The sequence below is a fragment of the Fringilla coelebs genome (genome assembly GCF_963513975.1).
Source record: "Fringilla coelebs genome assembly, chromosome: 8".
NCBI lineage: Eukaryota > Metazoa > Chordata > Aves > Passeriformes > Fringillidae > Fringilla > Fringilla coelebs.
In genome coordinates, this window is record NC_140066.1 from 24,110,784 (window position 1) to 25,244,858 (window position 1,134,075).

Here is a 1,134,075-nt window from a genome sequence, read left to right on the forward strand (position 1 = left end):
TTTCCTGACCTCCTCCTCCTCTCCCCATCCCACAAAAAAAACCACATATCTCCTGCCATTGCTCTGTAACAACTCCCAAGAGTACAGGGATGAATACTGAAAAGCACAAATTTCCCCCAGCCAAGAGGATGAAAAAGAAATTAGTTATTTCCAGTTAGTGTCCCCATTTTGAGCAGAGTCTACAAAATTGTTGCCACCTTACAAAGCTTTGGTAAAGACTATTTTTTTAAAAAAACCCAAAACTTCAAGGACTTCTTAAAGTAAAATGTTAAAATAGAATGTTTTTATTCAGGCAAGGTTTGTCTTCATCACTCTGGTGTCAGTCCCACACACTTATTCAGCATCCTGGTAGCTGGAGATAGTGCGTGGGAGAAGATCATGACAAAGCAGTTTCATATTTTTCCTTGTCACTTCTATCTCTTTATTGCCAATTTAAGGTCATGCTTGGTTTGAGGTCTTTTCAGTAAACCTCATCCAGAAGACTCCCAAGTACTTCTTGGGGAGGTGGGAAAGCAGTACAAAAAGCCACACAACACAGTAACTTTGATCCTCCACCACCAGTACTGATCCTTAGGACAGAGGCACATGGCTGCCTTCCTAAATAGGATGCTTTCTCTTAGCCAGACATGCCTGGCAGCAACACAGGAATTCAAGGAAAATGCAATAGCTCATTAAAAGCTGGGCCTTTTCAGGCCTTAGTTTTTATCTAGAGGACCAGATTCCCATACTAATGCTGCTAAATAATGGAAAAACTTGAATTTTGAACACAGACCCCCTCACCCCCTAAACATAAAAGAGCACCACATTTTGCTACACCCTCCAAGAGAAAGCCAACCCATACTGCCCCAGCAAAGTAATCCAAGAAGTGTTAAATACTTGTTACTGCATCACACCCAGTTCAAGTTACCAGCAGACAGCAGTGATTAACAGCAATACAAATCAATGCTGTAGAGAATAAGCCTCCACACATCACTAACCCAGTCTGAGGAACTCCCCCAGCAGTGCTGGGGCTCTGACCCTGTTTCCCCTCACCCCCCTTCACTGTCCAAGCCAACTGGAAGAATACCACAAGCACAGCTGATCTAAGAGCTCCATGAACAATCCCTTCAGCTCAGCCAAGGGGGAGAATTTAACTTCTGAAGCCAGAAGACACCAGTCTCATCCTGCTGTTACTAGTGCACCATGAAGAAAAGAGCTCCAGCTGGCATGGGTAACTCTGGAAATAGCAACTAATGCGTATTACAGTCAGTCACCCCTTATAGAGGCCCTTTGAAGAGGGAATAGATCCATTTCAGCTATTCAAAGCAACATTCCCAGAAAGCACTGAAGTCTAGTGTGGGTCTGGCACTTGTTTCTGAGGTCTGTGCAAAGCCCAGACTCTGTATGAAACCAAAACACCAGGAAAAGGCCAAGTCATTGCAGAGCAAGTCTTTACTTGACAGCCGTTATCCAAAAACCACCTCCCTCCATAACTCTGCTCAAATAGCAGTCAAATGCAACTCCCTGGTGACAGAGAGGTTTGGAGCAGCCACTCCTACTCTGACTGCAGCTGCTGTGTAACACAGCAGCTCTGGAACAGCTGTGCCACCAAGAATAAAACATGATGAGTGTTACCATAGGGTGACTGGATCAGCAGGCAAGGCTCTAGAAAACATCCCTCCCTGCTGCCAAGGTGATCCTGACACTCTCACTTATTCAGCCTCTCCCTGGGCATGCATCTGCTGCACCAGAGTATACATTTTGGATATACTCCACAGCTTCTCTTTTTCTGACACATTCTCCTTTCAGCTTAGCCTAACTTCTGTGCTTTTAAAGCTTCTACCACCACCATTCTCATCTTCCCAGTAACCACTGCAGGCACCCTTTACATCAGATGTCTTCCTCACCTGAGGTTCAAATCTGTGTCCCATGTCTCAGTGTCCCAGCCACCATGTTATTTCTCATTTAAACCCTTTCCCAAATGCAGTTGTGTATCTAGACAATACGCTTTTTCTTTAGTTGAATGTATTTTAATGTGTATTTCATAGCATTCAGTCCTAAGGGTCACCTCCATGCTAAAACACAGCCTGCACAGACCTGCTCCTCCTCTCACTCAAGAGTTACATCTGATACCCATCATCCCCATCCACAGATGTTCTTCAAAGAAAAGATCTCAGTACCAGTTAGCTCAAGCTTCCAAATTAGGAGGTCCTGGTTGAGCCCCCAGCTGTGACTTCTGCCCAGCTATTCCCCTTCATATTACAGTGTTGAGGGAACAGACTCAGGGTACTAATTATATCAAGCACACCAATAAGTCAACTAAACAGCCAATAATCTCATTAATGCACCAGTAGCATCTCATGGCTATTTATATCACTTTGCACACAGCTATGAAGCTACTAATCAAGTCTTACAAACCACACATGATGCTGTTGAGTCACCCTTCCCTCCCACACCACTTAGCACTAGGATGCACATCTACCCCACTTTGCTCTGCCCTCCCACAACAATTCTTTCCAGCATAGACCTGATGTAGAGTCCAGCAGGTTGTTCAAGGAGCATCACTTCAGCATTCCTGTGAGCTTGGGTCCTCAGGCTTCACTATCATCCAGACACCTGCAATCCTTCAGTCAGCTGATCTCACCTTTGTCTCATTTTATACATTATTCTCTAATTTCAGGATCCACTTTCTGCCACATTCATGCTTCCTTTACCTCAGTCTCCTCCCAAACAGCCAATCCACCCAGATTTTCTTCCTCAGTTTTGCCACATCCATAATTAAGCCTGACAATTCCGATATCGTTACCTTGGTAATCTCAGCCTTATATGGTATGACTGATATGGTGCAGGTGGCCTTGAAAGGTTTTACCCTGCAAGAGCTGCTTCAGACACTCCATAATTATTTGGTTCCTCCTGGTTATATATTGTTTACTTTGCACACACCAAGACAAATCATTGAATTCCAGCCCTAATTCCCATGCCCAGCTCCAGTTACCTACCAGCACTGTCTTATCTTCCACAAACACAGTTTGCATAACAGAGCAACATGTTTTGTACTTCCACAGCATCCTACTCTCACAGCTGCTTGATTACAAGTCTTTGTCCTTGAAGTGCTCTTGGGAGAGTCTCCTGATATCCTGCAAAGGAGTTAATGGACAACACAGCCTGGTTCTCCAGAGGGAGGTTGTGCCCACAGTGGGTTTCCTCTGTTGACAAGCATCAGTGTCACAGAAAACTATTTGCATTTTAACTCTTTCTTCTTTAAATAGATCCTATTTAGATCTTAGATCCTATTCCCACATATCCTGCATTGAGGATGGATATGCAGAAGTACAGAAGGCATAGTCTCATGCACTTAGCCTACATCTTCCCAGAGTGCAACACCCTGAATAGTAGGACAGGGCAGGAAAGATTATCCAATCTTTGGGGCTGTATTACATACAACATACCCCTCTGGCATATAAGCGGGGGGGGTTCTGTTACAACAGCAACACACACTGCATTTCTAGTGTAAGTTCAAACATCTGAGCTAGAACTACCCATGGGAATACTGCTCTTATTGCATCCCCAAGGCAGACAGCTGCAGCATCTGCTGGTCTACAACATTGTTATAACTTTAAAAAAAAAGCAACCAACTACCTTCTGTTAGGGTCTTTAGACAATACAGAACATAGCTCACGAATAACATTATTGATTTTTTAAAATAGGAATCAAAAGAAAATCTTGTGTTTCTAGGAATACAATCACTCAAAGGCTTTTCTGGTTCATTTTTTCCAACTTAAAGTGTTTAAAGCCTCTCATCACACAGCAATAATGACTTACATTAGTATCTTTCACAAGCAGGTGGTGCTAAGAATATTACAGAGTAGAGCACTGGCAGGAGTCAATACTACAGCCAAGTTATGATATTGTACATAGACTAGCACCCACATGATCAAACAGCAGATGTGAAAATGGCACCACCTGCAAAAGGATTTGTGTTTTTAAGAAGCCAGGCAAAATACAGAACATCTCAGTCATACACTGCTCTACTACTGCAAACATTAAAGGTAGCATACAACTGCAGAAACATTGCAAAACAGCCCAGTCTATAAGTGCAGAACACAGAGGGAGATTTGCTTGTCATATGTGTACTCACAGGTGAAGAAAAGACAAGCAGGAGAATGCCTTCACTAGACCAAGGAAGGGTAGGATACACAACCTGATCCTAAGAAAGCAGGTTACTTTCCACAGGCTCTTTTTCACAGCAATACTTTAGGGACACACAGAGAGTGAGGAGATGCCCTAAGATACTGCATTAGGCCTAATGGAAGTTTCTCCTGTGGTAACCAAAACAGCAAAACTTGCCTGAACTTGCCCTTATACCTTAAGATGGCAACAGGAGGCTCATTCCTTCAGCAATTACATTGCATGCTCAAACAGAGAACAAGGATACAGGACACAGGTAAAGAAGCAGCTAAAATCAGCACATAAAGCCAGCACAGAAAAACCTGAAAAGCACTCACCAAAACTTCAGGTTCTTTCTCAAGTCAGCAAGACTTAAAGAACTGTAACCTTTAAAGCAACAGATTAACTAACACAGAAAATAACCCTCCCCCCATTAAACACTACAAAAATAAAGCCTTCCCTTAGTGTTACTCCCCCCAAGCTTTTTACTCAGCCACCACTAAGCTGGTATTTGTACTCACAGCTCCTCCAGATCATGATTAAGTAAGAAGCCATATCAGTGGCTCCCATCAGCACTACCTTATTGTAAGCACCTGCACTATGGGGGACCTTTACAGACAGAAATCTCCACTGGAGTTTTAAATGGGTGACTCCTTCTGCAAGGTCAGCTCATCATCACCCAGCACAGCAGCAGTAGTGCAGCTCCTTTGGGATGCTTACTGATTCCATGATCTTAGAGGTCTTTTCCAAACTAAATGATTCTTTGATTAGTGCCTTATGCCTTACTCTGCTGCAGGTGATTGCAATAGCTGAAGCTAAATACCTACAAATCACTCTTTAATTACAAACAATTAGTTGTCTGGCTTCTAGGAATTTATAAAAATGACCTGCTGAAGAAGCTACTAGTAAGTCTAATGTGCAAAACCATTGGTTAGTAATAGGGTGCAATAATACCTTTCTGTGCAAGGCAATTGGCTTTTGCCTCAATTTTTTGTGGTGAAATTTCCCTTGGTGAAATTTGAAAACAGCTTAATGGAAGCAACTGTTGCAGTGAGAGACCATAGGTGATAAATATGCTCTACATAGGAGTTGCTTCTTTGAGAGAAAGGGCCACAGAGAGATCTTAAATGATAATGGACAATAATAGTCCCTATTTTCTGAAATACACAGGATGAATGGAAATTAATTGTGGGAGAGAAATGTAAGACTCTGGTTACTAAGACCACAGACAGGATATTTGCTGGATTACTGCCCCACCTTCCCAAGCAGCCATGTATATATTTTTGTTCCCAGTAAATCATTCTGCAGCTTGGCACATGCTCTTTGGAGAAGAGGAGGCTCAGGGGGAACCTCACTGCTCTTTACAAACCCTGACAGCAGGTTTTGTTGGGGTGGAGGCCAGTCTCTTCTACCGTGCCTACAGTGAGAGAGACAGAGGAAATGACCTCAAGCTGGGACAGTGGAGATTCAGATTAAATGCTACATTTTTTTTGTTTGAGTGATCAGGCATTGGAATTGGTTGCACAGGTGGTGGAGTTGCCATCCCTGGAGGTTTTGCAGTGGCCTCTGGAAATGTCACTGGGTGATTCTACGATTCCCTGTCTCCAAGCGCTGGCGTCCCGGCCAGGCCGCGTTTCCATGGCGACGGGCGGACTGACCATAGAGGTGGCGCCACACCAGAGAGGCTCGCGCGGCTGGGGGCGGGGATATGCAAATAAGGGAGCAGAGTGCCCTCACACGCGATGGCTGCTGGGATGTGCTGGCGGCTTCACTTGCCAGGACGCAAAATGGCCGCAGGGCGGGGCTGGGGGCGTGTATGCGCGGCTGCGCCGTGCGACGGCGGAGCGGTGGGGGAGCGCCGGTACCGGACGCAGGTAGGAGGCGCCGAGGCGGGCGTCTTTCCCGCCTCATCAGTGGTCCCGGTCTGTCTCTGTACCTGTAGTGTGGTAGGGTGGCAGACCCCTCGTTCGCTTAGTAAGGTGCTTCGGGTGGGGTGGGAGAGACACTACCCCCCGGGGGGGCGCCTCTGCGGAGTTGGGAGGACTCCCCCTTCCCTGCAGTGGTAGAGCCCTGGTGGATACTTCCCTCTGTTATCGTGGATGATCCCACTTTGGACCGGGGGGTGCCGTTCCTCCCTGGTCTCTGCCCGTGGGCAGGGGGCTCAGTGCTGGAGGCGGTGGGGTCTGCCTCCCGGCAAGGAGAGGCGGCTCTGGCACTGTCCTGCTCTCCCGGAGTGTGCCGCGGGTCTCTGGTGTCCCTGTTACGCCTTCCCTTCACCTGGCAGGCTTGAGCCCACCAGGGAAGGATGGCAGCGCCTCTGCCTGGCCACCCCTTCCTCTGCCAGGGTTGCCAGGCCTCCCCTTAGCGTGGAGAGCCCCTGCGGATGGGGCGCAGGGATGGCAGCGCTTTGGGCATGTCCAAAGTCGCGGTGCGCCCATGTCCAGCCTGACTCGGCAGGCATCGCCTGGCTCCCTGTGCTCCTGTCCCGCACAGGAGGCCAGCGGCTGCAGTCGGTGACCCAGTCAGTGGCGTGTGGCCTTGTGGCTGCAGCTGGGGCCCTGCGGAGGGACAGTGGCCTTGGGAGGTTGCAAAGGTGAAGAGATTCCCTGTTCCCGGGAAGCTGTGTAGCAGAAACTCTTGGTGGCTGCACCTGGCAGAGTGGTGAAAGTTGCTTCTCGCCTGAAATTTCCTGTTAAATCTTAACAAAAACAGGCAGAATGTGTGCAGTAATCCCTTCTTATAGCTCCTTTGAAGTAAATCTTGGGGTTTGTTTTCAATGATGATTTCAAATTTACTTCTAGTTTTGTAATTTGAGGCCAGAGTTACCTGGCATTGGTTCCCATCCTTGTGCTGTGAGGTCCCTTGCAGGATTAGAGCTTATATTGGCAGCAAATGATTAGGAACAAGTTTTTTAATACATCTAACACACTTCCTTTACACTGTAAAACAATGAGTTCTTTAGACAGGGGATATTGTTAAGGTAAAAGCCTTGCCAAGTTCCAAGGCTATGAGATCTGCGCTGTTACCTCTATATTGACAAACCTTGTGTTCTTATTAGGGAATGAGATCTGATTGAACAAGATTGCTCAGTTGGAGCACAGCTCCATGGAAGCTACCAGCTGGTTCAAGGTTTTAATTGTCTGTGTGGCAGTTGTGTTTGCGTGTATGAACTCAGCAGGGGTGATGGAAGCACATGATTGCTTATAATAGGAAGGGTATTACTTAACCTCATGATGCACAGTCATCAATGATTGTTGAATTGGTAAACAGTACTGGGAAACACCCTCATAACCTCTTTCAGTCATGTTTCCATGCCTGATCCAGGTGGTTTCAAAGTTTTCATTTCTTCACCATCAGACACAAAGCTGCTGGGAGCCTGCTTTGGGATGTTTGTTCATGTTTCACACAGGACTGTGTTTAATGTTCCCTCAAGAGTCCTTGTTACTAAGGGATTATCTGAGGGTGTTAGGAGGGTTTCAGGAGAAGTATGGAGTGGAGAAACTGAGAGCCTTGGAGTTATATTAATCTCTAAGGCTGCATCAAAAGGGTGCACAATATCAGAGTTTTGTCAGAGGAGCCTGAATTTTGTGAAGTGTATCTAGGAAGGAGATTTCCTGGGACAGAAATTGGATTTTGAGAGGTAATTTTTTGTTTAAGTGGAGACTCTTGGTTTCATTCATTCACATAGCTCTGTGGGGGGATTTCTTGTTTTACTGACAGAGTTCTGCCAGAATCCAGGTAGCTTTGTGGGGTGAGGACCCTCTGAGATGTCTTGTATTGTGGAGGTGTCCTGGGGTGCCATATGTGGGAGGGAAGGAGTGTGCAGAACATGGTCTGTGCTCCCAAAATGGGCTCGTTACTGATAACTCTGACCAGACAGAGACATCCATGACTGTCACTTGCAGGCTCTGGGAGGAGTTGATGTGCCCAGCACCAGGTGTTTTGCTGGGATGGGTCACAGAACATCAGCTCTTCCACAGGTGCAGCTCCAGCCCAGCTGCCCTGTGAGTGCGGCCAGACCCCCAGCAGCTGGGTCCTCTCTGGTTGTGACAAATGTCTACAAATAGGGTTTTCTCTCAGGTGGTTTTTCCAGCTGCTGGGTGGATTTATTGTGTGGCAGTTGCAGATGTACAGAGCTGGCTTAGTAAGCCTCTCAAAACCCAGAATATGCAGCAGAGGCAGTGTAGTGGCAGCTCGAGCAAGCACAGACATATCCTGAAGTATTATTTGGGATTCCAGCCTGCATTACCCGCACAGGAGAGAATGAACACAAGAGCCATCCTGATACTGTAGTCAGGTCTGCAGGTGGCTGTTTCAGGTTGCTGAGTGGCAACTTCAGCACATAAAAATCATCTGGCCCTGCTTAAAAGGCTGGCTTGAGCCAAGATTCACATGTATGGCTCTGCTGCTGGCTCAGTACAAGTGGCTTCAGCTGTGGAAGGCCGGAGCTCAGCCTTGTTGTAAGGCCAAAGCATTGCCGAATCACCACGGGACACGAGGACTGGTGCATCCAGCTGTGAGCTGGCTAGGAACTTAGAGCACATGTGTGAGCCCCAAGCTGTGGTGTGTTCCAGACACAGCTGTATGCCAGCACTGTCAGACAAAAGCAGTGCTTTCCTGGTAGCCAGTATTCCAACATCCTCCTCAGGAAGATAAGATCTGTGGACGTCACTGGCAGGAGCCAGATGTCAAATGCGGAGGAGGAAGTTTCTCAAATAAAGACTCATTGCTTTTTAATTTATGAGCTTGTTGCTTTATGACTGTGTTAGAGGTTCAGCATGAATGAATGATGGCTATTCCCTCCTGCAGCTTCTTTTCCTATTCCTTCTTACAGCCTCATGTTGAAAAGTTCTGACATACTCCATGAATAATTCTCCATCCCAAGGAAAAGGTTATGAAAATACCAGTGTGGCAGTAACAGTGCTTTGGGTGTAGAAGTGAGATCTGCTTTTTACAGACAACTGTGATTTGTTTCTTTTTAACTGCACATTTGCAGATGAGAGGGGAAAAAATATCTATCGAATGACCTAATGACTATCCTAGCAAAAGTGACATCACTTGCAAATATCAGCTGGCTGGAGAGGTTGCACATCTGTGAGGGAGTGATGAGGGAGCAGAAAGAAAGGAAGTGGAACTTCACCCTCTTTGAACAGTGCTGTAGCATTTATATGACAAAATGAGGTGTCTCTGGAAATTTCAACAGCTGTGGTTTGTGCAACATGTGCTCATTGAAGAACTTTTTGGATTGGGACAGCATGAAGTGCAGCACTGAGACCAGGTCTTGAGCAGGCTCTGCTTTCACACAGGTTTTGGATAGCAAAGGCAAGCCCAGGATAAGACAGTACTCTTGGGCCCATGGTGTGACTTTTGGGGAGGGTGCTGTGCAGGGCCAGGACTTGTACTCAATGTTCCTTGTAGATCCTTTCCAATGCAGCATATCCTGTTATTCTGTGATTTTCTATGGTTGAGTCCTGGACATTGCAATTCTAGTTATGTTCAATAGTAAAGGTTTGTAAAAAAAGGTAGTTTTCAGCTAATTTGGACTCTTTTAAACTAGAAAATAGAGGACAATGTAATCAATGCATTTTGTAACACTTAAAAGGTCTTTCGATAATTTTTTAAAATTAATTTTGTCTTCTATAGCCTTAAAATGACCATTTTCATATTTGTAATTTCAATAAAGTTTATAAAAGGCTTTCTGAATTCACTAGAGAGAATCCAATATTTTCTACTAGTGAACAGATGTAAAGCAACCATAAAACTCTAAATAACTCTAAACTCTAGTAGGTCACGCTCTTAGTCTGTCTCTCCCCATATCCTGCCCCATGGTGGCAGCAGGAGATGCTGTTTAGGGGGAGAGCACAGGAGTCTGGGCACCATTTATGGCCTTTCCACTTGTCCACCCCCAGCCTGCACCGCTGACTTGGGGCAGACCCAAGGAAATTTCCCGGCCTTGTTCCCTTTAATAGCTGTTTGTGTGCAGCTGTTTTCTGTGAATTTGTTTAATCCTTTGAAGCTGCTGGCCAGCTCTCTAATATCCTTTGTTAGTGAATGTCAGGTGTTTACTAACTGCCAGGTAAAGAAATATTTTTGTGTGCTTTAAGCTGACTTCCTGTTAGTTACAGTGAGTGTTTCCAGTTCTTGTGTCCTGACAATTCCATGAAGGTGCCCAGCACACTGAAGTCTTCATCTGCTCTTCTGTCAGTCCTCCACAGAAGACTTTTGGTGAGAGACAGAGGACTTTCCTCTGGGACAGAGGACTTACCTCTTGCCTTAACTCTCCCTTCTTCTTAACCTTTGTCTTTACACATTGTGACTCCTTTCCAATTCTTGACCATACAAAATGAAATTTCCCCTTGAGTCTTGTCTGTCTTTAATTACGTCCGTAAAGGTTCATTGTCTGGCTGAATTCTCTTCCAAGCAGTGTCTTCCTTTTTGCTGGCCATGCGTTTTGGCCTGGCAGGGATGCAGAATGGTGTCTGAGCTCCACAAGGGCTCTGCAGTTGTATCCAGTTGAGGTCTAGTGCTTTGGCTGGAAGTGGAACCGAGGTGCAGTTTCAATCTAGTGATGTAATTGATTGGAACAAATGCTGTTCCTGCTCCTTCTGAACTAGTTATGAGGAATTCCTTGGCCTAGGCAGAGCAGATGGTTATTTTTGCTTTTCTAATCTTGCCTGGAAGTGGTCAGACTCATGGCTTCAGGGAAATGCTTAATGGGACTGTCCTTTCATCAGGTTTCATACCCAGACGTTTATTCTTCTGCTTGATTTCCTGCTTGGACTTGCTGCAGCTGGTGTTGCAAGCCCAAGAGGATGGTGTGGTGCGTAGGTTCCTATTTCTTATGTGTTCAGTCTTATTCCACATTGCAAAGCCCCCATGATGTATCTGAGTTGGGTGAATGCAGACCCTGGAGGGCTGAAACAGAAGTGGCGCACAGCCCTTTATCTTGCATTTGACAGTGTCAAGATAACAACCTTTTTGTCACCCTTCATGTGAGTGCTGTGAACAGGGCATGATGGCATGGACTGGAGAAGCTGACTTGTACTGATTTAAGAAACTCTTATGTCTCACATAAGTGCCTTGTGTTTTGCCTTGTGTCTGTAGCAACTGGTGTGTGAGAGAGAGCTCAGCCTGAAAAGCACAAGAGAACATTTCTGGCCCCAGCTCCTGGCCACAAGCTCCAGTTAGTGCAGGTGTCAGGAGTCCTTCTCTCACATTCAGCCCATTGTGAACTTACAGCGACTTGTTCTCGTCTAAGGCTGCTGTGTCCATGTGTTTTATTTCTGTATATATTGCCGTCCAGCCAAAGCATCTTTATTTCAGACTATAGTCCTAAGACTTAGGCCACTCCAAGACAAGCTGAACAACTGCTAAGGCACTTCTGGTTACTTTTATTGCATGATGGCAGCATGCCTGCTGCAGTTGTGTTTTGGTCGTGTCTCTTCATGCCACAAAGCAGCAGCACTGTTCACCATAAATAACTCCTGTCTGAGCCAGCCCAGGTGCAGTAAGCTGTGACTGCCTGGGGAAAGCATTGTGCACATGTGAGGTTACATCACAGCTCTTGTCATTTTTATTTGGATAAAAATTTGCATGAGTACCTAAAAATACCAATGACTAGGTGTGTTTTCTGAAGGCTGCTTTGTTGTTTGCAGCTATCTAGCTTGATTCTTCCTCTGACCTTGTCTTTAAAGAGCTGGATTAATTGTCTGCTTGCTGGATAACAAAGAACATTACAGGGTAAAGGACAGGGCAGGCTGCTCAGGAGGAGGCAGCCATACCCCCAGGAGCCCACAGCCTGCTTCAGCGTAATGAAACAGCTTTAGTGTAGCAGACAGCTTCTAGTCTCTTAAATCCCCTCCAATCCACTTTGTAGCAGCTCCTCAAAACAATACAAATTCTGACTGCTGCATACGAATATTTACCAATTAACTTGATTCACCTTTTACTTTATTAAAGAAAATGAATCTGTTTTCATTTTATGTTATTTATTTTTTTTCTCTCCTGCAGGAACAACAATGGATTGGCCCCAACAACAATGTAGTAGGTGTTGGGAGAAGACATCTCACCTGAAATGGAGGTGATCGAAGGAGCTGAACACTGACTGCACCAACATGGGGCTGCGACTGCTGGCTTGTCTTTTCCATTTGCCCACTGCAGTGATCTATGGGTCTCTGTCGCTCTTTGTTTCCATTTTGCACAACGTGTTCCTCCTGTACTACGTGGACACCTTTGTCTCTGTTTACAAGATTGATAAACTGTCCTTTTGGATAGGAGAGGTTAGTATTTTTCCATTGGCTTATGCGCTCTTTAAGTAGGAAACTCTGAAATCTAGACTGCTCCTTGCTAGAAATGTGAAAATTGTTAGTTATAACAGCAGTGTTCCCTTTTGGAGAGGGAGCAAGGGAGCCTTCCAAATGCTAACTTGGGCTTTTCAGTTTTTCCCACTTACGTAAAAATAGAACAAGCTGAGACAGAAGATGCAGAAACTTTGTTCTTAAGACTGCCTTTCCTCTGGGGATGTTGGGGTGTTTCACAAGCAGTGAAAACCACTGGCCTTACTGCCAGTTGCCCCAGACAGGGGCATCATAGAGTGGTGATGGGGCAGGGAAGGTGTGCTGGGACTGTTCCTGCTGATGGCTTACCATGCCAGCTCAGCACTGCTTGCTTTGGTGACAGAAAGGATCTGTCCTGTGGTTTGTTTCACTGTCCTGTTTTCTTTCCTAGACAGTATTTCTGATCTGGAACAGCCTCAATGACCCTCTGTTTGGCTGGCTGAGTGACCGAGTATTCCTTAGCACACAGCAGTAAGTGAAGTTCTGCTTTCAGAAGAGTCTGGGAAGTTGTTTAGTCTCTGGGGAAGATGATGTCAAATTGGCAGCTTTAAAATCATGGCGTGGGAATGGTTTACTGGGCATGGAACTCTTAAATACCTCCTTTTCATGACATCTTTGAAGTTCAGTGCTCATAAATGTTGTTTCAGTACTTGCCTTTTTAGAGAAAGTCACACACACTTATTGGGTAGATGTGGCCCTAACCCTTAATAGTCACGAGTGGTGCAGAACCTAAAATATGGGCATCTAAAATCTCAAGCCCCTGCTATACGAGCAAGCCTGTTAATGGGGTGTTAGAGAGTGTCTGTACATGGTTTGGGAGGCACAAGGGGGAAGAGTACAGTTATTTCCACATGGAATGCCTCAGACCAGTTGTTCCCAAACTCTATAGGATGGAAGGCAAGACAGCTCTGTATTGTTGCCCATTAGCATTTCTCATGTATTTATGTCAACATTTTAAGGAAAATAGTGGTGTGGTTTCCTGCAATTAGTAAAAACTCATGAAAATCATTTACATTGCACAAAGTGCAGACAGTACTGCACTGTCAGGGAGAGAAATGCTCTGGAGAAAAAAAAATCCCTTTTTGGCCTTCTTAAACCCATATTTTCAGCATATTCACTATTAGCTGAGAAGATATCTGATGTGGGTGGTTGTTACTTGAACAAAAGCTGTATTTGTGTCTGTGCCACTTACATGACTTCCTTAAAGAGGAAGAATATGTGATCATGCAGGGTTTTGTCCAGGTACATAAAATATTTTTTTTTCTTCTGTTGCAGGGCAGGAGCAGAGATTTCGTCCCCTGAAGTAGTTCTGAAGAGGCTCAGAGCACTAAGCCACAATGGCCCCCTGTTTGCCATTTCTTTCCTGGCTTTCTGGGTTTCCTGGGCTCATCCTGGTTTGCAGTTCCTCCTTTGCCTTTGCATGTATGACAGCTTTCTCACCATGGTTGACCTCCATCACAACGCCTTGCTTGCAGACCTGGCTGTTTCAGCAAAAGACAGGACTAGCCTCAACTTCTACTGCTCCCTCTTCAGTGCCATAGGCTCCCTGTCTGTCTTCATGTCCTACGCAGTGTGGAACAAGGAGGACTTCTTTTCCTTTCGCATATTTTGCGTCCTGCTGGCCGTCTGCTCCATTGTTGGTTTCACCCTGTCCACACAGCTGCTCCGCCAGCGGTTTCAGGCTGATGGGAAAGCGAAATGGGACCAGGAATCAACCCTGAAAGAGTAAGGGTCACGAATTCTCAGCAGAGACAAAGGCCTGACATAGATCTGCAGCATATAAATGTGTGAGAAGATCCAGAATGAGGCAAAATTTGTTAATTATCTCTCATTCTTGTCTATTGATACAGTTTTCAGGATCAGCTGTCACACTGGCTCCTCTGAAAATAGAACAAAACTGTCTTGTGTCAGCCCTAGTCCAAACTGGAGGCAGAGGCCTAACCTGCTATATGTCCATCCAGTGTTTGGAACATGAAATGAGTTCATGTCTAGAGCACCCAGTGAGGCTTGTGAGTGGTAAAAGAAGCAGCTTATGATAGCATTCATGCTTGAGCATGAGACCACATTGCTGCCCATGCCCTACAGAATTAGATGAGTGAATGTCTCTCCCTGTCACTCACTTCAGCTGCCTGATAGTAGATGGGCTGTTGGTAGGCCAGACCAAGCTGATTTTCCCTGTTCAGCTCCTTCCTCAGGTTGCCTCACTTGTCATCTCTTGTTATGAGCTGCCAGCATTATGCTGTAGTAGCAGCAGATCCTGATGAGATCTGCCAGATGAGCTAACTGCAGGGACCCGGAAGAGGAACATATGTATATTGGAATGGCTGATAAGAGGAGAATGCATTTCTGGACAGAAAGGTGAATTTTATATTAAGAAGTCAGATGTTATTTGGGAGACCTGTTTTGATTGGTCCAGGAATATGAAAGGTCAGGATGGAAGCTGAGAAGAGGCAGCTCTGCATTTACATGGGGAGAGCTAGGGACTCCGTCTTGGTGTGAGGGATTTATGGTTGCTTTTTATCCCTCCTTTTCCTTTAGGCTGTACATTGAGAAAGTCTCTGTCCCCCAGGAGAAGAGGATCACCCTGGCAGAGTATCTCCAGCAGCTCTCCCGGCATCGCAACTTCCTCTGGTTTGTCTGCATGAATCTTGTCCAGGTAGGTGCAGAAGTGACACACTGCGATTCAGAGGATGAGTGCTGGCTCTGGCTCTTTGAGATGGATGATTCAGCAGTATGTAAGTTCCTGAGGAAGGATAGAGATGTTCCCAGCACCCACTTGCTCTTGGAGCCTCCTGCACATGCTGGCTGATTCAGCAGCTGGTAGCCACTCTCCCTGCTTGTGACCGAGGATACTTCCTGAGCAAGCTGTGGGGTGCCCCTTCCTCTCTGCAGCCTCGGCTGGGTTATGGGGGCTGACTGAGCTCTGTGCAGCCCATATGAGGTGCAGAAGCACAGGGCCTCACTCACAGAGGGGATGAGTTTAGGAGTGCTGTTTGCTGGCATGGCTGTCAGCACAGTCTCCCTTTCCATTTTCCTGAGGCTCATACCACAGTTCTCGCTGTCCAGCTGGATCCATCTCTCAGCTGGCTTTTACCATTTCTGTTCTTCTTCCTCTTTGGTGATGACTACCAAATGCCGGCAGCCTGCCCAGCTTTGTGTGCTGCAGTCATGGCTCCCTGAGGATCCCTCAGTTTCCCTCAGGCAGATGCTGGTCTGCGTCTTTGTGTTCGAGCCTCGCTGCCTTACTGATGCCTCCTGCCAGCTGCTTCCTCCCTCCTGTCATGCCACTGTCTCCCCCAGCCTCATGGTCACTGTTCTCACCTGCTGGCCCTGTCTGCCCTAGCAGCACTGTGCTGTGCAGCTGGGCAGTGGGGCTGACTTGGGCACAAAGTGGGCCTAGATGATGGCATTGCAGCTCTGTAATCTCAGCCAGCAGTGTCAGAAATGTCACAGCCAAGGTCTTGCTCTGCTGAAGTACTCCAGGCCTATCCTGCATGATCCTTTGGCATGGGGCTCCTAGGACAACAGAACCCAGAGGGCTGTTAGCTTTTTCTGTTCTTTCTCACTGCTGCTCCTGCTGACCAGCTTGTCTGCATGCTGCCTTCACAGGTTTTTCACTGCCATTTTAATAGCAACTTCTTCCCTCTGTTCCTGGAGCACCTGCTGTCAGACCAGATCTCTGTCTCTACTGGATCCTTCCTGCTTGGTGAGTTTCAGGCGGGACTGGAGGGAGCAGGCGAGTTACACAGGACCTGGCCCAAGTCTGGGTTTGCTCTTCCCAAGCTCCATCTGGGGTGTTCTCACATGCAGGACTCTGGGCTGTAAGATTCACACATGCACGCACCCCACGTTTCCCTGGGACCTCTGAATTGTCCTTTCTGGGCACAGAAGTAACTTGAAGCCTTTTCTATTAAGGACAAGCCTGGTGTGCTGGACACCAGACTCCAGAGTGGTATTACTCTGAGCACTAGGGGCTGCAAAATGCAGTGTTCCCAGGATGCAGCAGAGAACACAGCCTTAAATTTTATCCCTTTCCTTCTGCAGCATACAGACCATTTCCAAGCTACCACAGATAAGTGGGCATTGGTCCTAGAGTTGCTCTGGGAGGGTTCTGTGCAAGCCAGGTCTGGTCAGGCAATCCTGTCTCTCTCATTTCTACTCCAGGGCTGAGTTGTGGCCTCTGCATGACACTGGGCAAGTCTTTTCTTCCTTTCTGTCCATGAGGTTGATGGAAGAAGGTCTCCCTCTGTAGGAAAGTGTGTGCTGTGCCACAAAGCTATGGAATAAATCTGCTGCAGCCTTCTGTGTGGAGGAGCTGCTCTGTATTGTCCGGCTGGCAATAGCCAACCTGCTGTCTCTCTTGGTATCATGTCTGGGGGCATGGTGGAAAGTGAAACTCCATCAAGCTGTTTCTGCATCTGTCTCTGCTCAGGTGTTTCCTACATTGCCCCCCATCTCAACAACCTCTACTTCCTGTCGCTCTGCCGCCGCTGTGGGGTTTACGCTGTGGTGCGAGGACTCTTCTTTCTGAAGCTGGTTCTGAGTGTTGTCATGTTCCTGGCAGGACCTGATCAGGTGTATCTGCTCTGCATCTTCATTGCCAGGTAGGCAAGCACTTCCCCTGCCCTCTGCTTCCTGTGAAGCAAAATGCATTGTCCCTGTTTTAAGAAGAGTAGTGGAAGGCAGGGAAGGCAGGATCATACATAAGCCATGTTTTTTCCAGCTCTGACAGTACATGGGACAGGTCACTGCAGAATCCACAGGCTGCCCTGCTGCAGAGTGAGGCAGGCACTGATGTTCAGGAGGTCACAGACCAGCAGGACTGGTGGCAGCTTGCACCTGCATTTGCCAGCTGCTGAGAGCTTCTCTCTTCTGCAGCCCTCAGTGTGTGCTACAGCTGCCTGTGAGCCACAGGCCCAGTGTGTCCTGTCTCCAGGCCTGTCTGTGTGGCAGGTCAAGACTGATCTGAGGTGCAGGGTACAAAGTCTTACTGATAGTGGTGTTCCTCTTCTGTAACTAGGGTGCCTGAAATTCTTATTTCAAGTGTGGGGAAACCTTTTCCACCCTTGCCATTTTTTTAAATCTATCACATTTTTCCTGTCATTTGATAGCCCTATTCAGTGCTTTGTCTGTTGTTCTGCAGCAACCGTGTGTTCACAGAAGGGACCTGTAAGTTACTCAACCTGGTGGTCACTGATTTGGTGGATGAGGATCTAGTCCTGAACCGCAGGAAGCAGGCAGCCTCAGCCCTGCTCTTTGGGATGGTGGCTCTGGTCACCAAACCGGGCCAGACCTTCGCCCCTCTGATTGGCACTTGGCTGCTCTGTGCATACACAGGTAAGGACGCTCCTGGGGAAAGCAGTGGAGTAGAACAGGGCAGAGTTCAGTGTCTGGCACCTTGTGCTGTGCCCTGCGTGGGTGCAGAGGGCTCTTCAGTTGCTAACCTGTGCCTGGACTCTGCATCTCCATGGCTGGTCACTCAAAGAGAATGGACAAAGATCCATCCCCCACAGTTCCATTCTCACAAAACTCTTCTTTGACACCAGGCTACGACATCTTCCAGCGCAACCCCCTGAACAATGTGGTGAGTGCCCAGCCGAAGCTGGAGTCTGCCGCGGCCTTGGAGCCAACTCTTCGCCAGGGCTGCTTTTACCTCCTCGTCTTTGTGCCCATCGCGTGCGCCCTGCTGCAGCTCCTCAGCTGGTCACAGTTCAGCCTGCATGGGAAGCGGCTGCAGGCGGTGAAGGCTCAGCGGCAGAGCTTGACACAAGGCCAAGCACCAGAGATCAAAACAATTTAAGGGTGCCTGAGCCCCCATGATGCTGCTGGTTCCAGGCTGTTGCTGGAGGGCAGGTGAAGGGCAGGGATGGTGGGCTGAGAGAGCCTGATGTTCATGGTTCAGCTGTGAAATGCTGTGATGCCAATGTTTGTTCATTCCAGGTCGTCATCACTGGGGAAGGCAGAGAGGTTCAGCATGTGAGGGGCCTGAGATAGATTGCTTGATCTCAGGAGCAAGAACATTTTATCCCAGCCTGTCCCAGGAAGCAGAGAGAGCTGCTCATTCCAGCAAAGGGGTGCTGGGTTGCAGGTGCTAGAAACAGACACATCCACAAGGCACTTCTCTGTGCTGGACATGGCTCTTAGGAGCCACAGCCTCTGCAGCTGAGCAGGAGGAGACTGCACAGGGAGTCCTTCTTCACTAGAGCCTTTCACTCTTGTGGAGTGGGGGGCTTCTGAGGGACCAAGTGACCAAGGGAATGATTGTCAAACAGGAGCAGGGATGACAGGACCTTGAAGGCCTTTCCTGGTAACTGGTAGAATCCTCCCACTTGCAGTGCTGTGGTTCTTGGACCAAATCCACTCTTAAGCATTTGTTCACAGGACAATATGCTGCACAGCCAGGAGCTGGGTTTATGCTGAGGTTCCCTTCTCTGTGGCCTTGTAGAGGAAGTTGTTGCTGGCCTGGAAAAGGTGCTGGGCTCGAACTGAGTTCAGAGCCTTGAGCTGTATCATTTCACTGGGCGGCCCATTGCATGTGTTTATTCCTCATTTCCCCTCCACAGCCCCTACTACTCAGTGCTGTCATGCACCTGCACCGTGAGCCCCCTCCTGTTCTGGGCAAGGTCAGGGAACCAACCCCTAACCCAGCTGCTGGAAGTGCCTCCCTGCCCAGGGCAATCCCAGGTGACCCAGGAAGGCAGCCTGGTGCCCTCCCCTCTTGCAGGAGAGCACAGCCTGAAGGAGACACCAGGTCTTGCTTTTGTGCCTTCGATTCCTCGTTGGAGCCTGTCTGACACAGTACTGGGCAGTCACAGGGTTGGGATTTTACCCCTCTGGGGAGGGGCAGACACCTCAGCTCCTCTGTGCTAGACACAGTGCCTGAGTTAGATCATCTCACCTGCTGAGAGCAGGTCAGAGAGCTGCTGAGAGCTGCTGAGCCAGGGACCCAAGGAGAGCAGGTGCTTTGGTCTCCTTGGTTTTGGCTGAGAGCAGATGGACAGGTAATCACCAAAAGGAGCCCTGAGGCAAGGGAGTGAAGACTCAATCCCTGTGATGTGTTTGGGAGTAGGCAGAAGGGATGTGCCAAAACCTGTGCCTGCCTGCTGCGGGGGGGGGGGGGTGGTTGGCAGGCAGTGTTTGAAGCTGTTGCACATTGAGGGATATTTTTAGTTTAGTCCCAGGTTCCCTCTGGGGTCTCAGCCCACCAGCCTGCCATCTTGCCTCAGGACATGGCTGCCTTCTGTCTTGGACCAAGACATTCCTGCCATGAGGCTGCTGTAGTTCTTACTGGTTCAATCATAAGTTATTTGTGTAAGTTCTAACCAAGTTTGAGACTGATTCTCCATTTCATAAATTAAAGATGATTTTTTTTCTGAATTGCTTGATGATTTTCTTCTAGCCAGTGGCTCTAGCCTGGCTGGGTGGATGTGGTGCTGTGGGGACACAGCTGTGGCTGGGTGGAGACAAGGGGACAGCTCCTTCTCCACAAAACTGCACTGAGGCTTGGCTGTTTCTGCAGGGGGCAGAGAGGCTCACCTGCCTTTGAAGGGAGTCATCACTTACCCCTGCTGCTTTGGAAGGGCCCAGAGTTAGGTCTGTCCTGTTTCTATACCAGTAGGTTCTGGGGACAAAATGGGACAGTCATAGCACTGGGCACTGTGCCAGCTTCCCTGTGAGAATAACTACTCACTGCTCTCTCTGCAAACACCTGGGCTGGCACCAGCTCTCTCACAACAGCAGTGGCATCTCCCTTTCTCAGCCCAGGCTGCCCTTTTCCAGCCTTTCACCTTTCACAAGACTCAGGAATAACACATGTAAAGGAGAGTAGATGTGGACACCACAGCTCCAGCCCAGGAATGCAGTCCTGGACCAAAGATGATGTTTCCTTGCAGTCTGGCCAGTAACAATTCTGTACAGGCAAGAGAACACGAGTTATCACCTTAAAATTGCAAATGTGGGCAGAGGAGGCCAGGAGGCTTGAGTGTTGTATATGAATGACTTTATTTAAGTATGCTGGGCACCACCAGGCAACATGGTTTGGACAGTGTGCGAGGGAACAGTCAGGCAGACCAAACAAATGCTAGATTGGAGACAGCACCATCCTGCCCAGTCACTGCAGGTTACAAAATGGAGCACTGCTGCTGCAAGGCCAGCGGAGGGGCTGGGGGGATGGATAGCACTGCCTGGGGCACACAGTAATGGAACAGAGAGGAATTTGCTGGAATTCCTCTCTGTGTGCTGCATCAAACCAGCAAGAACACAACCAGTTTCCCAGCAGAAGGCTGAGCATTGATGGCTCTTTACTGACAGGTTCTTGCTTAAAAAACAGTCTGCTCCGATGGGCGAGGGGAACAAACAGCCTAGCCTCAGCTGGGAGAGACGACCCTACCCACCTGCCTACAGCCTCTCCAAACCCAGGGGTGAGCCCCAAGAATGTGTTTCCTGCAGTGGCAACTGGCTGCTGCTTACATTTGTCTCACCTGGGGCAGTGCACTGGCCTTTCCCTCACCTCTGTGGCAATCCTCCAGCTCTTACCCCATCTCTGCACCTGAGAGTGACCCAAAGGTGATGTGTGGCAAAGAACAGAAAAGAGAAACAGGGAGGAACTGCCACCAAGTCCAGCTCCATTGCTACTGCCATGTTCTGCAGAAAACTAATGGGAAAAAAAGAGAGGACCGAATAATGCACAAGTAAAACTGGAACAGTGGCATGCCCCAACACAAGCAGGTCTGCAGGCTGCCCAGGGCTGTTAGAGCAGTACAAACAAAGCAGCCACCAGGTGAGCAGAAAGGCACTGCAGTGCAGCGGAACACAGCCAGCAGGACAACGTCCTGCTCACACACGTGCCACTCACACCGGCCTCCCAGCGCTTTGCTGTCCTCTCCCCTGGTGCATTCCCAGCGACCAGCGAGTCCCCGCAGAGCAGGGACGGGGGGTGGTGCAGGGCTGGCCTTTCTGCTAAGCATGGGTGCTGTGCGCAGTGCGAACATCGAGCAGCGGGCAGCTGGGCAACAGGTGTTCAAAGAAGACCCAAAGCGTAATTCCCAGGTGCTGTGGTCAGTATTTGAGAGATCCTCAGACATTTCAATAAATAAAACAATTCTTACATTACAATGCACCTTCCCAATTATTATTTTGCCCCAGAATGGATAAAGTACACAAGAGTTATGCCTGGCTGTGAATACATGCTCCCTTTGCCCTGACATGGCAGGAAGGAGGGAAACAGCCTCAACTCTTACAAAGAACACGAGAAGTCAGCACTGTAAATCTTGGCAGGTTGAGGGGGAACACACAAGTGCCTTCACGCCCATTCCGGGGTACTTGCTTCCAGAGGAGAAAAGGTATTTAAAACAAGGTACGAGAGAATAACCGTCTAGTACAATGATAGCTGATTAGATTTGCTTTGTTCTACTCCATGCAATACAAACTAAGTCCTATCGCCAACTTCTCCAGCTGTGGTGCAGACCCCACATCAGGCTAAGAAGTTACACACTCATACAAACACTCATACACCAAAACAGTGGGGGCAAATGGACTTGACTGTTGAGAATGTGCTTTCTCTTAATAAAAAATATATTAAAAACAACTTCAAAAACTTACTGATGGTGAAGACACCGCTGAAGAAGGAAGTAGCTATGGGGCCTCAGCTATGTGTTTCCAGACAATCCAGGCATTGCAGTCAGGCTGACTAAAGCCTGCACGAGCAGTCTGCAGTGGTTGGCTCCCTTCTGGCTTGCCAGGCAGTTTCTATAAGCTGTTCCCTTTGTTTTTGCTTACTTGTTTTACAATGACAGATGTGACTGTGATACAGAAAATAAGGGACTGAAATGAAAAAGGAATGGGCCATTCTGGAGAAACATAGATTGGTATTTTCTCCTTTCCATTAAAAAAAACAAAACAAAACAAAACAAAAAAGAAGTTAGTAGTACTAATACAACCCTCCTGCTGCTGTCGTCTTTGCTCAGTGACATCGGGGCATGCTGGCGCACACACACACACACAGGCAGCTCTCAGACACTCGGACTCAGAAAAGCGAGTTTAAGTGAGTCTTCGGAGGAGACTGAGGACAGGTCCCAGGGCTAGAAGGTTTTTCGGTGGATGGCACGAGCTCCATCTTCTTCATATTCCTTTTTCGAAACCCACATTTTCTTAAAGGTGTCCAGAGAGGCCAGGATAGAGCCACTACAGAGAGACAGGCATGTTACAGGTTAAAGGAAAATGCTGGGGACACTCTCATAGTATCTCTGCAGAGATGGGCTGTTTCTATTGTGACACTTCCCCATGACAGTAAGGTGCCTAGGCTCAGTTACACATGACAGACACATTCTCTGGACAGTCACTCCCTCTCCCACTATCCTCAAATGTGCCAGTGCTACAGAGCCTGACACCACCTGCCCCCTTCCCACATGACTTGGTGACTGCTGCTTCAAGAACACACCAAGCATTGCCCAGCTGAGCAATACAACCCCTCTGACACACAGCACCAGCTGGGATAACAGCATGAGAGCTACTGGGCTGTGCCTCCCCAGCCCAATCCCACAGCAAAATGTGTTGCTGTGCAGCACATACATACCCAATCCACGTGGAATACAATCTCTCCTGAGGAGCCGATATCTGGAAGAAAGAGAGAATCAGTCTGTACCTTCCCAAGCTCCAGTCTGCTCCTCCTAGCACACTGCCCACACTTCAGCTAGCACCTGACACAGATGTGACCTCCCAACAAAAAGACACCTGGCAGTCCCCCCAAAATAGCCACTCTGGTCCAGAATCCTGGACAGGGGTCATGTCAGAGGAGCCACCTTCTCAGTGATTAAACCAAACTGATTTTCATCACAACAGCAAATGCTGTTGGGCATGTGAGTGTCTCAGGAAAGGCATTTCTGATTTGAAGTAAATGGCAGCTGCAGTCTGAGCGAGGTTCTTTCAAAGAAACAGACCAACACACTTGGTAAGTGACAAACACAAAAGAGATGGCTCTTACCCTTATTTTGACGTCCTTAGGAGCTAGTTTCTTCACTTCGCTCAACAGCCTGTCACCAAAGCCTACACAAGACAGAAAACGTGTAGTGTGAGCACCTCAGCAAAATCCCAAGTCCCATCCACTAACAATGTGGACATGGCCTGTGCAGTCCTATTCAAATACCCCATTCCACATCTTACACAGAGTCCAGTCTGGGGAGGCACAGAACACGGACAATAACATAACAGGACTTTCTCTCACTGAGAGCTTAAACACTGGCCCATGGGCTCTATTCCTCAGCAGCAACCTGAGTCAAGCAAACAAGGTTTTTAGCTAGAACCTCCTCCTTCCCAAAGGCATTTCTCCTGTGTCCAGCCCATTTGTACAGGGGGTTGAATGGGAAGACTGGATCTATTTGGAGATGTCAACCAGTGGATAACAGACTGATGGGTTCTGGCAGAGACTATCTTTAGGTCAGTGAGTACCAACTGAGCCCTGAGGGGATGGGTTGAAACCTTTCTGCACACACATAGCTGACACTCGTGCAGGACTAGAACCCTTGAACTCTCACATATCAGAGACCTAAAAAAACCTTAGAAGATGGAAGAGTCCTTTTTGGTATCTATTTCTCAGATATTGTGAGCTACAGCAGCAGGAATAAACACAGCAATTCAGATCTTCCACAGGCATTGACTGGAGGAAAACAGTAAAAGCCCTCCAAGCCCAGAAAGTGATGTACAAGGGCAGGTGTCCTGCATACCCAGCAGGATATGACGAGGACTCAGAAAATTAGGAAGTAAATGCCCAGATAGAGCAGAATTTACACAGCCCTCACCCCAGAGGACAAACTGGGTGATCTGGGTTATCTTCCCAGTTTCACATGAGAAAGAAGCAAGAGATCAGGTATGTCACAGCACACTGAAAGAGGAGAGGCAGGAACCTTTGAAAAGTGTGGAGCCTCCAGACAGCACAATGTTGGAGAACAGCGTTCGCCTCAGATCCATGTCTGACTTTTGAATGGCAAAAACGAGCACTTCATGAAGTCCTTCACATTCCTCCCCTATCAGGTCCGGCCGGAACAGGAGCTCTGGGGCTCGGAAACGGGCAGGGCCAATCTGCAAGAGCAGAAATTAGGACACAGGGAAGAGAACAGTGCGGCTTTCTTCACTACTTACAGATGGGCCTGCCTTTCTTAGGTGAAGCTTCAGAGTAATGAAACTTCCTGAACATTCATGCTGCATCACTAGATCCCACGTGAATGCCAGTCTGGACTACAACTCCTTCAAAGGGCACCATTTCCAATTTGCAGATGAAAGAGATGAAGAAACTTGCTCAGCCCCATATGGCAGGTCTGCCATAAAGGGAGTAAATCCAGCCCCGGTACTGGAGGTGAAACCTGTATTTCCTCTCTTTCAACCATTCTATAGTAGGCTCAGTATTCTAAGGAGTATTCCTAACTCTTCAAGTCAACTGTTAATGCACAGGAGACAATTCTAGGCAGGACAAAAGGCACTGTATATAAAACCACTGATGGATTTAGTGAACTGACACCTACTCACACTCCATACCTGATCTGCATAAAGTTTGTTAGATCAGAGCCTGCTCTCAAACTGCTCAGAGTCCCCATTGTTATACTGTATCCTTACCCAGGACTTCTAGCAGAAGTTGTGAGGTCTCTAGTAGAGTTTTCTTTCCTTAAAAATTCTAGTGCCCAGTCAACAGCCTAGGATGAGTTATGGTCTTTTTAAATTATCCCCTCCCACCTAACACCACACGAAATTTCCCATCACTGAGGAGCTTTTCTGGAAACCCTGTGTCTCACATGAGGAATTCTCTAAGAGTGGTCCTTACAAACCTCAATAGTGCTTCCATCTGGCAGGTAGTACTGAGCCTTCTCAGTCTCCAGAGTCTCATCCTTCTGGGGGTTTATTGACAGGTAGCAGGCACGCTGGAGAGGAAACAGAGTCAGGGAGAGGGAAATGAGATGGGTAAACCCAAATGCCTCTGATGTTTTTCTCACTAATGATTAAAATGCATGTATCCCTTTTGGCTGATTTTAACAGTATTATGTGCTGGAGAAAAGACCTTTAAGGCTCACAGCAGGTAAACTACCTTGCAACATCCCACTTGTGATCCCTAGCTGCCATGGATTTTACTCCATGAAGGGAAAAAAACACTACTGAAAGCTATCATCAGACCCTGAAAAACTGCAGCACAGGTAAGTGCAAAACTAATTCTGAACCACCAGCCCATCTTCACCTCCATGTTAACAACAGGGATTAATGTGATTTTGACTATAACTCTCTCAGAATATGGGACAGCTGAGGTTGCAAATGACCTCTTGCAAATGATCTTGTCCATGCAGGGCCCCTAAAGCAGGCTGTCTAGGACCACGTCCAGGTGATATTACCACGGACAGAGACTCCACAACCCTCTAGACAAAGTGTGCCAGCACTTGGTCACCCTCACGCTAAAGAAAGTTTATGTTCAGGCAGAGCCTCCTGTGCTTCAGTTTGTGCATCTTGTCTTGTCACTGGACGCCACTGAAATGAGTCTGGCTCTGTTTTCTCTGCACCCTCCCTTCAGACATTTATATACATCAACGAGACTCTCCCCAAACATTTCTTGTGGCTCAATAGTTCAAGCTCTCCCTGCCTTTCCACATGTAAGAGTCCTTTAGTGGCCCTGGACTCCCTCACGTAGATAATGGATTTCGGTGCAGAGCTAAGTAGGCTGGAACTTCCCACCAGATTTCACAAGCCACAACTTCCTTTGAGAAGAAATCCCCTCTTGGACAAACACAGAAACAAGGCAGGCCATCACCTCCTTGATGGTCTTGACAATCTCAAACTCAGAGGTTGTGTGGAAGTCATAGCCTTCCTTCCGGAGATAGAGACGCAGGAAGCGGGAGACATCCCGGCCAGCGATGTCGATCCGCATGATGGAGTGAGGCATGGCAAAGCCTTCATAGATGGGAACTGCGTGGGTGACGCCATCCCCAGAGTCCAGCACCACTCCTGTGGTCCTGCCGGTCGCGTAGCTACCAAAGGGACAAAGGCTCAAGTCAGAACAAGCAACTCAAAGCGAGCTCAGGCAAGCAGCACATCCACACTCAACTCAGGAAGCAAAGATTTCACCTAAAACAGGGCCTAAAAAACCCTCAGAATGCAAGTTCTGTTAGCAATTCAGCAAATTTCCTGTAAACTCTTTATTACACAAATTGAGTTTCAGTTCTTGCATGAAAAGGGGGGGGAAGAAATCAGTGAGGTCTTCCATGATTTTTCTGTCGAATAGATTTCATGGCAACATTCCACAAACACAAACCAAAGACAAAAGACACTTACAGGCTAAGGACAGCTTGCATGGAGATGAATAGTGCTGGCACATTGAAGGTCTCAAAAAACACCTCAGCAGCACGCTCTCTGTTCTTGCGTGGGTTTAGGGGTGCTTCTGTCAGCAGTACAGGATGCTGGAAAAGAGAAGAAGGAGCTGCGCTGCAGTAACCAGGAGGCAGTAGGGGTGTGTTCCTAAATGTTTCTGCTTATTTATTCATTTTAGGAACCACTGGTGCAAGAGGGCAGGTACAAGGAGTAATTTCAGCTGAGATGTATTAGATTGAATAATCTCTATTAGGTTGAAAGGCCAGCAGGGTTCTGGTCTAGTTATGAAGAAGTGCTAGGAAATGTACTCTGTGAGTAACTTTGACCCATGAAGGACAAGTAGGATGACTCTCAGTAAGAAAAAATCAGCCAGATTAGCCAAAATACACACCCTAAGACAGGGTGAAGGCATATGGTCTTTTAGCACAGGCAGACAGAAATATTTCTACTCCACAACTTAGATTGCTCTCAGACATTTAAAAATTTTTTGTTCTGATCCTTCCAGACCACAGGACTGTGGTTTTCTCCTTCCTCACTTCAACTCATGCCACTGCTGAGTGGATATGCCTGATGTGCAGGCAGAACAGGAAAAGTCAGAAACACTTGGCCTAGAGTAGAATCATTAGAGAGAGTGTGAATAGCAAATGTGAAAGGCAGATTTTCAGTTAGGCCAGACCATCAGATCTGGAGAAGAATTCTGCTTGGATACTTCTTGTTTAGTATCTCTTGAGAGGTGAAAGAACCTAATTTAGCAACAGACACACATTCAGAAAGAAGGCCAAAGGAAAAGTCCCAAATCTTTCCAAGTTCCAATGCTCCTGGTGTTACACATGCACTGAATGACGCCTGTGCCTTTACATAACGTGGTCTCTCACCTCTTCTGAGAAAGTCTGGAGCTGGTCTTTAGAATACACGTACTGCCAGATGCGCTCCATGTCATTCCAGTCCTTCACTATGCCATGCTCCATTGGGTATCGGATCGCAAGAAGACCTCTGTGCTCCTGAGCAAACAGGAAAAACAACAGCGCATCAGAGCTTCCAAAAATCACACTTCTGAGCACTGTGACTGTGACTTACTGTCAGACTCACCTACAGTTCTGAATCCACTAAAAGATAACTTATCTATAGCATACAGGGCAAAATCTGAACATTCATCACAAACATCTCTCCCAGAGAAGCCAAGACTAGACAAGGCCTTTTCATACCAAGTAGGAATGTCGACATCTGACATTTGCAGAGCATATTCCATCATAACACTTTTAAAGTCAACAAAAAGACACCTATCATATGGTATCTCTGTACTACCAGATCAGCCATGATATAAAACATAATAGGATATTACTGGGGAATGCAGTTTGAAGGGCTCACAAGAAATGTGACCACACAACTGACTACATGCTGACAGAAGCAGGACTATGGAGAGAAGCTTCCTACCCACGGCAGGGAGATATACAGCAATTGAGTAGGGTCCATTTCTAAAGTTCCCAGTCAAAAGTATGTAGCCATATGGAGCTAGAAGTAGCCAAAAAAGAAAAGAGAGATATCGAAGACCTTGGGAGCTAGGTCTGTGTCAGCAGATTGGCACAAGAATTTCATTAAGCTTCACATTCCACCTTGGACACACATGCAAGTGACAATCTGCTCTACTCTTTGGACCTACACAATACCAAAGAACCACAGCCCAGCTGCCACATCCCCCCCTTACAGCAGCACACTGAGATATATGGACAAGTGCAATGTACAGGTGTTCTTACCTCTGCCTTTGGACCAATGAAAATGTCCCCTTCTAAAGCACCAGCCATAACACGAACGTGCTTTGGTCTGCCCACACTAGAACAGAGACGAGAGAGTAAATGCTTCTACAAAGAGCTCCGATGCATCCAAGAATTGCATACTTTGTGTTTCTTTCTGTCCTAACCAGAACTTTCTCAGTGGGTGAGTCTGGGGACGCTACCAGGTGCAGACAGACCCAGGTTTGCTCTGAGCTAATCTCAGAAATCAGAGGTAAAGGGGACAGATTGTAGACAGTTCTGAACTGGCTGGAATTAAACCAGCTGAGTCTGGCCATATTTTCAATGATTATTCAGGACTCACCTGCTTCAACAGTGCCTGGGATGAACATGACTAGACTAAGCAATTGTCTGAGGTGCTGGATCCACATGTGCTGCCTGACCTCAGGCAGACTTCTCAGATTAGACATTTGTGTCCCATAACCCACCAGCCCATAAGAACATACTGCTCAGAACACAAAACTACTCACTAAAAACCTACCACGGTGAACATAAAATCCGGTGACTATTCAGAGTTCCTGCTCCAGCAGTCTTCATCCTGGCAAAACTCTTAGAAAACTTACAAAAAAGCCTGGCAGGAATCAAGACATCATACCACGCACCAATAAAAATACAGAGGTCTTCACACTTCTTATGCCAAATTTTACTTTTTCCAGGTCCTTTTCCTCATGTGTGTAGATTAAAGGATCCTACAGCTTTGGTTGTGTGTTGAGCCTGACAAAGTGATGTCATCTTGTGTATCCCCAAAAACATTAAAATATTTAACAGCAGAGCTTTCATGTCCCTGATGTTTCTTTGCAGCAGGCAGAAAAGAATAACTCATTTTTCCAGTCATAAAACTGGGCAATTCTTCCCCTCTATATATCAAAGAATTGGTACACAGTACTAAGAATTTATCAAGACCAGCAGAATACTTACTAGTTAGGAAAGCAGTATTTTGGTATTTGATCGCCCGCAAAACCTGCTTTAATCACACCCGAGCCCTGTGGAAGCAACAGAAAAATATGTGAGCTTATCACTCATTCCATCATCTTCACAAGTTCTAGAGGAGTAGCAAAGTACATCAGGACTGCCAGATCCTCTCCTTTCTACTATGAATAAAGCTTCCAAGGGACTGACTCTCCAGGCTGCTTGAGGATGGGGAAGTGCCAGCTCGGCTGTTGGAGGGAGTGACTGGCACCCTCTCTGGCAGTGACACATCTCACAGGGCACAACCATCCCATGCACCCTGGTACTGCTCTGCACACACCTGAACACCCTGTATAGATGAGTATTTTTCTAGCCAGGGTTACATGAGGGGTGCAGGAAGCTGAATCCACACTTCACAGGTGTCTATCAATATTAGATAACCTTTGGGGGGAGGAGAACACTCCAGAAAGCCCAGCAAGAACAACTGAACACTGTCAGCTTCAGGAGGCACTGAAAGAAAGAAGGCTACAGGCCTCTCAGAAGATTTGGAAAAGGGAAGGCCAGATAAAGTCAGAGAAGGAAGTAGCAAAGAATTGTGAGAAACAGACTGGAGAAGAAATTGGGAAAAGATGATCAGATAGTGGATGAACTAGCTAACGCTAAGGAGGCAGCAGTGTGGTCTGAAAAGACACTGGAAACTAACCTAGACTGTGGTTGGGAAACGACAAAGGTGCCGGTTACACTGCAAGGGGAAAGGCTGGGGGCAGGAAGAACAGCTGACGGGATAGAGCTTGTTCAGAAGAGTCAAAGAAGAGATGAGAGATGTCAGTCAGGAAGGCACAGATCCAAGAGCCTTCTGCAACATTCAGAGCAGCAAACACAGGGTGGGTAAAACCAGCCACAGCAAGGCCCTGGCAGGGAGTAAGTGCTGGGCATCTGGCCCCACAGCTCTCATTCCCTGTCCGGAAGCATCCAGGGAACGCCATCATCAACTTGGATCTGTGCTGACTCCTTCCCCTCCTCCATTTCCTCTCCCTGCACAAGGGAATGACATCTTGAAACAACAAGCAGCTTGCAGGAACACCCAAGTTTTGCTAAGGAGCGGATTTTCATAGGATCTCCACAGATAAGCCATTTCACTGGTAATCCCAGCCTACCAATGGCGTAAGCTCTTCTGCAGAAAGAGGAGCAGTTCTGCTTGCCCCATGGTGGGAGCAAAGTGTGTTGGGAGCTAGCACTGAAAGCTGTGACCTGTGAAGTGCCTGTTCACTCTCAAGGGCTCTGCAGTAAGAATGCTCTGGTTTGGAGGCCAAAAAGATATTTTGGCTATCCCACTGCATTTTAAAATGAGTAGCAACACAGCTTCTCCATAGCTTTCCACTTCTCACCACCTCTGCATGGGTCAGCATCACCACTTTTGCTTTGAGGCTGGGACCAGATGAGTTGCTCAGGGCTCTGACAAGCCCTGGCTGCAGTGGTTTCTGATGCTGCCTTGCCAGTGCCAGAGGTTACCAGCCAGAGCAGGCTCAGCAGAAAGGAATGTGGGGTGGCCCCAGCCTCTCCCGTTCACAGTCCAGCGCTTTACTGCCAAGCTACTTCCATCAGCAGCTTCAGCGGGGATGTCAGGCTCTGCATAGAATGTGTGCACTCTGCCACCAGAGCTAGGATACTCCTGCCTCTAAATCACCAGAGTCAGATTTGCCAGGACACATATGTAGGAGAGGAGTGTCAGGAATACTCTGCAAACCAGACACAGCTACTTATAAAGCATATGAAAGGCACATTGCTTGAATCCTTGTCTCCTGATAAACACCTGCAGCCAGGCTGGCTCCAGGAGCACACCCAAGCTGCCAACTGTGCAGGACTAACTACTTCCTTTCCACATGAGGGACTCAGTTCCAGTTGCATCCCAAGGTCTGCACTAACTGCTATCAGTGTGACAAAGTCGTGGGTGAAGTGTTAAAAAGACTTCGCTTGAGACAGACTCTCTTCTGTTTATTCCCTTCCAAGAGAAACAAAGAACAAACCAAAACCACTATTTTGGTTTTTCTTATCATAGTTTCTAATCAACTCTCTGCCTGGGAAAGAATACCATCCTGTGGCAAGTCTTGCAGAAAAATATTTGAATGAAATGGAGTAACATAATGTAACCACATTAGAATATTGCACTTAGTGAATATTTTGTTCAGGATTATAAAGGATCTTGTTGCTAGCACATTCTGCTATGGGGAACTGGTTTCAGGAGAACAATGATGCTCCTATTTTAACTTAGAGATTAAAACTTCCTTATGTCAGGCCAAAAATTGCCCAGTGTGTCTTGGTGAGATTCCCAGCAAGTTATGTATTTTAAGATTTACATACTGAAGTTCAAAGTTAACCAAATGTGTTGGGAGTTCAGAACTCCAGCTTGGAGTCAAAGACAAATGACGGCTTTGAATATGCTGGTGGGATGGGGCTTCAACACAATTGTGCTTCCAAGTGCCTGGGAATAAACCAAGAACAGCTGTTTGATATCTCCCCACTACAAAGACCTGACTGCACTTTCTGACCTATTCAATTTTTCTTGAAAACATTTTACTTCTTTGAAGATATGTGCACACTGAGTAAATCTGTTTATTATAGACCAATTTGAGATTCCTATGCAATGAGAGGAAAATGTTTACATTTTGAAATAACTCTGATTCAGAAGGTTTAAAGACCTATTTTTTCATCTTTGTTTCAAATGAGCAAAAACACATGCATCTTCTCTTCTGTTACAAACTCTGATTTATTAAAAGTTTAAAACAATTGAAAAATTTATAGACTTCCACCAGTAACTATCCTGGCTGGGTTTTCATTGCATTTTATCTGGCAGCGTTTTTGGTTTTTTTTTTTTTTTTTCATTTAAATCAGAGCAAAAGAATAAAAGAAGAAAAACTACATGTAAAATGTAAAGGTCAAGGAAAATAAATTCATTAAAAATTCTTGCGAGTGTCTTGAAGGAACTGAACATACCTCATCCCGGAACATACTTCATCTACTAGCTCTGTAGCCCATTGGTTATGGATAAATCCATCTTGATGCATTTAGGACTCAAATTTAAATGGAAATCACCAATCAATCTTCCATATAGCACCTTCTATGGAGAATGCACATTTCATATTGTTGTAAAACTGTTTTATTTGATACAGAATTCATAAGATCAAGAACAAACCAAAGACACAACAGCCCTTGCTGACAGCCCAACTGCATAAAATGCCACCACTTAGACTACAAGGCAAACAAGAGATAATTCCATGTTCCATGGAGGTCAAGAAATTTGCACTGACTTAGGCCACAGGTGGACTACTGACATGGGCATTACATTCAGAGGGGCTCCCAGACTGTTCAGAGAGAGCTTGCTGGAGTGCAGATGGAAATACAACTCTTAAAAATTAGACAATGGAGAGTATAAAGTTGTGCTGAGGTACAGCTCCAACCTCCTACTGTACATTACAAAGCTCTCCCTGCTGAAAACACACACCTAAGAGCAATGTGCTGTAAGAGAAAAAAACCCTCCCTGTTAATTTTTTAGCTACAGAACTTCATGTCCTTTTGGAACACACTGAAATTCTAGAGCAGGGCTGGGACTGGAGGGGTCTGGCTCTCACCAACTCAGTATCTCACTTCCCCCTTCCCACACACAGGCATGTGAGACAAGATAACATTCAGCCTTCAAAAGGTGCCTGCAGTTCTCTGCAGAAAAGCAGTAATGGAACAGCAGTGGGAAGAGCGGTACCTGCTCTGTGCAGCTCCAGTTCCCATCCTGCCTGAACTCCAAAGAGCAGCAAAAATGCAGTGTCACCACGAGTCTCCTTGGCCCACAGCCTGCCAGCGTTCCAGGCAGATGCTACAACAACTGCTCCATTCTACTTCTTGTACAGGGAGGGGAAGGGGGGAAGCTCGTTTATTGGAGAGGCAAGAACAAGAATTAGCTTTTATAAGACCAGCTGATAAAATGAAAAAAGACACAGAATCAGCTGCTGGCACATGAGCCCTTCTTCAGGTCTGAGGCAGAGACAGCAATCATTGCACATGCTGAAATTAAATATAGGCTGCTACTACATTAATAGCTCAACAAAGTGATCCTCACATTGCCAGAACACCTAGAAGTAACTTTAATGTTTAGCTAATCACTCAACAACCCAGCAGGATCAGTGCTGATACAGGCATTCCTAAAAACAATCAAACTAATGCACTTTTTAACATCTTCAATAACAACGATACATGTTTTTCTCAACATAGTCAATTTTACTGCTTACTCTCATTTTCTATTAGATGCTTTCCTTCAATGTCTAACCCAAATCCTTCTGCTCTAAGATTCAAGGGAAATAAACAAAGCCAAAACTGTATCAGAGAGCTCAAGCTGTAGAGAGGAATTTGGGATCCATAATAAAGAAAAAGTCAGAAGAATAACCACCTTTATCTGAGAAGACCTACAGTTATTCATCTTATGGAGAGTTAAAGCAATAGGCTGAGAAGTGCCAGGCCAGGAAACCAAATTCATATGGCAAAAAAATTCTAGAGAAATTAAGCGTGTGGAAGAAGAATGGAGCACAGAATTGACCCTTCAAAACAACAGAATCTCAATCACTGGCGATAGAGGTCAGAAGGGAGGAGCACGGGTTTGTGACTCAGTACACTGAAGGAGGCGCCGTCCAAGACATGCCCTCCCATTCCTTCCTGGATGGTCCTTCCTCCTGGGAGGGCAGCATGGATGGGGCAAATCATAAGTGGACGCAGAAGCACCTCAAAGAGGCATGGAATCACTGTCATTCATCTCCCACAGAGCTATTACACAGACAGACTGAAGGTCTGCTTTGTGCTAATGAGCAGCATCAGCACATTGGAGCAGCCATCTGCAACACCACACTACGCTGATGCAACCCTGGGCACAGATCCGTCAGCAGTGGCATTCCGAGGCATGGGAATCTATGCCTTGGGAACGGCACTGCCCTTTTGTGACCACTGTGCTGGATGTGCTGGAGGAGGGGGAGTACAAGAGGTCAAGGCTTCTCTCTCGCTGGGCTGTCAGGGGTGCCTGGCTGGAGAGCTCCATGTCCTGCATGGGCCCAGGGAAGCGCCAGCATCCCCAGAGCTTGCCGGGGGTGCATCCACGACCTGCCAGGAGCACGCTGGAACCCTGGCCAAGGCCTGCCCCACAGCATGCTGGGAGTGCGGCCATGGCCTGGCCCAGCACCCCCATTGTCCCCCCGGCACAAAGAGGGGTGGGGCGGGACCGGGGAAGCCCCGCCTGACTGACAGCGCCAGCTGCCAATGAGCGCAGGGGCTCTGGCGACAGTCCCGCCCCACTCCAGCAGGTAGCAGCGGGCTATCCCGCTGACTGACAGCTGTCTCAGCCAATGGGGGCGCGCCGCCCGTCCCAACCAGCGGCAGCTCGGCGGCGGCCGGGGCTGCGCCCCCCAGCGCGGGGCACGGGCCCCGCTGCGGGTGACTGCCAGTCGCCCCAGCCAATCGCGACTCGCCGACGCGCAGGGGCCCCGCCCCCCGAGGACGCCGTATGGCGCCGAGAGAGGACTGGAGGCGGCGGCCAACCCGGCCGAGGTGGAGGGGGGGGGGGCGGCGGCGGGCGGGGCGCGGCCGCCCCGATGACAAAGGGATTGCGGGCCCTCCCCGCTCCCGGGACGCGCGGCCGCTCTCACTCACGTTGTCTATCACGACGGGCTGGTTCGCTATCACATCGTAGGACTCCATGGCGAGGACCCGCCGCAGCCGCCCGTGAGGGAGCAACAGCCCAGCCCTCGGCGGCGCATGCGCGGAGCGGCGACGCGGCGCCGCCTGGGTGATGTATTCCTGCCGCCGCGGCGCCTGCCGGGATCTATAGTCCGACGCTGCGCAGAGTCAAGCGGGGAGGAGCGCCGGGAGCGGGGCATGCCGGGAGCTGTAGGCCGGCGCCGGGAGTGAGCCATGCTGGGAACTGTAGGCCGGCGTAGGAGCGGGGCGTGCTGGGAGGCGGAGTGCGGAAAAAAGGAATTCTGCGGACACATCCACGGTCGGGACACCGATGGATGTTGCGGTGCAGGAGATAGCTGGGTGCTTCCACCAGAAACGCTGCATCGCAACTGGCTGGCTTATGCTTAATAGATTTCCCCTTGCCTAATTCTTTCTAATAGGAAAGGAGAAAAAGGTGATTCCATCAACTTCTGTAGTGGGGATCTATGACTAAGGAAAGCGTTTTATTGTCCCATAATTTCACGTGATCATCTTTACGAACTACTGGTCATAACACATCTGTTCCCTCCATGAAATACCAGTTTCTCTCAATTTTTGAGACATGAGAGCCACGCAAGACGTGTCAGTATAAAGAATGCACATCATGAACATTTCAATATTGAACAATGGACACATTGTCATTTTCCATTGACTAAGTATTCTAAAAGCACTTGGAATAATCAATGCCTGAAACTCTGGGTCTTGAAATTAATTAAAATGGACTTCCATGCCAGTGAGCACACCTGAAGGCTTGATTCACCTGTCTTGTCTCACATTTCTCCTGCAGACATGGACTTCTCTTCTGAAGTTCCTGCCTTTAGCCCCAGTAGATAAGTTTCATCACAGATGTTTACCTTTAGCAACCTTCCCCATTTACCTAGTCTACAAGAGGGAGTTTTTGTACAACAGGATTGAGGGGTTTAAATTAAGGCCAGTGTTGTATCACTTCAGTGAATGCCAGGAGACACTCATTATGGGTGTATGGAGCCAACACAGCCTTTCATACATACTCTGTTACATTCACCTTCTCAGCTCACTGTAGCTGACTACTCGGGCAGATGTCACAAAAAGTAGTATCACAGTAACAGGACAAGTGAAATATTTTTCACTGTGGGAAGTAAGGACACCAACTGCTCACCTCCTTTATCAGGGGATTGTCACTTGGTGTCAGCGTGTCAGCTTCTTGACCATGTGTATTCTCCCAAATGGTGTATTGAATGTTTTTAGAATAAACTCTCACCTATTTAAATGAGAAATGCGAGCATGAGCGCCCACCCTCTCCGCTGAGCACTCTATAGCTCATTTTTTTCTATTTGCTGATTAACAAGCAGGACCCTGCTCTAGCAAAGGTGTGTAGGACTATCGTGCACACACCATCCACACGTACATACCTGGATTTCCATGGCCACAGTTGTAGTTGCGGCTCAGGAATGAGCCAGACCGTCAGTGTGCTTCGTGCACAAGTCACAGCCCGCGATCAGAGAGCCCCCAAGCTTCACCCATTGGCAGCTTCCAGCTGCCTGCAAGGGCCCTACAGACACAGAGATGGCACGGGGAGAGTAGAGGTGCCTTGAGCATTGGAGGAGGTGTAAAGGCAGCAGTAAGAACCCCGCTGTGTCCCCAGGCCTGCCCGGCTGCGGAAGCTCCCGCTACCCCCGGGACCCGCTCCGCGTTCCCGCCACCGCCTCGCGCGGCCATCGCCCCGCCCATCGCGGGGCCCCGCGTCGCCGCTAGGGGGCGCGTCCGCAACGTAGCGAGGGGCGGGGGCAGAGGCGCGGCCGCCCTCCGGGCCGCGAGCTTCCATTGGTCAGGCCGTCCTGTCACTCACGCCGCCCTTGCTGCGAGGCCCCACCCCTCCGCGCGGAGCCCCGCGCAGGGCCGCCATTGGCGGAGCTGGTCTGTCACTCACGCCGCCCGGGAGTAGGCCCCGCCCCTCCACCCGCGGCCCCACGCAGCCGCTTGGGCCGGGTCGGGCCGGGCCGGGAGCGCCTGGCGGGAGCGGAGCGGGTTCGGCACCATCTGGGACGGGCCGGGACCAGCCGCCTCCGGGACATGGAGGGCGTGCGGCCGGGCGGGGGGCCCCCCGCGGGCGGGCCGGGGTCCGGCTCGGGGTCCGGGTCTGGGTCCTTCCCGTCGCTGTTCCCGCCGGGTCTGCACGGTATCTACGGCGAGTGCCGCCGCCTCTACCCCGACCAGCCCAACCCGCTCCAGGTCACCGCCATCCTCAAGTACTGGTGAGGCGGCCTGGATGGGGCCGGGGTCTTGCGTGGAGCTGGGGGGAGCCGTGGGGCCGGCGCCTTGTGTGGGATAGGAGGGTTTAGGAGGAGGAGTGGGAGTGGGAGAGGTTTGGGAGAAGCACTGGGGCTGGGGACGTTGTACGGGTAGGCTGAAGGGGCTGGGGAGGGTTGCAACAAGGGGAGAGGGACTGGGGGTTGTTTTAAGGGTGAGATGCAAGAGTTTTGGGGGCATGCAGCAGGTCGGGGGATGGAGGGATTGGGGGTGCAGTCGGCTGCCTAGGCCGTGTGTTTGGAGGGGGCTCCTGGGGAGAATGTGCTGGCAATAGGAGAAGGGACTAGAGAGGTGTGCGCTGAGACAGGGGAGTGTATTGGGGTTTCTGGGGTGATTTGGAGGGTCCCTGAGTGAGCGGGTGCTGATGAAGGCCCGAGCTGGGGCAGATCTTAGGAAAAGGGAGTGCGTGTTACTCAGTGGAGGTGTTCCCACTGAGGGTGAGGGTCTGGAGTTTCCCCCTGGACAGGAGGCACGAGCTCTGTCTCCTGGCCAGGAGCCTGGGGTTCGAGTGTGGCGGCACTGACCCGAGCGAAGCCGCTGTTGCAGCCTGCAGGCCGGACACATGCCATGTGTACCCATAAAGCCCACGGGACAGTGCCAGCTTCTCTTGGCCTTACGTAGCCATGTGTTATCACAGACTGTGGATCTGCTGTTCAGTGTCTCTGCTGACACAGTGTCTGACACCAGGAACAGCAGTTGTTTATGTGGGAGAGTGGCATGAAGGAAGTTCTTGGATGTTTAGCTATCAAGATAAGTGTCTAGCATCTAATCCCTTGTGAAGAGGAGTTCCTTTTGCTTTTTGCTATCGCTTAGCTGCTCAGACGCCCCTTCTGGGTCTAAGGAACATGATCAAGTCACCCCTGAAAGTTTGCTTTTCATGACATTGGCCAGTCCCTACCCCAGCACTTGAAAAAAACTAATAAATGCTCAACTTCTTTATTTACAGCTCATTTCAACCTGTATGTCTTTATCCAATTAGAGTCCTGAGCAACAGCAGAATAACATCCTCACTGTGTGGTGTTCTGACAGACAAAGCTGTTGCTGTTGATGTCCACAGAAGTGTAGTTTTTTAAGTGATTCTAGCAAGAAGTTTGTCTGTTCGCCTTTATTGCCTAGGGGAGTATTGTATTAAAATGACACAGTGAGCTGAGATAAGATTTTGCAAATCTGAGACCTCAAAATATAAATAATTTTAGTCATCAGTACACATCAGTACTTTGGTGGTGGTCTGATCAGTCTGTTTTCACTCCTATGTCTAATCTTAGATACTCATGAAGCGTTTCCAGTCACGTTAGCACTTCTTTTCTATCAACAGCTTAAAGCATACTGCCTCTATTGGCATAGGATTTTTGGAGTTTCAGAGAAATTTAGGTCTATAGTGAAGAGTGGCAAAGACCCTTGTTTGGGAAAAAACCTTGTTGCTTAAGGTATTGATTAGGGTTTTGCTGCAGTTGGACCTCAAACACTAAAATGGTTACTGCTGGCAGTGACGGCAGGTTGCAAGTAAGAAGTAATGTGAAGGCCTGTTTATCCTGGCGTTTTCCACTTAGTGGTTCCTCTGTTAGCTTAGCCAGCAGTGAGAGCTGAGAGCTTCTGTTGTAGAGGTGAGCTTCCTACTGCTGTCCTGTGCAGGAAATGCTTGTGTGAGGTAAAGCCTCCATGGACGCCACAAGTTCTTTTTCCCCTGTTGTTGGGTGAAACTTGGAGCTTGGTTTTGTTAAGTCTGGTAGAACGCCTCCTGCCACAACACTCTCAGCTAGTCTGTACTACTGTGCCTGGGCTGCCAGCTATTAGCTGGTTTAGATTAGAAGAGGAAATGGCTGAATGAAGTTCTCTGCCTTAGGAGAAATGTTGTAACTCTAATCAGCTTTTAATTATATGTATCAGTTTCTGTATGGTTAACAGCGATTTGTTTTTTTTGTTCAGGGAGCTGAAGTTGTAGTCTTTGGCTTGCAGATCAGAGCAGATCCTAACTGTGTAACGTTGGAGAATCTGCAGAACTCCATGCTTGTTGCATAAAGGGACTTAGCCATGTGGATTATTCAATGGAACTAGTCTTTTAAAATGCTATTTGCATAGCTTAGGATCCAATCAGAACTTCTTGAAAGAGTTTCTGTCTGTGTTTGTGAAGGCCATGCACCAAGATGGAGTTTGTCTGTTGATATCCAGTATCCACTTTTATTATAAAATATGATTGACTATCTCAAATTGAAATATCTTGTTGCATGGAGTTGCTGGTGAAAAAATCAATTTTGTTCTTTTTTTGGTGATAGGTTTTGAAATAAGCATAATTTGGGCTCGACTACTGGGTTTTTATCACCTGTCTTAAATTTGGGCTATACTCTCAAAAACCTGTGCAGTGAGCTGTGGTCTGTGGCCTTTTGGGAATCACAGGGTTCTTCTGAAGGGTTGTCAGAAGGTAGCTGTGAAAAGCAATCCTATTGTCAGCTGCTGGGAAGTGACTACAAACAACACACTAAGGACTTTTCAGGGTGAATGAATTAGGAGTTTTCCAATGTCTTTCCATTGTGGGTCCCTTTCCTTTGGCGTTTCTCCTTCCACACAAACTTCAGAGCGCTCTTAACATCAGTGAAAAGAAGGCTCTGGTGCAGATGCAAATACAGGGTTTCCCCTGAGGCGGCCCTTCCTGCTCCTGAATGAACTCCATGAATAGAGAATGTAACAAATTTGTACTGTACCTCTGGCTTTGAAGTTGGGCTCTTCCTAATAAAATCCTCCAACGCTTCCAGTTCTTTGTGTGAGTGCATGTACTGATATGTAGATTGTGATACAAGGTCGAACCCTGCCTCGGCGGCCGTGGGCGGGAGGAGGATGTACCTCAGCAGTGCCGACAGAGAGCAGTGAAACCTGCCACCGAAACTGGATAAATATCTATGCTGACTAACCTTTGGTGAGCGTTATTGCCATGGCTGTGTTACTGTGTGCTGCAGGTAGCTGGCTTAAAGCTCGTGCTGGATGCTTGTGCAGTTGCAGTGGTTTTGGGATAGGTGTATGCCTTGGATATGTGTTTTTCAAAATTTAATTAGTCACTGCTGCAGGCTTTTGGTCTACATTTCTTCCAAGCCTACTACATTTCTCAGAGAGTAAAAATGATGTGACTGGATCATTGAGCAACATGTGAACCAGTTGGTAGTGAAGTCTGGGCAGGACTGAGCTCAGCTCCTCCAGGCCATCTGGTGCCACATTGCTGTGGCCACCTTTTGGTGGTCTGGTGCTGCAGGTCTCCAGAAAAGTTTGGCCTTTGTAGACAAACACAGGATTGCTGGCAGGAGTGAGGGAGAGGTGTCTGGCTTGCCTGAGGCTGTCCTAGGCAGGACTTGCCATCGGCATCAGACCTGACAATTATGTTTGAGTAGCCCTAGGGAAAAGCGTGTGCTCATGGAATAGTCCCTGTCCTGAAAAGGGCAGTATAGAGGTTTCTCTAATGTATTGTCAGTGTCAGAGTGCCTGTGTCAGCAGTGTTCCAGCATTGATTGTTTGGCTTCTAAAGTGTTATTAAACCCAGTTTGGAAGCAGGTTTTCTTTATGTAGGAGATGCTGCTTGCTTAGCAGTGTTCCCATCATTGCAAAGCCCACACAAATGCTCTGACCACTGACTAACCTCTCACGCTGGTCAGTGCATGAACCTCCCTCACTCCAGATCCTCCCAGTCCAGTAATAATTGTGTGTGGCTGCTGCTGGTCACTGCCACTCCTCAAGGGCGAGTGACCATCCTGGCTGGAATTGCTTCCATCTGACTGCTTCCATCATAGATCCCTGGAGGGCTGAGCACTGGCCAGGACATAGGTGCTGTGCTCTGAACAGAGCCACCTGGATGGGTGTTTCTGGTAGAGACCTCAGCCTCCAGTGTGACCTGATGCCAGTGAAAGGGAACAGGTGAGAAAAGGGTGTCAGAGGGGACTTGTTTTTTCCTGAGTGTTTCAAACTATCGCTAGACTTTGAAAACAGGTTTTTTCAGGTGTCTGCTGAAGATCAGACTCAGCTCCATCCTGGGATCTGATACACTCTCCCTGTGTTTGCTCACCACTTTGCCTTTTATGCCATGAAGATGCCACTTGTCATATGAGGAGGCTGCATTGTTCTGATGTAGCCTTTGACAATGGACACCTGTGCCACTACTGGGGGGGAGCTGCTCATGCCCTCTGTCCTGCCCCAGTATCCTGGACTGTATCCTTGACTGACCTGCTGGAGAAGCTGCAACTGGTCTCAGTCACAACGATGGCCTTATATGACTTAGGAGAGGGAAGCTGTCCTACCTGAAGTTAGTCTTGTTAGACAACTGCTCTGTTTTTTTGCCAGCAGCAGTAGGAGCAAGGCAGCACAGCACACCTCTGTAGAGGCCTTTAGTACACCGAGCTGATAAGCTGTTTTGTAAAGACTTGATAAGGTTGGGCAACAGGAGGAGGGCAGAGAATATAAAACAGTGTCTCACTGTCACTAGGGCTGGATCCCTCTGTCCAGCCACGGAGACTGGGTATCATGATACACAAACCGTCAGGACAAGTGAAGGAACCATAGCCATGCCCTGCAACCTGCAGATGATTGTGTCAGGGTCTAACCAGACAATAGACATGAGAGGAATTGATGTGTAGAATCATTTGTTCCAGTGAATGGGGTCGTGTGAGTTTGGATTTTCTTTTTTGGAGCAGCTGGGAGTTTTAGTTGAAGACACAGTGTGTTGTAGGCACAAAGTGGTTAAACAGCTGCTCAAGTGTGCCAAAACTGCTTGTGGTAGGTGTTTTGTGATTGACAGGTCAAACAGCAAAACAGTCCAGCATGTTCCTTCCTTCAGCAGGGAGTTGTCCTGTCTTTGCTCAGACAGAGGTGACGCGAGTGGCAGGAGGATGTGCTCTGCTCTCTGCTGGCACACAGCCTCAATTCCCTGTGCCCTGTAGCAGGAAGGGTGGCTGCAGGCTTTGGTGGTTGCTGTGTAGCATAACCTGCCTATGCTGCATTAACTTTTGAGTTATGTTCTTTTAAGGAAGCCATTCTAATGCTGATGCAGAGGGTACAGTGGTGCATTTGACTCATTCTTGGTTAATGCAAATGGTGTATTTTTAGAAGTTTTGCTGCTAGTTTTACTGAATCAATGTTTTTCTCCTCCACTGTTTGAACTATTTTGTCTGTGTTCAGAAGTATGGATTACTCTCCTCAAACTTAGTAATTTCAAAATCTGCTTGGAATAGCTTCACTTTTTTTGAGGTATGTGCCTCTGGACTGAATTAAGAGTTTGCAATGCAGATACAGCCATTGCTCTTTTACTAGTACAGTTTTTCAATTTTCTTTGTGTTTTGTGGAAGCTTTAATATGATTTTCCAGAGGTTTTTATGCTTTAACATTAAAAACATTTTTAGCATATTGCACACGTGTACTTTGTCTTCCTGTGCTCAAAGCTTTCTGGACTTAACCTAACCTTTCTCCTCAATCTTTTTTTTTTTTTTTTTGAGGTAATTTGAATGTTCTAATTTTTGTTTTAAACCAGGTCTTTGTAGAACCTCTTCTAGCACCTGGGGAGACTTACCCTTTGCCTTGAGTGAGCTAACTTACGTAAGAATATTTCTGTTTTTCATGCAGGCTGGGAGGACCTGACCCTCTGGACTATGTTAGCATGTACAGAAACCTGGGAAACCCAGCACTGAATGTTCCTGAGCACTGGCACTACGTCAGCTTTGGGTTAAGTGATTTGTATGGAGACAACAGAGTACATGAGTAAGTGTCATTTAGGTTCTGTAGCTGTGTGTTGAGTTTTGTGTTGCATTTTGGGGGTGTAAAACCCTGTCCTGCTGCTCATAATATTTGAACAGCTGGTTTTCTGTTGAGAACACCCTAGCCCTGGTCTCAAAAAAGATGACGTATGCTTGTTCTTGTATGTAGAAGACATTCTATGTTCCCCTCTGCAGGCTTTGAATGCAGTATATTTCCTTTCAGTGTTGAGTGGGTTTTTGTTTAAATTTTTTTTAACTTGTTGGGAAATTTTCTTTTAACTGTCTGTCTTGTTGTGTTTTTCACACTCTGTAATCTGTTATGGTCATACACTTTACATGCAGAGGGAGAGGTCAGGATTTAAATGCCTTCCTCTGGAAAACTGCTGTAAGGGCATTTTTGCTGTTGCTGGCACAGCAGTGTTACTGTCAGCAGACTGCCACTCCAGTGGCTGCTGTATAAAGTGCCAATTTGTGTAACAGAAGCCTAAAACTCTTAATTGTTTGACTGTCTTTTCTCCAGTAATTAAATTATTATCTTAGGTTGTTGGTATGAATGGTTTTTAGCAGGAACTTTGGATTAGACCAAGCAGGCAGCTTGAGCTAACCGTATTCTTGTCTTTCATTAGCTGACCTTACTCCTTAACTCCAGTTCAAGTGAGTAGCAGTAGCCAGGCCATCATGATTTTGGGGCTGTGAACATGGTCTTTTAACCAGCCAGAAATGGCAAAATGTTTCTGCTGTCGCTGTTTACTGAAACTATCTTTGCACTGTGTTATAGTTGCTGGATAAATGTCCTTGATGAATTGTGCAGCAAAGGTTCCAGTTTGTTCACACAAGCTTTCCTCCTTTTGTTTGTCTTGGTTAAGATTCAGCCACCAAGTTTTTTTCCATCAAAGTGCTTCTCTTGCAACAGCAGCAGTTGGGCAGTTTCTTTAACTTTACCCATTCCTCAAGGCAGTTTCTCCTGGTTTTTTTCTCCTTGTGTTTGTGATTACAGAACTGTTTTTCAGAGAACAAGTTTGGAGTTTATACAGGACCCTAATGTCACAGAGATCTGCCTGGGACGTTTAAGCAACCATTAACAATAAACCCCAATCGATAGTTGCAGGGGCAGAGGAAAAGTAAGGCAAGTGAAAGAAATTAAGTTTAAGGTTTCCTTCCCTCCCAAGAGATCTTAGTGTGAACATGTAGGTATTTACATGGTGCTTTTGTCCATAGATCAGGTGTGTGTTCCTTTCTGGCTGGAACAACATTATCAGCTCCACAGCACTGTCCTTGTGTCACTTGCCCTGAGATGTTCAGCTGTCTGCAGTCTGTCACCTTTAAATTGGCCTCATTCTTGCAGCTACAAAGCTTAATAGTATTTGTCTTCTCGAGTAGGTTGGTTCTACTTTGTGTCCAAAAGCCTTAATGTACAATTATGCATGTGGTAGAGCTGTCAAGAACTACACATCTCCTAAACACTGAGCCTGAAGTTACCAGATGGTATTTGAGCACTGTAGACTGGCTGAGAGAAGATTTTCAAAGGAGCTGAGCACTCACCAGCAGTTTTCACTCCCAAGAGCAATTGCTGTTTGGTAAAACTGCTCTGGAAATTTGATGGCTGTGGGAATTGCACGTCACCAGCCCAGCCCTGGGTGCACACTGTAGGATGTGGTGGATTTTCCTATGTACTCAGGAGGTTCTTGTTCTCTGACAGGGAATTTAATAAAACTTTGTTTAAGAAAATGTCTCTTTTTGGCTTGAAGGGCTTTGGGATTCTGCTGTCCCAGGTAAAGTGTACTGTAGAATGGTTGGCAGAAGCATGGGGTTGCAGGGCAGTTGTTTAAATCTTTGGTATATTTCCTTTAAAACCAGTGTGGCACTCTGTTCAATTGCCCCGGCCTTCAGAGACAGGAAAGGGTTTGTATTTTTTTTTGTTTCCCAGCTGTCTACAAAGAGTGCAGAGCTGGATCTGCTTGTGACAATCAGCAAGGTTCCTACAACAGGGATGTGCTTCCATAGCCTTGCTGTCCTTCATACTTTAGAAAGGAAAAGACAGAATGCTGCCAAAGATCTTGTTAATTGACCAGTTTGGGTAACGTGTAGCTTACTTCGTGTAGACCTCTCAGGGTAATACAGTACAGTCTAGAACAATTATAATGCAGTATGAAATGAAAAGGACTTTTTGATTTTTTTGAGTGAACTAACACTGAATTGGAGGCCCCGTATTTTTATTTATAATGGAATAGCAAACAGATGTAGCAAATAATGTGAAAATGTTGACTTTAATTTATATTTTTAATAAGAACCTGAAAAGTCTGAAGTAGAGCTCTCCCGGTGCCTTCTTGTTGACAGATTTATTTTCAGTTAAAGCAGCACTGTTTCCTGCTCTGCTTACGTATCAGCTATACCCTGCTTACAGGACCCAGTCTGGTTTTAAGAATCTGTAGAATAAGATGGAAGAAATCTAAGAATTTCAAACAAGGAAACCTTTTTTGTTTAAAACGCCTCAGTGTTTCATGGTATAATGGCAACCATGACACCAGCTGTGCTGGGCTGATAGCTCTAAAAATCCTAAATCATGATGTCATGACAGCATTAGGGAACCACAGGCCTTTCAGTGGGATTTCATGCCAAGCTGCTTGCATGGAAATAAGTCTCTCCAGTTGAGCATGTTGCACAACTTGAGTGGCAGCAGAAATCCTTCCAGTATGTTTTTGCAAGTTATACTCCATTTTTAGCTTTTCCTATCTTCTTTCTAATCAAAACAAATGTGTGACTTCTTGAATCTATTCAGCAGGATTAAAGTAGGGCCTTTTTTTTCAGACTGTTCTTGCATTCTGAAGAGATTCTGCATTGCAGTGGTGAGTGTGTGCGGCCTGCTGGCAGGAAGCATGTGGCCAGTGCAGTTGGGGGAGAGGAGATGCTGAGTCCTGCACTCTTCTGCACCCCTTGCTGGCCGCAGCTGCCCGCAGCAATGCCAGCAGCAAGGAACATGTCCCTTTGTGTCTGCACAATGCCAGCACCTCAGCTGGCAGTTGCAGGCTTGCGCTCTGATGCCAGGCCATCAGTGAGGTCAAGGGACAGATCATTCCTGCAGTTTACAAACATTATGGTGGCTTCTTCCTCGGTGGAGAACAGGTGCACAAGGAAGGCAGCATCAGCAGGTGTAGCTGGACTCGGACTCCATCCGTGGCAATGCCAGCTTCATCTGACTCCCTCAGGAGTCTCTGACCTGGGAGGCAATGGGCAGAACCTGATGCATAGGAAGTTCCACCTGCAGATGAGGAAGAACCTAATTACTGTGTGGGTGACCATGCACTGGAACAGATTGTCCAGAGAGGCTGTGGAGATACTAAAGAACCGTCTGGACACAATCCTGTGCCATGTGCTCTGGGATTACCCTGCACGAGTAGGAAGGTTGGACCAGTTCACAGTTGTGCCACAGTGTTTGCCAGCCCCAGATTGTGCAGGCACAGGTTTGCAGGGCTGTCCAGGGACTAAGAAGGAAAATGTGTTTTTCCCAGACTGGCTTCTGACTTCAGTTTGCCTTAAGGCCAAGGTTTGAATCTCCACTTAACTGTTCTGTAGTTTGAGTGTTCATTCTTTTTCCTAGCACTTTAAAGAAGTGGGTGGAAAGTGAAAACCATGATGCAGTAGAATTCCTAAACACCTTGAATAGTTTTATTTGTAATTCAGGGTTGTAATTCAGAGCTGAAATAGAAAGTAAGGCTTAAATTATGGATAGATTGAGATAAGATTTTTATTTGTGGTCTTCCCACATCCCACAACGTGACATGCCAACTGTGTTTTGATGTTTACTACATCAGTTTCATACTGACAAGGGTGGTGGGGTTTGGGGTTTCTTGGTTTTGTTTTTTTTCCTGGCCCCTAGCCAGGAGCCGAAGTGCAGCATCCATTTGCATAAAACCGGAGAGATTACAGCTGCCTTCATCTCTATTACAGATGCAGGCTACCACCCGCTGAGACAACAGGTTCCAACTTGCTGTGGTCCTTTTGATTTGTGCTGCTTTCCATTTGGATCAGGAGGGAGCAGTGCATGCTGGGATAACGTGTTGTCTCTGTGGGTGGTGCCTCCCTATTAAAGGTGAGGGTAAGCATGAGCCTTTCAAGATCTTCAGTCCAGCTTGTGTTCTGCTTGCTTGTATAGATCCTCTGAATGACCTTAACTTGTAAAAGGGCAAGGATGCTTGTTAGAGTTGGGAGGAAGAAAAAGGAGCGCAAAAGTGGATCAGGTAACCAATACAAGGCTTGCAGAGGGGTGGATGTTTTCTGGAAGGCTTTTTCTGAGTATAAAAGGAGTTTGAAAAGAGTATTTAGAAAATAGCCTGGAAGTTGGAACGAGTGCTCTCTCTCTTTTGAGTGCATGCTAGCTTCTCCTTTGAACCTGCATGAATGTAGGATGGAGTGGTGCTGACAGCTATCACTTTAGTGGCCTCTTAGTTCTGTAGCCTTTCATAAATTTAAAAGCTCACTGCCCTCAGCTTGCCAGCCTTTAGCCTTAAATTTTGCTATTTAATGGGTCCCTAAGTGCTTTATAAACCACATGCCTAAAGCACTGCTGAAATACTACGCCAAACTCCAAAGTAACTAAATGCTTTTAAAATAGTGGAGAGTGACTCTGCCCCTCTTTGTTTTCATGATAAAACAGAGGTCCTTTTGGAAGATGGTAAATTAGAGAGAGGTGGTAGATCCATATTTCAGATAAGATTTGTAAAGTTCAGCATGTCTACCTTGAGAGATTGCTGGAGGTGGAGCATTCGCCCCAGCTATAGGGAATTACCTGGAAGAGGGTATCAGTGAGCATCAGTTCAGGAAAGCAGTACAAGAGGTAGGATTTGGAGGAGAGAGGGTTCAAGGTGGGCGCCATACTCTGGACTTCCTTTTTCTTCCCAGGTCTTGTTTGCCTATCAAAGACTGACCCCAAATGTAATGCTTTTTTTTTTCCATTTGGTCTTCTGTCTGAGGCAGAGGGGAGAGAGGAAGATTCATGGCAGAGTGCGAAGGGAGAGGCCATAGAATTAGGGAGTTCTGTAACAAAAAAAAAAGTGTTTTCTTTCAGTGATAGTTTATTTGAGAATCTGTCAGAGTAAGAAATAGTAGTTTATCTGCACAGCACAATAAAATCTGTCTTTTAATGAAATTTGTTTGTGAATAGATTTTTTTCATACCTATAAAGATGTGAGTTAGAATGAGCTTTTCTTAAAATTAAGGTACTTTTAACAAGTTTCACCTGTGTGGATTCTCTGGAAATACAGGTGTGCTTCTACTAAAACTTGCTTACTGGGAGTACCTGTAGGTCCTTCTCTTCTGTCTGGCTATTTGTTTTTGCATATTTTGCAGAAATGTGACATTTTTGGGACAACTCTTGCTCTGAAGGACTGGATTGATTTTGACCAATGAGTTGAGACATTTTAAAGAATCATATGCACAAGTGTGATCATGTAGGGTTCAATTCTCTATTTCCCAGACAAAAAAAAAACAACCCCAAAACACCTAGCTAAACCATCATGCCTATTTATGTGTCCCACTGAGGGTGTCCCTCCAGTGACTGCCATGCACCAGATCCCTCTAAGGCTTGTGTTTCACTGCTGGAGGCAGACCTCCCCTGAAGCTATGGTCACCGCAGGGAAATCTGGTTTTCCCTCCTCCAAAGCAGAGTGCACTTGGCTTCCAAATGTCGCTTGCTGGAGGTAGTTAGTACCCTTAATGAAATGGAAGATGTGGGCCACCTATGGAGAGCAGCCTGCTTTGTGCTGTGGTCTATCTGTGTTTATGTGCAGGGGCTGTGGGACGAGACCACTCTTTAACTGTGCTACATTTGGAGTGGTTTTTTGAAGCATTGAAGAAAATGTATTTAACGTTTACAGCACAGTAGTTGAATTTACAAGGACTGTTTTCAATAAAAAAAAAGGGAAAAAGGTTGGAAGAAGGTTTAGGGCTGAGCATTGAAGGCAAACACCACTTCCTGTTTGGTTGTGGGTCTGCTCTCCAATGCTGCATCCTGTTAGGATAAGCCTTTTGCTGCCTTGCAGGGAAGGGGCATAGTGCTCAAACTGGATGATTTTATGGTTTTTGTTTTGCCAACAGAATTTCCACATTTATGATCTTGGCACATTGGAGGAGAGTTGATCTGAGACATGGCTTCCTTACTCTATCTCCAAGCTGGGTTAGCGGTGGATGATGTGGGCAGAGTTTTCAGGCTCTGTTCTCCCAGTGAGTTCAGCCTGCTAGGAGGAGAAGTGACTGGGGATCAAAACTGGGTCTTCTAGTGAAAGATTGCTTTATGTGATAAAGATCTGTTTATGATGTTTTAAAATCAAGAATTAAAAAACAGTCAGCTTTTTTTTTCAGTGAGACACGAAGGTAAAAGTATTTTTGAGCGGTGCAGCCATTCCAGCTGTGAGATAATTGACATTTTCTAATCAATTTGCTGCCTGGAATAGAGATACTAACAAAATAAAGGTTTGAAGAAATAGATCCGAATGCTGTTATTTATACCTAATCCCCTTTGTTTTTTCCTCAATGTGTTTTTAGTGTTGGGAACATGCCTTCTTGACTAGTACTAGAATAGTGCATGTTTCTTAATGAGTCTGTGGCTACAATTGGTAACAACAAATTACCACTGATAATAAAGTTACCAGTTTTATGTGAAATTTGAGCCATTGGTGTTTCTCTCTTCTGTGCTTCGTGGTGATGACCTAACTCAGCTGCCTCTCTACTGTCTTCTCAATTTTGAATCAAGGCCCAATAGGCAGTGACACCAGGCTAACAAAAGAGGGCTGCAAATCTTGGTGGTCTCCCATTCAGATGGTATTGCCTTCCTTGGACAAAGGGGTGAGTAGGGCTCCTGAGTGCCACTCTGCCTCTAGGGATGGTAAACAAGGAACGGATCACTGGTGGGAGGTATTTTTTCATCACTTGACAAAGCTGGGTAGATGGGATACCACCTGACAAAGGGCTGAGGTTTAAAGGAAGATTTTGCAAGGGCTCTTGAGAACAAAAAGAAAAAAAAATAGGCCAGAAAACTGTTTTTTTCAAGATGTAAACAGGGTGGGCGGAGGTGAAGGGGGACTTGGCCATTCTTGGGGAGCTCTGATTTAAGCTCAGAGGATACAGACAAGGGAAGGAGGGAAGAGTGCACAGATGGCTCATTGTTTTGTCTAGCTCAGCATTCTTGTACTGCTGAAGTGAAGGGCAATTGTTTTAAAATCCTTTTTGCAAAAAGTGCTCTTTGCTTTCCAGCTATCCCTGGTCCCTGAGATGCAAACTGTAAACCAGAGGGACTGGTCTTAAATGCCCATTTGTTTTGGAGGGTCAGTCCAAGGGGCCCTGGGCAGTTGCTGGGTGGCAAGGCATTGCTTCTATAAAGGAATGGGGGAGAAATGAGTACTCCTGGGAAAAATGCACTGCAGCATTTGGGGAGGAGGCGAGAACAAAAGGATGCACACAGAGGAGCTGATGCAGACCAGTGTCTGGCTTGGGGGCCTTTACCAAAGCTATGAAACGTAGCATGAAACTGGCACATACCTTACCTGCAGTGAAGTCTGATGTACAGTATAGTTTTCTTAAAGTATTTCACTCTTTTTTTTGTATCAAATAATTCATTAGTGTAAAGAAATACTGCCACTTCTATACTGTTATTCTTTCTACTGCTCCAGTTGCACTGGCACCGCTCCTTCCCCTCCTCGCCTGTAAATTGTTGTGGCCTTTCTGGAGCAGGGGCCTTCTTTGGCATAGTCGACAAAAATAAACCATAAAAGCAGCTGTTGTTATGAATAAGGCTCAACAGGGGAATTTTACCAGTAGAACTACAGCAATATAATTATACTGGTACACTAGTTACAGTAAATTTCCTCATGAAGACAAGCCTTAAGTTGACATTTCCTAGCTAAGTTGAATCCATATGTATAACCTTATTACACAAAAATAATATGTCTCTGGGCCTTTAATTCCTTTTTTACCCAGAAGAGTAACATTAAGCAGAAAAGCAAAGTATTTAGTGTTCAGACATACATGGGGGATTTTCTCTAACAGAATGGTTGTGATGAGCTGTATGCTGACCTCTGTGTTTTTCACTGGGCAGGTTATTCCTCCAAAAGTGGTCAGGAACACGAGGAGGGTGTTCCTGCTTGCTGCACTCAAATGTAAGCAGTACTAAAATATGCTGTAAGTTGACATCTCTCTCCTTTGCTCCTGTTTGAAAGACAAGCTGAGCCATTTTGCAGTTCCCATAACTGAAGTGGTTTGACTGAGAAGCAAAACTGTTTTGCCACTATTAAAATTTTTAGGGATAAGCCTGGAGCCACTGGAAGGATGGTGAGGGAATGACGCTTTCTTTCCTCCTTTGTTTGATTTTTAAGAGGCAAAGATTTATTTTATTCTTTTGGACATTGTCTTACAACAAATAGGGTTCATGTAACATTCACAAGCCCTAGAAGTTTCAAGTGCTTCAAAGGAAAGATAGTCTTGCAGGAGAAGCTTAACACTTAAAGGCAGATTTAAAAATATCTGTAGTAGACTTTTCATTACAGATGTCTCATGTTTCCCTTTTGGGAGTTTTTCACCAGCAGTCCAGTGCTTTCTTTTCTATGGAATTACAGCTCAAGCTCCAAGGACCTTTCTCTGCCTGCTTAATTGATTAAGATCTCTCATGGTGCTCATCAGTATATTTTTAAGTCCACCCTTTGCAATGAAATGAGACTACGTAACAGCTCACCAGGGAAGGCAGAATTGTCTGGGTTTCTATAGCTGATGAAGTGAAAGATCAGGGATCGAATTCGAGATCCATCAGGATCGGAGAGACATAGGTGGGTTTAGGTTGGAAGGGACCTTAAAGATCTTCTAGCTCCAATCCCCACTAGACCAGCTTCCTCAAAGCCCCATCCAGCCTTGCCTGGAACACTTCCAGGAATGGGGCATCCACAGCTCTGCTGGACAACCCTGTGCCAGTGCTTCATCACCCTCACAGTAAAGAATTTCTTCCTAATATCTAATCTAAACCTACTTTCTGTCAGTTTAAAGGTATTCCCCCTCGTCCTGTCACTTTGTGCCATTGTCAAAAGTCTTTCTGTAGCTCTCTGGCCCTTTGGATACTGGAAATTCCTCTAAGGTCTTCCTAGAGCCTTGTCTTTTCCAGGTTGAACAGGCCCAACTCTCTTGGCCTGTCCCCAGTCCTCTGAGCATCTTCATGGCCATCCTCAGGACCCGCTGCAACAGATCCATGTTATTTTTAGGACAGGAGTCCCAGAGCTGGATGCAGCAGTCCAGGTGGGATCTCACAAGAGCAGAGTAGAAGAGCAGAACCACTTCCCTCAACCTGCTGGCCACACCTCTGGGGTTGCAGCCCAGGATTCAGTTGGCTTCCTGGGCTGCAGGCACACCTTGCTGGTTCACACTGAGCATTTTGCCAACCAGCAGTGTGTGAGTGCCTACAGCCTCTTTGCAGGCTTTTGGAGTTCAGGCTCCTAAAAGCTCCTGAATACCTTTTATGCCCCGAGTTAATTTATTGCACAGCTGAGAACTTAATTGTATGAGAGTCCTAAAAGTGTACTCAAGGATATGCTGAAGTTTGCTTCTTGCATGATTTTTCTTAAGGTATGTTCTTTAGCCAGCAGGAAAGTAATGGGAGACACCGGTGTTTATATTCTATGTAAGGTATTGGAGTCCTGATCCTTGCTTGAGACCTTTAGGCAATGCTGAAAAATACTAACTGTAGCTGTCAGTGGCTTTGAGGTTTTTTTCATATGCTTTCCACCCTCCCATACTGCTTTTGAAAGGCACTTTTGTTATGCGAATAGGTTCCTCCCGGCAGCTGCAGAACTTTCCACAGTAGGAGCTAGGAAGGAGCCAGCAGACACTGCAAGGAAAGCCGGTGCCCTTTTCCCGGCTGCTCACCAAACACAACAATACTGCCCTTCCCAGCCACGCTGGCTCAAACCAGCCCTTTGCTAATGTTCTCTTGCCTGGTGAGGTTGCAGCTGAGCCTTTAGGTGAAGTTGTGGAGATGTATTACCATTCTCTGTCTATCAGAGCGAAGGATTCAGATCCGATAGGAAGCGGGATCCATGTGCAGATGGAAGTTTGTCTTCTCTATTGCACTGTGTTGTGCAGTGACTGTGTGCTTTTTGGCAAAATCACCTCCAGCTCAGGCCAAATGAGAGCACTGTTCTTCTGGGCCTTGTAGAAGTGAAGGATGAGTAGTTCTGAAGTGCAGCATAAATAGGCAGCTTAAGTGAAATGTTACAGATCTTAATAAGTTTTCTTTTTCATTAGTGCCTTCACTCTTGTTCTGTGAATGCAATCACAGTAAATCCTTATTGTACTCCTAGCTTTTCTTTCCAGATCCTTTCAGTGGGCATTAAGATGATGCAAGTCTGCTGCAACTTCCCAGGCTTTTGCAGTGAAACTGCACTTTCTTTGTCGAAGAAGCCCAGCCTCACTTGTGGTGGTGGTTCAGAAGATGCTCTCAACATCTCACCTGGGCTGGGACTGATTCTCCTGGCCATGAAGTGGAAAGCCAGAGTAGCTCTGTAAAGAAATGTGTGAGCCCTTGAGTTGAAACACATCAGTAGTCTAGTTACTTGATTACACAGAAATTCATTTATTTATTTTTAATAAGTTGCTTTGGAAATCATGAAGAGAAACTGGTTTGGTCTTGTCAGTTTAGTTATGACTGTAATGCGAGAGTAAACCATCACCTACTGGTATAGCTATATCCAGGCACCATAAAATAGAGAAAATAAAATGTAAACTGCCCTCACATGAACATCTTTTGCTGGAGTAGGGAGTGACGTATCCCATGCAACCTCCTGTTTCGTATTTGGTTGTTTTAGTCATTTCCCGTGTTCTGTATTTGTCCATACTGTGCAGAATATGGAGTTAATTTCCCAGCTTTTGTGACTTTGATAGATGGAGCATATAAGCATTTCCTATATGATGAGTGTGTCACATTACTCTTTGAAGCAGGGAACTATCATTATTTACATCTGAGAATCAAATCCCTAAGTAACTTGTTGAGGAGGATGAGAAGTTTGTAGCAGACAGGAGGTTCAAACTTAGGTTACCTGGATGCTGTTTGAGCACTTCCAGAATACTCTGAAATTTCCTGTTAGTAATGAGGCAGATCGATCCCTTTGGCACCAACAGGGCCTTTGCAGCCTTTTGCCCTTAATCTGCAAGCACTATCCCTACAGGTGTGACTCTATGTTGGCACTCTCCAGAACAAGACAATAATGCTTCCAAGCCTCTAGAGCTCAAAGGGATTAACCTCCAGCAGCTAAGCATGATCCTGTCCTCCTTTCAGATGCTGCTGCTTTCATGGCATGGGCTGCAGAGCCTCAAAGAAACAACACCTAGATTGCCTTAACTTGCAGCTCAGCACATTTAGGTGACCAGAAAACTGTTGGTGGTTTACTTTAACATACTAGGCTGGAGATAGCACGGTTCAGGAGCTGTTTCCTAGGTGGTTGGGCAGGAGCTGAGTATAGGAACCACTTCTGTCAAAATGAGTTTAACTTGCGTGTTTGTGAGTTATCAGCTGTGGGTCTTGCAAGCACAGTTCTGGGTACAGAGTATCAGTAGCAGAAGTTGTTGGCCATGATGATTTGTAGGATCACTTGGGTTGGAAGTGACCTCCAAAGTTTCCAGCTGATGCTTCCTCAGATGGCTGAGTTCCCTGGATCACATCCCTCGATCTTGATTCCAGAGTTTGATCACTATCTAGTGACACTATATAAAATAGTTGTGCCTGCAGAATTGCTAATAAGGTTGTCTTGACTCTGTAGGTTTAGAGGAAAAAACAATTTATCTGTTGTATCAACATTTGTTATTTACAGAGACAATTTTGTAAAAACAAAATCTAAACTGTGAGTACCCAGGTTTCAGGGACAAGATTGATTTTTAAAGAAGCTGAATAGTAAAATCTGTGAAATCAGTATTGTGTATGTGTGAGTGAAACTGTACCTTGTCTCCTCTTCCCCTCTGCCCTGTAACAACTCTTCCCTCATTGAATGGTAGCTCAGTGAAACACGATTCTGTTTTCATACTGGCCAGCACAAATCAATTCACAAATTGTTGCTCATCTCTATCTCAGTGTAAGCTTTCTAAGTGGATTCTACATGAGTATTTCAGAAAGCTGAGAAACTCCTCCAAATAACTGCAGAGTGAGTGCTCTGCATCTGTTTGGATTTAGATGTTGGAATAAATCTCTAAAAACAATTTAACTTTCTAGAAGAGTTTTCCATTTGGTTGATGGCTTACACATTTGATATGATGTACTGCAAGAGCAAGCTCTAAGCAGCAGCTGCCACAGACTGATATCTCTGAGCCCTGTGTCACTCACTTTCCAACTGATTTTACATGAACAGTAATCTTTGAGCATGTGTTGGTTTTATGTTTATATTTGCCCTGCTTATGCATGAAGTTTTTTCTTAAATCAAGCTACAAAGGAGTCCAGTAAGATTGTGTGTGCAAGTTTGGGGCGGCAGGAGCTCATGGAATTTCCTGCTAAGCACTCTGAAGAGATAACCATCTGACATCCAGATAACCACCCCTTGCTTCCCTCTAACGTCTGTATGTGAATGAATACTTTTTTAAATGTCAGGAGACAATCCAGGAGAATATGTGAGTAAGCAGGTAGGTTTTGGCTGAAATTACTCTTCTGGGTACTTTTTAAGCCTTTTATGTAGAGAGGTTGCTGTGCCTATTTTCTTATGGAATTGCTTCACAGGAATCTCCCAGCATGCTGTCGGGGTTCTCAGATGAGAGTTTTATACTGTTTGACAGCTGCACTAAAAACAACTGCTTCCTGTTAGGCAAGATACTGGAAGCACTAGGTAGGGTCCCTTTTTCTTTCTTTCTTTCTTTTTTTTCTTTTTCCCTTAAGCTCTGAAATCTGAGGGTCATTTGCTTATGGTGGGTAGAAATTGCACAATGCACCTGGAGCTTGAACTCAGAAGACAGACTGCATAATCTTGTTTAAGGCACATCAGCTCTTGCCTGACACCCTTCCCAGGAGATACAGATACTGAAGTGTTTAGCTCAGTGGCTGCTGAAGTCTTCTCCTTTGGTTTTGGACAGGAGACCACCCTTTGTGTTGCTTTTTAGTGAGCAGTAAAAAGGAAGTGATTTATGTCTCAGGTGATTCAAGTGATTCTCAGGGAGGACCTGTGAGGTCAATCAGTGGGTACCTTGATGCTTTTTGTGACACCAGTCCTCTGTGTTGCTAATAGTAGGCTCTTTGCTACATAATAGAAAAATCTTCTGGGACAGGTATTAGCTCTGCAGCCTTAAAACACTGTTGAGGGTTGGACTCCCAAGTGCTTTGTTCTCATCAGGCAGAGTGGTGGATTCTGCCTGTCACCTTGTTTTGACCATCTCCTCAAACTTTGAAAAGATCCCGAGATGCTGATCTGGAGTACTGAAAGCTATGGATTAGCAATTGTTCTGTTGAGGATTTTTTGGTGGTTGGGATGGGGATTGTGGGTTACAATTAAAATTGGTACTGATACAAATAACAGCAGCTATTTCTGATGTCACGTTTAGAAATGTAGGGATACTGTATTTCTGCAGCCTTCAAAATGGTATCAGAGTAGCTCACTGGCAGCAGAACAGGTAACTCTCTTTGTAAAAGATGTGGAAAGATGCAATTAAGAAGTTTAAGTAAAAGACGTCTTAAGTGGTTTCACAAAAGTAGTGTTGAAGCAGCTGAAAACTGAGTCTGAGGCAAGTCATTCCAGAGTGCTGTGACCTTGCTTCCCAGAAGAGAGTCGGTTTATCTCTGTGAAGCTGTTGGGAGTGCAGCTGTGACTTCTGAAAGTGCAGTCCTAACTATCCCCAAACAGCCTGAAAGGGCTTTCTTGTTGTTGTCAGGCTGAAATAATCATAGTGATTTCCCTATGTAAACTCCCGTTTCCAGGGATTGGTTCACCTAATATGTTTATATGCACATACTCTTAAACTCTCAAAAAAATAAACACCTAGTACACTCTGCTCCTTGTACAGAGCTGTGTAGCTTTCAAAAGCAGAATTGCAGAAATACTGCCATTTGCACTGCAGTGAAGCAAACCTTCCCTTCTTCCTTGCAAAAGTGAGAATGAAAATGCTTTGGCATATAGCTTTGATTTAAACTGAAAAGCCTCTGGTTTTCAGAGCTGCTTTTAAAGCAAAGGGCTACTTTGCCTTTTGATCCTCTTAAGCTCGGTTATTTGATGTGAAAAACGTCCTGGGTACTCTGCTGCAGAGGGGAGCAGCTTTTCAGTTCTCTGTGTGTGGCATCAGAAGAGGGCCTGGCAGAGCGTGGGGTGGTGGGGGGCTCAGGGGGGCCTGGTTGCACAGCTCTGTAAATAAAGGGGCCTCTATTTCTTTGGATTCTTTTGCTGGAACTAAATATCATGATCAGTGAAACTCTTACCTCATTAAAGGAACAAGGCAGGCTCCTCCAGCATATGCGCCGTGCTGCAGTGTGGTTTGTTCTGAGCTGATTTGCTGAACAGATAACGGGAGTTTTAACCTAAGAATGGCATGTAATGTATGACCTTGGCATTTGAAAGGTTTATTTTTGTTCTTTTGACAAAATAAGGTTTTAATATTAAATATGGGGTTGGATTTGACTTGGCAGATACCAGAGCCTCTATTACTGCTGTAGTCATAATATAAAACTATCTGATGTGTGCCAGTGAACATGCAGCAAGCCAAGAATTTTTCCATCAGTGTTTATTTTTCTGAAAACTTACCCAGTTGCTTTGCAGTTGGGTTGGGTAAAAAGGTGATATGCCCTTGTATTGGAGGGAGCAAAGGGTGGTGGGCGCAATATAATCCATGCAGACTCTTTATACTTAGCATCTTTAGTTTTGGGGCAAAATAGGGGTTCCCCCTCCCACTTTGTGTTTTAGAAGTGTTTAGAAGAAACTTTCACTCAAAACTCCAGGGCTCACCAGAACCAAGGCATAAAACAAACTATGTGAAATATTCAGATCTGTTAGTACAGAAATTTAATGCTGTACTGCAGCTTTCAGTTTGTGTAGCCGGGGCCATGCAGGGATACAAAATACTAATTCTGAGTCTTTCTCCCTGCACATGTTCCATCTCAGATCATCATCTTACTGTAAAGCTGAGGTGCTTTTGGACTGCTGTGCTGCAAGAATTTGACTGAAGAAATGACCTGTAGAGCACTTCAGAGCTGAGGTGCTGAACTAAGCTCCAAAGTCCGTGTTCGAAATTGGCTGTAGTTTGAATTGGTTACCTTCAGATTTAAGCCACTACCACCCTCCTCCTCACAAAAAAAGCCCCAAAAACAAAAACAACAAAAAAAACCCCACTACAACCCAAAAACAAACAAACCCAAAGAGAAAAAACCAAAACAACAAAAACACCCAACCAACCTAACCATGACCAGGAAAACCTACACAAAACTTATCATCTCATTCCTCACTTCCCTAGCTCTCAGAGAAACCAGCCCCAAATAATGCCAGGATCTAGTTTCTGTAAATCAAAGGCTGTAGTCAAAGTGTGTTGCCTCTGGCACAGTTGGCACAGGAGTTCTGTCAGGCTGACCTGCTGGGAATGCTTTCCACTGGAAAAGGGAGCAGGTTGGTGCAGGTACAGGTAGCAGAGAATGTGGGGAGGTCCATGGAAGAGTTCATGGCTTCCATGTGCTTTTGCAAGATTTCTTCCATCTGTGTATTGTTAGCCTTCCACCCAGGGTTTTTTTTGTGGAAATGAGGCTTGTCTGGTCTTTCTGTTCTGGAAATATTCTTAGGAGTTTTAGCTTGTTCATTGAGTGTGGCTGGATGACAGTGATTGATTTTCTAGAAATTTTCTGGAAGTTTGGGGGAACTTTGGAACTTATAGGAAGAAGCACAAGTTTGAAAACCTACAAGCCAGCAAGGTGTGGTGGGTATTTTGTCCAGCTTCTTGTCATCTTCCTAAGATAATGCTTAAGCATTTGAGACCTACTCTAAAAGGGGGCGACTGCCATGAGGACCAAGTACTTCCACATGAGGAGTATCTCTGTCCTTGTGAGAGATGATAAACCATTTGTTCTTTCTTCCATTGGCACATGTGTCTGCAGATCTTGGGTTTCTAACTGGGAAAAATCATTTCCCATGCTACTTGCCTCTCCACTAGCAGACTGATGCATCTTTATCACAAATTTTGAAGCTGGGGCCAATGCGAGCACTTGTAGTAAAAAGGATCTCTGTAAAAGAAGCCAAGCTGCGTAACTTGGCTATTGGGTAATAAAAGCAAAAGGCTTGGCAAAAATACTAATAAAATTACTATGCTAATTACATTCTGAATATTAATATTTCTTTCTATGAAAGACCTGTCTAAATTAAGCATAAAGTATTTCCAAAGTAATCATGAGTATTCAAAGCCACATATGTCACAATTTCCTCAAAACCAGATTACCAGGCTAAAATTAAACAGATCAAAGACTTTCACTTTATTGACTGTTACCTCAGAACAGCTGCACAGTGCAGGTGAATTACATGTTTTTAAATTTTCCTTGTATTTTCACCAACTTGTGACCATTAACTATGCAAAAATATTTTAAGTCTAATCTTTAAATTCAAATCTCTTAGATGCAAATAAAATTCTTCTGAGATTTAACTGTTAATTTGAGAATATAAGCTTTGTATGCTGCTGCATTTTCTGTGTTCTTTTGAAGATATGTCTTGAATCTTTGGGGATTTTTAAAAAATCTTATAATGGAAGTAGCTTAATGCTTGTTTCCTTACTTTTTTTTTTTTTTTTAAAGTAATTCTCTGTTTAAGAGTCACACTACCATATGAACAAATCCATTTAAGTTATGTTGCCTGTCAGCTTTACTGCTTTGTGACTACTGGTGTGTTGTGACCAGCAATGTTCTCCTAAATACAAGTGTTGCTTTAGATTTGATGGATACTCACCTAAACACTTCTGTTATTCAGTAATTTTCATATGGATCAATGTAAAGCATGTGTGGTCTTCTTTAAACAGTTATTTTTGGGAAGCAGAGATCCAAGAGGTTAAAAAAAAGCCCACTGAATTCTAGCTCATTTCATATTAGAAGTAAAGCTGTGTTGTTTCAGAACATGCCTTGAAAGGAGAAAATTCAATAGGGAGCCAAAAAATTTACTTACTTTCCAAAAAATTTAGCTGTGAAACATCAGCTCGAAGGCTTTTTGTTAACTTTGATCTTTCTTAAAACTGACCCATTCATAATGTGTTTCAGTTTCTGGTTTATGCTTTTTCCTGGAATCAGTTCTTGAAAATTACCTACTTTGAAGCATTTTTATTTCTCCCTTTAAGAAATATTTCTTTTTTCCTTTACTAACTGATATGTGAAACTAATAAAACACTAGTGGGATGCTGGTTGTCCAAGATACAACTTTGCATTTGTGAGGCTGCCACTGTCCTGTATCAGTCAGTTAGATAGATCCGCTCATGTGGTTACAGAACACAGGATCCACTGCACATCCAGATTCCACCCCCTGGATGGCTGCTTCTGTGAGGAGAACACTCCTCCTTTTTCCATGGTCCTAATCTTAAATCCTGCTCTGGTTACAAGAAGTGTGTAATGACTTTTTATTTTTCATTCCCTCCAGGTTTACAGGAACAGATGGACCGAGTGGTTTTGGGTTTGAGCTGACATTCCGGCTGAAGAGAGAGACGGGGGAGTCGGCACCACCCACCTGGCCAGCAGAGCTGATGCAAGGCTTGGCCAGATACGTCTTCCAGTCAGGTACCACAGGGTCAATACATGGCCTTGCTTTTTCCTGCTCTGCTTCTGAGGGCCACATCTGTTACAGGGTGTGACACTTGTCTCATCAGCACTCAGTCAGGTCTTGGGAATTGTCTTTGTGGGGGAACCCAAAATAGTGTGTTCCTTCCTCCAGCCCGGCCTGCAGGGACAAAACCAGTTGTTGTTCAGGTTACTGCAAATCCTAAGTATTGAAAAGCTCAAGTTACACAACAGTCACTAACTATAGGAAGCCTGCCCAGTGACTCTTTCCTGCAATTCCCAGAATTGCAGAATCACAGAATGAACTAGGTTGGAAAAGACCTTTGAGATCAAGTCCAACCTATGACCTAACACCTCCTCATTAACTAAACCATGGCACTGAGTGCCATGTCCAGTATCTTCTCTCAGCAAGAAAAACACATTTGCTTATCCTGAATGACTGAAGAACAGCCAGCTGCTAAGGTCTCACTTTTCAGCAGAACTTCCAAAAACATTGGAGCTCCATCACAGGCAAATTCCTTCCAGTGGTCCTGCAGCCAAGCAGTAGCAATGCGTATGGTGTTGTTGAGATGTGAAAATGTAAAAGTTGTAATGAATGCTAAGGCTGGGAGGGCCAAGGAATTCACAGTTGTGAATCATTACCACTGGTGGAGAATTGCCAGAAACCAGGGTACCTACAAACCATCCTCTTGCACTGTTCTTTCATAGTTTCATTTACATCAGTAGATTGAATGTTACTTTTAGTGCCAGCACATGAAAACCTGTGGAATGGCTGATGGCTAATGTACTTGAAAGGCACTTTCCAGCATCACAAGATCTGAATGAAAATATTTAAAGAACATTTTTTAACCTGATTTGAGGTCCTTTACAGGTAAAGTACCTTCTAAATCAATGATTATTGAATTTTAGCATTTGGTACCTGCTGAACTAGTTCATAAATTGCTCAGTAACTTCTGATTCTGCTGATGGTTTTCAGTCAGCTGGCTGACTCTCAAGGGGAAAAGGTCTGGGTAAGAACAGGATTGCTCTGCTAACATCTATAACGAATCTGAGGAAGTGCCAATCTTTTGGGTATTTTTCTAAATATTGGTGAGCATAGTTCAGTGGCAGCCCAGATTATTGCTTGTCTTTTTGTAACCTGCTGTGTAGCTGTCTTCCCCAGTTACCATCCAAAATTTATCTCATTTTTCTGTCTTGATTTTTACAACTGTTAAGCATCTAAATCTATGAGACTGTCGTTATGTTTTACATTGTTTGAGATTCCCATCCTGCCTAAATTGTATTGCCCAGCAGCTTTTTGCTACTGACCATGCAGTGATGAATTCATACTCACATTTTCTATGCAATGATTGCAGGATCTGAAGAATACATCTAAATCTAAAGTCTCCCTCTTAGATACAAAGTAATGTATGTGTTATGTGTAGACTTATACTAAATATCATACGTCCCATTTGAAACATTTTAAATTTCCTAGTCCGGGCCAGTTCTTGAAGCAGTTGCTTGTTGGCCACTGTCTTTTCCTGGGTGAGAGGAGGTCTGCAGAGTGAAATGGGATTTGGAAGGGTACTTAAGGGCAAACTTCTTGGTGACTAAGTTGGCAGTCAGGGCAGAGACTTCCCTTGTTTGGTTCCTGCAAAAATGCAGTCCCATCTTTTTGACCTCAAAACCAAAGAACTGTTCTTAGAATGAAAAGGGTGGTTGTGCCCATGCTTATCAGTCTGGCATGAACCACCCTCCAGTGTTATCTTCTGCTTATCCATGCTGCTTTTTAGTTTATATCCACCATGACTCTTTAAAGGCACACTGAAACTCGTCCATGCTGATGGATTGTAGCCTCTGGGTGTTTAGTTTTCAATTTGCCTTATGAAAAACAAGTGTATGAATCATAAATTCACTTCTTTCTTTGTGTAATTGGATATGAGCCAATACCATGCTTATCATACAATGGGCAAACCACATGCTGGGTTACCTTAGGAAAAGCATGAGCAGCAGATAGAGAGAAGTTATTACTTTTTTGGCATGGCACTGGGAAGGGCTTGCTTAAAATATTGTGTCCTGTTTTTGGCCTTTAAGGGATACTGAAAAACTGGAGAGTGTCCAAGGTGGTCAGGGTCCTAGGGCATGTGAGCCATGAGGAGGGCTGGAGGGAGCAGGGCCAGTTTAGCCTGGGAAGGGAATGTGTAGGGTGATTTAATTGGAGCCTACAGCTGTAGGGAGGGTAGTTGCAAGATTGTGGGGTCAAGCCCTAGATAGTACATCAAAGGGCTACAGCTCTGAATTGCTGTCTGGGAGGCCCTGGAAAAGCTTCAAGGAAAACTTGCTCACAAGGAGAGTGGGAAAGGACAGGGAATGGTTTATAAGAGAGGTGCTGGAACTCCATTCCTGGAAGGGTTCAGGACTTAGCTCAACAAAGCTAAGTTGGTCCTGATCTAGCATTGGGGATGGCTCCACTTCAAATAAGGAGGGTGGACAAGAGACCTGCAAAGCCTCTTAAAATATTACAGAAGTATTAGATTTTGGGTGTTTTTTTCCATGCTGCTTTATGCTCTTCAGCAAGCAGCTGTGTGTTGTCACTGACTGTTATCAACCATTCCTTGCCTTGTATAAAACAAATCTGTATGCTACTGCAAGAAGTGAAAAAGCTCTAGTTTTATTTTAGTACAAATTTGATTACCACGTCTCTTTTAGAATAGAATTTTCTCAGGCTAAAATTGTCTGGTTAATAATAGACATCACATTAATCCTGACAAGATGATGCATTTAAAAGTAAGACCTGCAATGGGGCCTATTTTATAATGTTTCTTCTTGATCTTTCAGGGCAATGCCAGTTGACCACAGATAGGTGCAGTAATTTTCTAATTTAGTCAAAGATCTCTCACTCCATTGTTCTGCAGAGTCTCCAATACTTCTGCTACATCTGACGTGTCCTCCTTTATGTTGTCGGACTCCCTTGGGCTGTCTTGTCTCAGAATGGCCGTGTACAGAGCAGTTCTCCCTTATGTTACTCCTGGGTAATCAGGCACCCAGTCCTCAGCAGTGTTACTTTCTTTTCTGCCTGGTAGAGTTTCCCCCAGTTTGACATTCTCACTCTGCAGAGCCAAGTGAGCTTCTGCCATTGTTTTTTCTTATTTTTTAGAGGACTTCTCTATTCAGATGTTGAAACTTTAAAACTGTGAAGTATTTAATGGGTTGGTTCTTCTGAAGCCCATTGGGCATGAATCAGGCTGTGGCATGAAGCATTGTTTTACATGATGAAAGGTTTCTTTTTGCTCAGGTTTTTTCTGACTGTAGTGCTTAGAGCATTTGTCAAATGAAATTCTGGTTGTTTAACTCTGGTGTATGTACTTTAATGTCATCCTCTTCAGTTGTTTAAAAAAAAAATAAAACTATGGTGTCTCTTTAATACTCTCCTTAAAAACATTTGATGAACCAAAACAACTGAAGTAAAACTTATGAATCCACTCTGAACAAGAAGCAAGAAAAAGAATAAAATTGGCAGAAACTTTTTGGATAGGCTCCAAGCACTTTCACATGTCAGAAAATTGTTTACTCTGAAAGCTGTACTAAGAGCTAAATTCTTATCTCTTGATAAAAGCCAACTTTTTAGTTATCATAGAGGTGTGCTGCTGAGTCCAGCTGAAGCTGGGGGAGAGTGAGGTGTAGTCATACTCCTGCTGAGCCTGAGCATTTTCAGGTGGTGACGACTGAGTTGAAAATTCACCAAACAGCTACTGCTGTCCTAAATATTATTCCTGTGTATTGCAATTGCAAAGCATGTCTCATTGCAAGTGATGTATTTTTCTAACAAATGCTTCTAGGCAAATGAATGTTGCGTTCCTTTGTTTCTCTCTCTCCTGCACTGTGGCAGTGCTTTAGAAAAGCAATCTTCTGCATTGAATTTCAGACCTCTTTCAGCCTTGGCTTCTCTGTTCACTGTAACAAGCACTTGGTGCTTTTGATTAAAGGGCAGTACTTACCCTCCTTCATCAACACCAAGCTTTCAAGTCTCAAAAAGTTTTATTTGTGGCTTTATCTGTTCTTAATTTTATCACTGTTTGACCATGACCACAAATTCCAACTTGGTTAGTTTTAAAAAATCCCTAAACCTTCAAACCTTGAAAATGAAACTTTGCACAATTCTGTGACCTTAGCTTGTCATGGTTCATGGGTGTACTGCAAATATCTCATGGTAGAACAAATTTATACTTCAATTCAAATGAAAAGGAAGAAACGCTCTTCCTGCAGAAAGCTTATCCAGAGCTTACTACAATTGTTAACTCTTTATGTACTACAGTATTAAATCCCTTAACCACTACAGAGGGACTGCAGTCTGTATTTTCCTGAAATTATTATTTCCTGCATTTTTTTTCTCTCTAGGATAAATTTATGTTGTTTTCAGGGATCTGTCTGATATGTGTGATGTAGCATGGGAACAAGTACATGTCTGTTTTGAGCTCTTGCTGCTTCCATGTTTTTAGCCTGAAAGGAAACAGCTGCAGCTGGCAGGTACAGGTTTGGAGAAATTGTCATGAAAACTCATGCATAGAGCCTGAAGATAATGATGTGGTATATGTCATGGTTATATTCTCCACAATGCACAAGCTGTACTGGGGAATGAGCCCAAAGTATGAAGAGCATGTCCATGAATTAGAAGCTTGCAGGTTGACTGAGCTTGATGACATTTACCCCAGATCATATCAGCATGAGCAGGCTGAGCCCCTGCTGGTTTAGGGGAGACAGGTAGCACCACAGGAGATTGGAAAATGGACATATGCTGTTCTTCACATCCCGTAAAAAAACCTGTATCAAAACCAAAACAATCTCTGAAAAAAAAACCCACAAAAAACACAAACAAAAACAACAAAAAAAGCCACCAAAAAATTTCTAATTGGTCAATCAGATTTCAGATCTTAAGAAACTGCTAAGAGAAACAAACCATCCAGAAGGCATCCACAGAATAATGGATGTTCCAGTATGGATTTATCAACAATAAATCAAAAGTAAGTTACAGGTACCGTAGGAAACAGTGAATGTTGGTTACCTTGATACTCCTGAGACTTTTTACATTGTCCCAACAAGTGCCTGAAGGAGCTAAGGAAGTGAGATCTTGGTAAAAGGTAAAGAAGAGGGCTACAATACTGCAGGTTGGATATTCAGACTCTGAGTAATTGTCAATGTGTAATCATCAACCACAAAAGATGGGTAGAGCTGGGAAGTACTGGTGTGCAGTAAGGGCAGGGAGGCACAACGGGTGCAAGGTCTTCTCCTGACACAAGAATAATCCAGTGCAATCAGATGGGGGAAAGCAGCGGTTCTGAAAGGAGTAGAAAACTATTTGGAGTTACTATTACCAATGACCAACACACTCTTCATGCTGAGAGATAGAAGTGAAATTATTCTGATGTACAAACAGAAGTGTTCTGTATATTGCATATAACTGGGTCCTACACTGCAAGGGAGAACATTGTATTTCATTTTGGGCAAAAAGCTTCAAGTCAGATGCATCCCAGTTGGAGGGAGACTGGAGGAGAGCAGTGAGAATGATCCAGAGGTCCCGAAAATATGGCCTGTGAAGGAATGATCATTTGTTTAGGCTAGGGAGGAGAAAATGGAAGATGTGAGAAGAGTCTTCAAATATGCAAAAGGTTGCTGTAAGGAATGAAGTAATAAATACATTTTTCATGTGCCTGCTGGGGATAGGAGAGACTAAAAATTCTGTATTTTAACTACTAAAATTTCTGTAAAATAGGCTTAGGGTTTGGCATTAGAAGAACTTCCAAATGGCAAGTGCAGTGACACATTTGGATAGTGGCAGATTCCCTATTGCTGCATATCTTTGAGAACAAGTCAAACTGTTCTTCATGAATATTTGTCAAGCAGAGTTTATCCTTCCTTTAGGCAAGGGCAGAGTAGGAGCCTTCTTAGTCTCATTTATTATAATAAATATGTCTTGAGTGATTAAGGGTTCTTTTCAGGTCTTCTAAATGTAATTTTTTTTTTATTCCATAAATACATAATTTATCTTTTCTCATAGTCTCCTGATGACTAGTGCACTGAAAGATACTTAAATGTGAGTTTGATGTCTCAACTAATTGAAAAGTTGAATTTTAATATTTGACTTTTGACTAGCCAGTAGTAGGAAGCTCTTTGCATCCTGGGTACTGCAAAATAGTAATAACAAAATGTGCAGGCAAAGAAAGCAAGGATGCAAGGTGCAATTTTTCAGTGGCAATTTAATGTAAATTTCAGCTGAGTACTTCAGAAGCAACTTATATGAGTTATTCCTTAGAAAACTTATTACTTCTGAAAAGTGGAATATATAGAACCAATTCCAGTAGGTGCATGACAAGTTATACATGTTGACAACAACATGTCAAAACAACAACCAAACTAACTATAGCTGGTTTGGTTTGTGGGTTTTTTCCCCACAAATACCTCTGCACTGTCATGGCGAAGGATCCCCTTTTCAGGAAAGAGATATTAAATATATTTGTTATTTCTGTGAAACCTGTAGGAGCTTAGTATCTGTGAGTTTCTGTCCTCTGTCATGATTCAAGTCCATGGGCCAGTTTCTCAAAGTCTGCCCTGGAAAGGAGGATGGGTCTGCTACGTGGAAGTGCTCAAGGCAGCACAGCTGCACAAGCCTTTGGCAGCCAGGCTGAAAAGCGTGCCCAAAATGAGGTACATGTAGCCTTCCTTAGTAATTTCTGACATGTCTTTCATCAGGTAGAAATTATTTTATGACAGCTTGTCTCTAGTTTAAAGAAGGACACACACAGTTCCTGCCACGTGCATGATGTCCCAGCCCATCAGTTTGGGGCCATAATGCCGTCTCGCTATGCCGCAGTTTCACCTTTGATTAAACAAGGGCTTGATTATGGAAGTTGTAAAGGCTGCAGCTGTAGATGCACTCTGCTTCTGCAGCAGTTTTCATGTGAATCAAGTTAGTTTAGTATGAGTCATGGAGGTTCTTTGTGTTTGATAGGCACTATAACTCTTACACTGAAAGTGGGGCTCAGTGGGATTAGGGGATCTGATGGGGGTCACAGACCTGCAGCCATTAGCCAGCAGGTACCTGGCACCTGCTGTCCTGCCATAACCACCAGGCCTCGGCTTCACATCTCCTGGGGTCCAGAAAGCTTTAGAGTAGTAGCCTCAGTGACTCTTTGCTTGCCAACATGTTTTCAAACATTCTTGACACAGGCCAGTTTCTGTGTGTAAAAAGGAAAAAACCAAACAAGCAACCAAACTCTAAAACTAAAACAAACTCCTTGCTTCCTTGAATACAAATGAAGCTTCTCTGGCTTGTTTGTAAAGCTTTTTATTTCTTCCCAGGAGGATGACTAAAGCCAAATAAAATGTGCCAGTAATTCATACACATTTTTCCCTGACTGTACCCTTATCTTTTTCTTCCCAACCCCAGGCCGATTTATTATTCTCTTCTGGTTGCTATGGCTCTGGAAAATATATATTTTTTTCTATCATCTGTTTATAATATTGACCTGTTTCCAGTGTAGAGCTGGCCTGTCTCCTCTCTAGTATTCCAGGATTTTAGATTAAAATTGTATGGAGATTAACTGTGTTTTTTAGCTCTACAAATAAGTATAAATCAACATCAATTTCAATTCAGCAGAACCTGTTATGCAGTGAACTGTGCTGTGTGAATGCTGAAATTGTAGCAAAGTAAATTGCTGTAGGTGAACAGGACACTCAACCAAGTGTGCAGGGGCTGCGTGCCTTTATTCTGCAAAGGGGTATGGAAACATTAAGTCACTGGTTCCAATTTAACCCAGGTTTGTCATGGCCAAAAGCTCTCATCATCTGATAGTTATTCAGCGGTCCATGAGAAATTGGTTGGGTTTTAGCCTAATTCCTCTTAGATGTTTCCCATAAAACAGGCTGTTCTGTGAGCAGCAGCTCAGATGGAGCCTGGGCCTTTGCATTTTTGTGCAGTGTCCTGCACTGCTGCAATAAATCCCCTTCTCCCCAAACTGCTGCCTTCGAGCTCACCTCCCCAGTACTTCCCATCCCTCCCCCATCTCCTAAGCCAGCCTTGTCACATCCCCTAGCTTCCAGCTGGGATGTACGTGCTGTGAGTGGTACCAAATGATGTGCTGGCTGACAAAACAAACCGGTTGCTGGCGTGCAGAGTGGTTGGCTGATGAGCTGGGCACGACAGGCAGCTGTCAAGCTCGTGCTTTGGTCCCTAACCTGTAGCTGGCTTCCTCTGGAGCTGGATGGCATTGCTGATGTTGTTGGCAACAGAATTGCCAGATGTAACTCTTGTAAATTGTGGTGAAAGGCGTTGCAGCAAAGTGCTTGCTGCAGACGGACCTGGCCCTTTTTACTCCCCGTTGTAGATCTGGGTTCCCTTAGTTAAATTAATGTGGGTCCCCTCTGCAGGCTTGCAAAGCTTAATATTAAGTCATTGTTATTTTTGGGACCTCCAGAGCCTGATGCTTTTATCATCACTTCTGAGGCAGGGATAGACCCAGCTCTCTTTTGTGGGTGGCTACAGAGGCACAAGCTTGCCAGTCCTTGGAAAGCAGCTTTGCAGTGGCCTTGGCCATGGCTGAGGTTTCCCTGGCTGTGAACTAGCATGCAGCTGGTGGCCTGTCCTTCCTCCCTTCATCAGAGTGGTGTCAGGTGTGGGTGGTACACTGGGAGAGGGCATAGAGCAGGGACACAGCCGCAAATGCCACCACGTGTGTGGTGTGCCTGTTCTTCCTGGCAGCACAAATGGAGTTGCATGGCCTTAGATTTTGTGGGATTACATTACTTTACTTCTCTTCCTGTTTCCAGCAGGAAGGGTGTTGCCCCTTTACAATACTGGAGGCACCCCAGTGCCAGACTCAGCCCTGCCCTTTGCCTTGGAGCACTGTCACTTCGTCAGCCACTGATGGGATAAGCTGGCCATTATTTTTGCTTATTTGTTATGGTTTTAGTGAGTAGCATCTTTCTGGCCTTTGTTTCTGACTTGCTAGGACCTTAGGCAACACTAGAGAAGCTCTTCCCCATATATTTAACTCAGCTGCAGTATAGAAAAGCCCCTGCAGCCCTTTGGCCAGGTTTGAGAAGTGCAGGATGATTTCCTAGGAACATGAGAGGAAGGGACCAGCACTACTGCTGAGTGACATTGCCTTTTGCTTCATTAGCACCGGTGCTCTGAAGCAGGGCTGGGCATGAGGCTCCTCCCAGTCAAAAGTGCAGGAGTAGGAAAACATGGCCAGAACCCCAGAAGTTTCCAAGGACACCTGCATTCTCATATTACTTGGAGGATGAAAAGTCTATGTCTTATGTTGTCATTAAGCTAGTTATATAATGTAAGTTAAAGTATTTTCTTCTCTACCTCTCTAATCTCCCACAGTTTGGGCTTTTTTCCTCTCCTGCAGTTTGTCTGGATTCGTGGTCACTTCCTGTGTCTTGCTGTGGAAGCTACTGTTGTCTCTCCAACTTTTAGTTCTTGGCTGGGAACAGGTCTCTGACCTTCTTCAGCCCCAAAGGATAGGTTCACACTAAGGCACAGAGAGACTTTGCCAGGAGCAAAGGCACAGAAAGCCTTTGTTGCATATAAAAGACTTTGTTGAAATAGAAGGAAAGCTGTCTTCCCCTAGACTGCTTTACTGATTACATAGTATTTCGAGGCAGTAAGTGAGGGATCTCAGTGCTGCCTGAAAGAGAAGGCTTGTTTGTAGCTGCTACTGCAATTTAGATAAAGTAGGTTTAGGCCCAGTTTGAGTTGGCGAGATTTCAACTGATGCTGTCCCTTTTAATTCTGTCAGCTCATGTCCTGTTCCTGCCTGGGAACTGATCTTGGCTTGTTGTTTTTCAGCTGTTCAGTACAGTTCATTCAGTTGGTTTATTTAAAAAAAAAAAAAAAGGAAAAGGAAAAAGAAAGGGGGTGGGAATTTGTCTTCTCTCTGTGTTTTACATCAGTCCATGTGCCCTGATGCTGCTCCCAAAGGGTCAGGGATGGAGAGAGCACCAAGGCTTGTAACTTTGATACATGGTTATACTTAGAAATGCACAAGTTATTTTAGCCTTCATATTGCAGGTGGGCTGCTATTGGGAGAGAGAGGGAGGGAAGAAGCTGGCACAGAGACCTGGAGGAAGCTGTGTGATGCATCTCTGTGCAGGGCTGCTGCAGCAGCCCAAGTGGCAGAGGGACAGCCAGCAGGCCCCACGCCCAGGGACGCCTGGACGCTGGCCCCGAGCAGGTGTTTATCCACAGTGGCTGCAGTTCAAGATCAGGACTGATCTGGCTGTTTTCTGCCCAAAGTGGAGGGGAGCCAAGCTCTCTGCAGGAAGCCTTTTCTTCCATCCTACCCAGAGCCTCCCCACTGTAGGAGAGTGAAGAGGAGCCCACATGTTAGAGACAGCAAGCTCTGTGAGGAAGAATATCTCTTAACGCTGGAATAAAGGAAGCAGGGGAGAAGCTGCACATGGTGAGCCCTGCCTTGGATAAAAGCTCTGTCCCCTGTACTGAAGGAGGAATGCAGGACAAAGGAAACAGCGCAGGGAAGGCAGAAAACTCCCCCTCCTGCTGGTGTGAGGTCCTTTGGCCTCTCAAATATAAGGTCTTTGTCCCACCCGGCCTTTCCTGGGAAACGGAAGCAACTGCTTTAGCAGTTAAAAGCTTCTGCAGAGAACAGTATTGCCTCCTCCCATGGAGGAGCTGAAAGCAACAACACAGAGGGATTGTTCTGCAGTTGCAAGAGCATCCTCTCTCACTGCCTGTGTGCAATTGTTTGGGATGCACAGAGGAGAGTTTGAAGGTTACACGTACTGAGTAGCCTTCTGAAAAGGACTGTGTTTTCCCTTGACAGCTGCCAAGCCCATGTTAGATGAAACTGCAGAGCAGAGTAACTGCAGATGAACTGCAGAGCTGGAAGTTGGGTTCACTGTTACATATCCACCTTCTTACACATTCTATTGAAGATCTGTGCAGCAAGTGGTGCTCAAACTGTGCTTTCTGACTAACCCACTCTGCCCGTGAGAGTGGCAGTGTGCAGAGCTCATTACAGACCATCTTCTGACAGCCTCAGAGCCAAAGATCCTTTGCAGCAGCCCGCTCAGCCAGGAGGCAGCAAATGGGCACAGCAGGGGAAGTGTTTTGTTCTTGGTGGGAAAGAGAAACTGGGAGAGTATATTCAGAGGTTGTGGGCAGCCCAGAACCTGAGGAAGTGGACTCTTGTGCTTTTTGATTTAAAATTAGGGGCTTAAAGGGGTCTTCTCAGAACATTTGGGATAGTGTTTCAAATGATGCTCCATAAACAGGCTGTCCATTTTGCATTTGAACCATAAATACAACTCTGGGAATGGAATAAGTGTGTTTTTCTTGCAGTGCGGTAATGGGTTGGTAGAGATCAATGGTAACTATTTTATGCAAGTATGTGTGAATGCAGAGTTTTTCTGTTTCCTGCCCTTTGGCCTCCTGCTTTGCCAAAGTAAAACAAAAGTTTGGCCTGTGCAAGCTTTAAATTCCTGAAAATTTAAGGGAAAATAATCAACCACTGAGAAAAATGACACGGTGCTTTCTTGAAGACCTCTGCCCTCTTGTCCATTACAAGTCCCAGAACTAATGCCTGAGTAATTAGAACCTTTTTCTGGAAGGGTTATAATGTGATAACTTTGTGGATGTTTTCTCACAGACCATCTCCCCTTTCTTGCAATTTCTTAAATGGTTTTGCTAAAACGGATACCCTGGTGCAGTCTAAGAGTCTGTCTGTCTGTCAGATGTCTGTGTTGTGAAGGCTATTCAAAGAAGCTGCTTGTATGTTCTTTGGGTTGTTCAGAGGCAGATCCTGCCTTTGCTCTTCCTTCAAGCTCCTTGAAAGCTCTTCAACAGATATGTCTTATAGATGCATATCTAGGGGAAGATCACAAGTGACTGTACAAGCTTACGGTGCTCATGGGTCCATCTAAGTATCCTCCCTTCTCAGTGGCCTGCACATGTGCAAGTGTGTAGGAGGTCCAACAAGGAAAAAAGTTTTTCTCACCTGCTGCAGTTCCCTCACTGAGGGCATTTAAAGGTTGCCAAATGCTGTGGGCACCAGTCTTTATTCAAGTTGCACCTGGCTGGGAAACATTCAGGTAACTGTAAAACATTCTGGCTTTCCTGTGCCAGAACGCAGGATAAAGTTTTTAAATGACAGGTAAGTATCTCTTCAGATTGGTCATGTGGGGCCACATGATGTGTAAATAAACTGTCATTAAATACCTGTTTTGAGCTGAGTCCTTATCTGGCAGGAGATCCTGCTGTATAACATCCTTTCTGGCTCCTTGGGCTCCACTCCATCCTGAGGCTATTCACTTTTTGAAACTGTTGAAGTTGTAACTACCATCCTTTAAAAGAGTGCTGCAAAATGTATCTCCTTCAGGTGAAGAATACAGAAAACTGGTAGCAGTGCTACTGGGCAGGGGTGGAAGGGTCTCTTGCCTGACCTGGAGCAAGCACATCACTCCTACTCCCTTATGGTTTCTGGAACAGGAGGATGGAGAAAGTAAAAGACTGGGGGAGGTGAAAACATCACAGCCCTGCAGTACCAAAGGGCAATGGGTCTGAGTGATGGGGTATAGAGGAGCAAGAGCTTGGAGGAGCCAACTTCTGTGGGACTGAGAAAGAGCAACTCACATCTGTGTTCATTTTCTTTTTCTGCCATACTCAACAGCTATGTCCTTTCATGCTCCCATACCTTCTTCCAGCTTCCCCTTTCTGGAGGAGGGAGCCATGCAGATAAATCTGCAGATGGGTGATAGCTGTGTTGTCACCAAGGCAGTGTGAGAGATGCATTTTCCATCATCCCACTGCCAATAATAGTGATGCCTCTAAGCACAACACAGATAAGTGAGGAATCACCTTGCCCTGCTGGTGATGTACCCTGGGTAGGTGTGAGAGGCTTTTCATTGGGCTTTCAGTTCAAAGACTTAAATGATCAAGTAAGTTTGTATGTGTTTCCATAAATTGTTTGGGCTCTTTTGTGAGGATTGTTAATTTTCCAGACTTAACACCCTGGAGCTGTGCAGTAATCATTTTTGTATTTTCAATCTGCAGAGCAATTTTTAAAAAATAAACTGCATCACTGCTTTCTGAAACTGTATTCAAACCTCAGAGGTCAAGCAGTCCTTACAGTACTGGTAATCTGGTTTTTTCCCTGCTATTTTTTTAAAGAACCTTTTATCTAGGCCCCTTGTTTCTGAAAGCCCAATTTGAATCCCTGCAGTGGAGGTATTGTTTAATTGTATTCCTGGGATTTAATTCTTCCTAAGGGATCTTCTCTATGCTGCATGTCTGCAGGAGGCAGCAGCACTGTGTGAATTTGCACCTCTTTGGAGTGCCAGGGCTGGGGCAGCTCCTGTTCCCAAGGCAGGAGATAAGGGGCAGTAAAATTGAACTGAAAAAGAAAAACAGGGAGGAAAAGCATTTTTTAAATATAGTGCAAATATATCACATCTTGGATTCTGCTAATTCCTTGTATATTCTTAAAACATGTTCATCTTGACTTAAAATTATAAACTAACTGGCAGTGAGCCCCACAGATTATATCCCAATTGTTTTTTCCCTTTACCAATCCATGTGTGCAGTTCTTTGCAGCTTAGGAAACTAAGCTTGAGACTGAATTTAGCATTCATTATCCTAGTTTAATGTGGCTGGCAAATGAGTCTAAATAAAACCTTTTTCTTTATACTCAGTTTTTAAAAATTTTTCATCCATATAATGAGTTGCAACAACAGTATTACTTTGAGATACTTAGGCACAAATTTCATCTTTAGCTTTTGTATCAATTTATTATGGCTAACATCTTTGCATGCATGCTTATATTTATTATTGAGCTAGTTAGAAATATATTAAGGAGGTCTAGTGAAAAATATAGCTATTACATTTCAGCATTGGACTCTGTGTTTGCCCTTGGTTTCTCTCAATTAATTCTAGCTGTTTGGTCTGCAAAATGGTACTGAAAAACAGCATCAAATCTTACTTGTGACAGATTGCCAGATTACTTTTTTTTTCAACAAAGCCAGACTGAATATTAAAAATGTGTTGGAGAAAATGCATTTATGTAATAAATTATACAGACCATACATGGGCTAATGGCAATGCAATAAATTACGTTGTTTCTGTAAGTATTGGATAAGCTGCATTCAATTTAAATGTCTGGCTGCATCACTGTCATGCTGGTCAGAAACTCACTGGGGGCCTTTTTAACATTCCTGCACCCATAAGTCATGGAGTTAAAATCCTTCTTTGCCCTCAAATACACAATTTCTCTGAGTTATGCAGGCTGACATCTGTGACTCGCTGCCTGAAGTTTAGCTGAGATCTCTGAGTCAGGTTTGTAACCATTAGAACAGCCAGTTTTCACACTGCTGAGCACTGTGGATAATGTAGATCTGGCTCTGTGAGGGATGTGGTCATCCTGTTTGTGTGCCAACATCCCCCATGCCACACACTGATGCAAATTTACTGGGGTGTTTTTTTTGTTGGATTTTTCTTTTATTTTTAGACCAAGGTAGCAGAGAATTGCCAAGCATTGTACGAGCATAGCTAAGCAGCATCACTGCTCCGAGGGCATGATCTAGGTAGCCCTGCTTTTGCAGGGGACAAGCAGGACTGTTTCTTTCAGCATCATCTTGCACATGTCCCCAAATGAAGTGACCATGTAATGATGGCCTGGCTTTTCCCAGAAACAGAAGGAACAGAAGAAACATGCTCTTGAAGGATATGAGTGGCTGTTTTGCCAACACCAGGCAAATGTAGTTAGCGTACTTAGGGCTTCTCCCACTGTGTGCTGTATCAGCTGTAACACACTGTCCAGGTGGATTTCTCTGGCTATTTACTCAGCCCCCTCTGTTGCTGATTTTAGCTGGCGGAGGAGGAGGAGGTGTCTTAGAAGAGATACAAAGGAATTATCAGGCTGCAAATCTGTTCTTCTAATATTAAAATTTATCTCAAAAATTATGTGGCAGGACCATATCAGAAGGGACAAGTTTCTGTCCTCTGGATTAACCAGAGTGGTGCAATTTGAACTGCCTTGGAGCCAGACAGGCTGGGGACAGGAGTCTGCATGGACTGGAGAAAGGCTTAAAGTTGCCTTGCTGTCATCTTGCTGGTGGAACAGCATCAGCTCTTTGTTTTCCTCCTTAAGTTGCCAATGCACATGCAAGAAAAGATACTCGCAGATGCCCAAAGACTGTTTGCCATCTGCTCTGGGTGCAGGGTAGCCAGCTCACTGGAGATGTTCCCTGACTCACTTTCAGCCTGGAGCTGTCTTTAGGATGTAGTTCTCTCTCAGCTCCTGGTACAGCTCTCAGTTTGCTGTCCTTTTCAATTTACTCCCTGTGGCAGTTAAGGGAGTAAGGACTTGGAGCAGGATCCCATATATGGAAAGCTGGCAGGTTTAAAAAAAGAATTGAAAATACAGTAGGAAGTAATCTGTAATTCTCTCTAGAGCTAGGTAACACCACTTGAGCATAGATTGCATGCATTATAATGTTTATGAAACATCCCAAGACCAAGAATATGACTTGGTTTTATTTCTTTAGGCATGAGCTATATTTAGTCTAATTAAAGGAGGGAGGAGAAATTCACTCCAAGAAAATACGTGAGCAAAGTTAGACAAAGAATATTTACTAGTCTACAGTGGAATGGTTCCCTCTGAGTTATTTCCCCAGTTCTCATTACAGAGCAGTTGGATAGTAAAGTTAGGAGAGATTGTGCTGCTGAATTATGACTGTAGCTGCATGAAGGAACCTCACCTGCTTTATGTGAGCTGTAAAAGAAAATTGATAATGACATTTTAAAGACTTCAAAATATTGGTGGCTTAACAGAGTGGTCTGGTATAACTGCTGCTTTTGCATAATAGAATAGTACAAGTGCTGGTCTGTGGCAGATTTAGAGACTTTTCATTTTTGTAGAGCTAGAGAGAGGCTTCAGATTTGCTATGATAAATTATGAACTAAAATAGTAAGTTTGAATTGAAATGTTTTAATAATTTCCTTGTTGAGTTCTTATGAAATCAATACCTCCCTATGAAGCAGTTGGATTTCATGGAATCAGAAATCCTCACCAGAAAGAAAGAAAAGAAAGAAAAGAGTTTTTTGTTTAAACATAAACTTGCAGGAAAAGAACCAGTTTCAAAATTGTGAGGATGAGTCACCTTGCTGTGCTAGGTTTAAGGCTTGTTAGTTAGTGCCCCTTCCAAGCAGGAAGGGTGCAAGAGTCCCAGAGGGTTCTGTGAGCAAGCCTGTGTATTTACAACACATCCCCTGCTCCCATGGTAACTGCTGAAGGATATGAATTTATCCTGGGTCAGATTGGGTGCCTTAGCTCATCCTGTCATGGAGGGAACATGAAGCCACCTCAGGTTTCCATGAGGCAGAAGTATTCAGCAGCAGTCAGCTTGTGCAGTAAATCAGAGACTTAGTTTACTCCTGAGGATTTGCTGATTTGTCCATAGGCTAAAATAATTTGGATTTAACTTTTTAATGTATTTTCTTTTAGTTCCTTTGCTTTTAATTTCTCCTGTTGATGGCTAGATAATTTCTGTGCTTTGCCACCTGTTATATGGATTTGACAATTACTTGGTCATGTCCTGGAACTTTTTCTGATGACTGTTGGTTTTGCTGTGGTCACCTAAGGAGAGGGGCTTATCCTGTTGTGGTGTTCTCATCCTTGTCCCTGCTTTGAAAACATGAGTGTGAAAGGTAGGAAGGGAGGATATCAGATACTCTCCCTGTTTTCAGCATGAGGCAATAGAAATTATTATCTAGCCCTTTGTTTATGTAATTTCTTAGTTTTTGTTGCCACAAGTTGCATAATTCAGGCTGCTCTCAGTGCTGCAATGGTCTCTGTACAAGAGCTGATCCTACATCCCACATGGGTGACAATGCAGCAAGTGGAAAGCTGGGTTTCTGGGTGTAATTCCAAATTTCTTGAACTCCCACAGGTTTTAATTTGGCTTCATTATTTGCAGAATTTTTTTGGTGTGATTTAATTGAGTAGTCAGTGTGAATTTTGTGGTGTTCGTGTGTATGCAAGGGAAAGGGAGATTTTCTAAGTGTTCAGTGTTCACATGGACATAAACAGGTGGGTTTCCAGCAGAGACATTTGCATTTGAAAACCTGCTCTAACCGGGCTGGGCTTTCCCAGGAGAAGCAGCACCAACAGTGAAACGCAGCGATCGATCAGCATAGAATTGTGTGAGCATTTGATGGGCAAAATGTTGTGGTATAAAGACAGGGCCCAAGAATAAGCTCTTTGTGGCTTTGTTTCATTCCTGAAAACTGTGACTGAGAGGCTTTTATCATTTTAAAAAAATTAATCAGCCACATTTTGTCTAACTTGGAAAATATCACAAGATATCCCTTACAACATTCTAAATGCTGTTTTTTTAATCAGATATTGATACTAAAGAAAAATATAATTTTCCTTTGTCTGCTTATATTTCCTTAACTCTAAAAGTAAAGTAATATTTGAACCAGTCCTTTCAGTCCCAGAGCTGGAAGCGTGTAATTTAGTGTACATAACGATAAACCCTTTGAAGCAGCTTGCATTCACTATGTTTTCTTTCTTTCCTAATTTTAACTAAGGAAAACATTCCCTTACTTATCACAGCACTTCTGTTACATGCCTCATTTTTCAGGCTAAGTTCGTTATGGTAGTTAGAGTTTATTTTAATTCTTAATCAAATGAGCTGTCCAGGAAATTCATCTGAAAAAACATATATAACAAATGTTCAAACCCACACCAATGGGGACACCCAGTGGAGACACACTGAGTTGCCCAACATTACAGCCAGGAGCAGGCCAGCAGCTCCTCATCTGGGAGAGGACTGCAAATATTTTTAACCACTGCAGTTCTGAGGGAGCTCTCATGAGTTTACCTGCCTGCTGCTGAGGGCTCCCTTGAAGCATGCTGCCTTTGCTGCCCTTGCACGAGTCCGTGCTTTTCATGGTGGCAATGAAAAAAGTCTCTTGGAGAAAAAAAAATCTGAAAGGCTTTTTTTACTAAAAATTGTCATTAAAGGGATTATTAATAATGAATTTGATCCTGATGTGCAATTATTGCAATGGAGTGTGCAATCACCCAGTTCCTTGGTGGTGCTGTTTAATGTGACAGGGAATGAGTTGTAATTCCTTGCAATTCAAAAAGCTTTTCTCTTGCTGTTGCTGACGCTGCCATGTTCATCTATTAGTCCTGTAGATATTTAAGGGGTGTCCTGTTGTGATGTGTTTGGAAGGTGATGTGGGAAGGTTAGGTGAAGATCCAGGATCATGGGGAGGGCACCTCTCTGAATTGGATCCTGCTCCTGTAGCATGGGAGATGCTCCAGTCTCGACAGACAGCAACTCAGATAACCACTGTTTTCCAGTCTGCACTGGAATTTCTAGTTCTCTTCCAGTGGGCAAAACCTCCTTTCCTGCTGTGTTCTAAGTGTGGCCTTGGGAGAGACCACAGCAAGGACAGCAGCCCAGACTGCCTTTATGGATGAGCTTGGTCACGGAGAGGGGCACTGGGCCTGCCACTGACTTTGGAAGCAGGCAGGCAGTACTCACTTCATCCCTGGAGCACTACACCTATCTCAGAGGGCAGAATGTGGATTCCAGGTTGTTTATTTGTACGTACAATAAAGCTCTGCTTGGACAAGCACAAGACCCAAGATAAAAGCAGTCAGCTAGGCAGCATTACCACACTTGCTCCAGGAACTGTATGCAAATGAAGTGTGCTTTAATTGCTGTGAACGTGGTCATGGTTGGTTGTTTTACTTCTAGTTCGCTCAGAAAGCAAGCATTAGCCTTTCCTGTGATGGGGCTGCATCAGACAGATGGGTTCTGGTGTGCCTTCTGGCATGCACTAGCTGTGGAACATGGGATTATCTGGGGTTTTGTCTTTCTAAGTAGGAGGGGAGGAAAAGAAAGGAATGCCTGCCTTGTTTTGATGCAGTCTGTTCTGACATAGAATGAAATTTATAGCCTATTGGTTTTCTCATTGTTTGGGAAAGAAGAAACATATTAATTCTAATTCTGCACCAGAGCCACCCAGACAACTGGGAGAGAGAGTGATTTTGACTTAGACTATCACAAGTTGGGCAGCAGAATTTTTATTAAATATAAATTATTTTATTAAATATAGCAGGCTAGTATTCATGTTTAATTCAAATTTGAGAACATTTTCTCTGTGGCAAATTAAGAGTGTGAATTGCTATGGCATTGGGCATCCAGTATGGCCTGCTGACTTTCTGTACCATCTCATAAAAGGAGACTAATAGTAAATGAGAGACAGGCTAATTTTATTTGCTAGTATTTCCTTTCCTATTAGGCTTAATATCAAAGTAGGACAGTGTTTTTTGCCACAGGACTCGAGTGGTCAATTTTGAAATGAGGGTTGAACTCAGATGACTCAATGAGACTCCATTCCTGTTTCAGGTGGTTCAGAGGGTCAGCAGAGCTGGCCAGGGACAGTCACTGTGAATAGTCACCAGTGACTGTCCCAGCCCAGGCCGGAGGTCCCTGCCTGGCAGCAGTCAGGAGCAGCTGCCAACAGAAGGAATGTTCTAGCAAACTTCACAGACTAAATATTTCTTGTTCCCTGTCCTTGCAGAAAACACCTTTTGCAGCGGTGACCATGTGTCGTGGCACAGCCCTTTGGACAACAGTGAGTCTCGAATCCAGCACATGTTGCTGACAGAAGACCCCCAGATGCAGCCGGTGCAGACTCCTTTTGGGGTGGTCACTTTCCTGCAGGTATGGCACAGCCTGCCACCTCCTGGGCATGGAGTGCAGCTAACATTGCTTTTAGCTGTCTAACTCAAATATTTATTATCATCTCTTCAGTTTCAAACATGAACATTGAAAAAAAAATGCTGAGAGAAACTGTTTTAAAAGCTAATGTAATGATAAATGAAACTTAATTCTATGGTAATATCAGTAAGTGATCCACTGGTTTGAATGCCAGGAAGAGAAGAGTTAGGAGCAGGACTTGGAGCTGTTTTAGCAGTACTTAATGGCAGAAATGTAGCTTGCAGTACTGACACAAAGATTCTTTAGAGACTGAGTTTGCCTGTATTGATCTACTGTTTAAGAAAGGGTCGGGTTTGCTTTGCAAAAGAAACACTAAAAAAATCCCATGTGATTTAACTCTGCTGTTCAGCATGGGGAGCTTCTGTGGCCAAACAGGTTTGCTTGCTTTCCCAAAGTCCTCCTCAGCAATGCTTCTCAGATAGGGGCTGCTTTGGATATTTTTAAATTGCATATTGGGTTAATAGCCTTAGTGGAAGAGTGGCATAGTTTATGACAACTGCTGATTTCTTCATGCTCCGTGGAAAAGCTTCCATCCTGTGGGAAAATGCAAGTGTCTGGATTTTACAATTTAAGCTTCTAGTTGCTCCCATTTGTTTTTGGCTGTAGTTGCAACATGTAAAAGGAAGTTCTGTTACCACAAACCTGCACAAGACAACTGCTCTGCAAGGCTTTTCTGAGGTGCCTAAATGTCTGTGTTTTATCAACAAAAACAAGGTGGGTGTGAGATTAATTAGTGCAAGGTGAGTTGCGGGACCTGGAAGGAGAGACAGAGGGCCAAGCTAAGCAGGATAATTCCTGGCCAACTCTCCAGCTAGTACTGTGTTAGTCCTCATCTCTTCTTTAGTGCCCAGCTGTCTTGAATCAAAGAACAGTCAGCTTGCTGCATCCTGAGGCCCTTGGCCTCTAATCTTCCACAACACATACAGTTGACTTGGTTTTCCCCTTTGTTTGATGCTTGTTGTTATGAATTTATTTTGACCCATGAGGATAAATGATTACAAAAAGCAAAGAATGAACACAAAATAATTTCCTGTTTAGAGTCTTGCTGTTTGTATGTAATTAGTGAGTGAAGGCCCAGGGAGGGGTGTCCTGAGGCAGGGGTGATTCAGGCTGTTTGATGGAGGAAGCCTGGAAGATGGGTGGGGATGAAGTGCACCTCCAAGGGCTGGGTCCTGACAAAGTGAGCTCTGCAAGGGGCAGGAGGGGAAGGGTGTGCAGAGCTGGGTGCGTGCTGACACGAGAGTTTTCCACATAGATCTCTATCAGTGCAGTTATGTGCCTACAGCAGAAGGCACATCCTTCACTTCTCCTTGCTGCTCTTCAGAGCTTAGTTTCCGGTTTTCCTCTTTTCTGATAAAACATCAGTTGAACAGATTTTGACAAAAAATTCAGTGTTGTTGGAAAAGACTTAAGAGTATTGAGGAAGAAAATAGAAGGCCATGGCAAAAAATATTTTTTATCTCAGGGCGAATCATTGTGCTGAAATGCACAAACCAGTGGTTGATAAAGCAGGAAGAAACTGCCTTCTGCTATCAGCTGAAGGGTGTTTCACCCCTTCATTTGAAGCAGCTGATCTCAGCTGCTGTTAGAGAGACATCTGGTATTGCTCAGTGTGGCAGCTTCTATCCTGAAAAGCAAACACATCCTGCATTATACAGGAAGGCAGAAGTCTGCAGTTGCCTGCAGTGACAAGTGGATTATGTGGTGTGTAAGCAGCTTTACTTTATGGTGCTGGGTAAGTTGTTACCAGTCAGCAAACTGAGTTGGTCAAGGATTTTTTGAGCACCAAAGCGATCCCATGTGGCAGCAAGTCCCTTGCCTGGTTGAGATTGCTTGTGCAGTATTGCATTTGCCCCTAGCAATCGGATGACAGAGCAGTGTTTGTATGTGCTCAAACCCGAACCTGTCTTGCTTTGTCCTATCTGTGTGGACTTGGTTGGAAAGTCAAGCAGACTAGTGTATAAACCCTGATTTGTCACCAGCTCCTCTTCATTGTTAAATTCACACACTCTTTACAAAATTAAATATTACATGACCAGGGCACTTCACATGGTAAGTGTAGAGAGAGAACAAGGTCTTGTGGGATCCCACTGTTGTCTCAGGCTCCATTTGTCCTGGCTTATCTGGTTAGATTAAAGAAATGGTGCTTCTCTGTATGTGCACTGTTTGATCCAGTCCCACATGACACATTTTCTCCACGGTTCTTTCATGGTTCCCACCCAGTTTAGCATGTCTGTTGTTGTTTATTACAGATTGTTGGGGTTTGCACTGAGGAACTGCATGCAGCTCAGCAGTGGAATGGTCAAGGGATTCTGGAACTGCTTCGGACTGTCCCAGTGTAAGTGGTCACATAACCCATACAGGGAAACATTTCTATAGAGAACAAGTCAGTTGTTTATTTTTATTAACAATCTTTTAACTTGCTGATGGAGCTTATTTAATCTGTGCTGTAGCAAGAGATGGGAATTCATTGCAAATCTGTTCTCACGCAGAGACACTTAGATGGCAAATTAATGCATGTGGAAGTCCACATGTTCAGGGTGAAGGAGAATGAGGTCTTGAAAGCTTAATTTCCTTCCTCTTATGCCTGCAGGGTTTTCTCATTGGTTCTTCCTGGGATAACTGTTACTGGTGACCTTGCTGTTTAGTTCAAAGAAAGGAAGGAGAGGGTCTGGCTTACAAAACTGTCTGGAAGTACTGTCTAAAAGTGAGAAAGTCACTCTCAATCTTGGCTCACTCTTGGTGGGCTAGTTTGCAGCAGGAGGAACATTCATGAAAGTGAAGTTCATTGTTTTGCCATGGGAGAAATAACAAAAATTTTGTTGGGTTTAGGAAGAGATGGGTTTTAAATGGTAAATGATATGCTGATGCTTTGTTTGCTGCCAGGGTGCAGCTAAATCTTTTTGGCTTGCAGGTATTTTGCTTAAACATTTTTAAATTCTGTGGAATTTATTGCCATGTGATTGTAACTCAAAAAGACTTACTTTTTAAAGCAAAATAGTTCTGAATATTTGTTTCTGGGCACAATAGTACACTCTCTAGTGCCACAATTGCCTTGAATTGATTGATTATTTGGAAGACTTTTTTAACTTGAACTTTTCCCTTTTAGGCACAAGTGCAGATAATGCCCTAGAGTACAGTGAATTTGCCCAGCTGCAAGCTTTGTTTCTGGGTCCCTGAGACAATAAACACTCCCTGCAGCTCCCTTAGCTCCCCTACGTCAATACAGATACAGCACCTCGCTCCTCAGTCTGTTCTCATGTTGGTTTTTGGTTTTTGTGCTGTGGTATAATCACCTTTCCAAGGAAAAAAAATGAGACCCAAATGTGCATGATTTGAAGACAAAGCTGCAAGCTACTAAGCCATTGATGTGGAACTGGGGTAAAAGTCTCTTGCATCCCAGTGAGGAACTGTGGCAGGTGACACCCCTGCAGTTAATAATTCACAACTTCCAAAGTGATGTGAAAAAACGAGTGGCTGTCCATGACCTGTAAAATATTAACTTTTTTTGCTCCCACTCTTAAGTGTTTTAGGAGACTAACACAAACTAGGCCAGAGGAGGGGGCTTTTGACTGCAATAACAAAGTATCTCATGAAAAAAATGAATTTTTTTATGGCAGTTCCAAAAGACTTCAGTTTTTACTTCAAATGAAAAGCGCTATCTAAGGCTGACTTCTGCAGTCTGGCTGCACTATGACCCAAAGTGAAGTCTCTGAGTATTTCATCTTCACAGTAATCTGTTTTCTATCACCTTTGTTGGGAAACACCTTGAGCCTTCCAACTTTTATTGCTAATGATAACAGAGATTTCCCTGAGCCATCTGAGTACTTGGCCATGAAGTACCAACTGAGCAAAATGTCTGTTGTGATAGTATTTATCAGAGCAATAAGCTCTTTGTGGTACTGAACGTGACTGCCAGTCTTGGTAAAAAGTGCAGTCCCACTGGGGCCCTGCTCTATTCTTAGATATGTAATAGAGGAATAAATCTTGACTCCATGCCTTGCCCATCTTTATTTCACTCAGGCTACACTGGACTTCTCAGTCCCAGTTCGTTTCCTGTAAGATTAAAACCCTTCTCAGTTGTGTGAGCAAGGGGGCCTGCACAGGGGATAACAGCCTGTGTCAGTCCTGACTGCTGTGCACGTCTGGGTGGTGCCAGACACTGAGCAGATTAGCTGCTAGGTCATGGAGGGCTTTTCTTATTTATTTATTTGGAAAATGTAAAGGGCAAATGCATGCTGTGGGATGTATACACCGCATAGAGGGGTTTCTAGGCTTATTTTAAACCCTTATCTTGTGCTTGCAGTACAGGTCCACTCTGAGGACCCTGCTGGAAAGTTCTAATTAAAGGGCTTGTTTGGTTCATTACCTGTCTTTCTTTGTAGAGCTGGAGGCCCCTGGCTGATAACAGACATGCGAAGGGGAGAGACCATATTTGAGATTGACCCACATCTGCAAGTATGTCTTTGGTTTATAAAATGTCAGGTCTCTTGTAGGAGCCAACTGTTATACAACAGTTCTAATATTTTCTGTAAAGGTGCTTGGATCTTCTCAATGTTTGTAATAATCCTGGAAAAGTCTTAGAAACTCTTTGCCCTCTTAGAGGTGGTTCAAGAGGGACATGTCCAGCCCCATGTGAATGGCAGCTCTAGGAAAAAAGATAGAGAAGGGAGATCAGGAAAATGGAATCTCCTATATGAGACAATTTGGTAAAATTTGGACTGGATATTTTAGAAAGGGGGAAGAAAGAAGATGAAAGACAGAATAATACAAGATTTAGGAATGGTACACCAGGAAATTCCTCCTTCCTTTTATGTGCAAGTGTAACATGTAGACATCTCAAAACCAACTAAGTACTATTTTTTCACAGCAAATGTGATAGTGCGGCTCATTCCTGTAGGAAATCACTTGAGGCCAAGTAGTTAGTGGGACTAAGAAATTATGGGAACCCAAAAGTACCACATGCAGTTTTTAATAAACCATGCAGGAAGAGATATTAAACCTTCTTCTTCAGAGTTCAATTTAATTTCTGAAATTTAAAGATGAGAATAGGATCTCTATGGAGATGTTACTGTACTATGGACTTCCCCTGAGCCATGTATTTGGGAGACAGTTCTGCAATCCTTTCAGCAGAGCTGGAGTACATGGTACTGGAGTACATGTGTCCCCAGCAAATCCAGTGTGGTGCTGGCCATGTTTCAGTGAATCACTGAGTATTTGCCTTTAACAGAGAACTTATGGCTCAGCCTGGTAGGGCACGTGCAAATGTGCATGTTTTGTACAAGCATTTGCTTATGGTCTGCATGTCTGTATCTGATTATTCTCAGTTGCATCACAGCATCTTTTACTTTGAAAGCTTAAGAACAAAACCAAATTCTACTTTTACTGGTTTTAAGGATTTGTTCATCTAGAATAACCCCAGTCTGAGAAACACAAAAAAATGTTCCACAAATGTCCCACAATGTGGGAGCTAATACAACTGAAAGTCCCATAAAGTTTTTAGACTTACCAGAACCTTGCCCTCTCCCCTCCTGGAGGTGTTTCTGTTGTCTACACACTGGTGATTCCTAATGATAACAAGGTTTTCTTCAATTTACTGTAAATGAAAAATAGCTCAGCTTACTGGAATCTGAGTCAGCCAAGGCAAGTTAAGGCAAATAAAAGAGTACCTCTGCCTCACCAGTGTGTCCTGCTGCTGAAAGCTGCTATGTCTGTGGTCCTTCCGGACTTCCTCACATGGAGCACATTCCTGTTTCTGTTCTCTCTTGCCCCAGCAGAAGTGCAGATGGGCAGGTGTGTGTGTGCACACCTCCCTCCTGCTCTGCTGCTGCAGCCCCCAGGGATTCATAGAGGAAAATCCACCCCTGAGTCCCACAAAGAGCCTCTGCTGAGTGCAGGGAGTAAGGCTGTGCCAGGCTGTCATGTGCCTTCTGCTCTAAGTAGTGGGGAAAGGATAAAGTGTCATTTTCTTGGTGTTGGTAGAGGGTGTGTGAGACCAGAAAGGCAGCAGTGGGAGAGAAGTGGAGGGGAGGGAGGGAACAGGCAGAGAAACTGGACAACTTTCTTGGGAGCCAGCAAGCATGTTGTCTGCCTGGGAAGCAGGCAGAGCTTGTTTGGAGGCTGCATTGTGTCTTGTGGGAATTGGTTGAGGCCTAAACTCAGCCCTGGCAGCAGCAGCTGTACTTTCTGTTCGGAGTTGCTGAGAATGGATCCCAACTAAGATGTCATCCCAGGATGTCGGCAATTAACACTGTGGCAACGCTGGCTGTTTTCTGTTCAGCCAGGCTTCCCTGTAGGCCATTCAGATTTCCCTGGCAGCACTGTCAAACAATTCCTGTCGGTCCCCAGCTCTGTGCTGATTCTCAGTGCTTTGCTTCTGTTTAGCAGATATCTCAGAAGAGAATAAAGCTGATTTGAATTTCCTGAGTTGTGGTTGCTGCTCTGCAGGTCACACTGCAGTGCTCTGGCTCGTTTAAAAAGGGATCAATGACTTAGAGCCTCAGAGCATCCCTCCCACATGCTGAGAGGAAAATGGGACAGAAATATCCTTTCTTTGAGGAAGGAAAGAGCTGAACCTCCTTTGCCCTGGGCTCCTCCAGCCTCCTGTTCATGCTGCCCTTTCAAGGAAGGAAGAACAGTTCCTCAGTCCAGGCAAATCTTTGCTGGCTAAAGGTGGGGTAGAACTGAGCATTGCCAGAGCTATGAGTCTACATCGATCGGGGTTTTTTTGACTTTTCCCCTTTTAACATCAATACTCGCAAACATTATGAAACAGGCGCGCAAATTAGGCTGCCTTAAGCCAGCTCGTTTCCATCAGCTCCCCTTGATCTCCAAGGGATGCCAACAGAGCAGCACTTCTTCCCCTGAGGAAGTGCTCTGCAAGCCAGCTGAGCTGCAGATGAGAGTCCTTCCCCCTCCCCGAGGCTCTGCACTGTGTCCGCAGGGTCTGGCTGGGAGTGGGGCCCTCGCTGCAGGGATGGGGGAGCAGATTCCACCAGAGCCTCGCAGCCCTCTGGCCTCTTCTTCTCCCTGCTCAAGAGCAGGTTTGGTGGCTCTCCCATGCTTCCCCAATGACTGGGATGAAAAATAACTTCGCTGACAAGTTACATCTCCCCACGCCAGCTCATTTGGGTCCTCACAGAGCACCATGGAGGGTTCCCAAAGGAGCCACGTGCTAAATCTCACTTAGAGCATTGTCTGCATATGTAGGAACGGATGTATTTTTTTTTTTTTCCCCACAACTTCTATTTCTGGGTGACACAACTAATTTTATGTTTAGGATAAAACAAAAGAAAATCACAGCAGATTTATTATTTCTCAGATTTTCCTATTACGTTTTCAAGAAGCCAGTTTCCCCTGACGCTGGAGGAAGATCCTAACAAGGGGAGAAAAACAGAAGAAAGGCAGTCTCTTGAATGCTTAAGTCTAAGTCAAGACTGCTCTGGTCCTGTAGTCAGCCACAGTCTCCTACCTCAATTTTGGGCCAAAGAGCGGGTTTTGGGAGGTGATCCAGATGAAAAAAAAAAAAAAGAGTTGGCTCAAGGGAAGGGATAGGACCACATGGAGGAGGGTGGGGCTGCAGTCATTGCAAATTACATCAATTTAAACCGCTGTGCAACCACACCCTGAATGCTTGTGTTTATCTTTGAGCTGCTCAAATCCTCTCTTGAATGGTCACAAGAACAGGCAATGCTCTTCCCGGGGTGCAGCATGCACAGCTGGGCAAGGGGAGGGATGTATATGGGTTTTAGTCTGGAAACTGTTTCCTGGGGACGGATTTTGAAAAGAGCAAAGTGTTCGCACAGTCTCTCATCTTCAGTGGCAATGCCAAACCAGAGGGTACTTACATGGATGGAGAGATCCTCTCCCACTGTGTATGACTGCACTCTGCTCTCTCCTGAAATCTTTGAAGTTTCTTGGGACTGCCTACGTTTTGGGGTGACACAGATCTATGCAGAGAGATGCAGATCTTGCTGGTGCCACTGAGCAGTACCAGAGGCAACACCCCTTCAGAAAAGGGGGAAGCGAGCCTGGCTGGTTCAGTGCCAGGGAAGAGGTGCCAGCCCTTGCTCGGTGTAGCACGGCCCCAAGTTTGTTCGGCTCAACATTACCCCCTTGTGGGTCATAGGTGGAAATTCAGATTGATGCCCATGTCCAAGAAGGTGGAACTTCCTGTAGGAGTTTTGGCTGTAGCTTAGGGCAGTCTTGCTGGCAACAGATACACATGTCCTTGAGAAAATGCCTGGTGCCTGAGAGCATCCAGCTGCTTATGATTGGTGTGTGACACCTTCTGAGACCCAAACACTGGTTACGTGCTTGGAAAGTCCAGCTTGCAAGGGAGGGACTTTGTTTACTTGCCAACAGAGAAAGCTATACAAAAGCTTTGACATTGGGAACAGACCTTGTCTCCTTGCACGTCCAAATTTGCATGTTTGTCCTTTATGGGGACACCCCAGCACATTGGAAAGCAGGGATTCTCTGGACAGTTTGCAGATGAAGAACCCATGTGAAGGATGAGTCTCTCCATGAGCTGTTCATTGTGGGACACTTTGGTAAGGTTGGAAAGAGAGCTTTAGTTATTCGGGGGCTTGTTATCATTGACATATAAGAGATCAACTGCCAAGATATGCTTCGTGTCCTAAATATTTCAAGTTGGTGTAAATCAGTGCTACCACTGAAAGAAGCAATCCTGCACACCCCAGGCCATTGGTCTGCACCTTTCTCTCTCCCTGCTTTGTGCTTGTCAGGGGCATGTAGTGAAGCAATGGGGACAGGGTGGGTTTTCATACCAGCTTGCTATGGAAAAGCTTTGTTTAGTTCAGAGTCACTTCCTGATTTGGCTCAATGTGCAGTTGCTGTTTGCTGACACAGCCAAGCACAGGGTCCAGAGAGTGGAAATTGTCCACAAAAGGGGATCTGCAGGAGCTGGTGAAGGTTGGCCTGCACCATGGTGGGCTCCAACTCAGGCTCAAGCCACGCTCAAAAAAAGTCTTGGTGTTTTGAATCTTTTCAAGCAGGAGAGAGTCGACAAAGGGATTGAGACAGATGGCTCAAACCTGAGTGGAGTGAGTGCCAAATGTGCCTGGGATGACCTGAGCCGGCCACCAGAGGATGATGAAGACAGCAGGAGCATTTGCATTGGGACCCAGCCTCGGCGGCTCTCTGGGAAAGGTAAGAGGTCCTGGACCAGGTCACTCTCATGGCCTTTCAGCTTCTGTTCTGCTGGGTCTGGGCAGTGCACTGAGCCATGCTGCATCCTCAAGTTCATAACCAACTTCACAGCCTTTGGGAGGCTTGCTGTGTCTCAGGGCAGTAAAATGGATTTTGGCCTCTTTGAAGAAGGCAGGAGAGAGGAAAAGAGTTCTTGGCAATATTTTGTCTAAACATTTCTTTCAGTTTTTAGGCAAATTGTAATCTGAATCTGCAAAGTTAAACTGAGCACCTGCTGAAACCAGGACTCTAAACACTCTAAACACCTGCAAGGTGAAGCAATTTCATTTTCCCAGGCTGTGTTTCCTTATTAACATTATCCCTGCTTGGGAAGCAAGTTGGACTGACGCTGCTCATTGCTGCAGCTGAACTCAAGGAATTCGTGCTAATACAGAAATCTAAAAAGAAGAATTTAAAAACTGTGGAGTTTCCCTTTGCAGTGAGATGCCTTCTCAGGGTAGAGATGTAATAGCCATTACACAGGCTTGAAATTATGCATATTACCTTTCAAATGGGTGAAGCAACATAAAATTTGAGGGCTTGAGATTTTCTGGAATTAACAATGGTTTCCACAGGAGTGGCATCTGTTCTTAAATCCATGGTAAAAATTATTAAATGGATACAGCCTGTCTTCTGGCTTCTGTGCAAGTATTTTGAACTGCACTGGATCTAAAAAGGCTGTTTTGCCTCAGCCTTGAAGTGAAAAGCCCAAGAGAGGTATACATGATGAAATCTGTATATTCTTCAAAAGATTTTTAAATAATTTGGGGTTTTTTTTCTCTACCTAATTCTCACATTTCTCAAAAATAGATGAGGAAACGTCTAAGAAAGGCAGGAAACCTTCCTGTTGAAAGTATTTGGCCAGTAGACTTTTCAGAAAAAGGCAGAAGTAAAAAGACTGCCTCTGAACTGCATAATTTGCGGCTTATTTTCAGATGTGAGCTTGAGGCTAAAGGTTGCCCTGCATAAAAATCCCTCCCTTTGTGGATCTTGTTGTAAATTAATCAACAGATTTCCAAAGCCAATTGCAAAAAACTTGGAAACCTTCATATATTCATTACAAGTTCCTGTTATGCCTAATGGGAAAAATGATTTCCAGTACAAAGGTTTGGATGTGTGAGGAGGTTGTATGAGAGTCAGAGAACCAACAAACACCTCATCTATGAAAATTTACAAAACTACTCAGAATTTCTTCATCAGGAGGACTCAGTACCAAAGATTCCAGCTCTCCTTGCCTGACATAACAATGAAGCCCAAACAGGGGAATTCAAGCTGACATTATAAGGTGAAATAACTCTCAAGGAAGTTCAGGAAAGTGCAGTTGAGTGTTACCCCATAACATTTCTACACTTCTTTCTGAAGGGGAAGAGTTTAGATGAAACACATTTGATATCTTCTTGTGTCTCTGTTGTTTCTGGGGATTCTAAATAATTTTTTTTAAATTCTCTTTGCAGATACAGAGCAAATCAGGGAGACTTTACGGAGAGGGCTTGAGATTAACAGCAAACCTGTCCTACCTCCAATCAATGCACAAAGACAGAATGGGTTGAACCTCGACCGAGCACCGTGAGTTCCACCCTGCACATTCACATGGTGGCAGAGGGAGGCTAAAGAGCTCAGCGTGGAAAACAAAGTTAGGGTTGGGTGGGAAAAGACTTGGCAAGGGGAGAGGAAAGCTGGCAGTGAGCACTTGCAAAGTGCAAAGATGGGTGGAAAAGAGTTATTGAGGTTGGATTAGTGGGCTAGTACTCAGGAGGGCAGCTTTCTAGACGGGTTTTGGATGAACCGTGCTAATGCAGAGTGGCTCTGACTGTTCTCTAGAACCTGCTGTTCATGGTCTTCAGTGTTTGAATTCAGACTGGAGTGATCCCTATAAAAAGTACTGTGCTGAAAAGTGCTATGATATCAGTAGAGATAGGTGGCATAGGTGACTGCTGATATTTTTTCCTGAGTATTTTGTTTTCAAGCTCATAATTACAAACCTTTCAGTGAAAATGTTGATTTTTTTTTTCTTTTTAAGTGACTTTGATCTTGCCTTGCTTAAACAGGTGGGTTCTGTCAGTAATTACAAGCCAATAACACCTGGGTCTCTAATAACAGTAGTCTGACAGGTGATTTAAGTGGGACTAGGGTGGCCCATAGATCTCTCTTGTAACTTCTGACTTAAGTGAATCTATTATTTCCACTTCTGTCTTTCCAGGCTTCTTCCCTTCCCCTCTTAGACTTCAGGTGCTAGTTCAGTGCCTTCCCATAAATTCTAATGTTTTCATCTAAATGATACAGAAAGACACACATCTTGGCTGCACTCTTTCTTCTTGGTATTTCCTTTGGTTTCCTAGTCTCTGATGAACATCTCTGCCTTCTGCTTTCAAAAGTAAAGATCAGCAGGAAATCAGCACTTCCCTGTAGTGCCAGGCAGGGACAGCATCCTGGTCTGTTTTAATTCCTGTTTCATTCTTGATTCAAACATATCATGAGAAAAATATTTCTTGTTGTTGTCCTTTCTTGTTCCACTTTGTGGATGACTTCCAATTTGCCGAATAAATGAATGTTTATGAGTTGCCTAATCCTTTGGGGGAAGTATTATGTATCAAATGCTGATTCTTTTTGCTGATATGTAATATGAGATATAGGTACTTATATTAAAAAAATCTCAGGTGACTTTATTATTGCTTTAGGAATAATCTTACTTTTGCCATATAGTAATTATATGGAGTCAAATTCTGATCTGACTCAGGTTTTGAGTAGTATTTCTCTGCCTGCAGGTTGGTCACATTGGACCATTGGTTGGTCCCACTGGCCCCACTGAAAAAAATATAAAATTATACCATTTGATTTGCACTAATCACACCCAGCCTTAGAGAGCTCAAAAGTACTGGGCAGGATTTCTCACAGATGCTGGGCTCCTGCATGCATCTGCTTGCCCAGTGTAACCTCTGAGTCCTCAGTGGTTGAGGGTGACCACAAACATTTTGAGTGCACATCAGGTCAAGGAGGCAGCTGATGGGTAAGCCTTAATGCTGGGAGGCAGTTGTTGCTTAGATAAGAGAGCTTTACGTTATTCAGGGTGAGATAAACAGAGATACATTTGAGACAGAGTGGTAAAAGGTTAGCAGAGGTCTAAGATGAAGCACACAAATATTTACCTGGATTTTTAACTGTTCTGAGACAGAGAAGGCAGGTCAAATTCAGAGCCTCACATATGTAACAGTGCTCTTTGTTGCAAATCTCTCTTACCTGCAGCAGCTGCACACTCACCCTGCCTGAAGCCTGAGTGGTAGGAATGGCTGGTTCCCAATATTTGCCTCCTAGGAGGTCAGTACATTTCTCTGATGTCTGTGGTTACCACCGGGGAAACTGATAGGTCACCTGTTTCTCCATAAGCACTTCAGTTAAGGAGAGACAGCTATCAGCTGTGTTACTGTGGTGATACTGTTGGAGGGATAGGGGAAATCTCAGCTTAAAACAGCAGTGTGTCCTAATGCTTTCTTCCTCCATCTTACTCGCTGCTTTGAGAAGAGTTTGGGAAAGGTCTTCTTCTCCTTGTGCAATTGTTTCTCTTCTCCATGTAGCAGATACGATGGGACTTGTTCAATGCATTGACCATACCAAAAGGGGTGGTTTGTGCTGGAAAACAGTGTTCATTTACAACCTCTGACTAACTAGTACTTAAATCAGACCTGATGGTTACTCTTACTGTGGCTAAAACTGATCAGTCAACACGTTTTCCAGAACAGTGTGGTATAGATGAAGCAGAAGAGGAAGAGCTTGTTATGTCTCTGCCTTCCTTAACACACTGTCTCAGCATGTCTCATGCATTTGAGCAAAATTGCTCAATGTGCAGTAAGTACAAGAGCGTGATACGGAGACTCTCATCTCCAGCTGCTGCACAGGAATGTAACTTAGGAGCTCAGCTTTTGCATGCAGTAATGTATCTACATCCATGTTCCCTCCAGGTACCTGCAGGGGTAAAGGCTGAGACACAAAGGGCACAAACCCAGTGCAGATATAACTCTTTCACTGGACATCTGAGCACCTCAGATGGAGGACATTTCTGTACATAGATCAAGTTCTTCTGGTGCAATCCTTGCTTGCATTGCTTGGGCCTGGTAGGGCTAGGACTCAGGTCTGTCCTTTGCTGTTAATCTTGTGTAATCAAAGGCAAGTAATTTAGCTATTGAGCTTCAGTTCTGAATCAATAAAATGGGACTAATAACAATGTCATCTTCTTGAGGCACCACATGGATAAATATGTTAATGATTATGAGGTGCAGGCTGATGGGAAGCAGGCTTGTGTGTAATCATATCCTGCACTGTACACAGCAAATCATAAAAAAATCAAACCTGTGGTTCTTTGCAAGGGTCCTGTGAATAACTAGTGCATTAGAAGTTCTTTAGGAACTTGACAGAAACACTCTCTTGGGGCATGGCAAACTGTTTCAAATCTGCTTTCCGTAAGGAGCGCTGCAGAACCCCAGGCTGTCAAATTTGCACCCAACTGACAGTAGGATGTTCAAGTCTGACACAGACTCTAAGGGCTTTGTGTAGAAGAGGAATGTGCTGTTTATTTATCATGGATTTGCAACCACCAACTGCTTTCCTAGTAGCTTTCTTTTCTTTCTTTTATCCTAACCCTACCACCCACACACAATAATCTATCAAGGTTTAAAGCAGACAACCTGTTCTGCATTCAGCATCACAAATAGCATCAGAAACACTCAAGCTTTTGAATATTTATTTGTATAAAATGTAGAGGATCCAGATTCTGTATAGATTTCCCAGTCTTTGTATAGTTACAGTTTTCAGTGCTTATGCAAAAACCTCATATTATTTGGTTGGAGATAGGGCTTGATTCAAGTGTTTTGGCTCCAGCAAAGCATATACTGACATGTTAAGCATGCATATTACCAGTTGTTCACTGTCCCAGAGTCCTAAAAAAAAGTTCCTTTGAGAAAAAGCTGGTTTCTGTCAAAACCCTGCTGGGCAGCTGTAGTACTTTGATTCATTAATGTTATTACTGTAGACTGTGTAGCCCTTTTTCTCCTAAGGATATGAATAAAAGCACACTTAAAGCTTAAAACTGCATCGGACATCTGTTTCTCAAAATTCTTGGCTCAGTTCATAAGCAGCCATTAAATCAGTTTGTACATATTAACAAAGGAACATGTGAATTAATCTTTGGAAACATGACTAATCATTTTGAACACAGGTAACCGAATACCCTCAATTACCACTTGGAGAAATAAGACGTGCATGAATACCAGTGTGTGTTTCAGTGGTGCATTATTTGTTTCTTAGGACCCATCAGCTTAGTAGGTGCTGCTGAGACGCACAGAAAGGCAAGGCTCCCAGTCTTCTGAATTGTGCAGATTGTCTCTTGTTGGATACAGAGAACTGTTACCCGTAGGGGATGTTTAAATGTCAGACTAAACACTGCTGCTGTCAAGCCCTCAGTGGGCTGGAAGCTCCAGATGTCAAAGTTCAGTGACACTTGTGGAGTCTTGCTTCGATCACTATTTAATTTCTTGATGTAATAATTTCTGGGGCCGAGTCTTTGGTTGTCCCTGGTAATTAGCTCTGTGCTCTCCTGTGTAGTAGGTGAGTAGTATCTCCATGTTACAGATTAGGACAGCAGAGTTGATTTGCCACAGTTGCAGTGAGAGCCTGCACTGGGATAGGGGAATTCTTGACCTTTTCCACCCCTCAAGGGCCCCCTTGATCATGCAGCATTGCTGAAATTGATGTTTTTCTGCCTCTTGGCTGACTCAGACTGTTCTACTGTGAGTTGAGGCATGGAGTAGAAACCTAGTGCTAGCACACTGCATTACTGCATGTGTTGAAGCTAAAATTATCTGTGATTGTTGCATTTCATTGTGCCAGAATTCAGGTGTGCCCACGCACACCCCAGTGTCTGAACATTAGCTTTGAGTGATAGAAAAGGGTCTCCAAAGTCTGTATTACTTTGATAAGGTTTTTCCATCATGTCTCTGCTGTTTATAACTCTCCCCCTTCTCAAGAAGGATCAAGTGGTGTGGTTCACATGCCTGAATCTCATATTTCTGTCTGGGATTTCCGAGGTAATTGTGCTGGTCCCTTATGTATGATGTCCCATTTGTCCAGGGACCCACAGAGACCTCAAGTCCCATCTGCATTCAATTTCTAGGCAGAAAGACAGTTTGAGTCTAGGGAAACCTGAACATATGGTAGCCCTGTAGCCATGTGCTAATTTCATCCAGCCCTGAACAGTTTCCAGCTGTGCAGGGAAATGAAGGCAGGTTCCTGGCAGAGTAGGGAACAACCCTCCGGCAGGTGGGGCTGGCAGGACTGTCCTGGCAGTGACCTGCTGGAGCTCTGCACTCTGAGCATCTCAGGAGGTTGCCTTCCCTCGTGGGAAGAGGGAGGAGTTGTGTCCCTCTAGAATTCCTCCTGGGATAACCCCAGACTATCACATGGTGTCCCTGGTTTGGAGCACATGAGTAATAGTGGCACTGCTTCCAGGGCTGGAGTCCACTGTTCCTGGAGTTCTTGGTAAATAGGGCACACGGATGGAGCAGCACTGGGTTAATGCACATTAACAAGCTCCATCTGAGCAGCGTTTCTGAGGTAGCTCTGACAGTAATACCAAAATGTAGGATTTGCTTGGAGGCGAGCCTGCACTTTGCTTCTCCCAGTTGCACTGGGTTTTCACTCTGCTTTACTTGGGCAGAGGGAAGCTGTTGTCTTTGTAGCTGGTTTCCTGTCTTCAGTTCTTGGAGGCAAACTTTACATAAAGAGGAGCATTTCAGCATTCTCTGAAGCTGTCTGGTTCTGGCTCGGCTTTCTGATTCTGCAACCACTAAGCAGTAAGTTTCCAATCCGGTCCTGCTTATTTAGGCATGCTCTCTCATCGAGTCGCCATTCAGTGGTGTCCTGGTTGAGTCAGGAATGCTGAATGGAGGGAGGCAGTATACTTTAGGGAGTGTCTCTCAGCATGAGGCTGAGTGCTGGGTGACAAGATTGCAAACTAGAAAAGTAAATGTCTGGAAAACCAGTGTCAGTAGAAGTGCAAAGCAGTCACCATGCTAATAATTTGCACTCCTGCATATTTTTCCCATCTAAGAATCCAAAAGTGCTTTGCAAACATTGACTTAATCCTTGCGACGTCCCTACGTGGAAAAATGTCTCGGTTTTACAGGCAGGGAACCTGAAGCATAAAAGAGTTGTTTGACTTCGCTCGTGAGTCTGCAGGGTGCCAGTGGCACAGCCTAAATCTCTCAATTCCACTTCAGCTGCAGGTCTTGGAACAGTCTGGCCCCTGCAAGCTCTGACAGTGGTTATTATGCAGCTTTCCAAAGGGATATGTGAGTGGCAAGAAGATTGTTGCTACTGGCATTGTCCTAGCAGCCCTTCCCTGCCAGGAAATGCACACAGAACATCGTCACCATCCTGTTTAACCAGGCTGAGGAGCACCCAAGTCTGAGCACTCAGAGTAGGCTTGTCTCAGTGTGACCACGGCAGGAGCTGTGTAACCATGTCCTCCCCAGTCCTGCACTTGCCTCTGTGCGTGCCTGATGGGTGCTGTAACTCTGTGTGCCAAGGTGCTTAGGGCTCTTTCCCACAGCTGCTGGTTTGCCCTTCAGGGGAAACTGTGGGAAAGAGACTGAAAGATTGTTGGCACTGAAGTGATCTTTGACCATATCTTCATGAGGGAGTGAGGAGGTTTGAAACAGCCACAGTTGGAAAGGGAAGAAGGGGGAGTGGAAGTAGGGGGCGGGAGGGGAAGAAAGGAAAAGTGGCCCGACCTTTCTCTCTCAGCTGTACGAGCCTGCACTGATGGTTTGCATTTGCTAACTCACAGTACTGAATTTTATATGGAAGGAGCAAGGAGCAATGACAGAAACTTACTTTAGTGAGGCAGTGGGCACCCACTCCTGGAAAGAGCCCCTGCCATGGCCAGCTTCCAACAGCATGTCCTTTGTGGTTTCAATACCTGGCAAGGTAGCTTGGAAATGCAGCAAAATTATGCTCCATATCAGCAACAGAGCTTGGAGGGGAACTGAAACTTCCTTCCTTGACAGATCCATGAGATCAAGCGCTCTGATCATAAAGCAAAGCGCAAATGCAAGAATAAATAAACCTTTCTTAATCCAATCAACCTGGTTATTCTTGAATCCCATAAAATAACTGCCAGTGGTTGCTTGAGGAGTTGCTATAAACATGACTTATAAGGAGGGGACATCCAAACTTTGTGCAACCTAGTGATTGCATTGGCGATTTTCCAGGATCCCCAGGGGCTGCTGCTAATTGGCATCAAATTAAGCAGGTTGCAGCCACCCTCATCTTTAATACAAAGAGAGGGCCCCCGGGAGGCTACAGGTTCCAGCGTGTGGCCTTCTCACATCAAGAAGGAACACAGCACACTGGGACATCGAGTCTCCTCAGGCCCTTTGCCCTTGTTGACAGATCTGGGGAAGCTACAGGCCACACTGGACACCTTTACAATGGCTTGATCGTGCTCTCTTTCTTAGAAAAAGAGAAAAAAAATCAAGTATGGCTTTGGTTAAATTCATGTTAATCAGCATTCATGAGACATAACAAAAAAACAACAAACATAATTTCCTCCCTCTTTCCTCCACCCAGAAGCAGACTACTGGTAGAAACTGAAGCTGGAAAAAATAGTTGAAAGTCAGCTAAAGTCACCTTGGTAACTGCAGCAATACACTTGCCCAGAACAGGAGACATCAAACCCAACTACAAACAGCTTTAAAGAAACAAAAAGAATGTAATCATCTAAAGAATTAATCTGACAACTGCCCACGTTTACACCTCCCACAAGCTCCCAATCAGAGGGAAATGCGCTTTAATCTCCTCCAACTCCCCTCCAGTTTCACAAAACACTAGATGTGCAGTCTTTAAACTGGGGCATTTCCGGCATGCTGCTTCCATTTAAATCTGCTGCCTTTCCTAATGCAGCAGCCCTGGCTTTTGCCGAGTTGTTTTTTCTGGACACTGAGAAACATGAATTTTTTTGTGGGGGTTGGACAAAGTATTAAATCTGGCATAGACAAAGTTTGCAACATTTTTTGTAATAGTCAGCTAGATCTTAGTCATAACAAGTAAAACTCCACTGACTCTTGCTGCTGATTTATTTGGTGATGGGGTGGAGGAAGCAAAGACTTAAGGGTAACTGACAGTCATAAAACCAGGGATGTTAGTGTTAGAAAGCAAACTTTTTCTGCATTTTTTTTTCTGAGTCTGAAAAGTACAAGCTGTGGATGTCAATGTGTGTTAGGATATGAGCTTTTTATTAATAACAGCCTAGAGGTCCTGCTGACCCTTCATCTGGGTGATCACCCTTTGGAAGGGCCAGCACAAGGATTTCCAGTCCCAAAGAGAGAATTTTAATAGGTCTTTCTCAGTCCCTGAATCGTGCGGCATTTTTCCGAGTCTGAAAATGATGGCACTGTGACCTCCTGATGTGTTATGTGCATTCCACTATATACAGTTCTGGTTTAGAAAGGTCTGCCTTAGACAGAAGGTTATTTGGCTTCTGCTATTGGAGTTTCACCCTTAATTTTAAATACCTGAAATTTGTGTGAGCTCCTCTGAAGGGAAACAAGAGGCACAGAGTATGAGCATTTTGGAAAGGATTAATCCTTTCATGTCATTCACAGAATTAACTACCATTTTGCTTCACCTTTTTGACAAAAGGGCTGGTTACTTATTAATGTGAAGTCATAATTATTGACAGCCGTAAAGTCATGACAGTTCCATTTGATAGTTATACATTAGTCAACATCTTCTCTTGAGCATGTAATGACAAACAGCATTTGCTGGTTTTAATAAGACTCAGAAAGCTTTGCCCCTTGCCTCCATAATTATTGTCATCATTCCTATTATTGCATTAACAACCGGAGGCTGTTCCCCCTCCGGACTGCAGTCCCATTGTGCTCGCAGCTGTACTGGCTAGTGTGGTGGAAACCTAAAAACCCACCTTCAGCTCAGAAGGATTTGGAGCCCAGGGTTGTGGGGAACTGTCCTGCAGCTCTCTGTCCTGCTGAAGCACAAATCTCACACCGTGGATTGCCTGTGAGGCTGTTCTGGGGTGTCCCCATGCCTGGCACGCTTAGGCAGGCCAGGTGAGCAGGGCACAGTCTCTCGTCTGTAGCAGTAACATTGCTGTAAAACTCCTGATCCACTCCACAGTGGATCAGGAAACTCTGGAACTGCATTTAGGAGCGCAAGTTTATGGCTTGCCTGAAAATCATGCGTTGCTAATGGCTGACCCTTTTCATAGGGGCTGATAAATGAATGATTGGAAGCTGTGGACCACAGGCTGACTTTCCCACAGCTCACTGTGTATATAAGATCTGATAAGGAAGTTGAGACAAAGCTTAGCTTAAGGTCAACTGATCATTAATCAACTGTAACTGCACTTCTCAGGTAATCAGCCTGAAAAATGCTGGCCTGCTCCACTCTTTGAAGACCCCACCTAGAAAGAGCTATAAAATGTTTGCTGAAGTAGATTAAACACAACTTTAAATGCCACACATAGACTACAAAGCATGTTGTGTCTTTGCTGCAGGGTTAACCCACTAAACTGACGCTCTGCTGATTGTCAGTCCATCAGCCCACCCTGTGCATAAGCTGTATCCTGATGTACCATGTCCCTGCTGGGTACATTACTACTTTTGTGTGTTGCTAAAGAAGAAAATAGGGCATGTTTTACAGTTTTTATCTTGCAGAGAGCTGAGCTGCTCTGATGTCTTTTTTCTGCGTATCTCTGACCTGGCCATGCACTGTATTTGCAGGTTGGACCATGAGATATCAGAGTTTAGCTGTTTCAGAGTGGGCACTCAGCAATGTGGGTGAAGGGCTCACGTGGGACTGGGTGCACCAGCAGAAGCAACAGGCTGATGTGCACTGGAATTCACACTGAACTGTGCTGCTATGTGTGTGGCTGGTGGGAGTAATTTTGGGACAGCTCTCAAAGGTAAAATCAAGTAAAGGTGTCATCTAGGTCAGCTCATGAGGGTGAAGCTGATTCTTTACAATCATTTCCAGATGTATACTAAAGACAGTTCAGCTTGGATGGAGGAAGAATCCAGGCTTGTTTTAACAGTGTTCTCAAATGGAGCCACAGCTTGATAGCCTTGTTTGGCTTTGGTCCTTGTGGCACAATGGAGGTACATTGCAACGTGGAATCTTAGTGCCCTCCTGCTTTCCCTGTCCCTCTCCTCTGGCAATTCTGTACTGTAGAAACTCTCTTAACAAACTCTTACCTCTATTAAATTCTTGTGGAATACCAGGTGACAAGAATATAAATCACTTATCAGACACTTCTCATCAGTCCATGTCATCTATTAAAGTCATAACCCATCCTGTCCTTTAGTCTTTGTTCCAGACTGTCAAGTAAGGGATCATGCTGGTGCTCTTTGAACATATTAAGTGTTTATGGTCAAGTATTTTGAGATAGATCGTTTTATTATCTAGAGGATTTGGTCTGGCAAAGTTCCTAATCATGTAACAATATAACCGTGTTGTAGCTTCAGAATATGCTGGTCTTGCAGAAATGAAGGAATAAGAAAGCAAAGTTACCATTGTCCTAAAGCAGCCCAACTTACAAGGGAGAAGAATCTGTGAATCTCCTACTTGTCACATCTTGTCACATGGAAACAGTCTTTTGGCTGTTGCACTTGATGCTGGTGGAACCGGGAGATTCTCAAAGCCTTTTGGTTGAACTGTGCACAAAAAGGCACAAAGGACTGGACTAGTGTTTCCTGCAGGCCACTGCCTGAAAAATCCTGAACATAAAGCAAAAGCAGGAGGAAGGACACACCTGGTAATTCTTCCAAAACATAGTGTTTGGAGTTTTGGAGACTTTAGTTTTGCTGCAGTTCTTTCCAGAAAATTAATTTTTCTTCTTATACTGGGAAGGGATGCACCATGTATATGCATCAGTTCAGATCCTAGGTTGTCAAATCAAGATGAAGAGCTGCATGCTGGGACTGGTAGTCTGAGTGAGGCTGTGTCTCTGCAGGAGTGGTGAAAACTCAGATGTGGCTTTGTCTTCATGACAGTTTTTTCCTGAATCCTTCCATATTTGCAATCAAAATAGCACAGAGTACTGGAATCCTGAATATGTGCATTTTGTCTGTTCTCTCAGAAGCCGTAAGGACAGTTTGGAAAGCGAGAGCTCAGCAGCCATCATTCCTCACGAGCTGATCCGCACGAGACAGCTGGAGAGCGTGCACCTGAAATTTAACCAGGAGTCCGGAGCGCTCATCCCCCTCTGTCTAAGGTGAGCGAAGCCATCCTCCTCCACAGCCTGTGTTAACATGCTGCTTTTGTCTTGTGGCATTGTTTCACCATACAGACATGCATGCAATGGGTCTGTAAAGGCCAGAGCTTAGATATTTTGCCAAAACACATTAAAAACAGATGATTCTTTGCATGATTCTGTGCTCATCGTGTTAAAATTGTTTCTCATTCTTTTTACATCCTCCAGTGTCTTTTGAGTGTTGAAGCAGGACAGGGTTAGTATAGGGGCTTTTTTATTAGTCTAATGCTAGCAACCCTGTGATAAAGAAGGGATGTCTTAACATACTCTGTCAAAGAAATCCCTTAAGTTATTCATTCAGACTTATGGACTCAGATAAGTGGTTGTGCAAAACCTGTTTGCAATCAGTTTATGCATACAAGTGTGGATTTTAGACAAATTATGTCACATGACTGAAGGAGTAACACATTGTGTGCATACTCTACACATTTTCTTTTGAAGATTCAGTCTGTGCATATCACTGGCTTCTAGTTTTCCATAATTTCAGCCAGCATTATTTTTAAAAATCCCTGTGCAAATGTTCTAGTATCTTAAGATAAAAATGAACTGTCGTGTCAAGACAAATGATTGTAGGTGATTGAGTTACTTTAGCTTAATGAGTTACATGTTGGTAGTATCAGAGTTATCAGCAGCAGGTGCACACTTGCCTGGGCCTGTTGAGAAACCAATGGAAAAGTTAATGCAAACATATTTTATTTTACATCACAAATGTGTGAACAGTCTGTCCTGATCAGTTAACTCATCTGACCAGCAGTAACTCACCAAGCAACTGTGACTCTGGTAGGCACTAAATATATTACCTGAAGCTTTCCCTCTTGCATGTTAGAAGCCATGAATGGGTGTCACAGATGCTCTGAGCCGAAATACAAAGCCATGATTTTCCCTTGCACTGAATGAAAAAAGGGAAGTAATACTGTAGATGGTCATGTAGATGGTCAAAACACTGTATGTGTGTTTTCTAGGCATTTGCTTAAGTAATATAGGTGACATTTATCAAACACCAGGACAATTGATTGCTAGGTATTGTCACAGAAATGAGCCTTCTTAGAAATGCGTCTTCACATTCCCACACAATGTGGAGTCTGGATTCTCTTCTGTAGTTTCCATCTTGCTGGAAAACTGTCAGTCCCCTGCCTTCACATACATCAGCATCTCATCGTGGGGATAGGCATGAAGTGAGATTTAGATGTATTCTAGCTCTGTAGCAAGGTCCTGAGATTGAAGGGGAAGATGAGGGGTAGCTCCCTGCCTCAGAAGGAGGCTCATCATCTGCTTTTTGGAGTCAATCATTCTTATATTCCTGAAAAATATATATTTGCTGCCTTCGAAATAGTTTCCCATGCTGATGGCAGAAACAATAGTTATGTATCTCCGTTGTTGTTTTGAATGCTGTGCACACCCTCTCAACTCATGCACATGTGTTTAATTCCCCAGGGGAAGGCTCTTACATGGACGGCACTTTACATATAAAAGTATTACAGGAGATACAGCAATCACATTTGTATCAACGGGAGTAGAAGGAGCCTTTGCTACAGAGGAGCACCCCTATGCAGCCCACGGACCTTGGTTACAAGTGAGAAAATCTGTCTCCTGATTTTCCCCTTTCCTCCTTTACTGTGACCTAAAAATTATCTTGCTAAGGGCTTATGTTGTTTAAAAGTGTAACAAACCTGTATTTTCTGCTGCAACATCTCTTATAGCTCATGGCTCTTGCACAATATTTTCAGTAATTATGGCCTCAAAAAATAATGGTGAAATGCTGCTATTTATATTAGTGGAACTTAAAAAGATAATTGACTGGAAAATTCAGACATCGTCTGTGAATACAGTAGTATCCATTTCCTGAAGTCGGTGAACACTTTGCAGGCTGTATTTATTCTTGATTTTTTCCAGAAAGGAATTTGGGGAGGCAGAGTGGAATGACCTAAACAAGAATGGAGCCAGGGCAGAAGAGCTAGAAAGCTGTGGGACTGTGATCCTGCAGAGCCAAGGTCTCAGTTTGATCATCCCTAACAGAAGAGCAGCACAGAGAGCAATGCCTTTCAGTTTTAGCTCTTTTCTATTGATTCTTTGATAAAAGCTTGTGGTTGCTTGAAGCACCCACACATTTTTGCACCCACATGTTCTTGGTGTCACAGATTTTCCCTGGAAAATCCCCGTCTGCTTGAAGTTGAGGGTCAGCCCTAGAGCAGTGATGCACTAATGATCTGACAGTGCAGCGCTGTTCTACCCTTGGATTTCTTTATGGTTATAAGCATATTGTGTAAAAAAATCTTGAGGGAATGTGTTAATGCAGAAAAGCCCATTTCTGAGGGACTATGTGTGCAGTACGTCTCTGCTTTTGCTGTAACTGTGGCATTTCTGCCTCCCCTTCTGTTTTGAAGACGGGGAATTGTTTCAGCATTGCAGTGTTGCAGTTAGCCTTCCAATGACTTGTTTTCAAGGCATTCTGCAGTCTGCATTCATATGTCTGGAGGACATCATACCTTGGAATCTGTATGACTTGCAAAGGAGCTGATCTCGGCCAGACCCATCTCGTGCAGGGATTTTCAAAGAGCTTGCTTTGATTGTTCTGACTGGAAAGTGCAATGCTCCTATAATGATTAACAGCAAAGAGTCAGGTTTAAGGGTGGGTCATTTGCTGTTGGTTCCTGTGCTTGCCAACACATGATACACAGGATCTTGTGACTGTGTTGACTCCAAACATGAGTGTTTGTTTGCATTTGCATCACATCTCAAAATATATTGATGTGTAGAGTAGTCAGGTAACCTCTAAACAGTGAAGAATGGCAATAATTATGTCACCATACAGACATGTTAACCCTTACGAACCTGGCTGTTTTCATGCCTCTTATTTTGGTGCTGAAAAACGTGTAAGATTTTTGGAGTAGGTGGGATGGAAAGGTGAAGAATTGCTGGCTCAGATGTTAGAGAGAAGGAGAAGCAAGTTCCCCCACTTGTCTCCTACATAAGGCCAATGTATTGGATCTTCTTGTCTGACATGACCAGCTCTGCTGCTGGCCCCTGCCCTGTCCTGTGTTGAGTACAAAGGAGGACAGGCTGAAAGGGGGAGGAAGGGAGGCTAAAAGCAGCCTGGGACAAGAGGAGTAGCACCCGGTTGTGAGATGTGTGAGTGTCTGAGACTCTTGGCTTAGTATGCAAGGGAAGACTTGATCCGGGCTTAGCCGTTCCTTGTGGTGTTGGGAGCCAGGGGAGGGGGAGGTTTATGTGGCTTTGCTTCAGAAGTAAAAGAAGTTGTGGTGCATAAAATTTCCAAGGAGGTGAGCTGTGTTTGGTTTAGTCCATTGCAGCCCAGGCTGGCTGAGTTGGCAAGCCCTGCTAAGCTTTCACAGCAAGGCCCAGAGAGGATTTTCTTCCTCCCTTGCTTGGGACTCCAGGCGCAGCAAGGAGTTCCAAGGAGAATTGGTGGCTGAAAGCACATTTCTGCGATGCAGGGGCATGTTGCAAAGACAAGTAAATGGAGGAACTGTGGAGAACAGGAGACATGGCAAGCTTTTCCTCCTGTGGACTTTTTCCCTATCTTAGGGTAGAAATAAGACCCTTAAAAATCCCGGCCTCAACTCTGCAGCAGCCAGAGACTGACTTCTCTTGAGTCTAAGCTTTGGTGCAGTGAGAGCCCAAACCTGCAGACTAAACACAGTACCTCCTGTTTACATCTCGTGGGCTGGAGTGGAGCGTGTCCAAGGTGCGACAGGCCGGAGAGCTGCTGTCTATCAGCCCCTGCTGCCCGGGCTGAGCAATGAGCTGAGAGTCACTGGGCTCTGGTGGAGGGTTAGCAGATGACAGGAGTTTGGCAGGTCCCAGCACCATTCCAACCAGACAGGTGTCCATATCACCACCACAGCTGGTACTCAGCGGGAACCATTTTAGCAATCTCAGCAAAAAAAGTAAGGAGTCATTAGACCAGAGAGATTGTACGCCCCATTTCTATCAACAGTCTTTCCAGGTCACGTTTGAGGCATGTTAGTAGGGGAAGCCTGTCCTGTTGCTGCCCATGCTCTGGGGATGATTAAATTATTTCATTCTCCAGAGCTGTCAAATTGGCACCTTTCCCAAGTACTTGGAATTTTTTTTTTTTTTTCATTTAAGTAACATTTAATTAGTTCTAAGAAGCTAAATTCTATTAAAGGTCTAAGCATGTTAGGCTGGTTTATTTCTGAACTCCTTCCACTATGTCATGTTTTGTTGAATAGGGAAATTGCTTTAACTCAGAAATGTACAAACATATTCAAGAAGTCCTCCTTGTTAACACTAGACTCCTGTTTATATGCTAGTTACTGTGGCAAAGTCTCTGATGTGTAACACTTGAATTAACATTACACATGATCAAAGGCTTCCGCGGTTCTTTCTTCCACTCCCCCTTCCTCCAGTGCTGTGACTGCAGAGCCCCCACACTGCCTCCTAAGCACCTCTCCTCTGCTTTCCAAGGGGTAGATGTTCCAGATGCACAGGGAAAGGCTGTGCAGGAGGTGTCTGGCTCATGCTGGAGGGTTAAGGATGCTGATCATGCAGACAGATTCCAACATAAACTGCCCCACAGTGACATTTGTATTTGTGGTGGAGCGTCCTTGGTCCAACATCTGAGCTGTGCCAAGTGTGCAATTCATCACAGATTGACCTTGTTTGTCTCTAAAACATTCCCAAAGCAAGGTGAGGTTGTGCGTGTGTTCTCTCTCCCTCCCTTACTTTTGTTCCGACAGATGATAGAGACGCTCTGTTGAAATGTGTTACTGATCAAGCCCGTCCCAATAAAGTTGCCTGAGCCTTTAATACATATTAATATTATCCTGGGGTAGTTTGTGTCAAAGCCTGTCAGCATGCATCATCCTTTGGGAATTACCATCATTAAGTCTCCAGTGATGGGAGTTAGGACATGCTTCTGCAAAGCTCCTCTGCTTTTATGTGGAGCTCTCTGCCCGTCTAGCACAAAGCAGGCTGTTCTCCCCTCCTGCCTTGCTCACCTGGACTGCTTACTCTCCCCAGAGGGGAGAAGGAGGTTTGTTTAACTCTACCTTTAGATAATTTCTGCTCCTGCTGCTTTAGGCAGTCATTGTTCTAGGCAAGAAGATGACATTCAAGCCTTTGATCGTGTGCAACGTGCATGTTACGCATCAGATACTACTGCAGACTCTGACATACAAGCCAATACAGTGTAGTAAAAACAAACCTATAGTTAAAGAATCCTCGTTAACTGTAAAATCTAGCACACAGAGTGTAAGAAATATCTCTGCACTTTAGCCTTGCTGCTGTTACACATGTGCATTTCAATGCAATATCTAATTGAAGAATCATACATATTTTTAACAGAGCGTGCTTGCCTCATTCACTGCAGAGATGCAGTATGTTTGGGGGATGAATCAGGAGCATGGAGTAAAGTAGACTCTTTCCTATAGGATTTTTTTTTTATTTGTCAAAATTGGAAAGTGTGTAATGAATGAGGCAGGTAATTGCAAAAAATCACAGTAGTCTTATAGTGAGGCCTGTTAAATGTCACCCTGGAAAACTGGGTCCTGGTCCTGCCTCTACTGCTCTTATTCCAGAGTCTTAAGCTAAAACGTTCTCACCTGGCAAGTGACTTTGTGTTCCTCATTTTCTGGATGGCCAGCTCAAGCCTGAAGTCTCATCTGTGTTCCCAGCAACCAGAGGATGTCAGGAGGAATTCCCTTGTGCTTACCTCTCTGCTACACAGAACTAAGTGTACTGGAAAACAGGGATCTGCAAGTCTTGAGATGGGCACTGAAAAGAAGTAGACATTCAGATTCAACTTTTTTTTTACTCATTTTCCTATGTCTGTTCAGAAGAACATTCTTCCAGTCATCCTGTGAAGAATGCAATGAATTCAGTGCTTGCCAGGCATTCTCCACAGATGAACAGCAGAGTCAATTCCAGGAAGAGATTAAAATTTAGTCTTGCAGGTCAGGAGAGAGAAAGGATTTCTTTGGGGCAGGGATTCATCCTGGGAGCTGTGTTCTAAGACCCATGTTCAGCTTCCTGCTCTTGCAGGTTTCCTCTGTGATTTTTAAGTCTCTACTTCCTTGAGCCTCCATCCCTCATCTGCTGTATTGAAGAGAGCACTTCCCTGCCTTGCAGAAATGTGAGGCCAAGCACGTCAGAGGCTGAGTGTGGTGGACAGTAAGATTAGGTACTTCCTGTGTTATCCATGCTGGCAGTAGCTGGATGGAGCATACTAAATAAAGGAGAAGAGAGTAGGAGAGAATGGGGAGACAAGTTGAATGATAATGAAAAGAAATGATGACTAATGCTGCATTCAGTGAGCAGAACCATCCTGAGGACTGAGCAGGGCAGAGGTCCTGCTGGAGAAAAACTGCAGGTGATCCTGTGATTACAGATTTGTTTCATGAGGGAGACATGTGCTGGCGCCAAATTAGCATGGCATCGTTTCTGTGCAGCAATTTCCAAAGTTTTGTATGCCCAATGTCACTCATCTCTAAATGCAGAGGGTATTTTTTCCAGGTAATTTACTTGGGTTTGGGACTAATTCTGTTAGGCAAGTGGAGGCTATGGATCACTGGCACTTGGCACCCCCTGATTCTCAGCACAATGTGAATGTCTCTGTGAGAGCTGACGAGCTCACAGCAGTGGTGGGGTGTTATCCTCTGGCACCAGGCACTGCTGGGGGACCCTCTTTGCTCGCCTCCCATGCTAGTAGGTTCCCAATGTCCATCTGACAGCATGTGGATGTTAAGGCTGTGGAAATGGGGTTCTCCAGGCTCCTTGCCCTTTGTTGTCCCCAGCTTTGGCATCTGATCTGCCCTTCATCCTGTTTTTCTCTGTCTCCGTCTTCCCCTCATCCTGGCCCGTCTCTGCTTTCCTCTCCTCCCCTTCATTCAAGATGGAAAATTCCTTCTCCTCCTCCTCCACATGGTCTGATTTCCAGCAGAAACACTGAGAGTGCTGGAGAGTTTCCCTGCCATTAGTCCTGATGTGCCTGGTGACATAGCAATCCCTCACCTCTCAGAGGAATGATTAGAGGAAAAATCACTCCTTAGCTACCTCTGCCCTATTTTGGGCCAGAGCTGCCTTGGGCTGGGATATGCTCAGTGAAGTAGGACTCTTCATTTCTCATAAAGGGTATGGGCAAACAGTACTTTCAGAGACTTCTGACTTAGCAAAGCATTTTCATGATCCGGAGAAAGACTTTCCCTTGTCCTTCAGAGCACTTGTTTGCTAATCTTCATCACCATCTTCAAAAGGGGTGGTTCTCGTGCCAACAAAATTATCATATGAGTTTGCTAGTACTGTCAAAATACACTTTTTCCAAAATACCTCTCTCAATTCCTTTCTCCCTAAAAACCTTAAAAAAAAAATTCAAAAACAAGGCATCCAGCATGGAAAAATAAGTTGAGGCTTAGGACAGCAAGGTCAAACCTTTCATAGAAAATGTTAAATGTGCCTGTAGGCAGGATAGGTACATGGAAGCCGTGGGAAGCATCCAGCATGCAGGAGCTATCAACATGTGCTATCTATGCTGGCAGTCACAGCAGAGAGGGGATTACTGTGAGCAGGGTCATGGGGGACGATCCATTCTTTTGGTTTGGCAACCTAAGTGAAAAATCTGGGAAAGAAGATCAGACTGAGCCCAATCTTTAAATATTTTCAGTTTTTCTTGCTGAAACAAAAGCCTTAAAGAGACCAAAAGCTGAAATAAAATCCTTTTATGTTGAATGAAACCAGAAATAAGAAATAAGAAAGTTTTCTTCAATAAAAACAGGAAAAAAATCTGGTTTTGCAGAATAGGGCTGGAGGTGTTAGAAATTTGCCTTCTCTAATCAATATTTAAGGGATATAATGCTTGCATAGGATATGAGAAACTCATACTTTATTTCTTTTCTTTAATTTGAACCCCTATTTCTACTTCTTTGCTTTTTGGGCACCACAGCTATAGGGTATTTTGGTTCTTCCTCAGCTCTTCCAATTGGAGTTGTTCCACATCATATAAAACACTGAATTAGTCACAGAGACAGAGTGCACAAGAGAATGACTTTGTTCCGGTAGAGTCAGGACATTCCCCTGGAAATGAGCACATCTGGTTCTTCTCTCTGCTCAACCACATGTTAAATCATTTATGCACATTGGCATAATGGCAGCAACAGAGGTTCAAAGCAACATTTGAAAGAGCTACTCTGATGCTGAAGATGCTCACTTGTAAGTGGTAGCTATGGGTCATGTCCTCTCTTGAAGACATAGGCTTGATTTTTGGTCTCCCCACACTTGAATCGATGTGTTATTCCTAGTGTGGTGAGTTTAGGAACACCCACAAGCTGGTTTGAGTTGTGCGCAACTATAGCCTGCTCTTCTGCAAAGCAGTTTTATGTGTCTACTCATGAAATTATTTTTCAGAATGTTTTGAGTGGCTTCCCCCAAATTCTTGAGCAGGTTTTAGAAATCTAAGCTAGCAGTTTTCCAGTAAGTTTATCATGTGCTCCAAACACTCCCCAAAATCTTACTGCATTATCCCTTTTTGTTTTTCTCCCTCACAGCTGAATGAGGCATTTCATCTAGAGTAGAAATGCACCGTTAGAACATGATGATCCTCCCAATGTCAACTCTCCTGCAGCATGTTCTCTAGTACTTTGTCCAGGCTAGTTTTGGATGAGTCAGGTTCTTTCATCCTTCTTAATCTGACTGACTGTCTATCCTGCCACCTAATACCCCTCCCTTGCCATTCAAAGGAGACTTTGATTTTGGCTACTTTGTGTAGGTTGTCTTCCACCCACTTAGTGCATTCCTTGAAATATCTGTTCTTCCTTTGCTTTTTCTCTCTGAAAGAATTGGATTTGCCTGTTGTCTTGGCTTCCTTGCCAGCCCTTTCCCCAGCTGAGCCAAATTTTATGTATTGAATCAAAGAAGCCTTGTCTGCACAATAGATCTCATCAGTCTGGGCTCTAAGGAGCTCAGGTCCTCGGGATCAACCTTGTGACCGAGAATGTCATGAAAAGATCCCACAAGGTCAAAATCTTTCAGTGTCATGCTGTATTTCCTCTTCTGGGATTGTAACATCATGGTGTTGAAGCAACAGGGTCCCTGAGGCATCTGTGAGTGGATGTTTCTCTTTTTCAAGGGAGGTTGTGAATCTCCTGCAAGAGCAGCCGTGGAATTTCCCATCAGAGGTGTTTGTTGCTGTACTGGTACCTTTGAGGCTGTAGTGAGAGCTGTGATGGATTCAGGCAGCAAGGTGGCCTTTTCAGACAGTGTCAGGGCTGGCCTGACATAGAACAAGGTGACAAGACCTCTGCACTGAACCACTTGCAGCATGAGCAAAGCAATGCAAAAAAGCCAGGTCAAGGAGAGAGCAGAGAGGTGGGCTGGGGGTTACATGTGGCACAACACAATCCCCCCATCAGGGGATTTTATTGGTGGAAATTTCGCTGGGAAAGGCTGACACAGTTTAACTTAACTTTTTGCTATGCTGACAACAAGAATTAAGCTGAAACATTTTCAGGGCAAAGGACTCATAAAAGTCACTGGATATTTGCAGATGTAACAGATGATTTGGCTTAGGATACAACTGTTCCACCTGTTCCAGGGATAGTACCCAATGGATGAACTGTTTCTTACAAGGGTTGGTGTGGTTTACATAGGGGTTTATTGCAATGTGTCCTCACCTTCTCTGGCTGGACATACAGGCCAGCTCTGTACTAAGTCCAGAACTAATAAAACATGGTTTCCTTTCTTTGACAAACCTGCTAGAAAGCAACTTGCAGTGTTTAATGCAAACAGAGCACTAGGGCAAAGTGTGTGATTGTTTGGTTTTTTCCTAGGTAGACAAGAAAATGGAGTATTATCAGTGAAAGCCTCTGCTTCAGTGTAGCTGGGCCATTTGTGTGCTTGTGTCTTACCCTGGGCAAAACATGTTTCCTTAAGTTGGGCAGAGGTGCAGCTTGATTCCTAGCTAAGCCTTTGAGAGTCTTCCTTGATCAAAGTCCTGCCAGCTGTGCCAGGCATTCAACATTGGTGTGACCTCTGTCCCCAGGAGCCTTTCCTGAGCTGAGGATGTCAATCCCTCATGGCAGTGTTGAACCCTGTAGTGAGAGATGGGTTGTTAACTGTGGGGTGGTACCTGTAAGCTGACTATAAAATCTTTAATGTTTTACTAAGCACCAGGTGCTTTCAAAGTCAGCCAAACCTCATCTGGTGCCCCATGATCTTGTGTACACTTTTAGATTTCATCCATTTTCATATGTCTGCAGCTGAGTACCTGTTACAAGTCATGATACAGATTTCTCAGCCAGATGTGAGTATGAAAGCTTCAGCACAGAAAGCTTCAACACAAACTCCTTCAGGTGACCCGTAGGTGAGCCCTGTGAATAAGAAGTAGATTTCAGCAGGCTCAGGTGAGACTTGCCACGAGAGGGAGACAGCATGTGTTCCCTGAGCACATCCACCTGAATGAGACAGCCTAGCCTGGTGTTCTGAACATGTCTGGACACTTGCAGCTGTTAGTGAAGCGGTGAGAACCCGAACTTTGTACTTCAGTTGTGTGGTAGGTACCTGTGATAGAAAACAGGGACTTATCTTCTGGCTGTTGTCATCTTCCAAGCATCTGTAGCATGACTCAGTGCCACACAACACAGAGCAAATGGAATCCAGATCTACTGGCAATGGTTTAGCACATGTCCAGGCCTCTCTAGGTCAGATCTGGGAGACCCTGGTGCGAGCAGGACTGTGCAGCACCCAAGGAGTTGTTTCAGGTACCTGCAGCTGGCTGGCAGGGCCATTCACTGTTCATACTGCAAACAGCCATTGCACAGGCTGAGCTGCACCCTGTGACCAGCTTTGGCAGGCTGGGTGTTTGCACAGGGCTGTGAAAACACAATGCTGTGAGACAGGGCTGCTACAGCACCCAGGACACCTGCTCAGGAGTGCTCCTTTGCTTCTTCAGCACCAGCTGAGAGATTTCATGGGAGAAGAGGCTTGTTCAGTGCACATGGGATGGCTTCGTTTGCCCTCCAGATTGTGTTGGCTTTTCCCATGGCTGCAGCACAACAGTGGGGCTCTGTTTTCCTTTGGGAAGGGAATAAGCTGCTTCATCATTGTGATCTCTGTGTAGTGTCCTGTTGATAAGATCAGTCAACAGCATCAGAGGAAAACTCAGATTCAGTTCTGAAGTATAAAGTGAGTGAGGCCTATTTGTTTAATTTGAGCTTCTAAGGTTTAAATCCCAGAGGAAATTAAATTAGGTGCCTAGAGCAATGGCAGTCTGTCATGTTTATTTGCTGGGAATGTCACCTTTAATATCATGCACGTACAACGTGTGTGTGTGTTAATGTAATGGGGTATCATACTGTGCAGGAGCTGGCATGCTACAAGAACTGGAAATGTGAAATATTGTGAGTGAGGGGCACTGAGATGGGACTGGATTTATTTTCAGCCTTGTCCATAAGACTCACTCACCAGCACAAAGGTGGTTTAGCTAATTGCAGGTGGGGATGGCAGCCTGATCTATATATGAGCACAGGCATTAGCGCTCTTGGGCCGTTTTGATTGGGCTACTTCTAACAGGAGAAATCTTGTCTAGACGTGAATCCAGGATGACAATACTTCTTGCTTCCAAGCCCTCTTAAGCAGTTGGTGTCCTGCTGGCACATGCCTTCCCCCTGCATGCTCCGGAGAACCTCAAGAGTGCCAGTTTCCTGTATTGTGGGACGTGGCTGCTTGTACATTTGGTTACACCTGCACTTTGGAGTCTCCCTTCTTCTCCTGGAAGGAAGGCAGGTCTCCCCAGAAGTGTGGGGTAGTAGCATTTGGTGTTGTTTTTTTTCTGACTTGGACTGTTAAGGACAGGCTCTGAGGCACACACTTATGTGTGTGAATGTCACTGCAGCAGTTTGTCACTGCAACCTGTGACACCTGCTGACCACCAAAGTTAACTGTCCCTGCAGGGCTTGCAGAAGGCGCTGTGATCTTTCCTCCCGTGCTGCACAGAGCAGGCTGCCATTGCTTTGAGCCCCCAAATGCAGCTGAGCTGAACTGTGGTCTCCTGTCTCGCTCCACTTGTCAGACCTTTCAGGGAGCCAGTTCAGCTCAATGCCTCAGTGGAATTTGTGCTTCTATTTCAGCAGGATTACCAAAATTCATGAGAGAGAGCAGTGAGCTGTAGACAGGCTCAGCCATCTTAAGGCATCATACCCCAATTTCAGTGCTAGGCACAGTGCTCCATGTGGGTTTGTCCCTAGCCAAGACCTGGCCTGTCCCCTCCTTCATTCTCTCCACCCTTTGCTGTTTACCCCTGCATACCCTGTCTTGTCTTCTTACAGCCTCAGAACTGCTGGCTGCCTTGCACACGTGGCTCCCGTTTCTCTCCTGCCTGTGGCACCTTGGGAGTGCCCAGGGGTCTTCCTGCTGTGCTTGACTTCTAGTCTCCCTGCCAAAGCTGCAGTTCCTCATTCCTGCTCTCTCACCCATCCCAACCTCTGGCATTTTTGCTCATCTGTGGATGGCTGAATATTCATTTCCTCCTGGCCTGATTGCTGTGAATACCAATTCCTCCTCCTTTTTCCGGCTGTTCTGTAGATTTTGATGTCTGCCAAATTGTTTTCATTCCCTCACCCCACTGCAGACTGCACCTCCGCAGAAAGCGATCCTCTCGGAGCAGAGCCCCAGCTCCCCACCCAGCCCTTCCTCCTGAGCTGAGTGATCAGATTGCCCTCCTGCCTCCAACAGGGACAGACTTCTCCCTCCTCCTCCTGCAAACAGTCAGCAAATGAGCGTCTCCAGTTCAAGAGGCAGAAGAGTTGCAGGCCCCTGCAAGGAGACTGCAGCAGTTTGCGGTGGCACTGCGTGTTTCAGTGCAATGTTCCTCAGCTTGCCAGTCTGCAGATTGGTGCCAGGTTGCAGAGTCCTGTCCAAAGCAGCAAGCTGCTGGCTCCAAGCTGAAGCAGAGCTTTTCAGGCTCAAGGTGTGATCAGAAAGGTCTGGTAAAGGTACCTGCATTCATGCTGCGCAGCTTGGTTATAAACTGTGGCCTGGAGCCTGCTGCAGGTTGAAGCTAAGTGAAGAGGGGAATATATTGGAGAGGGGAGGTTGTGGTTCCATCATCCCCAGGAAATCTGTGTGTAGTGGCAGCAGTGTGGCAATGTTGAGGGGAGAGGACTGCAGACACCTTGGAGTTGGATTTAGTGGTTTTTGGATCTCTTGTCTTGCCCAACAAAAGAAGAAAGAGAGACCGGAGTATTCCATTTCTCTTTCTGTCTAATAGTCCCACTTATGTGTTGCCAAAATGGAGCCCAGAGGCTTCCACTTGCCCATGGCATCCTGGCAGTCACTCGCTCTCCACTGGTGTTGCTGGCCTTAAGCAGCCAGTGGGTACAGGAGGTGGGCTTCCTGCAGGGAAGTGGGACAGCCTGGCTGCCCTTCTTCCAGATGTGAGGTGGAGAACAGTGCAACTGGCTGCTTAGCTCCACCGCTGTTTGGTGCTAGAACATTCCCTTTTCTGGAGCACAGGGCTCATGGCTGGGAAGAACAGGGAGAGGAAGGGTGAGAAAGGGGGCATGGGAATGGTGGGCTCTTCTGGATGGAAAATAATGCCAGAGAGGAGGAACGGGTGGGCCAGAGGAAGGAAAGGAGAAGCAGAGGGAAAGAAACAAACCTGTAGGCTAAAATGGAAATAATAATCCACTGGATGCTGCTGCAATCTAACTCCCAGGAATGCTGCTCCAAGGCCCCCTCACTGCGTGGGGATGTTTGCCTGGTCCTGCACGGCCGTCTCTGCTCCTGTGCCAAACCAGCTGTCCTGCCTGGAGCTCTGGCCTCTGCGGCTCTTGTGAAGAGGGCAGGATGTGTTTGCTTTTGCCTATCACATATTTTTTTAAATAGGGTGGGAGTTCCTCTGCTTGAATTCCCAGGGCTGATTTTCCCCCTGATGTCTCTGGTTTCTGTGACTTGGGGCACTCCATGAAGCTGGGGTTGTGGTCCTCATCCAGGACTTTTGACTTGACAGCAGCTGTTTTCTTGGACTGCTTCATGCTTGCCAGCCTGGCTCTGAGATGAGCCAAAAGCTTTCCCAGCACAGGCACGCAGGATGGGCATGTGCCATCACAATATGGGGGTGCCTTGCGTGGGCACCTCTGGGAGCACTTCCCATACCCAGCATCAGGTTCATGTGAACAATGTGCTGTACTGGGGTCAGGCCCTTCCCCATGCCCAGAGCACCAGCTCTGTATGGATCTCTGCCTCTTTCTATGCTGCTATTTCCTGATTAAGCTGTGAGCTTGACTTCAGTGGATCAGATAAAAGGGGCTGTCTCCCACTGCCTCTCCAACAGTTGTTATCTTGACCCTTTTTCCTCCTTCCCCACTCTTTCTGTCTAAAGCCGAGCCTCTAATTTTAGACCGAGGGAGATAATTGAGGGTCAAAAAAGATTGCTGTGTAATTTCAACATTTTTTTCAGTGGTTGGGGTGGAAGACAAAGTTAGGAGCTCCTTGCCCTCAAACCTTTGTATTGTGGTAAAGAAGGACATAGGGGAAGGAGTGAGTTGGTACAGTTTGCTCCGTGCAGAAGTCATGCTGTTCCTTGCAATTAGCTAAAACTAAGAGTGTAAAGCATAAAATACTGTATTTCCTTTGCAGATCCTATTGACCGAAGAGTTCGTAGAGAGAATGCTGGAAGATTTAGAAGATCTGAATTCTCCAGAGGAAGTAAGGCTGCATCATTCCTGTATCTTCCACGTACTGTCCCAGAGAGCTCAGCCCATCCTGCAGCTTGTCTTTGATCCTCCCCTCAGCCTGCAGGCTGCAGCCCTGCCCCATCCATAGACTTGAGGCCATGCTAAGCCTTCACATCTGCTATGAACTACTGAGGCACTGAGAGAAAGGATTGCAAGAAATACAAGACAGGGATAGGTATTAAGGGAGACTCTGTGTTTTGATTTCCATCAGTATTTTTTCCAGCATAGTATCTGAGCACCTCAAATGACAGCAGTGCAGCCCCTGGGCCATGGCCAGATTTCCTCCATGCCATGCATAGATATTGTCCTCACCAACAGCTCCTAGCACATCACCTTCCCTGCTTTCAGAAAGGTTGAAAGTGGTGGTAGCACATCTACTTTTGAACAATCTGTCGTATGGGCCTCCTTTAGTGGGTTTGGTAAGCAGGCAGGACTGTTTCACATCTGCTACTTGGCCTTCACTTGCTGGCCCTGCACAGTGTGTGAAGGACCATCACCAGTCTGGAAGCACTACAGCAACAGCCAGGGGGGCTTTATAAAGCTGGTACTAAACTTCCCACTGCCATGTGATCTCTTCCTGGGGAACATTTAACACCCCATCTCCCATGCATGCCATATAAATATTCTGCTTGACTTCAAAGATCAGTGGCAGAAATGACATGTAATATTTTTAATCCTATTTTTTACAGCTCCCTGCAGACTCTAAAGAAACTTTCCTTGGCTTGTAGAACAGCCCTCCCATCCCTTGCTCTGCTCCCCTCCCCCCAGGAAAATCTCAGGGCTCTAATTGTTTAATCCAGAGTTGACTTAATGCCAGGGTGTTCCTCACTGTGTGAGTGAGGGGAGCATGCTGCTGGCTGTGCAGTGACTTTCAGGCCAGCTTTTATCCAGTTAAACCTAATCCAAAGCTCATTTTTGCTAGTGGCATGGAAGCCCAGGAGCACTTTGGTTTGAAGGCTCTTTAGTGAAGGCTTTGGATAGCTCATGTTCCTTCACTGTCCATTGAGGCAAAGAGCATGGCAGCTCCTGGCACAGTGACAGGGTATTTGGTTCCCACTCACTGTGACTTTGCTGAATTAAAAAGTGAAAAACAAACAAATGCAAAGGATGACTTCTCCAAGAGGATTGCTTTGGAACCACTGCTGTTTATAAAAAGGAAAATACTTGAGATGAAATGTGAGCTTTCAGCATCCAGATTCCTCCAAGGATTTGTAACTTGCAGGATCCGGGTCGGGCCAACTGAAAGCATTCCTCAGCAGGCCTGACTGTTGCTGATGATGTTCATGTGGTAGAATGAAGCACTGTGAGGAGTCTTTCCTTTGCCACATAAAGAACCACCTGTGTTAAGGGAAATAATCTGTCTGAGTATCTTAACATGCTTTTCACATGTCCTAGACAGCAACTCAGATTTCCCTGGGCTGTACAGGGCCAGTAGATTACAGGGTGCAAGCTATACACAGGGCTTGAGTTTATAAAAAAACTTAAATAGGGCTTGAGCTGTTTGTTTCCTAGAGGATAAAAAAACAGGAGTTTGTGGTAGCCCCTATCCTGAAGAATCCTCCTGCTGTGCCCCCAGATCATGGATCAGACCACGAACCACCAGCATATTAAGGTCAATGGATACTAACTGCAGGTTACCCTCATGGGCAGCTGCAAATGGAGCAAGGTCAGGAGCAAATTCATGTTAGAGGCATCCTTGCTGTGGAGCAGGCAGCTGGAGGGGATCTCTTTTAGCAGGAACCTCGCACTGAGCCTGTGTTGGTGTCCATCAGAAACAGGGTGCTTACAGGGAAGAAGACAAGTAATTGGATAAAGACTGATGGTTTCCAATCGCTGTCCCCTTGTACCAGCTCTCTTATTCAGACAGCCCTGGGAAGCCTATGGTGCTGCTGGTCTGGATCTGAGGACTCTCCTAGGAGAGGACCACTGTATCCATAACCATTCTGTATTAGCCACCTCCAGGGCAGATTGTCACTGGTGGTGTTGGGTCCCCATGAGATTCCTCCCTGGGAGTCCCATCAGGGTGTCAGGGATTATCACAGGGCAAGGCAGTGCAACACTGGGTGCAGTACAGTTTTGAAAACAAAATGAGCCTGCAAACAGGCTTCCAGAGCTATCCCCCCCCACGTGTTTTGGGTCCTCAGGTTGGCCACTGGGATTGCATAAAATGCCTATGCAGAACTGGTTGCCATTCAGCTGTGGATGGGGCAGATTTGTGACCTAAGAGATTCCAGCCCACACCTTCACCCCCACCCCACAGCTGTGTTTGAGAGACCTGTGTGAATGCTTGGGCACTGGTCATGTGGTTATGAGAAGGGTTGGTGGTAAGGCTCCTTGCAACTCTGTCCCTGAATTGGTTGTGTTTGGGTTGATGTTGGGGTGACTTCCTAGCCCAAGCAGGGACATCAGAATGGGACCAGTGGACTTGCCTCGTTTGGGAAACATTGGCCACAGACAGTGCTGTGTAAACCAGACTGGGGCAAAAAAATCTCCCTTCTGTGTGCTTCAACCAGTGTTTGCAAAACAGCATGAGCAGCTGAGTGCCTGTGTGAGCACAAGGCATTGTAGGGCTCTGTGAAGCCTTTGTGCCAGAGGTGGGAAGAACTGCAGCAGGAATGCTGTGCAGGCACATTGGCTCTCCCCAGCCAGGGCAGCACAGTTTGCCTGTCACCAGAGAGCTCTGATGGCTCACCTGCATTCCACTCTGAACAGCAGGGGTTTGAAAGCTGCCTTCAGACTCCCTTTAAAGCAAATGTGGGCTCTGGGGGCTGGGCTGGGTGAAAGAAGAGGGACGTGGTTAGATAGGAGGGAAGACACTTCTGCTGCAAATCTTCTGAGAGGTTGGGAAGGGGAAATAGTGATGGGGGCAGAAACCCTCCAAAATTCATCTGACGAAATAAACAGCGCTTGGGCTGAAAGCTCAGAACTTTACTTTGGCAGCTGAGACAGGCCACATTATCTAATGTCCACTGCTGTCCAAAACATACTGATGGGGAAATGTTTTCTTAGTGGCCTCTTGTTTTAAAAAATAATAATAACATGGGGCTGCCTGCCTTTGCAACAATTTTGTTTTTTCTGTGCAGATTGTCGTGATATGCATTAACTGGTTCTCTTTACTGTCTTACAGTTTAAACTTCCAAAGGAGTACAGCTGGCCTGAAAAGAAACTGAAAGTTTCCATCTTGCCAGATGCCGTGTTCGACAACCCACTGCATTAGAGCTGAATTACACTATTCTAACAACTGGGAGAGCCAAGTTACTGTCCATTACCCAGTGACTCACAGGATAATTAATGCAGTAAAAACTCTGCCTGCAAATAAAAAGAGTTTGCTGCACAACCACTGCAAACAGAAGAGGAGCTACTCAGCACCAGCCCAGACCGAACTGAGCCCTTTCCTTTATCCTTCCCAAGGCTGAACTCTCTGGGAGCAGCCTGCGTATGTGTGAGTGCGAGTGAGAAATATTTAACTATGAAAATTAGTAGTAAGAATCCTTTCTCTCTCCTAGCTGCAGAACTCCCCTCTGCCTTAGCCCAGGGTGTAGACGCTCTGCACGCCTGTATTTACACATACATTTCTGCCAGGTGCGAGCCTATAATCCATGGATTAAATGTTCTTTACGTGACTCTGGAGTCCTTTTGTTAGCCAAACTTTTACTGACTGCAGAACTGTTCTTCCATGTGCTATTTTTTTTTTCTTTTTAGAAACAGAATGGTATTTCCCCTGTTTAAAGGAGGCCAAAAGCTCACATGCTTGAAGCTGAACAGATTTAAAGATGAACTTTCTAGTTCAGTCAAGAAAAACAAATCCAGATCCTCCCTGCCCTCAAATTAGGCATGTTTTAAGTGTTGGTCTTGGTGCTATTAGCTATGGTATCACTGCAAACAGAGGCAACTTTATTCTCGTGCATCCTGTCCTTGTGCCTGAACCCCAGGGAAGGTCACAACCTCTGGTTTTGCACAAGCAGGAGGAAGAAAGCTACCGGGGTGGGGGAGATCTCCTGTTTACAGTGTGTTTATCTTTAAAGAGATACTGTCAAGTATTTTTTCCTTGCTATTGTACAGAATTTGAGAAGCTAGAAAGGATCATTTGTTCACAGGGACAACTGCAGCAGCTCTGCAGGATCAGGGGGGCTACTTGAAAGCATATGAAGTGGAGATCTCTGCTGCCCTGGCACAGCAGAAAGGAGTCTCAGCCTCTATGAAGCCAACTATTCTCCCTGTTCCAGCAGGGTTGTGCCCTAGTGCAGCTCCATTTTCCCCTCTAGTCTCACTGTGGTGGCTCTTATTGCTGACCTTCCTCCTTTCAGATGGGTTTGAACTGTAAAGCATCAAAACCAGTTTGAAAAGGCACTCTCTAGATCCCTGTGGCTTCCTCCTTAGAGCAAAAGGAGTGTGCAGAGGAGCTGGCCTCTGCAGTGCCAGGTTGTGTCTCTGCATCAGCTGCTGGCCCTGTGGATACCTGCAGCAAACCACCTGGATACCTGCAGCAAACCTGCAGGTTCTACCCCCTGCTGCTGCTGCAGGGTGTTTCTGATGCATATTCCCCAGCCTTCCTCTGCCCATTGTCTTTTGGTGACAACTCTTCACTCCTTGTCAAGGGAGGTGCAGCTTTCCTTCCACCCCTTTCTGCCTGCAAGATAACTGGTGGTTTATGCGCACTTGCTGTGTGATCCTAATACAAGTATAACAAAAGCTTTTAACACTTAACTCCCCTGATCAAACAGCAAAGTCCAGGAGGCCTCACAGTACCCTGGGGTTGGTTTTCTGTTTGTTTTCTGATTTAATTTCTTCCCAGCACAGTCAGCTTTGATGTTTTCTGCATATATTTGAGGCTGGTTAATGTTGGTCAAGAAGCAGAGCTAGGAGCCACAAAGCTTTCCTTGGACTTGCTACAGAATTCCTCTGTGGCCTCAGGCAAGTCACTCAATGTCTCTCTGTGCAGAGAGGGTGACTATTGACTAGAGGGCTGTAGGACCTACCGAAGCATGCCAGGGTTTGCAGGGGAGGGCGTGCTTTGTGTACAAAGTAGTATTTGTATTATTATAATTGTTTTTATATTATAATTTAAGGCAGGCCAAATGCAGGGTCCAACACTGCTCTGCAGAACCTTCCTTTCTGCAAAGCTATGAAAGCAATTTACATGTAAATGAGTTTGTCATTTTGTCTGAACTCAGAGGATCATCTTAAAATCCTGCTGTGAAAGAACAAACTTTCAGATATCTGCATGTGCCAGCCAGAGTGATTTCTGTGCTGAGGCAGGCTGCATTCATCCATGGGATCTCTTGGCCAGTTTTCATTGTCCTGGTTAGCACTAAGCATCCCTTCTGCACTGTAGCTATATGTGCAAGGGACAGCGTGGGTGAGAAAGTGCCATGAAAACCTACCAGTCCAGCTTCAAAAACAATGTGCCCAAGTGTCCCACCACAAGATAATGGGCAAACAGATAATTGTGGCAGTGGGAAAAAGGCAAGGGCAGCAACTCCAATTTTGTCCCAAAGCCATCCAACAGTAGCCCATGGATGTTCTTGTACGAGCTTGCTGGGGGTGCCGCAGCAGAGCTGGCCTGTTGCCACGATGCTGGCTGCTCTTCCTTGTTTCCAGATGCTAGCTCTCATTAAAAGGAGCTTAAAATCCACATCTTGGTGGAGAAGGGACATTTGGAAGGTCAATTGTTGCTATTCCTGCAGAGATCAGCACGGGGCAGAGAGAAAGTCCATCAGACCCTCTCTGGGCTCTGACACACATCTGGAAAGCTTGGCACCTCCTGCCCTATGAACTCTTTGAGCCTTCATGGCGGGGATCTGGTGCTGTATGCAGGGAAAGCACCTCCTCCAAGCTGGCTTGTACTCCAGTTCTGCCTTTCTCATGCAAGTGTTTTCCTCAGTGTATTTACTCTCATCAGATGCTCTGGGCCGAGTTTCCATTGACTTCAGAGGGAACACGCTGAATGCATGTGATAATCCACCCAGTATCCTTGTGTGTGTGTGTGTATTTTTGTTCCATGTCATGTATTTATATATAGTTCCGTGTATTTGAGTTATGAACAGGTGGCATGCCAGAAATCTCTATTTCTGAGACACTTTCTCACAGATCTTTGCTGGTAGCCAGATAACAATTGAGGGGGAAAGGCTTGAAGGGAAGGAAGTGAAATCTTCCTATTTAGGTAAGGGGGGAAATATTAGACAAATAATTGCTAAAATAGAATTCTGTGTCTTATTGTTAGAGCAGCTATGAGAACCTGGTGAAAGTCAGCCCTTAAGCTCCCTGGTCATGTCGCTGCCTCTCAGCAACTTATCTAAGAGTAAGAAAGTTGCAGTTACTCTGTATCCTGAAAAGCTGGGCAGCCACAGGACATCCCCTCACCGTTCACATCAAGTTTGCAGCCGTGCCAAAGGCTTACTTACTGGCAAGTAGATGAGATGTGAAGTTTAGATACTTTCATCTTGGGGTGAGAGGACATGTCTGTGTGTGCGTGAAATGGAAAAGAAACCTTTGTATTTTAGTGAGCAAGTAGTTTGAAAGAGGGAAGTCATCAGTGCTAATAAATGCCACAGTGTTTTTCTAGCCCAAACCTGATGAGATGGTAGGACCGCTGGTGCTGATGTTTTCTCGATTGGGTAGAAGGCCTGAAGCAGGTGTGTATGGAACCAAAACCTGTGGGGCTTGTGTTGGCTAAAGACAGTGACCTGGATGGAAATGAAAGCAGTTTAGAAGCAGTGAGTACAGGATTTCTCTCTCTTGAAGAAATCTGGCAATGCAGGTCAATTCAGATATTTGGAAAGATGAAGAGCCTTGAAAATCCAGCATGTGACAGCAATTCTGAAACAGGAGAAGTCTTAAAAGCCAGGGCTACTCTCTCTCTCTCAATTTCTGATTAAAAACAGGACAAGGAATGCATAATTTCAGTATTAAAATATGTAGGGTGTGATCTGAGCAGTGCAGTCAGTCTTTAGCTGCTGTAACCATATTTTCTGTGGCTTAGATAGATGGTGCCAGCTGTGTCTAATTCTTTGAGGATGGTGTATATTGGTTTTACTCTACATGGAATTGCCAACGGTGATTTGAAATTATATTCTGAAGCTCTTCACTTTAAATATTCAGTTGCTCTTGGATGACTTTTGAAATTACACCATCAGGTCATCAAATGGTCTTGGGAGAAGTGAGGGTTGTGTTGTTTTTCTGGGACCAGTAGAAATATTTTTTTAAAAAACACAAAACACTTGAAAGCAATGCTTGGCTCTTCCCTCCTCCTAGGTTGGCATCCAGAGTCCATGTCTTGCTTTGCCAGCTTGTACCTGGCCAGTGCAGGGCAGCATCACATCAGGTGGGGAGAAAAGCTTCAGGCCAGAGGAAGTGTCCAGCTTTCCCCTAGCCCAGAGCATGGCCTCGTGCCTTCTTGCTCCACTGTATCAAGTCTTGGGCTTCAGGCCCTACTCCATCTGGGCCAGGTGAGGAAGGGTTCCAGCACCAGGAGAGCCCTTCCACCTCCCAGGGACTGGGTGACTGCCCTCCTGTGAGAGAACCCATTGTGCCTTAATTTTTCCTGTGAGTGAAGCTGCAATGGCAGGCGAATCATCGAGTAACCAAGAATTCCTTTCTGTGCATCTGTCCCTATTAATAAATGCCAGCCTGCACAGCAGCCAGAATGTATCCAAAGCAATCTCAAAATCCACATTTTCCTATGGGGTTCACCTCTTAAGATTTTAAAGCTGGGTTTAAGTCTCTTGACCTAACAAGCTCTATTTCAACCCACTATTTTTATAACATTTTTTTTCTGTTGTGCAGTGTCTGCTTGTTCTCTCTTCTTTCAAAAAAGCCCAACCCCTGTGTTTGACATGAGTCCAAAATTTCAAATGGAGAATAGGCCTGAGGTTGCTTAAATGTGTTTTAAATGTGGTCCCGTATCGACTTGTCTCTGAGGCAGTGATCCTGTCGTGTATCGTGCTTCACCACCTCTTCATTTCTACCGTGATTCTGTTTCCCCTAAAGTTGCTGACAGACCATAAAATCATCATAAGTGGCACATCAGTTCACAAACGTCATTTCTAGTCTGCTGTGAAGAGGCTGCCCTGTCCCTTTCCCTTGCTGGAAGACCACAGCATCATTCACCTGCTTGTGGAGCCCTGATAGCAGGAGAGGATCCTCAGCCCAGGAAGGGCTGCACGTGGCAGATGTGGCTGGCCAGGGCCTGGTTGTTTTTAAACTGTCCTGATGCTGTGCCTGCCCTCTTTAAAAAGAGGAAGAGAGAGAGAAACAAACCCAACCTCAAAAAGCCAGAAGAAAATTTCCTGCCCATTGTCATGTTTTGCAAACACTGTTCTTTTCTCTTGCCCTCTCCCTCCGCTCCCGACGAGGCTGGAGATGAAAATGGCTCCTTTGTTCCTTTCCCTGGGGCCCAACTGCAGCGAGAGCGCGGCTCCGGAAACTCTCCCGTGCACGAGAGCCAGGGTGGGAGGGCCCGAGCTGTCACCGTGTGCGGTAGGTCCCACATGAACACGGCTTGGTGACAATGCCCCGAGCAGGGTGGGAGCACAAGGGCTCCCTGGTGCTGGTGACGAGGCTCCTGGGCCGGTCTCTCTACAGAAGCAAGCAGGATGCAAAACACACAGGGGCTGAGGACGGGGAGGTGGGTGTGAGTGACCATGTTGTCCTGGTAGGGACTGATCACGGGCTGGGGGAGCTCTGGGCTTTTTTTTGGCTTTCCCCAAAGTGGGAATCTGCAGCCCTGTGGAAGCAGGCAGCATCCTGCTAGGGGCTTGTAGTGGTGCCCTGGCTCCTGCACTGGGATGCTCCTTGTACCCATCCAGCCCTGGAGTCCTGGTACTGTGAGTTTGGCCACGGTCATGCTCCAAACCCAAGTTTACTCTTTCAAATCCCTTCTCTTGTCCAGCCCAGGCTGGGCACACTAACTTTTCCCTTTTTTTAAAGGGATGGAGGTTTTGCCTCTCGCCGGGGACGCTACTTGTTCTCTGTGCTGAATGGGAGCAAAGGCAAGGTTCCCAGGGCAGGGGACACATGGGTAACTGGGACCACAGCAAACCCTGACCTCTGGGGTTGCCCTTGCAGCCCTGGGGTGAGCTTTTCTGTCCTTCAGCCAGGTACATGTGTGTGTGTTTGGGGGTGTGTGTGGGTGTGTGTGTGGTCTGCAGACGCAGGGGTCGTGTGGATGGAGGAGCCCCAGGACACTCCCAGCGGGGCTGGAAGGAGCCTGTGTTTCTGTGGCCGGTGTACCAGTACCTTGTAGATGGCCTTTCTTCCCTCTCCCCTCCTCCTTTTTTTTTATAAAAGACAACAAACAGAAAGCTAAACTAGCAGAGGTTTTTAAATATTTTATATTAGTTTCTAATGTAAATTCTTACATTGTTATTGCAGTGCTGGGTGTGTTTCGCCTGCACGTGACTTTTTGTAATATTTTTGTGAATCACTAAACATTTTTTTTTCCTCCCGTGTATTCTAAGTGCATTAAAGGTATTTGCAGAATTGTCAGTGTCCTTCTCTGCGGGCAACACGGTGGGACCGACTGTCTCCTGCTCAGCTCTGCGACTCCTTTGGCAGCTCCTTCTCCTCATTGACATCTTCTTTCCTGCTCCCAGGGAAGCGGAGTCTTTTGCCCAGACCTCTGGACTACAAGTGTGGGAGGGAAAGGGATCTTTTCTTCCCCTAAAACCCCAGCAAAATGACTGGTCCCAGGACCTGCCAGATTCAGCATCTTCCATGAGCATCTGCTGACAAAACCCCTTGAGTCAAGGCAGCCTGAGTGCCCTGACAGCCAGGGTTTTCCGTGCTCTTTGGACAAGCTGGAATAGGGAGTGCTTGCACGTGGGTCTAAGGATGCAGCCAGTTGGCTGAGAGATGGCAACCTCGTCCACCAGCACAGGAAGGAGGGAGCTGGGGTGAGTGTCAGGTCAGGTCCGTGTTCCTGTCCTCTGCCAAGTGCCTCCTGGCTTCAGTGGGATTTGTGGGGGTGTGGATGTGTGTGCAGAGACTGAATATGTTGGAGAAGAGACACAGCAAACACTTATGAAAAAATATTACTGAGCTAATGTTGCAATGATTTCCCAGTAACACAGAACGATTTTGCAGTAATCTTTTTACACTCCTCAGTAATAAATGCCTTTAAGGCCAAGGAGAAAGGGTGGAATATCTGGGCAAGGGGGGAAGGGAGATTGCAGTGCTCAGAGGAAGGATGACAGGGAAAGGAAAGGATGCATGGAGAGCCAAAATCCAGCTTCAGGCAGGTTTTGCACTTGCTCTTCACAGGTGTTATCTTAGCCCACCCTGCATCAAAAGGGGAGCAATCAGCAGAAAGGGTTTCTGCAAGGATTTCTTTTCCTTTGAAGTTTGGAGTGAAAGCCATCCTTTTCCTGAGACCTCTCCCACAGCTGCATTCAGACACAAACTGCCCCAGTCCCAATGCAAAGCAGTGAGATCTCCAAGCTCTGCCCAAGCAGAACAGCCCCTGCTGGACATGACAAAGAGAATATCACCTCAGCTTGGTAAGGTTTCACCATCTCACTTGATGGTCAGTGGGGTTCCTCAGTGAGGTTATTTAACCAGACAGGGGCCTGGGGGGAGAGAGGCCACCCACAACTGGTTCTTTGGCCCAAAAGCCCCTCATGCCTCTTACCTTCCCGGTTTTTGAAGCATACACCAGCACAGGGCTGCCCCTTTAGGACATCCCAGCAAGGACGGCAGAGCCAGACCAGCAAGGGACCCCACGTAGTGCTGGGAACCCTCACCGTCAGCCACTTAGTAAATTTAATTAATGAATTCCACTATCCACTTGTGCCTTTCCTGTGGTGGCCAGGCAGTACCCCCTTTGCAGCACTGCATCCCAGCTGATTCCTCTGTTCAGCCCCAAATCCGGAGGGGACCGTGGAGCTGTGGCACAGCGGGGTGCCCCTCTCCTGCTGGCACCCTTCCCCCCAAGGCCCACCACCAGCAGGGCTGTGCCCAGCCCAGGCAGCCTCACTGCTCTGCCTGCACCCCAGCCAAAAGCACCTTCGGGCAGTGAATTTAATTAAGGTTTCTGAAAAGCAGTGTCTGGGAGCCCCTCCTGGATCTGCGGCTCTGAACTTCATTAGGAGCGGTTTGTTGCTAATAATGCCGGCAGCTTCTCTAATTAATAATGGAAGGGCTGTGAGCAGATGCCAAGCCAGGAGAGGGAAGGATTTGTTTGTTTATTTCACTCCTCTCTTGGTGGTTTTTTTTCTGGAGTGTAGAGAGAGGGCTGGGGCTCATTTCCCATCTGAGAAGTGAATGGCAGTGCCTGGGAACGTCAGTGGGGAAGAGGGTGCACCTGTGAAGCTGAAGCGGGAGATGGAGTGGGAGATGGGCCCCCATGGCTGGAACAAGGCAGCACCCCCCACAGCAAGGGGCTCCTACTCCTGTGGTGCTCCCTGTCCACCCAGGACAGAACCAACATGACTGGACTTGGGCACCCGGGAACAGTTCTGACCCCCATCCCCCTCGCAAAGCATCACCCCCACAGCATGTCCCTTCCCATGGCACATCCCCATCCCATGGCATGTCCCCTAGCCCATGGCAGGATGGTGCAGACATGGGAAGGAAGTGTTCTGCATGCTTCAGCCCCCCGCCCCACAAGAATATGTCATACAACACCCAGAAATGTGTGCTCACAGGAGATCAGCACACCACATCCCTTCAGGTTTTTCTTTTCCCCCTCTTTTTCCATAATTTCTCTCCTGCTTGCTGTCTCTCCCAGCTGATGTTTGTGGCCCAGCTGGCCACAGCAGCACCTCGGTGCAGAGGAAAAGCTCCCGAAACGACCCAGTGCGTAGGACCCAACAGGTTCACACCCCGTATTCCTGGGGGCCGATGGCCAAGCCATGGCTGGAGAGGGTCCCAGAGCAGCCAGGCTTGGCCAGATCCTGCTGCCTCCCTCTGGCACAGGACAAGCACCCCCAACCCCACAGCCAAGCTTTGGGGACACCAGGGAACCAGCAGGCATCCTTGTCCTGTTGCTTGTCACATCCCTAGGTCTGGCATAGGAAACCAGGACCTGGCAGGAGCGGGAGGAGACTGTAGGGACACCCCCTGCATGCCCCAGTTCCCTGTCTAGGCACCCCACAGCCTGCCTAAAAGCTCCAGCTTCTCCAAACAGCTTTCAGAGCAACTGTTCCTGCTGTCAGGTAGGGTTCCACTGGGGGAAAAAATGACATTACCTTGCCCTGTCACCTCATCACTCACAAGAACTGAAGCAGTGTTTAGACAGGCCATAGCAGTCAGTCACAGTGGCCTTAGTGCAGGCTTTGTCCCCTCTGTCCCCTCCATGCCCCACTGCTCACCTGCCAAAGGGAAGCACTGCCTGCAGCTTCATTTCAGGCAGCAGTCATTGCCACACTGGCTTTCCAAGAAAGCGTACCTCACGTTTGGTTTTGTTTTTCCTAGGGGAGGAATATTTTTAACGCCCTTTCCCAGCATTCTGATTTCCTCAGACTTTCTACACTCCGGCCGCAAATCATAACCTGATGGAGGGCAGCGAGCAGGGCTATCCCGTGCTGGAGATGCTCCTGCTGCAGAAGATGGGGTACCCATTTTGGAAGGGCTGGACAGCAGGGAAGGAAGGAAAAAGCATGTTTAGATATTAAAAAATCTCCAAGAGTGTCCAAGACCAAGATGACCTGGGAGATCCAGCCTGCTGCCCAGGCTGGGATCATCCCTGTCTGCTTAATGCACAAATCCCTTCTCTGGCTGTTGAAAATACAGGAGCAAGCGTGGGGCCATGGCATCTCATATGTCCCACTTGCTTTTTGAACAGGAATATTCTCAGAAGCTTGCAGCAAAAGGGGAACATAAAGGCGAAGGGGCTCAGGAGTGGAGGGGCGGCTGGGCTGTGTGACGGGGAGCATCCCCAGGGGCACAGGGTGGTGTGGCAGCCTGCCCAGCCCCAGCACAGCCAGCTGAACAATGCTGCAAGGCGTTGGGAACACGCTCGGCACTGGGAATCCCAGTCCTTGCCTTAAAAGGAGATTTCAGGGAGTGATTTTATTGGAAAATTGTTTTCTGATTATTCAGCTTGTTGAAAGTTTCATTTCATTATTTGCAACATGGTGGGAGGGGGGCTTTGGCTGCACAGGAACAGCAATGGCCAAGGATGTTTCCGTGAGTTTCTAGTCCAAAAAAGCCCATTAAATCATCGTGTCTTACCTCCTGTGTTTGCAGACCAGAGAATTTCCCCCAATTCCCCTTGCACTGAGCCCAATAACTTGTGGTTTTGATTCAAGCGGGCGGCCCAGGACGACGTCCTGTCTCGGCTCGGTGACTTCAAGAGAGGAAGAATCTCCCACTGACTTCCCTTGGCTGTTTGTCCTGGTGGCCAAAAAAAATGCACCCCTGAGAGCAACACCCCACTGCCAACTTATTTCTGATGCAGCTGCATCCTGCTTGCCTGGAGCCTCTTTTGGATGAAGGGGGATGCCCAGAGCACCCCTCAGCTGGTGCAGGTGTGCCCTCCGAGCTGCACAGATTGACACAGAACAACTGCAGGATGCTCCCAGCCTGCCCTTAGCAAGCAGCTCAAGGGTTAATAAACTTCAAACAGATGTGACCAACGTGTCAAGACATGAGAAGTATGTGGTATGGATGTTTATAAGCACATCGACAGAAGGCATTCATAAAAGGTTATAAACTGTGGTAATAAGCAACCCATCAACTTGTTTGGACTCTAACACTTGATTAACCATTTATTAAAAGGTGCAGTAATCATTTATAAGCCATAAGTGGGACTGAACGTAAAGTATGACTCCTTTTATGTTAATAGATGCCTCAAGAATTCCCTCTCCCTTTCTGACATGTTTTGGGTGGTTAAAGGCTAACCCTGGCTGCCAGGTGCCACAGCCCCTCCTTAGTGGAGTGCATTAGCTGGATTTACTCCAGGAGCCTCCCACTCTCCTGACACCCGTGCAGGAAATGTGGGTGTCCCCACCACAGGTTTGTCAGGACCCCGGGGTTTTGTTGTGGAGGGTTCTCAGTTTGTTCTGGCCAGGCTCTGGGTGACCTCCACCAGCAGTCCCTCCCCTCAGAGACTGGCAGCAGGGAGGGATGGACAGGGAGGTGTTTGCTGCCAGCAGTGCCGGGGGCAGCTCAAGGTGGTGGGCAGCAAGGGAAGCCTGGCAGCTCCGCAGGGAGAGGAGGGCCATCAGGTGCAGGAAGAGCTCAGGCACTTCTCCCAGGCTTTCCTGCAGAGCCCAGCACGGGCCCTGCTGCCCACAGGTCCCCACAGGACCCCAAAGGAGGATCTGTGGGGGGACAGCGAGCACCAAGTGCTGAGCTGAGCAGAGTGGATCATGGGCAGGGAGACTTCAGAGGGGTTAAAACCACCTGCCTAAAGACTCTGGAGCCCTGGGGTGTCCAGGGGAAGGAGAGAGCACAGAGAGAGCTGGGAACCCCCTCCCTGCATTCCCCATGCAGGAGCCTGTTCAAGCCCCAGGCTGCCAACACACCAGGATGAGACAGAAATGCCTCCAACACAAAAGCAGTTTCATCCTTCTGTCAACAAGACCCTCCTTTTTTGTTTGCCATCACACTCCTACCCCCAGACAGGTCGTGTTTTCCTTCCTGGTGTCTTAACAAAACCTAAACCAATAATTGCTCCCATTACACAACCAGGAGTGACAGTTTATTAGCCATGCTTCCTGACCTAATTTATACCAGTGCTCTCCTGCTTTTCCCTTCGCTGTGGGCAAACAGACCTTTAGGCTTTCTGAGAGGAAGTTTAAACCCCAGTAGCAGTGAGTGCATGGGCTGCAGCTCTGGAGCAATCCTATGCTCTCACCTGCCTCAGTTTCCCCCAGCTGCATCAAACTGGAGCCCTGTGGCACCACTCAGCTTTGGGGCTTTAGGTTTGGGGTTGCACAGGGCATGGCAGCCTTGGATGCTCTGCCCTTCATGGAAAAGCCCAAGAGCTCCCTGGCAGATTTTTAGCAGGTGTGTCACACTGGGTCATTTGGCTGGAGCTGACTTGAATTGCAGGGAACATGCAGAAAATGAACAGGAAGGCTGAGAAACTGATGCGAAGATTGCAAAGATTACACCTTGTCCTGGGCAGGGACCACAGGGGCCTTCTGGTGGGAGAGTGGCTGAATGGAACTGCAGATGGGAATGGAGGTGGTGGGATTGTATCCTGCTCCCATCCTGTCTCCCATGATCATATTTGGGGCTGGCACCTTCATGTCCCAAGCTTGTTGCTGGGCTGGCAGCACTGAGGAGCTCCATCTTTCCCTCAGGGAAATGCCTCACTATGGTGTGGAATGCTGTGCCAGAGAAGGAAGGACCAGGGAAAGAGCTGGTGCAGAGGGAGTACCAGGCCACTGGTAGCACGGGCTCGAGGCAAAGGGCTGCTGCTTTCTGCCCTGGCCTTGGGGGCAGCGAGGGGCTGTGTGTGTCCCTGCACCCAGGGGATGGTGACACAGCAAAGCAAGAGCCCCGGGCCAGGAGGGTTTACATGGCCACTTGGGAGGCTGTAAATCCTGACCTCACCGCTACAACACAGATCAGGTGGGAAATGCCTCAAAAAAATGACTTTTCTACCTGTGGCACAGCCTGGGCTTTGGGGAGTGCCAGCCTGGATAGACTGTGGGAGCAGCCAGAGGGATTCACTGCCAGAATTGCCTTCCCTTTTCCCAACCTGTGGTGGGAGACTCACCACACTGGGGTCTGTCATCGATTGCTACCATCCTTTCCAGACCCCTTTTAAGATGAATGAGTTACTTTTAACCCCATCCAGTACATTTTTCAGAGTGCAGTGGTGAGAGTGCCCCAGAGTTCTGCTGAGGAAAAAGAAATGCCGGGCAAATTCCAGGGATGGCGGCTGCCCCGGATGCTCTCGCCAGCTATGCCCTGTTAAAGGCTGTCCACTGGCAGTCCGGCTCCGGCAGCACTTCTGCAACTGGCAGCAGAAGGTAAAATGAGACCAAGCTGCATTTTTTTCCCCTTGTCCACCCAGCAAACTATTACAGCTTTTCTGCCAGGTCCTGTCCCCTGGGTCTCAGGGGAAGGAGCCGCCCCAGGAGGGGGAAGAGCGGAGGAGCCTGTCTGGCCGCCAGTCTCCATCGTGCTCAGAAAAAAAGAATAACAGAAAATTGTGCTGGATTTTTTTGTTTGGTTGTTTTGGGGTTTTTTTTAATATATATGGAGGTTTTGTGGCTTTGACGCAGTTTCCTGAAAATCCTGCCTCATCCTGCCAGGGACTGAGCAAATGCACATCCCAGCCCTCGGCGTTGGGGAGAGAAGGAGGAGAAGCCAGGGAGGGAGAGAAGAAAGCCTTTGCCAAACTGGCCTGACCAGAATGTGACACAAGAGCAGGAAATGAGTCACGCCGGCAGGGCAGCTGCTCCCAGGCATTTGCATAGAAAGAAACCCCACCAAGCAGGGAACTACACCAGCCCTCGGCCCTCGTCCGGCTCCCCCTGCTCCAGCCCCGCAGCTGCCAGACCCGCTGCTGCACTCACCAGCACCCACCAGCACCCCGAGTTCAGCCAAGGTAGTGAGCCCTGGAGCATCATCCCAGCTCCACAGCTGGCTGGCTGTGCACTCCTGGATTTGGCCAGTCAACCTCAGATTGGGCTGTTACACTCCAGATTTGCTTGAACCAAAGCAGAGCTCCCCTCCAACACCCTGACATGCAGTCCCCTTGGCCAGCCCTCTATACCCACTTTGGCCCATGCTTTAGGCTCAGGGAGGAAGGGAGAAAGCCCAGCATTTTTGCCCCAAGAAGAGCCCCGGTTGCACACCCATTGCACAAGGGTAAGGCTCTCCCACGGGGCCTTACCATCCCTGCACCCAGCACACCATTCCAGACCTGCTCCCTGCTTCCAGTGTCACATGTGGGTGTCGCTGGATCCCAGTGCCTGGGGGGCTGGGAACCTGCTTTGTGTGCTGTGGGGACCAGGCTGCACACCCTGCTTCTGGTCCTTTTTTATTAATGTCAGAAACAGGAGGTTTCCCCTGCAGACACACTGCATACACACGTCATCTTCTCCCAAAATCTTTCGGGCTGTGAGGATGCCACAGCAGTCAGGTGACAGTGTGTGAGGGACAGGTGTGACTCCATGGGATGGCTGGGCACAAGTGGTGCACGCTGGTGGTGTGTCCTGGGCAGGGTCAGCAGGTGACCATGGGGACCTCTGCGTTGTGCCTCTTCCATGGGGCTGTTTTGCTCCTCCTCCACCCCAAACGGGAACAGGGGATAGCCATAGGCAGACAGATTTGGTGGTGGAAACGAGACTGTTGCCGCCCTGCAAGTTCCCTACATCCTTAAACCCAGCTTAAAACTTAAACATCAGTGAAAACCTTCAGTGTGTTAATCACATGGAAGAGGGTGGAGGGAGCTTTCTCCATTACACCTCACCAGCCTGACATGGAAGGGGACAGAAGAGGAGTGATGTTTTTTCTCTGATGGGTTAATTGAGTTATAAATGACCCAAGAAATACAGCACTTTGTATCACTTCCAGAGGGCTCGAAGCTTCTGGGGAAGGTGCAGGGCTGGGTGCCAGAGCCTTCAGGAGTGTTCCCAAGGGAGGGTGGTGGTAGACAGGGATGGTGTCACATTAACAGCCAACTGCTCTGTAAATCTCTGCAAACACCCTCCCTCTACCATCAGCTCAGCAGGGTCCCAAGCCCTAAACACCAAAATGAGTTTGGTACCTTGGCTGTGTGGAGCAGCCAAGTTCATCCCTGCTCCCATGGACATCATCTATACCAGCAATGTCACCTCAATGCCAGACACCAGTGACAAGTGCCTGAGCATCGTGGCTCTGCAGGGGGTACCTGCAGTCCAGCCAGTGCTCACTGAGGGCTCAGCAGAGATGCTGATACTTTACTGGGGAGACAAGGGGGCAGGAAGTGGTCATTCCAGAGCAGGACTAAGGGCTGCTGAAGGGAGACCTCTGGCAAAGGGGAATGATGCCCTGGCTGGGAAAACTGAGGCTTGGGGAAGGTTGAGGGATGAACACCAGGATTCAGCTACAAACCACCCCTGCAGCCCCTTGGCATGGTCTGGGACCCACACCAAGATCCTGGTGGAGGGGAGACTGAAGCACAGGCAGGCTTTCTGCAGCTTGCTCCTGCTGGTTTTCATCAGCCACCCAGCACTGTCAGGAAGGGCTTTGGGAGCTGTGTAGGCAGAGGGGGTCCTGTCTACGGCCAGTTCCTCCAGGTAGCTCCTGCTAGTTGTGGAAGGGCTGCAATGCCCAGCCTGGCTTTTGGGCTTCCCTTACCAAGGGAGTTTCTCTGGCATGGGCAGGGAGATGGCATCATCCAGATGTGGGTATGATGACAGAGTGCCAGTCCCAGGACAGAGGGATTCCCAGCCAGGAGTAGGGTGCATCTTTCAGATTGGCTAAGGCCCATCCCATCCACCTTCCTCTTTTAAGTACTGGTAAACACCAACAAGCTTCCCCAGCACGACCACAGTGGGAGTACACGGGGCCTGAGAAGCCCGTGCAGAAGAGCCCTGTGCTGGCTGGGGTGGGGATGGTGGCTGTCACTGGAGGCTGTCTGGTACTGTGTGTGTTTATAGAGAAGTGAGAGTCATGAATAGTTTTGCGCTGACTTTCCGAGGAGAGGTTTGCCTCCACACGGCCTCTGCCAGTCGACTGCGGTTCTGACACATCTCATGCTGCCCTGCCCAGCTCCCACCAGCCCTGGCTGCCGGCTGGCTTGTAAAACCCTGGAGGAGAGGTACAGCCCATGGGCTCCAAGGCCTGGCACAGGAATTACATGGCAAACCGCTCCCTTTTCAGGAATTGGCACTTGAGCCCCGGGAGGGCAGGAATGGAGGGGGGCGGCCGAGGGGTGACAAGGGGTGAGCCCCAGTCGAGCAGCAGAAGCCATCACTGTCTCCTTATCAGAGTGTCTCTAGCCAGGGCCTGCCTACGCACAGGGGGTTCCTGTAAAACACAGTGTGGAAAGACCTGGATAATCCCCATACTGGGAGTGGTGTGGAATGCTCATCTCTCTAGCAGGCTGCCCTGGGTGGTCCAAGGCACTGGGATAGAGGGTGCTATAGTAGACACTACTGAGTGGTGTCTTCAGACGTTTGAGGCCGCAGATGGGGAATTCCTGCTAAATCCCTCCCAGAGGCAAATTGCCATCAGAGAGCGTCACCCAAGGGTCAGCTTTGGGCCAAATCCCAAAGCTGCTGACTGGGCCTTTGCCCTCTTGTCACTCCACCACAAACCTGACTGTGGACCCTGAGCATTTTTTGATGTAAATACTTTGTTTTGAGCCCTTGACACTCTCGCCAGTGCGAAATGGATTTCCATTTCCAAAGCAACACGCTTTATTCCCAGCAGCTTGGCACATATGGCAGGGGTTAGATATACAGTGTCCCGCAAAACAGCTGCAGAAACATTTGGTGGGAGAGCTGTTAACAGAGACACCTCTGTGCCCCTAGCTCTGGCAGAAGGTGCTGGGGCTTCTGGTTTGGGAAAGACCCGAGGGGACAAACGGCTGTGGCTCTGCACAGGGAGGAAATGCACCTAAATGGTCCCGTGCAAAGTAACAGCGCATCTAGAAGCCAGTCAAGAGGGCACGGGAGGCTCTTGAGGGCACTTATCCCAGAATATTCTGAGTTGTAAGGGACCCACAAGGATCATCGAATCCAACTCTTGGCCTGCACAATACATCTTCAAGAATTAAACATCCTCAGTGTGCCTGAGTGTGTTTTCCAGATGCTTCTTGAACTCAGGGAGACTTGGGGAGTCTGTTCCAGTGTCCAACCAGAACCTTTTTCTAATGTCCAACCTCAACCTCGCCTGACACAACTTCAGGCCATTTCCTCGGGTCCTGTCGCTGGCTGCCAGAGAGAAGAGTTCAGTGCCTGCCCCTGCTGTTCCCCCCGCGAGGAAGCTGGATACGGTGGTTGGATGAGGACGGTGCCCAGCACCAGCTGTGACCCAGATGTGCACTGGTTCCAGGGCAATCAGCCTTTTTATGGACTGGCACCCTCAGCAGCGCGGGCCGCGTAGGGATGCTGGCGGCCGGGCAGGGTGGCCCTACGGCCGATGCAGCGGCCAGACGGGACATCCCAAGCCCGGCCTCCTCGAAGGCAGCGGCGGAGATCGGCGGCGGTCGGCGCCGGGCCCCACCGCGGGCCGTGTCCCCTTTACGGCGGCGGGGCCGCGGGGCGGGGCGGGGGCGGTGCCCGGTGACGCGCGGGGCGGTCCCGCGGGCGGGGGCGGGGCTGCTCCCGCCGCAGCACAGCGGCAGCTCCGAGGCGGCGACGGCGGCAGCGCCCGGCGAGACCCACCGGCACCGGCGCCTCCGCTCCGCCCCCCCACCCCAGCCGGCTCCCGAGCGGGGCGGGGCGCGCCCGTCCGCACCCCTTGCCCCGGTTGATCGATCCCCGCGGCCGCCGCCCCCATGGCCGCCCCGCCCGCCCCCCGCCGCCGCCCCGGCCCCCCGCGCCGGGGCTGAGCCCGAGGCGCCGCCCCCCCTTCCCCTTCCCGCTGCGGGGCTCCGCGCCCCCACCCGCCTCGCTCCGCGTTTCCCCCCCCCCCCTTCCTCCCCCGGCCGCGGCCGCCTCCCCGGGGGCGGCGGGAGGAAGCCGGGGCGTGGGGCTCCGGCGCCCAGGGCGACCCCAAGATGGCTGGAGGAGGCGGCGGGGGCGGGCGCGGGGGGCTGTGCTGAGCGGCCCCGCCGGGACGGGACGGCTCGGCTCGGCTCGGGCTCGTCTGGCCCCGCAGCCCCTCCGCAGAGCCTCGCTGGGCTGGCGAAGGAGGTGGCTCCCGGGAGCGGGGTTGTTCTGGTGACTTTATTTATAATTTCTTTTTTTAAATACCCTTTTTTCTTCTCTCTCTTTTTTTTTTTTTTTTTTTTATTTATTTCTCTTTTAATTTTATTTTTAACGCGCTCCCGGTCTCCGTTCTCAGCCGGGCAGCTCAAGATGGCTGAGAGCTGACTCGGCTTTCCCGGAACCGCTCGCTCCGGCCGGCTCCTCCCGGCTGTCCGCCGCCGCCTCGCCCCTTCCCGGCGGGGCCGCGCCGGGGAAGGCAGCGCTCCGCCGCCGGCTCGGGCGCCGTCCGTGCGCCCCGAAGCATTGTTACCGTCGGGGGCTTGCGACCCCCGGTCCGGCCATGAGAGCGGGCTAGGACGGACCCTCCGGGCGCCTTTTTCCCCCCAGCCCTGGTAGGAAGTGAGAGCAGGTTGATTTGGGTCCGCGGGGCTCAGAACCCCCCGTGGCAAAGCCCGTGTCCTCTCCCATCCCTCTCCGGGAGCGTTGGAGGAGCTGGGCGGGCTGTGCTGGGCTGGCGTTTGCTCTGAATGACCGAGCTCTCCCATTCAAGACCTCGCAATCTCGAAGCAGGCGAGAGAGCTTTTTTTTCTTCTCTTTTTTTTTTTTTTTTTTTTGTCCCCCACGTCTTGTCTTTTTTCCCCTCTTCCTTTTTTTCCCTGCTCCTCCTCCGATTTAGAAGCAAATCTCGGGGGCCGCAGAGAGAATTCGTTTTTCCGCCATCGTCATCGTCGCTATTATTATTATTTTTTTAATCTTCCTCCTTTTCCCGTTTTGGATCTTAACCCTTTGATCTGTTTCCTTTAAAAGACTCTGATTCCCAACTCCCATCAGGGGAGAGGGAGGAGAAATACAGGGAAGGGAAAAAAAAAAAGCCCGAGCGAGTCGCTGCCCTCAGCTGTCGGCCAGGTTTGGTGGGGGACAAAAGTCCCTTTAAAATATTGAATGTCAGTTGCAAACCTAAGAAAAGAAAAATCTGATCCGGAGCGCTAAATTTAGGAGCTTTATATGGAACTTGGACTCTGCTGCTGGATTTTGTATGGATTTTTTTCAACCCTTGGTAAGTTTCAGTTCACCTTCTGGGGTAAAAAGGAGCAAATGGCTTTTAGGGGTGGTTAGGACTTTGGGCTGTAAGTCCAACAGGATCATGTTGGGGGGTTTTTTGACCATTTGTGTCGCTTTTTAATGAAGCGATGGGGACGTTGCGTTTTCTTGCCGGGTATTCCTAGAGTGCTGCTCTGTGGCTTATTTTATCCCCGATTTTAAAATCTGCTGCGGTTTATTATTTATGGCGTGTGCTGCGGGGAGGGGGGAGCCTGTCTGTTCACCCTCAGCCTTCCCCTTTCAGGGAGGACAGACCCCGGCGTCCGCCCCTAGACCGCACTGAGCGACCGAAGCGGCTGGGGGGAAGCGTCGACAGAGCTGCCGGCAGAGATGGCCGAGAATTGGAAGAACTGCTTCGAAGAGGAGCTCATCTGCCCCATTTGCCTGCATGTCTTTGTGGAGCCGGTCCAGCTGCCCTGCAAGCACAACTTCTGCCGGGGCTGCATCGGGGAGGCGTGGGCCAAGGAGTCGGGCTTGGTGCGGTGCCCGGAGTGCAACCAGGCCTACAACCAGAAGCCCAACCTGGAGAAGAACCTGAAGCTCACCAACATCGTGGAGAAGTTCAACTCCCTCAACCTGGAGAAGCCCCCCTCAGTCCTGCACTGCGTCTTCTGCCGCCGCGGCCCGCCGCTGCCGGCCCAGAAGATCTGTTTGAGGTGCGAGGCTCCGTGCTGCCAGTCCCACGTCCAGACCCACCTGCAGCAGCCCTCCACGGCCCGGGGGCATCTGCTGGTGGAGGCGGAGGACGTGCGGGCCTGGAGCTGCCCCCAGCACAACGCCTACCGCCTGTACCACTGCGAGGCCGAGCAGGTGGCCGTCTGCCAGTTCTGCTGCTACTACAGCGGGGCCCACCAGGGACACTCGGTCTGCGACGTGGAGATCCGCCGCAATGAGATCCGGGTGAGTCCAACCAACACTTGGGATTGCCCAGCCTGGGGACCACCCAGCCACCTTCTTCCCTGCCATGTCTGTTCCCCTGTGTTTGTGTAGGACCTACACAAAATCCATCCTGGCGCTGCTGCTCCTTCCGCCCGGGGTCCCCCTGTGGCAGACATGTTGGGTGGCCTCCCAGCCAAGCAGTGACGGAGTCCGTGGGTGCCAGGGGGGCTCCCCAGGGAAGGTGTCTGTGTTGGGGGGGCCTTTGTAGCTGTTGAGCTGTGGGACCTACAGCCCCTTGCGTGTGCGCTCTGCAGGGAAGGGTTGCAGTCTTGGGCCCGGGGCGTTTGGAGGGGCCGTCTGCCAGGTTTGTGCTGGGCTATGCAGCTGTTTGGGGGAAGGCAGAAGAGCTGCCTGCAGCTGAGGTCAAGTCACCCCAAAATTGGGCTTCCTAAGAGGACAAAGCGGCTGCAGGAGCAGACCCTGTCCATTGTAAGGCCTGCGAATGTCAAACTGCCTGCTCTTCCCACTGCCTCCCACTGGGGCCGGTGGCCGCCATCCTCTTCCCCCCGGCAATGGAAGAGCTTCGTGTCAGAGACCCGTGACGTGTCAGAGACCCATGACGTCTCACTGCTGGGGATTCAGTCTTGGGGTTTGGCCAAATAATGTGATTTTTTATTAGGGGGCACAGGGCTGCCTCTCTCCCTAGAGCAGCTTGGGCTGTTGTGCTGGATTCGAGGGAAAGCGGGTCTGTATTTTGCTCTTGGCCAGGCCATCTGGCAGGAGCTTTCACCCCTGGCTCCCCACCCTCCAGTTCTGGCGGGCATTTACCACCCTGCGGCCAGCCCTGCCATGACCCTTCTAGCACCTTCCCCCTTTTCACAGTTGCCCCTCCGCTCCCCCTCCGACCCTTCGAAAGAGGCTCGGCGCTTGTCTGCCGAATAAATATTTAACAATGAATTGAATGGTGATTACTGTAAAATGGGGATGATTTCCTGTGTATTTTAATGTTGCCAAAATGAGTCACCATTTAGCAATAAAAAAAACCGAAGAAGTCATAAATAAAAATTGCAGTATAATTACTTTCCAATTGGATGGCCAGGCCTGGGAGTGGGGCGGGGGGGTGCAGCTCTGTGTAGAGAGGAGCCAGCCTGAGCTTACAGGAAGGTTATTTTCCTCTCCAGGTTTTCTGGGGGAAAACCAGGGACCTCCGCGGAGGTGCCAGCAGCTCCGCCACACACGCTGGAAGGGGAAAGACCCAGTCAGTCTTTTGGAGAAGCGCTTTTCTGCTTCTATTTATAGGGAGTCATTTTGGTTTCCCTCTGCCAGGGTGGGGAGCCACCTCGGGAGGGCTGTGCAGGGCTGGAATGGGGTTCTCATGTGCATCTCCCAAGAGCCTTAGCCAGGGACCGAAACTATTTTTCCAGGTCCTTTTCTGGGACACTTTGATCTCATTTATTCCCGCTCTTGCTGCATGTTTTTTTTGTTGTTGCTGCCGTTGTTATGGCTGGATGTTCGCCGCTTCTTGCGGATGCACACTGCTAATGACCTGGCAGAAATCTGCCACTGCCTAGGCTGGATTTTGGCCCTGGCTTGAAATTTTAGGATATGTGGCCAGACACCAAAAGTGTTAGACGGTTGTATCGTAGAGCCATGGAATTATTTTGTGACCTTGGCCAAATCCCTCGGTACCTCCATCGCCACGTTATCTTAATTTCCTTTCTCTGTGATGATAAGCTTGTCTCTTCCCGCTGGGCGCGTGGCTCGGTTGGGTGCACGGAGTCTGGGTCAGTGAAGGACAGCACCAAGCTGGGGGACGGTGTGCCCAAAGGATCCTCCCTATAGTTGAATCAGTTCTTCCATGAAGTGGCTGGAGTAGGGATGAGCCTCTGGGAAAAGCACCCAGCAGGTTGCCAGCCCTTGCTCCATGGCCATGGCTAGGTCTCCGGCTCAAAGCTGCCGGTTGCCAGCCAGCAAGGAAGGTGGCCTCGCCTCGTCGGTTCCCGAATTAGGGTGCATGAGCTCAGCTGGTGACGGCTTCCCGCCTGCGGGAGCCGGGCCGGGATTCCTGGCTGCTTGCTCACCCTGCAGCAGCGGTGAGCCGCGCTTGGAGCATCCCGAGAAAAGATGGACTGGGACTGGGGGGCAGATGAGTAACGCTGGGCTTGGGAGGTCCGGGGGAGGCCCCATTGTGAGAGGTTTGTTCCATGTGTGGCTTGTGTTCAGAAAGCCGTTAATTGAGAAATGAGTCAAAGTTGGGAGGATCGGAGCCCTGACCTTGGTGCAGGGGACTCGCAAGTGTGGGGGTTGCAACATCAACTTGCTGTGGAGGGGATGTCCCCCATGGCCCGGAGGAGGGACTGGAGCCTGCAAACATGCTCCCCATAAACTCTGCTTTTTTAGCATTTATTCCTCTGGCTGTGTTGCCAACCTGCCTCAAAGGGCACCTTACCCCTGGTTACAGACCAATTTGAAGGGGAAAAGGGGCTCAAAACTCCTTGGGGACAGCACCAGCACTTTGTCAGCTGAGCTGGAAGGTGGGGCAGGAGTGCTCTGGCTGGGTGAAGGAGGCTGGAGGTGGGTGTCTGCCAGAAGAAAGGGGGTGTCAGTGCAGGGTTTGCCTGAAGTGGAACATGTGCCTGGTGGGTTTGGGGGAAGGACCCCACTCAGCGTTAGGTGCTGTGCAAACCCGCAGAGCCCTGGCTCAGAATTAGTTGAACTCCACGGTGCAACTGTAATACAAACAGTAAATAAAATATGTGGTTAATCTTTCTTTCGTGGGCGTATAAAGCGCTTACCTCCCCTTCCCCCCGTGAGATGTTTTCTCCTTTGTTTCCTGTTTTTGTAGCGCTTAAAGAGGAGAGGGGGGGAAAGAAAAGCCCACGAGGCACCCTCTTTTCTTTTTTTTTCCTTTTTATTTTCTTTTTTTCTTTTTTTTTTTTCTTTCTTCTCATTTTGTTTGTTTCAAGGTCTCAGAATGAAACAGTTTTTCTTCCATCTTTGCCATTGCTGCCCTAGCCACGTGCCTCCTGCCTGTATGGGGAAGCCTCCTTCTAAGGCTGAAAAAGAAAGTTGCTCCAGTGCAAGGTTGATGTGTTGCTTTTTATTTTTTCTCCATCCAAAAAGGGGAAAAATACATTGCTGGGATTTGAGTATGGGTAAGAAGTCAGCAGTCAGAGAAAGCGACTCACTTGTGGAGTATTACTATGGTTGCCCTGTCTTTGTGTGGGACATGGTTGATTGAGGCCAGGTACATCTGAGCTTGCTCAGAGGTTTCCCGGCTGCTGGTCCTCAGCTAGAGGTGCCACCAGTGGAAAAGGTCTTGGGTAGACAGGCTCTGCTTCTGTTTTGTTTTGGGAGAAAGAGATCGATTTCTCCCTGTCCTAGCTTCCTAGAAATCTCTTCACATTCTGAAGATTTCTGGTGGCTTGGAACATTAAGTTGGAGAAAATGCATTGTGGTGCTGAGACCTGGAGGAAAACATTGGGAATCCTCCTGGAGGTGTGTGGGAACAGCATCCAGCACTGTCCATGGAGCAGTGCATGTTCAGCAAATCCAGGGGAAGCGGGACAGGGCTGCTGGCTCCATCTGCAGTTCAGTGGGTTTGGGCTTTCTTCTTTGGCGGCACCCCGTATTAGGCCAACTCATGTGCTTTCTAAATTATGAGAATGAGGAAAGGTGAGTGCTTGGTAGGAGGACAGGAAGAGATGGATCTCAAGTCTGTACAAGAAACTCTGATACTTTGCTAGCTTTGGCCACCACTAAGTCCCACATGGCGTCCCCATGCTGCCATCAGCGCCAGGAATGTTTTTCTGGGACCAGGGGAGTCCCACTGGTGGGGAAGCTTGGTTATCAGCTTCACTGCCAGGCTTCTGGCATGAGCTGCTCTAGGTTGTTTTACTCTGAAACAGGTTTGGTAACTTGTGATGGACTGGATTTTTACAGGCTTACTTATTTTCCAGATGACTTGTTTATGAGGAGCGCGGCACGCAGCTCACTGCAGGCATTGTGAGTACAAGTGCCCAAGTGCTTGAGTGCTAATTTAGCTCTCGTGGCTGTAGGTGGTGTGGCTGGTGCCTGGCAGGCGTTTGCTGTGGCACTCTTTGAGCATACCCAGTCCCCAGACAACTTTTGCAGCAGGCCCTACAAAGCAGGAGTTGTGCAGCTTCTCTCTGCACCTGCCATCTGAACTTCCACCAGCCCCCCAGAGCTGAACTGCCAGCCTAGCCCAAGGGTTAGGTCAGCCTAGCCCAGGTGTTTCCTTCCCTGGCTTTGCTTATGGCCTAATTCCTGCCCAGGAACGTGGTACTGTGCTCCTAAATGTGGCTGATCATTGTGCCCTGGGATGCTGTCAGTTGGTCACGCTGCCATGATGAGCACTGACTTCTTGGGCCTTGGGCAGTGGCAGAAATCCCAGCACCCACCTAGCCTGGCTTCCGAGCTCCATGCCACTCACCACATGGATCTGTCAGGCTTTGCTGCTTGGTGTTGTCAGGGGCAGCAGATTTCAGTTCAAGCCGTAGCAGCCTGAGCTGCCCTAGAGAGGTCTGGGGGGGCTGAGCTACTCTGCTGCAAACCCCTCTGGGTTTGCTGGCCAGGCAGCAGTGGGTATCCTGGCAGTCCCAGATCTTTGGCTGAACTGGAGCAGTCTCCTGCCTCCGCAGGGTTTGGATTAAGGGCTTTTCCCCACTGCTTTCCTGCTAAGCTTGAACATTTTTGTGCCCTTAGCCTGTCAGGTTGCCAGCGGTTGGTTGCTCCAGACCTGCAGCTGCAAGTCTTTTGTGTAGAGTCAATCCGAGAAGTGACAGCAGAGATGGAGAATGCTGGGAGGCATCCTGGTGGCTTGGGTGGGAGGGAGGAGACTTGTGTGGAGGGGACAGCCTTGATGAAGGAGTAGGACAGGGGCTGCTGTGGAGAATGCTCTCTTCCCATAGGGGACAATGCAGTGTGGATGGGAGCTGTACGAGGGTGAGGTGGAAAGAAGAGAGATGATGCAAGGTTCCTTGAGGTTCCTGAGCTGCTTGAGCTGCTTTGCAAGGAATAGCAACAACATGTAGCCCAGGCTTACAGCCCTGCTCACCAGACTGCCCTGGCCTACCTAGAGCTTTTCACCCTGAAGCCCTCCCTCAGCAGTGACTTTGAATGAGCCCCTGAGACAGAGGTGTCGTGGTCTGGTCTCTGAACCAGGAGGTCTAAGCCCAGCTTTGTGTGGTGATGAGGGCGTAATGAACTTAGCCCAGACCCTCGTTTAATCTAAATCTATCGTGTGATACTTACGTGAGCGTCATGTGTCTGCTGGCATGGAGGTGATCAGCGTGCCATTGTCCTGAGGCCCGTGAGCATGATGGAGAGGGAGAAGTAGGAGAGGCATGAACTGCAGTGGGACACGCTGGACTTGTCTCCACCCCTCAGCCTCGTGCCTCACACGAGGGAGTCTGGGTGAGCCCTTCAAGGAATGTGCAAGCCCCAGGACTGTCCTTCCCTTCTTCTCCCCTCCCCTTGCTCCAACAAAGCGCTGTTCTCAAGGTCTCCTGTGTGCTCATCCGGGCCTGGTCCCGCCAGAGGGGCATCCACAGCCTCTCTGCTGCTTTGGTCTTTGCCTCTGGAGCCAAGGAGTTGTCTCTGTCCCCATCTGAGCAGGAGGAGCAGAAGAGGCGCTGGCAAAGGGGTGGGAGGAGAAGGCAGATTTCCATGTCTCACAAAGGGCACAAGTGATCAGATTCGTGCAACTGCCCAAGAATAAAGAGGCTCTTACAGTGCTGGCTGCCCTGACCTCTCTCCTCTCTGCTCCAGAGGACAGCGTGTGACCACACAGGGATTTCTTAGCTGTACTTGGGAGGCGGGCAGTTTTCTGTCCCCAGATCTGTCTGCAGCTTGCTTTGCAGCATATTGGCCTATTTTTTGCTCGTTACCTATCTGTTTACTGGAAATCTTGGTACATGGTGATAATTTCTTCTTTTCTTCTCTTTAATTTCATGTAATTGTTTTGGGTTTTTTTTCAATCTGACACTGAAATGGGGCTGAGAGCAGCAGTGCTTCCAGAGCAGGGACAAAAGTAACCAGGAAACACAGGGCAAGAGAGGAGGGATCGACACCGAAACAATGAAATAGCCAAGCAAGGAAAGACTGAATGCTCAATAGCACAAGCCTTTGCAGAAATGCCTGGCTAGTGCAGCATTTTATAATCAGCTTCTGTGCAGGGCTGGCCTGCAACAGTAGTGTGATGGGGGAGGAATGCTTTGAATTAGCTGGATGCCAGAATTAATTCTGTCAGAATTCAAATGTACATGTATGTACAGATTTATAAATAAACACTTGGAGCAGGATTTTGCTTTGCCACAAAGGCTTTAGGGCAGAATCTGGTCTGGCCTGGCTTTTTTGCTTTAAAAAAGAAAATAAAATGCTGTGGATCTGGGCTAGGTTCTGGTGACTTTGTCAACTTCTTGCATTTATCAGCAGCCTGTAGGCTGAGGAGATGCTGGTTGGGTTGAAGTAAGGGGGATGGCACAGAGGACTCAGTGCTGCTGAGCTTGCTTGCAGTGATAGCCAATTTTCTGCAATGAGCCTCTGTTTACTGGGAGAGAGGGTGAGGAAGATGCTGGGGGACTGGTTGGGAGATGTGAAATTTGCAGGACCGGGGATGTCCTGCCCTTGCCTTTCCTCCACAGAAGGACAGAGGCAGCTACCCCTCCTTTTCCTGGGAGAACTACATCTAGCATACTTGGGAATGGGAGGAGGAGATGTCTGGTCCCTAATATGGAGGGAGGGGTGGTTATTCACAGGCATGAGACTCTGGATGCACGCAAAAGTTTTTACATATGTCCCCCAGATGAACTCAGGGAAGAGGTTCTCAGTCCTGGATCCTTTCTGATAAGGACAGCTTCAGCCTGTTCTCACCAGGGCCTCATGGTTGTCCCTCTTCTGTCTTGTGATTCTCTTGTGATGGTAACATGAGCAGAAGTTCTCAGCTCAGCGCAGTGCCCTGCACTCTGCAGCGGTGCTGTTGCACTCCAAGCACACTCCAAGTCATCTGTTTGCTGAGATGATGTACCAGAACTGTTTAAAAAAACCCAAAACATGAATTAATTTAATTCCTCTGTTTTTTCTCTTCCCCCTACCTTTCCTTTTTCAGTTTCTTGCTGTGTGGATGCTTTGATGGGGGGGGCTGTCTCTGGAGTGGGCTGGAAAGAGCCGAGCTGTGGATGGCTCCAGATGAGGCAGTTGGCAGGGAGTGATGTTCCGGATGGCTGTGTCTCTCTGAAATATGAGTAAACATTGTCAGAGCAGCCGACTGTATGATATGGGGCTTCGGGAGGGCTGATCTGCCTTTTCTTCCCTCTACTTATCTCTCCCTGTTCAGGATCCCCCATTTGCTCAGCATCACCCAGTTCTCCTCTCCCTGCCTGGGTGACCTGGAAGCTTCATCCTAGAGCTGTAGCTTTGGAGAAAGGGAAGGAAAATCCTGCATGTCCTAATGGAGGCACTGTTTTCCCTTGCCGTACGACAGCTTAATCTAAACCCTCATTTGAGCCAGTTATTGTGTGGCTTTTAAACCCCATCCCCTGGAAACTAGTCTCCCACCCCCTTCCCTCCCAGTCAATCCTGGTCGGTGGAGCCGAGCTCCAGGGTTTGGTGCTGGGCCACACGCAGACACGGATCGATCACACTGGGGGGTGGGTTGATATTTCTGTGGCAATGGTTTTTATTGCTGGTTGCGGTTGTTGGGTTGTTGGTAACTCGGGGGGGTGGCGTGCACTGTAATGGGCTTGTGCGTGTGGCAAGGGGAGAGAGAGGGTAATGTGATTGCGTCCTTCTGCTCATTATCCTCTTGCTGCAAGGGGGGGCCGCATCCCTCTCCCCCTCTGAATCCATGTGGAGCTGCCGCCTCTGCGGTGGGAGCAGGTTTTCCCTGCAGGTGAACTCCTCTGCGCTCAGACAAAGGGCTGGGGGTGCCGGTGCCTCCCTTTGTTCTTTTCCTGTCCTGGTGCACCCGCCTCTGACGGCAAAAAGCCCCTTGAAGCGTGCCTCTCAAATGGATGGAGCGGAATAAATGTGCTGCGAGGTCTCTGTCCCCCTCACAGACCCTTTGGGGACAGTGTGGGGGCGGGTGCTGCGCTCCCCCTTCCCTCTGGTATTGTGCTAGCCCTTAGTGATGGGGGTGGCCAGATCCAGAAGGGAATTTCTGCAGCTCTCCTGCCACAGCTGCACTGTTGTGACTGGGTGGCTGAGGCCTGTGAGCTCTGTTTTGGTCAGAGGTAGTTTGATTTTAGGGGGTGGGGACGGAGCCTGCCCCCATCAAGGGAATGAGAGCACATCTGGGGACTATTTTCCTGCCTCTGCCTGCTGGCATCCTGCACAATAGGGCATCTGGGCAGGGAACTGGAAATAGTCCCTGGTATGAAGACCACCCCTTTTCAAATGCAATTCCTGAGCATGTAAACCTAGCAGGTGAAGTCAAGGCCTGTCCTCCAGCTAAGGCATTTCTAGCTTTCTACTTAGAACAGGGAAGATAAAGATCATTTTAATCTCTGCAACAATCCAATGTCTGGATGGGGAAGTCAGGGTGTTATCCTAATTTAGAGGTAAGCAGAGGTGGGTAGACCTGCTAGGAGTCAGGAAGGCCCTGGCAGTGTGGGGAAGCGATCCTGGAGACTGGAGCTTTCTTTGCCAATGGTGGTACTTTGCAGGATATGGACCCTGCTAGCTGCCCCCATCCAGGCATTTCCTCCTCTGGTCCTCCCCATGGCTGGTTCCTGCTACAATCTATGAATGCACATGGTATTAATCTCCATTTACCAAAGTGCTTTTCAGCAATATGATAAATGATAACAAGGTGAAGAACAAAAGCTAAACCTTCCTCTCTCTGCATTAAAACTGCCCACTGGAGCCTTCCTTAGGAAATATTCCTCCTTCCCAAAACACAAGGCCTGGCTTTGCAGGAGAGAGAGACGGGAGGCATCTGAAAAGACAACCATCATGTACATGCTGGATCCAGGAACTGTTGACAAAGGCATTTGAGGAAAACCTTGTACTTCTCAAACAGTGGAGGCTGGGAGCATCTGTCAGTTTGGTGAGGGATGGAGGTATCCAGGGGAAAGGGAACCTGTCAGCCCATCTCTCTGGGTCTGGTGGAGGCAGCAGGCATTGATGTTTCGAAAGTCAAGCAAAAGTCACGAGCTGTCCCTGTGGCAGCTGTGCTGGCTGGCAGGTGAGGGGAAGCCACCACAAAGCCACGATAGCCACCTGGTTTTTCTGTGGGTACGATCTCACCAGGGAATGAGGAGCTACCGTTGTTGGTCCCTTCTGCTCTAGAAAATGGCAGTGGTCACAGCTAGAAATGGCTTCTCTGTTGTACACTGAGTGCTGGCGCTGCTCCCCCAGTCCCTGTGCAGTTCTCAGCACATCCCATAACATTTGTGTCTCCACTGCATCCTCTTTGAAAGAGGATAATGAAACTGAAAGGGGGAAGCAGGGCACTCTAGAGGCATCTTGGACTGCCAAGCTTGAGGAAGCAGTGCTGGTCTGCCAGAGACCTGAGGAGCTGGATTTTTGAGTCAGAAAATGAAATGCCAGGTAGGCAGAGAGTGAGACACCTTACGTGAGGACGGAAACCGAGTGTCAAATATGGCTCACGTGAATCAGCAGGACTGGAGTTGTGCAGAGCAGTTCCCCTGGCTCCCTGGGAGGATGGAGCTGACTGGGGTCTGAGCTGTCGAGCTCTGATGGCCGAGTCAAACCCAGAAGATAAATGATACTTCAGGGGCCTGAGATCAATAATGTCAAAGGCTGGTCCGTAATCGGGTGAGATTAAAAACCAATGACAGGCCTTCTCCTAGGAGCACAAGTCAGCACGTTGAAGGAGAGCAGCAGGGTTTGCTCCTTTACAGTTATTCCCTGGCGGTGCCCACATCCAAAATCCACCTTCCCTGGCTGCCCTCTGCAATATCAGTGATTTCCCTTTTCAATCAACATCGACCACATCCTGCAGGTCCCCTATGGCCGAGCCCTCTTCACTGGTCCCTGTGCAGCTGGTCCAGAGTGCTCCTGTCCTTGAGAGAGTGGCTGGGTTGGAGACAAAAACAATGTACTCTGGTGCTGGCCACCAGCCACTTTCAGTGCCTGGGGGGTGAGCTGGGACTGCAGGAGGTAGAGAAGGAGAGGAGATGCTGAAGCAGGAGGTTATATTGATGCTGTGGGTACCGTGATAGGCCATGTTTTGAAAGGTGCTTAGCTTTGGGGAGCATAATGGGGTGAGGAGTTTGGGAAATGAAGGCTGCTGATTATTCTTGCCTTTGGTCCTTAATATGTTATTTTTATCTGTATTTATCAATTAATGGGTGCCATGAGTATTTAGCCACCCATAAGCAGGAGACAGGTGGGGTGCACGCTTGTGCTGATTTTGAGGGTGCTGATGTTAGATCTTGTCATAGAAGTGTTTTTTCTCCTGGTTGGGTGCTAAGCAGGGAGCTGTGTCCCCTGGTTGGCAACAGCCACAGCCTGGCATCTAGAAAATGGAAGTGATTTATTTGCAGGAGCGAATTAAAATAAACTTGAGTCCCTTCTTTTCAGTGCATTCTTAAAGGGCTGTGCAGGGTGCAGGGCAGGGCCATGCTGTGGCTCCTGTGAAGGGCACTAGGAAATACGATGTTGCCTCTCTTTCCCGGGTGCAAGGGCAATTGAAGTAGAAGGGGCCATGTTGTCCCCTGCTGCTGCCCCTTTTGCACACACAAGGAGCTGTAGATGCTGTTTGCCTTTGCCCCAGGCTCCTCTTCTCCTTCCTTCCCACTCCCCCACCCCTTCCCCGCCAGGAAGCCTGGCCTTTGTGTGAAGTGATGCCTCCTGACATCAGCCGGGCGCACAATTTCCTCCGCAGCGGGGAGGGTGAGCGGGCAAGGAGAGGGGTGCCACGTTCCCCAGGATGTGATGTATGGTCTGCTCTTGCTGGAGCACAGGGTGACAGCACTCCCAGGGTGGCTGTGTGCCCATCTGGGATCCTGTGGGGAGGTGGCTGTCCCCAGCCTTACTGGTATGGTGATTCAGTGGAGCTTTGCCTGCTTGTGCTGTTCTGCCTGAAAACACCACGCCAGTGTGTTGCTTTTTGCTGCCTATGAGTCTGTTTGCTTCAGTGGCATCTTTATGGGACCCCTCGAGGGATGCATTGTTGGGCTTTATGTAGCTGAAGTGTGACCAGCACTGGATGCAGGGTCCTGCTCTGGGGTTGACATTTCAGTGCCATGGAGCAAAGGTGGAGGGGCTCAACAGCAAGGCAGGAGCAGGGCTGACGTCTCCTGCAGGCCAGGGCTGCACCAGAGCTCTGGGAGCATCCTGTAGTCCATGCAGACACGTCGCTTCAGAAAGGGCAGGTTCAAGATCAGTGGCTAGGGGATTTGTGGGGTGTGGGCTCTTGGCTTCTCCTTGAAAGGGGGCCAGTGCAACACATGGGAATTGGCCAAGTGCCTGCCAACAGGAAGCCACTGCTGGCACCTTGCCAGGAGTCTGGGGGCCTTGCATCACTTTAATTTAAGATGTGTTTGCTGGGGGATGGCATTTTGCTGCTGGCTGGCTGGAAACTACAGGTCCCAGCATGCTCCTTCACTTGTCACCCGGAGGGAGTGTGGTACCACAGGGTTTGTAGTCTCAGTGCTTGCCACTTTGGAGTTTTGCTGTAACTAGGAAGGGCTGTGATTCAGCATTGCTGGGCACATCTAGGCTGTAAGACATGGGACTGATCTCTGCCTCCTGTTTTCCTATCCTTCTGCCACCCACTTACTCAATGCAAGACCCAGTTGGCCTTTTTATGTCACCAGGCTGGAGAGGGGATCTGGTCTTATTCTTACTCATTTGCAACGTAAATATTTTGGTCCCGAATACGTTGCTGGGAGCTGGGTGTCACATTGAGGAGCATGATTCATTCATGCTGTTGCTGCTCGGAGCACAATGAGGCAGCCCTGGGACAGGTCCCAAAGATTTCCTGTGATCGTGGCTGGTGGGGAATTTGGGACGTCACGTTCGAGTAAGTCAGAGCGCTTTTTGCACAATTCCTGCAAGCCAGGAGTACCGTGCCATGCCTACTGTATTCGGGACTCGCCATCCCCAAAATGTGGTCATTTTGGGTGGCTTGCATTTCCAGAGGGAGAAATAATGAAGAGCAAGGCTGAGTTCCAGTTCTTGCCTTCTCCAGCTGCTGGTGTGCAGAAAAGGTTGCAGGGTGTAGGGCTTTGTGCCTGGTCCCAGCCAGCCTAAGAAATAAAGGTACAATGCAATGCAAGTTAAAAACCTACTTCATATCAAGGAGATTCAGGCAGAGTGTCTCCAGTGGGACCAGAGCATCCCTGTGTGTTTTAGAGGGACGTGGAACAACCTGAGGTGAGATGCTGGGCAGACGGGGCAGTGGAAGACGCCCGTCCATCCCACCCTTCCACTGGCAATGCTGTGCTGCCAGAAGGGACATTTCCTGTCCCACTTTGGTCACTGGCACAGGATGGGCTGCGCTGAACCCTCCACCCCAGGACTGGTTCCCTCCATCCCCCCATGTGTCACTTTGTCCTCCCCATGCCTTTGAGAGCCAGGTGTGGGCAGCACCCAGATTCGTTCTGGCATCCTTCGTTAGACACTGTTTGTTCATGCTGCATTTTTCTTTTTGCTGGCTTGTTTGGACACGCACTGGTACATTCACGGCACTCAGGCAGTAACGTGAGTCTCTTTCCCATTAGGAAAGGGGCCAGGATTTGGGGGGGCTGGGAGGGTGGCTTAAGCAGTAGTTTTTGAGATATTTCCTTCTGCTGCCACACCCTGCGTGAAAGAGCAATATCCGCGGCTTCAGCTGCTATCGCAAGGCTCTGAACGTCTCTCTTTTAATATAGATTGGTATCATTTTGCATTTTAAAGTAAAAACACGCTGCAAGCTGCAGACAGCTGTCGGTTGGCAGCTTTGTTTGAACATCTGGTATTGCTGGGCTGCTGTTCAGCGCGATCTAACTATGGGATTCATAAAGATTATAATCCGGGCTTTCAGATTCTCAACAGCCACCTCACCAAAAAAAAAAAAAAAAAATGGTAAGAGAAAAAATCCAGCAGAAAGGCAATGGAGGGTCCTTGGTGTTCAGCAGACTGTGGTCGTGGTCACTGGGGTGGATGGACTCGCTGTACCTTTCCTTGGCTGCCCACAGGTGTTGACAGGCTGCTTCCAGCCTGCAAAATGCCAGGCACTGGGGAGCTGTAGAAGTGTGAAGCCTTTTGCCCGCTTCTGTTTTTTCCAGCTTGTGTGCTGAATCTGGTCTCATACTCCTCTGGGTGGTGTCTGGCGCTGGTGAGCTGAAGCAGCAGATTCTGCTGTGGCTTTCAGTAGATGTTTCTAACAGTTGTCTGCCGCAGCAAGACTTGGTTTCTTTTTCTTTAAAGTAAATGATGGAGGAGCCAAGGCTCACAGTAAACATTTTGGCATGTCAAAACCTCATTTCCAAGAGAAATTGAGTCCGCTTTTCTTGAAGCAACTGAAAGGTTGAGATAGCCACCTCTGTAAGCCCCATCCATCCTTCTGTGAGTCAGGCACTTTCCTTGGCACCTTTGAGAATTAAGCGACCTCTAAGCCCCTAACGAGTTTTATAAATCTTGTTAGTTGATCTGCATTTTTGCAAAGCTCTTTGAATCCAGCCTATTGGTGCATAAGTCACCTTGACTTTCCTCAAGGCTTTGACTCCCAATTCACTTTTAGGCTCCATTTGTCAGTTGGAGGTGCACAAAAACGTCCCCCCTTATCTTTATTAGAGAAAAAAAAAAGCTGCCTGGAGAAATGTAGCTGCACTTTAGTTGGTGCAGGCCAGTAATAGACGTGCATATAAACCTGTTCTGTCCTTGTTTGTGTTGATTTAACTTACCAGTACAAATTAAAATAGCCTTGAGCGGTTGGAAGTTTAACTAGATCAGTTGGGAGGAAAAAAAATAAAATCATGGCCTTTAAATCAAAGGAGGGTTTTCTTTCTAGTGCTGCCTGAGTCTGGAGAGGTGCCTTGTGCAGCTCACCCCTTGTCTTTGGCTCACCAAATGAGACAGTGCTGGGGCACATGGCTGCTGGTCATTGCCAGTGGTCTCATGGCCAGGACGTGGGTACACATGGGTACTGCTGCTGCTGCTCTGCCCCTCAGAGGTATCTGAGCTCCCCAAAAACCTGTTTATGCTTCCAGATCCTCATGCCAGGCTCCCTCCAGAGCAGAAACTAGAAATCAGGGGGGGTGGGAAGCTAAAGAGGTTGTTTAGAGCTCAGGGCTTCCCATGGCAGGACTCAGCCTGGTGGGTGTGGAGTGGAGATCTTTGGGCAGGGGAGAGGCTGCTCAGCCTGCAATGGGAGCAAGGGTGGAAGAGGCTGGCTGTGTTTCACCCCTGCAGGGAGAAGGCTCTGAGATCACACAGGCCAGCTGGATCTTGAATCCAAGATGTTTATTTGGAAGGGGGAGTGAGGGTTTCTCAATTTTGCAGGGCTTGCAGATGGGGGTAGGTTTGCTGCCAAGCAATAGGATGGGTCTTTGCAGGATGGCTCCTTTATAAGGCAAGCCATTCCCCCAGCCACAGTTTGGGGACAACTGGCTGAGACCCAGAGATTTTGTCACATTGGGAAGATCTTGGAATTCAACAGAGCTAGACAAGACTGGGACAGCAGCAGATCAAGGCAGGATTGGGGGTGCTGCCAAAGCCTGTTGAATTTTTTATGGGGGTTATGGGAGGAGCAACTGAGAAATTATATGTCAAAGCAATAGGATTGGTATGAGGACTTTGTGATTCAGCTGAGTTTCAGCACTGAGTGATCTCCCTTTGCTGCCCAGACTGCCACCACTGGAGCTGGCAGAGCGCTTCTGAGAGCCAGCTGGGGGAGATGATCCCACCAAAGACAGACTGCTCTTTTTTTTTCTGGATGAATTTTTTATCTGTATCTGTGGTTGGGAAGGGGCAGATGTATGAAAACAGACATGAGGGAGAAAAGGATCGTAGGGCCCCCCTAATGTCCATATAAATTGATTGAAACATTTGAGAAACCACAAGCACAGAGTGTGCTGAAGGCAGAAAGGGCATGACTTATTACATGATCTTTCAGTCTCTGAAAAACTGTGAAATCTGGTGAATCCCACTCAATACAGTTACAGGCCCCAGATTTTATTTTCCTGGCATGGCGGGGATGAAGCGCAAGGCAACGCTGGTCGTGGGGAGCAGTTGTGCACCAGGTGTTGGTGTCAGTCTGAGCTCCCAAGTGGCTGGAAACAGTTGCTCAAGGCACTTGGGTCTGGGTGTCTGAAACTTTCTGGATGTCACAAACCCTGCACTTTCCCTGCAGTCTTCAGTGCTGGTGCTCCTGAGTTGGTTACTCAAAGGGCAGGGCAGGTTTGTGCCAGGGCCTGCAGCCAGAGCCCTGTGCTGGAGATGGCTCAGCAGCAGGGTGAATTTTGGCACTCATTTATAAGCAGCCCTAAACATGTACATTTCCCCCCTAAAACTGAAAGAGGTGGGGAAGGGAGTTCCTCCCCTGCATCCCTGTTGGCAAAGAAAATGCAGACCCTGTCCTTCATAAACACAGAGCTGAGCCCTGTGACTCTCCCTGGCCCTCCTCGCTCCCAGGCAAAGGTGGCCTGTGCTGTCCTCCCACCAAAAGCTGGCTGGGGTGGGCTGTGTTCACACCCAGGCCTGGCTGGGGATCTCTTCTCCCTCCCTGCCCAGCAGACAGAAAAGAAATTTCTTGAGTTCCTCACTGCCCTGAGAGCCTGGTCGTGCCTGCCACACCAGCCCCAGCCCTCAGAGGTAGCCTTTCCATCTTGCTCCTGCACCACCCAAATGCATCTGCTGTCCCTGTGGCATTGGGACACAGGGTGGGAGCATTTTCCCTGATGAGACGCTGTCTGTCCTGGCAGGTACAGGGCAGGAAGTGGCTCTACTGGCCAGGTCACTAGTGAGGCTTCCCGAGGCTCAGTTTTGAGACCAGTCTTGTTTAACACTAGGAAGGCTCTAGAGAGAGATCTGGACAGGCTGAATTGATGGGCCAAGGCCAGCTGTATGAGGTTCAGCAGAGTGAAGTGCTGGATCCTGCACTTGGATCACGACAACCCTACACAGTGCTACAGGCTGGGGGGCAGAGTGGCTGGAAAGCTGCCCAGCAGAAACGGACCTGGGGATCATGAGCCAGCAGATTCCCAGGTGGCCAAGAAGGCCAGTGGCATCATGGCTTGTGTAGCAGTACTGTGGCCCCCAGGACTAGGACTGTGATCACTCCCCTGTACTCAGCACAGTACCTCAAATTTCATGGTCAGTTTTGGACCCCTTACTACAGGAAAAATATTGAGATGCTGGAGCGACTCCAGAGAAGGGCAACAGAGTTGGTGAAGGGTCTGGAGCACAAGGGCTGTGAGGAGTGGCTGAGGGAGCTGGGGGTGTTTAGCCTGGAGAAAAGGAGGCTCAGGGGAGACCTTATCACTCTCTACAACTGCCTGAAAGGCAGGTGTAGCGAGGTAGGGGTGGGCCTCTTCTCCCAGACAAGTGACAGGATAAGGACAAGCCTCAAGCCATGCTAGGGAGGGTTTATGTTGGGCATCAGGAAGAATTTCTTCACTGGAAGGGAGGTTAAGCATTAGAATGGGCTGCCCAAGGAGGTTGTAGAGTCACCATCCCTGGAAGTGTTCAAGAAATGACTGGACCTGGCCATTAGTGCTAATAGTTTAGTTGACAAGGTGGTGTTTAGTCAAAGGTTGAACTCAAAGATCTTGGAGGTGTTTTCCAATCTTAATGATTTTATGATTCTATCACCAATGCTCATCTTTGTCCTGTGGAGCCAGCAGCATCAGTCATGACTTGCCTGGCTGCATGCTCGGCATGCAAACTGGCTTCTTGTCCTGGTATTTGTCTTCCTGGTGCATTTCCAGCCCCTTTTTCCTCTTCTGCACGTGTTATGAGTGAGTCTTGAGCCCCAGATCTGGCATAGGCAGTTTGCCCTGCTTTCACTGCCCCTAGTTGTGTTTTGCATGGAGGGAGCCTTTGTTTTGAAGGGTAAAACACCCATACTAGAATCACCTCATACCCAGTATGAGGAAAGCTCCTTCCTCCAGGACTTGCAGGGCTGCTGATAGAGAGGTGATGTGTCTCCAGCCACTGGCCTCATCTCTCTGCTCCTTAATCTTCCTTATCCTCCTTTTCCTCTCGAAGCAAATCTTCATGCCTACTCCAAGGACACTGACAGCAGTGGCAGCTGGGCCATGGCTTGAAGCTGGGGTCCAAAAACTATAGGTAGAGCCCCAGCCTCGTTCCCCCATTTGTGTGAGAGGCACACCATGAAGTAACTCCCACGGCTGCAGCGAGCAGGGGGATGCACAGAGGCCCAGGAAGGTGAATTAGCATTCTCAAGATCCTCCTGAAGGTTGCTTTCTGACAGACAATAGGTCCCCATTTCCTGACCTCCAGAAATCCAGCTGCTGGCCCCATGCAACACAATGCCTTGTATTTTCTCCTTGTTAACAAGTTCTTCCTTTCTGCTAGGTGTAAACAAGGGAAAGAGCTGTCCCAGGCTGCCGGCACCAGCACAGCCCTTTGGTGGCTCAGGATCTGCTCTGGTACAGGGACATGCAGAGAAATATGGTCTGCCATGGCTACTGTCCTGGGATGCTCCAGGAGCCAGGCCTGACCTGGTTCTGCTAAGCAGTTGTGAGTCATGGCTCCTGTGAGTCATGGCTGCTGTGTGCCAGTTGTGCTGCAGGGATGCCCTGTGCTGGGGTGGGCACAGGAGGTGGGACATGGGGCTGTGCCTGTGGGGTAGCCAGTGGAGATGGACATGGGTCTAAACCTGATGGTTTCGTCTCCAGGAAAGGCTCAGAGGCCAGGCAGCATCTCACAGGGTGATGTGGACAAGCAGGAGGCATCCTCGCCCACTCCAGCATGAGAGCAGTGTAGAGAGCTGCTGTTGCAAGAGGCACCTGTACATCCTCTCCCCCCAAGCTGGAGCTGATTGTTTGGCCTTCAGCCCTCTTCTACAAAGCACCAGCCCTCCTGGTGCTCAGGTGTCCCTCAGTGCTGGAAAGGGGGTCTCTCTGGTGCCTCTTCACTGCATGGCTGCTGCTTCCATCCCTTCCTAGCAAGGGCAGCTATTAATATCTCAGGCTGTTCCCCTCCCCTCTTCCTTCCCCTGTTGAGGATAAACCAGCCTGATCTGTGCACAGGGAGCACTGTGAGAAAAGCCAAAGCCTGGAGCACTGTGTGTGCTCTGGGCTGGCCAGGGGAGGCAAGACCTTGTGCTCTGGCCGGAGACCTTCCCTTCTGCCTGGTGCTTACTGTAAATGCGTGCAAGATGAAACCCCAACCAGAAAGCATTTCCTTCCTGCCTCTTTAAGTGGATCAGCCTCCTGCAAATGTTGTGAGGGCTGTGAGGAGTTTGAAAGAGCTGGTTTTGCCTAGATCTGGTCAGCAGGAGACCGCCAGCAGGGTGGGAGGAATGCTCCAGGGGTTTGGGCTGTGGCAGTGCATGGTGCATTATCTCATGATTTGAGATCCTGTTTTTGGGGGCAGTGGGGTGCTGTGTCCCAGATGTGCACAGTGTCAGGGTTCTGATGTGTTAGCAGGTGGGGTGACACTTTCAGGAGGGATGAAAATAGCTCATCACGTGGGTTTTTCTCAGAAAATGGTCCAGCTGACAGTGGAGCGGGGCTGGCGAGAGGGAAGCCTGTGTGTGGGAGGCCTGGGGAGGCGAAAGGTTGCACTCGCCTCCTTGGCCCAGGGCTTTTGGTGCATTAAAATTCAGTCACTGTGACTTCAGGCCCGTCTCCAGCAACGTGCTGGGACATGTGTCTCAATGGGGGCTCTTGATCCCGGTCCCTGGGCTGAGCTGCAGGTGTCTGGAGCCATTCCCGCTGCAGGCATCTGCCCTTTGCAGCTTCCTCGCTCCGGTTCCACCTTCCTCCTCCTCCTCCTCCTCACCCTTCCTGCCCCTCATGCTCCAAGCTGCTCCCTCCGTTCTTGCTTTCCGGTGACTGCAAACAATGTCCTTATTCACTCGGTGGCTGGGATTTGGCGGCGAGGGGAAGGCCTGGGCGCAGAGGAGGAGGAGGAAGGAGAGAGGCAGAGAAGTGAGTGTGCCTGTCCTGGGCCAGCTGTCCAGCTGTGGTTAAAGGTGCTCGGCTGGCTCTCTGCTCCCCCAGTTTCCTATTGGAATGAGGGCTGTGCATTCCTGTGGTTTGTCCACCTGCCCTGCTGTAGTAGCCTCCAAACCCAAAGACAGTTTCAGCAGAGTTTATTGGGAATTAGCATCCTGCAAGCGTCCCACAGGTCAGGGTGTGGGCACTCGGTTGCTCTTGCAAGGTGAATGGCCCTGAAGGATCAAGAGAAGCTGCATGGGCTCCATTTGCCCTGTGAACACAGTAAGGCTTTTCACTGCTCCAGCTCTTGTTTAAAACCACAGCAGCTCAGCAGGTCATGGGGCACCGCTCTGCCTCTGGTGAAGCTGCCAGGCTCCTTCCTGATCCTGCTGGGAATTGGGCAGGGGCTGGTGAGCACTCCAGCCCCCAGGGAAGGGATGCCAGAGGCTCTCCCCTGCCAGCTTTCCCTGAGAGGCACACAAGGGCCCTGACCAACCTCAGAGAACACAAAACCTTGGGGCATGTTGTAGGATTTTGCTGGCCCCAGAGCAATGGGCTTCTGGGGGCTGCAAAGAGGTGATGAGGGGAGCGCTGAGCCTCAGGCAGGGCAGGGCCATAATCCACAGTTAGTGTGGCTCAGCAGTGACCACAGGCTTAGCTCTGCCCTGTGGGAGAGGACAGTGTTGAGACCAGCCTAAGACAAGTCAGGGGAAATGCCATGCCCACAGATTGCTCCCTGCCTGGGAGGTCTTGGGTGGGTGTGAGCTCCCTCCTACACCCCAGTGCCCCCATTTACAGTGGAGGTTTTCCCAGCTGGTTGAGCTGGACCCATGTGTGTAACACATCTGAGGCTTGTGGTGCTGCAGCCATGCAGCAGCTCTCAGATGAGAAGCATAGGTGCCCGGTATCATCAGAGCTGTTAAACTTTTATTACTATCTTCCTGTCTTGTGGTTGCAGGCATTTAATGTTGCAGAAGTTCTTTGTTGGGACTGCCCTGTCCCAAGCAGACATATCCCTATGCCCTGCCTGGCAGGGTGGATGTGTCCCGTGCTGGGGCGGCCACTGGGAGCTGTGGTCAGTGCATAGTCTGCACCTTACTGCACCCCCTCTGACCAGGCAGTGCCCTAAGGTGCAGGCAGGGTGTGGTTTCCTCCCAGCAAGTGCTGTGGATAGCGATGGCCAGCAAGCCTTCCCCCAGCACAGTCCCATGGGTACCAGCTGGGTGCATCCCCCCTGCAATGAGACCTTGCAGTGTTTGCAGTGCTTCCTGCAGAGATGTCCCTCCAAGCAGTGTTTCAATCCCGGTGCATGACCTGGGTACCCCAAACCCATCTGACTTGCCACAATTGCTGCTCAGGAATCACTCTCCTCTGCCTGCACAGGAGGAGTGCACCCTCACTCCTGAAGGGAAGTGAATGATAGTGTCCCCTACTTTGTCCTTCCACCTTTGGTGGTCCAGCTCCTTTGCAGAGTTGATGCCCACGGCATGTTCGCAAGCTCTCTGTACGGGCTCAGCCCTTTTGTACCCACACTTCATTTTTCTCCATCAGGAGAGGGGAGATTATGTTCATCTCCTGCAGAATAAGCTGGTGTCCATGAACTAGTCCAGTCTCACTGGGGCCTACAGGGTCGTGGTGGACCAGCCACTTACCCCAGCCACCGATTCATTTATTAATTAATGAGATGAATTCACTCTCGGCTGGTGTTGGAATCAAAAGCATTTTTAGTATGCATTTTGCAAACTGGCGACGTGTCTCGGAAAAGACAAACTGGGATCAGAGTTGTGCACAGCCTGGGAAGGGTGCCTGGACGGAGGGAACCTCAGTTCTCCCAGCATCAAGGTCATGCATGAAATATGAGAAATTACCCTGAGAAATTCTGATCCTGGAGGAGGAGGAGTTCATGACTTCAGAAATGCCAGATTTGGGAGGGGATGGAAGGGGAAGGGATATATTTTTCTTTTCAAAATACCTAAGGAATTCAGCCTGTGCTGCATAGACAATGAGATTTTGCCCCTCAGTGCCAGAAGGGGTAGTTCATACCCTTGTGTCTTGTTAAGGTTTTGTTGCTGTGGGTGAAAAACCCTCCCATTCCACTGCAATCCCAGGCACGTACAGTTTTTAAATCACCCTAAAAAAAGAGTGGCTCAAATATGAGGTTTAAAGAAAGCGCTGCATGTCCTCTATTCTGTCTGATTTCTGTGGCTTTAGGTTGGATTTTGGTCACTTTTTCCAGCTGTGAGGTGATATTAAATTCACTTACATATATAAAAAGTTTTTTTTACATAAGTTTATATGTATATTTGTGATTTCACATAATTGCATGATTCCTGGAGTGGGGCAGTCTGAGGTTTGTTACAAAACACAAAGGTTGGCAGCTCTGCCACGGCAGCTGCAGGGCGATGGTACACGCATGTCCGGGCTGTTCGGTGCCTCTCTTGGGGGTGCCTCAGACCAGTGGGGCTGGCAGGGTGGCCTCTGCCTGCCTGGCATCTGCCAGTGATAGGAGACCCTGCTTTCCCCTGCTAGAGCATCCCAGCAGCATCAGGGGGAAGGGCAGTGGCTGCCTCGGGGATATCAGATACCTGATGGGTACGACGGAGTGGGATGGGGATTTGGCCTCTGTGCCCAGCAAGGGATCCTGTCCTGTGTTTTTTACCCACTCCCATCCCAGCTGGCAGACAGGGAAGTCAGGCTGAGGATGGGGCTGCTCCTGGGGGTCTGGCTAGACTTGGCTATTCTCCTGGTGGGCTGGTGCGGCGTGGGTCTGGTCTGGCTGTCTGTGCTGGAGATGGCAAGTCTGTGGCAGGGAGGGAGGGAGGTGTAGGGAAGGGCTCAGTGCAAAGCTTGCTGTGTCCTTTGGATGCCCAGCATGGGGCGTGAGCAGCTCAGCCTGCGCTGCACAACCTGCCCAACTCCCACATTCAGCTGGCCTCCTGCAAAAAGGGATGTTGGAAGGAATCTCTTTCCATGGATCCCAGGAGCAGGCTTGTTGCCTGCCACTTTCTCAATCCACCTACATGGGGCTGTTGTCTGTTTAGTGCAATACAGCAGTTGTCCATCTGCTCCACAGTTCTGCCTGGTGCTCGACCCAAAACCCTCTCTGAGCTCCTAGAGAAACCCCCAGCAGCTCCACACTCAGGCCTGGCTGCTGGCACAGGACCTAGGACACAGTTCCTGCCTGCCCCCTTGGTTCTCCAGGGTTCAAGCAAGTGGTGTTGCACTCACTCCCCAGAGCTCAGTTCCCACCGTGTTAAACCTGGGAGTGGACTGCAGCCTCCTGCTGCTGCAGCAGCACAAAAAACAATCATTTTACAATGAAAAAATGAGATTTTGAATATATGCCTCAAATCTTTCTCAGTGTGGATGCTTCCAGTGGTGCCCGTGGATGCTGCAGGGCTCTGTGTTTCTGTACACATGTGCAGCAAATGTCCCCCCATGAGCTGGGGGTCTGCGTTGCTGTGACTGCCCCTCAGCCCTGTTTCAGTGGATGTGCTGTCTGTGTGTCTGTCTGCATGGGCCTGGGTGGGTGCACACATGCATCCCGGGCATGCATGTGGAGTGTGCTGTGAGGGGGAAGCTGGGTTTTTTTAGCTCCGTGTTATTATTAGTGGTAAGAGCCCAGTGACAGTAAGGCTGGAGGTGCCTGAGACCTTAAGAAAAACAACAGGAGGGAGGAGGCTTCGCATTCCTGCTCCTGAATTGAGTCGGAGGTGACAGCCTTTCCCTGCAATGCAATTAATCCCAGCAGCGCCTCTGCCACCCTCCCCCTCCCGCCTCGTCCAGGAATTAATTACTTGATTATAAATTCCCGAGTGGCGGTTTATAATAGCAATAATCCCCTCGAAATTCATTCTTGCTGCCGGTTTCTTTCCATCTCGCCCCCGTCGTTGAGTCTCGAACGCCACATCTCCGTGCCGGCTGAAGCCCTTCTCCTCGCCCCGCTGGTGTCCTGGCTTTTCCACCCAGTAAACATGAAGGGTGAATATTTGGAGTTGATTTTGAGGGGTGTTTTGGGAAGCCCTGCTCCTGCTCACAGGGATGGAGCCCTTCTCTCATGGGCAGTGGGTTTCTCCAGGCTGGGAAGCATGCAGGAGCGAGGCACTCGTGCTGATAACTGGGGATAAGGTTTTGTCCCAGTTATTCGGTGGATGGCCCAGGCCCAGCCCCAAGGAGTGGGGCTGGGGGCTGGCAGTGTGGCGGGGGGAAGCTCTGTTCCTCCTCACTCTGTCCCTCCAGATTACGCTGACGCTGGCTCTGGGGCTTGTCAAGGAGGCGGGGAAGGGAGAAAGGATTTGGCGTGGCGTACGGGAGTGTGAGGGAGGTGGTGATGTCTCACAGGAGCCTGCTGGCGATGGGTGATGGGCCTCAAAATGGTACTGCCTTAGTGGTGGATGAGTCTCTCTGGGTCCCCCCACAGACCCCAGGGCTTGGCCCTGACCCAACCCCATTGACCAGGCTGCACAAAGTTACCTGAGGTGCTGCCCCCATCCAGGGGACCCAGCCCAGCCGATAACACGGCCCGGCACACGCAGCCCCTCTGCCATTCCTGCCATTGAAATAACCAAGTTTCCAGTTCCACAAGCTACGCGGGGGCTTTCAGCCTGGCAGTGGCATCCTGCTGGGAAAAAGCACCATCCCTCCTGAACCATGTGGGCAGAGCCAGTGTGGGCAGCACTGATATTCACTGGCACATGCGGCCGCTGGGCTCTGACGATGCTGCTTTCCCTCATCTCTGCAGAAGATGCTGATGAAGCAGCAGGACCGCCTGGAGGAGCGGGAGCAGGACATCGAGGAGCAACTCTACAAGCTGGAATCAGACAAGCGGCTGGTTGAGGTAAACAGTGCCTCACCCTGCCACGGCCAGTCCCAGGGACTGTCACCCTGTGGCACAATGGGGACAGGCTCGTGGGACACAGGGGCTAGGTGGGCTGGGAGAAAGGCAGGCATGCAGGGGAGGAGTAGCTGGACAGACTTCCAGCCTCCATTTCAGTGTCATCAGTCATCATTTTGGGAGAATGCAAAAAATGTTTGGGGCTGCTTTGTGGCCTCCTGGGCCCTGGGTTGAGTTGGGAGGTGAGGAACAAGATTGTCCTCAAATATCAGGTGGCACATCCTCAGTTCAGCACAGCCTTTCTCAGGAAGGGAGTGCCTGTGGTCCTTAAAGCGCCTCGGCATCCCAGAGCATGAAGGGAAAGGCTCTGGAAACTGAAGTGTCTCCAGCCTGGGGTGGGGCTGAGGATGAGGATGAAGATGGGAAAGGGTATGCAGATAGGGATGGGTGGGATTTTTCGGGGGAGCGCACTTCCATTGGTGGTGAAGCAGGTTGTTCCTTGGCATTGAGTCTCTTGAGCTGATCCCCACACAGACCCCAGGAAGTACAGGAATCTGCTGAACCAGTCAAACCTTCAGAGTGTCCCTGTTGGGTCTCTGACACATAGAAGTCCTTCCATGACGGAGCTGACAGCAGGGTTTGAGCTGTCTGGGTGTTGCAGGAGAGCAGAGCTGGGGTGCAGCTTTCAGGCTGCATTGTCCATTGCTGAGAAAGGACCCAAGTGTCCTGGGACAACCAGGAAGAGCTCAAAGGGCACAGAGGGCCTGACCCTGCTCCTCTCTCCAGGAGAAGGTGAACCAGCTGAAGGATGAGGTGCGCCTGCAGTACGAGAAGATGCACCAGATCTTGGATGAGGACTTGCGGAAGACCATGGAGATCCTGGACAAGGCCCAGGCCAAGTTCTGCAACGAGAACGCGGCCCAGGTTCTGCACCTCAATGAGCGCATGCAGGAGGCCAAGAAGCTCCTCAGCTCTGTCCAGGTCATGTTCGACAAAACTGAGGACATCAACTTCATGAAGGTAAGACAAGCTGCCCGTGCCAGGGTGGGATGGGGGCTGTGGAGAGGTTTGGTTGTGTGGGAAGAATTGGGTATGTGTGGGGTGTGGTGGGGAGCAGGATGGGGACATTAGCAGGGCTGGCTGATGTCTCCAGAGTGCTCAGCAGTGGAAGAAGTCAAGGAGAAGTGAGGCAGGCTCAGTGCTGGCCTCAAATGAGGAGGTGCCACAGCTGGAGATGGGGCTGGAGCGGCCCATGCAGGGGAAAGGGGCCTCAGTGCCCATGGTCAGACTGTCTCCTCCTGGGGGGCCATGGAAGCTGACACTGAAAGGGGGCATGGCCCCCATGGCAGGGATTGGCCTTACTGACCAGAGCTTCTCCTTCCACTTCTAGAACACCAAGTCTGTGAAAATCTTAATGGACAGGTAAGCGCAGCGGGACAGACGTGTTTGGGGAAAAGGGTGTGTTCGTGTCCACAGGGGTGGCAGCAGCACAATATCCAGAGGCAGACCAGGGCCAGGGATGCTACAGGGTTTGGGAGAGGCATGTGCCATGCTCAGCTTCCCTCTCTCTCTGGGAGGATGAAAAAATCCCCTCATGCAGCCATTGAATCAGGTCCTCCCTGTGGACCAGGGGAATCTCAGCGTTGTGCTTGTGGAAGAGCAGGGGATGGGACCAGCCGGGTTGGGGTGCAGGGCTCCATCTAGCTCCACTGGGCAGAGGCAGGGCAGGGAGTCAAAGGCAGCACTAGCAGAGCAGAGATGAGCTGGGATGGCCATGCCGTGGGGACACGGACTGCAGGAGGTGTGCCCTGGGGACATTCAAGCAAAAGTGGACAGGGAAGGTCCTGCCTGCCAGAGACAGCCAGCTCACTTCTGTCCTCTACCCTAGGGAGGGGGTTTGGCTCCAGGAGGGTGTGGGAGGAGGAGCTGTCCCTCTCCTGATTCTACCTTGTAATTCAGACTGCTCTGTCTGCCATCCCCAACAGGACTCAGAATTGTACAGGTGGCAGCCTGCCCCCACCCAAAATCGGCCACCTCAACTCCAAGCTCTTCCTGAACGAGATCGCCAAGAAGGAGAAGCAGCTGAGGAAGTTGCTGGAAGGTGGGTGAAACCTGAGGGGTGCAGGGGCATGGGACCTCACTCCCTCCTGTATCCAGAGCTGGCTGCCCTGCAGATCCCAGTACAAAAAGGCAGGGAGAGCTCTTTGGGGCAGGGACCCCTTGGAACCCCTCTGCAGTCAGCAGGGAGAGTCACAAAGCCAGTTCCTGACTCTCCCCAGGGCATTTTCCTTGTCTTGTGAAATGGCCGTGTTCTGGGGTTACACAAAACCCTGAAATACAAAGCTTTTGGGGGTTTGGCCATTGCCAGGAAAAGTCAGTGGAAAGATGGGGGTCAGCATGTGGGCAGGGATAGCCAGGGACTGGCATGGTCCCACAGCCCCCAGCCAATGCCTGGGAGCAAACCAGGTCCTGTGGAGGCTTCCCAGTCCCCTCCTTGGGGGATTGGTGTTTTTCCCTCCAGGCTGTCCCACTCTGCACCTGTTAGGGACTGTGTTCATGAGCTGTTTGCAGAGCAGTGCCTGGGGCTGCTCCGAGTCCGCTGCCAGGGGCCCAGAACTGAATGTGCAAGTCCACCTGCACAGGGCTGTGTGCATGGTTTGCCGCTGGTGGGGCGGGCTGGGGGGCCCTCTGCACACGTGGGGCTGGAATGTGGGTCTTGGGGCTGGAGCACCCTGGAGCTGTGCCACGCTGTGCTTAATACAATCCCCCTCTCCTCTTCTCATCCGCAGGTCCTCTGAGCACCCCCGTCCCCTTCCTGCAGAGCATCCCCATGTACCCCTGCACCGTCAGCAACTCCGGCGCGGAGAAGCGCAAGCACTCCACCGCCTTTCCCGAGGGCAGCTTCCTCGAGCCATCGTCCGGGACTGTGGCGAGCCAGTACATGAGCCAGGGCGCTTCGGCTGGCGAGGGGCAGTCCGCACAAGCCATGGTGCCTTGTAGCTCCACGCAGCACATAGTTGGACTTCCTAGCGGCCCGCAGCCGGTGCACTCGGGCTCCGTCTTCAACCCATCTCACTACCCCAACACCACGTCATCTCAGCAGTCCGTGCTCTCCCAGTACGGCGGGCGCAAAATCCTCGTCTGCTCCGTGGATAACTGTTACTGTTCCTCGGTGTCCAACCACAGCGGGCACCAGCCCTACCCGCGCTCGGGGCACTTCCCCTGGACAGTCTCGTCGCAGGAGTACTCCCACCCGCTGCCGCCTGCCCCCGCCGTGCCCCAGTCGCTCCCGGGACTTGCCGTGAGGGAATGGATTGACGCATCCCAGCAGCACGGGCGGCAGGATTTCTATAGGGTCTACGGCCAGCCATCGGCCAAACACTACGTCACCAGTTAACCGTCGCACTCTCCGGAGAGTCCCGCTCGATGATGTGTTCAGAGAGAAAAGTCTGGTTTGGTTTGGCTTTTCTTTTTTTTTTTTTCCCCCCCTTTTAAATCAAACCCGATTTTTTTCCCTGCCTCACACCCCTCCAGGATTTTGGGGAGGGTTGTTCTATCATATCTCCTCTTTTTTTTTTTTTTTTGATCCTTTAAAAATGAAATAATTTTTTTCATTTTGATGCCTTTTTTTAATTTAATTTTGGAAGTCCTTCCTGCCCCTCGCTGGGTAAACACGAGGGAGAAATTACCGAGAAGAAATTGATGGGGATTTCAGTCGGACATCTGGGTCTGTGCGTTGTGCTCTTCCTCGCTCCTCTCTGCCTTTGGAAAACTTCAGAAGGGACAATGGCACCTTCTCTCTTTCTATTTCTCTGAGTTCATTTTTTCTGGTTTGGTTCAGTTTTTCCCCTTTCCCCACCCCTTTCTTTCCCTTTTTAAAAAGAAAAAAAAAGAAAAAATCTATCATTGATTCAGTATGAAATGATACTTGTAGATTTTGGGTTTGTTACTTTTTTTTTTAAAGGCTGATTTTTTTTTTGTGTTACAAGGCCACTTCTCATGCATATTGGCATTTTTTTCCTTCTTTCAGAGATTTGTAAATACACAATGGCAGGAAATTTAATGCACAAAAAAAAAAGGGAAAAGAAACTTTACAAAAAACCACAAATAAATAAATAAAAAAAAAAATCTGTTCTAATTTTCAGGAGGGGAAGCGTGACCAAAACGCACTCCCCTCCTGCATATCGCTGATGCAACTTCCTGTAACAAGCACTTTGTATAAAAAAAAGTGGACTTCCTGCTATAAGGCACAGGTATTTATTCTGTAACCAATTTTAGACACACACACACACACACACATACACACACACACACGCAAAATATTCAAATAAATGTGATCACTTAGTGCAAATGCCTCGCTCTGCTGCAGCTCTTCCCCCGGGAACGCCAGCTCCGGCGGGAGGCTCCAACCTGCTTTGGGCAGGAAACGCTGCCCAGTCCCGACGATGGCAGGGGTTTTCCAGAGGGGCTGTTCGGGAGGGAGCAGCTCGGCCATGGGGCAGCAGTGGGTCCCAGATGCAGACAGGGTCCCCTCCAGTGCCCACGTCCTGTCCCAGCCCCGTGGGAAGGTGTGCTGGAGATGTGGCTGTCCACCAGCTCCCTCCCAGGCAGCGAGGATGTGAGTCAGGCTCGGAGCCGGCCAGGCCGCATCCTGCCCATGGGCTCCAGAACAATCCCCATTGTGGGATGGGGACTGGGCTGGGGACAGCAGCTTTCCTGACTCTGCCAGCATCCACCATTCCAGCCGTGCTGCTGCCCTGGCACCCGGCCCTTAAGCCTTCATCCCCACCTAAAGCCCAGCTGCCCCCTGGGGCTTTGTGGGTGCTGGCAGCACCCCGGGCTGGTTTGGGGACCCTCTGTGCTCAGCCAAGGCTGGGAAGGGCGAGGAGGAGCCTTTGTCCAGGACGTGCAGTGGGGCCCTGGGCTGGCCTGGCTGTGGCTGTGCAGGGGTGATCTTCGTCCGGGGAAAATGAGGCTGACTTCATAAAACAGAGCAGTGTCCTAGAGGCTGGAGGGGTTTTCCACTGCTCTCTTCAGGTTCAGCTTGCTTTATTTTTTCCTTGGTTGCAAAACACCCCTGGTTTAGTTCCAGTTTGAATTCCCCTTGTGCTACTTTAGTGGGAACTGGGAAGAGGAGAAAGTCTCAGTGAGCTAAAACAGGGGAACAGTGGGTTCAAGGGAGGGGGACCCTCTCTCTAACTCCTCCCATTCCATTACAACACAGATAGCAGCACAACCCTGGACAAGCTCCCAGGCAGTATTGGGCTGGGGAGCCAGGACCTCCTGCCGGTGTGTGTTCTTGTACACACAGGCTGCAGAGCCTGGCAGCTCGGCCCTGCTGTCCTGCTGGGTTCTTCTCAACCCTGCGCTGCTCGGGCTCTTCAGGAAACCCCCTGTCCATTGGGATATTTGGGGGTTTGCTTCTCAGTCAAAAGCAAAGCACTCCAGGGTGGCAGGAGGGAGCAGGATGCTCTCAACCTCCACAGGGATCCCATGATGTCTCCCCTTCATATTCACAGGGCTGGCTGCTGGGGGGTAAAGAGCCCCGGGGCGATGAGGATACAGGTGAGATGAGTGATGTCCCTCCCTGTGGAGGAGGGTCCCTGATGCACAGCCAGGGCCACCCCCCACCCCAGGGTAATCCCCAGCCACGGCCCCTATGCTTGGTGCCTCTAGGTTTGACTGCCCAGCTGTCCTCCTCATCATCCTCTTCCTCCTTGGCACAGCTGCCTCCTCCTATGATAGCAGCAGCAGCTGCCAGCCCAGGCATTAAAGCACCTGTCACCTACTAATGGGGGGACACAGGCACACACACCCCCCACGCTCCCCCCATGCAGGGTAACCCCCAAAGGTTAGGGCTCTCCCCACCATGGGCCACTCTCACCCCACACCTTCACTGGAGGGATCAGCCCCAAAAGAGTGGGTGCCCATGCAGAGCAGAGGGGCCAGAGCCCCTCTCTTTCCCCCCATCCAGGAAAAGTCCCCTGCTGAACTGGGTGCCTCAGCTTCCAGGACCACCAGTGCCATCAAGCCTCATGTGCTGCTGGTGGCAAGGAGGAAAGCAATGGCCTTGTGGGATCACCCCATGGAGCAGGAGGAGGAGTGTGTGCCCGTGGCTGTTGGGATATTGGTGTCCTGGGAGGGGAAGCGCTGAGGCTCGGGGGCACAGCGGGGTTTTATTGATGGATGGCTCTGTCTGGGGGGTGGGGAGAGCAGGGGGAGCAGAGGCACATCCATAAACAGCTCGAGTTGTGAATGGAAAGAGACGGATTAGGAGCCAGGTGAAAACATGTCACACGGCAGAAAGAAAAATGAGCAGCTGGGCGAGACCAAATTGGTGTCTGATGAAGGACATGGGGCCTGGTGGAAAAAGGATCCCGGAGCTGGCGGTGCTGCACGGGGGAGGCTGATGGGGAACAGCTGGAGCTGGACACGCACATCTGGTGGAGCAGGGCGGGGGGAGAGGCACTGGCTGGTGCCACCGGCCACCACGCTCAGGGCACGAGGCTGCGGCTCTGCCCTCGGATCGGCACGGCAAGAGGGGCTGATGCTTCGCTTTCAGGGTGATCCTGGGAAGGGGCCACAGCCCCATGGCCCAGCCCTCAGCAGGGATTTACCCGGTGGGGTTTAGGCTCTCCTGTGCCAAGGGGTGCCCAGGTGGAGGAGCCACTGCCTCTTCTTCCATTTGCATACATGTAAATAAGCAATCAACATAATGAGGGCAAATGCAAACCAGGCTTTCAGTTTTCAACCCAATCCTATTTTTAACCTTGGAGAAGGGTTTCAGCAGGAAGCTGCAGGCCCTGCCCTGGTAGCCATCAGCACGTCCAGCTGTGTGGGTGCTCACACTGATCCTCCACCCCAAAGCACCGCTGACCCCACGACCACCGCTGGGTCAGTGCCTGTTGTGCTCTCTTCCCGTTACCAAAGCAAACAGAAATCCCACATCTTTGTGGAAAGATGGACCACACAACCTCACACCCTGCCTCGCAGGAGCATTTTTGGGCAACTCTCCCACCCACTGAGCCCCAGGTCCCGCTTCCAGCCAGGGTGTGCACCCAGGAAAGCCCTCGCTGCCTTGGGAGAGAAAGCCCCATGCTTAAACATGAGGGTATATTTAGACAGTGTCAATTTAAGTTTGCACATCAACCTTATAAATATGAAAGCCCATCTCCACGAGATATTTAAGATACCTCATCACCCCTTGGAAAATATGCAGGAATATTAATTAGCCAGATTTGGGTATTATCTCATAATGAATAAATGAAGACACTCACTGCCTAACATGAACCACTGGTGTTTCATTGGGTTTTGTTTTTTTCTTCTAAGTGTGTTTCATTTTAACCCAGGCTAGCACAGGGGCTCAGAGGATGCAGCCATTCCAGGGCCAACCAAGGTGGGACACAGCAGACTACTCCTTACCTGAAGGGGTCCTAAAAGCTGTTTGTTTTATACTCCCTGATTTGGCCCCAGCTGGCTGCACTGCCTCTGGAGACAGAGGGACAGGGATAGGGTTGGAATCATGTCCCAGCTGCAGCAGCCCTGGGCCCAAGATGGAGGTGGAAAACACAGCCCCACTTCTCAAAAACTTGATTTTTTGCTTCTTCCCTTCCTGCCCTCAATCCTCGCCTCCTGCCCTCCTGCTCTGTTCCCCTGGCTGCTTCACTCCCTCCAGCTGGGCCAGGATGGGAACTTCCCAGTTGCTGTAGAAACCCAGATGAAGGACACACTTCAAACAAAAATGCCAAACAAGAAATGGCTTTGTGTGCGCCCGGATGGCCGCTTTTCCTTGCCAGGATGTTGTGGCTTTGAGGCCCTTCTTTGGGGCACCCTGTGTGGACAGGGAGGGCTGCAGGGACACGGGAGGCTCCCTTGAAGCCCCAAAAGTTTGTGCTAAGCAGTGAGCAGAGGCTGGGGGTCACTGGAGACTGCACTTCAAAGGCGTCCATCACCCATGGGATGCTGCACTGCAGTCACTGGGGTTTTGAGATTCCTGCCAGCTCTGGCAACATCTCCCCCTCTGGTCTTACAGCTAAGACACTCCTGGGACCCCAAGGGGCATCACCACCATGATTTGCAAGATTTTGGGGTGGTGGAGCAGTTTCCAACTGGCAGGAAGAGGCTCAGGGCTGAGAAGGGGACAGCCGGGCAAAGGATGAGGACACCAGCACAAGCCTCAAGGTTGAGGTTGCACGGCCTAGACGGTGGGCCAGGTGGCAGAGCCACGTCCTGTGGGCACGGGGATGCGGCATCAGAGGAGCTGGATGGGGATGGACCAGCCAGCAGGCGCTGTGGGCCGGGGCCGTGCTGGGCCCCCCCGGCGCGTGGCGGCTGGCGGGGCCGGGGCGGCGCGTGGGTGCGGGGCGCTGCCGGCTGCCGGAGCTGCCATTGTTTGCCTTCAATCAAGATGTTTCAGGCAGAATCAAAAGCACCAACTGGGGAAATCATCATCACAAAAAATCTTGCGCCTGCAAAATAGGTCAAGTAAGACTCCAAAGAGAGAGAGCGTCTGATCTGCATTGCAAGGAAGAATAGCAACAGCTGTGATCTCCAGTATATATGGATGGGCTGGGGGGGGATAAATATATATATCCATGCATATGTATAACCGCTTACAGCTGTTGGGCCGTATGTTCATTAGGGCCAACTGTTTTGGAGGCAGAGGGATCAGCGCTAATCGGGAAAGGGAGTTTATCATCACATTCAGAGGCAAAAGTGTCAGGAGCAACTGCAGCCCCCCCGCCTCGCAGCCCACACCAGCTGTGCCACGCTGAATGCACCCAATTCAGAGCCCCTCCCAACCCCCCGGGCTGTGAGAGCTGCAGCTCCTGCCCCAGCTCCAAAAGCAGCCGCCAGCCAGGCCCAGCTCTCTGCCCAGTCCCAGACCCAAGCACTGTCCCCAGGTGCAGAGAGGCTGCCACGCCCATCTCCCCATACCCCAGAGCAGCTCTCCCTGCCCCTGCCACCATCACAGGCCCTCACAGTAAGGCCTCTTCACTTATCCCTTCCTGGCTTTGGCCTCACAGGTGCCAGCTATAAAAATGAACCCAAAGTACATATAAATCCTCCTGTCTGACATCAGGGAGCGTGATGGAGCTGGGGCAGGACAGCTGGCTCAGCCACCCCAAGACGCTGGGCTTTGTCTTTGTCAGTTGGGACCCAGCTGTCTCAGGCTGGGGACAGCGCAGTGTCCCAGCCCACAGTGTCGCTCTCGGCAGGGGGGACCCGCTGTCCCCAACAGTGTCCCCCTTGGCACCCCAAGCTCCTGCCAGACAGAGAAGCATTAAAGCATGCAGGCCATGGCTCCCATCGGTAGCACAAATGTTGCAAAGCCAAGCAGCAAGAACAACTTCTATTTAAAAATATCTCTCATCCAGGTGACTTACTTGCAGGGCATTCCTGCCAGCTCCTAATGCAACTCAGACTTGGGGCCTAACCCACCTGCCAGTTCCTCTTCCTCCTGGGGTTATCTACTTGGGGCTGCATTTGGCTGGCTGACTGTGCCGCCCAGAGGGCTGCAGCTCAGAGGCAGGCGGTCATGGAACGTTGCAAGCAGAGAGGATCCTTTCAACCCTTCCTCTTCTGAATGTGATTTTTCTTTTCCTTTTCCCATTAAAAATGATACAGATACTCATCTTGGTCAGACAGCTACATAGGAAACGCAGAGGAGGCACCCCCCACCCCGCACTGTTTCTAGCAAGCCTTTGACAGCATCCCCCAGCACAGGCACAGCCTCACCACAGCTTTAGAAGTTTTGCTTCCAATCAGTGCTGGGAAGGGAAATAAGTGAACAGATTGCAATAAAAAATCCAACAAGCCCAAATTCAGCCAACTGAGCCTGAAGCTGCCATTTCGGCAGAAGCCAATCACGAGGCTGCGGTGAGAGCTTGTTTCCACTTAAACAAAACAAAATAAAATGAAAAAAGCTTCAGCCAGTGCCTGGGTGGGTGCCCAGGTGGGTGGGCTGGAGCACGGCTGTGGCCATCAGTCCAGCTGCCCCGCTCCAACGTGTCCCAGCAGAGCACGGCCGGGCTGGGGAATGCCAACGCGGCGAGAACACGGAGGCTGAAATATCCGGCTCTGCGGCCACAGACCACTTCTCTGCTCCGATAAAGGCAGGCGTCTGGGGGTGCGAGGCCATAAACAGGGAAATACTGGTCAAAGAGGAACAAAAATCTCAGTGTTTTTTTCTCCTGCAGGCTGCAGATTATTATTTTCTTTTTTTTCTCCTCCCCACACCCAATCCGCTCGGTTCCTTGTCCTTTCGGGAGCACTAAATTCATCATGTGGATGTAAAGCGGGGCTTGTGCGGGGAAGGGACCCGCGGCTCGCTCCAGCAGACGCACGCAAGGTCACACGCAGCCTCCCCATAAATTACCACATCCCACTGTAAACAGCAGCAGGAGAGGGGAAGCGCAGCCGATTCGGGGGCCGGGGGCCTCAGGGGCCGATACATAACATTGTGACAAGTCAAACACCTCTCAGGGTGTTCACTTGCCAGAGAAATATTTTTCACATCCAATCCATTAGGCAAACAAGATGAAAAAGTATTTCCTACTTCGCTGAAAAAATACCAGGATTGAGTATAAAGCGTGCCTTAAAAAAAAGAGAAACGAAGTTAAGTGTGACTATCTATAATGGTTTTTTTCCAGTGGCTCTGACAGCCTTCCAGGCATCCTGACTGTGACTGTGCAGGGAGGGACCTGATACTTTAAAGAGTTCTAACAGTTTCTTGCTTTTTGGCCCATCTGGGTGTTGCAGGAACAGTAATGAGTCAGATGAGCTGGAAAGCAACAGATTTGCTTTCCTCCCTCCTAACCCCCTCCCAACCCTATTTCACTGAACCAAACCTAAATGGCTTGCTGCTTTTCTTTTTCCCCTTCCCTTTTCCTGCCAGGTCAGTAGAGAACGTGTTTCATGACATGCTTTTTTTAACCTACAACACGATTTTTGAAAAAAGAAGATCCTCCCAGAGTTTCCCTTTCTCTCTGGCTGACTTCTCTGATAGTTTTGGAATACTGAAAGTCCCAAGGAAAAAGGCTTCTTCAACAGTTTTGAACACTTCTAGTACCAGGAACCATTTCTAGTGGGGTGACAGGAGCAATGGAAGAGCAGCCTTGCAACCTGACTGGAAGCTCCTTGGGAAGAGACAATCCTGGCAGAAGACGAACCTGCTGAAGAAAAAAGGATCACCCCCAAACACCAGTTGTCTTTCTACTAAATTTTAATTTATTTCCTTTTTTTTTTTTTTTTTGACAAAGACATCTAAATTATACACTGAGTAACAACATGACCAGATATTGCAAATATCCCTTTCTGGTGAAATACAAAAAAGGGAACATAAAAGAAAGAGCTTGCATGGACCTGGCCGGCCCAGGGAATGCAACAGCCGCCATCTTTTGCTTTTGGAGAAGAGTGAGCATGTTGGAGTGGGCTGGTCTCATCCCAGTACACTTCATAAAAAGAGTCTGGTGACCAGTTATAGTTTTGACAGAGAGAGAAGTCATTAATGTGCAAGAAACATCATAGGTACTGGGAAAATGGGAGAAGATTGCAAGAGGCTTTGGCAAGTGTTCTCCAAGGGCAGGAGAGACATTCTCCAGCGAAGCTGCAGTGGAGGACACGGCCACAGCTGGGGGAGGACATGAGTCCCCACACCCCACTCACGGTCAGAGCAGGGGCTTGGACTCAGGTTTTCTGACATGGCCTTGGAGAATTTCACTTCTCCGGCACCTCTCCCCTCCAGGGAAGGAATGGGGCAGGAGCAAGAGAGGCTTCTTTCATCTATCGCAAAGGTAGAACCAGATTTAATGATGTGAAAGTGAAGCACGGGAAGGGAATTAACCCCTGTGACAAACATCCCGAGGTCTGCCTGTCACTCGGAGCCTTTAAATCATGGCTGGGTTTCTTCCTACCACAGGGGCTCCGGCTCAGCCGTGAGTCACCACGGCGGGGTGGGGTTTAACGGGCTGTGTTACGCGGGAGGTCAGGAAACAGGAACACAACGGTCCCTCCTGGCTAAAAAATCCAGGAATTGATGCGACGTGTGGCAGAGCTCCACCCATACCAATGAGCCACTTGGTTCCCCCAGCCTCACTTGAAAGGAGGGCGAAGCTGACAGCGCTGGAAGGATGGAGCCCTGCGTGTGCCATACACCAGGGCGGGGCTGAAGGGCTGGCAGAGGGGCAGCGGCGGCATTGATCGGGGACAGGCGTTTCTGGCTGGCCCCAGACAGTTGTCTAGGTGGTTTTCAGCCAGGTGCTGCCCAGGGCAGAGAGCCCTGCAGAGGCCATAGCAGATGTAAATACATTCAGATAAGGAGCAGCAAGTGAACAGAACCTCAATTCTTATACATTTTCACCAGGTTGCACAGATAAACGTTTACAATACAATGAACATTTACAGCCATCATGTAGGATGATATACTCAAGACATGGTCATTTTAACCCCCACCTCCATCCTCCCAGCACAGCTCACTCTATCACCGTCTTCCTCTCTTACCACCTGGCATGGGAAAACCAAATTAACTACTGGGTTACAGGGGAAACTCTGGCAGGTACAGATGCAAACAACCGATATGTGTGGCTACAAGTAAACATAGTGAATGAGCCAGCAAATGTTTCTGGATCCTGAGTTCAATAAGGCAACTTTTCCTTCCCAACTAAAGTGATAGGAGAATTACTACATATTTATTTTACACACATTTCCAAGTTTAACCAACGTGAGACTTTAAAAAACCACATTACCCTCCTGGATTCTTTTCCGCCCCAGGAAGCCAACTGTGGCACTGGTGGGGTGTCACAGACTAAGTCTGCCACAGCTAAAAGAGTAGGGAGCAGGAAAGCACCAACTCAAGTCCCCTGCAAGTGTGAAAGATCAATGCCTGAGCTCCAAAGGGTCCTCTGCCCTGCCCTGCCTGGACCAGAGGAGAGATACCCGAGCATTTCCCTCTGCATCTGGTAAGCAATGTGGGCAAATACAAAGCTTGGGGACTATCTGTCACAAAGCTCTGCCACTCAGCCAGCACAAGCCTGCCCACAGGAAAGGGCTGTAATTCTTTACATTGCTTGCATCAGGCAAATGCATTATTTGCAAGGAAAAGGTGATGCTGGGATGAATTTCTCCTCCTTGGACTGACCCAGGAACATGCCATACTCAAATTTGCAGCGTTCCTGATAAGCCTGCGCAGCTGGGGAGTTACCCAGCAAGCTGCATTTAAATGAACATCTCATCTTATGACTCCTTACTCAATCCATGCAAAGCCGGAGCTGTGTCACTTTGTCATTAGCGATTGCTTAACAGCTCACTTGAGCCCGCTCTTCCCCCCCACCCCGCTCCCCAGTCGTCTGGTTTTTAAAGCAAGGCTCTGCTACTCTGGCATGCGTGTCCTGCCTCCCTGCTGGAGACAGATGCACTAGGAGGGTGCTGACTCACGGACACAGGCAGATTAAAGTTGGATTGCTAAAGCAGTTGCTGTCCCAGCTGTCCCTGTGCCCCCAGCCACAGCAAAGACAGCTGAACTACACACAGATCATCCCTGAACTGCTACTGTACATCCTGATGTATGGGGGGACCTGGAATGAGCCCCAGATGATTTTAATATGCCAAGCTGTAACACACAGACAGCCAGGGGCTGCTTCACGTACAGTGCAGATGTTTGTGCCGTGAGGTGGAGATGTCCAGGGGAAGAGAGGAAAAAAGAGCTGGGAGCTCCAGGGGTGTCAGCCGCCTGCCTGGGTCCATGAGTCAACTCGCTGACGCGTGGTAAAGCCACATGCTTTAGTACATGCAGCCTTCCCATCCTGCGCCACCGTCCGTCTCCAGGAGGTGGAAGGGGTAATGCAGTCCCCAGTCGTTCTCTGGCCTTTCGCAGGCAGGCAGCAAACAAAGCTGGCAAGCAGGGCAGTGGGATTATTTTACCATCTGTGCATTAGAAACTGGCCCAGGAGTCACCAAGCTTGCTTCACGCAGGACATGGCTACTTTGGCGTGCTAATCGCTCCCGCTCCCTTGTCAGTCTGAGGCTAGATTTGAACTGGGGAGGAGGAGGTGGAAATCACATTCTCTTTCCTATTTCAGCAACTGTGTCCTTTTAAAGGGAAGCTGGCCCGGGAAAGAATGAATGCTCGTTTTACAGAGCACTTCCCATCTGCTGTTCACCAGGATCCTCACCCTCCACCCGGGCAATCCACAGCCAGCACCAGGCTGGGGGACCTCAGGCATTGGACAGCCAGCCTGCTGTGGGGCAGTCCCCCAAGTCCCTGGAAGAGCCAGGCAAGGCATGCTGAGGTGGTGGGGTAGGAGAATACATTTTGCACATTTCAAAGAAGGAAACCTGGGACCTGATATCTCATTCTAGAAAGTAATCATGGACTTAATTGCATTTTCCTGCAGAGTTGCCTTAACATCAAGGGAAAATCAACAGGGATTGTTCAACATCAAGACTAATCTCACATATGGAACTTATTGAACGGAGGAACAACATTTTTGCTGGCTCAAGGTGAAATGCTGGGCTAAATTCTCCTTCAGCTGCGAGAAAAGCCCTAGGCACACTCATCCTGCATTATTCCAACTGTAAAGAGCTTCAATTATACACATATAACCCTTCTCTCCCTTCTACAGCGGTGTCGCAATGCAACAGTGCCTCGTTATCATCAAACTCCTCTTTTATGGCTATAGGAATATGTGGAAGTCTTCTACCCTTGTTACACAAATGACTCCTTAGCAGCTTTATTTTAAGAAACTACCCACAATTGGTAACACAACTGCATTTTATCTGTCACTGAGGGGAAGCTGTGACTGATGCCCAAGCGTGTCCTCAGCAACTGCGCCTATTAGGGCAGCTCCTATGCATCTAAGCCAGTACAGTAACTCACCACTCCCTCTGCTCCTCACGGAATCAGTCTTGCTTCTGCTTACAAACTTGCTTGCTAATCAGACATTTAATACTACTTATGCATAGGGAGGAAATATGTAATTCCTTTATTGGGATAAAAAAAATTATACTAAAGAGCAGGTCAAGTTCCAAATCCAGCAGTAGGTTTAAGCCAATGTTGCTCCCTTTTTTCTCTCTTTTTTTTTTTTCTTTTAACAGCTGTAGCTGTGCACAGATGGAAAAACATTTGGTCAGAAAGCAGCAAATTAGTGTTTTCAGGCTAGAATTCTGCTCCCACCGCTCCTCCATTTCCATGCAGCTCAGAACGCTTTACTTCTTCTTAGTACTGACATTTTTGCACACCCAGTTCATGCCGTCCTTCAGACAGAGAAAGGTAACGTTAGTCAAGCGACAGGAGGAGGAATCCCCCAAGCCCACCCCACCACCATTCTACAAGCATTATGTTCTGCCTCCTCATTGACCCCCTGCCTGCCCTTCTGTCCCCAAAACTACTGTGGGTTAAAAAAATAAGTGCTTCCTTGCTTGGTAGATGTTGTCACACAGAGGTTATTAAATCTTTCATCTGACCATAAAAAGTAGCATCATCTCATCACATCACTATGTGTAGGTCCTACGAGGAAGGATCACTTTGCACTCAAGCTATGTCAGTGGCAGATGAAGGGCCAGTTCCAGGTTCGCCTACAGATGATTTGTGTAATCTTGGGCAAGTCATCTTATCTTTGAGACTGGATTTTAGGATACTGTTTGTTATACAGTCAGCCCCCTGTTAAGAAAACAGGTCTAATTCTCTGTTCATCTGCAAGCTTTGAAATCCAGATCCATGAAAGTCACTGCAATAACCAGACCTGGACCCTGCTCCCTGTTCCTCAGGCCCCCACAGAAAATGGGCCCTCAGGGATCCCACAGGGGTTCAGTGAGAAGCTATGTGGTCATGTTTTAAGAGGCTGATATACTCCTTAAGGTATCTCTGTAAAAATGCGTGGGTGACCTCTCTGGCCAGTGCAAGCAGGATGGCAACACTTGTGCTGTGAATACCTGATTTGTGAGTTTATTGCTGAGATCCCAGAAGGGAATATGCTATTGAAAGCCAAAGCTTCATCTGCTCCTGTCACTTATCCGTCAGGAGATGTGCACAATGGAGTGCAAGATGCACAGTCTCCTCATATTTGTGTCCCATCAAATCCCTTACCTCTGTCCTGTCTACGAGGTATCTCTGTGGATAGGGAGGTTGAAGGCAAAAGGCAGGGTTTTGGGGATGAGAGAGGAGCAGCACATCTTTGTGTTTGGAAGTCAGGCAAATATCATTTCAGAGTTCAGAGTGGAGGGATTTCACTGTATTATGTTCAGTGGTCATTTTTGTATCATTACCACAACAACCTTAGTTAGACCCTCAGAAAGGTCAGAGGTTTTTGGCAAACATCACTGGTAGCCTCATGGTAGCAGTGTTGCTGTTTTCCTATTCCCTTGTTCCCAGACTGCCAAAAGGCTGCCGAGGGCCTCAGCTTCTCCAAGGACAGGTAGCCCAAGGCAGAGTACAGCAGGCCCTTTGGGTGAGCCAACACTCACTGCTGTGCCTCTATATTGTCCCTCAGCTACAAAGGTGGTGGTCATGTCAGAGGGGAGCTAAAGAGTTAAGAGAGAAGAGAGGGAGTCCTCAGGGCTTAATCAGAAGCAGAGAGGTTCTCACTTGAAAATACCAATTCACCTTGATAACTGCGCTATGTGACACTTCTTATCTGAAGGGGAGCAGCAACTTTGAAATCAGCCCTTGTTGCTGTGTTAAATAAAGAATAAGTGAGCCCAGTTTGTGCTGGGGTGCACATGAGGCCCTACACTAATAACACTTCTAACTCTAACCTTGGGGAGGGTTGGTGTCTCCAGTTTCATTTATTTATCTCCCCAGTAGAGATCAGTGTAAAACAAATTGTCTGAAATCCTCTGAGCAAATGGGAAAAGATGAGAGGTAGATTCATTTTAAGGCCCGGTAGCTTTGTGTCTTCCCCTTTCAATAACACTGATAACCTAGGTGTAAAACATGTAATGCCTTAAGCAATCAATAGCATGGTTTAAAGCTTATCACTTTAGAGAGAGAGGGAGCGAGTGATTCCCAGCATGAGGAATGCCAGGGCTTAACAATGGGGCTGGAAGGAGAGGTGTCAAGCCTTTGACTTGATTGTGTGCTTTAGAAATCTGCATGATTGCCTGCAAAGAGTAAAAATAAATAAATAACTAAAAATGCTCCCACAATGATTTCAGCTTCCCCTGCCTTGGAAGCAATAATCACATTTGCACACATCATGGCATACAAGGCAAGCAGAGCTCCTCATTCATTTTGAATGTAGGTTTATTTGCTGAACCAGAACAGCTGAGACAGCTTAAAGTAATAAATATCAGCTGACACCCTCTGCTATTCAGCACAGTAATCCCAGAAACAATACATCACTGCAAAACAACAAACACGCATCCTATCTTCTACCTAATCTGACCACAACCTGAATTCACAGTGATTAAAACACTGCCTGCTGCCATTGGGGAGCTGGGCAAGGAGAAAGGCAGACCATTGCAGCACCAGCACAGCGAGGGTCATAAAGGAGAGTTTATGATGGGATTTACCATGGCTGGGAGCCTGGCTGCATGAAGCATTTAACGAGGGCAAGAGAATGACATAGCAAAATGCAAGAGGAAAGGTGAACTCCAAACACGCTTGAAATACGTAAGTAGGTCACCAAACTTTTAAAGCAGGAATAGATTTTAAAAACTCTCTTCTGGCATGAGTTAATTGACAGGAAAAATCACATTTAATTGTAAATACCCCCTGCCTGACAGTGATAAAGGGAAAACTAACATGTTCAGCTGTATCAGAAAGTTGTATGTGAGATGCCTTCCTCAGCTACGTCTGCAGCTTCTGGTGCAACTTTTTTTTTTGAGGGGGGTTGTTGTTCTGTAGTGTCCCCAGATGCTTTGGAGAATACCAAGTGCAATGGAAAGCAAAAAAACCTAAAAGGTACATTTGCAGTTTTTCTACCTATGGTGTGAAGCAGGAGAGAGCATTGGTAAGATAAAGAAATCCAAGAAAGCTGCTACAAACACAAAGAGCTGCTTTGGGAAAGGCACATGAGAAGGAGGAAACAGTGCTTGAAAGAGTCAAGTCCTGAAGGAGTCAACTGTTGTCATCCTTTGTCCCTGCACACTCTGTCCCTATATCTGCATGTTTAAAAGATGGTTCTGTGAAGAAAGTATAATCCCTACAGTAACATTTAGATTTTGATAGATGTCCTCGTGCTGCTTTGTTGAGACACAGAAACACTGGCAGGTACTCTGAGGACTGAGGCGGATACAATATTAGTATTCCAGCCTCAAGCCAACCCTGGGAAAACTTAGCCAGGGAAAGATTTCAGATCTTTCAGCTTTGCCTCTCTTAGCTCCTTAACAAGCAGCTAGTAAACTTTACCAAAGCAAAGAGAGAGAACCCCAGGGAAGAGGATAACGCTCCTTGCAGAGAAATGCTGCTCACACAACCCCGCCTTGCTGCAGTCCCATCTGCTATTGTGCCAAGGGAGTTGTACTCCAACGCCCTTTGGGAAAGTACTGGTAGAGCCTTCCCTGGGAGAAATAAAAAGTCCTGCTTAAGATTAGCCCACTGCTTGCTTATTCTCTGCATTATCAGCTTTGCGGCTATGGGAGTGAAGTAATCTGACTTCAAACACAGCGAACAAGTCCTTTCCACCCCATAAAAAGCCTCGCGATTTCTGCTCCCCTGCAAGCCTGGGATCAGGCAAGGCCACAAACTTGTGACCCCTAATGTGACCTTAAGGACAGAAAAGCTTAATCCTTTCATGTAATCCTCTGTCTGCCATAACAAATTGGGTCAGGCAAGTGCAAAATTCTCAATCTCTAGCATTTTTGGTATGCATTATTTTAACTGTCACTTTCTTCTCCCTCTGCACAGCCAGGACTGTGCCTTCATTATCTGTCGTTTCCTTGCACCTCTAGTGATCATACAGGCTGGCTCTTACAGGCTCCTGCCAGTACATTATCCATTGGGTTTTGCTTGGGTGAAAGCTTATTTTCTTGTCCTCTGAGACTTTGTATCCCTGTAGACTCCCTCCTCAACCTACTTAAAAATCAGAAGACACTGCCCTGTAATCTGGAAACAGGGTTGCTTTTCCTCAACATGCACAGGGTCTGCCCGCCCCAGGAGAGCTGCAGCCATCAAAACTGGTTTTAAATCATATTTACAAATAGCTCCAGAACTTTGTTCAGATGTGGGAGATCCCCATCCAGCCTTTCCTGGCTAAGACTAAGCCTAAGCTCTGCAGATACCACCCTGGTATGTGGTATCCACCAAGGATGGTCCTGCTCTGAATCTTGCCCTTATGTCAGCACAGACATAACTTAGGTCTTAGGCTTCATTCTCAACTAGGTTGAAACAGCCAGGGAAGAGACAGGGGCTCAGCCTTTCCCACAATCCTTTGGGCCAGATGGGATCGGGCATAAATTGGAAAAGTTTAGTGGCTACTCTCAGTCTCACTGGCTTTTAATGGTATCCAGAGGGTCATTATGTTTGGGAGACTCTGGACACAATACGCTGCATCATCATTCTGGAGGACAGTTCCTCGGGGCAGGCTGAACTCCTGCTGCCTTGATTGGAGAATCTTGCTTCAGACAAGAAACAAGCTGCAGCAGACACATTGGTCCCAAGCCTTGAGTCATATTTAATATCACACCCTGGCCCCTAAATAACACCTCAGCAAGAGAGGAGGCAGCAAAGCAGAGGGGACCTGTTTGCTTTCACACCAACTCTGGCTGGCCAGGGTGGAATGTACACAGCTTTTGCACACCAAGGGCTACAATTTGAGATCTGGTCACAAATACCCCAAGAGAGCCTACATGGCACCAGAGAGTCACTGTAAGGCAATAGTTCCCTTATGTTCCTCTGCTGTCATCAGTAATCACCTCCCTCACTTGCTGAGGTCTCAGTGTAGGCGGGTCAGTACCCTGTTCCAGAAGCAGAGCCCAGATGGCTGTGGCAAGGAGAAAAGGCTTTCCTGCTTTTCAACTGGGGCTGAGGATAAGATCAGACCCAAGCAGACATTTTGCTTGAAAAAGCCTCAATGGCACCATGAAGTCTGATTAACAAGACACGTGCTGCCCACAGTTACAGTCGGGAGGTAATGAAGTCTTCAGCTGGCATAACAGGGGCTGCCAGCTGGCATCCAGAGACACTACATGGAGTTTCCAGTTAACCCAGTCACCTCTCTTCTGAGCCTTCTCAGGACACTGCTAGCCCCCTTTTCCAGAGTCCCTAATGGTTAATTTTAAAAGAGAAGCTGACTATATGGATTCCCCCCTTAATTAACAGTTTTATTAAATAACCCATTTCAAATAATAGTTAAAATCTCTAAATTTATATCATTCTATTAACCATAATCTAATCTCATTAACCTTGAAATCCCCAGTCTTAACTACCCAGTTCTATACACGATGGTGCTAGCTGCTAAACTAATTAAATGACCTTCAAACTATTTCTCCTACATGTAGCAGCATTATTTATCTTTGCCCATTGCTCTTCTTTCAAGCCATCACAAACATCTTCCCATATGAACTCTGTTCCTGCATGTGCTCAGTACAAGATATGCCACCACTCTTCCTTGCAAGATCTGTCAGTAATGTCTCCAATTCCACTGCAGCTAATCCATTCCCTCACCTGCTATGGTTGGTGTGCTCGTTCCTTGGCTTTCATTCTGAACACCTGATGCTTCCCCAACTCCATTTTGCTGCCACTCATTGTCATTTCTCAACAAAGTCCTTAAAGCAGTAACCTGAGATTTAATCATACATGGAGAGCTCCTGTTCTGAGCCTCTGGTACCTGTTGCCCTGGTGTACCACAATCCTGAAAAACATCTTTCCTAATCTCACTCTTTAAACAAGTTCTTTGATTCTCCTAAAGTTTGACCTCTCCTTAATGTCCCAAAACTGAAGACACCATTTTTTCCTAGGCTGATCTGGGTTTAGTTTAAAAGCCATCTCCCCAAACATTTTGTTCCATTTGCAAGGAAAAGGAGTGCTTGACATTCTTGCTGTCTGATTTGACAGAGCTGAAGTTATGGCTGAAGAGAAATGTAGGGGCTCTTCTTCTATAAGCTACAGAGAGTTTGCGACTTTCCTGACTTTTCTGTAATAATCATTTATGGAGTAAGTTGCAGTATTTAGGGCAATGAAACTGATAACAACAAAGTGGGATGTTATCTGGGCTGCATTTAAACTAATTTGTCTAGATAAGCACGATGAACAAAATACATAGGCCTGCAAATACTTTTATTTAGTTCTGGTCTTCTATTTTCTGGAAATGAATGCAGAACCAGATTTCATTTCCCTGGCAGAGGGTATTGGGCTGAGTATTTTGCCCTACTGGATGATTAGGGATGTGCTGTGCTTCACGGAGGAGACACAGCAAGAAGGTGCTGTCAGTGGAGAAGTGTGCAGCCCACTCTAGAGAGCCCACAAATCTGCCTGAGAAGGAAGCACATTTCAAAGCTGAAGAACAGAAAGTGACACTTTGTATCATTTACTTCTTCCATATCCACACACATCTCTGAATTTCATCTGTCTCTTTACTGCCCCTTTGCAGCTGGAGAGCTCCCTTGGACTTCCATAACTAGAGAAGGGCCTGAAGGAGGTAGGAAGGTGACAGATGTTTGCCTGAAACGCTGTCAACTGCAGCCTCATTTTCCTGGTCAGATTTCTTTGGACTGGAAATTTCAGAGCAGAGATTAGAGCCAAAGCCCTTTACAACACTGGCTACAACATAGCTGAATTTGTAGCTTAGCTAACTACAGGCCCCGTAGAGAACACCACCTACTACATTCAGGTCTAAAAATCAGGTTGAGAATTTAAAATCAGAACTGCTGTACTGATTCAGAGAATTTAAAATCAGAATTGCTGTACTGGGTCAGACCAATGGTTTCTCCAGGCCAGCACCTTCTTTCTGGATGCCAGGGGAAAGACCATGTAGGAACAGGATCTGCCTTACTCTGTTCTTTGCTCCCAGTTCATGGCCCAAGCTGTTCCTCAGTCAAAAGCTGTCTCCAGATCTTACTGGTCAGTGATTGCCTGCACCTCCCTTCTTCAGAAATTCATTTAAGTATTTTTCTGATACCTTTGGTCTCCCCAACATCCTGTGCCAATGAGATCCAGAATTTAATTATGCCACTTGCAAAGAAGCACTTATTTTCATTTCTTTTAAACCGTTTTCTGATTATTTCATTAGGAACGCTCTTCCTCTAGCAATGTAAAAATAGCATACAGTCTATCTGACATTTTTATACCTTATTTTATAAATCCTGAAGATGTTCCCACTCTCTGTCCTCTCTCTTATAAACTGCTTGTCCTAATTTATTTATTATCCCTGTATACAGATGCCACTCTGTGCTGCTGATCATTCCTGACAGGATCCTCAAATCTCTCCTAATTCTAAGCAGATATGCGGACTGTATTTTTTTCTGATTAGGCCAGTTAAGAACCTAGAAGAGGTTACCTAGAGAGGATATGGAATTTACATGCTTAGAGATACTTACAACTTGACTGGACAAGACTCAGCAACCTCCTCTAAACTCACAGCTATCCCTGCTTTAAACATGACGTTGGTCTGAAGATTGTCTGAAGACCCTTCTACCTAATTTTTTGTTGGACTTTATGATTCTACTATTACTACTAAAACATTTTTAAATGTGGCAGAGACAGAAATTGAGGTCATGTTCAAGATATGGGCTAACAATGACTTTAACCTGCTAGATAAGATGTTTCTTCTTTGCTTTCTTGTAATTGTCCAGTGTTTGAATTTTCCTCTTTGGCCTTTGATGAGCTCTGTTCCCAAGGATCTGCTTCTGAGTAATGGCAGCTAATTTTGAGTCCATTGTCATATAATTAGGATTGTTGTTTCTCATGTCCATTATTTTGCACTTGTCAACACTGAATTTCATCTGCCATTTTACAGCCCACTCAGCATGGAGAGCTGCTTCTGTGACTCTTCATACTCAGCTTGAGATCTCACTATCCTGAACTGCTCTGTAGCATCTGCAAATAAGGTTTTACTGAAGCTGCAGTGAAGATAAATGTCTTCACCATTCTGTTTCTTTAAATATCAGTGAAGGGAGTACTCAGATTTCGAGCTCTGCAAATACCTCATTAATTCAGGAAAACCTAAGAGTGAAATAAACAAACCTAGGTCCCATTTACATTACAAAGAGCTACTATACGGCAGGAACTGACTACAGCACAGGAGCCCAAGACACAACTATTACAGTTCAGCACAGGGACACATTGCAGGCCCCTAGGTGTGTTTCTGCTGCCCCACATGCTGACATTAGAAGTGGTTGTTGCTCTATGTGCAACTCTTGCATTTCTCTGGATCAGAAAAATTGATCAGTTTTTCTCCCTGGTGCCTGGGTTTAGTAAAATGCCAAATGACATCAGTAGCAAAGGTAAATCAGATTTCTAGAGTGCACACTCGTACCAGTCAAAGGGTTAATAGTAAAAGACAATTTGTTTTGTGAGAATGATTAACCTGACAGCAGTCTCTTTAAAAGAAATCAATGTCTTCATCTGGGCCAGCTAAGGGCTCCTGGGTGGGGAGGCAATTGCTCTCCCCTTTACCAGGGATGAAGAGACCCCAAGGGCCCCCACCTCTCCCTTCCCTTTGCACAGGACGCAAGACACGCACCACCCGCCTTTTGCACTGCAAGGCTTTGGCTGTGCTGACCCTCATCGGTGAGGCAGGTCCAGCCCCACCCTGCAGATCAACAATCTCTTACAGATGGCCTGCTGGCACAGCAAGCCTTCTGCAAAGCCTCACCTGTACTCCCTCTCCCGAAAGAGCTGAACAAGACTGGATCTGCCAGACTCTGTCCCGGATTGTGTGCAGGTTCAGTCCCTCGGCAATCTCCGAAGCAGGGGCAGCCGTCAGCAAATCCTGCTTGTTAGCGAATATGAGCACGGGGACTCCGCTAAGCTTTTCTTCATCCAAAAGCTCAGCCAGCTCCTGTATCATTTACAAGGGAGTGGGGTGGGGGGAAGATGGGGAGAGGGAAGGGAAGAAAACCTTCAACCACCAATGCTTGTCTCTAATTAGAAATATATTTAGGGCAAATGCTAGAAGAGTGTGTTCCAGTGAAACCTAGATCTTATTATAAGAGAGCAAAAATGCATACAATCATCTCTGCCCAAGGTTCAAAAGCTATTTCTTCCAATTACAGGTTAGAAAAATCTTAATTTTGGTCTGAAATTAGCAGTTGCCTTAAAGGCTACAACTCTGTGTTTTACCAGTCTCTGATCCCAGGAGACCAAAACTGATGAAACAGCAAAAAACAACATGTAAATTGATAGTATGAGGAATCTGTCTTAAGTCACTGCCTGACTGACCTGATTTGTACCTGAGCAACCATTGACACTGGCCCTCATATCTTTGCTAATCATGAGTTTCAAGGGGTTGTTCGAAGCCTTAATCACTGCAATTTAAATAGGAGAGGACTTCCCCCTCACCACCACCGCCCCCCAAAATGGAAATCTCCCTCCCAGAGGAAAGTGCTGATACTTTTGAAGGCATTGGTTAGCTGAAGACAAGCTAGATGAGCCTTAATAGCTGAATTTTGGCTCCATATGTACAGCACACATTGGATGGCATCTTTAAAAAAGGGTTTGTTCATTCAAAACTGGTTGACTCAAAAAGATTTTTTTAATAGCTCAAATCTGAATCTGCAGTGCATCAATGGTGGCAGAAATACTTCATGTCTAGGTTGTGCAATGGTCTCATGTGAAACCGGCACTCAGTCTCAAGTCACTTCCCTATGGGAACATATGACAAACTCAGCAGAACATGAACCTGTAGAGACTGCTGGCATTGCAGACAGACGAGTATAGGAGATTTTTGTGCCCTCTTTATTTAGCTGGAAAGGTCTCATGCTCTCAGATAACGTTCTAACATCTTTTATCCGCTGAATAGAAACTTCTGGATTAAACAAGTGCAGTCAAGGAGATGCTAAACTGCAGTGGAACTACAACTCCATCCCCCACAAGAGCAGTGTTTGGTTTGGAAGCCAGGATGAGAGGATGGAGTTATAAACAGAACTGGCTGGGAAATTTTCAACAAAATAGGTCTTTCATCTGACATGGCTGATTTATTGAAATCAAAAGTGTTTGCGGAAATATGAGGAGGGGTTTAGGTTGGCTCCGCCTGACTCAGGCAAGTGATCTAAGCTGCTGCTTCCTTTCCATCTCTTTTGCCCAATGAATATTTAATTACTGATATAAAATGAAATAGCTCCAGCAGAGGAAAGATTCCCTACCCCTAGAACTACCAACAGTTCTGCTGTTGGGGTGTGTCCATGGGACTTGAGAGGCAAAAAATCAAGTATCTCCTTCAAATCAGACAGAACAGAAGGCTTTAATCTACATCTCCCATTTCTGTGGGGAAGATTGCTAGCTATATTGGGACACTGTCACTTTCAGAATTTTACACAATGAAGTTTAAAAGTCTTATGTTTGTTCCAACCTAAAACAAAAAATGTTACAAAACATCAGAATTTGTAAAATGGAAATCTTATTTTCTAGCCAGTATTAGTTAGATAGTTCTTTGCTTTTTTACAATTACATCCAAAAAAACAATCAAGTCAATATGATTTCCATTTCAGTTTCGAAAATAAGAAAATAGGATTCCTCAGGGTCTTGGTTTGGCAAGGTTTAAAGGACTTAGAGAAATTTGTGCTTTTAGTATTAGGCTCCATTTGCTATTATTGTATAACTTTAATGAACACTGTTCTATTTAAACAGAATTAGGCTACCTATTTTCCTTGTTTCACATCTACCAAAATAATCTGTATTGATGTTGAAAGGCAAGTCTCTTGAAATGCAAATTTCCTTCATAAACAACAAAATCTTCTTCCTAAGTTTTGTGAGCAAGGGGCACTCAGAAGCACTGAGTTACTTCAAAGGAAGCTGGGCTTAAGTAACTTACCTGACCTGTTTCTTCAAACCTCTTCCTATCTGCACTGTCAATGACATAGATCTGAAAAAAGAAATGACAGGAAAAGTTACCCTTCCCAGAAGACACTCTTCCACAGTAGCATGTGCTTAAGTGAGTTGAACCTACTAATTACATTTTTGGGCAGGAAGATCCTTGCTATTATTTGCAGCAAATGTTGACAAAACTCCATGATGTTTTGAAAGGAGAGGAACCACCTCTTTTAATGCCGGGGGAGTGGACAACCATGTGGGTAGAATCAGAAAGGAGCTGGCAGCAGTACTGGTGATGCTGTCAACATCACCAGAGCATATATTACCTGAAGAGATCAGGCTGGCATTGTTTCAAACTTATTGTTACAAGCTGAAGCTGAGCATAGGAGGGCAAAACATGGGGAGCCGGACATGGCCTTTCACCCCAGCAAAGTGTACAAACACTGGCCTGGTGTGACTGTGCCATGCTGCTCTCTAGCATCATCTCCTCAATAAGCCACCAAGGCACAAAATGGCACTCAGGGGACATATGAATGTGTTGGGGACATTGAGTTTGTCTCCATCAGACAATCCTACTGTAGCATCTTGGAAAGGGTGGTTGGGTATGAGGGCTGGATTCAGCCTGCAAGACTCCATCTTCAGTTCCCATCTAAAAAAGTGGGGAACCTCAGTACAACATGCAGGCAAGAATAGACTGGTATCCCTTTTTCATTGCTTGATACCTGAAGGTTTTTGAAGGATGTTGGGATAGCAGACAGGGAGGGGACTGGTGACAAACACTGAGCATTTTGCTTCCAGTTGCTGCCATTCCCCATCAGTAGTGATTGAAGCTGCTAGCATGTCATCTGCATGCTCTTTGGAGGCTTACAGGGAGCAAGTGTCAGCCTGGTTTTCAGGGAATAGATGAGCACAGCACCCTGCCATCAAGATAAATGGCATCCTTGCAGGCAGTCTCAGCATAAGACTCCATGCTTCTAAGATAATTTTGATCAAATAGTAGGAGGAGGGAAGATCTTTAGCAGCAATATCTATTAAACTATAGGCACTCGCTTAATGAGCAGCATTTGAGTTGTTTGAAATGGGACCAAACACGCAGCAGGAAAATCTGTATGCGAGGCCCGAGGAGGTAACCCAGCAACCTCCCAGCCTCTCTGCAGAACACTTGGGGGCTGATGTGCACTGACAGAGGCTGGGGGACACGCGGCAGGGCTGGACGCAGCTGCGTGGGGATGCGTCAGCAGAGCACGCACCCGCTGCCACATGATGGGGACCAGCCCGTGGGCATGACACACAGGCCTGTCCCTGCAATGTGATCCCAAGCACGTGCACCAATACTGGATCAGCTACACACATCCTCCCCGCCCCTACCAAGCATCCACACCTATGCATCCCATTTAGGGTAGGACACACAGAGCAAAAGAAAGGAAGAAGCTGCAGGACTGGCAGTTGTGCTCTGGGGCGAGACTGGACTGTCACCTGTCCTCCCTCGGGACATCTCTGGGGGAGTCCACAACACATGAATGCAATGGTCGAGTGCTGCTTGTGTACTGAAAGGTGGCACCTTCCATATTACGGTGCTTCTCTAACTGGGAAGAAATGGCTCTGTGTCCCATCCAGCCAGGCTTTCTCCTGCACCGCTCAATCCTCACTAGGGAGCTGTTTTGCAAGATGAGAACTAGATACAACAGTGCTTGGGGCAAAAGCCACAAAAGCACAGCACAGAGAAAGCAAAGTATGTGCCGAGTGCCTACTTCCAAACCAGCAAACACTGTGCCAAATAGCTGCAGGTGCCTGTCTGAATATGCAATCAGCCAGATATCCACACCTTATTTGCCTGCGTTAAGCTTCCAAATATCACAGGTGTGTGATGCAAGACCAAGCTCTCATTCAAAGGCACCTGCATGGATTTGAATTTGTAATTACTTCCTGCTTTTTAATACTCTTTAGAGGGTCTTTTCTGTTTTATGCAATGCAGTTTAGGGGAAGAGAGATGCAGGGGGTCCTGGGAACTGTAGTGTATCTCATGCCCAACCTCTTTTTACGCCAAGGCCACACAAGAGCCTGTTTTTGCCTGTGGCACTTGGTAACATAGTTTACCAATTGGAACACCATGTTGGAGAATGGAGGTTTGAGAAAGAAATTCCTGTAAAGCTGGGTACCTCCTTTGAGAAACAAGCCAAAACACAACCTGGAATAAATGGGTTGGGCAGAAATTGCAAGTGGTGGGACTAGATGAAGAAATAGCATGAGGCATAAATTGGCTCAATTTATAAGTGCACAATCTGCACCAGGTTTGTCAGAGGGTAAAAATACTGGCTAAAACAGGGGTAAGGACTGGCAGAAGACAGAGCGAGCCGTCAGTATACATGTGATCCCAGTTTTGGTGTGTATGGCAATAGCAAAGCGCTCCCCCAACATGCCAACATGTCCCAGTTTGGGACTGGCTGTCAGCATGAAGTGCAGCTAGGGGAACTGAAGTCCATCGGTGCACCAGCTATTTCTCTGAATTCACAATGCTGCTTCCCCCAAACTGATTCTGCTTCTATCCACCCATTTTCTTAGTCATATGAAAAGAAGGGGTTTTTTTCTGTACATTGCTTTAACTGGGGTGAGAGAGGGGTAGGGAAAACAACTGCTTTCATCTCCTTCAGTCTTCAAATTCACCTTTATTTCTGCACCTCCCATGCAGCACACACTAGGAAAGGTGGAAGCCCACAGGCCAATGTAGTTTATTGTCTTTGCCAGCAATCCTCCAGATATTGTTTTGTGGTTGCACAGCCTCTGCATCCTGAGCACCTGCCACAGCAGGCAGAGATCCCAACGCTGCTGCTTTGCAGGGCTGACCTTGATTTGCACACTTACTGCTTCCCCACCACCCACACTGCTAGAACTTGGGCTCAGTGGGCATAGCCACCTCACAGCCACACCATCTCTGTCCTCAACAGCCACAGAGGAGCACAGTGTGTGTCCTGCTCGTTTCTCAAATCCAGATCATACCCCATGAAAAATCTCACAGTTCCTCTTTGCAAAAGCAATCAACTGGGTTTATGCAGTGGTGGCTGTCCTTGAACTTTAGATTCCAAATTAAGGCTCAAAAACAAAGATTGGCAAAAGAGAGTATCAAGGGTTTATTAGTCACATTTAAATAACAGCTTCATTTGGACAATGTTTTCTAAGCCTGCAGGCACAGCCAGACCTTTCAGCAACTGGACATGAGCCTTGGTGAACAGAGTCCTATTCCTAGTTGCACTGATCCTTCCGTGCACTGAAGCTCCTGACACATTACTATGTGTGTGACAGGAGGGAGGAATGGTGTCTTACTGAGAGAGCTTCCTTTCCCATGGGAGCCTGCAGACCCTGGTTTTCCTCTATTCCCACAGGTATTGCTGCTTGGGGCAGAGAGAGGCCTGTAGCCCCCAGTCTGCCTTCATCCTAGTATATCTGGCTGCATGCTAGAGGTGCTCTTTGAAACTAGCCAAGACAGCACCTGGAGGGTCCCAGGGCAATGTGCTCTGGTATGGAAAAACAAAGGTTCTGCACTGTAAATGTAACTGTGGTCATCTGTAGCTAATTGTAAGGTAATTACAGCTAAGTTGTTGAAACCATTAAAAGGCAGTCTTATGATTAAGGAGAAAAAGAAAAGACAAGGGGTCTCTCTGTGTCCCTCACTCAGAAGCTTTTCTATCTGATGCCAGACAGAGCATTTAATTCTTATGCCTCAGTTTCCCCACCTATAAAACAAGGGCACCATACTGACCTACCTCTACACATGATGCTTAAGTCCCTAATGCCCATGACAGGCCTTCAGAGTCTCCAGTGAAAGGAGCTATAGATGGGTAAAGTACACGTTATTAATGTTCTTTCATTTGAAAGAAACTGAGATGAGAGGAAAGGAACTGGCTATAAACAGCACCATCCTGTGAAAGTAAAAACATGCAACTGAATGATTTCTACAAACATAACTGTATTTTTCTTACTGCACTCAACCAATCTTGCCATTTAGCTCAGAATAACTCCTGTTACAATGGCAATGGTGTTGCTGAGGGCTGGGACATTACATTACTTGTTTCTGAATTTCTGGCTGAGTCCTTGGAAAGCCATTGCATGAACACAGCATTCAGCTGCAGCCAATACTCACAAGGATATCAGTGTTTTCAAAATAGTTCCTCCAGTATGGTCTGATCTTCCTCTGTCCGCCTATGTCCCATACGTTCAGTTTGAAGCCTTGTGACTGTACACTTTTGATGTTGAAGCCCTGGAAAGAGCAGAAACGAAGCCACATAGAGCATAAACCTGAATGGCTAGAGCATATTCGTAGTCAGACATTAACACCTTATATATCCCATGCCTGCAATGTGCATTGAGATGGGCTGGGCAGCCACAAAGATGGATCAGCTGTGGGACAGGCACCAGCAAAGCAGCCGCTAAACCATCAGTGTGTCAGTGTTCTTGGGTCAAGGGTTGATGCTGTCATGCCTATGGAGATGTATGATGCAGTTAGTGCCCTGAGAGAGCTCAGCAGGGTGGGTGCAGGAAGAGGTGGGAGAGCTGCAGATAAGGAGAAAACAAGGGCACTGTGAGAAGCAAGATTGAGCTTGTGAAAGCTGAGTAGACAGTCACAACTAATATGAAGCCAGAGGTCTCAGCTCAATTCGACACGACACAGCTAATGCTGGGCTTAAAAGAGCAACAGCTGCACGTCTGAAGGGTCCATTTCATCAATTAGAGCACCAACTGAAAGTGCATTCAAGTAGAAAAACAGGATGTGGTGTGGGCTGGCAACGCACTGCCACACCACCCAGGGGACCAAGGCTTGGAATTAGGGTGCCAGGGCTGGGAGCTTTGGGAGGCAGCTACAGGGTGGGGGGGAAGCATCTCCCATAGCTCTCTAGCAACCTCCTCTGGAGCAATGCTGCAGTGCTTCTGATGGGAGCCATCCCTCTCCTCCAACCCCAAAGCTCAACAAAAGGGCATGAGAGACATTAGAGAGGAGCACTGGTATATGCAGAACCCTTGGAGCTAGACAAGGGTTCGTCCAGTGCTGCAGCATCCACTCTACATGTCCCCTGTTTGGCAAGGACAACAGGAACAAAGTCTCATCCATGCAATCGTAGCATGACTCAAAAGCCTTCTGCAGAACTCCACAGCACTCATCCACTTTTGCACTACCTGACCAATGTGGCCTGAAGCTCTCTGGCTCCTTCAGGAAGCCTCCTCTTAGGCAGAAAAGACACAAACTTAATGGTGCACCAGGCTCCAGTTGCTCCCCCTTTTAGAATCATGAGCACTTCGTATAACATAGCAGGTGGAACCACAGTAACTGCCTCAAGAAGGAGAGGCCTTCCTCACCTGTGTTGGGGTGATGTGGCTGATGTCCTCTGATGCCAGCTGTTTCAGGAGTGTGGTCTTGCCTGCATTATCCAGTCCCAAGAGGAGGATTCTCACCTCCTGGTCTGGGGTGCTTTTTAGTTTGCGCAAGATTGATAGTAAACCCTAAATGCACAAGAGAGACCACACTGTTATTTCCCCACCCCAACTCTCATCCCCGACAATGTTATGCCCTCCTCCCCTGAAATGGATTCTGTCTGGTGGTGGGTTGCAAGACACCCTAAATACCTTTCTGCAGTCCCTATTCCCATTTCATTTCCTACTCCTCCCTTTGCCCCTATTTTCTTCCATCTCAGAGTACCAACAAGGTCTCAGCAGAAATGTCAGGCAGTGGGGTGCCCCACTGGCTGCACTGCTCTTGTCACACAGTTGTTTGGCATTCCCTATGCCAGGGAGACAGTGCCTATGCATACCCTGTGCAGAAGCTTGCAGACCACATCCTTGCAAGCTCTTCATTACCTTTATCAAAGGGAAAACCCCATTAATTTGATCTACCTCCTAGGTAACTGCAGGTTACAATGTACCTGACATTGGTTCTTATAGTAACTAACCTGATCATCTCAAACCCCGTTTATCTGTCTAAAACATGCTGAACCCATGGGGCATGTGCAGTTCTGATTCTCAGGATGTAGCACTTAACAACTACCTCAGATTACCACACATCCTCACTAAGAAAAGCACAGTGGATTCCAGTCATTACCCAGGCTCAGCTCTCTGAGCTGACAGTATCACTCAGGATTAGGAAACAGAATATGCAGGTCAGCTCATTTACAAACATGCACCTCTATAGCCGCACACCCAAGCTTTTGTCAGTGCCACCAGTTAGAGACCAGCACCTCTCTAAAATGGCTGGAAAAATATTCTGGATCCTGGCATGTAACCAAGAGATGCAAATCACCCCACTTCCACCTGCCCCTCACTGCCCAGCCCAGCCTACCCCACAGGAGAGGGACAGTTGCAGCTAAGGGCACAGGAGCAGGCTGCAACACCAGGAATGCCTCAGTGTCTCTGGCACTCTGCCACACTACTCTGCAGCCCCTGCATGTCAGGGACTCCTCCTCAGAGCCCAAGAAGCACACACCACACTCAGACCCTGCCTGTGGACACAGGTGCTCTTGCTACTAATTTGCCTGAGAAAATCCAGGCAACACATACAGCCCCTTCTGAAGACCTCAGCATTCCTGTTCCATCTCTCCCTTCTTGAAGCCCACTAAAATGAAGAGCCAGGAAGAAAGTTCAAATATCAGCAGAAACCTGAGCCCATGGGGCCCACATCTCAAGCCTTTTTGTTCTCCCAATAGCAAAATGCTTCTTGTCGACCTGCAAGGGTGTAATCAGTTAAATGTCTTGAAGTGCTTTGTTGCTATGAGGAACTAAACCCTCTAAATATTCCTGCTGAGAGCCAAGGACTATTTGAGCCCGAAGGTTGCTCCCGATCCCCTCCAGACCGTGGCAATCAGAAACTTGTCCTCAGGATAAAGAGCTGCACGTTGCAGTACAAGTGTCACCACTGCAACACATCCCCTGTCTCCAGCAGTGTCCTTCTGCCCACTCCCAAACTCAGCCATTCTGCAAATGCTGCTTCTGACTGCTCACCTCCCTGCTCCCAGGTGGGAGTGCTTTGGGAAGGACTTGGCACTACAGGTCGTGATGCTAAAGCTTTTAGTAACGCTCAGAGATTCAAATGCATGTGACATCTGATCCACCCCTGCAAGCATTTTCAATTTCAGAGTAATTTAATGGATTTCTGTTAAATTACCAGCTACAGCTCGAAAAACCTGTGCGATGTGTAAGAAACAGGGAGGAGAGAGGGAAGTTAGTAAAACTGGGTTTGAAAGGTATGTGTAGAAAGCTGCAGGATTGCCACTGTTGCTGTGCTTTTAAAAAGCACTATGGAAAGCTGAGGTTCAGAAATTCAGAGCTTGTGCAAGCAATAGCAAAACTGCAATCTTACTGCCCAATAAGCAGGCTCAAGGTATCACCTATTTTGTAGGTGATAGGCAGGTAAAAAACTGGGAATCCAGGCCCTGCTCAAGAGCTGAGGATTAAAAATGGGCTCTGCTTGGTAGAGGGTGCTATGCCTGCTCAGTACACGCACTGGCACAGACACAGTAAAGCCCCAAAACAGCTTTTAGTTGAAGTGTACAGGCCTGTAACACCATGTGCAGAGCCCTGTGGGCCAGATGCTCACAGCTGCCTCTCACCCACGGGCCCATGGCTAATGAATTTGAAGGGCTGTGTTCAGTGCAGCCAGTCACTGCAAGCCCTGCCAGCCCAACAGCTCATCTCCCTGGCCACAGTGCCCAGCCCATGTTCTGCCCTGATGATGGCCTGCACTTCCACATGTCTGAGGAAAAAGGAACAGCAGCAAAAATACCTCTAGTGGTTACTTGTTTATATGCATGTCCCAAGTGCCCTTGACATCATTAAAAAGCACAAGTTTTAACTGCATGACTAGCAACACATTTTCTTTTCACCTGCCGTCAAATTTACAGTTGTGTTTGTTGGCTTGTAAATCTGTGGATTTCAGCTCAGTGTGGACAGACTCCACAGGAGCAGGAACTCTAAAATTCACACATTCTCCTTCCTTTCTAGGGAAATACTGAATTTCCCATTCTTATAGGCCTGACCCAAAGCCAATGTTCATCAGCCAAAGCACTACTGCCGACTTTGGAGAGCTCTGAATCAGGCCCTATTATTTTAGTTTATTGCTCACAGTTAAAAAAAGAAGCTGTTGAAATGCTAATCCTATTCACAGCTCCACTTGCTAAGAGCAGAGCAGTGTATCCCAGAGCAGATCGGGATTAGGTGCCTTTATAGTTCAGAATTCAACTCCAAAATACTGAACGCAAGGAAATGTATTACAAAGTATTGCTTATCTACCACGGAGCAATTCTCAAGGGTCGGGAAGAGGAACAGTTGTAAATGTTAATAGAGCTTCTCCCATTGTAGATGGATGCTATTTCTGGGCTAGTATGACAGCCTATGAGAAAACGATCAGCATCGTTCCATATTCTACTCAAGTGACACTGCTGCATGGCTGATCACAGGATTATCGGGGGTAGCCAATAGAAGAGAAGATATATATAGAAATAAAAGTATTCTCTAAGGTATAAAGTAAGCTGATTTAAAAGGCTGGAAGACAAGCAAGGCAACATAGAGAAGTGGACTTTATTTCAGCAGCTGCCAGCACGGTCTGTATATACAACTTAAATCAAGAACCAAATAATAGTATTGGTTCCCATGACTGTTACTGTTTTGTAAATAGTATTTAAAATGTGAATCCAGCATTCTCCCTGTAGTTAGCAAAGATTTAAAAATAAAGAAAGCCATGTCCAGATGCATTTCTCATTTTTTTCTTTTTAATTTTTTTAAATTGATCTTGTGAGCACACTGGCTAGAAAGACAGAAGGCATTTCCTGACAGCTTAGTAGACTGGAAAAAATAACTCAGCAGAGTACCCTGCTGCATGCCACCACGATGTGGGACAAGAAGCCCCTGCTGTACATACACTGATGGACAAGCACTCCTCTGCTGGCAAACACAATGCTGAAACTGACGGGCTGAGGAGAGTCAGAAAGCAATGCCTTGTTATTGACGGGAGTTGTCAGGTAGAAAGCCATGAAATGGGAAGATCTGGTGCAAAGAGGATGCACAGAAACAACAGAGGAGGAGAAGATTTTTGAAGCAGGGCAGGTAAGAAATGTCTCATGCTGGGACTTAGCCAGTAGTGAGAAGGGAGGATTCTCAGGATGCCTGCATAGCAGCCAGGCCAGTGGCACTTGCTCACTCGAGTGTCCAGGGTGAGAAGCAGGACAAGTCTTGAGCAGGCCAGGGTAGATGTGAGCTGGCTGAGGAGCCAGAGAGACACCTCACAGGAGTGTGAGGGCAGCGTGTCAGCTGCACAAAACTAAGCAGACTGCGGCATCTGTAACAGAGAAGGGAACTGCAGATGCTGCTCAGATAATGAACAGCACAGCATGGCAGCGTGTGCAGCCTTTGGAGAAGGGCAGCCAGACAGAGCAACTCAAGGCTGGGCACAGTCAGCCAGCAACCGCTTCTTGGTCACCTCTGGGTTAAGCAAACTATGTCTTATATCAGATTGGCTTGTTTAAAAACATCTTTGTCCTTGGTGGAGAGGGTTTTCTTTACAAGCACCATGAGGAGACAGACTGATGGGGTCAGCAATGAGGAGACTGTATTTTCCAGACAGTGAGCGGGGACATACAATAAAGAAAAAGAGACTCCTGACAATTGCTATGAAATCAGAGTGGGGCATTAAATTCGAAGATGCAACTAAATGGGTAAGAGCACTCATAAACACATTGAGCATGAAAGCAAAGCTAACCATCTTATTAACATCCTTCAGAAAACAGGGATGTGCGGTTTTATGAAAGTATATCATTGCTAGGTTTAAAATACCCACCAAATTATCAAAGGACTTTCAATTATAGCTGCATGCAGTAATCCTATTCTCTCTCTCAAAAAAAAAAAATCCTACATATATAAAAATACAGTGACATTTATAGTCCTAGCTAAGGGTTTTGTGGGTTTATTCATGCTGTATATGGGTCTCTTGAACTAGTTGATGCATGTAACTACATCCTGTACCACAGAAGCCACTGAAAGGAAGATTCACTTTACAGGCCAAAGCAAAAATTGGTTTGGGACAAACAGAGCATTGAGATCATCTGTTTAAATATTATATCAGATTGGCAATATAAAGCCAGAATGGAAAGAATAATTCTCCCTTATACTAAGGGCTGGATACACGGGGCATGGATAAAAAAGTGTGGCCCACAAGCTGCTGCAAAGCACGGTTGATTCTTATTAGGAAAGAGAAGTAAATGTATTCTGTTTAACTTTATTAGCCACAAGGCTCAGATAATGAATTTAAAATAAAGCTACCCTCAGTCACTACCAATTGTTTATCCACTAGAGGTGAAGATTTAGGTAGAATCAATTCACTTCACCAAGATGCAATAGAGCCACAAAGCTCAGCAGGTCAGCCTGCCATTACGACCACATCTTCCCCATCTCTACACCCCTGCAGAGATACCCTCTTCCCCACTACTGCAACCACAAGTGACTTTATCCTCAAGACTCATCTCAGCCAAGCACATTTGCCATCAATATGACAACTCCTGACTCCCCACAGCTCCTCAGCACTGCTGAGGTCTATTCTCAAACTTCTGTGACTTTCCTACAACCGTGGGAGAAACTTCACAAAATATCCATAAAACCAGCCCATGATTCTTCTGCTAATTCCTTCTCTGCCACACCTACAATCCTTGATGAGGCTTAGGCAGCAAATGTGTCAAGCTCAAACCTGTCTTGGATTCTACTTATTTGTATCAGTTGGTTATCTCTCACCCCAGACAGACCATATTTCCATGTCACAGGAGCACCTTGGTGCTCTGCCGGCACTGCACCTAGCACAGCTTTGCACACCAATTTATTTATTTACTTTCTATTAAGCAATAATACATAATTTTTAAAGTGTAAGTTAAAGACAGAGGGTACACGTGATGATTTCAGAAAGTCACACAGGAGGAGGTGACATAGGGAAGGACGAGGGGCTTAGCTGAGCCAAATATCTTGCCTTGCACAGTGGATATATGAGGCTACATTTGTCATCCAGGGTGCAATCCTGCACACAGAGCTGGAGGAGGGGAGTCCTTCCTGACAACTGCACTGATTAGCTGGTGCCCTGAAGAATGACGTCTGATTACCTTTATCTTCGGCTGCAGAACTGCAAATGTCACTAATGGTCATAAAATCATCCAGTCTTTTTCAAAATACAACCGAAGTAAATTAATCTATTGAGCACAGTTTATTCAATACTTCTTACTCTGGCAAAACTCCCAAAAAATCATTTGCTTACTGCATGTCTCCACCATATGGTGTCATTCAATGCAGACTTTCTTTCCTGCATTGAAATCCAAAATTTAATGGAGTCGAGTCACCTACAGAGCTTTTCCAGCTCAAACCTACTAACGTAGTTTTCTGTCAAAGAGGTCACACAGCACTTTCCAGTTTGATACATAAACCAATACCAGCATGAATTGTCTTTTCATAATTAAAATCAAACTCCTCTGGTTTCAGCAGGTTTGAAAGAAGTATTTTGCCCTGTGCAGAGAAGAGCCAATGCCCAGCACTGGACAATGTCAGCAGTCTCTGTCTGGTTTCAGAACTTCAAAGTCTTGGCCAGTGCCTGGTACACTCTCCTATCTGCAGGTGATTTCTCATATCAACCTCTCAGCAATCAGTAAAATATGACATTGAACTGTACTGAAAACTAAAGTAGTGAGACACTAATAATACTTGAAAGCATTTTCAGTAGGGCCGTTTTAAGGAGAGCTTTACTGCCAAGGAAAAAAAGACAAAATAAAGAATTTCTAAGTATGAGGTACACCTAGAGCAGGCAAAACATAGATGCTGGTTTTCCTAGAAACATGAGCTCAAGACCAGGAGGAAGATGCCTGACTATGTATTTAGCTATGCTGTTATTTTATCCTCTTCACCAGATGTGCCTTATGTCAGCTAGGCACTCTGTGACTCAGTTTCCTCAACTATAAAACAGGGCCACACTTTGACAAATCTGGTTTTGACACAATGATGTCATCTTCAATCAATGGTTTTAGAAAAAACACTGGCCATCCTCTGGCCCCAGCATCTATCAATAACATACCACATCTCTTGGTAAAGATTGTTATTACAGTGACAATAGGAAGCATTACTGCGACGAAGAAGCCACAAGCTCTGCTTTATACAGCATTTCCTAAACCCTGGAAAGCAGCATATCCTTTCATGTAGCAGCCTCCCTTCGCCCTTGCCATGCGCCCACTGCAGATGCCGCTTTACGGTGCCAAAGACTTTCAGCTCTACACATCTCTCATGCTTTGCAGTTTTATGGCTCATCCTTCCCTCAGTGCTCCAACTACGACCTTCCACCACCCCTGCCTCACAGCTGTGAGAAATCCTAGTATGCTCTGTAGAAGAAGACACTGCCCCTCTGTACTTATTCACTTGGATGAACACTGAAATTATTTAAAGCTCAGCGTTAACCCTCTTATCACTGGAGTTGGAGCAAGCAGTTGTTGAGGGGACTTTTAGCGCTTCCCAGTGCCATTAGGACATGGCAGGAACATGCTCACAGGCAGCTACCATGGCTTAGATGACAAGCACTAAATTGTTACATCAAGCTTTCTGGATGATTTCTGACTGCTGACCCATACCCCCAGGCTGCCATAGCTGCTTTGGATGTATTTGCTGCTGTTTCAGAGTTTCTACCACAAACGATTATTCTGTTTTAATGAAAGTTGAGAATCTAGAGAGATAGTGCATTGCTCTCCAGTCCTCTGTCCAGTCTACCCAGCCCACCAGGCACCCCAAAGTGCCACCCACCCTGCCTGAGAGGCTATAATCCAAAAAACAACTCCAAGAAGTGGAAAATAGACAAAGAGGCAGTAAAATGTTGTTATCAAATAACACGAACACTGGCGAACACCCAGTCACCCCCTCCACACACAAAGCGCCTGGATAAGAGCAGCCAGATCCCAGACTACACCAGCTTATCAGGACATCATAAGGCAGAAGAGCAGATCTGGCAGCTGCAAGCCAAATGTGTCCCACAAAGCACTGCACTGCTGGAGGCAGCTGCCGTCATCTTTACAGCAGATGTCCATCTTGTGATGGCTTTGGTGCCTGGTGTGACATTCCCCATCACCAACTCATCTGAAATAGAGCAGATCCCACAGGCTTTATCTCAATCTTCTTCTCTGTGACCCAGCAGGTAGGGATGCAACCAGAATTAACCCAGTGAAGATGAGAAGCTGCCTTTGGTGCTCTTGCTTAGACCTCCTCCCATGCATGAATCCCTCTGCTTGCATGAATACAACTTATGTCCAGAGGGCTTCTGGACAAAATAAGGCTTTGCCCTTGGGAAAGCTCCTTCCCCATTGCTATTGCCTTCTGCTTGTGCTCTCTCTTCATGCAGCATCCTCATGAGTGGCTCTACATCCACAGCAGCTCTCTGTCACTACCCCTCACCCATAGTTCCAACCCCCCCTTCTGGTCCTCATTGCACTTTGCCAGAATCCCACTTGTCCCACCCCAATTACTTTGGCATCTAAACCCAAATTGTCTTCATCACCTGGATGACCCTGGTCCATCATCCAACCTTCCTCCAACCTCAATTTAGACTGCACTACACCCTCACCACCTCACCAGTCTCCCAGTATTGCCCTCCATCCAAGACACCCAGTTTTTCCTTTCAATCCCTGCTACTACCTCTCAAACAATTTATTTCTCTCTTCCAACACTTCTTTTCTTCCTGGGATCTTTCTTTCTCTCATCAACATCAAAATTCCACTTCCAGTCTTTCCCACAATTTATTCTTATTTCTTCTTTTGAACCCAGACTGTCCCTCATCTTGCCAGCCCATGGCAGAAAACCCCAGAGCACACAACATCCCAGCAAACTGTCCTAGCCAGCCAAACACTGACTGGGTTTTCCCACTGACTCACCAGACTGTCCATCCCACCCAACTGGCAGTTTTCTTTCAGCCCCTGAGCACTCTGTCCTGGACATCTCCGGACGCCTAACCCCCTCAGTCTCTCTCTGCCATGGATTGGTACACAACCCCTTCTCAGGCTGTATATCAAAAACTAGCCCTTCCACCTCAGCAAGTTCTCTTCTAGCTCTCTCAATTTCTATAGACAGGATCCAAGTCCCAGGGTGGCCTCCTCCCACCTTGGCTGGGTTGTCCAGTGCACCTTTAGAATCACAGCTGCTCCCAGACTCTCCACAGGCAATCTTTGAGCACTGCCTTCCATCCTTGCCAGGCTCTTCCATTGCTCCTTCCCTCCTCAGGCCACTGCCATCCTGGTCCCCAGCCCTCCCAAGCACCCACCCCTCTATCACACCTTGACTGAATCAAGTCCAGGCATGCTGATTCCAACCCAACAAAGACCCCCCCCCCATAGCATCCTCGAGCCTCCCAGCCCCTGTCTAGACCTGATTCAAAGATTCACAAAATCAATTAGATTGGAAAAGACCTCTGAGATCACGAAGTCCAACCTATGACCAAACACTTACATGTCAACTAGAACATGGCACCAAGTGCCATGTACAATCTCTCCAATCTTCCCCTAAACACTTCCAGGGATGGTGACTACACCAACTCCCTGGCCAGTCCTTTACAATGTCCAATCACTCTTTATGTGAAGAAATTCTTCCTAATGTCCAGTCTGAGCCTCCCCTAGCACAGCTCAAGGCTATTTCCTCCTGTCCTGTCACTTGGGTCAATTCTAGCAGGGAGAAGAGGCTGATCCTCACCTGCCTACAACCTCCTTTCAGGTAGCTAGAGAGTGATAAGGTCACCCCTGAGTTTCCTCCTCTTCAGACTACACAATCCCAGCTCCTTCAGCCATTCCTCACAGGACTTGTGCTCCAGGCCCTTCACCAGTTCTGTTGCCTTTTTTAGGACTCAACCCCCTTTTTTGTGTCCCCCATAACATCTGTGCGCTGCCAGAGCCCCAACCCCAGCGGGGGTCTTCCATGGCTGGAGGCCCCAAACTTGCCGTGTTCTCATTCCTTTGTATGGGTGCCTGAACCTGCCCAGCCCCAGGCCGCCATGCCTGACTGGACACCCCAGGTGGGCACTCAGACCCCAGGCCAGCCAGACTCCCTGGGTGGGTGTCACACAGTCACAGGATGGGTCAGGCTGCAAAGGACCACAGTCGGTCATCTGCTCCAACCTCCCGCCCAGGCAGGGTCATCCTTGAGCACATGGCACAGGATCGTGTCCAGATGGTTCTGGAATATCTCCAGCGAGGGAGACTCCACAAACTCTCTGAGCAAGCCGTTCCAGTTTGTGGTCACCCGCGCGGCAAAGTTCTTTCTCGTATTCAGGTGGAATTTCCTGTGCATGAGTTTCTGCCCGTTGCCTTTTATCCTACTGCCCGACAGCACCAAGCAGAGCCTGGCTCGGTCCCCCTGGTTCCATTGCCTTGGCACCCTCTCTCATGGCCCAAGGCCTGCCCGTGCCTGCCACGAGCCCGGCCGGGCCCGACAGACCCTCCGGCCCCCATCACCCCAAGCTCCGCGGGGGGATGATCCGCGGCCTCAGGCGCCCCCGGCCGCGCTGGCCCCGTCGCTCAGCCCGCCCCGCCAGCCGCGGCCCCGGCCCCGCTGCCCCCGCCCCGCTCACCATCCTCGGCGCGGCCCGGGGTTACCATGGGCAACTGCGTCACACCCACCCCGCGCGCCGACGTGCCCGCGCAGGGGGAGGGGCCACAAATGGCGCATGCGTACTAGGGCGGCTCTGCCGGGGGAGGTGGGCGCGGCCGCCCGGGGCTCTGTGATTGGCTGAGGGCGGCCACGCGTCGGAGCGCGGGGGCGGGTGAGCGACTCGCGAGCGGGAGCGGGGCCCGCAGCGCAGGTGGGGACACGTGGGGACGCGACGGGGCTGGGCTGGGGCGTGCCGGGCCGCGCCGAGCCGAGCCGAGCCCACATCATCCGTGATCGAGCCGCGCTGCAGGTGTGCCGGGGTTGTGCCATGCCGGGCCGAGTCTGGGGTGTGCCGAGCTGTGCTGTGCCTTACAGAGAAGGGCAAGGAAAGTGGTGAAGGGTCTGGAGCTCAAGTCTTATGAGGAGTGGCTGAGGGAGCTGGGAGCGTTTAACCTGGAGAAAAGGCTCAGGGAAAGCCATATCGCTGTCTTCAACTACCTTTGAAATGAGGCTGTAGCTAGGTGGGAGTGGGTCCCTTCTCCCAGGCAGTCAGTGACAGGACGAGAGGATATAGTGTGAAGCTGTGCCAGGGAAGGTTCAGGTTGGACATTAGTAAGCGTTTCTTTACAGAAGTTAGCCATGCTGTATTTGACGTGGTGGTGTTTGGTCATAGGTTGATCTCCGAAGTTTTTTTCTGCCTAATTCATTCTGTGATTCTCTGCTGTGAACCGTGGTGAAGCACCCCGTGGAGCATGCAGGGCAATGCCATGGCAGTGCAGAGCAGCATTAGAGGGATGGATGTGCAGGATGGTGCCGTGGGGGGCACAGCACAGTGTGGGGGTGCTGTGCTCTGCATACTTGGGGGCTGCAGAGTAGTGCCTCTGTAGGAGCACCTGCAGGGCAGCCTTGTGGAGGGTTGAGCTGGGCCCTACAGTGCTGTGCAGCACCATACCACCCCGAGGAGGGGGTGTGGGGTGCAGCACAAGTGGGGCGACCCCAGGCAAGCAGGGTGATGTGTGAAGCAGTGGCCTGACTGCAATGTTCTGCTGACAGCAGGAGTGCAGGGGCCTCCTGGGCTCAGGGCTGCTGAAAGTCCAATTGTCCTGTTAAATATAAACCTGCCATAGCTCTCACCCAGCTGACCGCTCCTGTGGCCGTGGCAGGCGTGCACTCAATGAGCAAGCAAGGCAGGATCTACTGAGTGGCCTTTTCCTCTGCCCAGACCTACGCCAAGATGGCCACAGTTTCCCTTAGCTTCAACATCGACTCCCCACGCTGGGACCAGAGCACCTTTGTGGGGCGCCTGAAGCACTTCCTCAACATCACCGACCCTCGGACAGTGCTGGTGCCAGAGGAGGAGCTGGACCAGGCCAAGGCCCTGGTGGAGGGCTGCAGGTGAGGGGCAGGGCTACGAATGGGGCAGGTGCTGTCCCCGTGTTCAGGGCCATCCCCACTACTGTGCAGTGTTGAAGGGGATGGAGGCAGGCATTCTCAAGCAGGTATGCTGTGATGTAACATCTGTTAGAGGTAGTTTTGGGGGGGTTTCCCAAGCTTCTCCCAGGAGCTTCAAGCTGTGACATGCATCCTTCTCAGGAGATGTTTCCTCTGCCTTTCATGTGGTGCCTGGAGCTCTGTGTCTCGGCAGTGCAGGGTGCTGGCGGGTCTGCGCAGCTTCCCCTGATGGGCTTTGGGTTTGCAGGGCCGGGCTGGTGCCACCAGGAAGCAGCCAGGAGCAGCTGCTCTATGCCAAGAAGCTGTACGACTCAGCCTTCCACCCTGACAGCGGTGAGAAGATGAACCTCATTGGCAGGATGTCCTTCCAGGTGCCAGGGGGCATGGCCATCACTGGCTGCATGCTCCAGTTCTATCGGTGAGCTCCTGGTACACCAGGTTGGGGACACAGCCCTGACAGCCCCCAGCCCCTCTCGAGGTCCCAGATGGCCAGAGCATGGCTAGCCTGTCTCCTCTGGGGCTGGGTGCCCAGGGCATGCCCTTGGCTGCTGTGCTTGCCTGTGGCCCGTGGTCGAGCCCAATGTCTCTGGGCTCTGTCCCCAGCACCCAGCCTGGTAGAAGCATCACAGATCCCCCTGGCATGGCTGAGAATGGTCTCAGCTCACCGTGAGCTCAGGTGAATTCTTCCCATAGCCTCTGTAATCCTGTAATCATTAATGCAACCACATCCTGCTTGGCTGCTGCTCTTGGTCTGTAGCTCATAGCAGTCTTTGGAACTGAGTACCATATGTGCCCCTAGGCCAGGCTGCTTCAGCATCCCCAGCCCCTGCTGACAGCTCCCTGCATTTCCCTTCTCCACCCCCCTGCATTCCAAAGCATGCTTCCTGTGTCCCTTCCTGCCCCACATCAGTTTCCCTGAGACACCAGTAGAAACCCAGGCACCCTCATTCCCCAGAGCCACTTCTGTCCCCATGGGTCCCCTCCTTGCTGCTTGCTTTGACAAAGGCTTATCTAAGCCCAGCAGAGGATGGCTGCCACCCTGCTGAGAGCTGTGTCTCCCACCCCTGGCCAAGTGCCTTGCTGGACTGGGCCCCTCCTTCCTATGCTCCCCAGGGCAACCAGAACTCCTGGGATCATTTCCCAGCTCTGCCACTGGCTTGTCACTTTGCCACAGTTCCTCAGTTTCCCTTTGGAGACACCATGATGAGTGGATTGCAGGCATCTTGGGTGTCTCCCTGCCAAGGCTGGCCACAGGCACAGGCCAGGTGTCCCTGACAGCCCTTGGGTGCTCTCCCATCCCTTCCCTCCACAGGACAGTGCCTGCAGTGGTTTTCTGGCAGTGGGTGAACCAGTCCTTCAATGCCTTCGTCAACTACACCAACCGCAACGCTGCTTCCCCCATCTCTCTGAGGTGAGCAGGCCCCACAGGATGGAGTGTGCCCATTTGATGCACCCCTGGATGTCCTGTAAAGATCCTCTATGCCATGTCTTGGGGACAGAAGGAACAGGGCTAAGTCAGAGTTGGTGATGCTATTGTCTCCCTTCTTTGAAATCGCTGTCCAGGCAAATCGGGGTGGCTTATGTCACGGCCACCAGTGCAGCCCTGGCCACTGCAGTGGGACTCAACCTCTACACCAAGGTATGCAGGTTAGGGCCAGGTGGGGCAGCTGGGCACATCCTGCTCTCCCATGCTGATGCCAACTTGTTTCCCACAGCGAGCCCCCCCCTTGGTGGCCCGCTGGGTCCCCTTTGCAGCTGTGGCTGCTGCCAACTGTGTCAATATCCCCATGATGCGGCAACAGTAAGTGTCACATGTGGCTGGGGCACTTGAGGGACCCAGCTCCCTCCAAAGGCAAGCTGGTGGCAGCCAGGCTCCTGGGCTGTCTGGCCTCCCTGCCTTGGATTCCCCTCCTGGGAGCTGGAGAGAGGTGAACTGGGGTCTGTGCGTTTGCAGTGCTATGTCTGTGGTGGAGGGTGCTGGGTGGGATGGCTCAGCCTCCACCTAGAGCAGGAGGGGGATTTTTGGCTGAGGATAGCTGCTCTGGAATCTGTGCTGGAAGATCCCTCAAACCCAAAGATCTCCTGCATGGCATGGGAGAACCCTAGTCCATGATATCCTGATGCTGAGACACCCCAGTTGGGGTCCCTTGTGGTGACCTGTGTCTGCTGTTCAGGGCTCCCCACAAGTCATGGCACAAGTAGCTCGGGTACTATGTGAGGGACTGTGCCCTGGCACAGCTGTGTATCCAGGCAGTGTCTGTCCCTAGCACGGCCAGGTCCTGCTCACAGCTGTGCCCTGAAGATGGCAGCATCGGCTGGGCTGGGGACCGTGGTGCCCCGGGGTGCTGGAGCCCCGTGCCCTGGGGGCATCCGGGGCTGCTGTGTATCGAGGACTCCCCTGGCACCCCCTCACCCCGTTGCTGTGTCCTTATGCTTTTCCGGCCATCCCATCCTCCACTCACGACTGCCTGTCCCCTTCAGGGAGATCATCAACGGGATCACAGTGACAGATGAGAACAACAACGAGCTCGGCCACTCCAGGGTGAGTCCGGGGATGGGGATGTGGATTGGGGCGCGGTGCTGCCGGGGCTCACCTGCTGGTTTTGCTTGCAGAGGGCAGCAGTGAAGGGCATCGCACAGGTTGTGCTCTCCAGGATCACCATGGCAGCACCGGGCATGAGTGAGTGCGGGTCACGAGGGTGTGCAGCTGAACTGGGGACTCTCCAGGACCCACCACCCTGCCCTCCCCTGCTTTAGTTTCCCTCATGAAAAAGAGGGAGGGCGGCCTTGCATCCCAGGGGGCATTTGCTCTTCTCATCCAGCCATTCCCATCAGATGTCCCCCAGCCCCCTCGATGCCAAACCACAGCCTGGAAGACAGGGGGCAGTTTGGCCCCATAAGGATGCTCTCGTGCTTTCTGGCCCTAGCCCCTCACCCTCCAGCCCGGCACCCCCTCTGCTTCTGAGACCCTTGACATGCTGCAAGCCGAGAAGGAGGGACAGGAGCATGAGGAGTACAGACCTTGCTGCCCGAGTGATGGATGTGTGGGGGTCTTGTGTCAGGTCCCTGCTGTCAGCAAACACCCAGTTGCCCCCAGCATAACTAGCTGCTTCCATGGCCTTCAGGTGGATGGTCCTGGTCCTGCTGGGACAGCCCTGCAGGCTGGCTAGCAGGATAGCTGTTCTGGCATCTGGGCTGACCTTTGCTCTCTGTGCCTAGTTATTTTGCCCATCATCATGGAGCGGCTGGAGAAATTCACCTTCATGCAGGTGAGTGCATGTTTCTCCTGCCGTGGGTTCTGTGGTGCTCCAGCCCATATCTGCTGCTGATATGCTGGGGATCAAATGGGGATTTGCAGAGCCTGGCTTGCTTTGCTCCCTACTTCAGTCCTTGATACACAAATGGCCTCTCAAGTGACATGGGGAGGCTGTGGGAGGGTGGCAGGGTTTGGTGCACACCAGAGGTGTTGGGCATTCAGTCCTACCGAGGGGACAAGTCTGCCCACCCTGTGAGTGGGTTGTGGTGAGGCAAGAGACTCAGTCCTGGCTCTTCTCTTGCAGCGGATCCGGGTTCTCCACGCGCCTCTGCAGGTGCTGCTCTGCGGCGGCTTGTAAGTATCTCACAGCTCAATCACCTGTGAGTGCTGGGAATATGGCTCCAGAGAGATGCTTGAGAAAATGCTTCTTTCCCAGAAGAAGTTGCAAAGCTGCTTACCTTTCAGCTTGGACTTTCCCCAGTTATCGGGAGTCATGGGGTGTGAGGCAGCACTTCTTGGGCTGAAATCCCTATGGCTGGAGGGCAAACAGGCTGGGATCCCCAAGACTAATGCTCTGCTCGGCTGGGATCCCCAAGACTAATGCTCTGCTCTTCTCTGTCCCACAGCCTCCTGTTCATGGTGCCAGCAGCCTGTGCCCTCTTCCCCCAGCGATGGTACCTCTTCCACTGCTTCCCCCTTCTGCATGGGATCTCGGGAGCCTTCCTCCTTCCCTAGTTCCTCTCTGCCCATCCCAGGAGAAGCAGGATGGGCACCTACCCTTCAACCCAAGGCAGTGCCTGCCTGCACACAGTGGTGCCCAGGGCAGCAGGAGAGCACGTGCCTCCCCTGCTCTGTGAGCTCTGTGCTGGGAGCAACAGGACACCCAGCTCCATGGGCAGCTCTCTGCCTTCCAGCACTGGGAGAGAGAGGTGGTGGGTCTTGCCATGAGCCTGCAAGATCCCAGGGACTGCAGAGGCCTCAAATGGCAATGGGAAGGGAGGGTGGTTTGAATGGTGGTTGGGGAGGAGGATCATGGCTCTTAGTGTGTATCTGCCTCTCCACAGCTCCCTTGCACTGGCTGACCTTGAGGTGGAGCTGCGTGACAGTATCATGGCCAAGCACGGGGACAAAGTGCCATACGTCTATTTTAACAAAGGACTGTGAATGGAGACTACCTCAGGAGCCATCACACCCCTCTGGCCTCCTGCCACCACCATTCCCACATCCCCTGAGCAGGGTCAGAGGCACAGTCCAGCCCAGATCTGCGCCCCCACCCAGCACCTTCTATGCAGCCTTCTTTCACTGTAGAATCAGGATCTGACTCTGTGTGTCCAGCTTGCAGCACTTTGGCTTGTCCTGACCCATGCCCATCTGCTGCTGGCCATGTCTCAGCCTTCCCATGTCCCTCTTGCCCTGAGGGATGCCTGTGCTTCCTGTGCCTTCCTTTGGCCCAGCCTGTTTGGGCCTCACTGGGTTTGGCCCCAAGAGGCATGAGGCTCTCTCCCTTGGCTCAGAGCACAGTTCTACCTCTAAAAGCAGATATCCTGCCATTGTACCAGCAACCAAACCACATTCCTGCCTTAAATCACCACAGTAGCCTCTTCCCAAGAGATGGATCATGTCTTAGCAGGTGTGAAGGGACCTGTTCCCTCTGCACCATGAGAGTGACCATCCCAAAGCCCAGAGACCAATGCTTGGACTGTGCATTCCTTGCTCTCAGGTTCTATTCACTCTGTGTTTGCCACAAGCCAGAAAAGAAATAGCAATTTATTTGTAATTTTTTTCATTTCTCTGAGCACTGCCACCCTTGTCCTACATCTCTGGTCCCCACAGTGAAACCATGAAACTGCAGCTTTAGGGAACAGTTGTCTCTGTGCCCCCTTTGACATGAGGAAGAAGACACAGAAATCATGGAATTGTTAGGGTTGGAAGGACCTCTGGAGGTCATCTATTCCAGCTCCCCTGCTGAGGCAGGGGCACTAGAGCAGGTTACACAGGAATGTATCCTGGTGAGTTTTGAGTATTTCCAGAGAGGGAGACTCCACAACCTGCCTGGGCAGCCTGTTCTACTGCTTTGCTATCCTCAGTGTAAAGAATTTCTTCCTCATGTTGAGGTGGAACTTCTTGTCGTTTAGTTTATGGCCATTGTTCCTTGTCCTGTTGCTGGGCACCACTGAAAAGAGCCCGGCACCATCCTCTTGGCACCCACCTTTGAGACATTTATATGCATAGATGAGATCCCCTCTCACTCTTTTTCCAGACTGAAGAGACCTGACTCTCACATTCTCTCCTCATAAGAGATGCTTCAAATCCCTCATCATCTTTGTGGCCCTCTACTGAATACTCTACAGTAGCTTCTCTCTTTCTTGTCACAGAGCTGTCAAGGTATTCACTCAGGCTCCAAATTCACTCAGTGCTGCTGCAAACAGCAGAGGAATGTTGAAAAATAAATGTGATTTTTAAAAACCATCTGTGGGTTGTGCTTTTGGCTGATCTCTGTTTTTGGTTCTCTGGACTGGGATGTGGGTCTCATGCTTGCCTTGGAAGGGAAAAGTGTGGGTTTTGTGACTGATCAAGCATCAGGGTGAGGGTGAGCAAAGGGGCCAGGAGAAGGAGGAAGAGTATAAGGCAGGGCATGAGCTCTGAAACCCTTGGGCATTCAATGGCAGCCTTCCCCAAGAGGTTCTTGGGGCTGCAAAGTCCCATAGCAAGTGACAAAGGTGATTGTGCTGTGCTCACAGTGATAGTCATCCTCTTCTGGGGCCTGGGAGGATAACACTGGGAGACCCTTCCTACACCCATGGGTGCTGTTTATCTTCATAGCCAGACAGGGTTCATGATGCCATGAGGCCTCTCCCACCCCAAAGGAGAGCAGCTTGAGTGTGCTGCAGCCTAGTTTGGGGGACAAAGGAGCCCAAGTCCTGGACTAAAGCCCCTGCTTTCAGTCATGGCTGCTCTGAGAGTCCCATGGCCTAGTGGATGATCCATGCTCCTCCCTCCAGTCAGGGATATGTGTCAGATCTGTAGGGCAGCAGCATTCTCACATCAGCCCTTGCCTGAGTGGAGACACATTACCCATTCTGCTCCTTCAGAGAGAGCAGCCAAACCCAAAAGGTACTTCTCAAAGTGCCAAGCTATGTCCACAGCCGGTTTGCGTCTGCCAAAGCAGCAACAGGCAAAGGATAACGTCTCCAACCACATGTAGCTACTCCTAGAAAGCTGTAAAAGAGCTCTGAAATAATTAACAGCAGAGCAGAAAGTAGGAAAACATGTTCAAACTTGTATGTCTGTTCCCTGAGCATTATTAGATCTCTTGTTAAAGCACAATTAAAGTACGAGATAAGCACATGAAATGAAACAGATGTCACTCCTGCAGGGAGTGGAGAGGAGCCATGAGGAGACTGCCCTCTGCTTTTCTTAAGCTCCTTAGCTGACGCTGCTCTTGTCCTCTGCCCAAACCAGCTGTGAGGGCTTTCAGAAAAGTACCTGTAGCAGTCTTTTGGGTCCAAAGTGCCTCTGGCATGCTTGGGAGCATGGCGATGTTTGTAAAATGATGTGCTGTAGCACCCAAAAACTGCCTTTTCCCTGTTCTTGCTGTTCACCCCTCCTGCCTTGGCAGTTTGGAGGGGTCCTGGCAGGGCAGGGAGCTCTTTGGGCAGTGATTCTGGGGCAGCAGCCACATGAAGCCAAACTTGGGACCATGGCAGCAAAGCCTCAGTTGTTTGGCCACTCATTTTTTCCTGCCCTCAGCCATTCTAGAGGGGCAACGGAGCACAGAGACCCCCTGAAGTGCTATTGCCATCTTGCATCAGCTCTTTCCCTGCCCTGGGGAGTGGGACGTGGTGCACTTTATTGCTTATGGACTGAGTAAGAGGTTTGCTCTGGGCTTATAGAATTGGCAAGCCATGCTCAAGACAGAGCTTCTCTCCCGCCTCCCTGAGCTTACAGCAGTGGATTCCCTCTTCAGATCAACATGGATTTATGCCAGCTGACAGTTCAGCTCAGCAGGGTTTCTAGGTTTCTAGGTTATAGCTGGAATCTCCCCCCAAGGATTCAAGTCATCTCAACATCAAGCTCACATCACTCTGGACATGGTCACTGCAGCCAGTGCCTGCCAGCCCTCCCCAAAACCACAGTAAGTCTGCAGCCTGCCTTGGTCACACTGGGGAGCAGAGGAAATGCTGCCAAGCTGTGGCCAGTCTGGCCTCCATTTCCCATTGCAACAGGAAGGAAACCTCATCGCAAAGAGTCAGAGCCAGACGAATCCCTGCTTGGGAAGAGCAGCAAGTGCTAATTGCTCTCCAACAATGAGTCACACCTGATCTGGGCTTGTCCTGTGCTCCTGTGAACTCCATGCCTTCTCCCTGCTGCGCCTCTAATTTCAGGGCTAGCTGGGAACAGGAATAAAGCTCCTTCGATAACTGTGTGTGGCGGAAATGTCAGTGTTCCAGCATGTTTACGACCTCACTTCAAACGGCAACCACACCAAAAATGTGACGTTGGTCTGCTGCAGAGCCTGAGCAGGGGCTGGGAGGCTGCTGGGCTCCCTCAAGGCTGGCAGTCCCAGCAGGAAGGGACTGTCTTCAGCCCCAAGGGCTGCGGGAGGCAGGGACCTGGCTGCCTCAGGAAGAGGAGCGAGCATGGTGAAGGTGTGATGGGTAAACGCCTGCTGGCCCACACTAGCAGCAGGCAAGAGAGCTGATCTGGATAGAAAAAAGCCAGGGCAGGAGATAAGTTGCTAAATAAATTACTTTTTCTGGCCTTTCTTAAAGCGTTATCTGAGCATCTGATGAACCTCATCATGCCAATCCAGCATGGAGGCTGCCTGGTACACTGGGAGCAGCAGTGCAGAAACCCTCTGACACTGCCCAGGAGCATGGGCTGTCCGTGCCGAGCTGTGAATCAATGCCAAGTGCTGGGAATGTGCACGATCACTGTGTGGGGACATGCTGGGACACAGCCGCAGGGGGATCCTCTTCTCCATGCTGCTTATGTCTGCCAGTGGTGCTGGCACCACCAGACTGCTGCCCACTGGACGCCCTGAGCCCAGTGCCATGCGGCTGCTGCCACCCCAGCGCCCTCTCCGTGTCGCCCTCCCCGGTGTGCCCCAGGGCCGGGCGGGCCGCTGGGGTTTGGGACAATGAGAGCGCACTGGGGAGGAGGCTGAGCAGGGCTCATGCTGAGCAGGAGTGACCAGCTGAATGGAGGACGAGTGCCTGGCGGCCACAGGGAGGCTGTGGGTCTGTCTGTGCATCTGTCTGTGTGTGTCTTTGTCTGCGTGTGTGTGTGTGCGCGCAGACCACGCACCCCTCTCCAGCCAGTTCCGCCACTCACTACATGGCGGCCCGAGCACGCCCGCAGGCTCCCTCCTCGCTGTGCCACACTCAAGATGGCAGCGCCCTGCGCGCAGACCCCGCCCCTCCCCGTTTTGCCATAAGCGACATCGCGCTGAATCAATGGCAAGCGGAAAGCGGCGCCGGCCGCCCAATAGAGGAGTGCCGAGGGCGGGTCCGGGCGCGGGGTGCCCCTGGGCTCCCGTCCCGGGCCGCAGTCGGGCCGGGGAGGCGGGAGCGGGGGGTGGGGGGCATGGCGAGGAGGCTCCGCGCCGCCATGGCCCTGCTGCTGCTCCAGGCCCTGCCCGAGGGGCTGCCCGCCGGGGCGGAGCCCGCCCAGGTAGGAAGGAGCCGCGCGGGGGGTCTGGGGTCGCGCCGTGCCGTGCCGGGGGCTGCGTGCCGGGGAAAAGGGGCGGCTGTGAGTGTGGGGGGCTGCGCCGGCCCTTGGGGCAGGGGCTCCGGCGGGGCTAGCCGGGTGTGCATGAGGTGCCAGGGGGAAGAGGCTTTTGGGGGCCCGCCTAAGGTTTGGGGAGCCCCGTGACTTGAGTGAAGCTGGAGGAGATGCAGAGCCCTGGCTTTGGGGGTTCCTCTGTACCGTGGGGACGGAGAGGTGGTGTAGGGATCCAGGCACGGGTGGCAATGCCGCTTGCAGGGGCATTGTGCGGCAGAGTGGCTGCAGGACGAAGGAGAAAGGTGTTTGACTGGACACCAAGGGAAAGGTGGCTGTAGTGAGGGCAGGAGGCTGGAGCTGGCAGGTGCGCAGGGGCCTGCGGGTGGAGGTGCAGGTGTATTTTAGAGGTGGTGACAGGGAGCAAGGTGACCTGTGAGGGGACAGGGCTGAAGGAGGTTTGGAGTGAGCTGGAGGGTGGCAATGGGGCAGAAGACGTGGGTCAGCAGGAAAGTGGGACTTGTGTAGTGCTGCCCAGGACAGGTGAGCTGGTCTTCCCGTGGCAGGAACAGTGGAGAAGGAGCTTCGGCACACACCTGTCGGCAGCGGGAAGGAAGAGGGAGCGTGTTACAGCTGGGATGAGGGGAACCAGGCCTTGTCTTTGTAGGCTCTGACCACCCGGTTACTATTTTTGTCATGCCTGGGAAGGGTTTTAATGAAGTTGGCTCCCTCTTTTTCATCTCTTTACTCTGTCTCCTGTCTATGCTACAATATGTACTGTTCGCATCTCCTGTGGAGGTCTTGAGTCCAGCAGTGTAGACACCTGTAACTTCTCCTTGATGTGTATGTTCAGTGATGCTCAGTGAGGACTGCACTCAGCCAAGCAACCTGTGCATGACCTGGATTTTATGGTTCATGGAGTCATTATGCCTTTTTCACCCTGTGGAGAGCATGGATGGAATATGATGACTTGTGGTTTGATACGGTGTCTTCTGTATAAAGTACAAATTGCAGTTTGCATTTGTTGAAGGTCAGAGATAGTGAGATGCTGATCTGTGACTGTAGGTCACAGGTGTCATGGGGTGCATTGTGCTTAATGTCAAAAGGATGCAGATGGATGTGTCCTTCTGCAAGGTGTCCACTAAAGCACTTCCCAATACTTCTGCAGGAGGAGGAGGTGAGGAGTTTGTCTATGATTACAGATGTTATGCCTCTTTTGAATTCTGTTCTTTTCAAGGTGTTGAGACCACCAGATCTACTTTAAAAGCTGTGTAATTCATTGTTCCTAGGGGCATTCCAAATTCCCTTCAGCCACACTGAGGCTAAGGCTTGGCTGTTCCTGCCCTAGAGATCCAGATGCAGGATTGTGTTGAGCTGTGTGTTTTTCACATTGTCTCAACTGCCTTTAATAGATGGAAGTCTTGGTGCTTGCTCCATTTCACCTGCAGGCTGAGGTACATAAACTAAACATAAACAAGCACATCTCAGAACCATTTTGCTCTCTGGTTGTTGTGGTACCCAGCTGTGAGCAGTGGTCAGGTGGTAGGATTATCTGTATGGTAGCTGTGAGTCTCTACAACTCTATACATGCTAATAAAAATGTCATACCTGCTTTGAAGAATGTGCAAGATGCTCCCTGCCTCAGACAGTTTATACATTAGTCAAACAAATAGGAAGTAGAAAAGGAGGAAAGAAAAAAGGAGGAGAGCATGGAAGCAATTGTGCATCTGGATTGCATGTGGAATAGTGGCATTTGTGACTTGTGGATATACTCTCTAGTCAGTACACCAGAAATAATCCTAAAATAATATGTCTTGAGTGGTACAATACATGAGAGTGGGGGAGAACAGCTTTGGCTGCCTACGTTTTCTTTAAGAGCACTTGGATAGGGATGCATCTTTTACTCATTTCCTTTCCATAGTCTGTCTATATAAAACTCTCACAGCTTTTTTTAGATCTTAAATGTATACTCTGTCTGTCAAAAGGCTGGTATTATCTCACTGCACTCTAGAGATTGACAGCTGCCCACTCAAAAACTACCATGGTAATGCAGGATCTTGAGAAATGAGCATGTAACAAAACTTCATCTGCTTTGGCGTTGCCTTAGAGCCTGATTTCATCAGAGCGAGCCGCTGAGTTCACGGAGAGACCTACAGTGGGGCAGTGCTGGATTAGGAAGATCTCTGCACCAAAGGTTCCTGTGTTTCTGCCTGAAACCCTGACAGCATTTGTATCTTGTCCTGTCCTGAGTGCTGTTGCCCTTGCTGCCTCTGGTGACTGCTGCCTACTTCCATATACCTTGCAGACATTTGCTATGTCCTGATTCTTCTGCTGTCAGGGAGAGCTTCTTGCTCAGGGTCTGTGTCCCCTTGCCTGGAAGAACTGTACCACAGACCTGGTGGTCTAAGGCTGGGCTGCAAGAAGTGTGTCCTTTAAATAATTCAGGAGGTGGAGCTGTACTGCCTAGCACTGAACAAACATTCAGGAGAACACACTGTGCTCTGCAGGAGTGTCTGATTTTTCAGGTTAAAATAAGCCCAGGCTGCCCATGATCGTCAAAGACCTTTCTTTTAACTAAGGTGGATCACAGAGAAAATGATGAGCTATTATATTATCTTCTATCCCAAGTCCAGGTTTGTCTGTCTCCACGACTATTCATTGCAGTTTCACTTGTAATCAGAGCATGAAACTTTGTTAACTTGAGTGGAAGCATTTATTAGTAGATTACAGGCAGAAGTATTCCAATTATGTTGTAATAAAATCAGGATAAACATCACAGGAGGAAGAAATCTAGCCATGTTCAGTAGCAGCTGTAGAAGTAGAGTCTTGGCAGCACACCTTAGCTATGTGCTTCTTCTCAGTTTATGGCAAAGGAAATAAGAAATTAATATATTTCAAAATGAAATTGATAAAATTTGTAATGAAAAACTTCAAACAGTAATAATTTTTCTATTGTAGTTTGTCTCTACAGGGCAGAATAAAGGTTATTTGACCGTCTCAACAATCTATCTGTCTGCTTCCCAGGCCTGCAATTTAATTATCACATAGTTTTCTCAACTGTTGTTGTCTTTAAAAGCAAGAGATTTAAGTGAATGTTAACTATGTGACAAGTCTGTGGAATCTTTAATAAGGTGGTTTTGAGCCAAAATCTGGCAGAAGCATGTTCGTAAAGACCGATTTAATCCCAAATTAAAGAGTTCGCTTGAAGTACTGTGACTTGAGGCATGATTCATCATATGTGACAAAGAGGACAGATCCTTGCTTTAAGGAACAACTGAGCACGACTGTCACTGTAGCTAACACCCCTGTAACACAGAGTTTCTGTGACCACAACTCTGATTGCACCAATGTGGCGTTACCATGCTTCATCCAAGGCTTTGGCTGGATTCGCACCCTTTCAGAGCATCACTTCAGGTAGTCTGTGAACTGAACAGCAAAGTTTCAATTCTCATGTAACAGGCTCCTCATCTGTAAGTTTAAAACAACGTTTTTGATTAAGGTGAAGGTAATTAGGTACAACTGCGCTTCTGTGTCTCCTGAAATGCATCAGGTTCCTTCAGGGGGAGAGCTGCTTGTGTAACCATAGGATGTATTTTGTCTGCCATATCTTTGTCTGAGACTTGTTTTTTTGGCTTGCTAATATCCACAATTTTGGCAGGAGGCAGCAGAGATCAAAGTACGTGATGCACTTGCTTAGAACAGGAACCTCTAAATAACTGCAGGCTGGGTTAAGGACTGCTCTTTCTGGGATGATAATACCACCGTGAACTCCGGTGTCTCATTTGTATAGCACGCTTTCCTGCTGATTAAATTTTGTTTGTGAGTTGCACTCATAATTACACAAAATGCTTTAAGACTTTCAACTTGCATCTCTGCAGCTGGGCAGCAGACGGAAAGCCAGGTCTGAAAATGTCCAGTGACTCCTGGGGAGGAGAGTGGCAGATTTCTTCAGAGAAGTCAAGACATCTTTGTGACTGGGACCTGTCATTGCCTTTCTGAGAATTTTCCTGCCCCCTGCAAATATTAGTTAAGAAAAATACAGCTAGTACCTGTTTAAGAATGAACTTGGGCAACTGTTGCAGAGTTGTGTGTGAGAAGGGAACTTGGAAGGTTTCATCTGCTAGAGTTGTTTTGCTATGGTTGGGGATTTTTCCATCCTCCCAGCCTGTTGGGCCATGTCAGCCACATCTGACTAGTGAGAGCATCCAGTACTGAGTGTCCCAGAGCAGTGGCCCTGCTGTATGAGGTGCTGCTCTGCTCTGAGGTCCTGCCCAAAGTGGTGATCTGCCATTGGCAGGGAGGCAGAGGATGGATGCGCTCAGTGTTTGGCCACATTTCAACAGCAGTTATTCAGACCTGGCTAAAACACCCACTGAACCCTCACTTTCATTCCCAGAAGTGCTGCTCCTCTAAGCATCTTCAACAGCTGCTTTTCTGCTGGCAAAAATGGAAACTTTGCTCTTTTATATGGCTCTGTCAGCCTGTATTAACGTGGTGTAATGTTGATGTTCACCTTCGTCTTTCTGTGATATTAGAAGGGCACTCTAATGTTGGTAATAGTTTGTGTTTCTTTATGATCCCCCATATGGCCATCCTCTGAGGTAATGGGCAATATATTTAATAAATGCAAACTGCCCATCTTTTTGCCTTTTTTTCCTTTTAAGTCACATTGGGAAGATTGGCAGGATTGAACAGACTTTTGCTTGTGGCAAAAAGCTATTGTTGGGCTAATGATCCTGTGGCCTACTTCTCCATGCAGTGCTGTCACTGATGTGCCCTGTGGTTGTGGCTGTGCCTATGCAAAGGTCTCCTTGTCAGGCATGTCCAGCAGTTTCAGTAATGCTGAGCTGCACGTGGCCTTTTGTTCTGTCTCCTAACAACATGTACTTGGTACCAGGTTTGGGGATATTCCTCTGGTCTGAGCTGCCCTGCTTTACAGGGTAAGCATTTGCCCTTTCTGGATAGCTGCATAGGAATCCTCTGAGCTTATTAATGCATATAACCAATGACTTTATGTCTCTTACACAGTCCTTTCTTGCATTTGTTTCAGAATGAAACAAATGAATCCACAACAAGCAGGCGAGCTGTGCTGCTGTTTTGGCAATGTAGGGGAAAGGAGTCAGCATGTCAGAGATCTTAGAAGCTGTCTCTGAGGCAGGGCTGGTGACAGTCCTGGAAGGGCCATTAGTCATGGTAAGGCAGAGATGCTCATTGCACGTTGCAGGACAGCCTCATTATGCCAAGTTTTGGTTTGTGCTTCTGAGTCAGAGGAAAAGACCTCAGGGTGATGGACGGTATTCTTGTATGAGTTCCTTGAGAGATGATGACAGGGAAGTTGGATCCCTCATTCCCCCTGCTGTCGTGTGTGATTGGAAGGCCCACAGCTAAGAAGAGATGTTTTGAGATGCCAACACCTGGGTGCTGTAGCAATGGAGCTGTGACAGGTGATTGTGCGGCTTGGCCTGTGAAGAGTGCACGTAACAAATGTACCTGAAATAACAGCTGGTTGGAGAGGACAGGCTTGCCAAGCAGGAATTACATGCCCTTACCTTGCTTGTTAAAAGAAGTGTGTTGGTGTGGCAGTCACAAATGAAGTTTTTTCCACGCTTTCAGCAGTAGATACTGTTTGACTGCAGAGGAAGGCTCAAGATGCTGCAGAGACCTGCTGTTTATCTGTTTGGACAAGGAAAAGCTTGATTCTTCTCTAATGATGTGATTATCATTGGGATCACCACCTCCAGTATTATTTTTAGATGATAGCTGTGGTGTGTGCAGTTGCTTTTGGAACTGCAACAGAGCAGTTCGCATGCAGGGGTTTGCTGGCTGCAAAGTGAGCTAGGTGATGGTGGCAGACTGATGCAGCAGGACAAACCATTTAATGCCAATGCAACCAATGCACCTTGGCATGCTCTGCCCTGAACAACACTGCAAATAGAAGGGAGTATTTTGTGTGAAGGCACCTTGTGGTGCTGCTTGTTTGCAGGCCTTCTCTGCTGAGCCAGTATCCATCCACCTGGCATCGCCCGAGGCTGGTCCAAACTGGTCAGAGAAAAAAAGGACATGAGGACTGGGTTGTGTAGGAGATTCAGATGCAGTTTTCTAACAGTTCCTTCTTCCCAAGCACTTTGATACTGGCATATTGTAAACCAAATCCAAACACTGACAGTGCACAGGAAGCTTACGAGGAAGTGACTGAGAGGAGATTCCCAGTGCAGATCCCGAGGGCACAGAGCTTTGGCCAGCAGCATTTTAAATGGCTTCTTGCTGACAGTGGGTTGCAGAGGTGTAGGTGGATATGGCAAGCAGCTGCCAGGACTGACAAGTTGCAGGGTGCTAGGTTTGGGGAATAAGAGACAACAGGGACCTTTCATTTTTTTGTAGAGGATTGAGACCTTGTGTTCCTGACTACAGTCTTTAGGACTAGCAGAGGAAAGAGTGAAACTCAAGAAAGAAAAGACCTGTTAGCAATAAAGAACAGGATTCTCTCTTCTTTCCTCTTTAATCTTCTCCATTACTATGAGGTGGAAATTTGTTACTTCTAATGGTGATGTGTTTTTATTTCATCTCTAGTTTTGGTGTGTGCAAGGCAGTAACAAAAATTTCAGAGGCAATTCGAGTGGAGGTCAGTGGGGTTTGTTTTTTTGTGTTTGGGTTTGGGGTTTTTTTTTGTGTTTTGGTTTGGGGTTTTTTGTTTGTTTTGTTGCTTGTGGGGATTTATTTTTGAGATCTGGGAGGGAACATGGGAAAATCAGAAACTAACCCTCTCTTGGCTCTACTTCAGGCTGAGGGAGCTTGTCAAGACACTGACATTTGTTAAACGTCCTGGAGAAGGGAGAGAGAGTGACTTGAGCAGGAAAATGGATTGTATTAATGAAAGAAGATAGTTCACAGAAGAAGGTGAGCTTTATGTAGTTATCAGTGTCCATCTCCCCATCCATTTTGAAGCTACTGACCAACTTGAATGAAATTTGATAGGTAGATACCTCAAAGATGTGTAAAATTTCAACAGAATTCCTGAAAACAGAGACACCTTAAAAAACTAAACAAGCAGGGAATCACTGAATGAGAAGCTACACTAGTGAGCTTATTAGCACTGGGAAATTTTTGAGTTGGGTTGACTGACATGCCCTGCCTTGTACCAGAGCCTCCATTGGAGCTCACAGTTTGTGAGCCTGCAAAGTCAGTCAGCCTTGTGGAAAACATTTATGGGAGGTCAGCTCCAGTGGTTACACAGCTACTTTTATTTTTCATTTTGTCTCCCGCTGGCTAAAGAGCAAATTGAAGGTGAAAAGGTTGATAAGCTGTAGCAGCAGCTATGAAGAGTGTGTTTTGCCAGGAATCTCACCAGCCATGCTGAGCTTTCCCTGTGTAAAAGGTGTCAAGTGTTCCTTTGGAAGCAGGAAAGACACTTGACCATTAATGACTTGCCTACGGACAGTGCAAAGGCTTTTTAGTGAGCAGAACTGATTCACTCTTTTCTCTCATGTCCAGCACAAAGATACGACCAGCAGGTCAAGTACTGTTGTCCACAAGAGACCTTTTTTTTAACTTATTGTGGAATCAGAGCTGATAATCAAGAAAGACAGTCTCAGATAATACTTCCAGTCAAACGATGTTTGGGATCCTCTTTAAATCCCGTGTGGTGGATGACTGCTGGCAGGAACCCGTGGAAACTGCATGTCTTCTGTCTCCAGCAGAAGATCAGGCCATCCTGTTGCATAAATTATCCCCTGTGACAGCCATCCCACTGATGGCGGGCAGAAAATCTGTCCCACAGAAGTAGCAGTCGGTAAAAACACATTTTAGAGCTGAGCTAAACAAGAACTTGGGGTGACTGGTGTGGAATGAAAGGGTTAAGTGGGGGCTGAGATCAGAATGAGCCAGGAGGTAAGGGAAGGGCTGGAGGAGGTGGTGGGCATAGTACAGGGGTGTTGTAAACGTTGAACCATACCTTTGAAGAAGGCAGTCTTCAAGGCTACAACACTGGGCTGACTTCATCCTGGGCTGACTTCATCACATCCTGTATATCAATTGTAACCGTAAAATTACCAAACTTGCCTCTCTTCTTGGGGGAAGGAAAGAATTTTCTTCAGTTATGATCTGAAAGACCTTTATTCTGCTTGGAATGCATGTAACTACCTGAATACATGTGAAAGTCATGACTCATGTCTGGGTCTCCTGTGTGATGAATTCCTCTTTTTCTTAGTGGTTGCCTCATTTGTTTGCAGGCTGCTTTAACAGTGAATGCCGAAGAGGAGGAGGAGGAGGGTTATGCCTGTGTTGAGTTGCCTTCAAATTACCTTGCCGTTTTTGACTTCTTTTTAGAAGATGCAAACTTCACAAACAGCTTGCATTTGACTCTCCAACCTCCTGTGATCTGCAGCTTTGATAAAACAGGCTTGCAGACATCTGTCATTGCTGATTGTCTCCATTTACTGACACTTATTGACTCCAACAGAGCCTATCTTAAATCGCTGTGTCAAAAATTAGAGCTCTTATTTCCCTCTACTTTTTTTCCTAGCTGTATTGTTTTCCTTTTGTCTCATTGTTTTGCTCATTTTTCCTACTCATCTCACTAGGAATTTTTGCATCTCACATGCCTGGTTATTAATATCACTCTCATGTTTGTGGCTCATTGTTTTTACTGAGTTTCTTGCTTTTCTGCTCTTTTTATCTCTACTTTCCAGAGTTTGTCTTCATACTAAACCAGTGGTTAGGCTGTCAAAACAAGAGTTAGGAGATTTTTCTCCTCAGACCTATTTTGTGCTCTTAGGCCCATCATTTGACTCCAAAGTCCAAGGATCATCCTGCCAAAGATGAATTCAGGAGTTCTGAAGCAATCATTTTCTCTTCTAAAACCTGCAGTCTGCTTTCTTTAGATGGACTAGCTAGAGAAGCAGTCCTCCTTTATTTTCAGCATGATATATATATATTTTGAGAAGCATTGTGCCAGGAAAACTTTAGTTTAAGGGCCAGACAAATCTGTTGTTGCCTTGTTTCACCTTTGCTGGCATGTAACTTCAGGCTGGTGTGAAATGTAAGGGCTTACTGTACTCCTGGTGTGGATGAGGCTCAGACTAATCTCCTTTTTTCACAGCCTTTAACGGAGCAGATAAACTTTGAGCAACACAAAGTGTGACAGTGATGGTTTCTTGTCTGTGTTATGTTGTCTAACAGTATGTAACCAAAACTCTTCTTGCTGTAATCCTACTCTAAAAGATTTTAGAAGTGCAACCAAAGGATTACGTGCATTCAGTGTGTCCTAATAAAACAGGACTAAATCTGTGTATGCAAGGCAGTGAACAGTTTGCTTCAGCTGGAAAATGCAGAAGTCTTCAGGGGAGGAGAGCAGCACTAGATGAGATGTTTACAGTGACTTGGCTGGGTGGTGTGGGCCATCTTGATCTTTTGGAACCAAACAAACAGAGGGTTTATTTGTGTCTGTGAAGCTGGGTACCTTGCATGAGTGTTATCTGTAGGCTGGCTGAGTGCTGCTGTTGATGTAGCCTTTATCATTACACAGAAAAAGTTAATTTTACAATTCTGGAAACCTTAAGTTCTAGTGGCACTTCACAAGCTGGGACAGACTCTGAAATGAATGACCCTAGATTTTGTTTATTTGTATTCTTTTGCTGAGAGCTCTTACTGTCAGTGGCTCTTCTCGCACAGGCACTGCCTGCCAACCATCCTTCTGAAGGCACTTTCCTTCCGGACAGGGTGCAAGGTAGAACTTGTTTACGATTTTAACTACTGTCTCTAATTAAAGAAATGGTCTTTAAACATACTTCTTTTATCTGGTTCAACCTAATAACCTCTTCATTTACAAGTCTTGCACTGCTTCTGTGTTGGTCAGCTTTTTCCCTATCCTGGCAGCAGGCATCTTGCATATGCTTCTTATGAGGGCTCTCAAGGGTGACGTGCCTTGCTAGCTTACTTAACCCAAAAGATAGTGGGGAAAAATAAAAAAATTTTGGGGGTTTAGCTTTAGCTTTGGGTTTTTTTAGAGTGAATCTATAAATATTATTTCAATTTTTTTTTAAATGCCCCAATGTACTCCCTTTGATGAAGAAGTAGTTTTGCAAGAACTCTTCAGTTGTGATCCTGGCTTACCACATGATATTAAGAAAGTAATGAAAGAAAGTCACATTTCTCATCTACAGTGGGGACATTAAAATGGCAAATGTACTATGAACTGTATTTTTTGTATCTAAATACTAGGGGATTGTATGGTACTGGCTGTATAAATAGTGTGTAATTTTCCTCTTCAGCTGGATGTCTGACTAAGTCTTCAGGTCTAAATGATTAATTGTTAACTAAGAAGCACTTGCTTTTTTCTGCAAGGTTTTGGTCCAAAGGTTTTTAATGCCCTCAGGTACTATGGTCAAACTTTACCTAATTGTTGAGATACAGTTTTATTGTTCTTGGCTTCTTCTGTACTGGAGTGGAGACTGTTCTTCTATTTATCTGGAAAGCATTACTGTAAATAATCAACATGTGAAGACACATGAGGATTGAGCTTTAGTGCCGCTCACAAATTGCATGTGCTCTGTTTGTGCATGGAAAACTATTCCTTCAAGTGAAAGCTTTTCCTTTTTTGCAGCTGAGTTAATTGGTTCTGTAGCAAAGTCAAAACATGGAGTTTCTTGTATCTTATTTCCCCCTGGAGATGACAGCACACAGAGATGGAGATTTGGAACCAAAGCAGCAGGTTCAGCGAGCAGAGCAATGGGAGCTGGCTGAAATGCAAATGCAGAATCTGAAAAGGGAGTGCAGAACCCAAACTGGCAGCACAAACTGTTTTTACAGCTGCATTTTGACTTCTGGATACTTCTTAGTACAGGGTAGTCTCTTTTCTAGGCTTTTGAACTGCATACCAAAATCTTCAGATGTCCATGAACCATGAGAGCCTGCCACAAGAGCATACCTTGGGAGTGAAAGGGAGAGGGAGCCTGGAGCAGGTTGCCAGCAGATCCTGATCCTTGTGGGATGCTCTTGGGCTGCACAGGCAGAGAAATGATTTCCAATTGCCCATGAGATGTCCTGGACGTCATCACGAAAGCTTGCCTTGCTTTCTTTGGCACCAGGAATTCAACTGCCCAGCTGCTGGGAAGGTTCAGACATCTGTGTTAAGTTCTTCACAAGATGAGATACCCAACCTTTCTGCAAAGAGTAAGATCATCTGATGGGTCTAAGGGGGACATTTTCTATGTACACTCTGAAATGACATCCTTAATTTCCAAACAAGCGTGTGTCTTGCACTCTTGCTATTTTACATTTCACCTTTCATTTGGTGATGAAATGAGCATTCTAGTTTAACTTGCTACTTCTTCAGTGCTAACCTGTCTTCTCCCCAGGTCTTTCGGATAATCCTTGTCCTTCCACAAAGAGGGAGCAGGCTATTTCTGCATGGGTGGTGGGTGTTCATTTTTGCATTTGTTGCTCTCATTAAAGTGAGAGCTTGCTCTGTTTGTATCAATAACACCTTTGATCCTCTTATATAATGGGAACACTGGGTGTCCTGCAGAAAACACCTCTTTAAAGTGCCTTGCAATGTTATGCTTCTACATCATGGTTAACAAAAGTTCATAAATCCATACTGGACTGGAGACCAAGTACAGTTCTCTGTACTGCATTCTGTAGCACACACAATTTATTCTCAGCTTGACCTCATGATTGACCTCATGGACTTGTGCCTGTGTAAGAAGCAGCTAAAATCAGTGGTCTGAGCACTAATCTGCAAGTTGCAGACAGTAGGTTATTTAGTGAGAATGCTCCACAAGTCTCTTGCTGCAGCATTTTCATTCAAAAAGGTCACTTCCATGAGTTCGTGCACAGCTGAATTTAATGTTCTTTCTCAGCAAGGCAGGCCACACTGGAGAGTGCATAATTATAATAAATACAACTTTGTTCTCAGCTGAAAAATCCATCTGAAATAAATTTTTCCAGCCCTTTCAAGAAATGCTTTTAGTAAGATAAATAAAAGCAATTCTTGCCGATTTCACATTCATTCAGCAGGAATGTTGGTGGGTGTAGGGTGCCTCCACTTAAGTCACTCATCACAGTGCCTTCTGGGCTCAGTCATATTCAATAGCTGGCTAAGGATAGCACTTGCAAATTGGGTTTCTCGCAAACCAATTAAACCCAAGTTCATTATTTCTTACTTGGTTTGAATCCTGGTTATTATTTTGAGTAAAATTGTTCTTAGCAACAAGTACAGAGAGTTCAGTTACACTCTCAACTCAGACAAACTTTAAACAATGCTTTGATAGGTGCATCTGGTTTTTGGGATATGCATGTGTTTATACAAGCTTTTGTGGCTTATTTTCTGGTTGGCACTTCTGTGTAGTCAAAGAAGATTTGTTTTCTTCTGTGTTCTGTTTCGCAACAGTGGAAATACTGAAAAAGTCTCAGCTAAATATGGAAGGAAAACTAGGGGTTGTTCTTTTCCTCCAAAACTTCTAAACAAGTACTTTTTAAAAATCCCCTCTTTGCTTGCATCTTTCAAGAGACTGAGCAGAGTGTGAAATGTCCTATCTTCTCTTTGTTTTGTTTTTTTTGTCCAGGTGTATAGCAAAGAGGCTCTGCTAGTTGATTGGGACACTGCTACTGGTGGCAGCTGAATTTTCTCACAGTTCTCCTGGGTTCATGTGCAGGTCTGGTTACCTTTGAGATTTCAGAGGAGCTTTGCAGGGTGGTCCTTAAATATCTTTTTGCTTTCCCTGCAGAGACTCTAGATAAGCAGTTTCCCAGCTCCTCCACTCAAAGCTACCGCAGTTTTTGGTTTAAGAACTCCCTGGTTCCCATTGTTCCTAGTATTGTACTGTTGGTTGTTGCTGCAGGGTCACTCTCCTGCAGGACTCTGCTGGGATCTGTGAGACTGCAAGGGAAAAAAGACTCACATGGCAGTGTCAGTTGTAAATGAAAGGTAGCACTGATTCTGCTCTTGCCCTGAATTTGGACAGCCCTGTGCCATACTGCTTGGCATGAGGAACTAGCTGCATGTAAGCTGTCTTGTCCTGTTTTCTTTTCACTTTGGAGAGAGGGAAGCATGGAGACCTTTCTAAAGGAAAGAAGCCTGATATCTAGGAAAGAAGAGACTGTTGACTGTGAAGGGAGAAAGCAGAGGGAGATGACTGAAATCTGAGTGCTCTGACTTCATTAAAGGCAAGTGATAGTCCTGGACCTGAAGATGTGGGGTGGAAACTCGTTTACTTTCATTCACCTTCTGTGTGCTAAATTAGATAGTCATCTCTCAATGGCTTGGTATCTCTTCAAGCCCCAGTGGATTTCCATTGACACCAGAGAATGATCAAAGGGGAAATATGCTCTCTCTTGCTAGACTGGACTCGTGCCTTATGGTCACATTCATTTAATACCAATTGGGAGCAGATTTAATTAGCACTTAGATCATGATGATCTGCCTTTTTTTTTTTTTCAAGGTATTATTTTTCTCTCCTTGCTTATCTACTTTATTCCACTGCCTTCCTTTTCCTGGTGCAAGTCTTTGTGTTCTCTATTTTATCTGATGAAACCATCAGGACTTGAATACTTGGTACTTGCTAATGAAGCTTGCTTAGCAGTGAGAAGGCATGGGAAGCTCACTTGAACTAATTGTTTTAGGATCTCTTCACGCACCCTGACCCTATGCACAGACGTAGTTTACTTTAGAAAGATTGTCTTAAGTTAGAAAATCAGCTCTTGCTCAAAGAGGAAAACACACATTGATCAAAACCTGAATTTCATATGGATTGTGTAAACATGTAATTTGGGTTAGATCCGGGCATTGGAAAATATGTAACGCTGTTGTCCAGGAAGTTCCAGTGCAAGAAACGTGGGGAACTTCAGAAAGTCACATTAACTCTCCTTGGGGAAGTGCCTCAGAAATCCTGACCTCTGCATTTCTGCCATGTGTGTGACGCTAGTGGAGATGATCACTTGAGCAGTTGCAACATTCTTGTATACATAAGTTTGAATGACATTATGAACTGTGGAAAGAATAAGGCTGTGCTTCCCAAATTGCCCCCCAGAGACTCTCCCTCTGGCCCTGCACATGAGCAATCACTTTATCGTCACAGCACTGTCTGCTTCTATCAATGCCATGTTTCCTATGGTCAAATCACAGAAACCTTTTTCTTGGGGTCTGTGCCCCTGAATTTTTAGGGGTGATGACTGTGGCTCTCGGACACCTCTGCTCTTTGCCAAGCCATCAGCCAGTGTGTAAGGTTTTGGCTGACACAGATATCCTGTTCCTGTCCCCAACTGCTAAAAGTTTCCTGTTGAAGATGTTAGTTTTACTCCTCTTTATCAGCCCTGACAAAAGTTGTTATTTAAGTGTTGCTCAATATTTTCAACATGATTTTGGGATGACTGCTAATTCCTTCAATGCCATGTTTTGTTTTAGAATTTCTAATCCCATTTTCTATGACTAAGTTCAGTTGCGTGGTTTCCCCAGAATGGATTAGGGTTTACTGCTATAGGTACGTCATCCTGCCTTTGAAGCTGCTTGCTCATGCTTTCCTTGGCAAGCTCTGGCAGATGTGCTTGGGAACAACAGAGATGGTATCTTTTTGAAGCTGTGAAAGGGTTAATTGGAAGCATGTTTATGAAATCAGGTTGCTCACCCTTACAAGCTTTTACTGTGATGTTTCAGAATGCTTTTGGAAGATTTATCACTCGCTTTTGTAATTTATATTACATTTTTATTTCCTTTCTTGAAGCTATTTTAATGCTATGTGTGATATTGTGAAAATTAGCTAGGATAAGTACCTTTTCTTGGCAAGTCCTTAATTGCACACCTCTTGGATGCCAACTGGAGAACCTGTCTTCTTGTGGCTGGCATGACAGTTTTGGCAGGTATTTTTGGGATGGCTGAAGGAGTGTAGAGCAGCTGAAGCACATCTGTAGTTCCAAAGCAAACCCAAGCAAAGGAATTTCATTCCCTGGCAGGCGGATCACTGTTTGTACTGATGATTCTTCTCAAGAGCCTTTTGTTCACACTTGTGGGTGAGTTTGCATATATGATGGGGAGAGGGGCTGATGGCTGTTCATGGGAGTATTATATTTCACCAGGGAGATCAAAAAATACTACTTTTGATTAGGAGATGGCTTTAAGAGATTCTTCAGTGAAGTGGAGCACCTGCACATATGCAGTACTTTTTGAAAAATGTTAAACAGCATCTATCCTCTGCTGGGAATTGTTAATTGTGCTTTTGGCTCTATCTGCTCGCTGGCACATGTACTATTGTGAAATTTTTACAACCAAACAAAATACCAGAGAATGGTTCTCTTCAAGATGAAGTGATAGCTGCCTTCAGCTGATGCCTCTTTGAAACCAGCTGAGGAGCCTGTGCTTGCCTCACTGGGACCTGCACCTACCTGCACTGCTGTAGCATCAGGATATTGATGCGAGGCTCCTGCATTGCAAAGAGCCTGGATAGTTCTGGTAGGGTAGATGCCATGATGCCAGGCTCTGCAGATGTACATGATGCAGTTGAACAGAATGTGAAAACCTTAATTCCATCTCAAAGTGGATCTATTTGCGCATTTCCACAAAAATGTGTCTTCGTTTTTAGTAAATTTCTAAAGCCATGACAGAGACTATTGGGACTTGCTGTGTTTGCCCCTGTCTAGTAGTGAATGCTGGCTTTTGGTACAAATTCATGTGTTGTGTACTTGTAATACGAGGATCTTCTAGAAATCCATCGGAATCAAGTGACTGTTACTTGTATGTTCTTGCTTGTTAAAATGGCACAAATGTAGAGTCTTACTTCTGAAGATTTCTTTTCTTCCCAAGGAAGTATCATCTCCTGGGATTTAAGTATTTGCTGATGCAAATCTCTGTGATCCCAGTTAAAAAACTACCGAGTGTCACATTGTTAGGTCACCAGTTCAAATCTAGTCCAAAGAGGTAATGGGCATTTTTATACCCCTAATGCCTTTCATCAGAATTTATGTTTACTTGCTTAAACCAAAACTGGAGCATCTGCTACTCAAAATTATGGTTCAAGTGGAAAATAAGCACTAGAAGCAGATCTTTCTATAGCAGAAAATCCTGTTTGACTTGTGTATCTGTATATGCTTGTAAGCACACATGGAGCTTTAGAAGGAATAAAGGTTGCAGAGAAATTGATGCATTTAGTCAGGTCTGGTATTTTTGGTATGCTTTTCTATGACTTTTAAATTGCAAGAGCTTTTGAGTAAAATATAGGAGGATACAGACTTTGAAGGCAAAGAGATTTTGAAATTGAAAATGCAATGGGAGAGTATTTTGAATGGCAACTGAAACACCTTTGGACAAAGTATTTCTGAAATTCTTCCAGGCAGCTGCTCTTCTAAAGAATGATGGTTGGTTGGTTGGTTGGTTGGTTGGTTGGTTGGTTGGTTGGTTGGTTGGTTGGTTGGCTTGCTTTCTTTCTTTCTTGTTTGTTGCTTCTACCATTCATGTCAGAATCCTTGTACAAAGCTGCACTGCTAAATCTGACCTCTAAATTCAGGTTTCTGGTCAAGAAGTGTGCACTTCAGTGTAGAGTAACATCTGGTACTTGTGATAACACATTAGACTGTGCCTTGCCCAAGCTGCAGAGAGCTTCAGGGGTTCAGTTCAGCCACACAGGCCTTTGGAGCTTCACAGTTCTTCTTTGTGTCCTCTTTGAATTGTTTTTCTGAAGTTGGGAAATCCTTGCAGTCTCTTTGAGATATGCTGTGATATGGAAAGCCTTGCTAATCCCTGCAGTCAGGGGCTGACCTCTTGTGTGCTGGGATCTGCCTGCAACCTCTTTCTTCCAGCCTTTTCCTGAATGTTTCCTGAGCACTCTCTGACTTGTTTCAGGGACCAGCTTGGCAATGTTCTCAGGAATCAATAGCTGGAGTCCTTCAAGAAAGAAGTTGAAGATGCTGAAGTATGAATTCTGATGTCCTGGTTGTTAGAATCTGTTAGCAGAGACATCAAGATGTGAAGAAGAGAGATGTGAAAGCTGGTACAAGTGTTCTTTTCTTTGTGCTCCTGAGTTGAGAAATTAAGATTTGAGCTGGCTTCCCCGCCCCAAAGGCTGTTGCATAGCTTCCCATGCATCTCATGCCATGGGAGATGACTGGTAACTTTTGTCAGTATTTTGAGGTATAAAAAGTGGGTTGTGAGGTGTGGAGACAGAAAAATTAGATATGTAATGGCATGGAAAAAAAAGTTGCCCATAGAACTTGAATCATTACTATGGCACTTTGTTATGAGGGCCCCAGTCCTGTTTTCATGTGTGGTTACTCTGTAAAGAGTCTTCAGTCAAGTGAAGGTCTGAGTTCTTGGCACTTTGGAAGAAATGATGAGATCATTCATTTTTAATCCCGATGCCACTTATTGCTACCATGTTGCTGGTTACCTCAGAAGCTGTTGGCAATGTATTTATGGCTTCCTTCTTAGAATGTCCAGTTACAATGAAATATGTCAGAAGCACTGAGTACATATTTCTGCATCATCTCTTTTGATGCTGATTTTATAAAGGCAGTATTGAAGTTCTGCATTAGCAAAGGAATACCAACCACTAAACTATTTCTGCCAGTATTTTAAATCTCTGATTACTTTTTGGCTTGTAACTGATATCAGCCAAAAATGATGCATGGCTAGGGATCTTTCTAAATTATCATTCATCTTTTTGCTGGAGACCAAAAGAGGAAAGTTACTGAAGTGGAAAGAAAACTTTTTTTAAGCTGAGTCATGAGAATATTGGCAAGTTGCAAGGGAAAATTTAAATCTGGTGTTTGTTCACTGTAGTTGACAATGAAATCCTCCTTTACAGGAAATTATTAGATTGAATTATGCTTTCAGTCTCCTTGATACTGTGGAAGAATAAAAGAAAATAGTTTTCTTGGTTTTAAAATTTATTTTTAATATAGATGTTTGGTATAGCACAGGGGTAAATGAAAGGAAGATGCTTCTTTTTACTGCCAGTTCTCCAAAGATTGACCCTAAAAAAACATGGTCATCATCAACAATTACTAATTTTCATAAACAGTATCATTTTGTATTTGTTTTCTCTTATTACCTGCAAATAACTAAATCACAGAATGTCCTCTTCTGAAACCTGTGAACTTCTAAGAATTCTCATTGTTTTCAGTATGTATACAAATATTACTACTGAACTAGTATGAAAAATATCAAATGAAAAATGAAATGTCAAATCTTTTGTGTAATGTAAAGTAATAGGTGTTCCCTATAAACATTAATGACTTAGTTTGTTTCTGATATAGTAAATTCTGTTCTTATTTTGCTAGTAGAAAAGGAAAGAATAGAAAACTGACTTTGCCAGACATGAAACCCAGTACAGTTTGAGAATGGATGACTAGTTATTTGGAATCCCAGTTATGTTTTGTATAGAGGCCATAATTTGTCTTACACAAGAAACCTGGCTAATGTAAAAAACCAAAAAGTGTTATGAGTCTTTTTGAAAATAGATGAAATAGACTGCAGAAGAACATATTTGTCAACGGGAGGTAAATATAAACTTAGGAGCAGTGCAGGCATCGAGTATAGCTGAGCACGACTGCAGAGAGTAAAGACAGAACCTCTTGCCACTTGCTTTTCAGGCCGTAAGTAGGACCAGAGAATACCTTTCATGAGGGTGGAGCAGGCTTTTCCATCCCCTTTGTGTGTGCAGTTTCTTCATGCAAGTCTTGGTGCCAGGCTTTCATGACACAGACTGGCGGGGCCACATGGAGTGAAGCTGCAGGTTGTCACCATCCCACAGCCACAGCTCTTGCACTCCTGGAGACAGAGGAGTGTTTAGGTATTAGTGGGATTTGATGTAGATTAAATAAAATATGAGAATTTCAAGGTGTCCCTGTGCAGATTTTTGTCACACTGCCAGATGTGCTTTACTGAACTGTTGCATGTAATGAACAACCTTTTGTGATTGCATTGATCAAGATAGCACCTTGGGCGTGTTCCTCATGCAAGGGGAAAAGTGAGGTCAGTGGGAATGAATGTTGTGCTGCAGCTTAGACTGGAAAAGAGATACTTTGGTGTCCTGGGAAGAATAAATCTTGGACTTCTGCTGTGGGGCATTCAGTCTAACATGTTCTGTGGCAGATGACTTTTCTGCATTCCTTGTTGGGCTGCCCTGCTTGTTCAAGTGATGACCAGCTCTGTACTTTGTCCTCTGCTTTTTCCTCTGGCAGGTAGTCCTTTCTCTTGTCCTGGTACATGTGCTCAGCCTTGCCTGCCATCCCCTTTTGGCTCAGAATTAGCTGCTATGTTGTTCCTTGTAGATGTAGTCACAGGTCCCACCCTTCAGAAAACTGGAAGCCTGGTTTTGAGTCACCTCCATAAGATTTTTGGATGTGATGCATAGCATGGAGAGCCATTTGGATGTTGGTTTTTCAGATATCTGGATATTGTGGTGGGAATGAAGGCAACCAGAAAAGCAACAGGCAGGAGAATCCTGTCAACTACATTTGCTGGTAGCCCTAGATGAACAAAACTGAGATGTTCTCTTAAGCCCTCCACCTTTCAGGTGAGATCTGCTTGTTTGTTTAATGAGTGAAAAATATTGTCTCAGAACATGTGCAAGTAGGATGGCTACATGTAGGACTCTCAAAAACTCAGGGAAGCTGATGTTGGCATGCTCATATTCTACACTGACACAGTGACAATCCTGGTAAATGGATGGCAAAACATAAAATCTATTGTTCTCTTGTTCTTCTCCATGGTTTAACTCTTCTTAGGATATTTATCTCTGATCAGAGGATATTAACAAAGTCTTTATCTTCTTGGTTTTACAAATTTGGCTTAAAAATTCTCTACTTGGCAAAACTTGGCAAACATTGCCTTAGTATGCAAACAGTGGGGATGGGATGGTGGAAATCACTTGGCTGTTGAAAAGCTGCATATGGGAAAGTCACATGGAGGTTTCAGTGTTTTATTTATAATTCTGCAAAGGCCTCTTCTTATTTGAAAAATAGGAGAGACCAGATAGTGGCTTCTGGAAAGCAAACAGCTAGATTCTTCCATGAGTATTTTTAACATAAATATTAACTTCACAGATTGTGACAGTATTTTCTCCTTGAATACTTGTTTTTAGTGTTCAAGATGTATAACTGGTAAAGTAACATTGTGAAGAAAACTGTAACTCCTGTAGCATCTGTTTTTTTAAATTCTAATTGTGAAGCCATAAGAGATGCTTTGTTTTCATTTAGCAAATACATACTGAGTTTCAGGAAGGTAACTTGATTTGCAATAAGCATACCCAGTGAGAGCCATATGCTTTTCATGTTTGTCTTTTATTGAAGGATTAGAGTATTTATTTCAAAATCTTTTTCAGATGAACACTAGTTTTAACATTACCATTAAGTAATATTTAAGTAAGAAAAAATCTTTTGCATTTTCAGATTTGGCTGTATATGTGAAGAGACATTTCCAAACACAAGTCCTTGGAAGGATTTTACTAGTTAATAATGTAACCATGAGTTTTATGTCAGCTTGATTCTGAGCAGTGTTTTGCTGATACCAGTATAAGTTAACTGTATTATGTGAAACTGCTTGTACAGAGCTAAAGGAGCAATAAAAGTGATCTGCCCAAGAGGCCTTAGCATTTTCCCTCTGCTCAGATTGCTGAACATGACTAAGTCTTTGCAGAATGACTTCTAAGGTTACACTTGGAGTCATTAGGTTATAAACAGTCCATAAAATGTTTTGCATACTTCATGTTAATATTCCTCAGAAGATCAAGATTCCCTTGGGAGAAATGAGAATATGCACCAAAAACATTCTCAGTCTTGAGGTTTATCCACAACTTCCTTGATCACTAAAGATCAACTGTCTCATGAAGACATTATTGCAGAACAAATTTTGATGCTGCTCTGAGTGTTTATATATTGGGGGAATATACTGGGTAGTGCCCTTTCATGTTTTTGCTGACTGGCTGAGTTGTAAATTACATTTGAAAGTCTTTCTGACTCTAATTTGGTAGATTTATATGAACCTTCATGTTCAAGAATGTTTTTGAGCCCCAGGCTGTGTTAGGAAAAAACATGGTAAAGTGTTCAGATCTTGACAGAATGTCTGAATTTGAATAGATAGAGGGTTTCTTTCATTTCTGCTCATTCTCAGTAAGGCTTAAAGGCATTGGGGGTGAGTTTTTGACCTTTCTTGAAGACTCCAGAGTCTATCTGAGAGATCTGACCCCCCCACTTTTTTTTTTTTTTTTGTCAAGAATAAATCTGTCTCTACAGTGAAAAAAGGGTTGTTCCCAAGTAAAGCTGGGTCTGTGGGAGGACTGTTGAACTTGGGAAAATGGTCTTGTCTTTTGTTCTGGCGTTAGCGTTGACTGCCGATACTGAATGCTTGGCATCTGCAGTGGTACAGCAGCAGCCTGTGCTCCTTGCCTGTGTGGTCAGCTGACCTGACCTAGGGCAACACTCTGAAATAAAACCTCCAGACCACCAACTTGTCCTTCAGAAACTAATCTTATTCCAGATTCCACTGTTACTTTGTGAAATACTGGGATTTATAGACCTGGCAGGATGGCTCTGGCAGAGCTATCACATTACCGCAAGATCTGGGCTCTCAGTCAAACCCCAGACTTGGTGGCATTTCTCATACCTAAGGACACAACTCACAAGGGATGTCCTTGGCATCTGCATGCATCGAAATTTCTTCCAGGTCATCTAAATGCAAGCAAAGAGTGGAGGACTTGAACAAGAACCTGGTGAGAACTGCTGTAAGCTGCAGGCACTCCCAAGCTAGCTGCAGTTTGGGGACTGTAGGAGCCACTGGTGCATCTTCCTCCTCTTGGGAGGTTTAGGAAGAAGCATTTTCCATGTGTGTGTTGAGTTTTTGGAGGCCTGGCTGTTCTGGGGTCGTTCAAAAGCTGTCTGCAGACAATTTGACAGCATCACTTCACACCAATGAGGAAGCAGCAGGGCTGTGTTTCCTCCAGCCTGCCTTGAAAAGGGAAGCAGAGAGGCTCAGCTGTGCAGAGCTACAGGGCTGTGGAGCACAGAACAGCTCAGAGACTTTCCTCTAACTGCACAGCTCAAGAATACACTAGCTGCATGTATGAGAATTCACCCTGGTCCAGTGTGCTTTGTCTGTCAACAAAGCTGCTTGATTTGTCTCTCTTATGGATCTGGTCTCCAGTCTGAATCCTTCAGGCATCTCTGAAGGTCTCTTTTGGTGCATGCCACTGGTTCTGCTGGCTTGCTTTGGCAGATAAAAGTTCCATTTCACTAATATGTTTTTACATTTACAAAAGACGGCTTTAGCTTTTTTGATTTTGCTTGGCTTTGAATTTCCCAAGAATTTTGGGACATTTTTGAAGGTCAGTTATTTTTCCTCGTGGTGACCTCAAGTCAGTGTGAGCTCAGACTGCAATAGACATTCTACTGTGTGTTGACACTTTTAAAAGATAAAGCCAAGCTGTCAGCTTATGCTGAATTCTTTCCAAAGATGGGGTATATGTGATAAAAGTTCTTAACATTTTTCTTTCTCATCCCAGGCCTGTATTTGAAAAGGATTCTGAAATTTATTATCATCTTCATTATATTTTGCTGATGTTAAAACCATCTACTAAAGCCATCTAAAACTGAAGGGACAGTAATGATTTTACTGATTTTATCATCCACCTTTGGTGTAAAAATTATATTGCAGCTAGTAAGGAACACACAAAGGCTTAGGAAAAGGTTCTGCAAAACAGTGTTAGATATAAAAAAAGAAAGGTTTTGATCTAAAATTTAATGAATGAAGTGAGTGTACAATAACTCAGTAACTGATACAGACTGAAAGTGTTTGCAGCTCTTTTGGTTCTGGAGGGAAGAGACCCCCAAACAGAAAGTGTACAAACTCCTAGTTGTAAATCTGCACATATGAAAAGAATTACTAAATGCATAGTGGGTCAGATTAAAGGGAAAAAATAAGAAAAAGTTAGAAAATGGTGAAGTGCTTCAGTCTCTATTGAAGTACTAGAATAAATCCCTGAAGGTTTTATAAGCATCTCTAAGGCAACAGGAAATGAGCAGTGTGGATTTATCAGGAACAACATCATGGGAGGAGGCTGATGAATTTTATTTGGTTAATTCAATGTATGTTTTACAGCCCAGCCTGAGTGAGGCAGCACATTGGTTATGGGATACTCAGTGAGGATCTGTGTTCAGGAGGGTCCATGAAGTGAGGAATATTTGCTGAGGAGTATCTGTGGTGGTGACTGGGATCCTGGAGGGGTTTGTTCTGCCTCTGTGCCAACAGTTTGGGAGACAAAGACAAAACATTTGAGATGCAGATGGAGGTTTGTGTGTGTTTTTTAAAACAGGAGAACAAGTTGAAAAAATAGCCTGAAGTCTATTTCACTTTTCCTCAAGTAAAAATGCAAAGTATTTAGCAATGGAAAAAGTAAAATAGTCTGGGATTTTAGACCAGAAATTGAATGCAGTTCTTTCAGTAAAAAACTACCAAATCTTCAACAGTGTAGAATTGTCCTATACAGGTGTTTTGTAATACTCCATGCTAGTAAGTGATATGCCCTATTTTGGATCCAATATTTTAAGATGGGTTTAAGTTTCAGACTGAGAAAACCAGTAAAACCCTGATTTAATCCTTGTAGTCTAGGAAATAAAGACTTCTTCTGTCTTGTGGAAGCAGCTTACAGAGGAATGGATCAATTTTCCAGGTTAGCTAAGCTAAGAAGATCCCTATGATCAGTTGTCTTGTTTTTAGTGGAGAAGAAAAAATTACTGCCTTATCTTGCACTAAGGCCTGAGTTAATGTTAATGGGAAAGAGCAACCTTGTGTTTAAAGGGCATCAAGCCCAGGAGTACATCCCCTGTTGAGGCAGTGGGTTCACTAGTGATTGCAGTTGCCTTAAGAATAGGTTAGAGAAATGTTGATGCTTTGGGTGCAGCCAGTCGTTCCCAGAGCAGTTTGACAGCCTGGTGCCTCTGGGTTGCCTCTTTGATTTTCAAACAGCCCTGACTTTTGAAGCCTGTGTTAAGAAACAAGTGGTGAAAGGAGGACAAGTCTGATGGTCAGTCTGTAATTAAATCTGTAACTAAATCCTGCTCACAAATGTTGCTGTCTGTCCCTAAGTTCTTTATGTATTTTTACCTGGAAGATGTTTTTTCAATGGTCTAATGACTTTACAAGGTGCAGGCTGGGTCTCTGAAATTAAATTGGTGGTTAGTTTTGTCACTTGTTGACAGGAAATGAGGGTTTGTGTCCTGGTATTCCAAAGGAGATGTTTAGAATGTCTACTCCCTAAACTACCCTCTTCAGGGAAAAATACTACTGTAGGAGCCTGTCATGTGTCAGAAGTGAGTGTTTCTAAAATCTGAAAATATTTCCTTGTCTTAGAGTTTCTTCATTCAACAGTCACCCACAGGGCAGTGAGCTTTCTGAGTGCTGAGAGTGATATATATTGTTCACCCTTTGAAGAAGAAAATATTTTGCTAGTTGGAGGTTTGGTGTTTTTCTGTTTTTTTTTACATTTACTGTTTTACTGTAGTCACTCTAAGTAGCACTAACTACTTTCCTGTAAAAAGGTAGAATGTCAAGCAAGTTTTGATCCATTTTGATTTTTTTAATACTGATTCATAGAGACCATTTGGATTATGCTGTGGGAGAATTCCAAAAGAAGCAATGTTTGCAGCAGTAAAAGGTCACTGGTTTTGTGATCTAGAGCACATGCATGTCTGGGAGCCAGGCCTGAGCAAGGAGAAAGCAAGTGCTTGATCTTCTCTCTTTTCCTGCAGCCTGCAGCCTTGCTATGGAGAAGTGCATGAAAGAACTAAAACCGTGTGGGTCATCTGGTCCTCCTTCTGCTCTGCACAGCCAGGGGAGTGTTCACTTTATCTTCCAGTGGAATAATAAGCATTACTGGAAAATATAGCAGTTTGGATGAGATAGTTCCCATAAGGGCAGGCTATGGCTATCAATGTTTCTTCCCAAAATAAAACTGAATTAAGTTTTTACTTACTGAACTCTCTGAAATAAGCTAATGCACACGTTGTGCACCTAAGGGGAAAACCCTACAGATAGCAGGAAGGAAGGTGAGTGAGACCACAGGGTGCTGGAGGGATCTGCCCTTGAAAGGGCAAAGCCTCCTGGCCAGCAGATTTGTCACTGAAATTTAGAAACTGGCTGTGATTCCAGGTGCCACCAGTGCCTTTAATGCTTCAGCAAAGTGCAAACTGCGTAATGCCAGGGCCGGTGCTGAAAGGCGACACCGGGACATCGCTTCCTCCCGCCGCCTGTTCCTTACATAACTTCGGGCTTCCCGGGGCGGCTCTGGCTGAGCGCAGCCGCCAGGAAATCCTCGGGCAGCCGGGGCAGCTCTGCTGGGCATAGAAAGAATAGCAATGAATTCATTCTGAGTCCAGTGGTTCTGGTACCTCAGGTGCTTTCCCTGTTCTGTGGGAAGGAGAAATGAAGCAGGATGGTGAAGGTGGTGATGGGATGCACTGGATTTTTTGCCTGGTATGCTTGGTTTGAACCAGCTTCGTCTGCGCCTGGAAAGCTCCATCTGTCAGCTCTGGATCATGTGCACCATGTTTTCTGAGGGCCCCCTCAAAACATCTTCTCTCTGTTGGCAGAGCAGCAAAGTGTGTGGCCTTTTGGGGGGCTTTTCTTGTTTTCTTGGTAAAGATGTCAGTCAAAACAGAAGCTGTACTGCAATAGGAGAGAGATTAGCCTTTAAGGTATTTTATATTTTATTCTCTTTCACAGATACCAGTGAACACAGCTTGAATCTGCCCTTAACCATACACAATGCTGATTTGTTCCTTGCTTTTGTTTACTCATTTTTTAATTCCAAGTACTTGGAGAGATCATAAGCAATGCAGTAATTCAAGTTAGAAAAGACAATCTTTTGTTTAAAATGAGGTTTTCTGGAGTGTTTTTTCTATAAAGTTGCATTTTAAAAAAAGTTTTTAGCACTGGAGTTTAAGACTGAATAGCTCTCATAGAGTTTTGTCTAGAGATTTAAAAGTGATGTCTTTAATACTGTTTTGCTGTGATCTTCTAAATGCTTGTGATATTGAGCTTTCTTAATAGTTAAACTTGTGATTTCCTTTCATTCTTCGTTTTGGTTGTATGAAGAAATGTGATCTTCAGTGCCCTTCATTTTGGAAGAGAAGTCTGTCTTTCTGCTAGTCAGACCACCACTCCATGTGGAGGGGCTTTCCTCATGCTTCTGCCAAACTCCGAGCCTCAGCCTGCTTGGGGCTGTAAGAATGAGTTTGTGTTTCTGCTAGATAACAGAAATCCTGTAAAACTCAGATACTGCCCAGCCCATTGGGTTAATTGAGAGACTTTTAATTTTGGGAATACCATATTGTGATACACGTGTATTTTCTAAGAGAAAGAAGATTCAGTTAAAGCAGTTGTTTGGAGTTTGAGTACTGCAAACACAGTCTGCTGCAAACCAGAATCTCTTTATCAGTGGAGATGCAGGTAGCATGGCAGGCCTGGAAGGAAGAGTCCAGGGATAGTAGGAAAGTTCTTGAGGGTGTACATAGCTAGTGAGCAATTTGAGGACATTTGCCTCAGCCTATGTGATATTGCTCTGCAGTGTAACATTACCAAACCAAAATATCCAGCAGTGTGCTCAAAAAGAGGTGGCTGATGATGTATTTTTTTTTTCTTTCTGAAGGATTTCTCAAAAATTCTGTTCCTCCAAAGAAGGGTTCAAGCTACGTAGAAGTGGTGTTGTGCTGAGAAATGTAATTCTCAGAACTTAATGAAAGAACCTCTTTCTTGTAAAACAAGCTGCAGAAAACAAGACTGCTGCGATTTAAGGGGAGCTTTTCTAAACTTCTTCAAGATGTAAACTTATGGTCAGGAAAGGCCAACAAACTTAAGAGAGATCTGACCAGACTAGATGCATAACAGATCCAGCAAAGTCTTACCTTATGACAAAGCTTTTTTAACCAGTTGTTTACCTCTTCTCAGGTGAACCAATGCATGGTTCCTGAAGCAAGATCTGAGTATCTTTGGGCTATCAGGTGCCCATTTGACACCACTGTTTCTGAGCAAGGTTTTAGATTTATAAGAAAAGCAGCAGAGGTTAACATCAAATTGCTTTGCAATTTGTAGGGATACCATCACTTAAAATCACAGGCATCTGCACGTGTGATTGCCTATCATGTCTGCTATCTGTTCCTATCTCTGTGGGTGTTTTCCATAACCAACATGCCTGTGCATCATGTGTGAGACTGGATTTTATCTGAATATTGGCTTTTCACACAGTGGCACTTTGTGAGAGTGAAAAGGGGCAAAGGGCAAATTAACTTGCTTGGATTTTATCTTCTTGCCCATGGAAATGCAATGCAATTTGGCTGATCCCTGACCTTCTTGTACTCTCCAGACTTCTGTAGTAGGTATATCTTGGTAAATCACATAGCCACCCATATCTTCAACAGATTGTCTGTTTTTGTGGTAGGTTCTTTATAAAGACATTTGCAGGCTCTGAGAGTTCGTGCCCTGCCTTATCTGCAGCAGGCTTTGGCCTGTGTAATTGGGCCCAGCAGCAGCAGCAGTGCTGCATCCCAGATAATTGCTTCATGTATAAAAGTATCCTTCTCTTCGAGGATCTCTGAGTTAAGACTGTCTGCTGTATAACTGCCTATTGACTTAGCCTATGGTGAAAAAGTCCATCTTCTAGGACCCAAGAACCTATTTAGAGCAGCGTTTTCCCATGGAATCTAGAGGCAATAGAAGAGTAAGGAAGATGAAAACCTTAAAGTCAAGTCTAGTCACCCCAGCACTAGTGTTGTTAGTTTTGGCAAATCCTGTCTCAACAGTAAAGCCAGCTGCCATTTTGGCATCAACACAGACAGACTTGGCATGATCCCTTCTGGCATCAAAAAAATGTTTCGTGGGAGCTGGCACCAAAGCTGTGAAACAAGGGTAAGTAAGGCCCAAGGGAAACGCCAAGCAGCCATGAGATGAGCACTAAAAATAGTGAGTTGCTGTCATTTGTAGAGAAATCAAATAGCACTTGTAAGAGTAGGGCATCCAAGTTCTCCATCAAGGTTGTGCTGGTAAGCGTCTCTGGGACAATGCATGTCTGTGATGATGTGACCAAAGGGCACACACAGGCTGTATTTTTGGTACCCACATGGTGCAAGACTCTAAAACTAGAACAGGCACTTACCGTCTTAATTCTGTGCTTAGGGGATCCTATTACTGTCTGCAGACTGTGCCTTCTTCCCTGTCTGGAGCAGATCGTCTCCTCTTGAGCCATTACCAAAGTCCTGTTTGCATACATGGGCATCAGGAAGACAAGAGCTGGAGTGCCAAAAAGCAAGGAGCCAAGCTGGTGTCCCTGTACCACCCCGGATACACTGTGGCAGTCTCTTCAAATATTTAACAGCTGAACTCTCCACTCCCTCCTCCTTCTCCCCCTCCCAGCAGGCTTAGAAGAAAGCTGAGTAGGCTTTACCATGACTTCATTACCCACTCCAGACTAAAAGTGAAGCCTGACATCTTCATTTGGGCATTTCAGGTGCCCAAAAACCTGGGAATGCTAAAGGGGCAGAATCAACGCAATCTTTTTTGAAGCACTTAGCATCACATCTCAATAGGGCACTTTCAAGACTTTAGTCCCTCTGTGCCTCAATTATGAAGGACTTTGAAGCTTTTTAACACCTCTGGGCTTGGATGGCAGGTGTGGGTGTTAGAGTGGTCACACAAAAGTAGACGGTTCACACAGACTTTAGCATTACAGTTGCATTGGTATGGCCACAGCTCTGTTGCTGTGAAGAAAAGCACACTGGACCTGTGTCTATCATTTTCTGCTCCATGGGGAAACAGCAGTGGGAACAATGTCACTGAGGGCTGGAAACATCAAGCTACACTTAGAAAAAACTATTTTGGTCTCAGAGAAGAGCCTGGACTTTTCATTGCTGCCACTCTCTCATCAGCTGAACAGCAGAGTGGGTAGGAGTGTCTGAACAGCCTGGATGTGGTTGCTTTTATCTCCTCTGTCAGATGGGTGTTGGAGAGGACTGCTCTTGGGTATGTCCTCCACAACCAGCCCTTGTCTGCTCCCTGCCCTTTCCTTGAGTGCCCTTAGGATAGCTTAATACAAAAGGCAGCTTCAAAGGAGGGATTGCTTGTTGTGCAAAAGTGCAAAGGGAAGTGCTTTACTGTTGGCATTTCTTCACCCACAAAGGAGCAGTGAAGAGGAGGACAAGCTCTCACTGAAATAGCAGATCATGGAGTGGGTAGTGGCTTCCTCTGTCATGCACACTACTTGAGTTCAGGGCTTACACATCACTTTTGGGTGGAGATGTGGCACATATTTGTACTTGCCTGCTTGGCTGGCAATTGCTGTTTGGGATTCAGATGGAATTGAGAGTCAGTTGGAATCAAGCATGAGCTGTTGCTGTTAGGGCTCTCAGTAACACAGAATATTTTCAAGTGCAGAGTCTCATCCTCCCTGATCAACGAGTTATTCAGAGAGAAAGACAGGTAACAGCAGTGAGGTTGAAATGCACTGTCTCTGCAAGAGTTTTTTGCACTTCTGAATCACTGAGCTGACAGAAGTGATGGTCTGTGGGGAAGAGGCACAGCTTCTTACCACTGCAAGCCCTTGTGCTTTATTGTACATTAAAATTTATTGATCCATCAGACTGGTTGCAGTGCTAACTCACACACCGGTTCCAACAGATATGGTGTCTTTTCCTGAAATTATTCTTTGCTTTCTCGAACAAAGATTAAGACAGTTAGGCCTGAAGAACAGTAAATGCAATGATTCCAGTGTGCTTGTTTTGTAGTTGAAGTGCATGCGAACTGGGGGACCCACTTTACCCCACTCCTAAATGATACAGTAACACTAGACAGAGTGAAAGGTTTGTTTTGGGCCACTTGTCCCCTGAGCAAAAGAGTAGATATTCTAGGTCCTGCAGGTACTGGGAGCTTACCAGCCTGACCTCTTCTTCTTGGTCCTCTGGAATTTGTTGATGGCATTCTTGGTAGGCAGTGCCAATGCTGTGTGTTACATGAACCCGGGACACCTGGCCCTCACACTGGAAAGTCATCATGTTCTTGTAGTGCTATCACTGGGGCGGGGAAGTTGCCCTTCACTCTTCAGGGATCTACAAATGCACAGGTGGGCAGACAGAAGTGGTTTGTTTGTTGGCAGATTTAGCATTGCATTGCTGTTCCAACACTGGTCATCTCCCAGTGTCTCATGCTCGTTTTGCTAGCAAACTAGTCCCTTTAGAATTTTTGCTGTCAAGGCAGATGGAGCTTGTTGTTCCTGGATATTGTCTTATTCTAGAGAAATAGAGATCTGCTTTTACACCTTTCTGAATGTTTCTTTCATTTTTCTATTCTTTATTCCCCAGACTATCCCCAGGATAGGGAAAGGTAAAGTCACCTTCGTTGAGGTCGCTTCTTTCACACTGTGTTTTGAGTGCGTGCCAGATTTATGAAGTCTCAGTCCTAGCACCCAGGGCTGCAGGCTGACTAACAAAAATGGTGCTCCAGAAACACTCCTCTTATCAACATGAAAATAACAGAGTGCACTGGGGAAAATAGAAGAATAATTGGATAAAATTGTTCCAACTTTATGGTCAACCTGTGTATGTAGCTACAGAACTGTGGTATTAAAGTTTAAACGGAGGATATTACACATCATCTGTATTTACTGAGGCTCAAAACCTCATTCTGCCTAAGACTCTAATAGTGGAGCAACTGAGAGCAGCCTCATGCTTCAAGCCTGACAGATTTAAGGTGCACAACATAAATTTTTGTTGCAATTGTGTTATCACAACTGGATCTCCTCAGGGTGTATCAAAATGAGTACTATACCTTACTTGGTTACCAGACCTGCTTGCATCTCCCATCAAACATGGAAAGCAACTCTGAAATGGCCCAAACAACTTCCATCATGTGTTTCACTTGAATGTTATATCTGAGGCCATGAGGCGCAGTGTGTTGGCCTGTGAAGGTACTGAGCAGCATCCTTTGCTGGACATCGTATTTGGGGCAGATGGCATGTTCTGGAGCAGTATTACAGACTGGTAATGTCTAGAGGCCTTTACTCCCTCTTTTCCAATAGAAACTTGCTCACCATTTTTCTGTGGTGGGATCCATGCTGATGTGCCAAAAAGGGATGGTTGGTAGCTGCCTAAACAAGCAGATTTTGAAAGTAATGTAGATCCCATAATCTGTCCTGACATTAGTCCTGACTTTTCAGAGCCCTCAAAAGAGTCATCTACTGAGGAAGTGTGTGAACAAACACACAAAACTTGGGTTTGTTTTGTCATTATATCTAGGATAGATGCACTCTTGTGTAGCCTTTGCAGATCTTAAATCCCAGGTTTGTATAAAGGCAGTGAACCCATGCTGAGCCTGCCTTAGAGCTGCTCTTGCTTTCATTAAAATAATTATTATTTCAGCTCTGGTTTCCCCCAAGCAGAGAGCAGTAGAAAATTAGAAGGGTTTTGGAAGTGGACAATGAGCAGCTGAAGGCTTTGGGATAAGATTTTACATTAAGAGGATAGGGAAGATTGATATCTTTTATAAGAAGATCGCTAACAGGTACAGAGTAATGAATGGGTGAGAAGATGGATGAGGACTTCTGTTCCCACCTGCTAATAATATGAAAGTCAAATTAGAAGGGGGTGAATTCATTCCTGATGAAAGAAACTATTTGTTCACAACCATTGTCTATGAAACTCACTGCCACCAGGCAGAGCTTTGGGGCAAGAATTTACGAACTTAAAAAAAGAGGAGGGGGTAAAAGGATATCAGTTGGTATATACAAAGCAATTGCAACAATTAGGAGAACCTAGTTGTTTTGCAGAGGTTCTCAGGGTGTTGATCAGTGTTTTATAAGGGCATGAGCTACCTTGTCCAGCTCTTTTTTTTTTTTTTTCTGTCCCTCCACAGGGTTTTTTCCCTAGTCGCCTATAGGAGAGTTGTGGAGCATGTTACTGGCCGCTGTCACTCAGGGACTGCAAGAGAGGCTGGCTGCTCCTGCTGCAGTCCAATGTGGTAATGCCTGCTTGCAAACCACCTTTTTTGTGTCAGTCTTTCCGGGATTGCTAAATTCACACATAAATTAGGATGCTTTTGCTTTTCTACCAAGTTACTGCTTTTGATAGTCCTTCACAACTTGTCTTAGATCTGGAATGATGCTTTGCCTTTTGAGTGTGTGCTGGGGAAGAGGCGGGTGGTTAAAGTTAGATTTCTTCTGACAGTAGGGATTTAGAAACTGCTGCATTAGCTCAGTCCTAGGATCTGCCTGGTCCAGAGCTCTGGATAGCAACAGCCAAAATCAGATGTTTCAAAGGCCAGTGCGAGGCCACAGAACTGATTACTAAAACAGAAAGCTGCCCTTTTATATCACTGGTGTTTGTCCATAGAATTGGAAAAGCAAAGGTTGAGAGTTAGTTTGATCCAAGAGCACAAAAGCTGGAAAATCCCATTGCCTGGCTGATGCTAGTTAACGCTGATGTTTTGTATCCTCCAGGAAATTGCTTCTTTGCTTGTTTTCTCTTAGGGAAATCAGGGATGTGCTTTCCCTTAAACAGCCTTTTCAGATGGTGCCTTGAAGCTGGTGTAAAAATAAGTAATGCTTGTGTGTAGTCTCAGAGCCCAGTTGTGGAGAGGACACACAGAGTGGGGTTCTCATTTGGGAAACCACTTTGGGCTGGACTGGGCTGGACTGAGAGGAGGCAGCAGTGGTGGTCACCGAGTGGTTCTGGCATGTGCAGAATGTGTGTTTTTTTCTGACACTGCTGAAAGCTGTCTAGCTGTTGGATGGCAAGGGGTGTCTGTTCTGTTTTGGTTTTTTTTTTTTAGTTTCCTCTTTAATTTTTTTTTCATGTTTCTAATTAGCATTTGCAAGAATTTTATGTGATTTCTCTCTCTCTCCTGAAGTATTGAAATTGCTAATAAAACTGCTACTAAAAAAGGCATTCAGTGAACTCACTATGCAAAAAAGTATATTCCTTTCCTTATCATCTATTTTAATTTGTTGGGCTCCAAAGCCAAAGAGGTCAAAAGGCAGGGGAGTTTGTCCTCTGTCAAATATCCATGGAGCTGCTGCTGGGGCATATGGGAGTGGCACTGGTGTCCCAGGCCCCCCCCTCCCCGACAGACGAGGACAGCTGCTGATTAAAGAGAAGCACAAAAAAAGAGGTTGCTGAACTTTCAAAGTGGAGGTAGAAAAGGAAGTTAAATTTAGATTACCTTCTGCAGTGTCATCTTCTGCACCACTGTGGAACTTGCTGTACTCCTTGCTTGGGGGAGGACAAACAAGACATGCCATCCTGGGCACCAGATGATAAATTTGTTTATAAGACTTAATTGCCCCTTGGCATGAAAATGTGAAATGAGCTCAAGTAGAATGAGAAACCTTTCGACAGGGCTAGTCAGATTTTCCTTGGGGAGAGGTGGATTTGAAACTCTTCCTATCACCTGTCTGATGCTGGAGGGGTCCAATCCTGATCCTTCTGAAATCAGGGAAGTTGTTGCTGTTTCTTTAGAGGGACAGCTGTTATCAGGGGCTGAGCGCTGAACCGTCCTATGAGTCAGAAAAAGTGGAACTGTGGTAGCAGGCAGAAGGTGGCAGGGAAGTGCTTTGGATCTGTGAAGACTACCCAGGTCCTCAGGATCTGGAGGAACCATGGTTGGTGGCATCTAGGACTCCAGTGCTGTCCAGCAGGCAGCATCAAACTTATCTTTCTCCTCAGAAATAGATGAACTGTCTATTTTGGCTTTGCAAGATTTAATCATCACTGCGCTGTTGGCTCATGACAACATTTTTAACAGACTGCCCTCCACTGCAGCATCCCCTTAGCAAGGAGGAGAGCACTTTTGCACTTCTGCTCCACCGGGGCTCCCTGACAGGTCCCGTTAGCAGCGACCTGCCTGGTGTCAGCCAGCAGCTCAGCAGTCCTAAGGTTCAGGGCTGCCTTTTGGTGTGGGGTTATCTTTTCTTTTGTGGGGGCACGGTGGGTTTTTTTTGTTTATGTTGGGGGTTTTGTGTATGTGTGTGTTTTTGCGTTGGGGGGTTGTTTTAGTTTTTTTGTTTGGGGTGGGTTTTTTTGTTTTGTTTTTTGGGGTTTTTTTTCAGAGCTGCCCGACCTGATGTCATTTCCCTCTTGCAAACACCCCGGCTGGGCTGCGTCTGAGATATGTCACAGGGAGTGGGAGGAGGAGGAGGGGGAGCCAGCGAGTGCGTGCAGTGTCCCAGGACCCTGTTTACTTAGCATTCCCAGCTGAGGAAGCCCTGGTTTAAATAGGATCGGAGGAGCGGGCTGCCCGCAGCAGATGAAGAAATGGTTGCTGTGGGGCTTTAAATTCCTGCCTTCCCATGTGCTGCCGTGGAGGATGAGCCTGCAGAATGCCTTTCCTCCTGGGTCTCAGACAGGTAACCAACCGGCTGAAGTGCGGTGGGAGCTGCTTGCTCAGGTGGAGGATGTGACCGATTCCTTTTATTTTTATTTCCCCCACCTCTAAGGATATGATTTCTGACTTTCCCAAAACGGAACTGTACAATCAGCACTTCCCCACCCGTGGCGTGTGATCGGAGAGCACGGTTGTGCGAGAGACGCTTTTTATTAGCAAGGAAGGAGCAAAACTGTGAGCCAGGGATAGAAACTTCCTTGTTGTTGTTGGAGGCTTTGAGCAGGGAGGCTCTTTGTGTCGTTGGGTTTTAGGGTGCTTTCCACAGTCCTTAAAATGGAATTGTGTTTGCATTTCTTAAAAACATGCCAAACTTTGAACTGTTTTCTTGTACAGGCGTTATTTTGTAAAACTGTGGATTTTTTTAAAAGAAAAAAAAATTAAAATCAGGAAAAAAAACCCAGAAAATACCCAGGAAGAGGTATGTACGTGTGTGCTTGTGTGTCTCATCTCTAACAAAAGGCACCAAATGGAAAATGGCAACATGCTGTGACCCACAGCTTGGTGATTTTTTAATTGTTTTGCAAGAGTTTGAGCTTGAACAAGAAACTTGGGATAATTTAATAGCTGGTAATATCGAGTGGAATGAGAAATGGTAGCAACTGCCCAGCTGCTCTCTGCTGGAGGAGGTGCCAACTATGTGTTCCTAGGCTGGGGAGAGCAAACCCTTTTTTTGGTTTGGGAGGCACGTCTGTAGGAGAATCTAACTGTAAACTCTTTCCAGCACTGCTGTGATCTGTAATCCACAATAAATAAATACTGAATTATATTAGAGTGCTGCTTGCAGTTTCTAATTTAGAATTAAGAAGTCGAGATTGGACCATAACATGCTTTAAACTACCTACTTTCAGTTGTTTATCAGCGCTAAAAGGCTTCGACGCGCTGCTGAGTAAACAGTGCTGTCTCTTTTTCCTTATCAGTTCAGTTTTGGTGAAACGCAGCTCTCTCCCCACCCCCACAACTCCCCATCCGAAAAGAGTTTTACATAAGAAACTACCTCTAGCACAATGACCTTCTGTGATTGGTGCAATAGCTATAAATAATAGTTCACTTGTTAGCACTCAGGGGAAAGAGACTTGCCTTAAAAACTAGGAACTGAACCAGAGGGGGAAATTCAGGCACAAAGGCTGAATGGCTTTAGGTAACTCAAATTGCAGTGAGATGTAGCTGCTTCAAATGCTGAGATTGTTTGAGACTCACTGATGTGTTTTTCTCTAAAGTTCCTCTTTTTAAATAATTCATTTTGTTTTAGAGATCTGTTCAGTGCAGCTGGGGTGCTGCATAAGGTGTAAAAGTAGAAGTTAGGTGTAATTTGGCTTCATTTGCTGGAACAGTGAACATCTGGTTGTCTCAGTGGATGGATGGTAGTTTTTTCTCTGCTGGTAACTTTTCAGCATCAGTAGAGGCATTTACAGGAAGCAGGAAGAAAAGGTGTTGCCTCAAGAACACAAGAGCAAAGTTGACTGTTTTTATCCACTGACAAAGGATATAGTGGGAAAGAGCTGCTCGAACTTTTCTTAGTTTTAATAATTTTTAGTTTTAAAAAAAAATAAATTTACATATTTGTGAGTGGGTCCTGCATGCAAATATAATTTAGAAATTTCTTTTTCCAAGGGTTATTACTGAACAGTGCTGTTTAATTGAAAGTAGGGGAGGAATTCAGGAACATCTCATCACCTCCATTGTGCCTTGGTTTTTACTTGGTACATTCAGATTGTAAACACTTGGCTGTCTGGGATGTCCTTTGTTGTTCTCACTCAACACAAGGGATGCTGATCCTGGGCTGCAGTCTCTGGGAACAGGTGCTGAGTGGGGCACCCTCCCATGAGCTGTGTGATCGGGATGGAAGGATCAGAACGAGACCTTTGGCTCCCCAGGACCTGCACCCCTTCCTTGCACCCCGGACTGCACTGAACAGCTGCTTTCCCTGGATCTGCCTCCATTTCTTCTGTGGGAGCCAGCAGCATTGTAACATTGCAGATGGACTGCCAAACACCTGGTAAAAGTAAGGTGTCTGGTTGATTTGGGGTTTTTTTTATTGTTGCAGTGGAATGATATTTAAATGCCTAAAAAGCTAGGTCAGCACTATCTGACATCAGTGCAATGTGGGTGTTTAAAGCTCCCATCCAAGGAAACATGATTGTAGGGGATCTCTGCTTTTAGTTTTGAGTATTTCCTCCTAAAGCTGGAGGTGGTAGCTTGAACACATTCACCTAGTTCACTGCAGAAATGAAAAGGAAAAAAAAAAAAGTAGTTGGATTCCGAACACTTTCAGTTTTAATTTTAACTACTTGAGGTTTTCAGCATGGTCTTCTGTTTGGTGGTTTAAACCAACAAAATGCAAGATGACCTCCTCAAAGCTGTAATTTCCTAGAAGTCTAGAAGTGTGTATCTTTAATGTGAGAAGGCTGAGGACTGCAGCTGGGAAACTTCTAGTAAGGGGTGAGGAAGTAAACATATGGTGCTTAAAACACTAATGTGTAGTTGTCAGAATCTGAAATTGAAACTTGCAGTAAACAAAAATTAAACCAGCTTTTATTGAAATATATCAAAGTGTCCATGATCTGTGAAAGAATAGTGTCCCTTTAAAGATAGTTGGAGTATTTCTCCAGGATAAATGGATGCAACAAATCAATTTGTTCCTCAGATAAAGGTTAATAAAACCTTGGAGGTTCTGCATGTACTGGGGGTGAGGATGGGTCTGCCGTGGCTGATTAATCATGGTGATCTAAATATAATTCTCCTGATGCTGGCATTAGTGAAGCAATAAATGTTGTGGATTAGAATTCCCATTTTGGAGATCTTTATTGTGCCTGAGACAGCTCAGAGGCATCATTCCTCCCCAACTTATTTTACTTCTAAAGTGTTTGCATATTTGCACTTACTACACTTTTTTCCCACATTCTGCAAAACTAAATTTGTGGTGGGTGACTTAAGAAGAAGCGTCCAGACTTGATTTATTTCCTGGCCTCAGCTGTCTGTCATAAGGCAGGCTTACAGGAATCTATCCCCTGTTGTGCTGGCAGGGCCTGGCACATGAGGTTCCAGTAACTCCCAGCAGTCAAAGCCACTTTCATCTGTGGCAGTCTTACGTGTTTTTGTTAAATTGGATCCACCAAAGGCATGGCACTTGCTCACATGGTGGATTTTTGTTTTTATGTTCCAAAGGACCCCCAGGTGTAACGTTTGTGAAGGCAGGAGATGTCTGGAGGCTTTGGTGCAGGCTCAGCCACACGGTGTCTGTGGGCACTGATGATCCAGGGTTCCCCAGCAGTTCTGCCTGTCCTTGCTGTGATCCCACCTGCTGTCCTTCTCCGAGAGGTTCTACTGAGTTTTTGTTTAAGATTAACTGCGATTAGGAACTGGGGGGCTGCCGGCAAACCAGGAATTGTAGTAAACCCCGTGGCAAGATTGGGCATTCCAGCCTAGTATTTTCAGTAGCAGTTTTAACTTACTACCACTTGAGTGCCTTATCAGACAGAGATCATTTTCTTTGGTAGTTCTGTGTTTGCATTCTCATGAGCTGTTGCTGATGCACTTCGCTAACCAACACTAGTGATAGTCTGATATTGTGAGATTGAGTAACAGCCAAGTGGGAACTAGTAAATAGTGGATATCAAATAGTTGTTTCTGACATGTTTAATATACTGACAACTTCCATTCTGTTAGTCAGAATGCTTAAAGAATATATATGGTTCAGATACTGACTGTGAGTTACTCGAAATACATACTTCAATGCATTTTTCTGAGGATAGTGTCACTTGCTTAAATCCATCCTGCTTGCTATGGGTGCGGCTGGGTACTGAGAGCAAGGGACCGCTGCCTGCGATTAATGAGATTAGTGAAATAACTAGGTCAGGATTTTGATTTGTTATTAAATAGATGCTTATTACCAAAGTCCCTATGAGAGCTGTGAAACCAGAAGGTCTGGAGTGGTCACACGTTGAGTCCAAGTCCTGTTAAAACCAGTCGTGTCTTGCCCTTCAGCAGATGCCATTTTGGCAGTCTCCCTTCATCCTGTTGCTGGGCTTTTCTCTGAGTCCCTCTGTATGCCTCTTATTCAGGCCTTTACTCACTCCTGTCACCCTGTTGTTATTCTCCATCTCTTCCTGTTAAAATAATAATTTGCTGCATTGTGCCTTGACAAATGCTGTAGTGAAATTTGGAGAAATGAGGGAATTAGAGTAGGTAAAAAAACCTGGGTATACTAGGAGACAGGAATGGCCTATAAACTGCTGTAAGTAAATGCAAGTCACATTTCCAAGTGTTTCCCAGGGTATTACCGAGGTTAGAATGAATGGATACTCTGCCAGTTTGAATGACACATTGAGGCCGTATAAAGGTGCTCATATTTAGGGTAATGGAATCTGGATTTCTTTGGAAAGAGGAGACAGAGCAAAAAGCTAAAATGATTATTAGATTTCGTGATACTGGCCACTGCTGGTTTTGGTTACCTGATTAATGTCAACTGAGGAGTCAACTTTTGTAGGTTGTTGGCTGCCAACTATGCACTTCTGAGTGTGGGCTGTGATGTTTGTTGCTGCAGTTGCACATATTAATTTTCAGCTTGGAAAAGAGCCATGCTAGCCTGGAATTTGCTCATCTTCATCTTTCTCCCTTCTGACTTAGCAACAGTATGTGCCCAGGTTTACTGCTGACTTTTGAGAGAAGAAAAGAGAGAAGTGCCTTGATCTTTTTATTGTGATGGAACTCCACTGTCAATCAGTTATTTCCCTTCATTTCCAATATTGGCTTCAGATGCAGTAAATCCTAACAGATTTATAGCTATTAAAGCCAACCATTTACTACTGAGAACCTTTACAAATGTAGGGTGAGGAGGTCTGTTGCATCTTTCCTTGCAGCTCAGTCAGACCTTCATGAATGCCTCTTGTCTTGATTGTGCCCCAGATTTTGACCTTTAATTTGTCACATAGACCTCCAGTAGAGGTCTAATACTTAACTGGAAGGTGAAGAGAATAATTGGCTTTTTTCCTTGGCACTGACTTTACTGTTTGCTGTGGCTTCAGATGTGACAACATACAGCACTGTTCTCTTATATCTACTGCTGCTGGATATTTTAAGGATTATTTGTAAAAGCACTTGACAGCAAAAGTGGACTACTGGCAGAGTTGCAGAGTTGCCAGTATGGTTGTGGGTTTATCACAAATGCCAAATATCAACAAGAAAATAAGTAAAAAAAAGAATCTTACTCACTGTTACTGTATAAAGTTTATGACATGTGAAAACTAGTCCAAAATGCCCCATCTTAATACGAAGAGACTCTCAAAATGCACCAGGTAAGGTCCTCCCGGCTCAAACAGTTTCACGACAAAGAGCCTGTACCACATATCACAGATTGTTTCTGTTGGACTGGACTGGGAGGGAACACAGGCTCCACATCTGCCGAGTGTTCTCCCAAATGCTCTGGCTTTTTGTGTGTCAGGGACTGAGCGATTCCATTTTCTCAGAGCAGCTCTTAGGATGGTACCGGGAGGCAGTGATGTAACATGCAGCCTAGGATACGTGCTGATTTACAGGACAAAGTGAATCTCCTGAAACTAGCTGGGAATCTCCTAGGCTTTGCAGGTGGGAGATAATGGATGGTGTGTTCTGGCTTCTTAGTTGTGAAGCAAGACTATTCTGCTCTAATGGAGCTGAATGCTCTTTGAGAGCAGACCCAAGTAGATCCTGCTTAGTAATCCTGCCTGGAGGCATCAGTTAGCTGAACAAAGGCTGGTGGGAAGGGATGTGCTTGCTTGCCTGGACAACAAGAAAACGGAGACTCTCCTTCAGCAGGGAAGCCTACTCCGGAATGTAATAGCCACTGGCTATTGGGAAGAAAGTGCTTTTGGAAAGAAACCCTCCCCCTTCCTTGTTTTCCTAAGGCTACCTTCAAAATATTCCAAAACCCTTCTGTAATAGTTCAATAAAAACTCCATGCTGGTAAGAATGACTAAAAATTACCATTACAAGTGCTGTTTGCAGTGGAAATTAAAAACAAAGGCAGGTCAATAAAATATGAGTGCTCCAACTTTGCTTCTATGAGAGTTTTTTCCACCTTTTTTTTTTTTCTTATCTATAAAATTACTCTTTCAGCCTTGTGCCTTGTCTGTGGCTCTTAGTGTGAAAAAGGGACTAGTACACTTTCATAGCACAAGCACTTAGGATATTGTTTCCAGGAGACATATAGACTCTAGATAACTGTATTGCTGATATATCTTAAGTAGTTAGTTTGGCAGCCTATCGCACAAAGAATGCATGGGAGAAGGAAGTAGAAATAATAAAATGCTGCTGGTATGAAAAGTGCAGCCTGAGATTTAAATAGAAAGTGAAGTCAAATCAGAGAGGTTGGAAGTAAGTAGAAATTTCCTAACAAAGAGTGTCATGGTCTCTGTCATGGCCAGGGTGGCTCTACATAACCTCTTCCTTGACTTGCAGAAAAGGAGCAAACTGTACAGTGGCTCAGCTTTTCACAGAAATGCGTCTTGACTTAAAAGAGGAAAGGAGACTGAAACACTTGTTCCAAAGGAGTCACCCGTAACATATCCCAAAACAATATTCTCTCTTTGCTAGAATCTTTCCCTTGTAGACTTCTATTTGTGAAGATCTGTTGCCTTTACCTTTTATGTCTTTCCCTGTGCCAGGCTGTGTAACCCAGTGTTAGGAGGTAGTAATGCTCTGAGCAGCAGTAGGACCATGTGACCTGCTGGGATCCTTTCCGAACCAAATTATTCCTTTATTCTGTGAAACTGTTGGAAACACGGGTGACAGTTCTGGGTCTGACATGTAGCCCTCAAGTCTGACGGCTCCATGTTCCCTAAAGCCTCTTGGTGGCAGGGCTGGCAGAAGGCTGCAGAAAGGCTCCAAAATAAGCTCCTAGGACTTTGAGGAGCTGGTGGTCAGCACTGCAAGGGCTTCAGAATCCCTGCTGTTCTCAACTGTGGGAGTGGAAAGCCAGCTGTGGGATTATTTGAAGGTACAAGCACATGTGCATGAGCAGGGAAGAGCATTTGTCTTGGTCAGTGTGTAAAGAAGCTCTGGACAGTAAGATTTAAACTCTGCTCTAGATGGGAAGCAGGATGTTGCCTGAGACTTGATCTCCAGGAAGAACCTGCAGAACACCATCCTAGCTGCTCAGGATCCTCTGTTGAGAATGTACTAACACATGGTGGCCAGCTGGGTTAACAAGGAGCAGCCCTGCACATAAGCATGTGTGGAAAAGTAATTTCAAATATAATGAGGTTGGCAAGAGGGACTCAGTAAGTTCAAATAAAAGGACAGTGTGATGAAAGTCTCTGAATTCAGGAGTGCTGCAAGTTTTTAAGTGGGAAAAGTATAGTTGAAGATGTTATGAGTTGCTAATGCCCAGAGACACAGATTTGTTCCTTATTGCGGCTCTTTGAAGCAGGCAGCACTGAATGGATGAAATTTTTGGGGAGTAAACCAGAAGTGGTCAAGGATGTATCAAGTGTGGAGATGCGGAGAAGATAATAAAATGGCACTGTGAGACTCTGGTTTTTCACCAGCTCCATGTGATTCATTTGCTGGTTCAGCAGGTCACATTGGTCTTCATGTGTCACAACCACAAACCTCAGCTAGTCATTCTCTAACTTGAGCATTATCAACAGGATTGCAATTTTGCAATGACATCTTAGTTTCTCAATTCTCTTCATATGAGAGCCAAAATCTGTGCTGTTCATCACTTACATTAGCTCTGCAAAGCCAAGAAAAATGAGGAAAAATGTAAATAAACTAATAATAACCAGATAATAGATGTGTCCTAGTTATAGTTCTTTTGCTGGCTAAAATTACTATTTTTGGAATGAATACCGTGCTTGAAGCAGAAAATCCTGTGCCACCTCAGCAAAGTCTCCTAATAGTTGCCACCAGTTAGAGATGGAAACACCTCCTTACCATATAGGCAAATGGTGTTTCTACTGTTGACACGCCAACATCTGAAGAACCAAATGTTTGCTTTAGCTGCCTGTAGTACTTGGACTGGTCTGTCCAGCAAAATGTTTGTCTCTTCCTGAAAAATAGAGGTAGGTACACCTCCAACTTGTTGCCTCTGTGGGTGAGTTTTAAAGGTGCTTTTTAGATCTTTTTGTGGAAATCATGATATCCATGGAAGGAGGGAAAGCTTCATTGTTTGCTGAATTGTGCCCTCGCGTGATCAAAACCCTTTCAAAAGTTGGTGTGACTTCTTAGGAGAAAAAAGCAGCATGGACCTTTCCTGTTGAGCCTCAGATGGTAGGAGGTTGTTCTGCTTTTAGAAATTATGTTGCTTCTGTAATTTGGATGCTTAGGTGAGAGACCTATGTTGGGGCAGCGTGGTTTCAACAAGGCTGTGTGGTGGTGAAGTGCTGGTTCTCCTCCAGATCCCCAAATACACTGAAAACTTAGTGCAGGACTCTTCTGCATTGAAGCTGCTGCCTCACATCACTTGTTTAATGAGGTGGTTCAGCATTTGAAATGCACTTGGTATTTTGCATGTGTGGTGGCTCCACAGAAGTTTGTGAAAAGTGTGGCCGTGGTGGACTCACATAAAAGAGAAGAACAGTGCTGTTCCACCAGTGCTGGGATCCACAAATGTGCATCCCTGTCACTTACTGGTGGGGTTTTGTTGGGCTTTAGTGGGTTGGTGTTTTCTTATTTGCTAGTTGGTACTTCCAAAACTATTTTTTTCAACACAGCTTTCAGTATAAGCCTACCCACATTTTCAACACAGCTTTCAGTATAAGCCTGCCCAAGTTTCCTTAAGATAAATTTCAAGTGAAGGAAAGTGAAAAAAAAATTTGTTACAGTGCTTTTAATTAATGTTAGAAACAATTTTTTTTTGTTTCTTAAATTCCATAGTGTTCTTTGAACTCCCAGGTTGCTCCAAAGCCTATTAGAGGATGTACAAACCACAGCTTGTAAAATGCTTTTGTTTTCTTGTGTTTTATACTTTTTCCCAGCCATGTTTTCAGACTAGCAGGAAAACATGGACTTCTGAGAAGTGGTGCACCATGTGGAGAACTGAGACCTCAGACCTCACAGCATAGACCTTTTCCATGTTAGGTGTCTTGAGGACCTGCTGGGTGATATGCTACAGCTGATTTGGCTCTGCTTCTGGACTACTTTCTATTCCAGGAAGAAGTTTTACAGGAATGCTGATCTTCCATAAAGCACATGGCTAATTATGAAGAAATCATTTTAGATAGGAATCTTGCAGGAACATACTGTAATTATCACTTCGATCTAAATGAATCCAAGCAGCCTTTTCTCAAATTATGATGTTCCCTTTATGAATGCTTTTCCTCCACTTGGCATTCAGCCCCAGTAATACAGTGATATTGTGTACAATGTGGAACAAATGTCATCTCTTCTTCTAAGAGAATGCCTGGCTCCAAAGATGTGGTAACTTTTAGTGGAAAAGGAGAGGGATAATGAGATAGCAGCACTGACTAGATGCTAAAAGAGTGTAACTCATGGGTTTGGAGATATGGGCATTTTCTTCTGATTGGTCTTTTGTTTTTTGGTGGTCCTTAGATGTCTTTTAACCTCCTTATGTATTTTAGAGTTTCCAAAGACCATAACTTGTACTTTTCAAATGCTCGCAGATCATCGAGTAAAACATTTACAAAAGATACTGACAAAGCATCTTAAAAGTGTGTCTGTTTAATTTTAGGACAAGGAAACCTGCATGGGTGTCAACAATCAAAGTTACATATGTGAAACGGGCCACTGTTGTGGACAATCCCAGTGTTGCAACTACTACTATGAACTCTGGTGTAAGTCCTTCCATTTTGTATGGCTTCCCTTCCTAATCTGCATGGCTCTTGTACCATACTACAGCTCTGGCTTGTGTCCCATGGGGTTTTGTATTCAGCCCTTGTTGTGCATTGCCATTGCATTTCACTGCAGCACGATCCAGAGCTGGTGTGATATGACAAGGAAATAGGGTTGTCACAGTGGGTGCTTTCTCAGGAGTAATGGGTCATCTTGCCACTGTTGTTTGCTCTCCTCACTGATTTGGGTACTCAAGGTGACATTATACAGGAGTAAGGAAACCAGCTTGAGGGAGAAATGCCGTACACACAACACTAGAGCTTAACACACTCAAACAGGGAATTAATTCAATGTCTTTTATCTATTGGTTTTGTTCTTTGCAAGCACAAGAAGTTTAAATCTGGTATATCTTTTTAAAGATGTCCTTTCAAGGAAGATGGCCAGTGTGCTTATTCTCTTCAGGACTGTTCAGAGTCCTTGTGTAGAGAGAGTCTTGGGTAAATCCTGTGGGTTTGCAGTGGGGGAATGTTGTACTGTGAGGATCACACATTGCCCACTGCAACCCTTCTTATCTCCTTTTTCCCAAAATGTGAGATTTAAAAATAGCAAAGTTTCCAGCAAATGTTTGAGTGACTGTACCTGCCTAGTCCCCTTAGATGGCAGCAGGCAGGTCAAAGCAGGTGGTCAGCAAAAGTTGATTAAGATATATGGAAAAATGGGAAGTTGAAAGCATAAGAAAGTGATAAATGCTGAATTTTAATGGGAAACTTAAGCTTGTTCAGTCTGATGGTATCTTCTTTCTCTAGGAGGAACACAAAAGGTTGAACATTGATGTTGTGCTGTTGTACTGCCCTGAGCCTAGGCTGGGAGGGCATCTCTGCTCCTGGAATTTGGAAATGTGGTGCCCTAAACACTGTGCCCCTACATTAGAGAGTGGAGATACTTTCTTACCACACCCAATGGCATCTTCTAGTTTTTATGCAACTATGAGTTCTACTTAATCCCTCTGTTGTGCCCACAGTTTCACTTTCTCAAAGTAGCTTGTGTGCGGAAATGTGTTATACATACAAAGACTGTCGCTTAACCTCGATCCAAGGACAGGAATAGCTGACACTTCATCCTTTAGTCTAGAAACATGCTTTTCCTTCTCAAATTAGCCATTGAAGTATGGGGGATGTGGTTATAAACTGAACAGGACTCTACAGTAAGCATCTTCAAGACACACTGTGCTCAGACTCCAGTGGCTGCTGTGTCAGTACTAATGGCAGGATTTTAATGTATTGCAGACTTTTACAGCAGACTTATTTTCCAAAATGTCCAAACAGTCCAAGAAAGAATTCAGGACAGGGAGCCGTGGGGCAGCTCCAGGGACCATAGCAGGCTGAGAAACAGACATGACTCTACTGGAGCCTTGGAGTGCCTGGATCAGATTGTAGCAGTCAGCAGCACAGGCAGGACAGATGGCAGGAATTCTTTCAGGCTAGAGGGGGATGCATGGACAGAGCAGAGTGGGGAAGGTCAAACCCAGTTTTGCATTTGTGTGGGTGGGAATCTAGAGGAAGATGCATGTGTGCAAAGGCTTACAGGCTCCTTAGCAAGCAAGATCTAAATTGAGCAGCAGTGTGGAGTGCAGCTGCACAGTGGAGCTGGTGGCACGGTCACTATGTTTCTCCCATGGACATCTTGAAAGAGAGGCTTAGTTGGATTGCATACAAACAGTCAAGCAATAGCCCTGTGCCATTTTAATGGGATGGTTCAGCTGTCTTTGTGCTCTCAGTATGGCACAGACTTTTATACTTGGCAGTGCCTGGCTGCATCATAAAAGTTCTTGGAAGACAAAACCAGATTTTGTTAGAAGGAGGCAGAATATTAAAGGCTTCTTTTTAGAGCAGACTCACAGGTCACAGTGAGATCATGGAATAAACATGTTGGTCACACACACTGCTGGATGGTTCCTCGGGGGAGATAGGTTTTTGTGTGTTCACATTCCTTCTGCCTCACAGGGAGCATTGTGTACCACACCAACATGTGGGGAGTAATTCAAAGATGAGACCTGTTTTCTCAGCTTTTTGCAAATTCAGGCAAACATCCAACACTGATATAAAATCAGTTAATGTTTTCAAAGCTTGCTTTGCCATTATCAATGGTAGGAAAAAAGTTTCCTTTGGATGGGAAGGAATCATAGAGGGAGCATGTCCTTTAAATGTAAACCCATATTCTAGGGCTTGTGAGCTTAGCTGCTGCTCAGGAGTTGTGGAGTGTCTTTGATGGGTATGTATGCTGAGGCACACTGAAGGCCTTCAAGGTGAAAAGTGCTGATAGTAAATGTAAGTAGTCTTAATATGAGCAGTGGAGAGCAACAGCTTTACATGCTTGGGAATAGATCAGCTTTTTAAAAGTTAATTATAACTTCTGGTTAATGAACAGTTAACATAGCAGCACCTTTAGGTATGCCTTCATGGTTGTTCTGTTTTGATTTTAACCAGCATATGCATGTACTGAAGTAGCTTTTCAGAAGCTTTTGCTTCTCTTGACCTTCTCAGACCACCAGTGTGTGTTTCAGAGTTTTGTGTCCCTGAAAATAGACCTTCTTGCTAGTCCTGTTGAATTAAATCCTGGATTTATCTACCACCACAGCTTTGTGGGAAGAAGAAGCAGAGGAGGGTGGCATTTGAAATGGAAAAGAAAACTGGTCGGTCTTTGCTGGACATGTGTTCTGAAACATGATCCTGTTTTGTGGTCACTTGGAATTTTTCCTGTAAAAAGGACCTTTTTCCCTGTTACAGAATTTGAGGGAAGTTTGTCTTTGAAAATGGTTGATCTCAGCAATTCTAGGCAGCAAGTGAGATTGTGGTAATTTTAAACCAGTCATTGAGGGTAGTGGAATAGGATGTAAAATCAAGGTATTATTTTGTTAAGGGGTGGAGTGGAGGAATGGAGAACATGATATGCCAAGCAGGTGGACAGCCTATGTTTAAAATTAGATAGCAGCCCAGTTCAGATTCCCCACCCACCTCTTATTAAAAAAAAAATAAAATAAAAACAGTGCTGTGTTGCCAAAAACTGAAACTATATTCAGATGTACAGATATAGGTCTAATAACTATCTGAAGGTCTAATTAGTTCTTAAGCTTGGTAGCTGGTAACCTGGTGAGGCAAAAGCTGCGTTGTCTTTTTATTTACTTGGAACATAATAATAAAAAATAAAATGGAAAAATGTACTTTACTCTTGTATTTCCTCACATAGGAAAAGATGTTTGAGTGGTGGATGAGCTGGGTCAGCATTTTGATTGAACAATTTAACTGGACTCCCCAGAGAACTCGTGGTCCCCAAGGGGGAGAATGGCAGCAGCCACTGGATTTTGCTTCCTAGCAGTTTTTATTCATGTCTCTATGATGTGGTTCTGATTTGCTGGAGTTTTCCAATGTTGGCCTTTTTCCAGGCCTGACAGGTGTCTTATTGCTTAGACATTCCAAAATACCACTTTTCAAAATACAGGAGAGAAGGTAATCGAGGAATGCAGTTCCTGTGTTTTGCAGGCTAAGAAGTAAGGCTCAGAGGTTCTGGATTTTCCCAGGTTAGAGAGTATAATGTGGACTGAACACTAAATCCAGGTCTGCTGACATCCATCCTTGTGTCTCTCCTTTGGAATCATTAAATGATTCCAGAAGCTCTAAACACAGCAAGCAAAGCTGTAGAAAGTATATTTCATTGTGTGGTTGGAAAAATAGTACACTATGCTTCAGGAATCATGGAGCATGGAAACAAGCTGCTGCTTACTACTTGCAAAAAGTTGTAGGGTTTAGAAGTTGGAGGATGTAGCTGGTCTTGGGTCATGTAGGTACTGTACAGCAGCCCAGCACTGGTAATGAGTGAGTGTTCATATGTTGCTTGTGCCTGTTTTGTTTCTTTGTCTTTTTTAGCAGTGATACTGAGCCCCTCTATTTTTGAAAAAAATGAAAGAAAAAAGATCTTGACTGTTTAGGTCCTAGTGGAAGGGTTGTACAGGAAAAAATGTTCTGTTTGCAAGCAGCACAGTCAATGTTTTTGCTGATTTTGAACATTCTGCTCATCTCTGCACGCTTCCCCTTGGAATCGCTAGACAGCTCTTTTCCCAAAAAGCACGCTGCCAGAAAATTCTGGCAAGGATCCGGTTAGTTGCTAAAACTAAAGCAACTGCTGTACCACGTACATATTCCAGGAGGTCAGCTTTATGATAGGAATTCATGTCCAAGAGTTTGCTGCAGTCTCCAAAACACTCAGTCAACCAGTGCAGCAGTCCCATGTTTTTGTCCTTACTCCATGTTGTCTTATCCCACATCCTTTTTCAAAGAAAGATTTTTGCTGTTCCTTGCCTTTCACCCAGCCTTCTACGTGGTTGTACTTGCTTCTCTTTCCTAGGTGTCTCAAACTTCCCCTTGGGCTGTTCCTCCTCAGCTGTGCTGTAGCAATAACCCTGCCATGACAAAGCCTCACCAACAGAATAGGGCAAACAACAGATGTCACAACCACACAGAAACTCCTTATAATAAATAGGGTCACCGAGGGAGTTATTTCCTGATTTACTTGGACTTCTTGTAGCCTAATCCAGACAGCCAAATCATCTTAAGTTTGTTTTGGTCTGGCTCAGTAAAACTCTCAGATCCAAAGCAGAAGGCAAGTTGTCTGGCATAGCTTGGCTATGCAGATACTGACTTTTACACTATGTGGCTGATTCCACCTGTGCTGTGCTAAACAGCCTGGAAAGGCAAGAGAACTTCCTAGCATTGTTTCACCCCCTGTCCTACATACCTCCAGCCCAGCTTGTCACCAAGTACCTAGATCTCTTGTTTCCAGGTGTTCAGGACATGGTCTCTGCTGGATGTTCCACTCTGGTCTTTGTTAGACTATTGTTCAACGTTCATTTTACCAACATAGATCTCTTGGGAGGGACTGGACTTAAAAATATGTCATCTGGAGCATGGGAGCAATTGCCCTTGGAAGGCTCTCTCCCTAGGAGAGAGGCATAAAAGCAGTGTCTGCAGATTTACTGCCTCACTTTGACTCTCATTGCACGATGGGCAAAGGATTTTTCTGAAACTTGTGTTTTTCCATCTTATCTCATTGCAGTGGGGGTACCATATATAGTGGGCACTATTCTGAAAACTAGAAACCAGTTGCAGTTAACATGTGTCTCCTTTTGTTACCAGTTTGGGAGCAAACAAGCAGGAGTTGGAGATGTCTTCAGCTTTTTTCTTTTGCCATTGTACTCTACAAATATTCAGTAACTTTTTCCTGCAGTGAGGTCAGGCTGGGACTGCAGTTCCAATGACTTAAACTAACATAAAACTGTCACTGAAAGTCACAGTCTTTCTCTTGCTGCAGCTGTGTTTGCCAAACGAGTTTCAACCTGCTCTGGTTCCCTTAAACCAGTTCAAACCACAGTTGCGCACAACTCTGTGCCGGCACAGGAAGAGGTGGAGGGAGCAGCAGGAGGTATGGTTGAGACAGGCAGGAGAGGATCACGTCATTCATTTATTCCTTCTTAAAATGTTCATGGCCCTATGGCCTGGATCCTTCATCTGGCATTCTTGAGCAGCAGTGTTGGCTCGTACAGGCTTGTGCCTGCAGTGGCAGGAGGTGATGTGACCCCTCTGCCAAAGGACACGATTAAACCCAAGCGCATCCAGGTTGTGGCATCAAGTAAATTTCTCTTCTCTTTTTTGATTATAGTGTTGGCCCTGTGGAAGACAATTTTTTTCCAGCCATGACTGACTGTGAGGCCACCATTTGGGACATTTCTTAGTCAATGAAATTGTCCCACTTCTCCTTCTGTTCAGAACCAGCTCTCATGGAGCCAAAGCTATTACCCAGATGCTTGTCGGGCAGACACAAAGGCACTTTGCAGTATGTTTTGGCTTGCTTTTAGGGGATTTCCTGCCAACAGAGCCATGGCATTTGCCCAAGTTTACCATGAACTTGAGGGCAAATTTCTCTGTTCATACCCTTGGAACGCTCCAGAAAACATTTTCCATTTTGCACAGTATAAAAGGAGCTTCCCTCAACGGCATTGCTGATGGCAACATCCCAGGCAGCAAATACAGTACAGCATCAAAGCAAACATTGCTCCCTCCTTTTTCATGAGGAAGGAGAGCTCTGGTTTTTTAATTATTAAACTGTTTTATTCTTACTTATTTTAAAGTTTGATCAAAACTATGGTTAGTGTCCTAGAAGGGGTTTTCTTGAAGCATTAAGCATGTTCTTTCGCAGCTGGTAGGAAACATCTCTGGTGTATGACCATGTGATGGGGCTCCCTTTCCCAAGAGTTCTGTAAATGTAGCAGCAGCCTTCTCTTTCTTCAGCATTTCCTCTGGTTCTGAGAGATGGCTTTCATGGGACCTAATTCCATTCCCAGGTGTTTTTGCAGCTTCCATTCTGACTTCCTGAGCTTCCTGCCCCTGTCAGGCTTACAGCTCTGAGCTTACAGATTGGTGCTGATTCTTTTACTTTCATTAAAAGTTTTGGTGCTCTGGCAGGGAAATCTTTTGGCAATAATCATCTCCTTGGCTGTGTCTGTTTCACCTTTGCTTCCATCACTATCCATCTGTAGGCATCACCAGTGAATCTAACAAAAAAATATAGCAGTGTTTCTCAAGACTCGGTTGTTTTTGGGCTGGAGAGTGTTGCAATTTCTGACTCTTCCATGAACCAAGAGCAAGACTGAAAGTGCTTTCAAGTCTAGTGGTCTCCTGGTGCCTGTTTCACTCCAGACTGGTACTTTATTTCTGCTCTGGCTGTCCATCAAAAGTTGTATTTCCAAAGTCACTGTTTGTTTTTTGTCTGTCATGTTGTCCTAAGATTGCCACAAGCTTTTGTTCCCAGTGGTCACTGCCAGGTGGCTGTGGAAAATACTCTCAAATCAGACATTTAATGGCAAATTTGGCTCAGAATGTGTCTCCCAATCATCATTCCTTTTCCAGTGAGTGCAGCAGTAGCTCAACACAGTGCTGGTGAAAAACAGCTCATATCCATTTGGGAAGAAAAAACATCTTGAAGAGCAAGAGGAAGGCGTTTGGCAACAGTGGAGGCTTCTGGGGACATTGAACACAACCAGAAGCTCAGTTTTACTTGACTTTTAGAGGCTTTTTGATACCAAACTTCAGTTGCCTCCATACATCTTCCCCATTTTCAGTACGGGGCAGAATTGGTACCTGTTTTTACCCTGAAGGAGGTGTTAGTGTGTGCTGCTGCTGTGCTTGGCCCCTGCGTTCCCTGCTCTTGTTGTGTTGTCTTTGGGTGATTTTGCAGTTCCCCTCCTGCCAAATGAGCTGCTGGCTGCACGGGCCAGTGGTCTGCTCGGCTTACCTCCCTGCTGCTGGTTTGAAGCCAAGCCTCACCAGGTGTACAAATGCACAGCTCAGTCATGAACATCTTCACTGTTCACTCCATACTTTTAGACATAATATTTACAATTGCACTTGGCCTTGGAGCATAGCTGTATTCCAAATAAATGACCATACTATATATTTTCTAGGCTTTTGCAATTTTCTGTTCTGCAGCCAAAACTGCAGCTGTGGCCAAACTCCTGGCAAGGAAGTGTTGTAGAGACTTTTATGGAGGCCCTGAACTCCCAGCATGGTACTGGGCTTGCAACCAGAGTTGCACCCAATCCTTCTGCCAGCGCCGGCACCTCTGCCCAAGTGACAACCAGGGAGCCCCTCATGTGCCTCAGCTCCCATGGGTGTCCCATGCTATTGCTTCCGATGCACTGGGGGCTTTCCAGCCCTGCGCTGCAGATGTGCTGTTGGGTGCCAGGGTGGGGACACAGCCATTAGAGAGGATGCCAGAAGCCAGGCCAGCAAATTACTCTGGTGGGCACATGCTGCTGATCTCCTGTGATCATGCAGGCAAGTCCTCCAGGCTTGTGCTGAGTCCTCCATCCAGGCTCATGCTGAGTCAGGGGTTGAGTAATTCCTAGAAGCTCTAGGAAGTGTCAGCAGTTAATGAAACCAGGCAATAATGTGGTATTAGTGGGTTCTTTTTCTGGAAGTTCTCATGAAAAACAGCAGATCTCATCTGCTCAGATTTGCGAGCACGCACAGACCCTTTGCAGGAGAACGAAGGTGTTGTTCCTGGCACCGAGGCCAAATTGCAATGCACTAAATTATGGTGTGTTTACTTAAATGCCACCTGCGGTTTCAGTAGGCTCCAACATTAATTTATCATCCTAAGCTGTTGTGTGTTGTTGCTGCGTGTTAACAGAATTGCCACACCTCTTCACTGGAATGTCTGAGCTTACTCTGACCCCTACTCTGACCTTGTGCATCGGTTTGTGTGCAAGGCATTTGGGACTTTTGTTTGGAATGGGTAGAGAAGTTTTCTAAAGAAATACTTTTTTAATCTTCTGGATGCAGGCTTGGGTGGGAGCAGTTATTCCCTGCAGAAATATTTGGCTGCTGCAGCTGAGATTGCTTAACAGTGGCAGATCTCCAGGACATCTTAACTAATTAAGTGCTGCTTGCTACCATTGTATCTAGACTCCTTGGGAAAGGACTTGATCAAATGTGTTAAAAAGCATCTGTTTTCATAACTGTAGCTAAAATCCCTGGATAGCTGGGTGTAATTTTCCATTGTTATTGAACTCATGATCATGGACTGCTCTTTGAAAATAAGGAGTACTTAGAAGATGAACTGCAGGCCTGCCTCAGTGCATGGTGGCATGCTGTGCCAATGACCTGGTTTTGATGAGTGTATTCTTGCTTCCTCAGCCAGCAAGAGCCAAGGGACCTTCTCTCAGCGAGAAATAAAGTGTATTTATTGGTGAGAGTCTTCAAACTGTGCGACAGATGAAGTATTGCAGTTGTGTACCAAGATTTTGGTAGTGATAGAGGCTACAGAGATTATTGCTAATGTTTGGCTTTTGAGTGAAGGGTGGACTGAATCAATCCTTTTAGTTTACATAAAAAGGCTTTTTTTAGAAACAGGAGGGTATTTGGAGGTCAGTGGCCACATTCTCATTTTGGTTTGGGAAGTGTAGAGAGCATCTTGAGTACTTTGTCCTTTGCTTCTCTGGAGTGAAGATCACAGGCTCTTCTCTGGTCAGTGTGGTACAGCTGAGCAGGCTGGCCAGAGAAATTACCCAGGAACCTTCATTTCCAGCCAAGAAAAAAAAAGGGGGTGGGGGAATATGTAACACCTTCATTTGATGGCAGGTTTTGATAAGTCTGTTGGTAAGGCAGGTCCCAGTTGATTAGGGAAATAGATTGCACAAGGCAGGAGAGAGATTTCAGTTTGCTGTGCCAAAATACATGAGGAATTTGGGTTACGACACAGGGAGGTGAAAGTCCCCACTCAAAACGCTCAGAGACACGATATGGCACATCCAGTTCCCCTACAAACAGCCCAGTGCAGGTCTCTGAGATGGATGATACAATTGTCCTTTGTCCTGAGCCAGAGCAATACTCCTTTCATTCTTTAAATTCCTAAACTGTTCACCTTTCCCCACCTAGCTCTTAGCAGAGAAAACACAGCAGACACAGCAGGGGATGCCGAAAACATCGAGGGATTGTAAAGGCATGACTAGAGATTTTTAGTGGAGAGAGAAGAGCAGTTTGATACCACAGGATAGACTGGCCAACCTGAAAATGGGCTGTGGCATTAGGGATCTCCATTTTGACTGCTTGGGAATAGTGAAGAGTGGCAGAGATGTTACAGAAAGAAAAACAGTGTTGTGATTTCTAGCGAGGAGTGACTGCCAAGCCTATGTGTTTCTAAAGGAAAAGTTCTCCCAGTGTCTTTAGATGCAAAAACTGAGGTTAAATAAGATAGAGCTTACAGACACTGGGGGTAGGTCAAGCTGCAGGCTGCAGTTGCAGGAAACAAAAGCCTAATCTGGAGTGAATGTTCCAGTTTTTTGAAGTGTGTCTCGGAAACATTTTGTAGTGCATGCAAGTGAGAAATTTGTGGAAAGGGAGAGTTATTCCACATGTTGGAGGGCATGGGTAAAATTCAGGAAGTGGTGTTTTAAAATTCCCTTTTAAGGAGCAGTGTACATACGGTACAGCAGTGCACGGAAACCAGCCATGACCACAAACAGAGCAGAAGTTAGGTTTCTTGAGGATTCAGAGAGGGAGACTAGTTTAATTTAATTTTGGATAATTTAAGACATTGAATGCAAAAATAAGTTTTAAAAATATTTTGAGACATTTATGAAAAAAGAGCATGTTTTTGTTAAACATAACAATGAAGGATTTGGGCTGGAAATTAAAGAGCAGCGCATACAAAAGCAAAACATAGTGCTTGGGGTTTTTCTCTTCTTCTGTGGTCAATCTGCAGAGTGTCTTTTGTGTCTTGATTGTTATTTTCAAACCAGAGTGACTGTGGGAGGCAAGCTCAATGCGATTCACAGCTCTGCTCATTTTTGGCTAGAAGAAATAGTAACCAAAGGGTAGTAGCAATGGAGGGGGGAGCCTTGTCTCCATATTTGGTTCTTCTCCAGGCTTGTACCTATTGAACATGATCCACATTCTACCAAAGTGCGTTCAGAGTTTTCCATTTCGGGCAAGGCTGCTGGAGTCACTGTGTCTCACACAGGCAGGAAGGTCAGTGTTGAAGCCTCCTGGCCTACACATATTTCTGCCTTCAGAGCAGTGCAGGTTCAGATCCAGGCTTTCAGATGATCTTCTCCATTGGCTTCTTGTGGTTTCCTGCATTTAGATGCAGCTCTCACACAATGGCTAACACTTACTCTCCTCTGCTGCAGGGTTTTGGCTGGTGTGGACCATCATCATCATCCTCAGCTGCTGCTGTGTTTGCCATCACCGCCGCACCAAGCACCGCCTGCAGGCGCAGCAGCGGCAGCACGAGATCAACCTGATCGCCTACCGGGAGGCCCATAACTACTCAGCCCTGCCCTTCTATTTCCGTACGTACTCACACTGCCCTGCCTGCAGACCTGGGGAGCCGGGCAGCAGCCAGGTTCCCGTGTTAGGTGGAGGGAGGGAGCAGCAGGTGGGCTCAGCAAGAGGCTGTGGGAGCTTTGCTGCCTAACCATGGCGTGCAGAGAGGACATGGTGGTGGATGCATTTGGAACCCCTTGAGTTTGGAGTTGAACCACACCAACTACAGCGCCTTCACACCCACCCCTGAGAATGTTGTGATTCCCTGGGTGTTTTTCTGCAAAGGTTCTTTACGATACCTCATTCAGGACTCCTGCTTTTCAGCCTGGACTTGCAGCTGGTGGGACTAAGTTGTGGGAAGTGGCTTCACAAAATTTGGTCACACAGACTGGGAGAAAGGGGAGTCTCAGCAGAGACTCTGCTGGCTCCCACCCTGTGCTGTGGTTCCCAGGCCACACTGCTGGTGAGCAGCCCTAGGACTTTGCATGAAGGAGCTGTTGCCCACAACTCAGGGAAAGCACAGTCACTTTGTGCTCTCCTTGTGTTCTGCTGTGCTGTGCTAGAACAGCAAGTCTCCTTTTGACTGGAGGTACCACAGCTGAGTTTCCTCTGACAGACTGCTGAATTGAATGTATGAACTTGCTTTTCTTGTTAAACTCTGGCAGTCACCTCAGAAATCATCCCCAGCAGCCTTTCCCTCCCCAGCCCCAGGGATATGCAATTGCACATGGAAAATTGCAGTGCTACCCTTAAATGTTTCCACTGTTTAAGTACATTCTGTCTATATAGACTATTTTGTTGCCTCTTAAGAAATAAACAGAATTTTTCATGGGTTTGAAAGGCTGTAAGTACAATAAGCCAAACTTTTTTGCCAATACTGCCAATTTATTCTGACTGCACCAGAAGAATTGAATCCAGCATTATAACAGCGACCAAAAGCCAGGATCTTCAAGCTCCTTGTAACTGCCCATGTCTCTTCATATTTGCATAATGCTTTGTGAGATGAAATCTTTGCTCTTGAAAGTGGAAATTTGGCTGAGAAGGCAGTGTTGGAGAGGGCTGGGAAGTTGTTCCCTCCAGCCAACACAGGCCATTCCCTAGTATGGTTTATGGGGCTGTATTGGGGTGCATGGTCCAGGGAAGTTTGCCTGGTAAGTATAGAGAGAGCCAGGAGATCAGGCTGCTGTTCCCAGTTGTATCCATCTCCTCCTATAGTGGTGCCTCCTCTGTCGTGTTTGCTGCTTCTCTAAAACATGACATGCCTCACCTGGGACAAGTTCTGGCACCCCTTTTGTAGAGCCTGTTGTGCTGTTCAGTAGGAAGTTGCTGGTAGGTGATAAATGCCATACTGACCTGTATTAGTGACTCGTTTCCTGAGATAAACTGCTCCTGAAATAACTTCTTCTCCTTGCCTCCCATTTCTAGGGTTTTTGCCAAACTATTTGCTACCTCCCTATGAGGAAGTGGTGAACCGACCGCCGACCCCCCCGCCCCCGTACAGTGCCTTACATCAGCAGTGTGTCCCAGCAGGCAGCAGTAGCACAATCCCGGACACGCCCAGGACCCTGCAGCCAGCGCAGAGCAGCTCTGCAGCACCCAGCAGCAATAACAGCAGTACTGACAGCACCGGGGCGCCCGGCCGCGGGGACCCCGAACCCTCCCCCGCCGTGCTGGGCGAGAGAGCCGTCGCCAAAATGCAAAGCGTCGAGTCCGGCAGCACCAGCACGGGAGCCGAGCTAGTGGAGAGGGCCGGTCCTGATAAGGATACGGAGTGCAAGGAGGAACTGCTGAAAGGTTACAGCTCTGAGAGCTTAGAGCAGAGCGGCGCCATTCCCGACGCCAAGGACAAGACCCCGGGCAGGCAGCGCCGTTTCACCGGCGACTCGGGCATAGAAGTCTGCGTATGCAACCGGGGCCATCACGACGACGACCTCAAGGAGTTTGACGGGCTCATCGATGACGCTCTGGACGGGCCCCTGGACTTCTGCGACAGCTGCAGCGGCCGTCCCCACGGGGACGAGGAGGAAGGGCTTTTCAGTGCCACGGAGGAGCAGCACCGCGAACACAGCCACCACCACCTGCCCCGGCAGCCGGTGTGTGTACTCTTGAACACAATAAATGAGCAGGACTCTCCAAACTCTTGTACCAATAACTCCCCCAGCTAAGGTGGCAGAGTGGAAGGGAGAATCGGGGGAAAAAAACAAATAGAAATGGAATAAGAGGATTAAAACTTTAACAGGAGGAAAAGGTGATACAACCTTCTTTTTTTTTTGTTTATTTTTCTTTTTCCCCTCCAATATAATGTGGGGACTAGACCTCGAAGGCCCAGCTTGTGGGGGACGGGTCACTCTGGGTTTTGTTAATCGTATCAGCCCTGCTCCGTGGAGCAGGGACTGATGTTTCTCAATGAGACCTTCTAAAGAATGGAATTTTTTGCAACGGTGATTTTGGTGATGGTTATTATGAGTTTGTTGGTTTTAGTTTTCCGAAACACTGCTTTATCTTGCAATCAGTAAAACTCAGCAAATCTCACCCTGGGAGGATACCAGATCACCATAAGGCTTCAACCTCCAGGTGTCTTCCCAGAAGCAAGCAGCTTCTGACAGTGCCAGCAGTCAGTAGCCCAAGAGTTCTGGTTTGGTATAGTGCTCTTGAGGCATTGGGGATTTCTTTTCATCTTTTTTCCTTTTTTTTTTTTTTTTTCTTTCCTGATGTTAAGTTTCCCTGAAGCTGGTGAATGCCCTAACACATCAGCCCTATAACCTCTGGTGCTTCAGTGTTTAATACAGCAGGTAGGAAGTTTCCCACTTGAAGCTGGTGACTGAAGGACCAGTTTCTTCTAGAAGGAGTGTTAGCCTACCTTAGGCAGTTTGAAAAGAAAGGGTTTGCAGAAATTTGCCTTTATGTGTCATTTTTAAACGCAAGTGTGTTCCTTCAATGCCTCCAAGAGCACAGTTAGCAGTAGAATCCAGGCAGCTGGGCTGCCTTCCAAGTACTGTGGTCTCCGAATGACCTTTTCCCGGTGTGCTGCAAAAGGGCTTGGCTTTATTTTTGTCCTTTTTTTGCACCCCGATAGCAGCACACTGGAGTTCAGATGACAAAAGAACAGGGCTCTCCTTGGCCAGCGTGCCTTCAAGCTTTAGCGATGCATGTTGAACAAATGGAGACGAGAGCTCCGTCCATTGCGAAAGGGATGATTTACCTTGTAGATGTGGAAGACCTGTGCAGTATTTTTTTTTTAATCCAAAAATTTGGTGCGATTCTAATGATGACCACTTAAAGAAATGAATGTCTGTTTTCTTTCTTTTCGGTTTTTTTTATGGTGGCAACTGGCTACTGTATAATGTCTGTGAGCGTGTGTGTGTGACTGCAATCCATGCATGCGAGTCCTACTGGTAATATGAAAACCTGCTGTAAGACTGCAAGAAAATTTACTGTAGCTTTGCTTTAATAAACAGTAGAGATTTTTGTTAGTAACAACCTGAAGGAAGAAAAAAAAAGAAAAAAAAAAAGGAAGAACTGAAACTAACATTCCCTAGAGTGCTCATGTGGAAGAGAGCACAGTTCAGACTATGTAATTTGTTCTTGGGATTTCTCCCCGTCCCTTTTATAATTATGGTCGTCCAGATCATTACTGTTATGGGGAAAAAAACATTGAAACCTGAACTTGGACATACTCAGATCTGATTGATTGAAAACCAAAATCAGTTTTAACTAAGGTGGAAACCAAAATATAATGCCTTTTCTGATAACTTGTCCATGTGTATGTGTATCATTTTGTGAGCTAAGAACAAAATCTGTCCTTAGTTTGTGGATTTGTTTTGTTATTCTACCTGGAGGTGTGTTGGCACTGGCTGGCTGCAATGCAAGGGAAGTGGTGCTTATGGCAGCATTTTACCTGCACATTTGAGGAGAGCACTCTTACCTTACAGGGTTTGGAAGAATCTCACTCTTTTGCCCATCACAGCCTTTCTCTTTCCTCAGAACAGCAGATAAGGACAGCTCTTCAGTTTGGTTCTTAGGGCGCTCTTAAAAATGAAGGACTTTGATTTGGATTCAAGAGACATCATTCCTGGATGTCTGGAGCCCGGAGACTTGGATGAGTGGTGACAGAGAGGCTGCACGTGCCCCAGAGCCTGGCTGCATGGGGGCTGGTCACTTCCAGTGGTGTACACTGACCACATGTATCTTTTGAGAAGATAATTAAAGATCCCCAGTGCCACCCCCAGGAATTCTGTACATATTGGCACCTGGTTTTGTTCCTTGCACCACAGAGGAAGCTAAAAAATTACATCAGTCTGTAAGGAATGGGGTTTACTGCTCAAAGTCCTGGGGATGGTCCTGTGCTAGTGGGGGACCCTTTGCCAACATTTATGTGGCATAAGGAATCTCCATATTTGCTTTCCAGCCATCCTACTAATGGCAAGGGAATCCTCTGGACATTGAGGTAAGTACCAGTAAGCCAAACTGATGTTTCTAATTTTAAAAAGTGAGGAAGAAGCAGTGGTGTGCCTCTTATAACTCCTGGAAGTTTTTTTGGCATTTAGAGACCATAAAGAAATAAATGGGGCACAAACCATGTCTCTTCAGCTCCCAAGTGCTTGAGGAGCAGGACTGTTAATTGCTTTCAGTGCTTTAGGATTTTAGACCCAGGGGCAGCTGGTATGGGGAGGAGTGGTGCAGGGCAGGATATGGGGCACGTGAGCTCCTTGGACATTACCCTGGCTGGTGCCTCTTTTGGCAGGCAAAGGACTCCCAAAGCTCCAGCTTTGGAGCTTTAGAAAGGTGCTTAACCCTCGTATGTATCCATGTGTAGGAAGCCAGTGTGGCCCAGAGAGCTCTTCTCCAAGTGCACACTGTGTAAAATTATGGAGGTGTGAAGGCATGGGCAGATGTGCATCTCCAGCCCTGGAGTACCAAACCCCACCCATTCCCAGCTGTAAGGGGTGTTTCATTGGGAGTCATGGATACATCATTTCCAAACTGAGTTGCAATCACACAGCAGGTTTTACAACAAATTAGTGCCAATCTAGTGTTTGGTGTTCTGCTTACAATGTGCTCTAGGTGTGCCTGCCAATACTCCTTGAAGTCTGTTTTTGCTGGAGTCCGTGGCCATGTGGAGCTGCTTACACAGAATGTTTTTGGCCACTGAAGCTGGCTCCAAGGGCAAGGACCCAGCCAGTGTTCTGGTGGGCTGGGGTTGTGTTGCCTGGGGACAGGTGAAGAGCACAGTGTGGTGGCTCAGCAAGATTGTTCCCCGGGCACAACGGGGGCTCCTGGGATCAGTGGGTACTGCAGCATCTCCTCGGTGTTCCCGAGGGACTTTTCAGCTCTGCAATGATGCAAACTTATCATCTGGGAGCACTGGTGTGATCTTCCTGCCATATATCATTGCATGTTTGTACAACCCTGTGGATGGGTGTTGGCTGAAGATGGAGGAGGAGGGAACTGTGTCTTGATGCTTGCTGGCAGCCTGCTCTCAGAGCTTTGCCTGCCTAACTAGAGGCTAAGGAAAGCCGAGGTGCAGTTAAGCCTCTGTGTTACACAGTCATCAAAAGCTTCCTGGGGCAGGAAGCCTGGAGAGAAGCAGAATGAGCTGCTCCACTGCCAGCATGAGGCTGTTCTGCCGAGCTGTGGGAGATTTGGGCTCCCTGGGCACCCCTCGCCAGTCGGGGATGTGAGTCAGTGGTTCTGAGTTCCTGCTCTGCGCAACCGGAGTTCCCCAGCCATATCTTCTCTGGTTCTCTGCATGCCCTGGCTGGGCTCATCCCAGCCTGACCCGCTCCCAGCAGAGTTTGGCAGGAGCTGGGGCACAGCCCAGGTCTATTAAATAAACTCCTTTGCTGTCCCGAGTGAGTGGTTCTCTCCGAAGGCTGCTGCTTCCTGGTCCCCCAACACCACCTGTGCAGCACATCCCAGGGAGGCTTTTGCTGCTGTTTTCTTTTTTTTTTTTCCTTTAGTTTATATAGGAAAATCCAGGCAGGGAGGGCACAGACAGGCAGCCCCTGGCTCAGGCAAGCCCCACAGCATCCCACAGTGGGCAGCCTGGGAAGGCCAGGATGAGTTGCCTCTTCGTCAGAGCTGGTTCCCCCCATCCTTGCAGCACAGATCTGTTTTTATCAGATGGGACGGGTGCCCGCTGCGGGGCCGTCGCGACGGTGGTGCAAGCACTGCAGTCTCTGTGCCGTGGGGGGAGGGTCACAGGCTGCCGGCTTCTTTCTCGATTTGTTTTTGACTGGCAAACAGCTGTGTCCTGAGGTCTGTGCTTACTCAGCTCTCCTGGCCCCACGCCCAGTGCAGAGCCCGCAGGTATTCCAAGCGTCTCCTGCTCCTCCTGGGCTGGCCGTCAGTCTCCGGCACAGTCCAGGGTCAGCCAGTGCCTGGTGCAAAGACAAGCCTCTCAAACTTGGAGGGCTTCTGAGCTGAGCCCTGGGGCGCAGCTGGGTCAGCCAAGCGCTGTGAGGGTGGCTGTGTCCCCCAAAATGAGTTTGTGCAGTGGAAAGGCTCAGGTTTGCTCTGCCCAGTGCCCTCTGCAAGCTGCACATCTGCTTCATGGTGTACCCAAGAAACAGTGTGGGAATGAAAAACCTTCATTCTTTCCATTGTCACCAGTTCCTCCCTCACAGACCCCCTTTGCCTCGGGGAGCTTGAGCCAATGGCCCAGGTGAAGCTTTCTTGTGGAGCCAGGGGTTTGGGTGCAGCAGCACAGCCCCAGAGCAGCTGTCAGGATAGAAATACCAGCCGGGTGATTCAGCAGTGCCTCTTCCCACTCCCAGAGCAGGGAGCAGCCAGGGGCTGTTTACCAGCTCACAAAGTGCCAGGCAGCTGGTTCTGGGCTCTGAATTTCCCCAGCAGCATCTTCTCCTGGTGGGGAGGAGGTGGGCTGGGTAGGGGGCAAGACACCTGAAGCAGGGCCCAGCTTGGGCTGCTGGGATTTGCAGCACGTGCTGGTCTCCCAGCCTAGGACAGCACATGCCTGCCCTGGCAAATGGGAAGGGTGGATTGCAAGAGGCTGTGGCTGGAGGCATTCTCCAGGTTAGAAACATCCCTGGTTCAAAGGTTCCCATTTCTGCCCCAAGGTGCATTTAACACTAGTGTGGGTGCATTGGCAAACAGCAAGGTGTCAGCCCCTTGTTGATTCTGGCAAGGAGGAAATCTTTTCCCTTTCCAAGAGCAAAATGAAATGCCTTGGCAAAGGGGTACAAATGTGCTGGAGGTCCTATTGATGCTCCTGGAGGCATCACACTGTTACAGGAGACTGGAGTGGAGCCTCCCTGCCAGTGTGTGCTGCCAGTGACGGGATTTGGGGCAGGAGAAGGACAAGGCTGGCATGGAGGTGCCAATCTCCAGGGAAGCCCAGGGCATCATGTTTAGCCAAGTTTTCTCGAAGCCCGTTCTGAGTCCCGTCCCCCTTCACCCATACAGTGTAGCAGAAGCAGAGGGATTGGAAACCCAGGGGCACCACCCCTGGTGTGATGGAAACAGGCAGGAAAGCAGGAGGGTATGTGGAGCTCAGCCCTTAGAAGCCATCAGATACTCTGTGCAGCAGCAGTGGGACTGGGCTCCTGCTGTGCTCCCTCTGCCCAGCTTCTGGTGGGTCAGCTGCTCAAATCAGCCCGAGGATTGCCCTTGGGACAGGTATGTGCATGGCAGTTCTTCTCCACCTCCTCCCTACCACCCTGAGCCCCCAGGAAAATGGACTGGGAGGAGGGAGGATGCTCCCAGTGCTGTGTCAGGCTGCAAATGCATTGCCTTCCTCATCACCCTCGTGCCACAGGCTGACAGGACCCATTTGGCATTGGATGCTGGTGTTGAAGGGGCTGCGTGAAAGCCGAGTGCTGGGGGTTTGAAAGAACTCATACACACTGAGCAGGAGGTCCAGTGGTGGGGAAGTTTATGTCTGTTTTCCTGCCTGCTGGCAAGAGAGAGGGCAGGGGGAAAATGAGGGGGCATGCAGGGCTGGGGTGTCACATTGTGCTGGGGCTCTGTGGGGCTTTCCCCTCTGCCTTGGCCGCTTTCCCTCCAGGGGCCCTGAGCCATAGCTGTGCAGCTATTTAGTTAAATATTAAGAGGTCAAGTAATAGAGAACCAGAAACCTAATTACACGCTGCCCTCCATGGCACAGTAGTTTTTGGCAAAAGCAAAGCAAACACGGCCCCTTGCGTTACGGGAAGGTTGTGCTGCTGCTGCTGCTGCTGCTGCTGGAGAAATGGCCAAAATCCAGCCAGACAGTGAGTGCTCAGGATAGTGAGCAGGCAGGAGCTGCCACGCTGCTGCAGAGAGGCCACAGCCTCCCAGCTGAGCCCAGTGCTCGCAGCAACTTGTGGGGCCACCACATATCTCACACTTAACCCTGTCCTCCATCTCCTGCCCAAAAAATACCTGCAGCCATGCTGTGTTGGGAATAGCTTTATCTGGATAACGCCCCATCCATGGGGCAGCCTCTGTGGTCCGACCCCCCAGCCCCCCTGCCTGGGATCCAGGGCTCCTCCCCATCATGAAGCCACTCTCCAGGCCTCCCTCAGCCTGGCCTTCACCTGAAACTTCTGCACCTGCAGCACGACACCAAACTTGCCCTCCAGTGAGGGCAGGGGCTGGTCCTCAGGGCACTCCAGTGTGAACCTCTGCAGTACCCAGGCCAGGAAGAGGAAGAGCTCCATCTTGGCCAGGACTTTTCCCAGGCAGACACGGATCCCAGCTCCAAAGGGGAGGTAGCTGGGTGAGGGCGAATGGATGTGCTGGCCCCGCTCATCCAGGAAGCGGCCTGCAAGGAGAGGGCACCACTGGCATCAGCAGGCTGACCCTTCTGCCTGAGACCCGCCCGAGCTCATCATGTGTGTCCCTCCTGGGAGCTGCAGGAGCAAGAGGTGTGAATGCCCTAGGCAGGAGCAGGATCCAACCTCCCAGCACCAAGCCTCTCCCAGGGCTCCACCTCTCCTGCTGCACCCACCCGGCCGTCCCCTGGTCCAGGAGGGGATGAGGATCACACAACCCACCAGGATTGAACTCCTCAGGCTTGTCCCACTCCTTCTCATCGTGGTGCACAGACCAGAGGTTGATGATGACCCTGGCACCCTTGGGGATGGAGTATTCCCCAATGCTGCAAAGCGGACACAGAGTGAGGCAGTCGCTCCCTCCCCACAGTCTCTGCCCATGACCTGGATGGGCCCCAGGGGGTCTCACCTGGTGTCAGCAAGGGACACGTGCGGGATGAGCAGGGGGGACACGGGCCGGATGCGCAGCACCTCACTGATGGTGGCCTCCAGGTAGGGCAGCAGTGGGCGGTCGCTGAGGTGGGGGTGACGCACCAGGCCGATCTTGTGGTCCATTTCCTCCTGGATCTTCCTCTGGATCTGGGAGGAAAGCAAAGACCATTGTGGGAGCCCAGGGAACAAGGTGCCCTGTGCACAGTGGAGTACATCCAGCATCATCAGCATATCCTGTCAGCTTGTGTGGGGCAGAAGTGCCCACAGCCTGATCCTGCTTATCTGCAGAGCCTGACTTCTCTTCTGGCACCTGCCTTCCCTGAAACTCCCCATGATGTCCCTGGTGCTGGGGGGAACCCAAGCCCGTGCTGTAGGGTGCAGACCCTACCTCAGGGTAGTGGAGCAGGTAGAGCACAGCCCATTTGAGCACAGTCGTGGTGGTCTCCACACCGGCCCCAAAGATGTCCCCCACCGTCATGAGGAGGTGGTCATCAGTCAGCTCCAGCCCTGGCTCCAGAGGGCTGCTGTTCCCAGCACTGAGCCTCACTTGCAGGAGGGCATCCATGAGGTCCTTCACAGTGTCTCCGCAGAAAGCTTCCTGCCGAGGGACATGCATGAGCCAGGCTGTCCTGGGCACAGTGCCCACACCCCAGCTCCAGCATCATCCTGTCCTAGCCCTGCTGGCACCTTGTGTTCAGTGAATTTCTGCTGGAGCAGCTGGTCCCGGACCTGGAGGCATTTCTTCAGCAGCGTGAGGTCCTTGTTGGGAAATATCTGAGAGAGAAAAGCACATTACAAGAGTCTGCAGCTCAGCCTAGTCCAGCCCCTGCAGGCCCCCAGGCAGTCACTCTATACCCACCAGTGTACTGGCTCACTGGGACAGGGATAGTGCCCAGCAGTGGGTCACTGGGACAGGGACGCTCCTAACTGAGTGGGGCTCCTACAGGACACATCCCAGCTCCTTCCTCTCATCTGAGGTGGGAGGAATGGGCAGTGCCCATGTTCCTGCTCACCTGGAGCCAGGGGAAGATGTCCACCAAGCTCTCCTTGGCCACGGTGTCCACAATACCCTGGCTGTACTCCAGCATGGCCTCGAACTCGGGGTCCCCACGGCGGTACGAGGAGTTGAAGCAGAGGGAGCAGACCACGTTGGTGACGGCCCGTGTGAGCTCGGGGGCCATGTCCAGGGCCGTGTCCTGCGCAGCGCTCAGCGTCTCGCACAGGGATGCAGCCTCCCGGCAGACTGGGGTGGAGGAGAGCCAGGCCAGGGGGTGATGAGGGAGTGATGATGAAGCCAAGGGGGTGAAAGGGGCAGCTGGGTCCCCTGCTCATACAGGGTGTGCAGCCTACAGAGGGCACCCCCCAGAGAGGGGTGGGCTCTGAGGGGCTGGGACGGGCAGAAGGGACAATGCTGGGTGCTGGGGAGGAGCAGAGAGAATGGAGATGTGCAAGGATGTCCTGGGTGGCATGGGGAGCTGGCTCCATGCCTCGGTCTCCCCATCTGTGAGCGAGGGGAACTAAAGTTCAGGGTAGAAAACACATGGAGAAGTATTGGTAAAGTACAGGGGATGTAAAGAGAGGGACACGGGCTGAGCCACTGTCCTTCCTTCATTCCCAGGGAATCAGGGCATTTAAGAAGTACAGCGGGGGAGGGAGCCAGAGCTGGGAGGGAGCCTGGGGCTGGAGGGAGGCACTTACTGATCCTCTCGAGGGCGAGCGAGCCCTCCCCGAACATGGAGAGGGCAGTGTGCACCAGCTTGCGCTGGAACTTCCAGAGGGGTCCGTAGCTGGCGAAGGCGATGTCCTTGCCCCCCCGCGACAGCAGGTCCGTGGTCACCTGAGGGACAAGCAGTCCCAGAGTCATCCTGCTGCAGGGCAGCTCCGCGAGGGAGGGATGATGATCTCACCCCATCCCAGAAATGGTGCGGGCGGCTAGAGGTTAATGCAGGCAGGCAAAACACAGGACATGAGGTTTGCTTTCTCCCTGCCAAGGACTGATAAAGAGATTCGGGGACGGATGCGAAGGTTAGGGCTCTAGGATGCCCAGGGAAGTCATGGGGCACAGGGAGCCTGGTAGTACCTGAACCCACATCCTCGTGCCCAGGGATGCAGCCAGCGGCAAGAAAAACAGGCACCCTTGGGATGGAGGATGACAGGGCTCGCCCTGGGGAGCAGGGTATGGAGCGGCCGCCCTGCCCCCGGCTTGCTGGAGGCAGGATGGGGAGGGGGCACGGACCCTGCTGCGTGCCAGTGCCTTCCTTGGGATCGTCCCCCTCCTCACCCCACGCCACAGTGGGAAAAGGTCCCCAGGACCTGCTGCCGACTCACGGTGCGGGGCCGTCCGGCGAAGTCTTTGCCCTTCTTCAGCAGCACCTCCCTGGCGTGCCGATAGCTGTTCACCACCACCACGTAGTGGGAGCCCATCCAGAGGGCGTACAGGCTGCCGTAGTGGCCCTGCAGGCGCCACAGCCGCAGGTGGAGCTGGGGGTGCCCGGCCAGCTGCAGCAGGCTCCCCACCAGCGGCAGGGCGGGCAGGCTCCGTGGGCGCCCCAGACCTGTCGCCGTGGCCATCGCCGGGGTGTCCCTGCGTCGCGCCAGGCGCCAGGTGCAGAGCAGGGCCAGGGCCAGCAGCAGGGCGCCCAGCAGCGCCATGGCGGGGCCGGCTGCGCGGCTGCGGCGCGCGGGGGGCCCTTATAGCGGCTGCGGGGTCGTCTCCTTGACTCTGAGGCGGGCTCGGCTCCTTATCGGGGGGACGAGGAGGGGGGAGCCGAGCGCTGGGCCCGCGGCCAGCTCTGCAGCTGTGGGCGCATGGCGGGGGGCGAGGGCAGCGGGGCCACGGCCGCCCTGGGTGGCCATGGGGGAGCCGCTTCCAGCGCGCTGGGGGCCAGGGATGCCCAGGGTCGGATCCGTCCTTGGGGTTCCATCCCCAGGGCCCTGTGGTGGGCCAGGGGTGTGGGGACAGCTCGAGGTCTGTCCTGGGTGCCGTGAGCACAGCTGGGGGGTCTGGCGGGGCACTGGAATCCATCCGCAGCCTCGACAGATCCGGGAGGGAATGGGCAGCACTAGAAATTTTGATAAGCGCGGAGCATCCCTCATCATCAGCTCTTGTCAATGCTGGGGAGACACGGATAGCACTGGACACTGCTGGGCAGCGCTCGGCAGTGCTGGTGAGCGCCGGTCAGCCTCTGGTACCATTGGTCAACCCTGGTCAATACAGGCAAGTACTGGCCAGGGCTGAGAAACCCTGGTCAGCGCTGGTCAGCCTTGATCTGTGCTTGTCAGTGCTGGGCAGCCTGTGGGTGTCCGTGCCCGAGGCGATGAGGTGTCCCGGGGGAGTCCTTTGGGAACTGAGGCCCCTCCCAGCAGTATCCCCGACAACCGCGGACTCTGCGCCTTCCCGAGCCTTCAGGCCCCCGGCGCTCGCCGTAGCGGCTCCCGGGGTAGGCGGGGCGGGGCGCGGGCGGGGTAAGATGGCGGCGGGGGGCGCGGCGGATGCCCAGGCGCGCTTTGGCCACTCGGTGAAGGGGCTCCTGACCGAGAAGGTGACGAGCTGTGGCACCGACGTGATCGCTCTCACTAAGCAGGTGCTGAAGGGCTCCCGTAGCGCCGAGGTGAGCGGCGGGTACCGGCCGGCGGCCGATTACAGGGCCGGAGAGGAGCTGGGAGCGGGGAGGGCGGCGCAATGCCTGCTGGGAGCTGTAGTCCGACGAGAGGACACATCCTTGTGTTCGGGCAGGGGCGGGGACGGGGACGGCGGGAGCGGAATGCGGGCACGGCTGGGCAGCGCCTCGGGACTCCGGCGGTGGCAGGCGGGAGGGTGACCGCCAGCTTTCCAGGGTGACAGGTGGGAGCGGTGCCTCAGGCGCTCCCGATGGATGTGCCGTCGCGGCGCTGCGGTGATCCCCGCACGGTGTCACCCCGAGTGTCACCCTGCCAGCCGTCACGGGGGCCTCGGGAAACGCAAAGCTGCAGCGTCTCAGTCTGGTCTGTACCTTTGTCTTGTAGCTCCTGGGTCAAGCTGCGAGAAACATGGTGATGCAAGAAGATGCCATCTTGCACTCGGAAGATGTAAGCTGTGTTCTTGTGTGGAGCAGCAGTGTTTCTAGGGACGGGAGGAGAGGAGGGTGGTAAGAACAGTTTGCAGCCGTGCTACCGGAGCCCTGGAATCAAATACATGACTTCAGGTAGCAGGGCTGGTGGCCAGAATAATTTTATGCTTCCTTAGACCCAGTGCTGCTGGACTCTTGGTGTCCTGCAGGCCAGCCAGCCCTTAAGCTGAGCCTTCTCTGACAGAAAGCTTGAGGGACTGTGGGCTGAAATAAAGCACTTATGTCTCTTGCCTGTCACTGGGAAAGGAGAAGGAAGTGTGCCACTGCTGACAGATTCCAGCGGGGGTGTTTTGCAGTCAGTGCAGCAACAGAGTGGTGGCTGTGCTGGAGGAACCCCTAGGGCATTAGGACAGCTGCACTGTGATTTCTGTAGGCATTCATTCTTTGTTTTGTTCTCCACAGAGTTTAAGAAAAATGGCCATAATAACTACTCATCTACAGTACCAGTAAGTAAGGGTCACCAGTAAGTAGGCGTTCTCTCTTGGGGGCTGAGTGGATCCCTCAGTCCTTCTCTGTTCTCCTTAAAGACTTTGCATGAAGCTGCCAGCTCAGACTGATCCCTCTTTTGCAGTTCTTCAAAGCTGAGCAGGCCTTGGAGCTGCAATTTTCCAGCCCTCTTCAGGCTGTTTTGGGGTGGGAGCTGAAATTTTTGTCTCCTGTGTGCCATGCACTGTGTCTCCCATGAGTGTGTATGATGCACCTGGGACTAAGAAGGAGAAGCCAGTGCTGCTTCTGTCCCCCAGAACTTAATCTAGAAACACCCTGGAGTTTTGGCCTCTTGAGCTCTTGTTTGACATAACATAAACTGTGACTAAGATTTTGTTTTTCTAATGCTCTTTTTGTCTTTCCTGTTCTCATATAGGCAAGAAGCAATTCAAAAGAAGTGAGTTCTGGGAGGACCTGGGGAACACGTGTGTGGGGGTAGAAAGGGGAAGGTGATGGAGTTGGATGGGGGAAAGCAGAATGGAGAGGTTTTTGCAGCTGCCTTTGAGGCAGATGCTGGCCCAGCAGGATAACATGTCAGTATTGTGAAGAGATGGGAATTTGAGTGAAGAGATGGGATTCATACCCAAGCTTCCTTTGATTCCTTCCTATCCGCTGATGTGATAGAGCATGTGAGGTCACTTGTGAGAGGAGGTGAGGGTGGTGAGGTTTCCTTTGTGGGGACACAAAGGGGGGTTGGGGGACCCCAGGGGTTCTCTTTGCTGTAGTGTCAGCTCTAGAGGTGTTCTGATGCCTTGGGCACAGGCAGCACAGCACAGTCTGGGAGCAGATCTCACCATGACTCTCCTCTTGCTTGGTGCCCAGCGTGGAGCGCTCGTCAAACCTTCAGGACCAGCTGAGTCACTTGCTGAAATGAAGAGCAGCCGAAGCTCGAGGAAATCTGGACCAGCACTGAGGGAGTGAAGTGTTCTCCACCTTCCAGCCCCTGGGGCTCAGAACTATGTCTGGATGATGCTGGATGTCAGCTGGGATATGTGCAGAGTCTGTGCTTCTGGGCACGTGGCCCCCTCTCGTGTGCCTGCATCCACACCTCTGCTCCAGAATGCTCACCTGCACACCTGCACCTGGCTGAAACAAACTTCCCTGAAACTTTGCTCTTCCCAATAATTCCTGTGTCTGCTTACTTCCTATGTAGCATGAAGTGCTCAGCCCACCCCAGCACCCTTGGCAACAAATGCAGGGTTGAGGCATGGCATTTAAATGCAGGTGCCTGGAGTTAGCCACTGGTCTGTATTTAGCCACAGAGGTGGCACAGAATGCAGTTTATTTAGGGCATTTTAATCAGCGTGAGCTGCAAGTGCCTGGGCAGGGGAGAGGTGCTTCAGTGTAGGCTGAGGTGCCAGTCCCAGCACAGAGTTTCTGAAACCAGGAACCTAAGCACACACATCTGCCAGTGGCCTAGCTGGATGTGGTTTGGCCATCATCCTTCTCAGAGGTTATCTTATTTTCCTCTCTGCCAGAGTTTGGAACATCATCCCTTTGCCAGCCCATATGTGCTGCATTCGGCCTTCAAGTGCATTCCTTCTCCTGGGCTGCTGCTCCAGCTTTTGATGAAGCAGCCTTGGCTGTGGTGTGTGTTTGTATCTGGTTGGGAAGGTATCCAAAGGCCCGTCTGGGAAGCAGGCAAGAGAGCATCAGGAGCTGGTGTGCTTAGTTCTACACTGCTCTGTTGAAAACTAGTGAGCTGTTCACATCCAGGACCAGCTATAAATACTGTGTCTTGTTTTTGGTAAGTCACTTATCTGGAGCACTTGGAGTGCACGGGAAGCACTTGTTTCCCTGAGTGTGCTTTTCACAAGCTGATAGGAGCAGGCAGGCTGAGAGCTGACACGGGCCTGCCACATTCCTGTTGGAATGCTGCTGGAGTCTGGCTCCTGTGTTGCAGAGCCTTCTCAGACTAGATTTCACCATCCCTGCCTGTATTTTTGCCTTGGGTGACATTCTGACCTCAGCTTTGCAGGTGCACTTTGGGAATGAGAGTTTTCCCTGCTACTCTCTTGCTGGGAATAAAAGCTGTCCTGTACACCACCAAACTGCAGCAGTCTGTCCTGGGTTCTGTTGCTAGCCGTCCCTGTGCACTAGGGAGACTTTGGGATGGTGGGTCTCTGCCCCCTAGGATCCCCCATTCTTCTTCAGCTCAGAGGGCTTTGCAGAGGCAGTGTGACCTTGCTGCAGGTGCCTTGTCCCTTCCAAAGTCCTGTCCTCTGCAGGGCGGAAGCCAGGCCGGGCAGCATGGGCTGCCGGGACAGCACAGGATACTGGGGAGGAGAGTGGGACAGCACGGGATACTGTGGCATTAAATTTGCGTCTCCCTGCCTTTGAGACAAGCAGGGACAGGGCTGCACTGTGGACATGCAGAGCTGTTGGGGAACAGGCAGCAGGGTAGGTTTTGGGGGTGTGGGTGTAGCAAGAACCGTGAATGACGGCAGTGTGCTCAGCACGGGAGCGGGGCCGGCAGCCTCGCCGTGCCCGTGTCCCGCGGGGCCGTGTGCCAGGAGCCTGGGCAGGCGGGAGCCGCTGCCAGGGCGGAAGCCAGGCCGGGCAGCGTGGGCTGCCGGGACAGCACAGGATACTGGGGAGGAGCGTGGGCTGGGCTGGGCAGAGGCTGGCTGGGGCTCTGCGGCTGGAGGCAGTAAGACAGCTCTGGGCCTCTGCCGGCGATGCTGGGACTGCCCTTGGGGCCAAGGGCTCTGCAAAGCAGGGGAGGGGGATTTACCCCACCGGGATGCTTTGGGGGCTAATCTCTCCAGGGCAGCTGGGACTGGATTTTTGGGGTGGAGGGATGTTGTCAGGTGCCTTCTGGAGCGTCCTATTAGACCGCAAGTTTGGGGGGATTCTCAGGGTTCTGCTGGGGGAGAGCAAAAAGTGCTGCGGAATCTGGGGAAAGAGGGGGATTCAGAATTCTTGGGAGGAGCTGGTGTGGTGCCTATCTCTGTGGTGTCAGCCACCAGCCCCACATTCCCGTTGCAGTGGCAACTCCCATCGGAGAGCAGATCCACCAGGAGGTGCAGGTGAGGAGTGGATGGGAGCTGGGAAGGGATGGGGCAGTTGGGTTGGGGTGCGTGCCTGGGCTGTGCTAGAGCCTCTGCTGCCATTAGAGGATTAAGCTTGTTTCTGGGCCCAGATGAAAATGCCAGGTGTGGGGGTTGGAGCAACCTGACATTTCCCTGCTCTTGTTCTTTGTACCCTTCTCAGCCAGGGAAATGGTGGCTGCAGCCTGCAACGTTACTGAAAATGGGAATTAAATTCCGTCCTGCACAAACCCATCAGTGTGTGTAAGCAAAGGGAGCTGGGGAGGATGAGGGCAAAGGGATGCCTGATCTTCCCGTAGTTTTTGGCTAGGTGGAAATGAGAGTGCCAGTGCCAGAGGACATGTGCACATGTACAGGCTGAGTGCAGGCATGCCCCCCATGTTTTAGAGCATAGGGAGCTACCAGGGCTCAGCTTGGCACAGTTTAGTGGCCTCTGTCCTTCCCATCTCAGGACTACTATGGCAAAGAACTGCAGAAGTCAGAGGACCTCAAAACCAATGCATGCATCACCTCAGCCAGGCCTGTTTCCAAGGTGGTGAGAAATGCTCTGGAGCGCGTCCATGAGGAGGTGGTGGCCAGGTAAACCCCAGGGTCTCTCCTCCACTGCCGCATCCCCATGGGCTGCAGCTCCTTCTTGGCCGTGCCATGGGGCACCTCCACCCAGCTCAGCTCAGCATCCCCCCAGGTACTACGGCTGCGGTCTGGTGATCCCTGAGTGCCTGACATCATGCCGGATTCTGGACCTGGGCAGCGGCAGCGGCAGAGACTGCTACCTCCTGAGCCAGCTGGTCGGAGAGCAGGGCCACGTCACCGGGATAGATATGACCGAGGGCCAAGTACGGCACGGATCTGGGGCTCCCCGTCATCCTTCCAGCAGCCCCCCACATCATTCCCTTCCTCCTGCCAGGTTGAGGTGGCAAAGAAGCACATTGCCTACCACACGGATAAGTTTGGCTATCAAAAGCCGAATGTGGAGTTCTTCCATGGTTACATGGAGAAGCTGGGTGATGCTGGACTGGCTGATGAGAGTTACGATATTGTCATGTAGGTGCCATGCAGGGCAGTCACCCCTAGTCCTGCTGCTTCCCAGGGCTGTGGGCTGGGTCTGCATCCCAAGGGGTCACTGCTTCAGAAGCACATGTTAGAAAAAGGGAAATCCTAAGCCAGAGTCTGGGCTAGAGTCTGGGAATATAAACTGCCCTTTTCATGGTCGTATTGGTGTTTCCAAATGCTGTATGAAGCAATGGGACACACAGCTACATGTGCAAGAAGGTGCAAATAAGCCTTGGTCTCCTCCCCCACAGCTCCAACTGCGTGATCAACCTTGCCCCTGACAAGAGGGCTGTGCTGCAGGAGGCCTTCCGTGTGCTGAAGGTGATGGTGGGCTCATTCCCATGGCAGAAAAGCAGGCTTGGGGTCGCCCTGTTGTTGAAGTGCCACTGAGAAGCAGCAAATGGGATCTGGCAAGGCGCAGATATGGGATGGGGTCAGGGGAGGGCATTTCTGTGGAGGGTCCCAAGCAGGACCCAAGGGGGTTCCCAATTCTCCTTGCCCCTTTTGTCTCTTTGCTTCTTGAGGCCTCCCTTCACTCCTTGTTGCCCTCCAGCCCGGGGGAGAGATGTACTTCAGTGATGTCTATGCCAGCCAGCGCCTGAGCGAGACCATCCGGAAGCACCGGGTGTTGTGGGGTGTGTAGGGCTGTGGGATGGGGGTGATGTGGCATAGGGGGACTGGACCTTTGCCTCCATCCCCCATGTCTGTGGTCTCGTACCAGGAGAATGCCTGGCAGGAGCCCTGTACTGGAGAGACCTGTACAGCATTGCGGAGGAGGTGGGGTTCAGCCCCCCATGCCTGGTCACCGCCAGCCCCATCACCATTGGCGACAAGGAGCTGGAGGGCATTGTCGGTGAGGATCCAGCCAGGGAGTGCCAGCTGTGGGGAGCTCTGCTGGGATCCCAGCCCAGGTGTTCAGTGCCCAAGCCACCAACCTCTCCCTTGTAGGTGACTGCTGCTTTGTTTCCGCGACTTACCGCCTGTTCAAGGTGCCGGGTGGCAGCCGGACCGGGCCAGGACAGGCCACCTACAATGGCGGCATTGTGGGTCACGAGCGAGAGCTGGTGTTTGATGCCAACTTCACCTTCAAGGTTTGGGGACACATGCTGGGGCTCTGTAGGGAAGACTTAAAGCTGATGAAGCTGCTACTCAGCAGCATCCTCTGTGATCTGGGGGGCAAGCTTTGGTGGAGGGGGAGCCAAGGGGCTGTGTAAGCCCAGGGGAGTGCAAATGTCCAGGAAAGGGAGGCAGAAGCATGCATTGCTTTGTGGTAAAGGTAGAAGAAGGACATCCATGGTGGCTTCCCAGAATGGTTTGAAGCCCGATGTTTGGGTTTTGTGGGTTTTTCTTCAGGTTTTGGGCCATGATGAGCTCCTGCTTTCACTCTCCCCATTATGTGACTGGGTGGCTGGAGTCCCCTGGGGCACATATCCAGGACCCCAGACCTGTGACCATTCCTCTGCCCCCAGGAAGGAGAGGTGGTGGACGTGGATGCTGAGATGGCTGCGATCTTGCAGAGCTCCAGGTTTGCGGAGAAGTTCCTGATCCGAGCTGGTGGAGCCAACGCTGCAGCACCGCAGGGCTGCTGTAGCAAAGGAGTGAAGGTTGGTAGAGGGCAGCTCTGTGGCTGGGTTAAGGAATTGGGACATGGGTGTCCCATGCCATCAGAGTTGCTGTGGGGGATCAGAAGGGCTGTCGCATGATACCAAGACACCTGACTCCTTCTGGATGGGCAGGAGCTTGTGGGACACCAGGAGTGGTGCCTGGTTCCTGAGTCAGGACAAACTGTGCCCCTACCCAAGCTGGAGCCCTCCAAAGGGGAATCTGCTCTAACCACCCCAGCATGTCCATGGGAGCTAGTGAGGCTGACCGCTGACTTCTCTGAGGTCTCCCAAGGGGAGTCATCCTTCCCCTGAGGGGATTGCTGTGCACAGTCTCCCCCAGGGAGATGATGGACCATCCCCACGGTTTCTTCCTGCCCATTGCTCTCCCAGCTGCTGATGGAAGAGCAGTTTGGCCCTGGCTGCCAACCCTGACCCTACAGCACAAAGCATTCTATCTGCTGGAAGCCTATCTCTTCTCCTTGGTGGTCCTTGCAGCCTGTAGATGGGCCAGGAGATAAAAGGGAGATAACACCCTGCAGCTGCGTATCCCTGAAATACAGCCTCATGCTTAGGAAGGAGAGATTTTCTCAGGACTCTGTCCAAGCAGGAGGCATTTCTCAGATAAAAGCAGAGCCATAGTCCCAGCTGGAGTGACTCAGAGGCTGCCCCCCATGAGAGTTAAGGAAGTGCCAAGTGCCACTTTCTCAGGTGCCTCTTGGTTCCCACTGGCCTGATCCTGCCCTGGGTTTTTCTCTGTCCTTCAGGAGAAGATCTGTGATCCCTTCCAGCTGCTGGAGCGGCTGAGAGCCCCAGGTCCTGCCAGCTGTTCTGGTGGCAGCTGTGGTCCCTCAGGGTGCTGCTGAGCGGCAAGTGGTGTCCCCACACCCCTGTTGAAAGTCAGTGGGGCAAGAGGACATGGCCCCAGTGACGTCTTCCACAGAGAGCAAATAAACATGTCTGAGCTCAAAGGTTGTGTGTTTTGTAGCTGCCACAGGGCCATGGGTGCTGTGCTTCCCTGGCAGGGCTGGTGGGGTGGGTTGTGCCTGGTTGCAGTGAGGACCTGTCCTGTGAGTCCCCTCACTGTGGGGCTGACAGTGGCTGTGTGGCTTGGGCACACAGGCAGGGACAGTCTCTGTCTCTCTTGCAGCCCTGCAGCCTGTTCCAGGAGATGGTTGCTCTCTCATTCCCTGTGCAGCACCACTGAGGTTTCTGTTTTTCCTGGACGCCATCTAGTTGGAAAACCCTGAGTCCCCTGCAGGCATCTCACCTGCAGAGCTTTGCAGGGAAATTCAGCAGTTCTGGAAAAGCAGAAACGCATCCAGCTGCATCCCAGAGCAGGCAAAGAGCAAGGTAGGAGGGCTTTTAGGGTGTGGTGGGAGGTGATGGACTGCATTCCTGCTGCCCAGCGTGAATCCCACAGGACCTGGCCCACAGAAGGTGCTTGGGAAAGGCCGGGGGCTGCTGAACAGCTAAACTTAGAAATAAGGGACCATTTCCACCCCTCCTCACACTGATTTTACAGGAGGGACCAAATTTCCTATCTCTGCCATTTAAGCATCATCTTGCTGTGGCATGGGGGAAGTTAAGAAGCAAAACCCAATAAAATTTGGGTTCAAAAAGAAGCCGGCCAATGCCAAGGATGTTCTGCCATAGCAGTAGCAGTGGCTGAGGAGGGTCCAGGTGTTCAGGACACCGGAAAGTGTTCTAAAATTGTGTGGAATGACCTTGGGAGGAAGGAGCTGTTTAATACACACACCGTACCCCCAGCCCTCTTCCTAGATTACTTACAAAGGCTTCATCCAAGTCCCCAAACAGCTCATCCTGGGAGGTTTGCAGCAATTAGCTCCTGCTATCAAAGACAGCCTTCCCAGTGGGAAGGGAAGAGCAGGTGGGGTGAGGGGGGAGTCCTACCTGCAAATCCCTTCATTAAAAAGACATGAGTCCCTGGCATGGCCTTTCAACTTGCCTGGGAAGGGCTGCATCCACAGCGAGATCCCTGCTCTGTGCATACAGAAAAAGGCCACAGCTCAAATGCCACTATATTTGCATTGCACTGTGTTTTTCCCAAATTCTCAGCATGTCAGGAAGGAAGCAGCTAAGAGAACTTAACTTTGATGTGGAGCATTAGAGGTCGTCACCAGGCTGCGGGTGAGGTGGTGTCCTCTTTTCTTGGCTTTATTTGTGCATGCACAGCCTTGGGGTTTTTAGCCCCAGTGTATGAAAAGAGGAGGTCCTGCAGCCCTATCCCTTGTGAGGAGCCCTGGCATAATCTGTCCAACACCCCAGTCTATATTTTGGTGACTGTAGTGATGGCCCAAATCCTGTTGTCCTATCGTGAAGCTCTGCAGCATTGGGGTCCTCCCTTGCAGGCAGAGAGGGTGTTGTGATGGCAGCAGCCAGAGGTTGTGATGGTCTGATTCACTCTGAGGGGAAAGGGAAGGGATTCCCGAGTCCCTGCTAACTCTGTGGTTAGCAGGGTGTCCTGTGGTTCAGGGACACCTGTCACCTCCTTAGGGGAGCAGAACTCCCTCAGGATAAGCTGAATGAGGTTTGGGACCAGGAAAGATTTGTGGCTACAGCTCCCAGAGGACTCTGCTCTTCTTCACATCTTATTGGGTTGCCCTGCACAATTTATTCTTCCATTTTCCAAGCACTTAAATAGCAGGGAGAGTGTTTTACCGCTTCAAAAGGGTGTCAGCTACCACAAGCCACCCTGGTTGCTCCCACGGCTGTTTGTTGCTGGCTCTCCAGGATGCTGAACTCTTTCCTGGCTCCTTCAAGTGATGGACATGGAGCGGTGATGCCCGGGCGTGGGGTGTGTGTTGCCCCAGCTGGGATTGCGGCACAGCAGCCGAGGCCTGGGACACAGCCGGGCTCCCAGGGCCGTGGGACATGGCGCAGGGAATTTGCATGTGGTTTCATGAATCGGGGCTCTCGGCCCTCCGTGCATCCATGAACTGAGGATGAGCAGGGCGGGACAGCTGGGGCGGCTTTGGATGTCCCCAACGGGAGCTCCAAACCCCGGCCCCGCTCACCCCACGCCGCGGCACGGGGCGGCGGAGCAGAGCAGAGGTGAGGGAGGAGGGCGACCCGGCCTATTCGGTATTTAATGGTTAATTCCGCTCTCAGGCGCGACACAACCGAGGAGATGTCGGGGCGGAGGGTGCCCGGGGGCCGCATTGTGACAGCTCGATTTCTTGACCGTCGCACGGTACTGCACCGGCGGCGGCTCGGGGCCGACTGGAAAACAGGCACAGCTGAGAGCCGTCTCCGCCGCAGTAGATCCCGGCGGGAGGCACCGGGGTGCGCCCCGTCGGGCCGGGCTTACGAGGCGCGGCGGGACCGCCAGGGGGCACTGCGCGACCGCCGACCGCTGCGGCGCGCGGACGCGGGGCGGCGCTCCCGGGCCACTGAAGGGGGCGAGCGGCGCGGTGGGGCCGAGGGGAGCGGCGGTCGCCGTGGGCCGGGCGGGAGCGGCGGGGGAAGCGGGATCGCCGGGGCCGTTCGGCCGCCCTGTGCCCGGCGCGGGCGCTCCCGGGGCCGCTTCTGCCGAGCGCAGCGCGCGCCGGCCGCACCGCGCCCCCATTGGTCGCGCCCCTCCTAGGGCTCCGCCCCCTTCGGCCCCGAGCGCCGCCGTCATTGGCCACGGCCGCACGGCCGGCCCCGCCCCCTCGCGCCCGGCGTACACACCGGAGTCACGCGCCCCCAGGGCTGGGGAGGGGGCGGGACACAGAGGAGGCGTGGCCTGGCGCTGATTGGCGAGCGGGCGGGCGCTGATTGGCGGCGCCCGGCAGAGGCCCCTCCCCCGAGCGGCGGGCGGGGCGGGGCGGGGCGGGCGCGGGTAGAGGCGGCGCTGGTCGGCCCGGCCCGGCAGTCGCCGCCCGTCGGGTCCCGCGGGCAGCTGAGCCCGTGCCTCGCCCGCCGCCGCCGCGCCCGCCGCCACCGCCGCCGCCGGGGACGCCGGGGCACGCCGCAGGCGCTGCGCGGTGATGCGGGGCCGCGGCGGCGCCGAGCCCTGACTAAAGATGGCCGCGCTGCCCGGTGGGAACATGGCGGGGGGCGGCCGGGGGGCGCGGGTGTTGCTCTTGCTGCTGCTCGGCGGCTGTCTGGGCCGGCGGCCCCCGGCCGCCGCCGCTGCCGCGCCGCCCGCCGCCGTCGTGCCCCCGCCGGCGGCGGAGGAGACGGTGATCATCGGCCTGCGGCTGGAGGACACGGACGACGTCTCCTTCATGGAGGGGGGCGCGCTGCGGGTGAGCGAACGGACGCGGGTGAAGCTGCGGGTCTACGGGCAGAACATCAACAACGAGACGTGGTCGCGCATCGCTTTCACGGAGCACGAGCGGCGGCGGGGCGGGCGGGCGGCGGCGGGGCCGGCGGGGCGCGGCGGTGGCGGGGGCGGCGGCGGGTCGGCGGGCAGCGGTGGGGCCCCGCAGCGCTGCGGCATCCGCACCTCGGACATCATCATTCTGCCGCACATCGTGCTCAACCGCCGCACCTCGGGCATCATCGAGATCGAGATCAAGCCCCTGCGCAAAACGGAGAAGAGCAAGTCCTACTACCTGTGCACCTCCGTCTCGGCCCCCGCCGCCGCCGCCCTGGGGCCCGGGGCTCCCGGAGGGCTGGCGGGTGCCGAGGGGCCGGCGGGACCCCCACCCTGGGGTGAGACCACTTGGATCTACCATGACGGCGAGGACACCAAGATGATCGTGGGCGAGGAGAAGAAGTTCCTGCTGCCCTTCTGGCTGCAGGTCATCTTCATCTCGCTCCTCCTGTGCCTCTCGGGCATGTTCAGTGGCCTCAACCTGGGCCTGATGGCCCTGGACCCCATGGAACTGCGCATCGTGCAGAACTGTGGCACGGACAAAGAGAAGAACTACGCCAAGCGCATCGAGCCTGTGCGGCGTCAGGGCAACTACCTGCTGTGCTCCCTCCTGCTGGGCAATGTCCTGGTGAACACCACCCTTACCATCCTGCTGGACGACATTGCCGGCTCTGGGCTGGTGGCCGTGGTGGTCTCCACCATCGGTATCGTCATCTTCGGCGAGATCGTGCCGCAGGCTATTTGCTCTCGGCACGGCCTGGCCGTGGGCGCCAACACCATCTTCCTCACCAAGTTTTTCATGATGATGACCTTCCCGGCCTCCTATCCCGTAAGCAAGTTGCTGGACTGTGTCCTGGGCCAGGAGATCGGCACGGTCTATAACCGTGAGAAGTTGTTGGAGATGCTGCGGGTCACCGACCCTTATAACGATCTAGTCAAGGAGGAGCTCAACATTATCCAAGGAGCCCTGGAACTGCGCACCAAGACTGTGGAGGACGTGATGACTCCCCTCCGAGACTGCTTTATGATCGCCGCCGAGGCTGTGCTCGACTTCAACACGATGTCCGAGATCATGGAGAGCGGTTACACCCGCATCCCTGTTTTCGAGGGTGACCGCTCCAACATCGTGGACTTGCTCTTCGTTAAGGACCTGGCTTTTGTGGACCCCGATGACTGCACGCCACTCAAGACCATCACCCGCTTCTACAACCACCCGCTGCACTTCGTCTTCAATGACACCAAGCTCGATGCCATGCTGGAGGAGTTCAAGAAAGGTGGGCTCGTGCCTGCGGCGGGGGCGCGGTGGGGAGGTGCTGCTCGGTGGTGCTCAGCATCCACCTGCTTGCAGCAAGGGAGCTCCCCAGCAGGGGCTCGGGTTCCTGCTCATGGGAAGGTGCTTTCTGGACTGTGAGTGACCAGTATTTAGACATCTGCCAGATCTGCTCGTTCCCTGGGCCAGAAAGCTGACCCATGGCTGGGATGTGCCCCCAGCCTTTTTTCCCCCACTGCACTGGGATGTGTGTGTGGGCATGGTGCCAAGCAAGGTTGTTTTCCTTCTTGCTTTTTCCACTCATCTGTCCGTTATAGTGAGAACCGCTGACGGGAATCCGCGCCCATTGCTTGGCTGTGTCTTCTCAGTGCTTTTTCAGCTGGCCTGACTGGGAGGAGTGGGTGGGCTGCTCGGTGCCTTTCAGGCTCAGCGCACACACGTGCTGAGATAAACAAGGCGTTTTAGCTCCATTCATAGGCTCAGCCAGCCGTGTTCCAGTTGCTTTGACTGACACTTTGATCTTGTAACTCCTGAATCATTTCAATGTCTTAAAATATATTCCAAAGCACCTGTTGGTGCTGCGCTTCAGAGTTACAGCTCTTTTTCTCCAGGCTACCCTCTGCTTCAGGACCACAGGCTCAGCAGAGATGTGACCCTTTCTAACTCTTTGGTGTAGCTTATGTATCAGTCGCATCAGGATGGGACTGAGGCTTTCCACCTTTCTCTTAAGTGTAGGTGGTGCTGACTTGACAAATGCAACTTAATTCTTGTTAGAAGGTCTTGCTTGTGAGTAAGGAAAAAACATCCTTGCTTATGAGTAAAGAAGAAACATCTTTTCATTTTCTTTTTAAAATCTGTTCCTCTCTGCAAGCCAAATAATAATGCTCTGTGGCCTGTGCAGGACAGAGCTTTTAAAGCAGTTGTTAAGTGAAATTTCAGACAGTTTGGATGTGTGGACTTCTGTGCTGGAAAAAGGCTATTTGGAGTGCCACCAGACTCCTGGGTTCGTACCCAGGGAGATCTGATCAAAGTACAATGGAGCAGCACAGTTCCTGGAGGATGATTTGCTTGAGAAGGGAAATCTAGTGGGGAATATTTGAGCTCACCTTTTATTAATTGCATAAATTACCTTGAAAAAAAACTTTGTTAATTGGTGAATGTTCTTTCCAGAGAAGTTTAAATTACAACTTAATTTTCAGTTGCTGTTTTGTCCACAGGCTAAGCTCTTGTGTCGTGGCATTGGATCTTCTTCATCCTGTTTAACTCAGTTGTGGGGGTTTGGAGGGTTACCTCATGTTTATTTCATCTTTGTGTATAGAAGATGAATGTACTCCTGCTTTTTTCTGACCAGTGCAGTGGTGGTTATCTTATCTCTTTCAGCCTGTGTGTAGAGATGGGAAAGTCTTACTTGGTTTTGGAGGTGTGGAAGGAGAGATGAGGGAGGGCCTCCCTTGGCTTTGGTTTCTACACTGCAGGATCTGCAGCTTGGATGTGGGAAACTCAATGATGTCACTTAACTGTTGGCTGGTTAAGGTGGATTTTGCTGCATGTGTGAGTGAAGGGCGCTTCTTTTTCCTCTCTGTCCCTGTCGTTCAGACTCCAGATAGCACAACAGGGTTCTTAGCCTGTAGTGAGACTTGTGAGTGTGTTCTAGTTCTGTATGCAGCAATGTGTCTGAAGAAATGCATGTTATGTTGGTAAGTTATGTTCCCAGGTCTGAAAGGATGGAATGCACTCCTGTGTGTTAGCACAGTCCTTTTATTTAACAGCTGGGAGAATGAGGTGAGCGCTTTAATCCTGCGAGAGTGGCTAAGCCAAATTCCTCCTTAGAGTTCCTGAAACTGGTGCTTAAAATAGGATTCTTAAAAATTCTCCTGGGTGGCTTGGAAGGTGCAGACTAGAGATCCCTTTCCCTGGTAGCCAGTCTCTTGCCTGTGCTAGGAAACATCCCAGTAGCACAAGTTGAGGATGGCTGTTAACGTGTGTGTTCCCTCCTGCCAATGCTGAGCCCTGGCATAGTCTCTGTAGTTGGGAATTAATTCAGGCTTGTTTGAGCATACTTAAATGTTTACTCCAGAGTCACTATGCTGGTTGGTCTGTATGGGCAAGCCCTGGGTTAGGATCTGCTTTGTCCTAACTGGTTTCTCTTTAAAAAGTGCAGATATAGTGGAAATAAGTGGCTTCCTTTGTGTCCTTTGAAATGAATGTAAATAACTGATAGCTGGCTTGATCTGGCATAGCACAGTGTCTTTTGCAAGAGCTCTTCCAACTTTCTTCTTCAGAGCAACCTTGCCAAATTCCCATGAGAATGTACAAATTAAGGGTGAGAATCAAATTGCGTGTTACTCTCCAGTAGAGTGTTAGAAATAAATAAGCTTACTGTTTTTAATCATTCCCTTCCCATCACACTGATCTTCTGCCACAGCCAGCTTGCTTCAAAACTCATAAGTGTGTCTTTTTTGATACCCAGGCCCCTGCTACCACTGTTGGGTGCAAAAGGCAGTTCATGTGATAGTGCTGCCAGGTAAAACTTTTAATTGATTTGAGGAGAGAGGATGGGGTTTTTTCTAAAAAGTTTGATAATTAGCTGGATAGGTGAGGTATTGAAACTCACATTTTGGGCAGAAGCAAAACCTTAACCTAAATGTGGAATGGAGGCTTACCAGGAGGTGGTTAAAATCCAAACACAGCAGGATATATGCATCCTTGTACTGTTGCAGAAGATGAAATGGGTAGTTCTGTAATTGTTCTAGTGCTTAGGCTGAACAGCTGGAGGATTTGGTGATGGGCCTATTGTTAACATTCTTTGACTATAATTGCAAAATAAGTATCTGTTTCACTTCCATGCTGTCAGGCAAGAAACTTAATTTTAAGAGAGCTTCAGCACATTCCCACCCCCTTGCTGGTCTAATCTCCTAAAGTGTGAATAAACATGATTCCTGAAGCAGTCCACAAACAAGCTTCTCCTCTAAAAAGCATGGTTTACTTGCAAATAAATAAATAATTAAGTAGCTTTTGAAATAGGTGCGATTTTATTGTTCTAAAAACAGACCTTAAACTTTTAGTAGAGCTGTCGAATCCACTTGTCTACAGGTTAAGCAGACCGAGTGCTTAACTTGAATTCAGTCATTCAAATTTAATATAAGGGAGTCTAAGGTACCTTTTGTACTGGCCTAGGAAAGGACCTGTCTGACTTTGCTCAGAGCCAAGAGGGATTTCATTTGAAATAGTTCACTCCCAGCTAATCTAATGTTGGCCATTGCAGTAAAGGGGAGTGAGGTGTTACCTGTTTCAGGATTGATTTGTGTTGTGGTTCCTAATCTGCAGCAGGCATTGAGTGAGCCACAGAATCATCTTTGGAAAGAAGCTGGTGAACTGTCTCCACTGATCTTTTTCTTGTCAATGTGTGTGTGTGTACCTGCTTTTTCTTTTTCTTTTTTTTCGCCCCTGTTTTCTGTTCCTTTTTGACAGTCTCTCTAGGTCTCTGCTTAAATGCTCTCTGGCACTTGCTCTTGGTGTTTTTCACAGGCAGATCTCTGCACGTGTGATCCTAAATCCAAAGCATTCTATTTCTAGCTCCATGTTTGCTGGAGCTACAAAAATTCAGCATGAAAACCTCATGTTGTAATACTAATATTTCAAGATTGGCCCACTTTCTGCAAGCCATTCTACAGCTGTCTTCCTGGTGGCCTGGATGGCTTTGGAGGGCAGCAGTTTCTCAGTTGGAGTTGTCCTTATCTGGGGACTTTGAGTCATATGTTTTGATCTTATTTATATCTGTTTCCACTGTTTTTTTATACTACAGATCAGAGCTTAATAACCTGTTGCAAAGAAGCCACAATAACTGTGCAGCAGCTCTGAGCTGTCATTTTCTTAATCACATGGCAGCCTTGAGAAAATTCCTACATTCCTTATTAAAATAATTGTCAACTGGACTTTAAAAGGTGTTTTTTTTTTTCCTGAAAACATTGTCAGATTCAGTTTGATGATACCTTCTTCAGGCTCTCTTGGTCTTGCATTGTCTGGTTTTAGTAGCATGTGTGTTTGGTGGTTGATTTAGAGTGGACATTGGGGAAAAAAAATTGTCCATTTCTTTTCTAGTTCCTCCTCCCCCTTGAAAGAAAACCAAGTCCCAGTAGCTTGAAACATAAACCTCTGACTTTTGAGTGCAGAGAAGAATACCTAGACCTACTTCTCTTTTGAGCACATCGATCCCCTTTTTGGAAGCAGGTAGGATAGCAAGTAATTCATAGCCCAGGGATCCAAAGTTCTGCATTACTGTTGTTGGTCTGAGGGTTTTTTTCTTTATTAGGTCACTTGGTCTGAGGGGCTTTTTTGTTATTAGGTCACTTATCTTTCTGGTGCAGCTCTAATCCAGGTTTGTAGGTGGCTTCTTTCCTGGTTCCTTTCAAGTTTTATGACCTGCTGAATCTGAGTCCAGTCTTCCTTTGAGTAACTTTGATGTAGTAGGTCTGAATGCTCACTTTCTAGTTTATCTAGCAGGTTGTCTGTCTCCTGGGCACTTTTTCTGTGTAACCCTGTGACTGCAGCATTACGAGAAACTGGAAGAAACTACAGAAATCCTTTCTGGGATTATGAAAGGCACGTAAAACTTCTTGGAAAACAATATCATTTTCAAGGCTGCTTAGCTATTAAAAGGCACCTCCTCTGATCCTTTTTGGGAAATTCATGTAACAGAGAGAGTGTTGAGGAGGTCCAGTGTGGAGACTTCTCTGTGTGAAGAGAGTAGGGGAGTGGTAGGCGGGAAGGAATTTGCCACCAAGAAACAGAAGTCTTAGCATGCTATGCCTGCAGATTTATTCCCTGAACAAAAATTGCATGTGGGGGTGGGGGTTGCCTCGTGACAAACTGTTCCTTGGCTGTCTGACAGCGCAGCACCCGCAGGTACTGCACTGCCAAGAGCTTTGCTGGCCTTGCAGAGCTCCTGGGGGATGCGTGCTCGTTCCACTGGAGAGCAGCGGATGTGGGTTACTGCAGGCAGCCCTCCTGCTGGTATGCTGAGGGAGAGGCTCCAAGGGGAATGTGTCAGGGAGCAGCTCCAGTTCCTCCTGGGCTCCCTACTGGGAACATTTTATAGGGACCAGGAGAAGAGAGGCTACTAGAAGAGCAGCTTTGGTGAGGAGCCTAGCTGAGGAGTCCTGCTGCTGCTGAGAGTAGGAAGAAACATGTTTCAGGTGGCTGGCAGGGAGAGGAGTAAGTGAATTAAATGGCTTGAGCAGTAGAGGTTTGAGTTTGATGCCTGTGTTGGATATGATTCTTTGATTGCTTTTTAACCAATTGTTGACAATTCTTGTCATTTGACAAACACAAGAAGTTGCCTTTTCCTCCCCTCAGCTGTTTGCTCTGTTAGCAAATGCTTTCCTGTGCTGAAGCTGATGGGAGTGAATTCCACCACAAGTGAACCATGCTCCTGTCTGCTTTCTCTGTGTCTGCAGAGGTTATCTGTAATAGGCACAGATGTAAACTTCGGGTCAGTCTGTGCAGCCAACAACATTTCACAGCCAGTTTTGGAGCAGGATAGACCCAAGAGGCAGAATATCAACTTCTGAGCGAATTCATTAGTGTAGGAAATGGATTGGGTACTTTAACCATCACAGTGTCCTTCCAGGTCTGAGATTTTTTTTTTGAGTTTTGTATTTTTCTCTGCTAACATGAGGTTCTGAGGAGCAGAACATTTTCTCAGTGAACTTCAGTTGACTCTGAGGGCATAAGAACAATAACAGCGAATCCTCTGCAGTAGGTAATTTCTGACAATGGCTGGGGCTGCTTAGAGAAAGTATCAGAAAAGAGCCAACTTATTTTGTTCCCCACGGAAGCTTACTGATCTCATCAGGCTGTGATTCAGGAAGTTCTGGGACTAAAGATACTGTCTTTATTAAATAGCCCTAGATTCTTATTTCTCTCTGTGAGCATGTCTAATCAACACTGAACCTTTGTCAGCTGTTGCCCAGTAACAAACAGCAGTAGTGGGTGTCTCCTGTCTGTAGCTGTGTAGTGCTAGTGGCAGAGAGAGCTGGGTCTAGAAGTACACTTCTGGTTGACAGTTCTGTATGAAGCCATCCAAAGGTAGGTTTTGTTTTGTCAGGCTATGGTATCACTCTAGCTGGTAATTTAGAGAATGAGGGTGTGACGCACCTCACGCTTCATATGTGTTATGTGCCCGAGTCTCCTCCCTGTTTTATTGAAGAAATCATTTTAGTGGGGGGAAGTATTGTGGGGCTTATTAGGCTGCTTGGAGCATCAGTGCCACTAGACTGTGATAAGATCTACTCATGTTCCTGCTGTTGTCTGGTGTCACATTTTGTCTTGCTCACTTGGAGGGCACACATCCTGGTGCATAGGAATTAAGATCTGGAGGATTCAAAGTCTCACTACTTCATCTCCTTTAATGTCATTTAATGTCTACTCAGTATTAAGAGTCCTAAGTCAGTCGTACAGCAGCTTAGTCAGGATCAAGTAGGATGAGAATGAAAGCAGTGGCCAAGCAGTGTTGAGTGAATCTATAGACCACCAAGCTGTGCTTTTTTCATTAATGCTTATCAAGAGCTCACTTTTGCATTTACTTATGTGCCTCTACAGAGCTGTGGTGCAATTGCCAGTCTAGGTAGACCAATGGCGCTTCTACTGTTGAGTCCCTTCCAATTTCACTAATGGGGCTTGTAAAACTAGCCCTCAACACAGAGTACTCTGAACCATACCCTGGTGAGTGCGACCTGGCACTCTTGTTAATTTGACAAGGTCCTGAATTACAGCCTACCAGCTACAAATAGGAGTGTAAATACTTGATGCTAATGAGCTTCTGCCCACAGCACATGTCTAACAGTCCATACCAGGTGGTTAATCCAGTCTGGCTCCTGCCAAGGTCACTGAGTCATTTCAGGACTATCAAGTGATGGGGTTTTGTTTCACTCTTCACCAATATATAATAATAGAAAACAAGATGCATAAATCTGTCATTAACCTTCTTCTGGAGGCATGCACCTTTTCCCTTGGCCAGGAAATCTGCATGGCCCAATAGCTGGTAGAATAAGCTATGCTGGGAATGAACTGGGGCTAAGTGTGATGATATACAAAACATATGTGAGAAGAGCATGTCTCCATTAACTCTTTCCCTTTTTTTGGTCCTCCTTTACTCAGAAGTGTTCTCTTCCCTGTTGATGGCTTTGTCTGTAGTAACTTGCCACTCTGAAGGGTCACAGGTAGGTGCCCTTGGTAATCTTTGAGCCACTGTTGTCGTGTTTTCTGTTAAAATTGTTTGGTAGCCTTCCAGAGTTTTGGTAGACAGACAGTTTTCACTGAAGTGAAGAATGGCTTCCAGGATTTTCCACACTTCCATGCTGTCTATGGGGCATCATATAGGTTGTTTGCCTTTGAGGATTGGGTTGTTGTAGTACACAACCTGTAATGCCAGAGGTGTTTCTTTGTCTGGGTTGGCTGGCATGTTGAAATTGGGATTCTTACATGAGTGTTTGTGGTTATTTTTGTGATTTAAAAACATTACTCAGACTTGCTCTTCTCCTACTGGTGATGATATCTGTTTGAAAGGACTAGTGAAAGAATACTAGAAAAACAACTTGTCTTGTAACCAGCTTGTCTTAAAATATCCAAGCCCTAGATTAAACAGAAACTTCAAAGCAAAGAAAGCCTGTGTGGTTGGGACTTACTTGTGTTTCTTTATATTGAAGCATTTCACTTATGAATTGTTTGGTATAATAATTTCAGTGTTTGTGAAACAACAGCCCTGCTCATCAAGGAATCCTATTTTGAAGGACAGAGTAAGTGTGATGCCTGTCATTCTGGGAGCTGTAACCTGATGATTGTGGAGGCCTCAGGAGTTTACAAGTTAACAGGACTCAGCTGCAGTTATTAATTAACCACACAAGAGCTTTGCTCCAGCCGAAGGCGCTGGGAGATGAATGCATTGAGCACAAAAGATCTGTATAGTTATGTTTCTGTAATGCTTTCTTTGGGATTACACCGTTCTTTTGCTGGCAGTCCCAAAAGGAGCTGCTCTTCAGATGAGAGTGGTGTGGTAACATTGCTCTCTGCAGGGTGAACTGTGCCCTCACACTGGGCTCCTACTTCCTCGAGGTTCTTTGCCAGAGCAGGTGTGAATGAAAGTTGGGGTTTTCTTTACAGCAAGTTTTTTTTTTTTTTTTTTAATGCTGGTAAAATCTCTTATAGTGATGTGACAGAGCCTTTTGTGACAGCTGATCTTTGTGGAGGTGAACAAGGCTTTATTTTCTCTGTTTGTCCATGGATGATGAGGGCAGCAAAAATGGTGGTTCTGCCTTGGTTGGATACTCAGCTGCCAGCAAACGATTTTAGGAAGGATCTTGCCATTTCTGGTTTTCTTCCAGGACTCCACCTCCAGCTTTCAGGAGATTGTCCTGCCTACCCTTTGCACTGGGGGGTTCAAAGTGCAGCCTGCAGGACCCCTTTCCATGCAGCAGTTATGTGAGGACAAGGACGATCAGTTGCCTGCTTTTATTGCTTGTGAATTGCTTGTCAGCAATTTCTAGATTCCTACAAATAGGAAGAAAACCTGCCAGTGTGAACTTGTTCTTGATAAAAATTTACAATCTGGCAGAGAAAGTAGGTGTGGCTGTGGGTTTTAGGCAAGCTACAGGCTTAGTTCTTCCTATCTTGCTTGGGACATCTTTCCATTGGAAGGAAGATCAGCTCTTACAGTTACAATTCCCATATACAGCAAGTGCAGACAGGGACCTTCAGCTAATATTAAAAGGCATCTAGTAAAGAGGCTTCAGTTCAATTTTTTACTCGTTTGAGTAGGCCAGAATTGTGAATTAGAGTTCCTTGGTAGCTCTAACTTGAACTTCATGGGACATCACTAAAATTTTGATTCAAGGTGGATAAATTAGTGTGATATATTTTGCTCTGTGAATTTGTGTGGGTTTTTTTCCCCCTGCTGTGTTACTGAGGTATTTGTACAGATAAAGGTTTTTTGTTTTCTGACTTTCAGCTTTTATTTAAATATCTTGATGCAGTGTGTGGGTATTGGGTGAGGAAGAATCTCTCAGAGTACCTTGAAGACTCACTGCTTTAGGTCTTCCTTTTCCTCCAGCAGAGTAGAGGAATAGGAGATACCTCACTGGAAGTTGGGCCAATGGACGTGTGAGTAGCTCACCACATGGACTACATGGTTGTAAAGGTTTGGGATTTATGCTGTTTTTCAGATGTGATCTGGTCTTGTTGTGTGCTGGTTCCCTACCCTCATGGGGAATAACTTTTATCTTCTTGTTGATGTTCTAATTTGCCTGGAGCCTTTTGGAGTGGTTAGGTTTGAAAACACTAATTTCAAAACAGTGAGTTTCAAGAACTTCACACTGTTCATGGGGAGTATTTTTTTTTCCTTCTCTTAGTGTTGTAGAATTGCTTATACTGTGTGGATGGGATTTCTCCTAGAGAAATCAAGATCCCTGTCCAGATTCTTATCTCTCTTAATAAAAATGCTGTACAGTGTACTTCAGACTCAGCCCTTTTAGTCAGCTGCTAAAGGTTTGAATGCTCACTTGCAAGAGGAATGGGAGACTGCCTTGTGTGTTGTGTAGAGGAAGGCCAGTTTCTAGTGTGTTTGTGTTTTCCTGTGACCCTTACAGGGATCACAGCATGCTTAAGGCTTTGATCCCAAATGATGGACCCAGCCTCTCCATCATAATCAGGACTGACAGTTTCCTAGGTCTTTGTTTGTTTGACAGAAGCCTAGAGGGGATTTGTGATCACTAGTACGAAGCTGCTTTACTAGTAGTGTGCTAATTTCATTCAGCTTGTGTTGTATTGTCTGAAGGCTCCCAAGGAGAACCTGGAAATGGAGAAGTTGCGGAGTTCACCCTGTAGGCAGTTGTGGTGGGGGGTGAAGCTTCCCAGCATGGGAATCACCTGAGGTTAGAGCTTGAGGAAGGCCGCTGTGGCAGTGAAAAAACTTAATTACCTACTGGATGCAGGCTCCAAAAACTACAGCAATCTGTTGCTTGATGCCAGTCATAGAGTTGAACCTGTGAATGCAGTTGGAGTGTGGTGCAGTCAATGAGCAAGCAAATAGAGTAGCTTTATTTTTTCCTGCTTTCTTCAATGCCCCTGGGTCAGGCTGGGGATGAAGGTTTCCCTGTGCTGTGTGATGCACCGTGGATGGGAATCCCAGTCTCTGCTCCTCCTCTCTGCATGGGAACACTTGCTGTGCATGGGATGAGAGGTCTACCAGGAGAGCTCTGATGTCAATGGCTCTATTCTATTAATGTTTTTTTTCTTTCCAGAGCAGCTGTTTTGAATTTTCCAGTCTTTGCTGTAATCTCTGAACAAGCCTTGTTTTATTACGAGAGAGACACTGCAGAAGCGTGTGGGGTAGAGTGAAGACATGCATACATTTTAGTGTTGAGGACATTTTCATTTCTGATTCCTGGCCTGGAAAGTGGGTTTAAACTTGTTGCTTGCTTGCTGTTTGAACATGGTCCAGTGGTAAGAGGCTTTAATACATTTCTTCTTTGCAAATCATCAACCTCACATCTTCCAGTAAAGGAAAGAATTTGGGAGTATAGCTTCCAAGAGTAATAGCCTCCTGAGCCCTATGCAACACACAGACTCCAACCAAAAAGTTCCAAGGAAAATATTCAGAAAGGGGGAAGTTGTCTAGCTGTAATTCCTGATGGTTTTATATTTAAATTATTTGGCTTTCCAGAGAGATCAGTACGTGCTTTTTTTTTCCCAGACAGACATGTAGCCATCCTGGAACTAATAAGTATGTGGACTGTCTTAATCCAAGCATGGGTTAGAGAAATTAAGAAAATGTCTGTTACCAGGTTTGTATTGATGATGATCTGTTGCTTGCCATTATTCCCACTACCTGATTGATCTCTACCTGGAAACACACTTAAAAGTGTTGGAAGCTGTTTCTGGGTTCCTTGTTTTCTACTTGAATCCACCTCTTGATCAATAGAAAGAGTTGAGTGCCTCGAGCAGTGCTTGAAAGGTTTAAGGGAGGATGCTGAGCAAAAGAGTCACCATGAAGAAGCTGGTAGACTTGGGGATTTTAGGGGTGTTTGGGTCTGTTTCCTTTGAAAATCACTGGGACAGCAGTGTCCTGTTTTTAGAGTGCTCATTTGAGAGGGAATGAAATTTTAAACTCCAAAGATTATTTTAAGAAATGAGATTATCTTAACCATCCTGTCCAGTGCTGCAGTTGGTAGTTGTGACAAGGAATGAATGTGTGCTGTGATTAAACATGTACTCTCACAGTTAGAGGCAGCATGTAGTTCCTGGGAGGAAAAACTCTTGCTGTGAACAATTCTCCTAACAAAAGGAATTCTCATCTCAGTGTTTTTTGTGACTTTGAGGATGACTGGGACATTAGGAAAGATAAGACCAGATGCAAAAGTTCATACAAATAGGAACAAACTTGTTTTGGGTTTGGTTGGTTTTTTTTTTTAAATCCTTGCAAAACTTGAGACTTAATTTTCCCATTCCTGTATTTTTTCCTTCAAAATGGAAAAATGAACCCACAGAAATCAAGGGCATACCTCCTTCAAGTGAGTTGAGAGCTGGGCAAGGATAAAGTGATGGTTTTATCTTTTGGACTTCCTAGCACTGTCCAAAGTTGTAGTTGATTGTGACGCCTTCTCCTTGTGCTTCAATTACTTTGCTGTAGAATGAGGACTCATTTTTATCCCTTTCCCTTATATCAACTCAATTGGTTTAGTGGGAGCCAGTATGTTTCAGCTTGTCTTCTGTAATTTAGGTTCTATAAATAGTAGTTTGGTTTAATGTTCATGTAATAGCTTCATTGCATGATGATTGAAACTTTCTTTAGACTGACAGCCCCTCCAGTGACTCAGATCTTGTTTCTCTTGCCCTGAGCTCCTTGGCTGTCAATGTCTCCAGTGTTTTCACTCTCCTTTTTCAGATCAATGTGTAGTTCTCCTGGCACTATTTGTTGGCAGCAGTGAGGAAAAACAGAAAGAGACTAGGTGATAGATGAGATGAGGCCATCCACTAGGCAGGTGTGTAGAGACAATTAAGGTGAATGTCCCATGGTTAGTGCTCTGCTCTCTGCAGCTTTATGGCTACTAAAATTGCTGCTGTAGAGGTAATTTTTGGGTTAATTGTTGGTTTCTTACCTCTTACTGACACAGTGTTTTGATTGGGTGTTTTTTCTTTACTGAGTCAGAGATGCCATTTATCCTGTGCTGCTTAACTTTTGCTTTCAGACAGTTTTAAACTAATGTCCAATTTAGGATTAATTATGTACTAAGTACTTGCCTGTTTTTCTGGGCTGAAAACCTAGTAGGCAAATCTTTAAGAGTCAACCTGTTAGTGCTTAAATTTCCAGAGTTGAGGGACATGCAGTGACTGTCCTTTTTTCTTGTTGGTGACAAGATGGTAACCCAAGTATGAATAAATATGTTGGCTTCCTCATGAACCAGAAAGTCTTGAGCCCTTAATCCTGGTGCCACTGGAAAGTTGTTCTTGTACCATGGACAGGTCAGTTATACTAGAGGGTAACACTGCACTCTTCCACCCACCCATTCCAAGGAATTTTCAGCAAGCTGGCTGGGAGGGGTGCAGTGGCACAGACCCAAGTCTGTTCTTGCTGCTGGTGAATCCTATTCACTTGAGATAAAAAGGATGGCTGAGTTGGACTCTTCCCTTTTTCCATATGGGGTGATGTGATGTGATGTGGGGAAGGTGCAGCCCACCAGGTTTTTTTCAACAATCAAGGGGGTGTGCAAGACTTCTCCTTGTGATGGTCCAACCCTGCCCTGGAGTGGTGCAGGCAGCACTCAGTGTGTCCTGCTTTTTCTGAGGGTGTTGACAGACTGTGCTCTGTCACTGCTCTGGTGGTTGCTCCCTGGGGTGGACTTGACTCTGTGACACAGAATTGGAAGAACCTGTGTCCTGATGATACCATGATCACTATGTCTGTTTATGCTTCCAGTAGTGACTGGTGTCTGATTAAAGTATCTGTTAGTGCAGAAGCTTGGTGTTGACTCATAATCCAGGCACCATTTTTCTGGCATGAAGAGATGTGCTGTGCTTGTGATCATAATGACCTGGCTCTTTGCTGTTTTCATTGACATAGGAGAAAGGAACAGGAGGGAGGAGCTGAGAATTTTCCTGCTTGTTCCATTCAGAAAATGGATGTGACTGGGGCAGTGAAGGTGTGATCCATTTTCTCATCCCTGTCCCAGGAGTTTGGCTTGTGCAGGGAAGGAGGAGACAGGGATTAATTCATTCTTCCTTTGACTCACTAAATGGAGAGGTGAGTGAATGGTAACCTTCAGTAAAGTGCGAATTCAGAAGTGTCATTGAAAAAGTTGCTACCAAAAGTAACAGAAGTAGATTTCTACGTTTAGATACAATTATTTTCCCCTAATTTTTAATCCCTTTGTGTTGGAACAGGGAGCTAAAGGGAATGATGGTGGGACTAGGTAGGGCAGCCTTTGCAGGCAAGGAGATGGGAGTGTTGCAACCTTTGAGTTGTTAACCTTTTGAAGTGGCATGGGGTAGATGTCTCATTACCCTCGCCTCAACACAGGCACGTTTTATCTGTGACATACCAAGCAAATTGCCTTTTGCCTCAGAGATGGTGCAGGGCTGTTAAACCTGTTTGGCTTCGAGGCAGTCATTCTGTGGATTCTCTTTATCTGCCCCTGTGAGGGTCAGGAGGCCTGCAGAGGCCACCCTGCTCTTCCAGGTCTGATGTCTGCTCTGCAGGACCAGCACTTAAGGCAAAAAGCTCCTGTGCTGGCTGAGAGCTTTTTTAGTAAGTGTTTTCAAAAATAGCAGTGGATGGTCCCTCCAGGGTCAGGTGAGGGAGCTGCAGTGCTTGGGGGAGATCTCCAGCCTCAGTTACACAAACTGGGGCTGCTTTGCCCAAGTAGGATGTTTGAAGATCTAATTAGAAAAATTGAGTGTTAAATTAGGTTTGCAGTTTGATTTTAAATTTAATGCTAAATTTTGGTAGCCAGTTGTCATCTGGTTTATTATTTCTGTATCAGAATAAGCTGTTTTTAACATAAATGGCTAACTGCATTAGTGTCAGTCAAAATGTTAACTTCAACATGAAGAAACAATTGATCTGCTTCATCATCACTGCCAAAATGCATCTGTGGGTGCATGTTTCTTGGTATGTCACATGTCTGTAGCAGGTGGCAATAATACTGAACAATGCTGTGAGCATTTCTGTTTGCTTTCTTTTTTTTCTCCCAGCCATTGCAAACTCCTGTGAGATAGCTGAGACAAGCCTGTATATAGGGGTGGTTGAGGAGAATCCAGAAGCCCTGGGAAGAGAGGGAAAGTAAGAAAACTGCAATTGTTCAGAGCATGGGAGAAGTTTAAAGCATATAATACAGAAAACAAAAACTATCCTAAAAAGAAGAGTAAAACCTACTGATGAGAGTAATCATTAGTGTCTGACCTCCCTCTGCTGCACTTGTCACAGCTAACACATTCCTGCATGCTGTTTGTGCTTGCCTGTGTTTTTGGCACATCTCTGTGATCCATTTAATGTTACCAAAACAGGTGCCACATAGACACAAGCAAAAGAGCTTTCTTCTTACTGTTCCACTAAAGGACTCATTGCTGAAGGGATGGTTCATGTAGCAGAGCAACTAAACTAAAAGCATGGAAACTTTCAGGGTTTCCACTGTTAACTCTTCCTTTTGGATATTTTCTCTGCTACGGACGCAACTTTTGACTGTGGGCATTTGGTCTGTTAGGAATTGACTTGTGCTAAGTTTAATGTATGTGAATCTCATAATGCAGGTGACTACTTGTTAGTGGAAGTTGAGCTAGATTTTAACCTGTACAGGGTTATTGACTTGATCTTTTAATCTGTCAGCTCATTCTTCACTCCTCTTCTCTGTTTGGATGTTGTAGTTTTGAGATGTTTTTGGAAAGAGTACTGGGAAAACTTGCAAACATTTTTCAAACAAAAGATGGTTTGTCTTCATGGCTGGGAGGGTTCATTTGGACACTTGCTCTGATTTTTTTTTTTTTTTTGTTTGGAAAACTGAAGTTCTTAGAAGTTAGATGGCCTTGGCTTTCTTTGTTCTTTCCTCTGTCTCAGACATCTGTATCTGCTCTCTCACCGAGCTCTTTATCTTACTTGGCTTTTCTGTGGATGCCTGGAGGCCTTGGCTCACATTCTCAAGAGTGTCCACTGGTTCAAGAAGCCATTGCTGCTATCAAATTACCTTGACAGCTGTTGTCCCATTTCATATTTGCCATCCCCTCCCCCTGGCTCCCTTGTGATTTTTGGCAGAAGCTGTGGCTATTGAGCAATAAAACTTGGATCTGAGAATCATGTTGCTGGTGGGAAAATGAGATGAGAGCATACTAGTTAATGCCTTGCAACTTGACTTCTTGCTGATGTATAATCAGTAGCATCTTTATTTGAAAACAAAACCTACCACTAGCTACTCTGTTTGTGGATTGAGCGGATGGTTCATTTACTGCTCATCTGGAGTTGAGCCATAGGTGCTGGTCTCTTAAAATAGCACACTCTATACCAAGATGTTTATGGCCAGACGAGCTCTTGATTTGGAGCCCTTGACAAGTGCTATGCCTAAGGACTGCAGAACTTGGATGTTTGTGTTAATGAAAGTAATTCATAAGGGCACATCATCTCCATCTCAGTTTTATCAATGATCCTGTGTGAAACCTGGAATAGAACTCCTGTGGTGCTATTTAGTACATATTACAGATGACCCTATATGGTCTTGCTTGGATTTTAATGAATAGAATATAGGTATAACATTAGTGGGTTCTCCTCTTGTGTGTGTTTGGGGATTTAATTGCCATTTTCAAAAATATAGCACAACACTTTTGACAATTGACAGAAATGGTGATGATCTTGGGGCCAACCATCATAAGAGAGCTGTCATCTCTGTAAACCTCTCCTTTCAAGATGTTTTGTGTTTAGTTTGTCAGTTGTTTGAAAAGTTGGCTGATGCATGGCATGCTTTAATCTCTACAGATCATTCCTCTTGCCCCTGTTGGAACATGTTAGCAACTAAATTTTGTGTAACATACTGGCAAAATTAGGAAGGAAGGAAGGAGCAGATCTTAATTGGAAAGATGACTGTCAGAAAACAATTAATGTATCCGGAACACTCAGTTAAGAGGAATGCATATAGCAAAAACATATGAAAAATTCTTTTGCTTGCAATGTGTTTGATTTACTTGCTGATAACATCAGTGTGAAATGTAAAGCTTGTAAAAGGCTGGATCAGACCAGCCTTAGTGCTTGTCTTACAGCTCCTAAATTGCTGTGCCAAAGTAGGAAGGCTCAACTCCTACTGGAACATGTGCTACCCTGTTTCGTTTGTGTCTGGGGAGAAGGGTACTTTATGCATGAGTGAAATCATGAGTTTGGAGTGGCTGTAGGTTTGAGGGCTGGGGCCTTGGTGCTCCATCATGGTCAGAGCCGGTGGATCGCGGCGCGTAGTATGGTCTCAGCATCTCGCGTGCTGTGGAGTCCTCTTGGGCCTGAAGAATGGCCGGGGTTGTTGTAGCTTCAGCTGTGAAGCTGGGAGAAAGCTCAGAAAGCAAGGGGTCAAAGATGTCCTAGACTTGGAAGATCGCAATTACGTCATATGCCCCCAGGAAAAGGAGCAGAAGTAGAATAGAGAATGGATTACACCTAGATGAAAAAAGCATGAAGCTGTAATGTTTGAGTTGCAGGGTGGGATGCACGGGTTTTCTGGTGACATGTGGGGAAATAACATTTTACTGACTACCCTTCCCCCCCCCGAGTGAAAACAAACACTCATAATGCCTCAGTTTGGTGCAAAATGTGATTTAAGCAGGGTTGTTTTTCTTTGGTTTTTTTTGGTTGGTTTGTTGTTTTGTTTTGTTTTTTTTTTTTAAGGAAAATGGTGGCAATTTATCCTCCCTGCCCCACATTCCTTGCTATCCTGGCATTTAGCATAGGTTTAAATAAGGTGCTCCTTGGCCTGATCTCCCCATGGAGATTTCAGAAAGTGCTGGAAGGCTTGAGCTTCCTGCGATCCCTGGCATGTCTTCCGTTACGCAGCTACGGTTATTGTAGCAGTAGGGGACTTGTTAGTTTTCCAAGTGCAGCTCCCAGCCAACGTGTCCGCTCTGCGGTGTGGACTCCTGCATGTTCAGTGTTAAAATACTTCTATAGCTTTCAGGCATCTTGCATTTCAAATATGGGTGGAGAAGCGAGTGTTGGCCTTTAAGGCAGGGGTTTCAAAGCTTTCTGATATCAAAGGCCATGTTGACAACTTGGCAAGCGCTTGTGGGCCTAAGTGTGTTAGATCTTTAGGATAGGAGCTGACTTGCTGCAGGCATTGGAAGGATGTTTTGCATTGTTTAAATGTATTGTCAGGTGTATTATGTCCTTTCTCTGCAGTGCGGCTGCCGAAATGTCTCCTCCTTTTGTGCTAGGCTCAGCTCACTTTCCCAGCAGCCAGGGAAGGGGTTAATTTGCTGTTGCAGTTCGCTCCAGCTTGTCTCTTGCTGTCCTGTATCTTCTCCCTAACACTGCTGCTGTGGGGAATCCCATCTCAGGAGCCCTCAGCTGTAGCAGCTCACGTGGTGGCTGGGGAGGCTGGAAGGGGCTGTTTGGGGAAAGCATTCAGCGGGCAGGTTACAGGGTGGGAGGGTGAATCTCAGCTCTGAGCCCTTTGCAGCCCTCTCCTGGGTGTGGGAAGCAGGTAGGGTCCTGCAAAGCTAGGAAGGCAGCTGGTTCTGGCAGGGCAGAGCTTGTCTATCCTGGTCAGGGTCTCAGAGGTCTTACCAGGTTACTTGCTGCTTGTTGACTGTTTGAAATACCAGCATGTGTCGCTTCCGCTCTGCTCTTGTGCTTTCCAGCCTCGCTGAACTGCAGCTCTGCCTCCTTGCGTTGGGTGCATTAGCTGCCTTGGTTTGCTGTGGGATTTGAGCATCTCTGGGTGCTAGACAGACTCTCTACCAGTGCTTAATGCACTGTGCTCCCATCGATAAGAAGCTTAATTTTCGCTTCCTCTGTAGGCAAGTGAAGTGCAGAGGACAGTGCAACAGCACAGTGCAGAAAGATAAATGCAGTGCACAGGGACGTACCAAAACTTTTCTTACCTCAGCCCTATTGCAGGCAGAGTAGCTTTGAGGTGTGGAGTGCAAGCAGGCTGATTGTTGGAGTCCTTGTCTGGCTCATGGACAGAGCCGTGTCCCGCACTGAGCTCTGGCCGCATGGCCGGCTGGAAGGAGCAAAGCTGGCACGGATGTTTCAGCTTTTAAATGCAGTCACAGGTTTCGGTCTGAGGTGGAAAAGTACTTTAAGAGCTACATTGTTTTGCATGAAAGACTAAACAACAAATCTGTAGCAGTGTGGAGGAGAAGCCAGTTTTCCTAACTCCTGGTCATGTGCTTTCACCACAAAGACCCCGTTTCTTCTTTTACTTAACTGCAGAATTCCATTAGATCAAAAGCTAGTTAAGGAAAATAGAGCCCCATGTGGTCCTGTGTGGTTACTTAGGCAAGTGCTATTTTTAGGAATCCCAATTGAGTAAGCCCTGGCTCTTAGTGCTGTTAAAATCCAGGGAAGTAAAATTAAAACTTCTGCCTTCATCTCAGCCGCATGTAGGCCACTAGGCCCCAGCCATCCGGGGCTTTTTCCCTCCCTTGGGCCTCCCCCAGCACATTCCCTGCCTTGCGGGGATTTTTGCCTTTCTCAGTGAGAGTTAATCAGTTCTTTGGGTGTGGGGGATTTGGAATAAGGCAGGTAGGAGTTGTTCCCAAGTTGTTCCCCTCGGTAATGAGCGCTTGCCCTCCAGTCCAAGGGTTCGGCCTAACTCTGCTCGGCTTCTCCTCCCTTCAGCTTTTGTGTCCCAGTTTCACTGATCTGCAGATGCTTCTCGCCCTTACCAAGAGCAGAGAGACCAGCTTCACAAAATGTGACTTGTTTGCAGTTCTTTCCTTGTGGTGCTGCTGAAGAATACTTTTTGCTCACAAAGTTTTGTACGCAGACCTGCTAGACTTGCCCGATAACATCTGGGATGGTGGACATTGACAACAGTAATACAGTTTGTTCTTGAATAAAAACATAAGAATACAGTTTATTTTCTGGAAACAGTTGTCTGATGGTGACCAGATACCTCTCCATGACTTCATGCCCCCAGCTTGCACATGCAGAGGTTTCATTGGTTATTTTTGTGAGTATTTCTCTGAGCAGAAGAGTAGCAGAGAGGTAAGGCAGAAAAAGAAGCTAAACGCTGAGGAAGCTTTGGGTGTGTGGCACCAGGAGAAGCCCGCTGGATCTTTTTGAACTGGCTGAAAACTGCAAGCAGTATACTGTGTTTGATTAATGCTGCTTGCACAAATTACTTTTCCATAATTTTCTTTATTTAAAAAATGTGAGGAAAACACTGTCGCAAATTTAAAGCCATTTTAATGAGCCTGGAGATTTAATTAAAGGACTTCATTCAGAAGTGAGAGTGCAAAGTGTTTTGAGTTGGAGAAGACCCTGTGTTGGCTGATAATTTTCTCCAGGATGCATGGTCTCTGTATGGAGAACCCTTTGTTTAAAAACAGCAAGAGCAACAAAAAAGGCTTCTGAAATCTTGTGTCAGAGCTGAATGCACTGCATTACTGGCCTGTATGGAGAAGACAGCGATATGTGAAAATGTGTGAAAAAATTGGGATCCTTTTAAATGCTGAGTGAGTAACTGCTGACCTTTTAAGCTTGATTGACATTAACTACTTGTTGATGTTTCATGTCAGGATGGGAAATTAGTCAGGGATGATATTTCTCTGTGTTGGTATAAATGCAGTTATGTGGGCAGGCAGCATTTTCATAATGCTTCAGTTTTTTCCATTTAGAGACCTGGCTTGAGTTTGGCCAGCAAGAGTGATTTTACTGATACAAATTGCATGTTCCCTTGGGAGCCCCAGGTATGTGTGATGTGTACAGAAGCCTCAGGTGGTTTGAACTGAAGCAATGCCCTAAAACAGCACCAGGAAAGTATTAGTCTCAGAATAGTGGTGGATCAAAACATCCTTGATTGTGCTTAGAGTATGGCGTGTACAGAGCTGCACTGCTGTGCCCTGGGTAGTATGGATGTGACTGTGTCAATAGATAAGGCTCAGGGATATTTAGCAGATATATAAAGAGCTGTTGGCTAAATTATTCCTTTTCCATGTGTGTCATCAGCTCTTTTCTATAGCTGTGGCAGTCAATCACTTCCACAGAGCGAGAGGGTCTTCAGATCAGCATGTGAAATCCTCACATGCAGAAGAGTGGTTCTAGTGACTTTTAGGAATTGTACTTGTGACCCCCTTTCATGCTGGGAGCCTCAAATCTGTTCCAGGACATCAGCTTCCCACTGTTTCCTTCATGTCCTGTAATGCTTATTATAATACTCTAATGTTTAAAATTGTTCTACCTAAACTTAGCTTTTTGCTGAGTATTTGTTCACAGAACCCTTAAAAGGAGGATGTGATTGACTGTTCCTCAGGGCTAGAGTTGTTTAATGTCTGGACAATTTGGGGGCTTTATGGCTTCCCATCAAAGAATGGAAAGACAAGTATATAATCCTCAATTCTTTGAAAATGTGGAATAGTTAAAGCTTAACTGCCCTTCAGATGGACTGGGGATCAGAAGCAGCATCAGTGTGTGAACTGCTGCAAAGATCAGCTGTATAAAGCTATGGGACTGTGAGCCAGGAATTTTCATCATAAAATATTGATTGCTTCCCTTGCAGAAAAGGAAATTGAGGTAATGTGTTGTTATACTGCAGAGTCTCCTTGCTACAGCTCAGCTAAAGAACAGACACTGCCACACCACAGAATGGAGCTAAGGGATGGGATGTCCTACAGTGACAGCCACTGAACCAACTGGCAAGATGTGACATCAAGTAAAGTGAACATGCATAACATTTCTCACTTTTGTCCTTGCAATTGGAGATGAAAACATGTGTTCTGATGTGTTCAGTCTGTCAAACAAACTAGTTTTGCAAATGTGCCTCTACCCCTGCCCCCAGCCTCACACTTTCTGGGTGGCACTGCAATGGATGACCTTGCTGGCTAGCCTGCAAGTCGGTTTTGTGGTGTGTTTTTCTTCCCTCCCCAGTGCTGTTTCCCTAATAGTATTTTCCAGTGATTTGATTTTTATTTTTCCTTAATTATTCTATGATATCCAAACCCTATATTTTGTGTGTTAACCTTGGGTCTGTTTTTACCTGAAAATCCTATTGGGAAATGGAATTATCTAGGTGTGCCTTGTAGGGTGTCTTTACTTTTAAGAAAGATCCTATTTTAAGGACTTGTCTCTTGCAACAGGCAAGTGAGAACTGCCTTTTCAGAGCAATTAAATCCCAATGGTGTTTTTAATTGTTTTCTTTTGGCAGAAGTTTGTTTTGGTTGGGTTTTTTGCCTTTTTTTTTTTTAAGAAACAGCTGTGGAGTATTAGCATGTTGTGTTTCAGAGCATGCAAAGCAGAATGAATGCAAAAGGTGACTGAATACAGATGTGTGGGAGCAGTGGTGTTCATTCTGGGTTGTATTTGACTCCAGCCAAAGCGAGTGGGGAGGGTTAGTCCCCAAAAAGTTGCCTTTAAATGGTTGATAGCTTGGCTAATCTTACCTTGCTGTTGTCCTGTGTTGCCCTGCTGCAGGAAGGGAGTGACTGTGCTGCTTCTGGGAGTTTCAGGGGTGTGAGAAGGTGTGCTGAAAAAGGGCTCTGCAAGAAGCTGGCAAAGAGCAGTTCAGCAGCAAGGGTTTACCTCTTCCACAGCCACCTATCAGGTAAAGCACCTGCAGGTCTTATTCCCCAGCAGCGGAAATAGTGAATATTAAGCAGAGAAGACCGTGTTGAGAATTACAACATTAAAAAAGATCACTGTGCTTTGCTGTGTGCAGGGAGAGCTGACTCACACCAACCTGTGTTACAGCTTTGGGGAGAGCAGTTGGAAAACTGTGTCACTTCAGCCCAAGAGAACTGTAAGAACAGAAGTGTGGCAATATATTAAAATTACATCAAAGGCTCTGGGAGATTTTAATGAGATCAGCCCCATATTTATTTTCATGGTTACGAACAGAAATAACTGAATCATGTCATGGAAATATTCTGGAATGAGGAGATGTAACAGCCAAGACTGCCTCTAAGCTGGTCAAAGGATTTGTTAACTCCAGGCAGGCTGCTTCACTTTAGGGTAGTGAGAACTAGCAGGCAGAGGATTTAGGCTGAAGAGAGACTTGTTCAAGGTTCCAAAATGTGAAAATCAGGTGAGCATGGCAGAGTGCTCTTTGCATCAGCAGCAGGGCTGTATCCCCTCTTTACCATTATTCTCTCTATTAGTCTGGACTTCCAGGATGGATGAATCCAGTGGGCTGGAGCTCATTTAGGGGGTGGTTGGGCCAGGCTGCTGCAGCAGTAGCTCACCTCAGTGGGACTCTACTGCTCCCAGGGCAGCTCTCAGCTCAGGTTTTCCTTTGTAGATAACCAAAGGTACTGCAGTGGGGTAGCACTGCCAGTTGTTTCAAGGCTTACATTTTCAAGGGTGCTTCGTATTGCCGCCCCCAGAGGGTGTCAGGGACCACTGCCAGCTTACCATCTTCTCCTGTCTGTCTTCCCCTGCTTTGGCTCTGGGCCTGTTGGTACTCTGTGCCTGTGGCACATTCAGGATGCTGCAGGATGTCTGTCACTGAGCTTTATGTGCATGTGTCAGCAAACCCTTCCTAATCGTTGGGTTTGAGAAGGTTTTGCACATCCCCTTGCTTTTCTCTGCTCTCTTGGGGCTGTGTATGCCACTGCTAGTGCTGCATGCACTCACTGTGTATTTGAGCAAGTAGGAACCAAAATGTTTTCTCCGGGCTCTGCTGAAGGAAGGAGATATTTTTTTCCAAATTGGCATGGGTTGTTTTTTTGGGTTTTTTAAAATTCACTTTGCCTAAAATGAAGGGAAATGTTACTTGCTGGTCTGAGGTTTGCTGGAGGCAGGGCTGCTACCTGTGTGGCTGTGATGGGGATGAACATACCTGCTCTGGCACTCGGCTCCAGCTGTAAGGTTACTCTGCAGCTTGTGGGAATTATCTTTGTACAGTATTTCAGCAGCAGCAAAGGCTTTAGGCGCTGGAGCTTGGGCCCTACCCTTGTAGTTTTGGGGAGATACATCAGCTCCCATTGGACTGGGGGGTGGATGCATCCCAGAAAGAGCAGGGAAGCCACAGAGAATCAGCAGTGAATACATTTGGCCATACATTTGCACCTCCCAAATTAGTGTTGACACACTGGTGGCGTGCAAAGATATAGATGTTAGGCTGGAGCAGTCTAGTCTTCCCATTTTTAAGCCAGGCTGGAGTATGAGAAATAGAGACCTTGTAAAGTGGAAACCACTTCTGTTTTCTGGGTGACTAAGCTAAGAAGCCTTCAGGAAGATTACTTCTTAGGAAGAATTTTTAAGGTCCTGTTTGGAGAAAAAAGAAGTTCAGTTCTTTCTCTAGTGTCATATTATTGCTGTTCCACTGAGTTTAGAGTTGAGCCTCCATGGTATCTGAAAAACTGTATCTCTTCAGTAGCTAATGATATTCTCAGAAGATTTACTTGGTTTTCCTGGCTCAGTGTGAAATGCTCTTCCTCTTGCCTTCAGCCATATAACATCAGCCATACTAGCATTATATTTTCTCCAGAGTGAACTATATCCTGAAACTCAGTAAAGGCATAGGAGAGTTGTATGTAGTGAAAAGTCCTTTATAAATAAATAGAGAAGTTGCATTTAAATAGTCCTTTGGAACTTTGATTTTTTTAGATGTCAAGAAGATGCATATAATTTAACGTAGGGGGGCAGGGGTCAACATAGCCTTTCAACAAGTAGATAGCCAAAGAGAATGCAAAAATTTGTGTTTAGCCTTGGTTAAGTCAATGGAGAAAGTCTAAATATTTTACTGTGTCCCCCCCCCCCTTTTTTTTAATCTTCTCTCTCTTTTGGGCAGATATCACCTCAGATAGGTGAATTCGGAAAGGAAAGCAAAAAATTTCTGTCTCTGAAGTAACTGCTCGTGGCATAATGCTCCTATTCTTCCAAAAGGCAAATTGCTTGGAAAACTTAGTCAACCAAATATTAAAAATCAGCATTATTCTATGATGCTTCATAGTGTAATCTTGATTGTCTGCATCCACCATAAACTTACGGTTCAGTCACTTTTAAGGTCTCAGTGGACTTAATCTTGTCTGTCTGATAGTGGTACTTCCCTTTCTTTGTGCATATGGCATGTTAGGAAGGCTTGATACAATTCTCTCATCTCTTTCTCATGCCAGAAGTGATACCTGGTGCTGGTCCTACTGTGCTTTGTGTTGCTAACGTTGTACACTGGATTATACCTTGCTGAGCTCTGTATTGCCTGGGGGAGGGCCTGTGATACCTGTCTGCTGCCTATGGTGAAGCATTTAGGCCAGTGTAAAAAGAACAAACCACAGACACTGCCAGAGAATGAGTAAATATGGGGAGAGAGGAAGGAAGCTTTTTGAAATGTGACTTGGCTCCAAGTGCTACTAATCTTTACGTACCCATTTCCTGTGGACTTTGAAGGGAGCTGTGCATCCTAAAGTAGGTTTGAAACCAGCATGTTTTTGTGGAGCAGTGTTAGCCCAGGTCCTGGTCTTGTACATAGCCACAGAAGAGAATTCCCTCTGGGGACTGGATTATCTTTCCTTTTCCTTCTTCAGATGCAGACACTGTTAGACATCCTAGTCTGACCCTGAAAGATTACTTTAATCTGCCTTATGTCCGAGAGGAGATGCTTTTCAATTCCAAAAATGCTTTAATTGCCTTCCATATTGCCCTTTTTTGGCTTAAATTGAACATTTAAACATATGACTGCAAAGATTGAGTCTTCGGGCTCTTTAAAGTAGAGCATGAAGGTTTTCTTCATGCTGAAAATGCTGTGTTACACTTTGATAGAGCATAATAAAATGTGACTGCCTGAGATGAGCAGTTGCTTCATTGTGCATGACAGAGCAAATCAATTTTCCTCCCATTGCTTTTCCTCTTGGGAGATAACATGCCAAAATAGTACCCTGTACTATGACTGTTCAGGGATAGACAAATTGTTCACTGAAGTTAGTGGGTTTTTTTCTTTCTATTTTTTTTCTCTCCTCCAATAATGGCTTAAATAATTTTGCCTTTGGAAGTCTTAGCATGAAATTTCAGATATCATAAAAATGTGTTGTGAGTTTATTCCTTCCCTAAAAGATTTTTTACTGGATTTTTTTCTCCTGTCATCTCAAATGTTTTCTTGAATTTGGGAATCAAATAGGAAGTGTGGCTTCTCTAAAAGGTTTAAGGTTGTGGAAAAGATCTGGCACAGCTACGTATGTTCTGTCTATAAAGAATATCTTCTGGAAAACACAGGTCTTCCTCATTTTCTGACTTTACAGGATTATACTGTGATATGGATTATTAAAAGTGGTGAACAGGTAAACATAATGTTCTTCAAGGAGAGAGAAATGAGATGCAAATCTTTTCAATCTGTCAATTTTTGCACTGTAGAAAGAGCAAGGCAATCTAACATGAGTCACTGGGAGCTGTAAACAGAGGTAATGTGAGTATGGAAGCCATCAGTGCAAACTGAAGGAAATGTGCTGGGCTTTGTGGATGTGCAGGGCTATGCAGAGCCAAGTGGTGACGTTTGTTTTTCTCTGTAGTCCAGTGTGCCAGGGAAGGTATCAGGTGTTCAGGAAGGGTTGAGTGCTTGGTACTTGGAAGGCTGGCTCTCAGTGAGGGGTTGATTTGAACAACCAAGATAGTGCCTGAAAAAGATGAGCCATAGGATGAAATCGGAGGAGTTCACTTGGTCACTGCTACAGCTACCTGCCTGTGGAACTCTGGTTGGCTGGGGTTTTGGGTGTTGTTTGTTTTGTTTTGGGTTTTTTTCTTCCCTTCCTAAAATAGCCCTGCTTCTGCTATGGAAAAAGGATGAAATAATAAATCTTCCTCACAAACAATTTCTTGCTTTTCCTTTGGTAGACAACAGTTTGACTGCAGCACAAAGTTAGGGAAATGTCCTGAAATTCTCAGGAAGGAAAAAAAAGGCATGATCAAGAATATTATTGAATAAAACTTTGAGTTATGAGAAGGTAAAACCTTAAATCTGACCGTTTGAGTAACTATTACATAGCTACACATAAAAGCTCCTATTTAGCAGTAACTTTTCTAGATGGCCAAAATGCCACTGTTTATGCCTGCAGATGTCAGATTTATAATAATGAAATTAGAACCAGATGTGTCACAGAGGTTGGTATCTTTAAAGTAACACATTCAAGGCTTTGTCTTGGATTCCTCTGTAAGGCATTTTGCACAATTGAAAGTGAAAATGGTGCATAGGAGATGATGGCCAAAGGGATCTTTTTTGATGTGTAGATCACTCTGGGTTTTGATGTGTGTTTGTAACAGATCTGCAGCTGAAGGCAGAGCCGCTAGTAGGCTGCAAGCACAAGAGAGACTAGTGGTTAAGATATGTTTAATCTGTGCTGGCTCTCTGGGCCTCTTAGGCTGCAGGATGCTGTTGACTCTCTGATGAAGCTGAATTTCAGAGTAATCTCAGAGGTTCTGTGAAGGCTTCAGCCTGAATGATGCATGCTTCACAAAGAAATTAAAACCTGGACTTCATGGACTAGAATCTGGTGTGTTACCATGATGCTGCATATTGTGGTATTATTAGATCTGCTGAAAAGGGGCAAAGTGAATCATGCAGGAGGTGGAGTTTGAAGTGTCTTGGTAAAAATTCTCTTGAACACTGTCTTGTTGTTCTTTTGGTAGTTGACTTGCTAAATGTGTTAAATGACAGCATTTCAGCCACACACTGGTTTTCCCAGATTGAGGTAAGGGGAGAGGCATCACTTGGTTTTCGTGGTGTATCAGGTTTCACACACACTCTTTAGATGAAAATGAAAACATGACTAAACATGGAAAGATGTTACAGAATGTGACATCTTTTTAGTGATGCCTTTGTGGCAAGAGCCGGTGGTGCAGCAAAGGACGTCTGCTACCTCCACAAAACCAAAAAACTGAAACATCAGTCAAGTGACTTATCTCAAAGCTTACTTAAAAAACTTCCACTTTGCCAGGTTATTGCCAAGTGTTTGAGACATCTGAAGCCAGCAAAACTGCTGGAATGGGCTATGGACTAATTAGTCCAAAGTGAAGGCAATGCATGAATGTGCATTGTGCAGTCTGGCTGATGGTGTTCTGGTCTCCCTTTGTGGTGTTTGGTCCTTGTAACCCAGCTGGAAGATTTCTGGTGGACAGAGATCCTAGTGTGGCTCCCTGTACCCTGCCTGGTCAGTTAGCTCATCAGTGTAATCTTTTAATGTTGCCTTCACCCGATGGGGACCAACACAGCATGAGGATAAAAGCTGCTCTCCATTTGTTTTATCTGTAGCCATTTATTAGAAACTGATGAAAGAAACAGACTGTGTTACAAGGCTGATTCATTCTTCTTCGTAATTCAGGCACCCTGAATACAGAAACACTGCTGCTCTCTAGCCAAGTAGAGCACACAGCTGAAACTCAGATAGCTGGGTTTGTTCACACAGTGTCTGAGGATTTATACTAATTATTTAGATGCTGTGTTTCTCGTTACTTGTAAACAAAAGCTCTTGCAGGCATTTTGAAAGTTCATACTTTATGTATTTGCATGCTTTAATCCTCCAAGTGGCTGGTGGTGTAACTGTGTGCTTAGAGCTTTGGGGTCTCTAAGTGACTTTTACCATTTATTGCAAATGACTTTTCCTAAATCAAAAGAATTTTGAGTAATAAGAGTCAGGGAGGAGATTAATACATTAATGCAATGTGATTTGCATCTTATTGAGATGTGTTGATAAGACTTCTGCTGAGCTCTCTGGTGTGTCAGGAAGGGATGGAGTATATGTCTTGCCCCACTAGTACTCCTTGTCTAAGAGTAGCAGTCATTATATTGAAAGTCTGCTTTGTGTGTGTCCACAGATCAGTCACAGTGAAGATAACTCCATCATGTGCTCTCTAATTACAGTGGTGCATTCAATATTTTCCATCCCTTCGTAGCCCTGTAGGGGGGGAAGTAGGCAGTCTGTCTGGACAATAAAGGAAACTCAGGCTTGGAAACTCAACATGGCATTATGTTCCTCTGAGGTTCATCTGCTTTCTGCTCTGACTTCTCTCTCACCATCTGCCTGCTGCCATTGCACCCTGGATTTACTTGATGAAAAGTATTTGTAGTAGAATGAGGCAGAAGTGTGAAATCACCTTCTGTGTCCCCATGAATGCCACTGAATTTCTGGGCTGTATTCTCTTCCTGCAGCCTCTCCGGCATGCAGAGACATTTTTCTGTTTCTTCAGGTATTTACCAGTGTGGGGCCCTCTGGACTTCTGAGTTCAACCAGTCTGGAAGGATGTTTTTACTTCTGAGTGTCAGAATTCTTCTGGAGTTGAAGTTAGAACTGTTGAAGTTAGATTGAGAGAGATCAGAGAATATCCTATGAGGATGCAGACACAATCTAGTCTGATAAAACATTATCTGAAAGAGACATGTTATCCTGGAGAGCCTATCTGTTTTTGCAGGCTAGAAAATGGGTGCAGCTACTGTAAATGTGAATTTTAAAGATAAATAACTAGACTTGATACTTTCATGGGTTATATGTTGGTTTTATTTCAGTTTCCTCACAGAGATACCCTTAACCTAGTGCTTCTTCCAGTTCTGGTCCCTTTATGGTTTCTTTAGATTGAGGATAGTCCCCCAAGCAACCAAACCATTACTCTGAGCAGTCATGGTCTCACTGCTGCTTCTTGACCAGAGCAGAAGCAAATACTGATCTCTGTTACACTAGCACACCACCTGCACAACACTCAGCAGTTCACAATACACCCTTGCAGCATCGCCTGCTTCTGCCAGATTGCTGAACCCTGTCAAAAGCTAGATGTGATCAATCCCATTGGGTAATTCCTACTGGAAGACTTTGAATCAGATGGAGGTTCTTCAAGATGCCTGAAGACATCTCTGCTTATATTTCCTCTAATTTTTTAAAGCAGCATTAAGAGGCTCTTGGAATATGATCCCTATCAAATTTAGTTCTGTGCCTGTAAGACTAGATAAGGGAACACAGAAACTGCGCAGTGTCATAGAATAGTTTGTGTTGGAATATTTGGTAACCAGTAATTTTGGTTAAAGATTATCTAGCCCAACCACTCTGTAATGAGCAGGGACGTCTCGTTACCTTTGTTTAGCTGTGCTGATACATCTTTGTAAGTATAGATTGAACTTTACTTTTCATAGCCATTAAGTCTGTCCTTGCTAAGGGCTTCATTGAGGTAGTCGGTGGTCTCAGACATCCATGTCTGCTCCTCCTAGAGCAGGGGTGCAGCCAGAGGGGACCATGGCCTGTAGAACCACTTGCTGGTTCAGGCAGAAATCCAACTCATTTGTTGTCCTTCAGGATACTTTCATAAAGGTGCTTTGCTGGGTAAGCAAAATGTTTTTCTGAATAGGCACATATCCAGTAAGCACCCAAAGGCACGATGCAGAGAATGCTGTGCTGTGGCCATCAGTCCTGGGGGTCAAGGATGCTCTTTGGGTGGGCACATTCACTGCTCTGAGCCTGCAGATTCAGCAGCTGCAGTGAATCCAAGTGGGCACTGTAATGTGGCAGGAAAACTAAGCACAAAACACAAACAAATCTTTTCTTGGGCTAGCATACAACAGCAATGTGATTTAAGGTGAAAAAGTGCCTTTTCCTCTCTGCTGTTATTTTGTCTGTTTGGTCTCAGTAGTGCAGAAGTCGACTGAGGATTAGAGAAACTGTACACCAATGATTCCTTCTTAGGCCAGTGAGGAGGAACTAAATCCTTCTAGGGTTTATGAGCAAAGCAGCAACACTTTGAGCAGTGTCCTCATCTTATTTCATGTTGGTGACTAGTGTTAAGTTTAGCTGGCCTGCCAGGGTGGATGGGAGATGTCACCTAGTGTACAATTTTGTGTCTCTGAGTTGACAACCCCATGGGAACTGGAGCTTGTTACAGCTCAGGAAGACTAATGGGAAGCTTTATTGGATGCTGTTGATGTCACTGAGAGGGCAGGGTCTCTTTCTTGGCAGGAAGCATGTGTTTGACCTTTCACAAAGCTGTGGTCTTCATGTTGGTGGTCATTAATTCCATTCCTTTTAAGGCAGTGGTGAGATTATCTTGATGTCTGAACCTTCCTTGGCTCCTGCTGGATCGCACTGACCTGGGTGTAGTCTGGAGCCTGTTAGTCTGACTGTAACTATCTTCTCCTGGCAGAACAGGAGACCTGGTGTCTGCTCTTGTATTGTTTGCTCTGGTCAGCTGTCTCTGTAGCTGTCAGGTTGTGTTGACACACCTTTCCTCTTCTCTTAGGTGATCCCCACAGACCAGTGTTGAGTAACCTTCTGCCCTGAGACTGCCTGACGCCATGGTACTGTCAATACCTGAAATTGAAAGAGGTGCATAAGCTAGGCCTGTCACTGAACTGTTCCCTCTGTTTTGTACAGGTGTGCCCTAAAATTCATCCTCTATAAACTCTGAAAACTCCTCTGTGTTAGATGTGCTGTATTCCTTGGTGTACTTGGCTAGTTGGCCATCTAGGGAGGCTTACTGTGCTTCTCCTGTCCTGTGCTGCAATGAGTCTTCCTTGGGCACAAATCAAGTGAGCTGTACATGGAGAGAAGATGGAAATTGGTTTAAAGCCTATTGTCAGGGAAAACCATTTTATCTTTTCCTCTGAGCCGTTGGCATTAAACTGTCCCTTTTCCAGCAGCAATGTCTGCACAGTTCTGCCATGATCCCTTTTCCCCCCAGCATGTGGACAAAATGAGAGGAGGTCAGGCCTCAGGGTTGGGTTGACAGAGGTGACAAAACCTGTCACCAAGACAAGCCTGTTTTGTTTAGATGACTTGCAACAGTCCCTTGAAATGACCGTGGTACTGTGGTACTGTGGTGTCCCTTGCTGTGAGGGGAATCTTTTTTTTTTTTTTCCCTGTTTGAAAGATTGTCTCTTGGTATTTGGAACTTTCCCAGCCCTTCAGTTTATTGTGTTCTGTGTATAATTATGTGATAACAGTATCAGTTAACACTGCTTCCTCAGAAATTGACCTCTGCAGGGTCTGAGTGAGGGTGAAAGTGCATTTTGCATTTTTTGCATCCTGTGTAGTGCAAGTAGCTTCTTGTATGACTTGAACAGCCAAGTGGCAAAGTGGCGGTTCAGAATACAGCTTGCCTCTTTCACAGCAACTGATGTGTGTAGGAAGTGTTTAGAAATTTGAACTTAAGGAAAAAGCTCCTGATGTGGAAAAAGGTACTTGCCCCTCTGTGATGGCAAACACTTGGCATCTTGTTCCTTTGGGGCAATGATTTTCTGACTAGAGAATCTCTGGTCATTGCTAGAAATTTTTGGTAACTATAAAATGGTGTAACACTGCAGGTGTCGTGGCTAGAATTAGGAAGCACTCCTATTAAATTGTTACTGTTCTGGAAAGCAGCTCAGCAATCTGCTTTGCAAATTCTGACCCTACTGACTCGACCATCCTTTTTCTGCGAGTTCAGAGCTGCTAACATAGATGCTGACTCTGAGTTCCACAGAGATTACTCGACCTGACTTCTATAAATCATCAGATAAAATTGATATAGTGGCTATAAATAAACACAAATACATTCTACTTTAAACAGGAATTCTGAGTTTGAATCCAATTGCTTATCTTGGAGCTTTTCCAATATCCTAGGTAAGTTCAAACATAAATGTTAATAAATATTGCAGGTATACATTGACTTTAATCCTGGGTACAAGATGCAATATGGAAGGGGGGAAAAAAGCAAGTTGCAGGAACTTGGAGGTTACTTAGAAGACAACTGCTTACTGGAGAGCTGGAAAATTACTGTGATATATAAATACAGCTTGGGTGCTGTAAGCTGCACGCGCTGAATTTGGGGCAGGTTAGTAGGGAACAATCATATGCTCAAGGGTTTTCATGAATTACATGTGCAGATAATAAACCCACCCATGGAAGTGATGGGCTTTAATCCTGCCCCCAGACTTGCACAGCCAGTCAGGCCTCTCCCAGGAATAAAAAAGGTGCTCTTGCTCTGCAGACTTCATCATCTTCAGCTAAAACTGTCTGAGGTGTCTCACTGCTCTAGGGTTTGTCGTCAGTCAACTCCCACTTTATTTTTAAAAAATGGCAAGTAACTAACTCACCTTTTCTCTTTAATTTGGAAACAAAGTGCACTGTGCCTTGTATGGCATGTAACCATGTGTCTTAATTTTTGGTGAGTATTGTTCACAATCAGGCCTTTTCCAAGCAGTTACTTTTTTCCTGTCAAAGCCACTGAACTCCATAGACAGCCTTCAAGCAGCTTGTCAACCACTGACTCTTCCTGTTATAAAATATGTTGACTAATGAAGCTAAGCTGAGGAAAAAGTAAACTCTAACTGAAATTAAGAATTCTACTGGAATTCTACTTAAGAATAACACAGGGTTTTTTTTTTCATTTGTCTTATTTGTGTTGTGTTATACCAGAACAGTATCAAATCCATAGCGATGTCACCAGTTTGCCAGACTTGATCATCTATGTCACATGATCTGCTGCAAGCAGAGCAAGAAGTCACTCAAAAGCAAAGCAGTCTTAAGTCATGACTTCTGCTTAGTATCTTTGATGTTAATGAATGAGTTCTTGTAATAGTTACATTAGAGTTCAAAATGGAAAAGGTCTGGCAGTCAGCTCTGCAGGTTAAGGATGCATCTCCTTAGCTTACAGCTTGACTATTGATAAGGAATGACCAGGGAAAACTGACCCTCTTTAACTATTTATTCCTGCTCTTTATCTTATAAGATTTCTTTGTGGCTTCACTCTGGACCTATTGCTCAGTGAAACACTGCCTGCAGGCTTGTGTTCTGTAGGAAGGTAGGGGAGGAGAAAAACCTGGTGTATTCCACTCTCTAAGACATTCTCCAGATGATTTAACAGCTTGTCTTCAGCAGCTTTTCCAAATTGCCCTGGTGCTTCAGTGGTAAGGTCAGTACTGAGGACGGGAGAAGTGCTGATGAACATTTTAAGATTTGCATCTATTCTAAGCCCTTTGGAATAAGGGAAGCTTCTCTCTGCCCAGTTTTCTGCTCTTGCAAACCCCTTGGAGGGCGTTATGTCAGTTATGCACATGTACTCATGTTCACAAGCAGGCTAGGGTGATGTTCATTGTCATACTCTGTTGGGGCAGCTTGCAAATTAACCCTGCTTTGATATCCACATCAAAAAGGAAGGCATTTTTCATGCCTTTCTGAACACAAGTACAGCAAAGCTCCTTGCCTTCTTTTTCAATAGGGCTGAAAATCTGCTGTGACAGAAGCCTGTCCCATAGCAAGGTTGTGTTGTGTTTCTGGCTCTTTTGGCCTCACTTACTTAAGAGTCTGGAGATGGTCTAAATTTTTGTCTGACTTGAAGGAACGATCAATACTGATAATGTTTGAGGATTGTGCACAAGAGGAATGAGTTGATGAATCTTCACCCTGATGCTTCTGGACTGATTTCACATCAGACATGTGGGTTCTGAATGCAGCTGGTGTGGGAGCTGTGTTAGAATGCTCTGTAGCCTTGCTGAAAAGGAGCTGTTAATTTTACACTTGTGAAATTTTCATGTGCCTGAGAAGTAAACACAACACTTCATTTTTAACTGGATAATGACCAATAGGCTTGTGTGGATATTAAATATTAAGCCTTACTCTGAAGGGAGCATAGCAATGCTGTGTCTTAAGCGAGAGTTACCACCTGCTCTTTTCCCTCCATTCCTACAAATTCCTCCTGTGGCAGAGAATTAGGTCTGGTCACAGCGTGTGGAGGCCTTTTAGTCATAACTAAAGTGCTGCAGTGGCAATTTCTGTTGTGGCTGTCCAAGCTTATGCTATTTTGACCACCCAACTCTCAGAACACTTACATGTGAATCCTCCAAAACACTTAGAGCAGTTCAGCTTCAGGAAGCAATTGCTATTGATTAAAAGAAAACAAACAAAGTCTGAATGCACTAGTGAACAAGATTAACTTTTTAAATGTCAGAAATGGTTATTCTTTCAAAGGGGGGGGGGAATTTATTAGAGTCAGTCAACTTACATTGTGCTTAAGGACCTATTTTTAAACAGAAATAACTACATGAATATTCACTACTCACATCTGGTCTGTTGTCCCTGTTTTATGCCCAAACATAGCAGCTTGTTCTTGTGAATTGCTTGAATCTTTCAAGAGCTATGGCTGACTTTTTTTTTTCCTGACTCCTTTTCTTCATCCACCAAACACTCAGCAGCAGCACCAAAGTACAAATCAGACCCCTCAAAGTGCTGCTGCTTTACAGCTTGGCAGCAGTCATACACAAACCAGCAGGAAAATAAAGATGACCTTTGAGATTTGATGCTAATAGAGCATTGTCCTGACCTTGTAATCCCAAATTTCAGAACAAATACCTCTAGTCAGCCTCATTGTTAATTGACACAATTGCTGCTGGTGTGATCTAGCAGTAATAATCATCTCATGATGGGTTGGAACATCTCTGCTACCCTCCCTGCTAATTGGGGCTGGGTGAGCAGAGCCTGTGCTGCTCAGCAGAGCGTGGCCGCCACTGACAGCCGCTCGTGGCTGATAAGAACCCTTCACTTCCCTTGGTACCAAAATTGCTTAAAGGCACAGCCCAAGGGCTAGATGGTCCTGACACTGCTGAATTTTCTCTTTGTAGATTGACTGCCTAGTAACATAAGCACAACAGCTATTACTGTCTGCAAACAGTGTGTTGAAACTTCTATCCATACTGGTTTTTGTAAACCAAATTATGTTCTAGTTATGTGTGCTGAGCTTCCAACAAGGCATGCCATGCATCTGCTTGGCTTATTGATCTCAATCACAGCCTGATGGGACTAGACTTCCCTAGTGTACAGGCAGCAGCTAGATTTGTGCCACATACCTGGGGGATGCAATTTCTAACTTTGTCTGATCCCTTATGGAGAAGTCTCAGGTCATTAGACAAAGTTCTACCTGGTTGCTGATTTTAGAGCCATGTTGGCACATCTATTTAAATCTAAAAGAGGAAAACTTACTTTACTATCTGCTGGGGCTGTAAAGAAACTTGAAGTGTGTGAGAGAAACTGAGGAAAAATGTCTGGAAGTCTTTGTTACACTTCTGGCACAGTAGCTGCATCTGGCCTTTCTGCTTTTGGAAAAAGAAATTTAAGAGTCCTTAAAAAAAAAAAATTGTGGCTCTCAGACCAGCTTGTTAGTTCTTCCTGGAAAAGGCAACATTTAGGTCCAGTATGTATGTTGCACAGCACCTCTTGGCTGGTGTATCGCACTAAGTGGTTTCTTTAGTTATTGTTTTGCACTGGGTGGTCTTGTTATTTTGCACTGAATAGCTCACATGGTTTGGTGTCCTGTTGCTGCTGCCAGCCTGACCACAGGCGATGCCTGTGCTGAAGCTCCCCAGTTTTCCATGAGACACCTGGCTGGGGGGATTTTGTGTTCTATTTTGTTTCATTTTTCCTGCTTTGGCTGTCTTCTCTCTTCATCTTCCTTTGTGTGTTGTATTGGGAGCAAGATATTTTATTTTTGATGGGAAAGGAAAGGGGAAGGGGCAGAACTGAGACTGGTTTATCAAAAAGTAGCCAGAGTGTCCAAGCTTTGCCATCATTGCAGTATTTGCTGTGCCTGGTTGCATTCCCACAGCTTAACTGAGACTGTGGAGCTTTTATTAGTAATTAGCTCGTTGTGGCTTTAGGGCTTTCAGACACGAGTAGTTGTTTTCATTGGGGGTATTAATTATGAATCACAAACCTGTAAACAGCTATAGCCAAGAATGTGCACGTTTGCAGATATGACTGTTTTGCTGTTCAGCCCTGGGTTAGCTCTGCACTGCCCTCATTGTTCTTGCAGAGAAGTGTATGGAAAACATGTTTTTAACCTCCTAGATGCTATTGAATTCCTGCATAGCAGTCTCTAGAACTGTGGGAAAAATGGCCTGCTCATTTGTTTTCTAAGCAATCTGATTTAAATATGATGGTTTGAATGGGTTGAAGCGAGGACTTTGAGAGCCCACTTCTCCAAAGGCCTTGGTTTAAGATCTTCTTATAAATACACTTAAAATTATGTGATTTTAATCTTCTGGGGGAGGAGGGAAAAAGAGAGTGTTTACCCTTGACAGCTTGGCATTTCTGATTCTGACTTTATTTCCAGCATCGTTTTCCTGATTTTCTGCAGGCAGTTCTTGACTAAGAAATCAAATTAAATGATCTATCAAACTTGATAGCAGATCTTCCTTTTCATTCAGTGTAGCTTAGTTCCTCCTCTTGATTGTGGGATGAACTTGCTCAGCACTCAAAAGAGGTAGGATCCACATATACCAGGAATCTTGGATGGTTCCTGTGGGTGGTCAGATCTAGAAAGACAGAGTGGATACCAGGGGCTGGAGTGAGAGTTCTAGTAGAGATGAAGACGTACCTGCATTTCTGCAGTGGAAATGTGACCCCACATGGTCAAAGACCATTTCTACTGCATCTCAAACAACCCAAGGCACAGTAACTGCTTCTTATAATGCTCTGGTCACTAATTATGAGGAAGCAAGAACTATTTCAATGCATGTTTGAGTTGTTGATGTCTGGCAAATACTGCTACTGTCCTGGGAAGAGCAGTACTGTCCTTTTCTAGCTCTTCTTTCATCATGAGAAAAGCTGCATCTTCCTCTGTTAGATCCAGCTTCAAGTGCAGTCCATGAGAAAGTCTGTACTAGATTTAGGTTTTGAGGGACACCGGAATTGGTGGTGCGAGGTTTGCACTTTTCCCAGCAGACTCCCTTCTCCCCTCCGCTTGGTCTTCTCTTGATTTTTGCTAAGAACTATCTAAGGAAAAAATCCCCAAACTAAAACACATCTGACCTTGACAAATTTTGTAGAGGTAAAAAAACCCTGATTCATAAGCTGGCTTTTGAGAAGTAATTTTCTTGGGTAGATTCTTGAGGTGCTTTCATTGCTGTTTATTTCCTTTCTTTAAATATATTTCATAGTGGAATTAGGAGGAGACACAATGTATGCTAGCTAATTTGAGGTTTATTGCAAAGTATTTCTCTGCTTTACATTTATGCAAAAGGCTAGGGTAAGGTGTTTTTATCTAGTTTTCTCTCCTCCCCTTCCAAGTCAAGAAACAGATGGCCTGACCTGTGTAACGCTTTAAGTGTTGGAATTGGCATCAGTGTCTTCTTAAGGATTATTTTTAAAAAAACAAAACCCAGGAAGCACAGTGTCTCTGCTCAGTGTGAAAGCTGGTCTGCACAAAAATAGCAGGCTCACAATATGTGACTGAGCTGATTCCCCTGACCTAAATAAGGAAAATGATTACCTGGTATTTGGAATGTGGCTTTGCTTCTAGCGTTTCCTCCTGCTGTCAGGCAGTGCTTGTATCTACCTTCTCTTCCCCTGCCCCTCAGCACACACTTCTCAGCAGTGTTGCTGCTTCAAACATCTCTGCATGCTTGGATGTACAAGTCTAAGTACATCTAAGTCCTGGCTATTATGGAATGGCAAGGTTTTTGTTGGAAGTGGGCCTGGTTTGATAGGTACACATGCCCCAGGAAGGAAACTGATAGTTGTTGATGATGGAAGGTAATCTAGGTATAGGGGGTCAACCACAATTTTTAATTAAGCCTAAAGATTTGTTTCCTTTTAAAGTTAATATTTCCTGAGTATAAAGGTAAGGTTATTGCTATTCTTAAACATAGGCAGTTGATTAATAGTTCTTCCCAATGTGATGGAGCCCAAGCCCAGCAGAGCATAGATTTGTATTGTTTTCTGGAATGAGTGTATTGATCTCCAGCAGGGATATTGTTGATGAGGAAGAAATTATCAAAACTGAAATCTGTTTAACACCTGTTAAGTTTTACTGGTGTTGTCTTTTCACTTAATGAGATTCTAGATTGGCTCTCAGAATCAAATCCAGCTTTCTCTGTGCAGGGTAGCTAAGGAGAATTTCTGTTATAAAATAGGCATCATTACTGTGGTGAAGAGAAAGGAGTTGATGATAACAGATCCTAAAACGGTGTACTCTGATAAAAAATGAAGATAATGAGTAAATCCTGGCGAAATATCTTGGGAGTGGTCCTTGTTTGCATTTGGGATTATGGTTCTTGGTAGTCTTTATGGATTATTGCTTATTGCTTTTATTGAGTGAAATTGCTGTCCCACTTCTAATTTTTACTGAATTTTTTAAACCTTGCTTCGCTATTGTTGTATGGAAATGTTTGACCTGAGTTGGCCAGTGACTAACCAGCAACATACATTTTGAACTTTCATTTGCAGTACACTATAAAAAGAGCAGGGAAATTCTGTGGGCTAATTTCTGCTAATAGTGAAATATCACCAATAGCCTATGAACTGAATTGCTGGGGGCTGGAGGAACATCCTTTGGAAGGCTGCTGACTGCTTGCTGTATGCTTCTGTTCCCTTGGCATCTGCTGTTGCCCCTGGGGAGAGGAGAGTTTCTTGGCTGGGGTGGTCTTTGATCACGCTTCTTACAGCTATTTCTACAGAAAACCTATCCAGCTCTGCTGAAGCTGTGGGCATAACTCTGTTCTGTTACTTGGTTTTAAAGTGATGCTCTGTGCTTGTTAAACAAGGCTTCAATGGCAGCGCAGGTGGAGAAGAGGGATGGTTTGCTCATTATTGCATTGCTGCCTTTCTCTGGGAGCGCATGGGAAGATTACTACTGGAGCAGTATTAGCTGCTTTCCTATCTTTCAGGATGAGTCTTTAGTCTCCTGTAACCACCATGCCCTGTTCTGAACAGAGCCTGTCACGTCGCTTCTCAGGTCCTGCAGGCATTGCCATCTGTGGACCGCTGTCTTGCTGCAGCTCCTTCATCTGTTGGCATTTCCTTAAACAAGGAGCTCTGTGGAAAAGTGTTCATTTCGTTACAGCCCCCTTTAAAAAAGGGATGTTTGGCACATTTCTAACCAAAGCCAAGCAGTTGTTGAACAGAGTGAAAGTTGTTTGATCTTGCTTCTGTTAAGATATGTGCTACCCTGAGCTGTTACACTAAGAGCAACACTGGCTTTTGTTTCGTGTGGCAGGCCTGCACAGGCAGCTCGCTAGGGATAAATAAATAACATGCTAATTGCAACAGAGCTCGACCCTGGGCAGAAGTGGAGCTGGCTGCCTTGTGTCACTGCGAGGGAAGAGTTTCCATATAGGCACTTACCCAGGGAGTTAATGAGCTGTGAACACACACCTACCCTGACTGCAGTTCACTGCTTGTGTCACCACAGCTCTGTCGCTCTTGTGTGCATCCCAACTTCCTCAGCTCTCTGATCTTTGGGATCACATCTCTGCCAGTATTCTGTTTATGTGACTATCTATGTGATTATACTTGTTTGCAAGAAACACAGATTTTGGTGTGACTTAAAGTCAATTGTAATAATTTTTTAGTTTATTTATGAGAAGTCCCTCTTAGGCAAGCAAACTTCTACCTGAGTTTCAGGCATTCTGTAGGTCTAATTTTGTCTCACTCACCTTAGGATAGTAAGTCTTGCTGAAACCTAAAATAACTTTGCTAAAGATACCTAATGAAGATGTTTATCTGCTATTTCAGTTCAGGCCTGGTGGTGGTGTTCATTCACAGTGATGTGTGATTGCAAATGTGGAGGAGGCTTTCAAATGATCATCAGATCTCTGGTTTTTCAAAGGCCTTTTTGTCCAGTTTTACAGACCGCGTTGCTGTGTGGTGTTTTGCATGGGAATTTCTGTCTTTGGGGGCATAAGGCTTTTGCATAGTTTTTGGGGTTTTTTTGCAAGTAGGTTAGTAATGAGAAGACACTTAGGGAGGCCAGGGAATAGATTCCCAGGGGAGCTAATATGTTCTAAGAAATCTTGTTCATGGGGCGCACTTTAATCTGTACTTTAATCTCATCAGGCATAGCTAGCAGGTCTGGTTTGGCAAAATTACCTATTCTGCCAAGGCTTTGAAGTCACTAATGTTTTTTTCCCCTTCTCTTAACAAACCCCATTACACTTTCCATAGTCTGCCTGTGTGTTTGGCCAGGCTGCAGTGCCAGTGGGAACAGGGAAATAAATCAGCAGGACCCAGAGTCATCTGGGATCCAGGAAAGCCATGACTGAAACCAAGAATGCTTAGGAAAAGATGAGGATTTTAAAAGCAAGTCCTTTATGAAGGATCACAGGGAGATAGAGCATTTTTTTTTCAGTGTCCCAAATTAAGTATATAATATGCTGAAATTGAGAGATCTTTCATTTTACAGTCAATGTCGGCTTTTCACTGAGTCTGTTGGAGCAGGCCAAGGATGAACCATGAAATTCTTTAGCAGGACAGGCTCAGCTTTACTTCTGTTTTGATGGAGAAATGGTTCTTGTGTGAAGGCTTTTGCTGTGGAAGTTCATAAAACTTCCCTGCTGGAAAAGAGCTAAGAGTGTCTCTGTGTAATTAGCCAAAACATTTTAATCCTCCTGCCAGACTACCTGCAGATAAGGCTTCGAGCAAAGTACGTGTTGAATTTCAGCTGGGAGTAGTTGTTTGGAAAAATTAAGAAGATAAAGCAAATATGATACATTGTTCTAATATACCAAAAACTTCGTCCCTTCCTCCTCTCCAGACCTTCAGTTTGACTCTCACTTACTGTTTGGGTTATGGTATGTTATTACAGAATTGCTGATTAATTCTCTAGTTGAATTTACACCGCTGTGACTCTTAAGTACTTCAATGGGAGCTACTGTTACCTCTCCAACAGAGGAAGGATTCTTTCCCCCCCAGCCCACCCAAATATTTGAGTTCATTTAGGAGGGTATCACAACAGTTCAAATTTCAGTGGGAAGGTGCAGTATTACAACAGTTTCTACCTAATTTCCATAGGAGCTACTTTCTAATGCTAATTTCACGCTTGATAAATACAGTCCCTTGTTGCCTAGGCAGCAAGTTACGGCACAAATGTTCATTACTGCACTACTGGTTAATGAGTCCCTAGTGTTCTGAAGAAATTAGAGCCAGAGTTAAGTGGGTTTACTCACTGCAATCTTAAGTCACCCCCAGCCTAGGAAACCAACCTGCAAAATGTTTCCAGGTAGACATGGTACCCGAGTGCAAGAGTGACTGGGTAAGCAGAAGAACTTTCAGCAGCCTTTGCTACAGCACCACCAGAGTAAATGCACACTTCTGCTTGGTTGTTCTTTGAAAGCTTGCTGGTTTACAAGGATGTCTTTGCTGTGAACAGCAAAGTATGTAAAATTCTACAACTGAGATATTTAGAAATTTGCTTCTTGTCAACATTTGTAGTCTTTCTTAGCGTTGTCTAGCTTGGCCAAGCGAGCTGACAGTCTCTAAGCTATTTCAGAGTCATGTTTTTGTGTGATGACCGAGCTTTGTGTCCTGTCATTCCCAAATTTACTGTAAAACAAATTAGGGCATATTTGATTTGATGTCTTGAGGAAACTGTAATATTTTCTGATATGAATGTGTCAAGGTAGCTTTTGCCAGTGGCTGGTTTTGCACCAAGTTCTCCATTTCCTTTTTTTATAGAAGGTTTCATTTGTAAAGATTTGTTCAAGTTGATTCAGTTCACATGTAATGAAGGCAAGAATTCCTTGGTGTTCAGTTGGTTGAGAGTGGGCTCTGCTTGTTGACCTTTTCTTTGGTGACTCAGCATGGAGAACTTAACACTTCCCTGCCAGGTAGAGACCATTGTTAACTTCTATCCCATTATTATTTTTCATTTAAAAGCTAATTTGCTCTTTTGCCTTCAATCCCTGTCATACACATTATTCCAACTGTTAAATAATATGAAAGCTTGTCTTTGACAGGCTGCACATGTCATCTTGCCTTGGGAAATCAAAGGGGAAGATTACATAACAGCTGACAGTGAATTTGGCTCCAGAATGTCATTAAACTAATGAACGTTGAGTTTTCTTTCCCAGCCACAATATTCTTGAGTTCAAAGCTAAAGTCTTTTAGTGTGTTACCTAGAGTGCATGTAGGTAAATTGCAAAACTTTAGGAGCATTCTGATCCTACACTCTAAACCTGAGCATAATCCTTGGTTTAAGAACTGGAAGTACAATCCAGACATAAGGGAGTTAGTTCTTCCTAAGTGAATTTAGAATAATTTAATTTTGATTTTTTTTTTCTATCTCTTAAGTTTCAGGTTCCTAGATTTGATGTGGGCTGGTGTTTGCTCTCTGAAGGACTCCCATACTGCCTATTTGAATGCAAGAAAACACTATTTCTCCTTATTTGTGCAAAGCTTTTAAAAAAAAATCTAGGAAGAGGAAAGGCCTGGTACAACCACTTACTTATTACATGCTTTTCAAAACTCATAAAGACCTTACAATGAAATTCTGCTGCTGGCATATGTGTATTAATTGAAGCACAAAGCTTTGGCCTAGAATTGCTAAATTCACCTTTTTATCATTGGAGATCCTTAATGCTTCTGTAAAGTGAGAAGGGAAACAATCACTTTCATTCACTTTAAAAGCATAGTTCTGTGTGAAGCAGCAGTTTACCACATCTTAGAACTTTTTCATTTATATTTATTAAAAGAGTATATTTGACTGCGCACAGTGCTGGCTTTGTGCTGGGGCTGCAACATCATAGCTCTGGTGTTTGTTTGCTGTGTTAGAAGCACTGTAACATCAATACAAGTAGAATGCATTTTTGTACCAAAAAAAAATTTCTTGCAGTGCTCTGTTGACTCTTCACATGTTTGAAAGTCTGCAGTGGGCAGGAATTTCCAAATCAAAAGAGGATATAATAGGATGCATGGGTGTGGACTGCTGTGTTCAGGATGCTGTTTGCTATAATGCTCTTGATTATTCCCACTTAAGAGAAGATGCTTGTTTAACCCATAAGCCATGTTGTATTTTTTGTTGCCATCTGTTAAGAAAGAGAATACTCACTGCATTTAGAGACAGTTTCTCTTTTTGAAACAAAATTGAGCTTCTGGTACTTAAAATGAGCCTGTTCTGAAGCAAGCCCCCTGCCTGATAGGAATAGTGATGGTGCCATGGAACAGGGCCATTAACCCACAAGTTTGAGTAGTCTCTAGTGTAAGAGATTTGGATCTTCATGTCTGTGCATTTCAACAACCCTCATATGAACTGAGTAACTTTGTTTGAAGTGGGGCCCTTGTTACTTAGCTCAGACTTCAGACTTTTCTTACACAGCAGGAAAGTCTATTTTGCAAACTAATTAGGATCCCAGGGCAGATGAGATGTTTGAAACTTGCAGACTTACATGTGTTCTGGCTAGTGCAGCCCAGACATCAAGGCAAATAATGGAAAGTACCAAATAAAATAGTGACATTGAGGATAACCAGATTCATTAAAAATAACTGGACATTTTAATATTTTGGCTTGGGTAAGAACCCTGATGCAAAAATGTAGCTTATATATGAGTCACAACTATTGTAAGAAGCTGTGTATTTTTTGATGATAGGGTAATTTTCATAAAAAATGTACCATTTTTTCTCTTGAAGTTGTGGTGAATTTTTCAGGGTTCCTGTAGCCATGCCTGTTTGTTGATCTCGTAGTACCTTCAAATTTGGATTGAGTTTCTTTCCACAGAACTTGTCCCCATTCCTGTTTCTCCATCAAGAAACTGTTGTTTTGTGCAGGATCAAGGCAAGTGACTAATGTTCTCTGAAAATCTGTTCAGATTCAGAATCTGCTTAAAATTAAGAGCAAAATAAGCAGCACATGCTCCTTTTGGATAACTTGGTGCTTGCAATCTTGTGCTTGTGCTGCAAAGGCAGAGTGGGTCAAGCTGGAAATTGGAATTACAAATGAAAAATATATGGTCCTATTTACACAGTATTTAAACCTGTAGTAAATCTTATTTGCTGTTCTGCTTGCTTTGTATGCATAGCCTACTCTGCTCAGTATTCAGAGGCATAAAGTGTATTAACATTTAATATGAAATACTTCAATCTGGACATAGTGTTCAAGGTGCTTGCTAAGTGTACAAAATGTTTTGTTAAATGTTCAGGGCCACTGAACAGGGAAAACTATTCCAAGTGTACTAAAGCAGTGTGGTAAGCTGTGATGGGCTCCTGTGCCCCCACCAGCACCAGGTAAGTGAGTCTGGGTGGCTGGATGAAGTTGGGTGAAGTCAAAGTCACATCTTTCCTTTGCTGAGCTGTTACCAGGTCACACTGTGTGTACAGTCATGCATCCCACTTCACCTTCTGTGCCTCCAGGCTTTCCAGAAGCAGCATCCTTGTATTTAGCAGCATTCAACAGACTTCTTTTCCTTGAATCCATTCAGTTTATTCTTTGAACTCATTTAACTTTATCTCCACAGTATCCTGGGACACTCTCATCCATGGCTTTAGTGTATGTGGCTGCCTACCTCCTTGATTGTTTTGACCTTGCTATCATGCTTTATTTTAAAAACATGAGAGGAATAGAAGTACATTTGGAAAAGCATTTAGGAAGGCAGGATTTGAAGGTAATCTAATGCTATCTTGGTTCAAGATAGGTTCAGCCTGCAGCTAGTACAGTGCCTGCTTCTTTAGACTTCTGTACTGGCCAGCTAGAATACCTTCTTAATCTGCTCTATTACCATCAGATGTGGGGAAAATATTATTTTAGAAAGAATTGGAAGCTGTGCTTTAAACAAATATCCAAATGTGGGTAGTTTCACTGTCTTAGGTAAATAGTGACCATCGTTGTCCTCATTCAGCCCGTGTGTAGTTACGTGATCGTCCTCGCCTTCTCTGGCTGAATTCCTGTTTACCTCCCCACTTACTAAATGAACATTTCTTTTCTGAAAAGAAGATAAGCAGTACCTCCCTTTCTATTTATTTCCTTCCCCTCTTTTTCTCTTGTCTTTTAATATCAGTGTTAGTTAATGGTGTACATTAATTTAAAAATTCTTCTCCCTGCTTAGTCATGTCTTTTCATTGTCTTCCTTGAGGACTTCGTGACTTGTCTTCAAAAATGCAGACCAGGGGCATAAGACCATAGTTGAAGGGAGTATGACACAACCTATAGCAAAGTTTAGCTGTGTATTGTTTGACAGAAGATGGGTTATTTTTATACCAGCAGTTACAGAGAGAGCTGAGCTGACTTTCCTTGGGCTAATCTTAAAAACCCAAAGTGCAGGAGATCCCTACGCTGAGATTTTCCTGACTGCCATGGGCCTGAAGCTATCACATCCTGTCTACTTGTGCTAATCTGCTGCTCTGTTTAGGCTAACAAGCTGCAGGGTCTTGCAGATCTGTCCTGGGTTGAGTTGTCACTGTGGCCTGTTTTCTGCTTTAGACATGCTCTTTGCATGTGCCTGATGGATACTTCAGTCCTATCCGGCATCTGCAGCTAGGAGTATGGTGTTGTAGGGCTTGTCTCTTGGCTGGAAGCAGATGGTGATGATAATTTCCTTTAGTCTCTTTCTCCCAAGACTTTGTGTCTTGGTGTAGTTTTCTGATGAACTTCAAAATGATGAAAAGTTTCATAATTTAGGGTTGTTTTCAGTCTCCAAAGGACCCTCTTCTACTTCCATCTTGTAGAGCTAGGAGTAAACTTTCTGTGGCTGTTATCAAGTTCATTTGTCTCTTGCTTTGCCTGGCACCATTCTACATTTTTTACGGTGATGCTTGGTTGCTTTGAAACCAGAGCAAGCTCTTGCTGACCATTTGTGCTGCGGTTTTGGGGTTTTTTTCCCCAAGGTACATTATAGTCATGGCAACTCAAATGATGTCTCATTTTTCTATCTAGAAATACTGCTCTGGTGAAAGTTGACACTGATTGTTTTATCTAGGTTTTCTGAAGAAAAACATTCTATCTGTTATGGATGTCAACTTTTTTTTTTAAATATACTATGCTCTTTGTGCTTTTATTGCTCACCTTCTCTAGTGTTGTCCCTAAGTGATGTGGGTGATCCCAGGGTACTTTGACCTCTCAGCAACCTTTGCCTTCTCTGTGGATTTTGAATGTGTTCTTTGTAGTAATTCTGCTGTCAGGATGTTATTTCATCCTCTGGCAGCTACTGCAACATTAAGTATGTAAACTTCTTTTAGTGTCAGAGGCACATGGGCACTGAAAGCAGAAAGGAGAGGTCTCAGGTGCATGTAAGGGAAAGGTGATGCTTGGCCTCTGCCTAAGCCAGGTTATGTTTCAGTAGGAAAACTTGCCTTGGACCAGATAAATTCTGTTATCTCTTGAGCTATTTCTGAGGCAGCATCAGACCACAGTACCTCTGCAGGTGCATGTTGTTTTCAGGCAATTGAGAGCTCCCCTGATTTGATGTGTGTACTTGTTCTGCTGCTGCTGGGTTCACTACCTGGCATCTGAGAGCCACTCTGGAGGGATTGATAAAGTCAAACCATCCGTGAGGGCACCTTTGTGTTTATCACAGCAGCAAGGGCTGGTTACCCTAGAATAAAGTTTTGTGCTGTAAAGGTACAGGATGCAGGGTATTGCCTGCCTTGACTCCTCAGGATGCAGTCTCAGTGGTCTGGGGAAAGGTCAGGAATATTTGACACCATAGCTACAAGGAGACTTTTTGGGAGCAGTGGTTTTCAAAATTAGGGATGATGGAGAGCCATGAAGATTGGTCATGTGAGAAAAGAGAGCAGACAAGTGAAGATGAGGACACTGCATTCAGTTAAAGTAGAAGAAAACAAGGAAACGTAAAGTAGAAGAAAACATGTGAATTGCTCAGCTGCTTTCTGTCTCTGTTTAGCTTCTCTCTCAGTCTCCTGTGACTGGGAGGAGAGAAGGTGCCAGGACAGCCTGATGCCTTGTATGGAGCTGTAAGGTGGTCTCACTTGTCTCATTCAGAGTCCAGTGATAGCTGGAGTGAGATGCACAGCAAGCCTCCTTCTCTTCTGTGCTCCAGTGCAGGGACTCCCAGGTCTGTGGTCTGTCTGGGCTAAGTGTGCAGTGCAGGGGCCACATTTCAGTGTCAGCAAACATCTGATCTCATTTTACACAAAGGGTCCTGTACATATAACCCAAGTAGGCTCTGAGCTTCCTCATGTGGCATCTAGCCTGCCTTCACTGTGCCTCTGATTTTGCAAGCATGAATTTTTGGTGATAATACTAGGTTTGAAAGATGTCTGGAGCAGACTCTCTTTAATGACTACTTTTGCAAAAAAATACAGGCTGGACTATGACCAACCTTCTCAATCTGGTCATTCCATTTCCTGAAGTAGGTTAGAAGTAGGCTGGGATGAATGTGTGCCTTGGCCAGTTCCTCCCCTCTTCTGCAGGGAGAAACTCTGTTTGAGGGGGAGGGCATGGGATTGCTGGAGCTGGTTAACTTCATGGGGGGAGGACCTGACCTCATTGCTATCTCATCATGGGAAAAAAAAGCTATAGCAAATTTAGTGACCTTCTAGAAGGAAATTGGATTTTTCTGTCTAGAACTGTGCTGGGGTTGTGGGTCTGCCTTGCTTCTGCAAAATAAGATCAGGATAACTAATGAACTTGAGCAGAAACCTGCCTGCACGAGTAGCAGCAGCACTTGCATTTTACTGTTAATATCAGATTGCTTTTTGCAGCTTTTCCCTTTCAGGGGTCTTGTTCCCATTTCTATTCTGCCTTCTACACCTTCTGTTTTTCTTTGCATTTTCTGTTCTCATACTCCTGACTTCCTCCTCTAAACATCTTGGTCTGGAATTACTTAAAAGGTTTTCGTGCTACAGTTTCCAAACTGCAAAATTAGGTTTATTCTCATTGTTATGAGTCCTCTATTTTATCAAATGCCACTTGTTTTTGTCATACAAAAACCAAATCACTGTTCTGTTAAAATGAAATGCTAGAGATAAGCAGCACAGATGGTGGCATAAGTCAGGTCTTGGACTAGCTGAATTTTAAATGTTACAGAGATAAAATTTGAAAAGTTTTCATAATAAATAAATAGAAATCCCACTCACCAGCGACTTATTGCATCTGATCAAATACTGCTGGTCAGAGAGTGAAAATGGTGAATATCCAAAGGACCTGCTGAAGTTGTGTGATCCATTCTGGCTGCTCTATCATCCTCTTTACTCTGGCCTGTTGGGTGCCAGATCTGGGCCCCGTGTCCTGTAGGGGAGACACTGCACTCTCTGGAGCTGCCATTTTACATGTGGGGAAAGATGTGCTGGAAGGACAGCTGAGGGTTTGTGTGTTTTACTGGCATTTTGCCTTCACAATATGCATTTAAATGAGTGCTTAGAAGTGCCCTGAAAAGGCATAGAGGACCATCAATGGCAGTTGCATGGGATGGATGTGGAGAGCATTGAAGGCTAGATCTGGTGAGTATTCTAATGAAACTGCCATCTTGAGCCTCCCTGGAATAAATATTTGATGTGAACACCACCTTAGACTTTAAGGTTACCAGTTTCCATTTCTCTGTGGTGTTGAGTGGCTGTCCTGTGACAGTCTCTGTAACCATTCAGCATGATAATTCCTAACTCTTTGGCTCGCTGTGTGCAAGAGTGAGTGTTTGAGAGGGTTCTCTGGTTGTGCCCAGGGCTGGATTTGACTGGAGGAGCAGCACGACCTGGTGCTTACACCCCTGTCAGGGGAAATAGGAGCATGAGCTGCAGGAGGAGGTGCTGAGGCAGAGACTTGAACTTCAGTCCTGCCATCCTCATGTCTGTGAACCTTGTCCCTAATTATGACCTGAAAACCATAGTGTGGAAAAGCTGTGTAATCAACCTTTTTGCCCTGGTCTATGCCTAATAGATTGAAGTTAAGGTAAATGGGAAACATCCAGAAAATGGGAAACAATCTCTGCAGCTGGGTTCTGACCCTGTCAGACATGCTTACACTCACTGTGGTTCTTTCTCAGAGCCTCCAGTTAGTCTAATATTGGAGGCTCCTTTAAGCCTTAAAATAAAATCTTCACTTAAGGGAAAAAGTTTGCATCTTAATTGCATTTTCTGATATATCTCAGCAATAAATATGTTAGAGACTGCTCTCCCAGTGTTCAGGGCACACAGCAGCCCCAAGCTGCCTCCTTCAGCCTGGGTGACTCATACAGAGAGGCCAATTCCCAAGATTTCAGTCTCTTGATGTCCTTAGAAAGCCCCTTAGGCCAGTGGCCACCCACGCAATCCAGTAGCCAAATGGAAATTGAATGCATTATGAAAAGATTCTGCTGTTGAAAGGCCAACAGCAGAACAAGGGTTTCTTGGAAACGTGTTTCATACCTGTTCCATTAGTAGCCTGTCTTTTTAGCCTTCTCAGGGCTTGGAAATTCAGGCCAAAAAAGGAACACACTGTTCCAAAAAAAAAATTAAGGAAATTGGACAATGCTGATTGCTGGTGTATGCTACTGTCTCTCTGCAGATCTTTTTGATCAGGTTAAAGAGGTAGGAATTTTTTTAATCAGCTTTATTTCTTTGTAAATCTTCAGATTTAATTCTTTTTCCTCTGCCAGTCTAATTGCAAAAATAGTAACAGCTATTTTGATGTATCCTGCATGATTATTCTCCTTCAGGTAGTGTGAGGCTCTCTGATATTTTGAAAATACTCTGAATGTTTATAATTGCAAAATTGAAGAAAATTCAGTACACAAAATGAATATGGAAATGGGTCCATAGTTTGATAACTGGTGGTTCATTTGAGAGGTAATGGAGAGCAGGCAGTTACCTACAGGAATTATGGGCTTGGGTAGAATCTAAAAAGATGCTAAACCTTTCCTGTTAGGAAAGGGTGGTGGCAGAGGAGTGATACGTGTTGGCATATGGAGCTTAGTGAAGTAATGTAGGGATTTTGATAAGGGCTGGAGGAACAGCCTGCAGGTGTTCTTGGTAGCTATTTTGGCTCATAACTTTTTGCTGGTTCACTGATCATGTAACCATTCACTCTTCTTCCCCATCTCAGAAACATACTCTGTTTGTAAAATATTTCTACATCCCTACATTGGTGCCTTCCTACTGTTTTTCATATTTTGGGGTTTGTCTTACCTGCCTACTGCAATGCCATAACACAGAATTACTCTGCACAGCTTGCTGCTCTAGGTGATACTTCTTCATTTCATTCTTTGATGGCTGCAGCAAATTTTTGTGAGTGCCATCCTGATTTGGCTTTTGCTCGTTTGTTTTGTTTTACCCTTTTTTTACAAGCAATTTTTAAATGTGTTCCTTACAGAATAATTGTTTTCACAGAATTATAGAATGCCCTAGGTTGGAAGAGACCTAAAGATCATCTAGTTCCTCTGCCTCTGTTATTGACAAGGATACTTTTCACTAGACCAGGTTGCTCAGAGCGCCATCCAGCCTTGAACACTTCCAGGAATGGGGCATCCACAGCTTCTCTGGGCAACCTGTTCCAGTGTCACCACCATCACAGCAAAGCCTTTTTTCCTAATGTCTAATCTAACCCTGCTGTCTTTGAGTTTGAAGCCATTTCCCCTTGTCCTGTTAGCCCAGGCCCTTGTAAATAGTTGCTCTCCATCTTTCTTTTGGGCACCCTTCAGGTCCTGGAAGGCTACAGTTAGGTCACCCTGAAGCCTTCTATTTTCCAGGCTGAACAATTCTAATTCTCTCAGGCTTTCCTCCTAGAAGAAGTGCTTCATGGCTCTGATCATCTCAGTAGCCTCCTCTAGAGGTGCTCTAACATGGCCCAAGTCCTTCCTGTGTTGGGACCCCAGAGCTGGATGCAGCACTGCAGGTGAGGTCTCACAGGAGCAAGTGGAGGGCAGAATCCCCTCTGTGGTGCTTTGCATGCAGCCCAGGACAGGGTTGGTTTCTGGGCTGAGTGCACATGGCTGGCTCACATCCAGCCCATGGCTGGCTCACCCACAGCACCCCCAAGTCCTTCTGGGCAGGGCTGCTCTCCATCTGCTCATGCCCCAGCCTGGAGTGATGCCAGGGCTTGCCCTGACTCAGGTGCAGCACCTTGCAGTTGATCTTATTAAACTTCCTGAGGTTGTCATGGGCCCAGTTGTCGAGCACGTCCCTGTGGATGGCATCCTGTTCTTCAGGTGTGTGAACTGCACCTCTCAGCTTGGTGTCATCTGCAGATTTGCTGAGGGTGCACTTGATCCCTTCATCTGTGCCATTAATGAAGATATTAAATAGTGATGGTAATAGCACAGTAGAGACACCACTTGCCACTGATGTCCATTGGGACTCTCAGCTGTTGATCACTGTCCTCTTTTGTAATGTTCCTTTATGGACAGTCTCCCCTCTCAATAGCAACCTGTTCTGGTTAGTTTTGACAGGTCAGAGGCAGAACCTTGCTGTTTTTCTGGTCAGTCTCCTGATAGGGTGAGGCTGTTTTCTAGTGAACAGCCCAGCTGGACACAGGCTCTGCAGGCAGGAATTAAAGGTGTTCGTTTAACAGTGTTAAAGATCACTTTCCTTTACTATCTCATACTGCTTCTGACTCTCGCATCTTTCAGGAGGAGGATGAAGCCCATTCTGCTCTGAAGGGCTAATGGGTTTGATCTGTGAATAGTAAATTCTGGGGATTAGTGGATGGGTTAAATCCCACTACTCAGCCCAATCACTGCTAATCTTATTACAGTGCTCAACTGATTAAAATCAGTGGTGATTCTAATGGGGATACAGCTTTACCTAACCCATTTGCAGGTCTTCATGAACACAGTTTTGGAAGCTGGCCTGTGCTGTGTGATTCACTTTGTTGCTCTGTACCTTACACAGTTGAACCTTTCAAGAACTTAGTGTGTAAGCATCACTAATAATAGTATTTAATTGACTGGAACAGTGCTTGGATTTTACCCTCCTACTTTCCTGTAATAAAATCCTTGTTAATCGGGAATATGTTCCCATGGTTTCTCTTGTATGTTTAAAATCCTTGAAAAAAAGAGGAAGTGAGTGTATTTTTAATGGGGGAGAAACTTGCTGGCTTGCCCAAAATCAGTGCATCTAGAAGATTAATACATTTAAATAGCAAGAGAAACACTGCCTGTGTTTACTCTCTCTTCTATTACTAATGACCCTGGGATATGACTGATCTGATTGGTGCCATGTCCATCAGGAGGAAGTCCCAGTGCAAAACAGTGCAGTGGATGTGACAGCCTGTTAGTGCTACCTGTGCCATCCTTAGTGGGGTGCAAATGTCCCTTGGATAGGCTGGAAGCTTTCAAGCACCTGTGTGGCCTTGAGGGTTTTCTTGGTTTTGTTACTTCTCCTGCAAGCCGTTGAATGCTGCTCAGTGAAGGTCTGTGCTCAGATAAACTGGCATTGGTGCACTGAGAAGACAGAAGAACATGGGTCTGGAGGAGACTTATGTGGGATCAGGGAAGCACAGAAAGATTTGGGTTGGAAGGGACCTTAAAGATCATTCCTTTCCAACCCCCTTGCCGTGGGCAGGGTCACCTTCCACTACACCAGGTTGCTTCTGGCCCCATTCAGCCTGGTCTTAAACACTTCCAGGGATAGGTTATCCATAACTTCTCTGGGCAGCCTGTTCCAGTGCCTGGCCACCCTCTGAGTAAAGAATTTCTTCCTAACATCTAAACTAAATCTCTACTCTTTTAAACCATTCCCCCTTATCCTGTCACTGTCTGCTTATGTGGAAAGCCTCCCTCTCCTTTTTTTATAGGCCCACTCTAAGTACTGGAAAGGCTCAATGAGGTGTCCCTGGAGCTTTCTATTCTCCATGCTGAACAACCCCAGTGATGATGAGTCAGCTGCAGAGTGGGGAGTTAGGATCCCCTGACTCCTGTGCTTCATTCCAATTGCTGAAGCATCCACTCATTTTCATTTGGTTCAAGGCTGGGTTCATACATGCAGTAACTTAAATGCTGTAGAGCTCATCTGTTTGGGAATTTTAACTGTGGCTGATATCCACCTCCCACTTAAATTCCAAAAAAGCTCATGGAATTACACATTCCAGTCTTTGTAGCCAGAGCTTGGTTTCCTGCAAGCTGCCTGGCTGCTGGGAACAGGGGTCTGTGTGCTACCCAGCCCTTCAGGAGTAGGAAAGGACTCAGGGAAGAGTCAGAGCTTCTCTGGGGTTGTGTAAAAATTAAATTCTCTGATTTTTAGGGACCATTACTTGTCATGCAGGAAAAAAAATTATATTTGCCAACAAAAGGGCCCTGAAAATCGCTCAAGGGTCAGTACCATATCTTAGTATTGGATATTGCTGTTGCAGTCGTATTCCTGGAATGCTCTGCCACCTTTTGGCCCCACTAAGACTCTTCATTTCAGTGTGGAGAGCTGAGGGTAACAGAGGAGATACTAAACACACTTTCAAGGTGGGTGAGACTAAAATAGAACTTTTTCTGCCCTTCCTTTTCACCCTGAGAAACCCAGCCCTCTTTGAGAGGTCAGACAGGTCAATGACTGCCATCAGCCTGTGTGTAGCTGTGCTTCATATCCCTTCTGCAGCAGAACTGAATGGGGCATGTTAGGATTTGGAGGGTTTTATAACCTTTAACTTGTCTCAGTTCAGATGGATGCTGAATCTTAACCAGTCACCGTGTGTGCCCAGCAGTTGTGTCCATGTGTGTGTGTATGCCCGTATGTTGTATGTGATCTTATATAGACACTAAAAGTGTTCACATGGAAGGTTAAACATTTCTTTGTGAAGTTAAAAATTAATTCAGTGCAAGAATTACTGCTGTCTTCCACCTCTGTATAGCCTAAACTCCCCAGGCCTTGAGGAACAAATAGCTTTCTTCTGGCTGATAAAGAAGAATCAGTTTTCCAGTGATATAACTAACTCATGCCTTGCTCTGTGCAGTGATAGTGTTGTGGAGAAACTGCTGGTGAAGCGAATTTTTGGGCACTGCAATCAAAATGATGATAGTCAGGTGTAAAAGTGACCCTTCCCATACAACTAAGTTGTCTTTGAACTTGGATTTCTCAATTCCAAGGAGACGTTTGTTGCAAGCCTTAGAGGAGGATCCTGGACAACTTCACTATTTCCCTTGTACCTTAGAAGATTATATTAATCAAAGGATTTGATGCCAGAACTCATTTTCTTGCCAACTGCTAATTGCTGGGCACTTTGGAGCAGTGATTGCAGGGAGCTGTTGCCCACTGGGGTTTCTCCATTGTTTCTCCCAGAAGTTGACGTAAAATTAACCAAGGGATTGAGAATGAGGGCAGCATACTTGGGAGAGAGGGGGGAATTATGCAAAAACCTGGCAGATTTTCTAGAGAAGAGGGATCAAACTAAGGAGCTTTACCAACACGAAGCAGTGTTGGGGTCACTGACCTCTGCCAAGATATATGCCAAGTCTGTGGCTGGCTGCCTGCCTGTGGTATTGTTCTGATGGATTTTTCTATATAAAGCACTTTTTCATTAAAGAATATTTGTATTGCATTCAGAGCAGACTGCATAAATATCTATTATTAAAAAAAATTGAAACTCAAATCTTTCCTGTTGTACTTAGTAGAATTTTTGAGTGTGATCCAACCTGTTCAAATAATGGTAGCTGTCTTAATGAGAGCTACACTCATTAAACAGTCTGTGTATCTTGCTGAAGTTTTAAAGTCATCAACTAAATTTGTAGAGGTCACTGGCTGAACACTCAGAAACAGAACTTGTTTGAAGTAGTAAAGCAAATTTTGGTGACCATGACATCATAGGGGAGGATATAAAGGAATACAGAGAGGCTGTTTTGATTTCTGAATTTTAATGACCAAATGAAATCAAGTTAGGAATTGAAAAAACAGGGTAAAAAAGTAAGAGAAGTCCATCCATTAATAAAAGAGTAGGATTGAGATGATGGCATCTGCTAGTTCCAAGAGCTGATTATCATACATTTCAGACAGGTTCACTTCCTTCCCTGCAGACAAAATCTCCTCTTTGATGCAACAGTTTTGAAATGTAAATCACATCCAGGTGAATTTAAACATTTAAAGGCTATTTATCTGATGTAGTTAAAACATGAATTATTAAAATAAGCATAAATACTGTCATCCTTTGCATGTAAATTCAAGTCTGGTTTTTTTCTAGTTTGATATAAATTTTTAGTTTAAAAACCCAAACACCTAGCACCATTTCATAACACAGGAAGAAATCAGGAGTAAGGTGTGCTTAAACCTGTTCATTCAACAGATGTTTTGTGTGATCACTGAACCATCTGGTTCAGGACACTGGGACAGAGGGGGATGGATGCTCAGCCTGGCTGTCCCTGTTGCTAAAATCTGAAACCACAGCCAGAGGTCTCCCAGTAATTTGGAAGATCCAGGGTGTTTGGATTTTTTTTTAACTTCCAGGCTGGAAGCAAATACTGTGCATGTATGGCAGAGAACCTGGTTTTCTGTTTGAACTGTCTGTGTTTCTTTAGTTTGAGGAGAATGGAGTTTTAGTTCCTGGGCTTCTTAATAGGAATTTTCATTCTAAGTTAGATACTTCTTTCTCCCTGTCTGAAGTTCCATCTGATTGTAGTGGCTGATACCTTGTGAGCTGGTGAAGCCAGACCCACTGCTTTATAGTCTCTGAATGCAGCTCTGAAATCCTGGCTTTAAAATGAAGCATCAGCCTCCAGCTGTAGCAGTTCACAAGGTATCTGCTAAAATCTTGATCTGCTCAAACTGTGAAGCCAAAGAGGAAGAAGATGCTGTGTAACATGTCCTTCCTTTAAGGACGGATGTGCTTTTCCATGACCTGAAGCACTTTAAATGATCCTGAAGGGCGCTGCTGCTTTTCTAAGTCTGTCCTCCATCTCTGAGGAGACCTCTCTAGACAATCTCTTCTGTTGTTTCTCTTTGCAGGGAGGACACAGATGGAAGCTGTGGTTCCAAACTGCTTCCTGCCTGCTTGCTGTGTTTTGGAGGAATGCTGGATTGTAGAGTATGGGATTACTGTGTGTGTGCCTTGGAGGAATATTTGTGCCCTGTTAATGCATGTTTACATCTTGCAGAGTGAGCTGCTAGCTTTTCTGGCTGTAGACATCCGTATTTCACCCTGGGGATATGCTACCTGGAAGACCCCAAACAAAAAAGCCACACTAATACTCTGAAATCTTTTCATCTGTTCAATCTCCTTTGGCTCTTGGCTTGCAAATTTGGGGATGTTGGGCATTAGAATAATGTGTTGGAACCAAAGCCTAAACTACTGTTATTCCACAGGAGATGTAGAACTTTCTCCTCACTGGGCATTGACCAGATGCTGCTGCCGTATGGGAGCCTGTAAGGACTGCATCTTTGCTCTTGTCTGTGGTTCCTGACTTGCCTGTAACAAGCCCATAAGCCTTTTTGGTTTTTTGCTGCCTCTCCATTCAAAATTGTTTTGTGCACAAAAAGAAATTAATTACCCAGAGGCACGAATATAAGTGTCCTTTAGTAATTTCCTTTCCTGGTGAGTCCAAAGCAACATGTCTGCAAGCTCAAGTCCTTTTCCTACTCCTTTTCCTGTGTGCTGTCAGACCCATAGCACTCTGCTTTGTCAGGGGTAAGAATGTGTAGAGGTCAGTCACTGCATCCCAGCTGAGGAGCAGGGGACTTCCAGCTCTGGGCACGCAGCTTCCTTAGGCACTCTAACAGCCTTTAGCAATCAGCTCATTAAACTCGGGGGGAGCAAGTACGTGGTGGGATTTTGACAGGTAAGACTGATGTAACAAAATTCACAAGTAAGTGCCCATTCCTGTGGTCAGTTGTGTATTTAACTGCTGAAAGGATAGCCTGTTAGCAGGAAAAAATGGGGTTTGGAATTGTAATATTTTTCCAAGTCTTTTTTGCGATGTGTATACTTCCTCCCCATTCTGGCTGATTCCACACTGGAATTCTTTTACTGAAAGCATTGGGGGTGTGGTGAGTGCTTATGTTGTCTCAAACATGTATCTGTACAGTAAGTCAGTACAGCTGTTGGGCAAAAATGGGCCCATGTTTATCTCTTAACTGTAATGAAACAAAGACTGGTAAATTAAAGGACTTTCCTGATTGAAGACAGCACAGAAAACCCTGCTGACAGAGACTGCTTAGGGCTGAAAGCCTGCCTTGAAGCACCAGATTAATTTCTCACTGATATCCCTGTTCAGGTGTTTTGGATATGCTGCAGAACTGATAACTCTGGTGAAGCTTAGTGATGAAAAATTTTTTTCCATTTAACAGAAAAATCTTATTTTCCAGGTTTCCCAGCAAATCTTGAACATTCCCCAGATCTATGAAAATGACAGATCCCATCAGTCGAATGAAAACATTAGCTAACAAAATCAGATTAAAGTTGATTTAAAACAGGACCCTGCAATTAGGAAATTCTTGTGAAGTTGTATGAACTTGTCATTGTAACATCCTCAGGCTACAAGCAGGGTTTGACAGCCCTGCTGGGACAGAATTTGAAGTTGTTAAGCTTTACTAAAACACTTGTTTTTCTGACAGCTCAACAAATCACATCCTTAAAAGGCAGCATGTAAAGATAGATATTGTGGACTCTCCATGTCTGATTGTTGTCTGCTGGGCACTGGTTTTTTGATCACCGGTTATATAATCCCTGTTTGAGGCTCGTTCTCCTCTAGGGATGGAAGGAAGTGAAGGTCACTGCTTCTCTATTCCAAGGTACCCTTTTGCTGCCAAGGAGACAAACTACTCATAGAGTAAAGCCACCTGTCAGTTGGGAAGTACTGCTAGGCTATTGTCCAGTGTCTTTCTCTAGATGGAATTAAAAGGATATCAAAGGAAAAGTCAGGAGATGCAAACATCTATTTTCATAAACCTATTGCTGCTGAATTTAGAATGTAGTCACCTATACGTACTCTTAACAGACATAGTGCCATTAATTTATTCCTCCTTTCAATATTAAGAGTTCTTACAAAGGAAATAAAAAGGCCAAGGTTAGTAATGACAAGTTCTTAATTCAAAAAAGGCATAAGAAAAGAAACCTCAGTGACGTAAAATTCTTTCAGAGCTGATGTAGAGCCCCCACTGTTAAAATGAAGGCCTTAATGCAGCTTTAACAGAGCAGAAAGCATTCTTTAATAGTGGTTTCAAGTAAGAAGATCAATGCCAAATGCATTATTGGACTTTATGAGCTGCTTGAATCTTTAAGGTGCTCTGGAAGGGAAAAGCATGATACAAGGTTAGTTAAGATTACCTTAGAAAGTGCTGCCTTGCTGAAATATGTTCTTTATGTTCCTCAGCCTCCCTTTAAAATTCATGGTGCTTTACATTCCAAGGTATGCAATGGCTTGGTTTGGGTTTCTTTTTATGGGCTGAGGGAAGGTGTGTTGAAAGTTACATCAGGATTTATTTTGGATGTCCCTACAAGGGTCTATCCTGCAGTGTCACCTTTTGGCACAGGAGGTCAGGGCTTGGGGCTGATGGGCACAGTCAGCATGCAAATAACGGCAGTGGGAATGGACGGGAGAGAGCACAGTTACAGCCCCAGTGAGCTCCCTCTGTCTGCCCTCTTCTGGGAAATCAGAATGCTGTTTTCAGTCTATTGTATGATGCAAGTCTCAAGCTTGGACTCAACAGATTCCAGCACCATCTGTTGTCAAGACACCTCTCAATGGCAAGAGTGAGACGAGAAACCTGCCCCAGTAGCCTGTATTTCTGTCAGCTTGGTTATACCAATATCACTGTCTGGAGGCTGTAAACTGAGTCTGGGAATAGAATTGGATTTTAAAAAATTATCCCCCTCTAATGGTTATTTTTGTGTTGTTCATTCCCCATGCCCCCCCACAGCCCCTGGTGCAGGAGCAGCAAGAGGACCATTGACATTCCTCTTGCCAGAAACGCTGATATGCAGAGCACTTCTGTCTCATTAAATGACATAGCCTCTGTTGATGCCTGTCACTCACTGCACAATCCTTCACTTCTGAGTTTTAAAGCACAAATCCTTGCTGTCACAGCTAGAGGATGAGGGGTGAAAGATAGAAGGAAACTCTTAGAGCTTCTGCAGTGATGCAGCCCTGTGGGAGGCAGTCAGGCTGTCAGTGTCTGTCACAGTGGGTCTTCTCTACTGGGTCACATCACCCTTAGGCATCTGGAAAGAGCTGGGTTGGTGCAGAAGGTGGTAGTGGCTCATGCTGTTCCCTGATCCAGGCTCCTGGAAGTGATGATTTCTTCATCATTAGCTCCTTTTCCTTAGATAACTTTCTCAGGGGGAGAACTGCAGTGTAAGAGTTACCTCAGAGGCAGTTGTGAAAGTGGCAGTGATGTGCTTAGGGAGGTGGAAGAAGCAGCAAGGACAGGGCACACAGGAGTATCAGATTTGTTACTCTCTGGTAACTAAATGGGGTGGGGAAGATGCTGTACCAGGGTATGATTCTGAGCACTGTAAAACCCCTGGCAGATAAGGAACTAAGGACTGCGCTGTTTAGAGCCAGTGATGGACAGAGTGTGCTAAGCCAGCTTCACAGAGCTTTTGTGAAGGCAAGATGGGTCTTACAAGCAACAAATTATCAGTAGTAAGCAGCAGCAAGATAAAAGAGATTGCTTATGTAGCTCTGTAACTAGTTAAAGCATCAGAGGTAAAGATGAAATGATTGGTTTTCTTAATGAAGAGGAGGTGTTAGTGCAGTTTCCTGTTTGTCTGAGCTGAGAATTTTAATCTTATCAAGTGCAGTAAAAACCAGAATCTGATAGGAGTGCAGAAGGACTTAGTGATGGTGAGTGTTGAATTGTAAGGGAAAACAGAGTCAGAAACAAATAAATGTGGGTTCTGAGTCAGTGATGTATTGGAGCTGAGAGTGTTGAAAGGTAGGTATGGCCTCTGGTGAGGGAGAATTGGTCTTGTAACACAGTAGGTACTTAGAGAAATCTTGGAAATGGCCCAGTTTCTGAGGAGAGTTTAGGCTTAAACCTGGGGTGGTGCTGCTATTCAGCAAATCCCAATGCCAATGGGGAGTAGAGGTGCCCATACTGAGTCTGTAGTCTGTGCACAGACACTGACAAGCACACAGGGAAAGTGAACCCTTTGAATAAACTGGTCTGCAAGCTTGGTATCTTCCCCAGGGTTTATTCAAGAAACTGCTCTCTGCAGCTTTGCATTCAGTTGTTAATTGCATGAGGTCATCCTCTACCCACTCAGGGCCACGAGAATGCACTTCCCATTAAAGAGACCCAGGTTTTTTAATATAAGCTGAAATAACAGGTTTGGGATTTGATAGTTTCTGAGAAGCACTGCAGGGGGAGGGGGGGGATACAGAGTGCTTCTAGCTCCATCAGTCCAAGGATGTTATTAATCTGTGGCTCTCAGGACAGCTGTAGCTGGTGATCTGCCTGCCTCCTTTGGATTACCAGTGTGAGTGAGGGGATGGAGAAATGAAGGAATTTTAAGGTTGCCTTGTTTAGCCTAGCTAAACAAAGGACAGAAATCAATATATTTGTCCTCTGTAATGAGTAAGGAGGCTAGACCTGAGAAAAGAGAAGAGCTGAGTAAGAAACAATATTAGAGCAAGAATGAGTTGGCCTAAAGTGGCTATGGATGTATTTCTGCTGGAGATGGGGGGAAGGTCCTTTCACCCTTACAGCAGTCAGCTCTGGAATGGCATGGCAATCCATCATGGGAACAAGATCACAGCAAGATGGTGTTTATAAAAGGGGCTGTAAAACAATTTGTCTATAGCAAATGCTGCATAACAACTCATCCAGTCCTGCTACTGTGTGAAAAGGTAAGATAAAAGTTGTAAATAAATTAGTGTTTAGACCAATGTTATCACCCTGGAAAATGGGGAGTAGAAAATTGTTTTTACTGAGGGGGTGAGCTGCATACCCAGTTAAACCTCCCAGACAAACACAACCTCATTAGAGCTATGCTTAGCTGCTTATTCATTTGTGGCATTTGTGATTAAATGCTTAGGAAGACAAGACTCATTTACTATTCCCTGGTGAGCATTTGGTTCAGGCATTATGATTTTGCTGGAAAAGGAGCTGTTGACCAACAGTGAATTTAGCTGTATTGTGAAAGAAAGAGCTGATCACAAGCAGTGGATAACAAGCTGACAGAAGAGGATAAGCTCCTATCACTCCTGCCAAGGAGGAGCTGGGAAATGTTCTCACTTCCTCCTCCTTTACTACCAGCTCATAAGCTCCTGGTTGGGAGCAAACTTACATCTTTAGCTGCAGCTCAGGATCCTGCCTAGGTGAATAGCCTGTCATGTCTAATTACTCTTTAAGAACTGGGCAAACTGAAGGTGATGAGACAGAACTATGCAGGGTAGCCTGCTGCTGTGAAGCATTCAATTACAATGACTCTTGGATTTTGATTGGAATGGATTTTTGCATTTTATAATATAAGTGTGGTGTTGCTTAATTAAGTGCAGCTGTTATTTGGCCTCTGGCCAGTGTTGCTAAGCCTCTTGAAAGAAGTGGTAGGCTGTGATGCTACTACCAGGAGGTCTATGGATGTAAGTTTAACTTCATAGCATGTCTTTAGATTTTTTGAAACTGAGCAGGGTTATTCCTGATCAAGAGTAATCTCAGAGCAGTGAAGGTAGCATGAGTATTCCCCCTCATTTTGCTCTGAGTACAGCATCACAAGTTTAGCCAGTGCTGATCTTGCAGACACAATGCTGATAGAATTCTTTTCTAGTGATTGAAACTGATGTTCTGATTGCAATTTGTAGGCATTCAGCTAATCCTGACCACATACTCTTCTCATTTTTATCATAATTTTCTTTTGAAGTTTCAGTAGATGATAATCTTATTTTCACTTCATAATCATGTGGTACACAGCCTAGACAGATACATTCAATAATCTTCTGCTTTTGATGTAGATATGGATAAAAATACTATCAGCAGGAGTATTTAAGTGCCTGTGATGCCCTGATATTCAACAAAGTAGGGATATCTCTAAGGGTCCCTCTACTTTCTGAATTTAATTTTTTTTTCAGGGTCTTGAACTCAACACTCAAAGGCCTTGACCGTAATTATTCTCTTTGGAAAGTTGCAGAAATTCTGTATGTGCGTCTAAGGGCAAAGTTTCACCCTTCACTAATGAGAACCAAAAAGAAAAGGATCTCAGTAGTTATGGTAGGCTGTGATGAAGTACTTATCAAGTCAATCCGTGCAGCTCAGAGGCAATAAAATTAAGAGGCAGCTGGTGAAATATGCTATAGATTGAATTTGCTGCTAATAATCATGAGCCTGTTTGAGCCAAGTGCTTTTTCCCTTCATGCATGCCTTGGGAAGTGCCAAACCAATGAGTTATTCTTCTTACCAAGAGCAAAGGGTAACATCTACTCCTGTATTTTCTAGTCAGTGTGTTTTTATTGGAAGGAAAACAGTTGCAGAGAAAGTAATAGAAATACCACATGACTGAGAAAAAGGGTTCTGCAGATTTTATTGCATTCATCCAATTACTGACATTGCAGCCCTGACTGTAAATCTTTGGTCACAAACTGGCTTCTTGTGAGGTTTCTCAGTTGCCTCCCATAGGAATTGCCAGACAAGGTCATAACCAAGGTCTGTTCAACCCACCATCCTGTCTTCCACGCTGGTAGGGACCAAATGCTTCAGGGACACGTGGAGTGAGGATTTCTATGTTTTAGGGCTCATTTTCCTACTAGATCCCTTCCTGGTCTACAGTAGAGAAGGTTGGATGTACAAAGCAGTGTGATCTCCCAATGTTTGATGCTGCTGATCCTCCTCAAAAGACCTTCTGGATGAGAAAGCAGGAACCTTGGAGGACACTCAGTTCCTCTTTGGTGACTCAGCACGGATCTAAGTTGTTTTCAGCTTGTTTTTCCGTGAAGGGGTATTTTGGATAGTGGTACAGTGCCATCTGTAGGGAAGTAGTTAAAGAAGCACAGAAAGACATAAACTGGACTGTGTAGGAATACAGATGGTGAAGGGCATGTCCAGCTGCTTCCCACTCTGCCACTGTACACTGTTTTACACACACACACCTGGACTGTAGTGGGAGTAAGCTGCACTTGTGCACCCATTAGGCTCAGTGCTGCTTGTTGGCCCCAGGATACCCCATGTGTGAAAGTCTGACAGCAAACCTTACCTAAACCAAAAAGTTATCAGAAGCTGAAGAGTTTATAAAGGGGGCTGAAAGTTCTAAGGTACCTGGAGTTTCAGTAACATCTTTTTGTGTAGATGATTTCAGTGAAATGCTGGTGTAGCAAAGATGTAACGCCTCTGCCTGTGTTCTGGTGTGAATTTAGCAAAAAGCACATAAATCCTCAGGGAAATGCATATATGTGCTTGGCATAGACTGGCAAAAAAACCAGGATTATGGCTTTAAATGTCCCTCACATGGCCATGCAGTACTGGTGGTACAGACTGTGACATCACCTCTGCAGCTGAGCCTGAGCACAGCCCACACATTCCTTTGATTCACTTTGCAGGTCTGTGCTGAGTGGGCACCTGAGGGCTGTTTCTAAGAATTTGGGGTATAATAACCCAGGGGAGAAAGTTTCCATTTGGTGCTGCTGGGACAAATATAGATGATGCTAAATAAAGAGGAATGCAGGCTGAGATCATCTGCAACATGGGAAATAAAAACTGCTTTGCAATCATGAGTGACAAATGGAGTTTCTCTTTCAAGAATATCAGCATCTCTGTCGAGAATATCAGCCATCTAAAGAACTTCTCTTCACCTTTCACCTCAAATATATACGTACATAGGAAGGTTAAGATGGTACTTCCCAGACAACATGCCTGATTTTTTTCATTTGCCCAGATGTCAGCTGTCTTTTCCAGTTTATTGTCTGTTTGTGTGAGGGTCTGAAAACACATGTCAGATATTACCCTTATATCTCACAGATTTGTTCTAGCAGGAATTATACAGCTTTTCAGGCAAGCCCTCCAGACTCCTGACTGGGAGCATATAGAGTGTTGGTGCAGAGACTGCCTGCCATTTGAAGAGTTCTGTTGGTCCTGGTGTGCAAAGCAGTGTGTTAAATGCTAAATGCCCTCATCGCTTTGAGAGAGGGCTCTTAACAAGGGCTTGCAAATGACCATTTCATTTGCAGTCTTTGTCATAGAGGGAATTTGTCATCTTAATTTGGGTGCTCTGTGTAGCTGTAAAGAGGCTGCAGAGTAGACTCTGTGGTCTGCAGCAGAACCAAGGCATTTCAGGCTGTGTGCCTGCCTGATTAAATGCAATTGCTCAGGGCCTTTCCCATGCTGAGGATGCAGTTAAGTACCTGGGCAGGTGCTGTTTGGACCTCAGGTTTCCTGGCTCTCCAATGTTTGACGTGTTGAAGAAGGCAGTGCTTCCCCCTTGCTTGGCTCCTGCACTCTGAACTCCAGACCCACACTGATCTGGCACATTTCATCATCACTGAATAACCTGTTCTTGTGCCTCACACTCCTGGAGAATTGGAGGTGGCTTTGGACAAGTTTCTTTCAGAGCTCATAAAGACTTTCTCCTGGATCCTGTGAGGTAGTTGAATGTTTGTTTTTCCAGACCTCTACAGGACCAGCTAAATGCAATAACTCTGCTTTTCCTTTTCAACTATCCTAAGGTCCCTGATAGTGGATTCTCCCAAGGGAGGAGTTTTGCACCTTGTGTATGTGCAGAATTGTGTTCTGAAGGGAGCAATTGGGTGAAATCCTCTCCCAAGGAGATGGGACGAAACATTAGTTCTTTGGATGGGAATGGGGGGCTCTTTCTGTTGACAGAAGTCTGCTTATGCTTTGATTCTGTTTCTTCAGGAGAAAGAGGAAAACTGTCAGCTTCCAGCAAAGTAAAAGGAATTTTCTAGCTATTCTTTTGATGCTTGAGATTACCCAAAAGTCACTTCTCTGACAAGGGTGCCTGTAATCTTGTTAATGCAAAACTCCATTTTAGTGAAATCTTGATGTTGAGGATATGCAAGCCATGCTGAATGATTTTGTCTTTCATCTTAGTTAAAAAACAGCTTAGAAATTCTAGTTTAAAGCATGGATGATTCTGTGTTTTAGCGACAAATCTCACAAAGTTAGGTCCAAACCCACAAGTAGATATTTGAGTAGACAGACTGTATTTTTTAAAAGCCAGCTTTCAAGTTATCTTGGGATCTGCATGGGAAAGGGGTTTTTCTTCTCCGTTACCGACTCAGACCTACCAATTTTCTCGTTGATGGGATGTTTTATAAATCAGTGCATTTTGCAAGAGAGGGTCAGGAAAGTGTCAGCTTAAGGTTTATGATGAAAACCCAGTGATGTCTTGGCTCTGGAGGGACTGCTGTTCCTTCACAGTGAGATTCCAGGAGTGCTGATTCCCTGGTGGTTCAGGGACGTAGGGCTTCAGCATCCCTCACCTGAGTATCAGCACGGGGGGGGGGCTGCAAAGGGAGGGTGCACAGGCAGATGTGGAGTCCTCTGTCTGGAAGGTCACTGGCTTCTTTTGGAAGGCTGCATGACCGCTGGGAGCAGAACGGCCGCGATGCCCCTGGAGACGGGGAAAAAAGCCGTGCGCCTTGACGCCAGCAGTGCAAGACGAAATGGCTGTGAATGGAACAACTCACTGGCAACATTTTCCATTTGCAGCTCCATGTTGAGGTAATTAGCCCAAATGAACTCAAACTGCTGGAAAACTGCAAGAGCAATGGAAAATAAAAAGGTCACTATGCATTGCAGGGGTTAAACAGCTGGACTTGAGTACCTGCAGCGCTCTCTGCATTAAAGGGAAAACTGCAGTCATTCAGTAGGTCTAATAACTCACAAAAGAACTTCTGAGATGCTTATAACTTTTGCTTGCCTCTCTTAATTTCATTGCTTGAATCAGAATTGTTTCTGCTTCTCCTCAAGTTTGCCTTTAGCTTCATGGTTGGTGAAAATTCGTCAGGGAGGAGTTCAGTGTACCACATAATTATGCGTGTTAGGGCCTGGTTTCAACAACCATGCCAAAAGTAACAAACAGCACAGTGGCCCCTCTTCAGCACCCTCTTCCCACCAGCCTCATGGCAAATAACTTCATTTTTTAACTAGCTTTAAATAGCTTAAAATATTTTTTAAAAAAGAAGACGTGTAAGTTGACATTTTCCATTCGTTTTTTGCTCAAAGTTTACTTCTTTAAAAGGCCAAAACGGTGAATTTTCGCTTTGAAATTTTGTTTTGGTGTAGTTAGAAATCTGGTATTTAGCACTGGTAAACTGAACAGGGGAGCTGGTGTAGATGGGTATGTCCTGGGTGTGTTTTTCTGCTATGAACTCTGTAGATTGTTTCCCATGGGGCGAGACTAAGCTCACAGGTATCAGTTGATGCTGTTGCTTTCTGAAACTAAGAAGAGGATTAGAGTAAAGAGGCTTTCAGTAACTGAGCATAATTGCACTAGAGCCCTTCATAGTAGAAATAGAAAACTGCTGATGAGAAGTTATGAGGGGATAGGAAGGGATATTGGATTTGGAAAGCCAGCTTACATGCACACATACTCTTGCTTAAAATCTGTTACTCTCTAACTCTACTAAAGGGAAAGTGTGAACATTTGTATTGTGTGACCTACTGTGCTGTTGCTCTCACACAGACTGGAGGCTTTGCTTTGCTATCTCTGTTTACCTGGGGGTGTGTTATTTTTAGAGAAGTGGAGCTAGCAAAGAGGGCTCCTGGTTTTGTCCATTGACAATTCTTTCCTTTGTTTAATTTCTGTTTCTGTTTTTTAATGCAGTCTAATTGTTTTTACCACGGCAGATGTGTTCTTTACCATTTACTACAGTTTTCAGCCTGAGTACTCAAGACACTAAAAGTGAAGAAGTGATCTACAAGCCCTCAAGTAGAGCCCTCCCTTCCTTTGTCTCCTCTCACCCCTCTTCAGTTCCCATTTGTTGCTAGGAGGTGGAGTTTGCACCTTGTCTGTGCCTTGGTTTTTTTTTCCCCCATGTGATAAGCTTGTGACAAGCAGTTCTGATCATTTCCAGTGAGGGATTATAAGGAGAGGAAATTCATATGCTGCTCAAATTCCTGGAAACATGGAGAAAAAAAAAATCAGGGGCTCTATCTACAATCCTATTAGAGACAAGTGAGCCATGACAGATTTCTCATCAGCTCTTGGGTGTTCTTACCGCCCCAACTGGAGATTGTTTCTCCCTGAGAATTTACCAGAAAAAGGGAGCCAGAGTCAATGGTGATGGTTTGAACTGTGTTTCCAAGGGACTCTGTCTCAATAGTGTGGGTTTTCTCTCAGAAGGTCTTGCTCTAAATTACTTCTGGCAGCTGCAGAAAGTCCTTAACATGCCCTAGCTGATCTTTCAGCTTGTTAGAAAACAAGGACTTGCATCTTACTGCGTGCAACAGAGCAATTGATAACTATCTCATACATGTCTGGTGCTCCCAGATACTAATATAATACAGAAAATTCTTGGTAATGGTTAATTGCAAGCTTACTACATGTTCTTCTTTGAAGGAACAGTAATAAAAATAATAGCATTCTATTCTGGTATGTGTAAAGAAAAGGCATCAATTTGGAATATGGTTAATTGTATTTGTATGTGTACTTCTACCCTTGGGTCCTCCTCATATTTTTGTGATTTAAATATCAAATTCCTATTTTTGTGTGTTCTTATGTCAGTCCCACCATGGCCACCCCAGTACTTTTCCAAACCTATTCTGGTGGTGAGTCAAAATGGTGATCTTTTTTTCTCAGATGATGCAGAACCCAAGACTTCTTCTGTTTTGATTTTTTCCCAACACTTTGAGAATTGTCATTTGTTGAGGTGGGGAAAAATGTTTTGTGTCTACTAACAAATAAAATGTGAGACTGAGTGAGTGAAAGTTCTTTTAGGACAACAGCTGAATCTTATACTGTCTTAGGCCTGATAAGAAAGCTTATCTCTGCACACTTGAGAAGCCCCAGCAGGTCCAGTGACTTCTCTTACCACACATTTGCATTGCTAAGGGGCTGTTCCATCGCTCTGTAAGCTAAACCACCAGCCTCTCTTGCAAGAGACCAACTCTTCTTGCAAGAGTTATCTGTACACCCCTGCCTTTGAGTTCATGCCCATAGTGATACAAGTTGGGATGGTGAGTGAGCAGTCCTGCAGGGCACATGCCACCCATGCAGACCCTTTACCCCATGAATCTGTATCTGGGCAGGGAGTGAGACATCTCCATTCAGGGACCTCCGTGTGCCTACAGTGCAGTGTAGCCTGCATTCAAACCTTCTCTGCCTAGGGAGCTGCAAAGAAAAATGTTGGAAAAACCAAAAAGCATCTTTCTGCATAATTTTGGGTAAGCTGTCTGGTAAAAATTACTTTCCCAGGTGGGATTTTCTAACATTTTCTGGTTTGTCTGGGTTTAGTGTATGTGCCAAATTTTGGCTACTCCAATATGGAGGGGAGAGTATTTGTGCCTGAGTCAGTGAAGTTTGATTTGTTTGGTTTGCTAACCTGGTGCTGCTACACAGGACTTGCTCTTCATAGAGCAAAGCTGAACAGAGGGATTAATGAGCTGGGAGGATCCCAGGGCTGGCCAGCCATCAGTGACACATTTGTAATTCCCTCTCTCTCTTGGCCTAAAAATCCTGGAATGGGCTATGACTCCATGTATGAGCAATGTCCAGGATATGCTGAAATGGGGTCCAAAGCAGAAGTCTTTTGTCTTTCATTTTAGACTACTGAGTTCCCTTCTGTGTTGTCCTTCTCAGAACTACCAAACCCTTACACTTGGGATGATGTTTGTCAAAACTTCCGTACATAATCCCTTCTTCTTGCATATCCAACTCTTCTGAGAGATTGTCCCTTATAGAATAGTTTGGCTTGGGACATTTAAAGGTCATCTAGTCCATGTGTCTAAAGAGCTCAGCAAGCACCAAATGTCCTGCCTGCCTAATGTCCTTCCTGCCAAGCAGTGATCTTGCACGGGAGTGGAGCAGGGACAGTTCACTGGAGAGCCCCCTGTACTGAGGCTTGGGCAGCTTTCAGTCCGGTACTCTGTGTGCTGGGGCCTTCTCCCATCAGGAGCCACAGGTCACATTCCTCCCCAGCTCTTACTCTAAAGCAGCGGGCTTTGGTTGCCAAATAAGTGTTTTCAGTCAAGAAGGAATGTTTTGTGGAGAGGATTTACCTGTTAGTGGATTAGGCTATCCCAGAGTCAGTGGCCTTGCCAGCTCCAAAGAACCTGCCCACTGCTGCCTGCTTTGAAAGCACTCTGTTGCCTCCCTTGGAACCATGCTCTGCAGGACTCTGCTGCTGGTGGGAAATTTCCTTGTTTCCCCAAAGTCTTGAGCAGGTAAGCCTAGGAGGGCTGTTGGTCAGGACTGCTGTTTTCAGGGATATTGTTATGTCTTCCAGATGGGAGGCCAGAGCCTAATTTCAACAAGACTTTACAGCACATTGTTGATTCTTAAGTTGTCCCAGGACCTCTGAATGACCAACTATCAATTAACTCTGACCTCCTGTGGTTTCAAAATCTGCATCCAAATGCTGTGGTTGGACTCTGTCTCAAACCCCTGACCACAGCTGCTATTTTTAAGCAGAGATGGAAGGCTGTGATCTTCTAGAACTCATTAGCTTTCCCCACTGCCGCTGTGCCCAGCTCCTTGCCCATCCATCAAAGACGTTGCTGTGTTAGCATGGGTGGCTCATCCTGTTCATTGCTGGTGTGGCACAGCGAGGCTGCAGCTTCAGATACCTGTGCTGCCTTTGTGCGGTGCTAAAGCCTCTCCAAGTGGGCTCATTGACTTAGGAAGCAACTTTCAAGCCCAAACTGCCAGGTCTTGGCATTCTCTTCCTTCACCGTGGCTTGCCCTTCCTCTTCTTTTCATGTTTTTGTTTTTCTTGGGGACATCCAGTGGTGTTTGACCCCCTCTGGGTCGGGGTAGAGCTCCAGGCGTTCCTGTAGCTCCTTGCTCAGCTGTCTGGCTGCCCACACCACGCTTGTTTTCCCATGGCAGCTGACCACCTGCTGATGTCCAGCTCAGCCTCTCCACTGCCCGATGGCTCGGCAGAAACCCCAGGGGCTTTAGCTCTCCTTACAAAGTGCTAACTCGATTATTGGACTTGGGATTAAAGTAAAGGCTCTGGGAACGCAGCACAGATCACAGTGTTAGTCCTCTGAGACGTGTGCCTAGCAGCAGGGGTGTGTTTCCTTTGGGTTTCATATTGGATTAGAAATACTTTCTTTTGGGGGCCAGATTGTCATTCTCAGACATCCCAGTCAGTCTTACTATCAGCCCCATGAAGACTAAATGTCTAAAGGAAGTGACAGAAATAGATACGTTTGTTTCCAAAACAAAACCTTTTGGTCCAGAGAAAAGATACCTGCCTCTTGGGAAAGAGGAGAAAGCTCCCATCTCTCCTACTTGTCTGAGCTCAAGGTCTCTTGTCCTTTGTCTTCGACTTGTTTCCCATTGCTTATCATTTACTAGAAAAACATTCCAGCATCTGTGCAATGCTAGACCACCAAAAAAGATGAAGAAGGGATGGATGCACTGCTGCTTCTCTATTTATAGGAAGAGAGAGATGAACCAAAAATGAGATGGGAAACTTCAAATCTTTAAATACTCTGGGAGAAATGGATGGAAAAAGGGCTGCTTTCATTGTTCACATGATCCAGAGACTTTCTTGTGAATAGCTTGGCGTAATGCCATGGGCAGCTCACTCATGACCAGGGGGTGTCTGTGTACAAACTCCCCTCTTGTTTTGATGTATCTTATTTGCTTCAGCGAGTAACTGCTACGGCAGTTGTACCTTCTTGTCCTAGTGTGTTCTTAACTTCCATCTTGGTGCTTTGTATGCTCATCCTCCAGAGTAACTCCCATACCACTGTTAGCACTTCTGATGATTTCACTTGTATTCATGCTCTTCTTTTTACACATTTTCATTCCAGTCACCATTTCATAATCCCTTAAACATTGAAGATAATCCCTGTCTCCTTTGAGAACAGCAGGCTTCTCTAAGACATCCTTTTCTCCTGTCAGATCAGTGAAATCTCTCTCAAGCTACTTTCCTGCTGTGTTTCCCTTTGCCATTTTTGAAACTATTTCCAGGAGCACCACAGTCTTCTCTCAGACCTCCTCTGCTAATCAAGTTTTACTAGCCCTGGTGTTTGGAAAAACACATCTGCTATATTTGATGGAGACGTTGCTGTAGTGTTTGCTTGCAGATCAGTAGTTATTCTAGATTAAAGATTTGGACCTCCTCCTCTCTGCTCTGCCATCAGAGCTTGGCTCAAACCTATTGCAAGGGAAGAAGGAACTGTTTTCAGTCTGGGCTTTTGAAAGGGTATGTCATGGCAAGGTGTTAAAGTGGGAGGTGTAAGGGTAGAGTGTTGCCTTGAATGCAGTGAGGAATTTAAGGCACATGGTGGAGGGTGGGAACCAAGGACTAGTCTTTGCAGGTGAGTGCAGGGTGGCCAAGAGCTTCCCATTTGTTCTTGTACCATTTTACATGTTTCACCCCTGCACATCTACAGCAGGATTCAATCTCAGCAGTGCTCTCTGCCACAAGCTCTTTAGCATTGGTCCTTTTGCTCATAAAATGTTTCCTAGCATTAGCTGCAAAGCCTTCCCTCAGATCTCATCTCTTGTGATCCTGGCAGGAAGCTGCCATTTCACAATGGCCACGCCACCAGGCCAACTTGCTGATATTTATATCTATTGGAATGGTACATGTGATGAAACACATCAGTGCTTGAAACAATCATATTCTCCCTGCCATCATCCTCCTGCTCCTTCCACCACTGCTTCCTTGCCCCCAGTGAGACTGGGGAATGCTGGCCTCTCTCCTTCTTGCATTACCATGGCTCCCATGTGGATTACTGTACAGGAGCGGGCAAATTACTAGGTACTCTAATGAGCTGGGGCAGAGATGGTGGTTTGAGCACTGATTCAAATGCTCCCACAGTGGAAATAACATGAATCTAATTTGCAATTCTCAGAGTTCCTCCCTTTCCTTCTCTTCCCCCTCTGATATTTTGTTTCTGTTGATAATTCTCTAAATGCTGCCTTTAACAAAACCACTGTCTCCAGTCCTTAATTTCAGCTTTCCTTAGAAATACACCCGTGTGGGATCCAGCGCTCAGTGTCCCTCTCAGGGCTGTGTTAGCTCTCCCTTTCTGCCCAGGGCTCTCTGGTGGCCAGCACTCTGTGCTCTCTCTGGCCTGCAGCTCTTCTGCTCTGCTGTTGAGTTCCATCATTTGACCGCTCTGTGTGGTGACTGGTCTCCATGCTCGTCATGTAACCTCAAGCTAAAGTCACTAGGAAAAATATCTTTATTGTGCAGGGACCTGTAACAATTTGATTTTGGGCTTTTATGTCTTGTTTATTGTATACTGTAAGGAAGATTGCTTAATATTTTCCAGAAAATTATGCGGTGTGGTGAATTTACTTTTTTTTAGCTTGCGTCCAAGGACTATTTCAGATGCCTCGATAAAAGGTATCTTAAAAACAATAAGCCTTTTGTCAGTAGAGAGCTCAGTATTACAGGGTTCTGCATTCTCACTGAGCGTTTTTAGCAGTCCATAAATTGAAAAAGGTTGAAGACCATTGTTGCAGTCAATTTGGCAAGTCTTTTCTTTGAGTTGTTGCACTGCATAAATACTTCACTGTCCTGCCAAGAGCTGTTGTTCTGCCAGACATGTCATCATCTCAATGAATAATAGATCTGAGCTCCTGATCACTTTTGGTCTTAAAAGAACTTGGCGTTCCTGTGAAGCTGGGTAGATGTGCAGATCCTGGTCCCAGGATTAGAACTATTCTTGTTCTGTGGTCACTACACTGATCTAGTCTTGCTCTAGGTTAGAGAGTGGTACCCTTGTCTTGTGCCCTGAATAGCTGAATCTGTTATGTAATTAATAATTCCCAGCCACCAGAAAGATGATAATGCTGTGAAGTGGTATAGAGATCTGTAAAATTCTGGTAAGAAAACCCTGACATGTTACTGTTTCAGTTGCACAATTGAGTTTATTCATCCTCAGTCCCATTGGCTTTTACAATTATTTGATGCAACAGCAGTTACAGAGGAAGAGAGGAGGCAACTTAGCATCAACAGCTTTTTGGTAAGAAGGGAATCCAGTTGTCATGGAAATAAGCAGGTGAGATGCCACCAGCCTTTAAAGATGGTAACAAATATTGTGATTTCTATAAAGCCATCTGCCACTCCTGTTACACACAGCTATTGCCTGAATCCCTCCACTAAGCTCCAGGAATATTGCTTTACATTAGTTTAATTTAGGAAAAAACCTTGATCTGCTAATTGCTCAGGTTATGCAAGTGGTTTTTTAATTGATGGCAGTTGTTGTGGAACTGCTACAAAAGTGTGTGGCCTTTATTGGTGAAAACTCTCCTTCTCATGAAAGCCAGGATTTTGTACTCATCAAGGAGGGCGTTCAAGCAGGGGGTTTGGGCTGTGTTAAAACAGGCTCCTGTGACAGTTTCAAGTAGTTAAGTGGATAGGATTGTGCTCGAGCAGATGTGAGGAGATGGGTTTGAGAATTGGGGTATTCTTCATCCATTTAACTAATTCCCCTGGGGGCATGGAAAAAGTATTTAGATTTTATCTCTTTAAAAATGTCTCTCATATTTTCTGCTGGTTTTGTTTCCCTCAGCTTAAACACTGAAATGGGTTAGTCAGTTTTAAATTCATCTTCTGGATAAATGCAAGATATGTGGTGTTGGGGACCCCTAACCATGGAGAAATAATTAGAGAGTAAAAGTCAAACCTTTCAGCCTTATGTCAGTAAGTCTCAAAGGACTTTAGTCACTTTCATGTAACTACCAAAGTACATTTTTTTCATACAGATGGGGTATTGCAGTGTGGAGCACTCTCAACAGGGCAACACTTGTGGTAGTCATTTGAAATGCTTTATCTTAGGGAAGCAGATGGTCTTCTGTTCCCCAGGAGATGAGCTTTGGAAGAGGACCCCAGGAAAACCTGTTTGTGCCTCTCTCATGGTTCATGACAGAATTTGTTGGAATGCAGGAGGGGGAAAAAAAAGGGAAAGAGTGAACTAGATGTCTCTTCAGTGAGAGCCTCTTGGACTTGTCTCCTCGTTTGTTTATTTTGTCGTGTATTTCTTGTGTCAGAGAAGTTCTCAAGGGAATTTACCATTCAGCATTTCATGCAGAGATTATCATAAATCCAAGAAGTTTTTTTCTGCTTTGTGTACTTTATGGCAAAGCTCCCTGGAACTTTAATTCTTTTTGTTGTTGTTGTTGTTGTGTTTGACTTCAGTTCCATGAACTAATATTAGTTATACAGTGAGGAGACATCTATATATAAACACAGAGTTTTGTATGTTTCCATATATACTCATGTTTCTATATATAAGCAAAATCCTTTCATAGGAATATTTAAAAATATGTGTCACATTTTGTTGTGTGTTTTATGGTGGGAAAGTGTAATCGGAAAAAATGCATTTAGATCTTGTGGGACAGTAAGGTAAAATAGCTACTTGTGTGAACTGGATCTTTTTTTAGATGCAGGCACTACAGAAATAGCCAAGTGATAGCCCCTCTGTGAACTCCAAATGCATTTCCTTTTGCCAGGCCTCACTGGTCTGTTTGTCTAACCCTTGTAAGGACAGGGATGCAGTGACTGTGGCCAGGCTCCTGGCTCCTGGAAGGACAGGGACCTTCACCAATGAACCTGCTGAGTGCTGAGATGCAGAGCAGATACACAGTCCACAATATTTAGACTAAATGTGTATTTGAGCTCCACTCAGAAACACATCATGTTTCAACTAAATTGTGCATGGTCTAAGGTGGGGTTTATATAATCATTTTTATTTATGGCTTTCTAGTAAATTCGTTTTGGTTTTGTTCTTTACTATTATGAAGGAATGACAACCTCTTCCTGCAAGTGGAAATTATAGCAACATTTTGAATTTATAGCAACATTTTGAAGTTTGCTGTCTTCTGTCATTTGGAGGCTGGCATAAGGTCTGCACTGCTACTGCTGTGAAGGAGGCTGCTTGGGGAGATAGGTGGAGGTCTTTTTGTCTGGTTGTTTTTATTTGGTTTGGTTGGGATTTTGTGTAGTTTATTTTTTATCAGTTGCTTGGGTTTTTTTTTTTCCTTACCTGCCTTAGTCCTCCATAGCTTTAAAAGTAATTGATCTCCAAAAGTCAGAAATACCATGTTTCTGTAAGTTTCATGAAAATGTGGTTTGTGGGTAAGAGAGATTTTTCCTATTGCTCCCTCTGAGGTAGAGAGGAGAGCTCAGCCCTGACCTGTTCTGTGCAGGCAACATCACCTGGCTCTGGTTGCATTTGTGGAGGGATCTTTCTTGAACAAACAGAAGATGCAGGAAGAGGCTCAAGAGTTGCAGACCCCAAGAAATGGTCTGGCTGGGAATCTTCAGTTTTCCAAACTCTCGTGCCCCAATCTGTGGGTATTCTCCTGTGAACCACATACAGTGACAGACATTGGTTCTGCTATTGTTAAAAGGCTAGATAAATACTGTTGTTTATACTATAGATTTAATTGCAAGTCCTCAGAGCCTAGTAGAGTGGTTTTCTGGTTGGGGTTTGTGCTGCTGTGGTGTACTTGGAATGTTTGGATTTGCAAGCAGTCAGGGAAAATAACAGAGAAGCATGTGCATTGTATGTTGCGTGACCTAGTTGTCCATGACTCTTCTAGCAGAAGTTTGAGCTGTTTTACTTTAGCGTTTATTGGGATGTAGAAGAATTCAGCCTAATCCTAGCTAAAAATAAACAAATGCAAGGCAGAAGTCACAGCAGTAGGACACTGTTTCTCTGAGGCCATTTCCATGGCCAGAGTGTTTTAGGCATGCTGATATTGCATTCTTAGTGTGGGTGTAGTTTTATGGACAAAACTGTACAGATTGCGTGAGTGTTAATTCACCCTCTGTCTTCACAAGGGATGCTAACCTGCCCTGTGCCAGTGGGTTCAACCATGGTCATTGGGGTTGTCTCCAGCCTAGTGGAGTTACACTTCACTGTAACTCTTGTGAGTGTTGCAGGAGTTGAGTGCATCACATGAATGGATTGAAGCTGTGTGTACCAGATGATTCAGACAGACACTTGTGAGCCTTTGCTGTCCTAAGATACCTGGATGCAATGCTATTACATGTTGTTAGTATAAGAGTGGAAGAGCTTAGACAGCTCTATCCAAGTATTTGGCTTAGGCAAAATCAAAGAAATGCTCTAACGCACACATTTACAAACAAAGGTGAACAGTCTTAAAAGGGCAGAAGAGATCTGTCCCTTGCCAGAGGAGATTAAATGACAAAGTGTTCTGCTTAGATCAATAACCCTATTCCCTATGAGACATTGTGCCACAAAGCTTGTTCTGTAGTAGAATTGTCAAACAGTCTCGGAAGTCAGGGATATTAAAGCTGGTATTTAGGTTATTTGTGAGCAAATACATTCAGATTAGGTTTTGATGGGGCTAAAATGACAAAGACTTCTGCAGAATAATAAAGAAAACAGGGCTATTTCTACTACATCTTCCCTGAGCTAAGCATCATGAGAGAAGTACTCTTCTCACAGAATTCCTGTTATGTCACTAAAACATTACAGCTCTTCACTTCATGTAAATATTTGACAAGGAGAATTTGAATAATATTGTCATGTAGGTGTGAGTCGCATGTCATCCTGTGTCATCAATACCCAGCAGCTGGAAAACTGTTGAGAAGTCCTGATTCAGTCTTCTGGAGCAAAAGAACTCTTCATCACAGCAAAACCAGCAAGTGGCAAGTTCACAAATTCAATCTCTTAAGACTCCTTTTTCTCCTTTTCATTTATCTCTAGTGTCTTCTTGCTCAGGGGCAAGGCTCTCACTTCACCTTTTTCCAGTTCTCTGCAGTGGCTGTTGCTGATGCAGCAGGGCTTTGCTGTATTTATCTGAGAGGTTTCCTTCTTCCTTCAAGAGCTCTGGACAACCTCAGCCTACCAGAGGGCTATGCAGGATGGCCCAAAAAATCCACTAATTAGATGGTTGTTCACAAATGGAAACTTTGAGAAGTTTTGGTATCAAGTAAGTAATTAAAAATATTAATAGCATAATTGCAATGGAGATTGATCTTTGAAGTTCCCATTTCTAAAACATGACCCAGTAGTACCATTTTTCAGAAAATTAATTTTGTCTTGTGGGCCTGAAAAGAGGATGTTGTATTACTAATTCACTGGAAAATCTTACATTTATGAGTAAGTGATAACTCCTAGGAACAAAGGCAGGCAATTTACACTTGTACTTGGAAAAGAATAAGAATGCATTCAAATGTACTATCAGAATTGTCACTCTTTCAAACAAGGCAGTTTTCTATAATCTTTCCTTTTCCTGGGGATGTTGAGTCAGCATTTGAACCAATTATTTTGGCTTCTTTGTGTGATGGGCTTTAAAAGTAACACAAGACCTACTTAAATCCTTAGCAAAGTGCAAAATTGGGGTTTTCCCCTTCTCTATATATTATTGTATTATTATTTTGCAAAAAACCTGCAGTTTGCAGGCTTTTCGATATCTGTGATGCCCAGTTCTGAAATCACAGGTGCTCTTCTGTCCTTCTGCTTTGGTGTCAGACAATTCCAGGATGTCTTTAGGTGGTTTAAATTACATCCCCCCTCCCCCATATCCACGACAGTTGCTGTGTACATGTTCTTGATGAAGAGGCATGGATCTGGATCCAGCTGTGATCTGTGTCATTAGCTAAAATTGCACCAAAGCAAAGTGAAAATGTGACCTATGAAAGTTTAAATCATTTGCTCCTGTGAAGTTCTTGGTTCTGTAACTTTGGGTGTGTCTTGGCTCTTCTCTACACTTAGGTGTGCCATACCTTTAGTTTTTAAAAGACTCATTTCCAGCCAGAGGATATTTCCCCTTCCTCTTGAATTTGCTGGCTGTGTAAAGCACAGTTTTGGGGCAGCTCTTCCTGCAATGCTACCCCCCCATGGGACCTGACCCAAACCAAAAGGCAGTGGGAGAAGGTGGCTGTGTTTCTTGTGCCTGCAGATTGCTGCAGTGTCCTTGGTGTTGTGCTGCATGGCTCAGGAGCTGCTCTGTAATGGCGCTGTGTGAATCCAGAGAAACAAATGTGCAGTGTCAGAGCTCACGTGGCCCCGGTCCTGCGCTTGTGCAGAGTCAAGGTCATGGCACTGGTTGTGTTCCAGGGGTGTGTTTATCCCACAGCTTCCAGTGCTGTGGCAGTGCACACACCTAAGTGCTCTTGGGCTTGTAGAGACCCAGCTGGATGAAGGTGGTGTCACCAATTCAGAAAGTTGACAGGGTAGCTTTTTGTTAATCTTCCTCTGGCTTCTGCCACAGTATAAATTTGAAAGCTTGAAAAATCTGATGGCGCCATCGACCAGGCTGGGTTTGGAGCTGCTGGAATTGCAAACTGCATGTGATATAAATGGCCTGAAGTAAAACAAGTCATTAAAACAGAATATTAATGAACTAAGATGCTGGTAACACAAGAACCCTTTTAAATTTATATCCGAAATAGTGAACTAAAAGTAAACTATAAGAGCTGATTATGATAATAATAATTTAAAAAAAGAGTATATCCAGCTCCCAATTCCTTTCAGGACCTACAGTCTCAAGATAGTGTTCTTCCTTTGCAGCTCATGCTGTTTGCTCTCAGCACAGTTTAAGTCCTTATGTAAGCATGCTGGCCTCAGCTAACCTTCTCCTAATGTCCAAACACGTTTCTGTTGTGCCTTCTAGTACTTTACCTTTGTCGGATTTGAAATCCCATGGTGTAGATGCCAAAATCTGGAAGCTCCCTGAATTAAACCCAGTCTGTTCTAGGAATTGAGGGAGGCAGGATTAAAGGACGGATTAGATCAGTAGGATTTTTGACTGCAGTGATACAGAACAAAGCTGTTGTTTCTGTTGGTGTTGTGTTTTGGTTACCTGAACATCAAAGTCATCATAGTTCATTGTTGTTTTGGATTGACGTCTATTTTTGTTGCTCATAGACATACATCTCTTGATGCTCTTGTGTTCATTTAGTGGACTAACTCTTGGCTTGTGGTAGCAGCCTGTTGGACTGGAGAAGACCATAAGGAGGTGACAGTTTCTCTCCTGAGCCCTTATAAAGGGCTCAAGAATTTGTCCCCCCTAGGGCAGGGAAGGCAAAGGAAGTTGGAGTGGGACATAGCAGCAATGCAAAGCTGCTGGAGGAGATGGTGAAGAGGCCATGGCAGACAGGGATTGCTGTGGATCCCAGGCTGTAGGGCACACCTCTCAAAGGATTCAGCATCCAGCCAGCAGCCAGGCCCCACCGATGCCGGAATCCAGGGCCTCTTCTCTCCATCTGCTGGGCTGAGGTCTGGGGAGGACCTGGAGCTGGAGCTCAGCAAACCCAAGGTTTTGCACTCCCTCTGCTGGCAGCACTTCTGCTGCCTGCTCTTCATCCCTGAAGGAATGCTGAAATCAGTGGGACAATCTTGAACAAACAGGGAAGTAATAAAATCAGTATGGCTCCTTTTTAGGGTGCTTGAACACTAAAAACATTTCTTGTTGATCATGCTGTGGAGGTGCGAGTCAGTGAGGAGATGCATTTCTTACACTTCTGTCCAAAAGGTCATTACTTGCCTTGGGAAGTGGAGGCATGGGGAAAATCACATCAGCATAAGTCACACTTCAGTATCTTTTCAATCCAATGTGGAAGACTTGAACCGTGACCAAGAATGACTTCAATATTCTGTTTGCTTGCCTTAAATTTTATCTGAACTTTTTTGTTCCGTGTCAGTCCAAGTAGTCCTAGGCCTCTCTCCAGATTCAGTATTTTCTCTTCTTGTTGCCACATCTTCTCTCAGCTTGAGTTTGCTGCACTTCTGAAGTGGTTCCTTAATTTTTTTTTCAACTTCCACCCTGTTTCTCATCTCAAGCCACCAGTGTCCTGGTGTCACAACCTTTTACTCTGGTTAGAGCCTCAGACAGGTGTCCAAAAATACTCTGGTTTTGGGAGAGATTTCTTTCTCAAGTATTAGGATTTCCTTATCTTCCTCTCCTATTTCAGATCCAGTGGATACTTCTCTAAGACAGAAAAATGCTTCCAGTTCTGGGAAGCAGCTTGTGTTTGTTCATTTACTAGGCTGAACTCAGAGTTCTGGCCAACACAGAGAGCAGCCAAGCTAGTGGTGTGCATTTTACACCCTCGTAGACCCTGGCTATTGTTAACCCCAGCCATATTCAGCAGAAATTCCCTACTGCAAAAGCACTGCCTGACTGGGAATGCTGTTCATGGCAAGGGAGTCTTTAGCAATGTTCTAGGAGTTTCTGAAACTCTTTCTCTCCACTTTTCAATTTCATTCCTGATGCCTGCCTACACCTTTTAATAGTGTTCCCTAAATATTCTCACAATTGATTCTTCCCTAAGATTTCTGCTTTGATAGCAGAGGTCTGAGGTGAAATTACCTTTTTTCCTTACACTCAAGTTATTTCTGGTCCCCACTAATTTCTTTTAGTGGTGTACCTATGGCGACTCCCCAGCTTTTGATCCGAGTTGGTTGCCAGGTTCGGTTCAGTTGCAGGTAAAGCTGCAGCTTTCTAGAGCTGTGCTCTCACATCTAGAAGCAGCAGCAAAGTAAATTAAGTTTGTCAGTGTGTGTCTCACCAAGGTCCTAGCAGAAGGGATTGAAGGGAAGGCAGCAGCAGTTGAGTTGGAGTGCCTACACTGACTGGTAGGCTGGTGTAGATGGAAAATGTTCGCTCATCACTTCTCTTCCATCTGCCACAGGGCACTGGAGAATTATTGAGTCCTTTCTAGGAGCTTTGTCCAGTCAAGTTTTCAAAGTTGCAAGTAACTGAGCTTCTGTCGTTTCCCTTGGGAAAGTATTCCTTACAAATACAATTCACTCTCAGGAAGTCATTCTGAAACTCTCCCTGATTTTTGCTTTTTTTGGTGTCCTCCCACTAAATGGACTTTAACACAAAGACTCTATTTAAAGTGCTACTTTTTTATTTTCCTGTGAAGGCTGCTGTGGTTTCTGGTTAATGTTTGTACGAGATTGAGCTCTGTGGTTTAAAGGAGAATCACTGTATTCCCAATGGTTGTGCTGATACTTTCACTCATTTCCTTTGAAGGTCTGGATGATTTTCATGTGGCTATATTAAATGAATGCTAGTTATCAGATTCCCTTCCCAAATATATATTAAAAATTATATGTTTTGCTGCTGAAAAGAGCACCATCTAAAAAGTCTAGTTTAAATCTACATTATGTTTTTACAGACGTTTTGGGTTTCTCTTGATTCTGTGAATGGTGTTGTGTTATGAACCCAAAGACAGTGGGCACCAGTTTGTGTGCGTGTGTTTGGAGAAAATACCAGTCTGATTGCCCCATTGAAAATAATCAAAGTGGAAAAGCAAATTTCTGCTAATAGATGGGAGATTTAATGTCCTTGAGCTGTCGTGCAGAAAAGAAATTTAGGAAAACACTTTTTAGTTTGATATAGTTGCTTGCAAGCCAGGGCTACTCCAGGGGGAGTTATTTTCAATGGATAAATTATACAACAAGTTATAAAATCGATTGTTTGGAATAATGTGTTGTTGAACCTGTGAATCTCAGTGACAGAACAGTGTTTACCTTTGTACAAATCAGTCGAAACAAAAACAGTCCCATACGTTTAAACAGGGAGAATTTTCAGAAGCATTGTTAGTTAGCAAATTCAAGGGCAGCTAAACACTGCATGGGATTTTTCTCCATGTCATTGGAGGCATATTAAACAGGCTATGGATTAATGTTCCAGGGCACTAACCCACAGCAAACAGACTCAGATTACTGGTTTTAACAAAAATGGAATAGCCTGATTCTTGTTTTACCACAAACTGACTTAACAAGAATCTTCTGTTTTATAAATGTTGAGCACAGCTTTGATTTTTCTTCTTAATTTTTTTTTTTTTTAGGGAAACCAGGAGCCTTTAGTAAGATCTGCTGCTTGCAGGAGGAAAATAACACCTATAAATCTTTGCAGTTACTGAGTTCCTAAACCTCCTTTGGCAGAAATTGAGGCATTTCAAGTTGCTTTCTCATAGTATAAGCTTATACACATCACTGCAGGTTGTAACTCACTGCTCAGAGCCCCTAAATTGCACCTTTGCTGTTGGATTACTCATTCCTGGGAACCTGTGTTGGCTTTAAAGCTATGGCAGCAGTAGTGTAATTTTCTGAAGCATAGTCTGGCTAGTAGTATCATTTTGTTACTACATTTGGTCACATACAAGGCCAGATTGTGGCATTCCAGATCAGTAAAACTTGCTGTCTTTATATATCCTTATGTACTGAAAGTTTTGCAGTTTTTTAAGAAATTTGGGAATAAAAATTCAGCAATGAACTTTGGCCTGGGATTTCGGTCAGACCTCCCTTCAAAATCTCTTAAAACCACTGGATAATTTAGGAAGGGACTTCTGGTCCAACCCCCTCTTTGGAGTGGCCACCTTTGAAGCTGGCTCAGGTCACTGAGTTTTGAATTCCTCCAAAGTTGGAGATTTCGCCGCCCCAGTGTTTGACCACCCTTGTGAGGAACAAGATTTCATTATTTAAAGAGAGTCTGCATGTTTGAAATTTGTGTTTATTGTCTCTTGTCCCATCAGTATCTAGCTCAAAGGACCCTAGTTTTGTGTTCTCTGTGCCTTCTATGAGGTACAGCAAGACTTTGAGGTGCTTTCTTTCAGCCTTTTCTCTGCAAGACTCCCACCAATGCAGTGCCCTCTGCTTTTCCTTGTGAGTCGTAGGCTCCAGCCCAGCCCTTCTTAGGATCCACCCACCAAAACTGTTTCAGTTTCCTGATGTCTTCGTTGTACTGGAGAACCCCAGACTGAGTGCCAGTGCTGCAGGTGCGGTTTCACAGGTGTCAGATAGAGAGGAATATCTGTTCCCTTCACCTGCCAGCTGCGCGTGTGTTGATGCGAGCACACGGTTCCTTTCCATGGCTGCAGGGATACGCTGCTGACTCCTGTAGTGTGTTCACCCAGCCAGCCAGTCCCCAGTGCCAGCACATGGGCTTGTTTTGTACCAGGTATATGACTTGCATTTGCGTTTATTGAACTCCACAATCTGTCTTTCTGTTTCTTTCGCATGTGTGTCTATGGGGAAGTGTCTATGTGAGAGTGGGATGGGTGCAGCTCCATCCAAATGGCAAAACTCTTTATGGAGTCTAGATCTTGTGGGTGGCCAGAGCAGATCTTGAAGAGATGTTTTCATCTCTGGTTTGAACTGCGTGACAGTATTCTCGAGGTCCTTGCTCTAGATGTATAAATGCCTCAGGATCAAAGGGAGAATTTTCCACCACTATGTATTTCCTAAGAAATTGTCGTGGTACAGTAAGAGAATGAGTATTTCAGGCATTTCTTTCTTCCAGTTCTGTTCCGTGTGGTCAGTAAATCACATGGACTCCCAGGAGCTCATTCTAGGTTCACTTACTCATGTGGATTTAACTAAGCATCTTCATGTTTCCTAATTAGCTTAATAAATTAATCAGAAGTTCTACAGAGCAAAATCTAAGCTGAACAGCAGAGTTTTAAGCAATGGGAAGAGACTGGATTTATGTTTACCAAAACTGCTCAGTGCTTTAGTTGCCTGTGAAGGTAACAGAGAGATTAACATTTGTCACAACTGGTGCCTTGGGCCATGTGCAGGTATCAGCCCCACACAGGCCCTTGGTGGTGTCACTGACTGTCACTGTACAGGGGGGAAACTGAGGCAGAAAGCAAACGGTGCCTGCCTGTGCCCACAGAGGAGCTGTGGGTCACACATCATTTCTGCCTTTATTGTCAGAACTGGCAGTTTTGCAGAGCTGCCCACTTGCTAAATCTCTTTGTATCAACATTTAAAGCAAGGGATTAAAGAAGCATTAATGTCATCTACAGAGAGTGGTTAGAGACTGTGGCCAGAAAATCAGTGAAGTACAGAACTTTCCATACACCTGTTCTCTCTGTGTGATTTGTGTTGTGCTCTCAAAGCCCTAGGAATATTATATGCAGTCCAGATTTTCACACCTGCTGGATGCTTACTTTATTCAGCTCCTTACTGGTTATGTACTGTAAGTCTTTAGCAATGGAAAATACAAGCTGAAACCGCTCTTTTTCAATTGAATAAAATAGTATGACAATTGTCAGTGGCCTGATAAAGTCTTTGGATAAAGCTGTAGCCAATTTCTGTTTCAAACACTGGGAGCAGTCATTATTTTACTTACAGGCCACTTTTACAGTTGAGCACATGCTGTGTTGTGCTCTTTTACAATGTATAAAGAGGTCTTTGCGCTCCTGGCTTTTCCTTTAGCCTTTTATGTCTTGATGACTTCCATACGTGCAGGGTATTTTGCAGTCTTCTGTGGTGGGAGGGCAGGCAGTCTGGGAATGCATCTTCATAATATCTCCGTCACCACCCCTGATGTGTGTTCCACTGTCTGGTGATTTCTTGCAAATTATTGGATCTGGGTCAAAATTATCTTGCAAAGACAGAAGAAATGTAACTTTCAGATCTGGTCTGTCTCATCAAATAATTTCATGAGCATTGGAGCCAATAGAAAGGAAGGAGAACACTTGGGAGAAAAAGGCAGCTTTTTAGGGGCAGCTTATTAGATTGGCTTAAATTCATCTGACCCCAGGTAAGTGTTGGGTTGATGAAAGCCTGGAACAGGAAAACTTAACAATCAGGAAGGAGGAAAGGTTGTTGTCACCACGTGTGTGGATAATTTATCTCTCCTCAGCAGATAAATTCTCTGTAACACGTAGTTTATTTAATGATGAGGGTAGAACTGAATATCAATGCTACCCCCCAAAATCCAGTGATGATGACAAGTTTCAATGGTCTTGATGCTTTGAGTGATAAGTAAAAAACCCTTAAAATTGGAGATTATGGCAAGGCCAGAAAAAAATTATTTCTAGCCTTCTTTTTCATCACAGAAAGTGCAAAATGCCCGATACCTCTCCATAACTCCTGTCTTACCAGCTCACTTTGCTTAAGAGAGCAGCAGCTGGTACAGATTTTGGTCACTCATCTCACGTTAGATGCTGTTGCTTGGATCAGAGTCCTGCAGCTGCTCAAATGGGGAGAACAGAACATGTTTTAGTGATGCTGAATTCTTGGTGGGGACCACTCTGGTGGGAAGGGCATCCAACTTGTTTTGTGCACAAAACTTGTGTACAACTTCCTATTGTATTCCAGCCCCTCAGGTCCTTCCCTCATCCCATTTTCATAAATCTCTGACGTTGCTTGTAGATGTGTTCAGGACTCCATTGTTAGAAAAACTGTTCTTTTCAAAATTTCAAATTTCATCACCTAGTTCAGCATTATCATAGGCAGTGCAGGAGTGGAGGAAAAGGCTGATGGTTTTTATCAAAGCTGAATATCAGTTCATAGCATTGTCTTTTGGTGTTTTTGTTTGGCTGGTTTGGTTTGTTTATTTAATTTAACCCACTTGAACAGACCTTATCACTTAATAATATGTGAGAACACATATCCTGAGGAATTAGCACCTGAATAAGCATGTGCTGATGAGCTGCTGTGGTCTGTGATAGAAATAGTTCTTGAAGGAGCCATGTCTTTTGACTTGAAAGCAAATATACTAATATCTGAGCAGGCACTGGAAAATAAATTAGAACATTTGTTTTGTCTGTGCAAGTTTTTTTTTTTTTGTGCTGCAGGTCTTATTTAACGTTGTTATGTTCAAAGGATATAATTGGAGTAATATATTATGGGGGAATTGCAGTAATAATAGTGCTCAAATCTTTCATGTTTTTTTGAAGTCACTTTAATGCTGTTCATTGAGCAGTAGAAAGAGCTGGAAGTCTTGCCAGGAATGCAGAGAAATAAAACCCGTAAAACCTGGCACAGTGAAAGACTTTCAGTACAATATGAATGTTGATACTTTAAAAATCACAAATCATCTTTCTATTAATTTGCTGTAGAATAAGGTCTCCTCAAGATAAGACTCAGCAGTGCTGTGTAGTTGGTATTTAAAGTATGTCCATCTGCATCTAAACGAGTAGCTCCAAGACAATCAGATTATGCAGTAGTTACTTTGGTGAGAATATCGCCTAAGTGGAATGGAAACTTCATTTTGAGTCTAATATTAGACCCTGCTTTGGAAAATTCCTTTTAAATGATCACAAGCTGGGAATAGCAAAAGAATTTAACTTTCGACAGACAGCATTCACCAAGAATTTGTTTTTAACTGCTTATGTTGGGTCCCTGGGAAAGCAGATGTGAAAAACTTACCAAAGTGAATTGACTTGACCTGATGCAATGTTTATATCAGTAGTTGATAAGTTTTCCTCCCTCGTCTAATTTGTTCAGGATATTTTCATTCTTTGAGCATGAGTAAGTCTGGGTTGGAATAGTTTGAATGCTTGTTAGTCTAATAATCTGAATCTTAAAACAGGCAGACATTATTGCCTATAAAGGGGTCTAAGCAAAGTTGAACTATTTTGGTTGTCTTCCACAGTTGGGGATAAGGATAATTTTTGAGACTGGCAAAGAAGAGTGTAAGACACTGTTTCTTACCTCCTCATAGTTCAGAAAGCATATTGCTGTCTGTGTACTTGTACTGCAAAATGCCGCTTACATTTGGTGGACCCTTTGCATGAATGCTATTATTTATGCAGCTTTACAAAGGACTGGTTTGCAATGGCAGCTGGAGAAACTGGCAACCAGAGGTATCAAGGCCAGTTTGAAGGGTCATGATGATGATATTCTTACCATCATCATTGCTACGGCAGTAAGGACTTTAAGAATTCACTGTGAATGATGCACGGCTCAGGAACCTTTAGAACTACTGTTAAATCTCTTCTTTGATTTTCTCTTTGTTCATCAGACAGTTGCTTTGAATATTTTAATTAATTAAATGCTAAATGACGTGTCATCACTCCATCTGGGGAATATGTAAATAAATTATTTTTGAGGAAGAGAGGGGAAAAAGAGGAGCTGATGGATGGGGCTGACTTCTCCCTAGCTCTATTCTGTCCCTGTGCTTCTGTGGTTTGGTCATTGTTGCTGTTTTTTCCAGGCTTGAGGAAAACATCCATGGGATCTCACTGCAAAGGAGGGCTCCAGCCTGGCCTTCCTCTGCCAATGCATGAGACAAGAAGCAGAACAACAAGATAATATGATGAATTCAATGCCAGGGTGACAGTTTTGCTGGGAAAGACATTAGAACAAGAATACTAATCTCTTTAGCTCTCCTTTAGGGCATAAGGTGGATTTATGTGATGCAGGAATGTGTATCTCAGAAATCAGATTATGATTTTAAGCATCTGTTAAACTTTGCTCCTTTTTTCATAAAGCCTGACACCCACCTTTTTGTCTTTTTATTTATACCTGTATGTCTCTAGTTCTGCTATAATTTCTGATCATTCAGAAGTTTCTAAAATTGCTGATCTGTCTCCTTGCAGGCAAGTCTCACCTGGCTATAGTGCAAAGAGTAAACAATGAAGGAGAAGGGGACCCTTTTTATGAAGTCCTGGGAATTGTCACTTTAGAAGATGTGATTGAAGAGATCATCAAGTCTGAAATTCTGGATGAAACAGATCTATACAGTGAGTAGAAATATTTGCAATTTGTTTATAGATGAGAAGAAAGACTCCCTCCAGTAGCAATTGTATATATAGCTGTGTTTTGAGAGATGATATGTTGCTAATTTAAAATCTCAGTAGTCAAATTGTTGCGGAAGTTTCCTTAACAAAATGACCTGCAGATCCCTCAGATGGTCAAAGTAATTTTTGGTTTTACAGCATGGGAACCTCACTCCTTTAGGCTTTGTTAATTCAGAAGCAGGACAAGTTTCTTTATTTGATCCTTTTACCAGGAAGATTTGCATCTGCAACAATGATCTCCCACATTTTCCCTATTGTCACTCTGCCTCAAGGGCCTGTGGTCCATGTACTACCATAGTTCAGCAAGAGGCAGGCAAATACCATACCTCAAGGAAGAGGAATGGAATCTCTTTAGAGTATCTGTCACTCATTGAGAGATCTTGAAAATGGAAAGTCTTCCTCAGGGCTGAAAACCAGCCTGTCCTAAATGCCTTCTGTTTTCATCTCTCAGCACAGCTCCTTCCTTCTTTGTGCTAATGTCTGTTGAGGGAGATGATGCTGCAGGTCAACCATTACCTGGAACTTGAGAGATCTGGACCCTTTTCTTTCCTAGATTAAAGCTTGGCCAGTTACCTAAAGTGTCTGCTTCTCCCCCCATCTGCACAATCTGGCCTGTGCATACAGGACTTCCTTTCAGTCATTCTTCATCTGTCTTATCTGTGCTTTGATCACTTGCTGGCAGATGCTGTTTTTTACTATGTGTTTTCTTGCAGCACAAGGATGTCTCCAGATTCTATTATAGTAGAAATAATAATTTTGAGTATCTTTAACAGCTGTCCTTTGCTTTCTTTCTCTCTCCTCACAGAAGGAATGTTTCTGCAGCATTTGTTCAGGCCAACCCAAGCATCTTCTATCCTCCCTCCAAGCCAAATGCCCAATGAGCACTTTATACTCTGGGATAGACTTGTTTTTGCCTGAAATGCTTTCTGTACCTAGTCAATATTTTATCAGTACCCAAATGATCATGTGAATCACAGTTGTGTTTCACCATGTGCTGAACAGTCTAATTACTGTGTAAATCACAGAAGTCCAGTTATGTTGATTTCTTTTCATATTTCACCAAAGAATTGTTGGGCTAATCAGTTACAACATTATGCTTTTGCAGGCTGAATACAAACTTCCTTTTGTACTCCAAAAAGATCCTATCTTCATCTGCCTTTGAGATATTTACATGCATGTATGAGGGAAACTGCTTATGCTTTCAATTTCCCCCTCTGCCTTGTTTGTTAAGAGAAAACACATAGATCATGCTGTGTTGTTCTTCAGGACAGAAAAAGCTTTGCCCATTAATAGGATGTTAGAGGGCAAGGAAATGAGAATTTAATTTTAATTGTACTACCTGAAGGCTTCCTATATTAATAAAATAGAGCTGGTGAACATTGAGTTCACTTGAAACTGTCATTCCTGGGATAATTTTTTACTATCAAAAATTCCTCATTCAGAACAGGAAGAAAACTTCCTAGGCTTCCTGAAGGATGCAGGAAATTTTAGAGGGTGACTCCTGCTAAGTACCATGAGGAATTTCTAATCTCTTTATGAAGCACTGGAGATCATTCCACTGTTTAGACTGAAGGATACTATAGCAGTAAGGGGTAGAGCAGAAATCTCAAGAAGCTGAGAGGATCACAGGAAATGTGAGAGGGTTTGGACTTGGGCAGCCAACCTCCAGTTGGTTTAGTGATGAGAACATGTATGAGAACATGAGTTTACTGAAAGTACTTTATTGTCCATTATATGTTAAGGCAGGTTATTTTTTGTGTTGATATCACAGTGTCGCTGTTAGTAACCCCACCTCTGATTCTGTTCATTATTATAGCAGTCTGGCTTGCTCAGCTCAGAGCAAGTCAGCTTGAAACCCTTGGACTGATTTGCTATGTACTAGGTGTTTACTTTAAAAAAGAGCTTTTGAAAAATTCTGGCAGCATTGTTACACTTTGTTCTGAAGTTTTAAAATTGTTTTGTTTTGCTTTGATGGAAACTTGAAATTTGATGAAATGGCTGACCTTGGCATTGGAGCTGTGCCTTTCTGTTGTTTCCATGAAAAAACATTTGAACTGTGTTAAGGTGGAAGCAATAGTATATTTACAGTTTCTGCTGAAAGCTGCTCTCACTGCTGAATTTCTGCAGGGATGGTTAGTCTTCATATGGTTCTATTGTGCTGTGGCTTGCTGAGATGCTGGTGGCTTGCAGAGATGCTGGGAGCAGGAAAAATTATTTAATATGTCTGACCCATCAAGATCTGGGTAGACTGAGTACTTCTGAGAATGAAACTTTGTACTGGGGATGCTGAAGGGGTGGAGAGGTGATGTTTCTGTCATGACACATTTCAGCCCATGTCGCGATGCAGAGCTGCCAGTGTGTTTGGCTCTTAGTACTGAAAAGTTGTAGCATTTTTTCAGGGTTGGCACCCTACAGGAATCTGTCCTGTGCTGCCATGGCTCTAGCCACGGTGGGAGAGCTCAACTTTCTCAGAGGCCCAAGGGAGAAAGCTGTATGTTCTGTTAGACTGCACAGACTGCTTATTCATGTTATCCATCAGGCATCAATGTTTAGGATTATTAGAAGAGATATCACAACCTGAATTTCATTTTGACCACTCATCCTCTGGAGTTCTCTACCTCAGCTCAGAGTTTATGGTCAGGCTTGTTGCCTAAGAAGGTGAAATCTAAATATTTCCAGAACCTACTGAAGATGTTTGCAGTATTTGTTGATTTCTCACCAGAACTTGTAGTGAGAGTATCCCTTGTGCATCTCATTGTTCATGTTGCAGAACCAAACAGCAGCTCAGCACTCTGTGAGCAGAGATCCCTTCAGCATGCCAAGATAACTTCAGTGCCCGCATCTCCATCTTGCTTACCGGAGAAAGGACAGACAGGAAATACCTGGTTCAGATTCCATTACGTTGGTCACAATCCAGTCCTTGGTTCTTCTGTCTTAAAAGAAGCTCAAAAGTTGTTTGGATAGCAAAGAACAATTTAAGACCATCCCTTGCAAAATAAGCCAAGATAATGCTAGTGCCAATAATGCTTAAGCCATGTGGCTCTGCTGTAACCATATAACATTTTTCTTGAGGGAAGATTTTTTGATAAGCTGCCAAGGGAAAAAAATAAGGGGAGTTGAAATTGCCATTCATTTGAGTTAGAGCCTGGGTCTCTTACCTTGATGATCGTTATGGACAGAAAGATTTAAGGCATCTTCCCATTGTGTGATGCTGGTCTTGTTTTCAGGTACCAGTAGTGCAGTGTGAAGCCTGCAGTGTTACAGCTCTTTAAAAGGAAACACACAGAGATGTTTCCCTGTCCCAGGGCAAACACTTGTACTTGTGACTTTTGCCTCCCTGAGGAGAGCAATGATGGAGCTCCTTGTGAGAAAACACCTCAGATACAGTGCTTTAAAAATAACATTCTCTGGGCTTTTCAGAAGAAAACTTTTCTATTCTTCTTATCTCTTACAAGAGGAAGGACCTAGTGAGAGCTTCTAGGCAACTTTTTTTGCTATTAATTTTCCATTGCTTTGGTATGCATCTTTCCTTTAACTGCAAGTACAGATAAGGTCTGTTTCAAACTATATTCCTAAGGCAGGGATTGTTTTTAGTCTGTAGCCACTCCCTTCAGTGGTTTCTATTCCTGCTTTTGGAAGAGAAACTGCAGTCCCTGATGTAGTCCAAGTCTTGTGTAAAGTACTACTAGGGTAAGAGGCTTCTGCTTTCAAAGATGAAAAAGGACATGGGTCATAATTGTTCTCCATGTGCCTGGGAACAAGTATCTCAAACTTTCTGATTTGCACTGTTCACAGAATACACTTGAGATATCTCAAATAGGCAAATTTCTGTCAGCACAGTATTGCTTTTGAGTCCGTGATAGTCCTGGATTGGAGTGGGGTGTAGTCCTGGAGCTTCCTGGGAAGCTGAGGATCTGGATGTACTCATGTCTAAAAGACTGGGTGACTTGGGAAGATCTAGAAGCCTGTAAATTATCAGTATTGTGCATTTCCAAGCCTCAAAATCAACCAGTTTCTGAGCCTTATGTAGTCTGTAGCGTTTATTGGACTTGTAAAAGGCTCCAAATCTCAGTGGCTTCCAGTGGCATCACTTTTAATCATCTTTGCATTATAACTCAAAATCTGAACAAGCATCTGGGACTAAGTACAGTTTCACAGTGTCAACTTCACCTGCAGTTCTTTCTGTGCCTGCCCAATCCTGTGCCATGAATCAACGTGCCAGAGCTGCCTGCAGTCCCTCAGAAGTCCAGTCATTTTACACCAACTGACTGAGGGGCTGATAGACAAGTAGCTGCAGTATTCTTAGGATCTTCCCTTTCAAAGGCCCTAGAACCTGAGCTTGTCTCATCTCTGAGGGGCTCACAGGAATTGCCTCAACACTTGGCTTTCCTGCACTCTGTGGAACTCAGAGCTGTCTGACAGCATTCTGCTGCTTATAGCCACTGCCACCCTCCAGGTGGTGTCACCAGAGAGGAGCAGCACTCTGCCATCTGAGCAGAGACCTCTTCTCCCTGGAACTGATGGATACCATACCCCAACATACCCATAGCTCTCTACTTACCTGGTTTCCTAAACATTTTGGGGTATCAGCTCAGAGGGTGGATGGTAATCCCTGCGTTGCTTGTGTCTCTTTTGTGTTGTTTTTCACAAATGGAGATTCCTCACCACAGAGCCTGTTTTAAGACACAGGAGTCCAGGAAGCCAGGATCAGTAGCAGGCAAAAAACCCATATCTGAATTTCTGAAGCTATTCTGTACTTTATTCTGGCTTCAGTGCTTGTAAAGTCGCCAGAGATTCCCACCTCCAGGCTGTACACCTTGCCAGCTTTTGCTGAAGTTTGGACAGGACGAAAGAAACTGCATATACCAGACATTGGGGATACTTTAGCCAAAGGCATGCAGATTTTGCCACAGCTGTGCAGAGTCACTGAAGCCAATGGTACAGCAAAAGAAATAAGTTATTGTCTATTTCCTCTGTGTACGTGCTGGGAATTTTCTAAGGAATGTATATGTAAAAAACAGCTATCCCAGCTATGCTTGTCAGATAACACCTTTTGATGTTCAGTAGTACTGAGCAGGACTTCTCCCCACCAGAAGTGTAACATGCAGATCTGCTCTGCAGTCAGGTGTTTGCAAGCAGAGCCTTTCCCCTGACCAGGGTGGCAGGGATGTGACAGAGGCTGGGATACCTGGCTGTGCAGGACAGGGCTCCATGGCTGCACAGCTCCTGATTGTCTGTGCTTTGGGCTGTGTGATGGTGAGCTGGGCTTTGCAGAGGGCTCTGCCTGCACCTCGTGCTCCGCTTGGCCACCCTGGCTGACCACGGCCGGCACGGTTCATGTTGGACCCCGTTCTAACAGAAACCGCTTCCTTCCTTTCTTCTCCCACCCTCCCTTCCCCAGCTGATAACAAGACGAAAAAGAAAGTAGCTCATCGGGACAGGAAGCAGGACTTCTCTGCCTTCAAGCAGACAGACAGCGAGATGAAGGTTAAAATATCACCGCAGCTCCTCCTGGCAATGCACCGGTTCCTGGCAACAGGCAAGTGCGGGTTATCTCCTTCTGCAATCCATCATGCCAGAGCCTCGAGGCAGTTTGTCAGCAAAGGCCGGTGAGGTGGGTGGGACAGTACAGGCGGGAAGGGAGGCTGGATTGTGGGGTGACAAATAATGCCACTGTTGTGTTTTTCTTTTTAAATTCTCTCCTCTCCTGTGTTCAGTGTCGGCATGAACCCTCTGAGACATATACCAGGGGTGGACCAGTAACTTTAAATTGGTCTGAAAGGTAAGGATGAATGCCAAGTGCCGCACTGCATGTCTAGAGTCCGTCAGATTAACGACTAGCAAGTACACCCCCATTAGGAAGAGCTCAGGGAACAAAGCAAAGAGGACTCGATACCACTGGCCAGCTGGCTGTAATTGCACTCTGGCGCCTTCTCCAGAAAGAGATGCTGGACTTTTTGCAGGAAGGTCTAAACCTGTTCCATGAGACTTTATGACTCCAAGTGAAAAACTCTCCTGACACATTTAATGCAGACTGCACAGGTGGTTGAACTGTACTCTTTAAAATGGATTTCTGTCGGGCTTGTGTGATCTCCGTTGATGACTTCAGAGGTTTCAGAGGACAGTTGTCTCCATCCCAGAACACCTTGATGTTTTAGCCCTTGGTGGGCAGTCTGGCAGAGAGACCAGGGCCTTGAATGGTTTCTTGCGGCTGGTATTGCTTTTCGTCGTAAACTTGGTCCTTTCACCTCAGAGATGAGGCCTTTAAACAGGAGAGCTTGTGGAAAAATGCCTTCCTATTGCTTGTGCTGTCTACCTTTGACATATAAAGACGTGCCACATGCAGGCCTTTCAGATGGTCATCTTTGCTGCCATGTTCAACATGCATTCATGGGTGGAAAATTATAAAGTTGCTTTGTCTGAAGTTTGCCAGCTCCACTTGGAAGTTAGTACTTCCCCTCCTCTAAGATGCAGTAACTGCCTGCCTAGATGCTCCTAGTCTGTCTTCATGCTTTATTTTGCCTCTGTGACTTGAAAGAAATATGTACATGATCAGTTATCACATCTCAGCTGAGGGGCAGTAATTCCTTAGACGGCTCGGACTCCTACGGCTCATGTGCGCATGAGCGTGTCCTTGGTGAAAGGAAGCAGTTCAACAGGAAGATGTGGATTTAACAGCAAGCAAGGCGTTGTTCATGTAGTGTACAAGACTCGGTGGAGTTCCATAAGCACCTGCTCAACAGACATAGTCTTACAGTGCTGCTTCTCTACTTGTTTTGTGGATGAAAGGATTGTGTAGCTTAAATACAGGTCTGTCGGTGAAGCCGCTGCTAAAAAAGATGAAAGCTACAGTTCTGGTTTCTCTGTTCTAAATTGAGAATAGTATCTTTAGCAGATGATGGGTTGTCAATGGTCCTGTTCTGAAATGAGGTGTTGAGAAAGTTGATCATTTTGCATGTGTAATTCTCGTCGTCCCTGGCTTACCTCTCCCACACAAGGATGAGCTTTCCTGCTTCAAACAGCTCCTGTTGGAAACACTGAAGATCAAGTGGATAGGGATTGTGTTCTGTGTGTCAGGCATTCATCCCACATGGCTTGAACTGACCTGTACTTTCTCACTTCGAGTAACTCTTCCCATATGAACCATGGCAGCCCCAGTTGTGTCTTATTTGTGTAGAGCATCTCTCTAGAGCAACTTTATAGGCCCCAAGCAGTAATTAATTAATTAATTAATTTTATTAAAATAAAGTGCAATGACTTCAGTAAAAATGCAGTGAACTTCAATAGCTTTTAGGGAAGGAAAAAACAAATACAGAGGTTCTCTGTGCCCCAACTTTAAAGCTTTTCCATTTATACAACTCCGTGACTCAGAACTCTCAAGAGGGGAAGACCATCTTTTTCTTTTCCCTTTCAGATGAAGACATGATTTTTGGTTGTTTTGAAAAATGCTTCAGTAATGGAAGTTGGGGTGTTACTGTGTTTTTTCCCCCCCTTTTACAAATCTAACAGTCTCAAAAGACAGGAAACCTGCAGTTCCATAATGGACCTCTCTGCATCTGTGTGTCTTTTATAGGCAAATGCTTATTAACGAGTATTGCTAACTTCTTGCCAGGCATATGAGGTGTAATGCCAAGTTGTATCTTGTGTTATAGAAGTAGAAGCATTTGGTCCATCCCAGATGTCAGAGAAGATCCTTCTCAGGCTGCTAAAACATCCCAACGTGATCCAGGAGCTGAAATACGATGAGAAGAACAAGAAAGCCCCAGAACACTACCTCTACCAGCGAAACAAGCCCGTCGACTACTTTGTTCTCATTTTACAGGTCAGACATGTGGTTGTGTAGAAATGTACAAAACCTTTTATCTCCTCATATATCCCCCCTCTATACTTCTTCCAGGTGTTGAAGTTTGTCTTCTTTCAAACATGGGAGGGGAACTATGGCTCCTGGGAACTGCTCCTGCCTCCTTTATGACCTTGCCAGCCTTGAAGAGCTCACTCAGCTGCTTTCATGCTCAGTTAAAACAGTTGTGAAGGATAGAAAACACTTCCCACTTTGTCATCTCCCAAAAGTTACTTATCCTTTCACTATCCCAAGGATAATTGGTGCAAAGGGATCCCCTTTGGCATTGCTTGGAAAATAAGGGTGCAGAAAATGCCACGTCATAGGAATTTTGCCAGCATACTTTATCTGTTGTGCCTTTTCCTTTTGCAAAAGGAGGCATGGGGGTTTGATGGTTTAGAGAAATGACATTTTTCTGTGCAGTTTTGAAGTCTGTACCTGAGGCGTAGTGAGAAGCACAAGTCTCAATGGGGGCCTTGTGCCATCTGAACTGATCTCACCTCCTGCTACAGCCCAGCAGAATGCAGACCCTAGGAATCCTCCCATCCACACCTTTATCCTGTCCTGAGATCCCTGCACTTGTGTAGCTTTTAGATTGGAGCCCTGGGTGGTGTGGGAGGACTGTTTTCTGTGTGTTCTGTACAGGATTGTTTCCAGTGCTGGCGTCTCCCAGGTTTTGTTACTAGTCAGGAATGGTTGAATGGCTTAGGTAAAGCTTTACACAGAAATTTACTTTCTATCTACCACCATTTAAACAGGAATAGTCCTTTCAGAGAGATTTTGCTGGAAAGGTTCTTCTCTGTCCTGCACAACTGAAAATCAGTTTTGGTTGTAAAAACACAGGCATTGTAGCTGAAATTTTAACACAGGGCTTGAAATCCTAACATGGCCTTTAAAATAGAAAAGGGGAGTGCACAAGTTTAAACACTCTGTGATAAACAGCTGTGAGAGCACTGGGATATTATATTGTGGATGCAACATCATTCTGATATGTAAAAAATTATTTTTCAAGAGTTTGAGGAGCCACTGGTAGCGCTTTAACTGCTCTTTCTTACATGCTGAATTGTTACAATCTGAAATATTCCAAAGGCAAGATAATCCTTCTGATGTAATGCTGCAAAGATGTAAATGGAGAACATGGGAATGAACAATCAGTTCTTCCTGTCCTATTTTGCAATCAATAAATATTTAGCAAACACAACATGCCAGGTCTATAATGCATTCGGAAAAGCGAGTGTTGCAGTAAATACTACAACAAAAATGGCAACAAGGTTGGTTCTGCCAGGATCAAGAGGGGATAAATACTCTGCTTTTGTTATTTAAATGGACTTGGACTTATTCTCTCACACTGAGGGACCCAGAATGCCTTCACAGTAAATGCATGCCAGTAAACAATTAAATGTATATTCTTCTTGTGTGTACCCAGTCTTTGCCTGGGTGACAGAATTGTACCTTTTGGAAGGCTTATAATAAAGAAATAAGCTACTTTTGTTTCACAGAGTGAAATTGGTTTTAAAAGGGATTTACATGAAGCTGTTGCTTGTGATAGCAGGAAAGTGGATTTGTGAGGGCACTCTTTTCCTGCTAGGCAGATTTTGTGTTTTTTCTCCTCTGGGACAGTTAGATAAACTGACTTGGTATTGAAGCTCATGCCGGTTGAGATCATTATCACCTTTCTCTGCCCTTGTCCAGTGCTGTAAATTTAAAGGCATGATTATTTATTTTAAGAGGGCCTTAATGAAATAAACACTTAGAAATAAATTCTACTTTTTGGCCTCATTTTCACCCAGTTGTGTTCAGATGAAGTTCAGTCTTCTTAGTACACCTGGGATGCACAGTCTGTCTTCCCTTCCCAGCTTAGCCAGAGGAAAAGCATTGCAGGTAATTATGTTGTTTGCCTGAAATTCCAAATTTTGTGTGGTTCAGCCTGAAAGCTGGATGAGATCTCTTCTGTCTGCAGTGGTGTGCTGTGAGTCTCAGTGCAGTAGGGATCGGTGAACATGAAAAACAGGCCCCGCTGAAAAGACAATGATTTTTGGCTACTTGTATACCAAAGTGACTGGCATGTTTTACAGCTATGTTTGATGTGGTGGGTTCTGTTCTGGAGTCCTGTGTAGGACATAATGTTATACATTCTGTTGAGCCCACATCAGAAACAGGTGTACTTGCATGGTAGCGTAGTTTTGTACAGCTTGAGAAGCACTGAGGGTCTTTTGTAGGCAAGACTCTTCAAAAGGGCAGGATCTTAAGGGTGCTGGGGTCTGTAAAACTGCTAGAAATTGAGAAGACCAAAGTAGCCCCAAGGCTGCTCCTTCAGCAATAAGGGCTTCATTTCCCATCAGTGTAGGCAGCCAGCCTCCTCACACATTATCTCCCATCTCCCTTCCTGTGTTTGTCTTAGTGGGAATTCTGTGTGGATGTGAGCTGTGCCCCAGAATGTCTAGGTGCTTCAAAATCCCAGATGATTGTGCTACTTTTAAGCTCGTTGTGCTACTGGGGGAGTATTTTTTCACTTTGCAGTAAAGGAAAACAGCCTGGCAACTTGGAGCGGAGCAATAGTACCAGCCAAAGCTGTGTAGTGATCCTGCTCCTCTGCAGAGCCTTCTGCTGGCCACAAGGCATCACAGACCAGGGTAGCTCAGGGCACAAATGCCTGTTGCCCTTTGGCCGCTGTTACAAACTGCAGGGACCGTGACACTGCTTAGGGCTGTCAGGCAGCGCAATCTTTCAGGGCTCAGGTCTGATCTTGTGCCTTGAGACCCATGGTCCCTTTTAATTGCAGCTCTCTCTCCTTTTCCTTAACAGGGGAAAGTGGAAGTGGAGGCTGGGAAAGAGGGGATGAAGTTTGAAGCTGGTGCTTTTTCCTACTATGGGGTGATGGCCCTCACAGCATCACCAGGTATGTCCTCTTATCTTCTGCTTCTGGAACAGTCTGAGCTCCTGCACAGTCCTGCCCTGCTGTGTCTGTGGGGCTGATGGGATTGGCACCTCCTTGCCAGCACAGCCTGCCTCAGGGTCCCTGGGGGGCCTGGCCAGTGGCGACACTGGCATTGACTCCAGGACCCATCAGCTTGGGTTTGCCAGCTCCCAGAGGATGTGAGTGTTGACTTTAGCAAGGGATGTGCTGGTACTGGTGGAAAGCTTTGCTCATGGCAGGGTAACAGCAGGGTAACAGGGAGTGAATTAACGGGAATAAATAATTAGTGGCAGAGGGACATCTAGTGGTGTGAGGAGCAACTGCCCGGTTAGCTTGGGATGGTTCTCTTACCAGTCTTGTGCCTAAAGCTGTCTGGAGAGAAAGGATGGAGCAGTACCAGAAAAGCAATTGCTCTTGTCAGCTTGTGTGGAAATGTACCTGAGAAATCAGTGAGGGGGAAGAGGTGGTGTCTGAGAGTGAGTGTGAGCCACCTACCAGCACACAAGGGGTAGCCACATGAGCCACCACCTCACTGCCACAGGCCAGGGAATTCTCATCTAATTCAACAATTATTTCAGCTACATTTCAGCATTTGGTGATGTATTTGCTTGCCAGCAGTGTCACCATGTAGGTCTTGCCCTCAGCTGGAAATGTTCAGCCCTGCTGGGTGAGCTGGGGCACTGGAGCTGGTGCTGGCCTTCTGCTGGCACAGAGCCACTTGTTCAGCTCCAGAGAGAGATGTTTCTCATGCTGAAATTGTGTCCTGTCACAGCAGGGTTTACATTCCACTTGAGAGGCAGCTTGTTTTAATTGTACACTCAGGAGTGCTCCTTTACATGTGTGTACCTGTGTGTATGTACACTATCAAATTGTGGTGGAACCGAGATGGTTTTGTGAGTTGTGAGTGTAACCTTGTTAGACTCTACAACCAGCAGCAGTTCTCTGGACCTCTGTGAGCTCACTTTTACAGACAAGACTAATTCCTTAATTATGTGCACTTTAATTTAGTCAGTAGCTTATACTTTTTGAGATTTGAGAGATTTTTAAAGCATGCAGAACACTGGTTGGATTTTATCTCAGTAATAGCAGCCATGTTGATGAGGAATTGTGAGACATGTACAACTGCATCATACCCTCAGCTTTTGCAGTATGGGCCAGGCATGGAGCCTGGGTGGTCAGGCATGGTCATGTCTACCAGGCTTACACTTGGAAATCACCTGTGGCATCTCTGTTTTGCCAGTGTTGTTCAGTTTGAATGTTTTCATGTGTTGTTGGGTTTTGGGTTGGTTTTTTTTTCTGTTCCTAACCCTCCCCGCAACCATTCCAGTTGCCCCAAGTCCTATCAGGTCAAATGGTGTCCTCTTTATATCCCCTGAAAACCATCTTTAATTTCCCCATGTGGCACTTAGGAATATGCACTCTTGTAAAGTTATCTTGGCCAATCTTGAAATTACCTTCAACTGGTTGGCTTTATTATTTTTTTTTTTTACCTGTAACAAATCCCTCATTTCGTTGCATTTGCCTCCAAGTTCAGGGAATTTGTTATGTGATGTCTTGTGGCATCCCGAGATTTCTGTTGAGATCAGTTCATAAAAATAAGTTCCTGTTGCTCTGTGTAGACAGGAAAGTTATGGGAAAGTATAAGTTACTGTGGAATGAAAGAAAACTCCTTTTTTTCTGTAGGCCCTAAATAAATTACACATGCTTGCTCTCCTCACCTGGAAGATTAAGGCACTAACACTGGAGTAAAACTCTAAAACCAAACAACAAAAAAACAAAATAACCCCACAAACAAAACCACAGAAAATAAACAAACAAAAAAACTAAGAAAAGAGTGAAGCTTTTTTTCTTTAACTGCAGCTGGGGAGGGATTTGCAGTAATGGTGAGCAGTACAGTACAGTACCCATCCCAACAGGGATGAACTTGCAGAATCACAGCCTTACATTATATTTTACTGGAAGCTTGAAGAACTCTGAAGTATCTTTTGGTTTTATTTTTGTTATTTGGCTCCCATAAGGAAGAGCACCCCTGAATGTTTTCTGGCTTATTTTAATCCTTCCCTTCCAAGCTGGAGTGGGCACAACTGCACCTTTTGAACTATTTCAAAACATGAGTGTACCCTGATGGACCGTTTGGTGCTGGATAGTCATTTAAAACAGCAAGTGAAAATTATTCACTGCACTCCAATTCCTTGGTCTTGTTTTTTGGTTCATTTCTAAATTTGATTGTGTTTCTTGGTTTTGCTTTTGTTTTAACCCTTTGCTTTTTCACAGTTGATTTGCACTTCTGGTTTTAGTTCGTCAGTTTGTCAGCTGGCTCCTTCCCCTGTCGAGTGTGGATAGCTGCCGCCTTTCTGGCCGTGATCTCATCCTTTTTCTCTCCCTCTTCTAGTTCCCTTGTCCCTGTCTCGTACCTTTGTTGTCAGCAGAACAGAGTTGTTAGCAGCAGGTTCTCCAGGTAAATCTGCATGCTTCTATTTTCACCATTCTTGTGACTGCCCTGATGCCATAAAAAGTCAGCTGCAGTCTGTATTTGTCTGACCCCTTTGCTCATTAGGGAGAAGTCCAGCACAGTGTTGTGCCTCACAGGTAGGTATCCTGAACTTTTGTTTATGGGGACTGGTCAATCATCAAAATGGGAAGAACTAAAAACACTTTTAAGAAAATGTGCTTGGTAATGTGTGCTTGTTCTTTTTTCTCGTACGGATGCTGGTGGAAAATTAGGAGGGGAGATTTTTTAGAAGAATGTATTCTCCCCCAAGCTGAGGCATAAAAAATTCTGAAGAGAATGCATTTGACAGAGGAGAATGAATGCTGCTAAACTGCCATAAAAGGAAAACTTATTTAATGAAAGTATTTTATATTCTCATATGGGTAAATTCTATGGTTTGTGTACAGTCTGGCCATGTCAATTCCTGGAAAGCTTTGAGCTTTCTCTCAGGGAGGTTAATGCCAGGGACCAGCACAGTGATCTGCCCAGTGGATGGATTTCAATGGAATGCACAAGAAGGTTGTGGGAGGACTTTCTGGTTCCTGTTGTGCTTTCCTTGCTGTATCACCAAGCTGACTGGCACAGAAATTCCTTTGGAGAGCAGAGACCAGCAAGGGAACAAAGTGGGCCAAAAAGAGCTCTGAGATGTGGCTGAGAAATTGTAAATTGAGAAGTATCAAGAACTGAGCTTAGCTGACACTGTATGCATGGAATGGTTGGGGAAAATGGGAACCCATCACGAAAGGCTGTAGGAAAGCAGAATCCTAAAATAGTTTGGGCCACAGTGAACATATGTCTTTCTTTTGAAGTTTTTTCCTTTTTTTTTCAATCTTTCCCCAGAACTAAAAGCAAACAAGATAATGATATGCATATTTAAGTGAAACATCTCTTAAACATTAATACATATCATGCATTTTATACACTTTCACCATCTGCTTCCTGCATTTCGCCCTCTTTCTTTAACTTTAGAAAATGTATTTCATCATTGGTTCCTAAATTATCTTCATGCACATTCTGAACAAACTACAGGTTGTTTCCTTGCAGAGGAGTTTTTTCCTGCCCTGGTAGTTTCCTGCTGGAAAACACCAGAGAAGGGGGAGAAATTTAATCTTTGATGGAAGTACCTTTAAGCTTGGCAACTTTGATTATCTTTCTTCACTTGGTTCTTTTGTTTTGCCAAGTCTTCTTTTTTTACTTTTATTTTTCCTTTTCCATTCTGCAAATAAAGGTGTACTTTGCCCAGGTTGTTTCCAGTATAACTCCCAAGCATAGTTTCATAGCTTTTCCCCAAGCATAGTTTTCATAGTTTTTAAATAAAAAAAGTTACAAAAAATGATCAAGGGAAAATAATAGTGTGAAGAATCTCCTTTGTAAGGAACTGATAGTGTAAGCCTGGTCAGTGTGGCAATGTGGTACCAGTTTTGATGAAACTCAAACCTTTTGTGGGGTGCTTATGAAAATAATCCTGTTGTTTAAACACAAATTCATAATACACTTGTACTGATGTCCATCTTGTGGCTTGTGCTCTTTATCCTCTGTGTAGAAAAGTGAGGAGTGTGGGAAAGCCCGGGTAGAGAAGCTGTAACATGGACCTGCTTGGTATTTGTCATCTGTTCTTTCTGTACCCTTTCCTCTTCATTATCTTTTCTTCTGTCTCCCTGAATGCAATCCAGAAATCATGTTGTTTCCCTCACATTTTTAGAAATCATACCTTTTTGTTCTGTCCTTTTGTCTCACCTCTCCCTTTTTTTTTTTTTTTTTTTGTTATAATGCTTTGCTGTGCTGCTCTTATATCCTTTGTTTATTAGTAATGTACTATAAGATCCCTGGTGGAAAGAAAAGGCAGATGCAAGTCACACTAGTGTAAAGTTGTTCCAGGTGGAATCCTTTATCCCAAACAGCAGCGATGCTGTTCTTGTCACACACAGCCAAATTTTGTGTGTACAGGTGGGAAGGAGGACAAATTCATCCAGCCTTCACAGTTCCTTGTTCTGCAGTGGGAATTCCAGCATCAAGCCCAGTGTGCAGGTGGAGTTTTGGCTCCTGGCAGCAGTTATTGCAGCCTGCTGTTGCTGTCAAGTTGGCAGGTTGGCACAGAGGAAAACCTTGCAAGGCTCTGAGTGCTTCCTCCTAAGCCTGCACTTGGTGTTGCCATAGGGACCTGCACTAATTCCATAGTGCAGAAATGGTGGGGAAATTATCAAGCTGTCAGTACCTGTATTTTTTTTAAATGGCCAAGAAAGACAACATCAGAAGGATTTTGAGTGGGAATAAGAATCAGGGCAATTCTGCATTCCAAAGTGTTAGGTATAGGAAAGGCTGGATTCAGAGATGTGGAACAGGCTGGGTGGCAGAGGTAGGGTTAAATTTAAGGGAGGTTTTTAGGTTTTTTTAAGAAATAAAATTATATGTAGAAAAGTCTTCAAAAAAGAATTTGAAAAGCTTGTTAAGGTTATTTTTGTTGATTTGCTCAAAGAGACTTTGTATCCTAAGATTATATGAAAATGATCTTTCAGCTTGAGAATGGGGATCATATAGTGAGTAGCATAGTTTACATCAAGTTTGAGTTTGGGCTGGCTGAATGAGTTTTAAGTGCATTAAAATTCAAAAATTCTCTGGTCCTAAAGATAGTTCTTTGATCAGTATGTACTGTGTGTGTGTGCCCAGGGAGCAGCCCTTCTGCAGGAGGGAGTCTCTCTTAGGATATATTTCTGTCCTCTTATCTTCTGGGTCACTGTGTGAGTGGAAGCCATGGATGCAGAATGTCTGTGGTGTCCCAAAAGCATGTTTGCTTTGGATAGACTGTGTCCAGTCACACTCACAGGGGACAGTTGCAAGGTCTTCAGGTGAAACCCTGCAGGACTTAAAGGCCAGTGGTGGAAAATGATGTCTGTAGTGTTCTCTTTTCCTGGACACAGATTTTTCTCTGTAGCGTGGACTATTTTGTCTGTGTCACTGGCTGGCATGGAGTTTGCTTTCCTTCACTGAGGTTTTGCCACTTCAAGCACTGAGAGGAAATGCTGAAGTAATTGTCATGTGCACTACACTCTGGTCCACTGAGGACTCTGTTACTCCTACTGAAAATGTCTGCTCCAGCTGAGGGAACAAGGCATATGTAGGTTTCAGATGAAATAAAAGGGGGTAAGGTTCAGCTGGGACTGATGAAAGTAACAATGATTAAGAAAACAAATACATTAAGCATGATCTGACTATCAAGAGCTCCTGTAAGGGAGCCGTGGGAAGTTACCTTTCTGTGGTAGTTTCTGCTCATCAGCTGAAGCACTGTGTTCTCAGGGCATGTCTGCTGCAGCATAAACAGCTACAGGTTTGTTTAGGGCATACTCAGTGATGCTGCCTACCAGCTCTGGACTGAAAATGTACCATTTTTCAGGATAATTTGGTTGTTTAGCCACATATCTAGTTATGAATGGATTAAGCATTTGCAGTTTATTTATGGTACATCACAATTTATCATGTCCCTTTGAAACTGGTGACTTTAAAAGTTTTCTACTTGATTTAAGAAATCTCTTGCTCTTGCCTGTTTCCTAGCTGAAAACAAGTCTCCACCTCGGCCCTGTGGCTTGAATCACTCAGACTCTTTAAACCGGAGCGATCGCATCGACGCCGTGACCCCGACGTTAGGGAGCAGCAACAACCAGCTGAACGCCTCCTTCCTCCAAGTGTATGTTCCAGACTACTCAGTGAAAGCCCTCACAGACATTCAGTTTGTCAAGGTAGGAAAAAAGCTAGAAAGACCCCGCTGGAAAGTTGGGCTTGGCTGGTAGGATGGAGAGCCTGGGGAAGGGAATTCCCTCTAAATTCTTCTGTGAGTAAATAGCATTATGAAAGCAGCTGTTTAAGGTTACTTTAAATGACTTTTTTTCCAATATCTGCTGTCCAGTGATTTGTCTTCACTGTTCTTCTCATTTGGACTTGTAAGTAGGCTGGTCACATAATTTTCTGGATTTCAGGTCCTTTGAGGAAATATTATAAAAATAACCTCTCTGCTTTTAGTCAAACCTATCCTCGTGAAGCTTTTGGACCCATCTGAAATGGAGACCCTTCATTATCAGACTGTCCTTTTCTAAAGGATGAGACATTTACTGTTGGTTGCAGTTTTTATTCACTTCTGATTTTGGTTTCAGTTTGGGGTTCTTGATCTTACTTTCCGACTTGCCATCCTTCTTCTGCTTGGAGAAGTCTTGGACATTTCTCTTTATCTTAACTTCACATGTATTAGGCTCATGTCTCATACTACCAGTGAGTTGCTGCATGAAATACAGCTCTGTTCCCCAGCATGGAGCATCCCACGCTGAAATGTGTGCGAGTCCTGTGGGAGAGGAAATCTAGCTGAGCTGGGGAACAGCTAATGCTGGCAGCAATTCCAGCCCAGCTAGGAGTCCAGGGAATCTGATGTCCCATGGCCAGAAGTTGACATTGATGCTTTTCTTAAATTAAGTGCATGTTCACAGTTTGTTTGTATGCAACTCAAGTGATTTGTGAACTTAACTCCTATTAGTTAATTCAATGTTAAGAATGGGGAATAGCGTAGACATAACTGGAATGCTAAACTGAGTATTCTGTAGCCAAATTTGAAAAGGAGAGTAAAGTCTTGCTGTCAAAACTTTGAGATGCAAGCATGCTGGTCAATGGTTCAATCCTTTAAGGATTATATCAGTAGATGTTTATCACTGGGCAGTTGATTCTCACTACAGATTTCAATGGCTACTCTGCTGTACAGAGCAGCTGCTCACCCTATGCTGGTTTATGTGAAGTCCTTCCAAATCTCACTGTGTTCACACTGAGGCTAATGAATGTTAAACTGTCCTGGTATCTCTGCAGACAGACTTGCACACCTCTTCTTGCATCACTCCGCTTTACACATAGGTCAGAGTACTCAACATTAGCGTTTTCACTGTGACACATGGTTCATTCATTCAATTAATACCTTGTAAAATCGGGGTTGTGACCTGCTCATGCATGTTTGGATTTTGCTTTTGGAGTTGTGACCTGGTCCATCTGACTCTGTCCATTTCCAGTCCCTTTCTTGTGTTGCTACTGAAATTTACAGTTTTCTAAAAGTCATTTCATCTCTTCCACCTTCCTGCCTGCCAAGATCACCCACTGCTGTGGGCTCATGGGGCTGCCAGTGCACATGCATCCTGCTGCCTGTCCTGGCTGAGAAAGTTGACCTGGCGGAGTTCACAGGGCTGGTTGTTTGTGGCTCCAGGAGGAATTCTGCCCTCCACATGCAGATGTATGGGGGCTATGGGCTTCCCTGTCCCTGGGGCACCGTGGGCAGTGACACTCTGTGCTCTAGGCCAGCTCTTGTCATCACTGCTCTGCTGAGCGCAGACAGCTCTTGCAGAGACCAGGGGAAAACTTCATGGGTTGCTAATTTGGACTCATCTCTATGGGCATCCTAGTGTTTCCTAGACTCAAATGTCCCTATGTATAAGGCTGTAGCTCCTGCTGTGTTTGCTGGCCTGGACAAGAGCAGTAATGCTTGTACTCTATACTTGTACTATAGAGCTGGCTTGGCTCTATAGGGACACTTAAAGCCTCACCAGGAGTTCACTGAAGTTGGCAGAAAGACTTCATTGATCTCTGGTTCTGGTCCTAAAGGTGTGCATGGTTGGAGGGAAATGGAGGTCTGATTTAAAAATCTCTGCATAGGAATAAATCCCTGCCTTTGAACAGCATGGTGATTGCACAGCACTGTTCTTCCACCCTCCCTGGAAATGTCACCATGCTGTGGGTGTTGAGCTGGGATGCTCTAGGCTTGCAAAGTGCAGGGATGTTTTATGGAAACAGGTAAAGAGGGGTTGAAATGTGGTGATCTGGTAAGGGAGGAAGCTTTATCTTCTCAGTGTGCTCCACAGGAGGCATAGAAGTGTGACTGACTTCTTTTGTTTCTTCCCTGTTCTTGGAGCAGATCTCAAGACAGCAGTACCAAAATGCCCTGATGGCATCCCGGATGGACAAAACACCTCAGTCCTCGGACAGTGAAAACACTAAAATCGAACTGACTCTTACGGAGCTGCACGATGGTTTGCCAGACGAGACAGCAAACCTGCTGAACGAACAGAACTGTGTGACTCACAACAAGCCCAACCACAGTATGCACAGTGAAGGAGCCATCTAGGAGCTGACTCCCCACAACCCACCCATCCCATCTCCTCAGCAGGACCAGCCCTCGCTCCTTCCTGCCTCGTCCCCGAGTGTGAACACCGTTAGTGTGTGCTTGCAACACTGCTGCATCCAGTGTTCTGAGACCAAAGACTTTTGCGTCCATTCTGGGAGCAGAAGAGGAAGAAACAGGAAGAAAGGAGCAAAGAGCAAGAGAGACTAAAGACCCAAACGTAATTTGGGAATGGTGAGCCACCCTTGAGAATGATGAGAATTCTTCTTGCAAAGTAGAATTATGTTTATTTTTTATCTGTACTTTTGATCTTTGTTGGGTTTTTCCTCCTCAAACACATATGGGGAAGTTTAAAAGCTCCTCCATTATTTTTTCAAGAGAGATCATGTTTTTAAGAAGTATTTTGCAGAGTTTTAAATTGTTTCTGTCCCTCATGAACCTCAAATGGGCTCTGTCATGGTTTTGTGAATTGGCTCCAATGTCCTTAGGCCTCTTCGCACCCCTCTGTGGTCCTTTTTGTTACCCTGTTGAAAAAGTTAGTAACTGGTACTTGTATGTTATTTGTGTCTTAAGAAGGAGCAAGCTTCAAGGAACCTCTGGCTTCAGCCACCTGGAGGACCAAGAGATGAGGATTATTACATTCTTGCAGTTAATTTTCAGGGAAGGAGTGGTTACTTTGGTATTTAATAATGTTTCAAATTTCAGAAGGTTTCTTTGTTAAACAGGCAAAAGCATTGTTACACTCACAGTTTTGTAACCTCCAAAACCTTTGTGTATGTTGAAGATGATACTGGGGGGAAGGAATTAATTAGCAAAACTGCAGTCACGTGAAATGAAAGCCAGGTGTGATATTCCATGGTGAAGTAACTGGGTGGTTTTTCATTGATGTTCCTGCCAATTGCATGGTGAAGTAATCTGTGAACCCTGAGACACCAAGTCTTTAAACACTCCCGTGCTGTAGCGGTGTGTGCACCATTACCTTGGCCAGAGCAGATGGTGCAGCCTTTGCTGAGTATCAGACATCTACATCGGTCCCTGTCCCCCCTGTAATCTCTAATATTAACACAGAAGATGCTGCTACAATTACAGCCAAAGTACATGCTCCAGGTGACAGTAAACCTCTGCCAGTGCAAGGATGGGCACTGCTGAGGAGCCAGAACCGTTCTCTCCTCTCCAAGAGCTGACAAAACTTTCCAGACGCGAGTGTATTGCACTTCAGGGATTCAGAGAGGTTCATTTCCAGGCTGTTCCCAGCCACCTTCATTCCTTTGAGTGGATTCAGTGCATTTCCTTCTCTCTTGCCCCTTTTAACAGCCATTGTAGGGATTACCAAGGTAGCAGAGCAGAGAGCCTCCCACCCAGCTGCCACCAGTGCAGGGCAACACCTGCCTTGGGCAGCAGAAACCAATTCATCCACCCCAAAAACCTGGATGCTGATTGGGTGCCAGCAAGAGGCAGCCTATGGCAGTTGTGCATCATTTCCACAGATGGAGTCTAAGTCCTCAAATAAATTAAAGAAGTCCCCCCCAGTCCTCTCCCTTTCCAATGCTGTCTCAAACAAAATGTGAACATTGGTATCTGGATTGATAAAGCAGGTTTTGTGGTTTCTCTGCTTCAAGACCCTGCTATGGCCCCTGGCTATGTAGCATTTCCCTTTCTTTACACTTGGATAATCTCTTTGGGGACATCCAAAGAAGCCCCCAGCCCCAAATGCAACTGCCAGAGCTCTCTGTGCCTGCAGACCCGCCCCGTCTCTCCTGCTCGCGGGCTGTGGAAGGCACTCGCTGCAAGTTCCCGTGGTCTGTCTGTGTGACTGGTGGCTGGAAAGGTGCAATATTCCATTGCAGGATCTCCCCGTGGGACTTGGAGTGTGTGGTGTCAGAGCCAGTTGGGTTTGCCTTTCTCCCTCCTCCTCCTCTCTCTTCCATCTTCACAAAGCAGCACTAATTTTTGCTGTCCACCCCGACGGCAGCCACCCATGAGGATGAAGTCCCTGCAAAGGGCATAGAAATTGCACAGTATCCAACTTGTGCACCCAGTGAGGAGGAAAGAGGCCCTCCAAAGCCTTGCTCTCACATGTAGCTTTTTGACTTTTCCCATCCAAATGTGTTTCGTTAGCCTCCATCCCACCCTTGCTCTGATGTGCACCAGCACTACTGAGAGCACATGGCTTGACAGCAGCATGGGCTGGCTTAAGCCTTGCGCCTTCCCAGAGAGCTGCCAATATTGCACCTTTCTCACAGAGCAAAATGTCCAGGCGTTACAGCGTTTGTCCTCGGTGAGGGACTCATCTCGCCAGTTTTTATCTAGTGTTGCTGAATGTAAAAGTTTGTTGGAAGTGTTTGACACGGTGGTGAACTTGAGATGCAGTATCCGTTTTGTCAAACCTGCCAAAGGAGGGAAGGCTCAAGTCAAGGCAGCTGTCTCCAGGATGAGGTTGCTCACTGGATCTGACTTCTGCTTCTTATGGCAGGTTAAGGATTTGTTTCAATGTCTGTTTCCCTTTTTAAAAAAAAAAGAAAAAAGAAAAAGGCAAAAAAAAAAAAAAGAAAAGCAGATTTTTCCAACCAAAGCCATGTGATCCCAAAGCAAATACCTCCTGCTTCTGCCCATGCTGCACTGTTCCAAAATTTGCAGGCAATTTTTTGCATGACTGTTTTTCATCATTTGTATAGATCAAGTAATGGAAAGTGAAGTAATTTCACTTAATTTCCATAAAAATAGTTGATTATAGATGCGTTTCATATGGAAAATACGTACCTGGCCCAGAGGGGTTAGGAGCTGCTACTACTAATTAGCTTGAAGAACAAAGCATGGTCCTCTCCCTGGAGGGGAAAAAATCCCGTCTCCCTGTTCTCAGGGTATTTACAGTTTTACTGTTTAACAAATGCGAGGGGTTCCCAGCCCTCCTGGTAGGAACCATCCCAGCAGGGGAGCCCCGTGCCCAGCTCAGGATCCCTCTGAGCGTTGGGACGGCGTTTGCCCGTGCCAGGGCTTGGCTCTCCTGGCTGCAGTGGAGATGCCACGGCATCCGCTCCGTGCCCTTGTGGGGTGCCCTGCCCGGGCAGATCTGCCCCCTCTGCCTTGCGGGGCGCACGGATGCCGTGCTGCAGTGCCACGAGGACACACGGCCCGTCACCACAGCGCAGGGCACCGGCTGGTGGCTTTGGGAATCCTTGGACTTGACCTCAGACCTTGGCCAGGCTTTGACTTGTAGAAAGGATACTGCATCTTCCTATGTCAACTCCTGCTGCTGCCTTTGTTCCCCTCGCCCGTCTGCCTCTGGGTGCAGGCAGCAGGGTGAATGATGGCCTGTTGGCCTGGGGAGGCTGGGAGGGCATCTAGCCATGGTTTCTACTGTCAATACAATTTTGCACAAGAGTTCTTTGAAGTGAGGTTTTCAACACTAATATCTTAAATGCACAACTGTGAATTATATCTTTTACACTCCTGTTGGTTGAATTTCCTTTAAATGAAATGAACCTGAATCTGTTGTAACTATGATTTATTTTTTTAAATTCTGTGTATTGCCAAATCTTTGTAAAGAGTGAAGGAATGTTCTTGCTTTCCAGTGAGAATCTTTCTCCAAATGAGACTGACTCTGGTGATGTGGAGATCATATGAAGCACATTAGTTCTGAGAGGAGAGGGGCTCAGTGGGGAGCAAACCAGCCTCAGCCACTCTGTGCCGCAAGCTCAGACCCTTTGGAGTTTACAAAGTGCTTGTTGTTTTATTCCCAGCTTGTCCACTCCCTGAAATCCCAGTGTGGCTGGAGACTGCTGCCCTGGAGGAGCTCTGGATGGGTTATCCCACAGTGGGATAAGGAAGGCTGGCAGGGTGTCTAGACTGGCTGGTGTGGCAGGAAAAGGTGCTTCCCTCATCCAGATGCACCAGGAGAGGAAGCTCCACAGGGCAGATCCCTCTGCTCACTACTTCTGCTTCAAACCTGTGTCATGTGTAGTTGCCTCTCATGGGTTTTTTTTTGCCCCTGAAGCTCCTGCTCCAGACTAAGCAGGAGTGGGATGATGGTTGAGACCTATACGGAGGCAGCTGGAGCTGGCTGCTGAAGGTGTGCAGTTCTTGGGCCAGTTGGAAGAAGGGTTAGCCACTCATTCACATTGTGCTTGCTTTTCTGTTCTTCCTCTCTTCTCCTGGACTCACTTCCTTTTTCCCCACTGGGGGCTTTTTTGTTTTTCTTCTTTTTTTTTTTTAAGTGCCTTTTTGAGTGGGTGGACCTGGCAAGAGCAGGAGTCTCAGGATATGGCCCTTTGCCCTCAGACCTGGAGAAAGCTCAGGGGTAGCAGGGCGAGTTGCCCCGATGGCTCACACACATCACCCATTGCTGCTTCTCAGCCTTCAGGGCCCAGCTTGCATGAGGATGAGATTTGGCACTGGTGGTGTCAGGCTTTGGTTCAAATCAGCTCAAAGAAAACCAAAGAGATAGCTTTGTGTGAGGGGCTGCTTGGGCAGCAGTGGTGCTTCCTGTGATCTCTGCAGAGCTCAGCCAAGGGGTGTGGGGGTGCCAGTGGCAAAGAGCAGCCCTTTCCTCCTCACGAGCATCCTGTGTAAGTATCCTGCGTGATGGAGAACACAGCCACATTGTCCAGGACCCCTTGGAACATGCATCTTCCTTGTGCAGAATTATGTTCTCTATAGAAATCATTCCCACATGAAAGATGTACCATATTTTATACAGTGTCTAATACACACATCTGTGGTTTTAAATCTAGTATCTGTGTACCAGTTTTCAAGTTATCCAGTGTCTGGATTACCAATAGAAAACTGGGGCTGGGAGTGGGGAAGGATGCTGCAGAATACCTCTTGTGGTGCTGACTTGAGGCTTCATCCCAGCATTGAGGGGTCCCCGTGTCCAGACTGTGCCCTATGCCAAGGCAAGAAACCTGGCTGTGGTGTGGTACAGCCCCAGATGTGCTGCCTGTCCCACCACCTGGCTCTACATAGACCCAAAGAAGTACCTGTTCCCTGGATACTGAGGGTTGGTTTGGCCCAGCAGTGAAATGATGAGCTTAACCAACACCATCAGGCATCTTCCCATGGCATGGATGGCAGAGCAGCCTTCATCTTAGCCAGCAGGGGGGACAGGCTCTGCACCACAGGCCAGGCTGGGCAGCCGCCCTCATCCCTGCATTTGGGCCATCAGCTGCAGGTCTCATGTTGGTGTGATGTCTGTCGTGATTCTGGCCTCACTCACTGCCACATGTGAGCAGCGCGGGGGACCTGGACATCCATGGCTTCATGCAGAGCCCCCTCAACAATCCTGCTTGGTGCCTTGCTCTTGTCCTGGAGCCTGGCTTCATGCTGGGTTGTGTTCCTCTGAGGCCAGTCTCAGGGCTGCACCCAGATGAGGAGATGTTGTTGCTATGGGTCCAAGGCGGTACAGTTGAGCTTTTCCATCTGCTGTGTGCACATTTTCCTGAGCTTCAGGGATGGGAAAAGATTGCTGGAAAGCTCTCTCCAGTCAGTGGCACAGTACAGGGGCAGATGGAGTTGTTTTGTAGGTTGGTAGCACTGAATTCAGTCAAAGTGATGTTTTCTTCTTGTTACCTGAGGTCAGACTTTTAGCAGTTCTTCATGTTGGAAATACGGTACTCAAAGCTGCTGGTCTTCTGTCTCCAGCTGAAAAACATCATTCTCCTCTCAGGTTTTGCCTTTGGGCTCTGTTTTCCTCTGAGCAGGGCTGATCACTAGGATCCTGCAGTGCTTGGTGCCCTGGCTGCTCTTGATCCTTCAGTGCAGATTTCTGGCCAAGGAAGTGCTTGGTGTTAGATCCTCCCCCAGAAGCAGAGGTTTGCCTGGACTCGGTACAAGTGGCCTGGAACCAGGCTAGAGTTTTTTCAGCTGTTGTGAGCCTGAAACATGCAAAGGCTGCAGGTGGCTCCAATGCTTCAGGAGTGGATTTGATTTCTTTGTTATCTTCTCCAGAAAGCAACGTGGCAGTTGGTTGGTAGCAGGATTTGTTGGGGAAGAAGGGCTTGTCCCAGCATTCGGTGCTTGGTGTAGCAGTCTGGCATCCCTTCTCAACTGTTTGCTGATCACAGAGCTTTATAATAGAAGATGGTGTTTTATCCACTGGGCATCACTGTTGAACCAAATGCTTCCAAATACAAGTGAAAAACTAGTTGGTGTCAGATGCCTTTAGGTGGAATGAAATGCATGTCCCAAAGATTGCTGTGGGAGAGTGAAGGTTCCTGATAAGCTCCTCTTCTCAGAAGTGACAGCCTGGCTGGGCCTAGATCAGCTCTAGTGTCATTCCTCCTTTAAAGTCTCAGCTCCAGTGGGCTGGGCTGGGCTGGCTGGGCTGGCAGGTTTCCACCCAGGGTGCAGGCTCTGTCCTTCTGCATTGTGCTGCCTTGGATTCAGCAGTGTGGCTGCTGTGACAGCTGTGTTCACAGCACAGCTGCTCCTCTGCTTCACTCGCCAGGCTTTCATTGAGTTTCAGGAAGGCGAGAAGGCAGCAGTCAGGAACGGGCCATGCTACAGCCATTCTGTCTTCATTTCTCACACTGAGGGTAGAGATGCTGCTCAAGGGACTCTGCCTTCCTCGGAGATCACATGGAATTTGGAGCATTGAGTCCCTCCAGGACCCCAGCGGCAGTGCTGCGGTCCCATTTGATCCATGTCCTCCTGAGCATAAGTGTGTCTTACCAATAGTCCAGAGTCAGGCCCTGCTGAGGGAGCTCAGAGCTCTTGGCATTTTTTTTCTCCAGCAGAGCCAGCCTTGACACCTGAATCACTGGGCAGGTGCCTGGATGCCAAACACAGTGAATCTGAAACCCCAAATACTTGATATGTGTTCCTGGAAGCCATGAGCAGCTGGTGCTCAGCAGCCAGAGGTCTCACACCAAACCTTTCTCCTTCCTGGCTGCCCTGAGCCCTGCCCTGGCTGCTGCTGCCTCGGCCTTGGTCCCCCCATTCCAGAGCATGGTGGCTCTCCCTTTGCAGTGCATTTTCATGGCTGTCTGATCCCACTCCAGCCAGCTCTTCCCTGTGTCTTATTTGCCATCGTGTGTGGTCTTTGCGAATTGTATCATATTGTACATGACTTCGGGTTTCCAGAGTTGTAGTGTTCTGACTACAGTATTTCCGTGTGTGTACATAAACCTGAATAAGCACAACTGAAATCCTGAATGAAGTGTATACGTTTCATATACTGATTGTCATACAAATTAATTTTATAATTATTCCAATTTTGTTGTAGATTTCCAATCTTTCCTATTTATTTTGTACCAGATTTATTTGTATATTTTGTGATTTTGTTTTAAAGCATTTTGTTTATTTCTATTCTTTTTAGATAAATGATGATTTTTTTTTTTCTGTTGAACATTCCAGTTTATGCATTTTTCCCTCCTCCATGCTCTCCCCTCATTTCCAAGGGACAGATTTTGGCATGTGGGTGGTGGGGCTGATGTCTGTGATCCTGTACCCAGATCTCTCCTACTGGCACACTTAACAGTCTTTAATCTCCACTTCAGCTGCCAAGAGCCGCAGAGAGGCTGGATCTCGTTCCCTTAGAGGCAGGTGTTGCTCTTCGCTTTGGTGGGTCTGTGCCTCAGGGCCAGAGGACTTACCTCAGTCCTCAAGCTGGGGAGGGCTGTGCTGGTGGCTTTGCTGGTCAGGGGCTGGCTGGGAAGCTGGTGGCAATGGCAAGCAGCTGACTTTTTGCAGTTCCCTCAAGGGTGAGGGTCTTTTTCTTTCAGTAATAAAAACCCCTTATTTACAACCTGCTCTCCGTAGGTGGTGTTTGTCTCTGAGCGCAGATGCCGTCTGTCTGTCAGATGCCGTCTGTCTGTCCGTGGCACGTTCCTGCCCACGGGCCGTGACCCGGGCTCTCCAGTGAGGGACCCAGGCAGGACAGCGGCTCCATGGGACGGGAGGAGTTCGGTGGAGTGAGTCTGTCCATCCCCCTGCACGTGGGTGCTGCTGCCTTCTCCCCTCGTGCTGGGGTTTGGGCAGTGTGGGCCTGCAGCAGCAGGGACGTTTCTGAGCAGGACAGCGAGCCTGTGCTCAGTCCCTTGCTCGCCATCCCTTCAGCTCACGCTGGTGGAGGAGCAGCCCCTGTCCTGTGTGTCACATATAGCCCTGCCACATGCCCATATTGTGCTTCTGGCATCCCTCAGCCCCCTCTCCTCCTCACGGCTGTTCCACCCAGCTGCTCCCCTGCCCCCAGCTTTGGTCGTGCTCAGCGCTTGAACTGCCAGACCCCGGGCTGGCAGAACGGGCAGCAGCTGCTCAGACCTTGTGGGGATTTTTGCTGCACTCAGTGAGTGTAGCCTCTGTCCCTGCTTCTGTGCTGCCTCTGGGCCTCCCTCACCATGACATATCAGCAGGACAGAGAGAGTGGCAGGTCCTTGAGGACTCCTGCTCCCCTGTGTGTGCCTGTCCCTGGCAACGGGTGGAGGGTGTGGGATGCTACAAGCACGATGGAAGTAGAAATAGTTTGGAGGCCAACTTCAGGCTGGCTCTGGTGGTAATGAGCAGCATGAAGGAGGAGCAGGATCGAGAGAGCCCAGGACTTCTGGAAGGGAAGGTATAAGAGGCCAGGTCCCTTCAGGGAGGTGGGATGGGTTTTGGCTGCTGGGTCCAGGCCGCTGTGGCAGCAGGGCAGGAGCAGTGCCCAAAGCTGTACCCAGGGCTCTGTGTCCTCAAGGCTCCAGCAGTACCTCCTGCCATGGCCAGGCTCTGCAGCCAGTGGCCCTCAGGGCTGGTCTCCTGGAGGGAAAGCACCCTTGTGCCAGGCCAGGGTGGAGTGGTGGCTCTGCAGTTACAGAATTTCTTTATCCACGTTTGCCATGCTGGGGCTTCAGGCCGGAGGTTGGAATGGCTGCTGCTCAGGGACTGGCACAGGGCTTTGCCCTCTCCATCGTGGTCAGGCATATCCTGATACAGAGTGCAGCTGGGCCTTGCTCTGCTGAGTGAGGGGTGGCTAAAGGAGGAGGATCTGGGAGCAGCTCTGGTGGCTGTGACCTGGTCAGAAGTGGCAGTGCCAAACGCACAATGTCTGAGGGCTGTGGCGAAGGGCAGTGAGCCCTGAGTTCTGTCTCTGGTAGGGTTTGGTTTGTGCAGCCCCTGGGAGCCCCCTCTGGCTCCACAGAGCAGGGGAGGTGGACGTGAGGTGGTGGGGAAAGTGGGAGAAACTAGAAATGAGGTCAGTGAGAGCTCGGGACAGGGGCTGAGGCCTGCTCCCCCCATGCTTGCCTTGCTTCCACCAGGATTTTGCTGCAGGAGACAATCTGCTGGTGGGCAAAAGCAAAGCATGTCTGTCCCTGGGCTGGGGCACAGGTTGCAGAGAGAGCAGCAGGAGCTTTCCCTGAGGCTCTGCAGGGTGATTGGAGACACAGGTGCTGCCAGGCCACCAGCTTCTGGGAAGTGGCAGCTGGTGCAGATCAGCCATGGGCAGCTGCCTGAGGGAGGTGTGGGCTGGCAGCTTGGGCTGTGACCGTGTCCCCAGTGCCAGCCAGGGCAAGAAGCTTCACCTGGCTGTTGGTCCATGGTTACCACAACTGCACGGTGGAGCCAGCACGGGATGGATAGGATGGTACAAGGCCAGGCAGTGCCTGTGCGTCTGGCAGGCTCTGCCCAACATTTTCCCACCATGAAGTGAGGGTCAAATACTTTCCATTGCTCCAGCCTCAAAGACTCTTCTCCCCATCTCAGTCAGAAATAGCCCTGGGCTGGGAGTGAGCTATTTGTGGTGACCGATTGGGAAGGAGGAATGCATAGAGCTCCCCAGACCTCCCTTTCTGCAGCCACATGCCTCCCCCAGCTGCTGAGCTAAAGCTTAAAAAATTCAAGTAGCTATACTTGGAGAAACAAAGTTTAAACATAGCAGAGCCCAGCATGGCCTTTGGTGAAAGGGCTCGAGAACAGCTCCCTGGAACCCTTCCTGCAACCAGCCTGACTGTGGGTACATGTTAGCTCCTCTCCAGACCCCAAAACTGAGGTGTCAGGGACCAGTGCTCTGGAGTTCTCAGCAATCTCTTAAGTGTCAGGTGTTGAGTGTTGGCCACCAGCTGTTGCCATTTAGTATTGCTTTTCTGTCTGGCACTTTGGGCCCTGGTCCTGAATATCCTTCTGTGGTGGTGCTGATAGGGGAACCTCCTCAGGTCTGGTTTGGTTGGCATGAGGAGTTTGTAGGGGAAGGTTGAGCTCAGCACTGCCCAAGGCTGCCTGTCTTAGCTGGGCACAGCCTGGTGTGGCTGTGTGGCAGCACTGGCCTTCTTTGAGTATTCTTATCTATTTAAGCAGGTTTGCAGCTCCTCATGAGCACAGGCTGTGCTGTGCCCTGCTGCCACCCTGGCCGTGTCTTGCAGGGGCAGAGGGGCAGGAAGTGGTCCTTGGTAATGTCTGTGGGAAACAGCCCTAGGCAGACACAGTGTTGGAGGTAGTGGCAGTGTAGGGATGTTCCCCTTCCCAACATGAAAAAGCCCCTCACTCTGTGTCCAAGACAAAATGTTTCTCTGCCCTCCCCACGCTTTACTGACTGATGCAAATGGTGATAACAGAGCCCCATGCCTCACCATTGCTTCCTGGGGCAATGTGAGGACCAGGCGTGCCCTTACATCAAGATCCACTGCCACTGCTCCTCAGTGCTTCACATAACTGATTCCCAAAGATGCTCTCACTGTTCCCCAGTCACCCACCCTGCTGGCACCCCACAGACCAGTCCTATCTCTTCCCACCAACTCCAGCACAGCTCTCATCACCTCAGCAACACCCCACAAAGCACATCACTAAGCATTTCTTAGAAACATCATCATTTATTGACTTGAACAACTGCCACTAGAGCAGCATTTTCCTGCTCAGATGTTGGTGTTGTGGTTTTTCTTTTTTTTATTTTCTACTAAGGTACTTTAAAATGAAAAAAATTAAATGAGTTTATGGTACTGAAACAACAGTCAAATTGATTACAAGAGGGCCCTCGTTGTAATCCCTTTGCAGCGAACGGCAGAGGCTGGAGTAAGGGAGGCTGCACCCATGACTCAGGAAAACCACAGGGCACTGCTGCCCAGCTCTGTGCCAGCTCTGTGCCTTCCCTGGGCTGGCTTTCAGGCACAAGGACTACATGCCCATCCCTGGGACACCCCCGGTCCCACACGGCAGCCGTCGCCCTCCTTGGCCAGGGACGCAGCCTTGCCCAGCACGGCCGGCCATGAGGCTCCGCGTGCTCTACACCAGACCAAAGACCAGGGCAGCTGCTGGACGGCCTGGAGCCTCCCACCCTGGGGCTGCCCCTGTGGCATGTGCTGTCTCCTAGCTTAGGGCAGGCCCATGTGGCCTGCAGCCCCCTGGCACAACAGGCCCTTTCACTCCAGATGGTGGCTGGGGTTGATTTTGGGATGCTTCACTTAAAGTTGAGAGGACAGAAAGGTCAGGAGGAACACAGAGTGACTAATGTAATGCTAAAGCAGCAGCTTCAAGCTCCTGGGTTAGTATTTACTGCTGAAACTGGAGGAGTTGAGAACAGAGTGTGCAGCTCAGCTGTTTGAGAAATGCCCTGGAAATTATGCACTGCATGCCAGTGGTAAGAGAGCCCGGAGACACTGGGAGGGGGTAACAAGCGCCTACAAGGTGAAATGCATATGGCAGCAGATGTGCAAGAGCTGGAATCTCACTGCCATCCATGATGGCTGGAGTCAAACAACTTACACAGAGAAACTTACACCAACAGAAGGTAAACTGAGTGCTGGAAGGCACAGCAACACCCTGGCTAACATGGGGAAGGGGATTATGTAACCCAGGAGCAGAGGGTTAAGGGCAGCAACCTAATGGGCAGCAGGATTTGGATAATTTTGTCTCCTGCAGGGCCCAGCACATCCCTTCTGTCTCCACAGAGAATGTAACAAATGCCAAAAACCGTTCACAGGACATTGTTCAATGAAAACCAAATTAAACACATCATGGGAAAGGGAGAAACATGCAGCATCCCAAAATGTAATGGGAGTAGCATGACAGCACAGGCGGGCAGTCCAATCTAAATGCACCACCCAGTTAGAATCCATCAGCTTTTTGAACCGTCTGCAAAACTGAAAACAAGGGTCTCCTCCTAATTAGTGTTAATTTGTTAGAAGTTTCCAAATACTTTCAAAATGTGCCTTTGCAAGAATCACACCCCCCAACCCATCACCCCAAGGGCCCCAACAACAGAATCCATTCCTGATCACTGCTAGAGTCATGGTTTATCTTCAGAAATACTTGGTTTCTTCCTTCTTATTCCTCTTCCTCCTCCTCTTCCTCCTCTTCCTCTTCCTCATCATCATCTTCATCGTGGCAATGTGTGATTTCCTGAGGTGCCTGGGGGAAGAGGTTGGGCGGTTTGATCTCGCTGATGGAACGGGTCAGTTGGTGCCGCTTGTAGTCGGAATCTTTGAAATCCACCGAGGTGCGATTGCGCGTGGCCATCGGCGACTCCTTCTCATTGATGTCGACGTGCGTGTGCTCTACCGTGGACTCATGTGGCATCTGCAGGTGGAACAGAGAGAGGAGGTGACAAGGGGTGTCCCAGCCCCAGGCTGCCTCCCTGAGACACATGAAGAGCAAACCCCGGAAGGCAACAATTTGGTCTACAGTGTGTCCAATGCCAGCAAACACTCCAAGGTGCTGTTGTGGAAGTGATCACGGACACAAGTGTGGGCGCCTTTGGGACCCCTGCCCACCTCCCTGGGACTGGAACTCACCAGAACGTGGGCGGCTCTGAAGAGGTAGCTGAAGGGGTAGTAGAGGAGGTTGATGAAGGAGGCTGCATAGAGGTCGGCGTAGCGCATCACCTGGCTGGCAAACAGCGTCTGCCGAGAGCCGCTGCGGAACAGGCTCCCCATCATCCCGTAGCACATATCCATGTCGTGGGTCACTTTCTGTGAGGAAAGGACAGGTGAGATCCTGGGCCAGGCAGGCAGTACCTCAGAGCCACAACACTGAGGGAGAGCACCTTGAGGGCTAGGGGCCACGTGAGACCTGCAAGGATCTCCAGCAAGGCTTTCTGTGCTTGTATCCCATGGCATCAGGACACAGCTGAGCCCCAGGTAACAGAAAGGAAGGTGGCAGCAGGCTCAGGGCCAGCACTGCCCTAGGCTGGCACCCCAGGGCTGGCTGAACCAGAGGCTACAGCCCCTCTGAGCCTGTGTGTGCCACTGCTGTGTGCTGCAGCAGTGAGCACCCTCAGCCAGTGCTGCTTGTGAGCATGCGGAAAAGGACCCTATTCCAGACCAGGCTGCCTTTCAGGAGAGCCAGTGACACCAGTGAGCTGAGACCAAGTGGCTTTGCCAAGCCTGCTGTGCCCACCCAAAGGCAGAGCAAAGCATTTCAGGACTGAGCAGTGGGGTTGGGTTGTTAAGCCCTTTGGGATCCAGAAGGATGAAAAGGGATTTTGATGATTGGTACCTTAATGCGTCTCTGGATGGAGCTGATGTCAGGGCGTTCATTGCTGCTACTGTCCAGATGCCTAGTTACAGGCGAGAAGGTAAATACATGGTGTGAAAAGTCTTTCAGAACCAGATGCTGTGGGATGGGGCTCGGGGGAGGGAGGCTGGTCTGGAGGGGAAGGTTTGTCTCGTGGGCAGAGCCCAGGCCTGAGTCAAGGCTCCGGCAGCAGTGCCGCTAACCCAACCCCAAGGTTTTGTCATTGCCGCTTGTTAGCTGGGAGAGGCAGCAGGAAAGTTGTCACTGTTTGAACACTCACTTGTACAGCTCGGCCAAGAAAATGTCCAGACTCTGCAGCTCTTCAAAAAGGGCTGGAAAATCCAGAAAAGAAAGGGGAAAAGGGTAAGTTTAAACTGTTGAAATGGAAAGTGCTGAAAGTGAATCCAGTCCCCTGCCCACTCCCTTCGCATGGTGGCAGAGGGACACTGGAGCAGGGACACGGAAGTATCTCACAGCCTCTGGGCAGAGAGAGGGGTCAATCATTCTGTGCCATGGGCAGAACTTTGCGCTTGGTTTCTGGTTGGCCCTTTTGTATTCAAGGCTGAACCTTTGCAGCTCTCACCAAAGCCTTCCAACCAGCCATGGGGCAATTTGCGTAACCCCCAGCCCTATTTACACACCAAAGGGCAAACCTGGGAGAAAAGCAGGAGCGCTGGAGGATGGGAAACACACAGCACTTTGGCGGCAGAGCAGCAGAGGGAGTGGGAGGATCGAGGAGGAAGCAGCTGGTGAATAGGGACTCCCTGCAGATGGGAGAGCAGTCAGGGCTCAGGCATTACAGGGAGAATAACCCAGGTCTTGTCAGGTATTTTTTAACATAGAAGCTACAGCTGCATATGTGAAGAGGGAGAGGAGGTTCTGGGGTTATTGATGAGGAACAACTCATCCCCGCCCAGCTGCAGCTTCTCCCATGGCCAAGGCAGCATTTGGCTGATTACACACAATAGCCTGAGAAAGAGCACAGGAAAGGCCTGGGACCCCAAGGCCAACCCACGGAGAGGCACCCCAGCTCCTGCCACCAGCATCCAGACCCAGTGAAAAGGGCCAAAAGGAGAAGTGGCAAGCCAGGGTGATCTCTCCCCTGCACCCCTAAGCCCTGGCGATCTCAGGGGTGCAGCATCAGACAAGCAAGAGCAAAGCCTGGCCAGGGGCTTGCCCGGCTCCTGACCGCTTTTGTCAGTCCAGACGTGCAGCTCCTGCGCCAGCTCGGGGATCACCAGGAAGGTCCGCCAGCCCTGGCGCTTCTTGGATTTCAGGATGTCTCCAAAGATATGGTCTCCAATGTACAAGATATCCTTCCCTTTGGCCCCCAGCAGGTCACAGACTGTGTCCGAAGAGCCTGAGAGAAGAATGGCATGGCTCAGAACAGTGAGCCAAAACAGCTGCTTGACCATCACTGCCCTGGACACTGCTCACCTGCCTGGGAGTTCACCCAGGAGCAGCTTTGCCTGTGCACACCCCTACATGAATGGCAGCAACAGAGGCCATGCTGCCTCCCCCACCATGTGAGAGTAATGGAGCCCTGGGCGTCACAGACAGCTCTGTATCCACCCACTGCCCTTCCCTGGCTCAGTGGAACCTTCCAAGCGTGTTCACACTGGTGGCAGCACCTTGAAGTACAGCTGGGGACACTACACTGGGCCAGCTGTAGCCACCCCTCCACCACAAGCCCTGCAGGCATTTCCCAGACCCTTCCTGGCAAGGAAGAAAAGGACATTTGAGGAGGAATGGGTCCATCTCTTCCCTTCACTTGTGCAGCTCTAAGCATGGAGAGCTTCTGGTGCAGTGTGCAGAGGGCACAAACAATGTGCTTTGGGAAGCACAGCCTTGCCTGGCACAAGTCCTCTCAGAGCTGGAGTGGCTGAAGGGCACATCAGAGCCACTCCACACAACAAGAAGGGCTCCTGCCTCACCTCCTGAGTACACTATGCCGTGCTGCAGCGGGCCAGTGTAAGTACCAATCTTCAGCTTCCCGGTGACCTGTGGAAGGAGGTGCTGTGTTAGTGCTGAACAGCTGATGGTCTGGATCTTTTCAATATTGGTACAATTGATATGTCACTCTTTGTCTGTCTCACTCCCAATCAGCCCAGAGGTGCCTTTCCTACTGTCACCTGCAGTATGTTAGGGAAGCCTTGAGGTGATGGGGTTGCTCAGGAATCACTTAGAGGTGACTCCAGCCCACAACCTCTAGGGTAGGTCCTGTCCAAACACTGCATTGCCCACTGTCACTGAGAGATGCATAGAGGAGGTGCAGGAGCCCTGCAGCCATGGAGAGACCTGGACTGGCCACTCACCGTGTCCACCTGCCGCAATACGGTGCCTTCCCCAAAGAAGAGGGGTTTTCGTGCATCCACCAGGATCAGGTCGAAGTAGGACTGCCATGGCCGATGGGCACTCCCAGGCTACAAAGGCAAAAACAAAGCCCAGAATCAGGAACAACATGAAAAAGTACACAGAGTTTAACTGGAGTGTTAGTTAGCCATAACCATAGTCATAGCCATAACCTTGTGACATTGTTGATCCATCAAAATCCCTTAGCTCATACCTCCTGTGGGACAATGCTGAGTTGCCAGCACCGTCTCCTAAAGCATTCCCCTTTTGCCACAAGCCCATCCCATCCCAGTCCTAGCAGTGCAGGCTGAGGCCATGGTGTGAGACAGGAGAACAGCCCTGAACATCCCTGTCAGGGCACAGCTGCCATGTAAAAAGATGCTGTAAATGACACCCTGTCACTGTTCCAGAAGGTGACATCCTGCACAGATCCAGACACATGCAACTCCACAGCTTCAGCTTACAAGGCCATGCTGGTGCTTTTGCCAAGACTGGGAAAATGCCTGGACTCCATTCCTCAGAGCATGGCTTTGAATCATAGCCCTGCCCAAAGGATACCAAGCCCTTTCTGCTCCATGTTTCTGTACTTTGTGAGATCAAGACCACAGCAAGGGGCTTCTTTAGCTATCAGGTGTGGTGAGTATCTGTGCTCTCGAAATTTCCCTCTTGGCTGCCCTTCTGCTTTTAAAGCAGTGTGAGAACACACCTTTTGAACATGAGATAGCCTCTCACTGGGAGACTATAATAAATTTGTATCATAAACCTATCTCCAAAAGTTGCAGGGCTGAGTCTTGCCCTCAGGAAAAAAAACAAACAAATGCATGACTAAAACTTCTGGAGTTACGATAATTAAGGCAAAATCAGCCATAAATGTTTCTGCTGTTTTATAAAGCTATTTCCTTCCCATCATGGCTTTTTTAAACAACATCTAAATCATTGTGCATGATTTCTAAGAAATCTGTCTACAAAATGCCACAGTTGAAATGTTTTATCACTGAAATAATGTTATCATTAACACAGATTATCATTTGAGACCGGATGATGCCCCTTTTCTCTTTGTTATATTGTATTTGCTTTGATCCCATTCAAACAGGACACAAAGCAGCAAATGTATTTTAACCAGATTAAAGCAACTAATCCCATGCAGCCGATGAAGCAGGATTAAAATGCTTTCCAGCTACACAGATAATTAGGCACATCAGTGTCTAGTGCAACTGCAGTCTAGAATCACATACCTTTGGTCCATGTGGAAAGTCGAACAAGTAAGTCATAATTTTCTAAAAGAGAGAAAGAAAGCATTTAAATGTGTGCTTTTAGACATGAATTCGTGTATTTTATAAAAGCATGCTTTCTGATTTTATCTTTTCAGATTACAGAACTTTATTTTTAGAAATTACACAGAAGTCAAAATGAATGGAGACAAAATGAATGGAACAGGACAATGATAGGAATCAAACCAGTAGTTTTTATAATCAAATAACACAGTGCCTCAGAAAACTGCACACTGCTTCACGCATATCTTGCTATGCTTTAAAATGCCATATAAATCATAGATTGGCAGTGTTGCAACATCCTGACATCCACCTGGAGTTGGAAGTAACTGTGTTTATTTCTCAGCTTAGCACACAGCCCTTTCTGGATCTCAGACCTCTCCAAGACCTTGGTTTGGTGATCTGTCTGTATTCAGACTATCTATCTCACTTGAAAGGAAAAGTCTGCATTTTAAAGGATGCTAAAATCCAAAACTGAGTATCACTTTCCCTTACAGCCTTTTAGTTGCTGAGGAACTGAGTGAAGCACAGAGGGACTTAGACCAGGCCTGTACTAGCTCAGTGCCAGAACCAGGATGACAAAAGGTGACTCAAGGCTTCATCTGCATCCTCCACTAACCCAACCTACATGTAACACACAATTCTCCACCAGAAGATGTCCCATCAAAACCCATCCAAATGACTGGCTGGTTTATGCTTATTCCATGAAATACCAGCCCAGCAATTCAAGCAGCACTTACGTCCGTGTATTTATAGTCGCTGTTTGTGACCAGAAACACCTTCCCCACTTCATTCATGCGGCTGAGCAGCAGTGGCAGCTTCCCCTGGAAGCCAAGGGGAACATCCAAGTCACACACCAAAGTTACATACATGCATCATGGGAAAAACACTCAACTATGATCCCACCAGACAAAAAAAAGGCAAATCAAACCATCGAGCAAGCAAACTCACGTGTTGTGCACTGGCCAGAGCCAGGAAAGCTGCTGGTCCATCCAGGTAACCCCTCCAGAGCACAGCCCAGGGGAGGAAGGCGAGGGGGAAGGGCTCAGCAGGGCTGCAGTGCCTTTGCCAACCACAGTGCCAGGCACCCTGTGCTGCTCCCACCGATCTGCTCCAGCTCCAAGTCCGTTCCCGAAATGGGCCCAGAGGCAGGTGAAATCTGAGCTCACGAGCCACAAGTTGGAACGCATTATAATTCCAACCTCAAATTAGGGAGAATTTATTCCTGGGGCTATTTTTATTGAATCTGAAATCTCAGTCCATTGCCAAAATAGCTGATTACCTCACTGAACACTTACCTAAGAATTCAGTAGGCGTGTAACTAGAAACAAGGTTAACTGCTTTAAAGTGATAATCTACCACAGAGCTCATCTAAACTAAAAAATACTTACTCTGTAAGTGGTCCTGAGAGGCCTTGCACACTGCAGAGATGGCAGGAGTAAGGGAACCACTGGAGCTTGCTCAATTAGATGTGCTGAACACACATTTTGGGGTTCTCAAGAGACTAGACACTGGTGAGTCTTTCAGGATCTGTCTCTCATGGCTAAGTGTAACTTTCTTGTCATGTGGCTAAAAAGATGCTCAACTGTTGCTTTTAAAAGAGAGGTTTGCTTGGGCAGAAAAACATGGGCAGGGAACACAGTTGCTTTCACCACTGAAAGAAACAACACGAGCTCTGCCAGTGTGTTCGCCTTGATAACATTTCCTCTGGCTTTTACATTTTATGTACAAAACTGTGCACATCAATACAAAATCATGTGGATCACTGGCTCAGAATAAAGGCTGCATCTGAACTTTCCACTTTGTCTTTGGTTATTACAATAGAAATCACAGCCTTATCGTTTTGTGATTTAGTAAAGCAAATCAGCATGTTTATTTCTTGCCTGCTTAGTCAGTACTGAATGTGACATAGCACAAGTAAAGGAACTTCACACTTACATCTTTCACCACGTACTTCTCCAGATTCTCAAGGGTCTTTTCCTTAAGCGATCCCTGAAATAGAAACAACGAACCCAGTGAGGTCATGGAAACTTATGATGTAAGAGACAACAAAGTAATGCCAACTTTCACACTTTAAAATGCTGTGAAAGTACAAACCAGGGCGAATCTGAACCAGTGACTCTAGAGATGAGAGGCTTTGAGTAGCAGGGACCATCACAAACTCTGTGATCCATCGATTCCCTCACCATGGTAAATAATCCACTTCAACAGCATTTTAACCCTTTCAGAAGGGAATACAATAGAAACAAACAAAAAATAGATTTGCCATACCAAACAAGACAGTAAACGACCTGTCTCCAACACTGACCATAATGCTTTAGTCAAAGGCCAACTCCAACATGTATCACACAACACTGCATAAGGAAAGAAAAATAGATTCCTGACTTCTGCATGGGTAAAAGGACCACCACAAGTACAACTGTGAGCAGAGCTCTACTGTGATGGTTCTCCATCCCACCCAACAGATTGCTTGAATGAGGGAGAACAAGAAAATCAGGACTTTAGCCATATGCTAATGCTCACAAAATTATATTCTAAATTTGTGCACAAGTGTGTGCAGAAGATGAAATGCTTTTCTCTAATTAGAGAACAGCTGATCTGTTTCTCTCTTTAATGCCAGTACTTTTTAGACAACATTGGATAGTGCCAATGTAAACAATTTACAGTAGAATATTGCTTTAATAATTAGGACAATGCACCAGTTGTGGACTTGAAGTGCAAACACCCTCATGGCATCACACTCTAAAACCCATGAATTACAGTACAAAAATTAAATCTGGCCACAATAAAAAAGAATAGGAATCCAAGTCAGATATGTTCCCATACTAGGAGGGCAGCTGAGATCTTGACTTACTCCCATACAATTGCAATCTATTATTTGCTCACTAGGCGGCAAAGCAGGGCCCTTGCCCAGAGCAGGCAGAGAACATCTGAGCTCAGGAGTTCCAAACCAGCCCCTCCAACCCAGTCACAACCACACACATCCCACGGAGTTCTTGCAGTCACCTTGTAATGAACCCAGTCAACAGCATCTCTGACATCCTGGAACATGCTCCTGAAGGACATGAAGAGGTCTCCATCCTTAAACCCTGTTTCACAGCTGTGGGGAGACAGAAGAGAGATTTTAGCAGTCAGTCACAGCAGGTAAGAAACACACCAAGGAGCGAGACAGTTCAAAATGCTGTTTGGAGCTTGTGTTTTCATCTTACCATCATGGTTTCTACTACTTTACTGCAGCTCAGGCTTGAAAGAAGGCTACAACCACAGTTTAACAGGACCAGGAATGTCTGTGACTCCACAGCAGTACCACAGCTTCCTGTGCCTGTAACTCTTACTTCTCACCCACATTACGAGAAGGTAAAAAGATTGCAGAATACTGCAAAAATGCCATTTGCAGCATTTAACAGGAATTGAATGGTACTGAGGAAATAAACAGTGGTGCTCCTTCTCCCTCTTTCCAGCACTGAAGAAGGGAGAGTCATGGAAATCAACTAAATGCAATGTTGCTGAGAGGAGGAACTGCTTCTACGTTGAACACTTAGAATTAACATTAGAAATGACAAGATACTCTGGAGGTATCTTTGAGACAGCATGACAGCTTGCATCAGAAGAAATCAAGAAGGATTACACAGAGCTGTATTTATTATGACAGCAATCATCATGCCTCTCCTGAGAAAAGGTACTTCACCTGATGGATTGCCAGCATAAACAGTTCCTCTGCTCCCAGGTGAAATCACATTAAATCTTTGCCTTCCACTCACGTACATGCAAAGATGACCCAACACATGAGGTGATGAGAGCACAGGAGCATTCACATCTGCCAGTTCAGACCACAGCTTGTTTTTATGCTTCTATGTTTTTGACAGCAAGGCTGCACAAACAGCCTTTTATACCACACTGAGCACTACACCTCTAAGTGTGCAATGTCCTTTATTACAACATGAAGCACTTGTGGTAACTGGCTGAGGAAATTCAGCCTTTCAGTTACCAGCTCAGATATGGCTCCAATGGACACGGGTTCAAAATGAACTGAATGGGGTCTGTAATCACCCTGGAAAAAGTGTGCAGTCCTAGATTTTGCCCCAAATACCAATGTCAGTCAGTATGTTGGTTCTGCTGTACCCCTGAAGGAAACCTTCATAACCAGCCTCTGCTGTAAACACAGATCAACTAAGCACCACAAAATTATAGGAGGCCCACCAAAACCACTTAGGTTTTGATATTAAGAGCAGCTCCATCTGTGCAGTATTGCTCTTGTAGAAAATAATCTCAACCTTCCTGTTCCATCATCATCTCAGAGTGGAGGGAATACGAACCTCGTGTACCGGTCACAGTTAGTAAAGAAATCCACCAGGCAAGCCAACAGGTAGGTCTCTGCAAGGAAACAGAGTGAGATTATAAGACAAGGATAACATCATACAGCCAGCCAACTTTAGCCCTTGTGCCCAAAGGAAGAAAATTCATGCAAAAAAACCCAAACAGAAAAGCAGAGTATGACATCAGCAAAGCTTTATTAGCTTAACAGGCACAGAAAGAGGCCTGTATTGGCTCACATTAGACTCACCTGGTAGATTGAATAACGTGTTCAAAATGTAAAACCTATCTGTGTCATCCCTCTGGATAAATTTATTTGGATATTGCTCCCGTGTTTCAGGCCTGAGAATAAATAAAGTGGAGAAGAGTGAAACCACAAAACATAAAGAAGATAAAAATGCTGACCTGCAAAATGGAGTTGTAGCAGGGTTCACTAACCAAAGTCTGCTGTGCTTTAATCAACACCCAGCTTCCCCACACGCACTGTTGGCAGAAGAGCAAAAGTGCATCCCGGGGTGTTCCCTGGGCCATGCTGACTCCAGCAGAGCCAGGACCAAGCCCTCATCACTGAGTCAGCAAACTGAGCCCACCCAGGGATACAGAGTAGTCCAGAGTCCACAGCTCGACCTTAAGCCCCATGCTGCTGGCTGGGAGGATGCTTTAAATCATCTCAACTTTCATTATTTGCTTATCTTAAACTCTCCCCCACTTTCCATGTGTTGCTCTCCACCCTCCCAGCAGCTCTCAGCCAGGGGTGTGCTGCAGGAGGCTTGTGTGGGGTCCTCTGAAATTCACCAGCAGGGCGGCAATGACTGAACTCATATCATTATTCTGGTCTCCCTAATTTCTGGAGCTACTGAAGATCACTTTAGGCTCAAAGAGGAACTTGAATGCACACATAAGGGCTTTTCTGGAGTCCTGATGCAAGGACTTAGAGGCCTGCAATGACAAGGTTTGTCACCCTGGGGTCCCTGAGCTTGCCTTGCCTTCCATTCATATACCCTTGCAGCAGGAATGTGGGATTGAGGATTTGCTGGGACACATCAGGAACACAGCACTGCAGTCTTTGCTTCCTAAGCACCTTCTCTGGGACAAGAGACACAAGCAGCCAGGGAAGGCTGCAGGAAATGGTGTGCAGTGCTCAGGTCTGACACCCTCAAAGGTCAGAAGCACGAAGGGGTAGAGCAAGATTGCTCCTACGCCAAACCAACTCAGGCCCTCAAACTTTCTTAGCAATGTCTGTGGAGCTGACAGTCCCATGGGGAACAGGTCCTCATACAATGGCTTTGTCTTGACTGACAAGCTGCTGACGTTAAACTGTGTCAGGACAGGTGAACAACCCCTGGATGATCCCAACAACTCTTCCACAGCACATGTTCCTTTATTCCCAGCTCACTACAGTTGTGCTTGCCATGGCACAGCCCTTTCCCTTGTAAACATCTGGGCTGTTGCTGTACCTGAGACCCTCAGTTCACCCACAGCTGATCCTGGAGCTGCAGGAACACCAACGCAGCCTCTGCTGTTAGTAGAGTCCCTGCAACTCCATATACAATGGGTGCCCTGAGGATCACTGACACAATAGAGTGTATTAAGACAAAAAGAACAGCCAAGAGTCTGCACTCACCCTCTGAGGAAATTAAAGCCATGTGCACACACTAGGAGATTCCCATAGGCATCAACTTTCAGCAGGTTTCCATAGTGGGTGTCAAACACCAGGCCTCTGTTAAGAAAGCAATTTAGGACATGAAAAGGCAAGTGCATTAAGGGGTGACCATTTTAACAGCTCCTAGAACAGCTCTAGAACACCTTTGCTCACTTGGCGTGGGGCATTAGAACAGAGCTGCTGTTCTGATGCAGATGGGATCCCGACTATCCCTTTCAGCTGGCAGCAGGTGAGCAACCAGAGCCCAGCATCACCAGGCAGCAGAGACACCTGGCCTGCTCCCCAAACCTGAGAGGCTCAGCTGTGCATCTGCCAGGGGAGCTGTGGGCCTCTTCCACAGGGTCACACACCTGACACCCCTGTCAGGCTGCAGGGAACAGTGAGGTGTGATAAAGGAATTTCTCTCTGCTTTTTCATGGCTCTGTCACAGACAAAGCCAGACGGGGCATGTAACCATGGCACATCCCTTTGATGTGCCCGGTTCTGACTCTGGCAAAACTCTGTCTCATTTATCTAGCAGCTTGCATCTGGCAAACACAGCCTTCCCACAGAGATATCCCTTCTGTCCCCTCCCTGGGATGAAGCTAGTGGATCTAATAGAGCTCTCATCACAGGTTTGTGAGGGCTATGCCTTGTAACAGGCAAGGGCACAGCCAGCAGCAACTCTTGGTGTAAAGCGTGCTGGGAGGAGGGAAGGAAGGAGGCTGCCAGACCGAAACTGGAACAATCCAACAGACCCTCTGGTCCAGTCTTTTGTGAAGAAACTCCAAAGGAGTCAAAGAAGCAAAATCCAGCAAAGGCACAAGTGGAAAGAACTTGAAGGTGCAGAGTTAGATCAAAAGCTTTATTCAAAACAATGTCCTTTTTATCTCTCCCACCAGAAGAGAAAATATAGGAATTTAGTAATTTTGCACCATTAACTTAGTGTAAAATTATAAAATCAAAAAGTTACTAAATCAAGTGTTTTTGACATTTGATTCATCTTGACAAGAAAACTTGATTGGTCCCACTTCTATTCTTGTTTACTGTCACCTTAATTTTCAGGATGTCTTAAGCACCACATTACTAATTAAAATCATTAAAGAAAAATGTTCTGAGACATCCCAGCAGCCTCTTGGACAGTAATGGCTCATCCTCCCCTTGATTCTGATTTCACTCCCAATCCAATTGTGTCTCTGCTGTCTTTGCTTTGAAGAGCTATTTTGGGCCCATGTTTTCAGTAGGTTTTTTTTTTTTTTTTGCACGCTCCCTCTTTGCTGGCAAAGGTCCATGTGTGCAAAGGCCCCCCACATACTGGATTAATCTTCTCCCTTCCCCATGATCTGTGGCCAGCCATAGGCTTCACATCCCCAACTGAAAGGCTGGCCTCACATGTTGCCTGTGAACTCACAGAACAAGCACTGGGGGCCTGGAGCAGGCAGGGTTGGTATCCATGAGTCATTTACCTGGTAGGGAATGCAGGATCATACACAAAATTGAGCAGCTCATGAGGGTATCCAATGGAAACTAATCTTTCTACGGTCAGGTCAAATCCAAGAGATTCGTATTCAGGGGATTTATACACTGTACCAAGATGAGATTTCAGTTAGAAAATTTGAAAACAGCCAGGGGATTAAACAAGAAGGCAATTAAAATACCCATTCTCCCTCCTCCACATACCCTTCCCTCCTTTGATGCCTCAGGTCCCCCAGCCCAGAGCGTGGTGGAATTAGCTCCTGCCCCAGGGCTGCAGTGAAGCAGAGCTGCAGTTTCAATTTCAGCAGCAGAGTGCACCAGATGAAATAGCCATCAGTTTATCATAGCTCTCTGCATCAGGAAAAATGTATTTCAAACAGCAGCTCCTCTCCCTGCAGTCCTGTTAGGCAGATGCATGAACACTCCCTGTTGTATCTGTTCCAACAGGGTTTTGGTTTGCTATGTTTTTGCAAAGCTGATAAAGAAACCAATAAATTGCAGGAGCACATGTATTGGAGGTTAGAAAGCCTGAAATTCATCGCTTCTCTGCTACTGTAACTGCTCTGGATACAATCCCAAAGTTCAGTATTGCTTCAGATTTCATATCAGGGGAATTAATGCTTGCTGCAAAGTAAGTTACCACAAAGGTAGAGCTGTCAAGTTAACATATGATTTGTTTGTTAATAACACCATATGGAACTGCAAAAAAATCTGTTCATTATTACCCTTGTGCATCAAAATGCTACTTTTTAAAGCAAGCTCACTGCTCTCACATGTCAGAGGAGATGCTCATCTGGGACATACACCTTCCCTTCAATCCTTACAAAAGAAATGGACTTGTTCAACTAAGTCATTCCTACCATTCAGCCTCTCTTCTTCCTGCAAATGACCTTCCCATGTGCTGAAAATGTTACTGTTTAATCAGATCATTAAATTACATCTAAAAGGCAATCAGGACAGATGGAAATCACAGGGTTTCTCTGGCAGTGTGTTTACGCTCGCTGCACGTCTGCATGAGCCCAGAAGATAAGGGGCTAATGTGCATGTTTCAAACACTGAGACAGCTGGATAGTCCTGAAGCTGACCAAGGATTGTTGGTAGTAACAGCCAGGGATTGTTGGTAATAACAAGTTGTGAGAAAGAACAGGATGTGGCTGGAGAAGGGGGCTATGTGGAGGTAAGGCCAGCACTTTTCTGGGGCAAATGTCCTTGTTCTGGCTCACAGAGATAAGCACAGCACAGCTCCAGTGCAGGAATGAGGTCGAGAAGTGGGCATGGACTGTATGGAGGAGATCAAGACCACCTGAGACCCTCCAACCCGTTTTCAGGAAGGTCTGGAAGAATGGAGTGCACATGGTAACTGATTTCCATAGAAAACAACAGCCCTGCTTTAAAGGTGGGGAAGACTTATCTCTAAACAGATACCCCCACAAAGCCCTGGGGTGTGTGTGCCCCAGGACGCTGAGCACCTCCTCAGTCCTGCTGCCAGGACTGGTGATCTCTTTTTCTCACTTTCTTCCTTTCTCTCTCTCTTCCCCTCTTCAATTCATCTCTTTCTTTCTTCCCTTTTACCCTACCCCTTCATCCAACCCCCACTGCTGTGTGCTTATACTAGAAGGCCAGGGATTAACATACCAATTCTCATGCCAAGTGTAATTTACTAATAAAACTTCATATGCTTCTGTGGATGCCCTGACCTTCATCGTTCCTCTCAACCACGAGCACCTACAAATCCTGGGTGCTCCCTTCCCCTTAGGACTGGGATACCATAATGTTCTGTCTGAAACTGGTCCTAAGATAAATAAATACAACCCTTGACTGCAATGAGGGTTACCATGGGTTCAATGGGTCCAACTGCCTCCAACACTTGAATATTTCAAATTTAGCTGAAAATGTGCAAGTTACACGGTAAACTCATTAGAGGACAGACTGCTTTTCCTGAGAGAGATCCAACACATCTGTGGGCTTCATGATATATATTAATACACATTGTCTATACATTGCCCAGCAATCACCAGCATATATATAGATATACTGTAGGATACAGAAGTTTAATCTGAGAGGAGAAAGAAAATATCTAAAATATTTTTTAAAAAATTTAAAAGGCAATGACTTTAGATGAAACAAGACTGTCAGAAGACTGAGATCACAGTACCCGTGACAGAGGGCTCCTGTTTCTTTTAATTACCTAAAAAGTACCAGAATCCCAAGAGTTAATTTTCCCCATTAAACTAAAAGCATTAAAAATGTAATAAGCAAACCTGTAATGGTCTTTAACAGATAACTAAAATCAATAAAGCAGTTATCAAAATCTCCAAGCAATATTATACCAATGGCAAACACCAACAACATGATACAACATTCAATGCACGTAGTCTTTTCTATCCTTTAGGAAAGGAAGGATTGATTGAGCTATAGATAAGAATAAGCAATCAAAAGGTACAGCTAATGAGGAAAGCAGTGACTGACAAGGCAATTCTGGGGAGTGAGCTAGAGTTGGAGGGAGCAATTGGCAGTTAAGTGATGAACAAAATTGTGAGAGTGACACCAGAGCATCATCTGGAACAAGGAATTCCTCTGATTCAGGACAGTAAAGGCACTTCCCAGGGAAAACTCTTGTAAGTACACCTGCACATATCCTCAGAATGTCAAAGCTCTGTAAAGCTCCCCGTTAAGTGAAACAGACTCCAATCCCCGCTCTGTCCATGAAGCTGCTGCACTCCTCCTTCTCAGCCCCCTGGGAAATGGACCATGCTACCAACTTAATTCATAATGCATCACTTCCAACAACACATTTCTCTGAGGAAGCCCTGGTCTTTCTGAAGTCACCAACCACAGTGATGCTGCCCAGACAGGAACCTGGGCAGGAGCACACTGGCATCTCCTCTGGACAAGCAGAAGTGGTTCATCCACAGCTCCAGCAGAGCCTTTCCAGGGAAATTGTAGGGCTTTCTGATGAGCAATCTGTGTGTCTTTTTAACACTCCACCAAGGAACAGCTGTGTGGGACACAAGGTCAGCTGCTCACAAAATACGCTTGCTCCATTTATTTCTTTCTGCATTTGCCTCTCCATCTTACAAAAATCACCACAGACCTCCTTTTCACTCTCTAAGGAAACAAGCTGAAGCACCATTAGGAAAAAGGCTGAAGAAGAGGTATCAGCCTCAGCCTTCATCATCCCAAGTCTCTGCTGAGGCAATACATTAATTAGGATTAATCTAAATATTTCTTTTGTGGGGACAGTTATGCCCCTTACCTCTCAAGCCCTAGATTTTGCTTCCTTGATGTTTCTTTGAATAACACAAAACTATTAGATCATTCATGCCTCAGATCCCATCTCTATTTTTCTACTACTCCACGATATCTGGGAAACAAGAGCCTTCTCCTTGACACATGAACTAAACAGAGACACAGGAAACTGGACTCCTGAAAGGACAATAAATGTTCTCTAGTTACCAGCACACTTACTGTTCCAGGTAAACTTTCCTTTAATTAGACACACAGCTGGGAAGAGACTGAGAGCTCCCTGAGGCCACCCTGACAGCACCCTACACCGCAGTGCTGGCTGCATCAACTGGAATGAGCCACAACCCCCTGACAATATTTGAGTAACTGGAGCTTCCTCTGGGCAAACAAACCATCCACCTCCTGAGATCAAGAAAGGACAGGCTGACATCACTGCAACTCTGGCAGCACATTTGGGGAAGATGCCCCAGTTACAGGTGTTACTCCATTATTTCAACACTGTTGAAATAACCAGCTCAGGGCTGGTTGCTCGCTCTTATGTCTTCAGGCAGCCATGAGGAAACAGAGTGGAGAGGACAGATCAATACTTTTTTCTGCAGCTGCACGATGAAAACATGGTTTTAAACTTTACTGGAATATCCCCTCCCTCAGACCTGGTTGCTGAATCCTGTTACCTCTGATGGAGAGAGTTTGTGTGTCGTGGCAACGTCATGAATTCAGCTATTTGCCACGCAGTCTCCTGTGCCCAGCTCGTTCACCCAGCTGAGAAGGGCACAGTCTTTGAGCATTCCCAGCTCTGGGACAGGGGAGGAGGCAGAGCCACAAACACAGCTTCACACCGTCCTTGCCCAACACACATGGGATGACAGTAAAACCAAAGCACGTGCTACGACTTATTCTGATTTCTTTTTCTTACTGCTTGATGGCCACGTCTCTGCCACAAAGCCAAGTCCTCAGCTCCAGAGGAATTGTTATTTTAATAGTCCTGTTCCAACACAGGCAGATGCTTCAGCAGTACAGGGCAATCAGCACCCAGTGCTCATGGATTATGAAATCAGGGTGGAAAGAAAACAACTAAAGGTTTTAAAAAAAACAGAAGCCAGTTGACAGCATTCCAGCTTCCCCTTAATACCATTACTTGGCTTAACAATACACCAATAAAAGGTAAAAAGCAGCACCCCAGTGAACACTGCAAGCCTTCAGGTCTGTGATGAGTGATCCCTGACTGACACAGGACGTGCTAGCAGGGAAGCTGGTCTGGAATGAGCAGGGGTTGTGCAGTAAGGTATGCAATTCTCATGCATTTGTGTGACTGTGTTTACCTTTGCTGCCAAGACACATACAGTTACAATTTTATAGCCTTCCTGAAAAGGAAAAAAAAATTAAGAAAAAGAAAAAAAAAAAAGCTCTCTACAGAGGCTCCAGCTTATGCAAAATGCTGCTGCCAGGATTTTAACTCACATGAGGCAGATGCAGATTCAGAGTGTCACTCCAGGCTTGACGGAGTTACACTGGGCTCCCCTGTTAAAGAAAAAAATCAGACTGATTTTAAAACTGCAACAGCTCTGTGCCATGTGGGACTGTGTCTGCTGGAGCTCTGTCCTCTGGCAAGCTCAGAAGCTGGCCTGGCAGTTATTCCAAATACACTTACAACTGATTTACAGAAGAGGCACAGTTGGTAATCGTGCATCCCACAGGCAAAATTCTGTCCTCATATCCACAAAGCAGTCTTAGATCATCAGCTCAGGGATAATTAGGAGGAAGAGGCTACAAGCACATTGCCCAGGTGGTACAAATCCTTCATGTTTCTCTCAGACACAGAGGATCTGGTTCAAGAAAAGGTCTTGTGCTCTTTTTGCTGCTTTGCCATTATGGTCCATTCCTCAGTCAGTGACAAATTACTCCTTTCAGGACACCCTTTCACACCATACAACACCTGTGTGTGTCAATGCAGGAGACTGGGGAGACTGAGTCAGGAGCTACTCTGGGAACCTGAGAAGAGAATTTTGCCCTACACCTTGAAGGTGCTCCCAGCAAGAGCCTCGCACACCGGGTCAGTCTGTGGGCATGTCTGCATGTGGTGCTGTCACAGGCACAGCACCACAGCACAACCAGCACCAAACCTGCACACAGAGCTGCACTGCTGGGCTCTCATGGGCAAGCACACACAGGGAGAAGCCAGGGAGACTTTGCAACTTACAGGTATGCACAGAGTCATCAAGAATTATCTTTGAGATCCAATTTGCACTAAATACAAAGCTGAACTGGTTGGAATGATGTTGCAAAAATGACCCACAAAAGTATGCAGACCTCCTGGAAGGCTTCTCTGAAAAGAAACGTTTAAGGCCTGTTTTGTTTCAAAATGAATAGCTGGGGAAGGCTGAAGTGCATGTGATGGCTCTGCTGTGGGGAGGAGAAAACCCTTTAGGGGCAGCCTGTATCTTCCCTTGTTGCTCCCACACGCAAAAATTCAGGCAAGGGGGCTTCTCATTGAAGATGTGACATGGTTTATTCCAGGGCTTGCCAACACTTCTTGCAAGGTACTCATGGATCTTGGGAGAGAAGCAGGAGTTGAAGTTAAAATAATGACCCCTTTCTGCACTGCTTCAGTCGTCTCCCATTTGTGAGATGTATTTGCTGTCTCAAACTGCACAGCTGCAAGCAGTCCTGCCAGCCATTTTATTTCCAGTCACTATGGATTTGGTGCTGGGAAAAGCCCTGAATTGGGAACAGTGACAACATACTGACTTTCCACACCACCGAGGCAGCTTTGAGGAAGCAGCTGCCCTTCACCAGAACCCTCATTTAGGAAGGGAAAAACAAGCTCAGGAGGTTGCTACAACAGAAGAGAGAGAGCAGCTCCTCCAGGCCTCTCCTCCAGGGAGGCAGAGCCAGGACCACTAAACGATGACCTGAAACACCATTTGTGCCTGCCTCTGGTTTTTCCCCATCTGTTGCTCTCTTATGATGCCCTACCACCTCCTGAAGGAGCTTCATCCCTTCCACCTGCCAATTCCTCACCCGCCTTTCCTTCCAGCTGGAAGGCAAGAGCAGCCCAGGGAGAGGTGCTTGTGATGCCCCCCAGAGCAAAGCCACACTGTCAGGGCATTGAGAGGAGCAGCTGCTTCCTGCAGGTGGTGCATCCCGGCTCTGATCCCTTGGGCACACACTGTCTCCAGCCCTTCCCCACACAGGTGCTGTCCTCCCCATGCTGCCTGTGCTGTTGACTTGCAGGTGTCCAGATAAGATCAGTATTTCTTAAACTAGAGGTGATGACCTCCTCCAAAAAGGTTGCAAAAAGCTTTAACAAATATTTAATCTTGAGAAATGCTACCTACTCTCTGGGTTCTCCAGAGGTCACACAAAGACAGATAAGCCAAAATGTAGACACATAATGCACAGGGTTTTGGCTTTTCTCTGAAGCACAGGAAATGCAGCCCAACTACTTTGTGTTAAGTCTTGAAGAAATGAAAGCAAAATAACTAAAACCAGTTTTTTTCAGTTGCTGCTTATTCTCCAGTGAGTAAGGCATGCAAATCAGGCAGTTAGGGACATACATGGGCAGGTGGAGAGCTGCCACGATCCAGATTTATACGTCTCAGGCACAACATGCATAATTAAGCTTGTACAAATACATTTCTGAAATTACACAAACCTGACTTACACAGCAGGATCAAAGAGTTGCTCTGAATTGCACCACAAATAAGTAATGTGTAGTGGGTTTGGTTCGCCAAGTATGCAAGTGTGTATTAGGAATAGATTTATATCAGTGGTGTACTGACAAAAACTCCTCAGTTAAAGCCTTGAGGACTGAGATCCCCTTCTACAAGCCCACTCCCTGCAACAGTACAAATATCTATGTGATCCTACTAGTCCCAGAACTCTCCATTCTGTCAGTATCTCCTCTACACATGGCTGCAAAGTCAGGCATTTGGTGTCCACTACACTGTGTCTGTGACAGTCACTCCTCCACAATATCAACACTACTGGCTATTTCACACAAGCTCCAAATACTCATTACTTGGCAAATCTGATCATCTAATCTGCAACTCCAGCTGGGAATCCAGAGGGAATCAGCCAGTGACCAGACCTGCAGGTGTTTGGGACACTGGACTTAATTAAAAACCAAACCCCACTGAAATAACAAAACCAATTAAATGTACATTTGAAGTGTTGGGCAAGTGTTGGGCTTTTAAGTGTTGGGCAAGCATTTCACATACTGCCATAGTATGAGGAAAGTCCATCTCAGCCGTAGGGCCAGGGGTGTCTGATGATCCCCAGCAGTAACCAGGTAGTGAGGAATGCTATCTGACCTGTACACACTGGCCCTCCTTTCAGGGTATCTTATCTTCAAAATTTGTTACAGAGCAATGCCACTTTTCATATACAAGTGGAAAGGAGGAGGATTTCTGCTCCAGCGTACTAATGACTTCAGCCTCTGTGTTACAGAGCCTTTTCTAATCAGGCAGGTATTGTCAGGCACTGTCACTGAAATGCAACAAAAGGGGAATGCTAAGGTTTCTCAAGCTATGCTGCTCTCCATGTTAAAATAATTCATTACTTACACAGGAAGGAATCTGAAATGTCATGTTTAAGTTTCACACCTGGGTGTTAACTACCCTCAGTTTTGACAGTGCAGCCAGACTGCTCAGCTCTGATGGGAGCCCAGACTCACGCTTGGCTTGCACAGCCTGGCAGGGTGCTGTCACTCTGCACTGGAAATAAAGCTGAGGATTTTCCTTCCCATGAGAACTACAAACCCTGCAGAGGTACCTGTACTGTGGGACCCTCTGTAGAAACACTCAGCTGGCTTGGCAATCCCAGAAACGGGGATAAGCACAGACCTCCAGATCCCCCTGCCTTGTCTCTTATTTCCAATAACACATCAAGTGTTACCCTCAGCTCCTGCCACAGCCACTGAAGGCATCTCACTTCACAGTATCCTCACTGGCCATGAAGGCAAAAACACTCCTATTTAAAGCTCTGGTGTGTCCAGCAGTGGTTTGGGTCATCTCTGCCCACATAAACATGTGCCCTGTATGCAGGCAATGAGCACCTTTGTGCTGTGCTGACCTGGGAGCTCAGTGCCTGTAAACAAACTGACACAGCGGTAAACGTGCCTGGCTGCAGCCACAAGAAATCCCAAATGAAATCCATGGGACAACTCACATGTTTCCAATTAGGAACGTGGTGAACTTCTGACTTGCCATTTGTTTATGAACTCGGCTGAACTGTGACCATAAAGGGTCTGTCTACAGTCAAAACGAGTTGAAAACCAATTAGGAACAGTCTCCAGTCCTCTTGTCTCCTGGGGTTTGATTTTAAGCACTAAACCATAAATAAAAATGCACTGTACTATGGAAAGCAGAATTGCAGCATTTCAGCCTATATTTAAATTGACTTTTCATAATACCAAACAAAATGGGTAGCAACATTGGTTTGTTTCTTTGAATTTTTTTTTTTTCAGTCTAAATAAGAAGAAACTGCTGCAAGATTGAGGATAATTTTCACTTACCCATAGAAACCTTTTCAAACACAGAAGTGACCTGGGCAGTAAGACAAAGCTTAGCTTTAAAGCACACTTCAATATTTAATGTGCCTTTTCTATTTCATTAAAAATTATGTGTCTGCAGTGATCAGCAAACAATACCTTGACAAAACCTCCAGGTGCATCCCAGAATACTTTTGTATGCTTAGCACACGAGCTGCTCTGCCCTGCACGAGCAGCCAGATCTTGCACAGCGCCTTTGTGCCCACAGATGTTTTTGACAGTAAATCTGATAACAGAAACTAAGGCAAGGCTCATTAATCATCAGAGGGTTGAATCCTTGGGATGTGAGCTCCAGTGGCTCCCTGGCCCCCTTTTGTGACCACACCAAACTCGAGGCTCTGGCTGGGAAGCAGAGCTCTCCTCCAGAGCAGCACCAGGGCTCTGCAGTCCCCGGCCGCAGCGACGCACCCACTGCAGCCTAAGAGCAGTGGAAAATTCCTTCCCTCTAACGCTCCTGCAAACATCCCCAAGTGCACAGCACAGCTTTCAGCTCTAAAGCCTCCAGCCTGGAACTGCATCAGCTGCCCTTCTCCCGCTCTGCATGCTAACAGGCTGTGTGAAGACAGGATTTGTTGTCGCTTCAAGGACTGACACAGCACTGTACGTGCAGCCCGGCTGTGAACGGCTGCGTCCACACTTCAGGTTGTTTCCAGCGCTGCCTTTCTGCTTGTATTAAAAACAAGTGTTGTCAAGTATCATCAGCTTTAACTCTTCCCAAAGCAGGCTTATTAGTGCTCTCATTGGTAAATTCCAGATATTTTTAGCTCTCTGCTGCTGCACTTTGTTTGCCTTCAGTGTAACAAAGATTTGGGCTGTTTGAATATGCCTCAGAGGCTGGCAGAGCAGAGCTTAGTGCTGGAAAGATTTCTTCTGCTGAATAAAAATGAATGGCTTGAGGTAAGAACAGCAGTACTGAGGTCACATTGTGCATGTTGAGAGAAGCAACACAGACAGACTCTGCATTTCAAGGAAACTTCAGTTTGTCTATATTTTAATAGTTGGTATAACTTTCCTTTGCACTGAATTAATATTTCAAAAATTACTACAGAGTCACCTCTTCTTTCACAGGAATTTTTTTGTTTCCCTGACACAAGAGAATGCTTTTTGTGCTTAACAAACGGCCTTCACAATTTACCTCTCAGATACAGCCCACTGTGAGTTATAATCCCATATTGGAAATATCCCTGCATTTCCATGGAAACAAACTACTTTGCCAAAATATGGGCTTAGTTCTTCAGTAAAGACTTATGAACAGGGAAGAAATAGTTGCTTGGGCTTCAGGTTCAAACATAATTTTCTATCATCTAGAAATAAGAAGCAAATTACTTAAAGGTCTAGAAGTCATTAATATAAAATATCTAAGGCATTTTTCAGGTTTATCAGCATCCAAACAGATTCAGCTTCTTATTTTTCTCCATATTCATTGAAGAGAGTGAGCCTCCAAAGCTACACATTTGTTTAACAGTGTGCACCTGGGCTTAGATGCAGCACAAGTGCCCGTGCTGGCAAGAAGCCACATACAGAAGTTTTTCTGTGGTGCTAAAATAAGGCATTCAGAAAGCAACGGCACACATGTGATCTCAGAGTTAAAGCCTTCTGTACTCTCAGCTTTGGTTCCTCCTACAGAGTAAGCTGTTGGAGTCATCACAAGGGTATTTGCAACTTAATAGTACTTCTGTTGTGGTATTAAGATTACTAGATAAGGGGGTCAATTAGATTGAAAAATGCCTCCCTATTTTCATCGAGCTTGCCTTGGTATACTAACAGCCTGCTGACCCAGCTTGGTGTTATCATCTTGTTTTTAAGAGCAAGAACACAGAATATAGCAGCTTTTGAAACTTTCCTTACACTGTGAAGACTCGTTCTTTCAGCAGCTTCTGTTTATCACTGTGATTCTTCAAGAATCCACAGACAGCAGATTAGCAGTTTGTCAGTCAGTGATTTACTGGGACAGAGCAAGCAACACATGCTCTCTCCACTCCTCCTTCCCAATGCCAGCATGTGAGATCCCACAGCTCCAGACCTCATTTGCTCATTACACAGCTTTAAATGGTCAGGCACTGAAAAGCAGCAACACAAAGAGAGCAGGGACAATAATCACTGCGCTGGTATTTGAAAAGACATCCAGCTCAAAGCATACTTGGAACAATTTGGCTTCTCCGTCTGCTTTTAGCTGTAAAACACCAATGGCTAACCCTGCCTCTGAAATCTGCAAAATCTGCACCTGTCAAACTGGCAATGTGCAAATGTGAAAAGGCAGACAGCAGATGTGCAACAGTCAGGGCATCTCCCAGTCCTGGCTAGGGGAGTTGGAAGGCTTCTCCTGCACATCTACCAACTCCCTTCTCCAGCCACTACATTATTCCTGTATGATACAAAGAACTGCGTTATCCAGCAAACTGGGAAAGAAGCAAAACTGCTTAGTATCTCCCCAAGAGAGCCTCAAAGCCTGTGGTCCTTACATCACAATGAAACTAAAGGCAAACCTTTAACCTAAGCAGGAGTGCCTCATTAGAACATTTGCATTAGAGCTCAGCACTAATAAACAGACAATGACAGCACCTGAACTGACATCCAGATACACTGGAGTTGTTTACAAGCTCAGTAGTTTAGGTATTCAGCTCAATCTTTCATGTATAAAACTCCCACATTTATGATTTGCTTTTCATTTGAGCAATCCAGAATTTTTTTTCATACAAGGTACAAATTCATGAGTCCCATTTCTCCTGAAAATTAAAACTGAAACACAGGAACCTGATAGACTCAGCTACAGTAAAAACAGTAGATGGACTGAAAAAGCAGCTCTCAATTCTGCTGTCACAGCTTCTCCCAGATCACACACAGCAACAATCCAATTCTATGTTCTGGCTGAGTGTATCTTTTCCAGGGTCAACAGGTAAAGGAAAGCATTTAAAAAATGAGATGAGGGTGTTGAAAAAATTTCCTCTTTCAAATTGCAAGGATGGCTTTGACACGAACACCTACCTGAGGAAAGGGCAAAACCTGTTTATGCATGTTGCACTTTGGATTGAGTTGGGAAAGACTAAAGCTGTCTTTCCCATATCTTTTCCCATGTGATGAGATGGGAAATGCTACAAGCTGAAAGCATAAGCAATTTTGCAATAAAATCTTTGCAGTGCACCAAACCTTGGCATTAAATTGGCAGTGTTTTCAGGACACAAGCTATATTGCAATCAGATTATGTTGCATTAATCACATTTGCACACAATAAACCAGTATTTTTCAAGCCTCATTTCCCCTCCTTTTTTATTGAAACCGTTTTCAGCAGCCATTGATAATTTCATTATCACTTTCTGGAGAACACAGAAGCAGCAATGAATTAAGCACAGGAAGAGCATTCCAAAAGCATCCTGTCTACTGATATTACCTCTTATCTACTTCAGAGATAGAAGATAAACTTTCAACAAGGCCATAACTGTTGGAGAAGAAGAGTAGTCACAGAGGAATCTTTTCAAGCACAATTGAGTTTGTAATTCTTACTATCCCCCTCCATCTGCCAAGGGCCCAGTGTGAAATTACAGCCAGTTTGGGAACCCCACTGCTTTAGCTCTGCTCCTGTCAAGGGACATCTATCCATCACCTCATTGTGCAGCCTGTCCCATTTAAGAGCTGGTAATGCCAAGGCCTCCTGCCTTGGATCCAGATCCAATAATTAAGTGTAGCTCATACTGAGTAGGAAGCAACCAAATAAAATGCTGTGTGAAACCAGTCTCTCTCTGCTGCATTTCCAATGGGTGTCACCAACTCCTCAGGCTCAGGGGAGCATCACAGTGAAGACTCTCCACTGACATACCTTTATTTTACTTTCTGCACTTAGCAGTAAACACAAAACAGAGAAGGCTGTGAATCTTTGGGATTGCATGCAACATTTTCCTTCACCAAAGCATGAGCAGTTTTGACAGCACTGGTGGAAACAGGCAGGCAGACCAGAATTGTTAGTGACTGTTGATCTTCTGGCTGGATGAATAAGCAGAGATGAATCACTCAGATAATAAATGAAACTACTATTTAGCAAACAAAAAATAACAGCAATAGGACCTTCAATCTCTCTAATTTAAACAGGAGTTGTTCAATAATTCTCAGTTCTGCCCTGACAGCAAATTCAGCCCTGGGTGTACCGCCGTGGCTTCCCAAGGAGCACTGCAGGGAACTGGCAGGGCCTCGCTCCCAGGCTGGCAGGCAGCAAGGTCAGAGGCAGGGAATGAAGGGCTGCATAACATCACAGAAACTTGTCTTAACCTCCACTAACAGCAAGGGCTGAAATAGCTGATGACTCCTGCTTGTGTCAACTGCTGCAAGACTTTAAACAGAAACTACTTAACTAAGCACACAAACCACAGTCAACCCCCTGCTGCCCTTCCTGCTCCTTCCACTTGCCTCCCAGTAACACCTAGCTTTAAAAAGCAATATTTTATGTACTAACTGTGATTCCCAAACAGACTGAATAGGAAGAGGACAGCCAGTTTCATACATAACACAGATTTCTGAGCCTCTAGTATTACTGTATCTAGAACATTAACCTAGGGACATTTGGGAGTTTCCATACACATAAGAGATCTTATTCACTCCATGAGAATACAACAGCAATCCTTTATGGGAAAACAAGAAATCTAAAACCTGTGAGAGTTATTTCAATTTGCTTTCATTTTATTTTCCCAGCAGTCAAAATTAATTCTAGATGCAATCACTGCAATTAAAAATTCAGCTATTTAAGGTCCATCATTTCTCAGACAAAAAAACTAAAACCTTTGGGCTCTTTTACACAAAAAGACTTTGTTTGTCCAACCCAACCATTAAGAGTATTTCTCAACCCTATGCAAGGAAAGAGACAAGCACAATCGGGGAAAAGAGGAGTTATTTACAAAAATTTGAAGTTTAACCTATTTTTGGCTTGAAAGAAAAACAAAACCACTGTGGAAATGCTGTATCAGATAGCCTTGAATTCTTTAAAATTCTGAGTTAAATGTTCTTTAATTTAATACTTCTAAGAAGTACTGCTCTATAAATTAACACATGAAATTGTAGTTTATGTGCAATGTAACATGATGATACTAAAACTGCTCTCAGCTGGCAAGCTGACATTCTCAGACACGCTGGTAGTAGAACACGATCACTGCAGCGTGTGCATGGTAGCTGTTACTACAGACTTCAAAATGCAAATGCCATGTCCCTACCAAAATTAGATTATTCTAGACAGAAAAGATGGTTATTGTAAGTAGATCTGTGTCCTTAAACTCATAAGGTACAGGAATAAAACTGTCTCAAGCTTCTAAAGTTCAAAACACATGAAATGATTCTGAGTTTTCTGGTACAGAACCATCTTCTAAGGAAGACTTTTGGTGCTACCAGTGGTCATTGATTTGGAAAGAAGAAAGAGACAAGACAGGAGTACTTCTTTACAAGACAGGTAATTCAATGTGTATCAAAATAATCATTCTTCTGAGATGGCCAATGTATGATTGTCATCGGTCTATTTCTGATGTGAAAGTACACAACAGAAGGGGATGTCACATACAGATTTTAGCAGGGTCAATGACTCTGCCTGCCTTAAGCTGTTGAATAGGAAGATTGTGCTTGGATAATTTAAAAAACTTTGCGGAAAAGTGATCTAGCAATGTCTGAAAGCACAAATGCAGAAAACTAGCAGAGGAGCTAATGACACTGGAGATGCTTCTGTTCTTTTCTTTGGCCTATTTACGTGTTTTGAATGGTCTCCAAAAGGCTTCTGCTCAGCATGAGCCATCTGGTATGCAGATACCATTTCCAGATGTTAAATTACACATAAACTGGCTTTTTACTTTTTTTTCTTTTTTTAATCAAGAGAAGTAGCATGTCCATGTGAAAGAGTGGGTAAAGGATGATGTGACTAATCAGAAAACACAATAGGGTCTCATGAATGCACTAACTATAGCATATTACTGTAATACTTCCCTTGTCCCACTTCTTCATTATAACTTCCAATTAATTTATTATAATTGTAATCATATTCTAACACTGCACTCTTTACAGCCCCTGCAGTGGATAAGTGTTTTTCTTGTATGCAAGCTATAGGTAGTGTGAGACAATAAAAGCCCACATGGAGAGGAAAGGATGACTCTGAGGCATAAGAAAATAAACAGGTAATTTCAAAGGTTAATTTTCAGTTTGAGTGGAAAACAGGGAAATAGTACTTACCACTCATAATGTTTTTCATCTGCAAAAGGCCTTCCAACCTAATGACATTCTCAGAACTCCTAGTGAAGTGATCTGCAACTATTACCTCTGTTGTACCATGGAAGAAGTCACAGGACAGCAGCTTACCCCAGAGGGGGCCAGATTTCCAGTTTTCTGCTCAGACCACCTCCCATTTCTTTTTCTGCCTCCCGCCCTGTCTCTCAACTCCCCCGAATGCACTGACTTTGCCTGCTCAACCAGAGAACTGTGATCTTCCAGCCTTGGAAGCCCCAGGTTTTTATGTCCCTGGTACTGCTTTAGGATGCTTGGAACATTCACATTTTTTCCTTTCATCAAATCAAGCATCATTTTGTGGACAACAACACATTTGCTATGTGTTTACAGGAAAAAGGAACATTTGTGTAAAATGAACAGTCAGATAAGTGAGGACAGTGCTGAAGCTGTCCTTCTGTCAGGATGGAAATTAGCAATAAACTTCATGCTCCACGCCAGCCCCACTGGGATCACCTGGGTCCTTGGGAAGTACCACCACTTCCTTTGCAAAAGCACAGAAGTTGTTTTTCTGTTACTGAAGTGAAACCCACAACTTTTATTCTTTTTTTTTTAAAGCATTTATTCTTGAACAACTGTTTTTCATGCACCCCTTAAAAGCACTGCCACAAGACTGTCACAGCTGGGAAACACAAACAGAAAGCATGTGCCTGCAGTGATATCCAGCACAGATTAACAATACACTTAATGACTTAAAAAGTGGCAAGAACTTTAAACATATGGATGAATAAAGTGGGTAAAAACCAAACCTTTTATATGTAACTACTTCCTTGTAGATAAAAGAACACAAGGAACTGATCTAAATATAAACTGCAATTACCTGCCACAGTCTCCAGAACTGCTCCTTGCAGTTGAACCATGAGCCTATGGAAACCTTCCTGCCCTTCACTTAGCCTCTGACCCCAGCTCTGACCCCCACACTGTCCCCAGGCACATCACTCATCTCTCATTCCTTCTCAGTACACAGTAACCAGATGACCATAGCTGACATACTGCATTAACCTATTATTAGGTGACCCTGACACTCTACCTCACATTTTCTCAGTTCATATACACAACAACTCTAAACTGAAATATTAGTGGTCATAGGAACTTTTTATCCATAACCTTGGAAGTAGTAATGAGAAAGAAGGTAGGATGGTACATGACATCCTCAGTTATGGCCTGTGTGATACTATAACCTGGGAAAGTGGAAGTGAGCTTTTTATCTCTTCCTTCCTTAAAATACACAACATGAAAGTCTGACCATGAAGAAAATGGTAGCTTTATTTCCTCTCATCAAAAGTCTCAGGGAACTTGCCTGTTGAAAGATGGAGAAGTCATGCAAACAATTTTATGAAACCAAAAGATCTTATGCAACCTCCCAAAGCTTATCTGTCACAAAGAATGGGCAAAGCTTTACGAATTAACTTGTTCAGCTGACACAAGGCACTGCCCCTGCCATGCCTCTTCTCAAAATCAGTCACTGATGTGGCTAACCCAGCAAGGGGGAAGAGGAAAACCTATTCAAAAATCACTCTCCCAGGACGAGGAGAACCTGCTGGCCAAAGGTGTAGCCTGCTATGTGCACCAAGGATGAAAGAAATCACCTTGTTATTCAAAGCCAAGCATGCACAAGGGGCATTGTCAAAATACAGTGGAATCTAAGGAAGCAGACTCATTAAGCTTTGGTTTTCTCGACACCCATAATCACTCAAAACTGTACCACAGCAACATGGCTTGTGACCAAAGACAGCTTGCAGATAACAAATGTAAGGGAAAGACCTAAAACGAAAGTGCAAGGAATAGTGAAAGATACATTTACTAGTAGAAGAAGCACCTATTAACTGGAGTAGCCCAATCAGCTTTTTGCTGGTTTTTGCTCAGCAAGAAGCAATATTCCAAACTAAGCCAGTCTTCAAAAAACTTAAGAAGATACTCACCAGCAAGTGTATAGTCCATATCAAAACCAAAGCACTTTATCTTTTCCATGGCTAAGCTTCTGTTTACAAAGACCCTGAAAAGAGAGAACAAATATCAGCAGAGGTACGAGCATTTTCAAAATACTCACATTTTAGAACAAACACATTCTGCCACTGTCAGGATGTTGGGCTTGCATAGGTCAAAATCGGCAAATATACCTGAAAACAGAGTCAAGTCTCATTTTTTGCGAGTCCTCCTGAAGCAAAGCCATGACTTTGCAGAATTATTCTAATTATGGGTACGCTGTCCAAAGACATACACGCATGCATGCACACACACACGGCCTTCCATGTGACCTGCAAAAATTCCTAAGAATACAAGTGCAAAATCTCCTGAAGCAGAATGCAGACCTCAAAGGACATGAAACTGGAAGCAGCAGATGCAAAGCAATATAATTTGCTTGATTAAAACGAATTATTAGTAAGAGATAAGAAGGAAAACAAAATAATTTCTGTGAATAAATTCACAGCATTTGCCTCCTATTTGGAACTATATCTGGAAATTCAAAGTAAACCCAAACAGATCTATTTTCACATTTTCACCAATACCATTAAAAACACATAATAAAGCTCTGAAAAAGAGTAACTGAGAAAAAAATTCATACACACAAGATATGCCATTTCTATTGTGAATTTTTTTTATTTATAACTCCTCTGAAACTTGCCAAGTGCTATTTTGTAAATTCGACTTTTACCATTAATGCTTGTTACAAAGAGACTCTGGGCTGAATGCTTCCAGGCCCTTTTAGATGACAGCATTAATACATTATATCCAATTTAGTTCAAGTAAGTAACAGGGTAAAGAAATAGGTCAGAGAATACAACAAAAGCTTTTCTTGCTTCCTGTTCCAACTACGACAGTAACTAAGCTGCTTATGTTTCCCCAGAACTTTAAAGCATAAAGCAGATCTGTAATTCAACAGGACTTCTTTCCACTGCCTTATCTGAACTTCAAAAATGAGAGTCAGAACTCGTCTGTGGGAGGGAAGCTGAGCTTTTCAACACCCATCTCAGACCGAACTCCCTGCGCTGCTCCAGCTGTGATGCCAAGACAAAATTCTCCCGTAGGAGAAAAGTCCCAGAGCCTTTGCTTGTACTCTGATTTCAGCATGTGAAAATTCTCCAAATATTTCCTAAGTGCCCTCGCCGCAGTAATTATCCTCTCAGGAGCGGCATCGGGGACAGCGAGACACAAAGGAGACGGCAAGTGAGAGCCGGGCACCGCACGTTCGGGAAGCCGGGGAGGATGGGGAGGATGGGGAGGATGGGGGAGCTGGGGGAGCTGGAAGGAGCTGGGGGAGGCTCTGCTCCGGGCAGGTGGCCGGCATAGGCAGCCCTGTCAATCGGCCGCAGCCGGGTTCTCGCAGCGAGCGGCTCAGCCCGCGGTGCTCTTACCTCATCTCTCACCGATGTGCTCCTTGCTCAGCTCGCAGCAGTCTGATTCAGCTACTTGTCTGAATCATATTACAGAATTCCTTTAAAGCTTCCCTGGTACCCGTGCAATTTTGCTTGGATCTGATTTGACTTCAGAAGATCATTATGCCTGAACCGAGCCTTAAAGCACTGTATATCTCCTTGGACAGCGTTCTAGAAAACACATCTGTGGCTAATTTAACCAGTCACTGGATATTGTTGTTTTTCCACACAAATCCACTTGGAATACTGTTTCTCTGGCAATAGTGTACTTTCCCTCTAACCTTGCACACTCTCTCTGGGAGTCACTTTCCTGGCAAAGTGCCTGCCTTTGACAATGGGGCTTGTCACCAAGGGGCCTTGGAGGTTATAGATGACGCTCTCTTCTAACAGATTTATGTATTATCTAAAGAAGACAAAGTGATAGGATGAACACTGGAAACTGGTAAAGAAATGCCTTTAGGAAATATGAGATGGGCTTGTAAGTCACTAAAATTCGCTCCTGAAATAGCTGGCTTTTGAGTAGGTGGAGCAAATTATCTGAATCTGCAATCTGAATCCCTGTTTGTCTTTTAACATCGAGACAGCTCTGATTTACAAGAGATCAAGGAGAAGCACTATTTAGTACTAAATACAGACTGAGACTTTGTATAATGCATATGATTACAGGGTGGTGGTGGTGCTGCTGCTGTCAGGAAGCATTATTTATTAGCTAATTCAAGCATAATTTCTGATCTCATGTTTGTGCAGCTTGTTTCTGAGAATGCAGAGCTTTAAGAAGGAATAACATAACTCCAGGAGATGCCAGCAACATTTTTTGTCTAACCTGAGTCCAGTTCAGCTGTTGCCTTTAGATTTAATCCCTGCAGCACAGTCTTCTGACTGTCTTTACAGGACAGAAGCAAGAAGGGAAATTTAAAGAAGATCACAAGATCATTTCAGAATTGCAACATTTGGTAAGTTTCCCAAATGAGGACAAAACCCACCAGTACTAAGACACAGCTGAATGCACTCACAAAAAGGGTAATATGACAGTGCCTGTGAAAGGCAGAAACAAGGGAGCTGTGACCCAAGAGAGCTGTTCCAGTCCAGCCTGCCTGTGTTTAGACGATGACGACACCAAACTGACCAAAAACCACGGAAAGATCACCAAACCTCTGACAGACTGTCATCCCTTCCTTTTGTAGTATTTAGAAACTGAACCCAAAACCAGCATACCTTGAGACTGAAGATCTGGAAAAGTTTTCTGAACAATAAAACAAATAACACCCATTTGTATATTTTTGTTCCAAAATAAGTCTTTTGGAAAATTACCACAGCAGCACCCTTTGGTAACAGCTGGTGAAGATGCCTCTTTCTCCACCAATTTGCACTTACTGCCTTTGACCTATAAACTGCACTGGCAGGGTCTAATCACAGCCCAGCCTGGCACATTTCAAGGCATCCTACCAACTGATCTGATGTGGTAATTACTTCACCCACCAGTGCTGGAGTGAGACAGAGCAAATATTAAAAAAAGCTAAAGAAGGTTATTACACAACATGTTCAGGACAGGAAATGAGAACACTTTAATCAATTTAAACCTGCGTATGCCTTGGCAGATTAAATGCAGACTAAAAAAAAAAAAAAAAAAAAAAAAAAAAGGGACCATTTTTACTTCTCTTGTGTAGGCCAAGATAGATGTTGGTTTATTTTGTAGGCACTCAGGACTTCAGTTTTAAATCCTGACAAAGAAATCTCCCATGCCCATGAACAGTGCTCCCCTAGGCACAAGGGAGTAACTATCTACTTAAAAATATTTACTCCCAGAAACGGACTGGCTTAATCTGGGGTTTTACTCAAAGTAGTAAATATCTGCAGCGTCCTAGAAACTAAAATTAAAAGCTGAGATTAAATCTCTAGCACAGTTTCTGGGAAGAGCCAGGTGATTCTCAGAAGCTGCAGACTTAGCCCATTCCAAAGCTGTTCTTAAATTCTAATTGAAGGTACACTCAGCCTGGCTACAAGAATACTGATCAAATCATAGGATCACAGAATGGCTTGGGGTCAGAAGGGACCTTGAAGATCATCACATTCCAAGCCCCTGCCGTGGGACACCTTCCACCAGATCAGGTTTCTCCAAGCCCCATTCAAGATGACATTGTGTCTGTTGGCTACAAAAAGGTAACATCTCCTCAGAACAAATGCTACAGAGAAATTACAAGAGTTGTTTTTAATGACTATGAAGCAAGACCAACCTGAGGGCCCTAAGAACTTCAACCACCTGAGGGAAGAGATCCTCTGGTCACGAAAGGAAAGGATGAAATAATATGTTTTTTTACAGCTCGTCCAGATGAACAAAAATCAAAGAAGGTTCCAGATTACAAACAGCAGAAATAACGTCAGAATAAGAGGAAAACTAAAATGATCTAACATTTTTAGGCAAGGAAGTTTTAATGCAGAATAATTTCTCCACTGGCCAGAATCAGGAGCAATCATACTCCCCCCTCCCCTGAATTTGTTTTTTTCCATTTAGAAAATAGTCACTTCAACTGGAAGCACTGAAGTTAAAATTTAAGCTGTTCTAAAAACTTCACAGCACTGGGCAGTAAGACAAAACAAACTGCAGGCACAGCACAAGAACAGCCTCTGCATTCCCTGTGCTGAGGCAGAGGTGAGTATTGCCTAACCCCAGCTCCCCACCTGTACGCACCCAGAGCATCTCCTGAAACAGGACACTGCCTTTCTCTTGCCTGCATCTTTTCCTCCTGATGGAAACCCAAGCTTTACATTTCTGCTCTGAGGAACATCCCTGCTCTGAGGAATATCCTGCATTTTGGGCTCCCTGTCAGTGTGGCTGGAGCAACACAAGGTGTGGAGCATGTAGGGAAGGCAGTTCCAGGGACCACATTCCAGCTCCATGGGCTCTCTGAGCACAGCTGGGACTGGGGAGCAGAACCTGGACTTGGGCTGGCTGAGCCTGGCACAGATCCCCACCTCTGGAAAAACAGACTTGAGGAGCTGTTTTAGGGAAACCTCAAAGCATGTTTCCTCTCTAATGAGTTCTTCCTCAAAGATTAAACCCTGCAGCTTGGCCACAGCAGAAGGCTCTCAATGACTACAGTATTTATTTTCTTTTTGAGCTCTATGGATTGTGCTGGGTAAGAGAAAAATGTGTTGTATTGAAGGAAGAAGGAACTGCTGAGCATGCAGCAGGGAAGCCACACAACCCTGATAGCCACAACTCTGCAATTCATGGTCCTTTATATTTTTACAGGAGAACTGATCTTGGTTTTGTTACTGTTCTTGTCAATCAATTCTGAAGCAGGAACCTAAATCCCAACTCTTCTCAAGTAACACTGGAGAGGAGCAAACACAGAGAGGGAGAAATGTTTTTATTTTATTTGTGCAAAACCTCTAAAGAATTGTATGCCCTGGATGAAATTTGCATGCATAACAGTCTTGTAGTTTGAGCAGCAAAATAAAATGCAGAACTTTACAATTAAGGAGGAACTTGGCACATGGCTCACAATTCCTCATAGCAAAGAAATGAAAATTAACAACGTGAGGCAAGGTTTCTGGAACAGAGCATTTCATAATAATTTTCCAAATGTGTCTAGAAATACCTTGCAGCAATTAGCATTTTTCTGGGCAGTGTGTTTCACTGGAAATTAAATATATACAAAGAAAGTTGCAACACTGCTGAGTGGAACAGCAAATACAGTGGAAGCTGGCTAAGCATGACCTACATGTGTGTTTAAAAAAGCCTGTGGTGGACAGTTGGGCTTGAGCCAACCACAAAACAGGGACCAACTAGCCAGAAGGCTCAGATTCCCTCTTACTCAGGGTTTAGGAACTTTGGTTAATCTTCACTTTATGGACAACTTCCAGTTTTTAATAAGCTAGAAGATTTAAAAAGAAATAATGGGAACTAAATGGATTAGCTTTTAATAGTCTCCCACGCCCAAGGTCCCCGTGGCCTCTTTAAAAAGGCGAATAATGAAATAAACATCCCTCTACTGTTATGACAACTCCGTGTTCTCAGTATGACCAGCTAGTCCCCAGATGTGCTCTGCCTGGGGACTTGTGTCACTGCTTGACATTGTAGTTCTGGTCTCAGGTGACTTCCACCAGCAGCAGCAAACTTCCCCATTGACCTTATTTATCTGGTAGAAAGCAAGTGAGCAATCTAAAGCAGATACTACCATATTATCCAAATGTCTCATTTTGGGTGTTTTGGCAGCTGCCTTAGAGAAGAAATAAACTGCTTTAAATTTTTAAAACCAATGAAATTGTTCTTCTGCTAAGTCCTGCCTCTTTAGGCAGGTATTGACCATTCCATATATTATTTTTTATCACACAATTTTGGCCTTATTTTTTTAATTCTAGATTTTTGGAGTTATATTTTATTCCTTCTTCAACCAAAGATGAACATTTGTAATCGCATTTAGAGATAGTATTTGGGCTTGAGATAACTTTAGGGGATGAAATAGCATCAGACAGGGGAAACAAAAGAAGAGCATAAAAATTTCCTGGCCACTTCTAGTAACATTTCCAACATCAAGCTCCACAATTTCACAAGTCTATCTGTCCTTGCACAGTTACAGTGACATTAAACTGGAAAATCCAGTAACGACTGGATTCAAAGCCTGATGAGGCTGTATCCAGAAACACAGCTATGAGTACTTCCCTCTGATTCTGCAAGAATCAGATGCAAAGAGAGAGCCTTGGCCATTTCTGTTTTCATTGTTTGGGTTTTCTTCCCGGGCAACAGCAAAGTGCCAAGAAGCTCACATATGTATTCCATCCCAAAATAACACTTGTCTGCTCCAAGAAACTATTAAAGCTAAGGATCACGGGACATTTACAATGTAATTTCTGTATTATTAATTTGGCAAGTGGTGTGCTTTTTTGTAAGCTCACCCACTCTACAGACTGGACACACTCCCTCTCCATCCTCCAGTGTCTAAAGCACTAAAACAAAACAGAAAGAGCCACAGGCTGCCCTCTGTCACACACAGGGCACCACACAGGTCGCAGGAGGACAGACCACGGCCAGCAGAGCCTCCAGAGCTACCCAGAACATGGGAACACCACACATGGCCTGTTCCATGCAAAAAGCACTTTCAGACTGCTAAAGATTTGTTCTGGTTTTCCACCTCAGTGGAAAACGATGGTGGAAAATGATCAGTGAACTGATAATTTTGAAGGGACTTTAAATATAACCACCTAACAGATGGACAGTTTCAAGTCTCACAGCCTTGTTTATACAACATATCCACCTGTTTGCAATCACTGATGATCCAGTAACAATTAAGTGAAGAAACAAGATTAGCAGTGAATAGCCCAGAGTCTACAAATTTGAACAAGCTGAAGTACATCTTTAATCCACGAAATCAAAACAACCATTTGGCAATCCTTTTGCTTTGTCATTATTAAAGCATACACTATTTTTTAATCCAGAATCTCAGTGTATAGTAACAGCTAAAATCACTAATATCACCATCATAAAGTGATCTGAAAGCAAACTGAAGTACAAAACTACGAAGCAACTTACTTAATACTCTATCAGCAGTCAGCAGGAGAATTAGGATTAGGAATCACGATGCCACACACCCTGCACTAGCCAGTAAACAAGAGAGCAAGAAAAATCCCAACAGTTAAAAAACAACAGAAACCCCACATTCAGGATGAGAAGTCTCAAATTATTCTGATGCAAAATGGTAGAAGCATCGCAAAGCCAGTCTGTTTAACAAAAAAAAGGCCATTTCAGCATTACTTCTTTCTTAAGCCAAAACCACAGATAAATAAATATAAGTGCAAATACCTGTTTCCTGGATCTTGGTAACTGTCAGTAACAAGAGTGGATGGAACACCAACTTTTTCCATTATTTGCTTTAACTAGATGGGGTTGCTATTTAAACCCTAAAGAGCTATGTGAGATAATCCAGAGGGTGCCTAGAAGTGCTCACTCCAAGTTAAAAAATAGACACTAGGGCAATTTGGTGGCTCAGAGTCAACCTAGTTCTTGCCTAATTACAATCACATTAAATGACAGTACTCCTCCAGAACAAGTGATCTAGTGATTATCCTCTACCCGGAAAAGTCAACAAGCAGCACACGAGGGAGGTGGCCTCACCACCACAAACACCAAGGAAAAGCCTCCCAAGAACTGCACATCCATTTTATTTCTGAATTAAAATCTGTGTTGCCAATACAGTAATGCAGTATCCTCTTACCAGTGACCTCTGCTAGAGAATGAGTAACATGCAGCTTGCATATTAATTCATCCTCAGACCTCACCTCCAACGGGCGCCAGCAGCGCTGTGTAACAAGGTCTGACAACAACACCAGCCAACCAAAAGCTTCCATTAAAGTTGTCAGAAATTCCCTGAAGATAAAACCCCACCACTTCTCCTCCCCAACAGATTTTTCTGATTCTATAGCTACAAAAATTTGATTCTGAACATTCTTGCCCATGGCACTCAGATATGATTACGATATAGTCATTATACTCTGAGTCAGAATGCACTACACCAGTTAAACCAGTCTCAACTGGGACTTCTGCCAACAATTATTATATGCTGAATATCCATCCATCAATTATGATACAATTAGAAGTGCAGCACCTGAAAAAACACATTCCAAGTAAGAATGACCACCATAAACTATGACTATTAGAGTGATATCTTCAGAGGTAATTTTTAAAAAGTTTTTTAAAAGTTTCATGGCCACAAGAACATTTATATATACTTTTTAAGGTAAACTATTTTGCTTTTGGAAGCTTTTCTCCTTATTTTGTCTGAATTAATTTACAATTCAAGCATATCAAATCTGGTGTACTTCATGAGAACAAGAATGTTAAATTGATTAGTCTAGGTATCTCCACCGGTATTTAAGCAAGCACAAAGCAAACAAACATTGAAACAAGTTTTATAAATTTCAGAAAACTAAACATTCCTAGCAGCATTTAGAAAATCTGCTGAATTTGAGCTCAACTAGGCTTTCAACACAGGTAACAAAAGCTAGTCCCACTTATTCTCATCTGTAAATGTGGTGTAGCAGCCAAGCTCCTCCAGCCTTTCAGACTGGGCCCATAAAATAACTTTAACCAGCTTTAAGGCAACAAAAACATAATAGGTTTCAATTCAATGTTCTTATTGGTTTTGTTACTAAGTCACTTTAGATTTATGTTTTCAATTCTATGTTTCCTTTAGCTGCTGGAGTAAGGGAAAAAAAAGAGACATAAAAAAAAGAAGAAAGAGAAAATAATCTTGACAAAGACACCATATATTTTCTATTTCTCTTTTTCATAAAATTTTCAGTGCTTTAGCAAAGAAGCAGAAGAGAGTCAGAGCATACCTGGACCTTAGTGAAACAAATTCACATCCTACAACTCATGGCTATGATCAGCATATGTATTCTGCATCTGAAGCATTAATAAAACACTAGAAAATATAACATCAAACACCAAGGGCAAATAACTTCAGTCATACTTTATCATGTTAAGTTTGCACTTTTAAAAGTAACATCACATCTGTTAACGCTACGACCATGAAAAGTACCAGAAATAGAAATCTGACAACACTGCCTCTGGAATGAGGTTGTTTCAGATTCTCACAATACTGGATTATCAAAATAACTCCCATGAAACTGGTATACCAAAGCCATTAATAGCACAGATTTATACTACAGTCTTGGCATCAGGTTCTCTCACTCTCTCCCATTCCCTCCTTCTCTCTCTCTTTGAAAGAGGATAGCAATTCCAAAACAAAAATGTGCCTCTCCTTAATATTGTGCCTCCCTAGTATTTCCAATGTTGTGCTTTCCATGAAAATCTGAGATGCTAGCAGCATTTCTGCTGGGTATGTTTTGCCTAAGACATTTATAGATGCTAAAAACAGGTACCTAAACTTTACCACAGACTAATTTTGGGCTACCAGATCCCAGCCCCTAGTGGGAAACCCTCCTTTATGTGACTGCACTCCCATCTTCCACAAGGAAATTCTTTCTGAAAGCAAGGATTTCTTACACGAGAAAGGGCAAACATGAGGAAGACTTGAATGTACGAGCTCTTAAAGACAAGCATGGCTTCCTTTGGATCCTGTACAACACTTAGCAAACTGTCAGCACTTAAACATAACAAATGTTAAGGAAATACTTTGGGAAAAAATATAGGCATGACTCTGACTTGACTTCCATCAATCTGAATCAGGAGTAACACAGCTGAAGTCTTAAATGAATTTATGACACAAAGGTAAACCTGTCAATGACTGCAACAAGGTGAAGATTTTTTTGACAGAGAATGGTATAAAATCCCTCTCTTCTTACATGCTATATATAGTTACATTCATTAAATGTAACTGTATCTGTCCATATCTGACAAACCAGCTGACAGAGAGATTCAAATAATGCCACCACTTAAGACATGTTGCTCAAACATATTCATTGGAAATTGGAAAGCTTCAGAAAGGCATCACAGGATCCATCACTTAGCCCTGGACACTGCAAATTGCACAACCTGGCCAATCATATGATGCACTAAGGCGTTTTTCTCAAATTAGATTCCATTTGGAGAATCAAAAGATATATAACACTTCCAAAACACATCCCCAGAAATACCACCAATGTGAATCACAAATGCAACGTGGCATTTAAGCATGAGGTTAAATGTTTCTGTTTCTACATCAGACATACATTTCCCCTTCTGCTGAATATCCTCTCATCATCACACTGTATGACTTCTCAAAATAACGAAGCTAAACTTTGAAGATTCACCTCCCACAAACAGAATACTGACAATTACTAGATACCGTTGTTTTTAACCCTGTAGCAGTCCAAACATCTGATAAGGATACAGACTTCATCCCACTTTTATGCTTTGTGCTTGGAACCTTGAGAGCTGCGGCCTAAATTCTTGGATCAGCCAAACCCCCAATGTGATTTTGTAAAAACATCCTGGTGCCTGCACTTTGATTCCCAAACTATAAACTAAGAGTGACAACATTCCTTTTATTTTGAACTCTGATGGTTTGAGGTACACCTAGCAGTGAAAAGGCTGGGCCCTTGCCTAGTGCTCCTGCACGCTCCTGTGGTCCCACAGTTAATCACACTAGGTGTAATTCTCAAATGATTTCTGACCCCATTGATTTCCTCCTTATTCATATTTGTGCATTCCAGTGTCTAAGGTTCTGCTCTCCCTGTGTGCACTGCAATAATTATTATAAAACCTCTGACACTGATTATTTATTGACTTGAAAGCTTCTATCCAGAATCTGACCTTGATGAATCTTTAGACTGCAATAAGAAGCATATCGTCTCTCACTCCAGAACGTGCGTCTCGACTTAGCGGTTTGCAAACTCCTGCAGGCCAATACTGCGCCATCTTCTAAGCTCTCCTCTACCAACTTGTACAAGGAAGGTAAGAACAACCTTCCTCTTTTATTAACAAGCAAAAAAAACCTGACGAAATGTGGGGTTTATGTTTAGTTGTGGAGCTCCACGGATGACTTACCGGTGATAGGCTTCCCGGCGGTACTTTTTCAGAGCGTGTCCATCCATGTTTGCAGGGAGATCTGCTGCATTCTGCAGTCGGTCGCTCCATGAGGTTGTCATCTTCAAATGCTTACTTATTTCTGAAAGAGACAGAAAAGAAAAGCTTGCTTAAGCTCAAGGTTTGTTTTGCCAGGCGCTTCACAAGACTTCCTGAGTGGCACGACCTGAGTATGCGGGTCAGGTAAGATGCTGCTCTTTGAGATGTGCAAACAGAAAGCTGGGAAGGCTGTTTCATATGGCTGCAAAGATGTTCCTATCTGTTGTGGTGAAAATGTCTTTACAAACAGAGACCTTGTTTTCAATGGTGAAAAGGGGTATTTTTTGATGCTAGAGTTACCAATATGCATTAGCTGTAGGTGATAGAAAGCCCTTAAGAGATGAGATAAATTCAGCAGTGTAAACCGTACAAGCCCCACTGGGACTGACCTTGCCACTTTTACCACAGAGTGAAAACAAAGAGCCTTGTCCCTGGCTATTTGATCTCCAAGCAAAGACAAAGCTTCAAACTGATGCTAAATTAGCAGAAACAATTGGAAGGAAAGTAGAAAGATGATCCTTTGTCCTCTGCAGGTCAGACACATTCAGGCAGAGCAAGAACACACTGCAAACCTGTAACATGAGCGATGCAAATATTCACCAGCAGATCTTCACAAACACGAGCACCCCTTCTCAAGTGCTGGCTGTCACCACCAAACCACAGACAGTCCTTCTCATCAGGAGGGCCCTGCCACGAGGAAATAGGGGCACCTTTCCCAGTTTTGTTATAAGTACACTGGGGCAATCCTGCTCGCCTACTCCTCCAGCCAGACACGTGCTGCTGCATTCCTTGGCACCAGGTGGGGTTGTGAAGCAGCCCCATGATGGGTCAGTTCATCTCACCAGTCCAAGTCCTCACCTATCAAAACCAACTGACCAAAAGTGAGGAAAGGCTGAGTAGTCCCAACTGGTCAGTTGAACCCAGGCTGAGCCCAGCTCAACCTGCCACAACACTGTCATTAGAGCTGGTGGGGAGAACAGGGTGGGAGACACAACCCACAGTGATACCAAATCAGATATTACATGAAACCACATTCTGGGGTAACCCACACAACTGCTGGACTGCAGGTCTTGGCTTGTTTGCTCTTCTTAAAAGAAACAAAAACACCCACAAACTACATGGGTAATGATATAGCAACTACATCTGGACACCTCTAAAATACGACTGCATTCATTTTACAGGAGGGAATTTAATGATTCCAGTGAAGCAGAGAGCAGAGCAAGTGCAGAAACCAGTGTGAGAACTCACAGCGCTCTCAGTGTCACATGCATGCTCCTCAAGGAAATGTGTACAATTTCCTAATTTTAAATTCTATTAAAGACCCAGTTCCAATTGTCACAGCACTTCTTAGTATATTTACCTACTATCTGCTGGTCATAAACATCAAACATCAAAGAGAGCAGACAGCTTGTTTGTAAAAAATACATTCCTCCTCCTCCAGCATTTTCCCAGTTACTATAACCAAGGTTTACAAATGCATCTTCTGCCACATCCTAAAGGTCACCAAATTCAGGCCCTGGCAGGCAGCCCAAGAGACTGCATGCCATTGCTGAGAGCTCTCCCCCTGAATTCCCTGCCACACACCCAGGAGAGGAGGTCACCACAGCAAGAGGGTCACGGGCCATTCCAGCCAGCCACAACTTCCACAACAGGGCATGCAGGGAGAATCAGCTTCCAAAATAGCCCCAGCCACAGCCACCAAGGGCTTTACAAGTAATTACCACTATCTATTTGAGCCGTGCCCACAGGCAGACAGAAGGCAGCGCAGCACACAGAAGTGAATGCCCCTCAAGCACTGACCTGTTCCCATTTCGCTGGGAAGGCAGGGCACTGCCTGCAGCAAGGCTCCTCAGGGACAGCAGGGCTGCTCAGGAGAGGAGCAGCGCTCCTGCAAGGGTCACAGACCCAGCCAAGGCATGCAGCAGAGGGAGTGATCTGCCAACACCCCCAGTCTGCAAACTACAGCAAGGGCTTGTGCTCTCTGAGGGTGGAAAAGCAGCTACTCCATGGACATTCCAGGATGGTCCAGATCATCACCACCTTGGTCTATTTTAAAGCTACTACCCTAGAGCTCTAGATTGGTCCAAGAGATGCACTCTTTGAAGGCCTCTAAAAGGCACATTAAAGAGCTCTGAAAAAGCTCTTGCATGGCTAGCCATAGGATTGTTGGGACAGTTCTGGGTCTAGGTCTTCCAAACAAGTCCAAATCCAAGCTTCCTGCTGTTTAGAAAGGGAACACCACTCTGCTTACCCAGCCAGACACATAGCAAGATTCAAAGATTTACACCCACAGACTACACCAGAGACATCATGTTCTGCCAGCCTCTTCCCATTTCTTCTGCTTCCATCACCACAACACTACATCAGATGCTGACACAGGTACTAGGCTAGGACTGCTTCCAGAGGCCATCCATGCCAGACAGCTGACAGGATACACTGACAGTATCCTACAAAATACCCTAAAATCCAGATGGCAGAAGAATTTTAGCAGGCTACCTTTATAATATCCATTCTAATACAAGGAATCAGTGATGCAGTTTGAGCTCCTATGTGATGAAACCCTCCTCTACAATATGAGAAACCAGACAGTATCATTTTATGTGTTGGGATTGAAAAAGCTGAGACTTGAGGAAACCAAAAAAATCTGGGTTTCCATAATTAAGCAGAGAAGGCCTGAATTATTTTAAGAATCCAGCAGTATTTTGCTGTAGATGCAATCAACAGAGTTTGCAGGCAGACAAGGTTTGTAGACAGAAACAGTATCTTTCATTAGACTAACTGGTATGGCTGGAAAAAATTGACAGGCTCTTGGGTACACAAGCTTTCAAGTTTTCAAATTCTAAAGGTTCTTCTAGCAAAAAATATTACCTCTACCCTCAGGCGGTGCCTTGATTTATTAAAATATTTTTCTAATGTTCACACAGCAATAAGTACCAAAAAAATAAGCTGAAGGTTTCTATTACACGTACTCAAAGGCAGGCTTACAGCTTAGCAGGCTCCACTGACACTGTGACAACAGCTTGCTGCCCTGAAACAAAACAGTGACAAGTGACAAAATATATTGTGAGGGACCTTCGCCATCCGAAAGTCTGACTCATGCAAAAAGCCTCACAGACTTCACTGAAATTGTTCTGTGCTGCAAAGGCATAAAAATCAGCCTGATTGCGTGGGTAAGAAACCTGGGACCTGGTCCCTGAATACAAACTCCCTCTTCCAAACAGAGAGAGAAAAATAAGAAGGACAGAATCCCTCCGTACACTTGCAAGCCACTGGAATAAACATCTAAGAGAGCAGACAGCCAGGCAGGATTCTCAACTCCAAGCAACTGAAATATGATGCATCTTTCTTTAGTTACAAATCTATTTTTGAAATCAATAATCTGTAAATAGCTTCACATAAAAATAGAAATCTTTACATAGATAAAGCCTGTCAGAACACATCCCCATAATTTATTGCAAACATGCTCCTTGCTTGTGCTGTCTTAATTAAGCATCTGATAGCATTTATGGTACAGGATTCCTTTTGAAAAGGTATTTAAATCTCAGCTGCAAAGCTTTGATACAGACCTGTTGCCCAGCACATATGCTTTGGTGTCCAAAAGAACTGAGATTTTTAGCATATATTTTGAATTAAGTCCATTTGTCAGATTTTAGATTATTTAAAGTATTACCCATAGTGTATTCCTTCAAGTAAACGACATATAAATTAAATAAAACGTTCCAAAGCATTTCCCTTCAAGTTTTACTATTACTTTTAAAATCTTTTTCAGGCAGCAAATAGTTAGGAATTTCTGCACCTGATAATATCCAACACGCTCATGCTAAGTGCACTGACTGCCTCTCTTCTATTTTCTGAGTTCATCTTGACGCTTGGATGACGCAGTGCCAAATCAGAGGCATACACACTAAAACACAGAGATGAACAAAACCCCGGTGACAATCCCACTGTTTCCAGGATATTCTCCGAGAGCTCATACAGCCCAAAACAAAAGCACCGCTAGCAGCAGCCAAGGTTGTAGCGTACTCACACTGACTCACCGTGCACTACATCTGCCTCTGCTCCACGTTCTGCCTCAAGAGCCATGAATAAATACCTTGGCAGCACAGCCCACGCACGGACGTGCACCGGGGAGAGCGAGCAGAGAGAAAATCACCACGCCCAGGGTGCTCTGCTCAGGAGCCCTGTGTCTAGCCGGAGCTGTGGGAGGACAGACGAGTCTTGTGACGCCCTTGCCAAGCCTGGAGCAGCTCCTGGCTCCCTGCTGCAGAGCTGCTCCGTCTCAAAGTGCCTTCTGGGGTCTCAGCAAGGGAGGAGCAAGCCATCCTGAAATCCTGAGGACTGCAAAAAGCAAAGGGAGCAGGAATAGGGCTGGTTTGTTCGTGACTCATGTCAAATTCCTGGTCTGGGTCATGGCAAAGCCTCACGAATAGGGCAGGGGAGGGGAAAAGTGATATTTTCTGCAGTTTAGGGGACTGTCCATGTAAGGGTGGTTAGGAAAAGCAAGTGATTCACTTTCTAGGAGCAGCCCACTCCCTCCACTGAGGGCAGAAGTAGCTTGCACCTTGATCAGGCCAGGCACTTGGGACAGCGAGCACTGCAGGAGGTGAAATCCACTCAGGTTAGCATCACACCTCCTGATCCTCTGGGATGGACAGTGAAAGGTGGCCAGGACTGTGTCATCCCCCTCAATGGCACCTCCCAGTGCCACTGTGCAAGCAGGGGCTGGGCAGGCTCCTGGCCTCTCCAGAAGAGCCATTCTCACACCTGCAATCCCAAAGCACTCCACCAGCTCCCACTCACATAATACATTTAGTCAGCTAGGGATAGCAAAGTCCAGTGAAGGTAATAACACAGAGCAAGTGGGAAGCAAATGCTGAAGCAGTAATTCCTCAGTCCCTGTGCAAAAAGTCAGTCTGAGTTCCTAGTGCTGTCAGGATGAATCACAGATACACTGCATGTTCCTAGCACAGTATACTTTTACACAAATTCAAATTTCAATACTTAGCATCACTGGCTGACACAGAGAGGTCAGCCTGTACTTCTGCATGACAGAAGCCACAGAGCAGCAGGCTTCTGATGGGCTCCAAGACACAAGGGTTACATGGATGCCAAATGATGCTCTGATTTTATTCTGAATTGCAGCCCTACACGCTAGCTGTTAGTTTACATAGCTCCTTCCCTCTCCCCCACAGCCCTGGGATGACAATTCAAACCACTCTTGTCTTTTACCGCCAACACTTCTGCCTGATGGCCAAAGGCAAACTGTTTCCAAAAGGTGTTTTTAATTAGCAATGCTTTTGGAAAACTACTGTGTCCATGAGTTGAGAGATAAGCAGCGATGCTTGTAAATTATCTAAATCAGAAAACTGACCTTTCCCCCCCTCCTTGTGCCTAAAGTTAAATTCTTCACTTGAAGATCTTCCACTTCTGTGTGGTTGCCTATCTGACAGCAAGGCTTCACATTCATTATGGCAGGATGGGCAAAACACATCCTTCATGTTAGAAAATTAAATTACTTCTAAGAGACACTTCAAAGTGTACTCTCACCTCATGGTAATTGAGGTTGGCTTTAAGCAGGATAATTCTGTATACTGATTACAGAGTATTAAAGAGGTAGAGAGCTGCTGTTAAGAACCTGTTGAGGTTAACCACAGATGTGTAGTGAGCTTACAGGTGGCACTGGTGGTATCCAAAGATCCACTGGATTACATTAGATTGATAACACTCTCCTTGCTGCATGGATCATACTAAACCTCCTAGCTCCAAGCCTACAATCTCTGACACTGGCTCTGACTCTTCCTACAGGAAGGGGTAGCAGTTATTCTTGGACACCACCACAGTGCTTACATCATGAAGCTGCTTTTTCAAGAGCGTGCTTTTGGTGAAATTGGTAAAGCATTCCCAGTTGTATGTTCATTTGACTGTGGTCTTACTGGTAGACAATGGTAACTCATGGACTACTCCTGAATGGGTAAGATATAAGAAAGGAGAATTCTACTCATCCCATTTATTATGGGATTTGATCTAATTTCAGGCTGAATTTTATCTGCTTTAAAGCCAGATGCTAAAGTAACATCTGTGTATCAAACACATTGTAAAATATATTTAACAAAACCCTGCCTATTTTACATGGATTTTTAAATCAGAATATTTCTACTGACAACAATACCCACAGAGAGGCTGTGCATTTCTTAGAGCTCCAGCAACACTCCAGGACCCCGATGCAGGACCCAGAAATACATCAATTTGGAGTTTCTTCTCGTGTCCATCCATTTCCATCCAAGGAGTTCCATTCTTTCAGGAATTCCAAGCAGCACTAGTTCATTAAAATATTTTAAGTATTATTTAATTATCATCATTGTTATGGATGGTTAGAATAGAATTTGGAAAACGATGAAATCTGCAGTGCAACTCTGAGGAGCAAACCTCAAATCTGACCCTTTCTGGGCACCATGAGACCATCCATTCTCCTCATCTATCTGCAAATTAGTTTAACGCCTTGAAACAGGAACTCCATTCTCCAGTGAGCCCAGAAGTGTATTTTCTACATTCCATATAGCTCGTGATTCTCACTATCTCTTCCAGAACCACCCTTTTGGATATTTCCAATTTACTGCTTTTTACACAAAGAGTTTGTTAGGGGTAATGCTATTTTTCCACTTCTCTAACTCTAGTGTGCCACGTTCTCCCAGCACTAGAAAAAAAAGAAGGCTCATACTTAAGGAATGCAAGACTTGGTCCAGAAGCACAAGAGCTACGCTACAGAGAAGAATTAGCAAACATGAGCTCTCAAAGAAATGCTGCAGCTGCAGGTCAAATATGATCCTTGGGTGTACAAGACTACCAAGCAGGACTCCATGTCTCTCTCTGTCACTGACACAAACTCTGCTGGAAAACTGTCTTCAGCCGGCTGTCCCCATTAAAAAAGGAATACACTGAAAGAGGAATAAAGCTGTGAGAGTAAGGCTGGAGTGGAAGGCTGCCAGTATACAAAGAGCAGCTCTGCAGGTGATTTGAAAATGGTCTAGAAGCATTTGCACACAGGCAAGCAGCCTGAATGTGGAGGGTTCTCAGTCTAGCAATAACAGAACAAGACCCCGTGACTGGAAGTTAAATAAATCAACCAACACAAAAATATTAACAGAGAGGAGAGCTAGCTATGAAACAACAAATTTCTGAAATCATCATCAGAGAGTCATCAGAGAGAGGGCTCTTAATGAAGTGTGTGGGTGTTTCAATCAGCCTTTTTTTTTTTTACAGAGTCAAGAATTAATGCAGAAAAGTCAAATTGTCTGAGCTATACAGCAGGTCAGTCAAACTGAGTATCATGCCTCAGAAGATTCTTCCTCACCTTATACCCCAATGCCTCAGTGGATATGAGGCTGAGGCACAACCAGTATTCAAAAGAAGCCTCCAGAGAGTGGTTTTACACAGACAGAAGGTGAATGGATAAACAAAGGCTCTTCTGAGCCAACACCAATGTAAACCAGGCATCCTGATGGCCCTGGGAAACTCTCCTCCTTGGGAAAAGGCCCTCAGCAGCCTGCAGCAACCTCTGCACAGAGGTTCCCAAACTGCTGTCCAACTGAGCACCTGCCAAAGGCAAGCATGGACCTGGCTACAAAGATGTTCTCACTGCCTTTTGTTTCCAGCTGTTAAATTCCAGCAAGAAACAAGTAACATAATTCAAATACTTCACTCACATTGTTTTTCCTATAAGCAATTGCTCTAGTTGCCCAGAGTCTTGGAAGATTAAAAATAAGAGATTAATTTGATCCCTTTGCTGTAATACAGCTCACCCTACAGAAACTATTCACAGTATTATTTCTTTTAAAATATTTATCAGAGTTCCCAAATATTTGATTTAGCTGAAAAATTGGGCAGTAAACTTTGATGCCAATGCCCACCACAACAGGAATTCAATATCTGAATAAATACTTTATTTGCTACACAGATGAAGCCTGACAGCATGCCAGCCAAGCTGTAGGTTAACATAAAGATCACAAAAGGCAGAAATGTCAGTGTGGAAGTATACACAGTGAGTTCTGCAAATCAGAAAGGGAAGTCAAGATTTTTTTTTTTTATTCCAACTCTTTTTTTTTTTACATCAGAACAATGTGCTGGCAAGAACAGACAAATGCAATACCTGGTACTCAGCAGACAGAGCACTGCTCCCCGTTCTCAAAGCAAACCGCCAGTTTCCCTTTCCTTGTCACCCCTAAGTAGCACCACTGATGTTCAGCCTGATCAAGGGTCTATTCCTAAGTCAGGACAGCTGAACACCGTGTGAGTCACAGCTCCCAAAGGGAAGAACAAGATGAGACATGCCCTCCCCAGAGAGAGAGCTGGGAAGCCACCCTGCCACATACCAATTTCAAACCTAGGAGCAACTGCCACTCTAACCTGCTATTAAGGATTATACAACAGTAGCTCTTCTGGCAGCAGATCAGAGTGCCCCAAAACAATGATGCTTTTCATTAGATTCCACTGCGTTTTGGGAAGCAAATGCAGATGTTACAGGCCTTTCCAGAAGGGTGGCAGCAACTGACAAAGTATTTGAGATGTACAACTGGGCTCAGTTGTACATCTCAACCATTCTGAGAGCATGCAACCAGGACAGCTTGGATAATGCAAACAGCCAGAAGTTCACTTAGGACATTTTTATCGTCTTTCCTTACTGACTGAGCTTACTGGCAAAAAAACCCTTGTCTCTGAATATCACATCCCTGCTTCATTAATATTTTAAGGGAAAAGCAAAGATACTGAAACTTCATTCTAGCTTTTTTCTAGTCTTGAAAAAGAAGAAGGATGATTTTTTCAGAGACACTTGAACCCTCTTCCATGCAGGACAGGTCCTCTCTACACATTTATGGGCTCCACAAACGGATGTGACAGCAGAATCAGCATCTGAACCATCTCTGCAGGCTGGAAATACGAATTCACATCTCCCTCCAGCCTCAGCAGAAAGGCTTCCCTGCTCAGCCCTGGTGAGGAGAGGCAACTGGCTGCTCAGCCTGAGTCCCAGGGCTCTAGACACAGCACTCGCCAAGGGACACGCTGCTGAGTAAAGTACTGGGGAACACTGGCTCCTCCTTCATTAAAAAAGGGATTGAAAATAAACACTGAGATCAACAGCTGAAAACGATCCAATAATTCTGAGAACTGCTCTGTTAAAACCAGTGAGAACTTTCTTTCCTTGCTAAGAGTCTTCTTTTCCAGAGCCATTCCCTTCTCCTCCCAGCATCTTTAAGGAAAAAGCTGACCAAAAGCTTATATACTAACTTGGTCTCTCTTCTTTTTGAGAACTTACCCAACAATAAGAGACAGATCTTTGACAAATAAACCCATCTTTCAAAAAACCAGATGACTATGGAACTACGCCAGACATAGAATAATGCCCAGCAATGCCATGGACCTCATACACAAAACTCAGCCAATTTTCAACTTGCTATTTGTTCACAAAACCCAAACCAAAATAATGAAAGTCCTGAGCTGTAAAGGGCACTGTGAAAATAAATACAGAGACAATTTAGCAAGGAGGATGCTGATTCTCTGCTATCCTAACACACAGGGCTCCAGACACATACTAGTCTAATACAGACTTCACGGGCTTTCTGCATTCATCATCCATATAATGGTTGCCCACCTCCCTTCCAAGAAGCCTTCCCTGAGGCTGACCCAGCCCTTCAGGTGAGCACAGCCTGTGTGCAGGCTCAGCTCATTGAAACCAACCCTGGGCTGGCTCTCATACTCTCCTGAAGTGCTCACAAAGGCCAGAAGTACAACTTCCTCCTGCTCTGTGTTCCTCCTAGTTCAGTACCTACAGGTACCCCTGCCCTGCCATCTGCACCATAAAAAAGTCCTCTTCCTCTCCAAATCAGAGGCTGGCTGGTACCCAGCACTCACCACGGAGATCACAAAGGCAAGTACCCACAGCCTACCCTGCACTCTGCTCTCAGCAGGCAGCAGCTCCCTGCTGATGTGAAACTAACCACACAGACCTCCCGACCGAGCAAGCACAAAGGTGGAACACTGGGGAAGCTGAGCACTGTACAGTGCTTTGAAGGGCTCTTGCTGTGTGAAGCTCCCCCCACCCCATAAGGAGAACAATTCATTACTTTTCTGACCCGTTTTTTTAATCAGAGGCAAATATAGTAATTATAGTCTGCCTGATTACAAATGAAATTACAAATCTGTCCTAAGGGCACAGTACTGTCCCCATCTAGATGCTATCAGCCCTCAAATCTCATTTAATCTTGACAGATGTGTAGTACTGAGGCACCACTACAGGAAACTCTACAAGTAAATTAATTTTACAAATACTTTCTTTGCAGTAAACACAAGCTCTTCCAAAAGACTGCTAATTTGTACAGCTTTTGTTAGGCATCCTATGTGACTAAATTCATCAGTAAAATAACTGGACATCTATGATGACTTTGAGCTCCTGCTAGGTTTCTGGCTTCTCTTTGATAACCTAACTGACTCAGCTTTATCAAGTGATTCCAAAGACCTACATTAAACCGTTTTCCAACTGAATCAACCTCTTTTCTTTGGAAACTTCTTACTATCTGTCCAAGCAAAACACAAGTTAATTTGGGGAAACAGTCACCTTTCCATGGGCCCTTCAGTTCCCTAGGTTTTAATACTAAATCAATCCTGCTTCCACAAGAGCCTGTTCCCTGGCAGGAACAGAGGAGGACAGAGTGTTGTCTCTGCATTTGTCCCAGCATAAGCAGTTCTCAGAAGGGACAAAATGAAGTGACAGATCTACTACATCAGCTGCAAACTGGAAGAAACCTGCCAGCCTGAAAGGTGAGAGAACGTTGACAAACAACTAACAAGGCATCATCAGCACATCCCTGTTATACCAAACCTGACCTGAGAGCTGCCAACACTGAACCTTTCCTCTGGACTTCTCTCTTCAGGGAATCTCAAGTACCTTGTTGATGTAGACTTGCAGATGCATTCAAGAGCTCAGTCTTGTCCTGCTGCAGATGAGCAAACAGCTGGGATTCCCTGGGGTTTGAGACACCTTTACAAACATCTGTCCCTAGCAGAGCAATATGAAAGCCCTGCTTCACCCAGGACTTCTTTTTCAGTGCGTTACCTGACCTAGTGTAGCCACTAGAAAAAAGAGCTGACCATACGCCCAGCCAGCACAAAGGCTCCTGGGCAGCCACAGAAATGCCTCCTCCTGATTGCTTTCAAATCAGCAAATGAAAAACTCCCAGCCTTGCTTTGAGCGTCACAACATGGGAACACAGTTCTCTCCATGTTCTAACCTTTCCAATATTTGTTCCTGACCCTACCAGTACACATTGATTTATGAGGCCTCACAGTGAGTTTTATTATTGTCTTTGTTAATATCTACTCTCTACATGTCTGTGAAGAAAAATGAGTGGTAGATGAGTAAAACACTGTTAGTTTTTCATCATCTGTTCCCTGTGATTGCTCAAGTTTAGCAAGCAGAGTATTTTGGCCTTGGCTCATAAAACTGGCAGTGCAATATTGAAAGAGAAGTTAAAACACATGTAAAACAAGAGGTTAAGAACCTACCTAATCTCTTATCACATGAAAAAAAAAAAAAAAGGAAAGGTTAGATTGCAAATGTGTTTTTTAACTAACTCTTAGAAAGGTTACAGTGTTATTATGATCAGATGTGAAAAAGTCCCCAAATTATTGAAGCCTATAGATGGGCACTCCATTTCAGATCACACAAAGTAAAACTCTTTCCAATTCTTTTTTTTAACAAAGGTAAGCAATGGGAAAATGCAGGATCCCCAAACACTGAAAGACTTAAGATAGGCTGTCTTGCTGACCTGCTCTTAAACATCACTGATGCACCAATTGATAACTGCAGCATGAAGCCGAAAATGAAATTTGACTCCTGCCTCAGTTTCCAAACCGCAGAACTAACAGATGATTTACCAGTCTGGCTTGCCTCTGTGCTAAGTTCCTTCTTCCAGCTTCACTCAGCCACTGGTATTCAGTGATGAGAAAGCTACAGGAACTGAACTGGAAGAGCAGTTTCAGGGTCAGTCTTGAGTTAACTGATGTTCAGAACACCTGCAATTTATGGTGAACTGATCAGTTTTTTTCTTTAGGGACCGAACTCATCCTGACCTAAAAGAACACGCTGAGAGTAACATGAGAGTAAGACTAGGAACTGAACAAGCAACAAAAAAGAAACAATTAATTATGTAGCTACTACGGGCATCTGTTCTTAAAAGCTCTCAGGGAATCCTGCACCGAGTGTCAGAAAGGACATGATTTAAGAGGACATTTGGGACCAAATTTTACAGCCCTTTCCTGTGATTTCAAAGGCCACATACATCTTTGCATAGTCTTGAAATGGAATTGCTTTGTAACAGCCAAAAAGATCAGAGAGAAACATTTGAAATACCTTTGCCAACATGTTTAGCTATTCCTTTGGGGGGAAAAAAGGTATCTTGGAGACAGAGAAAGCAAACAAAATCAACATTAAAAAATGATTTATTTTTGATTGCAACAGTTCTATTTACTGACTTCCAAAATTACCTATGCCTGCCCTTTGCTAGCACTTATTCTTAGATGTTGTTATTGGTAATTGCCGTGTTATGATTACAAAGCTCTGGCATAAACCTCAGGACCTCTTTGGGGTTTCTGAGAGCAGAATATTCACATGCTCTTCTCTGACCTCATGTTCCTAATTATTCACTGTGCATGCCTATATGTAACTCACCACCAACTGAATCAACCCAAACACCAGCAGATTTCAGCTAATCTGGAGAACTCTTTATGCTAAACCATCTTCAGTCTTCTGAATTTACCTTCCTTTCCAGGTGATTTTACAAACTGACTACAAAGTTTCCCTTGTTATACACCATGGCCAAACACACTGCATTTGATGCAAATGCCAAGAGGAGCACAGTCCGAGCAGTAAAGTATGAGCTGATTCCCATCCACAGCTAACATTCTCCAAAGGAGATAAGGAATACTGATTTCAGCAGCAAACACTGCCTGAACAGTGCAGCCAAACGCTTCCTCCTGAGCCCGATGGACGCAGCTGGGATGCAGCTGCTCCTACCACAGCAGTGCAGGCAGCAGCTGCTGCCAGGGAAAAGGCAGCAGCTCACACAAGAGGGGGACGACCCTCCCAGAAGGTCTCACAATCCAGACCTGGCCACCACAACTGCAAAAACTGGACCACCCCAGTTGGAAAATGTTTTGGGGAAGTGTACCTTCCCGGAAGGTTCAGTGAGAAGTTGCTCCCTGAAAAATCTAGCAAGAATGTGTCTTAAGAGTTTTATCTATTATGCCAATGTTAACATGGAGAACTACAAGGCCTGGGTCAAAGCCAGCTAATCCAAAGGCTCACTCTTAAATACACAGTGGAAAACCACTCTACCTCAGAGCTTCCTGCAGAAATATGTACAGGAACTTTCTGTTTTATCCCTTCCTCTGAACCAACTCCACCAAGCAAGGTTCAATAGTAATCCTGCAGTAAGCACACAAGCAAAATAGCAAGTCTTTGAAAACATCTGAAACATAGCTAGGAGCTGTGAATACTTTATAACTAAATTAAGCTAAGTTTGGACCACATAATGACTTCAAGGAGCTTTTGTTTTTAAATAAATCACTTGTGGTGAAAAGAGCTGGAATGGCAGTTATAGCAACAACCACAACCGCCTTCTTATTTACAGGCTGGGTACAACACAAGCTCCACTGGAGTACATTGTTCCTGCACATCTGTTTCTACTAACTTCACTTTGGAGACACCTTCCAATCTCAGAAGAATCACATCTCCTTGGACCTCCCTTTCTTCTTCCATCCACCTACAGAAGCTCTGCCCAAACATTTTTCAGTTTCAGAAGAGAAGCCAACAGGTTCCAGTCCCAGCATCATTTCTGTAGGTGTCTCATTACTGTGGCTCCTGCTCTCCACAGCTGATGGACTCACACCATTGCAGAACTTAAGTCACTTTGAGATGGTATGATGCACAGGGTAAGAACCCACTTGTTTTCTTCCTTGGTTGTTAAGAGAAGCATGCAGATGATCACAGTGGGGTCTCCAACCTCCCCAGTTTAGTCAGAATGGCGTCTCTAGTGAAACCACCAAAAAAGGGCTGACTGTGCTGGTAAATCCCACAGCAGGTATTCACGCCCAGAGGATAAGTTAAGATCACCAGCAAGCCACAAGTTTAAGCTCTGCCATGGTCTACCAGACTTGAAAAAGTGACAGGACTTAGAGTTCTGGCACACAGCCACTCACTGCTCCTATGTTTGGGGACCCAACTGTCCAGGAAATAACAGCAAATCTGCTTTTGACTTTATAGTATGGTGCATACACTGTTACACATTCAGGTAATAACAGACTGCCGTGTGAATTACTCAGGCTCCCTCCTCAATCTCATACTGCCATATAAAAAATGTATTTCTCCTAATATGGCTTCATACAGGCAGGTCTCCCCAGCACCTTTTTAGACCTGCAAACACATGCATGAGACTTAGTACCTACATTTATGTAGGCAGGTCAAGATTATCAACTGCTTAGACGGGCTACCTTAAACACCAACGCAATTTTTTCCAGATGTTGCTTAAGGTCTGTTTACCATACATAAAGTTCTACTTATTGTATATGCTGGATTCCCTCTGCAGTTCTGTCAAAGAAGCAGACTCATGTTACACATGTGATCTCTGTGTAGAGTGTACAGTCCCAGGTTTTAGGAACCATTCCAGTTAGCAAGTCATAATGATTAAAAAACAAAATACAGCTCATTGCTACAAGCATCATAATCATGACACAGTAATTTCTTTATTATCACAAAACAGACATTTTAAAATAGGAAATATTTATATCAATGTGCTCTTCAAAAATAATAAGACTCAGCACAGAATAGCCAACTCTTGAAGGCTCGGATTGTGGCCATTTCAAATAACAATTCAAATTATATTTGTGCTGCTGACACTATATAAACAAAATTTTAAAAGTAGATGCGGTACAGAAAATAAGTGAGGAATTCCCATGCACTGACTTGGAAACATCTCTTCCCAAGTACATCCCAAAGAGCCAGGCAAGGCTTCCCCTCCTGGGCACATTCTGTTCAGTTTTCTCTCCTATTTTTCTCACTGCTGAAGAAGCCACAGCTGTTTTCTATCAGGACGCCGAGTGTTTGTGGGCCACCCCAGGCAGGGACCTGAACAGCAGGCGCTGTGAGCTCATCCCAAGGCACATCCCTCGGCTGTGCCCTGCTGGGTACAGCACTGCCCTCAGTTTCCCCTGGTGGAGCCGGAGTGCCCTGCTCTCCTCATAGCTCTACACTGCATGGCACGGGAGTATTTCCTAACCTGGGGTGATCAGTTACTGAGGTGTTCTTTCCAAGGAGTGAAGACAAGGCACAGGCCTGCAGAACAGCGAGCCAGTTCCTATGACAACTTTCCACTGCAGCCTGGCTGGAGACCATTAATCCACCTTCCCCAGGCCAAGCAGCTTCTCCGTGGTAACGCTGCTTTGTGTAGGATTGTCACCAGTGCCCAAGCAATGGCAAATTCCACGGAACTGAACCACCACAGCACCACCTCCACAGCACTCCCGAATTCAAAATGCCCGCAAAACAACGGGTTCACTGAGTGTGACTGCAATTCTGCCTCTTGCCCAAGATTTTCAGGGAAGAGCTGTGGTCAGCCCTTCTTCCTGCACCTCCTCACAAGTCAGTATCTACAATTCCTACAGGATTCAAAGGCTGCAGAACCTCTCAGCTTGTCCTGGAGCACCAGACCTGCTCTGCAGCCAGCCTGCGCCATCCCCAGATAACAGCTCACACTGCAACAGCTCACTCATCCGCCTATCACTTTTCAACAAGCATTATTTTATTAAGCTGAACTGCAAGTAAGAGTTATGACGGGATTAAATAAAGCTATCTGTTTTTTCAATAAGCATAATTTAAACGCCGTATTCTAAGAGTTTGCTTCTCTTCTTCCAATGCAAAAATAATATACTTGTATATTTTTGAAGGAAATAAACTACTCCTTTCAGTGTTCCCCAAAAAGCACAATACCACAATGTTTACCAGTAAACACCAGACTAAGCTGCCTGTTAAAAAAAAAAAATCCCCTGAAAGTTAAAAAAAGTCTAGGATAAATATTTCTAGTGATCATAATAAGGGTCTATTAGCTTTCTCTTCAAGTTATATTAGGAATCAAACATGACAAGGAGTGACAGTTCTAGGGGGATATTATTATCATCATCGTTACGATGATTAAAAATTGCCTACAAACTGGAAATTTGCCTGGGAAAGTTTCAGCCTGTGTCTGATTTTTGCTAGCGTATATCCTAGAACCATCGTATAACACTACTGCTACCAGTGCAAATATACTAACAGGCTGCTAATTTCAAACCTCAGCTGAAAACATCTCTCCCATTCTTACAGCTTTTCTCCCCATTTCTCTCTGCAATTGTACTTGATTCAATGGAGCATTCTAAACGCAGTTTGGTGGTGCATTTGCCATACAATTTGTTTGAATGACGCTGTACAAAGTAAAGGTTGTATTGTGCTATATAATGCAACCACGTCTATGCTTGAACAAACCCCAACTGCTGTTAATCAAACCAGCAGGTTCCTGAACGATCTTTTGGACTCTGGACTAATGGCAATAGATTATTTTAAATAGCAGTTCCACTCTAAAATATGTTTAGGTTGACACGGGCTGACAGGGACAGTGGCAGAGTTCCTGAGCTAAGCTGATTGATTTACATGTAAAGCACTGGGGTTTTTGCTCAGTGCTGGAACTACAAATTCAGCACTTGAACCAAAGATCAAAATGCAGTTTTGCGTTTTCTTTGATTTTCTGTGAAACCATGAAGCCCCTGAAAGGACCTAAAATTCTTCATATTTTCAGTTCAATCACTAGTGACAAATGAGTATTTGGATGAATACATTTCAGCTGGTGACGATGTTACTCTAAACTGACAGGGAGACGTTTTTAAGTGACTACTTAGAGAGCATTTTGCAATCTCTGATGTTCAAACAATAAGTCTTATAGAGCTAAAAAAAATATATTTTAGAACATGAGTGATTATGGCTTGGGAGGAATGTTCTCAAGACCACGTCAAAGAGGAGCCTTAGGATCCAGCTTGGCAGCCTTTAGTAACACTAGCAAGGGAATAAACTTCAGTGTTTCATAATCTCAGTGGTTCCAGGAATTTTCAAAACTGCCTGTGCTACAAGAAGCAGTACTGTCGTATAAAGTCATCTGGTCTATCAGAGAACCAGTGTAGGTTTGTTTCCATCATACATTTTGCAACATTATTTTTGGCACGCAAGGAGGGATTAAAAAAAAAAAAAAAAAGAGTAAGCAAAATGTGAGGAAAGCAATCGTGCACTGGTTTGTTTTATTTATTTATTTACTTGGTGCCTCGCTCCTGGCTTTGGGTTATCAGCTCCAGCCTGACACAGCCGGACTGCCAAGAGCAACTCGAACGGAACGGAGCGGGAGCGGTGACAGCGAGCCCTCGCCCCGACACACGGCTCGGCTGCCCGGGACCGCGCCGCTCCCTCCGCGCCTCTCCCGGCCGGGCGGCCGCCGCCCCGGGGAGACCTGCGGGCGGGAAGGCGCCGCCGGGACCCTCCGGTCCACGTGGGGCGGAAGGAAAGCGGAAACGGAGGCACGGGGTGCCGGCCCCGGCCCTGCTCACACACACCGCGCCGGGGTCTCGGGCATCGGAGCGGGCACGGCATCGCCGCCCTGGCGCGGGCAGCTCGGGGGGCCGAGGCACGGCCGGGGGCTGCCCCCCCTGAGGCGGGACGGGGCAGCGGCGGCTGCCGGGGCAGAGCGGAGCGGCGGCGGGCGCTGGCCCGGGGGTCTCCCCGCGCCGCCCCGGTCCCGGCCGTGGGCTCGGCACCCCCCTCGCCGGGGCGCGCGCCCGAGGGAGGGGGCGCTGCCTCCCCCGCCACCCGCCCCAGCGGCCCCCGGCGCGCACCCGCCCCGCGCGCGCTCCCGTCCCGCGCGCGCTCCCCGCACCCGCCGCGCGCGCCCGCGGCCGCTCTCACCTCGCGCCGCGCTCGGGTGGAACTGCCCCGCACCAACTGCCGCAGCGCCCGCGCCGCCCGCACTGCGCAGGCGCCGCCCGCGCCACGCCCCGCCCCGCCCGCCGGCAGGGAGCGCGGGCAGTGTGCGAGCCCCGCGCCGGCCGCACAGGCCGCGGCCCAGGGAGCGTCGGCAAAGTGCCGCACCGGCAGCGAGGGTGAGGGGGAGTCCGGGCCCAACCCCGCGTGGGGACACACTGCGGGAGCTCCGCCTGCTCGCTCTGGAGAAGGGAGACTGGGAGGGGGTCTCGTCAATGCATAGAAATGTCTCCAAGACGGGTACCAAGAGGATGGTGCCGGGCTCTTTTCAGGGGTGCCCAGTGACAGGACAAGGAGCAATGGCTATAAACTAAACCACAGAAAGTTCCACCTCAGCGTGAGTCACAGAATCACAGAATGGATCAGGTTGGAAGGAACCACAGTGGATTGTCTGCTTCAACCTCCCACTCAAGCAGGGTTATCCTAGAGGATGTGGCACAGGATTGTGTCCAGATGGTTCTTGAACATCTCCGGTGAGGGAGACTCCTCATCCTCCTTGGGCAACCTGTAGCAGTGTGTGTTCACCCACACTGCACGGAAGTTCTTCCTCATGTTCAGGGGGAATTTTCTGAGCATCAGTCTCTGCCTCTTGCCTCCTGCCCTGTTGCCTGACACCACCGAGCAGAGGCTGGATCCATCACCTTGACACCCTCCCTTCAGATATTTGTACACGTTAATGAGGCCCTGTCTCAGTTGCCTCTTACGAGGCTGAGCAGGCCTCAGGCTTTCCTCATAAGAGGTGCTCCAGACCCATGACCTTCTCTGATGAGGGAAAACTTCATGCTGAGTGTGGCAGAGCACTGAACAGGCTGCTCAAGAGGTTATGGAGTCTCCATCCCTGAGGACATTCAAAACCCACCTGGACACATCCCTATGTCACATGGTCCGGGTGACCCTGCCTTGTCAGGGGAGTTGGATTGGAAGATCTCCAGAGGTCTGTTCCAACTCTAACAATTCTGTGATTCAGAGTGGCAACTCACAGAACAGCCACACAGCCCTTCCTCAGCAGCCTCCTCCAGGCCTGGCACCACTCCAGACAAAATCTCTGGGGCTGCACCCCTGGACCTGCTCCTCCCTGGCCTGCCTGAGCTCCCACAGTTCTGTGACCAGACTCGGTGTTGCTGCACCACATAATGCTCATTTTCAAAATCTGTTACGAGGCTACTTTGTGTTAGTTTGCCATACCTTGAGCTAGGAGCTTAAGGAAGCATGGGCTTCAGTATCAAATAAAACCCTAGTCACTCTACTTTGACATCAGCTCCCCATGCTGCACAATCTTCATTTAATTTTAAGCTCCACAATGGCTGAGAGAGCCAGAGCTTTGGTTAAAACAATGTGATTAATCATTGATAATTTGGGGAGTGTGTCTGCAGTGTGGACTGGGACAAGGCTGGGGTCAGTGTGTGCCCCATCTGCTGCCAGGAGGGTGGTGAGGAGGTCCCCAAGCAGCTGGGTTGGCAGGGGGTGATGGCTGGGGGCTTGGGGGACAGTGACCACAGCAACTGGCAGGAGTGTCCCATCCCAGTCTACTGTGAGCACATCCCTCATGCCTCCAGGCACGGCCACTTTGTTGGGCAGGCTGAGGGGATCGTTGTGCAGAGCAGAAACTGCCTCTGGTGCCCCCCAAGTTGTGCCACGCTGGGCCAGCACCACCACAAAAAGCTCAGAGCAAAACAATCCTCCCCAGCAAAACAAGCCTCGCCTTTTCTGGTTTTCCTGACCCTGGAGGGCTGGAAAAGGCTTCACATTGGGATTCTGGCCACCTCAGGTTGATCCCTGCCAGCGACAAGGGTGATGGCAGCCATCCATCTATCCCACCTCATCCAGGCCCACCCTGCTGTGCCAAGCCACTGGAACACTCATTCAATCTCCTTTCCCACTCCTCAGTGGTAGCCAGAGGCTGGGAATGTCTGCCTCACACTGGCAGCAGCTCTTCTGTCCCCACTGCCACGATGCTTCCTTTATCTCCCTAAGGACTCCCTCGGCTTTTCCTACTGCCCTCCACTCTGCTCTGGGTGATAAGGCTCTGCCACCACCCTCTGGCACAGGGACACGCAGCTGGGCAGGGTTTTGCTGACTTGGCCCATTGTACCTCTCCAGGCTCTGTCAGCCTTGATCCTTCCAAGGGGAAACACCCAACAGCAGCAGAACTATTAGTTCTGGCTGTAGCAAAGTCCATTTTTGGTGCCAAGCCTCTGGCAGGGAGGCATTGCTCACCAGGGAAGCTCAGCCGGCACTCCCCAATACCCTGGGACATCTCACAGCACCTGCATCGGGCCCCTGAGCAAGAGTTTTACTTGGAGATGCAGCCACCTGTATTTGTCATTTCCATGCATCCTCATGGCAGGGCCCCTCCTGAAATGTTTGTCTGCATGCCTTTCCAACACATAACCCCAGAAGACTCACTGAAGCCAACAAGGCTGACTAAAAATGTGAAATGGCTTTTCTGTGAAGGAATATGAAATAGACAAAAACCCTTCAGCCTAGGAGAAAGGCTGAAGTGGGGTAAGGCAGAGGTCTGCAAAATTCTGCACAGGGAGAAACCATATCCCAGCTCTTCCACTGTGTCCGACAAGCCAGGGACATGGAATGAAATTAGCTGGCAGCCACTCTGAAACACAAAAAAGGATGTTTTTTCATAGAGTGCATTATCAAACTGTGGATTACAGAGCACAATGCCATGCAGGACATGAACTTGCACTGATTAGATAAGGGCCAGTAAACAGAGATGTGACTGCTGTCTGGGGAGCCCCAGAGCTGCAGACAGATAGAACCAGAGAAGTGATACCAAAGAAGCATAAATCTCCCACTGTGAGAAACAAACTCCTGAGCTAGAGGGATCCAGTACCACCATTTTCCTATTTTTGTTAGTGTGTTTGTGTGTGTGCAGTTAAGCAAATGCATCCATCTTCCTTATGTGTGTGTTTACCACTTTCATGTTTTGTCCCTGATTTTGTTGCCCTGGCCCAGAGAGCTCTCCGTCCTGCAGGGGGCCAGACCCACCTGTGCCACAGGAGATCTGGCAGCAGCATCCTGGAAGACATTGGGATCTGCCTTTTTCCTTTTTCCCACTGCTGGCAAGCATTTCCCTCTTGTGAAGCTGCTGTGGTGAGGCTGGGTGGTGAAGCAGCTCCCCAGAGCTTTAGTTTCATGGGCTGTGCTGGCCAGGAGGTGCGTGTCCCACTGCCATGTGTGCACAGCTCAGAGTATGGCTTTTCCCTGTGACCCACAAGCCCAGGCAGATTGCAGCTCTGAAGATAACTGGTTTAATGAGCCTTGTCAGCCAGCAGATGCTGTGTGGAGAGTATCACAGAGCTTTAAGGAGTCCTCCTGCTGTCTCACATACAAGACTTGATTTTTGAAGTAACTGGGAGGTACGGAATGGTTCTGGGTAATTTAATCCCTAATAAAACCCATTGTTGTTCATTGGTGTACAATTCTTAGCTATGGGACTGCTTCTCTTTGGTTTCCTGCTTCTTTTCCAGCCTCATAAAGCTCCCCCTGATGTCATGTGTCTGTGTCGCAACAGTTACTCAAGTGTCAAGGTTTCCTGATGCTGAACACATGTCATGCACTGCCGTGCTTTTAGTTTTTGCCCACTTGTCCAGCTTGTCATCTTGTTTCAGATCTGACATGCCAGCATTCAGCTTTTCTCCAGCCTTGGAGTCACAGCCTTGTTCTGCAGGACAGCAGCATTCACTGTAACTTAGTGACTCTGATCCCTCTGATCTGCAGCCTCCTTCTGGGTGTGTAGAATGATTTCAGAACACCTCGATCCCTTTCCTGGAGACAAAGGGATTTGATCCCAGGGTCTTTCCCCATGGAAGTCAGCATTTCTACTACCTTGTAGTTCATGTGCTGGAGAAGACTGTGACACTCATAACTCAGCTGTTAGGGTACATATGTATGGCAGTGCTAAAACAGCATGAGTGAGGAAGCCAGGGCAAGCTGCACTTCACTTTTCCATGACAAAGAGAACCACAGAAGCCTCTATCATTAGCAATAAGCATCAGAGCAAAGTCATCAAAGCAATGCCACACACATAAGTAAGCAGGGCTGGAAACTTCTCAGTTCTGTGATGAGTTACTCGCAGTAGTAAACCCCTGACTTAGGACATTGTAATGCAGAGTAGGACACACTGAGGAAATGGTAAAAGACACTTGTGTGTGAGGAGTATGTGAAATACCTGGGGGAAAAAACAGACCAATAAGAGGATTTCTGCCCTGGCAGTGTGAGCCAGGCAGCCCACGCCAGGGCAAGCCCATGCCGGCAGCCCCACCTGTGCCAAGGCTCTCTGCCTGGGATGCTCTGCCATCAAAACGTGAGCTGCTTGGATGATGCAAGTGTGCAGCTCACACTGCAGCTGCACATCGAGCTACCTGCACTGAAGGTATTGCTCAACCACAGCAACAGCTCTTTTGGAAGTCACAGCTCTCTCCAATCCCAGCCTTGGCTTGTTTGTCATCCCTGCTCATTTGCTGGAACTCTCTCATGCTGTCCTCTGGTCACCTGTGAGGGCAAACAGGGATAAGTGGAGTAGAGGAACAGGGCACCAGTGCAGATTTCTGTGCCACAGAGATGTACAGCAGGGGACGGGATCCAAATATTTGCTATTTCTCCCATGTTTCTCACACTTAGATCAAAATTAATTTGTTCTTCCACCTCACAGCTATATTTTGTGTTGCTGCTCCCAGAAATCAGTCATACTTGGTCTTTTGAAGGTCCTGCACTGGGGTGCAGAGGCAGTCCACTTGGCCTGGAGGTGGGGTGTGCATGTTCCACCCCCGCTTCCTGTCAGGGATACAGCCTTGGGTACCCCCAGCAAACCCTAGCCAGTGGGAGGGCCCAGCCTGCTTGCATGGACAGTAGAGAAAGTGAAATGTTTTAGTTCCTGGCAAACAACCTGAAGGCAAAATCCTCCCTGTGTGTTGCCTGTGTTACATCTGGACTGACCATTATCAATCTTTGTCCTCCTCCAGGCATACCCCCAACTCTGCACCCTAACAGTCCCCATCCCCATCCCAAGGAGATCCCACACAGACATAGGCACCCTGGTCCTCACCAGAGAAGAGGGGCTGGAACCAACTCCCCCAGGACACCTTCAGCCCAGACACAGATACACAGCGCAGCTTCCCTTGAGCATTGGAGAGGGCATACCCCAGCAGGAGTGATTGGTGTGTGTATGTGTGTGTGCACGCGTGTCTGTCTTTTGTCTCTCTGGGTGCCTGCCTGACTCTCTCTCTCCACCTGCCCATTTCTGCCTGCTTCCTTCCGTCTCTCTTCCCTTCTGCCTCTCCTTGTCAGTGCATTTGTGTGTCTCTCTGAACGGCTGCTTGCCCCTTTGTCTCTCTGACTCTGAGCACGCAGACGTGAATGCACCTGACTCTTTTCTCATGCCTGTGCATCCGTCTCTTTGTGTGTGTGACCTCGTCCATATGCCTGTGTATGTTTGCATGCTCCTTCTGCGTCCGTGTGACCGTCTATTCCCCTCACACATCTCCCCCCACATCCATCCGTCCATCCGTCTATTGGTCCGTCCCGCCCTGTGCCCCGCCCGCTGCCACAGCCCTTCAGCACCGCGGCGCACGGACAGCTCCTGTCGCCTCCTGCCACGGCGGCACCGCGCTCCGCACCGCGCCGCACCGCACCGCACCGCACCGCGCCGCACCGCACCGCACCGCGCCCCCTCCCCGCCGGAGCGCTCCGCCCCGCGCCCCCTCCGCGCCGCGCTCCGCCCCGCCGTACATAAGCGCCGGCATCGCCGCCGGTGCCCCCACGCCGCCATGAGCTACAGCGCGGAGCCGGCGGCGCTGGCCGCCTCCTATCGCCACCTCTTCGCGGAGGCCCCGCGGCGCCCGGAGATGCTGGCGGGCCGGTGGGCGCGCCCGGGCGCGGAGCCGGAGGCGGTGCGGGAGCGCGGCGCGGAGCCGCGGCGGGCGCGGGGCAGCGAGAAGGAGCAGCTGCAGGGCCTCAACGAGCGCTTCTCCGGGTACATTGAGCGGGTGCGGGCGCTGGAGGAGCGGAACCGGGCGCTGGCGGCGGAGCTGGCGGCGCTGCGGCAGCGCTCGGACGAGCCGCGCCGGCTGGGGCAGCTGCTGGGCGGGGAGCTGCGCGCCCTGCGCGCCCGGCTGGAGGAGGCGCACGGCGAGCGGGCGCAGGCGGCGCTGGAGCGGGCGCGCCTGGCCGAGGAGACGCAGCGGCTGCGGGCGCGCTGCGAGGAGGAGGCGCGGAGCCGCGCCGAGGCGGAGCGGGCGCTGCGCTCCCGGCAGCAGGCGGCCGAGGCGGCCTCCCGCGCCAGCGCCGATCTGGAGCGGCGGGCGGAGGCGCTGCAGGAGGAGCTGGCGGCGCTGCGCAGCGCCCACGCCGAGCATCTCGCCGAGCTGGGCGCCGCGCTCCCGGCCGCGGCCCCGCCGCCGGCCCCGCGGCCCGACCTGGCCGCGGCGCTGCGGGAGCTGCGCGCTCAGTACGAGGCGCTGGCGGCCCGCAACCTGCAGGCGGCCGAGGACTGGTACCGCGCCCGCTGCGCCCGCCTGCACGAGCGGGCGGCCCGCAGCCAGGAGGCCGTGCGCGCCAGCCGCCGCGAGGCCGGCGAGTGCCGCCGCCAGCTCCAGGCGCGCCTGGTGGAGATGGAGAGCCTGCGCGGCGCTCACCAGTCCCTGGAGAGGCAGCTGCAGGAGCTGGAGGAGCGGCACAACGCCGAGGCCGCCGGCCTGCAGGTGAGCCGGGCGGCGCCGGGAACCGTCACTGTGCACTCCCCTGGCACCGGGCAGCGCCGGGCACTGGGCGGCACCGAGCCTCCTCCTCCCGCGCTATCCGCACCAGGTGGCACCTCCATCCCAGCAGCCACCCCCTGTAATGTGTAGCACCGGGAATCTCATCCCACGCAAACACCCGGCGCGCTGCCGCACCGGTACCCACGTCCCCGCACTCTCCCTCCCCCGGTCCTGTGCAGCGCTGAGCATCGCTGCGGCCTGCGAAGTGTCGCAGCGCAGCTCTGTCCCCTGCAGCAGCCCCTCCCGCAGTTCTGTGCAGCGCTGGACCCCCGGCCCCACGCGGCGCCCCCCCGCCCCACATCGCTCAGCATCATCTCCTGCGCTGTCCCGATCAGTGCCGCGCTACACAAACACCCCCAGCACAGAACGGCACCCGCCCCTCTTGCCTTGTGCAGCACCCACCCATGCAGGCAGTGCCCCTGCAGCGCTGCGCAGCACCAGGCATCCCTGCAGCCTTCCCACCACCCAGCATTGTGCTCCTCTGCCCCGCACACAGATCCTGCCCCACCACGGCATTGCCTGTTGCCTTCACCTTTTATCCAGAGACAAAACCCCATAGGGCAGATTTTGGGGAAGCAGGCCAGCACACCCCTTCCAACACTCTCTTCCCACAGGAGACATCCCGCACACGGTAGCACTGATTGGGGCATCGATCTGTCCCTGCTCTGTCCCTTAAGGATCAGGTCCAAAATTGCCTACACATTGTTGTGGACAATTCCTCGAAGCTGTCTGCCCAGGCTTGGCCCTTTGCCCTGTGGCCTAGCTTTTGGCACCTGCACTGCAGAAATTGGAGCTCTGCAAAGGTTAAGTCTGGACTTGCAGACAGATCTCAGCATTTTTTATGTCTGTGGAAAGACTCATGTGAGGCAGACACCGAGTACTCCATAGCTCTTATTCCATTACTGCAGTATTGCCACATTTTCTTGCTACAGGGAAATGTTCATGATTTATAATAAAATGAATCATGAGATTGTTCTATTATATGGCTGTTAAATGATCTGTGGTTTCTAAATCAAGCCATTTCCTTCTAAATACTGAAACAACTGCTTTAATCATACGTGGAGGGCCCAAGTAATGCCTCGTCATTTCCAAGGCCAAATTTTGCCAGGCACTCTAGAATTCTTGACTTAGTTCCAAGCTGCTTGCAAGCTTCCTGAATAGTTTAGGTGGTCTTCAACAATTTTTGTGGAAATAGGCAATATAAAATATTATCTATAGTGAAAACATTATAGACAGTAATCTTCTTAAATACTCTTGATGCCATGTGAAAGAGGGATCCTGGGAGCAGCCTATCAATTGGGGAAAAAAAATTAGGCAACTGGATTAAACAGCACCATAATTGAAATTGCTTTAGTGACAGCATGGCAGTGCTTTTCTCTATGACCCTCAGGATCTACTTTATGTGTACCAATACTTAAAAGTCCATTGAACGATGTGTGTGTGTGTGTATCAGCTAAGTCATTTCCTTGGCTGTAAACAGTGGAAAAGGTTGGAAGTGTGTCTTAAAAGAGAATATTCCTATTGTCTGAGCTTTTAAAATGATCCTGCTAAAGCAGAGGCATGTCTTTATAATTGTGGGCTGCCCAGTCAAATCTGAACCAACATGCAAGAGCTTTTTGTTAGGGGACAGGTTTGCAGTGGTGTGAGGAGGGGATTTTTATTCTACCAGCTGGCACAGCTGGGTTGTGGAAGAGAGGTGCAGATCAGGAACAAGGACAATCAGTTTTGAAAGAGCTTTTTGTTCATGTGGACCACAGGCAGAGGGAAGAGGGCGGGAGGCACAAAGAGTCAGAGCAGCAAGAGTGGATCTGTCCAGGGTGGGGTTCACCTCAAGTCAGTCCCTCCTGCCCTGGCTGGGCAATCTGTCTGCATCGGAGCAGAGGCTTTAACCTCTGCAGCAGCAGCAGCAGCAGCAGCAGCCATGTCCTGCGGCTTCTCAGTCAATGAACTGCCCCAATGAACTCCTCAGAGGCACAGCTTCTTGCAGATCTTTTGCTGTGGAAAATGGTCAGGGCAGCACAGGTCAAAGCAGAGACCACAAGGATGGCTCCTAAATATCCTGCAAGGCTGGCTGTGCCTAGCTAACCCAACTGTGACATGCTCTGTGCTGCATTCAGGATGAGCTGCTGCTCTGAGGGGCTCTGCTCAAACAGGGCCCACTCCATCAGGGTCAGCTCCCTGCTCCTTGGGCAGCCCCACATGGTTTGATTGTCTCTGCACTGTCCACAAGGAAGGTTAGGCAGGAGAGGAAGCTGGGGACATGATAGGAATGGGATGGGGACAGGCTGAGGATGATGTGGCAGGACAAAGATTGTTTGCTGGAACAGAGGATCTGGAAGCAATTGCAAAGTCCTGACTCTGGGAGGGGATGCAGGAGAGTGGAGGTTGGCAGTGGCCATTGTAGAGCTCTGTAGGCAGGGCTACATCATGGCTTAAGTACAAACTGCTGACTCATTCCTGTTCCAAATCACGATCCTCTGATGGCACAGTGGGGCAGCTGGCAGCAGGAAACCTGATTGGGAAGAGTCTTATGGGAGCAGGTTTCACTGCTTTCAAGCTGCTACTCAGATACCTAAATGAATGTGGGAAAAATACAGACTGCTTCTTTTCTGAGAAAAAAAAATAGAAGAAAGGATTAGTCTCCTTTGTTAGCAGGAATTCTGGCCTTGGATTCCTCCACATCACAGGTAGAACTGGTTATAAGGGACAAAAGGCAAGGCAAAGCTGACAGGAAGGATGCTAGAGGACATTGCTGTCCAGCGGAGCACCCTGGCTCTTGCAGGGCAGAACCCTGTCTCTGTAATCTCCCCAAATCCCTGCATTCAGAATCCTGCACTTTGAGGCTCTGAGGCATTTTCCCAGGGAGGTTCCGGGGTTCCCCCACCTGGAGGGGTCCCCTGGCAGCAGCACCTCTCCTTCCACCTCCTGGAAGCATGTCCCAACCCTTTTTAAGCCCTGCAGATGCAGACTGCAGCCTTTCTTCTCCACTACTGCAGTGCAGGGTGCTTTCACTTGTCTTGTGACCACTGCCTCTACTTTGAAGATGTTTAAGCCCAAAACTTCCCTCTGTAGCAGCCTGCCTTGTCCCCCACAGGACCGGGGGTCCCATCACCATGCACTATTTGCCCATCTCACAGACCCCACTGCAGACAGGAACTACATGAATCCATCAATGGCAAAGCCTTCCCCATTGCACACACTCACAAGCCAGGCCTGGTGCTCTGCCTGCTTCTTCACCCCTGCTAGCATCAGATTTCATGTCCCAAGCCCCTGGTGGGATGTGCCATCATGGATCAATTGCCCATTGCAACTTCCCTGTCTCTACAATGGGCAAAGCAGAGTGGGACTGTGGGAGTCCAAAACACAGGGCTGAGCACCCTTGCCTTTGCAGGACACCATTGGACAGCTGGAGGATGACCTGAGAAACACCAAAAATGAGATGGCTCGGCACCTGAGGGAGTACCAAGACCTGCTCAATGTCAAGATGGCCCTTGACATCGAGATAGCTGCCTACAGGTAAGGCTGCTCTGTTCCTGCTCTACCTGGGCTCTTCCCAAGCCCAATCCCCTGAACCCCATTAGGCTAGAGTATTTTCAAGGGCCCAGAAAATATTTGGGTACACACTCCAGGAGCACCTCAAGCATGTTCATCTCCCCCACCTGGATCTGCCATACTCTTGCCTGGGGAGCAGCCATGGCTCCGTGTCCTGCCTCGCTCTAGCAGCTGTGAACAACTTCCCTCAGCCATCCCAAAAGCAGTATTTTTTAATGGGGACAGTTGGGGTTGGAAACTTGTCTCTCTTGCAAAGTCAAAAGTAGATGCAAAAGGCTGTGCTTTGGGTATTTATTTTCCTGGTGTTTCTGGAGAAGAAAGAAGGGAGAAAGTTGCTCTCACGTACCCTATATTGCAAGTCTTCCAGAAATGGGTGACCAAAATATGATTTTGAATCAGTTTCATGGTGCAGTGTGATCTCTGGTGATGGCTTAGACTTGCCTGCAGGGCACAACTTGCTCTCAGGTTTTGCAGATGCTTCACATCCCCATGCTAACCTCTTCCCTTGTGATGTACTTGCAGGAAGCTGCTGGAGGGAGAGGAGACCCTCTTCAACATGGGAAGTGGCGGCCTTCCATCTCTCAATTCCCTCCCCAGCCCCACTTACTCCTTCCAGCCAAGGAGCTTTAGTTCCTCTACTCTGTCCTTCAAAGAGGAGGAGCAAGGAGAGGTTATTAAAGTGACCTCTAAAATATCATCCAGCAGGGCTGAGGTGATTGAGGGGACCATAACCTCTGTCAAGAAGAGAGGGAGGTTAAACCTGCATGGAGGAATCCTTGCCAATGCAAAAATGTAACCATCAGGACCCTGTTCACAAGCATTTGAGGGGGAACAGTCTCCACTCGGCCTTGAAATTGCTCCTCTGGGCACAAAGCCTCACTGGGCTCGCAGGAAGCCTCCCTTAAAAACACAAAACCCCCGGGGACACAAACCCAGGGATGGCTTCCTTGCAGGTCCTGCCACTCAGAGGCCGAGCTTGGCACATTGCTCCCTTTTAAATGGGGTGGGGGCACACAGGACAGGTAGCTAGAGATGCATGTTGGTCGTTGTGGTGGTGGCACATGGACTCGTAACACGCTCCCTCTCTCCTCCTGCGGCGGGCGAGGGGCAGCCAGCTAGGAAGGCTGCTGAGCCAGCTCTCCGGGGAGGGGAGGGAAACAACATGTTTACTGTAACTAGTTGCATCAATTATCCAGATCCATGTACAGCTAAACCCTTCCCCACTCCTCAAACTGTAGCCATCCACTTTTAACCCTAGAAGCACAGAAATAGCCATACTGGACTGTAACCGCACCTGACATCTGATCTCAGCCACGTATGTTTTGAACTATAAGGAATGTTACTTTTTCTTTGTAATGACAAATCTTGTTTTCTGACAGCACTAGTCCAACCAGGCATGTGGGGTTTGTAAGCAGCAGGCACAGGGCAGCGAACTGCTGCGCTGGAGGTGAAGGCAGCACCATGCTGTGGGGTGCAGCACCTCACATGGTATTGCTGTCTCCCAGACATAAGGGTCTGAGGGCCCCTGTTAGGCTGCACAGTCTTCACTTGAAAACCCTGTGCCTAGGTTAGCATCGTGCCCCAGCCAGCACTGGGAAGCTGCAGGACTCCTGAACACCAGCCCGCAAAGCATCCTCGTCTCCGCTCTAACTGTTCCAAGGTGTGCCAAATTCGATATAGGATTTAACAACCATAGGTTTCCTTCAATGCCTTAAATCGCCAGCGATCGCTTTTGCAAGAGCCGGAGACGCCGCGTGTTGTGTCAGTGCCCTGGCAGGGAGGGCTATCAGCGCCAGACCTCGCTGCCCTTGCGGTGCTGCCAGAGTAGTTCCTGGAACCAGCAAATTGTTTGCTCGCACTCTTTCCTCTTCTATTGTAAGGCACAAGTTAATAATTAAAAAAAGAAATAGTTGTGTGGATCAAACTGAGCTGTTTTGTTGTCTTTGCTGCTGCGTCATCTTGGGAACGCACGTCGGTGTCTGGCCCTGGGCTGGTCCAGTGCCCAGCAGTCCCTCTGCAAAGAACTTGGGGTTGGGGTGCAGCTGCCAACCCCTCCTGCTGGGGTTGCAGGGTAAGGCTGGACCCACCGGTGGCAGTGGGGCATGCCTGGGGCTCACACTTGGTGCCTGTCATGGTGGCCCTGCTGTGTAGAAAAGTTCCTGGCCAACTGGCTGAGGGATCAAGGTCTGCCATGGCTGAGTGCACCCTCATTTGCTCAGAAAACTGACTCTGAGGCTGTGATTTTCAGTCCCAAGGTACCTGTCCTTTCCTCTCCACAATGCCTGTGTGCTCGAGGGTTAGAAACAGCCTCGTGCTTTCCCTGCACAACTGAAGATAAAGTGAATTACACAAGAGCTGATGAAGAGCAGAGGGTGCACCCACCTCCCAAGCAAACCCAGTAGTCACAGGTGCTGTGACCAGCAGTGGTTTATATTTGGAGGATGCACACATTCTTCTTGAGATGTGCCTGTAGAGGGAAAAAAGCACAGGCAGCCTCCTGCTGGGTGGCCCTGCCAGAGCACACTGTCCTGTTGCCTTTTCATTCCTGCTTTGTTGCACCATGTCATGGTAATCTGCCCCAGAGCCCCAGAGCCCCAGGGACATAGTGTGACAGTCACAGGCTTCTCCAGCAGAGCTGCAGGCCAGGAGCAGCATGGCTACACCTTGACCCTGTCACACTGGTCACCTCGGGGACCATGGACAGGCTGCTCACTGTGGGGTGACAGGGCAGCCCTGCAGGTGGGTGAGGCAAGGGGCACTTCCAGAGGCAGGGGAGGGGCACCAGGGCATGGCTGGAGCAGTGCAGCTCACCAGCAGCCCCAGCAGAACAGCACAGAGAAACTTGGGGTGCCCAGGCAGAGCCTGGGGGAGCCAGCACCTGCAGAGTTAAGTCCAAGGCACTGGCACATAAAACAAGATCAAGAAATGTCCAAGTATGTCCTGTCTGAGCTGTCAGTTAGGAAATGCAAACACACAGTATTTCTCCCAGTCCATAGGGGGAATAAAAAGCAGATGTGACTGTACAGCTGATGAAATGTACTCTGAATCTCAAACACTCTCCAACACTGCTGCTTTCTGTCCCGTGAGGGTAAGCAGCCTGACCTGTCCTTTGTTCCCAGCACAATCCTCAGTCAGAATTCCTGCTTGCTCAGCTAGCTGGATGCTAATAATGAAGCTGGGAATTTTACTTTGGTGACATCAATGTGAAGGGGCTGCAGTGGTGGAGCAGGATGGAGGAGCTGCGGGAAGGACAAGAAACTATTTTGGAAAACGGCTGTAGAGCGAGGGCCAGCCCGGAGATTTCCTGCATTTCTGGAGCTCTGCAGCAGTTTGGTGCTGTCTCATGGTGTTAAACTCCAGAGGTGACAGAGGACAACAGGCAGAGAGGCCCATATCTACACTCTCCTTTTCTTTATGAGAAGAAAAATGACAGGAAAGAGGGACAGACCTGGCTGAATACGTTGCCAATGCTGACCTCTGACTATCACCATCCAGGCCTCCTTTTCCATTTCTATCTTCTTCAGAGTGCCTCCTTTTACCTGCCTGCTTATATGCACCAGAAGGCTTCGGGTGAAACCATAAGCTAGAGCAGGACAATAAATCCTGCTTTGTGGTCCCATTTTTCTGACTGGGTTAAACACCCAGGCTGACAGAGGGAAGGAGTGAGTCACACTGCAGATGTTGAAAGATTTATACCTCTATAAAACCTGGACCTCTTGGATAAAAGGCAGCTGTGGATACGAACTGCACCATCAGCTCAGGAAGCAGCAGAGCGCAGCTATTTCTCCATGATACTGCCTTTCCTTCATCTTTATGCTGGGGAGAACTTGAGCTTCCACACAGTGAGACAAATTCCCACCACTGGCCTGGGTGTTTGTTTTTTTCCCTGGATGCAGATGCTGGCCCATGCAGCAGAGGTGTAGAGCTCCTTGAAAACAGACAAAGCTGCTGCACACGGAGAAGTTTTGCTAATGACGCTTATCTAGATGCTGCAATTCATTAAAAAGTAAGCCAAAAAAAAAGCAGCCAAAGAAAAAAAAAACAACCCACAAACCCCAATTTTCCTTTGGCAGGAATGCAAACATCTCCTTTTCCAGACTGAGGAAGAATGCTGTCATTCAGCAAGAAGGAATCAATAAGCAATTCAGAGCAGAGTCTCTTCCGGCACCTTTGGCTGGGTCCAGCCAACTCTCTCTTTGCCAGCTCTTGGCACAGTCACCTCTTTAAGGAATAAAGAGCTTCCTCCTGCAGTGAGTGACCCACACAGAGCCCTAACACAGCAGCCAAACAGATGTTTCTGAATGATCAAATGTCCTCATCGCTGGGGTTTGACACTTGGAAGCAGAGTTTATGTCAAAATAGCACAAGCAGTGCCAGCTCATGCGTGCAAGACTTCAGAGGCCTGTGGGAATAAGGATCCCTTGGCAAATGCAGCACAACGTGCAAACAGGGCATGGCTTGGGGTGGGGAGGGAGAATTTTCATTGACCCTGGTCTGTTCCAGCACTTCCAGCTGAACCAAAGGGCTGCAGAGCTGGGGGGCCAGGGGGAAAGGACTCCTACAGATTGTGCAGGGGTCTTCATCCAGACCCCAGCTCAACCACAGGTGAGCCTGCAACTCTGTGACAAGCAATTACATCCTTGTTGAAGCAGACATTGTGCTGGCCAGAACAAAGCATAAATGAAGAAGGAACAGTGTCCATGCTAAACATCTGCTTAGACAGCAGAGAAATGCCCAGAAAATGCCAGAGTGCAATTCCAGAGCTTCAGGTACACAGTCACTTGCTGATGGCAGCAAAGCTCTTGAGGTGCTGTATCAGTTCCAAAACAATAGAGACCCAAAGTCCATTCCTACCACAGCAGGGTCACTCTGCTCCTTTGCCTGTGGATTGAGAGGCAGCTGCCTGCCTGCCTGCATGCCAGAGAGCACAAGGAGAAACAAGTTCTTGGCTCTCCAATGTCCAGAGCAGCCTTGTAAATGCTCTGACAGACACGTAGTCATTCCCTGAGACAATGCACATGCAGACCCAAGTGTGGTCTGCAAGAAAAAGCTGTTTGGAGATGCCATTTGGAAAAGCTGAGAGCAGACTGAAAAACATGGTTTGCACTGAGGCTCAGAACATCATTAAGTTTAAGTGAATTTTCAATGGAATTGCAAAAAAAAGAAAAAAGAAGCCCTAAGCCCCAGATATGACACCTCATTAGCAAATTCCTAGTCTACCAATGAGACCTGAGAGATGCATGAATAAGAATGCCTGAAGCAAGCCAAAATGATTCAGAAAGCCAAAACATTAAGGCTAGATTCTTAAGGAAGCAAGGATTATAGGATCATACTGTGACTCCATGTCCTCTTTACCCCCTACACCCTCCCCTGATCATTTCTTATGCTCATCAGCTTAACTTCAGCCACATTTGAGAGCACTGGAAGTCTCAAAGATACCAAAGCCCTCTCAGTTTCAGGCTCTCAGGTAGGCAGGTGACACATCCTCATGGACTGAGAGAAGCTGAGCTTCCCCTGCTGGACACCAGAAAATCCATTCAGAGGACAGAGGTTATGGATGCCTCAACACCAGGGGCTCCAAAGTAGCTCTCACAGGAACACACAATTTTTCTCAATCATTGCCAAGTCTCCCCCACCCACTTTTCTACTGTTCATGTTTCCTTTGGAAGAAAACAGACATTTTAATCTTCCATTTCCAAATATTTTGGACTATTTTACCACACAATTAGAAAATGCAAGTTCTCTTTTCCTCTTTGGGAAACATTTCTTTTGCAGACCACTGCTGTATTTGACACAAATGTACTGTTTAACATTAAATAGAAACCCAGTAAAGATGGGTGACGCTGCTCCAGCAAGAATTCTGCAGTTGCACGGCAGCCAATCAATACTGCATTTCTCCTCAGATGTGATTACCATTTCTCTCTCAAAAATAATAAAATTTGACCTGCCTAGTGATTAAACCTGTATCTATGGCAACATTCTGAAACCTCAGTCAATGTAAATATCCTTTGGCTCATTCAATAAGGGTCTCTTAAAGATGCCATGGTAAAATGTCATTTGTGTCCACCTTGCTTCTCTTTCTGCTGAACTAATTAGTGTTACAGAAGAACCACAAGGTAGAGAAACCAAATAAAAAGCAGAAGTGAAGAGAATGCACCATTTGCAACACTTCTTCATCTCTCAGATGGAGAATTATGACAGAGCAGATATTTATGACAGCTTAAAAGGCACATTTTAAAGAACCTAAACACTCAGGCTGGCCCTTGGTGCATTCTATTGAGTATATTAAAAGATTCATGGGGACAACATGACAATCTCTTTAAAAGCAAGGCATGCAATACATTAAAATCCTATATCTCTTAATAGTCTTTCTCTCAAGTGCTGGAATGAATCCCTCCACTCATTTGTATTGACCACAAATTTCATACTAGCGATATTCTACACTGATAAAAAGTAAAACCAGAAATGCCAGGGATGTAATTTTCCTACTGACTGTTAAAAATGTATTAATGTAAGTCATTGCACATAAATAATTAATGATTCCCTGAAAATAAATTCAACATGGACTAGTATTAGACAAGCTTGAATGGTTTTTCAATAAAACTCTTTGGTTGTTTCACATCTACAGAAAGAAGCTTTAAGAGCTCCCCTGGCTCATGCGTGCCACAGTCTGGTGGCAGTGCAGAGCCAGGCTGGGTGCACTGCTGTGTTCAGGACATAAATGACAGCTGTCCCTGGCCACTGCAGGTCCCCTCTGCTTGGAGGGCTCAGCTGCACGTTTCACCAGCCTCTTGAACCTTATCTTCTTCTTACACTGAACCTGAACACAAAGAAAACAGGCAGAATGTAACCAGTGTGACTCTGCTCACAACTTGATTGTAGCTTGATTCTACACTTATAAGAAATCTGGAAGCTAGGCTCATCATCTCCTCTTGCTGGGAATCAGCAGGTCTGTACAGAACTCAGAATTATGCTGCATTTATAAGCAATATTTAATAAGGATCTGTGTTAGCCATGATGCTGTTAAGAAGACAACGAGAAAGGAAAACCAGAATTATCGAGTAAAGAAACAATAGTGTCTGTAAAATAATGAATGAGTCCAAGCACACCTTCCCTCAGTCCCAGAGCACAAGGCTGGCTCATCTCCCATGAGGGCAGAGATGCCATCCCATAGACGGCCTGTTGTTCCAGATGCTCTTCTGTCATCAGGACCAAAAGGGGCTGGAGGCAAGCCAAGGTTAAAAGGAGACCAACAGAAATAAAACAGCAGCAGGAGAGCTGAAAGAAGATTGGCACATTTTAAAGCAAGCAGGCTGATTATGCAGGAAACCACAGAGCCTCAGCTCAGCCTTGGCAATAGCTAAAGGTCACCCTGCTGCACACGGATGTGCCCCAGGGGACCTGCAGCACTGGAGAGAAGGAACACAGCAGTGCCTTCAGGTGAAAGCAAGCAGGATGTTCAGCCAGGAAAACTCTGCTAAAAATACACTTTCTGAGGTGAGGAAGAAATAGAGAGAAGTGGACAAAAGGGAAATAACAGGTCACTAAGCATTCATATCAAAAATGCCACAGGCTACAGGCCTTCAATCCTCCTTGTTAAGCCACCAAAAGGGTGAAGAAGGGAGTGCTGGCCTTCAGCATTTTAGCTGGCATGTGATTTACCCTACAGGAAAATCCTTTGAAGATAACCAGGAGGCCCTTTTTTGGTTTTTTTTGAAAAGCAGAATTTGACACTGACATTAGTGCCAGTGTCAGCACAGCCCTCTTGGGACCCTGCAAGTCAAATGCATCCTAGAATGACATTAATTTGAATTAACTATCAGCTTCTATACAGCTGTTAACTCTGCTCATGAGCCCTTCTGTAGATGTGAAGTTCAAGCCAGGGTTAAGGGTGAATTTGCAATGTAAAATGTGACTATACTGATAATGATTTTTTAGCACAGAGCCATAAATTTGAAAGCAAAACCCTGAGTGATAATGGAAAAGGAAGGGACAATATTGAGTATATGAACCAGATGCCTTGATTCCAGTGGCAGAGAAAGATTCAGTTCACAAGGACTTGAGAACAGCCATAAACATAAGAGACAATAACTGAGAGGGGGCTTTCACAAAAAGATGTTCTTGTTGATGGAAAAAGGGTCCTTTAACTACACACAATTATTTCTCCTGTATTTCTGTGGAAAAATCATCTTGACTTCTTTACTGAGCTGTTTCTCACCGAAATCCTCATTAAAAGAAGAGTCCCAGAGATTTCATGTTACTCCAGCTAACAATACCACGCTTAGCTCCAGTGGAGACTCTGGTATTGAATTACTCTTCACCATTCAGCCTCTTGATTGAAATTTGTTATTCTAACAACCCCAGAGCACATTCAGCAGTTTCACTATCATCTGCTATAATTCTGAGGCTGACATAGGAAACGTGGCATAGAAACACAAGGGCTCCATTTTAAATTGGCTAAAATAAAGTTTATTTTACTGTTACAATATATAATCTTTTATTAACACAACTCACGAGGTGTTTACAAAATAATCTCATTTTCTGCTGCATTTTAAACACTACTTTTGTACAAACTTTAAAGGTAAAATAGGAGTTTTTAGCTAAAAAGGCTTTTTGTTACATATTTAGAAGCATCATGAGAGTTACTTCAAACAAAACTCTTTTTTCTTATGGTGCCACCTTCACAGACAACAATGTTTATTGTAAAGACCTGAGGGAGGATTCATGAAAGCTTTCTTTAGACAAAGGATGCCAGTCCTCTTTGGCTGACAGTGAACAAATGCATTTGAGCCCTTGCAGCCAGGAGGGCCAATGGAATTTGGGGGTGCTTTGGGAAGAGTGTGGCCAGCAGGTCAAGGGAAGTGATCCTACCCTTCTACCCAGCCCTGGCGAGGCCACATCTGGAGTGCTGTGCCCAGTTCTGGGATCCTCAGTGCAAGAAGGACAAGGAGCTCCAGGAGAGGGCCCAGCAGAGGCCACAAGGGCTTGTCCTGCTCCTTAGGGACACTTAAATGTCCCTCACTGCTCCTGGCAATGTCCCCTCCATGCCTGACTGGCTGCCAAGGGCTTCCAGGTCTGGATGGAGCTTGGGGCTGCTGCTCAGGTGTGTCCCAAGCTCCAAAACCTCTGCACAGCTCAATCAAACCCTCACCCCTGGACTTAGCTCAGTTGCTGCTGCTGCCTCATCAGCTGACTGAAAGAAAGAAAGGCTGCCCAAGGAAGGTGAGGAGTCTCCCTCTCTGGAGACATTCCAAACCCACCTGGACACGTTCCTGTGTCTCCTGCTCTGATAACCCTGCCTTGGCAGGGAGGTTGGACTGCGTGACCTCCAGAGGCCTGTCCAACCCTAACAATTCTATGGTTCTGTAACCTAAGTGCTCTGAAATGCCTTACAAAGCAATCTCTTCCTTTTCCCTGCACTGACTGTAGGGGAGGGAAGGAGCCTGGTGCCCACTGGAAGCTTTCATGAATCCCCACACTGATGACCCAGTATGCACCATGACCGTAACACCCAGAGCCCTCTGGTCCTTAATGCTGCACAAGACAACATGGAAATAATCTCAAACAGAAGAAAATCTGAAGTTGTCACCAGTTGTTACACTTGTCACCAAACCCAGTATTTTAACATGTTAAAATTAAAGTCACCTAATGTCCTCTGTGAATCTGGTAGTAACAGGCAGGTATTACATTATTTAACCCTGATCTCCACTACAATGCACTAAAACACCCTAGAAAGAGTGGGAAAAGTGACCATTTTCACAGCTGCTGGAGAGGTATGTGCTAAAGTGAATGGATTTATGCGTCTGACAGTCAAGACAAGTCAGTTGACAGATTTTACATGATAGCAGATTGACAGTGATGACCTTATATACAGCAAGCAGGTAGAAAGAGGTGCTACTTTTTTTTTTCCATGCATAGTTTAACCAGCTTACAGCCAGCTCATCTCCATTCAGACTAGAGATGCATGATCCACCATTTGGTATAAGCCAAACTACCAGCAAATATATTTCCAGTGCAAACAAAATTGTCTTTCTTCAAGAAAAACAACAAATTTAATGCTACTTCTCAAAAAACAATGCTTATGCTGCATTATTTTCTACCTATTTTGGTCTGCATTTCTGAAGTTTCCTTCCTCTCCCCAAATCACATCCAAAAACAGATGATCACAGTATATTTTTTTTTTAGGCAAATGACTGTCTCTTGCCCAAAACAAATTATACTGCTCATTGAAGATCATCCCTGAGAGCATGATTCTAGCTAGACACTTAGCCAGAGAAATCTCAGAGCCTAGAGGAAAAAAAGGCTGTTCACCCTGTGAAATCTTGTGGTTTTAGAAAGTAAAAAAAAAAATTAGCTACTTGGAGCACTTAATTTCCCTGAGCTGAGTGAAATTTGAAGACAGTAATCAGTAACATGAAGCATAGCAACATCTACAGCTGTACTTAGAGAAGCTGCATTTTTTACAGTGGTGAAGTCAGACGTTACATTACAAGCACACAGCAGTGAGTGGTGGCTCCTTTCACTCGCTTCCTGCCACAGGAAATGCGACGGCTTCTTTGGTGAGAAACAGCACCGAAGGAGCTCCATGACTTCAGATTCTTTTGCCTTCTGATATTCCAGACACCTTTAAGTTAGTGGAGACACCACCAAGCCATAGTGCAGTACAAGTAGACCATCCTAGAGAGAAGAGAGAGAAACTGTCTCATAGAAGCACTTTCCCTTCTCCCCAGGCATTTCTGTCCCCACCTGGTACAACTGCTGCATGGCAGGACCCCAGGTACAATCTCACCAGTTGATACTCTGTCCCTTCCATATGGAGAATGCAAGTTTTGAAGTATCAAGGCAAATAACTGCATTCCCCTCCCCTCTTTGAGATGGAAAAGTGTGGTAAAAAAAAAAAGGTAAAATCTGGTACTGCTTTTATAATAAAGTTATAATGGCATTATCATCATACAATAGGCTCTTGGTTACAAGTTGTGCTGATTTCCACATGGCATGAGGGAGCAGAAAAAAATGTAATCCATTAAGTAGTTCTAGAAAGTGCTGCCAAAAGTTGTAGCACAAGAGTCCAGGCTACTACTATATACATTTACTAAGTAATAAACACATTGGATTAAAAAACCTCCAAATGACAAACTATTCGTTTATTAACTCAAGTTTCTCCTCTTCCAAGACTGCTTGGCATAATAAAGAATCTCTTCACCTGTGAAACATGACACTTCTGAGCCATTAGTCTTACTTATGTCACTTAATTCACAGGCAGCTGCTGAAGGGCAGCACTTTGTCTGCTTCCACCACAGAGCCACTGGGAATCTGACATTGCATTACACCTACTTATATGGACAGACTTTAAAAAAAGTAATTTTTTGAAGAGAAAACTACATTGGTACCAACTGACATGTTAGAATTTTTACTATATTTTGCTTCAGATGTTTTTACCTGTTAAGACACAGGCTGTAAGATAATGTGTTAGTACCAACTCACTAACTTTTCTTCATCTTCCTACCCTGTTAATAACCAGGAACCCATTGCTAACTCCTGAAAGGATACAGGAGCTTTAACTGATTAGGTGATTAGCATAAATTGGGACAGCAGCATTGCAAGGCAGAACAGGTTCTAAGAGGTTACTCAGGAACCTCCTGGCACATGAAAACGTTGTTATACCTTCCCAAAGGTACTTACTCCTTGTGCCCACTAGTTCCTTCAAAAGAGAAAATAAGACACATTCAAAATTTTATTTTTGGAGAAAAATTGTGGTCAAAACCAGTTTTTCCTCTATTTTCCAGTTTCTTAAAGGAAATAAATACGTATACAAGAAGAAAATGCTACAATGTATTCTTTGATGAATAATTTTGAAATGGTACATTTGGCAGTAGGACATTTAAAGGAAATAGCCCTGTTAAACCCAGGCCCAAACCCACTGCAATTCCTTCTCTACAAAGAGAAGCTGAGAGTTACTCCAGTACTGGCACTTCTTACTCTGCAATTATTCACTTGCAAAGGATGATACATTTCTATCTATGTTCAGCTGCTTTCCCTAGATACTGTTATTTAAAGGAAGTCCAAACACAGAATGAGCTCTCACTGCCCATTACAAATCTCAAGGCTAACCCAGGCACAAAAGAAAAGCAAAGCTCTCCAGTGTCCTTTGACACACATTTGTGACCCTGACCTAAACAAATTGCAAAGCATCCCACCTGTTACACCCAACTATAAATTTTAGAGTGGCACTGACAGCCCAAAACATCAGAGCATACACCTCTTTTGATGTTCTAAGAGCAGCAGCAACAAAAAGTGCCCCACTTTCCAAATTCAACATTCCCATAGCAAAGAGTAAAACACTTCCATAGGAAATGTGTGTTAGAAGGTCACAGTAATTAAATTAGAGCACAGTTCTTCCTGCCTAGCTCAGGAGACCAAAAAAACAGCACAATAGCATTGGGTTACAAAAAGGTGAGAGCTACAAAGAGACCATTATAACCTGTCAAACCTCTGTGCTAAGGGCCAAGGACATCAAGGAAGCTACTCCTTTTAGCTTTTCCCATGTGTGAGCTCATTACATCCATCAGTGATGCAGAACTCTGAGAGGGCACAGTTTTAGACAAATGAAAATAACCAGCAGCTTGGGTCAGGTTGCATTTGTGCAGCAGAGGGGAGGAAGGTAATGCTGGGAAGAAGTTATACTCCCTTTTAGTCAATAACAAGCTTCCTTTCTCAGCTACCTGATCAAAATCATAATTACAGGCAGATCTCAATGCCTGGTGACAAAAGTCTCTGTAAGTGTCTTTGATCACTCCTTGCAGTAAAGTCCACAAGTTTTACACCGTTTAAAATATTAAAAGAGCAAAGTTGTTTCTTATTATATAAATTCTGTCAGTGAGTTTTTTAAGTTTTTGCCCTAAACAGAGCTAGAAATCCTACTTTCAGCTAATTAGGAAGATTTAATCAACCACCCAATTTCAGAAATGTCAAAATATCTTGACATCTACAAGATTAAATAAGATTTATTCCTGATTCTTTTTTAGCCTTCTATCAACTACCAGAAATGAACATGTTATTTGCTTACATTCAACCACTAAAATTAGTTGCCTATTTACTTAAATTAAAACAACCCAATAGGTTACTATGGGATCAGTGTCAGGAATCTTTATTTTATGATCACATCACATTTGGTCTTCCCACACTTGTTGAAAAGGCAGAAATGTATCCAGCAGAGATAAAATCCTGCTAGCTTGCACCCTCAGGAGACTTTAATTTACTCAGGCTCTAAGGCATGATTATACAGTGCTAGTCAGTAGGAATAAAAAAGAAAAAAAGAAATACAACACCCAAAATCTTCACAAACAAATCTTAAGAACCATTCGATGTAAGTAAAAGCCACTAAGAGCACCACAGTGATTGTGGTTCAGAACAATAAATCACATACATGTGATGCTGCAAATGCTACCAAAGAATGCACATTAATATATTTGCCAAAGAGAAACTTATCTGCATTTTTATAATCACTTTTCCCAGCAAAAAGAATAACTGCTGACATGAATGAACTTGTAAGTGAAAAATGTGACTCAGAATAGCAGCTATTTTTCTCCTCTAACAGTGGTTGTAGTCATCTAAATAAAAGAGCCCAATGTTTATTCCTTCAAATGACTTTCTGTTGCAGAAGTAGTTACTGAAGCTTTTTTCTTTGCATGAAGCATCTACAATGAACCTCAGAAACCTGTAAATGACAACAGCAGTATTGAACAGTGTCTCAGCATTCTGGTGAAGCTGTTAGGGACATTCCAAGCTCCAACACTGATTTGGAAAGGCTGGAAAGTTACAAAGGCACAAGATGCCCTTGGAGTTTAATGTAAAATTCATCAAATGTTCCTCTGTACTTGTAGTTTCACTGGCCAGGACAACTGTGCTCTTTACTGAATTTCAGATCCTGGTGAGAAACTAACAACCCTCACCATTTTAGACTTGACCCATTCGTTGGGATTTTTTTTCATGGCTAATTATCTAAAAATATTTTCTAAGGTTTTTTTAATCATAGAGATACATCCTCTTGATTTCTAAAAAAGTATTATGTTAGACTAAAAAACATGAAAATGTCACAATATGTCAATATCAAAAAAGAAGCAACATTACTACTGTAACTATTTGGCATCCTTAGAGATCTTCTAACAATTTGAAGAGAAAATAAAGGTGAACCTGGTCTTTCAAATTTCCTGTCCAAAGTGACTAAGAAAGAACAAGACTTCACAATAAGCCAAGATGCTTCTTTTCTATTTATTTGTCCAATAGAGAAGCCTTGAGAGAATTAACTGGTAGCATACTGATTTGGTAATAAATGAGATTTGAAACATCACTGGAGAATGCATCCCAAGGCACCTGCTCTCTTAGTGGAGCTGCTGACTGGTACTTTATCACCAAACATCAATCAGGCAGACCCAGTTCTGACAAGAAATGAAACTGCTGCAGTATTCCTTCAAGTGCTCCCCCAAGAGCATTTCTCATATATGAAAAGCTTTCGTGCTAAGCTCAAGTCTAAAACCATACATGTGACTATACCCCTGGACTGAGAAATGTATCATCCCCCTGCCATTTACTGAAGCTTTTAGTAGAGAGCACTTCCATCACTGTGTGCTGACTGCTGAATTTACTTGCAATGACTCATAGTGTCAGAAACAAACTGGTTGCCAGTGCCCACTTCCCCCCAGTTTCTACCCCCTGCTCCACAAACTGGATTAGGTTACATTTTCATTTCTTCTTTATGCTATTATAAACCAGCTAAGACATCAGGTGTGGAATTTATTCCCTTCAACTGCAGAAACAGCACAAGCCTCACAGATTTTAATGTTTGTCAATATTAACATAAGCCAAACACCTCTGCCCTGACTCTGGGACCCCTCCTAGTGATTCAAATCCAAGTGAAGCAAGGTCTAAGAGATCTCAAATTCAGCTTTTTACTTCCTGCCTCCAACACAGAAACCTTCCTGTAGCATAAGAGAGCTCAGCCAGAATTTTAAATGTAAATGTTTGTGCACGTGTGTGCACAAACAAGTGAGGAGAGCTGATTTTGCTACTATTTTAGCCCTTCTGCTATCTCCTAGGATTGCTTTCCAAATAAAATACCAATCTAATCCTATTTCTTCCTACTGTAGTAAATACTAATTTTTCACACTAAGTTCAGATTAAGATACAATTTACCATACATCACAATTTTACATCTCTGTCTAATGATGCACTTGACAGAGTACTCCATTGTTTCTGCTGTACTTCTAAAATGGTGTGGTCCTTTAAAAATGCTTTGAAAAGATTCACAAAGAATTTTTAAAAAATGCCTTCTTATTTGCAAAGCCAGCAACACTAAAGACAGCAAGTTATCAACAAGAAATAGCTGGCCATACACTCATGCTGTGACCAGAGGCAATACAATATGCATCAAGCACATTTACTGCATTCATTACCCTCTATCTGTGGTTTGTTTTTATAAGCAAGTTTATTCTCCTGACCCAGTCACAAGGATAGCCTTATTTGGGATTTGCCCTCTGATTTCCTGCAGAGATGCAATTGCCAGAGAGGAAAAACAAGGAATGTTAATTGAAAGAATGGCTGGTACATTTTATCATTTTAAAGTAGCAACTTGTTTTGGGGGGAAAAAGAACCCCAAAAAAACCCCAACACATACCCCTCATATCCAGAACATCACGAGACCAAGAAGAACGTGGTACACTTTGTCAACTCTACTTACAAGATAAAAATGATTTTGCATAAACTGGAGAGATTTTTCTTAGTGACTTCTTCAGACAAGCTGGTGCTACCCGAGGGCTTAAGAGAGGTCTTCTGTTTTGAAACAGAAAACCTGGAACCAAGCCCCAGCTGCCACATACCTGTACTGCACTCTCTCCTATGACCTGACGAATTTCCCTCAGTGTCTGGTAGTGCTCCAGCAGGTGATCACCACATATTATATCCACCTGTGAAAAAACATAAGCATGGTTAAGGCCAACTTGCCTTCGGAGTAGCAAAACAGTATCCAAGCCCTTTCAATTTCATTAGCAGATTTCAATGCTAGCATAGACACTAAAGCCATCTTAACCTCTGCTGTCCAAATGTATTTAGCATTCACAGCACTACTGCACTGCCCTAAAGCCTTTCATGGCCCTGACCTGGGTTCACTGCTGAACAGAGAGGACAGTTTATTGTTTCACTCAGTTTGGTGTGTCCACTGAAACAAGCTCTTTACTAATAGCTGTGATGAATTTAATGGGAATTTAGATCATGTATTAGAACAACCACACAAACATCTGCCATCATTCATCAGTTGCAAAAGAGTGAAACTTGTCTGTGCCACCAAAAAAAAGAGGCATTGACATCCTCCTTATCTCAGGGAGAAAACCCCTGACTATTTCCATTTAATACTGGGGAAGAAGTGCCTTAATAGAAAGGAGCATCTTGGTGCATGCCATTGTCAGCAGTTACATGGCAGTCCTCTTTCAGCATGCACTCAGTCAGTATTCCTGGGGTGCAGCTGCAGGGCATTCTCAGCAGTTCCATGCATTGTCCTCTACTGCAGCTGAACTCTGTCAGTGGTGCCTGCAATTCCATGGGAGGCACTTGTTTAGTAACTACCCACAAAATGAGTAATTTTGTGGAAAACACATACCTTAATCAGGTATTTTGAATTCTTTGCCTTGATTATTAAGAAAATAGGCTTCTCTATATAAAGTTACCATGTATTTGCAGTGTATAATGTAAACCCAGTCTCTAACATTCCAAATTAGAGCAGCTACCACAGCTCTGTTTTCCTCTCTCAACTGGAGCTTGCTTACATTTTTCTTATGAGCAATTTCTAGATAAGGAAATGAGAGTGCTCTCACCTATGAATTGACAAGAAATCACACTCTAAAGAAAACTTTTGATGCCACAGACAAGAATCTACCACAACCTGTATTTAGCTCCTATCAGCTCCTATCATAAGAGCATTGACAATGAGAAGTCCCACAGCTTTCTGCAAGGGAACTGCCAAGGCTCTGCCCCTGCAGCAGTGGGAGCACACTGCAATAGCATGACATACTGTCTTACACAGCTCCTTTCCACCACAGGATGTGCTCTGTGCTGCAGCTCTTCCACTCCCCCAGATTTATCTTCTTCTGCAGGCTGACCCACTACCTCTCTTGTTCTTCATGGAAAGATTTAGCAAGATTTGTGCTGGCAGACCACATTGTTCTGAAACTTGGGAATGCAAGAATTCTACTCCTCAGAGGTTCAAAAAGGACTCATTTACTGTACCACCTGTACTGTATGAGAATGATGCAGAATACTTTTTGTGTTTGATTCTTAATGTGCAGAAGATATAAACTGCTTAGTAGCACTTCTGCTTATAGCTTCCAGAAAGTAAAAATTTGTGTGGACATAATAGTAAATACTGATTAGCTGTTGATCCATATATACTTATATAGTTAACATCAACATTTGATGTATTTAACACAGTACTCGAAAAATGTATTTATTTTCCTTTTGGAAAACTGTCTGCAGTTCTTCCTGCTACCTTCCATGCATTTTTAACCTCTACAGTTATTACTGCAGGAAGACAAACATGACTGCTTTGCTTTCCAGACATATGAGTTTAATTACTTTTGCTTGTAAGCTTACTTCTACAATTTTTATAGCATAAGGCACTGAAAACTCAGTCTTGCTCCCAATGAAACATATCACATAAATATTTTATATATTCTACAGAAATAGAAAATCTAATCTGTTTGACCAATACAGGATGCAAACAGACAGTTGCAGCTGCTGACAGTCTCTCAGAATTAGAATGCTTGTTTGAAAGAACACTGTTGTACCTGCTGCTCCAGTTTCAAACAGCAATCATTAAAGAGCCAGTGTCTAATAATAAATTGAGACAAGTTTCTCACATTTACTGTATTACAGTTCTCTGAATACCAAATGCTTAATCTCCTAATTCCAGCACCAAAACCTGAAGTTCTGCCTGCTAATTGTTATGCTAGCATTCCTTCTATAAGGACAAGGGAATAAAACATACTATGAAAAAATAAATCTCAGGTCAGCACAAAAAATAAGTAGTGAAATGTGTCTCAGAGGAATCCTCGTGTCATACAGGAATTAATATGTTCCATTACAAAAGAGGTACCAGCACCACCAGTGCTATGAATTTACTAAAATTTCAAATTACTGGTAAAATTGAAGCCAACTACTGCTGATTGCCTGAGACAGCAGTAACTGCAGCTTGACATTTTGTTGAAAGGAAGCATGAAGGTGAATCTGCTGAATACTCAATCACTTCTGTTAAAATTCTTATTAAAGTAAAGTAGGTTTTCCATTATGCCATTTCTTTTCTTTTGGTGACATGTCTGCTATTAGAGCTATTTCTCTAAAAGCCACCATAACAGACAATTTTAAATTCATGCTAAGTAAGACAGATATAAAAATAGAAAAAGTTCATGCAAGGGACACCTCACATAAGACTCATCCTAAGGGAGAATGTGGCCCAGAAAGCAGTAGGCCTCAGTTGGTATAGGCTTCTATAGCAACTCATACTACCCAGGGAAGGACAAAGAAAAAACAAAGTTTTAGAGACTGACATGAGTATTTGAGCTAGTTATTTAAAAAGCTGTCAGATTTTCCATTTCCTCTAGCTGCTGTTTACTTTCCAGAGGCCCTGGATGCTTTTATTCCAGGGTCCAAGACTGGCAAAAAGAAACTGCATCAACAACTACACTGTGCATGAGCACAGAGTCCTTTCTCCCAGCCTCCCCCCAGACTGCAGTTCACACACTTTTAGGAATGCATATCTGCTAATAGAACATTTCTGTTCCATCAGCCACATTAATGAATTCCAAGCAGCTGAGCTGCAAGTCTTTCAGCAGCTTCTCTCATCCTTACAGAAGATAGCAGGAAGGAATTTTGCAGGAGAAGCTCAAAGGAAATCACACTCTAAAGAAAACTTCTGATGCCACAGACAAGAATCTACTGGGTTCCAAACACCACAACCTGTATTTAGCTCCTATCAGATGTTACCTACTTAGCTATTACTGGCAATTCCAGTTTCTAAAAAAAAGATTTGCACCCTCTCAAGAATATTCAAGTGAGCAAGAAAATTCAAGAGACACCTTGTAATTAGAAGTATACATAAACACATACAGAAAATTAGTCATTGTCCAAAGCACAGATTTCAAAACAAAGCATCAGAAAGAGGAAACTACAGTCTGCCAGCTCAAGTGGTAGATAAATATAAATGAAGCCTTAACCTTCAGATAAACTAGGGAATTTAAATCATAATCCATTTGCAAATGCAATTACAGAAGTCTGAAAGCAATTTGAATTCTCAGAAAAGGAAAAAGAGAACAAAGGCAGTAGCTTCAAAACTGCTTTTTAGACTTCTATATATACTGCCACAGACGAGCTAGATGGCTTATTTCACATTTTCATTAACCTAAATCCATTGCACTTGTGCAGGTCAGTGAAGAAGGGCAAGTATTAGCTCAAATTCCACACGACAAGATTAAGTTGGAGATGTCCCAGCAGAGCCAGGAGTTCAGGGGGTTGGGTAACATACCTTCTATCACTTGGTCACCAAATGAGCTCTAACAGGGAATGACTGAAAACATGCTCAAACATTACTTCTGCAGACTGTCAAACTCAGCTGATATTCAGTGGGAACTGACTGCACTCACGAAACAACCACACCTAGTGTCCTTACGGGAACGAAGCCAAAAATGCAATTGATATACTGAGGAGATAAAGGAGGAAACACTCTGTGTCTTCCTTACAGTCAAATCTTTTGAAGTCCCAGGTAAGACACAAGAAGTCAACACTGTTGCAATAAATTTTCTGTAGGTAAATGTAGTAAAAAGTACAGCAAATGTAGTGCATTTTAGCTTAGTATGGCTGAAACTTAAGTTTCTGAAAGAAACTTTCAAGCTTCCCATGGAAATCAAATTCTTGGAGTCCAGTTCCATACTAAACACACCAAACTCAAGACATTTTATATAAAAATCAATTATTTTTGGTAATGAAGAGAGCTGGAAAATAATACTAAAGAAGTAATCTTACAAGGAAGAACTGGTTGTCCAAAGTTAGTATCTATTTCTTTTTTAACATCCTTTGGGAAAGCTGACAGGAAATGAACCACTGCAGTCCTCAACACTTCCAAATTTCTAGAGCAAACTAAAAAAGCAGCAAAGAATCTTCTACATTTAAATTCTTTGCACATATGGCTTGTAACCTCGTTCTCTAAATTTTTCTGCTTGTGCTAATTCAGAATCAGGTTCTCCCTAATTTTGTTTTAGTTTATTATCCATCCTGGGAAGCTGGAGGAAGACATGATTCATTAGGCTTATTAATCCTCAATGACATATCTAACATCTCTTCCACTTTCTGCATGTTTACCAACAAACCATCAGCTTCAGCTCTGTGTACTACCATGAGAAGGTAACAGCTCAGTACATACACTCCTTTAATCTTAGTCCCCATATGACAAAGAAATGATCACTCAGGCTAGAAAGAAATACTTCCAGCTTCATTTCCTGAATTTCCAAATTTTTTAAAGATGAGCCTAGATATCAGGACAACAGTCATGACTTGGAGCATAAAAATCAACTGCAGGTTTCTAATGACCAAAAAAATACTTGCTGAAAAAAAAAACGGGAGCATATCATTCAAGATGAGAAAAAAAGGCAGCCAAGGCATCTGTTTGTAGAAAAAAGAATATTTATCATTTCCTCCAAACAGGCAGGGCTTGCACAGAAGAGACCAAGGATTAGAACCAGCCAATGATTGTGCCTTACACCTTACACAATGGCAAACTAGATACTAGCAGATAGGAGTGACTGGCTCAGCATCAAGCAACATCTCAAGAAGGGACACCTATGAAATCATCAGCTTTTGAGATTTAGTAACATTTAACCAAGGGGATTGTACCTGTCTGGCAAAGTCCAAGTAGGAAGTAACTAATGAGTGAAAAAATCTCAAGTTCTCTAACAGATGATCTGAAGATTTTAAAATCTGAAAGATACCCAGCACACAGACCCAGACTGATTTTGAAAGATGGACACCTGCAGTTTACAAGACAGATGCTCAGTGTTCCTGAAAATTGAGATTCTGATGTACTATTTAAGAAAATCCAAACAAACAAAACAATTCCTTTCCCTCAAATAAACAGCAAGTAAATAATGCAAGAAGTTTCTCCAGCCTCATTTTGAGGATACTTGTATTTGTTTAGACTATCAAGTCACCACTATGTAAAAGCTACAGACTCTCACTGAGAGGAAGCAGCAAATAAAAATACATTAATTCCTCTGCAGGATGAATAATTTATATTTGATTTGCTTTGTCACCACTGAAAAGGTAAGCAGTATGAATACTCATTACTAAGGCACACAGTCATGCAGTATTGTCCCACAGTTACTGCTGTATGAAAACAGCCCTAACTGCAAACCCAGTACTAAACTTATACTATTTACCTATTCACATCAGCATCAGCTTGATCTTCCAGGAACTGACAGCTTTAAGAATTATTTAAACACTACAGAACTCTTGCACTTTCCCAACTGAATGGCTGCTGAAATACACTGAAGAATTGGAAACTGGTTTTGACAAGCAGCTCCTCTCAAAATGGTTGAAAAATATGAAGCGAAATTCTTTTGTACACATCCATCCATAGTATAATTCTTTCTTAGCCCTTGTTTGCCTTCAGTTAAATTTTACTATTATTCACCTTGCAGCAGCTTGCATCGTGCCTTTGCATGCTCCCACATTCCCACTTTCCTGTCTAGTTTTACCTTTGAAACAGGAGAATGTCTTGGCTTTTAATTTCTTTGGCTGAAATTTTACAAGGCACTTTAGAAATTCTGTCCAGTTAGTACAATACTATGAAAATCTGAATAGGTTGCAAATGAGTTAGAAGAGTTGTTCCTTGCAGATCACAAAATCGCAAACAATTAATTTTTTAATCCTTACTGTATTAAAAACTCTAACATTACTTCTAGAATCTAATGAACAATGGAAATGTCTGTCCAAAGCACAGACAACTTTGTGACTGCTACAACAAGGATGTACCTGACAGGCAGGGTCTAGATCCATTTTTCTTCTGAGGAATTTCTCCACATGTCCAATTGTTGCCTCCCCGGAAACACGCACAAACTTCTTTTCCAAAGGCTGCACAGAATAAATAAAGATTTAAAGTTAAGTTAAAGGCAGGTTTTGGCACTAATCCCTCAGAAACTCCAAGCTCAAGTAGCAGCCCAGTAACAGGGAAACAGCTTACATTTTTGAACCCTTCTCTGATCTACCTGTAGATTACCTCACAGGGAACAGACTAAATATGTATTAAGACTCTAGATGCTGTTAAAACATTTAAAAATTAATAAGCAACTGATTATTTTAAAATGCTTTAATCAGTTCTATGTTCTGTGTGGCCCAAAAACCCCAGACAAGGCAGAAAGAAGGGCAAATATGAGACAGAAAGGGTAGAAGGGGATACTGAAGATGAAAAAAGATGATGAAAAAAAATACTGTGAAATTTGAGGATAAAAAGAAAAAAAAAAAGGCTGGGTAGGTGTGATGTTATACAACAATAGGTTTGAAATACACTGCAATACAAGATTGGTTATTATTATTCTGATGAAAGCTTCAGCTGCACTCAGTATAAGAAAACCAAACTAAATTAAATATACTCAGGCTATAATTATTCCTGAAGTAAACTGTAAGACAAAAATTTAATCATATTTGTACCTTAAAATTCCCTGTGCCTTCATTAGCTCTGAAAAAACAAAAGAATAAATAGTCAACATTGCTAAAATTGTAAGTTATTAATATCCTCAAGCTCTTTATTATAACAGTGACATTGATTTATGAGTCTTGCATATCCAACTTATTTTCTAAACTCAGGCTATTCCTTTCATTAAATTGCTATACATAAAACAATATTGGACTGAATTTATTTTATCTTTTTCTCCTACCATTTGTATTTCTGCTCAATTTTTCTTGTTAATTCAGCTATTTAGGATGTCAAGATTTCTCTACATAAAATGTGAAAAAACCCAATGTAGCCTAAAGCCATTTTTAAACACAACATAACACTAATTTTCATAGGAGTAGGTTGCAATATTGATGCTGCTTAAACCTCCATACTTCATGATCCTTGATATTTGGAACCTTAACAGTATCTAAGACAGAATGCACCCAACCACCTCAGGGGGTCCCTGGGCAAGATGTTGGCCTTCCAGACTGTTCATATGACAATATTAATGCTAATGCTATCTAGGAACTCAGGAAAGCAGCATGTGTTTCCCTGGAATGTGAAATACATACAAAGGTGGCAAATAACCAAATTTCCAGCTGGCTTCAGCCAAGGTTCATTGATTTGCACAGCCTGAGCATGTGATCTATCATTGATCACCTATCTCCTTCTTGTAGTGCAATGTGTAAATTTCTCAGTTAATTAAGGCCAATACACAACATTTCATTATTCTTGCATTGCATTAGCAAGTACGTACATATGAGAGAGGAAACAGTGCAGTGTTTTCATTGCATTGGAGAGGACAAAAAAATCAAATATTGCTATAAATCAGCTAACTACTTGCTATAGCAAGCAAATATAACACTTGTGCAGACCACATATTAATGTGGCACTTCAAGTTACTATGATTATCTCCACCTCCAACTACGTACCAGGTTGTCAGAGCTGAGTAAATCTGTCAGGAACTAAGAAACAAACATAAAAGCTTTTCCACTACAGCTGTCATTTTCTTTGATACAGTTCCACAGCCACCGGTGACCACATTATAATCCATAGAGACACAATGTAGAGAGTCAGACTTTCAAGGTAACAATTTCTTTTGGCTGGCCCAATCTATTCCAAGTTTTCTTTCTCCAAAATCCTGTATTAATCTCTCATTGCTAAGACAATGCCTTTGATTTTGACAATATAAATTATCAAAGGTTAAAAAAATCACTAAAATAAAATACAAACTAGATGGTGTTAAGCCATCATCTTTTTTTTTTGTTAGAAACCTTCAGTGCTTCCCTCCATATAAATAAAAAAAACCCCACAGTGGACAGTTCCACATGGTATAGATGGCATTTACACAGCATTACCTGCTTTGCTGCCAATGCTGGACATTTGAAATAAAACTACCAAAAAACCAAATATAACAGACAGATTGAAAAGTCATCTTGTTTCTCAGGCAGATACAAGTTTACTAGATTTGAGGTCTAAATTGACTTCTGCAAGTCAGGCATGAAGAAAATGAAAACTAAAATTAAGGCAGGTACATGGATTCACAATGTTAAAAAGCTTCTATTATCTGAAAGCCACTGAGTGCTTCCTGCGAGCACATCCAGCATGAACAGTGCTGCCACCCACAAGAATCAGGGACTGGAACAGACAGGGATTTCTCTGCTCAGTTTACTGAGACTGCACAACTTTGTTAAAAATAAAACACATCTACATTTTAAAACTATACTTCCTAGGAAGCTACTTTTATAGGAAGATACATCTTAAACATTTAATTATCTGCATCCTCTACCTGTGCATAACTGGCTGTCACTATCACACTGTAAGTTAAAACTGGCTCCCTGCTACTATTTGAGATGGAAGAAATGCACATTTAATGAATACTAAGAGGCAGCTAATGGTTCATCACATGCTAGCAGCACCCTCATGTCAGTCAGCTGCTCTTACACTTGCCCACAACTCACCCAATAAACTCCAGAAGTATGGAAATGTCAAGTTCTGGTGGGATCCGGAACACTGAGCCCAGAACTTTTCGGGGTCTTCCTCTGCTTGGTGGAACTGGCTGTGGGACAGCTAAAATATTCAAGTAGCCAAAATGCAAAGATAACTTGAAATAAAAGCAGCATAAGACACCAACATGCACTGAGCAAAACAGACTAGCTCACCAGGTAAAAAAGCCCATGCAATTCATCCTCTTTTTTTACTACTAAATCAGCTGTTCCTACATTCTATGCTGTGTATGTGATTCAGAATTTTAATAGCTTTCAGCACAGCACTCTCCAAAGAGCTTTGTTTGATAGGAAGACACAAAATAATTAGAATAATCCCTCACTGCTCAGCAGACTTTGAAGCTCTCCTTTCTACTCCTTTGTAATGTCTATTACTTATTAAGAGCCAGAAGATAACATTAATGCACATTTTATATATATTTCCTGATTGTAAGCAAAATATGTAGTTTAAAATAATTCAACCATGATCAGGGTTTAAGTGTTGACAATTCATCTATTTTTGTAATCTGAGATCTGTGGCAATTTATAACTTCCAAATAACTAAGAATCCCATATTTCCAGGAGTATTTCCATCTTCAATTGTGAACTAATATTTTAAAGAAAGCCCTTAAGAATAAATGATATGGTAAGTAATTTCTTAACAGTATTTCTTAAAGTGATTACAGCTCACCTGGTTTGGGCACTTCTAATCCTCTTTCTTTGTAGAAGTCATGCATTTGTTTTTTCTCTCCTGAAAAAAATGCACAATACAGGCTGAAATGTTTCAGATGCTGAGATTATCCATTCTCATTGACCAATTTTCAATGGTTAGAGCAGCAAGAACTTTCCAAGTTTCTACAGACCTTCACCATCACTAGTATTTCATGAGGTTGAGGTACTTAAGAAACCCAGACTAAAATTTGTTAGTAATAACTGGGAGAAAATCAGAGAAACTGGCCATAAACAATACTGAAATAGCTGCAAGAACTAGTATCCTTCTGGCTGTCATGCCTCGTGACATGACACAGTACTTTATAAACTGTTCACATAAAGTACTTTTTTTACTATTTTTGTATATACATATACACTATGTATATATTTCTATATAGACTATATTTGTATATACACATATATTTTTATATATACATGTATTTTTTACATATATGCTCATGGTATACAAAGCAATACTATCTATAGTCCATACATATCCACTGGATTGTATATTTCACTCAGCCCATCCAGGGGGACTGTGCAGGATCATTGGCTCTCAAAATTGAAGATAAATGAGATGAGACAGTAAACACATCTAAAATCAGACAAGAAAATATGGCAATGAGGAAAAGATAAAAGCATTTCAGAGAATCAGTCTTGGCATTTTTTTCTACTGAGCCAAGTGAACTTTTTACACAGAATGAGATGATACAATTCTAGTAAAGTAAGAGGAACAAACTGTGAAATATTATCTGCATGTTTATCTGGATACAGTGACAGCTGTGTTTAATGAGACAAGGTACACACCACTACCACAACAGCATTTAGCAGCCAGAAAGATGCCACAGTTGTCACAGTTAATTCATTACAATTTATAACCAAACATTACAAAACTATTTTGAAGAATCCAGAGTAGAAACAAGGCTTTAAACTACTCTTTTCCATTCTTTTCAATTTCTAGATAGTAATGTAACAGAGAAAGGGACTTACTTTCCTCGAGATTGACAACTAATTTATAGACTATATCTTGCAGTTGTCGGTCCAGTCTATGAAATAGGAAAAAAAAAAAAAAAAGAAGAGTCTGGTGCAAGACAAAATAGTTTTAGCAAACTGTAACAAAGATGCCAAATATAACATTGAAATGGGATGTACATGGAGTGATAGCACCACCCTTCATGAACAGCTCAAGAAACTAAAACTCAATTTTTAAAGTTAATAAATATACCATGCAAAAAAGACTTCATCTTAAAAGGAAATCAAACCAAATAGTTAAGCGTTTGTATCACCTGTAACAGTGAGCAAATGCATAAAAATACCCAGAGCAGGGGTAACAAACCCTAGAAATGGATATAAACTAGATAAAACAATAGAGTCTTTTTATATTAATTATTGTAGTAAATTCATATTAGTGAAGAACAAAATTGTTTCTTGTAACCATTCCTTTGTTTAAAACAGGAAAGCACTACAAGTCTGGAGAACACTTAAAATCAAGTAGAAAATTTATAAAAATGCGACAAACTTATTACCTGATATTATAGAGGGGCTGTGTCTGATGTACAACAATATTGCACTTTGGACATCTGTTGCTATAGTAGAAGTGCCTCACGATGCAGCTTTTACAAACTGTAAAGAAAAGAAACCCCACAGGAGTCACATGTCCATCACACAGTGCCATCTGTTCAGGCAGAAGGGGTAAATACACCAAGACTTGACATACAAAACTTGTCAGATACAAAATAAAGTCACTGAACACTCCTAGTCCAATGGATGCATGGCTGAGAGTTCAATGTGGATGTAGGACGTGAGTAGGGCTAAGGCAGGATATTGACTGCCAAAAAGCACCCTACAAACACTTTCAGTAGAAACAAGGTAAGAAATCTTAACTCTGCCACTTTCATGGTGTTCTACAAGTCCTTTAAAAACTTGGAAAAAATGCTGTTAAGTGGAAATACCTAGAATAAATAACCTGCTATGAGGTCAGCTCCCCATCTGCCTGAACAGAGGACACTTTTCCGTAACATTTACCAGGAGAGTTCCAAGACACCACCACAGCTGCATTTCCAACTCTATGTTGTCCTTAGTAACAGCTGTGCCTCTTTGTAAATTGCAAACTCTGCTGAATACTTTGTGCTACAGAACAAACTAGTGAGTGGTGCTCCAAAAAAAGGGGAAAAAAAAAGAGAGAGAGAAGGAAAGTTTTCCCTCTATGCAGTGTGAATGTTTGGGAGATCTAGTAAACCAGGATTCTGGGATTCAGGTATGAACATGGGTGTGGCTGAAAGAGTCAGCTTCACAGAAGGTGTTTTATTAGTTTGGAGAGAAAACAGTTCTTTAGCACTGGGAAAATTGCTGGCACTAGGATCCAGGGGGAAAAATAACAAGACAAGCACATTGAAATCAGTTATTTATTTCCCACCTGCTTCCATTCATCAGATTATGGACAAACTGTGCCATGGGTGCAGACCACTGTCTCTGTACCTGAACTGGTACTTCCACAGGCGCTTATGGGGTTTTGTGAATTTTCAAGCTCACATCAACAACAGCTCAGGAAACTTTCCAGCCCATTAAAAGCAGAGCCACTCAACTTTCTTTTCTCAGTTATACACTCAAATTCCCGGAGCCTACTTAAAAAGAATACTTAAGAAAATATATGCAGTAGCTCTGCTTTTGTCTTACTTGGGCCTTATCTTCTTCTACATCATCTCCCTTTGTAATATGGAAAGCTGACTTCATGATTGATTGATTTAATAACTTTCTGATGCTTAAAATACCCACAAATATATCTTGCTTAAGGAGCAGAATAAACACAACATATGTTCACTTTGAACAGAAAATTATTTTTTTGAACTCAGAACATTTCAACAGCTGAACTGGTTTGAATTTGCAACAAAACCCTTAGACAGACAATACTGACAGATACTTACAGGTGTGCAGACATTCAGTAATAGTTGTAGCATCAATAAAGTAACCTTTGCAGATGGAACACAGGATGTAGGGGGTCAACTCTGCGAGGTTTATCATACGCTGCAAACAAAAATTGGTGAGAGTTTGAATACACAGGTTAAGCCATGAAATTCCTCGATTGCAGCTTCCAAAATACCACAGCCTTAAAACCATGGGGAAAAAAATGGAATCAGTATGTTTTTCCTAACAGATCAGTTGCTTCTCAAGTAGAGCTCATTTTTTAAAGACTTTTACCTAGTTTTCTAAATTGAGCTTTGTGACAACAGTAATCCAATTTGTTTCATGAATCTTAGCTAAAAAGAAAGCTTTAAACAATCAATCATTTTGGAAAAGTCCTTTTGAATAAACTCTTTTAACAAAATATCACATAGCCAGCAAGCCTGAAGTGGATACAGGCGGCAAACAACATCATTATATGAAAATGCTCAGCAATGCTCAGCTGGAGTCCCAATTCAAGATATACAGAGAGTTTGTATGACAAGAGACAGTCATCTGTTTGTACACACACTTATGAATTATACAATACACATAGAAGCAAAGGCTGAAATTTCACTGCTTTGAATCCTGGTCATGAAGAACTTTTACCAGGAACGCACATAAGTAGCTCCACAACAGCTTTCCTGGCTGAATAACAGTGTTTCAAAAAAGAACAAATTTCTTCAATAGCGACTATCTGAGATGTGTCTGAGAGAGGTGACACATTAGATTCTTACGTTTCCTCTCGTCTCAAAGCCCGACTAAAGGGCTTTCTTTCCCTCAATAGCACCATTCATTTCGCCCACGTGCCACCGTCTACCACCCTCTCAGCCACGCCGAGAGTTTGTAAGGGCTTCACTTAAATGAGACAGATGAAGTGAACTCGGGTAATAATAAAATAAATATAGCAACAATAATAATAATTTTTAAAAGTAAAAATAATTAAAAGTCCATTATCACACGCGGGGCACGCCGGGAGCGGGGCCTGGCGTGCCCCGGGCACCCTCCCGCCCCTTTTACCTCCCGGTCGTCGTCCGAGTCGAGCTCCCCATCATCCGTGCCGAACCGAGCCCTGGTGTCGCCCTCCATCTCCTCCTCTTCCTCCTCCACCTCCTCTTCCTCGTCGTCTTCGTCGTCGTCGTCCTCATCGCCGCTGGACTCCGAGCGACCCCGCTCGAACTCGAAGGGGTGGGAGCGCGACCCCGAGCAGCTGGGGGCCCCCTCCATGTCCCGGTCCTCATCGGCCGGGCCCAGGCCCTGGCCCGCGCCCGCTCCATCCCCGCCCGACAGCGCCGGGACCCCGGATCCGGTGTCTCCCTCCATGTCCACGGACCGGGGCTGGCACGGGTCGGTCCACGGCCCGGGGCGCCTGCGTGGGAACGCCGCGGGGCACGCTGGGAGATGTAGTTCTAAAGAACGCGCGGCAGGGCTGCCGCACGTGCGCTGAGCCACAAGCGGTTTGTATTCATAACCTCACGTTTTGGGGTTTTTTCCCCCTCCCAAACGACTCGCCAATGAACGCTTAATTTTTCCCGAAAGACTCTCAATCACACACAATACCAGTTTCATTCAAAATAAGGTTTTAATTCTGTAATATAATTAAATTGCTTGGATTGGAAGGGACCTTAGAAATCAACTAGTTCCAACCGCCTGCCATGGGCAGGGACACCTAAAACTAAAACAAATTCCTCAAAGCCCCATCCAACCTGTTCCAGAACACTTCCAGGGCTGGAGCACCCACAGCTTCTCTGAGCAACCTGTGCCAGTGCCTCACCACTCTCACAGTTAAGAATTTCTTCCTAATATCTAATCCAAACCTGCTTTCTGAAGGTTTAAAGTCACTCTCCCTGGCCCTGTCACTACATGTCCTTGTCCAAGGTCCCTCTCTTGTAGCCCCTTAAGACACTGGAAGGTGCTGTAGCGTCTCCCTGGACTCTTTTTCTCCAGGCTGAACACCCCCAGTCCTCCCAGCCTTTCGACAAGTATCACCGAATCTCTGTTTAACAGACACGGTTAAAAAAGCAGAATTAGAAATATCTGGACAACTCAGCGGCCCAGACGTAATTACGTTAACTGGGCCCCCAGTCCCAAGGCCATCCCCGGTGCAGTGCAGGGAGCCCCGCGGTGCCCACAGGGACCCGTAGTGCCCACAGGGACCCGTAGTGCCCACAGGGCTCCGTCCCCTCACACCGGCCCCGCAGTGCCCATAGGGCCCCGTCCCCTCACACCGGCCCCGCAGTGCCCACAGGGCCCCGTCCCCTCACACCGGCCCCGCAGTGCCCACACAGCTCTGTCCCCTCACACCGGCCCCGCAGTGCCCATAGGGCCCCGTCCCCTCACACCGGCCCCGCAGTGCCCACACAGCTCTGTCCCCTCACACCGGCCCCGCAGTGCCCACACGGCCCCGTCGCCTCACACCGCCCCGGCGCCACCGCCCCTCACCGCGCCCCCGCTGCCACAAAGCGCTTCCGCCAGCGTCGCAAATCGAAGCCGCGCGTGCCTGTGGAGGCCGCGGCAGCGCTGCCCTTCCTTTGCCCTCACTGTCGCAAGGGCGGCCGCGCCTGGCGGCAGCCGTGCGCCACCGGCGAATGGAAGGCGGCGCAAGATGGCGGCGCTGCATGAGGAGCCGGCAGAGGTGGCGGCGGTGCAGCCGGACCCCGAGGCGGGGACGCCGCCGCCACCTCCCGCGGTGCCTCCCGCCGCCGCTCCCGCCGCCGCCCCGGCCGCCGCAGCGGAGGGAGAGGCGGCGGGAGCCGGTGGGGATGCGGCACCCCCAAAGCCCGCGGCGCCGGGCCCGGCCGCCTCCCCGGCGGCGTTGGACCGGCAGACGCTTGTGGCCGTACTGCAGTTCCTGCGGCGCAGCAACCTCCGCGAGTCCGAGGAGATCCTACGTCGCGAAGCCCGCCTGCTCGGTGACGACCTGGGTGCCGCCGCCCTCAGCCCGTCCAGCGCCGGGCTCCTGGGGGGCTCCGGCAGCGACGCGGACTCCGGCGAGGCGCTGCTCGGCCGGGGCACCAGCGCTGCCGCCGTCGCCATAGGAGGCAACGTCGCCACTGTCGCGACTTCCAGCCCCGGCGTGGCTGCAGTCGCCGCCGTGCCGCCGGGGAAAGGTGAGGCCCGCGGGACTGCGGGATCGGTCTCTCCTCTGGGCGGGAACCCCGGGAAGTGGGGAGCCCGTGTGCTGCTCGCGGCCTCGGGGCTTCTCTGTTATGCTGGGACACAAGGGTCGGTGTCAGGTTTTCGGTACCACCGAGAGTCTATCCCGGCATTCTGGGAGGTCCCTGGATGTCTCATTTCTCTATGCAATCCGTGGAGAAATCCGTCTCTCCTGGAGCAAGGGACCAAGGACGGGGTGTTTCTCGTATTTGTCAGGAGCACTGTGAAGCGAGAAGTGCTCCCTCTTGTATTTGTATCCCATCACAACTGATCGAGTAGCGGGAACAGGAAGGTTCCATTGTGGTTAGTGGGGATTGTCCCGGGTCTGGCCGCAGGGATGAGAACAGAGGTCTCATGTACAGGCTGCGTTTTGGTGAAGGAGCCATGGGATATTTGTTGGCGAGGCTTTTTGCATTTCTTATCGAGTTTGAGTACTTGAGATGTTCTTTGGATAATTAAATTCTAAGTGCTGTTAAGGTGTTCTGTGAGGCAGCTTTACTGAATAATGGAACTTCAGGAACTGCTACTCTGAGTTCCAGTGAGTGTACAGCATAAAGTCAGCTTGTTCATGACATCACCAGATATTATTATTATATAAAAGACCAAACAATGGAAGTGTGTAAAAACTTATATGTAGAACAGAACTGACAGAGTGTTACGTGTCCCTGCTCTGTGATGGTTGTGTGGTGGTCTTAGTGAATTGTTCACTTAGTCTACTTGCTTATTTACTGGAAGCAAAATAATTATAGTGGGTATGTCTTGCATTCTGCTCCTCGTTTAAGAGTTTATAGCCCTAGCAGTAAAATAACTCATTCTGGTGATGTTCGTGGTTTCTTCCTTTACACTTAAAATCCTGGCTGATTTAGGCACTAAGTGGGCAACAGTTGGCAGGGAAAGCCCAAAAAACTGCTGGAGAGAATTGGCTGCTGTACCAATGTGCTCTCACCTGTGTTTAGACTTGGTGCTGAATGGGCACAGGACGTGTTTTGCTCAGCTGACCAGGGGGTTGTGGCCACTGTTTGTTTGCTGGCTCTTGCAGACTGTCTGAGCAGCTGTTGTTGTTGGCTGGTGCTTTTGCAGTCGGAGGCGCGGTTGTTGTGGAGGACCAGCCGGACGTGAGCGCGGTGCTCTCGGCCTACAACCAGCAGGGGGACCCGACGCTGTACGAGGAGTACTACAGCGGCCTGAAACACTTCATCGAGTGCTCCCTGGACTGCCATCGGGCAGAGTTGTCTCAGCTCTTTTATCCTCTCTTTGTGCACATGTACTTGGAATTGGTCTACAATCAACATGAGAGTGAGGCAAAGTCTTTTTTTGAAAGGTAATTCATTTTCATTTGTACATTTGTGTTATTTTGTGTTTGCTACTTTGGCTAAATCTGTGAGCTATTTATATACCTATACATGCGTATGTATTATTCTTCTCTAAAGTTGAAGAGATTTGAAATCTTAAGTAACAGTGCCATGGGTTGTAGTAACTGTTCTTAAATTCTTTTCCAATCTCCCATTAGAAAGATGTGCAAACTAGTGAACTGTGCAGAGTTTGAACCACGTTAATGGTGTGCTGGTGGGCTCCTTGCTGCAGAAGTATCAATGAAGAGATTCTGCATCTTTAGGGAAAGATTGGGGGGTTAGTTTTTATCACTGGAAGATTGCACTGATATGCCAAAATAATGAATGCTATAAGTATTTGCTGATATCATAGGATGTACATTGAAATTCTTCAAATAAGCTTAAAGAAATTAATTTCTGGCTAATCTATAACTTTCTGTACTCTTACTATGTTTCACTTGTTTATCACTTGAGAAGAAAATAGAATTTAATTTGTTTCGTGGCTTCAGACCAATTTTGAAATACTTCAATCCAAAAGTATAACTTTGTTTCCCTTCAAATGGTTCTGTAAATAGTTAAAATGTCCCTTGCCACAACTATTTTATAACAAGTTGAGTGACTAACCTTTTACCATACCTTAAATTGTTTCAATAGATTTCATGGGGATCAGGAGTGCTATTACCAGGATGACCTGCGTGTATTGTCGAGCTTAACCAAGAAAGAGCACATGAAAGGTAACGAGACCATGCTGGACTTCAGAACAAGCAAGTTTGTGCTGCGCATTTCCCGTGACTCTTACCAACTCCTGAAGAGGCATCTTCAGGAAAAGCAGAACAATCAGATCTGGAACATTGTTCAGGAGCATCTTTACATTGATATCTTTGATGGAATGCCTCGCAGTAAACAACAGATAGATGCTATGGTTGGAAGCTTGGCCGGGGAGGCAAAACGAGAGGCTAATAAAGCAAAGGTAGGAGACAAAGATAGTTGTGCTTTTTACAAATCTCCCTGCTTTTTCTTAGTATAGATTGACAATCACAACTTGAGATCTTAAAAGACAGCAGTAGCAGAACAAAGGAAGAGAACTGTACAAACAGGTGCTGACAGGAGTAGAGAGATCAAGATGTATTGCTGTCAGGTGGACGAAACTGCTGAATCCTTTTGAGATACAATTGTTATTCAGCCCACTAAACTAAACTTTAACTAACTTATTAATTACTTTGAAGTTTTAAAATGGACACTTGACTATTTGGCTTCCTCTTTTGTACAACAGATAGTAATTTTGACTTGCTGCCAGTTGTAACTAGAAGAGTTGTGTGTGTAGTACCACAGTACTGTACAAATAAATGAGGCAGGGTGGGGATTGCACTTTAAGGAAGGACTAAGAGATGGTGGGAGAACTTACAGTTGTCCAGATCAAGTTACCCAGTTGGCTGGATAAACCAGAAGAAAATGTACTACATTCCTTATGGGCCAAGCAGTAATATATGCTGTAATATTAAACAGAGCAGCTTTAAAGGGGCAGCTCTATTGCTTGGACTACTACACTGAAAAGTTACGATTAAAAAATTTGGTTTTCAGTAAGAACAGCAATTACTTTTTTGTCTTGTGTGTTTTTTTTATTGGCTGGTAGGTTTTCTTCGGTTTATTGAAAGAACCGGAGTTTGATGTGCCTTTGGATGATGAAGATGAAGAAGGAGAAAATGAGGAAGGAAAGCCAAAGAAGAAAAAACCTAAAAAAGATAATGTAGGGTCAAAAAGTAAAAAACAGGACCCTAATGCTCCTCCCCAAAACAGGTACCAAGGAAATACTGTGTAGAGAAGTTTTTAAAATCCAGTCTTGTCATCTCTGTTCACATGGCATTTTTCTAATTTTGGCTATTTTGGCCGTACACAACTTTAGCTGTAAGACTTCTAAGGGAGGTCATGGAACCCTTGCCATATAGCCCTCTGTCATTGCCCATCAAGTTAACCTAGATTTCCCTTTGAATGAAATTTGATGAAATTTTACTTGTTTACCCACTAATCTTTTCAGGTCACACTCAATTGTTTATCTTGTTCCAGTACCTGTCTGAAATTCTGAAAGCTACTGGGTCTCTTTCTCATCAGTTAGTCTTCTACGTAGTCTTTCCTATTTTCTAATTCTTGTTTCTTATTTGAATGCTGAGGTATGAGGTTGCATGCAAAGGTTTCACTTTGTTGGGATTAACAGTAAGGAAGGTGTTTTTACTTTGTAAAACTGTGTGCTTCTTGTGTAGAATTCCTCTGCCAGAACTGAAAGACTCTGACAAGCTGGATAAAGTAATGAATATGAAGGAAGCTGCGAGGCGAGTGCGTCTTGGGCCAGAGTGCCTGCCCTCCATCTGTTTCTATACATTCCTTAATGCTTACCAGGTTGGTAAAAGAGTTTGAGTAATAGGGCTAAGGGGATCAAAATTATGAGCATCACTCTTGCTAAAGAAAAAAGACATAACAGTGTTGGCTAGAGTAATTGGAGTATTTGAATTAAACATTGCAAAGTTTATGTTGCAAAATGTTCAAAATTATCTTCAAAGACTCCTTAAACTATAAAATTTCCATGTTCCTTGGTTTTGCTTGGATTTTGCTATAATTCTTTCTTTAGCTTTTCCTGTCCTAAGTGTTTTCTACGGAACACAGTAGATTTTTTGCACGGGAGTACTGGAAAGCAATACTCTTTGTCAGCTCTGACTGTACTTCATACATACACCTTTTTTTTTAATGGGGCAAGAATTTGTGTGTGTTTATGTTTATCCTACAGTAATTCTCGCTATTTTTGTAAATGAGTCAAATCACCTTTTTAATAGTTTTTAGGATTTTGTAATATTTGCAATGTATCGTGAGAGATTCAGGCAGTATAACTGGATATTTTGTGTGTAGGGTCTGACTGCAGTGGATATTACAGATGACTCCAGCATGATTGTAGGAGGCTTTGCTGACTCTACTGTCAGAGTGTGGTCCGTAACTCCAAAAAAGCTACGTAGTGTGAAAACAGCTGCAGGTAATTAAGACAATAACACTTAATAGGAGCATACATAACTTGTGACATTTGTGTTCTGGATACTGTGCAAACATTTCTAAATCTTGATATTTAACTGAGATGATGTCACGATGACATTTATCTTTGAACTTCTGACAGTTATTCTGATACATAAACTTTGAAATCTTGCAGACCTCAGTCTCATTGACAAAGAATCAGATGATGTCTTGGAGAGGATCATGGATGAGAAAACAGCAAGTGAGTTGAAGATTTTATATGGTCACAGTGGACCTGTCTATGGCACCAGCTTCAGTCCCGATAGGTAAAAGTTTACAAGCTAACTAGTTTGCTTGTCTTCAGTTTTAATTGCATGCTCCTGAATGAGAACATATTCTTAATGCAGCTTTTCAGGTTAAAGCAATTCTTGCTCATGTAGCTCGTAAGAAACTCTGTAATGCTCATAAGGTTCAGTGTTGAGCTCTGTCAGCTATTATTGAAAGCAACTGTAGCAGCACTGTTTTGAAGATTTAGGACTTAGATGGCAAAACTACAGTTTTGCAAACTTTAGTTTAAGCTGGGTTTTAACGGGGTGATAGAGAGGAAAAGTAATGCAGCAGTGATATAACTTAGTGTGTTGCAAAACTTAAAGTCTCAGAAGCACATCATTGTACTTCAACTTCTTCATATTCTCTTGAGACTTTATTTTCAGAATGTATGGAATAGTATCTTTAAAATAAAAAAAAAATGAAATCTTTGCATAACGATGGGAGTCTGGACAGTGGAAAAGAGGTTTAAGTGTCTCAGGTTTTGCTTTTGCTTGTGTTTAGTCAGGAAACAGCCAGCACACAAACACAGCTGAGAAGTAAACATTTGTGTGGAACAAATATTGTATAAGTCTATAATTATAATTGAGAATGAGAGCATTATATGAATTCTCTTTCAGGGAATAATGAAATTTTGTTCAGAGTTGTAATAGAAGATCTTTTAGAAAAATAATACAGTGGCATTTAATGGCAGTTTACTAGCCATTATTTCCTGTAACTGGAATTCCTGAGTAAAGACCTCCTCTGTGGCGTTTTTTGGTTTTTTTCCCCCCTTAGTATTAAGTGCCATCAGAATTAATCATCAATGTAAAATCATGTCTTTTTTGCATAAGGGCCTAGGACTGGGTTCTGCCTGAATTAGTTATTGCTGCTTACTGCACTGAAATGCTGATTTATGGGTGACGTGCCAAACTGGTGCTGATGAGGGGACACTTCTGTCATGGATATTTCAGTGTTTATGCAATATTTATGCCCCTGTGTGAGTTTGATATGTTATATGCTATACTTTCTCCTGTGACAGGAACTATCTGTTGTCCTGTTCTGAGGATGGCACTGTGAGATTGTGGAGTCTCCAAACATTCACGTGTTTGGTGGGATATAAAGGACACAATTATCCAGTTTGGGATACACAGTTCTCTCCTTATGGTTATTACTTTGTGTCTGGGGGACATGACAGAGTGGCTCGGTAAGAAACTGCATGTGTTTTTTACTTGTCTGGGTCAGTTTGTGGTGGATCAACCCTGAAATTTGTTAGCTGATATATTCTTGCCTACTCTATTACTCAAAATTAATTTTATGTCAGTTAAAAAAATGAACAAATGTTAATGTGGTTTTACTATTTTTTTCAACACACTTTATATTATCTCATGGTTTTTCTGTCTTTTCCACACACATTAGTAATACCTGCTGACTAAAGAGATGATGTCCTCCTAAGTGACCCTCTCATTAGAAGTATTCTCCTCTAATTGTTGAACAGCTTGACAGAATATTCTTTATTTCTCCATTCTAAAGAGTGTATTTTTAAAAAAAACACCCTAATTCAATAAACTGACCCATAAGAAATCACTCCACAATTACTTTTTTTTTCTCATTGTGCAACCAATCATTGAATCATGGAACAGTCTGGGTTGGAAGGGACCTTTAAAGACCATCTAGTCCAACAGCCCTGCAATAAGCAGAGACATCTTAAACTAGATCAGGCTGCATAGAGCTCCTTCCAGCCTGACCTTGAATGTATCCAGGGATGGGACATCTCCCACCTCTCTGGACAACCTGTGTGTTTCACTACCCTCATTCCTAATACCTAGATTAAATCTACCTCCCTTTAGTTTAGAATCATTATCCCTTGTCCTGTTGCAATACGCCCTGATAAAAAGTCTGTCCCCATCTTTCTTCTAATCCCCCTTTAAGTACTGAAAGGCCGCAACAAGGTCTCCCTAGAGCCAACTCTTCTCCAGGCTAAACTGTTATCCTTTCCTCACTGCAGAGGTACTTGAGCCCTCAGAGCATTTTTGTGGCTTCCTCTATAGTTGCTCCAACAGACACAGAGACTGAACTTCTTTAGGGTTCTTTTATTAATACAGGTTTTCTTTTCAGTCTGTGGGCAACAGATCACTACCAGCCATTACGGATCTTTGCTGGCCATCTTGCAGATGTGACGTGTACCCGATTTCATCCAAACTCTAACTATATTGCTACAGGCTCAGCAGACAGGACTATAAGGCTCTGGGATGTTTTGAATGGGAATTGTGTAAGAATATTCACTGGACATAAGGTAAAGGCAGATCACTGACAATGCGGAAGTGATTTTATTTCTATGCTGAGATTCTAAATAGTTCTGTTCTGAACACAGCTTGATTGACTGAATGTGAGTAGACTTAATTAACTTGTTTTGCTGCCTCCTCATGTCTGTTTTAGGGACCAATTCATTCACTGGCATTTTCTCCTAATGGACGATTCCTGGCTACTGGAGCAACAGATGGAAGAGTTCTGCTGTGGGATATTGGACATGGCTTGATGGTTGGCGAATTGAAAGGGCACACAGACACTATCTATGCGCTCAGATTCAGTAGGGATGGGGAGATTTTAGCATCAGGTAAAATTCACCAGGAACAGTGAAGTGTCCATTGTATTCCATAATTCTAAAGAGGAATGATATAATTAGTTCCTTAAATTGAGAAAGACAAAGTAGAATCACTTGCTTAGCAAAAGCAGCAAGGACTAATAACTTTCACGTGTGCATTCAGTATGCTGTATGAAGCTTGTTATAGTCTTTTGCTTTCTGAGCTTTAATTTCTTAACTTGCTCCCCAGAACCAGTTTTTATATTCTATTTTATAACAAAATACTTTAAACTGTTTTTTTTTTTTCTTTTTAGGTTCAATGGATAACACAGTTCGTCTGTGGGATGCCGTGAAGGCATTTGAAGATTTGGAAACCGATGACTTTACTACAGCCACCGGACACATAAACTTGCCTGAAAACTCACAGGACTTGCTACTGGGCACATACATGACTAAATCAACCCCAGTTGTTCATCTCCATTTCACACGCAGGAACCTGCTGCTGGCTGCAGGAGCCTACAGCTCACAGTAGATCAGGAAGCTGAGACTGATTGTGCCAAGTCATTGCAGTAGTGACCTCAGGATGTGAGACGAGAGGGAATGTCTTGAACAGAAGGATCCCACGAGTCCATTGCAAGGAGTATGAAACTGTAATTTATGCAAGCAGCATTTCTCAGTTCTGCTGTTTCATATTTATCTGCAGTTTGAAAATGCTGGAGATTGACAAGACATTGTGGCTGTAAAAGAAGGAACTGTTCGTGGTGCTTTTGGTAACATGTACATATGAAATGAGCCATCTCTTCCCAGAGGTGGTACTGAGCTCTGCTGAAACTTGTGAAAAGTTAACAGCCTTTACATGTGTTCTCAGATTTTTTTTAAAGCACTTAATTTATGTATAACAAATGTTTCATCAAACACAAGCCTCAAACACAAGCAAAACTGTCCATTTTCAGGAAAGAAGAATGTAGTTTGATTCACTACAGCCTGGGCTGGGCAGCAGGCGTGGTGAGATCATAGCAGCAACCAGGGCATTGACGGAGTGGGCCCGGCAGCCCGATGCTTGTGGGGAACTGCCGCCAAGCTCCGTGCACAGTTTTTACGCAGCCAAGTACTAAGTCCTGAAAAGATTTCAAACTGGTGTTCTCTTTTGAGGTGTCAGAAACACAGATCTTGTTACTGTTTTCAAAGGTAGCCAGTGTTGTCAGTGTGATAAGCAACCAGAAGCGCAATGTGAACTTTATTTACTTTCATACTTTATTGTATGAGAAAATAAAAGGGGAACTGAGGCACAACTGAAATAATCACTATTAAGAAAGTGAACTTAAACCCTTTACTTTGTATTAGCTGTAAAAGAACATTAATAACCGGTATCCTTTCTGCATAAGGTTTAACATAAAAAAACCCAGTAAAATAAGCCAAGAAATTGAAACATTATAGCAGCAGGAAAGGATAAGTGTGTGGTCAGTTTGCTTTTGAAAGGCCAGCTTGTCTGCTGAGTGACAATTCCTATCCACAAAAAGATTGTACCCAGTGAGTCCTCCTGGACTACCAATAAAGCTGTGTTTTATTTTTAAAGAAGAGTAAAACATGCAGAACACTGGGAAGAACGTCTGTGTCTTTGAACCAAAACCACCACCACCAAAGGCCAGGTCCAGCGTGGCTTGGGTTGGTTTTTGTTGTTAATCTCTTACAAGATTTGTGCAGAGAAATCTGTTTTATGTTCCTCATTACTTCACAGTAAGGACCTGGACACTTGAACAATCTACTGGTTCTCCAGTGAAAATAAAAACAAGACTTGTCATTTCTAAGGTAAAGTAAATGGAGAACTACCTCCTGTTTCATCTCTTGTTTCCCCTAACAGAGTAAAGCTATACTACAGGCATTATACATCAAAATAAAGTGTGGAAAATTCACTAGGAAGCTCACCTAGACATTTTCTTCAAAGAAAAAAGGGTAAAACTTAATTTTTTATTTTTGTGTAATGATACCTCAGCAAAATTTCCTAGCTCTCAATATGACCAGTTAGATTTAAGTACAATTTTTGACAGCTTAAAGAAAACACTGCCACATTCTGCCTTTGTATTTTGTACAGTTTTTTACTTTTGATATCATAATAAATACTAAAACCACTTAGTTTGTGTCTATATGTTACAAGGAGATATTTACTTCCCTTCATGGCTGGAATGGAAGCAAGAGCAGTTTGTAACTGTGACAACTCCGCTAAGAGAAACAAAGTAATCAGGAATGTTTAAGTTGATGAGTAGCCATTCCATATAAATCTTGTTCTAAAGGAAGACTACAGGTTCTAGCTCCTGCCATTATTACACTGTAACAGCCACCATTCTTTAGTGGAGGAATTAAATACAGCTGAAGCCATCTATGGAAACAGGAGGGAAAGACAACCAGATTTGTTCAGCAGGCACAGCATGTACAAAAATGGCTTTAAGAAAAAATGAAGTAGGGAGAGCATCAAGACCCTGTAATTAATTTTTCCATTTTTCCAGCAATCATTCCTACCTCCTGCTGCCCTCAGTTTGGGAAGTAAACTATCTGTAAGCTTTAGCATGGTTCAGCCCCTGCTGCTGGCAGAAGTGTGGTACCATCACATTCCCACATCAGCACGACTGTGACATCTAAGGAAAGTACCAAGTGTTAACTGAGCTATAGAAAGACACTGTGGAGAATGCAATAGAGACATTTGAGTGTTGGGCAGGGAGGAGGCTGCACACACATATGTGTGTAGAACATCTCCTTTCACAAGAGACAGGAAAAGTAATCACCGGACTATTTGGGTCATTGTTTATGAATATGGAGAGTTACAGGAGCTTAACATTACTAGGTTAAGCCATTTTCCTTCTTCCCTCTGCAAGAGAAACCAGTAACAGATAAAGCTCAAATACCATAACTGGGTCAGCCTATTTTCAGAGGTTTTCCATCAAACCAAAGAGGTTTGGTACAAAATACAGACAACTAAGGGAGAAGATGCCACAGTTTCCATGTAAGCTGCTAGCTTGGAATGCAAAAAGTGGGAGCAACCAGATGGCTGCAAATCATGCAAGCTGTGACACGGATGAGCGGAGATGCTTGGATCAGCTCCAGGCCCTGTGCAGTGTAATGGCCCTGGGGTCCTTCCTAGGTTACTGCCCGGTGCTCAGAACACCTTAGGATGTGTTACAACAGCAGCAGAGTTAAGACAGTAATGACACAATCAGATGCTCCATCTCTGCTACAAGCAACTATTTGACAAAGGAGGAAAAATGAGAAGTACCACACTCTAGCTTTTTTGGATCATTTCATATTTCCAATAAAACAAGTAATTATTTATATTTTATTAGCCACAACAGGTCATCAGCCTGCATTACACTGACACAGATTGGTGGTTCAGACATGCCAGGAACCTGCCAAGAGAAGAAAGGTCAAACATAGCAATTCTTGCACGATGTTAACTGAACATCCCCCTGCCCCAAGCCCAAACTATTTTAGCTACAAGCAGCCAGATTTCAGCACGCCAAGGAAGAAGTGGCTGATGTTCCCTTAACACACAACATTTTATTATTCTTTTATACCCCTTTCTTCAGACGATGAGGACAGCCTATAGATTTTGCCAAAATGCCATTTTGGTGAAAATTTTTTATTTGAAAGTGACCCCAAAAATTCTTTATTTGAAAGTAACCCCAAAATTTCCTAACACTTGGTTGTTGCTGTACAAGACCCGTCACTTCTGCACAGGCCTTGAATAATCATGTGTGCAACATGCACAGTTCCATCATATGGTGCTCCTGTACTCTGTTCAAATGAAGGTCTTAACAGACTGCATTCATCTCTACTTTGAATTTTAATACAGTCAAGAAGTAAGTCCTTAAGTACTACTTCATTATTTCAATAACTTACAAAGCAAGTTATCACTATTTTACAGCAAAAGGGCAGACCAGAGGTACGTAATATTTGTAGGCAAAGCTCAATGTATCTTGCTGCAACATCCTTCTGTTCTTCCTTCCCTACTTTCTCTTCCTCCCTGCATCCCATCCCTAGTCCCATTTACCATGCCAGAAGAACAAGAACACTGTATCCCATACTTTCTGCACTCCCTTTAATAACCCACTTCATTCAGAATGCCCCTAAATAAATCAATGCTATAGATTATTTGAGGTTTAAAATGGTAAACAAGAAGTCCATGTGCCTGTGTTTCTGTCTCTCATTACACTGTATTATTGGCAACTAGTCCTCTGTCACTGCTTCCTGACCTGGCACTGGAGCATGTTGGAGGGACATCAGCCACTTACCTTTTACTTTTCTGTCACAGCAGGAGCTTGCTTCTTAGGCCTAAACTTGAAATACAGGACAAGGAGTGCAACACCTGTGTACGTTGCTATTACATACTGGAAAACAGAAAAGTTAAATTTAGTTTCGGTCTAAGCCCCAGAAAACGCTGTTATACAAGACTACAAAAAAAAAGTACTTAATACATACATTCCTCCTGCCTATGATGGTATAGGAATTGAAGTACTTCTGAAATCCAGTGAACTGGTGTTGAGATCCCGAGTCATGGCCAGCCATGGCTGCTTGTCCTAACAAACAGTACAGGACAGGGAATTAATTTAACGTCACTTGGACAGGACCAATAGGAAAAATCGAACTAATCTCCACACACATAATTCCATTGTCCGGTCCAAATCTGCTTTCAGGACATTTGACAACTAGGGGATACACATAAGAAGCAGGCACATCCAGAGCATTCTTTCTTGAGGTACCAAACAGGTGATGGGAGCAGATGAGCAAATAAAGGGTTCATTGCACAATAAAAGCAGAGTGGTTTTTTAACGTTTAGAGATATATTTTTCTGAAGAGGATGTCATGTTTAGGACAAACATTTGTTGCTTAGCTTCTGCCTCCCCCCAGGGGCACCCCACACCCGACACAGATGCCCAGCCCGGCAGACGCTGCAGCCCCGGTGCCCCCACAGCAGACACGCACTAAGACAGCTCCTATGTGTCAGCTAGCTCTTACCTCAGGCAATCCAGCAGCGGCATCTCTGGCGTATAACCAGAGTTAGCTGACTGTGCCATAGGTAAAAAGCTTAACGAAACAGCTCCTCTAAACTACTATACTACTCTAAACCACATACTATTGGCAGAGACTTGAGAAGCCAAGGTCATCTTTTCTCGTGCCTGACCGACGCAAATGCCTGGGCAAGAACCGAGGAGCCCTTCCGAGGAGGGGAAGGCGCCCCATGGAAACACGAGTTCTGTTTTCCGGGGGAGCCCGGTGCCCTTGCCCGATTACACCCGCGACCCCGCGCTCGCGTCGGGCCGGGGAACGGACGCAGCAGCGCCCGGGACTCGGAGGGAGCCACGCCGCGGCTGAAGGTCGCGGGTGCCCCGGCGCTGCAGAGAGCCACCGTCCCCCGCGGCAGGACCGGGACCCGACCCCGCCCGGGCCCCCCGCCGTACCTGGGCCGCCGCCGTCCCCGCCGCGCTCTGCCCTTCGCCTCCGCCCTCCCACAAGATGGCGGCCGCGGCCGTCGCGCGCAGCCCCCGGGCGCGCCGATTGGCTGCGGCCCCCGGGGCGCGGCCCGGCCCCGCCCCCTCCCCGCTGAGGCGCGGGGCGCCACTTCCGGCCGCCCTTTGCCCTCAGCCCCGTGTGCCGCTTCCGGCCGGCGCCGCGTGCGCCTCCCGCTGCCGTGCGCATCCCGATCCCGGCCCGGGAACGATCCCGATCCCCATCCCGGGAACCGTCCCCGGCCCGGGAACGATCCCGATCCCCATCCCGGGAACCGTCCCCGGCCCGGGAACGATCCCGATCCCGCGCTTCCCTCTGGCAGCGGCCCCGGGAGGTAAGATGCCAGCCCAGCCCGCTCGAGCGGTGCCGGCTCGGTTGCCGGCCCTGGGAGGTGTGTGTGCTCCTCAGCGAGCCCCGAGGTGAAGCGTGCCTTGACGGCTTTGGCTTTCTCATGTGCTTTCCATTTAAAGAAGTTTTGTATGTCTAACAGCTTGCCTGAAGTTTGACAACATAGGATTTCAGGGCTGTTTTTTGTAGTAGTACTGTTGGCTAATAATAAGCAACGGTGTAAGGAATAGTATAAACGCCTGAAGCAATAATAGTATATTACTTGCAACTACTTTTATTTATTGTTATTTATTAGTAGTAGTAAGAAGTGAATTGTGGCCTAATAAGCAAGGTGTTGTTTATTGATTGAAATAGTATGGTTAAACACCTATTTTATATACGTATACTTATGGCTTAGTCAAAGACGTAGCAAGTTATATTACTCATAAGTAATTAAATAATAGTGTTCAAAAAGTAATAATGCAGGCCAAGCTTATCTAGTGTTTTGCTCACAGCTTTCTCTTTGATGACTGAAGCTGGTAAATTCAGTCACTGAATATAATAAAGACTTGTTTAGGAAACATATGGTTAAAGCAGTTTTATGAATATATATGTGATGTATCTAAGTGCCTTAAAAATTAATACTGTCATACTTCAGTGGAACTGTGCAGTAGTAAAAAGTGTTATTGGATGTGCATATTTAGATAGACCATTGCAACGCTTCATTGTAGTCAAGTGTTAAATAAATCCACTTGGATGTGAGTTTCTGTTTTGTCACTGACTAACTAGAGCAGCCATTCAAAGTCTTTCTTATTTTGGGGATAGTTCACCCATGTCACCTCAGTATTTGTGAGGAACAAGGACAAAAACTGTATGTTTCATTTCTGCTTTGTCATTTGTCCCAGAGCAGTGCAATCATGGCATCCATGGAAGAAAACTTTCCTCGAGGGGGCATCCAGAAGAAACCTGCAGAGGGAAAAACACCCAAGCCAAAGTCAGAGCGGGACAATTTGTTTGATGTATGTTCTTTGCATGTTCTTGATTAACTTCTCAGAGCTCTTCCACTGTCAGAATTTGACTGCAGCCCTCTCTACCTGTTACTTCTACAGTAAACTAGAGAAGGGACTCCCAAAAATAGATGTCTGCTGGCATCCACCATCCTCCTGATCTCTGAAAGATCCCTGATACCTGTTACATCTTGAATATGATGACTGAGAAATTCAGTGAAAATTACTGATCAGGCTGTAGCTTTTAAACTTTGCACAAGCATCTTATCCCAGGTGCTGCATGGGGAGCAGCATGGTGTTACTGGATGCAGGCTAAGTTGATCTTTCTGTTAGTAGAGTGTGGTGCAGATCTCTTGCACCACTCTTTTCTGTTCCAAAGATTCAGCTTTATAAATGATCAGCCTCGATCAGCCTTATAAATGATTAGCCTCAGCCCAAAGGAGGTACTTTAGATGACTTGCATGTAGACAAACAACAGTTAGCAAGATGGTTCTCTTTTTTTGTCCAAATCAGTGTTTTATTCATGGCAGCAGAGTTCTGCCGTAGTGCAACGTTTGTTTCTTTATCTGCTTTTATTTTTTAACCTTCTGTGCTTGTAATCTGCTTTAGGTTCAACATGAAGAAAAATCCCAGAAAAGAAAAAGGAGCCAGAAGGATCAAGAAAAGCAGAAGAGGTTCAAGGCAGATAAAACTGTTAAAGCTGCTGTTAAAGACAATGTTATGAATATTGGACCACTCACAATTGAGGTTGGTGCATAAATGTTTGATTCTGTGTGCCTCTCTTTGCTGGACTACATAGAAACAGCATGCTGTTCCTCCCTAAGCTGCCAAATACATCTGTAATCCAGTACAAAACTTACCTGCTGATGCCCCTGTTATCACTGACTTGCCAAGACATCCATAGCATGCTATTTTTCCTGCTCTGCCAGGCACTCAGTGAGGGCATGCTGCTCCTTGGCTGTATCAAAGAGGTCAGTGACTACGAGCTCGCCATCAGTTTGCCCAACGGCCTCTCCGGATTTGTGCCGGTCACGCAGATCAGCGATGCCTACAGCAACCTGCTCACCAAGCAGGTGTCCCAGGGAGAAGTCCTGGAGGTGAGAGCTGGGACTGGGGCTGTGATTTGTGCTTGGAGCTACAGAGTGTTGTTAGTACCTCAGAACCAGCCCTGAGGTATTGCTTAGGAGTCTGACATAGACTAACCTTGATTTGGAACGGGATTTTCCGAGCAAACTTTGCAGTTTCCTGGTAACAGCTGACTGCTAGAAAAAAATGAAATTAAATAATAGTTGCCTTGTCTCTCTGGTGTCAGCGGTGCGTAAGTTTTCCCGAGGTGTTGCAGAATGCAGGATTAGCACTACTCCTTTGCTGGTAGTGTTTTTCCCTGCTGAAGGGGGAGGCTAGGTTAGGGTCACTGTTGGCTCTGTAGATGTTTCCTCAGCTGCAGTCTTCTGACTCCAACCCACACAGTGTTTTTAAGCAAAGCCTCTCAGCCTTACTGACATGACATAGTGTCATCCCTGCCTCTCTGCTGAGATCCTGGTGTTTGTGGTATTTCCTGCCTGTTCCTGAAGTGCTGACAGAGAAACAAGACTTTCTTAGGGGATTTTGTTTTCAAAATCTGCTTCAATAACAATTCTAGCCTTATGTTATTTAACATTGTAAAAATTGTATGTTTCTCTGTTGATCATGTTGCTGGGCAGGAGTTGAATTCGCTCCCAGACCTGTTTTCTCCAGGAACACTGGTCAGGTGCATCGTGACCAGCATTGAGAAAAGTGACGATGGGCGCCGCAGTGTCAAGTTATCAATTGACCCCAAGAAGGTCAACAAGGGCCTGAACTCTACAGCACTAGCAGCAGGCATGGTAAGTTTTCTGGGTCTGTCACAGCCTTTCTGGGCTCTTGAATTTCAGTTTGTCCTTACATGGGATCAGGGTAGAAAGTGGAGCTGCTCCCACCATGGAAGAGATCTGTGAGGAGAGTGTGGATTTAGTTCTTGTCTCCAAGTTGTCATTCATGAAATGAATTCACTTTATTCTGTTTCAATATGGCCAAGTTATTTAATGATTTCTTTCTGAGTAGGTTTCTTTGTTAATTTTTACAGAGTGTAATAGATAACACGGCTTGGAGAGGTGATTGGTTATTTGTTATGTGTTTTCAGCTGTATTATTGTATGCACCTGCTATTTTTGAGCATCACAATTCTTTTCTTGCTAGTTTATGTATATAGCTTTTCTTGCTCCTTATATAGCTAGATAAAGGTAGAGTTAAGTCCTCACTGCCAGGTGAGCTGTGTAATAAGAAAGAATGTAGTGTTCTTGCTACTGCTCTGAAAAGCTCAGTTCTCTGTCCATACAAAACAAGGGAGTACTTGGGTGGTGAATCTCTTACCATTTGTTCATTCTTTGAAGACCCAGCTGTTTCATTACATTACTGAGTTGCAGTGCTTTCCTCCCAACAGCTGCTCTCCGGCTCTGTATTGAGTGTGGAAGACCATGGCTACCTCATAGATATTGGTGTCACTGGAACTCATGCTTTTCTGCCTCTTCAGAAAGCCAAAAATTACATCAAAGCAGCCAAGAAAGGTAAGAAGTAGTGCAGGAGGATCTGATGGGTTAAAACAGAGGTGGAGAATGACAGGGATTAGTGTTTATTATATCTGTGGTTTAGTGCACCTTGGTGGGATTGGGTCAAGGTGGAGTCTTTGCAGATTGCTGCAAACAGCAGTTTTGTGGCTAGTCTGCAACAAGCCTTTTTGCTTCAGTGATCTGACAGACTGTGTTCCAAGCCCTGCCGGCAGTAAACTTAACGTAGATTGAGAGGGAACTCTGTAAAATCTTTGGAAAGAATGCGAGGAAATACTGAGTGTTCCTGCTAGGGGTTTAATGCTGTGACTTATCTTTGTAGGGCCTGACTTGAAAATAGGCCAGAACCTGAACTGCCTGGTTGTGGAAGTGAAGAATGAGGGCAGGGTGGTCTGTTTGTCCATTGACCGATCGGAGGTGGCTGCATCCATTGCCACAGAGCGACACAACTGGGCACTCTCTAATTTATTGCCAGGGCTGGTGGTGAAAGCTCGAGTGCAGAAGGTAAGCTCTGGTTTGGGTTTCTTTTGTTGGGTTGGTCTTTTGAGCGTTGTTGAAGGCAGGAGACAGGTGAAGCAGAGATGAGAGTTTATGCCCTGGAAAATTTCTGGTTGGTCTCAATTACTTAGCAGTAGCAAATGTAGTCTGCTAGACACTTCCCTCCACCTTTCACCTGAGGTCTGATCTCAGTTCTGGTTGTGATGCCCTGAGTATAATAAAGGCTTCAGACTGAAGCTGCTGATGGAGTTTGAAGCAGAACAGGATCCATTTTGTGTTTTCTGGTCTTTACTGCTAAAGTATTCAACAGGACAGCAGTAGTCTTCAGAATATGCACAACATTATCAAGAAATGGAGCTTGCTTTTCCAACAGAGTGTGCAAAGCAGAATTGTTAGCAGTTTTTCTGTCTCTTGTGATATGTTTGTTGATTAATACTGACAGTGCCATTTTTTGAAATGTGTGACTTGCTCTCTGTGCTGCATGAAAACTGAATGTGGAAATTTTTTTGGCATCTTTTCATTCCCCTTCCTAGGTGGCCCCACTTGGGATGAAACTGACTTTTCTGTCTTACTTCACTGGCATTGTGGATTTCATGCACATGGACCCAGAGAAATCCATGAGCTATTCTCCAGATCAAGTGGTAAGGAGAGTGGAGGATGCCTGGAGTTGTTATGTTGCTTACAACATCTCTTACCTTCTCCAACATTTCTGTGGAATTATCTCTGAAATGTTAAGGCTGATAGCTTCTTTCATATCTTTTACTTGAATTACTATTGTGGCTGCTTTTAAAGCTGTAAAGAACAAAGCCATTCCTGGAAGACTTATTTGGGAAGCCTGGAGATTTGCAAGGGATAGAAACATGACTTGTGTGGTCATGTTCCCCTCTCTGCATTCATATCTGCCTAGTCCATAAACAGACAAAAGTAAAAATCCCGCCTTGGTGAAGCTTTTAGAAGCAAGTGATGTCTTAGTAGCAATACTGGAAAATGCTTGCATGTGGACAGAGAGTTCAGGTACCAAGCAGAATGTCCATGAGCATGAGTGAGGTGCCTTTGTCCCCTTCTGTTCAATGAGCACGCTGTGTTGCAGGTGAAGGCCTGTGTGCTGTCTGTCCACCCCACGACGAGGGCGGTGCGGCTCACGCTGCGCCCGCCCTTCCTGCACGCCGGGGGAGCCCCGCGCCAGCTCCCCAGAGAGCGCATGGGGGCTGTGCTGGAGGAGGCCACGGTGAAAGCCTTCTACAAACAGTTTGGGGCCATCTTTGAGCTTGATGATGGCACTCTTGCATTTGCACGGGTAAGTGTCAGGCTGGCGAGGCAAGTGCTCCTATCTATCTTAGCCTGCTGGGAAAGGGGGCTAGGAGAGGGTTTTATTTTTTTGCCTTTATCCTCTTTGTGAGGCAATACAATAAAATTAAGATAGCATGGCAAGATATTTGTTAAATGATACGTCCCCTTGTTTGAATTTAAATATAGGAGGGTTGGGGAAGAGCTGGTGAAGCCTGCACAAAGAGAATGTTAGAGGAACAGATCTGTCAGATGCTACCACTTCAACCTAAGGCCCATATCATTGCTTTCACTTTCTAAACATTCACTTGTAATTCCTTTTTTTCTAGTTGAAGCATCTTTCAAAAACCAGAAAATCCTTTAAACCTGGGGCATTTAAGGAAGGCTGCAAACATAAATGTCGGATCATTGACTACAGCCTGATGGATGAGATGTGTATTGTATCTCTGAAGAAGTGAGTATGATAGAGTCTTCCAGAAAACTGGTTGAAGAATTAGAAAGGTGTTTGAGAGTGGAAAGTTACACTGCTTTGCTGGACTGGAACTTGCCATTTGAGGTTTTTGACTTGTATCTATGTTGTGGCACATCAGGCTGTCTGGTCATCCTGCACATATTCCCCATACTCTGTGGAATTGGGACACCATCAAGTACTGTTGGTGAGCTGAGGCACAAGGAGGCTAAATTAGTTCTGCCATGATTGTGTCAGAAGACCATGGCTCAGCAGGAAATCGAGCCTTGATCTTGCAGCTCATTTGTATTATCAAGTCCCTCTTAGTTCTTCCAACTGTGTGGCTTTAAGCAAAGCAGATAATGGGTTCTCCTTTCATGAGGCCATAACTGTGTGACTGTCACCTGGAATGGAGCCTGGTGAACTTCCCTGAACTTTACGTCCTAAGAGCTGTTTTGGGAGATTGGTCAGTTGAAGTAAAACACAGCTCTGGAGTTGTAGAACACTGGGGAATGTGTGGAATAATGGATATTTGGGACAAGTCAGAGATGGGACTGTCTTGTCTTATCCTGAGTTTCCTTTAAGATGACCGACTGGTCTCTTTGTGTCTCTTCTCTAGCCAGATTATTGAAGCACAGTTTCTGCAGTACCAGGACATCCACACGGGTGATGTGGTGCAGGTGAGCTTCTGAAGGACCTGAGCATGTTATACTTACAACAGTGATCTTGCCAGTGTGCACTCCTTCTGTTTAATATGTGTGTCCAACTTCTGATCCCGACTAGTGAGATGAAAATGAAAATAACCTTCTCTTGCAAGATTTGATTAATGGAATGCAATACTCTTCCCATTTTGTTAATGTTTTTATTCATGATGTGGCAAAGGCAATCAAATTTTATGTATGGTCAGTCTATTTGTTATCTATTTGTTGCCATAAGTACACTTTTAGAAAGACTTGAGCAAAGGAAATGAAAACCTGCCTTGCAGTCAAAGTAAAAGTTCATGGTTGAACAATCACAGTGAGCTGATGGGCAGAAAGTTACTCATTATGATTTTTATGTCTGAGTTGTGGTTGTATTGGATATGTCTCCAGAAACAATTCTAGTTTGCTGGCATCAGTAGGGATTTTGCAGAAGTAGTCAATGCTTAAAGAAAAGAAGCTGTACAACAACCTTATGAAGTATATAAAAGTTAATGGATCGGATCAGTTGGGTGGAATGTAGTTTGATATAAGATTACTTTTTTTTTAAATGGGAATAGATTTGGTGATTGTAGGTGTTGTAGTGTCTTGGCTGTTTCCTACCTGACCACAGTCTGCTTTTCATGCTGAATTTACCAATTTTTCCCCTGTTTTGGGTTTTAGGGCAAAGTGCTCTCTCTAAAACCCATTGGGATGCAGGTGAAAGTGGCTGATGGGATTAGAGGACTTGTGCCATCCCTCCATCTCTCTGATGTGATTCTGAAGCAGCCCGAGAAGAAGTTCAACATAGGAGATGAAGTCAAGTGTCGGGTGAGAGCTGCCAGACAGGGTCTTCAGCTGCTTTGCACTCTACTCTTCTGAGTATGTAGCAGCTGGATTGATCAGGCAAGGGCAGACATGCTTTTTGAACCTCTGTACTCCATTCTTGTAGGTGCTAGAGTGCAATCCTGGAGGAAAGAAGCTGATCCTTACTCTAAAGAAAAGTCTCGTCCAGTCAAAGCTTCCAGTCCTCTCAAATTATGATGATGCAAAACCAGGCCTGATCACACATGGCTTTGTAGTGTGTGCAAGGGAGTTTGGCTGCATTGTGAAGTTCTACAATGATGTCAAAGGTCTGGTACCCAAGAATGAGCTGGGCTCAGAACCCATATCTTGTCCAGATAAAGTCTTCTATGAAGGCCAGGTAATTAATGTACCTCCGCTGTGCCATGTGTTTTAATGTGAAAGAGAAATCTGCAGTTGGCTTCAGTGTGGATTTTCCTGAGGAACCAGCTACACCAGGAGATGTTTATGTCCTTTCACTTTATTACTTAGTTGTGCCCCATTTAAACAGGGTAGGCTGTTAAAAAGGCAGCTCTTCTTTGGGTATGTCTGACTTGCCTTTGTTTCTAGGTTCTCTCTGTTCTGCAGGAGAATACGGTCATGTGACTTGATTCTCAGTAGAAGTCTGGAGTTCAAGGCTGCTGTTTCTCCTAAGGAAGTTAAAACTCTTACTACAGAATCATAAAGATGATGTTTTCTGCCTCAGTGTTACTCTGGTTATCCTGTTGGTTTCAAATTACAGGCACTTTAGGAACTGTGTTATTCACAGTCCTGGTTTTTGTTGTGAGCAAAGTTACAGAGATCTCAGCCCTCTCATTTTTTCTGGTGCTTTTCTTTGTCTTTAATCCTGTTATTTTTTGGTTGGCTTAGGAGAAAGGTAATTTTCTAGTCAGAATTTCTGACAGCAGATCTGGAGATCTGGATTTTATTCTCAACTCTGCTACAGACCTGGTACATACTTTCACAAGATCATTTAATGATTATTTACTTCTATTTTCCCTCTGCATCATCAGAAGGACATTTGTCTGTGGTTGAACCTGTTCAGTTCTAGCCACTGACCTGCTATCCTCAGGTGTGAGAGAAAAGTGTGCTGTGTATGTATGTCCCTGTCTTTTGTAGGTAGTAGCAAACTGAGGAGGGTCAGCTGAACTTAACTTGTGTTTAATACTTTTTTTTTTGCTGCAGGTTCTTAAAGTAATGGTCTTAAAATGTGAGCCTCAGCAGGAAAGACTCTTATTGTCCTTCAGATTATCAAGCAAACCTGGCCCTGAGGACAAATGGAAATGTACTCCAAAGGAGAAACAGGAAATGAAATATCAAATAGGAGAGGTATTGAATTTAGTGGCTGATTCCTTTTTAGCCTTTTTCTACTCATTTTCCATATGATTTGGTATCACTTTGAATAATTTTGCTTCAAGAAAGCTTACAGTGACAGGAACTAGCATTAAATGTGCATTTCTTACTGTGTGGTTGACCTTCTGGATCAAAAATGGTAGCTCAGTTTTCGGAGGTCACGATAAATGAGTCCCAGGAAAGTCCCTCTGGAGGTACCAATTAATGCTCCTACTCCTAAGGTGGAATCCTCTTTTTTTATTTTCTGGATGCTGCTGATTTTTTTGCTCCAAAACCAGCTGCTTTTGCTCCCTGGAAAAGAAAAACTTTAGAGAAATGTATTGAAGTGTTTCTCTGTTTTTGCAATAAGGAGTTTCCAACTCCCTGCAGATATTGCTAATGCAGGAACAGGACAGTTCTAGTCTTGATGAAATTACTCCCTTCACCCTTCAAATGAAAAGTCACAACCCAGAGAATGTTTCCAGCTCTTTATTTCTCTGGGAGCTGAGAATTAGTTTTTATTTTACCTGCAGTGTTGGCATGCTTCTTAGCTCAGCCCTGTTGATGTGAGAGTTTTTCCTGTATAGCTGGGAGGCAATGTCAGATCCCCTGCAGCACATCACATCCCATCCCTTGTGCATCAAAAGAGATGAGTTCAAAAACACGTGCAATTTTATATCACTGTACTTGTTCTCTTTTCAGATAGTTGATGTGAAAATCTTGAAGAAGAAAGATAATGGGTTGGAAGTTTCCATCTTAGAAGATGAAGACAATGTGGTAGCCTGGATCCCCATGCTGCACCTCTCTGACTTTGTTGCTACCTCCAAGCTCCTGTGGCACTGTCTTCAAGAGGGAGATGTCCTGCCCAGAGTTATGTATCTAAGTGACAAGGGAGAGCACATTGTATCCTTTGCCACCTCAACCGGGCAAACAAAGTGCAGGGAAGGAGGTACCTCTCAGGATTCCAGAGTATCTGCAACAAACATATGATTACTGTAGTTAGTGTGAAGTGGAAGTGCCTGTCATGCTAATGATACTTTAAAGAGGCATTGTAACTTGTTCTAGAAGTGAGGCTCAGCTGGGGCTAGAATCTCTTCAGAACTAGGTTGTGAGCTGACTTGTTTTCCCAACCAGCTTCTGGGCTGTTCAACCTATCACAACCTTAGAAAAAAAATTGCTGTTTTGATATCAAAAATCTGAACTGAATTGTTAGGAAGTTGGTATTTCTGCTACTGTGAAGCATGTATCTTTGATGCTGAGCAGTTTAAGAGACATGAGTTGCTAAGTTTTTGTGTAGGGAGACTAAGACAGATATTGGAATTACAGCATTTAGCACTCCTGTACTCTCTAACTTGCAGAAAGTGCTTTAGCCCAATGGTTAGCGCACTGAGAGATTTGCTTGGCATTGTGTTGCTTTCATTCATCTGTTCCCATTTTTCTTAACTGGTTGTTCAGATCTTGAGTAGAAAGTCTGCAGTGATTTCTGCTGTACAGGAGGAGCAAGTTGTAAGAAGCTTCTCTGAAATCCAGCCTGGGATGCTGTTGACTGGTTATGTGAGGAATGTGATGCCCTTTGGAGTGTTTGTGGAGTTCCCTTTTGGTGTGACAGGACTGGCACCTAAAGTGGTAAGCAATGCCACTTCAGTAAGCAGCATGTGTGTGATGAGGCTGCTGAAAACATAGTTTTAGCAAAGGTACAGTAACAAGGAGGGAGCAGCTGGGCTGCAGGCCCTGCATTTGCACAGCTTCCTGCTGCAGGGTAAAAGGGTTTAGGTTTGCCTTTCAAATTACTTCCAAAATTAAATTAAGCACTTCATTCAAGTGAGCTTAAGCTTCAACAAGGATTTCATGTGACCTCAGTAATTAATTTTAATTGATGGGTTTTTCTTAGTCTTTGTTAATTTCTCTTACGCATTTACATGAAGTTGTAACTCAAACCCTGCTGAACAGCTCTGTGGGTGGTTGATCAGTATCAGCTGTGCACAGTATAACCTTGCCTCTGTTCTCTTTGCACAGAGCATGAGTGACAAGTTTGTGACAGACACCAAGGACCACTTTGTGGTGGGACAGACTGTGATTGCAAAGGTGATGAGCATTGATGAGGAGAAGCAGCGTGTGCTCCTCAATTTGAAGGTGTCTGAGTGCAGCTCAGGAGATTCTGCTGCAGAGAGCTTTGGCCTCCTGAATCAGTATTTCAAGGAGCTGAAAGAAATCAGGGACTTGCTGAGAAGAGGTAAAGATTGTAAATGTTCTGCTAAAGGGTGAAAAAAAGGTGCTCTAGAGGAAAAAGAAAAGAAAAACATTTAAGTGAAAGAAAGTTCAGTTTAATCAAAGACTTCACTTCCCAAAGTATCTTATTAGAAAAAGGATATGTGTGCAGTGTCTGCCATTGACAAGAGGCTTTTTGTAAGTACAGCTGGAACAAGCCGAAGAAATTGCTCTTTTCATTGAAGTCTCCTAAGCTTCTTGCATTGATTTTGGGTCAGGTGCTTGTGATAACCCAAACACAGTACTCATATGAGGGTGGGTACTCATATGAAGGTAAATAGATTTACCTACATGCATTATTGGTTCTCCAGCAGGGGTTTTCTCACATGCTGTTTTTCTAGTGTTTTTATCAAATCCTGACTTTGTCTTTTTAGATTCTTCCTATATCCAGTACTTTTTAATGTTTGTTTTCTGTAATTGTGAAGTGACAGCTATGTTTTGTACTTCTAGTGTTAATCTGTTTTGCTTTCACATTTTTCCATTTGCAATGCTGGGTTCCAGCATTCGTATAAGATGGGAAAATATTCTCTCTAAAATTATTAGGTCCTTAATGTCACAAAAGGGTTTCTGCTTTGATTAACTAAGAATTTACTTTGTAGTTCTACAGATTCATGAGCCTAGGCTTTGTTTTCCCTTATGAAGATGGATTAATGCTTCATGTGCCACTGAATAAATGCGAAAGCTTGTCTTGGTTTTATGAAGAAAGAACACAAGTAAAACTGATTTCCCACTTTTCTTCCCTTTATTTAGGAGAGCCCAGCATTTGTGAGTTGGTGCCTGGGAAGAGGGTGCATCTGGTTGTGCAGGATGTGAGGGAAGATGGCTCAGCACTGTTCAGTGGCAGCTCTGTCACAGGCTTGACTGTAACTGCCACCAGCTATCATTTGGGAGGTGAGGGTCTTTCCTTTGCTTGTGTTAGTTTTGTCTTATACTTTGAAACCTCTCCTAAAATGGATTCTGCTGATGAGGAACTAATAGGGAGAAGTCTGATTGGAGTAGGGATGGACTTGAAGAGTAGTTAAGTTTCCCAATGTCTTGCTGGCCCATTTGTGTGATTCAGAAAATATGATATAAACCTCCCTGTGCCTCTGTTAATTTTGTCTCATATTTTGGGCATATAGCTTGTGCTCAGAGATCCTTAGTTGAACCATATTGTATGGAGACAAGTATGAATACAAGCTCCAGCTTTCTTGGTTTTTCTTCTTCCTTTAGAAAGAGCATACTCCAAGGAATACCTATCTGAAATTGCTGTCAATTTTTCTTGAAAAATCAATGACTTTAAAACAGGACTGTAATTTTCCAATTAAAAAATTAAGGTGTCATATTTTGAAAAACCAAACATATATTTGCTGGAGTAATGAATAAACCAGTGAAAGATAAACCTCTGACTTTAGCAGAAGTAATAACCCCAGCACTTCTGTGTCAGAAGAGTTTCTTTTTTCTTTTCCTTTTTAACAGATAGACTGATGATAGTTTTGCACAAATGTTGGGAAAATCTTTTTTGTATTATCTTGACCTTGTTTTTAGTCAGCCTTTTCTTTATTATTTAAGAGTTGTGTCTACATAAAATCAGCTTAGTTCTTCCAAGAAAGATCATATCTTTTCCAAATACAAAGCTCTCTTTTTTTTCCTCATTGTCAGTAACGTTGGAAGAGTCTGCTCTTAAATAGACTTATTATATGTTTGGTACTAATTTGGTTCAGATACAATAATAATTAAGCAGTCTTTGGTCTTCAGGAATTAAACCTTTGTCATGTAGCACTATCACAGTTGCTCAGAATTCTTCATTGTCATCAGGACATAATCTTATTCTCATTTGTAGACAAAAATATTGCTCCTGGTGAGAAAAGGAAGGCATTGATTCTTCACGTGGATGCCCTCACATCTGAAGTGTTTGTTTCTCTTCGGGAAGAACTGTTAAAGCAAAGGCCCAAGCGAGTGAGTATGTGTTCCATTTTTGGGTTTGTGTGTTTCTGCTTGTCGGGCAAACTGTAGCTGATTAATAAATTCAAGGGGGGCTGTTTCCTCTTTTAGAGCTGTGGGAGGTGGAGTGGAGGGAATCCAAATCTCAGCAGGAGAAGTCACTCTATCTGTCCATTTCTGTCTAGCGGCTCCGAGAGAACTCGCAGCACTCTGTGGTGGTGCAGCACATCACGGAGCACTTTGCCATCGCGTCTCTGCCGGAAACAGGCCAGCTGGCAGCCGTGCCCATCGCCTGCCACCTCAACGACACCTTCCGCTTCGACTCGGAAAAACTGAGGGTGGGACAGACAATCTCTGCCACCTTAAAAACAGTGAAGGAGAACAAGCACGGAGTCTTGTTAGCAGTACAGGGCCCAGCCAAGAAGAATGTTTTTGTGAGGGTGCGGAATGAGTCAGAGACAGCGCTGGAGGAGATGCTTCCTGCTGTGAAACACTCGCTGTCCCCAGGGGATGTTGTTACCGGTACCGTCAAATCCGTCAAACCCACCCACGTCACTGTTGCTATTGATGACAAGCTGACAGGTTCAATCCATGCATCCCGCATTCTGGATGAAGTGCCCATAGGCTCTTTTCCAACTTCTACTCTGAAAGCCGGACAGAAAGTGACTGCTCGAGTCATTGGAGGCAGAGATGTGAATACTCACAGGTGGGAAAACATGTACATGGTTTTGCTTCTGGAGGAATGCAAAGGATGAAACAGTTTGTGTTTCAGTTCAGGTCATCTAGGACCTCTGTCAACAGATGCTGTTACAGCTGCCTTTGCTGTAGTTGAGGCCTGAGGAAATTGCTATTATATTCTATCCCACATCTAGCTTTCAGTAAATTAGCTTTCTACCTATGTTGCTGTATTTATCTTGAGTATAGATTGCAAGAAAAAAAGATGTCTAAACTCTTAAGAACCCATGGAAACCCTAAACACAGGACCCAGGGACTGAATTTGCTGGGGTATTTTGGTTACCTAAATTGCTACTGCAATAGTGATAGGAAGAACTGGAATTGGAAGGCTCTTCTAGTTTTAGAGGGCTTGCACCTGGGTTTTTTTTGCTAGTGCAGAGGCATTAAATGTGGGTGACTAGGGCCTGGGGAGAAACTTTGATCCTTTTCCTCTTCTTTAGGTGCCTGCCAATCACCCATCCACACTTCACACAATCAATTCCAGAGCTCAGCATTCGACCAAGGTAAGTGTTGGCCTCTCTGCTGTCTGCACATGTATTACAAACCTTGTATCTTTGGATGTTCCGTCCCTTGTACCTCTCATTCCTGAAGGAGCTGGCCATGAGCAAGGACTCCACATGTAGTGCACTGAGACAAGGCCTCTTACTCTCTCTTGTCCTATAGCTGTGTTAAATATCATAGTGCTCTCCTAACACGTGATTTCCTTTGAGTGTCCTTTTGGTTTCAGGTTCTGCCAATCTGGACTCTCTTGTGTCTATTCCTGTCAGTAAGATTTCCTCTTATGATCAGGGAAGATTCCTGGCAGAAAAAATGCAGCTGGGGAGGGGTGAAAGACTTTGTCACAGTAGTTCTACCTCACCACATTCCCCATGGTTTCTAACTTCCATCTTCATCTTTAGGACCAAAGCTGTTATGCTAATGTCCTCTCTCTTCTTTTGCAAACAGTGAAAAAGAAGGGGAATTCACAGCAATGCTGAATCTTAAAGAAGAAAGTTCCCTCAAGAAACTTGGACTCTACAATGTTGGACAGACAGTCACCTGTTTTGTAAAGAAGGTGTGGTCAGAGTCTTCTTAGGAAGTGTGCTGGGGGAGGCAGCAAGTGGTCATGACCTCGGGAGGCCTTAGCTCAGACCTAAATATTGAAGACTATGGTCCTCATTAACGGTGAGAGTGGCCTGTGGCAACTGCAGTGTCTCACATGGAAGGTAGAGGAAGGAAACAAAAGTTTTCAGTACTTGGTGGAGTCAGGCTGACTTGTCCTCTTTGATATGCCTGTTTGTTGCCAGCAGGCTCTAGTAAAAGGGCCTTGGAGTGTGCCACCAGCACACAGTACACTCACTGCTGGTCCCCTGTGTGCACTTGCCTGTGAACCACAGCAGTGTTGTGCTTGTAAGAAAAGAATACAAACCACCATTCTTGCTTGGTGCAGAAGCCAAGGCTGGGCTAGTTCTTTTTAGCCTTAAAAATAAGTGAAAAATTTCTGCCAGGGGAGGTTTTTCTTTCCCCCAAGGTCTCATGCTGTCTTCTCTGGTTATTTGTTGTCTTTTTAGTATAACATGCTCAAAAACTGGCTGGAGGTAGAAGTTGCCCCTGACATTCGAGGAAGAGTTCCTCACCTGCTGCTGTCTCTGAACACCAAGGTAAGGAGGCTGTTACTGGTGAGCTACACACACTTTTTTTCCATATGCTTGGCCACAAGTAATGGCTGCAGACACTTCTGATGTCCATGTGAGCTCATAACCCAGTACTCTGCCCTTTAGGCGTTGCTGCCCCTTGCTGACAAGCAAGTACTGTGCCTGCAGCTAGTTCCGCTCAGGATAGCATAGCCATTGAAGTAGCACTGAGCTATCAATGAACTGCACATCAAAGATGTTTATAGGAAGTGTAAAGGTTCATAGGGGAAACACTATCAGAGTTGTGCAAAGCTTCCTTTCTGGAAATAAGTGTAAACTTGTCTTTTATTTCAGGTCTTAAAACATCCAGAAAAGAGCTTTAAAAGTGGCCAGGCAATATCAGCTACAGTGACTGGAACAGATGCCACCGAAACAAGCCTCTGCTTGTCACTCACAGGTAATTCCCTTCTAATCTCAGATGTGAGGTGGTACATTTATCGACATTTGTCAGTTACTCTGGATATTGGAATTGTGCAACTAGGGGTTGCAGTTGTCTGGGCTACCAAGGCAAACACGGCTGTGAACAGAGATTGCATAGACTGTACCTTACCAAAAGTTTGTGGGTTTAATATGTGACTAGGCAACTAAAACGAGCTACACTAATTTACTTTCTCTTGCTTCATATTTTGAAGTATTATGAAGCCCTTTCCCTCCACCTTTTCCAGGAATTCAGTCACTGGAGCAGGATACAATCTCTGTAGGCATGGTAACAAAGTTGACTCCACATGTTGGCTTGACGGTTGCGCTGCCAGGTGGGAAGGCTGGCAAAGTCAGCCTCTTTCACCTGAATGATACTTACACGGAGGATCCTCTGGGGAACTTCAAAGTTGGCAAGATTGTCAGGTCAGTAATTGTCTTCCTTGTTCCTTCAAGCTGCAAGGCTTAGAAAATCCTCCTTCAGTGACAGGCTTTTCACTGCTATGAGGTAGTGCCAGACTATAAGGTCAGTCTGGGGTTAAGAAGTGATACTGACTTCCCTTGTAAATGTTTGTGTGAAAGTCTTGTATTTTTCATTTATGAGGAAGCCCCTTTTCAGCTGCCTTCATGGACTGTCTTTTTGAAAGTAACTACTCTGTTAACTAAGGTGCTGATGGAGCTAAGGGTAGCCAGGTATCCCAGCTTTGATGTGGTTCTGTGAGCTATTTGGCAATTGAGTTGTTTTTACATTTGCACAAGAAATTGCATTTCTCTGCTTCACATACTTTTTGGAAATGTTGGAGAGTGCAACAGGCCAAGTGATTTCAGATGTAACAATCTTTAACTCTTTTGTACTGGCAGTAGAGACTGAGTAAATCAAGTAGACATTTCAAAAGTCCTTTATCTAGTTTTATGAACTATTGTGTCATGCTGGTTTGTATTAGACAGAAAGTGCTTGAAGGAACAGAGTGTTTCTTCTTCTGCTACTGTGAATATTTCTTTTCTACCTGTGGCTTATTTCTGTTTTCTCCCCATCCCCTGCCATGCAGGTGTTACATCCTCTCCAATGAGAAAGGTAAAATCCAGTTGTCTCTCCGGCAGTCCCGGTATGTATCATCCCTCTAGTCTATTGATCTCCTACAAGGGAAAAAAATGATCATGAAATACATTTGTGATTTGTTTGGGAAGGTCAGTGAGTAGTGTTAAAAGAACAAGGAATGCATTTTTGTAAGGGGTGATACTTGTTCCTACTTCCTGTGAATCAGCAAACATTGAAGAGTCTGACGCTTAACATAAAGCTGCTCAAGTGGGTTCAGATTTAATTCTGTTTGTCGCAGTTTCTAGGCCTGCCTTATCTTTTTTGTTTGCTTCTTTAGGAAGAAAGTTCTACCACTGAATTTGCAATACAAACATGTTATGTTTCAATGTTCAGCTGTATTTTAACAGTTTTGATTAAATAATAGTCTTAGCCCAAAATGTCTCTTAAAACTGAGGCTTTTGCTTTGTCTTCCTTATGGAACAAAAGTGTGGAATTAAGTATCTTAGAAGTAAGTGGGGAAAGCACCGAGCAAATGCTGTGCAAAATTTCAGACAGCATTTTGCTCCTCATTTTCTTAGTGTCAGAGAAAGCCAGGCTGATGTGTTTGGCTCTGTTTGCAGCAGCATGTGTATTCCCTAATGCTAGGTAGAGCTTGGCAGAGATGCAGGTAGTCCATTAGTACATTTCAATAAACTGAAGGGTGTCTCTGATCCAATATGGTTTCCAGAGAGTACTAGCTGTTGTTAATACTGCTGGTGTATTTTTTGCTATCCAGAGCAGAATGTGAAGCAGATGAGTGCTTTAACTTCTAATCTCTCTTTTCTTTTAGGCTAAATCCAAAGATAAACAGCAAAGTGGAGGATATTGAAATAACAAGTATTAAGGATGTTAAAAAAGGCCAGCTAGTGAGAGGCTATGTCAAATCAATCACTCCATCAGGTGTATTCTTTGGGTGAGTAACCTGAAAAAATTATTCTGGCAAGTGATGTGTCTTGGAGAACTTATTTTGAGTGTACAATTGTGGAATCTTGTTTGGGGATGGTCTCTGGCATAATGTGAGGTTGCAAAACGAATTTACTTGTGGGAATCAAGATGTCATGGATACTGTGTTGAGCCTGTGAAATTAAAGTAGGGAAAATGAGTGAGACACTTAATAGAACTGATGGTGCCACAAATGCCCTTGATTTTTCTTTCCTCCTGCTGTAGAATACTTATTTTGGTTATCTTCCTCTTCTCAGATTGTCCACTTCTCTCCTGGGCCGAATCCTGTTCCAGAATGTTTCCCCATACTTTGTACAGAACCATTCCTTATATGAAAAGTACCTGCCTGAAGGAAAACTGCTCACTGCCAAAGTACTTAGGTAGGTCCAATGTTCTTTAAAAGAAACTATGAATTAGAAGAGAGGAGAGGATGGAAAGAGGGAGCATAAAAGACAGGAAGGTTTGAAAGAAGTTCAGATCGTTGCAATCATTGTAAATGCTCTGATTTTTTTCTTATTTTCGTATTTTAAATATTTTTTATTTTTCTTATTCTGTCTTGCTACTCACATGATGCACCACAGGGTAAATAGAAAAGAAAAACATATTGAGCTCTCTCTCCTGCCTGAGGACACTGGGATGCCAAGTGTCTTGCCTGAATCCCTAGGCCTACCTCAATATGGAGCAGAGGAAGAGAAAAGAGAGGCAGATGATGAGAAAAAAAGAGAAGAGCCTAAGCTGAAGAAAAAAAGGAGAAGAGGAAATGATGAAAGTGGTCAGGTATGGGTGTGATTGTGCAGGATATGCTAAAGGACATTGTTGGTTCAAATACTGAAGTGACTGGGAAGATCCCAGTCTCATGCCAGAAGGATGAGGCTGAGAAATTATACAGACTAGGAAAAAAAAGGTTAAATTGCATTGGAGATTACAGAAATCAAAAACTCTTCCTTTTGGGTGGGAGCTAACTGAGATAACAGCTCAGTTGTGTTTCCTGTCCCTTTGGTCTTTGCACCCCATGTAGGTGAGTGTGGCTTTATTCTTCACTGTCTGTTAGCTGAGAGAGCAGTGGGGGATGCAGTGCCAGGGTACTGCCCTCTCTCTGCTGCCAGGCTCTTCACTCTGCGATCAGAATTTCCTTTAAGATTGTTACAGTTGTTGCCCTCAACCATCCACTCATTTCCACTTGTTGCAGGAGGCAAAGCCAAAGAAGAGGAAGATCTGCTCAGCAGATGAAAATGACAGTGGAATTGAGGTGTATTACCGTGAGGAGGAAGAGGATGACCAGGAGGAAGAGGCAGCTAAAAAGAAATCTATGGTGAGAAGTTTGGAGGAGAACATGAGCCTGAAATTATCTTCTAGCCCTATTGAAATGTGTCAGTTTGACTTAAGGATAAGAAGTATTACTGCTGCAGATAGGAGTGACACAGGCTGGTGTTTGTGTCATCTGAAAATGGCTTGAAGTGGATGGAATTTAAATTACAGCAAAGCTGGTCACAGAATTAATGTTTTTACTGATAGGCAAATACAAGAAGTCAATAGTACTGAATATGGAGAGATGCCACAAGCAAAGAGCAGTTGTCTGATCCCAGTTAAAAAACTTAAAATTAAAACCCAGGGCATTTTCTGTCTTCCTCCGAACAGGTAAGGAAGCCTGGTGAAGCTCCCAGGCTGCAAGTTTCCATGGGCTTCACCTGGGATGAAGACAATGCAATGGATATACCTGTGCTGGATCAGGAGGAAGAGAGCTCAGAGAGCGAGGAGGATGTGCAGTCCAAGGTACTGTGTAATTGTATTGTCTGCACAGGAGACACCACACAGTGGATGTAATTTGATGTTTTGGTATTTGCATGTCTGTCTGCCCTGTAGCAAAGCCTTTTAATGCAAGGGAACATCTTTGGCAGCTGACACAGAACTTGTTCAGCTATTTTGAACACTGAGTTTATTAGCTGGTACCTCTGAAGCAGAGGAGAAAAGGCCCAATTTTAGCATGGTTGCATGAAAAACAGGTTTTCTCATGTTGACATGTTAAAAAAATAAGTATTCCGGGTCAAACAAATGTCTTCATGAGCACAAAACTTTTTAAATTAAATGTCAGCTCTGTTTCTTACTTTTCTGAGTGTCATAAATTTACAGAAAAACCTGGAGATGAAAAACTCTTCAAGTTATAGTCCTCTTAGTTAGCAAAACACCAAAAAGCACCAAAAAAGAATCTTCTTTTATGCTATAACCTTTAGAAGGGTTTTCCAGTGAGAGCAATTCAGCACAATCAGAAACAAGCTCATGAACTCCTTCCATGTTTGCTCTTCAGGATTTCCCTTGTCTCTCAAACTCACCTCTGTAAAGGTAATGCATGGCTGATGCTTTATTGCCCAAGGTAACAAGGCAGAGAGCTATGGCACTGTGAGTTCCAAATTTAGACCTGAGTCACCCTAGTGACCCAGCAACACACCCCAGTTGTGCACGGAGAGAAATTGTGTCGGATTTTTACTGAGCGAAGGAGGGTGATAATGAGTACTGGCCTGGAGGGCAAAGATGGAAGAATGAGAGGGAAGGGTAAAGTATGGATCCTTCTGCTGGGGTGCCAGACTAGCAAACTATTTGGTCCCTCAATGAATTTCATTTAAAAAAAAAGGAATTTCATGTACTGCTGCTCTTCTTTGAGGTGTGAGCTGTGTAAGAAGGGGTGGGGGGTGTGTATAATTTTTATCCTCTTTTAAACAGCTGGCCTCATCTCTTCCTGTGGAAACTGCTTAGCCTTGGACATACTGAGGTCTTGCTGTGCTTTAGCCTGGACCTTCCTATTCCCTCATGAAGTGCCTGCCCTTCCTCAGTCCTCCTGTTTTGCTCTTTCAGCTAAAGAAACGAACAAAGAAGGAGAAGGAGCTGGAGAAGCAGAAGAAGGAGAAGGAGCTTTGCAAAGTAGAAGCGGCTCTGATGGACCCGAACCGGCAGCCCCAGTCAGCAGATGACTTCGACCGCCTGGTGCTGGGCAGTCCCAACAGCTCCATCCTCTGGCTGCAGTACATGGCTTTCCACCTCCAGGCTACAGAGATTGAGAAGGCCAGAGCTGTGGCAGAGAGAGCACTTAAAACAATCAGTTTCAGGTAATAATGGAGCTCTGTTTTTCTATGCCCGAAAGAATAAATCATGATGAGGTAGTTGTGGTGGAAGAACACTGGTAGTTTCAGTGTGAGTCTGGTGTGTGGAGTGACAGAGTTGGTTTTAGTTAGCTCAGAAGGATTAAATGGTATAAACTGTCAGCTGGCCCTTTGAAGGTCTGGCCTGAGTCACCACCACTGACCTGCTGCAGGTCATGAGCTCAGGAGCTCCTGAAGGTGTCACTGAGTGCACAGACATTCTTCTGGGCAGTCAGAAGCGTTTGGAAGAGCATAATGCTGTCAGTGATGTCCTTGAATCAAAACATGAAACAAATGATGAAACTCCTGTTGTTTTTGCCATAGGGCTGTACCTTAAATCATCTCTACTGCATGGTTAAGTATATTGTGCTTTCTTGAGTCAACCTTCTGGTTTTTAGTTACAAACAACAATGATAAAGACTGTAGTGTGAATCACCTGCTGTACTCTATTTCAAAAATGGTGTTTCAAGGAGCAGTATGTCCTGTTTGTTGTCCTGGAGGCCTTTACAAGTCAGTGAGTCTGTGTAGGTTAGTTTGCAAAAACCTGGCGAAGACTGGCAAAAGGCTGAATATTCTTGTTGACATCTGCTTTAAGGGAAGAGCAGGAGAAGCTGAACGTCTGGGTAGCTCTGCTGAACTTGGAGAACATGTATGGTACTGAGGAGACACTGATGAAGGTCTTTGAGAGAGCAGTTCAATACAATGAGCCTCTGAAAGTCTTCCAGCATCTGTGTGACATCTACGCCAGTTCTGAGAAGTACAAGGTAAGACAGTGCAAGCAGATCCCTGGCATGTATCCCATTCAGGCATGCCAGTAAACTGTAAATGCTGGCTATGTAAGCTTCCAATGTCAGATGTTGGGCCTGTCCTGTTCTTAACTGGAATTAATTGTGATTGACAGTGGGCAAGGATGTATTGATGCTTGCTTTTATGTCATAAATGTTCAGAGACACCCAGACTAAGAGTCTTAAACCTACAGGACTTTGTTATGAATGTATGATCTAACCCAGCTCTGTCCTTCCAGCAAGCAGAAGAATTGTACCACACAATGCTGAAGCGTTTTCGTCAGGAGAAATCTGTGTGGCTGAAATACGCCTCTTTCCTCCTGAAGCAAGGCCAGGCTGAGGCTACACACAGGCTTCTGGAGCGTGCTCTCAAGGCTCTGCCCACTAAAGAACGTAAGCTCTCTGCCCCAGCCTTGTTGTAGACCTTAATGTAGACAGGGGATGGATGGGCTGCTCTCTGATACCTCTGCCTGTGACAGCATTTGTAATAAGTGAAAAGTGCAGCCAGCTGGCTCTCAGAGCGGGGAACTTTCAAACTGGATGTCACTGCTAAATGCACCTCTGCTAAAGGCACCAAAAAGAATTTGCTGTGATGCACAGAAGCAAATTTCCCAAATCAAAGGCAGCTTTGAGTTTTACAGCCCTCTAGAAAAGTTCACTTGGTCTAAGCTCAGGTTTCTGGGGCTGCCCATGGGTGCTGCATGATACATTATGAATATAGAAATAAACCTCTCTCCCCCGCAGAGAACTGAAATGGAAAGTGAACTGTGACCCTTCTGTCTCCCACTTTGATCCCACCTTAGTCCAGAACCTTTTTACAACAGAACCTTTTGTCTCTGGGTAGAGAGGGTGCTGTCTTTGTGCCTGCCTCCGTTCTGTGTAATTCTCTTTCCTGTTTGATCATGTGGAAGAGAGTTGCTGTGATACCCTAACATGTCATTACCTTTCCTAGATGTGGATGTGATTTCAAGGTTTGCACAGCTGGAGTTCCATTCTGGGGACACAGAACATGCCAAGGCCCTCTTTGAGAGCACCCTCAGCAGCTATCCCAAGAGGACAGACGTTTGGTCCATCTACATGGACATCATGATCAAGCATGGCAGCCAGAAGGAAATCCGGTGAGTTGTGGTGCAGCAGGCTGGGAAGGGGCAGAACACACCTGCAAAGAGCAGTGTGGGGTTGTACAGGGCTTCCCACAGCACAGCAAAAGGGATTTATTTTTTTTTTTCCCCCACAAAACTGGGGTATGTGGAAGTGCTTATCCTTGCTGGGACTGAGGAGACTCTAGAAAGTTCCATAGGGCAGAGGGGAACTGATTTGTAAGTTGTGGTCTGCATGACAGAAATTAGAGGCCTTGCACTGAGGTTCACCTGTCCCTCTGCAGGGATTGCCTTATATCTGAAGGGTGAGATCAATCTTGAATAATCAGTCTTTGTATCTTGTAACATAAAAATGGAAAAATATATTTTTTCCATTTCTTTTCCTGAGAGGTGAAAAAAGGAAGTAATTTTCCACATCCACTTAAAATCCAGTGTCTGGATCTTTTGTTTAAGTTGATCAGCAGCCTTAGTGTTCTGCAAGCAAGTAGAAGGCTTCTACATAGAGATTTTGGCCAATTGTCAGGAATCTCTTTCTTCCAGTACGAGCACTTTGCTGCAATTTCCCTTGAATGTTTCCCCGGACTTTCTGCTCTTTGTTAACAGACATGGTACAGGGCTTGTATTGAGTGCTGTCACAAACATGATTTGAATCACTTTGGTTTCTTGCAGAGACATCTTTGAGAGGGTCATACACCTGAGCTTGGCACCAAAGAAGATGAAATTCTTCTTCAAACGCTACTTGGATTATGAGAAGAAATTTGGTACAGCAGAAAGTGTCCTGGCTGTTAAAAGAGCAGCACTTGAGTATGTGGAGACCAAGAGTTCCCTTGCTGACACCTAAGTGTGGTGCAAGTGAAAGCAGAGAGACTTGGCTTTCCCTGCAGTGTGGGAACTGAGAAATGTGGAGTTCTGCCGTGACTGTCCATGGACAGTTTCTGGAGAGTATTGGTCTGTGACCAAACCAGCTTGGAAAGAACAAACAATCAAATGAAAAGATTAGATAAATGTTTGCAGCTTTGTCAAGAAGTAACAAATAGTCCTGGTCTGTTGAAGACATGTTTTTAAATATAGACTGTTTTATAATCAAAAGAAACATCAGCTGTACCTGTTTTACTTTCCTGGGGAAACGCTGCAGTTATGACATGCTGCTTTTAAGTACAGTAATGTCTTACAGTTTGATTTTTCTCACTGTTAAGATGGCAGAGAAGATTCTTTTGGATGAATTAACACTTCAAAAGATTTATCTCAGGTGCCTTTGTGCTCTAGAAATTGGCAGAGCAACACTGGATGGTGGCATAACTGAAGCTGGAAGGAACCTCTTGATGATGATCTTCAAGCTCCTGCTCAAATCAGGGGTGCAAGACTAGGTTGCTCAGGTTCACTCCCAGTTTGGTTTTGATTTCCCCAAGAATGGAGACTTCACAACCTCTCTGGGCAACCATCTGTTGTAACAAGTTGCTAGGGATTGATGACAGAAAAAACAGTGATTTTCAGTAGTCCTTGTCTCTTAAGAGAAATCACTGAAATCAAAAAAAAAAGTGTTTTTTCTGTCCTGAATAAAACATCTCAATGTAACCTTCTGCTTGGAAAAAGCCAGGTGTTTTGGATACTTGAAAAAGCTGTCACTGATGTCAGTGCCTTATGGTCCTTATCCTTAACAATTCTGTATTCCACTAACTTTCCACTGAGATGTGGATATGATCAGCCCAGTGTTTTACAGAGGAAGAACTCAAGGCAAGGGGAAAACAGGTATGCAAATAGATGTGATTATCCAGTATAGACCCTAGCTTTGAAATACCAATCTTGAAGAGTCTTAGTCTTACTCATTGTAGGTACTCTAAACTCAAATCCAGAGCTTTGCAGGGCCCAGCTCTTCTGTCTTTGTGAGTGCCCAGTGCTGGCAAGGCTGGATGATTCAGTATCTATTTCATTCCCAAGTCCTTTGGGATCCAGAAACAAGTCATTACACTTCTTGCCCCCAGGGAGAGCAGGGTGCTGTACTCAGATTTTGCTTAATGGTCTTGTAGTGGAGGAGGCTGATTACAACATCCAGTAGCAACTGCTGCCTTTTTTAAAGAACACAGCTTCAATGATGGTGGCTCTTTATTTTGGTTTAATTAGTTGCATAACAGAACATGTAAATAAGCATTGCAGTAGAAACCAAGATCCCTCTGAGGTATTGTTTCTGCTTCACTACTGGGACTATTATAGTGTCTGTAGTAGGCAGGAGAGCTGAAAGACCTGTGTGTAATTCTCTGTACTGGAGGAGCCTGGTTTGAACCCATCTTGCTGCTGGGAGCTGTGACCTGTGAGCTGTTCTATGATGGGATTATTGTTGGTCTTTGGAAGAACAGCAGGAGATGTGAGCTCAGGATCACACAGCTTGTGTGATCCTGCATGCAAGGAACATGGGTGGCTCCATTTCGCTCTTGCCATTTCAGTGAAAAATCTAACCTGGCTGCTTGTGCTTGTGTGTAAAACCATCTGGGTTAATGTTCCTCACCTCAGCATTGTCACTGGAGGACACTGGGTGACAGGAGCAGCAGGGATATATTCCTGAGGGTGCTGATGTGCCAGGAGAGGCAGAAACCTAGGGCTGTCTCATTGGAGACCATGCTCAGAGAGAGTGGCAGAGAGGAGAAAAACCAAACGTCTGCAATTGCAAACAAATTTCCGAGTGTAATGTCTTGCTCCCACTCCTCACTGACAGCTCTCTGCTCTAACATGCCTCTCCAACACGAGGGACGGAAAACAGGCAAGCTGGACAAGCCCCTAGCCCATCCCAGCTGGAAAGAGAGTGGATTTAATACAGGAGAGAAGGGATGTAAACAGAACAAAAGATGGTTTGTGCTCATGGTTTATTGTTAGGATAAAAATCCATTCTCAAGCATTACTTGTCTTCTTCCTTCAAAGGAGGGAAGGGGAAGAGAAGGAACCAGAGTGGAGGTAGTTCAAAGGAATAATTAGGACTATTGAGGAGAAAGGCAAGGGAAATAAAGGAAGTAAGAGGAACTCTGCTTTGTTTCAGCAAGTTACCTTGTGTCTGCTGGCTGTGTGGGGGCGGCGTGCGCATCTGCATGTTCGCACTCGAGGGCCAGCGAGAAGAAATGCAAATGAACTCCCTTTCATCTCAAGTTAATGCAATTTAATTTAACTTCCATCTGATTATTTCTGTGGATTCATTGATGATGAAGCTGAGAGGCAAGCCTTCCCACAAATGCAAAGCAAATCTGTGGAGAGGCTGAACAGGGATCCTGGGATGCCTCGCCCATTAAGCGGTGTTCCAGCCTCTTTATGTGAGGGAGTAGCCTGCAGCTCTTTCTTGCAAGACACCATACTTGTCAAAAGCTTTTTAAATAATTTTCTCTCCTTTGCTGCAATTGTGTATCCTGATATACAAGATTTGTGCTACTCACTGCAAGAATAACTAAAAAGCCATGTTACTAACTTGTAATATGTGGTAATGCCTTGAAACATTCTAGGACAATCTGGATAGGAGAGGATCCGAATCTTTAATAGAAAGAAAAAATAAGTTCCCAGTCCTTGAGTTCAAAGAGAATGTTAAATTATGCCTTTTATACCCCCCTGAAAAAAACTCAGAAGTCAATGAAAAATAACTCTCATTTAATAATTTATTTCAAATCTCCATGTGTGTAAGCCCCTCTGAGTTTTATGGGTTTGGGCTGTTTTTTGAACAGCTTAAGGCTTTTTGGTAAATGGCACAGTGTAAAAGGAAGTTGTATCTATAACAAAAGAGTTCAAGTAGGAAAACCAAACTTCTCTGTCATGCCAGCTCTTTAAACAGTGTACACAGGATCGACCCCTGGGAGAAAAGGGACTGCAGTGCCAGAGGAGCAGCCTTGAAGCCATAGTCACACAGTGTCATGGTGAGGGTAGTGATTTTACACCTTTCTGGTTTTGCTTTCCCAGAGTATGGCCAAGTCCATAAAAGAGATGTGCTCCAGGGGCCAATTAAGGCAGTGGAAAGAGTTTTAGAAAATTCAGTGGTAGATGTGTAGGGAGAGGGCTGCTCCCCCCATTCTGTTCCTGCTGTCCCCTTGTTGCTCCAGGGCTGCAGTCCCAGTGCAGCAGATGGGTGAATGTAATGTGCTCTTTGGGCTGTCAGCTTTCTCATCCCCTTCCCCTCTGACAAAGATGCTCCATTAATACAACAGACTAACTACAGTTACATGGTATATCCACTATATGTATGTTTATACATACATTTATGTAAAGCTAATTCTGGTTGAGGTCGTCCTGCAGCTTGTAACCCAAACAAAGGACTCTCATCTGATGGTTGGATGACAAATGCAATGAGATGCAGATAGTGCTGTGGGTACTGATTCCTCTCAGTCTCCATCTTGCTTGCTACCTTGCCTCAAAGCTGTTTTGCTGATGGTGCCTCCTCTGGATTTATAAACTCGTGGTGGTGACCATTTGGAGCAGAGGTGGCAGCAGCAGAGAAGTTTGGGCTCATTAGAGATTGACAGGCACTTTAGTAAGAACAAAAGGAGTCTGGTGTCTTACCAGGAATATTGGTGATTCCTCCTGCTTTAGTCTCTCAGTTATTTGGTGTGTGGCTATTACTGACCCATTCATTCCTGGATGCTATTGCATCCTCCTTGCCTCAGGAATTTATCCACTGCTTCCTTCTTTTACCTGCACTGTAAAGTCTGTGAAGTGCTCTGGGACCTGCCTGTGTAACAGGCATCACACATGTGTGTAAGAAGATATCAATGTCAATAAAACAAATAGGTATGAGATGGCTGGGGCTAACCCTGCTGTGGGGGAGACAAGTGGGACTGCAGGAATCACAGTGAGAAATGTGCCCATCTCTTGCTCCCCACGGCTTCTGCTGGTGTGTCAGGCAGGGCTGCACTGGCAGCCTGGAGGTAAGGGCTGCCTCTGCTCTTTGCTCCCCTGTGTCTCTGGGAGCAGCAGTGAGACTCTTGTCTCCGAGGGAGGGGTTCCCCAGCTCAGGGTATTGCTTATCAGTCTCTGCCTTGAGGCTGTTGATTCCTGTTTACCTGCTGATAGAAGTAATCCTGCCGGGAGGAATGTTCCCAGTGCATCCCTCAGCTGAGCACGGATACTGGAAGGCCTGCCAGGCAGTCAGGGGAAGCACTGCTGGTGCACATCTGTCTTAGGAAGCTAAAAACAGCAGTTCGTGGCCTTCTGGGGTCGGCCCGTTCCCTTCCACCCCTTTGGCCCATTTGTGGAGGCGGCTGTAGAGGGGGAAGCCTTTGTTCTCTCGGTAGATGTAGACACCTGTGATGGCATTCCACTGGGGGCTCGGCTGGACACCTTCCACCGGGAATTCCTGCACCAGCTCCTTCTCCTCCTTGTCCAGTGCCACAAAGCCAAAGAATTGTTTCACGTTCTTGGCTGCCAGGATCCTGGAGTGGACCTCGGCCGTGCGTCGGAAGAGCTTGTCCTCGTTGGAGCGGTACTGGGCCCAGTAGGCCTCCTGCCGGTAGCTCAGCGGCGAGCAGCAGTGCTTCAGGCACTTGGTGAGGAAAACCAGGACCGCAACGATGCCGATGAGCAGCCAGCCGAAGAGCTGGGAGGGAAGAGAGAGGCTGTGTTAGGACACGGCAAGGCGGTCTTACCCTCTCCCTGTGGCTTTCTCCCTGGTGTGCCTACCTGGGACTCGAATCTCAGCCTCCGGGTCACCTCGTCCCTGAACTTGGTGAGGTTTGCCGGGATGTCTCTGCAGGGGAACTTGGCCAGCACCTCGGCTCCGTACTCAGCCGGAAACTTGTCCAGGGAGGATGGCTTGACAAACTCGCTGAGGGCACAGATGTAAGCTTCCCCACGCAGCAGCGAGATGACCGACCAAGTGATGGGTGCCACGGATGCTCGGCCCATGATGGAGCCGAAGAGGAGGAAGGTGGCAGCAGCAGAGAAGTTCTTGGTGCCACGCTTGTGGCACTCGGCCACCAGGTTCCAGGTGTGATTGTTCCAGATGACACCAATGAGGAAGAGAGCCAGGGCCGGGACACCGATGGCAGCCAGCCCATAGATGTAGTTGCGGGCAGGGGAGCAGGGGCAGTGGAAGGCAACGACTGAGAAGAGCTCCTCGCTCCCCACCGTGCCCAGGGCCACCAAACCATTGAAAATCATCACGTCTTTGCTCTTGAAGAACAAGGAGAGGAAGCGGAAGTTCTCAGCGATGAGGGCGGCCATCTCGTCCGGGGGCTGAGAGGTGTGTGCTGCAGTGGGGGCTGTGCTGACTCAGCCCCCAGCACTGAGGAACACTCCAGTGGGGGATGAAATGGCCTGGTGCTAGCTGAGGTGCAAGGAGCTGTTCCAGGAGCAAGACACCTTCACTGATGTCCCTTCCTTCCACCTGGTGTCCCAGTCTCTGGAGCTGGTTGCTGATACCAGGGATACTTCAAAAGGGGCTGAAAAGGGACTTTGCCTAAGCAATATGTGAAACCTCAGCCATTTTAGTTTTGCACTAAGCCCTCCAAAAGCTTCACTACAGCAAAGATGACAGGTGGGACATACCTTTCTGTCCCTCCCAACTGAACGTTTGTCCTCTTTCCTTCTGTTTGGTCTTAGTCACCTCTCACAGAGGCAATTATTGTCAGCATCACTGGCAAACTCTTGATGATCACCCAAACCTGCAATGAAAGGAGGACACCATGTTACTGGGAAAACTGGACCAGAGCGCTGGCACTGGGATATGTCCCCAGCCCTGCAACTGACTCACACCAGCCCAGCCATATGTGGCACATGGGTGCTGGGGTTGTGCTGCTTTGAAGGTGTTCTGTGTGGCTTTTCCTCCTCTTTAGAGCTGATGAGTTAACACTTATGAATAGACACAGGTATGTGAGGAAGGTTGCAAGGGGTGCTGTGAGACATCCCAGCAGATTTGGGAGCACAGAAATGCGGCATGGGAGGCCCAGGCAGGAGAAGCCTTTGCTGAGGAGGGTGAAGGGATGCTTGGGGGTTGTTCATACCAGCAAGAGAAGGTGCTTTCTGGGAAAGCTTATCCTGATGTCCCAGGATGCAAACACCAAATGCTCATAGAGCCGGGGCAGCAATTATGTGTGAGTTTTGCTAGGATTAGGTGTGGCAGGATGATCTCCCATCCTGCAGCTGATTGACAAAATCGTATTTCCTGTTCTGGCCTGCAGTCCCAGCTCAGCTTCTTAATTACTGCCCTGAGATTGAGCCCCTCAACTTGCAGCCTCAGTGCCAGAGATGCTCTTTGGTGCCCTTTGCCTGTGTTATACCCCACCAACAGGGCTGCAGGCACCTGGGGCCAAGCAGGGAAAAGCATGTTCCCTGATTTTTTTAAGAGCAGGGGAATAACTGGGGATTGTATCCATGCTCTCTGCAGCAATGTCCATTCCCCCATCCCATCTGCAAGCTGGATTCAATTAATTTCTTAGCTGACTTTCCATCAGTCCTGCATCCCCACAGGGTTTCTCCTCAGGAAGCCTCAAGCACCTTGGAAGCTCTGGGAACCTCACCCTGACGAAACCCGCTGGCCTCAGAGGAACTGCTGTCACCAAGGTTTGCTGGAGACAGGAAGGACCTGGGCACCCAACCAGCCGTCTCTGGCAGCTTGCACAGTGCTGGAAGTACCAGCACACATCTGGGGCTACCTGGGAGCCACGGCCCACAGGCCTGCCCCAAAGTCTTACCTGGGCCACCCCAACTGCAGGGACAAGACTTCAGGGATAGTCAGGCAGAGGAGACAAAGATACTTTAATCCCTATGGTCTTTTGCACAAGGCTTGTTCTTACATTGTGCTTTAAATCACTACTCTGCCTCTGTTCATCTGTTGCCACAACAAATCCTGGTTTACTCCCTTTCTCCATGGGGCACGGGTGGGGAACAGGGACAGAAATTTTGCCTCTGTTCTTTGCTGTGTCTAATCCCTCTAAAGTCACGCTGTGATATTGCCGGTTCAAATGTAAACAGCCCTTAATGTCTTCCTGCAGCTTCCCCGTTTTCCATATGCAAAACTCCCTCTGCAAAGGAGACAGACCAGCCGAAAACTGCCACCACGTAATGGGGAGCCAGGCCTCCATCTCCATACTTGCCGGAACTCCACGTTTTCAGCCAGATGCCAAGCTCACAAACTTGCTCAAGTTCAAGCATCTGTTGTTAGTTACCCACAAACAGCCCTGATAAACATGGCCCTGTAACCTTCCTGACAGAGCCTGGCAAATGGCAAAGCAAAAATTCTGAGGAGCTGGCAAAGAGAAGTATTTGCCATTTAGAGGTTACCCTTCCTCTGCTTGGTAGTTATGGTCTGGGAGAGAGGGTTGAGTAGAAGGGGAGAAGTTGTTTGTAGCAGGTAAGTTTTTAAGAGCTTCTGTTTCTTTCCCCAAAATATATATGAAAGCAAGAAAAAAATTAAGTCACTTACTTGAAAAAGTTGTTGAAACCAGTTCTGGAGCCTTCTCAGCCCTTCCTGTGTTTTTTCGCTCAGGCTCTGGTCGTGGGGGGTTTCCAGCAGCACACAGGGCTGTGCCGGAGTTGGGATGCAGCCAAGACTGCTCTGATGGGCGAAGTTGAAGGTTTTGAAAGCAGCCTTAACAGTTTGCAAAGGCTTCCTTATTCAGTTTGAAACATGCTCTCTGCTGTTGGCTTTTGGGAAGAGGGAGGAGGTTGTTCTCAGGCTCTGAGCTTGGGTGGGGCAAAGAGCAGGCGCTTGGCTTCTGCTCTCTGCACAGCTGAGGTTGTGCCTTTAAGAATAAAAAAAAAAGGAAATGAAAAGCTGAGAGAATGAGTCACTGGAAAAAGCACATCGTGCTTTCTCAGACTCATGATGCAGATGTGCAGTGGCTGGCTGGGACGGCCGGGAGTTTGCCTGGAGAACGGCAGCGATGAGGCGCCTTGCAGGGGGGCAGAGGGGAAATGGTGAATCCCCCCAGCCTGGGGCTTGGGTGCAGCCCCCATCGTCCCCAGGGGATGCCGTGCAGCTGATGGAGCCACGCCAAGCAGGCAGGAACGGTGCAGGAGAAGCCCATGGTCCCACGAGGAGGGACAGAAACTTCTGTTTTAGCACACGGGAGCCGGCTAAGCCAGCAGGAAGGCGCCCGCCTGGGTGGACTTTTGGGGCATCACAAGCTCTGTGGGGTACCAGGTTCAACTTTCCCCCAGGAGGGACCAAGCAGGCTGGGGGCTGAACAGGGCTGGGGACTGTGTGTGCAGGGCTGGGCACAGCCTGATTTTTGGCGGGTGCGGTGCATTCCTGCCTGGCTCAATTTTTCTGCTCATTCTTTACCCTGCTTGAGCGATGCCTGCAAGGCAGCCGAGAGCGCCTCACTTTCTCTTTGCTCCCTCCTCTCCGCCGTCTGTCCCTCAGCTCCAGCTCCTGCCCAGCCTGTGGCAGAGGCCAGAGGCCCCCATCCTCCTTCCCCACCTTCCTTGCCGTCTTGTCCCTGGGGTTAAACTCAGCCCTCCTCAGAGAATGTCTTCAGCACAGGCAAATCTTCAGCAACACCCACGTTCCCCTCCTCCCCGAGCAAATGTAGGCTCAGCCAAGCGCCGGCAGTTCAGCCGACGGGAATTTTGGACCGTCTTCCTTCCTACCCCAGACCTGGGGTCCCCGGGCGGGTTTTTGCAGCTCCCAGTTGTCTGGGTGCGGTGCATCCTTCAGCACTCCCACACCCTGGGTGCTTGCCTGTGGCTGGCTCTCCTGCTGGCTTGGTGGGGGCCCTGGGGCTTGCTCCACGCTCAGAGCACTGCAGCAAAGTGGGATCAGCATGGGACCACAGCCTGGCTGAAATCCCAGGGCCTGTATTGAGCTTCCTGGGGAAGGCTCTCCTCCCAAAGGCAATGAGCAATGTTCCCAAATTCCAGCATAGACAGGAGAACCTGCCTGATCTATGAGGACTCTGCAACTGCTCAATTTGCTGCATGGCGGCAAAGCTCTAATCTTCAAAATCTTAGTTAAAAGTGCAAGAGTTTCTCATTGCAAATGCATCCAGTTATTTTGATACCTTAACGGCTGTGCCATGGAGCCCACCATCCCTCTGTGTTGCTCACCATCGTGGGGGACTCAGCATGCCTTTCTCAGTGAGCCACGAACAGCACAGAACTGCAAATAATAGGAGTGGAAACCACCTTTATCTTTTAATCTCCTTTGCTTTGTAAATCAGGTTTTGCGCCTATTAATTTCTGGGCAGGTGCATTAATTAAAGTTTGGGTGTGAAGATTAATGACAAAGCTATGTCATGCTCCTTTCTGCTGGGAGTTGGCCAGATTCAGCCTGCCCTTGACTATGAGCTTGCTAAGATGATCTCACAGCAGCCAGGAGAATTTCCTCATCACTTTGGTCCTTTGTTCTCTTCTCCCCAAAGCCTCTGTGGAGTTGCACACTGATAATTAAGGTTTATGCAAACGACAGTCACTTCAGTTACTCATAATAAGTTGTTTGAACAAGAACACCGCAGCAGAAATTTCAAGTGGATGAACATCTTGGAAGGGACGTGGCAGGGCTAAAACTCATCCCTCAAAAGGGGTTTGCCTTCTGCATATTTGTAATAAAATCAGGGCCACTGGGAAACACTCTTCTGGGCTGTGATTTCCATGGTCACCTCAAGGGCCTGAATTCTGTCATCTCTGTTTCTATGGAAGTGGGCAGCCACCTTGTATTGTGTAATGTTGGTGGTGACTTCTCCTTCAGGGGCCAGGGCTGGCTGCTGCTGGTGGCCATGCACTGGCAAAACTCTTCAACTCACACAGCCTCAGCACCTCTGGCTTGGCCTGGGGGCTCTTCCAGTCCTTTTCATTGCATCCAAGTAAAGAAACACCAACAGCTTTTGTAAATAGCTGTTATAAATCCTGGTGTTTGAGCACAGAGCTTGAATGGTAAACCTAAATTATTCATTGGGCTGCTTAAACAAATATCCAGGTTCGTTTTTAACAACAGTGTTTGTGTCAGGGAGAGATACAGGAAAAAATGTAAGAGTGAATCGTCCTGAGGCAGATTTGTGGCAGGGTGTTGGCCTGGCCCCCTCTCCATTCCCTGCTGCTGAATGCTAGCTGCTCTCCTTGTCTGGACACTTCCCTCAAGGAGCATCTCTGTGGAATCCTCATTTAATGGTGCCTGTAACACCAACCACGCTGTTTCTGTCACATGTAGTGCGATATGGGATGTCTCTTCACTAGCTCGTTGCTTTGGCCAAATTTATTTTAAGGCTTTTCTTGGCTTGGGAGCCGTGTATCTGTGGGGATGTAGTGTGTGGAGGGGTAATGTGATCTTTTAGGGTTTCACAACTTGGCAGCAGAAATGGGCACTCTCAGCTTGTTTCCCCACCAGGGGATTTTTAGTACTGCCTAAACCCACATGCTGAGCACGTCATGAAAGAGAGGAAGTTTTGCACATCTGGTAGTGTCTGTCTTGGCAACTGCCACAACACAAACCTAGTGCTCCGTGGTGCGGGACACACAGCACACCTGGTTGCCACACTGCACCCTTCAGCATCCTTGGGGCTTGTCCATCGTGGCCTTGCAAAGTTATCCTTCCTGGCACTCAACTTGTTACCTGAATCACTGATGCTGTAGATGTGAGGGCAGATGGGAGCACACTGAGCCCTTTGGGTGCTGGTTCCCCTGCAGCTGCTGTGCCCCCGGCCCTTGCCCATGCCCTGGCTTCTGCCCTCTCTGCAGCTCATCTCACAAAAAGGTGATTCTGCCCAGACCTGTGGGCCCTCACACCCAGCTGTAGTAGGCAGCTGTCTCTTTTCGGGGTGCAGAGGGGTGCGTGGGGAGCTGCCCTTCTCCTGCCCAGCCATTTCCAGTGGGTTGGGCAGGTGGGTGGAGGTGCAGTGGGGGCTTGCATCTGTGCCAGCTCTTCAGGGCCATGTTCATGGTGCCCTGGTCGGTGATGCCCAGGAGCTTCTCAGCAGCTTCTCCTGCATCAGCAGGGGCTTTCCTGGGCAGGTGGCAGCGAGCAGCCACCAGGTCTGTGCTCATGCCCTCAAAGAACTGCTGGATGCAGACCTTGGCAAAGCTCCTGGCGTGCTCCGCGCACGTCTCATCGAACAGCTTGCGCTCGGTGTCGATGTAGTGGGACCAGTATCTGCTCTTCAGGAAGGCAGCCTGGCTGAAGCACGGCCGAAGCGATCTGACCAAGAATGCCAGAGTGGTCATCAGCAGCACAAAGCACCAGCCCAGAGCCTGCAGGGATGAAGGGGAACCAGAGCTGTCACAGGCAGGCAGAGCACATGCCCAGCAGAACCAGCCAGCAGAACCCCCCTGGTCTGCAAACAAGCCTGACCCCACTTTGGGCTGGTTGACACTTGGCTGGGTTTACACTGCAAAACTGGACGAGGAGGCCCTATGAACCATTTGCACTGAAATTTTGTTCAGTGCATCTACATAGGCTGCACCTCTTGTTCTTGCCTTGTAGATCATCAGCAGGCACTGACCATAAATAACACCAGGGCTGAAACCTATGCCCAGCCCTTGGTCCTGCCTCTGATATGACAGTGCCTCACCTAGGTCTAGGATAGCCTGCATCCTCTGACTTGCAGTATTGCCCCAGATACTCCCTGGTTTATGCAGCTGTCTTAGCTCTTTTTCCAAGCTGAACTTAGTAACATCTACTGTGAGTGGGCAGCAGTGAAAGCTCCCCTGTTAATGGGGTCTGACAGGAAGGGTGAGATGAGGACAGAGCCAGAACCAGTCTGTCTTGTTCACCATCAGTCTTCGCTCAGGCTGCCTCCAGGCTGTGCTGGCAGAGCTCGTGATGTTCAACCTTCCTGGAAATGCAGCCCCCTAAAGGAGCACGTGGGGGGAGGTTCTATGTGGGACCTCCTGTTTTTCAGCTCCCGATGCTTTCCAGCTGGGGTATCCCCAGGAAAATCTGCTTTGTGTCTTTGGAGAAGTCCCTGTGGCTCCATTTCTCTTAAAGGGGATAATCATTCCTGTCTGCCCTAAGGAGGTAAGGCAGAAGGTCTGCTTATAAATGGGAGTGTATGAGTGACAGGTGTTCCAGGCCATCCTGTCTCCAGCATGGCCAGGAGCAGAGGGCTTGAGAGGAATTAAGCACAGGACAAATGGTTAGTGGAACATCTTCATTTGTCGTTCCCTGGGATGGCTAATAAACACACCCTGGCTGCTCCCATGCCCAGCAGAGACAAGTGGCAATAGATGGCTATCGGCCCGCTGCTTGCACATGTTGTAATAAGAAGCAAGAGCAACTGATGGGTTATTGGAGAGGGTGACAACCCACCAGCCACTGAGTAAGATCCATCTCAGCCCCTTCTGAGCTTGCTCTGAATGAATACATGCAGATGGTTTGGCTGTCACTGCTCTGCAGCCCTGGGCTGCCCAGGCAGGAGAGGGGGCCAGTTATCAGGATGACCTAGAGCTACAGCCGCTGTACCACACTGGAGGCATAACCCCACAGACCTGAGTCTGAACACCTTGTACCCCTGTGAAATCACCCATCTCTTCTGCTGCAGCTAGATTTCAACAAGGAGATTCTGTTGAGGGAAGAGCTCAGGCTGGCAGTGCCTAACCCCAACCCACCAGTGAGGGCACAGCCACGGTGCCTCTTACCTGTGAGATGCAGCGCAGGTACCTGACGGCCACTTCGTTGGCGATGAGCTGCTGCCCATTGTAGATCTCCTTGCAGGGGATTCGGGCGAGCACCCGCTGTACCTCCCCCTGGGAGAGGCGGGGGTGGCTGGCATTGCCCAGGGTCTCCACGGGCACCGAGGTGCAGAAGGCACAGGTGATGCACTTGCCGTCCAGCAGTGTCACCGCCAGCCAGACCACGGGGGCGATCATGGCCCGCTGTGCCATGGAGCAGAACATGTAGCGCAGCACGGCCGGGTCCTTCCCCCGCCGGCCCCGCGGCCGCCGCCACTCCTCTGCCAGCATGGAGATGTTGTTGTTCAGCACAAAACCCAGCAGGAACAAGATGAAGGGGGGCACCAGGAGGATGCCCAGTCCGTAGGCCAGGTTGTAGTGTGGCAGGCAAGGGCAGTTGAAATCAAAGGCTGAGTACATCTGGGTGCTGGCAAGGGCCATGATCCCACAGATGCCGTTCATGAAGGACTCCTGGTTGGACTGGAAAAACTGGAAGATCATCCGAAACTTGTCCATCTTCACTTAAATCCTTCCCCCACCAGGGTCCAAGCTGTGGACTCAGTCTATTTCATTCTTTCAGATTTCCTCTTCAAAGATGACATCACTAAGTTTCTGTGCAGTCTACTGTTTCATTCATGCACTCTTACAACCCCACTATTTAAAGTAGAAAATTAACATTTTTTTCCTGCTGATTTTGCCGCCTACAAAAGTTTAGAGTTTGCTTCCTGCTGCTCTTCTTTGGATCTGACACCTGGGTTATTTCTAGTTTGCAAAACCTGATTTCATTCTTCTCCACATCCCCATTTCCGCAGTCTCCCAGCCACCAGCTCTCTTTGCTGGAGGGTGCAGGTGTTACCATGGCTGTGTCCTCCCCAGAACACTTTGTGCCCTGGGTAGAGTTGGCTGATTGGCCTCTGTGAACCTGTTTGCAAATGCAGGGGGTGGGTGTTCCTCCCCAGGACTGAACAGGACACCCCACCTCTGCAGTGCTGGCACACATGGGAAAAATGGATTCCAGAGCTTCCCTCTTTCCTCTGTGTGTCTGCCTTGCCTCAGCAGCATCTGAGGCAAGTGTCTTGCAGGTCTGCCAGCCCCTACTTCTAGACCTGCTTCACTGGGAAATAACTCTTATTTTTTATTCTGCAGAGGGAAGGGAGAAGAAAAGAAAAGGCAGAGGAAGGAGAGGTAACAGTTAGGCAGGGCTTAGCTTCCACAGCACAAATTAAAAGAATGGATGGTGTTGATGGTGCTCTCCTGCATCTCAGTTCCCAGTTCACAAAGCAGTCTTGGTGCCCTCGGTTGCTCCCTCAAGCTGGCCAAAAGATGGGGGATTACTGGGACTACAAGTGGCTGTCAAACAGGTGGAGGCAGTTGCTCAGTTGTTCATGTCCAGGCACCTCCTGAGCTGATGTGAGGATCAACACACATCTGACTGGGCACTAGTGTGACTGCAGTGGTGGCTGTGGGACATGCCACCAAGGGAAGCTGTACACAGGTGGGTGGCACACGGAAGACACGGGAGGGGTACTTTCCCCCAAGGTTTTGCAGTGTGTCAGTGCTGAGCTAGGAAGCCAGACCAGGCTTTTTGACCATTAGTCAGTGCTGCAGGTTCTGAGTCTGCCCTGCACCAGTCCTGGGGCTCAGCTAATTATGCTGAGTTGACCCTGAGATGCCACCACAGAGGTGAGCACAGAGCACGTGGGTAATACCTGAGCAGTCTTAGCTCTGCCTGCTGTGGAGAGGCTAATTGCATGATCTCATCAAATGGGAAGAGATTTTGCTGCATGAATATAGATGAGGCCTATTGTATTTATTGCTACCTAAGAGCCCAGACTGGCTTCTCTATTCACCTGACAAGTGGCTTTTTGAAGGGCAGTTCACATCAAAGCCTGCGTGAATCAAGCCTGTAAAAAGCTGAGAGCTTTTTGATCTCCAGGAAAGCCCTGCCTTTTATTAAACATGAATTGAGTGTACAGCACCACAGTTCTCACTGAAGCCAGCAACAGTCAGTGGGAATCAAAAGAGAGCCCATAGAAGACATTCCCTGGGTCTTTCTTTCCACGTTGCCTTGTCAGGAAGGACTTTGTTTTCATGAGCTTCCCAACAGAAAGTTCACTCTAACTGACTTGCAAGGGAAGGCAGAGCTGATGATTCCTCCCAAATCCTAACTTATCTATGCTCTGGAAACCCTGTCCTGAAGGAGAAGGTACATGGCCATGTCCCACCCTGGACCCAGTCCTGCACCTGCACCAAGACAGACTCCAAGGTGTGGAGCTGAGGAGGGCTTTTCATGTCTCAATCAGTGTAATATATAGAAAGGAGGGATGTGAAAGCAGTAACAATTCCCATCAGGAGAGTTTAGGAAGTGACTGGGGAAGTTGTCTTTGCAGTCAGCTGTGCTGTTTCACAGGCTCTTGGCAGGTGAGGATCCCTAAGGGTGCCTGACATATCTGTAGGTCAGGCATCACAGCAGCCCTGAGAGACAGACAGATGCTAAAGTTTGTGAATGACCCTCTCTGCCCCAGCTTCCACAGGAGGGCACACACTCTTAATAGAGCTGGTGGGAAGAGACCTCTGGAGATTTTGTGGTCCACCCACCACTCTCTGCACAGAGCACGTTCAGGCTCACATATAGTTGGGATGTGAATATTTCCATAGATGGAGGTGCCATAGACTTTCTGGGCAAGCCTTTCCATCACCCTCAAAATCAAAGTTTTCTTCTGTGTAAGTGGATTTTTCCTGCATTTTGGGTTTATTGCCTCTTCCCCTGTCATGGGGTGCCAGATACCACTTTCCAAATGGAGAAGAGTTCTTGGGCTTTAGAAGGAAACACAGCACGAGACCTGGGGGAGGAGGCTGGGAGGAATGAACACCCACAGCCCCAGGCAACTGGAGCTACTCCATGAGCAGACCAGACTCTCCCAGCAGCACATGAACCTTTGAAGACCTTCAAAATCTATGGCAGCACCCTTAAACCATCCTGTTTGCTCCCTCCTGGTACAGATAACAAATCTGTTCCTCTTCCCCCTTTTAGCCTTTCATATTTTGTGGCCACAATGGGATGACTTAAAACCTGAGAACATGGAAAGCAGCATGCAAATTGAGCTGCAGACCTCAGCTTTGAGCATGATAGGAAAATACCCAATTTGACTAATATGGAATGGTGAGTCCAAACTGAGCTGCAGCCTCAGATTTGTGATGTCCTGTCTGACAAAAGTAAACCAGAGACACAATTCAAAGTGCAATGCTGATTTCAAAGAAGAGCTCAGAAGCTTCCTGCATCTAAAGAGCTCCTGGAGAAAAGACCACTGTGTCTTTCCCTACCAGCATGGGCCACAGCTGGCTCTGTGCACTCTCCTAGCATATCCAAGGGAGCTCAGGGATTCATCCAGATCTGATTTTGTCATGCAAATTAGAAAAGCTCTGCAGCCCATCCATCTGCAGCCTGCAGCTCCTGACTGGGCCTCAGTGGGCAAAGGGGTGCAGCTGCCCATGGGTGGGCTATGGAGTTATTTTGCCTCCCAGTGTTTTACCCAGTACCTCCTCATTCTCTGGCCTGTGCATGCAAACATCCTGGGCAGGAGGTGACCCACCTGCCAGCAGCTTGACAATTGGGGGATTAATATGAATTTTTATTTTGATCCCTTATTTTGGATTTAGTCCCAATGTGGTGGCAGGTTCCTCTGCCCCTATCCCACCCTCTTCCTTCCTCCTGGAAGCTCTGCTTGCCCCACCTATCCATACCCAAGGACATATTTCTTCTTCACTCCCACCTCCCCCCAGCCCCTCCACATTGCACCTCTCCCTCCAAGAGACAAAGTGGGCATCAGTGTGAGGTTCAGCCTGGAGGAATAGATGTGTCTGCTCCGGGTGAGTTTGCAATAAAGACTTTAATGCATCCAAGGAGCAATGCTGGACAGAAGTACCAGACAAACTGACACCATGTACAATGGGGGCTGGAAAAGGCAGGTGAGAAAGCAATTATCATCAAAGGCTCAGAGGTAAGGTTGCATTCAAACAGCTTTGAAACTATGGATGGAAATGCCCAAATAGGTGTTGCAAGGATGATCCTCTGGATAGGTCAGTTTATACTCAAATCTAGAGTGTTTAAAGTCTGTGTTCAGGCAGAGTCACTGTGTCCTTTCCATGGCTTAGCACCAGTGCCTACAGCAGCCACTGAACCCCAGCATAGCCCCGTGGTTGTGTTTTGCTAAGCCTCCCTCTCCTGTTCCTTCTGCAAGTCCAACGCAATCCAATCCTCACTCAGAAGTGTCTTCAATTAAAGTTATGCTGCTCCATGAATTTCAGTGTGTGGCCATATTTCATTTTAAAATGCATGGAAGTATTGATGGGTTGTGAGAGGAAGGCAGGACAGTTTGGCAGCTGGGCTGGGGACAGCCAGAGCTCTCAGCAGATGGGAAGACATAGGAGGTGGTTTTGCCTTTTTGAGTAAATATGTTGGTGTGGTACTAAGAGAGTTGCCCATTAAATAACTTCTGTGTCAGCTCTGATAACCCTTTGAACCAGGTTTCAATGGAGTGGGCAGGAGCTCCTCACACCTCTGTGTGTGTATGGTTTGTATGCAGCCAGATGCTCCTGCCCTGGTTAAATCCTTCCTCAAGGCAGAATGCTTTTATCACAGCTGTAAGAAGGTGCAAAGTCTTTGATATGATGAAAGTGCCCCAAGGGTCCTTGGCTGAGAAATGTCATTGACAGTGACTGCATCTGGGACCCTTGGACCCTCAGAACTAGCTGACTTTGGAGGTTTTTGCCAGGCAGGCCCTAGAGTGGAGCCTTTGAGGCTGCAGATTTGGAGGAAGGTATGAGCACCACTGTCACCTGCCTGCTGGTCCTTGCTTTGTGCAGAGGCTTGGCAATGCTCCTTCTGTCCCTGCAGGACAAATCCCCCTTTACACACTGCTGTGCTGGGGGAATTTGGAGTGGGTGCTGGCATTTTCTGCCTTGGGCAGAGGGGATCTCTCTCGCACCAGGGGATGCCTGTGATGTGCCTGGCTGACATCCAGGGGAGGTTTCTCATAGTACCAGGTTTTCAGAAGTTCATTCACCTGGTCATGATCTGTGATACCCTGGAGAAGACCTTCCCCTCCTTCAGCTCCCTCTCCCTCCTTAGGCAAGCTGAAGCTGTGCAGTTTGATCTCTTGCTGCATGCTTTCGAAGAAGTGGAGGATGCATTTGTGAGCAAAGAGCCGGCTGTGCTCACAGCAGGTTTCCTCAAAAATCTTTTGCTCAATGTCAATGTAGTTGCTCCAGTGACGTGCCTGCAGGAGGGTGGCCTGGCTGAAGCAAGGTCTGAGCCAGCGGGCAAGGAAAGCTGCTATGATCAGGATCAACAAAATGCTCCAGCCAAGTGCCTGTGTGATAAGAAAGAAGCAGTGAAACAGGAGCAAGTCAGACACGAGGACAGGCACAAGCTCTTTGCCTGCATCAGAGAGACAGGGAGTTTGTGTGGCTGAAGGGGAAACGTGATGCATCTGGACTCCTGGCTTTGATCTGTCCCTGTAGTCCAGCACCCCACACTGTACCCAGAGGGTTGGTATAATTTCCTCCCAGAGAATATGGGGTATTTATCTGTGCATGAATCATTCAGTAAGGATAACTGATTGCAAAATTGCCTGGAGCAGACAGGCATTTGCTATGAGCATAGGAGTACCCCAGGGAAAGGGGACATTAGTGCTCTCCATTGGCATTTCTTTATCTCCAGTGATCTTCATCTGCCACCTACACTAACTCCAGGGCCCAGGAGTCCCCACTGCAACATGAAGACAGCCCAGACTATGGGCAGCTCCCTTTGATAAGAAAGAAGAGCTTGTTTTCAATGACCTTCCATGAGTCCCAATGCCTGTGCCCTGTTCTATTGCTCCTGAGCAAGCTGTTTTCATCTGTCTAAACTTGCACTGTCCTTAAAACAGTGGGTCCTATCTGCAGGGTTGGCAGTTAGAAGGATCTTTTGACACCAAACAGGGCTTTGGGAGACACAACATCTTTTATTAATTGGGTTTAGAAGCTGCTGGTTCCTCTATTAAAACATTAATAATTTCTTTATTTTTCCCTGCCCGACTCAAGATTATCACTTAGGATAGCGATGTTTGGAGGCAAAAAGAAGCACAGAGCAGCCTTGCTCCCAGCCTGACCACAATGAAGGGATGGGAAATCAAGGAAGAGCAGGAGTAGAGCCACATGCCTGGTTCATCTCACCAACATGAGAGGCTCTGCCAGCAGGGACCCACCTGGGACCAGCAGCGCAGGTACCTGGACACTGCCTTGCGGGACGTGTTGTTTCTCATGAGCTCGTCATCCTTGCAGGGCACCTTGGCCAGCAGCTGCTGCACCTGCTCTGTGCTCACATTGGCAAAGCCCACAAACTTCTGGGGATCCATGGAGCCACTGAAAGCACAGATCAGGCATTTGCCATCCAGGAGGGTGACTATGATCCAGACGACAGGGGCAACCATGGCTCGCTGCATGATGGAGGAACACATGTACCTGGAGCAGCAGAGAGGTGAGTGGGTTAATGCTGGGAGCTTTCTCCCCTTCCAGAGCCCTGAGGGATGCAGGCTGTCCTGTGCCAAGCAGTCTTTCCAGACCCTGGGAACTGACTCCCAGGGCTGCCCTCAGCATTGCTCCCACTGATGCTTCTGCTCTGGGATGTCTTTGTTGGTTCTGCCTCTCAGTGAAACCTGCACTAGCACAAGGTAGTGCTCTGTGTGCTGCCTGCACTCAGTGCACAGTCCCCTCACCATGGGCTTGCCTTGACTGTACCCTTATGTCTCCCATGCACAGATCTTTGTCAGCTCTCCCTCCTCTTGCATATTCACACTTCCTTTTCTCATCGGTTTCAATCTGGAAAATCCCCTTTTTTCCTGCAGCCTTTCTTGCCTCTCTCTGAGCCAACCTGTGTACTGCATAAAACTTTACTTATAACAGATGGAATATTATTCTCCTCACCCTTCTGCCAGTACAAATTTGTAAAAACTCAGGTGAAGGGTGTGAGACCATGAGGCTTTTGATAAAGAATGACCGTGATGAAAATGCCACACCTTTGGCATAATTAAAAGGAAATGCCTGATGTTTTTTGCACATGGAAGCCCCAGAAGACACCCTGTGAGTGCATGACAGGGCAGCAGCAATGCAGTTTCCCAGGGTGGTGGCATAAGCCCAGGTATTGAGGCACTCTGCTCTCCTTAGCTGGGATGGAACGAGCCTGCCTTAATTTCTGCTGGATGTAAAGGCACTTCCCAGACCCCTGCCCCTCCAGGGTCATGGGGAGAGGTCTCAGGAGATGATTACAATATAATTAATCTACCAGGAGGATCAAAGCTATGGAGAAAGACTGCTAAACAGGAGGTGGGAAGAGGGATGCCACTGCCACTGCAAGCCCCACCTGATGACAGCTTGGTCCTTCTTCCTGTGCCCCGCTGGTCGCCTCCACTCCTCCAGCATCACCAGGGACTGCCTGTTGAGGATGAGACCGCACAGGAAGAGGATGATGGGGGGCACGAGCATGATCCCCAAGCCATATGCCATGTTGTACTGGGGCAGGCAGGGGCAGCTGAAGTCCAAGCTGGTGTACATCTTTACACTTGCCAGGGCCAAGAGCCCACAGATCCCGTTCATTACAGACTCCGAGCTGGATTGGAAGTACTGGAAGATCATCCGGAAACGGTCCATGGTGTTCTTTTGGCCAGGGGTGCTCCTCCTGAAATCCCTGGGCTGCCCAGAGGGGCCTGTCTCCCTCTGTCCTTCCTGCTGCTGCCACAGGGCAGGGGATGCAGCTCAGTTCCGAGTCAGCAGGAGGATGAGGATGGAAGAGAGCTGCTGTGGTAGGAGGAACACCCTGTACTGGGGCTTCCCCACTGGCACACAGCTCTCACAGGTCTGTCTCTTACCCAGCTCTTGCCTTCCAGGGCAGTTGGTAGCTTTTCTAGGTGAGCTGATGGATACAGCCTCCAGCAGCCTTTTCTATCACCTTGTTTTTCATTTCCAGGGCTGAGCCCCATGGCAAGCAGTCACAGCCTCCAGTAGTGCCTGGTCCCTCCCTCCAGGAGATGGTAACTCTCTATGGAGAGCCATTGGATGCCTGTGAGCTGCTCTCTGCTGATTGAAGCCTGTTGAGTGATTCACTGCCCAGGAGAAACCAGGTAAATCAAATGAGCTCACCTGTGCTCCTGCTACTGCCCACTTCTCTTTGCATGTCCCCAGCCCGTGTGGGGCAGGGGGGAAGGCAGGGAGCACACACCTGGCTCGGTGTGCTGCAAGCTCAGATTTCCCTATGAAAATGGGCTGAAAGGACCAAACCTCTAGTCAAGAGGATGTGAGACTCGGTAGTTTTCAAAGCCTGGAATAGCACCTGGGGGCAAAGGCTGCTCTTGGCTGTGCATCCTGTATATACTGGGATATTTGTACCACACTACATCCATGTCTCAGGCTCTTGCACTGGGGCACTTCTGGCTCCCCATCAGAGGGCACGACATCAGAGCAGCTGGTTCTTTTGTCCCATGGGACTGGGTTATCATCTTCATCATCTTTTTGTCTCAGAAGTTCATTTTACAGATAAATACAAGCCATTGCCACACAAGGAAGTTCTGAGTTTTTTTCCTGACATATTGAACATAATTTTCCTCTCCCCAGCTTTCCTCTGAAAACACTTTCAGATTTCTCCTCAGCTCAGGTTTCCAAATGCATTCAGGAAAGGGGGAGGGAAAAGGGTGTTACTTTTAACTATTTCATTAAAAAAGAGAGGAATTCTCTCCTCTCTGCCAGCACTGGGGTTTCTGCCCGTGCTGTCTCCCACTGGTTCCCTTGATGGGATCATGTTGAAAGGACCAGCAGGGAGGAGGTACCTGTAGCTGTTCACAGGCACACACAGATGAATCACAGATGAATGCCATCCCCTCCAGTCTGAACAGCAACTCACACAGTTACTTTAATGAAATACATTTGCTCCAACCATAATATTTGTGCTCTCCTTTACCTGTGAGCGAATTGCCTGTTAATGTTCATCCATCAGCAATAAAAAGCCCTGGCTAACCAGCTCATGTTTCCATTTTGCCATTATAGGACATCAGGACCCCTCCACATTGCTGTTATAGGGCACCATGACCCCTGGCTGAACTCCACAGTTGATTTTTAGCCAGGGTGCAGCCGGTCTTGGTTCTCAACTGCTTCAATACTCAGTGGGTTTCTCATTTAATGGCTCACATTTATGTGCTGACTCGGCTTCAGAAAGCGTTGTGCGCTCTCTGTAGAACAATTACTTTAGAAAAATCATTTTACCTTTTTAATTCTCCTGGGCAAAAGCACAGTAAAGGCTAAACAGTTCCTTACAGCTCAGGAAAATAAGATGTAAAAAGAATAGGAAACATCCTCTGGACAGGATGATCTACAAGGGAATTTTACTACTCCCAGGTGCCTCTAACCTGGATGTTAGAGGTCTAAAGGATGCCTCAGGGTAATCAATGTGCTCTGTTGTGATTGGGATGTCACCAGAGATTCAGAGCTGAGACATGGAGTTGTTGAACTGTAGAAGAAAGGGAATATTCCTGAACTTGCAGAGAAAGACACTCAGAGCTTCCTGGGGAAAGAGAGAAAGACCTGTTGAGGTTAGTAGATTGCTAGAGATGGACAAGGGTTCAAAATGTTTCTCAAAATTTATCACATTTGATTACTCAGTTCTTAGGGCAAAATGAAGAGCAAACAAGGAGTAAAATAATCAATCTCCTGCCTCCAGCAAGTGGACCTGCCCCTGTCCCCAGCAGTGTAGTCACCTTGCTGAGCCTGCTGTGTTACTGCCTGCAGCTCTCAAGGGCACCATCCTCAGAGGAAGGCAGCTGCTCCTTGATAGCAAATCTCCAAAACGATGCTGGGAGCCGTTTTTTCTCAGTGCATCTTTTGGAGGGCTGTGTTAAACAACCCTTTGCTTCTGCCTCAGCATTGCAGAACGCAGTGCAGAGGAAGGAGCCTCCCTGCCCTGCCCCTTTATGGCAGTAAAATACCAGCTGTAGGCTTTTAGCCTCAGGAGAGGGTGGTGGGTACAGGTGTGAGAAGTCCTTCTTGCTCTGGGGACAAGGATGATTTCATCACCAAAATTTGAATTGGTCATTTGAAATAGGGTAAGTTCAGCAGGAGGGTGTGGTTGGATTTGTGCCTGACTCTGTGGTCTGGGGCAGTGCTGATGCTGTGCAGGTGTGGCTGCTGGGGGTGTGCACACCCAGAGCAAGTCCTTATCCTTGAGCTTTGGTGGGCAGCAGTGCTGGTCACACTCCAGTCTCTCCTCTGCTGGGACTGGATCATCTTTCCCACAGGAAAGCCAGTGTCCAGGAGCAGACATTTCTGAAAGTTGCTCTGCAGGAAACTTTGCCAAGAGCACTTTTCCCAGCAGTAGGGAAGGACCCACAGGGCTCCTGCAGGAACATTCCTGGCCTGTGGCATGAGAGGTGATGGGTTACCTCACTGGGAGCCATTGGCAATTGTTTATAACTGACAAATTATTTAATTACCTAGATGGGAATTTTTTCTGTCCTGAATGTGTGCCTCAGGCAAAACATATTTAGAAAACTGTTACATGGGTTGGTCAACTGTTCCTTAGGTGATGTAAGGGCATTAAAAAAAACCAAAAACCATGCACACACACACACAAAGCACACAAAAAGAAAAAATTACTTATTTCACCCACCTAGAGGCGCTGTCCTGCTCTGATGGGTGCTGCAGTCAGGGTACCCCGAGCACCACAGGTCACTGAGCTTTCATCCTGCTCATTTTTGTGCCTCTGCTGATGGATGATAAATCAGGATGCAGAACTGACCCAGCACATTCACAGACTGCAGGACATGGCTATGAAATGAGTTTAGCTCTGAATGTGTCTTTTTTCCCAATGTCTTGGCTCATTGATTGCCACATGGGGATCCCACCTCCACAGGGTGTTTGGGTAAAACAAGCACTGTGTGGCCACAAGGAGCAGGTACCAAGCAGTGTGCTCCTTGCCTCAGTTTCCCTTTACAGTCTGGGTACTGGGAGGGTGAGAAAGGCACTGGTGAAATGTCACATCCCTGTGGTGTGGGAGCACCCCTGCTTGCCCAGGTCACCATGGGAGGACTGTGGTCCAGTCTCTGTTTTGGGCACCTCTCAGCTGCTGAACTGGAAAACCCCTTCCACCTGGCTGCATTTATTCAGAGGACAAGGGTTAGTGCTTTTTCAAGCCTCAGAGGAAATTTGTCACCTTGTGTTTGAGTGAAGCCATTGCCGCTGTAAATGGCCTTTCCCAGCAGCAGTGCCTGCAGACCGGTTTGTTGTTCCTCTGCAGCTCAGGTGAGCCTGTTCCAAACCCTTGGGCCCATAGGGAGACACTCTGAGAGCCTGTCTATACCTGGCCAGCAGGTTGCAACTGAGCTTTATCTTCTCTGGCCTTTTTGAAACAGTTTGGGGGCCCAGTCCTCCACTGAGGACAGCAGAGCAATATGATTGCCTTCTTTTTTCTCCAGATGTGGTGCAGGATTTTACTCCTCACTGCCTGGAAATCATTCAGCATCTTCAATTTATCACAACAGAAGTCAACTTCCATTTCAACTGCCCATGAAGATGGACATAGGCAGCATTTCCTCCTATGCAAAATTCTGATGGTCACTGGCAGCAGTGACAAATTACAGCTTTGTTGGCTCCATGGGGCAGGGACCACCTGAATTCTGGGATTCTGTGGGCATCTTTGCACAGCTGTGTACTCTGTCCAGGCTAAGTAAATAATAAGTAATGACCATTAAATGATTAATGAGATGCTAGCAAAAATAATGGCAGTATTGTAAAATATAATTTATCTTCACTAATGATGATCTCTGGAGATTAAATATTCCTGTGTTCTGCCTTGTAACTTCATTAAAGCACCAACATGCAGCTGACTGCCAGTGAGGAAATGTGTGGCTTAGTTATGTGTTGTTCTTCTTAAGAGCTCATTATATATTGCTGTCCTGGCCATTAGCACTTTGCTTTTTGGCTTACTTAGAAGCCTTATTTCCTGATCTCTGCATTACCCCAATCTTGACCTAATTCACACCACTTCTGACTGAGAGGGAGTTTTGTAAGGCCATTTATCTGCTTGGCTTGGAGCTGATGCTGAAGTGACACCATTTGAGATAGAGTCTCTTCTCAGCTAAGAGGGAATTAGGGAATAAGGTGGAGAATGAAGAAAACAGACTCATGTCTAAATATTGCAGCTCAGAGATTTTTCAGACCTTTTTTCTGATTTGCTAATGCCCACATATCTACTGATGTTTAGCTAGAGGTATTTTTATGTGTCTTGGTTTTTTTTTGTTGTTGTTCTTGTTTGTTTGTTTTGTTTTGTTGTTGTTTTGTTCTTTTTAGACACTCAAAATTAAGCTCCAGCCCTGAGGAATCCACAGTTTGCAGGATGAAAACCACTGATAACAAACTTTTCTTGAGAGATCAGTTTGTCTTCAGTTTGCAGAGATGTCGTAGAGGCTGTTTAGGTGTTTAAAAGGAAATGGAAGTTGAGTGACAAAAGCCATCTCAGTGCTGTGACTTTGGGTGCCTGCATTCGGCTTTAAGGCTGTCCCAGTCTTTGTCCAGTGACTGCTCTAGGAAGCAGACCACATCCTTCGGTAGCCTTAAAAGATTCATGGCTTTTCAGTCAAAATTTCTCTCTGTACTGTGTTATTAATTCCCCAAAACCCCCTAGGTAATTCATACCTAAGAACTGATGTCACAGGTCTTTTGTAAGGAGTGATCCTATATTTCTCTAAGTTGTGTGTCAGGAAGGGAAAAAATTGTAAAGATGGAAAGATGAAATTATAGGTAAATTTTTCTCTTTTTCTCTCAATTTATTTATTTATTTATTTATTTTTTACTCGAAGGAATAAGCACAGCTGACTGTGTTTTGCAGTCAGGCGTAGGGCTGTGAGGCATCATCCCAGTATCCCTGCTGTATCCTGGGGTGCAGGGGCTCTAAACTGGGGAGTGAAGGGTGCCTGCACGCAGGGGGATTAGAGCAGGGGGCAAGGAAGGAGGGGAGCAGAGCAAAGGCTCGGAACGGTGAGGAAACAGCTTTTCTTGGTGCCACAGAAAGCGACGCATCGGTGTTCGGCAGCGCTGGGGAAGAGCGAGCGGGTGTCCTTGTCCTCCGCTTGCAGAGGGACCCGCCACCGCAGAGCGGTGCTGCGGCTCCTCCGGCGCTGCCTCCCGTCCCTCCCCTGCCCTTCCCACGGCACTCAGAGGCAAGAGGGAGATTTTTCAGGAGTGCTGAGCATCCCTGGAAGTGGTGCCGGGGGGAGCAGCCCTGCCAGCGCTGCTGTGGTGCGCTCAGGGATCGGGGTCGGGACTCCCACAGCACCGATGTGATGCTGGAGGCTGGAGCACAGGTGTCCTTCAGGATGCTTGGGCTCATCTCCTGTATGTATCTCTACTACAAGTCTTTATGAAGTTTTGGCAGACATCAGGCATTTTCTGGGCTCAAAATGTGCTAGAGCAATCTTGAGCCTTTCTTATGTGCTGCAAATAAACTGCAGCAGGAACTGAGAGAGAAGGAATCCCACTGTCAGGGCTGGGTGGTGGGCAGGATCCACTCCTCTCTGCTGAAAACGATTGAATCATAAAATATTGCCCGTTGGAAGGGTCGTTGAGTGTGACTCCCTGCTCCTCACAGGATTATCTTAAATTAATCAGGCGTCTAAGAGCATCATCCTGATGCTTCTTGAACTCTGTCAGGCTTGGTGCCATGGCCACTTCTCTGAAGAGTGTATTCTGACTGACAACCCTCTTAGTGAAGAACTTTTTCCTTATGTCCACTCTGAACCTCCCTGAGATCTGCCTCTAGGTATAGCTGCAAATACAGAGGTATCCATAAAATAGAACTAGTTACTATGGGGATTTTTTTTTTTTTTTGTAGACCTTGAAAAATATTTGCAAAGGGGGAAAAGAATCACAACATTCAGAATGGAATCCATGAAGCAGAGTTTCCCAAGAAAAGCGAGGTATGCATGAAAGATGTCAAAAGCAAAACACTACAGGTATTTTCTTGTTGCAAGAAGACCCAGTCTCTCTCCACAGGTGTTAAAATTCATTGTCTTGGTATTCCTTGGTGCTCTGAGGTGGGAGCTTTATTCTATGTCTCATGTGAAGTGATGGCTAAAACCCCCTGCTCTGACAGAAGCACATATATCAATATTTAAATTGGTCAGGGTTTGGATTTGGATTTGCCTTAGGTTTCCTTCAGGCACCAGTGCTAATCTGAACTTGCCTCAGAGCGAGTCAAAGACAGAAAAAACTCAGCTCATTGCCTCATTTCTCTGCAAAGCTCCTCAAACCCGGCATCTCTTTCCCATCAGGAGCCGGCAGTCGCATCCTTGGACAGCAGCCGCGCCGGTCCCGGCGGGGCCGACCCAGCACGGAGCGCGGCCGCTCCTCACTCAGCCGGGTTAGCCCCGGCACGGAGCGCAGCCGCTCCTCACTGAGCCGGGTTAGCCCCGGCACGGAGCCGCAGTCGCTCCTCACTGAGCCGGGTTAGCCCCGGCACGGAGCGCAGCCGCTCCTCACTCAGCCGGGTTAGCCCCGGCACGGAGCGCGGCCGCTCCTCACTCAGCCGGGTTAGCCCCGGCATGGAGCCGCAGTCGCTCCTCACTGAGCCCCGATCGGGCAGCCCCAGCACGGAGCGCAGCCGCTCCTCACTCAGCCGGGTTAGCCCCGGCACGGAGCCGCAGCCGCTCCTCGGGCCCGCCCGGGCGCTGCCACCCGGCCCGGAGCCCGTGCGAGGAGCGCTGAGCGCCTCTGACAGCTCTCTACCCCTGGCTGCTGCTGCTTTTCCCATCGCCTTTTCCTCTAGACAGAAACCTCTCTTGTTCTGTGCACTCCTGTGGAGTGGGGGGGCTCAGCTGGAGTGCCGCCGGACTTTTAGGGGTTCATTCAAGAGTAGAGATAACAGGATTGTTTAGAAAGAGGACATCTTAATAATTCAGGCAAATATCAATGTTTTCTCTCAGAGCTCTTGTCCTTATTTAGTGCAAAGGAGCTTTCTCAAGTAGCTGGGGTTCAGGTAACAGCTTAAATATTATGGAAGTTGGTAGAGTTTGTTACCCACTGAATGTGTACACACACACACACACACACACACACACACACACACACACTGCTGTCTGGCCATTAGCTCCTCTGCAGAGTAATAGGTGACCTCCAGTTCTAAAAATCCATGTTCTGGTATAAAAATGCCATTTCATTTTCCTACTAATGAGAGGGCTACCTGACCTAAAGCACACATCCCTGAAGCATTTGAAGAAAGCTTCACAGTAGCTGCAATTCATCTTCCAGCAGAATTAGAGTCCTGCTTCACAAAATTGTCTTGTCATCTAGCTCTTATCTATATCTGTGCTTATAACCCACCTGTACATTGTTAATGTTCCTCTCTGTGTATATTTATGATATTTGTATGGTGTTGGGTGTCTCCAGAATGCTGTGAACACAAATGCAGTTATCTGCAGTTATTCTGACTTTCTCACAGGAAAATACCATCCTGACTTAACCTTCTTGGGGGGTCTCTCACCAGCAGCAGATATTCTCTGTGATGGCAAGAGACTTGTGGATGATCTCTGTGGCAGATTTCACTCATGCTTGACCATGCTAAATGGGAAATTACCAAATCATAGGAATCTCAGGATGTTTAGATTGAAGATACAGTTGTCCTTTCTCTGTTCAACTCTCATTTTATCTCTCTCACACATTCTGACTTTGGTACTTTTATTGAAGCTTAAAAGCTCAAGCTCTAACACCTTTTCAAAGGGAAGATTGGAGGAGGAGGTGTCTGCAGGTGGGTTTACTGCTGCATTGCTGGGCTCTGGCAGGTTCCTGTTCACTGCCTCCTGCTACAGAATCATGAGGAGTAATTAATGCATGCTCTTAAAAGAGGCAGTTCCAAAAGAGCAAAAAAAAAAAAAAAAACAACTTCCTCCAAAACAGCAGGTAATCTTATAGAAACTGTAGGGTAAACCCCACCAACCATTCCAGCTGCACCACCATCCCTACCACCCCAATCCACCCCCTGACAAGCTTTTGTAAAGGAGAAAAATGTGCCATCATCAGAGACAGATGGTTCATCACAAAAGTGACTCTGCCCTCTCTGTCCTGGGCCTCCTTGCAGAGCACAGAATCCCTTTTAAAGACAAGATTATGGGCTGCAATTTATAACTTTACTTAATACTAACAATCACGGACTCAGAAGAAATGGTCTTTTAAGGGACACTACAATTTTCCATATCCTCTGTTCCAAGCTAAATTCTTATGGTTGCACAGACAGTAATTACCTGCAGTGCCTTGTGTTCTGCAGAGGATAATCATCTTCTCATGCTGCCTTTGGTAACATCCCTAACTACTCCTGTCTTTCCAAAGCAAATAGCTACAATCACAGCATGTGGGATGATGGGATCCCGTGGTGCTGTGACAGCCACCCCTCTGCTCCTTGAGGTTTATGTGCTGTAACAGGGCTTTGGGTATGGGCCTTTTCCAAGAGCTGTGAACACCCCTGAACCGTGCTGTGTTAAGGTCTCCTGGGGAACTCAGTGTCTTGGCTTTGGTAGCACACACAGACTAAACATGCTGTTGTAAATTAATCCCTGTCCCTTCATCAAGATTTCTCGTGGCCAGACCCCCATGTTCCCCCTCATGTCTTCCCCTCCCTTCTTGTCTCTAAACCTCATCACATTTTCACTTTCATTTAGCAGAGTCCATCTCTGCAGAGTAACGTGCTGTAGTGACTCTGAGGGAAACATTTGGGATCCACATCAGAAACAACGATGGAGTGACAGCAGAGGTGAATGAGGAACTTCACAAGAGCGCTGATCCCTCCCTGGCTCGGTCTCAGCCAGACTCCTCAGCAGTTAAAGGCTCTCTTGCCACCAATTTCCCAGCCATGAAGCCTCACCTTCAGCCCAGCTCTGTGCCTTTGACCTGTTTCTGGTCTTGACCTGCCCTTCCCCAGCCATCTGGCCTTCCCAGCCTCATTGTCAAGAACCACCCTTCTGCTTAGGGGTAAATGATCTCTGAGTGATTGAAGACGATTTTGAGGGGAACCAAGCCAGCACCCAGTGGCTGCAAAGCAACCACCAAGTGGCTCCTCTGGCCCTGGGCACACACAGCACCTGGGTCTGACCTCACTCGGGTGTTTGCTGGCTCACAGCCTCAGCTCTCCACCTGGGGCAGCAGAGCAGGACAGCTAAGCCATGGAAATGTAAGGCAGGGATTGCATTTTGGGTTATTTCACACTATCACCTTCTCAGTCTCTGCCATGATCATTGTTTTATTGCCTGTGTGCTCTGTAGCTACAAGTGCACTCTGGAAGTAGACAGAAGCCTTGCAGATCCAGCTTTTGCTATTGAGTTCCTTCCTAAAATGAGGATAGATTCTGCCATAAATGTTTTTGACTACTGCAGAGATGGATACAGTGAAGAAAAGAACTGTAAGAATAAAAGCAAAAGGAAAAAAGAAAAAAAGCAAAAGCTTTGGCAATTGGCCTTAACTGCTATCAAGGCTGGAATTAGGGCCTTGACCTGTTCCATTTGTGCAGAAGAAGGAGGAATGATGGAACTACAACTCATAAGTATCTACTTTGCCTTTTGGAACAAACAGAAAAGTAAGAAACTCCACTGACATGGAACTTGCAACTCAGCAAATTCAGACTGGAAGTTGTAGGATTTTAACTGACAGTCATTAGAGTATTGCAAAAATTAGCCTAATTGTGTAATAGCTTTTCCTTTGTTTTCAGTCTTAAAGTTAAAGGGAAATTTGTTCCCTAAATGTCTTAGAGACATTGAAAATATTGTCAGTAATTCAGAGGCAGAGATGCAAAATTTCCTTTTGAATCCAGTAGCTATAACTCATGCAGAAGCTTTTAGAAGAGATTATAATGTCAGGAACATGTTGTCAGTAAATGAGAGCTGAAAATCTGTATCTGCTCATGAAGTGAATAATGATGGGTGCTGCTCAGTTACCAGGCTGTGACGCTGCCTGCAGGATTTTGGTGACAGCATGAACAATGTGAGTGGTGCTGTTTGAATTGGAGTATTTATTCATATGGAAAGGGAATATTTAGTCCTTGCATCCCCATTTATCAGAGCCCAGTGACAGTATCTGATTTCATATTGTGATCTGTTATGCAGACTGGAAATTCTGAGGAAAGAACAGATCTGTCAGCAAGATTATTCAAATAAGTGCTGTTGGGGACTTGTGCTCTCTCCTGTTCCTCCCTGCTTTAGTTGAGCATTTCAAGAGAACAGTTTTGATACTCATTCTAGCTGATCCTAGCTGTTAAACCAAAATTAAGGCTAATATTTGTCTGGGGGGTTAATCCTCACTGCTGGGACCAGATTGTATCCTTGGAAAAGGAAATAGTTGTGGCTGATTTGCTGAACGCAGCAGTTCATGACATACTCCTGGTGGGAAGCGCTCCTCATCATGATGCTCTTTAAATTGAGAGTCAGTGGAGCTTTACCAAACTTGACATTTCTGAGTTTGTGCTGGCTGGCTCCCATCATTTGCATCGAGGAGCAAAGAGGAATGTTGACTTCAGATGCTACCAGCAGGCTACAGATCCAGTGCCACCAGCAGGGCTCTGCAGAATGGGTAGAGAGAGCTTTTGCTGCAGTTTCCAGGTCATCTTTTGAGATTCAGCCGATTTCCTTTCAGCCAGCCTGGAACTCCCTGTGTGGACCAGGAGGGAATTGATGAGCAGTCTCAGCCTTTCTGGGGACCTCTGAGGGTGATGTTCAGCTCCAGGGACTGCACAGGGGCCTGACTGACCAGGATAAGAGCTTGTCAGGAGGACAGATCTGAACACACCCTACGGCCAGTTTAAGGCTGAGTCAGATGGGGGAAGACCATCTTGGCTGGCTCTTTGGTACTGCTTGTGTCATTCTGTGTGGTGGTGCTGGGTGTGTGCAGGCTCTGCAGACCGTGGAAGACTGGGAAATCAAAGCCCAGACTTTTCTTATTGCTTTAAGTTTATTTGGAGTTTGTAATCTTTGGCACCTGTGAAGATACACTGTTATCCTGGAACCACATGGAGAAAGGAAATACTGACCAAATACACCAAAGCTGTTGGATGCCTTTGATAATCTAACCCACCATTTAAGGTACTGAGGATGTCAAACACATTTAGAGATTCAGACTAACATCCTTAACATCCTTAATACACTTCTCCTTTCTCTAACTCATCACATTTAGTAAATATTTGGGTTTTTTCCCAATATTTCTCAAGCATGCTGACTTCTCAGCGTGATGTAAAGTTGGCTTGCAGTGACCCATTTAGAAATCTGGGCACCTCCACTGTTAATTTGCACAGTAAATTCAATTAAGAGCAAATATTTTGAGGCAGAAATAGGCTATGAGATTGACACTGGCATCTGTCATCAAAGTCTTGATATATCCCTCCTTTAACCCACAGCCATTCAGATCTGGAAAGAATGTAGGATCTTTTTTAGAAGGCAAGTATCCCTCAGAGCCTGTGTTCTGCTACAGTGGGCTGCCTGCTACCTCCTTAGCAATATCTACCATCTTGACAGAGATATGAAAGTGAGACTGAAAGGAAGGTCCATTGTCTAAGAAAAAGTTTCAAGGGAGAAATTCCCCAAAAGTTAAGTGAATAGGAACAAAAACCCTGCAACACTGGTCAGTCTATGAAGGTGGCAAACTCACTGTAAAGTGCTAGGAAGCAATTTCTGGCTCCTATAGCTGGAAATAGGGGTTCAGGGTGTCTGACAGCCAGTGAAACTCCAAAGGGAAGATCAAAGGCTTGACTATTAGCTGTGCTAAATTCCTGTTAGATTTCTCTTGTAGATCAAAGGACCCTTTAAATAGGGAGGAGCTGATTCCCCTGGAAATATCCTCTGCTCAGTACTGGCCTTTCTAGTAAGCCCCAGCTTAGTGGTGAGATTTAGGCCATGGGATGTGGCACAAATGTGGCCCTTGAAGGTTTCTGTTGTGGGAGGAAGCAGACTTGGTGCTGCTCTGAAATACAATTGGGGCTCAACAGGCTTCACTGAGTTTCCCAGTATGAGGAACACAATAGACTTGAATTAAAGAGGTACTTAAACCCTCCTCACAGAGGCATTGCAAGAGTGTAATTGTGCTTTCATGTCAGAGCTCAAAAAAAGTGCATGTGGAAGAAATTAATATTTTCTAACCACCTGTTTGTTCTCCCCTGGTTTTTTGGGTTTTTTCTCTTCTCATGATTGTCTTTGAGCACAGCTCAGAACACACACCTAAGCAGCACTTTGCAAAATGGCTGCTAAAATATGCAAAAGTTTCCTCTCAAGTGAATCCATTGCTGATGAATGGGGAAACTGCAAATGTAAAGGTCAGAAAATAAACAGAATTAATCTAAAGCATCAAGATGGCTGCACAAAGCATTTTCCCAGTCTGCACACTGTACAGCCATATGTCACAGAAGATGGACACTTCTTTCCTGTCCCACTCATGTAAAAGTATCTACATTTCTTATTTAAGAGGTAACATGGGATTTAGTTTTCTCAGGGAAAAAGCATGAAATTGGATGATCACTTGTCATGATGGCTTTTTTTTGACTGCTGTCTGAGACTGCGCATCTTATGAGGCTTTATATATTCAGATCTTTTTCCCTTCTTCACTTTAACCTATTATCTCTAGAAGTGTCTTTGAATACCCTTCTGGTTGCTGCTGTGAAATCTGTTGTCCTGTTAAACACACAGTTGTTCACCTGTGACTGAGAGTGGTCTCTTGTCATCCTGTCCTATTGTAACTCACAAGGCCAAATTTGCTTCTGTCTCATCTGAGTCTTACATCCAGTTTTCATAAGTTTCCAAGGTGACAGCAATGGGCTAAACCTTCCTGATGTAGTGGCTGCAGGGTATGTAATTTTTGTATGATGCATGCCACATCAAGAAGGCCTGTTTCATTCAGGCAGTTTAAAATACACAAGTTAGGGATTAGCCCAACAATTAGATGCAATTAATATCTCCCACATGATCTTTTCTCCCTGCAGCATGCAGATCTGTACATTTCATGGATAGATGTGTCTTTTTCTTCCACATCTGTTGAAGTTCTGATGCAAGTGCTCTCATCTGACCTTGCCCCCTTTGCAGTCTGAAAGCACCCCTATGTACCCAGCCTAGCAGTTGGTTATCTGCCTGATCATCCAGCATGTAGATCCTCCCCTCCAGCCTCTCACAAATCCTCCTCCACATCCTCTCTCTCTGGTCTCTCACACATGCCTGAGCTGAGCAGCTGCAGCTCATCCTTGCACCCAGCTCTCGGCTGGAGAATTGCTGGGTGGTTTGGTGACTTCTGTTCCATGAGAGATGTGGCTGTGCAGAGCCTTCTCCTTGTGTTTGTCCATAGTTACCATCACAATGTTAGCTGATACTAACTGCAGATGAAATTAATGCAGTGGCTGCATGGTCTCCATTGACTTCTAAGCATAAATTGCAGATTGGAAGTCAGGTGCCAAAGCACAAACTCAGAAAGTGGAGAGGAGTTTTAGGTCACTGTAAACTCATCCTGCTCTGCACCAGGTCCCACTACCTGGCAGGGCTGGTACCAAGGAATTGCATGTCTCTAATTAGCCAATTCAATTGATAACACTAACACACAAGGAAAGTCCTGACTTGCTGGTGTGAAAGCCCTGCAGTTTTGGCAAGCTGTTTCAATGCTCCCTGTTTGCTAGAGCACAGGAAAAAGGCAAAAACCCAGAATCAGTGTGATCTTGTTTTGTCTATCAAGGGCCCCTGTGATCACAGAGCATATTTCTCACCCTGCTCAACATTTTTTGCAGGAAGAGCTGACATAAGCTGGCAAGGACAGCAAGCAGCCCCTCCTTCTCACTCCTTCTCCCACCAATAAAAGCAGCAAATTCAAAGGCTCTTTGATAAAGTGAACCAAGGTACAATCACAACAACCCCTGGTGCTGTTTTGCATTTGTCCCCACGGTGTCAGCTGCAGGCTGCTGTGCCAGGCAAAGCAAAGCCCATCCCTCATGGTAGCTGAACATGTTGCTAAAGCAGGCCTGTAAGGCTTCCTCCTTCCACGGATGGAGCTGTGCTTTGGTCATCCAGGTTGAAAGGGGAGGTGGTTGAGCACAAATCCCACCAGCCATGTGGGGCATAGTTTAATATTCACACTGTGGCACCAAGGTTAAATTGGTGCCTGGTGTCTAAAGCTCAGGGTGGATTTGGTACCAGCAGAAAGCACATGGTCCTTTTGGGAACAGGGTGCCCACGAGGTGAGCTATCACACAAGGCACAGTTAGCAGCCTGCACTCACGTGTGAGTCTTGTCATTCACTGGATGACTGCACTGAAATCTCCTGTGCTATTACATGGATGTTCCCTATGCCTCCAGTCCAAAACTGGTGCCTTTCCTTTTTCAAGATCTCTTTTATACCATGGAAAGATGCCTCTTTCCATTATAATTTGCCTTGTATTCCTCTTTTCACCTCTTTCTGCCACATTAAACATGAAACTTCCCAGAAAAGTGACAGTCCTTTCTCAGGATCTCTTGCAATTCAAGGACAGGCAGAGAGAGAGATTAGAGAAAAGAAATGGAGAAAGAACAGGTTTCTTTTTCTTTTGTTGGTTGGAGACAATTAGGTTCAACAGGATGGAAGGTATTGTACGATGAGCAGGTGGAATTGCCCCTCTAAGGGCCATTCCAGTCTTGTGGCACAAATCACAGAATATTCTGAGTTGAAAGGGACCCACAAAGATCAACAAGTCCAATTCTTAAGTGAAGGGCCCATACAGGGATTGAACCCACAAGCTTGGTGCCATTAGCACCGTGCCCTAATTAACTGAGTTCACCTCAAGGTCATTCGTTCCCTTTTGGGTTCACTGAAATGAGCTTGCTGGAAATACAGGGTTCATGTTCACAAAGGATCTAAACAAAGATGTGACTCAGTCTCAGCCTCTGTCCCACCTCTGCTCTTGAGCTTCCTGCGTGTGGAAGCAGCTGGTGGAACAACGTGGGCCAGAGCAGGACCCAGTGCACCAGAAGAGCTGAGCAGGGGCTCATGTTTGAGCCAGCCTTCAACCCCACTCTGCCATGGCTTCACTCTGACTGGTGTGGCTGTTCCTTTCCACTTCTGAGAGAAGGAGAAAGGATGCAAAAAAAGTGCACATCTCTCCCAGAGTGCAATAAAAGCTTGGCAGGACAGTAATGATTCTTCACCCTGGCTCTGTAGATCATACATAGCAAAAGAAATTCTCACCTGGATGTAAGCAACATATTTTGGTTGAGATTCTCAATATTTCTTATAAAGTTTTGTTATTTAACCTCAGAATAAACCTTCCCCTTCTCTGGAAGTTAGATACTTGAGTGGTTTCAGAGAACAGGGGGTCGGTCTCTTGGCTCTCTGGTTGAGGAAATTGCAGCAGTAGCTGTTTTAAGAAAATCATATGTGGTCCTTGACCAGGAAGGGCTTTTCTTACATTTACTAAGAGGAGGGAAAATGGAGGATGGAGGCAGGTAGATAGATTGGCAAAATCACCTTTTGGAAGAAAAGTGAAAATTAAATTTTTGTTCTACAGAAGGAAGGACAAAGCCATTTTACAGCCATGACATAGCTAAATGGAAGATGCCCTCAGCATCCACTAAAACTCTAGATGAAGCATATAACCATGTCTTCAGAGCCTGTACTCCTCTTAAAAGACAAAGGTAATGTTTTGTCTATTTGCAAGAGACAACATCAGCTGTGGGTTGATTTTACTGTGGCACCAAATGAACAACTCCAGGTCCTGGGTTGTGGCTGTCACAGGAGAAATTCCTCTGTGGCCAAGGTGCTGCTGTGGAGAGGACAAGGGGAAATTCCCATCCTGTATAGCCATGGCTGCTTTTGTGGGGCGCCTGACTGGCCTGGGTGGCTCCAGGGTGGGCAGTGAGAAGAAGATCCACATGTCTGGTAGTGGACAGGTATGGTATGAACACAGCACCTTCTCTCTAAGGGCAACAAGATGAGCCACGTGGGCATGTCCTGGGCATGTAGGAGTAATCTCTGTCTGTGGCTCTGGAGCTGTACAGAGGGTCAGAGAGCTGCAGCCACACAGCACAGTCCCAGCTCACGTGGGATGTGTTTGTATCCCAGCAGCTTTCAGGGGACACATGTTCAGGCAGTGCCCCAGGCTGGTGCTTCACCAGCATGAGCTCCTGACCCTTCACAGATCTGCCAGTGAAATGTTTCCCTTTATCCCATCTCTACCCTCCCCTACTTCCCTGAGTTTGACTGGAACTTTTCACTGCTTTGAGCCCCTGGGTTGAGTAAAGTGGTGGCTGCAGGCACACACACAACTTACTGGGCAAGTCAGGGACCAGAAAGAGACCTGCTCACCCCTCTGACTGGCTGCCTACTTGTCCACTTGCCCTAGGACTGTGCAAGGAGCTGCTTGCCCATCTTCTTTGCCTTCCCGACTGTGGCTCTGACATGTTTGTATCCATGAGAATCCTAATTGCTTTAGGACAGCCGGTCTGCCTGGGTGAGCGTTCACGCATGATGCAGCTTCTTTGAAGCTCCTGGATTCCGGGCTTGGCCACAAATTTCCTCTCTGGAAGAAGGAGGCTGGGGAAGGGGGTTGAGGGCCAGCAGGTGTGAGGGAAGTCCCGAGTTGGCAGTGGAAGGGAATAAGGTCCCTGACCCTGCGTCTGCCCCTCGGCGTTTGTGTTCCTGGGCGCCCTTGTGCTGGGGGCTGGGGTCGGCGGGGGCTCCGCAGCGTGTCCCCACCTGTCGCGCCAGCGGTGGCACATCTGGGCGGGGCGGGGCGGCCCCCGGCGGAACAGCTGTGTCTCCATGGCGACGGGCGCGGCGGGGGGGCCGCGGTGCCGCCGCCCCGCCCCGCCGAGCTGAGCCGAGCGGAGCCGAGCGGAGCCGAGCCGAGCGGAGCCGAGCCGAGCCGAGCGGGGCGGGGGGCCCGGCGGGCGGCACCGCGGCTCTCGGCGCCCTCCGAGCCCGCGCTGCCCTCCGCCCGAGCCGCCACAGCTCCCGGGGACGGAGACCTCTCGCGGTGCCGCCCGGCCCGGCCCGGCTCGGATGCCGCCATGGGGAGCCGCTTCTCCAGCATCCCCGCGCTGCCCCGCGGCGGCCAGGGCCGCCTGCACCGCGCCCGCCACCACCGCCTCAAAGGTACGGCACCCCCGGCACCCCCGGCACCCCGAGCATCCCCCGGCTGGCGGGCACGCGCGGTATCCCCGGGCACCTGGAACAACCCGGAGCGGGATGGGTGCCCCGGATTCGCCGGCATCGGATGAGCGGCCGGCAGGACACAGATCCTGGGTACCGCAGGGAGCCCGGTGTGGCATTCGATCCCTGGTACACACAGCACCCACGCCGGGCAGGCACCCCGGACACCTGGGGGCAGGCTGCGCTCCCCGGGGTGGGGTGGCTCCGTGCCTGGCACCCCGAGCCCTCTGCGGTATGAGCCCCCTGCCCTGCTCGCAGCACTGCCACTTCTTCCCCGGCAGTGCCCCATGGGCGGCTGGTGAGTGCACGGCTCTTTCCAGGCAAAGGTACCTTAGGAAAGCAAAGGACAAAAATTTGGGGGAGTAAGAGCACTAAGAGTCCCCGAGTGCTTATTGGTGAATGAAGGCTTTGGTGCCTCTTCTGAGGGCTCCATGAATGTGTGTGTGCATGGGACTGTCAGTCCTGTTTGGAGGAGGGCAGGGAGTATTTGGGGTTCCTTGTCTCGCTGATGTGGCTATTCTGTTCCTCATAAGGGTGTCATCCCTTTTCCGAACTCCTGCGGAACTGTTGGCACCAAATGGGATGGGGGTAACTTCTGTAATGTGGACAGGAGAGCCTGCCAAAGGTCTCCTCTATCTCTGCTCTTTTTTACCCCCTTTTGCTGGAAGTTGGGAGGGTGGTAGCAGAAAATAGCCCATCGTTCATGAATGCAATCTTCTCGGGCAGCAATACACACACACTGTGTGTGTTCAGCACTGCTGGGTACCTCTTCTCTAAGGTCATTTTCACATCCAAAGGCACTTGATAATGGGGGTAGAGGATGTCACACATCTCTCTGTAAGCAGGGAATGAGGGAAGGTGCTGCTCTAACAGCCATTTCAGATTATAACTTGTTGCAGCTTCCTCTGTGTGTTGCAGAATTTGCAGCCACCAGCGTGGAAAATAGGAATCTGTTCACCCTCATTTTTTGCTGGGCTTTTGGATACTTTTTTTGGCATGGTCTAGAGGAGTGGAAATGGTTAATGATGAGCTGGGCAACTAGGATTGTAAGGATTTTCTGATACTTGCATTTTCTGATACTTGCATTATTCTTCTGCTGAATCTCTCAGCCCCCTTTGTCTGTACTCGGGTGATTTGGAGCAGTTGTGTGAACTGAGGGCGGTTTTCTCATGGCTGTTTCAGTGGCCATGCAAGGAGATGTTAGGAATGCTCATCGCTCTGTCACAGCTGAAGTCAGTGAGAAACTCAGCCCAAGAAATGGTGGTGCTTCAAGTCAGACTGGAAAGGAGGGGGATGCTGAATGCTAAACAGTGAACCATCATCCTCTATCAGTGCAAACATGAAGGCACACGCAATGCTGTCGTTGTTGGTATGCAATTGTAAACTGCCAGGGAGGATTTGTCTCTTTAAGAATCATGCTGTCAGCTGGAAGTCTTTCTGGAGCAACCTTAAGCAGATAAGAATTTATAAACTGAAGCCAGAAGGGACACTGCCACTTAATCCATTAACAGTGGCTTACGTGAGATTTGGAGGATGCTCTCTATGAATCACCTGATTTTGGGGGGTGGGGGTGGGGGGGTGGGAGCAGTGAGTTGTGTGTTAATGGCACTTTGTTTCTATATTTCTTCCTTTAGTTCACATTTTAATTCTTTTTCTACCTGTGCTGAGGCAGCAAACAGAAATATTCTCAAGATTCTAATGCAAGAGAGCATTGAAATAATTTTTATTTGGAATAAAGAGTGAGCAAGGCATTGCCTTTGTTGTAAAAACTAAGCAACTGCCAGGGACAATATGTGCCTTTTCTGTCTTTTTTGAAACCAGACTGCCTCAGGTCCTATTTAAATGCAGAATAAACAAGTCTGATTGCATTTGACAGGTTTCTGTAAAATGGACTCAAGGCATAGCAATGAAAGTATGAATGTCACACAGTTTTGTTACATATCTGCCATTTAACATTTTGTAAAGCATATTTTAGTTGAAGGTCCCCAGTTCTTCTTCCTTCAGTGTCTGACTTAGTGTTAGGGATACAGAACTTTATAAGTTGTCCACCATCTAATACTTTCTTACTCTGGGACAACCTCTTCCTGACCTGGTGTTGGGTGATTTGGACTCACTCTTCCTTGAGAATGATTGCATTGTTTCCTCAGGTGGTCTGCAGACTTTGAATTCAGTCCCTGTACCTTACAAGTTCATCTCACCCAAGTAAGAAGTAACATCTCTGCACATGGCAGAGCTGTCGCCCACTTGTGCTGGAAATTTTTATGTCTTTCTCTTAGTCCTGCTAAAAATGGTCACCTTTAGTTACATAAATCTTCTGAAGACCATGTGATACTTTTGGTGTTGAAGGCATACGACAGAAATCTCACGAAGACTGACACGGCTGGCAGAATATTTGCTTTGCTTTAGATGGTTGTGCAAAAGGAGGAAAGCACACAGCTTGATTCTCAGGCTTCAGCTGCAGTTTTAAAACCAGGTAACTGAAATAGGCAGGTCTTTATGGAGGTACCTGCAAGAGCAAAGCTGGAACCCCAGGCTGATGATTTTCAAGTTGCTTTTGAGTAAGGAAAATACTTACAGATCTATTATGTCCAGCTGTTTATAAAAGCACTTCTATAAAAGCACTTCACATAACTGTTCACTAGGAGCCACTAGACTTGGGCACTTTGGAATTCCCTGTTCCAGAGCAGTATGTCATATCTGCATGATGAATCCAGACTTTGGTGCCATAGTTGTGCCTACAGGCTCTGGCTGTTTTGGAGACAGTGAAAACTGAACTCCTCCAGGACTGCAGGTGATCTGATGCCACGGTCCTGATATGGCTGTTAACCTTGAGGTCCTGGCCAGTGATGGGAAGGAGGTTTTCACTTGGTGATATCATGATGGGGAGGTTGAGGTGAGATTATTTTCAGAATTCCTGTGAGTATTTCCCTTCCCATAACCCAGATGTAGTTTGTCAGGGGTGACAGAAGGTGATCCTTTGTGTATTTTCCTAATGCTGTGCAAAAGATTATGATTATCTGGTAACAATCTCCTTAAGGATGCAGCCAGATAAACTCCAGGAAATTTTTGCTGTCCACCCTCTCTGAAATATGGTTTGTGATAACTATCAAACAAGGTGTGTATGGCTGTTTGGAGGGGAGCCAAGTGGGAAAACTCCAGCTGTATCTAATCTGCTGAATTCTGAGATGAAAAAGATCAGCCTTTTCATCAGTGGCTCTGTGTACTGTTTATTTAGTTGTGTCAGAACTGTTCCAACCAAGGAGGCTTCTATTATTTCTCAAGAGATGGATCCTCAGTTCAACCCCTCTCCCTCCCCCACAGTTCTTCCAAGATAGTCTATTCAATCTCCTCTGTTAACTATTTTTTCTAATCCTGGTGTAGCTCATTAAGTTCCTCTCCTTGCCTAGTGTTACATCTTCCCAGTCTCTGCCTTTTGCATTCTTTCCTTAGGTACTGCTCAACCTTGCTGGAAGTGTTTAACTCTTCCTCCTGTGAGGTGTGGGCTGTGTGCCCTGTTTGGGCTGTGGTGTAGTTCCCAGATGTGCTGGGTCAGGATGCTAGAAATGAAGTTTTTCTAGCCCTTGGGTCAGAAGTGAGACACAGGACTTATATGCCATCTCCTGTGCTCCGTGGTCACGAAGCTCTTTATCCTCCCTTGTCTTGTGTCCTCAGCTTCAAGAAGGCTTAGCCATTGCTGTAGACAGCAGATCAATATTCCATTGTAAAAGCTAAGAACTGTTACTGTCTTCTCTCTTAATTCTCCCCCTCCAGCCTCCTACTCAGGTTTGGTACTCTTTCCTGAGCCCCTCTTGCCTTGAAGAGTGAGTGGCGGCAAGCAGGATTTCTTCCTGTTGATTTTCTCATAGGTGAATGCACCTATGATATTTTTGCAGAAGAATGCATGCACAGTACTACAGAAACAGCCCCAGCTGCCAGGGATCCTCTGTTCAGCAGTGCTGATTACTCATGGGCTCTTCTTTTTTATTTGTATTCCAGTGGCATCCGGAGGCTCCCATCAAGATCTTAGTCATGTTCTGCTGGGCGCTCCTATGGCTGCCTGTATTATTGCTCATTCATCCAGACAGCTTTTACTCATGGGTCTGGGGGATGTCTGTAGGATGATTTGGGGTTTATACCTTCAGAGTATCACATGAAGCACCTCAACAGAGCAGTTCCTTTCTTTTGCTGGGATGCCTGCAGGGAGGGTCAGCAGTGGCTTGCTGAAGGGTGTCACCGCCTCTCTGGCTGCAGCTCCCAGACTGGCAGCCTGCTGTGCAGCACTTGGGCAAGTAGGCAGAGGTTTTCCTGCTTTCCCTCACCCATGGAGGGTACCAGTCAGGATTACACAGTCTTGCCTTTCTGCAGTTGCTGTTCTAAACATTATATCCCACTGACACATAAACATGTCAGACTTTCCCCCATTTCCCTGGTGCTTTATGAGCTTCTGAAACACATGCAGAAGATAGCAATCTGGCTGGTGTAGGCATTTCAATAATTGTGTATTGTTGACAGACTGTCCTGCTGCCAGCTCCATTTTGTGCACTCACTAGATAGAACTAAGTGGGGGGTAAAGGTTATCAGCACTGATGGCCATAGGGCTTAGAAGTTGGGGTGCAGCAGAAGCATTTTTAAGCACCACAGGCAGTGCCTTGTGGGGATACCAACAGTGATACTGTGAGATAACCTCAGCTCCCATTGCTGTCATAATTGGTTCTTCTTTGAAGTATTATATTATTTTCTTCCAGCCTTACAGGGTCAGAAGTTTCATCATTCAAGGCTTTGAAGGATTCCTCCTGCTTCCTGCCCTTCTGCTTTTACTCTGTCCAGGGTATGCTTGTCTCCCTCTGACCTGTCTGGGTTGTGGGTATAAAGTTTTTCCTGCCTGAGGTTGTCAGGTTTGTATGACCTTCTCCCAAGCACTAGATTTTTTTCCCAAGCTACTGAACTTTGATTTATTGCATTTAAACTGCCTAAAATTGCTCAGTGTTCCAAACACAGCAATTTATTGATCTTACTTTTCCTTTCCTATTGTCTGTTTCATAAGTTGATGAAGCCTCTTGGTGAAACAGGTACTGCTGCAGCTTTTCACAAATTTCCCATGAAATCATGTGGTTGGTTTCTTGCCCATGGATGGTTCTCTATGTTTCTCAAGTGCAAGAAAGTCTACTTTTGAAAACCAAGAGGAACCAAAACATCAGTTGGATGATTGAGCTAAAAATATTTGTACCAGGCTCAGTAATTAAATAAAGCAAATTAAATACTAGAAATTGTAAGGGAAGCCAAACAGAGGAAAATAGAGGCCATTAATAGATTGTTGTGTAAATGTGTATATTATCTGTAGTTCTGGTTCTTCTCCTTCCAAAATCTCAGGAAAGATTCAGAAGAACTGAAAAGATTCAGACACGGGCAAGAAGGATGGTCATAAGTCTGGATTAATTTCATATAAGGAATGATTGAATAAACTAGGACTGTTGTCTCTGGAAAAAGGGACAACTAGAATGGAAATGACTTGCAAGTAAAGAATGGGCAGGGCTCCACTGTTCACTGTCTCTTCCAGTACAAGAATTAGGAGGACATAAAATGAACAAAAGGTGACTGTAGCCACCTGCAGTAGGTAGTTGCTCAGTTGAGCTCATTATTGGTGGATGCTATGGATGCCAAAATGTGTCCACTTTTAAGGGAGATTGGAAGAAGTCACGAAAGAGGAATCCTTTGAGGTTTGCAACAGACAAAGACCATTTGCCCTTCTCATTTTGGCTTCCCAGGGGCATCTTCCTAAGGCTACCTGTGTTTAGCTGATAAGGACAGTGCTAAAATGAGAACTTAAAACTTCAGTGAAAGGTGCAGCTGGGTTGCTCAGACATTGCAGTGGTAGATGGAGGCATAGAGCCGGCTCTGGGGCATCCCTGCCTGATTGTTTACAGGGTGGTTCATTGCCATGGCAGTGTCAAAGCCATACACAGAACATCCAGGCTTTATTTGGGAGGCAGAAGAGATTGGAACCAGGTCCCTGTACAAGCTTTCTTGGATGTGACTGTGTCTCCTGCACACTGTGACTCTGACAAATGCACTTGCTTTTTCATTTGTGGGCTCTTTTTGAGTAAGAGAAAGCAGGTTCTCTCTGCTCTCTGCTGGTTTCCTGATGACAGAAGCCTAAGTAGCCCCTGCTTCATTTTGTTTCCTAGACTGTTGAGATGGCAGGTTTTGTGGATATTCCATATCTGGGAAGATTTCTCATACAGCGGCGTGGAAGATTTCCGGTTTGGCAGCTGTTCTTACCTACTGCTGCTAGGATAATTGCAGGAACCAGCTACTTCTGCAGCACTGAAATTGTTGCCTGTGGCAAGTACATAAGTACATGTTGTTTTACTTACAGTGTGTACCTTCACAGGGGCTACTTATTTCAAGCTGGGGATCCATCCACACATGCTCTGACTTGGTCTGCCTTGAAAGTTTAGGACATCTGAGTGATCCAGTTCTGAGCTGTGTCAAGGAGTGGGCTCCACAATACTTGTGTTTCAGGATTGTCTTCATCTAGAAGTGGTTGATCTAAGATTAACCTTAATCACAGCAGTGTGCAGGTGCTCAGTGCTGTGCTGCAAACTGCCAAATCCCACAGCAGTTTCTCACTTGAATCACAGCACCATGCAGGTGGTCACATTTGTGCCACAAATACCAAAGTAGTTCTGGGGATGAGAACTGAATTTTCACTGAAAGTTAGGGTCTAACAGTGGTTAAAACTTTTGTTGTGAGTGTGACATATCCATGAGCTTAGGCTGCCTTTTTGGCCTGGCTAACCAGGGCATTGCTAAGCTGAGCAGCTGGAGAGGAGGGCAGACCCTTGGATACTTACCCATACTAAGATCTGGGCTGCTGCAAAACTGTGGTTTAAATTGAGGTGGGGATAGATTTTCATCTCCATTTGTTCATGGGGAGCTTGAGATGGTAAAAGTGTGTTGTTCGAAGATGCTAGTTCATGTTTACAATATTGGTTATTTGGCCTTTCAGTACTGGATTAAAATAGGATTTTGTTTTGAAATTATAGGGCAGAGGATGCCACGGTGGCATTATGTTTATACAATCCTCCATTAGTCCACCTCAGTTCAACGTTTTGCTGAAGCATAGGGAAGGAATCTCAGCTCTCAGAAAACTGTTAGGTTAAACTGTAGGGCTGCTTTATGCAAAATTTTGAAAAGTAAATATTTATAGTTCTTTGCCATCCTCGGAGATAAAATTCCATGGCAGGTTTTTCGGTTTCAAAAAACCCATTTGATGTAAACTTTTTTTAAAAAAACAACAAGATTTTAGTAAAAATTTATTCTAAAGTACAGACATTACTTGTGGAGTCTCCCTCCTCTATTGTTCCTTTGTATTTAGTATTTGAGTTTCACACTGGTAACACTGACACTTTGCAGATGTTCCTGCATGGGCGTAGGCATGGATTCCCTATTGACCTAATCTCATAATTTTTATATGACCACCACACATCCCAAATCTAGCACCAGTGCTTGGGAAGATCTGGTCATCAAAGCAGTGGCTGGGGTGCTGTGTAACTAACTGTCAGTAGCAAGCAGTGGGTTAGCAAAGAGGGAGCCTGGTTTCTGAAGAGACAAAGGACAGATAAGGCAAACAGATCTAGAAACAGCCAACTTACCATCCAGGTTCCATATTTTCATCAGAAGCTTAGTTCAAATCTCCTCCTTAGGTGGTATCTTTTAATTGTATTGGTATTATTCATGATTTCTTTGATTTGGGTAAATAGTGCCGTTGTGCTTCTAAATATCTGTCTTGCAAGATCATTTTTGTCTGTGATGAATGCCTATTTTTTATACTTAACAAGTATTTACTAGGCAGGAATAGAGGAGATGGTTTCCCACAGAAATACTGAGTCACTGTAGAAGACAGGACACAAATAACTGTAAATGGTGCAAACAGAATCTGTGTCTTACGTGAGTGAGTCACTTCAATAGATGTGATAGAAAATGGAAAAGACAAAATGTTCCTCACTAATTGATTATGTTCATCAAATACAGAGAGGAGAGAAGTAGTTGAAATTTACTTTCTTTATTAAAAATGCAGTAAAAACATAATGAAGGACCTAGGTTACCTCTGATGTTAGTACGGGATTTCTACATTCCTGCTCCTGTTTCTGTAGACCATTTAGTGTTCTTGTTTTAACGGTACGACCCCACAACAATCACATCCTTAACAAGCATGAGATAAAATAAAGGTGCAAAAAGTTCTCCCTAATTAAAAGCATGATTTTTTTTTTTTACAAGGTTTAGAGTTGAGATGCTAAGAGATAAGTACTGACAGCTGAGAGCTTTGCTCCTCTGCTTGAAATCTGCCTTACATTAGTTGTGGAAGAAAGCTCTTCCCATCTGCTGGGTGGAGATCATCTGGTGTTCTGTGCATTTTCTCTGGATAGCTGTTCTCAGGCCTTACAGGTTGTGTACTGGAGGGCTTAGCAGAGACATTAAAAAGTAGCTGCAGGTTTCAAGCAGAGAAGCCATGCAGGTGGGACCTGTAGCAGTGAATGCAGCGAGCTCTGGCTGCTCTTGCCCACACAGAGTGTGTTTGGTGGCTGAGCAGACACTGTCAGCCTCCTGTTGTCAGTCCAACATGAAGCCCAGGAGGAGAAATTACAGAGTGATGGGTGGGAGCACTGACTGAGGGTGAACTCCCAATTTGGAAATGTTAATGCTACATCCATTTTTAATAACCCCACTGCAAAAGCAAAAATGCTTTGCTGCAAATGAAGCTGGGACACAGGCAAGTAGCAGGCAAAATTAAAATTTTATACTTGTCCTGGTCTTACAATAAAGGTTTTGTGATACACATCCAGCAATGCTGCTATAAATAGGCTCGTTATCTAATCTTCCAGCTCAGTGTATGACAGAAGATTACAAGTAAGAAAACAGTTCAGTGTAGCTTTTAGCTGTTTTCCCACTGCTTCCCTTGCTCCTGCTGGAGCATTATTGCTGTGTCCCTTGTAATTCATAGGGAGACAACATTATTCAGAAGTACAGAATGTCACTAGGAGGAGGAGAGTTCAGAGAAAACCCAGAAGATTTATGACATAGTTTAGATAAGGCCATGGAGGAACTGACATGAGGAAAGTAATGACAATTCACAGTCCAGCAGCATTTCTGAGGGGGTGCTGAGAAGTTCTTCATGCCAGCTCCATCAGGTCAGATTCAGAGCAGAGCATGCTTTAATAAGGTGTTCTACACGCTTGATTGCAGAGGGAACCCTTTTGCTAATAAATAATCCAGACACACCAAGTTCTGTCCACATGGGTCTAGGACCTGATCCAAAACCAACAGAAAGTCCTTAGAAAATTTCACAGAGGCACAGCTAGCACAGAAAAAACCTTTTTTTCTTTTGATCTTATTTCTCATGGGAGAAGGAGGAGCTGGTTGGTAGACAGGGAGGTTCCTTTCCTCCCCTCTCTGTGCCTTGCTGGCAATGCAAATCCTCATTTCTGACCTTGCTTGGAGATTCCCCTGGCCTGTTTCAGATGGAGTACCTGAAGCCACTGGTGAGTGCTGGGTCCTGGGAAAGCTCCCCTGGAGCAGAGGCAGCTGAAAAGAACCTTCTGCAGCCTCTGTGTGTGGACGCACACCAACCCTTTCCCACAGAGGACTGAAGATCACTTTCAGAACTGCCATGGAGTTTTGCTGTGTGACCATAGAAGGAGGCGTGAGGGAGTGTGGCTGTTGTAGCTCTGGAGCCCCATGAAACTTGAGCCATCCTCCTTTTGTTCTGTGAGAGGAGTGAGGAATCCTTTGAGTGTTGTCCAGACCCCAGCACAGCTCACCTGCTGCAGGGTGTCCTGTCCTTGGAGGAAGCCTTCCACCAGCACTGTGCTGGCACCTGTCCAGCCACCCCAGTGGAGCGTGGTGGTGGGCACACACGTGTTCTACAGCCATGGCCAACTGCAGAAGTCTTCTTCTGTGCCTTCATCACACCTTCTCATGGAGGAGCTGAGGCAATGATAAAACTTGAGGAACTGAACCTCACCGCAGCTGTTGCAGCGAGGGAGGAAAGAGCTTGTGTCATCCCCTCATCCTGAATAGGCTGACCTGGAGCCTGATGCTGCTGGGAAATTCTTTACCAGTCCAGATTCTGGTATTCCATCTTAAATTCCCAGGCATTGGCAATTAGAAGCCCTGGCAGGTGAAATCTCTCTGGACATGGGTTTACTTGTGCCGGAGCCTGTTCAGCAGGAAGGAGTTACCTTCTCGTGATTAGATTCTGTAGGCAGATCAAATTTGCTGTTGGAACAGAGATTTTATATATAGTAAAATGCTCCCAGGTGTGCTTTTCAGTAGTGCTCCTGGGCTAAAGGAAGGATTTATTAATAAGAGGCACCCAAACCTTATTACACACTGCAGCAGAGCTGGAACAGGGTGCTTTTGCTCTGATTCAGGGAGCTGATTGAATTCAGTGACAGATGCCAAGTATTTGTGTCCTTGCCTGAGTTTATCTTTTAAATTTGAAAGTGTTAAAAGCAAGAGTTATTTTTGGAATAAACATATTAAATAGTGATGGAGAGCTCCATCTGGGTGTTGGTGGGATGGTATTTTATTGTTACATGTCTTTGGCCAAAATGTACTGCTCAGACCATCAGAACAGAAACCTGTGGGGGTAATGCATTGCTCTAGATTTGCATCAGAATTCTGGATCTCAGAGGGTCCAGTGACTTTGCTTGTAACATTGTTTAGTACCATGAAGAACACAGTAAAATGATATTTATTGTATATTTACAATAAATCCCATTGTCACACAATTGTAATATTTCCTGTAAAGTTCCAGACAGCTGTCCATATTTCTACATTAATGTGTCTGTGTGTGCTGGGGTGCTATTTGAATTTTATGGTTTTTATCATATTGACAAATGTCCAAACTCTAAAGAAGCTGTAAATTGCCTTGGAAACCATTGCCACCCCACCTCTTGGCTGCTCACTCTCCCTCCTACCAGTAGTCTTTTGAGCTTCTATATTTAATTTATTCTATAACATCACCTAAAATAGCCCCTGGCCTTTGTTTTTTGTTTATAGCTAGTCATTTAGAGTTTAAAATTATTTCTATTTTATTATCATCTCCGTAATGAGTATTTTACTGTTTTATTTAGGGCAAAACAAGTAATTATTGTTTAGCTGTTTAATCTTTCCATGGGCCATCTTGAAGCCCTTGAATGGTGACTCTTTACAGCTGAACCAAGACTCAGGGTGAGGATGAACAGCTGACCCATAAACTCCAGGCAAGTTGTCGCATTTCCAGTGCCTCTGAGCCATCTTGTGCCTCAAAAATTAATGCAACTTACAAATTGCCTTCTGCTGCTCTCCATCAAATGCTAAGATGCTGTAATTATTTATGACAGATAAAATCTCCTGATGCATTCAAATAAAAGCCAAACACATAGGGAAAACGTGTCCTGTGGAGGAAGGTTGCAGCATGAAAGATGGCTTGTTTTGACTGCAGGTCACATTGCGGGGCAAGCTTGAAATACGTGTAAGAGATGGAGAGCTAGATGTGTTAGATATTTAGGGGAAACTCCATTGCTGCTGTCATTGGACTATTTTCAGGTGTTTGGATGAGTGAATGACCCAAATATAGTTTAAGCCTGTGACTATTCCATTTTAATAGCAATGCAAATACGGTAGGTGAAGGCTAAGAGCGCTGCATCTAATTTAGCAGTGTTGCTTTAGCAACATCGCGCAGGATGCAAATAGTCTCCTTGGTAACACTTCCTAAGTGTCATTAGATAAGCCATGCTTATAAACACGGAAGCAGATCAGAAGGAGAGGCATGCTCTTGTGCTGTGCCTTTTTATAGCCCCAGACATCACAATTAGCAGGATGGCGAGAGGAGAGGGGAAAGCTGTCCTGGGGCTCGTAGCGCTTGTGAGCGTTTGTGTGCTGTGGTTTAGAAAGCCACACCAATGGTGATGGGGTTTTCTGACTTGGTTTAAATAAAAATCTTGAAATTAGGGTTTTAAATAAAGGGAGGTGGTTGTTCCTGCGCTGCCAGGTTGGCACAGACATACATGAAGTGTCCTCTCCAGCAGATGCAGATTGCAGATGTTAACACTTCTTCCCTCTAATGGCACATTTGAGTCTGGGTGAATTTTGAATCTACAGGTTGGGAAGGGGAGAGGAAAGGAGACCCCAGAGCTCAATGTGAGTGGGACTCTCCCATGCTCATCCTGGAAAGAATGTGGAGATTGAGGTGGTGGTGAAGGATCTGCCTCTGGGCTGGGGTTAAGTGCAGCAGCTGCTCCCCTTCTGGTGATCTTGCCCTGTTCCAGTGTCACTGCCAGTGGATTTCCTCTCCAGAACTAAATTTGGCTTTCTCTGTTGAATTCCAAAGACCCTTTCCCAGGGATCAGCAACAGAGTAGAGATGCAAGTGAGAAATGGGGGTTAATTAGTGCTCAAAACCAGGGCAGCTGTTTCTGCTGTTGGCATTGCCATATAGAAAAGACTCATGAATTGAGGCAGAATCCCACTGGTCAATGCCTGAGGAACTCATCCAAGGAATGTGAATGCCTGATGATGTCAACTGGAGCACATGAAAGACAGTGGAAGGAGCCAAGTCCACAAGAGCATCAAAACAGGTTTATTCTGGTTTGGGATGAAAGTCTGAAAGAGCAGATGGTTTATTTTATCATGAGCTTGACCCTGTGTTAGTAGAGGCGGATGACTGGTAGACTTTTGCATTGTTTTTTTGGAAATCCTCTGAACTCAAGCTAAGCTACGCCATTTTAGCAAAACCCTTCCTGATCTGTAACCTTCAGGTCCACCCACAAATCCGTTCACTGGAGACTGGCCAGTCCAAGCAACCTCTTCATTTCAGTGGTGTGTAGCACTTTGCAATTTAGATAACATGGCAGAAGACCTACTGCAATTTCCCCCATTCTAGTAGAAAAAGGAATTCAAATATCAGTAGTCTCTTTTTACAAGGAAAACTCAGAATAAGCAGAACAACCATCCCCCAAGCCTTTTTTTGCTCCCTAATCCTCTTGGAATTTATCCATCTTCATATCACTCGTGTCTCATGGTCTCTGTTGTAAATGTCAGTGCTGATTAATGAGACCTTGGCCCTCTGTAGCTGAGTAACAGTCCCAGATTTGTTTGTGGGACAGGTGCCCTTCCATCTCCCCAGGGGATGGCATTGGGGCTGTTAGCCCCACATGTGACAAGCTGCAAGAGGCAAGGTCTGAAACACCTCTCCACCTCTGTAGTGTCCAAAGGTTTTCCTTGGAGATCTCCCATTACACACGGAGCCTGGCTCTCTTCCTGGGGCTGATGTGAGTGCAGACCCCCACGGGGAGGCTGTGAGTCAGAAATCCTCCAGTCTCACCTTGCACACCTGAGGCTGGAGGGCTCTTGCCATTGTGCAGTTGCAAACTTCCTCAATCAGTGCTTCAATACAAGCAAGGCAGTTCAGGCTTTTCTGAGACTTTTTTTTTTTCATAGTGGGAATCAGGAGTTCCACACCTAGTTGTGGCTTCCTGACCCTAAAGGAAATCCCTTCTTTTCTCTCCTGGTCAGTGGATGCTGATGTTTTGCCATGCAGCCTTGATTAGGGTGGGGGAGCAGTGTGGGATCACACTGTGGCTCAGAGGAGGGATGCCCAGTCCCACTGGGGCAGTGACAGACATTGCTCCCCAGCTCCTGCCCTGCTCCTGTCCCCTGTGCAGGGGCTGCCCTGTGTCTGCCAGCCAGCCCCCCCAGACATCCACGGGGCCAGAGGGGCTCCTTGCCCACCTCCTGGCAATGGGGTGTCTGTAGATGAGGGCTGAAGTGTGTCCCCACAGCAGGATGGCTTCCCAGTGCCCACTCCAGCCAAGAGACTTCTCTCCAACCCTGTCCTGATCTCTGGCTCTTGCTTTGCTGCTGTTTCTGTGAAAATGCTCCTTTTCGATTTCCTTCACAAAAATTAGAGCACAACCAAGAATCCTTTGGCTTGTCAAAGCTCCCCCTTTGACACAGCAGTCCCTCATTCAGTATTCACCTCTGAGGACAGCTGACTTTTGCCCAATCTCTGCTTGCTCAGATAGGGGTGTTCTCTGTTGCTTGCTGGGCGCTTCCTCTGCAGCTGGGAGCTGCTTTCACAGCGTGCAGTGACCTGCCCTGTCTTGGACTGTCACCCTTCTCTGTTATTTTTATATTTTTAGTGGCCTTCCTTGTGCAATAACATTTTTTTTTTCTCATTTGATAAGCATTTTCTTAGCAGAATATTAATGCATATAATTAAGATAGTATTTGGCTCTTGAATCATCACACTGTTCATTCTGAAATTGTCTTAATTACACAGCTGCTCCTCTAGAATGAAGCTCTCTTTGTTTAAAAGCTTAAATATGGAAAAAGGGACAAAATTTCTTCCTCTAAGAAGAAAACCTCCATTTCACATTTCTGGCTATGTTGGAATCAGTGGCTTCTCTGTTTTAAGGAAGGGGATAAATCAAGGGAATAATAATGCCATTTTTTGTTTTAATCCTCTACTTGGAGTAAACCATAAACTACCTTAATTTATTTAGTTTTTTTTTCTTTTCTGCATTATTGAAGATAAAAAACTCAAGGATCTTGCATTCTTTGAGTTGGTTCACATGTGATTTCTCTGGTTTTCCATTCTCTGACATCTGGAAACTCAGGCATCTCTAAGAGCCAGATGAAATCTATCAGATAAGGCACCTACTTTTCACCAGTTTCCAGTTTGTGAAGCATAAACCTAGCTTTGACATGAGCCTTTTTTAACCTCTTAGTGTTACAATAACATGTTAAAAAATGCCTCAGACAAGTCTATGGAGTTACTTCAGCCTTCTGCAAGGCAGCTGAGAATTTATGTTCAATTTTCTGTCAATTCTTCTGCTTTAAACATTGCTGCTATAAACTATCAGCTTCTCCTGTGAGTACATTCGTGTTTGGAATGATGCAGTAAATCAGATTATAGCTGTCCTTTATTAACTCTGATGCACAAGATTTCAGCAGTGAAGGTTTGATTCAGAGAAAATGAATGAAGATAGTTAAAGTCAAATATAAATAGAGCTCACTAAAAAACAAACAAACCAGCCTTTGTTTCATTATGTGGCTCTTAATTGTACCGTGAGTGTAGAAGTAGCTCTCATTAAAGTCTCCTGGCAGCTGCCTTCTCTTCATCTCCTTCTCCCACAAACTCCTAGGATTTCCTGGGGACATGAACCTAATTGGCACCTTGGAATGGGACACAGAGGGACAAAGCAGACAAAAGAAGCCTGTGTGCATGTGCACCCCATAAAAAGAGCACAGCCTTGCCCAGCTGCACCTGTGCAGGCTGCCACCACTCACCTGCACCCAGGACCCCTTTTCCACACTCAGTCAGTGTGCAGCATCGTCCTCACCTGGCTGGGCTAAGCCAGAGCCCTCTGATTTCTGCTCCTCTGTGCCGTGCCCCAGCTGGGGTTGTGCTGAGGGTGCTGGTGCTGCTCTGGAGCCAGCTCCACGTTCCCCAGGTGCACAGCTGCAGTGGGAGCACAGCGTGGTGGGGTCAGCACCAAACCCCAGCTGCTGGGGGAAAGCAGCCCCTCCGTGGCCCCTTGAGCACCACAGCAAAGCCCAGCATTGCCTATAAAATGAAAATGAGCTCCTTGTTGCCGAGTGCAGTCAGTGGGGAGCTGCTGCCATTCCCTCAGCACAGACACGAGGAGAGCTCAGAGTCTGCCTTACACACCCGCCATCCCTGTGTGGGTGGGTTTGTTCATTTCTGGTGGGTTTTTAAGTACATATGTTTTGGGGGAAGAGAGAAAGTGAAAAAGCAGTGATGGAGTCAGAGCATGGAATAAACCCAGCTTTGGTAACGAATACAGTGTATAGCAGTCTGTGCTGAAGAAGGGAAGATTGCTGAATGGTACCCAGTGCTTCCAATTCAGTAATGTACCATCAACAATTACCTTTAAGGAAGCCTCAGCTATGGCCTTAATGAACAGGACATGCTGCCTTTCTAACATCCTGAGTGTGAAGTGAATGGGAAACTAGTCCTGGAAAGGCTACTGGACAGTGTTTGAAAGGAAGACCTGTGGTTCTGGAAAAAGAAGCTACTTTTCAAGCAGAGTTAAAAGATGTTTTCTTTTAAAAAGAGTCTATTAAAGACTCTGTGAGTCTCATGACTGCTCATGCAATAGCACAAGGGGGAGAGTAATACTCCTCTTGAAGGAATAAAACTGCAATATCTCTTGAGCAAATCTATTCCCACATGGACGAGCGAGCTCAAAAGCAAACAGCAGCATTCTGCTATTTACGATTGTACTCCTGGATCCCATGTGGAGCCTGCAAGGGCCCTGGCAGTATCAGTTGCACTTTTCTCATGGCTTCCCCCTGAAGTTCAATCCCACTGTTATCATAAACTCAGGCCCAGCATTACTAGCCCTGGGATCACGAGGTCACGAAGTCGTTGGTATTTTAAAGCAATGCAACAGCTCCTCCTGCTCCCTGCAAGCATAACTGGCATGATGCCTGAGTGCCCGGCACAAGGGCTCCCACAGCTCCAACTTTATGTGGAAAATCATTCCAAAGTTTTAATTAATTTTAATTCGTAATCACAGAGCAATTTGGTGTGTGCAGATGGAAATCAGTAGACAAGTGCTAGTATTTTTATGTATACATATGTTTTGCAAAAAGAGTTGCAGTTTACTCAGAACCTGGGCTGGACTGTGACTGTTTAATTACTGTTCACACAGAAGTCATTTGCAAAGTGTTAATTTCTGAAATCAATGCACTCCAGTCCAATAAATATTTAATGCTTCCATCTGCCGTTTCTTAAGCTAGTTACCAACCCTGCTGGATGAAGCCTGTGAAACAGTTATCTGCTGTTGACATAAAGAAGGGTTTTGAGATCCAGCTTTCATGGAACAAACCAAGTTTCCTGAGCCCAGTTTTGTTCTCTTGATTAGGTTAAATACAGGTATGGGCAACATTGCGTGTAGAGACGTGTTCATAGCAGGCAGACCAGTGTGTAATTACATCTTCATTTTATGAGGGAAAATACATAGAGTCTTCCCTAGTAAGGCTGTGACTGAAGGTCCTAAGTTTGAATGTTGGGAGGAATCTAGTTGGAGCATGCAGTATCTCTTCCACTGGGAATAGCCTGATAAAGGGAAGGACATGGTGGCCATCCCAAGGAGCAAGGAGGAGGTGAAGCCCCTCTCCCTGCCCAGACAGGAGGGAGCACACAGGAGGCAGTTGGGGGTCCCGTGGGTCATGGGGGATCTCAACCTCACTCTCTGCAAAACTGGATGTGGCAAAACCTGTCTGCTTCTGGCTGCATGACAGACTATTTAATTACTGATATTCATGGAGGATTTGGAGCTCTGTGGATGGGAATGCCCTGTGCCAATGCAAATGTCACTGCTCGTGGTGCAACACAGGGCCCTCAATGATTAGTTCTGTTTTACTGTTTTTCTAGCACAATTATGTTTAATTCATGTGTTGTTTCATCAAAGTGTCTGTCACTCAGGGCTTGGCCTCATCTTCTTCAATAGCTGGGTATAAAATTACAATGTGTTCCTCCAGTGAGACTATATTTCCAGAATATCATCACAGCTTTATGATGACACAGGGCTTTCTATTTAGCTGAACAGACACACTGAATCATAATTTTAAAAAATAAATATCTCTTGAGCCTGGATCATTAAACTTCTGCCATCTCACATACTGGGCTACTCTGAATCAGCATGACAAACAACCTGTGACTTAAACATTTCTTGTTGGGTCAGGGTACACCAGTAGTGTCATGGGCAGTTGCAAATTGCAAAGCACCAAACAAAATAAGACTGGTTTCTCAGGAGGTGTTCTTTCTTTGAGCCCTTCCCCAGCCTAGTGGCAGCTTCCAGGGGTTATTTGGAAAGTAGTGGACTTGTCTGAATGACCCTCGTGTCCCTGTGGTGCCTAAAGCTCCTGGAGGATCATTGCTGCCAGCACCAACTGCTTTAAATATCAGATCCCAAAGTGCCCATGTGGGCTGCTGTGGGATGGGTGGAAGCCTGTGCCTGTAAATATGAATCTGTAGTTTAGATAATGGTTTTAGTGATGCATTCAAATTATTGCCCAAAGCTATTCCTTCTTGTGCCCTTGCATGTGGAAAGACCAGCCCAGTCTAAGCCTAATGGGACCCTAATGAAATTGTTTCCTGTAGCTTTATGCTGTGCAGCTGGATGTAATAACTCCAGCTAATGCACCAGGGACGTGCAACAGCAAAGTTCTCATTGCCCTCGGTGAGGCTGCTGCAGTAGTGGATGGACGGCTGTGGGGATGGGTGGATGTGTCAATCAATCTATAATGAGACTTCTGGATTGAAAAATTTTGCTGGATTATGGAAGAAGCTTTTGAATTGCTACTGTGATGGGCTCCCCTTGTGTAACCAGGTACTACAGTCTCTTTTTGGCTTTCATGTGGGTGGTGATGTGCCAGAAAGGAAGGAAAAAAGAGAAGCATGGGAAATAGTGTTGGAAGCATGATTTGCAGTATTGTTTTGGTCCCTGTGTTTTATTTGAAGATGGCTTTTAAACCTTTTGGGGCAGGTGCTGAATGGTGCTCCATGGTTTGATTAACCAGCATCTAACCTCAGGAAATCCCCTACAGCTGTAAACAAATATGAAATTAAGTAATCTTTTGGCTAATGGCTGTTCCTCTACTGCCAGTAAAGTGGTATCCTGGGCAGTTTTCTTACTGCTTTTATCCAGTTTCCTGAGTGAGCCATGACCAGGTGAAGTGCAGGGGGACAGGAACCGCCTCTCTGTTTGTTACTCTGGATTTGGACATATGCATGGTGGTGGGGCACTCCCAAAGAGCATGAGGCACTTTGTGTCCCCATTATCTCCTTTGTAGCCATCTCTTCAGGAGAACAGAGTCTGAACACTGCAGAAATCTGCTTGGTAATGTGAGACAGCATGGTCTACTAGTCACAGCAGGGCTTAGTGGAGATAGATCCCTGTACTTGATGTTCCCATTTCTCCCATGAAGATACCAAGGCATTTCACCTCCCTGCGCCTCAAAATACCTCTATGTAGGGATAAAGGAAGGAGACACTCAGAGATGCATTGTTGTTGTTATGGTATAATTCTAACCAGAAACGAGCTGCAGGAAAGAACCAGCAGTTCCCAGTCCCTGCTGCTGTCATTTAGACCCACATTAGTGACTCAGTGTGAATTCAAAGGAGGTTGGAGGTGGTCAGTGCTGGGTTTGCTGTGGGCCCCCATTTTACAACTGGTAACCGCTCAAGAAAATCTTTTTCACTTAAAAAATAATTCATTTCCCCCCCACATATTATTTTGAAAAGTTAGTTTTCATTTGCATCCCTGAATGGACTTGCTGTGCCATGCTCATATCCTGAGAGAGGGAAGGGGCTGGATGGTCTGGCCAGGGAGGAAAGCCAAGGAAGGATTGTCTCATGTGGCTTTGCTGAAAGTTAAACTCCTTTGGGGGTGTTGTACTGAAGACTGAAGGCATGTCTGAACTCAGGGTGTGGGTTGTTATTTGACCAGCTTGTTGCCTTAATTTGATGAGCTTTTGAATGATTTAGAGAAGATTCTCCTCCTGCCGAGACCTCTTCTGCCCTTTGTGCAAGCAGGTTCCTCCTGGAGATGACAGCGTGTGCACTTATTTGCAGGGCAATCCTTTGCAGGTTCCTGAAGGCTGGATTCCCAGGGCTGTGATCTTCACATTTTTGTGAATGAACTATATCAGTGCATCAGGGATTCAGCAGGAGGAGCCAGCAAGGCAGCCAGCCATGTTGTAGTGCTTCCATCCATGTTTCTCCACCCCTGGAGCCTCTCTCCTGTCTTGCACAGACACCAGGCAAGGTGCTGGGTTTGTGGAGCAGTGAGATTCCTGCAAGACAGTACTTTGCCTCTTTATAATTTCACAGCAGAGGCCTGATTGTGCTGCCTCTGTGAGTTTCAATCTAGGAACTTGCTTCCCAAGGCCGTATTAGTATTCTGCAAAGCGAACAGGAGTGCTTTCTTCATTGAGCCAGCTCCAGGGACTAGTGTGGGTTGGCTATTGTAGGAAATAAAATGGCTGCTGAAAAAAAAATAAGCATTTTAAAAAACCACTTATGTTCTGCTTTGAATTATTTAGGTTCAAAAAATAAGTTGGTTTAAATGGGTGGGGGCTGGTTCAGGAAAGCAGAGTTGTGAGAGCCAGCAGCCCCCCAAGCCTGCAGGGTGAGATCCCTGCTTAGAACTTGACTCCTGTGGTTTCCTGCAGGGCAGCAGCACAGAAAGAACCTTGTAAAAGAGAGGAGGAAAGACAAGCTGGGGAGGAACAGCACTTCAATAATACTGCACTTTCTGGATATCAGAGTAATTCTATGATACAGGAATTTGATAGTACAAATCTGGCTGATAACCGTTTTGGTAAATAATAATAAAAGAGCTGTGACAGTTCAGCTCTAGCATGACTAATGTAGTGATTTTATATATCTTGAAGAGAAAAATACAGCAGCACAGAATGTTCCTTTCTGCTATTTGTCAGGTGTGCAGATGTCATTGGGGAACATTTGGGCCCGTGCGAAGGGACCAGCAAACACACACCTTTGGGTCTGTTTTAAGGTTGGTTAAAATACCCTGTTTCTATGTCCTGAACATCTGTGTTTGATGCATTTCAGCTCCTTCCCATCTTTAATGTGGGGATTGCCTCTCTAGCAGTCAGGGAGATGAGAGCCCAGGCAATCTGTTTCTCCTTTACTACAGTAATAGCATTTGCTACTGTTAAGAGACCTCTGCAGCCCTGGACAGCAGTAATGGTTAGTGTGGTTTTTTATCTAATGACTAAGAGAAGCTGGAGATAGGTGATAAACCTGGCTAAGCATCAAGTGCTCAATGACAGGGCTTGTCTCTGAGCAGGTGGGACATGGCAGGGTCATTACTGAGCCTTCCTGCACCTCCCCAGGCATACCTTATGGCATTGAAAGCTTGGAATTGTTTTGTTTTGGGTGGAGTTAATTGGAATGGGCTGCTGAGTTAATTGGAATTAAGTAGAATGGGGCAGCTGAGTTATTTCTTTCAATCTGCATGTTAATGCCACCTCACACTCTCCTTCCCTTTCCATCAGAGAGCAGAGGAGGCTGCCTGGTGCTGCCCCTGTGGCAGAGGTGGGTGTTGAAACTCTGAGACCTGGCTTCTCTCTCCTCAGTGCAGTAACTGCTGAGAAATGCTGCCTTCCACTTGCACATTTGATTTGCATTTGTCTTCCCTGGTTGCTGAGGTATCCCACCTCTTTTTTTTTCCTGGAGAGACACTGATGTTTTTATGTGACAAGCTCAGGAAAGGTCTGCCTTTAGCAACAAGGAGGTATTGGGAGCCCTGCTTTTAACTGCAAGTATGCAGTTTCTCATCCATACCCCTGATGAACTGCCAGCTGTATTTTCATTTAAATTATGCTTCTTAGGACAAAGACTACAACAGAAAGTCCAACTTGATTCTCATTTACTTGGATGAGAATGGGCTCTGGCTTTCAAAGTGTTAATAACCAGTGTTGTTGGAGTTTATCTTACAGCAAGCCAGGAGCCCCTCTAGGATTATGGTCCATGTGCTCTGGTGCAGTAAGAAATATACAGGCTGTGCCTTGGACAGTGTGTACTCTTTTAAAAATGGTCTCCTATAGATCTTTATTATTTGCCTGTCAGGCTTTTAGTGAGCTCTGTGTTTAAAGAGACAGCTTTAAGTGCCCAAAAGTTCAGCTTCATTATTCTTTCATTTTGGTTGTTGTATTTAAAGCAAAACTAAATTAATTAAAATAGCCACTTAAGTAAGGTAGCATTATTTCCAGCTTTCTAAGAAAGTGTTGGAAAGGAAAACTGCAAACCTTTGCTAGATTTGGCAGCTTCCTTGGAAACTCTATCCCCGTGTGAGAGTGCATTAAAAATAATGCTCTCTGGCAGCTCTTTTGGAGATTTAAGGTAGCAACCAGCTCTGTATCATGGATATCTTACATTAAATCAGAAATCACAGATATCTTAGACTTACTCCTCAAACTCATGGGGAGAAAAGCCCCTGGTCACACTTAATTTTAATGATGTTTCAGTAATGCATGTTCTTCCTTTTCCCCCCAGCACCACGATAAGGTTTGTGCTTTCAGAGGACAGCGCAGGATGAGCCTCACTGTGGCTCTCTGGTGGACAGTTCCCGTGGGTTACGTTTGCTCGGAGCTTCTCTGCTGATGCCTGCTGCTGTACTGCCTCTGCAGCTGGGGCTTCAGCCAAGTTTGTAAACAGAGATGAGGCTCAGCCTCTGAGTTTGGACCCAGCTCTTGAGTTTCCTCCTGAGGTGCCAACTGGCCAAGTGTTGGATACCAAGTGTGCCATCTCTGCTAATAAATCACATGGTCTCAGGTGATAAAAATGGGTTTCTAAATGTAGGATACCAAAGAAAGTGGTAGCTGCTATGCAGTGGGAAAATAGCATCCTGCCCCCCAGCTGTCAGTAGTTAGAGATGTGTGCTGTTGGAAAATATAATTTTTTTTTTTTCCTTCATGCTTCTTTCCCTTTTTGCATAGAGACTTTTCCATTCAATGCTTATCACAGTGCAAGAGTATTAGTAAACATAAGCTTGTTGATTGTTGGCATTCTGATGCTTGACTGGAGGGAAGATCTACAATTTAAAAGGGGATTGGAATAAGAAATCCCCAAGTGTAACCTATGCTTGGGAAATACAAATGGTTGCTGTTAGCCTGGAGGGTGTTGGGTTTTCTGTGGAGCAGGGAAATAAGATCCTTGAATGAGAACTGTATAATTGTACTGGAGCTTCGTGTCTGGGGTTGTGGCTCCTGCTCCTTTTCAGCGTGATGTGTGACCTGAAGAATTGCTTTGCTAAGGACATTGAGAGATGGTGAATTTACAGGTATCTTTACCTACAAGTTCTCTCTCTGATTCCCTTAAGCATAACAATCAATCACTTTGCCTCTGCTGCAGACTCTATTGTCTCTAATTTTTAACTCTTTGTTATCCTAACTAGCAATGATAATTATTCAATAGTAGCATCCTCTCAAAAAGAAAAAGAATTCCTTTGCCCACTTCACACAAAGGTTGTACATTAAGGAGAGCTGGATGTGTGACTCTGGAGAGGAGGATGAAGGCAAAAATATTGGCTTGACAAGGCTGTGCATGCAGTGATTCTGTGAAATGCACCATCTTCCCATCTTTATCCTCTTGGGATCTTCACAGGGCCTTAATATTGCTTCCTTTCTCTTGCCCAGACATCTTGCTTTGATTTCGGTATTTTCAGCTTGAACCCCTTTCTCTGTATCAATGGGGCACAGTAAATGTTTTGTGCAGCAGAACACACCATAACCTCCTGAAGAACGGCGCCGTGGTCTTTTCCCCTTGTGGTCCCACACGGCTCTATGTGCATGACGGTGTCAATGCCCTCTCTTCCCACCCTCTGTCACCCCAGTGCCTGGTGAAGAACAGCCCCTGTGAACTGGTGACTCACTGCAGAGCCTCTCAGCATTATAAAAACCCCCACAAAACCAACCTGCAACGTAATTGTTCTTTTCCACCAATTTTCTAATTTTCCTTCTAGGGCTCTGGCTTTGCTTGCAGGTGGCCAGCTGCAAGGGGCAGAACTGTCACGTTACTTTTGCTTCAGCAGCCTCTAGTGGGGAGAGTTAATGTGGCTACAGCAGGAGCAGGAGTCCTCCTGTGCTATCACTTTGCTGTCTTTGTAGACCACCCAGAGGAGCGATTTAGTGTCTGGAGTCTGAGATTAACTGTCCTTTAATCTGTGTTATAAGGGAAAGCTGATGAGTAGGAGAAAAGGCTATTTTTTTCCCCTCCAAGAGGCCAATATGTTTTTTTCCTTTGTATTTTAAATGTGTAGAAAATAAAGCTATCTAGAGGTGAATGAGTCACTTTCATGAGTCACCAATAGTGGGAAGAGGGGATTTAATATTTGCGAATCAGAACCAAAAAGTACAGTCTGTTCCCTGCTTGGTGTGAGAGAGAAAATAATGGACAATTTTGAAAAGCTGTTTTCTCCTGAAAAGAAGAATAAGGATGAGGTTTCAGACTCTTCAGCATCTTGGGGTAAATGGCTGCCACCCCTCCTGGTGCAGTGGTCCTGCTGGTCCCTTGTCTAACTGCAGCCAGAGGTACTTCTTATCTTGTGGCTTCTCCAAACCTCGGGAATTCTGCCCCACACTGCCAGTGTCTTTCTTGGTGTCACCTTGGGCATCCCTCTCCACTGCTTGTCACACAGTTTCTCCTTTATAGTATGAGACCTTTGCCAGTAACTTAAAATGTCTTTAGAGCCATCTTTGTGCCTTCAGCAGCCCCTTTTCTCCCCCAGAGAACACAGACTGGGCAAACACAGGCGGGTGCAGCAGGAGGGGAGGGTGAGCCAAGGTGGGAAATCGTGCCCTGGCCAGGCTGGGAACTCTCTCAAATGCCTGGTTGGTGGTGCCCAAGTGTGGAACCACCTGAATCTGACTCGCCTCTCCAAGGCTCGTAGGTCGTGACTCAGCCTAAGAGGAGGAGGAAGAGGAGGATGTGCGGGGCCTTCCTCCCGTGTCCGCCAGCTGTCACTGTTGCTGCACACACCCGGACGGCCGGTGCCTCCTGTCCGGCTGGGATTTACTGCTGCCCCAAAGCACCGAGCTTGTTTGGCTCACCCGGGGTGTGAGAGTGTTTATCCTCATCTTAACAGCCTGTTCCTAAAGCCACAACTTTATGGCCTACTAAAAGGCTCTGTGAGAGCTCCAGAGATAATTTTAGTCCATACACATTTTTCCCCACCTTGGTTGTAACAGTTTTAGATTTTTTTTTGGTGGGTTTTTTTTTTTTTTTTTAGGCATTGTTGCAGAATTAAACTCCCTCAAAGGGCTTCTCTGATTAAACAATGGTTTGTAAAACTGAGGGGGTTGGAAGCAATAGTAAATTAGGAGAAGTGGTCACAGCAGGATCTGTCAGGCTTTGGCAGCATGCACACACACAGAGATACCCACATATCTGTCTCTGTGTGTGTAGGCACTCAGCTCCTTCCACCTTGTATTCCATATGAATTTGCCTTGAGTTAATGAGAACTGCTTGTGCTTGTAAAGTGAAGAAGATGGATTTTACCTCCCCAGTGTGAAATGGCTCACAGATGGAAGTATGGAGGTGTTTGCTGAGGGCTATTCTAAATTTACTCTTAGAGGCAGTGAGCATCTCTTCAAGTATTGCACTCTCACCATCTGAGCTGAAAAACACAAAGTTTGATTGAGCAGGTGCAGACTGGACACCAGAAAGAATTTCTTTTCTCATGGGGTGGTCCAGCATTGGAACAGGCTGCCCATGGAGGTGGTGAATTGCCATCACTGGAACTGTTGGATTAGATGACAGTGGAGGTTTTCTCTAACCTTGATGATTCTATGAAATTAGCCTGATGTTCACTCTATGGTTTAAGAGCCCTTATACCAATATTGCAATCGGGTTTTGCTTGAGTTCAGACATCCCAGTACTTTACACTTGAAAGGACTGAGTGAGCATAGTGTTACTTGAAGTTACTATTGATGTACTTTGTGGAGATTATGCAGCAGCAAAATGCCCCATCACGTGTTTTTTTACCTGTAACCGTGTTTTGGGTTTGAGGTGCCAATACTTATTGAACCAGTTCTGCTGTGGGAGGCACAGATGTAAACTGGAAGTTGTACTGCCCCTCAGCAGTGCTGCTTTAGACTTGCAGCAAAGAGCAGCATCTAGCCTTCAAAATGTAATTCTGATAAAAGCAAGCACAATTTTCTCCATTTAGATTAGATGCTGCTTCATGCAAATGTAATCCAGAGGAGAAAGTGAGTTCCTGGCAGAGACAGATGGAAAATCCGGTCCCTGCATTGTTGTCACGTACTTGCTGCTGTCTCCTTTCAAACCTGTGTTTTCTTGTTGGCTGTCTCTCTTGAAGCTAAGCATTGAGAACAGCAAATTGATGGTTTTGAATAGTTTTCTTAATTCATGACCAGATAAAAAGGGGAGTAATCTGTGGGTGCATGTGTCTTTGCACAGCCAGACCTGCCTAGGACGTGTCCTGGGAAGGGCTGGGTTGAGCTTTAAATGGGTCTCTTGCATTCATGTTACTGCATCAGTCTGACCCCTCCTGTGCCAGGTGGCTGTTTGGCCAGAGGGAGAAAAGGCACCTTTCCCATCTGCATTTCTGCTTTTAATTTGGCAGTGCAGAGGCCTGGTTTGCTGCCAGGTGAGGAGCTGTGCTCGCAGCCGTGCCTGTGCCCTCCGCGCCGCTGTGTGTCTGAGCCATGGGCTGGGGGATAAAGAAGAAGCAATTTGTGATCAAAAAGGCTGTTTCTTTCTCTAATGAGGTATTCATACATGCAGTTCAAATAAACACAACCAGAAATGGGGTGTCCTGATGTGTGCTTTGAAAACATGGCTGGGCTTAGGGACGTGGAAGGAGGCTGATAAGGAGTTTGGTCTTTTCCAGCCTCTCTTGCTGCCTCTCCTGCCTGCAGCTCACTGCTGCTACTCAGTATTTCTCCAGACTATTTTTAATTGTTTTCTGCTGATGTGGTGACTTCTGTCTGGGTCTCGAGGGAGCAGCAGTAACACGGGTTGTGCTCCCTGCATAGCAGCAAGGGTGGAACGGATCCTTATCTGGGCTGCTGCCTTGCTTTTCTGCCTGCTGCAGCCCCAGTGATTCCCACTGGGGGGTGGGGAGCTGACAGCCCACCGTGCTGGGTTTTGGGAATAAAAAGGTTCCTCAATAGCTTAATTATGGGTCATATAATGTGTTAATGGAATTGATGGAACTTAGTCTTGATTTATGCAAGAGGAGCTGTGGATGGGTTTCCTCTAAGTTTTTTGTGAATGATGGGGTTTGTGCCCTTGTTGACTCGTAGGACCTTTCCTTGTTTCTCTTTTGCCTCTCTCCCTCTTAGTTTAGCTGCAAGCACTCTATTGAAATTCTGTTGCTGAATAAATGTCACATCCCGGGCAGTATTGTCTTTGTTTTCCATATTTCTTTGCCACGTTGAGGCTCATCGTGTTTATCAGGTTTGAATAAACAGCCTGTGGCTGTGCAGAGATGGGGAAAAGCAAAGGAAGGGTTAAGTAAGCAATACACAGATCCTGCCAGCTGGGATGTGAGCATATGTCCATGTGGCAGGCTGAGGTGAATTCAGTTTGCCTAGGCTGAACCTGAGTAAATAAGCTCTGCTGAGACATGGTGATATTAAGGTTGAGCTCAGTGTTGCACAAAAAGTGGTCATACAGATTCCTTGTGGATTAGTGGTCAGATAGAATAAGAATGCATCTGTTCAAGGAGTGCAGCCTAAAAATACTTTATTCAAGCCTTGCAGCACTAAATAACAGTCCTGATCGTTAGAAAGACAACTAAAACCACTTAAATAGCAAGAGGGAAATGAAATGACTGATTTACATTCATGACAGCAGTTCAAAGAATCTATGTGGTGCAAGTTTGCTGTAAAGCAGTGAAACTTCCCTTAATCTGACATTTAATAGATCAGCTTAAAAAAAATAACAACCTGACTGTCACCCTGGCAAAAATAATGGGGAAATACAGCAGAAAAACTGCTGTGGGGCCACACACTAAGCCACTAAGCCTGGTTCACATTGAGAGAATCTGGAGGGAGACGTGGTTGCACCAAAATGTGACTCGGGGCTCACACGTGTTTACTCCTCACTGAATCCATCCCAAAGACTCTTAAGAGAAAAGAGATAACCCTGTGCTGCCTTTGCTCTGCTGCGGTTTCCAAAAGAGGCCGCTGGCTGCAGGACTCCCCTTCATCTGCACTCTGGAAACAAACAATCAATTTTTCATTTTTAGTGGTTAATTCTGAAAATATGAAGGTCTGTTTAGTCTTGTCTCCCTAACATAAACCAGCCAGAACAAGGCAGCTTGAGGGGAGTTTGTAACAAGTTCCCTTATTTGGAATAACAGCCACTGGTGTAATGTGGCAGCTGTGGGATGTCCCCACCCTGGTGTGGCTTGAGGGGTCGGAATATTCTTGTGATGGATCACAGGGCTGTGTTGGGGGAGCTGTGGGGGCGGTGGACACATCTGAGGAAACACAGTGAGCCAGATTTGCTCCCAAGCTCTGCGTGTTACTTGCACCCAGTTTGTAGGAACAGGTTGTGATGTGAATGAGGTCTGGAAAGGTGAAATGTAGAAGAAAACAAAATTTGTGTTGAGCCCAAACTTTTTCATAGAACTTCCATGGCTATGGAAGTTCCTTTCTTCTATAGGGCATAATCCTCCAAAGTCTCCCGTGAAGAGCTGCTGTCCCCTGCCCGTCAGGCAGATGCTGCCCTAACAGGATCCTTGTGTCATGGCTGTGGACAGGCTGGAGCAGTGCCTGGGTGTCTCTGGATGTGCTCAGCACCTCCCTGTCACTGCCCTCCTTCTCCTCCTCCTCCTCTCCACAGCTGTTCTCACCCTGCTGCTCAGGAGGACTGATCCTGCAGAAAGGAGCCTGGAATCGCCCTTTTGGATGTTGGATTGTCCTTAATGAGCGCTTATTTTCTATAGGCTTCAGATTTCAGTAACTTGCTAATTGCATGAACTTATAAATCTTTCAAATGTGCAACTTTTTGTGGCCTGAAATGACACCCCTTTTTCCTTGGCAAAAGGGGAAATGAGTTCTCTGGGCTCCTGCTGAAGTTATGTTGGGAATTAGGGTTTGGTGAGCTGGGCTCTGCTCAAAATGTAAAATGTTCTCCATGTTTGAGGTCCGGTTGTTACTTACCTTTGACGGCAGCAGAAAAAAAAAATTAAGTGCATTTCATTTGGATATGGCTTTTAAGTTGCCTCTTATGCTGAACTATTAATTTACAGCCCTCTCTAATGCCATCTTTCTCCATTCAGTGGTGGTGCAAGAGTCCCTTCCCTTCCCTTCCCTTCCCTTCCCTTCCCTTCCCTTCCCTTCCCTTCCCTTCCCTTCCCTTCCCTTCCCTTCCCTTCCCTTCCCTTCCCTTCCCTTCCCTTCCCTTCCCTTCCCTTCCCTTCCCTTCCCTTCCCTTCCCTTCCCTTCCCTTCCCTTCCCTTCCCTTCCCTTCCCTTCCCTTCCCTTCCCTTCCCTTCCCTTCCCTTCCCTTCCCTTCCCTTCCCTTCCCTTCCCTTCCCTTCCCTTCCCTTCCCTTCCCTTCCCTTCCCTTCCCTTCCCTTCCCTTCCCTTCCCTTCCCTTCCCTTCCCTTCCCTTCCCTTCCCTTCCCTTCCCTCCTTCCCTTCCTCCTGTCTTCCACTGTTAAAATAACTTTATTTGTTGGAAATCCATTGCACACTTGTTCTATGGCAGATCCTAAGCACATTTAGGATATGATAGTACTTGGATATGCATTCATCACTGAAAGAGCCAATTTTATTTTTACTTGTTCAGTAAAGCATGAATGACAAGTTCAGATCCCAGACAAATTCTGTTTCCTCCCAAGATTTCTTTCAGTATAAATAAACTTGATTTTAATACAGCTGTCTAATAAATTTGCTCATGAATTTGGAAGGTAAACTTGCCTCTATAGGTAGGTATTTATCATTTTATAGTCTTCTAACCAAACTTCCATAAATGGTGTTTTAAGCACTGTCTAAATTATTTCCATGCCATCTCAAATGTTTCAGAGACTGTTTTCACATCCTAATGATGGTTTTCAGACAATGGCAATCTGCCTTGCCATGAAGAAACGTTTTCTTTCCACAGTTTTTTTTTAAAGTCGTTATAACAACTTGTATTCCTTCTCAAGGTGTTTTATAAAATCTCCTGCTAGTTCAGCAATCCACCCCTACTTAACAAAACATTTAAGTGTGTATTTGAATTATACCTGATACAAGAGAATCAATCTAAGTTCACATGTCAGGAGCAGGAAAAGATCCAGAAGGACCTACTCCTGTTCCATGAACTATACTAGAGGATGTCAGGACATTCCTGTGAGTGCTGCAGCTGCCTGTCCAGGGTTTTAGCCACACAGCCACTCCAAGATTTCTTCTAAGATGAATTAAGATGGAATTGGAGGAGCCAGAGCACATCTGATACACTCAGCGCTCTGTTCAGCATTTGTTAAATCAGTAAGTTTTGGAGGAACTGCTGCACTTAGCTCATGTTCTGTGCTTGAAGGATGGAGCAACGTGGGAGTTGTCCTGGCTCCAGGGACAGAGGCAGCGGGGTGCTTCTGAGAGCTCCTCAGTCCTGTTCATACTGCATCATCCCACACCATTTTTGAGCAGCCAAGCCCTTTGCTTTTGCTGCTTACTCAGATGGGTGGGATGGGCTTTTGTGCATTTGCTCTTTTTTCTTAATCTTTCCCTTATTAGCACTTGGTCTTAACTGACAGTCAGAACAACAAAATTTATTCTCCCATTCCACCCACCTTTTCCTTTAAAATTCCCTCTTCTAGAGTGAGCAATAGTTACAGATGCCTTCAAATTGCATTGCTCTCTCTGTAAGCAGAGTTGACATCTGGCATATTTTGGAGTTGCTTTGTTGGATCCTGATGGTTCCTGTGGATAGGCTCTGTGTCTGTCATACCTCAGCGGCAGAGAATCGATGGATCACTTCCTGCAGGGAAGAGGGGGAGAGCCCTTCCCCTGTGCTGGCTGGAGGGTTGATGCCCTCAGGGCTGGTTCTAGGGGAGTGGGAGGGTGCACACACTCTCACAAATACCTTGGTGTGACAATGCTGTTTGGAATCACAGGATCACCATAGGATGGATAAGCACAGATGGAAGAGACAAAGTACTGGTAGAGTTTAGGAATGAGTCAGTGTTTGGGTGAAGCCTTGTTTTGGTAGACTCAGATGTAGATGGACATGAAGCTCAAAATATGTTATCCAGATTTAAAGGTTTTATTTTCCTTTTTTTTTCTTCCATTCCGAGCTAGTGTAGTATGAAGCTCCAGAGTTTTGAGTGTGAGCCAGGTGTTTAAGCAGGTTTCATTTTTAAAAATTGGGAGATAATTTGCAGCATTTCCCCCATTTCTGTATAGTTGGAAAAAACCTCAAAAACTTCAAGCATGATGGTGTGGAAATCTTCTTTGTACAGCTTGAAATCCAAAGACAGCCAATGGCAGAGAAACTGGAGTCTGAACAATGGTTTTTAACACCAAGGTGGTGTCAGCTCCTTACTCCATGTAGCAATCACCTAACTAATTCCTGCTGTTGGGTTTAAGATCACATTTCCTGCCTCCCTTATTCCTAATTGGGGGCCTTAAAAATCATTAACAGAGGCTATTTTCACATCTTTCTGTTGAGGTGAAAAGTGTTGTTCTTAAATTAGAGGCTGGAGGATAGGCAGAGGGAGGTGTAATGATTTGTCAGGGATCATAGAGGAGGGTTAGTAGGGTCAGGAATTGATCCCAGATATCCTAAGATCTCACTTTTTTGCTGTGTTGGGGAAAGCAAATTTTCTGCACTTACTACAGGAACTGACAGAGGAAAAAAGTTTTTTTAAGCTACATTATAAACACAATTCCTTTTCAATAATATGTGTTCGTGCATATCCTCTGACGAACTGTGACTGCAATTTATTATGAAGGGCTGTAATTCTTGCACATCAGAGGGGGAGAAATGAAATATTTATCTTAATCTCTATAGCATATTCCATATTTTTCTTGCTTTTGGTTACATTTTTGTGAGGCAAATGATGAATTCCCTCGCCTATTAATAATTTATTGTTACTGGAACATAATAATGTAGGATGCAGTTCGTCCAGGAAAAAGCTTCAACAGGGAGTGAGTCACTGATGGTAATAAACTTCCGTTCCTCTCAATAGACCATAGGACTGTTTAGAAAAAATGTTTTTGCCATGATTCCTGAATTGCTTGTGCTCTGTGCAGCAGCTGGTAGAGATAAAACTGAACAGAGCTGGGCAGACTCCCTGTCTCCCCTCTATTACTATAGCATGTTTCTGAATCATACACAAAAAATGTTTTGGTATGTAAAAGTGACTTCAGAAAAGCAACTTGGGCTAGAAAACAGCCAGCAGTGAGCAAGGATGCATTCCCAGAGCGTGATCTCGAGTGTGATATCAACCATATCTGTGGTGCTCAGGGGGTTAGCAATGCATGGCTGTGCAGTGCTGAGCTCTCCAGCGTTACCCTTCTGTGTGAAGTGTTATCACCCAGGATCCCTGGGGCCTTCAGCAGGCAGATCTGAGCTGAATCTGATGGTGTTTCACGGCTGCTCGGGCTGGGGTGCAGCTTTGCATGGGACTGTCTGTAACCTCCATCTTGTTTGGTGTGCAAGATCTCAGTGGCAAAGGACTGGTCTCATGTTTGATGGAGCACATCAGGCGTGTTCCCTGCGCTGCTGGATCCAGGTCCTCAGGAGCAAGCGCCCCATTTGGGTCTAGGAGAGTAAAACATATTTCTGGCCATGATTTTTTGCTCTTCCCATGAAGAGGCAGTATGATTAGTGACCAGATAGATAATAAACACCTTTTGAGGATATTGGCTCTATTAAAAATGGCATTGGTGGCGTCAGGAAAGTCTTAAGCGTTCCCAGTCAGGGAATAGTTTATCTAGTGTGGGTGTTCAATACGTGGTGTGAAGGGTTAAATGCCTTTAACATAATTTCCAGCCTTCTTCCATCAGAGTCCTTTCAAGGCTCCTGGTCCTCCAAAATGCTATTGCATCCACAGGGGAGGGTGCATCGTGGTATTGCTTGCTGGGAGCTGTGTTGTTATCAAGTGCTGAGCATAGCCCCGTGGGGGACAGGCTCTGCACAGCTCATCAGGTGGTGTCTTTTGTGTCTGTGCACAAGCTGCCAGACATGTAAACATGATGGGCAAAGGTTCTGCCACCTAGGCCTGAGTGAAGGGAAGGAGCTGACGTAGCTGCCGTGTGAACTGCAGGGCTATGGCTGGACTGCCACTTTTGTAGCCCAGTGCTAATGGGAAGCTGTGTTGCATAAGCAGTAAATGAATCCAGCTTTGTCTAATAATGCTTGTATTTCTCATTTTCCAAATGGTGGCTTTAGTTGACAGATTTTGTGATTCTGTTACCTTCAGGACGTGTTTTCTTTGTAAAGAAAACTGGGTGACTTTGCAGCTGGGTGACTTTGGGTTCTGTGGTGTTATCTGTAACTCTGCCTCTTGCAGTGCTTATACAAGCTTTCCCCCCCTTTTTATCAGTACAGCATAAAGCCTTTTTTTTTTTTTGCAGGAGTTAATAAGATATTATGAACTAATACCTTTTGCTACCTCATCATTTTTATCATGTTTAACAGATTTCCAAATCTTCTTTCATTAGAAGCCTCAGTAGATTTCACAAATTTTCAGAATTGTTTGCCTTTGTGTTCCTCCCAAGTGCAGCACCACTTGTGCAGTGGTGCCCAGCAGCAGCAGCATGGTTGGGTGTGCAGTGTGCCCCAGGTGAACCCAGACAGGCTGTGCAGCTTCCTCACTGTCACCATCTCACCTACAGGGAAGCTGAAGGACCTGTCCTGATCAAACATCTTTGGGTTTTTATCTCCTCTGCCAAACTCTTTGAAACACTGCAACACATGAGGCTGATGAAGCCTCACAAAAAGAACCACTTCCATCCCACCTTCCACAACTGAAGCCTTTTCAGTTTCACATAAAGCTCCTAGCCTACTGTTAGGGATTTGAACATCTTGCAGATACCCACCCACCTGGCTTCCTGCTGTTTACTAGAAGACACAGTGTGTATACCAGCATCTCATGCAGGTCAAGGCACAGGCAGACTTCTTGCCTCTCATTCCAGAAGGTACCGTCCTAAATATTTGGTGCAGCCCAGTTGAGGCTCCATCATACCTATTGTGCTCTGCAGCTTCTAAAGTTTTCTCCATTAGTATGTGCAGGAAAGCAAGTTGCACATACAAAAAAAAAGAGGTATTTGCATTCACAAAATGGGTGTTCATGTGTTGCACTGCTTGTCCTCTCAAGTGCTTCCTCAGTTGTAGAAATACTTGATAGATTTCCACAAAACTGTGCTTTATTGATGAGATCCCCACAAACATGCAAATCCCACCCCCAGTGCAGAGTTGGCCATTCTGGCATTTTCTTTATTCGAACTCCAACTGCTGAAGAATTGGAGGTATTGAGTTTAGTGCTGTGCTGCTGCAAGGAGCCTTGTCGAGTCATTGGAGCAGATGGGGCTGATGTGGAGCTTGCAGAGGTGAGAGCAGAGCTGGAGCAGATTCTCCCTGAAGCTCCCAACACGAGCTCAGTGCAGTTCTGGGTGCTGCAGGGCAGTGATGTCCCTGCTGCTGCTCTCTGAAGTGGGTGTCACTTGGGAGCATGCACCTTCCACATGGCCCACCACACTGCCTGCTTTTCCTCTCTTCTTGTCACCTGGAGCAGGATGGACTGTGTGTGCTCTGTGGTGGTGCTCATAACCAGTTTTGTGGTCATTAAGATATTCTTCAGTGCTCACATTTGTCCATGAAACAGCCAGGAAGGAAAGGGCAGAAGGTAAAAGAAGATGGAACATACTTTTTTTGGCACCTGGATGGGTGCTAGATTGATGTGTGGGAAGCACTGTGCTGTGGGTACAGGGCATGCAGTGTGCAAGTGTGAACTGCAAGCGCAGGGATACCCTCTTCCCCTGGGTACATGCTGCACCCACAGGCAGTGTTGATGCAGGGTTATCACAGACTCCTGACCAGCTGTAGCAAGCTGGCAAAAAAACCCAAGAAATTTGGTGCCAGTTCTGGATAGTCTCATGAATCTTAAAAGCCTTGAAAGCTGTATGAATAATCTCTAAAGAAAATAAATGCAGAGTGCTGCAGGGAAGGATGGCTGGATGCTGGCTGTCTGCTGTCCCCAGGTCTTGCTGGCTTTTACATTCAGCTGACCTTGTAACCCAACAATAATCCCTGCTCCTATGAGATGTTCTCCTCCCCTGGTCCCTGCTGACCATACTCTGCAATGACTCAGTTTTCCATATTCATTTCTTTCCACCTCTATCAAATTTATTTTTCTTTAGTACTTGTTAAGATTTTTCAAATGGATGGGTTTCCTTTCCCCATGGAATTTATTTATTAGGGGTGCTTCCTTCAGAATGTACCAAATTTGTATCCTTGAAGTCTGCTTGCCCTCTGCTGTCTTCTGCCAGCTTTCCTATTGCCTCTTGTTTATTTATTAAGTCTTCCTAGTGATTGCATTTCCTAATTAGTGTGTTCTCTCATTTCACTTACTGTGCTGTGTCTCTCTTTGGGTGGTGTGTGACTGGATCTGCATCTGTCCATCAAGTGATCCTATGGATACCTTGACTGACTTCCTCCCAAACACAGAGTCATCTGTTCCATAGAGTCTAATTACTGGAATTATCCTGCATATCCTCGTGGTTTCTTCCTGTTAGCTCAGCTACTTATATCTGTTAATGGACTTGACTGATGGAATATGCACTGCTCTCAATCAGCTTTTAAAACAATTCCTGACTATTAGCTTATTTAATAATTCTATCAATTTCTTTTCACCCACTTCTCATATAATTTTGAATTTTAGAAGGTTTCATTTACTTTATGAAACAAGTCTCTTTTTGAGACTTTTTTTCTATAATTGTCACTTTCTGACATCTGGTAAAATATATCCATCATCACTCATATTTTTCCATTAATTCTCTTTCCCAGCTAATTTTGTTGTAATTGCTTTCCTTTTTGTGACTTGGGCCTTTTTCTCATATGTATTATTCTGTAATTACTGTTTTGAACCTACTATATTTCACATGCCAAATTCAGTCAAGTTGAGGAACTGGAGCACCTGGCTGCTGCTATTTTTATTCTTTAACTCCTGCTTGTGTGTGGAGATGAGATCTGGTGTGGCATTTCTCCCCTTACTGGAGACCTCAGGTGAACGCTCAAGGTGCAGCTCAGCTTCAGTTCAACCCTTGGGTCTCAGGAGGTGTGGGCAGGAGCTCTTCACTGCTGGCCTTGCTGGGTCAGGCCCTCACTGCTGTGGCTCTGTGTCCCCCAGGCACCCAGCCCCAGTGGGACACTCCTTGTTGTCCTTACTGGAATCTATCCTGCAAAAGTATTTGCTCTGTCTTCTCCCCACGAGGCTTCTCAAGGATCCAGGATCCTTGCTGTGGGTGTGAGGAGCCAAGCACTCACCTGGTGTTCTCCTTGCTGCTGTGCCAGGAGGGCAAAGAGCACAGTGCTGATCTTACAGCATCAGGGGAACTCACAAAGGGCCAGTGAGCTCCTTTATGTTCTGCCTCTTCTCCTGGAGAGTCTTAAAATGTTTGAGTTATTTGGTGAAGTAGCCTACTTGTCACAGTCTCTCTGTATTGATTATCCTTTGTGGGATAAATAGGATGCACTTAGGGCAGGCTCTTGGTGTGGTGATGCTTCTGAAATGAGTATTGCTAACAAACCTTCCCTTGGGGACAGATTCACCTCCATGAGGAGACAATCTCTAGTGTTTTACCACACTCAGTCCAGCAGACTGAGAGCTTGGACATCACCAGCTAGTCTGGTTCACTTGCTAGGAGGTAATTAGTTAAATAACAGGGTTTGTGTCCATGTCTGTCTTCAATCCCTTAACTGGATCAATGACTTGACCGAGCAGAGCAATTCCTAATTCCTTGATGAAACTTTACTGAGAGCCTGCACTCTCTGCAATCCAAGAGGCTGCTACTTTTTCATTAGTGGCTCTCCAGGAAGGCAGCTAAGAGCAGCCTTTAGAATTGGTGTCAAGAGTGATGTTAAAGGAATATTTTTCTTATTTGAGGTGAAGTAAGTCCTTTTAAAGACAATGAGTTGGCCAGAGGAGAAAAAAAAATCTCTCAATCAATCAGGTACCTGCAGGACCCCTCTGCCTACAGTATTTATCTTGCCCTGAGCAGCTGAGCTCTAAAGCAAAGATATGAGGTGTGTCTGCTGGAGACTTAAATTAGGTGGTTTTTTTGAGAAGATATATATATATTATATAATTGTTAGGTTTTTTTTGAGAAGAAATATATATGTATTGTATAATTGTTAGTTATATATTTTAAAAATATATATAACTAACAATTGTATCAAAAAGATGATCTGAAAAATGCCTCTGTGTGTAGTTTTTCTAGTAGCTTCATATCTGAGGCAGGCTTAAATTCATACAGTTGTTTGAAGGGAGTCACTGCATTTGAGTGAAATCTGCAGAAAGGTAAGTGCACTGTCTGACTTGGAAGCACTTTATCTACTGGAATCTCAAAACAGTCTTAAAGTTCAGGAGGGCATTTGGAATTGTCAGGTGTCAGGTGTGACTCGATGGAGACAACAGCACAATCCTGTTCTTGGACGGAAGAATCTGAGGGTGCAGATAAATATTAGTGCAGTGGGGGTCTGGGGGGAAAACTCATGAGAAATGATGTCATTCTGTTGTCAGAGAACAAATTTTTGTGCTCAGGGGAGCTGGCTGAAGCCCCCCAGCTGGACTGGGGGAGGCATTCCCCTCAGTGATGAGGGCTGAACTGGGATAACTTGTTCAGTTTTGGTCACATGCTTTGAGAAAGGCGTGGAAACACTTGATAGAGCCCAAAAGAGATGAACAAGAACCATAAGGCAGAGGGAGCTGTTTCTCATGAGAAAACATGAGAGGGCAGAGCAATCCCCAGTCCTTCAGCAGCAGGGAAGGGACAATTTCAGTGGGATATTTTAGTCAAATATTTTTAAAAAAGCTTGTGAAGGTGGAAGGGCAGGTAGGCACTGGGACTTGTTACTGCAAAAGAAACCAGTTTCACAGGAGGTTTTGTTATCAAGTCAGACCACACACACCAGCTCCAGTTTCTTACTTCACTTTGTGCCCTGTTCATGCTGCAGCTCACTCTGTCCCTGCTTCCTCACGTCCATCCCCGTGTGCTCTGTGCATCCAGGATGGTTGCACTGATGATCCTGGGCTGATCCTGGCAGAGGAAATCCATCACCAATCCCTGCAACAGCAGTGGCACCTCTGGGATGAGCAAGAGTACAGTGGTTAAACCCTGACCTGGTGGGACCACCTTGGGAGTGAAAGGGTGCTCAGTGCTGGGGAAGAGTGTTATGTTATAGGATTAGGGTTGATTTGCTTAGGGGTCAGATGGGCAATCCTGGATTTCTTTTAGGAAGCCATAGCTGAGATCTAAATTACAAGTTTAGTTATAAAATCTAAAAAGTGAATAAAAGCCATTCCTATTTGTAAAATCAATAAAAGCAATTTATAGGCACCTTGATAATCTTATCTCTTGCCAATAAAAAGGAGGAAAAATCAAGGTGGCTGGTCTGCATGTATCTTAGAGTTCAAAAAGCTAAGAGAAGTAGGCAGGTTTTAGGTCTTGCCTTAGGGAATTTGCTTTCCTTTCCTCTTCTGTTTAAATATACCAGTTTGGTACCAGTTTATACATCTGCAATCTGACACAACAAAGAATTTCCTGTCTCTGATATAGGAAATATACTGGGAACATCACTTGGGAAATTTAATGTTCTTTAACCTGCTTTAATGTTCTTTAAACTGCTAAATAATTGGTTACATTTTCACAAATTTTGAACACACCACAGTCCTCCTAAACCCCCTCTGCAGCCTCAGGAGTTTGACTGCTCAGTGATATCCAGCTTGCTGTGACTATCCAGCCTCTGAAAACCAGGCCTATTTGTTAATGTGCTCCGTGTGATGCTGCTTACTCTTGTGGGATGGCTGAGCTCTGACTGCCCTGATCTGGTGCTCACCCTCCGCCTGTGTGCCAGCCCCAGTTCTTCACAAGTGTCTGCATGCCATGGCAGGATGCTGCAATGGGAGAAGTTGTCAGGGCAGAGCAGAAAGGAGCTTTGTGAGAGCAGATAAGAACAACTTGCGCTGGAGCAGCAGATGTGGCTGTTGTTTTGTGCAAGTAGATGATTCCCTAATCCTCTTAAGGACAGCCTGGGCAAAATCCCCTTTGTGACATGAGGCACAGCTCTGGGCCAGGTGGCCCCGGCTTCTGTCGCTGCTCTGCTCAGAGGAATCTGCGGCTGCTGCACGCACAGCCTTGCTGCCAGGTGTGGGGCACAGCCCTGGGGACAGCCAGCACCAGGCTGCTGTGACACCTTTGGCCAAGTGCAGCCAGGCAGTCCTGGGGGCCTCGGGGGCTGTGGGTGTCACAGAGATGCTCTTTCTAGCAATCAGGTGTGTGAGAGGGTGGTAAAATATTCGGCCAAAATGAAAAGGGATGACTGTGAGGTGAGGGAGGAAGGGGATAGTATGGGAAAAGCTTAATGGTGAGGTGAGCTGGCACAGGGAATATCTTAGAGCTCCCTCTGCCTTTCTCCAGGGAAAGCTGCTCCTTTCACTGATGTGTCTGGCTGGTGTAGTTGCAAGGAAAGATTTTCCTCGTGGTTGGATTGTGCCCAGGGTGGTGAAGGAGAGTGAGCAGGAGGTGGAAGGGTGGTCTGACACCTGCTATAATTTCCCTGCTATGTCTCAGACTCTCTTTTCAACCTTGGACAAAATATTTCATCCCGGAACATGGAAGGGACTCCAACCATGGAACTCCAACAGTCTGAAGCAAGGACTTGAAAACATTGACATTTCTCCCACTTGCTTGATTTTCAGTGTACAAGTCAGTAGTGATATTCATTGTACAAGTCAGTAGTGGTCCTTTAGAAAGTGTTATTGTCTATTGATAAACCATTTTATGATTTCATGCTTAATGAGACATACCCTCATCAGAAGTCAAAACCTAAGCCCCATCCCATTGCTTTCTTTCTTGGTGCCCTCCAGTAGCTTCTGCCCTCCCACGTTTCTCTGCATCACACTCAGCTACCAAAATCTGCACCTTGCACTTGCCTCCCTCTTATTTGGTGCTATGGGGAGTGATGAGACCCAATATGAATGCCATATGCCACCTTTGTATTTTTAGCATTACTGTGGAGACAAATGGCTTTGAAATTGTTGTTTTCCTTTCAGTTTGGTGGACACCACTATTTTTGTCCTTGCTTTAACTAGCCAAAGAATTTTGGTAAGCCAAAATTCATCTTTGGAATGACACAAAATGTATTGTGGGGACACATTAAGGCTGTGAAGTTCTCTGGATTTTGGTGAAGATAATTTTGGAGGGCGCAGCTCTAAGGTTTTTAGTCGGGCAGATCTCCCGCTGACTCATCCAAGACTACCATGTTAAAGTCATCAAGAGGAGATTGTATCAAGAGGATCCAAGACTGTATGTGGTATGTTTCTGTAATACATTTTTTGTGTGTCCAAAGCAACTGGTATTAGCTTTTTTCCCGTGTTTTCTGAATTATTTTTGATTTCTTCACCACTCTTGCTCATCTGTTGTAAAAACACCCTTCCTGACATAAGAAAGGAGACAAAAATTTCTGGCCTTGCTTCCTTTGTAAGAGATGGTGATGGCAGTGTCTCAAGTTGCTGGTAGCAACAACTTCCTTGGGGGGAGAAGATAACAATTTGTCCAATAAAATTCAACATCCCTTCTGTGGTGACACGCAGCACCCTCACTTAGTCCTTGTAACTCCAGATTCAGTTTACATAGAGCTGGCACACTGCAGGCATTTCCAGGCTGGGAGGTGTTCAACATCTTGGTGTCAGTCAGCTACTGACTCTCTTCTACAGATTATATGAATAATGTGTAAAATGGAAGATGTGTCACTTCACAAAACAGTTTTCAGATAGAGGCTGTGATTTTCTTGCTCTTTTGTGAGTTTAAAGAAACTTTTTTTCATTTCAAAAGAGCTTCTTACTTAAGTTTCCTAACAGTCTGCTGAAATTCTGGTGTCAGCCATGGAAGCCCAATTCCATGGATCAGTCATGTAAGCAGGAAGAAGCTGTCCAGGATTTTTCTCTCTTCATATCTTTCCTCAATGAAATGTCTGTTTACAAAAAGAGACTACAAGAAGGAAAGGAGTCTGGGGCCTGAGCTTTCAGATGTTGAAACAAACACTTGACCTGAAATTTGGCCATTCTGGGACCTGCTCCTGGCTCAGCTCCTGCCTTTGAGGAGCTTCAGTCTTTGTGGTCTTGGGTGCATTTCATGAATAGGTAAAAAGATGATTAAGGGGAAAAAAAAAAAAAAAGCACTGTTTTCATTAAATTAGCTTTGTCAAGCTGTAAGGATGGAACTCTTGCAGCCTAACATACTTTTTTTGGCTTCAGTAGAGCTACTCTGCATTTCTGCTGGTACAGAGAAGATCTGAATCTGTCCTCTTGGCTGCTCCACTTCAGCAATTGATTCTAAATCAGCCTTGTTATCCAAACATGTAGAATTAAAGATTTGTTACTAATTATATAGCTGTAATTCCTGACTATTTTTCTTCCTAGTTTAGTCAAAATCCCTCTGACATTTAGCAGATTGACATTCTCTTAGCATCTCCACAACAATCTGTCCAGTTTGTTTAAGAAGACAACATTTTTGGAAGAAACTGCAGCATCTCTGCTGGAAACTCAAGTACCTGGCAAGAAACGCTTGAGATACTTGTTGAGCTGGCCAAGTTCTGCTGTTGTGCTTAGTGATGGGCAGTTGTGTGATCTCATGGGTCTGTGGCTGAATAGGGTTCACCTTTTGTTTTCTTCTAGAAGGCTCAGGAAAAAGCAGTGTGGGGTTACAGAGCCCTGCAAGAGCCCTTTTGGCCTGGGTGGTTCATTCCCTGCAGCGCTGCCTGCTCTCTGTGGTGAGAGGTGATTGATGCCAGCCTGACAGACACGTGGTCCTGCTCCCAGTGGGTTTGCACATTTCCTCATTCCCATGGGACAGTGACTGCCTGCCAGCCAGACATTGTCATCAGCACTCAGTGACTCTCTCACCCACCTCAGGGAAGATAGGAAGTGCTGGGTGATGGTGCCTGTTCCCATAGGTCTGGGGAAGCCTGGAGCGGGGGGAAGTTTCCATTTTAGCGTTGTCACTTTATATTTTAAGGGTCTACATAGTTAAGAACTAAACCTGTGCTAGGCTAAGGACACAGGATCTGTCCTCTCAAACCAAATAACTACTGAAAGGCAGTCATCACTCTGCAAATGAACACGGATGAAAATCACATTGTTTAAATAAACAATTTAACCCATGGTTGGGGGCTCCCAGCTCTACCTGGGGACTGTATTTTTTCAGCCACCTGGATTGTAATCTCTGCTGCTGTCCAACAGTGCTCCAAAAGCCCCCCAGCACTTTTCCTTCTAATACCTGAATAGCACTTAATTTTTACTTCCACCAGTTAGTGGTGATGTGATCTGTCAAAGAGCCTTAACAAATGTGCAAAAACACCTCGAAGTGGGTAAAATGTTTTTAAAGAGAATTTTTTTGTTTTCTGTTGTGGGCTGACACTCTTCCAGGTGTTTACACCCAATGCATTTCACATTTCACAGCGATCCTGCTGACCCCCACTGGTGCTCCTGCAGATCAAGATGGGAATGAGTACATGAATGTGTGCTGTGAGCAAGGCTTGGCTTTTTTTGGTTGTTAGGTCTTTATTGTAGTTTGGGTGACTGCAGATGTTGTTCCATCTTATTGGGCAGATCAGTTATCTTGCAGGATCAGCTGTGCTCATTGCAGGCAAAAGTGGATTGCAAGTCTATTTTTTTACATAATTAACTGCTGAGCAACAGTCACACTGACAGATCCTGAATTCCAGGTTAGGCACACTGAATATGCAGTATTTCTGCTATGGTCTTTTTTGGCCTTTAGTGAAACATACTGAGGACTTGTTCAAGCAATTGGTAACACCCAAGGGTTGCTTAGAGTTCAGCCTTTTAGCAGATACTTACCTTATCTGTACTTGTCCCGATTGGAAGATCACTGTTTATTTTCATTTTGAGCTCCATGATTTGGATAGCTTTTTACACATTGCTCATTATAAATTATACTTAGTGTGTTTCCATTTGGCCTGGATCCTTCTCTCTTTAAAAGCTTATTCCAGGATTTGTTCACTATCTCTGTTTCATATTCAAGTGTCCCTTTTATAACCTTGGTGAGAATTTACAAGTAATTTCAAGCCTGGTGTCCAGTTCCAGTTTGCATCCCCCTTTCATTTATGGCACAAGCACAGACTGCTGTAGGTACAGCAGGTAAAGCAGTGATGTTGAAAAGTGGTGGAAGACTTGGTTGCAGAGACAATTTACTGACAAGCTGGCCACTGCCTAAATTTCAGAATGACAGTGGAGAAAACATGGAAGCTGTGCTGAGCCAGAGCATCAGTGATATCACAGTAGCAATCAATAGCTCTCAACAAAATATTTACTGCTGGATCCACACTTGTCAAAACCTTGGGGTAAAAAAGGCTGAAACAGATAAAGAAGTCCTTTCCCTCTTGTCTGGGGCTTTTTGACTCCATCTAAAAGATAAATTCTTGCTTGATCTTGGTGAAGAGTGCATGTGACTTGATTAGGTGCTGCTCACTCTCCCTGTTGCTTTGCTGTCTAAGAGGCCATTTATTAAGTAGTACTCTGGCAGAAACTTACACTCTTTTATATAGTACTTGTCATTTGAAGATCTCCAAATCTGTCCAAAGTGGAGGAAATTTATAATCTTTATCTTGAGAATTTAGAAACTAGGGTCAGACAGACAGGGTCAGAAAACCATTGCCAGCACTGGAAATAGAACCCAGGTTTTTGTTGTAGTTTCTGATCTTAGTAAAAACTAGGTACCAAGTGGGGAAAGGAAAATGATTCTTCATTTCCTTCTGAACCTATCTTCTGTTGCAGTTCAGTTGCTAGGCTGCCATGGTCTCACATTTACCCATGCAAAATAACAAAAGAAAGGTGTTTGCAGAGTGTAACCCAAACCACTGCTTTGCATACAGGGGCAGGAAGGCACAGCTTGGGAGGGCAGGGCTGGGGGGTGTGGGCTAGTGCTGCCCTGTAATGCAGCCCCAGCTATGGAGCTGGATCCTAAATAATGGAGATGATTTACCTGAAATGATGGATGGAGCCTGGCAAAATGATGCCTTCGTCTTGCTTTGAGCCAAGATGTTGCTGAAATATAAATAGTTTAATAATGTCTTTTAGATACAAAGGCAGTGAACTTGCAAGAAGCAAATGGAAAATCATCACATGCTGCAGCATCCAGTGAACTTGCTATGCTTTCTTGCTTCCACAAGTCAGTCACACATACTGTTTCACTCACTGTTAGGAAGTAGAGAAGCCCTTTCAAACCTAATTTGCAATCAAGTAGAAGAAAAAATAGTTATTTGTGCAGAATAGCTTCAGAGATTGTATTCTGTGTGTGTCTGACTTGGAGAACATTGCTGCTGCTTTTAAAAACATCAGATACTGTCTTACTGCATGAGGTACTATCTCACTGGGAAAGACACTCTCCTAAATTCCAGCAGTCCACTGTTAGAGAAAAGGAAATTAATTTTTCATTCTTGTCTCTGATGTAGTCATCTCCTTTATGTGAATCACAATTCTCATTGCTAGAGAAGGCTGGAACAGAATGAACATTTCATTTGTACCTATGTTCCTAAATTGGTCCCCATCACTGCATTCAAACATCTGCTCCCTAGGGAAGACCATTTGCTTTAGTATTTTGATTTGGAAACTGTACTGACATAAATAGACAGCAACATCAGATTCAGCATCTTGAATGCACTTTCCAGCCTTTGCATATCTTCAGGCTATCTGCTAGGGACAAAATTTGAAAGTATTTCCAATGAATCCACTTAGATGCTAAGTCATTTAAATTCTCAGCCTTTTTAGCCATTGTTGTTGCCAGGCATTTGTATAATGGCACAAGGCAGTGTTCCCTGCCTCCCCCTCCACATTCACCCCAGCATGTGGTCTGGTGGGCTTGAGGACAGCAACTTAAATGGATCCCTTTGTTAAAATGGGCAAATCATCTCTGAAATGGAGAGTGCCTTGATCTGATTGGAGATGGTGGGTTCTGGTTTTATGGAATAATACAACAAAATGCTCTTATGTCACATTGAAATAAAAGGCAACTTTAAAAATCCTCAGGGGAGGAGTGTGTCCAGCCACTCTAAGAGCAGCCAGGAGTTTGAGAGAGCACACATCTCTTGCCTTTTCTCTGTGATAGCTCTGGGAATGTATTTTGCTAATTCTGAAATGGGAACTAATTGAATGCTGAAAGCCATTTTTACAAACTGCTGCTGAGATGAGGTGATTAAACTCCCCAAATTTCTGTTACTCTAAACCAAAGTGAAGATGTATGCTGTGCTTTTCCAAAAGATGTCCCAGCAGACTTGTGTTAAAGACAGCTTGTAGCAGGCTGGCCATGCTGTTGTGTTGTCTTTTCTGTTTTATAGCATGTAACCTAAAAATCTTTCTTTCAGGTTCTCTTGTTTCGGTTTGGTTTGTTTTTTTTTTTTAAGTTTGGGGTGGTTTTTTTTTCTGATGGATGTACAGGTATCTTGAGGGTTTTGAAGGACTCATTTAACATAAGAAAAGTTGCATTCTGCTTGACCAGTTTTTCTCTTGTATATTTATATCTAGTTTTTCTACTGCTGCTCTGCTTGTGTCAAGGTAGATGTAAGAAATAGTGAACAAATTTAGGATGATGCTAAACAGAAGTTGCATGTCTGGTGCTACAGCTGCATAATTTGACTTTGTTACTTCCAATCATGGAAGCATGCATATATATGTATTTGTAAGGCACTGGGTACCTTGGCCTCTTAAACTGTAAAACACTTAGCATTTCTGGGGTTTGACAAAACACATGGCTGCTTTCCTTTCTCACACATGTTCTTCTCAGCTGTATGAAAGTGTGAGAATGGTTTAGAGAAGGGATGAGCTCGGAGGATGGCCTAGGTCTATTCTAGCTGTAGAAAGAGGGCACGTGTTTTCCATTGGTGCTGTATCTCTCTGTTCTGTCCCTCTAACTCCTCATGACTCATTTGCCTCATAAAGCTCCTGGACTGAAGAGAGGCTCTGGGGCTCCCTGTGATTACTAATTCATCGAGCCCCGGCAGAGCGAAGCCGACGAGCACAGAGCAGACTGTGGTGTTGAGGAGTGCAACTCACACCCTGCACAATGCAGGCACTCAGCATTCCATTTAGTTTCCTTGTCTCCTGTTTTATATGACCCAGCAAACAGTGCTCTGCTCAACACTGGCAAAAGGGAGCTGCCTCTGAGAGAAGAGTGGCTGTGAAGGAGCAGCAAAGGCTGTGGCAGCTGTGCTGCCCCGCTGCCACCCCTTCTTGTGTTTGGGGGACAAAGCCCTTCTCTCCTTGTCTTTTCCTTGGCTCCCATTTGGATAGAGCAGTGGTAAGAATGACCTTGAACATCCCTGTGTTGTCCCCTGTCCCAAACCACAGATGGATGAGCAAAGACAAGTTTGGTGACCAGGAAGAAAACAGGCATATGGAGAGACTGTTCCACTTGGGAAGAGGAGTGAGGAATGACCGGTGAGATCCTGATCTCCACCCACAGCCTGTCAACAATCAGAGCAGGTTCTCTCCTGTATGAGATGTTTTGTTCTTAAGCCTCAAAGCAATAAAGTGCCTTAGTCATGTTTTGCCAACAGCTGATGGTATAAACACAGTGAAATGAGTGAGCTGCCATGTAAGAGGGTGCTGTGGACTTTATCCTCTGGACTGGGCATGGAGCAAACCCTGTTACACCTCTGGGTTTTTTCCAGATTTCATTGCTGTTGACAGTCAGTCATCCTCCAGAGTCCCTCTGGACACTGAAGATAACATGTGTCAACTAAAGTGTCTGAGTAGGTGACCTCTAGGAAAGGAGATTTTGCTTTTGATAATTTTTCACATCACAAGCAAGAAAAATCACACTTGAAATTGCTGCTTTGCTGGGAGCATGAGCAGAGGAGCCTATGATGGTGGTGGCTGCACAGAAGGTTATCCCTTGAAGATGGCCTGGGAACATGGGGAAAGATCACTGTGGGTGCAGTGGTACCATGGACTGGGTGCTCTGTGTGCAGTGAACAGTTTGAGTAGTCTCATTCCCAGTTCCTTGACTGACTTTGGTAAATCCATGGTTTTTATACGTGTGTTAGTTATCTAAAGTTTCTCTGCTCCTGGTTGAACAACTAATTGCTTCTGACCTGTTAATAATGAGTTTTCATTCAGTGCTCATTTCCCTGGCACAAGACAGAGCTCTTCATGGTAATGCCTCTTCCTAGTGGTTGGGTGATTGTAGCTGTTTGGTTTGAGAGGGGAAATACACTTTCTCCAAATATTTCTGCTAGCACAGTTTTGCTTGTCTGTGCATTAATCAGTGATGAACTCACACCTTATTTCTACATATGGTGGGTTCATGTTTGCTGTTAGTGTTTCAGACCACTGTGAATGTCTACGGGCTGGCTGAGGGAGGACTGTGATATTGTGATGATGTTGTAAGGCTTGGGCAATGAAGAAAGGCATTCATGCTGTTTGATTTTTGCATCTTTTAACTTTAAAATAGGTTTAAAACAGGTTTGGTTTTTTTTTATTTAATGATATAGTTCCTATTTGAATAGGGAGGAATAGCAAAAGATCTTGCTCCAGCAGGGAAGCTTCCTGTACACAAACAGTAACCAGAAAAGATGCTGAGCTCAAGCCCCGTGGCAATTGCAATGATTGCCATTTCTCTGGGGCTCATAATGAGCAACTTGCCAAATGTCACAGCTGGTCCATCACCAGTGATGGCCCATTAAAAAGTTCTTTGTTGCTTGGCTTTCATCCCTTGTGAGAAGAGGGTGGAGGAGAGGGCAGCTCTCAAGCGATGTGTCCCAGTTCTGTACCTCTGATGCTGGCTGCCTCTCATCACGGATCTGACCCTCAGCTGGTCAGGGGTGGCAGTCTGAGGTCCTCAAAGGACTTGGGGACTGACCCACCTGTGACATGACACCCCTGGCCCTTGGTGGCCTTGCTGGCATGTTTAGATGTCAGTATCCATCCAGCATTGCTCTTCCTCCTCTCCACACCTTGCCTGGTGTTGGAGCTCTCTGTCTCCATGGTGCCTCTTCATGTTACTCTTTGCTTATTTAAAAAGGGAGAAGAAAGCCAGGTGGTGTCAGGTTCCATTGTGTGTGCTGCTAATTCACCCTTTTACAGTCCTACTCTGTAATTTTCCCTGTGACTAAAGGGGAATCATTCCACCCAGTGCTCCAGTTTTTTTGTTATTCATTTCTAACAAGGTTTTTCAAGAGTGCAGAGAATAAGTGAAGAACCCCCATATTTTCTTCTTCAGAAGACAAAAAGAATGCCCATTTTATTCTTTTGATTAAAAAACATGAACACCTGACTTGTTAGGTAAAAAAACAGATGGTAGAAGCTTGAGGGGTAGTGTGCACACACAAAAACATCTGCTGCACAGATAGTATTTAGAAAATGATGATATCAGAGCCTATTGCATCCCACAGGCTGTAAATTGTGGAAATGTCCCCAAAAAACAGAGCTCCCAGAATAGGATGTAGCTCCAGCTTTGAGTGCCCTGAAATGCTTGGCCTGGCTCTAGTTGTGTTGTCTTGATAATGGTCTGCTGCTTACCCAAAGGGTAATTGTTTAGGGTTAGGTTCCTTACCCCATTCTTCTGCTGTCCCCCAGTGCAGGTCTGCTGCCTGCATGACTAATCCATCGAGTATGCCAGATGTGATAGTCCAAGTCCTGTTTCTCTGTTCTGCCTTGTTATCTTCATTATATGTTGTGTGCTCAGAGAGATATTAATTTCTGAATATCATGCTTTCCATAGTGACTGCTCAGGAGCCATATCATTATGGTCTTAAAGATACAAGGCCAGATGCTTTCATTTATACTGGATAAGCCTCTGAGGCTTATATGATCAGTTCCCAAACTATAATTTACAGAAATATTCTGCCTTGTGCATTCCAAGAAGTTTGAAGGCTATTTTGACAATAAATTACTTACAACAAATTTTATCCAAATTATCTTCTATGTTGTATTTAAATCTATTTTCCTCTCACATGTTCTTTTGCTTGGTGTCTTTATAGATTTAACATGACTATCCAAATGGAAAATCTCATCTTAAATATGAGTCAGCATAACCAGCTTTTACAAGCATGAGAACTCTCCAGATTATGACACCTTTGTACTGTGAAAATGAAAATTTAAAATTATATGCTGCCTATGGTTTATTATTTATCTATCTCATAGGCAATTAACTACAGCAATTTGTATGAATCTGACAAAGCAAATGTCAGATGTTGTTTCCATTTCTGCTTTTGTTTTGCTTCACTGGCAAAATTCTTACTGATTTCAGTAGTGGCAGATTAAGCCTTGCATATGTTTAATTTTCATAAGCCAGCAAAAATGTCTTTCCTCTTCATTGTGCCCATTTCCTTTAAATATTTCTGTGTGTCTTTACACAACTCTCCCACTCAAATTTCAACATCTTCCAAGTCTCCTTCCTTGGCTCAAGTTGTCTAAATCCCAACAAGTATTGACTCAGACTGGGGTCTTACCCAGCTAAGGGTCCATCCGTGCTGTGGGAGACAGACACCGCTTCTGTTTGCTAGAAGGTGAAATAAGGTATTGAATAAAGATGCTTTTCTGCATTGCCTGAGTTTTGAGCATGTTAGGTGTTTCACAGACCTGCAAAGCAGCAGATGGATAAATGGTGTCAGCAATATCGTGTAGGCTGTGAGGAAAAAAAGTAAGTTACTGAGCTTTAGGCTAGCATGAACAATATCCAGAAAGGGTGACCAGCAGGCAAACCCTGGTGTTTGAGCACCCAGGGACAGGGGGTTCCCTGTGCTCCCCAAGGGCAGCCAGTTCAAAGGGGAGTTGCTCAGGGGCACTGTGGTATGGGTCTTGTACATATTCTCTTAAAAAATAAACCTCTGCCTTAACAGCAGGTTTGAGGTTTGTCTTGAAGCAAAAACTAATGTCTGGGAAGATCACAAACTCCTAAGATGTGGACTTTCAATACACTTGAAGGTGTTAAAAAGAGCATCATCTGAAATAGCCTCGTGTCCATGCAGTGTACAGACCTGTGCTGCTAACAGGAAACATGCAGAGATATTTATCTTGTCATGCCCGTGTCTAATGTTCCTATCCTAATCTAGACAGAAAAAGATTTATACTTCTTAACTACCCTGCATTAATGAGAAACATTCTCTTCTGTCCTCTCACTGAAGCTGAAGGGCATATAGTCTCTGCAGTAGGGGTGAGACCACAGTCAGACCTGGAATGAGGTCTTGGAAGTGTCAGTGGACTCAGTTCACTGTGTGTGAGTTAGAAGTGTGGCCGAGTGCAATTTGATGAAGATCTGGTTGAAGTTGGGGAGCGCTGAGCATCAGTTGTCTGTGTTTTCTTTTTGGAGGTGAAAGCTGGGTTAGAGTCAAGTAGGGATTCCCCTGGGATGTGCAAGTGTCTCCTGTGGATAAGGATATGCTGCTGCCACCAAAAGTGGTGCTGGTACTGGCCCCTCAAGCTACACGACAAGAGGAGATGGGTGAAAATGTCCAGTTTAGAAAATCTGGTGAAGAATGTGGTGGCTGATCTGCTTTAGAGGCACAGGTGAGAGTTTGCTTTCAATAGAGCAGTGTGGGTGGATATTGGGTGAAAGCCTGGTTGAGGACTCTCAGCATTATGATGACTGTGGCTGCAGCTGTGCTGATAAAGCCATTGAAAGATGGGCATTTTGTCCATGTGGCTACATAAGGCTAAAGTGACAGAAATCATCATAGTTGGCACGAAGCTGCAAAAGTGAAAATGCTTTTGTGCAGCTAAAATGTCTCCAGGACATAAGAACAGCTGAGTTAAGATGACCTGATAGGGAGGGGAGAGACACTCTGTTTGGATTGGTGTTGTAAATGATGTAACTGCTGGTTTTTACTAGCCTGGGGTATGGCTCACAGGTCACCTTGAACAAGCAAATAGCTGCACAGAATAGCTTCGAGTTTTTGAGTCATTCTGTGGAACATACACTTTGGTCCTAATAAGCTGTGTTTATTAATCATTGAAACTCAACTTGATTCTAATCACTAACATTATTTTTAGCCCCTCATGCTGAACAGACTTCAGATGTATTTTATCTGCTCAAGAGACCAGTTGTGCTGGGGACAAATCCTGCCTATTATTAGGAATGTGTGTATTTAATAAAATATCTTGTTTATATCTAAGTTAAGCATTTTTTTTTTCTTAGATAGGTGTGATTTAATGTTTCTGTTTTAAGATGTTTTTCTCTGTCCCTGCAAAACCAAATAATAGTTTGGGAGACCAAGAGAAGGAAGGGTGGGAAGAAGCAGACATCTAAGTAAAACATATGTTGAATGGGAAGAAAATCAGTCATCCTGGGTTCTGGGCCTGTGATTATTTCCACATGCCTGGACCGTATCACTGTGCTGTGTGCCATTAATGTCATTAGATGCTTTATGCCAGAGTGGATTTTTTGTATGTGCTGGTGAGATTGCAGGAGTGGGACCTTGATGGGTAAATGTTGCCAGTGCCATGTGGGCACTGAGGGGGGGCTGCACCTTTCCAAACCCCCTTCCTGTGCTGTGTGTGTGGGCACGTGCCCAGGCAGCCCAGCAGCCCATGGAGTGCCAACGACTGCCTGGCTGGTTAAGGAGCCTCCAGGCAGGCAGCAAAGCTTGTCCTCAGCTCTTTTTAAGAAAAACTAACAAGAAAGCTGGCTAATCTAACCCCACCTTGTAAAAACTGATATTTTTAACTGGTGCTTGGGGCTGGGAGAAGGTTGAAAAGAAGCTTGATGTTCCTATTCAAAGGTGCCTGTGTGTCCAGAAGAAATACAAGCCCCTTATTTTTCTGAGGGCTGATTTGTGAGAATGCAAGGCCTTGGGATGCATTGCCATTCCCTTTGGTTCATGGCGAAAGGAAAAGAGATTTGCTTGCTCCTTCCAGATGAAAATACAGAGGAGTCTTCCAGGCCAGAAAACTACTTTTTTTTCCCCTTTTCTTTCCTTTTTTTGTTGTTATTTGAGCTTGCCAGATTGGTCTGCTCTCCACTCTCCAAGTGTGTGGGCGGCACAGAAGAGGTTGCAGAGACAAAGAATTGGGGGAGGGAGGAAGGAGGAGTGAAAAAGACCTTTGGATTGGAGGCATGGTGTATGGGAGGAAGAGGCACAATGGCAGGAGCAGTTGGGGCTGTTTTGGTTTGCGGGAGTTTGCGGCGGATCAGAAGGAGCTGTGGTAGGTCAGAGACGCTCAGTCTCGATGCTGCAGTGGTGAATACATTAGCATGGTTTAGATCCTGGGGATATGGACATTCTTCTGTGTTTGGTAATATGAGTCTCACGTCCTGCTCTGATCCCTTTTCCTGGAAATGGAGATGTGGGATGGAGAAGTGACTGGAGGGAAACATGACCATTGCTCTACTTAGTACAATATTTGCACTTTATGTTCATCTGCTTTGTGCTTTGATAAAGTAGCTATAAAACAAGTGGCATTTGGTGAAGGTAAAGCTGTGATCTTTTGTCTGATTAAAGACAGGACTGATTAAGTCCTGTTTTCCTGAGCTGAAGAACCAAAACACTTTTCTCATTCCAATAATAGCTGCCCCCAGTCTACTGCATCTGGCACCTTTCAGGATACTTCTGTGAGACTGACTTGGAGTCAAAATGTCTTTTAGTTTGAATAATAGAAGAAATAATATCAAGGGAGGAAGGCTAAATTTCAGGTAAAATGTGAAAGGCCACAAAGAGGTACAAAGCATCAGTATCTGGTGAGGGGGAAGTAGAAGACCAGAGAATGGTGAGTAAAAGATGAATAGAGGAAGTGGGAAGGGGCAACACCTGTAACAGGCATGACATGATTGGTTTGGTATTTACACCAGCAAGATTCCTCTCACCAGGGCTAAAAAAGTAGTACTTGAAGTACTTGACCTCCAGCTCCTTTGGTTCCCTGGAGACCAATGTGAAAGAGTTGTGAAAGCAGCTCTGCGCAGGAAAGTTCTGTGAGTAAGTCACATTTCCTCTGAGAGGGCCCTGTAGCAGGAGACAGGGCAGTTTTGGGCTGGAAGGGGCTACCTGAGGAGCCATTCCTGGATGAGGATCACTGAGTGTCCTCTGTGACCCAGAGCCTTTCAAAGCCCAGGCTATAACTTTCTGTGGGCACCAGCAGTGGGGGACATTCTCATGGACATGAGGTGTGAGCCTGCCTGCCCATCTTGGCAGCCCAAAAAGTTTCTTTTGGATCCTGCTGCCCTTCAGTGTCCTCTCTGGAGGACTTTCAGCAGGGTAATAAAAAGGTGTTTCTCTGCTGGGCTAATATTTACATCACAAACATACAGTGCCTTTGCTTGGTTACAAACATCCCTGCATGTAAGTGAGGGGCTTTTCTGGGAAAGGGTGGCACAGGAACAGAGAGGTTATTCACTCTTATCGTAGTATCTGCTAAGAAAAATCTTTAGCAACTGCATTTCTTTGGCAAGGGAACGTTATTTAGATTACAAAGTCAGGCTCCCAAAAGCTATCACGTGCTGGAGTGGAAGCTGTCTACCTGACCTTGGTGCTGGTGCTTTCTGATTACCTTATTTACCTCCTTGGTTCCACAGAGTCCAGCCTGTGCCCTTTCTAGAGGGCATTGAATGAAGATTGGTAGAATGAAGTAACCTGTTGCTTGAAAAGATCCTTTTTAAAATTTTTGAAAAAACTCAAAATGTGCTTCTTTAGCTCAGAGAGGCATCACCATTTTCTACAGTAATATTGTGAAAGTGAATGTGGTGTTTGCTCTGCACTCACATGTTAAAGCAAAAATGCCATAAAAATACTGTTGATTCCAGCTGGTAATTTAGTTTTTCAGTGCAGAATTTGGATATTGCCTGTGATAAAGTGTGAATGAGCTACTTATATAATACAAAAGTATGTATGTATTATACCAGTAATCCCTGTAACTTTGTGTGGACAGACATTACACTTGGGTTGCTAAAGTCTGCCATAGAACCTTATCATGTGATACTGTTCAGAGTTTCCAAATATTTAATAGCCACAGAACTGGGCTTGAAATAACACATTTCTCAGTCCTGCCATGTTGTCATTGTGCCGTACCTCCAGTTGAAGTAAAAAAATCTCTCATGAGATTAAAGAAAATATTTGCTTTACGATAGAAACTTTAGTTTTCTCTGTAGTTCTGAAAACATAAGTCAATTTAATTCAGGTGAGTGCTATAACTCAGCATTTCTCTGGTTTAAAAAATTACAGTGTTTCTTCTGGTGACGTGTTTTTATATTCATTTTCCATTTTATTTGGATAAGCCTAAGATTCTTCTGAATCTTGTTGTGCTTGAAGAGGGAATGTGAAATGGCAGTGAGAGGCAAAGCTATTAATTTAGCATGGAAATGAAGGTCAGAGCTGGAGGCATTTGAAGGCCTGGTTGGTGTCATGCACAGCATGATACTTGCCCTCAGGAATGGGCTTCTGGCAGATTGCAGGGGACCTTGCCCCAGACAGACACAGTTTTTCTGTATCATTTAAAAGCTCCTGGTTAGTGTTTTCTTGCCAGGCACATCTTATATTGAATTCTGTGATTTTTAGTCCTTGCTTCCTCTTAGTTTCCCACAGAGTTTTCTCAATGTATTATCCCAAAAGTATACAGGAAGAGGGAGCACTCTTGGCTTTTGGTGCAATAATTTCTTTCCTGACACCTTCATGCCCTGAGTCACTCTCGTTAAAGATAAACCCCCCATCCAGTGGGGGCTTGTGAGCATGTACATGCTGATGGAAAAATGTTGTGCAATTTGGCCTGAGGTCAGTTCAGTTGCTTTCCATAGAAATCCTTCTTCTTGCTCAGCTTTTTGTCCCTCTCCAACATTGCTGTTTCTCTCTTCCACTCCTGCAGGCAGGCAGGCAGGGAGGTTATGATGAAACACTGAGTGCTGGCAGCGTCAGGGTTAAGACTTGGACGTCCTGTGGCATCTTTGGTTTTACATAAACAGGGGTGGCAGCCCTTGAGCAGTGGCATGAGGCCTCTGGCTCTCCTTCACAACCTGGGCATCCATTGCAACACCTCCCTGATGTCTTTATTGCCCTGCCAGAGACAGCCTTTACCACTGTGCTGCTGCAGCTCCTGTCACTAAAGCAAACACAGCTGATGTCTCATTTAAGCTAAGTGCAAATGGGAGGTGGTTAGTCAGCCTAAAGATTTTTTCCTGTCCTTAAATTCCCCTTCCTGCTGTGCCTGCAGAGAATTGTATTGGGGTAATTGAGCCACCTGGGTTAGCAGTGGCAGTGCCGTAGTTTGTAGGTATGAGTCGTGATTTCGATTTTAAAAATTTAGGCCAGAATTTTGAATTTCCTTTGACTCACACTATGAGATTTGGCTTTCATCCAGAGCTGCAGCTTTAAAATAATGCTTAATAATGACATAACTCGTTATATTCCCAAATGGCTGCATAAACGTCAGCTAATCAGCATATTGCTTGCTGCAGCAGTATCTGTGTCTTTGCATTGCAGAAAAAGGATTGAAGGTGGAGAGACACCTTTTGTCTAAGTCACCTCCGTTGGTGGCAATAAATTAATTTTAAAAGAATGCATAGAAGGCAAGGTTTCCTAGCTGTTTCTTGTGCATGCTGGTGAGACATTTTTTCTTGGATGCTTTCCTGCTGAGAACATAATTTTTCCTCTGAAGTTACAATGGCAGAGGTTCCTGAAGGAAATCTGTTTTCTGTACAGGTGAAGCTTCCCCCTAGCAGCAGTCAGAGACTCATGCTGAAAAAAGACCTAAGAATGTGTTCCCATAAATTATCCCATCTTCCCAGATGAACTCCAGTAGCTGAGAGCTACTGCGTTGAGTGAAAAAGGGCAATTTCTAGTCAATCTGTTTGTTACCATAGAGTCAAGTGTAAGTGGTAATAGAGAAACTGATTGCAGCTTTTAAACCTTTTAAACCTTTTTAAAAGTCATTGAGAGAAGATTCCATGTGCCTGGTGAATATTAGATTGATTTCCAGAGTTCCCACCTTTTACCCATGCTGATATTCAAGGAAACTTCTCGGACTGTTTCTCTGCCTGCAGCATCGTTAAAGGAGATGTGATCCTCATCAAGAGAGGTTTTATTTCTTGTTTTGTCTCGATCACAAAGTGTAAACTCCAGTTCTCCATAGAGCCAAATCCAGTTCCAAAGGACTTCTAGCTGCATGAGACTTGCATGAACTGGATTTTCATTTTCTTGGCCTGGCCTGTGCAGAACTATGATCTTATCCCTGATCTCCCTGAGTTTTCCTCTCCTTGATCTCCCTGAGTTTTCATCTTTTTCTTCTTCTCTCTTTGTATCTTTGGTGTTTCCTCCTGTGCAAGACAGGTCTCTGCAGAGCTGGTTCTCCCTGCTGTGGTTCCCTGCAGGTATCTCTGCTGCTTTCCCTCAGTCAGGGTTGAATGAGCTGTTTGGCTCCATTGGGATGTCTTTTCCCAGACCATGATGGTTCTTTGGCATCCTCCTTGCTGACCTGCCAGCTTTCACACCAGGACACCAGGAAAGCAATGCAGATAGTCATAACCCTTCCTGGTCACCCTGCCTGGTACCCAGGGCTGGGGATTTTATCCTGGGAGGGCTGGGAGAGATGCCCCATTGCCTGCTCAAGGCTGCTTGGAAAGATCCAAGGTTTTACTAATACATGGCTTGATGTCCATGAATCTATTTTCAGAAGTGCTCTGCAGCCTCAGCATCCTACTCTTGTGGTTAATAAGTATATTTAGCAAGATCAGACACTGCCTCAAAATACTCCTGTTGCAGATTTCTCCTGGCTTGGACAGCAACACTGCTGCTTGGCCAGAGTTTGCTGGATGCAGTTCATGAATGGAAATGGATTTAGGGGCTGGGTTTTTGTTGGGTCCAACCAAGTACCTTTGTCAGTGATTTAGAAGGGTGTGCAAATGGTGATGTTATTGATTTTTATACTTGAGGCCAAAATGGGAGGCCTTATCCTTATTGACAAGGGCAGAGAAACAGCCCAAGGGGACCTGGAGTGTATTGACAGAGAGAACTGTGAAACAGGAACAGGGCAGTGGGAAGGATTTCCCTTTGTCCAGAGGAGAGCCTGAAACATGAAAGACTGTGTAGTAATTTGGAATAGATAAAGGTCTGAAATGGGCTTGGAGGTGGCCAGAAAAAATCAGCAGTAAGTTTCAGGGTGATGTGTCTGTGAAGGAAAGATTTGCCATATGGCAAATAATCCTCAAGGAATTATCACAGAACAGGGCAGACAGGCCATTCTACTGCTGTAGATGGCTCTGAGGGTCTGTGTCCCTCAGGAGCTGCTCCACGGCACTGGGGGAAGCTCAGGGGTGGGAGGGGATGCTGGATTCTTTTGGAAAAAAAACCCCAATTTTAAAATCAATTGAAATTGTTTATAATTTTCTGCCAAACAGGATGACTCATTCTGGCAGTCTGCCCTCTCCACCCTCCCCTTCAGACAAACAAACAAAGCCAATAAGTTGGAAAAAATAAAATAATAAGACATGATAGCAATTCACACTTTTCCTTTTGCTGTATTCAAAACAAAGGGCTTAATTTTAATTTTTTTTAAGGACATCATTTCAGAGCTGGATTGAATGACCATAACTTGAAAAAATGAGGTAAAAATAACTCTGAAAATAAAATGGTTCATTTTGAATTAAAGAAACATTTTGTTCAGTGAGACGCACAAAGCATTCATTTTTTGGCCAACATGAAACTATATTTTTTTTTCTAGCAATCTCTTGTTTGAGGCAGTGAACCAAGAAGTCAATTATTCACAGAGCTGTAGCAAGATTAAGGTAACGATGGAAAGCAGAGCTGAAATGAGAAACTGAGGGAGAAAACTTGGGATTGAATGTCCAAGTCAATCTTCATTCCCCCAAGTGAAACGTGGTATTCGATGGTGTAAATTTCCGGACCCTTTGCCTGAGAGGGTGAGGTGCCCCCCAGAAGATGAAAGCAGCAGTGTCCTTGTGGCATCTGTGGGTCCCCAGCAGCCAGGGAGCAGAGCAGGGTGCTGTGATGGGTTGGTGTGACCTGAGAGATGTCCTGCACCCACTGGGGGTACAGGGGCCACACCACGGTGCTCGGGGCACGTCGGCACCCCACTCGCTGCTGCTGTAAATGCAGCATCATCTGGGGAGGGGAAAAAAATAGAAGGAAAAAAGAGCAAGATTCTGCTTCTGCCAAGAAGCTGCCATGAGCTCTGCAGAGTGTGACTTTGGGCAGGGATGAGCAGAGTGCTGCCTGCGTGCTGCTCAGCTGAGGAAGAGCTGCTGCTTGGCTCTGGAGTCCGGGTGCGCGTCTCGGCTGGGCAGGTGGGAGCAGGGGTGAGCCGGCAGTGGTGACTGGATGGAGGGCTCGGGAGAGGCTCCTCTTGCAGGTTGAAAATGCTGGACACAGCTTTCCTCAAGCACGCAGCACTAGTGCAAACACCCTGACTATGCTTTTTGGCTTGGGCTTTTTTTGCACTGCTTTTTTTTTTTTTTTTTTTTTTTTTTTCCTTTTCTTTTTGTTGTTTTTCTTTTTTTTTTTTTCTTTTTTTTTCCTCCAGAAGTGCTGAGACCTCAGCACACAGACATCCTAAGCAAATAATCCTTACAACACAGGGAGGAGAAAATCTTATTTCCCTTTTTTTCCGGTGGCAGAGTGGAGACAGTGGGATGGCAGGATTTGCCCGACACCATGGTAAGAGTTGGGAGGCAGGGCTGCTCTCGCGGCTGCACAAGTTTGACTCCCGCTCCTTTGCAGAGAGGGGAGCGACTGCGGCGCAGCAAAGATGCATGAGCTGGTTTCCATCGAGCCAGCTGGGATCTGCCGGCGCTGGCTGTGGCAGCTCGGTGCCTGCTGTGTTAATTTACCCCCAGAGCAGTGGACAGGAGAGATGCAGGGAGAGGAGTGAGTGGGCAGGGGCGTGCGGTGCTGGAGAGGAGGAAACGAGTGAGCTCCTGCATGAACTGCGGGATGCAGGGAGCAACAGAGGGACCATCCCTGGCTGCGGTCCCCTGCGCAGCTCCTTGCACCGTTCTCGGCATCCCCCTGCTTTTTCTAACGCTGGCCATTATCCATCAGCAGAGGTAATGAGCTGGAGCGCAGGAAGCATTGTATCTGGGCTGAGCATGCGAGCCCCGCACAAAAGAGTTTACGGGGGGTAATGTTTTTATTATTTCAGTCTGTGGCGAGCCATTCTGCCTTTCGAGCGCTTCTTTATTAAACAATTAATAATTATTAATATTAATAAAACTATTAAATAATCAATAATTAACATGCAAAAGCCGTTCGAAGACTGGTGTGGTGATAAATTTTAACTTTTCTTTATCCCCGTTCTAATTTATTCCAGGGTTTTGCAGTGGGGAGCGAAAGTTTCAGATGACCAGAGTGGTTTGGTTTTATAAATGAGTTCTTAATTTTTGTTTTCTTTATTTTGCCCCGTGGAGCGAGAGGTGCTTCCCGCTTTGTTCTGAGCACTGCCGAGGCTCCGGGTACCGCCGGGTTGGAGCCCGGCCGGCAGCCCCGCACGGCGCCGGCAGCGCCGCTCGTGGGTGCCTTCGCCTGCCGCGCTCCGCGCTGCGCGTGGGGAGGGGGGGACACGCTCTATCGGTGAAATGCCGGCAGCTATTTCAGGAAGCGAAGTCTCCTCCTTCTTATGTAAATAAAGATGACAGCTCGGAGCGCCGGTGCCGCGGCGGGAGGCGCGGGTGTGGGCGGAGGCAGCCGGCGCGGGGCAGCCGGGTCCCGCGTGGGCCGGGGACTGCGGAGCGGAGCCGGAGCCGGAGCCGGGCGGGGGCTGCGCCGACATGGGCGGGCAGGTGACCAGAAACCTGCTCTACGGTAAGGAGCGACAGCCCCGCCGCCGCGGGAGGCGGCTGGCAAAGGTGCGGGGGGGATGCCGGGGATGCGGATTCCGCCCGGCTCTCCTCCCGGAGCATCCCGCTCCAGGAGCGGGGCTGGCCCGGGAGGGAGCCCGGGCTGGGGTGGGGCTTGTCAGGTTGAACACGGGGGTAAGGCGCAGATACCTGCCCGGGCAGCGCTGCCGGGCTTGCTGTGAGGCGTCAGGGCTGAAGGAGAAGTAACTGTGTCCGTGTGTATCCGTGTGCGCTGTGTGACAGCCCCGCCGAGAAACACCAGTCCCGATGCCAAGGTTACTGCCAGGCCGCTGAGAGGGCTCTCTGAGCAGTCACCTCATTTCTCCTTCCCACCAGCAGTTTCTCAGCTGAATTGCTAAGGTTTGGAATGGATGTCGGTGTGAATTGGCGGAGCTGAGGCTCCGAGCGCAGCCCTCTCCCCGGGTTTGTTGGGTGATGCGCGGCGGGGCGAGGGAGGAGCTGGAGAGGGAGCGGAGTGCCCTGCTTAGGCCAGCCTTGAACAGAACGGGAATCTATGGGCAGCGGGCAGGGTGAGACATGTCCCTGCCTGCACAAATCTCGTGCAATAAATACTTCTGTGGGAATATTGCAGTCCTTAGCATCGAACCTGTGTTTTGCTCTGAAATGCTCTGTGTGGGTTTGGATGTAGTAAGTGTGCTGCATGCTCAGTGGGGTGTGACTGGGGTTTTCAGAGACCCTTCCTTGTCACAACAACATGGGTATGGAAGGCACAGGTAAAGCACTGTGGAGCATCTCGTATCCTTGATTTGAATGGAGATACATGAGGTATATACATTTACATTGTGAATATTCATATTACAGCCCTGATTCTTCTCATATTTTCTACCAAGTCCAAACCCTATAGTTTAAGGAACAAATAGGCATAGTTAGGGAGTAAATGACTCTCCCCAAAGATATTTAGCAAGATGATAGAGATTTTTTATTTGTTCATTGTTTGTGTTCTGAAGTTTCTGTGGCCTGACCTTATTTCTTATTTAATCTCATGATATGCATGCAGTATGCAGAATAATTGCACTGCTGGGTCACCAAAAAAAAAAAAGAAAAAAAAAAAAAGAAAAAAACTCTGGCTGTCATCTTGTGATTGTAAGTGCCTTTTCCCCTCTGAAGCATTATTTGAATGAATTTTAAAAAAGTCAGTGAAAAAATAAAAAATATATATGTTTCCTGTGTGTGCTAGGGGATTGGCATTCCTGTTGGGGCCTTCTCCTGCCTGCAGCTGGCAGTGGACTGCACAGCAATCTTGCAACTTCTGCCTTTCAGCGATTCTCCTCCAGCAAGCATTCTTCTCTTTAATTTTTATTTGTTGGAAGATGGAGACTAATGAGGTGATGTGGGTAATTAACTCAAATTTTCCTCTTCAGAGGGGTTACAGGCTGTGTTATATACAGAGGTGATGCACTGCTTTGTTCAGCACAGTGATACTTGAAAAAAAATAGGGATTATATATTAAAAAAATCATGCTACAAATGCACATTTAACAAAAATAGACTACATCTGCACTTGTGGTTTGTCTGTGGCTACTGTTCCTCCAGTTCCATCTTTCTGTTGAATATTTGTGTTTCAGATGTGTCTCAAAATAGCTGAGGAAGGAGAACAGAATCTGTATCCATTTCTCATAAGATGAATTGAAAGTGAATGTAATGATACTGAAAGGAGTTGCATTGATAGCCTTAGGACTGACAATCTTTGTCTTAGATAGCACAGATAATTAATTAACCAGTGTCCTTCAGACATTCCTGGTGACCTCTCTGTGTGGCAAGGATGAGGTGGGATTTTTACAAGCACCTGTTCACTGAAAATTAGCTCAGGTGGGGAGATGCTGCTCATGCTCTGCTGAGCTGGTCCTGGGGAGACAGCAGGTTTTCCTGAGACTTGTGCCCAGAGCTGGGTGCTGGGTCCCTGCCTCTGCCTGGGCACACCCTGACCTTGTCAGGGTCATAAAAGTTAATTGAGATAAAAGCTCCTGCAGTGGCTCTTGAGGGAGGCACCCTGTCAAAAACACCATAAAATCAGGTTGTTTGTTTTAAAAACTGTGGGTGCCCTGATGTAAGAACAGAGGTTTGGCGTTGCCTGCCTGCCAGCTGAACATGAGCTGGCAGTGTGCCCAGACTAAAGGCATCCTGGCCTTCATCTGCAGTAGTGTGCCAGCAGGACCAGGGCAGGGATTGTCCCCCTGGACTGGGCACTGGCGAGGCTGCACCTCGAGTGCTGTGTCCAGTTCTGAGCCCCTCAGTCCAGGAAGGACATTGAGGTAATCAGGTGAGTCCAGAGAAGGGCCACAGAGCTGTTGAATGGTCTGAAGAGTTAATCATTTGAGGAGCAGCTAAGGGAGCTGGGGGTGTTAGCCTGGAAAAAGGAGGCTCAGGGGAGACCTTAACACTCTCTCTAACTGCCTGAAAGGAGGGTGTACTGAGGGGGGGTCAGCCTAATCTCCCTACCAGCAGGGGATAAGGACAAGAGGAGATGATCTCAAGTTGTGCCAGGAGAGGTTTTGATAGGATATTAGAAAAAATGTCTTCTTTGAAAGGGCAGTCAGGCATTGGAACAGGCTGCCCAGGGAAGAGGTGGAATCACTGGCCCTGGAAGTGTTCAGAAAGCATATAGGAGTGGTGCTTAGGGACATGATTTAGTGGTGGACTTGGCAGGGCTGGTTAGGAGTTGGTCTCAGTTATCTCAGAGATCTTTTCCAGTCTATGATTCTGTGATTCTAGGTTTACAGTAGTCAAGTACAACCACACACAGGCCGTCATGAGGAACACCTGGCATCATTTTCCCCCCTTTCACTCACAAGTATGCTCTCAAACAGCCAAGATACACAGCAATCCTGCTGGATAGAGGAGACTCAACATCCTTTGGCTCAGGAAAAGCCACGAGTGGGTGACACGTCATGCGTGGGGTTGCATGGCCATGGTGGTGGCACTGGATGTCCCTGGACCTGCACTGATGCTTGGCTCTGCTGTGTGAAGTCCTGCAGGCCAGTGCTGCTGATCCTATTTGAGCCATACTGTGAGGTACACACAGGCTCACGTGCACAGGCATCTCCCTGGGTGGAAATGATTCCCATTGCTAGGTGGCTGCAGAGCCATGCTCATCTGCCCTGAGGTGGAGATGGTGAGTGCTGAATGGGCCCTGAGTCACCTGAAGGAAAGTTTCCCACCTGATGGGACTGGCAGGAAAAACAGACTTTAGCTGGTGTCACTAAAGCTGCCTGGGCTTCCTAAGAGAGCTCCACTTCTGACTTCACTGCCCACTACCAAGCAAACCCCAATGGCTTGTACCATGACGAGCAGCACCTTTGTTTGTGGAAGGAGTCAGAAGGAGTCATCTGATGGCTTGAGATGTTGGGCCACGGGACTGTTCTCTGTGCAGTGCTGACACCCACTCAGGCAGTCCCCATCTGTGTCCCTTTGCCTGGCACTGTGACTGTCTCTGTTCCTCTTTCCCATTCCCTCTTGCTTTCCCACACCCTCTGCAGAAGTCCTTGGGGTGTTTTCCAGAGCAGTCTACGCAGCAAGAAGAAAAGTAAAAATAGGAGGTTCAAAGGTAACACAACCTTGATGGGCAGGATGTTTACTTACTATTTGACGTGTAATATCTCTATATGCAGTGCTTAACACTATTTTAAACAGGAAATGTTGATATGGTTCCTTGTGATTCACAGAAAGCTGGTTTCTACAAGAATGACTCTATACTACAGTATTCCTATAACAAAGTGAGGGTTTATTAAGTAATTATATTAAACTACATGCTAGCTAATCATGCTTGAAATAAATGTCTAATAGATGCATATGTCATAATACCTGAGTTCTCCTTATGTGTTTGGTACAACTTGCATCTGCTGCAGTAGTTTTTCATGCCTAGTATTCTTGATTTTAGGGGCCAAATCTATGAGATTCAGTCTAAGGGAAAAAAAATCCCCAAACACCTGGGTAATTTTGATGTCTCTTTCATTAAGAACCAAACTGACCCAAAGTGATGCTTTAACCAAGGAAGCTGCTGCCCTGTGTGGGAGAGGGGTTCAGTGTGGGTAGGCATGCAGAGGTTATGATGGCACATCTCTACAGAGGACCTTTGACTTGCTAGAGTGTACACTGTGGGTTAGTCCACGTGCAGGGGGTATGTGAGTCTGCACAGCTGCACATTTGCTCAAGAACTACCCTACTACCCCTGGTAATTATTAGTAAATCATTACTTGCAGGGCTTTGTTTCACTTTCACTTGAATTAGTCACGTTACTGGCATTTTTCAGAATTTTGCTGTGGAATCATTTTTACCAGGAGCAGGGGAAAAGGTATCTCATGTCACGTTTTTCAAACTGTAATTGTATGGCATCAATGTAATTGCAGAGAAGTCCCAAGTGAGACTGTGTCTGGTTTTGAGCCCGGGAGGTGGTGCTGATTGACAGGTGTGATTTGCAGTTGGAAGGGCTGAGTTTTCAGGCTGCTTGCAGAAGGTGCTCTGTAAGCTGTGAATACAATATAAATACAACCTCGTGTGTCTTTGTGTGGTGTATGCAAAGGATCACATAAAGGTTATGTATGACCAGATTTATATCTCCCATATGTAGGTCTGGAGAGCAATGCAGCCGCATTTGTGTGCTGCAGAATGGAAGAAGGAAGCAGGAATTAGGTTATAGCAGGACTTCATCCACACTGCATGGCAGTAGGCTTTTGGGTGGCTGTCTGCATTCATTTCTCATTTCATTGTGACCTCATTTTCCATGGACATTCCTTTCCTTCCTGGCTGGTCATTTATTCCTGTACAAAAGAGTGTGAAGCTCTCCCATGATCCTTCCCCCACATTTTGTTCTCCTGGAAAACAGTTTCCAGGTCTTGTTCACACATGTTGGTGGGAGATCTGGGACATTCAGGTGCTGTGTGGAAGCCTCAGCCCCCATGGCAGTGGCTGAAGAGCTTTGGGGAAGAGCAGAGGGTGGAGGGCATTTCCCCAGTGAAAAATGGCTATGGTGTGCGACTTCTTTCACTCTTACTTTGCACTGTAGAGCTCTGTTTTGCCTCTTTCTCTGAACTCCTTGTAGAGTGGTAATTGGTGTGTCTATCTGCACGTGCTGAAATCAGCCCCACGCTTTGTGTCTCGCTGTCTTCATTGCCTGCACTGCAATAACCATTCTAACTACCATCATTTATCCTTGCACTTAATATCACTAAACAGCATTGTTCTCTAACACACACATATATTCTAGTTTAATAATTTCCATCTTCTTACACCTAATTAAAACTTTGAGTATCCCAGAAAAAATAAGAAACAGCAACACCAAAAAAAACCCCAAACAAACCTACAACATCAGCTGCTAGTGAGATTTCTCTGCAAATTAATGTTGATTTATATTCTAATAATCTCTGAGTTATTGGCTAAATTTTGTGGTAACTTGCCATTTGATGGAGTGACTGGTGATGATATCAGACTCAATAAGGGATGAACATCTCCTCTATCTTTCAGAGAGTTGCTTGCTGAGGACTAATACAGGACTGAGGAGAAAAGGTTGTTTCTAAACCCCCTCTGCTTTCAGCAATTGCCATATAGCCCTGAAAGCAAAAGAGTCTGTGTGTATGAGGAATTCATCCTGTTCAGGGTTGGGTTAACTGGTGCAGAAGACCTTGGGCAGGGTGCCAAAAGAGTGTTGGCATTTGCTGAAAGTGGAACTTCCAGAGATTGTTTTGGTGTGTGCCTCTGACCACTGTGTCACCTGTCAGTGTCCCAAGGTGACCAATAACAGAGCATCACCATCTGCTGACAACACTTGTGACAGGAAGTGTAACATCTCTGTATGTGGAGATTTTATGGGTAACCACGTTTATTCTTGGAAACGGCTTTCTTTATGAAAGGCAAATGAGTTTTTCATTAACTGTGGCAGTTTTTAAATGTAGGGATCTTGCTCCAATGCTGAAAGCAAAGGTTGTTCCTGTTCTCATTTTGTCCTTTGCTTTCATGGCATTTTCTGATTAACTTTTCTGTCAGCTTTGATGCTCTGTTCCGGTGGGACCTTGGGACTGAATGTTGTTTGTCAGGTTTTGTTGTCTTATTTGTCTCCTCTTGGACAACTCCTTTCCCTCCTCTATGTGAATGCATTTTTAGCTCTGATCCTTCTTCACTTCTTCCTTACTTCTCTTGTTTTCTTCAGAATTATGGGTGCTATATTGATCTATCATTCCATTAGTTTAGAGGCAGCAGGTGTCTCTTCAGGAAGGTTTGTAGGGTCTACTGACATGTTCTAGGCAATCATTTGCATACATAATCAAAGCAAGCGCTCCCACAGCCTGAACATTCATATTGTTAGTAGTATAAGATAAATTTACCGAACAAATATGATTACCATTGCAGACATAAGCAGGAATTTAGAAGAGGTAATCTCTATACATATAATTTCCAAACTGATATGGCTGCTTTAGTTTCAGTAAAGAACTTTGCATTAATGATATCTGTATGTGCAGAGGGTTGCATCAAGAACAGTCTAAAAATTAACCCTAAAGGAAAAGGAGTTTCCTGTAAAGTGAAAGCAAACCAAGGGGTGGAATTAAAGTTTGCTCTCAGGAGTTGTCAGGGGTCAGTGATGCCACAGCAGGGTGCTGAGCTGTAGGAGTGTGGCTGTGAGCCACCAGCTTGGCAGAGCACGTGCCCATGGTTGGAGCACATGCTTCAGCCCTGAGCTTTGCTCTGGGGTTGATTCCTTTGACCGTGGTTGTCCTTTCATTTTTCTTCTTGTCTATTTACCTCTAAATCAATGTTTTACTTTGAAAATGTTTTTCTCTGAGTCCAAAATGAGTCAGAGCCACCTTCTCTGTAGCTCTTGTCCAGTTAGTCTCACCAGTATTTCTGTTCCTTGATGGTCTCTTGAAGGGACGCTGTAATTTGTTGGCATTAAAAATAACATTTCAGATGACTGCAGTTGATGGTGCTGAGGAAAGAAATCCTTTGGTTCATCTGACATTTACCATGGGCCTGATAGCTGAAAGGAGGTGGGCTCAGAGGGAGACACAATTGATTGGATGCATGAACTTACTTTCTTCATTAGACACATTGATAGCACTTCTGTTTTAAAGAGGGGAAATAGTAAAATGGTTGTATAATAAAAGCTATATACATTCATGACCATGATACAGTGTGCTCCTGGTTGCCTCTCCTCTAACAGCCAGCATCAGCAGAAATCTGAAGTTCTTTCCCTCTCCATCAAGTTAAAATAACTTTTTTTTCAGGAGAAACCTTTGTGTTAAACCAAACACAAAAGGATGATGAAAATCAGCTCCTTTTTATGGTTCAATTTACATAATTTTCTGCCTATACCAGTAAACACATCCTAATTCAGAGAGGGAACCTGGAGGGGTCAAGGAACACTCCTGTTCATGGTCTGACTTTGCCCCATCACGCTGTAGCTCACAGGGTGGTCCTGCACAGAGGCTGTGTGGGACAGGTCCATGCCAGGTGACCTTCCCAGGCTGGGTCAGCTCCCAGGGCTCAGCAACTTACTCACAGGAGACTTTGATGAGGTCTGGAAAACAGAAAAGGACCCAACACTTGTCTCAAAGAGGAAGGATGTGACTTTTCCATAAGGTTTGCCTGGACAGCAGAGGCCGATCTCATCTTTGACTACCCTAACAAGAAAGTTCCCACAAGTGACTTGCAGATGGCTCAGTGTGATTCTGAAAATGCTGGTTTGGTCTCACTTCTGGTAAAGTCTCTGGGTTACTTGCTGTGATTTCATGAACCTTTTTCAGGCTGACCCTGCCAGGTTTTCTCTGTGATGGGCCCTGCTGTGCAGCCACGCGGCGCCGTGTGGATGCAGCGCTGGAAGGTCTTGGCCAATAGACTTGTCAGTAAAAGCAGGACCTGCTGTGAGATACTGGGGTGGGGCTGAAATTATGTTTTTCAAGAAACTCTGAGGCTTGTGGCCTGGCTTAAGCAGAGCCCAAGCAGTGTCTCTTGAACCAGGGGGGAGTTTGAAGGAAACACGTGCCTGTGTTTGAGCTGCACTTTGGCGGGTCTGGCAGTTGGTTGTGGGTTTTTGGCTCGGATCCTGCAAGAGCCTGTTTGTCAGTTCCCTGCAGGGCTCCCTAGCAGCTGAGCCTTCAGCTTGCTTCATGAAGTTCAAGTGATTCTCAGGCTACTGTGAGTCCCAGATCTGTGTTATCAGCCAGGGGGAAGCTGTGCAGCCTTGAGAAAAGTGGATGGGTTTGATCCTGGGAGAGCTCTCTGCCTGTGGGAGAGGGGCTTTCTGCCTACAAAGCAGGGATGGGAAGGTGCTGTGCAGAGCCCCAAGGGAATGCTCTCCCCTGTTTGCAAGAGTAGAAGGGGATTTGAGCCATGGATCACATTGTGGCACACAAAGAAGCCATTTTAATTTCAGTCTCTGCTGGAGGCACCACATGGGAAAGAAAATGTGATTGGTATGAAAAGAAATGTTTACGTTTCTAGGAGCAGAGACCTCCCAAATAATTAGTATCACTTGACAAACTGCTGTTTAAAATGCAAGTGGTTTAAGTGCTGCAGCTCAACAGGCATTTGTCAGAGCTCTGGTGTAAATGTGGTCCCTGCTCTGGGTTGGTTCCTGCTGAAAAGTAAAGCAGATTTCCAGTAAACATCTTTTGCTTAAGGAAAATTTCTCCATGGTTTTATCTTTTCCTGGGTTGGACAACCTAAATGTTATGAACTGGACAAATGGCAGCTTGGTGGCAGGAGTGTTTGGGATATTGTTTTGGAATGAAAGAAATCCTGGATTTTATTTTTTGTTCATCAGACCAGGCTTTTGGTCAGAAGAAAGATAGAAATGTCTAATTTTCTTTAGCTTTTGGGAGGAGGAGGATAAAGGAAAGGCTTTTGGGTGAGAGTTTTGAAAGCCACAGCTTCATCTCTGATCTGCCTATCTGTAATATTCACTGACTCAACTAAAAGTTCTTTAAATAAAACCTTACTTTTCTCCAGGGCTGTTTGAAGACTAACTGAAGACATAAGGGTTGTTAAGAATTGCTATTTTTCAAAGGTTAAAAAATTGGCAGCTTATAAAGAGACTGAGATAAAAACCAAAAAGTTTAAAAAAAGGGTCTCTGGAAGATGGAAATATATGGGTGCCTATAATGTACTGAAGTATCCCAAATCAAAATGACTTCTTTCTTTGCACACAAAATAGAATCAGATTACCAATTATAAAATAGAGCTTTAAGAATCTAATTGCTTTTACAAAGGCATCACTGATGATATGAATTTCTTGAATCTTGCAAAAGGAGAATTGCTCAATTTATTTTCTCATTATCTTAAACTAGTTCAATGCCACCCTCTGTTTTCACCTCTGAAGGGTAAGAGACTATCATTTGTGGTGCCTTCTTGTTTTATGGTTCTGAGTGAAGCTATGTGCTTAGAAGGAACACAAGACTGGGAGTCCTGATGGGTGCTGGTCCCATACAGATATCACATGGAACTGGAGCTACAGCATGGTAGGAGTTGCTGTTCTTCTCTTAATCTCTCTGCACATCACTGGCTTTGCAAAATTGCCCAAAGAGATCTTGATCAAGAAGCGTGGCTGTGACAAGGTTCCTGGGCAAACCTGTCTCCTTTCTGCCCAGCCCAAGGCACTATTGCTTGAGCAAGGGTGGCTGATTCAAAATCTTGATATTGTGTCTCAGTATCTCAACACTTGGTTGCTGACTGAAAAATGATCTTACTCTCTTTGGCCTGTGCTATTCTGTGCATGGCTCCTAGCTGTCAGGCTTAGGTAGGAAAGTGGGAAGTGCTGTCTTTGGGATGCTACAAAGGATATTGCATCATGTTAGAAATGAATTCCTGAGAATGGAGATGCAGTGATTGCAGTTCCCTGCATCCTTCCTACGCAGGTGTGCCATGGCATTTATCAAACAAAAGATAAAACATCTAGGATATCTGTACCAATGGTAAAAAGGATAAAATTCAGAGAAATATCCTACAAATGTACTGCAGATAGGTTTGAGAGAGTGCTAAAGTCATTCATCAAGTTTGCAAGAGCTGACTGTGGCTCTCACAATGCTCTTCACCAGAGATCCTGGAACCTTAGCCATTTTGCTGGGAGATGTTTCTATCCTGTTAGTTGCAAAGTGGCCACCTGACCTCTCTTTACCCACTCATGAGTTATCCCACAGAGAAGTTTCTGCTCTGAACCCTCATACAGCAAAGCTGCTCCCTGGGGACTCCAGGCCATGCCTCATCCCAGGCTGATTGCAGCTTCGCTGACCAGCTTACACGCAGGTGCTTGGGGATTCACAAGCTCTTCAGCATTTGATAACTGGAATATTTTGAGATTTATTTGGCATATATATACATGGCAATGTACACTTTCCATCTTCTCTTAATGCTGTGCTTTGGGAAGTCCATACTTTAACCCTGTGGGCAGACTTTATCAGCTTTGTCTTTAGTGATGTGGCAGAAGCAGTAATTTTGTGATACCATGGCTGGTACTGCTGGCTCAGTTAGTGCAGAGTGGGGTGTGTCATACTGTGTGAGCAGCTGTAATAAAGTGTAGATATGAGCAAATTACCCTTAATAACTTCAGTATTCCAGAGATTTTGAAGTGTACCCTCTGGGGAAAAAAAAAATACAGATTGATGGTGGTTTGGGATTTGTGCAACTTCAGTTCGATAACAAATATTTTGTGTTTTTCCTCTGTGTAGTCTGTTTACAGCAGTAGGTTCAGATTTTGAATTGAGATCTGCTTTTGGGTGCAGAAAACTAATCAGGGAGATGCTTTATGGCCCAGAGGTCTGGATTTGCAGACTCCAGTTCAACAGCTGCATCTCCCTGTGCTGTCAGAAAGAGCATCTGTCAGGGATGCAGTGTGGTCCTTATTACATGATAATTTAGTGCTGTGGCTTAGAAAAACAGGAGCATTTATGTACTTAAAAAACAACCCCTGCAAACCCCTAAAAAAATTAAAGCTCCACTGATCTTAGCAGAAGAAATGCCCCCTATCTGAACATTGACTAAATGATGTTACACTTTTTTTAAGCTAAAAAAAGCAAGGAAAATGGATGGATGAGTTGGTCTCCACACTTAATTGCTCCTTGCTTTTCTGAAATAGTGTATGTATCTTTCCCCTGAGAGAATGAAGTCCCCTGAGCCCTTTAGGCTTGTTTCCAGTTCACACGTGATCCTCAAGGCACTCACACTATGAACGTGGCTTCATCAGGAACAATGCTCTGACTTGTGTGGCATCAAATTTCTTCCTCTTTTCACTCTTATCAATACATCAATATAGAAATATGCCCCCTCTGTGTGAATTGTGAAACTGTGTGTTGTTCCCATTCCAGGCTGGCTTGGTTTCCCAGCCCGTCTCTGTTCCTTCAGCTATTTAGAAAAGCAGTCAATTTTCATCTTCATGATGTTCCTCCTGTGTCACCTGCTGTACATTACCCAGCTTCAGTAGCTGGCAACTGGTCATCTGTGTCAGGAAAGGTCATGCAAGTAAACCTGCAGCAATGTAAAATTGATGAAAACTGAATTATTGGCAAGTTTTTTCCTGCTTGCTTACAAACTTGTGTTCCTCTTGTTCCTATTTATTTTCTCATATGCAGCCTGTAAACACTTCTGGGCGGGACCCATCTCCTCTTTCTGTCTTTGTGAGGTGGTGGCTGGCAGGGAGGATGACTTTTAAAGCAATGAAACAGGTCTGTGTGCTCTTGTCCTCAGGCAATAAGGATTCAACACCCTTGGTCTTCTACTGGCTGACCCAGGGCAGCAAATGCTAAGGAAAGCAAGTTCCTGTGTGGACTGCTCCATCAGCTGTTTGGAGCAAAACCTGAAGTGAGAACTTCGTGGGGCTGGCGTGGGAATTGCTGGGCAGGATGGTGGAACAGTGTTCACACTGGTTCTTTGAATAAGCACCAGAGATACTGCTTATTTTAGTTAAATAAACTGTAGCTTTATGGTCTGACTGGCTGGTGGAGCTTCATGTTTTAATTCAGTGGTCCAAGTTCAAGTTCTGGTCTGCTGAAGAAGCAGAGTTATTTACTGGTACAGGGTGTTGAAACTGGTGCAAGCGGTGTGCTGCGGAGCCAGAGGAGAGTGGGAAAGTCAGTAATTTAGATTCCACTTGTGACTGTGGTACAGAAAGTGCAGATTAATGAAGGAATGTGTGCATAGAGGGCCAAATTCTTGCGTAAAGGGAGAAATGTTGCCCTTTCTCCTGGTTTTGCCTGAGCAGTACTTATATTATTTGCCTGGAAAATAAAAATATTTTAATGGTGTAGCGGTTAACACTTCTAATGCTACTGGAGCCCTCCCTGGTCTGGGCAAAAGTTCTTGTTTATAAATTCTATTGTGCATTGAAGTTGCTGGAGAGCAGGGCTAGTGCCCTGCCCTGGGCTGGGAGCTTTACCTCTGGGCCCTTGTGCTGTCTCTGCCACTGGGAGTTTGGGAGGGTGGTGGTGGGAGTCAGGCATGGAGCTCTGTGCTTTCATCCCAGCAATGTCCCCAAAAAAATGCAATTTTGATGACAAGCTTTTGCCTCATTTAGTACCCAGTGCAAGTTACTTTGCAGGAATATGTTACAGATTAACTAGTGGTCTACCAAAATAAATCCATCTCTTTATAACTTTGTGAGATTCGAGAGCCTAGGTTAATCACAAGGGCCTGTTGTGCTTTAGGAGACAGGGAGTTGTTGTTTGGTTTTTTTTTTTTTTTTTAATAAGAAAATAAGAGGGTATGAAGCATGAGGAGAACAAACCAGAATAGTACAAGAGGTTGGGAAAAAAAAAGAAAGGAGTAAACCTAAGTGAGAGACAAATGCTGGATAAAGTGGGGCCACTGAAGGAAGGGGAAGACTTGAAAGAGAGACGTGGCTGAGAAACTTTAATACTTGTGACAAGGGAGGAGGAGGAAGAAGGAGGAAGGGATGGCAGAGAAAGCAGAGAGGAAGGTTGTCTGTTGTGTGAGTTTTCCTGAAGAAGAAATCAACAGAGAAAGAGAGAGTAGAAAGGAAGGATTTAAAAAAAAAAATGTGGCTCCTATAATCCTGAAATATTTAAGAGGATGTTAAATGTGGCCAAATAGTAAAAGTAATAGTAAATTTTGACCTGCCTGATAAGTTGCTAGCTCAAATAACCCGTTACTTTAAGGATTTATTTGCTGCCAAACAGGAAATAAAGCCAGTGGAATCAATGTCTTTTGGGTCTAGTCAGTGTGGAGCAAGACTAGAGTTTCAGGTAATTTTTCCTTTGTAAGCATTTTCATATTCCATTTCACAAGAACATAAACCCTACAAAACCCCCCTGCATAAACAGCAGCCAGGTGACCCTGAGTAGATCTATATTTAAAGAACCTCCCTTTAGGACTGCTTTTGGACTTCAAATTGAAAGGAAATCATTGACATTTGGGCAACTGGTGTGGATGGAGATAGTTTGGACTCTGTTCTGACTAACAGCAAAGAGAGCAGTGCAATTTTCTGATGCTGAAAAAGAGAGTTTTCAGTTGATCAGAAAGAAATTAAAATAGAAAAAAAAATTCATAGGAAAGACACCCTGGGTGACAGTATTTCCACTGCTACCGTCATGGGAAGGAAAAAGCAGTGACCTGAGTTTGGGGACATCAGCACATCAACATCAGATAATTTTGGCAAAAGATCACTGCACCTCACCAGTTTAAATATGGATAGGGTAAGGAGCTGGTTGTGGCAATCATGCTCTCAAGAGACCCTGCAAGGAAAAACAGCAGGGGATTTTCAGGAGGAAGGGTGTGAAACAAGAATGGTGTGAGCACTGTGTTTTAAAGCAAGACCACACACAAAATGACCCACCTTTACAGGATCTTGAAGTGACTCTAAATGGATGATTTACATTAGAAAAAAGGCACACTCCAAGGGTAATTGTCATGTATGATAGAAGAAAAACTGCCTTCTGAGAATCTGTAGAAATGTCATTACAAAATAAAACTTCATTATATTTGTTACTGAACACAATTTAAACTCTCCTGCTGGGTAAGAGGAGATGCTCTTCACTGCTCTACCGTTCATCCCAGTGCATGACTTTCTTGATTGGAGGTGGTCTCTGATCAGGGAGCTGTGCTAAACAGGACACTCGGGATGTGGAAGCATCCTCCAGCTGATCATCCACATAAGCATAATTCAGATCTGCTCCACAAATACCCTGTCTCTTTCCACTGGTGCAAAGAAAAGCATCCTATTGTATTGTAAATATGCAGTGGGAGTAGCCTGATGTGGGCCTAATTCAACATCTTGAGTCTAGGGGCACATCTTTGATTTTACACAGATACAACTCAAAGCAAATTCAAGGGCTTGAGTTCAGAACCACAGCTTCTCTAATTTTCTTTGCATGGCTTTGTCAGTAGGCTGCACCATTTCTACCAGCTCTGGGATTTTGGTTCTACAGATCCTTTTACTTGTCCCTACTGCTCTTACCTTTGCTTTCTCCTGCTCTCCATTGCTCCCACATCCTTTCTAATCCTGACAAATAAATGAAGTTTAACCTTGATAGGTTACCTCTGTTTCTGGTGAACTCTCAGTATTCAGACTTTCAAGCTATTACATTGTAGATGGAAAATGTGCCCAGGATAGACTTTCCATTAAACTGTATTTAAATTGGAAGAGAATGCTGGCACCTCAACAAGTATTCCAGAATTAGATCCCAAAATACTGAGGCTAGCTAATCTTTTGGAAGAACAAAAAACTCTTACTGATTTATATTTAGCAGGGGGAATGCATTTTAAAAACACAGCCTATATGAGGCCCCTTGAAGAAAACATCTTTTACATTGATTTGTAGTGCATGGAAATACTACACAGCCGTAAAATATTTTCACTTGAGCTCTGCTTTTATGTCTTTTTTTTTTTTTTTTTTTCAGTATGAACTGTCATGAACTCTCTGAGAGTGGTGCTCTGCTGCCTGTGGCTGTGCAGTGAGACAGGGCTGCCTGTGGGGCAGCAGCTTTGCTGCTCATCGTGGCCGTGCCCAGTGCTGCAGGAGGGGAAGGGGAGAAGCAGCAGGGCAGGCAGCACCACGGTGGGAACACCAGCCTGTGACTGGGAGGCTGTGGTTCAAGGTGGCTGCAGGTTTTGTACTGTGCCCTGGGACCTGTGTAGAGAGGGGTGAAGGGCTGCTGGCCCTCATCTCAGCAGCTCAGCTCCAAGCTGAATGTCTGCAATGGCTGCTTGGGCTTGGTTTGCATGATTGTAAGTTAGCAGGAATTCTGTAACGTTAATGAAAGCGTAACGTGTTCGATGCAGAGTTCTGATCTACACTAAGGAAATGATTAACTGGAGTTTCAGTAGATGTGAGGGGTCAATGGCTTATCCCAGCTGGGCAGTTTCTGGAAAAGGAGTTATGGCAAGAAGTGGGTTTGTTAATGCAGTGAGTCAGAAAAGCAAACACAACTTATAAATTATATGTAATCTTATGGCCAACAGTGTATCAGCTTATCTTGGAGGAGATAAGGATTATCAACGGACAGAGCATGGAAAGTTCTGGGTGTTTTTCTTCCGTATGTCCCACCATCTGCAGCACAGACGGATCAGCCATCACCTTGGGCAAGCTGTTTCTATTCCTCCTGAAGCATCAGATATTAGAAAAGGAGAAGATTAACAAACTGCACATTTACAGGAGGATGATAAACAGAATTTTCGAAACACCCCTAGACCATAAACCTAACTAGACTTAACTTGCTTTCTTTTGTTAGAAGACATATATATACTATTACATTTCTCTGCTGACAGAGCCTACCTGATCACAGCACAGCAAAGATGTTCTAAATCAAGAAAGAAATCTTAGATGCTTCCACAGCATGATTTTTTACTTTGATCTTCTCATTTCCAACCCACAACATCAACCTACAATAATGAGTTAGTCAGCTATAGTAAAAAAACGAAAGCTGCAGTGGCACCAAGATGCAAAGAGAATAAGGTCAGAAATGCCTCCCTACTGTCAAAAGCATAATTATTGCACATGCAAGTTGTTCCTGCCTGTGGATCAGAGGAGCTGCTGCAAGCTGCTGGAGGGAGGAGTGGCTGCTGCTGATGCAGGGATGACAGTTCCCTTTCCATGGATTTGTCTGGAGCCTGGGGGTGCAGCTCCCAAGGCAATTCCTCCTGCCCAGCAACTTCCAGCAGGGCTGCTCACCCCCTCTCTCCTTACCTGGCAGAAGGGAGCATATGGCTGCTTACTTATGCTCTGCTGTTCTTATGTGCTTAGTGGGCTTATGGTCCAGAGGGGCTCTGGGGGATTTGCACAGGAAGAGGGCAAGGAGGGACCTGGAAAGGATCTGCATCCATGGGAAATGGAGTGGTACCAGAGGTCCCTGTGGTGTGTCACAAGAGTAACTGAATTTTTGGGAATGACTGACAGACATTGAGTAAACAGTGTCTAATTAGGAACCAGGAGATGGTCAGTGATTACACAGCATTGTAACTGAAGATATAAAATTTAAAAATTCATTTATAAGGGGAAGAGATTTCTTCTCAACAGCCTTGTGTGCATAGAGAACTATATTCACACTGTTCTTCTTGGTATCATCTATTCTTCAACAAAGAAAAGGGCCTGATCAGCCTCGGTATTTTTTAAGTGCTTGCAGAGCCATCAGCTGGATTGCTCCTCCTGGAGATGGTGTGTGTGAGGATTTGCCTCCTCAGCTCAGTCCTGCACTGCTGTCCTCTCCTTCTGCCTCTCCTGCATTTTGAGGGTCTTCTTCACCTCCCTTCCCTCATCTGGCAGAGTCTTCTCTAGGCTCTGCACAGAGACATCTTCTCACGTCTCTGTAATTTCAACAACAAACATTAGTTCAGCCTTATCCTTCCTGTAGCCAATTAACAGATTCACTTCTCATCTGTAATACTTAAATCTACTTTGACCAGCCTAAACTTTTGCTCTGAGTATTTTGCCTTTAAAAAAAAAATTACAAACAACTCAGGCTTATTAAAACTGAAGCAGAGCTCTAATTCTGTCACCCCTCAGCTCCTTTCACCTACTCTTTTCAAGCTCTACAAAAGTTGCCATGCTCCTGACTCTTGCTGATAGTCAGAGCCTCAGCATTGTCTGCAAGCAAGCTTTTGTGAAGCCTCACATCCAGGTTCTGACCAGGGGCTCCTAAGCTGAGGAGCTCAGCTGTGTTGTAAAAAAGCCCCACTCCAGGTCGCTGCCTGGCACTCCTGCAGAGGTTGCTGTCTCTGTGCATCCTGTTGGACAGGACATGTCTCTGCTCCTCAGCTACAGCACTGCAAGAGATAGAGAGCCAATGCACATCCCAGCTGAGCAGAGAGACTGGGGAAATGCCAGTGTCTCTCTGAGCTCATCCTCCTAAATGCCCTCAAACACACCAGTATGAGTCTTGCAGATCTGCATCTATCCCATCTTTAGGACACAGCCTTTCTCCTTTCCTTTCTGTTCTGAAGCTTTGAAATCACCTCTTCTGCCCTTGACAAACAAAGTCTTGCTGTGCTTGTATTTATTACAAACTTCACCTGTTGCATCTATTTTCCTGCCCTTTGTCCTTACTGTCACCTTTTGCATCTATTCCATTAATTTAATTTTTCTTTCTGAAATGAAAATTCAGCTTCTTTACTTTGAGGGCTCCAAGCAAATTAACCACTCCCTTCCCACCACTTGTCAGTCAGGTTTGAAAGATGGATCCATTGCAGATCATCCTGCAAACAACTCCAGCTTCTGCTGCCCAAGTTTTATACTGGCTGGGGGGAGGCTTCTCACAGATGCTGTAAAACCACCCTTGTTGACTTTCATATCTCTTACTGTAAAGACAGCTTAGACAACTTTGCATTTCAGGTTCCAAAAAAAAAAAGGACTGGTATTCTCTCCATGCATGTGGTTTGTCTGCACCTGCCTCTTGTCTTGCAGTTTGCAATTTAAATGGAAAATCTTACCCTGCGCACGAACCTCCTCACTTGATACATCTTGTCACCTCTAAAATAGCACAGATGAAAATAAGTTATGCCTTGGCTTTGACTTCTTTTGGAGTCTTGGTTGGGAATGCTAGATCTGACCAGCTGGCTGAGATCCACTCGTAGATACTTCCCTAATTCACTTAAGTTTAACCCAAAATGCTCCTTAATTTGGATTTAGCACTCTACAATTAACCCTTTGCATTTCTAGCATTGAATACCCCCACACTTGCAAAGCTATAGTCTCCTCCTGTGGAGAATCAAAGCTTTGCTTTGGCTTCTGGGTCATCTTGCCATACAAACCTGAGTACTTCACTGTGGTGACAGCAATCTGACAGGGTCATTGTCATCCCACAGGCCCAGGGAGAGTTGGATATAGACTGGATATACATCATTACTTGCTCCCTCCAGAACAGCAAACATGTTTTTAAAGGCAGTGAAGATTTGCATTAATTTATGGTTCTCTTTCTTCTGTGCACATGCCCTGGGTCAGGCTGCATGTGAGAAAATAAGGTTTGCAACCCCTTTCAAGTTTCCACTGGTGTTAAGCTAATGTTTATTTTTAGTAAACTGTATTTCAAATTGTGCTTTTAAGAATCCTTTTGCGAAGCCTAGCACAACAATTTCAATATATTTTAGCTGAGCTTTTTATTAACAAATATAAAAGGGTATAAAGGATCAGTGTAACTAGTTATGCTGTACTTTACTGATAATTTTCAAAACTATGGATCCAGCTCAAGCAATGGTAAGGACTACAAGCATTCATCTCTGTTGGATTTTTTCTCCCTGTGCTGCTACTAACTCCCCAGCTTTGGGAAGGCTGTGTGGATGCTCCTTCAGGGGCAGGCCTTTTCTGCTGTGCTGTGTGGGTGTCCCTGTCCCCACACCCACACATGGTTTCCTCTTCTTGGTTCTCAAAATCCTTCCCTTTTAAGTGCTTATCCAGTAAGGCCACCTGCCAGATAAAGCCCCGTCAGCCTCTCTTGATAAGGTAATAACTCTGAAACTCTTCTCCATTCATAGTGCGGTGTTTGCCCTGCATGCTCCTTTCACTTTCCCTTGCCTGCAGCACAGGTACCTCTGTCCCCAGACCTCTCCCTCTCCCCAGGCAGACAAGGATATGTAATTTCCATTTGCTACTGCATGTCAGTCTTTGGGCTTGTTTATAAAGTCGTGTTTTCTGTTTCTTTCAATTCCGAATGATACTAATTTCACACACTTTTAGAAATGTAATACCTTGCAGTCAGTTTCCAATCTGAAATGATTTTTACAGTATTCTCATAAGTACTCAGTCTGAGGATGTGCTGTTGCAGCTTTGTGTAGCTACAAGCCAAGACTACCCAAAAGGCTGGAAGGAAGAGGGTCTGGACCTTTTATTGCAAAACCAAGAGTTATATTAGAGGTGCAAGCCTTATTTTACAGTAGCTATAGAAAGACATAGCAGTGAGCAATTAATTTGTGTGAAGAATATAGATAATTAGTTTCTATAGTTTGTGTGTTTGAAGAGTACTGTTTAGTCATGCATCTCTGCAGCACAAACTGGCACATTCTTAAGATCATGTTTGCTTTTGTAGCGTCCTTCAGTCTGTCACAGAATAGTCCTGTGTTCTATTGCTACTCTGATTCCAAATTTAGGAGTATTTCCTCCCAAACATGTGAGCATGATGCAGTGTGTATGTGCACACAAGGAAGAGGAAGCCAATGACTTGTGTTCAGTGGAGTGCTTGTTTTGAGCTGGAGCTGCTGCAGGCTCCCTGTAGAAAGGAAACGTGCCTGTCCATTCATTCAGGAACAAAGCTGCTGTCGTGGTGTGCTGATCTGCATCAAGTCTTGCTGTGGAGTCTGGAGTGGAGAAAATGTCATTTCTTCCATCCTTCACTGCCTTTCTCCCTCTTACCTTTCCTCACTGTAATCAGAGTGTGCTGGTCAATGCCTTCATTTCATGTCAGATCTCAGCTGAGGTCCTCATCAGTGGAGGAGAGAGGAGACTGGATGGGAGTTGGTGGAGAGATCCAGGTGTGTCACTGCTGAGTGGTGCTGGAGTATAAATCAGCAATGTGTGTGTCCGAGCTGGCACATGGCACAGGCGGATGGGGCACCCAGGCACATGGAGACAAAAATCAGTGGAGCTGCTGTTGCAAAGGAGGTGTGAGAGAAATGGTCAAGTTGTGTAAGAGTCCTCTGGAAGTGAAAGATTGTTCCCTAGGTGTGACAGCTTTGATACAGCAACTTCACAAGTGCTTTACTCCAGTTTTAGAACCAATTTTTGTGTTTTCTTCTGGTCTGTGGCCTCAAGATGGCCTGTGATTTCAGTGCTGAGGTGCAGTCCCAATCTCATGCTCTGTACTGTCAGATTGTCCAAACAGGAGTCTTCAGTATCCTTGCAGTTTTTTACTGCAGAATGTGCTCTAAAATCCCTTGCTGGTTTACAGTTTAAGGATTTGGCTACCTTTGTGTTGTTTTACCTATACTTTCTATGCAAAGTACCTCTGCTTTTTTTTTTTTAATTGAAAATTTCCATGTTACTGACAGTATATTTGAAGCCCTTTTTTCCCCTTTCTGCTTTCAGATTCCATTGGTGGGTCGTTTTCAACTTCCTCCCACCGATGCCACCACAAGCAGAAGCACTGTCTGCCCATCCCCCAGTGTGGAACTCTGTCCATCAGCCCTCTGCTTTTCCATCCTCACACAAAGGGGTCCCAGATCATCATGGACACAACACAGAAGGCAGTGAAGCGCCAGGCTAGCTTCTGCAATGCCATTACCTTCAGCAACAGGCCCATTGTTATTTATGAACAAGTCAGGCTTAAGGTGAGTAAATTATACCTTCCCTTTTTGCCATGGGATCTGCTGGGAGTCAATGCTGGGGTGTAGGGGGCTTTGGTGCTTGCAGCAGATCTTTAGCCCTTCCTTGAAAAGTGCAGTGGTCAGATCTTGGCCTCAAAGATCTGCAATCTTCATTGATACTTCTGCTTTGGCACTACAGCTCTTGGAGCCATAGGTACAGACTGCTGTGGAAACTGAGAACAAAAGGGAAATCCACCTTCCAAAACCACCTACACTGATGTTAGACAAGCACAACAGATTAAATTGAGGTCGCTTGGAAAGCCAGGAGATAAGAGGTCAAAAAGGACCTAGAAGTGAAGGTTCTTGTTCACATGCTTGGCAGGAAAAACAAAAGAGTTTGGAGGAAAGAAGGAAAGAATGAAAGGAGCAGTCAGTGTTGCTGTCTAAGAAAAGGACCTTTCTGGCAGTCTGCTGACTGCTTTGTTGAATCAGTCACCTGATAGCGTTAAGATCAGAGGAGAGAACATTGCAGGGATCACATTTTTCTCACTGGCACAGGCTGATTTCACTTTCTTTGTGTCTGTGGTGGCCTGGAGGATGGAGTTTGCACCCCTGGTACCAGGCCATGCTGCAGCTGGCATGGGAAATGCAACTCCTCTAAGACAGCCTGCCTCCATGAACACCAGGAGCTGCTTTCTGATGGAGAAACTCCTCCATGTCCTTAGGAACTGAAGCACTTTTCAGATCATCAGCATCTTAAGGAGCCTTGCAACTTCATCCACAGACACTTTCCAATCTTTATGCCCTCAGTTTTATGGGACAGTGTTTTTCTGTTCATAGCCAATTTCATGCCTTTATTGGCACAAAAAAGGTCATCTTTGGCCACTTTGTGGCACGCATGAATGATCTGACTGCAAATCCTTCATTTGTGCAGAAAGAGTTTTCCAGAAGGTTTGTCAGCATACAGATCCCCGATTTGAATGATCTTGCTGTTGCCCATTTCTAGAGGTCCTGGAGTGCTGGGTCCTACAGCAGCATTTCAGCATTCCCTGCCTCTTTCCTCACAGCCAGCAAAGGAGCATGGAATGAGGGACTTGGAAATGTATGGAGATTTCAGTGATTTCAGCCTCAGGCCCAGAGACAGAACATCCCCACTACAGGTTTGTTGTGCTTCCTGTGGAGCTCTTACTGCCTCTATCCAGGCTGGAAGCCCAGCAGGAATCTCTCACATTGCCTAATGAGACTTTTCCCATGTTGGCCAGCAGTTTGGACAAGCAACTGCGACAAATATCCTGGGAAGAGATGAAAGCAGCATTTCACTTTTGAAGACACCATCAAAGATTTGAGTGGATTTAGTGGTTTAGGCAAAGGTTCTGGGTTATTTCTTCCTCATTCTGAAACAAGGTAGCTATCTCTAGAAATTCACCCTTGTTTATCTGTGTATTTGGGGATTTTAGCTTACATAACGTATGTGAAGGATATACATGCAAATCTGCACAGGAGATTTATGAGCAGAGCTCCTGCTGACTCCAGTGGGAAGGTCTGATGGGAGTAATCAACAGGCTTTAGCAGAATTTACGCTCTAGGGAGGGATGAAATGTGAAAACATCCTTGCTTTTGTGCGGTAAGTCATCCTGTGACTGCCTCGCTCTTGTTTGTGCTTGTGGAAAGCAGCACCTTGGTCCTTCTTACCAGCCACAGGCTGCCCATGAGCCCAGTCACTCAGGTCCTGTGAAGTCTAAACTCCCTCTGGAAAACTGAGGGAAGAAGTAAGGAGATTTCATTCTGTTTATTAGCTATTGTGTCTCAGGTTTTAGTCTGACATTATTTTGCAGATCTGGGAATCTGGGAATATGGCTGTCAAGCAGCCTCAGAGGCAAATGCTCCAGTATGCTTTCTTCCATGTAATGTGGGGCATTGCTAGGAAGTATAGCTCTCAAAGATGGCATAAGGCAGTAAAGATCAGGAGCCTGAATCTGTAAAAGCAGCAATGGTTTAGCAGTTTGGATGTTGATTCTGAATTTTCCTCCCCTTCTGGTACCCAGTGACCTCCCAAACTTTTCTGCTAGCAATGGCTGCTGAAAAGAGAATTTGGTCCATCATTAACTGTTGCCTTTTTTAGCAAAACTGTGTGCCCTTTGTCCAGCTGTGTCTCATTCTTGGCAGGCTTTATTCTTGATTTTAATTTGGATATTAGTTTGCCTGTGGTCAGACTGTATTGAGAACTGTTTATAGGTGCTGATTAATACATGGAACATGTGCAGCCTCAATTACCATATGAATATTTACTTCATGCTGCCTGTGATTGCTGTGAAGTATTGGCAAGAGGCTGGATTGTACAAATGACAATGAGGCCCTATTTATCTTAGACCCAAAAGCTTTTAGGGCTTGCAGTAAATTTGCTGCAAAAAATAACCCATCTTCTTCTTGGAGTGTATTATGTTTCCTTGTTTTGTCATGTGCACACCCTGTTAACCCCACTTCTACTGGGGGCATACATGATGCCATCCCACCCTGGCCAGGTATATAAAATAGCAAATCTGCTTCAGTCCTTGTTAGTGTCATCCCGGTGTCCACCTGCAAGCAGGAGCTCCCCATGGTTCCTGGGACTGAGGTCAGTGCTCAAGTGTTTCATGTAAACAGTTCAGGTGCCTGGATGGACTGAGTAGGGATAAAAAGCAGCACTCCCTTAACCAAAAAATTGTCCATTGATAACATTTTTCTGAGCTCTGAGATATTTTCTCTGATACTTTAATTATAAAAGAGAAATCTCTAGGCTTTGAACAATGTCTTTGTTGTAAGATTATTGTGACCCCAAGGGCATATGTTCCAGATTTGTCTTGGAGAGGAATATGTAAAACAAAAACACTGTATTTACAAATTTGATTTGCAGGGAATTCAGAAGTCCAAAGAAAACGTCTTGTAGAATTCCTTGGTGAAAATTCTGTGCTTCCAAGCTGGGACATGTGGGGCTGCTGCCAGGCTTTTGAGAACAGTCCTGCAGTCCTGGGCAGTTCAGTCTCTGTCCTTGCCATTCATCCAACCAGCTCTGTGTGCCCTCTGGCAGGTGGTGCCTGTCCTTGTTTCTGCCCCTGCCCTGTGGCCAGCAGTGGAGTTGCTGGAGGCTGCCAAGGTGCTGATGGAAGATGACTGTCTCAAGTGCTCTTGTGTTTGCTGCAGTTCAAAGTGGGAACAGATACAGTGATTGTGGGTCAGCTGGCATGCAGGAACTGTCCTGGCCCCACGTCAAAGTTGGATCCAGCATCCTTAGATCTTTCATGTCATAGTCCTCATGCTGACAGGCTGAACCCCTTTGAGAGGAACAATTCCTAGCAGGTTCACACTCAGACAATAAAATGGAGAGGAATAACTTCACCAAGGACTTCATCTGAGGACCATACTAACTCTGAAACTTCCTTGCTTCCATGGGAAAAAAAAAAAGACCATGTAACTGGGTAGTGTTTTCAATGTGCTCCATGTGTCCAGGACCTGCTGCCTGCTCCCCACAGATCCCCTGCTGGCCAGGACTCAGTTCTTGTGAGTAGAAGCTGATGACTCTGGAGGTATCTGTGATCCTTTGTCCTGCTGTCTGTCAGGTGCAGAAGGATGGGTATAACACATGAAACATTCCAAAAACCACAGCAGATGTTCCTGACCCCTGACACACTGAGTAATTGCATACTGACAGGTTGGGGTGTAGTTATGCACAACATATTTCACAAAACACCGTTCACAGCTGGAATAAATAGGTTTTCCCAAGATAACATCTATTGTTGCTTCAAAACTTTGTATTTGACAAAGTCAAATACTGTATATTGTGCTTTCCCACGCACAAGTTCTCTGCTGCAAGGCTGTGATTTCAATTTGTCATCCAATATGACAAGTTAAATAAGGGAAAGACTGTCTTTTACTTGCCTGAGAAGCCCAGAAAACCCTGTGGAGATAAGTGTGATTCTGGAGCTTTTCTCTCAGGTCCGAGAGATGAGAGACCCCATCATCTGAGCACCATATGGGAAGAGCTCTGCAGAGATTAGAGGTCTTGTGCCCATTTTTGGCACATTTTGTGTGAGGGTTATTCTTAGACCAAAAGGAATTACCCTAGAAATAGAAATGAATCATCATGCAGCGGTAATTACATTTCACCTATCCACATAGATTTAATTTGATTTATTTGGTTTTAAATATGGGCATCGTATCCTAAGGGTGCAGCAGCAGTGCAGTGTGCGGCTGAAAAAGCTACAGCATTGTTTGGTGGCTAAAATGTTTCCTAAATCTGGTGGGGTTTTCTGCATGCTGGCCACCAGTGTTGGATGCATAAAGCCTGTGGTGTGTAAGTTGGTGTTCAAGTGGCTGTCAGTGCTGCTGTTGTCTTTGCAGATCACTAAAAAGCAGTGCTGCTGGAGCGGGGCTCTTCGGCTGGGCTTCACTTCCAAGGATCCATCGAGGATTAACCCTGACACTCTGCCAAAGTACGCCTGCCCTGACTTGGTTTCCCAAAGTGGGTTTTGGGCCAAGGCTCTGCCAGAAGAGTTTGCCAACGAGGGGAACATCATTGCCTTCTGGGTGGACAAGAAAGGACGGGTGTTCTACAGGGTGAATGATTCCCCTGCCATGCTCTTCTTCAGCGGCGTGAGGACGGCAGAGCCCCTCTGGGCCTTGATCGACGTCTACGGGCTCACCCGGGGCGTGCAGCTCTTAGGTGAGTGCCTGCCTCCAAGCACAGGGGGGATGCTAAGGCAGCCTGACACTGCCTGTCCCCTCTCTGTGCTGGGACAAGTACAGGGAAACAGCTGTCCTTCCTCCCCGGAGCATCTCAGGATCTCCGCCTGGGTCAGTGGGTGTTTGAAACTTAGCAGGTAAATATAACCTCAGTGGGAGGTGGGAACAGCTGCTGCAGTATAGCACTACAAGCCATCTCTGAGTAAGTGGATTTCTTTTCCGAGGTGTAGCTCTATCAGGGAATAGCCTGGAGTGTGTCATATACCTCGTAAGACTTTATTTTTATATCATCTTGTGCTTTCCCTGTGCCAGAGTGAGGAAGTGCATTTTATGTACTGTGGTTAAATCCTTCCTGGATGGCACTGTTACGATTTTCTGTCAGGTTTAATGGACAGATTTGAAACATGGCTGTCTTTCAAATTACCTGAGAGAACCTGTGGCTGGTTTTTCCAGGATGTTGCTTTCACAGAGAAGTTTGATTTGTCCTCTGGAGCCTGAAGGTTGGATATACAGTTGGGGTTGGAGGATGAGGAGTGCTGAGTGCCTGTGTCTTCTGCCATCCTCAGGTGAAATGAAGGTAGTTTGGCATTCATAAGGACTCAGTTCCAGATGTGCAGGCTGTCAAGGTTTGGGCTATTTGAGTTTATACATCTTAAAGAGCTGAAAGAAGGACTGAAGGGCAGCAAGGTTGCTGGGGGACCAGGAGTGTCAGCACACAGCCTTGGAGGTGGCTTTGCACTGTCACTGGGAGGCAAATTGCAGCACTTCTCCATGTAACAGTGGTTTCATGGGTCTTTTCACCATGGCAAAGGTTAGATGGTACATTCAGGAGCTGAAGTTCCTTCTGAAGATGGAATGATCTGAGGCTGAGAGAGATCCTAGCTTTTTCCTGCCATGCAGACTTTAATCTCTGTTAAAGTGACAGCTTCATGCTGTATATCAAAAATGGCAATTAAACTTCTTTCTGACAGTTCTACTTCCTTCCTGCATTCTGTGCTCAATTAAAAAATATGGTGGCAGGACTACTCATAGCAATCAACACAGCAAGGAAGAGGGATGTTCAGGAGATGAAGAAATGAGACTGACCTTGTTGCAAAAACTCCTGGCCTGAGATTGCACAAGGCAGAGGAATTGAAGAATTTCTCAGCAGCTTTTTCTTTTTTTAGGTGCAGAAAGATTTATCTTTTGTTGTGAATCAGCTTGAAACAGAGCCACTAAGCAACTGTTCATAGGCCAAGGTGGTGAAATTTGAATTGGGATGGAGAATTTAGGCAAATGTCACGCCAAGGATTCAGTTAGGAAGAGCTTAAAATGACTCCAAGTCCTACGGCTGTTCTTGTGAGATTTGGCTCCTCAGAACCACTCTGCCTGATTAATGAGGGTCCATAACTCTGGATTATGTTCCTTTCAAAATGCCCCAGAAACCATTTCCTATCCGTCATCTGCCCCTGCACTGTCCAATCATCTTCCACATCCCCTTTCACAAGGAAAATGTGACTTCTCCCAGCCACTGACTTACCTCTGGTCCAAGAGGCTCCAGACTCTTTGGTGAAGTCCCTGAATGAAGCAAGCAGCTTCTGAGTTTACACAGTTGGCATGGAGCTCAGATATGTATTTATAGCTTGTTCCAGCAGCCCTCAGCAGGCTTTGAGCCTGAAACTGTGCTGAAACGGCTTCCACCTGAGTCCTCTCCATCTCCATTCATTATTAAATAGCACTAAAAGTCAGAGGAGGGAAATCATCAGCTGTGTTGCCCCTGGATCCTATAGACATTCCTGTTACTATGCTCTGCATGCCTGCTGTAGTGTAGCAGACCACACATATAGCACAGGACAACTTGCCAAAAACTCCCAGGACTTGACAAATGAATTTCATAGCTTAGCTACAAACATATGGTCGAATTCAGCCTGGTATGGCATGCAGGGCATCTGATGGAGGCTGGGATGCTGGGGCGGTATGTAGAACAGAGGAGCCTAGCATTTCAGATTCCAGTTCAGTGATTTATTACCCCCTACCCCCAAACATATTCCTTATTCTTCAGTCTCACTATTTTCTCAATGCTTGTAGGGTTACAGGGTCAAACTGCATCTCTGCACAGTCTCCATTTGCTTTTATGTGTTAAGAATAAAAACTTTGCCATTTCTGGTGTCTTTCTGTTTATTGCAGAATTACTCCCTTCCCACTCCCAGTAATGTAACTTCAGTTCCAAAATGAGACTTGCCAGAGGAAAGACCTGCAGCAGTAAGTCTTGTGTCACTGCAAGATCCCAGCTCTGCAGGGAAATGGATGGTGTGCATTTATGTTCCCAGAAGTGACAGCATCCAAAACTGCACATTTTTATTTGCTTCTCTGCATTACTCTGGCAAATCACTTCCAGCCCAAATAAGGGACTCAGTAGAACAGGGTAATGACTAAGGCTGGTGACACTGTTCCTGACTTACAGATCTAATAAGGAAAGACTTGAACGAAGGGAGGCCCAAAGCCTGTGAGAGTTAAGTGACTTTCCAGAGCAAAAGGTGTCACCTGCCATCATCCTTGTTACCCAGCTCAGTCCCGCCTCTCTCTCTCTCTGCATCACAGGCATTGCACAACATTCTGGCATCACTGAAAACCAGCTGGTTTGTACCTTAATTTTCATTTCCTTCTGCTTATGTCTTTACTGACAGCATCAGCCTCACTGACAGTTACCCATGTGCCAGTAGTGCTGTCACTGCACAGGTGTGTGTGGCTGTCACAGATGTTCCTGGGTCTGCCTGCCCTTGCTGTGTGTTCAAAGGCAGAGCCCCTTAAGCAGCGTCTTTGCCAGCTGGATTTTGAAATGAACCAGGTGAAAAAGGCTTGCACAGTCCACTGCTCTGCAGACAAGGGGAGTTGGGGCTGAGCTGGGACCGTGGTTTGCTGTCACTGCTGGAGTGATTCAAAGCAGGGACTGGTTTAAATTCACCTTGAGGTGGCTTCAGCAATGAGGTTCACAGTGCTGGCAGTCACAGGGGAGAGGCTGCTCCTTGCTTTCCTCTACCCACATTACAGAGATGAAAAGGCTTCAATTCAGCCAGGAATCTGGTGTCCTCTGACCACAGGGTCTCAGCTGGGTTTCTTTTGCAGTGTAAGGGCCTGCACAGAGGGGTCTGGGGAATGGAGTGCATGCATGTGCTGTGTTTTAGGGCGTGAGTTTCAGTGTAGGTGCAGGCTTACATGACCTGTGAACATGCCCTTATACAGTGACTCTCCTGCTGACATGCTCAACTTGCAGGCAGGGTGGTTTACAGCTCGGCTTTCCTTTTTGGGCAGCTAGTTTTGCACAAGTGCACTTTTACATTCCAGAGTAATTTAAAGTAATATTTACTAAAAATGTGGCTTGTCCTTATGGTATCACTTCAACATACACACATGCTCATTCACACTTTTAAAAAGAGTCCGAGAAAAATGGAATATAAGCAATCTGCTGCCTTGCTGCTGTAATGGAGCATCAAAAAAAAAAAAAAAGAAAAAAGAAAAAGAAAAAAGAAAAAAGGCCCAGCTGTTTAAATTCTGGAGTCTTCAGAGCTGTGGAGGAAGGATGGCAGCTCATGAGGACCAAGTGGTGATGTTTCACACTAACCTGCTTCTTTCAAGCACTGGGCTTGAGCCTGGCATGTGCACTTTCCATGGATTCACAGCAAGGTTGGCAACTTCCCTCAGTCACGTGTGCAGTACAGCACGAGTGTTCCCAGCATTTTCCTTTACTTTTGGTGGGGGATCACAGGTTTTACTCTTCTATATGGTGCCTTTTTGAAAATCACAACATTTTTTTTTTCTTTTTGAAAGTTCCCCTGTTTTTTTGGGCAGTGACATTGCAGCATTGCAGAGTGGGTAAGATGGGAAAGGCCCTATGAAGATCATCTAGTCCCACCACCTACTGTCTTTTCTTGCAAAGCACAGTGCAGGTACTCCAAAAGCACAGAAAAATGGGGCTGCAAACCAGTTATGATTCCAGCATACCTCACTTATCCTGTGTTTCCAGTGAGGTAATGTGAGGCACAGTCTGCTCATTTTCCTTGGTCCCATTCTTTGCCAGTATGATCAGCAATCACACCCCTTTACTGTTTATTACTCTGTTCACACTCTTCTCCCATCCATCAGTATTTTCATTCATGCAGTATTTCAGAGTATTCTTGGTTTTTTACCAGCACAGGCTTTGAAAATCAAGGATAATTTTATTTAGATTGGCACACTGAGAGGCACCTGTTAAAAGCTAAGTCTCACCACATCTTGTAAATATGAAATATGTGAAAAACTAGTAAGACCTTGCAAGATTGGAGCATTTTAAATGCATGTGTATTGAATGTGCATATTAGATTTGCCTGAAGTAGAAACATATATAGTATAAATATGTATTGCAGTCATAAATATATGTTCAGATCCTGGGAGAATTAAATGGAAGTTCTGTATATTGTATTAGATATTTGAGAAATCTCTTATTTTTCCAGATCCTCTTCCTACCTTCTCACTGTTTGCAAAGTGTCAAAGTCAAAATGTGAACTGATCCTGAATGGAAATGTACCCATCTTATGCCTCAAGCTGGTGTCTCTTTGACAGGGAAGTTGCACATTTTTTAAGGAAAGAAAGAAATGTTTTTATTTCTTCATGCCTGTCAGTTCTTACATAGTTTGAATCTCTAGCTCCCGGCCACCTCTAGAAGAAACATTAAATAAGCCTAAAATGAGGTAGATTTATGGGCAAATTTCAGGTGTTAATGGTATAAGACTGTTGATAAATCTAATTTATTGCATGCATCTGCAGTTTTACTGTGTGGTTATTACTATTTTATTTTCCAAGTGCAAAGCTTATTTTCCATTGCCCATGGGAATCCATTTTGTTGCTATTCTGACACGTGCACATAAGCAGACTGATGTGCCAGGAGTGCTTTGCACTAAACAAAATTGGATAATCAGATATGACTGCAGTGTATTTTTATAGGGTATTGTTGAAAGTGGAAGCTATAAACAATTAATCCTTTTTGTGGAAGTCTGTGACTATCTGATGGAAAAGCATAATAAGTGCTTAAACAGAGTCCTGCTTAATGAAGGCAAGATACACAAGACCTGCAAACAGTCAGTTGTCCTTGTTTTTCCCCATCTCCTAAGGGGAGAGAGAATTTAAATTGCTCATAAAGTTTTATTGTCTGTAGCTGTTGTCTCTATGGCAGCTGCAGGAAGCCCTCTAACACAGCTGAAAATGTGAAAACAGTTTAATAAATAACTTATCTCTTGCCATTTTAATCAATCCCTGCTTTGCCTTAGCCCCTCTGGAGGGAAGTGTTTTTCCAGATGCAGTAGGCACCCAAAGCTAGCCCATGGAGCCAGGCAGCCTGAGGGTCTGTCTGTCCTCCAGGTGTGCCTGTCTAGGTCGTGATGATGAGCCTGCTGGACACAGCACTTTCAAGCAAGGCATATCTCTTCTTGGCTGTGTGAATGCAGTGGGGTTTTTGTTCTCTTTGTGTTTGTCTGCCAGCAGTGCAGACTCGGTGCCCACGGGCTGGGGAAGGCAGCGGCCGCCTGCCCTCGTGGTCAGCGCCGGCCGTTTGGGATGAGCAGCAAATGGCAAACACCAGGGAAGTCAGAACAGGCAGATGCCAAGTGGAATGAGGTCTCTGGGAGGTCAGCATTTCAGGCCTCACCGGCTCTGGGTGAGGTGTTGGGTTTCAGTCTCACAGAGGCTCTGCAGGTTGCTGGTCGGATAACCTGCTGCTTTCACCTGAAGCACCTTTGCTTCAGCAGGACCTCTTGGAGGGGAAGGCATTGCCACAGGTGCACAGAAAGGACAAAATCTGACACATGACGTGCTATAAGGCACTTTGTATCAACAAAATGTCCACATCAGTGTCAGGAGAGCTTGCAAGTGTTCCTGGTAGGAATAAATTTAAAAGGGATTAGTCTGGCTTTTATTTCTCTGACTGAGAAAATGACCAGTGGAAAAATACATTCTGTGCTGTAAAGTTTCTTTAGTTCTGGTGAGCTGAAATATTGTTCCTAACACAGTCAAGAAGGGCCACTTTACCCATAAAAAAAACAAGGAAATATGAAAACTCCGACAATTAGAAGTGGCGTTTATGTTGTGGGTATGTTATAGTTCAGATGCTGACACTGCAAAGATAGGCCCCTATGTTAAAAAAAAAAGTGGAGTCTTCACATTAAATATCTGTTGTGATGATTGATTTGGCTGTTGCTTTAAGGAGGTAGATGTTGCTGGTTTGCACTAAGAAGTTTAACTTGTCTTTGCTGTGTGCTGGAAGTGTGGAAAGTAGAGTCTGGAAACAGTGGTTCCAATTAAAAAGCTCTTGACTTTCTTTTACTTCTACTAAAGGTATAAACTACTTGAATAATAGTATGTATACTGAATTTATTACACAGCTATAGTTAGTTACAGACATTTCTAGCATGGACAGGGCCTTAGAGAATAATAATCCACCACTAATGGAGCAGTGTATTCTTTTGAGACAAGTTTCAAGGAATTCCATACGTTAGCAAAGGTTTCAGCTTTCTGATTTAAACCATTAGGGTATCTATGCTGCTCTTTTTAATGCACTCTATTAACTGATACTTAATGCCACATATAATTGCATTTTACTTAGTTTGTCTAATATAGTTCCTTTTTTGAAATCTGTAAGTAAGACTTTAAAAAAAAAGGGAGAGAGAATATGCTGGGAGAGGAAATTAATCTTTGCAGCTTTCTTAATACCTTTCTCAATACCTTTCTCAATTCAGCCAAATGGTTTAAACTGTTGAAACCTTGGGCTGTAATGCTGAAAGCTAATTCCTCTTCATTCATAAAGCTATAGCTTGACAGAAAGAGTGCATTTGGAGCTGGGGGTAAGTTTTGGATGTGAATTGAGTGGTCTGGTAAAAGTATAACAACTTATTGTGCTAATCTTGCAATTCCAGCTCTTGCAGCTGTTCCAGCTGTGGAGGCCCTTTCCCCTAAGCCTGTGTGACAGATGACAGCTAAACACTGCTAGTGTGATGAAACCAAACATTGTCTCTGTGCAGGATGCCTCTGCTGGCCTGAGATAGCACTTTGTCATTTCACTGTCTAATTGGCCTCACAGCTGCTGAATATGCAATTTACCATACAGAGGATGGGAATTGTTATCCCTGTAGGTGTCTGGGTTATTAAAAAAGTTTGACACCTTTAATAAAATAAAATTGGGTTTTCCGCCCATATCAGCAACAGAGCAAAAAATGAGGTTGCTGTGTAGTCCAGTCTCCTTCTTTTTTTTTTTTTCTTTTTTTCTTTTTTTTCCCCCAAGCTGCCTAAGCAGAACTGTTGTTATTGAACTCAGTCCTTACTGGTAGCCCAACTTTGCTCTCAATTTTGCCAGCCTAAACTTGTGGCTACCTGTGGAGTCACTCTGGGTTTACACTGTGAGCAGAGTCTAGCCCTGGGTTTTTGCTCACTCATCCCTTCTTTTTGGCCAAACACTGAGCAGCAGAAGCTCCTCCAGACCTTGTCTGGCTTGTCCTGAAGAAAACAAAACATTTTGACCGTGCCGATTTTTGAAGCTGTGCTGATTCAAGCAGAAGTTCTCCTTCACAGAATCATGGAGTGGTTTGGGTTTGAAGGGACCTTAAAGATCACCTAGCTCCAATCCCCCTGGATGCCATTCACTAGATCATGTTTAGTCCTGCTGAGCTATTAGTTCTTTTCTGAAGGTTTTCTCATTGTGTTGAATCCACTCCTGGTTTTGATGCAGATGTTGCACAGCTCTGTTTGTGATGCAGCTGATCCTGCAAGGTGCTGTGCTCAGTGGACTCCTCTCTCCAACTCAGACATTTAGGAGAATCTCAATCTTGCATTCTTCTGTGCTGCTCTCTTAATTGCTTGTTCATAAATATGTTCTTCTGACAATAATTTTTAGATGTTTCCCCTCTGTTGTGGATTTTGGTGGAAATACCATACCTTACTGACATGCACTAGGTAAGTGCTTCCTCCTGTTTTCTTGGAAATTATAGCAGGGTAGTGTTGGCAGAACTTTGTGAAATTTATACAAAGCATTCCATGTCTATTTGCTGGAACAGAATGTCCAGTCACAAGTTTTGATTCTCAGACATTATCATCATTTTGATCTTAAAGGCATTTACAAAATATTTTTTTTAAATTCCATTCCATCTGCTCATATTAGATTTAAAAATTAAAATTATTTGGGATTGGTAAATTTTTGGTCTATAGCTAGGGATAAAAGATTGATAAAACAGATTGCTAGCCACTGACTATGTGTTTAAGAAGATGAAAATCTCTTGTGATGCATCTGGCTACCAGTGTGACTGTTCACAGATGATTAATTCTCTTCAGGAAAAAAAAAAAAAGTTTAATTGCTCTATCTTTTTAAGAGGATAAAGACCACTCCAGGGAAAAAGCTTTTCAAATCCAATAATCCTATTCCCGTGCTGGTGCTGTGCCAATAAACAGTGCACCACTTGCAAGGAAAGATCTGAAGCTTCTAAAATCTTTAATGCAGAGTGTTCCCTCTTTGTCTGGCCAAGGCTGGAGGACCCCAGTGCCTCTGAGCCCCAAAGGTGTTCACTCGAGCCAGGAGACTGGTGACAATTTGTTCAATATGTTTCTGAAGGTATTTGCATTTCCTCCTCATTCTGCAGTGGTGTTTTCCTGGTTGATTTTCTTTGCTCTCTCTGGTGTCTGTAGGCAGCAGCCATCACTCTTCTGAGCCCTTCCCAGACATCAGCAATCTTGTGTGAAAGATCTTTTGGACAAAAACACTGGGCCTTTTGGGTTCTGCCCCTGCTTGTAGCCATTTCTATTCCAGATAAATCTGATTCAGTGTTTCCATACACTGGAATGTGTATGCTCATGTCAGAGGTGCACCTTGACACTGTCCACATTTGTCAAAATGCATTTTTATTGCTTCATTCCTGACATGGTAGAGTCTCAGGATCTTGTCTATAACACTCCCTGGCCAGGTGGAAATTGGCCTCATGATGGAGATCAAAGCTAGAGACAGCAGGAAAGAAAACTGAACTCATGAGAATTTCATTGTGGAGCTGCAGGGATGCACAATTTCAGCTCAGCCTAATTGTGCACTCAAGAGAAATACATAAATAATTTGGTTTTGAGCCATAATCACTATTATGACTATTTTAATGATATTTTCTAGTGCTTCAGTTTTGGGTGTGATACCTAGAAGATCAGTGCTGCACAAAACCAGACAAGATGTGAAAAGTAAAAGTAACAATCTGATGGTAAGGCAGAGGCTGCTCTGTGCTGGCAGGCTAAGGGATGAAAGCTGGTGGAGGGAAAATTCAGTGGGAAGTAGAATACTATATTTTTAAAGGTATTCCAGCTGGATAATTGGAACCCATTCTGAGGTGCTCAGAAAAGAAGACTGCATAGGCTGCAGGGCCCAAATTCAACAGGATGGTAAATTCCCCACCCACCTCCTGTATATGTAGTTATATGGTGTGCCAGAAACCAGGTATATGCTTGAATAAGTATGTTAATTCACATTCCTAAAGATAGCCATGTGCTTAAATGCTTTGCTGGATCCTTTTCTTTGCCATCTGCTTGTTACTGTGCAGGGCTTGCTAGGTCAAAACCTAGCAAGGTGGTCTGTGGTTAATCAGTAATCAATGGTTTTGCAGGGATTAGCCTCTGTGCTTAATGGTTTTTCTGGGCAGCAAAGACTCTTTTAGGAGGAGGAGGAGGAAGAGGAGAACATGAGTAGGAGAGGCTGAATGCACTGTTGAAGTTGGAGGGGAAGTAGAAAAGTTGCCTCTGGGCAGTGCTCGATTTTCTTGGAAAATGTGTCTGGCTTCTGTGCAGGAAGGATTAAGAATGGATCTAGAAGTCCAGGGTAGGGAAGAAGGAAAATGCAAACATGAACTGCTGTCTGAAAGCAGTGGCAAGACAGGTTTGGCAAAGAGACATCAGGTTATATTTATGGGGAAGGCAAGGACAGCCCCGTGACCGAGATACCATCCTTTTCTTGCCTGGTTCCTTCTCTGACACCAGTGGCTCATTTTGTCTTTGTGGTGGCAATTCATGAGCCATAGGCTTTGTTTTCCCTTTTTTTTTTTTTTTTTTTTTTTTCCCCTTTATCTGGACAGCCCAGGGTGTTAGATGTGTGTGAATTACTTTGTATGGGTCACCATGAATGTCTGGCATGTTCCCTGAAGATAAGTGAGCTCTTTTATCAGGTCAAGCACATACTACCAACAGTCTCTCTATCATAGGGATCATGAAGATACAGGGAAAACAACACTGGACTAAGAATCTGAGTCAGATTTGTTTCTTACATGCTGAATTAGATTGATGGCTCTTAGTTCTGCTCTTGATAACACCTATTCCTCTTCATGCAATGGTTCTTTCATCATATGATTAATTTATTATAGAAGTCTTTTTGCTAATAACAAATATTGACAGAACTAAGTATCAAAGGGTTTATTTGGATGAAGGTGAGCAGTCTGTAGGAGAAGAGATGAGAGATATTCATTTGTTTGTGCTTTGCAGTGGGGATTTCACACTCTTCCATCTGTGTCTGTGGAATTTGCTGCCAGATGAACTCCTGTCCATTGAGTTGGACTCCAGAATCTAATCTTGCACTTAGCAGCATCTCTTGATTGCTTGGCTGAGAAAAAACCCCAAGCAACCATCTCTAAAATATGTACTGAGTGCAGTTATTTTTCCAGCAGAGGGTTTAGTTACAATGGGCAACCTAGAAAATTAATTCAAATTAATAGCAAACGTGACTTTAAAAAGAACTATCTATGCTAACCTGAATAGTTGCTATGGGCAAGCATTTAGCACTGAAATAGCCTGATTCTGGTTTACCTACATTCAGAGTGAGATCAGCTGGCATCTAATTTACTTTTGGAGTTTTGTTGACAACCACAAACGTGAGGAAAATAAATAATCTTAACCTCTCTCTGAGACAGACATGGGGTGCATGGTGGCCACTGGAGAAGGCCAGGCAGCCATCTCCTATATCTTCAGCTGAAGGGTGAAAATCAGCAGTGACTGCAAGGAGATTCTCAGACTGTTCTGGGTAGACTTAAAGATAACTTTGCCATCACTCCTGGAGATGTGTCACTGATGGTTATTCTGTCATAAGTGTTGTCTGGGACATTTTTGCAGCCAGCAGTGCCAGATGTTTGCAACTGCTGTCCCCTCATCAGGATGTTCCTGTTAGCAGCTCTTTGACCAAGATATTATTTTATGGTATATTTAGTTCTTTGTTATCTTTCCTCACTGTCAGCCTATACAGAACAATAATCATGTTTTCTTCTTTACCACAGCCTCCACATCCTCCTGTCATTCTAAAAATGCTTCTGTGATGTTAAATCTTTTCCAGTTATGATGATGAGAATTAATTCATTCTGACACAGCCATGAAAATCTGATTCAATTCCTTTTTTTGGTATCTCAGTCACAGTCCTTGATCACAAATCAGCATGAGTCAGAATTGCCCAGGTTATTATTTCCTCAGAAAGGCTGATTGCAACCCCGTCTCCATATTTAATATCCTTTTTCTGACAGAGGTGGAGCAGAGCAGTGGAGGCTGCAGTAGTTTTGTCTGCAGACCTGTCTGTTGTTCTGGCATTTGACACCAGGTGGAAGAGGTGACACCAGAGGATATCCCACAGCAGTTTCAGTGTTGCACTTTCCCATCATTAGGGAGTTAAATCCATGGTGGTTCTACAGTGTAAAGAAGACTACAGAACCCATGAGGATTTATTACTCTGGAAATTAGGAAATCTTGGTTCACAGGTGGGGTTGGGACACAGTGGCTTTATCAGCATATGCCAGGACATGAGAATCAGGTAATGAGTTTTTAAAACTGTCCTATCTAAGCACTACTGTGCTTAGATCTTCTGCCAAAGCTGACTGCCCTGAGATATTCCACAGAGATGGGTTTGGAATCCTTTTGGAGTCAACTATTTAAATTAGTAGCTTATCTGAAGTTACTAAAAGTACATCAGAATGAAAAATAGGTAGGAAATACTCTCTCTGGGGCCCTTATAATTCATTTATTGTCTCCAATACATCTTTGATTCTCAATGTTCTGTATAGAGGCCAGGACTGCTTGGACAGCCTATTGAAGGGGTGGATTTTTGGTGGAATGCTGTCAGTCTGTTTTGTTGGGCTGGGCTGTGGCCAGGAGGGGTTTGGAGGCACGAGGAGGCTTCCCTTTCCTTATGCAGAGCTTCTGGCAGGAGGAAATCCTGCTTCCACTTGCCTTTGAACCCTCCTTGTTCTGAAGCTGTGCTGTCAGTGAGCAGGAGCTGCAAGGGCTGCAGGAAGGAGCAGGCAAGACCCCTGAGCTGGCCCTGTGGGGTTTGTCACTGCACAAATTCAATGTCCTGCTCGAGGGCTAAGGAAGCATTCCCATATTTCTATTGATGGCTGCAGTTTCCTTTTGTGTTTCTCTTGGGTTCTTCAAATAGGGCACTGGTAACTTTAATACCCGCTTGGGGTTTTTGTTTGCTTGGTTGTTTCCTAGCAAGTTGTATGATTTTTTTTTTTTTAACAAAAAGAAAAGAAAAATAATGCCCAGAGAGAGATAGGTCCAGTATTTTTATGAGGGAATAATATTTATCAGGAATTAATTGTGCAGGAGAAGCAACCAAGGCCTGCAGGAGAAAACCTTTACACACTGGTGTGAGTACATCAGATCAGTAACTAGTGGTTAGCAGGGAGGGACAAAAAGCCATCCTTAGTTTTAGTGGTAGAGGATCCAGCTCCTGATTCAGGCTCAGATTACTCATTTTCCTGAGACATATCACACAAGTGCCTTCATTTTGCAGGATGGAGATACTGCTTTTCTCCCTGACAGGGGACTGTGGGTTTCAACTCCTCTGAGCTTTTGGACTCCTCACAAGCTAAAGTGGGCAAGCCAAGTGCTGGTCTGACAGAAATGTCTCATTTTGGTTTGACTCTTGTGCCTTGTGAGTGTGTTTCTGGCAGAGACCTGGGATACCATTTTATAATTTGATTTTATATGGTGTTGCACATAGCAAAGGCTGTGCTGGACACAGTGGTTATTGAACTTAGGTGAGTGAATTCAGTTTCCCCTAAAATTTCCAAACAATTCTAGGCCTTATTGGTGAGGAGAATTATGATAAGATGCTGAGCAGAATGGGTGGCCTTTGTGAGGCTCATCCATTATTAATCAGCCATGTAATTTCCCTTAAGTGGCAAGGTGAGGTTGCTTCTGTTTTAGGTCCAGTTGCATCTTCATGCTAGGAGCAGAGATGAGACCCTCTTGTCTGCATTATTGTGAATTACCCATCTGGGAAATGAGGGTGCTGTAGGTTGGAGCTGCTGCCTGGGAGCTCGCTCGTGACACAGAGACACAATCAGATGCTGAATAAGCAAGAAATTAATTCCTCCTTCCCTTTCTCCTTTCCCCATAAGAGATGGGTTTGTTTTCACTGGAGCTTTGCCTGTGTAAAGGCTGCAGTGTGGAGCCAGTGTTTGCTGTCACACTTAACCTTTGGCATGTCAGAAAGCAGCTTAGGGTGGAAACCAAAAGCCTTCTCCTCTGATGGTGGTAGCTGGGCACCGAGAGGACCTGGGGGAGCCAGCTAGCCTAACCTGAAAGTACTGGAAAACAAACTCCTGACAGATGAGACAACTGTAGGACACTGATTTAGTACAACCTAATAGCTGAGCTTCACATGCCTTATAATGGAAAACAAATCAGTATACTCTTAGCTAAAAACAGAGTGATAGCATAATAAACATAACCCTGTTGAACTCCAGGAAGCATAAATCACTTATAAATCAAAAGAATTATTAAAAAAATACTTATGTTCACTGCTGAACTCTGATTTACAGTCTGAAAAATGCTCTGTTTTGCTTAAAGGCATTTCCCTTAATCGAAGTGTCTGCAATTAGAGGGAGTGGTAATGAGCCAGAAGGCAGCTGAGTGATGTTGCCTTTTGAGGATCTCTACAGCTGCCATTTTCATAGCATGAATAGCGATGCTTGGTGCTGTGGAGAAGCTCCCGTGGATCAGTGCTCCAGAAATTGGAAATGTTGTGTTTTGTAATACACCCCCACTCCCCTAAACCTACCGTGCTGCTGAATTCCATCCACTTAAAACAGAGCCTATGTTTAACAATAATTTAAATCATTATCCTGCCTGTCAGCTCAGAGTTAAGGGGCTATGCGACTGCGATTCTCTGTTTAGAAACCGCCTGGAATAATAACTTTCAGATGTCTCAAATATGCACCACTTATCTATAACATCTAAATACAAATGTCTCCCTGCTGAGCAAGCCCAACACTGTTTACCTATCGCGTCCAAACCATTCCAGAAGGTTTGCTTGGCGTGGAGCGGAAGGCCCTATATCCGCAGCTCCGACGGCGCTGTCAGTGTAGCGTTTTTCAACTCCTCCTCACCCTTAGGTGATCGCAAAGAAAGAAACAGCCGAAGGCTGGGAGTGACAAGTGAAGGATGTCCCTGCGTGTGCATCGCCCTTCCCCCGCCACGCTCCAAGGGTAAAAGTGCACCGGGAGGGAGGGAGGGAAGGAGGGAGGCAGCCCCGTGCTGCCGGGATGATGCTCTGGCCGCTGGCTCCCTGCCAGCTGCTGTGAGATGATCCAAATGCTGCATCCCCGGCCCCGGGCGCGCTGGGGCCGAGCACAGCCGAGCCGCTGTCGCCAGCTTGGGGGCCCCGGGCTCTTTCTCGGCGTGCAGACCTCGGCGGGACCTGTCAAGTCTCATTGAACATCAGGCCACGCAATTGGCTTTTGCCGTATGCTGCCCGCAGCCGCGGCGCGCCCCGCCGTGTGCCGCAGCTGGGCGGCCCCGCTGCCCGGGAGCTGCCGTGCGGGCACTCCGCGGCGATGGGCTGTGCTCGGGGGCTGCCCCAGCCGCTCTTGAGCAGGGAAAACTGAAAAATCCTTCCTTGCTTCACTATGTCTGACTTGTGGCTTAATATTCGGGGAACACTTAGGACTTTTGGGGGCTCTGCCGAAGGCATGGTGTGTCTCATGCCACCCACCTGGAAAGAGGGGAGCTCCATCCCCATGGCTGGCATTGGGTACCAAAGGCTTCTGCACAGTGCTCTGCAACCTAAGGAGAAACCTATGTGGTTTCCAAATTTCCTGATACGTCCCAGAGAGCCTCACACCGTGCTTGGGCTTTGTTTCCCTTGGGCACACAGGGCACCCTTAGCTGCTGTGCACTGTCCTGATGCAGCGAATGAAGGTTAAATCAGGAGAAGTGAGAAGCTTTTAATGCATCTTTGCATCATCTTTGGTCCCTAGGTGAAGAGTGAGTCACAGCTCTTGTTCATATATCAGGTCTATGATATCGACATTCTTTCTGGGGCTCTTATCCCTCCACTCTCAGTTAACTCCTACATTACTTGTGTCCAGCCCCTGCAGCACTGCTACTGGCCTCACAACAGCAGGTTTTTTGAAATGAGCCCTGAGGGGCCACAGTTCATACCAAATTGTTTTACATGGCTAAGGTTATGGAAGCAAGCTTTCCCCCCTTAACCTCCAGTGCTGCTGTCTCTGCAGTCAGGTTGGGCCCACAATAATGTTTTTAAGAATAGCTGCAATTAGTGAGGTGTGCAATGGCTGAGCTCAAAGCACAGTTTCTTCCTCCTTTTTCTTTTTTTTAATGCAGGATTCCTTGTAGGGATGTGGCTTGGAGAAGAATCCTTAATGGTTTGCTCCCAGCCTGCTTAGGAAACCAGACTGGTGAGGCCCAGTACCTGATGACTTCATGCAGCACAGCTGCCTCCATGTACATGGTATTCAGGCCAGTTTACTTGCTCGGAATGCCCAAACTGTGTTTCTGTTCTTCCTTCACCTCATGGATATTGTAAGTCAGATTCTTTGAGTTGTGGTTTCTCTGGACAGAAACACACACAGGCACGTGGCTTGGTGCCTGCTTGGCTTGCTGCAGCTGCCTGTCCCCACATATACAAGCATCAGGTAAGATGGGAATGAGAGCAGCATGCAGGATCCATGGGGTCTCCATCCACAAGTTGGTTCTTCTTGCCTGCTCAGCCACTCCTCAGCAGCTCCTCACTGATATTCCCATCATCACTCATGCCAGAGCTCCTGGAGCAAGTTAATACAGTAGAAAAATTTCATATATTTAATCCATTGCTCTTCTGTATATCTGTGCTGGTGGAGTGTGGCAGTGATGTCCTCTACACAGAACATCACATTTACCAGTTATTCTCTGTCTACAACTTTGCTATGGATGCAGAAAAATAATTTGCAGGCACTGGTGCTGCCTTTATGCTGTTTGTTGCTCTAAATTTGCTGGGGTGTTTGCTGCCCAGACAGAGAGAAGGCTGTGATAGCCATCCTGGCAGCTCAGATGTCTCCAGTGAGAGATGACCAGTGTGGTGTCTCTGCCCCAGCAGCACCCCGAGGTGACAGGGCAGAGTGACAGATGGCGTTGGGTGGCACGAGAAGCATTGCTGGCATGAGGGGCATAAACAGCGAGCCTGAGCCCACGTGGTCAGGTCCAATCAGTCTCTCCAAGGAGCCGGGGCTAGTTTCAGTTGTTGGGGGTGGGAATTGTTTGCTGTAAGCTAAAGGTTGAAAGCTGAATTGAATCTCAGCTCCTCCAAAACCCCCAGCGCTCTCTGATCTGGTGTTTTGATTACCTGAACGCATTTTAAATGCTAGCTCAAGCGTCAAGCCCTCGCATTTCCATTTAGCTGTTCAAGGGAAACAATTTTAATAGCTACCCAGCTATTCATCAGGATTAGGCCCTCCTGGAGTAATTTGGATAGCATGAAAGCTAAGTGCAGCGTGATCCAAGCTTAACTTGGAACATCCAGAGGCACCAAAAAACATTTGCTTCTGTAACTGAAGCGCACTCCTCAGCCCCCGCTCTTCATACCGCTGGCCATGTCCAGGACCAGAGGAGGAGGGGCTGGGGAACAGCCCTCCCTCCTGTTATTCCTGGCCCTGATAGAAACTGGGAGAAGCAGAAATATCAGCAGGAAGCATCCACTTTTGGAGCTCCCATCCACAAGTCAATGTGAGCGCAGAGGAGAGAAGGATCCCTGTGCTGGGGTGCATCCCCCTGCCCTGGCACTGTGGCACAGAGCACAGTGCTCTCCCAGGAGATCTCTGGAATTCCAGGGGAGCAGGAGCAGTTAATTTGTTCTTTATTTATTGCCCAAGTGTAGATAGCTAGTATATTGCTCTGCCAAGTGCTGAGGGAACAAATTCCTTGTTCCACATTGTATGGTTCTTGGAGTGACCCTTGCTGAGCTGCCAGTGCCCAGCCAGGCAGCCCTGAGCAGGGCTTCATGTTGGAGCTGAAGGTTTTGCTGGTGCCTTCAAGACTTGGGAATGCACATGGGTTTCCTCTCTCGTCCACATGTGCATGCATCAAGAAGTTTTGCTTACTCAATCTCCTGTGTGTAGTGGGAAAATGCTAGAAAATGTTCTTTAAAACAATTTTAAAATTTAAGTTGAACAGATTAGGGTTGTTTTTATGCTGTTCTGCTGACTGGCTTTTTTCCTATTCAGACTTCACCAAGATTTCTGTGAGAGGCTAAGGCACTCAAAAATATTTGAACATTTACTGGTTGTGGTGGTGAGGACCTGTCAAGGGTGACACTGGCTGCTTTCTGTGTAATCACTGAGATCTGAAAGTGGGAGCTGGAAATCCCTTGAGAATCTGGTCTCTTTAAGCACTTTGACCCTTTGGATTGGCTGTGGAGGCTCCTGGGACAGCAAAATTTATGTAAGACATTTTGCAGCATCATCTTTTTTTTCAGTTTTGGGAAGTGTTGAGGCTGGATGGAGTTCAGAGGGTGAAAGGAATGGTTCTGTTGCCTTTAAAAACTGCTGCTCCTTGTTCCTGGGGCTTGTTGGTTACTTTACAAGGGGAGGCAGGAGAGTATCTGCTTTCTGTCTGGTAAGACAGTGACTACTTTATTCATAGAATGGTCTGAATTAAGATAAATTACTGAATCTTGTAGAAATCATGATGGTGAGACAATTCCTTTGAACTAGCTGAAAATAATGGCTTTTTGAAGCTCTCTATAAATTTTTACAGGGCTTTCTCTTTATATATATGTATGTGTGTAAATGTAAAATCAAACAAACAAAATACTTGAAACACTGCACAAAGATTAGAAATCTTCCAGACTTTCACCACTTCCATAAAAAATAAGGGGAAAGTAATACATTAAATTATTTGCACTTTTTCAGTTGTCTAGATAGTGCTATAGTGAAATAACACAGTGCATCCAGCTGAAAAGGGAATTCACCTAGGACTGCAGATCACATGCAGAAGCAAGAAGGAATTGTTGAAAAGCTCCAGAGATTGGTGAGGGGAAGCTCTCCCCTCTTCACTGTCCACCTGGGCATTACATCTCAGAAGAGATGCTGCAGCTGAAAGGGACTGCTGAGTCCCTAAGAGCGAGGAGGAGGAGGTCAGCTGGGACCTTCAGCATCTACAGAAAATTAAAATAAGACAGGAGAATGGGCCTCATCTCTGCCTCTCTGAAAAACAGAGAATTACCATGTTGAAAATGAAGTAAGACTGTGAAGGAAGGAGTTTAGCTCTCATAGTTTATGTATTTAAAATACTTTGAGGATCTGAAAAAAGGAGAAGAGGGAATTTGTTGTTGTTTCTGTTGTCTTGGGACTGTTCTCCTGGTGCTGTGCTTTACAGTGTTGCACAACAAGCACAAGATGCAACTTCTGTGTAAGAGGAAGTGTGGTAAGTCTCTTGGACACTTCAATACCTCTTGATTCCTCCCCTTGGACATGCATTGGCATGTTCTTGTGGTTCTTTCCTTCTCCCCACCTCCCTAGGAAGAGAGATACCCAGCACTGCCAGGAAAGCATGGACGGAGATGGAGCCACACAGAAATATTTAGGCTCCCCTCTGTGTGGCTTTTAGAGCAGGAGCAAGTGTGAAGACAAATATCTTACAGACTGTTTCCTCCCTTCACCCTGCTCACCTTCAGGCATGGGATGAAGCATTTTCAACTGCACACATGCAATGCAAGGAGTAAAAATCAGAGCAGGACCTGCTGTGCTTGAATTTTAGGCATCCTAGAATTTTGTAGATCACAGCTACCCTGTTTATTTTTAAGATGTGCAGAAAAGTCAGCCCCATAACACTGTCTGCCAGCATGAAGTCCGTCACCTATTGCTAATTGAACTGCCAGGAGAACATTTAGGTGTGATCACAGCAGAGCCTCATGTGGGGAAGCACATTGGCAGTGTTGCAGTACAGGATGTAGATGCCCTTAATGAAGAAGCACTTAAAAGTTATGCCAAGTGTCTCCTCTGTCTGTCAGCATCCTCTTTCCTAAAGCAGGACAGTGCTTAGTGCTGTGTGTTTCTCTTTGGGGAGCCAGGAGATACCTCTGCTGAAAGCTGAGACTCAAGTCTGAGCATTTGAGCCATCAGACATGAAGTCTCTGATGATTTTCCTTAGCCACTGGATGGTGAAGACAAATTTGGCCCTTGTAGAAACTTCAAAGCAAAGAGCTGGCTGAGGAGGGAGAGCTGATCCCAGCACTTCCTCCAAAAGCAGGAACTGAGAGTCCCCTGCAGCCCTGGGAAGGCTCACGGTTCTGTTGAGAGCCTTTCATGCTCAGCCTCAGGAAGGCTGCTGAAACAGCAAGGGTGGGGTGGGTTGTGACTGTCACTCGTGGATTGTCACTGACTGTGCAGACTACAATGGGTTTATTTAAAATTTCATAGGCTGTGTTTTCCATTTAAAACTGCACAGATTTCCAGGAGAAGGTCGGCTGCTGGCCACCTGCTCCCCAGAGAAGTACTTAAAAGAGCTTTTTCTCCCTTTTAACACCTAAAGCCTTTCAAAATTTAGCAAGGCAAGTGTGAGATCTGGCACTGAGGGCTCCAGGACCTCACTCCCCCAGACACCAGAGGGTATTCACAGCATCTTAAGCTGTTTTCAGGAGGAGAAATCAAGTCACAGGTCACAGGGATTGAAAGACCTCCTGAAGGCTCTTTGGGGAGGACGAGGGGCAGGAATGGACACTGGGGAGGCTGGCTTTCTGCCCCTTAGTGCCAAGCACAATGCCATCATGCCCTGTTCACATGGCACAGGTGGTGACTGTGGGTGTGGGGAGAGACTAGTGGGAGGGGAGCTTTGGGCAGGGTGGGATCAGGAGGAGTGAGAGGCAGAGAATGGGGTGAGACAGAGGCAGGTGATTGTGGGTATGGAGTGCAGGGAACCTTTACAGCAAAAGCAGAAGTAGAAACCCCACCAAAAGTGCCATTACAGAAGACTCCTTTTGCTTATTTTGGAGAATCCATCTATTTTGTTAGAGCACCTTCATGGGACGACCTGCCCAGTGCTTGTGATCTGAAATCCTGTTGTCTAACATGTTTTCGGCTGTTAACATTTTCCAACCTATTGTGTAAATAGCTTCTATTTTAACATTTTGGCAAACTGCTTCCTGGGAAAAGCCTGATCCTTCCACCACTCCTCCAGGGTCCTATTGTCCGGGGTCTTATTTTTCCTTCCTGTTTCACATGAACGTGCAGAGCTTTGACAATTGCGCTTTGTAATCTTGAAATGTGAATGCTTTCCAAGTCTGGAAGGAGTCTCTCAGTTTTTGAGATTGACCTTTGATTTCCAGTGACAGCCAGAATGGATTTCTGCAATTTTTCATGTTGCCTAGGGCCTGACATTGACTAATAGGACTGGATATTCAGCAGGAATGTCAGGAAACCTTCGGTGATGAGATTTATTTAGGCTGTCCATGCATAGTTTCCAAACTGTAGGGCTAAGTTCCTGTTTGGGGTGAAGGGAGCAGTGTTACAACATGGGTGAACTTAGACCATTGCCCCTGCTTTCATTCCACACCCTTCCAGATCCGTCTGATCAACAGCAAGCAGTCTGTTCTGCTCCAACTACTACAATAAGGACATGCAAAATCACGTGGTTTTCTGTTGAAGACTAGCAGCAATTCCATTGCATTTGTCTTTTGTTTATCTTGCTTAAGAAAACAGCAGATTCTGCTTAGTTTTACTGAAAGAGTCCATTGCTGGCTGGAAATTACCATCTGTAAAAAAATAAAAAAGTAGCAAGATGTAGGTCAGTGTGCTTGGGAAAGGCTTCTGCAGAGCTTCTGCACTGACTTAATACGGGGATGTGTGTGGGAAACAACTCGCAGGAGCTAGGGCACATCTATAAAAGCAATTTTCCATTCTGGTTATGTCTTTCTGGCCCATTGGGGTTGTTACCAGCATGTGACCTGCTCCTTTTGCCCCTGGTCTTGGGAAGGCATCAGAGACCATCAGAACTCTGCTGCAGGCACAGATTCTTCAGGGCACCCCAGGGGTTGGCTGTGCCAAAGAACAGGAAGGGTGCCAAGCGCCCGTGCCACGCACGGTGGGGGACTCTGCATGGTCCAGATTTGTCTTGGTGCAGCTTCATCTTTTCCAACAGAGCAGATGGGGGCTGCAGGGGAGAGGAGAGGGACTCTACAGTTTGTCAGAGATCTCTGAGGCCATCTGCAAATGTAGAGAAATGGAATAACTAGACCCTCACACAGAGCTTGTCCACAGAGCACTGGTGATGATGACCTGGTTACACTGGGGTTCCTACTTTACAATTCTTCATTCAGCTCTCTAACTGTCCCTGAGTACAACCTCACATGACTAAAATAAAATTGATTTTTAAGAGTTGATTCATTCTTTCCTCTCTTCCATATCTAGGGTAGGGGCAGTGAATGAAACTTTTTTTTCCTCCTATTTGCCCATTCATGTTTTCATTTAACCAGTGCTGGTTGCATCCAGAGGAGAGTTTGATTTGTATTTTTATGTAAGTGAAGCAGTATGTGAAAACAGTCCTTTTTTGTGGTAAGTTTTGCAAAAAGACTACTACTATTTTTTACAACCCACAGGTTTTGATTTGACAGTATTGTTTTCAATACAGGATTGCTTTGAACCAGCCACTCACCCTCCTTTGTCCTTAAGCCACTGCAATGGATTTCGCAGGAGCTGAAAATCACATTTCCATCAGTTGGAATCCTCTCAGCAGCTGTTAGGGGCCCTAACATGGCTCTTCCTTTGCACAGCAGCCAGTGGGATGTGTCAGATATTTGTTTTCCCTTCTGTCCCCTTTATATTACCTGGCAGGCAGTGGTTGGGCTGCAGAATGCTGATCCAGGAGGGAAGGTGTGCTGACCTCCTTTCTTTCCAAGCTCTGGCTCTGGGCATCCTCCTAGCCTGGAGGGGATCCCCACCCCAGGAACCAGCCCTGGAGACTCTGCAGTCTCAGCAAGGAAGGTCCCTATAAAGGATTAGCAAGCATTTACTTGGATATTTAAATGTCCCTTTGGGCCCCTCGGATCAGAATCTGACCCTGGTTCAGGCAAAAGAAGAAACAAACATCTGCTTCTCCAGCATTCAAAGCAATGTGAGAATTTTAAACTGATTTCAAAATAAAGACATTAATTTGGGTATAACAAACAGTCACCAAAGAAAGATCCTCAGAGAAATTTAGCTGCTGAATCCTTGACCTCTAAAGGACCCCTAAATATAGTATTGTATGCAATGTGCCTCTTCTTGTGGGTGAGATATTAAGAGCTTATTTATTTATTAGAAAGTGGTTTACAATGTAAGTAAATTAGTGAGTTCCAAAGCCCTCTCTCAGCTGCCAGATGCTGGGAGGATGTTTATGACCACTGTAAATAATTTCATGGCTTAATACAAACACATTTTTAGAAATCAAGGGCTGATGACTGCGTGTTTATAGTGCAGCTGAAGATTTATCAATTCCTCCAGAGTATGAGAAAGAAAACAAACAGTACTTCAGATATTTTAAAAATTCATAAAAAAGAAAAACCCCAAAGGTATCCTTCATTCACGGTGCTGTGGGTTCAAGTCTGCATTGCCTTGGCTGAACTCTCCCAAGTCTCATCAAGTCAGTGAGATCAGGAAATGCTCAGCATCCTTCAAGACCCAGCCCATGCATTCTGGACACTGTGAAGGCTGGGGTTTCAACAGCACAGACAAGTCTTCCCTCCACTGCGCTTGCAGATCAGTTTGCTGCTGCTGAATGACCTTTCCCAAGGTCAGCTTTACATGACAGAAATCAGATCCTTCCCCGTCAGCAGAGCAGCAAGGTAGAGCAGCACAAGGGATTTGCTTTATGCTGTGGCTAAAAAGTAATAAGGACTGAGCAGCCCCTCTGGGTACCAGCAGAAGGGTGGCTCCAGAGGGAAACCTGCTTCCCAGATGTAAGGCATAGGATGAAAATGGGGCTGGAGGGAATTTCCTTTTCGAGGCATGTGTGCAGCGAGGAATTTGAAATCGGCAAGGTGACGTCAGAGCCTATGTGGGATGCTTGGTAGGATTTTTGTGAAAAGTCTCAGTGCCTTGGGGAGGGATGGGCAGAAATGAAGTATTACAGATGCTTCATTTGAGCTTTAAGTCTATTTTCAGCCTTTGTGTGGATGGCAGCGGAGAGCCTGAAAATATCAGCAGAAGCTGTGGGCTGCTCGTGTCATGGTGCCTTGTGGTAGCTGCACGTTCCCATGCTGTGCTCTCCATAGCAACATATTTTCAATGTAAAACCACAGAACCAGCTGAATAGTTATGAGCACTTACACTCCCATGTGCATGGGGAAAACTGATGATGCTGCTGAGCTGCTGCAAGGCAGAAATGGTCCTTGCTTTAAATTGCAGCTTGAGCTGTGCTTTCAGTCAAGGGATAAAATGAAGTTTGATGATGGGAAGTGCTTAGGCACATGAATTCACAGGTGCCTTGTTCTTTTTTGGGGAAAAGTGACCCTTTTTTAATTACCTAAGAAGTTCTGGGGGCAGGAGAGTGCCCTGGATCTACATCAGGGCAGAGTTAGATGGGTTGACACAGTGATGTTTGCCTGGGCTAATTGTGACAATTAACTAAGGACAATTAATTTAGGGCAAAAAGCTTTTTTGCAGTTTTGAGAAAGCAGTCAAGCCCAGTGTAGCAAAACCTCAGATCTGGCAGGCTGAGGTTTGGGTGCCCTTACTGCAGCGGTGTCAATTTTTTGCAGTGAACGTTGTCTGGCACCATGCTGATCCTTTTCCTTGATGGTGCTGGATTGCCCAGCCTTGAATTCAGCTGCTGGGGCTGCAGTATCCAGCAAAGCAGAGGTGGCTGTGCAGTGCAGGCAGGCAAGGCACTGCCATGGGCATGGCACTGGGATGGCCAGGGAGGTAAATGGATGGAGCCTGCAGGGCTCAGTGGCCAGTCCTGGCCATGCCTGGTTTCCTTGTTCCTTGAATCATCCCCCTCCTGCCAGTTTGGGACCAGCAATATGTGTGCTGGGAATGGCTTTGAGGTGTTTTGGCAGGTGCCACAGTGGCAGAGCGTACCCTGAGTGTGTGTGTGGCTGTTGTCAAAGGAGCTGCTCCCAGGCTCTGCCTCCAGCTGCCCACAGAGCAGGCATGCTCAGCAGGATGGCAGACAGGCACAGAGACAGTGACAGCATCTGACACGCCTTTGCTGAGTGGCTGGGAGTGCTGGGGAACAGGGCTGTTGACCTGGAAAACAAGCCAAGATTAAGAAATGTCAAATTTCTGAGGAGAAGAGGGTTTCCCAGAGGGCTGAGAGGTGGAGAAAGTAGACTTTGGAGGTTACTTTGGGCTGGCTCATTTCAAATGGACCATGAACCCTGACATAGCACTGGTGCCTCTGGAAAGTTCCACCCTGACACCCAGAGCTGAGACTCACCTCCCAGAATGGGGCGCTGGGGCACGGGCAACTGTTGACATCTGACAGAAATGCGGAGGTGGCTCTCCTCCTGGGGGCAGAGATGAAGGATGTTGTCTTCTAATCACAGCCTTTAGAGAGCTCCTGGCAGGGTTGATGTAGCAGTGGGCAGGGTGAGGCAGGCACAGGAGCCACAGTGTCCCTCTGACTTGCTCCCATCGGTGCTGCAGTTGTCTGTGCCCCAGCAAAGCCACTGTGTGAACAGCTTCTCCTATGGTTAAAGATTCTGGTAATCCCATACATGTTTTGTTTGTTGTAGATGTAAAAGTGAACCCAGCAGCTATCCTGTTATTTGTTTCCTTACTAAATTATGTTTGCTTCATGTTGCTCACAAATATGAATTTTCAAAGCGCTGCAAAACTCACTCAAGAAAGAATCGGCATTGCCTGAGCCTGTGCGACCACGGGCAACTGCAGCAGCTTTGACAGACCTGAGTGAAATGCTTCTGGCAGGACGAATCACTGAAATGCAGTGGGTAGCAAAGTTGTCATTTATCACTGTTCCTGCAGATTTGGGGCTGGTGGCAGCCCCTGCTCACGTCTGTGCAGACAGGGCAGTTTTTCTGCTGTGGCAGCTCTTCCAGCTGCGAGGCAGAGCTGATGTGGCAGAGCCTGCAGCTCGGGGTGACCCTCAGCTCTCCCCAGCAGGATGCAGCACCCCAGATGCACTGTGCTGGCTGTCAGCAAGCCAGCAGACAGACACTGTTTCTGTCCTCAGGGCTGTCACTGTCCCCCTGCTAGCAGCAGTGTATGGTGTGTGGGGTGTGGGGACAAGGCTGTAGTGAACTTGGAGTCTCTGTAACTCAGGTGTCTCTTTGCCTACTCCAGCAGTCCTGATGAGCCCCATGATTTCTCCATGCCAGTTTAGGGACTAGATGCTGTCCCCATTTTCCCCTAGATGCCAGGCCCCGTTGGAAATGGTTGGACTGCCAAAAGCAGCCCATTTTCCTTGTTGACAGCATGGAGCAGGACCTACACGTTCAGCACTGTAGCCTAGTGGAGGGAAGGATACTCAGCCAGGGGGGACTCCACAGCTCGTCAGAAGGGCTGCTAGCTCCAGGGTGAAGGGCTCAGCTTGGCCTGGAGAAGCTGTGGAACCCATCCTAGCCAGGGCTGAGCAGCTGCAATATAACAGACCAGCAGGATGTTTGCAGAAATGAGCAGGGATGCAGAGCCCTCTCAGTGTTTAATAGGAAGAATAAAGAGCTGGCAGGGCACATCTCAGCACCTCACCCTGACCCTCTTCCCTGTGTTTATTGTACCCTCTCACTGTGTTATGTCTAATAAGGGCCATAAACTCCCCTGGGATGGGACTTCCCATTTTTAACTGTCAGGCACAAGGCACACCTAAGCCACCTTATAAATAATCTTTTTGTGCAGAGGGAAACTTGACTCTGGAACAGAAGGGGGTGGCTATGGCAACCACTGTCTGGGTGCTCTGTGTCTTCTGTGGGCACAGGGCAAAGGGGCCTTGGCTTCTCCTGGGCTGGAGCAGAGTGTGCACAGCTTCCTGAGGCTCTTTCTGCACGTGGCTTCTTCCTGAGCATAAATCATCTCCGTGCCTTGTTGGGATTCCTTCTTTTTTTTTTCACCTTTTTTTTTTTTCCTTTTGCATACTTTGATATAAAAAAAGTTACAGGACAGAAATACAGCAAGTAGTAACCCTTTCTTCTCTGTTTTAGATAGCAGGAGAATTTGATCACTTCCTCTGCTTTTTTTTGCCTTTAGAAATGCTTTTACAGGTTTAGCCTTCCCAGGACCACACTATGGTGGGTAAGAATGGGCTTTGATGTGAATTATCCAGGCTCTTGCTCTGATCACTGGACGAAATCTGTGCTTGGAAACAAAGACATGTTCTGTGGAAGGTAGTTTTTAAACCTTACCCTGCACTCCTGGTTTGGGACTGCTGATATGCCTATGTGCACATCCTGTTGCCTTCAGTGGGATATAAATACTTGTTTGGAGGAAGTGTATGTTGCAGTGCTGTTGTGACCTGGAACATGCCTAAACACAAACAGAACTTTTCTGAATTGGTGCAGACAGCAGCAATTGTTCTATTTTAAAACAAGCTCATCAAACAGGGCCTTGATTTACTGTTTCCATGCACAGATGTGAGAGGGCATCCTGCAGACTCCACCAGTTCTGGAGCAGGAGTGAGGTGCATGGTGTGCAATGGCTGTACTGCCATTTTGTAAATCTGGAAAATGAGGCAGAAATTTTTTGAGAGCTCCTTCATGTTGATTTATGGGTGGAAGTTCTCCAAGAAAGAGATATTAAAATGAATTTAAACAAATAAAATATTCTGGACAAATAGCACTATGTGCATTCTTTCAGATATATATTTGTTGGATCTTTAGATGAGGAACCAGCTTGGAGGAGGAGAGATATCTATAAACTTAGTTAGTCATGGCTGAAAAATTGAAATACTTTTGGCAAACTCTAGCTATTTTCTTTCACTATTTTCAAAATTCTATATTTCAATGTTGAGTCTTGAAATAACATTTTAATCTTGAAAAAATCACTGGCAACCGTGATTTCTAAACAAGCCTCAGAAACCAACTGGAGAAGCTCTTGATCCAATATTCATTTGCTTTTATAAAAGGAAGCAAGATAAACTGAACACTGCTTCAGGTTAGCCTGAAATACTGTATCTTCACAATTTATTTAGTTTTTCTTCAGACAGACTATGGAATTTTATGTATTATTACTGCATTTCACAGGCTGCATCTTTAGTAGAAAATGTGCTTTTAGCCCTAAAAGGTAGGTGAGTTAGCAGCAAAATCCTTGTGATGTCCAGGCAGTTCAGACTGCAGCAAGCCTGGGCTCCTGGGATTCCTAAGGAATTGAGTTTTCCCCCAGTGGCATGAAATCAGTTCAATAAGCAATGGTGCTGGGTAAAATGCTGGCCCTGGGGACACCCTGCCAGGTAGGAGGTGGTTGCTGCTGGGCTGAGCTCTCCTCCAGCACTGTTTGCAAAGCCATCAGTGGTGGCAGGAGCCTGGCACTGGGAGATGTGGGGAGAAGCTGCAGAAGGAGCCAGCATCTCCATGGCTGCCCCAGGGCACAGGGGTGAGTGGAAGTGAGTGAAAAAGGAGAGATGCAGGAAGGGAGGATGATAAATGGGAAGGAGGCAGAAAGTGCTTGTTTTGAGAAAATTGCTGTCAGGTGATTCAGGGGGTGAGGGAATGTGTCTGATGCAGCTTGGAAATGGGCTGTGAGCACGGAGATGCTATGGAAACGTTTGCACAGGAACATAAGGTTTCAAATAGGCTTGTGGGAGGGCTCATAGCAATCTGTGGCAGAGCACATTGAGGTAAAGGTGTGGGGTTAACACTGCCTGCACTTGTGTTCTTACCTGAATAGGTGAAATAAGAGGGTCAAAATTCCTAGGAGGACAGGAGGATAAAAGGGATGATAGTGCCAGGAGTAAGCAACAGAGTCAGAGCTATGAAAAGAGAGCTCTAGAAAGTTATTAGACAATAAGAGCTTGCAATTATTGCCCTAATTTCCCATAAAGAAGGTTAAAAAAAACAAACTCATGGCTTTTCTACAGAGAAATTTACATTTTAAAGATCAGGAAACATAAGATAAAGTGGCAATTTACAGTCTCCTGGGAGAATTAAGTCTATTACAGGTAATTAAAACAAGTGAAAAAGGCTTTCCACCTATAGAAGTAGTCAAAGGAAATGGATGAGAAATGTGGGTCACCCTACAGATTAAAATAATATTGGGATGGTCCTAAAAGTGATGATTGTTTTGCTGTGGTTTCCAAGAGGGATAATAATAATTGATCATGGAGTCTAGAAGGCCTGGGGCATGGGGGTGAAAATCATTGATTGGGGTGGGAGTGAAGTTCAGAGAGTTCATGTGTGAGTCAGGGATGGATTTAGGGGTGAATAACAGGATCTAGGTTGTCTCCACAAAACCCAGGGCATGTGGTTTCTGTTCAAACCATATTTCTCTGACTTTAGGGGAGTTAGAAAACCCATGAACACAATAAAGGGAATCAGACTAGGAAGAGCCAATATCCAGAGGTGGCTGTGGCAGTGGATAGGCACATCTTCAACCTGAAGGATGTTTGTCAGTCTTCAAAACTGCTGGCTGGGGAGGATGAATTTACCCCAAATGAAAAGCCTAAATGAAACTCGAATGTGTTGTTTGTAACACAGATGTTGCTAATACCCTGCAGACTCTCTCTGAGCATCAGCTTTTGTGGAAAAGAAAACAAATGCAGAACTGTTACACACATATGGAAGTTTGTTCTCCATAACCTACTGTCAGACTCTTTCAGAACATTCATATTTTCTAAGGAGAACAGTAATTTATTTCAGTTTTATGAGGTGAGCTATGCTCTTTGTGCTGTTTCACATGTGCAAATCAATTTGACATGGTTACAGATGTTAGGCAGAATTGTATGAATATTTGTTATAAAGCAGACTGGTTCAGAGCACTTTGTTAGATAATAAACGCCCAAAACTACAATTTATTGATCCATGTATAAGACTGTATGCTTTCATTCCTTGGATATTATTGAAGAATATGAGGATGATCAGTTCAATTACTAAGCTGGCTGGGAACTGCAGTTGCTCACTTTGGCTTAAAAACAGCCACAATTCTCTAAAGCTCAGGGATTTTTATTTTCCCTTTCTGAATATTTCAGCTTGGAAACTGGCAGCACATGAGCTCACATCCTTTTAGAATCTGAATGATTTGTTTGTTTTTTCTGTTTTGTTTTGCTATGATATTTTGGTAAAACATTGACAACCCATGGCAAGAATTCTGTGATAGTCACAGCAAACAAAGGTCATATTTGTGTTCTTGGAAACCCAAGGGTTTTCCTGAGATTCATTTGGGAGGACACCCCCTGCCTGATGGTGTAAAAGCACCATTACCTCAAAGCAGGATTTGGTGCTAGATGGCCACAGGAAGCCACCAGATCTGCATAATGAATTTATCAAAGACCTAGCTGTTGGTAACAACTAAAGACTAGGTTTATTCTCTTCCATCCCATTTTTTATCACTTCTCCAAAACTGAGTCTTGTAAACCAAATAGTTTTAGTGCTCAATATCTCCCCAAATGCCTGTAAAGAAGTGCTGTTTTTTATCCAAGTAAATGCAAGCACAAAGCAAAGATGAGTCCAGGGAGATGAACGTAAGCACTGTTGATTTCCAGTCATTTCTGTTAAAGTGGAAGATGTTTGTAGCCTTGCAGTTGGTTCCACAGGATGAATGATCTGCTTTTCTTTTGTAAACCAGCTTTAAAATGTGGTGATAATTTTTAGTGTAAATAGGAATTATTTCTCCCACAGAAGAACTTTGGACTCTTTGTGACCCTTGGCTTGAGCTTTGACTTCTGCCCCTTGGTAATTGTAGAAATTCTCACCAATGCTTCCATCAATATTGGAAAAACCATCTGAGTATCTTGTTGGAAAGTTGATTAGGACTGTGTTGGTCACAGGCATGTGTTGGTCAGGTGATTTAAATTCCTGCCACTCCTGTAGTGAAAATGGCTGATATGAAATACCAGGTAATTCCCCTCCCAGGCTGCAGTGGGCAGGAAGCCAATATTTGCTTGTAGCAATTAACTCCTGCTTTTACCACCTTGATGCACATGAAAAGTGTGTTTGCTCTCCACTGACTGTGCAGTGATCCCAAATTGGTGTGTTGGGGAAGGAGAAATTCTGGAATACTGGTTTCCATCCACTACAGATCCCAGTATGGATGAGGTTTCCATCCTCATCCACTACTGGGATCTGTAGTGGATGAGGAATCCCAAGTAGGTTGACTTTTGAGGTGAGAAGAGCAACCTGCACACAGAAGCAGAGGAGCAGCAGATAGAGAATAATGCAAGAATAATGCATTGATGAAGAATTAGGAAATGAGAGGGTGTACCATGGAAAATGGAGTGGTTTTGTTGCGCACTGAGCTAAACCCTAAGGGGCTTCACTTACGAGTTCTGCCAGAGGAGCCATCTATCCCTCTGGACTGCTCAATCCATCCCACAGTTTCCAGTCTATAAAATAAGAACATTAATTCTTCCTGCCTGCCACTCACCTCTTATATGTCCTTTCTGTTTACGTGGTGAGGAGTGTCTTCAGCTGCAGAGCCTGGTAGCTGGGTTGTGATCTCAGATGCAGTTTGCCCCAGAGCAGATTTTACTGTCTCTTAAAGAGCAGCCTGGCATCTTCCATTAATAGCTGGTACAAGTGGTATTGTCTCTTGGCTGGAGTTTTGCAAAGAGAGGAGCCAGAGCAGTGAGAGCAAATGGGAGCACCTCCATTTGAAATGGGATATTTGTACTGTCAATGAAGTAGTGAAATGCACATAGCAAGATATTGTGTAAGTAGATTTTGACTGATGCCCTTGATTTGATGTGGGTGTTTTCAATAAGGAATGGTTGATCAGAGGCAATAACTCAGGCAGTTTGATTTCTCAGTTGTTCATAAAGAGAAATGTACTTTGTAAAAGTGAATTCCTAAGTATATGGCAAAAGAGGTTTTTAGTCTGAATCATTCCTTTGAGGGATTTTAAACATTTGCCTCCCACATGCTACAATAATGCTCTGAAAGTGGTTTCATTGTATGGTCCGAGAAGCTGCATTCTGGCGCCTGATGGTTTATGAGAAATAAACACAATGGAGTGGTCTGGGGTTATATAAATTCACCATTTAACAGCACAGGGAGTGAGGGGAGAACCTGTGTGCAGCATCAGAGCAGGAGGACCCGTCCAAGAGCGTGGGTCTCTGCAGCATTATGCTGAGTGTGGCAGATCCCAGTCTCCTCTCCAGACCTCACATGGAGAGTAAGAGTTTGCAGAAAAACAAATAGTTTTATAAGTATCTCCTCTCACATGGCCAGCAGGGAAAAGCACTTTAGACATGCTCTGTGAGTGGAGCTTTGCCTCTTAATGACTGTGAGCAGGGCCTCAGCATTCTTCACTTCTCAGTTTTTCTCCTGTGCTTATTTTAAGTAAGGATGATTTTTACTCTCCTGCTTGCATAGCTCCTCCTGCTACAACAAAGCAGTTAGGATGCACTTGGCAGAAACTGAGGGAGCCTAGAGCAAAGAATCCTGTGGTGATGAGGATGTCTTTATACCGTGAGTACAGCAGGCACCATGAAAATCTTCTTCCAGTTACCCATTAATTTGGCTGGATTTTGAACCCAGAATGGCCAGAATGGTCCTTCTCTTCCCAGACTCAGTCACAAATGCTTTTCTACTTCACACTAGAGGTGATGCTGTGGGCTGGATGCCATACACACATCAGGCAAGCTGGCAACCAAAGGAGTTTGAGAACAGGTATTACTCCCTGCCACCAGTTGCACTGATCTCCATCCTTACTTTAGGAGGGATAAACGAGAATATAAGTTGCTTCCATTTTACCATATTTTCAACCCTCAGTCACTTTAAAGTACATAATAAGTTGAGCTATAAACAACATACAGAAATTGTTTCTGGCCACTCTGCACTGTGGCATGGCAGCCCCTCAGCAGTGCACATCAGCTTGCCAGGACTGAGCCAGCAAGGGAGCAGTGAGTGCCACAGCACAACACAGGGCTGAGCTGAGATTGATAATGCACTGCCATGGTGGACAGTTTGGGCCTGGGAGCGACAGAAGGTTCCCAGAAACACAGGTTTATTTCTTGTCTTACAACTGGTTGCTTTCCTCAAGCAACTTGCCCTTGAGTGTGATGCTGTTTACAGCGTGGTACCTCTGCCTCATATTTCAAACACCTCTCTCTGCAACGTCAGAATCCTGCCAAATGGACTGTTTGGTGCATAATTCTGCTGCAGACCACAGAGGAGGTACTGCAAGGTTACAGGTGTTGGAAGGGCAGCTGTCCTCCCTGGGTAGCTCCTTGTGACAGGTAGAGCTGATGGTGGGAAGAAGGGCCTTCATCTGCACTCCTGAGTGGGAATGCAGCCACTCCAGGGTGGTGGGAATAATAGAGTATACATCCTTTTGCAGGTTTACTCAGAATATTCTTGCAGGGGCCTCCGACTTCAATGTGTCTTTTGGTGGCTTAGTACCCCCGAAGTTCCTTGGTCATGGAAATTATACCATGAGTACCAGTACTCACTGAAAATACCATTACCCAGTGAAGTGAAAGGATTAAGAGAAGAAAATTGCACTTGTGAAAAGTAAAGCAAAGAACGGAAGGAAGAAAACCCATGAGTTTTCACATGGAAAGGGAGGCATCATACCAATGAAATTCTGGCCTTGCCAATTTTTTACTCTTGGCTTAGTAGCTGGGGACAGAAATTTTCTCCAGATGCTAGGAATCCCTAGGCACTTCCTTGACTTCTCAGCATTTCTCTCTCCTGGGAGGGAGGGAGGATCATTAGAAACGGGCTATGTTCTTCAGGTTCTCACAGAATGGTCTGATTCCCCAAATTATAAGTTATTTTTTTGTAGTAGTAAGAGTCAAAGTTGGTTTATTTACACTAGGTGTTCCATAGCTCATTCTGGAGACCATTGCAAACCTCATACTCTGAAGAATTACAATTCATGGAGGTCACAGGATTGCACCAGTCTCAGGAAACTGATCAAGAGGAGGTCTGTGTCCCTTGAGCTGCAGTTAGACACAGACTGACTTTCCAGCCTGTGTGTGCATCCAGCTGAGTTTGCTCTGCTGTCTTAGATCCTTTACAGGTGTAGGAATACTGGCTGCTCATGACCTTGGAAAGTCAAGCCTTCAGGCAGTAATAGACAGTACTGAAAAAGAAAAAGAGGAGGGAAGTGATGATTTGACAGTCTGGCAGCAACACATTCCCTTTGGGCATGTGTGGGGCTGAGATGATCTGTACATGCTGGTGTATTCAATTTGCATGTATGTGATCTCTATATATTATAGAGATAATGTATGTACTCTACATATTAACATAACACATGTTTAAGGAAATAAATTATTTTGAGACGACATCATTTGGCACTAGCTCAAAAGAAAGGTGGTAGTGAAATACTTTTGATCTGAGCACAGTGGTTTCAGCTGCATTTATTTGCTCACCATCTCCTTGTAGAAGCTGTTTTAGAGTGTTACTGCAGTTGCATTGAGCCTGCACAAAGTGGGAAACTCTTCCATGCCCTCTGAGTGGGAGAATGGAAAGCTTTGAAACCTCTCGTATGAGGAAGATACTTGAAATTATTTTTCTGTGTAAGGAATCACCTGCTGAGAATCTAAATTTTGCAGATGAACCCCACTGAAGAGGAGAAGAAAACAGAAGGCAGCTGAACTGCTCAAGTGCCCTTCATTTCTACTTAGATAAATTAATTACTCCTCCTTACCTTTTTCTTAAACAAAGCTAGAAAAAAATACAAAGGCATTTGTAAAAATAGACATCCTTTAAATTCAGCATCTCAGATTCTCTAACTGAGGAGCAGAAAAATCTGTATTTAGTAGAAATCCTTTCCACTTTGGCTTTGTCTGTACTGCTACCAGAAACTGTAAGTCTCAAAATCCAGAAATAACATCGTAACTGCTCTGATGCAGAGCTCAGCAAAACCTCTCTGGAAAGCTACCTGGGCAGCCAGCTCCACTGAGCTGCCATGGTCAAGGCCAGCTTGCTGCTGGTGTTAATGCTTGCTCTGGTGGCTTGGGGACAGCTGTGGTCTTCACAAGTCCATCTATTCTCACCCAAGGAGATCTCTCATCAATTGTCTTTTCCCAAAGTAACACTGCCAGCTGTCTTATACAAGAAATTTTATGGCCTTGGATGTTTAATGAAGAGATGAATGATTTCTAAATTCTTCAGGCTGAAGCTGGGTGGTCCTTGGTAATGGGCTGTTGGAGCCATTTTGTATCTTGCAGTCTCGTCACATGAAGTCTTTCAGTCTTTTTGATGTGTCCCCCAGATTTGCCTCTGTAAACGTAAATGCTCCTGAACAAAGGAGTCTCTCTTTTGTAGGCATTAAAAATCACTTGTAAATGTTCTGCAGGGCTCAGGCTGTGTTATGGGGCCACTCCAGCGTGAAGAGCTTAAATCTGTATTAGGCATGACTAGTTTGGTCTGTGTTTAAAAAGTGAGAACTGAAGCTTTAAAGGAAGAAAACAACTAATTCCTGGGCATCTTCTTCTGAAAGAAAGTGGTCAAAGTCACTTCATTTGTTCCACATTTCACCAGATTTGTTCTTCCACAGCCCTTGGCCATCATCAGTTATTGTGGGTAAATGGCATTCCACATTTCTTCCAACCAACCTACTACCCCAAAAGATGAATCCCACTTTTGTTTTGATTTATATTCCATGGGATTTTTTTTTTCCTTTGGCTGAATATTTTGCAATGCAGGCCAGCATCTCTTAGAGACTCATCTCTAAATGTTCACAAACATACTTCAGAAGCCAGTGCTCTGCAATCCTTTCTTCCATGGTTATTTGCAAACATTAATGAACTAAGTGTCACAGTTGCTTCTATATGCTAGAGATGTCTTATTCCTTTGGTGGTCATGCATCTGAGGGATCTGAGCTACTGAGGGATTTAAATAAAACAGTTGGATATGTAGCCCTGGTTTTCTATCACTGCCATGTGTCTTGTCCGCAGAACTCCATCTCTCTTAACCTCTTTTCAGATGGAAAAAGATATTCTGTCCAGCAGCCAAAGGGAAATGCAAGCATCCTGGTGGAAAACAAGCTGTTTCAAAACCCTGGCTGCAAGCTACCCACACATCACAGTTGTCAGCCAGGCTGCACATGCATAGTTACAGGGAATAAAATAGAGAGGACCTTCTGTTCCTATTCAGAAAGGTCTCTATCCATTCACCTACACAAAAGAATTGTCATCAGCTGCCAGTATTAATTTGTTCTCCTATGTAGGTTTCCAGCTAAAGGAGGATAAAATAAGTCCAGTGATATCCAGCAGAAGCACTTGGAATGCAAATGCTAGCCCATTAATGTGACCCACTTCTAGATTACTTGGGGTAATTTCTGATCTTATTTATTCCTCCTTTTCTTCAATTAACTTCTGAGAGGCTGAAATATCAGCATGCAGAAAATCAAATACGAGAAACAAAGCCCATTTTTATTTTAGGACTCTGCTTCTCTTGTAATAGCAGTTTATTTAAAGAGGAGCCTGGAATAATCCAGTTTAAGCAAAGCAAAGAGCTCTACTGAAGCCAAACCTTGTGTGGGTGTGCTCTTGTCAGGACTCCCAGAAGTGGAGGACAGGAAAGGCTGTTAGTCAGACCACAGATATTGCAGGAGATGTTGGTTACTCAGTAGCTGGCATTATTCCTTGGCATACCAGTACAGAGCTACTACTCTGGTGTACTGGGAGAGAGTACATCCCACTGGGAAAATCCTCAGATAACCTGATGTCCTGCTCTCTGTTATCATAAAGAAAACCCCAAGGATATGTGGGTGGAAGAGGCGTCCACTGCAAGGTCCTAGCATGTGCTTTAGGGGCAACTTTGCCTCTTCCCCTTGCTCCACCTTGTGCTGTGTCTGCAGCACATCCCACGCTGGGGTCTGGTGTGTTGCTTTGTGTTGTGTGGGTTGGTGTCACCTCCTACTATTTGGACCTGGGCTCAAAGCCACAACAGACTTCAGTCCAGTTGGGTCCCAGCTTCTTACACCATTCCAGGAGTTTCCCACATACTCAATTTTCACACAAGTGAATGGTCTCCTCATGCTTCACAGAGGTCAGAAAGTTGGACATAAGAATCAATTTTTGCATTATCTCTGCTTTCTTTATAAATTTTTAATGAAGGTTTTTTTCTCACCATATTGTTCTTTAAAATTTCTAAGACAACAGCATAGCTAAGGATCTGTTAAATATAAGTAATTTTCAGCATTAAAGACAGGGGAGTATGTTCCTCAGAAAAATAATCAAATAAATTGATTAGTTCTTGAAGCAGCAGGTAATACTAACAAAGAAGATAAAATTCAATTTTGTTTTCACTGGTGGATTTGAATGTCTGAGCATCATCTTTCTTAGTGATATGTCTGTGGATTTGAATTTTAATTATTTGGGATGGAAATAATAAGTGATTGTATTGTATTTCTAAAACCCAGCATATTCTCAAATTCTGCGCTGTAAAATTCATGTCTATACTGCTCTGCAGTGAGAACCAGGACACTAATGATTAGTTATAGACAGAAATATTAATTAAATTTCATATGGTGATAAGTAATATAGACCTGAACGTAGCAGTTTCTTTAAAATAAAAAAATTGTAGCTAGATATTTATTTCATAAGTCTGTGAGAATTACTGTAGACAATAAAGAGGGCATGAAAACTTAGAGCCTGCATAGATATCGATTGGTGTGTTGAGGGTGTATTTCAGATATTTATCCTCTGCTTTCCGTCTCTGAGGAGAGCCTCCCTTGGGCAATTCTTGCCATTGATTTTGAGTCTGCCTGCTCAGAAGCTGGAAATGTTGTTGCTGGTGGGGAAAGTACAAGAACAGCAATTGATTGCAAATACATTTTATGATACTCTGCTCCCATATTTCAAAGGGGAAAATTTATTAATGGCGGCAGGTCTCGGAGTCTCCCTTTTAAACATATCGAGCAAACCCATATTTTTTCAAGCTCCCGGACATTTTTATTTTCTCTGAAAGTGACCCCTTTTTTGTTTTCTTTCTCCCACAGACAGTGAAATCATCCCTCCCGACTGCCTGCGGCCCCGCTCCTTCACAGCCATCCGCCGGCCCTCGCTGCGGCGGGACACGGAGGACACGCGCCTCTCGGTCAGCCTGTGCGACCTCAACCTGCAGGAGGACGCCTTCCACGTGACGGCCACCACCTGCCCCATCCCGCAGAACTCCCTCAACTCCCAGCACTCCCACCTCCTCCCGTCCCAGCTGGAGAGCGACCTCCGCTTCCACCTCCTCCGGGGACCCCACGTCAAAATCCTGGATGACCAGACCGTGGCCCGCCTGGAGCACGCCCGGGAGGAGAGGACTTTGGTGTTCACCAGCAGACCCCTTCGGATCAACGAAACCATTTTCGTCAAAATCAACAAGTCCAACGCCGTGCGCACAGGGACGCTCTCCTACGGGGTGACGTCCTGCGACCCCGGCACCCTGCGCCCCAGCGACCTCCCCTATAACCCCGAATCCCTGGTCGACCGAAAGGAGTTCTGGGCCATCTGCCGAGTGCTGGTGCCCCTCCAGAGCGGAGACATCCTGGGATTTATGGTGAATTCTGATGGTGAGCTGCACTTGAGCCACAACGGCTCCGGCGTTGGCATGCAGGTGTGCACGGACTGTTCCCAGCCCCTCTGGATGTTCTTCGTTTTACACGGCGCCATCATGCAAATTCGATTGCTGGGTATGTTGGACCCCTTTTTTCCAAGCCTTGTGCACAAGAAAGCAAAGTTACATCATGGGAGAGGGAGTGAATGGCTCCCTGCCTGCTCTAGGATGAGATACAAATTTTGGTTTTATAAAAAGAAAACAAAAATGCAAAGGCACAAATATAGCATATGGGTGTGAGTTACAAGACTTAACCTCCTTGCACTTCTGTAGCACCCTTCACGTGATGGTCTCAAAGATCTTTTCAGATAATGAATTAAGCCTCAGGGACCCCCATTAAAGTACAGATGAGTCATCACTGACCTAGAAGAAGCAAGGAGGGCAGAGGAGAGGTGGTATGGGCTGAGCTAATGTAAGGCATAGCCAGCAGGAGAAAAGAGATCTGATGCCCTTTTCTGTGTGTTAGATATCTGGGATGATGGACTCCCAAAAGAGGGGTGCCCTTGCTTTCCCCAGGCTTGTATGTGAGAGGCAAGCCAGCAAGCAGAGACGAAACACAGTGGTTCTCAGAGCATGGCATTGACCATCTCAACTGGAGAAAGGTTTCCTTGTCCTCCAGCCCTTTTTAAGGCAGTGTAGCTCACACAGGCTGATAGACCTCTGAAGAGCTGGCCTCTTGGTATTTTGCTGTTTTTTCAGCTCTTTTAGCTGACATACTTCATTGGAATGCTGCAAGTCACAGTTGGAAGGTGTGGAGGGAAAAGCTTTGAAATAACATTTCTCAGGATCAAATTTACTTTCTCGTGTGTGTGTATTAGACCAAGTATAGGATGTGTTCAATCATTAATTTGTACCATATTATGGTTCTGGTGGTATCAATGTCAGTAAAAGATGGATTCTGAGAACATGATGTAATTCCCAGTACCCCTCTAAATGAAGATTAAAAAATGCTCCTTTCTGTTTATACTGTTATATAACTTTAAATATACTTATATTCCATTTCAAATCCTCCTCATACCTAACAGCAAAAACAAACAAAAAAAGTGCAACAACCTGCCTCTCCCTCAAACTCAAGAGCCAACAAACTCCTCTTTTTTTAGGATTTATAGACTGTATTTGAAGATAAATTGTAAACACACACACATCTGTCTGCAGGGTCCAGTTCACCTTAATCACAGTATGAAATGCCTTGTATAATTTGTTTGAAATTGACCACAGGCCTCTGCCGTGAGTGTTTTGTGGCTGTTAAAGGCTCACAGAAGACAAATGTAATACTGCAATTTATTTCCAGGAGCCCAAGACTCAATCCTTGCTAATTCAGCCTGATTACATTTGATGTGGGTACTGTACATAATCCATGGTTTGCTCTGCTCTCCACTAGCATGTCATTGTGATAATGGTAGGTGAAGTCAAACAGAGCCCAGTAAAGCAGGAGATTAAATGCTCCTGTGGACGTTAGAAGGAAAACATACTTAGGTCATTGAGCTGCTGGTAAAACTAAATCATCAACCAGTGCTTCCTTTCATATGAGATCACTAATTCTGGCAGTTTGGCACAGAGCAAGGAGCCTGTTTGCAATGAGCTCTGAAACAGGGCAGCAAAGATGTTCTCCCCAGAGGGACAAAATCACATCCTCATACTGAATTTGACAGAGCATGGACATGAGCACAGACCTCCTGTGTAAACCTCCTGCTGTGCGTGCCCTGCAAATGTCCTCCCTGCTTGATCACAAGTTCAGCCCAGTTTTAGATAAATCTAGACTTGTATGCATGAAATGAAATGTGCAGAGTTGGAAAACCCCTCACTTCTTGTGTTGTGACCATGACAGGCTTTTCTAGCCTTGGTTGCTGGGAAAGAACCTGAAAATGGGCTCTTGTTCCTCAGTGAGATGTAAGAGAAAAAAGCTGGACTTGCTGACCTTGCCTCTCTCAAGGAGAGGGTAGGACCCTGCTGAGTGTACAACTTTATCCACATCAGCTTGGGCAGCAAGCTGTTATCTCCAAGTGAAACACTTTGGAATTAGAGTTTGCTTGTAATTTTTAACAGGTATTGAAATACAAATAGAGCTTTTCATACCCTTATTTCCAGTATAACAATGCTGGGAGCAGTGCAGTCCTAGTATCAGTACAACATGAATGTAGTGCAACTGCCCAGAGAAAAGCACTGATGCTGTCCCAACTGCATCTCTGCAACTGCAGTAATTACATGGATCAGCAATATCCTGACAGAAGGGAAAAAAACCATAATGAACTCCCAACTCTAACTATTGCAGTTTTATTAAGGAGGTGATGTGCACTGTTTGCACTGCAGTGGAACAGATTATGGTGCTTGCCATAATATGTGTCATTATCATATTAGAAAATGGAAGAAGAATGTAAAGTGTTCATCTTTCTAATGACATGCTCCATCTTCAGAATGCAAACAAGAGTAATTTTGTGAGATCTGTCTTTTGTATTTTGAGCTTTATATCACAGCAGAAGACATTTATAGTCATCTTTTTCTAGTTTAAATAGAAAAAGTGAAGTTACGGATCCTTGATAAAAATGAGACACAAATATTGCAAAAGGCATAATTGTACCAGACCTATCCTAAATAGCAGATGTCATTCTGTTTCTGGGGCACACCATTATGAGATTGACCAAAGTGACATTATACTGTGTTAAAGGAACATCAGCACTACAGCTGACTATAAAATGAAATTAAAGTTGCTGGGCTTGCTTCTTCTCCAGCTTATCAGTTTTGTTTGGAGAATGGACAGCCACTCTTGCACCTAGAAAAGGTTTGTTTTTGACTTGGAGAGCAAGATGACTCTGGGTATTGATCACTGGATACTGTACTTCATGACTGGACATTATTTATTTGGTCCTGATGCAGAGCAGGAGCAAGCTCAGGTCTCTGCTGGCTTGTGACTTTGCCATGGAAGCTGACATTTGCTGACTGCAGTTATTCCACAGTGCTGGAGATAACGTTTATTTCCTAATATCAGGGGAGACCATCTCTACCCAGGCTGGTGATCTTACAGGACTCAGAAGGAGAGGAGGGCAGTGAGGGGTTAGCTGAATAGTAAAGAATTCTGACTTCTGTTTTCCTCTTATCAATCTGGCATTGTATACTGGCAATATATTTGCTGTAAGAGAAATAAAACAGCTGAAAATAACGATGAGGTTGGAAACACTATTATTCTTCATGCCATCCCAGCAAAAGTAAAATAAATTAAACCCAAGCCCCACTGTAATGCAGTGAGAGGCCACAGCCATTTGTAGGGAAGGCAGAAGAAAGTCAATTTGTTTCAAAGAAAAGTTTAAAAGCCAACTTGACCACATGGAGGAGAGATAAATGAAAGAGAAGAGCAGTTAAATGGAGCAGATAATAGCATAAAAAATATCAAGCTGCTGGGAAATGGACACAAATTTAAATTAAACATAAATGAGGGTAATTAACTATGGGAACCAGCTATTGAGGAGGCAATAGATCTTTTTTGTCAGGGAAGCCCTTCTAAATATTTTATATGTTAAGTGCTGGTCTTAATTTAGTAATTCTGGGGATTATGCACATAAAAACAATCAAACAGAAACCCAGATCATGAGGCATATAGAAATGAAACAGTCTTTGTGTTTCCTTAAGGAATTTCATTAGTTGGGGTTGGGTTGATTTTTTCAGATATAATTCCTATATAGTCAACAAAACCAGCCTATTAAATTTGATTTACTGCTCTCAGCTTTTGCTGGTAAGCATTTCAGCTCACACACAGTTTTATTGACAGCTCTGAAAGGTTGAAATGAGCCAGTCTGTATACAATGGTCTGGTTTTGGTCAGGTTTTGGTGGTGTAATTCATTTATGAAGTTAAATTGATTGACCCCATAAGGTTTCAAAATGTATGACTCATGTCTGGAGAAGCTATCACAGCAATAAGTTTATATATTTATTGTTTGAGGATCCAAATGGTTGGGGATATTCTTTCATTTTCTTTTGTCTCAGAGTTGAATTGCTATCAAGTAAAACAACCTCCTAAATCTCCTTTTTTTTCTTTTTTTTTCTTTTTTTGGTGGTTTTGGTTTCCCTTGTGAATTTCATCCTTTCCAATAATATTGAAGTTTTCTTTTGAGCAATGAAATAACATGTTCCATCAACAGTCACACTAATGAAGCCAGGTTGCCAACTTATCTGTGTCCTTTCTTTCCATGCATTTCAATAACTCCAGCCCCACCAGAACAGCTGCACAATATAGCAGCTTTCTGGATGTCTCCTAATGCTGGCCAAGAGCCAGTCCTAGGCATGAAAAAAAACAACCCAAGAGGCAGCATTTGGTGTGGGTAAGTCTGAATTCACATCCATGCTGGATAAATGCAGTACCTGGGACACCTTCCCACCTCCTTTACCACAGACATGAGCTGGGGCTCCTGCTTAGCTGCCCATTGAAAAATATTTACACATCAGTTGTTGCTGAGGTTTGCATCCTTCTTGCAGACTTTCTTGAAATTGGACAATGTGCTCAAAACTGAGGGAGTGAAAGATCTGACATGGGACTTGCAGAAAAACCAGCTCTGTGTCCTGAGTTCCTTGGGATTTCTGACAACACCAGTGGGCAACCAACCAAATTGGAAATTAGTTCAGCAGAGTACCGTGGGACACAATTTGCTGGCAAAGGGCTCTTTAAATCAACAGTGAAATTTGATCTGAAGTGGCCTTGGTGCCAGTCTGAAGGACTGCCAGCTGCAGCCAGTCCCAGTTACAGGCAGGCTTATTCAGAGCCCATTATGACTCTTACTGGTGGTCAAACTTAGCAGTCCTGGTAGAGCTGCCCTTGTTGAAACAGCCTTTTTCCTGGAGCTGACTGAAAAGACCTGAAACTTCATGGATGAACAGAGTAGTGTCTTGCTTAGGTGTCAGAGAGCAATGGCTTACCAGAAGGAATTACTTTGTGTCCTTCTGTGATGTTCATCACACTGCCCTGTCTGGTTTTCCTTGACTTTTGCCCTATCCCAGGTGAGTGACCAGCTCACCACAGACCACTAATGATTCACAGGCCAGTGGAGACTGCCCTCTCCCTTCTAAACTGTATTTTTTCTCCATGTCCCAGAATCCTTTACTTAGTCTTGCTGATACTGTTCCTGCAACTACTGTCTCCAGTGTATCCCCATGGGAGACTTTCTCCTCTTTTCTCTTGTCTCTGCTGTGGCACTTGTCTGGCCTGATCCTCCTAAAAATCTGTAGGACTTCTTGGGAGATGATCCCATCTTACCTCATCTTTCCAGGCTTTTGTCCATTCCTGTGTAAATAAGATTTTTATCCTGTGGTTGATCCTTGACTGTCACAGGACTCCAGCATCCAATGGCAGAGATTCTGTCCTTTCTAAAAGGCTTCTCCTCTCTGGGTGCACTTAGATACTTAGTTTGCATGTGCAATTACTGCAGTGAGCACACAAAATATTTAAATTTGGTATTTGGCATGTGCAGTTGTTATACACACTGCCCATAGCACAGACTTTAGGTGAGTTTGTAGAAAAGTATCTCACACAGGTGAGAAGCATCCAGGATCTTGGTTCTCCAGCTCTGAGTTTAGAAATCTCTCCTGCTTGAGGGAAGATAGTTCTTGGCAGTAGCAAATCACACCCCCTCATCTCTGACCTCTGAGGGGGTCAGTACATTATCCATTTGGAATTTTGATCCTTCTCCACCTTGGTTCATTGCAGTGACATGGAAATTGTTGAGTTAAACACAGCATAGGAGAAGCGTGATAACTGCTTAGATATTGCTGCACAGAAATGCACATAATGAATCTCTTCCTTTAACAGACTTTCAATTAGATATGCCCCAGAGTTCCATCTCCCATGTTTTGATTTGAATGGAAAATGGCCTAATTTAAGCTGATTGGGATCTAACAGGCCCACATGTGTGTCATTTAACAGCCTGGAATTCCTGTGCACTGCAGGGTACAGGGTATTTTATGGTGTTAGAGACTGGGGGAAGGAGGAGAGTTAATATTCTCTGCCTCCTGGAAGGCAATGCACTTGTATTAATTGATGCCTCGTCATAAATACTCCTATCATGTATGGTTTGCTTTCATTCTAAGTACACATTACTGATGGTAAGTTGAAACAGCTGCAAAGAGAATACAACATCCTTAACTGCTTGATTCTAGCATGGCACAGAGCTCTCCATTCCCCTCTTGTTTTATATTCATTGTTCAGAGGAGAGTTAGCACAAAGGGAAGTTGCTGTGTGAGAGAGGACGAGTTATAACTTGGGCCTTGGAAAACTGGAGGAGTGGATGCCGTCAAATGCTTGACTTCCCTATGGTCAGTGCCACCAAAGTCAGTGTTAATACCTGCTCATGGCACCTCTGTACCACACACTGGAGATCACATCACACATGACACATAATTAGCCTGCACTTGCCACAGGTGGTCAGTGACATCAGCCTGTGCTCTGAGGTCTGAGCTGTATCCAGGTAAAGGCTGGGGAAAGCACATACACCTCCTCCAGCAACAGCCACAGGGCTCCCAAATGTCTTGTCCTCTGCTCATTGTCCTTGACAAGAGCAGGAACTATTATCATCATTAGTATAAGAAACAATTACTGGCTGCAGTGAGTAAGTGAGGTATAGATTTCCTTTATCTTATAACACCTTTGCCTTCTTACAGTAAATATACAGGATATGGGATTCCATACCAGCCTCTTTGCCTTGCAACTTGTCTGTGAGGACAGATAAAATCTGCCTATTCTTTGATCTAACTTGGTGTGAGTTATTCTGGCTACTGTGAGAATCACATAACAGATTAAACTCTTTCTTTTGATTCTTTGTCAGATCCCTTTGCATCCAGCAGTGCCCATGGAAATCCAGAGAGTGCTGGCCAAGAAAAGTTAAAGTATTTGTTTCCTGTATGCATCTACCACCCTATTTATACCCATCCCTCCTGGATAAGCACAGAGCTGGGAGATGCTGGGTTAGGCAGCAATTTTCCTTTTGCTCACAGAACTATCTTTGCTGTGGTCTCCTAAAAACCTTTGATTTGTTTTTCTTAAACAAGATGAAAGCACCAACTCTCATTTTTTTGTGGTTTCAGTTATTTAATCCAGGCTTCTTTTTTCACCTCTTCTTGATGTAATCATGTGCCTGGGTGCTTTGTTGCTCTAGAATTTCTCAGGTTGGGAGGTGGAGCTCCAACTCTATCACTCTTTCACTTCAGTTCAGCCATTCATTGCATGGTTTCCATGCCCTCAGGATTTTTCAGGATGTAAGTGCTGAGTGACCACTCAACTTCACCAGTCAGGATGAGACAGATACCCTGTAAGTTTGCTGTGTGCTCTTTGCTTCCAGGGAGCACACGGGGTTTGGGCTGTGAGAGCTGCTGAATCAAAAATGTCTGTGGCATTTGGAGCTCTCCAGTTTCCCCTGCTTAGCTGGAGTGTGCCTGTGACTGCAGGAGGGTAATGGATGTGCTGGTGCCCTGCTGCCCTTCTGGACACAGCAGACAGCAAGGCTCCAGTAAAGCCATAAAGTACACTCCTTTTCTGTTCCTCATGAAAGTCTGAACTGTTGTTCTCCATGTGGTTTGGATCTAACTTTTACTTCCTTAAACAGTGGTTGTCTGACGCCCATCTGCAAACACAGACCTTATGGTTTTGCATGCAAAATCTGCCAGGCTGCTTTTTGACCTATTTCCGGACATTTCTTTAGCATAATGCAAAATCCCTTATGTTTTCATGGGCCTGTGAAGGACAAAATGTGTTATTGTTCTATTCAGAACGGTTTTGAAGTCCTTCAGGAAATGCTTGAATGCAAAAAAGCCCATGGATCAGCAGCTGACGTGGGTCACCAGGTACTGATATACCTGAGAGGCAGAGATGAGCTGCAGCATAGAGGCTGGGCTCTGAGAGCATGGTTGACCAAAAACCATTGAGCCCAAGGGGAAGGAAGCTCTGGTTTCTGGCCAGGGCAGTATTGTTCCCATCACCGTGGGAACACAACAACTGGATGTGTAAATACATGTATTTTACAGCATTCAGAAATGATGGATGTGCTCACATCCTTCCCCAACATTATCGTTGATCTTTAACTACCACGTAACCAGGCAGCAACAGGTGCTTTGTTCTTTTGTTTTAGCACAATGGATTCAGGTGGCCCTGTTGGGCAAGACCTGAGTGGGGCTGGGGGACAGAGTAGTTCTCCTGCAGCCGTGATCACTAGACTGAAATGAGATGAGATGGCTTGAACTCCCTTAAACATATTGCAGCTAGACCTGAACAGCTGTACTAACCCTTTCCATTGTGTGCTGGAACCTCTGGGGCCTGTGGATGGATGGAACAACATTGAAAATCTGTGATTGCTATTGAAAATTACCTGATCTTTATTATCTGTCCTATTCATGCAGCAAATGTGTTACAAAAGAGAAGAGGCTGTCAATATGCTCAACATGAAACTCAGCATATGCGCAAGTTCCTATGTTGCAGAAGACTTTATTCTTCCCTAGAAACTATGGAAGGAGGCTCCTGTACTTCATCTTTTCGGAAAAATGTTTAGTTAAGCTTCTGGAATAGTTGTCAAGATGATTAGGGGTAAAGAAAGCCCATACAAATTTTGAAGATCATCAAACTATGTGAACTCTGACTTGTAGAGTAGTGGACATTCACTGACTGCATCCTGTACGCCAGGAAAAACACAGTTTAAGTGGGGTGGGTTCAAAGGGGGGAAAAAGGATGATTCTGGAGTGCAGACAACTGGTTCTGCATTATTGTTATAGAAATGTATGTTGAAATAATATTTTTATAAAATAACTGAGGGGGAGAGTTAATTGAAATCTGTAGTTTTAGGGAGCATTAACTGTATCTGGTCTTCTTACCATTGTAAGTCCTCCAGCAGTACAGCTCTCCCCAGAGAGCTGCCATTAGGAGAGATGCTTGGAAGCTGGGACAGCCTCAGGAGATACCCTGGAGAGTGGATTGCAGTGTTCTGGGAAATCACCCTGTTCACCACAATAGATACAGAGAATCAGAAGCATCTCTGACAGCTACAACTACTGTATTTTGGTCACAGGACATTTTATAAAAGGGTAATTATGGATTCAGATAGCTACTCTCATAAAAATTGTAAATGCTGTATGGGATCCCAAGAGACTACTTACTTCACCTTCCTGTCCTGAAAGAGCTCTAGTGATGGAGATGCCATGGCTCTCTGGGAAGTCTGATTGCTTTACAGCACTTCACTATCTACATAATGTCTAACCTTAGCACCTTAGGAGTCTGAACCCATGATTTCTTGTCTTACCCAGAACATTCAGAAGGAACAGATTGTTTCTTTACTTCATTCATCAGGCTGTGAAAAAATTTGCCATATAAAAATCATAAAATCATACAATATTTTAAGTCAGAAGGGACCCCATGGAATTGCCTAATCCAACCTCCTGCTCAAAGCAGGGCTAACTTCCAAGGTAGCACAGGACTTTGTCCAGTTGAGTTTTGAGTATTTCCAGGGACAAAGATACCACAGTGTCTCTCTCCAGCCTCCTTAATCAGCCTTACATGACCCTGAATTGGCTCAGTCTTTTTGTAACAGGATGGTATTCTTGGTTTATGATCATCTTGGTGACCTCCAGCAATTTCCAGCCTTTTTTCTGTAGTATGTCTGTATTTCAAATTGAATGGACTAATTCCCTGTCCTGTGTTTAGGTAGCTGATTATCTCTGTTTAAGTGCTGCATTTTGCATTTGATCACATTGAACACCACACCATTTATTTCTGATCCTATTTCCAGACTATTGAATTACAAACCTTATTGACTTTTGAATTACAAACCTTTAGCATACTAGCAGCCTTTCCTGGCATGATGTTGTATGTACATACCATGGTAAAGCTTTCTTCTGAAAACACGACATTCTCCTTTGGTGGTGGACAGAGAGATTCATTTACTTGCATCTCTCCCACAGCAGTGACAGAATTGTAGACAAAGCATCAATCTGCATTGGTCTTTGCTAATAATTGGACTTTGTAAAGATAAAACAGCAAATGGAAGTGATTCAAAATCTATTTAAGGGTGATTCCAGTGTGTTTAAGATCAAACATGAGACAAGTTAGCAGCAGAGACAATTGATCTGGGGGCTTTAGAGAGAGAAAGAATGTTTAAGTTGATTTACTTGGAATTATTTAGTTTTTTAAGTCATGGTTTGAAAGCTGGCTCTTGGTGGGAACTCTGTGCACACAATGAGCATGTTTGGCCTTGAGCTCATGTATCTGGTTTTAGTTAAGCCAGGCTGGCCACACTCATTCCACTCTGCTCATGATCTCATTCCATGCTCCTTGTCATGATATCTGCACACCATCCAGCAATATATTAAAGCATGAGTAACATGTCTTATGTTGATTATTCTGTCACCAAGGGAGAAATGTGTCTTGTCTGGTAGGGAACTCAGATTGTTTTAAACAAAGCTCCATACTGACGCTGGAGAAAAGTCAAGAGCTGCGCCTTGTATTAGGAGGAAGAATTGGCAAGGTGTCTGCTGGCCCTTGGGTAAGGCCATTGTGGGACTCAGACCAGCTACAACCAGAGAAAACCATGGCTCCTGCACTGCTGAGCTCTCCCTGCACTGTGGAAAGGCCATTTGCCTTGCTGCCAGCATGCTTCATCAGCTCATATGCTATGACACTTGGGGCACCTCCAAATTCTCCCATTAGCCCAGGAAGAGAAACACTCTTATTTTATTTTGCCATTAATGAAATGACCAGGTTGGTGTAAGAAATGCAATGTGCTGTGTGTCAGCTGAGTGGAAGAAATGCCTCCGGGCTGTAGGGAGGAGAGGGAAGGCTTGAAAAACTTGTTCAGCTGCTCAGTGTTCATATTTGTGTGTGCAGTGAACGAGCTGAACCCTGTGCCCTGCTGGGCCTGTGTTCAGTGTGTGTTACCACAGGGCAAGTTTTCTGCTTTGGTCATCTGTCAGACTGGAGGGGAAGGGCTCTTGCTAGTAGCTGTCATTAGAGGCAGCATCATTCTCTTTGCGTATTTACTGAGCTGAACTCCAGCCTCAGCTCCCATCTGTGTGATGAAGGAGGTACCTCTTTACAGTATCTCAAGTGTGAGAGCTCCAAAGCCCTTTATAGACTCTAATTTAACTTCAGCTTGTGCCTGGAAGCAAAGTGCTCCTTTATTTGGAGAGGGGTGAAACTGAGGGACTGATAGCTTAGGCTAATTGCTTCTTCTCTCATACACAGTCCTCAAAACAGATTTTGACTCAAACATGACCCCTTCCCAGTTCCTGTGTTCTGCTTTCACTCAGTCTTGTTCTGCTCAAAAGAGCAGGAGAATCTGTGTTTTTGCTGTTTTTCACAATCCACAGCTGGCATTTGCAGTCCCTGTCTCCCAGGTTTGGTCCCTGCAAATAGCAACTGAAGGACCTTTCTGGCACATGGGGTTTTCCTGACCTCCCACTGCTGCTTTTTCTCTGGAGAATAGCCTCCAACTCATTGAGGATTCTGTGGATCCAAACTCTCTGTGCCTCTGGCTCCTTATATGGTAACATGAAGAAGTCTGAGCATTTAGTTCTGATTTCGAGTTACCCTGGTTGTCTTCTCAGCTGGGGAACTAGAAACTTTAAAACCTTAGGTAAGCTGGTTCTTACCACCAGGAAACCATCCCCTTAGTTCAAGCATGTGTGTGCTGCTGTCTCACCACTGGCTTAGCAAAGACCAGGCTGCATTGGCAGCAATGAAAGTCCCCTACAAAACCTTTGCAGAATGGAGAGTTTTAAGCATTCCAGTTTTTTTTCCCTTCTGGAAGGGGCTTTAAGATCTGTGTTGATACAACAGCAGAAGAGACTGAGATGGAAGGAGGGTGCCAGACAGGCTGTGGGACAGAGGTGGCTTCTCTGGCAGTGAGCACATTAATACTGATGGTGGGCAGTGGGAGCAGGAGATAAAAATGGAGCTGGGGATTTCTAGAAGAGATTTGAAGAAGTTTTGCACTCTTGAGCCATCACATCTAGATATGCAAGTGGAGAAAACATTCCTGAATGAGCAAGAGGTGTCCTCGTTCATCCTAGATCCAAATGCATTTTGGTGACTTACCCCTTCCTCTGACAGAAGCCACCCAAGAAAGAGGCAGAGCAGTGAGCATAGCTAAGGTGTCCTGATTGCCAGATCCTCCTGTTTGTTTCTGAAAAGCCCTTGAGTGACTTTGCATGAATTTATTGGAGCCTGCAGTTGCGCAGTTTTGCACTTTTGACAAAGGGATGTGTTGTACGGGGGTCCAGCCCACCCTTCCGCAGGCTGTGTCCTCTACTGCTACAAGCCTGTGGCTGGCTCTAGTACTGGGGGCACATATGAGCATGAAACCACATGGGAAGGAACTGCACTAAATGATTTGAGACACATTTAAGGGCAGAAACAAAGGGTTATGGTAGCTGCGGGAGCTCCAGGCAATTTCAGGGGTTGTGGGAGTTTGATGTTTCTTCAGGATCAGCTGCTCACATTAAAACAAAGGCACTTGAGGATTCTTTTATCTCCTCCCTAGATTTCATGCTGATGAGACAAATCCTGACAAGCACTGAGAGCTGACACCCCTGCCACATACCCCCTGTGCCCTGTCAGCCTCAGGATTTAGAAGTAACCATGGGTCTGTTCTCTCACGGTGCAGGTTCCACCACCTTAGCGGAGCGGCTGGGACTGTCGGCACCGAGCTCGCCCTCCTCAACACCCAACTCCCCCACCGTCCTCTGCAGTGGTGTCTCTGGCCCCTTACTGTCTACGTGTGGCTCTGGCCCCCTCTGCAGCTCTATCAGTGGTAAGAATGGTGGGATCCCCTGCTGCCTTTCCTTTGCCTCCCTTCACAGTCACACACTTGTCTCCCACAATAAAACCACAATAATCAACAGATTATTATTATTATCCCGTCAGCTCCCCTGGGGAGGAAGGGAGAGCCTCTGCAAGGGCTATTTTCAGTCTGTTTTATGTGGAAGCCGCTTGGATGCCTAGACAGCAATATTTCTCTCACCCTTTTCATCGTGAAAGGTCCCAAGGGAAGCAGAGGATTTTCTGCTGCACGCATGGCCCTGTGACGCAGAGCTCCTTCTGGAGAGCTGTGTGGCACTGACACGTCTCACACTAGCCTGGACTGGAGCTAAAGGTCTGCCTACACCTCCCCTTTCTCCCTCCACACACCTTCAGTAAAACACAGTATTGCTATTTCTAAAGTGCCAATAAAGTACAGATATTTAGATAAATGCACATGCAGTAAAAAAGTGTAGGCTGCTCTGCAGCACTTTTAAAACTCCAGACACCTGCACAATCCCAAGGCATTGCTGGTGGGATATGTAACTTACCAAATCCTTGTTGCAAGGGAGCAGCTACCTCTTGGCTTGCTCCTTGTGGGCAGCAGACCCCAGTAGATGTTGCCTTCCTGCTGCCCTGAGCCTTGGCATGTGAACCAGGACTCGGTGAGTCGGACAGCAGGTCACAGGAAGGAACCCTGGTCCTGAAGCATGCATTTCTGCTGGGGCATGGTTCCTCCCCCTGTGGCTGCAGGTCAGAAATTACCTTGGGATGTCAGCAAGAGGAGTGACCGCGTTTGTTTTTTTTGTGTTGCAGGCACAGGTCCCAACTCTCCAAGCAGCTTGCCTGAGTCACCCATCTCCCCGTCCGTCTCAGGGCCCTGGGTAGATGAATGCACCATCTGCTATGAGAATGTGGTAGACACAGTCATTTACTCCTGTGGACACATGTGTCTCTGCTATTCATGTGGGCTGAAGCTCAAGAAGATGGCCAATGCCTGCTGCCCCATTTGCAGACGGGCCATCAAAGATATCATCAAAACATACCGCAGCACTTAGGGCAGCAGCAGATGCCGTGGTGGGGACTGGGCACGTGGGGAAGAGGCTGTGGAACAACACAGGCCTTGGTCTTTATTCATCACCCAGGAGATTCAAAACTCATCACCCACCACTACCCTGCCTCCTCTGCCATGGACAACAGATGAGATGAGCTTATATGCTGCTCTTCTACCCCCCAGACAAGCCCTGGGGCTGAACTCCAGTGTCAGGGAAGTTGCGATGGACTACTCTCCCTTGTGGATTTTAAACCTTATCTCAAAAAATGCCAGCTGGTGCAATCATCCCTTTTTACACCATGCACAGCAGAGGGGAGTCTCCACTCTTTAGCATAGACAGCAAGTGGTAAAAGGTTCAGTGCTACACATCTCCTTCCAGAGGCACCCTACAAGCAGAGACAGCTTAGCAGAAGAGAAGAAATGAGCAACGTGTTTCTGTGTACAACCAGCCTGACCACAGGAGGCTCCTTAGAAAGGATGGAGCAAGGCAAGCATTGACCCAGCAAGGGAGGAGCAGTGAGCACACTCACAGCAGAGAGGCTGGGGCCAGTGCAGAAAAGAATCCAAGACTGAAGCAACACCCACCCCATATCTCAGACAGAAGAGCAGACCCATGGCATCCCCTTGAGGGCCATCCTCAACTCCTCCATTGCCATTCTGTGACAGAGGCTTCACGGTGGTTTTTCACTGGCAACAGCTCTGCTCTGCTCCCTCCCAGCAGCGTCAGCCACCTCCTGTCACCACCCTGTCACATGAGGAGCGGCTCCCAAACCCCACCACCACCAGCCTGCGTGTGGTCTCCACGCAGCACGAGGGATTCAGCAGCATCTCTTCTCCCATGGGCCTGTGGGAGAGGGAGACATAACTCCCTCACCTTTCTCCCCCTGCCATCCAGACAGCACTTGTGAGGAGAAACCCCAGCCTCACGGGGGAAGAATGTATAAACCCACAGGTCTGTGGGTTACCTTTACTGGTGACTTTATCACTGTGCTTTAAGACAAAACCAGCCAGGTGGTACTCAGCCCTTCACAGCCACACCGGCAGGACACGGCTGTCCTTATGTGTTAGGAAGTAAGGAATGAGAGAAAAATAACTTGAGGGGTTCGGTTTGCTTTGGTTTATTTAAACAAATCTCCTTCTCTCCACTGCCCTCCCCAGCAGGGACAGTGGTGGCCCCCACAGTTCCCATGCAAACATCTGCTGCTCTGCCATGGCCACAGGTGTGACCCAGGGCTGCTGCTGGCCCTTGGGGCTGGGCTATGTGGCTTGGCAGCAGCAGGAGCTGTCTGCCTCCCTTCCCAACCCATCCTGCTGCCTTCCCGGGCTGCAGGGGAGGGAGGGACTGGGTCTGGGTCCTGAGGGGAGTCAGGGCTAGGGTGTCATGGCAGTGGAGTTTGCCCCCACCACACCACCCACCTGGCCAGACCAGGGAAGGCCATGGAGTCCCACCCTCCCTGCTGAGCTTTTCCTTGCACCCAGCATTTGGCCATTGATGGGAGAGGGGGGAACAGTGTGGTGAAGGGATGAGAGTATTTAATGCACACATGCACTTGCTGCAGGGGACATCATGTTCCCCCACCCCTCAGCAGCAGGTGGGTTTTCACCACCCACACTGGCAGAGGCTGATCCTAAAAACACCTGGAAAACACATCCTTGCTCTCTCTCTCAAGGAGATGCAAAAAGAGACTACTCACTGGGGAGCACACAGTAGAGCCTTTCTCTGGAGGTGCCACCATCACTGCGGCCTACCCGGGGCCTGCAGCTCGCCCGGCCTGCCCCGCAGGCAGCACTAACTCGAGTGCTGATACTCTGGCTGACAGGGATTTATGTCATTTCCTGGCATACCTCTGTGTACAACCCACACCCAGCCCCGTCCCAGCTGTCAGAAGCTCCAGAGCTCATGGCTCCCATTCCCAGATGGCCTCACTGAGGGGCAGGAGGAGGCTGGCTGGCACAACCTGGGGCAAGTCAGAGCAGCCCTGCAAGGAGCATGGCTGGTCCTCAGGCACACAGCCAGCTCCGACTGTGACCAGCACACACAGGGAGCTTTCTTCAGTAGTTGTACGAACTCCAGTGCAAAGATTTCAGAAAGGAGGAAGCCAAGGGGGAAGAAGGTGTTGATGAAATAGTGGATGTGGGGAAACGTGCAATAAGCAGCCTCCCGAGCCTTCACCACAGCGGTGGGACCAGTCCCACTCCATGCAGGGAAAGCCAAGCGGTAAATTTTATTTTTCAAGAAATCCCATCCATGGGTACCAGTGCAGTGGTGTAAATTCCCTTTTCACCTTTTGAATTGAGAGTGTTTTAATATATTAACTGTGTTTGTTTTACTGTGGACCAAACTCTAGGAGTTAAGAGAAGCTGAAAACTCCCCCAGCATCTGAGTTCAAAAATTGGGGTTCAGTCCTACCCTTGCACAGGCTGGCCTCCAGCTGTAAGCAGGGAGGAGAAAAAGGCTCTCTCCAGGGAGGAAAAAAAACCAGCAAAACCAGTAAAAATAACAAAAATCCTAATCTTTTGTTTTGTTTGATCGATGTAGGTTCCCATGTACCTCTGTGTTGTGTCATCTGCATTTCATTGCTTTACTTTAAGATGTTTTGTGTTCTGTTTAAAGACAAGAAAAACTCATTGTGAATAATTGGATAACTGTGATCGTGAATAAAGTTGATTTAGATATCCTACAGCAGCACGGGTGGCTGAGGATTTCCCACTTCATGAAAGCAGCAAAACACAATGGCCAGCACAGGGAGAGGCTGAGGGGAAAGCAAGGGTGGCATGAGAGCCTCTTGCTTAGTGGGAGCTGGGTGGAGAGATCTCCAGCTTTCCTTTAGTTCTGGAGGATGGGAGGGTGCTGGCAGGTGGATATCAGCATCCCCTTGGTGGACACCACACACACATAAGGAATAAAGGAAGGCACAGAATTAAATGCAAGAGCTAGCATCATTCCTGAAAGCTTAGGCCCCACACTCCTAAGCCTCTTCCTGCCCTCCCTAGAGAGAAGTCACAACTTCTTTACTCTCACTGCCTTGTTTACAGTCTCTTTTGTAACCACAATAAAACACCCTCCACCAGCACAAAGAACTTGGCTGTGAGGAAAGCCATGACACGCTGCTCAGCCTAGGAGGGGGCAGGTGGGGTGGCTGAAGAGGAGGCAGAGCATCATCCCAGCCCTGAATTGGGCAACATGCCGAGAAGGCCCACTGACAATCTGTGGTCTGGCCAAGCAAGAGGCTGAGGTAAGGTGCAGGTGCTTCCTGAGTATGTAGCAAGCGACACAAGGACCCAAAGGGAATTTGGATTCTCCAGAGGTCATGCCAGTTCCCTCAAAACCCAATCCTCTGCTGCAGGTGTCTGCTCAGGAGCACCCCTACAATACAACAAATGTGAGATTTTTCTCCTCATCTTGCTGTTGAACTATTCAGTAGATGAGATTATCTGGATCACACTCTTGTCATGGGACATATTTGAGGTGGCATCTCCCTCAGTGGGGCTGCTCCATCTGCCAAGGGCCTGGGACAGCCCAGGAGTGGTGTCCTCAGCCTCTCCAGTTGAAACCATTCTATTCTTAACAGTTCCTCAGTAGCCTGAAACATTCCAGGCTGGGTAAAGTGAAACCACCTCTCCAACCCGGCTTTCTCCAGCACCAGTCTGAGGAGATCCCAGCTGTCGGGACAAGGCAAGTCTGCACAGCTGCACACTGCCCTCCAAGAGCTGTTCCAGCTCCTGCTTTCCCGGGGACAGGAGGACCTCTAGTGGGTCTGGAAAGCCTCCTCATTCCCTCAGGAGGAAGGGACAGGGTTGCACAGCACAGAATGCCCTAGAAACTGGCAGCACTCACTTGCTGGATGTGCTGAGCCAAAGCACTGCCACAGATTAGGATGAGTAAAGTGCAAATGCTCTGGGCTGAACTCAGACCTCCTCCTTCCTTGGCACCAGCAAGAGGGACCATGGCACATGTGCCAGGTTTCCCCTCTGCCAGCCTCAGCCTGTGCAGCCCCTCATGCTGCCATGTGCGACAGCCCCAGTGAGCTTTGCATCCTCATCTGCTGAGCATCGCTGGAGTCACCCTGCCCTGCCTGCCCTCCCTCCCCACAGCCAAACCAGAGCTGTAATTTCGCCATTGCTCCCCAAGTATTCTCCACCACGACCAGCTGTGGTGCAGAACTGACCTTCCCCAGCCAGGGTACCCCAGCCCATCCCGTTGCTTCAGGCAGGGCTGCTCCTGGGGTGTCCCAGCTGCGGCACAGCCCGCGGTGGGCGAGAAGGAGGCGGAGGAAGATGAGAGGGAGGATGCTCCGAGAGTGGTCCAGGAGCTGCAGCGCTGGTCCAGCATCGCCACCTGGTGCCCGGTGCCCGGCCCGGAGCTCAGCCGCCGCTCCTGCCGAGATGGATTTTAACAAACACTGAAAATACACTCAAGTAAGACCAGAAAAAATCAGTCTTGAGTGCAGCACAATTCTGGTAGTGGTTCTCCATGAAAAACGGGCAAGGGGAGAGCAATTAACAGTGAATTACAGTGTACAAGGGGATTCATTAGTAAATAGTGATTGCATCAGACCAAAAAACCTATTCAAACTCTATAAAGGTTGGCTCACTGAGCACAAAGGGAAGAGGGGGCACAGTTTCCTGTCACACTTGGCACTACATTTGTGCCCAGGACTGTGTGCTGCATCAGATTCAATTCCTGGTATCCTTCAGAGAGCTGCGGTGCCCCAACTCCTTGGGCACCACTCACCTACATGCCAGCACACAGGAACACCTACAGTCAGGCTGGGAACTGAAGAGATACAAAACAACCTTGTTACCCCTCTGTGTTAAATCCCTTGTTAAAACCTCCTTACCCAATATATCCCCTAATCCGCTGCCTTTGGCATCCCCAAGAGATGTCCCTGCCTAAGGAGAGGGGATCCATTACCAGAAACTTCAGTTTTACCCATCTGCTGCTTTGCACAGCAATGACCTCCTACTTGTTGAGCTATTTGGGCCTCCAACCTTCAGAGACAGGTAAGAGGAGTCAGTAGTGCCAAGAAACCTTGCAGGATCAGACCTCAGTATCCCATGTTCAAGCACCACCTGCTCTGCAGACTGCACACAGGGCTTATCCTACCTCGCAGAGCAACTCTAATCACAGAACCAAGGAATCACTTTTGTAAAAGTATGCTTCTCTTCTTATTTTGAACCTATCCTTCTCAAAAAAACATCCTTCCCTGAGTACCGTAAACCTTAAGAACTTGTTCAATGCAGACTAAAGTTCTTCATGCTTGAGGGCTCAGGTGACTTTTCCATAAACTTTGTGGAATCGAAAAAATACAAAAATACAGCATACAGTAACAACTTTGGCCAGGGAACAAGACAAAGGTCCTGTATCCATTTAGCCTAAGATGAAATTTGCCATTGCATGAACAGACAAATTACAAGTTATTTTGGGAAAGATAAATTCAGTGGAATTCAAGTGGAATCAAAACAGTACTGAAAAAATTAGAAGAAAAACCCCAACAAAACAAACCAACTGGATCACAATTAAAAAGGTCAAAAATTTATTTTTCCATAGGGCATAAGAGGCATTGTAAACAAAATACCAACAAACAAACAAACAAATCACAAGTCAATTCTTACAGTCTGCAAGCATTTGAAGATAGAGTACCCTTTTCCCACCTCCCCCCAAACACTGCAAGCCTGCTCAAATGGTAACAGGCAACAATCCTGGGCCCTGAAGGTCCAGGGAGTTTTGCCATGTCCCAAGCTGGGACTAAATTTCTCATGTAAGAAGGACACTGCATCTGTTTTATCAAACACTTAAAAAAAAAAAAGTCCAACAAAATATAAATATTACAGATAAAGATCAGATTTAGCACCACCTTTGGTCCAAGCAATCAATGAACTGGGAGATGACAGGTACAGTTTGTTTAGCAAGTCCTTTCTGCCTGAGTCTTTGAAAGCATTAGAGGTTCATATTGCAAGAACTTGTAATTTCTCTGAGAAAACACTTCTCAAATTCTGGCAGTCCCTCACAACCTCCCAGGGTCCTGCACACAGGGAGGGGGGAGCATCCTGGCTGGGCAGCAGCACCCAGGTCAGCAAAGGTCACTCAGAGTGCTTGGCAGAGCCCTGTGGGACATGGCAAACACTGTGCCAAGGGTCAGGTCCTGCTGTGGCCCAGCAGAGCTCTGACTTCAGGCATGAAGCAGGAAGAGCAGTGACAGCATGCATCCTGAATTTCCCTTTCCACCAACATTTGCCAACCTGCAGCACCTGTGAGCTGCCAGGGTGGGTGATGGCAGATGCCTGGAAGGAGCTGAAGTTGCCTCAATGCAAGTTATTTCAGCATATCTGGAACATGCAAATCAGGAGTTCTTTTAGCAGTTGTAGTTAACTCCAAGGCCTTCTTAGGCTCCTCTTTTTCAACACACACATGCCCATCACGCACGGTTCTGAATTTTTGCAAAGAGGTGTCACTGACCAGCACTAGTGTATGCCAGGACACAATCACAAGGAACTGTGATAATCCTAGAAGAAAAATTAGGTTCATAAAGCACCTGGCCATATTTTATGTTTTTATAACTCCCTCTCCTATAAGTGTCCAGAACTCAAATTGTCTTTTCCTTTCCTGCAGGAGTTTTTGAGCAATCCTGATTAACCATTATTAAATACTGTTCAGTTCCAAAATAACAACAGCTCTAACAAATGCCTATAGAGAAATGCTGAGATCTAGTTTTAGGCACAGTAATCTGAAGTCTTTGTTCTGCATCTTCACATGTACAATTCCCCAAGACAGATGGTGTTTCTTATTCTCTGTTGAGAGACCCATGCCGAGTTTCCACCTTTACACACATGATTAAAGTTTCCCAAACAAGCACTTGTTTTTACTTCACTGCTTTAGAACACACTGCTCTAGGGGGAAAATCCCCAACCTCAATTACTTTACATTGTTTTGCAGTTCTCTGAGCAAGCAGTTAGTCATGGCACAGAGAGGAGAGCAGCTCCTCTGAGAGCATTCCCTGTCCCACACAGGGCACAGCCACGAGGACAGCTCTGAAACGGTTCTGGGCTGGGCACTGCAGTCAAGTAAGGTCTGCAAATCTGGATTAAGGGGGAGCTCATTTCCCCCACCACTGCCATATCCAGAGCAAATGAAAACATTGTACTATGATGATTTCATTAATTCTTGCTGGGATAAAGCCACACTTCTCTTGTTCCAGTCACAGAAACAGGCCTCCAGTACCGTATGTATCAGCTAAATCCTCACAGGTCCCAGCTGATTTGTGCTGAAGCCTGAGGGAAATTCCTAGAGAGTCATTTGGCAAAAAGGAGATCTGTATTTTCCTCACTGCTAATACATCTTTTGTGTTAGCCCACAGAAGAGCTGCTCATTTGTTAACTATTACTGTAATCCGCATCCAGTCTTTACAAATGTTTACACACAGACTCAGGGACTGGTCACAAAAAGATCTGTTTTGTGCCACTTCAGACGGACTGGGGCCTCTAATCCCTCATTAACAGTACTCTTGCCATCAATGGCAAAAGATGCTGTTAAGTGCAGAAAGTGTCACTTTTATGGATTTCAGTTTTACTGGGATGACTGAGAAGGCCAAATTTTTTAAATCATGCATAGGATTTCCTGTCCTAGGAAAACCTCTCATAGACTCAAGCACATCTGGACCCTTGGAGGAGTTGTTCTTTGTACAAACAGTTTTATCCAACTGGTCAGCATCTCAAGATCATTAAACAAAAGCTGAGCAATGCTTGAAGCTACAGTTATTATTTCTGTTCCTAGCTCACATTTGTTATGACATGTTGTGAATGTCAAGATACCTGCCACCTCTCTAAGAATTAATTAATGACCAAAAACTTTAACATCTACACAATCAACAATATTCACTCCACTGCCTTCAGTGGAGCTGGATCAGAGGCCACAACAAAATATGGTCCAAAGCTGTTACCACAAAAAAGGATTTCCCCAGACTCATTTTCTTTCTCTCTTAGCTTAACTTGCAACCCAAAACAAACTAAATGGTCTCCTGCCCATAAACTCTCTTAAAAAAAAAGGCAAACCAAAAACAAACAAACAAAAAAAGCTCTCAACTAACTCCTTCTCATATTGACTGCAACAGAAACCACACCAACTTCTAGACCTTTCCCGAAGCAGAACAGACAAACTGGTTCCCATATTAAAAACAATACAAACAAAAGACAAAAAAGTGTCACCAACTTGACCACACACACACTAAGACCAGCCACACATTTCTCTATCTCTGGTCTCCGACATACTCTCCCAAGATTCCAAGCTCCACCAGGTACATTCCCACCACCTAACCACTAAAAAACGGAGCTCTACACCAACACAGATATGACAACAGCATCTAGTTTTCAAGGTCACATGAAGAACACCAACCACCCAAGAAATCCACTGCAAAACTTCACCTAGACCAGGCCTAGATCCATAATTTTTTTTCTTTTTGGTCAACTTAAACTTTGGGACAGCAAACCCTCTAGGAGCTTCTAGTACAGACACGTGCCATTGCTCTGCTAATGCAGAGGAGAACAATAGCTCAAACAAATTTCACCAACATGTTTAACCTCCCAGTAACTCACTACCCACGGTTTGCAGAGATAATCTGGGCTAATAAACAGCTCTGGAAACAGCTACAGATGTACCAGGCATCTGAGCTGCTTTCAACACCCACCGGGAGTTACCCGCATCTGAACTTTAGCCTAAGCAGCAATCAATCAAGCTGCTGGCAGGACTTCTCCTGATATGATATTTGATATTGAGCCTTAAGTGAGGAGGCTCATCTACATGATCCTCCCTAAACACTGCTAGCAGAGTAATAAGCACTGTTGTCTGCAATTAAATCTGCACTAAAGGAACAGCAGTGATGTAATGTGCAAGTCAGCCAGACAGCAGAAATGCACTTACTCTGTACACTACTGACCCCACAACACTCACTTTGGGCCCTCAGTACCAAAAAGTCGTAGTAATGCTACACATGCTTTGCTTTTGCAGTACTCCAGGTTTGCGCTCATCACAAGTAATGAGCAAGACTTTTCAGCAAGAGTGTTCAGCATGACACAGAAAAATTACTCCTAGCAACTGGAAACAATTCTAACTTCCTCTTTCCATGAAAGTCCAAGACAGGAAGCAGTTAAGTCAGCCATTCACTGAAAAACTTCATTTTTAAAAAGGTTTCTTTTCTTTTTTATTTGTTCCAGCTTACTAATTGCTACAGGCTAAGCTCCAGTGACTGCACTATTCTTTTCTGTCCTGCTTCAAGGGGACAGAAACAAACTGAATTATTGTGTTCTGGGGGACCCAGAGTCAGGACAGAATTGAATGCCCCTCTAGGGGTTTTGTTTGTTTATTACTACTTCCCTAGTGACCCAGAAGCAGTTCAAGAACAAGCTCTCCAACCACGAAAGAACTGTTTGCACAGAGAATGCTGCCATGTTGCTTACCTTTCAGTCATCAAATACAGAGTCAATAACAGCTTTGATGGGGAACATCTGGAGAAATCTGAAATATTTACCTAAATATTAAATGTTATATTTAAAAAATTTTCTTACAGTGCCAAGTGATTCTCCCTTCCACCTGTTTTTCTTCTCCACCAGGTCAGGTACCACTGTAACCCAATAACCCTGAGCATCAGGGAAAGGTCACTAAAGCCAACATTTTTCCAGAAGCACTACTAGCACTGGGTTGGTCCTGCCAACATGGACAAGTCTAGAACAGCCATGCTTGCCCAGTCCACCAGCTGAACCTTGGTGTATGCAACCAGACACACAAACTGCCTCAACTGCAACAAGCAGATAACCTCTGTTTGTTTTCTGTTGGTGGATCGGTGGCTTCAGGGTACAGATTATCATAGTCTATTAGGGAGTGAAAAAAATCAACTTTTCTCAATAACAAAAAATCCTGTCACAGAGCAGTGATGTATTTAAACCATCTATACAGAGAAAGCACCTGCAGTGTCAGACCAAATAATTCATGGCCTTATTAGAAACATCTTTTTCCTCATATTTTATCTATCTCTCCCCCTGCCAATATAGTTACTTCTAATTTATTTTCTAATTTCTTTCCAAATGATCAACATAATTCCCATAATTTTAATTCAGTAACAAACAGGAGTCTCAACTCAGGACAGTAGTGGCTTATGCTGACAAAAACAGGTCTGTAAAACGCCAGTGTGAAGCTTTAAACCAAATTTATTTCTAAAAAAACCAAACACAAACAAAAAAAAATTGCACTCTCCAACTAAAAATCAACACTACCTTGATGCAAGAACAAATGAAGAACATAGTTGATGGGACCAGCCCAGCCCTGACAATATAAAATGGGGGAAACTAATTTGTTCTGACTATGCCAGCCATGTCCGCACGCAGTGCGGCGCAGCTTCCGCTCCAGGAATTGCTGCGGAGTCCCAGCCCTGATGCAAGGGGACCCAAGAGAAAAGATCTCCTCGTTCCACCCTTGGCACACCCTGCAAAACTGACACCCCAAAGTAGAGTTACAGGTGACGTTTTACAGACACCTGTGCTTTGCTCCAAATTGGGTCTAAGGTGGAGGAGGAAAAGCAGCAAGAGCAACCTACATCCCAACCCAAAGTCAGCTGACTGGGGGCTCCTGGATCCGGCCTTACGTACAGTACTTTATTTGAAAATTACAGACACACACAACAGACACGACTGCTGAGCAGCACAGAGGGAGAGAAAGAGCAGCACAAGCGCTGGGCAGCGTTAGCAGAGGCCATCAAACAGTTCAAGTGTGCGGACACATTCCCCATGCATCATCGCAGTGCTGGTCCCTGCTTCTAGCAAGCAACAAAGAGCAAATGAAAACAAAATAACTTAGACAAACACATGCTCTCAGACCATCCTACCGCTGCTGATGGCAGCTATCAAACACTGCACTGATACACAGCACTTCACTACGTGGCTAAATAGCATCTGAAGCTGACAGAGAAGGAGCAGCTGGTGACAGAAAAGCACCAGCAAATAGCAGCAAAGCTCCAGCTGGTTTTAAAGAGCTGCAAGGTCTGCAGCCCAGTGGATCATGGCAGAGCAGCACCAAGGCTAAGCAGCCCTGTGCACCCTTTGGAGGTGTAGGAACAGAGTGCATAGAGCTCGCTTGAGCTGAGAACGGTCCATGCTGAGCACCCACAAGGGTCTTCTGTCAGTGTAACTCTACTGATGCTCGTGGGCCTCTTGCCAGTTTAGACAAGAGCATGTGAAAGAATTAAGTTGGCTCCTCAAAACCAGATTTTCCTAATTGGTAAAGTATTAGAGGTTTTCCAAAATCACATGTTGATACTATTTCAGTACAGCTGCAGAATTCAGTTCTTCTGTTTGAATGCAAAGGTCTCTGGTAATATTAAGGCTTTTTGGCAAACTTAAGAACAGCAGGACAAAAATTAAGCAGAAAACTGAGGTACATCTCTCCAGAGTAATGAACTAGAGCCACAGGAGATGTACTTTCCAGAGCTCAGAGAGTCAAGTGCTCTGGCTTTCACATTTCTCTTGCACCTTACAAAAATAGTCCAGTTTTTCAAAGGTAGTAGATTTTGCTGCTACCTGTAAAGTCACATTATTTTTGACAGATGGAAGTTCTCCTTCCATTCAAATAGAATTTAATACAATACCTCTTTTGAAGAGCAAAGTTTCTGTCCAACTTTATTTAGGACCTGAGAGATCCACCTTTGCAAGCCAAGAAATATGAAATCAATATCCAAAACATCTGTGAAATTCTGCAGGTGAGAATTAACCCAGATAAAAGGGAGACTTTTTCATCTTAGGTTAACAATAAGGACAGAAAAGTAAGGACCTGTAAAATTTTTCCCATAGCTCTTGCAATAAATACAAGTAACAATGCAGTAGCCAAACTTGGGACTGCACCAGCAGAATAATTTTCCCTTCTAAAGCTACCACCAAATCTGAAGTGCAACAGAGGACGTAACCAGCAGAGACAAACCAGAAGACAGAATCATGCATGGATGACATACAGAGTGTTTCAAGCACAGCTCAGAAGTCTTGTATTGATAAGGATGTTAATGCACATTCTATACATAATCCTGGCAACATGCTGCATAATCCTTATGCTTCCACTAACAGGTGATACTTGTTTATGGAAAGCAGCCATTCCCAACCCAAGCCACCCCAGCTGTCAGTCTCTACCTACCCAAGGGTCCTGTTTTCATCCAGTTGCCCCCTCCCCTGAATTTCCCGTTCCCTAAGAGTGCATGAGAGAATTGCAAACATTTCACACTGCACGTTCCACTCCAAGTCCTGGATGAGGGGCCTGTTTATTCTATGAATATTGCACTTATCCACTCATTGGATTTGCTTTTTCTCAAGAATGCAGAATATTTGGGAAAAAATAGAAAAAATAATAGGATACAACACAGGAAAATATGAGTTATTAACAAGCTAGCTATGAAGATCTAAAATTAAATAGTACTAGTTCTATTCTGTTAATACTAGTAATATGAAAATAATGAATTGAATGCTTTATCAAATTCCCTTGTTTTTCATATAAGATAAAAGCAGTAACTTTCTTTTTAACTGAGGAAAGCAATGAATATATATTACAATAAAATATGATTCATTAAGATCTGAAAGTGATGAAAACAATTATATAATGCCTTCGTCAAACTTTATAGCATCATAATGGAAGGAGTCTTTGGGGTACACATCCACAAGGGACAAATGCATTTTTTAGCTATACCCATGCAGCTGTGAATTCCCATTTTGAAGAGTCTAGCTGCACGACAATTCCAATCTTTCCTTATTGTGTATTTGCTACTATTGAATTCATCAATTTAAAAACTTCCTGTTGCCACATCAGTTGAGTACCCCAACATGTGCCAAATCATCTCGTTTACCTTGAAAGGTGTGGCTTGCAAAGGACTGCTACATAGGACTACACTCACCCACTGCATGGGGTGACAGCTAAAACAATGAACGGGAATTGCCTCCCATGGGGAAGGACTCCTAACAAAATGCATGACTCTTGCTGTTATGAGAAGTGTTTTGAAAGGGGATTCAAGGGAAACCAGCAAATAAACTTTTCAGGCATTATATAAACCTCAATAACGAACTCAGAAGTGCTCATTATTATTAAAGTTGCAGTATACAGCAAGACACAATTTTCACATTCTTTAATTTTGTTCTCTGGCATTGGAGTTTGGAATTTCTGCTGGTCCAAATTCAAGACTTTTTGGAAAATACAGAGTGGGCGAGAGCAAGACAGCACAAGCAGCTGCCTCTCCCCCCAGAGGAGGGCCCCCTTCAGCTGCAAATGGCTTTGCTCAAGCCCTGCAGACTCTTTCTTTTAACAATCTGAAAGAGAAATTTAAACAGTACTATTGATTTCTGCATTGAGTGTTCACTGAGGTGTACATTACATTTAAATATTGCTCTTGATCCAGTGTCAGTTCTGACAAATTTAGTAAATAAAAGGCGACGTTAACATTTTTAGAAAAGAGCTAAAACACTTCCAGCACTACACTGCCCTCTGAGTACTCTGCCAGGTTTTCCTGCCCTGCAGACAGCTTTTTTGATGTAGCTTAAGGCCTTTCCCTCTGCTTCACAGCTAAGAGTGAAGGGCTTGCTATTTCAGGTATCAGTAGAACCGACCAAAATTAGCTGCTCGCCGATGGAAAAAAAAATTATTTTTCTGATATCTCTCAGCTGAAAGCATCAAAAAAAGAGAGAACATCTCAGTGAGAGATGCCATGACAATGGTAAGACAGAAGTGGGAAAAATTACATTAGGAGTATTCGTTTTAAAAGTGCCTTTTTAAACACAAGCAGCCAAAACAACTACCAAGTGAAGGGAAGCCCAAATGGAAGCTTTTCCACCAGGGTGGAAGCCAGCATGCCAAGTGGTTGCCAACAATAATTTCTGGCACCAAGTAGGCCCTCTGCACCCCATCCTTTTTGCTGGTACAGGTGAGGGCAGAGGGAGGTCACAAATGTGGCTCTGCAGCCCATCTGCAGGGTCTGGCCTCTCCTCAGGAGGATGTGAAGCCTTTGAGATGGGATAAAGCAGCAACTGAGCCGTGGAGCTGCTGTGTGAGAAAACCCTGGCAGTACTGCAGGCAGCCTCATGCTGTGCCACCCTGCCCTGCCTGGAGCACTGCAAACCACCTCCCTGCAAAAGCCAGAGCTGGAGAAGCAAGCCAGCAAGATGGAACAGGAGCTGTGGGACAGACAGACATCTGTCTCAGGCAGATCCTGAAGCCTCCTAACCTGAACCTCACTGAGAACTTGCTTCCACTGAGGCCAGCCCTGTGCAAGGCACATGGCAGCCAGGCACTGGAACTGTGCCAAAAACACCCGTGCCACCCCATACCCTGCAAGGACTCCTGCAGTTCAGAGGTGCCCAGGGCTTGGCTTTGCTGGATGCAAACGTGAGTATTTCCAGCAATCTCGGCTCTTCTGTCTCCTTGCTGCTCTTCCTCCTTAGATAGGGGATCATGTCAGACCATACCATACTCAGAATTCAGTGGCTCAATGCAGAAGATCTGGGAGCTGTGCTTTACATCCCCCCAAAGAGATGACCTAGTGGGAATGTCTTTAAACAACACTTTAGAATATTTTAAATAATAAGTTAATTCTTAATAAATATGTGCTTCAAGAAAATGATAATTATATACTGCACCTTTAAATAATGCACTTAGTTCTCTGCATTGGCTTCCATTTTGGTTTCTTTTATTGTTAAAGTGCATTAATTCAAAATAATGAACCACTTCCGCATCATTATTGTTAAAATAAATCATAACATTAATACAAATCACTAAGTCACTACTATTAGTACTGCAATCTAGCAGATAACTCTATGTATTGCTCTATTTAATACTGTCCAGCAGAAGAATATAATACTTCTATTATAATCTCACAACAGCTCCAGCAGTCTTATACGGCTGCTACCATATTAGTACACCTAAAAATGGGGAGAAGTATGAGAGACAGGGCCACAGTGTCTCACACTGACACACATCCAGTGAGGTGGAGCTAACTGGACATGCACTCACACATTGCATGGTGAGACATCAAGGTACAAAGAGGACCCCACAGTGAGATATGAGCTGTTGTGCAGTTACACCTCCTTCTCCTGCCACCACAATTTAAAGGGATCCCAAACAAACAGCCTCCCCTCCCCACCTGCAAGCAGAGAGCTGCTCAAACCACAGCACTGTTTGTAGCCTGTAGCTGTGGCACCTGGATGTTGTTTCAGCTACCGAAAGGACATCAGCCACATTAGCTGTAGGCAACTCTCTCAGTGTTATCATGGAAATTATTAAAACCCCCAAACCACACACATACACACACAAAGAGAAAAAAAAAAAAAGAAAATAAAATAAAAAAAGGAAAAAAAAGAGGGAAAAGACAAGAATAACATAAATTTCCTAATTTCTTTTTTTTTGGCAGTGAAACATCCCCAGTAATATATGGTCTTGTTGTGCTGTTTTACTCAGCCCCTTGATCCCAGCTACTTTGAAGCCTTTATAACCCTTAACTTCCAAGCCAAATCAGTATGAAACGCTGGTGGAAAAAAAGGACATGTAATGCTTTCTGTAAACCAGTAGTGAAATGGTTTTCTGTTCCCCCCCCCCCCACCCTCCCTTAGAACAGATTTACAATGCTGCCTATTATTTAAAGGAATCAGATATTGATCTTGAATTATTAACAATGCCATTTAAGAAAACCCCCAAGCATGACTTCCTTAAGCACAGTAGGGATTTAGTAAATGATGTTTACAGTACAAAGCTACCTCACAAATAACTCCATGTTCCTAGCCCCTTCCGATGGGTACCTCTTCCACTTCCCACACCACCCACACCGTGTGCCACATTTCAAAACATGAGTTACAAAAGGCAAACAGAACTGGAACTGGAAGAGGCAGCTTCCTGGTTAGATGCATTTTAGACCAAATTGCTTTGATATGAAATCTCTGAGACAGAGAAGCCCAGGTCCACTTTTCAGTACAAATGTACTCTTTGGATTCGAGTGGGAACAGAAACACGTATTTGGCTCCTACTTCAGTTTTAAGTCTTTTCTGGTAAAACTAGACACACACACAAAGAAAATACAGTAAACCCAGAATGCACAGAAAAGACAAAAACAAAACACAAAAGCAATTCCCCAAAAATATACAAATTATGTGCAGACTGAGTTTGATGGCTTTTTTTTTTTCCAACTCATTGTAAACACTGATGTTGCAGAAGGTTACAAATTTTTCTCATTAATATCTCAGTGGGCCCTGCCAGCAATCAGCACCCTTAGATTTGGACCAGAGGGCAAAACACGAATTAACACATCTGACAGCTTTGTCTTTAGTGTCTTAAGGGACTTTGTTGACTTGGATAACTTTAGAGAAACCTAACTCTGGGAAGAGAATCAACCAGTGTCACCTGGCAGGAGTCAGGCACAGAACCAAACATGAAGCCTACACAGTAACAGATGTGTTTAAGCAAGGGGTTTGTAGGTTTGTTTTTACAAGCACCAGTAGGCATCACTGCCCTTGAACACCTGAAATCCCAACTCAAAGAACAAGACAGAATGAAAGGAAACAAAAAGCCCCCAACCCACACCACCTGATGGCCTTTTCCGGTGAGTTAGCCGTAACAACACTGAAGTCAGAGACCAAAACTCTCCACAATGAAAAGGCTCCAAATCTGGACCTATCAACTGTTGAGTATAGTAAAAAAAAAAAAAAAAAAAAAAAAAAAAAAAGTGAACATCTCCAAACTATTAGAGTCCCTCTGTGTTTCAGAAACTTTCATTTGCTTCTCACTTTAAGTTGTGGAAAAGCATCCAAAATTCTTGGGTATTCCACGTATTGACAAAAATGAGGAGAAAGGGAGCCAAGATTGTAAAACAGTTTGGCACAGAACTCCCCAGGTAGATGCATGTGTATTTCTCTCACAAAAGGCACACATTTGGTTTCCTATCAATAATGGGAAGGATGGGATGTCATACCCTGTTACACATACAAGATTATTAACAACTTCACAAAAAGGCATTTGACTATGCTGCATCTTCCTCGTAGCTGCTTACAATATGTAAACCCCACAAACCTCTCCAGAACATGGCAGATTTGTCCTCATATAGACTCCTTTGTACAAACTGGAGCACAGGGAAACGTCTTTTTGTGTAGCAATTGTTTTTTCCACATGTACACAGCAGGAACAGTATAAATTAGGGAGGTTAAAGATATTGCAACATTAGTTCTTTTTCTCCAAATAATTTGAGGGCACCCAGCCTTTAAATGGCTTCACACCATTCATTATCTGGCAGTACCACCAGCCGTTCGGGTTCCTTTCGAGGACCTCCATGCAGACACCTTCCTGAAACCCCGCAGTCTCCTCATCCCCTTCATAGTCTGCAATGGAAACATAGATGTCCTTGAGATTGTTGTGGATGAACTGGGATTTCTCAATGGGCTTTGGCCTGACTGTGGACACAGGGATCCCATTCCTCTGCGTGGGGAGGTTGGAGGTGGTCTCAGAGCTCTCCGTGCCCAGGCGCTCCGGCTGCTTTCCCTTTGTGTCACCGGGCTGTGACCAGGCGTTGCTGAAGGAGGAATTCCGACGGACGGCCCTAAGTTGATCTGTGGCTGTCAAAGATTCATTCCTGCGCAAGGAGCACGACAGGTTGTTATCCTTTGGTGGTGGAGACACAAACACTGACTGCGGACGGACAGCAAGCTGCCTCACACCATTCCTCATTTTAACTGGCCCTGATGCTTTGGAAAAGCCACCAGGAGGTTTGCTTGGGATGGGTGGTGTAGCACGTTTGCTCTGGTTGATGGTGTTCAAAGCCTGAACCCTCTTCTCTATCTTCTCTAAACTGTTTGACTTGTTTTCATTTTTCCTGTTCCTGGCAAAAGAGGAATCAGTCTCTGCTGATGTAGTTTCTCGCTGGTTATCAGGGAGAGCCAAATAATGGGAAGGAGCCCAGCCTTCCATGTCTCCATACTTCAGGTACCACCATCCACTGGCTTGCTTTTCCAGCACTTCCACTTCTACTCCTGCTGGGAAGCAAATTTCAGAATCCTGTACCTTTTGGTATGAGTCAGTGGTCACATAGAAACATCTGGAGTCATTTTCTTGCTCAGTTTTGGCAGTATGGCTGGAGCAGAAGACGCCACGGGAAGGAGCTGTGATGAGATCAGCCGAGCTTCTCCGAACAGGGTCATCCTGGTTCTCAGAAGCAGTGCGTGGGGGGCTCGAAGACTCCTCACTTCTTGAACCTTTGAGTCCACCTCTGAGCTGCCCAGTTGGCCTCAACTGACGCCTTAAAGTGCTAATGTCCATCTTTTCTTGGCTCTGAGAGTCTGCCTTGTTCAGGAAGGGTTTGGGCCTAACGATTGGCTTTGCTCTGATGGAAGGACTCTGTCCGGGATCTTTCTTCATGCCTGTTCTTGGTACGCTACGTAAGCCGACATCTGAAGCTGATCTTGGTTTTGTCTCCTCACTCCTGGAATAGTGACATTTTCCAAGATCAGGCTGAATGTTTTTGTCTGTTTTGAGCTTCATGAGTGATGATTTTGGAGAGCTGGAAGATGGAGAATTCCTTCGGATCAAGGACAGAGAGGAGCTTTTCTGAGAATCAGAATCCCCACTAGATTCCTTGTTGGACAAAGCATCTTCCACATAACGCCTGAACCCCTCATTCTCATAGATGGTTTCTTCTTCATGAGCAACTTCTTCTGAAGACTCGCCTACTTTGAACTTAGCTTTCTGAAGTGATGACACAGGTGAGGGCTTGAGGGGCTGAAACAGTCGCTTTTCAGGAGTGCCTTCTTCATGGTGACTTTCACTCACTTCACACTCCGAGTCAAAGCCAAAGGCAGGTACATCATACTCAGGTTCTTCGTATTTCAGCTTGTGGGGCGAGTCCTGGGTATCTCCTGAAGAAACTGCTCCAGGAGTTGTTCCTTCTTCTGAGTCCTTTGGTTTACTGGGAGGTGCTGGGGGAGGAACCTTTGGGCGGGTTAAAGTACTGGTTCTTCTGTTCAAATTTGGTTTCTTTCTCTTGTCAATGTAAGATGCTGGAGCCCATCCTTCTTTCTCTCCAATCTGCACATACCACCAGCCCCCAGAATTCTTTTCAATAACCTAAGAGGTAACAAGGAACATGTTACTTAGAAAAAAATCTCAACTTACTGCTTCCCACTCCTTCCCTTCCAAGCCACTCCCATGCAGCAGACATATATTACAATTTTTCCAGATACACTGTTAAGGCTCACCTCTGCTTTTTGTCCTCCACGAAAGCTTATGCCATCAGAGATGCATGACTGGAATTCAGCAATGGTGTAATATTCCACTTCCACAGAGGGTGGCTCTGGTGGCTTGGGTAACTGAAAACCCTATGACAAATAGGATGCTTTGTTCATTTAAACCAAAGAAACAGTCAGCTAAACAGCAGTATGAAAAAAAAAAAATGCTTTTATTCACTAAGACTCTTCCTTCTTCCTGCACTATCTCCTAATGCTAATTGCCCAGTTCTCCTGAGCAGGAGCTGATGTATTGATATGGGCTAAAAGAGAAAAACCTTTCAACATATGCACTGTTCATGCCACCTTCACCAACTATTAAAACTGTAATAACCTTTACCTGAATAGCAAAAATGTTGCACTTGTGGGTGATGAAGGGTGAGCTGCCACTGCAGTCACACTAAGAGCAGCCCGTTTACACTCAGATTTTGTCCAGAAAGACTCAGCCCTGGATGACATGCCACAACTGCATAAAATTGCATTGCAACAGACCCCTAACAGATTCTGCCTGACATTAAATACATAATCTTAAAATGTAATCCCAATGAACGATTGCTCTGTATCTGCTGCTGGACTTTTTAAACAATCAGAATTAGTGAGTGATGTGAACTAATGGGCATCTCTTGCAGCAAGAAACAAGTATATCACAGACTCCCTACCTTTGGCCAGCTTAAGTGCTAGAAGGGAAGGACTTTACTGCTTGATCAAAACAATTCCAGCTCCTCCCCATAACAGAACCAGAACCTCTACTCAATCCCAACACAACCTTGGTAAAGGCTCTCTAAGAAGTGGGATGCTGCTATTTACAGCCATTCTGGCAACACAGAAGACTCCTCTAAAAGCTAAGTGCCTTTACATTAAGCTGCTACATTTTAGAATTTGCTACAATAATTTTTAAGGTGATAAATGGAAAAAGTGTCCTTTCAGGAATTTCAGTATTGAAAGCTTTTCAGATGAGCACAGTGTTCATCTGCAGGGCAGCTAGGTGAAGCTGCACAGACTATGCACTTCACTACTTAGGGTTCTGTGAAAGAACCATAGGTCAGAGCATCCACAGACAAACACAGGACGGACAAAGACACAAAATGATCCTGAGCCATCAATGGGAGAAGGGCAAATCACACACTGTGCTTTATTCTCCCGCTCCTCTATTTCTATGATACCCTTTCTGTAACTAACAGTTGATATTTCATCACGCACAGCATGTGGCATTTCACAGAGAATGCAGCTCTGCACCTTAGGAACCATGTCTAACAATGTTATAATTGGATGTTTCTGCACTATAAATGCTGAAATACAGCAGAAGCACAGCATAATAAAATGCCTTCAGATAATAGGATGGTTTGGATTAAAAGAAGATAATTAAAAACAGCAGATAGGCTCGGGGTTTCACATATAATATCACTGTTATTTTTAGCATGGGATTAAGTGTCATAGTCTTGCCAAAACAAAGTCTAATTGAAAATAATGCAAAGAAAAATAGGAAGAAAATGCTAATATGCTATTCATGTAGTTTGTTAAGAAGCATCTCTGGTGGCAGAAAAATTACAAGTCGCATACGGCTCATAAAGGGTACAGCAAAGATTAAACACTATGTATTGCCTAGATACACAAGCTATTAGCATGACTTTTTGTATAAATACACTACTGACTAGTAACTATTGAAGATGACAGTTCTAACCTCAAATTGGTACAAACTTCCAGGATTCTAGCTTTGGGGATAAGAAATCACAGGGGGTCTCATTCCTGGAGCACACATCCTTCCACAGGATTCTGAGCTGCTTCAAACATGCACAAGAGTGAAGCTAGAGTGAAGCTTAGCCACCTCAAAGGGGGCAGCAATGGAAGGAGGGGACACATTCCCAGTGGCTTAAGACAAAAACAGGTCAGAAATTTCGGTCTGGGCTAAAGACACCCAGAAGACATTTAAACCTTCTGAGTCAGCCAAACAAGTTTTAATGCACAGAACACAGCAGCTTTATCCTATTCTCCCTTCAGACCTGATTAGCTGGGGCAACATTCTGAATAACAGAAAACATGATTTATCATTAGGATGCCCTGAGGTCTGCTCAACACTTAAACAATGAAATGAACAGGCATGCAAATAAGGGATCCCTCCGACCTTGTAGAGCTGCACAAAGTCTCACAAAGCACCCAGACACCTACCCACTGCTAAGATAAACCATAAACCAATACACACCAGACTGGACTCTCTTCGTGGGGGTGGTCTTGTTCTTAGGTTTGGAGAACCTGAGCAGAAAAGGCAACAGGGAGAGTTTATTTCACTTCACAAATACTGCTGAACACATTTTTCAGCAGCTCTCTGCTGTTACACAGTTTGAGAATAGAAGTCAGTATTTGCAATATTTAAAGCATCTCTATGAAACAAGATAGGAAACTATGAGACTATATTAGAAATACCAAAGTAGCTTAGCTATTCATATCTGCTAAGCCAGCAAATTTAAGAGGAAATCACTGCCAGAAAGCAGTAGATTGTATTTTCTGCTGGAACTGACCAGCTCCAATGGAGAGTGGATAACAAAGGACTGACTAATACCTATTTTCCCCCCAGCAGCAGAAGTAATTCACTAAACACTCACACTGTCCTCTCTCCTACTATTTTGCCATTCCTTGCACAGAATAGCATCAGCATCTGCGTTTTGCAGATGAAGTGGTAAAAAACATTATAGCAACTTGCCCCCAGGAAAAGAGCAGAACAAATGCAAGAGATGACACAGGTGGTCTCCTCAACTTGAACATGCTATCACATCATCTACATTTCTGGAGTAGAAGGGCACATTTTAGAGTGCTCAAAAGGAAAAAAGTACTCTTAGGAAAAATTAACAAAGTAAAGACATGCAGGCTAAGATAAAGAACCATCAGTCAGCCCATGTATAAAGTGAAGTTAAATTTTATCACTACTACTGAAGGACCACGTTCTGGAGTCCCTACAGACATCTACAGGCTATGCAAAGGTCTGTTTGTGTGCACTTGGCTGTAAGGCCAGGACATGTGGGACCTTAGCTGACAGGCAATGCCAGCCCTGAAAGGCAGAGAACAGGAATTCACTGCAAGCCTGTGAAAACCCAGACTACTTTACTGCCTTACTTATTTGAGCTCTTTGTGGTGCTATCCTTGCTATGGCTGGGGATCCCTGGGCCAGTTTGGAAGCCTGCTTGTCTGAAGTCATCATAGCATTGCCATTAGAGTCATTGCACAGGATGGGCAAACTGATTTCCTTCTTGGTGATGTGAGTTTCTGCAGACTCGTTTTCTACTTGAGCTTCCTTGTCAGCAGACGATTTCTTGTTCAGCAGGTTACTGATCTCCATGATGTTTCCTATGATTTCCACTGGCCCAGTTAAGTTCTTTTTCCTAGATGGAAGATCATCTTTAGCCTTCTTCAGATATGAAGCTGGGGCCCAGCCTTCTTTGCCCAGATACCTGGAGAGGCAAAAGGAAACACCATCACATCAAACACAGCCTTCTCATGCATTTCAGGTAGAACAGCTAAAACAAAAGTGATGGATGAAAATGTCAAATAAAGTTTGCAGTTTTCAAACAAGATTTTGTAGTCTCTACTCATTTATTATCTATTGATTAGACATATCAAAGTCAGTTGAACCAGCAGTGAACTGTGTAGATGAAAGCCACTAATCATCCTAAGAAAGGAGCCTTTCTGGACAAGAAATAGTTACACACAAGGTAAAGAGCTTCACCAGTTTGTTTTACGCCTCCCCTAGACTAGTACTAGGCAAACCTAGTATTTTCCTACACAGCAAAAAAGCAAACTAGTAAGTAAAATATTTTTTAATAGTTTCAAAACTTCCTAGTGGCAACTCAAACTGAAAATGGGCTAAAATAAGGGTGTACAGCACCTTGTACAGAGAACCTGCACCTGCAGTTTAAGATCCTTGTGCAAACCTCCCTCCCTGAAACTATAAAGAACACTAGCCCTCCTTCCATAATCCCCAGCTCTGCATGAGCAGCTTTCTGCCATGGAGCATGTGGGACTCTTGAACTACTGCAGCTTCTTCTAGCACCACAAGATCAAGAAACAATTTGTCTGAGGAAAAATGGCTTTGATGGAGACTCATTTTCCTGAACAAGCTAGAGGCAATCTGAAGAAATAAACTGGGAAATGTGAACAGACACCTGAATCCAGTACATGTTCCTGAAACACCACCCTGAGCTGATCACGCTACACTTCAAACTGAGGTAATTCTTCTACAACGGGGCTTTAGGGAAGATTTATTTTTTGTAACTCCTGCCATTCCTAACACCTCAGCAGAGATTTCAGATTACAGTCAGACTCCAGGGAGGACCATGTGGATGAACTCTGCTTTCCCTAATGAAACCCTAACTTGCTACAGTGAGAGTCACTGAACATCTTCTCTCTACTCTCTCAAGATACCCAAAGCAGGCACTTGAACTGTAAGTGAGAAAGCAGGCATCATTAAAATCCTGGTGCTCAGGAAATACAAAGGTTAAAACAGTAGGACTCTAAGGTTCTTTATTGAAAAGGGAGCCTCATTAGACAGCAGAGGAAAGAGCTGGGGCAGATGGGATATGAGAATATAATTTCTGGCAGGTGAGCATCTTTGTCATGACAACACTTGGATTCTGAGGTTTCCAGTGAGAATTCTGCATCAAATCTCATTCTGGTCTCCCTCATGACATCCACACACTTGAGACAGGCTCTGGGACTTTACAGGGAGAACAGGAAAATGCAGATTTGATTCTCTAGACTTCTATATGATTCTTCCTGTACAAAAGCAAATACAATTCTAGCAATGACTACAAGCATCTTTCTGTCCAAAATCCTGCCTTTTCCTCCTCACCCACCTAGACTAGGCAGGATACTAGAGATTCTGCTTCTCCTTACATACTTGCCTTCTGTCACATATGAAGGGAAATATGTAAGATCTCTCCTGCTCAGGGAGTTTAGTGGCAAGTTTTTCCAATGATTCTGATGGCAAAGGAAAGCAGCTCAAGAGCTCTGAGCTTTCTGTGATGCATGGAGACTAAGAAGTAGCAACATGGTATTAACTTGATTTGACTTCAAAAAGATGCACAGCATCCACTGTGTGATGCTATGTCAAGAAGCAATTTGGATCTATTCAATCTTGTCCCTTTTGAGGCTTTTCTGCTAGGCCTCAAACCAAGCCAGAAAAGGAAATAAGGAAACACACGCCACAACTCCTCTTGTGTCAAGGCATCACCCAGTGCCATTTTCGAGCCCCGAAGAATTTTGGTTTCATTCCCTTTTGCAGCTGACAGCCCTTTTGCAGAGACCAATGCTCTCTGCAGCCTTTGCATCAAGGAAGTTTTTTTAAAGGACATTTTTGAGTTTATACTATGTGGAGGTGTAGAGGTCTCCATCTGTGAGTGGCCAATGCACTGAGCACTCCAGTTCCAAAGGTTTCTTTCAACAGAGCTTGATTGTGCAAAATCACCAAGAACAAACAGTTTGCATCCATCTTACTTTGTGGGAGACTTGACATGTTTAAGATCAGAAAGGCAGCCACAGGCAGGTTCTGCACTGGCCTGTTAGCTCTGCTGCAACATACCCTCAGCAGAGAGGCTGTTGGAGGCTACTTCTCCCTGTGCCAGCCAATTAACCCTGAAGTTAATGCTGAGCAGTACTTACCAGAAGCTATCCATCTATTTCTGCAATATCACAAATAAAAACTACTTATGTAAGTGAAATATTTTTTACCTTTGACCTTGAATTTGTTAATCTTTAAGCCCTTTGAAGAATAAGCTTGGAACATTCCTTGATCTTCCCCATTTTATAGGCGAAAGAACTAAAACAATTGGTAATCAATTTTGGCAAAGTCCTGAACCAGTAACAATTTTCATTTCACATCTTAAGAGTTGACTCACAAGTATCCTTCCTTCCTTTATATTCAGAACCTACTGCAGACATTTGAAACCCCATCCTAGATGCCTCTTCATTTCAGTGCTGCCAGCACCTCCCAGCTGTGCTTCATTCTCATGGGCTCAGAGCAACCACAAAATGAAGGACACAGAGGCAAATAAAAAAAGCTTTATGCAGCATATTGATACCAACTTGCCCTGCAGTCAGTCCACCTGGGCACCATAAGATTGAGTTTGTTGCTGCCTCCTGGAGGCAAAGTCAGATCTAAAGGAGGGATGCTAATGCCAGCTATAGGCACACTGGGAAGCACAGATCCACTGAACTCAATACAGCAGTAAGCAGGATCCCAGGACAGGGCCTTTCTTTCATTTCTCCCTAGTCCTAATTTTTTTTAAAGTCATAATGCATGTGGGGCAGCATAAAGACAGACACCAATATTGCCTCTAGCCTGTACAGCATTGAATTGGGAGGGTCTCAGAATTAGGTGCAGTGATTTGGTTCCTTCATGCGTCCAAAACCCTCCCTGTTTATATTACATGAAGGAAAAAACGGATTAAAACCATAGGAATGTTAAAAAAAGTCAGAAGTGCCTCTGTAAGTCTGAGAGTCACATCTGCTTTCCAGCTCCAGAGCACTGGAATTACTCCAGAGGGAAGCAAACTAGGGAAATAAAAAAAAAAAGTTAAAAAAAAAAGAAAAAAGAAAGAAAAGAAAAAGAAGGACAGGAAATGAGGATCAGCACATGGCCAAGAATTTGGAGAAATTACATATTTAAGGTGGAACAAGCTAATGTCTTTAAGGTGGATTTCATTTACAAACTACTGGATTTGTTTTTCTCTCTACACATTGAAGTGTGTTCAGTCTGTTACCCAGCCCAGGGTTCAACTGCATTCTCCTCCTGCTCCCTCTCCCCTCACACTCACAAGAGGAGAAGCAGTTGCTCCTTCAAAGGCACTCAAGACTCAGAGAAGCAAATTTCTGCAGGAAAGGAATCCTTCTCTGAGGGGTACCTAACAGCACTCAGGGCAGTTTACATGTAACAAACAGCACAACAAGCTGGAGATCAGCTACCCAGGCTGCAAAGGACCAGCTTGCAGGGACGGATCACATCATCAACATTTCTGGAAGTGTTGCCCATGGGAAAAAAAGCCCTGTTTCTAAGAGTTTAATCCTCCAGGAGGAAAGCAGCACAGTGCTCCAAAGCAGCAGAGAGGAGCACCCTTAACACCCCCTTTACTTGTCACACATACAGGGAGAACATAACATCTTCCAACAAGTAGAGGAGTTTCTCAAATCAAAATGCCTCTTCTAAAAAAGCAAGCACATGCTGCAAACCCCAGCCACCATGGGGTGGCTGGGGTATCCACTGTTCTTCCAGGATATTCCATGAATGGAGATGCCATGGAAAGCACTGCAGAAAGTGCCATCATGCTCCAGAAGGCACTCCTGGCATATAGAAAAATGTGTCTTTTTGGGTTGATTCTGTGTGAGAAAAAGGGGAAAAAAATTCAACTAATTGTAGGAGTGCTAATATGGCAAAGGGAAACCTAGAGTAGTAACCAGGCAACATTGCAGAAATTAAATAAAAAAATAAACTAGAGGTGTCTTGCAATGGTTCTCCCCTTAGAAAAACCTATGAGCTCTATTCCCTGATCTGAGACCTTGGATTCCACTTCTGTAGACAATTAACAGAGAAAAAAATGTGACCTGACCAAACCCAGGCATTTCTGAGCTCCTCCTATCGAGAGTGCCTCCCTGGCTCCACTGCTATCTTTATTAGCTTATTTGCTCCATGGGATCATTAGACAGAAAACTGATTTTTATTTCTTCTAAGTAAGGGAAATCAAGAAAAACAACAACACTGCTTCAGTCAGCATTTTCACAGTCCTCATCCATAGCCAATAAATCAAGCAGCATTCAAACAAAAGCAAGCTATAACTTGGGGAAAGAGGAAAAAAATCACTATAATTACATGTTGAATGGCAAAAGATGACTATATGAGATGTTCTGCACTGCTGAGAGATAAACCTCCATTTTAAGCTACATCTTGCATCACATCTTGTTTGAAGAGAAATGGGATGTCACAGCACTGAGAGGTTCACACACAGATACAAGACAACGGGCATAACCACAGAAGAGCACTAAAACCTAAATGCTGTGTGAACCTGCATGAAGAAATCTCTCATCAAGTGCTCATCCTGACACCCTACATCACTGAGACAATATCTAACCTCCCCATAAGCATTTACAAAGGAGATTCTTAAGTCAAAACTCTCTGCTAGGACCACTGTTCCAACTACATAACAAAATTTGATATACAATAACAACTTTATCTGCCCTTGGAATGCAGGCCCTCAACATTAGGAATATCCAGTGGAGACAGACAAAAATCAAAGCAAATTAGCTGAAACCATGGGTAAACTTGCACAAGGGCTGTAGCCAGCAAACTGATCTCATATCCCTGAAAGTAGCACTACCTGCCCCAAACAGCTCAAGAGATCACAATCAGCCTTTCAGCATTGCTATAAATAGATTTAAATAGGTTGCAGAATAACTCTTATACTGGAAACACATGAAAATTATATACAACAGAAAGCCTTGTTAGGTCTCACAGATCTTAACTCAGATATGGGCTTTTAACTTGAAGCAAGGAAAAAAACCTCTAAAACTGCAAGCTAAGGCATTTCCTCACTGGAATGGTCCACAGCCTTTGCAGACACTCTAGTGTTACTTTAGTCACCGTTCTATCGCCTCAGACTTTTCTTTACCTGTCTTCAAGAGGCATTATGAACAATTTGGGCTTCCCTGTCCAGCTACAGAAAGATTTAAATGCTAGCACTCAGTGAATGATCAGAAGAGCTCATTGTCACAGTTTCTGCAGGTTGCACAGCTCCTTTACCTGATGTACCACCATCCTTCCAGGTTCTTTTGGATGACCTCCACGGTGACCCCTTTTTCGAACCCAATCTCATCCTTCCCCTGGCTGGCGTACGGCTGGATGGTGACATATTTTTCTTCTGGTGAGGGGAGAAAAGGCAACATCAGTTAGGGTCAGGATCAGCCCAGCTGCTTTTCTGCACTGCTTGCTTTTAAACAGTTCTGCAGCGATTACGTGAAGCCATCACAAAGGCGGAGCCCTGCTCAGGGGCCCACTGGTTATTTATGCTGACGACATGACAGATAATCAGCCCCTTGCCACTACCCTGCTGCTGATAATCACAGAATTCCATGCCAATAATGACACAAAGTCCCCAGAGAGCTCCCCCCCTCTTCTTCCCACCTCCCTCCCCCCCTCCAAGTTCCTCGAGCGGGTAAGGGAGAGGATTTGAAGCTGGACTTCACTCCCGTACTGTAACTTGACAGAATCAACCCGGCTGCCAAATCAGCCGAGCATCACGGCGGGAGCTGCAGCCAGTTGGCTCTTTGCACACACACATGGCTGCACAGAGCATTGTGTTACTGAAACCCGAGCACTGCATCCCCAGAGGGACACATCTCCCAGCCCAGAGGGGCTGGCCCAGCACGCTGCTCTCCTTGCACCTCCCAAGCAGCACAGGTCTACAGCAACGAGCTTGAAACATGAAAAAAAAAGGTGACAGAAGAACAAAAAGAGTTCTGCACGTGACAGGAGGCGACACAGCATTGCATTCATAGGTTGTGAAGTGTTTTACAAACATACTTTTGCTAAATATGACTCCAGAGAAATGCACGTGTGACACTGGTGAAGGAGGGCCAGAACTGAGACACACACTTCAAAAGCATAGACTGGATTTCAAGTACGGTGTTGGAGCCAAAAACTTAGCATCCCTATTCACCTCCAGCATCTGTCCCCTTCCCAGCTGGGCAGAGGTTTTAAGCAGACTTGCTGAGAGCAAGCCAATAAGCAGAGCAGAACAGACACTTGTCAACATCTTCTTCCACCTACCCAGGAGTCATTTACTGCAGCATTCCCATTACACTCAAGGTCAACCTTTCCCTCTGGAGCTTAAAAAATGACACCAGTCATTGAAAACTTGAGCTACCATCCTTCCTGTGCAGCAGCAGACATGGGAAGGGTCACAAAACCCCTCTCCTCAACCCAGACTATGGTGCATGTGACAGTTTCTGTAGCTAGATTAAAGGCAGGGAAGGCAGCAATGAAGTGCACCCCAGCCACACTTCCTAGCACTTCCTACCAGCAGTCAAAACAAGGCAAGGAAAGAATAAATGGAGGGCTGTCAGTGCAGAGGAATGGGCAGGAAATGAAGTGAATCCAAAGCTCCTGATCACTGCAGAACAAAGGAGCCATGAAAAGGCTGCAGCAGCTTGAAGTGAGCACTCTTTAAGAGAGTAAAACAGATCCAAGCAGCTGTTTGGTTTTGTGGCTCAACTGCATTTTGTTGCTGGGTGAAGCATGGAAACTTTAATGAAAAATAAACCAAAGCCCTTACTGAGACAAAGTAAGAAATAATACCTCAGAAAAGGGAAAATAACGTTGACAGAGCATCTGATGGCAGCGAATTCAGCAAAGCTACATCTCTGGAGTCAAGTTCCCTTGACTGGTCACATTTGCATCCTTCTAATTCTGATGGGGCAAAATCTGTCAAACCTTTGCTACCAAGAGGAAAAGACTCTGCTGCTCTCCCCTAGGAGGGCTGCTTGACTGGCTTATCACTGGTAAGAAACTCCAGGGAGTTTGTAATTAGCACAATCAGCTTATGACACCTTCCCCACAGAAATACTCCACTACAACATGGGACCTGAAAAATGAAACCAGGCAAATGAAATCCCAGTTTCCAAGGAGGGAGAGTTTTCCTAGCTAGGTTTTTGCTCTGGGTGGTAGAACTGGACTAATTTTTCCTCCATTTTCAAGTCTGCTGCAGAAGGAGTTCCATGTCTGGTTTCCACTGCATGCAAAGCACTAAACTGAACTGCAGAAGACCCCTGGGCAGCTAGATCTTGTCCCTGTAGGGCCAAAGGAAAGTTCAGAGCTGCTCTGTCCAGATACACATTGTTTCAGACACTTCCAGGGATGTTTCTAGGACAGTAATACTGAGCTAAGCATATATTTGCTGAGTCTTGGAAGAAGGCCCTCTTTTTTCTTTCCCCCATACCAAAGCTGCTTTATAACCCAGGCTGTCAGAGGTCACCCTTGCCACTAGAACTCCCACAGAAATTACTGTGTTTATTCTATTTTTCCTCCACACAAACACCAGGCTCTGTTTCAGCTAAAGCCAGCCATTCAGCTCCTCTTGCTGGGCAGAGTGGTCCCACTCTTCAGGGATGTGGCTTCCCTTCTTCTGCAGATAACCATGCACAGGGTGCTCATTCCTAGCTTCCTACACAACTTTCCAAACTTGTGTGAGGAACTGAGACAGTGGTCACCCATCAACACCAACAGCACTGTTGGGATCACTCAGGAGAAACAGAAAGGCTCTTCTGAACTGCCACTGTCTCCTTCCATGAGCATCCATGAGGGCCCATGAGCACCCTCACTGCTTGCATCTTAAGTCCTGTGGCTGTCAACTCAAGACTACTGCTTTTTGAGAATAAAGCCCTTTAGGTGACTCCTCCCTATACAGAAGAAAAAGAAAAAAAAAAAAAAAGAGTGCATGGAAATAGGGAGGGAAGAGAGAGAAAAAGGATCTTTCATGAAGCAGGACAATCAAAAGTGTTAAAAATCATCTCTAGAAAAGAAGGTCCCACAATGTTTTTGTTTAGCAGCTCTATTTTTAAGCCTACAGATAAAATCCAGGAAGCCACCATTACAATTTCCCCTTGCAAAGTACTTTGACAGCAAAAATTACATTTCCAAGATTACACACATTTGGTTTCTGTCAATGCTGCAGGAGATACCACAAACATACATGAGGTTTGTAACTTAAACAAACTGGAGATATGGGCCCCCTTGTAATCAAAGTGTAAATTCTGTTTTGTTTCTCAAAGATTATCTCCAGCCGTTGGACACTTTGTATAAACCAAGATTTGCTGAAGGGAGCAGGGGAGCTCTCAGTAGATGTGTCACTGAAGAGGACTGATAATAGCATTCAACATATCAGATTATTATTCAAAAGTCTTTAGAAAAGATATTTGACACTTCATGACTGATATGTAAAGTTACTGTAAAGACTTAACTCAGATAAATGGTTTCATGAGAGAATCAGCAGAGAGTTAGACAGCAGAATGACACTGCTCTGAGTTACACTGACAAATCTGATATATCATGCTGTCTTCATTCAGCTTCTGTGACAGGCAATAGTATACAACAGAAGTCAGTGAACTATCCCAGACCCACCATTGAAATTATATGCCCAGATCTACACGGAACACAAAAGTGTATAATTTTGGTTCATTAAGTTTTGACTTCAGAATTTCCAGGGAAAAAAAAGACAAACAAAAGGATAATTCGTATTCCCCAGCTGCAGCTTCTGTTACATCAACCTCAGTGCTGAGGTCAAGTGGGCAGAATAAACTTTACTACATGCTACAAAGCACACACACCAGCTCAAAGGCTGCATTCAGAAACAATGGGATCAAAGTCCAACCCTCTTTGAGCTAAAAATGGCCAGAAGGCAGCTCTGTTCCTAGTGACATCCAGAGATCTATTAATTGCCAACTTCACTCCCATTCCTTTATCACTAATTTGCAGGCCAAATACACCTTTCCCAGCTGAGCTGAAGGATTTTGAGCCGCCCCAGTAAATCCAAACAAGGTATGCACGAAGAAGCAAAGCCCATTTGGCAAAGAGCTGCAACACACATCTGTCACATCACGCATTATCCAACTGCAACCTACTTAGGTCGGAAGGAAAGGATTACTGTGTGTCATTCTCTCTCCTCCCCAGACACAGACACTATTTAAAATACACTCAACCAGAATTTTTGCACTACTTCAACCACACAGCTCATCCCTTGCTGCTGTCGCTGTGCTCTGCCCAGCCCTCCCAGACCCAGTGGCAACCCAGTGCTCAGTCCACTACTTATTCCAAAGCCTCAATTCCCTACCAATGTACCTTTCTCTCCTTTCCTCCTTCCCAAAAGAAGGCAGGCTTTTATTTTGCTCTGCTTCTACCTAAAATCTTCTGAACAAACACAGTAGAGGACTGGGATCAAAATATAGGGACAGATCTTGGTGGATCATTTGGAAAACAGCATGGACAGCAGAGAACAGTACCTGCGTCCTCAGAACAGCCCACAGTACCACAGAGGGGTTTTTCTCCTAGCAACAAAGATTCTCCCCCAGAAAATGCAGCACAGGTAGGGCTGTCCAGCTGGAAGGTGTGCACATATACAGGACAAAGGATCTGACTGCACAGCGTCCTGCATGACAGCCACATACACTACATGGTCTATGCAGATGTACACAACAGACCTGGTACAAGGAAAACACAGGTGTTTGAGTGTTATGGATCACTTTTTCACAAGTTTTTAACATCTAAAGTCCTTCTGTAACCTCTAGAAGAGGACAAAAAAACAAAATGTAAAAAAAACCAAAAAACCCCACCAAAACAAGAACACAACCACTTTGTGTTCCTCCAGCAACACCATGGTGTTTTGCCAAGCTGAGGCCTCTTCAATACATAAACAGCAATAGCTCTAAAACGAAAAAGACACTTTAAAACTAGTTTTTGAACACAGAGCAGAGTCAAAACAACTCAAAACGAAACTTGATCAAAAACCTGGCTAGTTTATGCACGCCCATGTTTCTTGTCATACCTATTTTAACAGGAAGCCTAATGAAGTGCAACTTTTCACGTAAAAAGAATTTATAATACAGCTATTAAAACATATGATTTACAGCAGAGCAAGATGACCTGTAGCCACTTTGACAATGCTCATCATGTAGCAACAGGTCACCTCTGCAGTCACAGTGTAATGAGGACTGAAATACCTCTTCTGTCTTGCCCAGCCTATTCACTGGCTATGATACAACAAACTGGCTGCAGAAAAATGAGGGATGAGACATCTGACTTCTTAAATTTTAGGAGAACTTAATGTCAATGACAATTATTTTTGGATAATTGCAGACCTTGACAACTGTGCTTTTTTTTTTTTCCTTTTGTGTAGGATTGCAGTTGCACATGGTGAACAATTGGGTGCATTCCAACACATTCCCTTTAAACAGCCTATTTCTGAGTAAGTTTTCTTTTGTTTCACCTGATGTATTTCTTATTTCTGTCAAGTAGCAAAAGGGGAATCCCAGAAGAATTTTTAAGCATTGGTTATGGCATTTTCCATACCAAGTAACCTGCTAGGACACCTCTCCCAGAGGAAAAACCTCAGGACAGCTAAAATAAAGCTCCATTCCCTCCTGAAGAAATTGTACTGACTTGGCTGACAAAGCAAGACACTGAAGCTGACAGCCTGTGAGGGTCCTGGAATCCCATCTGCCAAACCAGAATTCATATTTTGCATCTGTGACTGAGTACATTGAAGTTATGAGGTGTCTTGAAATGGCAACTTGGTCCCTCCCCTGGCTGTCTGGATTTATACTTAATGTCAGCCCAAGGAAAGCAGAGTTGTAACTCTGTACAGCTCAAGTTGTAACACAGAGCTTCAGTAGCTCTTTCAAAATCTTTCTCATTCTATCTTCCCAGTTCTCTTGGCACTGATTATTTCAGATTCCTCCAAGTCTATCACTGAGGTGACAGACTTGCCCCGACATTTTCAAAGTTCTCCACCACTGCTGCTCCTCAGTGGCCCTTCAGTGACTCCTCTGCACAGCCACTACAGCCACCTCCTTTGCTGCCTGCTTTGCTCCCTTCCCAGCCTTTCAGCACACACTGCTCTTGCAGAAGGCTCTTGGCACAGCACTTCTCTGGCATTTCAACCAGACTTCTACCAAGTGCATTCCCAATTCAGTTGCTCCATCTCGAATTTTCAAGCCTGTGTGCTGCGCCATGCTTTAATGCCCTACTATACACTCTAACACATTCATGTGGATTTCCCACTCCTTCAAATTCTGTGATCTTTTCCCACTCAGCCTCATGCCTTTCATATGATGCCTTATCAACCTGAGCAGGCTCCTTCCTCGATGATATCAAATAACCTCAATCTCTCAAATCCTTCCTAAAAAAAGCCTTACCTACCCTGATTTCCTGCCTTCCCAAACAAGCTTAGTTTTGGTCCTTCTCTAAAAGCTTTTAAAAATACTGAAGAAGGATCATTTTACACTGTGAAAACCCCTTTGGTTGCAAGAAGATTCATGCCAAATTGCCACTTGCCCACGTTCCTTTGATGCACAGATCTCCTTCTCTTTGTTTAGGCTGTAAACTCTTTGGGACAGGAGCCTTGCCTTTAAGCAGCTAAAATACCACGCACGTTTCCAGCCCTGCACAATCACTCTCATCTTTCCCAGGCAAACAGCCAGCGCTCAGACATTTCTGCTTCCAAGTTCTGAGAGCCCCATTTCACATTCCTCTCCTTCACCTCTATTTTGTAAGTTTTCTCTTTTCTGCCTCCATTAATAAGAGTGAAAGTTATCAGCAGCACTTCAGGAGCCAACCAAATAAGGGAATCATTTCCTCTGCTCAGCTGGTGCTTGTACATGCCCCCAACTTTCTCTGATCCCCTCGTGGTTTGATATGCTGGTAGGGGTAAGGATAGGGGAGAACTGGGCTAGAAATTAGCCAATTAATGATTTCTCAGCAAAATGCAACAGCCCCAAACCTACATCTTCCAAACCACAGAAGAATTTTCTTTCAAAATACTTTCCCCTCTGTCAGCAGTCTGTGTTCACCCTCCCCCACTCCTCCGCTCCACCCCCCCTTTGTCAGACCTGCTTCTGGAAAAAGTCTCTCTGTTCCAGAAAGCAATGCATTAATTCAACATGGACTTTGTTCTACTTGCCTAAATATGCAGAGAGAGAATGACTGTCCACAGTTATCAAATGTGTTCATCTGCAGACAGAAGCTCTTCAGCCTTTGTCCCTCTTCCCTTCCCTGCTTTTTGTTTTAAATAATAGAAAACCTTGTGCCAACAGATAGAAAAGAACAATAATGACATTTCTTCTAAACAGCTTTGTATTGTGCACGCTCTTACTTCAACCAAGCAAGGACCAATAAGCATTTACTACTTTCCTTGGAGAACAGAGGAAAAGAAAACCCAACCAACCAACCAACCAACCATAAAAAACCCAACCAAAGGAGAGAACAAACTAAGTCTGAAGCTGCTCTGCACTGGTTTGATTTAGCACAGAAATGTCACTCAGAGTCTTCTGCTGTGATTGACAAACATTCATCACCATCAAGCACAAACAGGAAAGAGTGAAAACAAGGGGAGAAGTCTCATGGGGGGGTTGCCAAAGAGGGCAGAGCAGCTCTGGTGAGATGCAGGAAAGTGTAAGAGTGCACAGGTGCATCAGCCAGGCTGGATTACCAGTACTGACCAAGTGCTCCTTCCACACTACAAAACTGGCTGAAGAACCACCCACCTGGGCTAGGACGTGGGGTTCCAGTATCAAGACCAACTCAGGATGAGGTTTAAGTATCAAGACACTGGATTACACGGCTGCCTTCCCTCTACACACTACCTTTGCCCATGAAGCTCCCTCACTCCCTAAGACAGGCAAGCAGTGGGAAATTCTAACTTCAACTCTTTCAATGAATAGCTTACTCCTTGTGCTAGGAGCTACTCCCAAATAATTGGCTCATTTGGCAGAAATTCAGCCCATATGTCACTATATTGTTGGTATGAATAACTTTAAAGTGGTCTCCTGCATTGTAACAGCTCCAGTTGAAAGCCCTGGGCACCAAACCAAAGCAGCAATAACTTAGGTCAGATATCTGGCATAGAAGACAGGCATGTAACATCCCAATTGTACCAATCAAACTGTAAAAGCACAAATGACTTTTCATTAAATTAAGCCTGTAAATAATCCTAAGTTCCCTTCCAGGGGAAGTTCCAAATAGCTGCATGTGTAGAATTACTATTTAACCCTATACAAAACAGGAACTCTGCAGCTTGGAGGTCTACTGAGTGTCAAGTCTGAGGAAAACTACAAACTTTCAGGCTTCTCCTCACAACCCATATTTCTATTACTGGAATTTCAGAATGCATAGGAAAAAGTTTAGAAAATGTACCACATTTAACATTAAAAAACCCGCAAGCTTTGCAGCTACATAAGAAACACAAGCCAATGTAATCTCTTAGATCTGGGCACTCCACAGACCATTTTAAAGAGAAAAGTTCAGCAACAAAAGTCATCTGTTTCTCTTTGTAGAAACAGACTACAGCTGTTCCCGCTGCAGATTTTTTTTTCAGGTTTAAAAAAGGAGCACTACCATGATATTCAACAATTTGTCTTTCATGTTTCTTATTCACAGACCCAGTAACATTGCTTCCAAATATCTGGAGGTCAGAGATGCCTAGCCTCTTCAAATGGCTTTGGCAAGGTTAGAAATAAATAAGCCATATGCTAGTCCTAATAATTCTCCCCCATCAGGGACAGTCTAACAGGGAAGCAAACATGCTTCCCTTCTGCACTCTGGCTTTCTCAGTGTTTTTAATATTCAAGTCACTTTGAAAATTCTGCCCTTCAGAAGCAATGCTTAATTCCTTTGATTCTGGCCTTAAAGTGATTCTGTCACAAGCCTAACTGATAAAAATGCTTATTAGTGGTACCCAAGCATAAATACAAAGGGAGGCATCCTTTACAGCTCATTTTTAAACTCCAGTGAACTCCTGGAGGTAACCCTTCCAGCAGCAAGGACTATTTCAAGCAGAATATTGCTGGGTAGGAAGAATTTCAGCCAAAATGTTTAATTGAGTTTATTTCCAAGGAAGAGGCCAAGTGGGGAAGGGGAAGCTGTTCTGCTTGTGTTGAACAATTCTGGCAACCTCCTGTTTGAACAACTTGAGTTCTTCTGTGCTTTGGAGCAAGGACTTGAAGGTTGGCACGGGAGTGTGTGTGTACACTTCATGCATTCTGTCATTTCAGTGCAAATTCACCCAAATTTGGCCTTGTTAGAAGTCTTCTGGGCTGGGGTGGGAGGGGAAGATGGGAGAAAATCTCTCCTGACCTCATATAAACTGTGTTCTGTTAGAGAACAGCAGGCTGGACACCCAGAGAGACTCATACTTTCAACAACTGCAGTTTGGAAGGCGTAGATGTCTGTACAGGCTGCAGCTCTGCCAGATCATGAAGCCACTGTCTCCAACTTGTGCCCATTTATTCAAGTCACTTTCTTTATTTCCAATAAGCCTGCTCTTGTAAGGATTCCCTAACCTATAATTTCTGATGACAATGAACAGCTTATTTTTAGCCAGCCTGGCTAGCTGTGGCTGAAATACATTGGAGAGACCTTATAGGAGCAGCTCAGTCACAGAGGGTGCCCCAAACCTTGGATAAAATCTGTGCCAAGTCCAAGCGCCAAGATTCAGTTTGAGATAAAGCACATATTCTCCAACACCCTCAAAATCCCAGCCCTGCTTGGGCCTAATAGGGAAGAAACTGTAATGAAGCAAGAAAAAGGCAAAGATGCAAGGGATTAGGGCAGCCTGTACTGGGGAAGACTGCCAGAGAGGACCCTGCACTGGTCAGAGGGCAGGTCTGGAGAGGATCCACACATGGTGGCATCAGAATGCAAGAGGGAAAACCTCAGAATGCATCTTAGGTCCTTGAGTCTTACTGACTGCTAAGCTCCATAAAATATTAAGTCTGGTTATGCAGTCTTAATATTTTATGGAGCTTTGTTTGCAATATTGTACGAATATAAAAGAATGCATTTGTTTTCACCAGCAAATAAATTGTTTAGAAAACTGATTCCCATAAATTCTCCCAGTTGAATTGCCAGGAAGCATCTAGCAATTTGACAAAGCAAAGTCAGTAGCTCCCAAACAGCTGGGGCACAGAAATAAGCACACTTTTTCCCCATCTTAAGACAGCATGTGTACTCATGAGGATTTTTTGGGGCCTTCAGAGTGCATTTGGTGGCTGAGAAGCAAGACCTTGTCTTCTGAAGGTAGTTTCAATTTCTGCAGGGTCAAGCTATGGCAGGTAGAACACAGCTATTGTTGCTTTTGTTGCCTCAATAATACTCTAAAACAAAGTTAAAGGGCCACTGAAAAGCTGGGTGGGCTTGAGACAGGAGTCTGCACATAACATCATCATCAAATCCAGAAGGTAAATTTGTCACTTTAAAAGTACATTCCTTAATAGGAAAGGGCACCTTTCCATTAACTGGGAATCATCTCTTGGGCTTCCATTTGGATCCATTCCCTCAGTAAGGTTATCTGAAAGTTAAAGAGGTGCAAATGGTGCTTTGTCCCACCTTTCCTTTCCCAAGGGCAATGAACACATCGGGATGATTTTCCAAGTGGAGCAGGAGATAGACAGGGATACCTTTGGTCTGGGAAAGATGATTCACCTGCTCTTAAGAAATACTTTGCTTATAGGGCTCCTCAGACTTCACCCAAAGACAAGGTGCTCCCTCCTACCCTGCCATACTCACTGTTAGACCAGCAAAAGCTGAAAGAACACAAAACAAACCAAACCAACTAAAATGCTGCTACTGGTGGCATTTTAAATACCTAGGAATGATGCCAAAAACTCCCAAAAGGTCTCAAGACTCTCTTTAGTACCAAGCACTGCTAGCAAGGAAGAGAGGGGACTGCAACTGGAATTCCACACTACACACTTTCCCAGTGTGCACATATCTGACCACGGCTTTTTTGGCATTCAACTCATTTTAACAGCCCTGAAAGTATCATTTGTCCTTACTGAGGCAGGAAAGACTGAGCACAAAGATGCCCAAGTTAAAACACAACAGATGTGAGCTTCTCCAACAGCACAAAGTCAGACTGCAGAGCTACCCTTGGGTACCAGCCTCCAGCTCCTGGGGTGCCTAATCCTGGCTGTGAGCCACCCTCAAGCTGTCATGTACAAAATCCACATCTGAACTCTGGAGCTTTGGCCCCTCACTACCAAAGTGCCACAGATGCAGGTCCTGACACACAGCAGCTGAAGCTGCAGCGTGGCTTTTGGTGGCCCCTGAGTGGCTGGTGCCAGAGGAAGCTGTGAATTCACCTCGACTCTGCTGCCTGTTGACTATCCCGCCCAGCGTCCATCGTCGGTCCAGGCGCCTCAGGTGAGCCTTGCGTCGCTTAGAAACTAGTTTGGAACGTGGGTGGAAACAAAACAAAGGGGAAAAAAAAGAAGAAAAAAAAAAGTGATGGGAGGGTGAGGAATAAAAACAAAACATGGTATTTACAAGCACTGGTCTTGTTAGTGGGAATGGGTTAAGTGGGATGCAGATGTTTTGTTTTAGTTTATACAGTACAGTGGAACAAGCTAACTTCTTGAGCTTGAGCAATGTGAGCCATCCAGAACTGTCACAAATTGCCACTCTTACTATTGGCATTTCTTAAAAAGCAGTAATTATAATTTAAAAAAAAATAAAAAAATATACACACTCCAAAACAAACTGCACAACTAAAGGCAACTTGTCCAAGGAGAGTGCAGTGGCAGGACACATCATCATTGCCGTTGTATCTCCTAATTCAGGTGCATGACCTTTGGGGGAATTCAGTCTATTGTACATGACATTGAACCCAACAGGGCTCTAAACCTCTCTAAGAAAAATTATCACACTATAAACAAACCCACAGACTCTTATATAAGTTCCCTCATAACAGCAGCATTCAGGAACTGAACCCAAGTGAAAAGTGTCTGATGTGCTTGCAAGACATGACTTGCATTCATTGCCACAGCTGGTTCTCGTGATCAAAACTTCTAATATACAGATTACTATATCAGGAAAAAACTAACCTTGCAATTATTCAGCAGGCTCAAGAAGCTAGCAAGCCAGGACTGAGTGTTAGTTACACACTCAAACAATAACTTATGCTTAAAGTATAAACAAAGACAAGACACTTATGGAAATGGCACTGTGAGAGCAGCTGTACACAGAGGACACCACTTGTTTTCTGGAGCACATACTCTACTCAGATTCTTCTTTTGCCTGTACAGGTGTGAAAGACACTGGAACCATTAGACTGGCACAGAAACACAGCCAAACACTTTTCCATTCAAGGGCTTCCATCCCAATTTGGCAACTACTGCAAGGGTGCTAGGTGCTGCTGCAAAGCAATGACACATATTGCAAGGTAGTGATAGCTGAAGTGCAAACACAATCATTTTACCAGTGGTGCTGGGAAGCTGTTCATAAACTTTGATATCACATCATTAATAAAAATTCAATTCTGTATATGTGCACTTATTTAGGGATTATATCCTTATACTGGAGTAAGCACTGTTGTCTTCTAGAACTGTGTTCTGTTGGCAATCAGGCACAGCAAAATTATTTGATTGGGAAATCATTAGCTGGACAAGAAAAAAAAAAATTCACCAAAGAGTGGCTTTTGACTTTTCATCCTTTTTATCTGTCAGGGACTTGGACCAGACTTTTACATCCAGCCCACTCTCCTCAATTTCTCCCTTGCTGTAAGGTCCAAACCTTTCCACAGCACCCTAAGTGGAGGTGTGGTGAATGGTGTTGAACAGGTACATTATCTAGTCTCTGGTACTCTGTACTTCCCCTTTGATCCCACCCTGGTCAAAAATCAACCACAAATTTTCAGGTGAGCCAAATCTCAGGATTTTAGATAGCTGTGGTTTTGTCTCATGGAAATCAGTGATTGTCTTGGAAGCCCATGAGGGACAAAAGATGAGCAGATTTAACCTGGTGACTTTCCCCAGATCAACAGGACATGAGACTGCCAGTTACACACATGCTGCACAGGGACACAACACAGGACACCTTGCTGGACACACAGATTATAGCAGAGAGAGAAGCTCAGTTACAATAAGGCTGCCTGTGTTAGGAGGTTTCTATACAAGAAAGGAGGAAATTAAATGCTGGAGGTAAAGGCTTGCAGGGTGGAGAGGTGCAGAAGGGGTGAAACTGCCTCAAGGTGTCCATACAGAGCAGTCAGCCATCCAGGAACACTCCTAGAAAACTGTGGGTCCCACAGATCCACCACACTGCGTCCTCACAACACACAGCCATCCCCAGTGACAGCCCTTTTATAAAACAATGATGCTTCTGCATGAGCCAGGGTTTTTTCCTTAAAAATACTGAATGTTGTCATTTTGCCCAGACTTGGACTTGGTTGGTCATGTCACAGTCACTAGAAAGGCTGCTTATGAACAAGTATCCACACCTTTCCAGAGATTATTTTAACATGTTTACTTTATCAGCTCCTGTAGCTGTTAAATGTTTCTTTAGATGGCTTTCTGATTGTTTTCCACGCCTTGCAAGATGGGTTGGTCTAAACACAGGCCTGGGTAACAAACAGACTGCCTTCATCCAGACAAAAATATTGTGCAAGCTCAGAAGCTCAGGTGCAGGGAAGAAACATTTCTGTCTTTCTCAGAGAACAGACTACATAAAGGGATACATGAAAATATTACTGCTATATTAGCAGAGGCAGAATTATTAGCAAGATGTGTTCAGCACCCTGCTATCTTTACTGGGCCTGCCACAGCAGAGCAGACTTCAAGGTTTGCCTGGCTTGTGCACTTGTTCCAGGCCTGTTAAAATGGGGAGGGACAAGGGGCTGTTACACAAAGCTCCCTACATCAGTGTTTCTGTGCTTTCCAAGGTGGGGGAGCAGAGACTGCACAGCTGCAGGAAGTCAATGTCTGTTGGAGCCACTCTGAAACTTGTGTAAGCTCTAAATTGTGGGGCTAAGGCACTTAATCCACTAGAAGTGCCTTCCTCCTCAGTTACATCAGAGCCCCTTTCTCCTGCCTACCTGGAGAGAGCTGGCAAGTTTTCTAAGTACAGTCCCTTTGATATACATTTTTAAAGACAGTGAATCCAAGAAATTCTTTCTTCTCCTACGAAGTAATTACATGGAGAAAACCAGCCCAAGTAAAGAAGAACTGGAGGGGAAGTTACAAAGAATGTGGGAAGTCTCAGCTTAGATGGCTAATAACATAAACCAAAGTCACTAAAAAGCAAGCAAGCAAAATCTGGGGCACATGAAAGCGGCTGCAGAGGTTATGCAATTACATCTGTCACTGAGATGGAACTGAGCAGAAAGGGAAGGGCAGTCTCAGGTTTCAGCATATCTGCATTTGGAGTAAGGCAAGGAGCAGGACTGCTGACCACAGCTGAAGAGAGCAGTGTAATGGATTAAAAGGGACTGAGAGGAAGGAGAGAAGGAATATTTGATAGATTTGCCATTACCCAGAACAGACTGCTGGGTGGCAGCATCCCTGTGCAGAGTACACTCCAGAGGGAACATGAAAGAGGAGGAGAGCGGGAAATGAAAGCAGTTTAAGCTGTAAGGCTGTCAAGCACACACTGTATCCAAGAGTCAGGAGAAGGGAGGAGGCACAGACCAACAGACAAGGCATTCTTCAGTGCTTGCAGAGCAGAGCAGTAAAGTTCTGTTCTTTAATATCAGGGAAGCTTTACTCACTGCTTTCGCATCCACTGAGATGCTGCATCATACCAGACTGGTTCCTGGCCTACCACTCTACAGCCAGTCTGTCTCTAAAGCAGGATATGGGTAGACTTGAGCAGGGAAAAATGAGTTTCAGAGACCAAGACTTGAATAAGCCGCAGATGTCACCCTGGGAGCCCAGCACAGAGTCTGGCTCTGCCTGTGTGCTGTGTTAGTGGGCAGATGGTCACCCCAACACATCTCTAAGCCTCCTGCCTGTGCTAAGGAAAGGTCAGCTGAGTTTCCACATACATTTTACATAAGTTCATGTCAAGAGGACCTAGATTTAGCAACAGATTCACTAGAATGGAGCAAATCATAATAAAAGTGTCCTTTGTACACAGTTGCTACATGAGAAGCCCATTAAGATGTGGTTAGTCTTTCATAATGGAATTGAGGAACATGCAATGCTGAACTATTCCATTTCTGGAACCTGAATTAACCATCTTTAGTTAAAAAAAAAAAAAAAAGAAGAAAGCAGTGTGGCTAAATACATATACATGACAAATGGCATCTCACTTTTAACAGAATGAGACCATACCAAAAAAAAATTACCTTTCCACACAACCACAGACCATAGCAAACAGCAGTGAAACTATTTTCAAAGATTAATTTAAAGGAAATTAATGAGAAGCAACCATTAAATTTAAACCTCACTCCTTCCAATAGCCTGCAGCTCTATCATGCATCTCCTTCCAATTAGAAGCTCTCACTTGGGGGGAAAAAAGCATAAAGCAAGAGAATACCAGTTTTCTCTGGGTAAGAAGAAGCTTTCCATACCTTCCCCAAATTTGGATGTGTTGATGTCAGAATCATCTCTGGTTCCATTTTGGGATTCCAGGTATGTAGCAGGTACCCATCCCTGCTCCTCTGCTGTGCTCACAAACCACCAACCTGCAAAAAGAAGCAAAAGAAGTTTCTCAGTCAACATTTAGAGAAACAAGAAATATCAATTTATTTTAAGAAATTCAAAGTCCATCCATGACAACTTTGACTGAAATTCTCTAAGTCAGTTGCTCCAAGCTGGTCTTGCTAGAAGCACATCTACAGTACCAAAACATTTTGTATGTGTAAATATGTACACGTGCACAAATGTGAAACAGCACAAACACTGCCCAAATCCTAGTACAAATTATTACAAAAGGCAAGTGAGGGAAATAGCAAAGACATTCATAGAAGAGCACAGACTTCAGAACAGGATATAAAAGTGCTTCTAGAGCACTTGTAACCACAGCTGGTGCTTAACAAACATGACCTCAATTCAATACCCTGGGAAGCTGGAAAGTACTGCACAGAACAGAAATAAAGACAGAAAAGCCGACTGAAATCTGATTTCAGGCCATAAGCACCAGTTATTTGTCTTCCCACCTGAATAGCCAAGTTTCAACCAGTATATACAAAAAGGTATTCAGCAATATATATGGATATAACCTTTAGGTCATATCTGTGGATGGATGAATAAAATTATATGCATGCCAGTTTCAGATCAAATGCATTCCAACTGTAACTATCCTTTCCTCTTTTCTTGCTTGATTACATGGATTTATTGAATCCTCCAATGATTTTGACATAGACTCACTCACCCAAGAACTTGCTGATCTCAGATAAAAGCACAACTAGATTCTCCTCCATTCAGATAAGGTCTGGGTTAAGACAGGAAAATAAAAAGTCCAACAGGTAAGCAAACCACTTCTGCTGTTTTCTGTGATGCCCCAGTCTTCCCAGAAAACCTAAGCTGCTTTGTCAGGACCTTACAAACTATTGTCCATTACCACCCTGGCAGCTCCCCCAAAGGGAGATGGGAAAACAGCGATTTCTGTGCATGCATCTCAGAACAGTCTACACTTTGATGCCTGTCACAAACACAGCAAATTCACACAAGCTGCCTGTGAAGAGCAAAGGGGCCAGCCTGGGCTGGAAAGGGATGGGCACCAACACTAGTGAGCTGTGAGATGGCCACACATCCCTCCCACAGCTGGGATCCCACAGCCCAGAGGGAAGGGAAGGGGAGGGGAGGGGAGGGGAGGGGAGGGGAGGGGAGGGAAGGGAAGGGAAGGGAAGGGAAGGGAAGGGAAGGGAAGGGAAGGGAAGGGAAGGGAAGGGAAGGGAAGGGAAGGGAAGGGAAGGGAAGGGAAGGGAAGGGAAGGGAAGGGAAGGGAAGGGAAGGGAAGGGAAGGGAAGGGAAGGGAAGGGAAGGGAAGGGAAGGGAAGGGAAGGGAAGGGAAGGGAAGGGAAGGGAAGGGAAGGGAAGGGAAGGGAAGGGAAGGGAAGGGAAGGGAAGGGAAGGGGTCTGGGCTCTGCTGCCATGCCACATGCAACTGTCTGTAAGAGAAAAACCACCCTGCTGAAACAATGCTCAAGTGTTCGTGCTACAAGTCAGCCAAGTTCATTCCAAGCCCTGTCACGAAGGCTTTACCAGAGAACAGTAGCTACAAACCCTTGCTTTCCTCCCTGGGGCTTGTGGCTGGGAGACAATGTACCCCAAGCAGCAGCCCCTCACATGCCCCTGGGCAGCTCCTAGGCAGCTCTATTTATTTACTCTCCAAATTCAGACACAGATTTCCATCTTCTGGCCCAGCAGAGGTTTGGAAACTTTGCTTCACAAGGCTCATGGTTGGAAAGTTTAAATTTAGTTATTCTCCCTCAGCAGGAGGTGGATTCTCCTGCCACGAAGCCCACAGCAGCAAACATGCAGGATTTGCCAGACTGTTTCAAAAACATGTCTTCATGGTTGCTCCTTATTTCACCAGTAACATATCAACATGGGTAGCAAACACAGTTTAACATACACTTATAATTAGGCACAAAATGCGAGAAGCTGGCTTCCAGCTGATATTAATTAGACTGGAATAGTTTACCTAAACTCTTCCTCAGAAAGAAATTAAACACAAGCACAAAAAGGACTTGCCTACACTTAAAAATGTACATTTGGGCCAAATTCAAACCATGGTAAAACCATCTTTGGAGGGTTGTCTGGCACTTCCTTGACACCAGCCCCGTGCTAGCCCATTTCACAATACAGCTCCTCTGGTTTGGCTCAGTAGCCCCAGAGCCAAGTTCAGATCTTTTGTTTGGGACCATAGTGTAGCTGAGCCTCCATCCATCTAAACATGACTCAGGCTAAAGCTCCTAATCGCCACAGAACTCACAATGCTATAATTTCTTTCTAAAGATTTCCTTTATAAACTCTGCACAAGGGTAAAATATAATTGAGAAACCTCTGCAGCTACTGAGAAATCACAGCATTTGTCCAAGTTCAGGGAAAACTGGCCCCCCACTCTGAAATTCTCTTCCCCAATTTCAAGCTTGCTTCTCAGAAGGACAGAACAAAGGCTTTAATATAGCCCACTGAAATAGCATGTCAACAGAAAAATTTGTGTTTTGCTTCAACAGACTCAACAACTGAGAAGACTGAGCAGCTTCCAGCAACCCACTGGCAGCAGAGAAGTCACAAATGGGTGCTCACATGCAAGGTGTACAAAGTCTCAGAGTGGCCAAGAAACCACTGTTGAGACAGCACATCCTTTATGATAATGGGGATTATAATTACAAAATGATTATGGCACATCCAAGCCATAACCCTACAGAAAGGAAATTACAGCACAGTGCAAAAATTGACTCCCAGCAGAAAATGGCTGCAGGGCAGACAAGCTCCTCAACACAGCCTGTGCATGACAGCCACAAACTGCAGAACTCTGCCAGGCAGATCATGAAGTACTTGCTCTGCACCATCCCCTCAAGAGAAGCATTAGGGCAGCTGCCATGGGTACCACCATCCCTTCCCCCTGTCATCCTCAGGTTCATGGGTATTCATGGTTTGCAGACAAATTAGTCAGAATGGCTTTAGTTTGCACCATTACAGCCCAAACTTTTTGCAAAGAATCCCTTGTCCCGTCCCCTGCCATCCTTCCCAACCCAGAGCATCACAGAAAACTTGCTTTTGAAACACAGAACAAAACATTGCATTTATTTTGAGTTCTCCCTCTATGCTGGAGTTTAGCTTGACTTCACAATTCATTATTAAAACCATTCTGCAGCAACATCTGTGGGGAATTATGTAAAGTTATCTCTGTGCACTGCCAAGCCAGACTGAGGTTCACTCTTTCACTCACACCATCTGTAAAAATTAGGCAGTGCTTTAGAGCTTGAGTTAACCCTTACAGGTGCCCCTGGCTCTCAGGCACCAAAACAACTCTAACACTGATGTGACATGGATGTCTAGACTGAGACTCCCAAGCCCTGGTCTCTGATGAGGATTTAAAGGGAGTTTGAGCTTCACAGAGGCATAAAGGGGGCTGTAGCCACTGTGTCCAGACCAAGTTCAACTGGAGCTTTGCTGCATTACTCCAACTGCATTAACACTAACCCAAGAACAGAAATTTTTAAGGTAGGAGTGTAATTTTGTCCCCACATATGTTGCTGCTTTGGTTGGCATCTGTCAGCATCCCTAGGCTGCAACAGCCAAGATTCAGAGTCCACCTAGGCTCAGATAACTCCCAGGCATTTCACAAGTCACCAACAAACAGCCAGTTCCACTTGACAAGCATATAATGCACATGGCAAGTTGGTGATTGCAAAACTGATTGGTCACACTGGAGACTGACTAAATGACAAAAATACTTGGACTTTAAAAAATCATGTTCTTGCTCATAATTGCATTCCAAGTCCTCTTCCCAAAAGGCTTTCAGAAAAGCAAAGCAATTAAGCAAATGTTAGCCACAACATGCATCATGGGAAAATAGTGGAGCACAGTTAAAGGAGTATATTTTATGCCAGTTTTGCTCTTGTTTGCATGTATCCTTACCCATCCATACTTCAATGGATGATACACAGCAACAGGAGAACAAGCTATTCCCATTGAAGCCTGTCTGATCACAAGATGCTACAAAACACTTCAAATACATAAAACTGCAGGATCCTGCTGAACTCTGGTTTCTAATTCTCTCCTCAACCATTAATTTCACTGTAGACTTTGACTGTCATTTTATGAGCTTAACTAAAGTAAACAGGACTGATAGCACCACTGTAAAAGGGCATGACTATTTCTCCAGCATGAGTAGACTACACATTCTTCTAAACAAATACTTAAGTAACACTCCACCTCTCAAGAGTCTTGAAAAAATCCCACTCAAGCAGCAGTCTGGTACATTTGACACATGGTCTATGGGCTTCAGAGAGCTTTTCATTTTTAGGTCCTTCTGCCTTGGAACTCTCTCGAGAGGTTTTTTTGATCCAACAACATAAATTGCCCTACAAAGCAGTACTAAGTACAGCTAGGTCACTTCCAGAACAGTCACACAGACCTTTTCATACACATGGCCGATTACTTCCCTTTAGAGATATGATCTACTTCATTAAAAACAGCTAAGACAAGGGTGCTGCTGCACAGCTGAAGGCACTTGCTTTTCCCAGCCCTCCAAAGCCCTTGCCACACAGTACATATATATTTGATACACGTAGGGCAGTCTCAGTAATTGCCTCTGACAGACCTCTGATGAATATGCAGAAGCAGATGTATAAAGGCACCAGAAGCTGCTTTTACAAGAGGAATTTTCTGCAGTAAGCTTATTCTCACACCTGCTCCTGTGTCTGTGTGCTGTTAGACACTACCCTTGTCCATGCTGGCCCTGCCCTCTGTAAAAGGCTTTTTCAGTCCCACACACTTGGAAAAGGCAGAAGGTTGAAACCACTGAATTCATATGAAGGCCAGTCTCTAATTGCTGAGAGTTTTATTCTTACAATTCACAGAAGAGGCATCTTTCTTTGAAATATGGAGATGCATGCAAGAGGTCTTTGTAGCACAGAGCTGACTGCAGTTAAGGGTACAGCAGCCTGTGAATGACTCACTGCAAGGCAGACTAAGGCTGTCATCTTAGGATGAATTTTTAAAGCTGGTGAAATATTAAAGGCTGCTTTCACCTCAAAACACATAATGTTTCCCAGCCTGTGTGCACTGCAGTCTTCACTGCAGCCACCACCACTCAACCATGGAGCAATGTTTGTCTTGTTTTAGAGATGAAAGTGGGGCCCAAAGACACACCCCAGGAAGAAAGATATTTGTGGAAGACATCCTGCTCAAACACAATTAAGATCCACAGCACAGCTTCATAGCCTTTTATGTGCCACATATTTATGGGGGATAGATTAGGATTCCAAATCAACCACGTATTATGATCCTTCCAGCCAGTTCATGTCCTACAGCCACATGCTGGGAGTGTGGTTCACATGGGAAACCCTACTTCCAGTAGGAAGTGTTGCCACCCCAAATGTCTGTGCCTGATTGCTCTAACATTCAAGAGTGAAGGCTGTTACCTTGCAACGACTGTGTTTGCACTCTAGGTACAAAATCCTGCTTCAGGAACTCAGGAATAAAATTCAGCGCCTCAAGTTACTGCTTAACACCAAGAGGTTTTTTAATTTGCTGCTGAAATACCCCAAGAGCCCACAGTGCTGTGATAGGGCAGAGCTGTTGGCTTTTTTTTTTTCATGTAAGAGAAAAGTGAAAAAAGGATCACACCTGTCCCTCCTCCTTTCCTGGTAGCCTGGCATGGAAATTTGGAGATTCTACATGGGCTATGAAAGAAGGTCTTCTACTACAGTGGTAAAAAAATTAATGAAGAAATATAAACACAGAAACTCTGCCTTTTATTTTTAAAGAGCACTTCTTGTTTAAAGAAGACAATTAAGATTTAAAAGGTAATAAGCAAACATTTTGCTCCTGGTACCAATAACCCCAAGATCTGAAGGATATACCTCAGAAACCACGCACCTATTCAGTAGTGGTCACACAGCCACAAGGCTACAGTCTGCCCAGTCAGCTACCCTCAAATTTAAAACTGAGTCATAGTTTTAATATTTAGTGAAGAGAGTACACACTGAAGGAGGATGAGAGGCTGCACACTCCTGTGCCTTGTGTTCAACTAAAAATTTACAGGTGTCCCTACAAAAATGTACTAGAAACCTGACCTTAAGAGTATCACTCTGGAACCCTGACAACCCAATGCACACATGGACTGCCCTGGAAACACTCTTCTTTCCCTCCTTAGGGAGGGTCTGAAAGCTGAGTTATGTTCTCATCAGAGCACAGGCTGCAGCAGTTTTTGCTTAATTTGTTGATTGAAACAACACTTGAGAGCTTCCTGAGGAGAGGGTGATGAGGAGCAGGCAGGGGGAGGTGGAGACTTCTGGAAGGCTGAAATTTGTTGTTAACATTTTTTGGCTATTAACAGGACAGCATTCTGCCTTGTGGAGCTAAGAGCTGGAACAAAAGGCCAAGAGCTGAGACCACAGTTTGCTTTCTCCACCAATATTTGATAGTAACTGCAAATGCTTAGGGCTCAGAAGCAGCAAAGGGAATTGCAGTCCTTGCACTGCTTCAGGTGTTATTAAGCACAAAGAAAACAGAAGTGAATCCCAGAGTTTGGTTGCTGTAACATACTCTTCCTGCAGTGACTGGTTATTAAGGTAACTAGCTGGATTTGCTGCCCTAATCCTTCCAGTCTGTCTTCTTCCTACACTTCTACTGCCCATCTTGTGACATTTGCAGACAGAGAATTCTCAGCTGTGCTGTTAGTAAATCCCATTTCTGCATCTCCTGTGGCTGCAGAGCCAGCTGGCCTGGAGAGCCCACTGCATGTGAATGAACATGTACTAGTAAATGGTGCCACACAGGTTCTTCTGGACCCAAACCAGCTGACTAGGTGTGTACATAAGTGTTTGACACAGAGTCTCAAAGTGCATCACAGATTCTGGCTGAAATATCTGGCTTGCTCGAGTTGGTTTCACATCACACTATATGCATAAATACACATGTATCTATGTGGAAATTCACACCCTGACCTCTGCTCTCAAACACATATTATCCTTGTCTTCTGTTGGGATTGGAATTGTGTTTCCTAGTACTTTTGGAAAAAACAGAAGTGATCAGAACATGGGAAAAGTTCATGGGAAAAGAGAAAACTGGATAATATACAACTCAGCTCTAATACTTTATGAGTTACATCACTAGCAGAGACGATGGATATTCCGAGTATTAGAAAACTAGGAAATACCACAGTGCTGTATTTATTCAAATCTTATAAGCTAGTAGTCAACAAGCCTTCCAGAGGTGCACATTTGGCAAGATACTTATAGATTTATCTCTCATTAGAGTGACACACACTTCTTGTGTCTATGTGCACAGGGAGTTGTTCAAGTACAGCACACAGTTTATCTTTGTGTTCTGATAATACAAACTGATAGCTACAGAGTCCAAGTGCTGTATCTGCAGCTATTTGCTAGGGCCCAATTGTTACCCAGGGGCTTCCCCTCCCTGTTTAAAAAATGGCCTCAGATTTGTGTATTGACACAGCTGGAACGACACAATCTGCCAAACACGTTTTCTAGAATTGGCACGTACAGCCACAAAGCCATCACATAATCCAGTACAAATTACACATTGTGTTCTTAAAGCAAGGGAGTCAACACACTACCTACATTAACAAATATGGAAAAGTCTTTGACATTGCCTGTAAATCCCAGATCAAGTCCCACCACATTCCATGTCACCAGCTTCTCTTAAACTGTGAAGTACTCTGGTCTCCCCAGGACAGGAGAAGATGAAAGCATCATTTGCTAAGCCTGCTCATGTCCACCTCCAAAACACACCCAGCCAACATGCCCAGGGGGTTGGCCAGCATCCCCAGACCCCTCACTTCAGGGGATCCACAGAGGGATCAAGTCAGCCATTCTACAGGTGAGTCAGCACCCAAGAAGCTGGAAAAAAAAAAAATTTTTCCAAGGCTCAAACATCCTAATGCCTTCTAAAAATAAATTTTAAGTAATCTTTTCCTTCCTGCTTTACTTTCATGAACACCTAACAGTGAAACTGTCTGTGCAATGTCAGCTGCATTCCACATAGTCCAACACATCTGTGTATGTCCAACCTGCAGTACCAACTCAGGCATTACAGAAAATACCTGGGTACTGACCACAGATCTTCCTTTTTTTTTTTCATCTGATCCATTTGGATACCACATTTCCTGTCCGATCTCAAGTTCTGGTCACACTATACACCTATTTTCACCTTTTCCTGAATTCTTTTCTCTTAGGAAGTGACAGATTTACACTGATCCTTCAAAGATGAAAGTCTTTGTGATTTCAGTAGCCACAAGGCAGGGTGAGATTGTGGAGATCACACAGATTGAATAGCCAGTACAAAAAGTCCCACATTAAGTCTCTAGGGGCAACAAGTGGTACTGGAGGGACTCTTTCTTTCTTTCTTTCCTTCTTTCCTTTCCTAACATTTTGTTTACTTCAGCCAGTCCCAGAAGTTGAGCAGTGAGGATACTGTCTGCTGCTAACATATTCCAGTACAACCTTCCTGATCATGGGAAGTTCCTTCCTTCCTCCATGTTCAATTACAGTCCAGAACCATTAATTTTCTCCTCCAAAAGGACTTCTGTCCTATATTTCCTTTTGTACTGCTATTGTTACAAAGATGCTGCTCAAGTAGGAAAGTTAAGCAAAAAATCCACCTACCACCCTCCTTAAAGGCTGTCCCCCCCATCTCCTCTCCAGCAGCCCATCATTTAAAGGTTGAGATTTGTAGACTTGAGGTTTTAATGAACCTGCCAAATTGATGATGATGTCACCATGTTTACATAAATCAGTAATTTACAAAGGCTCCCAACCAAGTGGGTTTGGCTGGGGTGCAGAGAGAGGAGGATTGTAGCAGAGCAGCAGAAAAGGCAAAATATACAGAAATTTGATGGGCAAACCCAACCCATGGCAGAAAAATAATCCACTGCCTGCAGAAAGGCTAGGGCAGCATAGTCAGTGCCTGCAGCACATTTTCCAGAGCCATGAACAAGAGATTCCAGTAAAGGCATGCAAACAGATGGCTTTCCACCCCACGGGGCACTGAAAGCCAAGGGAGACTCTATTAGTCATGACCAGTTGTGGGGTTGTATTTTCTGTGGTCAGCCAACGGGGTGCAACCATCAAGCTCACAAGTAATTTCCTTTACATTCACAGGACTTAATCTTAAAGAAAACACATTTTGTGTCCAAGCTTTCTTTAGGGAAACATGAATAAACTTTCAAACAGGCCTCATAGTAATCTTGTCCAAAGATTACAAATTACTTCCTAGTGGTTTAAAAAGTTACAGACCCCTAACCCCAGCTGATAGGAAATGGCCTTCACAGGCAGCAAAAAATGGCCAATATTTACTTCCCATACAGATTGACAAAAGTTGCTCTTGTTTAAATTTCTTATTCTGAAGTCTGTAGAGAGTGTGGTGTCATTTGCTTACTGGGAATTCCTCATAATCACACAGAATCAAAATAAGGAGTCTGAGAATTAGGAACAAAACCTAGCAGAGTACAAAATAGCACTGCAGGTGCTAGAGTCAAAATCATACAGGAATTCCATATTTAATTTAAAAACACATTTGCTGCCTCTGAGGCACACTTCAATTATGTCAGGACAGAACAGAGCAATGAACAAGAGCTTGAAGCAATGAACAAAGGCTACAGAATATCCAGCAGAAATCTGAGGATAAAGCAATCAAACAGTGATATTGGTTCAGTCTGAAGCACAGCTGAGTCACCAGATTAAAAATGCTGGCTTTTACAAATAGCTTTTGTGGGATCCTTCTGAACCACGGTACTCCTGCTAAAGGAGCAGGGACACCTTGGTTTGCTGCAGCACTCAGATAACCATCTCACAAATGACCATTCCCATGTCCTGGCTGTTCCTTGAAGCTCTGCTGTCCAAACACAGCTTCTGTCCAGCTCTATTTATTAGCTAGATCTGGCGAGATGGCAGCCCAGATGCTGCGTTATCACAAACACTGATGTCAGCCACGTCCAGCGCTCTGCTCTCTCTCTCTGACGCCGCTTCACTGCCTTTCTCCTGAGCTCCATTCAAGCCGTGTCTCTGCAGTGACCCCGGGAGCTGAGGCTCACAGAGCTGCCTGCACAGGGCTGCAGGAAATGACAGCTTCGGAAACGAGCACCAGAGTGATGAATAGCTGGCAACAAGAGCAGCCAGGGCGTCAGGGCGCTGCCAACTCATAACCTACATGGTGCTCAGCAGGGACATACATGGGCAGGAGGGCCACCGACACGCCCCAGAAGGGATTACAAACCCAAAGCACTGTTTTCTGAAGGGTTTTTCCGGGCTCCTCTAAAATTTAGAAACTTAGACTTGTTACTATATTTTGTTCAGTGCAAAGCTGAACTAGTCTCATTTGGAGCAGATTATGGAAAAGTGGAAAAAAATTAAAAAAGGAGAAAAATATTTGCCTTTTATCTTCATTCATCACGAAGTCCCAGACAATGAGTAGAGCCTGTGCAGGTGAAACACAAGGAGGTATTGATCTTTAAGGAAGGGGTAACTGAGATCATCCATGCAGACTTTAAAAAAACAAGCAGGAATAACTGGGCTATCCGTGTCTGTCAGCTCCAATAAAAAGGTGCATCAGTGGCATAAGAAAAGAAGGCAAATATAGGAACATTACTGAAGCAAAAAGCTCAGGTAAGACAGCTTCCCCCCAGCTCAAAACCACTCCTGTATTGCAGAAAATACTCTCCATACAGCCAAGTAACTAAGCATTAATTTCTACTCATTCTGGCTTAGCCTCTAGATACAAAGGATACGCACTTGGCTCAACCACCTTTGCAGGAGATTTTTTCCACCACACGGCAGTAAGCACGTGATTTCCCTGCAGCTTCCTTGGTTGCCTCACCTTGGATCTTTATACTGATGTTTAGGCCTTGGTTGCTCCTTACAGACTGGAAAGGCAGGCTACACTCAGAGCAGAGAATCATTGTCCCAAGAAACCAGAAACACCTCACTGAGTGATCTTGCACTACAACATCAACAGGGATGTTTCTATCAACACTCTTCTGATGGAAAAAGGCCACGCTGTGGCAGCTTCAGATTGCTGGTCTGCCTCCAGGAAGATACAGTTAAGTGCACAATAAGTCAAAGTCCCAGTACATAAATATTTTCATTTTCTGACTCTCCTTTCTGTCTCCTGAAGCTTAAACAAAGCCAGAGCAGGCACTAAGCACAGATTTGCTGGCAGCAATCAGGGAAGTTGATCTTTTGATGCTAAATAAAGGTTAGCAAGGCAAATTAATGACGTGAGATACAGAAGAGCTGTCAATCTCCATACATTTCACGGAGCTGAGAAAAGACAAATAGATCATTGTGAGGCTTATTCCTTTCCATTAGGAATAAATCAACCATGAAACAAGGGCAAGAGTAATGCTGTCCTTGGGCAAAAAGCTGAGATTTGCAGACCCTCCATTCCAAACACACATGCATTACACAATACAGCACCATTTAAACTAAATAAGCAGCACAGTAAGGGATTACCTAAACCTGCAAGACAGATGATATAGAGGCACAGTGTTTGTCTTTTCAACAGGGAGTCACTTAAGCTTACCCTATGAGTGAATGCTACATTAAACCCTTCCCTCTCCCCAGCACAAGGCTACCAAAAGAGGAAATGCTGGACTGCCTGTAACCACACCTGGCCAGAGCCTGCTGCAAGTGCTAAACTTTGATGTATCTCCTGCTATTCCCCAATCACTCTGAAAACCTTCAACGGAAATCCTTCAAGGCAGGCATTCTGCAATCTTGCACTTTTCAGGATCTCACTCCTGGCAGATTGATTGCTTTTTTTAGGGGTTGTTTTGAGGATTTAAAAAAAAAAATCTTTCCCCTTCTCTCAAAGCACATTTCCCCTTCTTGCTTTAGGAAGGGTCAGCGATGGAGCACAGAGGCTGCACATTCACTGCAAACTGAGAAAGAGGATGGTCCTGCAGCTGGGGAGCTGGCCCAGCTTTGGGGAGCTCTCCGTAAGAGAGCTGAGAACCAGACCAATTCTTTACGTGGGAGGAGTTTTTCCCTCCCCAGTTTCCAAGTCTTGGCTACTTCCCTTCCCCTCCTCCACCACCCAGATCTGAACAGCGTTTCCTTTGTCTGTTCCCCATGTAGACTTCCATTCTCTGGAGACGGGGCCTAAATGTCTAGCACAACAGGACCCTGATCTCAGCTGGCCCTTAGGCACTGCCATAAAAAACAAACAGATCACAGAAGCATGGCTCTTGCATTGTAAAACAGCCTGGATAGCAAATAAGTCTTTGGATAGGTCTGTTAGCTGACATACTAATTACACTGTTGGAATGCTATGCTTTCACAAAAGCTTGTATGGTCTGAAAGTTTATTCCAAAACATCCCCTTTAGTGATTATGAGTGCATTTGGAAAGGGAGCTGGAGTTCGCTGCAACCTAACAAAGTACATGCAGCACTGTACCTCCAGCAAGACCAGGGAGGCTTCTAGCACACTTTAGGATGACTAATGAATTGAAGTTTCCTTGGCATGCTTCCCTCCCCACACATGTGGGCAAGGATTACAGAGTGGAAAGAACCCAACCTGGGGAGAAGAAAAGTGCATACTCTTGTAGCCCTTAAATCCCCTACTGGGGAAGAGGTTTTCCCATTGCATTTCAGGGACGTCTACCCCCCTCCCTTGTCTGCATGGGCTCTTTGACACACACAGACCTGAAATTCTCAGAGTGCAGCTCAGCAATACACCTTGCCATGCAGCTTGCAGAAGGCCAACATTTCTGGGAAGGACAACCATCACTTCCACTTATGCATTTATGCACTAACATGATACATTAATTTCTTGGTCAATATTCTGGCTAGCAACTGACACCACCTGAAGATTCAACATCCTCCTGATGTTCCTCCCTCCCATGTTAAGTTACAGCACAGCTCTCCTGTGACCACAAGCCCTTTTCATGGAGATTATGCTTCCTCTGGCTGAGCCATTTGTCATTGATTGCTAATCCAAGTCAGTGAGTGGAGTTGCCCAGTACCGACGCATGCAGCCTTCTAATAATAATCAGGTTAATCCAGATGCCAAACAATAACAGTAACTGTCTGAACAAAATCTGGAAGTCAAGCTTTACATGGTCCTGACATTAAAATTTAATTCTCTGTTATACAAATGGTTAGATTTGTTGGCCACCTACCAGCATATACCTCCTCAATGTTAAGATATGCATCTACTTGCTAGTCTACACATAAGCTGAAGAAAAATAAAAACTCAAAGGAGATTCAATGTCTGGTCTTCAGAATATTTCTGGCCTTTAGCTTCTGAGAAGCATCATTCGGGCAGACCAGTGATTTTCCTATATTAATCAAAAAAAAAAAAAAAGCAGAAGTGTGAGCAAAGTGTGACTCCAGATCATTGTTTCTGTGCCTATAGCATTTAAAATGAGATCAATCAAAGCAAATGAGATGCCTGTCTTTAGCCAGAGGTCTCACGATCATGGCATTTCATTCAGATATTGCAATGGAGTTGCAAAAGAGATGAGGTATTGATTAAAAAGAAAAGCAGCTGATGCACCCCCTGCTCACTGAGGCAAGCTGTTAAGTTTGAAGAAAAGGAACAAAATGAACTTTGGTTTGACTCCTCTGTGCCTGAAATTACTGTGCAATGACGATTCCCTGCTGCCAACACACACTCCAGCTCCGAGAGCAGGAACGGGGGTGGCCAAGCCAAACACGCGCGTGGCTGGAGAGACTCACAGCAGATTAGACAGCTCTTCTTGTACCAATACATGAAACACATCTGGGGCACCCTGGCCTTGTTAAGGGCACATTCCTTGGCTGAGCTGATGCTCTTGGAGCACCGCTGCAGGCACCAGCGATGCTCATCTCTGGAGCACTGATACAGCACTTCCAGCAGCTCCCCAGGATGGCAGAGGGAGATCCCTGGGAATGAGACTTGTGAAACAGCCCTGAACCATTGATATTCTCACTCAGATTATCTGAATCCCAGTGTAGAAAACATGCCAAAAGCATCCTTACTCTGAATCACAACGAAATGCTCAGTAGGAGGCTGGATTTACAGAAAGCCAGCTGCAAGCAAACACAGTCCTTGGTCATCAGTGTCACAGCGTCCTGAGGAGTCTACTCAGACCAACAGATCAATCTTTATGTGCAGCTCCCACCTCAAAGTGCAATACTTCACTCACGCTGTGCATCTGGAATCGAGCTGTTGCCACTCCAGACACAGTAACTCTAGAGGGTCTATTCTCCAGAGACACGGGGCTGCAAACAGCCCATTTCTCAAGGGGGTTTTTTGGTGGTTTTCAGTTTCTTTCAAAATGTGTTGTTGGGGTTTTTTTTTTAAGGGAACAGAAATATTGTAAATTGTTTTTATAGTGATGGTGTCATCCAATGAGAAAATAAAAAGATATACAATATGGAGTCCCTTTATCATCCATTTCCTGAAATACCAGAACTTTTTTAGTCTCTTTATACTGGCCCATGAAGAAGGTAGGAAAATTAACACTGAGTCAGAGTTTAATGGCCAAACCCAAATGAAATGTAACAGGCCTTTGAGTAGCTTTTTCATGGATTTAGCAGTAAAACTTTCAACTGTATACCATGAATGTTCAGTGTAACATTAGTAAATACAAGTTACATCACTGCTCATGTAAATCAGAAGTAATTTGAAGGGCACCAGAAGATTTAAGAAGAAAACAGACATCTCTGCCAGCAGGGAGCTCTTGTCTATGCAGCACAGCCTGACTCCAGCACCTTCCAGTCCTCCCTGCGCTGCTCTTGCCAGAATGTTCACACTTTGCAGTGGTTTCAAGTTTCCAAATCAGAACCTTTGCTGGATTTTCAATTTTTAGACATCCCCATGCCAGCAGGAAGAAAGGGGGGAAAAAAAAAAGATTCTGAAAAATTTTAGTTTTTCCAGACTGCATACCAGGTTTAATTCGTTATTCTCTGTTACTATTGTCTATAAGCTCACTTGACAATTTTCAACTCTTCAGATTTACAGCCATTCCTAGCAAAGTATTTCATCCACAAATAAACGCAGCCATCCTTTTTCTGAAGGCAAGAGGAAAATATATAGAAAGCACACAGATGTTTGGCAAGTACATCAAAGCTAGGCTAGTCAGTACAAAAATCCTCCCCAAAAGCCTTGACGTTCTCAGTGCTTTAACAATACAATCAAATTTTAAATATGAACAGAGGGGGATTCCAAATGGGTACATACCATCTACAATAATAAATTAATTGGAAGCGCACAGAAACTTGGACTACAGAGAGCTGTATACTAAATTAGATGTGCCACTTCATTCTGTGAGACCAGGCACACTGAACCTGAACAAATCTTTGTTTTTCACATTAATATGAAATTAGATGAGGCTGGCCAGTGATACCAACTCCTGGCCAGTAGGTATCAACTTACTGTCTTTGGCAAAGTCCTGCTCCTGTGCTCTCTGCACAGCTGGAGAAGATGGTGCTTGGCTCCCTGAGCCCTGGGATTCGCTGCTGTCCCAAGTACAGCCACTTCAGACACTCCTGGATCTCTGGCGAGCAGAGAGCACTTCACCCTCCAGCAACATTTCATAACTCCAGCACGTAATACCTTTTCCAAGGGAGGACAGATGTGCAGGAGTAGTTTCAGTCTTCCAAGAAGTTTTCCATCAGGATCTTAGTTTTTCTTTGGCTGTGCAGTCCAAGAGCATAACCACAGCCCCTGCAAGGCTGAAGACAGGAGGCTGCTGCTCGAGCAGGACCTGCTGCCAGCACACCATCCAGCTGCCCATCTGCTCCTCAGGTTTGGAGCTGCAGCTGTGAGGAGGCCTGCTAGCACACAGCTATTCCACTTTTTTGAGAATTTTGAAAAGGGCATTGTGCAAGAATAACTTGAGCCCAGCTTGTCCTACAAGGGAAATTTCAGCCAGAAGCCATAATGCCAAACATTCGGGTTTTTGATGGGATAGAGAGGTATCATATGGAATGGGTGGGGGAGAAAGACTATTTTCTTTTCAGAATACCACACATCCCAGTTACAGCAAAGGAACCAGCTATGATACCTATCTGTACTCACAGGTTTGGTTTTGGGTTGTTTTATAGGTTTGGAGTTTTTTTGTTTGTTTGTTTTGTTTTTTTTTAATTTTGCAATCTTTAAAGAAGAGAAGGAGAAAGATGAACTTTCTGAGCACAAAACAATTTCACTCTTGGCATGCCAAAGCCAGCAGTAGAAACGCCTGGATTTTTCACGGTGACTCAGATATGTGCCACAGTAAAAGAAGCCACTTCACAGTGAGCTGTCCTTGAGGGAACACACTCCAGCTCATTCAGCTTCAGGGAGAAGGGGCTACTTCCCTTCACTACAGAGAGCCCCAACCTCTGTGTGTGTATGTACTGCCCCTGCCCAAACAGCCAGCAGAGCCTGTTCAGTCAGCCTTGGGGACTGAGGCCACAAACAAATCGTCATATTCCACAGAAAGGCATCAAATCCATGATTATGTTCAAAATGGATCATTATGGGCTAAAAAAGTAGAAATTCTGCAAAAAAGCAGAAGGGAGAAGAAACTGATGGGGAGGGAGATGGCTGCACCCCCAAAATACCAGTGAAGAGTCACTGGTTTCAGTAGGGGTTTGGAGGTTGAAAGCTGAAGGACAGCCACAAGTAAAGTTGCATCCACCTTAGGAAATGTCATTTGTTTTTGAAAATTACTATTAGGACACAACAGTTTTTGATTACTATCCTTTTTTTTTTGGCCAGGAAACCCTGATGCTGCCACTACATGATTAAGAAGTCACTCAAATTCAGCAGAAACTCAACACTCCAGTGTCTTTGGCTGCAGTCACTCTGCAAAGAGCAGCCGAGATCTTGTGACATCTGACAGTTTTCCTCTCCTCCAAGACTGACATTAACCAAAAGTCTCCTGTTCAAAACAAAACGCTAGACAGAACACAACCCACATTCCTATTTTGGGAAAGTCTGGATTGGAAATGTAATTTCTCATCTTGAACCCATGTGTAGCTGTTTAAGTGTAGTTCAGGAGCCATATGACATTTACAGTTTATTCCTTTGAATGCTATAGAAAGCTAATAAAAGAGTGAGAATCATCAGCAGAATGTACTACAAAATGCAACACAGAGTAAACTGGAGCAAACACTGATCATTTCATACCCCTGCTGCCACCAAGGACCTTCTGCAGCACAGAAGAGATACAGTTTTGGGAAACATGACAAGTTGAGAGTGAAAAATGTAGTTTTTTGAAGGAAGGTTGGGTATTCTGCTCCCAACCTCATCCCAAACCTGCTCCTCATTTTCATAAGGAACTGTACTTGGATTTTCCAGAGTGGCTGCCACCTATTCAGAAACCAGTCTTGAGCAGAAACAGCAAGGCTACACTGCTGCCAGCTCTTCAGCTTGGTCACGCTGTAAAGTCCTTGGCCTCTGAAATCCCTTCTACCAGCCTTCAAATGGTAATTTCTGAACACTTTTGGGCAAAAGTCCACTAGCAAAATACTATTACTCTGAAACAGAAGAGGAGAAACAGAGACAAACATCCAAATAGAAATTGAAAGCACCTGCTGAAAAGACTCCACTACTATCTCCACAGTCTTTGACTAGTCAACACCTTACATTTTTATTTTTAAAACCTACTTCTGCCACAGTTCTTGGACCCTTTAAACCAACATCATCAAATTCCACTACGGATTTAGACTTCACAACGTGACTTCACTTCTCCAAGCACAGAGCAGGAGTCTTGTGAGAAGGCTTTGCTTCTGCCAGCATCCACTTCCAAGTTCTCCAGCCCTGGACAGCAGAGAATCAAAACAAAACAGGATAGCTGTGTAACATGGGTCAGCCTCCCACAGGCTCCAGAGCCTCCTGGCTACTGATGGATTTTGGGAGCTCCCAAACAGAGCTGGGCCCACCTGCCTGCTGGTTCTGAGCTGCACAGCCTGGGTCACCACAGGCCATGCCCATGCATGGGACAGGAGGCACAGCTCAGTCATTTCAGGGAAGATTATGAAGCTGTAAGAACAGCCAGCTAAACAAAAACCTGATACGATCCATCCTGAGAGATGGAGAGGTGCACACAAATATCATGCCCAGCTGGGCACCCAGTTAGAAAAATGAGAATGATCAGGGACCACCTATGGACTTGAACAAAGCTGATATCCAGACCAATTCGCTGGCAAACCTGTACAAAGTCCAGTCAATCAGTTCATCACTGTCACACTGCTGGCATTCTTGAATGGAAAGCAGCAAAAGAGCAGAGAGGAGTGGATGGAAAACATGACCAGCAATGCAACTCATTTTTCTCCTCCATACTAGAAGCTAGCACAGACTGCAGAGAGCACAAGAAGGAAAAATTAGGGAACAGAGAAGAGGGCACTACAGAAGGACAAATCTGAGTAGCAGACATCAAGAAAGAAGTTGATTTTAACTATCCTTTGCATTTCAGGCCACACAGCACCTCCCACAGCTAATGCACCTGGACCGTTTTCAAGGATGCTGGCCACACACTGCTCACATCAACTTCATGGGATTAACACTACAGCCTGTGGGATGAATCATTCATATATCTTTCTTTTTTTATCCCACATTAAAATCTCAAAAGAAGAAAACAGTGGCTTGCTCATAACAGATTTTCTCTCTCTACTTTCCAAAAACATGCAAAGGACTTGTTACCAATTGGATATGCTAGGGCTACAGATACATTCCAAAGGAGCCTGTAGCACCAAAATAAAAGCTACTGAGTTACTTTACATCGTTAGCTGTACTGTCATTTGCTGTTCTATAGCTATTTGTTGTATTACAAATAGAAGTGTCTACCTCAAGTTGGTGAGCATTCAGGGGAATTTGCCTTATTGGGTCACTTTCTCCCAGAAAGGAGGACTATTCAGCTTCAGAAATCAAAGATAAGTAGTTCTGACCTCAGTTACAGCTTCAGTTGTACGGTTGTGACTAAATTTGTGAATTTTGCTTTCTGAAGTGATGGTCTTTTTACCAATCTAGGTCAGGCTTCCCTACAGCAACTGAGGCTCCTTCCTGCCAACTCAAAAGAAAAACACAAAGTACCAATGGACGGTTTGACTCTAGAGCTCTACTTTGTAAGCGCAATTCTAGTCCATCCACCAAGACCTGATGATGGCACAGCTTTACAGCTAAAGAAAAATGCCTCAGCATCACGTTGCCAATGCTAAAGTAAAACTTCAGTCCCAAAGAAACACAGTATTTTGATTTCCTTAAACTGAGGAACATGCTGTGTTACATTTCCTTAGATTAGAATGTGCTCTTGACAGAAGAAATTAAAGAAGGATTGAGCTTTCACAAAAAAGCATTAATCACATTAGGTTCTTGACAGGAGGTATAGGAGATCAGTGAAAAGGAACTAGAGACACAGCAGAAAAAATGATACCCAGGAAGGAAGTCCCTAATCTCCACCTGCACTCAGTTATCCTCCTTTTAGATCTTCCCCTGTGCGCATTTAAGCTTCCACCAAATTTACCTGGGCCCACTCAAGTGGTCCATTCAGGAATCTGCTCAAATAAGAGGCAAAGAAGAAACAGAGGAAGGATTATAAGATTTGAGAATATGGAGAAGAATTGGTAGGTTTGGCAAGTTTCAGCTGCAGCAGATGGTTTTCCTGATGTTCCAAGGACCTGGCACTGTTTGTTTGCAGAAGCCAGAGGAGCCCATCTGGCAGCCTGCAGCCATTGCTAAGGCACAGGTGAGTTTGGCCCAGTCACTATTTCAATTCCTGTCACTGCAGTACCTCCAAGACACACTTGCCAAGGGCAAGTGCATGCCCAAGCACTCAGCCTCTGCCACATCTACACATAATTGGTGGAAAAAAATCCCTTGTGCAACTCAAGTGCACGGTGCAAGGAGGTGGCTACACTGGCATTTGTCACAGCATTACAAAGGGTGGCTACATCTCATCTGTGATGGAAGTTTCTCTGAAGCCACCAGCATTTTCCCTCAAATGTCTCTACACAACAATTCCCGGTATCCATAGCCAAATTTAAACCAGCGTCAGCAGGGATCTTGCAAGACATCCCCAGAACCACTGAGATCCTGAGATCCCATATGCACATTCTGCAGACAGTGTCCTTATTGTGGGATGTTGTTTTCTGTTTGGGATTGTTAGCTGGGGAGTCTCTGGGGTGGCATGGGGAAAGCAACACCCTTTCATGTGGCTGACTCGCAAACCTGGATACTTCTGTGAAAGAGATACTTAAATTCCCAGTTCTCAGTGAAGTGGAAAGGTTCACACGCCAGCCCCAGACTTATTTTAAAGCCAACAGGCTAACAGTCCAGGAAGTGTATAGTCAGCTCTAAAAATACAAAGACATCTGGAATGACCAAGTGTGTAATTTAACTTGTAGCTGGTACAGGAACCAGTTTTGCTTGCTGTGTTCAGGAGGAGCAAAAGAAGCATTTTCTACAGGACTCAGTTATCCCATTTGCCTGGCAATGAAAATAACATCCTATTTCTGGTCATTCTACTTTTATTCAAGGACATCTTGGTCACAGTCTACTTGAAGCAACGGAATAACTTGCAAGCTCACCCTGAGCACACAGCCATCCTGTAATTTTAATTCTTCATACTCTGCAGAGCATTTCCTTCACAGTAAGGAATTTTAGTCAGAATTAAGAACAAAACAACAAAGAAACTGTCCCTCAGACTCCTGGTCCTATTTTCAGGCAAACAAGCAAGCTTCGCCTTCCCTCCCATGAGTCAGAGTGAGCAGTCTTGTCCTTGCAGACACCCAGAAATGCAGACTCTTCAGAGTGGTTTCCAGGACACTGAATGAACTGGCCTTGAGTTTAATCCTCGGGTTTCAATGGTCAGTGATGGATCTTGCCATGTTCACATTACCCATCCTAAATCTCCAGCAATACTCAGTTAAGAAAAATGGGTTGAGTCTCTCCAAGCAACTCTGCTCTTCCTCGTGCATGGAGGCCTCCAGTAACATCCAAAAGTTATGAAAGTCCATGTGGGAGAATGAAGTATCATTTCTGAGCCTACCAATGGTCAAGGCAATGATTCAAGTTTAGTGTTACATGCTGTTCTTCCAACCTGAGGGTCATCGCTGCATGGAGATTTACCCTGCAACGCCCTCCCCACCACTTCCATTGTGTCTGAGTAGGAATCCTTTTCAGGGCTTTCATAACTTCAGTTTCAGCCTGCTGGAATTTGCCATTCCAACTCCAGTCCAGGTTTGGTGCCCAAGAGGGACCATCCTTTAAGAAGGATACATTTCACCTGCACATACGGTCGCGGTTTGAGAGCCAGCGCAGCACCTCGAGTCCTGGACATCAAATCATGAAGGAGTCACCTCACCCTCAACAGCACAGATGTGTGCCTGACAGCACTGGTCTGGCTAGTCAGGCTGCTGCTGGTCACGAGAAAGCAACTTTCTCTAAGTACCAAACCTGTGATTCTTAAACAAACATATGGCAGGTGCGTTAATAAAGGAGCAAAGCGCAGCTCAGTCTGCAGCCCGAGTGCTCCCAGCACTGCCCTTCCTCTCCAGGGGCTGGGAGACAGGATTGCATTACAGCCAATCCCACCAGCATGCTGACCAGAAAGGGTGTGCATGTGATGGGAGAAAGATCAGCTGGAGGCAGTTCTGCAACTGAATCACAACAGCTTTTCAAAGCACACATTCACATTGCAGGGAAAAACAGGAGATACAGACCCAAGTGAGGTCTGGGAAATTCTTGCTGTTATCATCAAGATGAAGTTTGACTACATTGCCAATACAACTGCAGTCCAGCTTCATTTGAAATAAAGTGATGTCCCACTGCATGTGCAACTTTCAGATGAAGTCACACTGTAACAAGATACAAAAAAATGAACTTGCCAGTAAATGCAGTAACAAGAAGCCAGCCAGTAAAACAGAGCTCCAAGAGAGCCCATCTCATCTGCTGCCTCTACTAGAACTGCTCTGGTTAATCCAGCCACAAGCCAACATCTTTCTACCAAAAAAATAATTAAATTCTCCACCAACAATGCCAGAAAGTCTGATGTCTCAGCCCAAGGGAGTGGATGGGAAGAGCCAACACGCACCCTTTTGTCAAGCCACCCCCTAAACCTCATTGTACTATGGCAGTCCCAAGCAAGGCAATTACTCCTATAGGTTTTGCTAAATCTGAAGATGGGCAAGAAACTGGTTTGTGGTGAAACTGAACTCTTTTTAACATGAAAACCAAAAGCATGGAGTTATGTTGCTGGTCGTAACTGAAATGCGTCTGCTAATGATTAAAGCTTCCATTTTGCTGCCAAAGTATTATTGGAACTGCTTATTTGCTGTGCAGCTTGGGAGAAAAAAAAAATCTCTTCCATCCTTTATTAATCTTGTCCTCATCTGACACAACAAAAATGCACCATCAGTCTTTTTCTTACTTGGAAAAACAGGCCTGAAAGTCACTCCAAGAGCCAAAGTCTTTGTGTATAATTACTGTCTTGATTAACTAGAACAAAGGGCAGAAAACATCAGTCACTATGCATTAAATTCAGCATTTTGGGGGCTTATTTAAAGACATTTCATCAACCTGCTTTCTTAAAAGAAACTTTGATATAGCAAAAATCCATGAAATAATTCAAAATAAATTATTTTTTAGGGTTTTTTTGGTCGGTTGTCTTTTTAAAAGCAGTCACATCCAAAGGAATGTAGCTCACAGGGTGACTATGGGACTCATTGGAAGGCCTCAGCAATCACACTTGTATCTGCTTGGCCCCAGGTAGTTTCTTGCAGCAGTGCTGAGCTGGTGACCTATTTGGCTGATACAGGAAACTCAATCATTAGAAAGTTTATGCATTCTAATATAAAAAGCAGATTTTCCTTGGAAAGATTTTCTTGAGGCAGGTTTCAGGGTCCCGAAACTGGCAGTGACTGCATAAACAGAGTAGGTAATGAGTAAAGGCTCCAACAGGGGATGCTATGTAAAATTTTTCCTTTTCAGGCTGCCATCCTGGGCTCCAAACAGGGTTTGCAGGAGAAATGGGGAGTTCAACTATCTGCCTGAGCAGGAAGGCTCAGCAGAGGAGGGTTAAATGAGACGGGAAAGAGGAGGAAACTTGCAGGCAGCTGGAAATTTCAGAATTGAAGTTTTCAGAGGCCTGGCAGATATCCTGGTGTTCAGGAGTAGCTGGATGTGTTGAACAGCACTTAAAGGCAGCAAAGGCTGTGTGGCACTGCTCCTCCACCCTCAGCAATGTGCCTTTTTGTCCAAGGCTGAAGGGCTGAATGCACAGCTAAGTCTCCAGGTCTGCGGTTTCAGGGGTCACATCCCACCCTGTCCCCAGCAGACAGACCAACAGGGCAGTCTCAGAAATCCTGAACAGATTTCATGCCCACAGCCAGCAAATTCAAAGCCCAGACAGGCTTTCTCCCTCTCCTGCTCCTAGAAGAGATCTGAGGGGTCTCAGTGCCTTGAATGTGGAGAAATCAAAACAGATGCAGACAAGAAACAACCTTTGCAAGGGCTGACATTGATATCTTTTTTTGCCCTTTGAAATACACTTCTTGCAGTCTGAAGACAAGAAAAATCTCCTCACATGCTGACCTGGCAACCAGGACCTCTTCCAGTCCTGTCTGTGTGACAGCTTGGCCCCAGCAAGTGGGCTTGCTCTGCTGGCACTTGTGAGGCAGGGGAGTTCCTCCCTGTGGCCTCCAATTCCCATTTCTTGAGAAATTAGAGAAATGTAGATGTTCTCTAACCTACAATTAGATTGGAGACCTAACCACAATCAAATATGAGCAGTATATGGTGCCAGGTGGATGGAAGTTGAAAAGGGAAATTGCTTACTTCAGTGGAATGCTTACAAGATAGCATGGAAAAACCCCAGCCCTAGATATAAATATTTAATATACTTGGGGGCTTCCTAGTCACAGCAATCACCCTTCTCCTGAGCTGTGAGAAATTCAGAGGTGTGGGAAAGCTGTCCCAGAGAGGCATGATATCAGCTGAAGAAAAGACAAATGAATGCAAAAGTCAAAGTGGTTGGACTTTAGATGTCTCCACAAAATGGAAAAACCCCCTCATAATTGAACTAGCCCTGTCAGAACACCAGTTGCTCAAGATTAAGACAAACAATGGGAGTAAGACTAGAAAAATGAATATAAACCACACATTACAGCCCAAAACATTTGAAAAAATGTGCTCTAGAGGGACAGTTTCAAATTGGAAGCTGTTTTATGTCTTAATCTGGAGAGATGTTTCTTTAAAACTCTTAAAAAAGTGAACACTACATAAAAGGGATCTGATAGGCAGTGCTAAAAAGGAGAATGCTTTAGAGAAACATGACCCCACGACATCTTTTGTGTCCCTATGACTTGTTAATCAATCTTTTCCCTCTACAGGGGAATGAAATGAGGCAGTGTTGTTGGGAAAATAGCAATTAATTTCTTACCGCTCTGAAACCTCCAACTACAAACCCAAGAGAACACCAGTACTAGTTAACTTTGCAAGGCTTTATAAACACACCAAAGGTCACTTTAGTGTGACCCTGAGCTGCTCCCAAGTCAAGTGGGAACCCTGATAACCCAAGCCACAGCCAACAGCTCCATCCCAACAGGTAAAACACCCCCAGCAGCAGAGCTCCAGAAGAGCCAAAGGCGTCCCAGGAAAGCTTCAGCAGAAGGAGGCACTGCAAAGGGCAGAGTTTTAGCAGACAGACATATTTCAAATGTTCTTAATGAGCTTGTCATCAAGGAGGCAGAGCAAATACCAACTGCAATTTGAAGCTGGGCAAAGGAAAACCAAGCAAGGATGTCTTTGAAATGCAGTAGAGCTTCCCAGAAGAGATGGAAATGTCACAACACAATTAAAGGGACACTCTCCCCTTGTCACAGGGTTGGAACAAACAGCACCAGCAGAAAAGTAGGAGCCCACCTTGATCCTTTGGCACAGTCACAAAACAACAGGCATTTCAGAGGTGGCAGTGGAGAACAACCTCATTTTCCACAGTGACAGAGCACCACTACAAAACAAACAGAGTAGTAACAACCCTGCTTTGGTTCCAACACAGAACTGCCTGCCAAGCTCTTAAACAGAAACAAACGCCAATTGCCATGAAAGTTACTAAGTGGGGCAGAGGAAGCCATTTAGACATCACAAGATAGCAACATAAATATCACAAAACATTCATAATTCAAGAATTTTGTTTTATGCAGTAACAGCCCAAGCTGGTGTGGGGATGCTCAAGCAACATGCAGGCCTAGGAACTTCAGTCCAAACCCCTTATCATTCAAACCTATGTAGAGGGCAGCCTTGAACTGCAGCTCAGAGGTAACTACTTCAGAAATGTTGTGGCATGATTCCTTTCTGGGCACAGCAAATTCAAGTTTAATTGAGGAAAATCAAAGGAGGGCTTCAGCCATACCAACATGTTTTGACTGCTGAAAGTAAAACAGCCAGAAAAAGAAAGCAGCTACCATCCTCCTTATTGAGGCACAGAGTTAAAAACTCAACCAGACTAGGAAAAAGGCAAGAAAAAAGGTGTTCAGAAAATGGCTTACAAAACATTCACCAGAGAGCTCAGGGTAGGCTGTCAAGGGCTGCTTCCAGCTTACTCCATCTGCTAAAGTCATTAGACAGTGTCACCCCACCCTTGGGCTCCCAAGGGCAAGAGCAGAGGAGGGAGGGCTCCTCCTCATCTCCTGCTGACCCAGCTGTTTCTGGTGTGAGTGTAAATTCTCTCCATCCATTCAACATTTAGCAAACAGGCCACTGGAAGAGGGAGTGCCTGTTTGCAGGGTTGGTCAGGCACTGTATTCCCAGAAAGGAGCTGATTTCCAGGAGAACTTGGCTAGAGCAAATCATCACATCCAATTTTACCTCTCTGCTCTAAGTTTGTCCCAGGCTTCCCCTGGAGCCAGCACAGAACCTGGGTTAGTGCACATGTCCCTGTTTCTCCTATCAATACTCCATTTCCATGGACTACTTCAAAACAAGGCACCCAGACTCTCTCCAGGGACAGCAGTTTCCAGGATAGCTAAAATTTAAAATAAAACCCACCCTTTGCAACCAGATGCACCAACAGGATGCTTTGCTTATACTGCTGCAGAACAAAGCAAGAGAACAACCAGCCTTGATCACTGGCTCCAAAAAGCCTGAAGACAAAGACACTGCTGCATGCAGTGAGACAAGCAAGTGTCACTGAGCATCCTTACTCACAGCTCTGAACCTCTGCCTGCCCAGAGCAGCCCTTCTCCAGCCCCAAGCTGCAAACATCTGAAGGAGGAAAGCATCTCTGCCAGCATTGTCCCTGTTTGGAGGGAGAACTTCTACAAACACTGTTTTTATGACATTAAACAACTTTCCAGTAACTCCTAGCCAAAAATTCCAAATCACCCACCCTGCCTCCTCAGATGGCCTGGGTTTGACTGCATTAGTTCGTACATTGGACAGAAACTGCAGCAGGGCAGGAACTGATTCATAAGTGGATCAAGTAACCTCTGCTGCTGGGCTGGTGCCAGAAAGGCAGGACACATGGCAAGGCAGCCCTGCATTCAGCATGCACACTGAAGGACACACACCTCTGTTTTCTAAAGAGGGGCTTGGGGGGGTCCTTCCCTAAACCTGGCTCTCCTTGTCACAGAGTTATGAACACTAGCTCACACAGAAGCAGCTAGACAAGCTGTCCCAGGTACTTAGTGGGGGCCACTCACCTAAACCTGTCCTCTGGGATAAAGCCAAAGGTGCTAGAGGAAAAGTGTTCAACCTACAGAAGTGTTTGTTTCTTCTCAAATTCCAGGCACAGCTCAAGGACTGACCAAGAAGGGAAGGGGCTGCTGTATGAGGGAGTATTTACTTTTTATATCATGACCTTGGTCTCTTACCAGGCTTCAAATTCAAATACATAAACACACTGGGAAGAAGTGGAAACACAGAACTAAAGCAGTTTCTCAGAACAAACAGCAGGGCAAAGCTGGGTGTACAAACAGAAATCAAGTCCTGCAGTCCTGCACCATATCTGGTGAAATGCTACATTAAGGGGAAAAAAAAAAAAAAAGCAGCTCAGTTTCTAAAGGAACCCGACACACACCAATTGCACCTGAAATAAAGCAAAGTGTTGGCAATTTCTGTGTCTGGTAGCACATCTGGCCAGTGGACGCAAAGCTATTGACAATTCACAAGCAAACCAGGAAACTGCATTTGCAATTTGGTCTAGAGCTACAGTCACATTTGAAACTCAGAAAGCTGCTAGACTGCCACTTATCTGTTAGAATAAACAGAAGTGTACTGGGTTTGGCCAGCTTTTACATGATAATACTAATGCTCAGAGACATTTTCTAGCAGTGCACACAGTCCCTTCTGTGTATAGAGGGGGGATCACGAAGACAAGGGCCTAGAGAAAGAGGTAGAGCAGCAAAAAGCAGATCCAAGATACAAACAGTGATCTTTACAACATTTAAAACAAAAAAGCCTGTCCAACACTAAAGAAAGGTGACTAAAAATCAATGCTGCTTGCAAAAAGAGGCATGGCAGAGGGGATATAAAGATGCAAGATTGGTCCATGAGTTGCAAGAAACCCGATTTCTCTGTTTCTACTTAGAACACTTTAAGGGCGTGCCTTTAGCCAAGAGGCAGCAGTTAACCATGAAAGTAATGGCTCCTTCTGGTACCAAATAAATCCACTTACTTAACCTTCAAATAAAGGGTGCTGTGTTCCCCAGGAAGAGGCAGAGGCCTAACTCCAAAAGCCCTCAATCTAAGAACAGGGAGATTCCGAAACAGAAGCCAGCGCATCCCCAGGAGCTGAGAGCTGTGCCCTTCCCATGTCCCTCTCCTAGCCCTGACTGCAGCCAGGAGCAGCACCAGTGAGACCAAACGGTGTAGCAGAGGACACTGCCAGGCACACACTCATCTCCTGGTGCTGTGTGGACAGCCAGCAAGCCCAGCATCTCTAAGCCAGGACTCCCAGATGAGCAAAGATCTTCCTCAGCGCCAAGTCCACAGCCCAGATAGAGAGAGAAAAGCAGCCTCCCTTCCCAGAGATTCCTTTGGGTCCTGATAAAGTTACACTAACCATAATAGCCTTGTTTTACGTATTACATGTACTGTAACGCTGAAAATTGGTCTGCAGTTATGTAATTGCAGAGGAAATGGCTACAGCCCTGCTCAGCCCAGCTGAGAACGCCATCCCACCACGTCTCCACCGCAGGCAGGGCTCCCAGGGGCTGCAAGGAAAGAGCTGCAAGCAGAGCAGCAGCAGCAGAGGCAGAGGTGCTCAGGACTGTGCTCATTCTTCACTGTCTGCCAGGTTTTCCATTGCAAACACTGCTGACAGAGTTTATAGCTTGACCATTTCAAGCCACATCCATGCAAAACTTGGCAGAGAGGGAGCTGCTCTGGCCCTCCCTCTTCCACCTTGAAATCTGTCAGATTCCTGCTTTAAAGTCACAACATTTCTTTTCTGTAACAGAAATACATTTTTAAGTCATTCCACGGGGCTTTTTTTGGTTGAGGTTTAAAAGAAGCCTATGTAGTCGACAGACAGGACTTACGTCAACTCCTCACATAGTTTTTCTGAAACAACTCAGAAATGTTTAGATAGTGTTGGACAGAGCAGGTTGATTACACCATGCCTTTAAACAAATCACAGTCACTTCTAGCAAGAAACACAAGCCCTGTAACTACAGCCCCTTTCCAGAAAACATCTGTAGAGATTGTAAACCTCCTTTTTTTTCCTCCTGATGCATTTGTGACCTTGCTACATGCAGATTTTCCTTCCAGCTAAAGAAAAAAAGAAAGATATAAGTATTCATCAGATACAACAGGCACACTGGGTACTTTGATCTTATAAACAGAATTAAGGTCTGAAGACAACTTCTGTTGAGCAAAAACCAAATGCTGGAGCCTGAGAGCTGGTACACTACTAAATAAATAAAGCTGTTGTACTTCAGAACAAGTTAAGTCTAGCGAGGCTTGCTTCCACAGTAATTGCAGCAACAACCAGGTTATAGTGACCCAAAGGCTTCACAACTCAGATCAAGGGGTTTGGAATTATTCACCACATATACTACACTGACCTTGCTCCTAAGTCATAGTACTGGACAGAAGTTTGAACTTCAAATAATGTCCAATAGCACAATAATGAGGACAACTTATCCAACTCTTACAGTGAAAGAGGAAAACAAATGAGACAAGGCCCATCTCCTATATGAGAAAATTAACACTGAGCAATACTATACAGTAAGCGTGACACACTCAAGGCGAAGCTAAAGAGGCTTCATGAAATACCAGATAAGGCTTCAATAAATCAAATACCAGATATTTCCCCCCCCCTTCTACCTCTGCCCTATACACTGGGCTCTGAACAAGCACAGCTTATGTCCCTTCAGGAAAGCCCACAATTTGGAAGCAAACATCAGAAAAGATGGTAACTCTAGCTCAGGGCCTAGAAGTGTGCAGAAGAAAACATCCAGCAGGATGTGAAACGTGCACCATCATTTGGAAACTGATTGTTACCTTCCTTGTGTAAGGGGCATTTGAGCAGAAAAGAGAAGGTGTTTCTTTCCTATGAAAGCCATGCAACAAAGCCAAGTTAAAGTTTTTTCTGCTCCGGAAAACAAAAGAACCATTTAAGTGTCCTTGGCATCAGCAGACAACCCTATTCAGGCAAGGTTTTAAAATGAAACAATCATCTGTGCCTTCATACATCTAAGCTCCCCAAAGCACAGTTAAACACCCAAAGCAGACATGATATGCTATATACCTGTCTGTACATACAAGGAAGTTCAAAATATTGGCTCAACATCATATCCAACACACACGGTCCAGTCTGAGAGGACTTTTCAGCTGTCAGCTAACAAGTCCAGCAACTCTTCCTTCCTTTCACTGAAGACACTGTCCCTGCTGCAAGTGACATCCAAGTCCCCTTGCATCTCCTTTGTCTGGATTAGAAGAATGAGCCTAATTTATACATCACAGGTAGAACTTCACAACACTTACAAGGTCAACATAACAATACAGTCAAATAAAGCATTACACATGTGCATAGCCCAATAATCTTATTTTCTTGGAAATTAAATCCCCATGTTCTTACAGGTCATAACCACATCTTCTAGGTTTGCTTGCTTACACTAAGCAGATACTCAAATTCAAGCCATAATTCATAAGTTCTGAAAGTTGACTGTTGATAAAATTTTGCTAGTTTCATTACATGCCATCCAAAGGTTCAGCTGTAGCTGAAGAGACAAGACACTGTATTAAAGTCATTCATGTGGTATCCCTAACCTAGGGAAGGATTAAGAGACTGTCTGGAGCCCTGTTATTGGAATAACTAAATCATGAGCTCCCTACAAGAACAGTCAAAAAAGGCATCCAAGCAAGTGATGCTCTTTCCATCACCAATCTGTGACTTGTGAGCTTATCTGTTGTTTTGTTTTTTTTTTTAAGGATATAGATATCTTTATTTTGTACATATATAAAGAGCAAAATCACAGCATGGAATTCCAGGCTTCAGATTTCCTTTCTTGTTTACATGGACATTAAGGAATCTGGCTGCCAAGCATGAGAATATGGTTTTAAGAAGTACAATCCAAATTCAAGGATGTTCCCTGAGAAGAGTCCCATTCCAGGACCTCCTCATAAATTCAAACCCTGACATTCTCCATTTCTATCTCTGCATACCATGTGGTTCAATACAATGTGGTCTGAACTCTGCAAGGCAGAGAGGCCACACTAAATGAAAACACAAAGGAGCTGTAACTGGAATTCAGACACTTCTTATATATTTAACAGCCCAATTAATTCCCTTGGCTCCATAAGCCATTATCCAAGACAAGGATACCATGAATAGGAATATAAGTTGCCACAATATAACCAGGCTTGTTCTGATGGCAGGGACACCCACTACTGACAATGAGAAGCCACAGGCTTGGAAGGGAGGATGCTTGTCCACTAGGCCAGACACAGACCAAGATGTGAAGACATTTTTCCCTCTTCAATCAAAACTACAGCTGTTAAGGGGGCAGATGAGCAGTTTGGTTTCCATTAGTTCTGCAAGGGATACAGTCAGTACCCAGGAGATGGGTATTTCTGCCCACACTACCCAGTGCCTTTCCACACACAATCCTTTTGGACTCCACACAAAATCACCAGCCAGCAAATGAGTGTATCACTTTGAGCCAAACAAGCACGAGGCTCTCCCACAACAGAGAAATCACTACTCCATTAAAAGAAGGGGGGGAAATACAATGCGTGCATCTCCGTGGATAACCTGGCTCAAAGCTCTGGAAGCTGAATTTGACCCTCAGATCAGAGTGCCCCAGTGTCCCCAAGCTCTGCTGTGCCCAGCACACTCCAGAGCCTGCCTGTGTAGGCACCACAACGTGAGCCTTGGCTTGAACAGACCCAAATGTCAGCAATTCCTCTGGATGAGGACACACAAGTCACGAGTGGGCTGGAAACCAGTCCTGGACAACAGCTCTGGATTAATACACAGGGAGTGCTGGAGAGGAGGAGGGGGAGCTGCTGGAGACAGGCAGTTATTCAAACCAGCTGCTAAGCCACTCCAACCACTCACACGTACACAGTCTCCTGCATGTGTTCTGCCCAATTCAAAGCTACCAGGCATCCAAAAGTTAGAGTACAGAAAAGAAATCTATACAAACATTTGCCAAAAATATCATTTTCCAAGTGCAAACTGGTTATTCCACGCATGGCAGAAGGGGATTTCATCTTGTTTTTACATGACAGCCTCTGCCTCTTTGCCTCAAAATTCCCCAATTAACACTTCTGCAAGAAGTTTTGAAACTGTGCATGGCCACGTATTTATCTACGCACATTCTCTCCCCTCCCTACTGAGCTCTGGGCCACGGGCTAAGCTGTCAAGCCAAGTTTCATCCCAAGTAATTTTTAAACACTCATCCTATAAATCCTCTGCAAAGGGAGTTAGTAATGGAAATACTGACAGAAACTTGAAGAGACAGCAGGGCAACTACAGCAGCCTACTATACATCAGCTTCATTAGCTGCAGATCCTTCTCTCCGTCACCTTCATTTTCCATTAGCGTACCCTGGCTAATTAACACACAAAACCTATGAAACATTCTTACAGTAGAAGGCAACATTTGGCCCCCAGCCCAAATCAACATCGAAAAACTTCAACATCCTTTGCCAGACATAGTAACTGTACCAGATGGAGCAAAAGTACAGCTAACAAGTAGTGATGAGGAAACTGAAAGCAGAGGAACAAATGCAAAAATCAGACCATTAGAAGAGGGAAGAGCAGCGAATATCACTTACCGCTTTCATTTTTCTCTATGACATCCACGACCTCTCCAGCCTGGAGGCTAATCTCAGAGTTCTCCTGCTTCTCATAGTTGGACACCACCACATATTGCTCCAGTATCATGGGTTCAGAGCTAGCATCAGCACCTGGGGAAGGGAAAAAGCAAGCCGTAAGCCAGCTTCCAGCCATGGCTCCTTGAGAGCGACCTCCGTCCATCCGATTCACAACAGGCCAACTTGTCACCAGAGCCAAGCGAATCAGCAAACAACCCTGGCTCGCAGCATATCCCCAAATGGCTGGCCATATAGAAACAGCCTCCTCTGGCCCACAACCCAGCAGCACAGAGGGACATTGGAGAGAAGAAGAAGAAAAAAGGGGAGGAAAAAAAAAATATAAAAAGGAGCCAAAAAAGTGAATTAGTTGCACAGTTTCATGATGGATTCTGAAAATAAACCTCTTCCCAACATGGTTTCCACAATCCTTGCTCCCATTCAGAGAAAAAAATCCTGGGCAGAAGCAGTATAAATCCACAGCTGAGCCATCCCCCCAGTAAACCCAAAGAAGAAACAGCTCTCCCCTTGGCGGCTCAGCTCCTTCTCCACTCTAAAGGCTTGAGCTGAAAGTCAAGAGGGGGCTGTAGATGCCAATCATATTCGTCTGCACTGCAGCCCTTAAATAGAAACACATGAGCGGGGCTGAAAGAGAGGGAGGTGGGGTGGAGGGAGCGAGGGGAGGGCGGGGAAGAGTGTTTACTTGAAACAGAAGAAGAAAAAAAGTCCTAGCGCCAGATCGCTGCTCCAACAGGGCCACCCCCTGCCCCCCGCCCGCCCCGCATTCCCCCGGCGGGACGGGGCTCGGCTCCCCCTCTCCATCGCCCTTCTGCAGCCCTCGGAGCCGACCCACAGTTGTTTGATTTCTCCTCGGAGCAAGGGCTTTGGGCTCTCAGAGCCATTTATGAATGAGAGCAGGCGCTCACGCCAACAGGGGCCACGAAAGGTGCAAAATACCGCTCTCCCCCCTCCCTTCCCCCACGCCACTGGTCTTTTTATTATTACTATTTCTGACTTTTTCACCCCCAAACCGAGATCATGCATTTCGAGGTGGAGCCACGAGGCAGGCACAGCACAGTGCCAGATGTGGAGGGAGCCCTTGGGCAGCTGCATCTCGGCTCTGCAGTGCAGCACAGACAGACTGTGCGCTCCCAAACCCGGGCACAGACCGGCTGTGCTCGGCCTAGAAACCGCCTGGAAAAGTCATGAGAACCTCCCGGTTTAGGTCTTCACTTTGTAAGAGCCAACACGCCTTAATGCAAAATTATTTTACAGGTTTTCTCAATTACAGCCGTTTGGGACACTGGCATTATTAACATTTTACATTTAAGAGGCAGTTCCTGTTGCTCTGGATTAAGATGCCGACGGAAAGGGAGGACAGAAGCAGACATACAACTTGCTGAATGCCCCGTTTTATGCAACAGGGACGCAGCCAGGAGCAGACTTTGTGTTTTCCTGAATTTCTGATGACAAACTGGCTACAAGAGACGGGAAGGAAGCAGCATGGTCTGAAACTGTCCACCAGAAAAGTCAAGGGAATGACAGCCAAGCACAGGATGCTGGGTGCTGTATTTCCCAACTCAGCATGTTCATATGTGTTTGGACTGGAGATGCAAAGTGATTCTACAGACAAGTAATTAGCATCCTTGCCAAGAAAGAGGTAAAGAACGCATCAGCCATTAAAACAGCATCCTGTGAAATGAAAATCCTAGAAAAAAAGCCATTAATTCAACTTTTTCCTGAAAGGAAACACTATCACAATGCCTCCCCTTAGACCAGGTTTAAGAGATCCAGAAAATTAGACTTCCTTGCTCCCTCAGCATGCCTCTGCCTCTCCTCAAATTACATCAGTTAATTTTCTTTAAAGAGGAGTCATCTCCTCTAGAAGCTTGTGTTTAAGAGATTTAGCTTTCCTATAGATTGTTGAACCACAGCCAGTAGCAGGATAGGGGGAGAAGACCATGAACTGACAACATAGAAATTTATAATACAAATTTTCACCATAGCTATCCATTCCAAATGAGCATCATGTTTCTCTTCATGATCAATCAACCTGGCTCGTGCACTCTGGTTTAAACCAGGGCTAGTTGGGCTATCTAGAGTACAATGAGATGCCTTCCCCTCTTTCACACTGTTTCCCACACAGTCTTTTCTCCAGTCCAGAATCCAGCAGCATTATAATCTTCCTTCAACCTGCTTAGGCAAGTAACACCTACAACCCCTACTTTGTTTTAGTCCTGAGATAAATACAAGATTTTTAAACAGAAACAAAAGCTGTCATGGATTTATGTCTATGCACGTGCACCAGCAGGGAATTCAGTGTGCAGAAAGGCAAGAGGGACCAAACAGTGGCAAGGGGAGCAGGGGACGTGCAGGAAGCTAACTGCTAAACCAACAACTCAAATGCCTTCTTTCCTCCAACCCACTGGGCAGTTTACATGGGACTGGAGTAAGGAAAAAAAAATCCAAAAGACTGTATTGACTTGCTGGCAGGAGCAGTGTTCATGTGATGCATGTGTCCCTGCTGGGAACAAAGAGAGGACCAGGCTGGAGTGCAGGCTGGCAAACACCCCACCGGCAGCCACAGAGGCCACGCCAGGGACCGTGTGCCAGGGGAATGCCCTTGCCAGGAAACATGGAAAATCAGCACTTCAATGCTTCAAAAAAAAAGGCACTTAAAACAGTTTGGCAAGATAGGTTATATCTGCATTCTCATATCTGAAACCCAGCAGGGTTTCTCAGGGTTTCTCTGCCCTGCCTTGGATAAGGTAGTCACTGCAGGAGGATTTCTTTGTCACTACAGTGGCTGGAGGAACACATACAATTAAGAGATTGTTTTAACAGACGCTTGTATAACCGCTACAGGGCTCCTATTAAGACAAAAAAAAATAGGGTGATAAATTCCTTGTTCTAGGAAGTAACCAAGGTCAAACAAACTTGTTCATTTACGCCGCAGCAGATCATGCCTAGAGGATATCCCCCTCTCGAGGCGTGGGGTCCCCGTGGCTCCTGGAGTGATGGGCACCCAAGATTAGGTACTGCAAAATGGGGGAGATTTCAGTAAGAGCAAAGAAGGGAAGAAGAGGAGAAGGAAAAGACAGAGAAACAGCTCCTTCCAGTAACCAAAATCCTTAACCATTTTCTGGGTAGCCTGGTTTGGGCGGTTACTGCATTCCCTTCAGACACAGTCAGTAGAGTAAGGGACTCTAATTCTCCTCAGCCTTCCATCCCCCACAAGGTTTAGATGAATTACTGCTCAGTGACACTCAGGATGCCCACAACATTGCTGCTACACTATGTCAGACTCTCCAAAGGGGATTCAAAAGAACAGGACAGGCAACACCACAGGCAGCACAGCACCAATTACACCCGCTGCCCTGGGCGCTTCCGCATCCCTGCCAATTAGTTCAGGTCTAATTTGTAACGCAGGACACAGCATGCACTGAAGAGTAACAGCCTGCTCAGTGTGAGCACACCAGGGGACAGGGATGCAGCGTGGCACAAGTTCCCCAGCAAGCTCACATGCAGCTGCAATGCCACCCTGACACAACAGCCCTACTTTTTAAAAAGCGTCTTCAGCATGGGCAGGAGAAATGGAGAGCAGAGGATAGGATAACACTGATGTGCCAGGTAGAGGTCCCCCCTCCTCTCCCTCCAAAAAAGCAGAATTAGTGTTTTGGTTAAGCTCCAACTCGCAAGCCCTCCCCAGAGCAGAGCACAGATTGCTGGCTGAAATAAGAGTTTGCTTGCCTCTCCATTTCTTTTTGCCTCGAGTCCGTTTCCTGGTTAAAGTCTTGAGGATACCCCTCCTCCTCTCCATAGGGCTCCACTTTACAATCCTCCCGCTCCTCACCTCAGCACTTCTCTTCCTGGGGTGGAGCAGAAATGTCATTGGAGCTTGTCCATGCCCCTCACAGCTGGCACTATTAAGTGACAACAGTTGCACCCTGTCCCCCTCACCAGGCAGCGAGGAGGGAGCATCATTCCTCCTGCTGCACTCGGAGACAGCAAACTACTGTGAAAGCCTCCTAAATAAGAGCGCAGGACATCCGTTCCAACATCATCCTCCTCCTCCTGTGTTGCAACAGCTAAGACCTATGATGGTTTTGCAATAGCCAAAAATGAAAACCACCAACTGGACTCCAAAAATAAAATCATCTGGATACGGGAATGTGAGACTCCTGATCTTTGCCAGATTACTCTGTTGTTATCGGGCTATAAACATGTCTGCTCTTTTAATCCATACAGTGCACAGGCTTTTTTATATTGCTCTTTCATGATTATCAATCAAATGTTTAGAGATTAAGACTAAATGAATTAGTACTGGGCTGGTCCATGGAAGCCCTGCAGAAGCAGCCAAAACCACAGAAACGGCCAGTGAAGGCCGTGAGGGTGAGTCAGAGCTGGAGAACCAGCTGGCAGGTAGGGCAGCCCTTCCGACACGGGCACAGCTGCTGGGGACACGTGCAGAGCCTGCACGCTGGGCTGTCTGGCACACACGGCCCCAGTGTCCTGGCATTCCATAAAATGATGGCAGAGCTCTGCACTTTTCCACACACAGGGAGGAGTAACTGTGGTAGCTTGGATCTAGAGCTGCGGTTTCTTGTTAAAGTCAGTTCTTGACGGGTAAACTTTTATGTATCTCTGGAAAACTCCTTTCGGGGAAGGATGAAGGGGAAAAAAAAAAAAAGCCCAGAATAGCAGCACGCCTACTTAAAATCCTCAGATCAGTCTAACCCCGTACAGCATCATACACTTAGGTCTAAACACATGGAATTCCTTCCCCCAAAAACTTCACCTCTTTTCTTTCTTATCAAAAGGACTCCATGACTATAATAAACAAACATTAAAATTGCATGTTTTCTTTAAGCCTTCTCCCCGTGATTTATCCTGAACCATGTTAAGATAGAGAGCTTAGGTCTGTCTAAAAATTGGGTTGTGTGTACTGCACACAAGATAAAACAGACTTTGTCATGTAATGCATGTGAGAGTACACAAAAGCTCATCACAACACAGCAGTGTCGGAAAAGCAGTTCTTAAAATAACCAGTTCCTAGAGTAAACAGTGAGATGAGACTAATGAAGCCTGCTACAAATCTCTATGGGGACAACATGGATTCAGATCAAAACTGTGTTTCCCAGTCTAGGATCTCTCTTCTATTCAGTGAGAGGGTTTTTTTCTTGTCTTGGTATTTTTGATTTTTGTTCATTTTTAATTCTTTGTGTGCCCTAAACAATCAGAGCTTTGACTCATCTCCTAGATACTCCTGAATTACAGCCTGTCACCCTTCAGCCCCGTTGCCACTTACCAAAATTCAGACAGTATTTATACATCAATTATTCCTGAAGGTTTAAGACTACTACTGCAACAAGCTGTGAGTGAAGGGGATTCATCTTCATCCCTCCCACCAGACAGCAATCTTCCCAATCCTAATAGTGTTTAACCTCACAGCTCAGAGGTCTTAGTGTAGCAGCCCTGAACCACAAAGCTTTAGGGACAGAGACAAAAGTTTACCCCCTCCCACAGTTATTTCAGAAATTCAGTACAAATCCAGTCTCAAGGTCTGGATTATTCCCAATTATAGAAGAAAAGAAACATTTGGGCAAGTTTACCAAATTGGTTATTAATACACTGTGATTTCTATAGCTCTTCCCTGAGCCTGGCCAGGTAGCTCTTTTACAAAGCACAAAGACACTCTATTGCATCTTCAGAAGAGAATTTCAGAAGCAGGTGACACCTTGCTATTAGACAGAGATGGGTGGAAAGCAGAAGGGGGATGGTTTGGATCTGATCACCTAGGTAATGCAGAAGACTCAAAAGCAGAGAAATTTAGCCTAAAACCTTGTCCAAAGCCCAAAGAATGCCTGAGAATAAAACAAGATTGAGCATCATGCACCCAGCAATGGCTAGGTCAGTTTGTAAACCCTCTGGCCCCAGGCTGGCAGCTGTGATTGATGCACAGGAAGTTTCTCCCCAAGTGAGCATCCATCCAACCATCCACCTTCCTTGCTCATGTGCTCTGCACGCCTTTCAGGACATGGGGCAATAGTAGCCAAAGCTCTAGCCCTTCTTGCTATCTTTTTGGCTAAACATGCCAAGATCTGGTCTAAGATGGTAACTCCATGAGCTGCACTAAGTCCCTCCTAACCTCCTGGCTTGCTGCTACAAACACCTTTAGGGGGCCCACGCCAACAGCACACATTGCCACCAAGAAGAGACTGTGATCAGCAATCACAGCAGTAAAAAAATTAACTGGATGCCTGGAATCATTCCCCACCATAAGACACACACAGTACTTTCTGTCACTTCCAAGAACCAAGATCTGGGTGAGCCTTCAGGAGTCTGGGATAAGTGGCAGCTTTACCTGTAGACTGTGGCTCCAGCCCTGGAGTGTGTGTGTGACACACAGCTAAAACCAGCAGCAAAACACAGCCCCCACGGGCAGCGCTTCAGGAATGACCCTGGCCCATGGTAAATGGCAGGAGCTCTCTCAAGCAGCTGCTCCAGTTCAGTTCTTCCCTCTTTACAGCCCTCAGCAGCATTTCCAACGAAATCCTGACCAACAGAAAAATTCAGTGCTGACCTTTGCCAAGTGGAGCCTATTGGTCTCGGGATTTTTATTTTTTATTTTTGATCTGCTAGGTTTTAAAATACAGCCAAGAAAAATTAGAGGCAGGAGGGTGAAAGTAAAAAGTTGAGTCCTCTTTCCACTCCTTCTTGGAAAGTTGGCTCTCTGAACAGTGATTCCAACCAACTAGGTTACAGGTAGCAACAGTTAAGAATACTTAAGTAGTATTTTGCACACAAATCTGTTAAACTGCTTGGAGATTTTCACACAGCTGCCAAACTGGGTCTTCCACCAGGCTGAAGTCACCAATATACTCTGGCATTCGTCCTAGTCCTGCTCAGTGGTGCAACACATTCCCATCCCTCCACAAGGCACAAAGCAGACCAGCCAAGGATTTTAACACCAGTCAGGGTGACCAAACTGGAGTGCCCCCACAGCACCTCCCGGGGTGTGGCTGTGTGGCACCCCTCTTTTTCCAAAGTACAAACTGAAACCAATTTAATGTCTTGGTTAGAGTCTCCACTTCATGGAGCAGGTTCATAACCTCAGCTAGAGCTTGGACAGAGTGAAACTGGCTTCTGTTCTCACCTCCAAGCCACAGCCTAGCTAGGACACATAAATGTACTACACAGGTAAAGATCACATCCAAATTCAAGTCTGATCTACCAGCTTGACACATCAGGATACAGATATGGCAGATCTGGACTGAAGAACAGCTATTTTGGAAACTGGGGATTCATTTGGATGAGAAACTGAAAGGCCACATGAACTAGAACAGCCTGGGGAGCTCAGAACTTGCCAAATGTACATAAAACTTTTGAGCAGCACTATGTATCAACATTCACCTTCTCGAGCACCATGCAATGCAATTAATCACTTACATTTGCACACTCATCATGCACTTTTTTTTTTGCCAATCTAGCAGCATGCATTTAGTTAAAAGCAGTAAGCAGAAGGAAAAAAATTGTATCTATTAAAGCAGAAGGAAAAAAATTGTATCTATTAAAGATTTTGCTTCCTTGCCCTTTGATAAGGCTAAAAACCTCGGCATTCAGTTTGCCATTTTATATATCACAACATGAAACAGTCCCAACAGACCTGTTTGAGTCAAAGAAACCCAACCTCACCCCCCAGCCAGGGAATCTGAGGGGTTCTTGTCATTTTTCCTGAGGGACATCACCTCTTCTGTCTCCTCCTTGACATGTTTCTCTCCTGCTCAGTCTCATTCTGTTTTTCTGTCTCAACTCCCCCATGACCTACGAAGCAGCAGGCTCTTGTGACTGAATACTTCAGATATTTCTGCACTTTTATATCCAGTTACCACCCTCAAATTAGACCTTTTCTGCAAATATGAGGCCAAACCCCCCAAGAAAATATTTAACTTCTGTCAAGAATAGTGTTTCTGGAATCACAGCAGTCTTGCTCACAAAAAAAATTCGGACAAGCAAGCACTCACCCATCAAGGATGGTGGCATTTTGTTCACATACTTTCAACAGGGCACGAACTTGAATATTTACCAAATCTGGTATGAAAATCAGCAGAAGTGTTTCCATCTTTCCTTGCCCCAAGACCTATATGTAGCCTTAAGTGCCTGAGTGACCATCCCAGCATCCTGTACAGACACAGGATCTATCACTTGTCATCTCTCCTTCTAAGCTGAAGGAGAAAAGAATTGTTCTGTGATATTCCATGTCAAGTGACAAATGTTTGCAGAAGAAATCCACTGGTTACACAGCAGAAGTCCTGATTCCTTATAGCATAAAGCTTAATTTTTGCCTTGTATGGGACTATTCTCCCAAGCCCCTGACACCTCACCTAGAAGCTGCTCCCCTGCTTCCTTCTCCTTCCTGACTTGTTGCAACAAGGAGGCTGATGCTCCCTTGAAAATTTTGCATCTTTATCAGAGTTTCAGCTTTTCCATGTGTAACCACTTCTATTTACTGGCAAAATGCAACGAGCATTTCAGAAGGATAAGGAGCACACAGTCACGTTTCTCTGCCTTATCCTGACCCATAACGTTTCTCCCACATAGAACAGTGAGAGCACAGCTGTGCAGGTACACTCAGCTGTGGCCAGACTCAACCCACTGCAAAAGAGGAAGGTGCCTTGGACTGAAGCTTTGAGTTGGGTAAGGGAAATAAAACCCTGCAAACTGCTAACCCCTGCTAGCAGCAACATCAAGGTGAGGCGGTCATCAGAAAAGCAAAGCTCTTCCTTATCAGAAATCATGCATCATGAAAAACCAGTACACAAGCAGACAACAGATCCTGGGTATCCACCGTCAGAGATTCACATTCAGGGCAACTCCAAACCCACACACAGCTTGAACTAGAGAATTCTGGTTTTAACAGCATGCAGAACACCAAGACACAAGAATTTACCTGGAGCGATACTCTTTTTTGGAGTCTCAGACAAACTGGACATCCAAACTTGAAATCCAATCATAGGGCAGCCATGAAAAAAGAAAGTAATTAGAGACAGAAGAAAACAGACAAAACCAGTCATATCAGAAAGTTAGTAAAGACAGCTTTGAAAGAGACAAAAGTTTTTCTTAAGAGTAGTGTTGGCATGATGGGGACTCAGAGGAAGGTCAAGTCATAAGAAACACCCAGTTAATTTTTATGGTTTAGTGGATTTGCAGAACTTATGAAACTGATCTGTAGGTGATTCAATTTTGAGCTCTAAGAAAAAGATATGCCCTGAGCTTATTCCCAGTAGCTCAGAAGACACATACCAAGAGACAGTTTGACTTATTAAGCCTCAGACCTGCAAAACTGTTTATCTTTGCAGCTGGTAATCATACCCAAAAGACACATAGAGAACTGAGACTGAGCTTAGCAAACACATATAAGTTTCTACAAGCATCTCGTTACTCTGCAGTTGTGTTAAGGAAAATAACAATAGAGGAATAATGTTCCATTGAAAAGAGTACAAAGATCCAATAAAGGTACATCAGAGTATAACTAGAAAATCCATTTTTTAACCAATGAATGAGACAGAGATCAGGTTAAGGAGAAATCTGGTAGGAGTTGCTGCCAACAAGGTCAAAAAGGTCCCTACCCCTTCATGAAATGAAGTGGAAATACTTGGCTTGGGAATTTGGGAATAATCTTCAAATGTTAAGTGTTAATTTTTTCTTGAATACACTGGAAATATGTTTTGAAAGTTAACAGATTTTCCCCCATTTCTAAACAACAAACATTCCCCTTCTGTGGGATGAAGGGGCAGAAGGGCAGCTGTTACTCTCTCCTTGCCTGGGAGAAGAGACATCTAGAAAGAGATGTTTATATGACAATCTAAGAATTTCCTCAATTCTGACAACCCCAAAATGTAATTTGAAAAACTTGTTTGCAATGGGGAACCCTGTTCTGGACCCAGCAGTTTAACAACAGAGAAGATGTACCCATCAACCAACTGGAGAGAAAAGCAGGCTATACTGATGGCCCTGTCTATTTGTTACTGTCTTTTGAATTGCAGAGGACCTCCAAGACAGTAAAAAGATGAATAGATAGTAATTTAATAGATTCACAGCACATATGTGACTGAGGAATTGGTAGCATGATACAAACGTTAAGAAACAGCTTTCAAACTTTCCTGATGGAAACCAGAGGTCCAAGAAACACACTGCTGTTTTCCCAGCACTAAGGGAATGCTGAGGTTTTGAAATCCTTTCTTTAAATTAGGGACACAATTTTCATTGTGTAGTTGCACTGCAATTCAAATGGATTCAGTACTTTGACTACTTTGCAGTAAACTCTCTATAGTGGCAGTTTGGAGAAAACTCTGAAGTCTTTCAACCTTCTGACTCCCAAACCCATGTGCTGCACTGTCACAGTACACTACAAAATACACAGTGGTAAATAACAATAATTTACTTTGGACTGCCATTTAAGAAAAAATGAAAAAGGCTTTGCACTGGTGGAGTGCAACAGGAAATAATCTGGCAGAGTAACTTGTGCTGCAGCTCATGGAGGGAATCTACAGCATGTTCCTGTTACAGACTCGGGGCACGCACGGGAAGGGGTGTGAAGGAGTTGTTGTCAGCAACTTGTCTATTAGCTTTTGAATAGACTTCCACTGCCTTCAGAGCACGAGCATGAACTTCAGTCAGCTGTCAGATCTTTTTCCAGACAGAAGAACCTGAATACAACAATGATAAATCAAGCGGATGATGTACTGCAGGAGTAACTGAGAAAGTTTCAAAGTCTGCCCCCACCCAAGCTGCAGCAAAAGACAGAAACACCCAAAGTTAGATGCAATACACTGCACTTAACACAAGTTTAGGGCTACTCTGGATCTATCTACCCAAGAAGAGACAGAGTTTAAACCTAGATCAACAGTAGCCATATCGACAGACACCCCTCACCATAAATAAAGCAATTCTGTTAGCAATTATCAATTTCTCAGAAAAACTTCTTTTAAAACAAAGTATTTTTTCTCCTTGTCAAAACTATTGGCTTAAGCCAGAAAATAAGGGCAATATAAGTATTAGCTGGTAAACAATCCCACAGGTCACCAGTGTGGGCTTCCCAGCATAAAAGCAGCAGCACTTCTGAGCTGCCCCAGCCTGACAGCAGCTAGAAGTGGATGAGGTTGCTTCTGAAGCAGAAGACAGCCAGCATATTTCAGCTGCTCCTGCACATCTGCTTAGCATTAAACTTCCTTCTTGGGGATTTTTTTTTTTTTTATTCCAAGACGTTTAAGCTCTAATTGCTACCAGCTTTTAAGAGTCCCCCCTACAAATAATAAAAATATCAGACATTAGTGATAGATTCCACTTCACAGAGAGCTCAAACGAAGAGCCGCGGCGGGAGCCCGCGTACGGGGAGGAGGTCAGAGGCCTCAGAAACATGCTGTGCCTGAGCCAACAGAACACAAGCTTTGAACAGCCCCAGGTTTCCCCTTTAGGACAGGGTTTTACTGGAATTCTGCGTGAGGCTTGGACCTGGTTTCCAATGGGATTGGTAACAGTAAATGAACAAACCTTCACTTCCTGCCACTCCTCTCTGCCACAGGGCTGAACACTGGCTGGTCTCAGATCATTTGGAAGTGCAGGGGGGGAAATCTCAGTATCTGGAAGGAAAATTAAAGTTGCCTGCTCAAAGCAGGCTACTCCTAGGGCAATGGCATCCCAATTCTGCTCTTAACATCAGTCCCCACAGCCCCTGCTGCCGACTTCAATTGGAGCCAGAACAAACTCCTCCTACCGGAATTATTTTTAAAAGCTCAAAAGGAACATGAATCCATAAATTACAGCTAAGTCACGAGGCCGAGGCAGTTGTGAAGAGCACAGAGGAGGCTTTCCTTCAGAGCCACACTGCACAGAAATAGCAGCACAGCAGGCATGTCACTGGAAGTGGCTGCTGAACACCATCCCATTGCTTCCAAGCTGCCACGATGGAATTGGGCAACCCTCCCACAGGTCAAGGGGGTTCCTCAGGTGTGAAAGAAAAGGAAGGAGTTGAAGGGCAAAGAGCTTTGAAGACAAAATTAAGCTGGTTGCTATGGTGAACATGAAACATATTATTCTAGATTTCTGCAGAAGCTTTTGTGCTGCCAGTGAGACTGGTTTGTTTGCTGCTCCTCCCACCTCTGGCAAGAGAGCAGGCGCCAGACTGCTGGGGACTAATGCTTTATGCTTGTGATACAGCTCCACTCATCTCAGTTTAGCAGCAGACTATTTGTCTTCTGTACAGTTAGAGCAGAGCAAGCTTCCACAAAAACCTACAATGGCTGGAGTCAGTCTAGAATCAAATGCATGAGCTCAATCCACCAAAATCCAGATACCACATTCATGGTGCACATCAGTACTGCACATCCAGGTGGGCTCCTACCCCGGCAGGTGCAGAGGAACTCCTTCTCCACAGGCATTTTAGCAGCAGCTGCTGATGCAGGTTCCTTTTGTTAGTAACACTGTCTGAAATGTTCAGTTCAGAGTTGAGCCCAGCATCCATGATTTAACACTGCTGGCAGCACCAGGAGGGACACTCTCCTGCGGAATCACAGTTGCTGGGGCTATCAGGGACCATTATAACAAACTTTTTTTAAAACAAAAAGCTGTCTAGCTTGTTAAGCTACATATTTCCCAACCACAGTCCTGCAGTCACTGTGGGCAATTGGATCATACTGGTCATGAGTTTCAGTGGGGTTGTAGTTCTGGCAATGCAACCCTTGCCCTAAATGATTTCTATGCATAGATGAGAAATTAGTACAGGCCAAAGACAGACCTCTGCCAGTGATCTGGATGTGGCTACCTTGCTTTGGAAGGCAAAGAGTTGAATTATACAGGTATGGCCTGTTCATAGAAGGTAACAGTCCCAGGGCCATTTAACTAATAAAACTATTTTGTTCTCATGAAGCCTTTACCATCAACTGGGAATACTAAAATCTCCCAGCTGTTACAGTGCAACTTAAATTACTGAGAAAGGGATTATAAGAACAAGTGGCCATACTGAAGAGATACTGCCATCTGGTCCGTTTCCAACAGTGGTCTGTTCCATGAGTGCAGTTGAGTGTTTTGCAGACTCATTTTGTAGACTTAGACCCTTAATTGGAGGGGTGTAAAGAAAATAAGCAATGCAATCAGTGATTCCTCAGACTCGAGCTGGAGGAAATAAATGCTTCTTCTGAGGAATGGGTGTGTTCTCATGCCAACAGTGGTATCTGACAAGTCAGCAAGAAGTGGGCTGACCACACTGTTCCTTAAATGTGTCCACTTCTTAGAACTGGCCTACAGCCTTGTTGGCTGCAATGTTCATCACATATGGCAGAACAGAAAACAGAAGTTGAGCCTGTATTTCAGTTCACATTTTGGAAGACAAACCTGCCAAGGAGCTGGTACACATGAAGCACTATGTTGTTGTCCTGAGGGCTCAGGTGGGACACCTTACTGCCCCAAGCAGGTAAAGAACCCAAAAGCCAGGCTCAGTCTACTCAGTCCAGGGCTTCTTGCTGGGGTTTTGCCTGCACTTTCCCCCTTCCTGCTTCCTTTCTGCACTCTTCAGACAAGCAAAGGAACAACCTCCTCCCCCTGACAAGGTGAGGCTGCCCAGTCAAGAGCAGAAAGCTCAGTGAGGAACCCCAAAACTGTGGGGCTTGTTTCTGCTTCCATCTGCAGACAGTGCACCATGCTCACACCCTTGTGACCCCTCCAAAAATCTCAGTCCCCCAGATCCACTGACCATCCTTTGCCAGCCTGTCTCCAGGTTCCTCTCCTCTAGTCCCTTCCCCTTCAGCTGGGGCTTGACACTTCAGTGAAATGGGAAGGCACTAAAATGCAACTGTCTTAGACTAGGGGAGGAAGACAGAAACACTTGGTTTGCTAAGCTCCCCCCAGAAGTGCAAGTACTTTTACCAGAGAATTCCTCTGATACAGAATCTGTGTACAGTTTTACAACACGGCTGGAAAGAGGAAAAAGGCAGATGAGCCTTCGTCCAAACTGGAACCATTGCGACGCATTCTTGGCTCACACAATTAATTCATTCAGTTGGGCAGAGAACAACAGATAGTCAGAGAAATGGGAGGATGGCACAGAAAGGTTGCAAGTGTTTTGATCTATCTCACACAGTCCTACTCAGGGCACCCTGTTGAACTGTGCCATTGATGCTTCTCCCCTCAGGCTCCAGAAAGACCTAAACAAAACCAACATTTGTGCCTGGTGCCTGGCTCAGTGTGAGCCTGGTCAGACATTAAACCTCTTAGGTACCACCACAATGACAGATTCATTTGTTAACTGTAATTGCTGGACAAGCAGCTGTCCCACACCAGGGTAGCTTAAATAAGCTTTCCTTGTTCTTTTGTCTGTGGGATGTTGATGCATCATGTTTAGAGCAAATATTTTAAGATAGTTGTTGAAGGAATACACATATATTATTTTTTCTCCCCAATAGGAGACTGCATTTTAAAGTAAACCTCTCATCCCTGCAAAGATACCTCCTCTTCTATACACTTGAAGCTAACAATCACCTCCACTCCCCATGCCATCTGTTCAAGAAGGCTGTACCTTGAAAAAATATTTGACTAGTAGATTATCAAACATGCAAATCCAGCTAAAGTATCTGAGTAAGAGGATTGGCAGCAGGCATTAAACAAGGCCTTTAATTTTAGTCTTATCCACCAAATTCAGCTTCATCACGAGCAGCCAGGGGAGCGCCTGTCAGTGTGGGGGGTGGAGGCAGAGGTGCTGGGCTGCAGTGATGGGCACAGCCAGCACCTTCCTCTCTCCCTGGCAGAAATGATCCCACTGGGAGCTGTCGGGCACCACCAGGCTGCAGACCAACCTCAGACCACGTCCACTTGCCACGTAGCCTGGCGGAGGCTAGACCCACACACACTGCTTGGAAAATGCTCACATCTGGCTTTCACGTGACTCGAGCGTGCCTCAGAAATTCATCATCTGGATAACTCACTCCTGCAGGGGAGAAATCCACAACCAGGGAGCCCTTTCCTGAGTTGGAACGGAGGAGTGGGGCCAGAGGATCGTGTGCTTGACAAACTGCGCAGTGACACGCTCACAGCTGCATTTTCACAGCCCCATCCTGTCCTTCATCCTTTCTAAAAGTACAAGCACAATGAAAACTTAGTCCCAATTTTCCACTCTGTTTACTTTTGCAAAAACCCATTTTAATCCCATTCGCAGACCCAGAAGTATCCAGGACTGTTTAGTTTTTGTTCTGGCAGCCATTGCTCACATTAACTCTTTCCACATGGCAAGTGGGGATTGTTTCCCACATGATCCCTGTGGTACAGCCCCTGCACATACAGTTTTGTACCAGTTCCAAGTTTTGCTGGGAAGTGCCTAGAATATCTGAATGCTAATCCACATCTACAGCTGTACAAACTGAGAGCATCACCCCTCTGAGGAAAAAACCAGCCTCCAGCACTGCCAAGGAGGAGGGCAGAAAAGCCCCAGACGTTGCACTTGGAAACTCACAGGTATGTACACATGCTGGGATTCATGTGTGGCTCAAAAAACGGAGCAAGAGTCAAGTCCCAACTGTGAAGGAGCCATGCTGCCAAGCACAGAAAACTCAGCAGCACTGGCGTGTCCAGGCAGAGCTGGCCAATAATCAGTGCACATATTGTAACTCCTGCTGGACACCTCTGGAAGTCAAGCTTCCAGCCATTTCTGGTTGGGTGAGCCACTCCATCCAGAGTGAACTGGAGAGAAGATTTGTGCTGTCACGCAGTCTGGACACGGGCCAGCTCGAATGGGCCAGGTGTGAAGCCATGCACAAAGCTGGATGCACTTAGGGAGTGCTATTTTAGGGGTGCATGCTCTCAACAGGCTAAGGACACACACCCTACATCCAGGTTTCCAGAATCTGGGGACAGAGTGCTCACCAGCATGAGACTAAGCTACCCAAAATGCCCAGGGAAGATTTTATCTGCTCCTCTCAGCCACCCAGACCCGTCTGTGCCCCATACAGATTCCTGTGGTGGCTGAGGATCATCACCCTCTGCTCCAGCTCCCAAATGCACTTCTCACCTGCCTTATCCAGTGTGCCAAAATCAAAATACCAGTACCCTCTGTGCAAGAGAGGAAAAACCCACGCAGGCAGCGTTAATACCATCTGCCACTGACAGACAGAAGAGGGAGGAAGAACAGGAGCAGATGGAGAACAGAGAATTTCTTAAAACCAAGAGAAATGCCATTATATCCCCTAAGGTACCAAGTGCTTTCTCTGCGCTTTGGCTGAAGACACTCTGAGGCATTTGCAGGGTTCAAACTGTTCCACCACGGCTGTGCTCAAGCCACACCTCATTTTTCCAGCCCTGCCTGCACCCAGTCTCCCTGCCCTCTCTCCTGGACACAGGGCTCTCTGCAGCACTGATGCTGAACTGGGAACGGCAAAGAACACAAACACATTCTTTTCCCTAATCCTGCACCCTGTCCCCACACTTCAGTTTAAAAGCCAAGGAGCAAAACAAAAAACCCACACAACGTACAAACATCTCTTTCTCTCTCATCCCATCTTCCTCCCACCCCAGCATATGGGCCACCCAGAAGACGACAGTGATCCTATACATCCAATGGGCCACATGTGCTGTCAGCAGAAAACTGAAACAGTGCAGAATGAAGTCTCCTATCTGCTCTTCTCGTCAGTAGCCTCAGGCAGAAGTCCAAAGCACTTCAGTTTAAGCAGTGACTTTAAAAATATGGTGTACAAGGAGAAGTGTGAGATCAGCTTCCTTTTGCCAGAACACTACAGGCTGCATTTGGAGCGTGGGATTGGAGTGGACAGATTCACATCTTGACTGAAGATGCAGAATTGGGTCACACACGCACAGATGCTGCAAGGACATGAAATCTGCCTGACTTAGCGGCTGCTCCTCCTCAAATTCTGCTCTCTGCCAGTGCACCTGAGCACAGGAGCAGTAGTTTTACCTTGGGAAAAAAAAACCCAAACCCACAGAATGGATGCTTGTCTAGTTATATGAAAAACTTGTTTAAAAAAAAAGACTTACGGTCTCATTAAAAAAAAAAAATCAGGAAAGAAAATTAGGTCTTTGGGGAATAACTGCATCAAGCAAAAGCCAATAAACTGATCAGAAGTTTAGCAAATTCACTACCTGAGGAGAAATAATTCTCAGTCATGAGAAATGGAAGCTCTGTCATTGATGATTGAATTCAAGATGCACATTGAGATCGCTAACTGCTAACTTCTTCCAGAACCAGGCCCAAGATGTATATCCCCCGTAATTAAATGAAAAGGTTTGTCTGTTCCTTAACTGCTATGCTTTTGCTTACTTTGCCTTCTCTATCCTTCTTTTATTATAAACTCCTTTATCTTCCTGAAAAGGAACTGAAGAAAAAAAAAAAAAAATAAGGCAGCTATGTGAGAACCAAAATGTTCTGCCAGAATCTGCTGTTTTTAAATTCCATGCAGTAATTAGGACATACAGCCAAGAAGGTTAATCGTATGATGAGGGAACAGTTCACGATTTCTGATCGAGAGCAATCCTGTCAGTACATGCTTGTGAAGTTATAAAATAGTGACTGGCAAACTATCTCATCCAGTCATCCTCATCAGCAGGCCAAATGGCACCAAGGAGCCAGTCCACCATCCCTGCTTCTGCCCTAATTGTAGGAAACAATGCAACTGTGCACAGTTCACCCTGTGATTCATCAGGATACAAACTAGAGCACATGCCTCAGTCTGCAGGGATCATGTCATACCACAGATTTCTTGCAAGGATTAAGACACCAAGTTACATGATTTAAGATGTTCCTGGGACCCTGCCACGGGCTTGGACAGATTTGCATCCCTATTCACCACCTTAAAAGAAAACCTTCCAAATTAAAGCCTTCAGAGGAACTATAGGGAGACAGACTTCAGAGACAAACACCATGAGAGCAGAATGACTCAAAGTAACATTTGAGTTAAAAACCACATTCTATCTTCGTGGCTACCACCTGGGCTCAGATTCACTAAGCAATGACCAAGTCCCTGCTTGGGGCAGGTAGCCCCCAGCATCTGCTGCAGTCGCCACCCTGAGAGAAGATGCATTGCCTCATGCTGGGATTGACCATGGTAGTTAATTGGATTTTTCAGCCTCTTTAGTAACACACTTAGATCTGGCTTCTTTGAGAACCCAGTTAAAAGGCTTAAGAGTTCTTCTGGCTGAGAAGGTAAAACTGAGACAGATTTCACAGCCAGCTGGATTAGTTAAGGCATCCCCCAGTTCTAATACTAAACATTTAATACTAAACACGACTCCAGATGACATCCCATCAATACTGCAGCAACCTTAAGGCAAAGGAAAGGCAACACTATATGCCTCTTGGAGCAGATCTTCCTTCTCCCTCCACTGCAGCCATTTCCCACAAATGTTACAGAACACCTGCCAGGGCTGGAGGCTGTACATTCCCCGCTCACCCTCTACCTATGTGTAGCTAAATGCTTGCCACAGGCCTGTGAAGCTGGCAGAGACCTCCACACTCAATTGTATCAACCAAGCTTTGTTCCCAGGGTCACCACCTCAGTCCTGGAACAGGTAAAACCAGCTCCAGCCACATAACCCTGCTGGTCCAGCTGGGAGCTCACACATTTGTCACCCCATTGAAGGATTAAGCACAGAAGGGGTGGCACACACTACTCATTTTCTCCACATTGTCTTAAAGGAGGCAGCTCAGACTAAGTCAAGAAAATAAAGCTCATTTATAAAAAGGAAAAAAAAAAGAAAGAGAGAGCAAGACATGCCATGGAACTCTAAGTGCTGGTTAGACACATGCAGAGTGACAGGGTTAGAAAGGTTAAGCTCTGAAGTGAAGAGCATAGCTCAGCTGTAAGGACAGAAAAAGCCTCAAGTTGAGCCATTTCCCCTGGTAATTACAAAGGAAGCAGGAAAAAACCTACCCCAAATAATGCAAAGAAATGACAATTAAGGCACTCCCTGAAGCTGACAGAGTGCACATCCTTGGTGCATGAGGGCAAGAAAGTTTCTCTAGTAATGAAGAATTAGGCCAAGGAAGGAACTTTGGCCATCACCTCCACCCATAATTCCTAGGCAGCATCCCACAAAGCGATCAGCCACCAGGGCCCTTGGTGTTTTTACAACAATCTGCTTGTTTCTCACTTGAGGCCCCACTTCTGTCATTGCTGAAACTCTCTCAACTCTGCTTAGTAATTTCCCCACTGTGGGAAAAGACAGCATTACAGATGTTTCTATAAAAAGTTTGTGAAGTATCTTCCAATGGATTCTGAAGTTTTTATTTACTTGCCAGCAGATATATCCTTCCTAGTTTTAGATTACAGGAGAGAAAGAAAACAGTGACTGTTGGCTGTGTATAGCCATAATCTTGCTAGTCTAAAAATTGGACAAGGAAACCCAGCTGAATGATGGTTTACTCATTCAAGGAAGCCTCATCAGCATCCTGAGGCAACACTGGCTTGAACCAAATCATTAACTTAATATTCTAAGTGCCCTATTACTACTTAAAATAGACTTCAGCTGCCAGACTCAGCCAAAGCACAGCCAGCTCGATGCAGACAGGATCTGAACAATGAGGGAAAGGAAACACTGCAGGACTGATGGAGCCAGAACTTCCATTTTATTAAAGCTTATTCCCCTTCACTTGGAGGAGCATCCTACAGCATAGCAACAAGGTGCCAGAGGAAGCCACCAAGCAAAGGCTTGAAGCCAGCTCTGTTCCCAGCAGCAAGGTGGGCAGTCACAGCAGGGGCAGTTATGGTTCCAGAAGGGGTGGCCAGCAGTGCTCCTGCCCAGGCACATGGAGAGTTGTGACCACAAGGGTTTGGTCACCTAGAAGGCAGGTGACAGAGATCACTTTGAAAGCACCTCTTGTGCTGGATCTGACCTCAAGGTTAGCAAAGAGAATCCTCTCAGTAGTTGAGAAGCACTGAGACTCCGTGCAGAGAAGTTGTGAAGCCCACACCAGCTCCCTATTGCCACCAAACAGCAGGTCCCAGATGCTTCAGCTTCGAGACTGGGGTCTGACTGCTTTGGCATGAAACCAGCCAGGAAAGATTCCCAGCAAGGGGAGAGGGCAAGATCTTACTCCGGGAGTCTGCAGCTTTCTCTAGGCAGCCAAGGGGGTTTGTGAGGTGGGTGACACAATGAGAGCTTTGGGGAGAAACATACTCCAACTGGTTTTATAAGCCACATCAGGATTAGCAGATATCTCAAGGGTTAATTAGTTCACCATGCACAGATGGTAGCTGGTAGGGTTTGCAGAATGGATTAACCTAATCTGTTGCTTGTAATGTACCATACAAATATCCATTCCTAGATTTGCAGCAATTCTACCCTTATTTTGATTTGAGGACAGAAAAAACACACAGTGGATGCCAGCATAGAAGTAATGCCTATTTTGAGTGACAAATGAGTAGCTGTTCACTTGGCTAATGCAATTGACAAATTGGAGTTTGAAAAGTAATTCCTTCCCATTTTGCTGCAGAGGGTCTTTGGGTGGACCAAGAAGAGCCCATTTGTTGCAAGTGTACAGAATATGCCCATGGTAACCACTGCTCACAGTTGTACTGAGGGCTCTCCAGCACTGACAGATGGTCATAGAGCAACAATTTAATTGCCTGGAAACACGAAGGCAGCTTTCTGAGTAGCTCTGCAGCATGTCAAATAAAGCCCCCCAAGTCCAAGGCACCAGCACATGTGGCATTACAGGCCACAGCAAACGTCTGTGCCTTCACAGAGCCCCAGGTCTCTGAGCTGGCTGCAGGTTAAAGCATTTATTATTAGATCACATCTAACCAAAAGGCTGTGTGTTTACACAGCCCTCTGCACAAGAGGAAGCCTGGCTCAGGGCTGGCATGCAGAGATGCCCCAGATCAGCACAAGACTCCCTTTTGTTTAGCTAAGGACATGCCACGCTATTGCATTTGGTTCAGAAGGTCTCAAATGTTTACAACCAGCATCAACTGCAGCGGTAAATGTTTCCATAACTCCTATTAAACTCTGAACTTATCCAGTTTCTCCCTGCTCTAAGGGGTGAGCAGAGGACTAGCTAGACACTCACTCTGGCAAGGCAGAGGTCAGGGTAGAGGTGATGTTGGCTGTCTGAGGCATTCTCTGAATGTTTCTGCAATCGGCCGTGCTCGTGTCATGCCTGCACATGCCTGAGACACAGCAGCTGTGGGATTCCTGCTGGACAGTGTGGGACAGCTGTGCTCACACCCAGCAGCCTCCTCCCAGCACATCTTTGGTCAAGACACCGGATGTTCATAAGGTCTCAGTTGTTGGGAGGTGCTTGCATTTAAAAATGCCTATTTGTCTCTTGTTTACAGATGCAGTAGTTCCATGACCTGCACCTACGGAAGAAACTGCATTTCAAAGCTGTTTGTTATCTTAAAAGACCATCACAGCAATCCTGAAAATCTGTGCTTATTCACCCCATCCCTTTTTCAAGTGTCATAAAGCTGATCTTTGTTAGAGGCTGTAACTGGCAATGCCCTTGGCATATTCCTTTGCTCCTTGCGTGCACGCTCCCACAACATCCAGCTCCAAACAGAAGGAAGCATTCCTCTGCCATTCCAAAATCAAGCAAGGAGATGGCTGAGAACAGAGTCCCTTTATGCAGCTCCATTTGCTCGTAGTGCTGTTTCACATTCCTCATTGTATGGGGTGAGTGGAGAAAGGGTGTCCCTCAGCTCCAGCGTTTCCAAGCCCTGGCTGCACAAACAGCCCAGCACCAAAAAGGAAAGAAGTGCAGAAGGAGATCTGGCAGCATGAGGAGCTGGGACAGCCAAAGGAGGGAGCCCAACCTGAGTGCCCCTCGCAGGGATCAATGATCATGTCACTTGGGGTCCCTCAGGGGCAAGGGGCCAAAGAATCCAGCAGGGGAGAGCATCCACAAATGGCATCTCAGCTACACTGACTCAATTGCTTTTCTCATGATGTCACGGCAGATCAGCTCCAACTTGCCCCCAGAGCCACAGGAATGGAGAGGCAGCAGCTTCCTTCCCCTCCCAAAGCCGTTCCTCTCATCTCTTGCACATGAATTGCAATACTCTTTCATGTAAACTGGTGCACTGAGCCCAAAGCTCTCTGTGTCTCCTAGTGCTGTTCCAGGTCAGTGCTAAATCAGGTTGCCCCAGAGACTTCAGCAACATTTTTCAAAGATTTTTACACGGCCCAAAAGCCCCCAGTGCTCAGGATGTGGCACTGAGCCAGGAACTCCCACACTCAGCTCTGCCCTCTACCAAGTCACTTGGACTTTTTTATTTATTGTAAGCCCCTCTAGAGAAGGCGCTGCTGCCAGCTTAATTCCCAGGCTGTTGTGAACACACACTTTCCTTAATACTACATTTTACAAGTCCTAGAAGTGCAACCCAGACAGAAGCTTTGCAGGAGATTAAGAAGACCAAGCATGCCCTAATTTATTTGTGGGACCAGCACCTTGTACCATGCTTGCCTCTTCACTACCACACCCCACTTCAGGGAAATTCAAGGAAAGGTACCAAAAGTATTGGCCTGCAAAGGCAGCTGCCAATTGATACCCAGGCCATCAGGGTTAAGCAACAGCTTCTCTTTAGTGCATCACTTAGCTTATTACAGGATGGCAGCTTAAAAGCCCTCATAATTATCCAACAAATCAATCTAGACAGTGATATTCATTGCAGTCCATGTTACATTCATCTTCCCTTCCAGAGACTGAGCCACTGCAGTGTTTCTTTATCATCTTAAAAAGCAGGAAGAAAAAAATCCTCCTCTCCCTGCACACAGGCCAGAGTTTTCCAGGAGTCCAGTTTTGGTTTGAAAGGCTTCTCTTTGGATGTCCTGAATGCAATTTGAAGCATCCAAGGTTCCAAACAAAGTCAATGAGAGTTGCAGGTGCTCAATGCTGCTTAGGGGAAAAAAAAATTTAAAAAATAGAAAGCCCTGACACATCCAGCTCAGAGCAGCCAAGCCCAGAGGCCCATAATTGCACATCCCTATTGAAAACACATCTGTAAAAATCACTAAGACCTACATGGGGAGGGGTAAAATTGGATTTATATAGTCTCAAATCAGGGTTTTATAGGACATTTCAATCCAGGATTTTAAGAACAAAACACTGAGCTACAGCTTTTGAGGCAGCCCAAACCCAGACACAAGCATTGAAAACATTTTGCATCAGAAGCCTCACCAGAGCATTTTGGAAAGGCATGGCAAAAGATTCAAATCAGCAGAGAAAAAGACAACCTTCCCCTCCAGAAAAGAACCCCAACTCTGACTCTGCACTTCAACCATTTGCAATGAAAAATAAAGAAATGCAATACAATTATCATCTCACATTGGAGAGGGAGCTGAATAAATACAGTTAGAGAAGAGCAGTCATTTTAACTGCAATACAGTATAAGGTATATGGTATATATACATCTATACAGCATACAGATCTATTTCTTCTATACAGCGCAAAGGAAAGAAACTGATGCTTATCTCCAGCAGGACTCAGCAACAAAAAGTTAAAGTGCTACACAATTTAATGCCACACAAGATAAACAGAGGGGGAAAAGCAGGGGCTAAGGACCTCTCTAGAATCATGCAGCACATAAAAAAGCCTGGTGTCTTACCTGATTTCCTCTTTGAAGATCCATAGTCCCTGAAAAACAGACAACAACAAATAGACATGGTTAGAGCTGGGAACGGTGGTGAGAGACCGGGTGCCTCCCAAATTTCCACCCATATGCTCAAGGGCTGGGGCTGCGCCCTCCCTCGCTCGCAGCGGAGGTGAGGGCGGCCGGGCATGGGCGGGGGGTCCGGGGGCGTCCCGGGCAGCACCGGCCGGGGCTGCGGCAGCACCGGGGGCGCGGAGCATGTGATCAGCCCGGCAGAGCGAACCATCCGCCGCCGCCGAGGCAGGGGAGAGGGGTGTCATTTTTTCCCCTTTAAATTGTGCTGTTAAAAGCACAGCTACCGGATTAACCCTTAGCGTCCCCCCGGAGAGGAGCGGGAATGGGAAGGGTTTGCTGCAGGGATGCGGCTGCTCCAGGCTGAGCTGCCGTGGCTGGCAGTCCCGAGGCTAATTAATTTGTGAATAACCTCCAGTCCTTTCCTAGTTATCTCTGACAAGCGCTTGGAAAGCACAAGGGGGAAAAAACCCCAAACAAACCGAAACAAACCCCAAACTGTTTTTTCTTCTTTCTTCCAGGATAGAAAATGTGCCCTTACTTTTCCACAGTTACTTAAAGGGTCCTGGCACCTCCACTCGTGCAGAACAGCTGAAACCCCACAGCTGCTATGGGAGGGGAAGAAATTACAGAAGGAGCTGCAAGAACTGATTCGGGATAAGCAAAACTGAGGACAAAAATCCTCGGCTGACGGCTGTGCTTCCCCGCGGGGCTCTCCGGAGCCGGGCAGCCCCAGCGCGGGCAGGGGCAGCACCGCTGTGCCCGCACAGTGCCCACCGCACCTGGCACAGCTCCTGCTGGCACAACCACCCATGGCAGGTGCTCCTCGCAGAGATCCCACCAGAGGGACAGGCAGCAGCCTCTACATTTTGGGGGGCTGGGCTGTCAGAAGTGGGGTTTTGTCCCTTGCACCTTGCTCTATCCTCCAGAGGATCAGAGAGGGATTATCCCAAACTGTTTATTTAGAGTTTGGGGGCTCAGCTGAAGAGCCCCCAAAGCTGTCTTGAGGGCAGAGTTATGTCTGCCTGTAAATTCTGTTTCTCCCAGAATTTTGTGTGCATACCCATCCCCTACATGTCTAGGATTTGCTTCTAGTGAGTAATAATTGGGAATTTTTTGCACCCCCTTTAATTTCCCAGTGTCATTTCTACTTTCTACTGGTTGTTTTCTCAGCCATATCTGCAGCTGTATTTGATGTGATGATGCTACTGCTCATGAATAAGTTGCTTCTTCTACGGAAATGATATCATATGCAAATATAATTCCATGGTATATGGTGCCCAAAACAGAGATCCCTCAGACCAGGCCAGGGATGACACAATCCCCAAAATGTAGTCCTCTACCCCAGCTTGGCTCCCATGCCAGTCTGGAGCTTTGTAGAGCTGTCAGTACAGCTCTCTTGGCATGCAGAACTCAATTCACATGATTAGAAGTGAGGTAATGATTGATTGATTGATTGATTGATTGTTAATTAGAAGAAATTAATTTATCATTATAAAATAGTTATTTGCATCACTACCACCACCCAATTCACAAGGCTTAATGAAAAATAAAGAAAAGCCAAGCAACCTGTGAGGCCAGTTTTCCTCTTCATTTAGTCTTTCTTTAAAGTCAGCTATATTTAGGTTCTGATTTGGAGTTCCTGAAAAAAACCAGGTACCCCATGTCTCCCTGTCTTGTTACTTTTTTTTACACCCACATTTCACTTAGTAAATCAGAGGAAAGCAGTATCAAATAAAATGAAGCTTGAAATAAAATCTTCCATCTCCACAGTGAAACTGTGAAATCCAAAACTTGTTCCTCCCAGCAAGGACAGAAAAAAAAAAAAAAAAGCAAGCAAAGAAGATATAGCAAATAATCTCTCTGGCTGTCTAAAGTGCTCTTTGTGTACCTATTCTTCACCTCTTTTCTGCTAAAGAAGAAAGCCTGTGTTGCTGCTTTGCAATAGCAGCAGCCTCAAGGAGCCCTGCCTGACTCCATGTTTAATTTTTTTAATGCCTTACTATCCTGCATATGACTCATTGATGTATCTTCCCTCTGCCAAGTGATGATATATAAGGGTAATTCCTCTCAGCCTCACTGTTTTCAGTGAAGCATTAGTGTGAGGCTGAAGTATTGGTTTATGTCTCCAAACCAATAAAGGAAATTATTTAATGGTTTCTCTTAACTGTAACAATTTCCAAGTAGAAACTCTGATATCCTGCAACCCAGACTGCACCTGGCACACCATTAACCCTTAGATCAGACAAAAAAATGTGGTGTTGTAGAAGAAAAACCCTTCCAAGGAAAGGCACAATCAATGCCACATCTGTAGCTATGCAGGGAAGCTCACTTTCTTTTCAGCTCTTGCTCTTTTTATCTTTTCATCTTTATACACACACGTATTTCCATTCTTCTTCCATTTCTATATGAGAACAGACACCACCATCCTAACTCCAGTGCCAGCCTCAGCTACAAGAATAACAGTGAAAGCAGCAGGTGGAACTAAAAGTAGCTCTGGCAGGTCTCTTCATCATCCAGGATCACTCCATACTGAACAAACACCTATCTCAAATATAGCATATTTCTACCCTTTTTTGAATCTAGCAATTTTGTTTAAAGTCTTCCTGTGGGGCACCACCTTTAGCTGATGCTGAGCCTCATTACTGGCAAGGAAAATATTTCCTGCTGCTAATGGTATTAAAACATAGCTGGAGCCAAGCACATCACACAAGCTGGATACACTCTCCTTCAATGACAAAGGAGAGGGAAGCTGGATCTCCTTTCTCATCAGCATTACCCCAGGATAACATTACTAATTTGAAATCTAGCAATGAATGTGAAAGGAGGACCACGGACATTGCTATAAAGCTGACTGCCTTGTTAGCACATTAGGCTATCTGGAAGGTTCTGAATCATGAAAAGATCTTATATTGAATTAATATATCACTTGCAATCTAATTTAAATATGAAGGTTATATTAACAATGTTGTGGAAAAGTTTTATGGCACACCTTTAGGGACTGGCTTTGCTGCTGTATTCAGTGAGAGTTAATAAACATTGATGTGTGGGCACGTGTTTTGATACAGATACACACAAACAGTGGCACAATCAGAAAGTTGTTTAAAAAGTGAGGAGTATCCTGACATTTGTTCAATAGAGACCAAGAAATGTTCCAAGTGGAGGGGACTGGAGGTGACTAGGTGCATTGGTGACAGCCATGCCTGTCTGTTTTCTAATTCACTTTGGTTGATATCTGTCCCAGAGGGTTTCTCCTGCATCGCCTCTGGAGATCTGGCAAGTCTGCAGAAGCCTCCTGCAGGACCAGCTTCCCTTGGAGGTAATGGCTTCAGTCAGGGGACCTCATCCCTGTGGGACCCACGGTGCAAAGGCTCTTTTGAAAGCTTCTCCCCCTTGCTGTGGGACAGCAGACCCAGAAAGTTCACTCTGGGATTCCTCCTTTCCCAGATACGTCACACTTTAGCCTGGGGCCTCTGCCTGTCAGTAAAGCAAGGCTTGGCTTCAACTCCTTTAGCAAAGATTTCAGACAACCATGAGTTTCAGCTCTGAGGGAAAACAGTGCCTGCAAGCCACGAGGAGCTGTCAGACCCACGGAGCAGCACGGCTGGGGGAGCTGCACAGCAGACACTGCAGCAGACGAGACCGAAGCTAAAGGGAGAGTAAATCATCCTCCTGTCTCTTTCTCAGTGTTCTCCGTCCAAAGGAGATGAGACAGTGACAAACCCTGAATAATGGAGGTCAGTCTGCATCCTCGAGAGTATTTTAATACATAAATTGAAATTGTTCTGTATTTGTTGGCTTTTGCTAATTCACGTTTAAGTACATTGTAGTCATTTCTGTTCCCAGGCTCCTTAATTCCTAAAAGTCTCTAGTGGTGTGGGCAGACTGTGGTGGAGATATATGACATTTCAAGCAAACAACTCAGATTATCATTTAATCACCAATGATTTGCCAGGCAGATTAAAAGCACAGAAATATTTTTACAAGGAAGTCCACTCTCTCCTTCCCAACACTTAAGTTTGCAGTCAGTATTGAAGACAACTTTTTCACAAACTATTTTTCTTAGCACTGCTATCAGATTCTGTGACGCTATTTTTAAAGTAAACCAATACAAAAATACTTTGCTACTACTCTTTATGTGCACAGAAACTTGAGCCTTGAGAATATATTTGTATCTTGAAGCGCTCCTTATTTTCATCAACTGCCAGACTGACATTTTCTATTTGAGACCAGGCCCAAAACCAAGTGTGACTGAGAACTGGCACCTGCCTGTCACCAAGGACTATGGTTGGAGGAGCACTTAACACCTTAATATTATCCAAACACACAGGAGCTGTATGGAGAGTGCAGGGTTGTAATTCATCCTCGTGGTACTCAGAGTGCAAGAGCTGAACCATGTGCACGAAGGCATCTCCATTCCCACTGAGCTCTGAGACCCATATGACATGTAATTAAGCAAAATTAACTCTGTGTGTTATGCACTGGGAATAGAAACTCAAACAGATGGATGCACACAGCTATACATTTTCCCCCTTACAGCATTCCAGCCTCTGATATCATGAAACCACAGCTGATCTCTTCCCTGAGCCAAAGAAACAGATGAAGGCTTTTTTCCTTCTTCTTCATTTTTTTTAGAGAGTATTCTGTTCATTTCCTGACATAAATCGTTGCATTGTGGAACCCTCTCCAACATGAATCTGTCCTTTCTGAGCAGGGGCTGAGCTTTCCAGCCCTTTCCAGCCCTGTGAGAAAGGGCCCCATTGTGGTGGCCCCGAGACTCCAGAATTCCTTGCCGCGAGCGAAAGGGACTTGTGGGGCAAGGAGAGAATCTGTCAACCTGACTTCCAGCCCAGGCATTTCTCACTGGCTGGACATGGCCTCTGCTGCTGCTAAGAAGGGTAAACCACTGTTGTGCAATCACATCCTTAAGAGAACAAGGGACAAAACAAAACAGAGTATTTGGCTTTCCTGTCACCTTCCTGTTGTCCTCACAGCGTGTCTGCAGAGCAAACAGCCCAGCTTTATGCACTGTATACTTCTGCTTAGGCTGCAGTGACTTTCTCTGCATTCCATAACAAAGGTGGCCCAGTCTGGCTCACCAGGACCCAACTGGAGATCCTGATTTAGTGCTTTAGTGACTCCTGACAGCTTGCTTGAACACAGCAACCTAAAGTTCAACCAAAGTTCTCCCTGTGAAGCTCCAAGCACAACACTGGAAAACTTAATAAATTTATTAAGTGCAGAAGAGATCTCCCCTATACCAGTAACCTTAGCTTGCACAGAAAAAGCCAAGGTTGGAAGGAGATGGATGCTGTCTCCTCTCCAGCAATGCTCCCTGTACCTGAATCCATGGATTTCTATCATGAGGCAGAGATGCAGGACAAGGAAAGGCAGTATCCTCTGTTCTGCACTTATCCTGGAGATTAGCCCCCCACCAAGTCCAAAGTGCAGGGGATGCAGACAGCTCCAGGAGAAGTGACATCCCCATGGTCCATCTCAGCCTCACATGGACACACTGTGTTTGAGAGCAGCAGCCATTTCTTTCTTTATGTAGAATGGGTGTTAGAAGGACAAGAGATGGGTTTGAGGCACGCGACCCTTTCCCTAAATGAGTAAGAAATGCCACAGATTTTTGTCCCAGGATTCCTCAGCAGTGAAGTTGGTTGCTTGGCTCCAGAAAGAAACTTGAGTACTTGGCTCAGGCTAAAGAAATGCAGAATTAGCCTCTTGCATTTTTACAATTATATTTTTATGATGAAATTATCCTCCTGGAGGAAGACAAAGCTTTGAAAATGCACATTCAGCATTTCACCAGGCTGTGAGATGCAGGGCAGGGCGCTCTGACAGCAAAGCCCAGCCTCTCTGGCACCAGGGAGAGATGGCTCGGCACAGGCTGGGGGCTGCAGAGCGCTGGAAATGAGCTAAGGCCATGTGATCCTCCACTGCAAGGCCTCAGCAGCCTTGAAAAAGACAACACAAGTGTTTATAGCAAGTTTTTCCTGGAAAGAAGTATAAAAACAAGGTCTTGCCTAAGAGTCACATCCTCATCTGTTTCTGGTTTACCTTGTTTATTCTTACAGATGGCAAATTTCTCCACAGGACAGAAAATCGTATTTACCTTAGCAAGAGCTCTGGGTGGAGGTGTTCTTCACCTCCTCTAAACTGACCCTGCTTGTCCCTTGTGGGGAGGCCAAATTTATCTCTGTCTTACAATGACCGAGCATGTGTCACTTTATTATAGCCTTTACAGCATAAATGCTGAGTGATAAAAACAAGTTAATAAAAATTAATCATTCTCATGTGCAGGTTTTCCAGTTATGCCCTTCACTTGGGAATTTTATTACAAACAGCTACATGCAGATAGAACATGTTTAAAAGATGCATCTAATTACAGTTACAAATTAAGTATTGAGTATCAGTGTAATAAATTCAAATGTACCTTATAAACTAGTCGGGCTAATGAGCTTGCATATACATCATATGAATCTGATTAAGAGCTTAAGAAGTCTGCACAGGCTTTGAATCTTTACTTCATTTTCTTGAGCCCTCCCTGATTTGAGGGTGGGTGCCTCAAATTCTCATTTCTGTAGATCTGGGTCCAATCTCTGATTATCAAGCATGTTGTCCATTTGGGTTTCTGAACTGCAGCCCAAAGAGTCCCACTGCTGTCCCTCTCTGGGGACATCTCCTGCTGTCAGACTGACTCTGCCCAGAGCTGTGTGTAGTGCCTGGCCACTGTCTCCTCCACCTCCCTGCCCCTACGGGTGACCTCCCCAAAGGAGGCATCACCCATGGCCAGCCAGGCTGTGCCTGCTCATGAGGAGAGGCAGGATACCATCACCCCCATCACAACATGCATGCAACTAACAATGTCACCCCCAAAATGCCCATCCCAGAAAGTCCTTGGAAATGGAGAGAGGGAAGGAGGAGGAGAAAACTCCCAAGTGACAGACTACCGAGACTCAACTCCAGCTCCAGACACAGCTTGTCCAAAAAGGCTTTTGCCCCTAAATTATTGCCCCAGGAAGAACAGTTGGAGCACAGCAGTTTAAATCAAAGTAAGAGAAGAGCTTCTGCATGTAACACAGCTGAATCATGGTACTCACTGGCGTTAGACTTTGTAATCACCAAAACCAGGCATGGGTTCAAAAAGCAATGAGATAAATTCATGAAGCAAGGATAAATGGTGGCTATTGTACTCCATGCTCTGGATGTTTTGACCCGAAGAGTCCCACAGCAGCTGAATGCCAGAAACACAGAGGATACACAAGGGAAGTTCACTCTGTATTTGCTTTGTTTCTTGTGTTGGCTGTAAGCCATTGTAGGAGACAGGAGGCCAGATGGGGCCCAGGTCTCACCTAATTGTGGCCTTATAATATATTCTCCTGTAAAAGATCAGACTGGATTAGGATAAATTACATCCAAATCACACTGCATTACTCAGCACATTAAATTGTCCTTAATCACGTACTTTGATGGTCTAGGGTCCTACCTAAATTTACCTCCTGTGCATATTTATGTGCCTATTCTGTTGAAATCACTGCTGAATTTCAACTGTACATAACCAGGCTCTAATGAAAAGCCAATAAGGCTCTTTGATCAAGCTTTAATAGGACTCATCATGGGGACATACTCTACTGTGGCAAATGGTTTCCTCATCCTGTCTCTTTCAGAAACGTTTTGTGAGCCTTTAAAAGCAATTTAGTCCTGATTTATGTTAGCTAAGTGATTTCTGTTGCACATGTGAGTTACAAGAAAAGGGCTCTCATCTCTATTTACTACACTGTTCAGGAAATCAGTTATAAATGCTGTAGTGCCTTCAATGTCTCTGACTTCAATGCAGCGGAAACCAGCAATCTGAGTGAATACTTCATCATCCCCAATTCTCCCACATGTGCATCCAGTGCTTAAAGAGGCAACCTATAGGATTTTTTTTTTGGTAAAGGGTACTGAGATTCCCTTGTCTAAGATGTTTACCTAAGCTGTTTCCAGCAGATATTCAAGGAAATAAGCATTTAATTCTTTAATAGAGAGCATATGAAATATATTGATGGCTATCTTATAAAATTAGGTGTGTGTTCAATAGGAGTGAGCACTCATCACACGTTCAGAGGTGAGGAATGTAGAAGGGGTGGCTGAGCAAGCTCATGTGGTCAGCCAGGGGTGCAAAGCAACCCAAAAGTTTTGATGGCTTGACCTAACCTGCCAGAGGCATCCAACAAGCCCTGGGCATAGGTTAGAGCAGGTCTCTTCCCACCAGGGACAGATGCCAGCAGGAGCCATTGCAAAGTGCCTGTGGCCAGTGGTGTAAGTGCTGCAGCTGCTGCTGCTTTGCTTATGGGGTTGCTGAGTAATGACATTCCCAATTCTTCTCACTCCCCATCTTGGGCAGAAAGACCTGAGAAAGGAGAAGTGACTCAAACAACAGTGCTTTGGGGCGCCTTCCTCCTGCTTTCCCCTCCTGCTCTTCAGAGGAAGCCCTTGGGACATGCAATTCCCCTCATCCCTCACACAGCACATCCCCATGATGAACAGGGCTGGTGACATCGAGCCCTTGGGAGACCCACAGCCCATCCCAGTGCGTGGTGCAAGTGCTGGCAGCAGCTCTCATGCTGGAGGCTCACACAGGGAAATCCCAGGCTGTCACTGGCATTTTTGACATTTTAAAGTCTCTAACTTGGCAAAGTAAGAATTTGTGTACAGGCATTTCCAGACATGGCTCCAGCCCTGCTAGACCTCTGGGCTCCCAGTACAAAGGAGAGTGTACCAGATGCTTGGTATTGGAGAATTTTGCATTTTTTTTTTCTGGTGGTGTTTTTCTGGTGTGTAGTACTTCTGTATACTCAACTGGCTTTTCAGCAACATGATGCTTGGACTTCTCTGTCTTGCTGCTCCTGCTACATGTCCAAGGGCAGCTGGACCTGAAGGATTAGGACTGCAGTGTGCACAGACAGATGGCTGCTGCATCTGTACTTACTTTGCACTGCTAAATACCCTACTGCCCTACCTAGTTCTACACCCCCTTTTCAGTGGGAGATCTCTCCCCTGAATTTTTAAAATCATCTGTTGCACATATGGCCCTAAGAATGGTGAATATTTTTTCCAAGAGAGGCAAAAGCTTTCGGTGCATGTGGGAAGACAAGATCAAGCTCACAGTATGAACTCCAACTTCATCTGGTGACTGCAGTCTTTCCTTTCCTCTTTACAATTCCTTCAGTTAGAGCAGGGAGATTAAAGCAGAGCTTCTTCCCAAATGTGCCTCAGCAGCATGTCCTCAGTTAACTGTCTTGCAACATCAAATGTCTTCCCAGCATACTAAGCAGTGTAGTTCTCTATAAGACACAATTTTATATTACTTGGAATTGTTTTCTGCCTGTTTCTACAAAGCAGCACATGGAAATATCTTTCAAGTCATTGGGTTCTTTAATTTACTAGTCAAGAGACATAAATCATGACATGTAAGATCTACTGCAAGTTCATGAACTCTAGGAAATTTCTCTAATCACTATCCTTTGAATGGAGCTTTTTTCAGACACTGTAAAACTCCAAAACATAGCTGGTAAATTTTGCTGGATTGGCAACTACTAAAAGCAGACTTGTCTTCCCTGATTACCTACCAGGATCAGACAGTCTTAAAACATCCTCTGTGATTCTAACATTAAAACATAAAAGAAAAAAGAAGTCCTGAATTTGTCTTGCCCAATATAACTGTTGAGATTCATTAAATTATTCCAAATTATCACTGACAATCATGGGAGAAAAATAATGACACCTACCCAAAGATAAAACCTTTCAAACACTAGGGTTACTTTTCAAGGTGACCAAACCCCTTTCAAATATCCAATTCTGACAGTAAGGTCCAACTCTTTTATGTTCTCTAAAAAGTAAAAGAGTTAAATTATAGAATACTTGCAAAGAAGCATCACAAAGTTTCCAGAGTATTCCACCCTGGGAATTATCATGCCCACTGAGAAAGGATTTATTGAGCACTCCAGGAGTGAATGGAGATGATTTTTTTTTTTTTTGTAACAGGGTATGAAATAATAAATAAAAAAAGCCATGTACTTCAAGATGTTGTAAGAGATTGTTTCAGTCTCAATACTCAGTTCATTTTAGGAAGGAAACAAAGAAAACAGCTATTTCACCCCGGGTATACTGCAGATATCCATACTATAAGATTCCTGAAACTAAAGATAAACAGATACTCCCTAAGTTTTATAGTCCTATACCCAAAATTATCAAAACTTCCAGGGAATTTTGCTCAACTGGTATTTGATAAATTATAATACTGAACTAAAATTAAATTTGCAGAAGCAGAAGATGGTTTTGCTATTACATGTATGGATCTACCCTGACACTTTCTTTTGAGCCTTACTCAGTTAAAAGGGCAAATTAAAAAAATCATGTTGCCCTCAAATATATGCTTGCATACTTGCCTCAAAACACCTCAAATCATGTCAACTGACTTTCTAACCAGCATTAAATATTAAGCACCTCTGGAAAACAGAAGAAAATATCTTTTTATATGCATTTACAACATATGCAGATTGCACACAACATGAAACAGTGCAATGTCTGAATAGAAAAAAATTTTGTTGTCCAGTTCAGATACAAATTTGGATGTTTCTCGTATGTGCTCATGAAGGAAACAGTTTCTCCTTATTCTTTTTATGTAATTCCTGTCCAATTCTCCATCCAGACACTAACTTTTCATTCACCTCATACATCTCCAAAGAGCGTGTGTGGCATTTCCAATATCTTTTTCCATGTTCATAAAGGTGAAGAGGCATAATGAATGAATGTAATTACTTCCATCCATTCAGCTGGTTATAGGATCAGACCTTTAAATTCAGCTAAAAGAGAAATTATTTGTTCCTTCCAAATGAATGATGATTCAGGGAGTTTTTCTGGCCTGAAACATGAGGGATCTCTATTTTGCAGAGCTAAATGGCCACTGGCAGCTTATTCCTGCTTTAACTGTTCATGTTATCTGATACATAGATATCACATGTGGGCGAAGGGAAAATGCCACTCATTGTCAGGCATTACACCCCCTCCTTTTCAGTTGTTGATCTCACTTGCTCAGTAGTATCCCAAGCTTGGAATATCAATGAGGTTCTGCAAATGTCATGCCCTGGAATCAGCTTTTGTGCTCTATTTTCTCCCTTTGTTACCTGAAATGCCAGAAGCTGCACAATAAGAAACCACACTCTCAGCAGGAACACTGCCTTTCCCACCAGGGCAGGCCATGCTGTGCCTGGCAGTAGCATCCACCACAGGATGACAAGAGCATCCCTGAGGTCCTGAGAGTTTCTGTATTCTGAAGTTCACCCTGTGGTGCTCAGTTCCAAGTCTGAATTCAGTGCTATTTTGAGTAATCTCTCATTACAGTAAAATACTGTGAGATTCAAAACTGGAATCGAGGCACACCAGCCACGAGATGCAGCTGTGGGGATTAGGAATCAGAGCATGAAATGGAGTGTCCTACTGCCAATAACCTAACTATTAACAATTTCTTCCCCAGTCATCCTCTGGGATGAAGCCAGTTCCTGGAACCTTCTGCTTTGCCTCTGCCCCCTCTGCAGCACCAGCTTCCCACCCATCCCTGCTTTGCCACTTCTGGCCTCGACCTCTTGTCTCCTGGGCAGCTGATTGCCTCCCTCCCCTGCTGACAGCACACACCTCACTCTAATGCAAAATGGCTCTGAACACCCTGAGCCCACAAAACCCAGCTCTGACCTACTCAGCAACAGCACGTGCAGCCCCAAAAATTCAGCTTCAAACCTTCAAGCTCTGCTGTGCATCCCATCCAATAGCAGTGCCTGGGGAGCTCTGCAGAGACCTACCTCATGATTAGATAAAATCTCTTCCTTCTAAATCATTGTACAGAAAGAAACAAGGGTCTGAAAGAGTGAATTCCATGCAGATTAGAGGCCAGGCATATCCCCTCTGCTGGTTATTTATGTATTTTCATTTTACACTAAAAAATGCAAGGTTTTGTTGTAGGGAGTAAGGTGCTTAATTTATTTATTGTGGTAAGACTACCAAGATCCTTTTCTCAGTAAGGACACAGAAAAGGGAAAAGTGCTCTACTTTTTCACAAGAAGAAACATTTTTTTTAACAGTGTTGAGAAAATCTTAGAGCCCTACGTGCACCAAAGCAAATCTGGGGTGGTGATGAGAAGGAAGAGATTTTTTGCCTACCTCTCTGCCTCCACTACCCCAGAGCCTGCAGGTCATATGCCCAACAGGTCCTTGAACTTTTCTAATCAGCAGTGAAACAGTCCAAAATGCAAACATAAGAGCCTGCCCCTCATCCCTCCTTTGCCTGCCTTGAGGGTCCCCCGAGGGTGAGCAAGGAGGCTGTGAGAGGAGCCAAGCTGTGGAGCACAGGGCAGAGGACACACACAGATGAGACACACCATGCACACCACGACCGTGACTGTGCCTCGCCACCAGCTCCAAAGAAAGTCCATCTCCAAAAAGCATTTGAAAAACAACTGCAGTGATGACAACAGAGCTGCCAATGTGTCTCCAGGTGCAGTTTTAGTCAGTACTTAAAGTCAGGAACATTTCAGAAGGCAAACTGCAGTTAAGGTGGGGAACAGATCCTACATGAAAGAACTCAAGAGCATCCAGGTGCTAATGCAACCACGGCCTGTTATCTTCACAGCTGAGCACCCAGGAACTCCAGTGGATCTCTCTGCCCTGAAGTAGGGACAAGATGCCACAGCATTTCACACGAGGAAAGCTGAGCAAAGAACTCGTGGCTGAAAGTCACAAAGAGTGGAGGCTGGGCTTTAACTTCTCCATCCCTCAAAGGCTCAGACTCAGTCGTGCTGACCTTCATCCTATGCCATAGTGTGAGTTTAAAAATACATTGCTCTTCTTGAAAGTGTGTCACAGCTCTTAGAAGCACAAAAATCAGGCTGTGGGTAGGAGTAACTCCACAGTATATCTGCACCATGTGTATATATATACACACTTTTGAGCAACAGCCTATTAAAATTCCACTTTGCAGAAAGCAGACTTTTAGCACTTCTGGAGTTGAAGGCACTGTTATTGTCAGAGGCTGGAAGCAGAACTGTTTTAAGAGGCAGGGGTCCTTTTCTATTAATTTTTTAGGAAACACACTTTTTTTTATAGCTCAGCTTTTCTAAAAAATAATTATTTTATGCTCAGTCACAGCTCTTCACTGGTAATGCCACGCCCAATTTGGAAGATATGAGCACTGAACGATTTGGCAGAGGGATATACTCAAAGGAAAAGAAACTGCTTACAATTTATGATATGCTTTGAGAGCAGTGATTTAAAAATGCTAGTGTTTCATTCCAGCAAATGGTACAATAACAAGCACAAGAATAATGATCTGATGCCTTATCAGAGATGTTCACAGGTCAGATAAAACCAGCAATTATACCTGCAGGACCCAGCATTTCAAAGACAGCCCTGTTTGAGTTTCTCCTGGGCTTTCAATCCCACAAGCCATACATGGACACTACCATCCCAAAAGCTGCCCTCACACTGAAGGTTTTTCTGCTGACACCTTCAAACCTCTGAAATCCATCTGGGCTGTGCCACCTCAACCACCTGAGCTTTTTCCTCCATATGAGGGAGCAGTGAGAGAGAAGAAAATGTTCAGCCCACATCAGGCTTTGCCAAAGAGCTGGCAAAGAATAACCTTAGAAAAAACTGATACTTCAGCAACTGTGGAGGAGATTTGTCAATTTTAGAGGGGCAGGATGAGATCACCATTGCCTTCTGTTGTCCTTTGGCTGAAAACAGCCAACAGACAGCTGGATGGCCCCTGATCCTGCACTTAAACACAGCTGCAGAAAAATTTGCATCTCATCATCATGTTGCATTTTTCTTTTCTTCTCACAGGCCTTCCCTTGGCTTGCTCCAGGGTTTTCAAGCCTGTATCACATCCCTTCACACCTGCTGAGGTCTGTTCACATTTAATGTTGAACAGTAACAAATACTTTTCTTATATTCCTTCATTTAATAATAATAAAAAAAAAATTCAGAGTTCCCCTTTATTTAACATTTTTTGCCACATATTCTGGGGAAATAAACCAGAATAGATTGTGCTCTGAGGATGCAATTGCAGGGGCTCAGAGGTGTGTGTGGTACCAATGTCTGCTGAATCACTGTGGTGCAGACTTGGGCTGGTGAGGCTGCTCCCCAGATCAGGACATGCAGGCAGGATTTCAGCAGCACCTGAACTTTTCAATCATTTCCTTTGCTAAGGAAAAGGATTAATTTCTCAGAGAATCCTGGTGCACTCAGACTCCCTCGTGCTGCCAGCCTGTGCTACCCTTGACGAGGCTGCACAAGGACCATGCAGGCAGCCCTGTTTGAAGTGAAGGGAATTGCTGTTGTTACTTAAAATAACCTGACACAGAAATGAGGCTCTGCTGGGACTCTCCCACCTGTCTGTGGATGGGCATGGTTGAAATTCCTCCTCCTGGGGTACTACAGAGCAGCAGCAGCACTTGTTCCAGCATTTGGAGAGAATTGTGACCATATCTTGGGCAAAAATTGAGTTTCACCCTTTATATCTGAAACTTCTCTCACCAAAAGACAGAAAGACGTACTGGATGCATTCACATTTAAATATTACACTGAGATCTGTTGGGTACCAGCACACATGGTCCTTCCAAAGCTGACACGCTTGCAAGAACAACTTTTGATATTTACAGAATCACAGAATCATTTGGGTTAGAAAAGACCCTTTAGAACATCAAGTCCAACTGTTAGCCAAGTCCTGCCACCAGTGAACCATGTCCATAAGTACCACATCTACCTGTCTTTTAAACAGCTCCATGAGCCTTCCCTGGATTCCACTCAGCACCCCAATGTCTTTCTTGTAGTAAGAGGCCCCAAACTGGACATAACACCTGAGGTGCAGTTTCACCAGAGCCCAGCACAGGGGGATGATCACTAGCCTGGCCCTGCTGGCCACACTATTGCTGATACAAGCTTTATAAAGCATTTTACACATCAGTTTGCCAGTCCAGATGGATTTTCTGATCTGCTCTAGCTATGGAGGGATTTAATGGAGTTTGCCTTACAGCATGTGACTGGGAGAAGACTACAGACCAATGAGATTAAATGGCAGTATTAGAGAAGTTAGGCAATAAAGTTTACTGAGAAACTTTTATTTCAGCATGGGTTACATCCTTCCCTCCTGGGGCCCATTCTGGACTCTCCCCCTGGACTCATTGTGCAGTCATGTTAAGTCTGTCAAGAGATAAATGCCCAGAGACACAGTTGATGCTCATCTTCCCTTCCTTCTGCATGATGCTGAAGAGCAGCTGATGCCTTGACAAACCCAGGCTGCTTAGGGATGACTTCACACCCAAACTTCACCAAAGGCAGCTTTCCCCTCCTCAGTATCACACAGAACATTTGCATTCAGATTTATCACTTCATTTCATTTTGATCCATCTGTTCTTCCTGGCTCATTTCCTCTTGTCTGGTCAATACTTCAGAACAACTTGAATCATTTGTAAAATGAAGGACAGCGAGTCAGGCCCCAGGAGCAAGGCACACGAGGAGAGGCAGGCAGAACACAGAGCTGAGGCACAAGGTGGACCCTGAGGTCCCCAAGGAGCAGGGGCAGAGCACAGCCCACGACATGCTGCTGCCTGATGAGGCTGGGGTTTGATCAGTATTTCTGCCCAAGCACTACAGCTGTGGCTGCCACCACGTTTTCAGCTGTTTGACAACTGGTGACAAAGATGCATCCCCCTCCTGGCACTAGATTAAATTTTCCCTGCTGTGACACACAGGCTTTTTAACTATGCGTGGCCAACTCCTGCTATGACCAGCTTGCTTTGAATAATATGTGGTAAATGTGCTTTATCCCTGTCCACAGCCCTGAGTCCCTGTCATGTGTCAAGGGCACTGACCTTTGCTCTCTGCACACTGAGTCCCAGCAGGACTCATCTGGGGCCCATTTATGCTCCATTTCAGGTTCCTTTCTTTGCCACACTGCTCCTTGCCTCTGGTTAACGTGTTGTTATCACTTTGGATTAGCAGACCCAGAGCAGGGTGAGGGTAGGTGCTGACTCCAGTGAGCCCTCTTAGCCTGCCTATCCTTGCTTTTCAGACCAGATATCATTTTCCAGGCATGTTATGGCTCACAACAAAGCCCTGGCAGCACCCAGCTGTCACGGGACAAAGGCTCAAACACATCATCATCTCCTGCATCCTTTTCCCTCTCCAACTGGAGTCAGCCACAATGTGGAGAGGCCCAAGCCAGCCCCATGGGGACACCAAGCTTGGGTTGAAGCCTAGACGCCAAGGCTCTGCTTTATCTCTGCCTCAGAACAGAGCACAGCAAAAAACAACTCTTGGGACACTGCAGTGACCCATTAAAATTAATGGGGTTAAATCATCCTGGTGTAAGTCACCAACTTCAAAAGATTTCCACAAGGGATGAATCTGGAGCCATTATTTTTCTTCTTTGTGCCTTTCAGAAAGATGATCTGTTTTCCAGACTGCTGTGCTCAGCCAGTCTTTCTAACTAAATTAACTACCCTCTTGTCGGTCTCTTATTCCATGCTCTTGTCTACTGTCCAAGTAATTCCAACAACTGCTCACCTGCTCTGTTTTTCCCTGTGCAAAATGGCCCTCATATACTTCCAACTCTCCTAATTAATTTCCCTTTTCAGAGAAAAATGAAAAAAGACAGAAGAAGCAACACCACAAACAAAATTTCATTAGAGAAACCAGGAGAGCTACGTACCCTCAAGGCACATTTCTTCTCTACCCTTGGTGGGAATAGCAGGTAAAGGAGCAGGTAGAAGTGTAACACCTCTACCTCCCTTAAAACCACAATGCACAAAACCTGCCTGATGTATGTCACATACATTCTTCTGTAATAGGAAGCCCTTACTTTAGCTAAGGAGGTGCAGGGGACCAACAAGACAGGCAGAGAAGCCTCATGTGTAAAAGATACAAGCTCTTAGCTACTCTGTCATCTGGAAGCCAGCCTTTATCCTGAGGAGGCTCATTCACTGCCAGTGCAGATGGCCTTCAACTCTTTCAGCAAAGAGCTCAGTAACCTTAAAAAGTGTAAATCAAAACTGTGTAAAATTGGCAGATGATTTGATAGGAAGAAATTGCCTTTTGGGGACTGCTTTCTGCCTGCCAAATTCACCCAGACGCAGAACCACATATGGATTTCTAACCTATGCAGGTTTCAGTGGTGATTACAGTAGTGATTGTGGTATGAACCATGCTAGACATATTATTTTGGGAGAGCTGATGCATTAGATGTAGACAATGAAAAGCTCAGAGTGTATTTGGTCCGTGACTTAACCCACCTCCATAATTCCCAGGTATTCAGCTCTGCGGATTTTGGCACAGGAAAAGTGGACTTGAAACTCAGCTCCTGAACTTGTTTCAAACTTTGCTGAAAGTCCGGAGGTGTTTGAATCTGGAATATTGACTAGTAGCTCCCAAAAGAGGCTGCTAATTTCTCAGGGTGAGGCAGCAGAGGATGGAAGGAACTAGTGTTATTTCACTTTGCTCTAAGCGCACTGCAGCCATCTGTGCAGCCGCTAAACCACAGGGCCTTGAAGGAGCTACAGAAGAGTCTGACTGTAAAGTCAGGCACTGAGGAGCAGTCACTGCCGGGCTGACACAGCCTGCTGGTACTCCTCAAAGCCCTGGAAGAAATGCTGCCTGACAGCTGCTTTCTATCCCCCGTGCTTTGGCCCCACCGTGTCCCCGCCAGCGCCTTTTACAGCCCTGCTTAGACATGTACCAGCGATGGATCAAGATGAGTAACGGGCTAAAAACAAAAATACGGGGCGATCGGGAGCTCCACAAAGCTGCTTGTAAATCAGCCAGAAGTGGCGTGTTTCCATAATAAACAATCCGTTATCGCGTCGCTGGGCTCCCAGCGAGCAGCGTGCGCGGGAAGGAGCCGCGCTCCATCTGCCGGCCGCGCCCCGCATCCGCCGGGATGCCGCTCGCTCCCGCCGAGCCCGGGCTCCATCAGCTCCTCCCGGCACATCTGTGCAGGCACCGCCCGTGAAGCGAGACCAGCCCTGTCAGGATTCACACTGATAAAGAATAAAAGCGACAGCGCCTGTGTGAGAGGTGCTGGGCTGTGGCTGCACCGGGCTGTGGAGGAACTCTTCCCAGCTGGGACTGAAGTCACTGCTGTCACCCCCGTGAGACCCAATCCATCACCACGCACAAAGCAGGCAGCAAGGCACGTTGGGTTCAGTGGGTGGAAAGCAGTCTGGGAGCCAAGAGGTTTGTATTGCTGTTACAGGCAACAAGACCTTTCTTTCCCTTGCCCTGACAACCTTTTATCAATATCCCTGGACAAGCAGGGCTCCATAACAGCTCCATAACAGCCATCTACCTTCCAAAAGTTCTTCAGGGGAAATGTATTTGTCTCAATATGCTCGATGATGACATGGCAAAACTGTTGATACCTGAAAATACAAATGTATACAGATTGATGCAGCTGGCAAGGATCTGGGACGGCACGTGCATGTTGTGTATGCTGACATATTTCATGTTTGTAAAATATGTATTTCCAAAGGACAGGCTCAGTGACACTTCCCAGCAGGACTTCAGGAAGTCTTAATGAGAGAGCAGAATCACTGTGTCAGCCATCAGCCACAACTGACCTCTACTGGGGGTTGCCTTGAGAGCTAAAATAGAGCCTAAGCCATGAACAGGGAGACCAAGCAGCTCCCTTAAAGCAAATCTGCACAAAGAAAGAATGTGAATTCAGGACTTCTCCACCCTTTCTTCCCGTTCATCCCATGAGTCCTGTCACACACAGTCCTATCCAACAAGGCTCCCACTAGGCAGAGACCCTGCCCATCCAACAGCATGCACTGGGCACCTCAAACCTGCAGCAAACAGCCTGTTCCTGCTAATTACATTGTGCCAGCTAATGGGCTTTAAAAGCCTAATTCCTGACTTATTTTTCCTACGTCACTTTTAATATAATGGGGACAAAACAGCTCACATCATTGTTTTTGAGGTATCAGGCAGTTTAATTTTTTGCTAATCTCCAAGAAGTCATAGCCCTTTTGATGTCTCATCCGTATTTTAAAAAGATGTGGCAATCCTGACAGTTCAGAAATGTGCATGCAATTATGAATGCTAATACAATTAACAGTGAAAGACTCATACTTGGAACACAAACCCAGCTCTCTTTCAACTCAAGCTCTCCTTGGAGGCTTCCAAGTAAATGGGTCAGATAGCAGTACAAAACTCCAGATAAGGAAAACTAATGCTTAAATGATAGAAAAGACCAACAAAATTCTTCAAAAAGCCCTGACTAGGCACTGTCAGAGAGATTAAAGACAGGAGCAGTTCCCTAGCTATTAGATGTCAGGGTCAAATTTCGTGTAGGGTAACTCGTGGTGGAGTTACCCTGGGGATGGGAAGGATTTGCATCAGCAATGAACTGCAAGTGAGTCTCTCACCCCTGTGCTGAGTGCAGCTTCAGGATTAGTGCCTGCACCCCCTGCACAGCACACACACACACACAGAGCAAGGGATGAAAAATGCATGATCGAGTTTATGGCAAAGCTCCTGCAGAGGATCAAAGCTGCCGCCCCCAGCAACACTCAGTGGCTCCAGCCAGCTTCACATGCTTCCTTCTTGAGTTTTCTAACATGGGAAAGCACATCAAAAGCCTTGAAAGGGGAAAAGCACATCTCCAAGGAACACCACCTTCAGCAGACAGGCAGTATTGAGAATAAGGGGGAGTTTGCCAGCACTCTACAAACACCATGGGCACAAAACCAGTCAGTTTCCCAGAAAAGAAAAAGCCTTACTAGTCCAAATCCAGCAACAATTAGCCCAGGGACATTCCATTTGAAGCTGGCACTGCCACACCCAGGAATGCTCAGCACCTGTGAGGACACACCAGTTGGTACAAATTTCATCAATTCAAGTCAGTGGGCTGAGACTGCTGCCTCTTCTGAGAAGCTTTGAGGAAATTTCTCTTTCCAGAGCTGGGGGACCACAGGCAGCTAGCTCATATCAGAGCCTTGCCAGCCCATAGCTCTGCAGGCTGGTCAGCATCTCCCCTGCTGGGGGTTGTTCCCAGCTTTTCCCTCCCTTCCTAGGACACTGACTCACCTGTGCAGAGTAAGGAGGCACTTTGCTCAGGTGCAGCCTCTCCTGTGAGGAGACATCTGTAGCCAAGGAAAGCTGCTGCCCCCAAGAGCTCAGCTGGGAACTGCCCTGGGTGCTGCTGGATGGTGGGAGGACATAGGAAGGGCAGAGACCCCAGAGCAGCAGCTGGACACGGCTCCAAAACCAAGAGTACTGCTGCTCAGTTCATAATTTTTCAGTTCACATTTACAAATATATTTTTCTCTTAAGACCATTTTACAAACAGTTCTTGACTCTGTGGCTTACAAATTGCCCGGCTCTGGGTCAGATTGTTGCTTGCAATTGTAAAACATCAGAAGTTGCTTGATTAAATCAGGTTAGTGAGGTCCCAGGACCCTTTCCCACTCCCCCAGTCGTAGTCATTCTTTCCTTTACTCTATTGTTTAAATCTCTATTCTGCACAGCTCCTGCCCGTGCACAGAGTCTTCCATTTCACCCGCAAATGAAGAGTAATTTTCCTTCAGAGCAGCATTTGGAGAGCTTTGATTGGAAATTTGCCCTTGTTCCATCATTTTTCAAAAGTTTTGTGTTCCAACCTGCTCCCTGCTTCAGGTTAAATAGAGCAACATGGATAATGGTCTTACTGCAAGGCAAGAGGAGGGCCTGGCAGGGAACAATTCAGCCTGGCTGACAAATTCCTGCAAGGACTGTATGTGGTCTGCAGGTACCAGTGTGCTGGGGATGGATGGATGGATGGATGGATGGATGGATGGATGGATGGATGGATGGATGGATGGATGGATGGATGGATGGATGGAAAGTACAGGACAAGCAGAGGCAGTCCCTGCCATCTAGGGAAGAGCTGTGTCTGGGAAGCTGTGGGGGGCAAGACCTGCCCTGAGCTTTGCTAAGGAGCATCAGTATGATGAGGCCAAGGGAGCTGCAGCAGATGTGGGGTGGGGTTTAATCCATCCTGGGTCAAGCAAGGAGGCCAAAACCTAGATTAATGTACAGTGTGTCAGGCTGCACATGCAATGCCCTGGCAATGCTATTTGGAAACAAACACCCAGATTAGGCGCTGACAACTCCCCTAACAGGATCACGCAGGAAATCTGGCCAGAAGAGCTGTCACTGACTTTCACAGCCAAAAACATGAGCAAGCCAGTGACACCTTCCATACTGAAGCTGTGCTGAGAGTCCTGGCACAGCCAAAGCTGGGGATGAGAAAGGTTTTCCTTTCCAAGTTGGCTCTTTAGCTCAGTGGAGCGGGAGCAAGGAGAGCCTGGTGATCTGCACAGCTTCCCAGGCCTGCAGAGATGATTCAGTCTAGTACCACATATTAAGGAGACAATTAGATAATCTTCAATCTCTTCCATATGCTTCAAAAAGTCTGATCCAGGTGTGCTTCTGGAGTTGTTAGTATTGATGTCCAATATGCAAGTCTGCTTCTTCCCCATTCCCTCATCAAGTCTTAGATGTAATGGTATTAAATACCAAAAAATTACTATCATACGACTGATGGAAAAAGATAGGGCTGTAACACCTAATAAGAAGCCAGGTGGAAAAGCTATTTCATATCTGTTCATAGCAATATGTCACAGCTTTCCCACTGCTGTCTAGAGGAATTTCTGCTCTCCGGGGCACGAGAGCCAAGAGAGAGTCAGCTTCACCAGGTGAGCATGGCAAGGGGTGAGGCAGAGCATATCCCTGGAGAGAGCAGAACACACACACCACCACGTCCAAAATCCAAGCAAACCAAATGCATTTTTTCCCAGCTCAGCTAGTGGTTTTTGCTGCACAATAAATGCATGTAAAGCATCATCTCCCCACGACGTGGCAGTAGCAGCCTACAGAGCCCATGACTCAGAGCCTTCCCAATTCTGACCCTTGCCATCAAGTGGAGCTGTTTATACTGGATGCTACAAGCTGTGCAACAAATATGGCTTTGCAAGAGGGTTGGAGAGCTCTGCAAAAAACACTTGAGTGCAAACTTTAAAAATTGTGAGTTATCATCAGGCATAGGGATAGTGAACCATGGCTGTGGTAGAAGGACTGTACACATCACATCCATACACATGCACATGAGAGCAAAATATTATTTCCTGCATCAAACAGCTCTTGACACATAAAGGACTTTTGGCTAAGTTTTGTGTGAAAACCTGCCAGAAATCCCTGCCCTCTGGGGCAATGTTGAACGCAGAGCATTTTGTGGACAGGGGATAGATGTGCCTGTTAATGTCCCTGGCTGCCCTCCAGCTGAGGAAGTCCCTCTCCTGGCTTTCTGGGAAGGGAAGGACACTGGGCAGGTGAAACCCTGCCTGCCCTGCTGGGTCTGTTGTACCAGCTATTGCTGGTGAGCGATGTCAGACTGAAGTGGCCTCTCCCAGGTGAAGCTCTTTGTAAAACATGCCAGCAATGGGAGGGAGACACTGGACACCAACCCAATTTCACAGCAGTCTCACTGTAATCTGCAAGAATGAAGGACAGGACACACAGGAAGAGCTTGTGCAAGCCTGGGATAGGAAGCTGTTCCCTCCCTGCTGGTGAGTCCTTCTGCTGACATAAAGGGTCCAATTCATCTCCTGACACTTGAAGACAGCTTTTGCTGACTTGATCTTCATGCTGCTCTCCTCACCAGCCTCCCTGCAGTGGCACTCACAAGATCAGTCCTCTCCCCAGTGTGCTCCTGCAGAACACACCTCAGGCTGGTGAGCTGGGCCCATGTCTGGCCCTACACTGCTGGATCTGCTGGGAGACCAATGAGTGATGTCAGCACTGACAAGAACAACTGTTGGACTGAGGGGACAATTAAAAAGGCAACAGAAGAGCCAAGGTGTTCATCAAGGGTGGGGGGGGCAGCAGATGAGTTCCATCAGGTACCACAGCATTTACCTTCAAGCAGTGTTAGTTCAATAAATGTTACAGACCTTGGATTCATGGGCCATTTTCAGCCAGCAAGGTTCAGAGGACCTATGGACAATCCACTGCTGGGGAGCAGTGACATGCAGGCAGCAACACCACTCCCTTGCCCAGGTGTTGCCAGTCTCACACTGCTCCTACATGCTTTATCTGTGGCACCCTGCTCTGCTTTTAGAGCTGAGGAGGCTTTTGGGAATCCATCCCTAGATCAGCAGCACAGGACTGTGCAGTGAAAGGACTGCTCTGCCTTCAGCAGAAACTTCCAGGCCAGCACAATTCTCTTTCCAGCTCCCTTGTGCAGCGGCTGGAGCGCAGGCAGGACACAGAGCTGCTCTCCATGGCACACTCAGCCTGGCTCTTGGCTGGTAGGCACACATCAGCTTTCCCCACACAGTGCCTGCTGCAGTGGGAGCTGCTCCATGCAGCCATGCTCCCAGGCAGCCTCCTGCTCCCTCTCATGTGCCTGGGGTGGCATTTCCCTCAGGCTGCCAAGCCGTGAGCCCTGCTGTTCCTGGGACACACAGGTATCTGCAGCAGGGCTGTGTGCTGGGGCAAGGGAGGCTCCTGTGCTGGGGGTGAGCTGCAGGGTGAGCAGGGTGGGGGGCTCAGGAAAGCGGGATGGGCTCCTCTCCCGCTCCCCCCAGCAGGGCTGTTCTCCTGTGATAAGAACCATCCCTCAGCTCAGCTCTGCTGCAGGAAGTTTGCTCCTGTCACCCCATTTCCCACCTCCCTCCCCTCTCTCTGCAGGTTGAGGAGGTCGCAGCCCTGGAATGTGCAGAGGAAGAAGGGACACAGGAGCAGGCTGTCCCTGCCACCCTCTCCCCAGCCGGCCCCCAGGGCCTGTGGCAGGACCCTGCAGCAATGTGCTTTCAGAGGGGAAAGCCTAAGAGCACCTCCCGGGGTTTGGCTGCCTTCTGAGCACAGGCCTGCAGCAGGCTGTTTGTGGACAAACAAGCCATGCCCTTTATAAATCCTTTATTTATTCCATTCTGTTTCCCCACCCTTCTGCCAGAGAGTTTGTCCCTGGCACTGTGCTGGGCAGTACAAACAGCTGATTCAACATCCAGCAATAGAGGGGAAGAGGTGGGAGCCCCAGAGCTGCCCGTGCTTGACACAGGACTATGCTGGCAAAAATAACTTCTCTCCACTTTGAGAGCTCCTCTGCAAGCACATCTCCCCACAAAGTGCATCCTCTGCATCCCCTGATGCTCACTCCTCTCCATGCTGAAGAGCAACAAATTAACATTTCCATTCTTTCTCATATGGGCCACTGGTTTGAATGAGAGGAGGCAGAATGTTTCTCAGCACTTTGCAATGCCTTTTTCTGTGAGTTCTACACAGGCAGGTTCCAACCCTTCCTCCAGGTCAAAGCAGCAGAACCCACCAGGTGCAGCAGCAGAAGCAGGATGCACCGTGGCACAGAGCTGAGTAATGAAGTGCCTCACCTCATACCTCCAAAAAATTGGTGTATCCCCAGGTAACTCAGTGATATCAAGAGCATTATCACACATGGTGCCTGCCCAGCAGTGTTACACAACCCCTACGAGGCTGCTCACTGTGCCAAACACCATGTCTGCCCTTGCAGCAAGAACCAAGAGTTTATTGCAGGATCTTCCCCAAGTGCTGGACTTTGCTGGCAACCTGTGGGGAGGTGGTTCCCTGCCTCTCTGTCCCTCACTGCAGTTTAAGGAAAGTCCTTGCAGCAGAGCACAGGGAGATGTCCAGGATAACAGAGGAGCTGTAGGCATGGAGGGATGGATCCTCTTTGCCATCTGTCTGAAGGAGCAAGGCAGCCTTGACTCTTGGAGTCTGCAGGTGATTCCTCACTTACAGCAACCCAGGTGACTTTTGCCCTGCTATGCATCCACTGATTCCTTAAAGTCTTGTCCTGAGCCCCACTGGCAATCAGAGCAGACCTTGCCACATGCAGCAGCAGCACAGAGGAAATACAGAGGAAGTCCAGTCCTTTCTATTAGTGTTTCAGAAAGGGGAGAATTGCTGCAAGAATCCTGTATTGAATCCAAGAAATTGCAACTCTGCTTCTTATTTCTACCTCTGCAACCTTAGATCAAGTGGCATTTAGAAACCAACAGAACAGGGCTGAAGGGCCTTACAACCTGCAAAGCTCAACCAAGAAACTCATCTCCAAACGCTGGCAGTGGCTGCCCCAGCTCTAATGATCCCCTTGGAGGCTCTTCTGCCTCTCAGCTAAGCCCAGTAATACTGCCTTACATTTATTCAGACCATATGTAATACACACAAGAGCCCATAAAAGCTTAAACAGCACAATAAACATTTGGAAAAGCACAGTGACCAGATTTATGGGTTTGGATACCTGCCAGCATGACCCACCAGAATCAGATCCTTAAGTTTTTGTGTAAGTCCAAGATATACACACAACACAAACACAAATGTGCTGTTATCCTTGGAAAAAAAGATAAACAGCCCCCAAAGCCCATCCCCAGCACTGGAACACGACGGCCTTTCACTGCATCTGATTGGACTTTGTTTAAATCAAAGCCATAAAGAAGGTCCTGGCAAGGAGAAATAAATGTAGCACAACAAAACTTCACCCCAGAGTACACTGTAAAACTGACAAAGAGGGAAAGACAAAAAGATTTAGACACTTAATTTCCACTGAAGGGGAGATGAGTCCTGCTGTAGAAAAAGAGCTGTGCTTTGCCAAATTCTAAGATACTTCTGGACAAAGTTTCCTTCACAGGGATGATGTGATACCTCCTGTGCCACCTACCAGTTTGGAGGAAGGGGGTGATGGCTCAGCAGAACAGAAAACGTGTGAAATGATGACAGATCCCAGGGTGTGCAAAGCATTTTTACCCAAGGAACTGCAAAAACCTTGAGCTTTGAGTACAAATGATTTTGGGATAGTGGGAGAGCAAGGCACCAGTGGGACGTAGAAGTTTCTCTATTTACCAAGCTTAAGAACAGATGAAAGACTTTCAGTTTCTTGGCTTCTTGGGCATTTTATGGCACTGGGGTTTTTTACCTCTTTTACATTTAATAACATCTCTGGCTAAACACAGGACTTTGAGTACCTACACCTCCTTCCAGTTCACAGAGATACTTCACAAGCAGGATTTAGCACAGTCGTGAGCATCCAGTGCTCATGACAGAAACCAGGAGGCCTGGAGCCATGTTTTGTGCCCCTGTCCAGGGCAGAACCCCATCCCCAGACTTAAAGAAAAAGGAAAGAGATAAAAGAACAACACAAGATACTGCTTTTGAGAAACCTACCTCATTTGTTATGATAAAGGAGAGCATTAGGGATTAGCTGGCAACACATGGAAGGAGTTGCCCACCTCCCACGCATTATTTCCCACAAAATGTTTTTACAAGTCTAAGATGAGCTGCTACATAAAGTTATACAAAAGAAAGACAAAACCTGATGACAGATTTACTCACATAAGGCTCAGGACGTGATGATGCCCTCGCTGTTAAAGGACCAGCTCAGAAGCACTGCTCTGCTTTGCTCACTGAACTGCAGAAAAAGGCTGTTTGTGTTTGTCTGCTGCTCTGGGAGGTGGGCTGTGACTGAGAACAAAAGCCACATGCAAAGGCGCATTCTCTCACCCACTGGCACGGGCACACTCAGGGACAGCTTTGCTTAGGACAAGGTCTGTCTGCAGCACCACTGCCATGGGGCAGCTGGGCACAAATGCGGGTTCTTCCACATCACAGCTACAGCCCACCCTGCTCCCTGTGCTGTCCTGCCACAGAAAGAACCGGGGACTGGTTGTTGTTGCTTCTGCACGGGTGCCTGATGTTCATCTCAGGGGAGGGATTTCGGATCAGGCAATTCACCACAGTTTGGGGAAGAAGAGACCAGGGTGAGGTCGATCTTGAGCTAAAGATTTCCCTTGATATGCTGATGAGCAGGGGGTGAGTGTGTGGTTTTTTAGAGGACTGTGAGACTAGTGGTTGAAGCAGAGAATTCAAGGGCATCCTGAACACTAGTCCCCCTGAAACCTAGGGCAAACAAATTCAATGTTTCTTTAGCACATTTTCCTCAAATATAGAATTTTGCAAAAATTGACCTTGACCCTGACCTACTCCAGTAGATCCTGAAGTTATGTATCAGCAACTCAAACTGCTGGCATGCTAGGGGTGTTTGCAGAGGCAAATGGCAGAAAGTATGCCAAGAGTCTCAACATGAGGCTAAAATCCAGACCTTCTGGCTCCTGTTCTATCCTTGGTGACCTTTCAAAACCACTTTCATACTTTTGCTTCCCTGGTTCTAAAATAAAACCTGTATTTCACAGTCTAGCTGAGAGGGTTCATGTTTGGGCCATACCTCAAGGTGTAGAGTGAGATAAGTCTATAGAAGGGCAATGCAGTACTATTGCCATTGCTGATACTGGATGACTTACATGATTCTTTCTTTTCAGTATTATTATTAGGAACAATCCCTGGGAAGATTTTAGTTTCACTAAAAAAAGAAATAAGATAGATTATAGACAGCTAGGGACAAAAATAATCTGTTCCCATGTGGTTTGTGCTATTTAAAGGGACATAATACCTATTCTTGAAAAGACCAGTTTCAGAAGACAAACAACTGACATCTGTCAGCATAAAGAAATTTGGAAAAATAGACTTAATACCATTTTCCAGAAACTTTAGCTGTGCCTGAGATGACCCACAGTACAGCAGCAAGCGGGTGGAAACATGCCCTGTGAGACAGAGCCCAGCCATCTCTTCTGTCAGAACACAAGCAGGGAGTAGTTTTTCTAACCAATTTTTAGAGGAGGATCTTGGTTTCAAGCCAGGAGGTTGAAGGGTGAATGGAGCAGCACAGGGCTTGGTGCATGGGGAGAGTACTTTGAGCCACGTTCCCACATTTCTGTTCACTGTCCCAGCTACGGTCAGGTGGGAAAAAAAGCGATGCCGTCTGTTCAGCCTGAATTCCACTTCCAAATAACGGGCTGAGTTCTCTTCTGCTGAAGTATTTGGTGGCTGGACAGAAGCCACTGAGCTAACAACATCTGTGCCTCACAATGAACAACACTTGGAGGCACCAAGAAACTGGCAGAGAGCGGGAATTTGTCCCAGACAGCACAAGATAAAGCAAGAAAGTCTTATTCTTCCTGCATTCCTTCTGCATCCTCCATGGCCATCTGCTGGAACCCAGGGGTGCAATGATGGGCTGAGGTGAGCGTGGGACTGGAGCTGGAGAATGTGAGCAGATTGAGCAGGGGGACACAGCTGTGAGTACACGGATTTCCCAAATCACTTTTGGTTCAGATATGTGCTGACCCTTATGCAACTGCTGTGAAGCAATAATCTTGTTCTGGTCTACAAACTGGAAGTAATTTAGAGATGTCCACAAAGTGGAAAATCCCAAGCTACAGACTCTAGAGCTAGTTTGTGTGGAGTTATATCTTGTGTTTTGCTCTGGGACCAGCTTAAACTGCAGCAAAAGCATTGGTAAAGACAGAAGGACACGTTCCATTAGTGCTGGTGCTGCCCATACAGCTCCTGTCACTAACAATCAGTGGGAAGTCAGTGGGAGAGGTCTCAGACACAGCATTCAGAGGGAGATGCTCAGCACATCATCCACTGCTGTCTCATTTATTACAAACACTTAAAACAAAATATTGGGGCAACTACAGAGAGAACAAGGCTGAACATAGAAAAGTAAACTTGCTTTTCTTTGTCTCTAATATTAATAGGCATATTATGTAATTTCCTTGGCTTACTGATCCAGCAACTCTAGTTACAAGACAAGATGGGATTTCCTTGAGGTCATTCTCCCAAACTGTGTGAGTTGTTATTTTCCTGGCTCACCCACAAACAGAATGGCTTGCTCTTCTGAAATACTAATGTCCAACTGTTGAAAGGTTTTGCCAATCAAAACATTGTGGCCATACCCCATTTTAATAATCTAAGGCATCAATCTCCCCTTTAGTATTTGTTTGATGTGTCCTGCACCCTGCTGAAATATCCCCTCCAGACCTCCCTGAGCTCAAGCTCTGATTGAAGAGAGATGCCATGCATCAGGCCTGCAGCTTTCTCTCTGAAATGTTAACAGGGGATGGTGGTAAAATGTATTTATTTTCATGTATTGAGGAAAGACCATATATTCCAGTCTCTTTTTTTCCATCACTCAGAGATGGGCCTGAGGCCAAAACGGTGCTGCTAAGCTTGTTTTCTATTTAAAACCTTCGTTTTTATTAATAACCCTTTACAGCCTCCACACCAGCACGGCGGGAGTTGCATTTCCGTGTTATGTCATCGTGAACCGTTATGTATTTAATTCCTGTACCCACAAACCCATATGGACATCATTAAACACGCACCATACAGCATTAAAACTGTGTTCCATAAAGTGTGATTTAGTAAAAAAAAAAGAGCTATGAAGTGGGGATTTCTCTTTTTTTTTTTTTTTTTTTTTTTCCTAAGGTCATGGGAAAATGGAGAAGTAGGGGAGAGAGAAAAGGTTCAGCAGTGCTGCAGGTTAGCTCCCAGCTCTCCACGCCTGCAGACTGAAAATCCAGCCTGCTTTATCCACCACAGAAGATTAATTACCCAGGAACTCCAGGCTGGTGATGATGAATTTCTGTTTGGCAGACCGCAGAGAAAACTTTGACAAAAATTACACGTTACAAAACAGCAAAAAACCTTGGTGATTTTATTTCTGCCAAGTTAGTTTTCCATGACTTCTCTTTTTCTCCCTAAGAGATACCTTTAGCAAGGCAAAAGAGCAGGTGTCCCCACATTGCTGAGGGTCAGTTATCAGGGCCACTGACACCTTTGAGGCTGGCACTGGGTTTGCTCCCAGTTTCTGTTCAGCTCATCCTGGCTGTACTCTATGCAAAGAGCTGACCCAGCAATGAGGCAAGTTGTGTACCCTCTGTCATCCCTCTGTTATCTCACATGTGGTATTGAGGATGAAAAGATATGGGGAAGGGAGAAAGTGATAGAAGAAATACATCAGAGAGAAAATAAAATCAATGAACAGAGTAGCAGAGGGACAAATAGATGTAAGTGTTCCAATGCTGGGGGAAACAGCACAGAACATATTGAGAAAGAAGAAAACAATATCCAAGGGATGTAAGGGTAAGGAAAAAAAACAACAAAACAGAGACAGCTAAAAATGACACAAGAAAAGATATGCCAGCATGAGGCAGAGAAGCTGATGCAGTCAGAGATAAAGCAGCCAGGTAAGAAAGCAAAATGAAAGCAAGAGATAAGAACAAAGCACAATGTAAAAATGTCATGTAAAATATTTAGGTGCATATGTAGAATAGGAGACAATAAGCAAAGTGCCTACAACACACACTAGACACCTTCCAATGACCTAGTCCATTATACTGGAATGAGACCTGCCAAGCCCTGTTTGATGGATGAATTCCCTCTGCTCACGGAGCAAGCGCTGGCTGGAGTGAACAGAGCCCAGTGGAAATGGTATCTGACAGGATGTTACAGCAAGCACAGCCAAACAAAGGTCTCCACACAGCCTTGTGCTTATGGCTTTCTCTCAGAGTAGCTGCTTTCCCTTATGGAGACTGTATTGATGCTTCACTGATTTTACAGGTACAGAATTAAAAGGTCCCCTCAAGGATACAGATGAAGATACACATCTAATTGCTTTCATGCCCTTTTTAGTTGGGTTTTGGAATTTTTTTAATGAAAAGGTTGTAAAAATAAATGCAAAAAAACATCATCCAGGGCACTTACAAATTATTTGCTATATCAAACCTCTAAATGATCAGGCCAGTTAAGCCTTTCTTCTGTTTTGTGATATGTGTGTTGAAGAGTCTCCACAAGTAGATGTTACCTATCCTCCTCCCTTGTAAGCTGGTGACTTATTCCAGTTAAAATTGTTGTGTTGGCCCCAAAGCCTGTGTGCATATACTCCATACCTGCCCATCTCCAGGCAAGAAAGAAGAACTGACATGATTTGTAGAGGGGACTACTGATGAATAAACCTCCTTTGTATCCCTACCCTCTCCAGAATTTTTATTCCCATCAAACAAACATACACATGCATACACACACAAATAACTCTGGGTGCACATGTGCTCCTGTTGAATTCAATACAGTTATTCACTGTGTAGAAAACTACCCACGTGCATTAATGTCTGGGGGAGGAGGAGTCTGCTCTGGGGATGAGGCTGACAGCAAATTTAATGTTATCTAGCTGCATTACTCTCGAGGTGAAATGTTTTTGACATGCGTCTCTGTTGGGCTGTGTCCTACTTCATTCAAAACCAGGAATTTGCCTTGATGTTTTGAAAATAAAGCCTTAAAAGAAGAAACAGACATGACTGGCAAAACTTTTTCAGGAAACTTGCAAAGGACCACTAGAGCTGTAAGCTGTTAAATGTGTTTATTTTTGTCTGTTTTGGGTAAGTCCTCTTTTAAACAGACCACCACATATTCTACTTATATGGTTCTGTGGCATGTGAGTATATCTGAGCTGAATGAATCTGAAGTAGAGATAAGACTGGAGATTTTCTGAGCATGTATTCGGATAGACAAAATCATGTCAGAAAGCAATGTTTGTTGGTTAAAGCCCAAATTTTTCTGTTTGCTGATATTAATTCAATCTTCTCTCAAACACTGTGTAACCTGACAAAGATCAGGATGTATTGGGCAATAAACCAGGGCTCAGTAGTTTATATGCCTGTCCTCAAAACACTAAATATAAACTACTTGTCAGGAATCTGCAAGGACAAAATTATCTGATTTATGAGGATGTTGAATGATTGAGCCAAGACTGTATAAAAAAAACCCCAAAAACCTTAAGAGAAAGCAGGCAAAAAAAGGAAGAAAAAAAGAGTACTAATTATATAAATCACTGGAGACCAGCCTTCCATAAGAAGAGGGGGAAAGGGACTGCTCCTATGATGCCTATTTCATCTCTTGCCTAACAATCCAAAAGCACATAACTTTCAAAGAACTGCATTTTTTCACAGGCTGGAAGCACCACAAAGCATCCTTCATCAGCCTGGCCTTTTGGCTGTTCTCCTTCTCCAAATGCAAATTCTACATCTGGAAAAAGCAGTAATCCTCTCTCCTGCCTGAAAGCCTCCTTTTATCTCCATTCTCCTCAGAACTCCTACTCCTTGCAACTCCTCACTCTGCCATACTACTTTATTGAAGGGATTCAAGGCGTTTTGCTCATCTGCTGAATGTCTGCCTCTCATTAAAACCCCAGGCTCACCTTCGGAGCTCTCTCACTGGCCAGCACAGGTCACCCTGTCCTCCCTCTCCAAGCATCTGTAACACAACCCGCTCCCGAACACTCAGAGGAGCAGCAGCACGGTAACAATGAACATTAACAGGAGCTTATTTATCAGGGCTGCCAAGAAAAGCCTCTCATTAGCTGGGATGGCCAGTGCAGCTCGGCCACAGCCACGGGGCTGCTCCTCCCGCGGGGGATGACACTGGCGCATCAGGAGCATCGCCAACGCCCTGAAGTGCCGGTCCCACAGAGCCCGGCTTTGTGCATCGAGACAAACAACAAGAGAGCTTTCCACTGACCTCTGCTGCAAGACTTTACAGCTGTGTGCAGCGTCCCGGCAGCAGCCTGGCCCTTGGCTTCACTGCAGAGGCATGTGTGGAGGTGAAGGAACCACGCCAGACCCTGCAAGATGCCTCAGCATCCAGGTCACCAGCTGCAGGCACTGCAGAGGTTTTGTGCAAGCTGAAAACCTTGTCATTGGGACTGCAGAAAGTGCTCGGTTCTCTTACTCATGTGCCACCCAAATTTAGGAGCTGTGTTGCTTAAATGTCCCATCTTGTAGGAAGAAATGTAGAACACTGGCAAGGTGTACCAGTTCCCACTGCAAGAGTAAAAGCTGCCCCAGTTATACTCATTTTGCATTTGCCCTTGTTTTCAGGGGTTGATGACAGCCTTAGTCCCCACTTTCTGCTCCTGTGTTCTGAGCAGCTGAACTAATTTTCCTGACTTGGGGTGAAAATTCACAACACCACTGCCAGTGTCACAGTGCTGTGGTTGGGCCTTTTCACAGCAAAACCCTTCCTGCTCTTCCTTTACTTCCCAAATATTCCCAATGCCCCAACCAAGGGTTGCATCAGGGCTTACACTTTAATGCATTCAGGAGTTCTTTTTCTGCTTGCCAGAGGCTGGCACAGGAGAAAGGGATCGTGCACATGGCTGATGCTGTCCCAGAGCTGCCTGCTGGAAGAGTTGAGGAATTCTGTAGGCAGCACCAGACACACCTCAGGACTGCCAGAGGCAGATCAAGTCCCAGCCCAGAGACCTGGGCACCACTGCAGAAGGGGTCACCTGCAAAGCTGCATGCCAGATGTCTCTGTACATGTTTGTTCACTCCACAGCCATCCTGCTCCTCAGTAGGGCCAATGAAAACTATTTGATTTCAGGGATTTGAGACCACATTTCAACAGGGACTGAGAGGTTCATTTTTGGTTAAATGTTCTCATGAAAAGAAAACTCCTCTTTTAGTCATATTTAGAGGATAATTGACATTTCCACAAAATAGTGTGTTTTGAAATTTTAGCATCTTCAAGAACTACGCAGCTTCCCTAGAAAGAAAGGATGATGTTGGTGAGGATTGTTGTAAGGATTCCTTCTAATCCTCAGGAAAAGGACCAGCAATCTACCCCATGGGGAGCAGCAGAGACAGCAGCACTGCTAATTCACTAGTGCACCAGGAGAACTTCAAGGCTCTGATGAACACTGTCTCTGGCATGAGTCACTCACACCTCACTCCGGCATGCTTGGATGGGAAAGGAAAAGGTTTATCTTTTAGATATCGTGCCCCAGCTGTTCTAATCCTACAGTTGCTGCCATGGTTGGCTTCTCATACAGCAAAATATACTTTTTTGGTCCCCACCATTCAACATTTTATTCTTCTTTTATATTTTCAAGTACTAGCTATCTCAGGTTACTGGTCATTTTTTTGTGGTGGTTCCTAAATGAGCCTGAACTGCTCTGATTTTTCAAACCCACAAGACTGTAATTGAAAGCAAATGTAATCAGACATACACAATGTTCTGAGGTTCACCACAGTGCATTGCAGTCAGCATTACTGGAGTGGCTGTTAAAACTCTTTGGAGCTGGGAAGAAATACAGCTTGCAAGAATCCAGCAAATAACCAGCATTTATTAGATTATACTAAAGTATTGCAAAGCCATAGTCAGTCCTCTCCTCACTATATATCTAAGGTCTGTTTAAATGAACATCTTCCTGAACTTAGGCCAATTGTTTTAAGAGATGAACAAGGAAACAAGGAAAGAATTCTACTTCTAACACAGCAAATTCTGCAATCCTGACATCACTCTCAATCTCAAATTGTCCATTACTGTCAGCAGGGTCATTCCAATCAAACTCTGCATAACTGGAAAAAGAAAAAGGCCCAAAAACAAAGGGTATCTTTGAACCCAGACACACAGCTCCAGCTGGAGATAAGCAGTAGCAAATCCCTTCCATAAAACTTCCCAACAAGATGCAAGCATTAAAAGAGAAGGTGGTGGTGTGATGGGGCAGGGGGGAGGGGGGCGGTTAATTGAATTCCCATTGCCTCTTGAGTCTGCACTTAAAAGCAGGTCTAGGGTTATCTGTGAAATTTCAATTAAATCAAAAGCTTTGATAACATGATAAGTCATTCCAGAGTTTGGAGTCAAAACACGTTGTTATTTGATCCTCTCCTTGTGTTTCTGGGAACAGCACGCATGAAAGACAGTCAGCAGCAGACCAGTCAGGAAGATGGAAAGGGTGGAAATGAATCTACTAATAGATCACTGTGTCTCCTTCAGCCAGAGCCACTTGAGGTCTGGTATTTTTTTATATATACAGAGTCCTAAAGGTACCCCATTTCTCAAGAGACAGAAGACAGAGCAAAAGAGATCACCTGGGACATGTGCAGTGCTCGAGGGGATGGCTCCCTCCTGCCACAAAAGTTGGGGTTTTCTCCCAGGTTTGCTATAAACAAGATTTTTACCTGCAACAGCATTGGGAGCTGAATTCAGATCTCTGTGACAGACACAAAACACTGAGCCCTGTGTATGCAATGGAATGATTTCTAGCACAAACTCTTTGGTGGCCTGAGATGAACAGGTAAAGACAGGTACACTGAAAAATAATAATTTGATTCAGCCAAGCCAGAACCAAAACCTAGCTCTCATCTCAACAAAAGAGGCAGCAGCTCTCCAGAGACACATGACTTGCTTTACCTGTTATTCAGCACCTTTTGATTGCTAAGGCTTCCTCCTCTCTCTTCAGAGGCAAGTGCTGGATGAAAAGGGCAGTGCCAGAGACTCTCAAAGTCCTGTTTACTGAGGAACATCACCTCTGCTTACTGGTGTTTAGACAGCAATGCTTCACCTTAAATAAATGTGAGATTTCAACTCCACCTGGCCTGTGATGGTAAACAGCATTAAAGTACATTGTAAGCAATGCCTTCCCTTGTCACATAGAGCACAGGCTGATAAAATCCTATCAAATGTAATGGGATGTCTTACCTTGCCCCCAGACAGCTCAAAATCACATACAGGGTCACACTAGGCATGTGTACATGAGATTTTTATAACCAGTGAGGCTACTGATCCTCAACAGTGCTAAAAACAGGACTGTCCAGACAAGCAATGTTAAAATTACACAGCAATCGACAACAGAGAGAGCAGACCACTGAAAAATCTGACCCCAGGCACCAGTGGGGGATAACTTATCACCCTGGCAGCAACAACCCCATTCAGCCTGTCTGTCCCTAGAACCCTTCTCTTCAGAGTGAAAGATCTTCATTAAACAATACTGCGATCACATTAGAGACACAGCCATGACAGGCCGAGTTCTCTGTGATATAATCATATCTGCAAGTTAAGCTGCCTATTGTTGCTTTCCAGAGATGTGACACACACAGGACAAGACAGGCTATACTCAACTGTCATGTTAGTGAAGAGAAAACTCCACCCCAGCTCCTCCTGCCCGGCAGGTGATGAGTCAATGGTGACAGTGAGCAATTAACCTGCCAGCAGGGGCTCACCAGAGCAAGAAACACAGATAAAAAAAGAAAGTCCCAGTACCTTGTCCTCTCATCAGTTCCAGGCTTATCCACAAAGAAGATGAGGACCAGACACTTCTCTTCTGTATGGAGATAAAGATCTCTTTTGTGTCTATCAGCACGGGCAATTCAACCCTGCGGGCTGCAAACCAAGCATCACCTGCCTTTAAACAGAGAACTCCAGAAGATCCTGTGGCATTGAGCCAAACCTCTCTAGAAATGAGTGCTCAAGGATAACTGGCACCTCAAATCCGTAACAACAAACTTGATAATCTCTGAATCCAGTTATTTTGGTTCTGATCCAATCCTGCCTCATTAGGCCAGGTTTCCCCCACTGCCATAAACAAATAAATTTACTGGTTTGACTTTCTAACTGGTTTTGCGTCTAGGAGCACCAGCAGAACAAGCTTCCCTGACAGATTTTGGAAGCAATGTTTCTTCCAACACTGAGTGATGATTTTTTAAAACAAATTCTTTTTATGACTGATCATTTTTAAAACTGTATTATGGAAGGAATGGGGTTTCCTTACCAGCATCAAATCCTCTTAGCAAATCTCTGAAACCTAAACTCTGCAGTCATTCTGCAGGTAAAGCCAGGAGATGTAAGGAGCCTTTCCAACATCACAAAATAAATCAATGAGACAGTAAGGAGCAAATTTCCCAGTGCCCTGCATTAACCACTCAGCTTCTCCAGAAAGAAGAAATTTTATGGTTTAAGTTAAACAGTAAGCAAACTATTACTTTCTAATCTACAAAATAGGCACTGGCAAATCTTCAGCAGTGATTGCTCCTTTAGGATATGAGTAAAATTACTGGACAGGAAGAAAGATCTTGAGCCAACATGTTTGGCATTTAGTTTTTCTAAAAACATCATCTCTGCATTTCAAAACACCTGAGTCACTACTCTTCTACAGTGAAAGATTTTTTTTTTTTAATTTGTGCTCATAAACAGTGAAATTTAACCAGCACTGACACTCTCTTGTGTTTCACCCCACTGCTGGGTGTTGGCAGAACTCTAATCTCATTCTCATATTGATGAATTTCAAGTAAGTCTGTTTATTCTTAATTCATCCTGTGCCCATGACAGCATCCCACTTTTAAACCCTGCAGCCTGCTTATAACCAACCCAGGCAAAAGCTATTTCTGTACACTTGGCTGCCAGTGCCAAGTGTCAGTACATTGAACTGCCTTTGCTCCTCTCAGCTGTGTCCTTTCACAGTCAGGCCTAAAAGCATGAGCCAACCCAAATGTGATACCCAAGGCAAGGGATAAAAGCTCATGTTCCTCCAGCTGCCATTTTGCTATGGGTTTTTTTTTTCTGGTTGCTTAACATATTTCATTTAATATGCTTTCAGTTTCCCCCCAGGTTTATTATTTTATATTTATCTACGTGTCATTTCTTTTTTCATTTTCTGAAAGAGTAGCAAAAAAAAATTTCAATCTTTTCTCAGGAAGGCTGAGTTATTTGCTGGTATCACCAATGCTGCAGCCAGTAGCAAATTTCAATACCCTCCATTTGATATTCCAGTCCAAATCAGTTTATGTGCTACAAACAAAAGGGAAAGCCCCATGTGAAACTAAAGAAGAGAACAAGTAATGAATGTTATTTCCTTTTTCCATTCCTGCATTGGCTTCCTTTATTTAAGATAACAATCTCCAAGCCTTCCAGAGATCAGGAGCACTGATGAAAGGCAGCACACCCAGGGGGAACCACAGCCTCACCTGACCATGGCCCAGAGACTGAGCTGCTGCTCTCAGGTCACCCCTGGGGCTTGGCCACACTGGCCAGTTCTGTTCCTGGGCTGCCTGCCCCCTCAGCCACAGACTGTGACAGTCCCACTGTGAGCAGGACACTGTGAACCACCCTGAGAGCTAAGAGCCAAAGAGACTTTTTTCCCACAAATTTAGGTGCTGAGGCCAAATATTACTAATAAATACAGCCCTAAACCAAGCATATTTCAGAAAATAAACACAGGTGCTCTACTACACTGGAGATGCTCAAAGAGCTGTGGTACCTAATTCCCAGTGAAATCAGTGAGAGCTGGGTGACTAATTAGGAGTGTCCAAGCAAGGCTTTTGGCAATAACAGCCCTAACGCATTATTGCATCTTTAGCTACCTAAACCTCTCAATAAATAATAATATTATAATAAGAATAAATAATTATTTGAGAATATTAAATTTTTCTTCCCTTCAAGACAGTGGGTTTTAACTGCCTTATCCTGTCACAATCTTTAATCAGAACTTTTTCCACTCTGTTTCATAATATACTTCCCAGGTAAAAAAAAAAAAAAAAAGAAAAGAAAAATAAAACCTCTCTTTTCTGATTTTGCATTTCTTGGGGAAATTAATTTCCATTCTGCCTCTCTCAAGTGGAACAGATTTCCCAAGTAAAATGTGTGCATTGAGCACTCACAGTAACAGTGCCAAGTTCAGACTCTAATGCCAATTGTCATCAACTGGTGGTGAGCACATTCCTAAATGATGTGGAAATTATCTGTACTGCAAGTCCTGTAAAAAAGAGCAATCACAAAAAAAGAATGCCAGCTTTCCTCATAGCACATCTGCTTAGAGACTCAGCTGTGCAATGTATGGGGAAACACAATTCAAAAGCAATAAAATATAAGTGAAATATAAGCAATGAAATATAAGGGATGAAATGTAAGAGAAAATATTTTCATTATATCAAAAAAAATCAGAATAAATACAGATATCTTGCACATGAAAAGTTTTCCTCCTCTACGAACAGGTAATTGAATTGGTATTACAGAGCAGGTCTGGAAAACAGAAATAACTGTATATAGACACACTCATGCTTATGGAGAGAAAATAGTGTATTAGGAGCTGTACTTTTGCACCAATATGCTCATAAACTGAAGCAGCTTCCTTAACATGGTCCCTCCATTGCCCTGGTTATTTCTGTTCAACATCCTTATCAGGAATTTGTAATACATGAAGAATAAGAGGAGAATCCAGCTTCCATTTTACAGTGGCTGCCTGGCATCAAAGCATCTGAGTCTTGCACCAATATTTATTTGACAGAGATATGATCAGTAAAGCTCCTGGCTAAGACCACAATAGAGCATTTCTGTTCTTTAGTAAAGGCACCTTCAGCATTAACTGCATTTTCTGCATGAACCCTCATAATATGTCATATACCTCTAAGTTCCCTGGCTTTTCTAAATTTGCATATTATTTGAAAATTGCTTTATGATTCTCCCAGGAAAATTATTCTCAGATACTGAACACTGCTTTAAATTCAGCTGATAATGTTATTAGTGGTAGTTTAAACAGAAATCTTGTTTGAGACTGCATGCATTTCTACAGAGGGAAGTATTGGAGAACTGAATTCTTGGCTCTTGATCTGCTCTTTAGACTGGCTCTAGATGTAAAGAAAAAACAAACTCTCACAAGAGTGGTCTGGCTGTGATACTTTGAAACTCACTGCAAAAAAGCCCTAAGACCAGTAAACCATATGCAATGTCTAATTGATTAATCCTACTTTTTGGCTATTTCTGTTATTTCTAGTAAAATAGAATAATTTAAAAAATTGGCTTCTGAGATTTTGTTTGTTGACTGTGAGCCCTGGCCTGACCTCAGCCTTGAATTTAAATCCCCAGCAGAAATCTGAAATTAATCTACCTCTGGTTTAGTTATCAGTAATTATAATTATTAACAGAAGTATCCAGTAAATGAATGGTTTTTTAGTGACATGGTGTTTAGTTTGAACAAAGGATAAATAAAAACACACTTCCTTCTTACCCCACAGTGTCTTTTCCCATGGCAGTGCAGGATCTGGCCCTTACACGGGCATGGTAAAGGACACAAGCCCTGTGCCTACAGACAGAGGCGTTTGCCCAAAGACTGAAATGTCACATATTGGCAACAGAAGCAGTTGAGAACTGCTCCTCCTCTACCAGGGCTGATGGTTTGAAGCTTGCTTTCCCTGCAGCTAACCCAAGGGCGAATTGAGAACAGTCCAACAGCTGCCCTGGGAACAGTCACTGGAGCTCCAGCCCTGCCTGGCACATCACTGCTCCCTTGGCAAGAGCCATGCTTTCACCACGGGGAACAGCCTGAGAATGCTCCCAGACCATTCCACACAGGAATCTAGTGTCTTCCTATGGTCTCTCCCATGCCATGTGAAGGAAACCTGCTGTTGGGAGCTATCTGGCCTGGAGCTATCTCCACCAGCAGGAGCAGCCTAGGAGCAGACTGTCAGCCAATACAAATGCTGAGATTTCTTGAGACATCTCTCCAACTCTCTGCCTGTGAGCTGCTGTACCCAGGAGAGATTTAATGAGCTGGAAGAAACACCTTCTGCCTATTGTCACAGGACTCGAAAGCCCAGACCGTCACCAAAACAGGAAACAGAAAACCTAAGCTGTGAGTTCAGGCGAACAAACGGGCCAGATTCTGAGAGCACTGGGAAAGGGCAGCTCTTACTGCAGCTGGGCTGGGAGCTGCTCTGCACCGCGGGCACTCAGCACGGCAGCAGTGGGAAATGACCCTGCAGGGAGCAGCCGGCCAGCAAACACCGCACAACCCGGACAGGACCCCACAGAGAGGCAGGGAGGAGGCAAGGGCAGGGCAGATGAAGGGTTGTAAGGAAGAAGCCAGCAACACGTTTGTAAAAGTGCCTAAGGAGCTGCAGGGGAGTTTTGGTGTCTTTCAGGACAATAGGAACAGAAGTGAAGAGCTCAGCTTTGTGGCTGAATTAGTGCAGCGCTACATAGATTAGTGCACCATTGCAAACCATGGCTCAGCAGTTAAAGGCATGGATACCTCTCTGCACATCCCAGCTGCAGGGTAAATTAGACAGCTTTGTGTCTCCTCCCTCAAAGTTTAAACTGCCATGTATTTCTGTCTGGAAACACAGGTGTAGTCACTGACACACAATAACTCAATCGACTCTCTGGGCTCAACAACCCAAATGCCCATGGGATTAAGGTTACACTCCTGAAAATTAGTTAGTTAATTAAACCCTAGGTCAGGCTTTGTCTTGTGAGGCCAAGCTGCTGCATAAAAACTGAGCAGGTCGACATGAAACTAAAGATCATCTCATTGAGCACAGAAAGGAGACATGCAGGCAGCACAAGCAGTTCTGTTCTCTGCCCCTTGGTGGCCGAGTCACTTGCTTATTGCTCTTTAACCCAGCAAGCTGAATGCCAGTGTCTATGCTGACAGAGCAACATAGAAACCACCTCTGTGCTGAGGGCTAAAAGAAGCAGCTGAAGAAATAGATAACATAATTAGGATAGTCTAGATGATGCCTCCAGGCTACAGCCCTACCTCCAGTGAGAGGAATGATGAGCGATGAGGTCTGGGGAAGACTGAATTCACAGGGCTTGGGCACCGCTGGCTCACTGTTTCTGGAGGGGCTTGGCAGAGTAAGAAAACAAGGGAATACACTGGGGTTTCTCTGGAATCATGCTCCTTCCTGCAGTGCCTGCTGAGGTTCAGAATCGCCCTGGAGGTGTCCTTCCCCCAGACCCTACACAGTGGTCCAGTAAGCCTCAGATCTCCTCCCTTCCCCCTCAGTTCACAGAAGAAAAACACTAAGATGTTTCCGTTGGCTTTTACATCATCTTTTTGTAGAGACTAATCTTCAGTTCCAACAATACATCTTTTGTGAAGCACTCCCAGCAGAAACCTTAGACACCTTCCCTAAGATCTGTTTGCTTACAGAAGACGAGGTAGGATTTGTTTAAACCCAGCTAGATTAATGTCTTGCAGACATTAGTGAAGTGAGATTTAATCAGGTTATTGCTCTACATTTTCCAGGGAAATAAATCACACTTATTACTAGGTTGGAATAGGATGCAAGGCTTGGGCTGAGAACATTTAGTCTTTTTTGTTTTTTCAGAAGGGAGTGAAGGGATAACTTGAAAATTCCTGCAAGGCTGTCAAACAGGTCCCCTACAACTTTGAGCAGGGACAAGGGATGCAAGCCATAATGGTTAGTGTACATCTGGGGGTGGGCCTGGGTCCCAGGCCCCTGCCTTGCAGAGGTGCTGTAGGGTCTGCATCAGTACAGAAAGCAGACAGGAGTTTCAAGCAGACTCATAACATTCATTTCAGATCCTCCATGTGAACTCTTCCCTAACTCTTAGGACCTAACTCCTCTCCTGGGTGTCTGTTTCTGCCTGGCACATGGGGATGTGTCTTTGCATTGCAAATGGGGTGTTGTGGGATCAAGCAACCTTTGCAAACCTACTTGCAGACCCTAAATGAAACTGGGATAATCAGCAGGTCTCAGAGTATAACAGGCTTATTTTGTTGCAATGTTTTCTAAGTTTGCAATATGTGTTTAACAATGAACAAGCAACTATATTTATTCTCACCAGACATTTTCCTAAAACAAGACTAGATAGGAAATAAAAGAGCAGCTCTTTATCCAGACTTTTGATTTAAAACTGCTCTTCCCTTCATTCATGAAATAACGACTTTGCTCTCAGTGATGCTAGTAGTGTTTTCTTTTGCACACACGTTAACACATCTTGTACAAACCCCTGCATGTGCAAGGAACAAAGTCTGGGAAATCAAATTGCAAAGGTCCTCCTCTTTTTTTCACCAGCATGGGAGCAGACAGCTGAAGCCAATACAAATCTTTCCAATAACTACAGGTTTGCATGTGCTGAAGTGCCCAAAGCCCATAAGCTTTGCATCCATTTCCCCTTATCCAGTGGGCTGTGCAAACATAGAGAAAGTAAATTACGGTAACACTGCCTGCAATCAGGTTTCAAGTCATGCAACAAAGCAGCACAAAACACAATGGGACCAGGTCAAAATCTTATTGCAGAGTACAATAAAATATATCCTGTTTGGGATGAAAGAGAAAAGGAAATACCAGGCAAGGCAGCACTGTTGCTTGTAAATACCCTCCTGCCAATGCTTTCCCTGGATAAATGAGTCCTAAGTGCATCAGCATGAATCAGCCTGTCTGCTCCAAGGTAAAGGCTACAATTCTGTCTTATGTTTAATGGGAGCTCTTTCCCTCCTCCTTTTCTTGGCTTCCTGCTCAGAAAGAATAGACTCTCCAGAGACAATTTTGGATCTGGACCACAATCTTGCTCCCTACCGATAACTAAGTATCTCTGGGCAGGAGTACATTTAAAGAAGCAGCTGGTAATTATGAGCCAAGTGCTTACTGGCAGGATTTCCCCCTGCTACTGAGCCAATGCTTTTTGGGAACTAAATGAGTCTTTGGTGATAACTATCAGGTAAAACCTACAAACCAGGGAGGTTCCCTCATTAGAACCATGAGCAAGAAACAATGCAAAGGTGGGTGGAGGATGGCTGAAAATTGTGTCCGAGGGTTGTTTCACTTCCCTGCCCTCCATTCACCCACAGTGGTTGTGTGCAAGTGCTGGGCATTTTCTAGGCAGTAATGAAAGCTACAAAATCTGTTCCCACGTCCACAGCAGTAATGAAAACAAATGACCTTTTCCTTCCAGCTAATCAGACTGTACTGAGCAGCACTGGAAAACCATCACCACACTTACTCTTTTGGAGGGTTAAGGTCTTCTGGGCGAGCCTCGAAGAACCTGAAGACTTCATCACACTGTGAAATATGGGGAGGAAGCCGAACCAGTGCCTGCAAAACAAAACAGAGGGTGAGAAGCACTTAGACATAAACCAAGTTTGAAACATGGCCTCAAACATCTAAACTGCCAAGGAAGAGGAGGCAAAACAGTCCTGGCAGGGGGAAAGGAATACTGAAAAACAGCAGCACACCTGGCTACTTATCTGAGAAGAAAGGAAACAGCAAGCCTTGACTGCAAATGTCAGGTAGGAAGCAATGAATTCAGACAAGCAACAGTTCTTAGAATCAGCCAATGCAAAAAATTTATTTTGCCATGTGCTAAAGAGCAGAGTTTGGTCTTTAGAGCAAAACCATGGCACTGCACAGACAATTGCTCTGTGGCTGGGACAGTCTGTGACATGGGCTTGCACAGCACCTCACACGCTGAGGTTAGGGCTCACAGGCCTTGTGTCAATGCACACAAATTCAACACCCACTCACACAACAGATTAATGTGATTAAGCTTTCCATCAAGCGCTGTCCACACAAAAAGCAGAGTTTGCTTAAAAACCCCATAATCACACCAAACCAAACAACAATTTGTTCCTAAATTAACAGGAAAGGAATTTTGATTAAGTGTCTGAAAAAAACAAATCAAACCCAACCAAAACACAGAGAGGCTTTTTCAGCATGAAGAAGGTTGCACAGCACATCCTGGCTAGCAGTGTCTGTGCACTTGCCTTGGCAGAGGGACATGGCACTTGTCACATTCAGCAATAGCTAAGTACAGTCTGGGCATCAACCACATTATGTTGAAGTGTACTGGAAAGCAAGACCTAAAATTAGACAAGCACACAAGGCAGAAACATGCTATGAATTTGCTGTTCAGAATCTAGAGCTTTATGGTGCCAAAAGAAGTTAAAGAGTTGTCCCCAGCCCACAGAGTTGGGGCAGCAGCTCTCAGTGACATGACTGGAAGACTGCCTCCAGAAATGACAAGAAGGAGAGGAAAAGAGGCTGGACTTCACCTCCTCCTGCACTAAGTTATGCTGAAAATAGGCCACAGGTTAAATATAGACCAAGCTTCTTAGAGTTGCTGTAAACCTGTTTGACAAAATGAGATTGCCTGGCTCTTCTCCTAGTTGAAAGCAGGACAAACAATCTTGAAAGACGGATGAAAAATTGCACCAGAACTAAATGAAGATGCATTAGGTGAACAGGTTATATTAACCATGAGACATCTGACTGATCTTGGTCAGACACGCCAGAAGGTCCAACCAAAGCACAAAGGCAGGACAGGGCAGTTGGTTACCACCACAGCTGGTTTTTTAGAAGTGGCCAGATTTGTTTCCAAGACCACATCTGCTGGGGGATGTGAAGGAAAAGAGTTGGAAAAAGCCTGCTATGAAATTGGAGTCTACAGTATTAGATGATCGGGTCCTGTTTTGAGGTGTTCATAAATTCAAAGTCAAATGCTTCCACACCTACAGCTCTCCTCTCCTTTGTGAAGGGGCATTTGGTATCACTAGGCCTGTGAAAAATGAGGCTCTGGCCTTTGGTCATGTGGAATTGCACTACAGAGCTGAAAAAGATGCCTTGCAAAGGAAGCAGCATGAGATGCAGAAGCTGGGCAAGAGCTTGGTGGGTCCAAGTGCCAGGGTAAGCACCACTGGCTGCTGCACTAAGGCAGGATGAAACAAAACAGCTGGAAAGCTCAAGCACTTTTACAGGAACAAAGGATGCCCTGGTCTCCACCTCTGTTTCTTCAAACCCGTCTAAAAGCGTAACAAAGGTGTGAGCTCTGCCTTTTTTCCTATTGTACATAAATACATGCATCCAGCTGGCAAACCAGGAATAACACTGGGAAGTCAGGAAGTGCCCAGGAATAGTAATGATGACAGCATGTTGAAAGAGCCATGCCTCACCAGCACGGGCTAACAAGAACATACACAACATTTATTCACCTGCACCCCAAGCAAGAGACAGCAAAGCAATGCTGTCTAACCAAAACTGGGTGGAGCTGATATTTAGCACTGGCCCTACTACTCACACCCTTTTTGGTTAGGGCAGGTTACTTAACCTCTTTTCATCAAATTCAGCTGGGATATATCTTCAGTTACCCCCTTACAATGCTGAGCAATAACACTTACCTAATCTGCAGAAAGGTTAGGAGGCTCAGACATTCAATATCTACAGTGTGTTTTGAAATCCCAAAGGGCTCAATCTTGCACAGTCAATGGGGCAGGAGCAAGCAGTGCAAACGATACGTATCATTACTAGAGAAACACAAACAGCCGAGCCAACCCGGCGCGGGGGGTCTCGGGCATCAGACGCCTTCCCAAGGAGTCCCCACTTCCCTGCAGGTCACAGGTGCTCACCCTGCCCAAGAACCAGGCTCCAGATGTCAATACTGAGCTGGAGCACAGACTGGGGTTTCAGTGATGGAAGAATGCAAAGCTGCTGTGGAGATTTTTGTTTCTAAATCGAGGGAAGCTTTGGGAAATCTGAACCCCCTGGACCAGTGGTTGGCAGCCTGGAAATCCCCAGAAGCACCGTGGTCCTGCTGAGCTGAAGGGGGACGACTGAAAAGCACCTCTCTGACTCCCAGCTTTTGCAGGGCGTGGATAAAAATCAGCCAGTCATTTCCACACCCAGCCTTCCACCTTCCCACCCTGGGGCAGGGCTGGCTCTTCTGCTTCTGAATCATCTCCCAGGGTGTTGCAATATCCAGCCTTATGCACAGAGATGGACTGAAATCCAGCCCATAGTAACTTGCCATTGCATGCTTTTTGGGCAGCTCAGGTGTAAAGTCAAACCAGTCAATTTTTACTTTTTTTTTTTAAGGAACAAAACCCAAAGAAGTGGTAAGAAACTCGAAGAAATGGTTTTGAAAAGTGCAACTAAGGGTATAAAACCAATCAGGATCCTTCTATTAAATTTTGAATAGCAGCAGGGAGCAGTGACACTGTTTAGTGAGACAAGTGTCTCTTCAGCAAATACACAACATTCACATGAACAAGTCAAAGCCAACATGATCCTAGTGAGCAAACAAAAAGTGCAGTGAGGAGATCAGGGACACACTGTCACTCTGCAAGGGGAAGATGCAAGCTTCTGGCATTTCCAGCAAGACAGTTCCAGGGAAGAGCTGCAACAGCCCGAGGGAAAGACTGCAGGGTCAAAGGAAGAAGTGTAAAGACAAAGAGGAACACAAAGCAGAGAAAGGACAGAGAAGTCACATTCTTCTGGGAATGTGGAAACCAGAGGTAAACACACACAGCTACAAACAGCAGGCATCCAGGAACAGCAAGGAACTTGCACAGGAAAGGTGAGAGATAAAAAGAGCCAGCAAGCAGAACTCAGCCTTGCACAAGCATCAAGAACTATCAGTAATAGCATGTTTCCTTGCTTGGCATGCACAGGATGTGCACTGCTCAGCCCTCACACATCCCTCAGGAGATAGGCTTTTATGTGTCCTTCCAGCCTGCAATCATGCCTGGCTCCACAGTACAGCTTACAGCCTTGCAGAGCAGGTGACTCAAAAGGCTATTGAAAAGCTGTAACACTAGGCATGGTGTGTGCAGGGTGTGCTGGGGACAGCCAGCTACTCTCAGAGCCCCAGCCCACCTGTGGAAAGCTGCTGTGTGCCACACACAGCAATCAAAGGCAGTAGAGCACCAAGCGCAGGCAGGGGTTCATTGCTTATGGTTACATGAACTGGAAACTGCTCTGTGGGACTGTGTCACAGCTCAAAGGCTTCATGGAATACATGGTATGAAACCCTGCAGGCACTCACACACAGCTGAGTGCTGCGGGTTGCATTTTTGCAGATACATCTATAAGAAACTGATGCAGATGTGCATATGCAGAGATGCACAGCACAGGTGTGTGTGTATGCACAGAATGGTATTCACCCCACTGAACTTCATGTCTCTTCAGTGGGAGACTGGCCACACTTGTCCATCAACTTGTATCATTGCTAGAGAAAGAGCAGCATCCTCAGAGGGTGCTTTGTCTACCCCCTGCATGGGTGTCTGGCTCTGGAAGGGGTGAATCATTGATTGTCTCCACACAGCCTCTAGAGACACTTCAGATGCACAGCTTTTAAATCCCCAGTGTCCAGTGGGTTTATTCCCAGCTCTGCATACACAGTGCCCCTTCACAATACTGCACAGTTATGACTCCCTTACTTTTGCTCTAATTGTTTATCATTTTCATTCGCATTAGTCACTAGAGACAGATGTTTGGGAATGGCCATGAGCCCAGCAAGGGGGAAGGTGCAATTAAAATAGATAATTTCTGAGAACAAAGAAATAAATTGTTTCAGCTATATGAAAACACCTTCTGTTTGACTGAGAACCTCAAGCTTGACCTAAAGCACTGAAGTGGTGGATGGCAAACACTGACAGGCAGGCAGAGAAGTGGATGAAGAATGAATGGTGGTGGTTCAGCCTGGAGAAGAAGTGGGAACAAATAAAGATCTGAGAAAAGGAGGAAGGAGGGTGCAGTTTTGGAAGTAACTGGAACATTGCAAGAGCCTCTGGCATGGAAGCACCATAACACAATGGAAAGCAAGGCTCTGCTCCAGGTGCTGAGAAGAGTGCTGCAAAAAATTAACTCTTGTTACTGCAGCCAGTCTAAATGCATTGGGATTCTGAAACATGGATTTAAAATGTCAGATCAAGTTTTAAAGGATTTCACTAAGAACAGATAAATTTTGAAAGTATTTCAGCTAAATGCCCATTCTTGACCGGGACTACTATTCCTTCTTCAAACTAGCTTAGTTGTACAACAGATAGACAGAGAAATGTCTGTGTACCTGTCTTGACAGGTTCAAGGATTAAACCTTGAAAGAGAGGCGGGACTGAGGGACCAAGAGGGAGGTAATTATATTTGTGAAGTATGGTCTCTCAAAAAGTGAACATTAATAAAAGAATGACATTAATAAAAGCACTTCCTGGCACTGATGTGGCTTGCTCATTTAATTTCTATTTAGGTGGTGTCCATTTGGATACTCAAGCCTCACTACAGAAAAGGTCCTAAGCTTCTACTTAATACCATATCCAGCTTTATGGGACAGCATGAAGGCATGTGACAAACCCAGGTTAGTGTTTATGACAATGGGATGTTACATCTAAAGGTCTTCCCTGCCCAAAGATTCTTCCCTCAATTAGGATCAGCACACACAAATATGGAAGTCAGCAAATTCTGGCCCGAGTCTTCCCAGAGGGCTGTGGAAGGACAGAGCGACGGTTTTGTCAACCACTGACCTGAAAGGTCTTTCTTGAAGACAGGATGGCACACACTGGACAAACACTCACCAGAGGTGTGTTTGAGAGATCAAAAGCCTCATAAATAAAATGCCCCTCGGGAAGGGAGCTCTATGAAGTTGCTCTTTCTTTTACATTGGCAAAAATTCCTAAACAAATTTAGAAAATCAGGCCCAATGAGCCCAGAAGACCTTAAATCACACTAAACTAATTCCAAGCCTACAGTTAAGAGGGAAATCATCCAGAGAGACTAATTCCAGTGGGCAGCACACATTTACTGGCAAACACAGTTTGTTTGGTAACTCACTCAGGTTACCAGTAAGGACATCCAGACTCTGCACTTTCATGTTTACAGATGAGAAAACTCCTGGAAATCTTCCCATGTATCCCACTCCTCTCGTTTTCATTGCAACTTCAAAGTTTCTTGCAGCCTTAGCAAAACCACTGGCCTAGTTACCTCTCTGATGGCATTTCTCTAAGCTGCTACAATGCACTGGGAATAGCCCAGGCATGAGGGGTACAGAGATGGAAGCTGCAGGGTCCAGAGGGATCATGCCCCGGATACAGAATCTTCTGCAGATCTCCCCTTACTGCCAAGTATCCCCACAAACTCTAAGACAGCCTCTGCCTGTTCCTGGCACAGAAACCACAAACATTTCCACACAGCAGGAGTAAGACTTGTTTCTCAGCCATGCAAATTTCCACACTCACAGACAGTCTGCAAAAACAAGACAACAAATGGTCAAACATTTGCATCCCCCATTTGTGCTTCAGCTTTCCAGGACAGGTGAAATGGATGGAGAACTCTTTTGTTGCAAAAAAAAAAAATGCCATGGACTTTGCATTTGAACTTGCCTCCCCCTCTGCTGCCACACAGATGCCAGGGGACAGAGGTCTATTGTTCTGTTTATTCATTTTATTATCCCATGTCACATTCATTCCACCAGCTTCACCCACATCATTCCAGCATAATTCTCTAATTTTTTCAAATTTGTCAGCCTACCCATTTGAGGATTAATATGGACATAAGCTTTGAACTCTTCTAGAAGTAGGACTGAACTTGTCAAAATCATGCTCTTGTCCCATACAATTCTCTAAAGAGTCAAAACATCCACTGGAGAAGGGTGGAAAAGTAGAAAATGGGTACAAATGCAAATTAAATACAAATTACAGTAAACTGCAAATAAAATAAAAAGACACTACATCAAGCACAAGAAACACATGTGCCAGAGACCACTGGAATAATATTCTGGAGAAGTCACTAAATGTTTGTGATACTCAGTGCTGAGAACCACTGTGGCTGCTACTGGAGACAGGAAACACTGGGCTGGGGGAAGCTGGGCTAATCCAACACTGCAGGGTCTGTGTTCACAAAAGCAGCATCCACCAATACATGGATTAAGTAAACAGATCGGCTTCAGGGACATATCCAGTCATGTCTGGGCAGCAGCAGCAGATCTGAACCAAAGTGAAACCATTCTATGGCCTGAGCCAGACTTCCCAAAGAGAGAAAAAAGGAAATGCGGAGAGCAGGAATCACAGCACCACGGTGTCAGCGAACGTGCCATCAGCCACAACACAGCCCTTGGCCATGACCAGTGCAGCCCCAGCAGGCCTGGCTGGGTCAGGTCAGGCCTGTCTGGGACACAGACAATGGGACACAGAGAACCAGCTGCCCCTGGTCACTGCTTTCACTGCTGGGTGACAAAGCCCCCGCTTTCCCCACCAGCATCTGCGGGGTGAACCTTGACATCGGCCGGCCTCGCTGCTCCTGTCGCCGGCAGTTCCTGTCTGAAGGAGGGCGGCCGGGGACCCACTGAGACCCTACATATTTCAGAAAGAGCCATTTGGCTGCCAGCAGGAAGACAGTACGCTAATTGTCACACAAGAAAGCCTGATCTCATGAGAGAAGACTTTAATTGCAGCTTCCTCACCCCGGGGGTGCAGATGGCATGGGTTTCACCACCACCACCACCCCCAGCACGCCTCAGGCACTTTGGCAATCTGCTTCCAATTTTGGATGAGCAAATGTCTGACTGGAGAAGTTCTTGGGAATGCTTTTTCCCCCCTCCACCTGCTCCTCTGACTTTCTAAAAATGGAAAGAAAACCTCAAGGGAAATAAGAGAGGAAGTCTGGGGTTTAAATAATGTGCTGACGGACTCAATACCTCTGCAAAAACTGGGAATCCTACTTGCCTAAGCAATAGGACTTGCCTAAGCAAACGACTTTCATTCTACTGACAGAGAATTAATTATCATCAAATCATAAGCTCTAGTTTAGAAAGAAAATATTAGGTGGCTTAATATTCTTCTCAACAGAGTCAAGCTTTTCTGTCCAGAAAATTTCTAGGCTTTTACTCAAGAGAAGCATTTCTGGAAGACACAGGTCCACCCTCAGCGCTGCACCAGCCACCGCTGTCCCTCGTGTGGCACCAGGGGACAGACAGGCAGAAAACAGAAGAAAACACGACCTTAGTTGTGGCACTCTGCCTGCTCAACTCCTGAATCATCAAGGCTGATAAAGAAAAAAAATCCACATTTAGGGCAGGTGAGGCTTAGAGCCTTTACTGAGTAAATGAGGCACCAAACCAGTACATTAAGTTTGCCAGGAGAAAAGCTGTGAGGACCCTGGGAGCAAACAGCAGCCTGTTTCCATCTGCCCTGCCAGTCTTGGTGGTGTTTGGGAAGGACCATGCTTCCCTGTGATGGATGTCAGCACTCTCCAGCAGGGAGATGGCAGCACTGGTGGTGCCCTGAGCCCCAGGCAGGTGGCTGTGCTCCCCAGAGCCTTACCCTGCAGTACTCGTCGATGGGCTTCAGCCTCTTCACGGCCACGTCTCGGACATGGCTCCTCCGGAACAGGATCTTGCCTGGGGAGAGAACACAGGAAAGGGAGGGTTAGGGGCATCACTGCCACGTGGGACAGCACAGCAGCACCAAGCAGACAGAGTTGCATCCCTGGCTCCAACCATGGCTGTCAGCATGAAACCTGGATGACTGCCACCACAGTCCTGCCTGTGTGAGCTTCCAGAAGGGGACCCAGGAACTTATGGGACAGAGGGGGTCCCTGATTTCACCCTGTAGGTAGCACAGAAGGTTTTGGTTCCCTCACAGTGATGGCAGTACCCTGGAATGGACTGACACTATGTTATGACTCGTTCCCAGTTCAGGGTCACTTTGGCATGGCCATGCTGGCTGTGCAGGAAGCATCAGGGGCTCCATCTGCTCCCCACTCAGCTGCCTCCCACTGTGGATGCTCCTGCCCTTCCAGGCAGACAAACCACACACCCAGCTCACAAGCAAATACAAGACTGTTGGTGACAGAGCCCTTATAAATCTACATGGAGAAACCAAATAACAGAAGAAAAATAAACAAACTCTTTTTTTTTTTTTTAACTCAAAGAAAAATAATAACCTCCATGTCCTTACTGGATGACATTTCTGCAAGCAGTTAAGATTAAATAAACAACCGGGTTTTGTGTGAAACTGATTGTAACAAAGTTTATCAAAATAATCTAGGAACTGAGTTTCCCCACACACAAGGATGTCATAGAGTTGGTATTTTTTTGGCTAGAAGGGATTATATATTCATATCCTTTTTTGGTGGTTTTCTTCCCTTTTCCTTTTGTGCTGTATTTCTTTTAATATAGTCAGACAAGAATAAATTGTATGTTCTCCTTGTGGTAGAAGAAAACAGTATCTGCCAGCATTATTTAGTCCATGAAATATCTATAAAAAAACCACATCTATACTACACCCTGCTCCAAAGTTCTTCTACCAACAGGCAAATAAGATACTCATCCATAGATTGTGAGATAAGAAACTGGACTAAGAAATGAAATCAGATCCAAAATCTGAATATGTGGCTTTGACCTCATCTGATTACACAATCTGAGAGGTTAATGAAACAGCAGCCTTTGACAGTCCAGTAGCAAAGGCTCTAAGCCTCCCCCAGACACTGCCCCTTTTGGCTGCCTTTTCCTCCATAGCTGCTAATCTGGAAGGTGTTAAAGCCTTTTGTTTCAGACAGGAGAAAGTGGTTTATCTTTATCCTCAATTCTGGCAACAAAACAGTTTGTGCTGTGAGGTAAAGCATTTCCTGGTGCCATCAATTTCTCTCTCCGTGTTCCCTGTGGTTATCTCATTACTATGCTGATGCTGAGCCATCCCTGTAGGATGTGATGCCTTGTGGTCACTGGGAAATCTTCAATGGGTGTCTGAGACATTGCATCATCTTGAGCAATTTAGTCAAATTGCATCAGCTTGAGCAATTTAGTCAAAAGCAGCTGGAGAAGGAAAGTGACCCTTCCATCCTCCTGCACTGACCCACACTGGACACACTGAAAGATTCCTGATTTCCTGCTTTGAGAATCACACTTTACTTATACTGCATAACTGCAATAAACTGCTTTTTTGGGGTGGAAAGAGGTAGGGATAGCTATAGAGAAAGTAATAGTTCCTTTCTCAGTGCTCCAGAAATGCTGGTGTGGGAGACCTTGGTATTTTTTTTTTTTGCAACTTTTATAAATATACTGCAAAGAGAAAATGACATTTTGGAAACATTCTCACTTTCTGGCTTTCCTGTTTTCAGTTCAAGCCGTGAGTTGAAAGTTGAACGGGTGACCATATAAAAACATAAAGGAACCAAAGATTTAAACACATGAAAGATCTCCTGTAAATGCAACTCAGCTTTTCTAAAAGTAATAATAAAGAATGTTATATTAAACAGAGTACAAAAAAGACCCCAGGACACGATGAATCTTAATTCAGTCCTTAAATGGAGATGGAAAATATCAGGGCAACCGTGGTGTTAGGACAAAGCAAAGCCCAGAAGGTGCTTCCATTTTAATCCCATCAGCAAAAGGAAGATTTTTCTCCTACTACTGGAAACTGGAAAGGGCTCCACAAGGCCAGTGGGGAAGATCTGTAGCTGCCCAGTCCAGTATGGCATTCAAAGCTGAGATCTGGAGAAGACTGGCTATTTTAGAGCACCATGGAGTGGCAGTCAACAAAGAAAAAACAAGAAGAAAAACAAGGGCGCTCTGCAAACACATCCAGTTCTGATGGGCAGCAAGGAGGGGACCCCCCCAACAAATTCTGGAGTCTTTAGGCAGAGAAGTCTCATTGACAGAGTGACCTAAGGAGGGACAGCTTCCCAAGTGCTCAGCTTCTTCCCTTGTCTGGGAAGACAGACCGTGCTGAAAAAGGCTCAAAGCCACCACAACCAACCAGCAGGAACTGGTGGCAGGCTCAGTGCCAGTTATTACTGCTCTCTCCAGCTCCCCCTTTTCTCCTGGTCTTCCTCTGGAAGCAAGGGAGGTCTCACAGGACTGGAAAAGGAAGGGAATGTGACAGACCCATATTGTACACTCTTTGCCTTCTCCAAGTGAGTGCAGAGCCCATCAATGGAAAGCTTTGCCTAACAAGGGAGACAAGGTCACCATAAATCCAGGGAAGGCAGAGAGCAGAGCAGCAGGAGCACATCAGCGAGCACAGAGCCCTCTGGGTGGCACTGGAAGGGAGCATTTTGCCCCACCAACATCAAGTGGGAAAGTTCCAGGGTGGCTGGTAAATGCTGAACAGCCCAGACAATTTCCTGGTGAGGGTGGAGGAGTGGTTTATGGGCCACTTGGCTTTTCCTCTGGCACTATAAGGCATTTCTCCCTCCTGAACTTTACTGCAGCTCTTTTAAGCCTCCTCAGGCACTACAGCCCCATTTTACAGAAGGATGAGTGGCTTTTAACCACGCTGCAGCCCAGCTAGGAAGTGAACAGGAAGTCTGTCTCAATTCAGATGGGAAGTCAAAGGTTACATGAGATGACGCTGCTTCATGCAAATATTTCATTCACTGGTGTGCCAGGCTTGGACAGGGCCAAGGGAGGTCTGGCACATGTTAGAAGGGCTCTGAAGACAGCAGCAATTGGAAAGAGAGACGTGGGAAAGACAGGGCTCCAGCCCTTCTGCTAATGCAGGATAACAGTATTTACTTTTATCATTTTTTCTTTAAAGAAAATATTATTCCTAGGAAATTAATATGGATAGAGGCAAAGTATCAGGTTTAACATAGTAGAGGACATCTTAAGCCATCCCTTCATCTCTGTGTGTATATGTGTGTGTGTATATATATATATATATATATATATATATATATATATATGCAGTCTTTAATTTCACGACCACACACCTCTTCTCTCATAAGACCTAAGTTTCCTCCTGTATAGACAGTGGGTGCACAAAGTGGGAATAATAAAGCTGTGCAGGAGATTGTCTATCTGGCAGCTGCTGATTCTGTAAGCTTAAAAGTATCCTCAGAATATCACTTTATTCCTGCATAACCTCATACTTGGAGTAATACAGATTTTTAACAAGTGCCACGAGGCCCAAGAACAAACTGGTTTAAATGCATCCAAGCACTCTGGTGTTCCCATTAGCCCACAGACCTGTGCTGAGTACACCAGAAGGGTCCACAGCATAATGGTTTGTAATAGCCAAGGATGTGTTTTGTACAGGGAAGAAGCCCAGCTCCTGTGGGGCTTGGTGACACTGTGGAGCATGGTCTTGAGGCAGGACAGCACCAGGCACCACCAGGCAAAGAAACAGCACAAGTCCCTGAGAGGATGCCTAGCAGGAGAATCCTGTCTTTCCTCTTCAAGAAGGGGGACATATGGTACACAGTCCCTACAATCACAGCAGATGCCAGCTGTCAGCACCACTGCCCTTGGCTGGTGTTTGTAAGCTCTAAGACAGTCTCTAAAACAAATCTCCTGATCATAGCTTTCACTGCCAAGGAGAGGTGCTGCATAGGTCCAGGGAAGGCAGAGAGCTGAGGTCCAGGCCTTGGGACCTTCTAGGGATGCCTTTGTGACCTTCCCACCTTTGTGGCAGTGGCTCAGTCCCAAGCCCAAGCTGCCAGCTCTGCTGCTGCCTTGGAGCCAGACAGTGAGAGGCAGCTGCTGCAGGGCCAACAGGGAGCAGGGAAATTGTTTTTAGCTCCCTTCCAAATCTGACAGAGAACAGATTCATCTCTTGGTCTTACTCTCTGACTGCTGAGCTCGAGTCTCATTTCCAGGTATGTCTGGGTGATGGATTGGCCTAAGGACACCAATTGTTTGATGCAAAGAGCCTTTGCCAGAGACTAAGAAGAGTCCAAACACACCATCAAAGGAATGATGGACAAATGCATGCTGACATTTAATCTTGAATTTCAAGCACCATCACCACGCTTCAGAACATTACACTTCAGAATGCAGTATGTGAAGCAAGCCATATGATAAATATTCTGCAGTGGACAACCTGAAGACTAATGGGAGCATTAAAAGTACTCTAATGTCTCATCTGATTTACGTTTAAGAGAGACATGTGCTGCCTTGACTACAGAAGCTCCAGCTGGAGAGGTTCTGTCAGTTCTCTCTCCCAGGAGCAGGAGAGAGCTCCTGCTCCTGCCTCTTCATGTTGTTCTTGTTACTGGGCTGTTGATTCTCTGCCTTTGTTACCTGAAAACCTGGGAGGCACCAGGTCTGTATGTATTGCCAAGCCATATGTCTAACCCAAGATCTCAGAGGTACCTGGGAGATGGGGTCAGACTCTTCTTGCAGTTACACTCCATCAGTTGCATCAGTAAACAAAAATAAAAAATTTAGCCCTTGTGCAGTTACAGGTTCTCCTTCTGAGTTAAGAAGCTTCTTCAGTGTAGCTAAAACTATTTTTCAGTTCAAGTATTTTTATGAAGGCTTCTAATTCTTACACATGGCTGTTTGAATTATTTTTATACACCAAATAATCACAGGCCTGCAATCAAATATGACACAAATTCCCCTCAACCCTTTTAAGCTGCGACATCCACCTCAGGGTCCTGCCAAAACTCTCAGGCGCCTGACACACAATCTATCTCCAAAATGGGGCATTTAAACATGCACTGCCACCTTGCACTGCAAAACAGACAAATCAACAGCACAATGATATGGAATAGAACAAAAAATTCTTTTTCTCATGGAAGTACGTGTGATTGTCAATCAGATGGCAATCTGATAGCAGCCAGAAGGGAGGTGTGTTCCTTACAAAATAATATCTTGCTTTTAAATGGGGATTCCAGTTTCCATGGATTGTTTCACCCATGATATCCTGGAGTCAGAAAGTCAATGCCAGGGTCCTAACACTGATGGCATTTGCTCCTGACAAAGAAAGGGGAGGGAAATGATTCATAGAGTTTCCACCAGTGGGAGGGGGAAGGACTTTTTTAATAAGTAGAAACTCGTGACAGAGTCAGAACTGTTGGCTGAACTTGTCTTGCCAAAGAGCCTCAGCTGATAAAGGCCTTTGCTAATCAGCAGGAATTACTATGGAGGGTGACAAGAGGTGATAGAGACAGATGGGGCAGCCAGGAAAGCCACACAAGCAATAACAATATTGCCCTGAGATGTGGGGGATGGTGGGAACAGGGTCCTCCTGCACTTGGATCCTGTTTTTAATGTGCATAAGCTGCAATGTTAAAGAAAATCACTGAGAAGCAATAAAGCATGGGAAGTAGCATGGCTTGTATAAAAGAGTATCACCAGGAAGAGAAATCTTCCTCCATTAGAAGTGATAAGCAGAATATGCCCTTTTGTGAATAATTAGAAAGGGGAACCAAAGACAGGCAAGTGGCAGGGCTGGATTCCCTTCCAAAGAGCTCCCACCTCAGAACCTGGCTGTTTTGCAGTGTCTGGAGGGGTGGCTATTATCCTCCAGGGACAACAGCTCCAGAGCAGCTTTGCTAGTACACACTTTGTGAATTGAAGCATCAGGCACAGCTGGAAGGAGAAAAGCCATGGGCACTGACACCAAAGTTCAGGAGTGACAGATAGGGGCCATAGGGTGCAAATCTCAAGCGAGGTTTGTAGAATATTTTGCATAGGCCAAGAGCTACTTCACATTGCTCTGTGTCCTGCTGCTATCACCCAAACAGCCCATTGCTGCTGTAATCTCCTCTTCAGATGTCCCAGTTGCAAATCTCTCACCTCTCCAAAGCAAAGCAGGAATCAGTGTAGGCAAATTAGATACAGAGTTTGGTCTGGAAAGGGCAGGCAGAAGTTGCACAAAATTATCCTTTCAGTTTTTTCACTGTGGGGCAGATCCCTATGCATTGGTCTGTGAGCACCAGCAAACACAGAGATCCATCAGCACTTCACTTAAAACAACTTTACCACCAAAGCACAGCAAAGTAAAGCCTCTACCCCACACAAGATGATCTCAGTATAAGCACAAGTCCCCAGAACCCTTAGAATTTCCCAGTCTGTGGGTGGTCATACAATGTTGGAAGTGTTGATTCAGTAGGTCAGGTCTTCAATTTCTGCAGTGAAATCGGTGCCTCCCCAAACTACACAGCTCAGCTTCTCCAAGGGGGAAAGTGAACTCGTGTGTAATTGCTGGTTGCAAGAGCTACATTATCCTGCAAACAGCCAAGAGCTCTTAATTGCAGAAAGCAGTCAGTGTGTCTGAGGGCAGAGGGAGGAGTGTGTTCACACCTGCAGCCAGCAACTAGCACACCCTCACCTGGAGGAACCAACACCAGGATAATCCCCAGCCCCATAGAGACAAGGAGCCCAAAGAGGGTCAGATTTTCAAAACACCTAAGAAATGATGCCTTAGGAAACAGCAGGGCTTTCTCATACAGAGGATGCAGGAGTATCCTGCTCTTTGCATAATCTTTGCTATGCTGCGAACAAAAGGCACAGAAAACTAGGAAAGCTTATGCAGATCCAAAGCATCATCCTTACCTCTGCATGCTTCTCCCTAAGACAGGAATCACACCCACTGCACTCTTTGTTTCGTTTTGCTGAACATCCTCCAAAAAGATCCATTTCCAAATATCCAGGACCAAGTTTTGCAAATTTAATGTGCAAAAACACCAAACCTTAATTAATGATCAGACTATCTGGACCCTGCACCAAACTGAGAAACAGAGAAACATCAACACTACATCTCATTGCTGAAACACTTGGTTTTCCTCCCGTATCAGCTGGCGCCACTGTCCTGCCTTCACCAAGGTAGTTAGTGGCTCCTAACCTGTGATTTCCAATTCATTAGGGCTCCACAGACTGCAGAGCTGTGTTCCAGAGTACCTTTCACTCCCTGGGCAGTGTTGCAATGATATGGATCGCTGTATGTTGGCCCAACAATTTTGGGAAGGAGCAGTTCCTGTGGGTATTACGCATTTGCTGGTGGAAATGCTTGTTTCATTTGACCTACTTCAGTGCCTGACTCCTGAGAAGACAAGGAAAGAGCCTCTCAAATGTCTTTGTGCCACCTTAACCATAAAAAATACTCTTCCTAAAGGGCAAGACCCTATCCCTGCAGCTACACTGACAAAACTCTTCCTCTGCTCTTTCCAAACCCACATCAAGTACCACCTTGCTCTCAGGGGTCTGATAAGGTCACCAGGTGTCTTCCTACTGACACTGAGTGGTACGGACCCTCAGGAAAGGACCATATGGTCCCTCCTTTTGAAGCAGGAGCCTTAAGGAGCAGAGCCCATTACAGTAATATTTACACTGCCTTGTGAGACCTGTCATTCATGCAGCAGCTGGTGTGACACTAAGCCTCAGACACCACCTCAGAGGCCCTGGGCCAGCACCAGCCTTGCCAGCAGGGAGCCTTGGGGCTCCATCCACAGGGATAAGAGACCCTGCAGCAGGGTCACTGCAGGGAGATGGATGTGCACCACACCCCTGCCAAACTGCCCTGGAAAAGCACGGCAAGGCCCCAGCCACATCCTCTGGCGTGATGGGCAATAACAGCGCTTGGGAGACTCCACCCTTAGGCTGGTTGAGAACTGGAGCTGTGAATAAAATAATATTTCCACTCATACCACGTAGATCAAAGTTATTATTACAGGGAGGCTGGCCATGCAGTAACGCGGCGCCACAGCGTGTGTTCTTACAGGAACACTGCAAATTGAGGGGTAGGGATGCAAACGTGGCTTCACAAGGTCACAAAACGAGCACACACTAATGAAAGCCATAGAGCCGGTCCCAGGATCCCTCTGCTGATCACATGTAGCATGAAAATACACCTACATTGCTATCTAGGGCCAGAAAAATATTCCTGTTCAGTTATTTTAATTGAAAACAAATTCTAAATTTCTGCCACGAAAGAGGCAAAAGTCTTTCCAGTCAAAGATCTTGATTAAGTCAGCTGCCAATTTACACGTCCCATATTGCAGGAGGTGAAATTCAGCAGTCAGATTGGCAGGGACAGTGCTCCACAGAGCAGCTGGGGTATTTGGAAGGCACCAATTAACACAAAAATTAAACAAAGAAACAATATGTCAGCAAACAAACTAGGTGTCTGTGCTTGTCAGAGGCTGGAACTCACCAGCTAGGATTCTGGAGAGCTGTAGTACGAAATGAAATCCCCGGTGCTTCACAAAACAGAGCACTGCTCTTGTTTCCTAAATCAAAGTGCTCTCCTGGAGTCCTCCAGGTGAAACTGCTGACTGCTTTTAAGCTGAATTTTCACTAGAGGACAGCAGGTACAGAAGAAGCTGCTGAACAACAACCAGACCAAAACTTGCTGACCCCTGAGTCAAGAAGCTCACCTACAGACCAAGACACCATCTCAAACCACTGACATCATCCTCTGGTTCCAGACACATCTCTTCAATATACCTTACTTTCAAGTGTTATTAAGGCAATCTCTGGTAGGGATTTCCTCTCTGCCTGCTCTGATCCCTGATAAAGCTATTGCTGCTTCAAAGGCTCACAAGCATGCACTTTAAAGCAGGGATGACCAGTTTCTGCGCTTCAGGAGAAGGGAAATAGGCACAGATTGGGGCTCTGACTGGTGCAGTCACCTTTGCACCAACCTGTGCCATCTTGAAAGCCAGACCTGCACCCCTTGTCCTGCCTCCTCTGAGCCTGCAGTGCAATAACCTACCTGGGACTTGTGCCCACAGGTATTGATTGGATCTGGCTAAGATGGAGATGCTTCTTCCCATAGCAGCAGAGCACAGTGCTGTGCTTTGTATCTGCAGCTAGAAAGGTATTGATAACACCCCAGTGTTCTGGAGCTCCAGAAGCAGTGCTCACACAGCCTCACAGCTGTCTAACATTGCCATCACCACCATCAGAATGCTGGGGTGGGCAAAATCTTGGGAGGAGACATAGCCAGGACAGCTGACCCAAACTGACCAAAGGGATATTTCAAAGTGTATTACATCAACTCAGCAGTCAGAGCTGAGAGAAAGGAGGAGAAAGGAGGGGCATTCATTATTTCTGACACTTGTCTTCCAGAGTAACCACTACACATAATGAAGCTCTACTTCCAGGGAAGCGGCCAGACACGGCCTGCTGATGGGAAGTAGAGAATAAATCTTCCATTTTCCTTTGCTTCCACATGTGACCTTTGCTTTCACTTTATCAAACTGCCTTTATCTTGACCCACAAGTTGTTTTTTCCCATCTTTTTCCCCTGCCTGTCCTGCTGAGAAGGAGAGCGATACAGCAGCTTTACGGGCTCCTGATGTCCAGCCAAGGTCAGCCCACCACATCACACTGCCTGGTGAAACAGCCTTTGGGTCAGGTCTGTGGCCAGGCCACCCAGCAGCACCTCCTCTCCAACTGCTGACCACGAAGCCACCCCTCCTGCCCCAGCCTCCCAGCTGATGCATGCAGGGTAACCCGCTCCTGTGGCAGGCAGGGGACACGATGGTCCATGTGGCACGAGCAGCCTGCACCAACACGAGCCAGGGTTGGTCACTTGGCTTCCTAAGGACAGCAGAGCTCACTCACACTGCTCCAGCTCGGCTGCACGGCTCCAAGTGCTCCCACCAGCACTTAGCTCAGCCGATGCACAGGAACAGGGAAATGATTTTCTAATTACTTATCTGATAACCAGCCTCCTTCACAGCCAGCTCCTCCGTGAGTGAGCACGTCAGCTGCTCCCAGCTCAGGCCACTCAATGCAAACTACGCTCAAGTGTGACTTGGCACCAGCAGTGCCTGCTGCTGCCAGAAGACAGGGGATGACAATCTGAAAGATTCCTCTCAGTTCCTCCACGTGCAAGTAAATGCAGTGCTAAGGCTGCAAGAGGACAGAGCTGCTGCCCTGCACCTCAGGATGCTGAGCTTTCCCCGGCTGCCTTCTCCTGGGTTCAGCAAGGTGCTTATGTGTGATCAAAGGAGGAAACAGCACTGTCAGATGTCAACAGCTTTGCCCACTGCAGAATAAAAAGCCTCTTTCAGAGATTAATGCTCTGAGCAATTACTCACCCCATGAAAGAAAAAGTGTCTTCAGCCAAGGTGACACCAGGACCCTAGGACCATGCACACTTTTGTTTCCCTTTCACAGTTAATATGGGCTTCTCATTTCCCAGGGAGAAAAAAAAAAGGCGGACTGGAAACTAATGTTTTGCTATTTTTTTATTTTTAATGAGGATCACTTGGCCAGCAGCATGAAAACATGAAAACAACCCCAACTTTATTGCTAAATTAAAGAAAAAACACTAACATGAATAGGCACAGAAATCTGAATTAGGAATGTGAACTGGTAATTACCCTTTTGGGCCCTGATTAATTGCATTTGAAGCCACAGAGACACTGAGCCGCCAAACGGGACTGGCTGCTAACAAAATCCACCCCACAAACAAACCTGTCTTTCTCTCCCTGTGCCACCACACAGGAATGGCAGCTCCCCAAATGCTGTCTGCCTTTGTGTCCTGGTGTGCAGTGCTATTCAGGTTTGGATGCAGTTACAAAGTCACACTATTGGGCACCTCAGGTAACCCCTCTTAGGTGGTCCAGCCTGCAGACTTGTGGTCTCCCAGTAGAAGGTCAAGAATGGACAGATGCCATCTCCTCCAGCTCTAGATGGAGGATCACTATCTATGTGTTCAGCTCAATTCAAGAATGCAGCAGTAATAGTGGTTATTACACACTAAAAAGGGATGGAAGATTTAAACCACTTTGTTGCAGCAGTGTAGGAGTGCTGCATTTGGTTGGGACAAAGATCTCTGTAATCCAGCTCCCTCTCTACAAGACTGGACAGTGGAAGACAGGCAAGAACATGTAATGGGATCCTTCTCCTGATACACACTTTCTATTCCTGCACAGCAGAGCTTTGACATTTTGGGAATTAAAATATAACTTTTAGCAACCAATGTTGGCTTCATCCTACAGAAAATGCTCTAGTGCATTTTTGAACCTACAGATTTTGTGGTCCCTGTAGAGTCCTCTGGAAATGAATTTCATCATTTAATCACACAGCTTGTGATTTCATACTTCCTTTTGTTCACTTTAAGCTTGGTTTTCAGATTTCAAAGGCTGCACCTGGTTTTTGCATTCTGAGAAATAAAATTAATCATGCTTTCCTCACTCCCAAATTTTTGGTGATTTCACAAACTTCTACTCTATCCCAACCATCACATTGTTCAAGACTGAAGACTTTTAGTCTATTTACTCCTGGTCTACAAAAGCCAATTCCCCTCTGTAATCACCTCTGTCATTCTTCTCAGCACCTTCTTTATTATGTACATTTTCTGAGAGGCAACACAGACCTGCATGCAGTATTCACAATGTGGGGAAATCTTAGATTTTCACAACTGAAGCTCTGGGTTTTGTTCCCCACTCTTTGCCTAATTTTTTTTAACACCACCTTTGGCTTTCTGACTGCTGCTGACTGTTGAGCAGCAGTTTTCAGGGAAACTCCCTCAGAGCTAAAGAAATCTCCTTCCTAGATTGCAATGGTTCTTCTCCCCCCTCGCCCTCTCCACTGCTTTGTGCTTACCACCACCAAACTGCCCTTTTACCATGTATATTATGAGATCATCCCCCACTGTTTTTCAGCTCCAAATTTCAGTATCCTAAGTGAATTTCATGACCAGCCAAGTCAGTTATGTCACTAGCACCTCCTAGACCAAATCATTCAAGAATCCCTGCCAGTAAATCCGTGTATCTTTTCAGATAGGAAGTTTTTAAGTCCTCATCCTCAGAGGATGCATTGTTTTAAGATGTAGGCTCATTGACACCTATTAGCTTTCAATCCCCTATTTTAAAAACTCTTCTGTAAAATTTTTATTTCAAATGTCAGACACCAAGGATTGTTGTTAATGTCCACAATGCCAAAGCATTAAATGAAGGCTCCAAACTGGCAGAAAATAACCTTACAGCCTATATCAGTCATACATCAAATAACAAGAAAGGCTGTTAATATAATTATCTTCTTATTGCTATTTTGGGAGGCACAGTAGGTTTTGATGGATCTGGAAGTAATAGGATCTCTTAAGCCATAATTTACGAGCACTTCTGTCTTGAACAATTTTCCACATGGGAAATTAATCACATTCTGCCTAATGGGAGGAAAAATATCCCTTTTCAGTTTGAATTGGATTTGCCATGGTCAATTGGATGTGGGATTCTTCTTTATCCCTACTCACAATCTGAGGTGTAGTGTTGCCATCCAAGATTCACTATGCTAGATTTCATAGATGAAGTTATTTCACTGGTGGGTGATACTTGTATGCAATTCCCACAATGACATAAGTCAAATATACTGGCACAGCCACAGAATGGGATTGTGGCAGGTGTCAGGAACTGCAGATAATTGTTGCAGAAACTACATCCCCATAAATTTCAGTGGCAGCTGCTGTATAGTCCACCCATACTTTGGTGTTAGTTCTGAGAAAAATAAGTAATTGGATTTAGGAAGCAGGCAGCACATATCCCTTCTCCAGCCAACACAGATCACCTGGAGCCAGGTCAGGTGAAAAGGCTCATCTGCCACTCAGGACTGCTCTCAGAGACTCAAGCCACCATGAACCCACATTCTGACTTGAATGTGTGAAACAAGTTTCCAAGTCACACAACTTCCTAAAAGAGTCATGTCCTCAGATGTGTAGCTGTATCTCAGGTACAACAGGAGTGAATTTAGCTGAGGAAATGTTTGCCTAAGTGAAATCACAACACCAGAAGCTCCATTTGGTACAGAAGTGCAAGACCTCTCAGCAGAGTCACTGCCCATCCAAAGACAACCCTGGGCACGAGGTGCTGGGAGATGACACCAGATGCTGCAAGACACTAAAAGCTGGTGCAGTGCTGAATGACCCAGGACAAGGTGTCAATGGCAGCTCGAGGACTCACTCGTCCCATGTACCATGTAGACATTTATTCCTGCAGGTAAACTCCTGCAAGACACCATAAGGAAATGCAGGTTCCTCATGTGCCAGGCTAATGACTCGTCTGGAAGCTGGCTATTCTTTGTACCTCCACTGGCAGTCAGTGAGCTGGCCAGAAACTAGGGCTGGCCTTCCCTAAAGCTTTTACTGAAATAAACTGCCAAACTTCAGGTTTAGATTTTAATCCTTCCCTGTCTCATCATCAAAAACCCCATTGTGCAGAGCAGATGTCCTGGTGACGATTCATCCCTACTTCCTGGAAAATCCCAACTTGTTTATGGTTCCCGTGGAAAAGGGGTGAGAAAGAGAGACTCGGAAAAGGTGATGGAAAATAAACCAGGAAACTAACACATCAGCTGGCACTGAGATAAAGAAGGTGTTTCCAGGTAGCAGGAAAAGATCCATGTCTCTGGAATCCCTTGACTTTGCCATTAAGAAGCAGAACACAGAGTTACTCAATATTTCTTTAAGGCTGAAAGACTAAAGGAAAACAGGATGGCTTGAAGTAAAAAAGGAGTAATCGTATGACTGGAAACTATGAGTGCCCCAAGCCAAGCACCCAAAGGAACTGAGTTATGTTCATTAGTCAGTGACTTTATTGGTACTTGGGACTTTCGACTTCTGAGCAAGATTCAGACCAAGAAGATATTCTGGGGCATGCTACTCTATTTATGTTTGGATGGAATTCAGTCTCACCCTGCATAATATTTTTCCATGCTGATTTAGGCAGAACCAGCCCTCACTTTTTCCCTGTGCAGGGTAAGAGTGGGTCTCCTTGGGATCAACATGGTGGAAATGCCACTTCCCAACCAGCAGCATGAGGGCAGAGGAGATAGCTGGAGGAGCAGTTCTCTTGCAAAGAATCAGAAGATATTTTCCAAAGTATTTATTCCCAGGGCAGAAACCCCCGGTCCCAGACACAGTACAAACACAAGACAGTCCCCAGGATCAACTTTTTCACAACCAAAATGCCACTGTGGCTTTTGAACAAGTTAATAAATAGCAGGGAAGTGCCAAGCACCTGAATTAACACTGGGTACCAGTGCAAAACAAAGTCCAGGTCATACCACAAAATGACCTGACTGTGAGAAATACAGAGCATCAAAGGCTGCCTGCTCAGCAGCTTGGTGATGCTATACTTGACACAGCAATGATGGGCCAGATTCAACAGCTACTAAGATCCTGTGAATGCAGGGATGGGTATGGAAAGAGAAGAAAAGTGGGACTAGTGGAGACCAGCAGAGAAATTTTTCAGGCACCCAAAAGCCCACAGGATGCAGGAGAACCTTCCACTGCACCCGCCTGCAAGACAGAAAAAAGAGTATTTCCTGCTGAGTTACATAAAACCATGTGGCTGCAAATGGATTTGAAAGATTAGGCTTTTGACTTTAGACTTACAAGAAGGAGGAAATAAAACTATTTCTTGCAGCTGCTACAATGATTGCTCTGTGACAGGAGGCTTTCTGAATGCAGTATTCATGCAGGTACACTTGAAAGAGCACACGCAGCTGAGGGACCAGTGTTGTGGTGACACAAATTATACTGGTGCCACTTACAAATCAGAGTGGTGTTGTCCAGAAATCATGAAGTTTTGATTAAAAACCAGAAGCAGCTTAGGAAAAAAATTACATTTTGACAAGTTTCTATTACTGGGTAGACTAAAATCCCTCTTTTTGAGGCTGAGGTCTTACATCCACAAACTAGTCTTACAACCCCTTCACGTCCAGTTGCTGCACACTCTGAATTAATCTTCATCACAATCTTTTCAGCATGTGGCTCCAAAGAACCAAATCACAGAAACACAGCATGAGAACTCAAGAGACCAGCAAATCCATTACCCTGATTCATGGCACAATCAGCTCTACCTATGGCACTACTGGGGAAGTCTGTTTAACCTGTAGGTACAGACCTCCAAAGTGGAGAATCCTCAGTTCCTGAGGCCATCCAAAATCACCTCTCCAGTGCACCACAACAAGAAAGGAGGATGCACATTCAGTACATTTAGGACATGAAGAAAAGTTTAGGTCGTACTTACCACCTTATTTCTTATGCTTTTTATCCAGAAAAAGTACCAGATAGATCTTTTTTACAGGTGTTTGTCCTGTTCAGGAGGCAGGTTTTTAAAATTTTTCTCTGGATGACTGTTTTCCACATTGCTTATTTTAGCTCATATTTTATAAATTTTTGTTCATGCGCCAAGAGGGAAAGTCAGGTGCATTTCACATACTGCACTGGAAATTAATTTAATAACTATTACTTGAAAAAGAGGGCACTGATGTGAGCTTTTTGGAAATACAAAAACAAATAATTTAACAAATTTCTGATAATTTGAGGACACAGACTATTTTATTTTTAATGACAAGCAGATCAGTTTCCTGCAGTCAGATCTTGAGACAGCTCAGCTCCCTGGGAGTGATTCAGGAGGGTCACTTCTGAGTCAGTTCAACCAGTCAGATTGCTTTAGATCATCTTATAACCCCCAGGAAACCTGCATCAGTAACGAACCACAGCATAAACCCAGAGCCCCCAGCAAACCCCAGGCACTGCAAATGGGGAAAAGAAAAAATTATTCTTGGCCCTTTCCAGACATTGCAGTAGGGAAACACTGTGGAAAGGGAAGCAGGTATTTCCAAATGGAAAAGCCATTAGTGAGAACAGAGCCTGGCCCCAGGACTCGCACGGATCAGAACCAAAGTGAGTGAGTGACATCGGAGCTGGCGTCTCCTCTGCGAGGGAGAAACCAGCCCGGCTGCACCAGGAGATCAGAAACACATGGAGCATCAGTGAGCCCCTGGGGACAGCAAAGAAAAGTGTGGAAGGGACAGCCTGACAGTCCCTTCATCACGTGCTGGCATTGAGATGGACCCAAAGGACTCCAGGAAGGGACACAAACACCCACACTGGCTGCTCTGCAGCACCACAAGAACCTGTGTGTGGCTCACAGGGCTGAGGAAGCCAAGAGAAGCTGCAGCCTTGGGCTGGAAATAAGCTACGTGCAAGCACAGAAGCAAGAGACAGAAGTGAATGAGACTGAAGAGGATTATCCCCTCTCCCCAAGGGTCCGTGGGTAAATACAGGTTTTCCTGCAAGCATATGCCACTTGGGGTGATAGCTTTCCTTCCATTGTATTAAAATAGCTAACCAATTTGAAACAGAAGTCAAATTTCCAAACACATGGACAAACACACACCAGGAACACACCTGACACTTCAGAAAACAGGAGTCAGGGTCAGATGACACTTGGGCTCTTCTGAAAATTTCCTGCTGGAGCCTTCCACACTTTAAAACTACCTTGCAATAATTTGAACATTCCAGGTGGAAAAGCCAGCTGCTTCCCTAGGTTGGCCTGAGACCTGCTCTTGAGATCTTTCACTTGTTCACCCAAAACAACCATGTTCCTGGGGAGGATGATTTCACTGCTTTCCCCAAGATACAGAAAAAGACCAGTTTGTGACCACCAGATGCCAATGGGAGGTTCCCTGCCTGCACCAGCCTCTGCTTGCATGAAGCTCTGTTTTATGAGCCTGAGTACATTGCTTTGAAGGAGGACAGAATGGGAATGAGGTACTATAAATCACTTGGGAAAAGAAGTACTTGGCTCTCTGGACACCCTCAGTCCTACACCCATACTCTTCCAGTGGTACCAATGTCAAAAGAAACTGTCCCTTTGGCAGCCTAATCTAAAACAGACTCCTGTGGGAAACAACTGGATACTGCCAGGGCGAGGGACTGGGCTCCCACCACCTCCACCCCTTCAAAATCCTCCTGCAAAAATCACAGGTCACCAAATGCCTCAGTGCCCTAATGCCCAAAGCCTTACTCCCCCCTTGCACCCACCACCTTCCCATCCTCTGAGGCTGCAGCAGTGAACCCTCCTCTCTTTGTTAGACTAGTGCACACAGCAGCAGCCAAGAAACAGTTTTTCCTTTGCAAAGGAATCGATTCACCATAATGTAGTAATTTCACTCTCTGGTAATTAAAAAGCTTAAGTGCCAACTCACACTTCCAAGCATTTGCTCAGATGGGAGAAAAACTAACAAAAACAGTCAGAGGCATCACCAGAACCACCCTGTGAAAGGCCTAATTCCCTATATTGCTTTAATTAAAAGTGGATGAATAGCAATCTCTTAGCCCAGAGACCTTTAAAAGAAATAAAGTCAATCCATAGGCTTATGAAAATAAAACAGGAGGATGGAAACAAACACAAAAATCCTGCCAGTTTTAGGGCTTACAAGAGGATTATAACATCTGGACTCTCTTTTCAAGGGGAGGTAAACCAAGAAATGGATGGTGTGGAGAGGACACAACCACCCTTGAAGTGAGTATTGGGAGAGGAGGAGCAGAAAGCTACAGAGAGGCAACAGCCTTGCCCACACATTTCTGTCTTCCTGGCTGCCTGGAGGAATGCTCCTATCTGCTGACACCACAGAAAAAAGGATCTGGTTTAGTTGCAAAAAAACAAAAGCAGGCCCAGGGGAGAACATCCACGTAGATGATGAGTACAGTCGACCTCCAGTGAAGCAGAGAACAAGTTGTGTGGAATAATCTAATCCATAAAAGCGAAGTATTTATCATCACTTACAGCAAGAGACCACCCTGCTCCAGAGGACCTCTGCAAACAGATGTGAGCAAGGAAGTTTTTAACACAGCAACACCACAAGTCAGGGCATAGGTAACTGCAGAAGGACTTTACTGCAGCAGTATTTGAGTGCTACACAATGTTTTATGAATTTATTCTTCTATGACACTGGGAGACACAGCAATTCTAGTTTGTCTCTCTTCTTCCCCAGTACAATATGTGCAGAGAGTCTGGGGGTAGATTTGAACCCCATTTACTCTGCTTGAGCCCCCAGATTTTCCATTTCCTATTTGTAAAGAACTTCTGGAAGCACAGAAAACTAGTGACCCATCTTGGGCAGAATTGGTAACTAAATATGGGCTTAACTGGTGATTCCCAACTTCACACCCTGTAGTAGAGGGGCAGAGAGAAATTGAAACCAAGCCCCCAGAGTGGGCTCCAGCCCTGCTTCCCTGGTCCCACGTGCACAGGTAAGGCTCCATGGGTGCAGGATGTCACCTTGGGCTTTGCTGCAGCAGTGTCAACACACATGTGCACACAATGAACCAAACTAATTGCTTTTCCACTTGGGTCAGAAAAAATTAAACCCGAAAGCTGCTTTGTCTTAGAAAGAAAGCAAGTTTACTTTGCTTAGCTTTATTACAACTTAGCTTTTTTATCAGTTTGATTTCATTTTTAAGTCATTTTAAACCCTAGTATCATATAATCTGGCAGCTACAGTGTTGGGTTTTACACAGAAAAACATAGGGAAAAGGTTTTCAAAAGCACTCAGACCCTCTGTGACTGCTCCTCCTGAAGTCAACAGTAAATCCAATGATACCACAGGGAGCAGAGGTCAAGGCTGAGCAGGCTTGACACTACAGAAACTTATGGGTGGGATTTTCAATCTCTTCAAAACCCATTACTAATAACACAGTATATTAAAAGTAAAGAGCTAAGTTGTGACCCTGAAAATATTTACATATGTGCCTAGCTCACAGATTGTAAGTAATTATGGGAGGCCTGATTTCTCTCACTTTCTTTAATGAAAGCCAGGAATAAGGGCCCAGATGCATGGAAAACCTTGGCTCACGGAGAGGGTCAGTTACAATGATTTTGGTGGAATTACTCATGCTCTGCAGAGACTTTGAGCAGCGGCATGCACACAGCAAGACTTCTTAGAAACACCATGATCTTCCTAAACCCTCAGCCACACACTGACATGCAAACACACCAAATGTGAGAGGGGATTTTTTGGGCTGTGATGGTGCCGGATAACAGCATTAAAATCCAGTATCTTCTAATTGACTGTAGCAAAACTTGGACCAGAGAATGAAGGCTAGTCAAGAAAAACTGGAGGGGTGTGTGTTTTATTATTTGTGCAGATCTGACATTGTGACATGAACTAACCTAACTTCAAAGGATGAAACATCATTATTACAAAGCATTGCATTGAGTATAACCATTTCCAGGCTATTATGCAAGCCCAACTGAAATAATATTATGGGTACAGGATTATTCTTGTTCTCTATTAATCTAAGAGGAAGAGCGCTGTGACTTATTTTCTCATCCTGACAAATCATCTCAAGACACTGCTGAATCAGACATGTTTGCAGCTTAAGAGGAAATAAGTAAAAATGTTCAGCTTCTATTACTAAGTTTGAGGATTCATTTAAAAGAATGTAAAACTAAACCTCATTTAAATCCCCTCATTGTTCACCATATAAATCCTTAGATTGTGTAGTTACACTGGAATGAGAGAAAAAAAACCCTAAGATTTAGAGGAGGTGACCTTCCCAGCTATTCGTTTCCAGGCAGTTTCACTCCCAGGTTCCTGCACAATACAGCAGTCTTCCCTGCAAATGTTTCAGGGGAAATGCTTCACTTCCATAAAGGCTGCAACTGTTCCCACTGAAGTGAAGCCATAAAACTATTGCAGTTGAACCAAAACCTGATAACAGCTTAATGGCATAAAGCAATATTTGGACTAACCTGAGCCTGATCATATCACTCTAAAGTTCTTTTCCAAGTTAAAAGGCTTTTATTTATAGTCTTTACTTACACCCAAGAGACTTTGACATATTTTAACTAACCTGCCTTCCTTGTCTTCTTAACCTTGGTCCCTTTCCAAGAGAAAAGATGTCATCTGACCACGAACAGGGTTTGATTTCCAGCAGCAGAATTAACCCACAACAAATCCCTTGTGTTTATTCACTGAGTGACGGTGCATGTTCTGGGGAGTGAGCTTAGCCAGTATTTCCTTGATGAAAGGGCTGGAGGGCAACAGGCTGGAGCTACCTCTCCTACCACATCAACTACTTCCATGAAACAAGTCTTTGAATCTCACCTATTCCAACTCTTCTGGTTTCACAGACAGCTCTGAGAGCAGAATACAGCAAGACTCACCAGTGGACTGGTGTCACTCCTGCTGGGACTCACCGAATCTCCTCACACACATCACCCCATGCTGACAGTCACCTCAGGCTGCTGCACTGCGGAAGCATGGCTTAGACTATGCAATCCTGGCTATAAACACAAACTGGACAAAGCAAAGCATGCCACAGACTTCCCTTGACCTGCTGGGTACACAAAGGAGGGACTTCAGAAATGCCTGAGTGGTCAGATACCACTGCAGCCACCACCACAGCCAAGGGGGGCTAATGCAAGGACAGCTCAGCAGTATTTGCAGACCAAAGGAGTCAATTCACCCTCTCTTTGACAGGAATGGAAAAAAGAACATTTTTGGCTAGGGTTAGTGAAAGAAATTGAAAACAAGTACTACAGTGGGTTGAACAATGCCATGACCACAAGAAAAGCCTTTTCCTGTCTCTGAGGGTCTTTTTTTTGACTTGTGTCCAAGGGTCTTTTCAATCAGATCTAGCAATGTGCCTCCTCTGCTCACAACATAGTTAATGTCTGCTTCAGACCTGCCTGGTGGTGGGCATGTGACATGGGATGGCATCACACAAGATGCTGCAGTCCCCAGATCCTGGACACCTCAACTGCCTGCAGCAGCATTACCCTGCCTTCCTTTCCCAAACACCCTTCCCATGGCTGCTCTGCTCTCTGGGAAGGAGCAAGGACACTGTTTACCTCACCATCAGGGGTATCTCACTACCTTGGCTTTGTTAGACTTTGTTAGACCAAGAAATGGGAAAGCAGCCCAGGCAGGTGATCCAAGCAAGTTCTTAGTGGCCAAGCAGCACATCCCTGGCTGTGGGAGGCTGCAGGGAGCAGCTGGGTCAAGCAGGGCAGTATCACACCCCAGCAGAGCAGCTTTTGCTTGGCAGACAGTGTCCTCCTTCCAGCAGCAGGCAGCCCACTGGTGGCTCCCCCAGCGCCTGTCACCATGTGCCAGGGCCAGCAGCAAGCAACCCCTTCTTGTCCCAGACCCTGGAAGAAGACGGTGCATGAGTAAATATTTACGTAGCCAGGGCCTTCCTTCCCCTGCCCTGTATTTTCTCCCCTTCTTAAAATGTCACAGATCAGCTGTTTCCATAATTGTGCAGGAAATGAGTTCCCTGCTGGCTGGCAGCTTAACACTCACGTGTGCTGGGTCTACTGTAGCTGCACCACTCACCTCTGCTGCTGGCCCTGCATCCACCCAGAAACTTCGGAGGATACGGCCAGAGGGGAAATGGGACAGTCAGGGACGTGGCCACAGAGCTGCCTGTGACTGTGGCAGTCCTTCTCACAGCAGCTTAGAGGAGCCCCTATTCCCTGCTCCATGGGTCAGATCAGGATCCCAGGAGACCTGACACTCTGTTTATGCCACTTCAGAGCAAACATCCAAAGCAGACTGACAGAGTTTCCTGCCTGCACACAGCGGCGAGCGCACTCAGGAAATTCAGGCGCATTTCAAGCTTGCGACTTCTTCTTTGTTCTTTGGACAAAGCCTCGTTCACTGGAGATGTTGCTAAAAGGATTATTATCTATAGGAGACTTCTTTTCCCAAGAGGAAATCTGCTAAACACACAAATCTGCATTTGCTGTGTTTTGTAGGAGGCGGGATGAATACAGGAACATTCTTCCTTCTGCTCTCCGCATCTAACAACTGAAATAGACCAGCCATGACGACACTGCCCACTGGGAATTGGCCCAAATGCCTTTCCCCTGTACTCCAGTCTGATGGTTTTACTCCTTGCCTGAGACGATACCAAACTACCCAGCATTTGGTGAGAAGAGCTGGAAGAATTTGGTGGGAATCACATCTAACAGTGAAAAAAGTAAAGCGTGTCCACCAGCCCGAACACCAGTAAAATCCCATCATGGGCAAACCAGATTGTAAATGTTTTGCTCATTCCAGGTCAGGCCTGTGCTGTTCAGAGCCCTGAATACAAGAAGCACCCTGCAAGCCTGAACTTGCTGATGCTTAGGATGTAAAAGCAGAAGGAATGTAACTTTCTGCTCTTTATTTAGAGGTGGCAAAACTCTGATAGAAAATGACATGGTGCAAGTGCTTAACTTCAGACCCACAGAAATTTGAGGGCAAACATTAATTACCTCAACCCTGCCTACAAGCCTGGGGCCTGTATTAGCACCTCTCTGAATGGAAGAAGCTCAAGAGGATTGAATTTCCCACTTCTAGGACTTTCCTTTCCTCTTCCACCTACCCCTGGTTTCCTCTTTCTTATTCCCATGTTATTTCCTTCTCTCTATGTCAGCTTTCCCTTTAAATTGGACTAAACTCTAAAAAAGAAACCCCACAGTGGAGTAGACATGGCCATGGGGTATTTCATTTTGGTGAAAATAGATTAACTTTGGCAAATCCCTGGCTGCAGTATCCCCTCACTCTGCTCCTGAGTATAAAGATCCCCTTATGAGTAATGACAATGTTCATGAGAGCCTGGAAAAAGCTGCATTGTGGAGCAGGGAGGTCTGCAAACCAGAGAACATCACCACCTAAAAAGCTCAATAGATAGAGAAAATAAAGTAGGAGGAATCCAGCAGCAAATTCCCAGGTTCATTGTTTCCAATCTACAGGGAAAAAAATAATCACAACCTATTTTAAGCATGTGAGTATATAAATAAATCAGCTGGCCCAGCCAAAAGGCAAAGTGGGCTGAAAACAGATTCAAACATAGGTCTAGACTATTACTTAGCTGTGAATCTCAGCTGGGCTCTTCTCTCCTGTATTGCCTAGGCAACTTAAATTTGAACACAACAAAGACAAGATTAGGTAGATAAGTAATATCCAGAGGGAATATCTAGAGCCTGTGGGGCTGCAAAGCCATATGAGTCCCTGGCAAGCTTGACTACTGTGTTAAAAAGCACTTTCATTGTATGGGCCATTTGTTGATGGATTGTGGGAAAAAATCAGATTTCAGACCAGAGAGGAAGACAAGCAAGCCCTTATATAAAGTCACCCTCTCCCCAGTCTGTGGGTTGAATGCAGAATGCTCTCAGACTTGCTACATACCACCCACTTTAGATTACAGACTTGCAGAGTTATTTTTAAAAAGTAATTATAGTAGTAGAGGGCACACTCATATGGAATGGCTGCCTGAGGAAACGACGAGCCCAGTGCAGCTCAAACTGCTTTTCAAGTCTATAATCGTGTTTATTTATTGCCTTTTAAAACAAGAATCAAAATCCAACTAATTTCTGAGTAAAAACGTCTGTATATTTCCCCAAGGAGTCCAGGCAGCTAGACTATACTGAAAACCTTCCCTGGCCTTTCAGTCTAGCATCCAGAGCTACAACATAAAAATAAATAACCCCCATTAGCTCTGGCTTCAAGGAAACCCAGACCCAAATCCCTTTTCATTCTTTGTTTTCCCTAGAAACTGTGGCTTGATCAATACAAAATCCTCATCAGGAGATTCAAGCAGTCTAATGAGAGGCAAATCATGTTTTGCATATGCTGATTTGTGCCCAGAGGTAGTTTTTGGTTGAGCAAAACATGAGTTCTTAACCTGTGTGAGAAGAGTGGGTTTATACAAGCCCTAGAAAAAGATTCTGAAGCTTTTTTCTATTCTGGCCCTTCATTTCAGCTGTCAGCTGGTGGATTTTGGATCTGTATGCTGAGAAAGGACTCAGAAGAGACTAAAGGAAGAGGACCAGGTACTTGGGCAGATGCCAGCACTATTTTCCGCCCTTCTTCTTCTTTTTGTAATGGAATCAGAACCAGGCATTAACTGGGTGTGAACCCTTCAGGCATGAATAGGGCATGAACCCTGGATTCATACCCTGTTAATGCCCAAAGACCCTCAGAAGGCCCAGCCTGTGAAGCAGACTCAGCATGCAAAGCCAGCAGCCCCCTGCACTTCAGTCGGGGAGCTCCGTACAGCTCCCTCCCCAGTGGGCAGCTCTGCCTCTTCCACAGCTTTTTCAACAGGCTGCAGCCTTAGGGCATCCTATGACCTCATACTTGACGACTTGTCTTTCAACCAGAAAACACTTAAACCCTAAAAATATCTCCACAGAGCCTACAGAAAAGAATAGGCCTGTTCCCCTCAAACCCATCAATCCTCCGGCCGCCCGGCTGAGGAACAGCCGCTTCCTCCCGGCAGCCCCTGCTTTCCCTTCAAGCCCCGAGCCGACAGGAAATCCATTCTCCTCTTCTGAGAGACAGGAGATGGATTTTCCACAATAGCTCTCCTAGCAAGGCAGAAAATAGAAAGACACAATAGAAACTGTGAACTCAAACAATAGGAGCTGCTGAAGGGCAGCTCACCAGAAGCTCAGCATCACCCAAGTCCCAAATAAGCCGGAGTGGAAAGAAGCCAAGGACCTGTTAGCTGTCTTCCTAACACAATATCCAGGCTCAAACACAAGTTGGTTTTAAACCTGGAAGCACTCTCCCCCTTTCAGAGAACAGGCAGGAAAATGTAAAATACATGTATTAAAATGAAATTGCATTGCATTATGGAATGGCCCCCTAAAAGATTTCCATAGCTCTTCAAGCCCACAGCATCTCACACCACGGTGCCATGGGTCACCTCTCCTCAGAGAGACAGGGGGACAGGGGACTGCAATGCTCACTTACTGCAGGTGGTGGAAGGGGATGGGGCCACAGCCCCTCGTTCTTCTGGGAGTTTGTTGCCTCATATTCAGACAAGCACAGCAGAACATCTCGGTTATTGATGTTACACAGGTAAGGCTCAGCAAACCAGACATCTGAGACTCTGTAGTGTATGTGTGTGTATGTCTATCATGCCTGTAGGACTACCCTGCATATTAGAGGAACACTGTTTCAAATAACTTAATTCATATTTTAATCTAAAACATAAGATGTGCATTGATAAAGAGAATTTTATCTGATCTCTCTTGGGTTTTTTAATCTTTATGCTACTTCTTGCCTGGTTTTGAACTGTTGCAACAGTGCTCATTTCTGAGTAGGTCAGAGATAAAATTCTGAGGAATTCAAAATTACTCAAAAAAAACTTTAAATCTCTTATTAACTTGATGCCCTTGGTCAGACTGATGAGGGACAGAATAATCAAAAATCTGAAATTTGCACATAAAATACAGCTAAGAATTAGGATAGGGAATGCATTTCCTTTTAAATGCTCTGCTAGCAACCAGCTCTCCAAGGGAGAAAATAGCCTGCAATAAAAATACCTCTAAAAGTTCAAAGGCTCCTCCTTGGCCAGTGTGTGCCTTACAGTATCATCCCACTGCCTCCCAAGGTGAGCAGAATAAATGTTGAAAGCACTTTCCATGCACAGTGCTGCTGAAATGCAGCGCCTTGGACAAAATCACACATGGCCAAATCCTAATTTCGCTGCTGTTGGTCCCGATTTACACAGGTAGGACACGAATGGCTGGACCCGAGGGTCCGTGCGGTGCAGGCTGCGTGAGGATGAACCCATCACCTCCAGCACACGATCTCTGAACAAACCCTGCTTCTCCTCCAGCCCGGAGCAAAGCAAAAGGCGAAAAGCTGGAATATACAAAGGTGAGAGGAAAAAAAACCCAACCCTGTTCTCATTGCCGTGGACAAAATTCTGCTGTTGCAAACCTACTGAACCCTTTTCCGCGGCTGCGTCTTACCCAAAAGACAGCACTGGAAAGGGGAGGGGAAAAATCCAAACCCAACACCTCAAACCGAAACCAAGAAGCAGACATCAGCACCTGGGATGCAGTTCATCGGCAGATCTCCTTCCCCGCTGCAGCCCGGGAGTGGCAGAAGCGGAGGTGAGGAAGGTCGCAGCCGGCATTGGCGAGAGGCTGCTCCCCATCCTCCCGCACGGTGCCAAGGGGAGGCTCCCGGCGGCACCCCCAGGTATCTGGGCGGTGCTGGCACGGCCGCCCGCGCCCTCTGCGAGCCAGCCTCTCCCTTCCCGCAGCCTCCTGACTCACACACGGCTCTGCCCTCGGCTGGGCTCGCTCCTCCGACGCCCCTGTGCTGCAGGAACAGCCTCCAGCAAACCCGGCTGCGACACGCTGGGGCTGCTCTGGGCAACCGGGAGCCTTGCCCAGAGATGAGGAAGCCAGGCAAAGCCTCCAGGCAGGTGTCAGCTCACCCCATTCCCACCCACTGCTCCCGGGAGGAGCACCTCGCCAGCAGGGGCAGAAAACAGGGCCGAACTCGCACTGGCAGCAGGGAGGGATCTCTGCCGCCTGTCCATAAAACGCCCCAGCAGGCACACGATGTGCTCCCACCAACCGCGAGGGAGAACGTCCCAGAGACCCCTCTGAGACTGTACCAGAGCGTTTCCCTTCTCAGGGGTAAAGCAGGTCAGCAGGGCACAGTGAGGTGACAGCAGCTGGGTGACATCTCATCCCCCGTGCTGGCATCCCTCCAGTGCCCTGGGACACAGCCACCAAGCTACACTGGCAGCATGCATCCCAAAATGAACAATTTCCTCTCTCCTCACCCTAGTCAAGGGAGGAGGAAAATCTGAGTGGGGAAAAAAAGGAAGAGAGAAGGTGCCTCTCTGGTAGAGGCTCCAAGCACTGGAGGCAGGGATTGGAGCCTTGTTCCTCCAGCTGCTTGACCAAACTGGTAGGGCAGCCGGCACTGATGATCCTGCTCCCCTGGGATAGGACTCAGCTTCCCAAGAGTTAGGAAAGCCAGGCACACAAAGCAGTCTCCTCAAACAGGATGTCTCCCTCTCCAGGCAGCATGGAACTTGCAGAGCAGACACCCACTGAGGATCTTCCCCTTCTGGCACATCCTATGCAAAAACCTCCTGATTCTTCAGTGGGGGTCAAAAGTGGTTTGAAGTCCAGCAAGGATCAAGCTGGAATCTGTGTGGAAGTCCAAGGGGCTGCCGTCACCAATGGCCAGGCCTCCATGGCATGGCCAGCCTGAGCCTCCCTCCAAGGCAGGGATCTGCAGCCAGCATGGCACAATGATTTCATGCCATGCAGTGTTCTCCCCAGGGCTGCACTTTGGAAGACACAGTGGAGCAAGAAGAGCTGACATCCCTCCAGCTTTGTCTCCAGATGGCTCTCCCACTTAGTGCCAAGAGAAATGAAAAACAATGCAAGCCCTGGAGTCTTGGGTCAACCACTGCAAAATTGTTAATCCCAGAGTTGCATCACCCTGTCTCTGCCATTTCATTTGCCAATGTGGTCTCCAGAAGCTCAGCAGATGAGTCTTCTCCTTTCAGTTGAAATTCCTTCATTAAGTACCTCAAGATCCCTGGAAAAGGGAGCCCAAGTCCAGATCCTATTCTCTGCTGATGCAGATGTAAAAGTACCTGACAGGGAGGGAGATCCAAAGATAATTCTTCAGATATGCAGCAGGAGAGGTGATGGAGAAATCAGTGTATTGCAAATGGGCTCAACCAACAGCCACACTGGTACATGCAAACAGCAGTTTCCATCCCTGTCTTCTTAGAACAACAAACTGTATTTGCTCTAGAGGGGGTTTTTTGCAGCAAATTTTATTCTGATTCTTCCACAGTCTCCCTCCAAAGAAAAAAATTCCTACCACCAGCTACAAAAATGCTCTCTGGCCAATCCACAGAGTTTCTAATGCAGTTTTCTTTTGCACAACCCCTCCCGATGCAGAATTTTCCAACATTGAAAAGGGAAATTGGAGAGAAGAATGGAAAAACTCATGGGAAGAAGATAAAATGAGGAAAGGAGACAAAAATATCACTTTTGCCCTCTCAGTATGGTTAAAAAAAAATCACAAAAAAACTGAAGGCAAGGAAGTAACTCTTAAAAAGTAAAACAAAACTACAAAATTGTCCACAGGACATTTTCTACAGGACTACCTGGCACTGTTTATAATTTCCTTGCACCTCTTCATGGCACTGAAAGTCCTTATTTAGGTAAGGGAGAAGTGAGGGTAAATATATTTCAAGAAAGAAATTGATGAAAATAAGATGAAGGTGGCTGGAGGAAAGAAGAACTGCACTTTCCTGCTGCTGAATCCAGTCTCTCCTTGGGGGGCAAGGCTCTGAACACCATTACATTTTACTTGGTTTTACAGGTAAAAGATTTCCAGCATAGTCAAGCACTAATTTTTATTTCAGGAGAGCACCAACAAACAGGAGTTCCAGGATGGAATATGCCAACTTCCTTAGCCAGAGCTGATGGGGGGATTTGTGCTACCCTGCAAGTGGCACAGCAAACCCTGGGCACTCAGAACACAGCATGCAGAGCCACTTCAGCTTGGCTGAATCAGGCCCACAATAAGCAAGCAGGACCATGACATCTTCATAAAGCAGGATTTAAGTACAAACATCTGCCTTGCCATTTTTTAATTAAGGGAGTTTATAGCTAGATATTCGTTTCCGTAATGCAGGGCTCCAGCTGCAGAAATGCCATGCGTATTCTAATTTTAGCAGCCAGTTTATTTAACGTAGTTTGACATTGTTTGACATTTAGCTGAGTCACCTTGTTCCTGGGTAAAGCAACAAGGGCTGTTCAGCAGTTCAACAAGAAAGAGGCAGAGATTCAATATCAAAAGTAGAACATATATGAAATTTTAAATTAAATACAGCTGAGGTCTATTCTGTTCTGGCAGCTTCTCTCTTTGGGACACTAAGTCAGCCCAAATGTTTTCCAGATATAACTCTTCCCCTCAAGGACATGTGGCACTACCATCTCCCTCATGTTCCTGGAGGGTGGGAAGGGTAGGAAGTGTTGTAATGGGCATATGGGGTTTATCTCACCCTCTGCAAATATCACGCACACATCTATGAGGACATCCAACCACTGCGATCTGCACAAAGGCTGAGGAGCAGCCACCTGCAGTCAGCCAACATTCTTCTGGGAGAAAACAGAACAGATAGGCCAGCAACAGTCAATACAGGAGGAACAAATGCTACCTGCAGACAGGATTTTCCTACAGCACCTCATGTGAAGCCATCTGCACTCCTGTACAGTGCTTTCAAGGACCTCAGAATGCTTTCCAGTAAGAAAAGCAGGCCAGCAGTATCCATTCTTATCACAAAGAGGTTTCATGAAGTGATTTGTCTATAAGTTTGTTGGTGGTACAGCTACAAAGAGAGCCCACTCTTAGACTTTTCTCCTCATCCCAGATAGGAAATGGATGGCAACACCACCTTCCTCTGGCTACAGAGTCTAAGCAGCACAGAACACTGCAGAGAGCAAACCCCAAGCCTGGGACTGCCTTCCACTAGGGCTATGGAGGCTGCCAAGACACTGCCAGGCAGCTGTGCTGCCCTGCTGTGGCTCTGATGCTGGTGTTGTGTATTTGTGCTGCTGGTTTTTAACTCCCTGCTCCCCAACAACCTTGGAGCTGTGCTCACCACACAGCATCTGGAGCAGCTGCTTTGCCTGAAAATAGCGTTAGGAACTGCAGCATGCTCCTGGAGGTCTAAGCCCTCCCATCCCAGCTTCTCTTCACAGATTTTAAGGGAAGAGCTGGGATCTCCTTTTTATAGAGACAGACAAAAGAGACCTTTTAACAGGCTGAAAACACTTCACTTATCCTGGCAGGCAGTGCAGTGAGCCAAACTTAGAGCCAGAATCATGCAGCCAGACAATAGGGAGCTGGCCAGAGCCTGCACTGCCAAGAGCATGCTGTGGTCTGGCTCATCTCCCCCATGCCATCCCTGCAGCTGCTGCTGGAAGAAGCTATGTAGAAGGGTGTGCTATTACCCTCAGGACAGCATATCCATCATGTTCACACACTCTACAAAAGGTGTCAGAGGGACAGTGGCTCAGCATTGCAGAAATCCCTATTTGCATTTAACCTTCCTTCTGTTTCCTTTCTGTTACAGGGACAACTCCAGTGATTCATTCTTTATTGTACAGTAACAGTGTCTGCAGAGCTACAGCATCCAGAAATGACAAAGATTGACTCTGGTCCCCAGTGGTCTCCCCAATGGTGGCTGGAGCTCAGGCTGCCTGGTTGCACCCCAAAGACACAGCCCCTCAGAAGCCCTCAGATCCCTTTGTGTAACAGGGTATGAGCCAACCTGAAGCTGAACAGCTGATGAAAGATCCCCTGAGAGCTCTAAACACCATGCCAGCTATCTTAGCAGGAGGTGCAGGTCTGGTATCACAAGGCTGGGTGTATGAGTTCCCAGGGAAAAGGCATTTATAAGAATGGTCACGAGAAGTACTAGAGACAGTAGCCAGGGAACTGCAGTCTCCAGCTGCTCTCAGCCATCTCATTTAGGGCTTTTCCCACAGCATTACCTGGTAGAAAAGGAATGATTCTTTGCTTGGGATCCTTCTGGCCTCCTTCAATGGGGAACTTGTCCAGAAGCTGCATCTGCAAAGGAAGAACAACAAACTTCTTAGGGGGAAACATGGACCATTTGCATAGGGACCAAGGGACCTCTTGGTTTGTGTGTGGTTTAAGACAAAAGCAACTGCAGGAATTACTTTGTCTTGTTGGAGGGGAGCCTGTACTTAAAAAGGTATGATACAGTTCACTCCAAGAAAGGGAGGGCAAGTTTCTGGCAGCACAAAGGAGCTGGGATTGGGCCCAGGCAGACAGCTGAGCCTGGCCTTGCTGTCATTCTAAAATTAGGCTCCCAGTTTTTGCTACACACGCGCCTCGTCTCTAATACACAGTCTGTCTGTGCTGGTGCAGCCACAGGTTTTACCTGTCCATCTGAAAGACCACTCTCCTGGCTAAAAATGCCGTTCAAGCAACCAAATTAAAGCATATCTAATAAAACATCTGCTCTGCTTTTATGGCAGTGCCAGAAAGACCCACTTCCCTGGTCCAGTAAGAAAGAGCTCCTGTTTTCCTAGGGAGACAGAAATGGGGTTTTGGGGAATATCTTCGACTTCAGTCCCTACATGGAGGACAACAGGCAAGGAGGCCTCAGAGAGCAAAGCATCCCACAGAACACCAGCCCCACAAATGGCCTGAAAGCACAGCTCAAGGTGAGTGTGCTCCCAGCCCAGTAGCTTTTAGCACATGGTTTCCTAGCCTAGGAAAGCTGCATGCTGATCTGACATTCCTAAAGGAGCTGTATGATGTATCCTTGGATGGTGAGACCTGATGGACCAGTGCCACTGAGGCTGAAGACCAGCTGAAAGGCCTCAGGCAGGAAGATGCACCTGCTCTAGTGACACCTTAATGGACTCGCCCAAAGACCAACTCCAGCCCTGAAAAACGCCAGAGCCTCTCATCTCTCCCATCTTCACCCTGTGCAATCTTTTGCTCCCATTCAGCAGTGGTGCTATCAAAACAGAGACCCAAATCTTCACGTTGTGCTTCATTTCTCCCCGTGTTTCCTATGCATGATGTCTCTGTGCTGCCCAGTGTCCCCTCCCTACTCAGAAGCCCTGACTCCCTCGGGCAGGAGGAACTCCAAGGCTCCTGCCAGCCCCAGGGCTCCTTTCCAACAGACCAGGAGAGACATCTTTCAACTCACAGTCCACATCTCCTGTAATCTCTGAGGAAGGCAAGGAAGGAAAAGCAAGCAGGAGTGTTACTTGCCCTTGCAGAACCCCTATCTCCTCACCTCAACAGGATCTACAGCTCAACACAAATACGCAAAGTGGCAGCAAGAGCTGGGGGAAGGGAGAGGATACTCGTCAATCAGCATTTAATCTCACCAGTGCTACGTGTCCAACAGGGAGGCTGTGCAAGGCAAAAGGATTTTGCTAGCTTGACAGATTTCCTTTTAAAAATATTTTTTTGCTAACTTGGGGAAAAACAGTCAGAATTTTTTTTTTCTATTATTTTTTACTGGTTTTGTTTTAAGCACACAGAATCCTTCTCATCTTCCACCGCACACAACATCTCCAGCATTTTCACCATATGGCACAGCAAACCAAAGATCAAGAGGAAACTCGGCAGTAGAAGCAACATCTGTGCAGAAGAAGGACTTAAAAGATCCCACATGTTTCCCCATCAGGGAGTCAGCCTGGTAAATAAATAGACCATGGCTTTGCGGATTGTTAGCTAACTCGCTTTTCTGCCTACAGAGACAGATTTTTTATTGAAAATGGGAAATTTTGTTTTCTTGTAGGTAGAGCTCTGGGTGTCTGAGGTCAGGCATGGGCAGGAGCTTCTTTCAAAGAAGAGGGGAAAAAAAAAGCGGGGGAGGGAATCCCCACCTACTGACTTCAAGTTTCACTGTTGCTACACTTTTAGCCAGGAAGGCAATTCTCACTTGACTACGTGGTGACTGATTGAAGCTGGAACTGATACAGTCAAATTCCCAGGGTTATTCTTGGAGTTAGATTAGCTTGGCTAATACAAGCCTTTTTAACCACATCAAGAGAGCCACAGCATGTATAGCTTAGTGCTATTTATCTAAAGGGTGGATATCAGCAAAATAGATACAATAAACTGAAGCTGGAAGAATTTGGCTAAACTTTCCTAGACTACACTTTCCACCCCAGCTCTTGCCTCCACTGGGAAGGTCTGGGGGAGCTGGGGGTGACAGGGGCACTCCAGAACCCATGGAACCTTCAGGATGTCAAAGTCAAATAAAGTGCAGCAGAAGCAGGGAGCCTTCCTCAGCACTTTCCTGCACCCAGTTCTGCCATTCAAAGCCAGTGCAAGTTAGAGCTAAAGTCCTAGAAAGGCAGAATTCTGTATCCTCCCACCCACAGAGAGGGATGCAAAGTGGAAGATGAGGAGGAGATGTATACAGGAGAAAAAAAGCACCAGTGGACTTGAATTACACATCCCAAATCTTCCAAAGATGATGGAGCATCCCAAGCTAATGCCTAACATCCCCACTCAGCCCAGCTATGGTAAGAGGAGACAAAGGGAGTAGCTGGGAATGAAAAAAGTTAAGGGCTGAACTACCAAAACTCCTCCTGGCAGACACAGCCCTTCCCTCACATGATTAACAGACAAAGACCAATAAACAGATTTTCAGTTCTCTTAATTAGATGTCTGCAGAGCATCTGAAAGTCAAAAACTCTTTGTCTGTGACAAATGTTTTTCCATTAAAGGAAGTTATTCTTGTTATAACTGCAAATACACATATGATTGATGGAAAAAACCCTGCACTTCATGCCCCAGGTTATTCTGCTCAGACATGGGCAGTCTCCACAAGTTGTTGCGCATATCTTTGATGTGTGACAGTTAACTTAGGGACAAAGTTTGCTAAATCAGAAAGCAATTCTGTCGCCTGGAGTAAAATCATCCCAGTATGAAGGCAAAGAAGGGAAGATGCAGAGTCCCAATGAATTAATTAGGGATGTAGCTGGCTTTGAACAGACAGGAAAACACAGCTGGGCAGTGCATTTTGGCAAAACTGGAGGAGCTCAGTTCATCTGCTTGCAATGAGGAGGAGCCTCCAATTTCATGACTGGTGTAGTGAGCAGAAAGAAACATATTACCATGTCCCTGTATCACAGGGTGGAGGATCCCTTTGCAAACAGGGAGGGTATATGGAAACCAGGAAGTGAGCTTTCCATCCATTCAGGCAGCACGTCTGGAGTCAGGCTGAACAAACACACCCCACTCTCACTTGTGGCACGACAGACGCATGAATAACTCGCCACCAAAACTGCCTCTCCAGTCTTTGCCCCTCCAGACTGCTCTGGGTTTGCTGACATCTTTCCTGCTGAAGTCCTGCACAGTCCTGCCTTCTGTTCCAAGCACCTTCCTCCTTGCTTCTGACTAAAACTCCTTTAGAAGACCTGCTATAAAACCTTGTGGTCCAGATTATGACTTTCTTGCAGCAATCACCAAATGATCATCAATTAATCTCATTAAAAATCAAGGGAATTACTCATGTGAGTTGCTGCTTATTAAAAAGAGAGCAAACTCAAGAGCACTGGCCTGCTCCACTCCTTTCTATTTGTACATAAGCATGAAATCACTTGACTTGCAAGAATGAAATAGGAAGATTTCAAAGTATCAACTCAGCCACTTCCCCAGGCATCTTCCTTCTCATGTCTTCTGCTTCAGGCCATCTTTAGTTAAAATGCAAACATATCATGAAGAAAGAGCCTCTCCTGCACACAAGAACCATTTGGGTTTGCCACATAACAGCATCTTTGGTCATTTCACATCAGCTCGGCTGTAAAAGTAGGTTCTGCCCCTGTCTGCCTTGCAATGGTAATACCTGCTTTAAAGTCTTAATAAAGAAAAACAAGCACCCTTTGAGATGCTACAAGTAGCATCTCTGAGGATCAGAAGCCAAGCAGCTTCCTGATAATTTACTTACTACATTTTACCTATCTGGATTAAATTTTCATGAAACAACATTCATTTCTGCTGCACACATAAGGACTTACAGCACCCAAGACTAAGAGACAACTTCTCTTTGGAAGGAGAGGCTTGTACTCTGCTACAAGCCAACCAGTGCAGGGGACATGAGCATATAAACTGATCAGTGGCTTGACCCTGTGGCATTTGCCAGCAGGAACTTTGTTCCTGGTTTGGTTTTGAGGTTTTGGAAGTTTGAGTCCAAATCCAACGCCCTAAAATTAATCCACTGAGACATCTACCTGACCCCCACCTATGCCTTATACCACAGACTGTAGGTGGGCTCCTGCTGGGCTGTTGGTTCCTCCCCTTCCTTCCTTGCAGCAGTTTTAATTCCTCTGGTTAGAAGAATTAAGTTCTCCCCTTAAAATGAGCAAATGAGGACACCCACATCACCTCTTAGTGTGGAAATCTTTCTGGTTCCTTTTCAAGTGGATGCAGGTTTGCCCTGTGCACAGATAAAAATCAAAGCTCTGCAGGAGGTCAGCACTGCAGTCATGGGGAGATTTATTTATAAGACAAAGATCCTGAGGGTGACTTTCATGCAAGCCCCTTACTTTGGCAAGCAAAACGACATTCACTGCTGCAAAATGATAAAAGACTCTGACCTTCTACAGAGAGAGATGAGGCTTCTTTCCCTTTCCAGGACATAATTTACTTGTGTCCCAGAGAAAGAGCAGTTGAAGATCAAACCATGCCCAAGAGCAGCAGAGTTTTTGCAAGGTGCCCCTGGAAATCCCAGATAGCCACCTTACTCTTGGCCCCTCAGCTGGTCCCAAGACTACATTTCTTCCTACACTGAATGCCAAGAGGCACAGCAGCTTCCCTTTTTCCAAGTGCTTATCAGAAAATGCATTTTTCATCAAAAATAAGGTAAGCTGACAATAACTTTAATTTCGACACTGATAGACTTGAAAGGTAAAGTATTAGAGGACAGTCGGGCATCAGGCACATCCCTTCTCACAGGGCTGATCTGATCTCAGAGTCCCAAGGAGGAAAGAAGGGCTACAGCCAACTGGGAGACAAGGAAGAGGAGAGGAGGCATCTGTGCATGTATGGGGTTGTGTGCACACTTCTGAGAGAGTCTGACAAAGAAACTGGAAGAAAAGCAAAGATTCTGCCAGCGATCTGATACTAGTGATGATGGAACTCACACCGCAGCAAGAGGGGTTAAGGGTATCTGAAATCAGAAAAGACTGAAAGTCTCTAATGCAGATAACACAAGTTTAGATGAGAAGGAAAGGTAAGATACCAGAATAGGAGCTATTAATTAAACCCCCAAGGAGCTGCAGTAATTTCCTTTCATTTTGAAGCTGGAAACCAGCTGTGCTGCTTGCTGAGGGGATTGATGGTTTCAGCATCATCAGCTATATTTTGAATTATAAACCATGTGATCTGCAAGAAAGGGAATGGCCAGGATGGGTTTGAATTCTGTCATCTGCCAGAGTTTTCTGGTGGGTAAACCTCTCTGGTCCTGTCTCTAGTTTTGCACTTGCAAAATGTGAGACAGATTTCAGGTAGGTGGCATGAGATGTAATCAAGAGCCATCAAAGGCTCTGAGCCTGAAGCTGCAGAGCAGGAGACAGAGACTGAATTCAGAGGAACTACACTGATCTAAACCCAGCAGGACAGAAGCAAATGGAAGAAATATTATTGATGGCTTTCAGATACAATTATCCTCTCATTTGTGGGCTTGTCCATCCATAGCACATTCCAAATCCTGGTTAACCAGGGAATCCAAAGGGGTCTTTCACTTAAGGAAGATGGTTAGCCCCCATTTCCAGAGAATGGATCTCATGCTGGTAGGTAACATATCAACATTTCAATGTCAGCAGGTGAAAACAAGTGAGAGAGTGGAGAACACAAGAGACTATCTCCACAGATTCACCTTCTACATATTGCTCCAGAGGAGATAATGTCTTCAATTGTTTGGTTTTAGAATAGGTGTTCTGCTAAGGTGAGTCAGTGGAGCACCCATGATGTAAGTGGGAGGACCTCATTTACTCCAACTCAGGACCATACCAGCTGAGATCAATGACAGGAGATACACAGCAGGGAATGAAACCTCAGCTGCTGGGGCAGATCCTTCCACAGCAAACAACTGTTAAACAACTTTCTCTAGATTTCTCTGAGCTTCTTTTTATTTCTCCTCTGCTTCATTGTCTCACAGGAACAACAAACCAGTTCACTGTCACAGACACAGGCAGGAGGCCTGCTTAACTCCCACCCCTTCAAAATTGGCCAGAGCAGAGCTGTTCCTGAGCATAAGAACAACTAGGAAAAGTTTGCAAAAGATCTTTGGCTGAGGACATGGAACAGACTGAGCCCAGGGGAGCTCATCTGTTAGCCACTCACCCACAGAACTGACATCTCACACAGCAGAAGGAGGTGGAACTCCATCTCTTCCTAAAGCAGTAACGGGTTCCACGATGCAACAGGAATAACTCTATCACTGGCTCCCTTGTGGTGTTACATGATGCCACAGCATGCAAGAGTAGTGTAATAATTCAATCCCTGAAAAGCAGCAGCAACTGCTTTCCTTTTATTTTTAAAGAAAAAAAAAAAAACAGCAAAAAGTCATCTGGATAACCAGCTGACATGCCTGACAATTACAGCATTATAGGATATGTTCTGAATTAAATATAGTGCAATCCATGAGAAAGTCAAACAAAAGCAGGAAGATGCATATAAAATAAAGAGAACAGACATTTACAGCATGGTGTAATCCTCAAACGGAAAATGCCTTTCTCAGGTCTGAAAATTTCCACAAGAAATCTTGGAAATCTTACAAACCTCTCAGTATCCAAATAAAACAGCCATGAGAAGAGAAGGCAGGGAGAAGAGGCTGGGGGTCTGTCCCCAGCACGATCCATCCAAAGAGGGAATGCTGTTTCCCAGCTGAGACATTTGGTACTTTTCATAAAGAAATGCAGCTTTCTTTAAGGCTCTGCAGAACGAGCCCGGCGTTTGTGGCTAACACAGCCTGGCAAAACATTCTGAGGTGCTGGTTGGGGATGGCAGAGGCACTTGGTGCATCCCTGAAGAGCTTCTCAGAAAGCCCACACTGTCCTTTCACAGAGCAGCTATTGAAGTCTCCTGCCAGAAGCATTTTCTTTCCCCTGTGCTAAATTAAACTGGCCTCAGCCAACTTAACCACACTGGAAGATGCTTGGACAAAGGCTACTTCATACTTTTCCATCTATCCATGGTGATTACACGTCCCCTGTTACTCTGGTATCTACAGAGGGTTTGTCCCAACAGCATCCCTGGGAAGTAAGGCCATACCACAATGCCTGTTTTAGAGAGATGAATGCTGCAGCTATGTGGCACCACAGGGTCATGCAGAGCTGTGAGAGACATGCTGATGCCCTGCCCCATCAGGTCAATTAGCTTCTAGGGAAGGCTCATAATTTTGTGATGGGATGCAAGAAATTTGTTGGATTTTTTTTTCTGGAGCTGGCACATCCAGAGCCAGCCCAGGTGCTCAGGCTGCACACCCTAAACATCTTCTAAAAGGATCACTGCAGGTCACAGTAAAAATCCTGTCTGGAGGAAGAGCTAACTTCAAAAGAAGAGCACCTTTCCTTGCATCCCGCAATTTTTTATCCTTACAAAACCCACAGGCTTTAAGCATTCTTTCAGATTGCACATAAGCAGCAAGAGACCAGCGTGTCCCAGTGAGAGACACTGCAGCAATAGTGCCCTTGGACACTCAGCTCTGGCCTTCAGACAGCAGAACTGCATCTGACAGCACTGCCAGAGCAGAGGTTCCAGTTTTAAACACAATGGCAAGTCTGAGAGCTTCATTGAAAGGGAGCAAAGCACCAAGGTCACATCCATTAATCACTGCTTCCTACGTCACTTGGGCATTTTGAAAATTATTTACTCCCCATCCTTCTTTAAATCTCAACCCTTTCAAGCCAATGACTGAAATACACGGTAGCCCCACTAAGACTTTATGGTTTATCAGTTCACTAGCTTTACCAAACCACTCTAAAGGCCTCAAAATGCAAAAACTGAGAGTGCCTGCCCTAAATTTGTGCAAGTAGGAGCAGCTCAACTCAGCTTAGCCCAGCACAAAAGCTGGACAGACTAGTAGGAGGTTGCAGGGGTTTGAAAAAACCTCGGGCAGCAGCATCAAACACTGCATTGCAGCTGCAAGCAGGGTGCTTGAGGAGGTATCCCAAAAGCAGCACAAGGGCCATGAGTAGAGTGCTGGTCCCAATTGCATCCTTACTGTTAGGACACACACCAAATATTGTCAGCATGATTCACAGGCTGTTTTGGTTTTACCACTGTTTTGTTCAGTGCTGTCAGATCATCCAGGGAATCAAACTCCTGCTCTGCTCTACAACATGAAAGATTTAGGATGGCACCTTGTGGGAACGGGGGCTGGCCCCTCATTAATGGTCCCCTTGTTTGTCAGCATGACTCCTGGGCTCAGGCGGTCCCCAAAAGGGATGTCAAGAGCTGGAGAATCACACTGGGCATGCAATGCCCTCTTCTATCCTTCCTTACTCCTCTCTCAAAAAGAGAACAGTGGATTTTCATGGGTGTTTTATGTGGTGACTACCCAGACAGGCAGACCCCATCTTTGCAAACTGATTTTGTTTGAACTGGTGCAAAGCCTGGCACAGAAACTCTCTGAAACCAAATTTATACATTGGATGGTCATTGAACTTGCACCCACAGAATCCATCCTTAGAGAGTCTTCTAAGTTGCTCACACAGTGCTGACCATAGTTTTAACTAAACCCTCTTAAAAACACACCCTCATTTAAATTGGTAGACTTTTATGAGTCTGCACGAGTGCTTCCCTTCTGCCACTGCTAAGAGCAATGAGACTTTAGCTCCAAATGTATGAAACTTAATCCCTCTGTTTTCATAATCTACATCTTCTCTACAGCATGTTAGCTTTGCTTGATATATTGTCCCCTGGAAATCATGAGTAACTTCAATATTGAAAACAGAAACAATAGCTCCGAACACAATGGCACATTTTACTTCACAAACTCCATCTGAAATGGTATCTGCTCATCTCTGTAGGACACTTCTCATAGCTCTGGGGAGAGCATCTGCCAGAGGAGAGCGACCGCCCCGCGCAGTACAATGAGGAATCTGTGCCAAGCACAACACAACCACAGGTTTAACTCCACGCTGGGAGGAGACTCCTTTGTCTTCTTTTCTTCCTCTCTCCCCACCTCCAAACCCCAAGATGTTTTGCCTGTGTATCTGGTTCCAAACACACGTGCATCTCGTCTTTGGGGGGATTTAGAAAGGAGTTCAGACCACAAATCCCAGCACCTGAGCAGGCAGAGGGAGCTGCAGAGATGTAACAGAGACCTTGCTGCAGCCTCCAGGGAGGTAACAAGCAGCCAGCAGGACAGGTTTCCAAGAGCTCAGAGGCAGCTGCCAGCTTTACCCCCCACCCCAGCACGGGCCCTTCAGCTCAGGCACTGCCCAGCCTTGGGTACTGTGCTGGCATCTCCCCAGGATGCTCTCGTGGCACACAGGGACAGCAGAGGTGGCCAGTGCACGGGAAGGACAGACTCTAAAAGCACTGGCTGTCCAGCTGAGCTTGCAATGCAGGGAGGAAAGGATTTACACACTAAAATACAATGTGAGAAGAAACCTAGGTTTTCAACAATCTGTCTTTACTGGTGCCTACTATAATGGCATCTCAGAGATTGGCTTCTCTCTGTAGATTTATTTCTGGAGAGGGGTACAAAGTTCCTGGTATCAAAAATCTGTTTTAATAAGCCCTCCCATCACTAGCACAACTACACAGCACAGGCGCCTGAGCTGCACAGTCAGACCCACACCAGCTCCTTCTGATCCCTGCCCCAACATGCAGCACGGACAACTTCCTCTCTTTAAAAGCAAAAGGAGAATTTGGGTAACATCTGAGTTCATAAAGTCCATGCCCAGAAGGAGAATCCCAGGGGACTCCGGGCCAGAGCTGTCCCAGAGGACTCAGCACCCTACAAAGGGAGGCTAGGACTGAAATCTTATTTTTCTAACTACAAGTCTGCCTGAGGAGTTTCATTAATTGAATTGAGACCAGAAGCAAACCCTGGGGAGGGAGAGAGGCCTGGCCAGCGGCCATGGTGGCTGCTCAGAGCTGGGTGGGCACTCCAAGTGTTTACAGGGCTCTGTGTTACGCTCTGCACGCTCCAGCCCTGCCCTGGGATTTCCACTCAGATAAAAATCATCCATCCCTGGACTCATTCCTTGTGGACCAGATGCTGTCCTGTGTATCATACCAACTAATCACATGTAATGCTTGGCAGAGTTTGAAAAGCATCGATGGAGGTCTTTGACAACAGTAGGGGTTATTTTGTTCTTTTTTTATCTCAGTAGCTTTTAAGTGGCACAGGCACGTTGTCAAGAAATACTGTCAGGGCTGTGACTTTTCCAAACTTGCTGATGAGACAACAGCTACAAGTTGTGAGGGAGAAAGAGCACGTGGAGGCAGATGCTTGCATCCAGGAGGAGAGACTCCTTCCAGCTCTGTCCTTCCACAGGAGGTTTCCTGCCTGTATCCCTGCCTGGTGGCATTTGCAAGACCTGATGGTGAGAGCACGGTCAGCAGTACCAGGTGCAAGAGGCACCAGCACATTGTTAGCCACCCCAGGCAGCACAGTGCTGCCTTGAAAGCCAGAGCTGCTGTGCCCACCCCTGTCAGGGCAGCAGAGCTTTAAGCCAAGGGTGGCCACAGGGCCACGAGGGCTGAGCACCAGCACCCATGGCTTCAGAGGGTGGGTGCATGTGCAGCTTGTCAGTGAGCATTTCTGCCTGCTCTCCTCTGGCAGATGCTCTTCCAGTAACACAAGGAGCAGTGCAGCACCAGGAACAGTTTGTACTTAACTAGGCATGTACTCAGTCATAAAACAAAAACAAGTGTTCTCCAGCCTGCTTGGCCACACATGCAAACCACGGTGGCCAGCTGAAGGGTACACACTGCAGCACTGATTCACTGATGCAAGATGTGCTTGGGTGATTCAAGGAAAGGGTGCTGGGGAAAGCAAGACACAGGAAATTGTAGCCACAACAATCCATCACATCCAGCAGCTGCTTCCCAAATATTTCTGAGGGGAACAAGATGACCTACAAACTACTTTGATGGGAAGGCTGATGACCATCCAGGACATCCAGCAGTGATGATGCAGATTTCCACATCTTGTGACCAGCTTTAGAAGCTGGACGGGGCAGACAGGCAGGGTAAACAAGCACGACAGTCATTTGTGCCCTGCTGGGCACTGTGCAGGCATCCAGGACTATTTCTCATCCTCCCTGTGGATTTGCACTTGTCTATTCCCTCCTCCTATCCATCATACAAAGCCACAATAAAGGAACATCAGAAAGATGTCCAGACTGTGGAAACATCCTCAAAAATGTGTTGAAAAGTCCAAGCCTAGCCAACAAGCTGCAGGTACCACACAGCTCTCTTCTGCCCTAGCCCCTGGCTCAGGTAGAAAATTAACATTTCACAGACTCCTCCTGAAATTGCATTAAGATATTTTGTCACAGAAAGTATCCAGGAAGACAGTAACTTGCATTAGAGATTCAAGCCATATCCAGGCCTGTAATTCCCCTATGAGCAGCAGTCAAGCTGTCTGATGGCACTGCCCTATGAGACCTGGCTGCTGGTTTTGAAAGCCCACATGATCCTTGTGTCTTCCATAGGGTTATCCCTCTTTAGCACCTCGGCATTATGGCTGTAAGGAATCAGGTCTAGAGAACTGCCATCTGCAGAACCCAGCACTAGAAATTCAATCAAACAAATAAAAGAAAAAGCTACCAAGAAAGAAGTGAAGTGAGGAGGAGGTGGGAAAAGGAATGACACATCAACTGCTTTCCACCAGGCACAAGCAACTTCAAAAATTGAGTTCCACATATGCACCCTGCTGAAAGTAAGAAAATGTCAGAGCACAGAATGACCTATTTTCCATCAGAAAGCAAGACACCAGCTTCATCAAAGCACAGCTACTGCCAACCTCCCTTTGTCATCAAACATGGGCAGAAAAGGCGTGGGAGGGCATCAGCTACACTCCCATGGCCAGCATAGAGAACGCTCTTTGCCAGCAACCCAGATGCAAAGTTATCTTGCTTAATTAGGGCTTCCTTTGGCTCAAGTAACTGACCAAAATTATTACACTACCAGACACACACAAATAACTATTTTGCTGAGCCAGGTGCAGACAATTCTTTCTAGCCCTTCATCTGGGACTGGTGCATGTCTCTGCTTGAGGTCAGATGCCAGAGAACATTGTGCTGGCCAAGAACGAAGGAAAACCTGAGAGTGGCTGAGGAACAACAGAAACAAAACTCAGAAGACATTTTTTCCACCCTAACAGGTGCAGAGATGTGATTAAATGTGCCTCCAAACTCGGGCTTTCAGCACGGCCCGAGCGTCACACTGCAGATTCAAAATGGTCAAGGAGGCTTTGAAATCCCAGCCCTGCTTTGAACCCTGCAGATCAGTATCAGCCTGGAGAAGGATTTGAAGCCAGAGGAAGATGCTCATGTTTCGAAAGCAAGCGCCAGCAGGGGAAAGGGGAGGCAAAGGGGCTGCTCTCCATTACAAGAGAAACTGCAAGAGCAGCTCGGGCAGGTGATCCCCTTGCCTGAATGTGAACAGCATTAAGCACTGCAAGTACAATAGAGACTTGAAAACAAAACCAGATTTCCCTTCCTAACCGCACTGAGACATGCAACAAGGTAAACTGCCAGACAGCTTCACTTGCCTTTCTGTTAAAACTGAGCAAAGGAATAGGATTCAAACACCAATTCTGCTAACAGATGGGCTGACACTGTAATAGAATCTCATCTACTTAAAAGCATCTCTCAAATGTCAGAGGTAGAAAAGAACTCCAGACTTCATATCCTGACTCTGAATGAGTCCCTCGAGGTATTGCTTCCATATTTGATCCATGCAGAAAGAACCTATTTCTATCATCAGATAGGAACAGAGAGAAAGAAGGAAACACTGAGATGAGGAAGAGATACTGCTGGAGAATTATGGGGCTGATTCAGAGTATAATGCTGACTTGCAGGAGTCTGACAGTTCTGGGACATGTGCAGATGCCCTGTGTGCCTGCAAGCAAATTAAAAAAAAATCAATGTAAGTACTCCAAAAAACAAGATAAAGAGCCAATTTCTGCAAAATCAATGATTTCTAGGATGCCAAGGCCACTTTTCCATGCTTTGGCACTCATGTAAAGGTGAGGGGTTTTTTATGATGCCACTGAATTTTCAGGCACAACTGAATTCCCTTCCCAGGAAAACCTCTCTGACACCTGCTTCCCCAGCTGGGAAGTCTCCAGGAGCCATTATGGTTCCCCACTGATAGCAGTGAGCATACAATGATTATGTAGTTAAGGAGTACCCTACAAACTGGCTTATTCTTTGCTGAGAAGGTGGTCAAACACTGGAACTGGCTACCTAGGGGAGTGGTTGATGCCCTGAGCCTCCCAGGAGTAAAGAGGCATTTAGACAATGCCCTTAGCTTGCTTTAATTTTCGGTCAGCCCAGAAGTGCTGAGGCAGCTGGACTACATGGTAATTTTATGTCCCTTCCAACTGGAATATTCTCTTCTAATAATGAAGGCCCATAGCATGGACATACAGCAAGAGTTTCTCTATTTCAAGATTATGACAATCTCAGAAGATGAGAATTTTCTGTGAACTTTTACTGTCCTTGGAGAAGAATCCAATACCCAGGACTGAATTTAAAACTCCACATGAGAACAAAATGATTAGTCAGAGTTCTTGACATGACCACAGACACCGTTGCATCTGGATACTGACAGCCACATGTTAACTTATCCTCTCAAATCCATGGGAGATGTCTGCCTTCCCAGCTGTCCCCATCTCCCTTCCCTACACTGGTAAATACTGCTGGCAACATAACACCCTGATTTCCACAGAGAGCTCCCAAACTCAGCTAATCATGGTGAACAAAGGTGTTATATCTTTCAGCTTATGCTTCTTGTGCCTTTTCTAACCCCTACCACCAGACAGAGCTCTGCTCAGAGCTGCTATGTGCTACTGAAATACAAATAAATGAGCAGGCACTATGAGGGAAGGAAAGAGTTAGTTTTCCATTCTGAATATTGACTTATTTGAGAGCCTGGTGTATTTGAAATCAATTTGTTGAAATATATTTAAAGGGCTCTCTTTTATAGAGGGACTTTTTAATGACGTGGAAAATTCACAGCTCCCAACATCAAGCCATGGGTGGAGGGAGTCTGGAGTATGAATTAAAAATAATGTGGTTGTTTGCAGAAATTAGCAGCACCGATTTAAATCCACACTCCCCTCCCTCCTCAAATAATCACCCTGTGAACAGAGGTGGTTTATGGAGCCCTCTGGAAAATGTTCCTCATGGCCTCCATGCCGGACCCAAAATAAAATACATTACATGGCAGCAAATACTTCACCAGGGTGCTGCTCTCTCTTCCCCCAACCCACGCCTCCCATTTGCTGCTAATTAAATGAAACAGCAGGTGCTCAGACCACAAGTGCAGCAGGGCTGGAGTGAGTGCAGTGATTAAAACCCCCTGGAATGTCTTCTTGGAGAGCTGCATCTTTCCAGGGACTGGACTCTTGGAGGGAAGATGAGATTAGAGGCGAGGGCTGGGTCAGTCTTTGGCTGTGAGCTCCACGATCAGAGGGTGCTTTCGAAGGATGACAGATCTCTAGAAACATCAGGGCTCTGAGTGAGGTGCTGGCACCTCTGTTTAGCCAAGCCACCTTCCCAGCATCCCTGCTAGCACACAACAGAGTGTGCTCTGCCTCTGGGCTGGAGACATCTCCTTTCTCATCCAGCTGAGAACCATCATAACAATGGTTATGAGCAGCCTCCCCCATACCAAGGCATGTCTGGGCACCTCAAATCTTCAAGCAAAGATTAGCAATGCAGCCCCTGAGGCAGGAAGCCATCCCAGCCTAGCCCTGGGTGAGGCTAGGGAATGGATGCATCACAAGCCAGAGTGTCAGAGCTGGCCAGGAGAGCTATGGGTTGTGTCTGAACAGATGACACACCAGGTCATGCTAATGAGATGCTCCTAGCTGCTACACAGAGCAAATGCCTGCAAGCCCAGAGAACAATTTTGTAAGAGTAACTCACTCTTTGGGATGTGTCCTTACCCCATGACTCCTGGCACATCCATTTACCTGCTGCCTCTGTGCTGCAATCTCAACCCCAAGGCACTCTGGGGGCACAGCATAGACTGAATCCCCCCAGTTCCTTCACATGAAAAAGAATGATCCTTGCTGCCACCAATGCCATCACCCAGCTTCACCTCCTGAGACCAGAAATCAAGCAAAATGAAAGGCAAATGCTATTCTTTTATTGACAGGGCAGACACAGTGCTGTTAAGAAATGGGCAGGCATGGAGCAAAGGGCATTTAGGGGCATCCAGAGCTGAGCAGCCCATCAAACCAGCTCTTCCTGCATCCTGCTCTGGGGCCTCCTTGTTTTTCCCCAGTGAAGTCTTTGCCCTGCTCACCATGCACTCCATCAGCAGTCTCATCTCCCTCCCATCCCAGCATGCCAGCCTCACCCAGGTGACTTCCCATGGAGACACGACAGGGTAACTAATCACCCAAAGGCCACCAGTGCATCCTAACTCAGGAGGACCCTAAACCAGTTACCAACTGGGATAACGTGGTATAAGCTTAGAAATAAATTCCTCATCCCTTCTACAAATTCCATTTCCAACCACAAGACTCCATAGATCCAGGACATAATCCCTAGAACGAAAAGCACTATTTATATTTCTGCTGAGCACTTAACTTCTATTTGGTCACTCTGCTGATGTTTCACTTCTTCACCAAACCCTGTCAGAAATGGCTGGGGGCTCAAGGGGAGGAGAGGGAATGTGGTCATTACGGTCTGGCTTAGCTACTGTAATACAGCCAACATCTGGCTCTGTTAAAAACACTCCAAACCATAGACTTCAAAGCATTTCACAAATATTAATGAAAAAAAAACTTTCTCCAGGAGGGCTGATTATAGCCCCCATTCTATGGGTGGATATTTCCAGATAACCTTCCTGCCACACCAGAAGTTCCCCACTCCTCCTTCCACACCAGACTCCAAGCTCCTAATTACACAAAAAACATTTCTACATTAAGGCAATGAAATATATTTTGACCTAAGAGTGGAACAGGATTCAGCATGAGGTTTCCTAACAACAACAGGCAGGATCTGACAGCCCTAGTGCTCCTGCAGCTCACAGCACACCCCTGCTCAGGTGGATAATCCAGGGCTCTCCCACACCCAGAACCAACCTGAAACTTCATAGGACTCCTGTCTACCTTGGAAGCACCTTTTGCAAACTTTTCCCTTTACATAAGGATAGCCAGGGACCACCTTCATGGAGCATATCACTTGGTCCACCGGCCTTATTCCCAGAATCCAACTGCAAATTAATCTCTGCCACCTCCTGAATGCTGAATCCTACCCTTATGTGCAAGCAACCAGCACTCTCTGACCCTCAGCACAGTAACACAGTAAGCATTGCACAAGGCAACAGAGGTTTTTGCAAAGCTCCACCAACAGTTACCAACACACCAGAAAACTGCCAGACAACCTGGACTTGTTACAAGGACACAAGTGTTCAGCATGTGCCATCCCACAACGTACTTTCTTCGCCAGGAAGACGTGTGCCAGTTTTGTTCAAGCAGCAGCACATCACTGTAGTGACCAGGAAAAGCCTGGTCTTGGATGTCAAACATTCCCAGATGACAGAGAGGCCACAACATTCCCACTCACCGGGCTGTCAAAAGGCAGAGTTTAGCCAGATAAAAGAAAAAGTCTGTGAAATAATTTTTTTGTCCAGGTGGACAAGGTGTATTCCCTTCTAAGATAAAACTTTGATCATTAAAACTCAACCTAGCCCTTTGAAATAATTTTTTCCCTATTATCATTTTACTTAGTCCTTTTCCTGGTTTGCTTTTTAATTTCTTCTCACTTGGCAGTTTCCCCTCTCTTTCACAGTGTTTTTGTGGTTTGTCCTTCACCTCTCTCAAAACACCTGGCTGAAGGGAGCAGCTCAGCAAGTCTCACTGGTTTTCTTAACACACTCTTTAAAAAACAAATGCATGAAGACCCAGACACATGGCTCTGATGTTACCTCTGTTTGCAAAAGCACCACTGAATTGATTAGGATCTGCTCCTGACTGACCTGGTGAATCAGAGGCAGCCCTGCATCGACACTGATACCTCAAGAATGGCTTTAGTAGAGAGCTCTGCTTGTACTACAGAATTACAGAAATTATCTTAAGCACACTGTGATGCTTTTCTGAGTCTCTGCTCAGTCCTTTGGGAGCTCGTTCACAGCTCCTGCCATCAAGAAATTGTCAGCAACTTTTTGATGTGCAAACCTCTTCACTGGACTGCAACTCCTTGCTCTGCTGTCTTTGCACCCTCAGAGGGTCCCAGACGGGATAGATTAAAAAAACTTTAGTTATGGGCACTTGTGTGGTTCGGTGCCCAATGGCAGGTGTGGACTCAGCAGGCTGCAACCAGGTCAGTGCCAAAGGATCTGATGAGCTGTAAGAATTCAAGTTCTTCCTTTCCTACACAGATCTGACAGACCAGAACTCTCCTTTTAAATGAAAAAGCAAAAGGTAGAGAAAAAAGCCCTCAGCTTGGCTGAATGCTGTTCAAACAGGGCACCCAGGAAGGAGAGTGCACAAAGCTGTGCTTTCCCAGAGCATCACTAGTCCTGCTTTTCTGCGTGACTTCACCGTGTGTGTTCTCAGCTCTGTGGGTTTTCCTGCCCTGACCGCCCCACTTCAATGCTTCCCCTGAAGAGAAGGAAGTGGAAATTGCAAAAGGCAGTTCTGCAGTGGGAATAGCTGCATTTGCATGAGACATGAAACTGCTCTGGTTGCAGAAAAGGAGAACCACGCTGTGATTCAAGGCAAGCAGGAAGGGAAGAGGGGGCAAACAAACTCCTGACTTCATGCTCCATACATTGATGGTGAAAAGATCAGTCATTCAGATGCTATGGGGAAGCAGCAAATAGCACCCAGTGCTCATAAATCAGGCTGGGGTGAGCCTGATCAGGAGCCTTCCCTATGGCAGGCAGGACTGTACACAGCCCACAGTGGAGGAGATGCCAGCTGATGCTTTTCTGTGTCCTGTAAGCAGAGCATGGTGTAACAGGACCAAGAGCTACTGCTCCTTCCAGACAGGGCCTTCCCACATCTGAGCCTGTCAGAGCAGAAAGCCAGGAGGGGTGAGGTGACATGGAAAAGAGCCCTGACAGAGCCCTGCATAAACTTTCCATTATGGCTGGGCAATTTTCTATTTGCACTTAAATGCAATAATGTAAATAAACTCCCCGTAACCCTTCCAGGGCTATTTAGGACGTTTGCGAAAACAACCAGCTCCTCTCATCGCGAGCCAAGGGATGCGAACACAACAGGCACTTCTCATCTTGGTCTCCACACACTTAATGAAAGTGAAGGATTGTATTCCCTGCACAAAAGCAGAATTGTGTTTCAGGGCTGGGGGTGTGAACTCCATGCAATTTTCTGGCAGTATAAATAATTGAAAGCTGAGTACGATTAGGGGAGAGCGACAACATAGTGCAGGGGGTGGAATTGTCATGCCCGAGCTTTCGGGGCTTGGGTGCTTCAGGGAAAAAAAAGGCCATGGAAAAATCCTGCCAAGGAATTTAATTTTCACACAGATGTTCCAGGGGGAAAAAAATAAAAAGGTTGATCTTGATCTCTGGTAAGAGGAAATATGCTAATAAAGTGGCACTTGGAGAATTTGCTGCTGTAGCTTAGGCTGGGGCCGGTCCCACAGCCAAACCACTCTCCTGTGTTTTATTGTTCCAGCAAACAAAACCTGGAACAAGGGTAACAAATAAGAGGGCTGCTCCCAAGGCTGAGCTTAAAGTCCTGCTGTGGAGATCTATGAGGAGAGCTTCCAACAGCAAAATAATGGAGATGGAGGAGGGATAACACAGGATGTATACACTGAGCCTTTATGCACTCTGATGAAGAAAGGCTTTTAGCCCAGTTTTTGCCACGATTCTTCATAATCCCTTGTATGAGACATGGTCCAGATACAAAACCAGCACATCTGGGCCCCATACCAAAGCCTTCCACCATGGTTCAGAATTTTTGGCAATTTCAGGCACGTTTTTAGATTTCCATTAGCACCACAACCTTGCAGGGACTCATACTCCAAATGCATTGGATTTTTAACATGTAAAGCAACCAACAGCCATGAAAATAAGTCTGAGTCCTCCTCAACTGATATAAGTCAATTCAATTCATTAGGAAGAACTTGTTGCTTTTCCTCTCTTCGGCTGTATCCAGGAGAGCCCTTTCCACAGCACAGGTCCTCCAACATCCTCACTCTCTCCAAGCCAGCAATAAGTGGGGGATGGTAAGAGCACCTTACACAAACCAAAACTTTAGAAAGCAAGGGAATAATTCCAGAAAATAACACTTTTGACCAATTTCACTGTTTTCAGTACCTGTTAGAGGCAGACCACAGTTAAAAGGACAGCTAAGAAGCCAACATCTTCTTTGTGATGCTCCCAATATTTCTTAAAAAACCCAAACAAACAAAACTCATTTGCCTAGCTATATATAGAGCCTAGGCCACTGAGACAGAATGGCATGGGTATCACCTCTGTTCTTGCCTTGCTGCTGTCACACCCTGAAGAGCTGGCTAGGCCACCTTCTCACTTTCTAAGGTCCCCCATGTCCTGGCCAGAGAGGTGGATTGGTGCTGAGCAGCAAATATTTCCCTGCAGCCAGCCTGCAGGAGATTTCCATGCTGTAGATTAGGGGCAATATTCAAGTGTCAGCTTTATGCTCCAACAGAACCCAAGTGAAGAAGTACAAAAGGGAGGGTTCCCATAGGCTGGGTCACCTTGTCAGCTGTGGGTTCTTTGCCATGGTCACTCAGTGCACCTCTATTGTAGGATGGCAGGCACTTTGCCATTTCCCCATCATGGCCCACATCTTCGTCTGACGTGTAAAGTCTCTTTAAAAACAAATACTGGAAGCTGAACAGATTGTTTTGCCAAGCAAACATTTAAATAATGATGGAAAGTAGAATTATAAACAATTCTATTTAGTCATTGAACACAAAGATACTGCCCCAACCCAGTTGGTATCCTAAAGCATTGAGGGTTAGAAGGACAAATGGTATTTAGATAGCTTTTAAATCAGTGGAGACAACCATTCTCAGCTCAATAACCATGTCAGCTACTAATTTTTTCCCAGAGGCATCTCAGTTCCCCTGGGAAGGCCTGTTACAAGCTTGCTGCTGGGCTATTTTTCTGAGAGCAGGCATTGAGGGGTCTCTCCTACTGAAGCCAAGTCTTACAAGCATGGCTGCACCAGAGCTCCAGCACAGTTGCCAAAACACAGGAGGCACAGTCAGCCCCCAGAGATGGTGCAGGGCTCCTCCTAGAAATCTGGTTTTCTGCATCTCCTGCAAACCTTGCACTGCAAGTTTCTCCATGCACTGTCTGGGATAACAGCAGCAAACAACTGCCCTGTGTTTACTCAGAAGAAAGGATGTGCCATTTCTCCCCAAGGAGCCAGCACTGACCTTTGGGAACAGACGTGTTGACAGACCCGTGTTCAGATTTCCTCTGAATTTTCCCAGTCTTGTTTCAGTTTCAATAATGCTCTTAAGGAAGCTGTTTATAAATGAAACCCTACAGCTGTTGCAGTAACTCCATCCCCACATTTCCAAGACTATCAGGGATGTCCCTGAAGCTAACCAGTGGGTCTGAACCTAATGGGTCAGATATGGAGCCACGCCCCTGGTCTGGAGAAGGATTTCACAGCAGCTCTCAGCATCTACAGCAGGGCCAGGATGCTGAACACCAAGGGAATGGAACACGGGAAATGTAATCCTTGCAACCCAGACCATGCTGGCCAAGGCCAGCCCAGCCCAGAGCAGAGGGAGGCACATGCAGAGCCCAGCAGGACAAACCCCAGTTTCACTGTGTACTTGCACCACAGCCTGATGCAGCAACATCTGCCATGCTGTTCCACCCCTGCCCCATCCAACTCCACCTTCTCCCCCAGTTTGCCTGCCCGTTTCCTTGGGCACCCTCCGATGCACACACACACACAGCCCAACACAAACACTCCCTGAGCTCGTCAGAGGCTGGGAATCCTTTCAGCACAAACCTCCCACGCTGTGAGAGGGGCAAGCTGCATCTCGCATGGAGCCACAGCAGCAGCCCTCCTTCCCTCCCTGCCCTGCCCTGCCCTTCCCACAGGGCCAGCAGGAGCTCTGCACAGGGTGGCACCTGCAGAAGAGAGGGTCACCCACTGCAGAGGGACCCTGCTGCTCTGGATGGCTGGGAAGACCAGTGGGAGACTGCTCACCCTGCTAAAGAGGCCTGGTGGTTAGGGTGAGGAGTCAGCATTTGCAAACACAGGAGAACACTTGCCCCATTGCATTACCTACACTCTTCACCACCGCTAAACTTTGTGCATGCTTGAACTTGTCCACTTACCGCTCCTGCAGAGCTAAAAGCATGAACAACGTGAAATATCAGAGGCCCTACAAAAACAATCAATGCTGAGTTAGACTGCACTGGACCACCAGAAATAGGGCTGTAGGTCTCCACTTGGGCAATTAACCCAGACGAACTACTGGAGTGAATATACATAATTCCATCAGAATCACAGAATTCCCTCTTTGCTCTGCCCCAGAAAGCCTGCATGCCAAAGCCACCAGGTCCTGTTTCAAATCATAGTGACCCAGTGAAATCCAGGGCTCCCAGGCAGGTGGCACAGCTACAATCAAACTGGGAATGAGAGTGGACATTACCCTATTTGATACAGCTTGGGGTAATGGAGAAAGGAATGTTGTTACAGAATAGCGTAACAGGAGAACAATCAATAGCAGCAGCATTTACATCAACTCCAGCCTGAGGAAGAAAAGCAGAGATACAAACTGCAATTACTAGTTTTTATATTACCATTTTTGTTTAATGTCATCTCCAGTGCTCCGTTACTCTGTTATAGCACATAAACAATCAGGGTGACCAAAGAAATAACAAATGAAGCTCTTGATGTTTTATCATCATGAAAACAACTTACAGGTCTTTCCTCTTCCTAATAAAATTCTTGATAGTCTTTACTTTTTTAATGTTCTAATTGGCTGCTAGTGAGTTCCTCTTTCTGCACCACTTTGAAGAAAACCTGCTTAGATCAGCAAACCACATTGGGCAGATAATATTTTGCTGATACACAGAGCCAGTGCTTGAACAGAGCCTTGTTTATTTGCCTTTTCAATATTGTGACATTTCAGACATCTCCTTGCAGCCAAACTGCCTGTGTGTGTCGTTGTGTGGGGAGGATGAGAGCTGCCTGCCCAACATTCCTGCCGCAGCTCCGGTGGTGCTGCTCCACTGCTGCACAGCCAAACACACGCTGCTAAATATCCAGCTGCTGTGCTTCCCCTTGGAGAAAGCTGCATTACACCTGCTGTGGGGAAGGATCCTCCCCAGCTCTGCACAAGGAGACCCAGCCATCCCCACAGAGCAGAGGGTCAGGTCCTCTGCTGAGGTGCTGGTCCCGTTCATGCTCTGACTGCAGGTACTGAGTAGCACAGGCATGGAATCAGAGGAGAACACCTGGATAAAATGCAGCAGATGACCACTGGTGATTGAAGCTGAGAGGCCAGGCACAGATCCTCGCTCCCATTTCCCCTGCTCACTTTGCAGGGAAGGGGGGGTTCTTAGCAGTGGGTAATAACAGCCCACGGTGGTACTGGGCAGCTGCAAGGGTGATATGGGGAGAGGGGAAAGACACATCCTTCATCCTTTCCAGCTGCAAACTTGGTGGTTGTTTTCCAGCCCAGCATGGCCACTGCAAGGGTGAGAGCTGTCTGCATCTCCACACTTCTCCACCTGATGCTTTGGGCAATTTTTTATGCACACACTCAACTGCAAATCCCCATCTGCTAACAGCCTCCAAAAGCACTTTCCAGCAAGAAAAACTCGTGCCATACATCTGTAGATGTCTTTTACTGCACAATGGAAATGCCAGGAGTTATCCCTGCTATCCCAATAAAGGAGTGTCCTTTCTCAGCTCCTCTGGGGACAACAGCAGCATTACTGAGCTATCCCCTCAGGACAGGATCCTGCAACCACCACCAGCAAATCTATCAATGATGATGGAAGACCTCAAACAGCATCCAGGGAACGTGCCCCAGTGGTGCCTGTCACAAGGGTCAGCACTACTGACAGGTGATGTTCACCTCACTCTCCTCATGCTCCTCCATTCTGCACTGCAGACAAGGGCAAGAAAACTACATTAAAAATATTACATTAGGAGGTAGCTTTGACCCCAAAATGGTGCTCAGGTGCAAATGTCTCCCCAGGGTGAAAGACAACAGATAATTGGATTTGACAAGCAATTTAGAGTAATGCTTTCATCTGTGCAGAGTTAATTCAATCTTTTCAATCCTATTTAGTGAAACACTGGCACTCACATGTAATCTACTGCCATCATTTGACCCATGCTCAGGAGCAGATGTGATTGGTTGCACAATTAAATGATGCAGCAATACCCTAATTTAATTTAAAATCTGTGTTTACAGATTTTACTGAAGCAGTAAAGGGCTGACACTTGGCTTGCTGCTTTGGGTTCTGTTTGCTGTGCTTCTTACACCTTTGTGGGGCAAACAAATCCTATAGTATGATCAGCCTTACTGCCCTATTACTAAACTGAAAAACAACCTGACTCCCAATTCAAGTTTATGCACTGCTGAAATAGCACAGCCAAACTCTCCTTGGATTTGAATCCTTGAGACAGAGCAGCCTCTTACCACCTGCAGTACCTAAGAGAATTCCCAAATAAGTATTTTAAAAAATTCAGTTTCTACTAATGCTGCAGCTCTCAAAACCACTGAGCCACTTCCCACAGAGACAGCCATTTGGGGAAGGGTGGGCTCTTTTTTAAAGAAACATGAAAATGGAGTAGTGAAATTAATTATCTGTATTCCTCCCTCCTTGCTCCTGGGCAGCCCCCCGGGTTTCCCCACGGGTCGGATCCAGTGTCACTGTCCATGCCAGCCACTGCAGCCCTGATTAAGTCATTACAAGTCAGCCCTTGTTCCTCACTTCCAGTCAAGAGCAAAGGAGACACGTGCAGGCTTCTGAAGCCCTGAAGTGCAGCTCTGTCGTTGACACAGCAGGGTGAGTGGAGCTGGCAGAGACCTGTGGACTCCAGCTGTTTTGGACATGAGTGGTGCCCGTGAGTTGGCTGAGCATCACTCCCTGAGAATTTGTTTGGTTCTCTCCTAGAAGTGCCTCATGGGGATAAGCAGGGATATTATCAAAGAAGATTGGTTATGCTAAGACCACCTTACCATGCATGGTGTCAGATTGCAAACCCCATGTTCAACCAGTGCTAGGTTAGAAGTTCAAGCTTCCAGCAAAAATCTGGAAAGCACAAGTCATTCCAAGATCTGGAGCTAATTTCTCTTTGAGCAAGAATCTCTGCACATCAAGCCATAGATTTCCCAAAATGCAAGGGTTACCCAAAGTCCCCCTTAGCATTCATTTACTTTTCCAACTCTCTTTGCAGGTTTCATTAGAGCTGGAAACACAAATTTCTATTCAAGATCCAAAGCAGTTTCCTTTGCCTCACCTAAGAGATGCTCAGGCATAATCAAAAATCCAGAAAGAGTAATAGGAGGGGATAAATAAAAAACCACCTATCACCTTTGGGAGTCTAAAAGCACATTGTGGCAGCCTGAGCACACAGGGCCTTGTCCCCATCTCACAGCTGGGAAACTGAGGCACAGATGGACACAGTGACAGAGTACAGAGACATGGCAGGACTGTGGAAATCTCAAGTAACCCCAATTTCTGTAACTCTGCACCTCACACTGCAAGAGCTAAAGAGGCTGTTGTAGCGGGCTGACACTGCTCATGCAGCGTTGGCCCTGACAGAGATCCCTGGGAGGGAAAAGGGTTAAAGAAGGGAATTTTGTTACTTTCTTGTCGTATTTTCTCCTGGGGGGAGAAGCGTCATGCAAGCAGGAGTTTTCCACTGGCTAGGCCCCCTTGTACTTATCAATGGGACCTTTCAGGACTCACTCCCTGATTGAGACATCATTTCCTGTCCAACACACTAACCCCATTGATAACTCCACACTTGATGGGAACTTTTCAAACCTACCAGGAAAGGCCGGGAGACCCAGAACAACATATACATGAAAACAGAACTGGGGTGAAAAGAGAAAGAAGAGAGAAATAGAAAGAAACAGTTTTGGCCACAATTTGCAAGCTGACAAGAAATGCTTATGGAGCTGTGCATCTTTAGCAGGTACAGCAGACACAGAGAAGATGCTGACATTCTCTTACAGCAGTGGGACTGGCAGGCCTGGCACTTCAGCCCAACTAGAAATGGAGATGGGCACAAGAGGAAGCTCAAGAACACCCCTCTCTTCCTGCCACAGAGCAAAAAGAAATTAGGACTGGCAGTAGAAATGGTCACATTTCAGCCAAGAGGCCAGGAGGCCATAATAGCTGATACAGCTTACATAACAGCCTAGAGACTTCAGGTTTCCAAGTACCAGAAATGAAACAAAGAGGAGCAAAGATGAAACTAGAGCTCTTTAAGATACTCCAAACAAGAACTCTTTTTTTTCCTAATTTATTGTACAAAAAGACTCGGTGTTACTTTTCAGGACACAGCACAGTCAGCTACATCCTCAGTACTGACCATAAGGACTCACTCGGTATTGTAACCTCAGCCCAGCTCCAAACACAAGCTCCAGTCCAAAAATCAACCTTTTCCCCAAAGTTCAAGAGTGTCACAAGCCACAGCTTTCATTTTTACCCCAGGCAATTAGTATTGCTGCCTACAAAGCTGCAAATGATACAAAAATATCAGCGGATCTGGATTATTGCCAAACAGAACACCAGCCCCAAAGCCCCCCCACCCATGCAGGTGCCTGGGAGCACTACCAGAAATGAGACAGCTGATTCCTGGTTTCAAACTCTGATCAGCAGCTATCCAGCAAGATAGCTTTTGATCAAATCTAAACATACAGGCACAGAATAGAGGAAAGGAGCTGTACAAAACAGCAGGAGCCAGGACACTGGCTGGCTGGGTAGATGGTTAGGAAGAGAGACTGGAAAGTTTCCACTGCAATCTCTGTTACTGAACTGCTGTGGGAGTGTGCAAAAGCTCTGTTGTTTTCAGTTACTTGGGTAAGCAGTTTCTGGGGGCCCAAAATGTAGTACTCTCTCTGTTTTAAGTGCATCTGAAGTATTTAAAATTAGATCCCCTCTTTAATAGGAACCATTCATGAAAATGTCAGCTTTAAATGTCTTTACGCTGCAAGTTACTCACTGTGAGCATACCACCCACTTATCTTATACCCTACAAGGGCAGAGTCTGAAAAGTTTCAGAGATCATGACATGTAACAGACCAAACAAGCACAAAGCCTTATTTAAAGGCACTATTAACCCAGCTGGAAACATGACAAGAAGCATGAGTAGAAATAATATTTTATGTTAGACAGGACAGACTTACCTGCAGGTCAAAGAACTTGCTGTATCTCCTGTAGATGATCTGGGAAGTCAGGTCAGACCATGTTACGTTGATGATATAGACCTGTTCAGGGAAAAGAAAACACAAATCAGCCTGGGTCAGGAAGCACAGGATACATGCAAAGGCAGAACAGCCAACATAGGTTAATTTCAGCTCTCACTGGCTGTTCCCACTCACAGTGAGGAATATAGCCCTGGGAGCAGGACTAGCCTAAATTAAAGCCTGTTGCAGCCTCCAACAGAAGTCTTGGGGTAGTACTCAGTGCTCTCCCACACATCCCCATCAGCAGCTCCCACCGACTTTGCTCTGCCTGGGATAAAAGCTCCAATTGAACGACGCCACATTTTCTGGTCTGTGGTAGCACCCCCTGCCTCCTGCCCTCTTTGGAGGGTCCCAGGGCCAGCTCCAGGCATGGCTGGGTGAGCTATTCCACCCCTGAAGCAACAGCTCCTCATGGGGTGCTGATCTCCAGCCCCACACTCCAGGTTATCTCTGTGAATGGAGCTGTGGCTGCCACCCTTCCCAAGCAAGGGGTGGCCCCGGTTGAACAGGAAATCCAAAGGAAACGCAGCTCCCCAGGTGCTGTGGAATTACAGCCATGCAACACCACTGCTTACTCACACCCATCCCTGTGTGAGAGAAACCAAACCCTGCCACGGCACACAGCTCTTGCTGAGTCACATCAGGGGATGTAAAGCTGGACAGTGAGAGTGACACTGCTTCCTTGCATTGATGGAAACAGCAACAGAAACCTGGAATAAGCCCAGGATTTCCCTTGCCCAACCCTAGCCCATCCCCAAAACAACCCTCTTAGAGAAACACCGTTTTGCCAGAAGCTGTGATTAAAATTGTTCATACACACACCAACACAAACTTGTGCTTATACATATAAATACAAAACATAAAAATGTTGCCTTTTGACCCTGGTACCTCCAAAATATTTTTTTAAAAAGTTAAAAATGGGCCAGGTTCTTCTCTCTCATACACTTGCCCTCAGACCAATGCTGGTCCTGCTGCCTTGATGACAGATCCACAACAAGACTTCAACAAACACAGGATGGAGTTATCAAGGGTGACCATGGACATCAATATAATGAAAATCACAGCTAGGAGAGCTCCTGGGCCTTTAAAGGAATTCCCAGGTTTCACATATGGACTGAGATAACGATCTGGCAGAGGAAACAGGAAAGCATTCCTCCTCCCTCAGCCACAGCGCTGCAGCAGGAGCTCTCCCCTTTGCCATGGATGCAGAAGTGAAGCTCTCTGTCTCCAGCAACAGGGGATGCACAAGCATCACCCTCTTCACCTCCCCCAAGACCCCAGACCATCTTCCAAGCTACTGGTTCAATTGCTTTGGTACTTTTACCAATAAAAATTATTGTATAAAAATCCCTGCAGGGGTGTTGAATATTGGGCTTGACAACACTTTTCCAAGGACCACCAATGGATGTTTTTTTCTTCTTCTTTCCCAGTAGGGGAGGTATCCTCCCAGAAACCACAGAGATCCCGCAGCCATACTTTCCTCTCTGCTTGTTGCAACCACATTCAGTCCCCAAGGCATTCTGCCTCCCATCTCCTGCAGCCCAGTTTCATGGCATTCAATAACTGGAGGTGCTGAGCACAGGCTGCTAAGGAGATCTGGGGCCTTTCTCATGACTGTATCAAACATATCTGCTCTTCCCACCAGGGCAGAGACCATCAAGGCTGACAAAGGTAAGAGCCTGACTCTCAGCAAACCCAGGTTACTCTGCTGCATCCCATAATTCTCCTGGAAAACCAAACTACCCGACTCCTTCCTGCAATGCCCATATACACAAGGGTGAACATCAGCCCTGCCCTGCTGCATGGAGGGGAGATAAGCCTGTGTAAAATGAAGATTTCAGGTCCCCTTTAAAGATCTTACCCACGCAGTCGAGGCAGAGGAGTCAGAGCCTGGGAAGGAAGCTGCTGTTGCCAATATTCAGGCCGGCCACACTACACTGAAGAATATTTTTCCATGTGTTTGATGTGGGAAAAAAAAAGTTTGTAGCTTCACTCTGAGCTAATTCACACACAAATATTTCTACTCATCCTCTATCCAACAGCTACTTTCAGATGGAAAACCCATTGGATTAAAAACAGATCTTGACAGATGGGAGCTGAATGGGCTCCAAAAGCAACTTCAGATACTGTAATTCTGGCCCTGAGTTCTCACAAAGGGAATGAGACAGGAGGAGAAACATATTGCACATGTAAATAAAGATTATAATTTTTCGTTCATTATGCATCTTTTCTTCAGATACTAGAAACAAAACACATATGCCACAGACATCCAGGCACTTTGAATTTCATGGCACTTCAGGCTTCTCCACGCTGTTCTTCAGAACCCACAAAAACTGTGAGTTCCTGAAGTTTTTAACAACCTACAAGTCTGCTTGTTCAAAACCTAATCCAGGCAAAGTCAATCGTGCTTTAAGATTCCAGTTTGGCGGTGCAGTAAGTGGCACAACGCCTCCACGACACAAGGAGGGGCAGAGTTGGGTGCACAGAGATATTCTGGGCAAGAGGCTGGATTTATTTGGTGCAGGGAACAGCACAACAGGTGTAGGAGCAGCACCCCACTGCACGGTGCAGACACATTCCCAGATCTGCAATTTAGGCTGTGTGGGTATGAAGCCGCCACTGACTTCAGTCAAGCCAGGATTTTTCTGCACATTTAGGACAGCAATTAAATCTTTTTGAGCCTAAGGTCTCCTCAAGCTCAGTATGTGATGAATGGGGCAGCATGCAGACACACTGACTTCTATTTCAAGGAAAGATTACAGTAGAAGCAAGAAAAGCCTTTAATCATAACCTGGTGCTATGTGAAGTAAGAAACCAGTGGGCTCAAAATCTGCTTGGTGGGAGACAGGTGCAAAACCTAAAGCAGCTATTGATCTTTTTGGCTTGTTTGCCCAAATCAAATTGCTTCCCAAAAGCCACCATTTAAAATAATGGGGTTTGGTTGAAAAAGATTTGTAAAAGGCCAGATTATAAATGCAAGGTCCAGAGGTTTCAGAAGCCTTAGATATCACATTTCTCTCCCTTAGAGATCTGAGTTTGGAAGTTATTTGCTTCTGCTGCCTTGGTCAGATGCGTAACTTTTTCATGAGCAGCAAACATTACATAAGCTTACCTCACCATATTTTTTTTTTTCCTCAGATCTTAAAATGAGTTGCTGTGGATGCGATCAACAATGTCCCAAGAGAGAGGGAGCAAAGCAGTCCTGGGGGAGCCCAGGGTCATGCAAATTCAAGGGGACAAGGAGGCAGCAGGAAACATTGGGTAAATAGGGAGAGTCATCCACGCTCAACACCCAGCAGAGCCAGCATCGCTCTCACAGCCACCTGCAGAGCCAAGGGAAGGCTTTCTGTGGCATCCAGCAACTCCCCAAAACCGAGCCTCACAAGCCACCACTCCAACATGCAGCTGGTCCTGCCCACGAGAGAGTCTCAGCTCCTTGGCACATTCTGTCTTGATAAAAGAAGATAAAATCAAAGTACCTTACAGGTCTAGGAGCAAGCTCTTTCATGTAGCTACAGTGTTTTCCTACACACAACTAAACTGTAATTGAGATTCCAAATTACTACAGTAATTAATTACTGAAGGCAAAGAGACTTTCTTTATGTATATGCCATGTTTATAACCATAAAGGAGTCAAAACACAAATGCTATTCAAATGCTTCACCTTAAAAATCTTTAACAAAAGGTCCTTAACAATGCATGAAAATTGAAGTAGAAATGACAAAAAACTGCACAATCACTGGGTGTTCCAGCCACTAAGAATGTTCACATTTTAATTTCCCAAGTCCAGTCTTTTTTTGATGTATTATTGTATTTTAAAATAAATCCTTCTTCAGAGAAACAAGAAGCTGAGTTGAAAGACTGTAGAATATTAATCAGGAACTGAGCTTAATAAGTAGCTCTTAATATTCATGGCTTATGAAAGAAGGTGCAGGGTGCTGTTCCAGCAAACGTCACAGTTGAGACAGCCACGATACACGGAGTATCACCATACAATTTCAGAAAGCTCCAACCCACAGAGAGTATCATCACACCATTTCAGAAGGCATCAAGCATCTGCCCTTCCTGCTCTTTAGCCCAACCTTTTCTACCCTCCTGTTCATGCATTGCACCTGTGTGCCCTCTGCCCCCTTTGGTGGTTGGTGAATGCCCCTGGGCACTCCATGGCTCATGATCTTTGGTACTGCTCACCTGCTTCTCACAGCTGTACCCATTGGGGATGGGGCTCTGCCACAGCCCACTCCCACTCACCACAAACTGTGTGCCTACAGGGTGCCAGGGGGATTTTATCAGCTGCTAATTGTTGGGTTATTCTAGCTCCTTGAAACTTCTTCTTTAACCACCAGAGAGTAGAAAATTTATTATAAACTGAAGTTTTTGCTCTCCCTTCACTGCCTACACAAGCAATGAGGAGAGATGACTTCCTACTACGAAATACATCCACCCTAACGTCACTGGGCATGACCTTGTCATTGACTGTCTTGTTTTCACTGGAAAATATCCAGTTCTAGCCAGCACAAACCCCAGAGGTAACATATTCAGGTTATTCTCATGTGACCTATTTTTCAATTGTTTTTTCAGAGGTTAACATCTTGTTGTCTACAGCCAGATGAGCTGGACTGGAAGTCAAATGTCTGAAACTGGTCATCTGATGAGACCAAGATTAGAACATACACAAATACAAGAGTGATTGGCAAAGGGAAGATTGAAAAGCAGAAACGAGAAACATCCCTGTAATGCACACATTAGAGATGGTGTCATTAACCTCTAATAAGTAATTACAGTAAACACCAGCTATTAAGAGAGTTCTGTGAATGCAAAAGACAACACTATGGTGCAGTTTGTGTGCAGATGCCATCACAATATCCCATTTTATCCTGGAAAATGTCAGCTTCTTCAAAGACTCTTGTTTAAGTGTTGGATGTTTGTCCTCCTATGAATCAGGTTTGAGTTGGAAAAGATACACCTTCTCCCCTGTATTCAGATGCTATCACTGCCTGTGAGCTGGAAGCTTTCCACCAGCACAGCTCAGCATGTGAATGCTCTCTCCTCCACATCCATGCAAAGTCAACTCAGCTCCTGCAAGGCCTGCAGCAATTTCAGCTGCTTCATTTACCAGGTGGAGTTTGCATTAAAACAACAAACTGCAGCAAAGTCAACATTCATCTGTGCCCTAAATTACCAGAGTACAGCCACTGCACCAACTCACTGCTTGCATAACATTTTAACGTCAAAGGTGTGCTGATGAGCACAAATTGGTGCTGGCCCAGATCCAGATTTGAAGTGATATCAGCCTAGGGACAGCAATTTTGGCACCACAAGACCAAAGCAGCAAAGCTGTTCAGCTTCCTGATGCGGATTGGTTCATTTTAGGTATCTTCTTCCACCTCATAAGACACTGGTAGCTGGGGTTTCCCTGGGATAAGGGAATTTCTGCCCTATACAAGGGTCAGTGTGGCAACAGGAAGAGTGGAATGCTCCAGGAATAAACACAAAGAATGTAAGCCCTTCTCATGCACACATCACCTGTGCCTTCACTTGGCTTGGATCACATCTGACTCTGGATTCAGTGAGCGCAGAACGGGCTTCTTGCCCAGCTCACTAAGATCCAAAAGGCCCTAAAAAGCACTGTGAGACCTGGGAAATTCCCACAGAGGTGAAGTCAGACTCTCAGCCCCAAGCCAGTGGTGAGTCCATCACTGGTGCCATGCAATGAGGTCACCTTTCAGCACCACGGTCTCCGAGGTACCTCAGCTCCGCCGGGGCAGGGCCAAGGAAGAGCTATTTTCAAGAGCTGTTCTCACTCCAGGATTTTGAAGACTGAGCTGAGAAACAGAGATGAGACTTGGAAGAAATATGAGACCCAGGGAGCCCCAGACAGGAAAGGTCCTTGCAGGGTGGCTGCTGCCAGGGCAGGATGCCTCAGAGCAGTCCCAAGGAGGGGGTGATGTGGCTGCACACAGGTGTGGGGCATCTGGCGTTCTCATGCACCAGATGTGCTTTCACAGACACCCCTCTACCCAGCTCGTGTTTCCATTACCAATGGGGAAAATGTAACTGAGAAAAAGACAAAATGACCCAGGGGTCTCATGGACAAATGTTGCACATACCTAAGTCTTGGAAGAAAAGCAGAGTTACAGCATGCTGGGAGAGAGTAAACTGAACAGCTCTGGCATTTACCAGTTCTCATCTGTGAGCAGCCACCACACAGGCAACTAAAGCAGGATGTAGCAATTCCAGTTTCCATCATAATTTGCAAGATAATTTATAGTCAAAATAAACATACAAGTGAGGGGAAAGAAAAAAACAGGGAGGGGGAGATATGAGAGTTTTCCTTTCTCCACATTTCTTTTGTGGATCTTGTTTCACATCTAAGCTACAGTGTAAAAGGATTAATGCTGCCTCTCTTTTCAGCCATATCACACCAAATCTGTTGGGAGTACACAAAAAACAAACTCCTTTCCAGCTCCTAATCTAGTCATATTCTCAAGACTCAACCTGGCTCCATTCTAGTTTAGAAAACCACACCACTACTGCAACCTATATAAGCACAGATCTTCCTCTTGGTGGAGCAGTAACCAGGGTGAAATCTGTTCCTCTTTGCCAAATCCCAGCGCTTAAAAACAAATGAGAATAGCAAGCAACTGCCTCAAGCCAGCCAGCAGACGTCCCTGGAACACAGGAAGAGGAACTCACTGGAGTATGGAGGCACCTGGCTGGATGACTTTGCTGGTTTCCTAGCTCCAGGGAGACAGACCAGACACAGAACAGAGCTGTGTCTGAATGACGAATCCAGCTTGTCGTGTTACACAGGCAGAATAAGACAGTACTTACCCTCCCATATTTTTCCCATGCACTGATGAGGTTTTAAAGCCCACAGTTCAAATTCTGATTTAGTCTCCACTTCACCCTCAGGTTTTTGGCATTTGCCAACTTGAGTTTCTAAAGAGACTTCAGGCCTTTCCAGCATCTTCCTGCTAAGAAGATGCTGAGTTGTCCCACAAAATCAGAGCAGTAAGCCAAAAGCAGAAAACCTCCCTGCTGTATTTCTCTGCCCAGCCATGCAAATGACCATAAGAGCCATAAAAAGGTAAAAAGTGGGATCTGCACCCATGATTTGTGGCAGTAACTTGACCAGAGAGCTGCAGAACTGGAACAGCTGGGAGCCCTGCAGCTTGGTTACAAACCACCTCCAAGCCTCTTGCCAGGCTTGTTTGATTACTTCATTTAAGTTCACTCTTGGGGGTGTGTGAGCAGAATCTGATGTGTCTGATTCTTGCAGACATGCAGTATCTGTGCTGCATTAGCAGGGTTTTGTTTGTTCTTAACTGATATCCTGGGTCATGTCAAAGACCTGTCAAGGCTATCTTCACTCCAGCATATCCAGCAACTACAGTTTACAGAAAGAGAAAAAGAAACAGAACTAGTAATGACTGGTCACTTCTCCACTGCTACTCCCCAGCTTCTGGAAGCAGATGAGCAGCTTCCCTGCAAGGGGAGGAGACAAAGAAAGTGGACAGCATCCACCCATGACATTTACACATGTGCATGAGGGAGAGGGAGCATCTGTGAGGAGCACAATGTGGACTCATATTTCTGTTTCCAGTCTGTCTCAATCCACCTACATTTACTTTCCACATGTGATGGAACTATTTGTGAAGCAGAATAACCACAAGACTCAGTTTCTGCCATTGAAGAGTCATCAGGTTATTAGAAAACAGAACATCTAAGCCTACAGAGCATAAGAATCTTAGAGTGACAAATGTAAAATGGAAACAAGAACAGGCTCTCTGTGAAACCTGTCTCCCTCGTGGCCTTCTCAAATACCCTACCCAGGTTTGAAAGAGGCTGTGCAAGGCAAGCAAACAAAAATCATACAGCTGCACATGGAGGTAAAGATTTTTCAGCTTACTGCCTCTTAAATCTGGATGCCTTCTGACTTTTAAACTATTTTAACTCAATGCTTGTGTCCTTCTCCTCAGCAGATGGTTGGTGTTTCATGTCAACCCTAAAATATGAGCATTTCCTGGTGGAAGTAGAAAATCTCCATTCAAGAAAAGAGAATTGGAAAAAGAAACAAACAACAGACAAAATAGATTCTTGAATTTTAAATCCTCCAAGTTTCACTGAGCAATTTTGAATACAGGAATTGCATAAATTTCACTAAACTGGTTTTAGGGAATGATTTGCATCTGAAGTTGTTCTGAAATAAAACCTATCACCCCCAAAGAGTACAGCTTAATGTGGAAGTCCTTGGGGCCAGTGCTGGATAGAGAAGTGAGGTTAAGGTCCCTCTAAGCCAATCACTTCTCAGGTCCTACATCATCATGTCAGTTGCAAGGAAAAGCACAGACACCAAGAGGAAACAGCATTTAAAAAAAAAATTACTTTCCAATATGAAATTACTTAATCCCCCTGTCCTTCTGCTCTACAAAGGAACAAATCTTAAAAACTGACTCAAAACTGGCTTCATCCTCCTTCAACTGAAATGAGTTTTAACAGGAAAGTATTGAGGCAGACATGAGCATTTTTAAAATCACTCCTCAGTTTACAACACATCTTGCAATGTTCAGCTGTAAGAGATCACTCTGTTGTCATCAGCAATGATGATCATTCAGATGAGGGCAATGTTTGTCTATTAAATCCAATCCTGGTCCAAATGGGTACAACCTGCATCTGATTTTGACTGCCATTACAGCATCATTAGACTCACAGAAGCCAAAAGGAAGAGTTTAATTCCCTTCATGGTGCTGGATCAAATCTCACATGAAAAAAAGATTGGTAAAGTATCAGAAGGATGCTGCCAAATCGAAGAGGCTTATGAGAGAAGCAGCTGAATTAATTTTGGCACAAGAGGAATTGACTTGAGGGATGTTCAAAATAGGACAAGCAGAGCTCTGCTCATATTTCAGGCATAGGGATCTTTGTCATCGAGTTCCCTGGGGCCAGGGATACAGGAATAGCTTGGTCAAGTAAGAGCTAACAAAAACCTGCTTGCTACTGTTAAGTGCATCAAGATTGACAAGACAGAGAGACAAAATACAACCTGGAAATTGCTGTTTTCTATGTGTCTCAACCACCTGTGCACCGAGTTATTTGTGCCTGTGGGAGCTCTCTTGGAGCACCTTTCTGCTCTGACAACAAGGGCCCTTCTACATTGCACCAGCAGGCCTGGGCTGATGCATTTGCCCAGCTGTGGAGCTCATGCACAGTGCTGGAGCAGGCACAGCTCGTGGCCACATGCAGACACAGCACACCCTGGTGCTGCCCAGCCCATTTCACACAGCCCCGGAGCAGCTCTGCTGCAGCTACAGACCCTCACCTGCCCAAATGGTGAGTGCTCCCTGCCCAGGCTGCCTTGTGGCTGCAAAGAGGCACAGCCCAGCCTCCCTTCTGGCTCCCAACATCCAGGATTCCTGCTCTGCAGCAACACTTGCATGTAGTTTATATTAGCATGCAAATCTTCTGGCTTTGATTCGTAACCTTACGTATGACCCCCAGATGCAGCGGTTGGAAAAGCAAAGCAAGGGCCTGGGAAAACGAGCAAAACTCCTCCAGGCCCTTCCAGAACAATGACAAAGCTCTGGGACATTCTTAGTCCAAATAATGGAAATCTCCTGGGATTTTGCCATAGAATAGTGGGATTTTTTTTTTCTTCTCATTTTGAGTAGAGGGAAATAAAAAGTTCATGTAAACCAAGAGACCCTCAGATTCACAAAGCCAGACCTGAGGGGCACAGTACTCTAAGTGTGAAAAAAACCAACTCTGAAACAAATTCTTCTAGTTTCTATTCTGTTTGTGCAACTGTTTTTCATGCCTGACTAAAGGATAAAACTTGAGGTGAAATCAACATGAACCAGCAGAGCATTCCAGAACTGCCAGCATAACATGCTGACATATCATATAGTGGTGTGGATTGGAAAGGACCTTGAAGATGATCTAGTTGCAACCCCCCTGCCGTGAGGAGAGAAACTGTATTTGCATTTTAAATGCAAAATAATAGAAGAGCAACTGAAAGAAGGAGCTATCCTCAGAACATAAACACCATTCTGCAAACGTTCAACGCACATAGATTTTAATTATACCGCATGACTATATCTATATATATATCTATAGAAATATAAAAGAATGAACGGATTTGTTCTCTACAGAACAATCCTGACACCAATTCCTGGAAAAAAGGGAACAAATTTCCACAGCCCCTGAAAGCCACAATGCTGAAGTCACTGGAAAAATGTCTTTCACTGTAGTGACCTTTGACTTCAGGCTTTAGAGAAATCTGTTTCTTGTGGGGAGAAGAGTGAAAGAAGAAAATTATTTTGTGTCCCAGTCTTGCAAACAATGTCTGAATTGCACTACAAAATGTCCAAGAGGCAAACATGGAGCACCCTCCTTATTCCAGCCCTCACTGCCTGGCCTTCTGGCCAAACCAGGAAAACTGATGCAAGAGTCCTGTGCAGAATGGATTCCCTCCCGGCAGGGCACAGCACTCAATTAAACCCAAAATTACCTTCTTCCTGTGGACCTTCAGGGTTTACAGGAAGATGCTGTGCCAAATCCTCACACCCTCAATCACTGCCTCTTTGCTAAGCTGAACTATTGTCTCTGCCCTTTCCTTCCCTCCTACTCTTCTCACAATCATCCTCCTTTTCCCTCATTTTCCCACGCTTGCTTCCTGCCTCCCCACTTGCAGGAACACCCTCTCCAGCCCCAGCCGTGCAGGACTGTCATGGGCAGTGCAAACCCATCCCTCCCCTGCTCTGGCACAGGGACAGGGACAGGCACAGGGACACTGAGCCATGCCCAGCAGCTCCCAGACCACCTTTAGCTGGCACTCCGGGAGGATTGAGCACTGCTCCGCCCTGAGGGATGCACAGAGATGGGAGAGATGATGGGAGAGAGAGATGATGATGGGAGAGAGAAATGATGGGAGAGAGATGATGGGAGAGAGAGATGATGGGAGAGAGAGATGATGATGGGAGAGATGATGATGGGAGATCTGCTTTGTTCAGCCCAGAGCAATACCGGGCTTTGGGTATTTCTGCTCAAAATATTGCTCCCTTTAAACCTTGCAAATATAAGGATCTGCTGGTAGGAAAAGCTCTTTTACTGCTGGGCACAGGGATGGCTGCTGGACAGGACAGTCCCACTGCCTTACTTCACCCTCAGCTGAGGAACTTGGAGATGAGTCTCCAAGCCTGTACTGGAGCCAAAGGAGACAGCTGTCCTATTGACCCACTGCCCGCCAACCCAACCTGCTTCTCTGCAGTTTGTACATGGGGTACAAAGGAGATGGGCCCCTAAAAGAATACTAAATTAGGGTAGGTGATGATTATCAGCAACAGTGACCATACTGCCAAAGGATCTGATCACCAAACCCAGCCATACCTGCTTCATGTCCTGGCACAAGCCACCACCTGCTGTGAGCCTGGACTCTTTCAGGGTAGGGGTGAACAACACTCCCAGGGATTTTCAGTCACTCTAAGCTGGGCTTTGTCACTTGCACAGCTTCTCCCCATAAAAAACTCCACATCTTCTTTGGAGATGTGCACTGCTGTTTGGAAATGCAGCTTCTGTCAGAGAGGCCAGGATGGCATCTCATTCCTTCTTGTTTCCAACACTAATTCCTTCTTGTTTCACAGCTCAGGCATAAGCCTCACATACCCTGGGAATTACTCATTTTTGGAAGGAAGGTATATGGCTGCAAGTCAGCATGTGCCCCATTAGAAATAAGCCTTTTAGGGCCATGCCCATATTATATGTTCTATCAAAATCACTGATAAAACATGAATCAGCAAAATAACTTATAAGTTTACATTTCTGTCAAATTCAGGGCTTACAGTGCTTTAGAACAATAAACAAACCTCCTCCTTTCATTCCCAAGCCTGAAAGTTCTCCCACTCTTAGCCACTTAAAGAGAATTATGTATGTTGCACAGACAGAAACTCTATTAAATCTGCTGAAATGTCCACCCAAAGCCTAGAAAGATCACTGACTGCAACAGCAGGCTTTCAGAAACTAATACAGCTGCACTCAACACATCAGCATCTGGAGACAGCAGGAATTTGCTAGGCAGAATCTGGAGAAGAAGTCCAAGCTTTATGCAGCCCTGCACTGGGATCTCAAACTGGCCAAAGCTTCTCATCTCAGGTCATTCTCCAGGTAGGTAGCAAGGGTACACATCCATCTCCAGTGGTGCCTCTTCCTCTGCCTGCAGGAAGAGGCAAATCCAGGCAGACATCTAATGCCTACAAGCTGAAGTTAAGGTGGATGCACAGTAAGGAAAGGCCCACGTGGTGCAGAGATGCCCAAATTGACACTGACCTGTGTCTCCTCTATGATGTAGCACTCTCAGCCCATGGTGGTCAACAAAGCAGCTTGGCTGAGTCAGCTCCCTCACACAAAGAGCCCCAAATCTTTGCTGGGCACATGAGCTCTGGCCCAGCATCACTGCTAGTGATGTAACACTTCCACATGCCTGACCCTTTAAAAAAAACAAGGATTTGACTCCAATCCTCACTCAAAAGATTCAAAGTTTTTAACCTGTGTCCCCAGAGTGATTCTAAACTCTAATTTATGAAGCACTAAACAGGAAGGAGCTGGAGGCACCACTGTAATTTACCAGAGGCAGATAGGCAAAGTGCAGGGAGAGACCAGCCCTGCAGCCATCTCTGCTCCAGGGCTGGCTGGCCAGGGGGCAAGCTGAGCTGAAATCCCTCACCCTCATGTGCAGGGCATGAAGCAGTGGGCTGAACGCCACAAAACGCAGGAGGTGTGAATTACAGCATCTTAACTCACACCCTGAAGTGTCTTATTGCAAAAGGGCTTCTGGCAGAGGTAGGATTTTTTATTTCCAATGTTGTAATTCCCCTGTCTCTTCCCTCTCCCCCACAACCGCCCCTCCAGTAGAGGTACATCCAAAGAGGATCAAATCTCACCCTCCTCAGCCCTGTGAAATGCAAGCAAAACTAGCAGGACTTGGCCCACTGTGCCTTTTCTTAAGGCTTCAGCAATATTAAATTAATACTCTTTAAATATAAAACACTTGTTGCCTTGGAACAACACAAAGATGGATGTAAAATCACTGGATTCACAGATGGGTGCTATGGGTGGGCTCTGCTGGAAGGGAAAGCATCCCATGCTCTAGCAGAATGCCTCCCTTTCCATCTTCCACCCACCCTCTGTGGCAGGAACAGACGAGCTGCCACGAGGTGCAAGGAAAGCTCTCGGGGTCAGGGCCTCGTTCTCCAGCTCTGTTTGCAGGCTGCTGATGGGAGCTGGCTCTCCATCTGCATGTTCACAGGTAAAAATAAATCCTTGCCCACTCACCAGCAGATGTAGACTGTCAAATGTGAGGGCCTGCCCTAGCAATTCCACAGGGCCACTAGCTCCAGGATTTGCCCAGGTCTGCCTCAGGAGGAAGGAATGGACATCCTGGACATCCCCCAGGTGGAACACAGGGTGCTCCACCACTCTGGGGCCAGAAGAATAGACTCCATGGTTTAAAAAAAGGGGAAAAAAAGAAAAGCTGGGGCAAAAATCTGCTCACAAATCAACCAAATTCCACTGGAAGCAGCAAATATGGAGTAAGTGTTCCACAAGGCATCCCAAATCCTGTCTGCCACAGCCACTGTGGCTGCCCTCACTTGATGGAAGGGACAAAGTCAGACAAATGATGGCAGGAGTTCTACCAGACGGGAAAGCCACAGGCTTGGGTGCCAGAGAGACACCACGAGGCTCCCACAGTCTCTCCTCCCTTTAACCATCCAAATTGCTCCTCAGGGTAAGCAAAGGAGGCCAGTTGGAGAACAGACTGGTAGTTTCAGTGGAGGATAACCACCAGCCCTGAGACGTGGCTGACCACAGGGCAAAACCACAGCCCCATCAGCATTCTCCAGGAGTGTCTCAGACAGCCCAGGACTGCCCTGGATGGGACAGACAAGAGCACAGCTTGGGCTGCCTGGCTGTGCCCCACGCTGTCTGTGCTCCAGAGCACACGATTTCTGCTCCCCCAGCTGCCTGGGAGGCTTCACAAAGCAACACAAAGACAGCCAAAATGTTCCTCAAGGCTCTTAAATAAGGAGGCACACCTCACCTGATGGTGAGATTTTTCCTGTTCTTCATGGTCACAAAAAAACCCCACTTTCTGAACACCGAAATGAGTGATTTGCTTTGGTCCTACGGATAAATATCATCTCCTCAGGACAGGAAATCTTCCTAGAAAGTGTAGGGCAGAGACTGAACAGCCTGTGGAGATCACAACAGTAATCCCTTGGAGACTCAGCTGCCAGGGCACTGAAGGACACAGTAAACTTCAAGAAAGAGCTGTAATTCCAGAGATTTCAATGGGATTTAAGCCTGCTCTTAACTCTTGTCACTGATCTGCAGCCTGTGACCATCCAGGCCTTCCTCTCTGTCCCTTTGTCCCAAGAAGTGACAAATTACAGTGCCTGGACTTCTACAACTGCTGATTTGGGGGATATTCCTAACTTGCTGAGTATCATCCTTGTACTATAATTCTGGGCTTTCCCAAAAGCGGTCCATGCAGTTGATCTACAAAACCCTGACCAACAGTGCTTTTCCAGCCTTGCAGAGATGAGCAGGAGCCCTCCAGCCCAACATCTCCACAACTCCAGCACACACAAATTGCTCCCATACCCTATTTTCACACTTCACTTACAACCTGCCAACTTTCAGCTGGAGATGACTGAATCCTCTCCATACTGGCTCACTTCTTGCCACAGCTGCAGCAGCCTACACAAGCTTCCAACCCTTGCTAAACCTCACTAGCTGTGGATGCCATCCTGACAGCAGTGCAGCCTGGGAGGGATCTGAAGCAGCCCCTCCTTGGTGGAGAGAAAGCCAAGCCATGGCTGCAGTCACTCAGCAGCCAGGACTCTGTGGAGAGGCTGCCACGAGGCTTTGGTGCCAACTGCACTGCCTCAGCTTGAAACCAGGAAAAGCCACAGTCAGCAAGAGTGCCACCAGCTCCCCAGGTCAGCAAATCACTATCACAGAAAACAGAAAAATGTCATACTTCTACCTGATTAACCCCATTGCAGGCACATGGATTTAAGAAGCAGGACAGGCAAAACAGCTGAAGTTTTTTTCAGGAGTTCAGAGAAATCCCATCTATGGGAAAGGAGTACTAACTCCCATCTGCAGATGTGGCCTCTCAAACAGGTCCACCAGCACACTCAGAAATACCTGAGAGGCTGACTGGAGACCCAGCTACCTTCTCACTGACAAGGGAGCCCTCCTTAGCTCAGAAACCAACTCCAAAGCACCACTGAACTACAAATCTCCTTGGCAGGGTAAATTATCGAAGCATGATTTAAAAGTGAGCTCTGAAGTGAGGGAGCTCAGCCAACCCCTGCATCTGGCCACAATATTGAGAGTCAATCCCCTAGTTAACAACCTCAGACTCCATCGAGGTGTGACATTAAAAAACAACCCAAATAATATCCCAGCCATGTCATTTTATTCCTTTTTTCCCTTGAAAGGACATCTGGCGCGCAAGCCTTGGGTTTTCCCTCACCCCAGAAAAACCAACAGCCACATTTTCCAGAGGTCTCTTTTCCCTACCCAGGGAGTGGAAGGGATGCAGTCAGTTAATGCATGGCTCCTAACATTTTTCCAACGAGCTGGTTGGACTCCCATTCCCTTCTCCCATGGAGGAACACAGCTGCTATAATCAGCCTGTAGCTGGGAAGGGGATGGAAATACCATTCCTGTCTCTGCTGCATAAAAATCAGCAGCTGACACTGACAGATTGCAATGAACCTATAACCCCCTTTAAGAAGGTAAAGCATCTCTCTTATCTCCCATAGAAAAACCCTCCAGAAACAAGTGTCTCAGGCTGGACATATCTATTAATAGTAACAGTCTGTAGATCTGTTCCTAAAACTATCTCAAGCAAAGCTTCTTCCATATTCAGGCTCTTGCATGTACCTTTGTAACCCCTTCAGAAAAGCAATTTCAGGACTGCTCTGGTGAAGCAAACATTGATTTCAGTTGCACAGTGTGAGGGCTGCAGCTCTTGTGCTCCCAACAAATGTTCTGTCCTGGCAGGCAACAAACCTGGTAACAGTGAAAAATATTTGTGCAGCCTCTCCTGTTTTTAGGTTGACATGAGCTGAAATTCTCTTCCAGCTTCATGCTGTTGTGAATTTTTTCAGCTCTCAAGAAACCATCTTTTCACCAGAAGGAGCTGTGGAAATGGGCTTGGATATCTATCACAGCTCCAGCAACCTGACAAACTCCTCATGACAAAACCAGGTAGGACTCAGAGCAAACAGCAAAACTACTTTAGCTCCTAGCCTCAAGCGAGCACAGGGCCAAGGGCCACTGATGCCAGTGGGATTGATGTGAGCATGGAGCTTGTGAGAAGCCCAGTCTGAACTGTGAAACATTGAAGAGTTGTTTCCCAAACATTAGAACATGGCCTTAAAAAGGACCACAGTGTTTCCAGAGGAAAATAGAATTGAAGATACATGACTGAGAGAGAGCCTTGTTTGGAAGCTCCAATCCAAGCACCACCTCAACCTTGTCGCTGGCTCAAAGACGAGAGGGTGGCATCTGGAGGTGAGGGCAGTAGAAGAGGCTTTTCCAACAGGGGAAGAAATGCTTTTTGAGAAAAACTTGTGCTTTGGTTTTAAAGACCCATGAAACAAGGAGGTGAAATGCAGAGGAAATTCACAAGGTTGGGAATACCAGTACCTGCACACACAGCTGGGACACCTAAACTTGACAGTGCCAGACACAACACAGAAGAAAAAAATGTTTTGGAGGCAGTGTTTTTTCCCAGGAAAAAAGAGCAACGTGGCTATAAAATAATGCCTTTTCATACCAAGTTTATTTCAAGCCTTGTGCTACAGGCAGTGCTGGCCTACTGACTGCCAAGCTGGCTACTGTGTTTCTCTTCACTCTGTGATACTTATTTGATTGGCGAGATATTATTCCAGAGCAATAAAACCCTCCTGGAACATTCTTCCAATAAGCCAAATTCCTTTTCTTAGTAATAATTTTATTTGACTAATTATTAGCAGCACTTGGAACAAAACAGAGAGCAGAGGCAGAATCCAAGAGGATTCAGTCCCTGCCCAGCAGCTGTTCGTGCACTGCCTGAGATGGACAGGACTGAGATCTCCATCTCAGCTCCCCATCCTGGACAGCAGAACGAGCAGAAGTCTACTGGGAGCATGCAGGGGAGCTGCCTGCTCTAGGGAATGATGTATCCCAAGGTGAATAACATCTGACTCAACTATATGTCCTACCTTGGCCTAGGAAAGATGCTCTCTTGGGTACTTGTCTTCAAGGAGTAGTCCTGTCTATCCATGTCAGCTTAGGCAAGTTTGCTCTACAGGGTCCAACGTCCCTCTGTAATGATGAAACTGTCCTTTGGCAGGAATGGGGAAGGGTATTAGCTGTACTGTCCCTACATAAAGCAAACAAAAGGTATATTCCTTCCATTTCTTTATCAGCAACTGTAAGATATAATCTGGATGCAGTACCTGGGAGACTGAACTGCTCTGCAGCCCATTGGGAAGCAGCATGGTAAGGGAAGGTCTAGTTAAAGCCAGATAAAATCCATTCTAGGGGCACTGTAGAGCAGAGATTAAAATTCAGGAGTTGGAAGGCAGTTATTCACAGAAATTAAGGGAAGACCTTTGTGAAGCAAGAACCAAGGGCACATTTATATTTAAATTCACAACTAATATGAGGGGCATGTTGCTGAAATGCAGTAGCACAGTGCACCCCATGCAACCAAAGCTGCCCCTCCCAGCAGCAGAATAAACTCCCTGGAGTCTCTCTGGGGCACACTCGAGTCCTATGGGATATTCCTGTGGGATATAAAAAGCCTGCTGACTTGTTGGCAGGGGCACAGCAGCTCAGTCACGCACAGGGATTTTCTCTTGGAACACGTCTCGTCTCACTCCGTGCGCAGGCACAGACACACACAGCCCCCAGCCCAGCAGGGATGGGATATCCCAGCACCAAATGCTTCAGAAAGTTCAAACACCAGGCATGGCTGGTGGGGAGAGAGCACAGGCTTCAGCACCACGGGGAAGGAGGACCTCCGAGGCCCCAGCCCACCTCCACTCCATCTCCTCTCCCAGGCTGCCTGGGGCAGTATTTCCACTGAAGCTCGGTGTTTCCACAGACCCAGGTCTGAGGCCAGGAGCAAAGGCAATCCTGGGATGAACCTGCCCTGCACAACGTGCAGAGGGCAACACAGTTGTCCCCAGAACAAGGAATGTGAGGTTTAAAATAATCTTGAGGGGGCAGGCAGGGGGAAAGGACAATATCCTGAAGCATAAAAGCATGATAAGCACATTCGTTTTGCAGTTGCTAGAATGTAAAGCCAAGCCCTGGAGCTCTGCCAGCCAGTCAGTATTTTTATGACTGTATCAAAGCACATGATAAAAACAAAAAGCTTAAGGGTCAAACTCAGTGCCAGGATTAGTAACCAGCTGAAGTGAATAGCATGATACCAGGTCTGAACAGGATCCTCTGATCACTTAAAACACGTCTGCTTTTTTACACAGACAGCAGCCGTGCCTGAAACCTGTGTGCCAAATTCCTCCCCTTCGGCCCGTTCAGGTGGGGAGGGCTTTGTGCAAAATCTCCAAACCATCCCCACCAACAAGCAGCAGCAGAGCCTGCAGCTGTCTGGAGTCACGTACATCACCCAGCAGAGCACACTGTCCAGGCCCTTCCCTCGTCGCTATTTCAGTCCTCTAATCCGACACTTGCCCCTGTCAGGACTGCCCCCCACAGCAGTGCAGTATTTCCCAATATCCCTGCATTAGGCACTAATGGCATGACACAATCACAGGTGAAGCCTGCAAGGATCAGAAGAGCAGGGCTCCCTTCTGAGCAGACCTCAAGTTCCTACAAGGAGGATTAGATCTTTTTAATTTATTCAGAATAAGGAATCAGTCAACTTGTGCTAAGGGATGTAACAGAAGACGCTGCATCAGAGAACCTCATCAGAGATTCTCAAAGGGTCCTTTCATGCTACGTCAGAAACTGCAGGGTGAGAAAGGGAATTCATTGCAGAATAGGAGATCCCAGCCCATGGAAACTGTGTCCATGACTGCCAGCAGCTGAGACTGAAGGAGCCACTTGGGAGCCCTGTTTAAACTGTGGCTGGTTTCCCAAAAGCCAGCACGGTCACTCCAGAGCTCCAAGATGGTTTTACACATGCATGCTACTCACTGGCACTGCTGCGGCCCAGAGAACAAAGGGTCTGCAGCAGCTCTGAGCTGAAATGCCTGGAATTCAAACCCATCAGAGACACCCTCTCACCCTGTGGGTATCAGTACTCTGTGCCTCCCTCACCCTCGTCCTGACAAGGAATGAGCCAGGACAGGGATGTGACACTGGGGTGGTGGCATGTCCCCTGCTGCTGGCAGGAGCTGAATGGATCCAGCGGGACACGGTGCCACATGCCCCCACTGCAGCCTCCTCCTGCATGGCCACAGAGCCAGGGCATCCAACAGAGACCTTCACTTCCAGCTGAACTTGTCTTTGATCCAAGGAGACAGGAGCCTTCCCTACCAAATCATCTCCAAGAGTGAATTTTAATGTAATAGATCAGAGAGAAGCTTAAGGCTTGGGTTGTTTGCTTTAAACACTGGATGACTTGGTTATTTTGTCCACTAGTTAGGCTCCCTTTATGTTACACATAGAGATAATTCCTGATTTTCTAGGGCAAAACTGGGAGTGATTTCCTTTCAAAAAAGCTTTTTAACTAAATAAAATTACTCATTTATGGCATTCAGCATTTTTCAACATTGCTTTTAGTTTCTGCACAAGATGCAGTATTTTATTCCAGAGGATGAAAATTCAAATAAAAGCCTTTTTCTACCTTTCAGCAGGAAAAACATCCTTTTTTTATTGAGCACTAACTGTGATGACAATTCTCAAGTTTGTGTTATTTCACTGAAACAACAGCTTAAAATACACAATTCTAGCCAGTTGCTTCCATTGCAGACAGAAGGTCTCCTACAACAGGAATTAAGGATAATTTGGGGACTATGTATGCACAATGGAGGTTTTTGGTAAGTACATGTCATTGTGACCAATTTGTACACAATGACAAAATTACAGCTGGAGGAAAGCACTGAGGGAGGAAATGACTGAACAGAAAGAGAAAAGTCTGATCTCCCTTGTTCAAGCTGTTTACCACCCATCACTTCTGTTCCCAAGCTCTGACTTTATTTCACACAAGCTGACAAAAAGCTCTCATCCCACAAAGTGCTGAGCATGCTCTACTCCCACACACCTCTCTCCATCATCAAGGCTGGGTGGATTTGGGGCTGCCACTCAGCCCCAAAAACACAGCGAGATGGCACCAAACATCACTTCTAGACTGCCCCGGGCAAGCTGTAATTTTGATTAAAGAACAATTTCTAGCTCCCCCAAGCAGTCTCAGCTCCCACTCAAATTTTTCTTTTGATCTATCTACCCCCTTCATCAGATTTTTAAAGAGTTAACAGTGTTGTCTTCCCTCCTTCCTGACACTGTCTGACCTGCAAGGCTCGGCTGGGGCTAGGCTCAAAGAACATCATACAGTAACACGCCTCTTCTGATGCAGTGTGTCTCTGTGAGGGATGATGGGGCTGTATCACGCCTTTGCACAAAAGCTGAGAGCAATTCTGGGCAAGAAAATGCCAAGAGGTACTTTTTTCCAGGAATAAATCAACAACCTGTCACAAACAGCATATACAATAATTTCCTTGTTTACAGCTACAACTTGTCTGATGAAGCAATTAAAAACAAAAACCACCAAGATTTTTCTGACCTTCTTCCTTATCTGAAACTGGTATCAGCAGGAAAAACACAGGTCTGACCACACTCCAAAAAGGAGGTGTAGCCTTACCCCAGAATATACTTTAAATGTACTTCATATATCTAGTAAATCACAAGGCTGTTTAACACAAGACTCCAGAACCTCGGTGTCACTGCTGCCACATCCCCAGTCAAGGACAGCTGGGCAGGGAACAGAACTAAACTTGCAAGCACTGTCTCTCCTTGTGACTGCACAGATCACTTGTACCACCCTATAGAGGCACCTGGCACTAGACATCTCTCACAGAGACTCAGAGCAGCCATGGGACAAACCTGCATGCACACCTCAGCCGGGTCAGACAGACCAAGGGCACCCACCACTTGTCCCATCCTCCCATCTAAAATAGAGGAAAAAACAGTTCTGATCCTCGGAATTGTTCTGATGACTGAAGAGCCAGGTTATAGCACAGGGCTGAAGCTGACTTTTACTTCTTGCTAATTCTTATTGAGTATAGAATTAAACAGCTCATTTTAAAAGCAGTAAAATGACTCCCACTTCAGAACACAGCTCTCAGGGGGAAAAAAAGAAAGTTTGCAATTTCAGCAGGGCAATGCATGAGATGGTCTGTTAATTACCAAAGGAAAGGCAGCTGGTTCAGTTCCTGCTATCTTAATCATTTTCTTCTCTTTGATGTCTTGATCACATCTTTTGAACAACACGCTTGAAGCATAGCACTGCAGAGAACACTTATTTTCATAATGAAAGGGAAATATTTTGCTCCATGCATAATATTTAGTTATCCTGATAGGCTACACTGATAGGGCTTCATATATTGTGTTTTCAAACTAATGCTGAGTTTAAAAGGCCTGCAGGGCACTGCAAGGCTCCTATCAAATGATAAATACATAACTGGTGTACATGTCCAGCATCCTTTAAAGTGATATCAAATGGTTTCCAATAAGAAAGATGCAAGCACCCAAAACTTTCTTGTCCTAAAGGCATAAAAAGGAAGTTTACTTGTTTCTCATTTTAGTTTTCAAAGTTAAAATTTCTAGGCCATATGAAAATGACATTAATCCTTCACAGAGTGTGACAGCATATCCACTGCTGCAGAGAATACATAATCAAAAACTCTCTCCCACTTCCCACAGACACCAGAGAGGGCCAAAAATCTGGAGCAAGCGCACAGTTTTGAAAGCTGCCAAGAACAGGATGGAGTTCTGTGAGAGTTGCAGTGATCAATAGAAAATATATTTGCATGTTCCTTCACGCCGTGCTGCAGTAACAGGAAAAGCTGGAGGATGACCCAGCTACACCTACATGGCACTGAATTCCTCGAGAGGCAGCTGGCCACGAGTGCTGGGACAGCAGCTTTCTACAGCTGCCTGCAGTTAGAAGGTCCTTCCTTAATAAATGGGCTGAGATTCAATTTATCCTAACTGCAAATCAGAATCTGAAGTCAGTAGGGATACCCCCAAAAGGCTGCAAACCAGAGTAAGAGGTAGTGAAGCATGCAGGAGAACTCACTAAAAAGATGTTCAGAGACAGGAAAAATGTCTCCAAGATGCTTATGGCCTGGGCAGAAAGTTCAGGGTTATGGCAAAAACTCAGCCTTTGCTCTAATTCTCTATGTACAATCTGAGTCTTGATATTTTAGGTTACACTGAATCTATCTAAACAAAACCTGGCTGTGGAGGAGTGACTTCAGGATGCAGACTTGACTTTAAGCACAACACCCATTTCCTCACTCTTTTCACTTGAAACCAGATGTTTTTATATTTACATGTGTGACATTTACACTTAACAATGCAGACTCTGGTCGAATTTGCTGAAGCAGTGAGCAAAGCTATGGTTAAACTACTTCCTATGTGCAAAAGTACTTTGAACATGGTGTGTGTCACACAGGCTGGTGAGTCAGAGGCACAACCACTGCCCAGCTGAGGGGCTCAGACCTGCAGCTGGGCAGATGTGGGAGGCAGCTGGTCACTGCTCCCCATGGCCTGGTGCTGCCCCTTCCCTCCTGTGGTTAGCACCACCTCACATCTGCCAGAGGGACCAGGTGTGCCACCCCTTAAAGTACAGAAGAGGAAAACCCTACAGGAAATGGCTCTAGTTAATCCCCACTGGTTTGGGAGGAGGATGTGACCTGTGGTTGGGAGTAGCTGGAAGAGATGACACTTTACCCCAGCACAGGATAGCATCCCTGACCACAGCTCCTGCCTTCCAACTGACATCAGAGCTACTCTTCCAAAAAAGGAAATAATCTGGGACTCTTTTGGCTCCCTGAATTGGCTAACCACAGTCTCAGAGAAGCACCAAGACAAAGAGGTTGCAGAGAAAAGGATCAGGGCTGCCCCTGGCTCAGGAACACTGTCACCCTACACAGCAGGAACCTGACTGGCTCTGGGACCCAGACCCATTGGTTCCTCTGGGGGTGTACACCATGAGCCCAGACACACAGCAACCACCTGAAACCACTCATACCACCCACACATGGGAAAGAACAGGGACACAGACACCTTCCCTAACACCCCTGTCCTTGGAATTGTCCCGCTGCAGAGCAGCTTCCAAAAGCTGCTCACTTTCACATCCGAAAGAACCTTCTATCCCACCTTAGAGCGCTGCAGAGGCAGACCCAGTGTGAGGGCAGCCCAAAATCCAGCCCAGATTCCTGACCAGGTGTCAAAGGCCTCCCATGCTCTATCTGGCCTTTCCCCAGGGAGGTCCCAAAGGTGGAGAAGGACAGGGCTCAGCATGAATGCCAGCCAAGGCAGGGGGAGGCAGGGGAAGGCGCTGCCTGGGGGTGAGCACACTCGTCCTGCCCTTGGAGGAACGGTGGGCAGACACAGCCATGGCCCTCCACTGCCCTCCTTGCCAGGAGCAGAGAGACACACACCGCTCAGTCACAGCTTCATTCTCTAATTTAGCACTGCACACAGCAGAATTCTACTTACCCAGTTTCCAAAAACAAAAACAGACTGAATTTTGCTGCTGGGGCAGCCCCCTACACTCACAGTGTCAGTAAGGGGCTGCTCCCTGTCTCAGGGCTGTCCCTGTCAGCTGAGCCTCCCAGGAGCTGGGATGTGCCAAGGAGCCCTCACAGCTGCAAGGCCAGCTCAGAGCCCACGAAAAACCCAGCCAGTGCATTCTGCAAAAATGCCAGCAACAGCTGCTGCAGCAACTTCAGTTTCCTGCCCCTACATGTACAACTCTCCCCCAGCACAGGACAACCCAAGTAATTTCTATCACGTTGTGCTACCTAGGGAATGCTAAGCAGGCAGCTGAATCCTGATTTTAAAATTCGTATTTCTTAGGAAATCACATTTCTAGTGCATTAACGGTATATTTCACTAGAGGAGTTTTAGGGCATCCTAAGGAATATTACTGTATTTCTAAATAAGACTGAAACACAGTATCTTTGTGTTTTGGCCTATTTTCAGCAACAGTAATGATAATAGTTTTTATATCCTGTTTCTCCTCCTGCCAGCATGAAGGAAAACTCTTAGAGTCTAAGACAACAGCAACTAACACAGGATAATAAAACCACAGATTATAGAAATATGAAGACTCTCAAAATAAATCAAATTAGAAGACATAATTTGAGAGAGGGAGGCATCTCACGTTGTGATAACAGACTCTCCTGCTGGCAAATCCATAGCACTCCATGGCCAGAATCATCATTAGCATGTTACTTTACAAAGATCTATTATACCAGGAGAGAAATGAAAAGATCTCCCCACCACAAAAAACAGTGAAGCAGTGGGAGTTGCAAAAGAGGCCTTTGATTCACCCTTAATTCACCAGATGAATCATTTCATATTGAGCAAACATCAAACCACACTGGAGAGACACAACCAAAACCTCCCAATCCCTGAAGCCACTTCAGCTGGCTCACTAAACCATGCAACATTGATCACACACAGTGCCAAAGTGCTATGATTTACCTTATTGCATGCATTAGTTAATTCATGGCATCTTTGCATAAACCTTGACCTGCACTGCAAGACCATTTGACTCAGTTTATCTACAAAGAAAGCAAGTTTGCTCTGCCATGTATTTGAGGAGGCTGAGTTTGAGGCAGGGTGAGCACCCCACTACTCATGCACTGTTACTTATTAAGTTGTAGTAAATGGCCCATGAGATTTAAACAGAGATCAAAGGGAGACCAAATCCTGCCCCTGCAATTTTGGCAACAGCATCTCTTTGCAAGATCAGTTTTGAGCATGTGGAGCCAAAATCATTATTATAGTTCACTGCCCAAGCATGAGGCACCTCAATTCCTCTGCCCAGAGAACCTCCATGGACACAAGGAGGAATTCAGATGGGCAGAGTTACCTGGTGAGAGTCAATTGGTTTTCTTCCTCAGCTGCACACTCCCAGTGAAAGAGAATTAACCAATTTTTTAAAACTCACATCAGAGAAAAAACTTCAGAGGGAAGAGTTTTACAATAAATGTTCTTAATTTTAATGCCCCTTGTATAATCTTTATGTATTAGGGTAACAAAGGTCTAGTAAGCATTTCATAGCCAGAGTAGCACTGCTGAGTGTTAGCCTCTCTTTATCTGACTGACAGCTGTTGGCAATCCCTCCAGCCCAACTCCTGCTAATCCCCATCTGAGGCTATGGGACCTCAGGAAACGGGCCCAGTATCTCAGGCACGTTATCATTGACAGTGTCCCACCTTCCTACTTCACCATTTGTTCCTGTGCCTTCCCAGACACATCTCTGGGGAGGCTGGAGAGGGAGCCAGGCATCTGCTGTTTGGCCCAGGTGCTTGCAGCTCACCTGTCACAGAATGGCTCATTCTACACCCAAGGGTCCCTGCCATGCCATGCCCAGGAGATGCTTTTTTACCTCCCTGGTCAGTGCAGAGTGCTGACCCCAGTTCCTCAGGCCAGAAGCTGAACAAAGAGCTCCTTGCTGTGTTCAGCAATCACCTAAGACACTACTAAGAACAGTCCTTTTTCTTGCCCCAGAACATATGCAGCAGCCAGAGCAGCAGTGGAAAACCAGAGCCACACCTGATACTGGCCAGCACCACCTGAGGGGATGCTGGTGTGGGCAGCTCAAAAACCTCCAGAAACAGTGCAGTTTCTAACACACAGGTACTCACCAGCTCCTGAGAAAAGAGTTTCAGGCAGGTCTACAAAACCCCAAACAAATCCCAAATCCACTCTCCTGGGGCCACTCTTTCCTAAGATCTGCTCAGTGACAACAGCCAAGTTGTGCCAGATTTCCCGCCTTGCAGGAATAAAAAACACCCACTAAGATCCACACCACTTCCATGCAGGACTGCATCGTTTCACCAGGGGTGTATGAGTGTTTCACAAGCCTTGGAGAAGCAGTTAGCTGGAAGCACAAAGCATCACTGCACTCTCACTAGCCCTGGTTCCTACCCCACCACCCATTTTCAGTCTCTCTACACATGAACCCTAACAACAAACAATCATCACTATCCAGATCAATGCAGAATGCTCCCCTCAATGCAGAAAGATGCTTTGCAACCTTCTGGTTTTGCCTTTAGCAAATTACATTCAAGAGCTACAAGAGCTTCCCTCATGATCCCCTAGGCTGCTCCCTGTTGGTGACACTGTCACACTAAGCACAGGCTCCCAAGTGCTTCTGTAGTTTCACTGATGCTTGTGGAAAGTGCAAAGATACCAACTATCATTTTAACAAGTGGTCTCTGCACATTTTTCCTCCACTGAACAGTGAATTTAAGTCCAAGAAAGCCTATGTCACTTCTGCCAGCGCTTCTAAAACAGACCCCAAAGCTCAGTGTGAAAACTGCTTTAAAACACAAGGGACCAAGTTCCCCTCTGGGGTCTCCCAAAGAAAACAGCCTCTGTGACAGAGTTCAACATCTGAAGGGCAAATGAGTCTCAGGCTGCTTTGATGAAACAGGCTGCAGCCATTCTAAAGCCTCCTTAGTTCACTGACACATCTTGTAGGATTGATTTGTTAAAAAAACAGGCACTGAGTGTGCCAGAGAGGACAGTGAGCAATCTTCATGTCAGGTCCTGGGAATGTTCCCCAGCACAGGGGGATGGAGAGACACCAGCCAGCAGGATAGCTGGCCAAACAGCCAGGGTCAAGGACAGCTTTGGACAAGAAGCTCAGCCCTTTGGAATAGAGTCAGCACCCAGCTTTGTAAAGGGGACAGCTTCAAGTGACTAAATTTCATGGCAGTAGGGCTATATCCTCACAACTAAGAATCACGAGGACTGAAATCCCAGGGGTTGCTATGGCCTTGTTCTTACCCCAGAGACAAATGCCAAAAATATTAAAAAATAGCAGATAGCAAAGATGAAAAGAGAGTGTTTGTCTGAACATTTTTGGTTCATCAGCATCACAAACCAGCCTACAAAGGAGCTTGCTGATAACTGCCCCAGCTATCTCTGCCGATACACGTAAGATGTGGCACCTCACTTCTGTGTCTGCCAACACTACAAGCTCCAAATGTGACCCTGGCTCCCTCCCCCAGGCACTGAGGAACTTGTGTTGTGTTTGGCTCCCCCCTTGTCCTCCCTCCACAAAAACAGCACGCTTCCACAGCATCAGTCTGGAGTTATTTACTGCTGTTGAAGCTCAGACAGAAACCGCAGGCCACCTCTCCTCTCACCCAAGCAGGATGTGCAGAGCTTGTCCAAGTGAGAGGCAGCTTCACGCCAGTGCTCCAGCAACCCTGCCAAGAGTGTCACCAGCAACCTGCTGCCCTCTACAACCATGCCCTTCTCTCCTACTCTATTCCCAAGACCTGCTGAAAACCAGTTTATCAGTGCTATCAGAACATTACATAGACACCATCTGCTTAAAATTACCTTCATTAAAGCTAACGTGACAACATCATCAGCCACATTTTCTCTCCTCTGGTTTTCTAAGTGGAGTGTCACTTGCACGGATTTGGGACTAGCTCTGAAACTCCCTGAAGGGAGGAAAACGTAACTGTGACAGAACCACAAGTTACAGGCATCCTCCCTCATGCTGACACAGCACACAGCTCAGGGATGGGACAGGCCCTGGAGTGCATCCACCCCAAATCACACCTGGCTACATCTGGGAACCCACCCCATCAAGGCCAACCTTACTCTTGGCATTGGCATCTGGCCCCTGCCAGCACGAGCAAGGCTGTGCCCAGCAGTGCCAATAACCCACCACACACTGAACTGTTGCCACTGCCTGGGCTAAACAGCTCATCTGCATTCAGTCTGCAGGGACTGCAAGAAGTGAGAGGCAGAAAAAGCTGTTTGCTCTCTACCTTTGAGGGTGGAAGCCGGAGCAGCTTGGCAGAATGAAGGCTAAAAAGGAACATGAATATTCTGTAGAGAGTAGTGGAGAGAAGAGAGACAGGAGGTGAACTCAGAGTGAAGAAACCTGTTTATGCAAAAGGACAGAACTGGTGTGAGAACTGGTGTGAGGATGCTTGTGAATAATAAAAGGTCTGCACTGGAAGTCATTAACCATCAGAAGAAATTTGGAGCTTCCACTCAAGCTAACCCAGCCCTGAAGGTTCTTATGTGGGAATGCAATATACTTGTACAGCATTAATGGCTAGATCTGTCCCAGCTCTGTGCTCTGCAGTTCCATGACCCACTCAGTACTTTCAGCCATGAAAGACACACTTCTTTCCATCAGCCCATATTATCCACTAGTCTTGTGACAGCTCTGAGAAGGCACTTCTGCAGGAGACAGACAAAGTGCTGCAAACACAATGCTCTCCCTGTCTGATCTGCCCACCTTGCAAAGAGGTGCTGATGTACAGAGTGTTGGGGGACCCTTGGATGAAAGGCATTAGGTAAGTGCAAAGCCTGAATCTATATTAATAGTAATACCAGACGTGGTACCTCGAACAAAATAAACTGCCACTTGACCCAAGGCTGGGAAACAGAAAGTGATCTGCCAAGCCCAGATGTGCAACACTAGCCCATCAACATGTGATGGGATCCAGAAAGAAGTGCATGGAGCAGAGGAGGGAGCTGGAAGTGATGATGGGAGGGTCGCTTCCTCACAGCATGCACCGTGCTTCCTGACTTCATCTGGTCAGGACTCAACAGCTCTCACTGCTGTGAGCAACACAGAGCAAGGCTCAGCAACCTGAGCTACTGCCATACACCTAAGGGACAGCTGGGAAGGCAGCAGAAAATGCAGGCTGGGCCAGAATGAACATGTACCTAAGCTCAGCATTATGTTTTTAATAAACTTAGATGGTAACTGCTTAACAGCAGCACAGGAAACTCAGCGTGCTTAGTCTTAAGCAGCTGGCAGGTAACAGACTTCCTGACCCAAACACATGACTTGACTGCTGTGTTTAATAGCAGTCTTTAGCCCAGAAATTTGTCAGTTCTTTGTTTGAACCACTTGTCCTTTCAGTCTTTGTATCACTTGTCAACAAAGTGTTAAAAACCCAATTGCATAAATAAAATGTATTTGTATTCCATGTCATAGCTGAGAACGCTGTAATTCCTCACTATTGTCAAGAGTCTGAACCTGTTCATCATCCACCTGTGCCTGCATCAGAAAAATTCATGCTCTGCATTCAGATGAGCAACTCTCTCTCCTCTTTCCTCTGCTTCTGTATTTCTTCAGCTGATGTATATGAATTCAGACAGGTTTGGTATGAGAAAAATTGGAGTGTTCCCAGCCCCGGAAAGACCAAGCAGAGATATGGATGGGAGGCTTGTCTGTTCTAGGCAGATTGCATCCTGACCATTGAAGGTAACTTTACAAATCTTTTCTTATATATCCTTCACAGAAACAGCTGGAAATAAATCTAGAAGCAAACCAAGGAACAAGAGTTACAAGAATATTATAAATGGTTTTATTTGATCTGTGATGAGTGTTGTTTCTGAAAGCTATGGAAGTTAATTTATAATGCTAGCAATTTGACAACCAGTCTTTTTCATAGGAACTCAGCTATTGTGTTTTGAAACAAACAGGATCTAGCATGGGCAGGGCCTTGCCTGTGACTATGACTTGGCTATTATTTTATCAACTAGAAGCAAGGCTGGGCTGCAAAACCCTTCACCTTGTTTTACATGTAGAATCCAAGAGTTTGTCTTGGCTAACATAACCAGAAGATCAAGGTTTACAGACCAAGGCATTTGTACCTAAGCAGGTACAGGAGCCTCATCTGACACAAATACACTGTAAAGTGCTACCCACAACTGCTAGAGCCTACACATTTCCCATAAAACATCAGAGGTGTTTGATGGACACAGAGACCAGAACATGGGCAACAGTGGGGAAAAAGCCTGGGAACTCAGATAAAGCCCCAGAGTGAATGGACAGCTGCTGATGAGAGCACTGCTCCGTTGGCTTTGGTGCTTGGCTCCTGGTAAAACAATGACATAATGCTGTGTTTACTAGCAGGGAAATCTGAGGGTTGGAAATGGATCTGTAAAAAACCACTAACACGTTTTTTTGACAAGCCAACAGATTAACATCTATTGTCACTGGGGCAAGGCCAAACGCCACTGGAAATGGTCCAGGAGTTTGATGTCACTGAGAGGCTCACAAGGACGTCAGCTGAAGAGTGTTCCCATGTCACCTCAGCATTTCTGCAGTTCTCTTTAACCCCTTCTGCCACAACATACAGTAGGGAACATATGGGCCTTTTGGCAATAGAAGTGTGACTGGGATTGCTACAGCTCCCATTGCCAAGATGCAGAAGGTTGATGAAGGGCCAGGCAGGACAGGCTGCTGGCAGATAAAACACACATTTGACTGTCACTTTGCTAGTACTAACTAAAGTCTCTCCACAAATACAAACAGTGGGCATTGTTTCTTCCTTTGGTTCCTTAGGATCACTGCAAGTCACCTGTGAACCAAATCACATGGCCAGTTGCACCCTCACCCTCATCTGAGTCAAAGTCTTTATCATAAGCCAGCCAACACCTCTCACACACAATAAGACAACAGCCAGGAAATTTTAGCTCCAAACAAGAGCCCAACAAAGGATACCTGGAATCCCATAAATGGCAGTGCCTGGTAGAGAACAATCCCTCTCTTATCAGACGAATCAGGGCCCTGATGGCTCAGAATCACTGTAGGGATAACATGATGGGCAGAGCCCTCAAAGCCCTTGGCACACAGGGAAAGTGTTGGGTAACCTTTCCTCAGGAGTGGTAAAAACATCAGTGCTATGCTCTCAGTCTTCCACAGACCCTCAAATCCCAGAGGAAGGATCTGGTGATTGCCCATAAGATTTCAGTTCAGCACTACTGCATTTGGCAGAGCACCTAAAACTCCAGAATTGACAATGGGAAATAACCGCATGCTGTGGGCAGTGTTAGAGCTTGCCAGAAGGAAGGGGAAAAAATGGAAGAATAAAAGAATATTCTTAGGGCCTGGATAGGACTGTGGCATCAGCTCTAATGGAACCAATTGCAAACCTCTCCTTTCCACCTTGTTTCTTTGACCATACCCTCCTCTTGCTCCAGTGCAGAGCAATACAGAAGTCAAAATAAAGCAAAGCACATGTGTGTACACACAGACAAAGATCTCACATCAAAACCCCAATCCCTACCAAACACCTGCACACTCCCTCAATGAACCAAGAGAAGAATTCTGTAAAACAGCAACCCCAATGGTCCTTCTGGCCAACACCAGGGCATGCAGATGTACAGTCTTACAGCTCAGGGGCTGGCAGAAAACCCAACACCACCAGCAGGGAGGCCAAAGGGCTGAGCAGCAGAGCCTTGCTCCCATCCCCAGCTGTGAGTCTTCAGACCCTGCTCCTCAGGCCAGAGCCCCAATTGTTTGAAAACAGGAGATCCCACCAAGACAGCAGTGCTCACACACCTGCACACAGTCACCTCCAGTGCCACCAGCAAATTGCCTTTGCTGCTCAGAAGGCCACTGGTCTTTACAGCCAGAGGGAGGTTCAAGGACAGACAGACGGACTATGCTGCACAGACCACGCCTGCAATCTCCAAGGGCTGTTACCCATGGAAAATTCACTGACAATATTTTTAGTTTAAATGGAACTATTTATACTGTGGATGTCTGTATTAAATGATGAAATGCAAGCTACAGCTGCCCAGCTCAGAAACAGGTGGAAAGCTGCTTCTTCCAAACAGTGCAGAGTTTTGACACAGGCTGCTACAATCACAAAGACAGCAGCAAAAGTTTAAACAGAAAATTTCTTCTTGAACAGTAACAGCCAAAACACCCCTCCATATGCTTCAAGTGAGAGCATTCCAGAGGTGGCTACTGCTAGATTTCTCTTGAGTAAAACATCCTGGGTTGCCTTTATAAAATATTTTTGCTGAAATTTTAGAGGAAAACTTAGCTGAATTTGCAGGGGCAGGGGGAAAAAAGAACTTGTTCAGGACATCCAGGGCTTGTAAAATGCATAAGGTACAGGATTGCTACTTTCTGGTACATGGAAAACCAGCATGGATGTTCCTCTAGAACCAGTCACTTTTTATTCTTCTCTAACAATATCTTGTTATTAACTGAAAATAAGCAGCGTTTTGGTTAATAAAAAGCCATATTACCATCAGTGCTGCTTCAGGGTTTCTAACAGTTTCACCTGATAGAGACATATTTATAAAACACACACACAGAGCTTCCTTCCTGTTGCTGGCTTTCCTCTGTCCCATCCCAGAAGCCATCTCCAGAGCCTGTTTTAATCCCACTGAGGAAAATGCTGAACTGTCTTCCTGTGACATGTCTGGGAGATGGGAGGAGGGACATGCCCTTAATCTGCTCTCCATGGCTTTCTTCCAGAAAAATACTTCACATATCCTTGTTTGTTTGTTTTTAAATTCTAAGTGACTTTGATGCCAGTGAAAGTTGCTGGAGTGATAGCTCTGGGAAACTGCAGGCCTCCCACTTAGGCATTAGCAGGGGCTGTGCCAGCTGCCCTGATTCTGCAGGAGAGCAGGAGCTCAGCTGCCTCCTCTATCATCCACCACAGGAAAGCTCAGCTCAGGCTGCTCAAGATGTGGCACGTGTCAAAGAATCGAATTTTCAGGCAAAGAGAATATACTGAGCTCAAAGAAGCAAAGGACTTGCAAGGCATGGGAATTGGAAAACACTTAAAACTGATTTTCAAAGTATTTTGCTTGGGGTCAGAGGGCTTTACTGGCATGCTTGCACCTGCTGGAGAGGGGAAAATCAGGAATAACATTCTAGGCACAAAAAAATACATGCATGAGTTAATGTATCAATAATAAGTAACATTAGTCAAAGAGTAGGAAAATCTCACAGGATGCTGAGGGAGCAATTAGAAATCTCATCTTCACAGAGCTAGGAAAGCAGTAATTGAGATGTTCTCTGCTGCATCAAGCCCCGAGGGTACAAGAATGCCTGGAAATAAGACTTCACCTGTGCCAGGGAGCTTTCCTGACAGGGAATGTGGAGACACCAGAGAGAGCAGCCAGCAGCAGCCAGCAGCCCACTGCCAAGGGCTACTGCCAGACAGACCACAGTCCATGCTTCACCTCAGACACCTCCACAGACCCTGGGGCTCCAAGACAGGGAGGAAAGCCCATGGGGAACAGGCTCAGAGTCAACAAGCATGGCTGGCATCCCAGATGTTTCCTCAGAGGGGAACGCAGCTCTTATGTCATCCATTCACTACCTGAGCACTGCCAGGGAAGCTCGGCCTCACTCCCATTTCTGGATAGCAGCCTGACCTTGGCCATCCACAGCCTCTGCTCCCAGGGCAGCCCTGCCCCCCGAGGAAGATGACCCAAACTTGGGAGTTTCAAAACTGATGCCAGCAGTCAGGCAACACCTGCATCTCTACACTTCATAAAAGGTGAGTAAATCTTGTTGGCTTTGCAGCAGCAGAGCACACTGAGATCCAGAGAGCCAAAAGGCCACACTGGCTAAAGGCTCTTCTACCACACTGCACACTGTCCTGTGTGTATCACAGTGGATGTTTGTTCAAACCTCTCTGGGTGATTTATGAACTTCATGTGTTCAAGTTTGCATTTACAGGCATGTCCTGGACAGTGGAGAACCAGGCTTCCAGCATTTCTGGGGCAGCTTGGAAGACAGCTGTAAAGGAGACAGAATGGCAGTGTGGAGCTCCTGTGTTTAAGCACAGCTATGGTTAGCAGAGATTTGGCATGTTTCTCCCCATGAACAGAGATAGGGGTGTTTTCCTTGTAAACAAGTTTGCATCAAGCCCATAAAACCATGCTACTGACTTCTGAGAGCATAAAACCAGGCTGCTGACTCTGAGAGCATCAGAGCCCAGTGCACCCTGAGTTCAGCCAGCGTGGTTTACAGGAAAAACAAAACACACCCCATTGGTCAGAGAAACAGTGCCAGCAACGTATCAAAACATTATCACTGCCAGTCAGGTCTCAAACACGCTATGTGTGGGACCACACACACATTCATGGACACTTAGAGTCTAGGAATATTTTATTCTATCCAGTGAGTCAGCTCAAAGAAACTGAAGAAGCTGCGTTATAACAATGCAGAATCAGAGCTTTGTTGTGAAGCCATGGTACACCCAGAGCAGTCAGTGTCTGTCTGCTGTGACCAATTAGGAATACACTCAGCAAACCAGGGCAACCCAGGATATCCTGATGGAGACACAAAGCTGGGGATGTGCATTCTGCCCACAAAAGGAGAACACTCCCAGTCCATGGACTTGGTTGGCTATCTACACATTGAGCTCCTCTTCCAAAAACTAGAATAAGAAGGAGCTTTGTCAAAATCAAAAAGCACAAGAGCACCAATTAAGATCATCACTACACTCAAGCACTTGCAGGTACTACTACAATGAACAGAATATTTATTTGCTCTACCTTCACCCCTGGGTAATCTAAAAGTTATTATCCTTTCTTGTGCCCATTTTTTTGCAACAAGGCTAAATGCTGACCAGACAGCAGCTTGGGTTACCACCATGCCCAGACAATCACCTGCTCAGCTGGTTGAGGTTGTCTCACTGCTCCCACCTGCCTGTCCCTGGCTGTCATCACCTGTCCTTAACAGCCCAGAGCAGGCATCATCTCTCACGTCTGCCTGCACACGTTTTAGTGCAAAAGCATCCTTGCTTTGTAATAAATGCTCTTATGCATTCCAACCCTTTCCCCAAAATTATAATTGCAAACAATGAGAATATCATATAACTGACATCTAGTAAATGTGAGGAGTATATTATTATTATTATTATTATTATTATTATTATTATTACTACTACTACTACTACTACTGTATATTTATCTTGAAGGTGGAGCAAAGAGTGAGAGCTCTAAAGTGGGAAGGCTCTAACTAAGCTGAAAGATATTCCACTTTGAAATCCTTTGAGGTGAAGAAAATCACTTGGTTTCCTTTGGCTTTACCCCTCACACCCCAAATGTGATGATGTCCTTGCCCAGAAGAGAATAACAAAGAGATCCTGGGGACTGAATTTTTGCTTTTAAAGTAAAGACAAAGGAAAATACACTATATTAAAAAACTTGGTAATTACAAACTTCTCAGTAAAAGTTTCAATAAAGCCTCTCTAGAGGTGTGAACCAAAGCCCAGGAAAGTTACTAGGAGGGTTTTTTCCATCAACTTGACTGTATTTGGCTTTGACACTACCTGATTAAACAGCAGACACCACCGATTTCAAACAGTATGCTACTGTGCTGCTCTCTGCCTTCTCCATGCAATATTTACACAGCACGCTCCAGGCGAGGTGTCTGCTCTGGCTACATGAAAGCATTCAGCCTCACAATGTCACACAGCACACGGAGCTGCCAGCCCCCCTCGCCATCCTGCTCTTCCCCGTGGCTGCTGGGGACCAGTTCCCTTTGCGTGAGCAGGCACAGATTAAGAGGATACAGCATGAAAAAGGAAGATCAAAAAAAAGAAAGCCACTTCACATTAGCAGGTCCAGCTGCTTCCTCCCAAATGACTAAATAAGAGAACTTGTACGTCACCTCCTGCCTCAGGTAGGGTCACATTGAATCCCTCTTCCTGTTTAATCCATATAAAATGGGAAATGGGTTTTGAGGAAGACAATGATTGAATACAAGACTAGTATTTTTTCAGATTGTGTACTTTTTATCAGGTAATTGCAAGACTGCTTTGAAAGCCAAAGAAAATAACATGAAATGCTACACACGCTTCACGGGTGGCTTTGGGTCAGCCACTTAACTTCTTGCCTCGTGTTTCCAGGGAGGATACCAGCACATATCCTACCTTGCAGGGACAGGAGGAGGCAATGCCTTGGAGCTGCCCTAGCCCTTAGTTCTAAGGGCTAGGGGTGTGGGTGAGGTGAACAGACAAGCTGCTCTGGGATGCAGGAAGTCTGGGCTCCCTTTCCTAGTCCAACAATTGCTTCCTTAGGATGTCTGCACACCTCTCTCTCCATGATTCCGTGTCTCAGTTCCTCTCACTTTTAACTCAAAGCAGTCAGACTGGTGTAATTTTGACTACAACCCATCAAGCTGAATTGCACCAGAGGGCTCCAGCACCCACACACTGACCCCAGGCAGGGCTCTCGTGAAGCCAGAGGCCACTTGCAGCTGTCAGCAGCCAACAGCATTTGTGCTGTCTCTTAGGACATCATCTCCCTGGCAACCAAGGCCCAGTGAAAGCCAATAGTAGCATCTTCATAGTTTTTAAAATGGAACTTGAGAGGCTTTGAAGCTGCTGTCCCCAGCTCACGGACTTGCTAAAAGCTTTTCCCTGAACTTTCATTTAGCTGCCCTCCCAGTACACTCAGCCACAGGGGAGCCAATGCAGGCAGCCTGCTGGGACACAAGACCTCTGGATTATTTCCTCCTGCCCTGACCACCACACATCAGGACAACTGCCTTGCCTCTCCATTGATAGAGAATCTATTCCAAAGGCTGGAGACAGCCATTTGCTTTGCAAACTGTTGAATTTGGATACCACTGTCTCTTGGCTGAGTGTTACCAGCCAAAAGCTCTGCTGGAAGGAAGAAATGGGAGTGCTCCTTGATCTGCTGGACTCCCTGGATGCATTGAAGCAGCCTCAAGTTGCACAGGACAACTCATTTGATGAGCCAAGTAGGGGGAATTCAGCTCCTTCTCCCAGGGTAGCAATTTCTTCTCCAGGGTATTCTAACGCAGGAACAAAGATCCTTGCCACTAAACCATACCCAGACTCCCCATCAGTGCTGGCCGTGGTATAAACAGCATCTTGCAGCAAAGAGAATAAAGCCATGAAGAGACCTGATCGTGTCAGAGTTGCTTGAGTCTGAGCAGTAAAAGCAGGAGCAGCCAAGAGAAAAGGGGCAGAGCTTGACCCTAGCAGTACAAGATTTTTCTTCAAAGCATGCTGACATTTTAGAACAGGTCACTTGTGACAAGCACATTCACGTTCTCCTGGGAGCTGAAACCCTACACAGCAGAACTCAGTCCCTTAAAAGTCAGCAATGCCAGTACCCTGAGGAGGTCAGCAACCACATCCATGCAGCAGGGACGTTCCTACAAGAGATCTCAAGGATTCAGAGGTGGCATTAGGAAACAATCACCCTCGAGAGGAACTGGGACAGTACAGGCATCTCAGATGACTGAAAGCAGCAGTGCACCTCAGTCTAACTAGAAGGAGGCAGAGCAGCCACTTGTAAGCCAAGAGCATTTTACTTTACTTCTGTGCTGGATAAAGCTGAAAAACACACAAAGCCCAGCTGAAACAGGAGTAGAGCAGTGCTGAAAGAGAAAATCTCTACTGATGTATCCATCCCTGCCCTTGGGATAATACAGGCACACTTAAGAGACCTCAGAAATTACCTCAAGCATATAAATGTCTGGTGAGATAATGCACATCAGTAAGTGCTCAGTCCCCAGCAGAAAAGCAAGTGGTAAGAGAGGGGGTGGGGGATCCTCTTCATCTGGCTTCTAATGAATGTTTGCTATCACAGGTCTGCAAAGCAGTGAACAGGTGAAGGTGCAAACCCAATCTCATCTCCCTGGGAGCAAGATCAAGCATATCTGGCAGGCAGAGGCTCCCTGCAGGGCTGCTAAAGGAGATAGACATTTGGGTAAAGGGTAAGCTATCTGCCTGAAGATAAGCTGGGAGCAGAGAGAGGGGAGGGGAAGGGAGGAGAGGTGTCCTCTTTAACCTCCACGATGGATGGCTGAAGGAGGTAAGCATCAACAGTGGATCCTCTGAAATACAGAATGCACTTCTGGTTTGGGATCATTTCATGCTTCAGACAATCACAATTTCAGACCAAAAAACAGAGAAGCTACCCCATAAACCTCATCAACTGAGAAAAGAGGGTTTCTGACTATTTAATGCTTAGCAGGGGCCAGAAAAGGGATTTGGATTTTGCTACCAGCTTTTTCTCTTCAGAATGATTAAATGGCACCTTCAACCACTAACTGCACTGTCCCAACCCACCCAGCTTCCCTGCAGCACTGCTCAGCCAATGTGTGACCCCTGTTGCATCAGGGGTCTTTCCAACAAACCCAGACTTGACCTTCCTGATATTGTTCTTATTAAAAGAAAAGGGAAAGGAGAAAGCAAGGAGATTTAGCATTTTTTCAAGTATTAGCAAGTGCAAATCAAATTTTAAAAGATAATCAGTATGGAGAAATAGGAAACTAATTTGGAAAGTCAAAAGCTCTAAGAGCAGCAGTAGCTTGTGTTGGGGATATACCATACAAGAGGCATGTGGTTACTGATCCAGCCTTCTGTTTATCCTTCCACATGCTGCCAGCCAGGGCCCCCAGCCAGCCAGGTGGTGCTGTACAACCCATTTGCTGAGAAGGATGCAGAGGGAAGCACTGCAGACTCCTTCCCTAGTAAGGATTTCCCAGATGAGGGCAGAGAGCTGGCTGGGTTCCTATCAAGTGGCGTTGGAGCCAAGATTTTAATCTATTCCCACAGGCAGAGCCCTATTCAACTTCCAGTGAGGTATTAAACTCTCCAGAAGTTTCACACACAGGGGATCATAGCACAGGATATGTAAAGCTGTCTTTTTTCTTTAGCTTTCTTTATTCAAAGCCACAAAAGCTGTGCTCATGTCATGAAAGACACCTGCTCCAGGCAATGACTCCTGGCAGCTAAGCCAAGCAGTGCAGGGGCTTATGTGCTACTCACATTTAGCCCTCTCCACGTGCTCACAATGCCTAAGGTGTGCCTTCATCTCTCCAGCTTCCACTATGGTCCTGAAAGATCACAATCAAAAGGAGAGAGAGTCGTGTTAAAACACCTGCAATACTTAGGTCACCATCCACCAGAGAAACACATCATTAATCTGATGCCAAGGCACGTCTGCATGGCCTGAAGGCTTGGCACGAAGACATTTATGGATGCTGGGGATAGAAAACCTTTTTGATATTTCAAAGCCACATACAGCAAAGAACATAAAGCTTTGCACTCTCCAAACTATCCACAGGCAATAGAGAGAAATAAATCCTAAGTGATGTTTATATTAACCTTAGGAGAAAATACTCATTTCATGTTAGAAAAAGAGCACAGAACCAAAGTAACAGCAACCAATGGGTCAGACCCAGGGAATTAAAGTCTTTGAAAGCATGAGTCCACACTCAGTGACAGATGACAGAGTGACCCCATTGTGCTGAATACTGTACAGCCACAGATGGAAACTAGGCGGGACAGAGGGCAGACACACCATTCATCACCCAAACAAACCATTTCGTTTGTGGGGTTTGGGCCGAGAACTGGGCACACAGAGGCGTGGAACTATTGTACAGAACAGTGTATCAGTTAAGGTGTACAGTGAGAAGGGCGATGGGAAAGAAACAAATTTGCCACTAGAAGCATTGAAGAGACCTTCTTGGAATAGTCTAGGTTACTGTTTATTAACATGAAACGATCATCAAGGAAAAAGATGTATTTTACAGGTCAACACAGGAAATATTTTCTTTCAAATCCTGTAAACACAGGGTTTAAATCCTTGTTTTCTGGTCATTTTCCAGCAAACAATAAATGAACAGTGTCGATTTCTCTCAGCAATTCAAGAGACTGGAAGATATTGTTACCAGTTCTTTTGTATATTTCGGTGCTTGGCAGATGTACTTTTCTGATGCTGAACTGCCACCACCTTTCATGTGAGATAACACCCTGCAGCTGTGTCAGCCACAGTCCACAGCAGAGTCTGCAAAAAGCAAAGAAGCCTTTCCCACCTGGAAGCAGTGAGTGCATAATAGACTGAATGCACAGGTCCAGCTGCAGCCTGAGAGGATATAAGACCTAAAACTTCCAGTTTATGAATTGGTCGCAAGATGCTTAATTCCATGGTAGATGAGAGCTTCAGCCTTACAGGAGTGCATCTCCCAGCAACATAGTGCCCTCTAGCCTTAAACGGGATTATGGTTTAAGCCTCAGAGGAAAAACCTCAGTGATATGCAACACTAATATAAAGGTTTATGTCCAATCTTTGGCCTTATCTTTTCAACAATCCATTCAGCTGCTGATCAGCTCTGGAGAAATCTGGCAGACACACAATGCCAGGAAACACAGTATACTCAGAGCAATTTCACACCAGATGCAATACTCCCTCAGGCTTTTCCTTACCAAAGCTGGAAGGTTTACCATCTCTATAGACAAAATCCAACTTTCTGTGTTTTAAAATACATGTTGTATCTTGAGAAACAGTTAAAGGATTTGGTGCAACTAAAACAGAAACAGTGAGACAGAGAGAAGCAAAGATACTTCTCTACTAATGTGGAGAGAGAAAAGCTACTGACTGCATGCTGCAAACTCCTTCAGGCAAAGACACCTCCACATGACAGGCTGCAACACAGGAGTCTGGGAAAATTGTTAAAAACTCTCCTCTAATGCTGTGCTATTGGCAGTAAGGTGTGAAAGGAAGGTGAAAGAGATAAAAGAGATTCAAACGCTGAAGCTGCCTTGGGAAGCATGCAGACAGACTGTCCCCTCAAAAAAGGTCTGAATGTTACTTAGGGGTGAGAACGAGCAAAGATGCGCTCAGCACCGCCGGCCGCCCGACCCCGCCGCAGCCGAACCTTGCTCCGCTCCCACCGCGCACCCCGGCCAAGACGGGGACAGCCTGGGGATCCGGGAGACCTGCCCCATCCTGCCCGGGGACTAGTGAGGAGGAAGAGAAGGAAACTCCAGAATGGTAACCCTGAAACGAGCCAAGAACCAAACGAATGAGGGTGAGGAAGAACAGTCGCACCTCTCGAGCAAGAGGCCGCGGGCAGCCCCGCGGGCGCCTCACCTGGGGCCGGCGTCTCGCCCACATGAGGCGAGGGACGGCTCCGGACACGTCTTCGGGCACCGCTCCGGGCCGGGCTCTGGGCTCCGGGCACCGCTCCGAGCACCACTCCGGGCAGGGCTCTGGGCTCCGGACACGTCTTCGGGCACCGCTCCGGGCACGGCTCCGGACACCGCTCCGGACACCGCTCCGCGCCCGGCCCGTCCCCCCTCACACGTGCGCACCCCGCGCCCCTCCGGGCCCCGCCGGCACTCACGTAGTGTTTTGAGGGGTTCCTCCGCTTCTCCACGTCCACCACGTTGGCGTCCAGCACGCTGTAGGACAGCATCTTCGCGCAGCCCGGCGGGACTCCGCCGCTCCCTGCCGGCGCTGGCAGCACCCTCCGCCGCGCTGCCCGCCGCGGCGATGCCGGGCGGGCGGCAAGGAGACAGCCAAGGGAGGATGCCCCGGTGCCGGCTCCGCCCCTGCCGCGGCGGCGGCGGCGTCTCCCCGCTTACAGCAGCCCAGCCCAGCCCGGCCCGGCTCCGCTCCCTGCCCGCTGCCCCGGGGCTGCGCGGCCACTGCTGCGGCGGCAGCGGCGGGAGGGGCCGGGCCGGGCCGGGCCGGGCGCTCCGCCCCCGGGTGGCAGCGGGGGGCTCTGGCGGGACGGGGCGGGAGGGGACGGGAGCCACCGCCCCCCAGTGCCGGAGAGGGCGGGCGGCTGCCCCCGGGGCCCCGCTGCCTGGCGGAGCGCCTCCGGGCCCGGGCAGAGCCCCCGCTCCCTGCCGAGGCACCGCGGCCCGGCCTCGAGGAGAGCCCGGGGGAAGGGGCGGCCCGGGACAGGGGGACCCCCAGGGCCTTCTATCGCTGCAGAAAGGGTCCGAAGTGCCCTCCCCGAGCGGCCCAGGCCACGCCGGAAACCCGGGAGTGAAGGGCCGAGCCCGCTCGCACCGGGCTCCAGCTGGGAGCTCAGGGTCGGGCCCCGCTTGGGAAGGTGCCCACTGGCCCGTCCCGCAGGGACACACGGGCATCACAGCCGGAGGAAGGCGGCACAGACCCGCTATTATCAGGGCTTTTTAGAGCTATTGCAGCTCTTTGTATATACCAAGACAGGTAAGTGGGTATCATCTTCCTCAGTCCCGCGCCAAGAAAAGCTTACCCCAGAAATTTCAGATGTGTTTTTTTTTTTATTTTCAATAATGCATCATTCATTTGCATGTGATTATTTTAAAGTTATGTCAGAAATGGGAGCTTCAATGTGATCTTCCAGCCCTCAGCTTGTTTTATGACATGCATTAGCTATTCACCAAATTAACTGAAGTTACTAAGCTCTCTCCTTCCTCTGAAGTCTCTTGAAGAGCAGCCCGTGCAGATTTTCCAGTAAGATTCCAGAGTGCTGCTGATGGCTCAAGACCTGCCAGCCCAGGAGTGCAAAGAGGACCAGCTCCTGGCAAAATAAGTTTCTCATTTACAGTCAGAACAATCCATCTCAATGTGATTTCCTTTGACGTGCTCTAGTCACAATTTCTGAAACAGAACTTTTACAATGTTACTGGCCCTGAAACAATAATCATGAGGTAGACACCACAGTCACAAAGCCTTAGGTATTTGGGCCAGAAGGCTGGCATAAAAAAGTGGCTGTTTTCAGAACATAGCAGGTTTCCACAAGCAGCTTAAGGGTGGAAAAAAAAAAAAAAAAAAAAAAAAAAAGGCAGCAGCCCATCAGTGCACAAGATATCAGCTACTGCCAGGTGGGAAGCAGGTATCTGCTGGCATAGTGACAAGGACAGATGCTCTGAGCCAGCCTTCTCCTCCCTCCTCTGCTAATATACACAGTTTACCAAAATAAATGACCTGACATAAAACGTTAAAATCCCAGCATCCCTCTCCAGGAGGTGCACAGGTATACATGAGAGAAGGAGGGCAACAGAGGGGAAAACCTCATGTGCCACTTCCATTGGCACTTTTGAGGCTTATCTTCTTTAAGGCACCCTCTTTTTTGAGGGACTTCCCACCTCTAATCCTCATGCATGATACAAGGCAGAAGAACAATTATTTACATTAGAAACCTTGGCTGTTTAGACTGGCCAAGTCCCTGGTGTGCAGAGCAAACAAAGAAGATTCTTTCTTCAAAATGTAAATATTCAAATAAACCATTGATAAAAATATTCCTGATGTGGCCAGTGTGTTTTGGGTCTTGGATGCCTCTTCCCTGTGAACCATTATAATACACATCACACATTCCACCCTTTCTCCTATCACCCTGTCCAAAAAAAGAAAAAATCAAGGGTCCTGTCCCCTGTTGAACACTCAGGGTTTGTTTTAAAACAGCTTTCAAAACATGTCATTGTGAGGGAGAGACAAAATACATCATTCTCCAAACACCCTCCCCCAGCCTGACATTCTTACTGATTGGCATCTTTTTACTGATACTCTTCTCATCTGCTCTTGTAAGGAAGAAGTTTCTGTTTTCAAGCAAACCTGAGACCTGTGCCTTGGGGTTTGTGGTCCTTTGGTGTCTACCCCATTCTTTTGTGGCATGTGCTCCACTGTTCCCCTTCCCTCTATTCAACACAATTTGATTCTCCTCTGTTCCATACAACCTGTCCCACCTGTGAAGCCTGGCCAGCCTTGGCACCTCTGTCCTCCTCCTCTATTATCTGATGAGTTTGTGCTCACAGCCACCTCCTGCTCTCCTTGTTTGCTTGCTGCATCTGTCCATGCATGTAGGAAAAATGTGTGTTGCCAGGGGCATGGATAGTTCTTTTAAAACATGTACAACACCCAGTCTAGTGGGAGTCCAATCTCCAAGTATTGCAAAGCTGGCAGAAGAATAACCAAAACCCCTTATTATGCTGCAGGCTTGGGAAAATCTGCTCCTGTCTTAGGCAGCAGCTGGGAAATTGAAGCTGATGGCACTTCCCAGCCTTGTATTGGAGAGCTGGGCTCCAGCTGCTGGGGCTGAATGGAAGTGAGCCTTGGTACACAGTGAGGAGCACAGCAGGCTGGGTGCAGAACAGCCTGTACCTGACCAGGGCCATGAACACAAGGCTGAGACACTGTTAATTTGTAGGAAAATAACTGGAGATTTTAGTGCTAAAACTCCTAGTATTTACATTTTTTTTTCCTTAAAGCTCCCATTGCTGAAGTCCTATCATTGCATGGGAATATCACTGCTATTAAAACAATTTTAACACATATATTAGTATAAATATTAACTGCTGATTTAATAAATCACCTTCAAAGACTCATGCTTCTGATAAAATTCACCTGAGGAACACCCTGGGAAATTCAGCTTCTGAAGGTTGAAATAAACCAGCCATTTTTAAAATCTTTTGCTAGGTGTGTATTGGAATAAAGATTTTTCTTTCACTTTTTTTGAACAAGCAGGTAATCACATTAGCCTCACAGACCTAGTGCAGCTACAGCCCAGCAGCCTGGACTCTGCTCCAATTACAGCAAAAGCTGATGCGTGACAGAATGTGTGTGTGTGATGTTGTCAGAGCTGGAGCATGACTTGAGTTTTCATATTTCAAGAGGACTCTGTCATGCTGGCAATTTTTTTGTAAATAAGCATTTGAGTTGTAAATTGAAAACACTTGGATTGTTAAATCAGTGAGAAAACAAAACAAGGGCCGGGCTTTTCTGTGCTCCATTAGGGCCATTTCTAATGCCTCTTATTAATTCATGGCATGTCACTGTAGATAGGTAACTGCCCCTGAATGCTAACCATGCTGGGGTCTAGCAGCCCTGTCTGTGGTGGCTGGACTTGTTATTAAAGATGATTTTCCTTTCTGTTTTCTGACTGGGCAGCCAGGTGGAACACAGTGTTTTCCTGTCCCACTAACTGAAGAGACTCTAACGGTGCTCAGCACCCTGGGGGGGAAATAAAATGCCATGAGCTCAGCCCCTTGGGGGAAGGGGAACTGTGCAGTGCTGTGCATGACAGATTAGCCACACAACTCATTACTGGCAACTGGAGTTGCATGCATAATCTGCTAGACATGGTACTAGAGATGTGCCCCTTAGGGTTTTATTGGCTCTGATGTGCAACAGCACAACACAGAGCCTTTGTTACGCTCCCATCTCAGCTTCTGTACTTACAAAACCTCAGCTTCTTAAAAAGGCTGCTTTCCATGCAGTCCTTCCACTTCAGCATTTCAACATACACGGCCTTTGATAGGAATGACAGGAATGGTAGAGCCTGTCTGGCATTCAAATCTCAAACTCTGAAACAAAGCACAGTGTGATCTTTTTTTCTTATTTTTTTAAAAGCCAATTGCTTTTCATCTTCTTGGGAGATTAATGCTCTTCGAATGAAATTCACTCTGGAGATAAATAGGCCTAGCTAATATGGTAGAAGGCAGACCAAGGAACCAGCAGCAGTACTGGCAATCAAATCCCCCCTCCTCTAGCACAGTATCCTTGTGCCCCTTCCCCTCCCAGCCTCCTCAGCTGAGAGTGCTGCTTTGTCAGCCCCTCTGTGCAATCTAGTATAATGGAAAAACCGAAATAATCATTCCTTCTGCAGGCAGTGTACATACTTTTCCAACGGTATAACAGCTTTTACTTGCATTATGAAAGAGCTGCTTCACCCTCTGGACTTAAATTATAGATTATCTTTTCCTTGAAGCAGCTATCTTAGAGTTTAACCCTTTCATGACTAATGACATTTTTCAGTCCTCTCTTAGCAGTTGTGGATGAAGGATTTCCCACTGTTGTGTGTGCCCTGCATGGTGTTTTGGGTGGTAGCAGCACATTGCACACTGATTATCATCTATGTACACCTTGTACTTTTCCATTTTTATAGAGGCTTTGTAAATATCTCTTGAAGCGCTTAAAAAAATAAAGCAAGCCCAAGCCACACTTTTCTTTATTTATGATATACGTGTCAGGCTTACACTTGAGACAGCTGAAGTTTACCAAACTGATCACAGGTTTGGATTTGGATTCCTCAGGCTTCTTCCTGGATGCTATCCCTGACTTCAGCACGCTCACTGTTCTCAAAATAGCACATTTTGAGACTGGTTCCTGCTTTATCCTCTGCAAAAAACATGGTAGTCTCCATTATTGATAACATGGGCTTGTTAAAATAAAGTCAGTCTAGGAAGAAATAGTGTTTCTTTACATTTTCTTCCCATTCTACCTCTATGGATACATACATGGACACTGAGATTTAAAAATTCTACCAACCCCTTTTGAAATTTGAATTTCTTTGTTCATTATTTTTACTCATTCAACCCTTTCTGAAACCAAACAGTAATTTCATTTGGCTGCACAGTCCCTAGAGAAAGTAGAAGAATTTATCTGCCAATATCCAGACCAGAAAACATTTGACTGACAGACTGTGAACTATAAAAATGTACAAATAAAACTTTAGGAAAAGTTGCTTGTGGAACTGCAGTTTCAACACAGGTGAGGAGCACACAAGCTTGGCACTGTAAGAAGAATATGTAACATCCAACCCTCTACCACACAGCAGTGGAGCGCATTAACTTTTTGTTTTGTTATGTTCATGCAAAAGCAAAGTGTTTTTCCCAACTGAGAGACTTCTGTAGGAAAAGCACTTCTGGATCTCCTCAACAGCAACATCATCCCCTGGGTAGACACAAACAGTTTGGTTTTAATTTCCAGTCATTACACTGGGGTTAGACTTTGTAGGGCAGTAGTGGAGATGCTTGAAAAATAAAATGCCCTGTAGGATGTTCATTGATTGTAACAAGAAATGAGATCATCCCAAACAAAAAAATGCCCTGTGGAAAGATAAGTTACAGTTTCTCTAGCAGGGCCTGGTGCAGGTGTGCTTTTCAGTTTGGAGCAGGGGACACACCATCCACATAATTCCAGGTGTTTATTTGGATCCAGACATGTGTTGAGCCCTGACCATGCAGCACCAGGAATGCCAGCCTAAAGAACCATTTCACTACTGGATGCTTTCTCAGACACTTTTCTGGTGACTGAAGCAGACAAACCACCTGTGAGACAAGGGCAGCTTTACCTTCAGGATCATTCTCATCAGTTCATGACAACATCTATGTGACAATTACATTATCCTGAACATTTTGGTCCTCAAAGGCATGTTGGTGACCAAGTGTCACTTTGAGCACCCAAACCATTGGTCTTTTAGGAAGGACAAAATACTCTGCAGAACAGACCTGTTCAAGGATAGTGTAAGGAAGGCAGAGGAAGAGCATATAAATACTGCTGTGGTCTATGTAAATTTGCCCAGCTGTTTATGCTAAATGTTCTCTTACTCCATTTTTCCTGACCTCATTTCCTCCTCTGCTTTCTAATTGCAGAAAATAAAACAGTACAAGTCCTTGCTTTCATTACATGCAACACCTGCTGCTTGTTCTGAAACAGATGTCTACAGCATCATTAGGAAATTATTTCTTTAGCCTTTTTCAGTAGGACTCATTTCAAACATCTTGGTTCTAAATCCTCCTCCTTCAGCTTCCTCTGTATTTCTCATCCTTTCCTAAATTCAGGGTTCCAACAAAAACTCCTCTCTATATCAGTTTGCTCTTGTTATGTTTGTCCTGGATCACTGTACTCACAAGAGGACAGAGACCATAACTTTGAATCAGGAATTAAGTTAAAGAGATTTTATTGGGGGGAAAAAAGACAAGGTGAGGACAGAAAACAATGAGAGAGATTAGTCAGCAGTGTAGGCAGTAGTTCAGAACACCAGCTAGCTTGTTACAGCTCAGAGGTTCTTTTGTGGACAAAAAGTTTTACATGAACACAAGGACAGACCCTACACTCTAAAAGCAAATGACCAATATTGTCAACAAGAGAAAAATCCAGCCCCAAGCACTCTTCATTTCTGTACCACCTTTGTTCCTCGCCAAGAAGAACACATGTTGAAATCTGTTAGGCCTGCAGGACTTGCTGGACTCCATTGTTGGGGAAGACATTTGACATCCTCCCTCCTGTTTCCAAGTGTCACAGTAAAATTCGGCTGAAGTCTCCATTCCTGGGAGGAACCATGAACTTTCCAGGTCAATAACAGACTTGGCACAAACTGTCTTTAATCATGTTGCTATGCAGTGACATACATTTGCTATTTTTCTTACCTTGTTTCCAGCAGAGCCACGTGAAGGTGGCAGAGAGCTCCAGTTCTAGCTGGTAGGGAAGGAGTGTGCCTTCTTCCAGGGAATAACAAAAAAGCAAGCTAAAACAAGAGCTGTAGGACATGCTGTGCCAGGTTAATTGGCACTGCAGTGTTCAGTAGTTAACACTTACTGAAAATCATTCCTTTAGGTTATTTCTTTTGCTGGCAAATTCCTGGCTGTGTTATTCTCAGGCAGTCTTGTTAATCTGGGCTGGTTTCAACTTGTAAATTGCTGTGACTCGATTAGTATAGCCTCTATTGCACATTTAAAGATATTTGTGGAAATGGGCTGGTGGCATCATTAACAATCAGTTGCCCAACTTTGCACCCCAATGCAGCTTTACCAGATTTTAGTGGATTTGCAGTTTGCCATCATGACTTAGGGCAATATCTGTGGGGAAACTTCTGCAAAAACTGTCCAACCATTTCTTAAAAGAGCACTTGCAGAACAAGTACTTCTTGTGGCAGCTGAAGTTACAGGAACAGGTTCTTTGGGATTGTCCTGTGTGTGGCTTCTCTGGTGTTGTCTGACTTACTTTCTTCCCTTTCACAGAAGCACTGATTTGGGCTTCCTTCTTCTATCAGCGCACCCATTTCCTACAAATGTGCCAGACCATAACAGTTCAGGGTCCTTCACACATCTTAACTAGCCAAAGTCACTTGGGGTGGTGGGACAGAGGTTGAAAAATGCCCAGACACACACTATAATCTCATCAGAATAGTCACAATTTCTCAGGAAAAAAACAGGCTAAAAAGAGACACACAAGCTAACTGGGAGACACACAAGCTAACTGGGAGACACACAAGCTAACTGGGAGACACGCATCAACTTTACAGATCATGTCAGCAATGAGATCTGCAAGGACATGAAAGTGGCAAGGAGAGGCAGATAGCTTCTATCAGGGGTGTGACTTCTGCTTGTTCAGGTTTGGGCAAGACACGACTCTTTTACTTTCTAGTTGTGAGGATTTTTTTGTTTTGTTATTTTTGTGGGGTTTTTTGTTTTGTTTTGTTTTTTCTGTACTTGGATACCTGGGGAAAAAAAAAAACCCACCACCAGAATATTTAGGGTGCTACTAAATCTTCAGGAGGGTGGGGTGGAAAGAGTGTTGTTTTCCTGAAATTGCATCTCTTTCCTGCTGCAAACTACACTGGGAAGAAAGTTGCCTCCTCTGGTACCTAGACAAGGAGCAAAGGATAGCCTGCAGGAATCACAACGGGCTGTGAACAGTGTCAAGAGAGTTAGGCAAGGGGATTATCCTGAAACTTTCAATTGCCAAATCTTCACAAGGATATTTGAGTTAGGAAAGGTAAAGGGAACAAAATAAAGGAAGGGATTTTGACAGGATCTGTGACTGTGAATGAAATGAAGGGCCCGAGAACTGAGTCAGAGGGGAGAGTGGAGTTCAGGAATAGATGAAAGAAATTAGGGGGAAAGTCTCTGTGCCTGACAGGGTATATTGCTGGGAATGAAACCCAAGATCCTCGGCTCAGCATTTCCCTGCTGCCCACAAGGATCCACAAAAATGTTGCTGTAATGCTGGGACTCCTAGAGGATGGTAACCAATTATTATAACTATTCTTTTATCTTTGTGGCTGAACATTCTTTTTGCTCTAGGCTGGAGGGTTGGGGCAGGAGGACTGGAGACTGGTCTGAAAGACAGCAATAAAGAACACAGTGCTGCACTGACAGGAAGTTTCAAAATTCAGGGTGCCCATGGGATCTGAACTTGCTCTCTTTCCCATTTAGAGGTAAGTATAAAGATACAAATCTTTGCTAGGCACATCTTTTCCCTACAGGATCAGCTTACTCTCAAAGTAAACCAAACAGCATTTCTTTGACAAACAGATTTCCAGTACTTTGTCTTGTAATTCTCTGTGTGGCTCCATGCCTCACTGGCTGCTCATTGATGAATTCCCACTTTGAATAATGAATTAGCAAGTCCTATTTATGTTGTTCATCACTGGAATACACAAGTATACACAGATCCAAAACAGAAACAGCTTTTAGTCATGTCACCAATATTTAATTTGGTCATTTATTATTTTGAAAGTAAGCATCATTTCCCAGGCAAGTTGTGTAAAATGCTTGTCCTCGTGGGTCCAAATCTACAATCCAACAATTTCAGAACAAGAATACTCAGAACTCATTTATTTGGATTTCCATTTTTATGAAGTCATCTAAGAAGTCATAAGAGGAAACAGGATTCCAGAAAAAATATGATACAAATAAAAACAGGGAGACCATCATTGCCTCATAGGTATGACAAGATGACAAGACAAGCAAAGCAATACTCATGGAAAGAGAGGCAGAAAAAACCAAAGCTATTAGTACTAGTAGAAGAACAACTTTTCCTAAGTCCCACTCCAGCATCTATCCATTCACTCTCTCCCACACAGCCATACTGTTTTTCTCTAATAGCTCCCATAGAGCTTTAATGACTATGATTACAAAAAAAATTGAGGCTTATGACCTGCACAGGGAGTTGTATTATTCTCAATTTACAGAAGGGGGAAACTCAGGTATGAAGTAACCTCATCTCTTCTCTCACATAAACAGAGGGCAGGGACTGAAGGTAAAGCTGTTCCTTTGTTTCCTCATCAGAAAAGCAATCACTGTGCATTTTGCTAAAATAGAATATTGAGATTCTTAGGAAATTTTTGTTCTCAGGTGCTGCATTTCTATGGAAACTTACCTTTTAATGGTAAGGTAGAAATGCTGACTGCTTTTAAAAATTCCATTTTCCTTACCTACCTTTTACTGCCGTAACTGTTGCTATGGAAACTGGAACTGGTCATGAGGCAGTTCTACAACATGAATTCTCACTTCTCAGTCTTACTTTAAAGTGGCACCTTCTAAGTTCTTTAATAAACCAGTAATAATTGTATTTCCTAATGAGTTTTCAAATTAAACAAAACAAGAAAGCATGCTTTCACTGAATGCTCTGCACAATATTTCATAGGTGTGGTCTAAGAATTTTAACAGTGTGTATGATATGACTCTGTTGGTTAAGGATAGGATCTTTAAACAGAGAGACAGTTTATTTGCAGTAAAAGCCCTAGTGTATGTAGTTTGACTTACATAAAGGTGACTTATACCAACATGGGTATGTCTAGACTGCTGTCACAGAAGCACACTGTAGAGATACTGAGTGAATGGGTAAATCAGCCTACAGTGAGCTCTGTGCTCCCACAGCTCCTGGGGCACTGCTGTGCAGGCACATGCATCCTGTATTCCCTGTAGGTGCAAGAGGGAATGCTCTCAACCAGAGTAAGTGCTGGGTGGCTACGGTGGAAAAAATAAAGCATACAAGCTTAAGACACAAGTATTCTGTAGAAATAGTCAGAATCTGTGTAGCTTAAATCTAGTCTCCTCCATTAACTTTAGCTTAACCTTTCACTCTTGTAAAAACTATAGGCTCCCTTGTGTTTATTCATCTTACTTCCCTGAGACAATTCATCTGAGAAAAATCCCTTTTTCCTGTTCTTGGGGAACAAACACCATCAGAACATACCCTCCATCACAAGAGTTGAGCACTCCCAGCAAGGATCAACTTTAAAACTTCCAGGAACATGTTTTTTCCAGAATAACTTACCCGTGTTTCCTGAGATAATTTCCTTCCACCTCATCTCCAAGGCTTTGCAGTTGTTCAGTGCTTTGGAACTGCCAACAGGAGCAGGATTGAAGTAGATACAAATGTCTGCTTTTTCTACCTCCAAGCATAGGAAATCAGTGGACAGGGATTTTAGGCAAACTTTACTCAAGGAAACACATCTAAAACACAGTAAGTGCAGCCTCAGAGTTGGAGGCAACAGAATTTGCACATGTAAATATACAAACTGCAAAAGCTGAAGATGTAATCCTATTTTGGTATGAATTTATTTTAAAGAGATCCTAAAGAGCAACATGATCTCCAAACTCTCTTTTTCTCCCCGAACTCATCCAGCCCACACACTCAGCTGTCATCCTCAGGAGAACCAGGGTCTTTCTTCTAACTTAAGAGAGGAGATCACCTTTCCCATTGAGCTAGCACTGTTTCTTTAACCCTTTCCCAGCAAAATAAGCTTTTGCTAATACAGAACATTTCAAGAAAATGGCCAAGACAGTCTCGTAAATTAGATGCCACGTTCTTCCAAATGGTCTGAAACACTTTATACTTTCCTTTAACATATCCTCAAATTCATGCCAAATAAGCAACTTAACCATATGTACTGCTTGATTGTGGGCAATTCCTGAAGTGAATTTGAATTTAGGAATCAATATTCCAAGCCTATTCTTCCATAGATACCCTTGCTTTTAAGCATCACTTCAAACTCATCAACAATCAGAGCAGGAATTTAAAAGCAAATCTCCCCAGTAGCCAACCAGATCTTCTCATGGGCATAAGTTAAAGCTTCAATTCCCCTCAGCAGCACTTCACTCAGTATCTGCCTTCTTTCCCTGATTTACAGAGATATTCAGGGTATGGGGAGGGAGTGGGGAACAAACACTACAATTCTTCCTTAATCCTCTTTGATTTCCTTCTGCACAGGTACATCCCTTCAGCACCCGTTCAGGGCCCATATTAAGATCTGACTAGAAGGTACCTGACTCAGAGCAGAGCAGCAATGTGAGGAGTAGGGAAATCTGTGAGGAAACCAACTACTGAGTCCTGCAGCAAGTAGGGAACACTCAGCAAATGAATGATTCATCCATAGTTCTCTACTACGAACAAACTCAGCGTCTCTTTAAGGCCAGAGTTTTCCATGGGCCTCTGAATGCAAATGCCAAATATTTTGTCAAGCCTTTCTCTTAGCCTATATCTCACTGCAGCCAGGGCTTGGAGTGAGGCAGATAATATAACAAACCAGAGAGCTGGCACACATGGGGCTACTCACTGGCTTTCCTCATGCATATGGTTTATTTTTCCCTGCTATGTCAATCCTTATATAGGGCTTTACCACTACAGCTGCCTCCTGGGAGTCTGCTGTTTCAACTGTTACAGGGAAGGTGCAGAGGAAAAAAGGATAAATTCAATCTTTTGTACTCTTTTCAAGTTAAAGGTCTCACCTCCACACCATAAATTAAACAGATTAATTAAACAGACAAGCCCCTGCAGCAGCAAGTCCTCTCTAAGCATAAATATTGAACAACTTTGCTTTTTAACTGTTGCACATAACAGAGTTATAATTATTCCAGATCAAACAGCTTGCATGGTAAACTTCTTTGGGCCAACATTGTTTCGTCTATGCCTTGTGTTCTTCTGCAAGCACAAATATGGGCAGTATTTTACCACAAAAGTGACAAAGTATAAAAGACACAAAAAGCAACAGGCAGAGGAGATTACAGTGGGTCTCAAGGGCTTCTGTATTTTCTTTTCCAAAGCATCAAATTTATGTTTTACCATTTGTGATCTAGGAAGGAACTGAAACGGCAAAACAGTAGCTGATTTTGAGAATTCTGGTCTGAAGAGAAACTGCAACAACAGACATCAGTAGCACAGATGGGAATGCAGAGGAATGCAGGCATGCTTGACAACCAGTGGGCAAGGGATGCAGGACCCCCTTCCTGAATATTACTTTACAGAGAATGGTGAGGATTGCTTTAGTAGTGGGAAAGCTGTCCAGACTGAAGAACACATAATCACAGACAAAGATGCACCAGCACTGCCAGGAAGGACAGGCATATCCTTCTGTTTGTGTGTCCTTTCTCTAGGTGTTACCAAGTTCACATAAAAAGAAAGATCTGCAGATATTACCACATGAAACCTAGCAAGATCAGTCTTTAAGCCAGAAAAATATCTCCTGAGATGACCACTGCTGTAAACAGGGATCTTTAGCAGTGACTTTTTTTTAGGCCCACTAGATGCAGATGTGAGGATGGTCAATGTCACATCCTATTCCAAGAGCACAGTTTCTTTTCCAGTTTCCCTGCTAGATTAGAATGTCCAGAATCAGTTTGATACCACTTTCACTAGGAAAGGAAGTCAGGAAGAATATTAAAACAAGTATTTGAACAATTTCTCTGAAGCTGGACAAAAATAGCATTTGGAGAATCAAAAGGCTCTTCTTAATCTACTAACTAGATAATACCAGATAATTACAGCTTCTCACAGTCTCTCAACCTCTCTTTCTTATAATTTCTTTTTAAAATACCATAAAATATCCTTCCATAGTGCTGACAATATCACTGTTACTCTCCAGTAGTTCCAAGACGCGGTGCATCACCACTTCAGGCAGAGAGGGGTTGTAGCTCTGCTGAACACAACTCAGGACATGAAGGAAATGGCAACCTTTTTCAGCATCTGCAGAAAAAAGGAAAATGCAGCCAGGCATGGACAAAATATTTTGGTCTGTCTCTTTTGAACTATCGTAATACAGATCAATCATGAAAATCCCTAGAGAGAGCCCTAGATACAGAAACAGACATGTATTCAGAAGGAAGAGATCCTGTCTGTGCCTGCAGTTCTCCAATTATCAAGTGTTCCCAGTGACTTTTCTGGGAAGTGTCAGAGCTGTAACAGTAGTAATTAGGGTGAAAGATAAGTCAGTCTTGACAACTCTTAACATACAAGGCTTAGTACAACTTGATGAGGAGTTTAATAATGTAAGGGTACCTCCACTGTGCACCTGTGCAGGCCATCCAGTTTTTGCAACTTCAGAAGGAACCAAATGAAAGTCATTTTACTGAGACCCAACTTCACAACCCTCAAGCAGCGAGGTGCGTGGCCAGGGCCTGTAACCGCTGGCCCAACGCTGGCATCTTGTGGAAAAATTGCTGCACTGCAACTGCATTCACCTCGCAATGCTATCTCCTCCTTACCCTGCACACCACCCATACAATTATGGGAGTAGAAAGTCATGGAACCATCAGTATCAGATTTTATCTCCTTTTAATTAGCCCTGCAATGTACAAGAGAACAGAAGTTTAAAATAACCCCCTCTGCCAGGGGCAAGCACAGAGGTCCTTCATGGCGGCACACATCTATTCTGTGCCAGGTGGGGCATTGTTTGAAGCTGTCCCAGTCATCATTTCCTCCACTAATTGTCAGTGCTGCAAGCTCCCAGTCCCCCAAGTGCTGAAGTCCACAACATATTTCTCCACAGCAGCTGACAATGGAAAACAGACATAAATCATATTTATCAACACAAATTATTTTCCATCTCCTTAGCTCATGTGATGCAAGGCAAGTTTGATAAGGGTACTGAGAAACTGCCATGGGCCAGGGAGGGCACTATATTTTGTTGTTTTTTGTTTCTTTAGTTAATTCTCTACTCTAGAATCTGCTGAGCTGCCTTAGAATATGCTGAGAAAAGTCATTGGTAGATAGCAGTAAATAAACAGTTCAGCCTAATTCTGATTAGGCTGTGAATCAGGCAGAAATACTTCCTCAGAAGTATCCAGCATGATAAAAAGACCTTTGTGGCCACCAGCCAAAAATGTGTCCACTACCCTGGGAGATATAACTGCAGAGAATAGAACAATGACTCTACCTGGTCATAGTGATTGCTGTTGCAAACAAAATGGGTAGCTGCACTTTGCACTTGTCATAGGTTTGTCATAAGAAGGTCAAATTGCCCAGCCGTGATCCAGAGTAACTTAAATCTCAATGAATTACATTAATGACTCAAGTGTTACCTAACAGTACAATGGGTACTTTCCCCCTAGATGCTGGTAGAAAACAGCACTTTGAGGAAGCTGCTGGTGTGTACAATGATTAAGTAACCCCAAAACATTCCTGTTCCTCTTTCACTGAGATCCTGGGTTCTTGCTTTTATCCAGCAGCTGGGGGAACCCAGGCTGTGATTAACTGTCCTGCCTGAAAACCAACATCAGAGGGGACAGAGTTTTAGAACTACCATTTGCTCACTACAGATGTCTCACACAGGATACATTCTGACATATTAAATTTAACTTCAAGTGGTTCTGGTTTTTGTCCTCTCTACCATTAGCCTGATCTAAGACTAAAATTTATAAAACAGAGGAACAGAGCAAATTTGTAAAACAAAGAAAGAAACAAACCAAAATCCGTTTTGCAGTTCAGTCTGGAGTCAAAATGTGCTATCTGGCTATATTAAGTTTCTAGATAGACCCACAGCGGTCTCTCATGAGTGCATTTAAGATCAGGAATTATAAGTGGAGCCAAGGACTAGGATTGTTAGGTAGGCACATTACAGATCAGGGCTTGTGCAGCTCTGAGTAGGCAGGCAAGATTTTTTTAAAATTTGTACAATAGTTTCAGCTGGGTTGGGCCTGGGAATGTGTCACAACTACAGCAATGGGGCAAGGCGTTGCCTGGAAAACTGGCAGAGAAGTAACTCATTGGAGAGAAGAGTTTGATTTACCATAAATCATCCCTCTTGTCATGGAAGATTACTGTTACTCTTGGAGGAAAACGGGTAGGAATTTCTTGTAACAAACAAGAAAAAGCCCTAGAGGTGAATGGCCATGTCCCTGTTTTCTCGCTGGAGCTCCCGCCAGCAGAGGGGGGCCGGCAGCCGCTCTCAGCTCGGCGCTCTTGCATCATCCCCGGACAACAAATACTGCCCTGCCTGCTGGTTTCGATGGAAGCTTCTTGGCTTTGCTTCTACTGCCAATGACCAGGACATTGAAATGGTCCTTCTGGAAACCAGCAAAGGGACACTGACCTGGAAATTGTCCTCTTTGCAGCGGGAAACCAAGTCGGGGGAAAGCTTCAAGAACAAGAGGGTTTTTAAAAGAGTTGCTAATTTTAAACTGCTTATTATGGAAAACATGGCTTTGAGGACTCAGGACTCTTCAAAGTCTTTTGTGTGACTGATCTACAAATTACTCTCTGCTGTTGACTTTCTGACTGAAAGAACTTCCCAACTTCCCATGGATCACAGAGTACTTGGCCAGTGTGACAATGCACAAGAAGGGAACAAATAGGAGGCAGTCACTCAGTGCCTCTGCCAACTGTATAGAGGTTCTGGCCTTGATAGTGCGGTAGTTGTATTAAAAAAAGCAGGTTACCAGGAGAACTAACTGATGTATAAAATGAGCAAAGGAATGATGTGACTCTTAGAGAAATGATGTTTGTTAATTGGATAAAAGACAATAAAACAATGTGATAAAGCAATTTGTTGCACTGAAACACCCTCAGGCAAACAGGCCCATATTAACCTGCCTGCCCAGTTCTCCCAAGACTTTTTCTACAATTCTACCACTTCTTAAGAGAGACAGTTAAAACTCAAACTTGATTTTGCCTCAGCCTTTTTTTCACTGCAGGATAACCATCATACTCCAGGTGCTACAAGGGCTATTGTAGTTATGATAGTACAGGGATATGAGCAATTTAAGATTTTATGCCTTATGTTCCAGTCAGTCATTTATTCTGTACTAAAGCACATTCTGTCCCACAAATAGCTGCACTCCGGCAGCAAGTGATCCCTGCTGACACTTTCTATCCCAGGAACTGAAAGACACTCTGTAACAATGTACCTGTGTAATTAGAACACATTCAAGTCAAGCACAAGTTACCACTCTGGCAGTAAGACACAATAGTTTGAGGGACAGGGATAACTCAGAAGCCACCTGAGGCACGTTATCTGAAAAGAAATAGACTTTGTTTGACTGAAATCCTTAACTGCAAAGAAATACAATCTGAGCTCTATCTAAGCTTAAAATCTCCAGAGAACATCCTACTGATTTAAGCAAGTTTTATTGTTGACTTAAAGGAGGCAGGGATTTCACCTTTCTGCATGGTCACTTTTGTGTCAACTCCCCTGTAGAAACTGAACCAGCAAGATTTGCTACTTCTCCAGAGTGCAAAGCAACACCTGCTAGGTGGTGACCTGACTTCATTACATTTGGTTCCTCCCAAAATCCAAGTATTCTCAAAAGATATAGATCTAAGATAATGGCTGCTTATTTCAGATCGGAGAAGTTTGCTTCCTGCTGGGCACACGTGCTCTTTCTCCCTCCATGCTCACAGGAAGCTGCTCCTGTACTCCTGCTCTTAGCTGTTCTGATTAGCTACACCAGCAACAGCTCGAGTTTGAGGGTGAGGACAGGCAGCATATCCAATCCAGCAGCAGGAGGAGATATTGTCATCAGTATATCAGCACCAGCTCATCAGAGCTTGATCGCTCTGCTACTTACGCCTGGGTTTTCGACAGTCTTCTTTAATCACATCAAGGGTCACTTGAAACAGCTCCTTATCATGGTCAGTCACCTGAAGAAAAAAGAAGAAACTGGCCTTGCTGTTGGAAAACAATCCACTGACATGGTGTATTCTAAACTAACACTGTCACAATTACATTCTGCATTTTACGCTGCCTCCAAGACTAATAATGGACATCAAATCTTCAGGTAATATTTTTACTACTATTGACAACATCCATGAGTTAGGTGAAGAACATGATACAACTAAGTTTCACCCAAAGGAGGGTGATTGCCTCAGCAGAAGAGCAAGCTTGAACTCACTTGGATAAGGAGAATTGTTCCAGGCCCCAGGTTTCAGTGAGCTCAGCTGGATCAGAGCAGTTTGGCGGCCCAGTGAGTGCAGACACAACTTGGAATAATTCAGTGGGTGATACAGAGGTACAACCAATACTGAAGAAAGCTGCAGAAAGTACTTCTGAGTAAACTGAGAGCAGCTGGGTGTCCTGCTGCTCTTTCTGAAACATTTCTACTATTTCTGCAATATTTTTATTATTTTCACTGATTATGAAAGTCATACCACTGAACTTGTTTGTAACCACAGCTCAGTTCCTTACATAGTATAAGTCCTTGGAGCTGCTAGGTTTCTGGAAAACCACTCCTTTTTCTTGTAGCATCTTTATTGCTTCCTTAAAAACACCATGAATCCTTTTGGAACTAGAGCTACTTTCTGATTTCACCTGGATGGAAAGAAAAGAATGAAGCAGACGGTGAGAAATCTCAGCTCAACCAAAGTTACCAGCAAAAGATGGTATCAAGAAAGCATCCAGATGCTTTCAAGAAGAAGATGACTTTAGATCCTCTTTAACATGAACTTTTTTACACATTTTTCTTCATTTAGTAATTCACAAATCATATCTGTTATGTATGAAATAATCAATGTCACTGAGCTTTAAACAAAACCCAAACACCAGAAGCTTGTACCAATCTTGGGGAACCATAATCTCTAAACTGCCTTCTTTGTGATTAGCAGCTATTTGGTGATGTACCAAGAAATCTTTTTTTAGAATATTCTTGTGATGCTTGCAGTTCATTTGACTTTTTTGTTAATCAAGTTTTATTCACTTTCAGAGTTTTCCTGGGAATAAGGGTAGAAAGGTAGGAAAATCAGTATTTTGTAAGATGATATTCAGGAGGAATCCAAGGGCTGAGGACTGGATTCCCACCTCTTGATTTCAGGGAAAGGAGAAAACTGACAAAACCAGTATTTGTTTCTTGCCCCCTTTGTTTCCAAATTTTTACAAACATTCTGGTCATGCTCTCAGGAGCTTCTCCACAGCCTAATGAAGTGAAAGGATAAAGAGCATGCAATAAATTAAGATGAGCATACAAAATAAGGAAACAAAGGATTCAGTTTTAAGGGTAGGTGGGAAATTAATTTTTTGTGAAAGGAGAACAATGTGTCTGGAAGTCCTAAATCAGGTTATTTAGAACACAGGGTTCTGTGTTTGGGACACATCTAACAGAGTAGAAGGATTGAAGGGGAGGGAAAAAAAATAACACCAGGGAAAAGCAGAGTTTGTTTGGAAATAGAGCAGAGCTAAGAGACTGGAATGACAGCTAGGGAAGTAGAAGGAAATAATTAGTTGCGGAGAAGGGAAAGTATGTGTAGATAAGAGCAAGACTATGATTTACTCTTCTCCATCTCCATCTGTCCTACTGTGTCCTTCAACCTCCCATTTATCTACACAGACTATTTCAATTCCCCAATTGCTGTTTTCTCATCTGTTGAGAGCACACTGTGCTCCCTGTGGTTTTCTTTGAGAAGGGAGCTAAACTGCTTCCCACAAACCACCATGTGATAACTAGAACCACACCAGAGCAACCAGAGCAAGATTTGCCAAGCCATTCCTTCAACTATCACCATAAATGCTCCCACCCTGTTCTGAACAAAAATACAGACTTCACATATCCTGCTTCACTCACCAGGAGCAGCTCAGAGCCTGGGGAGTGAAGCAGGCAATCATTGGGAAGTAGAAAGAAAGTACGTGAATATGTGAAACGGACACTACAGGAGCAAAGGAAGAAGATCTCACAAAAGATTCATTCCATGCATTTGCAGTTCTCAAGTGACACTCCAACAGTGCCTGAAAGCTGATGTACCTAACTGGGAATAGTTCTGGGATCCAAAAGGGATATTGGTGTTAGCATGCATCACAAGTTTCTCCCTCCTGCTCCTGCAGATGACCCTCAACAGACCATAATCACATCCCTCTCTCTCTCTGTTCCACAACAGCTAACTCTCTTTTTCCTCTCAAATCACCAGTAAAAATAATCGCTGACTACTTCAAGATAATTAACACAGAACAATGGCTCTTATTCTCAGTTCAGTTTCCTCTGTTTCAGGCTGAAGGATTCAGTGCCTGAACCTCGTCTGTCCTCCTGTCCATCACAACATCAATCTGGATAACAACAGACTCTACTTCTAATTACAAACTTGGCCGTGCATCTGGACACTGTTCCAGTCACAGCATTAATACCACTAAGGTATTTCTCTTCATTGTGCCTCTTCTGATGAACTGAAGAAACAAATATAAATGCAGCAGGAAGGATTAAGTGAAGAGTGAAGGTTTGTTCACAGAAAAGCACATTCTCACAGCCATATGTAAAATGAAGAGACTTTGCCTCTCACTCAAATGCAGTAATAAATTCTCAAGAATGTAAGAAATTGCTAGCAAAGCAACCAACTCAAGACTCTGATCAATTTTTAATGTGAAAGCAAACATTTGGGAAGAAAAAAAGATAAAAATATTTCCAAAGAAGCACAATAATTATTCAGTTTGGCTTACCACTGAAATCCTGTCAGAAAAGGGAGATAATTAAAAACAGACTCTGTGTGAACTGACACACAGCTCAGCCTGGATGGATACTGAAACAGAATCACTAAGAATGCAAGTCAAGGCATTGACAGAGTGAAAGCAGTGAGGCCTTATTATAAGTAAGCAGCTGCTCCATATCAGCACTCTCTCATATGTGCTGCAGAATCCATGGAAAAGGGCTTCATGGCAGAAGGACTGTTTCTGAAAAACAAAATAGGGCTCCTGCCCACTTTAGTAATACTATATTATATATGAATACAAAAATACTATGTATTATCAGTGTTTAATAGTACCATAAAATGACAGGAAAAATTTGGGTTTTTTTCTTTGTGTGCTCTAGAACATGCTTCCTCCTCTCCATTCCTCTGGGTAAGGCAGCAATTCAGTTTCTTTGTCAACACAGCCTGAAATTGCTTATTCTGCTCTTTTGGTCCACCCAAAGTAACTCCAGCATCTCATCCTGCAAATGCACAAGTCAATAGTATTTCTCCCCAATACCTCTCCCAATGTTCACACCTCCTTTTGCAAAGTGCCCCCCTTGGGCATGCCTTAGTTTCAGGGTGCACCATTTCAGATTCTCTGAAGCAGTAACAGCAGGGTCTTCCCCTTCTCTTCCAAATCAGGCCCCTTTCAAATAAATTAAGCTGTACATCCAAAACATAGGAGCATTCAAGAATCAGTCATCCCTTTTGTAAAACACGTTGTGTGTGTGTGTAACCTGACACAGAAGCAGCTATTAAATAATAATTTTACTATCATTACCCTCACTCCCAAGAATGGCCAAGGGCTCTGTAGCAAAGCCAACAGAAGAATCTATGTATCCAGAATTAAGTTGGTACTTTAATCAATATATTCTATCTGATAGGCCTCACACAGCTTAGTGGGCTGGTGCTGTGCAACCAGTTATTAAAACAAGACGAATTCTCTGTACAATCAATAATAGGTCAAAGAAATGAAGTGGCACAGGAATTAGTGAGTCTGTTCAAAACACTGGAACTATGTAACCTTTGACTCATTATGAATCACACCCTGATGGTGTTGAAGTTTCCTGGTATAACCACACATGTGATTCTACTCAGGGAATCACCTTTTGCATTTTCTCATGTAATGTTTAATCCTGGGCTTAGGCAGGTGTCAATTTTAGTAATAGTGATCCTGGACGTGTCAGTCCTGAAGTTCTATAAAGAGCTTTGCAGCTTATTATAGCAAATAATATTTAAAATAATATTTTTAAATGTTTAAATAATATTTTAAAATATTTAAATAATATTTAAAACAGTGGTGAAACTTCCTTGAGAGGCAGAAAGACAAAGACCCTGCATCAAGAACTTTACACTGCAGGTGTAACACAAGTGAAGTGTGTTACGCCTACAGTACAATGAACAGGGTAGACACAGACAGTGTGAACAACACTGCAAAACTTCCTGCTTTAACTACTTCTCGTTGGTGACCTTGAGATAACATTTAAATCAAGAGGAGTACAAACAGCACACTCTGGAAAGCACAACTCAAGCTACGTGTCCAAGGCAGTGACATTCACAAACTGGAATGGCAGCACTAAAATAGCACACACTATAGCTTATGCATGGCAGAAGGGCAGAAATATTGTTAATCAAGACTGGCTGGTTTAAAGCATTTCAGCTGAGAAATTGGATGGATCCACTCAACATGTAGCTTTCTTTAAAAATGAGACCAAAGGCTTGTCCATTTGCCAAACATAATTGCCTAAGTCCAGTAAGTACACTCTGGAGGTTCTCTAAGCACAAAATTACTTTTTCTTGTTTTACTTGTAGTCTTCCTTCTGGTACCCACCCCTCCAGACTCACAAGTCATTTGTTTTAAGGGATAGGGAAAAGGCTACACCTTTGGGATAGATGGGGAACTGGTTATGCAAATTAAAGCTCCAATGGCTTTAAAACTCATAAAAGATTTGTTAATTTTTAACTACTTTTAAAAGCAGTTAAAATCTCTTCCTCATCATCCGTAGACTATAAAATTAAATTTTGCCTAGTATATGTCTGAGAAGAGGAAATTATTTCAGTTCTGCCAGATGCATCTACTAGAGGGAAATTTAATCCAGACAGGCAGAAGACTGCACTGCCAGGGAGGCATCAGGACTGGAAAGAGGTATTTATTGTAGGACATGTATGGGATGTGGACAGGACTCAGCTACACAGTAATGCTGAAAAGGAACACAGAGATGCTGCCTACCTCAAACTATCCCAGCTAACTCCTTCCATCTTCACCCTCTGCTCAACTCCACTGCAGTGACTCCACAGCAGTTCATCACCTCCCTAGAGAAAATATTCCATGGGGACACACCCTTCCACTATGATGAACACCATGCAAGTACTTTAAAAGTTGGGAAAGAGATGAATGGGGAAAGGAAGAGAAAGGAAACAGATAGTTTAACAACAACAACTTGTGCTCTAAAACACCTGAATCAAGATAAAAAATTAACTACACATCCAAATAACTCATCCTTTTACATCCAGGAAAAGTGCAAGAAGTGAACAAGTGTGTAGACTGAGGCATGGCCTAATTATCTGAGTTGGCTGTGCAGCTCCTGCCTTGGCAAATAGGCCCAAAATAACATTGTTCCACATCAGCAGCACCTTTTATCCTCTTTGTTTGAGGGCAGTGCAAAACAAAAGAGTATTGAAGAGAAAAGAAATGAAGAGGGACAGAAATCAGATCTATTACACTTCCTTTTGTGGATAGAACTGGGTACTTGATCCTTTGCCAATTATGAAAGGTGACACCTTCTAGAGATGGAGTAGAGGAACAAGGAAATACATTTCCAGAGCATTACTAGGAACTCCTCCTAAGGCATTCATGCCACTTGACAACTGTGGGTCCTTTCTTATGCAAGAACAGATAGCCTTCTTTGCAAGAAATTAATAGTAAAGGACAATAAGGAGAACTGCAATTTCCAAATAAGCATCTGTGGGCCCAAATTCCTGGGACATATACTCACATCCTTGTATCAGGGTCAGGAGCAACTACTAATTATTATGATAGCTCTTCATGACTGCTAACAACACTGCTGCTACAGTACTTTTCCTGGTTTGGGGTTTTTGAGTTGATTTTCTTTTGGTTGGTTGGTGTTTTGTTTGGGTTGAGTTTTCTTGGGGGATTTTTTCAGTCTTTCTATGTTTGTTCTGCACCAGTTCCTACTTTAAATGGCTTTGTAAATTATTTATCTTGGTATTTCTATAAATGCTGAAGCGTTTAAGTTTCCAGTATTGGACACAATGGCCACTACTTCTTTAATGTAAAGTGTTTGGGAACTTTGAATACTGTTCCAGCTAGTTTAGAAAGTACCAGGTGCCATGTTGGATAATCTACTAGCAAACTTTTCTGTCTAAAATGAGAATAGCTCCTGTTAGTGCCAATATCCATGTTTATTTTAAAGCAAACCCAAAACAAATGCCTTAAATAAAAGCAAACAAACAAATAAAAAACCCCAACCCAGCTATCAAGAACAGCTATAAGCAGCAGTTCAACAAGGCCAATAAGAAAAGAGCTACTTTTCATTATTATTAGACCTCATCTGCAAGAGATTGGTGTTTGTGTTATTTTTTGGGGTTTCTTAAGAATTAAACAAACATTAGAATTCAACATAACATAGCACTTTACATGACAGTGCACTTCAAAATTAGGGTGAAAATGACTGCCAGGGATTTACTTCTCTACAGAAAACCAAAAAGTAAACAAATGAATCACAACACTCCAGTTTAAGTTCCAACTGCCACTGATTTCATGATAAAAGATGTAACTGTAAGCTTTGCAGAAAATTATCATTTCATACAAGTTGAAAATCTGGTTTGTAATTTATTCAACTAATACAGGATAATATCAAGCCATTTTACAAAATGAGTGTTGTTCTGTTTCCCATTCTGCAGCTGATCAAGAGGTTACTAACTCATTGGAAAATTTCTTAATAGTTTGGTTACATGCAACTGCCTGTAAACTGATTTCACTTTAATCCCACCTTCTCATCCTTTCACAGTTAGGGACTTCCAATGTGAGAAACATGTAGCAGGGAGCACTGTTTATCCACTCATCATAACCTCCTCTTGAAAACTGCATCTCTATTAATATATTGAACTTCAAAGGAGAAATGAGACAAAGATTTTGTGCTCCCTTCTCCTGATTAGATCCAGGATCTCAAACCTCTGTCCCAAAAAACTCAAGCACCTTAAAGGGTGACACAGCTACTAATTACAAATCTAAATACAGTAGTGACTGTTGCAGGCTCTAAGATTGCTCAGCCTTTACACAAGATTACCCATAATAACAGAATGTTCTTACATTATTTTTTCCAGCCCAGTTTTATAAGTCTAAAGTAACAAGATTTCTTCAAGCTCTGTAAATAATTAATGTGTAAAGCTCAAGCACTAGTGGTTTTTGAAGCCTCTGAAGACACCAGTGTCTTATCTGTTTATGCTTTAAAAAAGTACATGGTATTATCTCCCCCCACTAAAAGCTTGGAACAGGTGTATTGACTCACCTCCTCACAGCTTGGGCTGGGTAGATGCACACCCATCAGAGACACCAGAGAATCAACTGTCTCCAACTCCTGCTGGTAAAAGGTCTGAATTTTGTTTTCTAATAGAAAGCCTTGCACTTTCTCATGCAGCATATGGATTGAGAAATTCTGAGCCCCCAAGCCACTACAAGGATACACAGAACATGTCAAAAGGTAAGAAATGTGTTTTAGAAAAATTAAATAAAGTAAGTCCACTGGACTGGTTTCAAAGGTCAAAGGATGTTTTACTGTCCTTAAAGAATTTGAATTTAAATCCTTAATTTAAACAGATCATTTTTATAAGTATAAACTTTCAACTGTTCTTCTTCAATCATGTGCTGTTAGGGTTTTGCGAACCTAAGATTTGGACTCTCTGAAACAACACTACATGCACCAGGCCTCCCAATAAGCATCCAGATACCCTGAAACTGAGTACAGGAGTGGGTGTTTGACTCAGCTTATCGAGGTTATGGATTTGGGATTTGACAAGGGCAGGAGAGCATTTCAGTGGAATAGCTCCTTAACCTTACACATAAAACAACATCAGTCAAGTATATGTCTCCATCCTCTCTGCTGACCTCAGCCCCAAATCTTGCTCTAAATCCCACATTTTGTCACTAGATGAAAGAGGTCTATACACAGTATTTTGCTTCCTTCCTAATATTCACTTTAGTCAGCATTATATTTCTTTCCTCAGATTATGGACAGGTACCTGGTGACACATACATCTGTATGTATCACCAATTATTTGGGAGAAAAGCAGACTGCTGCTGTATATGAATGCAGGCTGAATCACAGTCAGGCTCTGTTCTATTTTTTTCCAGAGTTATTACAACAAGTAAACAATCATAATATCCCATACTTTGCCCCAGGAGCAGTTCTGCATACTGCATTTACCTCTGTATTTCCTCAGGGCTCTTGAAAGGTTTATCATAAACTTCTCTATAGAGACAGGGCAGCTCCAGCATTCTCGAAATCTGGACATCACACACAGGATCATCCACTTTATCTGGAAAGGCAATGAGAACATGTAGACCTGGCCAGGACTCCCACACAATTTTTTAAGCAAGAAAACCTGAGGCAGCACAACAGAGCTTCACAGCCAGTATTAAATTGGCAAAATTTGTTCACTGTGGTTTTTATAAAAACAAACCACAAAAGCCAATCCTTCTTTTACAGTTTACAAGGAGGTAAAATGGCCTGTTGTGGTGCATTACAGATTATGCTTTTGTCTGACAACTTTTTAAACCAGAATTTATGATCTCTATTTTACCTTTCAGCAGCCTTTATCCATTAAATGAAGTTAACACATAGTCAGGAGCTTTATTTGGGCCAAAGTGAAAGCATTTAGAGGCTATTTGAATTGCATGGCTCTCTTTGGTATTATTACCAAGCCATGAATGGGTTGTATATACTCATAAATCTTCTGTCTGGAGAGGGAGGCTGAACTCCCTTGCAAACTTAAGCTAGAGCTGAAAAACCTAGACTTTTTATCTGACTTATTCAGGGTTTTTGAAAGACAGGATTTTCTTCACTAAAGAAATAATTTCAACATTATCTCTGTAAGATCTCACTGGAGAAAACCTCTTGCACAACAGCACAGACACGGAACTGAGAAGAAGTTATGTAACTGGAAGCTCCCAGAGCCGTGGGCTGCAGAGCCCTGCTGCTCCAAGAGCTGTCAGACACAGAGGCAGCACCTGCATGCAGATCTGTGCCTGAGGAACACTTCTCCCTCATCCTGCAGAGCCAGGGAGCTGAGGAGAAGCCAGGCTTTAGTGGGACCCTTCCCCTATGCTGCTGCCTGCCCATGGAATGGATTGGCTGTGGCAAACAGCAGCCACTTCTCCAAAGCCTTCAGTACCCTTGGTGAAGTGGGACACACAAGGTCAGCAGCTCCCTTCCCACAGGCTTTGGCTCCTCTACTTCAACACAGAGAAATCTGAAGAGCAAATCACTCTTGCAGACACCCAACCAGAGTAGCTGTGTGATATTCTTGCACGCATGCTAATCAGCTTTTACAGTTTTTCCAGGAATGCCTTGTTTACAGGCAGTCTAATCTCACACATTACATAGTGTGTCTCCCAACCTTATGCTGCTACAATTGAAATAAAGATATACAGATGAGAATCCTTAGAAAAATGAGATGCCAGAAAATAATGTGGAAAATATTCAGTTAATTACATACAGCTCAGATATTTTCACAGATTCAGACATCTTAGATACATGTATCACAGATTCATAACACTCACAAAAACATGAAGCCTGAATTTCTCTTTGTTGCCTATAGGTTTGGATGTGACCTCTGACCCTGACAACATCTCCAATCTCCAGCTTGGTTTTCTGGCTTACTGTTTCTTGGAGTTTCTTCAGCTGTTCAAACACACTGAGACTGCTGGCTGTGCTTGGATGACCTGCAAGAAGTGAGGGAAAGGGAGTCAGGCACTAAAGGCAATGCATTACTTGTCCTTTTGCATTCATCCACCTAAGCACCACAGGAGTCATATCACTAAAAAAGGGTAAGGTCCCAGGCACCATGTGACCTGGGTAGGAAAATTTCTGGGTGACAAAATTAGTTTACTGTATTATACTTATTTAAATTATTCATCTGGGGAAAATATAAAAGCAAGAAGATACTGATTTACCACTGGAAATGTCATAGATGGGTTGCAAAATTGAAATATAAATTTGAAATAGTTTTGGCATTTTTTGATTTTATCATGCTAAGATGGATGAGAGGGGAAAAGAAAGGTTAGCTGAACTTTTTATACAAAAGCAGAATGAGTCATCTGAGGTGGGGCCAAAGCATTCATGTGATGCAATTTGATGTCTACACTGGGGTGAATGCAACTGAGGTGAATGCAACTTGACAGAACTTCACATTTACATAACACAGCTTTGTAGGACAGTAAATCCTTCATAATTTAAAACCTGATTATTGCTCCAAGTATCCCTGATCACAATTACAAAAGGCTGGAAGAAAGCTTCTTGTGCCCCCTAAGAGCTTTCTTTAGCAGGTACAAATGAATGAATTGCCATTCTTAGCATAGTGTCCATTCAAGCACTACTGATGTACATGTAAAATAAGAATGCAAGGCTGAAAAGCACTCTTGGTCCTCATTCTATTTCAAGCAGTATTTCATGCAATTCCTTTTAATGCATCAAAGTTCCTCATTTAAGTTCCTCAAAACTGATTTGATTGCGGCTCCTTTTTTTTTTCTTTTTTTGAGAGCTGTGCCAGATCATCACCTCTCCAAAGTGAGAGCTGTCTTCTACATTCCAGTTGGGACCATTTGTACCACCTGTCATAAGATTGTTAAATATAAGTATGAATTATCTGTCTGTATAAATGGGCTTGTTCCACAGACATCAGAGTTTTTAACTTTTACATCAAGCTTTCCTTTCTCCATTCTATTAATATGCATTCCTAACACTGCAGATGACACCAGTAAGATTTATTTCAGTAGGATTTGATCAGCTCCATATTAGGGTTGTCAATCCACTACATGGGCTTCCAAGAAGAGCCAAAGTAGAAAGAATTCTGTACTTTGATCTACAAGAAACAGTAGGAGAAAAAGCAAAGAGACAGCCAGACAGTAGTGTGCTGTTCTGTTAGTTGAGTGCAATAATACATTAATTTCAAATGCACAATTACTGCACATTTAGGACTTGCTCAAATTGTAAAAGACTGCTGGCATCCTCCCACTGTGTTTGAAGCTACTTTCAAGTCCATTGCTGACAGTGTCTGTATGAGCAAGAGTATATGAATGCAAACAAAGCAAGGATAAATCCTGAAACCATAATCACAAGGGCAGGTCAATGGACTGACTTTGGAAACAGAAGTTGTGGCACATTTCCAGCCTAGTTCCTTACTAGATGAAGTCACAGAAAGAACCTTAACAGGCAAATTCTCTGAACAATGTCACAGCATAGAACTGGACTATCATATTACTCAAATAAGGAAAAGGCAGGGACAGGACATAATGTAATGGTTTTATTGGCATCACCCTTGAACAAAACACAAAAACTAACAGAAAATTACCAAAATGGCCTAGGCAGTATTTGCTCTTCTGCAAGTTTGATCACTTACTAGATTATTTAAGACTGACATAAGTAAAAACAAACAGTCAAAAGAGAGCTTATTTATTTGATAAATTACCTGATAAAGGTGTTTCTGCTACCATGGGATTTTTCCAGCAGACACAATTTATAACTCCAGTACTATCATCCACTGCAAAAAAAAAAAAATTGCAAGCATTACAGACTAGGAAAGCAGGCAGTCATGTTCCCAGAAGTGAAGGTACATGAACATGTGGGGAGATAACTTCCAAGGACATCTCATTCCAACTGGTTTGAAAGGTAAAATGGGTGTCCAAACTCTACTTGCATATCTGACATAATTTCCACAGTTGTTTCAGCCATGGAAGTAGCTCAGCACCATATGTGCTTATGTGCATAGTAAGCAAAGTAACAGGTATATTCTCAAAGAAAGATCATATACTAATTTAAATTATGAGGCTTCAGTACATATATTGGATACTAAGGAATTTCTATCTTGTTGATAAAGGTCAGGAGAAGAATCAGTTTTGAAGGCTGAAGTCAGACAAATTGAAAAAGGAAACCAGGCACAAACTACAGAAGCATTACTGTTACAGTGATGAAACAACACTTCAACATTTGGGGATACAACCATGTGAATAAACCAGGAGTGCAGCTACCTGCAGCTGCATTGGTTTCCATGCCAATATTATGCTCTAAGTCTGTTGGTCTTTCCAATAGAAGATGATGTCCAGGGAGCAGAAAGGCAGCTCCTCTAGGCAGGAAGGACAGAAGACATGCATGCTTGTGGTTCTGCTCTAAGCCAGGAATTCCCAATTTAGAGTGTAGGTGCTGGTGGCATGCATGCCACTTCCTCTGCTGAAAAGGCTCAACACTTCTCCTGAGCACAGAGCTGCTCTTCCTGTTCTGCCAGTGACCAATGAAAATCAGTTTGACCATTTCTGCTCCAGGCACTGCATTGTCCACGACAGCAGGAAAAGACAAAACTCAAAGGAAACTAAAATCTGTCTGAAGAATCAATTTTCTGTCAATCAAGGGACTGTATATAGACGGCCTGTGCAACAAACACTGTAAATAGTAAGACACTAAATGTCTGTCAAGGACCATCCAGCCAATGCACCTTGCTTCTTGAATGTAACATCTCCAAGATTGAGATTCCACTCCTCACAAATGGAAACCTGCAATTTTCTTCTGTTCCTTAAAGCAGGTCCATGACTAAAAAAGTAACAGCAATGTTTACTATGATGGTGCTGATTGATACCTGCAGTCATTTCCTCTGGGAACCATAGCATCAAAGAAAAATGCCTTTGCATTGTCTCACATGTCTTAAAACAATCTCCCTGTTTGGGGGTCTAATTTCAAATTATTGTTTTGCCTTCCTGTTTCCAAGCAGTTTAGCTGCACGTTCCTATTAGCAAACTTACAGCACTTATGAGATGCAGGCAATTCCAAATTCCATCACAAAAGTATGCTCCTCTCTGCTCTCTCTGTTTTGAGCTGCTGCGTCTGCAACTATTTCAGCAGCTTTAATTTTATACCAGAGCACAGAAAACAATCTGCTGGTAGGATTTCCTCTCCTTGGTACACACAGACAGCAACTATTTTAGTAGGAGGCAGAGCCCTCATAAGCCATGCCCAAGCCATGTGTGCAAGCCAGCAGTGGCAACAAGAAGCAGAGCAGATAACATTTCACTCTTGCATTCCAACAGTTTCTAGATGTTCCAGCTTGCACCAACCAAGTCAGACAGGCTTCCTAAGAGGGCTTGGAAACAAACCAAGAAAGGAGGCCAGACTCCTTCTCCTCAACGCAACAGCTGAAAACAGAGTTCTGGAGAGACTGACCTGTACTTAACCACAGAAGGAATCTGGTAGCAGAGTAAGGCTCTGAAACAAAGTTTTGCAATTTCATAGATGAAAGCTTTGAGCAAAAAGACAAGTCACTTCTGAAGTACAGACAAATGAGAACTCTTGCAGTTGTATTCTAATTAGACAAGAGAATGTTATTTAGAATAGATTTTAAATGCACAAGGGGTCTACAAACTCTTGAAAACTTCCTGTGCTCCTGTGCCGCCCTTCCTCATCTCTTTGGGTTTGAACTTTTGTTTATTTGGGTTTTTTGTGGGTTTACTTTTTGTTTGCTGGGGGTTTTTTCCTGGTTTTTGTTTGTTTGGCTTTGGTTTCTTTGATTCTTGCTTAATTATTTGAGGGGTAGCTCAAAGCTACCTACTAAATGAGAAAATTGCCTAAATATTTATTTCTTTATGACAAAAAGGGTATGGCTCTTGTCAGGCCTGCATGGACCTACTGAGATGCTGGTGAATTTTTTTTTTTTAAGTCAACTGCCTTTTAGCTTTTAAAGTTAGTTTTGGAGTACAAAGAAAACCACATGGGATGTTTGGTTTTGTTAGAAAGGGGACAAAAGAGGCCAGAAAGGTACACTAGGTAAAATATGAGCTTGATCAAAGCGATGTTTTAATTAGATATAATTCTCCTAACTTATCATAATAATAGCAAGAAACAATCAAATCAAAGTGTCAAAATCAGATATTACATAGCATGTAATTTTTATTTTTTAAGCCAGGAAAGAGTAAACTAACTCTTTTCTACAATTATAATTTTGTGATTAGTTCTGGCTCTAGAGTTTTCAGCAGAGGACCTAAGATTCTTTAAAGTGAGTGATGTGTATTCTGAAACAGACAAATAGGAAGTGAGGGGGGAGGATCAAGGCAGGGACACAAAGACATTTCAGTTCCCTATCAGAGGGAAAGTACAAAGGGGGAATTGCTTTGTAAGTCACTTTTAGGCAGATGGAAAGTGAGCAAGTCCTGAGCAGTGTGTGGCACTCCAACTGATGCAACCCTTGTGACTCACCAGAGTCTGTTGAACTGAGAGATGCAAGAAGTTACAAGCAGGAAACTGTCTAAGTTACAGTTTTGTGCTGGCAGAGTCGGCTTGCCTGAAAGGGAGGGCAGGCTGGGGAGGGGCACCCTGGCAGGTAGCCTGAAAACTCAAACCAGGAACTGCTGGAACAAAGAGTGGAGTTAGATGTGAAAGGACAGCAGGAAGCCAGGCTTACTGTGAGCTGCACTTGAAGGTCGGTGGATCTAAGGCCTTAATTCCACTACTCTGCAGTTTCTTTTTATTTCTATTCCTCTACTTTCTGCCCCAGTGAAACATTTTCCACAGGTGTAGTTGTTTAAACATGCTGAGAGCAGCATGGAAAACCCTTACCCATAGAATTGTTTTGTCTTGGTCATTTTGATTCTGTCTTCCTCTATTCCCATGAAGAGATAAATGCATTTGCAGTCAATGCCACCCTGCAGCAGTTTGATGCTGGGGTACCTAGGAGCTGGTAAATTCATCAGCTGTATCTTCACAGTATTCCCAAGGGTCAGGGAACTGCAATCTTACAAGCAAAGGAGCTGGGAAGGAGAGGCACTCTGTGACTCACCTCCACCAGGTGAAAACCCTTGGCAGAGGAAAACACTGGCCATAAGGGCTTCAACAGGATCTCTGCACTTGGCTCCCCCTTCCTACTGTGAGGTGACCTCCCCCCACCTTTTGAAACTTGCCACATCACCACTGCTCCACTCTGCTTTTTCTCCAGATGTAAAAGACAGCTGAACAAAATGACAATCAGATGTTTCCATGTTAATAACACTGAATACTGGGAAAAGCAATACAGAGGAGACAACTCCCAGCTGGTGTTGGCAAGAACTGGTGCTATGATGCTTGAGTTCATTTGTTGAAACTCTTGTGCATCTAAACAGAAACAAGCTCTTGACTGCTATTAGAAGTTGGCTCCAAGATATGACAAGACATACATAAAGTCAGGAGGCATTTCTACGGTTCAAATATGGAAGGAGTGATTTCACATTTGTGGGCACTGTTAAATACGTTTGCATCTGACCAAAGGTCCTGCAAATAGGAGAGGAAGGTGGCAGAGTCCAGTGACAAAACAACACCCAAAGTTAAGATCTGCTACATGACCCCACAAGAATCCATTACTCTATGTTAACTATTTAATTCTCTATTTTTGAAGTGGAGATAAACAGTAGCTTCCCTACATTTGCCAGGTAATCTCAGCTGTAGATATACATTATATTAGGATAAGAGCACATTTTTTCAAGAATACACAATGACCACATAGGGAGATCTTTCAGTTCTAACAATAACTAAGATAAAAGGCTGATAAGTGCAAGAAGAAAGAGAGACATTTTCCTTACCTCCATAATTATAAAAGGCATCTCGCTCCTTCTTTTGAACCACTATCCCAACAACATCTACCTTTCTTATTGGATGTCCATTATAAAAGAATATACCTAGACACAAAACATTCTTGATTAATATAACTATTTCTTTCCACACCCTACCCTACATAGTCACATTTGTCAATTAAAAAAACATACTTTCTTACATATTTAATAAATCTTAAATTATACAGCACCTACACAGGAAAAATCCCCTGTATCACTGAAGACTAGGGACACTAAAATGAGAAAGTATCAGCTGTACTTAGGACACCAAAAGCTCGCTCTTGTAGTGTCAGAATCTTATTAACCTCTTGTTTTCCTGCACATTTGAATTTGAAAAACAGTTTGTTTGCTGCAAGCACTAGGGAGTTTTTCTTTGTTTGTTTTGTTGTTTCATTTGGGTTTTTGTTTTGCTTTGCTTTGCTGTTTGGTTTGGGTTTTTTAATATCTTCATAAGGCTTCAGAATAAATAATAGAACACAAAGGAAGCAGTTTAAGCTTCTCACAATGCAGCTGTTCCTGATTAAGGCAGAGCCTCCGAAAGGAAAACTAACATAATTCTGCCTTTCATTTCTAGAAGAACAGGAGCTGTGGGGGCAGGGGGAGAGCAAGAGCTCTCTCAGACTGCAGAGCACACTACTGCAGTCATTGTGGACTGCATCCTGAACTTGAGTTTCTGAAAACACATGTTCTAAAAACATCCCTTCAAAGCTATTTTTGTGCATCTATAAAGATAACTTAACACTTAGAAACATGTCCAGGAAACAGTGAGAAATCACAGCCCAGTGGACTCTGAGAGCACTGAGGTTCCCTTGCTCTGTAACCCCTTTCAAGAGAGTGACAAATGTTGTTAACAAACACTAATGTAAACATCATACACTGAGGCTTCACAGTCCAACAGCAGGAGGACAACAGGGCAATAAGCTCCAAATATACCCTGAGCTGGCTAGTTTTCAGTGAATGTGTTTTCTTCAGTTTTCAAATACTGCTGCTTTACTGAAATAAGCCATCTGGGATGTTCAATAACTGTCTTCTGAAAAGTAGATAACTCGAGGGATTCGGAAGGGAACATTTGGCTCCGTACACCGTGGCAAGTGTTATTCTTACAAAGGGAAACACAGCAGCAAGGGAGTCAGAAAAATGTTCTGTATAAAAAAAAACTCTAAATCCAAAATCCAAAAATAACTTGTCCTACATAGCTAGCAGCCTTAAATGAGCCTGGAATTAACTTTCTTCAGGCAAGACAGAGAGAAAACACAAAAGTTTCAGAAGAAATCAGAGGTGGTCAGCCAAGCAGCTCATAAGCAGAAATTCTGCTCATAAAAATCCACTGCAGTGTTTTGAGAATGCATCTATGGCTACCATCTCAGATCTGGCTATACTAATCTGCAGTCACTGGTCAGGTCTGGCATACAGAATGTTTAGCAGGTCTGTCCACTTGTCTCTCATTTCATTTACCAGGGCACAAATAAACACTGCTACAGAAACCCCCAGTGGAGATGCTCCCAGTGTATGTAGTCATTCACTGAATCTTACAACATCTCTGTAAAAGGTCTGGGCTAGTTTCTGGTCTAGAGCAAGACTGTGGATCAGAGACTCCAAGCTCCTGATTATGCAAACAAGCAACATGTTATTATGTTTGTTTCCCAGTTAGTAAGCTGAGTTTTGGCAGATGACAGAGACCAAATAAAACTGGTTCTCTCTGTCCCCATAAATTCACCTAGAACTCCACCCTTACTCTCAGAAAAATGACCTGAATTAATTGGAAGAATGAAATTATATTTAACCTGTTAAAAGTTGCTGCACTTGATGACTTCAAGGTGTAAATTACTCCTCCTTCCAGTTTATTTGTTCAAATTAAGTCCATATTGGTAGCAATAAATATATATTAAATATTTGAAGCTGTGGACAAACACATTCAGTGAGGTTCCTAATATCCCAGTATTCACACAGAGCAAAATGCCACTACCACAACAGCCACAGCACTGCTACAGGGGGCTACAGATACAGAGATCTCTAGGGCAAGTGCTGGTCATGTCTGTACCAGCATTACTGTGCTGTTTGCCATTCCTTTAATTATTATTACTTCCTTTTATGCTATTTGTAGCTTCCCTTCCTTGTTGATAAGCTGTCACAAAGCAGTGGTGCATGATAACTCTGAGAAAAGCTCATTTCCATGATGTGATTACGTGTTACAACTGAGTTTGACACCCACTCTCATTGCAAGGCTGCTAAGACAACACAATTGCTGTTTTTATTGGGAAGTTTTCCAGCCTTCTTGTCACCATTTATAGCAGCAGAGTAATTGGCCAGGTTTACTGCTTCCCTCTGTGTTGTTTTAAGGGATTAGTCACTGTGGCATCAAATCCTAATGCTTAAAAGTGGAAAGAAAAAACTCATTAGGTCATTCAGTCCATTTCCTCAGGGCCAATACAAGACCATTTTGTACAGTAAATTCCTGGCAATCTGTACAGTCAGAATATAAACAATCCCAATGAAGGGCATCCCACCTTTTTCCTGGGAAGGCTGGGCCATGATCTAGCAGATGTCATTCTAGGGATGTTTTTCCTGACATTCAGACTGTGTTTCTTTCCATTCTTCCTAGTTACAACTTTTTGTTTTGCACTCATTCATTCTTAATTACCATTACTTAATGACTGATTTATAGCCAACCATATACTTAGCTTCAGCTGGTCTTTAAAAGCCCATTAAAGGCAGGAAGCATTGACAACAAACACCTACATTCTTCCTTCCTCAAAAGGTATTAATTTTAGTGTTTCTGTTGTGCTATCATTTGTTGCCAACAAATAAGATACACTGGAAAATGTCTGGTTTGGGGTATATACAGCACCAGGAGAACGAATAAAATTCAGGATGTTGGTTCTAGAAAATTTCATTTTATTTGAAGTTTGGTTTAGAAAATGATGCAGGATTGCAAGCAAGCAGAGTGCCAGATGCACAGGAAGGGGAAGCTCAAATGTACCAACTGTAAAGGCTGGTATCGTGACATGACAGATACCACCTCCTTAGGATCATCTTAGGAAAAAACCAAAGGTAATAACAAAACTGAAAAAGTTCCTGAAGCAGAAGCCAACTCAGCTAAGAGAACAGGAAGAGAAGTAAGAAGGGAAATTCTGGTATTTTGGAAGCAAAAAAAGGAGAAGGACTGTACTTTCTAGGACTGTTCCTACTATCATTAAATGTTGGTGTTTATAAAGTAAATTATTCTGAACACATTCTCACATGTGTATGTACTATTGTTCAAGTCCAAACTACAATCCAATTCTGCTGGCATTGAATGATGCTGTATTTTGTTTGAAAATAATTAAAATATCCGTAACTGATGAAGAACAGCTTTTACCAGATGCATTTCCCACACCAGTACTACTAGAAGACATTTATAAAAAAGTTTAAAAAGGCCTTTAAATAAAACTTGCTGTAGGACAAACATCAACAACACTCTGTAGCCTAATTATTGTAATGGATTTAAGACAAAATCGCTCACCATGTTAAATAACCAGGATGGATAGATAGACTAGTATTTGTGATTTGTGAAGTCCTTATGTACATAAAAATGACTGCAAGAAGAGAAAAAACCCCCACCAGTCCTTCATTTCTCCAAAAATAGCATTGCTGCTATCCTTGCTGTTAAAGAAAACTGAAGAAGAATAACAAAACCTACAAAGCAAAGCATATTCAAAGAGCCAAACAGGGAGACTTAGTCCCTGTGGACAGAAAAAAATAAAAATAAAAAACCACAAACAAAACATCAAAACCAAACCAAAGACATACACTGTGCTTAGGGATTATTGTTTTTCCTCATTAATTCTGAGTTCTCTGGGTTCCTCCCTGATAATCTCACACCATGTCAGGCTTCAGTTGGGAGTAATGAACCCTTCCACAGCAGAAGACACACTGCAGTCCATTTAAAGCCTGTGCAGTGAAAACAGCAATTCGAGGTCAGAGCTACGTTGTTTCAGCAGAAGCTCACATGTGGATGACACTGCAGAGCAGCAGGACACACTGCAAAGCTGACACTTGTGGGGCAAGGTCCAGCGTGGAGGCCAGAATTTACAATAAGCTTGGTTCAATGCATGAAGAAGGTCATATATCTATCATATCAAGAAATTAAGGAGACAAAACCTCAAAACTTGTATTTGTCTTATAATGTATTAATATCCATAGGTAAAAGCAAAATCATACATCCAGCAATGTCATCTAGTGTCAAAATTTTGCAAAAAATGTAGAGACAGTGGAGAGATAACAATACATATGGCCAGAAAGGACAAGTATTTTTTAGAATTAACTTTATCAGAATATAACAAGCACCACCACACAGAGGAAACACAACATTACCTTAATGTAAAGGAGGTTCTGGAGAAAAAGGAAAACTATTTTAACAAATATATTTTATTTTTCACATACAGTTCACATACAACCTGTTGTTCTTAGAACTTCTAAAAGAAACTAACATCACTTAGCTTAAGGTAATGGAAAACTACTTCACTCATGTTTGTGAAGTATTCTTCAATCCCTTCATAAAAAGCACAACATAAATCAATTATAATACTGTGTGCATCATAATCAGCACAAATAAACACATACCTGGCACCTGTATAGATTCTCTCATTTCTTTAATATCTTTAATATAGAGTCTTGCAAATGCAGAAAATACAGGATCGATACCCCAGTGCAGAGAAGGCATCTCTTGTTCATCCTTCTCAGACTCAGACTGCATCCAAAACCTGTGAACACAGAAGGACCTGAAATTGTTTTCTACAAAGGTGAAGAGCTGTTTACATTCATTATTTTCCATATAAATGAAAAAAAACCAGCTCATGAGTATACACACAATAACACAGCAGAGCTGAGGATGAGACACTGGAGTTTATCTAATAAAATGTTATATTTATCTATCAATATTTCATGTGCTGCCACATGAAATATTCAAAGTATCAATACTCATGGCTTGTTTGAAGTACTGAGAATCCAGCAACAGCATTTCCCCCAGTAACTTCAAATGAAATAGAATTTCAGAGACTTTTCCTCTCCAAATCCATAAATAGAGAACTAAAGTCAACATTTGTTTAAAAAAGCAGGATTGTGGGATCCTAAGTGGTTACTTTCTCTACAAATGATTATTATTTCCCCATCATTCTCCTTCCCTCCCCTATTATACTCATTGTTTGTCCTCTGCTTTATCATGGAGTTGAGGGAGGATGACTTTATTCAAAACAAAACCAGCCACCCCTTCTTTGTTTTGGGCATGTAGTCTCCACTAACTTTGAAATTGTTACCTTTCCCTTTTACCCTTTCGGATTTCACAGTTTAATGCCTGCCAACTTAGGCCTTTACAGATCCAATTCTCTGCTTATCACAGTCTTGATGTAAAAAACCCCAGCACTTGATTCAGGAAGATCCTTGTAAAGATTTGGAAGCTGAAAATACTTTTTATCAGCTTTTCCTGTACGGACAGATACCTTATTCCTGTAAGGCTTTCCAGGTCACCTCCCTTTTACTAGTAAAAGTTAAAAAAGTCAATGTTATTTACCCTTCCTTGGACTGGTCATTTCTCAGGTGAGATGTTGAAAATATTTGATTTAGTCAGTTCCAATAGTAACTTCACTATTAAGTAACAAACTGAAATAATTTTGATTACACCTTCATGTCTTGCTCCCCACTACAGACAACTCTTCCCAGTCTTTCCTTTTTGCATCTGCAAGATCTACTCAAACAGTCACACCATTCCTTTCTCACTCAAGTCTCCCCATGAAGCACCCTGTTTCTACTGCTGAATTGAGACACTGCTCAATAGAAATTTAGAAATTAAGCTGTTAAGTGTATGATTTTAACACAAGCTGCTATTCCTCCATATGGCAGTTCTTTGGATACTTGCTACAGTCAATGTCAAATTTAGACCATAAAGCTTCTCAAGGGAACAAATGCTTTGAACCTGTATTTTACTTGGCATACTCATTTTCTTAAGAAAATTAGTTTCCCCATCTCTTTTTGCTTGCAGTCTCTAGTACAAAGTTACATTCTTTTCTGCCTCATGCCCCCCAATTTACTCTGCATGGTTACAAAGCCTGTCACAGTTCAGCACCTGTTTTTCCTTCTAGACAGACAGCAGCCTGAGATAACCAGCCAAAAAGAGATAATCAAGTAACAAGTCTGTCTAACCTGTTGTATTTTGGGTAAACAGACACTCCTTGGGGTAAAAAGCAGAAGTCACCCCTGCACATGTGTGCATCTGAGGGGAAATCAATGAAGCAGCTCTACTGAAGATTAAAAATATCTGTATTTTGGCATTTTATAGCGACTTGTCAAGCCTGAAATGCCCAAATGTTAATAGATCAAGTCCAAGCACACTTGAAGCCTAAATGAAGAGCATCTCCCCAACATTTTTTACTGCTTTCCTGTTCTGAAGGGAGAAGATTTCTGCAGCGAAAGCTCTTTCCATCTCAAAAACAACCGCGAGTTAAATCTCAGATTCTGGGGCTTCCTTCTCACTCCCAGGCTCCTCACTGGAGATATTTACACCCATCATATGTCTTTAGAGACCACTCTGTTTGGTTCAAGCCTGCTGCAGACACACAACACTTTATCTTACAGATGTGGCAAAGATTGCTTGACAAAAACTAAATCATGCGCCCAGCACTATGAAGGCATCAGAGGATTCCCTGAAGTCCAGAGGACAAATTTGCTGAAGTCCTGAGTTACAGACATTCCATCCACACCAGGCTGGGACAGTGAAACCGTACCCCAGCCACCTACTCACTGTCAGCAATGTCTGACAGGCACAGCAGGGCATTCTGCACAGCAGCCAAAGTCTTCCCTGGCCTCTTCACAGTCCCAAGAGCCCTCCCAACCCCTGACACCACCCAAAACCAAGCCTATTTTCTTCCTTCCCTCCCAAGTGGTCAGCTTGGTAGCTACACTTGAACAGTGGCCTATGTGAAGCCAAAAGCTTGTGGTCAGTTGGAAAGAAAAGATACTTAGTGCCTCCTGGATGTACAGCTTGCCTCCAACACTGCTAGTACCAGCGCACTCTTCTTAGCAGTTGTCTGTTTGTCCTAAAGCAAAGCAAGATGTAAACTATTTCCAAAGAATCTATTCAGTGAGTTTCCAAGCTTGTTTCAGGCAGATTGAGGGTATTAAAAATCATAATTCCTACAAGGCTGACAAAACTCTTCCAATCATTTATCTTTTGATATATAATGGTATCTTCCTGTAACTTTTTCCCAAATTGGCACAGGAAGCCTCTCCATCCCGAGGTTAATTAATGAGTCATCCTGGCAAAAATGGAACTTTCCATTATGCTACAAGTGTTTTCAGCTCTTAACTGGTACTATTGGTGATATGCTATCAGCAAAGAAGATAAGAGCTGCCCTGTACAATAAGAGCCAAGGGGCAAATAGGGGCATTGTGGAGATGCACAACATTATAATCAATGAAGACCCAGACAGCAAACAAAAGACAATTCTGAAGATACTATCTAATTAATGTTTAAGGATTAAACTGGCTTTTGCTGGGAGATGGTGATCAGGCTTAGCAATATAAACAACACAGAGTCCTAGCAAAAGGTCATTCCTTTCTGCATTTTGTTTAAGTGCAGTGTAATGACTTCAGGGTTGCTGTAGTGCAAGGAATTCAATCATGTTACAGGAGAAAAAAAGGCAACAGAAGCATCTAGTCCACAAGTTATTTAGACAGAAGATATCATTATTCTATTTTTAACTCCAGAAAAAGACTATGAAGGCATAATCAAAACCAAAAGAAGAATTAAGTTCTTCTGGGGAAAACAACTCTGTTTGAAGGGCAGAAATCTAAAGCTTACATAGTAGGTATCTAGATACAAATAAACAAGAAGCCTCAATTTGAGATTATTCTAACATATTAAGATTGGGCTGTCTCTTTGACCCACTGTAATCAATGTTAGCTTTCCTGACTCTACTGAGAAGTCAACCAAGTCCATAATCCCCAGAGCTACCTTGTGAGCTCAGCAAGGTATTATCCTAGAAGGGAAAGCAAGGAAAATTGGCCTTCCCAACCATGCCACCCCCAAACCCATTTTCTTTCTTCCCTCCTAAGCAGCCTACTGGGTAGTTTTGTCTCAAGAGCTTCCTATTTAATACCCTATTGATTTATTCAAGAGAATCAGCCCTGGCCAATTAATTTCTTGGCTCATATTCTCGTGTCCACCATGTACCTTTTCCAAAAAAGGTAAACAGTCTTCTTCCAATTCCAGAGCAATTGAAACCTCAAAGAAGAGTATCTGTTTTCATGTTTCTTGTTGTCTTTTCTCCAAATCTGATTAACAACCAAAGCTCTTGGAGAAAATTGCCTTAGCTTGAGATTAATAATTTTGAGCCAATAAAATGTGTCTTGCCAATGGCTGTCTGCAACTGCTCTGCAAGTGCTGGCACACTGCTGCAAAAACTCTTTCTCAAGTTAGCTGTGAAACAGAAACAGAGAACTCACGCGCTAATACAAGCAACTTAAACATCCTACCAGGCTTTCACTCTTCTCCAAAGGCTGCCACTACCACTAGCACTGACAATTTACACTGGAAACAGCTCCTAAACTGTTGGAGTTGCCAACCCAGTGCATTAAAACAACTTAAAGTCATCACTGGTTTTCTTGAATAAACTAGGCCAGAAACTGTGGCTGTCAAAAACTGCTCCATAGGTCAGCCATTCCTGCCACAGACAAAGCAACTTGTGGAAAGAGGAGCAGAGTCAACAGCTGGGTTTTGTAACACCCTCTGTCATCTGAATTTAAATCATCTGTGTCTGAGTCAACACCCTATGTGACAGATGACTATTATTCAACTCTTCATGATCAGCAGAGGCAATTCCAGCATGGTACAGTCAAACCCACCATTTTTCAGGAAATGTTTTTAATTACCTACAGCTACATACAACATTTTAAATTAAAACCAAATAAACCCATTGTATTATACAAGTAAATCTTAGTGAATTGGAAGTAAAGCTTTTGGTTACAGTTAATATGGAACAAAGATTCTAGACATGAAACTCAGCCATAGTTTTTTAAAAAATACATAGTTAAAAGAAAGTATCCAACACCAGTAACAAGATTAACACCATCACTGAGACCAAAACACTTAACTGAAAGGCAAAAAAAAGGCTCCTGGAAAACAGCTGTTGGAAAACTATCAAACAGTAAGGTAAGGTCAGTTTGGAGCCACCTCCTACCTGGTTATTCTATTACAAATCAAGATGGGGCAAGCACTTTCAGTCTTTCACAGTAAACCACTTTCAGCTTCTGTCATGTTAAACCCTGTCAGTTTTGATGCTATATGCTGCATGTCTTGTAGTTCTTACATATAAGTACAATTCCAATTTAAAGACATAGTTTCAAAACAAAATTAAGAAGTCTAAAACTCCTCTGAACTTCCAGAGGTTTAGCACTTCCTGAAATGTTACTTGTGCAAGGGTTTAACATTTGTCAAAGCTGTTCAGATAACAATTTACCAAAAGGAAGAATTGTAGATTTTTTTCTTAAAGATACTCCTTAAAATTCTAAACATTGTATGCCTTTTACTTACATTAGTTTTTATTACAATGCACTTCACTGGTAAGTGAAGAGCAAAACAAGTGGCCCATCACTGCAACATTTAGCCAGTGGGGAATCTAACAACCCAGAAGGGGGCACTGCCCACAATGCCCATAAGGCAATATATAGGTAGAGGCAAAAAAGCTGTTTTATCAATAAACTGTCATGGCTATAGTGTAACAGTCTTCCAGTGGAGTTCTTGTCTCCATGTAACATGTAGCATGTTTCCCTCCCTCTGGTTTTACCTTTCCACAACACTGCCTGGAAAACCTTCTGGACAGGTGCATGTGGCTGCAGGAGAGCAAAGAAACTGGCTCCTCCAACATCCACAGTCTTGGAAGGAAGGGGGACAAAGCTTACAGTCCTAGATTGCCTCCTTTTGGCACTGAAACTTGTTTTATATGCAAGCTAAACCTTGAAACAAGGTTTTGGCACTCAATTTTCCAAAAGCCTGATTCTGAAAAAAACTAACAGGGAAGTGTGTAACAAAATAAACAGTACAAGTAGCTCTTTCTGATCCTTGTCCCATGCATTAGATACAATTTCCCATGGATCCAGAAATCTGTGTGGGAGAACATGCACTGGAACAGATTGCCCAGAGAGGATGTGGAGTTTCCCTCACAGGACATGTTCCAGAACTGTCTGGACAGAATCCTGACTTATGTGGTCTAGGGGTCCTGCTGGAGCAAGAGGTTGGACTCTTCCAACCTTATCCATTCTGTGATTCTGTAATTTACTGATACAACACAAAGGAATTAACTAACAGAGAAAAGAAAATAAAAATTTCCTACTCTGTTTTAGCAGTGTAACATAGATTTAGTGTCACTTCCTGAATGAAAATTTTCAAATTTCATAAATTTGCATAGAAGTGACAAGCATCGGTTAATAGCTTTCTGAGGATACTGTGCCTGTGAACTCCACAAGTTTGACTCAATTTCTAAAGGCAAGCATTCCTGTTCATCTCCCTCCCCTTTAAACTGGTTTATGTATCTGGTCTAAATTAGAACAGCTTCTGGAATAAGTCAGAATTTATATGAACATTCATAGCACTACAGAGCACTCCATTACAACCTGAGATTTCAAAATTGGTTTTTGCCCATCTTTAAAAACTTGTTCCAAATCCCATTGAAAGGCACTAAATAGACAGAACATTATTTAGATACTTGAAAGAAAATACCTCCCTGTGGCTGTAACTTCTTCCATGAATCACTGTCACAGTTAACATGATAAACTCATCACTATTTCCGACTTCTTGGTATGTAAAGAAACCAACAGCCTTTTATAAACTAATTTAAGTGTCTCCTTAATTGCATTTGAATTTGAATAGATGCCATTTCCTAACTCATGCTCTGAAAGGAAGTCACTCCTGTATACTATATCCAGAAAAATATATCAGTGCTCAGAAGCCACAGGAATTATTTTTCATGTAAGTAATTTTATTTCCTGCTATGATTCAGTCCACGCAATGTAATGGGCTTTTTTGGCTAAATCCATGAATATCAAATTGTACTATAAAACATAATTTTGAGGATTAGCTATTAAAGATCCTTTCTGTCAAAAAATAAACATTTCAGGGCACTTGAGACAAAAAATGCATCACATCACAATACCCTGTTCTGTCATAAGCAAGTGCCAGTGGCCAAAGTTTGCACAGACTATTGTTGGACACACAGTAGCTGCTGTTTGCCTTAACAATTGCCATATTATTGCAGCTCCACTCATTGCTGCTGTACCAAGATGAGATCCTACACGAAGCCAAATTCTACTTTACAACAGTCAACTATTTTTTTTGCCTCATTTTCTAGGTAAAAAGAGAAGAACATTGCACACACAGAAATTAGTACAAACATGGTTGTAATACAAAAATAACATTATGCAATGAAAAACGTTGTTGGTTTTTTTTCAATAAAATAATTTAATATTTTAAAGTCTAGCTTTACATTAGCAAACAGTTGGTATCTCACATTCTACATTGTTTCCCCTTTTTGCTAGGAGACATATCTGCAATATTTTCCCACTGCAATGTCTCTTTTTGGGATATCACTAGGAAATCAAGTCTTTAGTGTTACCTTTTTGTCAAATTTTCCTTTATTGTACATGTAGGAAATGTTCCCTATTTGACAGGATGATATATTTTTCAAAGTAATTGTCGAAGGCATAAGAAACTTTCTGGTTATGCATAGAATATAACCCAAATTGGGTCTGATGGCTGGCCAGCCAGCCATAATTTAAAAAAAAAATTTTCATATTACAGAATGAGTTATTTGGTCCCAAGATTCCAGAGCTGATCAGAATCACAAGAGAACACAAAGTCCATTCTGGAAAAAAAAAGGCTCCTGGGAAACAGTGAAAGAAAATCAGGATTTATGGAAAGAAAAGCAGCAATACATGTGGGCTTTCTGTTCAGACATTTTTTGGTGCCAGTATTGACTGAGAGCAATACTGAGATGCAAAGCTATCTTTATCCCTTAATAAATTTCTAATCCTAGCTACTATGTGAACTAATGCAAATTTGAAAGCCACAAACAAAAAGAGCAAATCAGCTCATGACTGCTACACAAGAGGAAAAGGTCTAATTACCATCTGGAGGAAAAGCAACCATGGTGCAGCATTTGCAAGACATGCTTTCATGTGATTTAACTAAAGCTTCTAATAGCTATCAGATGGAGGGGGCTCCACAAGTTTGAAATAATTTGCTTTGTGTTCATGTACAGCTTTGATCAAATAAATCTCGTTTCAAATGAAATATAACCTCAAATTATTAAAATTGTTAGAAGGAATAAAGCACTATAGCTAAGAGTAGTAGTATTTTAAAGGATATTATTATTATTAAAAAAAAAAGTGTCCTAGATGGACTTAGTGCTGTGTGGTTCTGTGTAAGGTTGTAACAATCGTCACAATATGGAGAGAACTTTTATTAGACTAAGTATTCTATGAAAAAAATGCAACTATCCAGCAGTGCAGCTCGGTAGTTTAATATTAACTGAAAATTCCTATAAAATGAGCTTTTTGAGTTAAATACAAACCAAAAAGTGTGCAGCCTTCTTGAAAAGCTTTATCATGAGGATCTGAAGTTCTTAATTGCATTAGTCAATTAATCAAAGAGAATCAGCTATGAAAGTTTCAAGTTATTGACGCATTCCATTAAATCTGAGGTTTGCTTCTCACTCCCCTACAAAGACATATGACTATTTCTGAACCTCAGTCTTGAAGAGGGTTTCCTTGCACATCAACTGGAAGCAATAAGAAAAAAACCATTTTTTTGCTATAGCTCCAATAAAGTCAACATGTTAAAACTTGAATGCTTTTGATATACCATGTTTCCAAGAAATAGTGTTGCATTATTTGCTGGAATATCTGATCCTTATTCAAACTTTGATATTTATATTATTGCTTTTTCCCCTGCCATTTAATTTCAGATAAAGTCTATTCAATAAAACATCACAGGTTTACTTGGAAACATTCAGGTAATTTGGCAATTTTTACATTTGCTCTGTCATCATTCCCAGAAGTGTTGCTGACATCAAGAGAAATGCACTCCAAGAGTTCTGCTGGCAATGGAGTCTCCATAGGTAGGAAGAACTCCCATTATATGTTGCCAGGAAAACTCGCCTCACACAGTCAAATACTGTGATAAAGATAAGTGTCTAAAATGGGGAAGGTAAATTGCCCTGTGAAAATACATTTCCCCACTGACTGCTGAAAAAGTATGGCCAATTTAGATTAAACACACAGACTTTTCTGAAGCCAAAATTAGATCAATCCTATTCCTAAACATTTTAATATTCAATGTTTTTTTACTGCAAACATTGAGCTATATCCTTGTATGTTGAAGCTTCCAAATGCCACATGTTTCTATGGCAATTCTTAGATTAACTGATCCTACAGTAAGGCAGTAAAAAACCCCAAACCATATAATAAATAGTAGTATACCCAGGTTATTGATAGGAGCCTGAGTATTGATTCTGGCTAAGATATGGGCAAGCTTTTGAGTGTCCAACCTCTGGTATTATAATTTTTTCCTGTTTGTATTATTTATGACTGAACTATTCCTGTTACTCATATCATAAATGTTCATAAAATACTGAATACAGAACTAAGTCTCTTTTTGTGCTTAGACTGAAATGAGCCCAATACAGCACAAAATGGTAACTTTGGGAACAGATCAGAGGAGAAATGGCAGAGCTGATGAAAAAAATGCCACCACACAACTAGAAAATATCAATAAAAACATGGGGTACATTGATTAAAGAAAACAGAAAGGACAGTGCTGAGTGCCAAAGGTGACAGACAGATTAAGACGGATGAAACAAGAATTACACTCCAGATTTAACCACAAACAAGCCACCTGTGACCTTACAGCAGTTCAATGAGCTCAATCACCAGAAAGAATTTTGAAGATCAGTGAAAGCGTGGGTGGACAGAAAGTCAAGACAATATAAAAATATACCATTAAATATTTTGAAAGAACTGAAAACAGAATGTAGGACTGCAGCAAAAGGGCAATAAATCTTGTGAAGAACACATTTCAAATTAAATTTCTGAAGTGTTTACTTTCAATTAAGAGAAATTGGAGCAGTTTAAAAGAAACAAAGAGGGAGTTGGGAACAATGGCAAGTGTAAGTGATTGAGTAAATGAGAAAGGATGGTGATATTAAGCAGCAGGAAGTATAAAGGAGATTTCTAAGTCACAAAGAGATGAAAAAAATTGTCATAAAGAGTTTACAGCTATTTTAAGCCAGTATATTCGATGCGCAATCAAGATAGCTCTTTAACATTTTGACTTTAACATCTTCCTCTGACATTTAAAGGAAGCAATGAATTTTCAAAAAGCATTACTTTAAATTCCTAAAGGAAAAATTTTAATATAATTCACTTTTACCTTTTTATCCTTACCATCTGGAAACATTTACAGTCACTAAGAACTGCTGCTATCAGGAACAAAAAAAAACCCCACACACACAAAATCCAGGCTTCATACAGCCTCCTCCAAACCAGGAAGTCACAGCAAATTGGGAAGGATTTGCTACTAGCACTTAACCTTCACCTTATGGAGTTTATTTTCAGGAATGAGTGGCAAGCTGTAACTCCAGAGTGAAAGAATAAGGAAAAAAATGAGAGGGAGTCATAGTTTTCCTTTTCATATATCCTGGTTTTATCTTGAATTACTTGTTCAAGAGTAAGAAAGAAGAAGTTAAAAGCAAAGCCTTATCACTAGATTAAGTGCTCCTTTCTCATACCAGACTTTCATCTTATATTTTCAATGCTATATGAATGAAAAGCTCTCTGGAACAGGAAGACTGTGTTTATACAAGTCTAAAGCAGCACACATGCAGTACCTGCTAACGTTCAGTCATTGGTAGGATGGCACCAACGTTGTGCTCTGAGCCTCTGTTGTCACACACGAACTGACCCAGGCAGAGATGCTGTGTGTGAACTCTGCATAGCCCGACGTTTGTAACAGGGCTGAGGCAGAACCAGGCACTGCTATCCCAGCCTACAACTGCCGGCTCAACTTCTCTTGTTCACATATAACTTACCAAATTTTCTTTTAGTTTTGCATTTCTTTCCAGTTATTACAAACTCTAACACTCATACATAAACACCCCCATGTCCCCCTCCCACTTCATTGCCACTAACCCTGGGCTAAAGAAAAGATAATCCTGCCTCAATACAAGGAATTTATGCTATGGCTTTGGATTCCTTTTTCCCCCCATCCTCTATCAACCAGTCAGTTTAAATAAACCTACAGAAATTAGTCCCAAAGCACTTTTTATCCAACAGAAAGCAAGTTAAAATCAAAATATTAAATTATAAATTTTAACGAAAATTATTATTTAAGCCATCATTGTATTTTAATATCCAAATCAAAGCTATCATCCCATCTGAAGGGGCAAAAGAAAAATTATAGAGAAGAAAAAGAAACTGATCTTTAAAAATTAAGATATGAGAAGCTAAATTGCTGCTGGTAACACTCTCTTGGTTATTGTATTTAATTCAAACTATCTGAATGAAACTTGCCTATGAAATTAATAGGTGGAGCCAGCCAGGCAGATCACCCAAGATAAGCAGATCCTTGGCGTTGCAGTTGTTTCTTGTTTTTGCCCTCACACATATAAACAGCCAAGGTTTTAACACCCTCCTGAACATCTTTACCTCTTGTGGCAGAGCTGTCAGTACAAGGAACCCATAAAGCCGAATATCATTTTTGAAAAACAAACGCTGATTATTACAACAAATCAGTTTAGCAAGAGTACTTGAAAGGCTCTCTATTCATAGGGTGGGACTACCCGTGAAACTGATTTTATACAGTTTAAAGAAATTGACTCATGACAGAACACTGTTGTTCGATTCATAAATGCTTTGTGTCAGGGGCATTTCAATGCCTCATTATTATTACTGAATTTACACACGGACTATCCTCCTCATATAGCAAACTACTGTCACGCTAATAAAATGGTCTGGGGAATGATGCACACCACAGGCTTGATCTTCAGAAGCTCATCATGCAGCTTAAGCTAATGGCAATTGCAGGCACTCAGGTTCATACGAGGATACGGCATCACACGATTTTCCCTGGGTGTTTGTCTCACTGTCAGATGTCTCTGAGGTCTCAGCATCGCCTCAGCTGCTGCTGGATCGACTTGCAGCCTGTCACAGTCCAAACTCTGTGCCCAGCTCTGCTAATTGCCCCTAATCCAGGCAACGGGAACGCCTCTTGCTTTCAAGCGAGGAAACGCCCCGCAATGGGTGGCATGTACACAACACAACTATTAAAATACAATTATACTTCAGGGCGAGGAAAGAATCACTTGTGGCAAGAGAAGGTTGTGAGATAAGGAAATTCAGGCCTGTCCCAGTGATTAAATAAGATACCGAAGATACCAAACGGGCAGCACAAGAACATCGCACCCTGCTATGACAGAAGATAAACCAGCAGCAGGTTTAGGGATAGCACTGGACCACAAACAAAAGAAAGTTTTCCAACGTCGTCAGTTGCTGTCAACTCTTTCCTCAGAGCTCCACGTCCAAGCCCCAGCCCCCTCGGAGGCGCTACCTGCCCACACAGCGCTCCTGACACACAGAGGGAGCCCCAGGGCCCCTCGGCTCCCGCGGCGGCCTGGGGACTCAGGGCATCCAGCCAGCCCTGAGGGGAAGCTGCGCCCCGCCTAGAGAACATCGCGCTCTGCCACAGGGCTGGGGACACCCTCCCTGCACGGGACAGCGGCGCGGCAGGGAGAGGCGGGGGGGGTGTCCTCCGGAATCAGAGGATAAAGGGTTCCTCTAGCACACATCTCTCCCGTAACGGCACGCAACGGACTAAAGGGAAAGAGGACAGAGGGAGGGACGAGCACTCGATCCCCACGCCATCGCTGCCGCGCTGCTCTGAGCTACGGGGGGCGAAGGCGCCCCCCTCCATCTTGAGCCCGACACCGACTTACCCGCCCGGAGCCTCCGCGCGTTCCTATTGGCTGGGGCAGCCGCGGCCACGTCACGTGACAGGACAAGCCCCGCCTCTTCCCCCCGCCTGTGCCGGGCCCGAGCCGTTGGCGGGGGAGGGCCGCGCGCGTGCTGCCGGTGCGGCGCGTGCGCACGCTCCGGGGAGACGGGGGAGCGGTGGGGGCGCGCGCTACTGCGCGTGCGCCGGCGGCGGAGCGGCGGGAGGGGCGCGAGGCGGTTCCGGGAGCGCGGGAAGAGGGGCGGGAGCGCGGGGCGCACGCGCCGGCGGCGGGCGGGAGCGAGGGCGGAGGGGGCGGAGGTGCCGCCGGTGCCGCCCCGCAGGAAACGGAGCCGCCCGGGCCCCGCTTCGCGACAGGGCGAGGGAGCGAGCGAGTGGGAGAGAGGCCGGTAGCGAAGCGTCATTTTCCGCCGCGGTGCCACCCCGGGACGCCTCTCCGCGAGGACACCGGCCGGGAGCCTGAAGCCTGGAGCGGGGCAGCCTCCGCCCCTCCCTGCATCCGCCCCGTCCTGCGAGGCGGGACGTGATCGCTCCCCGCAGCCCGGCGCGTAGCAGCTGCCCCCTCCCAGCGGAGCCGTGACCCCTCCTCCGGCTCCGCCGCCGCCCGTCCCGAGGAGCGAGCCCGGCACTTGTTGCTGCCGCTATGGTGACCGGCCCGGCCGAATAGGGACGGCCGAGCCCGTCGGGGAGAGCAGCGCCGAGCCCGGCCCCGTTCGGGGCATCGCGGGGTGTTGTCTCTCCGCAGTGACGGCGCTTCCCGGGCGACGCCAAGACTTTGGTCTCCGCGTGGGAATCGCGCCCGGCATCACCTCCCGCGCCAGGTGGTCCCGGCGGGCGGAGGGGGCACCGCCGCCCGCCCCATCCCTCGGTTGCAGCCACAATGTCCTTCTTCAACTTTCGTAAGATCTTTAAGCTGGGCGGCGAGAAGAAGAAGAAACAATACGAGCACGTCAAGAGGGATTTGAACCCTGAGGAGTTCTGGGAAATCATAGGAGAGCTGGGCGATGGTGCTTTCGGTAAAGTGTTCAAGGTAAGGGCGGGCAGCGCGGCTCGCTTGTGTTCTCATAGCTGAGAAGTGACTCGCAGCGTTGCTGGTGCCCGCAGCGCTGCCCCGGGCTCCTGTCTGCCGGCTCCCTCTCCTCGGGATCCCTGCTGGCAGCGCCGAGTTCGGGACAACTTGGCTGGGGCGCTGAGCGCTGCGGGGGGACGGAGGCAGAGCGGGGCATCCCGGCGCCTCTTGGCCACGGAGCTTCGTGAAACTAAAGATAGAAAAGATCTATTAGGTCATTGTCCCGCCTTTGCTCCACCCTGCCCGCTGCTGGATTGCTCACTTCTCTGTGTTTTGGGTTTTTTTGGTACTCGTGTACAGTATGGCTGCTAACCTTGCAAAGACTGCATTTCCTTAGATCCGAAGTTCATACTTTTTTTTTTTTTTTTTTTTCCCTGTGCGGAAGGAACCCCATGAACAGTAAAACTGACTCCTGTGCTTCATGTGTAGTGCACAGAGCCAGGCTGTCATCGCTTTATTGGGCATTCTCCCATCTTGTTCCAAGTGGAGTTGAATTAAACAGCTGTGTTCTCCTGGCTTTCCCTGTGTGTCGGAATCCATGTGTTGGATCTCCTAACTTCTCTCAGTTGTTTGCTCTTTAAATCTTTAAGTGTACTGGTACAAGTAGGGTTTTAAAGGATGCTTATCTAGAATTTATCAGGCCAAATAGACTATAATGACATAATACAACCCTGCCAGTGTTTGACAAGACTTCAGCTTTCAGGCAAATCTTCAGCTACGTTGCCCCTTTTCTAATGCTCCGTGTTTGATTTACGGATAGCGTGGAAAAAACATCCTGGTGGATAAGTATGAGGTAATTGGGAGCTGACATGAATTGAAGCTCTGGAGCTGGTTCTGGAGACCAAGAAAAAATAGCATGAGAGGATGGCATTTACAGTCTTTCTGAGAGCTAATTCGGTCAAGAAACATATTTAGAGTACTGCATTTGAGAGTTTATGAAATCTGGGTACTCATGAAACTTGTGCTATTTTTGGTAGAAGTTATTTTAGGTTCTGTTGTGCTGTGGTGGTATCACCTGTTTGTATATTTGAGCAGAAGTGCCACAGTACGGTCAGAATGTTAGGTGGGGTCATTTCACGCAAGGAATCTGTGTCAATGTTCTATATTAAGAACATCTAGTTTATTTAGACGCTGGTGTAGTACACAGTCTCGATGGTGGTTCTTTTGTCATTTCTGAAGATTTGAGTTCTGGGGTTTTTTTTCTTAAAAGGCTGGGAATATGTCTGGAGTTGCTCTGTCATAAAGCCTGCTCACCACAAAAACATAGCATCCCTAACAGTGCTTCCAGAGTATTAAAGTTTTAATTTGAGCTTCATAGTGGAGCTTTGATTCCCATTTTCTGAAGATATGCCTCAGATAGAATACTAAATGTGTTTTCCGCTTCCCCCACGTGCACTTCCCCTCCCATCTTCAAACCTATTCTCACTTCATCTGTAGGCATGTCTGTATTAGCAGTAGTAGTTGAGGAAGGTGTCTGAGCACCGTATTTCAGTGTACTCTGTATACTAACAGGAGAATGTTTTCCAGTGGGATGTCACTTTTCACTTCGAGATTTAATTCTGATTGAAATGACAGAGTTCACTGTTGAAATTGATCGTAGGCAGAATTACAGAGGTGATTACTCTGGTCAACTTGTTGAAGTTGGCCCTTATGAGATTTAAAGGCAGTATTACTGGAAAAAAATTCCCCATAAGAAAAAAAAAAGAAAATAACTAGGTTACTGCATGCGTTCATCAACATTCTTTTTGTTTCCATCTAGTTTGAGAAGGAGGCTTACACTCAGAAACAAACTGTACTTGTGTTCCCACACCTGAGTGTGCTGCCCAAGAAACAGTGTGGACAGGAGGAAAGGTGTGTTAGGTTGTTCTTTCATGGATATACACCTCAAATGAGAAGCCGCAGGAATAGACTTTCAAGTCCTTCTCAAATTTTGAATTCAAGACTATAAGCCAGAACAAAGCTCTCAAGAATGCTTGAAGACTTTGTCTTTAGGTAATGGAAGTGTGGGGGTTGGGGCTTTCATTTTGTGTAATGGATTTTGTTTTATTTGCCAACGCCCCCATCTCCTCAGTGTCAGTTACATTTGCCAAAAGTACATTTGCCTTTGTTTAAGATCTTAGGATCTGTGTGTGACAGCGTTTTGGCAGAGGCATGTTAAAATGGAATTGCCATATAAATAAATGTTTGTATACTTTGAATTTCTAAAAAGTGGGTTAGTTGCTTGCTTGCTATGATTTCCCATGGAGGGGTAATTAGTTTAGTTGTGTAACTGATCTTCTGAACAAAGTGTCAAGTATTTAAGTAAAAACTCAAAACCAACTCTAAATGATTCTGACAGTACTGGAAGCCTCCCTGATTAAATTATTTACTTAAAAATGCTGTCCAGTGATTAATCATTTTGTGTACAGAAGTCTTAAAGGTATTGAAAACTTGTGATTCATTCTCCTTCTTTGCAATCAAGTACAATAATCAAGGATCTTGCTTTTTTTTTTTATACCTTAGCCAAAGTTCTAGAAGAGCTTATTTCCTTTGAAGCTGTTTGTTCCATTCTAAGGGTTTTTGAGTTCTGACAATTCATACATTTGTATTCACAGACTTGTAAGTAATGTTTAGAAATACTGTTTCAACTGCTGTTGCAAGTCTCTTGTGATCAGAGGAGCTCTGTAATTGCAGATTACTGATGGCAAAGGTTTATAGCCCTGTAGGACTTTTTATTCTGGCCCTTTTCAGGCTCTTCAAAGAGGCCACTTTTAGGCTGTTTTCCTTTTGCTCTTGGCTAATGAATAGTGGTGTGGATTTCTGTCCTTATACAATTTATAGATCCTTGCAGTACTTCAGTGTCAGAATTTTTTTCCAATATCTTTTATGTGCTCTTCATGGATTATTTAGAATTACTGAGTGGACTGCTAGAGTTCTGATAGACACTGGAGGCTGATTTCAGCTTTGAAATTTGGCAGTCAGACACAAAATTTCCTGAAACAAAAGAGGGACAGTTTGAAACTGCTCTTGATTTGATTAGGTTAAGTGCCCTGAAAAAACATGGCCTCTTATTGTAATTATATCAGTTTGCTTTAGAAAGTAGTTACATTATTATGTCATGTTGCTGTATTGTGTGTTCTAGTACCCTGTTGTGTCAAATCACAATTCTGTGCACATTGTAAACATTGCTTCAAGGTAGATCAGTGTGTTCATGACTTTCTTCAACTTTAAACTATTTTCTGAATTCCCAGAAGTAAATATTCAGATGATGTGGAAACAGACTTTTCAAATGCCTAATGTGATGTGTGGCTCTTTCTTGCTACAGATATCTGCATTTTCATTAATGATGTTTATCTTCCTCAGTTAACCTTTTGAATTAAGGAAAGTCTTGGGCCTTTAGTTCAGTAAATTTTGCTAGCCTCTTTTGGCAGTTAGCACATTGTACACTCATATACAAGCCTTACATTGCAGGAAGGCATTTTCATAGTGTCTAGTTGTTGTCATCTCTGAGCCCTTTACTAGAGGATACTCCTCCAAGAAATTAATGTACTTTTGGCCACGATTATGATTATTATGGGTACCATCTGCACAAATGTGCTAATTTTAAGTCTTCTGTGGGAACAGATATTATAGAGGTAAAACATATGTGGCACTATATGATATAAGACAGAGTATCTCTATATGGTATTTGTATATAGAGATAGTATGTATATATATATTTTTTTTTACTTACTATTAGTCCTTTGGTCTTATCTGGCTTGGAATTTCATTCTGTTGTCTTTGGTTGAACTGGAGTGTTCTGCCTCTTTATAATATCTCATTCATTACACTAAATCTAAAATGTCCGAAGCATTGTGTATACAACGTTGTCACAGGAGTTCAGAAAATAAAATTAAAACTTCATATGAAGTAACTAGCACAAGTTTTCCAACTCTGAGCAATTAACTGGTGCTTGGTTTAAAAAAAAAAATCTGTTTTTTCTTTATGTTCAGAGAAGAAATTTTGTGCAAGCTGATAACCCTAATCATGGTGAACAGCATTTCCTAATTACATTATCCTCTGAAAATTATAACTACATTAAGTGCTCATATTTACTTCTATTGGCAGTAGTGGCCAGTAAGAGCTCGTCTCTGGCTGGTCATAGTGGACTTTTGGCAACAGTGTTTCTTCAAGTCAAATAATCCAATGGTGTTCCTTCATTTGAGTTTTTGTATCTGTATTGGAAACTATCTTATCTATAATGTGCCTATATGACTTATAGGACAGCCTGGTTTTACCTTAAGGTCTTCTACAGCAGGTAGAAACAAATAAAATTTTTAACCAGTGATTTAATGAGACTGGACTGATTATATAATTTAATGAATGTGTGTTCTTAATTCCTTTTAATATTTAAATATGAACTGACTGCTGGTAGCTGCTTAGAAGTACTTTTTTGTGTACCACTAACATAGTAACTTATTTTCTAATCCTAGAAAATGCATTAATTAATCTGACCTAGAAAGAAATAAAGGACAGAGCAAGGAGAATTTATACTTTCTAACTTCTTTGTTCTAAATTCCTGCAGTTGCATATTTTAATTTGAAGTTATCCAGATTATAGTAATGGATTATGCTGCTTCCTTGGGTGGATATCTTTTAGATCTGTAACCTGGGAATCCCAAGAACAGGTTCTGACCACTTACTATATCTGAGCTTGGAGCACAGATATAGGCTTTGTTTTTTCTAGTCTTTATCTTTTTACTGATGTGGTGTCATTAGTTCCACTAATTCTTTAGAAGAATTTGGTAGAACTGTTGTAACTTGGCAGACATTCCTTTATGAATGATGTAGTTCCCTCTGGAAGGATGTTGCTTGAGTTTGTCTGAAGTCCTACATGTTTGGTACTAGTTGGAAGATAAACTCATATTTGAAAGCTTCCAGTCAAACACGGTGTTTCACAGACAAGTTTCATGTGGGTCTGCCATGAGCCCAGACCTGAAAAGAAATAGCAGGTGAAAATGTTCTAAATTGAAGTTCCATAGAAGTTCAGAAGAATGAATCTGTGGTGCAGAACTCTTGGCAATTTTGATTAAAATTGTTTGCTATACCAAATATGTTTTCTTCTAATTTTTTTTCATTTGTAATTGGCTATATAAGTTGCCCTCTCATTAAACTGGAGCAGTGGAATGGTGCAGTTGCCCTCAGGAGATCTGAATTAATAATATTCTCTAAAGTGCTGTGTTGCTTTGTTTAGCCATTGAGGCATTAGCAGATAGAGGAGATATGAGAGTTGATTTACTCTCAAGAGAGAAATGTATAAGGTGCCAATATGACATTTTAAATATTTAGTCTAAGTAAAATAGCACTAAACTTTACTTAATGCTTCCTATGAACAGTAATCTCTGTAAAAGTAGCCTGAGTCCTCTAGGGCTGCTGTGAATGATGAAAAAGGATGCATGACAGTTCATAGAAGGCAAATGATTGTAATCTTGCTGATCAGCTTGGTGACTTGCCCTACAACGTTATCTTTATTTTCACACTTTTGCATTTTTAGCCTGATTAGAAGATACTAGATAAGGAAAAGGCAGTATCGCTGATTTAAACTCTGGGAAATCTGTCAAAGGGAAAGCTTTACAGAGCTCTTAACACCTATTGTCACTCCAGCTAAGTTTTCTGAGGAGATGGTACTGCCAGAAACTCATCTGTAAATTGTGGACTGACATAACTTGCTTGACTGAAATGGCTACTTGTTACTTAATTTTCCTTTTTGTCCGTAGCAAGGAAATATTCAAAAGGAGCAGAGCACGTGTCTCTCTTTTTGGACATATTTGCATCGCTTGGCTTCAAATCAGCATCACAATACTTAACTCATGAGTAATGTATTGTCTGACTGTTGCGTTTGGAACTAAAACTGCAGACACTTTGTGGAGGATAATTATAGAATGCTTATGATCAGTTCTTGGTAAGGTAGTCATCTTTTCCAAGGTGTGAATATAGTTATGTAAACTGTTTAAAACTCTAAGTAAATAGGAACTCATTATTTGATTTAATTCATGTTTATTAAGTTCCCTTTTGTTTTTCTTATGTCATCTGATATATCATATTTCTTAGCTAACTGTTTGTGTAACTGTTTGGACTGTGGTTTCTTGTCTGGAAAGTAAAACTTCAGATTTCAAAGCTAAATGTGACTGTTTCAAGTCAAATCGATGGCAGAATGAAGCTTCTTTAAGCTGTTCTGACTTAGTGAAATAATACTTCTATCTTAAGTCACATGCAGTTCTTTTAATTAAATAATGCTGCTCTGGGTTTGGGGGGGGGGGTGGTTGTTGATTTTTGGGGTTTTTTAACAGTTTTATAGAGAATGTGGTTAAACCTTTAATCACTGCCAGGGTCCTCAAGGACTACAAGCCTTCAAGTAGTAACACACGTGTTACAGTGTTGCAGAGCAATGGTTGAAAGGTTTCTGTTGGTAATGACTCAAATTATCGTTTTGACCACCCTGTAAACAATATTTTAGAAATAATTTATTGGGTTTGTACTTGCAAATATCCCAATCCCCAGTCTGAGATGTCTTTTTATTTGATTTTGTCAGTGTTTAAATTGAACACACTTATGAATTCACTGTTTCGTGGGCCATGACCCACATTTTGAGAATCTCCTAAGATTGTAAACATCATTTTCCTTCAATGGCAGTTGCATCTGTGGTCAAGAGGAGTCTGTAATTAAACTCTCTGATTTGAGATCTTAAATACATTCCTTGAGACCCTGGTGGCTGATGTGTCATTTATAAATACTTTTTCAGTCTTTGCTTCTTTGTGCTTCCCCAATAACCTTTAATTATATTCAGATTATACACAGAGTTGACAAATTCATAGTGTCTCACCTCTTTTGCCTATTGTCTTATTTTACAGTAGCTGCCAAATTAGTCAACTCTACAATGCTTGTGCTATCTTTTCTTTTGATACTGTTTGGATTGTTCCAGTTTTCTATGTTTAGTGATGGAAAAGCCATGAAATTTACAGTTAGAAAACAAAGCAGATGGAATTAATAGGACAGAAAGCAGATTGATTTAATAGCACAGAGTAAAAAAAGTGATGTTTTATAATTTTTCTCCAAAACCATATAAAATACACCCTCTAGTTCATATTTAATGACTTGATAACATGATTCCAGTATGGAAAGCTTGAAAGAAATTTTAAGTATCAGATATATCTCAAATGTGTCATGGGGAAATACAGTTTCTCCACTCCCAAATGGGAAGGAATTTTTATTAGAGAGAAAGAAGATTGAGTATTTGAGGAATACATTTGAAGAATGTCAGGCAATAAAGATTGTCTAATATTCAATAAAAGCTAGTAGGCTACTTCAAACCACTTTTAATGGTACTCATACTTCAACAGAAAATGAAGGCTTTACTGGAAATGTTAATTTCTACTGGCATTTCAGATTTTCTGTTGAGTATGGTCTACATTGATGACAGAAACCAACTGAACTATATGCAGCAGAAGATGTACCTGAAGCAAAAAAAAAAAAAAAAAATTGCAGTAAAACGTTAATGTAAGATTCTTTTAACATTTAATTCACCTGCTTAAACTACCATACTTGGTTTTAGGAGGATATGGTGTTTCTTGAAAGAGTTTTCAATGTATGTAAATGCAAGTTAAAATATTAAAGGTATGGATTTGTCCCTGGGGGTGGTGGTGGTTTTTTGTTTGGTTTATTTCAAACTATTTTGGATTAAGACTGGATTTTTCAGTGTTTTGTGGGGTTGCGTGTGTGTATCTAGAGAGGTTAATGTAAGGCAGCTAAGTGTGAATTGTAAATTGGAAGCTGAGTGAGACACAAAGTATTTCCCCCCTGCCTTGCATGCTTGTATTTTTTAGCCATTTTCTAATTAGGTGATTGCCTATGGCCTAGAGCAAGAAATTGCTCAAACCTAGACTGATGCTTGAATCAAGTTCCCCACAAAATGTAGCTTTAAGAATATTCTGAGGCATGAAAATCATGATACGTTTTTCAAATTTTACTTAACTTTCTGTGGAGAAGAAGATGAAGAAGTGAAACGTTAAGACCATACTGCAATAGTCAAATCAATTTATTGATTAGTGTTTAAGATTTGCTTAATCTCTTGTTACTACAGAGGACTGACTGTTACCTTCAAGTTTCCATCCTGAAAATTTGTCTGTTTCAGAAAATTTGAAAATGAAGGATGCCATTGTGAATAAATAAACTTTATTATTTTCAGAATGATTTTTTCTGAAGTTGCATTAATGCAGTTACTTAAAATGAGTGGGTGAACAGAAAGTAAAGTTTTTTGTGGGGGAACTATTACCCCAGAACTGAAATTGTGCCTTACATCTCAATTGGTTTACTTGGTATGGGAGCAATGGTGAATCTCCATCCTAAGGCAGAATTGGGTTTTAATCCATTTAATTTAGTAATAAGCTGGGAGAAGACTGTCCCTTTGCTTTCTTCATATCTCCTTGAATGGCCTTTTAGATCTGAGACTTCCTTGTTCAAGGAGGACTTTAAAGAACTGGGTTTTGTCTCCAGAAATGTTTAGTCATAGCTGTGATTCAGAAAGGGTTCTGAGGAAAGTTACTGTAACTTTGTCAGTGATAGTGTAATAACTTGGCAAGACTTTTTAGGAAGGACTTTATTATTTCTTTATCTCCTAGGTAATGGTTCTCCTGAAACAGGCTTATGCTGTAAAAACAAAGGTTTTCTCTAACACATCTACACTGTGGATTATAGAAGAAAACTTTAAAATTGTATTTCTAAATAGTGTTTTACCACAAAGAGTTTATACCTTGGTAATCAAACTGCAGTAAAACAATAATGGAGAAATGTTAATTGAGTGTCTCAGCAAAAATTAAAATGTTGCAGTTAACCCTCATCTCCTTCACAACCATTGTCTCAATCAGGATTTATTCAATTCATATGCTGCCTTTTTTTATTTTGTAAAGTTCAGTCATGTTCCTGCTCCACCTTCAGCTTTTCCTGTTTGAGGCCCAACCTTTTTAGTCTGCTTAATATAAGACAACAGCTTGACCCTTTAATAATTTGGATTGTCCTTCTCATTCTCTTCCTTTATTAACTTTTGTGGATGCCACAAATCTTTCAGTTCACCATTCAGGCAAAAATTCTCTAGGTTTTATTGCTGGGTAGTCAAGGGTCAGAAGCTCAGGTCTGTGCAGCTATAGCACACTGTGAGCTGTGCTCATCGTGGGGCAGTATAGTCAGAATAGTTTGAGCAGGAATTATCCCCAAAACAAACTCAAATTATCCCAGTAATGTGGAGAAATATATACTCTCAGAGTTAAGCTGAGCTTTTTTATTCTTTCACTCTTTCCAACTAGTTTTTGCTATTAGTGGAGAAGTACTAACCAAGTTTAAAAGTAACCTGTCTGCTATTTTTCATCTCTCTGGGAAGGAAAGTGTGAAAGCTTAAAAATCACAATTTAAACAATACTGACAAGTGTTTCCTGTTGACAGGGATAGCTGGGGTACCTGACAATGTCCCCTTTGCTCTTGGCTGTAGCTTGAATTTCAAACTGTCTCTTGGTAGCAAATATAGGTGTTCTGGCCAGCTTAAGAACTCAGTAAGCCGGTTGTTGATTTTTGTGTTGCATTTGAATAAAAACAAACAAAAAACCCACACACTGGCCTTAGCACTTAAAAGTGAAATATAAAAAGGAGTTCATGTACAGGCTTGTTTTCCTCTGCTGTTTGTGGTGTTTGTTTCAGTGTTTATTGATGCTGTTGTTAATTTGTGGCCTTTAGTGGCCCGACAAAGGACCTCACTTTTAGCCAGTGCAATATAAAGAAGATTTTTCTGAATCCCTAACAAGGACTAAAACAGTGTGGAACTCTGATATCTACTAGGTGAAACAGTCAACAACACACTGCTGTCCAAAGCAGTGCATTTTAGTAAGTGCAGGAGTGACACTGAAATGATGAGTGTCAGGGTCTTACCGTGACTCTTTTCCACAACAGTTTTGGCCGGCGCAGGTCGGTGCAGGCAGGGTTCTGGCCGGGGATTGTCCTTCCCACATCCTTCCTTGTGACAGGCCTGGTGCTTGCCAACCCCGTGCTGATCTGCTTCAGGAACTAAGCCATGCAAAAGCTGATTGTCCATGTAATCTTCTTGGCTGCCCAGACCAGCTCACGAGAGGGCCAGACAAGTGACACTGCCAGTGGAAGGGAAAATTGACAGCCCAGTGTCAGTGTTGGCTTCAGTAGCTGTCAAAGGCTTGCATATTGATATTCTGGAGTTGTTAAGGTATGTCAGATGAATGCTTTAGTCAGAACAAAAGGAAAAATAGACTTTTTCCTGTTGTAGGAGCCGTTTGCTGTTAGCAACTACCAATATAAAGGTACTTGTGGGAAATGCTGGTGGTGTTTTTATCAGCCAGTGGTTCTGCTCCTTAGCACCACTGATGTCCATGCTAGGTGCATTTTGTTATTTAGGCCTGTCTTTAACTGCAAATTGACTATAAGCCTATGATCCCAGTTTTAGTTCAGGTGGTGATTCCCTTTTCTACTTTAGGTATGCTCAATAACTGCTAGAAGAGGTTGGAAATTTTCTAAGACTTCTTCTTTGGCACTAAATCTAACTCGTATGAGGAAAGTACAGAAACTGAATTAAGTTTGAGTGAGGTGTTCTGGAGCAAGAAGTGGCTTTAATATTTTCCAAATGGAATGGAATTCTTCATTCCTTCTCACTGTACAAATATACAACAAAAGATAATAATCTGCTTCAAAAAGCTTTCAGCCTAATATTCAATTAAAAAAACAAAAAACACGAGAGAAGAAGAAGAAATGAAATAATTTCCCCTTAACAAGACCTCCTTGTAAGAGCTGTGCAATATCACTTGAGGACATGGACAAAATAAAGCTTCTATAATTCCATGAAAAGTAGCATTGCCACACTGTTATGAGGCAAGAACAATGCTTCCTCCTGAACATCTCCTGTGCTTAACTGTTCAATGACTCTCAACAGGTCTGTCAGAGGAAGAACAATGTTCCAACATTATGTGAAAATTGATATTGATAAGTGTTTGGTAGTTGCAAATGTCTGAGTAAAGCAGTAGGTTTTCCTTTGCATGTTTTGTGCATTAAGCCTTTCAAAGACTTGAAGAATTTGGTCTTGATTTTTTTATCTGGATTTTTAAAAAAATAATTTTATCAAGTTATGCAATTATTCCCATGGCCATTTGTGTTCATTAGCTTTTACTGTGTTGTCAGTAGCATTCTAGGTAAATTCTGAACAAATTACACTAATCAGTAAAATGTCAAACAGCAAGTGCATAAAACATGAGAATTTTAAAAATATCATCAGTAGCATGCTTCTAAATTAAAATTTCCTTTGAGAATTGCTGATAAGTAATAGGATTTGCATTCAAATAGTTTCTTAGAGTAGTCAATTTTCATAATTGGTTAGTTGTTTAAATTCAACAATTAAAAAACCCCCAACAAACCAAACAGTTAATGTGAAAGGCAGCATCAGAAAGCAGCATATTCCACTACTGTGTTGAATATGAATGAAGTTCATTTACAGAACCCAGGGTGCTATTTTTGTGGTACTTGAATAGCCAGTTGTCAAGGAATACCAAATGTCTATTGAGAAGGCTCTTTCTCATCTCCTGAGATATTGTACTTGCAGCACAAAGGTAGCCAGCTTATCTAAACTGTGTGAGGCACCTTTTGAAATTTCATCTTGTGCTTGTGAGATGCTGTGTAACTTTAGGGTCAGGATTTACAACACAAGAAAAACTACTGGCAAGTTATAGATTGTACTGGCATTAAATAGCATATGCCAGCAGAGTGAATTTTCTAATTCATAAAGTTTATTATAGTAGGACTGACTTGAAAATAACTTGTTTACATTACAGAGTGCTGAATGACACCAGCTTAACTGTTGATTTCTTTGTTGTTGTTGCTGTCTTTGCAGTTGGTTTGTGTTAGATTGCCTTAGAGATGTGTACGTAAGGAATGAATGACTCTCTGCTAGAATTCTAAACTTTATTTTGGAAAATATTAATACTATAAACAGCATATTAATTAGTTTCTGTAACAATTTTACTTAGATGTGAGGGATAATGATGTACAACTTTTTTAGTTACAACTTTCTAAAGCTACTCTACTTCTTACTTTTACTCCTTCAGAAATAGAGGAAGTTTCATTTTAACAGACTATGCATGAAGCAACAGCATATATGCTTTGATAGTTTTGCAAGAGCTGTTGCCAGTTTCAGTGTGATATTTATGTATTGTCTCATTTCCTTTCCCCTCTGCTACAACCGTATCTCTTTGTAAAATAATGCATCTTAAACTGCCTATATAGTTTATATTTTTCCCTTAAAACATAGGAAGTATTCTGCATTTTTTGTTGTTCATTTTAGGAGGGCAAAGAATGAAAAGGGGTGATGATGCTTCATTCATCTTCTTTAATTTAATCTTTCCCCTCTGGCTATTTAGCTGTGCTTATTGTGAAATTTAAATATGGCTCACATTGCAGTATCAAATTATACAGAACCTTTTCTCAAATTGGTCTTATATTTGAGCTAGTAAGATGTTTACACTTAAAATGACAGTTAAGTTACATCTTTTATAGGTCATCATTTTCTGCAATAAATACATTAAAAAAATTTTCTTAGTGCAGGTTCTTTTAATGCCTTCCTTCTGCTATATGAAATGTAGTTTTGAATAATATTCTTTACTTTTTTGACAGCAAGTTTTTTAAACTTAATGACTATGCCACATTGCATTTCTGGGACTACATAGTGTTCCCCTAGTAACATGTCAGAAGGCCTTTGTTGAAGGATTCTTAAAGCCCAAAGAAATTGTCATTTTTCTTTCTTTATTATTTTGTTGACTTGTTGATATCCAGTTAGGAAGGACAGAATTTTCTATGCTCAAGTCAGATGCTCTGTTTTTTTCTTGTTTTTTCAGAATGAATGGCTGTGCTGGGTCAGCAAACAGCTGTAGCCATCTTGCATCTGATCTGGCTAAAAAGCTCTGGGCAAAGCAGATTCCAGTTTTGTTTTGTAATTTAACTCTGAAGAACTTGGTTTGACTGAGCCACTCTTTAAAAAAAAAAAGACAAAAAAAGGAGTGTACTAGATCTATATTGTACATCTGTGGATGTACACTAGTCTGCAAAGTGTGAGTAAACAAAATGCTTTGGTGCTCATGAATCCAAAAGACTCCGAGGTGTCTGTGTCTGGAGAAGGCTCCAGTGAGCTTTGGCTGCTCCAAATGTTTCCTTGGGAAAGGGGTTAGCAGGAGGAACGCTTGCTCTGATCTCCAGTGCACTAAAGCTCCTTACAGATGTTAATGATTAGAAGCCAAATTACAACAAAAACTTCCCAGGTGAAGGACTTGGAGGTTTTTTAAGTCCTATGTTCAGACAAATCATGAAATTATCAAAAGCAAATAATAAAATTCTCAACCTGGCAGTGGGAAAATATTCTGATAAAACCAGTTTGTACACAGCTTCAACTCTGACTTGTTCATCTTAATTCTAGGGAACAGCTAAAGTTACTAATTATGGTTTGACTAAAAATTATTTCTTGATAGCCTTGTTTCTTGGAAGCACTCCTAATTACATCATTTGGAATAAAGGTGTGTTTATTATTGGAATAGACAGAATTTCAAGCTGTAGTCACTAGAATAAATTGGTAAGCATTAAGCATTATGTTGTTTTTTTTCTAATGACACAAAACCAAATAAATAACTGTAGGATGTTTGTAATCCAAGATGAAGATCCACTGTGTTACTGTCTTTCTGGGAGGTTTTAAGTTAGTTTGGGGTTGTCATTGCTGCTGGATAAAATTGAGAACCGCTGCCAGCAACTGTTAGTGTCCTCTGCAGGGGAAAAATACTGGCAAAGCAGCTTAGCACTGTGGGGATAAATCTCAATTTGTCACACCTCCCTCTTCTCAAATTTAGGAGTTGATTGTAATGCAGTATTGTGTGTTTTAATACTGCATTAGGAAGAAGGATGTACAGTTATTATAACTGAATTTAGGGAAAAAATCCCACTCCTTTGTACATGCACCTGTGATACCACCTATTGCTTTAGTTACTAATGCTTTCCCAATATTGTCAGCTGGTTTTATGTGTTGCTTTTATGAAAGCCATCATGCAGCAAGAGAAGGGAAAGTAAGATGTGTTATTATAGAACACCACAGCTGTTTTTTTCTTGCCAGTATTTAGCAATTTTTTCTTATTTTTTTTTACTCTGTGTTTCAAATGTATTTACTTTAGTAAGAATTATGCTGAAATCTGATATCTTCTCCTGTTAAGTTTACTGTAATTGATTTTTTCAGTTATTTTGCACATATTTGCCAGTTCAGCTCATATACTTTTCAAAGATGAATATAAGTATTCCTTCTAATTTCAGTGGCACAAAGCATGTGCAATCAGGATGGAAACTCTACTTAGCTAGTACACAAAATACCACAGAATTAATGAGAATACTTAGTGGGAAACATGAGGTTAAACATGAAAATTATATTTCATAGCACTCCCAAAAATAACTTGTGGAATCCTCAGAAACCAACTGTGGAGGAAGCAGAAGAACCACAGCAAGTACGAAGTACAAGGATAATGTTAAAAGAGTGAAGTTGTCATGGAAACAGCTCCCAAACGAGCGTAGCCACAAAGGCAGCACCAGACCACAGGATCATAAAGATGCTTCAGCAGTCAGGGTTGAACCCTGGCCTCCACTTTTGTAGGAGTTGCATTTGCTTGTAGGAAACAGAGGCACTTTTATCTCTATTTCTATTTCAGGGTTGTTGGGTTTTGTTTGGTTTTTTTTTGGTTTTTTTTTTTTTTTTTTTCCCAGCATTAAACAGGGAAACTGAGTTTATTAAGTTCTTTTTAAGTAGAAGAAACTGTATAGTAGGGTAGCTGTGACACATTGTGCAGGCTGGGAAAATGTTTGGCTGATCAGCCGTAGTTCAAGGGTGTATCATCTTCTTTGGGAGATACTTCCTTTCATTAGCTTTTGAATAAATCTTCTGTATCCATCATTTCAACAAGTTTCAGCAGGTTTAACTGAAGTTAGCTGGCTTTTAATTCCTTGGGCTAACCATATCTATAATTAAACAAAAAATTGAAGTTATCTCCCTTTTAAAAATTTATTACTGTTGCATTTTTCAAACATCTTGCAGTGAAGATTCTTGCAAAAAACAACTTCTTTGAAATGACTGACTCATCTTAATTTCCAGAAATCTGTGGAGGTTGTTGTCTTCTTCATTGGCTGAACTTGTGGTTTATTGATAAAACTGTGGTTTAATATTGCAAGAGTAGCTATTTGCTCTTGAATTCAAACTGATTCTTTTAATTACGTTTTTTAACATTTTGTGTTAAAATTAATGATTACTTTTATCTAAGGTGGACTTCTTTTCTAAAATTCACTGATGAAGAACACCTTACCATGTTTTTGAAAAGAAATTTGAACACTTGATACTGGTCAATCATTCCGTTTTTTTTAATTTCAAAATGTACAGGACATTGTTAAATATGTTATAGGAAACTTTGACAAAACTAAAGTCCACTGTAGTTGTTTCAGTAGGCCACACTACTTCTTATATTTTTATTTGATGGAGTTGCTAAAATTTAAAGTGAGAGCAATTTTTTTTTCTTAATTCGTATGTTCTAAGAAAGATTGAAATCTCTGCTCTGTGGGAGCTCAGAGAAACAGCTCCTGCCTTTGTGTTGCCCAAGGCCAGCCTTTCAGTACTGATTACCCAGGCACTGTCAGAAAATTTATGTGGAGCTAGATCTGACAATCCCAATTTTACACAAAAGTGGAGCTTTTTATCTGGGAAAAATATCTTTTGCTGAATAGGCATGTGTGTATTTTCCCCCTTTTGAAAACTTTGATGATCCATGATTATGACTATATGGTTTTGTTGAGAAGAATGAGTCAGAATGGAAAAGCTTCTTAATTGATTTGTTTTGCTGCCTGCAAAACATGCAGTGAGGTTATGTAACATCTCACAAGAGATCAGGCATCAGGAGGAAAGGTGATGAACAATTTTCTATCTCATATCTCAGCTTTGTTCCTGGCTGGCTGAACAAGAGGTGAAGGATGTACTTAAATTTTTTTTCAGTTGTAAATATTGTTTAATTTTTGAAACTGCATTGCAGAGGAGATGCACAGTTGGGAAGGAAGCATTTGCTGGTGATCTGAAACTGAAACAGCTCCTCACAAGCAAGGCTGAAACTTCATATTGGTCATCAGAAGATGAAAGGCTATGTGTTATCTCTGAGCTGTAATCCTATTACTCTGGAGCAGTAGCTCTGCTCTCCCTGCTGTCCAGGGCTGGGAATATGCAACTTCTTGGCCTAGTGCCCGGATAGTAAACTACCTTTTAATATTCTGCTGTCAGTCTCTTCACAAAGCTTCTGCCTCTAGAACTTACATTTCGTTATATGACACCGTGCAAAAATCCAGCATTGCTAGGAAGGAGTCACTAATTTCACATCCTTGTAGGCCCTGGTTTTGTGTGGAATGGTTATTCTTCTTTCTTGAGACGTTTTCAGATTTCTGCAACGCTTTTGTGTATTAGATGTGCATTGCCATTCCAGTGTAAGGGATGTAGGTTCAGACAAATTCGTTGGCAAGTTGTAATTTTTAAGATTATTTATTCTATACAAGCCTGCAATCCATCTTTTTCAAAGTATTTAACTTAGAATTAAGTGTGTTTTTCTGTTCATTGAGCTGATGAGACTGTGCCATCCCTTGCAAGAACCATGTAATGTACAGCTGGTTATTTCCTTGTGCATTCTCTCTTCTTAAGTTAAAATGCTTGCTGTAGTAACCTTCAATACATAATCCAAATAAGAGTTTTACTGAAAGCATTGCAATATTTTTGTGTTGTTGCATGTAGCAGTTAAAGATATCCATGTCATCTTGCATTAGTCATGTCTTGAGGGAATGAGTTATTCCAATTTGGTTTTCATCTATTATGTATGTATCTTTTGAAAAGATCAAATTTTGTTAATGAATCCTTCTACCCCTTTCTTCCCTGTCTGCATATAACCATTGAAAATGCCAGTTTGGATTTCTTAACATAGGACTGAGGTTTAAGTCACTTAATCCTAGATGCAGAATCAAATGTATTTAAGCAGAGCATATGGAATAAATTGAATTAGTAATTGAGAGCTAAAATACAGGAAGAAACTGCTGGGCTACAGCTACTCAGAAGTTCTGCCCTTTCAAAATATGCCCTTTAACATAAATGGCAGGTTGACTTTAAGTGTTGGTGTACCCAAATGCAGAATTTCCATGTGGAAATCAGGACTGATTCTACACAATCATTTTTGCTCTGGCTCTGACCTTTGGAGAAGGTTTTGTGGAAGAAGAAAGACTTCAGCCAAAGTTTAGAAAAAACAAACATGCCCACTCGAAGTTGCAAGTGCTTTTTGTTTCTCCTAATCCAAAGAGGTTTTTTTTTTCACTGTACACTACAGTGATTCATAAATCTTGTGCATGAACAGTAAAATCCTTTTCTACACAGTTCAAAAGAGCATGTTACTTACAGTAAGTCAAATAGATGGGTATTTTTCATAGAGTGCATTGTGGGGTGGAGATGACTAATGCCTTATTCAAAAAGAACTTTAAAACATATAATTTTTTTTCAGGTGTAACTTGACGTATACTTAAAATGGTTCATCAGTCCTCAGAAATAGCCAGTGGAAATATGCTAATTCTAAAGCTTTTTTTCTTTTAAGACGTGGAAAAAAAGTCTGGATCTAGACCTACAAATTTACTATTTTAAGTCAGAACAAAGGCAAACACTTGTTTTGTTTATAATTGTTAAGATGCTCATAAAGATAATCACACTGTCTCTATAATAATTCATGATTTGTAATGAGGTGTTTTAATAGAGCTGCCACAAGAAGGAGATCATAGAAGCATACTCAAAGCAGATTTCTAGTTACTTTAAGCAAAAGGATCTGGGAAAAATCAAAATACTAGGTGTTCTGTCAGTAGAAAAAACCAATATATGCTGTAAATGTAGCAAACCCCTGAGCATGTAATCATTCACACTAACTTAGCAGCGCCTTTCTTGCTCTCTTGAATCTGGAAGCAGTAACTTCTGTTACCTGACGTAGATGGTTTTATTTAAACAAAATACTGTTGCCATTATATAGTTTGTAAGCAAATTTGTGTAAAAATTAATTTCGGCTTTATTTTTTTAAGCATTTAATTTTTTTTTAAAGTGAAGAGTGTGTGGCTATGCATGCTTCAAAAAAGTCCATTTAAAGCTAAAATTTGAGTTCCTTAGAAATGTGCTTTAAAAACTGTTTTTCTGCACAAGTAAAGCTACCAAGTCCAATTCTGCTGTGGTCAGACATCTGTTTCACTTTTTGAGTTTAATTTACAGTGCAGCTCTAGAATAGGAAGGTTGGTCTTTCATTTTTGCTACAAAGCATGAAACCAAAACAAATGTTGTTTGCGTTACTAAGCAGACCTTTTCCTTTTTATTATTAGAATGTGTGTTGGAAACCTTCTCAGTCGTTGGTTTTCAAATGATGTTATACAGATTACTTATCTTTGTTGTTAAACATGGGAGGGCAAATATTGAGGTTGGGAAGATTTGGTTGGTTTTTGTTTTGGAAAGAATATTGTGATAAAAAGAAATGTAATGGAAAACCTTTACCCTCAACATGAGATGAATCAGCTGGAACTGTACTTTATAAGTGTGTTTTGCTGTTACTGCTGCTTTACTGAATGTTAATATAAATGTTTATCTTTAAATATTTTATTATCTTTTGCCACATAGAGAGAATTATTTATAGCTTTGCAAGTAATAATATTTAGACTTCAGAATTATTCTTAAGAATTCTTACTTGCTGTCTGATACCAGCTTTTGTCTGATATTGGTAAAAAGTCATTAGGTGATGAAGTTCAGATTTTGGGATTTTTGCTGTGTCCTATCCTGGGATCATCCCAAATAGGTTTAGGGCCATGCACAATCCACACCAGCAGAGGCAGGATGAACTGCCTTGTGATGCTTCACATCAGAAGTTGGAATTCCCTTGTAGGTCCTTGTCTGTTGCTGCTTTAGCGAGAGCCTGTGTCCCTCCTTTTGCCGTCTAATTTAATTTGAATGTCAAAAAGTCAGTGGAGTAAATGCAGGACTTTGCTTCCTGGTCTTCATGTTCAATGGGTGAAATAGAGTTCAGTCCTGCACTTGATTTATTCAGAGGTAACCACTGGAAATGTCTCTACTTGACAAAATAGTGTTTTTATGATGACTTGAGAAAAATACTCTTGCTTAAAGCTTGCTGCAGCTTGGAATTGAGCATTCCTTCAAACATAACTTACAAGAGAATTATTAGAGTGTGTATATATTTTTTTTGTGATTAGGTTTCAGCAGTGTTCTTTTAATAAGTAGTATCTCCTGGTTTCTGAAATGTTTTGCTATTTAAATAAGTCACCTGACTTGTCTGTAATTTTTTATGTTTGAAAAAACCAAAGAATATTTAAATACACAGCAGAAATGCCTTTTCTTTTCCTTGGGTACCCAAAGTCTTGTTTTCCCTTTGCTTGTTTTACTTGTTCTGCACTTGTCCCTATCACTGCAGCAGCATCAGGTCCCTGGTGTGTGGGTGAGGAGCAATGCAGGACAGCTGGCAGCATTTGCAGTGCCCCACCTGCCATGGGTCCCACCTGGGGAGTCTCCCAGGCTGCTGAAGCACAGGGAGCAAATTGAAGGATGGCTTGGCAGCTCTTGAAGCTGGGAGCTTGCATACAGCCCCTGGCTGAAGAGGAGCTTCAGCTGCTTCCTGGGGGAGGATCTGCTTCTCTGCCTGGCTTTGGGAACAGCAGTGCTGCCACAACGTGGGGAGAGTCAGAAGGGCAGAACCAGAGGGCAGAGGCTCCTTGTACTTCTTGCCACTCCTTGCCTTGTGTTGTTAATAGATGGTGTTTGAGGAGCAGCACAAAACTTCATCTTACTAAGTTTTAATTGCTGCCTTAGTAAGGCAGCAATTATCCTGAGCTATTGATGATGGTTTAAAGAATGTGATGAGAATTAAGTATTTTTACATGTCTTTCATTGTTTCTTGGCCTTGAAAAAAGGTATTAAACTCCTTTTCTGCTAGATTTTATCTCCTCTTTAATATGCAAGGGTTCTCTTTTTGTAGAGGAGGAAACTGGAGGCAAGAAAATTGTACAGAAGTGTCAAGACAGAGAGTTGCTTTATTTCTGGGATTTTTTTGCTGGTGCCAGTTTTCTGGTGAAATTCATGTATATGTTTGCTGTGACTTTTCTTTTACAGGCTCAGAACAAAGAAACGAAAGTTCTGGCTGCTGCAAAGGTGATAGATACTAAATCAGAAGAAGAACTTGAAGATTACATGGTGGAGATTGATATTTTAGCATCCTGTGATCATGCTAATATTGTCAAGCTCCTAGATGCTTTCTACTATGAAAACAATCTGTGGGTAAGTATTTTTTCTTTTCTAAATGTTTTTCTTATTTGAAAAGGTTATGGAAATTACACTTTTTTTCTTTATCAAAATATTATTTGTCAGATTTTATCTGGATTGTCACTGTTGGGATAACTACTCAGTTTCAAAACTAATTTGTAAATTGTGGGCATGACTTAGGAAATTGTCACTGCAGAATTGTGCTATCCTGAGTCATTTGGTCAGGAGTTTGAATCTAAAATGTAGAAATTAGCAGTGCATTTTGTGTATTGAGAGAGTTCTCAGCTGGTGCTTATTTGTAACAACAGGACTCAGATTTCAATTACATTAGCATGATTTCAAGTGAGACTCAGAATCCACACCTGAAAAATAAATAAAGTGCTAAAAAGGTCAGCCTGTGAAGTACATACTTTAGATGCCAGGGGGTTTATTGGCACTCCCAGGAAGGACAGTTTAGCAGGACATGAACAATAATTAATTTCCTTAAACCCTGGGTATTTGTACCTTGACGTGCATAGCGCGTATGTGGGACTGCACATCCCTGCTGTGCTTGATCCTGGGTGTTTGCTTGGGTAGCTTTAGCTGTGACAAAACAGTTTGCACTTGTAGGTAATCCAATGCAATATTTATAGCTGCTTTTGGAATGGTACAAAGAATACATGGGTTGGGTTTGTTTTTAAAGAGCTTATACTTCAAAAAGATACCTAAAACAAATAAAAGATGATTTCCTGGGAGTCTTATAAATAGGCTTTACTCTTTGAACAAATGGTGGAAGTGTAATACCATGTTTCCTGATGCACATTTGTTTTGCTAAGCTCAAAACTTGGTGATCTCATTGCAGAGTAAATTATTATATAAAACAGTGGAATAATTTCAGTGCATAAAGGTCAGCATGAAAGCAAGTAGGCATAGAGGCACAATATGAAACTGAGTGGGTAGGCTTCACTGCCAGAATAAAGATAGAAGTAAACGCTTTGAAAATAAAATTGGAGCTACATAGTTACAGTGAAATGCAGGAGCTAGTAAGCCACAAGGCTAATGATGTGGTAAATAAACAGAATTTACCGAGGTCAAAAAAGAGAAGAATGATAGTTGGACATTAAATACATGTTGCTTTCCAAGATTAGAAATGTGATTTCTCTAGCGACGAGGCCTTTGTCAGACCAAAGTACAAATTTTAGAGAAATAAATTCTTTATGTACAATTTCCCACACTTACCTTCTTGGCACACAGAAGCATGTAAATGGAATGTTTATAGGATTTACAAAGAATTGCATTATATAATATATTTTTTGGTACCATTGTTGTGGGGATTAATTGCAATAATAATTTGAAGTGTATGTGACATAAGTGGTGTGTATATATAAGTGTTGAGCTACAAGGTATACTTTGAGGTTTCCTCTTTTATCAGTAATTATACACTGATTTTAAAATTACTGCACAGAAAAATAAAAAATAACATACTATTTCCAATCAGAAATGCTCCTTAGCTCTCAGACAGTAGATTATAATTTATAATATTTAAAGTTCAAATAATAGAAAAGAAACTACATAAGGAAGAGTGGAGTATCAATCTTGGATGAGATTTCCTCTTTCTTGCTCTCCTCATTCTTTGTCTCCCCTCTTTCTCCTTTGTATATATTCTTTTTGTCCTTCATAGCAGCACAGTTTGTGCTCATAAATAATTGCAGTATATTTTTGTTTCAAAAGGAAACTCGAAACTGGGGATGGACTTGTTCTGGTATTATTACATTCTGGGATAAAGGCCTTGAAGTATTGTAGGCATGAATGAAAATAAAGGAAAATTAATGTAAACATCCGAATTTAGTATTTTTATGTAGCTTTTCAGAGCATTTTTTATGCATTTTCATCTTGTCTGAAACAATATAGGAGATAGCATCAGCTACTGGAAAATCATTTAGCTCTTGGACTTTTCAGTCAGAGAGATTATACTATAGGAGTAGAGCTTAATAACCGAGAAATGAGTTTGCAGGGATTATGTAAATCATATTACAAGGAGTAGGTTTAAGCTGACTGTGTCATTATGTTTTATAAGTTTTATTATGCTATTTTATAGTTGGATTAAAACTTTTGTCTAAGGGTCTCGAGGCATTTTTCAAATAATTTGTTGAGCAGCACAGGCCTACTTTTAGCTGGGTAACAGTACCAGTATTTTGCAGGTTAGTAAAATAACTTGTTGAGGCCAAATAGTCTGAAACTCTGATCTCCCAAAAATGCTCCCTTAATCAATGATTCAGTTCAGTGGAACTATTTAATTTCTAATTTCTGTATTTTTTTTATTTATATACAGATCCTGATTGAATTTTGTGCAGGAGGAGCAGTAGATGCAGTAATGTTGGGTAAATAAGTTATTTCAACTAATAATAATAATAATCCTAATACCTTAAAGTGATAATATATACTGTAAGACTTATTTCATATGTGTATTGTTTTGATATGCAAATATTTATGTTAAAGATCTGGTCTTTAGCATCTCTATGTACCACACAAAAGAACCAGTCTCTAAATGATGTAGTTTTTTCACAGTTCAGATAGGTAGGTATACATAATTCATAATGAGAAGGGGGTTGGGTTCAAGGAATATAATCTTTACTGGAAGGAGCAAATATTCTAAGACAGAATTTTTTTCTGACGTGTGATGCTTAGAATCTGTCAGATTAATTAGTTTTTCCATATATTCCTATAGGGTTTGCTATGAACATGTAACGTAAAATGCAAAAATGTTGTGATTATTTCTGTCTCTCTCTTGTAGAGCTTGAAAGGCCGTTAACAGAGCCACAGATCAAAGTGGTGTGCAGGCAGACACTGGAAGCACTGAACTACTTGCATGAGAATAAGATCATCCACAGAGATCTAAAAGCTGGCAATATTCTCTTCACATTAGATGGAGACATTAAACTAGGTAAGCATGTTGCAAGTAAAACTCTTTCCTGGAACTTGGCATGGTCTTTTAATTGTGTTTTCCTTAAGCTGCAGTTTGTCAGGGTTCAATATTTACCTACTGAAATACCAATCTAACAATGAGGGGTTTTTCAGAAGCAAGTGGTTTGGTACAATCAAGGGAAAAAAAAAAAACAAAACAAAGAAACTTGAGCAAATATCCTGACCATAATTATCACTTCTTTCATACTTCAAAATCAGCAAAAGAAGTCATCATAGATCTTGCTGTTTCTTAGTGTAAAGTTCCTGATTATACTTACCTTCACGGTGATAACATCAGAACTTCCCTTTGAAGTTGTTAGTTTGGAAAGGGAACATTCTTCATAACCACCAAAAAGTAGTACTTTGTACTGTTGTTTCTTCCCTTGAGAGAGATGTAATCAAGTGAATCATCCAGCTTAGTTTTTCCACTCCTTTTTCAATTATTTGTTGCACTGAAATTAAGACAGAACAGTCTGGAACAAAATGCAGCTTACTGTAGTTGATTTCTGGGGATTTTTAAATCTAAGTTTTAGCAGTCATCCACATTTTTAGTCTGATGAGGATCCCTCCATGCAGAACTGACAAAGGGCTGCTGGTGGTGAATAGCATCCCTTCATTCAGCCAGGAAAGGGCAGGAATTATCTGGATCCACTTTGTTTCAGGTGAAAATGTGTATAAGCTGTCAGCCTTTACAGTGGCTCTACCCATGGCATAGTTCCATGACATCCCTGCCCACGCTCAGGTTTCAAAGCCTTCCCTCTGCATGGGATCAGTGTGATCAGTTGGATTTCTTTGGAGGCACAGAAGGCAGAAGTAAGGAAAATCAGAATATTGCCACAGGAAACTGAGGCTCTAAATTTGCAGCCTTGATACAGACTTTCCTTTTAAATGTAAGCAAGATGTGTCCAAATTCAGGAATATATCTCCTGCCTAACTTGTATTGATCACATCTCAGCTGTGCACCTTCTCTATTAGAACTGAGACTATTTAAGAACCTGCTTTACTGTATTGATCAGTTCAGTGTGATTGTGCTTTTTCCATGGATCCCTTTTGTACAAGATTACTCCTTGTACACACAATCCTTGCATCTGGCTTTCTTTTATTCTGCAGAGTACATGTAACTTCACTGGTGCAGCTTTTCTTTGGAGCCAGAACATTTAGTGATGCACTTGGGGTTATAGGCCTGATGTGTAAATGTAATAGAACCACTGTGTTAGTTTCTTGGCACTGCTGTAAAAGAAACCACAGACCATAACAGGAGTCTCATGGTCAGAGAGAATAATTTGTTTCAGTTCATCTCCTCATGTGACCTGGCTTTTCCTCATACAGACTTGGAACTATTTTAAGATTTTGTCAAGCTTAGCTGGTACACAGCACCTTACAGGCTGTCATGATACTACTTAACAGTTTAGACCACAGGAGATTTCTTCCACACGTGCATTTGGTGATGCATTCAGGTTTGCTAATTAAGATTTCTAAAAAAAGACTTGATGTAATTATGAACAATGTACAGCATCCTTTGAAGGAGCATTTTACTCCTTATAAACTACTTGTATTTGGATTGTTATACAAAAAAAAGGGTAATTTCTTGTTTTACAGATGAGTAAATGGCAAGTAAATTTTTTCTATTGCATTTTATTTTTTTACATATATGTTTTATTATTTCAACATCTGTAGTCACTCAAAATTTCAGTTTTATGCATTTGAACCAATAGATTTTAGTCCTGTATTTTTTATCCAAGAGCAAAATTAGACTTCTCAAGTATTGAGCCCATCAAGTGATTTTGTACAGATTAAAGATGGCAACATATGGCTCTTTGTCCCTTTGCTTTAATCTCTGATCTTCATTAACAAAATTGTCTGGTATAAGCATATAGCACTTATTTAAATGTCTTCCTTTTCTTAAAGTGAGAGATATAGTACTTTATAGATAACTAATCGCAAAGAGGTAAAGTTTTTTTTGGTAGATATTCCATGAAAAGCTTTCAGGTATTTATTATAAAATGAAAAATCACGTGAAAAGAAACCTGTAAGATGAAGGGGAAATGTAACTTTGTGAAAATTTGAGTCCTGAAACTAAAAATTGAATGAGTTCTTGAATTAATTGAGATAGTTGATGCCATATTTGAGGAATACAGACTTCCTAGGCTAAAAAAATTAATCTCTACTTAAAGGAATGTAATGCACTTTTTCCTGTAGTAAGTACATATTTTGCTTTTGTCCTATACAGCCCAACAGTAGCATTATGGTTTGGGTTTTTTTTTAGAAATGTAGAATATATTTTATTCAAGATCTTTTATTATAAATGCAATAAAACCTTGGCATTCAGCTATCAGAACACAAATATTTTTACTTCACTTTGAATATTTAATACTGAAAAATTGCTCTGGAACATATGCCATTTTAAAAGACAATTGTAAAGTAAAAAGAAATACAGTATGCTTTCCACAACCCTATTAATAGTGTTTTACTGTTTGCCTTAAGCGGATTTTGGAGTATCAGCTAAAAACACCAGAACAATACAAAGAAGAGACTCCTTTATTGGCACACCATATTGGTAAGTGCACTCTTTTGCTGACTTTTTTGTATGAACTAGTGTCTTAATGTTACTTTTGATTTGATATTACAAGCTTGCTAGGTTAATGTGTAAATATACTGATGGTGGAATGTGCTTCTAGCAACGCTTCAGTGAATGTCTGTGTTTAGAACTGTTCTCAGAACACATCAAAAAGCATTTTCTCATCCGGAACTTTGTTGCTGTCTTTGCAGGATGGCTCCAGAAGTAGTAATGTGTGAGACCTCTAAAGACAGACCATATGATTACAAGGCTGATATCTGGTCTCTTGGCATTACTTTAATAGAAATGGCTCAGATAGAGCCACCTCATCATGAACTGAATCCCATGCGCGTGCTGCTGAAAATCGCAAAATCTGATCCGCCAACATTGGCACAGCCTTCAAAATGGTTTGTGTTTTACTGACAGCTTTCCCACCCCAGTGTAAGGCATTCCAAGTCGTTTATTTGCTAAATTTGATAAGCACAGCCCTGTTGAAGTTTGTGGTGTAGCTTTATGCATTAAGGCAGGTCCATACAATCCCAATATATGTTTGTACATGTGTGTATACATATATATGTCTTCTGACACAATTTGAATTTTGTTTTTGGTGGTAGTTCTGTATAGAAGCTTTTATACAGAACTACTTTACAGGCTTTGTCTTAAAATGTATGTGAAATAGCTTTTTTACAAATGTAATAACAGATCTGAAGGCCATCTAACAAAGATAGGGTGAAAGGAAACTAAAGCATTTTTATACTAAGAAAGTATTTTTAAAAGCCATTATCTCTGTGGTCAATTCAATATCCTCACAAGATTCAGTTACTGATATAGCAGATGAAGTGTATTAATAGTCCAGAGCAAAAAGTAAATTCTTCTGATAGTAGACAAACCTTTTAAAGATTCTTTTTGCTGTTTGGGTCTTGGCATTTCTGTATTCCATTTGTGTTTTCCTGAGTCAATAGCAGGACTTGGAGTTGCAGTGTAGATTCATGTGAACCTAAAAGAGTATTTCAGTTTATATGCTAGTCTGATGTTAAGACAAAAGAACAACCACTGCCTGTTTGCTTGTTGTGTAGGTCATCAGATTTTAAAGATTTTCTGAAGAAATGTTTGGAAAAGAATGTAGATGCAAGGTGGAGTGCAAGTCAACTTCTACAGGTAGGAAGAGTTGATTTTGCAGAACTGTTGTTTAAAGGCAAATATATTTGGTATTTTTTTTAAAGCAGAGCGGTATTATAGTAACTACTTAAATATTTTCAAATATGGTATTTGTCCACAATCTCTTTTTAAAATTGATCCTTATTTGGTAAAATTTGATCAGATGATACTAAGCACAGATCAGGTTATTAGTTGAACATATTTTGCTGTAATAAAGCGAATTATTTTCTGTAAGTAACTATACTTTGATACTTACAATGGATGAAGGAGTTGTTAGGTCTGTGGCCAGTTGCTGACAGGTGTTTTAAAAGCTTTAGTGCTCAGCCCTCCTTTGTAATGCTGTCAGTGCAGAACAGCTGAACAGGAATAGATGTGACCAGGTACACTTGATTGTGTTTAACGTCAGCAGCCATTTGCTTTATCCACAATCCACCTGGCATATGCTGAACAGATTTAAGTAACAGGGCCAAGCAGAGAAAGAAGATTCAGGCAGTGGGAGAGGAACAGGTACCTGCTTGTTCCTAAAGAAAAAGGTAGAATTCTAGCTCATGTTAGGAAAAGTTGTTGTAAAGGCAAAGCACATTTTTTTCTAGAAAGTACATTTTTCTAGATAAAGCTTGTCAAGAAGTAATTTACCTGTGGAACTGAAATGAAACCTAATTCCAAGAAAAATAACCTTTTTAGAAATCTTTCTACTTCTATTCTTTGGATTGTGAAAAAGGTCAGTATAAATGAATAATTTGTATTTTTAGCAAGTTTGTTAGACTACTTATTTAGTATATTTGAATACAAATGTTTTGATTTTAAGACTTCTGAAGAAGAAATACATTAGAACAGTTATGTTAATTGTGAATTTTCAAATGTGAGGCAACCAAAGTAATACTTCTGTGAAGTTATATTTCTTTCAGATTATGATTTTTCCACTGTATACTATGAAGCCACACTTAATATTGTGCTCATTTTTTTGTTTTCACAAGCATCCATTTGTTACTGTTACGTCAAACAAACCAATAAGAGAATTGATTGCAGAAGCTAAGGCAGAAGTTACAGAAGAAGTTGAAGATGGTAAAGATGAGGATGAAGAAGAAGAAACAGAAAATTCTCTGGTCAGTTCAAAATCTACTTTTTTAATATGCTGTGGCAAATTTCCGATGGAGAATTCAGTTTCAGTTGTATTAGCTCAACTTTGACATCAAATATTCTAGAAATAACATCATAAACATACTCTAAACTAATTACAAAATAGGTAGCCAGCAATTTCAAAATTAGCATGTTTGAACTCCTTAAAAACTACTAAAAAATAATAGCTAATAAAGACTAACATCTTATATTTTTTACATGTGTATTTGCTATTTTAAAAATGGGATACTGATTTTTATGTAAATGGTTTCAAGTCATAATGACTGGGTGAATGAGGAAATGTGTGTCTGTATTCCATAAAGTGTTTAAAAGATTAAGAGAAGTATTGGACTATTATGCTGTAAACTAAGTTTGTGATTTTACAATGTGACTATCAAAGAATAGCAAAAACGCACGCATTTTATAATGAATGTAGTTCTAAAGATGCTTTAAGAATCTTAGAGTGTGAGTGTGGTTGCTCAGAGGGAAAGCTGCGATGTCCAGGGAGGGGTGCAGGTTGCAGAGTGCCCAGGCTGTGTGCTCCCTGTGTGTCCCAGAGCTGCTGTCCTGCACTGCTGCAGGAGCCAAGTGCCAGAGCAGGTGCCTCCATTCCCCCCTCACCCATCTGCACGTTCCTCACGGCCCTTGGCCTTCTTACTGCCTTCCCAGTCCCCCCCCATGGCCTCCAAACGTGATCCCCAGCAGCCCCCCTCCCGTGGATGAGCTGCTGCGCCATCCATCCAGGAGGGCTGCAGTGAAGCCCACCCTGGGACTCTGTCAAGTATCTCACAAGCGGCATTGCAGGAAAGTGTGAGGTAGAGCCCTTCACGTTATTTCCTTGGGGTAGTTTTAAACACTCCTGGGTGATCAACACTAAACTTCTTGAACAATTACACAAAGAACTATTTTAAATGCAATTTTGACTTAAAAGGAATTTTCTCTATGCTTGGGAAATCCTTAAGGACGTTCCCTATGGCAAACCAAAAGCCTGATCTGCAAATTACAGGGTTCTAGCAGTAGATACAGACAGACAGATATCACAATCACTTTGAAGAGCGAAAGGGCAATTGTGGTTAAAATGATGCTTTATTACTATATTCTTTTGGATGTCTCTATGGAATCTGATAACATTTATTCATATTCTGGCAGCGGCAGTGTCTACAGTGAGGTAACTGTTTCTGTTCTAGTTCTGTACTGCCACTTAATCAGATCTGCTGGAGGTTTTCACCATTTTAATGGGGTTTTAACATGATTAAAACCAGATGAAAAGTTTTCAGGCATTTTTAGCCAAGAACACAAAGTGAAGCAGAAGAAGGACTTAATACTGCATTTTATGAGTGCTGCACTAACTAAAGCTACAGTTTCTTCCTTGCCCAGCTGGCACAAAGTAAAGTCTTTCAAATCCAGCTGTAGCTGAAACTGTTGAGGAGCTGAACTGATCAAAGAAAAAAAGGAATGTGAAAAGAAAAAGACCCTTGAAGAGTAGCCGATGACCATGATCCCTTTCCATTGATCACAGTGAAACTTGCTGTTCAGAGCCTGTCTGCAGTTCGTGCACTTGTTCTGTGATAGTCCAAGGGAAGGACTCTGAGGTTATCAAACTCATATACTGCATGTGAATACAATATTGATCTCTGTTCACATATTCTTCCATACAACTGTGCTTTGATTAAGTTACAAAATGATTGAATGTTTTTCTTGCTTTAATTTTTTAGCAGTTACCTGCAGAGAAACGTGCATCCTCTGACCTTAGTATTGCCAGCTCTGAAGAGGATAAACTTTCACAGAATGCTTCTGTCCTGGAATCTCTCTCTGAGAAAACAGAAAGTAATGCCATTGATGACAAAACAACTGGAGATGAATCTGAGGACATTAAATTTAGGAAAACAGCTGATAACATACCCGATACTCCCGTTAGTGATGTGAAAGTGCAGAACGGTTCTTTGCCAACTGGCGAAGATGAGCAAGGCAAAATGGTGCCAGCAGAAAAGAATACAGAAAGCCTGGAAAAAATGCATGAGGATACAGAACCCCAGAAAGAAGGTAAAGAACTTGATGAGGAAATAAAGAATGAACCTAACTTAAAAATAGAGAAAGAAAATTCCATGGCAGATGAACAGATAGAAGATGACAAACTGAAAGTAGTACCTGTAACTGAAGATAGGGTAGAAACTGAAGAAGGCATTTCTAAGGAAACTGGTGAAAAAGAAGAGGAGAAGGGAATGGATCTCTTGGACGGTGAGGAAGAAAAGGTCCCTGCAGAAAATAGAGATACAGAACAAAAGGAAGATAAAGGTGAAGCTCAGAAAGAGGCAGTAATAGATACCCCTGCAGAAGCTCTGCCTAATGCTACAGTTAAAGTGTCTGATGAAGAAAAGGAACTAATAAAGCATGGAATTGACAACATTAGGGAGATAGGTGCTATTGCTGAAACACCCATCAGTGATGGGGATAAAGTACCTGAGCTGGAGGATAAGCCAGTGGAAAGTCAGGCTAAGCAGGTCCTTGAGATAATCAGCTCTGAAGAAACTCTATCAGAAAGCCAAGATACAGTGGTCGAAGTAGACAAGAAACTGGCAGAAAGTGAAAATGAGGGTATCAGTAATATAAACAGCACAGAGGAAACAAAGGTCAAAGACTCTGGAAAAGATATTGTAGACCAGAAGGCATTACAGAACAAACCTGAGGATATTCCTGATAAACTGGTGGATAAACTGACTGGTATGGACCAAAATTCAGGAGAGCATGGACCTGAGAATATACAGGAAACTGACATCCAGGTAGACAAAGAACATCCAGCAGTTATCTCAGATGAAATTATGAAGAATAAGCTTCAAGGCACTGTCAGTGAACAAACTGATGACTCTGAAGTCACTCCAGTCCCCAGTATTAGTATTAGCACTGAAGAAAATGAGGTCAAAACAGATAATCAAGGCAATACTGAGACTTTACAGCAACTGGAATCAGAGAATTTGAAGGAAAATGATGCGGATTCAGGCACTGGTTCTACAGCTGATAACAGCAGCATTGATTTGAATTTGTCCATTTCTAGTTTCCTTAGTAAAAACAAAGAGACAGGATCAATATCTTTACAGGTAAGTGCAAGCATATATTTTTTAATATAAAATCTCATGTGAGTGTAACCCTGAAATTATCTCAAAGTGTTACCTTTGCTACAAAGAAAAATATTGAGGGAGAAACCAGTATGGCACATATATACAAAGCTTTGTAGAAACCAAAGTATTCTAAATTGCACCATACAACAATGTCTGGATTATGTGCAGTTATGCTAATTAGTTTCTTACTGTATTGCATAATAGCATAAACCATAAAAGGAAGTGTAGTAATACTAAACATGAAGATTTGTGAGTGGCTGTAGGTCAGAGCTGATACTCAAGAAGACCAGCTAAATGCACAGAATTCTTGTTCAATGGGAAAAATCTCTTGAATATTTAATCTTATAGCGAATTCCTGTCACTTCCATATTCTTTCTCTCTGTTTGGGACATCCAAGGCAGACATCCTGCTGGATTTTTTAATTGCAGTCAGTGTTCTCCTGTGGTTGAACTGTGTCCATGCAGTTATGTCACTATGAATGAGCATACTCAGAGGAAGCAAATTCCAGACTATGAACTTTATTTGTAGTCTTTGTATTAAAATGAAGCCATGTTGAGGTAGTAACTGTAACATGGGCTTGAGTGGAGGAAAAACAAACCTAGAAAGAGAACCAAACAAAAGAATCATAAATTGCATAACTGCTAAACACGAAGGTGTTTGCAGTTGCCCTGACACAATGGAAATGGCGTGGGTTCAGCTGGGGTCCCTCTCTTCTTGCAATGAAACAACAGCAGCTCTGACAACTGAGACTTCTCTAGTTGTCAGCAAGATCATGATATGATTTTACCTAATATATATCAATAAAAAAATAAACTCACTTGTTTATGTCCAAAGCAGGAGGAAGTAGGTGAGTAAATTGTTATCCTGTTTCAGAACTGGTTTTCAGAATTAAATATCTGTTGGTGGCTGGGGAAATCATGATCAAAACCAAACAGTAAATATAGCTGTCTTCAGCTCTTGAAAATAAAACTGCATCAGTTCTCTTCAGAGTTTCTGGCTTAATTTTTTTTTCTTCTGCTACTTTGGATAATCAATAATTGCAGTTTTGCTTTCCTTACTAGAAAGTTTCAGTTAATTGGATTTTTTCAATTTCTCACTTGATTAGTGAGGCACCTGGTAAGTGAGAAGATTACTGTATAGAAGACATTCTCAGAAATATTTGATATAATTCAGTATTAAGAAAAAAGGGAAAAAATAATATAAATAAATAACAACTTACCAATGCTTAATTTAGGAAACTAGAAGGCAGAAGAAAACGTTAAAGAAAACTCGGAAGTTTGTCGTTGATGGAGTAGAAGTGAGTGTAACCACATCAAAAATAGTTACTGAAAATGATTCAAAAAGTGAAGAAATGCGATTTCTACGGTAAGTGTTTCTAAAAGTAAAATTTTGAAGAGTTAGCAGCTGTTTTTTTTTTTAATAAAACAAGGTGGCTAATGATCTTATTTCAGCCATATTTGGGGATAAATTTACATTTTATTTAGTAGAAGTGAATGTAAGGTGTTCCTTATTATGGCAATCAGTTCAAAATTAATTTTACTGGGCCCAAGTTGTCAATGGTCCTTTTCATCTCCTGTCATTTTGCACTTCTTTTGTTTTCCCATCAGTATTAAGTGTTCTTTGTCCTTATTAGACGTCAAGAGCTCAGAGAGCTGAGACTTCTTCAGAAAGAAGAGCAGAGAGCCCAACAGCAGCTCAGCAATAAGCTTCTGCAGCAGCGAGAGCAGATGTACAGACGTTTTGAACAGGAAATGACAGTGAGTTTCTGCATTTTGGTGCTCTTAAAATATGACATCTTGATGGAGGAGGCAGGATAGTGCTAAGAGCAATCAGGTGTTTCCTGCCATGATGGCTCTAGCTTAGCCTTTATTCTTAAATAAAAGGCAATATTTGCCATGGTGGGGTGCCCAGCTTGTGCAGGTGCTTGCTGCCACAACAATCCATCATGGCCATTCCTTGCTACAGCACTTCACTTAACAGGACTTAGCTTTCTAAAAAAAGATGCCAAATAATTTTTGCAGAGTAAAAAGCGACAGTATGATCAGGAGATAGAGAACCTGGAAAAGCAGCAGAAGCAGACGATCGAGCGCCTGGAGCAGGAGCACACAAATCGATTACGGGATGAAGCAAAGCGCATCAAGGCTGAGCAGGAGAAGGAGTTGTCCAAATTCCAGAATGTGCTGAAAAACAAAAAAAAAGAGGTAAGAGACAATGCTAATATACAAAATAAGGAGTATAAGCATAGCAAACAGTTGAGATTAGGTCTCCCAGAAGCCTTGTCACACCTGTGCTATACTGAGGTTTGGAAGTGTCACTACCAGTCAGAATTGTGTATCTTGTTTAACTGCCTAAAGTGAAATACAAACAGCTGACAGGAAGCTTGAGGTATTGATTTACTCTAGAAGACATCATCAAGTTAGAAGATTTTGTTTTTCACAGAATATTTAATAAAGTATTTCCTCTCAAATACTAAATCAAGAAGAAGTATTTGCATGAAGATTATGAAAATTCCCAGCTATAGTTACTTAGTAAACACTTAACAAATTAGAATTTCGAGGACAATAATTTCAGTTTTGTTTTGTTTTTGTTATTTTGTTAGATTTTTTAATTGGATGTGTGCTGTAATTGTTTAGAATTTCTTTATATGAAATGGCAGCAATAATAGGAATTTGGTTTGTTACCTCAAAAAGGAAAACCAGGAGAAAGAAGTCTGGATAATGTAAAATCTTTTACAGTTAATTTCATAAATGTCATACAGTTAAGGCAAAAAGACTGACACTGACAACTGGTGCAGTTAATTTACTTGCATTGAATTAAGAAAAGGTTATATGTTTCCCTATGGATTTTGCATCTTAAAAGCTGTTTTGTTTCATTTTTGGTTCAATTGAGTAGCGCCCATTTTTATATAAATGGCTCTAGTGTTTGCTCTGATAGTTACTAGACTCAGAGATGTCTTTAGAAAGATGAACTGTCAATGCTTTTGCATAGAATGATCCTGTAGCACAAATGTGCATTGGAATATAAGTTGTATTCAGTTTGAACTGTATGTCCATATGTAAATAACAATTTTTCTTCTTTTGCGGTACCTCTTGCATTTCGAGTCTCTCTCTGTTCACTGGTGATTGGGTCTTACGTGGGAAACTGGGAGAATTTTACATATTGCTCTGAGCTAAAAGCAGTTCTTTCATGGACATAGGAATAGCATGTGGTGATTTGGACTCTGTTTTCTAATGATGCTTCCACTATTAAACAAACAGGCATTTGTCTCTGGGTGCATACTTTAGTGTTTAAAACTTATAAAGGCAATGTACAGTTTGAAGGAAAATGCAGCTGCTGCTCTAAAGCTATCCATGTTATATTGGAGTGTACAATGCCACGTTTTTGTAATTCTGAAAAACAAAACTAATCAGCAAATTAACAGATTAATAGTGAGTTGATTTAGCCAGGTTATATTTAGAATCTTCTGCTAATCTTGTCTAATTCACCGTGTACTGAAACACGTTCCATCCCAGCATACATGTCTCAAAAAGTTTCTTGAAAGCACTCTTATTTATTGGTGGGTTTTGCTTTAAATTCTTCAGAACCAAACACAACCAAATAATGTTTTGTTTGCTTGTATGATTATTTTGAAGACAAAAGCTGTGTAGATGTCATTTATGGTCAGAGACACTAATAATGGCATCTTGTAAATTCAGGTTAAAGACAGTGGGTTTCAGAAATAGCTGGGTTTCAATGGAAGTTATTTTAAGCTTCCAACAACTTTTCACAACTTTATGTGAGGTAACATACTCTGTAGTCCTTTTGCCATAGTGATTCAAGAAAATACCACTTTTGCAGGTGGTGGTTTTCTTTACCATTGACTCTTCTGGCAGCTGCATGGAAGCACAATCGAGGCACTGCCATTTCTGAGGGCGCTGGGCAGGATTTGCATGCAAAAAGCGCTGGCACATCCCTCCTCTCTGCACTGCTGGCATGCATAAAGCACCTATTGTTCTTTCTCTTTTCATTAAGCTCTTTCACTAAACTAACATCCCTGCCACTGAAGTAATGCATGCTTCCAACTACCTCTAGTGCTTGACCTGCATGTCCCTATGTTCACAGTAGTGCTTGCTGTGGAAACCAAGTGTTCTTTTTGCCACCTTCTGCATGCTTATATACACTGTAGGTTTTATGTGAAGTGGAGAAAGCACCAAAAGAGCTGAGAAAAGAGCTCATGAAACGCAAGAAAGAGGAGCTTGCACAAAGCCAGCATGCTCAGGTAACAACGGCAGCTTCAAGCTACTAAAATACAAAAGGCAGCAGTATTCACACAGCTTGATGATTTCACTTCTTGTTGTTGTTGAGTGAATATGGAACTTAACTCAAACTAACCCTACAAACTGCTCTCTTTCTTCAAGTACTGCCATGTCACATCTTAGACTTAACTGGGTAGAAATGTAGGAGCAGCTGTTGCCAGGTTTGTACTGTCTTAAGTGTAGGATTTTGTGTGCTTTACTGAAAAAGAATGGTATTTTTCTACAGCACGTTTATTTACAGTGCTTTTATGAGTGGTAAGTACTCTATGGATCCTTCAAATTTTAAAGGTTATAGTCAGGAGGAAGTTTTGAACTACACACAGTTGCAGAGGAGGAAAATGTATCTAATATGTAAGCATGAGACATCTTGTTTATAGGAGCAGAACAGATTAGGTAAAATGTTATTTAAATGTCAAAGTGTAGGTGTATAGAAACTTTACAAAACATCATCTGTGATTTCATGCCTTCAGACTTGCTGCTTTTCTATGACCCAGCTAGAAAGAGGGCTATATTTCAGAAAAATACTGGCTTTGTGATGGCCACAGCTTGTACAGAGTGAATTTGAACCACAGCAGAGCAGGTTTGGATTGAGTAACTTAAAGATTAAATGTTTATGTGAGTGACCTAGTAGAAAATAATAGCAACTTTATTCCATTTATGTGTTTAATTTAAGAGGGGATTTCCCAGGATAGAAGGTGATTGAGTTGCAGCACTTTCCCCATACCAAAGATATCTGTCTTTAAACTTTTTAAGGAAACAAAAATCTAATTTTTCATAGTGTTTGTGGAGACATGGTTAATTTCCTTTGCTGCTTTCAATTTGTTGGAGAGATGAAAGAAGGTTTTAAATGTGAAATATCCTTACTTGGAATGGCAAGTGCTAAACAAGGTGTGCAGCAGTTTAGTTTTAGAATATCTAGAACTTCCATCAGCATCTACTGGTGTGATTAGCCTTGACATTTCAAATGTTTATTACTAACGTACAGCAGATCTCATTTCTTCCCTTTTTTAAGAATAGAAATATGTTTCACTATATTATGACACAGAATTACATTGTGTCCCACAGGGTGTTGCTCAGGTTATGATTCAGTCTTTTCAGTTGTCTTCATGTACGCTTTTCAACGCACAAATGCAGGATGTAAGTCTTAAAATGCAACACAGTGCAAGTTTATCTTCCTAATTTTCCAGATGTGTGTTTTCTCTTCTCTTTTTGCTCATATGTGCTGATCAATGTCACTGCTGTCTCCAAACTGGTTAGCACCAATTTAGGTAATTGTGCACTATCCGTTGTCAAAAGTTCCAAAAGACAGTAGTTACTCAGTCTGAGCAAGATGCTGAGGGCTCACACCTGCAACATGATACTTGTTCAGCACATGTGAGAAACATTGTGTGACTTGTATTCTGTGTGTGCAGTGAAACCATGTATTTTAAAGATGTTTGAGTTTCTTTTAAGATACTGGGCATAACCAAGTGGTACTTTGAAAAAGGTTGGCTGCCTTGCACTGTCTGCCTTTAAACCACCCAACACATTCTTACTAAAGTTGGTGGCATTTATTTTATGTGATACTTGAGTAGATGTGAGAAGTGGAATTTCCTGCGATTGCCTAGTTTATCTTACAGCACTAGCAGGTATAAAACTTCATGAGAGTTACTCTGTAGAGAGTAGCAATGATATTTAAATGATTAAATGTGTAAAGCTCAAGCATAATCACTTTTTGACCATGACTATGATCTACACTAGAACAGCTTTCCCCCACTCCGTCCAAATCAAAAATCTCCCAGCAGATTAAACACTGTGTTAATTATGTGTCTGCACCCTTAGAATGTTCAACTTGTAGTAGTCTTTTTAACCTTTTCAGGTATAAAGGGAAAAAACAGGATTTTTTGTCCCTCTATAAATTCAGTTAGGCGTGTCTGTCTTAATTTACAGACATCACCTTCCAGTTCTTTTTGTACCCTGAGGTCTGTTACTGTCAGCTTAATTCACCTCTGGTTTTATGTTACCTGTCTCAGTAAGAGACATAAAAGCCTCATCTATGAATAACTTTAGGTGAAGATGAAAAACCAGGATTTTTTTGATCAAAATAAAAAGTACTTTTAATGAACATTTAATTCCATTTGTTATGAACTTGAGCAGCCCACCTTGGATCTGACAAGACCCTGTCATTGTCCTTTCTATTGGCCTTGATATCATGCTAGAAGCATCTGATTCAATTTCTTGTTTTAAGGCAGGTGTGAATGTGTGAGTGAGAGTGTGTGTGTGTGTGTGCATGCTTGCATGCTCATAACTGTGGTTTTTAATAGTTGCAAAGAAGAAAGTCAGCAGTAGGTCTTGGGGCATGGGAGGGGGTCTCAATGCTGTCAGCTTTTCATGATGGGATGTAACAGTGATACCCCTGCATAATGGGAAGATTGAGGTGATAAATCCCTTTGTGAGGAGCCAGCTCAGCTCAGGTGTGAGCAGGTTATGCCCCTGCAGAACCATGGGGTGTCTGCACAGTGGTCCTGCAGAACTCCCAGCCTCAACAGCCCTGCCCTAAGGACAAGATAAACCACACAGATCTGAAACCTGACTGTGTAAATAAATATGCTTTAGCTAATCACCCAAAGCAGAATGACCATACATACATTTATTTTCTTACATACGTGAGTAATTAACCCTTTTTAGAATGAGATCAACTTTAGATTGAGTATTGTCTTTGCTAGCTCTGAACCTGCAACTTGTTCTGAGGAGAGACAAGAGATGGAATGAGTTGCAGATGACTGGCTAGATTGTTACCTTTGGTCTTATTTCTGTATTATTTAACCATGAATATGCTCTTAACTACACTGTACATAGAAAATGCAAAAGATGGATAATTTGATAGCCAAGGCACCCTAGCTCAGACTTTGATAGATGTATATGCTTTCATATATAGCTAATGCTGAGAGGACTGGGAGTTTCATTAACATGTAATGTGCTTAGAAGAACCCAATTTAATTTACTTCTATTGGTTTTTACCAGGAGCAGGAGTTTGTGCAGAAACAGCAACAAGAACTGGATGCATCTCTGAAGAAAATAATTCAGCAGCAGAAGACAGAACTGGCCACTATTGAACGAGATTGCCTCAACAACAAACAGCAGCTCATGAGAGGTACCCAGCACTCCCTTGAAAACAGGCACTGGTGTTTAGTAAAACAATGGTCTTTCTTCACTTTATGAAAACAAAAAACTTCATGACAAATCTAGAACTGTAACAAAAACATTTGCTATGAAACAGCATTGTTTTTAAAATGCACTTATACTTCTGAACATACACCAGGAGGTTGGGAAGTATGGGATGGGATTGCAATTCCTGCACGAACCTTTCTCTTTCTTTCCAGCTCGTGAAGCTGCATTCTGGGAGCTGGAGGAGCGGCACCTACAGGAGAAACACCAGCTCCTCAAGCAGCAGCTCAAGGATCAGTACTTCATGCAGAGGCACCAGCTGCTTAAGAGGCATGAAAAAGTTAGTGTTGACTTTGGCACTTTCTCCTGTGTATTATAATATCCATTTTTTTTAATCAAGTAGTCTTAGGATCTCTCCTGGTGCTGTATGTTTGCACAGGCAAGACCCAGACAAGTATTTTGAAGATGTTATGTGCTCTGTTGAAATTTAAAAAAATCTTACCTTACTTGAATACCTTAGTAATATATAGAAGGATAAATTATGATATTTTCCCTTTTGATTCTTTAAAAAAAAACCACCAACCAACCACAACATCAGTCTTTTACTATAAGAAATACCAGATTCTGCTTATCCACCAAAACCAATTTTGACTTGTGTTAAACCAATCTGTTCAGAAGTAAATAATCCTGGAATGAAATGAGCAGAATGAACTGGATTAGCTTCTGGGCAAGTAGCTGACCACTGTCTCTTTATAGCTAAATCCTTATTTTTCATAAGGCATTTTGGTTTTTATAGAATACACAAAAGCAAATAGTTCAATTTCTGAAACTATAAACCAGGAGGGAGTTGTTTGAGGATCTCTTGGTGATCAGAGCATGAGCAGCCTCCACTGAAGGCTTGTTCTGTCCACTCTGGTTTATCCCATGTGGGCTGTTGCTTTCTCCAGCTTTTTTTAAGCAAACTGCCCCTCCACAGCTGTAGCCCAGAAGTTCCGTTACACAAAAAGGAGTTTCTCCTTTTGAATAACAGGCTTTGTAAAAGGCAGTACAGGAGCTGAGTAAAATATATGTTTATTTACATTTATTAGAGAATTTTCTTTGGATTGGGCAAGATCCAGAGTTCTCTGCAAGAAGCCCCTCTTCCCCACTGTTACTCCTGGGGGCTGGGAATGGTTTCTGCTGAGAGGCACTGACTCACACCAGAGACTTATTATTGAAAAGACACTGTATAACATCACAGCTACTGTGTAATATTTCCACATGGTTAACATTTCAGGAAACAGAACAAATGCAGAGGTATAATCAACGCCTTATAGAGGAGTTAAAGAACAAGCAAACTCAGGAAAGAGCCAGACTGCCTAAAATCCAGCGAAGTGAAGCAAAGACTCGGATGGCCATGTTTAAGAAAAGTTTAAGAATCAATTCATTTGCCTCTCCAGACCAAGATCGTGAAAAAATTAAGCAGGTAATTAATAAATTAATATTTAATAGTTTTAATAGTGTAAATGCTGAATGTGATGTAAATGTGAGGATGAAATAGAGTGCACTCTCGCAAGTTCTCAGATGGTACCAAACTGGGCTGATGGACTGGATGGGGTCAGAGGAAATCATCCTTCCCTGCTGCTCTGGTGAGCATCTTCTGAAGTGCTGGGTCCAGCCTTGGGCTTGCCAGTACAAGTCAGACATGGATTTATTGGAGCGAGTCACGCAAAGGGCCTTGAGGATGGCTGAGAGCCTCAAGTGTCTTGTTACACAAGGAGCCACCTGGGGTACCTGGGATGCTGCAGCCTGGAGGAGAATAGGCTCAGGAGGGTCTTATCCATGAGTATAAGCACCCAACAGAGGGAGCAAAGAAGGTGGAGCCAGACTTTTCCCAGTGGTGCCCAGTGACAGGGTGAGAGGCAGCAGCCACAACTGAAATACAGAAAATCCAACTTCAACATGAGAAAACATTTTTGTAGTGGGAAGATGGTCAAACACTGGAGCAGGTTTTCCAGAGAGCTTGTAGAGATGCTCAGAACCCAACAGGACACAGTCCTGCACAGCCTCCTCCTGGTGACCCTGCTTTGAGTAGGGAGGTTGTTCTTTACAGGTCCCTCCAACCTCAACTGTTCTGTGATTCTGTGAAACATTTTTGAGGTGCTTGATTTTTGTGAGCTTTTGAACGAAAGCTGTAGGTATTGACTCATTCTTTAAAAGGGAATGCTGTGCAGAGGTTGAGAGGTTTGCTCCTAGTGCACCACAGTCACAAATCATGGCTTCATATGGTGAGCACTGGAAGGATGACAAATGTGGAAAATATGGTCTCCTGTAGCTGTTTAATACCAGCCTAAACCAATGCTTGCAGCTGGGCTGCTGTGTCACAGCTTCAGAGGGAGGTAATTTCAGGAATCTAGAAGAGAAATGTGCTGCATTTTAAGGAAAAATCAGAGTGCAGACAGAGAAATGGAATTAAAACTGTGGGGAACTTCCTTTGTAAGAATTTAAAAAAGAAAAAATAGAGAAAATTACTGCCTAAATCTTCTAGAACTGTTCTTCTCAGTATGTGTTCATTCTGTTAGATGGAGTTCTTTGACTCATGCAAACTTTTTTATTCAGAGGCACAATATAAATAATCCTATATTTTTAATTTTAGTTTGCTGTTCAAGAAGAAAAGAGGCAGAAGAATGAGAGACTGGCGCAGCATCAGAAACACGAAAACCAAATGCGGGACCTTCAGTTGCAGTGTGAAGCAAACATCAGGGAACTGCATCAGTTACAGGTTAAAAATAGATGATATTAAATGACCATTCAGTGAGAAGACTTAAGTTAATACCAGATGCAGGCAAAACAGAAACACCTTTCCTTAATTTTTACTGTATATTTTTTTCAACTTTGTTTTCAAAGGCCTGCAGTGCATTGCTTTGCCAGATTCATATGTTCCCATCAATTAATGAGGAATCATTTTAAATGAAGAAGAGCATGAACCAGAAGCAGATGGTCACTTCTGGTATACCTGTCAAGTTCCCAGGGCTATTTTCTGTAGGCAGCATTTCCTTTTAACCTGATTTTGCTGGAGTGTCATTAATCAAAACAGAGGTAGGCAGCACCAGGCATTACCCACAAGAAGTTTGCAGCAATACAGGAATGAGGAGGTTTTTACCAAGTGCTGCCACTTGCATGTGAGCTTCTGAAACGTACTTAGATGGAATTCTCTTCTTATGATAAGGAGCTGATTTGTCTCTTTTGGTATGCATTTTGTTTCTGTTGGATACCAGAGGCCAGATCTCCTTTTCTGTGAAATCAGCTTTTCCCAGTTTCAGGGACACAAGGCAGTTTTAAAGCATTAAATGATCACCTGCTGATAACCTTTGCTTAGAGAAATAATGCAAGGACCAATGAAGCTCATTCTACTCTATTCACTTTCTTACATCCTGCAAAAACAGTCCCTGGCTGTACCACTAATATGCCCCAGTAAATCCCTGAGTACCGTGGGAGCCTTGTGAGAGTTTCAGCTCCAGTAAAATGGAGCAGATTAGGGCTGCTCTGAGCTTCACAAAGAGAACTGGAAAACCCTTTGCTGCACTCAGGCCTAGCCAAGTGCTTGTTGTTTGTCTTGCTGTGGTTCTGTCCACTGCATCACACCCATTTGGGACTGGAACCCTAGAAACACAACCATTGCCAACTGCTCTTCAAAAAGTGCAGAGACTTGAAGCCAAATAATTGATTTTTTTCCTTGTCATGCTTCAAAAGTCCTCTGAAAGTGAGGCAGATGCCCAGGTACCTTACTGAGAGAAATGTGAAGCTGAGGTGTGATTTGAGCCTTATCATAGGGCAATTTTGAGGCTGCTTTTGCAACCACCTTTGTCTCTTCTCTAAGTTCCATTTGTTTGTCTCAGCTCTTGGCACCAAGAGTTGAAATATTTCCAAAAAACAGCTTCCTTTTTAATGTAATTGGTTTTAATAAATTATACAGACTGTCTTTAAAAAGCAAGGCAGAAATGCTGCGTGACCTTGACAAGCATCATTAGGCAGTGAAACACAGTTTTGAGTAACACTCTCAGCAGCTGCCTTAATGATGCTCAGCAGTGTATTTGGATTTAAGAGTGTTTCTTATCTCAATTGGCTCCAATGGAAAGATCAGCTTTTGAAAACACAGCCTTGTAACATTCTTTCATCTTGTAATTATTCACGTCACTATTTACACAGAATAAGCTAATTAGAAAGAATTAGGACAACATATGTCACTGTACAAATGTTGAGTTGCCTAATCTGAATTAGTTTTACATAAGGATTATCTTGTTTTAAGAATGAAAAATGCCATCTACTGGTTGAGCATGAAACTCAGAAGCTAAAAGAGCTGGATGAAGAGCACAGTCAAGAACTGAAGGAATGGAGAGAGAAATTGAGACCAAGAAAAAAGGTAAATGGGAGCAGTTCATGAATAAGGAAATTATCAAGGGTTTGATCTAGAAAATACACACAGTACAAAAGTATTGCACAGGAGGAGAATCAAGCTGCTGTACAAAGGTGTTGCAGTTCACTGTATAATAAAAGATGTTTAAAAATTGCATAAGCTGAGCAAAGGGCAGGTGCACCAAAACAGGCTGGGTGTTACCAGTCTCATTGCAGGGCTCCCACCTGCAGCACATGTGTGCAGGTTTGCATGGAAAACTTAGCTGGAGGTAAATCCGAGGCTGAGAATTTATTTCAGAAGCCAGTAGGTTACTACAAAAATTGAGTGATATATAGCAGACATATAGCTGGTGGTGGAGGGTGGTCTCGGGGGATTATTTTATTTTAAAGGGGAACGTAGTAGAGTTTCACACGGTTCGGAGATTGATCAGACAAAATGTCTCCACAATAATGGGTTTCTTGTACTTTGCCTTGTTAATCCTGTGACAATCTGATTTTGGTTTTAGATGCTGGAAGAAGAATTTGCCAGAAAACTGCAGGAACAGGAAGTTTTCTTTAAAATGACTGGAGAATCCGAATGCCTTAATCCTTCAACACAAAGCCGGATTTCCAAATTCTACCCAATCCCCAGTCTTCACTCCACTGGCTCGTAACTCTGGGAACTTCTGTAGGTTTTTGGTGTTTGGATTTCTCCCTCCTTACGGTCTAACATGACTCACCCACAGCGTACGAACATCGGGGACCTCGCCTGTCTTGTTTTCAGTGGAGACAATCAGTGTCAGGAGCGCTTTCTTCACTCCCCTGAACAGAAGAAACAAACCAAGTGTTGGTGTACAGTGGTATTGTTACGTCCTTCAGATGTTTCAAGACTAAGTGGGCTTTTTATCCCAGTCTCTAAAAGTACATTACCTATGGTTTTGACTTTAAGCCTGAAATATTAATTATGCTCTTTCTCATCATAAAAAAAAAATTATTTCTCATCTGAACATTTAAATGGTGTAATATTAGTTCTGCTACTGTGTTTTTAAGCATCAGATTTCTCCACGAGAGAATTCCACAATTGAAACTGCCATGAGAGGTTTAAAATTTTATAATGTGAGCAGTGTCTTCATGGCAAGGACTGAAACTAATTACTAAGAACATGCCAGTAATCAGAAAAACAAACCCTTATGTTTAAACACAATTGGCAAAAGCAAACTTCTTTCGGAAGAAACCTCTGGCATAAATTAAACTGAGCTGATCTCCATGACGTGTTTTGTCCATTAGTTCCATAATGAAATGGGGTGCTAGTTTAATTAATACAGTGCCTGAAACACTTAGATATGCTGATCCTGGCAACAGGATACTGTTTTGTCATTTAAAAACACAAAACTCCTTAGTGTTGCTGTTACTGTACAAAACAAGATTTCTTGCTGCTACTGCCATTTTTGTTGTAAATCCTCACCCTAAAATATTTTGCACTAAAATATGTAAAGGTGAAAGAAATGCTAACTTTAAAATGCACAGTTTATTATTTTCTTTAGCTATTACCTACAGGTGGTTAGTTCTACAAATTGAAAAACTGTAGAATGTATTTTTTAGAAAGCGGTGTGCAAAATGCACGTGGTTTCTCTAACTGTACCTGGAATGGGTAGAGCCATTGTTCTGTTCTTACCAAAGTCTGTTCATTTGACCTCCATCACAGAAGTGGAGGTGGATGGTCATATTTATAAATAACCATGGCTAAAGTCTGATTTCACTAGAAGTGTTAGTTTCATTTTTTTTTTATTTTAGTCATTTTATTTTAAGGAAAGATTTAAGTTAAATATACAAACTCCTTTATGAAGCTGGGTGTTTTGCTTTTGTGTTGCCACCTACTAACATAAGCAGGTTTTTTTTTTTGAGTTCCTAGATGTACCATAAGTTATTTGCCTGACTGATCTGTAGTGGGAAATCTGAACTGTGTCTCCTATAGTGGGGTAGGGAAATACAGCTGTATTAGGTCACTTTTGCTGCACTCCTTTTGGTGGATGGAGGTTGAGTCATATCAAGACAGTGTTACAAGCTGTACTTGGGTATGTTGGAGCTCCATTTGTAAAATAGTATTTGCTTTCTGTCTTTTGAGGCCTGACTTTCTCTGATATCTTTGGGCATCAACTGCACCCGTTTTGTTTGCTTGCTTTGACCATGCAACTGGTGCCCATTCCATGGTGTTCATTTCATGGGAACAGTGTTGCTGCATGGTAATGAACTCAGAAATTAACATAGGACTTTAATCAGCTTTGGTTGAAACCTTGGATGCTGAAATCCTTGGATGTTGAACCAGTATCTTCTCAATGAAGACACTTAATTTACAGCACAGTAAAAAGAAAATTGGAAAATGCATGTTTTAATTTAAATTTTGTAACTTTTTGATAGCATAATTACTTTAATAGCTAGCCTTAATTTCTGGCATTTTATTCTTTTAAATGTGTATTGTGTACTGTTGTAAATTCACACACCGTATCTCTAGAATGTTCTTTGTTGCTAAATGCAAAGTTTTTTGAATTGCTTGTTTAGTAGAGAGAAACAAGTCTTTGAAGACCTTTTGCTTTTTAAGCTCCACCTTCGTAAATTGACTGTTACTAAGATAACATTAAATAATCTTCATCTCTATTTAACAGAATTTGTTTGCAATTTCATATGAAGTAGGCTCAGTGCTTTACCTGGGGAGTAGGCAGGGCAGGCAGATTTCCTCTTCTGGATTATGTCTACATTCATCCCCATTAAATCATCACAGGAAAATGTTAATAATCTTCTCCTTAACATTTTTGGTAGTTTCAGTGATACATTGCTAATATGTATTGGCATTCTGTTTACCTCTGTCTGAATCTCTTACATCTTTTATTTGAAGATCCTTTTCACACAGGCCCTGCAATCTGATCGCATTGTAAATTGCACAAATAACTGTAACTGAGCTCTGGGATGAAGGGAGGGATCAGATGTGGCGATGGAAGCCTTGCTCAGGTCTCCAGGTGGGGAGCCCTGTGAAGCACTCGCAGCCTTGTGAACTGGGCTGAGAATTGATACCAAGCACAAAAAAATGTTTACTGAGTAATAACAAGAACTAGCATGGGTACTTACACATCTAGACTGACAAAATTGGGTTTAAGTGTTGCAGAATGTGAGAGAGGTGTTACAATATTGTATCAGTGTCAGAAAATTCAATTCAAATTTAATTTAGTCTCACATAGGCCTAAAAGACATCTCCTGAGATGCGAAATCCAATCTTGGTACTATCTCACGTCACCTCCCTAATGAATGTTAGCAGCTCCATTTCCAGGGTGGTAAAGTGCGTACTCTGCAGCCAAAACAATGTACTTATTTACAAATTCTTACTGTTTGGCAGATCTCATTGTCCCCACACACTCCTCCAAAGCTGACCACAAATCAGTATTTGCTCACCATTGTGTTTTACTACATTGTAAGTTCTGTCCACAGGAAAAGGAGAAAAGGCAATAAATAAATCCCTGGATTGCAGTGCTCTGTGTGGGTTGTCCTCGTGTATTTACAATTGATTCTCATGGAAAACTTGCCTGCAGAGTCTTAGCCTCACACCACTTGCTTCCCAAGCTCAGAAAGTGCATTTTGCACTGCTTAAGGCAGCCAGGGAGATTGGGGGCTAAAGGTCTTCAGGTGCACCTGCTGCCTGTTTTTAAGAGATTCTGGCTGAGGAGGGGTTACCAACCCGGCAGAAAATGGGCTGTGGCAGCTCTTGATCTTCTGATGTTCCAGGGGAACTTTTGCTTATTTTATGAAGAAGAAATACTCCAGCATCTGATCCTCTCTGATCCTCATAAAACACATTTTCCTGCTCCAAGCACTCTGCTGTTGCTGGTGTATACATGAGAACTATATACAATGTGTAAAGATACAATAACTGAAGTTGTTATTCATATGATTGATTATGTAGGTTCTGATTTATAAATACCTTCTGAAGGAAAACCTTTATTTGAACTGGCATCTGAATTCAAATTCCCTGCTGGCAGGTCTGCACTGTCCTGACCATCAGCATTCACCCAAGAGTGATTTTTCACATCACGTTAAAAACTGATGTTCAGTTTGAGCTGCATCCTTTTTACCAGGTAATCTTCTAAGCTAATATTCTTTTAAAATTGCATTCACAGGTACTCAGTATCTGATCTATCACACAGTTAGAGAAATTATTCTTCTGTCCCAGAGTACTTTATGATAACTCTATTCTACTGAATTATTATCCTTAAAAATTGGAAACATAGCACCTTAACTAAGATCTAAGCAAAGCAGCAATGAAATCGCTTTTGTCACACCATGTCTTTTGTGACAGCAGTATCACATAGGAAGTTTAAGCTGATTCTCCAATTGAAATAGTATCTGCCTTGCAAGTATTTCAAGCTTGATTTGGTATGGGAAAGATTCAAATAGGTGGTTTAAATTCAGGCACTTTAATCCACTTTGAGGTAGCCTGATTTTCAGAGCTGTTGTGCAGCTGTAGCTCCCAGGACCTCGGAAATACATCATTGCTGAAAACTGAAATGTACAAATAAGCTTGGTGCTTCCACTGATGTACTGCTTCTTGGTTCATCTGCTGTGGGGAAGAGGGGCGAGTTTGAGGACAGTGACTCTGGTTGTTGGAGGAAAGGGCAAGGGGGTGTGTTTAGGGCCATCACTGTGTTGATAAGTTCAATGTTAGCATTTACACTCATGTCATTTCACATGAAAATCTGTACTTCTGGATCTCTGAAACTTTCTTGTGTTGATGTGTCCATGTGAATTTCACATTTCCAGGCTACTTCTGCCATCCTCACAGGAGTTGAAGTAAGATTAAAGAGAATTAACCTTCCTTTTTCACAGGCAAGCCAAGGCCAGAATGCCCCATCATTTCTGAGTCTTATGAAAGATGAGAACAGATGAAGGAGAAGACAAAGGAAATTACAGTGGTTCTTTATAGAACTTTTAATTGTTCTGCATCTCTTTTCCTCCAGCTCAGTCCTCATGCTTTGTTTTTTGTAGCTCCTTTGCACATCTGGTGCCTGGGCAGTCAGTGGTGCCAGAAGAAAACCCCTTAAGCAAAAACATGCTCATGCCCAACTCAGGAGAAAGGGCTCATGTGCTTTCCCTGTACTGAAAGCAGAAGGGAGTGGCTGAGTTACCCTGAGTTACCCAGGGTTACCCTGATTTAAGAGTCTTCCACACTTACAATTAGGTGGTAAAGCTTCTTTGGTAATGAGAATCAGTCCTAAAATGGTGGAAAGAACAGAAACTAGGAAGGGACATGGAGTGTTGTACTGTCACCCCATTTTCTGTCAGGAAGCCAAGCAGAGCAGGAGCATCCTGTGACAAAGCACGCGCCTGAGGCACCGCCGGCCTCGTGTTCTCCCAGCAGTTTGTTGAATGTTTTGTGTTAACTGCAAACAAAGTTATTTTTGCCTTACAGAAAGCAACCAAAAATCATGAGATGGATGAATAATTGGCTAAGGGTCTCTGTACAGCTTGTGGAAGTGAACTTGCAGTAGCAGCCATACAACAGTTTTGGGATTTTTTTGTCTTGTTTTTCAAAGTAATTTGATTTCATGGCTTTCTGTAGAATATTGTAATAATTCTGCTGTAAATACAATAAAATCACAGTTTGCTGAGATCGCCTCAGTTTTGTTGGTGGAAAACTTGCATGAAATACAAGTGATTTGTAAAACAAGCGTTTGAGTGAAGGGGGGATTTACAATGTTTAAAATAACTGAGTATGAAAGTATTTAATGTTGTGCCATTGTATTTACCATTGTACCTCAGACCCAGCTCAGGTGCCTCACCCTGCCCCACAACAACCCTGCAAGCACAGAATGGCCATCCTCAATAGTTCAGGGATGGGGTTAAAAACACCTTTAATTGGGCTGTTTACATTGAAGATTATTTTTCACCAGTGTTTAAAAAACCAGAAAAAAATTACAAAAATATTTTAAAAAGATAAACAAATTACATTTAAAAGTGCTTTGGTTCGGCCCTGTCTGTGTCCTGTCTTGCTGTGCTGCTATAAATGGGCTCCACCTGGGGCTGGCAGAGCTTGCGGAGAGGGAATCCCAGGGTGGTGCAAGGCCAGGGTTTTTTACAGGGCCTTGTGGGCTGCATCTGAAACCTGACAAACCATGCATTTGGTGGGGATGGGATTGTTTTCTTTTTTCTGCATAACTGGCTAGTTTTTAAAAAAACACAGGTTTTTACATATCTGGGAGTAGTACGAGAAGCCTGGACTAGGTGAGACAGGAAGCCCTTGTCAGCCTAAGGACATCAGCCTGGGAGCTCAGGGGCACAAAGCCAAACATCAGTAACAGGAGAAAACACCCACACTAGGGCTATGCTGGACACATACACAGGAGACATTCAGATCTGAACTATCAATTCTAAGGGGTCAGCTGAGTGGTGAGGATGTTTTAGCATTAAGGCAGTGAAGACTCAGGCTAATTTTCTACAGGCTGCTGGGAATGCTGCCCTGTGCATAACTGAGCTACCTCTTTCCTTAAACACCAACAGCTCTTCTTTTTCTTCTGCCAACATACAGCTGTTCACCTGGGGACCAGAAAAATCAAAAGGAGGGTTAGTTGAAAAGACCATGTAAAAAGACAAAAGATCCAAACCAAAAAACTGAGGCTGTGTTTTCCAGCTATTCCCAGGGATGGGCTGGTGCCACTTGTGACACTCAAACCCTGCTCTCCTAGGAGTGGCAGGTATTCCTACCTTTCTCTCCCTTCTCTCCTTTTGGTCCCCTGTGCCCGTGTCGTCCTGGTGGGCCCATTGGCCCAGGGTCACCTGAAGGAATGAGAAGACCAAGTTTGCCCTTGAGCACAAGTGACCCACAGACAGGGACAGGCCAGCAGAAGGGACACCAAATCAGGAAAATGTCTCGGCTGAGGTCCTGAAGGTGCTACCCTCACTGTGAGAGGGTGTGACCTCGAGCAGTGCTGTGACCTCTGTGGTCACAGTGCTGCATCCTGGGCATGACAAAGCTGAAGAAGGAAAAGATGGCAACCCTTACCTTTGGGTCCACGATAACCCCTCTCCCCCTTTTCACCGGGTGGCCCCTGGATAGCACCATGTGCTGGAAAGGAAAATGAAGGAGAGAGTGAATGAATGGAGAAACCACTGCCCACTCAGAGAAGCTGTGAGTAACATTGGAAGGACATTTCTCTTGGTTAGATGGCATTAGACTGACAGCAAGGTTTCTAAACAGGGTTTTGGTCCTAACAAAGTCCCAAGGACAGGTTGTGATGTCATTTTACCAGCACTGCTTTGTCACTCTCCCTGGGTGTCCTGGCTGTCACTAGGGCTGGAGCTGGCCCATGCTCAGGGTGGGGAATCTGAGAGCAGAGTGAGCAGCTGGCTCATGTTTCTATACGTGTGCCAGCCCAGCCATGTTAAAACAGGCCATAGAGCTTGTAAGCATAGAGGTCTTCAGGGTTTGGGATGAGTTTCCTACCAAGAGTGGGAAAAATTGATGTCCTTCCTAATGATAAGACTGCACCTCCCCAGCAAGCAAGGAAGGAGATGGAAAGACCATCCGCCTTCAGCTCTGCACTTTGACTTTTACAGCGTGCAAAGGTGAGAAGATCAGTAGGTCTGTGAGAGGTTGGGGAGATCTAACATGCATGAGCCAGAAATGCCAAGCCAAAATGTCACTCACTTCTAAAGAAGTCCATGAGGTCTGCGGTGACATTGCCATAGGCTGCAAAGACCTTGCTGACGCCAGGGGGACCAGGAGGGCCTGGGGGACCTGCAGGTCCCTGTGCTGTGTAAGACATCAGGTCCTGGAGAATACCTCGGCCTGTGGAATTAAAGATGTCATTTGAAAGGAGCTCTGGGAGAACTGTGGCCACATGCTGAGGCAGAAGGTGTAAGGGAGAGATGTAGGCAGCAGGAAGGAGAGGGAAGTGAACAGCGTGACCAGGCACAGGGGGTGTGGAGTTGTTGGCCGGGATAGGGAGGGTCAGGATGAGCAGGCATTGCACTCACTCTGCAGGCTCTCTGACACACGGAGTGCCAGCTCGTTGTAATCCAGGGAACCAGTGAAGGAGTTGCTGTAGGATCTGCTCGACCCTGCTGACGATCTGTGTGATTCCTCCTCAGTCAGCAGCCCATCGAAAGACCCAGCAGCGCCCATGGAGGCATCGTAAGCGCCATCACTGCCCACTGAGGTGTGGTAAGAGGATCTGCTGCTCATGGAGCTGCCATACGAGCTGCCCGTGCCCAGTGAGCCCCCGTGGGAGCCCTCAGCGCCAAGGGATCCTCCATGCAAGTGCTCAGCAGCTCGTAACCCTTGGTATGATGACGACATAGACCCAGACACAAAGCCACTGTCTCCTTTGGGTCCTGGTGGTCCCTGTGGCCCAGGGGGCCCAGGGGGTCCTGAGATGTAGCTTCGAACTTCATCACCTACAAAATACAAGGGGGATACACAGGTCTTGACAGAGATACCACCTGAATGAAGACTGGAGTGTGAAGTTCTGTCCCACCAACCATAAGGGACCCTCATCCAGTGCCATTTCTCAGGCAGCAGGCACATGTCAACCTTGAACTTCACAGATGGCAAGACACCCTCCTCCTTCCCATCTCTCCCACAAATTTGTGTGCCTAATCTTTGAAACATGCCCAAAACAGCCATTCTGTGACCAGCTTGCCAAAACTGAGGTGCTTTTGACAGCCTGCCCGGGACGACTTGTCAGGATGAGCTCAGACCATTGGTGCTTAACAGCTAGCTCAGCGCCACCTTCCAATCCCTCCGTTATCCATGGCTCTGTGGGCAGGTGTTTGCCAAAGAAAATGTTTTTCCCATGGTAAAACTCGGCTGGTGACCTTCCTAGGGACCCATGTTCAGCACAGGCCAGTTTTAACTACCCAGTGCTTGTCCCTGTTGTCTCACAACACAGACTTTGGCAGTTGGACTGAGAGGAGAAAAGCCTACAGGGTGCAGCACATTCCTGGCTGTAAAGGGAAGGTGTTGCTGTAGCCCCAGTTCAGGGAAGGCTCCTACAGGAATGTCTCAGCTGTGGCAGAGCCAGTCACCTACACAAGGTAAAGCATGTCTTGGGATGTGTGCAGGAAGGATAGATGGTGTTCCCTTACTCTTCAGGTACTGGATCAGCTCACTCCTGAACTCGTCACTGTTGGTGATGTCAGCATAGGACAGGAGGCCAGTTCCAGAGAAACCTGGTGGTCCTGGAGGGCCAGGAGGGCCAGGTGGGCCCCGGACTCCAGAAAGGGAAGAGTATCCAACATCTTGAGAGAGGGAAAGAATTATTTTCCATCAGTGAGAGGATAAGGAAATTTCATATATCTGTCATGATCTTCAAAGTTTAAAGGCTCCAAACCCCAACTTCCATCCCCTTACAGACAACACTGACAAATTCTTTTCTTAATACAGTGACTTTGTTTCCAGGGGCAGTCATATCCCTGCTAAGCTAAATCTCAGCCTCAAGTCCCCCCCACATCCTAAAACAGAATGACCATGCCAGCCGTGAGAAACATAAGTGCTTTACTTTGAAGGTAGGAAGAGATGTCCTCCAGAGAGGTGCCTGGTGATCCAGGGATCCCTGGAGGTCCTGGGGGACCTGCAGGACCCGGGGGCCCAACAACACCACTGAATTCAGAGTCTGTAAGACACAAGGGAAGAAAAGAAGTCACCCAAACAACTACAACCCTAGTGAATGTTCCTTGAAAATACAAGTTATACCAGATACAGCCAAGTGGAAGAATTTTTTTCTCTCTAGTACTTCCTGGTGTAGCCTTCTTGGTGTACCTCTCTTCCTGCATATAGATGTCACATTGGACAGTCAGGTGATTCCAAAGAGAATAAAGTCCCTATTTTTAAAACACACTTTTAAAGAGGCATAAGAAATTATGCCTTTGAGCTGTAGAGTTTGGATACAACAAAGGGCTCCTTCATGCCCATCTCCAAGACAGCCCCACTGCTGCTGCTCCTTACAAGAGCATGGTGATCCAGCTGCAGCTCCCTGTGGGGTGTGCAGATGCCAGCAGAGGCCTGCAGTGCTGCTAAGGACAAAGGACCGTCAGAGGGTTATTTCTGATGATAGGCCAAAAGGGAAGTTCTGTGACTAAGGCTGTAAAAAAGATCCTGGGGGCACAGAGAGCCCCATGGCAGGGGACTGAAGAAGTTGGCTTACTTCGCAGGTATGCTGTCAGGTCACTGTAAGATATGCCAGGTGACCCTGGAGGCCCAGGTGGTCCAGGCAGTCCAATGCTCATCCCAGAACCTGCAAAATCCAACAGATCCACATTATCAGAACAGGCTGTTACTGTGTGAGCAGACAGGCTGCAGGGCTTGTTCACAGGCAATGCAAGAGGGGCTCCTGCAGAGTAGAGTGCCCCCATCAGCAGGCTGTGCCAGGAGCCAGAGCTCAAACCGTGACTTTGCCCTGACAATCCCAAGGACACCCACAGACAGGCAGGCAGCAGGCTTCTACTCCTGGCAAAAGCTCTGCACCTCAGGAACCTGTTACATGATGGGGGCACCCCCGGAATTGCAGCTCAGCTGCATCCCACAGACTGATGCATGTGCTGCTCTCCCTGTGTCTGCAGCTCTAGGGCAACACTCTGCACTTTGTGATTTGTGTTAATGAAATGTCCCTGCTGACAAAATGCAACTGTCCTGCCTGAGCCATTGGAGTGCTGCCATTACACTGCAGTTTCCTGCTGGAAATTCCCTCCATCTTAGGAGCACTCCACTAGTGACATCTGGTCTCAAAGAGCAGTTCAGAGAAACTGAGCACGGACCAAGCTGTGTTTTTAAGCAGACAGTTGCAGCTACCAGGATTAGGCATTTTAGCACTGCTGCTGGGATGTTCAAAGACCTCTGTCAAACAGTTCTTATATGCCATATCACCCCTTTACAGATGGGAAAATGAAGCAGGGACATAGAAATGTTTTCAACTAACTTCTAAGAGTTTGTTGCCTGAGCTGCCTTGACACAAAGTGGGTACAGACCAACTCTTTCACAGAGAAATATATCCTGACCACAGAGATAAAGGTTAGAAAAGCACTTAAAGGTGTTGATAGGACTTCGAAGATAGCTAGAATGAAATTTTGTTCCTAAGCTCAATTTTTAACAAAGAAAGGATTCATTACTAGTCTGTCAGTGGTATCTTAGCTACACGGTATCTTTGCTCTCTTCCAAGTCTCTCACAGTCCCTGTGAGGAGGTCTCTGTACACAGGGATTCACACAATTAGCACTGGAATAATTTCTACTGACTTTACAGCATGAGCTTTGTGCTGGGCTCCCCAAAGGAACAGAGGGAAACACACTAATAAAACCATTACTTGACAAGTAGCTGATAAACCTCCTGGTCAGCTCATCATAATCCAGTGACAGAGACATTCCATCTCCCCCTGGCCCAGGAGGTCCCGGTGGGCCCTGAGGTCCAATGAGATACTGACGAATTTCTTCTCCTAGAAATGAAAAAAAGCATCTTTTCAGGCTGTCCAGCTGCTGCACAGACATCAAGTGTGAGGATGTGAGCCTGTGAGCTGAGCCTGTGAGCTGAGCCCCCTCCACCAAGGAAACCATCAAAACTTATGGATGCAAAGCTCCTTTTTCTCCCTCTTTTCTGAGTGAATTGTCCTGTACATGGTGCCAGAAATAATTGTGACAAGGCTGGGAACCTCCTATAATAAGGGTATGAGGAGGATGAGAATTTGGATGGCTTAAGGGACCTCCCTGTGGTCTGTTTTTATTCAGGACACCCTGAACAACTTCTTGGGTAAAGGGAATGAAAAGCTCAGCTGGGAAAGACCATGCTGAGCTTTGTGACACTTGGGAGCCATCTGGAGCACAGTGCTGGCCAGCAAAATCATGACCTTCAGGGACAGCCAAACGACAACCTGGAGATTTACCTGTCAGCCCACAGTAACAGCGTGTATAGAAAAGAACACAGAGTTGGGGATCCCCTTCACCTTAAGGACAGCAACATAGCAAAGCTATGGGAGGAACACTGAAGAGTGGAGGAGCTGGTAAGTAGAACACTGAAGCAGCTGCAACTAACTCCAGTTGCAGACTGGAGACTGGAAGGGAAAGAGAGATCTCCAGGATGCTTCACCCTCAATCCCGTGTTTACCTTGAGGGTCACTTACTTTGCAGCAAGTCCAGAAGTTCTTGGTACAAAATGGATGTAGTGGATACTGAGCTAGAAAATGACTCATAGCGACCTGAAGAGCCTGTGGGAATGAAAAGGTTTTACATGAGCCAGTATGAGAAGGGGGGGGAGGGTCAGGAAGGAACAAAGGACAGATGAATTAATTAAGTGGTAGAATGGCCTTCTCATGCCCCCAGCTATGAAACAGTTGCTATCTCACACATCCTGGTCATCACACACAGCCGTGTGCTCTGGGCATTTCTGGCTGAGATTCCAGGCTACTTTCAAAAGCTCTGGGGATTTCATCTACTTTAGGAGGGCCCCAAGCACACAAGACAACCCCCAAATACTTGATACCACATATACTAAATAAAGCCAATTATTGGCATCTTTGAGGTGTTAAAGAGTCTAACAGCAAATGTTTAATGTAAGACTTTTTAAACAGCAGCAACTGCTAGTTAATCTAAACATTAAAAAAGGATAAGGCTCAGAGGACACCTCAGCTGACATCTCAGCTGTGTAGAGTCCTGGGCCTAGACTGCTGAAGATGAATAACCTGGTTGGGGTGCTGCTATTTAAAAACTTGTTTCTCCTCTGGTTCTCAAGCTCAGCTGAGGGCATGACTCAGTACAGAGTTTACCAACATGGTGCTTACTTGTCATATAGCTCATGACACGGGTAGCCAGCTCTGCATAATCCAAGGTCATCCCATCTGCAGTGGTGATGAGTCCAGGTGGGCCTGGAGGGCCTGGTGGGCCTTGGGCACCAGTGAAATAATGTCTGACGTTGTCACCTATGTAGAAAGCCCAAGATATGCCCAAATAACTAAGAGGGAAAACTGACCATATGCACAATTACCAGACCCTCTTCCTCTGACAAAGAACAGGACAACAGAAGGACAGCTCTACAGAAGCCACAGTGGACAACAGCACTTCACAGTATTCAGCAGAGTAGCAGGGCTGTTGTTTCTAATAGAATAAAGAGAAGGCCTTAGGGAACAAAAGAGAAATAGGCATGAAACTGCTGACCCACAGCAAAAATCTCATTATACTCACTCTTCAGGTAGTCAGTCACATACTGCTGAATCTCTTGAGATGAACCTCCACTTGGGCCAGGAGGACCAGGTGGTCCAGGAGGTCCTGGGGGTCCCTGAATTTGTCTGGATCCACCTACAGAAAGCATTGTAAGCAGGAGTGTTTTTGGCACAGTTGCATTAGACTAAGTGATAGTGAAGTGTGCTTGCATTAAGCCCTTCCCACAGGACTGGAAAGACCTTTGGAAATGGAATATGGAGGGGCTCCCCCTGTATCTTTAAACACAGTTTGAGCATGGGCTATTTGGCAGTATAATGTCTTCAATTAATTCAGCATCTTATAATTCAGCCTGTGCAGGGCTGAATCCAGAGACATTCCTGGCTTTGTACAGGCAAACTTGGTGGGTTTGTGCACTAGAGTGCAGTGCTGTGCAGAATATAGATGGAGATCATAGAGCCCAAGCTCATTAACATCACTGCCCTGCTGCTCCCAATCCCAGTCAGCCTGGCAGCACCAGCTCAAGAACCTGCCAAATAGAGGCAAAACTCTGGCTTAAAGGATTCCCAGTAAGTTGGAAAAAAAATACCCGGTCAATTCTTAAATTTTCTGATTTAAGGCAAGCTGTGCAAAAAGGGGTTTTGAACAGAAATCCCATCAGCATTAGGTTGGCACCCACACTGGTAAAAGTCAAGGGAGCTTTTTCAAAGCCTCCACCAGATATCAGCATTCCTTCTTAATATGAGAGCAATGATGGTCTGGCCTCTTACCTCGAGATGCTCCTGGGATGCCAGGTGCACCTGGGACACCTGCATCACCTGAAAAAGAGTGAGGGAGACAGACACTTGTAATGGGTGTGACTGCATGTTGCATACTTGGTCATGTGAAACAGCTGAGCTTCATGTTGTCAGAGAAGCAACTACTGCAAGGGCTGGCCCTTGCAATGAGTGTCTTGAAATGCCAGCTTGTTGGGAAAGGGCATAAGGAAGAGACCATGGCAGCTTTCCTGAGCCTTCTGTGACCAGGTCAAATGCCTTGTGCTCACAGCAATCCTATTGCTGTGGTCCTGCTTTGCCTGAAAAGGCAGGGGTGAGCACAGCTCTAGCTCTCAAACGACTGGGTTGTTCCATCCTTTAGTCTCAACCATGCTTGGATGTGTGAGGCCACCCCCAATAAAAGAAAGAAGATTTTTAACTTCACCTTTTGGTCCAGGTGGGCCAGGTGGGCCTGGGGGTCCCTGTATGGTGACTCTTTCACCTGCCAGTTGCAGAAAGAGAGTCAGAGATTCACAGGAATAAAGTATGTAGACAAAATCCTGGCTCCATTAAAATTAGAATGAATAGAGCAGGATTTTGGCCCGATTTCAGTCCAGGGACAATGAATTCAAAGGAGAAAAGGGAGCACAGACTAACCGTGGGAGGAGAATGCTGAAAGGCCAGGATCACCCGGTTCTCCTGCATGAGACACAGAAATGAAGGAGCACTTGTACACCCAGGCAAGCTACCCTGAAACCCTCTGACATCTCCTTACCTGTGAATCCCCGTGGACCTCGTTCACCTGTGCACAAGGAAGCAGAGGAACAGTGTTAGGATTTGCTTTATTCTCATCAGCAACATCCCAGCCCACACTGCAGCATATCATCTTGGCCTTCAACTTGTAGGGGAGAAATGGGTAAAGGGAGCACATTTTCCTGCCAGCTGATAGTTGAGCTACACTTCACAGGCCACCCCCTTGCACTGAGTTAGTCCACAGTGCATTTTGCAAAAAGGCTGTCCCCTTCAATGGCAAATCTAAAGTTCTGAATGTTCTTGAGGATAATGGGCTTGCAAAGTTGGGATCTGAATACAGCCACTACCTTTACCCTTGTACTGGAGGCTAACAAATTTATTTGACAAAGACTGACTTGTTTTACAGCAGACAGGAGTCCTACTGAGTGACAACTGTGCTAGCTTTCTTACAGACAGAGAAAGGCAGGAATTTCTGCTCCTAAGCCCTTTCTTCTTTTCAGTCTAAGGTGCTAATATCCCTCTAGCACTTTGGTAAGGCAACATGATATACCTACCTTGGTCTCCCTTCGGGCCTGGTGGTCCTGGTGGACCTGGTGGGCCTGTGAAGAATGCTTCTGCAATTCAAACAAAGAGATTTCTTCATGACATCCGACAGAACATGAAACAAGGTTTCTCTGGCTCCCCTTGGTCCTAGCCATTTATGTGCTCTCTGGAACCCCAAGACGACATTCCCAGGACCAGATGATGGAATGAGTGGCAAGAACCTACCTGAGGTGGACATGGATGATCCTGGTCTCCCTGGTGGGCCCGGAGGTCCTGGCAATCCTTCTCCTAGGAAAAAGGGACACAGAAAGATTTCAGGAAGGATCAGCCTCAGCAGTGTAAGTAAATGAATGGAAGAGCTGCTACATCTCCAGACACAGCCTTAGCTTGAGTATTTCCCAGTGTAGGCCCTTATCACTGTTTCATTCACATCCTTCTTACATCTATCCCTGAAGTTACTTTTCACTGTCATTTGTTACCACAGCAGAAAAGGACAGAGAAACTCCTTTCTTTGTGGTACTGGGTGCCTATCCCATCACACACCTAACCTGCTCCCCTCTCCTACTGAGCAGAGAACAAGGAATGGGGTTCTCCTGTCACATGTCCTCCCACACCTTCCCTGTTCTGGCTGTGTTACAAGATGGGGCATGGGGATATGTTCCTCATGATAAGAACATCCCCATGTGTCTGCAGCTGAAAGTTAAGACTGGAGAAGTAAGAAGTAAATATGGAATTGAATGCAGTTACTTCCTTTGGCAACTTGAAAACTTTGAGTGTCTTCCCAAAAGGTATGGCTTTTACTAATTAATACTCTGGCTAGAACCCTCTGCAAAAGCAAATGTTCTTTGTTGGGCAGCATCTTGCTGCAGTGAAATTAGATTGGTAGAAACCCACTATGTGACATTCTCCTTCCAGCCCTAGGCCTTGGGAAAAACCTCCCACTTTTCAGTTGGGTTTCAGAGGAACAAGCTCTTACCTGGGGGACCACGAGGTCCAGGGGGTCCCTGCACAGATTCACCTGATGACAAATGAAACAGGGGTATTAGGGAACATTTACACAGCAAATTGCATGGCTCAGAAATGTGCCATTGTGTCAGCATTCCTTGCTTAGGGGCTGAGCTCTGTATGTTACACACCTGGTGGTCCAGGGGGACCTGGTGGTCCTGCTCGCCCTTGTAAATCTCCCAGCACTGTGCAAAAGAAAAACACAAACAAGGGAAAATTGTTGCTATGGAGCGACTGCTGCTGTGGAAACTGTCAATATATTGCTGCCAGAAGCTCTTACAATCAAAGGTGGACTAAGATGGGACCTGGGTGACCTAAGACCAAGATGAAGCAGAGGAGGGAGAGGAGAGATGTGTTTGGATAGGACATGAAGCAAAATACAGCTCTGAGCAGGATATTGGAAACAGGGAGGAGAGTAATGGTTGTTGAAACAGCAAAGGACTCAAAGGCTAAAGAAGAAGGGAAAGAACTTCAAGGAGAGGAAAGATTCTTTAAAAGAGGCAAGTTTTGGGAGGAGAACATAACACAGACATTATTTAACAAGCAGCTGCACTGTGTTATCTGATTGTACTGTGTGATGTACCCTCACCTCCAAGCTGAGGCACAAACTCAAAGTTCAGTGATGCTGTGATCCAGGGCGCCTGAACGGGGAACTGGACAGTACTGAAGCATGGTTTGAATCTACATGGCCCCATTTGGAGGGTGATCAGGCAAGGATCATTTATAATTTTATGCCCTCTTCTATCTTGCTGCAAACTTGCAGAGGTCTCAGATCCTAGGAATAGCAACTCTAAGTGCATTAAACATCTTTGTGTAATGCAAAACAGTGTTGCATGGAGGAAGCACTTTTCTTGGGATGTCGTTAAACCATTCTGTTCAGCTCCACTTATTTTCATCTTAAAATTTTAAAATGTTTACAAACTGGTTTTTTTTAAAATCTTAACTCCTGTGTGAATTCATCCTTTAATTTGAAGAGAGATTATTTCTGTTGCTTAGATTAACATGCCTTTTCAAACTGGTTCCCATCTTACAGATGGTTCCATGCTCATATTGCACAGAGAACTGCCCTGTGTGAACTCAGTGTCTGGAGGCTCTCAGCTCTGTGAGCATCTTCCCTGTTAGTGGCTGCTCACCAGCCACCAATCCTCAGCTTCCCTCTCTGTGAAGTGGGCCTGATACCCTTTGCCTCCTTTCGAAAGGACTTTAGGATGCACAGATGAAGAAGAAAGAAGAGGTAGCTGGCATTGCAGACACACCACCACACACACATACTTGTCCCATGTCACATTGAGAAGAAAGAGTTAGGGGCATCTCCTGGTGGCTGTGAGCAGGCCTTGAAGCTCTGACACATGTCCAGGCAAAGGAGTGGAAAGGCAGGGCCACTTACTTTGAGATGCTAATGATGAGACTTCTGTTCTGATGGTTTCTATCACAGCTTCACCTGGGGATCCTTTCTCACCCCGTGGACCTTTTGCCAGGAAAAAAAAAAAGAAACAAAGAAAGGGAGTTATGTAACTGAGAGAGGGTGGCATTTTGTACCTACTCTGACAAGAGGTTCAGACTTTTCTTAGGAGAACTGGGAGCATGAACTCAGTCCCCAGATCTGAGGGACACTGCATTCAAGTGTGGAAATTATGCCCAGTTTGCTCTAACAGGATCATAGGAAACCAGCTAAGAAAGGTTCTTAGGGGTCAGCCCTTTCTAAGAGATGTCTGCCCAACTGGCAGTGCTTTCACAGTGACATTAATCCCAATTTGGCTCTAGTTTGTTCTCCTGCCTTTCAAAATGGCAGGAGGTATCCAGCTGGGCTATATCCCCTATCACAGAAAGGCAACAGCACTTGAGGAGTGCCTTAGAAATACCAGCCTCCAGGAAAAATAGCATAAGAAAAAAAAGACATTTGCAGCATCTACATTACACTGGCTCTTATCACACTCTTACCACCCTTCTTCTTCCCCTGGGAAAACAAAAAATTATAAAAATTCTTTACTAGATTAATTAAGCCAAATAGTGAAACAAAATGAACTGAAAGGAAGAAATCTGTGAACAAAAGGGAGAGGGAATGTGCCAAGGGTTTAGAGAATTAGAAACAAAGAAAAACTAATGAATTCCTTTCTCTTAAGAAGCATAATCAAAGCTGAAGGAAAACGGTACCTTGCTGTCCAGGGAGACCAGCTGGTCCAACAGGACCTAGTTTCAAAGGAAAAAACCCAAATTTCATTAGATTTTCCTGGCTGTATTTTACAATAGCAGAAAATAATCAACAGGACTTTTATAAGAACTGACACTATGAAAAAATGTATTTTCTACACAAACAAATGGAATTGCTATGGGGTATGAATTAATCAATGCCCCATATATTACTTGAATTTCCATCCTGTGGCAATTAAAATGCTTGGTGCCTCTTGGACTGGGGAAATAACCAGAATGCCACTGACCACAAGAGAAAAGGAATGCAAAAGGCCTAACCCTCCTCTCACATTCCATACTGCAAACTGAGACTGTCTCTGCCAAATCAGCTCCAGGACTAGCTCCAGGCACAGAAGTGCCATGAGAATCAGGGCTCAGGAACTCTGCTGCCTGACACCAGCATGCTGGAGGGCAGTGTCTGACCAGACAGAGGAGTCTGAGGCCTGAGCTCATGCACAGCCTGTGTGTGTGAGAAAGATTTACAGATGCTTGAGTGGGAGTTCTGCTGCCTTGAGCTCAAAGCTGAGACTGGAAAACAAGCACTAATTTCAGCAATAGCGATGGGAAAGGGATTAGACACAAGCCTGCCTTCCTGAGCAAAGAGCCTGGTTTTAGTCCCTGGAATTGACCTATCACTACTTTGTACTCATCAGTACTCACCTGGAACACCTGGAGGACCAGTGGGGCCAGGTGGGCCTGGGGGCCCTGGTGGGCCTGGCAGAGTAATAGTTGATGAACCCTCTGAAAAACAAACACATAGATTTGCACACAGACACTTATATTCACACATCCAGTGAATGTGTAAAAATCTGTGCTTAAGGAATACCACATCTACAGCACATATATTCTCCCAGCACAGGGAGCCCCAGTACAGGTCTGACATACAGTCAAGATGAATTGAGGAGGCAAAAAAAACCCAGAGAAAACCCTCCTAAATCAGAAGTGTGACCCCTTTCAGCACTACATACCTGCACTTATGACTTTTCCTGGAGCTCCAGGTTCTCCTAGAAAACAAAGGTACAAAAGTTGAGCTTCTTTTTAGGGGGGTGGATAAGTGCTATAATAGGCTCAATAACATTGTACTATTAAACATAAAGTTTCTGTTCTTTCTGCCCTTGGTCTCATTTGAGAAGTCACAGCACTAGAAGGTCAGGGGGAAGCAAGAGAGCTGTGCTAATCCAGAGAAGCCCTCTGATTAGCTTTCCAAGCACTACATCTGCCAGCATAGGCAGATGATTTATCCGAGGCAGACACACAGCTTCCACTGCAGTCACCAGGCATCTTAGGCTCAGGGCAGAACCAGGCTTCAGAGCTTTGCTCAGAGGAGAGCTGCCCATGCCAAGTCCCTCAGCAGATGTCCCCACTGCCCTCCGTGTATGCTCAGGGAAGCTTTGCCTACCGTGCTTCTCAAACCTTCCCTTCCCAAAGCCACTAGATGCCACTGTTGATCCAGGAACTGGTCAGTGGAGCAGCTAATCCTTGCTAAAATGAAATCTTTAAGAGAGAAAATGAGCATTAGGGAAGAAACAAAACCCACCTTTAGCCCCTGGTCGGCCTGGGTTGCCTGGAAGTCCTGATATGAGGTAGACAAACAATTTAAAATAGTTAGTGCAAATATTGTTTGCTGTATATTTTTCAGGTACCCCAGCTGTTTCACTTTTGAATTTATAGAAAGAGCTCCCTACTCAAGACCCCAGCTTTCAGCCTTTATAAGCAGGTCCCTGAGGACTTTATAAGCCAGTGGAGGAACAGACTGAGCTGGTTGTGTCCTTGGGCTTCCCTGGTCCCACTGCTCCCTGGATGACGACACTGCTTTACAGATTTACCTGTAGTGTCTTCTAGGTACTGCTACCTGTCCTGAGGCTCTTGGATGAATTCCCTGTTGAACTGTCCCCCCCAAACCACCTCTGCTTACAGATGTCACATCCTCTGTTTACATCTCTATTGCTACATCCTCTCCCTTCTGTTTCTGCTGCTGACTAGAAGGACTTTTCAGTGATGCACAGGGAACCGAAATGTTATGTTTTGGGGAAAGGCAAAATTTCAACACTCAAAAGCCTTGCATTGCTCAAAAATCACACATCTTGCACAAAGCCTGTCTCAAAAGCCAAAGGAGATGTGGAAACCTTGGTATATCACTTTGGAAACCCTGAGTACCACAGAGGGAAAATTACAAGGGTGTTTGAACCCATATTAAAGTGAGTCATTGATACCTTGGAATATGGAAAAGCCTACCTGGTGGTCCTTGGGGTCCTGTAAGACCTGTCAGAAAAAGGCAAAAACTCTTAAGATGTCTAAAAAGTTTCATGTGGGAAAAGGACAGACAGGGAGAAAAAGATTCCATTTATGTGAAATTATAGCACACAATTCTCAAAGTGGTGGAAACTGGCCTAGCAACTGGTATGTAAATCAGCTCATAGCAGCTGATGTTTGCACTGTGAGCAATTTTGGGATCATAAATGGTCTAGATTCTCTATGTATTTTCCTTTCATCACCACCTTAAGAATACAAAGATCCTCTGCCAGACTTAAATTCAAATTAAGACTGGAAATTGACAAATATATCTGTGTTCCTGACTGAGCAAAAAACATCTCTATAATGCTTTTACCTGGCTCTCCAGCATCTCCAGTGGGTCCTGGAGGGCCTCTGGCACCTGGCATTCCCATAAGACCTGGTTCACCTAGGGATATAATCACCATTAATGAGACAGAAGTCACAGGTATACAATCTACCAATCCATTCAAGCTTGGCTGTCCTGCAGCACTTTCTACCTATTGTATTCTCACAGCCAAGTGGCCATCTCCAGCACCAGGGTCTGGGAGGGGAACATCAATGACAGAAGAGTTCTATAGAGACATAACTCTGTCACAAGTTTACAGCCCGCTCTACTATATGTCTCAGTTCCATGTTTACAGGTTGACTCTACAGTTCTTAGACAGAAGATCCCAGAACATGAATCTGCTGCCATCTTTCTCCCTCTCCTTTTACAAATCAACTCCTACCAAAACAGAAAGTACCTGCACTACTACCTCAAAGGAAGCCCTTACCTTTTTCACCTGGCTGTCCATCACGACCAGCTTGTCCTGTCCAAAGAAAGAGATTGTCAGGGACTTCTGAAACAGTACCACAGTTATCCTCTCTTCCTCCAAAGTGGAGCACAGCCCTAACCCTCTAAGAGTGGCTTTTCATCACATTGTATCTGAAAGAAATGTTGGTTGCCTTTACTGAAGGTCCAGGAAGCATTATTCAAAACTTAACTGTAGGACATTTTTTCTGAGTGTACAGACTAATCACACCTGTCTAAAGGTAAGACCTAGGATTACAACAAGCATGATTCCACTCCCATTCTGTTTCCTTGTTTGTGCTCACAGAATGCAATGCCATCGCCTCACATATAAATACAGCTGCTTTCTGGTACCCACCTGCAGGTCCTTTAGCCCCTGGCTCTCCTGGAGGTCCAGGTATTCCTCTTGAGCCTTGTTCACCTGTAGTGAAATAGCATGAAATTAAACAAACAACTCTTGGACAATTCTGTCAGCTGCTCTGCAACTGAAAACTAGCATTGACAGGATGTTCAGGCCTCATGATTCACAACTGTCTCCAGGCATTAGAAATGCTCAAGTGATGTGAATATAGGGCATGTGAGGAAGGATTTTCCTAAAGCTAAATACAAAGATTGTTACCAAGATTACTGGAATGAAGAATGGGATCTATTTGTTTATAATATTGGTGCAAAAATAAAACTCCTATAACCAGTAAAATCATAGTGTTTCAGAAAGCTAACTGGGATTGGCTGAGCTATACTTTTATTAGATTGGCTATTACTCCAGTATTTCAATCCACTGACCTGTCATTCCACGAGAACCCTTCTCACCCTGATCACCTGTGGTAGAAAAAAGAGACAAATTCTGTGAGACTGCTTCATTGTAAAATGTTTCCATCAGAGAAAATAAATCTGCTTTCTGACAAGAGCACAGAAGAAGAGGCCAAAGAGGATAAGGATAAAACCCATGAACAGTATCCATATCTAAAGGAATCTAAAGAAAATAACCACAAATGAATACCTAATTGGTCAACATACCTTTGGGTCCAGGGGGTCCACTGGCTCCTTTTTCACCTGAAAGAGATATGGATGATTGAAAAATAGTAGTAACAAATCATAAGGGAAAGGCATTTAATGCACCAAGAAAAATCACTAGGGAAATACAGTTTCTGTGTTACCAGACAAACTCAAACTGGAAATTCTTTTCCTTTAACACAGCTCCATCCACACAACTTTCTTTCCTCTCTTAGACTGCTATATTACCTCTGTGTCTCCCGCATTTCTCAATATTTGCTAGCAATCACTGACTAAGTTTTGGTTTGTCTCCCTTTTCTTCAGTCTTATGCTTTTCTTTGCCCATAGAATCAAAATGTGACATGGTCAGACCACATCTGCTGCTCAGAGCAGGGCTAGAAAAGACCTCAGCTAGTGCTGCTTTAATAGCCAGGGGAAAGAGAAAGTTACCTTTAGCACCTGGGAGTCCTGCTTCCCCTCTAAATCCTTGTAGGCCAGGAGGACCTGCAGAAAAATGAGATGGGGGGTTTTCATTCATTCCACTCACCACAATGCATCACTGAAGCAGAAAAACTATGAGAAGCTGTCATTCTGTTTTTGTTCTCCCCAGTCTCTAGATGCCACAGCAAAGGAATACAGCACTCACCTGGAGGACCTTGTGGGCCTGGAGAACCCATCAGACCTGTAAGGAACATGGATTTTCTTTTAGTAACACCACAATTAGAAAATTATCAAATTGCTTTCAGTTTGCCCAACAGCATCCACACCCAACAGGTGTTTAGTGGATTGGAAGTTCCCCAGCCACTAGATGAATTTGCATTACTGGCATCCTCAAACCCAGGACAACAAATTTAGAGAACTTAGTCCTTGTGACGTTGAGGAAATGTTTTCCACATAAGTAAAGTAAAGAGACCCAAGCCATCTATCTCAGCTGAGATGCTGGGATATGTGCTTCAGATCATTAGTTCACTTTTCTGGTTACTGCAGAGCAACACAAGTGAAATGGGACAGCTGGGGTGCCCATTAACTCCTAACCTCTCTGTTAGGTGTTCTCTCTCCATCTTCACATTTACCTTTTAGGCCAGTAGAACCTGGGGGTCCAGGTGGCCCTGGAGGACCTGGCTCACCAACAGCACCTGCAAAATAAGAGCATGAATAGACACTGTAGAATACAGCCATGATCCTGTTTTTCCATTATTCCATCTACTGTTATTCTTTTTCTGGTAAGTGTCATGAATAATCTGCTCATCAGTTCAAAACACCCAAATAGATATGCACTAGCCAAGAAAAGAATATGAGCTCACTGGGCTTTAGCAAGACGAATTCCCCAGCTTTGATAATCTGGATAACAGGGAAGAAGATAACCTTGATAGTGAAGTGATTTTGGTTCTATCTGACTCAAACTTGACTGTAAGATCTGGGAAACCAAAGCAATCCTTGTTTACCCATTATAAGTCTGCCAAAAAAAATCCTTAAGGCCATATTAATCTGTGCTTGGAAATGTATAGATGTGAAATCTGGATTTGAATAGTGAAATCAAATTTTACCACTGAGGTGTTCCACTAATCAGGACCAAACTCTTGCTTTTGTCCATCTCTGTTTTATCCAACAACAGGACACTTGGTTCCTACCTCTGTCTCCTTTTTCTCCAAATCCAGGTGGTCCTGGCTCCCCTCGAGGCCCTGGCATCCCTTCTCTACCTCTTTGTCCCATGGGACCTTCCACGCCAGGATCACCTGCAGGAAACAAATACCTTGTAAAACCAGGTGTCTGGGGAGGGAGGTCTTGGGCAAAAGGATCCATGGCCAGCTCCACTGGGGAAGGCAATGGTCACACCAGCCAGGGGTCTGTATTCCTGTGCCATGTGTCAGTCAGTCGTGAATGACTCACAGCACTGACAGAGATGCTCACCCATGCTTCCCTTCTGGCCTTTTGGTCCTTCTGGTCCTGCATGCCCAATTGGACCAGGAATGCCTGGAAAGAAAACACAGTAAGTGCTCAGAATTCTTGACTATGTCCCATAAAAGAATAACATGCAACTTATGGAAATTTCAAGCCAGGAGAGATTAATTCTATAGGGTAAAGAATATATTACTCATAAGGTGGGTACTTTATCTCTTCAGAAGAACACAATACATATAAAAGCACAGGAAAGCTGAACCAAGTATTTATGCAGCTGTAGGACTCTTTCAGTGCTAGACTAGAATTTTCACAAATTCAGCATGCTCAACTAAGGGGAAATCTGGCCAAGGCTTTGCTTGTAACCAAGTCTCTGAGCTGTGTCTGCAGCTCAGCACCAAGGTATTAATCAAGTGACTTAATCTATGCTAAATATTGACTCTTCAGAGAATCACCTTGAGCTAAGTTCAAGGAATTTTGCAAGAAAGTGCAGAATTTGTTCTTGCCCACAGTAATGTAAATAAATGTTCTCCCTTACAGGGGATTTGAACTATAGCCCACCTGGGACACCAGGAAGTCCTCGATCACCTGCAGACAGAAACAAAGAGACAGTCAGTGGGGAATAAGTCTTCTCTTTTTGTCACTTTGGCTAACCCTCACAAAAAGAAGTTTATGTTCCTGGAATATTTACAAATTCTAGCGTCTCCAGCAATTGTCTCCCTTGTATTTATGCAAATTATCGAATCATTCACACCATGAGAAACCTTCTGGGCACTGAAGCACTCTGTGATTAGACCACATAGAGCCTGGCTTCAGGAATGACTTTCATCCAGGTGAAAGGAGCTTCTAGATTCAAAGCAAGATCTGTTATCTCTTCTATTATGAACTCTAAAATTTTCTTTGACCATAAAACAGGAGAAAAACCCCAACTTTCACAACAATATCTGAACTAACAGATAAATGGCATCAGCTTCTCCAAATTCTGGAGTAACAAAAAACCATTTGCTACCCAGGCCCTATGACAGGCTGCCAGGTAAAGCAGGTAACTCCAGACTCACCTTTGGGACCTTGTATTCCCATGTCACCTGAGAAAAGGGGAAAAAAAATTGTCAAATCAAGAGACATCTTATGATTATTCATTCATTTTGTCTTCTAGTTGCTTTCCCACTTTTAATTAAATACAAAGGAGTTATGGCCAAACAGGACACCTCACACTTGAACAGGAGAGGATCAGACACAATCTGGCCTTTCACACTGGCACAATACAAGACTAGGCCTCCTGTATTGTTCTGTGTGGGATCAGGGTCTACAGTTTACATGGCAAACTGGCAGGAGCAAGACAGTGATTGTCCCCCTGCACTCAGCTCTGGTGAGGCTGCATCTCAGCTGCTGTGTCCAGTTCTGGCCCCTCACTACAAGGTCTTGAGGTACTGAAGTGAGTCCAGAGAGGGCAACAGAGCTGGTCAAAGGTCTGGAACACAAATCCTCTGAGGAGTGGCTGAGGGAGCTGGAACAGGGAAGACTCAGGGGAGACTTTATTCCTCTCTATAACTGCCTGAAAGGAGGATAGTGAACTGGGGGTCAGTCACTTCTCCCAAGTAACAAGCGATAGGACAAGAAGAAATGGCCTCAAGCTGCACCAGGGAAGTTTAGACTGGATACTAGGAAAAATTTCTTCACCAAAAGGGTTATGGGGAATTGGAATAAGCTGCCCAGGGGCAGAGGTGAAGTCACTGTCCCTGGAGGTATTGAAAAGACACATAGATGTGGCCCTTAGGAAGGTGGTTTGGTGATGGACATGGACAGTGTTACCTTTATGGCTGGACTCCATAATATTCAAGGTCTTTTTCAACCTAAACAATTCTGATTCTTTTTGTTCAAGTATAAACCATCTTCATCTTTCTTACTGCTAATTGCCCCTTGAAGCAACAACCACCACAAAATCGTGCATTGACAGAGCCAAGGAACTGGACAGGGGAAGAGAAGGACTATATGGCTGTACCTTTCTCACCACGTTCTCCTCTCTCCCCTCGGAAGTAGCCTGTAACAGGAAGTGAAGGGGCTGTTAGAGTTCATTATACAGCAGAGTAGCTACTCATTGCAAGAACAAGGGTACATCTATTTGGATTTCAGGCTACAGGCAGCACAGTATGGTTTGTGAGTTTCCTCAGTAAATTTGTTTTCAAAAATACATGAAATTTCTAAAGATGGGAGAATGTTGGCTGCTCTGTTGTTCATCTCTTTCCATCATGTGCTAAACAGAAGTAAATCACCTTTCCCTTGCTAACAAATGTAGCATGAGAAATAAGGTATGGGTTCATTTTTTGACTCTGCTCACCTCGTTCTATTTCCTTATTCAGTCTGCTCTTCACCATCAACCAGACTGACTCCTCATTTTCATATGGGAAGGCTGAGGAGAGTGAATTACCATGAAGATAGTCTACTCTTGAAACATCCTTTTCTATTTTTGAATTCCCTTGGTTAATTGCCAGGAGGCCACCATTGATTTTTTCCAGGTCTTCCACACGAGATTTCAACTTTCTCACTTCTTCAGCTGGAAGATTAAAGGAAAATGCTATGGAACATGCTGCCAGATATGCATTCCTGAATAATCTCATGCTATCATAGGAACATGGCAACACTGTGTCACGTAGCTATGGCCACTGAGTTTTGCAGAATTCTTTTTTCTTCTTTTTTTTCCCCAGAAGGGATATCTGGAATTTAAATGACAACTTTGAAATCTGTCAGTCTTGGAGCAGTAGACCTCAAATCTCAGGAGCTTTCCTATCCTACTCACCCCAAGACTATATAACTCCTCAACAAAGACTGTATTCCTTATCCATTCTTTCTGTCCATTTGTAATATCTCAGTGGCTAGTCACCATCAAGCTGAACGTTTCCCTCAGTTCTTTGGCTTGGGATCTCTGGTGCTTGGGCTTGTTCCCAGCTTGAACCCTTTGACATTCTATACCATTCAACATTTTTTTCCTCAGTTATTTCCTACCCAGAGCAATGAGTCCAAAAAGCAATCCAAGGAGAAACAACCAGGCTAGAAGCAAACCCAGGAGCCATTTCCACCAGCTACAGCAGGAACCACAAGGACACCAGGATGGTGCTGATCCAACTGCACCTCCTGCATCACCACTTCGTATTTCTGGAAGAGGGAAGGAAGAATCTCCTGGTTAATGAAGAGTTCATTGACTTCAGAGTTAAGAATCTCTTACAATAAGGACATCAAGGCCTGATCCATTATACAAAGGGCTATGGAAAAAATCTTTATGCCACTCTGTGCACATGGTGAGTGTAATTCTAGTCCCTTTGGAAGATGGGAACAGTATTTCCAAATGGAATTCAAACAGGACAAAACCACTCAGGGCATTTAAAAATAACAGCTGGAAAACATGATCACATGGGGGTAAATTTTTTGTACAGATCTGAGCCATAAATGACAGCAATAGTCAGCATGGTTTGTCTGAGCCCTCTCTTCCCCATAAATCTGTCCCAGTAGTAGGATGCAGCTGGACTGTCAGCTGTCTGATTTTCTCTAGTCATGCAAAAATAACCCAACTGTCCACTTATCTACAATCAAATCACTGGTACCAATTTCTCTGGTAGTCTCCTGAACATTCCCTCCCTCTGATTCATTGCTCAGAGACCACTCATCTCCCTCAAGAACAATTGCTTTTTTGTGTATTGTGCTTTGCTGCTTCTTCCAGTGAAAGTCTGAGTGGCATCACTTACCTGCATAAGTTTCTTTGTCCCGTTTTGGCATGGATTTCAGCCCTCCTGTTTTAACAACAGAAAAAGAGGTTTTACCAGTCTTTCTGTGCATGACAAAATTTAGAGTGTGGGCTTGAAAGGGAAAGGTAGCAAGGGAGGCAGAAGGAGAAAGTTGTGTTGCATTTCCTCAGGAACAAATTCTTACCATTTGCATCTGATTTTAGGCCAGTATCTGTAGCATAAGAGGAGGAAAATCCCTGCTTCTCTTTCTTCAAGGTGTCTTCTCCAAAAGATCCTGAACAGGAACCGAATATAATTAGAAACATTACACCAGAAGTTAAACCAGGCCAATCTTCTTTCATTGGAAAAGGTGTATTTTTCTCGGGAAGACACAATAGCTCTGCCTGTCTAAACCAGATCTAGGTTTTTTTTCTCTCAAAGCTCCCGAGCTTTGTGAAATATCCTGAGGCACACTCTGGAGGTTCAAATGCAAAAGCCAGACCCAGGTTTCAGCTGGCATGGTTAAAAGATGCCTGCCTGTCAGAGGGTCTTGTATGATGTACAAGTTAGGTGTAGTGCCCTGAACACTGAACTTCCCTTGTGATCAGTCTCCATTTCTCTGACCTCAAAATAACCACATGTCCTGAAAGAGGGACGTTACCTCCACTAAGACCAGTGTTAGAAGCACTAAAGACTTTGCCAGTGTCCTTTGTCATGACCAAGAGCTCCATCTCCTTTGCAGGTGCCTTCTCCTTCTCCAGCAGCAGGAACTTGCAGTCTTTGCGCAGAATGTCATCTCCCTGGGAGCTCAAAACAGTTCCTCCTGCAATATTTGTAAAAGATTGTAGAGAGGAGATGAGTGTGGGCCATTGAGCCCATAACTACAAGCCACATCACTTTTGTTCCTAAAAATAGGTGGTCGCATTGTGATTGAGATTGCCACTACAAAAAGAGCCCTGTAAAACACTGGTCACTAAAGGTAACAGGGGAGATGTGCATGTCATTAAGTTTCTCTTGTGCATTTCACTAGCAGGGGAGGCTCTGCTGCCAGAATGGGGAACATCTGGAATTCAATCATATGTAGAAGTGATTTGCTCAATGAACTCTTTGGTCCTCAAACACACTTCTTGAGGAATCAGAGAAACTCAGCCTGAGAGAGGTATTCAAGGGTGAGCAGAGCCAGCACAGCTCAAGCTGAGGAGCCCATTAAGCACTGCCAAGCTACTCTGTCAAGCACAAAGCACTCCATATCCTGGGGGCCAGGCAGGGTTAGGAGACATTCAACTGCACTTTACTGAGGTTTGGCACAGGCCAAACAAGGTTCAAAACTATCACTGTGGTCACTCTTGTGCCCCTAGGCATTATGAAGTTCATCTGGAATGAAGTACAAACATGAATTTGCACACTGACAAAACACTGAAAATCAAGATAAAGAGAATGGTATTATTCCATTACTCTAGCAGAACCTGGAGTAAAACTTTATTAGAAATGTTATCATAACTTCTGTGGTCTTTACATCAATTTTTAAGCCTCGTCTTTGGGAGTCCTTGGATTACAAGGCAAACTTGGCTTTCTTTACATACAGGGAAAAAAAAAGTGTAATTTGTAACTCAGAATTGCAGAAAAGAGCTGGAAAGGATGAATCCTGACTGTTCAAGGACAAAGGGCTTCTCTCATTAAAAAAACATATTCTGGTCATGTATAAGTCAATTCCTTCTTTTTTGAGTGGTTGAAGCTGGTACAACTGAAAAATTATTTTTAAGAGCAACAGTGCTAATGTTTTGGCTTCAAATAAAGTACAATTTCACTTGTGTCCTCTTCTATCCAGCTTCCTGCCTGCTGAGCAGAAATAGCTCAGAATTAAACAATCCAAATTATTGCAGAGAACTGAATCAGACCGGTTCATTTGCTCATTCTTGGATTCTGACTCTTTTTCTTATCAGAAAGATACTGGTAGGAGACTTGGCTAGTGACAAGTTATGCACCTGAGTGTCACTCACTGAGTCTCTTAACTCATTTTTGTGATATGCTTGTATGAGGCCATGCCAAAACACCTATAAATGACAGACTCACCTGCTGAGGCAGACACACCAGTACTTGCCATGGTGTTGCTCTGAGAAGTGTTCTTCATCCCATATGCTGCAAAGACAGAGATGAAGGATAACAAGGGATCTACACACACCAAAACATTTCAAAAATCTTTTCTCATTCAGTGTTCCTAGGACAACTCAAACAAGGGTTTCCCCAGCAAGCAAATTTCTAGTGCATCAGCACTGGGAGCTGTTCCTGCACATGCACAGCAGAGAAGATGTTCCTCAATATCTCTTCATAGCACACTGTGCCACACAAGAAGAAGGTGATGAGGGGGCCTCTGTCAAGATGAACCTTCTAATCACTACAAAAAAGGTGGGAGAAGGAGGCAGACACTGGTGACCCTCACACTTTCTCTAGGCTTACTTTGTTGCTGACTTGCAGAGGCTGCTGTGGCATTCTGGGTTGCAGAAGAAGAGCTTGGAGACAGGTTGTTTTGAACTCCAAATACTGCAAAGAAAAGCATTGCAATGAGTCCTGCAGTGCAGGTGGCATTCTGGATAAAACCCAAACAAAACCAGTGACACAAAAATAATTACATCTCCCAGCAAATTTCACCAGCTTTCTGGAGGCACCACAGGCCTTATGACAAAATATTTTGTAACTTAGTTCACCTTGCTAAATTGTTAATGTTGGCTCAGGACAATAACTGTGACCATTTTAAAACATTATCATGAGTTACATTGTGAGGTCTCATGGCTGCATGGACATTTCTGCAGGTGGGGCAAAGTGCTGCTGTCAGATGAGGAATAGGAGAGAAACTGGTATATTGGTATTATTTCACTGTAGTTATGCCAGAATGCAGTGCCAGAAATGCAGTGCTATCAAAGTGTGAAGGTAAGAAAAATCTGACCTGTAGAGGAAGAGCTCAGGCCTGCATTCAGAGTATGATTGCTGGGAGCCAGGTTATTTGGAACACCAAAAACTGCAAAAAGAAGAAGTGAAATGTTATTACTCCTCTCAAATCATAAATCTAGCACCCAAAGGTCAATGGCACAGTCCCAGAAATTAAGAGTCAACTTGGAAATGCAATTAATGATAATGCACAATAATTGCACAGAGGAAAAGTCTTGACAATAAACCACCCTTTTACTGAACTGACAAAGGCAAAAAAATCCTACATCAGACAAGACGAGATCATATGTCAGTGAGAGAAAGTAAAGCTTTAAATAATATTCCATCATAAAGCTTCTTGTGTTTTTTCTCTGTAGCTGGGGAATTCAGAATCTGTGGCATTTAGAAAAAGGCCTTGCCAGGTGTAAGAACACACAAAACTTACTTACAATATTTTTAGTACATGAGCCGTTCTTACAACGGGCCAGGATAATCCAATATTAGTTTGAGTCTAAATTAGTTTTTATAGGGAATGTGAGCTTGACCTCTTTTACAAAGATGCCATCAAAATTTAATGACAGTCAGAGAGCCAGGACAATAAATCTCACAAGGAAGGATTTTGAGATAGATTTAGTGTAGAAGCAGAGAGCACCAAATTACAGAAAACCAGAGGAAATTCAAGCATATCCCTTGCCATTTTGATTATTCCATCATTTTAGTTTGTGCTGTGCAAAAAAAACCTGCTTTTGACTCAGTTTCAGGGTAGTTCCATCCTTCAAACCTGGGTAATCCAGGGAGCATACCTGATCCTGTAGAGTGAGACATGGCATTGATCAAGGAAGAGCTGTTATGGTATCCACCAAGGGAAGACCCAGCAGGCAGAGTGGAGGACCACATGTATGAAGGAAGGGCAGTATTCAGTATGGTTGTGTCATATGTCCCTGACACTGCAAAAACCAAGCAGACAGAAGTGGCTTTCAACAAGGCCAGGCTTGTGGCTTAGCATGCACTGCAGGTTTATAGAGCAAACACCTTACATTTCAATCACCCTTGTAGAGTCAACTCAATGACTCCAGGTTAGCATGGCATAACTGACCTCAAATGTCAGCTGATTACAGCCCACACAAATTTTAACCAATGGAATATAGACTGACCTAATAGCATGATCATTCACAAAACACCTTGAAGAGATTTCATTGCTCATAGATGTTATGGTACCAGAATAAACCACCCTAGTCTGCCATTCCATTAATAAATCACACTGGGCCACGGGATGTATGGCTTTTGCTTCTCACATACATCTCTGATTGGTTAACTAGTGTACTGGACTAAAATTCTGTTTTAGACAGGATTAGAGCTTTGAGTAAGAGAAAAGATATTGTTTTTAGATATTGATAGAAGACATTGGAGTCAATGTCAATACCACTTCCTCAAGCCCTGTCGTGAGGTGTATAAATAACTAAAAAAAGTTGTAGCATTTTAAGTACCACTTCAGTTATAGAATCATAGAATGGTTTGGGATTAAAGGGACCTCAAAGATAATCTAGTTCCAACCTTCTGCTATAGGTAGGGACACCTTGCACTAGACCAAGTTGTTGAAAGTCTCATCCATTCTGGCCTGGAACACTTCCAGGGCCATCCACAACTTCTCTGGGCAACCTGTGCCAGTCCCTCACGACTCTCAAAGTAAAGAATTTCTGCCTAACATCTGATCAAAGCCTGCCCTCTTTCAGTTTGAGCCATTCCCCCTTGTCTTCTCATACAGTTCCTGATGAGTTATTATGAAATGGAATGGCTAATAAATCACTCACTGAAATGTTGTCTTCAGTTCCATCTCTATGTCTCACTTGGAGATAAGAGATCAAATCACTCTCAGACACATTTGCTTAGCGCTCTTATCTCTGCTAGAAATACCTCTGAATTGAAACTGGTGGCAGAAAGAAAGAACTCATTTATTTGGAAATTAGACTAGTCACTAGAAAGATACCCAAGATGGCTCTTGTTACAGCAACACCTGGACAGTCTTTCACCATTCTGACCCTTTTTCTGTACAGGAACACCATGTATTCTTATCTGGCTGTTCTTAACAACTGAGCACATTTTATGGCAAATGCTGTTTGGAATGACTGCAACATTGCTAATGCCAAGTACCTGACTGAGAGCTCTCAGTGACCATCTTCGTCTCCACCACAGCCTTTTTCGGTATCGGGAGGGTACCGGATGGTGACCGAGTAGGGCTGCAGCTGGCAGATCGACTTCCTTTCAGCAAACGTTTCACATCATCCAACTCCGTCCCTAGCAGGAAAAGCAAGTGTCCAGAGTCACCCAAAAGCCAGTGTTTCATTGATCTCTAATCCTGCTCTGGATCTAAATATTTCAGTGGAATTTATCTGCATGTCTATGAAGTTGTTACTTTCTGGGGGTGCCACTTAATGACAAAGCTCTAGAGGATGTTTCTGGGACTAAGTACCATTTTATGTATTTGCGAGAGCACCGCCTAACCCACAGCATGCTTCCTTGTCCAGGAAGGGGACTCAATGTTTTTAACAGGAGAAGACATAACCCTAGCAGCTACACCCTCTATCTTATCCCTGAGACCCCTGGAATAACTTACATCTGCCAGAGGGAGATGCGCTCTGCAGTCGGACTCGTATTTCACTCTCTGGGAAGAGAAAAAGCAGATCATGAATATGGAGAGAGATTCATTTGTGCCCTAGGCTGGGAATGAAACCTTAGGCTGAAGTGAATTCCTTCCTTCTTGCTGTCTATGTTCCACCTTGCTGTCTGACTGCTTAATCTGAGCAGTACTCATGGCCCATGCAAAATGGTATCAAATGGGCTCGGGCGACTTTTGTTTTGGGGTCACATTTTGTTGTTTTAAATTCCAGGGAATTATATTTCACTCAGTGATGGCCTCTGCTGAAGTCAATAATGCTGCTACTGTCAGATATACAGAAGGTCTAATTATGCAGTCCTCAATCACACTGATGTTTCCACTCATCACAAATATTATTTTTATTTTCCCTCTGAACAAAAAAATTAGAGAGCCAAAAGAAGTTTACTAAATACACAAATTCCCTACTACTTCTTGGGTACAACTGACATCTCTACAGTGGGCTGTATGATTCAGTCTCTTGCTACTTAGTGACTTCTCTTTTGGCTCACTGAATGTAACCAGTCCAGCTTTCAGCCAACATTTTCACCAGGTACTCAATGCTATTACCCTGCTTTTACTGGACCTTTACTGTCCAGCACAAGAAACTGTGATTTGGCTGGAGCAAGCCTTTAAACTTGCCTCCCACAAGCAAAGTGGCCAGCCAGAACATGTGATACATGCTCTTCATGATGAAATCTGACAGTGCATGCACTAGAAAAGAAATACTACCTTGGCATTCATGTGGAGAAGATGATGGATTGGAATTATTTTTTGAAGTAATATGAGACGCTGGACCTGATTCTCTGGTGTCTACTTTATTATGCATGGCCTAGTTCTGCTGGGAGCTCAGGTATGTAGTGTGCTAGAGGAGACTGTGACGATCTGAGGCAGAATAATTGGGAATGTGACACTCTCCAGGAGGACTGTGCAAGACCATGCTGTGATTTATACCCACTGCTAAAATTAACTTGAATAAAGTGACATTATAGTTTCCTCTTCAAGCAACTGGAAACAGATACTACATTCTTGGAGACCAAGATAATCCTTCTTTCCCCAACACTGTTAATAAATTATTAGAAGAGCTGAATGATTTAAACAATGCACAGTTTTACAGTGAGCTAGTTACAGACCACAGTAAGTCTGCAATTTCCTCACCATCTCTTTCCTATCAGCATGAGATTATTTCAGGGTATGGCTTTATGGTTTGCAAGACAGATCACAGTAGGAGAAGCATGAATGCAATTACGGTAAATATGTCAGAGGCTGGTCCCAGAGCATGGATGGACTAAGGTTATTTAACACACCTGAATTATGCTGAACTGAAAAAAGGAGGCTTCTCAAAGAACAGTGTCACTCACCTCGACTTTGGCTTCTCCCTCTGGTAGAGGCAGATGCTGTGAACAGCAATAGGAGAAAAGCTGTATTAGTCTTTACTGCCTGTGACACCTCTGAAAATCAGCACACTGACCTTGCTCAGTGAGCTTATATTCAGACAGTAACTTTTCTTGGCACACAGCTGGGAGAACTGAACCATTAAGAGATTTTATCAGGCTCCCTTTAGACCATAAGGTATTTTAAAGAATCAGCAGCACCTTAAGCCTTTCTGGACCAGATGCTGCTTTTTTTTATACAGAGAAATATTGTTTGTAGATGGTGATGTCCCATTTCAAATGGCCAAAAGGAAGTTGAGAGGCCTCTTGACCCCACTGACCAATGCTGGATATTGTGAAACCCTGCCTCCTCTGTGAGCCAAAAGGTGGCCTGATCATAATGTTTCACTATCTTCACTGAGCAAAATCAGAGCTTGGACAGGGCAAGACAGTACCTGCTGACAATGTTTAGTGTAAATATATCACTTGATAGCCACATCATTTTTCCATATGTACTTGATGAAGTCTAGAAATATGCTACTGGAAAAGTATATCCATCAATGACTCAAAATCCTAAGAGTCTGGACTTTCTTGCTTGCAGCTGTTCCCTGAGCTATTCTGGAAGGGTGAAGGCAATGCTATGAAGTATCCCACGTCTGTCTTCTCCTGTCCATGTCCTATATCATACAGGGAGCATCACAAAAGCAGCTGAGAGTAGCAGATACACAATGTCCACGCTCTGTTTGAATATGATCAGCTAGAGATCTGACTCTCAGCTGTTAATGTAAATCCCAAATAACTCCTCTGAAGAAGCTGCATGATGGCCCAATACAGAGGTAGCATAGGTAGAGCAGGACACAGAAATGTGCAAAAAGCCCTTATGGTCATCAACTCACATGACCTTGCCATAACGTTCAGAGGAGCAGCTCTAAAAAGGACATACCAAAATCTTTTCTGGGAAACTCAGGAGAAGAGTTGGCACTGGAGCTCCCTGCAAAGAACAGAAAGATGTTCATTAATACTTTGTACAAGATCATTAAAAGCTTTCAAAACATGTCTTTCTGGCAACTGTTTAATCTCAGTGGACAGAAAACATTTCCATTAAAAAAAAGAGCTATTCAGGTTTCACATGAAAGAGCTGCTAATGTCTTTCAACAAGTATATGCCACAACTCCTTTTAGGAATGAGCATTACTCTTAGGATAAATAGGACCTAATAATAAATTGTGTCCCTGATGGTTTACTTCCTAGGAAAACCACAATGGGACTGGGGACAATTCTGTACTAATGTGACCTCAGAGTGCACTGCACATTGCCTCCACTGCACACTGCCTCCCTTCTATGGCATGTTCTGTGATACCTTCATATGTTGCATGGCGGTTGACATAGGTTTTTCTTTCAAATGTTGAGCCAGGTGATTTGGTGAGAGTAGAGCTGGGAGACTGGGCTTGTCTGTAGCTGGAGGACGATGATGTTGAATTCAATCTACCACTTCCACCTATGGTCAATAGAAAACACCCTCAGCAAATGGAAGAGAAGTCCTGGCAGTACACTCTGGATGCCCTGGGTGCTTTATGTTACTATCTTCTGAGCTGGACAAATTTGCACTGGTATTTCACAACTAGAGACGGACAAGAACAATATCAGGGTCTAACTCTGGCTGTCCTCAGCATTCAGGGCAGAGAGCAGTATTGGTTATCACTGTGCATTTATTTCAAAACAAATCTTGTTGATGATTTCTATGAAACCAGGTTCTGGACTAGGGTAATAGGGAACCATCTCCCCTGAGCAGGAACAAATTTAGCTTTGGATGATGCTGAGTTTTGGTTAGGATATAGACTCATTTGTTAACTCAAGCTTTACATGACATAGGCTACAAAAACTGGGAGACTGTTAAACCAAACTCAAAGACCTGAAGGATGCAGTTTATGAGATAATGGAAAGCAGAGATGAGTCCCATAAAGCAGCTATCCACACTATCATTTAGTCCCTTTTCTAGAGAAGTGATTGAGGTGTGTGTCAGGCCCAAGACAGTCTGGACGTTATTAGTACCTGTTATATGTAGACAGAAGTGACTATTTCCCTCCTAATTAATATCTGTGCTGTGGAGAAGGAACTGAGGCAAGCCATAATTCCTGTGTTCATACTCTTGCACAAAATCTAATGCTGGAGTATGATCAGGGTGCAGCACAAAGGAAGCTCTGTGATAAACTGCAATGTATCTGTGCTGATCGGCAGGATCAGACTGGATACTGTTTACCCACCCCTACAAAAAGTGTGTCCTTTTGATCTCAACAGTGTTTTCATGCCAACTTCCCCTCTAAAAGGACCTGTTTTGTTCTGTAACTTTTCCATTTAATTCAGCAGAAAGAACTACTGTGCCAAGTAGGCCTCTGTTAGAGGCATTCTGCAAGAAAATGGGAAAGAAGAGACTACAGAAACTTCAAGAGCTCAGTATCTCTGAAGTTCAGGTTATTTTCTCTTTTTCCACACACTGAAAAAAAGAAGATGGTAATCCTTCATGGTCCTCTGAGTTTGCAGGACTGGATTCAGTTCTCAGGCTGATGCCAGTCCAAACAAATAGACCAACATCTGCAATGGAGTTACTTCACTTGTGCCCTGAGGCAAAGTGACTCCACACTGCCTTTAACTGGCATGCAGGTGTCTGTCAGATCTCTTTGGTATGCCTAATTCTCACTTTGAGCTTCCAAAGTGCACTTCACTCCCTCTGCTTTGTCAGCTCCCTTGGAGCACAGAGAATGTTTTCCATAAGGAGGGTTGTACAGTCAGTCCCACTGGGGACAGAGAAGTGTGCCAGGTACCTGGCTAGGAAGCTTAGTCTTTAGAATCCTTTGCTATGACAATCTAACAGCTGGGCAAAGAATGCTGTTAAAGAAATGGTTTTACGGAGTAGGCTGCACACAACGATTTAGCACTTCCAAAAAATCTGGCAAAGTGTTCAAAGTGCGAAAGCCATGGGCACACAAGCATAAGAAAACATTTTCTAGGAATTTCTTTAATAATATTCTACCCTCAGCAAAATCAACAAAAAGATTAATCAAAACTGTCTTAAGAACAAAACTTGTCAGAAAGACTGTGATTTGGAAAAACTGGAAAAATGGAAATTCAGTTTCTGAATGACTTCTTAAAAACAGTAGGAATGACATTTTTTGTTGTTGTTCTCTGGAAATTAAGTTTTCCCTGTGGAAAATGGGATTTTGTCATTTACTCACCCATTCTCAAACCCAGTTTTAGGGAAGGAATATCTTTGCTTTGTGTATGCATGTGGCACTTCTACTTTCATAAATCCTGTTTTTCTTACTCCTGGCTCACCCTACTTCCCTGCCTTGAATATCTCCTCAGCCCATTTCTGTTGCCTTTGCTCTCTGTTTCCTACTGGGGGATGCTTTCCTTCCTTACTTGAGGTCACATAGCTGCTACCATGAGTGTACGACCGCTTCTCCACTCCACTCCCTCCAGTGTGGGATGATGTTTTGAGCCCACTGCTGCTCCCTCCTTCTGAAAGAGATGAGCACAAAATGAGACATTCTCTCCAGGCAGGAGATAGGAAGAGCAAGGACAATGCAAGAGAAGGCAGGAGGGACCCAAAGTTGTCCACACACTCACAAGTACAGCTTCATATCTGGTGAGAGATCAGAGGTACAGAGAAGTGTCTTGGCAGAGCAGAGAAGCATTCACCCTCCACAGCCAGCAGGTTTGTAGTCAAGTTTGCTTCAGACACAGACTGAAGGATACTCCTGTTAACCCTCATCATAAATGAGATGATAACGCAATTCCTTGCCAACTCAGCTGCAGCAAACTAATTAAGGGTATGGTGCGATAAAGAGTGGAGGATTCTTCCTTATTTGGAGCTTGTACTTCTCTGCAGAAGTAGAAATGTCCTGTGACCTTTGATATTACTGAAAAGATTCATTCACTGTTGCCAACTGGGTAAGATGACAGGGAACTAATACACTGCCGCCCCAGCAGTGGAACTTGCAGACCCATCACTTTTGGTCCTTGTTTCCAACAGACAATCACCACAGGAGACCCTATATCTGGACTTAAATCTTTGCAGAGTCTGGTCCTCTAGCCTTAGTAGAGTATGTGGCTTTGTTTCTGACAATACCCAGACAGGTTCTCAAATACTACTCCTCTCCAGTAACAAGTGTTTTGGAAGAAAGGCATTTCTGAAAATTGCATTCCTTTGTGGGTGCAGATCTTTATGCACTGAGATCTGCTGCACCCAGGGATTTATGGAAATAACAGAAATAATGCAGACAAATAAATAGTATGGAGAGGCACAGAAGACCAAGCAGAAGCAATTGAAAATTACTTACTGGGTGGCAAGGATGTCAGTCTTGTGGTTACAGTCTCTGTAATAACTGAGGGAAGAAAGGGTGCAGAATTAATGGCATGCTAATATAGCCAAACTAGATCAATGTTCTACCTATTCTCCATGCAAAAGCATGATTTGTTCGAAGAAGATTGACTCATTTAAATAAAAGTCCCTGAAGACAACACTGCCTGGGGCTGTAGCTGTAGGCTCATTATCACACAATGCTGTGTTCCTTTGCTGGTCATTCTAGCTCTGAATAAGAACATTACTGCCATGAAAGATTTTTTTCTGTACAAGATCCCTGTAAAATTTCTCGGCACTTCTGAACCGCAGCCATTGCTGTAACAACTAAGCCCTTGGTAGTAGCTTCCTACGAGTTAATTCTCATAAGGTCAGTAGAAAATTAACCAACGTTACACAAAATCACCTGACAATTTCTAGGCCACCCAGGGCATTGATACCATAGGTAGGAGCAGCATCCCAATGTCCACACTACTGGTTAGAAATGCTACCCCAGGGCAATCATCTGGTTAAACAATCAGGTCATGATACACATCTCTAAATGTCTGATCTTGGCCCATTCTATTCCTTATTCTGACTTCAACACAGAGACCAGGGCCAGGAGTAGAATTAAGTTCTGGACCTCTGGTCAGCATTTAATCCCTTACAGAAATGGCCATTCACTTCTGGGATTTTTGGGTGTGATATAAAAATTTAAAATCTCCTCTTTACGTCTTTCAGTAACTTCTGATCCATCTTGCCTCGTTTTCTTTGTTACAGAATCCATATCATTGCCACCTGCAAGGAAAACAGAGGGACAGCACTCAGAGCTCTGTGAAGAGTAAGAAATGACAACAGGTTCCCACAAATCCCACCACTTTGCTCACTTTAGATGGGGACTAGACTGCCTGAAAGATGTCTGTGCCAGGGAGTTTACAGAGCCCTTCCAGAGCCATGTGTTTATTACTGATGGACTGCCACCTACAACACTGGATGCTGCACAAGGCAGCAGAGCTGAAACACCAGGAGGGGCTGTAAAGCCAACAGGTGAGATAGAGGCAGTTGAAGCAAATCCACTCAGTGATGGAGTTTAGACCTGGATTTATAACCAGACTACACTATATTATTGTCTCCAGCTGCGCCCCTATAAAGGTTTCAGAAAACCACTGGATCAAAACACTACTCCCACACATCTGTTCTGGGCAAGAATCAACAGTGCAGGATTAACTGGGTAGGCAAAGCTGCAGGAGTAAGCTCCCTGCAACCTGCCAGTACTGCCAGAAAAACCTCAGCAGATATACTGCTGCTCTGCTAACAGAAATAGTACATTAATAGTGCAGCAATAGTGCAAAGCAGAAAAAACACCAGAGGTACCTTTGAACTAGCTATTTCTGACAGTAAGGAACTTTAAGTAGGAAGTGCTTTACCTTGTTTTACAGGTAGTGCAGCAACAGTTTGGAAACCCTGCTTGTGGCTTTGGAATCTTATCTACTTTAATGCCAGCTCAGGTCAGTCTACACAGAGTTGGAATTGCTGTGAATGCTGTGTACATTCTTTTTCATTACTTGGATCCCTCCCTAGTTAAAATTATAATCTCTACCCAAGGTATGACTGTCTGCTAAGGCAGGAATACCACAAAAAATATGGTTGTGAAAAAGAGACATCACCTAGAAGAGAAAATACCTCTGTCAGAAGGAACCACACAGTTGCTCACTCCTAGTCTTGCTAAGATAATATTTCATCTTGTGCAGCCACAAACAATGAGAAGGAAGAGATAAAGCTCACCATAGGCCAAAACTCTTCACTGGATTTGAAGTCTCCTCCTTTAAACTGAAGGCCCAGCTGTACCAAAACCAACATGATGCTGAGTCTAAAAAAAACTTTGGGCAAAATTCCTTCCAAGTTTTAAAGCCCATCTTAATGTAAGACTATGTCCCCCAGTTCTGTTAAATTTGAGTTTGATCCTCATGATTCCTTTTACTTTTCTGTAAACTGCAGCCCCCTTGATGTTACACTTGTATTGCTCAGGCATATACACTGACACAAGGCAAGATGCAGCAAAGAATCTACAGGAATATCCAACATTCAGCTTAATTCTGTCCTTAACCGGCTGCCGCTATTCCCAGAGCTGCACAATTTGAGTGGAGAAGGCACAGTGCCAGGCAAGCCACTTTAGCCCCCCATGACAGACTCATCTGCACTTTTCAGAGAACACCACAGTGCCCACAGCCCTCACTCTGCACTGCTGACCTTGAGCTTGTCTAAACAGCCCTGTAAGTGGAGCTCCTGAGGCCACATCCAAGTCCTTACACAACCTGGTGGCAGTAGGATGCTGTTCAACCCTTTCAATGCTTGCTAACATTATGGATTTCCAAGGGATTTTCCAGGGTGTTGATCCTAACACACATGCAAGGTTTGAGCTGCATGGATTAGGAGAGTTCCTCCTCCAGCAGGGCAACAGTCCCCTGCAACAGAAGGGTTTCTGGTCATTGACTCCAAGAAGGCATTATCTCTGCAACACTTCCTTACTGCATCAACAGTGGGGAAGCGTCTTTCAAGCTCTCTCCCTAAAAACAGATGCTGGAACAACAGATGTTGTCTAGATGTCAGCACTGTTGCCTTTATCAGTGTTTTTGGCAAGGAGCACAAATTGTATTTGGAAACTGCTTTCCTACTGTTTCGTAGAACTCCACTTTCTCTCTGCTATTGGGAGGTGGTGCTGGGTATGGGTGCTGGAAGAATCTAGCACCACCATGGAGTGAATGCATCTTCTGCATCTTTGCCTTCCCCTGAGAAAGGGAAGTATCTTGCTGTGATATCAATTAAAAAAAAAAAAAAGGTTAAAGTCCATCTTTGGAGCCATGCATGCCACAGTCCAGCCCCAGCACACTGTGCCTTTGCACGTGTGCTTGGCACAGGTATGCCAGCAGACTAACTGTGCTGCATTTCCATTACCTGCCAGGCCTGACTCATCTCCCTAGCTCCTATCTGGAGTCACACAGGCATAGCTGGGGGCTATGTCTGTGGCACAGCAACAGCGCAGTTGAATCAGAGAAGTCATCTGCAGTCATCTCGGAGCAACAAGCAGCAACTTGTGAAGTGGGTCACTCAAACAGTGCAGGAAGGTTAAGACAGCAGCACTATGGCCCCTTCTACATAACCCAGGGGCTGTAGTGTGCTTGTGGCACTCACAGAAACCGAGAACGTGCAGCCATTATTGGCACCAAGAGCCAGGAGAGGTGTGGCACTGCCACACTTGTGCAGGCTGCTTCTTGTCTGTACAGCATTGAAAGCAGGATAGTAATAACTGCCCAGCACTGCAAGATGTGCTCAGATCTGTGCTTTCCACAAAAGCCTGACAATGTAGGGTTAACTCTTGCATCTCCTGTTCCACTTCACTGCAGTGCAACACTGGCAAGGACACTAAGCCATTCTGAGATGGGACACTCAATCCCCTCTTATCATTTTAGAATATAGATACTGTATGCAATGGCAATAAAGTTTATTACTAACATCTTTCAAAGGGGAGTGGAATAACCACAAAGGTGTGCTTTGGTGGAAAAATAAAAGCAAGCATATTTCAGATACTTTCATCCCTCCACAATGATCTCCCAGTTTTCATCTCACAATGCTGTTGTACTCACAGCACATCCTTTCTCTCAGCTCTCTCCTCAGAGGTTCCTGCTGTGAGACACTCCATTGGGAGAAAGAGGCACCTGCAGGTGCTGGGATTAATAATATTTAATGTCAGCAAAACCTTTTGATCATAAATACTCTGACACTCAGCAGATGTCTCCAAATGATACCACTGAATATGCCTCCCATCATATCACAGGTCTTTTAGGTGCCCCTTCCTCTTAATCAAGCCTTTCAGCTGCCACTGGCCTGGAACTAAAAGAACTGGTTAAAAAATGATCCCTTATCTCTTTTGATCCCACAGACTGGGAATTTGATCTTCTTGTTTTGCTCTAAAAGCTGTTACTTACAAGTCATTTTATCAAAACCAACACAGTCTGAATTGAATAAACCAAATCATTCTTCCAAAGCTGCTCATTTTCTAGGTTGAAATTATCCAAATGCCATGGAAGCAGGTTAGATGCCCATCCAAAGCTTGGACATGTTGTATGAACCAAATTCTGCCCTGCCTGCAGCCTGTCCCGGCTTCTTTGACACCAACATGTGCTCACATATCAGAGCACAAGCAACAGCACTGCCCAGACTTCACTCTGCTCTGCCAGACACCTTCCTTACAAAAATATGTCCTTGCCATCTCTACTTAACTGTGCTACTCCAAAAGAAATAGGCCATTCTGACCTGCACAAACTTCTTGGCTCCGGCACAGAAAAGGAGACAATCTGGTATTAATGAAAGAAGTGTTTGCAGAATAGGAAAGATCTGCTGTCACCATTTCACACATGAAGCAACTAGTCATGGAAAAGTACCTCCTCTAAAGTCACTCAAGTCAGTCTAAAGACAAAAAAAGGAAAATCTTTTACTTTATGCCACTATGGTCACATTGCTGGACTTGCTGTAGAAAGGATTCAAATTGATTCTCAAATCACACTCTTCTGACTTACTGTGACCAAAACACCTCATAATATTTTATGACAAAAATACAGCACAAAATACACAATCAATGAGTCACTGCTGATATCAAACTCTGTTCTTTGAGACAAAGCAGTTTGTCCATGGCAACACAAACTTTCACTCAGAAAGAGTTCTAGGCATTCTCACGACTAGAGATTTATTCCTTAAAATTACACCCTGCACCCAACATCTGAAGCTCCAATTTACAATCACTAGTCCTCCAGCTCTGTTCACTTTTAAAAACAGCCAACAGATGATCTGCATTTCACCATGCTGGTACCCTTATGTAACAGAGAAATTCAGCTAAACTTTATTGATTTTGTGGTTGTTTCAAAACGCACTAACAATGTACCCATAACTTGGCTTCACACTTCGTTTCTCCCAGCACATAAACTCCTTTCACTGGATACTCCAAACGAGTAGTACTCACTGACAAACAGAAACCCCAAATGACCCAGCCTTTAAGCAAACTTGTTTTTATATTGTATTCCCCATAGAAAAATGTAACACTTGCTTTATCCTGCCTGAAAAGTCAGCCTTGTTCTTAAAGGAATTTGGAAGACAGAAAATAAAGGATATCTTTTTCTGCCTTTTGTTTTAGTAATGTAACTTACCTGCAGTGCTTTGGTTACTGAAATGAAAATCTTTTTTTCTCCTCAACTGCTTCCCTTCTACCAAAAATTTGCCACCTGCACTTTATATCATGTCCTTCCAAAGGCGTGTGGAACCTGAGTGATCATCCAAAAATGTTCACCTCTGCTTTATTTCTCCTGTTTTATTCTCGCCCTTCTTTTGCTTTTCTACTCCCGTGCTCTTATACAAGTCCCAACAAAGGCGTGTCGTGGTTTCCTGCCTCACCCTAACCTTCAAATTATCTGACACTCACTGAAAAAAAAGATCTGCCTCCAGGAATCAAACTTTATTGAAAGCAAAAATGCTCCTTCCTATTCGCTCAGGTAGATTAACTATTAGGATCCCAAAGGTATAAAGGTTTATGCCAGAGAATGTGAACAGGTTTAGCAGTACTTTCTGGTACATAATCTGAGATCTGTTTGGGAATTTTCTTGCAGGAGATTACATAGCACTTGCTGATGCCACTGAAAAGCTGCCTGCAAGTTAAGCATATTCTGCTGCTTGCATATACAAAAGGCTGAACTACCAGCTACTACAAACTGGCTGAAAACAACTTAAGTCAGGGATCTGAAGTGTTTTGCCAACCTCACAGATATTTATGTCTGTTCAGAAGAAAGCAATATTAATAAATAAAACTACACAAAATTAAGTAAGAAACAAAATTTCTTCCATGTATACTACCTGCAAACTTCTCACTGCATAGGAACTGAAGCAACAGGCAGCCATGGTGGGTTAAAGCAAACCTCCATCCAGCTCAGGACCCTGCTCTCTTACCACAGCTCATTGTAACAGCTCCGGGAACACCAGCTGAACAGGACAAGCACATGCAGATATTCTCCTGGTGTACAGAGTCAAAAGCGACAGCACTGCAGTCATTCTTTGACAGATGGTTTTCCATTAGTTTATTCAATTAGTTATTGAATCTGTACAATTTATATGTACAGTGTCCTACAGCAAAGATTTTTATAGCTTAACTATACCTTATGTAAATATTTTCCCTCCTACTGAACATAACAGTGCCATTCAGTGCCCTGTGCTTCTTTGTAAGAATCAGAATTCACTTTGGTTTTTCCCACCCTACAGATTTTGACAGATTTGTTCTGCTGAATAGAAAAGAAGTTAACATTTAATGTGGATTTTTGCCCAGACCTTTTGAGGGGGTGTAGCCTTGTGCTGTCAAGATGGTTCCCTACTCTTTTCAGTTCCATATTGGAAATTTCCAAAGGTGTGTAGGGACATGGCTGCTCTACAGCATTGCACTCCACTCTAAAGGCTATGTCCTGCGTTTTTGATAGGGATCAGGACCTCTTTAGAATTGATCGATGCATCTCTAAATCCCAGACCTTGTATTTATATTTATGTAGCATAATTTCTTCCCGGCATGCTGGAAGCATCTATTACTCTGCTTTTGGAACACTAATCAAAGAACACTTAGATGTCTAAACAAGCTGCATGTGGTAATTAAGTCATTAAGAGGTGTAGAACTCAGACTGAGACCTGGTCAAACTGCACTTGGCTTTAAGCCTTGACCAAGAGGATAAAAGTGGCTTTGGCTTTCTGAACTTCACGCTCTTTGAACATGACACAAAACTGTCCCTCTTGCTATCAACTGCACCTAAAACCTGTACTTCATTCACCTCATCCTACATTCACTTTCAGACAATCCAGTGTGTGCTTCAGACACACGCTGTTCAAGGAAAGACAGCACTGAAAGCACTGGGCTATTCTAGCTCTGTAAAATCAATCAATATGAGGGAGACTTACTAGAATGGCGCACAGACTTCACTGGAGCAAGACAAAGTTCTCAGGATTGGAGAAATTTCCACCCTCCTTTACCTTCATCTACCAGGGGCTTTTTGTGCATAAACAAAATGAAGCCATCACAATTTTGATAAAATAAGAAAATTACAGTATTTTCATCCCTGAAATGTTGTGACAAAGATCCTGGTTTAATGTTTATTATGAACAAAGTGCTCAAGGAGATGAGACATTTGGCCAGTTTCTCACTGGAAAGTTAAAGAAGGTGGAGGTAGGGTATAATATAAAGGCGATTTAAAAGGAAACTGAAAATAAATCACATCTTGAGAGCCTCTTGAGAGCTGACCTCACATTTCACAGGACAATATAAGACAAGATGGAGTTGAGAGTGTTGCCAACTGAAACACATTGATTAGTTCACTCAGGTCCCTGCTGGGCAAGTGTCAACATCAATGACATAATAAAAAAAATTAGAGAGGTTCTGAGTTGTTCACAGCTTTTACTGAAGTTAGTGATTGCCTCAGATATTCAGAGTCACTGTAAGCCAGGTGTCTAGTGGCACAGTGCAAAGAATTGCAGCAAACCCAGCTTCAGGTCATCAGCTGCCACTCCTGCACTAACAGTGGTGTGTGGACTGGCGGTTAGAGCAGAGGAGGCATTGTGAGCTCCTTCTGGAGTAACAGTCACCATAATTCCATCCCCCATCTGTCCTGCTCAATTTTGATTGTAGAAGCCATAGAAGTCTGCTGAGGTAGAGACACATTCCTGTTGGGTGTACCTGGGAATGTTCTACCAGATAGAGAGTTTGCTGCCTTTCCTGCTTCCAGCACAAGAAGAAGCTGCAGAGACACTGAGCTTTCATCAATGCCTTTGTCTGGCAGTTGGAGACATCAAATCTCAGTTGAAGACAGCACCAGCACCATTTTCCTGGTGAAAGATGCTCCAGGAGTTTATGGCACCTGATGCCTGCACTGAAAAAGTTGAGAAGATGAGGCAGAACTCTGCACATTCACTGCTCCTGGAGCTGGGCTGTGCTACAACACATCTGAATCACTTCTTACTCTGCAAGGAAAGTCCAAATAAATAGGTTCTTAAAGCTGAACCAGCTTGTTTTGATGCGGCCATTCTCTAAAAGCTTAAGGTGTGTTCATGGTTTAGAAGCAGACAAGCTATGATAACTTGTCACCTTCAAAGGAAGCTTGTCACCTTCAAAGGAATGAATAAGGTGCACATTGGTCTGATTTTTGTGTTGATTGGAACATAAATTACACAACTCTTGAATCAGCCATGAAGCTGATTGGAATAGTGCAGGCCCACACAAGGATGGTTTGCACAAGGAAGAAGAAGCCACACCTATTTCTGTATAGCAACTGTAGTTCCTTCCATGCCTTGGTTTTACTAAAGGCAGCCAGGCAGCCACTGAACCAACCAGAGCCTTCTGAGTCACCCCTTGACTCAATGCCCTGAGTCCATGGTTTGCACATCATTTGGGAAACTCACCGTGAGCAACCTCAGGCATGAATAAAAGCCTTGTTGGGAACTGATCATCTTTTTTGGGGTGTAGGGAGGTGAGTAATGTCAGGATGCAAAAAAACTTTGCTTATTCCATCTCTCAGGTCCCAGAGTACTTCAGTGATCAAGAGTCTTGGCTTAATGAATTCGTACTCATTAATACAAAGATTGTACAGCTAAGGACTGCCTTTCCTCTCTCCTTCTGGCTTTATATAGCATTCCACATAGTTTCTCAGTGCAAACAATAAATAACAATATTTATAATAAAATTATACCTTCGATTATGGAGTATTATAAAACACAGTTCCTCAACAGTGCAGGACAAACTGAATTAGACTGGCCCAGAGATGTGGGGCTGGACTGTTCTGCTGGGGCACAGCAACTGGGAGGAAGTTGCTGAAGACTTGGGCCTGCCGCTCTTATTATCACCATGTAGACAGGAGGAGTGGGTCTTTCCAGCAGTTGTAGACAGCTGTGTATCTCTGCTCAGAGACAAGTTTGTACAGACACCAGGGCCCTGGTGCTGCCATGGTTCTCTGCAATACAGCTGCCGAACAGTTACTAGCAAGCAGCCCAGTCCAAGGACAGGGGATGGACATATGCATTGTCTTGTGTCTGGGACTGCTCCTGATAATGTAAGTTTTAGGGACAGACAGATCCGAACCAAACACACCTCTCGGAGGCCCCTTGTCCCCCATGCTGCTTTTTATGCACATCAATGCTTGGGCACATTTTACATCTCAGTACAGGTCAGGCTGTACAGCAGGAGTTGGCTGGCAGAACCAGGAGTTATCACCCATGTCAGACTCACCTCTAATAGCATCAAGGCTGCGATGTAAACAGATCTGTGTGCAAAGGTGACCTGCTGTTATCTCCCCCTCCCCCTCTCTCCACACCCCACCCCACTGTCCCCATAGAAATTAGGAAGCTGCCCCAGCTGTCCAGCATACCACAGCATCTGCCAGGCAACAGGGCTATGAAGCAGATGAGCCTGATCACTGCCTCTCTTAGGGGCTTCACTGCGAGTGTAATTGAAGTAATTTGCAGCCATAAGATTCTTCTCCTTCGCAGTGCTGGCATGATGAATAATCCCTTTCACTTTGTCCTCTAGGTAAGAGCTGCCTGCAGCACATGCTGCATATGGCAGCACAGCTATGAGCTGGCTGAGGCTCTTGTTTGATGCTGGTAGTTATTCCCAATGAGCCCACTGCCCAATCTGCTGGGTCAAAAGGAACCAGTCCTTGATTATTTTACTTACCATACTATGCAAGTTGCATTCACAGAATCAAATAATTTTCTGTCCTCTGGCTTTCAGAGAAGTCCTGCCTGTTTGAAACTCCACCTGTGAACCCTTAAAACAGTTTTAGTACCAGTGCCTTTTAGACAAATCTATGTGTGCTAACCTCACACATTGCAGGGCTGTGCTACAGCACATTTGAATCACTGAATATCTGAATATCTGAATATCAAACATTTCAGGCAGACAGCAAAGGGACACAACCAGTGCCAGATGACCTGGCTGTGGTGCTGCCAATACACACAGTGGCGAAAAGTCAAAGCAAGCTGTTTACAAAAAACTGTACCCATGGGGAAAAAAACCCAAAAAACAAACCAAAACCCAAACCCAAACAAAATATTTAAAAAAATGTCCTTCTGGCAGCTCCAAAGAAAATAAGGTATGGTTTGTGAACAGCTCACCAGCACATCCACGATTGAAATTTCAAGCAATTAGTATTTCAAACAAATAATTCTACCAGTTCTACCTGTGCCACTCCAAAGCCTTCAAGTTTAAGCACCCTTACAAAAAGCAACACAGGGAGAATTGTAGTGCAAACTGCATACAGGACAAAAGCTGGAGACAAAAGCTGGACCAAAGTTATCTTGGAGATCTGCCTCAGAAAATTACGGGTGTTGGCAAATAAGCATGATTTCTGTCTGCAATCTTAACAGAAAATTCAAGGCACACATTGGCAAAAAAATCCTGATGAAAAATTTCAGGCAGGCTAAGCTACAGTTTGTAGCAACTCACCTCCTATACAGAGAGATGGATTCTCGCAGCAGCAAGGCAAATGCAGGGGACAGTGCCTGAAGGGTCTATGAGAGCAGTTTTCTTTTGTTTTCCCCTTTTCCAGTCCCATACATTCCTGCCCTGCAAGTCCTTTTCCCTGCTAAATTTCAAAGTGTAACTTTTGGATCAAGGATTAATTCATAATCCAGGAATCTCTGAGAATAGAAGTGCCATTGATGCTGTGACATTCAGGTGAGTTTGTGCATAGAACAAAAATATCTCCTGGAGGTACCTGGACACCGAGAAGAAATGAAACACAGGATTGTGCTTCAAGCCCACAGCTCATACCAAGGAACCTGGCCAAGCACTTGGGATCACTGCTGGGGAATAAGTGAAGAAAGCACCAGGCCTGCTGCTGCAGGGACAGCTGAAGTGCAATCTTAGTCTGAAATCTATGACAAAATGGAAATCAAAACACTTTAATTTTTTGTGGAGAACCGAGAGAAGGTCATCCCAATGGTGCATACAGTCACTTGGGACATGTAAACATGTATTGTACAGTGATTTAAGCCTGTGATTTTTGCATTGTTCTTTCCAACCCTGTGATTAGACGGTCTGTCCTGAGCTGAAGGGGCTTTGAGAAAATGCTTCCTTTAAAATAATGAGGTTTTTGAGGAAATTGTCAAGCTTAGGTGCAAAGTTTCTGAGGGGGGGAAAAAGAGGGGGCTGTACAAACATGCTAGAACATATGTTCTCTTTATATCCTGCAAAGTTTTGGCTATCCCCCACGAAAAATAAAGACTGAGGCCATTCATGAAATTTCCTGAGACTTTGAATGGAAGGCTGCAGAGTTCTACAAGATTTTTGTCCAGAGATGGGCTCCGTCAACATCATCTTTCTTCTTTGCTAGGACGGTACTTCCTGTGATTAGGCTCTCAAGCATTTCAGGGTGGTGCTCGCTTTTCACTGCCAATGTAAACAACAGAAGGAAAAGTCCCTGCTGGGCTACTATGGTGTTCCCTCTAAGGGAACATGCTCAGCTGTAAGCCCTGTTTATTGCCACTGATCATTATGGATTTTTCATGGATTGGAATTTATCATAGTACAGACTGGTGTTATAATTAGGGATGGGCATTTCAGCTCACACCAGCTTTTTGTTCTCCTGGGTTCTTCACAACCATAAATCAATTTCCAAACATATGCTTATCTGAGTATTGCAAAACAGTTTTAAATCAAGAGCTTTCTTTCCATTAGCATAAAGTTGGATTGGGCTTGTTCTTGTTGCATTTGTTTAGATCTGGATTAATAACACACAATAAAAGAGCAATCTGGATCTTATTTTGGTTCCAAAGGTGACACAGCACTTGTTATAACTGCTTGTGGCAAGAAAGTGTGTGAAACTGCTTTTATTCCTGTTTCTACTGCTATTTATTTGCTGAACTGGTCCTCAGAAAGGCTTGAAACCTTCTTGGCTGCTGTCATGCTGCACCTGCTTTTCCTGGGGCACACAGGCTCAACCTGCCATGTGCAGGCTTGCAGAGCCCCAATTTAAATGGCACTCCTTTATTAGAGGATACATTCCAGAGGCATAAAATATTATTATCCGATACACATGACTAGAAGACTGCTGATCTCCTGCAGGACTGCAAGCACAAGATGGGACATGAGACAGGGTAAAATCACTCTCCAGAGCACACCTCACGTGGCGGCTGGAAGCTTCGGATATGTTGTCAGTACTGAGGCTGGAGACCCTTCTCTCTCACACTGCAAAAATTACTGAAGTAAAGAATGAGTCAAACTCATTGAGACAGTAGCTCTCACTTCTTCAGTTGTCTCTTCAGTGGAAACATTCTCCTACATTGTCAAAATTATGTTTCCAACACTTTTCTACCTCTTCCACTCTTCAAGAATTTCTCAGTATCCTCTTCAAGACAGAGATATTAACAGTCCTCTTTCTACTTTCCCAAATTTTCCTCATCTTCTCTTTCTAGCAATTAGTTATGGGAACTTATTAATTCCTAAGTTTTGTGGTCATAGGAGAGAAGCTGTTATTTCAATTCACATTGAAACACAGATGTGCGAGTTTTTCAAATTTAGTATTTCAACTGTGCCTGTATTTCCATAGGGAAATTATAGGTGTCTTCACCAGAACATACTTCTTGACTTGTTGGGTCAATTGGTTGTTTACAAAGAGACTCCTTTATATGATGTTTGCAGAAAGCAGTGTTCTTTTTTCAATTGGTCATTGAAGTTTGGAGAGAGTAAATTCTCTACAGCGTGCTGTCTGCTCCCTGATGGTTATGCTGGAGATAGCACAGATCTTTGCTCTGTTCATGAGGAAGCTGGCACAGACTGAAATTGGAATCCTTTTTTCTCTACACTGGGATTTTTTTTTACAATCTTGGCCAAAAGGTGCAAGGTCTATCTTGCTCAAATTCTGCTGTTAAATATGGAATTTTATAAATAGCAATTATTCATCTCTTTCACAATGTCTTTCACTTGTATCTTGTGTTAAAATTATAGCATTTGTGTACTTGCTTCTATTTTGACACACAGCACTTCTACAATCTTTCTAGTTTCTCATCTACATCCGTGACCTTAGCACAGAATTCCTGACCATACAAATGTCCCCACAGAAAAGAACAGACCAGATCCACAGAGAACAGTCACAACACAGACTCAATACCTCTCTTCAGAAACCATTTGGAAAAAAAACAGGGTTAAAATAAGCCAGACCTCACACTTTCTTTTTTGCCTTGACTCTGAGTCAGTTAAGAACAGACAATTGTACAAGCTGGAAACTGTGGCTGGAGTCACAATGCAGTTAGAGACACACCATTTATCAATAGTTAGAATAAGAATAAATATTTGAGCAACATTACAGAAGCAAAAAGTCATGCCTTACAGCTCATTAACAAGTATTTTCCAATTTTTTTATGATCTCTCACTGTTCTTTAATCTAGGACAATCTTTTAGTTTGCAGCTTTCTTCTCATGTGGCTTTAAAGCAGTTTTCAGCACCATTCATGGTTATTTTGTTTATGCTTCCATTCTCTCAGAATGGGCAACTTTCCAAGTTTCTCACTTTTCATTAGAGATCATGCTTCTGCAAGCAAATCTCTAGCCAGACACACCTTCGCCATACAAACCACAAGTGATATGCTAATTCCAACCCAAAAATGTGTGTTCAAGAATAAACAAAGAGGAGATTTTTGACCCAGAAGAGAATAGATGAGTGTGAGCCTCTCATATTATTTACTTCTGCCTAGTAAGAACAGAGGTAGAATCCTAGAATCACAGAATGGGCTGGGTTGGAAGAGAGCCTAAAGACCCTCTAGTTCCAGCCCCCTGCCATGGGCCAAGACCCTTCCCACTAGACCAGGCTCAGAACCCCATCCAACCTGGCCTTGAACACTTCGAGGGATGGGGCATCCACAACTTCTCTAGGCAACCTGTGCCAGTGCTTCAACACCCTCACAGTAACAAATTTCTTCCTAACAGCTGATCTAAGCCTACTCTCTCTCAGTTTGAAGCCATTCAGCTCTTGTCCTGTCACTACCTGTGCTTGTCATAAGTCCCTCCTCAGCTCTCTTATGGGCTCCCTTCAGGTACTGAAATGCCATCATTAAGTCGTCTCACAGCCTTATATTCTTGACCATGCAGTCTCTGGAGTATCTGCCTATGTCTGCTGGTGTATTAGTAGTAGTAAAAAGAGTAGCAATAATAACATAATAATAAGACCTAATATTATTATATTATTTTTTTAGAAATCATGCAGCTCTTTCATGCATGGCAGTCTTACAGTTAGCTCACGTGTAGTAGGAACTCAGACAATCCTAAATTGCTCCATCTATCACAATTCATTTAATTGAGCTGTCACTCTTTGCCATGATCAAAACAACAATGTTAAGATGACAACTGTAGGACCAGCTCTCCAATATGCCAGAGCTTACGAAGATCTTTTTTCTTTTCACCAAGACTCATTTTTGTGCAGTTAGGCAGGAGCACTTCTTCATTTTCCCTCCTGACTTTCACTCATTTCTCTTGATGGTCCCAAGCTGCCTGGCACAATGGGGGTCTTCCTGGAATAGCTCACTATTTTTGCTAAATAAGTATTACATTTTGCTAAACAAGTATTACAATTTCAGTTGCAATGAGCAAAACAACAAACATATAAACAAGGAATATTCAGAGAAACACAATGAGCAGCAGCTGGCTTTACTGGGAAAGGCTCTACATAATTTAGTTCCCAAACTGCAAGTGACACTTTACTCCTTGCTCTCCCCAGTCAGGGACAGCAGTGGTTCTATCACGCCTTCATACAACTTCACCTGTAAGAGGATCTCATTTTTCAAACCAGCTTTTCTCCAGCACCAAGAAGGTATTTAAAATCAAAAGTAAAAAGATGAAAGATGGCATGATGGCAAATGCACTGTGTTCCAGCCGCTCAGCTGGAAGGGCAGAACCCTGGTGAAAAAGGAAGCTTTTCTTTCCAGGACTTGATCACTGATTTCAGACTAGCAGATTATTTTTTCTAAATAGTTCTGAGGAAAACATTTGGAAGGGAACACTCAAAACTTGGACCCAAGCTATTTAAGTTGCCTCTGCTTCCAGTTTCTGGCAGGTTTTCTGACTTGGCTCCAAACCTTTTGACTGTGCCCATCTCTATTTTCATGTCTCTGCTTGAAAAATCCTGTTTCCTATCCAAAGCACAAAAGTATTGCCTATTGCAAAAGCCAGGTCTGTTGTTTGTCACTTCTTCTCAGCAAGATGACTGGCTGGAAACTTAGTTGTTACTGAAACTTTTCATTTCACAGCCATTCAGATTATCATTAATTTGCTTCCATCAGAAATTCGTCTTGTGAGACCTGTGATAACACGCAGCTTTCTCTTATTAAAATCAAGGCATTCTGGGCTCATCCTCACTCCATATGTTGTGTATTTCAGACATTCCTGCTGGCATGGAGCCTTTTGGGTATTTTTATTGTTATCATAGGGTTTCCAGATGCATGGTATGGTGGTTGCTTTCCTTACACGACGCCTGCAAAGGTGCTTTTTGGATTCTACTTTAATAATATCCATGATTAAAGTTGTCAGCTGAAGGCTTTGTAACTACAACACCTAAAGGTGTTTTAGTTTTCAGCATAAATTAAAGAGTTCAGAACAAAATATTTACACCTCCTCCACAAATATTAAAATTTGTATTAGAAATCATTCTGTTAGGCACAATGGCAATATAAAACTAATGGATAAAACACAGTATAGGTGATGATCTGAAGTGAAGTACCCTCACTAACAAGTGCTTATATTTTTTGGAGTTCAGGACACTGACTTCACTGAAGCCATTTCACTTTGAAAGATGAGGTCAAATAAGAGCACTGATCCACTGTTCCCACTTCAGTCAGAACAACATTTGTCTTAAACCAAGTCAAAGAACAACACTGTGAGAGTCTTATACATTTACTTTGATGGTACATGTGAAGTTTTAAGCACAAAAAATTGCACAACTGTGGAAATTAAGGCTGAAAAGGCCTTCAATTAGGTTTCTTGTCCGTCTCTGTCCAAAGCCCACCTCCACGTTAATTATTCCTCAAAAATTGGTTTTTAAAACACTTCTAAAACTTTCCATGAGCCTTCAGAGCCTTCTGATGTGATCTGTTCTGTAACTCCCATACCTGCAGTCAGAAAATGTCTTGAAGTTCCAAACAAGTATCTTGAGCCAACAATCACTTCCTTTCTTCCCTTTTTATTGTAACTCATCTCCCTTCTTGCTGTCACCTTTTATGTATTTGAACACTGTTGTCACATATGTCATGACGGTTTTCAACATCAAACTAAGCTTCTCCTCTTCCTGCAGCTTTCCTCAGAAATTGAGTTTCCCAGACCTCCAACCATTGGGAACTACCTCCAGCCTTCACAGGGAGTACCCATGTACTTAAAGCTACACACATTTTAAGTACTGTGCTGAGGTGGGGACTTAATTTCTAGTGTTGCCCAAGGCTGTCAAACACATGCTGGTCTGGTTTAATTGCATGACATTTCAGTTAATTACTGTTTTGATGATAAATCTGGCAGTTTTGCAAATGACTAAAATTGTAACTGCAGGTAAAAACTACCCTATTTTGCTAATGAAGGACAAGCAGTGCCAAACTGTTGTGAACCTTATCTACCTGACCAGCAGGCAGTGTTTAAGTTCTAGTTTTGTAAGGCATTTCCTTAAGAGTGTAGGCATGAACAGTGTGTATTGGACACTGGTGTTCTTAATATGTCTGGAACCAAATTCATTTGCTAATAAACAGCCACGCCCAATACCTAATGCACAGCGAGACATTGATACACACATATATCTCATCCATGAGGAGATTCAATCCCCTCCATACGAGTACCCAAAATGCAGCAGAACAGCATCTGTGGCAGCTGACACATGCCAAGTGTATGCAATCAAGCAAAACATAAAGAAATCAACAAGCCAATACATGTGCATAAAATATTGTAATGAAAATTTAGGCAGACAGAGACCAAGTGGGAATAAGATAGAATGGAAACAGAGCCTAAGCAACTGCCAGAGTCAAGAGCAATTAGCTCACAGGTGGGAGGGCAGTGAACCATGGCTGGGTTGGTGTTAAAGGGGCTATTAGAATTACATGCTCCTACTTCTGTTCTGTTTACTTAACTGTAGCTATTTCAGTGTCAGCAGAATCCTTCAGCTTTTCCTAAAACTAATGCAGTGTTTGCACAAGGAATGAACAACTAACTAGTAAAAAAAGACCAGCATCTAGAAGCAATACAAGTCAAGTGCATGATAAAAAATCTACAGTTCCCAATACATAAACAACTTAGCAATGAGCAAGTGTATGATCCAATACAAGGCAACCGTTTGTTGTGCATTGTGTGAATGTGCAATATTCACAGAATATGTCTGTGTCAAGTATTCAGGAACTGTCAGGGACAAATGCAAACTATTTTAAAGAATTAGGAAGAATGTACTAAGAGTGTTCCTTCAATGCATTTTTTGAATACTTTACTTAGGATCTCCACTTTGTAAAATCAGTGGAAAAACACACTCAACATTCCTTTGTGGAATATAGTCTAAAGATACTCTGAACACACACCCATTGTTTCATGAAAACCTTCCTGATCTGGTAACCACCCCTTGGGATTCCTCCACCTAACTGATGAATTCACAGTTTAATTACCTACAGCACCAGTTTGATCAAGGCTGTAGGACATAATTGTAAAGGGAATCTTGGAGTACAGCTCCATTAATTCTAGAAATGGCTTTAACAGACCAAAAGACTGAAGAAGGCTGCATCTCCTACACAGCTGCTTCCCACAAAAAAAAGCACTTGGGCATTCAATCTTACCTCACTTTACTTACACTTCGTCTGCCCAAATTATGCAGATGAACAAAATTCTTACAAATTAATTAAATTAAATTAGTTGTTGATACAAAATCATCAATTCCCATGAAATCACCTAAGCTAAAGATGAAAATGGCCCATGTGGTTTTGCTGTTTAAAAAATAAAGGCAGTAATAACAGCTGCAATGGAGTTTGTCATGGTAACTTCAGAGTGTGAGGTTTGATCTTCCTCATCTGGATGGTAAATCATTGTAACTTCTCCATCATATCTGTGGGGATGGTTCTTGCACATAGGTTCACTTTAAAAAGTAAATCCTTCTTTGTAAGGAATATCTATGAGCCACATCTTTCTTATTTTGTTCCTCCTCGGTGGTATTGCTCCCATTCTCCTGGTAACACACCCAAGTTATAAAAGTGCATCACTGAATGACTTCACCTCTCTGGCCTGCTCCTGAGGCTTGGCAATATGCATGGCAATCAATCTTTGGTGTACTAGAATTTATATTAAAAGGAAAACTTATTGATTATTTAGCTTCTTGAGGTTCTTTCAGCTTCTCCACTGCCTGGTGGACTCTTCTGAGCACTGTACCTCAGGCTGGCTCTGGTGTCAAAATCAGACTGCAGGTTTGACTGTGAAAGTCTAGAATAATGAGACTGGCAGAGCTGATGGAGATCTGGCTGCAGCACTGAGCAGAAAGTGTAATTTCTTCATTTGCAGTTTTCCTGGCAGCACTATGCAGGGACTCTGCCAGCATAAGCTTGCAGCATCTCTCTCAGTGTTGAGATGTATTTGTACTTCTTGCCTGCAAGATGTACCCATGTTTATCTGAGAAGTTTGACATAGGTAAGGAGAGCTATTTATCTGTACTAAATGGAACCTGAAACTCCTTGAGAAGGCAAAACACCAAGACCTTTCAGTAACAGATACTGACACAAACATTCTCTCTGGAGAAGAGATTCTCCTCTCATTGGCGTTTCTCAGCTTTGTCTATTGCCCTTTGTTTGTTTGTTTTTGCTTTGTTTTTCCTGTTGTGTTGTTAAACAAATCTTTTGAAACACAGCAGTTACAGCTAGGCACATTAACTGGTTAGGCAAAGCAGAACTAGCTCTTGCATTATAGTGGTATTTGTGAGAAAGCAGTTCTCCAAGTTTGAGAGAAAACCTTAGGACTAGGAACTGTTAAACCAGAGCATTTCACAGCTTCTAGGCTTGATTTTACATAGTTAGAATCCTGCTTTAAGGAAAAAAGCCTGACCCAGAATTCCTCACTGAGATGGAAAGAAGCATGTCACCAAACAGAGTAAACTGTAGGGAGGAGATGATATCCATGATTAATCTTTGCAGCCACATGTCACACATGATTAAGCAGTGTACACCCATATATGCACTGTTGATCGTACAAAAATGAATCCCACATAAAACTTCCTATCTAGACATCATGTGAACAGTTTTAAGACTATCTATGCCCAGTTTCACAGTCTCAAGAACAGGCAGTATATACACCATGTAAAATTTAAGAGTGGTCTATCTGCTCATCTAAATCCTGAGGAGCCTTTCAAGAGGAAACTTGTCAGTGCATACCCATGTGCTGAGTTACCACCATGCATTTAACAGTGATGAAATTGCTTATTCTGGCATATGTTACCCATTAAATGCTTGTAATTAACTCAAGGAAAAAAATGCACTAAACTTTAGAGCATCAGAACCAGAATAACTCTTTTAGCTGCGAATGAACTGCAAGATTTCTCATTTCAGGAGTGCCATGTAATATGGTATGGCACGGCTGTCATCAAAGAGGTAGATGACAAAGAGAGCTTGTTCAGTGTCTGTTGATGTGTGTGGTGCAGGTCACTGCAGCCAGGACACAGATTTGAAGTTACCCTGGTTATTGAAGGGAAAACATCCTATCAGTTAAAGCAGGTGGCATTTGCTAGCTTGGTTCACTTAGCATCAGTTCAGTGTTCCTGCACTCCACTTAAGACAAATACTCTTCACCCAAAATACAGTTGAGACTGGTGGCTTTCCCACACAGTGCAAAACACACTCATGCAGGCAGCTGCAATTCCAGTATCCTCAGCTCCACATGAAATAATACCATTAGCTGACTCCATATGCCACACTTCCACTAAAGCTCCATCAGGACAGCAGATTCTGCTTCCCTTCAGTTCAGCAGGAACTTTCTCAATGACTTCAAATGTCACAAGGGCTAAGCTGCCCTTCCACAGTAAGACAATCCAACAACACTAAATATAATATGACAGTAATCACTTGAATACCCAGAGGTTGCAAGAAAATATTACACACACGTCAGTAAAGCTTCTTGTACGCTTCGTATACTTTCGGTACACTTCTGTGTAGAGAAAGAGACTTAAAACACAGTTATTTCAGATAGGAATATGAGTAGAAATTTGCACTGGAATTGCTTTGGAAATAATTGGAACAAAAGCAACAGAGGTCATAAACACTGAAAAACTTATTTTTTAACGAGCCATGACTAGCATAAACAGGATATTTCACTCAAGAAAAAGGGAGAAGTCAAAGAAGCTTCACTGCCCATTTTACTTGCTAAAGGAAACGGCACTGAAGACAATTATGTTGTCTTCCCTTTAGCTGAGGATTTTGGGAGAAGGGGTGATAAAAGAGTACTTATTGAGCTTCCATTGTTTTTGAGTATCTTAAATCTTTTGAATTTTAAGAATTTGCCTCAACCTTTATATTAAGAAGTGAAAGTTTCATATCTGTTCACAAATTCTGGTGAATTGCCAGCCTCACAATTCTGAGGCAGCTGTCCTTAGATATCTGATTTGGTTTGCGTAAATATTCCACAGACATATCCCCCATCTCACAATAATCATGCACACTTGAAACATTATATTGATCATTAACTGTATGGAAACCAGGAGAGAGCTTTAAGCTCTCACTCACTTGTGAGCCTGATTTGCCCAAAAGGTGGTGGTAGTGCCCGACAGCACTGCCACGTTGAAACCTTAGCCCTTTAGATATGACTTTATTCTCAGCAGTATAAGAGATGGAAAACTGCCATGAGCACGTTAATATTTCATTCTCAGGAAAAAACTTCTAAAATCTTACTTTATAAAGCTTTCTCTAGCCTCAGGAAAATGATCTAATTCATTTCCAGGGAGGAAGTGTATTTTTAAACCTTGCCTGCTGATGCTGCAGTTTGGTAGAGTGTGCTCGGTAGAATGGTTATTCTAGAACAAAAAATAACCAGTGGTGCTGCTGAGGTGATGATGAACACTAGTCACTCAAGTCTGCACTCAGAGCAACAGGGAAACCCCCAGAAGCTCAGGAAATAGGAGAAGTCTCCATCTCTGCTTACATGCTCACTGGATAACTTTTTTGGTACAACAGTTTAATCCACTGGATCCCACCAAGGCCTCCAAACTATAGGAAACTGCTCAAAGCAGCTTGTCTGCACTTGCAAATAAACCAGTTCACTTTTTCAGCTTCACCAATTCCAGCAGTACAGATAAATGTGAGCAACCCAAGAGTTATGTGCACACAGCACAGAGTGAGCTCGTATAGCAGTATGAAACAACTTTTCAAGCTCTGCTACAATTCCAAAACTTTTAACACAAAAAATATGCTCAGACCATCAGAGATGGCAAAAGCTGTACCAGGGACTAGTTTGGGTGAGGGCTTAGATTTAAAAGGCTTGAATTTTCTTAAAATAAAGATCAACTAGTTCTGCAGCTAAGACAAGAACATTGAAGGTCTGTTTATTGTTACCTTTGTCTGCTACAGTCTCATAAAAACTTCATACTGTAATCTTTGACTTGTTATGTCAGAGAAAATCCCACAGGCACAGAAATAAGAGACAATCGTATGCTGACCCCTTTTATTAGCACCGTGCCTCACCCAGCTGGTTATTCACACACACAGGAGTGAGAACTACACCCTCATCTCACCTGGCTCTTACATTATCTTTTGTAATGGCAAACTGCAGTGCCCCTCAGCTACAATAAATCCACACAGTTTTTCTTTTCAAGACAGTTACCTCAAAAATTGCAAGCCACAGATGTAAAGCAGACAAGGCAAAAAAAATATTACTTTTGGTTTAGCTTATGCTGATGTCATTCTAGGGGCTTCACTTTTAGTTACTGGGCATTTGCACCATTATGCGAGCAGAATCCATCTCCCAAGGACAGGTTTTGTTGTATTAAACTGGTTTTACTCCAGCTGGCCCATAAAGTCCTTCCCTTAGTATATTTACATGGCTATAAGCAAGTCAGAACATCTTTCAGAGAAGTGAATTGCAGCCAGCAAAACCACAGCCCTAGGCTGATGCAGAAGTGGGTAGGGTTTTAAAACTTTCTGCAGCAGTTAGTACATAAAAGCACCCCACCCTCCTGCCCCAGGCAAGAGAGAATATGCACACAGTGCAGAGTGTACCTCATGCATCAGGATACTTTAAACAAGATCAACAGATTTCAGAAAAAAAGAGAGAATGGGGTAACGCACATGTGTCTTAAGACATAGTATGTTGACTAACACCAGTGGCAATGCTTAGGGGGAAAAGGCCTGTTAAAGGGAAGTTTTGTGATGCTCCTGACACTGTGGAAGAGAACAACCCATAAAGCTCAAACTGAAGTTTCTAAACTCAAAGCCAGTACTCTTTACTACTACTTTCCGTTTTGGCTTTGCTACTACAGATGATGCCCATAGGGGAATTAAAATGTGTCATTGTCTGGAGAACGCTGATGTGTCAGCCCCAGTGCTCTTCTGGTACCACAAGATAATTGAGAAGGTACACAGATAATATCTTTCAACTGTGCAGCCAAACTGGCGTACACTTGGAAAAAAAAATAATCTGATCACTAAAATGTCAACACAGAAATACCAAACAAAATAAAACCAAGGAGGACATTTTCCTTTTGGTTCCTTGGGGAAACTAATTTCTCTGAAGGGAAGTTGTATGTTCAGCAAATAGAGATCAATAATTTTATTGCCCAGTGCACAATTTCCTACACTTTTTTCAATTATTTTGCTTACCCCAAACGAGGAATCAAAGAAATCAAACAATAGTATTACAGTGCTTGATAAATACTGTATGGCAATCAATTTTCTACTGTGTACACATACTGGTGATCGTAGCTGAACAGCATGAGAAACACTCAGCAGTGTGCCATAAACATGCCAGAATCAATGACACATGGATAATCTGTTTTCCCCAAGGGAAAGAGATGAGCAGTTTTTGAGAGGAAGGTTTCAGTCTGAATCCAGTTTGCCAATTGAAGAAAACATAATATCCACCACTACTGTGTTTCTGTAGTAGAAACAGTGGATAGTCACTGGATATTGCCTGACGACACTCTAGTTCCCAGCTCTGTCAGGGGCTTCTGGCCAAGTGTTGGGCATCATGTTTTTGCAGTACTGTGTAAACACCAGGTAAATTCTCAGGTAAATGGAGTAAACACAGCTAAACACTTAATACCAACCAAGATATTTTCCTGGAATCCTTCTCCATCAATGAATACTGATTACAGTATTTCCTTTCCTCTACTCTAGATGCAGCACGCTAAACTCACGCACCCAACGTGTGGCACCATTGCTCTGCATTCCCAGTCCCAAACAATCTGTCATCTCACTTGGGGTGGGGCATACGGGCGTTGCTCTAATTAACTGCAATGATAATGCACAGGATGACTTTTTCATGTGTTATGTTCCTGTAAAATCTTACTGGAATCTCACCTGGCAAATGATCTAAAATCTCAAACTTTCTGTTTTTCTTGTGAAACTCATCTGTTAACATGTCTGCACAACAGAGCATGAGTAATTTAAAGTAGGGACCATCCTTGAGATTGAAGGAAATACCCTGTGAACTTGGAGACATGCCATCACAAAGCTCCAGAGTATCTGAGATCCAGCCTTCTTGATAAATTTGCAGTAGAAGTTCTATTAGCACTTTTGTTATTGCAATCAGAAATCCATTTTTAGCATATCTAAAAATTAAAATATTTGTGACATTAAATTAGCTGAAGGTTTAAAAAACAAACACAAAACCCAAAAAAGAGGCAGATTTAAAAAATGCTTCCAAACTGCCTCAACACTTCGGGTATCATTCAGCGGGGTGTTTTTGGTAGATGGCTACAAAACATAGTACAACACCACACAAATTCCCACATTTGCTACTGAAAATATTACTTCTAAATCAATTTCACCCACAGATAAAATCTTATATAAGGTGTACTCTAAAGGCCTCAAGTCCTCAGATTTCCCAATGCAACTTGCTGTAGATGGGCTTTGAATGCTTTGATAGCTTTTACTGTAGGAAAGTAAAAGGTTGCTATCAACCCTGTCAAATCCTCTTCGAAGTGTGTGAATCTATGAAAACTCATGGTCAAAACCTCAGCAACTGCTAGCATGTTATCACACGTACAACACTCAATGCTTACTCACCTCTCAGCTCCAGAGTCTCTCTGGTCTCAATAGAGACAGGAGTTACACAAGGTGAAGAGAAAATAGTGTCCTCATCCATAGCAGTGAGGAGGAACCAGGCAGGAAATTAATGCAGTCCTGACACACAAGCTAAGGGCATGATCCAGCGAGAGCATGTGGGTGCCTGCACCCCACGTGCAGCTCACAGCACAGCTGCGTGAGCCATCGTGGCACAGCTCAGGGCCGTTCGGCTGTGGGCAGTGTGGAGCAGCCACTGGGCCACCATCCCTAAGGGCTGGGAGCTCTCCTTGCTATGGCTTCCTCAGCTCATTCTGTCAGTCCTGACAGTTATAGCTCAAAAACGTTTTGTACAAATCAGTTTTGAGAAAAGTAAATCCACATGGGGAAGCCAGGTGTGCAGCTGATAGAGACAGGAAGATCAGCAGTGCCTTTGAGTGTCAGGGAACTCTCTGAACTGCACAGTACAGCAGCCACAGCTGGGATTGCTCCCTCTCACAGTCACCATCTCCCTGTTTCCCCAGCCAAATTTCTTCATTTTCTCTTCTTTCCTACAACCATAACAGCGCTGCTCAGGTCACACATCTCCCAGTGAGTCCCTCAGTTACACTTTTCCCCCTTATGCGAGGAGACAGTTCCTGGGATAAAGGCTTTTGCAGCTTGAGGTGGAGAGCTGCGGTTCCCTTGCCTGTGACAAAAGGGCCTACTGTGCTATCCATGGTGAGGCAGAACCCCCCTCCCTGGCACAGGGACACTTGTAGAGACATTGTCATACCTTCCACAGCTAGGCCATGGAAGGCTTAGGCAGGTCACTAGGAAAAATTTCTTCATAGAAATGGTGAGTGGAATTGGAACAGACTGCCCAAGGAGGTCCTGGTCCACCCCAGAATGCATTTAAGACTGAACATGGCACTTGGTGCCATGGTCTAGCTGACATGGTGGTGCTGGGTCATAGGCTCGATTCGATGATCTTAAAGAACTTTTCAGCCCGATTCTGTGAGGTGATACCTGGCCTTGGCCCAGACCCCAGCCATGAGGTGGCGGGCCCACGCTGGCCTAAGGAACACAGCACCGCCTGGCATGAGCACCGCCTGGCATGCCCACCGC

The 1,134,075-nt window shown here is 45.1% G+C and overlaps 25 protein-coding genes across 38 annotated transcripts; 13 read left to right on the forward strand and 12 right to left on the reverse strand.

The window, feature by feature from the left end:
- The first annotated feature begins 5,984 nt into the window (after positions 1–5,984).
- On the forward strand, positions 5,985–19,561 carry MFSD13A (major facilitator superfamily domain containing 13A). Its single transcript, XM_084210574.1, has 9 exons — positions 5,985–6,020; positions 12,157–12,425; positions 12,874–12,953; positions 13,758–14,207; positions 15,021–15,138; positions 16,092–16,188; positions 16,915–17,086; positions 17,626–17,819; positions 18,029–19,561. Exons 2-9 carry the CDS (start codon positions 12,261–12,263, stop codon positions 18,280–18,282), a joined length of 1,530 nt encoding a protein of 509 aa, XP_084066700.1. The 5' UTR covers positions 5,985–6,020; positions 12,157–12,260; the 3' UTR covers positions 18,283–19,561.
- Positions 19,562–20,472: 911 nt separating this feature from the next.
- ACTR1A (actin related protein 1A) lies at positions 20,473–35,325 on the reverse strand. Its single transcript, XM_084210117.1, has 11 exons — positions 35,207–35,325; positions 29,531–29,595; positions 28,577–28,652; positions 27,698–27,823; positions 26,787–26,911; positions 26,266–26,482; positions 25,298–25,390; positions 24,383–24,557; positions 23,464–23,525; positions 23,056–23,096; positions 20,473–22,664 (listed from the first exon to the last, which is right to left on the reverse strand). Exons 1-11 carry the CDS (start codon positions 35,252–35,254, stop codon positions 22,562–22,564), a joined length of 1,131 nt encoding a protein of 376 aa, XP_084066243.1. The 5' UTR covers positions 35,255–35,325; the 3' UTR covers positions 20,473–22,561.
- A 1,893-nt stretch (positions 35,326–37,218) lies between these two features.
- SUFU (SUFU negative regulator of hedgehog signaling) lies at positions 37,219–120,675 on the forward strand. 2 transcript variants are annotated; one of them, XM_084210644.1, is made up of 12 exons: positions 37,219–37,506; positions 43,157–43,291; positions 60,879–61,015; positions 80,616–80,758; positions 83,068–83,153; positions 85,201–85,273; positions 89,830–89,986; positions 91,480–91,591; positions 102,171–102,305; positions 103,779–103,917; positions 116,955–117,023; positions 120,180–120,675. In XM_084210644.1, the coding sequence occupies exons 1-12, from the start codon at positions 37,325–37,327 to the stop codon at positions 120,267–120,269; spliced, it is 1,458 nt and encodes a 485-aa protein (XP_084066770.1). In that variant the 5' UTR covers positions 37,219–37,324; the 3' UTR covers positions 120,270–120,675. The 2 variants fall into 2 exon arrangements, with proteins under 2 accessions (XP_084066770.1, XP_084066771.1); XM_084210645.1 differs by having other exon boundaries at positions 89,833–89,986.
- Positions 120,676–138,731: 18,056 nt separating this feature from the next.
- TRIM8 (tripartite motif containing 8) lies at positions 138,732–168,018 on the forward strand. The gene is made up of 7 exons (XM_084209884.1): positions 138,732–138,868; positions 139,157–139,812; positions 163,630–163,725; positions 164,509–164,742; positions 165,113–165,144; positions 165,708–165,823; positions 166,512–168,018. Exons 2-7 carry the CDS (start codon positions 139,243–139,245, stop codon positions 167,117–167,119), a joined length of 1,656 nt encoding a protein of 551 aa, XP_084066010.1. The 5' UTR covers positions 138,732–138,868; positions 139,157–139,242; the 3' UTR covers positions 167,120–168,018.
- Positions 168,019–178,680: 10,662 nt separating this feature from the next.
- On the reverse strand, positions 178,681–205,298 carry ARL3 (ARF like GTPase 3). Its single transcript, XM_084210509.1, has 6 exons — positions 205,230–205,298; positions 194,978–195,121; positions 193,767–193,883; positions 189,630–189,680; positions 187,473–187,658; positions 178,681–178,974 (listed from the first exon to the last, which is right to left on the reverse strand). Exons 1-6 carry the CDS (start codon positions 205,230–205,232, stop codon positions 178,927–178,929), a joined length of 549 nt encoding a protein of 182 aa, XP_084066635.1. The 5' UTR covers positions 205,233–205,298; the 3' UTR covers positions 178,681–178,926.
- Positions 205,299–206,483: 1,185 nt separating this feature from the next.
- SFXN2 (sideroflexin 2) lies at positions 206,484–210,814 on the forward strand (the record flags this gene model as incomplete). The annotated part of the gene is made up of 9 exons (XM_084210134.1): positions 206,484–206,644; positions 206,949–207,119; positions 208,014–208,112; positions 208,265–208,340; positions 208,417–208,502; positions 209,183–209,243; positions 209,315–209,381; positions 210,262–210,311; positions 210,584–210,814. The coding sequence occupies 9 exons, from the start codon at positions 206,484–206,486 to the stop codon at positions 210,812–210,814; spliced, it is 1,002 nt and encodes a 333-aa protein (XP_084066260.1).
- A 4,728-nt stretch (positions 210,815–215,542) lies between these two features.
- On the forward strand, positions 215,543–274,438 carry WBP1L (WW domain binding protein 1 like). 3 transcript variants are annotated; one of them, XM_084210451.1, is made up of 4 exons: positions 215,543–215,630; positions 259,748–259,850; positions 270,590–270,751; positions 272,151–274,438. In XM_084210451.1, exons 1-4 carry the CDS (start codon positions 215,544–215,546, stop codon positions 272,888–272,890), a joined length of 1,092 nt encoding a protein of 363 aa, XP_084066577.1. In that variant the 5' UTR covers position 215,543; the 3' UTR covers positions 272,891–274,438. The 3 variants fall into 3 exon arrangements, with proteins under 3 accessions (XP_084066577.1, XP_084066578.1, XP_084066579.1); XM_084210452.1 differs by lacking the exon at positions 215,543–215,630 and adding an exon at positions 249,894–250,042; XM_084210453.1 differs by lacking the exons at positions 215,543–215,630; positions 259,748–259,850 and adding an exon at positions 249,956–250,042.
- A 4,782-nt stretch (positions 274,439–279,220) lies between these two features.
- On the reverse strand, positions 279,221–282,583 carry CYP17A1 (cytochrome P450 family 17 subfamily A member 1; the record flags this gene model as incomplete). The annotated part of the gene is made up of 8 exons (XM_084210015.1): positions 279,221–279,489; positions 279,722–279,825; positions 279,909–280,078; positions 280,320–280,529; positions 280,619–280,705; positions 280,945–281,174; positions 281,630–281,768; positions 282,260–282,583. 8 exons carry the CDS (start codon positions 282,581–282,583, stop codon positions 279,221–279,223), a joined length of 1,533 nt encoding a protein of 510 aa, XP_084066141.1.
- An 818-nt stretch (positions 282,584–283,401) lies between these two features.
- Positions 283,402–286,567, forward strand: BORCS7 (BLOC-1 related complex subunit 7; the record flags this gene model as incomplete). Of its 2 annotated transcripts, XM_084210844.1 has the most annotated exons (5): positions 283,402–283,542; positions 283,937–283,999; positions 284,443–284,486; positions 284,903–284,923; positions 285,349–286,567. In XM_084210844.1, 5 exons carry the CDS (start codon positions 283,402–283,404, stop codon positions 285,398–285,400), a joined length of 321 nt encoding a protein of 106 aa, XP_084066970.1. In that variant the 3' UTR covers positions 285,401–286,567. The 2 variants fall into 2 exon arrangements, with proteins under 2 accessions (XP_084066970.1, XP_084066971.1); XM_084210845.1 differs by lacking the exons at positions 284,903–284,923; positions 285,349–286,567 and adding an exon at positions 284,612–284,810.
- A 597-nt stretch (positions 286,568–287,164) lies between these two features.
- AS3MT (arsenite methyltransferase) lies at positions 287,165–291,114 on the forward strand. The gene is made up of 11 exons (XM_084210263.1): positions 287,165–287,176; positions 287,515–287,555; positions 288,028–288,155; positions 288,262–288,412; positions 288,484–288,620; positions 288,881–288,950; positions 289,183–289,264; positions 289,351–289,482; positions 289,578–289,720; positions 290,099–290,233; positions 290,998–291,114. Coding segments are annotated over exons 1-11 (1,119 nt in total). The 5' UTR covers positions 287,165–287,175; the 3' UTR covers positions 291,097–291,114.
- Positions 291,115–294,258: 3,144 nt separating this feature from the next.
- On the forward strand, positions 294,259–410,030 carry CNNM2 (cyclin and CBS domain divalent metal cation transport mediator 2; the record flags this gene model as incomplete). Its single annotated transcript, XM_084210305.1, has 8 exons — positions 294,259–295,828; positions 382,890–383,033; positions 388,492–388,629; positions 390,743–390,912; positions 393,736–393,829; positions 396,240–396,305; positions 399,888–400,072; positions 402,274–410,030. 8 exons carry the CDS (start codon positions 294,259–294,261, stop codon positions 402,481–402,483), a joined length of 2,577 nt encoding a protein of 858 aa, XP_084066431.1. The 3' UTR covers positions 402,484–410,030.
- Positions 410,031–413,251: 3,221 nt separating this feature from the next.
- NT5C2 (5'-nucleotidase, cytosolic II) lies at positions 413,252–473,022 on the reverse strand. 4 transcript variants are annotated; one of them, XM_084209846.1, is made up of 19 exons: positions 454,862–454,903; positions 443,917–443,990; positions 431,659–431,718; positions 431,520–431,561; positions 426,942–427,059; positions 425,458–425,553; positions 424,084–424,175; positions 423,836–423,893; positions 422,526–422,619; positions 421,458–421,511; positions 420,260–420,343; positions 419,484–419,525; positions 418,212–418,319; positions 417,831–417,897; positions 417,086–417,256; positions 416,177–416,228; positions 415,879–415,939; positions 415,176–415,352; positions 413,252–414,960 (listed from the first exon to the last, which is right to left on the reverse strand). In XM_084209846.1, the coding sequence occupies exons 4-19, from the start codon at positions 431,536–431,538 to the stop codon at positions 414,709–414,711; spliced, it is 1,545 nt and encodes a 514-aa protein (XP_084065972.1). In that variant the 5' UTR covers positions 431,539–431,561; positions 431,659–431,718; positions 443,917–443,990; positions 454,862–454,903; the 3' UTR covers positions 413,252–414,708. The 4 variants fall into 4 exon arrangements, with proteins under 4 accessions (XP_084065972.1, XP_084065970.1, XP_084065971.1 ...); XM_084209844.1 differs by lacking the exons at positions 431,520–431,561; positions 431,659–431,718 and adding an exon at positions 472,968–473,022 and having other exon boundaries at positions 454,862–454,982; XM_084209845.1 differs by lacking the exons at positions 431,520–431,561; positions 431,659–431,718 and adding an exon at positions 465,879–466,008 and having other exon boundaries at positions 454,862–454,982.
- Positions 473,023–478,825: 5,803 nt separating this feature from the next.
- INA (internexin neuronal intermediate filament protein alpha) lies at positions 478,826–484,163 on the forward strand (the record flags this gene model as incomplete). The annotated part of the gene is made up of 3 exons (XM_084209894.1): positions 478,826–479,758; positions 483,207–483,331; positions 483,890–484,163. 3 exons carry the CDS (start codon positions 478,826–478,828, stop codon positions 484,161–484,163), a joined length of 1,332 nt encoding a protein of 443 aa, XP_084066020.1.
- A 7,689-nt stretch (positions 484,164–491,852) lies between these two features.
- Positions 491,853–513,076, reverse strand: PCGF6 (polycomb group ring finger 6; the record flags this gene model as incomplete). The annotated part of the gene is made up of 10 exons (XM_084210522.1): positions 491,853–494,044; positions 499,243–499,329; positions 505,436–505,534; positions 506,111–506,138; positions 508,079–508,187; positions 508,794–508,853; positions 509,804–509,859; positions 510,340–510,436; positions 511,738–511,837; positions 512,774–513,076. The coding sequence occupies 10 exons, from the start codon at positions 513,074–513,076 to the stop codon at positions 493,994–493,996; spliced, it is 990 nt and encodes a 329-aa protein (XP_084066648.1). The 3' UTR covers positions 491,853–493,993.
- A 1,279-nt stretch (positions 513,077–514,355) lies between these two features.
- Positions 514,356–525,295, forward strand: TAF5 (TATA-box binding protein associated factor 5). The gene is made up of 11 exons (XM_084210187.1): positions 514,356–514,863; positions 515,990–516,230; positions 516,895–517,210; positions 517,874–518,037; positions 518,499–518,634; positions 519,139–519,259; positions 519,431–519,560; positions 520,583–520,747; positions 521,659–521,836; positions 521,980–522,157; positions 522,439–525,295. Exons 1-11 carry the CDS (start codon positions 514,359–514,361, stop codon positions 522,654–522,656), a joined length of 2,352 nt encoding a protein of 783 aa, XP_084066313.1. The 5' UTR covers positions 514,356–514,358; the 3' UTR covers positions 522,657–525,295.
- Positions 525,296–525,438: 143 nt separating this feature from the next.
- ATP5MK (ATP synthase membrane subunit k) lies at positions 525,439–527,669 on the reverse strand. The gene is made up of 4 exons (XM_084210188.1): positions 527,575–527,669; positions 526,595–526,692; positions 526,408–526,503; positions 525,439–525,522 (listed from the first exon to the last, which is right to left on the reverse strand). The coding sequence occupies exons 2-3, from the start codon at positions 526,679–526,681 to the stop codon at positions 526,411–526,413; spliced, it is 180 nt and encodes a 59-aa protein (XP_084066314.1). The 5' UTR covers positions 526,682–526,692; positions 527,575–527,669; the 3' UTR covers positions 525,439–525,522; positions 526,408–526,410.
- Positions 527,670–527,774: 105 nt separating this feature from the next.
- PDCD11 (programmed cell death 11) lies at positions 527,775–551,867 on the forward strand. 2 transcript variants are annotated; one of them, XM_084210562.1, is made up of 36 exons: positions 527,775–527,957; positions 528,856–528,969; positions 529,567–529,704; positions 529,887–530,054; positions 530,661–530,822; positions 531,418–531,541; positions 531,864–532,045; positions 532,573–532,680; positions 533,130–533,336; positions 533,656–533,780; positions 534,394–534,454; positions 535,136–535,282; positions 535,404–535,655; positions 536,480–536,623; positions 537,329–537,529; positions 538,082–538,252; positions 538,643–538,859; positions 539,645–539,785; positions 540,717–540,832; positions 541,003–541,523; positions 541,993–542,055; positions 542,498–542,606; positions 543,103–543,192; positions 543,520–543,622; positions 543,891–544,068; positions 544,692–544,748; positions 545,511–545,633; positions 545,920–546,042; positions 546,244–546,439; positions 546,852–546,974; positions 547,301–547,435; positions 548,513–548,763; positions 549,392–549,560; positions 549,821–549,974; positions 550,534–550,699; positions 551,351–551,867. In XM_084210562.1, the coding sequence occupies exons 2-36, from the start codon at positions 528,868–528,870 to the stop codon at positions 551,520–551,522; spliced, it is 5,499 nt and encodes a 1,832-aa protein (XP_084066688.1). In that variant the 5' UTR covers positions 527,775–527,957; positions 528,856–528,867; the 3' UTR covers positions 551,523–551,867. The 2 variants fall into 2 exon arrangements, with proteins under 2 accessions (XP_084066688.1, XP_084066689.1); XM_084210563.1 differs by having other exon boundaries at positions 528,861–528,969.
- Positions 551,868–555,419: 3,552 nt separating this feature from the next.
- CALHM2 (calcium homeostasis modulator family member 2) lies at positions 555,420–556,867 on the reverse strand (the record flags this gene model as incomplete). The annotated part of the gene is made up of 2 exons (XM_084210073.1): positions 555,420–556,241; positions 556,325–556,867. The coding sequence occupies 2 exons, from the start codon at positions 556,865–556,867 to the stop codon at positions 555,825–555,827; spliced, it is 960 nt and encodes a 319-aa protein (XP_084066199.1). The 3' UTR covers positions 555,420–555,824.
- Positions 556,868–562,360: 5,493 nt separating this feature from the next.
- Positions 562,361–564,763, reverse strand: CALHM1 (calcium homeostasis modulator 1; the record flags this gene model as incomplete). Its single annotated transcript, XM_084209899.1, has 2 exons — positions 562,361–562,828; positions 564,215–564,763. 2 exons carry the CDS (start codon positions 564,761–564,763, stop codon positions 562,361–562,363), a joined length of 1,017 nt encoding a protein of 338 aa, XP_084066025.1.
- Positions 564,764–569,157: 4,394 nt separating this feature from the next.
- Positions 569,158–571,936, reverse strand: CALHM3 (calcium homeostasis modulator 3; the record flags this gene model as incomplete). Its single annotated transcript, XM_084210168.1, has 3 exons — positions 569,158–569,619; positions 570,496–570,751; positions 571,650–571,936. 3 exons carry the CDS (start codon positions 571,934–571,936, stop codon positions 569,158–569,160), a joined length of 1,005 nt encoding a protein of 334 aa, XP_084066294.1.
- Positions 571,937–589,311: 17,375 nt separating this feature from the next.
- Positions 589,312–726,159, forward strand: NEURL1 (neuralized E3 ubiquitin protein ligase 1; the record flags this gene model as incomplete). 2 transcript variants are annotated; one of them, XM_084209935.1, is made up of 6 exons in its annotated part: positions 589,312–589,396; positions 669,483–669,724; positions 674,078–674,399; positions 711,739–712,419; positions 724,968–725,114; positions 725,918–726,159. In XM_084209935.1, the coding sequence occupies 6 exons, from the start codon at positions 589,312–589,314 to the stop codon at positions 726,157–726,159; spliced, it is 1,719 nt and encodes a 572-aa protein (XP_084066061.1). The 2 variants fall into 2 exon arrangements, with proteins under 2 accessions (XP_084066061.1, XP_084066062.1); XM_084209936.1 differs by lacking the exon at positions 589,312–589,396 and adding an exon at positions 648,948–648,981.
- An 11,783-nt stretch (positions 726,160–737,942) lies between these two features.
- SH3PXD2A (SH3 and PX domains 2A) lies at positions 737,943–802,437 on the reverse strand. Of its 4 annotated transcripts, none has more exons than XM_084210473.1 (8): positions 801,836–802,437; positions 769,517–769,630; positions 765,312–765,395; positions 754,207–754,324; positions 748,536–748,870; positions 747,628–747,677; positions 745,401–745,511; positions 737,943–745,269 (listed from the first exon to the last, which is right to left on the reverse strand). In XM_084210473.1, the coding sequence occupies exons 1-8, from the start codon at positions 802,035–802,037 to the stop codon at positions 743,374–743,376; spliced, it is 2,910 nt and encodes a 969-aa protein (XP_084066599.1). In that variant the 5' UTR covers positions 802,038–802,437; the 3' UTR covers positions 737,943–743,373. The 4 variants fall into 4 exon arrangements, with proteins under 4 accessions (XP_084066599.1, XP_084066598.1, XP_084066600.1 ...); XM_084210472.1 differs by having other exon boundaries at positions 745,401–745,520; XM_084210474.1 differs by lacking the exon at positions 765,312–765,395 and having other exon boundaries at positions 745,401–745,520.
- A 185,600-nt stretch (positions 802,438–988,037) lies between these two features.
- On the reverse strand, positions 988,038–1,012,818 carry STN1 (STN1 subunit of CST complex). The gene is made up of 9 exons (XM_084210824.1): positions 1,012,683–1,012,818; positions 1,008,051–1,008,146; positions 1,003,925–1,003,996; positions 1,002,018–1,002,179; positions 1,000,663–1,000,774; positions 999,748–999,910; positions 992,973–993,095; positions 992,356–992,428; positions 988,038–988,537 (listed from the first exon to the last, which is right to left on the reverse strand). The coding sequence occupies exons 1-9, from the start codon at positions 1,012,813–1,012,815 to the stop codon at positions 988,380–988,382; spliced, it is 1,092 nt and encodes a 363-aa protein (XP_084066950.1). The 5' UTR covers positions 1,012,816–1,012,818; the 3' UTR covers positions 988,038–988,379.
- A 12,569-nt stretch (positions 1,012,819–1,025,387) lies between these two features.
- SLK (STE20 like kinase) lies at positions 1,025,388–1,074,953 on the forward strand. 2 transcript variants are annotated; one of them, XM_084210822.1, is made up of 18 exons: positions 1,025,388–1,026,142; positions 1,046,441–1,046,605; positions 1,048,902–1,048,950; positions 1,049,364–1,049,513; positions 1,052,018–1,052,090; positions 1,052,303–1,052,497; positions 1,053,167–1,053,248; positions 1,054,226–1,054,354; positions 1,056,083–1,057,462; positions 1,058,718–1,058,848; positions 1,059,117–1,059,240; positions 1,059,505–1,059,684; positions 1,064,782–1,064,911; positions 1,065,141–1,065,265; positions 1,066,202–1,066,390; positions 1,067,561–1,067,686; positions 1,069,214–1,069,327; positions 1,069,827–1,074,953. In XM_084210822.1, exons 1-18 carry the CDS (start codon positions 1,025,993–1,025,995, stop codon positions 1,069,971–1,069,973), a joined length of 3,639 nt encoding a protein of 1,212 aa, XP_084066948.1. In that variant the 5' UTR covers positions 1,025,388–1,025,992; the 3' UTR covers positions 1,069,974–1,074,953. The 2 variants fall into 2 exon arrangements, with proteins under 2 accessions (XP_084066948.1, XP_084066949.1); XM_084210823.1 differs by having other exon boundaries at positions 1,056,086–1,057,462.
- Positions 1,074,954–1,075,828: 875 nt separating this feature from the next.
- Positions 1,075,829–1,109,480, reverse strand: COL17A1 (collagen type XVII alpha 1 chain; the record flags this gene model as incomplete). The annotated part of the gene is made up of 56 exons (XM_084210005.1): positions 1,075,829–1,075,878; positions 1,076,047–1,076,118; positions 1,076,345–1,076,407; positions 1,076,990–1,077,130; positions 1,077,319–1,077,738; positions 1,078,429–1,078,581; positions 1,078,842–1,078,955; positions 1,079,487–1,079,576; positions 1,080,641–1,080,769; positions 1,081,451–1,081,534; positions 1,082,108–1,082,245; positions 1,082,508–1,082,621; positions 1,083,254–1,083,301; positions 1,083,684–1,083,740; positions 1,083,896–1,083,937; positions 1,084,014–1,084,040; positions 1,084,546–1,084,605; positions 1,084,760–1,084,816; positions 1,085,511–1,085,552; positions 1,085,671–1,085,724; positions 1,086,927–1,087,007; positions 1,087,694–1,087,729; positions 1,088,390–1,088,470; positions 1,088,698–1,088,733; positions 1,089,267–1,089,302; positions 1,089,965–1,089,991; positions 1,090,338–1,090,409; positions 1,090,777–1,090,812; positions 1,091,152–1,091,214; positions 1,091,577–1,091,612; positions 1,091,811–1,091,846; positions 1,092,237–1,092,290; positions 1,092,433–1,092,468; positions 1,092,860–1,092,922; positions 1,093,418–1,093,522; positions 1,093,698–1,093,760; positions 1,094,247–1,094,273; positions 1,094,744–1,094,770; positions 1,095,688–1,095,726; positions 1,096,024–1,096,239; positions 1,096,689–1,096,838; positions 1,097,426–1,097,470; positions 1,097,610–1,097,699; positions 1,098,066–1,098,227; positions 1,099,478–1,099,543; positions 1,099,874–1,099,945; positions 1,100,349–1,100,420; positions 1,101,133–1,101,276; positions 1,102,481–1,102,624; positions 1,102,944–1,102,991; positions 1,104,344–1,104,379; positions 1,105,299–1,105,346; positions 1,105,715–1,105,852; positions 1,107,775–1,107,873; positions 1,108,695–1,108,739; positions 1,109,426–1,109,480. 56 exons carry the CDS (start codon positions 1,109,478–1,109,480, stop codon positions 1,075,829–1,075,831), a joined length of 4,539 nt encoding a protein of 1,512 aa, XP_084066131.1.
- Positions 1,109,481–1,134,075: the final 24,595 nt, after the last annotated feature.

Bases quoted from the DNA above. Each gene is read 5' to 3' on its own strand.
- PDCD11 (XM_084210562.1), top strand. From the start codon at position 528,868: ATGGCATCCATGGAAGAAAACTTTCCTCGAGGGGGCATCCAGAAGAAA. The intron at 534,455-535,135 runs GTGAGCTTCTGA...TTTGGGTTTTAG, and splicing joins ACACGGGTGATGTGGTGCAG to GGCAAAGTGCTCTCTCTAAA. The intron at 543,623-543,890 runs GTAATTCCCTTC...CACCTTTTCCAG, and splicing joins CCTCTGCTTGTCACTCACAG to GAATTCAGTCACTGGAGCAG.
- SH3PXD2A (XM_084210472.1), bottom strand. From the start codon at position 802,037: ATGGACGGAGGTCGCTCTCAAGGAGCCATGGCTGGAAGCTGGCTTACG. The intron at 748,871-754,206 runs GTAAAGGAGCTG...TTGCCTCTCCAG, and splicing joins GAAGGATGGTGGTACATCAG to GTATCTGGGCAAAGAAGGCT. The intron at 745,270-745,400 runs GTGAGCCTTAAC...GTTACCTCTTAG, and splicing joins GTGGAGGACAAAAAGCAGAG to GTTATTGAAAAGAATTCTGG.
- NT5C2 (XM_084209844.1), bottom strand. From the start codon at position 454,962: ATGACAACCTCATGGAGCGACCGACTGCAGAATGCAGCAGATCTCCCT. The intron at 421,512-422,525 runs GTGACTGCAAGA...TTTCTATTTCAG, and splicing joins TTGACTGGGTTCATTACAAG to GGATCGCTTAAGGAAAAGAC. The intron at 416,229-417,085 runs GTCAGGAGCCGG...TGGATTTTCCAG, and splicing joins CGTCTGGACTGACAAAAGCG to CCCTTTTTGAAGAGCTGCAG.
- TAF5 (XM_084210187.1), top strand. From the start codon at position 514,359: ATGGCGGCGCTGCATGAGGAGCCGGCAGAGGTGGCGGCGGTGCAGCCG. The intron at 518,635-519,138 runs GTTGGTAAAAGA...TTTTGTGTGTAG, and splicing joins CATTCCTTAATGCTTACCAG to GGTCTGACTGCAGTGGATAT. The intron at 519,260-519,430 runs GTAATTAAGACA...GAAATCTTGCAG, and splicing joins TAGTGTGAAAACAGCTGCAG to ACCTCAGTCTCATTGACAAA.
- ARL3 (XM_084210509.1), bottom strand. The intron at 193,884-194,977 runs GTGAGGAAGGCC...TGCTCTTTCCAG, and splicing joins GCCACATCACCCCAACACAG to GGCTTCAACATCAAAAGTGT. The intron at 178,975-187,472 runs GTGAGGCTTTGC...CTCTGTCTGAAG, and splicing joins TTTCGGGAGAGGGAGTACAG to GACGGCATGAACTGGGTGTG.
- ATP5MK (XM_084210188.1), bottom strand. From the start codon at position 526,681: ATGGCTGGCCATGACTCGGGATCTCAACACCAGTTCACTGGATTTCAG. The intron at 526,504-526,594 runs GTATGTATTAAG...TCTGTTTTCCAG, and splicing joins CCATCATAGGCAGGAGGAAT to TATGTAATAGCAACGTACAC.
- SLK (XM_084210822.1), top strand. From the start codon at position 1,025,993: ATGTCCTTCTTCAACTTTCGTAAGATCTTTAAGCTGGGCGGCGAGAAG. The intron at 1,026,143-1,046,440 runs GTAAGGGCGGGC...TTTCTTTTACAG, and splicing joins CTTTCGGTAAAGTGTTCAAG to GCTCAGAACAAAGAAACGAA. The intron at 1,048,951-1,049,363 runs GTAAATAAGTTA...TCTCTCTTGTAG, and splicing joins AGTAGATGCAGTAATGTTGG to AGCTTGAAAGGCCGTTAACA.
- ACTR1A (XM_084210117.1), bottom strand. From the start codon at position 35,254: ATGGAGTCCTACGATGTGATAGCGAACCAGCCCGTCGTGATAGACAAC. The intron at 28,653-29,530 runs GTAAGTATTCTG...TCTCTGTTCTAG, and splicing joins AAATACTGCTTTCCTAACTA to TGTGGGCAGACCAAAGCACG. The intron at 22,665-23,055 runs GTATGTATGTGC...GTCTCTCTGTAG, and splicing joins TTGTATTCCACGTGGATTGG to TGGCTCTATCCTGGCCTCTC.
- SUFU (XM_084210644.1), top strand. From the start codon at position 37,325: ATGGAGGGCGTGCGGCCGGGCGGGGGGCCCCCCGCGGGCGGGCCGGGG. The intron at 37,507-43,156 runs GTGAGGCGGCCT...TTTTTCATGCAG, and splicing joins ACCGCCATCCTCAAGTACTG to GCTGGGAGGACCTGACCCTC. The intron at 117,024-120,179 runs GTAAGGCTGCAT...ACTGTCTTACAG, and splicing joins ATCTGAATTCTCCAGAGGAA to TTTAAACTTCCAAAGGAGTA.
- TRIM8 (XM_084209884.1), top strand. From the start codon at position 139,243: ATGGCCGAGAATTGGAAGAACTGCTTCGAAGAGGAGCTCATCTGCCCC. The intron at 163,726-164,508 runs GTAAACAGTGCC...TCCTCTCTCCAG, and splicing joins CAGACAAGCGGCTGGTTGAG to GAGAAGGTGAACCAGCTGAA. The intron at 164,743-165,112 runs GTAAGACAAGCT...TTCCACTTCTAG, and splicing joins AGGACATCAACTTCATGAAG to AACACCAAGTCTGTGAAAAT.
- STN1 (XM_084210824.1), bottom strand. From the start codon at position 1,012,815: ATGCAGTCTGAGTCTGAGAAGGATGAACAAGAGATGCCTTCTCTGCAC. The intron at 1,008,147-1,012,682 runs GTATGTGTTTAT...TTTTGTGTCTAG, and splicing joins AGAATCTATACAGGTGCCAG to GTATATTCTTTTATAATGGA. The intron at 988,538-992,355 runs GTAAGTAGCAGA...TTTTTTCTGCAG, and splicing joins AGACTGTCGAAAACCCAGGC to ATGCTGAAAAAGGTTGCCAT.
- AS3MT (XM_084210263.1), top strand. The intron at 288,951-289,182 runs GTGATGGTGGGC...GTTGCCCTCCAG, and splicing joins AGGCCTTCCGTGTGCTGAAG to CCCGGGGGAGAGATGTACTT. The intron at 290,234-290,997 runs GTTGGTAGAGGG...TCTGTCCTTCAG, and splicing joins GCTGTAGCAAAGGAGTGAAG to GAGAAGATCTGTGATCCCTT.
- MFSD13A (XM_084210574.1), top strand. From the start codon at position 12,261: ATGGGGCTGCGACTGCTGGCTTGTCTTTTCCATTTGCCCACTGCAGTG. The intron at 12,954-13,757 runs GTAAGTGAAGTT...CTTCTGTTGCAG, and splicing joins GTATTCCTTAGCACACAGCA to GGCAGGAGCAGAGATTTCGT. The intron at 16,189-16,914 runs GTGAGTTTCAGG...GTCTCTGCTCAG, and splicing joins TACTGGATCCTTCCTGCTTG to GTGTTTCCTACATTGCCCCC.
- WBP1L (XM_084210451.1), top strand. From the start codon at position 215,544: ATGGCGAGGAGGCTCCGCGCCGCCATGGCCCTGCTGCTGCTCCAGGCC. The intron at 259,851-270,589 runs GTAAGTCCTTCC...CCTCTGCTGCAG, and splicing joins CTACTACTATGAACTCTGGT to GGTTTTGGCTGGTGTGGACC. The intron at 270,752-272,150 runs GTACGTACTCAC...TCCCATTTCTAG, and splicing joins AGCCCTGCCCTTCTATTTCC to GGTTTTTGCCAAACTATTTG.